This window comes from Ranitomeya imitator, chromosome 1 (assembly GCF_032444005.1).
Source record: "Ranitomeya imitator isolate aRanImi1 chromosome 1, aRanImi1.pri, whole genome shotgun sequence".
Classification (NCBI taxonomy): Eukaryota; Metazoa; Chordata; class Amphibia; order Anura; family Dendrobatidae; genus Ranitomeya; species Ranitomeya imitator.
In genome coordinates, this window is record NC_091282.1 from 884329272 (window position 1) to 885482704 (window position 1153433).

General features: G+C 43.4%; 1 protein-coding gene across 5 annotated transcripts; it reads left to right on the forward strand.

Annotated features, from left to right (window-relative positions):
* The first annotated feature begins 79083 nt into the window (after window positions 1-79083).
* On the forward strand, window positions 79084-794517 carry EPHA5 (EPH receptor A5). Of its 5 annotated transcripts, none has more exons than XM_069743127.1 (17): window positions 79170-80147; window positions 155326-155390; window positions 280747-281410; window positions 516970-517125; window positions 535635-535970; window positions 698045-698169; window positions 699837-699996; window positions 714114-714219; window positions 741203-741270; window positions 743763-743906; window positions 749282-749467; window positions 756567-756628; window positions 758221-758430; window positions 767089-767238; window positions 788535-788728; window positions 791254-791409; window positions 793702-794517. In XM_069743127.1, the coding sequence occupies exons 1-17, from the start codon at window positions 79991-79993 to the stop codon at window positions 793805-793807; spliced, it is 3045 nt and encodes a 1014-aa protein (XP_069599228.1). In that variant the 5' UTR covers window positions 79170-79990; the 3' UTR covers window positions 793808-794517. The 5 variants fall into 5 exon arrangements, with proteins under 5 accessions (XP_069599230.1, XP_069599228.1, XP_069599226.1 ...); XM_069743125.1 differs by having other exon boundaries at window positions 79194-80147; window positions 792183-794517; XM_069743126.1 differs by having other exon boundaries at window positions 79194-80147; window positions 743781-743906; window positions 792183-794517.
* Window positions 794518-1153433: the final 358916 nt, after the last annotated feature.

The following is a 1153433-nucleotide window of genomic DNA, read 5'->3' on the forward strand; positions in this document are numbered from 1 at the left end:
CTCCCATACCAGTTCCTGTATGCCCTCCTGATCCTCTTCATCCTCCATCTCCAACATGGACCGAGCGCACATCAGCCAGAAGCTCTGCAGCATTGCCTCAGTGAAGTGTCAACAGGCTCAGCTGAAGCTTGTCTATTAGACAAACGGCACACCACGGCAGAGTTACTTGAAGGAAAACAGACCAGTCAGATCTGTGGCTTTTGCCGCTGAACTTCCAACCAGGCATGGTCGTTTGTGACAATGGGCGTTATCTGGTTTTGTCTGTGAAGCTTGGCAAGCTGACACATGTACCATGCTTGACACACGTGCTCAACTTGGAAGTTCAGAGGTTTGTGAAAATGTACCCAGATTTCCCAGAGCTTCTGGTCAAGGTACGCCTTGTTAGTACCCATTTCTGCAAGTATGCTACAGCTGCCTCTGCTCTTGCAGTGCTGCAGCAGGACATGCAATTGAAAGCTCAACGACTGATGTGCAATGAGACCATGTGCTGGAACTCCATGCTGAACATACTGGCAAGGCTTTGTGAGCAGCAGAGGCAAGTTGTGGAATATCAGCTCCAACTCGCCCCCGTCAGCATTCTGGTCAGCTTCTGCACATAACTTAGAAAAAGGAAGCAAAAATGCCATAAAATCGTAAAGTTTATTGATAGAAAATAACTAAATGTAGTAAAAAGTAATATAGGGACACAAATGCAAAGAAAGCCGCTTTTTACAGGAATACACCACTTTTAGTAAATAATATTAAGAATTCACCTAAGGTGCAAAATGCATTCAGGCTCTATTAGATTATTGTATAAAAGCACAAAAATATATGTGTATATATATATATATATATATATATATATGTATATATATATATATATACATATATATATATATATATATATATATATATATATATATATATATATATAACTTACACCAATGAAAAGCCTACAGACTGGGTTCCACCCACAGGAAAAAATAAGAAAAAGAGATGTACAATCTGCACTTTTAAGTAAATAAATAGCATATGCTGAGTCACCCTACACACAGGTGACAGGTTATATCATGAAAAGAGGCACGCTCAAAATACAATTCAATGAAATCCCATATTTCCATATGTGTGTCAATGGGGTGAGTCCCCTTTAAATAACAAAATCAAATGGGCAAATGAAAGAAGCAATATTTAGAGTGTATGCATCACAAATAATCAAGCAGGTACCTCTAGAGTAGCATGTGCAAGTTGCAACAGTAATTTCAAGAAACCAAAGAAGTAGACGTTAAAAAGATGCAGACGTGGCAAATAAGCCTGGTGTGTTAGCTGGAAGCAGCTGACTGACCCCGACGCGCTTTTCGCATGTAGCTTTGTCCAAGGGAGAAAGTGTGACACTCCATATATACCCATATATTTTTGTGCTTATATACAATAATCTAATAGAGCATGAAGGGATTTAACACCTTAGGTGAATTCTTAATAGTATTTACTAAAAGTTGTGTATTCCTGTACAAAGTGGCTTTCTTTGCATTTGTGTCCCTATATTACTTTTTACTACTTTTAATTATTTTGTATCAATAAACTTTACAATTTTATGGCATTTTTTGCTTATTTTTTCTAATTATTGGTCTAATAATTTTTACGGAAGTGCCAAAGATCTAGGCTGTATTTAAAAAATGTTGGATTAATCTCTGCACATAACTGAAGAGTGGGCATGGATGTCTGACATTTTTGTAGTTCTCCAAGATTTTAAGTTCTCCACAAAGATGGTGAGTAGCAAAGATGCCATCATCAGCACAACGATCCTGCTTCAGTGCCTACTTAAAAATGTGTATGAGGCCCTCCTTTATGTCTAATACAGGATGTATCAGAGTCCCTCTACCATCACATGTTTGGCTGTTATTGTTTTCTCCATAAATTACACTGACGTTTCCAATTATTTAATCAAAATTTCAATTTTGGATCACCTAAAATATTAGGTGTTTAAATCCTTTTAAATTTTGCCTTATACATATACAGTCATGGCCAAAAGTATTGACACCCCTGCAATTCTGTCAGATAATACTCATTTTATTCCTGAAAATGATTGCAAACACAAATTATTTGGTATTATTATCTTCATTTAATTTGTCTTAAATGAAAAAAACACAAAAGAGAATAAAGCAAAAAGCAAAACATTGATCATTTCATACAAAACTCCAAAAATGGGCCAGACAAAAGTATTGGCACCCTCAGCCTAATACTTGGTTGCCCAACCTTTAGCCAAAATAACTGCGACCAACCACTTCCGGTAACCATCAATGGGTTTCTTACAATGCTCTGCTGGAATTTTAGACCATTCTTCTTTGGCAAACTGCTCCAGGTCCCTGATATTTGAAGGGTGCCTTCTCCAAACTGCCATTTTTAGATCTCTCCACAGGTGTTCTATGGGATTCAGGTCTGGACTCATTGCTGGCCACCTTAGAAGTCTCCAGTGCTTTCTCTCAAACCATTTTCTAGTGCCTTTTGAAGTGTGTTTTGGGTCATTGTCCTGCTGGAAGACCCATGACCTCTGAGGGAGATCCAGCTTTCTTACATTGGGCCCTACATTATGCTGCAAAATTTGTTGGTAGTCTTCAGACTTCATAATGCCATGCACACAGTCAAGCAGTCCAGTGCCAGAGGCAGCAAAGCAACCCCAAAACATCAGGGAACCTCCACCATGTTTGACTGTAGGGACCGTGTTCTTTTCTTTGAATGCCTCTTTTTTCTCCTGTAAACTCTATGTTGATGCCTTTGCCCAAAAAGCTCTACTTTTGTCTCATCTGACCAGAGAACATTCTTCCAAAACGTTTTAGGCTTTTTCAGGTAAGCTTTGGCAAACTCCAGCCTGGCTTTTTTATGTCTCGGGGTAAGAAGTGGAGTCTTCCTGGGTCTCCTACCATACAGTCCCTTTTCATTCAGATGCCGATGGATAGTACGGGTTGACACTGTTGTACCCTCGGACTGCAGGGCAGCTTGAACTTGTTTGGATGTTAGTCGAGGTTCTTTATCCAACATCCGCACAATCTTGCGTTAAAATCTCTTGTCAATTTTTCTTTTCCATCCACATCTAGGGAGGTTAGCCACAGTGCCATGGACTTTAAACTTCTTGATCACACTGTGCACGGTAGACACAGGAACATTCAGGTCTATGGAGATGGACTTGTAGCCTTGAGATTGCTCATGCTTCCTTACAATTTGGTTTCTCAAGTCCTCAGACAGTTCTTTGGTCTTTTTTCTTTTCTCCATGCTCAATGTAGTACACACAAGGACACAGGACAGAGGTTGAGTCAACTTTATTCCATGTCAACTGGCTGCAAGTGTGATTTAGTTATTGCCAATACCTGTTAGGTGCCACAGGTGAGTTACAGGTGCTGTTAATTACACAAATTAGGGAAGCATCACATGATTTTTCGAACAGTGCCAATACTTTTGTCCACCCTTTTTATGTTTGGTGTGGAATTATATCCAATTTGGCTTTAGGACAATTCTTTTTGTGTTTTTTCATTTAAGACAAATTAAATGAAGATAATAATACCAAATAATTTGTGTGTGCAATCATTTTCAGGAAGAAACAGTATTATCTGACAGAACTGCATGGGTGTCAATACTTTTGGCCATGACTGTAAGTCATTATACAGTAAAGAATGTTCCTTAACATTTTTTTCTTGCAAACTCTAATTTTTCATTGATTTTGAATGTCAGGTCAGTCCTTAACCCCTTCATGACCGCGGGATTTTTCGTTTTTCCGTGTTTGTTTTTCACTCCCCTCCTTCCCAGAGCCATAACTTTTTTATTTTTCCGTCAAGTTGGCCATGTGAGGGCTTATTTTTTGCGGGACGAGTTGTACTTTTGAACGACATCATTGGTTTATCATGTCGTGTACTAGAAAACAGGAAAAAAATTCCAAGTGCGGTGAAATTGCAAAAAAAGTGCAATCCCACACTTGTTTTTTGCTTGGATTTTTTGCAAGGTTCACTAAATGCTGAAACTGACCTTCCATTATGATTCTCCAGGTCATTACGAGTTCATAGACACCTAATATGACTAGGTTATTTTTTACCTAAGTGGTGAAAAAAAATTCCAAACTTTGCTACAAAAAAAAAAATTGCGTCATTTTCCGATACTCGTGGCGTCTCCATTTTTCATGATCTGGGGTCGGTAGAGGGCTTATTTTTTGCGTGCCGAGCTGGCGTTTTTATTGATTCCAATTCGGTGCAGATACGTGCTTTTGATCGCCCGTTATTGCATTTTAATGCAATGTCACAGCGACAAAAAAAACGTAATTCTGGCGTTTCGATTTTTTTTCTCATTACGCCGTTTAGCGATCAGGTTAATGCTTTTTTTCATTGATAGATCGGGCAATTCTGAACGTGGCAATACCAAATATGTGTAGATTTGATTTTTTTTTATTGATTTATTTTGATTGGGGCAAAAGGGGGGTGATTTAAACTTTTATATTTTTTTTTTATTTTTTCACATTTTTTTTAACTTTTTTTTAAACTTTTGCCATGCTTCAATAGCCTCCATGGGAGGCTAGAAGCAGGCACAGCACGATCGCCTCTGCTACATAGCAGCGATTTGCTGTTCGCTGCTATGTAGTAGAAAATCAGGTGTGCTGTGAGCGCCGACCACAGGGTGGCGCTCACAGCTACCGGCGATCAGTAACCATAGAGGTCTCAAGGACCTCTATGGTTACAATGGAGAAGCATCGCCGACCCCCGATCATGTGACGGGGGTCGGCGATGACGTCATTTCCGGCCGCCCAGCCGGATGCGGTAGTTAAATGCCGCTGTCTGCGTTTGACAGCGGCATTTAACTAGTTAATAGCGGCGGGTGAATCGCGATTTCACCCTCCGCTATTGCGGGCACATGTCAGCTGTTCAAAACAGCTGACATGTCCCGGCTTTGATGCGGGCTCACCGTGGAGCCCTGCATCAAAGCAGGGGAGCTGACATCGGACGTACTATACCGTCCGATGTCAGTAAGGGGTTAAAGTGGATTAAAAGTTTTACACCACTATTGTTAGCAGCGTTCTGGGAGTCAGAGATGCTTCCAGGGGTCTTCCCCATGATGTTCTCCTTCCATTGAGCATTTTTTCCATCTATTTCAACATTTTCACTGCCCCCAGATCTCGTTGTAGGGTCCAATGCTTGGATTTCCCATTGACTTCCATTTTACTCATTACTCAAAATGAGCATCCAAGCATTTTAGTGGTCACTCATCTCTAATATTTAGTTAAAAAATTGGTGACATATTCAATACTTTTTATACACTATGTATTACACAATAATGTTAAAAACTGACAAACTGACCAAACTCTGATCCAAACCCTGGTGGAAATCTAGGTGTCTTAAAATATGTCCCTTTCGATGTGCTTCACTTTCAGAAATTTACATAGCTGCTACAGTTAGGGCCAGAAATATTTGGACAGTGACACAATTTTCGCGAGTTGGGCTCTGCATGCCACCACATTGGATTTGAAATGAAACCTCTACAACAGAATTCAAGTGCAGATTGTAACGTTTAATTTGAAGGGTTGAACAAAAATATCTGATAGAAAATGTAGGAATTGTACACATTTCTTTACAAACACTCCACATTTTAGGAGGTCAAAAGTAATTGGACAAATAAACATAACCCAAACAAAATATTTTTATTTTCAATATTTTGTTGCAAATCCTTTGGAGGCAATCACTGCCTTAAGTCTGGAACCCATGGACATCACCAAACGCTGGGTTTCGTCCTTCTTAATGCTTTGCCAGGCCTTTACAGCCGCAGCCTTCATGTCTTGCTTGTTTGTGGGTCTTTCCGTCTTAAGTCTGGATTTGAGCAAGTGAAATGCATGCTCAATTGGGTTTAGATCTGGAGATTGACTTGGCCATTGCAGAATGTTCCACTTTTTGGCACTCATGAACTCCTGGGTAGCTTTGGCTGTATGCTTGGGGTCATTGTCCATCTGTACTATGAAGCGCCGTCCAATCAACTTTGCAGCATTTGACTGAATCTGGGCTGAAAGTATATCCCGGTACACGTCAGAATTCATCCGGCTACTCTTGCCTGCTCTTATGTCATCAATAAACACAAGTGACCCAGTGCCATTGAAAGCCATGCATGCCCATGCCATCACGTTGCCTCCACCATGTTTTACAGAGGATGTGGTGTGCCTTGGATCATGTGCCGTTCCCTTTCTTCTCCAAACTTTTTTCTTCCCATCATTCTGGTACAGGTTGATCTTTGTCTCATCTGTCCATAGAATACTTTTCCAGAACTGAGCTGGCTTCTTGAGGTGTTTTTCTGCAAATTTAACTCTGGCCTGTCTATTTTTGGTATTGATGAATGGTTTGCATCTAGATGTGAACCCTTTGTATTTACTGTCATGGAGTCTTCTCTTTACTATTGACTTAGAGACAGATACACCTACTTCACTGAGAGTGTTCTGGACTTCAGTTGATGTTGTGAACGGGTTCTTCTTCACCAAATTAAGTATGCGGCGATCATCCACCACTGTTGTCATCCGTGGACGCCCAGGCCTTTTTGAGTTCCCAAGCTCACCAGTCAATTCCTTTTTTCTCAGAATGTACCCAACTGTTGATTCTGCTACTCCAAGCATGTCTGCTATCTCTCTGATGGATTTTTTATTTTTTTTCATCCTCAGGATGTTCTGCTTCACCTCAATTGAGAGTTCCTTTGACCGCATGTTGTCTGCTCACAGCAAAAGCTTCCAAATGCAAAACCACACACCTGGAATCCACCCCTGACCTTTTAACTACTTCATTGATTACAGGTTAACGAGGGAGACGCCTTCAGAGTTAATTGCAGCCCTTAGAGTCCATTGTCCAATTACTTTTGGTCCCTTGAAAAAGAGGACGCTATGCATTACAGAGCTATGATTCCTAAACCCTTTCTCCGATTTGGATGTGGAAACTATCATATTGCAGCTGGGAGTGTGCACTTTCAGCCCATATTATATATATATAATTGTATTTCTGAACATGTTTTTGTAAACAGCTAAAATAACAAAACTTGTGTCACTGTCCAAATATTTCTGGCCCTAACTGTATATACTCACTTGCCTTGTGACTATCCAAGACAGTGCAACTATCAATGTTGGATGTAGATGGTTCCCCATCTAAAGCGCAGGTTACAGAGGGACCATACAGTGTTCCAACCAGATATAAATCATTTAAAATTACAGGAAGTATAGTAATGAGTACCAAGAGGCATAAAGTGTCTCGCTCCATTTAATGTCAAAGAATACTCTCTTTCACAATGCCAGCCAGAGAGTTATCCAAGAACAGTGTCCAGGAGATGGGTATCAATTTTTATTTTTAATATTTCACCTCCCAGCACTTATTAATAAGAAGCTGTGCTGTAGTAAACAGTTTTTCAAAAGAGCATATTTCATTTGAATTTTCTCTTTACTCAGTGCAAAACTATACATTTCATGTTTGTGGCTAATGGTGTAGATTGCACCTTACCCTCTTGTACTCATAAAAAACATCTAGAAAGCACCGTGCAATGCAAAGAAGAAAAAGGAATAGGATCAAACATGTTTTTTCCAGTAGCTAAAAGGACAAGAGATGTTCTTCTTTGGAGCACAAGTTGATCCTTTCTTGAATGCTTTTTACCAAGATATCTGTTACAAATGAAAGACTCTTTCTCCCTGGGGTGTGATAAAGGACATGATTTATTTCATAAATGGCGCTGGCCACTTCTATTAGTTCTGCTAACATTTCATTACTTATGAATACATAACCTACATTATTACTTTTATCATGCTACGGAGAGCATTTTATGAAACGCTCCGTTGTCTATAGCTGGACCATCGCTCTCATGTACACATACTGTATAGCATGAGCCCATGTACACAAAGCAATAGGAACAGGAATCCAATATGTTGTTCTGACTTTGATATGATGACCCTTATGAAGCCCTATGACCCCTGACTCCAAATTACCAGTCAATTATAGTTTCTTAGAGAATCATTAGGCAGAAGAATCTAATCCCTTTGTGATAGTTCTGACTCACGCTCTGGTGGACCTAGCCCATCTATTTATTACAATGACGCTACAGTTGTGGGACTGGGATAGCCAAACACAGTACTCTGATATCTCTAGAATTCCCATAACCAATGAATAAACTGGTGTTGTGTATGCTCAATCACCGCAACTTAAGGTACCTTCACACTAAACGACGCTGCAGCGATCCAGACAACGATCCGGATCGCTGCAGTGTCGCTGTTTGGTCGCTGGAGAGCTGTCACACAGACCGCTCTCCAGCGACCAACGATGCCGGTAACCAGGGTAAACATCGGGTTACTAAGCGCAGGGCCACGCTTAGTAACCCGATGTTTACCCTGGATACCATCCTAAAAGTAAAAAAAACAAACGCTTCATACTTACCTTCCGCTGTCTGTCCCCGGCGCTCTGCTTCTCTGTACTGGCTGTGAGCACAGCGGCCGGAAAGCAGAGCAGTGACGTCACCGCTCTGCTTTCCGGCCGCTGTGCTATAATAATAATAATAATCTTTATTTTTATATAGCGCTAACATATTCTGCAGCGCTTTACAGTTTGCACACATTATCATCACTGTCCCCGATGGGGCTCACATTCTAGAATCCCTATCAGTATGTCTTTGGAATGTGGGAGGAAACCGGAGTGCCCGGAGGAAACCCACGCAAACACGGAGAGAACATACAAACTCTTTGCAGATGTTGTCCTGGGTGGGATTAGAACCCAGGACCCCAGCGCTGCAAGGCTGCTGTGCTAACCACTGCGCCACCATGCTGCGTGCTCACAGTGAGTGCAGGAAAGCACAGCGCCGGGGACAGACAGCGGTAGGTAAGTATGTAGTGTTTGTTTTTTTTACTTTTAGGATGGTATCCAGGGTAAACATCGGGTTACTAAGCGCGGCCCTGCGCTTAGTAACCTGATGTTTACCCTGGTTACCAGCGAAGACATCGCTGAATCGGTGTCACACACGCCGATTCAGCGATGTCAGCGGGAGAGCCAGCGACCAAAGAAAGTTCTGGCCCTCTAGCCCCGACCAACAACATCACAGCAGGATTCTGATCGCTGCTGCGTGTCACACTGAACGATATCGCTAGCGAGGATGCTGCAACGTCACGGATTGCTAGCGATATCGTTTAGTGTGAAGGTACCTTTACAGAACATGGTCTACAGATTCTGTTCTCAAGCTCAAAGGGGGCTCCCCTTGTGATTAGCAATTTATCTATTATCCAGTGAATAGGTGATAACTTTCTATCTCGGCACAAACCTTTAATGCATTTGTATAGGGGTTGGAGCTCAGATAACATACAGCAACATGTTCTGCTCATTCTGCACAACTGTTTGCTAGGGATGTTGGAGCATTTAGCTTAATTGAGGCTCCCCATTAGGAACTTAAGCCTTACAGGGAAATTGTCATGTCTCCAAATGCTATTAACCTGCAGGTAAAGGGTTAGTATGCAGATTAATAGTATTACAAATCTGTCTCACCTGTTTCATGAAAGCCTGGCTACCAGGAGAAAATTAACTTTAAGCCTGCATGGAGCCCCCAACTTTCAGTCAAAGAGGCACAGCCGGGGTGTCTTCATTTGAGCAGCGGTTGTAAGCACGCCCTGACACTTTGATTAACAGTGTGTTCTGCAGCACATGTTTGCAATGGAAGCTGTAAATCAAAGTGCTGGTGGTGACTGCAGCTGCTCCGTGCATGCCTCTATGTCTGAAAGCTGGCGGATCCTGGAAGAAATAAAGTTAATTTCCTACCATTAGCCAAGATTTCAGTAAGGCGGTTGAATAACTTTGCAACCCTTTCAACATGCTGATTTACCATATATTTGCAGGTTAATAGGGTTTGGGAACATGACAGGTTTCCTTTAGGCCGGGATCACACATGCGAGAAATATGTCCGAGTCTCGCATGGTAATACCAGGCATTGCCGCCGTCTCTCTGGAGGGGAGCGTGCTGCTCCATGTATTGCTAAGCAGCCTCACGCTTCACTCCTGAGTGACGGCGGCAATGCCGGGTATTACCATGCGAGACTCGGACGTATTTCTCGCATGTGTGATCCCGGCCTTAATGTGGTAACCTCATCCAAGACAACCCTTTTCAAATATCCACCGCTATGTAAACAGTTAGTCACTATGAGTTTGGCTACAGGCATTGTTTATCACATATATCACTTTAATGAACGCTAGACTACTGAAAAATAAAGATGTCTTCCTTATCAATCAGGTTTCTCATTTTTTACTCTTCAAAAATAGAAGCTGAAATTTAACTGGTTGCTTTATTCTAATCTTGCACTCCTCCTTTAAAAGGAACCTGTCATGTAAAAAGTCACTATTAATTTGCTTTCTGTGGGGTTAATCTGCAGGTTAATAGTGTTCTAAAGCTGCTCCGTGCTTGCACTGAAAGACCCCATGCTAGGAGGAAAAGAGCTGATTTTAGTGGTGAGTGAAGGTGCTCAGACAACGTATTATTCAAGCATGTTCGGATGTTCTCCAAGTATCTTGGGTGTGCTCCAATGAATTTGAGCCCCTGCAGCTGCATGATTTGAAGCTATAGACAATGCAAGGATTGCCTGTTAGTTTGGCAATCCCTGCATGTGTTGTGGCTGTCTACCACCACCAAACATGGAGCCGCAAGGACTCAAATATATTATCTGAGCGCACAAAAGATACTCAGATAACATCCGAGTATGCTTAGATAACACGTTATCCGAGGAAGTTTGCTTATCACTAGAGATAGGAGAACCCAAACAGTAAAGTTCAGCATCCATACCGAGCACCTACTGTTTGGGCACAGACATCGAACATGGACTTCACCAAAAAGCCAGTGTTAGACCGGGGTCATGCTTGCGAGTATCATGCGAGAAACTAGCGCATTAATACCTGGCGCTGCTGCCAGCACTCGGGACCATGCAGCCGCACACTCCGGTCTGAGTGCCGGTGGCAGCGCTGGGTATTGATGCCAGAGACTTGCGCAAGTTTCTCACATCACACTCACAAGTGTGACCCCAATCTTATGTGCATGATAGCACAGAAAACACTGCTTCTGATTGGTAGTAAAATAATTACCGCCGGTAAGACAGTCGCAGCTGCTATGCTGTCATATGACAATGTTAGCCTGCAGCTGTGATAGGAAGTATAAAGTTTACCTCCAGTCACTGGTGTCGGCTGATGGGACTACTGCTGCCATCAGTCTATACCTACTGCCATTAATAACAATGAGAGCAGCACAGCTGATGGGAGTATTCATCAGCCAGCACTTGCGCTCTAAATAAATACTTAAAAAAAAATGGCATGGGTTCCCTTATATTTTTAAGAACCAGCCAGGCAAAACTGACAACTAGGGGCTGCAGCCCTCAACTGTCAGTGTTATCAAGGCTGGTTATCAAAACTAGAGGGGTCCCTATGCTTAATTTAAACAAATAATTTTAAAAAATGACGTTGGGTTCACCCAATTTTTGACAACCAGCCTTGCTAAACAGACAGCTGGGGGCTGATATTCTCAGTCTGGTAAGTGACCATTGATATTGACTTCCTGGCCTAAAAATATCAGCCTGCAGCCACTCAGAAAAGGCGCATCTGTTAGATACACCAATTCTGGCACTTTGCCTGGCTCTTCCCACTTGCCCTGCAGCGGTGGCAAGTGGGGTTCATATTTGTGGGGTTGATGTCAGCTTTGTATTATCAAGTGACATGAAGCCTGCGGCTTAGTAATGGAGAGGAGTCTATAAGACACCGATCCATCACTAAACCTATAGTTATACTGTAAATACATATACAGCCAGAATAAAGTCCTTTAATTGAAAGAATTACAGTCACGTCATCACCCATTCCATTGAAGCCATCTTCTCCTGTAATAAAACAAAAATAAAAAACAACCATATCCCTCACCTGTCAATCATTCTGTCCCACACCATAATACATGTCTGGGGATAAACAGTTTTCAACCTGGACGGTGCTAAGATGTAACCATCTAGGCTGAGAACCACCGATGAATGAGCTGCTGCGAGATCCCTGCTATTAAAGTGAGAAAAAGCCTCCCAGTGCAGTTGTGAGTTCACCGCAGTTCAATGGGAGAAATTTCTCACAGTGAACTGCAGTGAACTCTATGGGCTCACAGCTTCACTGTTAGACTTTCTCAACGAGGTCATCGCAGTTCGGCCAGGTGATTTCTCGCCGTGATCTGAGGTGAAGTCACTGAGCTTGAACTGTGGTGACCCCATCACTGACTTTTCCCTGAGGTCACCGCAGTTCAGCCCGACTAGGAGCGCAGCCTCAGTGACCTACGGTAACCTTAATGATGTCACTGAGGCTGCGCTTGCAGCAGCTCATTCTTACAGTGGTTCTCAGCTTGGGCGGTCGCATCTTGGCTTCATCCAGGTTGAAAACTGTTTATCCCCAGAGATGGATTATGGCATGGGACAGAACGATGGAAAGGTGAGGAATAAGGATGTTATGGATGTTATTTTATTTTTGTTTTAATACAAGATCAAGTCCCACTCTTCCCAGCAGCAAGGCTTTCAGTGCGGGAGTCGGGCAACTTCAGAATGCTATTAACCTGCAAATTAACCCCATATCTTTACATGGTAGGTATATTTGATCAATCTCCCCATCTGTTTCTATTTCTCACCATTTTCTACTTTTTTATTTGCTCCTAGAAGATTAATCATTTTTGTTCACATGCAAAGGCTTAAAACCTGTAATGACTTACTCCTACTTTAATTTAAGAAATCATTCTAGGTAATGGTAAGCTAGGTACATTATATTTCACAGGCAGCACAAATCTTTCACTTATCCTAATTGTTTTCTACAGTGGAAGTAAACTAAAAGTTGTTGTTTGCACTTTGTCATTTTTTAGCCCTTAGTAATGAAAAGATCCTCAAATTGCTTGTTACTTATTAAAGAAAACTACCCACCTTCCTTATGGTACCTGATAACAAACATCTATTCCATTAATTGAATAGGCAGAGAATGCTGACTGCTCCACAAACAGCATGCAATACCACTAGTGATTTCAAGGGATTTTCAACATGTGATATGCCATCACTTCATAAGCCTGATGGATATTTTTTTATATTCAGTGAAGGAAATAATTATTTGATCCCTTGCTGATTTTGAAAGTTTTTCCACTGACAAAGACATGAACAGTCTATAATACACTATTTACACTATGGCCGGTCCGAATAACTAAGGCGATTGTTACCATCCACCTCTTTTGTCTCCCCTTTTCCTCATAGTTTGTAAGCTTGCGAGCAGGGCCCTCATTCCTCTTGGTATCTATTTTGAACTGTGATTTCTGTTATGCTGTAATGTCTATTGTCTGTACAAGTCCCCTCTATAATTTGTAAAGTGCTGCGGAATATGTTGGTGCTGTATAAATAAAATTATTATTATTATTATAATTTTAAGGGTAGGTTAATTTTAACATTGAGAGATAGAAAATAAAAAATAAAATACAGAAAATCACATTGTATAAATTATATTAATTTATTCGCATTTTGCAGTGAGTATATAAATATTTCTGCAAGACTACCTCTTGAAGCTCATCAAGAGAATGCCAAGAGTGTGCAAAGCAGTCATCAAAGCAAAAGGTGGCTACTTTGAAGAACCTAGAATATAAGACATATTTTCAGTTGTTACTCACTGTTTTGTTAAGTATATAATTTCACATGTGTTAACCCCTTAAGCCCCGAGGATGGTTTGCACGTTAATGACCGGGACAATTTTTACAATTCTGACCACTGTCCCTTTATGAGGTTATAACTCTGGAATGCTTCAACGGATCTTGGCGATTCTGACAATGTTTTCTCGTGACATATTGTACTTCATGATAGTGGTAAAATTTCTTCGATATAATGTGCATTTATTTGTGAAAAAAATGGAAATTTGGCGAAAATTTTGAAAATTTTGCAATTTTCCAAATTTGAATTTTTAAGCCCTTAAATCACAGAGATATGTCACACAAAATAATTAATAAGTAACATTTCCCACATATCTACTTTACATCAGCACAATTTTGGAACCAAAATTTTTTTGTTAGGGAGTTATAAGGCTTAAAAGTTGACACGCAATTTCTCATTTTTACAACACCAATATTTTTTAGGAACCACATCACATTTGAAGTCGTTTTGAGGGGTCTATATGACAGAAAATAACCAAGTGCGACACCATTATAAAAACTGCACCCCTCAAGGTTCTCAAAACCACATTCAAGAAGTTTATTAACCCTTCAGGTGTTTACAGGAATTTCTGGAATATATTAATAAAAATAAAAATTCTGCTTCATGTCACCTGGCTTATCCATGGTTTTTTTCCCCTCTTTTTTTCTTCTATACTATGTTGTGCATAAATATGTGATTCTTCAGAATTTGTTTTAGTCTTTGCCTGATGAAGAGTCGTATGCAGTCTTGAAAGCTTGCAATTTGTTACCATCTTTTCAGTTAGCCATTAAAAGGTATCAACCACTGAGGACTCTCAATTCTAAATATTTTTCTAAATAAAAATGAACATTTAACCTTTTTCACCAAAAATTTACTTCAACTCCAATTTGTTTTATTTTACCAAGGGTAACAGGAGAAAATGGACACTAAAAGTTGTTGTAAAATTTGTCCTGAGTACGCTGATACCCCAGATGTGGGAATAAACCACTGTTTGGGCGCATGGCAGAGCTCGGAAGGGAAGGAGCGCCATTTGACTTTTCAATGCAAAATTGACTGGAATTGAGATGGGATGCCATGTTGCGTTTGGAGAGCCCCTGATGTGCCTAAACATTAAAACCACTACAAGTGACACCATTTTTGAAAGTAGACCCCTTAAGGAACTTACCTAGATGTGTTTTGAGAGCTTTGAACCCCCAAGTGTTTCACTACAGTTTAAAACGCAGAGCCGTAAAAATAAAAATTATTTTTTTTTTTCACAAAAATAATTTTTTAGCCCCCAGTTTTGTATTTTCACAAGGGTAACAGGATAAATTGGACCCCAAAAGTTGTTCTCCAATTGGTCCTGAGTACGCTGATACCCCATATGTGGGGGAACCACTGTTTGGGCGCATAGCAGAGCTCAGAAGGGAAGGAGCGCATTTGGAATGCAGACTTAGATGGATTGGTCTGCAGGCAACACGTTGCATTTGCAGAGCCCCTGATGTACCCAAACAGTAAAAAAAAACCACAAGTGACCCCATATTGGAAACTAGACCTCCCAAGGAACTTATCTAGATATGTTGTGAGAACTTTGAACCCCCAAGTGTTTCACTACAATTTATAACGCAGAGCCATGAAAATAAAAATTCTTTTTTTTTTTCACCAAAATGATATTTTAGCCCCCAGTTTTGTATTTTAACAAGGGTAACAGGATAAATAGGACCCCAAAAGTTGTACAATTTGTCATGAGTACACTGATACCCCATATGTGGGAGGAACCACTGTTTGGGCGCATGGCAGAGCTCAGAATGGAAGGAGCGCCATTTGGAATGCAGACTTAGATGGATTGGTCTGCAGGTGTCACGCTGCATTTGCAGAGCCCCTGATGTACCCAAGCAGTAGAAACCCCCCACAAGTGACCCCATATTGGAAACTAGACCTCCCACGGAACTTATCTAGATGTGTTGTGAGAACTTTGAACTCCCAAGTGTTTCACTACAGTTTTCAACGCAGAGCCGTGAAAATAAAAAATCTTTTTTTCCCACAAAAATGATTTTGAGCCCCCGAAATTTTTATTTTCCCAAGGGTAACAAGAGAACTTGGACCCAAATAGTTGTTGAGCAATTTTTCCCGAGTCCGCTGATACCCCATATGTTGGGGTAAACCCCTGTTTGGGCGCACGGGAGAGCTCGGAAGGGAAGGAGCACGGTTTTACTTTTTCAACGCAGAATTGGCTGGAATTGAGATCGGATGCCATGTCGCGTTTGGAGAGCCCCTGATGTGCCTAAACAGTGGAAACCCCCAATTCTAACTGAAACCCTAATCCAAACATACCCCTAACCCTAATCCCAACAGTAACCCTAACCACACCCCTAACTCTAATCCAAACCCTAATCCCAACCGTAAATGTAATCCAAACCCTAACCATAACTTTAGCCCCAACCCTAACCCTAACTTTAGCCCCAACCCTAACCTTAGCCCCAACCCTAACCCTAACTTTAGCTCCAACCCTAACCCTAACTTTAGCCCCAACTCTAACCCTGACTTTAGCCCCAACCCTAACCCTAACTTTAGCCCCAACCCTAACCCTGACTTTAGCTCCAACCCTAGACCCAACCCTAACCCTAGCCCTAACCCTAACCCTAACAGGAAAATGGAAATAAATACATTTTTTTTTAATTTTATTATTTTTCCCTAACTAAAAGGGTATTGAAGGGGGGTTTGATTTACTTTTATAGCGCTTTTTATATCGGATTTTTATGATTGGCAGCTATCACACACTATAAGACGCTTTTTATAGCAAAAAAGTTTTTGCGTCTCCACATTTTGAGACCTATAATTTTTCCATATTTTGGTTCACAGAGTCATGTGAGGTTTTGTTTTTTGCAGGACGAGTTGACGTTTTTATTGGTAACATTTTCTGATGCGTGACAGTTTTTGATCGCTTTTTATTCCAATTTTTGTGAGGCAGAATGACCAAAAACCAGCTATTCATGAATTTCTTTTGGGGGAGGCGTTTATACCGTTCCGCATTTGGTAAAATGGATAAAGCAGTTTTATTCTTCGGGTCAGTACGATTACAGCGATATCTCATTTATATAATTTTTTTTATGTTTTGGAGCTTTTATACGATAAAAACTATTTTATTGAAAAAATAATTATTTTGGCATCGCTTTATTCTCAGGACTATAACTTTTTTATTTTTTGCTGATGATGCTGTATGGCAGTTTGTTTTTTGCGGGACAAGATGACGTTTTAAGCGGTACCATGGTTATCTATATCTGTCTTTTTGATCGTGTGTTATTCCACTTTTTGATCGGCGGTATGATAATAAAGCGTTGTTTTATGCCTCGGTTTTTTTTTTGTTTTTTTCTTACGGTGTTTACTGAAGGGGTTAACTAGTGGGACAGTTTTATTGGTTGGGTCGTTACGGACGCGGCGATACTAAATATGTGTACTTTTATTGTTTTTTTTTTAATTTAGATAAAGAAATGTATTTATGGGAATAATATATATACCGTATTTTTCGCTTTGTAAGATGCTCCGGATTATAAGACGCACCCCAAATTTTGAGGAGAAAAATTAGAAAAAACTTTTTTTAATAAATTGGTGGGGCGTCTTATAATCCATGCGTCTTATTACTTACCAGGGGTTGTGGCTGCGGTGGATCAGGGTCCCAGGGTTGTTGCTGGAGGCAGGAGTGGAGCATTGCTGCAGGCTGGGATGAGGGGGTCTGCAGGGGGGTTTCTGTGCTGCAGGGGGCTCCTGTGCTGCAGGCTGGGATGACGGGGTCTGCAGGGGGCTCCTATGCTGCAGGCTGGGATGAGGGAGTCTGCAGGGGGGCTACGGTGCTGCAGGAGGCTCCTGTGCTGCAGGCTGGGATGAGGGGGTCTGCAGGGGGCTCCTGTGCTGCAGGCTGGGATGAGGGGGTCTGCAGGGGGGCTCCGGTGCTGCAGGGCTGTCTCCGGTGCTGCGGGGGGCTCTGGCGACATTTTGTGAAAGATCAGAGCCCCCCGGCACTTCTTCCATGCGTTCCTGTATGACTGATTCCAGGAAAATGGCCGCCGGAATCTCAGGAGATGAGATCTTCCATGCGTTCCTGTATGACTGACTCCGGGAAAATGGCCGCCAGAATCTGTAGAGATGAGATCTCAGCGCTGAAATCTCATCTCCCGAGATTCCGGCGGCCATTTTCCCGGAGTCAGTCATACAGGAACGCATGGAAGAAGTGCCGGGGGGCTCTGATCTTTCACAAAATGTCACCATGGCCCCCCGCAGCACCGGAGCCTCCAGCATCACCCGGGGCAGCAGCGGTGGCGGGCGAGGTGACAGCGGTGGCGGGGGCGGGACGCAGCAGCGGCGGACACCCCCTCATCCCAGCCTGTAAGTGGTATATCTGCTTTGTAAGATGCACCCCCATTTCCCCCCTAAATTTGGGGGAAATAAAGTGCGTCTTACAAAGCGGAAAATACGGTGTATATTTTCTTTATTTAGGATATATTTTTATTTTTTTTACACATGTGGAAATTTTTTTTTTTTTACTTTTTTACTTTGTCCCGGGGGGGGACATCACAGATCGCTGATCTGACAGTTTGCACAGCACTCTGACAGATCAGCGATCTGACTTACAGCACTGCAGGCTTACCAAGCTCCTGCTCTGAGCAGGCACTTGGTAAGCCACCTCCCTCCCTGCAGGACCCAGATGCCGTGGCCATTTTGGATCCGGGCCTGCTGCAGGGAGGAGAGCTAAGAGACCCTCGCAGCAACACGATCATGTTTAATCGCAGTGTGCCAGGGGTTATTGTGCGGGGGGCCGTCCATGACCGCTCCTGGCACATAGTGCCGGATGTCAGCTGTGACAGTCAGCTGACATCTGGCCGTGATCGGTCGTGCTCCCCCCGTGAGCGCGGCTGATCGCATATGACGTACTATCCCGTCACTGGGAATTAAGTCCCAGGTCACCTTGACGGGATAGTACGTCATATGGGATTAAGGGGTTAATTCATAGTTTTGATGCCTTCAGTGTAAATGTACAATTTTCATAGTCATGAAAATACAGAAAAATCTTTAAATGAGAAGGTGTGTCCAAACTTTTGGTCTGTACTGTACTGTGTCAAAATCACTGGCAAAGTATTGGAGGGGAGATATGTATCACTGCGGTTGTCAGCTTCTGTGATTTGAATCTAGTGAAACACTCCAGCACACTAAGTGCTGAGAGGGATTCATTGCCCAGGTTTATGGCTAGGTTGAGTGAAGAGCTGTATAGTGGGTGGGGGACTGTTCACTAGAGTTGAGCGACCTTGACCTTTTTAGAGTCGAGCCGGGTTTTGCGAAACCCGACTATGTCCAAAGTCGGGTCGAGTGAAATCGGCCGATTATGACGTAAAGTCGGGATCGACCGAAACACGAAACCCAATGCAAGTCAATGGGGCAGCATAGTCGGCAGTGAGTGGGGGCCAGGAAAACACCTAGAGTGCCCATTTTAATGTCAAAACCATCCATTCTTCTTAATGAAGCTTGTCAAGCGTAATTTACCTTATAATAATTGGAAGGCATTTGAAATTGGGGGTCATTTGGCTAAAGTTGTGGGGGGTAGGGCTGGTTCAAGTAATTAGTGGGCCCAGGAAATCTGGACCACGTCACGGCAGTGGAGCAGGGAGAGGTAAGTATTTCAACTTTGCAAGTGCTGTGAACCAGAGCAAGCAGGGGGGGCCCACTCGTTGGCATTGGCACTGGCACAGGGCCCCTCAAAGTACAGCGGTGTGTTTGCACGGCGGGGGCGCCTCCCACCGGCAGCAACACTTTTGCGTACTATGAGAGGCCCTGTGCCAGTGACGTCGCCAACTAGTATTCCTCCCCCCACCTGATGAAGGAACCTGCACTTTCATCTGCACCTTCCTCTTTGTCCCCGTGTAAGGTGGTATGGTATGCGGGAAGAGCAACCTGACTTTCAGCAGGGTCACAATGTTGTTGTGTAGCGTGCACGGGGAATGTTGCGTTATGGGTCAATGTACCAGCAGACTCATCTATCACTGGCTGGGCAATGGGCACGATGAAGTGGAAACACAGATATAGGCCCAAAGAAGAAAGTGGGCTAAATGCAGTTCAAAATTGGTAACACAGGAATAACCAGGGGGCATTGCAGTGGAGGACAACTGGAATGAGAGGCTGACACAGAGAGTAGGGCCAAATCAGTAAGTAGTCGAAATGCAGTTCAAAATTGGCAACCGTAGTAAACAGGCGGCACAGCTTTGTTCAGTGGAGGAGAACAGCAAGGAGTGGCAGACACCGATAGTAGGCCCCAAACCAACTAGTACGCCAAATGCAGTTGTTCCATTTAACCACAATTTAATGAGAGCCTGAAGATAGAAGCTCAGGAAAGGCAACCTGGGGAACACCTTGGAGTGTAACACACCATCTCTCTCCACCCCATACCCATTTTGTATGGCCTAATGCAGTGTACTTTTCTACAACTACTAAACGAGAGTCGGAAGACCGAAGCAATGGCAAGGAAACCTGGGGAACACCTTAGAGTGTAACACACCCTCTCTCTACACCCCATACCCAATTTGAAGGTCTAATGCAGTGTAGTTTCCAAGAACTACTAAACGAGAGCCGGAAGATCGAAGCTCAGGAAAGGCAACCTGGGGAACACCTTGGAGTGTAACACAACGTCTCTCTACACGACGGAAGGGCTGATTCTTAGGAAGGAAGGCTGTTGGAAATAAGCATTGCGCGTCCGAGGGTGATTAGATTCTTATTAGGTATATACTCACCCTCGGACGCGCCCTGCTTCTTTATTTGGAATGAATGTTTATTTGCAATGTGGTGTTGACTTTCTCTATTATTTTGGTAATTAATGATTTTATTATTTTCATTATTTTGCATCTTCTCGGCAATAATATAAAGAAGACGCGACAGGACAACACTCGGTGGATGCCATATGTGTGTTTTCAATTTAAAAAAACTTTCAGTTAACTACTTGCAGGAGAAAGTAATTGTAGCTGGTGGCCATTTTTAGTACTGTACCAGATTTTAGCTGTTTGTTTGTTTTTAATGTCAAAATGTCTGCATTTGATATCTCACCAGTATTTTCTTTTTTATAAGCAAAATCCTTTTTTTTTTATTTTATGATGTTGGTTCAAGGGGTACACGGGCAGCAGTAGACAGGTCAGTGGAGGCCTAGTGGAAGGAGGGACCGCAGACAGGCTTCGAAGCCCTAACATAATAAATTGGGCTGCCTGTAGGCAATTTAAAATTGGTTCCAGGGGAACACGGGCAGCAGTAGACAGGTCAGTGGAGGCCTAGAGGAAGGAGGGACCGCAGATGCGCCAATGTTTCCCCCATACCAAATTTGTAGGCCTAATGCAGTGTAGTTTCCAACAACTACTAAACGAGAGCCGGAATTTCGAAGCTCAGGAAAGGCAACCTGGGGAACACCTTGGAGTGTAACACACCCTCTCTCTACACCCCATACCCAATTTGAAGGTCTAATGCAGTGTAGTTTCCAAGAACTACTAAACGAGAGCCGGAAGATCGAAGCTCAGGAAAGGCAACCTGGGGAACACCTTGGAGTGTAACACACCCTCTCGCTACACCCCATACCCAATTTGAAGGCCTAATGCAGCGTAGTTTCCAACAACTACTAAACGAGAGCCGGAAGATCGAAGCTCAGGAAAGGCAACCTGGGGAACACCTTGGAGTGTAACAAACCCTCTCTCTACACCCCATACCCAATTTGTAGGCCTAATGCAGCGTAGTTTCCGACAACTACTAAACGAGAGCCGGAATATCGAAGCTCAGGAAAGGCAACCTGGGGAACACCTTGGAGTGTAACACACCCTCTCTCTACACCCCATACCCAATTTGTAGGCCTAATGCAGCGTAGTTTCCGATAACTACTAAACGAGAGCCGGAATATCGAAGCTCAGGAAAGGCAACCTGGGGAACACCTTGGAGTGTAACACACCCTCTCTCTACACCCCATACCCAATTTGAAGGCCTAATGCAGTGTAGTTTCCAACAACTACTAAACGAGAGCCGGAATTTCGAAGCTCAGGAAAGGCAACCTGGGGAACACCTTGGAGTGTAACACACCCTCTCTCTACACCCCATACCCAATTTGAAGGTCTAATGCAGTGTAGTTTCCAAGAACTACTAAACGAGAGCCGGAAGATCGAAGCTCAGGAAAGGCAACCTGGGGAACACCTTGGAGTGTAACACACCCTCTCGCTACACCCCATACCCAATTTGAAGGCCTAATGCAGCGTAGTTTCCAACAACTACTAAACGAGAGCCGGAAGATCGAAGCTCAGGAAAGGCAACCTGGGGAACACCTTGGAGTGTAACAAACCCTCTCTCTACACCCCATACCCAATTTGTAGGCCTAATGCAGCGTAGTTTCCGACAACTACTAAACGAGAGCCGGAATATCGAAGCTCAGGAAAGGCAACCTGGGGAACACCTTGGAGTGTAACACACCCTCTCTCTACACCCCATACCCAATTTGTATGCCTAATGCAGCGTAGTTTCCGATAACTACTAAACGAGAGCCGGAATATCGAAGCTCAGGAAAGGCAACCTGGGGAACACCTTGGAGTGTAACACACCCTCTCTCTACACCCCATACCCAATTTGAAGGCCTAATGCAGTGTAGTTTCCAACAACTACTAAACGAGAGCCGGAAGATCGAAGCTCAGGAAAGGCAACCTGGGGAACACCTTGGAGTGGAACACACCATCTCTCTACACCCCATACCCAATTTGAAGGCCTAATGCAGCGTAGTATCCAACAACTACTAAACGAGAGCCGGTAGATCGAAGCTCAGGAAAGGCAACCTGGGGAACACCTTGGAGTGTAACACAACGTCTCTCTACACCACGGAAGGGATGATTCTTAGGAAGGAAGGCTGTTGGAAATAAGCATTGCGCGTCCGAGGGTGATTAGATTCTTATTAGGTATATACTCACCCTCGGACGCGCCCTGCTTCTTTATTTGGAATGAATGTTTATTTGCAATGTGGTGTTGACTTTCTCTATTATTTTGGTAATTAATGATTTTATTATTTTCATTATTTTGCATCTTCTCGGCAATAATATAAAGAAGACGCGACAGGACAACACTCGGTGGATGCCATATGTGTGTTTTCAATTTAAAAAACCTTTCAGTTAACTACTTGCAGGAGAAAGTAATTGTAGCTGGTGGCCATTTTTAGTACTGTACCAGATTTTAGCTGTTTGTTTGTTTTTAATGTCAAAATGTCTGCATTTGATATCTCACCAGTATTTTCTTTTTTATAAGCAAAATCCTTTTTTTTTTATTTTATGATGTTGGTTCAAGGGGTACACGGGCAGCAGTAGACAGGTCAGTGGAGGCCTAGTGGAAGGAGGGACCGCAGACAGGCTTCGAAGCCCTAACATAATAAATTGGGCTGCCTGTAGGCAATTTAAAATTGGTTCCAGGGGAACACGGGCAGCAGTAGACAGGTCAGTGGAGGCCTAGAGGAAGGAGGGACCGCAGATGCGCCAATGTTTCCCCCATACCAAATTTGTAGGCCTAATGCAGTGTAGTTTCCAACAACTACTAAACGAGAGCCGGAATTTCGAAGCTCAGGAAAGGCAACCTGGGGAACACCTTGGAGTGTAACACACCCTCTCTCTACACCCCATACCCAATTTGAAGGTCTAATGCAGTGTAGTTTCCAAGAACTACTAAACGAGAGCCGGAAGATCGAAGCTCAGGAAAGGCAACCTGGGGAACACCTTGGAGTGTAACACACCCTCTCGCTACACCCCATACCCAATTTGAAGGCCTAATGCAGCGTAGTTTCCAACAACTACTAAACGAGAGCCGGAAGATCGAAGCTCAGGAAAGGCAACCTGGGGAACACCTTGGAGTGTAACAAACCCTCTCTCTACACCCCATACCCAATTTGTAGGCCTAATGCAGCGTAGTTTCCGACAACTACTAAACGAGAGCCGGAATATCGAAGCTCAGGAAAGGCAACCTGGGGAACACCTTGGAGTGTAACACACCCTCTCTCTACACCCCATACCCAATTTGAAGGCCTAATGCAGTGTAGTTTCCAAGAACTACTAAACGAGAGCCGGAAGATCGAAGCTCAGGAAAGGCAACCTGGGGAACACCTTGGAGTGTAACACAACGTCTCTCTACACGACGGAAGGGCTGATTCTTAGGAAGGAAGGCTGTTGGAAATAAGCATTGCGCGTCCGAGGGTGATTAGATTCTTATTAGGTATATACTCACCCTCGGACGCGCCCTGCTTCTTTATTTGGAATGAATGTTTATTTGCAATGTGGTGTTGACTTTCTCTATTATTTTGGTAATTAATGATTTTATTATTTTCATTATTTTGCATCTTCTCGGCAATAATATAAAGAAGACGCGACAGGACAACACTCGGTGGATGCCATATGTGTGTTTTCAATTTAAAAAAACTTTCAGTTAACTACTTGCAGGAGAAAGTAATTGTAGCTGGTGGCCATTTTTAGTACTGTACCAGATTTTAGTTGTGTGTTTGTTTTTAATGTTAAAATGTCTGCATTTGATATCTCACCAGTATTTTCTTTTTTATAAGCAAAATACTTATTTTTATATTTTCTGATGTTGGTTCCAGGGGTACACGGCCAGCAGTGCCCTGGTCAGTGTAGTAGTAGTTGAAAGAATGGACCGCAGACAGGCATCGAAGGCCTAAAATAAAAACACATGGCTGTAGGCAATTTTAAATTGGTTCCAGGGGTACACGGACAGCAGTGGTGTGGTCAGTGGAGGCCTAGTGGAAGGAGTGACCGCAGACAGGCATCGAAGGCCTAAAATAATAACACATGGCTGTAGGCAATTTTAAATTGGTTCCAGGGGTACACGGGCAGCAGTGACCTGGTCAGTGTAGTAGTAGTTGAAAGAATGGACCGCAGACAGGCATCGAAGGCCTAAAATAAAAAAATTGGGCTGGCTGTAGGCACTTTTAAATTGGTTCCAGGGGTACACGGGCAGCAGTGGTCTGGTCAGTGGAAGTCTAGTGGAAGGAGTGACCGCAGACAGGCTTCCAAGGCCTAACATAACAAACTTGGGCTGGCTGTAGGCACTTTTAAATTGGTTCCAGGGGTACACGGGCAGCAGTGACCTGGTCAGTGTAGTAGTAGTTGAAAGAATGGACCGCAGACAGGCTTCGAAGGCCTAACATAACAAACTTGGGCTGGCTGTAGGCACTTTTAAATTGGTTCCAGGGGTACACGGGCAGCAGTGGTCTGGTCAGTGGAAGTCTAGTGGAAGGAGTGACCGCAGACAGGCTTCCAAGGCCTAACATAACAAACTTGGGCTGGCTGTAGGCACTTTTAAATTGGTTCCAGGGGTACACGGGCAGCAGTGGTCTGGTCAGTGGAAGTCTAGTGGAAGGAGTGACCGCAGACAGGCTTCGAAGGCCTAACATAACAAAATTGGGCTGGCTGTAGGCACTTTAAATTGGTTCCAGGGGTACATGGGCAGCAGTGTATGGTCAGTGGAAGTCTAGTGGAAGGAGTGACGGCAGACAGTCTTCGAAGGCCTAACATAACAAAATTGGGCTGACTGTAGGCACTTTTAAATTGGTTCCAGGGTAACACGGCCAGCAGTGCCCTGGTCAGTGTAGTAGTAGTTGAAAGAATGGACCGCAGACAGGCATCGAAGGCCTAAAATAATAACACATGGCTGTAGGCAATTTTAAATTGGTTCCAGGGGTACACGGACAGCAGTGGTGTGGTCAGTGGAGGCCTAGTGGAAGGAGTGACCGCAGACAGGCTTCCAAGGCCTAACATAACAAAATTGGGCTGACTGTAGGCACTTTTAAATTGGTTCCAGGGTAACACGGCCAGCAGTGCCCTGGTCAGTGTAGTAGTAGTTGAAAGAATGGACCGCAGACAGGCATCGAAGGCCTAAAATAATAACACATGGCTGTAGGCAATTTTAAATTGGTTCCAGGGGTACACGGACAGCAGTGGTGTGGTCAGTGGAGGCCTAGTGGAAGGAGTGACCGCAGACAGGCATCGAAGGCCTAAAATAATAACACATGGCTGTAGGCAATTTTAAATTGGTTCCAGGGGTACACGGGCAGCAGTGACCTGGTCAGTGTAGTAGTAGTTGAAAGAATGGACCGCAGACAGGCATCGAAGGCCTAAAATGAAAAAATTGGGCTGGCTGTAGGCAATTTTAAATTGGTTCCAGGGGTACACGGGCAGCAGTGGTGTGGTCAGTGGAGGCCTAGTGGAAGGAGTGACCGCAGACAGGCATCGAAGGCCTAAAATAATAACACATGGCTGTAGGCAATTTTAAATTGGTTCCAGGGGTACACGGGCAGCAGTGACCTGGTCAGTGTAGTAGTAGTTGAAAGAATGGACCGCAGACAGGCATCGAAGGCCTAAAATAAAAAAATTGGGCTGGCTGTAGGCAATTTTAAATTGGTTCCAGGGGTACACGGGCAGCAGTGACCTGGTCAGTGTAGTAGTAGTTGAAAGAATGGACCGCAGACAGGCATCGAAGGCCTAAAATAAAAAAATTGGGCTGGCTGTAGGCAATTTTAAATTGGTTCCAGGGGTACACGGACAGCAGTGGTGTGGTCAGTGGAGGCCTAGTGGAAGGAGTGACCGCAGACAGGCATCGAAGGCCTAAAATAATAACACATGGCTGTAGGCAATTTTAAATTGGTTCCAGGGGTACACGGGCAGCAGTGACCTGGTCAGTGTAGTAGTAGTTGAAAGAATGGACCGCAGACAGGCATCGAAGGCCTAAAATAAAAAAATTGGGCTGGCTGTAGGCAATTTTAAATTGGTTCCAGGGGTACACGGACAGCAGTGGTGTGGTCAGTGGAGGCCTAGTGGAAGGAGTGACCGCAGACAGGCATCGAAGGCCTAAAATAATAACACATGGCTGTAGGCAATTTTAAATTGGTTCCAGGGGTACACGGACAGCAGTGGTGTGGTCAGTGGAGGCCTAGTGGAAGGAGTGACCGCAGACAGGCTTCCAAGGCCTAACATAACAAACTTGGGCTGGCTGTAGGCACTTTTAAATTGGTTCCAGGGGTACACGGGCAGCAGTGGTCTGGTCAGTGGAAGTCTAGTGGAAGGAGTGACCGCAGACAGGCTTCCAAGGCCTAACATAACAAAATTGGGCTGGCTGTAGGCACTTTAAATTGGTTCCAGGGGTACATGGGCAGCAGTGTATGGTCAGTGGAAGTCTAGTGGAAGGAGTGACGGCAGACAGTCTTCTAAGGCCTAACATAACAAAATTGGGCTGACTGTAGGCACTTTTAAATTGGTTCCAGGGTAACACGGCCAGCAGTGGCCTGGTCAGTGTAGTAGTTGTAGAAAGAAGGGACCGCAGACAGGCTTCGAAGGCCTAACATAACAAAAATGTCAAAACAATGGTATTGTCAGTGCCAGGCATTGAAGGATGTCAGCGCCTAGACTACACATTGGTGAAGCTGTGAGAGATAATTTTGCTAGTGGTAGAGCACTGTTTGAGCTGGGGGGGGAACTGTCTTGTGGCCGGCGTTACAGGCACAGGGCCCCTCATATTACAACGGTGTGTCTGACGTTGGGTGCGCACCACCACCGCCAGAGACACTTTATTGTACTATGAGGGACCCAGTGGCAGTGCCGTCGACCAAAAGCGGCCACACCCACCTCTTCAGACAAACAGCACTCTCAAGGGTCCAAGCGCAAAGTGGCGATAGCACGGCCCCGTGTGGGGAGTTTGGCCATTTCGTGAGGTGGAAACATGTCGTATGCTGGACAATCAGGTGAAGAAAATTACGAGATTGGAAAAGTCATTCAGAATAGTCCACAGGCAAGACCTTTTCATAGGAAAGCTAGGTGTCAGCCGGGCAGGGTGGGGCAAAAGATTTTGAAATCCAGTTGTGGTTCATTTTAATGAAGGTTAGATCATCTACATTTTGGGTAGCCAGACGAGTCCTTTTTTCTGTTAGTATTGAACCTGCAGCACTGAATACTCTTTCTGATAGGACACTAGCTGCCGGGCAAGCAAGCTCCTGCAATGCATATTCTGCCAATTCTGGCCAGGTGTCTAATTTGGATGCCCAGTAATCAAATGGGAATGACGGTTGAGGGAGAACGTCGATAAGGGATGAAAAATAGTTTGTAACCATACTGGACAAATGTTGTCTCCTGTCACTTTGAATTGATGCTGCAGTACCTGTCCTGTCTGCGGTCATAGCAAAATCACTCCACAACCTGGTCAGAAAACCCCTCTGGCCAACGCCACTTCTGATTTCTGCCCCTCTAACACCTCTGGTCTGCTGGCCCCTGGAGCTCGTGTGAGAACGATCACGGGCGCTGTGTGCAGGGAATGCCAGAAGCAAACGGTCAACAAGAGTTGATTGTTTTGTTGCTAATATTAGTTCCAAGTTCTCATGTGGCATAATATTTTGCAATTTGCCTTTATAGCGAGGATCAAGGAGGCAGGCCAACCAGTAATCGTCATCGTTCATCATTTTTGTAATGCGTGTGTCCCTTTTGAGGATACGCAAGGCATAATCCGCCATGTGGGCCAAAGTTCCCGTTGTCAAATCTGCGGTTGTGCTTGGTTGAGGGGCAGTTGCAGGCAAATCTACGTCACTTGTGTCCCTCAAAAAACCAGAACCCGGCCTTGCCACGCCACCAATTTCCCGTGCCCCCGGGAAAGCTTCCTCATTAAAAATATACTCATCCCCATCATCCTCCTCATCCTCCACCTCCTCTTCGCCCGGTACCTCGTCATGTACACTGCCCTGACCAGACAATCGCTGACTGTCATCAAGGCTTTCCTCTTCCTCTGGTGCAGACGCCTGATCCTTTATGTGCGTCAAACTTTGCATCAGCAGACGCATTAGGGGGATGCTCATGCTTATTATGGCGTTGTCTGCACTAACCAGCCGTGTGCATTCCTCAAAACACTGAAGGACTTGACACATGTCTTGAATCTTCGACCACTGCACACCTGACAACTCCATGTCTGCCATCCTACTGCCTGCCCGTGTATGTGTATCCTCCCACAAAAACATAACAGCCCGCCTCTGTTCGCACAGTCTCTGAAGCATGTGCAGTGTTGAGTTCCACCTTGTTGCAACGTCTATGATTAGGCGATGCTGGGGAAGGTTCAAAGAACGCTGATAGGTCTGCATACGGCTGGAGTGTACAGGCGAACGGCGGATATGTGCGCAAAGTCCACGCACTTTGAGGAGCAGGTCGGATAACCCCGGATAACTTTTCAGGAAGCACTGCACCACCAGGTTTAAGGTGTGAGCCAGGCAAGGAATGTGTTTCAGTTGGGAAAGGGAGATGGCAGCCATGAAATTCCTTCCGTTATCACTCACTACCTTGCCTGCCTCAAGATCTACAGTGCCCAGCCACGACTGCGTTTCTTGCTGCAAGAACTCGGACAGAACTTCCGCGGTGTGTCTATTGTCGCCCAAACACTTCATAGCCAATACAGCCTGCTGACGTATGCCAGTAGCTGCCCCATAATGGGAGACCTGGTGTGCAACAGTGGCAGGTGCGGATGGAGTGTTTGTGCGACTGCGGTCTGTGGACGAGCTCTTGCTTCTGCAGGAGGACGAGGAGGAGGAGGAGGAGGGGGTGCGAACGGCTACAGACAACTGTTTACTAGACCGTGGGCTAGGCAGAACTGTCCCAAACTTGCTGTCCCCTGTGGACCCTGAATCCACCACATTTACCCAGTGTGCCGTGATGGACACGTAACGTCCCTGGCCATGCCTACTGGTCCATGCATCTGTTGTCAGGTGCACCTTTGTGCTCACAGATTGCCTGAGTGCATGGACGATGCGCTCTTTAACATGCTGGTGGAGGGCTGGGATGGCTTTTCTGGAAAAAAAGTGTCGACTGGGTAGCTCGTAGCGTGGTACAGCGTAGTCCATCAGGTCTTTGAAAGCTTCGCTTTCAACTAACCGGTAGGGCATCATCTCTAACGAGATTAGTCTAGCTATGTGGGCGTTCAAACCCTGTGTACGCGGATGCGAGGCTAAGTATTTCCTTTTTCTAACCATAGTCTCATGTAGGGTGAGCTGGACTGGAGAGCTGGAGATCGTGGAACTAGCGGGGGTGCCGGTGGACATGGCAGACTGAGAGACGGTGGGAGATGGTATTGTTGCCGCCGGTGCCCTAGATGCAGTGTTTCCTACTACGAAACTGGTGATTCCCTGACCCTGACTGCTTTGGCCTGGCAAAGATACCTGCACAGATACAGCAGGTGGTGCGCTAAATGGTGGTCCTACACTGCCGGAAGGGATGTTGCGTTGATGACTAGCTTCATTGGCCGAGGGTGCAACAACCTTAAGGGACGTTTGGTAGTTAGTCCAAGCTTTCAAATGCATGGTGGTTAAATGTCTATGCATGCAACTAGTATTGAGACTTTTCAGATTCTGACCTCTGCTTAAGGAAGTAGAACATTTTTGACAGATGACTTTGCGCTGATCAATTGGATGTTGTTTAAAAAAATGCCAGACTGCACTCTTTCTAGCATCGGATACCTTTTCAGGCATTGCAGACTGAGCTTTAACCGGATGGCCACGCTGTCCTCCACCAGGTTTTGGCTTTGCCACGCGTTTTGGGCAAGATACGGGCCCGGCAGATGGAACCTGTGGCGATGTTGATGCCTGCTGCGGCCCCTCCTCCTCCTCTGCTTCAGAACTGCTGCCGCCTACACCCTGTTCCCCCAATGGCTGCCAATCGGGGTCAAGAACTGGGTCATCTAATAACTCTTCTTGTACCTCCTGCGCAACTTCGTCTGTGTCACCGTGTCGTTCGGTGGTATAGCGTTCGTGATGGGGCAACATAGTCTCATCAGGGTCTGATTCTTGATCAGCACCCTGCGAGGGCAATGTTGTGGTCTGAGTCAAAGGACCAGCATAGTAGTCTGGCTGTGGCTGTGCGTCAGTGCACTCCATGTCAGATTCAATTTGTAATGGGCATGGACTGTTAACTGCTTCACTTTCTAAGCCAGGGACGGTATGTGTAAAGAGCTCCATGGAGTAACCCGTTGTGTCGCCTGCTGCATTCTTCTCTGTTGTTGTTTTTGCTGAAGAGGACAAGGAAGTGACTTGTCCCTGACCGTGAACATCCACTAACGACGCGCTGCTTTTACTTTTACCAGTTTCACGAGATGAGGCAAAAGAGCTAGAGGCTGAGTCAGCAAGATAAGCCAAAACTTGCTCTTGCTGCTCCGGCTTTAAAAGCGGTTTTCCTAATCCCAGAAAAGGGAGCGTTCGAGGCCTTGTGTAGCCGGACGACGAACCTGGCTCCACAGCTCCAGACTTAGGTGCAATATTTTTTCCCCCACGACCACCTGATGCTCCACCACTACCACTACCCTCATTACCAGCTGACAATGAACGCCCCCGGCCACGACCTCTTCCACTAGACTTCCTCATTGTTTTAAAAACGTAACCAAACTAACGTTATTTGTTGCAGTCACACAACTTACACGGTGAGCTATAACTTCAGTATGATTTAGCTACCCCTTTACAGGTTGGTGAGACCACAGCGAAAATCAGGCCCAATGTTACACACTCTTTTTTTGGTGGCTGCAAATTAGAGAGATGCCCCACACGCAGGACTGTCACTGAAGCACAAATGTTAATATTAATGTCACACTATTATTTTTTTTTTATTTTTATTTTTTTCAGGAACACTTTAGAAACCCCCCCAAAAAAAAAAAAAAGATTTTTGCAGGGAGAATTTAGAAAACAAATGTAACAAACTATATGCTTTCTATGGGCCACTGAGTGAGAGATGACGCACACAGGAATCAGGAGTGGCACACAAGCCCAGAGGCCAATATTTTTCTACCAATGATTGATGGAGTTATTTTCTCTGGTAGATTTTGGAACCCAAATCAAGGAAAAAAAATGTAGGCTTTCTATGGACCACAATTGGAGAGAGAGAGAGAGAGAGAGAGAGAGAGAGAGAGAGAGATGGCACACCCAGGAGTCAAGACTGGCACACAAGCAGAAAGGCCAATATTAATCTCCCACTGTTTTTTTTGGTTGTTTTTTTTTTTTTTTTTTCAGGGAGACTTTAGAAAAAAAAATAATAAAAAAAATATGATTTTATCAGGAAGAATTTAGAAACCAAATAAAATAAAATGATTTTTTCAGGGAGAATTTAGAAAACAAATAAAACCAAAAATAGGCGTTCTATAGCCCACTGACTGAGAGATGACGCACCCAGGAGTCAAGACTGGCACACAAGCAGAAAGGCCAATATTAATCTCCCACTGTTTTTTTTTTTTTTTTTCAGGGAGACTTTAGAAAAAAAAATAATAAAAAAAATGTGATTTTATCAGGAAGAATTTAGAAACCAAATAAAATAAAATGATTTTTTCTGGGAGAATTTATAAAACAAATAAAACCAAAAATAGGCGTTCTATGGCCCACTGACTGAGAGATGACGCACCCAGGAGTCAAGACTGGCACACAAGCAGAAAGGCCAATATTAATCTCCCACTGTTTTTGTTTTTTTTTTTCAGGGAGACTTTAGAAAAAAAAATAATAAAAAAAATGTGATTTTATCAGGAAGAATTTAGAAACCAAATAAAATAAAATGATTTTTTCAGGGAGAATTTAGAAAACAAATAAAACCAAAAATAGGCGTTCTATGGCCCACTGACTGAGAGAGAGAGAGAGAGAGATGGAACGCTTAGTACTGGCACACAAGCCCAAAGGGCAATATTAATCTCCCTTTTTTTTTCCAGGGAGAATTTCTAAAACCCAAAAAAAAAAAAAAATAGGCTTTCTATGGCCCACTATTTGTGAGAGAGATGGGACGCTCAGGACTGGCACAGATGGCACGCTCAGGACTGGCACAGAAGCCCAGAGGCCAATATTAATCTCCCTTTTTTTCTGGGAGAATTTATAAAACCAAAAAAAAATTTAAATAGGCTTTCTATGGCCCACTATTTGTGAGAGAGATGGCACGCTCAGGACTGGCACAGATGGCACGCTCACAACTGGCACACAAGCCCAGAGGCCAATATTAATCTCCCTTTTTTCAGGGAAAATTTATAAAACAAAAAAAAAAAATAAATAGGCTTTCTATGGCCCACTATTTGTGAGAGAGATGGCACGCTCAGGGCTGGCACAGATGGCACGCTCAGGACTGGCACACAAGCCCAGAGGCCAATATTAATCTCCCTTTTTTTCAGGGAGAATTTATAAAACCCCCAAAAAAAATAAAATAGGCTTTCTATGGCCCACTATTTGTGAGAGAGATGGGACGCTCAGGACTGGCACAGATGGCACGCTCAGGACTGGCACAGAAGCCCAGAGGCCAATATTAATCTCCCTTTTTTTCTGGGAGAATTTATAAAACCAAAAAAAAATTTAAATAGGCTTTCTATGGCCCACTATTTGTGAGAGAGATGGCACGCTCAGGACTGGCACAGATGGCACGCTCACAACTGGCACACAAGCCCAGAGGCCAATATTAATCTCCCTTTTTTCAGGGAAAATTTATAAAACAAAAAAAAAAAATAAATAGGCTTTCTATGGCCCACTATTTGTGAGAGAGATGGCACGCTCAGGGCTGGCACAGATGGCACGCTCAGGACTGGCACACAAGCCCAGAGGCCAATATTAATCTCCCTTTTTTTCAGGGAGAATTTATAAAACCCCAAAAAAAATAAAATAGGCTTTCTATGGCCCACTATTTGTGAGAGAGATGGCACACTCAGGACTGGCACACAAGCCCAAAGGCCAATATTAATCTCCCACTGTATTTTTATCAGGGAGAATTTATACACCCCATAAAAAAAAATACAGAAAAATGAAAAGGCTTTCTATGGCCCACTATGTGAGAGAGATGGCACACACAGGGATGGCACTCTAGCAGAAATGCCAAATTGCCAATCTTAATCTCCCACCAAAAAAAAAACAAAAAAAAAAACAGGGAATGTCCTACAATTACTATCTCCCTGCCTGCAGTAATCTCAGCCAGGTATGGCAGGCAGCTACTATCTCCCTGCCTGCAGTAATCTCAGCCAGGTATGGCAGGCAGCAATAAGGAGTGGACTGATGCACAAATGAAATAAAAAGTGTGGACAAACAAAAAAGATAGCTGTGCAGAAAGGAAGGAACAAGAGGATTTGTGCTTTGAAAAAAGCAGTTGGTTTGCACAGCGGCGTACACACAGCAATGCAGCTATCAGGGAGCCTTCTAGGGCAGCCCAATGAGCTACAGCGCTGAGGGGAAAAAAAAAAAAAAAAAAAACTTCCACTGTCCCTGCACACCGAGGGTGGTGTTGGACAGTGCAAATCGCTGCAGCACAAGCGGTTTTGTGGTTAATGGACCCTGCCTAACGCTATCCCTGCTTCTGACAAAGCGGCAGCAACCTCTCCCTAAGCTCAGATCAGCAGCAGTAAGATGGCGGTCGGCGGGAACGCCTCTTTATAGCCCCTGTGACGTCGCAGACAGCAAGCCAATCACTGCAATGCCCTTCTCTAAGATGGTGGGGACCAGGACCTATGTCATCACGCTGCCCACACTCTGCGTTTACCTTCATTGGCTGAGAAATGGCGCTTTTCGCGTCATTGAAACGCGACTTTGGCGCGAAAGTCGCGTACCGCATGGCCGACCCCGCACAGGGGTCGGATCGGGTTTCATGAAACCCCGACTTAGCCAAAAGTCGGCGACTTTTGAAAATGTTCGACCCGTTTCGCTCAACCCTACTGTTCACCATATCTTCACACCAGTGTGGAGTCTGCAGGATAAATACACAGCCTTCTGGCTCATTGTAATGGTGTGTCTGGAGGTGTAAGCTACAGAGCTGTATTTTCATGATAAGGAAAGCTGAACTTTTGTTGTTTGTACCTGAGAGGGCGTATCCTAGCAGCAGTGAGGACTGTGCCATATGTTATGTTTCTGTTTTAGGGTATGTAACGCCCACAGGTTGGGACAAGGTATAGTGGACTCACTAGACCACTGATGGTGCAGTGGCGGCTGTATGCCCGATACTCAAAAGACCGGAGAGTGGATCTCATAAACCAAAAGGATCATAACGCTGTACCACGTAGTGGAGCACCGGGCTAGGTGTACCCTTATACAGGGATTCCCTCATCACAACACCAGGTGGCCTGAATGCCACAAAACCAGGACCAAAGGACGACCTGTACTGACAAACTAGCAACACAGTAGAATACTTGGGCCTGCTGGTGGAGAGAATCCCAGAAGCTCCATGAAGTCCAGAAAGGTTGATCCCACTGGTAGCTGGGTCAAGAGGGTTCCGTGAGAAGAGGCAAGACAACTTGGAGTGGGAACCAGAGAGACCAGAGGAGTCCAGGATGGTTATCGCCAGAAGAGAACTGTGTGAAAACAGAGGTATCATTAAGGTGCAGAGCACAGCAGAGTGTGGCCTGACGCTGGGGCAACTATCCAGAGAATGAACACATTGCCCAGGCACCTCCCATAAGGGGAGGTTGCTTTTTATGCACAGAGCATCATGACACAGACAGCCCTAATAACGAACAGGTGTCCTGCTGTTTTAAGTATGTGCAGGAAGCAGGGCGCGTCTCCTAAGAGCATTTCCAGGATACCTGCCAAGAGGCTGCATGTTCTTAGCAGAGAAAGGAGCTGCTGAACGTCTGGAGCCATGGACAGGGTGAGCAAAACTGTGTAATAGGCGTCGGTCTCCCTGCGCAGCGAAGACCGGACCTGCGGCTGAGGGCATGACAGGGTATGTTCAGGAATGTGTACAGGATTTTCCTGAGAAAAACCTGACACCACTCCAAGGAAATCCGCATGCGTTTTTTGTGCATATTTGTGTGGGTTTTTTGCATTTTTTATGAGGTTTTTTTAGCGTTTTTAACAACACATAAAGTTGGTTTAAAAAAAAAAAGGCTCCAATGAGGTCATTTCCTGGTGCAACCCCTCGTCTCCATTTTGCTTTCTTGTTGGATTCAACATGTCGCACCTTCGTCTTACCCCACAACTGCTTTTGCGGCACCACCACAGCGAGCAGGTAAGATAATGTCATTAGATGTGCACACTTTGCGTATTAGGCTGCGGATATGCAGCGTTTCTGACGCTGCAGATTTGCAGCAGTTTTCCAGGCGTTGTACAGTACGATGTAATAATAAAGACTATATTCTCCCATAGGAGCAATCTCGGAGGAGAAGGAATAGAAGACGACTGAAAAGGACGTGGGTTCATCCCATTATTCAGGAGCGGGAGGAAAAGGGACTCTTGCATGTCCTTTACCAGGATTTAAGGAGGTAAGATATAGGGAGAAAAGGTATATTGTCATCTGTGTTCCTTTTATTTTTTTTATTGCTGTTATACAACGTAGTGTTAGATTATTGTGTTTAAAATAATGTATTTATTTCTTTTTTTCTTCAGTTATCCTGATAAATTTACTCAGTTTTGCTGGCTTACCATTGAGGCATTTGATCGCCTTCTGATTATTCTTGGTCCACACTTCAGTTATGAACATACGGTCATGCAAAGAGCAATCTCTGCAGAGGAAAGGCTGCTCATCACCTTGCGGTAAGGCCAATTCTTTTTTTACACATACTCCCAGCACATTGCCCCCATAATTAATGCTGCCAGTGCCCCCATAATGCTGCCACACTGCATAATGCTGCCAGTGCCCCCATAATGCTGCCAGACTGCACCATAATGCTGCCACACTGTGCCGTAATGCTGCCATTGCCCCCATAATGCTGCCACACTGTGCCACAATGCTGCCAGTGCCCCCATAATGCTGCCACACTGTGTAATGCTGCCAGTACCCCCATAATGCTGCCACACTGTGCCATAATGCTGCCAGTGCCCACATAATGCTGCTACACTGCACCATAATGCTGCCAGTGCCCCCATAATGATGCCACACTGCACCATAATGCTGCCAGTGCCCCCATAATGTTGCCACACTGCACCATAATGCTGCCAGTGCCCCCATAATGCTGCCACACTGCGCCATAATGCTGCCAGTGCCCCATAATGCTGCCACACTGCGCCATAATGCTGCCAGTGCCCCCATAATGCTGATACACTGCACCATAATGCTGCCAGTGCCCCCATAATTTTGCCACACTGCACCAGAATGCTGCCAGTGCCCCCATAATGCTGCCATACTGCACCAAAATGCTGCCAGTGCCCCCATAATGTTGCCACACTGCGGCATAATGCTGCCACTGCCCCCATAATGCTGCCACACTGCACCATAATGCTGCCAGTGCCCCCATAATGCTGCCACACTGCACCATAATGCTGCCAGTGCCCCCATAATGCTGCCACACTGCACCATAATGCTGCCAGTGCCCCCATAATGCTGCCACACTGCACAATAATGCTGACAGATATAGTGCCCATGATTTGTACTTTTTATCTTGCCATACATAATTTTAATTTTCTTAGGTATTCTAATTTTTCTTCAGGTTTTTAGCCACAGGTTTTTGGCCAACTTAGGGTTGGCAAATTCACCATCTCTCAAATTGTGAGGTGCACATGTACCGTCATCAGGCAGAAGTTGCAGCCCATCGTGATGCCTTGCCCAACCGAGGAGACTTGGCTGCAGGTTTCAGCAGTCTTTCAAACTGTGGCCAATTTTCCCAACTGCGTAGGTGCTGTCGATGGCAAACATGTGAGAGTGCTGAAGCCACCACGATCAGGATCATGCTTAATTATAAGAAGTATTTTTCTGTGGTCCTGATGGCGGTGGCTAACGCACATTACAAGTTTGTTGCCATCGATGTCGGTGCTTATGGCAGTTCTGGGGACTCTCAGGTGCTGCAATCATCACAGATTGGACTTCAAATTCTTCGAGATGGCGGAACGCTCCCAGCCCCAAGACCTTTGCCGGGTTCCACACATCCAGTGCCCTTTTTGATGGTATCGGATGAGGCATTTCTCTTAAAGCCCAACCTGCTGCGCCCATACCCACGAAGAGCACTGGATGACCAACGGAGGATTTTTAATTATAGGCTGAGCCGTGCATGAAGATATGTGGAATGTACCTTCGGGATCATGTGTAGTGTGTGGAGGATCTTTCACACTGCCATCCAGTTAGATCCGGAGACTGTTGACACTGTAATAAACGCATGCTGTGTGCTCCACAACTATGCTCAAGAATACAGCACATAGGTCATTGAGGAGCCAAAGGTGTCTGAATTAATTGCACTGGACAACTTGGCTCAAGGAAGGCAATGTAGTTCGGCTGTGCGTGCGAGAAAAACCTTCGCTAACTACTTGATAAGTCCTGAAGGTGCACTGGCAGTACTCCTGTGCCGGTGTTGAGCAGCCTGAACTGCAGAGAAGATCAGATGCCTAAACACAATCAAGGCCCCAGTCTGTAAGTCAGAGATAACAGCAGAGAACATATGACGCCTAAACCCAATCTACCAAGGCCCCAGCCTGTACGGCAGAGATGATAACACCAGAGAACATATGATGCCTAAACGCAATCTACCAAAGGCCCCAGCCTGTACAGCAGAGATGATCACACCAGAGAACATATGACGCCTAAACGCAATCTACCAAGGCCCCAGCCTGTACGGCAGAGATGATCACACCAGAGAACATATGACGCCTAATCCCTATCTACAAAGACCCATTTTTATTCATCTATATCAAACCAAATAATTATTACCGTATATACTCGAGTATAAGCCGACCCGAGTATAAGCCGACCCCCCTAATTTTGTCACAAAAAACTGGGAAAACTTATTGACTCGAGTATAAGCCTAAGGTAGGAAATGCAGCAGCTACCGGTGAATTTCAAAAATAAAAATAGATGCTCCATACCGTTCATTATTGCCCCATAAGATGCTCCATACAAAGCTGTGCCACATATAATGCTCCATACTGTTCATTATTGCCCCATAGATGTGCCATAGAAAGCTCTGCCATATAGTGCTCTGCACCGTTCATTACTGCCCCATAGATGTGCAATATAAAACTGCCATATAGTGCTCTGCACCGTTCATTATTGCCCCATAGATGTGCCATAAAAAGCTGTGACATATAGTGCCCTGCACCGTTCATTATTGCCCCATAGATGTGCCATATAAAGCTGTGCTATATAGTGCTCTGCACCATTCATTATTGCCCCATAGATGTGCCATATAAAGCTGTGCCATATAGTGCTCTGCACCGTTCATTATTGCCCCATAGATGTGCAATATAGTGCTCTGCACCGTTCATTACTGCCCCATAGCTGTGCCATATAGTGCTCTGCGCCGTTCATTATTGCCCCATAGATGTGCCATATAGTGCTCTGCACCATTCATTATTGCCCCATAGATGTGCCATATAGTCCTCTGCGACGTTCATTATTGCCCCATAGCTGTGCCATATAGTGCTCTGCGCCGTTCATTATTGCCCCATAGCTGTGCCATATAGTGCTCTGCACCGTTCATTATTGCCCCATAGCTGCCATATAGTGCTCTGCGCCATTCATTATTGCCCCATAGCTGCCATATAGTGCTCTGCGCCGTTCAGTATTGCTCCATAGATGTGCCATATAGTGCTCTGCGCCGTTCATTATTGCCCCATAGCTGCCATATGGTGCTCTGCGCCGTTCAGTATTGCCCCATAGATGTGCCATATAGTGCTCTGCGCCGTTCATTATTGTCCCATAGCTGTGCCATATAGTGCTCTGTGCCGTTCATTATTGCCCCATAGTTGCCATATAGTGCTCTGCACCGTTCATTATTGCCCCATAGCTGCCATATAGTGCTCTGCACCGTTCATTATTGCCCCATAGTTGCCATATAGTGCTCTGCACCGTTCATTATTGCCCCATAGCTGCCATATAGTGCTCTGCACCGTTCATTATTGCCCCATAGCTGTGCCATATAGTGCTCTGCACCGTTCATTATTGCCCCATAGCTGCCATATAGTGCTCTGCGCCGTTCATTATTGCCCCATAGCTGCCATATGGTGCTCTGCGCCGTTCAGTATTGCCCCATAGATGTGCCATATAGTGCTCTGCGCCGTTCATTATTGCCCCATAGCTGCCATATAGTGCTCTGCGCCGTTCATTATTGCCCCATAGCTGTGCCATATAGTGCTCTGCACCGTTCATTATTGTCCCATAGCTGTGCCATATAGTGCTCTGCACCGTTCATTATTGCCCCATAGCTGCCATATAGTGCTCTGCGCCGTTCATTATTGCCCCATAGCTGCCATATAGTGCTCTGCGCCGTTCATTATTGCCCCATAGCTGCCATATAGTGCTCTGCGCCGTTCATTATTGTCCCATAGCTGTGCCATATAGTGCTCTGCACCGTTCATTATTGCCCCATAGCTGCCATATAGTGCTCTGCGCCGTTCATTATTGCCCCATAGCTGCCATATAGTGCTCTGCGCCGTTCATTATTGCCCCATAGCTGTGCCATATAGTGCTCTGCACCGTTCATTATTGTCCCATAGCTGTGCCATATAGTGCTCTGCACCGTTCATTATTGCCCCATAGCTGCCATATAGTGCTCTGCGCCGTTCATTATTGCCCCATAGCTGCCATATAGTGCTCTGCGCCGTTCAGTATTGCCCCATAGCTGTGCCATTGCTGCTGCTGCTGCTGCAATAAAAAAAAAATGCCATACTCACCTCGCTGCTTGCAGCTCCTCAGCGTCTCGTCCCGGCGTCTCTCCGCACTGACTGATCAGGCAGAGGGCGCCGCGCACACTATATGGTTCATTCCACCCTCTGACCTGAATAGTCAGAGCAAGAGGACGCGAAGACAGAGCGGCGCCCGGCGGGTGGAATGGGGACAGGTGAATATTACATACTTACCTGCTCCCGGCGTCCCACTCCCTCTGCCTGTCACACGGTCTTCGGTGCTGCAGCCTCTTCCTCTATCAGCGGTCACCGGCATCGCTGATTAGAGAAATGAATATGCGGCTCCACCCCTATGGGAGATGGAGCCGCGTATTCATTTCTCTAATGAGTGGTCCCACGTGACCGCTGAAGAGGGGAAGAACTGCAGCACCGAAGACAGTGTGACAGGCAGGGGCAGCGTCAGGAGCGCCGGGATTAGGTGAGTATGCCTCAGCGCCCTCTCCCCCTCACCCGCCGCCCCTGCCGCCCACTGTGACTCGAGTATCAGCCGAGAGGGGCACTTTCAGCCCAAAATTTTGGGCTGAAAATCTCGGCTTATACTCGAGTATATACGGTAATTACCGTATATACTCCAGTATAAGCCGACCCGAGTATAAGCCGACCCCCCTAATTTTGCCACAAAAAAACTGGGAAAACTTAATGACTCGAGTATAAGCCTAGGGTGGAAAATGCAGCAGCTGCCGGTAAATTTCAAAAGTAAAAATAGATACCAATAAAACTAAAATTAATTGAGACGTCAGTAGGTTAAGTGTTTTTGAATATCCATATTGAATCAGGAGCCCCATATAATGCACCATAAAGTTTGATGGGCCCCATTAGATGCTCCATATTAAAATATGCCCCATATAATCCTGCATAAAGGGTATTAAGGGCCTCATAAGATGCTCCATAGAGATATTTGCCCTATATAGTGCTGCACAAGCGTTATGGCCCCATAAGATGCTCCGTACAGTCACTTGCCCCATATAGTGCTGCACAAGTGTTCTGGCCCCATACAGATGCTCCGCACAGCCATTTGCCCCATATAGTGCTGCACAAGTGTTATGGCCCCATAAGATGCTCCGCACAGTCACTTGCCCCTTATAATGCTGCACAAGTATGGCCCCATAAGATGCTCCGCACAGCCACTTGCCCCTTATAATGCTGCACAAGTATGGTCCCATAAGATGCTCTGCACAGTCACTTGCCCCTTATAATGCTGCACAAGTATGGCCCCATAAGATGCTCCGCACAGCCACTTGCCCCTTATAATGCTGCACAAGCATGGCCCCATAAGATGCTCTGCACAGTCACTTGCCCCTTAAAATGCTGCACAAGTATGGCCCCATAAGATGCTCCGCACAGCCACTTGCCCCATATGCTTTTGCTGCCATAAAAAAAAAAAATCACATACTCGCATCTCTTCGCTCAGGACCCCGGCACTTTTACCTGCTCCTCGTGCGGCTCCATTTTCGGCACTGACGTTCAGCAGAGGGCGCGCACTGACTATGTCACTGCGCCCTCTCACCTGAGCATCACTGCTGAAGACAGAGCGACACCCGGACCGAGGAGCAGGTGACTATCGCGCAGCGCAGCGCTCCCCCTCCCCGTATACTTACCTGGTCCTGGTGCTGCGTCCCTGCTTCTTCTCCGGCGCTGCATCTTCTTCCTGTATTGAGCGGGCAGCGTTACTGCTCATATACAGTAATGAATATGCGGCTCCACCTCTATGGGAGGTGGAGCCGCATATTCATTGCTGTAATGAGCGGTGCCATGTGACCGCTCAGTACAGGAAGAATCTGCAGCACCGGGGAAGAAGCAGGGACTGCAGGGACCGCGCCGGGAGCAGGTAAGTATAATTACACAGCCCCCGCTCCCCCCTCCCATGCCGACCCCGGGTATGACTCGAGTATAAGCCGAGAGGGGGACTTTCAGCCCCAAAAAATGGGCTGAAAATCTCAGCTTATACTCGAGTATATACGGTAATACAAATTTTGATTCTTGAAAATTTCATCTCCATGAATTTTATTTTCACTGTCACTTAATCAGATTCCATTACCCACTCTTCACATACTGTAATTATGCAAATACTACATGTTTTTAATAATAAAAAATCACAGAATTGTTCCAAAAAAAGTTTTTAATAAACTGAATAATAAATAATAATAATAATGATAATAATATTAATAATAATAATAATAATAATAAATATAACAAACTGAATTGAAGATCAGTCCAGGAGGATGCCAAAAATTACAAAGCCGATACTTTGCATGTTATTATGAAATTAAAATGAACATGGAAGTGCACTTAAATTTTCAGGGTTCGCCAGATTGTTGAGTTTCCCACAACCCACTTATACAGAAGGACGGGAGTAAGGCCACGTTCACAAGTTCAGTATTTGGTCAGCATTTTACCTCAGTAGGGCAAAACCAGGAGTTGGTTATAAATACAGAAGTGAGTACGTGTTTCTATACTTTCCCTCTGATTGTTCACTGATATGAATTACTGACCAAATACTGAACATCAAAAATCTGCACAAAATTACATCCGACTTTACCTAGCGCGAGGCTGAGCTTTGTTTGATCTCATCCGCTTTACTTTTCAGGAGGAACTCACACCAAATTTTTTTTTTTTTTTTAAATGATGTTTTATTTTCTTATAAAACATTTTTTTTCATAAACTGACATCTATTTTTACTAAATATAACTTTTTCAAATTTGTTTTTTAAAACAGTTGAACATTGTCCAAATGTCCATCTCAACTCAAAAAAGAGGAAACTCAAAATTGATGATATTCAGGGTCATATCCATAACCCGGAAATAAGTCTTATTGGGAGGAGACACTTGAATTTGGCGCACTTGTACGATGGCCGGTTGTAGGTACTGGTGGATGGCCATAACTGTAGGCGTCAGCGGTGTCGGGCCTGTATGGTGCCGCCTGCCCGAAACGCTGCGATGCAGCTGCTGGTGGTGGTGGTGGAGGGACAATGGGGTTATTAAATATATAAAAAATACCCATCATTATATATTGTACTGGGGGTAAGGTGGATGTGCCATCAATAGCCATTAACAGACAATTGGCTGCTGTCATGTATATTTGCTGCTTGTCCCATGGCAGTGTCCTTTGGCGGTCTGCCAAAAGTGTCCCAAATTTGTCATGCTCATCTTGCTTGCCCAAATTGTCAAGCAGATTGAGTGTTCAGCTAGTTAGATTTTCTATAATTTGAGAATTTTTTGCCTTCGTGGGTGCCGCCCTTCTCAATGCCATGGGAGGGGCAGAAGCAGCCCCCATCCCCATGTGCCGCGACATACCACCCCCAGAGCTAGACGCAGCACCCCAGCCAGGAGCAGCATTGTTGGACTCCGACACTTCATCCATATTTGCCGGAATGACCATTACACCAAAGGAATCTGTCAAATCTTCTGACGTTCCAGCCGAAGACATGTTCCCTGGAGAACCTTGGGTGACCATCCTGCAATCTTCATCCTCCTCTCCTATATTGTGCTCCGGGGTGTCACCTTCATGGTCCGGTGGTGTTTGGCCGTAGATGTTGCTTTCAGTTCTGTAGACTGAATAAAAAACCATGTTAAGAAAATACTATTTGACATGATGAAGTAAACAATACAAAATTTGATATATAATCAACCTCCTCAATAGGAGTGCTGCCACTGGGAGTCTTTTGGGATTTCATGAATCGGTCTGTCACAGACTGACATCTCTTCCTAATATCGTCCACTGAAATGAAATATAAAACAAAAATTCATTACAAATCCTTTTTTCTTACATTTTCCCAATAATGAAAAAAATCAATACTTACAAATCATTTTTTTCCCCTGCTTCGGTAGATTTGGCCACTCAGGATATAGAGCAGTAACAATTTCTGGCCAGGCATCACGCTTTGACCCCTTGTATTTTTCACTTGCGTGGTCCCAGACCTCAGGGTATTTTTCAATCTAAAATATATCAGATTACAAGGGACAATACTTTTTAAAATTAATTGTGGACTATTAGAAATATATCGATATCTAGACTAGCACAAAGACACACACACAAAATCACATACACAGCACGTTCAACATAATCTAACGTACAAATTGTAAAGAAAATGTCCAAACATAACAGGTATTGAAAGATAGGAGACAAAAAAGCGCAAATAGGGTCTTATCCCCAGGATTGTTTCTGATCAATTGTGAGAGAAACTTTGTGTGGAAACTTCCTGAAGAAGAAGCCATGAGCTTCGAAACACGTTGAATAAACCACCCGAACATCTTACAAGTATATCTGGATCTATTATTTGTCGCAGCAGCGCGGATGTAATCCACATTTCATCTATTATAACAAACATAACAGGTGAAATAGAGAAACACAAAAGCATCACATAATGGACAGAAGCAGTGAAAAACTACCCATTCGAACTCATACACTAACCCCAACACTCCCCTAACCCAACACACAACCATAGACACAACCGTAATCCTACATACAACCCTAACCCTAGACATAACCCTAACCCTAGACATAAGCCTAACCCTAGACATAAGCCTAACCCTAGACATAAGACTAACCCTAGACATAAGCCTAACCCTAGACATAACCCTAACCCTAGACATAACCCTAACCCTACACATAACCCTAACCATAACTCTAAACCTAGACATAACCCTAACCCTACACATAACCCTAACCCGAGACATAACCCTAACACAAGACATAACCCTAACTCGAGACATAACCCTAACCCTAGACATAACCCTAACCCTAAACATAACCCTAACCCTATACATAACCCTAAACCTAGACATAACCCTAACCCTAGACATAACCCTAACCCTAGACATAACGCTAACCCTAGACATAACCCTAACCTTCCTTCTCAAACCCGACATGATATGAGACATGGTTTACATACAGTAAACCATTTCATATTCCTTTTTTGACATATTCATCACTACTAATGTTAGTAGATTCTGTGTGCAAAATTTTTGGGCTCTGTTGAAATAAAAGGTTAAATCACGGAAAAAAGGGCGTGGGCTCACGCGCAATTTCCTCCGCCAGAGTGGGAAAGCCAGTGAGTGAGGGCAGATATTCATAGCCTAGAGAGGGACCATGGTTATTGGCCCACCCTGGCTAAAAACACCTGCCCCCAGCCACCCCAGAAAAGGCGCAACTCACAGATGCACCTTTTCCAGCACTTAGCCTCTCTCTTACCACTCCCGAGTAGCGGTGGGATATGGGGTAATGAAGGATTAATGTCACCTTGCTATTGTAAGGTGACATTAAGCCAGGTTAATAATAAAGTCATTAATAAAGGGTTAATAAAGAAACACACATGATTAAAATATTTTAATTAAATAATGACACCTAGTTTTTGACCACATTTATTGCACTGGTAATCCAAGGGTTAAAAAAACAAAAACCACGGTACCCCCCCCCAAAAAAATAATAATTAAAAAAATGTATCCATTAGTTTACAATGGGACCGGTGCTAATGCACCAGCCTTGCAGTAAACATCACTGCAGAATGATATAAATCATTCGGGAGAACTCGTGATACAATAAATGGTGTCGCTTTATGATCCCGTTCATTGTATTGGCGGCCGCGGTTTATGTTATGTGGCTGCTCTAAACTCAAGATCATTGTGGGACACTCATTAAATTGGATGCTGCGGAGGGTAGGTATACATTGTGGTTTGTTTTTTTACTTTTTTTCTGATGAGGGATTCATAGAATTGGGTGTGTAGTTGAGTATGGGTTTGTTTGTTTTTTATTTAATTTAGGTGGCGATCGGCGGGGACAGGTATGTATAATTTATTTCCACAGGTAACCACTGGCCACCAATGAAAATGAATTTTGTGGACTAATTTTATTAAAAATAGGGACATGACATGGGGAAAAATTATTTTATTTATTTATTTATTTATTTTTACCACTTGTCACCAATGTAAATTATTTTTTAAGAATACACACTGGCCAACAATGTAAATTATTTTTTAAGAATACACACTGGCCACCAATGATAATTTTTTTGGAGTGAATAATTAAATATTTTAATCATTTATTATGGGGCAATTTAACATGGGCCCGTAACCACTGGTCTGGTCACCAATGAAAATTATTTTAGGGGACATTTTTTTGGGAAATTTTGGCAAATTTATTTATGAAATTAGGGGGAGGGGGCCCCCACTAAATTCCGGTACGTACATAACAGCAAGGACAGTTTGATGGGAAATACTGCTCACGTCAAGCTGAACCTGCTGCCACGACTTGGAGGTAACAGGCATAGGCCAATGGGAGTAGTAGTCTCATCGGCCTATGTCCAAGCACACACATACACTTACCACACTTATCATCTGCAGCACATCCAGGCTCATCCGATCATACCACTCCATGTCGGCAGACATAATACAGGAAGACAGGAATGATCTGGGAGTCTAATCTTCCTGGATTATGGGATGTGCATGCATGGCATGATGGGATGGCCATTATGGGATGGACTTGTCACTTCCTGTTTGCTGCGTTTTTTACCACAAAAAAAGCTTGAAATCCGCAATTTTTTTTGTTTGCAGATTTCAAGCGTTCTAATACAAGTCTATGTGAGCGGAAAATAAGCGATTCCGCAAAATTATTGAACATGCTGCTTTTTCCCTGCGATGCATTTTTTTGCATGGAAAAAAACGCAACATTTGCACAAGCTATGCGGAATACATAGAAACTATTGGGAGGCATATGCAAGTGTTTTTTTTTTCTGTTTTTAATCACATTTTTATAGCAAAAAAAAGTGAAAAAAAGCGAAAAATCCTGAACGTGTGCACATAGCATTACTGTTAGAAAAAAAACAAGGTCTTTCTGATCTAAGGCTGCACTGGTTTATGCAGTATCTTTAGTAAAACAGTGGAAGATTTAACCTCTTAAAGACCAGAGGTATTTTTGGTTTTGCATTTTCATTTTTTGCTCACCTTCTCCCCAGAGCCATATCTTTTTTTATTTTTTTTGGGCCAAAATTGCCATTTGAGGGCTTGTTTTTTTCACAAGATGAGTTGTTCTTTGAACAACACCATTGGTTTTAACATATCGTGTAATGGAAAACGAGAGAAAAATTCCAAGTGCGGTGAAATTGCAAAAAAAGTGAAATTCCACAATAGTTTTTTGTTTTGCTTTTTTGCTATGTTTACTAACAGCTAAAACTAACCATTATGATTCTCCAGTTCATTACGAGTTCATAGACACCAAACATGTCTAGGTTCTTTTTTATCTAAGTGGTGAAAAAAATTCCAAAGTTTGTTAAACAAAAATAAAAAATTGCAACATATTCTGATACTCATAGCGTCTCCATTTTTCTTGATCCGCTATTGGGTGAGGGCTTATTTTTTGCGCGCAGAGCTGACAGTTTTAATTGTTTTAATTTGAATGAGGCAAAAGTGGAGTGATTTGAGCTTTCATATTTTTTTCATTTTTTTAAATATTTTTAAAAACTTTCTTTTTTACTTTTCACATGCTTCAATAGTCTCCATGGGAGACTAGATGCTGCCATCCCAACCGGCTCTGCTACACACAGGCGATGATCAGATCGCCTGTATGTAGCAGAAGTACTCACTTGCTATAAGCGCCAACCACTGGGCAGCGCTCATAGCAATCCAGCAGTGACATCAATAGAGGTCTGCTGGAGACCTCTGGCTGTAATGCCAACCCATCGGCGGCCCGCGCTCACGTGACAGGTGCGCCGATGGGCGGGATTTCCAGCACGCTTGCCTGAAACCCGTGTTAAATGCCGCTGTCAGAGTTTGACAGTGGCATTTAACTAGTTAATAGCCATGGGTGGATCGCGATTCCAACCACAGCAATTAGACGCACATGTCAGCTGTTCAAAACGGCTAACATGTGCCAGTAAAGATGGGGACTCCACGCCAGAGCCCACATCAAACAGAGGGAGTCTGACATGGGAGTACTATTACGCCAGATGTCGGAAAGGTGTTAAAGAGACAGTTTTCCTGTGTCTACCTCTATTTTCAGCCAAGTGAGCTGATCTACCACAGTTAGTGTTAGATGTGCAGGTAAGATGCCCAGAAAGCAAGTGCAATGGCTGAGGACATACTGCATGTCCTGGCTGAAGGTGTCTATAAGAATGGAACAGCGGTCAGACAAAATGGAGGAGCTGATCAAGCACCTGGTACAAAGCCTGCAGCAACAGCAGCAGCTCCAGCCGCAGCCCCAGCAGCAACAGCAAGCCCAGCAGGAGATAAACTCCAGATGCATTAGATTTAACAGCAGCAATGACAGATATAACCCCTGGTGGGGGTTATCCCCAGGAGGGAAACCGCCCCTCCCCCAAATCAAAGTGATGCCTCATACATCCAGAAGGTGATAAGATGAGCCATGCAAAATTTGACCCTAGGTGATGACGTTAAGGCTTTCTTGACTATGTTTGAAAGGGTAGCAGAGCGGGAGAAGTTGCCGCTGGAATAGTGGGCAGAGGTGTGGCCCCCATCTAACCGGCGAGACCCAAAAGGCTTATTATGATCTGGCCTTACAAGATGCTATGGAGTATCTACTATATAATTGTCTAAGGGTCACTTCCGTCTGTCTGTCTGTCCTTCTGTCACGGTTATTCATTCGCTGATTGGTCTCGGCAGCTGCCTGTCATGGCTCCCGGGACCAATCAGCAATGGGCACAGTCCGATTTGTCCCTCCCCTACTCCCCTGCACTCACTGCCCGGCGCCCACTCCATAATCCCCTCCACTCACCGCTCATACAGGGTTAATGGCAGCGGTAACGGCCCGCGGTGTAACGCACTCCGTTACCGCTGCTATTAACCCTGTGTGTCCCCAACTATTTACTATTGATGATACAAAAACCAGGCAGCATACTAAAACCACAGAGAGGATAGAGCACTAGATAGTGCCACACTGCCCCTCACCCGAAAGGGAACACAACTCCATACAAACCATGGAAAATAGGAGTACACCAGGAGCATATAGGTAATTAGAAAAATGTAATATTTTATTAAATCACATAATATCATATAATTCACATTTAAGTTTGCAAAAACAAGTAATATACAAAAGAATTTAATAGAGTACAAAACTAAAGGATGGTAAAAACGTCGTGAGTGAGCATCCCCCGGTGTACACCGTCATCAGAGCCAACATGCATACCAAAAGGTAGAAGAAATGTGCTACTGCCAACTGCCTCTCACACTGTCCATGTGGAATGCCAAAAAACGGCGTGAGATGACAGGTAAATAAGAGCGGCTCTTACCAAATGAAGGTCAATGCGAGGCACCAAGACGGGGCACACCGGATGGGATCCACAGACCGACTCCCGACGCGCGTTTCGCCCACGAATGAAGTTGCTTTATCAAGGGGAGATGCCCAAGAGTGTATGTGGCTCCCTTAAATGCCGCCGGCCGGAAACCATGTGACCGCTCACATGGTAAATATCGGCCAATGAGTGCAGGATAGAACGGCGCATGCGTGCGCTGCCAGCCGAGTACAACGTCACGGAAGGCGTCACACCTCGCACGGGCGCCTGGGAAACAGACCCAGGACGCACGCGCGAGGCCGGGACAGACGCCGCCGTGGCGGAGGACAAGTGAAGGAGCACAGCGCATGCGCACACCCGCAAGACACGGGCCACAGACCATAATGGCCGAAAACCATACAACAGGAGTCCTGCTACCGACCAAAAAGACCGGATCGGCCACACACAATACATATTAATGCTGGCAGTATATTAGCATGATATATATAAATAAAATACAGCTGATGCATAACAGTTGGCACAAATATCCGTCAGAATGATAACATCAACAATAATATCATAAGTTGTAATGGATGGAATCCTTGAAGATGGCATCTATGTTGTTAGTAGGAGATAGCAGTAAAACGAGATGGAAATTTTGCTGGTGCCGGCTGCGATATAACAATGGGAAAATGCCAATCATACGGACATCAAGGGATAACTGCTAAAAAAATATACAAAAAGAACACATTAGAAAAAAATAAGATTAATATAACAGTTAAAACCACAGATCCCAAATGGGGACCCACTCAGCGGGGAAGCTGGTACGGAGGGCAGGGGATAAACACAAACAAGAGGACCATATCGTATCGTAAACAGTAAAAAAATAAGAAATGACACTCAGGATCAAAAAAAGGAAGGAAGGGAGGGGCTCAAAAAAAACACCAGTAAACGATTAGCACCAGGGAATAGAAACAGGGAACCAAAAACCACTAATGCGGTAAATCAAAGGAAAGAGGAGAAACTTAAGGACTCATTGAGTCCTTTAGGTGTCATAGTGTCCACCCGAACGATCCAACCAGCTTCACGCTGGGCAAGGACCTTTTTATAGTTACCACCTCTAACTCCAAGATGGATGCTCTCGATGCCCCGGACCTGAAGAGTCCCAGCATCACAGTCATGAAAGCGCTTAAAATGGCGAGGGATTGTCTTCAGGTCAGAGGCATCGTCCATGGTCTTAGCAGCACGGATGTCTCTCACGTGTTCGCGGACACGTACCCGCAGCTCCCTAGATGTTAAACCAATATATATTAGGGAGCACCCGCACGTGGCGTAGTACACAACGTTGGACGTGATACATGTAATACGCTGCCTGATGGAAAATTCCTTGCTGCCATCCGAGGATTTAAAAGTTGTGGCACGCACCATATTTTTACATGCCACACAGTGACCACATTGAAAGGAACCCACCGTGGGACCCGTGGCACTGAAAGGGTTAGTTATAGGTGCGACATAATGGCTGCGTACCAACAAACTACTCAGATTTGGGGATCTTTTGGCAGTCATAAGTGGAAACTCACCCAGGACCTGTGCCAGGGAAGGTTCGGTTTTTAGGACCGACCAATGCCTTTTCAATATGTCTCTCATGTTGGACCATTCATGGTTATAAGTTGTGATGAAACGGACTTTCTCTCCATCCGTCCTTCTCCTCCGTCTGTTGTCATCATTATATAAAAGGTCCCGACGAGGAGTCCTCCTAGCCCTATCCCAACCACATTAAATACTTCTATGACTATATCCACGATCTCTGAAGCGACCCTCAAGGTCAGCCGCCTGTGCAAAGAATCTATCGTCAGTTGAGCAGATCCGCCTCATTCTAAGGAACTGTCCGACCGGGACGGCCCCAATGGTGGCAGAGTTATGTGCAGAATCAGCATGCAACAGAGCGTTAACCACTGTCGACTTACTAAAGACGTCAGTCTGGATCCGGTGAAAATTGTCGACCTCCAGCTTGACGTCCAGAAAGTCGATTTGCTGCGAATCAAAATTATATGTCAGTTTGATGTTGAAAGAGTTCTCATTAAGTTGGCCCATGAAATCCCCGAGCTGCTGCGCCGTGCCCTCCCACAAAAAGAGAACGTCATCAATATATCTCAGCCAGCACAGCACATGGTCCGCGGCCCGGACCCCCCCATCGCCAAAAATATATCTCTCCCATGAGCCCAGGAAGAGATTGGCGTATGAGGGGGCACAGGCCGCGCCCATGGCTGTGCCGCGTATCTGTAGATAAAATGCGTCCTTGAAAGTAAAAAAATTGTGGGTCAGGGCAAAGCGCAGCAGCTCGAGGATTAAACCACACATGGGGCCACCCAAGTCGGAGGCCCCCAAGAAGAGGCGGACTGCAGCTAGACCTAGCTCATGATCAATGCACGTATAGAGAGTCTGCACATCGGCGGTGACCAAGAGGACGCCAGAGTCCACAAGGACGCCGTCAACCCGTGTAAGGACGTCCGTCGTATCCTTAACATAAGACGGTAAAGTCTCGACTAAAGGTTTAAGGTAAAAGTCGATAAATTTGCAGACAGGGTCACATAGACCCTCAATGCCTGACACGATCGGACGTCCCGACGGGTTGACGGGATCCTTGTGGACCTTGGGAAGCAAATAGAAAGTTGGTATCTTTGGGGACCTCACTGTTAAACCTTCCAAAATTTTCTTATCTATGATCCCTTCATCAAAGGCCCTGCCCAGGATGGCCTGTAGCTGAGATGTGAAGGAGGACAAAGGGCTATGGGTCAATTTTGTATAGGTAGAGGTGTCTTTCAACTGACGGAACGCCTCTTTTTCGTATTTGTCGCACGGCCAGATCACTATGTTCCCCCCCTTGTCAGCTGGTTTAATCACAATATCCTTGAAGGATTGCAGCTCTTTAATAGCTTTTCTTTGTTTAGATGTAAGGTTATCAAATTTGCGCCTTGAGGATAGACGTCTAAAATCCTCAGTGACCAGGCGAGTAAATATATCTACCGCAGGGCATAGCGACAAGGGGGGGAACCTAGTTGATCTGGGCATGCACGCTGGTGGAAACCTACCTTGTGGGTCATTAGATTGTTCTTCCAGTAAATCCTCCAAAGCCTGCAGCGCCTCCCTCTCCGTCTCAGATAGAGGCGACTGGGCAGGGTTACTCCTATGATGTAATGTTTTCAAGACGAGTTTTCTAGAAAAGAGATGGAGGTCCTTCATAGGTAAAAAATAATTGAAAGAATTAGTAGGTGAAAAACTTAACCCTTTACTCAGGACCTCTATCTGAATGTCCGACAGGGACCGCGTTGACAGATTAAGTACCTGGAGGCCCCCATTGCTGCTTGTCCCCTGTTGTTTACCCGCCGCATTCACAGCCTTAGAAGTTTGTCGTGTAACGATCTTTTTGGCACGTTGATTGGGTCCAGGTTGTTCCACCCTTACTTCCATATGTGGGGGATTTGTGTCATCAGAAGGGGCATTAGATCTAGTTGATCTAGAGCGTGATCTGGAACTTGAGAAATTCCTTAAACGGGAGCGTGACCGATCAGCCACGCCATCTATAGACATTAGAGGTCTGCTTATCTTGTACATCACGTTTAAATTTCTTAGCTTTCTGGCTCTGAATCTCATTTACCCATTTCTGCAGTTCATTGTCCATATCGTCATTTAATTTTTTTAAGGCATCCCCCGACATATCTTTTTTGAGTTTCATTTGAACAGCCTCAATCTCAGTCTCTATCTCGTCAAGTTTAGACGAATCCAGGCCTTTAAGTAGTGTCATGAACCCAACGGAGCAGGTGTTTGCGAGCTCCTCGCACCTGCTTTTAAAGTCCTCGTCCATGATGGGAAATGACGGAAAGACCTGGACTCTAAGTCCAGGTCTTTCCGTCATTTCCCATCATGGACGAGGACTTTAAAAGCAGGTGGGAGGAGCTCGCAAACAGTTCATGACACTACTTAAAGGCCTGGATTCGTCTAAACTTGACGAGATAGAGACTGAGATTGAGGCTGTTCAAATGAAACTCAAAAAAGATATGTCGGGGGATGCCTTAAAAAAATTAAATGACGATATGGACAATGAACTGCAGAAATGGGTAAATGAGATTCAGAGCCAGAAAGCTAAGAAATTTAAACGTGATGTACAAGATAAGCAGACCTCTAATGTCTATAGATGGCGTGGCGTGGGTGATCGGTCACGCTCCCGTTTTAGGAATTTCTCAAGTTCCAGATCACGCTCTAGATCAACTAGATCTAATGCCCCCTCTGATGACACAAATCCCCCACATATGGAAGTAAGGGTGGAACAACCTGGACCCAATCAACGTGCCAAAAAGATCGTTACACGACAAACTTCTAAGGCTGTGAATGCGGCGGGTAAACAACAGGGGACAAGCAGCAATGGGGGCCTCCAGGTACTTAATCTGTCAACGCGGTCCCTGTCGGACATTCAGATAGAGGTCCTGAGTAAAGGGTTAAGTTTTTCACCTACTAATTCTTTCAATTATTTTTTACCTATGAAGGACCTCCATCTCTTTTCTAGAAAACTCGTCTTGAAAAAATTACATCATAGGAGTAACCCTGCCCAGTCGCCTCTATCTGAGACGGAGAGGGAGGCGCTGCAGGCTTTGGAGGATTTACTGGAAGAACAATCTAATGACCCACAAGGTAGGTTTCCACCAGCGTGCATGCCCAGATCAACTAGGTTCCCGCCCTTGTCGCTATGCCCTGCGGTAGATATATTTACTCGCCTGGTCACTGAGGATTTTAGACGTCTATCCTCAAGGCGCAAATTTGATAACTTTACATCTAAACAAAGAAAAGCTATTAAAGAGCTGCAATCCTTCAAGGATATTGTGATTAAACCAGCTGACAAGGGGGGGAACAAAGTGATCTGGCCGTGCGACAAATACGAAAAAGAGGCGTTCCGTCAGTTGAAAGACACCTCTACCTATACAAAATTGACCCATAGCCCTTTGTCCTCCTTCACGTCTCAGCTACAGGCCATCCTGGGCAGGGCCTTTGATGAAGGGATCATAGATAAGAAAATTTTGGAAGGTTTAACAGTGAGGTCCCCAAAGATACCAACTTTCTATTTGCTTCCCAAGGTCCACAAGGATCCCGTCAACCCGTCGGGACATCCGATCGTGTCAGGCATTGAGGGTCTATGTGACCCTGTCTGCAAATTTATCGACTTTTACCTTAAACCTTTAGTCGAGACTTTACCGTCTTATGTTAAGGATACGATGGACGTCCTTACACGGGTTGACGGCGTCCTTGTGGACCCTGGCATCCTCTTGGTCACCGCCGAGGTGCAGACTCTCTATACGTGCATTGATCATGAGCTAGGTATAGCTGCAGTCCGCCTCTTCTTGGGGGCCTCCGACTTGGGCGGCCCCATGTGTGGTTTAATCCTCGAGCTGCTGCGCTTTGCCCTGACCCACAATTTTTTTACTTTCAAGGACGCATTTTATCTACAGATACACGGCACAGCCATGGGTGCGGCCTGTGCCCCCTCATACGCCAATCTCTTCCTGGGCTCATGGGAGAGATATATTTTTGGCGATGGGGGGGTCCGGGCCGCGGACCATGTGCTGTGCTGGCTGAGATATATTGATGACGTTCTCTTTTTGTGGGAGGGCACGGCGCAGCAGCTCGGGGATTTCATGGGCCAACTTAATGAGAACTCTTTCAACATCAAACTGACATATAATTTTGATTCGCAGCAAATCGACTTCTTGGACGTCAAGCTGGAGGTCGACAATTTTCGCCGGATCCAGACTGACGTCTTTAGGAAGTCGACAGCAGTTAACGCTCTGTTGCATGCTGATTCTGCACATAACTCTGCCTCCATTGGGGCCGTCTCGGTCGGACAGTTCCTTAGAATGAGGCGGATCTGCTCAACTGACGATAGATTCTTTGCACAGGCGGCTGACCTTGAGGGTCGCTTCAGAGATCGTGGATATAGTCATAGAAGTATTAAACGTGGTTGGGATAGGGCTAGGAGGACTCCTCGTCGGGACCTTTTATATAATGATGACAACAGACAGAGGAGAAGGACGGATGGAGAGAAAGTCCGTTTCATCACAACTTATAACCATGAATGGTCCAACATGAGAGACATATTGAAAAGGCATTGGTCGGTCATAAAAACTGAACCTTCCCTGGCACAGTCCACTTATGACTGCCAAAAGATCCCCAAATCTGAGTAGTTTGTTGGTACGCAGCCATTATGTCGCACCTATAACTAACCCTTTTAGTGCCACGGGTCCCACGGTGGGTTCCTTTCAATGTGGTCACTGTATGGCATGTAAAAATATGGTGCGTGCTGTTGTGAGTTCTGTTTTTGGGCTCCCTCTGTTGGTTACTGATGGTACTGGGTGATTTGTGTTCTGCTGTCTCTGGTGTCCACCTGTTCTATTAGCATTTGGGAGTTTCCTATTTAACCGGGCTTTCTTGTCATTTCCCCGCCGGCTATCAAGGTTATCAGAGTGTTTTGTTACCTCAGCTTCTGGCTTCAGTAATCTTCAGGACAAGCTAAGTTTTTGATTTTCTTGTTCCACGTTTTGCTTTATTTTTTGTCTTGTCCAGCTTGCATATAATTGTTTCTTTGCTGCTGGTTGCTCTAGTGGGCTGTAATTGCTCCTCATATTCCATGAGTTGGAACATGAGTTCAAGTAATTACAGGATGGTTTTTTGAAGGTTTTTTTGCTGACCGCGCAGTTTACTTTTGTATCCTCTGCTATCTAGTTTTAGCGGGCCTCATTTTGCTGAATCTGTTTTCATACTGTGTATGTGCCTTCCTCTCATTTCACCGTCATTATATGTGGGGGGCTGCTATTTCTGTGGGGAATTTCTCTGGAGGCAAGAGAGGTCTGTGTTTCTTCTAATAGGGGAAGTTAGATCTTAGGCTGGTGCGAGACGTCTAGGATCAACGTAGGCACGTTCCCCGGCTATTGTTATTTGTGTGTTCAGGTTTAGGGTCGCGGTCAGCTCAGGTTCCATCACCCTAGAGCTCGTTGGTGCTTGTCCTTTTGTGATTACCTGCCATTGGAATCATGACAGTATAGCCGGCCCAAATGTTTGGGCTGAAGTAGGAGGAAAAGTAGTCTGAGGAAGTTTTTTTTTTTTTTTCTCTCCTCTGAGGTTGCTGCCTAGCCTTAATTGCAGCCTGGCTGATTTTTTTTTTCCTCCTCTTAATCCTTGAATGGCTCTGACCTTAGCTGTTTATCATGGACGTCCAGAGTTTAGCTTCCAGCTTGAATAATCTTGCTGCTAAGGTTCAAAATATACAAGATTTTGTTGTACATGCTCCTATGTCTGAACCTAGAATTCCTATTCCAGAGTTCTTTGCTGGAGATAGATCTAGTTTTCTGAATTTTAGGAACAATTGCAAGCTGCTCCTTTCTTTGAAATCTCGCTCTTCTGGAGACCCTGCTCAGCAGGTTAAGATTATTATATCTTTCCTGCGGGGTGACCCTCAAAATTGGGCATTTGCATTGGCACCAGGGGATCCTGCGTTGCTTAATGTGGATGCGTTTTTTCTGGCATTGGGTTTGCTCTATGAGGAACCTAACCAGGAGATTCAGGCTGAAAAAGCTTTATTAGCTCTCTCTCAGGGGCAAGATGAAGCAGAAATATATTGTCAAAAATTTCAGAAATGGTCAGTGCTTACTCAGTGGAATGAGTGCGCCCTGGCTGCAAAGTTCAGAGATGGCCTTTCTGAGGCCATTAAAGATGTTATGGTGGGGTTCCCTGCGCCTACGGGTCTGAATGAGTCTATGACTATGGCTATTCAGATTGATCGGCGTTTACGGGAGCGCAAACCTGTGCACCATTTGGCGGTGTCTTCTGAACAGGCACTTGAGACAATGCAATGTGATAGAGTTCAGTCTAGAAGTGAACGGCAAAACTATAGGCGGAAAAATGGGTTGTGCTTTTATTGTGGTGATTCAGCTCATGTTATATCAGCATGCTCTAAACGCACAAAAAAGGTTGATAAGTCTGTTGCCATTAGTACGTTACAGTCTAAGTTCATTCTGTCTGTGACTCTGATTTGCTCATTATCATCCATTTCCGTCGATGCCTATGTAGATTCAGGCGCTGCCCTGAGTCTTATGGATTGGTCATTTGCCAAGCGTTGTGGGTTTAGTCTTGAGCCTCTGGAAGTCCCTATTCCTTTGAAGGGAATTGACTCTACACCTTTGGCTATGAATAAACCTCAGTACTGGACACAAGTGACCATGCGTATGACTCCCGTTCATCAGGAGGTGATTCGCTTCCTGGTATTGTATAATTTACATGATGTTCTAGTACTTGGTCTGCCATGGTTACAAACTCATAATCCAGTCCTTGACTGGAAAACAATGTCTGCGTTAAGCTGGGGATGTCAGGGGGTTCATGATGATGCACCTCCGATTTCTATCGCTTCATCTACTCCTTCTGAGGTTCCTGTATTTTTGTCGGATTATCGGGATGTTTTGGAGGAGCCTAAGCTCAGTTCGCTTCCTCCTCACAGGAATTGCGATTGTGCTATAGATTTGATTCCTGGCAGTAAATTTCCTAAAGGTCGTTTGTTCAATCTGTCAGTGCCAGAGCATACTGCTATGCGGGATTATGTTAAGGAGTCCTTGGAAAAGGGAAATATCCGTCCATCTTCGTCCCCTTTGGGAGCAGGTTTTTTTTTCGTGGCCAAAAAAGATGGGTCCTTGAGGCCTTGTATAGATTATCGTCTTTTGAATAAGATTACCGTAAAATATCAGTATCCTTTGCCTTTGTTGACTGATTTGTTTGCTCGCATTAAGGGGGCTAAATGGTTCACTAAGATTGATCTTCGGGGTGCGTATTATCTTATACGAATAAAGCAAGGTGATGAGTGGAAAACCGCATTTAATACGCCTGAGGGCCATTTTGAGTATTTGGTAATGCCTTTCGGACTTTCTAATGCTCCTTCAGTCTTCCAGTCCTTTATGCACGATATTTTCCGTGAATATCTGGATAAATTTATGATTGTGTATTTGGATGATATTTTGGTTTTTTCTGATGACTGGGAGTCTCATGTTCAGCAGGTCAGGAAGGTGTTTCAGGTCCTGCGGGCTAATTCCTTGTTTGTAAAGGGCTCAAAGTGTCTCTTTGGAGTCCAGAAGATTTCTTTCTTGGGGTATATTTTTTCCCCTTCTACTATTGAGATGGATCCCGTCAAGGTTCGGGCTATTTGTGACTGGATGCAGCCTGCATCTCTTAAGAGTCTGCAGAAGTTCTTGGGCTTTGCTAATTTCTATCGTCGTTTTATAACTAATTTTTCTAGTGTTGTTAAGCCTTTGACGGATTTGACTAAGAAGGGTGCTGATGTTGCTGATTGGTCTCCTGCGGCTGTGGAGGCCTTTCAGGAACTTAAACGCCGGTTTTCTTCTGCTCCTGTGTTGCGTCAGCCTGATGTTTCGCTTCCTTTCCAGGTTGAGGTTGATGCTTCCGAGATTGGAGCGGGGGCGGTTTTGTCGCAGAGAGGCTCCGATTGCTCGGTGATGAAGCCATGTGCGTTCTTTTCTAGGAAGTTTTCGCCCGCTGAGCGGAATTATGATGTGGGTAATCGGGAACTTTTGGCCATGAAGTGGGCATTTGAGGAGTGGCGTCATTGGCTGGAGGGTGCTAGACATCGTGTGGTGGTCTTGACTGATCACAAAAATCTGATTTACCTTGAGTCTGCCAGGCGTCTGAATCCTAGACAGGCTCGTTGGTCACTGTTTTTCTCTCGTTTCAATTTTGTGGTTTCATATCTGCCAGGTTCAAAGAATGTGAAGGCGGATGCTCTTTCTAGGAGTTTTGTGCCTGACTCCCCTGGAAATTCTGAGCCCACTGGTATCCTTAGGGATGGGGTGATTTTGTCGGCCGTCTTCCCAGACTTGCGACGTGCTTTGCAGGAGTTTCAGGCGGGTAAACCTGATCGTTGTCCGCCTGAGAGACTGTTTGTTCCGGATAGTTGGACCAGTAGAGTCATCTCCGAGGTCCATTCTTCTGCGTTGGCAGGTCATCCTGGAATATTTGGTACTAGAGACTTGGTGGCCAGGTCTTTTTGGTGGCCTTCCTTGTCGAGGGATGTGCGTTCTTTTGTGCAGTCTTGTGAGGTTTGTGCTCGGGCTAAGCCTTGCTGTTCTCGAGCCAGTGGATTGTTGTCACCTTTGCCTATCCCGAAGAGGCCTTGGACGCACATTTCCATGGAGTTTATTTCGGATCTCCCTGTCTCTCAAAAAATGTCCGTCATCTGTGTTGTGTGTGACCGCTTTTCTGAAATGGTTCATCTTGTACCCTTGCCTAAGTTGCCTTCCTCCTCTGAGTTGGTCCCTCTGTTTTTCCAGAACGTGGTTCGTTTGCATGGGATTCCGGAGAACATCGTTTCTGACAGGGGATCCCAGTTTGTGTCTAGATTTTGGCGGACGTTCTGTGCTAAGATGGGCATTGATTTGTCCTTTTCGTCTGCATTCCACCCTCAGACGAATGGCCAGACGGAGCGAACTAATCAGACCTTGGAAACTTATTTGAGGTGTTTTGTTTCTGCTGATCAGGATGACTGGGTTACCTTTTTGCCGCTGGCCGAGTTTGCCCTTAATAATCGGGCTAGTTCTGCTACCTTGGTTTCTCCTTTCTTTTGTAATTCAGGGTTTCATCCTCGTTTTTCCTCTGGTCAGGTGGAGCCTTCTGATTGTCCTGGAGTGGACATGGTGGTGGATGGGTTGCATCGGATTTGGAGTCATGTGGTGGACAATTTGAAGTTGTCCCAGGAGAAGGCTCAGCAGTTTGCTAATCGCCGTCACCGCGTGGGTCCTCGACTTCGTGTTGGGGACTTGGTGTGGTTGTCTTCTCGTTTTGTTCCTATGAAGGTCTCTTCTCCTAAGTTCAAGCCTCGGTTCATCGGTCCTTATAGGATCTTGGAAATTCTTAACCCTGTGTCGTTTCGTTTGGATCTCCCGGTATCGTTTGCTATTCATAATGTGTTCCATCGGTCGTTGTTGCGGAGGTATGAGGTACCTGTTGTTCCTTAGCTTGAGCCTCCTGCTCCGGTGCTGGTGGAGGGAGAATTGGAGTATGTTGTGGAGAAGATCTTGGATTCTCGTGTTTCCAGACGGAAACTCCAATATTTGGTCAAGTGGAAGGGTTATGGTCAGGAGGATAATTCTTGGGTGGTTGCCTCTGATGTTCATGCTGATGATTTGGTCCGCGCTTTTCATAGGGCTCATCCTGGTCGCCCTGGTGGTTCTCGTGAGGGTTCGGTGACCCCTCCTCACTGTTGTGAGTTCTGTTTTTGGGCTCCCTCTGGTGGTTACTGATGGTACTGGGTGATTTGTGTTCTGCTGTCTCTGGTGTCCACCTGTTCTATTAGCATTTGGGAGTTTCCTATTTAACCGGGCTTTCTTGTCATTTCCCCGCCGGCTATCAAGGTTATCAGAGTGTTTTGTTACCTCAGCTTCTGGCTTCAGTAATCTTCAGGACAAGCTAAGTTTTTGATTTTCTTGTTCCACGTTTTGCTTTATTTTTTGTCTTGTCCAGCTTGCATATAATTGTTTCTTTGCTGCTGGTTGCTCTAGTGGGCTGTAATTGCTCCTCATGTTCCATGAGTTGGAACATGAGTTCAAGTAATTACAGGATGGTTTTTTGAAGGGTTTTTTGCTGACCGCGCAGTTTACTTTTGTATCCTCTGCTATCTAGTTTTAGCGGGCCTCATTTTGCTGAATCTGTTTTCATACTGTGTATGTGCCTTCCTCTCATTTCACCGTCATTATATGTGGGGGGCTGCTATTTCTGTGGGGAATTTCTCTGGAGGCAAGAGAGGTCTGTGTTTCTTCTAATAGGGGAAGTTAGATCTTAGGCTGGTGCGAGACGTCTAGGATCAACGTAGGCACGTTCCCCGGCTATTGTTATTTGTGTGTTCAGGTTTAGGGTCGCGGTCAGCTCAGGTTCCATGACCCTAGAGCTCGTTGGTGCTTGTCCTTTTGTGATTCCCTGCCATTGGAATCATGACAGCGTGCCACAACTTTTAAATCCCCGGATGGCAGCAAGGAATTTTCCATCAGGCAGCGTATTACATGTAGCACATCCAACGTTGTGTACTACGCCACGTGCTGGTGCTCCCTAATATATATTGGTTTAACATCTAGGGAGCTGCGGGTACGTGTCCGCGAACACGTGAGAGACATCCGTGCTGCTAAGACCATGGACGATGCCTCTGACCTGAAGACAATCCCTCGCCATTTTAAGCGCTTTCATGACTGTGATGCTGGGACTCTTCAGGTCCGGGGCATCGAGAGCATCCATCTTGGAGTTAGAGGTGGTAACTTGTCATGTAGGCAATCCAGTGACACAGTGTGCCAGCAATCAGAGCACATACAGTGATCTGACAATAACCCAAAAACAATAGAACGAGCTCTGAGATGTGGAATCTCTGTAGACCGCAATACCTGAACCTAACCTAAACACAACTAAAGGCAGCTGTGGATTGCGCCTGACACTACCTATGCAACTCGGCATAGCCTGAGGAGCTGACTAGCCTGAAGATAGAAAAACAAGCCTGACTTGCCTCAGAGAAATACCCCAAAGGAAAAGGCAGCCCCCCACATATAATGACTGTTAGCAAGATGAAAAGACAAACGTAGGGATGAAATAGATTCAGCAAAGTGAGGCCCGATATTCTAGATAGAGCGAGGATAGCAAAGAGAACTTTGCAGTCTACAAAAAACCCTAAAGCAAAAAACCACGCAAAGGGGGCAAAAAGACCCACCGTGCCGAACTAACGGCACGGCGGTACACCCTTTGCGTCTCAGAGCTTCCAGCAAAACGAAAAGACAAGCTGGACAGAAAAAGTAGCAACAAAAGCAAAAAGCACTTATCTAAGCAGAGCAGCAGGCCACAGGAAAGATCCAGAAGCTCAGATCCAACACTGGAACATTGACAAGGAGCAAGGAAGACAGAATCAGGTGGAGTTAAATAACAAAGCAGCCAACGAGCTCACCAGAACACCTGAGGGAGGAAACTCAGAAGCTGCAGTACCACTTGTGACCACAGGAGTGAATTCAGCCACAGAATTCACAACAGTACCCCCCCCTTGAGGAGGGGTCACCGAACCCTCACCAGAGCCCCCAGGCCGACCAGGATGAGCCACATGAAAGGCACGAACAAGATCTGGAGCATGGACATCAGAGGCAAAAACCCAGGAATTATCTTCCTGAGCATAACCCTTCCATTTAACCAGATACTGGAGTTTCCGTCTAGAAACACGAGAATCCAAAATTTTCTCCACAATATACTCCAATTCCCCCTCCACCAAAACCGGGGCAGGAGGCTCAACAGATGGAAGCATAGGTGCCACGTATCTCCGCAACAACGACCTATGGAATACATTATGTATGGAAAAGGAGTCTGGGAGGGTCAGACGAAAAGACACAGGATTGAGAATCTCAGAAATCCTATACGGACCAATAAAACGAGGTTTAAATTTAGGAGAGGAAACCTTCATAGGAATATGACGAGAAGATAACCAAACCAGATCCCCAACACGAAGTCGGGGACCCACACGGCGTCTGCGATTAGCGAAAAGTTGAGCCTTCTCCTGGGACAAGGTCAAATTGTCCACTACCTGAGTCCAGATCTGCTGCAACCTGTCCACCACAGAATCCACACCAGGACAGTCCAAAGACTCAACCTGTCCTGAAGAGAAACGAGGATGGAACCCAGAATTGCAGAAAAATGGAGAGACCAAGGTAGCCGAGCTGGCCCGATTATTAAGGGCGAACTCAGCCAACGGCAAAAAGGACACCCAATCATCCTGGTCTGCAGAAACAAAACATCTCAGATATGTTTCCAAGGTCTGATTGGTTCGTTCGGTCTGGCCATTAGTCTGAGGATGGAAAGCCGAGGAAAAAGATAGGTCAATGCCCATCCTACCACAAAAGGCTCGCCAAAACCTTGAAACAAACTGGGAACCTCTGTCAGAAACAATATTCTCAGGAATGCCATGCAAACGAACCACATGCTGGAAGAACAAAGGCACCAAATCAGAGAAGGAAGGCAATTTAGCCAAGGGCACCAGATGGACCATTTTAGAAAAGCGATCACAGACCACCCAAATGACTGACATCTTTTGAGAAACGGGAAGGTCAGAAATGAAATCCATCGAAATATGTGTCCAAGGCCTCTTTGGGACCGGCAAGGGCAAAAGCAACCCACTGGCACGTGAACAGCAGGGCTTAGCCCTAGCACAAATCCCACAGGACTGCACAAAAGTACGTACATCCCGTGACAGAGATGGCCACCAGAAGGATCTAGCCACAAACTCTCTGGTACCAAAGATTCCAGGATGACCAGCCAACACCGAACAATGAAGTTCAGAGATAACTTTACTAGTCCACCTATCAGGGACGAACAGTTTCTCCGCCGGACAACGATCAGGTTTATTCGCCTGAAATTTTTGCAACACTCGCCGCAAATCAGGGGAGATGGCAGACACAATGACTCCTTCCCTGAGGATACTCGCCAGCTCAGATGAACCCGGAGAGTCGGGCACAAAACTCCTAGACAGAGCATCCGCCTTCACATTTTTAGAGCCCGGAAGGTACGAAATCACAAAATCGAAGCGGGCAAAAAATAACGACCAACGGGCCTGTCTAGGATTCAAGCACTTGGCAGACTCGAGATAAGTAAGGTTCTTATGATCAGTCAATACCACCACGCGATGCTTAGCTCCTTCAAGCCAATGACGCCATTCCTCGAATGCCCACTTCATGGCCAGCAACTCTCGGTTGCCCACATCATAATTACGCTCAGCAGCCGAAAACTTCCTGGAAAAGAAAGCACATGTCTTCAACACCGAGCAACCAGAACCTCTCTGTGACAAAACCGCCACTGCTCCAATCTCAGAAGCATCAACCTCGACCTGGAACGGAAGAGAAACATCTGGTTGACACAACACAGGGGCAGAACAAAAACGATGCTTCAACTCCTGAAAAGCTTCCACAGCAGCAGAAGACCAATTAACCAAATCAGCACCCTTCTTGGTCAAATCGGTCAAAGGTTTGGCAATGCTAGAAAAATTACAGATGAAGCGACGATAAAAATTAGCAAAGCCCAGGAATTTTTGCAGACTTTTCAGAGATGTCGGCTGAGTCCAATCCTGGATGGCTTGGACCTTAACCGGATCCATCTCGATAGTAGAAGGGGAAAAGATGAACCCCAAAAATGAAACTTTCTGCACACCGAAGAGACACTTTGATCCCTTCACAAACAAAGAATTAGCACGCAGGACCTGGAAAACCATTCTGACCTGCTTCACATGAGAGTCCCAATCATTAGAGAAGATCAAAATGTCATCCAAGTAAACAATCAGGAATTTATCCAGATACTCACGGAAGATGTCATGCATAAAAGACTGAAACACAGATGGAGTATTGGCAAGTCCGAACGGCATCACTAGATACTCAAAATGACCCTCGGGCGTATTAAATGCAGTTTTCCATTCATCTCCTTGCCTGATTCTCACCAGATTATACGCACCACGAAGATCTATCTTAGTGAACCAACTAGCCCCCTTAATCCGAGCAAACAAGTCAGATAACAATGGCAAGGGATACTGAAATTTCACAGTGATCTTATTAAGAAGGTGGTAATCAATACACGGTCTCAGCGAACCATCCTTCTTGGCTACAAAAAAGAACCCTGCTCCCAGTGGTGATGACGATGGGCGAATATGTCCCTTCTCCAGGGATTCCTTCACATAACTGCGCATAGCGGCGTGTTCAGGCACGGATAAATTAAATAATCGACCTTTAGAGAATTTACTACCAGGAATCAAATTGATAGCACAATCACAATCCCTATGCGGAGGTAGGGCATCGGACTTGGGCTCTTCAAATACATCCTGATAATCAGACAAAAACTCTGGGACCTCAGAAGGATTGGATGACGAAATAGACAAAAATGGAACATCACCATGTACCCCCTGACAACCCCAGCTGGATACCGACATAGAGTTCCAATCCAATACTGGATTATGGGTTTGCAGCCATGGCAACCCCAACACGACCACATCATGCAGATTATGTAGCACCAGAAAGCGAATAACTTCCTGATGTGCAGGAGCCATGCACATGGTCAGCTGGGTCCAGTACTGAGGTTTATTCTTGGCCAAAGGTGTAGCATCAATTCCTCTCAACGGAATAGGACACCGCAAAGGCTCCAAGAAAAACCCACAACGTTTAGCATAATCCAAATCCATCAGATTCAGGGCAGCGCCTGAATCCACAAACGCCATGACAGAATACGATGACAAAGAGCATATCAAGGTAATGGACAGAAGGAATTTGGATTGTACAGTACCAATGACGGCAGACCTATCGAACCGCTTAGTGCGCTTAGGACAATCAGAAATAGCATGAGTGGAATCACCACAGTAGAAACACAGACCATTCAGACGTCTGTGTTCTTGCCGTTCAACTCTGGTCATAGTCCTATCGCACTGCATAGGCTCAGGTTTAATCTTAGACAATACCGCCAAATGGTGGACAGATTTACGCTCGCGCAAGCGTCGACCGATCTGAATGGCCAAAGACATAGACTCATTCAAACCAGCAGGCATAGGAAAACCCACCATGACATCCTTAAGAGCCTCAGAGAGACCCTTTCTGAACAAAGCTGCCAGCGCAGATTCATTCCACAGAGTGAGTACTGACCACTTCCTAAATTTTTGACAATATACTTCTATATCATCCTGACCCTGGCACAAAGCCAGCAAATTTTTCTCAGCCTGATCCACTGAATTAGGCTCATCGTAAAGTAATCCGAGCGCCAGGAAAAACGCATTGACATTACTTAATGCAGGGTCTCCTGGCGCAAGAGAAAATGCCCAGTCCTGAGGTCGCCGCGCAAAAAAGAAATAATAATCAAAACCTGTTGAATAGGATTACCAGAAGAATGAGGTTTCAAGGCCAGAAATAGCTTACAATTATTTTTGAAATTAAGAAACTTAGTTCTATCACCAAAAAACAAATCAGGAATAGGAATTCTTGGTTCTAACATAGATTTCTGATCAATAGTATCTTGAATCCTTTGTACATGTGTAACGAGATTATCCATTGAAGAGCACAGACCCTGAATATCCATGTCCACACCTGTGTCCTGAAACACCCAAATGTCTAGGGGAAAAAAAAGACTGAACACAGAGCTGAGAAAAAAAAATGATGTCAGAACTTCTTTTTTCCCTCTATTGAGAATCATTAGGTTGGCTCCTTGTACTGTTATGTAGGCAATCCAGTGACACAGTGTGCCAGCAATCAGAGCACATACAGTGATCTGACAATAACCCAAAAACAATAGAACGAGCTCTGAGACGTGGAATCTCTGTAGACCGCAATACCTGAACCTAACCTAAACACAACTAAAGGCAGCTGTGGATTGCGCCTGACACTACCTATGCAACTCGGCACAGCCTGAGGAGCTGACTAGCCTGAAGATAGAAAAACAAGCCTGACTTGCCTCAGAGAAATACCCCAAAGGAAAAGGCAGCCCTCCACATATAATGACTGTTAGCAAGATGAAAAGACAAACGTAGGGATGAAATAGATTCAGCAAAGTGAGGCCCGATATTCTAGATAGAGCGAGGATAGCAAAGAGAACTTTGCAGTCTACAAAAAACCCTAAAGCAAAAAACCACGCAAAGGGGGCAAAAAGACCCACCGTGCCGAACTAACGGCACGGCGGTACACCCTTTGCGTCTCAGAGCTTCCAGCAAAACGAAAAGACAAGCTGGACAGAAAAAGTAGCAACAAAAGCAAAAAGCACTTATCTAAGCAGAGCAGCAGGCCACAGGAAAGATCCAGAAGCTCAGATCCAACACTGGAACATTGACAAGGAGCAAGGAAGACAGAATCAGGTGGAGTTAAATAACAAAGCAGCCAACGAGCTCACCAGAACACCTGAGGGAGGAAACTCAGAAGCTGCAGTACCACTTGTGACCACAGGAGTGAATTCAGCCACAGAATTCACAACAGTAACTATAAAAAGGTCCTTGCCCAGCGTGAAGCTGGTTGGATCGTTCGGGTGGACACTATGACACCTAAAGGACTCAATGAGTCCTTAAGTTTGTCCTCTTTCCTTTGATTTACCGCATTAGTGGTTTTTGGTTCCCTGTTTCTATTCCCTGGTGCTAATCATTTACTGGTGTTTTTTTTTGAGCCCCTCCCTTCCTTCCTTTTTTTGATCCTGAGTGTCATTTCTTATTTTTTATTTTTTACTGTTTACGATACGATATGGTCCTCTTGTTTGTGTTTATCCCCTGCCCTCCGTACCAGCTTCCCCGCTGAGTGGGTCCCCATTTGGGATCTGTGGTTTTAACTGTTATATTAATCTTATTTTTTTCTAATGTGTTCTTTTTGTATATTTTTTTAGCAGTTATCCCTTGATGTCCGTATGATTGGCATTTTCCCATTGTTATATCGCAGCCGGCACCAGCAAAATTTCCATCTCGTTTTACTGCTATCTCCTACTAACAACATAGATGCCATCTTCAAGGATTCCATCTATTACAACTTATGATATTATTGTTGATGTTATCATTTTGACGGATATTTGTGCCAACTGTTATGCATCAGCTGTATTTTATTTATATATATCATGCTAATATACTGCCAGCATTAATATGTATTGTGTGTGGCCGATCCGGTCTTTTTGGTCGGTAGCAGGACTCCTGTTGTATGGTTTTCGGCCATTATGGTCTGTGGCCCGTGTCTTGCGGGTGTGCGCATGCGCTGTGCTCCTTCACTTGTCCTCCGCCGCGGCGGCGTCTGTCCCGGCCTCGCGCGTGCGTCCTGGGTCTGTTTCCCAGGCGCCCGTGCGAGGTGTGACGCCTTCCGTGACGTTGTACTCGGCTGGCAGCGCACGCATGCGCCGTTCTATCCTGCACTCATTGGCCGATATTTACCATGTGAGCGGTCACATGGTTTCCGGCCGGCGGCATTTAAGGGAGCCACATACACTCTTGGGCATCTCCCCTTGATAAAGCAACTTCATTCGTGGGCGAAACGCGCGTCGGGGGTCGGTCTGTGGATCCCATCCGGTGTGCCCCATCTTGGTGCCTCGCATTGACCTTCATTTGGTAAGAGCCGCTCTTATTTACCTGTCATCTCACGCCGTTTTTTGGCATTCCACATGGACAGTGTGAGAGGCAGTTGGCAGTAGCACATTTCTTCTACCTTTTGGTATGCATGTTGGCTCTGATGACGGTGTACACCGGGGGATGCTCACTCACGTTTTTACCATCCTTTAGTTTTGTACTCTATTAGATTCTTTTGTATATTACTTGTTTTTGCAAACTTAAATGTAAATTATATGATATTATGTGATTTAATAAAATATTAGACTCGAACAAAGACGACCCAGGAAAACATACTCAGAAGGGAGGTAAGAACATTTCTAAAACAATCCACAGTGAGGAGATTGGAACAAAACAAAATCCTCTAAACTGCATGCTCGCAAACGCCAGAAGCCTGACAAACAAGATGGAAGAACTAGAAGCAGAAATATCTACAGGTAACTTTGACATAGTGGGAATAACCGAGACATGGTTAGATGAAAGCTATGACTGGGCAGTTAACTTACAGGGTTACAGTCTGTTTAGAAAGGATCGTAAAAATCGGAGAGGAGGAGGGGTTTGTCTCTATGTAAAGTCTTGTCTAAAGTCCACTTTAAGGGAGGATATTAGCGAAGGGAATGAGGATGTCGAGTCCATATGGGTTGAAATTCATGGAGGGAAAAATGGTAACAAAATTCTCATTGGGGTCTGTTACAAACCCCCAAATATAACAGAAAGCATGGAAAGTCTACTTCTAAAGCAGATAGATGAAGCTGCAACCCATAATGAGGTCCTGGTTATGGGGGACTTTAACTACCCGGATATTAACTGGGAAACAGAAACCTGTGAAACCCATAAAGGCAACAGGTTTCTGCTAATAACCAAGAAAAATTATCTTTCACAATTGGTGCAGAATCCAACCAGAGGAGCAGCACTTTTAGACCTAATACTATCTAATAGACCTGACAGAATAACAAATCTGCAGGTGGTTGGGCATTTAGGAAATAGCGACCACAATATTGTGCAGTTTCACCTGTCTTTCACTAGGGGGACTTGTCAGGGAGTCACAAAAACATTGAACTTTAGGAAGGCAAAGTTTGACCAGCTTAGAGATGCCCTTAATCTGGTAGACTGGGACAATATCCTCAGAAATGAGAATACAGATAATAAATGGGAAATGTTTAAGAACATCCTAAATAGGCAGTGTAAGCGGTTTATACCTTGTGGGAATAAAAGGACTAGAAATAGGAAAAACCCAATGTGGCTAAACAAAGAAGTAAGACAGGCAATTAACAGTAAAAAGAAAGCATTTGCACTACTAAAGCAGGATGGCACCACTGAAGCTCTAAAAAACTATAGGGAGAAAAATACTTTATCTAAAAAACTAATTAAAGCTGCCAAAAAGGAAACAGAGAAGCACATTGCTAAGGAGAGTAAAACTAATCCCAAACTGTTCTTCAACTATATCAATAGTAAAAGAATAAAAACTGAAAATGTAGGCCCCTTAAAAAATAGTGAGGAAAGAATGGTTGTAGATGACGAGGAAAAAGCTAACATATTAAACACCTTCTTCTCCACGGTATTCACGGTGGAAAATGAAATGCTAGGTGAAATCCCAAGAAACAATGAAAACCCTATATTAAGGGTCACCAATCTAACCCAAGAAGAGGTGCGAAACCGGCTAAATAAGATTAAAATAGATAAATCTCCGGGTCCGGATGGCATACACCCACGAGTACTAAGAGAACTAAGTAATGTAATAGATAAACCATTATTTCTTATTTTTAGTGACTCTATAGCGACAGGGTCTGTTCCGCAGGACTGGCGCATAGCAAATGTGGTGCCAATATTCAAAAAGGGCTCTAAAAGTGACCCTGGAAATTATAGGCCAGTAAGTCTAACCTCTATTGTTGGTAAAATATTTGAAGGGTTTCTGAGGGATGTTATTCTGGATTATCTCAATGAGAATAACTGTTTAACTCCATATCAGCATGGGTTTATGAGAAATCGCTCCTGTCAAACCAATCTAATCAGTTTTTATGAAGAGGTAAGCTATAGACTGGACCACGGTGAGTCATTGGACGTGGTATATCTCGATTTTTCCAAAGCGTTTGATACCGTGCCGCACAAGAGGTTGGTACACAAAATGAGAATGCTTGGTCTGGGGGAAAATGTGTGTAAATGGGTTAGTAACTGGCTTAGTGATAGAAAGCAGAGGGTGGTTATAAATGGTATAGTCTCTAACTGGGTCGCTGTGACCAGTGGGGTACCGCAGGGGTCAGTATTGGGACCTGTTCTCTTCAACATATTCATTAATGATCTGGTAGAAGGTTTACACAGTAAAATATCGATATTTGCAGATGATACAAAACTATGTAAAGCAGTTAATACAAGAGAAGATAGTATTCTGCTACAGATGGATCTGGATAAGTTGGAAACTTGGGCTGAAAGGTGGCAGATGAGGTTTAACAATGATAAATGTAAGGTTATACACATGGGAAGAGGGAATCAATATCACCATTACACACTGAACGGGAAACCACTGGGTAAATCTGACAGGGAGAAGGACTTGGGGATCCTAGTTAATGATAAACTTACCTGGAGCAGCCAGTGCCAGGCAGCAGCTGCCAAGGCAAACAGGATCATGGGGTGCATTAAAAGAGGTCTGGATACACATGATGAGAGCATTATACTGCCTCTGTACAAATCCCTAGTTAGACCGCACATGGAGTACTGTGTCCAGTTTTGGGCACCGGTGCTCAGGAAGGATATAATGGAACTAGAGAGAGTACAAAGGAGGGCAACAAAATTAATAAAGGGGATGGGAGAACTACAATACCCAGATAGATTAGCGAAATTAGGATTATTTAGTCTAGAAAAAAGACGACTGAGGGGCGATCTAATAACCATGTATAAGTATATAAGGGGACAATACAAATATCTCGCTGAGGATCTGTTTATACCAAGGAAGGTGACGGGCACAAGGGGGCATTCTTTGCGTCTGGAGGAGAGAAGGTTTTTCCACCAACATAGAAGAGGATTCTTTACTGTTAGGGCAGTGAGAATCTGGAATTGCTTGCCTGAGGAGGTGGTGATGGCGAACTCAGTCGAGGGGTTCAAGAGAGGCCTGGATGTCTTCCTGGAGCAGAACAATATTGTATCATACAATTATTAGGTTCTGTAGAAGGACGTAGATCTGGGTATTTATTATGATGGAATATAGGCTGAACTGGATGGACAAATGTCTTTTTTCGGCCTTACTAACTATGTTACTATGTTACTATGTTATATTACATTTTTCTAATTACCTATATGCTCCTGGTGTACTCCTATTTTCCATATTTACTATTGATGCTGCCTATGCATCATCAATAGTAAAAATATGTCATGTTAAAAATAATAATAAAAAAAAAAAACCTGCTATACTCACCATCCACCGCTTTTCCCGCTCCTTGGGACGCTCCCGGGATCGCTCTATTGCAAGCGGCAGCTTCCGGTCCCAGGGCTGGTGTGCGACAAGGACCTGCCGTGACGTCATGGTCATGTGACCGCAACGTCATCACAGGTCCTGCTCATACCAGCCCTGGGACCGGAAGCTGATTGTTAGGACTGGCGGAACGCACCAAGAAAGATGTAATAGATGCGTTCGCAGTCCGGGGTCCACCGTGCAGGTAAAAACCTGCTGCTAGTAAATGGCAGCGTAATATGGCGGTGGAAGCGAACCCGGTAAAACCACAGGTCCGCAATACCGCACTAAAGAGTGCAAGCAAGGAGTCAGCGAACACAACCCCAAGACACAGGATTGAAGTCCGATTAGACCACTTGCTGACACAACACCGCAACAGGGTGTGTTAGGCAACTCTTATAATTAGAGCACCGAAATGCGAACTGTGCCGTGCTGGCAGGCACCACTAAGCACCCAGACGTGGGTCAGGAAGCGCACTACTGGCGCGTGGCGCCGCACTGGCGGTCACAGCAATAGACGCTGATACGTGTGTGACACGTTGAGAGATTAGTCGGGCGCTAGATAGCAGCCATACTCCATACGCGAACAGTCATACAATAGGGTAGGGGTATTTAATGAACGACTTGCACTCACAACAAACACACGTATTCAATAGTAAGACAATACTAGCGCATGGCCGTGCGGTCATGCGCAGTTTATATAGCAGCAGCACAGGAAGTGGCTACAGTACCTTTGCCCTTCCAAGACCTGCCAAAAGGACCAATGGAATGTGCTGCAGAGCCTGAGCACATGACCCTCGATCTCCAACGGGAGATCTTACCCTGGACATGCTCAGTAGGTGCAGACAAGGACTTAGTCCCAGAGAAGTCCGCTCGCTGCTGACCAGCACTGACTTTAATGGCAGAGACTGGAGAAGCAGCAGTAACTCTCAGAACAGAGTGAGAATGAGCAAGACGCTGGGACCGACGTCTTTGCTGAGCAGACTCCACTGCGGCTGGACAAGAATGGGAGACCGCAGCGGAGGTGGCTCGAGATTCCCCCTGTGCAGAAGCGGGAACTCGACCCCTAACATTACCCCCCCTCCTTGGGCCTCGCTACGTTCGAAGGCAGCAATGAGCTGCGGAGCCTGAATGTGCTCAGCAGGCTCCCAGGATCTATCCTCAGGACCGTAACCCCTCCAATCCACCAAATAAAATTTTTTACCACGAATCACCTTGTACCCCAAGATAGCGTTCACCTCGTAATCGTCCGTAGACGAACCCGACGTCCCAGTAGATAACTCAGAAAACCGGGACATGTAGACGGGCTTAAGGAGGGACACGTGAAAGGTGTCGATGATACCTAGGCGTGGAGGAAGGGCCAGACGGTAAACCACAGGATTAACCTGTTCGAGGACCTTAAAAGGACCTAAGTAGCGAGGTGCAAACTTGGTAGACTCAACTCGCAGCCTGATGTTACGGGCGGAGAGCCACACTAAGTCGCCAGGAGCAAAGGTTGGAGCGGGGCGCCGATGTGCGTCGGCGGAGGACCTCATTCTCTCCTTGGAAGCCTGAAAGGCATCCTGAGTGCGATCCCAAATGTCCCGTGCCTCCACAGCCCAGTCTGCCACCCTGGAATCGGCGGAAGACACGGGCATGGGCACAGGTACCCGCGGATGCTGACCATAGTTAAGGAGGAATGGAGTCTGTCCAGTGGAATCAGCGATGGCATTGTTAAGAGCAAACTCCGCCCATGGTAGCAAAGATGCCCAGTCATCCTGCTTAGCCGAAACAAAATGTCGCAGATATGTGACCAAGGTCTGGTTGGCTCTCTCTACCAACCCATTCGTCTCGGGATGATAAGCCGAAGAGAGATTCAACTCGATACTGAGAAGACGACAAAGCCCTCTCCAGAACCGAGACGCAAACTGGGGACCTCGGTCACTGACAATTTTGTCTGGCATACCGTGAAGACGAAAGATGTGTTTGACAAACAACGCTGCCAAGGCCCGTGCAGAAGGTAACCGGGGAAGCGGCACCAAATGCACCATTTTAGAAAAATGGTCGGTGATTACCCAAATAATGGTACAGCCACGAGACTTGGGCAGACCCACAACAAAATCCATCCCGACCATCTCCCAGGGCCTGTCTGCCACCGGCAGAGGGTATAACAAACCAGCTGGCCGTTGTCGGGAAGACTTATTCTTGGCACCAGAGACACATGCCTGAACGTAGTCTCCGACGTCACGAACCATATGTGGCCACCAGTACGTCCTCGCCAGTAGCTCAGATGTCCTTTTTGCCCCAAAGTGTCCACCCACTCTGGATGAATGAGCCCAAGCGAGAACCTCCGGACGCAAATTGATGGGAACAAAAGTCTTGCCCGGGGGCACAGACTCCAGTGAAACCGGAGCTACAGTTCTCAGACTCTCCGAAGGGACAATGAGCCGAGGCTCGTCCTCCTCCTCCTCAGCTGACACGAAGGAGCGAGAGAGAGCGTCAGCACGAATGTTCTTCTCCCCGGCGAGATAATGTAGGGTAAAGTGGAACCGGGAGAAAAACAAGGACCATCTGGCCTGACGAGAATTCAGCCGCTGGGCTGTTTGTAAATAGACCAAATTCTTGTGATCCGTGAAAACTTGGAATGGGAACCGAGCACCCTCCAAGAGATGTCTCCACTCCGAAAAGGTCAACTTCATTGCCAGCAACTCTCTATCCCCGATGGAGTAATTTCTCTCCGCTGGTGTGAAGGTCTTTGAGAAAAAGAAGCATGGGTGCTTCCGACCCTGAGCATCCTTTTGATAGAGGACTGCTCCAGCACCAACGGATGAGGCATCCACTTCCAAAAGGAATGGCTTACCCACATCGGGACGATGTAAGATAGGAGCACTGGCAAAATGGGACTTTATAGAAGAGAAGGCCTTGGAGACCCCTTTGGACCACGATTTGGGATTCGCTCCCTTCTTGGTGAGGGATACCAAGGGAGCTACCAAAGTTGAGAAGTGGGGAATGAACTGGCGATAGTAATTTATGAACCCCATAAAGCGCTGCACCGCTTTAAGAGAATGGGGTTCCTGCCAGTCCATCACTGCTTGTAGTTTGGCAGGATCCATAGCCAATCCCTGGGCCGAGATGATATAGCCCAGGAAAGGTAAGGACTCCTGTTCAAACACACACTTCTCCAACTTTGCATATAAGTAATTCGCCCGTAAGAGTTCGAAGACTCTGCCAACATCTCTCCGGTGGGAGTCAATATCTGGAGAGAAGATGAGAATATCATCCAGATAGACTACAACCGAGGTGGAAAGCATATCCCGGAAGATATCGTTGACAAAGTCCTGAAAAACGGCTGGGGCATTACAGAGCCCGAAGGGCATCACCAGGTACTCATAGTGCCCATCCCTGGTATTGAAAGCCGTTTTCCATTCGTCCCCCTCACGGATGCAAATTAAGTTGTAGGCACCCCGCAGATCTAGTTTGGTGAATATCTTTGCTCCCCTTAGCCTGTCAAAGAGCTCCGATATCATGGGCAACGGGTACTTATTTTTAATGGTGATAGCATTGAGACCCCTGTAATCAATGCAAGGACGTAATTCCCCGTTCTTCTTCTGTACGAAGAAGAATCCCGCCCCTGCAGGAGACACTGACTTCCTAATGAATCCTCTTGCCAAATTCTCCTGGATGTATTGAGACATAGCCTCCGTCTCAGGGAGAGAGAGGGGATATACCCTTCCCCGAGGAGGTTCAGCTCCAGGCAAGAGGTCAATAGGACAGTCATAGGGGCGATGAGGTGGTAGAGTCTCTGCTGCCTTTTTAGAGAATACATCCGCATAGCACCAATAGTACCTTGGAAGAGATGAAAGGTCTGCGGGTACCTCGGTAGTAGAGACCTGTACACACTCACTCACACACCTGCCCATACAAGACTTACTCCAACCCAATATTCTCCCAGAGGACCACTCAATATGTGGGGAGTGGTAACGGAGCCAGGGTATTCCCAGTAAAATCTCATCCATTCCCTCGGGTAGGACTAGAAGGGAAATAATCTCCTGGTGGGAAGGGGACATGGACAACGAGAATGGAACAGTCTGGTGTGTGATTTGTTGTGGAAGTGTCGACCCATTCACAACTCTAACAGTTACAGGTTTGGCGAGCATAACAAGTGGTACAGCGTGGCGCAGAGCAAAAGCAGAGGACATGAAATTTCCCTCTGCTCCTGAATCCACACAAAGCTCGACTGGTAGAGTGGATGAGTCAAACAGGATTGTCCCTTTAAAGGACAGTTTGGAGGAAAAAGCCACTGTGTCTAGTGAACCTCCCCCTAAGGTTACTAGACGCGATCGTTTTCCCGACCGCCGTGGACATTTATTAGTGTAATGTCCTCGTTGGTGACAATTTTTACAAACCATGGGTACTCGAGCGGCCTGAGACTTAGGTCCCGCCCGAGAAACCTCCATGGGCTCATGGGAGTCGGACGCCAAAACGGAAGATTCAAGAGGTCTGGCGAAGGTGGGAGCCAGTTTAAACCTCTGCCTACACTGGGCCTGCTCTAACCTTCGTTCGTGAAAACGGAGGTCGATGCGGGTAGATAGAGAAATAAGCTCCTCCAGTGTGGCGGGTATCTCCCTGGTGGCTAAGGCGTCCTTCACGCGGTCTGCCAGTCCCCTCCAGAACACCGGAATTAGAACATTATCCGACCACTCTAACTCCGAGGCTAGAGTCCGGAACTGGATGGCAAACTGACTGACCACGGACGAACCCTGAGTGATTGTCAATAACTGGAGCGCGGTATCGTGTGTAATACGGGGTCCCAAAAAGACCTGCTTCAGAGCGTCCAGAAAGAGTGGAGCACTCTGTACCACACGGTCATCACACTCCCAAAGTGGCGTTGCCCACTCCAACGCCCTGCCCGACAAGAGAGATAAAATAAATCCCACTTTCGCCCGTTCCGTAGGGAAACGCGCCGCCAGGAGCTCAAGGTGTATGGAGCACTGGCTTACGAATCCGCGACATTGTTTACTGTCACCAGCAAACTTGTCAGGAAGCAGGAGACGGGATAAAGTCGGGGCAGAGGTGGCAGCGGACAAACTGGCTGCGGCTACACTTGCAGCCTGAACAGCGACAGCAGTGACATCCACAGCTGAGGTTGAACGCTCTAGAGCCGCCAACCTTCCCTCCAGCTGCTGGATGTACCGCTGTAAACGCTGATCGTCTGCCATTTACTAGCCAGACCCTGGCGCTAGTATTCTGTTAGGACTGGCGGAACGCACCAAGAAAGATGTAATAGATGCGTTCGCAGTCCGGGGTCCACCGTGCAGGTAAAAACCTGCTGCTAGTAAATGGCAGCGTAATATGGCCGTGGAAGCGAACCCGGTAAAACCACAGGTCCGCAATACCGCACTAAAGAGTGCAAGCAAGGAGTCAGCGAACACAACCCCAAGACACAGGATTGAAGTCCGATTAGACCACTTGCTGACACAACACCGCAACAGGGTGTGTTAGGCAACTCTTATAATTAGAGCACCGAAGTGCGAACTGTGCCGTGCTGGCAGGCACCACTAAGCACCCAGACGTGGGTCAGGAAGCGCACTACTGGCGCGTGGCGCCGCACTGGCGGTCACAGCAATAGACGCTGATACGTGTGTGACACGTTGAGAGATTAGTCGGGCGCTAGATAGCAGCCATACTCCATACGCGAACAGTCATACAATAGGGTAGGGGTATTTAATGAACGACTTGCACTCACAACAAACACACGTATTCAATAGTAAGACAATACTAGCGCATGGCCGTGCGGTCATGCGCAGTTTATATAGCAGCAGCACAGGAAGTGGCTACAGTACCTTTGCCCTTCCAAGACCTGCCAAAAGGACCAATGGAATGTGCTGCAGAGCCTGAGCACATGACCCTCGATCTCCAACGGGAGATCTTACCCTGGACATGCTCAGTACGTGCAGACAAGGACTTAGTCCCAGAGAAGTCCGCTCGCTGCTGACCAGCACTGACTTTAATGGCAAAGACTGGAGAAGCAGCAGTAACTCTCAGAACAGAGTGAGAATGAGCAAGACGCTGGGACCGACGTCTTTGCTGAGCAGACTCCACTGCGGCTGGACAAGAATGGGAGACCGCAGCGGAGGTGGCTCGAGATTCCCCCTGTGCAGAAGCGGGAACTTGACCCCTAACACTGATGCTTGCAATGGAGCGGTCTCGGGAGCGGGAAAGGCGGCGGATGGTGAGTATAGCAGGACTTCAACGGGCCTTCAGAAGGTGAGTATATGGGTTTTTTTTTTAAGTCTCTATACTACGTGGCTCTGTGCTGTATACTCCGTCGCTGGGCAATATACTACGTGCCTGGGCAATATACTACGTGACTGGGCAATATACTATGTGGCTGGACAATATACTCCGTCGCTGTGCAATATACTACGTGGCTGGGCAATATACTACGTGGCTGGGCAATATACTACGTGGCTGGGCCATATACTATGTGGGCTGTGCAATATACTACGTGGCTGGGCAATATACTACATGGCTGGGCAATATACTACGTGGCTGGGCAATATACTACGTGGACATGCATATTCTAGAGTACCCGATGCGTTAGAATCGGGCCACCATCTAGTACCAAAATAAAAACTGAAATATTGGCATGCTCAGGAGAGACTATGTCTGTTAGAGCTCCAAGGGTCCTCCACTGGGCGTATTGCGGTGACAAACCCATTCACTCCCAAATGTTCGACTTACTACATCTGGTACAGGAGTGGTTGCAGTCGGAGTAATTTGCAGAAGGTTTAGGCCATGATTATAAATGTGTTATTTTAATTATTTAACCCCTCACTAAGATGCTTAAAAAAGGATCACCGCAATTTAATTTTTCACAGGAGAATCCCGAGACATAGCACTACAAGTCACATTGCATTTTACGAGTGCCCTTGCAGGGAAGATACATTGATGTGTGCTGAGGATCAGGTATCAGCAGCTCAAAAGGAAATCTTATATTTCATTGAGCCTGACAGCGGAGATTCATAAGGCAGACTCGTTCCTCATTTTGTGGGATTGTCAGTGTCAGGGTGTGAATACATAGTATTGGATACAGTGTTTCCTGTAGGCAATAGTAGTGTGTGTCTAGCAGGGAACAGTGTCTGCATCCAGAGCTCAGCAGCAGGAGCTGTGTGTACCCTGCTGGCAGCAGACACTCGGGCATCAGAGGCAGCATGGCATTCCTATCCATCCTGTGAAGCTGCTGCAGACAGACCTTGCTTCTGAACTTCACACTGACTCCATCCCTTCCTCCCCTACAGAGCAGGATGTCTACACAGTGTCCCTGGCAGCAGAACTGAGGACAGAGTGGAGAATCCTGGCACTGAGCTAGCTGGACTGGAAGGTTATTTCTTGTCATCCATTGCTCCATCTCCCTGCACATCCAGCTATTTCACTCTACACCTCCAGCGTTTATCACTCACTCCCTGTCCTATTCCCTATCTGCCAGCATTAATGTGGACATCATTGCTGCTTGCTGTCCCCCCAGCCCTGGAACATCTGCCTCCCCCTCCCATTCATCTCTTTTTTTCATTTTCATCCGACTAAGGTCTGACTTTTGGTGGGGAGAAGAAAAGTGTGTGAGGGCTGCACTTGTCATAGCTCTCATCCCACCACCCCCATCATCTGGCTCCTGTGAGTCTTCATCATCATACACACGCGTCCACATCAAAGTGGAGAAGAGGAGGAGAGAAGAAGGAGGCACATAAGGGTTATTTGTAGGAGAGGAGGAGGAAGGAGAGAAAGCCTTACACCTGATCACATCCCAGAAAGACACCAGACCTAAGAGGAAGGGACAAGTTCTTCGCCAGCTGCTGGATTCAGAAGGGTTGTGTGAGTGGACATCTAGAGAAGAGGTCCTCTGCTCTGGGATTACTGCTGGGAGAAGATGCGGCACACCAGGTCTGCTGCTGCTGGACTGCCCTGCTCCCACACTGGATGTTCCCGGCCACTGGCGTCTGGATTTGCCTCATATTTCACCCATTGGATATGGCTTCTTACCTGCTGCTACATCTCGGGGACCTCCAGCAGCCCAAGTAACGAAGGTAAATACAGCATGTCCTTCATAGTCCTCACAAGGCTACTGTACAAGCTGTAGCTCCTAATAACACCTCTGAGAAGCATGACATGAGTGGCACCCATCAGTCAGCTAGGGGGGGATGCTAGAACATAGGCATGGAAGACCCTAATTCTGTTAGGATACAGTGCAGTGAATCCATGCCTTACAGCACACAATGATCACTACTCATCAGCTTTACTGATGGCTGGTTTATGCTGGAACCATGAGGAAGACATTCAGTGTTCCTGCACAAGAACTCACATAAAAGAACCGACTCTACCATGTGATGATGGGATATTGCCTGATGCTGAGTATTCAGATATATATATATATATATATATATATATATATATATATATATATATATATATTGATTTATTGATATGGATTGTAGCCATACTCCATTCCTGTTCAATGTACAGACTTGGGACAGCTCCTTATCCAGAGAAATGACAGGATATTGTCTATAAGTGTGGGGAATGTATCCATCCAGCTTCCACCAATATTTAGTACATCTTTACATGAATAATATGACACAAAGTCTATCAACTTGTGTATCCTCTTTAACTTTTAATAACCCAGTTAATTTGAGAAACGTAGATTTTCTCTTTTTTTTTTTTTTTTTTGGGGGGGGGAGGAGTATGTCATGTATTCCATGAACTTTATCAAGATCATTATAACTTGAAATAGCCATAGATAGTCCTAAGCATGATGTATCTATCTATAGACATATACATATTTATATACTTATATACTACATTTACATCTATATATACCCAGTACATATATATCTATATGTGTATGCATAGATAGATAATGCGTGTGTATATATATATATATATATATATATATATATATATATATATATATTATAATATTTTGAGGGGAAGGATGCATAATTTAAAGGAAACCCACCTTGTCTAGTCTTACTGGTACAGTGACTGTCAGTAGTGAAGAACACCTAAGCAATATCATGCTGTGCAGTGCTGATAATATTGTAGAGGAGATGAGAATGGAGTTGACTCTTGGGTCACAGTAGTGCTGCAGGGTTTATGCTGATGTCTTGTTAGGAAGTTGCTCCTTGAGCTTTGGAAATGAGTCAACAGCTATAGAAACCCTTGAATTTATTAGATTACTGTTTGTAGGGTTCATGATACCTTCATTTGTCTTTCACCATGCACGTAGCAGCCTGAGTAACGGAAAGATTGTGATGGCAATTGGATTTGGTCATTGGCTGGTGAAGAGTAGCCAATGTAATATATTCTACAACATGTTTGGTATTCGGCATCGGTAGGCCTCAAGCCTAGAAGTCATTCATTACACATGGTTATGAGTCATGAAAGCTAGTTATACTAGAAAACTTCTCCATTTCCAGGTAAAAAATAATAATATGTAGTTTCCTATCACTTAGTCGTCTTGGTCCTGTCACTTAGTCTTCCCATATTAATACAGTATGAGGGAGAATAAATAGCATTTATTGAGGTATCATATGGCTGTTTTTCCAAGGTATAACCATTACGTTAGGGTTATTATGTAGTTTTTTCTACAATAATACTATAATACATAGATATATTTTTTATTGTTCCGTTTGCCCCTTTTTCACTATATTATTAGTTTCCCTTAAAGTTTGTTTCAGAAGGCTGATACTAAATTTCATGTGAGCTTTCCAGTTTCCCTTAACAAAAAATACAAATTAATGTGAAAAAGCTAATGTGGTGAATAAAAAAAATGGTTGTAAAGTAAACTATGTCCTTAATGTAGACTGCAAGTTTGACTTAATCCAAGCCAGTCATTAAAATTCCTAATATATTTGATATTTTCTCAGTACTTTTGTAACAACTGTTCTAAAAATGAATCATTTGAATAGGAAGATTATACTTAATGGGAATCCTCATAATTCCTTGGAATCCATCAGATATTAGATGTAAGATATGTACAACTGCTCATAAGTATTTTTCTCTTTTCACTGTACAATAGCTTTCAGACCTACGCTATTTCTTTGATTATGTTGTGGTAGGAGGAGTAGTTATAGTAGTACTGGCTTAGTAGTGAAAGTGTAATGCTCACATCCAACACATTCGTGGATTGAAAAATCGGATAACTAGTATATGTTGCATTTTCACAATATAATTGTATCTTCAGTTGAATTCCCATTATATCTCTCTCCAATTTGAAAAATTCCCATCCATGCTATTGCGTTTGGAAATAACCATGATTGCTGTAGCGTGACTTGTATAGAGAGACAATTTGTCATTCCAGACAACTGAAATAACCATCTACTGTTCCATCCTGAAACAAGTAATTGTTCCGAGTGAAAAGTTTCCTTGGCTCATGTAGCTACGACTATGACGAACCTAAGTAGCAATGTCTTGAGGTTAGGGTTAGTAAGTAGAGTAAGGAATAGTGCCTAGTAATACCTTATATATCAGTATCAGACATTTTGACTTCTCATCAGTGATATATAAATTATCATTTTCATAGCAGTACGTTGTAAGCACCAGAACAAGTTGAGAGAACCTTCAGCCCTTTGTTGCCTCAGAGATAGAACTGCTTCATCAATAGTTGGGTGTAGGGTCATTTTGGCACGTGTGTCTTTTAAATCAGAGACGATCCTAATGATGGTAGAATTTACTATCTGTATATACTACTTAAGCAATGAGAAATAATTATCATAAAGCCTAATAATTACAACAGTTTCAAATTTTGATGCGTTGTTACTGTAAATCACATTTATCTGGTCTATATCTGTGTAGGCTCAGGCCTACACATCTAAACGACAAACATTAATGCAAAAATGTACTTTTCTATAGAATACAAAGTCAGATTTACACTTCATAGAACCAAGGAGGACATCTCAAATATCTTCCTGTCCATGGATGTAGACTCCTTGAGAACATTTTACCTTGGGAATACCAATTTACAATGTATATGTCTATTGAGACAACTTCTGACACTGGTAGACTGGAGTTTACCTCTGTATCAGACCAAGCAACAATAGGAAGTCTTACCCAAGCCATTATTATCCTTTATCCATGGGGCAAAATGTGAGCGACTTACAAAGTCTCAGCTGGTGGTGGCGACCTGGTAAAACTCTTCAGGAAATGCTTGTTTCATCACTGTAAAATTCCGCTTTGCTGTTTTATGTATTTTTATATGAGCATGATATTGTCCATGCATGTTTGCTATGTAGTTCCCGGACCATTGTCAAGACATGTCCTCTAATGACGATTTCATTTTTATTTTATGGTTCCAAAAGTTTTTCCCAGTGGTCGAGGTTAACATAGAAAAGCATGTGCATACTAATATTTATATGCTAAATTTTATTTTAGGTTTTCTTGTCTTAATTTTTACTGCCTATAGATAAGAAGTAAGGTCACCATTACTCGTAATTGTTTCTGTTGTGAGAAGTATTTATAATAATAACCACACTATCAAAAAAAAAAAAAAAATAATAATGGCATATAAACTATATGTAGAATCAGAAACCTTAACAATTTGCCAATTTTTCTCACAAATACTGCATAAAGCAAAATTATATATCAAAGTGAAGGAATATAGTCATGATTGAACATGGAGGTTTTTGGAGAGGGTGGTGTACTTACGTAATAACCACCATTTCACCACCAATGAATTCAAGGAAGTGTTCTTAACATTATAAATGATATCTAGACAGACAGACAGATAGATATACATATATAGGTTATATAAGAGATATAGATATGTAATAGATAGATCGATAGATAGAAGGCTGGATAAGTAGATAGATAGATAGATAGATAGATAGATAGATAGATAGATGACAGGAGACAGATAGATGGATGAGAGATATAGATATATAGATAGATATGAAGTAGATAATAGATAACAAATTGAATATATAGATAGAGCATATCAAAAGATAGAAAGACAGATCATCAGAAAGATAGATCTATAGATAGATATGAGAGATATACATAAATAGGTTAGAGATATAGAGATAGATAAATATAGATAGATATGGAAATTGATGAATAGATATAGATAGATGATTGATAGAGAGAAAGAAAGATAGATAGGTAGATAGATAGATAGATGATAGATAGATAGATGATAGATAGATAGATAGATAGATAGATAGATAGATAGATAGATAGAAAAATAGATATAGATAGATATGAGATAGATAGGATACATAGATATAGGGTAGATCGATAATAAATTGAATAGATAGACTAACTGATAAATACAAGATATAGTAGAATAGATAGAGTAGATAAAAAGAAAGACAGATCATCAGATAAAGAGATAAAGAGATTTGAGAGTCATTAATTGGATGAGGAAATAGATATATAGATATATTAGATCAAAAAGAGAAAAAGAAAGAGATAGGCAAATAGATCGATAGACATACAGAAAGGTAAATACAGGCAGATAATATATAGCTGATAGTGTATTTATTATTTATTACATATTTAATAATTTCAGTGCTTCTGTTGTGCATCAGAACAGTAATCTTGCAGAGTGATAGGTTGTTATACTCTATAATAAACGTTTATTTGCCTAATTAGCTTTTGATCTCAGCATATTAAGCCTTCTGCCACTGTATTTATTACACAGATATTAAAGTTTTATTTTAGATCTGATGAAACTTGAAAACAGCAACAACGGATCATATGGGGGCTACAGACGTGTAATACTCCGCACATATAACTTGTGATATCTTTTTCATAAACAGATGGCCAAGGTAAATCCTGTAGGCTACATACACTGCAAAGAAAGCAGCGGTGGCTTTCAGAGCGTCACTTTGATGCGCTACCTTAGAAAACTGTTTGACAAGATTCAGATAGACAAACAATGGGATGATAGACTAGAAGTCACAACATATGTGTGAGCTGGAGGAAGAGGAGCAGTGTAGAATTACTGGGTGGAACTGCATTTCAGGTTTCTCCGTCAGTCAAGGTTTCAATAGCTGAGTGCACAGAAATAAACACCCAGAAATGGTCTCCGGTCATCCTGTAATATTAACCAGTATTTACCATGGAGAGAATTGTCACTGTACTGGGGCCCATCTGGAACTAATGAGGTTAAGTAAAATCCCTGTGTTACAAAACTCCCCTCTAAGCCTATTCTTTCTTCCCTAAACCACATAACACAAAGGCTGTCCTTTTTACTGCCAACGTCTCTGCCCTCTCTGACCCTTTCCTGCTAAAATCAGGGGAACATCACAAAGAGAAGAGGGGTAGGCACATGAGGCCAGAAATTTCCGATATTGTTGGAGGTTTTTCAGCAGTTTTCAGGAACGAGTATGTGAAATCTTTGTCATGGTAAATAGTTCATACATACTAATGAGAGAAACGGGCCTGCTATCATTTGACGACTTCCTTTCTGATGGAGTCCGTTGTAATCAAAGCCTTGAATTTCCTTTTTTTATAGAAGCTGCATTGTCAGTGAAATGTAGCATTAAACCTCCAAAATTTCATATGCATGTGGTATTTAGGCAACCTCGTCGTAAAGAAGCTTCCTAGTTTGAAAGTGTATTATTTTTTAAAAAAAATAACCCTTAAGAAACGCAACGCTCTGTATTTTTATTTTTTAGAATTTATTTTTTAACATCTGGAAAGTGGAGCAAATTATAAAAATAAATAGGTAAATAAGCTGATAAACTAATAACTACATGAATAATAAACCAGTTAATCATCATTAGCAGATGCATATACTGGCCCTTGAAGAATTAATGACTGTTATCCATATTTCACCTCCCAATCAGCACTGCAATGAAATGATCCAAAATGGGAGCATATTTACCACGTCTTGCAAATAACGTGCAGAATTTGCACTGCTGTCATTTCCATAACTCATATACAGTTGGCGATGGATTTTCTCAGAGGAGAAATACCTACATTTGAAATTGAATGATAATGGAGGATAGCACCAATCAAACAGCATGGCGTTTCTGGTAGATGAGACATAGAATGTGTTGCTCCTTATATATAAAAAGTTTCGGAGAGCTATAAATGTAGTTATTTATTTTACTTGTATATGATTTTACCACCGTCAAGGTAAATTCTCATTATAATATCAATTGTGATTATTATTACCGCTGCAAAATGAACTACTACTAATGCAGCCCAAATAATAATAATTTATACATTTAAGTATTCTTATTATTACTACTAATACAGCTAGCACTATCACAATAACCGGGTGCATTATTGATAGTACTTCAAAATATACACTATTATTATTAGTAGTAGTACTACCATTACTACTACTATTATTACTACAGCCATAAAGTACTATTACTAGTACTTCAATCCACAGATTTTATCACAACATACACAAGCACTATTCCTAGTAATTTATTGTATATTTTATTAATATTATTACTACTGCTATCACTACTAATGCAGCAGTATCTACTTCAGTTAATTTTATGGTAAAATATATACAACAGTCTGATTATTAGACACTAATAAAAAAAACTCTTCTGTGGTTAGGAGACACACAAGGAATAATTCTACCTATATTTGATTTCTGCCAAACACCCCCATGAACTGACTCCTTACAGGCAGAAGTCCCACTTAGTCCATAGTGCCCTGGGATATAATACAGGCTTAATTCAGGTTCTTTTCTCCCCACAATATGAGTGAGGAGCGGGCACAAACAGAAGAGGGTTCCTGTGTAAGAACAATACATGGGCCCTGTGCAGTCCAATAGCTCATCATAATTCATAAATCCACCTGCTTAGGGGTATGAAAGTGGATCTCTGTGCCGTGGAAAAGGTTGCACCACTGGTATGTCTGCCCCTGCTATGAGTAAACTCTGTACACCCAACGGTGCCAAGAACAAAACTTATATCCACTCTACCAACACTTCCCCTTGGTGTTGTGATACAGCTCACCAGCATCACAACTAGTGCCGCCCTAGTAAAGTCAGGCACCTTCCAGACCTAGGCCATACAAAGCAATATGCTCCAACCAGCTGACAGCTAAGTGGCGAATCGTCCCAACCGCCAGTCAAAGCAGTGAAGCCTTGTGGTGCCACTGACTACTGCGGCCTCTCAGCTCCATGAAAATTCTGCAACAAAATCAATTATTTACACAGGACAATTCAACATGAGCAAAAAAACATAATAAGACAATCATCCGGACAGTCTCTCAGGGAAACAAAGTGTCCATTCATAGAAACATGCAGTCTCTTGCTTCTTCTCCTTCTGAAGAACATTGAGATAAGCATATAGGTGATAAATAATGAGGTCCTCCCAGGTCTTTTTGCTAAAAAAAAAAAATAGCTCTCCATTACCCATTATTCTGTAAAAAAAATTGTGAGTGAAAATTTAATAAAAATTGTTGAATGGTAGTAGGAATATTGAACGTGTCTCATCATGACAACCCCTGACCGTTTGCACTATGGGAGCATGCGAGTTTCATATTTTTGCTTTGCTGAAGATTCTTTCTTGTTCTGGCAGACTCACATCGTCCATGGATTACTTGGTCATTCAATCTTCGAAATATTCCAGCATGCAGTATTACGTTTCTCATGCAGTGACCTTGGGAGGGGCAATATAAGGAATGATATAGCCACTTCTCCACAAAGTCAGGTGTATGGTGGAAGTGCTACGGGTCATGGGTGAGGATATATGTTGATCAGCTGATCGATCAGGCAGCTCCAATGTGATATTTTAATGGTTATATAAGCATTAATTTAATACAGTTACCGGGGACATGCTCATTTAGTTCTCCTAGGGAAGATTAACACACGGCAGACTTATTATTCCAGAACTTTCTACAACTGAAAATGAGTTGGATACATCATAACAGAGTTGTTTTGGAGGCAGTAATCCATCAGCCATATTTAGATTAATGTAACTTTTGCAGGGTTTTTTTGTAAGTAAACCAATGTGGATAACGTAATTTACATCAAGATCTGAAAATTTGATTTCTCTTTACTAATTATTTATTTATTGCCCTAATAAAATAAAGCGAATCACTCAAAAAAAAAGGCAGATTCTGCTCTAGATAACAGCTATTAGGGCATCTTAATATTTCCATCGTTTCCTACATTATTTGTTTTAAATCAAGTCATTTGTCTTTTATATTGTGTAATCTTGTGTTGATTTTAAAATTGAATAATACATTTAATATGAAAACAGCGCTTTGAAAAATGAAGTGTAACCCACTGATATTATTACTATAGTGGGATGGAATTTTAATGAGCGAGTGGATTTTATTTTCTTCAATTTCAGTTTCCTATGTGTATGCAAATTTGACGTATAGGCATTATGTTCTATGTTTGGCAGCATTTGCAATATTATGTGTTATTAAAAAAATATCCTAAAATGATATGGCTTCATGTGAAGCTTCTAATTTACTGAGATACTCTTCATTACTCTAGGGTAGCATTGCTTAGAATATGACAAGCAATGAAATAAGCCACCTTTATATAACATGTACTTCCAAGGTGCCGAATGGTTCATTAAGATGACCATACAAGTAACACTAAAGGCCACATGTCATTTGGCTGAAATATATCATTTCCTTACCTGGTCTACGTCAGTTTTTTTTTTTAACTCTCCACCTGAGATACAACCACTCATTTTTGTACCCCGACTGCAATTCTATTCCTTTAAGCCAAAAAGGCATGGGTCTCAAAAAGACCCCTATATTGAAGATTTGAGGATTACCCCTCCTTGGTAACAAAACTGGATCCTTACAGAGAAAATAAGATCATATTTTAAGTACAGGAACATTTAAAAGCAACATTAAAAAGTCAGATTGAGGAGAACAGCAGCATTTAGAACAGGTAGAAGATTTCATACTCATGGTAAGTAGGGTTGCCTACCGTCCCGAAATTCCAGGACAGTCTGTAAAAATAAGACACTTTTTGCTCTGTCCGTAAAATAAATTAAGGTGTCCATGATTTTTTTGAAGCTAAGGAAACCTACCCAAGTTATTTTGAGTGTAGTTATCAACATTTTAGAGAAATTAACATGATTTTACAATTGACAATGAATGCAGCTGATGTCTTTATATTCGAATTATGGACTGTAGACATGGATCACTTATAATCATAATGATTTGTTATGGTTTTCAAATGTGTCCATAAAAATATTTTCTGCAAGTGATTTTCTGATAATCTCCCCAGAAAAAAATTATAAACTCAAGTTGGCAACCCTGATGGCAAGTGATTGGTTCTCATTAATGTGTAGTATATACCCACTAATTTCAGTGAATTCATCCAGCGACTGGTAGAGTCCTCGCTTTACCCAGACAGCATTAATATTTTAGCTTTTTCATTTCCGCATACGCTATTTCTTCAACCATAACACAACCATTTGCCTGGGTCCTTACAATGCATCTGTACTACCTTTATTTCCGTTTCAAAAATAGTTTAAAGAAAGGCAAATACTTATTTTTCCATTGTTGTGAAAAATAAACGACTTGACGCCATAATTACTCTGGTACCGTTTTGTGGTAGGAAAGTGTTGTGATTTTGCAAGTATTTTCCTAGCTGTATATGTTAAAATGTATTTTTTTATACTTATATTTATCTGCTGTACATAATATATTTTATAAAGTATCTAAAATGTATATTTTTTATAAATAACTATATATTTATCTACATTATATATTTTATAATGTAAATAAAATGTACATTTTTCATATATTTAGCTTTACTTGAAATGTGACTATAATGTAAAAAAAAAAGATCTATCAGACCATAACATTAGATTCCAGTGCTCTAAGGTTCATGTTCATGGATTAGAATGGACACTCTGACACATTTTGCAGACCCATAAGCACCAAACTCCAATGAACTGTGTGTCCGGCACCTTTCCAGCATTTACCTTTACAACAATTTGTGGTATACTGTAGTTGCTTTTCTTTGGCATTGAACTAGATAGTTTAACCTTCTTGCCTCGCACACATCAATGAGCTTTGGAGGCCCATGACCCTGTTGGTTCACTTGTTGGACCACTTTTGGTAATTATATGCTGAGAAAATGCTCTACCCTGTCATGAGACCTTTGCCAAAGTCTCTTCTGCTTATCCATTTTTTTGCTTCTAACTAGTGATGAGCGAGTATACTCGTTACTCGAGTTTTCTGAGCATGCTCGGGTGTTCTCTGAGTATCTTGGGCATGCTCATAGATTATGTTTATGTCCCCGCAGCTGCATGATTTGCGTCTGCTAGACAGGCAGAATACATGTGAGGATTCCCTAACGAACAGGCAGCCCCTGCATGTGTTCAGGTTGTCTAACATCTGTCTGTTCACAGGTACTATTTTAATGGGATTATCAGCTTTATACAAATTACCTATAATGGCTGATTTGTGTAAAACCATTCATGATGTAATAGCAAGTTACTTTATGGCCTTTTATTAATAAAAAAAAGTTTTTTGTAATGTACCATATTATGCGGACTTTAACCCCTTCATGACCCAGCCTATTTTGACCTTAAAGACCTTGCCGTTTTTTGAAATTCTGACCAGTGTCCCTTTATGAGGTAATAACTCAGGAACGCTTCAACGGATCCTAGCGGTTCTGAGATTGTTTTTTCATGACATATTGGGCTTCATGTTAGTGGTAAATTTAGGTCAATAAATTATGTGTTTATTTGTGATAAAAATGGAAATTTGGCAAAAATTTTGAAAATTTCGCAATTTTCACATTTTGAATTTTTATTCTGTTAAACCAGAGAGTTATGTGACACAAAATAGTTAATAAATAACATTTCCCACATGTTTACTTTACATCAGCACAATTTTGGAAACAAAATTTTTTTTTGCTAGGAAGTTATAAGGGTTAAAATTTGACCAGCGATTTCTCATTTTTACAACGAAATTTACAAAACCATTTTTTTAGGGACCACCTCACATTTGAAGTCAGTTTGAGGGGTCTATATGGCTGAAAATACCCAAAAGTGACACCATTCTAAAAACTGCACCCCTCAAGGTACTCAAAACCACATTCCAGAAGTTTATTAACCCTTCAGGTGCTTCACAGCAGCAGAAGCAACATGAAAGGAAAAAATGAACATTTAACTTTTTAGTCACAAAAATTATCTTTTAGCAACAATTTTTTTATTTTCCCAATGGTAAAAGGAGAAACTGAACCACGTACGTTGTTGTCCAATTTGTCCTGAGTACGCTGATACCTCATATATGGGGGTAAACCACTGTTTGGGCGCACGGCAGGGTTTGGAAGGGAAGGAGCGCCATTTGACTTTTTGAATCAAAAATTGGCTCCACTCTTTAGCGGACACCATGTCACGTTTGGAGAGCCCCCGTGTGCCTAAAAATTGGAGCTCCCCCACAAATGACCCCATTTTGGAAACTAGATGCCCCAGGCAACTTATCTAGATGCATAGTGAGCACTTTGAACCCCCAGGTGCTTCACAAATTGATCCGTAAAAATGAAAAAGTCCTTTTTTCACAAAAAAATTCTTTTAGCCTCAATTTTTTCATTTTCACATGGGCAACAGGATAAAATGGATCCTAAAATTTGTTGGGCAATTTCTCCTGAGTACACTGATACCTCATATGTGGGGGTAAACCACTGTTTGGGCACATGGTAAGGCTCGGAAGGGAAGGAGCGCCATTTGACTTTTTGAATGAAAAATTATCTCCATCGTTAGCGGACACCATGTTGCGTTTGGAAAGCTCCTGTGTGCCTAAACATTGGCGCTCCCCCACAAGTGACCCCATTTTGGAAACTAGACCCCCCAAGGAACTTATTTAGATGCCTAGTGAGCACTTTAAACCCTCAGGTGCTTCACAAATTGATCTGTAAAAATGAAAAAGTACTTTTTTTTCACAAAAAAAATTTTTCGCCTCAATTTTTTCATTATCACATGGGCAATAGGATAAAATGGATCATAAAATTTGTTGGGCAATTTCTCCCGAGTACGCCGATACCTCATATGTGGGGGTAAACCACTGTTTGGGCACTCGGCAGGGCTCGGAAGGGAAGGCGCGCCATTTGACTTTTTGAATGGAAAATTAGCTCCAATTGTTAGCGGACACCATGTTGCGCTTGAAGAGCCCCTGTGTGCCTAAACATTGGAGCTCCCCCACAAGTGACCCCATTTTGGAAACTAGACCCCCAAAGGAACTTATCTAGATGCATATTGAGCACTTTAAACCCCCAGGACCCCAAATGTTGTTGTCCAGTTTGTCCTGAGTACGCTGATACCCCATATGTGGTGGTAAACCACTGTTTGGGCGCACGGCAGGGCTCGGAAGGGAAGGCACGCCATTTGGCTTTTTAAATGGAAAATTAGCTCCAATCATTAGCGGACACCATGTCACGTTTGGAGAGCCCCTGTGTGCCTAAACATTGGAGATCCCCCAGAAATGACCCCATTTTGGAAACTAGTCCACCAAAGGAACTATTCTAGATGTGTGGTGAGGACTTTGAACCCCCAAGTGCTTCACAGAAGTTTATAACGCAGAGCCATGAAAAAAAAAAAAAATTATTTTCTCAAAAATGATCTTTTAGCCTGCAATTTTTTATTTTCTTAAGGGTATCAGGAAAAATTTGACCCCAAAATTTGTTGTCCAGTTTCCCCTGAGTACGCTGATACCCCATATGTGGGGGTACACCACTGTTTGGGCACATGCCGGGGCTCGGAAGTGAAGTAGTGACGTTTTGAAATGCAGACTTTGATGGAATGCTCTGTGGGCGTCACGTTGCGTTTGCAGAGCCCCTGATGTGGCTTAACAGTAGAAACCCCCCACAAGTGACCCCATTATGGAAACTAGACCCCGAAAGGAACTTATCTAGATGTGTGGTGAGCACTTTGAACCCCCAAGTGCTTCACAGAAGTTTATAATGCAGAGCCGTGAAAATAATAAATACGTTTTCTTTCCTCAAAAATAATTATTTAGCCCAGAATTTTTTAATTTTCCCAAGGGTAACAGGAGAAATTTGACCCCAATATTTGTTGTCCAGTTTCTCCTGAGTACAGTGATACCCCATATGTGGGGGTAAACTACTGTTTGGGCACATGCCGGGGCTCGGAATTGAAGTAGTGACGTTTTGAAATGCAGACTTTGATGGAATGCTCTGCGGGCGTCACATTGCGTTTGCAGAGCTCCTGATGTGGCTAAACAGTAGAAACCCGCCACAAGTGACCCCATTTTGGAAACTAGACCCCGAAAGGAACTTATCTAGATGTGTGGTGAGCACTTTGAACTCCCAATTGCTTCATAGAAGTATATAATGCAGAGCCGTGAAAATAATAAATACGTTTTCTTTCCTCAAAAATAATTATTTAGCCCAGAATTTTTTATTTTCCCAAGGGTTACTGGAGAAATTGGACCCCAAAAGTTGTTGTTCAGTTTCGCCTGAGTACGCTGATACCCCATGTGTGGAGATAAACCACTGTTTGGGCACACGTCGGGGCTCAGAAGGGAAGTAGTGACTTTTGAAATGCAGACTTTGATGGAATGGTCTGCGGGCGTCACATTGCGTTTGCAGAGCCCCTGGTGTGCCTAAACAGTAGAAACCCCCCACAAGTGACCCCATTTTAGAAACTAGACCCCCCATGGAACTTATCTAGATATGTGGTGAGCACTTTAAACCCCCAAGTGCTTCACAGACGTTTACAACGTAGAGCCGTGAAAATAATAAATCATTTTTCTTTCCTCAAAAATGATGTTTTAGCAAGCATTTTTTTATTTTCACAAGGGTAACAGGAGAAATTGGACCCCAGTAATTGTTGCGCAGTTTATCCTGAGTATGCTGGTACCCCACATGTGGGGGTAAACCACTGTTTGGGCACACGTCAGGGCTCGGAATTGAGGGAGCACCATTTGACTTTTTGAATACGAGATTGGCTGGAATCAATGGTGGCGCCATGTTGCGTTTGGAGACCCCTGATGTGCCTAAACAGTGGTAATCCCTCAATTCTACCTCCAACACTAACCCCAACACACCCCTAACCCTAATCCCAACTGTAGCCATAACCCTAATCACAACCCTAACCCCAACACACCCCTAACCACAACCCTAACCCCAACACACCCCTAACCCTAACCACAACCCTAATTCCAACTCTAACCCTAACCCTAACCACAACCCTAATTCCAACTGTAGCCATAACCCTAATCACAGCCCTAACCCTAACCCCAACACATCCCTAACCCTAATCCCAACTGTAGCCATAACCCTAATCACAACCCTAACCACAACACACCCCTAACCACAACCCTAATTCCAACCCTAACCCTAAGGCTATGTGCCCACGTTGCGGATTTGTGTGAGATTTTTCAGCATCATTTTTTAAAAATCCGAAGGTAAAAGGCACTGTTTTTTACCTGCGGATTTTCCGCAGATTTCCAGTGTTTTTTGTGCGGATTTCACCTGCGGATTCCTATTGAGGAACAGGTGTAAAACGCTGCCGAATCCGCACAAAGAATTGACATGCTGCGGAAAATACAACGCAGCGTTTCCGCGCGGTATTTTCCGCACCATGGGCACAGCGGATTTGGTTTCCATATGTTTACATGGTACTGTGCACCTGATGGAACACTGCTGCGAATCCACAGCGGCCAATCCACTGCGGATCCGCAGCCAAATCCGCACCGTGTGCACATGGCCTAATTCTAAAGGTATGTGCACACGCTGCGGAAAACGCTGCGTTTCCCATGAGTTTACAGTTCAATGTAAACCTATGGGAAACAAAAATCGCTGTACACACGCTGCGGAAAAACTGCACGGAAACGCAGCGGTTTACATTCCGCAGCATGTCACTTCTTTGTGTGGATTCCGCAGCGGTTTTACAACTGCTCAAATAGAAAATCGCAGTTGTAAAACCGCAGTGAAATGCGCAGAAAAAACGCGGTAAATCCACCATAAATCCGCAGCGGTTTAGCACTGCGGATTTATCAAATCCGCAGCGGAAAAATCCGCAGAGGACCAGAATACGTGTGCACATACCGAAACCCTAACCCTACCCCTACCCCTAGCCCTAACCCTACCCCTAACCCTACCCCTACCCCTAACCCTAACCCTACCCCTAACCCTAGCCCTACCCCTAACCCTAACCCTACCCCTAACCCTACCCCTAACCCTACCCCTAACCCTACCCCTACCCCTACCCCTAACCCTAACCCTACCCCTAACCCTACCCCTAACCCTACCCCTAACCCTATTCTAACATTAGTGGAAAAAAAAAAATATTTTTTTATTGTCCCTACCTATGGGGGTGACAAAGGGTCATTTATTATTTTTTTTATTTTGATCACTGAGATATAATCTATCTCAGTGATCAAAATGCACTTTGGAACGAATCTGCCGGCCGGCAGATTCGGCGGGCGCACTGCGCATGCGCCCGCCATTTTGGAAGATGGCGGCGCCCGGGGAGAAGACGGCCGGCCCCCGGCAGGATCGGTAAGTATGATAGGGTGGGGGGGAGCACGGGGGGGGGATCGGAGCATGGGGGGGTGAATCGGAGCGCGGGAGGGGTGGAACGGAGCACGGGGGGTAGAAAGGAGCACGGGGGGGTGGAACGGAGCACGGGGGGGTGGAACGGAGCACGGAGGGGGGTGGATCGGAGTGCAGGGGGGGTGATCGGAGCACGGGGGGGTGATTGAAGCACGGGGGGAGCGGACAAGAGCACGGGGGGAGCGGAGCACAGGACAGAGGGGAGCCGGAGCAGTGTACCGGACAGATCGGGGGGCTGGGGGGGCGATCGGTGGGGTGGGGGCACATTAGTATTTCCAGCCATGGCCGATGATATTGCAGCATCGGCCATGGCTGGATTGTAATATTTCACCCGTTATAATAGGTGAAATATTACAAATCGCTCTGATTGGCAGTTTCACTTTCAACAGCCAATCAGAGCGATCGTAGCCACGAGGGGGTGAAGCCACCCCTCCTGGGCTAAACTACTACTCCCCCTGTCCCTGCAGATCGGGTGAAATGGGAGTTAACCCTTTCACCCGATCTGCAGGGACGCGATCTTTCCATGACGCCACATAGGCGTCATGGGTCGGATTGGGACCGACTTTCATGACGCCAATGTGGCGTCAAAGGTCGGGAAGGGGTTAAGATGCACCGGACCAAAAGACGCACCCCAAATTTTTGGGAGTAAAATAAGAAAACATTTTTTAACTAAAATGGTGGTGTGTCTTGTAGTCTGATTTTATGGCAGTTTACCGGGGTATGGAGGTGGGCCCTATGATGGATCGGAGTCTCACCGAACACCCCCTCCTCCCAGCCTGGGGCCCACAGCATCACCCTCTTCCTGCCACTGCCAGCTTTCCACAGCAGTGATCCTGCCTGCTGGGATCCTGCTCCACCACAACTGCCCCACCCCGGTAAGTTCCATTCGAATTATAAGACGCACCCCCATTATCCCCCCTTAGTTTGGCTTGTAATATGAAAAATACAGTATACATTATCCAAATGAAATGATTGCCTCTGTGTAAATCATCGTCACATCTCGATCCTTTTACCTAAATGCAAACTTATGCTCTGGCTCATAGATGGGGCATAAATGTAGCATTAGCTGATAGTTATGTGCCTCTGACTTTTGGTGCAAAAAACCCACTCATCTTATCTTCAATTAGGTATGACATCCACTATATTGTTTGAGTCCAAAGATTTGAACTATTTTTTTTCTCCAAGGTCAGGTGCAGAAACTCTGAACAGAGTTTGATCAGAGTGTGATCCGATTCTCTTGGATGAGGAGAAGATGGAGATAAAAATTTCTCCATCTTCTCCATTCTGTCAGTCAGTGGAAACCAGAGTGTACTCAGATGTCATCCGCGGGCAGTCCAATGTTTACCATGAACTCACTGACTTGCATGGCATAACAGTGTTATGCAATCATTGGTTCCAAATCAGACATGCAGTTATCTGTTCCTCGGACTGACTTGGTCTAAGATACAAATCTGATGTGCATGACCCCATAGAATAACATTGGTCCGAGTGCGATCCGATGTTTTGTCAGATCCCACTTGGATCAAGAATACGGTCATGTCCACAAGCCCTAAATCAGAAGTGCAGGTGCAAACAGAGTAATGAGTAGTGATTTATGCCCTTGAATTTTTTATTTATGTGCAGTAGTATGTGGATGAACAGCCGCTATGTTTCTGGGTGCCATTAATAATAATAATAATCTTTATATAGCGCCAACATATTCCGCAGCGCTTTACAGTTTAACAGTTTCAAACACAACAGTCATAAGTAACAACGTTAGCAATACAATAAAGCAAAATAAGACGACCCTGCTCATGAGAGCTTACAATCTACAATGAAGTGGGGGAGATACAAAGCACAGGTGTGTATTTACAATGATGTATTTACAATCATGGTCCAGCCATCTTCAGGGAGTGGGGGGTAGATAGAGATAGTGAATGGGCTACACACACAAACATGAAATGACTTTGATTAGTTAAAATGGTAGGCCGCTCTGAACAAATGTGTTTTGAGCAAGCGCCTAAAACTATGCAAGTTGTGGATGGTCCTAATATCTTGAGGTAGAGCATTCCAGAGGATTGGAGCAGCGCGGAAGAAGTCTTGGAGTCGGGAGTGGGAGGTACGGATTAGTGCAGAGGTTAGCCGAAAGTCATTTGCAGATCGCAGCAGTCGGCTAGGCCTATAGACCGAAATGAGGGAGGAGATGTATGGGGGTGCCGCACTGTGGAACTGTTCTTACTGGCCATTGACATCAGCCTTCTGCATGTTACCTGAGAACAATTCTACAGCTCTAAATTTCTAGATAAAGAATAAATAAAGAATAACTAAATGTTTTGATCAATAACTATATACCGTATATACTCGAGTGTAAGCCGACCCGAGTATAAGCCGACCCCCCTAATTTTGCCACAAAAAACTGGGAAAACTTATTGACTCGAGTATAAGCCTAGGGTGGAAATGCAGCATTTACCGGTGAATTTCAAAAATAAAAATAGATCATTATTTCCCCATAGCTGTGCCATATAGTGCTTGCACCGTTCATTATTTCCCCATAGCTGTGCCATATAGTGCTCTGCACCGTTCATTATTTCCCCATAGCTGTGCCATATAGTGCTCTGCACCGTTCATTATTTCCCCATAGCTGTGCCATATAGTGCTCTGCACCATTCATTATTGCCCCATAGCTGTGCCATATAGTGCTCTGCACCGTTCATTATTGCCCCATAGCTGTGCCATATAGTACTCTGCACCGTTCATTATTGCCCCATAGCTGTGCCATATAGTGCTCTGCACCTTTCATTATTGCCCCATAGCTGTGCCATATAGTGTTCTGCACCGTTCATTATTGCCCCATAGCTGTGCCATATACTGCTCTGCACCGTTCATTATTGCCCCATAGCTGTGTCATATAGTGCTCTGCACCGTTCATTATTGCCCCATAGCTGTGCCATATAGTGCTCTGCACAGTTCATTATTGCTCCATAGCTGTGCCATATAGTACTCTGCACCGTTCATTATTGCCCCATAGCTGTGCCATATAGTACTCTGCACCGTTCATTATTGCCCCATAGCTGTGCCATATAGTGTTCTGCACCGTTCATTATTGCTCCATAGCTGTGCCATATAGTGCTCTGCACCGTTCATTATTGCCCCATAGCTGTGTCATATAGTGCTCTGCACCGTTCATTATTGCCCCATAGCTGTGCCATATAGTGCTCTGCACCGTTCATACTGCCCCATAGCTGTACCATATAGTGCTCTGCACCGTTCATACTGCCCCATAGCTGTACCATATAGTGCTCTGCACCGTTCATACTGCCCCATAGCTGTGCCATATATGCTCTGCACCGTTCATATTTCCCCATAGATGCTCCACATATATCTGTGCCATTGCTGCTGCTGCCGCTGCAATAAAAAAAAATGCCATACCCACCTCTCTTGCTTGCAGCTCCCGGCGTCCGGTCCCGCACTGACTGATCAGGCAGAGGGCGCCGCGCACACTATATGCGTCATCGCGCCCTCTGACCTGAACAGTCAGAGCGGAGCAATGCCGGGAAGATGGAGCGGCGCCGGGAAGATGGAGCAGCGCCCGGCGGCTGGAACGGGGACAGGTAAATATGACATACTTACCTGGTCCCGGCGTCCGGCTCCTTCCCCCGGACAGCTGTCTTCGGTGCCGCAGCTTCTTCCTCTATCAGCGGTCACCGGCACCGCTGATTAGAGAAATGAATAGGCGGCTCCACCCCTATGGGAGGTGGAGCCGCCTATTCATTTCTCTAATGAGCGGTCCCACATGACCACTGAAGAGGGGAAGAGCTGCAGCACAGAAGACCGTGGGACGGCAGGGGGAGCGCCAGGATTGCCGGGACTAGGTGAGTATGCCTCAGCGCCCTCGCCCTCACCCCCTCACCCGCCGACCCTGCCGCCCACCTTGACTTGAGTTTAAGCCGAGAGGGGCACTTTCAGCCCAAAAATTTGGGCTGAAAATCTCGGCTTATACTCGAGTATATACGGTAATAATAAACACATACATTAATCAATAAATCTCTAGATCAAGACTCCATTAGTTGGGTGACTCTATAATAACAGGCATACTTCTTTAGTAAATGTGCTCTAGCATGACAGGTAGTCTACAAACCCTTCATGCGATTGTTGGACTCTCATAGGGAATGGGTCATGGATTCTTAACCAGTTAGAGGCTACAATCCTGACTTTTAGATTGTGCATAGTCCCATGAGGACTGTGGTGTGGAGGGTAATGCTTCTAACAGGACTGCAGAAAAATGTCAGTATAAAATTAAGCAATTTATTTTATCTCCAAAGTTCATATCTGGAAATGTCATTGTAGATGGTTAGTGGTCCCTGCTGCCTGCTTTACACAAGCTCCGTATATGCTGTGTTTGCAAGCAGTATACAATCTGTTTGGGAAGCTCCGTAAACTCACTGTTAGATGTGAATTGTTTTTTATATGTTGCAGAAAACTGGTAGCAACTCTCATAATCTTAAGCTATAACCATTACGTGCAAAGCTATAACGGTACTGAGGACTTGAGCATCAATCATCCTATTCACCAACAGACTAGAACCTGATATATGCACGCAAAGTAAGATACGAATTGGGACACTTTGCGAGTTTATGTTATGAAATTGCTCTCTACTTGCTGATATTTTTATTCCAAAATCTGAAACACTTTCCCACATTGATTCCTTTCCTTGATTTATGCAGCAGAATTGTGACACCTTTTGCAGTTGCCGACCCTTTTGCCCCCTAAAAAATGATTGCCTTTGTATGCTTTAGAGGTGAAAAATAAAACCTGTCATCTCCATTTGATGACATCTGCAGATGGTGATCCATTTCTGTTTTTACTAATTCTGCCTATGAATCATTGCTTCTGGGAAATAAAACTTCAGAGCAGCTGAGAGTATATTGAGATACTGAATGTGTAACACCAATACTATTGGGAATGCATTGACATTCATGTGCCGTGAGATCTCATATTGGCTGCAGGTAAAAGATAAGTTTGATACAATGAACGGGGGAGCGGGTTTCCTTGGTTACACACCATTTCTAGGCAATAAGGAATGTTTGTTAAGCATTTCGAAGGGGCCGATCTACTTGACTGTGAAACAATGGAAATGACCTGGAGAAGACGAGTGCAATTTTTTTCCATTTCTATAACAGCCAATAAAAAAAAGTAATAAAACCCTTTAACGCACTCTTACGTAATCGATTTGGAATATTAATAACGATGACGGTAGAATGCATCCATTGGACTTAATGTCCCCAATACGTTGCATTGTCTAATACCTACCATGTACAGTTTATAATATTGTAGTCTTCTTATGGGAGAGATGGTCCCTTAGACCCTTGTAGGCAGCAAAAGATGTTTAACATGGGACTGCTATCTCTGCTACGCTATCCTTAGAAACCTGCAATACTACATATTTTAGAATATATCCACTATATGGAATGGCACTAATGCAAAATGTGTTGTGTTTAGAGATGAGTGAACGCTAACTGTAAAGTCTGGGTTTCATACCGCCCGGGGCTGAACTCTGAACACGGACTTCTTTCAGTTCATGATTGGGTACAGTTCTGGTACCAAAACCAAACTTTGAACTAAAGCTTGATCAAACTCGATGAGCTTGAACATCCACCGGTATCATATATTTACTTTAAAGGGGTTGTACACTTTTAAATAATTCCCTTCTTAATCACAATATTTCCCCCCAAAAAAATTAATAAAGCTTATACTTAGCTCATGAGCTGGTGCCGTCCCCATGGAGTCGACAGTTGCTCTCCTCAGGGCACTCGTGTGGTATTATAACAAGTGACGCTGGTGCTCAATCAGCACTGGCGTCACTTAGAACAAATCAATCCAGTAGAAGCTCCAGGGAAAGCAAGTGCCAACACCACTGAAATGGTGCTACCATGGGAGGTGAGTATATATTTTATTATTTTAGTGCGACCAAGCGTGGGATATGACAAATATTTGTCCACATAGTGGACAACTTCTCTAATCCATCGCCCACATTTTTCAGACTATAAGACGCATCGGACTATAAGACACACCCAGGTTTTAAAGGTGGAAAATAGGGAAAAAATATTTGAAGCAAACAATGTGGTGAAAATTTAATAGCATAAATAACATGCTATCATGTACAATAACACCACATATAATAGCATGCTATTATGTTGGATGCTAAGGGTAGAAGATGTGCTGCGGGACCAGTGTGGTGTCTGTAAAAAACTATATGAAGACGCTGGAGGGTGAGTATAAGAATGGGGGCAGAGGGATTATATTTAATGCACCACTCCAGCACTGAAAAATAACACTGGAGTGCTGCTTTAAGATCCCATGTGAGAACTATAACTCCCAGTATGTCCTGCAGATCCTATGACATGCTGGGAGTTTTGGTTCACCACAGGAGTTGTAGAGTGCATTTTTATGTGTTGTAATTAATAAACTTTTATTTAATACTAACTTGTATATGCAGTGCAGGTCCCACAGCCAGCCACGCTGTGGTGACAGGTAATGAAGGGCTGGAGCATCACAACCAAGGAAACTGCATTCTTTTCAGTAAAGTGTCTGCAGGACCTGATGACATTATGAAGAGGGAGGGCTTTGTGCAGTCACATGATGCTCCAGCTCACCCTCTTCATGACTTCACAAAGGTCCTATGCCAGAACACTTAGCATCCAGCACAGCCCGGGCCGGGGCTGTGCTGTCAGGTATGCAGCATCCCTCCCTCCCCTGGCATTCTGGTCTTGCTCCCTCCTCCACCGGACACACAATCTCCCCAGCCGCTGCAGGAATCCGGCACTGGGGAAACCATGTGGGTCTACTGTTTAAGTGAAGGAATGTTCATTTGCTGCTCACTGCTCAGTGCTGACAGGTGAGCGGGGAAGCGTCTAATGATTATTCCTTCACTTTAAGCATTGGGACCACGTGGTTTCTCCAGCGCCGAATTCCTGCAGCAGGGACCTTTTCCTGTCTCCTGCGAGTGCGATCCCAGTGCGATCCCACTCCACCGCTGCCGCCTCCCCACATGTTACATTTGGACCACAAGATGCAACCCACACTTTCTTCCCAAATTTGGAGGAAAAAAGTGCGTCTTATGGTCTGAAAAATATGGTATGTTTTCATGATGTTCTTTTGTGCCAATAGTCAAATCCGTATTCCACTGATCTAAACTAAACTCAGAGAGCAACACAGTATATATATACATACTGTGCATATATATATACTGTGTGTATATATATATATATATATATATATATATACCATTTATACTCAAGTATAAGCCAACCCGAGTATAAGCCGAGACCCCTAATTTTGCCACAAAAAACTGGGAAAACTTAATGACTCAAGTGTAAGACTAGGGTGGGAAAAGAAATGCAGCAGCTAGTGGTAAATTTAAAAAATAATAATATAATAATAATAATTTTATTTATACAGCACCAACATATTCCGCAGCGCTTTACAAATTATAGCGGGGACTTGTACAGACAATAGACATTACAGCATAACAGAAATCACAGTTCAAAATAGATACCAAGAAGAGTGAGGGTCCAGCTCGCAAGCTTACAAACTATGAGGAAAAAGGGGAGACACGAGAGGTGGATGGTAACAATTGCTTTAGTTATTCAGAACAGCCATAGTGTAAGGCTCGAGTGTTCATGTAAAGCTGCATGAACCAGTTAACTGCCTAAGTATGTAGCAGTACAGACACAGAGGGCTATTAACTGTATAAAGTGTATGAGAACATATAGTATAAAGTCAAGCTGCCGTGCTAGATAGAGACCTTGAGAAAGAGGGTCGGTTCCCTCAAAACGTGTCGGGATTGGCCCCTGCTAGTGTCCGTCTCACTGACAGGTGATGTCACCGCTTAGCCACGCCCCTCAATCGCTACGCAACTGCCCGGCGGCGCCATCGGCCAAGGCTGCCTGCCAATATTGCCAGCGGCAAGCATACAGGGGTCTTTTTCACCTAGGGAGGATGCTCCCTCTTGATCCATGCACTGCAGATGCTGCGATCCTTTCAGCAATACGGAGGACACTAGTGCAGTAGTCAACTTTCTAACCCAGTGGATACGCAAGCTTTGAATCAGTGAGGTAGGTGACTGGAGTTCACTCACTTCACAGTTACAATATCTAGCGTGGCATCTTGACTTTATACTATAGATTCATCATTCTTTGGCTGGGGTTTGCACACAATCTGCCTAGGTGCCTGCAGCTTCATTCAGGTTTGCAGCCCAGCGCCAGTGTGTTTTTTGTATTGTGTGTATTAGAACATGATGCAAGGAACCTGATTATGGTTTAAGTTTTCTTTTTTTGAATGGGCCACACAGGGATAGTTAGGTTAATGCATTGAGGCAGTAGGCCACTCTGAACAAATGAGTTTTCAGGGCACGCTTAAAACTGTGGGGATTGGGGATTAATCGTATTAACCTGGGTAGTGCATTCCAAAGAATCGGCGCAGCACGTGTAAAGTCTTGGAGACGGAAGTGGGAGATTTTTATTACTGAGGATGCTAACCTGAGGTCATTAGCGGAGTGGAGGGCACGGGTAGGGTGGTAAACTGATACCAGAGAGGAGATGTAGGGTGGTGCTGAGCCATGGAGTGCTTTGTGGATGAGGGTAGTAGTTTTGTACTGGATTCTGGAGTGGATGGGTAGCCAGTGTAATGACTGGCACAAGGTAGAGGCATCAGTGTAACGGTTGGTGAGGAATATGATCCTGGCTGCAGCATTCTGGACAGATTGATGCGGGGAGAGTTTGGTAAGATGGAGGCCGATTAGTAGATAGTTACAATAGTCCAGACGAGAATGAATAAGTGAAACAGTAAGAGTTTTTGCAGAGTCGAAAGTAAGAAAAGGGTGAATTCTAGAAATGCTTTTGAGATGCATTTAAGAAAAGCGAGCCAGTGATCGGATGTGGGGGGTGAATGAAAGCTCGGAATCAAGTATGACCCCAAGGCAGCGGGCATGGTGGAACCACACACGGAGATGGCAATGTCAGGCAAAGGTAGGTTAATAGAGGGAGAAAACATGAGGCGTTCGGTTTTTGACAGGTTCAGTTTCAGATAGAGGGAGGACATGATGTTAGAGACAGCGGTAAGACAATCACTGGTGTTTTCTAAAAAGGTCGGCGTGATATCAGGAGAGGAAGTGTATAATTGGGTGTTGTCAGCATAGAGATGGTACTGGAAACCAAATCTACTGATTGTCCAATAGGGGCAGTATACAAAGAGAAGAGGAGGGGCCTAGGACTGATCCTTGAAGAACCCCTACAGTAAGCGGAAGGTGAGAGGAGGAGGAACCAGCAAAAGATACAGTGAAGGATCGGTCAGAGAGATAGGAGAACCAGGAGAGAACAGCGTCCTTGAGGCCGATGGAGCGGAGCATAGTGAAGAGGAGCTGATGATCCACAGTGTCGAATGCTGCGGAGAGATCCAAGAGAATTAGCATGGAGTAGTGACCATTAGATTTAGCTGTTAGTAGGTCATTAGAGACTTTAGTGAGGGCAATTTCAGTAGAGTGTAAAGAGCGGAAACCAGATTGAAGAGGGTCAAGAAGAGAGCTATCTGAGAAATAGCGGGTAAGACGGGAGTGGACCAGGCGTTTGAGGAGTCTAGAGATGAAGAGAAGATTAGAGACAGGTCTATAATTGGCGGCACAGTTTTGATCGAGGGATGGTTTTTTAAGTAATGAATCTATGATGGCATGCTTAAATGAGGATGGAAAAATACCGGAAGTGAGAGAAAGGTTGAATATTTTTGTTAGGTGAGAGGTGACAGCCGGGGGAAAGGGACTGGAGGAGATGTGATGGAATATATATAAAAATAGATACCAATAAAAGTAAAATTAATTGAGACATCATTAGGTTAAGTGTTTTTGAATATCCATATTGAATCAGGAGCCCCATATAATGCTCCATCAAGTTTATGATGGGCCCCATAAGATGCTCCATAGAAACATTTGCCCCATATAATGCAGCACAAAGGTTGATTATGGCCCCATAAGATGGTCCATAGAAACATTTTGCCCCATACAATGCTGCATAAAGGTTGATTATGGCCCCATAAGATGATCCATAGAAACATTTGCCCCATATAATGCTGCACAAATGTTGATTATGGCCACATAAGATGCTCCAAAGAAACATTTGCCCCATACAATGCTGCATAAAGGCTGATTATGGCCCCATAAGATGCTCCATAGAAAATGTGCCCCATATAATGCTGCATAAAGGTTGATTATGGCCCCATAAGATGCTCCATAGAAACATTTGCCCTATATGCTGCTGCTGCGATTAAAAAAATGACATCCTCCTCTCTTGTCCTGAGCAGGTGCGGACACTGGCACTTGCGATATTCACCTGTCCCCGATCCACCACTACACGTCACTCTGTCTTCCGTCTCTCTGCAATGACTGTTCAGGCAGAGCGTGGCATGCACACTAAACACGTCATCGCGCCCTCTGACCTGAACGTCACAGTCAGAGAACACGGAAGACGGAACAGCGTGCGGCGGTGGAATGGGGACAGGTCAATATCGCAATGCTCACCCTCCCCCATTATACTCACCCTCCCGGTGCGGTCCCTGCTTCCCTGATGCGATGGTCTCTGACATCGGCAGCTTGTTCCTGTGTTCAACGGTGACTGGTACCGCTCATTAAAGTAATGAAAATGTGCTCCACCCATATGGGAGTGGAGTTGCGTCCATATTCATTACTTTAATGAGCGGTAATACATGACCGCTGAACACAGGAAGAGCTGTGGGCGCCGGAGAAGGAGGGATATGCAGAGACACTCCAGGAGCAGGTGAGTATGATTTGACAGCTGCCACTCCCCCTCCTCCGTCGACCCCCTGGGACAATGACTCGAGTATAAGCCGAGAGGGGCACTTTCAGGCTAAAAAAATGGGCTGAAAATCTCGGCTTATACTCGAGTATGTATATATATATATATCTAATATATAATTGCCTAGAATACTACTTCCTGCAATTTGTGCCAACTTCCGTGGCTTTGTCCGGAGCTAATGTCCGGAGCTAATGTCCGGAGCTAATGTCCGGAGATTAATTGCCTAGAATACTACTTCCTGCAATTTGTGCCAACTTCCGTGGCTTTGTCCGGAGCTAATGTCCGGAGCTAATGTCCGGAGCTAATGTGCGGAGATAATGTCCGGAGCTAATGTCCGGAGCTAATGTCCGGAGATAAGTGACGTCAACAGTGTCCAGTGTCTGATTGGTTGCCGCCTGCTGCGAGCGACCAATCAGAAACGTGCCGTACTGTGACACACTCCGCCCGCCATTTTGGTGTGATTTTTGAATTTTTACCTCACAGCAAGTTTCTACTGCGTGGAGGCGGGCCCAGTGACGTTGCTCTTCAAGCTCCTGCCGAATTTCAAGTATATATGGATTCTAGACTCGGGCTGCCATCTAGTATATATATATATATATATATATATATATACAGTGGGGCAAAAAAGTATTTAGTCAGTCAGCAATAGTGCAAGTTCCACCACTTAAAAAGATGAGAGGCGTCTGTAATTTACATCATAGGTAGACCTCAACTATGGGAGACAAACTGAGAAAAAAAAATCCAGAAAATCACATTGTCTGTTTTTTTAACATTTTATTTGCATATTATGGTGGAAAATAAGTATTTGGTCAGAAACAAAATTTCATCTCAATACTTTGTAATATATCCTTTGTTGGCAATGACAGAGGTCAAACGTTTTCTGTAAGTCTTCACAAGGTTGCCACACACTGTTGTTGGTATGTTGGCCCATTCCTCCATGCAGATCTCCTCTAGAGCAGTGATGTTTTTGGCTTTTCGCTTGGCAACACGGACTTTCAACTCCCTCCAAAGGTTTTCTATAGGGTTGAGATCTGGAGACTGGCTAGGCCACTCCAGGACCTTGAAATGATTCTTACGAAGCCACTCCTTCGTTGCCCTGGTGGTGTGCTTTGGATCATTATCATGTTGAAAGACCCAGCCACGTTTCATCTTCAATACCCTTGCTGATGGAAGGAGGTTTGCACTCAAAATCTCACGATACATGGCCCCATTCATTCTTTCATGTACCCCGATCAGTCGTCCTGGCCCCTTTGCAGAGAAACAGCCCCAAAGCATGATGTTTCCACCACCATGCTTTACAGTAGGTATGGTGTTTGATGGATGCAACTCGGTATTCTTTTTCCTCCAAACACGACAAGTTGTGTTTCTACCAAACAGTTCCAGTTTGGTTTCATCAGACCATAGGACATTCTCCCAAAACTCCTCTGGATCATCCAAATGCTCTCTAGCAAACTTCAGACGGGCCCGGACATGTACTGGCTTAAGCAGTGGGACACGTCTGGCACTGCAGGATCTGAGTCCATGGTGGCGTAGTGTGTTACTTATGGTAGGCCTTGTTACATTGGTCCCAGCTCTCTGCAGTTCATTCACTAGGTCCCCCCGCATGGTTCTGGGATTTTTGCTCACCGTTCTTGTGATCATTCTGACCCCACGGGGTGGGATTTTGCGTGGAGCCCCAGATCGAGGGAGATTATCAGTGGTCTTGTATGTCTTCCATTTTCTAATTATTGCTCCCACTGTTGATTTCTTCACTCCAAGCTGGTTGACTATTGCAGATTCAGTCTTCCCAGCCTGGTGCAGGGCTACAATTTTGTTTCTGGTGTCCTTTGACAGCTCTTTGGTCTTCACCATAGTGGAGTTTGGAGTCAGACTGTTTGAGGGTGTGCACAGGTGTCTTTTTATACTGATAACAAGTTTAAACAGGTGCCATTACTACAGGTAATGAGTGGAGGAAAGAGGAGACTCTTAAAGAAGAAGTTACAGGTCTGTGAGAGCCAGAAATCTTGATTGTTTGTTTCTGACCAAATACTTATTTTCCACCATAATATGCAAATAAAATGATAAAAAAACAGACAATGTGATTTTCTGGATTTTTTTTTCTCAGTTTGTCTCCCATAGTTTAGGTCTACCTATGATGTAAATTACAGACGCCTCTCATATTTTTAAGTGGTGGAACTTGCACTATTGCTGACTGACTAAATACTTTTTTGCCCCACTGTATATATATACATACTCGAATATAAGCCGAGAATTTCAGCCCATAAGTGCCCCTCTCGGCTTATAAATAGATTTTCAGCCCATTATATATAGAGATATTTAGAGATTTTCAGCCCATTATATATACTAGATTGTGGCCCGATTCTAACGCATCGGGTATTCTAGAATATGTATATCCCCGTGGTATATGGACAATGATGATTCCAGAATTCGCAGCAGACTGTGCCTGTCGCTGATTGGTCTAGGCAACCTTTATGACATCATCGTCGCCATGGCAACCATTATGACATCTACGTCGATACTGTGCCCGTTGCTGATTGGTCGAGGCGAATTTGCGGCAGACTGTGCCCATTGCTGATTGGTCGAGGCAACCTTTATGACCTCATCGTCGTCATGCTGTGCCCGTCGCTGATTGGTCGAGGCCACCAGGCCTCGACCAATCAGAGTCGCGGGATTTCCAGGACAGACAGACAGAAAAACCCTTAGACAATTATATATATAGAAGATATATATACAGTATATATTTTTTAAAATCTTTTTTGGGATGCTCACACAATGTAAATTTTGTCAGGATTTGGGCAGCCAAAAGAAAAGATCAAATTATGCACTTTATTAAGATTCTATGCTTTTTAGACCATTAGGCAATGGCGCCAATTTTTACCATGCCCTTCTTAACCCCTTTACCCCCAAACCTGTTTTCACCTTAATTACCAGGCCAAATATTACAGTTTTAACCAGTGTTATGTTATGAGGTAATAACTCTTGAATGCTTCAACGGATCCCACTGATTCTAAGAATGCTTTATAGTGACATTTTGTATTTCATGATAGTGGTAAATAAATTTTGATATGACTTGTGTTTATTTCTCAAATAGAAATTTGGTGAAAATGTTGAAAATTGCGCAGTTTTCAAACTTTTATTTTTAATGCCCATAAATCACAGTTATGTCACACAAAATAGTTAATGAATAACATTTTCCACATGTCTACTTTAGATATTTTTTGTTGTTGTTAGAGAGTTAGACATATTTTTTACACATTTTTTGCTGTTAGGAAGTTAGAAGGGTTACAACTTGACCAGGGATTTCTCATTTTTACAATAAAATTTACAAAACCAATTTTTTAGGTAGCACATCACATTTGAAGTGACTGTGAGGGATCTATATGGCATAAAATTCCTAAAACTGACACAATTGTAAAAACTGCACCCCTCAAAGTGCTCAAAACCACTTTCATGAAGTTTATTTACCCTTCAGGTCCTTCATGGGAACTGAAGCAATGTAGAAGGAAAAATGAACACTTTTTTTCACAAAATTTTCCTTTAGAACCAATTTTTTTTCACAAAGGTAACAGTAGAAAATGAACCTCAGTATTTGTCGTGCAATCTCTCATGAGTACGCCAATAACCCATAAGTGGGGGAAAACCACTGTTTGGGCGCATGGCAGGGCGCAGAACGCAGTTTTGAATGCAAAATTGGCTGGAATCAAGAGAGGATGCCATGTCACACTTGGAAAGCCCCGTATGTACCTAAACAGTGGAAACCTCCTACAAGTGATGACATTTTCTAAACTAGACTCCTCATGCAACTTTTCAAGATGTGTGGTGAGCACCTTGAAACCCCAGGTGTTTCAAAGAAGTTTATGACTTAGAGTCCTGAAATTAACCCCTTCATGACCTTGGGATTTTTCGTTTTTTCGTGTTCGTTTTTCGCTCCCCTCCTTCCCAGAGCCATAACTTTTTTATTTTTTCGTCAATTTGGCCATGTGAGGGCTTATTTTTTGCGGGACGAGTTGTACTTTTGAACGACATCATTGGTTTTAGCATGTCGTGTACTAGAAATCGGGAAAAAAATTCCAAGTGCGGTGAAATTGCAAAAAAAGTGCAATCCAACACTTGTTTTTTGTTTGGCTTTTTTGCTAGGTTCACTAAATGCTAAAACTGACCTGCCATTATGATTCTCCAGGTCAGTACGAGTTCATAGACACTTAACATGACTAGGTTGTTTTTTATCTAAGTGGTGAAAAAAAATTCCAAACTTTGCTAAAAAAAATAAATAAATAAATTGCGCCATTTTCCGATACTCGTAGCGTCTCCATTTTTCGTGATCTGGGGTCGGTTGAGGGCTTATTTTTTGCGTGCCGAGCTGGCGTTTTTAATGATAGCATTTTGGTGCAGATATGTTCTTTTGATCGCCCGTTATTGCATTTTAATGCAATGTCGCGGCGACCTAAAAAACGTAATTCTGGCGTTTCAAATTTTTTTCTCGTTACGCCGTTTAGCGATCAGGTTAATGCTTTTTTAATTGATAGATTGGGTGATTCTGAGCGCGGCGATACCAAACATGTGTAGATTTGATTTTTTTTTATTGATTTATTTTGATTGGGGCGAAAGGGGGGTGATTTAAACTTTTATATATTTTTATTTTTTTCACATTTTTTTTAACTTTTTTTTTTACTTTTGCCATGCTTCAATAGCCTTCATGGGAGGCTAGAAGCAGGCACAGCACGATCGCCTCTGCTACATAGCAGCGATCTGCTGATCGCTGCTATGTAGCAGAAATGGAGGTGTGCTGTGAGCGCCGACCACAGGGTGGCGCTCACAGCCACCCGTCATCAGTAACCATAGAGGTCTCTAGGACCTCTATGGTTAACATCCAGACGCATCGCCGACCCCCGATCATGTGAGGGGGGTCGGCGATGACGTCATTTCCGGCCGCCTGGCTGGAAGCGGTAGTTAAATGCCGCTGTCTGCGTTTGACAGCTGCATTTAACTAGTTAATAGGTGCGGGCAGATTGCGATTCTGCCCGCGCCTATTACGGGCACATGTCAGCTGTTCAAAAAAGCTGACATGTCCCGGCTTTGATGCGGGCTCACCGCGGAGCCCTGCATCAAAGCAGGGGATCTGACCTCGGACGTACTATCCCGTCCGAGGTCAGATAGGGGTTAAAAAGTCACAATTATTCCACAAAAATTATCTTTCAACCCCAAATTTTTTTTCACAATGGTAACAGGAGAAAATGGACCACAATAATTGTTGTGCAATTTCTCCTGAGTATGCCAATACCCCATATGTTAGTTAAAATCAATTGTTTGGTCTTTGCCTTAGACCATCTTCTGGATAGTCATTATCTGTAACCTTTAAGGTACCTTCACACTGAACAACTTTCCAACGAGAACGACAACGATCCGTGACATTGCAGCGTCCTGGATAGCGATCTCGTTGTGTTTGACACGCAGCAGCAATCAGGATCCTGCTTGGTTGTCAGGTCGGCGTGATTCGTCATGTTTGACAGCAAAAGCAACGATACCTGCAATGATTTTCAATGGAGCGAACAACCAGTGAGAACGATAAGTACGTCACTGGATCGTTCCTGCATCGCTCAGCTGTTGCCGGTGTTTGACATCTCCTAGCGACCTAAACAGCGATGTTGCAGCGATTGGCTCGTTGTCTATATCGCTGCAGCGTCGCTAAATGTGACGGTACCTTTACTTTTGGCTCTGTTATCTATTTAGACCACTGCATTGTGGATTAGTTTACTATCTCTTTAGGGGCTTGCAGGGACTACCAGGATGAGTCAACATTGAGTGGGAGCGCCATTTGCGCATTCACTAGAGTGTAAACATCCGCTGACAGATAGGAATGAGAACATTTGGCACAATAGGGTGGGTGACTGTCCTTTATCTCTTGACCACCTGGCAGATTAATATTTTTTGCGCCTATTTGGTGGGTGTTTACACTAGAATAAATTAGTTGACAACTTTTAATGAAAACCAATAAAGTTATGTTTCAAATGTGTACAGTCTGTGAATTTAGAGGTACCTCCAGCTTTAATGGCAACTCATCTTCAACCGTGCCATGGTGGATTTGTGATTAGAATTGCTCGCCCTCAGGACCATGTGCTGTGAATGCCTCTGTCAGAGAATGACAACATTATTTAAGAGATTGGCAGCTCTACCCAAATGTGGCTCTTAGTGGCAAATACTGGCTAAATGACAAAACAGTTCACCGAAGTGCCATGAGATCACAGAGGGAAGAATTGGGTTGGTCAGGCTTCGGGTCTGCACAGCATTATGCCAGGTTAGTGGAACATAGGTAGAAGATCACTGTGCATGCCTGATGTCACAGCAGTCGCCGGGAGTTTGTGTGATTTAGTTAGCAGGGAGGTGTCGGAGGAACACAACAAAGACTATAATCATGTCTCTGTAGGCATGATATTGGTTAGTCATAATAATTAGAATGTTAGGCAACATGAGAGTAAAATGCTCTTTTTTACGAATGTGCAGGCATTCCTTAACATTGGGGTTGCTAGAAATCAGAATTTAATGACAAGTGCAGTGCTGTAATTAGTTAACACTAGAAGTCCCAGAGAGGGGTCATTTAACATATCTACCTTTGGAACATTTGGAGCTCGAAATTTCTGGGACTTCTAGTGTTAATAGGGGTAAATCCTGCTGTTAGGTTCCCTTTAATCGATACAGTGTTTCTTACAATTTTTGAAGGATATTAAAATGTACTGAGTGGAAGTGTCCTTATTTTAGATTGGAACTTTATTACATGATATATACTGTATTCTATGCTAACTGAGGTGTTATTCACCACTTATATGCATTTGATCTGAATGGAGTCAGCATACCCAGTTATGTTCACAATCATATTACTCTCTTTTTTAGTTAATAAAATGTACTAGATGAAGATGTAGCTATACAATGAGCATTGGCCCAAGGCAGCCTTCTGGGCCAGTAGTCAAGAATAGAAAGAAAGCGTTAGTATATAGTGTATTATGCCCTTTGTACTACCGCTGTAACAAGTCTATTAAAGCCAGTAGTCTGAAAGCTCCCTGCTTAGGGTCGCTGCCTCCTCCTTGTTAAAAGAAGCCCTACAGACCAAATCTCGACAGACACTTGCTTGTAGAATGTGACGTAATGTACAAAATACATGTCATTTCAGGCTAATAGGCCAGTTCATGTAATATTATCTGTCAGGTATATTAATTATCATTTAGATCAGTGTGATCTACCCCTGACTTCTGTCCATCAAGTACAACCAGGGAAAGGAGAGCACAAGTATAAAAAAAGGAGATTACATTTTATAATTTTATGTTTTTGTGTCTCCACTAATAATCCAGAGGATAAAAAAGTCATTAAACCATCACAGTTCCTTCATGGCCCCTCCTCAGATGCGAGCCTAGAATGAAAACAGAAAGTGCGACATTATGTTCATTTGAAAATAAAGTAATGAAGTTGTTGTGTTACAATCTAGTTTGGGCTTTTGTCATTTCTATTAGTCTAAAATATCGAATACATAGTAATTGACTTTTTTTGGATCATTGCATTTATTCATTTGTTTAATAGAAATCTGTTTTTGCCGGGTTAAAAAAAAATAGGGATTTAAGATATTAAAAAGGTTGATTTGCTTCAGAATTATTGTAATGAAAACAATTCTTTACACTTCTGCTTAAATTTTCACACAGAAATAGTACTTTTTTTTTTACCTAGTTAATTGACCATGCGGGAGAAGAGACATTTCTGTAAGGAGCTTCCTGTAATATACAAATATAATAATGGTCAACAAATAATCAAGTGGTGGATCTGTTAAGAGCCATAACTTTCCTAGAATATCTCAGTTGGGGGTCCAACTCTGGGAAGTTTCACTGATTTTGCTAATAAAGTGGGTTCTTCAGTCATTAAAGTATCAGGACCCTTACATCACTGCCTATATTGCAATGACTCAGAGCATTTAACAGTGTCTATTACTTGTATTCTCATGGAAGTAGGTTCTATTTCTGGCATAATTAATAACATGTATCATTACCTTTCTAATAATAATACCGTATTTTCCGGCATATAAGACGACTGGGCGTATAAGATGACCCCCCCAACTTTTCCAGTTAAATTATAAAATCTTCTTAAAAGTCGGGGGTCTTCTTATACGCCGTATGTCGTCTTATAGGGCCAGTGACTAATGTGCCTTTTGGGGGGGAGTGGTCCCGATGATGAAGAGAGGGCGTCTGACAGGAAAGTGTGAGTGGAGTATCCCCAATTACCTCATTGTAGCTGCAGCGTGGGCTCTCTGTGCTGGGGAGCGGCGGCGGTTGCTCCTCTGTGTGCCACGTGGGTGCTGTGGGGAGGCGGCTCCTCTTCATGCAGCGTCGGGGCTCTGTGCTGTGGTGCGGCAGCGGCGTATCTTAGTGCAGAGTCAGTCGGGGCTCCTCCGGCATTTCCTCAAAGCCTGGAGGCCCCAGCAGCTCCTTTGCTGTGATACGGTGGCCTCCGGGAAAATGGCCGCTGGGGGCGGCGCATGCTCAGTTTCGGATCTCATCCCGAGATCTCAGGAGACAAGATCTGACAGGGCCCTGCTGGCAAGCTTACAATCTATGAGGAAGTGGGGGATTACAAAAGGTAAAATGTGCTTGTCATGCATGGTCTAGCCATCAATATAATAACGAGGGACATGATCCAAATATCAGCCAGCATCTGTAGATCTGCAGATACAAAGTGCTAAAGAGTGGATAGAGGGGACCAAATTCTGAAGATATTGAGGAACGTTGAAAGGGAAAGCTTAGCTTAGTGAGGTGAGATGAATGGCTAGTCCAAAGAAATGATATTGTAAACTTCAAACTTTGGATATTGGAAATTAACTGGATTGACTTGGGTAGTGCATTCCAGAAAACTAGCAAAGCACAAGAGAAGTCTTGGAGATGGGAGTGTGAGATTCAGAATATAGAGGATGTTAAGTATAAGGTCATTAGTGGAAGGTATAGCATGGGTAGAGTGGTATACCAACAGGAAAGAGGAGATGTAAGGCGGTGCAGAACTGTGAAACTTAAAATACATGTTAAAGGTTTCCGTAAACTGTAAGCCCTATATTCCTTTAGTTGAGTGCAAATGTGCCGTTCCTTGAAGACCTTAATATTTAAGTTAGTCTGGTTGCTTAGAATGTTTTGTTTATTGAATATGATGTTTGCTGATGAGTAATTTTTTTTTCCAGCAGCCTGACTTTCAGAAATGTGTCAGCTTCTTAGTCCAAGACTGGCTCTGTACACACATCAGGGAAGAGGGGAGCAACTTGGGATCATTTGGGACAACAAGCCATTTTATTTTCTTTGCAGAGTATATGTATTCATAAAATTGCAAATAGTTTTCAACAGTTAAGATTTCCTTTAATAATTGAATAATGAGAACTTGAAAAAACAAAAAATGTAGGTAAATTATAAGTATTATATATAATCCATTGATGTATCTACACTTTGTAATCTCATGACAGGTCCTGCAGGGCAACAGCAGGGAATTATAATGCCTACCAGGCTTTCATGTTATTTCTAGAATGCACCCCTGGTTAAGGGAAGCAAATCCAATAAGAACATTAGGAAATTGATATTCTAAAACAATACACTGTATTACACAATTCCAACCTTTCATCTATTTCATCAAAAGACAGCAAAACGTCTTTATTCTGTTATTCTAAAAACATCCAGAACCATCACTTTGAAAAATAAATGATAATCATATACGCCCTTTCTTACAATATGAAATATAGTACAAGTACAGAAGTTATAAAAAAGTGACAATGAAGGTGAACATCCACCCTCTAATTTTGCTCACTGGTGATGTCTAAACAATATGATTTTATTTTAAACGATGGGCTGCAATGAAGATCAATACACATTGTACATCCATTACGACTTACAAGAAAAATGTACTGCTCTGAAGCACTTAATTACAATAATTGCCACTAAGAGAATTCTGGGTGCGAATGCCAACTCTTGCCAAGAATGTCTACATTACAACTTGTAATCAATGAAATGTGTCAAATTCTTGACGTATGGGGGCACGTATATGCTTTAAATCTTAGTATTGTTTTCCCCACAAAATAATAGGTCGCAACTATTAAATAAAGAAAAGTTACGGTACTTTGCTCTATGAACGGTAATAGAAATGTTTTACCATACAGTTCTCTTTTAACAGCCAATTTGATGTTATTTTTATGGTCCAGGTGGACACCAATATCCATAAATAATTAGTCAACGTTTATGGGAACCTGTAGACAAGTTATAATTAAATCCTTCGCTCTTTCTTATATTTAAAAAATATGTTATTAGTTATTGCAGGAATTAATCTTCAAAAAAGTGGGAATACTATTAGGGATTTGATTAGCTTAACTGATCTTGTTGATTTAATTATAAATATGCTGTTGTCTTCAAAAATAGTTCTTTAAAAATACATGTATTTTTTAATATAACTTATCAATTAAAAATGATATCCTATCTGATTTTAAAATGTCAAGACTTTGTAAGGTATAGTTCTACGCTTTGTCTTTCAGGTTTTCTTTGCTTTCTCTTTTATTTGACCTTGTTTCTATAAATTAGCACCTTCCTGCTCTCCTTTTTTATACCTACTTTTGCTTCGCATTTTCCTTCATTTATTTTGACACTGCATGAAAACTTAAGGGCACTTCTTCATAATTAGTTAGTTGACTGTTGCCTTCATAGAGGTGTATACTTATATCTTTTCAAATCATTTGTGTTCTTTTTAAGTTGATATCTAAGAAGGTAGGAACATTATGTTACTTTCTTTACAACTTATAGTTGCCACAAAATTTTTTTGTCCAACCTTGACTGTCTTCTCTCCTAATTTCATTTAGTGGTTCAATCAGTGTTTTTTTATTTAATTGTTTTTATTATTAGTAATTTGTTTTTAATTTTTCTGACTTTCCATAATCAATTGGGAAAAAAAGGATACTACTAATGTAAGGTCTTACTTATGGAAAGAAGTTACTCTGAATTATATTCAGGTAGTACGAGATACAAGCAGAGAGGGAGGACTGTATATGTTCAGTTTCTTCTTCAGTTTCACTCCATTGTGTTTCTTAAAAGAAACAATCCTGAAAACTATAATAGCGGATTTTCAAGATATGAGAAAATCCACATTGATCAATACTGATATTGTTAATCATGGATGGGCTTGATCAGTCGTGTTTACTAGTTGGAACAATCTTCAGCGATTAATGAGAATTTATTTCTCCACTCCATTGTTGTACATTCCAGTAGACCAGCCTTCCTGCCTGCCCATTGCTTATTGTTGACCATTTCTTGTCGATTTGTCTTTGCTGTTATTAACAATCTCAGCTCCACTTACCACATAGCTGGTTGAAGTGCAGGATCCTCACTGGCAACATGAGTGACAGCTAATCATTGCCGGTTTCACAGAACTGCGTCTTGCCAACTAGAAAACAATTATTGTCTACTATTGTTACTTTTTCATTGTAAGTGATCCACAGCTGCACTTTCTTTCATTTTTAAAAGCTTCTAAAAAGCTTAGAGTGTTTTCTTTTTTTAAAAAAATAAAATGTAAATGTTACCTAACCCCCAGGCACAATTGCAAATATGTTATCTAAATAGGACTGAAATGATTCTTTGATTAATTTCTAAATAATTCTTATGCAGTGGTCACTCAAAAAGCTCTCTAAAGACTTGGATTTTAAAAATTACATTATAACTGCTATCATCAGCCATTAGATGTATTTCAAAGGTTTGCGTATTGTTTTTGAAAGTTAGTTCTATATTAAAGGGGATGTCTGTCCACAACAAACTTGGTATAAGTAATCAGTTTTGGATTGGTGGTCTCCGATACCTGGCATCGACCACCGATCAGATGTTATTTTCTCGGTAGCTACCAAAGGTAAAAATATGGGACAGAGCTGAAAAACCTGGCCACGGACACAAATTATAATGAAGCTCCTATACTTTTGAACATGAGTTTTTCTATACCCAGCAGAAGCTGCTACACGTTAAAAGAAATCATGCTTTGCTGCTCCGTTCCATGTGTTTACATATGACCAAATAAAAGGTGGTTAGTAGGAGTGCTGGGTGACGGTCCCCCACTAATCTGATATTGATGACCCTTCTTGCAAATCATCAATTTATAGTAGTTGGACAATCTTTTTAAAAATTCATCCAGTAGGCTCCTTTTACAGGCAGTCATCATGTTTTTTCATCTACGTGAATGCAGATTTGCAACTTTGGGGAAAAAAAGTGCTCTGACCGTGTAAAAATAAAATGAGTCTAAAATGCTGGACAAAAAATAACATGATAATAACCTGTTTTGTGTTTTAAGGTAGTATGTTATATAATGTTTTAAATCAGCAGTGTATGAGGGAAAATGAAATGGCAAAACAGTCTTGTGGTGTAATCTGTGCTAAATGTATTAACCCCTCCACTTCCTATCCATTTGTGATTAATTCCTTATCTCTTATGTTTCTATGAGCTTGAAATAAAGGCCTGCAATCAGTTAGAGGATTTTCTGTCTGAAATATAAAATCCAGGGTTTAATACCAAAACAAATTATATTTCCACATCTGCTAAAGCTGCAGTATTGGACCATTATAACATCAACAGATATTTTTGCTGTGTCTAACTTTTTTGATTGTAAAATCATTTTATTTTGTTCACTGATTAGCAAATTAGTATAGTTTCAAGTTTAAAGAACAAAATCTTATTAATTGTTGTCCCTGAAACCCTGTTAATTGTGTATGTAATGTAGTGCAAGTGTGGTAAATTACATAAAGATTGCCAGTGGCGCTGCTAGCGCTCCCGCCCTGGATTTCTGGCTTAGAATTCCAATACTTATAATAATAATCTTTATTTTTATATAGCGCTAACATATTCTGCAGCACTTTACAGTTTGCACACATTATCATCACTGTCCCCGATGGGGCTCACAATCTAAATTCCATATCAGAATGTCTTTGAAATGTGGGAGAAAACTGGAGTGCCTGAATGAAACCCACGTGAACACGGGGAGAACATACAAACTCCTTGCAGATGTTGTCCTTGGAGGGATTTGAACCCAGGAATCCAGTGCTGCAATGCTAACCACTGAGCCACTATGCTGCCCTAATACTTTTAATACGTCACATACATAATTTGGAGGGTTCAAGGAAAATACTGAAACACTTTTTTGCAAGAACTTCAAATAATAAAATGTAGGCCCCCATATACATTAGACTATTTAAATTACTTTGGCACTCAGGTGGTGATCCAGCTGTCATGGTTCACATGGGAACCAATTACAGAATATGTCATAGATAGTGAAGGGCGAACTCGTGGATATTTGGTTCCGGCGGGCTCGGCCAAACATCTAAAATAAGTTTGGTTCAGGTTCCACAAAAGTACCCAGACCCAGACCCCATTCAAATGAATGGGGCATCGGAACAAAAATAGAAGAGACCCCATATCATTTGTTTTTATTTATTTATAGCACAGGCGCTGTCTGCTGAATAGTCAGATCAGTGGCAAATGCTCTCGCTGTTATCAACAACAGCAGAGGAAAGCTGAATCTTGTTACCACCGGACACAGCGTGGGCAGTAATGATTTTACCACAGATCCGAGCTATCTATGTTTCTCACACTGTCATGCAGATGACAGCGTGAGAAACACCCGGTGTTCGGGCTGCCGAACCAGAACAGTAACAAGGACTTCCTGGAGAAGTCCATGTTCGATGTTCATGCCCAAACATTAGGTATTTGGTATGGACCCTAAACCTTACTGTTTGGGTTCGCCCATCTCTAGTAATAGGTCCTTTCCAACATTGGGTGTAATAGTACGCATATGCTTGACTCCCCGTTTGGTGCGGGCCCTGGCACTGAACCCACACCCTTCCAGGCACATGACAACTGATCCATACAGCTGTGATGTGCCTGTTAACCAATTAAGTGATGCTGTCAATCTCTGACAGCGGCATTTAACTCGAGCTTACCGGAAGTATGTTGCTAATCCTGCCCATCGGTGACCCCATTACATGATCGCAGGTCACTGATGAGTCGGCATGACAACCAGAGGTCTGCAGCAGACCTCTATGGTTGTCATTGCCAGATTGCTATGAGGGCCATCCCGTGGCACTTGAACATAACGTTTATGTACAAAATGACTGGAGACTCTCAAGAAAATAGGAGACATTGAGGCCTTGGAACAAGGAGAACACATTGATGTACTTGGTGCTGTTGAGACATGGATGGATTCTTCCCATGGCTTTACTGTAAATCTTCCTGGATTTACGCTTTTTCAGAAATACAGGGCAAATAGGAGTGATATGAAAGCGAGTGAAAAATAGGCAATATGGGAGGAAAATTGTGATGAATTTGAAACATTTTGGGTGAGGTCGGGGATGGCGTCACCATCCAGCGCACTTGGCACATGTCGAGGCATTAAGCATGCGGGGGGCCTATGAGTCATCAGGGACAGCAGTACACTATGGGGCCCATGAGTCGGGGGAGCCCAGAGCAAGCACCCCACTTGCTCAAGGCCCCAACACTTGCAATGCAAACCTCTCCCTGGACCTTGACAGCTCCAGTGGTCTTCTGCTTTTTCTGACTCTGTGATGTCAGGACAAAAGACGCAATGACATCATTACTGTTTTCCCTCTGCTGAGCAGTCGCAGTGCAGAGAGCCCGAAGACCTGCAGTCAACGAGGAGAGGTGAATATTTCATTTTTTTATGTATGGAGCAACATGTTGGGCCCAATTTGTATGGAGCAATATATGAGGCCCATACTGTATGGAGCATTTTATGGGGCCCATTCTGTATGGAGAATACGTGTGGCCCAGTCTGTATGGAGCAATATATTGGGCCCATTATTCTGTATGGAGCAATATATGGGGCCTATTCTGTATGGAGAATTATATGGGACCCATTCTGTATGGAGCAATATATGGGTCCCATACTGTATGGAGGATTATACGGGCACATTCTGTATGGAGGATTATACGGGCCCATTCTGTATAGAGCATTATATGGGGTCCATTTTTCTGAATGGAGCAATATATGGGGCTCATCATTATGTATGGAGTAGGGTTGAGCGACTTTTCTTTTTATAGGATCGGGTCGGGTTTCACGAAACCCGACTTTTTCAAAAGTCGGGTCAAGTGAAATCGGCCGATCCTATAGAAAAGTCAGGGTCTGGGTCGGCCGAAACACGAAACCCAATGCAGTGCATTGGGTTTCTAATGGTTCCCAGGGTCTGAAGGAGAGGAAACTCTCCTTCAGGCCCTGGGATCCATATTTAAGTGTCAAATAAAGAATCAAAATAAAAAATATTGATATACTTACCCTCGGACGCGCCCTGGTTCTCACCGGCAGCCTTCCTTCCTAAGAATGAGCGCCTGAAGGACCTTCGATGACGTCGCGGCTTGTGATTGGTCGCATGAGCGGTCACATGGGCATCACGCGACCAATCACAAGCCGCGACGTCATCTAAGGTCCTTCAGGCGCTGATTCTTAGGAAGGAAGGCTGCGGGTTAGAACCAGGGTGCGTCCGAGGGTGAGTATATACCTATTAGGAATATAATCACCCTCGGACGCGCCCTCGGACGCTTCCTTCCTAAGAATTAGTGCCTGAAGGACCTTAGATGACATTGCGGCTTGTGATTGGTCGCGTGACCGCCCATGTGACCGCTCACACGACCAATCACAAGCCGCGACGTCATCGAAGGCCCTTCAGGTGCTCATTCTTAGGAAGGAAGGCTGCTGGTGTGAACCAGGGCGCGTCCGAGGGTGAGTATATCAATGTTTTGTTATTTTTATTCTTTATTTTACACTTAAATATGAATTCCGATACCAATTCCTGATAACTTAAACATATCGGAACTCGGTATCGGAATTCTGATTCCAGATCAGAAGATTGCCGACCTCATGGCCGACCCCACACAGGGGTCGGGTCGGGTTTCATGAAACCCGAGTTTGCCAAAAGTCGGCGACTTCTGAATCTGGCCGACCCGTTTCGCTCAACCCTAGTATGGAGCATTAAATGGAATCCATTTTTCTGTATGGAACAATATATGTGACCCATTATGTATAGAGTATTATATGGGGCCCATTCTGTAAGAAGCATTATGTGGGACCCATTCTGTTTGTAGCATTATATGGGGTCCATTATTCTGTATGTAGCATTATAGCATTATATGGGACCATTGTTCTCTATGGAGCTTTACATAGGGCCCATTCTGTAAGGAGCATTATATGGGGCCCATTATTTTTTATGGAGCATTATATGGGGTACATTATTCAGTATGAAGCATTATACTATATGGGGTCCATTTGGCTCATTCTGTATGGAGCATTATGTGGGACCCATTCTGTTTAGAGCATTATATGGGGCACATTATTCTGTTTAGAGCATTATGTGGGACCCATTCTTTTTCTAGCATTATATGGGGTCTATTATTCTGTATGGAACATTATAGGGGGCCCATTATTCTGTATGAAGCACTATAAGGGGCCTATTCTTTATGGCACATTATATGGGGTAATGTATTCTATATGGAGCATTATATTGAATCCATTATTCTTTATGGAAATTATATGAGGCCCATTATTCTGTATAAACCAATATATGGGGCCCATTATTCTGTATGAAGCAATATATGGGGCTCATTATACTGTATGGAGAACTATGTGATGCCATTAATACTTTATGGCGGACTGTGGTGCCCATAATAATGTATGGAGGACGATGTGGTGCCCATAATTCTGCATGGAGGACTATGTGGTGCCCATAATACTGTATGGAGGACGATGTGGTGCCCATAATTCTGCATGGAGGACTATGTAGTGCCCATAATACTGTATGGAGGACTATGTGGTGCCCATAATACTGTTTGGAGGACTGTGTGGTGACTACAATACTATATGAAGGACTATACTGTCCCGTCTAAAACAAAAACTTTTGAATCCCCCAGGGCACGCACTGTGCGCTGCGAGGATTTGCCCATTTCTGAGCCATTGTAGAATTTGCAATAGATATCACTCATATAATGTAAGAAGTGAAATCTTTGGCATTGTGCTATACCTATATTTCTCTGTTGTATCTGTGAATCATGAACTGTGGTATGTGTTAAAGGGGCCCAGTAAGACTCTTTTGCCATGGACCCACAAAAACCTGTAGCTTGCTTTGGGTGAGGTAAACACTGCAAAAGTAATTTTTGGCGTTGTCATCAATAGGGTTGAGCGACCTTTACTTTTATAGGATCGGGTCAGGTTTCACGAAACCGGACTTTTTCAAAAGTCGGGTCGAGTGAAATCGGCCGATCCTATAAAAAAGTCGGGGTCGGCCGAAACTCGAAACCCAATGCAGTGCATTGGGTTTCCAATGGTTCCCAGCGTCTGAAGGAGCGGAAACTCTCCTTCAGGCCCTGCGATCCATATTTAAGTGTAAAATAAAGAATGAAAATAAAAAATATCGCTATACTTACCCTCTGACGCGCCCTGGTACTAACCGGGAACCTTCCTTCCTTCGAATCAGGGCTTTCAGGACCTTGCGGTGACCTATTAGGTATATACTCACCCTCGGACGCGCCCTGCTTCTTTCCGGCAGCCTTCCTTCCTAAGAATCAGCGCTTCCAGGACCTTCGGTGACGTCGCGGTGACGTCACGGCTTCTGATTGGTCGTGCGGCGGTCACATGGGCGGTCGCGCGACCAATCACAAGCCGCGACGTCACCGCAAGGTCCTGGAAGCGCTGATTCGAAGGAAGGAAGGTTCCTGGTTAGTACCAGGGCGCGTCAGAGGGTAAGTATAGCGATATTTTTTATTTTTATTCTTTATTTTACACTTAAATCTGATTTCCGATACCAATTCCCGATATCTTAAACATATCGGGAATCGGTATCGGAATTCCAATTCCAGATTCAGAAGATCGCCGACTTCATGGCCGACCCCACACAGGGGTCGGGTTTCATGAAACCCGACTTTGCCAAAAGTCGGCGACTTCTGAAAGTGACCGACCCGTTTCGCTCAACCCTAGTCATCAACATCACTGAGGAGTTGGAAGGTCGACTGCATTAGCAAGCTATGCAGGCTGCTACAGCAGAGATTATAGGAGACTTTACCTACCCAACTGTTAAGGGGAGAAAATTCCTCTCTTGAAAATTTTATTGCTCAGTTTGTGGAGGATCCGACAAAAGTTAATGCTCTGTTCAGTCTGTTTTCTAAGAATGTATAGTTTGTTGGAAGTGTAGCTGATCACAAAAACCTTAGTACCAATGACAACAATATAATTTCATTTTGCTTAAACCATGAAAAACATACTTGGGTGCTTTAAATGTACGGTATATTGGTCAGACTGCAAAATGTATTGCTATAAGTAACCAGTATAGGTAGGAAAAATCCAGACATTTTTTAAATATATAAATACAAAAAAAACAAGGTCCTCACAGGCGGATCCCCAAAATAGTAGTTATGGGGAGTTGGTCACTGAGAAAGAAGAGGAAACAGAATTATCAAATGGGTTCTTCATCTCTGCATGTATTTAAGAAGAGAGATATACAGGTGCATCTCACAAAATTAGAATGTCATCAAAAAGTTAATTTATTTCAGTTCTTCAATACATAAAGTGAAACTCATATATTAGATAGAGTCATTACAAACAGAGTGATGTACAGTACAAACCAAAAGTTTGGACACACCTCATTTAAAGATTTTTCTGTATTTTCATGACTATGAAAATTGTAAATTCACACTGAAGGCATCAAAACTATGAAATAACACATGTGGAATTATATACTTCACAAAAAAGTGTGAAACAACTGAAATATGTCTTATATTCTAGGTTCTTCAAAGTAGCCACCTTTTGCTTTGATGATTGCTTTGCACACTCTTGGCATTCTCTTGATAAGCTTCAAGAGGTAGTCACTGGAAATGGTTTTCATGTCACAGGTGTGCCCTGTCAGGTTTAACTCATTATCTACCAATGTCCTTTTTTTGGGACGCCTAATCTTTTGCTTCTAGCAACTAAGATTTTATAATTTTTATAATTAGGTCCAATTTTTTGTGTTGTGTTTGTAAAATGAATGTTTTCAAAATAGGAAACCATGTCAATGTCATTTTTAATTGAATATTGGGATGCCCTTTTCTGAAAAATCCGTAAAATCAAAATTTCTAATTTGGCAAGTAATGGGTTAATAAGTGGGATTTCTTGCCTTATAACTGGGGTAGGGACCATCAGTTGTGTTGAGCAAAAGTCTGGTGGATACACAGCTGATAGTCCTACTGAATAGACTGTTAGAATTTGTATTATGGCAAGAAAAAAGCAGCTAAATGAAGAAAAATAAGTGGCCATTATTACTTTAAGAAATGAAGGTCAGTCAGTCCGAAAAATTGGAAAAACTTTGATAGTTTCCACAAGTGCAGTGGCAAAAACCATCAAGCGCTGCAAAGAAACTGGCTCACATGAGGACTGCCCCAGGAAAGGAAGACCAAGAGTCACCTCTGCTTCTGAGGATAAGTTTATCAGAGTCACCAGCCTCAGAAATCGCAGGTTAACAGCAGCTCAGATTAGAGACCGGGTCAATGTCACACAGAGTTCTAGCAGCAGACACATCTCTACAACAACTGTTAAGAGGAGACTTTGTGCAGCAGGCCTTCATGGTAAAATAACTGCTAGGAAACCAAGGATGCTAAGGACAGGCAACAAGCAGAAGAGACTTGTTTGGGCTAAAGAACACAAGGAATGGACGTTAGACCAATCAAAATCTGTGCTTTGGTCTGATGAGTCCAAATTTGAGATCTTTGGTTCCAACCGCCGTGTCTTTGTGAGACGCATAAAAGGTGAACGGATGGACTCTACATGCCTGGTTCCCACCGGGAAGCATGGAGGAGGACGTGTGATGGTGTGGTGGTGCTTTGCTGGTGACAATGTTGGGGATTTATTCAAAATTTAAGTCATACTGAACCAGCATGGCTACCACAGCATCTTGCAGTGGCATGCTATTCCATCCAGTTTGCGTTTAGTTGGACCATCATTTATTTTTCAACAAGACAATGACCCCAAACACACCTCCAGGCTGTGTAAGGGCTTTTTGACCAAGAAGGAGAGTGATGGGGTGCTATGCCAGATGACGTAGCCTCCACAGTCACCAGACCTGAACCCAATCGAGATGGTTTGGGGTGAGCTGGACCGCAGAGTGAAGGCAAAAGGGCCAACAAGTGATAAGCATCTCTGGGAACTCCTTCAAGAGTTGGAAGACTATTTCCGGTGACTACTAAGCTCATCAAGAGAATGCCAAGAGTGCGCAAAGCAGTCATCAAAGCAAAAGGTGGCTACTCTGAAGAACCTACAATCTAAGACATATTTTCAGTTCTTTAACATTTTTTAAGTATATAATTCCACATGTGTTAATTCATAGTTTTGATGCCTTCAGTGTGAATGTACAATTTTCATAGTCATGAAAATACAAAAAAATCTTTAAATGAGAAGGTGTGTCCAAACTTTGGTCTGTACTGTATTTCAAGTGTTTATTTCTGCTAATGTTGATTATGGCTTACAGCCAATGAAAACCCCAAAGTCATTATCTCAGTAAATTAGAATACTTTATAACACCAGTTTGAAAAAATGATTTTAAAAGCCGAAATGTTGGCCTACTGAAATGTATGTTCAGTAAATGCACTCAATACTTGGTCGGGATTCCTTTTGCATCAGTTGCTGCATCAATGCAGCGGGGCATGGAGGCGATCAGCCTGTGACACTGCTGAAGTGTTATAGAAGCCCAGGTTGCTTTGATAGCAGCCTTCAGCTTGTCTGCATTGTTGGGTCTGGTGTCTTTCATCTTGCTCTTGACAATACCTGATGGATTCTCTATGGGGTTAAGGTCAGATGAATTTGCTGACCAATCAAGCACAGTCAGAGGTGTAGCTAGAGTTTTGGTTCAGGGGGCGAAGCTTCTGAGTGGGCCTCTAACCAGGTAACCTTGAATACAGCTGGGTGACGCCCCTTAATAGTGGAGGAGAACTTCAGCACATGACCACACTAATACTGAAGATAATCTCTATATAAAGACCAACATGGATATTATCGCCATATGGTCAGTGGTAAATACCAGCCCTGCAGAACATATAAGAGATCACAGCAGAGTTACACATAATGACTTACTGCTGACGTCCTTTCTGATGGAATCGTTCATTTTTCCAGTCTTTTCCATCTGGCCCAGACCGACACAACTTCTTCCAGCCAGGACCCGGCTGCAGAGAACACAACAAAGACACATTTCACTTCTCATATTCCAGCCCCATCACCATCTATTCCCAACCTGCACAAACTCCTCATCCTGCTGATACCCCAATACTGAGCCGCTGCTGCCATATGTGACCCTATTACTCCATGTCATACCCCAATACTGAGCCGCTGCTGTCATATGTGTTCCTATTACTGCACCTGACACCTCGATACTGAGCTGCTGCTGCCGTATGTTCCTATTACTGCACCTGATACCACAATGCTGAGCCGCTGCTGCCCTATATGACTCTATTACTCCACCTGATACCCCAATACATAGCCACTGCTGCCGTATGTGTCCCTATTACTTCACCTGATACCCCAATACTGAGCCTCTGCTGCCGTATGTGTTCCTATTACTGCCCCTGATACCCCAATGCTGAGCCGCTGCTGCCGTATGTCCCTATTACTGCACCTGATACCACATTGCTGAGCCACTGCTGCCCTATGTGTCCCTATTACTGCACCTGATACCCCAATACTGAGCCACTGCTGCCATATGAGACCCTATTACTGCCCCTGATACCCCAATACTGAGCAGCTGCTGCCCTATGTGACCCTATTACTCCACCTGATACCCCAATACTGAGCCACTTCTGTCGTATGTGTCCCTATTACTTCCCCTTATACCCCAATACTGAGCCGCTGCTGCTGTATGTGTCCCTATTACTGCACCAGATACCCCAATACTAAGCCACTGCTGCCGTATGTGTCCCTATTACTGCACCTGATACCACAATAATGAGCCACTGCTGTCATATGTGTCCCTATTACTGCACCTGATACCCCAATACTGAGCCACTGCTGCCGTATGTGTCCCTATTACTGCACGATACCCCAGTACTGAGCCTCTGCTGCCGTATGTGTCCCTATTACTGCCCCTGATACCCCAATACTGAGCCACTGCTGTTGCATGTGTCCTTATTACTTCCCCTGATACCCCAATACTGAGCAGCTGCTGCCCTATATGACCCTATTACTCCACCTGATACCCCAATACTGTGTTGCTGCTGTCATATGTGTCGATAATACTTCCCCTTATACCCAATACTGAGCCGCTGCTGCCGTATGTGTCCCTATTACTGCACCTGATACCCCAATACTGAGCAACTGCTGCCCTATGTGACACTATTACTCCACCTGATACCCCAATACTGACCCACTTCTGTCGTATGTGTCCCTATTACTTCCCCTTATACCCCAATACTGAGCCGCTGCTTCTGTATGCGTCCCTATTACTGCACCTGATACCCCAATACTGAGCCGCTGCTGCCGTATGTGTCCCTATTTCTGCCCCTGATACCCAAATACTGAGCTGCTCTGCCATATGTGTCCCTATTAATGCACCTGATACCCCAATACTGAGCCACTGCTGCTGTATGTGTCTCTATTACTGCACCTGATACCCCAATACTAAGCTGCTGCTGCTGTATGTGTCCCTATTACTGCACCTGACACCACAGTGCTGAGCCACTGCTGTCATATGTGACCTTATTACTGCCCCTGATACCCCAATGCTGAGCCACTGCTGCCGTATGTGTCCCTATTACTGCACCTGATACCACAATGCTGAGCCACTGCTGCTGTATGTGTCCCTATTACTGCACCTGATACCCCAATGCTGAGCCGTTGCTGCTGTATGTCCCTATTACTGCACCTGATACCCCAATACTGAGCCGCTGCTGTCGCATCTGTCCTACTACTTCCCCTGATACCCCGATACTGAGCCCCTGCTGCCATATGTGACCCTATTACTCGACCTGATACCGCAATACTGAGCCTCTGCTGCCGTATGAGTCCCTATTACTGCACCTGATACCACAATACTGAACCACTGCTGCCGTATGTGTCCCTATTACTGAACCTGATATCACAATGCTGAGCCGCTGCTGCCCTATGTGACCCTATTGCTCCACCTGATATCACAATGCTGAGCCGCTGCTGCCATATGTGTCCCTATTACTGCCCCCTGATTCCGCAATAATGAGCCACTGCTGCCATATGTGTCCCTATTTCTGCACCTGATACGCCCATACTGAGCCACTGTTCCCGTATGTGTCCCAATTACTGCACTTGATACCCCATTACTGAGCCACTCCTGCCATATGTGTTCTTATAGCTGCACCTGATTCCCCAATACCAAGCCGTTGCTGCCATATGTGTCCCTATTACTGCACCTGATACCCCAATACTGAGCCACTGCTACTGTATGTGTCCCTATTACTGAACCTGATACCACAATACTGAGCCGCTGCTGCCGTATGTGTCCCTATTACTGCACCTGATACCCCAATACTGAGCCGCTGCTGCCGTATGTGTCCCTATTACTTCCTCTGATACCCCAATACTGAGTCACTGCTGCCGTATATGTCCCTACTACTGCCCCTGATACCCCAATACTGAGCTGCTGCTGCCGTATGTGTCCCTACTACTGCACCACTACTGCCGTATGTGTCCCTATTACTGCACCTGATACCCCAATACTGAGTCACTGCTGCCGTATGTGTCCCTACTACTGCACCTCATACCACAATACTGAGCTGCTGCTGCTGTATGTGTCCCTACTACTGCACCACTACTGCCGTATGTGTCCCTATTACTGCACCTGATACCCCAATACTGAGACGCTGCTGTCGTATGTGTCCCTATTACTTCCTCTGATACCCCAATACTGAGCCGCTGCTGCCCTATGTGTTCCTATTACTGCACCTGATGCCCCAATACTGAGCCACTGCTATCGTATGTGTCCCTATTACTGCACCTGATATCCCTGTTCTGAGCCACTGCTTCCGTATGTGTCCCTATTAGTGTCCCTGATACCCCAATACTGAGCCACTGCTACTGTATGTGTCCCTATTACTGAACCTGATATCACAATACTGAACCGCTGCTGCCGTATGTGTCCCTACTACTGCACCACTACTGCCGTATGTGTCCCTATTACTTCCCCTGATACCCCAATACTGAGCCGCTGCTGCCCTATGTGTTCCTATTACTGCACCTGATGCCCCAATACTGAGCCATTGCTGCCGTATGAGTCCCTATTATTGCACCTGATACCCCAATACTGAGCCGCTGCTGCCGTCTGTGTCCCTATTACTTCCCTTTTAAACCCCAATACTGAGCCACTGCTGACGTATGTGTCCCTATTACTACACCTGATACCACAATGCTGAACCACTGCTACCGTATGTGTCCCTATTACTGCACCTGATATCCCTATTCTGAGCCACTGCTTCCGTATGTGTCCCTATTAGTGTCCCTGATACCCCAATACTGAGCCACTGCTGCCGTTTGTGTCCCTATTACTGCCCCTGTTACCCCAATACTGAGCCGCTGCTGCCGTATGTGTCCCTATTACTGCACCTGCTGTGTGATTCTCTGTGCCTTCTAAATCCTAAAGCAACCCTCTATAATATAGTAATGCCTGGTGCAATTGCTCTAGAAAACAGTGCCCATATTTTGCCCCCTAGAAAGTAATAATGCCCTGTGTGCCCCTTTGAAAGTCACAGTAACCTGAGTTCCCCTATAACAATAAGTGCCCACTTTACATTTAAATGTCAAGTGTCCTAAATCTCCCCCTGTACAGTTCCCCTATACAAGTATGATGCTCTCTTATATTCAGTATAATGCCCCTCACCGTATAGTACCACCCACACATTATACTGACCCTTTAGTAGCCTCCAAACTGTTTGATGGCTCCAACACAGTATAGTAATATAAGTCAGCACCCTTATAAGCAGACCCTGTAGTATAAGACAGTACCCTATAAGCAGACCCTGTAGTATAAGGCAGCACCCCTATTTGCAGACCCTGTAGTATAAGACAGTACCCCTATAGGCCGACCCTGTAATATAAGGCAGCACACCTATAGGCAGATCCTGTAGTATAAGGCAGCACCCCTATAGGCAGATCCTGTAGTATAAGACAGCCCCCTATAAGCAGATCCTGTAGTATAAGACAGCACACCTATAGGCAGACCCTGTAATATAAAGCAGCACCTGTAGTATGAGGCAGCACCTGTAAAAAACAAATAAATAAATACTCACCTCTTTTCCTCCGCAGATCTGGGCGCCCGCTCATCTCTTGACAGCGGGTGCCGGCTAGTGACGTCATCGCGTCCCCTGTCAGTGTCTGCGTCGGTGACGTCAAGCGCTGAGAGAGGGATGATGGTAGAAGGAGCGTAGAGCTCGTTCTCCCATCAATGCGATCAGCTGTATTTGCTAAATTCCGGTACAGCTGATCTTCCGATGATGGTGGGGGGCTCACTGCTGGCATCGGGGCCCCCCACCTGCTCAGGGGCCCCATAGCAGCCGGGCAGCAGAGCAGGGAGATTGATACTCAACACCTAACAATCGGCAGAGGGAAGCATGAAGTGCTCTAAAAATTCCTGGTAGATGGCTATGCTGACTTTGGACTTGATAAAACACAGTGGACCTACACCAGCAGATGACATGGCTCCCATAATTAATTGTGGATACTTCACACTAGACTTTGAAAATCAAGATCCCAGAGTCTGGAGGAAGAGTGGAGAAGCACACAATGCAAGCTGCTTGAGGTCCAATGTGAAGTTTCCATAATCAGTGATGGTTTGGGGAGCCATATCATCTGCTGGTGTAGGTACACTGCGCTGCCAGGAAAAGGAGCCTGTCAAGGTTGTGAGTGAGTGTTGTGAAACTGCATGGGCCACATCATCTCACTCTCTGTGCCTTCCTAAGCCCATGTGGACTGAGGGTGTTTGTGTAAAAATGTGATTGACAGTCAGATCTCCCAGTTAGGCAGCGGGAATCCAGCTGTCAGTCAGAATGATACTGGAAGTCCCACCCTGTCAACAGAGCAGAAGGGAAAACAATCCACCTCTCTGTCAATGTGATGAAAGCAGAGGCAGCTGAGTCTGTGGCAGGAGTGAACTATGATAGCTCTGTACCTGCCTGTTAGTGCTTAGGGACATTTTATGTTTTTCAGACAGTCTTTGATATACCGTTTAAAATACGCATAATTGAAGGAAAAGACATAAAACGAGTCAGATGATTATTTGATAAAAGAAAACTATCTGCCAAATTATGATAGCTGTAGACTATCTAAGTTGAGTCGCTGTAAGCTGATAATTAATAAATGCTTACCTAGACCAGTGATTGGTCACCCTAGCATCTAACTCCTATGTAGCACATTTATTATTATTATTATCATTATTATTAATATTGCTTGACGTCATTTGAAAGTAATTTATACACTTCATAATCTTTGTCTTTAGATTACATTTTAAAAGTCACCACTCAAAGTTCCCTCACTGTTCCTTTTAAAGAAATTGTCTCAGCTAGTGATGAGGGAATACATTCGGTACTATTTGTTACTCGCACAAATAAAACAGTATTCGAGCTATTCATTTTTAGGTGAGTATGGTAATTAGGTATTCGCCTCAGTATATTCGAGTGACCAGCATGTTTGGCACTTTATTTGCAGACAAAGAGCATGCTGGGCTGGCTTGCCAATCACAGTAATCCCGGTGCCATCTTTGGTGTGGCATTACTGTGATTGGCTGGCCTTCCAGCATCATAGGGACTATTTAAAGGCTGCCAGCACCATCTTGTGCACATTGCAGACGGAAACAGTATAGGAAGAGTGTAGTATGAGTGTAGGGAAATGGAAAGTAGTGTAGGGAGAGTGGGTTATAGTATGCATTTTGTATTCCAAAAAGCTCTTTTAAGATCTGAAGACTGTCAAGATTACTTGTTTGTTAGGTGGGTTTTAAGTAGTGAGAGATTTAATAGGAGGGAGGGTGAAAGGCAGGCACCTGGGTGTTCTCATCCTTGAGAGTAGGGTTGAGCGAAACGGATCGTTCATTTTCAAAAGTCGCCGACTTTGGGCAAAGTCGGGTTTCATGAAACCCGACCCGATCCCTGTGTGGGGTCGGCCATGCGGTACGCGACTTTCGCGCCAAAGTCGCGTTTCAATGATGCGAAAAGCACCATTTCTCAGCCAATGAAGGTGGACGCAGAGTGTGGGCAGCGTGATGACATAGGTCCTGGTCCCCACCATCTTAGAGAAGGGCATTGCAGTGATTGGCTTGCTGTCTGCGGCGTCACAGGGGCTATAAAGAGGCGTTCCCGCCGACCGCCATGTTACTGCTGCTGATCTGAGCCTAGGGAGAGGTTGCTGCCGCTTCGTCAGAAGCAGGGATAGCGTTAGGCAGGGTCCATTAACCACCAAACCGCTTGTGCTGTAGCGATTTCCACTGTCCAACACCACCTTTTGTTTGCAGGGACAGTGGAAGCTACATTTTTTTTCCCTCAGCACTGTAGCTCATTGGGCTGCCCTAGAAGGCACCCTGATAGCTGCATTGATGTGTGTACGCCGCTGTGCAAACCAACTGCTTTTTTCAAAGCAAAAATCCTGTTGTTCCTTCCTTTCTGCACAGCTATCTTTTTTGTTTGTCCACACTTTTTATTTAATTTGTGCATCAGTCCACTCCTTATTGCTGCCTGCCATACCTGGCTGAGATTACTGCAGGGAGATAGTAATTGTAGGACAGTCCCTGTTTTTTTTTTTGTTTTTTTTTAATTCTCCCTAAAAAAATAAGTTGTGGGAGATTAATATTGGCATTTCTGCTCGATTGCCATCCCTGTGTGTGCCATCTCTCTCACATAGTGGGCCATAGAAAGCCTTTTTATTTTTCTGTTGTTTTTTGGGGGGGTTTATAAATTCTCCCTGAAAGAAAAAAACAGTGGGAGATTAATATTGGCCTTTGGGCTTGTGTGCCAGTCCTGAGTGTGCCATCTCTCTCTCAAATAGTTGGCCATAGAAAGCCTATTAATTTTTTTTTTTATTGGGTTTCTAAATTCTCCCTGAAAAAATCAAAAAAAATCAGTGGGAGATTAATATTGCCCTTTCTGCTTGTGTGCCACTCCTGACTCCTGGGTGTGCCATCTCTCTCTCTCAACTAGTGGGCCATAGAAAGCCTATTTTTTTTTTATTGGGTTTCTAAATTCTCCCTGAAAAAATAAAAAAAAAATCAGTGGGAGATTAATATTGCCCTTTCTGCTTGTGTGCCACTCCTGACTCCTGGGTGTGCCATCTCTCTCTCTCAAATAGTGGGCCATAGAAAGCCTATTTTTTTTTATTTGGTTTCTAAATTCTTCCTGAAAAAAATCATTTTTTTTTTATTTTGTTTCTAAAGTCTCCCTGAAAAAATTAAAAAAAAATCAGTGGGAGATTAATATTGCCCTTTCTGCTTGTGTGCCAGTCTTGACTCCTGGGTGTGCCATCTCTCTCTCTCAAATAGTGGGCCATAGAAAGCCTTTTTTTTGTTTTTTTGATTGGGTTTCTAAATTCTCCCTGAAAAAATAAAAAAAAAATCAGTGGGAGATTAATATTGCCCTTTCTGCTTGTGTGCCTCTCCTGACTCCTGGGTGTGCCATCTCTCTCAACTAGTAGGCCATAGAAAGCCTATTTTTTTATTTGGTTTCTAAATTCTCCCTGAAAAAATCTTTTTTTTTTAATTTGGTTTCTAAAGTCTCCCTGAAAAAATAAAAAAAAAAATCAGTGGGAGATTAATATTGCCCTTTCTGCTTGTGTGCCAGTCTTGACTCCTGGGTGTGCCATCTCTCTCTCTCTCAAATAGTGGGCCATAGAAAGCCTTTTTTTTGTTTTTTTAATTGGGTTTCTAAATTCTCCCTGAAAAAATAAAAAAAAAATCAGTGGGAGATTAATATTGCCCTTTCTGCTTGTGTGCCACTCCTGACTCCTGGGTGTGCCATCTCTCTCAACTAGTGGGCCATAGAAACCTATTTTTTTGTTTTTTTGATTGGGTTTCTAAATTCTCCTTGAAAAAATAAAAAAAAAATCAGTGGGAGATTAATATTGCCCTTTCTGCTTGTGTGCCACTCTTGACTCCTGGGTGTGCCATCTCTCTCTCTCTCACATAGTGGGCCATAGAAAGCCTATTTTTTTTTTATTTGGTTTCTAAATTCTCCCTGAAAAAATCATTTTTTTTATTTGGTTTCTAAATTCTTCCTGAAAAAACCATTTTTTTTAAATTTTGTTTCTAAAGTCTCCCTGAAAAAATAAAAAAAATCAGTGGGAGATTAATATTGCCCTTTCTGCTTGTGTGCCAGTCTTGACTCCTGGGTGTGCCATCTCTCTCTCTCAAATAGTGGGCCATAGAAAGCCTTTTTTTTGTTTTTTTGATTGGGTTTCTAAATTCTCCCTGAAAAAATTTAAAAAAAATCAGTGGGAGATTAATATTGCCCTTTCTGCTTGTGTGCCTCTCCTGACTCCTGGGTGTGCCATCTCTCTCTCTCTCAACTAGTGGGCCATAGAAAGCCTATTTTTTTTTTATTTGGTTTCTAAATTCTCCCTGGAAAAATCATTTTTTTTTATTTGGATTCTAAATTCTTCCTGAAAAAATAAAAAAAATTTTTGTTTGTTTCTAAAGTCTCCCTGAAAAAAAAAAAAAAAAATCAGTGGGAGATTAATATTGCCCTTTCTGCTTGTGTGCCAGTCTTGACTCCTGGGTGTGCCATCTCTCTCTCTCAAATAGTGGGCCATAGAAAGCCTTTTTGTTTGTTTTTTTGATTGGGTTTCTAAATTCTCCCTGAAAAAATAAAAAAAATCAGTGGGATATTAATATTGCCCTTTCTGCTTGTGTGCCACTCCTGACTCCTGGGTGTGCCATCTCTCTCTCTCAAATAGTGGGCCATAGAAAGCCTTTTTTTTTTTATTTGGTTTCTAAATTCTCCTTGAAAAAATCATTTTTTTTTATTTGGTTTCTAAATTCTTCCTGAAAAAATCATTTTTTTAATTTTGTTTCTAAAGTCTCCCTGAAAAAATTAAAAAAAATCAGTGGGAGATTAATATTGCCCTTTCTGCTTGTGTGCCAGTCTTGACTCCTGGGTGTGCCATCTCTCTCTTAAATAGTGGGCCATAGAAAGCCTTTTTTTTGTCTTTTTGATTGGGTTTCTAAATTCTCTCTGAAAAAATAAAAAAAAATCAGTGGGAGATTAATATTTCCCTTTCTGCTTGTGTGCCACTCCTGACTCCTGGGTGTGCCATCTCTCTCTCTCAAATAGTGGGCCATAGAAACCTATTTTTTTTTTATTTGGTTTCTAAATTCTCCCTGAAAAAATCATTTTTTTTTATTTGGTTTCTAAATTCTTCCTGAAAAAATCATTTTTTTTTATTTTGTTTCTAAAGTCTCCCTGAAAAAATTTAAAAAAATCAGTGGGAGATTAATATTTCCCTTTCTGCTTGTGTGCCAGTCTTGACTCCTGGGTGTGCCATCTCTCTCTTAAATAGTGGGCCATAGAAAGCCTTTTTTTTGTCTTTTTGATTGGGTTTCTAAATTCTCCCTGAAAAAATAAAAAAAAATCAGTGGGAGATTAATATTGCCCTTTCTGCTTGTGTGCCACTCCTGACTCCTGGGTGTGCCATCTCTCTCTCTCAAATAGTGGGCCATAGAAAGCCTATTTTTTTTTTATTTGGTTTCTAAATTATTCCTGAAAAAAACTTTTTTTTTTTTTATTCTGCTTCTAAAGTCTCCCTGAAAAAATCAAAAAATAAAGTGGGAGATCAATATTGACATTTGTGCTTGAGTGAAAGTCCTGCGTGTGTGGCATCTCTCTCATTTGGTGCCACCGAAAACAGAGTGTGTAACATTGTGCCTGATTTTCCTTGCGGTCTCACCCACCTGTAAAGGGATATCTAAATCATACTGAAGTTATAGCTCACCGTGTAAGTTGTTTGACAGCAACAAATACCGTTACTTTGGTTACGTTTTTAAAACAATGAGGAAGTCTGTTGGAAGAGGTCGTGGCCGTGGGCGTTCATTGTCAGCTGGTAATGATGGTAGTGGTAGTGGAGCATCAGGTGGTCGTGGGAAAAAAAATATTGCACCTAAGTCTGGAGCTGTGGAGCCAGGTTCGTCGTCTGGCTACAGAAGGCCTCGAACGCTCCCTTTTCTGGGAGTAGGAAAACCGCTTTTAAAGCCGGAGCAGCAACAGCAAGTTTTGGCTTACCTTGCAGACTCAGCCTCTAGCTCTTTTGCCTCCTCTTTTGAAACTGGTAAATGTAAAAGCAGCACGTCGTTAGTGGATGTTCACAGTCAGGGACAAGTCGCTTCCTTGTCCTCTTCAGCAAAAACAACAACAGAGAAGGATGCAGCAGGCGACACAACGGGTTACTCCATGGAGCTCTTTACACATACCGTCCCTGGCTTAGAAAGTGAAGCAGTTAACAGGCCATGCCCATTACAAGTTGAATCTGACATGGAGTGCACTGATGCACAGCCACAGCCAGACTACTATGCTGGTCCTTTGACTCAGACCAGAACATTGCCCTCGCAGGGTACTGATCCAGAATCAGACCCTGATGAGACCATGTTGCCCCGTCACGAACGCTCTACCACCGACTTACACGGTGACACAGACGAAGTTGCGCACGAGCTAGAAGTGGAGGTTATAGATGACCCAGTTGTTGACCCCGATTGGCAGCCATTGGGGGAACAGGGTGCAGGCGGCAGTAGTTCTGAAGCGGAGGAGGAGGGGCCGCAGCAGGCATCAACATCACAACAGGTTCCATCTGCCGGTCCCGTAGATGGGACAAAATGCGTGGCAAAGCCAAAAACTGTTGGAGGACAGCGTGGCCATCCGGTTAAAGCTCAGTCTGCAATGCCTGAAAAGGGATCCGAGGCTCGAAAGTGTGCAGTCTGGCATTTTTTTAAACAACATCAAATTGATCCGCACAAAGTCATCTGTCAAAAATGTTCAACTACCTTAAGCAGAGGTAGGAATCTGAAAAGTCTGAATACAAGTTGCATGCATAGACATTTAACCACCATGCATTTGCAAGCCTGGACTAACTACCAAACGTCCCTTAAGGTTGTAGCACCCTCGGCCAATGAAGCTAGTCACCAACGCTACATCCCTGCCGTCACTGTAAGGCCACCATTTTCCGCACCACCTGCAGTATCTGTGCAGGTTTCTTTGCCAGGCCAAAGCAGTCAGGGTCAGGGAATCACCAGTTTCGTAGTAGGAAACACTGCATCTAGGGCACAGGCAGAAACAATACCGTCTCCAACCATCTCTCAGTCTGCCATGTCCACCGGCACACCCGCTATTTCCCCGATCTCCAGCTCTCCAGTCCAGCTCACCCTACATGAGACTCTGGTTAGAAAAAGGAAGTACTTATCCTCACATCCGCGTACACAGGGTTTGAACGCCCACACAGCTAGACTAATCTCGTTAGAGGTGATGCCCTACCGGTTAGTTGAAAGTGAAGCTTTCAAAGCCCTGATGGACTACGCTGTACCACGCTACGAGCTACCCAGTCGACACTTCTTTTCGAGAAAAGCCATCCCAGCCCTCCACCAGCATGTTAAAGAGCGCATCGTCCATGCACTCAGGCAATCTGTGAGTACAAAGGTGCACCTGACAACAGATGCATGGACCAGTATGCATGGCCAGGGACGTTACGTGTCCATCACGGCACACTGGGTGAATGTGGTGGATGCAGGGTCCACAGGGGACATCAATTTCGGGACAGTTCTGCCTAGCCCACGGTCTAGGAAACAGTTGGCTGTAGGCGTTCGCACCTCCTCCTCCTCCTCGTCCTCCTGCAGAAGCGAGAGCTCGTCCACAGATCGCAGTCGCACAACCACTCCATCCGCAGCTGTCACTGTTGCACACCAGTTGTCCCATTATGGGGCAGCTACTGGCAAGCGTCAGCAGGCTGTATTGGCTATGAAGTGTTTGGGCGACAACAGACACACCGCGGAAGTTCTGTCCGAGTTCTTGTAGAAAGAAACGCAGTCGTGGCTGGGCACAGTAGATCTTGAGGCAGGCAAGGTAGTGAGTGATAACGGAAGGAATTTCATGGCTGCCATCTCCCTTTCCCAACTGAAACACATTCCTTGCCTGGCTCACACCTTAAACCTGGTGGTGCAGTGCTTCCTGAAAAGTTATCCGGGGTTATCCAACCTGCTCCTCAAAGTGCGCGGACTTTGCTCACATATCCGCCGTTCGCCCATACACTCCAGCCGTATGCAGACCTATCAGCGGTCTTTGAACCTTCCCCAGCATCGCCTAATCATAGACGTTGCAACAAGGTGGAACTCAACACTGCACATGCTTCAGAGACTGTGCGAACAGAGGCGGGCTGTTATGTTTTTGTGGGAGGATAGACATACACGGGCAGGCATAAAAAATCAGGCGTCTGCAGCAGAGGAAGAGGAAAGCCTTGATGACAGTCAGCCATTGTCTGGTCAGGGCAGTGTACAGGACGAGGTAGCGGGCGAAGAGGAGGAGGACGAGGAGGATGATGGGGATGAGTATATTTTTAATGAGGAAGCTTTTCCGGGGCCACTGGAAATTGGTGGCGTGGCAAGGCCGGGTTCTGGTTTTTTGAGGGACACAAGTGACGTAGATTTGCCTGAAACTGCCCCTCAACCAAGCACAACCGCAGATTTGACAACTGGAACTTTGGCCCACATGGCGGATTATGCCTTACGTATCCTCAAAAGGGACACACGCATTACGAAAATGATGAACGATGACGATTACTGGTTGGCCTGCCTCCTTGATCCTCGCTATAAAGGCAAATTGCTAAATATTATGCCACATGACAACTTGGAACTAATATTAGCAACCAAACAATCAACTCTTGTTGACCGTTTGCTTCAGGCATACCCAGCACACAGCTCCCGTGATCGTTCTCACACGAGCAGCAGGGGGCAGCAGAACAGAAGTGTTAGAGGTGCAGAAATCCGAAGTGGCGTTGGACAGAGGGGTTTTCTGACCAGGTTGTGGAGTGATTTTGCTATGACCGCAGACAGGACAGGTACTGCTGCATCAATTCAAAGTGACAGGAGACAACATTTGTCCAGTATGGTTACTAACTATTTTTCATCCCTTATCGATGTTCTACCTCAACCGTCATTCCCATTTGATTACTGGGCATCCAAATTAGACACCTGGCCAGAATTGGCAGAATATGCATTGCAGGAGCTTGCTTGCCCGGCAGCTAGTGTCCTATCAGAAAGAGTATTCAGTGCTGCAGGTTCAATATTAACCAAAAAAAGGACTCGTCTGGCCACCCAAAATGTTGATGATCTAACCTTCATTAAAATGAACCACAACTGGATTTCGAATTCTTTTGCCCCACCTTGCCCGGCCGACACCTAGCTTTCCTCTGAAAAGGTATTGCCTGTGGACTACTCTTAATGACTTTACCAATTTCGTAATTTGCAGCAGCTGATTGTCCAGCGTACAACATGTTTACACCTCCCTAAATGGCCAAACTCCCCACACGGGGCCGTGGTATCGCCACTTGGCGCAAGCACCCGTGAGAGTGCTGTTTGTCTGAAGAGGTGGGTGTGCCCGCTTTTGGTCTACGGCACTGCTACTGGGTCCCTCATAGTACAATAAAGTGTCTCTGGCGGTGGTGGTGCGCACCCAACGTCAGACACACTGTTGTAACATGAGGGGCCCTGGGCATGTACCGCCGGCCACAAGAGAGTTCACCCACCCCCAGCTCAAACATTGCTCTACCACTTGCACAATTATCTCTCACAGTTACACCCCTAAGTTTAGTCTATGCGCTGACATCCGTAAATTACTGCCACTGACAATACCATTGTGTTGACATGTATGATGGTACTTAACATAGTCAGGGGCAGTGTCCTATATTTACCCAAGTAAATACTTTGTGCCAAATTACTAGGTCTGAAACTACGCAGAGGAGCCCAACCCTGTACCTAATGATTGCACCCTTTTGGTTTTTCTTTTTGTTGTAATGCGAGACATTAACATGTATTGATTTTTTGGGACTACTAACTGGCAGACACTCATTACAATCGGCCGCCGCTGACAACACAATGGTGCCCACTGCCTGTGTACCCCTGCAAGAGAATTCAAAGTGCCTACAGCCCAATTTTATTATGTTAGGCCTTCGAAGCCTGTCTGCGGTCCCTCCTTCCACTAGGCCTCCACTGACCAGTCTACTGCTGCCCGTGTACCCCTGGAACCAATGTTAAAGTGCCTATAGCCCTAATTTATTATTTTAGGCCTTCGAAGCCTGTCTGCGGTCCCTCCTTCCACTAGGCCTCCACTGACCTGTCTACTGCTGCCCGTGTACCCCTGGAACCAATGTTAAAGTGCCTACAGCCCTAATTTATTATGTTAGGCCTTCGAAGCCTGTCTGCGGTCCCTCCTTCCACTAGGCCTCCACTGACCTGTCTACTGCTGCCCGTGTACCCCTGGAACCAATGTTAAAGTGCCTACAGCCCTAATTTATTATGTTAGGCCTTCGAAGCCTGTCTGCGGTCCCTCCTTCCACTAGGCCTCCACTGACCAGTCTACTGCTGCCCGTGTACCCCTGGAACCAATGTTAAAGTGCCTACAGCCCTAATTTATTATGTTAGGCCTTCGAAGCCTGTCTGCGGTCCCTCCTTCCACTAGGCCTCCACTGACCTGTCTACTGCTGCCCGTGTACCCCTGGAACCAATGTTAAAGTGCCTACAGCCCTAATTTATTATGTTAGGCCTTCGAAGCCTGTCTGCGGTCCCTCCTTCCACTAGGCCTCCACTGACCTGTCTACTGCTGCCCGTGTACCCCTGGAACCAATGTTAAAGTGCCTACAGCCCTAATTTATTATGTTAGGCCTTCGAAGCCTGTCTGCGGTCCCTTCTTCCACTAGGCCTCCACTGACCTGTCTACTGCTGCCCGTGTACCCCTGGAACCAATGTTAAAGTGCCTACAGCCCTAATTTATTATGTTAGGCCTTCGAAGCCTGTCTGCGGTCCCTCCTTCCACTAGGCCTCCACTGACCTGTCTACTGCTGCCCGTGTACCCCTGGAACCAATGTTAAAGTGCCTACAGCCCTAATTTATTATGTTAGGCCTTCGAAGCCTGTCTGCGGTCCCTCCTTCCACTAGGCCTCCACTGACCAGTCTACTGCTGCCCGTGTACCCCTGGAACCAATGTTAAAGTGCCTACAACCCTAATTTATTATGTTAGGCCTTTGAAGCCTGTCTGCGGTCCCTCCTTCCACTAAGCCTCCACTGACCAGTCTACTGCTGCCCGTGTACCCCTGGAACCAATGTTAAAGTGCCTACAGCCCTAATTTATTATGTTAGGCCTTCGAAGCCTGTCTGCGGTCCCTCCTTCCAATAGTTCTCCACTGACCAGACCAATGCTGGCCGTGTACCCCTGGAACCCAGCTGAAAGTGCATGGAGTTTCCTTTTTTTCTTTGTTTTATATTTAGAAAGCCCAGATGAACTACGCTGTACCACGGTTCAAGCTACCCAGTCGACATTTCTTTTGCGAGAAAAGCCATCCCAGTCCTCCACCGGCATGAAAAAGTCTGCATTGTCATAGCACTCAGGCAATCAAACAGTAGAAAGGTGCACCTGACAAGAGACGCATGGACCAGTAGGCATGTCCACAAAAAGTTACGTGTCCATTACGGCGCACTGGGTTAATGTGTTGGATGCATGGTCCACAGGGGACAGCCTACAAAGTCTGTCTGCAGTCCCTAATTCAAATTGTCCTCCGCTGACCACACCACTGCTGCACGTGTACCCCTGGAACCAATTTTAAAGTGCCTACAACCTAATTTTGTTATGTTAGGCCTACTACGCCTGTCTGCGGTCCCTCCTTCCAATACTCGTCCACTGACCACACCACTGCTGCCCGTGTACCCCTGAAACCTATTTTTAATTGCATAGAGCATCCTTTTTTTAATTGTAGGCGTACAAAGTCTGTCTGCAGTACACTATTGAAATTGTCCTCCACTGACCAGAGCAATGCTGCCTGTGTACCCCTGTAACCTTTTTTAAACTGCAGTGAGCCACATTTTTGGTTTAAGGCCTACTACCTGTGTCTGTCTGCGCCACTCAATACAGCTGTCCTCCTTTGAAAAAAGCAGAGCGTCAATAGTCTTGTTTTCAGCCTCCAGGAATTTGAAAACTGCATTGGGGCTACTACTTTGGTAGGGCCTACTGAAGGTGTCTGCCGCTCCAAGGTGTGCCCCAGGTTTCCTCTCCATTGCTTCGATCTTCCGACTCTTGCTTAATAGTTGTTGAAAACGTCACTGCATTAGGCCTACAAATTGGGTATGGGGTGTAGAGACGGTGTGTTCCACTCCAAGGTGTTCCCCAGGTTTCCTCGCCATTGCTTCGATCTTCCGACTCTCGTTTAGTAGTTGTTGGAAACTACACTGCATTAGGCCTACAAATTGGGTATGGGGTGTAGAGACGGTGTGTTCCACTCCAAGGTGTTCCCCAGGTTTCCTCGCCATTGCTTCGATCTTCCGACTCTCGTTTAGTAGTTGTAGAAAACTACACTGCATTAGGCCTACAAATTTGGTATGGGGTGTAGAGACGGTGTGTTCCACTCCAAGGTGTTCCCCAGGCTTCCTCTACATTGCTTCGGTCTTCCGACTCTCGTTTAGTAGTTGTTGAAAACTACACTGCATTAGGCCTACAAATTGGGTATGGGGTGTAGAGACGGTGTGTTCCACTCCAAAGTGTTCCCCAAGTTTCCTCTCCATTGCTTGGGTCTTCCGACTCTCGTTTAGTAGTTGTTGAAAACAACACTGCATTAGGCCTACTAGTTGGGTTGGGGCCTTCTATCTGTGTCTGCCGCTCCTTGCTGTTCTCCTCCAGTGAACAAAGCTGTGCCGCCGGTTTACTACTGTTGCCAATTTTGAACTGCATTTAGAATACTTACTGATTTGGGCCTACTCTCTGTGTCAGCCTCTCATTCCAGTTGTCCTCCACTGAACAAAACAATGCCCCCTGGTGTTAGGGGTCGAGTTCCCGCTTCTGCACAGGGGGAATCTCGAGCCACTTCCGCTGCGGTCTCCCATTCTTGTCCAGCCGCAGTGGAGCCTGCTCAGCAAGGACGTCGGTCCCAGCGTCTTGCTCATTCTCACTCTGTTCTGAGAGTTACTGCTGCTTCTCCAGTCTCTGCCATTAAAGTCAGTGCTGGTCAGCAGCGAGCGGACTTCTCTGGGACTAAGTCCTTGTCTGCATGTACTGAGCATGCCCAGCGTAAGGTCTCCCGTTGGAGATCGAGGGTCATGTGCTCAGGCTCTGCAGCACATTCCATTGGTCCTCTTGGCAGGTCCTAGAAGGGCAAAAGTGCTGTGGCCACTTCCTGTGCTGCTGCTATATAAACTGCGCATGACCGCACGGCCATGCGCTAGTATTGTCAAACAATTGCTAATGTGTGTATGTTGTGAGTGCAAGTCGTCCTTGGATTCCCCTACCCTATAGTATGACTGTTCGCGGAAGGTGTATGGCTGCTACCTAGCGCCCGACTTATCCTACAGCACTAGTCACACATTATAGCGTCCAGTTGCTGTGACCGCCAGTACGGCGCCGTGCACTTCCTCTGTGCTTTCCTTACCCAAGCCTGGGTGGTTAGTGGCGTTCGTCAGTGCGGCACTGCATGCTCTTCTGTTTCTTTTCACACCCAGTTGCGGTGGTGCGCCAGCAAGGGTCTAATCGGACTTCAATCCCAGTTGGGGTTAAGTTCGCTGACTACTTGCTCGCGCTTTAGGTGCGGTACCGCGGTCCTGTGCCTTAACAGGATTGCTTCTTTCACGCTGGGTGAGGTTAACCCACGCGTGTATACTCTAGTGTACCGCCATATAGTCTGCTAATTGCTAGCAGCAGGTTTTCACCTGCACGGTGGACCCCGGACTGCGAACGCATCTATACCATCTGTCTTGGTGCGTTCCGCCAGTCCTAACACCTGGTTAGTCCTGTTACCAATTTTGAACTGCATTTAGCCCACTTTATTCTTTGGGCCCATATCTGTTTCCCCCTCATCCTGCCCATTGCCCAGCCAGTGATAGATGAGTCTGCTGGTACATTGACCCATAATGCAACATTCCCCGTGCACGCTACACTGCAAGATTGTGACCCTGCTGAAAGTCAGGTCCCCCTTCCCGCATACCATACCACCTTACACGGGGACAAAGAGGAAGGTGCAGATGAAGGTGCAGGTTCCTTCATCAGGTGGGGGGAGGAATACTCTTTGGCGACGTCACTGGCACAGGGCCCCTCATAGTACGCAAAAGTGTTGCTGCCGGTGGGAGTCGCCCCCGCCGTGCAAACACACCGCTGTACTTTGAGGGGCCCTGTGCCAGTGCCAATGCCAATGAGTGGGCCCCCCCTGCTTGCTCAGGATCACAGCACTTGCAAAGTTGAAATACTTACCTCTCCCTGCTCCACTGCCGTGACGTGGTCCAGATTTACTGGGCCCACTAATTACTTGAACCAGCCCTACCCCCCACAACTTTAGCCAAATGACCCCCAATTTCCAATGCCTTCCAATTATTATAAGCTAAATTACGATTGACAAGCTTCTGTAACAAGAATGGATGTTTTTGCCATTAAAATGGGCAGTGTAGGTGTTTTTTTCTGGCCTCCACTCACTGCCGACTATGCTCCCCCATTGACTTGCATTGGGTTTCGTGTTTCGGTCGATCCCCGACTTTTCGCGATAATCGGCCGATTCCACTCGACTCGACTTTTGAGATAGTCGGGTTTCGCGAAACTCGGCTCGACTCTAAAAAGGTCAAGGTCGCTCAACTCTACTTGAGAGTACATGCTGCAGATCTCTGCTCTTTTCTCCTGTGTTGTATAGTTAGTAGTTAGTATTAGGAACAGATGGTGGGATTGGATTAGGGTGAAATAGGAAGGGATTCATTACCTACCAAAATATAAAAATCAGCTATTTGTAGACAGAAATAATGTTAGGTACTATCAACATATACAAAACCATTTTTGGGGGAGCTACATAATATTCCTGTATAGCAGCCTATAATTTTTTTTCCTTACCGCAAAATACCATTCATCAGTGGCAGCATATCGTAACATCCATTTTAAAATCTAATTGCTAAATAACATTCATCATCTATTGCTTAAAATACCTAATATTTGTCTAGCAGTTCTGCAGTCCGGGTATAGATAATCTTACGTGACAATTTAGCAGAGGCAATAATTTTCATTACTCCGCATTTAGAGTGTGTCAGCAAGACCATTGAAAAAAAAAATTATAATTTTCTATAGGTTTCAAAAATAACATATCTTTATCTAGTGCGACTGGCTAAATTCAGGTACATATAAGCTTAAGTGACAATTTAGCAGGGGCAATAATCTTCATTACTCCACATTTGGAGTATGTCAGCAAGACGATTGAAAAAAAAATCCTAAATTTCAATTTAAAAATTGTGTTTCTGTATCTAGCAGTTGTGCAACTAGCGCAATCCGGGTAGAGATAATCGTACATGACAATTTAGTAAGGGCATTAATCTTCATTACTCCACATTTGGAGTATGTCAGCAAAACGATTGAAAAAAAATCATAATTTTCTATTGGTTTAAAAAATAGCTTTCTGTATCTAGCAGTTGTGCAACTGGTGCAATCCAGGTAGAGATAATCGTACGTGACAATTTTGCAGGAGCAATAATCTTTATTACTCTGCATTTGAAGTGTGTCAGCAAGGTGATGGAAAAAATCATAAATTTCTATTGTTTTAAAAATACAGTATCTTTATCTAGCAATTGTGCAACTGGCGCAATCCGGGTAGAGATAATCTTATGTGAAAATTTAGCAGAGGCAATAATCTTCTGGCTTCCTGCCGCACCACTCCACTGAAACTGCCCTAACTAAGGTCACCAAAGACCTATTAACTGCCAAGGCCAAGCGACACTACTCTGGTCCTCCTCCTCCTAGACCTGTCCTCTGCCTTTGACACAGTGGACCATTACCTTTTACTACAGACTCTCTCATCTCTTGGCATCACAGACACATACCTAACAGACCTGACATTCTCCCACTCTCACACCACCTCCTCGCCTCACCCCCTATCTGTCGGAGCCCCGCAAGGTTCAGTCATATGGTCCCTACTCTTCTCCATATACAACTTCGGCCTTGGACAGCTCAAAGAATCTCATGGCTTTCAGTATCACCTCTATGCTGATGACACACAGATCTACATCTCTGAACCAGATATCACCTCACTACTAACAAGAAACCCACAATTTCTGTCTGCTATTTCATCCATCTTCTCTGCTAGATTTCTAAAACTTAATATGAACAAAACAGAATTCATCATCTTTCCCCCATCCCACTCGACCCCCCCAGCGGACCTATCCATTAAAGTAAATGGCTGCCCACTCTCCCCAGTCCCATAAGTTCTCTGCCTCGGGGTAATCCTTGACACTGATCTCTCTTTCAAACCACATATCCAAGCCCTTTCCACTTCCTGCTGACTTCAACTAAAAAATATTTCACGGATCCGTACATTCCTCAACCAAGATTCTGCAAAAACCCTAGTCCATGCCCTCATCATCTCCCACCTTGACTACTGCAACCTTCTGCTTTGTGGCCTCCCCTCTAACACTCTCGCACCACTGCAATCTATTCTAAACTCTGCTGCTCGACTAATCCACCTGTCCTCCCACTATTCCCCAGCCTCTCCTCTCTGTCAATCCCTGCACTGGCTCTCCATTGCACAAAAACTCCAGTTCAAAACCCTAACCATGACATACAAAGCCATCCACAACCTGTCTGCTCCATACATCTCTGACCTCGTCTCCCAGTATTCACCTACAGGCAACTTCCAATCCTCGCAAGATCTCCTTCTATACTCCCCTCTTATCTCTTCTTCCCACAAACGCATCCTCCCTACTCTGCAACTCTCTACCACAACATATCAGACTTTCTCTTACCATGGAAACCTTCAAAAAGAACCTGAAGAGCTACCCCTTCTGACAAGCCTACAACCTGCAGTAACCACCGATCGATCAAGCCACTGCACGACCAGCTCTACCTTCACCTACTGTATCCTCACCCAACCCTTGTAGATGGTGAGCCCTCGTGGGCAGGGTCCTCTCTCCTCCTGTAGCAGTCGTGACTTGTATTGTTTAAGATAACTTTACTCGTTTTTTTTTTATTTATGTATACCCCTTTTCACATGTAAAGCACCATGGAACAAATGGCGCTATAATAAATAATAATAATAATAATAATAATAATTACTCCACATTTGGAGTGTCAGCAAGATGATTGAAAAAAAAAATCAAAATTTTCTATTGGTTTAAAAAATAGTGTTTCTTTACCTAGCAGCCAAAGCCTGCAGAGATACACAAATGTGACTATTTACCTGTAATTTACATCAGTCTGCTGTTTCAATGTGTAATTAAGCTGCGATCTCCAAAAAAATAGCCACACATAAAGCCAGTATTTTTTGTTTCATAAGCATAATGCATTCAAGAGTAGAAAGGGTGATAGGGATGTGGTGGTGCCCGTCAAGGCTGTGTAGCAGATCCGAGGGAGACTATATCTCGTTATAACTTCCTGTGAAAAATTGATCAGTGCGCTACACTACTAAGAACCCTGACAAGTGCAAGGATGTTGTAGGTTGAATGGCAGACAAAAGCTGCAGTGTGTTGACAAGCAGCACCACAAAGTCTTCCACATGGTCCAGTCTCAGTAGCAAAGAGGCTCGGCCCCTGAATCCTCAACCTGGTCACTCTGAGGAGCTGTTTACGTTCCCTTGTAATTTGTCAGATTTCTCAACGTGCACCAATAATGAGGGTCATGAGAAGGTGGAGTGCAGTGATGCCCAAACATTTGAGCACCCACGGCCAGGAGAAAGACAACTGTAATTTGCAGCATCTGCCAAACCAAGCTAAGAAGAGGCAAGAACACTGCCAATCTGAGCATTACCAGCATGCAAAAGCACACTGCAGCCAAGCACCCTAGTAAGTGGGCGAAGTACCATATCTGTGTCTGATGGTGAAACCACAGCCCCTACCCCTGTGTTATGGCCTTCCCAATCTGCTGACCATGAAGCAGGCACTGATGCCTCCTGTCCATAACCAGCGTGCACACACAAAACCCTCAGCAACCACATTCACTTTGTTTTCCCACCTCAGCATTCAGTTGTCCCTTCACCAGACATAGTCATGGCCAAAAGTATTGACACCCCTGCAATTCTCAGATAATACTCATTTTCTTCCTGAAAATGATTGCAAACACAAATTATTTTGTATTATCTTCATTTAATTTGTCTTAAAGGGAAGGTGCCACCAGTTTTCTTGTATTTTGTTTTTTTGTGAAATTAAGCTTAAAATAGTAATTAAAATGTATTAATGCAATGTTTGCACTGTTTGCAAACATTTCTATATGAAAAATATATATTTTTCTACAAATATACATATTTACCACTAGGGGGAGCATTTTCCGTTTTAGACCTCAAGCAGCTATAGTAAGATTTAGCAGCTCTGCCCCAGGGATATTAGACCACCCAAAAGGGGAGGGAAATGGTGATGTCAGCAGTTACTGCCCCAATTTTTCTGCTAACAGTAAGAATGAAGAGCAGCATCACAGGGCAGCGCCATTTTGTGTGTGACTGCCCTGTGACCTGCTATCACCAGCAGTTACTGCATCAGAGGCACAGCTTGTTTGCAGAGGAGCAGAACACAGTGGACTCAGCAGCATTTTTTGTGAATGACATTCTTGCCATCTCCCTTCCGCCACCTTAATCCCTGTCCTGTCAGCTGCCCTCTCTCTCCAGGTGTCACCTCCCTCTCTGCAGGCTGTGAGTGCAGCTTACCTGAGATCACAGGGACTGTGTGTGAGGGGGGAGGCGGAGACACAGCAGGAGAAGCACACAGGGCAGCTTGTGAGGAGCAGAGGATGTGCCTGCTTGGAGTACAGAGGAGCAGTGAGGGCTTCTTCTGTCCTGTGATAGAGAGCACAGGGCTATAATAAAATGGCAGCTAGTCACACCTACAGCAGTGAGTTGTGCAGCCCACAGAGGCGTGCCCAGCTCACTGCTACTGCTGTTGCAATGTTACAGATAGGGTCAGGGCCAGTCTATTATCTCCTATGTCCATGGGGTGCCGCAATCTGACACTGATAGTGCCCTGCTACTGCTGCAAAACCAAGATGTCAGCCCCCAGTGCATTCTTTAAACTCATATAACACATGAAATCTGTTTCACATGCATTTCAAACTTGCTTATAGCAGCATGTTATGCTACATTACAGTGATTTATTAATGACCTACAAACGCGGTACCTTCCCTTTAAATGAAAAAACACAAAAAGTATTGTCCTAAAGCCAAATTGGATATAATTCCACGCCAAACATACAAAGGGGGTGAACAAAAGTATTGGCACTGTTCAAAAAATCATGTGATGCTTCTCTAATTTGTGTAATTAACAGCACCTGTAACTTACATGTGGCACCTAACAGGTGTTGGCAATAACTAAATCACACTTTGCCAGATTGCTAGCCCTGGAAATGTTGCCATTTCGACTTGTGGGAACGGAGTCGTTCCGTGACCTCTTGGCGGTGGCAGCCCCACGGTACTCGATTCCCAGCCAACACTATTTTTCAGGGCATGCCATCCCTGCATTACATAAGCATGTGTTACACAATATCAGCCATGATCTGGCTAAAGCAGTCACAGGGAAGGTCCACCTAATCACAGACATGTGGGCAAGTTCTTGTGGACAATGATGATATATTTCCCTGATGGCACACTGGGTTAATCTGGTGGAGTCTGAGACAGAGTCAGAGGCTAGGACATCAAACATCTTACCCATACCAAGAATAGCGGGCCCAACTTCCATCAGGGTTTCAGTGTCCTCGTATTCCACTTCCTCTCTCTCCTCCTCCTCATCCTCAGCGGAACTAGCCTCCCCATCACTCGCCAACTGGGAAATCGCAGAACTGTCTTGGCGAAGCGTCAGCACACTTTGCTGTAGCTTATATAGTATGTTTAGGTGATAAAGCTCACAGTGCAGATGAGCTGTTGAAAGGGATAAAGGAACAGACTGATCAGTGGCTCTCCCTGCTGAACCTCCAACCAGGTCTGCTTGTGTGTGATAATGGGTATAACTTGGTGGCTTTAAAGCTTGGCAAGCTGGTACAAGTTCGATGCCTGGCCACATGCTGAACTTGGTTGTACAGCGGTTTTTAAAAAATATACCCTGACTTTCCTGACCTTCTTCCCAAGGTACGGCGCGTCAGCACACTTTTCTGAAAGTCATCTCAGGCTTTTGCCAGTCTAGCTTCGCTGCAGAAGCGCTTTAATTTTCCTCGTCACTGATTTATGACCTGTTCACAAGCTGGAATTCGACCTTCCATATGTTGGTAAGTCTTAGTGAGCAGCAGAGGGCAGTCTCTGACTTCTAGCTTCTCAATGCCCATCAGAGTAACACTCAGCCCCCACACTTAAGAACTGCCGAGTGGGCATGGATCGCTGACCTATGTGAGAGTCTTCAAAACATTTTTGATGAACACACAACCACGTCCAGTTCATTTTCCCAGCGCACTCTTCAATTATCCCTTGTCAGCATATATTTCTGTTCACAAACTGGGGTCTAAGGGGTATCGTTTCTCCTTATGGAGAGTGACATACCATCTCTGGCTTGTCAAGGTAAGGAGACTTATTCGCCGTGCAATGCTCCTCTGGGAAATATAATATGCAAATTGCCTCTGCTGAGAAAAAGAGGATTTGAACTCTATAGCACCACCTGTTGGAAGTAGCGATCCTACAAATCACAATCAACCCTTCCAACAGGTGGCGCTATAGAGTTTAAGTCCTCTTTTTCTCAGCAGAGGCAATTTGCATATTATGTTCACAAACTGTTAGATAGGGTATACATATTCGTTAGCAATTTACATTGTCTGGTGCTGGACAAAGACCATTGCTGACTTTTCCAGGCTCCTAAATGAGACTCGTGTCTCTTTATTAAACTGTTGCTTCCCTTACATTTTCTTAATTTGGGTCATTACAAAAAAATGGTGGAGGGGTGTATATATTCTATATATTTTAAGCATGTCTAGGAGACTGAGTTAATCTGCTCCGCAGACCTATTCATGCCACAGCTTTACACATATTAGAACATTGTCATTGCCACGCTAAGGCCTTTACCTGAGCTCTGTAGCACTGCCTGTCACCTGAGTAATTCATTCCACAGACTTCAACACTCTCTGGGACACATCCTGTAATTACTCCATTGTTGCTAACAACCATGCAAAAGATACATTCTGCCAGGTTGTGTAGTTTCCAGAAGAAGTGCGTAGGCTTGTGCAGATTGGTCAATGGCACTCCTGTCTCTTTCCCTTGAGGAGGCTCCTTCCAAGTAAAATGAGGCTTGTACATGTTGTTCCTGACATGGGTTTCAGCCCTGACAGACTAAGCACAATACAGGCCCTTGTTTGCATACACTGTATTCTGAATTTAATTGTAATGCTTTTGGTGTCTGGTAGAATCCAATTTACTGACATTGATCATACAGGTCCCCAACTTCTGTATTATATTCACCTTCACCCGCTATGACAGTGGTTCCATTGGGATCCAGTGTCAAAAATGAGCTGTGGACCTTACAAAACGCAGGTTTTACAGCACATGGTGGCCCTCTGAAGATGAAAAGCAAGGGACACATAATGACATGGCGGTAGACATGATGGTGGTGGCGGGCAAATCTTAAAATTCAAATGGGCATGTTTGAAATGGCATTTTAAAGGGATGGGAAATATGTACAATTGTGCTCAAAAGTTTACATACCCCAGCAGAATTTTTGCTTTCTTTGCCTTTTTTTTCAGAGAATATGAATGATGACACCAAAACTTTTTCTACACTCATGGTTATTGGTGGGGTGAAGCCATTTAATGTCAAACTACTGTGTTTTCTCTTTTTAAATCATAATGAAAACTCAAAACATCCAAATTACATTGATCAAAAGTTTATATACCCTGTTGATTTAGGCTTTATAACATGCACAGAAGTTGGCACATATGGGTTTGAATGGCTACGAAAGGTAACGTAATCACCTGTGACCTGTTTGCTTGTAATCAGTGTGTGCATAAAATCAGAGTGAGTTTCTGGGATCCAGACAGACTCTTGCATCTTTCATCCAGCCACTGACGTTTCTGGATTGTGAGTCATGGAGAAAGCAAAAGAACTGTCAACAGATTAACAGGAAAAGGTAGTAGAGCTGTATAAAACAGGAAAAGGATACAAAACGATATCTAAGGAATAGATCTTACCAGTCAGCAGCATTCAAACTGTGATTAACAAATGGAAAATCAGGGGCTCTGTAAATACAAAACAATGGTCAGGTAGAACAACAAAAATGTCATCCACAACTGCCAGGAAAATTAAATAAGAAGTAATGCAAACACTTTGCAATTTTAAGTAAATAGGAAATTGAGACAGCCGATTGAAAGATATGCAAAAGTAAATAAATGAGCATGTCCAACTTTACTCATTTTCTGTATTCGCTTTATTAAAGAGTGACTAATTGGTAGGAAGTTAAGCAGTCAAAGCGTAATCAGAAATGTATGCAGTTTGAATTGTAGGCCATAACTAAAAATCAGGAGAAATCTTTGTTAACAGTACAGAATAAAGATGAACAAAAATTGTAAACATTTGCTATGTCATTATTTTATCAATATATGAAGTGCCTTTTTTTCCATCAAATAAGACAAGGAAGGGTGAAATTCTCGTTCCTGTCTCAGCCTCCATAGTCTTCTATAAAGAAAATACAACTCACTTTTCATTCCTGATAAAAGTAACCATTTAATTTGTCCTGGTGACCAAAACAGTCTTATCTTTCATTTATAATACATACCGTTTGTCAATTGTAACAAACAACAAGCTTTTCCTTATCAATTCATGAGCAATTTATGACTCCCACACACATTCCGATTGTATGTTCAATACAAGTTACGGGATAAGACCATGGAAAACAATTGTAGTGAGTCAATGAGAGAAACCGCTAGAAATTTGACCTGAAAGGCTAAATTATGGTATGACCCTGGTTGAGCATCACATCCATCATTGCGTTTAATTTGACAAGCTTCTGAGAAAATTGCTTGTAAACAAGCGATAAAATGGCTATTCATGATGGAGGCCTGGGTATTAACTCCTCAACAACTCGTAGCCGTTTTAAGATATGTGTTTAGTAAAGATGTGTTGACTTTGTTAGGGCCTAATGGAGAGTCGAAAGGGATTCAGTGAAGTTCTAATGGCATCAGATTTTATTAGCATCTCATTAAAAATGTTAAAGGTGACCATAGACATTGGAGCAGATGGAGGTCTATCAGATCTCAGAGAGGTCTTTGTCCAGAAGATTTAAAGCCAAAGAGATTAGACAAGCTGATGTCTAAAATGGCTGTCTGAATTAAACACCACTAAATAGTAGGTTTGTCAATTGGTGATAACTGCTCACCAGGTTGCCCTCTACTAAACTCTCTCCTAAGGTCATTTCCATGGAAATATCTGATATTGCACAGAAAAATGTAAATGATAACCCCAGGCAAGGAGAAGCCTATACCAATTATACTGAATTACATTAACAGCTATCAGGTTAGGATATCATATTGTATGAAATTGTGCATGAAACAGTTTTGGTGAACATTGTTAGATGTTTCACCCAACTAAACTAGATATATTGGTTTTAACCTTATGAGATTATTATAGATGAATTTGACAATATATTTTTTTATAATTGTTTTCGGACATGCTATAGATAACTGAACGATGACCCCCCCAGAAAATCTTAAATTGAATACTAAATATAAAAATAATGTCTTCTTGTTTTTCTTTTTAGTGAACTTACTGGATTCTCGCTCTGTCATGGGTGACCTTGGATGGATAGCATATCCTAAGAATGGGGTAAGGCATTTTATAATGCATGAATATAACAATGTACATGTAAAATGGTCATTTAAAAATTGTAAAAATATCTACATTTATTGAGTTATTTGTACTGGCGGTAAGCTGGAACTATGCATTTAAATGTTCTATCATGCGATTTCCATAATTTGCTGCAGTTATGTTGTACATGATGTATCTGTCAGAGAGTGTCAAATGCTTTTTCTTTGATATTTTTTTCTCTGTGTTCTGAGACAAATTACTGGTTTGTTTCCTTGGTAGGAAAAATCAGCTTATGCTGCATTTGTTCCATGATGGAATTTACTTCTTGCTGTGAGACAGAAAACAGTATTACAGAGCACGTTACATTTTTGCTCTTTATACCATACTAGAAATGTTGCCAAATTTTTTACCATATAGTAGATGTGGATTAATATTAAATATTAAAGTACTGACGTTTCCATTTTGTGTTGTGTAGACCAGGATGGGTATAATTTAGAGAATGTTTAGAGATGTATACCAAGGGTAGCATTGTATGTAAACTGTGATAATATAATATGGTGTCTTTCATGCCCCAGCATGCTACATGAAGGTGGCGGTCCTGAATTGGTGTGTGGACTATGCCTACGGAGACACTATGCCCTTCCAGTCAAATAAATAAGGCAGCACACTGCGGCGCTAAAACATGCAAACATGAAACATGAAAATTGAACTGCACTAAAAATATGAAAAAATGAGAGCGTTTAGCGCATAAATTGGCCAGTTTAACCGACAGTCAGTTTTTTTAAATTTGCTGTGCCCTTGCAGGCTGAATGATGCATTTGATTTTAGCTGGCAGAACCGGATGTTGAACAGTTCATTGAAGGAGACCACCGGTGAAAAATAAACAGTCTTTTACTGAACATCAAATTGGTTGGGATTATATACAATAGATAGTCGATGTATAATTTCACAAATGTTTCCTTCACAATAGGAAGCATCTTCATCTCGCTACCTCTTCAGGTTTACTTGCTTCTGCCTCACATTTCTCTGTCTTCACCACCACCCAGCACACTGCAACAGCATAGTTAATGAGAGTCCTATTCTCAGTCCAGAGATCCGCATTCTCTTCCCTGTTAAGGGAACTAGCTTGCCAATATGGCCAATACTTATCTTTTCAGCTTGCTGATGCCTCGGAACTTGCAACCAGGGCAATCTCTTCATCTCACGTTCACTGTTCCATCCTGGCCCATTATCTATTTGAGTTATAAACTCGGGGCCATACTGATAGGCATCCTATTTCAGTACCCACCATCAATCCAATGCTTTGTCCTTTGGTTACTTTTTCTTTCTTTACTCCGGATCTCGCTATCCACTGCCTTGGTCTCCACCCACATCAGAGACTCTCACATTATGCTGCTTTGCTGACTAGTCTGACCTTAGGTCTGCTTCTATCACATGCTGGGTCCTATATAACTTCCTGGCAGGAAACTGTCTTTGTCCCTTCAACTTAGCCCCTCCTATTCTGGACTAGTCCAAATAATTAACTCTAACTCTTCCTACTGTCAGGCAGAAGACAACACCAACACTAATGACACATCTCAATTCACATTATGCACCATAACAGTGCTCGTATATTCAAGGGGGAACGTAAACAGTATGTCCTTCTCCTTACAATACGTAAATATACAGTAAATAAATGCATTGATATGTATAGCAAGGGACCCATGAGTCTATATGCCATGTGATTACATACTTTAGTGTTGTCTGTTTGTGTTTTGTCGTGATCGTCAAAACAGGCCTTTATATGCTTGACCCCATAAACAAATACAGACTACAAATATCAAAGTTAAGACCTCAAAACAGCCCCTGAGCAAGCACAGACCTCACACTCAAAAACAAAACCTCCCAGATCAGACCCGTTTAAGATATTGAGATCCCTTCCCCATTTAAACTTACTACAGACCAGAGTTCATTTCATATGCAACTCATACCAAACGCTCCATATTTATAGACCCCATGCCAGACTCACTATACAGACTCAAGACCAAAACCGAAACCTTTGATTATACAGATCACAAGCCAGATCCCTATAATGGAGACCTCAGATCAACCCTGCACTTTTCTTTACTTGTACAAAGCTAGAGACAACACCCTAACCTCAAGATGAGCGTCGGGATATTGTCTGCAGTTGGCTACAGGAGTTAAGAGGACTGCAGAAATGGGAATGGCTAAGTAAAATTTTAAGAGTAGAGAGTGCCAAGTAGATTTGCCTTCTCTTTTGAGAGTCAAGAAAGCATCTTCTTTAAAAAAAAATCTCCTGGAAATTTTGGGAAAGTTGTCAACATTCACATGTCATCTAATATAAACCAGGAGTAAATATACCAAAAAAACTTGTGTCCCAGATAGCCAGAGCCAAGGGTGCTCACAGACACTTTCTACTTATGCTTGAACATGATCTCTCTAACTACAGGAAGTGGTCTCTTTCCTTAATACTAAGCCACTCCTACTTTGGGCTAGTCCCGAACATTAACACTATCCTTACCCTAATGTCACCCTCTAACTATAGTCACTATCTATGCTACTTATCTTATGTCCTTAAATCCTAAACTATGTCTTACCCTATGCTATCCTACGTTATCACGTTCTACATATTATACAGTACTATACATTACAAAGCAATTCACATGACACAATATATAACAAGACACAATACATAATACACATTACACAATTGGTGTCTTCAGTGGTAGGAATGTTACAGTCCAGTCCACATTTCTTGCACACTAAACACATTGCTCCCAGGGGTTGCATTGGTAAGGAGGTCACAAAGAAAAGTGCTCACCCTCCCCTGTCCCTGGAGGCTGTATAGGGAAATAATTGAAAGTAATGGGTTACAGCCGCTGCTCTCTATACACAGAGTGGTGACTAAACTTGCGCCAGTGCCTCCCCAATGACTGGACACTAAACACTGCCAGGAGGAATAAACTTAATTTACTTCCGGCAGTGAAGCTCAAAGTGTGAGTGCCATGCAGGACAAGACCAGAATGCTATTTATCTGCAAATTAACCCCATATCTGCAGGTTAAAAGTGTTTTTTATGTGACAGGTTCACTTTAACCCAGATTCTGGCTCAATAGGAATGACAGGCAATAGGAATGACTCACATATTTTTGTTTCTCCCTCCTGTCCAAGATGGCAGGGGATCCTGCCCCTCCCAGTACCTTCCTATCTTTAGGTGCTGCTTGAAACCTCCCTACTTAATTTTGCTGCTGTCCTTGCAGAGAGCAAATATGACCTCCATGGCCTTTCAGGCTCATTGCGCCTAAAGGGTCTTAGTACTTTCTGGGGGGGGTTTCATGACAATTGTTTATCTTGCTCATTTTATGAAGGAATATTGCAAAGTTTGTGGATTTTGTTTAGAAACAAGTAGGGTTCTTTTACAAACAAGAGGATTTTCTTAGAAATGGCCTCTCAGGCACATTGCGCCTGTACACATTATAATCACTGATATGATATGAAAATATGATCTGCCAACCTTGCTTTTTTTCTGCCAATGTGAAACTTCTGATGAACTTTTGATGTCTGAATCGGAGTTAATTATGGCTCCAGTAGCTTCTAAGAATCATAGAATGTTAGAGTTGAAAGTAACTTTCATTGTCATCAATATCCCAACACCCAAAACCCTGCTCAATGCAGAATTCACTAAACCATCTCAGATAGAACTCAGCCCTTCTCGTGGCAGACTGTTCCACTCATTGATCACCCTCTCTGTCAAAAAGTTTTTTCTAATATCTAATCTGTGTCTCCTCCCTTTCAGTTTCATTATGTTGCTTTTCGTGTTTCCATGTGCAAATAAGGATAAGGATGATGCCTCTACACTGTGACATGCCTTCAGATATTTGTAGACAGCTGTTAAGTCTCCTCTTTGCCTTCTTTGTTGCAAGCTAAACATTCCAACATCATTTAACCATTCCGCATAGGACATACTTTGCAGTCCGATCACCATCCTGGTAGCTCTTCTTTGAACATGCTCCAGTTTTTCAATGTCTTATTTAAAATGTGGTGCCCAGAACTGGACACAGAAATCCAGATAAGACCTGACCAAGGAGAAGTAGAGGGGGATTATTACTTTACATGATTTAGACTCTATGCTTCTCTTAATACATCCTAGAACTGTGCTTGCCTTTTTTGCTGCTGCATCACTCTGTTGACTCATGTGCAGTCTGTGACCTATTAGTATACCCTAGTCGTTTTCACATGTGCTATTGCTTAGTTAAATTCCTCCCATTATGTAGAATGGGATCTAAGTGCCTTACAATTAGGATTTTGTTGCTAATTTTAATGTTTATTTAGTTTTTAAACTGTTTTTAATAGTCATGTTCTGAAAACTGGAGGCTATTTGGTGGTAGTTGTGAAATTTGGGTACTTTTTGTTTTATTACATTTATGGTTATTAAATTAGCTTTCTTTTGCATCTGGCTTTGTGTTCTCGCTTTCATTACATCCCTATGAAGGTCACTGATTACTTTTAGAGCCCAGAAATTGAGATAATTAGATATTATGTGGTGGTTTTCTAACTTGTGCCTGACAGGCACAATTCGCCTGAACTTTGAAGTGACAGAGGTGCGCCTGACCAAGGCTTAAAGCCTAATTCCACCACAAAATGTCCTTTTATCAAATCAACAGCCTCCTACCTTCTTGTACCTTAGAGTTCAGTTCATTATCAGTTTTTATTACTTTTCTGAATCCGTGGATTAAGTCCACGTTCTACAATTTTATCCTGGGACTATATGTTATCTTGCATAACTGCCTCTAGCTTCTTGGATGAAAACTCCCTGTTCGGTATTCTCTCATGCTCCAGTTTGAGTTACTATCTGTGCTATAACAGGTCTCTTAGTAGATTAGATACTGTAGTAACTGACACCATTCTGATTTGATTGATTTGATCGACAGATGTCCGTAATTCATCATTTAGATTAGAACTGGGCATTACACAGGAAAGTTATAGAAATCACCTGACAAGTTGTAAATGTATAGGTCACATGGTTTTGTCACCAAATGTAGCATTTAAAAAAGACTTGTCACTTGACAAAAAAATGTAGCAAAATACTTTTTAAAATTTCCAGAACTCTCCTGATTTTAATGATCTTTTCCATTTTCTGCCTCGTCACTACATTACACTTTTGTTCACCTTTTTCTTCTGCTGAAGTTCACTTTGTAAAATATCTGCTTGCAGTCTAACTACATGATTCTTTACAGTGTTCTTTGAGGGCATACATTTTCATATCTCCCTCAAAGACACTGCCAATTACAGCTCTGCAGCATCTGAGACTGCTAGACTACTATATTAGCTTTGAGCTGTGATTGGTAGCATATGGATAGTAGGGGTGAAAGAGCATGCCCCCCAGGGAAGACTTTAAAGTAACACCCAGTTGGACTTCAGGTAGAGATTTCACATTGTGAACATCAGAAGAAACAAACGTGAATAACTCTGTGATGGAATGATGCAAGACAAAATGGAAAAAAGTCTGAATAAGGGGAGCTCAGAGATTTTTTTACAAAGTATTTAACTATTTTTTCAGCAAGTGACAGGCTCTTTTTAAACACAGTATTTTGACGGGCTGGTTGCTATGGATACAATTAAGTACAGCAGACGATGAATTGTTACTTACATTATTAGAAACTTTTCTACCCCAAAATGTCCAGATTTTTACCTCAAGGAGTTAATTGTCCTTTAGCTTTACGACTAAATAAGGATTCTTGAATGTAATGAATCCATAATTTTCTTCTACAATTTAGGTAGTGACTAGTGATGGGTTACCAGCATTGCTCGGTACTCGATCGAGTATTGGGGTTCTTGACCGACTATTCCATCCGGTTTGCGTTTAGTTGGACCATCATTTATTTTTCAACAGGACAATGACCCCAAACACACCTACAGGCTTGTGTAAGGGCTATTTGACCAAGAAGGAGAGTGATGGGGTGCTACGCCAGATAACCTGGCCTCCACAGTCACCAGACCTGAATGAGATGGTCTGGGGTGAGCTGGACCGCAGAGTGAAGGCAAAAGGGCCAACAAGTGCTAAGCATCTCTGGGAACTCCTCCAAGATTGTTGGAAGACCATTCCCGGTGACTACCTCTTGAAGCTCATCAAGAAAATGCCAAGAGTGTGCAAAGCAGTCATCAAAGCAAAAGGTGGCTACTTTGAAGAACCTAGATTATAAGACATATTTTCAGTTGTTTCACACTTTTTGTTAAGTATATAATTCCACATGTGTTAATTCATAGTTTTGATGCCTTCAGTGTGAATGTACAATTTTCATAGTCATGAAAATACAGAAAAATCTTTAAATGAGAAGGTGTGTCCAAACTTTTGGCCTGTACTGTAGATAGATAGATATGGGGTAGATAGATAGATATGGCGTAGACAGATAGATATGGGGTAGACAGATAGATGGAAGATACAGTATGACAGAGATGGAAGGAGAGATAGATAGATAGATAGATAGATAGATAGATAGATAGATAGATAGATAGATAGATAGATAGATTTGATACTTTCCATGAGAGGGTAATATTAAGGATGTATTGAGAGTAAAATAATGACAAATATAAATCGTATATATTTACCATGTACACATATGGCCTTCAGTAGTAATGTAGTCTCTGATGCACACTTTGCTTTATGAGCCTCCAATAACTATTGTGTGGCACAACTTTTAATTAAGTCATCTGCAATAATGGAGCCATCAAGCAGTTTCCTTCTTTCTAAATCTCTGTGACATTACAGAGGATACATAACGTTACACCCATGTGTATACGCTGATTGAATCGTTCTACAGCGAGCTCCCATCCTTATGACCCATTTACTGTGCTTATCACGCTGATTTTATTTTCCACTCTTTACATTTTCTACAGTACAATTGCTTTCTTTAGGAAAATACACATCTGCTTACTGTAGGCAGTCAGATTCCTTTGAAGGAGTCTGGGAGTTTTCTGCACAGTATGGAAGATAGCCCTCTTTAGTCCGCTGAGAATATTGAGTATGTGGTGTGGCTGGCTGCACAACATGTTCCGTTTCTGTCTCTACTCAAACAGCATCATAAGCATTCCTTTCAACAGTGGTGCAATGGGACGTCTAATGCTGTCAGAGCCATATCTAACTGGATAAATTAAGCTACATGATTTAAAAAGATAAAAGATTGTGGAGAACGCTGAATGCTGTGTTATTGGCATAATGTCAACGAGAGGAGATCGCTTTTAAATGAGAAGCTGAACAAATGGCCGAGATATGACCTAAATAATCTTTACTGCATTACGTTATCGGATTGAGTTCTTCTATATCTGTACAGATATAATGGGTACCATAAATGTTATATTTATAATAGACATACATGAAGAAACAAGACTGGAAAATACAATTGCCATAAGGAACGCTTCTGGCAACCATTTGTCTTAACCACTTCAGGACCTGCTGTCTACCACCAAGTGATTATTTTATTTATTTAGACAATATTATTTCTTCATCAATTTACATATTAGTGATTGAACCGATCGAAAAATTTTCACCGACTCTTTGTGAATTCGTTATGTGTCTTTGTGGAATTTTCTGTTCCATTTTCTGGTTGTTTCTCGAGAGGTTAAAAATGTGTACAGTTTAGATTAGTCAGCATGCATCATGAGCACATTAATGTTGGAGAGTTGGCAAAACCAGTCAGCCGATGCATTGTGGGCTTTATAAAACAATAAACCCTAGAGAGACAGAAATAAATGAAAAGAAAAAGAGGATTTTTTTGGAAACCCCAAAGTCATTTCACATTGCAGTCTTTGTAATTGGCATATCCAGGGCACCAGTGGAAAGAATGCGCCATCCAGCTCGTAGCGTTTACATGTGGAATATCAAACCTGATTATTTTCGGTATTGCAGCCGGCATATTTTATGAACCAGTTGTTAGTAAAATTGAAAATTATTTTGAAAATCATGATCTGGTGGGGTTTATCAATCAAAGGGGCTAACAGGAAAAAACCCTGAAACATTTTTTTGCTGTGAAAAGATAAAATAGAACTTTTAATGAATATTCTTAAAAACGACAAACAACAATCACCGTATAAGTAACTGTGCTGTCTATGTTCACTCTGCACCATACACCCTGAGCTTAATGTCTGCCTAACAGTGGAGGTTGAGACCCTAAACAAATAAACGAGTGATGGCGCCCCCCCCTCTTCAACAGCTGCCCCTAAAATTCCTAAATGCCCCTACATTAGTGAATCATGCAAGCATCCAATTGTACAAGTATAGGAGGATAGAGCAAAATGGGGTGCTGTATGATGACTAATAATAGAGACAGACAACAATTGAAGGTGTGTGCTAGAAAAGGTGAACAAAACAACATAAATAAAATGATATGTGCATAATAAGCATATATAGTACCTCACTATGCTGTTCCTTGCGGATACCAAATCTACCTGTCAGCGGAGGTTGGCACACTAATTGTCAGCTGATATGGCGCCTCTGCTCAATGGCATCTGGCCCTACGAATCCCTTGTTGTGCAATTTCTCCTGAGTACGCTGATACTCTATATGTGAATAAATACTACTATTTGGATGAACAGGAGGGCTGGAAAAGGAAGGAGCACCATTTGACTTTTTGAATGCAAAAATGGCTGGAATCGAGAGCAGATGCCAAGTTGTGTTTGGAGAGTGCCTAATGTGCCCGAACAGTAGAAACCCCCAGTGATCCCATTTTGGAAACTAGACCCCTTAAGGAATGTATCAAGATGTGTGGTGAGAAACTTGAACCCCCAGATGCTTTACAGAAGTTTGTAACATGGAGCTGTAAAAACAAAAAAAATCACATTTAACCCACAAAAATTCATTTTTTAGAACCATTTTTTTAATTTCTCAAGGGTAACAGGAGAAAATGGACCCCAAAACGTGTTGTACAATTTCTCCTACATACCCCATATTTGGAGGAAAACTACTGCTTGGATGTACAGCAGAATTTGGAAAGGAAGAAGTGATGTTTTGGAAGACAGACTTTGATGCAATGGTTTTGAACCCACAGTTGCTACACAGAATTTGATAACATTATGTCCTGATATTGAAAAAGTTTATTTTTTTTCATGAAAATGTTGTTTTCGCCCCAAGTTTATAATTTTCACAATGGATGATAGAAGAAAACGGCCCCATAATTGGTTGAGCAGTTTATGCTAAATGCGACTATACTCTTTTATGTGATCAAAAATGTCTGCAGGCCTAGGAAAGGAAAGAGCACTATTTGCTTGGGGTAGATTGTGAATGCCATGTCTCAAATCTACTACAAATGACCGCATTTTGGAAACTAGACCCCTCAAGGAATTCATCTAGGGGTGTAGTGAGTATTTTTAACACATAGGTGCCAAACAGAATTTTATAACATTGAGACGTGGAAAATGGAAATATGACATTTTAGTGGTAAAAATGCAATTTTTGCATTTGCTGCAAATTTGTCAGGTACACAAGGGTTAATCGCTTTTTATTTACTTTTTTTGTGAGTCAGTATGATGAAAAAGTGACTTTTTTAAAAAAAAATTTGAGCAGTTCGCCAAACAGATTAAATAACGTGAAAATTTTATAGAACGGGTTGTTCTGGATGTGGTAATACCAATTACGTGTATTTTTTTTTTGGTTATTTTTGTTTTATCACAACTTTTGCATTTTGAGTGGTGAAAAAGATTTTAGTGATTTATGGGTGGTGTTTTTTACTTTTTTTACCTGTTTTATTTTTACTTTTTTTACTTTTTTACTGTGGGGTATGGATAATTTTCAGTGTGATCACTTGTCTCATACACTGCATGAGACTGTCAGCAACTCACTGACTATGCCTGTTGAGAGTCACTTTATTGCTGTATCTTACAGGCCACCGTACCCTGGGGTAATCACATGATCTCAGGGTACTATAGTAACCATCAGGACCCGCAATTCTCATTGCAGGTGTCTGATGGTTACTAAGGGGGTCTTGTGACCCCCTAGCAATAACGTCAATGCAGATGTCGCGATTGACAGCGGTATTTAAGGAGTTAATCGGACCCGATTGGCCAGTGCTGCGATTGGCACACTACAAGGTGTCAGATGCTCCCTTATACCAGATTGCCATTTTAAAACATCGTAAAACAGTGATGAGGGAATAAATACCCTTAATGACCGTCATTTTAATGTGTAATTAAGGGGTTAAGAAACTATATTTATATTTGTGCGAAATAGTACAGTCGTTTTTACATTAAATGGAACATGTCAGCAGGTTTTCCCACCCCAGACTACTAGCATGTACATGTAGAATTATCTTTCCATTTCCAATCTGTTTATTGCTGAGAAATCAGTGTTTGAATTGGTAACTCATTTCCGCTTTATTCCCCGCCAGCGTCACCTCCTCCTGCCTGAATGAAGGCTCCTTTGCCCTACGTCACAAAGCATAGAGGCAGGAAATAGAGCTCTTCAGCCTCATTTGCATATCAATTCAACCTTTGATTTCTTAGTAAGGAATGAGTGGACTTGACTTGTGAAGGTATTGCTGGACTTTTCTTTGAAAGATCTACATACACATATACATAATTTGGGTGGTGAAATCCTTCTGACAGATTCCCTTTAAATATCAGCATAAAGTAAACATTTCGTTGTGAAAAACAAATTAGGATGATGTTTCATAGTACAAACAAAGCCATATGTCTCATCTTTACCAATGATATATACTAATGGGACATTACATACATATACTATAATGACACGTACATATTCCACATTAATATGTATATCTATTACGGCTGCCTATTTCAATATATTAACATCATGTTAGAGTTCATGACAATTTGAAGAAACATTTCAATGATAAATATGGTTCTTCTCCTATGATCACATATGCATTAGCCATCTTGTACTGCTACATAAATCAGATTTATTACTTTAGACCAGGCTACATCTGTAGCTCTTTATAAAATGCATGGAAAACACAGTACAGTATGAGAAAAAAGGATAAGGGAGTCAAGAAGTGGCTGCTGTCCACTGACTTAAAAGTAATTGTACAATTCTCTGCGGTCTGCACTGTGCCATGATATATTTTGAAGTGAGTGTTCATCTTGCTTATTCCCTTCTGTGAGAAAAATGGCAGTGCTGGATAAGTGTCCTTTGATGAAAGATTTCTCAAGTGTTTTCTGTCAAAACAACTGACGACAAATGAACTCTGTACAAAATGTGAGATTTGTTTTATGTGTTGAGTGTGCATGGGAATCTTTAGAGTATACATGTATATATGTTCTTGAAAGAATAACATCATGTTGTCCCTACAGACATTTCTGTCAATTTACAGGTTTAGGAGATATCTGGTTGTAGGCTAGCTTGTTAATGCCATGCAGTTGTCCCTACTACTAACCACTTAAAGCCACCATTTTTTCCTTACGTTCTATGAATTACATCTAGCAGTACAGATCCAATGCTGGGCAAACTCTAATTTATCCTGCAGCTTTTCCACTCTATCCAAAGTCTTGTTCATCAATAGATAATGATCCACTCAGTATACTGTGGCCATTTACGTTAGATCAATGTATATGTGACTGGTTTACCACCTAATGAGGGTGTCCTGACGGTGTTTATGATGGTAAATGTCTGGGGCAAGTAGAATCAATGTGCTAGATTGTAGCATGAAACAAAAAACTAAATAAATTAACTGGAAATATAAATTGGTGTGCATGTAGGTGCATGTTCACACTGGCCACTAAACAGACAAAACCTAGGATAAAAACAAAATGAGCTCTGCAGTAAATAAATAGGAATAGTGCATGAGAATAATATAGGGCAATTGGTTAAAGTAAAAATAATCACACCACGTCACGGTGACCCTTCTCGGGACGGTCCTAACTAGTGATGAGCGAGTGTACTCATTGCTCGGGTTTTCCCGAGCACGCTCGGGTGACCACCGAGTATTTATGACTGCTCAGAGATTTAGTTTTCATTGCCTCAGCAGCATGATTTACAGCTATTAGCTAGCTTGATTACATGTGGGGATTACCTAGCAACAAGGCAACCCCCACATGTACTCAGCCTGGCTAATAGCTGTAAATCATTCAGCTGCCGTGATGAAAACTAAATCTCCGAACACTAACAAATACTCAGAGGTCACCCGAGCATGCTTGAGAAAACCCGAGCAACGAGTACACTCGCTCATCACTAGTCCTAACCTCTAGTATTAAAACCTTACCATATGTCTGATGATGTAAATGTGAATAAGGGCCCAGGTGGACTGAGCCCCCAACTAATGTTGAGCCATATAAAAGGAAGGCCACACACTTATTTGCACACAAAAAAAACAAAAAAACAAAGGAAATGAACTGGAATATAGGTTTTTGTGCATGCAGCGTGCAAGTAAGTGTTTACACTGGCCACTAAACAGGCAAAACCTAAGATAAAAACTAAATACCCTGCAGAAACTAAATAGCAATAATGCATGAAAATAATAAATAGATTGTAATATGTCTAATTCTATTGGTTCCAGAGACGATAAACCAACATTTGAGTTGTGTATCAGTAGTTTTCTTTCCTCTCCCCATTGAGAGCACATGCCTATGACTATTAAGCTGACAGATATATAAAGTGTATGATAGGTCATAATGATCCAAAGCCTTAGAAATAGCTAATAGCTAATACTTTTAAGGCTGATCACAGATTTTTTTAATTCCTGTATATCTAATAGAGATGAGCAAATCTGCTGAAATTCAAACATGGTGATTCGCTCAATTTTGGCTGGGAAATTTGATTTCAAATTGAATAAATTGGGTGCAAATTGGATCTGCCCTAATGGGAAAAATAATTCTTAGACGGCCATTCTTCAATTGACACCCCCATTGTCACATGGAGCACAAAGCATTCAATTGATATCAATGACATTTGTCACGCTGAACATGACATAAAAATTATATTATGAAAAATTCAGACTCTGTGAAATCTAAATTTTTCCGGAAAATTTCTTTGTTTCTGTCTCATGTTTATTTTTCTCTTCCCTTCATTGGGTAGCCCTTTTAAACACTACTAAACTTTATATTGGTCTGTTTATTTGCTTATGTCAAAAGAATATTTTGCTGATTTATTATGAAGTGTAAATGATAATGCTTTATTGAATCACCTTGAGCAAATCTCATAACTGTTTATGGGTTGACACGCTTGGTTCTTTTTTGCCTATTACATTATTGATTGAGATATTGACCTTTGGATAGTGTATCGTATGCATTATTCTAATACTGATACATCAGTGTTGTGAAAATGCTTAAATGAATAAGCAGTGGATATAAAAAGTTTATACACCCATGTTAAAATGTCATATTTTTGTCAAGTGAAAAAATCATACCATTTCAGAACTTTTTTCCTCTTTTAACGTCCCCCACAATCTGTACATATCCATTGAGGAACAAACAAATCATTTTACATAGTAACATAGTTATTAAGGTTGAAGGAAGACTTTAAGTCCATCTAGTTCAACCCATAGCTTAACCTAACATGCCCTAACATGTTGATCCAGAGGAAGGCAAAAAAAAAACCCCATGGGGCAAAGAGTAAGCTCCACATTGGGGAAAAAAATTCCTTCCCGACTCAACATACGGCAATCAGACTAGTTCCCTGGATCAACTCCCTATCAAGGAATCTAGTATATATACCCTGCAACATTACACTTTTCAAGAAAGGTATCCAGTCCCCTCTTAAAGTTAAGTAATGAATCACTCATTACAACATCATACGTCAGAGAGTTCCATAGTCTCACTGCTCTTACAGTAAAGAATCCGCATCTGTTATTATGCTTAAACCTTCTTTCCTCCAGACGTAGAGGATGCCCGCTTGTCCCCGTCTCAGGTCTATGATTAAAAAGATCATCAGAAAGGTCTTTGTACTGTTCCCTCATATATTTATACATTAACATAAGATCACCCCTTAGCCTTCGTTTTCCAAACTAAATAGCCCCAAGTGTAATAACCTATCTTGGTATTGCAGACCCCCCAGTCCTCTAATAACCTTGGTCGCTCTTCTCTGCACCCGCTCTAGTTCAGCTATGTCTTTCTTATACACCGGAGACCAGAACTGTGCACAGTATTCTAAGTGTGGTCGAACTAGTGACTTGTATAGAGGTAAAATGATGTTCTCCTCATGAGCATCTATGCCTCTTTTAATGCATCTCATTATTTTATAATGCCTGACACTGGCCACTAAATGTGAGTTTGTCATCCACCCATACACCCAGGTCTTTTTCATTGACGGTTTTATCCAGAGTTTTAGACTTAAACACATAGTTATACATCTTATTACTTCTACCCAAGTGCATGACCTTACATTTATCCTCAATAAAACTCATTTGCCATTTGTCAGCCCAAGCTTCTAGTTTACATAAATCATCCTGTAATATAAAATTGTCCTCCTCTGTATTGATTACCCTGCAGTTTAGTGTCATCTGCAAATATTGAAATTCCACTCTGTATGCCCCCTACAAGGTCATTAATAAATATGTTAAAAAGAAGAGGGCCCAATACTGACCCCTGTGGTACTCCACTGCTAACCGCGACCCAGTCCGTGTGTGCTCCATTAATAACCACCCTTTGTTTCCTATCCCTGAACCAGCTCTTTACCCACTTACACATATTTTCCCCTATCCCCATTATTCTCATTTTATTTATCAACCTTTTGTGTGGCACCGTATCAAAAGCTTTTGAAAAGTCCATATACACTACATCTACTGGGTTCCCTTGGTCCAGTCCGGAACTTAGAATACCCTCCAGGATTTTACCTACAGTAGAGGTTAAGCTTACTGGCCTATAATTTCCGAGTTCAGTTTTTGTTCCCTTTTTGAATATTGGCACCACATTTGCTATACGCTAGTCCTGTGGTACAGACCCTGTTATTATGGAATCTGTAAAGATTAAAAATAATGGTCTGTCAATGACTGTACTTAATTCCTGCAGTAATCGGGGGTGTATCCCATCCGGACCCAGAGATTTGTTAATTTTAGTAATTTTTAGATGCTGCCGTACTTCCTGCTGGGTTACACAGGTGACATTTAATGGGGAATTTTTGTTATCACTGATCATATTGTCTGCCATGGGATTTTCTTGTGTAAATACTGATAAAAAAAGTCACTTAGCATATTGGCCTTTTCCTCATCCTCATCCACCATTTCACCCAGACTATTTTTAAGGTGGCCCACACTATCATTTTTTAGTTTCTTACTATTTATGCAGTTAAAGAATATTTTGGGATTATTTTTACTCTGACAATGAGTCTCTCTGTCTCAATTTTTGCTACCTTGATTTGCTTTTTTCAGAATTTATTTAATTTTCTGTATTTATTTAATGCCTCATCACTACCTACTACCTTTAATTCTCTAAATGCTTTCTTTTTGTCACTTATTGCGCCCCTTACAGCTCTATTTAGCCATATTGGTTTTCTCCTATTTCTAGTATGTTTATTCCCATATGGTATATACTGTGCACAGGTCCTATCCAGGATGCTAATAAATATCTCCCATTTTCTATGTGTATTTTTGTGTCTCAGGATATCGTCCCAGTTAATTGCACCAAGATCATCTCTCATCCGTTGGAAATTTGCCCTCCTGAAGTTTAGTGTCCTTGTGACCTCTCTACTACACATCTTATTAAAGGATACATGAAAACTTATTATTTTGTGATCACTATCACCCAAGTGACCCCAACCCTTATATTTGATATGCGGTCTGGCCTGTTGGTTAATATTAGGTCTAGCTGTGCCCCCTTTCTTGTTGGGTCCTGAACCAGTTGTGGAAGGTAATTGTCTCTCATAGTTGTCCTTTCCATATTGTCAATGGATCTCAGTGTTGCCAGCTGCATATTTAGATCCTGTACCTGGGCTTCCAATTGCACAACGTGCTCACATCTCGCACAGCAGTATGCACCCTCGACCGGCTGATCAAGGACTGCATACATGTGGCAAGTTCTGCACTGGATGGCATTAACAATAGTGGAACACATTTTCTAATGAGGATTGCACCAGACAGAAAAGTAAAATAAAAATAAATGCAAAGTATTAATAAAATGGAGCTAGCAATTTAGTAATTCCTCCCTTGGACACTCCCTGAGTCCAAAGTCACTGAATCACAAGTCACACTTACCGCCGTTCACACTTACGCTCTGGTCACACTCAGCTCGTTCACACTCGCTAAGCTGAAGATTTAAAGAGATTTTTTTTCTCCTCAGCAGCAATCCACCTTGCTGTTCAATGCACTTCCATAAGGACTTGAGCCCCAACCAGCTGCCCCTTATAAACCCTTAATTATGAGCCCCCACCCTAAATTAACCCCTTGTGAATATAGCTATTCCCAATTCAGCAACTCCCACCAATTCACACAGGTATTTGTTAAAGGTTTTCCAAATACCTCTTCACTGAATCACAAGTCACACTTACCGCTGTTCACTCTTACGTTCAGGTCACACTCAGCTCGTTCACACTCGCTAAGCTGAAGATTTAAAGAGATTTTTTTTCCCCATCAACAGCAATCCACCTTGCTCTTCAATCCACTTCCTTTTGAGGAGGAAACTCAAGATAACTTAAATAAAACAATGTGGTTGCATAAATGTGAACACTCTTTTATGAGTGGACATGTGTTTGTGTTCAGAATTAAATAATCACATTTGAACTCACGTTAAATAGCAGTTTGTACACAGCTGCCATCATTTATAGTGGTTTTGATTAACCCCATATGAAGAAGTTATATTTCATTAGTTGCATTTTACAGCAAAATCCATGGTCCATAAACAGCAAAGGGAACTCATTGTTGAAAATTATGTCAGGAGAAGGGTAGAAAAAAATATTAAAGGCATAGATGTACCATGGAACACTGTGAAGATGGTCATCAAGAAATGGATAAAATTTGGCACAACAGTGACGTTACCGGCAACTCATAGTCTCTCAAAAATAAATGAAAAGAAAAGAAGAAAATTGGTCTGGGAAGCTGCCAAGAGGCCTACACAAATATCAAACAAGCTGCTGTGGGTATTTCTGACAAGTACTGGTTGAGTACTACATGTGACAACAATCTCCCATGTTCTTCATATGTCTCGTCAGTGTGGTAGATTGGTCAGGCAGAAGCATTTTCTTACCAAGAAAGGTATCCAAGTACAGATATGTTTTACCAAAACCTACAAAAATCTTCTAACAGCAATTGGGAAATTGTGTTAAGGTCTGATTAACTTTTTTGGACCATAATTCCAAAAGTAATGTTTGGCACAAAGTCATCGCTGCACATCACCATCACATATCGCACACCCCACTTTTCAGTTTTTTGAATTTCCACAAAATTTAAAATAATCAATAAATTTCATTGAACTTCACAAGTGTGTTCCACTTGTTGTTGTTTCTTTACCAAAAAATTACATTTGGTATCTTGATGTTTGAAGCCTGATATGTGGGAAAAGCTGGTTGAAAAGTTCCAGGGGGCCGAATACTTTCCAAGGCACGGTACATCTCTAAATCAACAAAAGAATGGCTACACCAGAATAAAATCAAAATTTTGGAATGTTGCAAATTTTAGACGTGCCATGGTGACAGATTCCTACTTAAAAAGACTGAAAAATGTCTTAAATTTGAAATGTAAAACATAGTAACATAGTAACATAGTAAGGCCGAAAAAAGACATTTGTCCATCCAGTTCAGCCTATATTCCATCATAATAAATCCCCAGATCTACGTCCTTCTACAGAACCTAATAATTGTATGATGCAATATTGTTCTGCTCCAGGAAGACATCCAGGCCTCTCTTGAACCCCTCGACTGAGTTCGCCATCACCACCTCCTCAGGCAAGCAATTCCAGATTCTCACTGCCCTAACAGTAAAGAATCCTCTTCTATGTTGGTGGAAAAACCTTCTCTCCTCCAGACGCAAAGAATGCCCCCTTGTGCCCGTCACCTTCCTTGGTATAAACAGATCCTCAGCGAGATATTTGTATTGTCCCCTTATATACTTATACATGGTTATTAGATCGCCCCTCAGTCGTCTTTTTTCTAGACTAAATAATCCTAATTTCGCTAATCTGGGTATTGTAGTTCTCCCATCCCCTTTATTAATTTTGTTGCCCTCCTTTGTACTCTCTCTAGTTCCATTATATCCTTCCTGAGCACCGGTGCCCAAAACTGGACACAGTACTCCATGTGCGGTCTAACTAGGGATTTGTACAGAGGCAGTATAATGCTCTCATCATGTGTATCCAGACCTCTTTTAATGCACCCCATGATCCTGTTTGCCTTGGCAGCTGCTGCCTGGCACTGGCTGCTCCAGGTAAGTTTATCATTAACTAGGATCCCCAAGTCCTTCTCCCTGTCAGATTTACCCAGTGGTTTCCCATTCAGTGTGTAATGGTGATATTGATTCCTTCTTCCCATGTGTATACCTTTCAGCCCAAGTTTCCAACTTATCCAGATCCATCTGTAGCAGAATACTATCTTCTCTTGTATTAACTGCTTTACATAGTTTTGTATCATCTGCAAATATCGATATTTTACTGTGTAAACCTTCTACCAGATCATTAATGAATATGTTGAAGAGAACAGGTCCCAATACTGACCCCTGCGGTACCCCACTGGTCACAGCGACCCAGTTAGAGACTATACCATTTATAACCACCCTCTGCTTTCTATCACTAAGCCAGTTACTAACCCATTTACACACATTTTCCCCCAGACCAAGCATTCTCATTTTGTGTACCAACTTCTTGTGCGGCACGGTATCAAACGCTTTGGAAAAATCGAGATATACCACGTCCAATGACTCACCGTGGTCTAGCCTATAGCTTACCTCTTCATAAAAACTGATTAGATTGGTTTGACAGGAGCGATTTCTCATAAACCCATGCTGATATGGAGTTAAACAGTAATTCTCATTGAGATAATCCAGAATAACATCCCTCAGAAACCCTTCAAATATTTTACCAACAATAGAGGTTAGACTTACTGGCCTATAATTTCCAGGTTCACTTTTAGAGCCCTTTTTGAATATTGGCACCACATTTGCTATGCGCCAGTCCTGCGGAACAGACCCTGTTGCTATAGAGTCCCTAAAAATAAGAAATAATGGTTTATCTATTACATTACTTAGTTCTCTTAGTACTCGTGGGTGTATGCCATCCGGACCCGGAGATTTATCTATTTTAATCTTATTTAGCCGGTTTCGCACCTCTTCTTGGGTTAGATTGGTGACCCTTAATATAGGGTTTTCATTGTTTCTTGGGATTTCACCTAGCATTTCATTTTCCACCGTGAATACCATGGAGAAGAAGGTGTTTAATATGTTAGCTTTTTCCTCGTCATCTACAACCATTCTTTCCTCACTATTTTTAAGGGGCCTACATTTTCAGTTTTTATTCTTTTACTATTGATATAGTTGAAGAACAGTTTGGGATTAGTTTTACTCTCCTTAGCAATGTGCTTCTCTGTTTCCTTTTTGGCAGCTTTAATTAGTTTTTTAGATAAAGTATTTTTCTCCCTATAGTTTTTTAGAGCTTCAATGGTGCCATCCTGCTTTAGTAGTGCAAATGCTTTCTTTTTACTGTTAATTGCCTGTCTTACTTCTTTGTTTAGCCACATTGGGTGGCTAAAAAACAAAGTATTAGTTTAAGGATGTGCATGTTTATGCAACCACATTATTTTAGTTCTTTATTTTCCTATTCCACCCCAAGTTTTCAGCTTGTTTCTCAATTGAATTGTACATGTTATTTGTCTCATTAAAGGTGGAGACATGTTTAAGTGAATCTACTCTGTATGATTTTTTTATATGACAAAAGCATGGCATTTTAACTGGCTGGAGTGTGTAAAGTTATTATATCCACTGTAAACAAAGCTTGCTTCTCTCTCTAAACTAAACTAAATTGTACATCCTCAGAAACAAAGTAAGTTTAATATTACTTAACATATTTCTATCACTCTATAATTCAAGTTATGGTACAGCTTGTGTATAGCATATTGTGAGAACAAAATCCATAAAGATATACTTTTACTCCAAAACGCATCAGAATTATAAAGTCAGTCTGACATTACCAAGATATTATGACAATAAATATCCTCTGCCTACATTATGTGAGTTTACAATAGCTTGGAGAAAGAATAGGTTGACCCGAAAATAATATGAATTGTTAATTAGGAATGCTAAACCAGATCCACAGTATGGGATAGTCCCGATCGAGATATTCAAAGGAGAGGTAACCATGCATTCATAATCACTTAGGCCACTATTTACACCAAGTATTTAAAGCATTTTTAATGAGGTAGAAGTAGTCTGATTCATGTCCCCAGTCAGTCTGGTGGGACTGGTTCTGCTTTCATCATTTCTAGGTGGGTACGACTGAGTAGGACAGCTGACAAATGCATAGCCAACTTCTCTTCCTAGATATCAGTTGCTAGTTAAATGATTTTTGCGAAGAGTAATGAGTCATTTTTATGTACCCTGTAAATATTGTCCACTATTGAACACAAGACTCTGGCATACGTCACACGGATTTTCAAGGCTGTAACAACGGGAAATTGTAAAACAAGAAGAAAGATCAACCCACCTTCTTTCATGAAGAGCACAATAGCTAATATGAGTGCTCAATATCGCAGCTCTAGCTCCAGGGAGAGTATCCCAGTACATTGTCCATAGATTTTCATCGGTAGTGCTTTAACACTTTGCTCTCTCTCTCTCTCTCTCTCTACATATATATATATATATATATATATATATATATATATATATATTGTAGGGGTTCCACTCACTCAGCTGCGACGGCTGACACTCAGGAGGCAGGTTCCTTTAAAGTTCACTGGGTTTATTGCTCCATAAACCATATGACAAAACAACAGAAAGCAAATAGCCTTTGGGTCAGGCAAAGAAAGACAAGGGTCCAGTTCATCCGGCTCAGTCCTGAAGCCGTAACACACTCAGGAGGGTTTCACCTCCACACATATCTCTCATCGATTAGACACCCTTTAGCCACGCTACATACCTCCCCCCTCTGCCTAAAGCCGTGGGGCTTGGCACTTTCTCCCACTAGACAAGGGATTCTTGACAGGGCATCAGCATTACCGTGCAGCTTTCCGGCCCTATGTTCCACATGGAAACAGAAGTCCTGCAGGGCTAAGAACCAACGGGTGACCCTAGCATTTCTACCCTTCGTTTCCCTCATCCACCTAAGTGGGGCATGGTCGGATATCAGTCTAAATTTACGTCCCAGCAAATAGTATCGTAATGTGTCGACTGCCCATTTTATGGCCAAGCACTCCTTTTCAACGACTGAGTAGTTCTTTTCAGACGAGGACAGCTTCCTACTCAGATAGAGAACAGGATGCTCCTCTCCATGTAGTTCTTGGGAAAGGACTGCTCCCACCCCAACATCTGAGGCATCTGTTTGAAGAATAAACTCTTTCTTGAAGTTTGGGGCCATCAGAACTGGTTGCTTACATAAAGCCTCTTTCATTTCTTGGAAGGCTGAATCTGTTTCTTCGGACCACTTAACCATTACTGATTTTGTCCCTTTTAGCAGGTCAGTCAGAGGCGCCGCCATTGTGGCGAAGTTTGGGATGAACCTCCTGTAATATCCCACGATTCCCAGGAAGGCTTTAACTTGCTTCTTGGAAACTGGTTTTGGCCATGTTTGAATTGCCTCCACTTTACTGATTTGGGGTTTTATTTCTCCATGACCCACTATGTATCCAAGGTACTTAGCTTCTTCTTTACCCAATGCACACTTCTTCGGGTTTATTGTAAATCCGGCCTCTCTTATAGCATCAAACACCGCTTGGACTTTCTCCAGATGACTCTCCTAGTCCGGGCTAAAGATGACGATATCATCTAGGTACGCAGCAGCGTATGCCTTGTGGGGTGCAAGGACTCTATCCATAGCCCTTTGGAAGGTGGCCGGAGCTCCCTGTAGGCCAAATGGCATCCGGACATACTGGAAGCACCCATCTGGTGTAGAAAACGCCGTCTTCTCCTTGGCTTCCTGTGCCATGGGGATCTGCCAATACCCCTTCGTCAAATCCAAGGTGGTTATGTACCTGGCGGGCCCAAGCCTTTCGATGAGCTCATCAACGCGGGGCATGGGATATGCGTCGAACTTAGAGACCTCATTCAACTTCCTATAGTCGTTGCAAAATCTCCACTCCCCATCAGGTTTTGGGACCAGAACAATTGGGCTCGACCAACCGCTCTTGGATTCATCAATGACTCCAAGCCTCAACATACGCTCCACTTCCTTGGAGATAACTTCTCGACGAGCCTCAGGAATACGATAAGGTTTCACATTCACCCGCACATGTGGCTCTGTTAGGACCTCGTGCTCTATGACCTTCGTGTATCCTGGCAATTCTGAAAACAGGTCCCTGTTTTTCAGGAGTAACTCCTGGCACTGCTGTTTCTGGGTCTTTGATAGCGTCTCTGCTATAGTAACCGCTCCAACCTCACCTTCTGGGTTGCTTAACAATGACGGAGTTACTGTCGGCTCTCTATCTTGCCATGGCTTGATGAGGTTGACATGGTAAACTTGGAATGGTTTCCGTCTTCCTGGTTGATGAATTTTATAATTTACCTCACCAAGTTTCTCGACAACCTCATATGGCCCTTGCCATTTGGCCAAGAACTTGCTTTCCACCGTTGGAACTAACACAAGAACTCGGTCTCCCGGATTGAACTGCCTCACTCTTGCAGACCAGTTGTAGACCCTGGCTTGAGCTTCTTGTGCTTGGAGAAGGTGTTCTTTCACGATCGGCATCACCTTTGCAATCCTCTGCTGCATCAGGGCCACATGCTCAATGACGCTTCTGTGGGGCGTGACTTCGGCCTCCCAGGTTTCCTTGGCTATATCCAGGAGTCCTCGTGGATGTCGGCCATATAGAAGCTCAAACGGTGAGAACCCTGTGGAGGCCTGTGGAACTTCACGAATGGAAAACATCAGATAGGGTAAGAGACAATCCCAGTCTCTACCGTCTTTCTCTATAGCTTTTCTCAGCATGCTCTTTAGTGTCTTGTTAAACCTCTCAACAAGGCCATCTGACTGGGGATGGTACACCGAGGTCCTCAACTGGGAGATCTTCAGGGCTTTGCACAACTCCCTCATCACCTTGCTCATGAAAGGTGTACCCTGGTCAGTCAGGATCTCCTTTGGCAGACCTGTCCGGGAAAAGACATGGACCAACTCGCGGGCTATGCTTTTTGAGGAAGAATTTCTCAAGGGAATTGCCTCAGGATAGCGTGTGGCATAGTCCAGGATGACCAATATATACTGATGGCCCCGAGCTGATTTAACTAAGGGACCGACCAAGTCCATGGCAATTCTCTCGAACGGTACCTCAATAATGGGCAGTGGCACAAAGGGGTTCCGGAAATGAGGAGTGGGAGCAGTTAGCTGACATGTAGGGCAGGACCTGCAATAGTTCACTATTTCCCGGTGACACCCAGGCCAATAGAACCTCTGCACAACCCGTTCCTTCGTTTTTTCCACCCCCAGGTGTCCACCCAAGATGTGTGAATGGGCCATGTCCAACACTTTCCGTCTATACAGACCCGGCACTATCAACTGCTCTACCAACTCCTCCCTTATTTTCGTGACCCGGTACAACAACTCCCCCCTCAACAGAAAATGGGGAAATCTTGTGTCTGCCCCCGGCTCCTGTACCACCCCGTCAATAACTGTGACATTATTAAAGGCTTCCCTCAGAGTGGGGTCCCTATGTTGGGCAGTCCCAAAATTTTCACCGGTAACTTCTAACTCCAAAATGTCAGATGTAGGGGATACTTCCTCCTCATCCCCAACCAGAACACAAAAAGGAAAGCTGTCTGCCTCTGGGTGTGGCGATACCCTTCCAGGATTCACTGGTTCCCTGCCAGGGAGCTCAGAACCTTTTCCCCACAAATCTCAAAACAAACAGAAATCCCGGCCAATAATTATAGGGTGCAACAAGTCCTGAACTACGCCGACTATGTGGGACTCAGTGCCACATGCCGTTTCAATGTCCACCCTGGCCATAGGGTAGTCCTTTGCATCACCATGTATGCACCGCACTCCGACCTTCTTTCCTGGGAGCAGGTGGAGAGGAAAAGTGGCCCTCACCAGGGTCACTAGGCTCCCCGAGTCTAACAGTGCCGTTACTGCTCGACCGTTCACCTTTACGGGACACGCTTGAGGTCCCTCGTTAGATGGAGAGTTCACACTACAGGCTGGATACGCATAGTATGAACAACGGCGTCCCATGCTGCAGTCCATCTGCTCAGTGGTTTGGGAACAACGGGCAGCTATATGTCCTGGCTTGTGGCACCTCCAACAAATAATATCACCCGTGGGGACCTTGGGCACCACCTCCCCCGCCCTTTGTGACCTTGGACGCACCACCCCTTTTTGGGACTCAGCTGCCTTCTGGGACCCCCAGTACGGCATGGGCTGCCTCCCGAAGGAGCCTTCCAACCCTTGGTATCTCTCAACCAGTCCGATCAGCTCGTCGGCATTCTGGGGATCAACCTGGGCAACCCAAGACTGTATAGGCCTCGGGAGGGAATGGACAAACCGATCCATCATCACCCGTTCTACCATCTGTGCAGGCGCAGAGGATTCTGGCTGCAGCCATTTCTGGACCAGGTGCAACAGATCAAACATTTGGGAACGAGGTGGTTTGTCCCGGTGATAGCCCCAGGAGTGAACTCGCTGTGCCCTGACAGTCAGTGTCACCCCCAAACGTGCGAGAATCTCGGCTTTCAATTTGTGATACTCTTTGGCATCCTGCAAGGTCAAATCATAGTACGCCTTCTGGGGTTCTCCTGTCAGGTATGGCGCAAGTACCTCTGCCCACTGCTCTGGCGGAAGTTTTTCCCTCTCAGCGACCCTCTCAAACACCGTCAGGAAGGCCTCAACATCATCCCCGGGAGTCATTTTCTGCAATGCGCGTCTTACCGTCTTTCGGACGTGGGTGTCATCAGCCAAACCTGGGGTTGGGGCGCTCGCCTTGCCCTGGATGGCGGTTGCCAGAAGCTGCATCTGCTGCTGGCTCTGTTGTACCTGCTGCATCAACAGCCTGTTGGTCTCTTGCTGCCTTTGCTCCTGCTGGACCAAGTGTTTCAGCAAGTCCTCCATTTTCTCCGGCAATGCTTGCTGGCTTGCAACAGCCTTGACCCAGGACATTCAAAAAATAAACTCACTTCTCCGCTGGGAACGCTGCTCGCATGTCTACCACCAATTGTAGGGGTTCCACTCACTCAGCTGCGACGGCTGACACTCAGGAGGCAGGTTCCTTTAAAGTTCACTGGGTTTATTGCTCCATAAACCATATGACAAAACAACAGAAAGCAAATAGCCTTTGGGTCAGGCAAAGAAAAACAAGGGTCCAGTTCATCCGGCTCAGTCCTGAAGCCGTAACACACTCAGGAGGGTTTCACCTCCACACATATCTCTCATCGATTAGACACCCTTTAGCCACGCTACAATATATATATATATATAAATATATATATATATATACATATTTTTTTAACTCCTTTATATTACTGTGGATACTTTAATTCTAAATTGGAGGAAGTAATGAATAGCTGTGTGCAACAGAGTTGTTTTGGTAACAGGAACACATGGGCTACTTGCACAGTGAACAAGTCTGTATGATCATGTTCACACACCACCAAGAAACCTGAAGACACAAAAGAGAATAGTAAAACCAAAAACACTCAGTTTGAAAAAATGTTGCAGTAATCCGCAAGTGCTAGTAAAAGATAATTGTTCTCTTGTGTCTACAAGACTGGGGAGCTCCACCACTCCTCTTGGGCTATCTGCACAAAAGCTGTTCTACCCTGTATGCACACATGGATTTTTCCTCTCTGAACCCTGTTCACACAGGTTATATACAGATGATCAGGTTTTTAAATACATCAGATAGGGATTGCATACATTAGTTAGGACTGCTCTGATAAGGGTATACCGTGAAGATTGGTAGAGCAGCTTAGTATACATTTTTTGCAAAAAACGTATCAACCAAATACCCTGTTTTTTACATCTTTTACTAGCACTTGCGGATTACTGCAACATTTTTTCAAACTGAGTGTTTTTGGTTTTACTATTCTCTTTTGTGTCTTCAGAGTTGTTTTGGTAGTATCACAAACTAACAAAGGTGAAAAAAGTGAACAGGAAGTTGATTATCTCCACGCAACTTGAAGTATACGAGTCTGAAGGGATGATAAAAATGAAATTGTGGTTTTTTTATCATCCCTTCAGACTCGTATACTTCAAGTTGTGTGGAGATAATCCACTATCTGTCTACATTATTTACTTTGGTTGGTCACGAGGAAGACGGGAGGATCTGCAGCAGCCGACATCTCTATGAGCCTATGAGCCTATGTATGGGCTTTATCTGGTAAGTAAGTTCAATCAGAGTTAAACTCTGAATACCCAGATAAGACCCTATTGCGCTATTTTCCTTTCAGCAGTTTATCAAACTAACAAAGGTGAGCATTCTACCTAACTTCTTTCTGTCTTGTCCAAATTTTCAACAGAACTCTCTAGACTACAGAGTGAACGGTCCTATTTTCTTTGTGCAAGATTCCTGGAAGTAGTATTTGGTAATTCTTCATATCATAAAAACTGTCATGAGTGACTTTATTGAATATGAACATATAACACAAACATACTACAGACAGCAACTTTGTTTCCAGCTCACCAATACATTTTGGCCAAATGCATGGAGATTCAGGAACACGTTGTTAGGGCTGGCGGAACGCACTGAGTAAACATAACGATAGTAAAGATGCGTTTGCAGCCCAGGGTCGACCGTGCAGGAGTGTAACCTGCTGCTAGGTAATGGCGGCACTATATGGCGGTACTAAACCAGAATAGACATGGGTTCCATCACCCTGTCTCTACAGAAGCGAACTCAGTTGCTTCACAGAGTCGCAGGGAATCAAGGAAATGCTGTACCCTGTTAGCTATCACAGGGAGCAGCAAATGAATACTAGTGGAATCTCTGCAATTCACCCCCACTATGCTGGTGATTGATCCCGCTCTGACCCTCGGTGGCTTTTGAGCCCACACCTGAGGATGCCCTGAGACAGATGCAGAGATCGAGCAGGATTTCCCACCCTACACTGACCAATTGTCAGGAGTAATTGAAGATAGCCGCACAGAGTGTGTACAGCACCGCACTGGTGGTCACTGCTGGTTAGACGCTCCTTCCCTTCCGAGCCCTGATGTGCACCCAATCAGTACTTTTGCACCACATTTTGAGTATTGGTGTACGTAGGAGACATTGCACAATAAATTGTATGATCCATTTCTTCTGGTACTCTTTTGAAAATGTAAAATTTGAGGCTAAAGCAGTAATCTTGTGGGAAAAAGTAACATTTTCCACATTGCTTTAATTCCTGTGACACTCCTAAAGGGTGAATAAACTTTTTGAATGTGGTTTTGAGCACTTTGAGGGGTGTCATTTTTAAAATGATGTCACTGTTGGGTATTTTCTGTCACACAGGCCCCCCCCAAAGTAATTTCAAGGTCCCATGGAAATTGCTGGTAAACCTTTAACCCTTCTAACTTCCTAACAAAAAAACTATATTTAAAAAATGCTGCTGATGTGAAGCAGACACGTGGGAAATATTATTAACTATTTTGTGTGATATAACTATCTGGTTTAAGCTCATAAAAATTAAAAGTTTGAAAATTTCTGTATTTTCCAATTTTTTGTAAAGTTTTCATAAATTTTGATATTTTCATAATAAAAGCAAATCTTTTCAACCAAAATTTATCACTAACATGAAATACAACATGTGATAAAAAAATAGTCTTAGAATAACTGGGATATGTTAAAGTGTTCCAGAGTAGTGATGAGTGAGTTTACTCGTTACTCCCAAGCATGCTTGGGTGGTTTCCGAGTATTTTGGCGTGCTCGGAGATTTAGCTTTCGTTGCCGCAGCTGCATGATTTGTGACTGCTTGACAGCCTGAATACATTTGGGAATTCCATAACAAACAGGCAATCCGCACATGTATTCAGGCTGTCTAGTAGTTGCAAATCATGCAGCTGCGGCGACAAAAACTAAATCTCTGAGCTCGACAAAATAGCATGCTCGGGGAACGAGTATACTCGCTCTTAACTATTCCAGAGTTATAACCCCGTAAGCTAATACTTGTCAGAATTGAAAAAGTTGGCCTAGTAAGGAGGGTGAAAACACTGGGGGTGGCAGGTGTTAAGCTAGCAGCCATATCTTCTACTAAGTTTACAGTAAAACTGATGTGTGAGGTGTCAGAGGCAAAAGTCATGTGCTACTTGTATTGCTGCAAAAGCAGGATGAGGGAGACATTTACGGTACAAATCACATAACTCATTAAACATTCAGACGTCAGTGGAAGATATGGGGGTTTAGAAATGAGTAACATGTTTATACAACACCATAAATATGCAATGTAATGATCTTATTTCACTACACTGACCATAACACACTGATGAATATTGCACCATATATTAATATGGCTTCCAATTTCTAAGTCTGTACAAAGTCTTGATTTTAGTGTCTTCCCATCATTTAGTCTTCGATTTCTGATTAAAGGGCTTGTCCAATATTGAACAATGCATTCTTAACTGCTTAAAGCACCACTCCTACATTTTTTTTTCAGCTCAGCAAGCCACCTGCCCCGTTCTTATGCTCACCTTCCGGCGGCTTCACCTTTTACTGATGCTGCTCTTGTCCCGCAGCGTTATCTTGTGCCTGTAACTTATGACTGGTCAATGAGAGGCAGAACAAGGTTATCAAAAAGATGCATTGAAAAGTGACTATCAGATCACTACATGAAGCACTGGAGCTGGTCACTCGTTAGCCGGAGACCGACGGAAGCAGCGCTGTGCAAGGCATGTGAGTAGGAGACAGGGGAATTACATTTGAAGTACGACTCTAGCACTGCAATAGAAAAAATGCCTCCAGCCCTTACTGATACTGGCTCTGCATTGGGGCCGGCTGTCACTCTGTAATCTTAGAACGGTGATTGAACCAGTGCCGGTGCAACCCCCTAGACCAGGGATCCCCAACCTGTAGCTCGGGAGCCACATGTGGCTCACGGTCCCATGAATTGTGGCTCGCGGATGTCTGTCAGCTTGGTCATTAGCTCCAGTTCTTGCAAACCGGTATGAAGATCACATCTGAAAATGGTGAATTTTGTGAGCAGCCCTGCACAGAAGAGCAGATCTGGATGCACATATTCTGGTCTTAGGGGTTTTGAGATTATTTAAGTATAGTATGCTGGAGACAAGATGACACCACCTGTTGTTAGGACTGGCGGAACGCACCAAGAAAGGTGATATAGATGCGTTCGCAGTCCGGGGTCCACCGTACAGGTGAAAACCTGCTGCTAGTAAATACAGACTATGTGGCGGTACACTAAAGTATATACACGTGGGTTCAACCTCACCCAGCGTGAAGGGAGCAATCCTGTTGTGTCACAGGATCGCGGTACCGCACCTAAAGCGCGAGCGAGTAGTCAGCGCAACTGGGTGTGAAAGGAAACTAAATATAAATATATAAATGCACAGGAGTGCGAGCAATGTCGCACTGACGGACGCCACCAACCACACTGGCTTGAGTATGGAAAGCGCAAGGCAAGCGCACGGCGCCGTACAGGCGGACACAGCAAGAGGACGCTGTAAAGTGTGTATCGTGCAGATGAGTAGCTAGATAGCTACCAACATCCGCGAGCAGACAACAACTCTAGGGAGGGATATTTAGGAGCTTTCATCCATCGACATACATTCATCTACACACACACATATAACATTATGAGACAATACTAGCGCATGGCCATGCGGTCATGCGCAGTTTATATAGTTGCAGCACAGGAAGTGGCCACAGAACTTTTGCCCTTCCAAGACCTGCCAAGAGGACCAATGGAATGTGCCGCAGAGCCTGAGCACATGACCCTCGATCTCCAACGGGAGATCTTGCCCTGGGCATGCTCAGTGTGTGCAGATAAGGACTTAGTCCCAGAGAAGTCCGCTCGCTGCTGACCAGTATTGGCTTTAAAGGCAGAAGCTGGAGAAGCAGCAGTAACTCTTCTCACAGAGTCAGACTGAGCGAGACGCTGGGATCGACGTCCCTGCTGAGCAGACTCCACTGCAGCTGGAGAAGAATGGGAGACCGCAGCGGAGACGGATCGAGATTCCCCCTGTGCAGCAGAGGAAACTCGACTCCTAACATTACCCTCCCTCCTAGGGCCCCCCCCCCTCCTTGGGCCTCGCTACGTTCGAAGGCAGCAATGAGCTGCGGAGCCCGAATGTGCTCAACAGGCTCGCAGGACCTGTCCTCGGGGCCATAACCTTTCCAGTCCACCAAATAAAATTTTTTACCACGCACCACCTTGCACCCCAAAATAGCGTTCACCTCATAATCGTCCGAAGACGAAACCAATGTCCCAGCAGATGACTCGGAGAACCGGGACATATACACGGGTTTCAAGAGGGACACATGAAAGGTGTCGGTGATACCCAGGCGTGGCGGAAGGGCCAAACGATAGACCACAGGATTAACCTGCTCGAGGACCTTGAAAGGGCCCAAGTAGCGAGGAGCAAATTTAGTGGACTCAACTCGCAGCCTGATGTTACGGGCAGAGAGCCACACCAAGTCGCCAGGAGCAAGGGTCGGAGCGGGGCGCTGATGAGCATCGGCGGAGGACCTAATTCTCTCCTTAGAGGCCCGAATGGCATCCTGAGTGCGGTCCCAAATATCCCGTGCCTCCACAGCCCAGTCTGCCACCCTGGAGTCGGCGGAAGACACGGGCATAGGCACAGGTACCCGTGGATGCTGACCATAGTTGAGGAGGAATGGGGTTTGTCCAGTGGAGTCGGCTATGGCGTTGTTCAGTGCAAACTCTGCCCATGATAGCAAGGATGCCCAGTCATCCTGCCTGGCTGAAACAAAATGTTGCAGGTATGTGACCAAGGTCTGGTTGGCCCTCTCTACCAACCCATTCGTCTCGGGATGATAAGCGGAAGAGAGATTCAACTCAATACTGAGAAGACGACAGAGCTCTCTTCAGAACCGAGACGCAAACTGGGGACCCCGGTCACTGACAATTTTGTCTGGCATACCATGCAGGCGGAAGATATGTCTAATGAACAACGCTGCCAAGGCCCGTGCAGAAGGTAACCGTGGTAGCGGCACCAAATGCACCATTTTTGAGAAATGATCGGTGATGACCCAAATGATGGTACAGCCGCGAGACTTGGGCAAACCCACAACAAAGTCCATCCCGACCATCTCCCAGGGCCTATCTGCCACCGGCAAGGGATAGAGCAAACCAGCTGGCCTTTGACGTGGAGATTTATTTTTGGCGCAGGAGACACACGCCAGAACATAATCCCTGACATCCCGGACCATATGCGGCCACCAGTACGTCCTCGCCAGTAGCTCAGATGTCCTCTTTATCCCAAAGTGTCCACCCACCCTGGACGAATGAGCCCAAGAGAGAACCTCCGGTCGCAAATTAATGGGCACAAAAGTCTTGCCCGGAGGCACAGACTCTAGCGAAACCGGCGCCACGGTTCTCAGGCTCTCGGAAGGGACAATAAGCCGAGGCTCCTCTTCCTCCTCCTCAGTTGACATAAGGGAGCGAGAGAGAGCGTCAGCACGGATATTCTTCTCCCCGGCGAGATAATGAAGAGAAAAGTGGAACCGGGAGAAGAACAGGGACCATCTGGCCTGGCGAGAATTTAGCCGCTGGGCTGTCTGCAAATAGACCAAATTTTTGTGGTCCGTGTAAACTTGGAAGGGAAACCGCGCACCCTCCAGAAGGTGTCTCCACTCCGAAAAGGCCAACTTCATTGCAATCAACTCCCTGTCCCCGATGGAGTAGTTCCTCTCCGCTGGCGTGAAGGTCTTAAAGAAGAAGAAGCATGGATGCTTCCGACCTTGAGCATCCTTTTGGTAGAGGACTGCTCCAGCACCAACGGACGAGGCATCCACCTCCATTAGGAATGGCTTATCCACATCGGGACGATGTAAGATGGGAGCGCTAGCAAAGTGGGACTTAATAGAAGTGAAGGCCTTGGAGACCTCTTCTGACCACAATTTGGGATTCGCTCCCTTCTTGGTGAGGGCTACCAAGGGAGCTACCAGAGTTGAGAAGTGGGGAATGAACTGGCGGTAATAGTTTATGAACCCCATAAAGCGCTGCACCGCTTTAAGAGAATGGGGCTCTTGCCAATCCATCACAGCCTGTAGTTTGGCAGGATCCATAGCCAATCCCTGGGCGGAGATGATATAGCCCAGGAAATGTAAGGACTCCTGCTCAAACACACACTTCTCCAACTTTGCATAAAGAGAGTTTGCCCATAGGAGATCGAAGGAGATATTTAGGAGCTTTCATCCATCGACATACATTCATCTACACACACACATATAACATTATGAGACAATACTAGCGCATGGCCGTGCGGTCATGCGCAGTTTATATAGTTGCAGCACAGGAAGTGGCCACAGAACTTTTGCCCTTCCAAGACCTGCCAAGAGGACCAATGGAATGTGCCGCAGAGCCTGAGCACATGACCCTCGATCTCCAACGGGAGATCTTGCCCTGGGCATGCTCAGTGTGTGCAGATAAGGACTTAGTCCCAGAGAAGTCCGCTCGCTGCTGACCAGTATTGGCTTTAAAGGCAGAAGCTGGAGAAGCAGCAGTAACTCTTCTCACAGAGTCAGACTGAGCGAGACGCTGGGATCGACGTCCCTGCTGAGCAGACTCCACTGCGGCTGGAGGAGAATGGGAGACCGCAGCGGAGACGGATCGAGATTCCCCCTGTGCAGCAGAGGAAACTCGACTCCTAACACCTGTCAGAGGAAGTGTCTGAAGCTGACTGAGTCAGTGTCTTGGGAGTGCTTTATAGGAGAATACTGAGTGGAGGGTATTGTAGGAACTCCTGGATCTTTGCATACTGCTTTGGGGTGATTGATTTTTGAGGAAAATCTTTGGTTCTCATTATGCCTGTAATGGGGGCTTTGGTTGCCACTATTGTGAGTGGGTGGGAGCTGAATGTGGCTCGTGACCCTCTCTCAAGGCTTGATGTGGCTTGCGACCCACTCTCAGAGCTGAATGTGGCTCTCAAGGTCAGAAACGTTGGGGACCTCTGCCCTAGACTGAAACCTGAACTCTGCCGGGTGGTAATAAAGTTCATTTTCTCCCTGTAGCATTCAGCTAAGTTCGGGCACTGGGCAGGTTAGTAATGTTGTTAACCTGCAGATTTTTTTTCCGGTGACAAGTTCCCTTTAAGTAGTTAAAAAAGTGTTATCCAGATGTGGACAGCCTCTTTAAAGTTTTTAAAGGTAAGAGAACTTGGTCAAATAAATGCAATAAAATATTGTCTTCATGGGAAATGATGCCACTGACATTGTCCCTGGAATCCATGCAGACGCTATCTTTTTTACGACTCTTACCATTGGGTTACCAGTAGACAACCTTAAAAAAAGTACACAGACAATGGAAGTTGCATACATATGCAATTGTAACAGAATGTATAAAAGCGTAAAACAAAATAATACTCCAAAACAATCTATAACTGAAATGGTAATTTTAAAAAAAAGCAATTGAGGAGCGCTACGTTCTTCAGATCTCATCATCTATGAGATATAAGGTATTAACAAAAAGTGTCAGGGCAATTAAAATAATGATGAGGATCCATTGATGATTGTTCCTTAGATGAAGTATAGTATACCCGCACTTGAGCACAGGTGGCTCAATCAACAGAACATTCATCTTCTATGACATACATGCTCAATCAGGGATATCCTGAATACCTGGCCTATTAGGGCATATGACTGGCACTGATGTAGCAGAGAACAGACGATTGGCATGAATAGTAATCTATACCATTATATTGAAGAGCATAACAATATATTCTTAGAATCGAGCCTCCCAATGAGCGCTATAGTTATATACTATATTATTCTATTTAACAAGCAAATATCCAGTAGGCCGGAAAGTGTCCTGTTTGATTGGAAATGAATGATCACTGTAAGGGGATATAAACATTTTGTGTCACTAATCCTCATGGATGACACAATTAAAGTCATAAGCACACAAATAATCCTCTAAGTTGGATTCAGCTCATTGTACGGTGCGCTCTCAGCTATACGCGGATGCCAAGCAGAACAACTGGCGCTCCTTGTGTGATTAACTTCATCGGGGTTGTGTCTGCTCTGTGCCTCCTGGCTGATTTGAGAGTACATTTTACTCTCTCAAAACATAACATTTGGGATGAAGCTTCCCAAACAGAAGCCAATCAAATCACCATTAAAGTCATGTAGTCAGATTGGGGATTCTCTCTGCCAAGTTACATTTTCTATCCAAATTATGGTATATTAGCTCTGTCAGTTAGATGAATTTACCTGAATGGCATGTAATCAAAACACACAATTCAGAGACGAAAGTTAAATCTGGGGAATTACACTGCATAATTCCCATACAAGAGCATTTAATGTGTCATTAGCACTATGGAGAGCGAAAGGAAATATAATGAATAGCTAATAAGTAAGGGAGATGTCTATGACGATCTCAGACTTATGTTACTTATCAATAAGCACAAATAAAGCACGACAATTCTGTTTGTATGAAATAAATATGTATGACCAATGTTTTAGGTCTTCCAGTTTGATTTTAAAGAATTGTTTACTTCTTGTGGAAAATCTAAGAAGTCATTAATATTTGTACGACCTAAGGTTGATAACCTTTGGATCATCATTGGCTCCCAATACCTTTGTTTGTTAAACATATACTCTACATATAAATAAGCAAAGTACAAAAAACTGTTAAAAATGTTTTTTTTTTTGCATAACTTGGCCATTCCAGATCTGTGCTCCTACAAATCATGATCACATACATGTAAACTTAATTATGAGAAATCACATATTAACACTTTTTATTCCTCGTTACGTATTTTGTAAAACAATTATTACAATTATTCTTAAAGGGAACCTGTCAGGTCCCCCATGCCCTCCAATCCAGCAGCATTCACCTATTTATTTATGAGCAAATTCCCTTGCCTAACCATCCCTGTGTAACGTTAACGTTTCAGTGAACGTAAGTTAGAAAGAAAGCATTTATATTGTCCCCGTTTCCTATGCTAATGAGGGCTTTGACTAGTTGATGGGGCGTTAGTTGCCAGAGACTAGTCAGCCCCCTCTGGGCTTGATAACATAACTTGCATTAGTAGCATCACTAAACTGAAAGTTCAGAACATAGCTGCCGGTCATGCGCAGTACACCTCTGAAGGCAGGAAGTGTACATCTAGCTTCAGAGAACCAGCGAAGCTGCCGGAAACAGCAACACGCATGCGCTAGATTTGCAAGAGCAGCTATGATGCTGCACATGCAAATTATGTTATCACGCCCAAAAGGGTGTGATAACATGGAAAGAGGGCTGACTAGCCTGGGAAAACTAATGGCCCATAGACTAGTCAAAATTCAAAGCAACCAAAGCAAATGGGGACATTATAAATGCTTTTTTACACCTTGTTCTCACTCAATAATGTTATACATGGCTGGTTAGGCAGGGAATTTGCTCATACATAAGTGAATGCTGCTGGGTTGGAGGGCATGGGGGACCTGACAGGTTCCCTTTAACAATTTTTTTGCTCACTCCAAGAAAAACCTTCTGAGTGTGAATAATATGTTTAGGAATTTGGATTTGTGATGTTAAGGAGATGTAACTCAGCTTTATATGACAATGTATTTTTTAGCAAGTTCAAGGGGTTATGACTGCAGACCTTTGAATCCCCCCCAGCGCATGCACTGCACGCTATGGGGATTCACCAGTTTCTGACCTGGGACCAGAGGGTATGTATGAGTTATACAAACTCCCAGCCAGTAAGTGTGGCCTCACTTCCCTACACTTAGGCCCTCTTCTTGGCTACACCCACTGGAAGGCTGTGTCATTAGTCAGGGCACGACATTACTCAAAACAAGTGTATGGAGAGAGTCCATGCCTACTAGACAAGTCTTGGCCGAGAGTATGTACAAAACATACACAACTCTGCTCCCTAGTCAGAAACTGGCAAATACTCACAGCACACAGTGCGTACACTATTCGTATTCATGAATCTTCAGTCTTCACCCTGGCCATGAAACGTCATAATTCACTGATATTTCCAATTATGTAGAGATAACTTTTTTTTCATCGCACAGACAGAATTACAATGAAAGTTAAGTTTCTTTCTACATAGCTGGGGTAGATAGCACAGCATCCACCATTCATAGCTCACCTCTACCCACTCCCTGCACAGTACAACGACACCATATAAATCCCTCTCCAATTTTCCAATAGAAGTCAGTAGTGCGTAATCTCTAGAATACAAGTTTCTATTGTCCCTATGTCTGTTTTAAAACAAATGTCTGAACTGCTAAAAGAGCAAAGCAGTAGATCAGGGTGGGTTTCCTACCAGTTCTCCGGTTTCTTCCCACAGCTCAAAGACTGATAGGGAATCTAGATTGTGAGCCTCAATGGGGAGAGATAATGTCTGTAAAGCGCTGTGGAATTATATAAATATAATAAATAAGATGAAAGATTAAAAAAATCTGCAGCATCTCCATTGTTATTGCAGAATTTCATCTTTTTGGTGCAGAATTTACCCATTCATTTAATTTGCCAGCCTACTTCATCTTAAATGTGTTGTCTGTCATAGTTTTGTTGTGTTTTTATGATGCTTCTGCAATCTAAGCTGCACATAAATCAACATGAAAAATTGCAAAAAATATCCATGGATTTTAGATGCAGAAATACCGGGTAAACCTAGACTTAAAGTGATTTTTGTATGCTGACAGCAGCTTAGACCTGTTACAGGATTTCCTACCAGCTAAGGCCTCATTCAGACATCCATGATTTTTCTCAGTCATTTAAAAAAAAATTGGCTGATGTTTGTCATAAATGTAATAACAAAATAGGGCCATTCTCTAGACCGCCTTTTTATTGGGGATGTGCCACCCTCATATTGTGCATCGAAGCAAAGCTTAATTATAAATTCTATGGAAAAAAAGAGCTGACACTCATTGTAAAAGGAAAAAAAAAGATTTTCTCTCCTGAAAGAATAATAAATGACAAAGCTTCTCCTAGAAATTGCAGTATTAATCATTGACAACACATAGATTTAATACCGAGGACGTACATTCTGAGGACGCAGATTCAGTTGAAATGCATTGCATCACAGAAACCCTCAGGGTCCCTGCACATCAATACACTCCATCAACCAACCAGAGGCTGGGAACTGACATCGGCAGTAACGTTAAATTCCTCTTGTTACATGAAGTCAGCTGCAGGATATAGAAGAGAGCTCCGCATTCATGGGAGCTGGGGAAGTTGTGCATAATTATTTTTTTATGCATTATAAACCAGCATCAGAACCAGGACCTTATATACCAGGATGAGGGACATATTGTTAGGTGTCGAGCTCTGCACAGGGGGAATCTTGAACCATCTCCGCTGCAGTCTCCCATTCTTCTCCAGCCGCAGTGGAGCCTGCTCAGCGGAGATGTCGGTCCCAGCGTCTGACTCAGGCTGATACTGGGCGACTGGTTACTACTGTTCTTCCTGTTCTTCCAGGCTCTGCCTTTGTGGCCAGCACTGATCAGCAGCGAGAAGATCTTTCTGGGACTAAGTCCTGCTTTTCCCATACTGGGCATGCCCATGAGACTACCTCCCATTGGAGGTCGGGGGTCACATGCGCAGGTCCTGAAGCGTGTCCTGTTGGACCACTAGGAAGGTCCTTGAGTGCTAAAACTATAAAAGGTTCGCAAGGCCACACGGCCATACGGTAGTATCAGACCAATATTAAAGAGCTCAGCGCCAGTGTGGTCATGCTTGTATGTGGTCAGGGTTTGGCTGAAATAAGCCCCTAGAATACCGGCACCTCCGGTAAGGAATTTGTATCTTTGGATTCAGGGCCTTGGCTGAAATAAGCCCCTAGAATACCTGCACCTCCAGTGAGGAGTTGTTTGTCTGCTATTCTAACTGCATGACTACAGTTTTGCTCTGTTTAGTAGCTGTGTTCCTCTGTGAGGTTAACAGGGCACAGCATCTTGTTATTCTAGCGAATCTGTGAAGTAACAGAGTTCGCTAACACCGCCATATAGTACCGCCTATTACTAGCAGCAGATTTCTCTCCTACACGGTGGACCCCGGGTTGCGAACGCACCAACTGTCTCATATATATATATTCGGTGTGTTCTGCCAACCCTAACACATATTTGCCAGGTTGACATCATTTGTACCAAGATGGGGGACATATACACCAGGATGGCCCTGGATTGGGGACATATGTTCCAGGATGGGGTCACATATAAACCAGGATGGATCCAGATTGGAGTACATATATTACCAGGATTGGCTCAGAATTGTAGAAATATATACCAGGGTGGGGGACATATATACAGTACCATGGTGTGCTCAGTATGCGGTACATACTGTATGTATCAGGATGGGGGATATACAGTTAGGGCCAGAAATATTTGGACAGTGACACAATTTTCGCGAGTTGGGCTCTGCATGCCACCACATTGGATTTGAAATGAAACCTCTACAACAGAATTCAAGTGCAGATTGTAACGTTTAATTTGAAGGGTTGAACAAAAATATCTGATAGAAAATGTAGGAATTGTACACATTTCTTTACAAACACTCCACATTTTAGGAGGTCAAAAGTAATTGGACAAATAAACAAAACCCAAACAAAATATTTTTATTTTCAATATTTTGTTGCAAATCCTTTGGAGGCAATCACTGCCTTAAGTCTGGAACCCATGGACATCACCAAACGCTGGGTTTCCTCCTTCTTAATGCTTTGCCAGGCCTTTACAGCTGCAGCCTTCAGGTCTTGCTTGTTTGTGGGTCTTTCCGTCTTAAGTCTGGATTTGAGCAAGTGAAATGCATGCTCAATTGGGTTTAGATCTGGAGATTGACTTGGCCATTGCAGAATGTTCCACTTTTTGGCACTCATGAACTCCTGGGTAGCTTTGGATGTATGCTTGGGGTCATTGTCCATCTGTACTATGAAGCGCCGTCCAATCAACTTTGCAGCATTTGGCTGAATCTGGGCTGAAAGTATATCGCAGTACACTTCAGAATTCATCCGGCTACTCTTATCTGCTCTTATGTCCTCAATAAACACAAGTGACCCAGTGCCATTGAAAGCCATGCATGCCCATGCCATCACGTTGCCTCCACCATGTTTTACAGAGGATGTGGTGTGCCTTGGATCATGTGGCGTTCCCTTTCTTCTCCAAACTTTTTTCTTCCCATCATTCTGGTACAGGTTGATCTTTGTCTCATCTGTCCATAGAATACTTTTCCAGAACTGAGCTGGCTTCTTGAGGTGTTTTTCTGCAAATTTAACTCTGGCCTGTCTATTTTTGTTATTGATGAATGGTTTGCATCTAGATGTGAACCCTTTGTATTTACTGTCATGGAGTTTTCTCTTTACTGTTGACTTAGAGACAGATACACCTACTTCACTGAGAGTGTTCTGGACTTCAGTTGATGTTGTGAACGGGTTCTTCTTCACCAAATTAAGTATGCGGCGATCATCCACCACTGTTGTCATCCGTGGACGCCCAGGCCTTTTTGAGTTCCCAAGCTCACCAGTCAATTCTTTTTTTCTCAGAATGTACCCAACTGTTGATTTTGCTACTCCAAGCATGTCTGCTATCTCTCTGATGGATTTTTTCTTTTTTTTCAGCCTCAGGATGTTCTGCTTCACCTCAATTGAGAGTTCCTTTGACCGCATGTTGTCTGCTCACAGCAACAGCTTCCAAATGCAAAACCACACACCTGGAATCCACCCCTGACCTTTTAACTACTTCATTGATTACAGGTTAACGAGGAAGACGCCTTCAGAGTTAATTGCAGCCCTTAGAGTCCATTGTCCAATTACTTTTGGTCCCTTGAAAAAGAGGACGCTATGCATTACAGAGCTATGATTCCTAAACCCTTTCTCCGATTTGGATGTGGAAACTATCATATTGCAGCTGGGAGTGTGCACTTTCAGCCCATATTATATATATAATTGTATTTCTGAACATGTTTTTGTAAACAGCTAAAATAACAAAACTTGTGTCACTGTCCAAATATTTCTGGCCCTAACTGTATATACTAAGATGGGCCCAGAATGAGGGACATATTTACCAGGATGGGATACATATACAAGAAAGGAGCCCAGAATGGGAGATATATACTATCATGAGAACATATATACCAGAAAGGGTATCCAGGATGTGGGACATATATACCAGAATGGAGGAAATTTTACCATGAAGGGGCCCAGGATAGGGGACATGTACACCAAGATGGCACTGGATGGGGACATATATACCAGAATAGCATCACATATAAACCGGGATGGACCCAGATTGGAGGACATATATACCAGGATGGGCTCAGAATTGTAGAAATATATACCAGGGTGGGGGACATATATACCAGGATGTGCTCAGTATGCAGTACATATGTATCAGGATGGGGACATATGTACTAAGATGCGCCCAGAATGAGGGAGATATTTACCAGGGTGGGATAAATATACCAGAAAGGTGCCCAGAATGGGAGATATACACCATCATGAGAACATATATACCAGAAAGGGTACCCAGGATGGGGGACATATATACCAAGATGGAGGAAATTTTTATCATGAAGGAGCCCAGGATTGGGGACATGTATACCTGGAAAGGGTCCAGGATGGCGACATTAATGTATAATGGGGGCAACATGTATGTCTTTATAGGATTTAGAACTCTACAAGGGCCCATACACCTGACCAACAGAACCAGGGGGCCAGATCCAAATTTTACATGGGCCCATTGGACAACTTTACACAACTTTTTCATAGTGGTGGCATCTGTGTGCTGTCCATAATTTTCACGGACCCATAGACCTATAAGGGAAATTTTGATCCATGATAAAAAATTGACACATCTTTGTGATTTTTTTGAAGCCACTAAGTGAACAGCCCCATAGACTATAAATGGCTGGCTGTAAAAACACAGATAGAACATATTCGTCAATCACAGACTTCAGACTGAGGCCTAAAGCTATTACAAATATGGGTGTAGTTGCACAGTGTTTTATTATTGTGACAGATAATGCCATTTTCAGGAAAAGTACAGTAAAAAGAAAAAAACCTGGTCTGAAGATAGCACTGTTATTATAGGACCTCAGTGTTTCTATTCCTCTTCAGTTATATTATGAAAGCAGGCCATCGCCATCATATAACATGAGAAGAGATTTAAAAATATGAATAAATCCCCGTCACTAAATGGTTTATAGAGGTGCCAGTCTCTGGCTGAAAACTAAATCCATCGGTGACCTGAAATGTAGGAATACAGTGACGTAGCGTACTGTCGGGCGGTGGATTGTTAACTGACTTTAGTCATACTTAACCCTTTCATTTCCTATCCCTGTTAGACTGCATATACTGATCCCAGGAAAGAATGTAGTATATGTCCAATGCCAATATTTTACGCCTGTACATCACTACTATATCATACTACCCCTTCTGCATTTACCAAACCAAAGCATCCCAGGCTATAATCATGCCTATCAAGGCATAGCTTGCCAGATGCGATAACAGAATTTTCCACTTTGCTGCTTTCTCGGCGGCAGCACATTGTTATAGTTAGTGTGGCATTTCTTCCGCAGCTTAGCACTTTTAGTTCTTTTTTGTGCTTAATAATTTAAGGATGAATGCACACATTATTAGAGAGCGTAACGCATTGTACGCCATGCTGGCAATTTTTCATTCTTTGAGTGACATTTCTCCGTGAATCCAATCCTTCATCTTTTTAGAATGCAAATTAATTAAAATGAATTATTATGAATAGAAAGTGGTTTACACTAATGATGTATTGTTCACTCGGATAATTATTATATATTGTTTGGAAATTGCTTTAAATATATAGTATTTTTTAATTACGTATTAATGCATTCCAAATAAAATACCCAATATTTGAAGGTTATTTTCCGGCATATATTATAGGTTTCTATTTCTGCTAATGTGAATAATGCAACACTAATCATTGTATAATTATTCTGTGTGGTTGATTGTATCGTAAAGTGACGTGAAGGTTTATTGTGGCAGATTTTTTAATACTGTATGGATGGATGGGTTTTTTCAAAAACATGGAAATCAGGGAGTGCTGCAGATTTTGGAATCCAGGACATCCCAATTCCAGAGCAAAAATGCAATGGTTTGCAAAGCTGACGTCAGCATTTGTGGTCCTGCTCTAGCTGAAATCATCGATTTGTTGGAGGGGAACGCTAAAGTCTCGCTTAAACTGTGGTATTTTCTCTCAGTCGGTCTGATTAAGCTAATGACACTCGTGAGTGTGAGTGTGATCCAACTCTCTCGCATGAGAGAATCACATCTGAGGAGAAGACAGACAACTTAATGTCTACATCTTCTCCATTGTCTCTGTGAGAGCACATTGGACTGATCCGAGTGCAGTTCGATGTTACACACACACTCATAGAATGGCATGGGTGCTCATAATCCAAATATCAGAGCCACTCAAAGCATGCCAAAATAGTTTTCGAATGCCAAATTGGCATACCCCATAGTATAACATTGGGCCGAGTGCTATCCTATAAAACATTGAATAGCAGTAGGCAGTGCTATATGTGCCAGGGTAAGCACGCCCTTAGGCTATGTTCACATGTAGCATTTTTGTAGCTTTTTACGCTGTGATTTTTTTTCTGCAGAAAAGAAACTGCTTTTTACAGTACCAGCAAAAGCTATAAGATTTCAGAAATCTCATGCGCACAAAGCTCCTTTTTTCCAGATTCCATTTGAGCACTGCAGCGGTTTTTGAAAATTTGCACCATGTCATTTCTTTCAACATTTTGCAGCATTTTTTCACGCATAGAAAGCAAACAGAAATTGCAAAAAATGCTGAAAATAATGAAATATAATATTTGTGCTGCATTTTTTTTTGATAAATAAAACTGATATTATTAACATGTAACGCAGGCAAATCATACATCTAATCCACCTGAACAATGGAGCAAAAAATGCAACAGAAATGCGGCAAAAATGCAGATATTAGTTGTATTTTAACGGCAGTGTTATTACTGAAAATAGTGAAGGTTTTGGCTATGAAAACAAAAAGCTACAAAAACACCACATGTGAATATGGCCTTAATCCAGAAAATGTTGTTTTGCATTACAAATAAAACTTATAAATATATAAATAAATATTCTTGGTGTTTTTCAGGTTAGACTGGAGTCAGACTAAATGTATGGAAAATAGTCCTAGTCTCCCTGCCGAGAGTCCCACGAGTGTTCTCCGTATGGTCATCCGTGTGTAATGCGTTTGCAATGCGATGATGCGATTTTCTCGCACCTATGTATCTGTATGACATGAGAAAGACTTTACATTTCTCACTGATTTATCCCATTGAATTAAATTGCTCAATGGGCTGAAATCAGGAAAATGGGTGCGTATTTGGGGCAAGTTAGACGAATGGTCCATGTAGTGTTCGAGTTTTTCTCGCACCCATAGGCTTGCGTTGACGAGACTCGGTCGACATACACATAAAATCACAGCATGCTGCGATTTCACTCTCTCGTAGAATACGCCCGAGAAAAAAAACGGTGCCCCATAAATTAACACTGGGCCGAGTGCTATGCAATGTTTTCTCACATAGCACTCGCCTGTATTCTACGGTAGGGTGACCCTGGCTTTAGCCATGTCCTCATTAACCCCTTCTCTTCCTCTCTATCCTGTGTTTGGCTGCTGGACAACTGGCTACAGCTGAATCTTCCCTGCTTCCCTCTTCACACTGTCTGCAGTCTGACAAAAGATTTCTAAGCTCTACCTCTTATCTAAGCGGCAGGGCTTCCGTCATCCTCCTGGACAGATTTCTGTATATGACTCAGTACCTGGTTCTGCACTAAACTTTGGGGAAATTACTCTATCACACCTTTTAGTGAGAATTGGTAAGAAGTGGATCAGGTTAGAAATAAATACAATTTTGACCATTCTTGTTTAAATATATTTTGATGCCAATTATTACTAATGCCGAATAAGAACACCATGGTTTATAATCATTCTTCCTCAATATTTTTTCTCTTAGTCTTTGTTATTGGAAAATTAGAATCTGAAGTGGAATTAAATCTAACAATCCATTAATGCTGAGCGTTTAATCCTTTCCAGAATTTTAAAAAGACATTGAAAAGGTTGAAGTTAGTTAATCCATATTCCTGGGATATTCCCTGCCCCATATAACAATAAAGAATTATTACTGTGATAACAAATAGACGCATATCCCGAGTCATATAAAAAGGATGATCATTGAAGGACTGCTATATTCTGGTGGTGAGGTACAGAAGGACACAAGTGGGATGTGTGTTTCAACAATGCAGAAATATTTTCCAGTTTACATTTAACATACGCATTAAATGCACATCTGCACTTAAAAACAGTCAGCCGAATTTATGATGATATTGCCACCAAGCTGGCGATATGGATAAAGCTTCAATATCTGGCATTTCTCAAGCAACCATTGAAGAGAGAAGATGACATCTGTTACGTAATGAGAGCAGGGCTGAATTGTAAGTATGTGACTGTGTGATTCTGTACCAGCTGCAGACAGCATGACATTATCTCTGGACACCTTGGCTGCAGAACATCGTTTGGAATTTGTGCACAGTATGTGCCATACTAATGAACGCACAAATGCATTTTCTAGCAATAGATCAAAGATCAATATTGCAATGTTGATTTGTTTACCACCTTAAAAAGTTACATGCTATGTTAACAAAAACTCAAGTCTGTCTAAATGAATAAAGTAGAATGAGATACATTTGCATATTCTTAGCAGAACTATAGCAGGGCTTTGAAATATACTGTGCTATCATAGCGTCTGGAGATGAGCCGTGAATGAGGTGCAATGATGTAGTTCAATAGAGCGAAAGGTTGTTATACTTCAGAACACAACAAATAATCTTGCCGCATCTTCACTCTTGAAGCGTGATCAGTTTCTAGCCAGGTTCTAGCGTTCAAATCAAGCCCTCTAATTTGTTATCATTATTTTGAATTTATGCTTAATAATAGTATCTTTAAAAGTTTAGATTTCTTGCAGATGATATGTTACCCTGTAACAGCAGCATCAAGAATTTCATTGAATCCATTCTTCCCTCTACCTGTGAAATTTACCCCTTGCCATGGACTGCAACACAACCCCAAAACATGATTGACCCCCCATGCTTAATGGTTGGCAAGAGGTTCTTTTACTGAAATTCTATGCCTCATCGATCATTATTGTTTCCAAAATGCATCAGTCTTGTTTAGATGTTATTTTGCATATTTCTGAAGATGAATTTTATGGTGAGGATGCAGAAGCGGTTTTCTTCTGATGACTTTTCCATGAAGGCCATATTTGTGCAGATGTCCCTGAACTGTAGAACAATGTACCACAACGCCAGAGTCTGCTAAATCTTTCTGAAGGTCTTTTGCAGTCAAATGGGGGTTTTGATTTTCCTCTCTAGCAATCCTATGAGTAGCTGTCACTGAAATTTTGCTTGGACTTCCAGACCATATCTTGACCTCCACTGCTCCTATTAACTCGCATATCTCAATTACATTTTGAATTGAGCAATGGGCAACTTGAAAATGATTTGCTATGTTATTAAAACCTTCTCCTGAATTTTGGGCCTCCATCATTTTCATTTTCCAGAGTGCTAGGCAGTGGTTTAGTATGGCTAATATTTTTTGGTTAAAGGAGGCTGGGTTTTTATAAAGCTGAGAAATTTGCATCATCTGGTCTTTCCTAATAATGCTAGCAAACAAGACATAACCCAAACAGGCTAATTAACCTGAAATTCTGGTCAAAGATATCAGAGCACACAAATCTCCAAGGGTGCCCATCTACATATTGCTTAACTATTCAAAATAATAATAAATTGTTCCAGGGGTTCCCAAACTTTTACATGCCACTGTAATATTCCAAACATATTTTAAGCCAAGCCAATGGATTAACCACTGCAATGATTAGTTTCAGTGTCAAACAAGCAAATCATGGGATTCATGGAGTGCATGAGTAAAGATGTTCACAACTTGTCAAGCTAGGATAGTCATAAAAAAAGTCTGATGCTCATTGCCATGGCTGGTCGCCCAGACATATCAGTCAGCAGAGCACACAGACTTAGAGCTAGACTTTAGATCTTTAGAAATTTTAATTTGAAGGATTCTCCCCAAAAACTCAATTTGTGGTGAATACATTTGTGCAAATGTCAATACTGGAAAGCTTGTAATTGTTTGGAAAATACACATGGGTGAGGAAAGAGAGAGAACCAAGCTAACTTAAGAGCTTACACTTTACAGTCCAGAGTGAAAAGACCCTGCTGACCATAACAGCCTAAACTCTAAAGAAGAGTGAGAACTCTGCTGACCATAATAGCTAACACTTTACAGGAGAGAGAGATGACCCTGCTAACCATAAAAGCTTACACTGTACAGAAGAGTTGCCCGGTGACTTTGGATATAGAAAATGACTCTTCTGTACAAACTGCTCCGTAGGGACTTGCAGATCTATGATGACCCAGGTACTGACCACCACTGCACAGAAGATGTCATAGCTGTAGGGCATTATGTAGCAATGCAAAATGATTTTGAGATGTGAGTCGGAGCTTGAAATGTTTGAATACTCTTGAAAATGTAAATTTTAGAAAATTTGAATTGATAGATCAACCCACTCATCTCTAGTGACTCTCTTTACAATGTGTCAAAGTGCTCCACTGCTGTCAATCACATCAAAAGAAAGTATGAGACACAGTGCACCAAATACATAGACTTAGTAAGTATATATTAATTAATTTATAGGGTAGCTGCCTATTAGTTGGTGTATCTGGGAGGGTGGTGTAGACAGGATATCTCCTAGGATGGAGGATGGTTTACCATCATATACATGGCTTACTTGGAGATGTAGCATGGCCATGTGTAGACTTCCTAATAATAATTAATCAAATAGTGGCTTTTCTGACAACACAGACTTATAAGAAATATTTTATTTGTGATGCTACTGGTTGCCATCAGTTAAATTACTTTGGCACATGACATATAGTGAACAAAGTTGAATGTTATAGAGACTAATGAGATCATACATACATTTGTATTTGGGCACATGAAATTCATAGATGGCTCCTCTGCAAATAGTGATTCTTAATTTGGTGAGCCTGGCCCTTTCTTGTATTGCATGGACAGCCGTTCATCTGACTTGCTGGAATGAAATATTGAGTGGCTTTTTCCAGGGATGTGTATTACAAAAACATCTGATCACTAGAGCATATAAGAGTCATACTCATGGGTATTAGCGGATTGCTGTGTAAAGTTCAGCATTGTATTATATACTAAACTCAAAACCTCTTTTTAATGAATAGGCAGAGAACAATGCTCCTTACGGTCTGTGTCATAGAAGATCTGAACACAAAATCCTTGTCTAGATTTTAAGGTTACTGCAGGATCATTAGCCTAAACTTGCTTATTTTGCTCACTATATTATAAATATTCATTCTGAACTTTGGGTAATTGTGAACTAACCTTTTCACACCTCTTAGTTTAAGACTGAGGATTTAAGTTCTGTGGAGGCATTACTGCCTGCAAGTTTAAAATGTCTGATATCATCAGGGGCATCCACCAGGCTGCCTGATCAGTAAAGCAAAGCTTCCTGAAGGTCACTGTGAGTGAAGTTGTGCCGTGCTCTTCATGTATTGTATTTATGCTTTGCGCTTCATGAGCTTGCAATTCCTTATTTGTGCTAATTAACACCTATCACAATGAAGCATCAGGATAGGCAATGACCTTAAAGGGCCAGCAGTTATGTCACATCGTGACAAAGATATCTCATTACTAGGGTTGAGCGAAACGGGTCGAAATTGTTCAAAAGTCGCCGACTTTTGGCAAGGTCGGGTTTCATGAAACCCGACCCGACCCCAGTGGGGGGTCGGCCATGAAGTCGGCGATCTTTTGAATCTGGAATCGGAATTCCGATCCCGATTCCCGATATGTTTAAGATATCGGGAATTGGTATCGGAATTCAGATTAAAGTGTAAAATATAGAATTAAAATAAAAAATATTGCAATACTTACCCTCTGACGCGCCCTGGTACTAACCGGCAGCCTTCCTCCTTCGAATCCGCGCTTCTAGGACCTTGCCGTGACGTCGCGGTGATGTCACGGCTTGTGATTGGCCGCGCGGCCGCCCATGTGACCGCTCGCGCGGCCAATCACAAGCCGCGACGTCACCCGCGACGTCACCGAAGGTCCTGGAAGGGCTGATTCTTAGGAAGGAAGGCTGTCGGAAGGAAGTAGGGCGCTTCCGAGGGTGAGTATATACCTAATAGGAATATACTCACCCTCGGAAGCGCCCTGCTTCCTTCCGACAGCCTGAAGGAGAGTTTCCGCTCCTTCAGACCCTGGGAACCATGGAAACCCAATGCACTGCATTGGGTTTCGAGTTTCGGCCGACCCCGACCCCGACTTTTTTATAGGATCGGCCGATTTCACTCGACCCGACTTTTCCAAAAGTCGGGTTTCGTGAAACCCGACCCGATCCTATAAAAGTGAAGGTCGCTCAACCCTACTCATTACAAAATGAACACTATTTTAATTCATATTGCTCAACCGGTGACCGAGAACAGATGTATTTAAGTGTATTCTGATTAAAAATTTATTAATGCTGGCATTTTATATACAGCAACAGTTTAATAAAGAAATATAAGCTAAATTTATAAAGTAACGTTTGTGTCAGAAAATGAAATTTGACCCGGCTATGTGTTGGCATAGTTTTGGGTTAATAATAATATTAATAATAATACGTTTTATTTATATAGCGCCAACATATTCCGCAGCGCTTTACAAATTATAGAGGGGACTTGTACAGACAATAGACATTACAGCATAACAGAAATACAGTGCTAATACAGTACAGTTATATGCTAATGTTAATTACTGGCAAAAATTATAGGAAATCTATTTGTTGATGAGAGATCCCACGTTTCATACTAAATCCAGATCAGTTTTACAGCCACTTTTTTTGTTTAAATTACTTTTATTAGGTGAATTTTTACATAAACAAGGGAAGGTAAGGGTGGGGAAGACAGCAAAAAATAAGTAATTATGAAATACAATATAAGAACTGAAAATAACATCAATAATACAATATATCATGTCTACCCCAAAACCTAAAAGATAAAGGAGGCAAAGATGAGGGCAAGGAAAGTTGGGTAGAGAAAGAAGAGGGAATGTAGGAAAAGAGGAAAAGGAATAGGAAGAGTACAGACACTTTTGAAAATTGTCATGTGAAGGTCAACTCCGCAAAAAAGTCCCATATTACGCAAATGTGGGATGCACCATATTTTGCAACTTTTATGGTGAAAAGTAGAGATAATCGAATAGTTTGAAATACAGATTTGCCAGATTTTCCATAAGTCTTAGTACAACAAAGCCTCTAATGGCCCAGAAAAGACACACTCTGAGGTTTCCTCCTTCTGTATTGAACCCCTGTTGAGCTCTATAACATAAAGACAGTGTAATTAGTGTCCAAGTGACCTCAACTTATCTGGCTATAGCAAAACTGATGGTAACTGCTAGTAACTAAGAGCAAACATAACAGCACACTGTACTAACAGACTTTTTTGTTTTCTAAAAGTATAAAATCAGTCCAAAAATTATCCCTTTCTGGGGACAGATGCTATCTTGCAAAGTTTTTACCCAGGCAATGGTCATGGAAGAAGTAATGTTTTTTTTTTCTCAAGGGTTAATATAAACATTATTCCTGTTTGATGAGTATGAAGAGCTTGATCTGAAGCAATTCAAAAATTATCTCTTTATTTAGTTAGTAGCATAGTAGTTCTGTTTTGAAATTGAAAAACTAATGGCTTCTCATTTAGGAGGGACAAATATTTCCTTTATTTGGTATCTGCATCAAGTTTGTTAATCTCATAAAGAAAAGCTTTAGTTAGTCCTGATGAGATTTGGATCTTCAAAACATGTTGACTAATATACTGCAATCTTGGATTTGTTTCCAGTCTTTTATATTTCCAACTAGATAGTGGCTCGATTCTAACGCATTGGGTATTCTAGAATATGTATGTAGTTTACAGCCACATAGTATATAGCACAGTCACGTAGTATATTGCCCAGTCACATAGTATATTGCACAGCATCATATATAGCACAGCCATGTAATATATTGCCCAGCCATGTAGTATATTGCACAGCCACGTAGTATATTGCACAGCCATGTATATAGCACAGCCATGTAGTATATAGCACAGAGACGAAGTATATATCACGGCCCATGCAGTATATAACACAGGCCAAGTAGTATAGAGCACAGCAATATAGTATATTGCCCAGCCACGTAATATATACCACAGCCACGTAGTATATTTCCCAGCCACGTAGTATAGTGCCCAGCCACATAGTATATTGCCCAGCCACGTAGTATATTGCACAGCCATGTACATAGCACAGCCACGTAGTATATTGCCCAGCCACATAGTATATTGCCCAGCCATGTAGTATATTGCCCAGCCACATAGTATATTGCACAGCCACGTATATAGCAAAGCCACATAGTATGTAGTACAGAGACGTAGTATAAAACCCAGGCCACGTAGTATAGAGCACAGCGATGTAGTATATTGCCCAGCCACGTAATATATTCCACAGCCATGTAATATATACCTCAGCCACGTAGTATATAGCATAGCCCATATATTATATAGCACACAGATGTAGTATATAACACAGCCCACGCAGTATGTAACACAGGCCACGTAGTATATAGCAATGTGGGCACCATATCCCTGTTAAAAAAAAGAATTAAAATAAAAAATAGTTATATACTCACCTTCCGGAGCCCCCAGATCCAGCCGAGTCGTTTACCGATGCTCCTCGCGACGCTCCGGTCCTAAGAGTGCATTGCGGTCTCGCGAGATGATGACTGCTACATCATCATGTCGCGAGACCTCAATGTATAGACCGGTCACCGGAACGTCGCGAGGAGCGGGAAAGCCTCGGCTGGATCTGGGGGCACACGGAAGGTGAGTATATAATGATTTTTTATTTTTTTATTATTTTTAACATTAGATCTTTTTACTATTGATGCCGCATAGGCAGCATCAATAGTAAAAAGTTGGTCACATAGGGTTAATAGCAGCGTTAACGGAGTGCGTTACCCTTGGCATAACGCGGTCCGTTAATTCTGCTATTAACCCTGTGTGAGCGCTGACTGGGGGGAGTATGGACTGTGAGAACTGACTGCGGGGAGTAAGGAGTGTGCCCGTCACTGATTGGTCATGGCCATTTTGCCGCAACCAATCAGCGACTTGGGATTTCCATGACAGAAAGGAAGACAGACAGAAGATCAGACAGAAAGACGGAAGTGGACCTTAGACAATTATATAGTAGATATTATGGGTCTGCAACAGCCTAAGCTTTTTCAATGGTTGTGAACACACAACCTGACCACGTGAGCATGATTGCTCCTATTTTCCCCACTTATCCTGATAAGACCCTATTGTACTTTTTGTCCTTCCACTTTTCCATTTTGCTCTTGCAATGATCTTTGTTGGTTGACCACTCCTGGGAGGGTAATTGTGATCTTGAATTTTGAGTTTTTATTTAGCCTAGACAACTCCTTTAAATAGTCATTGTTCTCAAACATAAAAGTATGTACTCATCCAATTAATACTCAGTCTTCTTTACTTAACCTAGTGATGCTCCTCTTGTAGTTCTGAAATTTCAGATATTTTTTGATAAAAATGTGTTAATCTTGGGTAAAAACTATAGTTTTTTATGATTTAAAGCTAGTTCTCATTTTTATCTTATTTACAGTGTTTCTTCAGTTTATGAAATCTATTTTCATATACTAAGCAAATAGGTGTGTATGTTGGAGGGTGGGATTGTCTGATCAGGATCTTCATCTCGGTAAAATAACGTACTCTTACTCTGTTGTACTTGTCCTGTCCTGTCATATGTACACAAAATACACCATACATGCACCCTATAGCCTTCTGTATCTGCACATATACAGATTCTGGCTGGTGACCGGTTCATGCAGCGTTATGTGAATACCCTATTTACTATACAGATGGCTGGATCATGCAAGACAAGTACTTTTTACCATTCACCTTTCGTGTCTAACCTAATTTCTCACAGATTGTAAACTTGCAAGCAGTGCACTCAATCCTTTAGGTATCTGTGTTATGCTATTCTGTGATGTCTTTATTGTCAGTAAAAGTTCCTTCTGTAATGTAAAGTGCTGCAGAATATGTTGTCACTATTGAAATCAAAATTCTAACTATTATCAAAAGAGACCTAGTTTGAAAAACATTTGCCATTCTCAAAGTCGTCACGAATGTTGCACATTCGGATTCGTGTTCGGCTTCCCAAGCATTTCCCTCAATGTAGGCAAAATTTTGCCCATGTTCGGTAAATGATTGAGTTTTCACTAAGGCTGTGTGCATGCAGCAGCTCTGATCGGTGGTAACATTGCCGTCGATAAGATCATTACCGTCGGTCAGTTCGCTCTGGGGTCACACTGTCAGATGTCAGCGTGACAGCGCAACTGTGACTGGGACATGCCATAAAAAGTTTACCATAGGTCACAGGCATCGGCTGATGAGAGACTACTACTCCCATCACCCTATGCCTGCTGTAGCTGATAACAATGGGAGCAGATAAGCGTAGTCATCAGCTGGCGCCTGTGCTCACAGTAGAGAAAAATAATAGCTGAAATAGATAATTAAATAGAAATTAAAAATACAGTATATATTCACCATACACCTAATCCCTGAAGCCCTTGTCTTCTGTAAAAAGCAAAAAATTATTAAAACACCATATGCTCACCTTAATCCCAATACCCATGTCACCGGAAAAGTGAAAAAATAATAAACAACCAATATCCCTCATCTATCCGCCATAATCCATACTGTTGCACGATGATTCGGATCACTTGTAGAGCAGTCACATCAGCCGACGACACACTAACAGGAGCGTGAAATCACTCTTGCAGTGTGTAGTGTTGAGCTGCTGTAAGGTCACCGGAGTTCATCAGCTGAACTCTCAGGGAACTTTCTCACCGCATCTCAGCACTACACACTGCAAGAGTGATTACATGCTCCTGTCAGTGTGTATCCGGATGCCTGGTAGAGCGGTCTGCTCTCAATGTCATCAGGATAATCGTGGGACATTATGGATTATCTCTTCACTTCAGTCAGGTGAGAAATACAGTATGTTTTTTTTATTATTTTACTTCTTTTGCGGGCGACATTGGCTGCAGTGGACTGGGCAATTAAATGAGTATGGTCTAATTTAAAGTCAATAAAAGAGACCGTGTCATGATTTCAAATAATGGTCTTTATTCTGTGTGATTTTTTTATACAATATCACTATGAGGTTAGTAATGGGGGTGTCTTATAAATGCATCTCCATTACTAATCTCTGGACATGATGTCATCAGACAATACAAAAGTCGCATCAGACCCACAAATATGAACCACGCTTGCCACCGGCACAGGGCAAGTGGGAAGAGCGGCACATCTAATAGATGTGCCCTTACTGGGGCAACTGCAGGCTGATATTTTTAGGCTGAGGGGGGCAATATTCATCTCCCCCTACCAGCCTGAGAATACCAGCCTCACGCTGTCAGCTTTATCTTGTCTGGTTGTTAAAATTGGGGAAATCCCATGACTTTTTTAAAATTTAAAATTTATTTAAATAATTGAAAAAATGGCATTGGGACTCATCTATTCTTGGTAATCAGCCTTGCTAAAGCTGACAGCTGAGGGTTGCAGCCCGCAGCTGTCAATTCTGCCTAGCTGGTTATCAAAAATACAAGGAAACCCATGCAATTTTTTTTTAAATTATTTATTGCACAAATGATAGGTCAATTGATGCCACTTTTTCTGGTTTCTGCCCCTAATTTGAGCTGTTATGGCAGCTTTTGGGCCATCCTGAAGGTGTCTATGTGTTTGGTTTTGCCTCCCATTGAATTCAGTGGTGTTCAGTTATGTTCGGAGAACTGTTTAGTGAACATTGGGAAGTTTCGGCGAACATAACCAAACCTTAAGAGGTTCGCTCATCTCTAATTATAAATATTATTATTAAAACACATTGATATGAATGGGTAATGTGCAATTATTACTTTATCTACTGGCATTGCTACAGGTTAAGCCCCTTTCACATTTAAGATTTTCTCATACTACTAATTATAATTAATGGAGCTATTACAATATACTGTATATACTCGAGTATAAGCCGACCCGAGTATAAGCTGAGGCACCTAATTTTGCCACGGAAAACTGGGTAAGCTTATTAACTTGAGTATAAGCCGGGAGTGCATTGTCCCCTCATCCCTGTCCTGGAATGCGTGACTCTGCCCATCCCTGTCGTGGTATGCATGGCTCCCTCCGTTGCTGTCCTGGTTTGCGTGGCTCCCCTAGACCTGTCCTGGTATGCATGACTCCCCTCATCCTGTCCTGGTATACGTAGCTCCCCAATCCATGTCCTGGTATGCGTGGATCCCTCCATCGCTGTCCTGGTATGCGTGGCACCCCCCATCGCTGTCCTGGTATGCGTGGCTCCCCCATCGTGTCCTGGTATGCGTGGCTTCCCCCATGCCTGTCCTGGTATGCGTGGCTCCCCCGTTGCTCTTCTGGTATTTGTGGCTCCCCCTTCCCATCCTTGTATGCATGCTTCCTATTACTAAAAAAAAAATCCTACTCACCCTCCAGCATGCCCTCGCAGCACCTCGTTCTGGTTTCCAGCAGCTCTTGCTGTGCTGAGCAATCACGTGGCACCGCTCGTTAAGGTAATGAATATTCCCTTCATGCCTATGGGAGTGGAGACCTGTGCATATTCATTACCTTAATGAGTGGGGTCACATGATTGCCCAGCACAGGAAGAGCTGCTGGAAGCCGGCACCAACGAGATGCTGTGAGGGCACACTGGAGGGTGAATAGCATGTCTTTGGAAGCTGGCGGCTGCGGCTGCAGCTGTCACCGTGCGCGCTATGAGAGAAATTAATATTCATTTTTCCACCAACTCCTGCCACTGTCACCCCCTGCTCCGCCGCTCCCCCTCCACCGCCACTGGGACAATTGACTCGTGTATAAGCTGATGGGGCATTTTCAGCACAAAAAAGTGCGGAAAAACTCTGCTTATACACGAGTATATACGGTTGATTTTTTAAGAATCGTAAAAAAATGACTATTTTTCATTCTAGCCTCAGATGAAACTCATTTATGCTAGTCTACATGTCTATTCGTCATAGACTACTTTGTAGAAGAATTTAGAGAAACCTCCATCAGTTTATTTTGCATGCAAGAAAATCACTGGTGAAACACTAATGATAAAAATGAACCCGAAAATCAAACACTGATGAAAATCTGTTTGTTTTTTTAACATATGAGAAAAAATATGGAAAACATGGATAAGTTTCTGGAAAACCGAGTGACATAAAATGTACATGTGCTAATTTTATATCTTTCTTTTTTGGATTAGTTTAAGACCTCTACCATATTATACAGCTATACAAGTTTCCAAAATGTCAGTCCTGGAACCAAAAGTGAGACATTTAAGGGATTTCAATGCATACATTTTTCCATAGAGCATTTCACATTATTGATTTGTAAACCTTGAAAGGCTTCGCTGCTTTGCCAACCATCGCTGCTCTCAAGCAGGGTGAATTTCCAGCAAGAGTTACAAAGTAATTGGAGACAGTCACAAGAATGATAATTGAGACAAAACTTTAAAGGGTTTCTCTTTACAAAATCCTTTGACCCTTCTGCTTTGTGACTGGCAAACACCAGTGATGGCTGAAGCCGGCATTGAATAAGCTGAACAGTTCTCCTATTCAGCGTCCCTGCCACCAACTGCAAACAATGCTGACTCGGCTCAACCACTATTCCCGAATCACATTAATGCAGCTCACGACGTCCAGACTGAAAAGGCTTCAGTGTTTATTAGGGGAATATAATCGTTTAAGCCTGAATAAGCTTCAGAAGCCTAATGTGGCAGTTTGGTCAACAGAAATGAGATGTAAATTTGAGGTGAATAGCCCCTGATTACAGAAAAATGATTAATGCAAGATTCTAAATTGATTTATGGGTGCAGCTGTCAAGGCATAATTCAGGATGGTAATGCTATCTTCAGGAAGTGCTTTGGACAGATTACAGCCTAGGGAACAAGAATGATGGCAGACTACAATACCGCATCCATTTACAGTACAAGGACCATCTTGACCAAGCAATAGATTGATTAGTTTAATGTAGCATTTTGCAGAATTATATCTACATGATTATACTTTTAGAAAAAAAATGTGGATAGTTTACCACTAGATACTCCAGGTCTAAATAATGTGCCTGTAAATAGTGATCCATAAAAAAAACATATTACACAGCGCCAAAAAAATTCAATGCTGCACAAAAAATGCCTTAAGCAATGCTAGCCTACAACTGGAATATCCAATGTACAGCATTGTCTGTAGGGTTAATTCTCTGATATTTCTTTACCACCAGTTCGAAAAAGGTAAGATACAGTAATTCATTCATGTTCATCATTGCGAGTGATGTCATGATGGGCAAGTAATTCTATGAAACCGAAGAGAGACAAAACACGATTTTCTGAGAACTTTATGCAAAATTTGGACAGGACCCTCTGACAGCTGCCACGTCCAGTTAATGTCTCAGTGGTGGTCAATTACTAGTATTACTGACCTCCGAAGTGCCACAGTATTTGCTTTTCCACAGGACAATGTTGTGTCTGCAAACTCTGCACACTTCTGAAGCCACTCCACAAGGGTTTGTTCAAGGTAACAAAAATATCTCTGCTTTCTTACAAAATGTGTGTACCATTGCAGCTTATTTAACCCCTTCACAGCTGAACCTGTTTTCACCTTCCTGACCAGACCAAATTTTACGATTTTGACCACTGTTACGTTATGTGGTAATAACTCTGGAACGCTTCAAAGTATCCCAGTGATTGTGAGATTGCCAATATTTTTGGACACGTTGTACTTCATGTTAGTGGTCAATTTAGGCTGATATATTTTGCGTTTATTTGAGAAATTATAAGAATTTTGATGAAAATTTCTGCATTTATAAACGTTTAAGTTTTATGCTTTCATGTTAGTGGTCAATTTAGGCTGATATATTTTGCGTTTATTTGAGAAATTATAAGAATTTTGATGAAAATTTCTGCATTTATAAACGTTTAAGTTTTATGCTCTTAAATCAGAGGGTTATATCACTTAAAACAGTTAAAACATAACATTTACCACATGTCTGCTTTCAATAATCATAATTTTTAAAATGCAATTTTATTCCTGTTAGGAAGTTAGTAGGGTTAAAAGTTGACCGTCAATTTTTCAACAACGAAAAAAATTTACAAAAAGAATTTTTTTTCGGGACCACATCACATTTGAAGTGACTTTGAGGGGCTTGTGTAAAATACCCAAAAGTGTCAACATTTTAAAAACTGTACTTCTCAAAGCGCTCAAAACCACTTTCAATAAGTTTATTATTCATGTGCTTCACAGGAATTAAAGCAATGGGGAAGGAAAAAATGGAAATATAAAATTTTCTCATCAAAATTATATATGATAAAATGTTGATAAATGTTGGAATAGATCAGGGACACTATGTCGCATTTGCAGAGCACCTGATGTGCCTAAACAGTGGAAAATAAAAAAAGACCCTATTTTAGAAACTACACCTCAAGAAACTTATCTAGAAGTGTGGTGAACACTTTGCACCCCAGGTACTTCATAGAATTTTATAATTTTGAACTGTAAAAATGAAAAACTACATTTCTTTTCACATACAGTAAATTTTGTTTTATACCATATTTTATATTTTCACAAGAGTAACAGAAGAAATTTCACCATATAGTTGTGCCGATACCCCATATGTGGTGGAAAACTACAGATTGGGGCCACGGCAGTGATCGGAAGGGAAGGAGCACCATTTGACTTTTACAGCTCTGGCAAAAATTAAGAGACCACCACATCAAAACCCTGTCATTGGCAGTCCAATCTTAAGACTTGAACCCCATTGAAAACGTCTGGAGTGTAATCAGGAGGATGATGGATAGTCACAAGCCATCAAACAAAGAAGAACTGCTTAAATTTTTGTGCCAAAAGCAGTGTGAAAGACTGGTGGAAAGCATGCCAAGATGCATGAAAGCTGGGATTAAAAATCATGGTTATTCCACAAAATATTGATTTCTGAACTCTTCCTGAGTAAAAAAATATTAGTATTGTTGTTTCTAAATTATTATGAACTTGTTTCCTTTGCATTATTTGAGGTCCAAAAGCACGTGTTTTTATTTCTTTTTTTAATTTCTCCTTTTCAGAAAAAAAAAGATTTCTTGGAAATTCAGAGACATGTTGTCTGAAGTTTATAGACTAAAAGTACAATTTACATTTTGCTCAAAAATATACCTGAAAAAATCAGACAAACTGAACATTTTGCAGTGGTCTCTTAATTTTTGCCAGAGCTGTATAACCCAAAATGGGCTGGAATCGATAGAGGACTTCATGTCGTATGTGCAAAGCCCCTGATGTGCGTAAACAGTGGAAAATCTCCACAAGTGGCCTCATTTTGAAAACTGCACCCCTCAAGGTGTGGTGAGCACCTCAAACCCACAGGAGCTTCATAAAATGTTATAACGTTGACCCATGAATATAAAAAAAATACATTTTTCCTGCAAACATTTTTGCAAGAAATTGCCCCAAATTTTTTACTTTCACAAGGGTAAAAAGAGAAAAACTACCTTTGAGAACAGCAGAACCCTTATAATATTGACCCCATTTTACAAACTACACCTTTCAATGAATTCATCTAGAGGAGCAGTGAGCATGTTGACACCACATATTTTGCACAGAATTTTATACCATTGGGTGGTGAAAAGAATAATTACATTTTAATGCTAATATTTTGCTTTATCCTCAATGTTACATGTTAACACAGGGATATGGGTAAAAATTGTACCAAAATTGGCACATCATTTTTGCTGAACATGAAAATGCCTCATATGCGTCTGTACTGCACTTCTTAGCCACACGGTGAGACTCGGGAGGGAAGGAGCACTATTTGACTTTTGGAGATCAAAATATTGTAGAATAGTTTTCAGCCTCCATAGGCAAAGACCTTAAAGGGAACCTGTCACCTGAATTTGGCGGGACCAGTTTTGGGTCATATGGGCGGAGTTTTCAGGTGTTTGATTCACCCTTTCCTTACCCGCCGGCTGCATGCTGGCCGAAATATTGGATTGAAGTTCATTCTCTGTCCTCCGTAGTACACGCCTGCGCAAAGCAAGATTATTAGTACAGGCGTGTACTACGGAGGACAGAGAATAAACTTCAATCCAATATTTCGGCCAGCATGCAGCCGGCGGGTAAGGAAAGGGTGAATCAAACACCTGAATACTCCGCCCATATGACCCAAAACTGGTCCCGCCAAATTCAGGTGACAGGTTCCCTTTAAGTCCCAGTAGAGTAGAATTACCATTGTAATGACATCCTTTTGGAGATTGCATCCCTGTAGGAATTAATCTACAGGTTTAGTGATGTTTTTGATTCCATGGGTGTCTCCCAGAAACAAGCAGCTTTGTATGTTGCCGACAATGGAAAATGGCAGTGGTGCACACAGAAGCAGAGTCATTGAGCTGAGATCTAAATCTGAGCATGCACTGCTACAGGCGGCCATTTTCCTGAAGCTCACCACCGGCAGACCGGTGTGCAGAGCAGTGAAAGAAAGTGATTACAGACTTGTGAATCCTCACAGTGTGCATAGTGCATGCTGTGAGGACTCTCCGATGCTGGGAGCGGACAGTCAGGTGACCACAAGTATGCTTTTTAGATACTTCCAGCCTTATTACGGCTAGACGTGTCCGTCCTTGCTTATTTCACTTTTATTGAGCGATGCTGCACACATCTAGTCTGCACATGACTGCATGTATGCAAACCAATATACTTGTATTCACATGTCCACCAGATCCTGATACCCCAGAATTCTGTCAGTGCACAGTGTGTGTGCTGTGAGGATTCACGGCTATGCAGTGACAGAGAGCGATTGCAAACTTGAACCCTAAGTGACAACTCTTTTAATTTAATTTTTACCTTTGGTTAGTTTCACAATTTTGTATACATATTCATGATTCATAGCAAATAATAATCTTGTACAGTGCAGACCAAAAGTTTGGACACACCTTCTCATATAAAGATTTTTCTGTATTTTCATGACTATGAAAATTGTACATTCACACTGAAGGCATCAAAACTATGAATTAACACATGTGGAATTACAGTATATACTTAACAAAAAAGTGTGAAACAACTGAAAATATGTCTTATATTCTAGGTTCTTCAAAGTAGCCACCTTTTGCTTTGATGACTGCTTTGCATACTCTTGGCATTCTCTTGATGAGCTTCAAGAGTTAGTCACCGGGAATGGTCTTCCAACAATCTTGAAGGAGTTCCCAGAGATGCTTAGCACTTGTTGGCCCTTTTGCCTTCACTCTGCGGTCCAGCGAGGTATGGACTGGGGCTGAAATTCAGCCCTGGCATTTGAAATCACACAGGCCCATGTTGTCCCCGTCCCCATGAACCAGATGGGATATATTACTAATATTACCCTGGATGGAGGAAAGCAAGATTTTCTGCAAGGCAAAAACTATTTCTAATGATACCCGTGGCCTGCTGGGTTAAGTGACGGAGTCAGCAACTTTGTGCTCCACCACAAATCTTAACAGTATGGGTGTCTTGAGAATACCGATTCTGTTAACAATGTAGCAGACAAGGCAGCCCATGACCAGTTAGGCCCTTCTGGCATTTGCCAGAATTGCTAGATGGCCAGTCAGGCCCTGGGTCCAGCTCACCCCAAACCATCGATTGGGTTCAGGTCTGGTGACTGTGGAGGCCAGGTTATCAGGGTAGCACCCCATCACTCTCCTTCTTGGTCAAATAGCCCTTGCACAGCCTGGAGGTGTGTTTGTGGTTATTGTCCTGTTGAAAAATAAATGATAGTCCAACTATACGCAAACCTAATGGAATGGCATGCCGCTGCAAGATGCTGTGGAAGCCATGCTGGTTCAGTATGCCTTCAATTTTGAATAAATCCCCAACAGTGGCACCAGCAAAGCACACCCACACTATAACACCTCCTCCTCCATGCTTCACGGTGGGAACCAGGCATGTAGAGTCCATCCGTACACCTTTTCTGCGTCACACAAAGACACGGTGGTTGGAACCAAAGATCGCAAATTTGGACTCATCAGACCAAAGCACAGATTTCCACTGGTCTAATGTCCATTCCTTGTGTTCTTTAGCCCAAACAAGTCTCTTCGTGTTGCCTGTCCTTAGCAGGGGTTTCCTAGCAGCTATTTTACCATGAAGGTCTGCTGCACAACGTCTCCTCTTAACAGTTGTTGTAGAGATGTGTCTGCTGCTAGAACTCTGTGTGGCATTGACCTGGTCTCTAATCTGAGCTGCTATTAACCTGTGATTTCTGAGGCTGGTGACTCGGATAAACTTATCCTCAGAAGCAGAGGTGACTCTTGGTCTTCCTTTCCTGCGGTGGTCCTCATGTGAGCCAGTTTCTTTGTAGCGCTTGATGGTTTTTACAACTGAACTTGGGGACACTTTCAAAGTTTTCCCAATTTTTCAGACTGACTGACCTTCTTTTCTTAAAGTAATGAAGGCCACTCATTTTTTTTACCTTAGCTGCTTTTTCTTGCCATAATGCAAATTCTTACAGTCTATTCAGTAGGACTATCAGCTGTGTATCCACCAGACTTCTGCACAACACAACTGATGGTCCCAACGCCATTAATAAGGCAAGAAATCCCACTTATTAAACCTGACAGGGCACACCTGTCACCTGTGAAGTGAAAACCAATCCCGGTGACTACCTCTTGAAGCTCATCAAGAGAATGCCAAAAGTGTGCAAAGCAGTAATCAAAGCAAAAGGTGGCTACTTTGAAGAACCTAGAATATAAGACATATTTTCAGTTGTTTCACACTTTTTTGTTAAGTATATAATTCCACATGTGTTAATTCATAGTTTTGATGGCTTCAGTGTGAATGTACAATTTTCATAGTCATGAAAATACAGAAAAATCTTTAAATGAGATGGTGTGTCCAATCTTTTGGTCTGTACTGTATGTTAGGTAATCTCTATTGGAGACGTATGGGGCACCTGGAGTTTTTTTATGTTTATATAATTTCTAACTGCTTGCTATCGTTTTGAATGAGCATAATTACAGGTCGATTATCAAAAACTCTTTAATCTCTGAATAATAGAACAAAAAATGTCTTTCTCTTAATCACTAACATTAAGTAACATGTTACTCACTATCTCTTAATTATGTTCTGAGTGTCAAAAACTTAGAATTATGATAAAGCCGAGACCCTCAAGATCTGAACTCCTTACAGCCTCCAGATGCTCTGGATTATTGTCTGAATCAATGAATGGTATAATCCACTTAGGAATGGTGATCACTCACGATCTAATCTTAAATTGTAGCAAATCAGCAGCACAAATCTAGTAACTATGCAACCTATTAGCCATAGGCAATCATTGCACTGAGTAATAACGTGATCAGGATGACACATTTCATAACAAGTCACTGACAGCAATTCATAAAAGATACCATATAGAGTTGTCTAAAAGCATTACTAAGCATATATAACCACATTTTTTGTCATGTTGCTTTTACATTTAATATTTTATTCATAGTGGTTATAGCTTTGTATAACTTTGTACGATCAGCACTTTTGGACCTATTTACTGTACATAAGAAAACAAAATATTGTTAATTCTTATAACCGTCCAAAGAGAAAAATAGTATGCTCACTTTATTAATCCCGTGTCAGTCCTCTTCCAATGCTGCCCAGGTCCCCTGCCGGTCTCTATACTTCGCGTTTTGGTTGAATGTACATGTGATTGCTGCAGCTAATTACTAATGACTAGTGTTGAGCATTCCGATACTGCAAGTATCGGGTATCGTCCGATACTTGCTGTATCAGAATTCCGATACCGAGTTCCGATATTTTTGTGATATCGGAAATCGGTATCGGAGTGCGCGGTGCATATGGTTCCAAGGGTCTGGAGGAGAGGAAACTCTCCTTCAGGCCCTGGGATCTACAGTATATTAATGTAAAAAATAAAGAATAAAAATAAAAAATATGGCTATACTCACCCATCTGAAGAATCCTGGCTGTCACCGCTGCAAGCGTCCACCTCCGTTCCTGAGAATGTAGTGAGTGAAGGACCTTCAATGACGTCGCGGTCAGGTGAGCGGTCATGTGAGCGGTCAGGTGACCGCGATGTCATCGAAGGTCCTTCACTCTCTGCAATTCTCAGGAATGGAGGCGGACGCTTGCAGAGGTGACAGCCAGGGTCCTTCGGAGGGGTGAGTATAGCCATATTTTTTATTTTTATTCTTTATTTTTTACATTAATATAGATCCCAGGGCCTGAAGGAGAGTTTCCTCTCCTTCAGACCCTGGGAATAGGGTTGAGCGAAACAGGTCGAAAATTTTCAGAAGTCGCCGACTTTTTGAAACCCGACCCGACCCCTGTGTGGGGTCGGCCATGAAGTCGGCGATCTTCTGAATCTGGAATCGGAATTCCGATACCGATTCCCGATATGTTTAAGATATCGGGAATTGATATCGGAATTCAGATTTAAGTGTAAAATAAAGAATTAAAATAAAAAATATCGCCATACTTACCCTCTGACGCGCCTTGGTACTAACCGGGAACCTTCCTTCCTTAGAATTAGCCTTCCAGAACCTTGCGGTGACATCGCGGCTTGTGATTGGTCGCGCGGCCGCCCATGTGACCGCTCGCGTGACCAATCACAGGCCGCGACGTCACCGCGACGTCACCGAAGGTCCTGGACGGGCTGATTCTTAGGAAGGAAGGCTGCCGGAAAGAAGCAGGGCGCGTCTGAGGGTAAGTATATACCTAATAGGAATATAGTCACCATCGGACGCGCCCTGCTTATTTCCGGCAGCCTTCCTTCCTAAGAATCAGCCCTTGAATGACCTTCGGTGATGTCGCGGCTTGTGATTGGTCGCGAGAGCGGTCACATGGGCGGCCGCGCGACCAATCACAAGCCGCGACGTCACCGCGACGTCACCGCAAGGTCCTGGAAGGCTGATTCTAAGGAAGGAAGGTTCCCGATTAGTACCAGGGCGCGTCAGAGGGTAAGTATGGCGATATTTTTTATTTTAATTCTTTATTTTACACTTAATTATGGATCCCAAGGCCTGAAGGAGAGTTTCCGCTCCTTCAGACCCTGGGAACCATTGGAAACCCAATGCACTGCATTGGGTTTCGAGTTTCGGCCGACCCCGACCCCGACTTTTTTATAGGATCGGCCGATTTCACTCGACCCGACTTTTGAAAAAGTCGGGTTTCGTGAAACCCGACCCGATCCTATAAAAGTAAAGGTCGCTCAACCCTACCTGGGAACCATCGAGGATACATTTCTATATTTGTGTCCCATTGACTTGTATTGGTATCGGTTATTGGTATTGGCGAGATCCGATATTTTGCCGATATCGGCCGATACCATCCGATACCGATACCGATACTTTCAAATATCAGAAGGTATTGCTCAACACTACTAATGACTTCTTTAGTCAGCACTGCAGACTTCACATGTCTGTCTAGCTGGAACAGAATGTAAAGAGACTACTGGGATCCCAAACAATGTTGTTAAAGGAGTGGTGGGCAATGGGTAAGGTGAGTTTGATTTATTTTTTACTAGCTGAAGAACCTGGGGTTGCCCGGGCATAGTAACTTAACTGTGGTTAGTTATAACAAATTCTAATGATTATATCTATATATATATATAGAGAGAGAGAGAGAGAGCTGAGTGTATAGCCACACCCACGCCGCATAGCCACACTCACTCTAATATCCCATATCATCCCATCAGTCAGAGCCACCAGACTACTACCCCTAATATGCCACATCATTCCATCTGCCAGAGCCACCAGACTACTACCCCTAATATCCCACATCTTCCCATCAGCCAGAGCTACCGGACTACTACCACTAATATCCCACATCATCCCTTCAGACAGAGCCACGGGACTACTACCCCTAATATCCCACATCACCCCATCATCAGAGCCACCGGAATTCTACCCCTAATATGCCACATCATCCTGTCAGCCAGAGCCACCGGACTACTACCCCCAATATCCCACATCATCCCATCAGCCAGAGCTACCGGACTACTACCACTAATATCCCACATCATCCCTTCAGACAGAGCCACGGGACTACTACCCCTAATATGCCAAATCATCCCATCAGCCAGAGCCACTGGACTACTACCCCTAATATCCCACATCATCCCGTCAGCCAGAGCCACCGGACTACTACCCCTAGTATCCCACATCATCGCGTCAGCCAGAGCCACCAGATTGCTACCCCTAATATCCCACATCATCCCATCAGAGCCACCTGACTACTTCCTCTAATATCCCACATCATCCTGTCAGAGCCATCGGACTACTTCCCCTAATATCCAACATCATCCGGTCAGAGCCATCGTACTACTACCGTGTGTGCGATACATGAGCACATACATACATTCAGCCTTATATATTAGATTACAGCTTTTTAATTGATTTCTAAAAGAAATTTTAAAGGGAACCTGTGAGCTGATTCAGAATCACCAAACAACATGCAGCATTTGTCAGAGTCTGGCTGTACAGTTGTGCCAGAGCATTTATGAAAAAATGTAGTTTGAAGTCTGGAACTCATAGGCAGAGAGAAGACTAATCAGGTTGCATTCCCTAGTCGGCTCCTCCTTGCACCATTCCAGTTGATTGACAGGTCTCATCCATATGTATAAAGAGGGAGAGATCTGTCAGTTACCTGGAGCGACACTGGGAAAAGTCTGCCAAGGGACCACAGGTAGAGACGAGACTGGTCCACTGGGGGCTGCGTCATGCTAATCCTATCTCTGTTTATGATCCACAGCTGTATCTTCAAGTTGTTTTCTCCCTGAAACACTGCAGTGCTTTAGGAAACAATATACCTGTCTTCAATAAAGTAGACAGGCCCCGATTCATGCTGCACATGGTTTGGATAACTTGAATGATCTGACAGATATTATTGATACGTGGTTACTGTATGAATAGTATGGTGGCTTTTTAGAATTAACCCCTTCACGACCTGTGACACAGCGTCTGCTTCATAAAAGTCGGTGCCAATCCGACCTGTGACGCATATGCTGTCTAACAGAATGATTGTGCCCCTGCAGGTCGGGTGAAAGTGTTAACTCCAATTTCGCCCCCCATGCCTACGATCGCTCTGATTGGCTGTTGAAAGTGAAACTGCCAATCAGAGCAATTTGTAATATTTCACCTATGAAAAGTGGTGAAATATTATAATCCAGCCATGGCCGATGCTGCAATATCATCGGCCATGGCAGGAAACCCTGATCTTCCCCCACCACCAATCTCCTCCCCAGTCCTCCATACTGTGCTCCACTCCCCTCCGTCCTCCTGTCTGCTCCCCCATCCTCCTGTCTGCTCCCCCCATGCTCAGATCCATTCCCCCCGTGCTCCGATCTCATCCCCTTATAGAAAATATATATTTTTTCCACTAGGGTTAGGGTTAGGGTTAGGCTTAGGGCTTGGATAAGGGTTAGAATTAGGCTATGTGTGTTATGGCTGGCAATCAGGCAACACAGCGTGCAGTAATCAGCGCACATACAGAGATCTGGCAATAACCAAAAACAATAGGACGAGCTCTGAGACGTGGAATCTCTGTAGACTGCAGTACCTGATCTATCCTCACACAACTATAAGCAGCAGTGGATTGCGCCTAACAACTACCTATGCAACTGGCACTGCCTGAGGAGCTGACTAGCCTGAAGATAGAAATACAAGCCTGACTTACCTCAGAGAAATACCCCAAAGGAATAGGCAGCCCCCCACATATAATGACTGTTAGCAAGATGAAAAGACAAACGTAGGAATGAAATAGATTCAGCAAAGTGAGGCCCGATATTCTAGACAGAGCGAGGATAGCAAAGAGAACTATGCAGTCTACAAAAAACCCTAAAACGAAAACCACGCAAAGGGGCAAAAAGACCCACCGTGCTGAACTAACAGCACGGCGGTGCACCCCTCTGCTTCTCAGAGCTTCCAGCAAAAGACAATAGCAAGCTGGACAGAAAAAAACAGAAAACAAACTAGAAGCACTTATCCAGCAGAGCAGCAGGCCCAAGGAAAGATGCAGTAGCTCAGATCCAACACTGGAACATTGACAAGGAGCAAGGAAGACAGACTCAGGTGGAGCTAAATAGCAAGGCAGCCAACGAGCTCACCAAAACACCTGAGGGAGGAAGCCCAGAGACTGCAATACCACTTGTGACCACAGAAGTGAACTCAGCCACAGAATTCACAACAGTACCCCCCCCTTGAGGAGGGGTCACCGAACCCTCACCAGAACCCCCAGGCCGACCAGGATGAGCCACATGAAAGGCACGAACAAGATCTGGGGCATGGACATCAGAGGCAAAAACCCAGGAATTATCTTCCTGAGCATAACCCTTCCATTTGACCAGATACTGGAGTTTCCGTCTAGAGACACGAGAATCCAAATCTTCTCCACAATATACTCCAATTCCCCCTCCACCAAAACAGGGGCAGGAGGCTCCACAGATGGAACCATAGGTGCCACGTATCTCCTCAACAACGACCTATGGAATACATTATGTATGGAAAAGGAGTCTGGGAGGGTCAGACGAAAAGACACCGGATTGAGAATCTCAGAAATCCTATACGGACCAATAAAACGAGGTTTAAATTTAGGAGAGGAAACCTTCATAGGAATATGACGAGAAGATAACCAAACCAAATCCCCAACACGAAGTCGGGATCCCACACGGCGTCTGCGATTAGCGAAAAGCTGAGCCTTCTCCTGGGACAAGGTCAAATTGTCCACTACCTGAGTCCAGATCTGCTGCAACCTGTCCACCACAGAATCCACACCAGGACAGTCCGAAGACTCAACCTGTCCTGAAGAGAAACGAGGATGGAACCCAGAATTGCAGAAAAATGGAGAGACCAAGGTAGCCGAGCTGGCCCGATTATTAAGGGCGAACTCAGCCAACGGCAAAAATGACACCCAATCATCCTGGTCAGCGGAAACAAAACATCTCAGATATGTTTCCAAGGTCTGATTGGTTCGTTCGGTCTGGCCATTAGTCTGAGGATGGAAGGCCGAGGAGAAAGATAGGTCAATGCCCATCCTACCACAAAAGGCTCGCCAGAACCTCGAGACAAACTGGGAACCTCTGTCAGAAACAATATTCTCAGGAATGCCATGTAAACGAACCACATGCTGGAAGAACAAAGGCACCAAATCAGAGGAGGAAGGCAATTTAACCAAGGGCACCAGATGGACCATTTTAGAAAAGCGATCACAGACCACCCAAATGACCGACATTTTTTGAGAAACGGGAAGGTCAGAAATGAAATCCATCGAAATATGTGTCCAAGGCCTCTTCGGGACCGGCAAGGGCAAAAGCAACCCACTGGCACGTGAACAGCAGGGCTTAGCCCTAGCACAAATTCCACAGGACTGCACAAAAGCACGCACATCCCGTGACAGAGATGGCCACCAGAAGGATCTAGCAACCAACTCCCTGGTACCAAAGATTCCTGGATGACCGGCCAGCACCGAACAATGAAGTTCAGAGATAACTTTACTAGTCCACCTATCAGGGACGAACAGTTTCTCGGCCGGACAACGATCAGGTTTATTAGCCTGAAATTTCTGCAACACTCTCCGCAAATCAGGGGAGATGGCAGACACAATGACTCCTTCCTTGAGGATACTCGCCGGCTCAGATAACCCCGGAGAGTCGGGCACAAAACTCCTAGACAGAGCATCCGCCTTCACATTTTTAGAGCCCGGAAGGTATGAAATCACAAAATCAAAACGAGCAAAAAATAACGACCAACGGGCCTGTCTAGGATTCAAGCGCTTGGCAGACTCGAGATAAGTCAAGTTCTTATGATCAGTCAATATCACCACGCGATGCTTAGCACCCTCAAGCCAATGACGCCACTCCTCGAATGCCCACTTCATGGCCAGCAACTCTCGGTTGCCCACATCATAATTACGCTCAGCAGCAGAAAATTTCCTGGAAAAGAAAGCACATGGTTTGAACACTGAGCAACCAGAACCTCTCTGTGACAAAACCGCCCCTGCACCAATCTCAGAAGCATCAACCTCGACCTGGAACGGAAGAGAAACATCAGGTTGACACAACACAGGGGCACAGCAAAAACGACGCTTCAACTCCTGAAAAGCTTCCACGGCAGCAGAAGACCAATTAACCAAATCAGCACCCTTCTTGGTCAAATCGGTCAATGGTCTGGCAATGCTAGAAAAATTACAGATGAAGCGACGATAAAAATTAGCAAAGCCCAGGAATTTCTGCAGACTTTTTAGAGATGTCGGCTGAGTCCAATCCTGGATGGCCTGAACCTTAACCGGATCCATCTCGATAGTAGAAGGGGAAAAGATGAACCCCAAAAATGAAACTTTCTGCACACCGAAGAGACACTTTGATCCCTTCACGAACAAGGAATTAGCACGCAGTACCTGGAAAACCATTCTGACTTGCTTCACATGAGACTCCCAATCATCTGAGAAGATCAAAATGTCATCCAAGTAAACAATCAAGAATTTATCCAGATACTCACGGAAAATGTCATGCATAAAAGACTGAAAAACAGATGGAGCATTGGCAAGTCCGAACGGCATCACCAGATACTCAAAATGACCCTCGGGCGTATTAAATGCCGTTTTCCATTCATCTCCCTGCCTGATTCTCACCAGATTATACGCACCACGAAGATCAATCTTAGTAAACCAACTAGCCCCCTTAATCCGAGCAAACAAGTCAGAAATCAATGGCAAGGGATACTGAAACTTAACAGTGATCTTATTAAGAAGGCGGTAATCAATACACGGTCTTAGCGAACCATCCTTCTTGGCTACAAAAAAGAACCCTGCTCCCAATGGTGACGACGATGGGCGAATATGTCCCTTCTCCAGGGACTCCTTCACATAACTGCACATAGCGGTGTGTTCAGGTACGGACAAATTAAATAAACGACCCTTAGGGAATTTACTACCAGGAATCAAATCGATAGCACAATCACAATTCCTATGCGGAGGTAGGGCATCAGACTTGGACTCTTCAAATACATCCTGAAAGTCCGACAAGAACTCTGGGATGTCAGAAGGAATGGATGACGAAATAGACAAAAATGGAACATCACCATGTACTCCCTGACAACCCCAGCTGGTTACCGACATAGAGTTCCAATCCAATACTGGATTATGGGTTTGTAGCCATGGCAACCCCAACACGACCACATCATGCAAATTATGCAGTACCAGAAAGCGAATAACTTCCTGATGTGCAGGAGCCATGCACATGGTCAGCTGGGCCCAGTACTGAGGCTTATTCTTGGCCAAAGGTGTAGCATCAATTCCTCTCAACGGAATAGGACACCGCAAAGGCTCCAAGAAAAATCCACAACGTTTAGCATAATCCAAATCCATCAGATTCAGGGCAGCGCCTGAATCCACAAACGCCATGACAGAATACGATGACAAAGAGCACATTAAGGTAATGGACAAAAGGAATTTGGACTGTACAGTACCAATAACGGCAGAGCTATCGAACCGCCTAGTGCGTTTAGGACAATTAGAAATAGCATGAGTAGAATCACCACAATAGAAACACAGTCTGTTCAGACGTCTGTGTTCTTGCCGTTCTACTTTAGTCATAGTCCTGTCGCACTGCATAGGCTCAGGTTTACTCTCAGGCAGTACCGCCAGATGGTGCACAGATTTACGCTCGCGCAAGCGACGACCGATCTGAATGGCCAAGGACATAGACTCATTCAAACCAGCAGGCATAGGAAATCCCACCATTACATCCTTAAGAGCTTCAGAGAGACCCTTTCTGAACAAAGCCGCTAGTGCAGATTCATTCCACAGAGTGAGTACTGACCATTTCCTAAATTTCTGACAATATACTTCTACATCATCCTGACCCTGGCATAAAGCCAGCAGATTTTTCTCAGCCTGATCCACTGAATTAGGCTCATCGTAAAGCAATCCGAGCGCCAGGAAAAATGCATCAACATTACTCAATGCAGAATCTCCTGGTGCAAGAGAAAACGCCCAGTCCTGTGGGTCGCCGCGCAAAAAAGAAATAATAATCAAAACCTGTTGAATAGGATTACCAGAAGAATGAGGTTTCAAGGCCAAAAATAGCTTACAATTATTTCTGAAGCTCAGGAACTTAGTTCTGTCACCAAAAAACAAATCAGGAATCGGAATTCTTGGTTCTAGCATCGATTTCTGATCAATAGTATCTTGAATCTTTTGTACATTTACAACGAGATTATCCATTGAGGAGCACAGAGCCTGAATATCCATGTCCACAGCTGTGTCCTGAAGCACTCTAATGTCTAGGGGAAAAAAAAGACTGAAGACAGAGCTAAGAAAAAAAAATGATGTCAGGATTTCTTTTTTCCCTCTATTGGGAATCATTGGTGGGGCTCCTTGTACTGTTATGGCTGGCAATCAGGCAACACAGCGTGCAGTAATCAGCGCACATACAGAGATCTGGCAATAACCAAAAACAATAGGACGAGCTCTGAGACGTGGAATCTCTGTAGACTGCAGTACCTGATCTATCCTCACACAACTATAAGCAGCAGTGGATTGCGCCTAACAACTACCTATGCAACTCGGCACTGCCTGAGGAGCTGACTAGCCTGAAGATAGAAATACAAGCCTGACTTACCTCAGAGAAATACCCCAAAGGAATAGGCAGCCCCCCACATATAATGACTGTTAGCAAGATGAAAAGACAAACGTAGGAATGAAATAGATTCAGCAAAGTGAGGCCCGATATTCTAGACAGAGCGAGGATAGCAAAGAGAACTATGCAGTCTACCAAAAACCTTAAAACGAAAACCACGCAAAGGGGCAAAAAGACCCACCGTGCTGAACTAACAGCACGGCGGTGCACCCCTCTGCTTCTCAGAGCTTCCAGCAAAAGACAATAGCAAGCTGGACAGAAAAAAACAGAAAACAAACTAGAAGCACTTATCCAGCAGAGCAGCAGGCCCAAGGAAAGATGCAGTAGCTCAGATCCAACACTGGAACATTGACAAGGAGCAAGGAAGACAGACTCAGGTGGAGCTAAATAGCAAGGCAGCCAACGAGCTCACCAAAACACCTGAGGGAGGAAGCCCAGAGACTGCAATACCACTTGTGACCACAGAAGTGAACTCAGCCACAGAATTCACAACATATGTGCACACGGTGCAGATTTAGCTGCGGATCCGCAGCGGATTCGTATCAGTTTTCCATCAGGTTTACAGTACCATGTAAACCTATGGAAAACCAAATCCGCTGTGTCCATGGTGCGGAAAATACCGCACAGAAACGCTGCGTTGTATTTTCCGCAGCATGTCAATTCTTTGTGCAGATTCCGCAGCAGTTTACACCTGTTCCTCAATAGGAATCCGCAGGTGAAATCCGCTAAAAAATACTGGAAATCTGCAGTAAATCCACAGGTAAAATGCAGTGCCTTTTACCTGCGGATTTTTCAAAAATGGTGTGGAAAAATCTCACACGAATCCACAACGTGGGCACATAGCCTTAGGGTTAGGGTTGGAATTAGAGTTAGGGTTGGAATTAGGGCTAGGGTTGGAAATAGGGTTAGGATTAGGCTTGTGATTAGGGTTATGGTTAGGGGTGTGCTGGGGTTAGGGTTGTGGTTAGGGTTGGGATTAGGGTTAGGATTAGGGTTAGGGTTGGGATTAGGGTTTCCACTGTTTAGGCACATCAGGGGTCTCCAAACACAACATGGCGCCACCATTGATTTCAGCCAATCTTGTCAAATGGTGCTCCCTCCATTCCGAGCCCCGACGTGCGCCCAAACAGTGGTTTACCCCCACATATGGGGTATCAACATACTCAGGACAAACTGGGCAACAAATATTGAGGTCCAATTTTTCCTGTTACCCTTGTGAAAAAAAATTGCTTGCTAAAACTTAATTTTTGAGGAAAGAAAAATGATTTTTTATTTCCACGGCTCTGCATTGTAAACTCCTGTGAAGCACTTTGGGGGTTCAAAGTGCTCACCAGATATCTAGATAAGTTCCATGGGAGGTCTAGTTTCAAAAATGGGGTCACATGTTGGGGAGCTCCAATGTATAGGCACACATGGGCACTCCAAACGTGACATGGTGTCCGCTAACGATTGGAGCTAATTTTTCATTCAAAAAGTCAAATGGCGCTCCTTCCCTTCCGAGCCCTGCCGTGAGCCCAAACAGTGGTTCCACTCCACATATGGGGTATTGGCTTACTTAGGACAAATTGTACAATAACATTTGGGGTCCAGTTTCTCCTTTTACCCTTGGGATAATAAAAAAAATGCTAAAAGATTATTCTTGTGACTAAAAAGTTAAATGTTCATTTTTTCCTTCCATGTTGCTTCTGCTGCTGTGAAGCACCTGAAGGGTTAATAAACTTCTTGAATGTGGTTTTGAGCACCTGGAGGGGTGCAGTTTTTAGAACTGACTTCAAATGTGAGGTGGTTTTGTAAATTTCGTGGTAAAAATGAGAAATCGCTGGTCAAATTTTAACCCTTATAACTTCCTAGCAAAAAAACATTTTGTTTCCAAAATTGTGTTGATGTAAAGTAGACATGTGGGAAATGTTATTTATTTACTATTTTGTGTCACATAACTCTCTCGTTTAACAGAATAAAAATCCAAATTTTGAAAATTGCTAAATTTTCAAAATTTTCATCAAATTTCCATTTTTTCCACAAATAAACACAAAATTTTCGATCTAAATTTACCACTGTCATGAAGCCCAATATGTCACGAAAAAATAATCTCAGAAACGCTAGGATCCGTTGAAGCGTTCCTGAGTTATTACCTCATAAAGGGACACTGGTCTGAATTGCAAAAAAATGGCAGGTCATTAAGGTCAAAATAGGCTGGGTCATGAAGGCGTTAAAGAAATAAACATAGCTTTTTGTCTTGGTGCATAAAAAAAATCCACATTTTTTGCTATTTAATTTTTGAATGGAGGCAGATATTTGCTTGTTATTTATATGAATTGTTTAGTTTTTAGAAAAATGACTGTACAGCATGAGTATGAAAAGTGAACAACTGGAAATACAATGTGTTAGTAATTTCCAGAGGTCAGATAGAGCATCTTTTAATTACAGTCCAGTAAGCACAGCTCATAGCTTACAGCTGCCATTGACTTTGGCCCTATATACTCTCCTGGCTCAGTGCGAATGCAATATTTTTATTCCAATCACCTCTCTGCTAAATACCTTACATTCACCAGCCCCCAGAGTCTCACTAGATAATATTGACTTAAGTTTATATTTGCTGCAAATGAAATACAAAGTTAGCAAACAATAATGGGATTAAGGTTTTGGATTCAAGCATCCCTCGAGATATGACTCAACCAAAGTGATTCATACTTTATTGAAAAAATTAAGAGAAAGTCTTTTCTCATTAGGTTTTCATTGTTCATTTGTTAAAAACCAAAATAATGTGTCAAGCCTAAAATAGAAAAAAATATATATAATGAATGTAGGGATATACAGTGGGGCAAAAAAGTATTTAGTCAGTCAGCAATAGTGCAAGTTCCACCACTTAAAAAGATGAGAGGCGTCTGTAATTTACATCATAGGTAGACCTCAACTATGGGAGACAAACTGAGAAAAAAAATCCAGAAAATCACATTGTCTGTTTTTTTTAACATTGTATTTGCATATTATGGTGGAAAATAAGTATTTGGTCAGAAACAAACAATCAAGATTTCTGGCTCTCACATACCTGTAACTTCTTCTTTAAGAGTCTCCTCTTTCCTCCACTCATTACCTGTAGTAATGGCACCTGTTTAAACTTGTTATCAGTGTAAAAAGACACCTGTGCACACCCTCAAACAGTCTGATTCCAAACTCCACTATGGTGAAGACCAAAGAGCTGTCAAAGGACACCAGAAACAAAATTGTAGCCCTGCACCAGGCTGGGAAGACTGAATCTGCAATAGCCAACCAGCTTGGAGTGAAGAAATCAACAGTGGGAGCAATAATTAGAAAATGGAAGACATACAAGACCACTGATAATCTCCCTCGATCTGGGGCTCCACGCAAAATCCCACCCCGTGGGGTCAGAATGATCACAAGAATGGTGAGCAAAAATCCCAGAACCACGCGGGGGGACCTAGTGAATGAACTGCAGAGAGCTGGGACCAATGTAACAAGGCCTACCATAAGTAACACACTACGCCACCATGGACTCAGATCCTGCAGTGCCAGACGTGTCCCACTGCTTAAGCCAGTACATGTCCGGTCCCGTCTGAAGTTTGCTAGAGAGCATTTGGATGATCCAGAGGAGTTTTGGGAGAATGTCCTATGGTCTGATGAAACCAAACTGGAACTGTTTGGTAGAAACACAACTTGTCATGTTTGGAGGAAAAAGAATACTGAGTTGCATCCATCAAACACCATACCTACTGTAAAGCATGGTGGTGGAAACATCATGCTTTGGGGCTGTTTCTCTGCAAAGGGGCCAGGACGACTGATCCGGGTACATGAAAGAATGAATGGGGCCATGTATCGTGAGATTTTGAGTGCAAACCTCCTTCCATCAGCAAGGGCATTGAAGATGAAACGTGGCTGGGTCTTTCAACATGACAATGATCCAAAGCACACCGCCAGGGCAACGAAGGAGTGGCTTCGTAAGAAGCATTTCAAGGTCCTGGAGTGGCCTAGCCAGTCTCCAGATCTCAACCCTATAGAAAACCTTTGGAGGGAGTTGAAAGTCCGTGTTGCCAAGCGAAAAGCCAAAAACATCACTGCTCTAGAGGAGATCTGCATGGAGGAATGGGCCAACATACCAACAACAGTGTGTGGCAACCTTGTGAAGACTTACAGAAAACGTTTGACCTCTGTCATTGCCAACAAAGGATATATTACAAAGTATTTAGATGAAATTTTGTTTCTGACCAAATACTTATTTTCCACCATAATATGCAAATAAAATGTTAAAAAAACAGACAATGTGATTTTCTGGATTTTTTTTTCTCAGTTTGTCTCCCATAGTTGAGGTCTACCTATGATGTAAATTACAGACGCCTCTCATCTTTTTAAGTGGTGGAACTTGCACTATTGCTGACTGACTAAATACTTTTTTGCCCCACTGTATTTCCAGAGTAATGTTTTAATGTTTGTGGGAAATGCTTTTTAAGCAGCTTGGGAACCATGTATGTACAGAATCATAGTTGTTCCATGAACTTCTGTGTGGTGCTACTGTATGTCAATGAAATTACGTCAATTTGAAACCTCTAAAAATTAGGTGGTCTCTAGTAATAATGATTGAAATGATTAAAAGGATTCAATGTAAATGAAATGTGAGTCAAGTTTTGTTAAATTTGCTGGTCCTAATTATTTTAAAAATGTTATTATTAAATTTGCGTGAATCGCCCCCCCAAAAAAATGTGTTCCACCTTTTTGTATATGGCAGAAGCTTACATCAAAGAAGGCCGATATGACTTCAGGCATGACCATGGTTGCTTTACCATAGGACATTGAAACTGTCATATCACGTGATATAGCACAGTCATCCGTCAGGGACTATTATAGCAAGAGCATAGGCAGAATATAGAGCATCTATTTTTGGGTGACTTTAGGATAGCAAAAGTATATCAGAGCAAACAGCTCTAGAAAGAGAAAGCCCTAAAACATTCAGCAAATGCTCCAGACAGTAAAATTGTATATAACTGTAGCAATGAAGAAGATGAGAGTAATTGTCTAAAAATAATATTAGGATTCAATTGATAATAATGGGAGAAAGAGATAAGGCTGGTTTCACACTAGCGTTTTTGAACGCATGCGTTTTTTTTTAAAAACGCATGGTACAAAAACGCATGTAAACGCGTGTAAACGCTGCGTTTTTTTGACGCACGCGTTAAACGCGTGCGTCAAAAAAACACAGCGTTTACACGCGTTTACATGCGTTTTTGCATGCGTTTGCGTTTTTTGTGCATTTTTGGGAAAAAAAAAAAAAAAAAAAAGGTTACAATAACCAACCAATGAGAATAGAGTGGGCTAGAGAGGGCGTACATGATTGGGACTCAATATATAGACCCTAGGGGTACATAAAGTTTCAGAGCTTGCTACTGTTTCCGGTGTCACGATGGATCTTTCAATAGCGAACTTTAATTTCCAACTGGAGTTCAGCTTCAAGATTTTCCTTGCCTGTGTTTTTGCTTGGGAGCAAGACCGAAACCGCCAAAGATGGAGAAGGAGACAGCGTCGGCGTTTTTGGAGGCACCCCATCATTGAAGTGCGTGAGACCCGCGGAGCATATCACACCCTGTATGCGGAGCTGAATGCCAACCCGGAGAAATTCCAGGATTACACCAGAATGTCGCAAGATTCTTTCCGTGAATTACTGTCTCGTGTCGAAGGTTCCATACGGCGACAGGACACACGGCTCCGTAGAGCAATTCCACCCGAGGAACGTCTGTTGGTGACATTACGGTACGTTCCAAAAATAAACCAATGATAGTCAAATTTTGGGGTTATGACATGTATTTTGGGTTGTTTTTTTTTAAATTTTTCTTATTGAAAAACAACATAAAATAAGAGCCGTTTTATAATGTTTTTTTTGGTTTCTTTTCCTTCTAGATTTCTGGCCACAGGAGAGAGTTTATCTTCCCTGCACTTCCAATACCGCCTTGGAATCTCAACCCTGTCCGGAATTGTTGTGGACACCTGTCGTGCGTTATGGAATGTACTCCGTGAGGAGTTTATACCCGTACCCACCGTGGACATGTGGCGGGAAATATCCAAAACATTTTTGAACGTGTGTGATTTTCCAAACTGTTTAGGGGCGGTGGATGGGAAGCACATCCGCATTGTTAAACCTGCAAGAACCGGATCTGAGTTTTTTAATTATAAAAAATATTTTTCGATAGTGCTCATGGCAATAGCGGATGCGGAGTGTCGCTTCATCGCCGTGGACGTTGGAGCTTTTGGCCGTGGCAATGATTCCCAGACCTTCAAGAGCTCTGATATGGGCCGCCGTGTGTATGGCAACAATTTTAATTTCCCACCTCCACAGCCTCTCCCCAACACTCAAGGGTCACCGCTGCCATTTGTTATGGTTGGGGATGAGGCCTTCCAGATGTGTGAAAATCTCCTGAAGCCATATTCTAGTAGGGACTTGGACCATACTCGCAGAATATTCAACTACAGACTGACAAGGGCAAGAAGAACCGTAGAGTGCAGCTTTGGCATTCTGGTTGCAAAATGGCGCATTCTCGCAACAGCCATCAATCTAAAAGTGGAAACAGTGGACGAGGTGGTCAAAGCCTGTGTGGTTCTACACAATTATATAATGGCTAAGGAGCGACCCCACATTGAACTTGATGAACCAATTTCACACCCATTGCCCGATTTTCATCATCACCCGATGAGGTCAACTGCAGCCGTTGGTCTTATGCGTGACCAATTTGCGGCCTATTTTGTGTCCGATATTGGACGGGTTTCATGGCAGGACAATGTTGTTTAAATGTCCTGTTGTATGTTAATGTTTACCAAATATTAAATACTGATACCAATTTTTCAAATTAATAAACTTTTTTGTGTTCACCAGGTCTCCTGTCTTTTTCCTCTCTAAAGGTTGAACAAAGATGGGCAGTAGTAGTATATCATAATTTGTAATCCAAAACAAGGAGTGGGTGATAGTTGATGAGGTAATAATTTGATTTTTTTAATCATAATTGACCTCTGTTGCACTCCCTATTTTGGTTTACAAACAATGATATAAACACGCATACTTATAATGTAACCAGATTTAAATTTCTTTATTGGTAATCTTCTTGACGTCATTGCGTCACGACTGGCACGCTCTCTATTCCCGTCAAGTCAAGTGTAAGAAATAATGAATTCATGATGAACATAAACATGATCATGAATTCAAAATTTCTTACACCTGCCAAGGTGAGGATAGATAGTTAGCGTGTGCCAACCATTGTCCCATCAGTTTGACAAACATTGTCACATAATGTGCTATATAGAATATGGTGAATATACAAGTCAGTAATCAACTAAACAGGTCAGGTGTCTATTTTGACATCTGACCGGTTCAGTTGAGTTCTGAACTTGATTTACACCATTTTCTCTTTGTACAGTGACACTACACCAGTTAAAAATTAAAAATAAGAGTATGGAAATAACTACTATTTTTTTGGCCAACTCATATCTGTATACTAAAGAAACACATATAGATGTTGTCTGGTATTTTATACTACTGGAGATATGTGTAGGCCAAAAGAATAAAAGTGTGTAAACGCAGTTTATTGGTGTGTATTTAGAGCGGTGAAAGACACAATAAACCAAACATAATTGTTGAAAATAAACTTTTTTTTATTGGGGAAAAACACAAATTTATTTTTTTTTACCGCGCCGGGTTGAACCACGCCGGCTTGGGGTTGAGTGCCGTAACTGGGGGGTATTTAGAACTGAAGCCTGGCTCACCGTGGAGGAGGCAGAGGTTGCAGGAGAATGGGCAACAAAACTTGAAGGGTCTGGAAGTTCGGGGATGGGGCTTAAAACATGAGGGGCTTGAGACAAACTGCACGGTTGAGACACATCGGAAGGTGATGGGGGAGGAATAAACAAAGTTTTCTGTTTCTTATGGGTTTTGCCAGTTTTCTGTGTTTTCCGGGTTGGGGGAAGTCTTTTGGGGCTAGGGTGTAAACTTTGGGTGGGAGACACGTCAGGACCCGGCTCCACAATTTCACAGTCAGTCTCCATTGTGGAGCACTCGGCAATCTCTGAGTCCAATGGGGGGAAAGATAAAGTCCCGCCTGGGTCCTGGTGCCTCGTTGGGGGGGGGAAACAAAAACCCTCCCAGGATCCTGGTGCCTCGTTGGGGGGGGGGGGAAATTAACACCCTCCCAGGGTCCTGGGGCATCGTTGGGGTGGGGGAAACAAATCCCATACCAGCGTCCTGCTGCATTGCTGGTGGGGGGGAACATAAAGCCATGGATGGTTCTTGGTGCATCGGGGTGGGTCCTGCCCGGAAACGTATGGCTTGGTCATGCATCATGGGGTGCCCGGTGCGATACGCCATGGATGTGTCCTGCTGCATCGGGGGGTTTCCTGCCCGGAAAGCAATGCCTCGGTCCTGCTGCATCGGGGTTGGTCCGGTCCGATATGCCAGGCCTCGGTCCTCCTGCATCGAGGTGGGTCCGGTCAGATATGCCAGGCCTCTGTCCTGCTGCATCGGGGGTGGGCCGGTCCGATATTGCATGGATGGGTCCTGCTGCATCGGGGGTGGGCCGGTCCGATATTGCATGGATTGGTCCTGCTGCATCGGGAGGTTGCCGGGCCGATAAGCCACGCCAGGGTCCTGCGTCATAGAGGTGTCAGCGGAGGAGGTCCAAGCCGGAGCAGCGGTCGTCACGGTGGTGGCGGTGGGATGTCCAACAGCACTCGTCATCGTGTTGGCGCTGTACTGGAGAACACCTGTTGAGGGAATAGAGGTGGCCGTGCAGTGGTATGCAGCAGAGGTAGGAATGGTGTTTACTTCAGACAGTGACGGCACAGTTGGATATGCCGCCACATTACGACTCTGACTCTGCTGCATAGCCTGCCCCAAAGCAACATTGCAGGCCTGCATCACACTCAGCTGGAGATCAGGGCTAAGGTGTTCCGACATGCTCTTGTGGATTTTATTAAAAAAATGATGAGCTGGCTTCTGGAGGTCGGCTTTAACTTGATCAAGGCTTTTAGCGACATCCTGGATGCGGCACTGTAACAGGTTATGGGACACATCCATTTTGTCACTTAAAGCCTTGATGGCTTCGTGTAAAACCGAGCTCAAGTGCAAAAACTCGGGCATGAGGGACCTATCCGAAGCCCTCTGTCGCTGCCGGGATGAGCCCGCAAAAATGGGTGCAGCGAAAGAGGACTGCGAAAGGGGAAGACCTGATGGGCCAGCTCCCTGGTCTCCAGTGACTGTGGAAGACCCACCTGGTGCTGCGCTGCTGGATGGCTGGGACGGGTCCGTGGCTGTCGGCTGAAGGACCGCTCCAGAACCTGTGGCGACAGTCGTGCAGTGTGTGCTGTGAAAAAATAAAACAGAAAATTAATACCAAACGATAACAAGACGGTACATCCTATGGAATTAAAAATGACAGATTATGTCAATGCAATACAACCGGAGGCATGTGACAAATACTTACGTTCTCAAGAGAAGGACCGGTCTCAGGAAGGCCAGCACACGGTGGTACTTGTACAGCCGGTGCCTTGCTCCGGAACCACTAGCTGCACTCTTCTCTGCACGCAGGTCCTTGTTGAAGCGGTCCTTCATGGAACGCCAACGTGTTCTTACTTTGTCCACTGTGAAATAACAATAAAATATAATGGTCAGAATCAGGACTTTTGGCCATGCTCTCGTGACTGTGTGTGATGACAGAAACTACGAAAAGTTTCTGTCATCACACACAGTCAAGAGAGCATGGCCAAGGTCTGTTTCTTCACACTATCGTGCAATACTTACCAAATGCATTACGGACCCGTGGCGTTGAATTCTCCCAGCCATCCCACAACGCTTGGGCCACCTCACTCCACAAACGACGGATAACACTATTGACGGAGTGCTGTTGATCCCGGCTGTCCCACAACGGGACTCGCTCCTGTACCAGAGTGATTAGCAGGTCATTATCGATGTGGTCATCGTCCCGTTGTGAAACCTAAAATTTAATTTAAAAAATTAAGTTTGCTCAACCACATTTAAAAAAAAAAAAAAAAAATGAGAAAGGGCAGAAATATGAAAGACAACTTAAATAAGGACAGTCTGCCTGGTATACATACCCGCTGCCGTCTTCCACCTGGACCTTGACTCCGCTGCTCCGTACCTCTCTGTCCCTCAGTTGAAGTGCTCTATAGAATAAAAAAAATATAATTGCCTCATGTGTCGATGTGACAGTCAATACTTACCAAGCTGACGGAACAAAAAATGACCTCGCTCACGTGATCCACTTCTGATTGCCGTGGCTGGAATTCATCATCAGACGAAGAAACCGGAGAAGACATTCTGATGCGTGTTGAAAGAAAAACATTGAAAAAATTAGGACATGTAGATCCAAAAAATTGAAGAATAATGCATTGGCAAGGATATACTCACATTGCTCTGTGTCTTGTCCAACAATGCGTCCGGGCAGGGTGCTGTCTTCCTTGGAGTCTGATGAGAAGTGACCAGAAACTACCCCCAGCCTTCCTTTTATAACCCTTCAGCTATGGGGGAGCCTTATCAGTGTCTAGACAACCTTATCTTAACTATGGTGCCAAAAAAAAACGCATGCGTCAAAAAAACGCATGCGTCAAAAAAAACGCATGCAAACGCATGTCCAAAAAAACGCATGCGTCTCCATTGACTCCAATGCAATTTTTTTCCAAAAAAAAAACGCATGTGAACGCATGCGTTTTTTTGGAAAAAAAAAACGCTTTGCAAAATACTACATGTTGCATTTTAGAAAGTGAACGCATGCAGTTAAAAAACGCATGCGTTCAAAAACGCGGACAAACGCGGACATCAAAAAACGCACGCGTTTTTAATGTTAAATATAGGGAAAAAAACGCATGCGTTTTTTTTCAGAAAAACGCATGCGTTCAAAAACGCTAGTGTGAAACCAGCCTAAGAGAGTTGTCAGCAACAGCTGCAAACTCAGTGTGATTGATCAGTGATATGATGTGGCTGACATCTGTCCCGCTGAATTTGTAATTCAATTACACAGTTCTTTATGCACTAGAAAGCTAAAGCAAGACACAACACTAGTTTTTATAGAGAAAATAATCTGAAATCAGTGTCAGAATATGTGGTTGCTAGTCACAAGCGACTGTACTGAGTTTTTGCATTTCTTATGCAATTGTTTTTGCAAAGGAGAGGGGGAATAATCTTTTTTTTAAAATATGAAATAAAGTTCTCATTTAGACAATTAACTACAACTGCCTATTTCACAAAGTGTGTATGTCACAATGAATTTCTCTTATTGCACATCTATTTTAATAGTCAAATCAGTACATTCTAATCAATATAGCGCCCTTATGCAGGTGCTGGCTCTTTAAACGTGCACCTACCTAACATTTCTTAGCACTTTTGGATAGCACATTGAGAATCACTTAAAAAATAGAATTTTATAAAATTTCAAAATTTAACTGTGCATGTCTGTTTTTATACACCTGTTTTATTAGTCCAACTGTGTTGACAACTGCACACAGAACAGCTATTGTGGTCTGTTTCTCTTATAGAGCTGGATAATAAAGTAATTTATTTAAAATTTTAAAAAAGTGTTAAATTTTGTTATAATCTTTTATATGATTAAAATCTGAGCTTTTTCCTTTTTATTAATCTGTTCACTCTATAAAATAATTTTCATATACCGAGCTTGTAGGTGTGTATGCAGGTTTGTGTTCAGATCGGGATCTTTATTTCTTTATAACAAAGTAATCCACTGTACTCTGGTGATCCTGTCCTGTACTGCTTTACACAGTTACTGTATTGATAGTAAAGGGCTCTGTAAAATGCTTAAAGTGAATCTTTCACCACGTTTGATTGATATGAGATATGGCCACCACTTTTAAAGCTTTATATGCAGCGTACTATAATTCTGATTAGGACAGAGTAAAGTACTGTAGTGCGCAAGTGCCGAGGGCCTTTGACCTGTCCCGCCGCCTGCACACTACAGTACTTTTCTCTGCCTTCAACAAGGCAGAGAAGTATGCCTGCGTAGAAGCGTGATGCCAGGGAGAATATGTGGATGACATAGTGACGCGTCATCCACACAAAGCAAGAAGAAGGACGACATTGCAAGAAGAAGGGAGGCGTCGGACAAAGAAGAGCGACACCCCTCATACTAGACCGCCCCACAGGCAAGTATAATACAAGCTCTTTTTCTTATCTTTCAGGTCGGGTTGAGGACAGATACGGCATTATAGAATGCTGTATATCAGGCCTGAAAGGTGGAGGCCGTATCTCAAATCAGTCAAACCTGGTGACAGGTTCGCTTTAATTACCGTTCTGGTGGTGCTACAGGTAAGTTGAACTCTCAAAAATTACAATTGGAGTTCCAAGACTTAGCACTTTGATGTATAGTTGAAGAAGATCCTAAAGGAGAAAGAAGCTTAACTCTATCTAAATATATTAAGTGTGGATAACATGGAAGGGTGAATTTTAAAAGGAAACTTACTCAGCTTATGAAGTTGGGCAGTCAAAGGCACACCTCCCGAAATGATATGAACTGATTTGCAATGGACTGCAGCTAAACTGGTGAGAGGAGGGAAACCACTTCCAAGGAATACCCAAAGATAGTTGTACAGAAAAGGGAAATCAGAAACTGTCACTGTCACTGCCACTTTAAGTGTAACATCAAAAATGATTCCTCCAATATGTTCCTCATAGGAATTTATTGGACCAGTAAAATGATGTATAAAAACCGTAATAATACACAACGCGTTTTGGCTGAATCCTGCCTTCTTCAGGTATATACTGGATTAAGACAAAACAAGTTGTGTATTATTACAGAGGAATCATTTTTGATATTCCACAGTGGCAGTAACAGCACCAGTTTCTGATTTCTCTTTTCGAAGCTTTGCAATTGTCACACGTAACTACACAAGTAAATAAAAACTGTCGAAGGTGGAGAATACCCATACATACAAAGTAGCATGTAAGAAAAAAAGTTGTAACCCAGGTCTTGATGCCATGAAAATTAACATGTATAAACTTGTGAGTGAACTGAGTAAAATTCTTTGTTGAATCAGATGGGCTCACACAAGTTTATTATTATTATTATTATTTATTTATATAGCACCATTGATTCCATGGTGCTGTACATGAGAAGGGGTTACATACAAATTACAGGTATCACTTACAGTAATCAAACTAGCAATCACAGACTGATACAGAGGAGAGAGGACCCTGACCTTGCGGGTTTACCGTGTGTGCTGACAACCTCACGTATATTATATATCACGTCACCTATAAAGAGAGACTAGTTGCTGATAAGCTGGCAACAATAAAACAGACATATCTGGAAGGACTTAATGAAGCATATGTCTCATATCCTTGGTGCCAGGGGAGGGGAGCCAGTAAGTTGTGGTCAAGATGTTTGGATGCAGGACTAGGGGAACATACCAAATCGTTGCACCAAGATGATGGAAAGTCCACCTATGATTCTGCAGTAATGCATACTTTCATGATATTGCCTTAACCCTGCTGTTGTCTTCGGTCAAAAATGACCGACCTTGAACTTCAATATTCTTAAAAAAATATTCAAGATGCGGCTCTGAAACCCGTGGCCGACCGACCCATCCTCATTTAAGTCAATCAACCACAAGTTTCAGAACCGCATCTTGAACACCCCAAAAAATACTAAAGTTCAAAATTGGTCTCCCCAGACCGAAGACAACAGCAGGGTTAATAAGCTAGGGTTAGAAATTGCCATTTGAATAAGCCTGTTTAATAAGATTACAAAGATTGTTACTGTAACATATCTATGTATGGCCTAGTGAGACTAAATACAAAAGCTTATTCTTCTCACAGAACATATTGCCACACAAGGCTAATAATACTATTATTAATCTCTTCTTTCTACTCTTACATAGCTTTACACTCCTGCTTTAGTGGAAATGCACTGGCTTAAAAATAATGCTTTCATAAATGATTGAGTACCACAAAGTCGAATCACATTTGTGTTTTGCTTGGTGTGGCTAACAGAAGCTCAAAGGAATTTTTAGCTCACACAGTAAATGCAGAACAGCAAATTCCAGTGTAGCGTTAGATTTGAAATATAGCACAAATTTCCATCTGAGGCCCTGCAGAATGGAGCAATATATAGCTCTGAAGGATCGTTTTCAGCAGATACTGTATTACTCTAATTGTTTCAGATTTGTCATCCCAGTAAAATGTTATTTTTCTTGTAGAGGTATGCTTTATCTATTATTACTTGCTTATTAACTCGGAAAACTCTGTTGTGTGCCCTGGTGTATACTCTGCTACCTGCACATAGGAGTCCAAATAAAATGAAAAAATGAAACGTTCGAAAGAAAGAGAGAATAAGAAAGAGATGAAGAAAGACAGGGAAGAAGGAAGAGGGGAAGCATCGGGGAAGTAAAGGAAGGAAGGGGAGAAAAAGGAAAGGTAATAGGAGGAGGAATGGAGAGAGGGTAGGATGGATGCAATAAGAAAGAGAGGGAATAAGAAAGGAAGAAAGAAAGAAAAATAGGAAAATGTCTAATATTCATATGATGACCCAGACTGATGCTAAAATAAACCAATCTTTATAATCAGTTTAAATCAATTTCAGAGCTAAAAAAAACGCGTAGGACTTACAGGTAAATGAATACATAGGTCCTAGTTTATGAAAACTGTCCAAAAGGAAAACTGTCATTTGTTGCTCATAGCAATAAATCAGAGCCCAGCTATAGTTTTTAACTGTTTTTGGAATGCCCCATTGTAAATGTGTGGGTGGTCTGCATTAAATGTTAATCTGCAGTGAAGTCTAAAATGTCATTGCATACTAAGCAACTACAGATCATGCAGCATGCCTTTCTGATCGCTGTATACAAAGCAGTGAAGCAATGCAATGTATACAGATTAAGAAGCACTTTCAGTGCTACCTCTTCTGGACCAAGCTATCAAAAACTGTTGGAAGGCACCAGAAGCTACTGGGTCCTAACAGACCCACATCAACTTTACTGCACAGCCAGGAGGCAGAATTTTCTTTCTAACTGTTGCTTAAATGCCTGTCCCAAATCTAAAGGGACATCAGATAAGTATAAAAAAAAATAATAATACATAAAGTGTAAACTAAATGAATAAAATATAAAGCCGGAAAAAAAGCAAAATAAAAAAAGAAAGCTGCTGTCAGTCCAAATAGCTTTTCCCTGGGTTCAAATCCTACCAACGACAACATCGTTATGCTCTCTCCTTGTTTGCGTGGGTTTCCTCCAACTAATCTGGTTTCCTCCCATACTCTAAAAACATACTGATAGGAAATTTAGACTGTGAGCCCCAATGGGGTAGCATTTACAATATTTGTAAACCACTGTGGAATTAATGATGCTACATAAGAAATCTAAATAAATAATAAATAATTTATGATCTTACTAAATCATGTGTCCAAAGTATAAATTAATTAGAACAAAAAGAGAAACACAATTTAATATACATTTACAATGTTTTTTTTAGTAGTTATTTGTGGTCAAACAAAAATGTACAAAATAATAAAAAATAATCACAAAAATGTAAAAGACAGACATTTTCTTTTTTTTGGCTAATAAAAAAGGAATATAAATATTTATGTAATTGTTAGGGCTACCGGAATGCACCAAATAATTAAATAGATACTATAAGGTGCGTTCGCAGCCCGGGGTCCACCGTGCAGAGATGGAACCTGCTGCTGAGTAATGACGGACTATATGGCAGTACAATGAGGATACATACATGGGTTAACATCACCCTGTATGAAGAAAGCGATCCCTGTTAAGTCACAGGGTCGCGGTACCGCACAGATAGCGCAAGCAATGAACCACAGAACTCTATCGCAGGACACAGGATTAGAGTTAGTGTAGACCTCTTGCGATCGACACCACAATTGGGGTATCAGAGTAACTAATATGCACAGAAGTGCATGCTGTGCCACACTAGCGGACGCCACAAACCACCCAGACTTGGGTAAAGTAAGCGCTCTAATAGCGCACGGCGCTGCACTGGCGGTCACAGCAGTTAGACGCTGTTTTGTGCGTTAAGGCTGTGAGTTCAGCCGGGCGCTAGATTGCAGCCATACACCTTACGCGAACAGTCATACACAATGGATGGGTTTTTTAAGGAACGACTTGCACTCATCAACACACACACGATAACAATTGTATACTAGCGCATGGCCGTGCGGTCATGCGAAGCTTATATAGCTGCAGCACGTTCAGGACCTTCCAGTAAAGGACCAATGGGAGTCTGCCACAGAAGTTTAGCACCTTCAGGACCTTCCAATAAAGGACCAATGGGATCTGCTGCAGTATCTGAGCATGTGACCCCCGACCTCCAATGGGAGGTCATCCCGTGGGCATGCTCAGAAAGGGAAAATCTGGACTTAGTCCCAGAAAGACCTGCTCACTGCTGAACATTCCTCGCTACAAGAACAGAGCCTGGAAGGGCAGTAGTAACCAGTCGTCCAGTATTAGCCTGAGCTAGACGCTGGGACTGACGTCTCCGCTGAGCAGACTCCACTGGGAATGGGAAAATGGAAATAAATACATTTTTTTAATTTTTTCCTAACTAAGGGGGTGATGAAGGGGGGTTTGATTTACTTTTATAGCGGGTTTTTTAGTGGACTTTTATGATTGGCAGCCGTCACACACTGAAAGACGCTTTTTATTGCAAAAAATATTTTTGCGTTACCACATTTTGAGAGCTATAATTTTTCCATATTTAAGTCCACAGAGTCATGTGAGGTCTCGTTTTTTGCGGGATGAGTTGATGTTTTTATTGGTAACATTTTCGGGCACGTGACATTTTTTGATCGCTTTTTATTCTAATTTTTGTGAGGCAGAATGACCAAAAACCAGCTATTCATGAATTTCTTTTGGGGGAGGCGTTTATACCTTTCCGCGTTGGTAAAATTGTTAAAGCAGTTTTATTCTTCGGGTCATATAGTTTACAGCGATACCTCATTTATATAATTTTTTTATGTTTTGGCTCTTTTATACGATAAAAACTATTTTATAGAAAAAATAATTATTTTTGCATCGCTTTATTCTGAGGACTATAACTTTTTTATTTTTTTGCTGATGATGCTGTAAGGCGGCTCATTTTTTGCAGGACAAGATGACGCTTTCAGGGGTACCATGTTTATTTATATCTGTCTTTTTGATCGCTTGTTATTCCACTTTTTGTTCGGCGGTATGATAATAAAGCGTTGTTTTTTGCCTCGTTTTTTTTTCTTACGGTGTTCACTGAAGGGGTTAAATAGTGGGAATGTTTTATAGGTTGGGTCGTTACGGACGCGGCAATACTAAATATGTATACTTTTATTGTTTGTTTTTTTTATTTAGATAAAGAAATCTATTTATGGGAATAATATTTTTTTTCTTTATTTAGGAATATTTTTTTTTTTTTTTTTTTTACACATGTGGAAATTTTTTTTTAACTTTGTCCCATGGGGGAAATCACAGATCGCTGATATGACTGTTTGCACAGCAATCTGTCAGATCAACGATCTGTCTGAGAGCACTGCAGGCTTACCAAGCGCCTGCTCTGAGCAGGCACTTGGTAAGCCAACTCCCTCCCTGCAGGACCCGGATGCCGTGGCCATCTTGGATCCGGGCCTGCTACAGGGAGGAAGGTAAGGAGACCCTCGCAGCAACGCGATCACATCGCGTTGCTGCGGGGGTCTCAGGGAAGCACGCAGGGAGCCCCCTCCCTGCGCGATGCTTCCCTGCACCGCCGGCACACCGCGATCATGTTTGATCGCGGTGTGCCAGGGTTAATGTGCCGGGGGTGGTCCTTGACCGCTCCTGGCACATATTGCCGGATGTCAGCTGCGATAGGTAGCTGACATCCGGCCGCGATCGGCCGCGCTCCCCCCGTGAGCGCGGCCGATCACCCTGGATGTACTATTTCGTCCTTGGGAATTAGGGCCCACCCCACATGGACGGAATAGTGCATCCAATGACAGAAAGGGGTTAAATACACATACAAAAGAGAAAAGTATAATTTTGCTTTCAAACAGCACAATAATTGCTGCTTGATGTTTTATGTATTTTTTGGCATTTATCACAAATAAAGCTAATTAATACCCAATGACTAAATTGGGCTCCAATTTAAGACAGTCATTATGACAACTAAGAATCATTTAAGCTTTGGCATACGAACAAAATTAATTTTATTTTCTGGAAGCCAGCAAAAAAATAAACTATTTAGGCTACAATAATACATCCATTTGAGGGTTACCATCCTAGATATATGGACAATTTTTTCTCATGTGTCATCTTCGTTGCACCCTAATTGCTTCTTAATTGAATACTGGTTGCTTCAGTTTTTCTCATCCACGTTTTTCACTGTAACAGGTAGTCTGAACTTTTTTAATCCATAGACTCATAACTTTACATCAATTTAATTAATGGATTAAGCGAAGATAGAACTCCAAAGTACCAAGTATGTCTTCCTAGTTTCATCAGCGTCTTGCTGATCCTCTTTTACATCATTTACATCAGGCATCATTAGGCCTGATCTACAAAATCTGATCACAAAAAAACATGTTCTGAGTCTCACAAGGAGAGAAATGGACCTATACTAATTGGTATATGGTCCAATAGCACTCAATGGGTCAGTGTTCTGTCCGAGAGAAAAACACACAGCACTAGGATGTGATGTGTAAATGTAGGCCAACACACATAGAGAACCTTATTTCATTTTTAATCTTATTTTTATGAACTTCTGCATATTACTGGTGAGCAATACATTTTGCTGTATGACCTGTTTATATGTGTGTCACGGTTCTATTATTCGTCAGATGAACAAATGAGTCTTGGCCTTAAGTCTACAGGACCCTTGAGAATTAAAATAACCTCCAAGGCCTTCTAAGTCAGTTTGTGCTAATCACAAAATAAATAAGACGCTGTTATACAATTTCTGATACAGATCACAGAGATAAGATTAGGAGGCAGGACAGTGGTTTGTATAGAAAGCATTAAGCATGTGCCAAGATATGATTGTCCCGTCCGTCCCAAGTGAATTTCTCAAGATAAGCAGCCTTAGCAAATTACTATTTAGCACATTTTTTTTCTCCAGCTCTTTCAGCGCCTGCATTAATTTTAATGAAAGTCTATTTGATGATTTGTATTGGATTAGCTGGCTACTTTTCTACTTCTTTTGTTTGCTTCTTCCATTGTGAAGAACGGTTGAAGCGTGATGGCATAATTCCATCACAAATAAGTATTGATACACAGAGTCTATTACATCAGGAATAGAAGTGAAGCATGTACAAGAACAGATAATGGCCAGGTCACATTCTGTGGGATATACAATGTAGTACAATATTTTTATATCCTTGTTCTTAAATACTTATATAGGTTGAAAAAAGACCTAGGTCCACCAAGGTCAACCTTTCTCCATCAATTATACATATTTGGTCACTATATAATCTGTATCCAACAAGGTCATCTGTACTGAGAAAATAATCCAGACCTTTTTCAAAAAATGTTATAGTGCCTGCCGTTACTACCTTTTGATGTAGGGGCATTCCACAGTCTGACTGCTCTAACCGAAAAGAATATTTTCCTATTTGGATGCCGGAATCACCTTTCTTCCACATGTAATGAGTGCCCCCTGTTCCGTATCATGGTCTTTGGAAAAATGAAAAAGTTATAGCTCTCAGAATAAAGCGATGCAAAAATAACATTTTTTTCTTTACAATAGTTTTTATTGTGCAAAAGTGCCAAAACATGAAAAAGATATAAGTATGGTATCGCTGTAATCATACTGACCCAATGAATAAAACTGCATTATCCATTTTACCACACATGGAGCGACACAAAGAAAAAACAATCCTGAATTGCTGTTTTTTGTTCATTATGCCTCACAAAAATTGGAATAGAAAGCATTCAAAAAATGTCATGTGTCTGATAACGGTACCAATAAAAACTTCAACTTATCCTGCAAAAAAATAAACCCTCATATGTCGGCTGAAATATGGAAAAATTATAGCTCTCAAAATCGTTTTTTAGTGTGTGACATCAGTCAAATCTTGTATTGATGTAATCACACGACCCGAAGAATAAAGTCACATAATCATTTATAATGCCCCTCCCTTCTGTGTCCCAGTGTGCCTAATCCGCAGACAAGGAAAATGGTGTGCACTCAGGTCAGGGACAAGGAGGTGCTGGTAAACTGACCGTGGGGTCAAGTCAATCATTCAAAAAAGATTACCGCACACTCAAGACTGGTAAGATGTAAAAGGTGTATGCCAATTTTATTGATGAAAACAAAACAAAAGAAGTGGCTGCCACATTCATATTCATTTGAAATAGACAAAAACCCGACGTTTCGACCCTCCCGGGTCTTACTCATGGGGTTACTGAAAGGCAAAGAAACTGTATAAGAAAATGTTTTACATAGGGCAACATTACATTAACAAATTACAAGAGGAGAACAAAACAAGAAAACAAAACAGTATATGCAATAATAAAACACCAATAAGAGAACGAGAAGAACTATTATGTACAAAGCAACCTAGAAGGCGAGGTAGTATGGTCAGGAACAACAAAAGGTTCTAGTAACAGGGTATAATAATAAACAAGGTATAATAATAGAGAAGCATGGTAATGAACTGTACAGTGTATTACCTCAAGTCCTTTGACATAGATGCATAATAGTGGCAGTGGTAGGGGGTGTACGACCGATCCCTTGTTAAGGCACAACCTGTCATAGTGGCAAGATGACATAATAATTAAATAGGAATGAAGAGTAGGGAATGTCGATAGAGCCTAACGGAGGAGGGTGGGATCCAGACACGTGTATCCAGTGTGGCATATATTAGAGGGTAGTGTCAGGTTATAGAGATAGGAGAGGAATAATAATGCTACGGGGGCCCAAAAGGGCAGATAGGAGATAATGGAGTTAGTCCAGCCATAGAACTAATAGGTGTAGGGTACTGGGATAAAGTACCATAAAGGGGAACCACAAGAGCATTTGAAACTAGCAACACACGGGACAGAGTAAACTTATGCTGTACCTTATAATAAAGCCAGTCCGGGCAGAAGTGTCCCGGGAGCACAGAATCTGGGTGGTGAGGGCCGTTAGACACCTAGTGGGTCTGTAAAAATAGGTACAGGTACGAGGGGTCAGAGGATGATATCAGGAAAAAAGTGGCCGTAAATGGCCGCATACAGCGCGCACATGTTTGGCATTTTCGATGCGATCAGAGCCCACCTAACTTAAAGGTACATGTCTCTAGAAGCATAAGCTGGTCATAATGTACTGGTCACTACAGCGTACTGGTCAGTATAACAGCAGTTTGCAATTTTCATTCAGCAACATTCACTGCGGATTATTTGTGGAAAACACCCATGGAGTCAAACTTGCCACTACGCTGGTAAATACTGTATATACTCATGTATAAGCTGAGTTTTTCAGCCCAATTTTTTTGCAGAAAATACCCCTCTAGGCTTATACACGAGTCACAGTCCCAGTGCAGAGGAGCATCTTATGGGGCCATCATCAACCTTTATGCAGCATTATATGGGGCATATTTTTCTATGGAGCATCTTATGGGATCATCATTAACCTTTTTGCAGCATTATATGGGGCATATATTTTAAGGAGCATCTTATGGGGTTATCATCAACCTTTATGCAACATTATATGGGGCATATTTTTCGAAGGAGCATCTTATGAGGCCATCATCAACTTTTTGGAGCATTGTATGGGCCCATTATAAACTTTATGGAGCATTATATGGGCCCATCATGAACTTTATGTAGCATTATGTGGGCACATCATGAACTTTATGGAGCATTATATGGGCCGGTCATGAACTTTATGAAGCATTATATGGGGCTCCTGATTCAATATGGAGCCCCCTTGCTTTGCCCAAGCATTGCTGCGTACACTTACCGTTATATCTCTGGTCTTGGACATACAGTATGTACCATATTTTGGGAATTTAATTACTATGGTATGGATTTCTTTTTAAAAGTCCTTTTTATCCCATTAGAAATGGATCCCAATACTTCTAATCCTGGACCAAAACAAAAACGCAGGTCATACGAAGCTGGTTTCAAACTTAAGGTTGTGTTAAGAGCAGAAGAAAGCAATAACAGTATTGCAAGTAGGAAATGTTGTGTTAACGAAAAACAAGGGAGTGGCGGAAAAAGAAAGTGGACTTGGAAAAGATTCCAAAGGTATAAAAAGCTCAACGTGGTTTAAAGATGTCATACGAGGCTCTAGAGACTGAATTGCATAAATGGGCTATCGAGTGTTGTCAAAATTGTTACTATATAACACGCATGGGAATTCGCTTACATGCCTTTCAAATGGCTAAAGAAGACAAATTAAAGGCACCAGTCATTGAAGATTTTGTTGCATCAGTAGGATGGTGTACATGCTTCATGAATAGACTTGGCCTATGTTTGCGGCAAAGAGCAAAGATTTCACAGAAGTTGCCAAAAGACCATGATGAAAAAATGATGTCATTCCATTCATTCATCATAAATCAAAGAAGGATCCGGCCTGTTATTATTATTAAAAAAAAAAAAAGACCTTGCCTAAAAAGGTCAAATTCCCACCACGAATTACAGTGCGCGCACATATTAAAGGCTGGATGGATGAAGAGTGAACATCAAAATGGCTGGAAGAAATTTGGAATGCATGACCAGGAGCAACTTTAAAGAAAAATCCATCATTGCTAGTTTGGGATATGTTCAGAGCCCACACATCTGATGACATAAAAAATTGGCAAAGTCTTCTCACGTTACTTCGGCGGTTATTCCAGGTGGACTTTCATCTGTACTGCAGCCCCTAGATGTGTGTTTCAATAAACTTTTCAAAGACTGTGTGCAAAGGATGTGGCATGAATGGATGTCATCTGGTCAAACTCGACTGACAAAACTTGGAAATCTGATGAAGCCGGATATAGAATTAATAGCTAAGTGAGTTTGTGATGCATGGGAAGAGATTCCAGAGGACATGATGCAACGGGCCTTCAAGAAGTGTGGCATTAGTAATGCTATGGATGGCAGTGAAGACAGTGCTTTGTATGAGAATGACAGCAGTGACGGTAATGACAAACTTTAGTGATGAGCAAGTGTACTCGTTGCTCGGGTTTTCCCGAGCATGCTCGGGTGACCTCCGAGTATTTGTTAGTGTTCGGTGATTAAGTTTTCATCACCTCAGCTGAATGATTTACAGCTATTACTCAGCCTGAATACATGTGGGGGTTGCCTGGTTGCTAGGGAATCCTCACATGTAATTAAGCTGTCTAGTAGCTGTAAATCATTCAGCTGCCGTGATGAAAACTTAATCTTCGAAAACTAACAAATACTCAGAGGTCACCCGAGCAACGAATACACTCGCTCATCCATAATAACCTTACCAGCTGTAATTGAAGTTCTGTTTGGACATACAGATGAGGAGTCCAGTGAATTTGAAGGATTTTAACTCTTGTGTTTTAGCTTGGTGGCTGATTGAGCTAAGGTTTTTGTACTTGTAAAGTTATTGTTGTTACCATATTGTTTTTGTTGACCTTTTTTTCCATTTACAATGCTTGCTTAATGTTTTTCTTTTAAATAAATATTCAAAAACATTCAACCTACTGATGTCTCAATTAATTTTACTTTTATTGGTATCTATTTTTATTTTTGAAATTTACCAGTAGCAGCTGCATTTCCCACCCTAGGCTTATACTTGAGTCAATAAGTTTTCCCAGTTTTTTGTGGCAAAATTAGGTACATCAGCTTATACTTGGGTCGTCTTATTATTGCACACATATGGTATATCCCCAAAAGGGTATAATTTCCAAAATGGGGTCACTTGAGGTGGGATTCTGCTCTTCTATTAGTGGCTCTGTATATGGAGTCTGCAAACTATTCTAGGAAAATCTGCACACCAGGAGGCAAACAGCGCTCCGTTCCTCCCGAGTCTCTCTGTATGGCTAAGCAGTACTGTACAGCCACATATGGGAATAATAGAAATAGAAATTGAGGGACATAGTTATTTTTTCTTCACTGCCGAAAGGTATAGAATTCTGTGTGGTGTCAATATGATCACTGCATGCCTACATGAATACATTGGGGAGTGTCGTTTGTAAAATGAGTTCACTTATGGGAGGAGTCTGTTCTTCTGGCACCTCAGGGGCTCTGCCAATGTGACATGGCACCCTCAAAACATTTCAGCAAAATCTGAACTCCAATAAGGCACCTCTTAAGTGGGGTATCGGCGCACTCAGGATAAACTGTACAATACATTGTATGGTGTAATTTTTCCTGTTACTCTTGAGAAAATAAAAAATTGGGGATGAAATAACATTTTTGTGGGGAAAATATATATTTTTTGTTTTCAAGGCTCAACAATAAAAACTTCTGTGAAGCAGGTGTCCAAAGCGCCCACTTGTGAGGGACGTTTCCATTTTTAGGAACATCAAATTTCCATTTTTTTCACAAATAAACGCAAGTTATATCGAATACAATTTTCCACTATCGTGAATTACAATATGTCATGAAAAAACATTTTCAGAATCAATGGGTTCCCAAAGTTATTACCTCATAAAGTGACACTGGTCAGAATTATAAAAATTGGCCAGTTCATTAACATGCAAACCACCTAAAGGGCTAAAGGAGTTAATGTCTTTGTGATTTATGTTTCAGTATCTAACTTTGCTAGCTTGATTTTTCTTTTTACTTTTCTTATTGAGCTTTTTTTACTCCTGAAATTCTTTTTCTGTATTCTCGGCCTTCAAGATTTTGAATGCCCTTTGTTTATGATGTATTAAACTTTGTATGGTCTTATTTATCCATAATGGTTTATTTTTATTCCTGGACATTTTATTACCATAGGGATCCTAGTTTTCTTCAGGATTCTAGTGGTATATCTTTAAACATGCTCCATTTATGTTCAGTATTCCCAGTTACCATGACATGGTACCAGTCTTTACAATTAAACTCTTTCCTTAATTTGTTGAAATCCGCTTTAATAATGTTACAGGTTTTTGCATTTCCCCTTTGAAATGTTTTGTTGAATATTACATTAAAACTTGCCATATTATGATCACTGCATCCCAAATGCTCCCTGACCTGTAGAACTGAAATTGTGTCTGGTCTCTTTGACAGGACCAGATCCAAATCCAAATTATCTCCACTGGTTAGTTCATCTACCAGCTGTGAGAGATAATTGTCCTGATTTGTGGATAAGAACTTACTGCTTTTAGCACAACCAGAAGAAGCTATGTCCCATTGAATGTGTTAGGGTTGGTGCATTGTGCTAAATAAAATAAATAATAAATCACAATTACAACCCCGGGTTCACCATGCAGAGATGGAAAACCGCTGCTTTTAAACAATGACGGAACTCACGGCAAGAAATTGCCTGTACACACTGGGTTAACGTCGCTCAGTGTGAACAGATTGCTCAGTTCCAACCTCTGTTACCCCACAGAGAGAAACAGTAGAGAAAAAAAGCTGCTCTGCAACTGAGCTGTGTCACTCACACACAGAAACAAAAGAGAAGCTCTGCAACAGAGCTGTGTCACTCACACAGAAATGAAAGAGAAGCTCAGCAACTGATCTGTGTCACTCGCGCACAGCAACAGAATAGATGCACTGCAACTGAGCTGTCACTCGCACACAGAAACGAAAGAGAAGCTTTGCAACTGAGCTGTGTCACTCGCATACAGAAACAGAACTGATGCCCTGAGCTTAATATCCTGACTAGGGTTGTGCTTGCTCTGGAACTCTGCTGTGCTAACCGAACATATTTAGGAACCAGATGCTAAGCCAACGGCTAATTGCCCCCCAGTGCCTACATGTCCTGTCCCAAAGCTTAGACAGACTCATGACACTTGCAGAAAGAGTGGTAAAGAATCTCTCACATAGCCATACATAAAATGATACTAGCACAGCGGCGTGCACCTCCGAGAGCCTTTTAAACCTTAGGCTGCACCCCAAACACTCACTCCCAGCTGGCTGTGACATCATCCACAGGCCAGTCTGGAGCTACCACATCACGGACATGCTCAGGTGATTTATGAATTTGGGCTCCAGAGTGCCGAACTGCACCTGAATATTAATGGTCACTAAGGGCCTGGCTGGAGAGGCAGCATTAACCAAATGAACAGCATGAGCCTGAGCAAGAAGCCTTTATGTATTTCCTGTCCTTTCTGAATATACTGTAGCCCTCCTTGTTTGTCACTCAGTCATGACTTTTGTCTAGCCAGGTTTCAATAATGCCCAAGACATTGTATTCTGTGGCTGACATAAAGGTACCTTCACACATAACGATATCGTTAACGATATCGTTGCTTTTTGTGACGTAGCAACGATATCGTTAAGGAAATCGTTATGTGTGACAGCGACCAACGATCAGGCCCCTGCTGGGAGATCGTTGGTTGCTGAACAAAGTCCAGAACTTTATTTCGTCGCTGGACTCCCGTGGACATCGCTGGATCGGTGTGTGTGACACCGATCCAGCGATGTCTTCACTGGTAACCAGGGTAAACATCGGGTAACTAAGCGCAGGGCCGCGCTTAGTAACCCGATGTTTACCCTGGTTACCAGCGTAAAAGTAAAAAAAAACAAACAGTACATACTTACCTACCGCTGTCTGTCCCCGGCGCTGTGCTCTGCACTCCTCCTGTACTGGCTGTGAGCGTCGGTCAGCCGGAAAGCAGAGCGGTGACGTCACCGCTCTGTTTTCCGGCCGCTGTGCTCACAGCCAGTACAGAAGGAGTGCAGAGAAGCTGAGCGCCGGGGACAGACAGCGGTAGGTAAGTATGTACTGTTTTTTTTTTTTTACTTTTACGCTGGTAACCAGGGTAAACATCGGGTTACTAAGCGCGGCCCTGCGCTTAGTTACCCGATGTTTACCCTGGTTACCGGGGACCTCGGGATCGTTGGTCGCTGGAGAGCTGTCTGTGTGACAGCTCTCCAGCGACCAAACAGCGATGCTGCAGCGATCCGGATCATTGTCGGTATCGCTGCAGCGTCGCTTAATGTGAAGGGGCCTTAAGAGTCTCCAATTCATTCATTTTGTTTACAAGACTTTTTGCATTTGCCAGCAGACACTTAATCCTATTAACACATTTATTATTCCTACTCACCTCCCCTCATTCCTTGCATGCCCCAGCCCCCCAATCCTCATTGACCCTACTGTCACACTTTGTCATTGGTACTATGACTGTGGGATTTTCCATAGCTAGCAATCTTTCTATCTGATCCACAATAAGGCCTCTTGAACACATCCATTTTTTAGAATCAGTAACAATCTGTCGTTTTTAGAAAAAAACGGATCCAGCAAATGTTGTTGCTGGATCCATTTTTTTCCCATAGACTTATATTAGCGATGGATTGTGATGGATGGCCTTCCGTTTCATCCATCAAATGGATCCGTCCTTGTAACGTCGGACGGAGACAATGTGCATACTAACGTTTCTTGTGTATGTCAAAAAGATGCCCAGTAACGGATCCTGCGGCGTCTGTTGCTGGCTAAAATGGAAGTCTATGGGCGAAGAATCTGTCGCTGTCCATAAGAAGACAAATTCCAGTGGCGGATTCCGTATTTGCAACCGTGCATGCCCGGAACTCATTTTTCCTTTCAGGAAAATACCTCCCTCTCTCAATCTCTCTCTCGAATTCTGTTTCATTAAATTCTGGCTGCAACTACTTCAAAGGATCAGTCAAAATGGATCCAGTGCATCAGATTTTACAATCGGTACAGGATCCGTCTTTTCAAGACTTTGACGGATTGTGACTGATTCTAAAAAACGGATGTGTGAAAGAGGCGTAAGCCGAACACGAGCTCCCAGCAAATAACATGCTGTTTTGCATTCATGGTAGTATCAAAAGATGACCCTAGTTATAGAGTCCCTACCATTGTCTGGTCATTTGCTGCACTCCTGTTGCCCTTTTTCATACAGCAGTTATTTTCCTGGTTTCTAGGAGCAAAATCCTATTCATCGCTATGCTATACTTCTGTTATTTACCATGGAAATGCAAAAATAAATTAACTTAGTCTAAGTTCACATTATGTTCTGCCAGGTTTTTGGCTCTGCTGTGGTTTCCGTTCCCGAAAAAAAAAGATTTGGATGGAACTCTCAACAAAGTCATACAAAAGACAGAGTCACTTTGCACACCATCTAGAATCCATTATGGCAGTGTCTGTCTTCAAAGGCAGGCATAGTCTACTATGCATTTGTTCACACCTAAAAAGTCAGAAACTGCATCAGAGGAAAACAGATGAGAAAGATATATTTACGGTGGGTGAAGGAGTTGCCTAGGTAGCAGAGGCGTAGCTAGGGTTTCAACTTAGGGGGGGGCGAAACACCTGAGTGGGCCCCTAACCAGCTAACCCTGATTACAACTACGGTTGCGCACTCTAATTGTGAATATAGTGGAACCTCAGAATATGACCGCACTGTTATTGAAAATAAATCTATATACAAAAGCAAACATTGATTTTACTGCCATATTGTGACCATATAGTGGTAGATACCAGTTCTGCAGACCATATAAGAGATTACACTACAGTCATAGATGGAGACTTACAGCTGACGTTTTCTCTGATGGAGTCATTCACTTTCCCATCTTTTCCATCTAGCCCACACTGACATGAAAACAACACATCTGACTCCTCACATTTCCTGCACTGTCCCCATCTTTCCCCAATCTGTACAATCTCCTCATCCTGCTGATACCCCAATACTGAGCCACTGCTGCTGTAGGTGTCCCTATTACTGCACCTACTGTGTGGTACAATAACGGCTCCTCTTACCGCCCCACATAATAATGCCACCACTGTGCTCCTTACATAGTAATAATGACTCCTTTGTGCTCTCTAGAAAGTAAAATTGCCTCCTAGAAAATATTAATGACCTTTGCTAGTGCCCTCCACATTTTTTACCTAGAAAGTAATAATACCCTATATGCAGCTTTGATGGTCACAATACTCTGAGTGCCCCTATAACAATAATGCTTAAGTGCGCACTTAACATTTAATAATGTCCCCTAAGTTCCCACATGTAGTGCTCCATTATATACAGTATGGTGAGCTCAAAGCTTCCCTATACACAGTATGAGGCGCCCACAGCTCCCCTATACAAATTATGATTCTACAACTCCCCGATACACCGTATGATGTTCCCACTGCTGCCGTATAGAGAGTATAAGCCCAATGCTCCCCTTTACACAGTAAAGTGCCCTGTCTCCCCTCCCCCACAATACCCCCATTTCCTCACATTCACCCTCCAGTGCCCTGTCTCCCCTCCCCCACAATACCCCCATTGCCTCACATTCACCCACCAGTGCCCTGTCTCCCCTCCCCCACAATAACCCCATGGCCTCACATTCACCCCCCAGTGCCCTGTCTCCCCTCCCCCACAATACCCCCATGGCCTCACATTCACCCCTCAGTGCCCTGTCTCCCCCCCACAATACCCCCATTCCCTCACATTCACCCTCCAGTGCCCTGTCTCCCCTCCCCCACAATACCCCCATTGCCTCACATTCACCCCCCAGTGCCCTGTCTCCCCTCCCCCACAATACCCCCATTGCCTCACATTCACCCCCCAGTACCCTGTCTCCCCTCCCCCACAATACCCCCATTGCCTCACATTCACCCCCCAGTACCCTGTCTCCCCTCCCTCACATTACCCCCATTGCCTCACATTCACCCCCCAGTGCCCTGTCTCCCCTCCCCCACAATACCCCCATGGCCTCACATTCACCCCCCAGTGCCCTGTCTCCCCTCCCCCACAATACCCCCATGGCCTCACATTCACCCCCAGTGCCCTGTCCCCCTCCCCCACAATACCCCCATTGCCTCACATTCACCCCCCAGTGCCCTGTCTCCCCTCCCCCACAATACCCCTATGGTCTAACATTCACCCCCTAGTACCCTGTCCTCCCTCACCTACTTTCAGCACCCAGAATACCCCAATGGTTTCACATTCACCTCACAGAGACATACCTGAATTTAGTAAAGCTAATAAGTTCCATCCCCACTTACTGATGAAGTTTGCAGGCAGGACCAGGAAGTGTCTCTGTGTCAGTGAAATGGCACTAGCACCCAGCGTGCACACTGCACAGAGTCAAGATTCAGAGCTGCAGCCCTGGAAAAGACAAGCAATACCATTCACTGCAGGAGGGAGACTGCAGCCGCCACTGTGCTAGCAGCGTGCAGAGTCTCTGTCAGACGGGAGCAGACACACTGCTCTGCTCCTATGCTGTGTTCTGCCTCGTCACAGAAGTGGGCTCGCCCTGGCTCCCAGTGGGCCCCTTCATGTGACAGGGCCCGGGGCGATGGCCCCCTCTGCCCCCCCAGTAGCTACGCTACAGCTAGGTAGCTAAGATGGACATAAAAGGTACATTTAGCTCACTTGAAAAAACTCTGGGCTGGCTTTTGGTTTTTGTGGGCCTTGGGTGAAAAGTCTCATTGGGCCCCTTCAACACATACCATGTCATGATGCACAGATAAAAAATATAGGTATAATACAATGCCAAAAGATTTCACTTACTTCTTACATTGCATGAGTGATATCTATTGTAAATTTTTCAAAAGCTCAGAAACTGGCGAATCCTCACAGCGCACAGAGTGACAGCAGACATCATTTTAGACAAGAAAGTATAGTCCTCCATACAATATTATGGGTACCACATTTTCCTCCATACAATATTATGGGCACCATATATTCTTCCATACAGTATTATTGGCACCACATAGTCCTCCATGCAGTATTATAGGCGCCACAAAGTCCTCCAAGCAGAATTATGCCCCACATATAATGCTACACACAGTATAATGGGCCTCATTTATTGCTCTATACAGTATAGTGTGCCCATATAATGTTCCATGCAGTATAATTTCCCAATATAATGCTACATACAGTGAATAATGGTCCCCATATTGTTAGGAGTCAAGTTCCCACCGCTGCACAGGGGGAATCTCGAGCCATGTCTGCTGCGGTCTCCCATTCTGCATCAGCTGCGGTGGTGCCTGCTCAGTGGAGACGTCGGTCCCAGCGTCTCGCTCAGTCTGATATTGTACAAAGGGTTACTGCTGCCTTTCCAGGCTCTGCTATTGTACCCTTTACTGGTTTGCAGCAAGCAGGCTTTTCTGGGACTAAGTCCTGCTTTGCACACACTGAGCATGCCCACGGGAGGACCTCTCATTGGAGGTCTGGGGTCACACACTCAGGCCCTGTAGCAGCTCCTATTGGACCACTTGGAAGGTCCTTGTCTGCTACAGCTATAAAAGGCTTGCATGGCCGCACAGCCATGTGCTAGTATCAAACCAAAGTCTATGAGCTCTGGATGTGGCTAGGGTTTGGCTGAAATAAGCCCCTAGGATACTGGCACCTCTGGTGAGGAGTTTGTATGCGTGTTTTCAGGGCCTTGGCTGAAATATGCCCCTAGAATACCGACACCTCCGGTGAGGAATTTGTATGTGTGTATTCAGGGCTTTGGTTGAAATAAGCCGCTAGAATACCGACACCTCCGGTGAGGAGTTGTTTGCCTGTTTCTATGACTGGCTTCTTGTTTTCCCACAGAGCGGGCAAAGGTGGGATTCATAATCTCTCTCATGTCGGACAGAGCTTTGGAGTGGGCTACGCTGCTGTGGGAGCGCAATGAACATGTGGTGCAGAGTAGGGTTGAGCGACTTTTACTTTTTTAAGATCGAGTCGGGTTTCGCGAAACCCGACTTTCTCAAAAGTTGAGTCGAGTGAAATCGGCCGATTATCGCGTAAAGTCGGGGTTCGACCGAAACACGAAACCCAATGCAAGTCAATGGTAAAAATTCTCTCTCTCTCTCTCTCTGTCCCTGAACAGAAAAGCTGGTGTTACACATTGCAAATCGCTACAGCGCACAAGCGAGAAGAGGGCGATAGGCGTGCACGCCCCTAAGACCTATGTCATCACTCTGCCCACGCTCCTTCATTGGCTGAAAAAATGGCGCCAAACACGTCATACGAAACGCGACTTTGGTGCGAAGATCGCCGACCGCATGGCCGATCCCACACTAGGATCGGGTTGGGTTTCATGAAACCCGACTTTGCCAAAAGTCGGCGACTTTTGAATTTGTCCGATCCGTTTCGCTCAAGCCTAGTGCAGAGTGTTCCTCGGTTTCTGGGCACTCTGAAACAGGTCTTTTTGGGACCCCAAGTCACCCATGATACGGCGCTCCAACTACTGGCATTGACTCAGGGTTCGACCATGGTCAGCAATTTTGCCTTCCACTTCCGGACATTAGCGTCTGAGCTGGAATGGTTGGATAAGGCCCTTATCCCGGTATTTTGGAGAGGGCTGACTGACCATGTGAAGGACGCTTTGGCCACTAGGGAGATTCCCGCCACACTGGAGAAGCTCATAGCTATATCAACCCGCATCGACCTTCGTTTTCACGAGCGAAGGTTGGAGCGAGCCCAGTGTAGTCAGAGGTTTCGGCTGGCTCCCACATTCACCAAACCTCAGGAATCTCTGGTCCAGGCATCCGAGTCACATGAGGCCATAGAGGCGTTGCGTGCGGGATCAAAGTCATGGTCCACTCGTGCACCAATGATCTGTCATGTTTGCCGGCAGTTAGGACATCTTGCCTCCAAGTGTTCTCAGCAGTCGGGGGAACGTCGACGTCTAGTGGTATTTGGAGGAGGTACACTAGACATGGAGACGTTTTCCTCTAAATTGTCAAATTGTCCTTCAAGGGGACAATAACCATAGGCCTATCCACTCTTATGGTAGAGCTTTGCCTGGATTCCGGGGTAGAAGGCAATTTCATGTCATCTGCTTTCACCAAGCGTCACGCCATACCCCTGGTGATGCTCGCCAAACCTGTGACCGTACGAGTGGTAAATGGGTCGACACTACCCTCACAGATAACACATCAGACCATTCCATTCACTCTTTCTATGTCTCCAACACATCAGGAGATTATCTCCCTATTAGTCATTCCTGAGGGAATTGATGAGGTCCTGTTGGGGATACCATGTCTTCGCTATCATTCTCCTCATATAGAGTGGTCCTCAGGGAAAATTTTGGGATGGAGTAAATCATGTGAGGGTAGATGTCAGAGAGAGTGCATTTAGGTTACTTCTATCTACAGAGGTACCTGCAGATCTTTCCTCTCTCCCCAAGCACTATTGGTGCTATGCGGACGTGTTCTCCAAAAAGGCTGTGGAGACCCTTCCTCCTCACCGCCCCTATGACTGTCCTATTGACCTCTTGCCTGGTGCAGAGCCTCCCCGGGGTCGAGTCTATCCGTTATCTCTCCCGGAGATGGAGACAATGTCCCAGTACATTCAAGAGAATCTGGCAAGATGATTCATTAGGAAGTCAGTGTCACCTGCAGGGGCTGGCTTCTTCTTCCTGCAGAAGAAGAATGGAGAACTAAGTCCATGCATAGACTACAGGGGTCTTAACGCCATCACCATTAAGAATAAATACCCACTACCCCTGATATCTGAGCTTTTTGATAGGCTATGGGGAGCAAGGGTATTTACTAAGTTAGATCTGCGGGGTGCTTACAACCTGATTCGCATCCATGAGGGGGAAGAATGGAAGAAGGCTTTTAACACCAGGGATGGGCACTATGAATATCTGGTGATGCGCTTCGGGCTCTGTAATGCCCCAACCATTTTCCAAGACTTTGTGAACGACATCTTCCGGGAGATGCTCACCACCTCGGTCATAGTCTATCTGGATGATATTCTCTTCTACTCTCCAGATATTGACTCCCATCAGAGAGATGTTTGCAAAGTTTTTGACCTCTTACGGGCAAACTCCCTCTACGCCAAGTTGGATAAGTGTGTGTTTGAGCAGGAGTCCTTGCCTTTCCTTTGCTATATCAGCTCTGCCCAGGGATTGGCTATGGATTCTGCCAAGCTACAGGCTGTGATGGACTGGCAAGAACCCCATTCTCTTAAAGTGGTGCAGCGCTTTATGGGGGTTCATTAATTACTATCGCACACTTCTCAACTTTGGTAGCTCCCTTGGTCACCAAGAAGGGAGCAAATCCAAAGTTGTGGTCGGAAGAGGTCTCCAAGGCCTTTCTCTTGATTAAGTCACACTTCGCTAGCGCTCTCATCCTACATCACCCCAATGTAGATAAGCCATTTATTATGGAGGTGGATGCCTCATCCGTTGGTACTGGAGCAGTCCTCTTCCAAAAGGATGCTCAACGTCGGAAGTATCCTTGCTTCTTCTTCTCCAAGACCTTTTCACCAGCGGAGAGGAATTATTCCATCGGGGACAGGGAGTTGCTAGCCATGAAGTTGGCTTTCTCAGAGTGGAGACACCTCTTGGAGGGAGCTCGCTTTCCCTTCCAAGTGTTCACAGACCACAAGAACTTGGTGTACTTACAGATGGCCCAGCGGCTGTATTCTCGCCAGGCTAGATGGTCCCTGTTCTTCTCCCGGTTCCATTTTACTCTCCATTTTCTCTTCGGGTAGAAGAACATTCATGCCGATGCTCTCTCTCGCTCGGTAGTGTCATCTGAGGAGGAGGAGCCTCGGCCTATTGTCCCTTCTGAGAGCCTGAGAACTGTAGCTCCAGTTTTGCTAGAGTCTATGCCCCCAGGCAAGACTTTTGTTCCATCTAATTTGCGACCGGAGGTTCTCTCTTGGTCTCACTCGTCCAGGACATCTGAGCTTTTGGCGAGGATATACTGGTGGCCGCATATGGCCCATGACGTCGGGGACTATATTTGGGCGTTTGTCTCCTGCGCCAAGAATCGGTCTCCTCGGCAACGGCCTGCTGGGCAACTTTACCCCCTGCCGGTGGCAGACAGGCCCTGGGAGATGGTTGGGATGGACTTCGTGGTGGACTTACCCAAGTCTCGTAACTACACTGTTATCTGTGTTGTCACCGATCATTCTCTAAGATGGTGCACTTGGTGCTGCTTCCACAGTTACATTCTGCACGGGCCTTGGCGGCGTTGTTCATTAAACATATTTTTCGTTTACATGGCATGCCTGATAATATTGTCAGTGACCGGGGTCCCCAGTTTGCATCTCGGTTTTGGAGAGAGCTGTCGTTTACTCAGCATAGAACTAAATCTATCCTCTGCATATCATCCCGAGATGAATGGGTTGGTAGAGAGAGCCAACCAGACTCTGGTGACATATTTGCGACATTTTGTCTCTGCTAGGCAGGATGTCTGGGCATCTTTGCTACCTTGGGCAGAATTTGCTCTGAACAATGCCGTATCCGATTCCTTTGGGCAGACTCCTTTTCTCCTTAATTATGGCCAGCATCCGCGTGTCCCTGTGCCCATGCCTATGTCATCCACTGATTCCTGGCTGACAGAGTGGGCAGTGGAGGCACGTGACATTTGGGACCGCACACAGTATACCATTCGGGCTTCCAAGGAGAGAATGAGGGTTTCTGATGATGCTCACCTGTGCCCCGATCCGACCTTCGCTCCTTGCGACTTAGTGTAGCTCTCCGCCCATAACATCAGGCTGCGAGTTGAGTTTACTAAGTTTGCACCCCGCTACATTGGTCCTTTCAAGGTTCTGGAACAGGTTAACCCTGTGGTCTGCCACTTGGCTATTCCTTTGCGCTTTGGTATCACTGACACCTTCCACGTTTCCCTCTTAAACCCGTCTATATGTCCCGGTTTCTGAGTCATCTGCCGGGACATCGGGTTCATCCACAGATAAGTACAAGGTGAATGCTATTGTGGGGTGCAAGGTACTATGTGGCAAAAAATACTATCTGGTTGACTGGAAGGGCCACGGCCCTGAGGATAGAACCTGGGAACCTGTAGAGCACATTCAGGCTCCGCTGCTCATTGCAGCCTTTGAGCGTAGTGAGGCCCAAGGAGGGGCGTAATGTTAGGAGTCGAGTTCCCGCCGCTGCACAGGGGGAATCTCGAACCATGTCTGCTGCGGTCTCTCATTCTGCATCAGCCGGAGTGGAGCCTACTCAGCGGAGACGTCGGTCCCAGTGTCTTGCTCAGTCTAACTCTGTGCAAAGCCTTACTGCTGCTTTTCCTGCTTCTGCCATTGAAGCCAGTGCTGGGCAGCAGTGAGCAGATGCTTTTGTTACTAGGTCCTGCTTTTCCCCTTCTGAGCATGCCCAGTGCAATATCTCCCGTTGGAGATCGAGGGTCACATGCTCAGATACTGCAGCAGATCCCATTGGTCCTCCAGGAAGGCCCTGAAGATGCTCAACTTCTGTGGCAGACTCCTATTGGTCCTTCTGGGAAGGTCCTGTACATGCTGCAGCTATAAAAGGTTTGCATGGCCGCACGGCCATGCGCTAGTATACACTTGTTTTGTGTGTGTGTTGTGAGTGAAAGTCGCTCTTTAAATCATCCCCTCCCTTGTGTTTGAATGCTCGCGTAAGGAGGATACTTGTAATCTAGCGCCCGACTTGTAACCAACACCGGTACACAAACAGCATCTATTGCTGTGACCGCCAGTGCGGTGCCGTGCGCTATCACCGCGCTTTCCAAACCCAAGTCTGGGTGGTTAGTGGTGTCCGCCAGTGCGGCACCGCATTCACTCTCGTGCTATTTAATTACTAGTTTTGTTACGTGCGGTACTGCAGCCCTGTAACGCAACAGGGTTCGCTTCTTTCACACAGGGTGAATCTAACCCGTGTGTATCCTCATTGTACCACCATATAGTCCATCATTGATTAGCAGCAGGTACCATCTCTGCACGGTGGACCCCGAGCTGCGAATGCACCTTATTCCTTTTCTCTAATTATTTGGTGCGTTCCGCTAGCCCTAACAATAGGCTGCATATAATGCTCCATACAGTATAATGGATCCCTTATAATGCTTCATACAATATAATAGGCCCCATATAATGCTCCATACACTATATAATGGGCTGCATATAAGGCTCCATACAGTATAATGGATCCCTTATAATGCTTCATACAGATTAATGGGCCACATATAATGCTCCATGCGGTATAATGGATCCCTTACAATGCTTCATACTATGGTTAAGCGACTTTTACTTTTTTAAGGTCGAGTCAGGTTTCGCGAAACCCAACTTTCTCAAAAGTTGAGTCGAGTGAAATCGGCCGATTATCGTGAAAAGTCGGGGTCGAGGATCGACTGAAACATGAAACCCAATGCAAGTCAATGGGAAATCTCTCTCTCTCTCCATATATTTATATTTACTTCAGCGCGATATAGCAGAAAAGCCGGTAATTCAATTGCCAGTTTTTCATTTCTCCTTCCTAAACCCAACATGATATGAGACATGGTTTACATACAGTAAGCCATGTCATATTCCCATTTTTTTTGCATATTACACACTACTAATGTTAGTAGTGTGTATGTGCAAAATTTGGGTGCTGTAGCTATTAAATTTAAGGGTTAAATCGCGGAAAAAATTGGCGTTGGCTCCCGCGCAATTTTCTCCGCCAGAGTGGTAAAGCCAGAGACTGAGGGCAGATATTAATAGCCTGGAGAGGGTCCACGGTTATTGGCCCCCCTGGCTAAAGACATCTGCCCCCAGCCACCCCAGAAATTTTACAACAACCTGTGTCTTCATTTCATTAAAAGACTTTGTAATAATGTGTGTGTGTGTGTTTTTTAACCATTTCATACTATTGGATTAATAATGGATAGGTGTCATAATTGACGCCTCTCTATTATTAATCTGGCTTAATGTCACCTTACAATAGCAAGGTGACATTAACCCTTCATTACCCCATATCCCACCACTACACGGGAATGGGAAGAGAGTGGCCAAGTGCCAGAAAAGGCGCATCTTCCAGATGTGCCTTTTCTGGGGTGGCTGGGGGCAGATGTCTTTAGCCAGGGAGGGGGGGGGGGCAATAACCGTGGAAGACCAATACTATTAAAAAACCACAATAGTTGGGGACATAGAGATTTTGCAATAGGGCTCATGAATTTCAAGTTACGCCACTGCTTGTCCATCTGCCTCATTACAGTGATTTGGGGCTCCAATAGAGGATCCGTCTAAATCCTGTTTTTCAGACACTCAGATGGAAGTCCCAACAGAGCTACAATTATGTAACAGAATAATGTGAACTTGGCTTTTAGGTTAGAAATGCTCTTTCCATAGTTTGATATGTTTCTACATAGAATGAAATTGTAATCACTGATTGGTCATTGTTAGCATGTTTTTTGGATACACCCAAGTGAAATTGGGCATAAATACACCCATGGGTGAATTTTTTCATACATTTAAAGGGGCATTAACAGAATGTTTATACAATGTAGAGTTTTAACAAAATATGCAAAAGTATTACTTTATAGGTTAAAAAATAGTTACAAAAACATGCATGTTAAACCTTAGTGATGGAGCTAATGACCAGGCCAATTTTTTTTTTAAATCTGACCAGTGTCACTTTATGAGGTAATAACTCTGGAACGCTTTAAATAATGCCACTGATTCTGAGATTTTTGTTTTATGACATATTGTGCTTCATGTAAGTGGTAAATTTTGGTCCATATGATTTGCATATATTTATGAAAATATCAAACGTTTGATAACAATTTGAAAATTTTGCAATATTTAAACTCTAAATTTTTATGCTTTTAACTCAAATAGCTATACCACACAAAATAGTTCACAAATAACATTTAATAGGTGTATTTTAACTCAGCACAATTTTTAAAACATAATTTAATTTTGTTAGGAAGTTAGAAGGGTTAAAATTTGACCAGAGATTTCTCAATTTTCCAACAGAACTTACAGAACCATTTTTTTAGGAACCACATCACATGTGAAGTGACATTGAGCGGTCTATATGACAGAAAATACCCAAAAGTGACACAATTCTAAAAACTACACCCCTCAAAGTCTTTAAAACCAATTTCAAGAAGATTGTTAACCCTTCAATTTCTTCACAAAACTTAATGGAATTTGGAAGTAAAAAAAAATGAACATTTTCCTATTTTTTCACAAAAATCTAGCTTTAGCCCCAATTGGAGCCCAAAATGTGTTGTGAAATTTCTCCTGAGTATGCTTATATTGTAGGGAAATACTACTATTTGGGTACATGGCAGGACTTTTTTTCCCAGGAAGTGTTGGCGAAGGGCCAGGGATGGAGCTGGAGCAAATGGGGATGATGGAGGTACCATAGACACCTGGGGACTTCATTTATCTCTCCTCTGACATGTATATCATGTCAAAAGAGAGAGAAATATTTTTAATAGAGGGCACACATTTTTTTACGTGATCGCCATTATTAATTGAATAACGGCAATCACGTGCTTGAAGACCGGAAAAAATGGCCCTGCTCATGCTCTCCATGGTCTCATCTACTTCGGTAGCTTAAACCCTGGAGAATTTTTGATTTTAGGGTGTGCTATAACCTTATTACCGTTTGCGTTTTTAAAATGTAAATGAGAGAATAAGGCCCCTAAACTGCCGCTATTTTAATGCGTATCTGCGGTCATTAAGGAGTTAAATAAACCAAGAAAAAGTTTCAGAAATTCTGCCAATTATACTGTAAAAGCACCTGGAGGCAGTTTTTCTGCTAAAATGACAACCATCTAAATAAAAAACTAATGAACCCCATTACGGTTAATGTGGTTAATAAGGTCCATTTGGATCTTTTGTGTTTGATATAAAATGGCCCCCTTTCTTCCTATAACAGAACAGAAAAAAAAAACTGAATTGTAGCGTGAATATAGCTCAACATGGTTGCTTTAGTCTACTTTAACCCTCCGTCACATACAACTGATCTGACAGGCGCTTCTCTTTTACTTTCATTTCTCCTTCCTCACCAGATTGTGAGGAAACCCCCTCCCTCCAGGTAGTCTCCTGTCTCTTGAAGGTCTGTGAAACCTGATATCACAGTTGGATTTCAGAGCTTCAGGGGAGAGGATATAGCTGCACAGATCTCTCAGGCTCATTGTATGTGAATACGTCACATTCAGTAAGGTTGGTATTTTATGTTTTTATTCATCACAATAGTTTATTTAGCTTGTTTTATGAATGTATAGCACAAAATGTGAGGATATTTCATAGAAATAAGGGAGATTTTATAAAAGAAAGTGTGCTGCTCAGGCATGTACAGTAGTTCCCTAACATATTCCTTCTCTTGCTTCAGATTATCTGCTGAAATGGAGAGGAAAATGTACAATTTATCCAAACAACTTGATGTTGAGGAAGTAACAAACATGCTGTTAGATGATAGAGACCTCACACTGAATGAGGATTTAGGAGAGGAAAGTGAGATTGATTCTCATGATGAGGTGGAAGAATGTGTCCTGGATTCTGAAACAGAGCAAGATGGTGACAGTGGTGAGGATGAAGAAGTTGGATCATATTATATTGGAAAAGATAAAAATACTAAATGGACACATGCAAAAATGGTGTGTAATTCTTGCTATTTGCTCTGCAAGTGTGACTTTTCTGGGGAAACCTCAGCATCTACTTCTGATTAAATATGTTTTTAATAGTACTTAAGGTACCTTTAACCATTTCATACCGATGCCGGCTCCCCTGCTTTGATGCAGGGCTCCGCGGTGAGCCCGCACCAAAGCCGGGACATGTCAGCTGTTTTGAACAGCTGACATGTGCCCGTAATAGGCGCGGGCAGAATCGCGATCTGCCCGCACCTATTAACTAGTTAAATGCCGCTGTCAAACGCAGACAGCGGCATTTAACTACCGCTTCCGGCCGGGCGGCCGGAAATGACGTTATCGCCGACCCCCGTCACATGTCCGGGGGTCGGCGATGCGTCTCCATTGTAGCCATAGAGGTCCTTGAGACCTCTATGGTTACTGATTGCCCGTCGCTGTGAGCGCCACCCTGTGGTCGGCGCTCACAGCACACGTGCAATTCTGCTACATAGCAGCGATCAGCAGATCGCTGCTATGTAGCAGAGCCGATCGTGCTGTGCCTGCTTCTAGCCTCCCATGGAGGCTATTGAAGCATGGCAAAAGTTAAAAAAAAAAGTTTAAAAAAATGTGAAAAAAATAAAAAAAACATAAAAGTTTAAATCACCCCCCTTTCGCCCCAATCAAAATAAATCAATAAAAAAAATATCAAATCTACGCATATTTGGTATAGCCGCGCTCAGAATTGCCCGATCTATCAAATAAAAAAAAGTATTAACCTGATCGCTAAACAGCGTAGCGGGAAAAAAACTCGAAACGCCAGAATTACGTTTTTTTGGTCGTCGCGACATTGCATTAAAATGCAATAACGGGCGATCAAAAGAACGTATCTGCACCGAAATGCTATCATTAAAAACGTCATCTCGGCACGCAAAAAATAAGCCCTCAACGGACCCCAGATCACGAAAAATGGAGACGCTACGAGTATCGGAAAATGGCGCAATTTTTTTTTTTTTTTTTTAGCAAAGTTTGGAATTTTTTTTCACCACTTAGATAAAAAATAACCTAGTCATGTTTGGTGTCTATGAACTCGTAATGACCTGGAGAATCATAATGGCAGGTCATTTTTAGCATTTAGTGAACCTAGCAAAAAAGCCAAACAAAAAACCAATGTGGGATTGCACTTTTTTTGCAATCTCACCGCACTTGGAATTTTTTTCCCGTTTTCTAGTACACGACATGCTAAAACCAATGATGTTGTTCAAAAGTACAACTCGTCCCGCAAAAAATAAGCCCTCACATGGCCAAATTGACGGAAAAATAAAAAAGTTATGGCTCTGGGAAGGAGGGGAGCGAAAAACGAACACGGAAAAACGAAAAATCCCCTGGTCATGAAGGGGTTAAAATTAAGTTTGTGTTCAAAAATTTTCTTTGTACATTTTTTTGAGAGAGTCGAACTGGGGACTATTTGGCGGGAGTTTTGAAAAGTTTGTATTTCATAGTTATTAGTTTTATGTTAAGTAAATGTTTTTTTTTTGCAACTGATTATGTGTAGTCTCTTTTATTACATCCCTATGAAGGTCACTGATCACTTTTAGAGCACTGAAATTGCAAACATTAGATATTATAGGTATTTTTCCAGCAGGCGCCTGACAGGCACATTGTATGTGAACTCGTTAATCCGAATATTGTATGTGACGGAGGGTTAAAAATAAATGTTTAAGATTAAAGAACTATTTCCGTAATGCATACCATTAAAATTCTCTCTTCCACTCCAGCTCTACCTCTTACCATTGATCCCCATTGACCTTGTATATAGACTAGTCCTCAATAGAGATCCTGACTGGCCATCTGCCAATTATGGCAAATGCCAGAAGGGCCTGTCTGGTCATGGGACGCCTTGTCTGCTATGCTGTTAGCAGAATCGATGTTCTCAAGACATCTATATTATTAAGAGTTATGATGAAGCACAAAGTCACTTACTCTGTTACTTATCCCAGCAGGCCACATGAATCATTACAAATATTGGTCTTGTAGCAAATCTTGGTTTCCTCCATCCAGGGTAATATTAGTAATATATCTCCATCTGGTGCTTGGGGATGGGGACACCATGGGCCTGTGTGATTTCAAATGCCACGGCTGAATTTCAGTCCCAGTCCGTACCTGCCTCAATGAAATTTTGACAGTAACAGATTTCTTACATATTAATGAAACTTGTATTTTCTGCTACCTATAGCCACTAGGCAGGAATCATTTTTGTCTTATTCTCTAATAAGATCTAGGGGGACTTGTCAGGGAGTCAAAAAAACACTGAACTTTAGGAAGGCAAAGTTTGACCAGCTTCAAGATGCCCTTAATCTGGTTGACTGGGATAATGTCCTCAGAAATAAGAATACAGATAATAAATGGAAAATGTTTAAGAACATCCTAAATAGGCACTGTAAGCGGTTTATACCTTTTGGGAATAAAAGGACAAGAGATAGGAAAAACCCAAATGTGGCTAAACAAAGAAGTAAGAGGGGCAATTAAGAGTAAAAAGAAAGCATTTGCACTACTAAAGCAGGATGGCACCATTGAAGCTCTAAAAAACTATAGGGAGAAAAATACTTTATCTAAAAACTAATTTAAGCTGCCAAAAAAGGAAACAGAGAAGCACATTGCTAAGGAGAGTAAAACTAATTCCAAACTGTTCTTCAACTATATCAATAGTAAAAGAATCAAAAGTGAATATGTAGGCCCCTTAAAAAATAGTGAGGAAAGAATGGTTGTAGATGACGAGGAAAAAGCGAATATAATAAACACCTTCTTCTCCACAGTATTCACGGTGGAAAATAGAATGCTAGGTGAAATGCCGCCCGTGAGACAAAGAAAACCCTATAAATAGATAAATCTCTGGGTTCGGATAGCATACACCCACGAGTACTAAGAGAACTAAGTAATGTAATAGACAAACCATTATTTCTTATATTTAGGGACTCTATAGGGATGGGTCTGTTCCACAGGACTGGCGCATAGCAAATGTGCTATCAATATTCAAAAAGGGCTCTAAAAGTGAACCTGGAAATTATAGGCCGGTAAATGTGGCATATCTTGATTTTTCCAAAGCGTTTAATACCATGCCACACAAGAGGTTGGTGCGCAAAAAGAGAATGCTGGGCCTGGGGGAAAATGTGTGTAAATGGGTAAGTAACTGGCTTAGTGATAGAAAGAAGAGGGTGGTTGTAAATGGTATATTCTCTAACTGAGTCACTGTGACCAGTGGGGTAACACAGGGGTCAGTGTTGGGACCTGTTCTCTTCAACATATTTATTAATAATCTGGTAGAAGGTTTACACAGTAAAAAAAAACATATTTGCAGATGATAAAAAACTATGTAAAGTAATCAATACAAGAGAAGATAGTATTCTGCTACAGATGGATATGGAAAACTTGGGCATAAAAGTGAAAGATGCGGTTTAACAATGATAAATGTAAGGTTATACACATGGGAAGAAGGAATCAATATCACCATCTACACACTGAATGGGACACCAATGGGTAAATGTGACATGGAGAAAGACTTGGGGATCCTAGTTAATGATAAACTTACCTGGAGCAGCCATTGCCAGGCAGCTTCTGCCAAGGCAAACAGGAGTATGGGGTGCATTAAAAGAGGTCTGGATACACATGATGAGAGCATTATACTGCCTCTGTACAAATCTCTGGTCAGACCGCACATGAAGTACTGTGTACAGATTTGGGTACCGGTGCTCAGGAAAGATATAATGGAACTAGAGCGAGTACAAAGTAGGGCAACAAAATTAATAAAGGGGATGGGAGAACTACAATACCCAGATAGATTAGTGAAATTAGGACTATTTAGTCTAGAAAAAAGATGACTTAAGGGCGATCTATTAACCATGTATAAGTATATAAGGGAACAATACAAATATCTCTCCGAGGATCTGTTTATACCAAGGAAGGTGACGGGCACAAGGGGGCATTCTCTGTGTCTGGAGGAGAGAAGGTTTTTCCACCAACATAGAAAAGGATTATTTACTGTTAGGTCAGTGAGAATCTGGAATTCGTTGCCTGACTAGGTGGTGAACTCAGTCGAGGGGTTCAAGAGAGGCCTGGATGTCTTCCTGGAGCGTAACAATATTGTATCTTACAGTTATTAGGTTCTTTAGAAGGATTTCGGCCTTGCTTACTATGTTACTATGTCACCTACAAATCAGTTGCTACCTTGAATTTATCAACAAGTAGGCTTATTATTTTAAATTGGACATGTTTTTGATGTGTGTCAATTATCGATGGAAAAATATAGTGCACTAAAACAAATATTATTGATCAATTGTATCCTTTGTTTCACTTATATGAAACAACACTAAATTATTTGGAATTTTATGCGGGTTGTAGATTCAACATTCATTGAGTTACTGTGTAAATTGTGATTTTTTTTAATCTTGTCATGATTAATGGTTGTCCCTTAATGGAACCCCATGTGCCCATTCTTTTGGATATAATAGTAAGATGGCTATTTTTTGTACCTATCCCTAGTGAGGATTTCATAAAGTAAAATGTATGCCTCTGATTGAAAACTAGAGACACGTATTTGAAAAGAAAAGAAATATGGTATTTGAATATTCTCTTCTAGAAGAAAATATTGTAACAGAAAATGTTTCTGTACATATGGAGCCCCATTCATTAGTTGTGATTTTTTTTAAGTCACTTTTCTTTTTTTTTCTTTTGTGGACATTGTTGACTTTTTAATCAAAATGGCTCACATGGTTCACGAATTTTGTACAAAATGTTCTTTATTTTTGTCTTTTTCACATTTTAGCAATAAAATATCACAAAATTTGTTTTAAAATAGCTGGGGTATATAAAATGACTTTAGGTAGAACAAGAGTATATTTACCACAAAATTTTAGACTTTTTGCAAAAGTCTAAAATGATGAATTAGGCGAAAACGTCTGGACGCTCTAAACAGCGGTAAGCTAAAAAAAACAATCAGACTATCAGAAACAAAGTGATTTAAAAAATGAGCAACTGGAAAAAGGAAAAAAAAAGGTGCAAGATGCCATAAACAGGCACAATTGCAATACAGAGTCAGGCCCATGGAGTTTGAAAAATCATGTACACTGGGACTGCAATATAAGCCTGTATGGCACTGGGGCTGCAATATGCATGAGATCTTAATCCACCAATCAATAGTAATCCCACGTAGAACATAGAAAAAAAATATTTTTAATACCAAATGCTACAATAGTAGGATTCTCTGTGAATTATTTAGATGTTTTGATTTCTCAAAGACTTTCCTACTGTTTTAATGTCCCCCAGTACAGCACTTTTCTCACCAACTGAAAGTATAATTTAATGAGTGCGAATAAAAGAACACTCTAATTACCCTAACCCATAAAAGGTACATTGTTGGTTTAGAAATTATAATTGGCTTATTGTAGTGGGACAAATGGGAATTGATAAGTCATATTAGAAGTGAGTGATAGCATCTGGTCTACTAACCATCATTTTCCATTTTGCTACATTTCCATTCTAAAGTGAAGTGAGCTTGTTCCTGTTTTCTGTGGCAGCTTTTCAAGAATTTTTGTGTCCCACTGTGAAGATTAATTGCTCTCTAAACAGACTTTCTATAGAGTCCACCTGTCCAGTACTTTTATGGAGCTTTGCAATCTGACATATGAGTTTGCTTTTCTCAAAAAAATGGAGGGAGGACCTTGCATGCCTCATTGGAACCACAAAATTACTATTTAATATTTATTTAACTTACAAGGTTTCTTTCAAGATTTCTGAGAAGGTTTTTCATTCATTTTTTTCAAGAAAACTGACCCATCATTTTATATATAAAACTAAATTTATAATGTGTTAGAACTGGCATTGCCTCTCAAATTTCTTTTGGCTGTGGTAATCACAGGTCATCATTGATGGTCAGCTACTTTACCGATCTAGAATAATTGGGTAAGATCTAATATTCAAAGGTCTGCAAGGAATGATATCTTTCAATCGTCAAATGGAGGCTATATGAATGAAATCTGACATAAAAGAAAAGAGTTACGTGCACATATGTAGACAAAATATAATAGAAAATCCTTAAGATCCAAAACCTTGCCATATGCACACAGATAGTACTATGTTTCCTCATAGATTGCAAGCTTGCGAGCAGGGCCCTCTTTCCTCTTGGTATCTGTTGTTTTATGTGATTAGAGTTATTTTGTCTTTATTATCTGTTCAAGTCCTCTCTAAAATGTAAAGTGCTGCGGAATATGTTGGCACTATAGAAATAAAAGAAATAAAATTATTATTATTTATTACTTAATGACCATACAACACTTTACAAATATCTTTCCTATATCTTTTCTTCACCATGTGGTAGATTATCAGAAAGGATGGTGTTGATACCATCTTGCATTTATTAAAAAAAAATATATATATATATATATATATATATATATATATATATATACTAGCTGAAGAGCCCGGCGTTGCCTGGGCATAGTAAATATCTGTGATTAGTTATAGCACGTCACATCTCTTATTTTCCCATTACGCCTCTCATTTTCCCAATCACATCTTTAATTTTCCCCCTCACATCTCTCATTTTCTCCCTCACACCTCTCATTTTCTCCCTCACTCCTCTCATTCCCGCCTAACACTTGTCATTTCGACCTCACATCTGTCATTTTCCGATCACTACACTATTTTCCCTCACTCCTCTCATTTTCCACTCACACCTTTTCATTTTCACCTCACACCTCTCATTTTCACCTCAGTATATACATGTTTGTCATCTCCCTTATATATAGTATACACCTGTATGTCATCTCCTGTATATAGTATATACCTGTATGTCATCTCCCCTGTATATAGTATATACCTGCTGTGTGTCATCTCCCCTGTATATAGTATATACCTGTATGTCATCTCCTCCTATATATAGTATATACCTGTATGTCATCTCCTCCTATATATAGTATATACCTGTATGTCATCTCCTCCTATATATAGTATATACCTGTATGTCATCTCCTTCTATATATAGTATATACCTGTATGTCATCTCCTCCTGTATATAGTATATACCTGTGTGTCATCTCCCCTGTATATAGTATATGTCTGTGTGTCATCTCCTCCTGTATATAGTATATACCTGTATGTCATCTTCTATATATAGCATATACCTGTATGTCATCTCCTCCTGTATATAGTATATACCTGTAGGTAATCTGCTCCTGTATATAGTATATACCTGTGTGTCATCTCCTCCTGTATATAGTATATACCTGTATGTCATCTCCTCCTGTATACAGTATGTACCTGTATGTCATCTCCTCCTTTATATAGTATATACCTGTGTGTCATCTCTCCTGTATATAGTATATATCTGTGTGTCATCTCCCCTGTATATAGTATATACCTGTGTGATCTCCTGTATTAGACCTCGTTAACACGTTATTTGCTCAGTATTTTTACCTCAGTATTTGTAAGATAAATTGGCAGCCTGATAAATCCCTAGCCAACAGGAAGCCCTCCCCCTGGCAGTATATATTAGCTGACACATACACATAATAGACAGGTCATGTGACTGACAGCTGCCGTATTTCCTATATGGTACATTTGTTGCTCTTGTAGTTTGTCTGCTTATTAATCAGAATTTTATTTTTGAAGGCTAATACCAGACTTGTGTCTGTTTTAGGGCGAGTTTCGTTTGTCAAGTTGTGTGTGTTGAGTTGTGTGTGGCGACATGCATGTAGCGACTTTTGTGAGATGAGTTTTGTGTGGCAACATGCGTGTAGCAACTTTTTGTGTGTCGAGTTGCATGTGACAGGTTAGTGTAGCAAGTTGTGTGCAGCAAGTTGTGTGCAGCAAGTTTTGCGCATGGCGAGTTTTGCGCGTGGTGAGTTTTATGTCTGGTGCCTTTTGAGTACGTGCAAGTTTTGTGTGAGGCAACTTTTGCATGTGTTGCAAATTTTGTGCATATGGCAATTTTTCTGCATGTGCAAGTTTTGCGTGTGGCGAGTTTTCCATGAGGTGAGTTTTGCACTTGTGGCGAGTTTTGCGTGAGCCTATTTTTTTGCATGTGGCGAGTTTTGCGCGTGGTGAGTTTTGAGTGGCGACTTTTGTGTTTCGACTTTTATGTGGCGAGGTTGGCGTATGTGTGGTGAAATGTGTGCTGAGGGTGGTATATGTGTTCAAGCACGTGGTAGTGTGTGGCGCATTTTGTGTGTGTGTTCATATCCCCGTGTGGTGAGTATCCCATGTCGGGGTCCCACCTTAGCAACTGTACGGTATATACTCTTTGGCACCATCGCTCTCACTCTTTAAGTCCCACTTGTTCACATCTGGCAGCTGTCAATTTGCCTCCAACACTTTTCCTTTCACTTTTCCCCATTATGTAGATAGGGGAAAAATAGTTTGGTGAATTGGAAAGCACGGAGTTAAAATTTCACCTCACAACATAGCCTATGACGCTCTCAGGGTCCAGACGTGTGACTGTGCAAAATTTTGTTTCTGTAGCTGTGACGCCTCCAACACTTTTCCTTTCACTTTTTTCCCCATTATGTAGATAGGGGCAAAATTGTTTGGTGAATTGGAAAGCGCGTGGTTAAAATTTCACCTCACAACGTAGCCTATGACGCTCTCAGGGTCCAGACGTGTGGCTGTGCAAAATTTTGTTTCTGTAGCTGCGACGCCTCCAACACTTTTCCTTTCACTTTTTTCCCCATTATGTAGATAGGAGCAAAATTGTTTGGTGAATTGGAAAGCGCGGGGTTAAAATTTCACCTCACAACGTAGCCTATGACGCTCTCGGGGTCCAGACGTGTGACTGTGCAAAATTTTGTTGCTGTAGCTGCGACGCTTCCAACACTTTTACTTTCACTTTTTTCCCCATTATGTAGATAGGGGCAAAATTGTTTGGTGAATTGGAACGCGCGGGGTTAAAATTTCGCCTCACAATATAGCCTATGACGCTCTCGGGGTCCAGACGTGTGACTGTGCAAAATTTTGTGGCTGTAGCTGCGACGGTGCAGATGCCAATCCCGGACATACACACATATACACACACACACACACACATTCAGCTTTATATATTATATATATATATATATATATATATATATATATATATATATATATACTGTAATTATGTTGATAACTGTGCATGGTTTTCTTGAGCATATCTAATCTTGGATAACTATATATATATATATATATATATATATATATATACAGTTAGGTCCATATATATTTGGACAGAGACAACATTTCTCTAATTTTGGTTATAGACATTACCACAATGAATTTTAAACAAAACAATTCAGATGCAGTTGAAGTTCAGACTTTCAGCTTTCATTTAAGGGTATCCACATTAAAATTGGATGAAGGGTTTAGGAGTTTCAGCTCCTTAACATGTGCCACCCTGTTTTTAAAGGGAACAAAAGTAATTGGACAGATTCAATAATTTTAAATAAAATGTTCATTTTTAGTACTTGGTTGAAAACCCTTTAATGGCAATGACTGCCTGAAGTCTTGAACTCATGGACATCACCAGATGCTGTGTTTCCTCCTTTTTGATGCTCTGTCAGGCCTTCACTGCGGTGGTTTTCAGTTGCTGTTTGTTTGTGGGCCTTTCTGTCTGAAGTTTAGTCTTTAACAAGTGAAATGCATGCTCAATTGGGTTGAGATCAGGTGACTGACTTGGCCATTCAAGAATATCCCACTTCTTTGCTTTAATAAACTCCTGGGTTGCTTTGGCTTTATGTTTTGGGTCATAGTCCATCTGTAGTATGAAAAGACGACCAATCAGTTTGGCTGCATTTGGCTGGATCTGAGCACACAGTATGGCTCTGAATACCTCAGAATTCATTAAGCTGCTTCTGTCCTGTGTCACATCATCAACAAACACTAGTGACCCAGTGCCACTGGCAGCCATGCATGCCCAAGCCATCACACTGCCTCTGCCGTGTTTTACAGATGATGTGGTATGCTTTGGATCATGAGCTGTACCACGCCTTCGCCATACTTTTCTTATTCCATCATTCTGGTAGAGGTTGATCTTTGTTTCATTTGTCCAAAGAATGTTCTTTCAGAACTGTGCTGGCTTTTTTAGATTTTTTTCGCAAAGTCCAGTCTAGCCTTTTTATTCTTGATGCTTATGAGTGGCTTGCACCGTGCAGTGAACCCTCTGTATTTACTTTCATGCAGTCTTCTCTTTATGGTAGATTTGGATATTGATACGCCTACCTCCTGGAGAGTGTTGTTCACTTGGTTGGCTGTTGTGAAGGGGTTTCTCTTCACCATGGAGATTATTCTGCGATCATCCACCACTGTTGTCTTCCGTGGGGGCCCAGGTCTTTTTGCATTGATGAGTTCACCAGTGCTTTCTTTTTTCTCAGGATGTACCAAAGTGTAGATTTTGCCACTCCTAATATTGTAGCAATTTCTCAGATGGGTTTTTTTCTGTTTTCGCAGCTTAAGGATGGCTTGTTTCACCTGCATGGAGAGATCCTGTGACCGCATGTTTACTTCACAGCAAAACCTTCCAAATGCAAGCACCACACCTCAAATCAACTCCAGGCCTTTTATCTGCTTAATTGAGAATGACATAACAAAGGGATTGCCCACACCTGTCCATGAAATAGCCTTGGAGTCAATTGTCCAATTACTTTTGGTCCCTTTAAAAACAGGGTGGCACATGTTAAGGAGCTGAAGCTCCTAAACCCTTCATCCAATTTTAATGTGGATACCCTCAAATGAAAGCTGAAAGTCTGAACTTCAACTGCATCTGAATTGTTTTGTTTTAAATTCATTGTGGTAATGTCTGTAACCAAAATTAGAAAAATGTTGTCTCTGTCCAAATATATATGGACCTAACTGTATATATATATATGTATATATATATATACTCATTCATTGTACTAATTGCCAGCTCTTCTTCCCCTCCTCTTACACTTACTGTTGGGGCTACACAGCATTCAGTCTCAGTTCCCTTACTCTTTGTACCATCTCTATACTGATGACACCCAATTATACACTTCCGGCATCACCTCTGCATTGCAACAAAACACCAGTGATTGTCGTTCTGCTGTTGCTAACTTCATGTCATCCCACTAAGGCTAGAGTCACATTGTGTTAGGGCAGTCCATTTAGCGCATAGCGCTACGGACTGTGCTAACGCAATGTCCCAAAAGGGATCGCGTTAGCCGATCCCGCTAGCGCAGATCCCCAATCTGCGCTAACGAGGAACGGACCGCGAACAATGCAAGCAGCTTTCGTGGACCGTCACTCAAATGACGGCACATCACTAGCGCACGCCCAATGTGGGCGTGCGCTAGTGATGTGTTCGCCATTACAGTCAATGGCGGCGTTAACGTACTACGTTGCACCGCGTTATGCCGCGGTGTAACGTAGTCCGTTAAACGCGGTCACATAACGCAATGTGACCCTAGCCTAACACTGAATCTGTCAAAAATTTAACTCCTGGTGTCCCCCCTCTATTAACCTATCTAAGCCTGAAATTACCATTTAAATCTGTGGTTGTGCCATAACTTCCAAGCAGCATACTCTCTGCCTTGAGGTTATATTTGATTTGGATCTTTCATTCATTCCTTGTATCCAATCACTCACTTGCTCATGCCACTTGCACCACAAAAAAAATCTCTAAACCTTTTCTTACTTTTGACTTTGCAAAAACTCTTAATGTTGCCCTGATTCATTCTTGCCTGAACTACTGCAACTTACTGCCAATTGGCCTTCCCCTTACTAAACTCTCCCCTCTCCAATCTATCCTGACTGCAACAGTTAGGGTCATATTTCTGTCCAACCTCTACACTGATGCCACCACCCTTTGCAAATCAATGCACTGGTTTCCCATTCTCTACAGGGTCCAGTATAAAGTTTGCACTCTTACCAACACAGGTGTCCACAGTTCTGTACCGCCCTCATCTCTGTCTACCACCCTACCGATCATCTCGATTCCACAAAATACCTAAGACTAAAATCCTCTATATTCCGAAACTACCACTCCTGACTCCAAGACTTTTGTCATGCTGCACCAGTTTTCTGGAATGCACTACCTCGTGCAATCCGGTTACTTGCCAGTATCCATTGCTTTATGCATGCCCTAAAAACACATTTCTTTAGACTGGCCTATCACTTCAGTAATCTAACTATTCCCTGATCTCCCTTCCATGTATTCAATAGCACTTTTTATCTGTACTTGCATACATACTTGCTGATGACTGGTTATTGCAGCATTATTTGAATGACATTTATTATACCGATGGCTGGACCTTACATCGCAAGCACTTTTTATTTTTAACTCTTGTGTTGCCCCTATTTCCTCATCGATTGTAAACTTGCAATATGGGCCCTTGTTGTTCTTGGTATGTGTTGAACTATGTGTTACTCTGTAATGTCTCATCTTTTTTATAAAAGTTCCCTCTGAATCATACAGTGATGTGAAATATGTTGGCACTATAGAAATACAAATTATATACATATAATATATATATGACAAAAAACGGAAGCAGCACACTATTAATTTAGTGCAAGCTTGAAGAAGGCCCACACACAGTGCCAAAACATCATACAGATGGACATTAAAACAGCTTTTTTGCACTAAATTAATGCTGCGCTGCCTCCTCATTTTGTCTACTATAAGTACTGGTATGTACCTATGAAGCCCTGCACCAGTATATATATTTATTTATATATATATATATATATATATATATATATATATATATATATATATTCTTTTTAGAAATTTTGGATGTCTGGCCAATGACCATGCAATAATTTTATGTCTTTTATATCACTGGGGCTTCCCATTTCCTTTAAAAACAAATGCTAGAGAAAAGAGTGCTCAAGCATCTTGGAAGTCGGTATGTCCAATGTTTTGCTGCTTTTGAGGATAATCTGCAACTAGAAGGGTATGGCAGTTGCTTATTAGCCTCTAGTGATTGAAATGCATATGCAGGCTTGACACAGCATGCATAATTATGGTGGCGTTGAAAAGCAATAGCTGTCTTGTGTATGGCAAGAATAAAGCCCATTTGACTGATGGTAATTGTAATGCATCTTCAAATATCAGACCTACACATTTTACTATAATAAATAAAATGTAAATGCATTTATACTTATTTGTGAAGTAATGTCTAATTTGGATTTTTTTTTCCTGCAGTGGGAAGAAATTGGTGAGGTTGATGAGAACTATGCTCCAATACATACATATCAAGTATGCAAAGTCATGGAACAGAATCAGAACAACTGGCTCCTGACAAGTTGGATCTCAAATGAAGGAGCTTCAAGAATCTTCATTGAGCTCAAATTTACACTCCGGGATTGCAACAGTCTTCCAGGAGGACTTGGTACTTGTAAAGAAACATTCAATGTATATTATTTTGAATCAAATGACGAAGACAGCAGGAATATAAGGGAAAATCAGTATATTAAAATTGATACTATTGCAGCTGATGAGAGCTTCACAGAATTGGACTTGGGTGATAGAGTCATGAAGCTAAACACCGAGGTAAGAGATGTTGGACCATTGACCAGGAAAGGTTTCTATCTTGCCTTCCAAGATGTCGGAGCATGTATTGCCCTAGTCTCTGTCCGTGTGTACTACAAGAAATGTCCCTCAGTAGTACGTAACCTAGCACTTTTCCAAGATACTATAACTGGAGCGGATTCATCCCAACTTTTGGAAGTATCAGGAGTATGTGTCAACAATTCAGTGACAGAAGAAGCTCCAAAAATGCACTGCAGTGCTGAAGGAGAATGGCTGGTTCCAATTGGAAAATGTATGTGTAAAGAGGGTTTTGAAGAAAAGAACAATACTTGTCAAGGTAAGAATTTATTCCAAATTGAAATAATAATAAGCTCAAAATACCAAGAACACTCAAAAATTGCGTCAAAAAATTCAGGTAAGGGAAACCGCTAAAAGAAGATGGTAGATATGCACAGACAACTGAAATATGCTACACAAATTTTGGTGTAAATAAGGGACGGGTTTCTGAAAGAGGTTGTTATATCATGAGGTTACACTGTATGGAATAACCTCTATTGGACAAATTGCAGGAGAATGTAATTTCACATTTACAAGCTAAACCAGTAGTTACCAAATGTAGAATATGTTGCATTAAAGAGATTTGTCATATTTTAAAAAATACCATTCCCTGGGCACAGTTTGTTATAAAAAGATGTTCTCAACTCACCATCCCCAGATTTCCCGTTTAGTTTCTGCCACTACTGCTGGTGTCTTTTAATGGCTGCAGCACTGACGTCACGCAACAGCATGGCAAATAGCTATTATTGAGGTCAGCGACTTTGAGCAAGACTTGCCACCTACACAAACAGATCCGTTGAGCTTACTGATTGGCTGCTGTGCTCTTGACGTGAAATCAGCTTTGCAGCCAAAATCAGATATCGAGAGCCGGGGCAGATACTCAGCCCTGGACCAAGGGATGGGGAGTAAAAAAAAGGTTTTTTTTTATAACAAACTGCAGCCCAGGGTGAGTTTTCTGAATAAGGAAAATAATATACAAAATACCATCTGCGTGAATCTCAATCTAATTGTGCATTTGCTCTAATGTCACATTTTGATGGAACTAAGAAGCTTATTACATTTGCTTCCAGATCAATGATTCTCGCCTTCACTCTTTGTAAACAGGTCAGATATTAATTATATATGCTCCAGCAGAAGTCTGTTAATCAGGGTGACAGATTCAGCTATCCACTTGTTGATTTTGAATTTATTTTGATTCAGTAATGCTAATAAAATACGTCCAGCTTGATAATGCAGTGTAACGGACCTGAGAGCAGTGATCTGACATATTTAACCTCTTCCTTGTGGACTTTATAATTCTTTTGATGAAACTAGTAATGAATATTCATCTTCTGATTTTATCAGTACTAAAAGGAACTCAAAAAGAGCCTAAAATAATTACCTGTCTATAATTCAACTTGTCTTTTGAGACTCTGTGGTTTACTGCTATTGTATACATGATATGCTCACCTTCCTGCGCACCTAAAAAATAATTGTTATAGTCCTGTGGATGTTGACTTGCAATACATTGCCAACTTATAAGATGTAAGAGGTTCATCCAGTTTCTCAAACAGGAGAACTTGGGTATTCTGGTTACAAGTAAGCTGAGAAGCAGTACTCAATATCAAGCAGCAGCAGCAAGACTTTAGGGTGTAGAACAAAGAGATAAAATCCTGTGATGCAAATATATTATTAACCCCTCCTAATAAATCACTTAATAGACCACATCTAAAATATGAGATGAAAGAAGCACTCCCATCAAAAATTGTTTACTCTTAATATGTTTCAATCATCATATTAGTTATGTGTACTTACAATTGCTCATTTTGTATTTCTACCCAGCATATTCTTCTCTTTGTAGAAACAGGAAGTATCTTGTTCCTGCATGTATCATTCCCTTCTTCAACTCCTGACCCAGCTACTCCTCCCCCCAGGGACTTTTGCCGTGACTGATGAGTCATGCAGAGAAAATTGACCTCCTGTTTCTAAATAGAGCTTAGAAGGATATAGCTAATGAGTTATAAATCATGTGATATCATAGACCTAAGGAAACACAGAAGAATCAGTTGAGTAGAAAGGCATAATGAGCAATTGTAAGTACACAGTGCTATATAAAATGATGAGTGCAATATATTAAAATGATAAACATTTTGATATGAGTGCTTCTTTAATGCTGTTTTTGTACATATGTAGAACCGGATAAATCCTTTTTCAGCAAAATTGACCTTTTCTGTTCTTCTCATTCCGATCAGCAATGTCAAGAAAATCTTAAATATCAGTAAGAATTAAGGAAAAAATCTGTATGACAAATACCTACATAACAGATGAATATCAGATGAAAATTACTTCCAATATATTGGCAAGGTTCAATTCATCTTTGACATTGTCTTGGATTTCCTGTGTAAATCTGTAACTGTGCCAAGGCCAAGCCTTTGTTTTAATGTCTGCCTATACATATACAGAACAAAATCCTACCTACATTGTAGAAATATGGATGATCTATATACAATTGAGCCAAAAGGTTCTTTCCAAATGTTCGATTTTAATAAGATTTAACTTTTTGGCTACCCTCTCTTTGTATGTTGTATTTGAGTATATAGTGGTAATAAAGGAATTTAACTGACAGCATGATAGTTTACCAGAGTAAGAAGTGGCTTACAAAGTTGCCTACACATCTTAGATACAGTTCGGTTGGCAGCTATGTTCCCGAACTCACCCATATATATAAATGCTCAGCTTGGTTCAGCACTTATGTGTATACTAAGGGGAGAGCAGAGTAAGCCAAAGCAAGACTCAACTGACCACACCATCTGCCTGAAGAACAAAAAGGTCAAACAATTAAATTAAAATCACCCATCCTTATTACCACCAACATTATCTGCCTGTGGAGAACTGGGAAGGCCCTCGTACACATTAAATGGTTGGCTTATCACGCCAAAACTGTCTGGTTTGTTAACTTTCATCTAATTGCCTTAGAAGTGTCTAATGCACTGGATGATCCAGAGAATTGGCATAGTGCACAATCCTCCTAGTTTGTATCAGATTTCCTTGACACTTCTTTTGCGTTTTTTTTTAAACTGACTGGGAACTACTGACGCTAATAGGAAACTGACTCATGCTGCTGTATGTGTGTCTGCAATTTACTGACCATGTGACTTCAAAATTTAGACCGTTTCATCAAAGAAATTACAGTTCTTGGGTAAATTGCTTTGATAAGTGATAAAAATTATGTACAAAAATGTTGACATTTTTGGTGTTTTCACACTGGTTGTTCCAGACCCATCAAAATGACCAGTGCTTGAGTTAGACGGGGTTGGAAACGAGTGTGAAGCCAAAGGTCGTCTAATTTGTGATGAGGCTCACAGAGGTACATGTCTCTCATCCCACTCTCTTGATTTATTAAGAGGAGTGTGCATTTTTTTTAAAAATCAGGAACTTCTGACTTCAACGTGTCCCTTCATCAAGGATGATGTTGGTCACATCAAACTTATTGAATTCAGGCCTTAGTGTTCCAGACCATGATATAGCAAAAGTGTGAAATTCCAACTATATATTTTTTTTTTTCTGAATAGTTACATAGTTAAAACTATTCCAGACTAGAAGTATAATCCATTTGTTTCGATCTATTATAGTCAATACCATGGAATTATTAGGTACTTTCTATATATATATATAATGCATCCAAAAATTTCATACAATTTATGTCAAAATATCATTACTTTTAAGCTGTTATCAATATTTAGTATTAAGAAATATCAATGTGTATAGTAAATATACCACTAGTTCGAAAATATATTCATTTTATTCATGTGTCTTTAATAGTTTATCCTTATCAATTGCGTGAACATAAATTCCACATTTTTCACATTGTTAAATTCAACTAGAAGCTCTAAATTTACTGTGTAGCTCTGACTGTCATATGGAAAGACAAGGGTTATGGTAAGAGATAGCAGTAAAGGTTTTTTCCACTTTCTGAGTATATTCTAAAAGAAAAAAAGAAAAAAAAACTTGATGAAATAAGACCCTCTTGAATTTTGAGGATGAGTACCCTTTTCTTTTATTCATTTACAGTATGGTAATAACCCTTATTTTAAAAAAAAGATCTGTGATAATATAATAATAGTAATAATAATAATTTTATTTATATAGCGCCAACATATTCCTCAGCGCTTTACAAATTATAGAGGGGACTTGTACAGACAATAGACATTACAGCATAACAGAAATCACAGTTCAAAATAGATACCAAGAGGAATGAGGGCCCTGCTCGCAAGCTTACAAACTATGAGGAAAAGGGGAGACACGAGAGGTGGATGGTAACAATTGCTTTTGTTGTTCGGACCAGCCATAGTGTAAGGCTCGGGTGTTCATGTAAAGCTGCATGAACCAGTTAACTGCCTAAGTATGCAGCAGTACAGACACAGAGGGCTATTAACTGCATAAAGTGTATGAGAACATGATGCAAGGAACCTGATTATGGGTTTTTTTTTTTTTTTTTCCGAATGGGCCACACAGGGATGGTTAGGTTAATGCGTTGAGGTGGTAGGCCAATCTGAACAAATGAGTTTTTAGGGCACGCTTAAAACTGTGGGGATTGGGGATAAATCGTATTAACCTAGGTAGTGCATTCCAAAGAATTGGCGCAGCACGTGTAAAGTCTTGGAGACGGGAGTGGGAGGTTCTGATTATTGAGGATGCTAACCTGAGGTCAATAGCGGAGCGGAGGGCACGGGCAGGGTGGTAGACTGAGACCAGGGAGAAGATGTAGGGTGGTGCTGAGCCATGGAGTGCTTTGTGGATGAGGGTAGTAGTTTTGTACTGGATTCTTGAGTGGATGGGTAACCAGTGTAATGACTGGCACAAGGTAGAGGCATCGGTGTAACGGTTGGTGAGGAATATGATCCTGGCTGCAGCATATAATAATAGAGAGAAAATTTAGAGTAAGAAATGATTCGATTATGATCATAAAAGGTTCTGATAATGAATCCACACATATACTGTACAAAGGTATGCAAACATATACTCTTAAAATTGAATAATTATGCTATTGACTTCTATTGCAAAAAATGAGTAAATCTTAATGAATGTGTTTTTTATTAGACAATAGCATATAATCCTACAGTTGTTTGACATTAAAAAATGTTATCTTTTAAGCATGCATTAAATTAAAATAATGAACTGAAAGTGGTTTCACAGATCCACTGCAAGCCGCTGTCGATCCCAGAAACTTTGCCCTATTGGAAGTCACAGCACCGCTGCAGTTTGTAATTGGCTGCAGTGGTCAAGTGACTAGAAGAGGGCATAATCGGATGTCTCTCTATTGCTGCTTGACGGACCCGAATTAGGCAGACACTCTTTCCACAGCTGCCACAGATGTCTGATGTAGACTAGGTCTACAGAGGTATTCAAAGTTCAGCATGGCTCATTTATGGCTTATTTTAATCAATCCATGTCTTAAAAATACATGGATAAAAAGAAAAAAGATAAAACATAAAAAGGTATGCCTGACACTTCAGATAAAAACATATACCAAAAGTCACACTATGACATATATTACACCCAAAAGAAAACATACTTTGCGTATAGTGTAATTTGAATTTGTTGTTTTTGTGTTCAGTTTTTTTGTTTACTTTTTTGACAAAAGCAATACTCAAAAATAGAGACTAAACAAATGATCAAAATAAAAGAAAACCTGTTTCATCCTATAATCTTTTCTAATGACTTATTTTCTCTACGGTTAGGATTGATGTCGCAATCTTCGGAGTATCATGAAATAAACCTCCAGTATAGAGCAAAGGGGTCAACGTGGCTGTTGCAAGGGGCACTAGATAAAAGTCCAATATAAAATACCTTATCTTGTATCGTTGTGAAGTGTGCAATATTAATCAGTTGAGAAATATGAGGTATAAAATGCCAAGCATTTAAAAAATTATATTTTAGAGTTTTATCACCTTTACTAATACATGTTCTCTAAAGTGATTTTAACAATGTCATAATCATTGAACGTCTGCTTTGAAAATATTTTCAGCAGCAAAACAGTCATCAGAGAAACTGTTTTTGTATCACAGTATTGTCTGAGGCAGAATTATTTTCATCAGCTTGGGTTTCCCAGTTCACTTACTAGCTCATAAAGTTGAATTGCTCCATTACAGTGAAATTTACCAGTGAAGTCTATTACATAAGACACTGCGAGCCTGAGCAGCTGTGTCATGGTAATGTTCAATTCTGGAAGAGCTTACATTGAATTATCCCATTACTTGTCAATAAGGGCCTAATTCAAAATCTTAGCTGCACCATATTTTATGTGTGTACTGCTTTACCTGAATTTCACCCTTGCAGAATGTATACAGATATGTTTGGTATAATTTTTAATATAAAGCAGTTATCAAAAAAAGGAATAAAACTTCACAAAAAGGAAAATAGAAAATAGAACTTTTATAATTAGAAAAAACACATACTCATTTGAAAAAAGGGTGCTGTAAATATTACATTATAGAGACTAGAGATGAGTGTATATGACAAGGGTCTAATTCGCCAAATCACGTGGATTATACTGGAAAATTCAATTTGCAATGAAGTTATTTTCTGTGAATTGAATGCTCCCTATTATGATCTGGGGCCTTTTAAAAATAAATATTAAATCTAACAAATAATTCTAGGAGTCCAGATTTCCTAATCAAAATTATTTGGCTAATGGTGTGTTGCAGTCAGAAGGTCACATTTCCTAATCAAAATTATTTGAGCTTATATTCCCTGAATATCCTATCAGGGTGAAGGCACCGGGGCCCATTTACTAATCAAAATTGTTTGGGCTAATATTGAGGTGCAGGCACAAGGCCTCATTTCCTAACCAAAAATGTTTGGGCTAATAATGTGTTGCAGTCAGGAGGATTTCACATTTCCTTATCAAAATTGTTTGGTTTAATATTGTTGTGTAGGAACCAGGCCTCGTATCCTAATCAAATTTGTTTGGGGTAATATTGGGGAGCAGGCACCAGGATCTGGAGCCAGGGATGGCTATGTACCATTACTGGTGAAAACCTGCTGGCGGCCCTTTGCCGGGGCTACCTCACACACGTGTCTTGCATGGCTCATTTCCTCAATCTGGTGGTACAGCAATTTCTTCACCACTATCTTGGCCTGGAGGTGCTGCTGCAGCAAGCCTGGTCACTGTGTGCTCACTTCTGCCATTTGTATACTGCAGGTCATCGACTTACATCGCAACAGAGGTCTTTCTGCCTACTGGTTAACTATTTGATATGTGATGTGCCGACATGGTGGAATTCCATTTTTAACATGTTGCAATGACTGTGGCAACAGCTATGAGCCCTGGTGCAGTATGTCCTTTTGCATAGCCGGGGCCAGCATTGTACTGACGTGGTGCAAATCAGGCTTGCGGAGTGGGCACAGATGAATGACCTCTGCACCCTTCTGCAGAGTTTCTAAATGTCTATTAACATTGTTAACACTGAAGATGCCCTCATCAGCATCATTATTTTGGTCATCTACATGCTGGAGCACACGTTGAATAGTCTGCATTAGGAAATGTTGGTCCCAGAGGATGAGGTGGAAGCTGAGAAGGATGCAAAATGGATAACAATATCTCCAAGTTCTGGACTGTCTTCACACAGGCAGGTTTCATGGAAGGGTGGATTACAACTATCTAGTGGGGTTTATGGTATCAGACCAACTGATAGTGAAAGTGCAGGAGCCGAGGAACAAATGTAGGAGGATGAGGAGGAAGTGGTAATGGGCATGCAACAGTCAAGAGATGAAGAGGATTAGAAATAGTGCACACTGTGTGCAGCACTACTGTCTTGGGTAAAACCACTTTTAAGATTATCTACAAGCGTGTTTCGATACTACAGCATGTGCGTGTCCCCAAGAATATGGTAAAATTTACTCTTATACTGTGTGGATGTAACTGAGTGGTAACCCAGTAGACTGCACTATTTCTAATCCTTACAAAATGGGCATCATGTTGCAGATAGTGCATAAAGAAAGGACTCTTTCTTGGGCGCTTCCATGAGGTCCAAGTCCATAGTGAGTTGGTGGCGAGGTACCACTCAAGCTTGCTAGCTCCGTCCCATCCTGCCAACCATGGAATTATTATCCTCTTCATCTCTTGATGACAAGATGATTTGCGGCTACTAGACAGCTTGATTATATGTGGGAATTCCCTAGCAACCAGGCAACCCCCACATGTACTCAGGCTGGCTAACAGCCATAAATCAGCCAGCTGACTCAAGGAAAACTAAATCTCCGAGCAGTCATAAATACTCGGAGATCACCCAAGCGTGCTCGGGAAAACCTGAGCAACGAGTATATTCGCTCATCACTAGTCTCCTCCTAACTTGACCTGTTTTATCAGCTCCCCTTCCCCGAAGGTGTTGTTATGTATTTCATTTTGCCTCCCATTTAATTCAATGGGGTTCAGTAGTTTTTGATGAGTCGTTCAGCGAACATTGGGGTGTCTGCCGAACTGAAACAAACCTTGAAAGTTCGTTCCTCTCTACACTTGAATAGTGTACTACTATTTCAACTATTCCAAAAATTATATTAATTCTAAGTTACTTGATCCATTAAAGTAAATTAACAAAAAAAAATAAAAATAAATGTATGCATAAAAACATAAATGAAAATCTATAAAAGTATACAATTCCTAAACCAAAGCTGTATGTGCTCACATTGCTTTTAACATTAGGTTACTAGCTTTGAGTTTAGGTCACTTTGTCTTGTCCATACCTTTCCTTGCAGATGTAGATTTTGACAAGTTTCTCAAATACCATCAAGTAATAATAACGCTTTCTTTCCCTGAGCTAGAGTCTATTTAGAGAAATGAGTATAACTTATAAGGTCATTTACTGTTCTAGAAGTCACTTGATTGAGCCCGCACAGACCTCAATCTAGTATTTAAAGAGCCTGCGTATTTCATTTTTCACTTTATATTCTGTTTACTGATTTGTTTTACCCTTTCAACCTGCTATGTTCACAGTCAAAATATCCTACCCATATGCTTTTCATAAGAGATCAGAGATCACAGAAATTAACTTGATGAGTCCTACAAAGCAGGGTTATTCTAATAGATTGTGGGAACACTTTTCATGGTAGTAAGATGAAAATGTGCAATTAGTGCAGTATAATTATGGTTTCACTTCTGACAAATGATTTCATTTTTGGCTAGGTCACAAAACGTCAGATAGCTTTTAAAGAGGACCTGTCGCCTGGTCAAAAATGGTCAGTTTTTGCTGTTATCCTGACACTCCCCTAAATATTATAAAGGCACAGATGATTGGCCTCGGGGAGACCAAAACATCCAACACTGCGGAGACACCATCACGTGTTTCTCAACGCAGTGATTCCAGAACATTGCCCCCATCCCTTATGGGAAATATGCAGATGCATGTAAAGAAGCTGCGGAGACACCATCACGTGTTTCTCGACGCAAGCAGTGAATAGCCAGGCCTTTCCCCGGGAAGGAACAACCACGGGAAGGGCAGCATCCTATGAAGGAAAGCCACCTATGCCAAGCATGGTATCCATCCACAGACAGCTGTTTCGGGGTTTTTGCCCCTCATCAGTGTGGAGTAGGAATCTGGCTATTAGGAGCAGTGCCTAGTAAAAAGGCTATAAAGGCACAGATGATTGGCCTCGGGGAGACCAAAACATCCAACACTACGGAGACACCATCACGTGTTTCTCAACGCAGTGATTCCAGAACACTGCCCCCATCCCTTATGGGAAATATGCAGATGCATGTAAAGAAGCTGCGGAGACACCATCACGTGTTTCTCGACGCAAGCAGTGAATAGCCAGGCCTTTCCCCGGGAAGGAACAACCACGGGAAGGGCAGCATCCTATGAAGGAAAGCCACCTATGCCAAGCATGGTATCCATCCACAGACAGCTGTTTCGGGGGTTTTTGCCCCTCATCAGTGTGGAGTAGGAATCTGGCTATTAGGAGCAGTGCCTAGTAAAAAGGCTATAAAGGCACAGATGATTGGCCTCGGGGAGACCAAAACATCCAACACTGCGGAGACACCATCACGAGTTTCTCAACGCAGTGATTCCAGAACACTGCCCCCATCCCTTATAGGAAATATGCAGATGCATGTAAAGAAGCTGCGGAGACACCATCACGTGTTTCTCGACGCAAGCAGTGAATAGCCAGGCCTTTCCCCGGGAAGGAACAACCACGGGAAGGGCAGCATCCTATGAAGGAAAGCCACCTATGCCAAGCATGGTATCCATCCACAGACAGCTGTTTCGGGGTTTTTGCCCCTCATCAGTGTGGAGTAGGAATCTGGCTATTAGGAGCAGTGCCTAGTAAAAAGGCTATAAAGGCACAGATGATTGGCCTCGGGGAGACCAAAACATCCAACACTGCGGAGACACCATCACGTGTTTCTCAACGCAGTGATTCCAGAACACTGCCCCCATCCCTTATGGGAAATATGCAGATGCATGTAAAGAAGCTGCGGAGACACCATCACGTGTTTCTCGACGCAAGCAGTGAATAGCCAGGCCTTTCCCCGGGAAGGAACAACCACGGGAAGGGCAGCATCCTATAAAGGAAAGCCACCTATGCCAAGCATGGTATCCATCCACAGACAGCTGTTTCGGGGTTTTTGCCCCTCATCAGTGTGGAGTAGGAATCTGGCTATTAGGAGCAGTGCCTAGTAAAAAGGCTATAAAGGCACAGATGATTGGCCTCGGGGAGACCAAAACATCCAACACTGCGGAGACACCATCACGTGTTTCTCAACGCAGTGATTCCAGAACACTGCCCCCATCCCTTATGGGAAATATGCAGATGCATGTAAAGAAGCTGCGGAGACACCATCACGTGTTTTTCGACGCAAGCAGTGAATAGCCAGGCCTTTCCCCGGGAAGGAACAACCACGGGAAGGGCAGCATCCTATGAAGGAAAGCCACCTATGCCAAGCATGGTATCCATCCACAGACAGCTGTTTCGGGGTTTTTGCCCCTCATCAGTGTGGAGTAGGAATCTGGCTATTAGGAGCAGTGCCTAGTAAAAAGGCTATAAAGGCACAGATGATTGGCCTCGGGGAGACCAAAACATCCAACACTGCGGAGACACCATCACGTGTTTCTCAACGCAGTGATTCCAGAACACTGCCCCCATCCCTTATGGGAAATATGCAGATGCATGTAAAGAAGCTGCGGAGACACCATCACGTGTTTCTCGACGCAAGCAGTGAATAGCCAGGCCTTTCCCCGGGAAGGAACAACCACGGGAAGGGCAGCATCCTATGAAGGAAAGCCACCTATGCCAAGCATGGTATCCATCCACAGACAGCTGTTTCGGGGTTTTTGCCCCTCATCAGTGTGGAGTAGGAATCTGGCTATTAGGAGCAGTGCCTAGTAAAAAGGCTATAAAGGCACAGATGATTGGCCTCGGGGAGACCAAAACATCCAACACTGCGGAGACACCATCACGTGTTTCTCAACGCAGTGATTCCAGAACACTGCCCCCATCCCTTATGGGAAATATGCAGATGCATGTAAAGAAGCTGCGGAGACACCATCACGTGTTTCTCGACGCAAGCAGTGAATAGCCAGGCCTTTCCCCGGGAAGGAACAACCACGGGAAGGGCAGCATCCTATGAAGGAAAGCCACCTATGCCAAGCATGGTATCCATCCACAGACAGCTGTTTCGGGGTTTTTGCCCCTCATCAGTGTGGAGTAGGAATCTGGCTATTAGGAGCAGTGCCTAGTAAAAAGGCTATAAAGGCACAGATGATTGGCCTCGGGGAGACCAAAACATCCAACACTGCGGAGACACCATCACGTGTTTCTCAACGCAGTGATTCCAGAACACTGCCCCATCCCTTATGGGAAATATGCAGATGCATGTAAAGAAGCTGCGGAGACACCATCACGTGTTTCTCGACGCAAGCAGTGAATAGCCAGGCCTTTCCCCGGGAAGGAACAACCACGGGAAGGGCAGCATCCTATGAAGTAAAGCCACCTATGCCAAGCATGGTATCCATCCACAGACAGCTGTTTCGGGGTTTTTGCCCCTCATCAGTGTGGAGTAGGAATCTGGCTATTAGGAGCAGTGCCTAGTAAAAAGGCTATAAAGGCACAGATGATTGGCCTCGGGGAGACCAAAACATCCAACACTGCGGAGACACCATCACGTGTTTCTCAACGCAGTGATTCCAGAACACTGCCCCCATCCCTTATGGGAAATATGCAGATGCATGTAAAGAAGCTGCGGAGACACCATCACGTGTTTCTCGACGCAAGCAGTGAATAGCCAGGCCTTTCCCCGGGAAGGAACAACCACGGGAAGGGCAGCTGTTGTGAATTCTGTGGCTGAGTTCACTTCTGTGGTCACAAGTGGTATTGCAGTCTCTGGGCTTCCTCCCTCAGGTGTTTTGGTGAGCTCGTTGGCTGCCTTCCTATTTAGCTCCACCTGAGTCTGTCTTCCTTGCTCCTTGTCAATGTTCCAGTGTTGGATCTGAGCTACTGCATCTTTCCTTGGGCCTGCTGCTCTGCTAGATAAGTGCTTCTAGTTTGTTTTCTGTTTTTTCAGTCCAGCTTGCTATTAACTTTTGCTGGAAGCTCTGAGAAGCAAAGGGGTGCACAGCCGTGCTGTTAGTTCGGCACGGTGGGTCTTTTTGCCCCTTTTCGTGGTTTTCGTTTTAGGGTTTTTTGTAGACTGCATAGTTCTCTTTGCTATCCTCGCTCTGTCTAGAATATCGGGCCTCACTTTGCTGAATCTATTTCATTCCTACGTTTGTCTTTTCATCTTGCTAACAGTCATTATATGTGGGGGGCTGCCTATTCCTTTGGGGTATTTCTCTGAGGTAAGTCAGGCTTGTATTTCTATCTTCAGGCTAGTCAGCTCCTCAGGCAGTGCCGAGTTGCATAGGTAGTGATAGGCGCAATCCACTGCTGCTTATAGTTGTGTGAGGATAGATCAGGTACTGCAGTCTACAGAGATTCCACGTCTCAGAGCTCGTCCTATTGTTTTTGGTTATTGCCAGATCTCTGTATGTGCGCTGATTACTGCACGCTGTGTTGCCTGATTGCCAGCCATAACAGGCAGCATCCTATGAAGGAAAGCCACCTATGCCAAGCATGGTATCCATCCACAGACAGCTGTTTCGGGGTTTTTGCCCCTCATCAGTGTGGAGTAGGAATCTGGCTATTAGGAGCAGTGCCTAGTAAAAAGGCTATAAAGGCACAGATGATTGGCCTCGGGGAGACCAAAACATCCAACACTGCGGAGACACCATCACGTGTTTCTCAACGCAGTGATTCCAGAACACTGCCCCCATCCCTTATGGGAAATATGCAGATGCATGTAAAGAAGCTGCGGAGACACCATCACGTGTTTCTCGACGCAAGCAGTGAATAGCCAGGCCTTTCCCCGGGAAGGAACAACCACGGGAAGGGCAGCATCCTATGAAGGAAAGCCACCTATGCCAAGCATGGTATCCATCCACAGACAGCTGTTTCGGGGTTTTTGCCCCTCATCAGTGTGGAGTAGGAATCTGGCTACCCCGAAACAGCTGTCTGTGGATGGATACCATGCTTGGCATAGGTGGCTTTCCTTCATAGGATGCTGCCCTTCCCGTGGTTGTTCCTTCCCGGGGAAAGGCCTGGCTATTCACTGCTTGCGTCGAGAAACACGTGATGGTGTCTCCGCAGCTTCTTTACATGCATCTGCATATTTCCCATAAGGGATGGGGGCAGTGTTCTGGAATCACTGCGTTGAGAAACACGTGATGGTGTCTCCGCAGTGTTGGATGTTTTGGTCTCCCCGAGGCCAATCATCTGTGCCTTTATAGCCTTTTTACTAGGCACTGCTCCTAATAGCCAGATTCCTACTCCACACTGATGAGGGGCAAAAACCCCGAAACAGCTGTCTGTGGATGGATACCATGCTTGGCATAGGTGGCTTTCCTTCATAGGATGCTGCCCTTCCCGTGGTTGTTCCTTCCCGGGGAAAGGCCTGGCTATTCACTGCTTGCGTCGAGAAACACGTGATGGTGTCTCCGCAGCTTCTTTACATGCATCTGCATATTTCCCATAAGGGATGGGGGCAGTGTTCTGGAATCACTGCGTTGAGAAACACGTGATGGTGTCTCCGCAGTGTTGGATGTTTTGGTCTCCCCGAGGCCAATCATCTGTGCCTTTATAGCCTTTTTACTAGGTACTGCTCCTAATAGCCAGATTCCTACTCCACACTGATGAGGGGCAAAAACCCCGAAACAGCTGTCTGTGGATGGATACCATGCTTGGCATAGGTGGCTTTCCTTCATAGGATGCTGCCCTTCCCATGGTTGTTCCTTCCCGGGGAAAGGCCTGGCTATTCACTGCTTGCGTCGAGAAACACGGGATGGTGTCTCCGCAGCTTCTTTACATGCATCTGCATATTTCCCATAAGGGATGGGGGCAGTGTTCTGGAATCACTGCGTTGAGAAACACGTGATGGTGTCTCCGCAGTGTTGGATGTTTTGGTCTCCCCGAGGCCAATCATCTGTGCCTTTATAGCCTTTTTACTAGGCACTGCTCCTAATAGCCAGATTCCTACTCCACACTGATGAGGGGCAAAAACCCTGAAACAGCTGTCTGTGGATGGATACCATGCTTGGCATAGGTGGCTTTCCTTCATAGGATGCTGCCCTTCCCGTGGTTGTTCCTTCCCGGGGAAAGGCCTGGCTATTCACTGCTTGCGTCGAGAAACACGTGATGGTGTCTCCGCAGCTTCTTTACATGCATCTGCATATTTCCCATAAGGGATGGGGGCAGTGTTCTGGAATCACTGCCTTGAGAAACACGTGATGGTGTCTCCGCAGTGTTGGATGTTTTGGTCTCCCCGAGGCCAATCATCTGTGCCTTTATAGCCTTTTTACTAGGCACTGCTCCTAATAGCCAGATTCCTACTCCACACTGATGAGGGGCAAAAACCCCGAAACAGCTGTCTGTGGATGGATACCATGCTTGGCATAGGTGGCTTTCCTTCATAGGATGCTGCCCTTCCCGTGGTTGTTCCTTCCCGGGGAAAGGCCTGGCTATTCACTGCTTGCGGCGAGAAACACGTGATGGTGTCTCCGCAGCTTCTTTACATGCATCTGCATATTTCCCATAAGGGATGGGAGCAGTGTTCTGGAATCACTGCGTTGAGAAACACGTGATGGTGTCTCCGCAGTGTTGGATGTTTTGGTCTCCCCGAGGCCAATCATCTGTGCCTTTATAGCCTTTTTACTAGGCACTGCTCCTAATAGCCAGATTCCTACTCCACACTGATGAGGGGCAAAAACCCCGAAACAGCTGTCTGTGGATGGATACCATGCTTGGCATAGGTGGCTTTCCTTCATAGGATGCTGCCCTTCCCGTGGTTGTTCCTTCCCGGGGAAAGGCCTGGCTATTCACTGCTTGCGTCGAGAAACACGTGATGGTGTCTCCGCAGCTTCTTTACATGACTCCCCTAAATATGATTTTTTATTAACATCCACCATATGGTTCCAAAGATGTGTGTCTTTTTATTTTGAGCTATTCTTTATGGTCTTTCCAAAGGGTCACTGCTCACATGATTCTCTGGGGGTGTATATTTTGGTTGCTCTGCATTATTGCCATATGAGCACAATACCCTTGGTAAAGACCATAGAATATACTGTAACACTGAATGCAAAGGCCTATATTTCTGGAAGATTTAAAATAAAGCCAAGTATCATATTTAGGGGAGTTGCCGTAATAAAATAAGAACAAAAGCTGGCCACTTTTGACCTCGTGACAAGTCCTATATAATAACAAACACAATGTCATATATATTGCAGGGATTCACGGTCTCAGGTAGGCATTAGGTAGCGATCACACAGGGATTCAAACCAAAAAACATCATCCTCTTCTGGGCACAAATGTATCACAGCAAATAAACAGTAAATTTAGCAGGGCACATACAGTTGTGTGAAAAAATATTTGCCCCCTTCCAGATCTCCTATTCTCTTCCTTAAATGTTGCAGATCACCAAACAAATTTAAATTTAGACAAATATGACATAAGTAAACACAAAATGCAGTTTTTAACCCCTTACTGATGCATTAAAATGGCGATCGTTAATGGTACTTATTCCCATATTGCTGTTTTAAAATGGCGATGGGGGAAACGGGGAATAAGGGAGTAGTGGCGCCGAGCAGTGATTCCCGCAGTTGTCAGCTGACACCCTGCAGTATCAGACATGGATGGTTTTGCGACCAATCGGGAATGACTAACCTACGGAAATGCTGCTGTGAATAGCCACAATGGTATTTAAGTTGTTGCAAGACCCCTTTGACCATGGTACCCTGAGGTCATGGCCTGTGAGATCCAGCAATAAACTGCGTCTCACAAGCACTTTCAAAATTATACATATCCCACAGTGGGACTAAGAAAAAAGTGAAAAAAAATGAAAATAAAACTTAAAACTGAAAAAAAAACACATAAAAAAGAGCAAACAAATCACTAAAATCCAAATCACCGCACAAAATGCAGCTTTTCTGCTAAAATAAAAATAAGCAAAAAAGTACACATAATTGGTATCGCCATATCCGGAACAACCAACTCTATCAAACTGGCATGTTTTTTATTCCATTTGGCGAACGCTGTAAAAATAAATAATAAAAGACATGTCAAAAATGTTGCTTTTTCATCATACTGACACAAAAAAGTGAATAAAAAGTAATCAAAAAGTCATATGTTAAAAAAGGTAAATATGAAAACACCAAACACTCATATGTCTCATCCGGCAAAAAAGTAAAAAAGTTACAGCTGTCAGAATATGATGATGCAAAAGCAAATTCATTTTTGTAAAATATTGGTTTTAGTCTGTAAAAAAAGCACAGCATGAAAAAAATATAAATCTGGTATCTCTGTAATTGTACCGACCCGAAGAACAAATCGGTCTTATCACTTTTACCGGATAGTAAACGGTGTAAAAATAAAAAAATAAAAACAATAACTGAATGGCTGTTTTTATTCATTCTCTGTCTAAGCAAATTAATAAAAAGCAATCAAAAAATATTGTATACCCAAAAAATAAGCCCTCATGCAGCTCTGCTCACAAGAAAAAAATGAAAAAGTTACATTTGGCGACAAAAACCTACTTTTTATAAAATAGCATTTTTACTGCATGATAGAAAATCCTAAAAATAATTATATTAATCTGGTATCACAGTACTGCTGTCTATTTGTTCATTTGACATCCCAAAAAATCAGAATAAGGTTTGGCTCACATTGGGATACATTGAGAGTGTACTGGCCAGTGCGCCTAATCGAAAAGTAGGGGTGTGACTAATAGGCTGTGAACCAGACACTATGCCGTACCATTGTGTGAACAACGCCCTATGTGGGCCTTTATTGTGCAATTGTATACGGGGCAGTCACCCCCTCCAGGAGTGGGTATGTGGAGAGTGGCTGTTGACTAAAATAAGCCTTTATGTTCTTATTGCTCAGCTGTAGTTTTCGTCTTGGAACTCTGCCATGCAGGTCATTTTTGCCCAGTCTCTTTTTTATGGTGGATGCATAAACACTGATCTTAACTGAGACAAGTGAGGCCTGCAGTTTTTTGGATGTTGCTGTGGGGTCTTTTCTGATTTCTTGGATCAGTCATCTTAAAGTAATGCACTAAGCGCTCTGTTCCATATTTTTGCAATTTGTGGATAATGGCTGTCATTGTAGTTTGTTGGAGTCCCATTTAAACATGGCTTTAAAACCTTTTCCAGAATGATAGACTTAAATAACTTTGTTTCTCATTTGTTTCAGAATTACTTTGAATCGCGGCATGATGTCTAGCTTTTGAGAAATGTTTTGGTCTTTTTCAGGCAGGTCCTATTTAAGTGATATCTGGATTGAGAACAGGTGTATTAGTAATCAGTCCTGGGTGTGGTTAGGGATTTTGAACTCGGCTTCCTAAAGATATGATAAACCACAGATAGTTTATGTTTTAACCTTCGTCAGGCTGCATAATTTTACAACGTTAACAGGCTGCAGAGGTACAATTGTACCTTCATATATATATTATTGAAATTTGGCCAATATATTCTGGACCAAAACTGCAGAGATGTCACGAACTTTCAGCCCTCTACGGCTTTTCGAAAAAAAAAAAGTTATTGCAATTTTAAAATGGAATAGTTACAATTGTACCTACTCAGCCGGACGAAGGTTAAGGGGGCAATCACTTTTTTGCACACATCCTGGGGCCAATCTGGAGCCGCCACATCACCAGAGCAGCTAACGTCCGACCACCAATGAGAGGACGCCACATTACAGACATGCTCAGTAAGGTGATCTGTGGACTTAGACTCCGGAGAGTAGGGCTGCACCAAAACATCACTGGTTCCCATAGACTTGGCTGGAGAGCCAGCAGTAACCACGTGTATACCATGAGCCTAAGCAAGACGCTGGGATTGATGTCTTTGCTGAGCAGCACCCACCTTGGCCAGAGCTAAATGGGAGATCACTGCACCAGGCAATGCTTGGGATCTATCCTGCGCAGTGGGAGAATCCTGATGCCTAACAGTATGCCTCAATGCAGGCTCACCCGAGCAAATTATTTTTTTCTCCCAAGCCAAAGTTCAAACACAAGAGGCACAATCCCACCAGTCTTGTTATCATGTTAAGCTCAAGCTCCAGCAACTTCCAGTGCCAAATACAAGTTTTCAACTCCAGCTACAGTTCACACTGAGTAGGCTGCAGCTTCCACATGGTTCTCTGCAGCTCCAATATACAGACTGCGCAGCTTTTCCAGATGACCCATAGAGTCTCCATTCAGAGAGAGACCCTGGTTTGTCTCTCTCCCAACTACTTGGCTGATCACTCACTAGCAGCACACTTGACTATGCTCAACATTCAGCAGACTGACACACCTAGTGAATACATGCCTTAGTTGTAGTAAAAAGCTAGGCAGGTGCATCTAATAAAATCATTCAGATCCAGGACTTAACCCTGTCCTAACTGGATCTGCTACATATCCCCCTTTGCCCAAAACAATGGTGTGAGCACCAGCTAATAACACATGGCTCAGCTACCTACAGATTGCACACAATGTTCTGCCCCCTGCACATTAAGAACAGACTCTACAACCTGCACGTCATGCACAACAAGCTCTGTTGTCTGCACATCACACACACAGGCTTTACTACGTATGCATATTACAAAGATACTGCCTACAACATGCAGTTAATCTAGTACTACAAGCAACCATACAAGACAACTCTTGTACAAGTACCATACTGCTTTGCAGACACACAGCCTCACACACATGCACTCACACTGGTCTGTGTTCAGTGCACTAAATTCTTCTCTTAGACATTACTGTGAAAGGAAATTCACCATTTACATCATGCGGCCTTGTTAAAATAGCCTACTCCTGGGGGCATGCTGAATTATTGGGTGCTACACCTTTAGCACTTAAGTCCCAGAATAACAAATCTTGACCAATAACAATAGCATACAACACGTCATTGACCAGTTCCACTTTGTGAGGCACAAAACCACAGTCTGTATGTATGTTGACCTGGGCCATGGGATAGATCTTTGCATCTTAATGAACAAACATTATCCTCATCCCCTTCCCAGGGACTAGCAAATGCAGAAGTCTCGCCTTTATCAGAGTCACCAAACTTCCTGCATTCCAAAGTCCCATCACTTGGACACCATCTGCGATAACCTGATATTCCTAAGTCCTTTATCCAGGATAAGGAACAACACTGCAGGCAGGGTAGGCAAATTAGGAGTTGCGATGGCCAATGCTGCAGTCCATTGATTCTAGGACTTGGTCAGTTTCATCATCTCTCTGTGCTGAGGTGCTATATGAACCTCGTTGCACACCCTGGTTCTTCTCTGCACAACTCCACTTAAAGTGGCAGCTTCCAGCTCTTATGAGCCACTCCACTGACACCATTATACCACAGCAATGTCACCTTTTGACAGGACAACTTCTCCATGCTTTCAGACCACGTTTGCGATTCTGTAGCTGCCTTTACCCAGGAGCCTCAATCTTTACACTTCAATCACCTATACTCGTTAAGAACTCAGGCCCACATCTAAAAGACCAAATGTAGAGATTCATGGTCTAAGATATTAGCTAGCGATCACACAGGCAATGCGGTTTGGTCCAAGCAAATGCAGTTTTATTGCTTTTATAAACCTCTACAGGAATAAAAAACAAAAAACAGCCTCTTCTGGGCACAAAGGTATCATCACAGCAGATAAACAGTTTATTTACAAGGGCACATGTATGTCAGTACGGGTCACCCAAACAGATTACAGTCCTTTCTCTCTTTCTTTTCTACCACACTTCATACACAGAAAAGGCACAATCCTACCAGTATCGGTATCCCCATCAGCCCAAGCTTTAGCAGCTTCTAGCGCCAAACAGAAGTTTTCAACTATAGGCACTGTTCTGATCAGACTGCAGCTTCCACACAGTTTTCTGCATCTGCAATATACAGATTGCTCAGCTTTTCTAGCTGACCCATGCAGTCTCCATTCACAGATACCATGGCTTGTCTCTCATCTAGCTATAGCTCACATTTTGGCTGGCTACTCACCAACAGCACAATCGACTCTGCTCAACATCCAGCAGTCTGACAAACCTAGTTAACACATGACCTGGTTCTCGTAAAAAGCTAGGCAGTTGCATCTAATCAAATCTTGCAGAGCTAGATCTTAACCATAGCCTACCTGGCTCTGCTAATTTGTGTATATACTGTATATACATATATATATATATGTACTAGATGGTGGCCTGACTCTAACGCAGCGGTATTCTAGAATATGCATGTCCACGTAGTATATTGTCCAGTCACGTAGTATATTTCCCAGCCACGTAGAATATTGCCCAGCCACGTACTATATGGCCCAGCCACGTACTATATTGCCCAGCTACGTACTATATTGCCCAGCCACGTACTATATTGCCCAGTCACATAGTATATTGCCCAGCCATGTAGTATATTGCCCAGTCACATAGTATATTGCCCAGCGACGTAGTATATTGCCCAGCGATGTAGTATATTGCCCAGCGACGTAGTATATTGCCCAGTCACATAGTATATTGCCCAGCCATGTAGTATATTGCCCAGCCACGTAGTATATTGCCCAGTCACGTAGTATATTGCCCAGCCATGTAATATTTTGCACAGCGACGTAGTATACAGCACAGAGCCACGTAGTATATTACCCAGTCATGTAGTATATTGCACAGTGATATAGTATACAGCACAGAGCCACGTAGTATATTGCCCAGTCACGTAGTATATTGCACAGCAATGTAGTATACAGCACAGAGCCATGTAGTATATTGCCCAGTCACGTAGTATATTGCACAACGATGTAGTATACAGCACAGAGCCACGTAGTATATTGCACAGTGACGTAGTATATTGCCCAGCCACGTAGTATAATGCCCAGCCATGTAGTATATTGTACAGCAACATAGTATACAGCACAGAGCCACGTAGTAAACAGCACAGACACGTAGTATACAGCACAGACACGTAGTATACAGCACAGACACGTAGTATATTGCCCAGCTACGTAGTATATTGCCCAGCCACGTAAGTAACAGGTTAAAAAATAAACGTATACTCACCATCCGAAGAGCCCATTGTAGTTCCGGCGCTTCTGTGTTGTGCATTCGGCAGCTTCCAGTCCTAGGATTGGTATGAGAGCAGGACCTGTGATGATGTCGCGGTCACATGACCGTGACATCATGGAAGGTCCTTCCCCCATAGCATCTTTGGAAATTGTAAGCGGAACCTGCCGCTTGCAGTGCCGAGGAGAGGACGCGACGGCGGAGGGTGAGAATAAAGTTTTTTTTTATTATTATTATTTTTAACATTAGATCGTTTTACTATTGATGCTGCATACGCAGCATCAATAGTAAAAAGTTGGTCAAACAGGGTTAAAAGCTGCGTAACTGGAGAGCGCCTGTGTGAGGGCTGACTGGAGGGGAGAAAGGAGCGGGCACTGACTGATTGCAGGGAGGAAAGAGCGGCCATATTGCCGCCAGACTGCGGCCGTCGCTAATTGGTTGTGGCAATGGTCGTGGGCGTTATGCCATGACCAATCAGCGACTTGGATTCCATGACAGACAGAGGCCGCGACCAATGAATATCTGTGACAGAAAGACAGACAGAAAGAAAGACGGAAGTGACCCTTAGACAATTATATAGTAGATATATATAACTCTGGCAAAAATTAGGAGACCATTGCAAAATGTTCAGTTTGTCTCATTTTTCTCTTTTTAGGTATATTTTTGAGTAACATGTAAATTGTTATTTTAGTCTGCAAACTTCTGACAACATGTCTCCAAATTTCCAAGCAATTAATTTTTTTTTTCTGAAAAGGGGAAATGGTCAAAATTGAAAAAAAAGCAAACACTGCTTTCAGACCTCAAATAATGCAAAGAAAACAAGTTCATAATCATTTAGAAACAACAGAGGTTTTCAATAGGGTTCAGAGATTGGGCTGCCCATGACAGGGTTTTGATGTGGTGGTCTCTTAATTTGTGCCAGAGCTGTGTGTATATATATATATATATATATATATATATATATATATATATATATATATGTTAGGACTGGCGGAACGCACCAAAACAGATGGTATAGATGCGTTCGCAGTCCGGGGTCCACCGTGCAGGTGAAAACCTGCTGCTAGCAATTAGCAGACTATATGGCGGTACACTAAAGTATACACGCGTGGGTTAACCTCACCCAGCGTGAAAGAAGCAATCCTGTTAAGGCACAGGACCGCGGTACCGCACCTAAAGTGCGAGCAAGTAGTCAGCGAACTCAACCCCAACTAGGATTGAAGTCCGATTAGACCCTTGCTGGCACAACACCGCAACTGGGTATGTAAGGAAACTGAAGAGCAATATTAAGGCACAAGAGTGCATGCAGTGCCGCACTGACGAACGCCACCAACCACCCAGGCTTGGGCAAGGAAAGCACAGAGGAAGTGCACGGCGCCGTACTGGCGGTCACAGCAACTGGACGCTATAATGTGTGACTAGTGCTGTAGGATGCGTGGCCGCGACCAATCACAAGCCGGTACGTCTTTGAAAGTCATTAACGCGCTCATTTTTAAAAATGAGTGCGTTAATAGCTTGCGGTGACATCGCGGCTTGTGATTGGTCGCGTGGCGGTCACATGGGCGGTCCGCGACCAATCAGAAGCCGGGACGTGATTCTCAGGTCCTAAAAGCGCTGATTTTGAACAAAGAAGCCTGCCGGTTACCCGCGCTGAGTTCAGGGGCCGCCGGAGTGGTAAATATATCAATATTTTTTATTTTAATTCTTTATTTTACACATCTCTATGTATCCGATACCGATACCCGATACCACAAAAGTATCGGATCTCGGTATCGGAATTCCGATACCGCAAGTATCGGCCGATACCCGATACTTGCGGTATCGGAATGCTCAACACTAGTAGTGAGTAATAAGTATTTGATCCGCTACCAACCATTAAGACTTCTGGCTCCTACAGATTAGTTAGAGGCTCCTAATCAACTCGTTATCTGCATTAAAGACAGCTGTCTTACATAGTCACCTTTATAAAAGACTCCTGTCCACAGATTATTATGTAAAAACACATAAGCTCCTAGTAAATCCCATAAAGCAGATAGTATGTGTTAAAGCATAAATTCAACACTTTAGCACAATAGTTTAATATATGAATTAAACATATTTAATAGTAAGCACACTAAGACACAGTAAATAAAATAGATATAAATAGTATAAATATAAGCATCAAGAAAAATGAGCAATAATCTAATATATCCCAAAAGAAAAATAGCAATAATAGAAAATAATAGGAAATAAATAGAAAATTCAGAATAATAACAGTAAATTCAGTTATACTAAAGCTTAAGATATAAAATAAAGACAATAACATATAGAAATAGTATACTATATAGTAATCATTCATGAATTATATACAAAACTAAACTAAACTTTATTGTGTGGAAAAACCTATAAAAACAACAAGAAAAGGTAATGTAACAGTTTTAGGATAGTGTACATTAAATGAAACTTACAATTTTATAATGTAATCAAAATCTGAATATTATATTGAATTATGAATATTTTATGTGTAAGTACAACCTACTAGTGCATTATACAGTATGTTACTAAAACAAAGCTTTCACCATGCGCCATGAGCAGGTTTCTATAGAGCACATTATTTATTTATTTTCCTGGTCTTTCAGACTTGTTTCTACATTATTTTTGCTCTCAGAGTTCAAGCATGATTTAATATGTCACAACTCGTTTACGTAACTGGGTTTGATTGTCTGACATACTTCCACTAAAACAGGGCAGCCGTCCTTTCAAGCATGCTGCTGCCCAGACAAATGAAGTGTCACAACAGTTAGAACTTGTTCTTGTATTGTGACAGCAGTAGCTTCCTCTGACAAAGCCAGCAGCAGGGATTTTAGACATTAGCAATGCCAACAGACACATCACAGGTCATCGTGGACTAAGGCCACACACATGGCAAAACTTGAAAGGACTCATTGATCATTCATGTGAAAATTATCGGAGGTCCCGGAAAGGGTATTTGTGAAATGGGAAAAACTCCCCTCCGTGAGCTGTGCAACATTACTTGCAAAATAGTAGACACCTGATAATTCTATATCTAAAAATGCATAGGGTACCATAGGGAATGGAATTATATCACAGAAAAGTTCAACATGCTAGGTGCATGTCAATAAATATTTAGAATTGAGAGTCCTCAGTGGTTGATACCTTTTAATGGCTAACTGAAAAGATAGTAACAAATTGCAAGCTTTCGAGACTACACAGGTCTCTTCATCGGGCATAGACTCTGCCTGATGAAGAGACCTGTGTAGTCCCGAAAGCTTGCAATTTGTTACCATCTTTCCTGTGTCAATAAATGAGCTTCCAGTTATTCACCACTATAAATCAGAAGATAATGGCTAGAGCTGTCTCTATCCTTTAGAACATCGTCAACCTAAAGATATGTTGGCTTCAATATATTATCCAATCCTCTAGCAATGTTCATGTTAGCCTTGACTCAGTCTTTCAATTGTATAGGATGTATGTATAATAATATCCCTGTACCTGGTAGTATAGTGTCATAACCCCTATACAGCTGCCATTTCCTAACTGGTAGGAATGGGGAGTGTATTATGCTGACAACATAAAAAAATTCTTTATTCTTTCACCCTTCAGCCTAGATATTCTTACGTGACTCTTATTTCCTGCACAGATCTGCAAGATCATCTTGACTATTACAAGACAAAAAGTAGATTATGCTAAGATAACCTAATTTGAGCCGCATTGGACTAAAACTATGTTTTAATTACATATCTTTAAACGCCCTAGTGATTTTCTGCAGTTACAAGCAGGTCGCAGAATATCAAGTCTCCTTTATGTTGGATCAGGCACGTATTAATAAGGCCGTCACACTATGGAACATCGGTCCGAGTCTCCCTGCCGAGTGTCACACAAGTGTTCTCCATTTGGTAATCTGTGTGTAATGTGTTTGCAATGTGATGCGATTTTCTCCCACCCATGTATCCGTATGGAATCTGTATAACATGTGCATGGCTTGACATTTCTCACTGACTTTCTCCATGGTATTTTAAAAAAAGACGGGAAATCAGAAACATCAACTATATTGTTAAAAACATAAAGCACACATTAAAATAATAGGATACTATCCCAGGGCAACATGAAACTTGAAAACAACAACTTTAGCCATTAAAATACACTCTTTTTTGCAAATTCTGGTGTGAAGGTGGAGGTGATGGCAGGAGGCCAGTGTGAGTGTATTGTGGATTTTGAGGTCCTACCCGATTGGGCCCCGGAGAGGTGGATGAGGCTGGATTCTGGACCAAGGGAGGGCCCTGTTACATGGTCCTGGCTACTTGGATAATTATATCCATAATCATGTGGATTTGTGTTTGCCAGTTGGGTGAACCCCCCAGAATGGCCATGTCGAACATACTCATGTTGTGACCACTCTCCTACAGTGGGTATGTTCAAGTGGCCATATTGGGCAGGTGTAGCTGAATTTGAGAAGTGTGCATGTTGTTGGCGGTGTTGGCATGGGGTTTGCTGTGGCTGAGGTGATGGGATTTGTGGTGGAGGAGGTTCTGGGAGTGCTATTGGCTGCTCATCCTGGTTTCCAGGCATGTGTAGGTGGCTATCAGTGGACATCTGCCATCTTTCAAGGAAGTTGAAAACGTTACTTGGATTGCTAGGTTCGGTGCATGAATCTATCACAATTTGTATGATACCTCTGGCATGCAGCCTCACCTCAAGGGGAATTGTGTGCATATACCGTGCAAGACTCCGACCATATGCCTCCTCACCATCGTCAACAATGTGCCATAGATAGTCCAAAACAACAATGTCTACTTGGTGTTTGTTACCGGTGGTGGGAAGCTCCCTCCTGCGGCAGCCCATGCCTACGATGGCCGCAGCCTATGGTGAGGTATCCAGGGGTAGCATAGGACTACTGCTATGCCCACGTTCATCTTGTTCTTGATTGGACTCCTGTACTGCTGAAGGTTGTGGTGGTGGTTGGTTTGTTGCTGATGGTGCAGAAGAAGGTCCAGCCACATCTTCAACTTCCCCAACAGGGTCCAATTTGACCTTGAAATTAGATGCTGTTTCTCATTCAGTAATGTTGGAGTCAGTTCTGTTATTTGTCAACATTCAAATTAAAAATAAAAATTAATTGATGTACCTTTTATATACAGTGGGGCAAAAAAGTATTTAGTCAGTCAGCAATAGTGCAAGTTCCACCACTTAAAAAGATGAGAGGCGTCTGTAATTTACATCATAGGTAGACCTCAACTATGTGAGACAAACTGAGAAAAAAAAATCCAGAAAATCACATTGTCTGTTTTTTTAACATTTTATTTGCATATTATGGTGGAAAATAAGTATTTGGTCAGAAACAAAATTTCATCTCAATACTTTGTAATATATCCTTTGTTGGCAATGACAGAGGTCAAACGTTTTCCGTAAGTCTTCACAAGGTTGCCACACACTGTTGTTGGTATGTTGGCCCATTCCTCCCTGCAGATCTCCTCTAGAGCAGTGATGTTTTTGGCTTTTCGCTTGGCAACACGGACTTTCAACTCCCTCCAAAGGTTTTCTATAGGGTTGAGATCTGGAGACTGGCTAGGCCACTCCAGGACCTTGAAATGCTTCTTACGAAGCCACTCCTTCGTTGCCCTGGCGGTGTGCTTTGGATCATTGTCATGTTGAAAGACCCAGCCACGTTTCATCTTCAATGCCCTTGCTGATGGAAGGAGGTTTGCACTCAAAATCTCACGATACATGGCCCCATTCATTCTTTCATGTACCCGGATCAGTCGTCCTGGCCCCTTTGCAGAGAAACAGCCCCAAAGCATGATGTTTCCACCACCATGCTTTACAGTAGGTATGGTGTTTGATGGATGCAACTCAGTATTCTTTTTCCTCCAAACACGACAAGTTGTGTTTCTACCAAACAGTTCCAGTTTGGTTTCATCAGGCCATAGGACATTCTCCCCAAACTCCTCTGGATCATCCAAATGCTCTCTAGCAAACTTCAGACGGGACTGGACATGTACTGGCTTAAGCAGTGGGACACGTCTGGCACTGCAGGATCTGAGTCCATGGTGGCGTAGTGTGTTACTCATGGTAGGCCTTGTTACATTGGTCCCAGCTCTCTGCAGTTCATTCACTAGGTCCCCCTGCGTGGTTCTGGGATTTTTGCTCACCGTTCTTGTGATCATTCTGACCCCACGGGGTGGGATTTTGCGTGGAGCCCCAGATCGAGGGAGATTATCAGTGGTCTTGTATGTCTTCCATTTTCTAATTATTGCTCCCACTGTTGATTTCTTCACTCCAAGCTGGTTGGCTATTGCAGATTCAGTCTTCCCAGCCTGGTGCAGGGCTACAATTTTGTTTCTAGTGTCCTTTGACAGCTCTTTGGTCTTCACCATAGTGGAATTTGGAGTCAGACTGTTTGAGGGTGTGCACAGGTGTCTTTTTATACTGATAACAAGTTTAAACAGGTGCCATTACTACAGGTAATGAGTGGAGGAAAGAGGAGACTCTTGAAGAAGTTACAGGTCTGTGAGAGCCAGAAATCTTGATTGTTTGTTTCTGACCAAATACTTATTTTCCACCATAAAATGCAAAAAAAATGATAAAAAAACAGACAATGTGATTTTCTGGATTTTTTTTTCTCAGTTTGTCTCCCATAGTTGAGGTCTACCTATGATGTAAATTACAGACGCCTCTCATCTTTTTAAGTGGTGGAACGTGCACTATTGCTGACTGACTAAATACTTTTTTGCCCCACTGTATACCTTTTATATATACAGTGGGGCAAAAAAGTATTTAGTCAGTCAGCAATAGTGCAAGTTCCACCACTAGAGGAGATCTGCATGGAGGAATGGGCCAACATACCAACAACAGTGGGTGGCAACCTTGTGACGACTTACAGAAAACGTTTGACCTCTGTCATTGCCAACAAAGGATATATTACAAAGTATTGAGATGAAATTTTGTTTCTGACCAAATACTTATTTTCCACCATAATATGCAAAAAAAATGATAAAAAAACAGACAATGTGATTTTCTGGATTTTTTTTTCTCAGTTTGTCTCCCATAGTTGAGGTCTACCTATGATGTAAATTACAGACGCCTGCACTATTGCTGACTGACTAAATACTTTTTTGCCCCACTGTATATATATATATATATTTTTTTTTTCCTCTATTTGTATGGATGTGGCAACATCCAGACTTATCTTGCACTCCCCCCATTGACCTTGCAGGTGGCGGTAATCAACTCTACCTGCCCATAAATTGTAGGTTTAGCCCAGAGTGACATGTTTGTCCGAAGTTGTAGGCTGGTGGCCCAAGAGTGGCATGTACAGTAGAGTAGGACCCATCAGGGGGAGATCACCTTGCCGTGGTTGATGGGCATACATGAATTGGCCAATTTATGCGCTAAGAATCTCCATTTCAACTGTCAGTTTTATGGGAAAAAAAATTTTGAAAATTTTTTTATGAAAAAATATTTTTGTGAAATGTATATTTGCCTGTGTTTTCACATGGCCGATTCATGTACATGTGCTGCTGTGGTCTTTTTTATCTGTGTGTTGCAGTTTGCAGCTTGCACGTGTTCACATTGGGGGTGCTGATTTGTTTTTTTTCCTCTCTCTCTCTCTCTATATATATATACAGCTTATACAGCTTATACAGCTCTGGCACAAATTAAGAGACCACTGCAAAATGTTCAGTTTGTCTGATTTTTCTCTTTATAGGTACAGTGCCCACAAGTAATATTCAACCCCCTGCAGATTTAGCAGGTTTACACATTTGGAATTAACTTGGCATTGTGACATTTGGACTGTAGATCAGCCTGGAAGTGTGAAATGCACTGCAGCAAAAAAGAATGTTATTTCTTTGTTTATTTTTTTTTTAAATTGTGAAAAGTCTTTTCAGAGGGTCATTTATTATTCAACCCCTCAACCCACCAGAATTCTGTTTGGTTCCCCTAAAGTATTAAGAAGTAGTTCAGGCACAAAGAACAATGAGCTTCACATGTTTGGATTAATTATCTCTTTTTCCAGCCTTTTCTGACTATTTAAGACCCTCCCCAAACTTGTGGACAGCACTCATACATGGTCAACATGGGAAAGACAAAGGAGCATTCCAAGGCCATCAGAGACAAGATCGTGGAGGGTCACAAGGCTGGCAAGGGGTACAAAACCCTTTCCAAGGAGTTGGGCCTACCTGTCTCCACTGTTGGGAGCATCATCCGGAAGTGGAAGGCTTATGGAACTACTGTTAGCCTTCCACGGCCTGGACAGCCTTTGAAAGTTTCCTCCCGTGCCGAGGCCAGGCTTGTCCGAAGAGTCAAGGCTAACCCAAGGACAACAAGGAAGGAGCTCCGGGAAGATCTCATGGCAGTGGGGACATTGGTTTCAGTCAATACCATAAGTAACGTACTCCACCGCAATGGTCTCTGTTCCAGACGAGCCCGTAAGGTACCTTTACTTTCAAAGCGTCATGTCAAGGCTCGTCTACAGTTTGCTCATGATCACTTGGAGGACTCTGAGACTGACTGGTTCAAGGTTCTCTGGTCTGATGAGACCAAGATCGAGATCTTTGGTACCAACCACACACGTGACGTTTGGAGACTGGATGGCACTGCATACGACCCCAAGTATACCATCCCTACAGTCAAGCATGGTGGTGGCAGCATCATGCTGTGGGGCTGTTTCTCAGCCAAAGGGCCTGGCCATCTGGTCCGCATCCATGGGAAGATGGATAGCACTGCCTACCTGGAGATTTTGGCCAAGAACCTCCGCTCCTCCATCAAGGATCTTAAGATGGGTCGTCATTTCATCTTCCAACAAGACAACGACCCAAAGCACACAGCCAAGAAAACCAAGGCCTGGTTCTAGAGGCAAAAAAACAAGGTGTTGCAGTGGCCTTGTCAGTCTCCTGACCTTAACCCAATTGAAAACTTGTGGAAGGAGCTCAAGATTAAAGTCCACATGAGACACCCAAAGAACCTAGATAACTTGGAGAAGATCTGCATGGAGGAGTGGGCCAAGATAACTCCAGAGACCTGTGCCGGCCTGATCAGGTCTTATAAAAGACGATTATTAGCTGTAATTGCAAACAAAGGTTATTCCACAAAATATTAAACCTAGGGGTTGAATAATAATTGACCCACATTTTTATGTTTAAAATTTATAAAAATTTAACTGAGCAACAAAACTTTTTGGTTTGTAAGATTTATGCATCTGTTAATAAATCCTGCTCTTGTTTGAAGTTTGAAGGCTCTAACTTATTTGCATCTTATTAAACCTGCTAAATCTGCAGGGGGCTGAATACTACTTGTAGGCACTGTATATTTTTGAGTAAAATGTAAATTGTTCTTTTAGTCTATAAACTTCTGACCACATGTCTCTGAATTTCCAAGCAATATTTTTTGTATTTTTTGTCTGACAAAGAAAAATGGTCAAAATTAAAAAAAAAACACTGCTTTCAGACCTCAAATAATGCAAAAATACAAGTTCATAATCATTTACAAACAACAATACTAATGTTTTAACTCATGAGGAGTTCAGAAATCAATATTTTGCGGAATAACCATGATTTTTTAATTACAGCTTTCATGCATCTTGGCATGCTTTCCGCCAGTCTCTCACACTGCTCCTGGTGCAAAAATGTAAGCAGTTTGTTTGATGGCTTGTGACTATCCATCATCCTCTTGATTACATTCCAGAGGTTTTGAATGGAATTCAGGTCTGGAGATTGGGCTGCCCATGACAGGGATTTGATGTGGTGGTCTCTTAATTTTTGCTAGAGCTGTATTTGTGCTTTTTAGTGGTTGCTGCATCACTCCTTGCCCGCTGCTGGCGCTCACGGCGATATTGATCACGGCAGCTACACCAGCATCTTGTGACATCAGACTTTGTAAAGTGACACAATAAATTAATATAAGTATGACCACCTTTTCTGTATTTAGAAAGATAGGATACAGCATAAAGTTGCATTCAACTTGCCAAGTGTAAAGGGAAAAACAAGCCGGATATTCCAAAGAACATCACGTAGCATAATGTTATCTTATTTTTGGGGGCCTTTTTACTTAATTACTATTGTGAAGTTTTTACTTACTAATTTCTTGCTGGACCTCACGTGTACTTTCCTCATAATTGGCGAACATTTGGCAGCATAAGGGTCTCCAAGCTGCATCCTTTCAGTTGGGGTCCACATAATTGGCATTGTGTTGGTCCCATATTTAAGGCCCCTCCTGCACCAGGACAATCAGCATTTCCACATTAATATGTCTGGCCATGTTGCTAATATCTGTAGAGACGTGTTCCTGGCTGTTTTATAATTAGACAGGAAAATTTGCATGCTAAGCTTCCTGTTCTTGGCTAATGCAATTTCCTTTCAGCTGGAAAATGTGTATTTGTCGCAGGCAACATGGATGGTCCATCTGGCATCCGAGTTTTTCTCGCACCCATAGCCTTGCATTGGCGAGTCTCAGACGATATATGCGTACAATTGCAGCATGCTGCGATTGTACATGCACGACGAATATGCCTGGGAAAAAAATGGTGATGTGAGCTTCCCCATAGATTAACACTGGTCCGAATGTTATGCAATGTTTTCACGCATAGCACTCACCTGTATTCTACGGTAGTGTGACGCCGGCCTTAGGTGTGCAATAGTAGCTGTACCGCCCTGCTTTGAATTGTTAGGATGCAAAAAGTTACCCCTTTTACATATGATGAAGCCAGTTTTATAAATGGCACCTGGTAGCCACCTCGTAGCCAAGAAGCTTATTACCTATTTTCATTTTTTTGTCATACTTTACAAGTATTACAAATGGAATCTAATAGCTGACTAATTTATTATATATTTGCAATATTTTTGTTATATAAATACAGAAGCAGTCATTGAGCCTGTATTATAAGGGAACCAAGAGTTACCCCTTTCACATAAGAAGACACCAGTATTACACAATTAATCTGGTAGCTTACAAGTAAATTACAGATTTTCAATTTTTTGTCATACTGATACAGAAGTAGTCATCGATCTTGTATTATTTTATTAACTAACTGCTTATTGCAATACATTTTTCTAAATTTTTCATGTTTTCAGTAGACAGTTGTCAAGACCATGAAGACATTCACTTAGCATCTTAATAGAAAACTGTCAGTTTTGTGTCAAACTTCTTTTATTCCTCAACAGATACAATATTAGATGAGTGAGTGGCAGACCTGGCGGGGCTTCCTTCATTTGACTCGTTTTGAAATGTTTTTCAAAGATTGTAAAAAGTCTTCACAACTCGAAATTTGACTGAGCAAGTTAGACAGAAATACCACCATTTATTCATAATCTGTATATTTTTACTTTGTGTGTTATGATGTGGCATTTTCAAAGAGAAAGGCATGTGAAATACCAGCAAACCTACTGAAAAACCCATAGTCATAAAGATCTTGAACAAGAACTAGTAAGAAAATCAGAGGCATTGGATTTAGAGTGGCAACTAGTGTTGAGCATTCCGATACCGCAAGTATCGGGTATCGGCCGATATTTGCGGTATCGGAATTCCGATACCGAGTTCCGATATTTTTGTGATATTGGGAATCGGTATCGGGATTCAGATTAATGTGTAAAATAAAGAATAATAATAAAAAATATTGATATACTTACCCTCTGACGCACCCTGGTCGTCACCGCTGCAACCGCCTTGCTTTCGTTCCGAAGAATGAGAGCGTAAAGGACCTTCGATGATGTCGCGGCATGTGATTGGTCGCGTGAGCGGTCACATGACCACTCAGCGACCAATCACAAGCCGCAATGTCATCGAAGGTCCTTAACGCGCTCATTCTTCGGAACGAAAGCAAGGCGGTTGCAGCGGTGACGACCAGGGCGCGTCAGAGGGTAAGTATATCAATATTTTTTATTTTTATTCTTTATTTTACACATGAATATGGATCCCAGGGCCTGAAGGAGAGTTTCCTCTCCTTCAGACCCTGGGATCCATTACAGGATACCTTCCCATATTTGTGTCCCATTGACTTGTATTGGTATCGGATATCAGTATCGGCGATATCCGATATTTTTTGAATATCGTCCGATACCATCCGATACCGATACTTTCAAATATCGGACGGTATCGCTCAATACTAGTGGCAACCAACCTTATGCCATTTTTTAGCTAGTAGCCAACACTATAAAATGTCAGTGCTTATTTATAACAGCAATGTTGTGCAACTGCTCCAATATTTAACTAATATATTTCATCCACAATAGTGGGAAAGCCTTGTTGCTTTGTCACTATGAAAAAAGCTGTTTAATTTATGGGCAACTGTCATGAACTCTTATTATGTGTCCTGTTGACGGCGTCTCTTCATACTGAGCCACAACAGATACACCATTTCTTTTAGTGTTTTAGTTCTGTTATCTTTGTTACTGTTGATTTTGAATAAAAGTTTTTTTACTCTGTTTTGTCCTATCACCTCTCGGGTGCAGCTTTAAATTCCTTTGCCTACTGGTGTTTCCTGCTGGTGATAGACTTTCTTGGATTCATTTTTCTGTTCTGTAGTTTGTGTTTACTGCAGTTATTTGCTTTGTGAGTCTTTTTCTCTTTATGGAACTACTTTTTTAGAGATCCTAGGAGCTGCTAAGGACATTCTGGGTAAGCAGCCATCAAGTGGGAGCATCATTATGTTATCTTAGGGTGCCAATTTCTACAGTCAGGCAGGGACAGACCAGGGTCAGGGAAGGGCACTTATTAATCTGAACAGGAAGCTGTCAGATTCAAGTGTTTGTCACCCTGGTTCGTATGTTACCCGTATGAATGTGCTTTGGCAGTCATATCAGCATCATGTTATAGATTAATAGGAGCTGAGTTCTGCTCATTCTAAGCTCAGAATATCAGAAAGTGTCTATCAATGACTGACAGCTTACAGAACATACAGCTGTTAGTCACTAATTAGTAACACCCACTAGAATTCCTAAGTAAAAATTTAATATTGAAATTCACATGAATAAAACAGGGCATATTGAATCTTTCCAATACTGAAAAATAGAGTGGACTAAAACTGCATTTCTTAATTTGAATTTACATAAAAAATATTCTTTTGTTGCCATTTTTGTGATGGGTGAATGTACACGGACGGATAAGGTTTTATCCGAGCACGCTCGTTTGCTGAGTATCTTCGGCTTGCTCAAATACTATGTTCGAGTCACCATGGCTGCATGTCTTGAAACTGTTCGACAGCCGCAACACATTCATGGATTGCCTAACAAGCAGGATATCCATGCATTTGTTGCGGCTATCAAACAGCCGTGAGACATGCAGCCTCGGTGACTCGAACATACAGGTCCTTCTCAAAAAATTAGCATATAGTGTTAAATTTCATTATTTACCATAATATAATGATTACAATTAAACTTTCATATGTTATAGATTCATTATCCACCAACTGAAATTTGTCAGGTCTTTTATTGTTTTAATACTGATGATTTTGGCATACAACTCCTGATAACCCAAAAAACCTGTCTCAATAAATTAGCATATCAAGAAAAGGTTCTCTAAACGACCTATTACCCTAATCTTCTGAATCAACTAATTAACTCTAAACACATGCAAAAGATACCTGAGGCTTTTATAAACTCCCTGCCTGGTTCATTACTCAAAACCCCCATCATGGGTAAGACTAGCGACCTGACAGATGTCAAGAAGGCCATCATTGACACCCTCAAGCAAGAGGGTAAGACCCAGAAAGAAATTTCTCAACAAATAGGCTGTTCCCAGAGTGCTGTATCAAGGCACCTCAATGGTAAGTCTGTTGGAAGGAAACAATGTGGCAGAAAACGCTGTACAACGAGAAGAGGAGACCGGACCCTGAGGAAGATTGTGGAGAAGGACCGATTCCAGACCTTGGGGAACCTGAGGAAGCAGTGGACTGAGTCTGGTGTGGAAACATCCAGAGCCACCGTGCACAGGCGTGTGCAGGAAATGGGCTACAGGTGCCGCATTCCCCAGATAAAGCCACTTTTGAACCATAAACAGCGGCAGAGGCGCCTGACCTGGGCTACAGAGAAGCAGCACTGGACTGTTGCTAAGTGGTCCCAAGTACTTTTTTCTGATGAAAGCAAATTTTGCATGTCATTCGGAAATCAAGGTGCCAGAGTCTGGAGGAAGACTGGGGAGAAGGAAATGCCAAAATGCCTGAAGTCCAGTGTCAAGTACCCACAGTCAGCTGCTGGTGTTGGTCCACTGTGTTTCATCAATGGCAGGGTCAATGCAGCTAGCTATCAGGAGATTTTGGAGCACTTCATGCTTCCATCGGCTGAAATGCTTTATGGAGATGAAGATTTCATTTTTCAGCACGACCTGGCACCTGCTCACAGTGCCAAAACCACTGGTAAATGGTTTACTGACCATTGTATTACTGTGCTCAATTGGCCTGCCAACTCTCCTGACTTGAACCCCATAGAGAATCTGTGGGATATTTTGAAGAGAAAGTTGAGAGACGCAAGACCCAACACTCTGGATGAGCTTAAGGCCGCTATTGAAGCATCCTGGGCCTCCATAACATCTCAGCAGTGTCACAGGCTGATTGCCTCCATGCCACGCCGCATTGAAGCAGTCATTTCTGCCAAAGGATTCCCGACCAAGTATTGAGTGCATAACTGAACATTATTATTTGATGTTTTTTTTGTTTGTTATTAAAAAACACTTTTATTTGATTGGATGGGTGAAATATGCTAATTTATTGAGACAGGTTTTTTGGGTTATCAGGAGTTGTATGCCAAAATCATCAGTATTAAAACAATAAAAGACCTGACAAATTTCAGTTGGTGGATAATGAATCTATAATATATGAAAGTTTAATTGTAATCATTACATTATGGTAAATAATGAAATTTAACACTATATGCTAATTTTTTGAGAAGGACCTGTAGTATTCGAGCACTCTGAAGATACTCTATTAGCACACTCTGTGCTCGTATAACACCACATCCAAGTACATTCACTCATCACTCTTGCCTTTACTACTTCTCAGTAAAGATCAACAAGTTAGATATAGACCATTTCAACTTTTTAAACTGATGCAGAACCTAGCACCTGCACGTCTAAATAAATTCTGACCAAATTTTGTTCCCAATGTTCCAATACACACTTTTATTGAAAGCAAATTTGTTATAGGACCTGTTGTTCTAAATAGAAGTGACCTTCAGTGTAAACAGAGCCTAGGTTGACCAATAATGTCTAATCTACTTGTGACATGTCCCTTTAAGATACCAGTAGAACACAACAGCCTAAATTCTACCTTCAACACCGCGGATGAGCTGTAAGAATCCTGGATTCAATTTGATTTCTCTGCAACTGCCCTGCTGTATATTTGGACTTAGTAATCTTTTGCAATAAAAGAGCTAAAATATTGTATAACTGCAGAATCAAAGAGATCACCTAATGTATGTGTAGAGTCAATAAATGCAAATAATGATTTTAACCCCTTAATGGCAGCCAATGTGTCTTTTTACTGACCTGCATTATAAGAGAATAGCATCCCCGTAGGTGACAATCCAGCAGCTGTTGGCTGTACACTATAGCTGACAACTTGCTGCACAATCAGTGTTGGCACCGTCCATATGTGTTAAACCCTTTAGATGCTGCTGTCAATAGTGACAAATCACAATGCTGCAAAGCCTCCAATTGCCCTGAAAATATATGCAAAACAATTTGATGACATCTGGGTTGCATCCAATCCCTTTTAAGCTCTGCAACACAATCACAGCCGTAGTAGTAGTGGATGGTAACCAGATAGTTATGAATAGATATTAATAGCACTGCATAGAAACAAAATTTGCAAGTGTTTTAAAATAAAAGGTTCAAAAATTATCCCACTTACCAATTTATGATCAGTCAGACTATAAATTACAGAACATTGACTCAAAGTGACAATGTTTCTGTCAGATATAGCATAATCCATCTGTGACTGCCATGAGTGATGTACTATATATTCCATAAAACCCTCCTATTCTTCATCACTAATATTGTGACCTGTATTGTATGGTAGTTGAGCTTCTGCTGCTGCTTCTAGCTCCCACATTTTTAGCGTTAATAAAGTTTTTTTTTCTTTGATATCACCTTGTCCATTGCCATTGCCACTTTTTCTTTTCCCATACATTTTTTCAACACTATATTTAACTTTTGACTATTGGTTCAACCCAATTTTTCAACCCCTGTTAGAAAGTTCGTAGGTAGGTACATATATAAAAAGCAAAATGTGGCAGGAGGCCACTGTATAAGGGTGCTGTGTATGGTTGTCAAATTGGACTAATAATTCAGGTGAACAAAAACAGATATGCACAGTTAAATGCTTAAACTTTGTTTCTATTTTTTAAACTAAATTCAAACATTTTTCCAAAAAGGAGAAGCGAAGAAATGCTAGGTAGGCACGCATAAAAAAGCCAGAGCCTACAACAAGATGTTGTATTGGTATGGCGTGTATAGATGTATAAGTTGACTAGCAATGCAGGTGTGCAAAAACATTTTTTTTTGCAAGACACACTTTGTGAGGTAGGCAGTCGCAAGTCGATGTCTGGATTTAGGAGAATGTTATTAACTCTTCACAGAAAAGGTTGCAGAAGAAATGAAAAGTAGCGTCACAGTTGTTTGCAACATTGACTTCAGATTTTTATTCCTATGACTTATATTGTGCGGTCTTGCTTCTGATTTCTAGTTAATTTATAAAGAATAACAAATGTATAATTAGAATTTATATGCAGCTTGACAAATGCCATTTACGCCATTAAACTGTTGAATCTGGGTCTAGCTCTCCTGCTGGCACCTTCCTTATCTCTCTCTCGCCTTATCAATGTAATCAATGCATTATTCACATCTATTGTCTTCATCTTCTTCAGTGTTCTAGTTGTGTAATACATTGCTGTCTGGAATATTACACCATAATTTAATTGGTTTTCCCTTCTTATCCTTATTGCTGAGCTGTGAGCTCTGTTTTCCTTTAACTATCCAAAATCATCCCCAAATGGCTGTTGCATTCCCAGCCTGGGCTTTTATACAAAATAAGAAACAAGGATCAGTACTAGAGATGAGCAAATTTGCTCGGGTTCCCTCTTGTTCGGCAAGCTATAGCGATTGCCGAATAAGCTGCAGAGAAAACCCGGCTTCCTGGATCGCGCCGGCTGATCAGCTGATTGGCGCCACAGCTGCATGTGTCGCGGCTGTGTCACAGTCACAACACATGCAAGGAGAGCCTGTTTGTTGGACTCATCTCTAGTCAACACATCTGACAGATTAAGTGCACATATTTGCTGTCCAAATAACAAACAAATATAACCTATAATAAAACCATAATGTATAGGTTCACTGAACTAAGTAAATAAATAAGAACACAAACAAAAACATAAGCTACTTAGTTGACATTTTTTGTTCAAAAAGCTTAAAAACCATCCTAAACTCCCTCTATTGCTAGGCTGTGACTTGTAAGGTAATCTCACTATTCTAAAATCACATAAAATAGCTGCTGCATTCCCTGTTTAGGCTTTTATGCAGGCTATGATATGCCCTCTTGATTGGATAAGCTATATCATGTGACGTGAATTATGAAGAAGTTGTCATTGTCAAGTCTGAGGTCATGTGATCCTTTTGTGGATGAAGCAATGATCTGCAATGTGAAAAATGAGTGGGTATTTGACCTGCGATTTTCTTGAAATTTGACACGCATTAGATTTGCTTAACTCTAATTCCTGACTAAAAATGCATAACTTTTTTACCAAAATTGCCATGTGAAACTAGTTCTGAATCTTGTCAGCAGTAAAGTGTTTGTATACCTTGATTTTTATGTAGTTTCATAAATGATGCTTCCTTTAAACTTACCGTTACTTGTCAAGAGGTGATATTAATTTCCTAGGATTCTGGCAGCAACTGTCCTTGAATATAATAGCAATTTAACATTGGGAATTAGCTGATGATCCACATCGAAGCTTGATGAATAGATCTGTTAGTTTTGTTCTGGATGGTTAAGGAAGACTTGGCTATACTATATTATTTGTATACTGATGGCTTCATGGTTCACTTAGGTCATTAGCGGGATATTTCTCAAGCTGAATCCTGACAGACCTTGATTTATTTCTATGCTCTTCTTCATGGGGCCTGTAATCTTATCTTCCTTGCATATGTTGCCAATTAGTCTGCGCGTAGTTCAGCAATATGTAGTATATTGCACAGCTAAAATGTAAAGTATTATATGACACTAGCTGCACCTGTTACATAATGAATCTTGGATGTATTTTATTGGATTAATATTGTGAAACAAGATTCCGGAAAATATATAGGTGCATCCAAGTTTGTGCTGTTTTGAGTAAAATCTACTTTTATAAGATTCCAAACCTTCGTGAGATTTTGGTGCCATGCACAGATGCTTATCAGGCTGCTGAACATGCTGGCAAAAGATTATACCAGTATTGTTTTAATCTTCATTCGCAGGCACTTGGAGCCACAGGAGATGGATTCTAGAAGCTGAGAACTTGAGCAAACAGATGATCCTGACATTTGTTGATAAATTTAACTCTCAGTTAATATGGAGATAATGTATTCAACAACTGATGCTTCATCCTGAGTGCTCATTTAATAATTTTCCTCCTTGGGACATGTTTTCATTATAAGTGGCCTCCACCCCATATGGTAGCATGTGATTCCCACTGTTATTCTAAATTGACACCTTCCTTACGAATTCAACACTTTGCTCTTTCAATGTTCTACTTCTATGAAAGTAAGATCTTAATTTGCATAGTAGATATTGTTGGACCCGTTCCTTCTTTATCATATACATTGAGGGTACATGATTTAGTACTTGACAAGATCCTTTTCCCACCTTTTGATGTACACTTGCTCCCACAATCACCCTATCTTATGCCAATTCATTTTACATGCACCGGAACTAATGTACTATGATGATACAAATATATTTAAAGGGTGTGTCTGAGAGTTTAATATTGATGGCCTATCCTTATGATAGGCCATCAATGTCTGATCAGCGGCAATGAGTCACCCACCACCCCATCGATTAGCTGTTGGTGGTGGACATAACTGCTTAGTTACGGAGCTGCATAGCTCCATCAGCAGAATAGTGGCTGCAGCCAGGTATAGCATATCTGCCCCCTATTGATTTAAACATCCGACCGCTACCACTATTCAGTCGATTGAGCTGTGCTCTGTTACTGAGCAGTTTCAGCCGCCGAGGACATTGGGAACAGATTGGCAGGGGTGTCAGGTGTGGATCAGACATTGATGACCTATCCTAATTATAGACCACAAATATTAAAGTCCCAGACAATCCTTTTGAAATTATAATTCACCTCAGGGTACTAACAAAAAAGTTACAAAAAAGAAATAAAATAAAATATTACCACAATCCAAAAGCATACAATATGTTGCTCTTAAAACATATATTTAGGGTATGTTCACACGTTCCTGATTTCCATCCTTTTTTTCAGGACTAAAAACCGCAGCTCTTTGCAGAAAACGCAGGTCCTTTTTTTGGTGCTTTTTTGGTGCTTTTTTGGTGCGTTTTTTTATGCGTTTTTTGATGCGTTTTTTTATGCAGTTTTCTATGCAGAGTCTGTGTGTTTTCTAAGAAGTTTTTTAGGGTTAAAATGGCTGAAAATACCCTAACCCTACCCCTAACCCTAACCCTAACCCTACCCCTAACCCTACCCCTAACCCTACCCCTAACCCTAACCCTATTCTAACCTTAGTGGAAAAAAAAAAATTCTTAATTTTTTTATTGTCCCTACCTATGGGGGTGACAAAGGGGGGGTGTCATTTACTATTTTTTTTATTTTGATCACTGAGATAGGTTATATCTCAGTGATCAAAATGCACTTTGGAACGAATCTGCCGGCCGGCAGATTCGGCGGGCGCACTGCGCTTGCGCCCGCCATTTTGCAAGATGGCGGCGCCCAGGGAGAAGACGGCCGGACGGACACCGGGAGTCCCGGTAAGTATAAGGGGGGGAGATTAGGGCACGGGGGGGCATCGGAGCACGGGGGGGGGGCATCGGAGCATGAGGGGGGGCATCGGAGCACGGGGGGGCATCGGAGCATGGGGGGGTGGGATCGGGGCAGCCACACTCCGCCCACGCACTTCCACCCGCTTTCCCGCACTTCCTGCTGCAGCGGTTCGGCACCACAAACCGCAATAAAACCCGCAGATATATTTTTGATCTGCGGGTTTTACTGCGGGTTTGACCTCACAATGGAGGTCTATGGGTGCAGAACCGCTGCGGCTCCGAAAAAAGAAGTGACATGGTACTTCTTTTTTCCCGCAGCTATTCAGCGCGGCTTTTTTTCTGAATTGCAGGATCGTGTGCACAGTGGTTCCTGTTTTCCATAGGGTACATTGTACTGTACCCTGCATGGAAAACAGCTGCGGAACCGCAGCGGCAAAAACGCTGCGGTTCCGCAGAAAAAAACGCACTGTGTGAACATGGCCTTATTGCTTAGAGAATAAATATACCAGACTTATTCTAGTTGCCTCTTGTCTTGACCTGTACAATAAAGTGATTCCTTATATTCATTTATTAATAAATAGCATAAAAAATCAATGGCAGAATTGCTTTTTTTTATCATTCTCTATTTTAATTAATAATAATAATAATAATAATAATAATATCATATTAAATAAATCTAAATAAATGTATAATAATCTATTAGTAATAGATTACAATCTAGTATATTAATATAAATTGCATGCTGCCATATATAGTACTATATTAAATTATTACATATTAAATGCTACTCAATATTTACTCAAAATTAATGCCTAAAACATACAATTGGTTCTATAAAAATAAAGGCTATAATTGCTGTATAACCATAAAAGAAAAAATATGTTAAGGTTAAAATATGAAGTCTGAAAATTATGCTTGGGCAACATGGATATTAGAAAAACAGATGCCACACCAAAGCTCCTTGTGATCCTGTTAAATATAGACGAGCACTCAATACTTTTATGCATTTAATATTTATAATGCAAAAATAGGTTTTTTAAAAAAAGGAAAATATAAGTGTTTAGCTTATTCTTTGACGTCAGTCTTGTGATTCATAGCTGCCTACAACTTGTTGTGTGGTATGTGATAAAGCCAAATTTGTCACTGTCTTCAGACACCTTAACCTCCATAATATCATTCCCGCTCATACTGTGTGCCCATACTGTCTGATAGCGCTGCATAATGTGCTTAACAGGATGAGTAATCTGTGTTGTTCATGCTGGGAGAGAGTCAGCACTTTTTAATGCACTCCTTGAGCCTGTCTACAAACACACTCGACAATAATTAAATGTTAAAAGACTGATGACAGATCTGAAGGAGCAATCACAGATGGATGTGTATACAGTATGAATGGCACTGTGAATATCATGCTAAACAATAACTTTAAATGATCTAGTGGAATGGTAGCCATTGCATAATGGCCCTAAATGACCATAACATTTTCAATCAGGACTTTTTTTTAACCAACATTCAATTTTTAAATAGATTTTTAATTTTTTTTACATTATAGATTTTATGTTTAGTAAAATATACGTCAAATTTTATATTAAGCATAATATTATTAAGTCACTCTAAATACAGTACAGATCAAAAGTTTGGACACACCTTCTCATTTAAAGATTTTTCTGTATTTTCATGACTATGAAAATTGTACATTCACAATGAAGGCATCAAAACTATGAATCAACACATGTGGAATTATATACTTAACAAAAAAGTGTGAAACAACTGAAATTATGTCTTATATTCTAGGTTCTTCAAAGTAGCCACCTTTTACTTTAATGACTGCTTTGCACACTTTTGGCTTTCTCTTGATGAGCTCCAAGAGGTAGTCACCGAGAATGGTTTTCACTTCACAGGTGTGCCCGGTCTGGTTTAATAATTGGGATTTCTTGCCTTATAAATGGGGTTGGGACCATCAGTTGTGTTGTGCAGAAGTCTGGTGGATACACAGCTGATAGTCCTACTGAATAGACTGTTAGCTGCTTTTTTCTTGCCATAAAACAAATTCTAAGTAAAGAAAAACGAGTGGCCATCATTACTTTAAGAAATGAAGGTCAGTCAGTCCAAAAAATTGGGAAAACTTTGAAAGTGTCCCTAAGTGCAGTGGCAAAAACCATCAAGTGCTACAAATAAACTGGCTCACATGAGGACCGCCCCAGGAAAGGAAGGCCAAGAGTCAACTCTGCTTCTGAGGATAAGTTTGTCTGAGTCACCAGCCTCAGAAATCGCAAGTTAACAGCAGCTCAGATTAGAGACCAGGTCAATGCCACACAAAGTTCTAGCAGCAGACACATCTCTACAACAACTGTCAAGAGGAGACTTTGTGCAGCAGGCCTTCATGGTAAAATAGCTGCTAGGAAACAACTGCTAAGGACAGGCAAATAGCAGAAGAGACTTGTTTGGGCTAAAGAACACAAGGAATGGACATTAGACCAGTGGAAATCTGTGCTTTGGTCTGATGAGTGCAAATTTGAGATCTTTGGTTCCAACCACCGAGTCTTTGTGCGAGACATAAAAGGTGAACGGATGGACTCTACATGCATAGTTCCCACCGAGAAGCATAGAGTAGAAGGTTTCATGGTGTGGTGGTGCTTTGATGGTGACACTGTTGGGGATTTATTCAAAATTGAAGGCATACTGAACCAGCATGGCTACCACCTAATCTTGCAGCGGCATGCTAATCCATCCGGTTCACGTTTAGTTTGACCATCATTTATTTTTCAACAGGACAGTGACCCCTAACACACCTCCAGGCTGTGAAAGGGCTATTTGACCAAGAAGGAGAGTGAAGGGGTGCTACACCAGATGACCTGGCCTCCACAGTCACCAGACCTGAACCCAATCGAGATGGTTTGGGGTGAGCTGGACCGCAGAGTGAAGGCAAAAGGGCCAACAAGTGATAAGCATCTCTGGGAACTCCTTCAAGATTGTTGGAAGACCATTCCCGGTGACTGCCTCTTAAAGCTCATCAAGAGAATGCCAAGAGTGTGCAAAGCAGTCATCAAAGCAAAAGGTGGCTACTTTGAAGAACCTAGAATATAAGACATAATTTCAAATCTTTCACACTTTTTTTGTTAAGTATATAATTCCACATGTGTTAATTCATAGTTTTGATGCCTTCAGTGTGAATGTACAATTTTCATAGTCATGAAAATATAGAAAAATCTTTAAATGAGAAGGTGTGTCCAAACTTTTGGTCTGTACTGTATTTATTTTTATTTTTAGACACATAATTAGGGTTTGGTGTTTTTATTGAACCTTTGAATTATTACATTTTTAACACGTCTTTTTGGGGCTCAATGATTACCGTATTTTTTACATATTATGAATCCCTCTTTTCACATTACACAGAGGTAGCATTGAAACGTTATTGTTGTTTAAGGTATCTTTTCATAAAATGTCATGAGAGTGACCATAAGGAATGACAACATAACTAGCCATTTTATGACTTGTATTTTATTCTATATTTATCACCAGTTTTGCCCTTTTTAGGCTCTATCTCTATCTTTTATTTCCATCTAAGCTCCAGCATGGAGACTACCTGCTATTATATCTGCTATACATACTACACACAGAGATGAAATTATTGCTCTTTATGTAGCACACAGCCAAAGACTTTGTAAAGCAGTACTCAGCTGTGTGACTGTGAATCCAACACTAGGGTGAAGTAAACAGTTACTTGAAACTGTGTTAGGGTTGACGGATTGTGCTAAATAAAATAAATGATAAAGTGCAATCACACTCTGGGATCGACTGTGCATAGGTGGAAAACTGCTGCTAGTGTATAATGATGTAACACACGGTGAGTGATTACCCATGCACACTGGGTTGAATGCAACTCTGGGTGAACAGAACATGAACTGAACTCACACACAGAAATGAAACAGATGCTCTGCAACTGAGCTTTGTCACTTGCACACAGAAACAGAAGAGATGCTCTGCAACTGTGCTGTATCACTCGCACACAAATGAAAGAGATGCTCTGCAACTGGGCTGTGTCACTCGCACACAGAAATGAAAGAGACGCTCTGCAACTGAGCTGTGTTACTCTCATGCAGAAATGAAAGAGATACTCTGCAACTGAGTTGTCACTTGCACACAGAAATGGAAGAGATGCTCTACAACTGAGCTGTATCACTCGCGCACAGAAGCGAAAGAGATGCTCTGCAACTGAGCTGTGTCACTCACACACAGAAACTAAAGATGATCTGCAATTGAGCTGTGTTACACGCACACAGAAACAAGAGATGCTGTGCAACTGATCTGTGTCACTCGGACACAGAAATGAAAGAGATGCTCTGCAACTGAGCTGTGTCACTCGCACAAAGAAACAAAACAGATGCTCTGCAACTGAGCTGTGTCACTCACACGCAGAAATGGAAAAAATATGCAGCATAATACCCTGACTAGTTGTGCTTGCTCTGGAACTCTACTGTGCTAACCTCACACATGTAGGAATGTAGGATAGTTTCATACTTTCATAAAATATGTTACAAAGTTTCTTTTCTGATCCCAACGGTTAAATTATTAATTAATAAAACAGAACCAATATATAAAATGAAATTATTGGGAAGCCTAAGAAAACGTTATTATGACTTTGCTTTTATCGCTCTCCTATAACATCAGAATTCAGATGTCAAGATATGGAAGAGACATTCAAGTATTTTGACTATGTTTAAAGAAATTACATGGGAACAATCTGTTTCTCTAGGTGTTGACGTCCTCTCCCGGCTGAAGCCGTCAGTGAAGTGTTTGTCAATTTAGAATGTCTGGGTTTCAGTTTTCTAGTTGAAAAGGAATACAAATATGTGTGTAGTAGCTCCTCATGCCTAATAATTAGCGCTCTGTCACAGTGGCTGCCTCCTGTTGAATGCATCTTTCATGTGCAGTACTGAGAGTCCAATATTCACACAACTGACAGGACTTGGCATTACTAACTGGCAGATGTTTCCAGCCACTGAAGTGCTGCAGGGTTACGGACACCCAGCTTTACCGCTGTGAATTAAATTGGTGTAGTGCTGAGCCGTCTCAAGAGATTTCACTCAAAGACAATTTTTAACACTCACTGAATACTTCAGCAATTGCAAACTCATTGTCATGCTATGTCTTTGGAAGGTCTTTTTAATTGTTGCTGAAGTGGCGCCCAAGACACATTTCTGTTAATTCAAAAATTCACCAGTGGAATTATGTTAGTTTTATATGTTTAAAATACATAAGATCTCAATCTCTTTCCCCCGGTTATTAAAGTAAATCAATAGCAAGTAACACATGTAGGACCCCATTTATTTTTTGCCTAATTTTTTTGTCTAGTTTTTAGTGTTTTGCATCATTTTTATTCTTTTCAACAAATTCACCTTCCATTTTCACATTTTCTTAGTTTATTTTACATGTATTCCTCTGCTTTTTTATTAATTTAACACTGTAAGATGAGTTTAGATTTTCCAGATGTTACCAATCTATGGTTTGATTTATTTGCCTTGTTACTGACATCTGAGGAGAATTTCATGTCAATAGCATCTTTAGAAATACAGTATTTTGTGGTTTATAAGACGCACTGGATTATAAGACGCACTCCAAATTTTGAGGAGAAAAATAGGAAAAAAACTTTTTTTAATAAAATGGTGGTGCTTATAATCCATGCATCTTATTGCTTACCGGGGGTGGTGACTGCTGTGAAGCAGGGTCCCAGGGTCACTACTGGAGGAGGCAAGAGTGGAGTGTTGCTGCTGGCCACAGGCTGGGATGAGGGGGTGTTTGGATGTGCACCGATGCAGGTGTTCAGTGGTGTGGGGCTCCTCCAACATTTTGTGAAAGCCCAGAGTCCCCGCACTTACATGGCTTACTATGCGGTGGACTCGGGGAAAATGGCTGCCGGGGAGACGCATGAGCAGATGTAGATCTTGGTGCTGAGATCTTTTCTCCCGAGATCTTGGCGCTGAGATCTCCATCTGCACATGTGTTGACCCTTTTTATTATAGCCTACATAATAAAGATACATTTATCATAAAAAAAAATTACATATTATATTCATAGTTCTTTGCAGTAAAAATTGCTTGTGGTTTATTGCAATAAAGTTTGCAATAAATGTAGATATTTTATACATATTGGGGCGGTTTATCAGGTAGTTTATCCATGTTTTTTTCCATAATATCCACAGGAAACCTCTTCATTCACAGTTTTGATAAATGCAGCCCATTATTCTCTCCAGTATATCATTTTATCAGAGGCGTATGTTATGAACAGGTAATTCAGGACCACAATGGACCTTGAAGTTCAGAGCACACAAAGTGACCTGACAATAACCAAAAAACATAGGACGAGCTCTGAGACGTGGGAACTCTGCTGACCGCAATCCCTAATCCTATCCAACCACACTAGAGGTAGCCGTGGAGCGCTCCTGACCAGTCCTATGCGCCTCGAGCACAGCCTGAGAAACTAGCTAGCCCTGAAGATAGAAAAATAAGCCTACCTTGCCTCAGAGAAATACCCCAAAGGAAAAGGCAGCCCCCCACATATAATGACTGTGAGTAGAGATAAAAATACAAACGCAGAGATGAAATAGATTTAGCAAAGTGAGGCCCGACTTACTGAACAGACCGAGGATAGGAAAGATTGCTTTGCGGTCAACACAAAACCCTACAAACAACCATGCAGAGGGGGCAAAAAGACCCTCCGCACCGACTAACGATACGGAGGTGCTCCCTCTGCGTCCCAGAGCTTCCAGCAAGCAAGAAAAACCAATATAGCAAGCTGGACAGAAACAATAGCAAACAAAAATAACACAAGCAAAACTTAGCTAATGCAGAGCAGACAGGCCACAGGAACGATCCAGGAGGAAGCAAGACCAATACTAGAACATTGACTGGAGGCCAGGAGCAAAGCACTAGGTGGAGTTAAATAGAGCAGCACCTAACGACTTCACCACATCACCTGAGGAAGGAAACTTAGAAGCCGCAGTACCACTCACATCCACCAACGGAAACTCACAGACAGAATCAGCCGAAGTACCACTTGTGACCACAGAATTCACAACAGTACCCCCCCCCCTTGAGGAGGGGTCACCGAACCCTCACCAGAGCCCCCAGGCCTACCAGGATGAGCCATATGAAAGGCACGAACAAGATCGGCAGCATGGACATCAGAGGCAAAGACCCAGGAATTATCTTCCTGACCATAACCCTTCCACTTAACCAGATACTGGAGTTTCCGTCTCGAAACACGAGAATCCAAAATCTTCTCCACTATATACTCCAACTCCCCCTCCACCAAAACCGGGGCAGGAGGATCAACAGATGGAACCATAGGTGCCACGTATCTCCGCAACAATGACCTATGGAATACGTTATGGATGGAAAAAGAATCAGGAAGGGTCAAACGAAAAGACACAGGATTAAGAACCTCAGAAATCCTATACGGACCAATGAAACGAGGCTTAAACTTAGGAGAGGAAACCTTCATAGGAATATGATGAGATGACAACCAAACCAAATCCCCAACACGAAGTCGGGGACCCACACAGCATCTGCGATTAGCGAAACGTTGAGCCTTCTCCTGGGACAAGGTCAAATTGTCCACTACATGAGTCCAAATCTGCTGCAACCTGTCCACCACAGTATCCACACCAGGACAGTCCGAAGACTCAACCTGCCCTGAAGAGAAACGAGGATGGAAAGCCGAGGAAAAAGACAAATCAATGCCCATCCTAGCACAAAAAGCTCGCCAAAACCTCGAAACAAACTGGGAACCTCTGTCAGAAACGATGTTCTCTGGAATGCCATGTAAACGAACCACATACTCGAAGAACAATGGCACCAAATCAGAGGAGGAAGGTAATTTAGACAAGGGTACCAAATGGATCATCTTAGAGAAGCGATCACAAACCACCCAAATGACCGACATTTTTTGAGAGACGGGGAGATCCGAAATAAAATCCATAGAGATATGTGTCCAAGGCCTCTTCGGGACCGGCAAGGGCAAAAGCAACCCACTGGCACGAGAACAGCAGGGCTTAGCCCGAGTACAAATCCCACAGGACTGCACAAAAGAACGCACATCCCGTGACAGAGACGGCCACCAAAAGGATCTAGCCACTAAATCTCTGGTACAAAAGATTCCAGGATGACCAGCCAACACCGAACAATGAACCTCAGAGATAACTTTATTCGTCCACCTATCAGGGACAAACAGTTTCTCCGCTGGGCATCGATCAGGTTTATTAGCCTGAAATTTTTGCAGCACCCGCCGCAAATCAGGGGAGATGGCAGACAAAATTACTCCTTCTTTGAGAATACCCGCCGGCTCAGACAAACCCGGAGAGTCGGGCACAAAACTCCTAGACAGGGCATCCGCCTTCACATTTTTAGAGCCCGGAAGGTACGAAACCACAAAGTCAAAACGGGAGAAAAACAGCGACCAACGAGCCTGTCTAGGATTCAACCGTTTGGCAGACTCGAGATAAGTCAAGTTCTTGTGATCAGTCAAGACCACCACGCGATGCTTAGCTCGTTCAAGCCAATGACGCCACTCCTCGAATGCCCACTTCATGGCCAGCAACTCTCGATTGCCAACATCATAATTTTGCTCAGCAGGCGAAAACTTCCTGGAAAAGAAGGCGCATGGCTTCATCACCGAGCAATCAGAACCTCTTTGCGACAAAACAGCCCCCGCTCCAATTTCAGAAGCATCAACCTCGACCTGGAACGGAAGTGAAACATCTGGTTGACACAACACAGGGGCAGAAGAAAAATGACGCTTTAACTCTTGAAAAGCTTCCACAGCAGCAGAAGACCAATTGACCACATCAGCACCCTTCTTGGTCAAATTGGTCAATGGCTTAAGCAATACTAGAAAAATTACAGATGAAGCGACGATAAAAATTAGCAAAGCCCAGGAACTTTTGCAGACTCTTCAGAGATGTCGGCTGAGTCCAATCATAGATGGCCTGGACCTTAACAGGGTCCATCTCGATAGAAGAAGGGGAAAAAATGAACCCCAAAAATGAAACCCTCTGAACACCAAAGAGACACTTTGATCCCTTCACAAACAAAGAATTAGCACGCAGGACCTGGAACACCCTTCTGACCTGCTTCCCATGAGACTCCCAATCATCCGAGAAGACCAAAATATCATCCAAGTACACAATCAGGAATTTATCCAGGTACTCTCCGAAGATGTCATGCATAAAGGACTGAAACACTGATGGAGCATTGGCAAGTCCGAATGGCATAACTAGGTACTCAAAATGGCCCTCGGGCGTATTAAATGCTGTTTTCCATTCATCGCCCCGCTTAATACGCACAAGAGTATACGCACCACGAAGATCTATCTTAGTGAACCAACTAGCCCCCTTGATCCGAGCAAACAAATCAGATAGCAGCGGCAAGGGGTACTGAAATTTGACCGTGATTTTATTTAGAAGGCGGTAATCAATACAAGGTCTCAGCGAACCATCCTTCTTGGCCACAAAAAAGAACCCTGCTCCCAATGGCGACGATGACGGCGAATATGACCCTTCTACAAGGACTCTTTTACATAACTCCGCATAGCGGCGTGCTCAGGCACAGATAAATTAAACAGTCGACCTTTAGGAAACTTACTACCAGGAATCAAATCGATAGCACAATCACAATCCCTATGCGGAGGTAGGGCATTGGACTTGGGCTCATCAAATACATCCCGGTAATCTGACAAGAACTCTGGGACCTCAGAAGGGGTGGATGACGAAATAGACAGAAATGGGACAACGCCATGTACCTCCTGACAACCCCAGCTGGACACAGACATTGATTTCCAATCTAATACTGGGTTATGGACTTGTAGCCATGGCAACCCCAACACGACCACATTATGCAGATTATGCAACACCAGAAAGCGAATATCCTCCTGATGTACAGGAGCCATGCACATGGTCAGCTGGGTCCAGTACTGAGGCTTATTCTTGGCCAAAGGCGTAGCATCAATTCCTCTCAATGGAATAGGACACTGCAAGGGCTCCAAGAAAAACCCACAACGCCTAGCATACTCCAAGTCCATCAAATTCAGGGCAGCGCCTGAATCCACAAATGCCATGACAGAATAAGATGACAAAGAGCAGATCAAAGTAACGGACAAAAGAAATTTTGACTGTACCATACCAATGGTGGCAGACCTAGCGAACCGCTTAGTGCGCTTAGGACAATCGGAGATAGCATGAGTGGAATCACCACAGTAGAAACACAGCCCATTCTGACGTCTGTGTTCTTGCCGTTCAACTCTGGTCAAAGTCCTATCGCACTGCATAGGCTCAGGTTTATGCTCGGATAATACCGCCAAATGGTGCACAGATTTACACTCACGCAAGCGTCGACCGATCTGAATGGCCAAAGACATAGACTCATTCAAACCAGCAGGCATAGGAAATCCCACCATGACATCTTTAAGCGCTTCAGAGAGACCCTTTCTGAAAATCGCTGCCAGCGCGCATTCATTCCATTGAGTGAGCACGGACCACTTCCTAAACCTCTGACAATATACCTCTACCTCATCCTGACCCTGACACAGAGCCAGCAAATTTTTCTCTGCCTGATCCACTGAATTAGGTTCTTCATACAGCAATCCGGGCGCCAGAAAAAACGCATCAATATTACATAATGCAGGATCTCCTGGCGCAAGGGAAAATGCCCAGTCTTGAGGGTCGCCACGTAATAAAGAAATAATGATCCTAACTTGTTGAACTGGGTCACCAGAGGAGCGAGGTTTCAAAGCCAGAAACAGTTTACAATTATTTTTGAAACTCAGAAATTTAGCTCTATCTCCAGAAAACAAATCAGGAATAGGAATTCTTGGTTCTAACATAGAATTCTGAGCCACAAAGTCTTGAATACTTTGTACTCTTGCAGCGAGATGATCCACACATGAAGACAGACCTTTAATGTCCATCACTACACCTGTGTCCTGAACCACCCAAATGTCTAGGGAAAAAAAAAGGCAAAACACAGTGCAAAGAAAAAAAATGGCCTCAGAACTTCTTTTTTCCCTCTATTGAGAAGCATTAGTACTTTGGGCCTCCAGTACTGTTATGAACAGGTAATTCAGAACCACAATGGACCTTGAAGTTCAGAGCACACAAAGTGACCTGACAATAACCAAAAAACATAGGACGAGCTCTGAGACGTGGGAACTCTGCTGACCGCAATCCCTAATCCTATCCAACCACACTAGAGGTAGCCGTGGAGCGCTCCTGACCAGTCCTATGCTCCTCGAGCACAGCCTGAGAAACTAGCTAGCCCTGAAGATAGAAAAATAAGCCTACCTTGCCTCAGAGAAATACCCCAAAGGAAAAGGCAGCCCCCCACATATAATGACTGTGAGTAGAGATGAAAATACAAAAGCAGAGATGAAATAGATTTAGCAAAGTGAGGCCCGACTTACTGAACAGACCGAGGATAGGAAAGATTGCTTTGCGGTCAACACAAAACCCTACAAACAACCACGCAGAGGGGGCAAAAAGACCCTCCGCACCGACTAACGGTACGGAGGTGCTCCCTCTGCGTCCCAGAGCTTCCAGCAAGCAAGAAAAACCAATATAGCAAGCTGGACAGAAAAAATAGCAAACAAAAATAACACAAGCAAAACTTAGCTTATGCAGAGCAGACAGGCCACAGGAACGATCCAGGAGGAAGCAAGACCAATACTAGAACATTGACTGTAGGCCAGGAGCAAAGCACTAGGTGGAGTTAAATAGAGCAGCACCTAACGACTTCACCACATCACCTGAGGAAGGAAACTTAGAAGCCGTAGTACCACTCACATCCACCAACGGAAACTCACAGACAGAATCAGCCGAAGTACCACTTGTGACCACAGAATTCACAACAGGCGTAGCTAAGTGTTCAGGCTAGGGGGGGCGAAACACCTCTGAGTGGGCCCCCCAACCTGAGTAACAGTGTGCAGTTGCGGCTCATCAAGTCATTGGTTGGCTGCAGAGCTCCCATGACATCCAATTTAAAAAACATCACAGAAAAAAGCAGCCATATTTTGAAACACCAGGTCAGATTACCAATGTATTAGCAGGATGCCCATTTGCAAAATGTTGCTGAAACAACCACTCACACGCCAATCTTTCATTGAGAGGGTGTTTGCTTAGTATTATAAATACACACAAATAAGGCTTGAATAGAGTGCCAGTCATACACAGGTAGTGCACAGTATCTGGCTCCATCTGTTAATGACCCCACATTATTAGAGCAGGTGGGCTGCCCAGCACAACATACTGTAAGTGCAACCTACAAGGACAAAAGCCCCAAGTTCTCCAGGCCAACACTAAAGGTGCCAGCTGTATCCGTAACAATAATGAAAACATGTACAAAAATGTAATAATGTTTTTTTGAAGTAGTAATGTTTTACTACTTCAAAAAAAGAATACAAAAACATGGAGCTGATAAATCAAGTATCAGCAGATGACTGGGCTGTAACTGATATTAAAAATTTCTATACAAACACCCACAGTGATATTACTGCCATATGGTGAATATATAGTGGCAGATATCAGTCCTAAGACCGGCATCACACTTGCGAGTGTGATGCGAGAAACTTGCAAAAGTCTCTGGCATCAATACCCGGCACTGCCGCCGGCACTCAGGAGCAAAGCATGTGGTTGCATAGAAATACATGCAGCTGAACGCTCCGGTCCCGAGTGCTGGCGGCAGTGTCGGGTGTTGATGCCAGAGACTCTTGCGAGTTTCTCATATCACACTCGCAAGTGTGATGCCGGCCTAAAGAACATATCTACGATTACAGTGCAGTTATAGAAACTTACAAGTGATGCTCTTTCAAATGGAGTCATTCACTTTTCCAGTCTATGAAACCAGGCACAGATCGCCACGATGCGGCTGCAGAGATCACAACAAAGACACATTTGACTTATCACATTTCCAGCCCCGTCACCATCTATTCCCAACCTGCACAACTTCCACATCTTGCTGATACCCCAATACTGAGCCGCTTCTGCCGTATGTGTCCCTATTACTGCCCCTGATACCCCTACATTGAGCCGCTGCTGCCGTATGTGTCCCTATTACTGCACCTTATATCCCAATACTGAGCCGCTGCTGCCATATGTCTCCCTATTACTGCCCCTGAGACCCCAACACTGAGCCGCTGCTGCCGTATGTCACTATTTCTGCCCCTGAGACCCCTACATTGAGCCGCTGCTGCCGTATGTGTCCCTATTACTGCACCCGATACCCCAATACTGAGCCGCTGCTGCCGTATGTGTCCCTATTACTGCCCCTGATACCCCTACATTGAGCCGCTGCTGCCGTATGTGTCCCTATTACTGCACCCGATCCCCAATACTGAGCCGCTGCTGCCATATGTGTCCCTATTACTGCCCCTGATACCCCTACATTGAGCCGCTGCTGCCATATGTGTCCCTATTACTGCACCCGATCCCCAATACTGAGCCGCTGCTGCCGTATGTCACTATTACTGCCCCTGATACCCTAATACTGAGCCGCTGCTGCCGTATGTGTCCCTATTACTGCACCTTATATCCCAATACTGAGCTGCTGCTGCTGTATGTCAATATTACTGCCCCTGATACCCCAATACTGAGCCGCTGCTGCCATATGTGTCCCTATTACTACACCTGATACCCCAATACTGAGCCGCTGCTTCCGTATGTGTCCCTACTACTGCACCTGATACCCAAATACTGAGCCGCTGCTGCCGTATGTGTCCCTATTACTGCACCTGATACCCCAATACTGAGCCGCTGCTTCCGTATGTGTCCCTACTACTGCACCTGATACCCAAATACTGAGCCGCTGATGCCGTATGTGTCCCTATTACTGCCCCTGATACCCCAATATTGAGCCGCTGCTGCCCTATGTGACCCTATTACTCCACCTGATACCCCAATACTGAGCCGCTGCTGTCGTATGTGTCCCTATTGCTTCCCCTAATACCCCAATACTAAGCCGCTGCTGCCGTATGTGTCCCTATTACTGCACCTGATACCCCAATACTGAGCCGCTGCTGCCGTATGTGTCCCTATTACTGCCCCTGATACCCCGATACTGAGCCGCTGCTGCCGTATGTGTCCCTATTACTGCCCCTGATACCCCAATACTGAGCCGCTGCTGACGTATGTGTCCCTATTACTGCCCCTGATACCCCGATACTGAGCCTCTGCTGCCATGTGTCCCTATTACTGCCCCTGATACCCCAATACAGAGCCGCTGCTGCCGTATGTGTCCCTATTACTGCCCCTGATACACCAATACTGAGCCTCTGCTGCCATGTGTCCCTATTAGTGCCCCTGATACCCCAATACAGAGCCACTGCTGCTGTATGTGTTTCTATTACTGATTCTCTTAGTACTCCAAATAATAATGCCACACTGTTCCCTACATAGTAATGCCCACCACTGTGCCCCTTACAACGTAAAATCCTCCCTTTGTGTCATCTGGATGGTAAAACTACTCCTTTAAAATATTACTGCCCTGTGCAAGTGCTCTAGAAAACAGTGCTCCATTTTGGCCCTAAAAATTAATGATGCCCCCATGTTCACCTTTGATGTTCACAATACTTTGAGTGCCCAAAAACAATAATGCTTCTTAAGTTCCCACTTCATATTTAATAATGTCTCCTGAGTCCCCCTATGTACAGTAATAATGGCTCATGAGTACCTAGCATCACTTTTGTGATGGGACGAACATGTGACCGCATGTATGCTATATGTATGTGCTGACTAGACTCTTTTGGCTTTTCTCTATTCTTTTCTATTGAGAGAAGCCAAATGTATCTAGGTGACGCATGCACCTAGCAAACATGTGGTCACATAACTACACTGGTGATATTGGGGACTCATGACAGCACGTGCACCGCACCCTATCATGATTTGCCAGTCTGCAGTCATATATAGTGGCTGTAGATTTTTATTCCAAACCCGCACCACCCCTTTAATAACTTTATACAAATAATAAGCTATTATGAAATTATTAACGGGATTGTCTAGTTCTATGCTACAAGTCTGCAGTGACTCTGTGATTGCAGACTTGTGAATCCTCACATTGCGTGCACAGCACATTGTCAGGAGTCTCCGGTGTGGTAATGGGGTTGCCATGTATCCTCAAGTATGCTATTTGCATACAACTGGCCACGCTCTGACTAGACTGTTTCTGGACTTGCTCAATGCACTTTTATTCAGTGACGCCGCACAGTCAGAACATGGCCAGGAGTATGCAAACCGCATACTTGTTGATATGAGCAATGGCGAATCCTCAGTGTGCGCGATGTGAAGATTCACAATTTTGCAGCCACATAGGAGTAACTGCAGGCTTGTAGAATGACATCAGACAAGCCCCTTAAATAAAGTGCAGCTTGTGCCATGGTTATTGTATGTGGGCTTGTTATACTAACTGGCTGGGGTTTATTGTAAGACCCAAGCTGTAAATATAATAAGCCCCGTACCTCCACCCTCCCCAGCAACAACTATTAGATAATATTGCATTGCATACAATCCAAGAAATGGAAGACAAGGCCCCTACAGCACCACCCACCCCCACTACCCTAATTCAGCTCCTCAGATTCACCCCACTCCCATAGTAACATACTAACATCTTGTGCTGTAACTTCATTAAAAGAACAAACATTTTGTTCCACAGCAGCAGCCCTTATATTATAAGTGTCCATCCGTGATTAGTTCCAGTTTGTCCAGGCCAGGCACTGTCTTGTGCTCCTGGCACAAACTAAGCTGCAGCTGCTCATTAGTTCCCTGAGTCCAGCGTGGACCAATCGGAGCAGACCTGGGGTGGAGCTAACTGCAGCGCTGCAGAGACTCTGAGGTTAGCAGTGCTCCAGCCTGCACCGTGCGCTGCAGTGAGACTCTGCTATTGGCTGCTGTACAGCGTGCAGAGTCTCCGCTCAGATGGAGACCAGACAGCGGCGCCGCAGCATGCCGCCATGTATCTGATACATCAGAGGGCCGCGGTCGCTTATTGCTTAATAACTGAAGCGGCCGCGCTCCGAGTGGGCCCCTCCATGTGATGGGGCCCGGGGCGATTGCCCCCTCTGCCCCCCCGGTAGCTATGCTACTGCATTTTATAGATTGTTTAGTTTATATTGTTTACGATCATATGGCTTGGGTTTTGAATGGAAATATTAAGCAGTATAAGCTACATCCTATTTTCCCTTTCTAAACATTTTGAAGTTCCATCGATTTAGGAAGGTGGCATTAAAAAAGTATACAGTATATACTTATTTATATTGCTTCCTTGTAAAGCACTAAACTATACAATCTAGATTTTGTTGGAAGAAATCTCAAACAACATGGTGATAGCACACAAAGTCCATGCGGATGTTGTCCTTGGTTGGAACTACAGATGTGTGGAATTGAAAGCTACTCAAATTTTACAAAGGTCTGCATTTGCTAAATGCAGACTTTTTGTAATTTACTTTGCGTGGATCTAGCAAAAAGGCAGCCACTTTTTTTCTGAACCATAATGGGCCATTAAAAGGATAAGAAACATTGTTTTATACATACCTTCTGATCATCTCTTCAGTCTTTCCGCTATTCACTTCCACTCATCATTGATGTAATCTCCAACCTCATACGATTGAACCTTTCGATCTCTTGCAGGGTGCTGGACTTCTGGGATTCATGGTTCCCAGTAGGGTCGCAACGTTATGATGCCATTGACATCCAGCATGCCTGGGCAGAAACGTCCTTAACGCCATCAATAAAATCCATAAATTCACCACCCAGTCTTGTGTGTACTTGGATTTGCCCTTCATTGACTAGCAGCTCAGATTCTCCACAACATTTTCCTTTCCGAGTGCCACGACACATGACATCCAGAAGTCCAGCATAATGCAAGAGGACCATCATGCTGCCTATACATCTACTACAGATTATGAAAATGTTGAAAGTGACTTTTTGGCTAAAGTCACAGACTTTTGAAAGAATCACTAATTTGGTCAATGTTACATTGAAATTATATTGAATTTAATTGCCCAGATAACTTTATAACATTATTACAAAGCAAACAATAGATTAGCACCCCTTAGTCCAACAGGAGACAATTATTTTAAGACCAGCTTTAACAGGAGGTCCTGTAAAGACATTATACACCATCATTATCTAACAGGAAAACCTTTTATAAGCCAAGTTTATTGACGAATTGAGTCTGTTGCCTGATCCATTAATTATGTTGGCTGACATAAAGCAATATAAAAAATGGTGTATTGTAATTAGTTTCCACCAATGGTTGCTGTTGGCACTTGTACAGATATACATTATTTTACTTGGTGATTTGTAAGTATAATTGAAATAATGGAAAAAATGTTATGCTCGTTGGAAAGCATACCTCAATGTATTACCTCCTCTTGTAGAAATTAAGTAACAAATTGCTATGTAATTTTGGCAGCTGACTACACGTTCTTGAAAGCTGTTTGTGCAAATTATACAATGCATCGTCCATTGTGTTTTACAATGGCACATTCTAGGTAGGTAATTGATATAATGGAATAGCAATTTAATTGTATCATAGGATGCGAAAACCAAGACAATATATATTGACCTGAATGCAATTATCGCTTTTAGCATAATTACAAAACAATTATACAATTGCAGAGTAATTATGTATCTGTCCTTTGAATAAAGTTTTATGTGTTTTCGAAGGTGACTGAAATCATTGTGACATGTTTTATAGCAATGTTAACATAATATCTGGTTATTATTTATTGGAAAAGTGCGCCCAAGTACAAAAATTGGTTAATGTTAGTTAAAAACTCCACTCATTGCTTGACATCTTTCTTAGGCTCTAGGCTAGCAACGTTTTTACACAAGTAACTTACATTTTACATATACACAGCGGCATGTAAAAGTGTGGGCACCCCAGGTCAAAATGACTGTTATTGTGAACATTTAAGCAAGATGAAATTATCTCAAAATGGGCATAAAAATATTGTCATGTTTTACATTTTAAAAATTACAAAACGGAAAATGGCTCTGTGATTGGAATACAGTGTTATTCATTACAGTTTTGTTCCACTATATTAAAGAAAAAAGTTTCCTGAATCGAAAACTTGCATTAGTCCAGAATTTGTCATAAAAGTAAATTGTGGCGTTGAAGTTTGTGCTCCCATTCATATTTCTAATATCTGCCTAAGGCGCCCAGTCTCAAGGTTAGATATGTTCTAGCTGTGATTCAACTTCCAGGGTCTCAGACTGAGAAGAAAAATTGTCGGCAGTTAGAAAATTGGTTCATAATTAGTATTTTGTAGCTGCAAGGTATGAATAAATTGAGTCTAGACTCTAGAGACGACTGAATCCTGGACATTTTTACACTTTTTGTATATGCTGAGGTGTATCAATTCTCTTTCTTGTACACACAAAGATATATATATATATATATATATACATACACACAGTATATATATATATATATATATATATATATATATATATTCATTGCCAAAAGTGTTTGCACCCTTGAAGTTGCTCCAGAAAATGAAGCATTTCTCTAAGAATATTATTGCAATTACGCATGTTTTGTTATACACATGTTTATTTCCTTTGTGTGTGTGGAACAACATAACATAGAAACAGAAAAAAAGGCATTTTCGACATGATTGCACACTAAACCACGAAAAATTGCTTAGCAAAATTGTTGGCACCCTTGATATAATATTTGATTGCACACCCTTTGAAATAAATTACTGCAATCAGTCGCTTCCAATAAACACAAAAATGCTTCTTACACCACTCAACTGGAATTTTGGACAAATTTTCTTTTGCAAACTGCTCTAGGTCTCTCATATTAGAAGGGTGTCATCTCCCATCAGCAATTTTAAGATCTCTCCACAGGTGTTCAATGGGATTTAGATCCGGACTCGATGCTGGCCACTTCAGAACTCCCCAGCGCTATGTGTCCATCCATTTCTGGGTGCTTATTGTCCTGCTGGAAGACCCATGGCTTAAAACACAAACCCAGCTTTCTGACACTGGGCACTACATTGTGACCCCAAATCCTTCAGTAATCTTCAGATTTCATGATGCCTTTCACATAGTCAAGGCACCAAGTGTTAGAGGCAACAAAACTATCCCAAAACATATTTAAACCTCCACTTGACTGTGTTCTTTTCTTTGTAGGCCTCATTCTGTTTTCGGTAAACAGTGAAATGATGTGCTTTACGAAAAAGCTCTATCTTGGTCTCATCTGTCCACAAGATGCTTTCACACAATTATTTTGGCTTACATACCTTGTAGTTTTTTTTACATCACTGTGTCAACAATACGGACCTCCTGGGTCTCCTGCCATAGCGTTTAATTTCATTCAAATGTCAACGGATAGTTCACACTGACACTGATGCATCCTGAGCCTGCAGAACAGCTTGAATTTCTTTGGAACTTGATTGGGGCTGGTTATCCACCATCCAGACTATCCTGCATTGCAACATGTCATCAATTTTTCTGTGTCGTCCAATTTTAGCTACAGTGCCATGGGTTGTAAACGTCTTGATTAAGTTGTGCACCATGGACAAAGGAATATCAAGATCTCTGGAGATGGACTGATAACCTTGGGACTGTTGATATTTTTCAACAATTTGGGTTCTCAAGTGCTCAGACAGTTCTCTTTTCCTTTTTTCTTCTCCATGCTTAGAGTGACACCCAGGCATACAGTGCAAGGTTGAGTTTTATCTAGTTTCAGCTGTGATCTTTATATTGCCCACACCTGTTACTTGCTACTGGTGAGTTTGATGAACATCACAAGCTTGAAACAAAGGTTTTTTTACCTACAATTTTGTAAAAGTGCCAACAATTTTGTCTGGACCTTTTTTTGTGAAATTATGTGCAATTTGCCTTTTTTTCTCTGTTTTTTTTTGTATTGTTCCAATACACATAAAGGAAATAAACATGTATATAACAAGATATGTGTAATTGCAATAATTGCCTGAGAGAAATACTTCAATTTCTGGAACAATTTCAAGGGTTCCAACATTATATAATACACACTCACATTTATATGAAGAAAATGAATAAATTCATGAATATAGAGGTAGATAAGGGATAGCTTTATTATCAATTATTAATAATGTGAATCACTTTGCTATAGATTATTCTGACTGTGCTTGCTGTGAAACCTCTCAGGTATATTACACCATTAACAATTATTTATTAGGTGATTTGTCTAACTTAAGTGTTATTGCACCAAGGGATATAGCAGATGCTATAATGAATGTATTTAATAACTTTTCTTTATTCTACAAATGCGTAGTTTCTTATGTGTAGATATGTCAGTCAAAAGTTGACATCACACTCCTAAGTCCTTAGAGAACTTTCCAAAAATAATTTATTTTTATTATTAAAGCAAATCTGTCAGCAGGATTGTGCTCAGTAAACTACAGTTACTTTCAGGTCGGCACCATTATACTGATTAAAATGCTACCTGAGTTAATGAAATCCGTCTTGTGGTTGTTGTTTAATCTATATTTGCAGTGTTTAGTTCATGATATGCTTGTGCTTTTGGGTGGGCCTGTGGGGGGGTCTTTAGGTGGTGCTCTGCTTACATCTGTATGGGCTCATGACAGGTGACTGATCCCTCAGTGACCTGCCCTATTTTACATACTGCATATACTATGGTGTATAATTATTCCCATAGTCCTATGTTTAGCAACGGCTAGAGTCACTTCGATATACAATATAAACACATTTCCACATGGTGGGTACCCAGGGAAAAAAAGAAGTGAAGATAAGAGTACTATTAAAACCAATAAGTTTATTTAGAACTTCTTCTAAAAAAAGTGTACAACACATGCATTAAAAACAGACATAAAGGAGGAAACGGAAAACCTCCAAATACCTGGGAGGCACACCACAACACTGAAATATAGGCTGGGAATCCTAAAGTGGCTAAATCAATCACTCACGAGTGTGTCGGATATAAAAATAAACCTGAAGAAATCCCAGAAAAAGGATAAAGGTATGGACCAGCGCACAGAGATGTTGTGTATAATATAGGTATATAAGCCTGGAGAAAAGGGTGTATGATAATCCAGGAAAGAAAGGCAAAGGAAGATGTCAGGTAGTCTTCGTGAGGTCTCACCTGTTGTGGTCTCACCCTCACTAAGGGAGGTGTTGTTCTCCGAGCTTGAAATTGCTGAGCTCGCAGAGGGACTTCTCTCTCGGGTAGTTGTTGTCTTCTTCCGGTCAGTTCTTTTACCCCTGCCGAGGGGATTCTGTCTCTTGATTTGCCACCGGTAAATTTTGTCAGTGTCGTAATCATTGGTGTCTCTCTGAAATTTCTTGATTTTGCTCTGGCAAATCTCGTTTTCCCATCTATCCACATCTTTGTTGATTTTTGTCATAATTTTGTCTAGATTGTCGACTGGGACGTCTTTCACAAGTTGTTTCTCATAGTCCTCAATTTCAGAGTCAATAATGCCCAGTCTCCATTCACCTTGGCCGCATAGTATCTCATCATATAATCCACCCGGCTTTCCCTCTGCTCGGCCCCTTTCCACCCGGGCCACATAACCACGCCCAGCTTTCCCATAGCAACCAGCCTACCTATACGCTCGCTCTATATCGTTACATCACCAGGTCCGTGTGTCTTCTGCGCACGCGCGGATTCCGCTGGTCTCCTCTGACTTCCGGAGGCGCCGACATGCATGACCGCAGTGCGTTCCACTGCGTGTCATGGCGCGCCGGTCCGGAAGTCCCTTTGGCAATAGGAGGAGCGGCTCTGCTGACGCGCGCCATCTGTTAGATCCACGGACCTCCCCCTCCTTTACCCACAGGACATAAAAACACCCCCACTATCCACCTAGGCATCCACGCCCCATTTTTGAAGAAGCTACACAGCGAAACGGCGCTCGTCGGGCGCGGGCGGCACCCACACCTCCTTACTTCATTTTCATCCGGACGCACAGACCTTGGACACTGAGCTTACAGGTAACCATCTGGCCCTTGAGCTTTAATTAGGTGTAATATGATAGTGCATGGATAGTGCATAGACAGTGAAATCCTCACTCCCCAGTATCATTGCTTTAGCGGATTCGCAGGCTCACACTTTAGGGGCTTCCTTTGCCTTTCTTTCCTGGATTATCATACACCCTTTTCTCCAGGCTTATATACCTATATTATACACAACATCTCTGTGCGCTGGTCCATACCTTTATCCTTTTTCTGGGATTTCTTCAGGTTTATTTTTATATCCAACACACTTGTGAGTGATTGGTTTAGCCACTTTAGGATTCCCAGCCTATATTTCAGTGTTGTGGTGTGCCTCCCAGGTATTTGGAGGTTTTCCCTTTCCCCCTTTATGTCTGTCTTTAATGCATGTGTTGTACACTTTTTTTAGAAGAAGTTCTAAATAAACTTATTGGTTTTAATAGTACTCTTATCTTCACTTCTTTTTTTCCCCGGGTACCCACCATGTGGAAATGTGTTTATATACTATGGTGTGTTTATAAAAAATAAATTTGCATTGAGCAAAATGGCAGTGGCGGTGCCTGAGCACTAGCATTTTGCCTACAATATTGCCAGGTAAAAAAAAAAAAATAACCTTCAACAAAATTGCAACAGCAGGGGAGCAGGGGAGCAGGTGCAGTGGCATCTATTGCGTTCTGATAGATGCTACACCTTAGTCGGCACAATATTTCTAGTGAAAAAAAAAGATTTGGCTGCAGTAAAATGGCATCTGCGCAGTGCCATCTATCGCGTTTTCATAGATGCCACTGCACAGATGCCGCTGGCGTCATTTTGCTAGAGAAAAAAAATTGGCTGCAGTAAAATGTCGTCAGTGGCGTCTCTTGCTCAATAGCATCTATCGGAATGCGATAGGTGCTACTGCACATGTGTCCCCACCCAACAATATTGTGTTACCCAAACATATAATAGGCATAATGGATTACATGCTGCTGCCATTTTGCTCAATGTAAATTTATGTTTTCTAAACACACCATACTATATGCAGTATGTAAAATGGGGGGAAGGTCATTGAGGGATCAGTGACCTGTCACCACCCCATACAGATACATATGTAAGCACAGCACCACATAAAGACCCCCCACATTCCCACCCAGAAGCAGGAGCATATCATTAACTGAAAACTGCAAATACAGATAAAACAACAACCACAAGACTGATTTCATCAACTCAGGTAGCATTTTAATCAGTATAACGGCGGCAACCTGACACTGTCTGTAGGTTACTTAGCAAAATCCTGCTGACAGGTTCCCTTTAAAGTGGATCTTTCACCAGATTTTAAAAAAATTCAAACTGCATACATTTGTAATTAGATTTCTTAGGCCACAAAAACATGGTTTATTTACAGTGAAAATCCATGTCAGAATGATGTATAATCCTCAAATTAAAATGAGCACTTTATGAGTTTTCCTAGGGATGGACTCATAAAAGCTCGTTTTAATATTAGTAAGTGAAACGTAGGGTAGGGAAAGGATTTTTAGATAATTATAGGGACAGTATCCCCCTACGTGTGCATAAAACATTGTATGAATGACTTTGAAGTATGATACTACATTTTTGATTTATTGCTGCCTTAACTGTCCCGTATATTGTCTCCTGTGCCATCTGATTGTACGGAATGGTCTGTTAAAAGCAGTAGTGAAAGGAATTTTGGTGACATAGAGGGATACTACCACCCTCTTTTTTGCCTATATGTGCAAACTGTGGAACGAAGGTTGTTCCACTTTCCCATTTTGTCTTTGAAAAGATCAGTGTATAGCTAAGAATTATCTTTGTTTCCCATATACAGTGGGGCAAAAAAGTATTTAGTCAGTCAGCAATAGTGCAAGTTCCACCACTTAAAAAGATGAGAGGCGTCTGTAATTTACATCATAGGTAGACCTCAACTATGGGAGACAAACTGAGAAAAAAAAATCCAGAAAATCACATTGTATGTTTTTTTTAACATTTTATTTGCATATTATGGTGGAAAATAAGTATTTGGTCAGAAACAAACAATCAAGATTTCTGGCTCTCACAGACCTGTAACTTCTTCTTTAAGAGTCTCCTCTTTCCTCCACTCATTACCTGTAGTAATGGCACCTGTTTAAACTTGTTATCAGTATAAAAAGACACCTGTGCACACCCTCAAACAGATTTTTGCTCACCGTTCTTGCGATCATTCTGACCCCACTGGGTGGGATTTTGCGTGGAGCCCCAGATCGAGGGAGATTATCAGTGGTCTTGTATGTCTTCCATTTTCTAATTATTGCTCCCACTGTTGATTTCTTCACTCCAAGCTGGTTGGCTATTGCATATTCAGTCTTCCCAGCCTGGTGCAGGGCTACAATTTTGTTTCTGGTGTCCTTTGACAGCTCTTTGGTCTTCACCATAGTGGAGTTTGGAGTCAGACTGTTTGAGGGTGTGCACAGGTGTCTTTTTATACTGATAACAAGTTTAAACAGGTGCCATTACTACAGGTAATGAGTGGAGGAAAGAGGAGACTCTTAAAGAAGAAGTTACAGGTCTGTGAGAGCCAGGAATCTTGATTGTTTGTTTCTGACCAAATACTTATTTTCACCATAATATGCAAATAAAATATTAAAAAAACAGACAATGTGATTTTCAGGATTTTTTTTCTCAGTTTGTCTCCCATAGTTGAGGTCTACCTATGATGTAAATTACAGACGCCTCTCATCTTTTTAAGTGGTGGAACTTGCACTATTGCTGACTGACTAAATACTTTTTTGCCCCACTGTATAGGGTAAATCAGGGATATTGAGTGTGAGCCGCCGTCGAGCGGGGGCTCCAACTTGAGACCCTTAGGGTGCCAACCTCCGCTGGTAGGCAGGAACACATCTTCAGTCCAGCATAGGGAAAGTATCACTTGATACATATGTAATTATCCATTTATGATAAACCTACTTACACAAAATTCAATAGACAAAGAATTCCTATTATTACACTGTAAGACTGTCATAAAATGCTTCTATAATTTTATTCATATGATAGGCTCAAAATTTAGTGCTGATTAATTTCTTATTATCATCAAGAATACTAATACTAATTTGAACTCCATGTTTGTAAAACAGTGCTCCCAAGGCTGCCTAATACTTTGTGACAGACTACCACCATTACGGGAAACTTTAGGGCTTACAAATAAATGTTTAGCTTTGCAGGAAGCTGAATAAAGCTTTTCTCATAAAACCTTTTCCAGTGAAAGCTTCAGGCAGCAAAAATTGTATAATTCAAAGTTTCCCATTCCTTTCACACAACGGCTATATAAAAGCATTGTGTTTGTGCTCTCATCCCACAAAAACAGATAAAACTGCTTTTGGCGCACTTTCTGTCCTAATAAGTATAGGAATTGTCTCAGTTTTCATGCTCTGTAACTTGTCATCGATTATTTCTCAGAAGATAATTCTTCATCAGCATTTTGCCAGCACAATAGATGCTGGAACGTTCTTTCCTTCGCTTCCCAGCATGCAATGAGCATCCAATTATCTAATCGCTTGCCTCCCTCAAAATGAAAATACACCTCTCTTTTAGGCCGTCTTTATGCATCCTGGTGATTTTTGGTATTGGAAAAACCAGTACTGGTGAGATCTGTGGTCCGTGTCTGTGTGCTATCCGTATGTTTGTATGTGACGTCCGTGTGCTGTCAGTGTGATATGTATGAAATGAAATGCAGAATAGAAGTTAAAGAGTGTTAGCTATTAAAGATGTTCAAAGATAGAGATAGCGGTGAATACCATGATAGATAGATGGGTGAATGGATGGATGGATAGATAGATAGATAGATAGATAGATAGATAGATAGATAGATAGATAGATAGATAGATTAGCAAAGGCTAAACAGAAAGTTGTGGACTGATATTAATAGCCATAGATATTGGCCCCCTCCCAGGCTAATAACATCAGCGCTCAGCGGCCCAGAAATGGCATATCAATAATAATAGCTCTTCCCACTTGCCCTGTGCAGTGACAAGTGGGGTAAAAGGGTTGGGGTTGACCTCAGCTTTGTATTGTAAGGTGACATTTTTTTTTATTGAATTCTTAATTTAACACAAGTTGTACACAGCGAGTGCTGAATACAACTCCCATTATTGTCGCCTGGTTGCGCTGATCTCAAGGAGACCAGGTAACAATGATCAGAGCTGTCATTAGCACCTATCGCCTGGGAACAGCACAACATGTATGGCTTTTTCCCCAGTGCCAGTACATGTCATGCTGGTGGCACATAGATGTCATCTGTGTGCACGTGTACGAGACGCATTTTGTTCTTGGTTCATGTAAAAAAACTGACATGTCTGTGGGTTTTTCATATCGACACACGGTCTTATGTGAAAAACCTGACATGTGCGCATCACCATTGAATGTAATGAGTGTGAGTGTGTCCATAATTGCAGTCGTTAAAAAACAGACCGCATATGGACACAAAAAATGAATGTTTGGAGGGGACTTTATACCAATATTTGGTTTTACACCTCCTTTAGAGAAACAAAGACCTGCACTTTGTGTAATCCATCTTCATGTCTCTTCTCCTAGAGACGGATTACACTAGACGGTAAGCAGTCAACATTAAGTTCAGTAGCAGGGAGAGACCCATGGGATGAAACTTTTAAATTATTTTTGGGAGGTAAGACAACATAACTTTTAATGCAATTATTTGCAGATTGCCTATTTAGGACATTGAGGCTGGATTCACATTTGCGGACAAGGGCTCTGCGGAGGGCTGATTAGTTCCTCTGTTAAGCCCTGCCCACTGCCACACCTCTTCCTTCAGCTCCGCCTACATCAGCATGCGACCTGCGTACCCTATCTTTAACATTGGGTACTCAGGCCATGCGGATGTATGCGGATGCCTCCGCATGCATCGTTTTGACGCTGCGCCGACCTGCGTCGAATGCAACATGTTGTACAGTAGTTTATTACGGTCGGCGCAGCGTCAAAACGACGCATATGGAGGCATGCGCATATATCCGCATACCCAATGTTAAAGATAGGGTACGCATGACGCATGCAGACATAGGCGGAGCTAAAGGAAGATGGGTGGCAGTGGGCGGGGCTTAACAGAGGAAGACGGCTGCTATCTGCAGTCCTGCTGAACGCTAGTGTGAAACTAGCCTAAGTGATGTCAGTCACCAGGTTTTTATCTGAGTCAGAGGCGTAGCTAGGGGTTCAGCTCAGGGGGGGTGAGATATCTGAGTGGGCCCCTAACCCCTGACTACAACTATGGTGTGGCACTGTAATTGCGTGTATAAGAACCTCAGCCGATGATCCCCCTGTAACTAAAAAAAACTCCACAAATACCATCACTACCAGTCCTACGGAACATAGATCACTGCATAGTTACAGATTGTGACTTACCACTGATGTTCTTTCTGATGGAGTCGTCACTTTTCCCGTCTTTTCCAACTGACCCAGACCGACATGACAACTTCTTCCAGCAACGACTCGGCTGCAGAGAATACAACAAAGACACATTTCACTTCTCATATTCCAGCCCCATCACCATCTACTGAGCCGCTGCTGCCGTATGTGTCCCTATTACTGCACCTGATACCCCAATACTGAGCCACTGCTGCCGTATGTGTCCCTATTACTGCACCTGATACCCCAATACTGAGCCACTGCTGCCGTATGTGTCCCTATTACTGCACCTGATACCCCAATACTGAGCCGCTGCTGCCGTGTGTGTCCCTATTACTACACCTGACACCCCAATACTGAGCCGCTGCTGCCGTATGTGTCCCTATTACTGCCCCTGATACCCCAATACTGAGCCGCTGCTGCCGTATGTGTCCCTATTACTGCACCTGATACCCCAATACTGAGCCGCTGCTGCCGTGTGTGTCCCTATTACTACACCTGACACCCCAATACTGAGCCGCTGCTGCCGTATGTGTCCCTATTACTGCACCTGATACCCCAATACTGAGCCACTGCTGCCGTATGAGTCCTTATGACTGCACCTGATACCCCAATACTGAGCCGCTGCTGCCGTATGTGTCCCTATTACTGCACCTGATACCCCAATACTGAGCCTCTGCCGTATGTGTCCCTATTACTGCACCTGATACCCCAATACTGAGCCTCTGCCGTATGTGTCCCTATTACTGCACCTGATACCCCAATACTGAGCGGCTGCTCCATATAGGTCCCTATTACTGCACCTGCTGTGTGGTACAAAAGCATTGTTCCTCATACTGCTTCACATAGTAATGCCACCATTGTGCTCTTACATACTAAAATGTCTATGTGCCTTTACAGTAGCCCCAAACCCTTTACAGCCCCCACAGTGGTCCCAACACTGTATATACGCCCCTACACTGTATGATGGCCCGACAGCAGCTTCCAAACTGTATAACGGCCCTTGCATTATCTCTCACACTGTATAATGACCCCCGCAGTAGCTCCCATGCTGTATAATGGAACTTGCAATAGCTCCCACTCTTTAGAATCTGGTCACTGTCTGTCCCTGTCTGTGGGCTGCTACTTTTACAGGCCTGATATACTTAACAAAGAGCTAAATAGAAGAAAATAGAAACAGCCAGTGGGTGCGTATAGAGGCCAGTGTATTGGTATAGCTTCCAGAATTTATCCAGGTAAGGCTACTTTCACACTTGCATCGGTACGGGGCCATCGCCATGCGTCAGCCCGATGTACCGCTGGACAGTGTGTTAAATGTAGCACAACGTGGGCAGCGGATGCAGTTTTACAACGCATCCGCTGCCCATTGCGATTAGCGGGAAGGAGGGGGCAGAGTTTCGGCCATGCATGCGCGGTCGAAAATGGCGGTCACAACGCACAAAAAAAGTTACATTGAACTTTTTTTGTGCGTCGCGTCCGCCAAAAACACTATGCATCTGTTGCACGACGGATGCGATGTGTGGCCATACGTCGCAATGCGTTGCTAATGCAAGTCAATAGAGAAAAAACGCATCCTGCGGGCAACTTTGCAGGATGTGTTTTTTCTCCAAAACGACGCATTGCGATGTACGCCTAATAACGCAAGTGTGAAAGTAGCCTAACCCTAAAAAAATACTGTTGTCTGGACAAGATCCCAAAGAGGGAAAAGGAAAGGAGCCAACCAGAAGAAAGAGGGGGAGGTAGAATATTACTTCTAAAGAAGAAAGTACACCCCCTGGCTCGTCTACTCCCCTCTTTTTCCCTTCTCCCCCTTTGGGGTCTTGTTGTCTAGACTGAGTATATGTTCAGGGGCCCGCACCCATATGTGATTTTCTATACACACTTACTTGTGATGCTTTTTTCTTCTGTCTGGCTATTTATCACACTGTATAAACTCACTGAAACTTTTATTTTAATAAAAGGTTTTATAATGGGGGTTTTGTGTTTACAACCTTGGATTTACTGACATGAGATCATACAGACACTGGACTGATAGATCCTGACCCCGGCTATAGGACTGCATTATATATATATATATATATACATATATATATATATATATATGTATATATATATATATATATCCATATATATATATACATATATATCTCCTATAGCCGGGGTCAGGATCTATCAGTCCAGTGTCTGTATGATCTCATGTCAGTAAATCCAAGGTATATATACTGACAAGACTGGTCAGTGATGTGCACTGATAGACGTGACCCCGACTGCAGGACCCCACAGATGAGGATATGTTTCTTTCCTATATATAAAAAGGAGACGTGTATCCTCGTGTGGGGTCCTGCAGCCGGGGTCACGTCTATCAGTGCACATTACTGACCAGTCTTGTCTGAGGAACCATTAGATTCAGCTGCTCTACAGTGTCTCAGAGAGTGCAGATACAGTATGTGGCTGGGTCTTCTGGAGAGAAGCAGCGTCCTGTCACCTCCTCCCTGCACAGTGCAGATACCTCAGGCCACTACGGACAGAAGTGTGAGCTGTTAAGGTACCTTCACACTCAGCGACGCTGCAGCGATACCGACAACGATGTCGATCGCTGCAGCGTCGCTGTTTGGTCGCTGGAGAGCTGTCACACAGACAGCTCTTCAGCGACCAACGATACCGAGGTCCCCGGGTAACCAGGATAAACATCGGGTTACTAAGCGCAGGGCCGCGCTTAGTAACTCGATGTTTACCCTGGTTACCAGCGTAAAAGTAAAAAAAACAAACAGTACATACTTACCTACCGCTGTCTGTCCCCGGCGCTCTGCTTCTCTGCACTCCTCCTGCACTGGCTGTGAGCACAGCGGCCGGAAAGCAGAGTGGTGACGTCACCGCTCTGCTTTCCGGCTGACCGACGCTCACAGTCAGTACAGGAGGAGTGCAGAGAAGCAGAGCGCCGGGGACAGACAGCGGTAGATAAGTATGTACTGTTTTTTTTTTTACTTTTACGCTGGTAACCAGGGTAAACATCGGGTTACTAAGCGCGGCCCTGCGCTTAGTAATCCGATGTTTACCCTGGTTACCAGTGAAGACATCGCTGAATCGGTGTCACACACGCCAATCCAGCGATGTCCACGGGAGTCCAGCGACGAAATAAAGTTCTGGACTTTGTTCAGCAACCAACGATCTCCCAGCAGGGGCCTGATCGTTGGTCGCTGTCACACATAACGATTTCCTTAATGATATCGTTGCTACGTCACAAAAAGCAACGATATCGTTAACGATATCGTTATGTCCTGCTCCTCTCTGGAGGGAAGCCCCAGCGCCATGGTCCTGACTTCTCTGCCACAGACACGTTCACTTCACTGAGCGTGCAATGTGGGCGTGTCTGCTGGACACAGGTACAGTGTCAGCACTGGGGGGAGGGGGCAAAGCTTCACTGCCTGTCTCCAGCCCCTGCCCGAGGTAGAGCAGGGAGATCGTATCTCCCTGCTCTATCACCAAGCTAATTAATAAGTGTAGCTCCAGGTGGGCCCCTGTGAGCTGTGGGCCCAGGGCAGCCGCACCCACTGCCCCCCTGGTAGCTACGCTACTGATCTGAGTGCATCATAATGTAGAGACCGAGACTGCCATTAGAATTAACTAATTAGATTTAATAATATAATTACTAATATGATACAATAATAATCATATAATAATATAATTACTAATATAAGTACTATATATCTTGTATATTTTAATTACTAATATACTATTATATATATTTAGAATATTTACTAATATAATAGCCAATTCCAGTGATGAGTCACTTACTGAGCCTCTTGCTGCACTTTTGATCAAATCATTGTTTTATTAACAAGAGACTATCACTAGCGGAATAGTTAATCTGCAGCTATGTACCCTTTCATATTCATGAGCTCTGTTTAACCCTAACACCCACCGCTGATAGGTAGCTTTCTGCCTATGCATGGTGTACACAAAAAAACTTAACAGTGTGGGATAGTTAAGCAAAGCTCAGCAGTTAGAGAACTGGTAGATCTGCATCAGTTAAAGCTTTGAATTAGTCCAATAAATGACATACTGCAGGAATCAGGGGCTCTGCTTCCACATTATAATGATAAAAAAAACTATTGACAGAGTCCCTTTAACTGTAAAATGAGATCAAATTGTCTGGAAGTACAGTGATCCCTTACCAGTACTGTATATCTCTAAAAGTTAAATGAAGCTCAAATTAAAAAAATTAAAAAAACTTGACGTCAATTAACCCCTTCATGACCCAGCCTATTTTGACCTTAAAGACCTTGCAGTTTTTTGCAATTCTGACCAGTCCCTTTATGAGGTAATAACTCAGGAACGCTTCAACGGATCCTAGCGGTTCTGAGATTGTTTTTTCGTGACATATTGGGCTTCATGATAGTGGTAAATTTAGGTCAATAAATTCTGCGTTTATTTGTGATAAAAACGGAAATTTGGCGAAAATTTTCAAAATTTCGCAATTTTCACATTTTGAATTTTTATTCTGTTAAACCAGAGAGTTATGTGACACAAAATAGTTAATAAATAACATTTCCCACACGTCTACTTTACATCAGCACAATTTTGGAAACAACATTTTTTTTTGCTAGGAAGTTATAAGGGTTAAAATTTGACCAGCGATTTCTCATTTTTACAACGAAATTTACAAAACCATTTTTTTTAGGGACCACCTCACATTTGAAGTCAGTTTGAGGGGTCTATATGGCTGAAAATACCCAAAAGTGACACCATTCTAAAAAATGCACCCCTCAAGGTACTCAAAACCACATTCAAGAAGTTTATTAACCCTTCAGGTACTTCACAGCAGCAGAAGCAACATGGATGGAAAAAATGAACATTTAACTTTTTAGTCACAAAAATTATTTTTAGCAACAATTTTTTTATTTTCCCAATGGTAAAAGGAGAAACTGAACCACGAAAGTTGTTGTCCAATTTGTCCTGAGTACACTGATACCTCATATATTGGGGTAAACCACTGTTTGGGCGCACGGCAGGGCTTGGAAGGGAAGGAGCGCCATTTGACTTTTTGAATGAAAAATTGGCTTCACTCTTTAGCGGACACCATGTCACGTTTGGAGAGCCCCCGTGTGCCTAAAAATTGGAGCTCCCCCACAAGTGACCCCATTTTGGAAACTAAATGCCCCAAAGAACTTATCTAGATGCATAGTGAGCACTTTGAACCCCCAGGTGCTACACAAATAGATCCGTAAAAATGAAAAAGTACTTTTTTTTCACAAAAAAATTCTTTTAGCCTCAATTTTTTCATTTTCACATGGGCAACAGGATAAAATGGATCCTAACATTTGTTGGGCAATTTCTCCTGAGTACACCGATACCTCACATGTGGGGGTAAATTACTGTTTGGGCACATGGTAAGGCTTGGAAGGGAAGGAGCGCCATTTGACTTTTTGAATGAAAAATTATCTCCATCGTTAGCGGACACCATGTCGCGTTTGTAGAGCCCCTGTGTGCCTAAACATTGGAGCTCCCCCACAAGTGACCCCATTTTGGAAACTAGACCCCCCAAGGAACTTATCTAGATGCCTAGTGAGCACTTTAAACCCTCAGGTGCTTCACAAATTGATCTGTAAAAATGAAAAAGTACTTTTTTTTCACAAAAAAATTCTTTTCGCCTCAATTTTTTCATTTTCACATGGGCAATAGGATAAAATGGATCATAAAATTTGTTGGGCAATTTCTCCCGAGTACGCCGATACCTCATATGTGGGGGTAAACCACTGTTTGGGCACACGGCAGGGCTCGGAAGGGAAGGCGCGCCATTTGACTTTTTGAATGGAAAATTAGCTCCAATTGTTAACGGACACATTTCGCGTTTGGAGAGCCCCTGTGTGCCTAAACATTGGAGCTCCCCCACAAGTGACCCCATTTTGGAAACTAGACCCCCCAAAGGAACTTATCTAGATGCATATTGAGCACTTTAAACCCCCAGGTGCTTCACAGAAGTTTATAACGCAGAGCCATGAAATTAAAAAATAATTTTTCTTTCCTCAAAAATGATTTTTTAGCCTGGAATTTCCTATTTTGCCAAGGGTAATAGGAGAAATTGGACCCCAAATGTTCTTGTCCACTTTGTCCTGAGTACGCTGATACCCAATGTGTGGGGGTAAACCACTGTTTGGGCGCACGGCAGGGCTCGGAAGGGAAGGCATGCCATTTGGCTTTTTAAATGGAAAATTAGCTCCAATCATTAGCGGACACCATGTCACGTTTGGAGAGCCCCTGTATGCCTAAACATTGGAGCTCCCCCACAAGTGACCCCATTTTGGAAACTAGACCCCCAAAGGAACTTATCTAGATGCATATTGAGCACTTTAAACCCCCAGGTGTTTCACAGAAGTTTATAACGCAGAGCCATGAAAAAAAAATATATATTTTCTCAAAAATGATCTTTTAGCCTGCAATTTTTTATTTTCCCATGGGTAACAGGAGAAATTTGACACCAAAAGTTGTTGTCCAGTTTCTCCTGAGTACGCTGATACCCCATATGTGGGGGTAAGCCACTGTTTGGGCACATGCCGGGGCTCGGAAGTGAAGTAGTGATGTTTTGAAATGCAGACTTTGATGGAATGCTCTGTGGGCGTCACATTGCGTTTGCAGAGCCCCTGATGTGGCTAAACAGTAGAAACCCCCCACAAGTGACCCCATTTTGGAAACAAGACCCCGAAAGGAACTTATCTAGATGTGTGGTGAGGACTTTGAACCCCCAAGTGCTTCACAGAAGTTTATAACGCAGAGCCATGAAAATAAAAAATAAAAATTATTTTCTCAAAAATGATCTTTTAGCCTGCAATTTTTTATTTTCCCAAGGGTAACAGGAGAAATTTCACCCCAAAAGTTGCTGTCCAGTTTCTCCTGAGTACGCTGATACCCCATATGTGGGGGTAAACCACTGTTTGGGCACACGCCGGGGCTCGGAAGTGAAGTAGTGACGTTTTGAAATGCAGACTTTGATGGAATGCTCTGCGGGCGTCACGTTGCGTTTGCAGAGCCCCTGATGTGGCTAAACAGTAGAAACCCCCCTCAAGTGACCCTCAGAAGGGAAGTAGTGACTTTTGAAGTGCAGACTTTGATGGAATGGTCTGCGGGCGTCACGTTGCGTTTGCAGAGCCCCTGGTGTGCCTAAACAGTAGAAACCCCCTAAAGTGACCCCATTTTAGAAACTAGACCCCCCAAGGAACTTATCTAGATATGTGGTGAGCACTTTGAACCCCCAAGTGCTTCACAGACGTTTACAACGCAGAGCCGTGAAAATAAAAAATAATTTTTCTTTCCTCAAAAATTATGTTTTAGCAAGCATTTTTTTATTTTCCCAAGGGTAACAGGAGAAATTGGACCCCAGTAATTGTTGCGCAGTTTATCCTGAGTATGCTGGTACCCCATATGTGGGGGTAAACCGCTGTTTGGGCACACGTCGGGGCTCGGAAGTGAGGGAGCACCATTTGACTTTTTGAATACAAGATTGGCTGGAATCAATGGTGGCGCCATGTTGCGTTTGGAGACCCCTGATGTGCCTAAACAGTGGAAACCCCTCAATTCTACCTCCAACACTAACCCCAACACACCCCTAACTCTAATCCCAACTGTAGCCATAACCCTAATCACACCTCTAACCACAACCGTAATTCCAACCCTAACCCTAAGGCTATGTGCCCACGTTGCGGATTCGTGTGAGATTTTTCAGCATCATTTTTGAAAAATCCGCGGGTAAAAGGCACTGCGTTTTACCTGCGGATTTTCCGCGGATTTCCAGTGTTTTTTGTGCGGATTTCACCTGCGGATTCCTATTGAGGAACAGGTGTAAAACGCTGCGGAATCCGCACAAAGAATTGACATGCTGCGGAAAATACAACGCAGCGTTTCCGCGCGGTATTTTCCGCACCATGGGCACAGCGGATTTGGTTTTCCATAGGTTTACATGGTACTGTAAACCTGATGGAACACTGCTGCGGATCCGCAGCCAAATCCGCACCGTGTGCACATGGCCTAATTCTAAAGGTATGTGCACACGCTGCGGAAAACGCTGCGGATCCGCAACAGTTTCCCATGAGTTTACAGTTCAATGTAAACCTATGGAAAACAAAAATCGCTGTACACATGCTGCAGAAAAACTGCACGGAAACGCAGCGGTTTACATTCCGCAGCATGTCACTTCTTTCTGCGGATTCCGCAGCGGTTTTACAACTGCTCCAATAGAAAATCGCAGTTGTAAAACCGCAGTGAAAGGCGCAGAAAAAACGCGGTAAATCCGCGATAAATCCGCAGCGGTTTAGCACTGCGCATTTATCAAATCCGCAGCGGAAAAATCAGCAGAGGACCAGAATACGTGTTCACATACCGAACCCTAACCCTAGCCCTAACCCTAGCCCTAACCCTACCCCTAACCCTAACCCTAACCCTACCCCTAACCCTAACCCTACCCCTAACCCTACCCCTACCCCTGACCCTACCCCTAACCCTACCCCTAACCCTACCCATACCCCTAACCCTACCCCTAACCCTACCCCTAACCCTATTCTAACATTAGTGGAAAAAAAAAAATTCTTTATTTTTTTATTGTCCCTACCTATGGGGGTGACAAAGGGGGGGGGTCATTTATTATTTTTTTATTTTGATCACTGAGATATAATCTATCTCAGTGATCAAAATGCACTTTGAACGAATCTGCCGGCCGGCAGATTCGGCGGGCGCACTGCGCATGCGCCCGCCATTTTGGAAGATGGCGGCGCCCAGGGAGAAGACGGACGGACCCCGGCAGGACCGGTAAGTATGATGGGGTGGGGGGGGAGCATGGGGGGGATCGGAGCACGGGGGTGGTGGATCGGAACGCGGGAGGTGTGGAACGGAGCACTGGGGGGTGGAACGGAGCACGGGGGGGTGGAACGGAGCACGGGGGGGTGGATCGGAGTGCAGGGGGGGTGATTGGAGCACGGGGGGGTGATTGGAGCACGGGGGGAGCGGACAAGAGCACGGGGGGAGCGGAGCACAGGACGGAGGGGAGCGGGGCAGTGTACCCGGCAGATCGGAGGGCTGGGGGGGCGATCGGTGGGGTGGGGTGGGGGCACATTAGTATTTCCAGCCATGGCCGATGATATTGCAGCATCGGCCATGGCTGGATTGTAATATTTCACCCGTTATAATGGGTGAAATATTAGAAATCGCTCTGATTGGCAGTTTCACTTTCAACAGCCAATCAGAGCGATCGTAGCCACGGGGGGGTGAAGCCACCCCCCCTGGGCTAAACTACCACTCCCCCTGTCCCTGCAGATCGGGTGAAATGGGAGTTAACCCTTTCACCCGATCTGCAGGGACGCGATCTTTCCATGACGCCACATAGGCGTCATGGGTCGGATTGGCACCGACTTTCATGACGCCTACGTGGCGTCATGGGTCGGGAAGGGGTTAAAATATATTAGGAAATTATATTGGGCCTGAGTATATATGTGTGTACAAATGGTAGGGTAATTTATGATAAAATTGTAACCTTTGATAAAACCATTTTCAAGTTTCACACGACATTGTAGAGTGTTGCCAATAATATTTTGTAGAGATAAATGGGTCAGGAAGTCACTACTGAATTTTGATAGAGAGAAGAGAACTACATTATTAATAAATTAAACAATTATAGACGAATATGGATTTTTACAATTATAGCTGTATACAACTATAATGTGATTTAATGAATGCTCCACTGTCCAGGATACTGAGAATGAGTAGAAGCCATGTCACTGGAGGCAGATGATCTCAACCACCAGTTTCTCATCTTACTGACACATCACACAATAGGAGCAGATTACTGAGGATTTAATTGCATATTAATCACATTTCAAGCAATTATCCCCTATTCAGAGATGAGCTAAATCCGCTCATTATGTGAACTGCAGCTTAGGAGACATGTACAATATATTAAACATCTTATCTGCCATATAAGAGTACCTAGCTTTCCTTGTCCCTCAAGGAATCTGTGACTCCCACATTACCAGATTCATTTATTGGAGCAACCAGAAGCTAAAACATTGAACAAAAGCATGATCTGTAGATGAGATTTAATGACGTACAGTACAGACCAAAAGTTTGGACACACCTTCTCATTTAAAGATATTTCTGTATTTTCATGACTATGAAAATTGTACATTCACACTGAAGGCATCAAAACTATGAATTAACACATGTGGAATTATATACTTAACAAAAAAGTGGGAAACAACTGAAAATATGTCTTGTATTCTAGGTTCTTCAAAGTAGCCACCTTTTGCTTTGATAACTGCTTTGCACACTCTTGACATTCTCGTGATGAGCTTCAAGAGGTAGTCACCGGAAATGGTCTTCCAACAATCTTGAAGGAATTCCCATAGATGCTTAGCACTTGTTGGCCCTTTTGCCTTCACTCTGCGGCCCAGCTCACCCCAAACCATCTCGATTGGGTTCAGGTCTGATGACTGTGGAGGCCAGGTTATCTGGCGTAGCACCCCATCACTTTTCTTGGTCAAATAGCCCTTACACAGCCTGGAGGTGTGTTTGGGGTCATTGTCCTGTTGAAAAATAAATGATGGTCAAACTAAATGCAAACCGGATGGAATAGCATGCCGCTGCAAGATGATGTGGTAGCCATGCTGATTCAGTATGCCTTCAATTTTGAATAAATCCCCAACAGTGTCACCAGGAAAGCACCTCCACACCATCACACCTCCTCCTCCATGCTTCACGGTGGGAACCAGGCATGTAGAGTCCATCCGTTCACCTTTTCTGCATCACACAAAGACACGGTGGTTGGAACCAAAGATCTCAAATTTGGACCCATCAAACCAAAGCACAGATTTCCACTGGTCTAATGTCTATTCCTTGTATTCTTTAGCCCAAACAAGTCTCTTCTGCTTGTTGCCTGTCCTTAGCAGTTGTTTCCTAGCAGCTATTTTACCATGAAGGCCTGCTGCACAAAGTCTCCTCTTAAGGGCTCCTTTCCACTTGTGAGATAAACGTCCATGTCTCGCATGTGAAAACTAAGCTATGGCGCCGGCACTCCAGAGCGGAGAGTGCGGCTACATTGCAATACATGGAGCCGCATGCTCTGCTCCCAAGTGCTGGCACCAGAGCTTGGTTTTCACATGCGAGACACGGATGTTTATCTCGCAAGTGGAAAGGAGCCCTAACAGTTGTTGTAGAGATGTGTCTGCTGTTAGAACTCTGTGTGTCATTGACCTGGTCTCTAATCTGAGCTGCTGTTAAACTGCGATTTCTGAGCCTGGTGACTCGGATAAACTTATCCTCAGAAGCAGAGGTGACTCTTGGTCTTCCTTTCCTGGGGTGGTCCTCATGTGAGCCAGTTTCTTTGTAGCACTTGATGGTTTTTGCCACTGCACTTGGGGACGCTTTCAAAGTTTTCCCAATTTTTCGCACTGACTGACCTTCATTTCTTAAAGTAATGATGGCCACTCGTTTTTCTTTACTTAGCTGCTTTTTTCTTGCCATAATACAAATTCTAACAGTCTATTCAGTAGGACCATCAGATGTGTATCCACCAGACTTCTGCTCAACACAGCTGATGGTCCCAACCCCATTTATAAGGTAAGAAATCCCACTTATTAAACCTGACAGGGCACACCTGTGAAGTGAAAACCATTTTCGGTGACTACATCTTGAAGCTCATCAAGAGAATGCCAAGAGTGTGCAAAGCAGTAATCAAAGCAAAAGATAGCTACTTTGAATAACCTAGAATACAAGACATAATTTCAGTTGTTTCACACTTTTTTGTTAAGTATATAATTCCACATGTTAATTCATAGTTTTGATGCCTTCAGTGTGAATTTAAAATTTTCATAGTCATGAAAATATAGAAAAATCTTTAAACGAGAAGGTGTGTCCAAACTTTTGGTCTGTACTGTATATCCTAGGTAATGACACGTATAGTGAAGACTAACTGGAGCTCAGTGCTAAGGCTAGGGTCACAATGCGTTAGTGCAATCCGTTTAGCGCTAGCGGATTGCGCTAACGCAATGTTTTCTATGGGGCTGCGGTCGGGGTCGCGGTAACGTCCCCGCTCTCGCAGATCCCCGATCTGCGAGAGCGGGGAACGGACCACGGGCGCGCCTCGGACGCTGCAAGCAGCGTCCGTGGCGCGCCAGGAATCACCGGCGCGTCGCTAGCGCGTGCCGAACATGGCACGCGCTAGTGAAGCGCGTTCCCATTAGCGTGAATGGGCGCGTTAACAGCCGCGTTGCACGGCGTTAATTTCGCCGTGCAACGCTGTCCGTTTAACGCGGTCCCATAACGCAATGGGAACCCAGCCTAAGATGCCATCAAGAGCATTACATGGAAAATGGTAGAAAGCAGACGTGTAGGCAGTAACAAATATGTTAGTGATATATGTGGGAAAATGACTACTCACCCTGTGCTTGCAGTGTATATTTGGACTATGTGGTGGGAACACTCACTCACAGCGCATACAGTCTATGGGACCCTAATGACATAATAAGTATGTCCTTTTGGCATAAAAAATATATAATGCAAGATTCCTTTTTTTATGTGAACCTACAATTGATGTATTCTGTGTTCCAATGTATAAGACTGGGTGCATTGCACATTGTGTGAGTGTAAGACAATGGGGTGGTCACTCTGTGTCCGAGCCTCATATCAACTAAGACCATACCAACAACTATATTGTGTCATTACAGTTTTTCTCCACTGCAGAAATCTGCATTCGCAGAAAAAGAATTACACTCACTTGTCTCTTGCCCGCAACAAGATGTCCGGTCCTTGTTTCCTTTTCTCTACTTTTCCCATCCTACAAATTCTTTGTCATTTTTCGCTCCAGGCCTGGTCTCTAGGCTGGACAAAACATTATGATCAGTGTCACCAGGTGATATCAGCTGTGGGATGAGCTGGTACACAGTGCCTGGAGTGAAGAAGGCTGAAGAGAATGCACCTGACTGGGGGAGGAGGGAAGAAGAGGCGCGGAGGACTAGACAACAGGCAATTAATTAATTAATTTGTTTTCATTAACATCCTATGTTTGTTATGCTCTGATGGAGATGCAACAGCATAATAAATAATATTCAGTTCACAGAGACAAAGTTCACTGTAAATCAAAGTTCCCTCTGAAAATGCGTAATTTGTCAAGTTAGAATCTCATTTAAATGCATTTGACACCACACTGGATGGATATGTATAGCGATAGACACATAAAAGGGAAAGAATGCGTATTTAAGGACACCGAAAGCAGCAGACAACTGAAAATTAAAAATGCTATAGAAAAGTGAGAAACAATAATACAATTGTTAGCTGACCTTCAGTGTCCCTTCAGCACATTGAACCAGGTGAAATTACAATAAATCCATAAACAGAAGCCCACACATAGGCTATGCAATCAGTAGAAAAGGAGAGTTACAAACCAAAGCAGGTTGTAAATTGAATAACAAAGGATAAGTAACGTATAGCAGTAATACCAAGCATACACTAAGGCATTTAGAGTTAAATGTCTGTACCTATTGCAGGTATTAGGTTAAATCAAAGTACATGCATCAAGTAATAGTATGTGAATACCGTACATTATTAAATGTGCAACTGTAAATTGCTGTTCACAATGTTGTTGTTGTGCTGGCAACTGAAATGCAGTTGCCCATTAAAAGGACACAATGTCTCTGAGCACTCACTGCGGTTGTAGAGATCCTGTAGGAGGAACGGTGCAGGAGTCCGTAAACATTCACTGTGGCATCTGCTGGATCACGTGTGGAAGCAAGTAGCCTGTGACCTTTCCCTTTTATGTGTCTAATGCCATATATATCTAGCGCTGTGTCATATATCTTTTGTTGCCTTGGTTTTATTACTTCCCTACAGTGTGAGGGGTGTTTTTTGCCACTTTGCTGCTTTTAGTATTACTTTTTGAAGTGTGGACAATTATGGTTGTTTCTTATCCTTTTTTCCCAAATATACAGTTGAAACCAGAAGTTTACATACTCTTTATAAAAAGACACATATGCATGTTTTTTCTCAATATCTGATATGAAATCAGAAAAAACCTTTCCCGCTTTAGGTCAATTAGGATTACCATAATTATTAATATTTGCCATTTTTATTACTTATTGCAAAGTCAGCAGTTTCCATACATTTCATTAGTATTTTGTACCATTGCCCTTAAACTGAATGAATTGGGTCAAACGTTTGGGACATTCTTCCACAAGCCTCTCACAAAAGTTGGTCGGAATTTGGGCCCATTCCTCCTGACAAAACTGGTGTAACTGATCCAGGCTTGTAGGTAGCCATGCTCGCACCTGCCTTTTCAACTTTGCCCATACATTTTCAATAGGATTGAACTCAGGGCTTTGTGATGGCCACCCCAACACATTGACTTTGCTATCCTTAAGCCACTTTGTTACCATTTTGGCAGTGTGTTATTGTCCATTTAGAAGACCCATTTCCGCCCAAGCTTTAACTTCTTGGCTGATGTCTTGAGATGTTGTTTCAGTATTGCCACATAATGTTCTTTTCTTGAGATGCCATCTATTTTATGAAGTGCACCAGTCCATCCTGCAGCAAAACAACCCCAAAATATGATGCCACCCCCAGGTTTCACAGTTGGGATGGTGTTCTTAGGCTTCCAAAGTTCTCCCTTTTTCCTCCTAACGTAATGATGTCAGACCAAAGCACGTTCATCTCTTGACACAGAACCCATCTCCTTCCTGAGCAATATAATAGCTGGACATTCCCATCTTGTTTGTACTTGCATATAATTGTTTGTACAGATGAACAATGCATCTTCAGGTATATTGAAATTGTACCCAAGGATGAGCCAGACATGTACAAGTCCACAATTCTCTTCCTTATATCTTGGCTGATTTCTTGATCTTGAGACTTTACTAAGATGCTACACAAAGAAGCAGTGTGTTTCAAATGTGTATTAAAACACATACACAGGTGTGTCTCTGTCAGAAGCTTCCAAACACATGTCATCATCATATGGACAGTCCATAATTGTTTAAAGGCATAGTAATTTTAGTGTATGTAAACTTTTGACTTTGCAGTAAGTGATAAAATGCCTTAAAACATTATCTCTTTCTCATTATTCTGGCATTTGGCAAGTATTAATAATTATGGTAATCCTAATTGACCTAAAATGGAAAAGGTTTATTCTGATTTCATGTCAGATACTGAGAAAAACATGCATATGTGTCTTTTTATATAGTGAATGTAATTTTCCGGTTTCAGATATATATATATATATATATACTGTATAAGGCTGAGGTAGAGGTCCTGCAACAGGGTTGTTGCCCTCCTGTGGCCCCCTCCACATCTCCTGGTGTACTGGCCTGTCTCCTGGTAGCGCCTCCAGCCTCTGGACACTATGCTGACAGACACAGCAAACATTCTTGCCACAGTTTACATTGATGTGCCATCCTGGATGAGCTGCACTACCTTCCTGAGCCACTTGTGTGGGTTGTAGAGTCTGTCTCATGCTACCATGAGTGTGAAAGCACAACCAACATTCAAAAGTGACTAAAACATCAGCCAGAAAGCATTGGTGCTGAGATGTAGTCTGTGGTCCCCACCTCCAGAACCACTCCTTTATTGAGTGTGTTTTGATAATTGCCAATAATTTCCATTTGTTGTCTATTCCATTTGCATACCAGCATGTGAAATTGATTGTCAAACAGTGTTGCTTCTTAAGTGGACAGTTTGTTTTCAAACAAGTTTGATTTACTTGGAGTTATATTCTGTTGTTTAAGTGTTCCCTTTATTTTTTTGAGCAGTGTATTTATATTAGGTGGAGGCCGAATGCTATCGCATAGGGAGGGCGGTAATGTCAAAATGGGGGCAGGCTTTGCAGTGTTGAGAATCTCTCCACCCATCTGCTCACATGCCTAACCACTCTCTTTCCCCATGTGCTGACTTCTCCTGTCTGTGCTCTCTTCTTTGACCTATCTACCCCATGTGCTATCCCCCTTACCTTCTGTCTCTCTCCTTTCTGTGCTGTGTTCTCCCCTCATGTGCTGTCCCATTTGATCTGTCTCCCCCTGTGCTCTGTCTCTCTAACTCCTGTGTGCTTCCTCTCTCCCCATCTGCTGTCTTCTCCTGTCATGTCATCTCTTCTTTGACCTGTGTACCCAATGTGCTCTTCCCCTTGTCTGCTCTCTCTCCACCACTGTGCTGTCTTCTTCCCTCATGTGTTCTCTCGTGTGAGCTGTCTCCCTCCTGTGTGTCCTCTTTCCTATGTTAAAAATTGTATGTGTCTGACGGTGTACAGAACATACAACAGCTCTTGGGCAGGGGAGGAAGCAAAAGACAATACTGACATTACAGCAGGAGATTGCAGAGGATACCTTTTGGGAGGTAAAATATTGTTTCAAAACAGTCAGTGAAATATTTTACCTGACAAAAGAAATCCTCTGTTATCCCCTGCTGTAATGTCAGAATTGTCTTTTGCTTCCTCCCCTGCCCAGGAGATGTGGTATGCTCCATGCATGGCCAGACACAGACAATTTTTAAAATGAACTTTTGTTCATGGGAAAACCCAGCTGTATGATTCACTGAGGTTGGCCGGAATTCGCACAGGCGCAGTAAATCAGAGCGCCACCATCTTTGTGCAGATAGATAGCGGTGGTCAAATTAAAACTGTGCATGCGCTTTTCCTGTACAAAGATGGTGGGGATCAGTGAATCATTTGGCTGATCCTGGCAGTGGCGTGTTCGCGATGGTGTTCCGCTTGTGGTACCGCGTAACAGTTTGTGTGTGGTGCGTACGGCATATACAGTGTGTGTGTGTGTGGTGCGGCAGTGGTGGTACCACACAAGAGGCTGCTACCACCAGCAGCTTCCATATTGGGTGTCCCAATATGGAGGTCGGTGAACTTCCGCCGCTTGGAAATTCTGGGATATGGACACATCTGGACAGAACAGAATGTGAAAATATTACAAGGAAAGCATATAATTATATATATATAAATATATATATATATGTATATATATATATATATATATATATATACATGTATATATGCCTATATATATTCCCTTTTCTTTTTTTTACTATATATTTTAAGCATTGTCATATTTTATAGTTACCGGTAGTTGACCTCTGGCAAGAATGAAATTATGGAGGCAAAATAAATGATTACGAAACCCCAAATTCCCATGCTAACAATTATTATATTTTATGCAGTGTAGCACTGTAAATATTGGCCGTATCATGTACCTTACTAGGTAATATCAGTTATCACAGAAAGCTGATTTATTTTACAGAATAAAAATTGAATTGGATTTAAGGTGCTCTGCCAGATCCCGTTTCATTCACATTCACCCTTTGATGAATAAAATGCTAAAATCCAGGTCATAGGGTGAAAAGGTAACTAAGAATGACTGTTTCATTTTTTATAATAATACTGTTATTGATTTCTATGTAATGCATATGCTACTCTAATACTTTATTAATATCCTGAGGATTTGCATTGAAATTTGTAAGAAGATTTTCAACAAGCACCTGCAGCCTAGATTTAGGAGAAAGCAGAGCATTGGCAAATATTTCATGGAAAAGGGAGAACTTTAGCTCATCTTAATGCTAAAGTACAAGTTTTCATTAATTACATAGCTATGGGCTATCTTATGCTATTCAATTGGTCTTATGTCCACAACTGTATCTATTGTCTCCAAAGATATATCTAAGGCACAGTTTGATCTTTTTATTATACAACTATAATACTAGACATGTTTATTGTACCTCACAATGTTATTTTGTCCTGCCATATGAAACACTAGTCTGGTATTACTTAAGACTTTCCATTAAAGGTGCTGTCTCAAATTCAATTTACACATTAGTTAAAATCCTCTCCAAACTTAAGAATATATTATCAAGCTAAATGCCTAGGCAGGATTTCCAATTGTCTAGAAATTCCATGACAATATCTAAAACGTAGTCACTTTTTTGTCCTGTCCGCAAAAAACAAATTAATGCGTCCATGATTTTTTTGAAGCTGAACAAACTTTTACAGCTTATTTTTACAGTAATTATCATCATTTTACAGTTTACACCGATTGCAGCTGACGATTTCATATTATAATTATGGGCTATAGACATGGATCATGTATATTCATAATGATTTATTATGGTTTTCCAATTTGTCCATAAAAAATATTATGTCTGTGATTTTTTGATAAGCTGTCCAGAAAACATAAAAAATTCAAGCTAGCAAAACTATGTGTAGGTTACAGGCCAACATGGGTTCTTCGAGTGGCCAGTTATCTAGGTAAGGAGCGCATGCTGTTAGCAGGTTCAATGCTTTAGAGCTTGCTTATGCCTTTCTGAAGTTGGCCAGATTGCTAGATCCAGCAAGCCTCAGTGTCCTTGCGCTTTTCTAATGATGCAGAGTTGCAGCTGCCTCTTCTTGCAGCCTTGGAGAGTGGTCAGTTAGGGCCAGTGGTGGTACCATGATGCCAGCATGAACTGTCAGTCTTCAGGAGCGAACTGCCCACTGTAAAGCAGGAAGGCAGGGGCCTAGTAGCAGTGCACTCCGGAGCATACATATTTAAAACAACCTTTTAACTATTGGTTTTATTCTTCAATGATGTTTCCTAATATAAGTCTTAATTCATCAAAGCACAGAGTTCTCCATATGTCCCATAAATCAAAGGCTTATAGGTTCAGTTAATCTTTTCCCATAGCATGAAAGTTGAGGAGTTGAGAAGTCCAGGTGAAATATCACTCTTTCTTTGAGTTCAGTAAAAGCGCAATAGGGTCTTATCTGTGTATAAGGAGATAAATTCTATTCAAATTTACTCACCAGATCGAGCCCTTACATCGGCTCATAGAAATGTAAGCTGCTGCAGATCCACCGGTCACCTTGTGACCAACCAAAGTAAAAAAAAATGGGATGAAAGGGTAGATTCTTGTTTGTGCCGCGTAACAGATATAAAATCCAAAAATAGGTAATTCAATGAAAGAGTGGATTTATTCAACGTGTTTCGGAGCAGCAAGGCTCCTTCATCAGGATCCACACGGAATGTGTGTTATTTACTATTGTATGCCCCATGCCTTGAGCTACCTTGTGTTATTATACTGTATTAATATTTTAAGTATTTTCACTAAAAATTGCAAATTTTTTTTAACACATAAGGAGATTATTCTTGTCTCACTCTCACAACCAGGGTATGATGACTCAGGGTTTTGGATGATATATGGTTGCAGATTGGTCCCCGTCACTTCTAATGTGGATCTAGTAAAATAGGTGTTTTAGTTTGGTGTTGAATCATCTCTAGTTGTGTCTATACCATCAGAACAGAAGCATCTATTTTCCATAGTTCTCTTGATTTATAAGCGAATCCAAATTGAATGGCACTATATATGAAAATCAAATTCCCTATAAAAGCTTAAAAATTGTTAAATATTTAGAATCACAATACTTACATGATACAATATAATTTTACCAGGGCCGAACAACCATTTCATGTGTATGGGTACCTCCTGGTGGTACTATAATGGCAGATGTCGCGGGAGAAAAGGAATATTCAGCTGGATTTCAACATACTCATTCCTTTTGTTCTTCGAGAAATAAGAAGTATGTGGCAGCTGCTCACTCCCTTCTTCTAACTGGGAACACATGCAGTTTCAACAGAGTTGACTATGCAAGTGTATAGGGAGTCAATATTTTGTTTGACTAGTTTAAGTCCTATTTCTACACACATAAATATTTCTAGAGATTTGGAAAAATTGAAAGATTCTCATGCTGCTATTCTATCTAGACATTTCATTAGTAGTCCATGAATTCTGTATATTTTAAAGTCTCAATTGCCTCAGAAAAAATAATCAAAGTAATTCAATTATATTTAAGTGACCCCGCCTAGAACTACTGAAAGGAGTCATTTTGACTTCTTGCTTGTTTTCGTTTATTTTTAGAGTTTCATTTGTGGTTATTTATTAATAATTATATTTTTTGTGATGTATTATTGTGAGATCCAACAGTAATGCTTTTGATTGTTTTTTTCTGCTTTTCTTATTTTTCTACAGAAAATAACAATAATTATAATAGACGTTTTTCAAACATTTTTTTTATTCAAGTGCACACATATAAACAACTGAAGAACAAAAAGCAGAGAAAATGTAGGTGGAGGAGCATAAAAATGAAAATATGGCGCAGAATTCACCTTCTAAACATTTGGTGTTTCGCATTTTAGGCATTGCCTTTGATTTATGGCAGTACATTGCCCACACAAAGACTTACCACAAGTCTTACAATTGCCGACAGATCTATTTTTCTTGCACTTTTCTTTGATCTGGCAAAATTTTGTTTGAACCATCACTTCTGAACATGTAGAAACTTGGGACGTGGAACCCTTTTCCCTATCTGTGACATAAGGACCACTCAACTCTCTCACAAGCGTTTGCAAAAATGCCTTGCGTGACATTTTTTGGTGGGTAATCTCCTTGAATATTATCCATGCATTTATACCCGCAAAGTCTAAGGCATTTTCAAATGCATGAACAGGCCATCTCCTTGTGGATGTTCGTGTGGTATATTTTCGTGCCATCTGATCCACTACATCTACTCCATATTTTGTTTCATTGTAAAAGTTTACCGTTTCTGGAGTTTTTTTAGCGGAATCAGATGCAACAGCAACATCTGGATGGACGGAACTCAAAATGACAACATTTTTGTTGGGCTTTCCTTGATATACTGTAAGTGTAAAATTGTCTTCATTTCTAAACACTTTAGTGTTGTACAATTCCTCTTTCATGGATTTTATTTCTTTAGGCACTTCTCGCCTTATCTTATTCAGTGTTCCCACGATGGTTGTTCCTTTGCTTTTTAGCTGTTTAGCTAATTTTACTGAAGTAAAATAATTATCGGTTGTAACATTGCGACCTTTTTTCAAAAACGGGTCCAATAACTTCATTACCACATGGTCAGCTACACGGTCCTCAGCACGGCGTGTGTCATCTTTGCCTAGATAAGGGAAGCCATTTGCCAGATATTTGCTCTCCTTATCAACAGCTAGCCAATATTTGTGGCCATATTTATCTGGTTTGGAAGGCATGTACTGCGTGAATGGACACCTAGTTTTGCTTGGGAAAAGTTGCTCATCCACTGTTATGTATGGGCCAGGTTTGTAACACGCAATACAATTTTCAATAAACCTGTCCCACACAGTAGAAAATAGAGCAAACTTGTCCGTTTGCAGTCTCTCCGATCGAGTAGATTTCTCATCAAATCTGAGAAACCTCATAATTTCAACAAAGCGGTCCCTAGACGTTGTCGCTTTGCAAAACGGTATTCCCCAGTCATTACACCAAATACTGCTAATCGAGTGACGGTTCGTGCCAGATATTCCACGAGCATAGAATATCGCAATGAATGCATCTAGCTCCTCATCAGATAGAGTAAACTGTAAATTATTGTTCCTGCATGCTTCTGCAAGCGTACAGTTCTTTATATGTGTCAATATATATGAATCAAAAAATAAACGCCATGCGCTCAAAGGACTATCGATAATGATATTTCTTCTGGCGTATCCTGTAGGGCCAGGTTCTTCTCGAAGAATATTTTGGCTGTCACGCCTACCAGGCAAGTGTTGTCCAATTTCAACAGGTTTCCATTGAATACCATCCGCTGAAACTAGTATTCCTTCAGATTCGCCTTCTCTGGTGTTTGTTGTTGCATTACCTTCGCCACCATCGTTATCTATTGTTCTTTCATTTCTGGGACGTTTTGCTGATTTTTTCTGTCCACGACCAGAAGGATGAGCCCGATCCCCAGTTGATGTGCTTGGAATATCTGGAAAAAAGTTGATGAATATTTAGAATTTTTGTAAGGGTCCGTGCACACTGGCTGGATTAGCAGCGGAATATCCGACCGGATATTCTCACCACAATCCGGCCCGTACCTGCCCGCTCAGGTACAGAGCGGAGTTTCATACCTGAAGCTCCGCTCCGAACCCCGGGCTGGAGCCGCTGTCTGGGACGGAGCCGTGCTCGCGCGTAAGCAAGCGCTGCTCTGTCCCTGACAGCGGCTCCAGCCCGGGGTTCGGAGCGGAGCATCAGGCATGAGCGGGCAGGTACGGCCTGTATTGCGGCAAGAATATCCAGATGGCTATTCAGCCAGAATTCTGCTAGTGTGCACAGGCCCTAACTCAGTGTGTGGAAGAACAAATAAATACACATAACTACTTACCTTCTGGATTTGTTCCTTCTGAGTCTTCAGATTCACTTGATATGTTCTGAGGAATGAAATCTTCATCACTGTCAGAATCAAATACATGTTCCTGCAATTCGGATTCCGATTCATCCTCCGGTATGGATTGCAAAGTAGCCAGAATATCCTGAGGCTTTATCAAACGTCTTCTCTCCATATTCCTCACAAATTCCATAATTCTATATAGTTCCCTGCTGAAAAATAGAAATGAAATGAAAACTAAAAGAAATAATAACTGTTCTGCCACCTTCAAAAGTAGGTGGGCTGAATCAGTTGACAGACAGCTAAACTATTTCATAACAATTCATACCTGTATGAGTCTTCAGAGCTCGTATGTCTGCGTCTGTTCTCTTTGTCTCTTCAGCTGAACTGAAAGTAAAGTTACTATCCAGAATACTGTCTCCTGCTAGGACCTTAGAAAAACACCACCCTTCATTAGCATAAGATAAGAGCGTAGAGTAAACAAGCTATTTTGTTCAGTATTACACAGTAATACAAGCAGGTAAAACACAAGGAAAATGTGAAAAGTTGACATGTAAATTGAACTACATCTATATGTACATCAGGGTAAATAAGACAGAGTGAAAAAATTATGCACAAAACTTTATAGCAACATTTAGTGACAAAAGGACCTCAAAATATAGTAGGGAGTCAAAATGACTCCCTTCAGTAGTTCTTGGTAAATTTTGAAAAAAACGCACAAATTTTTCACCAAAATTATTTATTCTCACAAAATCTTTTTTCACATCATATTTGAGGAAAAGTCACCGAGTTTCAAGCCGGAATTCTGAAAAATGTAGTCACAGAAGAGAAATAAAAAACGAAAGGAGTCAAAATGACTCCATCAGTAGTTCTAGTGTTAAGTAAATAATATATCAAATAGACTGACCAACAGATCTTTTTTATGTATTTAGTTCTAAATGATTGTATTCTTTTCTCTTTTATGAAGCCAGTCATTCTTTTTTTTCTGTTATGACACAAATCGTAAAATTTGAAAAACCCTACCCAACCATTGCCCTTCTGATCTGATGAGTAATCTAAGAATAACTGGCCTTTGGTGAAGAATTCCAGAGTGGACTATATGTCATTGTTATCCAGGTCTTGTTTGACATTAACATAATGAGCATGTGGATCAGATAAAGCTGTGTGTGCAAGTGCAGATTCCTTTTACTCAAGCATAAAATTAGATCTGGCAATTGGCTTCTGGGTAACTGCATGATGCAGTGCACTGGATTAGATGGACATTTCTGAGAGTGGTTTATTCATATCTGTTGACCTTTCTCAATGACCTGTTAAGGTGAACCTTCAAGTCCCTAACTAAGCAGATGTTAGAACAAAGAAATTTAATAGACAATGATATTAGAAATGCATTTTTTTTCTATTTTTATGCATGCTAACATAATTTAAGCAGAATTTAGAATTGGCTGAGCTGCATTTTCTCAATAGAGTAGAAGTTATCATAATAATGTATGACTGTGGGTCACCAGTATTTTCCCAGCTAAAGAGAGATATATACAAAGTTTTAATCTGTAGAATTACATTTCAATGATCAACCTTCGTATTACACAGGAAATCACTAGATGCTTGTGAAAGGAGTGCAGGAGCCATTGCTTCCAATCACCACTCCTACCAGTCTATTACATTATTTGGTGATCATGTATTTTTGCTGGTTTCTTAATTTAAACACATGTTATATTGTTTTAAATGGGTTGTAATCTTAGAACCAGGATATATACAGTTGTAGGTAGGTATAATGCCCTTTGTCATGATGCTAGGGAGAAGCCTTCCTACCCCTGAACTGTCAAGGGCCATGCGTCACTCCTATGGACAGGGAAACTAGATAAAAAGTATCTTTCCTGCATTTAGTCAATATTAGTGTCATTTTGGGCAAATTCTGTTGAATAGAGTCCTTAAAGTTGATACTCATATCCAGGCAGAGGCCCGTGTTTGAGTTGGAAGGGAAGCTTTATTATATAGGAGTAGAGTTGGGTATATCAACTTGCGGAACTCCAGTCTATTGGCCAGGTCAGAGTTTTATGTCCTCTGGATGGGAGCTCTGATAATCTCTTACTGTACATTCTTGGATTTCCAAGGAGGATTTTGACTAACAGGGCTAATCAAAAAAGATTCACAAGTCTCCCAGTCGTCACAGACTACTGATAAGGCTGATGGACCAAAGTCATGTGAATCAATTGGCTCAACTCTATCTGGGAGCATGTTTGTTATGCTCTGCACTGAGAGCATGTTGTCCATGCCCATTTTTACAACAATAAAAATCACCCTAGCCGAGTTGCTACTACCTGTTGCCAGAGTATCATTGTAAACTGCTTTTTGATGAGAAGCCGTAATTTCAAGTAGAGGTGTTGCCTGTAAAAGCTGGTGTCCTTTTTGTCTACAGCCTAGAACCACAGCAACAGTAAAAGAAATGCTGTGAGCACTCCTTTACCCTTTATAACAGAAGGGAGGACTCACATTCAACATTTATTCCCTTAATTGAAAGCAAAGTATCACATATACAGTTGTATGGGAAGAGGGATAAAGTAATAAAGTAAACAGAATAAATCCCTGGCTAGTACAATGTGAAATCAGGTGATTTGTATGGCATTTTATTGCAACAAAGCAAATCTTTATGAAATTACCTCTATAAATTTCTTCATACACCCATAAGTATTGAAAGTAAGCACTGAAAGAATGCTTTACCTATGAATACATGAATACAAGATTTTCCAAGGTAAACTCAATGACATACTGATAGATGAACTGATTCATCTGCAGGGGATGAAGATTGAGTCAAATTTCTGGAGGTTTGTGGTATTATGCAAATTTAAACACTTTGCGAGTTTTGAGAATCTCAAAGTGAGATTGAGAAACTTGCCATTTCTCATGCTACCGGTGCATCAAAGAGCGGGATAACTGCACTTTTCATTGCTGCACGGACCTTCCCATAATGCCCTGTAGCTACGATATCTTAGTTATTAACTTGTATCCACGGAACTAGTCTGATTGCCGTATGTGGAGTCAAGAAGGACATTTTCCCCTAATATGGAGTTATTAGTGTCTTCCCCATGAGGTTTTTGTAATAGGTTGAACTCGATGGACCTACCTTTAAAAACAATGAAACGATAATATATTTACTGCAAAAAACAAGCATACCTGTTAAATTGATACCATATAGCCTATGCTTGAAAGATTCCACTTTATGACATCCATCCCAGTCTATGGTATCCATCAACCATTTGCTATAGTGGCATATTTTTAGCAGATACGTGATAGAAAAGCTGACAAGGTGTCTTTTTAATAGATTCCTTACTAGTCTATAGTTGATGCATGCTATTAGGCATCTGCCACAAACTCTGTTAAGTGTAATATTTTGGAAGCCACAAAATGCAATATGGACAAAATCTTATACATTCCAATAATATCGCGAACAAATAAAGTGAAGATCTATGTTTGAGTAATATTGGTTATATACTGTACATAATACTGTAGATATGTAATGTAAAACCACTTGAATAAAGCTGAGCTGCCATAAAAGACAATGATATTTATTTACAACGGTGGTGCTGTTTTGGTTGAATGTGTACTATGTACTAAGTGTACTCTGAAAATTGTACATTCACACTGAAGGCATCAAAACTATGAATTAACACATGTGGAATTATATACTTAACAAAAAAGTGTGAAACAACTGAAATTATGTCTTATATTCTAGGTTCTTCAAAGTAGCCACCTTTTGCTTTGATGACTGATTTGCACATTCTTGGCATTCTCCTGATGAGCTTCAAGAGGTAGTCACTGGGAATGGTATTCCAACAATCTTGAAGGAGTTCCCAGAGATGCTTAGCACTTGTTGGCCCTTTTGCCTACTCTCTGCGGTTCATCTCACCCCAAACCATCTCGATTGGGTTTAGGTCTGGTAACTGTGGAGGCCAGGTCATCTGGCGTAGCACAGCATCACTCTCCTTCTTGGTCAAATAGCCCTTACACAGCCTGGAGGTGTGTTAGGGGTCATTGTCCTGTTGAAAAATAAACAATGGTCCAACTAAACGCAAACCGGATGGAATAGCATGCCACTGCAAGATACTGTGATAGCCATGTTGGTTCAGTATGCCTTCAGTTTTGAATAAATCCCTAACAGTGTAACCAGCAAAGCACCCCCACACCATCACACCTCCTCCTCCATGCTTCACGGTGGGAACCAGGCATGTAGAGTCCATCCGTTCACCTTTTCTGCGTTGCACAAAGACACGCTGGTTGGAACCAAAGATCTCAAATTTTACTCATCAGACCAAAGCACAGATTTCCACTGGTCTAATGTCCATTCATTGTGTTCTTTAGCCCAAACAAGTCTCTTCTGCTTGTTGCCTGTTCTTAGCAGTGGTTTCCTAGCAGCCATTTTATCATGAAGGCCTGCTGCACAAAGTTCCCTCTTAACCATTGTTGTAGAGATGTGTCTGCTGCTAGAACTCTTTGTGACATTGACCTGGTCTCTAATCTGAGCTGCTGTTAACCTGTGATTTCTGAGGCTGGTGACTCGGATAAACTTATCCTCAGAAGCAGGGGAGACTCTTGGTCTTCCTTTCCTGGGGCGGTGTCATGATCCCAATGGCAGGGGATCACTAAAGGACAAGCACAGATACAAACAAGCTCTAGGGCGATGGAACCTGAGCTGACCGCGACCCTGAACCTAACACACAAATAAAAGTAGCCGGGGAACGTGCCTACGATGATCCTAGACGTCTCGCTCCAGCCGAAGATCTAACTTCCCCTATTAGAAGAAACACAGACCTCTCTTGCCTCCAGAGAAATACCCCACAGAAATAGCAGCCCCCCACATATAATGACGGTGAAATGAGAGGAAAGCACATACGCAGTATGAAAACAGTTTCAGCAAAATGAGGCCCGCTAAAGCTAGATAGCAGAGGATACAAAAGTGAACTGCGCGGTCAGCGAAAAACCCTTCAAAAAACCATCCTGAAATTACTTGAACTCATGTGCCAACTCATGGTACATGAGGAGCAATTTCAGCCCACTAGAGCAACCAGCAGCAAAGAATCACATATCTGCAGGCTGGACTAAAAAACCAAATAAAACAAAACACCAAAACAGGAAAATCCAAACTTAGCTTGACCAGAAGGTTCTAGGAGCAGGGAGCAGAGGTAACAAGACACACTGGATACATTGATAACCGGCGAGGAAATGCCAGCAAAGCCAGGTTAAATAGGAAACTCCCATATCCTGATGTAACAGGTGGAACCCAGAGACCCAGGAAAGACAAGTCACCCAGTACCATCAGTAACCACCAGAGGGAGCCCAAAAACAGAACTCACAACAGTACCCCCCCCTTGAGGAGGGGTCACCGAACCCTCACGAGAACCACCAGGGCAACCAGGATGAGCCCTATGAAACGCGCGAACCAAATCATCAGCATGAACATCCGAGGCAACCACCCAAGAATTATCCTCCTGACCATAACCCTTCCACTTGACCAAATACTGGAGTTTCCGTCTGGAAACACGAGAATCCAAGATCTTCTCCACAACATACTCCAATTCTCCCTCCACCAGCACTGGAGCAGGAGGCTCAAGCCAAGGAACAACAGGTACCTCATACTTCCGCAACAACGACCGATGGAACACATTATGAATAGCAAACGATGCCGGGAGATCCAAACGAAACGACACAGGGTTAAGAATTTCCAAGATCCTATAGGGACCGATGAACCGAGGCTTGAACTTAGGAGAAGAGACCTTCATAGGAACAAAACGAGAAGACAACCACACCAAGTCCCCAACAAGAAGTCGAGGACCCACGCGGCGACGGCGATTAGCAAACTGCTGAGCCTTCTCCTGGGACGACTTCAAATTGTCCACCACATGACTCCAAATCCGATGCAACCTATCCACCACCATGTCCACTCCAGGACAATCAGAAGGTTCCACCTGACCAGAGGAAAAACGAGGATGAAACCCCGAATTACAAAAGAAAGGAGAAACCAAGGTAGCAGAACTAGCCCGATTATTAAGGGCAAACTCGGCCAGCGGCAAAAAGGTAACCCAGTCATCCTGATCAGAAGAAACAAAACACCTTAAATAAGTTTCCAAGGTCTGATTAGTTCATTCAGTCTGGCCATTCGTCTGAGGATGGAATGCAGACGAAAAGGACAAATCAATGCCCATCTTAGCACAGAACGTCCGCCAAAATCTAGACACAAACTGGGATCCCCTGTCAGAAACGATGTTCTCAGGAATCCCATGCAAGCGAACCACATTCTGAAAAAACAGAGGGACCAACTCAGAGGAGGAAGGTAACTTAGGCAAGGGTACCAGATTAACCATTTTAGAAAAGCGATCACACACAACCCAGATGACGGACATTTTTTGAGAGACAGGGAGATCCGAAATAAAGTCCATGGAAATGTGCGTCCAAGGCCTCTTCGGGATAGGCAAAGGTGACAACAATCCACTTGTCCGAGAACAGCAAGGCTTAGCCCGAGCACAAACCTCACAAGACTGCACAAAAGAACGCACATCCCTCGACAAGGAAGGCCACCAAAAAGACCTGGCCACCAAGTCTCTAGTACCAAATATTCCAGGATGACCTGCCAACGCAGAAGAATGGACCTCGGAGATGACTCTACTGGTCCAATTATCCGGAACAAACAGTCTCTCAGGCGGACAACGATCAGGTTTTACCCGCCTGAAACTCCTGCAAAGCACGTCGCAAGTCTGGGGAGACAGCAGACAAAATCACCCCATCCCTAAGGATACCAGAGGGCTCAGAATTTCCAAGGGAGTCAGGCACAAAACTCCTAGAAAGAGCATCCGCCTTCACATTCTTTGAACCTGGCAGGTATGAAACCACAAAATTGAAACGAGAGAAAAACAGTGACCAACGAGCCTGTCTAGGATTCAGACGCCTGGCAGACTCAAGGTAAATCAAATTTTTGTGATCAGTCAAGACCACCACACGATGTATAGCACCCTCTAGCCAATGACGCCACTCCTCAAATGCCCACTTCATGGCCAAAAGTTCCCGATTACCAACATCATAATTCCGCTCAGCCGGCGAAAACTTTCTAGAAAAAAACGCGCATGGCTTCATCACTGAGCCATCGGAGCTTCTCTGTAACAAAACCGCCCCCGCTCCAATCTCGGAAGCATCAACCTCAACCTGAAAAGGGAGCGAAACATCTGGCTGACGCAACACAGGAGCAGAAGAAAACCGGCGCTTAAGTTCCTGAAAGGCCTCCACAGCCGCAGGAGACCAATTAGCAACATCAGCACCCTTCTTAGTCAAATCCGTCAAAGGCTTAACAACACTAGAAAAATTAGTTATAAAACGACGATAGAAATTAGCAAAGCCCAAGAACTTCTGCAGACTCTTAAGAGATGTAGGCTGCGTCCAGTCACAAATAGCCTGAACCTTGACGGGATCCATCTCAATAGTAGAAGGGGAAAAAATATACCCCAAGAAAGAAATCTTCTGGACTCCAAAGAGACACTTTGAGCCTTTTACAAACAAGGAATTGGCCCGCAGGACCTGAAACACCTTCCTGACCTGCTGAACATGAGACTCCCAGTCATCAGAAAAAACCAAAATATCATCCAAATACACAATCATAAATTTATCCAGATATTCACGGAAAATATCGTGCATAAAGGACTGGAAGACTGAAGGAGCATTAGAAAGTCCGAAAGGCATTACCAAATACTCAAAATGGCCCTCAGGCGTATTAAATGCAGTTTTCCACTCATCACCTTGCTTTATTCGTATAAGATTATACGCACCCCGAAGATCAATCTTAGTGAACCATTTAGCCCCCTTAATGCGAGCAAACAAATCAGTCAACAATGGCAAAGGATACTGATAGTTTACGGTAATCTTATTCAAAAGACAATAATCTATACAAGGCCTCAAGGAACCATCTTTTTTGGCCACGAAAAAAAAACCTGCTCCCAAAGGGGACAAAGATGGACGGATATGTCCCTTTTCCAAGGACTCCTTAACATAATCCCGCATAGCAGTATGCTCTGGCACTGACAGATTGAACAAACGACCTTTAGGAAATTTACTGCCTGGAATTAAATTTATAGCACAATCGCAATCCCTGTGAGGAGGAAGCGAACTGAGCTTAGGCTCCTCAAAAACATCCCGATAGTCAGACAAAAACACAGGAATCTCAGAAGGAGTAGATGAAGCGATAGAAATCGGAGGTGCATCATCATGACCCCCCTGACAACCCCAGCTTAACACAGACATCGATTTCCAGTCAAGGACTGGATTATGAGTTTGTAACCATGGCAGACCAAGCACTAGGACATCATGCAAATTATACAGTACCAGGAAGCGAATCACCTCCTGATGAACAGGAGTCATACGCATGGTCACTTGTGTCCAGTACTGAGGTTTATTCATAGCCAAAGGTGTAGAGTCAATTCCCTTCAAAGGAATAGGGACTTCCAGAGGCTCCAGACTAAACCCACAGCGATTGGCAAATAACCAATCCATAAGACTCAGGGCAGCGCCTGAATCCACATAGGCATCGATGGAAATGGATGATAATGAACAAATCAGAGTCACAGACAGAATGAACTTAGACTGTAAAGTACTAATGGCAACAGACTTATCAACCTTTTTTGTGCGTTTAGAGCATGCTGATATAACATGAGCTGAATCACCACAATAAAAGCACAACCTTTTTTTCCCCCTATAATTTTGCCGTTCACTTCTGGACTGAATTCTATCACATTGCATTATCTCAGGTGACGGTTCAGACGACACCGCCAAATGATGCACAGGTTTGCACTCCCGTAAACGCCGATCAATCTGAATAGCCATAGTCATAGACTCATTCAGACCAGTAGGCGCAGGGAACCCCACCATAACATCTTTAATGGCCTCAGAAAGGCCATCTCTGAACTTTGCAGCCAGGGCGCACTCATTCCACTGAGTAAGCACCGACCACTTCCGAAATTTTTGACAATAAATTTCTGCTTCATCTTGCCCCTGAGAGAGGGCCAACAAAGCTTTTTCAGCCTGAATCTCTTGGTTAGGTTCCTCATAGAGCAAACCCAATGCCAGAAAAAACGCATCCGCATTAAGCAACACAGGGTCCCCTGGTGCCAATGCAAATGCCCAATCCTGAGGGTCACCCCGCAGGAAAGATATAATAATCTTGACTTGCTGAGCAGGGTCTCCAGAGGAGCGAGATTTCAAAGAAAGAAACAACTTGCAATTGTTCCTAAAATTCAGAAAACGAGATCTATCTCCAGAAAAAAACTCTGGGACAGGAATTCTAGGTTCAGACATAGGAGCATGTACAACAAAATCCTGTATATTTTGAACCTTAGCGGCAAGATTATTCAGGCTGGAAGCCAAACTCTGGACGTCCATGATAAACAGCTGGGATCAGAGCCATTCAAAGATTAAGAGGAGGAGGAAGTAGCCAGGCTGCAATAAGGCTAGGCAGCAAACTCTGAGGGAAAGAGAAAAAAAAAAAAAAACTTCCTCAGACTACTTATCCTCCTACTTCAGCCAATACAATTAACACTTTGTGGGCCGGTTATACTGTCATGATCCCAATGGCAGGGGATCACTAAAGGACAAGCACAGATACAAACAAGCTCTAGGGCGATGGAACCTGAGCTGACCGCGACCCTGAACCTAACACACAAATAAAAGTAGCCGGGGAACGTGCCTACGATGATCCTAGACGTCTCGCTTCAGCCGAAGATCTAACTTCCCCTATTAGAAGAAACACAGACCTCTCTTGCCTCCAGAGAAATACCCCACAGAAATAGCAGCCCCCCACATATAATGACGGTGAAATGAGAGGAAAGCACATACGCAGTATGAAAACAGTTTCAGCAAAATGAGGCCCGCTAAAGCTAGATAGCAGAGGATACAAAAGTGAACTGCGCGGTCAGCGAAAAACCCTTCAAAAAACCATCCTGAAATTATTTGAACTCATGTGCCAACTCATGGTACATGAGGAGCAATTTCAGCCCACTAGAGCAACCAGCAGCAAAGAATCACATATCTGCAGGCTGGACTAAAAAGCCAAATAAAGCAAAACACCAAAACAGGAAAATCCAAACTTAGCTTGACCAGAAGGTTCTAGGAGCAGGGAGCAGAGGTAACAAGACACACTGGATACATTGATAACCGGCGAGGAAATGCCAGCAAAGCCAGGTTAAATAGGAAACTCCCATATCCTGATGGAACAGGTGGAACCCAGAGACCCAGGAAAGACAAGTCACCCAGTACCATCAGTAACCACCAGAGGGAGCCCAAAAACAGAACTCACAACAGGGCGGTCCTCATGTGAGCCAGTTTCTTTGTAGTGCTTGATGGTTTTTGCCACTGCACTTGGGGACACTTTCAAAGTTTTCCCAATTTTTCGGACTGACTGACCTTTATTTCTTAAAGTAATGATGGCCACTCATTTTTCTTTACTAAGCTGCTTTTTTCTTGCCATAATACAAGTTCTAACAGTCTATTCAGTATGACTATCAGTTGTGTATCCACCAGAATTCTGCACAACACAACTGATGGTCCCAACCCCATTTATAAGGCAAGAAATCCCACTTATTAAACCTGACAGGGCACACCTTTGTTGTGAAAACCATTCCCGGTGACTACCTCTTGAAGCTCATCAAGAGAATGCCAAATATGTGCAAAGCGGTCATCAAAGCAAAAGGTGGCTACTTTGAAGAACCTAGAATATAAGACATAATTTCAGTTGTTTCAAACTTTTTTGTTAAGTATATAATTCCACATGTGTTAATAGTTTTGATGCCTTCAGTGTGAATGTACAATTTTCATAGTCATGAAAATACAGAAAAATCTTTAAATGAGAAGGTGTGTCCAAACTTTTGGTCTGTACTGTATATATATATATATATATATATATATATATATATATATATTGTATTGAATGTAGATCATTTAGTAAAGATTCATTATTATTTATTATTCCTTGATCACTATGGTTTTGTGTTTAGACCCTAAAACAAAGACCTTCAAGGAAAGACTGAATATTATTGAGATGCATTGTGTCTTTTGCATCACCTTTTACAAGTAATGTCTGTACTCTCCTAGTAAATTATCAGACTTAAGTTTCCTTTTATTGCATCCTAAGTAAGTATGGATACACAAGCTGTGAACTCTGCAATGGTTGCTATCAGTAAATAATAAAATTGAGATGTGGTAAAATCTAGTACGTAAGTCAACATTTATATACAAGGCATTAAACTTTGAATAGTTTCAAATGGCCCACAGCTTGACTTTTAGAAATGTATTTCATCCGAAAATAAAAGACTAGTGGAAGAAAGGTTCTTTAGCTCGGCGCCTACTTGAGCTGGATGCATTGTTGGATTTCCTATTGTCTCTTCTAGTTGCGGGATGTCAGCATGATAGTTACACTATCTGTTATGGCTTGGAGAAAAAGGAAGATGGTTGAATGAAGCAAGGAACAATCCTCGAGTTGCCCAGCATGGGGAATTCTCTTCTGTAGTCTTTCTCTTTCTCTATGATATACAGAGATTAAGAGCTCAGCCCTATGAGCCATTCATTTGAAATCTTTCAACCATTATTTTTTTTAAGCAGTAGGAATTGTAAAATGATAGTAACAACTTTTTTTTCTTTCATGACAAGACCATCTTGGTAATTTGAGATTCTGGCTGAGCGGCAAGGAAAATTTAATGATGAAAAGATCTTGTGATGGTTGGAGGATTATATATATTAATATCCTGTATTGTAGAAAACTCTGCTTGAATAACTTTCTGTTTTTCATTTCCTTGCATCTATAATCTCTGAGATTTGTTTATATTAGTTGTGATACTCTCTAGTTTTATTGTTCTGTTATACAAATGATCCATAAAGCAATAATAGGAAAAGATTCTTGTGTTATCGCCTGTAAACAAGTAATGGTAATAGTGCCAGAAATAAATGAAGAAAGATAATATGTAAAGCAAGAATTATAATAACATGTGATGATTACCTGACATTATGATAGCTGATAGCTGTGGTATTTAAAGAAGAATCAATTCATTTAAACATCTTTAAAACTATTGACATGGATTCGCTTTATATATAGTCAGAAATTTAGTCAATAAATTGTTCCAGAAAATGAATTTCTCTGAGAAAATTATTTATTGCAGTTACACATGTTTTGTTACACATGTTTACTTCTTTTGTGTTTATTGGAATAACTCAAAATAACTGAGAAAAAAAAGCAAATTGGACATAATTTTACACAAAACTCAAAACATGGGCTGGGCAAAATTAATGGCACCCTCAACTTAATAGTTGGTTGCACACCCTTTGGGATAAATAACTACAATCAATCACTTTATATAACCATCAATAAGATTCTTATACCTCTCAGCTGAAACTTTGGACATCTCTTCTTTTGCAAACTGCTCCAGGTCTCTCATATTTGAAGGGTGCCTTCTCCCAATAACAATTTTAAGTTCTCTTCAAAGGTGTTCAATGGGATTTATATCCAGACTCATTGCTGGTCACTTCAGGACTCTCCAGCGCTATTCTGGGTGCATCTTGAAGTTTGTTTGGGGTTATTGTCCTACTCGAAGACCCATGACCAAGGACGCACACCCATCTTCCTGACACTGAGCATTACATTATGACACAAAATACTTTGGCAATATTCATAGGTCATGATGCCTTGCACACAATAACGGAATCCAGTGTCAGAGGCAGCAAAACAACTCCAAAACATTTTTGAATCTCCACAATATATGACAGTAGGTACTGTGTTCTTTGTAGGCCTCATTTTGTTTTCATTAAACAATAGAATGATGTGCTTTTCCAAAAATCTCTACCTCATTCTCTTCTGTCCACAAGATGCTTTCCCAGAAGGACTTTGGCTTACTAGCATAAATTTTAGCAAACTACAGACTAAATTTTGTTTGTCTCTGTGTCTGAAGTGGGGTCCTCCTGGGTCTCCTGCCATAGTGTTTCATTTAGTTCAAATGGATAGTTCGCACTGACACTGATGCACCTTGAGCCTGCCGGACAGCTTGAATTTCTTTGGAACTTGTTCGGAGCTGCTTATCCACCATCTGGACTATCCTGCTTTGCAAACTTTCATCATTTTTTCTCTGCTGTCCACATCCAGGGAGAAAAGCTAGAGTGCCATGGGTTGTAAACTTCTTGATTATGTTGCAGAGGAACATACAGATCTCTGGAGATGGATTTTTAACCTTGAGATTGTTGATATTGCTCAACAGTTTTGGTTCTCGGACAGTTCTCTTCTTATCTTTCTGTTCTCTATGCTTAGTGTGGCACACACAGACACACAATGCATGGATTGAGTCAACTTCTCCCCTTTTTACCTGGTTTTAGGTGTGATTTTCATATTGCCCACACCTGTTACTTGTCACAGGTTAGTTTGAACAAGTATCAAATGCTTCAAGCAAAGTTATTTACCCACAATTTTGAAAAGGCGCCAACAATTTTGACTGGCCTACTTTTGGGACTTTGTGTAAAATTATGTCCAGTTTGCATTTTTTTTCTGTTTTTGTGTGAAATAAACTTATGTATAACAAAACTTGTGTAATTGTAATTTTTTTGGGGAGAGAAATACTTCATTTTCTGGAACAATTTCAAGTCTGCCAACACTGTCAGCCATAACTTTGTATATTTGAAGCCATGGTACTGTGAGATATCCTTCAGATTATAAAGAAAGTACAGAAATGTCCACCTTCAATTTTTTCCTCCTTTTTTCTAACTTTTCTTGATACAAGTTCAAAACATTTGTTGCAACAAACGAGTAATTAGTTGACAAGCTGTTATTCACATCACCACTGGGTGATCACGTATGCATATATATATTATAGATATTTTCTGGAAGAGTGTCATAATATATCATGGGTCTTTTTTTTTAAGTTGCTTATTACAAGCCAGACATCTCTGAATATTTTTAACCAAGAGAAAAGACAAATCTGTACATGGCATTACTTGGCTGGACATATCTGTACATGGCATTACTTGTTAATTGCTTGGGAAAGTCTCTTATAGTTAGATGACTGGATGTTCTACCATGTATTTGTATTGGTGTCATAAAGATTTATGGAACCTTAAACTCAAAATGATTAATGTCCTTTTTAGGAATTAAATGCTTTTGAATTATATAGGATCCAACATACACAACCCTCTTGACCTAATAAAACAAGTCCACCAGACATCTACAAAGGTTTCCATCATTTTTCATCATATATTATGCATGTAAAATTAATTTATTGAAATTGATAGAATGTAAAAAATGCTACATGTATCAAAATGTTATGGCTTCAGGGTAACTACATCTATTTTTTTTTTTTTTTTAAAGTGAGGTAGGGGGCATTGCCACTTTCTGTAGTATCTTTGCACAGGACAAGAAGAAAAACATGGTGCGGATTCTCATGAACACATACTGATGTGACATTCTTCCATTGTACTTTTTAGCGCTGGGAATATACCTCTCTACTCTTCAGCTCTGGCAAAAACTAAGAGACCACTGCAAAATATTCAGTTTCCCTGAATTTTCTATTTATATTTTTGAGTAAAATGTAAATTGTTCTTTTAGTCTATAAACTTCTAACAACATGTCTCAGAATTTCCAAGAAATATTTTTTTTTATTTTTTTTTCTGACAAAGAAAAATTGTCAAAATAAACCAGGGCTTTCAGGCCTCAAATAATGCAAAGAAAACAAGTTCATAATCATTTAGAAACAACAATACTAATGTTTTAACTCACGAAGAGTTCAGAAATCAATATTTTGTGGAATAACCATAATTTTTAATCACAGCTTTCATGCATCTTGGCATGCTTTCCTCCAGTCTTTCACACTGCTTCTGGTGCAAAAATGTAAGCAGTTTTTCTTTGTTTGATGGCTTGTGACTATCCATCATCCTCTTCATTATATTCCAGAGGTTTTCAATGGGGTTCAGGTTTGGAGATTGGGCTGCCCATGACAGGATTTTGATGTGGTGGTCTCTTAACTTTTACGTATATATATATATATATATATATATATATATATATATATATATAATTACCTCATTGATTATCTTTATTGCATCAGTCTCAGGTTAATCATGGATAGGAGGTCTTGCTGGGGGATATATGGACATATTATTTAATGTTGTTCCTGAAAAACTAGTTAATGTTATAATTATCTCCATGTTAGTACAAATACACCATGCAATGCTAATACTGTATAAAAAAAGAGGAGCAATAAACCAAATAATGGCCTACTTTAACAAATTGCTATAAACAAAAAATGTCCACAATGATATGTCAAATACCTGAATAAAGTAAGTGGATAATAGTACTTTAAAAAAGCTATCAAGGAGGATGATATAATAATTAATAAGCTATGCTCACGTAAGGCATCCAAAATAAAATGCAGGCATTTGTCTTAATGGCAGTATCTAATAAGCTAGGTAACGTAAGTGAGTCCTATGCAGGTGCTTTTTCAAAGACTTGGGCATCTAGTTTGAGATTTGGTGCACAACCTTCGGGCGAGCAGCCCATTAGGGTCAGGTGCTCTCCACTTAGTAGTGATAAGTTGGTTGCCCTGTATGACTTCATAGGTCACACATCGCTAATATCGGGCCTATTCCCTCTTCTCTCCTTAAGTCACACACCCCTTACATGACCCTGTCCCCAAACTATCACTAATAAATGGATACCAGAGTCAGTGGAACTTTCATTAGTAGATAGGTTTATCATCTTTTATGACCGCATAGGTCTCTCACCCCTAATATTGGCCCTTTCTTCTTTTCTTTGTGCACCACATCTGTTATAAAGCCTAACCTTACTTCCAAATGCATTTATGGTCAGCGCCAACTCAATCAAATGCAAGCAAGCACTTATTTACAGATTTGTGGGCATATTGTTGTTCTGTTCTAAAAATGTAATGCATGGGTTTTCCAATCACGCATAGAGAGCAATGCAGCAAATGTCTTTAGATTGCTTTGGATTCCTTACATCACTTGATTAGAAATTTTGTCATGTGGCCTATACGTTGCTAAGGTAACAGCACGTTAGCTGAATAGATCAACAGTGAAAAATGTGAAACTGACAATGTCTTCTTATTTAAGGCTCTAGGAAATACTCAAAATACATTGTTCAACAGCAAAGCCTAAGGTATAGGAGATTCAAACATACGTGCTGTGAAATTGGCAAAACTCTTTCAAAACTATCTTCTAAATACAAAATTAATTCTACATAAAGCTTTAATTTATGACTCTATCTATCTATCTATCTATCTATCTATCTATCTGTAACTTTCTCCATCGATTCTTACTAGTTGAAATTTTTGTTAGTTACAATTTTAACCCCTTTGCAACATGCACCGTACTAGTATGGCACATTTCGCTTCTCTCCTTTTGATGTGGGCTCTGACGGTGAGCCCATATCTTTCCTGGCACATGCCAGCTGTTCAAAACAGCTGGCATGTGCCCGGAACAGTCAGGGGTGGAATCATGATCCACCAGTGGCTATTAACCAGTTAAATGCTGCTGTCAAACTCTGACAGTGGCATTTAGCGCGCTTCTGACCATTGGACTGGAAATCCTCCCATCGGTGACCACCATCACGTGATTACGGGTCAATAATGGGTTGGCATGACAAACAGAGGTCTCCTGGAGACGTCTATGGTTTTCACTGCTGGCTTGCTATGAGCCCGTTCAGTGGTCAGTGCTCAAAGCAAGTGAGGTATTCTGCTACATGGAGGTGGCATGATCATCATATCTATGTAGCAGAGCCATTAGGGTTATGGCTTCCCATAGAGACTATTGAAGAATCCCAATAGTAAAGAAAAGTTTTACAAATCTTCAAAAAATAAAAAAAGTATAAAAGTTTAAATCACCCTCTTTCACCCCTTTCCAAATAAAACAATAAAAAAACAAACATACACATATTTGGTATCACCACATTCAGAATCACTCAATCTATCAATTAAAAAAGGATTAACCTGATCGCTAAACGGCGTAGACAGAAAAAAAGTTAAAACCCCAGAATAAATTTTTGGGTTACCACAACATTGCAATAAAATGCAATAATGGGCGACCAAAGGATTCTATCTGCACCAAAATGGTAGCATTAAAAAAGGCAGCTTTGCATGCAAAAAGTAAGCCCTCACCCAACCCGAAATCACGAAAAATGGAGATGATAATGGGTCTTGGAAAATAGTGCAATTTTTTTTAACAAACTTTGGATTTTTTTCACCACTTAAATTAAAAAGAACCTAGACATGTTTGGTGTCTGTGAACTCGTAATGACCTGGAGAATCATAATTACAGGTTAGTTTTAGCATTTGGAGAACAAATTAAAAAAAATCCAAAAAAATTGTGGAATTGCACTTTTTTTTGCAATCTCACCACACTTGGAATTTATTTCCCATTTTTGAGTACATGATATGGTAAAACTAATGGTGTCATTCAAAATTACAATGTGTTCCACAAAAAAAAGCCCTCACATGGCCATGTTGATGGAAAAATAAAAAGTTTTGGCTCTGGGAAAAAGGGAAACAAAAAACAGAAACACAAAAATGAAAATGAGCTGTGGTGCGAAGGGGTTAAAATGGACAAGATTTCCACCTTGGATAGTAATAATGAAAAACTAGTTATTGATTTGTTGCTAGGATAATACTCCATCCTGCCACAGCCATCTTCTGTTTTTTTTCCACCCGCTAACACGCATACCGTTGCCATTTCATTGGCGACATAGTTGTTGCTGTTTCCAAGACGAGTTCTAGTTTTGAATATCACCAAAGGAGACAAATTCTTACTTGGGGTCACATGATAAAACAAAGAACGTTCTGCTGTTGTTACATTATATAGCATTTCACTGAACTGTAAAAATAACACCTTTTGCAATTATAGGATACCAAATGTATGCAGGGGTTTTTTTTGTACTACATTTAAAAATAAAAATTTCCCAAATATTTTGGTTGGTAATCATTTTATTGGTAGTTTTTATTGGAACCTAAGTTTCTACATTTTTTAAACTTTTTTTAAGGAGTCAAAATTAACTAGAAACTGTTACAATACAATTATGGCTTTTTATTAATTTCAATTTTATGGCGCTCACATCTGAAATAAATGTATAAAAAAAGTTTACTTTTGCAAATTGAAATATTTATATTAGGATGCAGCATGATTTACTTTTGGCTGTATGTGACTTATTTGCTGTTTTTCAAATCTTCAGAGCAGACATTAAAGCTTACCTATAATTTTATTTTTTTGTGTAAAATTTATGAGCCTATACACAAAGAAGAGTACAGGCTTATAAACTTTCTGTTGAATCCATACACCGTTTTCTGTGTATCCATGCAGGAGCTCAGCACTTCAGCCTGCTGGACAGTGCACTGCAGTGAGGTGTTTAGAGCAATTTGTGGGGGTCAAAAAACATTTTAAGAAGAGAGAAGAAAGTATATGAAAAGATATAATGATGGATACACTTTAACCCCTTCAATAAATTTGACGTACAATGACGTCATATGTCATGTCCTTGACTTTGATGAGCACTTTCAGTCTGAGCTCACGTCTTTTCTGGCATATTGATGCCATAAATGTGAACTTTTCGAAAACCCCTTTGTAACATGACCTTTCAAGTCTGCAGTTTATTTCAAACACTTATATTTTACATTAAATACAATTTCTGGTTTTTTTTTCCATAGAAATTTACATTGTGCTATTTCTCTGGAATTAATGCTGGAAATGTATGAATAAAGTGCCTACAGTGTGTTCCCCTTGTCAATGGAATGTACACAGTCAGATACAGTCAGCACTGAGTGGACATTGCCAGACTGCACAGTTCAGAGACTTGTCCCCAAAATGTAATACCCATTCTTAATTTATTGTATTATTTCCAGTAGAGTTATTTATGCAAATTGTGACGTAGAGACAATTTCCATAATTAGCATATTTCCTGGAGGAGCATGCGGATTTAAGTCTCCTCATCTCGGCATGCTTATACATGTCAATATATGCAAGGAGAAATGATACTTCTTGGATATCGGTCGGATGCCTCTCACACAGCCAAACCAGATCTCCACTTTGCACTGATGAGGGGCAGCACCCCGAAACACAGTGTCTGCAAATTGAAATTCGGGTTTGGCTATTATCATAAGTTATGTGACAAGGCTCGTTAAAGGGTCGACATTGACTTGTAGGATTGCTACTTCAAATCAGTGCACTAGAGTTCTAGTTCTCTTCCTCTCTGAAGAGAATATTTGCATAATTAGCATATTTCCTAGAGGAGCATTGCGGCTTTAAGTCTCCTCATCTCGGCATGCTTAGCATGTCAATCTCCGCAAGGAGAAACAATACTTCTTGGATTCCAGTAGAGTTAAAAGAGATACTAAACAAACAAAATGTGCATTTTTTATTGTAGAATCATAGGACCTTTATATTATTATTATTATTATTATTATTATTATACAGTTTCCATCTTTGATTGGTAGGTATCTAGAAGTTTTTCTTTTTTACAAAACCTGCCTCTATTCTGACTCAAAACATTTTTGTGATTTTGTGATCCAAGGAAGTGTGTGTTCATGTTAACCTTATGTGCTCTGCTTGTAAGTTTTCAATGAATTGAGTGTGTGGCTGCTTTTTAATCTTAAAATTATTAAAACCACTTGAATAGAAAACAAAAACAGCTTTGCCATGTAGTTCTGCAGCAGAATAAATATTACATTTCTTTTTAACCTAATATTGACATTTTTGTGACAGGCTACTCGCTAAAATATGTACAAACAAGACTTTTCTTTATTCAGCCGAATTTATCTTAATCACCAAACCAGCCTCTGCTTTGTGCACCAGATCTTCATTCTAGTCAATGACTGTCTTAATGGTAAAGCTATGTAAATCATGTAATGATGTAACTCAGACCACAAATGTGATATCCACAAAAAAATAAACTTAATTTTAACTTGTTCTAAATTAATGTCGGAATTAGTGATTTTGATTAGCTCTGGTTTTCAAAACTTAAAAAATGTAAAAGCATGGTATATAATAAAGGAGGCTCAAGACCTACTGTATGATATGCACAAGGTGCAATAACTAAACTGACCATGCATTTTAAAAAGTTACCATTGGCCAATAGCTATCATCCACAGCTCCCTCATAGGCATGCAAGAGGTTGAGGATTGAATGTATACGACAATGTTTCTCAATTCTAAGTTAAACCCCTCATTTCCAGGTTTTTTTTAGTATTGTAGTACACTAGGGAATTGCCCCACTTGTTTCCTCTATGGATTATTAATAACATTAACAAGCATAGTCTTGAGTAACCCTAATCTGCAGTGACATAAAAAAATGCTTCAGCACTGAGCAGTAGACAGAAAACCTCACAATTGTGTATTTTGTGGATAGAAAATGTACCCAGTGGGGTATATGGAGCTGTATATATGTCAATGTGTTGACAAAAAAAAGAGACATCCATTTTTTATCTGACTCACAGATCAACCTAGCACAATCAAATCAAGCAGCAAATAGAAACTGCCTAATGAATTGGACTTTGTACGGTAAGTATTTTTTTTTGCATACTAGAAAAAGAGATGGCACATTGATGGTAAAATCTGATTAAAAATGGATGAAAAATCTAGAACTATTGTGAATTGAGTCCTTTTTCTAGCATGCATAAAAAGACAGAATTATAAATTATGCCTCAGGAAAAGTTAGAAGCAGCTTATAATTATTTGTCTTTTCTTTTTATGCCTTAATTAGGCTATTTAATGAATAGTAGCATTGGCAAGGCTGATGCTTCTTTAATTGTTACCCTAGACTTTAAACGTCCAGGTAGACCTCTCTTAGGCCAGTTTCACATGTCCTGATATTTCCGGTACCAGTTAACATGGTACCGGAGATATCCATGTCCATGTGTCCATGTGATACGTCCATGTGACACACATGTGGCAACCGTGTGCTGCCGGCGTGCCGCATCAGGACCACATGTACAGCCGCCGGGAAGCGGCACTACAGTACTCTGTTCCCCTGCGTGTGATGCTGAAGCTGGCTGTCATCTGTTCTGAATGAATGAAGGAAAGAGAAAAAGCTAAGTGGGGTCCCCCCTATACTTTACAACAAAACTGGCAAAATTCACAGGTGCGGGCTGCTATTCTCAGGCTGGTAAGGGGTCAAGAATATGAGCCCCCCAGCCTAAAAAAAGCAGCCCACAACTGCCCAGAAAAGGTGCATCTATTAGATGGGCCAATTCTGGAGCTTTGCCCGCTTCTTCTCACTTGCCCTGTAGCGGTGGCAAGTGGGGTAATGAGGGGTTAATTTCACCTTCCTATTGTAAGGTGACAATAAGTCACCTATCCATTACTAATCCTTGATTAGTTAAAGGGTTAATCAAACACCACACAGTAAGAAGAAAGTCTTTCGATGAAATAAAACAATATACACAATTTTTCCATCTTTATTAGTCTGCCATTCATGTAATGGTTCATGCAGAGAAATATTACCGTTCATGAGCTTCTTCCACTACCAGATAAACGGAACAGGGACTCGCCAGAGGAACTAAACTAGTACACAAAAGAGAGAAATGATTTTATCATTGGATCTAATTTTGGGAATCCATTAAAGTACCATATTTCTAAATTCTTAAGGATGTCCATTCACTATAATATGATTGAGAGCATGTCATTATTTGGCTAAACTATTCTAAGATACCAGCTTCCTGTCCGTTTACCAAGTATTTTATGTTTCTATTACTTTCCATCCCCTAACTCCCGTAACTTACAAGTCATATGTATTTTGTAGGAAGTGTCTATTAATTGTGATGGGACAAAAAGCTATTTTACTATTACTGTTCCTTGAACAGGTCAATATATTGTATCACTTCTCGTGGCATCTGTTCTTAATAACCTCTTGTTTTCTTGCAGTAGACAGTTCATCAAAATGTCAAGTACTGTTAGATGCTGTACAGACCCTGTTTTTGAGTTTTCTGAAATCTCTGTCAGTTTTATATTTGTGCAACTGGATAACAAAATGTAATTGTCTTTGAGCACAATGGGTGAAAATTATTACTTAGATATTTAAAAAAAAAGTGACACTTGCTGTAAATGGAGAATTAATATTTATTCTGAATTTCCAGCATTATACAAATTATTTTATTCTTTTTACTGGTTCCTATTGAGATTATATTATTGATAATAATATAATAGTATTCATATTCAGTTAATTATGGCTCATTCAGACGGCTGTATAGCACAAACGATGATCATATTGCAGTGCTTGGACTGGCCGGCGGCTTTGCTATCCACAAGCATGACATTTGCACAGAAGTAAATGCTGTCACGCTCGGGTAAGGAGAGCCCTCGGCCAGTCCGAGAATTGCGATACAATTGTGACCCATGTTATACGGCCATCTGACTATGCCGGTAGAGCTCCAATCAAAATTATTCAATCCCCATTGCAATTTAGATTTAATAGTAACATTTACAAACTTTCTGCTGTTTCAAAACAAAATCAAGCATAGTTTTAGTTAGCTCAATGCAACTAAAATAATGAGTGGTTTCTCAAAATTCGATACACATGCCGTTTTTACTGACTACTGCAGTTGGAGAATTTTTCCACCCTCTTATGACAAGCATCTTTATTACTTGTTAGATCAACTTAGCAAATAGTTTCCTTTGTAATATACAAACAATGCTAAAATAATTCTTCTATTTTGCTAAAACAGACGTCATGGCAAAACATGTTAAAAGGTCAGTGCACTGTCTCCTAGTATAAAACCAAATGTGGTTTGTATCGCAAGCATTGAAAAATCTAATCTTATTAACTAACACAAGGGGAAAACACAGCAGAAAATGATCAGATTTTCCAATTTCATGGCCAGAGATACCTTGGGAAGTTACAAAAGAAACATTTAGGCTCTGTAACTAAGGTGGTGTGCCAAACAAAATACTAATAACAGTGCAGTTGCATATAAAGATGTCGTTTTAACAATTTTACAGCTGCAGAGTGTGAAAATTGCAGTTTAGACTGATTCCTGAGAACATACATTGATAAGAACAAGGATTATACCATTTATTTTTATTAGATGCGAGCAAATTGTTTTGTCTACTGTTATTTTCTTATTATCTTGCAATGTCAGAGTAATTTGTGTCATTTTATACACAATTTTTTCCTCAGATAGATTTTTCAAACAAACAGCCCTCTCTAAAAAGATGTAAAAGCCGATCGTAGACACCTTATCTTATGCACACACATTGTTTTTTTTATGATCAGTATTTTGTGCTTTGCTGCATTTTTTGGACATAGAGCATGTCACTTCTTTCAGAATTTTTCCAGTATTTTCTCAGCATTTTCCACCCATTGACTTGAATGCATGATGAAAAAATGCTGCAAATACGCAGGTTGACTTTTCTTGCAGCGTATTTGCTGCAGAAAAGTCAAGGACAGCCAGATGTGACCTCACACTCGGCTCTGCTAACTCTAGATATCAGGCTGCATGATGCGTCCATACAGCCTGTGATCCAGTGGACCCGAACCCCATTCACTTGAATGGGGTGCCCGACATTACAGTGTTTGACATGCTGTCATATGCATGACAGTGTGGCAAACACTGCTTCTGATCGGCCGATCAGAGAGCTATGGTTCCCACGCTGTCAGAAGACAGTGAGAGCGCTCAGCTGTGATCGGAGGTATAAATCCTCCAGTTAAGGTACCGTCACACTTAGCGACGCTGCAGCGATACCGACAACGATTCGGATCGCTGCAGCGTCGCTGTTTGGTCGCTGGAGAGCTGTCACACAGACCACTCTCCAGCGACCAACGATGCCGGTAACCAGGGTAAACATCGGGTAACTAAGCGCAGGGCCGCGCTTAGTAACCCGATGTTTACCCTGGTTACCATCCTAAAAGTAAAAAAAACAAACAGTACATACTTACCTAACGCTGTCTGTCCTCCAGCGCTGTGCTCTGCACTCCTCCTGTACTGTCTGTGTGAGCACAGCGGCCGGAAAGCAGAGCGGTGACGTCACCGCTCTGCTTTCCGGCTGACCGACGCTTACAGCCAGTACAGGAGGAGTGCAGAGCACAGCGCTGGAGGACAGACAGCGTTAGGTAAGTATGTACTGTTTGTTTTTTTTACTTTTAGGATGGTAACCAGGGTAAACATCGGGTTACTAAGCGCGGCCCTGCGCTTAGTTACCCGATGTTTACCCTGGTTACCAGTGAAGACATCGCTGAATCGGTGTCACACACGCCGATTCAGCGATGTCTGCGGGGAGTCCAGCAACGAAATAAAGTTCTGGACTTTCTTCCCCGACCAGCGACAGCACAGCAGGGGCCTGATCGCTGCTGCCTGTCACACTGGACGATATCGCTAGCGAGGACGCTGCAACGTCACGGATCGCTAGCGATATCGTCTAGTGTGACGGTACCTTTACTGGAGTCAGCTGATGGGACTACTGATCTCATCATCTGACACCTGCTAACGCTAATTACAGTGACAGCAGGAATGGTGGATGGGAGATTTCATCTGCCGCTCCTGCACTATAAATAAATAAATAAAATAAAATGGCGTGAGTTCTCTCCTATTTTTGATAAATAGCCAGCTAGTTATCAAGAATAGAGGGGTCCTCATGATTTGTTTTTAATTATTTAAATAAATAATTTAAAAAAACAGCATGAGGTCCCCCATTTTTGACAACCAGCCATGCTAAAGCTCAAAGCTGGGGGCTGGTATTCTCAGGCTGGTAAGGGGCCATTGATATAGCCCCGCAGCCTAAAAATAGCAACCCATTTGTTAAATGCGCCAATTCGGGCACTTTTCCTGGTTCTTCCCACTTGCCCTGTAGCCATGGCAAGGGGGGTGACATTAAACCGGCTTAGTAATGGAGAGATGTCAGTAAGACATCTCTCCATTAAAGGGTTAAAGGGTTAAAGAAGCACACATAGAGTAAGAAAAAAGTCTTTTAATGAAATAAAACACCACACAGTTTTGCCATCTTTACTAGTCTGCCATTACAAGCAAAACCCTTGATCTTCTGAAATAAAAATAAAAATAATAAACCAACAAAAATCCTCCCTGTTCCGATGCAGTCTATTATAACGAGTGTCCCATACAGTGATCCTTATATGGGGGAGATAAAGTTTACAACTGGGAGCGCTTGCTAATGCGACTGCTCCCATCTGTAAACTACTGGGGAATGAGGAGATGCTTCCAGTGCTTGCTTCAGTGACTGGGGATGACATCACTGAGCATGCGCTCCCTCACAGTTTCACCTGAGGTAACCTCTGGACCATGGGAAAATGCCAGTAAATTGGTTACCGCAGGTGATCTATCTATCCAATCTATTCTATCAATCTATCTATTCATTCTATCTATTCTATATATTCATTCCATTGATAGGAAGTTTTTTTACTCTTTATGTGCTCAACTTTATTGGCATGCACAAAGAGAAAAAATGCAAAAAAAAACCCCACCAAAAATGCACCCAAAGCTGCGTTCTTTCCTGCCTAGAAGGTCAGGTTTTGCTGCAGAAAAAAAAGCAGCAAAAATGCCCTGTGCCCTAACTATCTATTTTTTTGCAATTGTTAGCAATTTCCCTTTTAGAATTTTCTTCAGGTCTAACATTCCTTGAGTATGAAACCCAGTTATCAATTACATTTTGACAATAGGACCATTGAAAGAAGATAAAGATTAGAAAAGCCTGAAAGACCAGATATTACTAGTAACTATTGATCTGTTCAACCAGTCAGATTACTGGATTACATTTCTGCATGTTTTAAGAGTAGTAATATTATTTATAGCTGTTTTATATATTTACAGTGCTTCAGTTATTTGTAAGGATTCACATAGAGTGCTTAATGGGGCAAGTTCCCCAATTGGCTGTCAAGCCCATCCTGCCATGGTTCCACTGGCAAGCCCTAGCAAATGGTTTAACCAGGCCTTTATTAATACTTGTCTTTGCATACATATTCATGTCTTGGTAACTCTCATGCCTCTCAAGGCCGGATAATCCTCATTCTCCAAGGAGCATGTGTTGGAATTCACAACCGATACATGCTCAGTAGAGTAGGAACTAGCACCCATGAAACAAAATTCACTAATTACGCTTCATCTTAGGGTGGAGAAAGCAGCTGCGATAGTGACTGCTGCCAGCTCCCTGAAGATGTCCTGTTTCAGTATCCCAGAATGCACTGGGGATTCTAAAATGAAATTTCATCAGAAAAAAGCAGGAAGATAGAGTAGAAAGGGTAACAATAGGGACTTTTCAATTAAAGTATATTATATAACTGATTAGATTATTACATTAAATAGATTGATTTTAGGAATTAAATTAATCTTTGGTTTTAGATCACCCCTTTAACCTATTCCTGACCTTTTTTTGGAATTTTTCCAAAATTAGCTCAATGGTCTATCCCATAGACCACTTATAAAGTATTTTGGGCATGGCCACTGATACCATGTGAATAAACATGAAGTTAACAGGATGTGTAGAAGCTTAACCCCTTACTGCCATCTAACGTACTATTCTGTCGAGGTGACCTATTATTACAGCTGACATCCAGCACTATGTGCCAGGAGCAGTCGCGGACTGCTCCACTTTAACCCCCGGAACACTGTGATGTGATTGCGTTGTTCCGAGCGTCTCCTCTGTCCTCCTCCCTGCAGACCCCGGATCCAAGATGGCCATGTGGGTCCTTCCAGGTCCTGAAGGGAGGTGGTTTGCAAACGCCTCCTGAGAGAAGGTAGCGGCAAGCCTCCTGCACTGCCTGTCAGATCGCTGATCTGACAAAGTGCTTTGCAAAGTGTCAGATCAGCGATCTGACACTATACAATGATGTCCCACCCTGGGACAGAGTAACAAAAGTAAAAAAAAAATTAACATGTGTAGAAAGTTAGGGTTAGGGTTGGGGCTAAAGTTAGGGTTAGGGAGTTAGGGTAAGGGTTTGGATTACATTTATGGTTGGGATTAGGGTTGGGATTAGGGTTAGGGGTGTATCAGGGTTAGGGGTGTAGTTAGGGTTATGGTTAGGGTTGGAATTAGGGTTAGGGGTGTGTTGGGGTTAGGGTTGGAGTTAAATTTGGGGTTTCCACTGTTTATGCACATCAGGGGCTATCCTATTGCAACATGGCGTCCTATCTCAATTCCAGCCAATTCTGCATTGAAAAAGTAAAACATTGCTCCTTCCCTTCCGAGCCCTGCCGTGTGACCAAACAGGGGTTTACCCCAACATATGGGGTATCAGCGTACTCAGGACAAATTGGACAACAACTTTTGGGGTCCAATTTCTCTTGTTACCTTTGGGAAACTAAAAATGTGGGGGCTTAAAAATATTTTTTGCGGAAAAAAAAGATTTTATTTTCACGGCTCTGCATTATAAACTGTAGTGAAACGCTTGGGGGCTCAAAGTTCTCACAACACATTTAGATAAGTTCCTTGGGGGGGTATAGTTTCCAATATGGGGTCACTTGTGGGGGTTTCTACTGTTTAGGTACATCAAGGGCTCTGCAAACACAACGTGACACCCGCAGACCATTCCATCTAAGTCTGCATTCCAAACGTCACTCCTTCCCTTTTGAGCTCTGCCATGTGCCCAAACGGTGGTTCCCCCCACATATGGGGTATCAGCATACTCAGGAAAAATAGGACAACAACTTTTGGGGTCCAATTTCTCCTGTTACCCTTGGGAAAATACAAAACTGGGGGCTAAAAAATCATTTTGTGGAAAAAAAAAGATTTTTTATTTTCATGGCTCTGCGTTATAAACTGCACTGAAACACTTGGTGGTTCAAAGTTCTCACAACACATCTATATAACTTCCTTGGGGATCTACTTTCCAAAATGATGTCACTTGTGGGGGGCTTCCACTGTTTAGGCACATCAGGGGCTCTCCAAATGTGACATGGCATCCCATCTCAATTCCAGTCAATTTTGCAATTAAAAATCAAACCGCACTCCTTCCCTTCCGAGCTCTGCCATGTGCCCAAACAGTGGTTTACCCCCACCTATACTCAGGACAAATTGCACAACAACTTTTCGTGTCCAATTTTTCCTATTACCCTTGGGAAAATAAAAATTGGCAAAAATATTATTTTTGTGAAAAAATATGATTTTTTTATTTTTATGGCTCTATATTATAAACTTCTGTGAAGCACTTGGGGGTTCAAAGTGCTCACCACACATCTATATAAGTTCCTTAGGGAGTCTACTTTCTAAAATGGTGTCACATGTGGGGGGTTTCACTGTTTAGACACATCAGGGGCTCTCCAAACGTGACATGGCTTCCTATCTCAATTCCAGTCAATTTTGCTTTAAGTCCAATGGCCTTCTTCACTTCCGAGCTCTGCCATGCGCCCAAACAGTGGTTTACCCCCACATATGGGGTATCAGCGTACTCAGGACAAATTGCACAACAACGTTTGGGATCCAATTTCTTCTGTTACCCTCGGGAAAATAAAAAAATTTGGATGAAAATATAATTTTTGTGATAAAATATGATTTATTATTTTTACGGCTCTTCATTGTAAACTTCTGTGAAGCACTTGGTAGGTCAAAGTGCTCACCACATATCTAGATAATTTCCTTAGGTGGTCTTCTTTCCAAAATGGTGTCACTTGTGGGGGATTTCCACTGTTTATGCACATTAGGGGCTCTCCAGTTGTGACATGGTGTCCTATCTCAATTCCAGCCAATTTTGCATTGGAAAGTCAAACAGCGCTCCTTCCCTTTCAAGCTCTGCCATGCACCCAAACAGTGGTCGCCCTACATATTGGGTATCGGTGTACTTGTACAACAATTTTTGGGGTCCAATTTCTCCTGCTACCCTTGGTAAAATAAAACAAATTGGATCTGAATTAAATTTTTTGTGAAAAAAAGTTAAATGTTCATTGTTTTTAAACATTCCAAAAATTCCTGTGAAACAACTGAAGGGTTAATAAACATCTAGAATGTGATGTTGAGCACCTTTAGGGTTGCAGTTTTTAGAATGGTGTCACACTTGGTTATTTTCTATTATATAGACCCCTCAAAATGACTTCAAATGTGATGTGGTCCCTAAAAAAAATGTTGTTGTAAAAATGAGAGATTGCTGGTCAACATTTAACCCTAATAACTCCCTAACAAAAAACAAATTTGTTTCCAAAATTGTGCTGATGTAAAGTAAACATGTGGGAAATGTTACTTATTAAGTATTTTGTGGGACATATCTCTGTGATTTAAGGGCATAAAAATTCAAAATTGGAAAATTTTGACAATTTCAAAATTTTCACCAAATTTCCATTTTTTTCACAAATAAACGCAAGTAATATCAAGTAAATTTTATAACTACCATGAAGTACAATATGTCATGAGAAAACTTTGTCAGAATCACCAGGATTCATGCAAGTGTTCCAGAGTTATAACCTCATAAAGGGACAGTGGTCAGAATTGTAAAAATTGGCCCAATCATTAACATGCAAACCACCCTTGGGGGTTAAGGGGTTAAAATACTCATTCTACAGTTTATTATAATTTATTTTAATTTTAATTTTTATCATACATATTCATCTGTCATTTTTAAGGATAGTACCGGTAATGGTAACTGATACCAATGCAACTGACAATTGAACTATAAAACACATTCGGTGTAGTTGGCAAAATGATTGTTGCTAATGCTTAGACAACCATCCTCCAAAAAATAAATCTTGCAGGCTATTTGCAGGAATAGGGCTTGGTTTTCAGGTTAATAGGAAGTCTACATCTGTTCTGTAAATATAATGTATAAAATTTGCAAAACAGAAGAGTTTAAAAGAATGATACATATTTAATGCAGGTCCTACCAAGTGATAGCTATTTTTTCGTATAGTCATTAATTTTTTAAATAAAATGATTAGACCCTTTTTTATTTCAGAAATACCCATGAAATTTATAGTTTCGCAAAGCATTACTCATAACTTCAATTTGCCAAGCGCCTCTATTCATGTGACCTACATTAATCCTTGTTTCTCCAGCATTACCAATGCGGATCTGGCTCTAATAGTAAATATATTGCAGTAACTAGAATCAAATTAGTAGCAAGAAATAAGCTTTACATCATCATCCGGAACATGTGAAATCATATTCTGAAAAGTGAAAAATCTTAATAATTTATTAAATTCAAATATGTAAATAAATTACAGAAATGCACAAGTAGCAAACTCTCCGATAAAAACTACTGAATCAGCCAATTATGCTGATTTGGAAAGCAGCAGAAGTTGCTTACATTTTTATTTTTACATAAATGTTTCATAAACTATAACAATGGGAGAAACCAAACTAGAAGAATTTTAATGGTATAAAACTTAAAAAGAAGATAACTGGAATAAATAAGAAATGTCCATAGAAATAGAGCACAGTGGCTTACAGACAATTATTATATATGTATTATTATAGAAGTTGCTTATAAGTGCACGTAAAACACACAGGGTTGTAGTAATACAAATATAAGAATGTGATCTTTAAATTTGTCAACAGTTGGTGTGTCAGCGCTCGTTCAGACGAGTGTATTATATAGCAGTGTGCAGGCTGTGTAAAAATCAGACAACTCACTGTCCAAAGTAATTCAGTAGGACTGTTCAGATGACAGGTCTTTTTCAACATGGATCGAGTATCCATGAAAAAAATGTTTCCGCATTTACTATTTTCCTCTGTATGTCAGATGAAACTCACCCCTTCAAGATAGGTGAGCAAAAAAATCATATCCCCTAAAAATCATCCGTATTGCCTCCAATTTTTACAGATACATTGGAATTGTTAATGTAAACTGTATTTTATATACATTTTACAGTGTTGGTGTATAGATATTTGATGGCACACAGACGTCCTACAAATGGGATAACACGGCACACTGTTTGCATATGCATGACAGTTCCGATGAATATCGTCCACATTTTCTGGATCAAAATTGAATTATTTTTCTTTCACCGAACCTAGCCTTATAGAGATTGTTTTAGAAAGACTGAATATATAAGTTAATAGCAAAATTTTCCTTTGCAAGTTCTCCAATGATTAGTTGATATCCGTTAGGAAAAAGGAGTAACTGTTCGATTTATCTGTAACACATAGTGCCATTTGAAACCAATAAACTGCCTGTCCAGTAAGAAACACATTTTGTGATAGTCAAAAAAAAATAAGGATCCTGAGTTGGGAAATAGAGAAAATAGGTCTTCTAAATTGGATAGCTTCTTTAAGACATATCAGTAAATTAAATACATTTTTTAAATCTTTAATTAACTGCGAGTGAAGGTATTTATGCACTTTAAACAGCTGTCAGCTGAACGCTATTTCTTCTAACTTGTCATACACATGCATGCTGAGTTTGGCTAGGCACACACATTGCCATTTGACTATGTTAAATATGAACATGCCAATTCTTTCTACAACAAAATCGATAAGGTAAAATTGGCACATTCTGTCAAAATTAGTAGGTTCAGACAACTTAGCCCTTTTGTTTATGTGTATAAGTACCTTTAGGCCACATTCACACGCTCCTTTTTGTCCCGCAGGTTTTCCCGCAGCAGATTTGATAAATCTGCAGGGCAAACCCGCTGCGGTTATCCCTGCAGATTTATCGCGATTTGTCCTGCGGGTTCCGCTGCGGGATTTACCCCTACTATTGATGCTGCATATGCAGCAATATGCAGCATCAATAGTAGTGTTAAAATAATAAAATCATGGTATACTCAGCCTCTGACGTCCCGATCTCCTGGGCGCTGCAGGCGGCGGTCCGGTTCCAAAGATGCTGTGCGACCAGGACCTTCGGTGACGTCACGGTCATGAGACCGCGACGTCACCGAAGGTCCTGGTCGCATAGCAAACCTGAGACCGGACGGCCGCGTGCAGCACTGAGACTTCCGAGGTGAGTATACATGATTTTTTATTTTAATTCTCTTTTTTAATACAAATATGGTTCCCGGGGCCTGGAGGAGAATCTCCTCTCCTCCACCCCGGGTATAACCCGCACATTATCCGCTTACTTCCCGCATGGTGGGCACAGCCCCATGCGGGAAGTAAGCGGATCAATGCATTTCCATGGGTGCAAAATCGCTGTGATTCTGCACAAAGAAGTGACATGGTCCTTCTTTTTTTCCGCAGCAATTCTGCGCGTTTTTTTTGGGGTTTTTCCGCATCATGTGCACTGCGGTTTCTGTTTTCCATAGGGTAACATTGTACTGTACCCTGCATGGAAAACAGCTGCGGACCCGCAGCGGCAAAATCGCCGCGGTTCCGCAGTAAAAACCGCATCGTGTGAACATGGCCTTAGTCTCTTCTAATGAAGTCCACCAACCATCAATCTTCTGACATGTCAGCTAGTTTAAAATGGAAAATACCTTTCAACAAAATCAAACCTAGAACAGTACTTTAGGTTATTCCGATTTATAATGTATATCACCTTTCCACCTGAGAAGCGCTAAGTTGCTGATCTTTAACGTTTTCATCTTTGGGATACGCACATGTCATGCAGTAGAGCAATCTCGCTAAATGAAAAGCTGCATTGATTAAATATGACAAATAATATTGACAGGGGAAAGCTGAAATAAGAATATCAAAGAGAACCCTAGATTACTGTATATGATTTATGTATGGTGCACCTTTACTTTTATCGTCTTGCCCTGGCAAACTAAGAAAGTCATGTTAACACTGTAGCAGTACGTTCACACAACTTATATATCCAGAAGAGAACGCTCTTCAATAATAATATGCATAATTTCATGTATATCAATATCTCAATTCAGTTCAAACCCATATACTGAATACATTTTGAGAGCAACTATCTTTTTTCTTTCTTTAATCTTGGTGCTGTTCAATATGGAATGTATCTAATACAGCGTTCGTGGTGCTTCACCTTTCATGACCCGCGTAGTACTTTGAAATTCCTTTTACATTTATCCTTGATATCTTACTATGATGGTCTCATATACACACTTCTAGCTTTTTATTTCTTTTCGCTTTTATCTAGTCCTTTATCGAAACGTTTGATGCTTTCATCACTGTCTACTTTTTTTTTTCAGAATCAACTTTGCACTGTCTTTTATCATCTTTTCTATTGTATGTCATCTTTATATCTATATCAGGGTAATGTTCAGATGTAGCAGAGTTCAGTTTTTTTTATTTTATTGATTGCTAGAGCTAATCTATAGATGTCTTGACCCAACATAGGCAATATCTGAGCTGTAAAAAAGGAGCTGAAATTTTGGCTTTCATTCTTGCCAATCTTACTGAAGCAGTGAAAGAGTGTTCACCAATGAAAAATAACTTTTAATGTTTTAATTACAACTTTTAATCTAGAGATGAGTAAATAAGTGGAATTGAATGCAATTCAAATTTTACAAAATTATAAGCTCACCATTATTCGGATTTTTTGCAACTTGCTTCCACATGGATTCAGGAAGACGTACCATGAATGTCCATCAAACGGTTAGAAAGATTAAAAGATTTTTATACTCACCTTAATATTTACCTTACTGGCCCATGCACTTTTCACCGTCACCCATCCAGTCCTCAGCACATCTTCTGATCCCCAGCAGAAGCCTCTCAGGCCTCATCTGTTGTGAATTCCGTTCTTGGGCTCCCTCCGGTGGTTGTAAATGGCACTTTTTTGAATTCTGCCCTTGGGTTCCCTCTGGTGGTTTTGAGTGGAACTGCCGCTCCTTGGGTTTAGCTTTAGCAGCTGCTTTCACTAATCGTCTCTCCTGGCTCTGCTATTTAACCTGGCTCTAGTCTTCAGCCTATGCCACTTGTCAATGTTCTCTGGCTGGATTCACATCTCTGCTTGGATTCTCCTGGTTTCCTGACCAGTTCTGCAAAGATAAGTTCTGGTTTTGCTCATTTCAGTCCACATGTTGTGGACTTATTGTTCTGTGCATTCTATTTTTGTCCAGCTTGTCATTATGGATTTTTTTCTGTTAGCTGGAAGCTCTGGGGAGCAGATTTACCCTCCACACCTTTAGTCAGGTGTGGAGATTTTGTAAACTCTATGTGGATTGTTTTGTAGTTTTTATACTGACCGCACAGTATCCTTTCCTGTCCTATCTATCAAGCTAGATTGGCCTCCTATGCTAAAATCTGATTTCATCTCTGCGTATGTTATTTTCCCCTCCTCTCACCGTCAATATTTGTGAGGGGCTATCTTTCCTTTGGGGATTTTCTCTGAGGCAAGATAGGTTTCCTGTTTCCATCTTTAGGGGAAGTTAGATCTTAGGCTGTGCCGAGGGGTTTAGGGAGCGTCAGGTACCCCCCACGGCTATTTTTAGTTGCGCTGCTAGGTTCAGGGTCTGCGGTCAGTACAGATACCACCTCCTTCAGAGCTTGTCTCATGTTGTTCCTAAACCACGAGATCATAACATCATCAGAGCTTGAGGCTCCAGTTCAGTGTAAGAACATCAGAAAAAGCTGCAGGGGATCAGATGATCCTTTGAAGACTGGACATGTGCGGTGAGAAGGAGAGGGACTATAGAGCTAATTGAGAAGGAGAGAATAAAGATTTTTTCTATTTTTTACAAATTATGTTTATTATGCTCTGAAGAGACCTCAGAGTATAATAAAGGACATTAAATTTGCAGAGAACAACTTCTCCGCAAATTGAATTTACAGAAAAAATCTGCAGGAACAGGCAAATTCTAAATTTGCTTGGTCCACTCTTCTCTAATAGTAATCGATTTCCTAAAACAAAAGAATAAAAATAATGAAATTTTGTTGGCACATCATAGGCACACTTGAAATGATAACTTCCAATGCTGGTGTAATGTCTTTGGTCCCTATAATAAGCTGCCAGAGCTCAGCGTGTTATTTTGGGGTAGAACAGTTCCTCAGAGCTGATATGAACTCACCAAGTTAGTGTGGGATTTGTAATGCGCAGGTTCAGAATGCAAATTTTATACTCCAAGTACCTCACACATTGGCGTCTGTTCAGCTGCAGTATGAATGATAATTTTATCCTCTTAAAAAATCAGAGCTAATTATTGTAAAAAATATATTTTTGCAGATATCTTGCTGTCAATATGACTTGACAGGTATATATTAAAAATGTATTAAAAATAATTTTGTGCGTTGTAATTAATAATTTATGCAGTTATATATTTTCAGATGTTAATCATTTGACACATTTCTCAGAATTTTCATGTCACACACAATCAAGAGCTGCTGTTTCTCATTCCTTTAAGGGAAAGTATCACCTAAATATTTTTTTTTTGCTAATTAAATTGAGATACAAGTACATTTTCTTCTTTTTATAGTTTGGTTTTACTTGGTGGTGATAGATTTTTTTTTATTCAATTCTCTGCAAATGATTATGGGGGTGGTCATAAAATAAGTCAACTATTAGGTGTTGTAAACTTAGACCAGACAGTCTTAACCCTTTCAGGACAGATCAATTTTGGAACTTTAGGATGAAGCATTTTTTTCACATTCAAAAAGATGTAACATTTTTACTTTTTGTTCAATCCAACTGCATGAAGACTTTTTTTGCTGGATGAATTGTATTTATCAGAAGCTCCATTTTGGGGTACATAAAATTTATTAATTTGTTTTTATTAACTTTTTCTTTGAAAGGCATCGACAGATACAGCAATTTTATATTTTTTTTAACAAAATTCGATGTGAATGAAAAAATAAAAATTTAACCAAATCAATAATTGGTGATAACCTTTTACCTTCAAAACACATCAAAACATCAATTCTTCTAGATACACTTGCACACAGTTTTTGAAGAGGCAAAGACGTTTTTCCAATCATCTTGTAGAACTAACCACAGATCATCAATGGATGTAGATTTCTGCAAATCCTTTTGACTATGTAATCCTACACGGTCTCAATGATGTTGAGACGACTTGTCTGCAGAAGCCATACCATCACTTTTAGGACTCCTTGTTCTTCATTATACTGAAAATAGTTCTTCATGATATTGACCATATATTTAGGGTTGTTGTCCTGCTGCAGAATAAACTTGGAGCCAATCAGATGCCTATGATGGCTTTACATGACAGATTTTGTATTGCTTATATATATTTTTTTTCAATTATGGTTTTATTTTTTATTTTGCATTATTCATTAGTCAAACAAGGGAATTTCAACGTGTGGTCCATTCATCACATTGCTAAAAGCTCTGTACAACTTGCGTTGTAGAGTATATTGCATACACTTTCACTGTTTGACAAGTAGCCTATCAGACCCCCTGGATTTTATAGACTGAGGGATATGGCAGAACTAAAAGTCATTGTTAGGCCTCTGGCTTCCGTAGCTACATGTCAGCACCCCGCAATCATACTATGAGGGTGCCGATGGGTTGACAGAGAGAGCACTTTCCTTCTGTTAAACTCCTTACATTCATGGATAGTACATGGTGGGCCATTTATATGGATACACCTAAATAAAATGGGAATGGTTGGTGATATCAGCTTCCTGTTTGTGGCACAATAGTATATGGGAGGGGAAAAACTTTTCAAGATGGGTGTGTGGTGACCATGGCAGCCATGTTGAAGTCGGCCCTTTGGATCCAACTTTTTTTTTCCAATGGGAAGAGGGTCATGTGACACATCAAACTTATTGAGAATTTCACAAGAAAAACAATGGTGTGCTTGGTTTTAACGTAACTTTATTCTTTAATGAGTTATTTAAAAGTTTATGACACTTACAAAATGTGTTCAAAGTGCTGCCCATTGTGTTGGATTGTCAATGCAACCCTGTTCTCCAACTCTTGACACACTGATAGCAACACCGCAGAAGAAATGCTAGCACAGGCTTTCAGTATCTGTTATTTAAGATGCTGCACATCTCCTATCTTCACAGCATAGACAATTGTCTTTAGATGACCCCAAAGATATAACAGCCTAAAGGGGTCAGATCGGGAGACCTTGATGCTCATTCAATTGGCCCATGACAACCAATCCACTTCCAAAAAACTGTTCATGTAGGAATGCTCGGACCTGACAACCACGAGAACTAAAGCAGTGTGGAAAAAAAATTAACATTTTGCTTTTTTCACAATAAAATTTTTTAGACCCAAACTTTTTTATTTTTACAAGGGTAACAAGAGAAATTGGACCACACAATTTGTTGTGCAATATCTCCGGAGTATACCGATACCCAGTATGTGAGTGAAAGCAATTGGTTGGGCGCATGGCAAGGCTCAGAAGGAAGGGAGCACCTTTTGACATTTTAAAATTTTGCACTCAACTTAATGCTCTTGTGATATTTTAATGTAGTACCCAAAACGTTTCGGTCCAACAAACAGGACCTTCATCAGTTACGTACTGTAAGTGAAAATGCGGTATAAGAGACACTCGTGTCTGAGACGAGAGGGGGATACCGCGTCTGATGCCGGCACACACCGCTTCTCCCCTACCTACCAGTGGATCTGCTCCCTTGTCCAGCGTAAATCTCAGATGCTGTCCATTGTGTGCCCTGAGACACGAGTGTCTCTTATACCGCATTTTCACATACAGTACGTAACTGATGAAGGTCCTGTTTGTTGGACCGAAATGTTTTGGGTACTACATTAAAATCTCACAAGAGCATTAAGTTGAGTGCAAGGTTTTTTCTTTCTGTTCTATATGGTGTGGGAACCTACTTTTACACCACCATCAGTTGTGCACACGTTCTTATCATTGACATTTTAAAATTGTCTGGAATCAATGGCAGGCACCATGTCATGTTTGGAGAGCCCCAAATGTACCTAAACAGTGGAAACCCCACAAATCTAACTCCAACCCCAACACAGCCCTACCCCTTAAACTAATCCCAACCCTAACCCCAACTCTAACACCACCCTAACCCCAACACCCCAGCCATAGCCACAACACAATTGTAACCACTGTTATGTTTGCTAATGACAGGTGTTATGAAGGCAATCCAGAAACACAGTGTGCTTAGCGATCAGAGCGCACACAGTGATCTGACAAATACCCAAAAATACAAGAACGAGCTCTGAGACGTGGAAACTCTGTAGACTGCACACCTGATCCTATCCTAAACACAACTAAAAGCGGCTGTGGATTGCGCCTAACAACTACCTAGGCAACTCGGCACAGCCTAAGAAACTAGCTAGCCTGAAGATAGAAAAATAGGCCTGACTTGCCCCAGAGAAATTCCCCAAAGGAAAAGGCAGCCCCCCACATATAATGACTGTGAGTAAGATGAAAAGACAAAACGTAGGGATGAAATAGATTCAGCAAAGTGGGGCCCGATATTCTAGGACAGAGCGAGGACAGTAAAGCGAACTTTGCAGTCTACAAAAAACCCTAAAGCAAAACCACGCAAAGGGGGCAAAAAAAACCCACCGTGCCGAACTACCGGCACGGCGGTACACCCTTTGCGTCTCAGCAAAACAAAAGACAAGCTGGACAGAAAAAAAAGCAACAAAAAAGCAAAAAGCACTTAGCTATACAGAGCAGCAGGTCACAGGAACAATCAGGAGAAGCTCAGATCCAACACTGAAACATTGACAAGGAGCAAGGATAGCAGCATCAGGCGGAGTTAAGTAATGAAGCAGTTAACGAGCTCACCAGAACACCTGAGGGAGGAAGCTCAGAAGCTGCAGTACCACTTGTGACCACAGGAGTGAATTCAGCCACAGAATTCACAACAAACCACAATCGTAACCTCAACACAACCCTAACCCTAGCCCTAACCCTAACCCTAGCCCTAAACCTAACCCTAGTCCCAACCCTAACCCTAGTCCCAACCCTAACCCTAGCTCTATCCCCAACTCTAATCCTAGCCCAACCCTAATCCTAGCCCAACCCTAACCCTTGCTCTAACCCCAACCCTAATCCTTACCTTAGCCCTATGCTAACCCTAGCTCTAACCTTAACCATAATGCTAACCCAACCCTAACCCTAGCCTCAACTTTTGCCCCAGCCCTAACACTAGATCTAACCCAAACCCTAACCCTAATGGAAAAATGGAAATACATACTTTTTTTATTTTAGTTTTACCTAACTAAGGGAGTGATAAAGAGGTGTTTGATTTACTATTTTTTTCTTTATTTTGATCACAGTGATAGGGTCTATCACAGTGATCAAAATGAACCAATAGGAGTAATCTCCTATTGTTGCCGGGTGCAGGCCGGCAGATCTCGGCGGGCTCACTTCGCATGCGCCCATCATTTTCTTCCCAGAAGAAGATGCTGAGGGCCGGGGACAAAGCCTGAATGGCCGGGGGACACCGCAGGTACCGGAGTGGCTAGTGGGATTCCATTTCTCTCTTCTCTGATTTGCTAGATCATATCAGAGGAGAGAGAAATAAATGGGAAATCTGTTTTTTTTTGGTTGCCGTTATTCCGTGAATAACAGTGATCACAACACCCCCCTACCCCTGGTAGCCGAGACCCCAGAGATTTTCCAATGCTGGGGGGCCCTATAACTTTATTTCTTAGTGCCGTTAAAAAGTGGCGCTGAGGCGGTGGTCTTTAAGGGATTAAACCAATTCAATGGTTTTTCCACACAGTATAAAGAGCAAAGCTGAAAAGTAAGCCATTCAGAAACTATAACTCATTCATACATATACATTTAGATGAGGAATACGGTTCTTTAGTTTGAGTGCACATCATTAAGCAGAAGATATCTGGCAGTTCAGTTGACACTTTTCACACCATTGTGAAGAACTTTTTCCAGCATTAGATCATTCCAAGGTTTATGTCTATTAAATATCTCTGGAACAAAGTAAAATGATAAATACATTACAGACCTGCAGAACAATGATCTCTAAACTGAGTGGTCTAAATTACTTCTTCTCATTCCAATCCATGTTACATTGTAACATTTCCTTGGTAGTTAAAAGAGAGTCTATATATTTCTTCATAAAACTGTTACTTTACCAGAACCTGTTTCAAATTACTTTTTGTCATCTTATTTTATAATTACTAGTGAAATATTTGACAAATGTTCCAAAGGTACAAAGAACTACCAGAAAAAGTATGTTATAACAGTAAGGACATGTTGCTTCAGTGATTATCTTTAATATACTTGGTTCTTTGCTATATTCAGCTACTGACTTTCTTCCTTTTCATATTACATAGCTTACTGAAAGATTTCAGTAATACAGGAGCATGTTAAAGTTTGCCCCCCACTTTCAAAATTATTGTTATTGTGAACAGTTGAAGATTAAATAATCTCTAAAAGGCCTGAAGTTAAAGATAACAAATTTTCTTTTTTATTTTAGGCAAAAAAATATATACATATTTTTTCATATTTTGCATTTTCAAAATTACAAAAAGGGAAATGGGTTGATGGAAAAGTTTGGGCATCCTTGGAAATTTGTGTCCTCAGATAACTTTGATCAATGTTTCAATCTTAGCCTGTTATAGCTATGGCTTGTTCACTGTCATCTTTAGAAAAGGCCAGGTAAAACAAATTTCCCAGCTTTATAAAAATTCAGCCTCTAACCTTGTGCTAAAAAATAGCAGCCATGGGTTCTTCTAAGCAGCTAGCTAGCACTCTGAAAATGAAAATACTGGATGCCCACAAATCAGGAGAAGGCTATAAGAAGATAGAAAAGTGTTTTTCAAGTTGCCCTTTCTTCAGTTCAAAATGTAATTAAGAAATCATAGTTAACAGGAACAGTGGAGGTCAAGATAAGGTCTGGAAGACCAAGCAAACTTTCAGTGAGAGTTTCTCATAGGGTTACTAGAGCGGCAATTCAGTACACTCTCTTGACTGCAAAAGACCTTCAGAAAGATTTAGCAGACTTTTGGGGTAGCATATTGTTCTACTGTTCATAGACCTCTCCTGCATCCTCACAATGAAATTCAGCATCAGAAGTATGCAAAAGAACATCTAAACAAGCCTGATGCATTTTTGAAACAAGTCCCGTGGACTGTTAAAATAGAACTCTTTACCACAATGATTAAAGGTATGTGTGGAGCAAAAAGGGCACAGAATTTCAGGAAAAGAACATCTCACCATCATTTAAGCATGGAGGTGCATTAATCATGCTTTGGAGTTGTGTTGCAGCCAATGCCTTAGGGAACATTTCACGGGTAGAGGGAAGAGTGGATTCAATGAAATTTCAACAAATTCTGGATACAAATATGGCACCATCTATAAGAAAAAACTGGAGTTGAAAAGAGAATGGTTACTACTAGGGTTGAGCGACCTTTGCTTTTATAGGATCGGGTCGGGTTTCACGAAACCCGACAAAAAGTCGGGTCGAGTGAAATCGGCCGATCCTATAAAAAAGTCGGGGTCGGGGTCGGCCGAAACTCGAAACCCAATGCAGTGCATTGGGTTTCCAATGGTTCCCAGGGTCTGAAGGAGCGGAAACTCTCCTTCAGGCCCTGAGATCCATATTTAAGTGTAAAATAAAGAATTAAAATAAAAAATATCGCCATACTTACCCTCTGACGCGCCCTGGTACTAACCGGGAACCTTCCTTCCTTCGAATCAGCCTTCCAGGAACTTGCGGTGACGTCGCGGCTTGTGATTGGTCGTGCGGCCACCCATGTGACCGCTCGCGCGACCATTCACAAGCCGCGACGTCACCGCGACGTCACCGAAGGTCCTGGAAGGGCTGATTCTTAGGAAGGAAGGCTGCCGGAAAGAAGCAGGGCGCATCCGAGGGTGAGTATATTCCTATTAGGTATATACTCACCCTCGGACGCGCCCTGCGCATCCGAGGGTGAGTATATTCTTATTAGGTATATACTCACCCTCGGACGCGCCCTGCTTATTTCCGGCAGCCTTCCTTCCTAAGAATCAGCCCTTCCAGGACCTTCGGTGACGTCGCGGTGACGTCGCGGCTTGTGATTGGTCGCGTGAGCGGTCACATGGGCGGCCGCGCGACCAATCACAAGCCGCGACGTCACCGCGACGTCACCGCAAGGTCCTGGAAGGCTGATTCGAAGGAAGGAAGGTTCCCGGTTAGTACCAGGGCGCGTCAGAGGGTAAGTATGGCGATATTTTTTATTTTAATTCTTTATTTTACACTTAAATCTGAATTCCGATACCAATTCCCGATATCTTAAACATATCGGGAATCGGTATCGGAATGCCGATTCCAGATTCAGAAGATCGCTGACTTCATGGCCGACCCCACACAGGGGTCGGGTCGGATTTCATGAAACCCGACTTTGCCAAAAGTCGGCGACTTCTGAAAATTGCCGACCCGTTTCGCTCAAGCCTAGTTACTACAAATGGATGATTATAAACACACATCAAAATGCACAATAGACTACCTCAAAAGGCGCAAGCTGAAGGATTTACAATGACTCTCACAGCTCCCTGATCTGAACATCATTGAAAATCTGTGGCTACATCTCAAAGAAGCAGTGAATGAAAAACAACCCAGGAATCTCACAGAACTGGAAGAATTTTCCAAGGAAGAATGGATGAAAATCCCTCCAACAAGAATTGAATCACCCTTGATTGTCTGCAAAAAGCGTTTACCTTCTGTGATACTTTCAAAAGGGGGTGCTACTAGATACTCACCTTGAAGGGTGCCCAACCTTTTGCATCAGCCTATTTTCCTCTTTTTAATTTTTAAAATGCAAAAGATAAAATATATGTATATAAATTTTTGCCTAAAATACAAAGGAAATATGTTATTTTTAACTTTAGACTTTTAGGGATAATTTCATAATGTAGCAATGTACATTTTTTATAAACCAATATCTTGTTTTTATCAAATGGTTACCCATCTATTCCATATGTATAAGTCTCAGTTATATTTAGAAAGTGGCCAGTCCTATTGTCAAGTAATAAAATTATTTCTATAATAAGAAAACTCTTACTATTGCATGACCCTTTGCGCTAAAAGACCAATGCTAAATTACCAACAGTAGGGTCTGGACACCACTGGTTGACTTGGAGAACAAAAGTATCAGACATTTAAAATCAACAAGTGCAGTCCCTTTCTAAACAAATTATTTTCAATGTTTTATATATAATTAGATAAATAGATAGAGGAAAAGAGATGAGAGAGCTTTATAAGTAGGGAGAAGAGCAGGATTGAGTTTGAGTCGAGCTCCCTGATATTTGCCATTATTTGCAAATTTGAAATTCTAAAATTTGATTTTCAATGTGTGAAAAATTAAAAAAACTAGTGCTATTTCTTACTCTGACACACTGAAGAGTAGGAAAACATTTTATATAGTCACACACACTTTCCCATAATGCCATGCAGGTGTGACATTTTACAGTTTATCATCACACCTTGTGCAGGGGTGGTCATCTGGGCCATCACAGATCAGTGGTTCCCAGCGGAGCACAGTTTGTACAGAAGCCATTTTCATCCATTTAATCTGTACTTTCTTATGATCAGTGAGGTCCCCTCTCACTTGCCTGTAGAGTGTAAACTCTTATTGTCATGGGGTCCTCTCTCTCCTACAGAGTATAAGCTCATGATCATCAAGGTCCTCACTTGTAGAATGTAAGGTCTTTTGGTAAGAGGAACCACCTTTCAATCATTCCCATGGAGTGTAAGCCCTTATGAACAACGCGATCCTCTCCTTTAGAGTGTATGCTCTTATGGTCAGCAGAGTCCTCTGTCTCTATCCTGTAAAGTGTAAGCTGTTATGGATAGTGAGGTCTTCTCTCTTTCTCTCTAAGGCAAGAAATTCCACTTATTAAACCTGACAGGGCACACCTGTGAAGTGAAAACCATTTCCGGTGACTACCTCTTGAAGCTCAACGAGAGAATACCAAGAGTGTGTAAAGCAGTCATCAAAGCAAAAGGTGGCTACTTTGAAGAACCTAGAATATAAGACATATTTTCAGTTGTTTCATACTTTTTTGTTAAGTATATAATTCCACATGTGTTATTTCATAGTTTTGATGCCTTCAGTGTGAATTTACAATTTTCATAGTCATGAAAATACAGAGCTATCTTTAAATGAGAAAGTGTGTTAGGGGTCGAGTTCCTGCCTCTGCACAGGGGGAATCAAGGGCCATCTCCGCTGCGGTCTCCCATTCTTCTCCTGCCGCAGTGGAGCCTGCTCAGCGGAGACGTTGATCCCAGCGTCTCGCTCAGTCTGACTCTGTGCTAAGAGTTACTGCTGCATTTCCTGCTTCTGCCATTGAAGTCAGTGCTGGGCAGCGGCAAGCGGACGATTCTGGGGCTAAGTCCTGCTTTTCACATTCTGAGCATGCCCAGAGTAAGATCTCTCAGTGAAAATCGAGGGTCACATGATCAGATACTGCAGCTAAGGTCCTTGTAGGTGCTAGGACTAAATCCTGCTTTGCACTCTGAGCATGCCCAGGGCAAGATCTCTTAGTGGAGATCTGGGGTCACATGCTCAGGTACTGCAGCTCTACATTGGTCCTTTTTTGAAAGGTCCTAAACGTGCTGCAACTATTTAAGGTTCGCATGGCCGCACGGCCATGCGCTAGTATCAATTCATATATGTGCTTTGCGGCAGTGTGGTTATGTATGACTGTGTTCAGGGACCCGGCTGAAATAAGCCCCTAGAATACCGGCACCTCCAGTGAGGAGATTGTATGAGTGTGTTCAGGGACCCGGCTGAAAAAAGCCCCTAGAATACCGGCTTCTCCGGTGAGGAGATTGCATGTTGCATAACCACTGACTGCTATCAGCTTGGCAGTAAGCTTGTGCTCCTGTGAGGCTAACAGGGCGCAGTGCTTCCCTTTCACGGCTGCTCTGTGGAGTAACAGAGCTAGCCTGTACCGCCTAACAGTGCCGCCATTCGCTAGCAGCAGGTTCCTCCTGCATGGTGGACCCTGGGCTGCGAACGCACCATTTATAATAAACACCTCTATTTTCTTGGTGCGTTCCGCTAGCCCTAACAGTATACTAACGCCAGGGTCTGGCTAGTAAATGGCGGACGATCAGCGTTTACAGTGGTACATCCAGCAGCTGGAGGGTAGGTTGGCGGCTCTCGAGCGCACAACCTCAGCTGTGGATGTTACCGCAGTCGCTGTTCAGGCTGCAAGTGTAGCTGCAGCCAGTTTGTCCTCTGCCACCCCTGCTCTGACTTTATCCCGTCTCCCACTTCCAGACAAGTTTGCTGGTGACAGTAAGCAATGTCGGGGATTCGTGAGTCAGTGCTCCGTACATCTTGAGCTTCTGGCTGCACGTTTTCCTACGGAACGGGCAAAAGTGGGATTTATTTTATCCCTTTTGTCAGGCAGGGTGTTGGAGTGGGCAACGCCGCTATGGGAGCGCAATGATTGTGTGGTGCAGAGTGCTCCTCTCTTCCTGGATGCTCTTTAACAGGTCTTTTTGGGACCTCTTGTCACCCACGATACCGCGCTCCAATTGTTGGCAACAACCCAGGGTTCATCCATGGTCAGCCAGTTCACCGTCCAATTCCGGACTCTGGTCTCGGAGCTGGAGTGGCCGGATAAAGTCCTTATTCCGGTGTTCTGGAGAGGACTGGCAGACCATGTGAAGGATGCCTTGGCCACCAGGGAGATTCCCGCCACACTGAAGGAGCTTATTTCTATATCTACCCGCATCGACCTCCGTTTTAACAAGCGGAGGTTGGAGCGGGCCCAGTGTAGGCAGAGGTTTCGGCTGGCTGCCACCTTTGCCAGACCTCTAGAATCTTCCGTTCAGGCGTCTGACTCCCATGAGGCCATGGAGGTTTCTCGAGTGGGACCAAAGTCTCGGACCGCTCGAGTACCCGTGGTTTGCAGAAATTGCCAACAAGAGGGACATTATGCCAATAAATGTCCACGGCGGTTGGGTAAACGATCACGTCTAGTAACCGTTGGAGGAGATTCTCTAGACACAGCGGCATTTTCCTCCAAGCTGTCCTTCAAGGGGACAATCATATTAGGCTCTTACTCTCTAACAGTCGAGTTTTGTGTGGACTCCGGAGCAGAGGGGAATTTCATGTCCTTGGCTTTTGCTCTGCGCCATGCAATACCTCTGGTGATGCTCGCCAAACCGGTGACTGTTAGAGTAGTAAACGGGTCAACATTTCCATCTCAGATCACACACCAGACTGTCCCTTTCACGTTAGCTATGTCCCCATCCCACCAGGAGATAATTTCTCTTCTTGTCCTTCCCGAGGGAATGGATGAGATTCTGCTGGGAATACCCTGGCTCCGTTTCCACTCCCCACATATTGATTGGTCCTCTGGGAGGATATTGGGTTGGAGTGAATCATGTAAGGGCAGATGTATGAAAGAGTGCGTTCAGGTTTCCACCACTGAGATACCCGCAGATCTCTCTTCTCTTCCCAAATACTGTTGGTCCTATACAGATGTCTTCTCCAAAAAGGCTGCGGAGACCCTTCCGCCTCACCGCCCCTATGACTGTCCTATAAATCTCTTGCCTGGAGCAGAACCTCCTCGGGGACGTGTCTATCCCCTCTCTCTTCCGGAAACGGAGACGATGTCCCAATACATCCAGGAGAATTTGGCAAGAGGGTTCATTAGGAAGTGAGTGTCACCAGCAGGGGCAGGGTTCTTCTTCGTGCAGAAGAAGAACGGAGCATTACGTCCTTGCATAGATTACAGGTGTCTTAACGCCATCACCGTTAAGAATAAGTACCCGCTGCCCCTGATTTCTGAGCTTTTGATAGGCTAAGGGGAGCTAAGGTATTTACCAAATTAGATCTGCGGGGTGCTTATAACCTGATTCGCATCAGTGAGGGGGACGAATGGAAGACGGCGTTTAACACCAGAGATGGGCACTATGAGTATCTGGTGATGCCCTTCGGGCTCTGTAATGCCCCAGCCGTTTCCAAGACTTTGTCAACGACATCTTCTGGGATATGCTTTCCACCTCGGTCGTAGTCTATCTGGATGATATTCTCATCTTTTCTCCAGATATTGACTCCCACCGGAGAGATGTTGGCAGAGTCTTTGACCTCTTACGGGCAAGTTCTCTCTATGCAAAGTTGGAGAAGTGTATGTTTGAGCAGGAGTCTTACCTTTCCTAGGCTATATCATCTCCGCCCAGGGATTGGCTATGGATCCTGCCAAACTACAGGCTGTGATGGACTGGCAAGAACCCCATTCTCTTAAAGCAGTGCAGCGCTTTATGGGGTTCATTAATTATTACCGCCAGTTCATTCCCCACTTCTCAACTTTTGTAACTCACTTGGTAGCCCTAACCAAGAAGGGAGCTGTTAGGACTGGCGGAACGCACCAAGAAAGATGATATAGATGCGTTCGCAGTCCGGGGTCCACCGTGCAGGCGAAACCCGCTGCTAGTAAATGACAGACTATATGGCGGTACTAAAATTATAAACACGCGGGTTAAACCTCACCCAACGTGAAGAAAGCGATCCTGTTAAGTCACAGGACCGCGGTACCGCACATAGAGCGCGAGCAAGTAGTCAGCGAACTTAACCCCAAAAGGGATTGAAGTCCGATTAGACCCTAGCTGGCACAACACCGCAACTGGGTGTGAAAAGAACCTTAACAGTATTATAAGAGCACAAGAGTGCGTGCGATGCCGCACTGACGGACCCCACTAACCACCCAGGCTTGGGTATGGAAGGCGCAAGGCAAGCGCACGGCGCCGTACTGGCAGGCACAGCTAAAGGACGCTGTGATGTGTGTAACATACAGATGGATAGTCGGGCGCTAGAGAGCTACCATCATCCGCGAGCAATCAACAACTCTAGGGAGGGATATTTAGGAGCTTTCATCCATCGACATACATCCATCTACACACACACATAATAATTGTACACTAGCGCATGGCCATGCGGTCATGCGCAGTTTATATAGTTGCAGGACAGGAAGTGGCCACAGAAACTTTGCCCTTCCAAGACCTGCCAAGAGGACCAATGGAATGCGCTGCAGATCCTGAGCACATGACCCTCGATCTCCAACAGGAGATCTTGCCCTGGGCATGCTCAGTGTGCGCAAATAAGGACTTAGTCCCAGAGAAGTCCGCTCGCTGCTGACCAGCACTGACTTTAATGGCAGGAGCTGAAGAAGCAGCAGTAACTCTCTGTACAGAGCGAGACCGAGCAAGACGCTGGGACCGACGTCCCTGCTGAGCAGACTCCACTGCGGCTGGATAGGAATGGGAGACCGCAGCGGAGACGGCCCGAGATTCCCCCTGTGCAGAAGTGGGAACTCGAGACCTAACATTACCCCCTCCTAGGGCCCCCCCCTCCTTGGGCCTCGCTACGCTCGAAGGCAGCAATGAGCTGTGGGGCCCGAATGTTTTCAGCAGGTTCCCATGACCTGTCCTCTGGGCCATAACCCTTTCAATCCACCAAATAGAAATTTTTGCCGCGTACCACCTTGCACCCCAAAATAGCGTTCACCTCATAATCGTCCGTAGACGAATCCGATGTCCAGGCAGATGACTCGGAAAACCGGGACATGTATACGGGTTTCAAGAGGGACACTTGAAAGGTGTCGGTGATACCCAAGCGTGGAGGAAGAGCCAGACGGTAGACCACGGGATTAACCTGTTCGAGAACCTTGAAGGGACCCAAGTAGCGAGGAGCAAACTTAGTGGACTCAACTCGCAGCCTGATGTTACGGGCGGAGAGTCACACCAAGTCGCCAGGGGCAAAGGTCGGAGCGGGGCGCCGATGAACATCGGCGGAGGACCTCATTCTCTCCTTGGAGGCCTGAATGGCATCCTGAGTGCGGTCCCAAATGTCCCGTGCCTCCACAGCCCAGCCTATAAAGGCACAGATGATTGGCCTCGGGGAGACCAAAACATCCAACACCGCGGAGACACCATCACGTGTTTCTCAACGCAGTGATTCCAGAACACTGCCCCCATCCCTTATGGGAAATATGCAGATGCATGTAAAGAAGCTGCGGAGACACCATCACGTGTTTCTCGACGCAAGCAGTGAATAGCCAGGCCTTTCCCCGGGAAGGAACAACCACGGGAAGGGCAGCATCCTATAAAGGAAAGCCACCTATGCCAAGCATGGGAATCCATCCACAGACAACTGTTTCAGGGTTTTTGCCCCTCATCAGTGTGGAGTAGGAATCTGGCTATTAGGAGCAGTGCCTAGTAAAAAGGCTATAAAGGCACAGATGATTGGCCTCGGGGAGACCAAAACATCCAACAATGTGGATGGATACCATGCTTGGCATAGGTGGCTTTCCTTTATAGGATGCTGCCCTTCCCGTGGTTGTTCCTTCCCGGGGAAAGGCCTGGCTATTCACTGCTTGCGTCGAGAAACACGTGATGGTGTCTCCGCAGCTTCTTTACATGCATCTGCATATTTCCCATAAGGGATGGGGGCAGTGTTCTGGAATCACTGCGTTGAGAAACACGTGATGGTGTCTCCGCGGTGTTGGATGTTTTGGTCTCCCCGAGGCCAATCATCTGTGCCTTTATAGCCTTTTTACTAGGCACTGCTCCTAATAGCCAGATTCCTACTCCACACTGATGAGGGGAAAAAACCCCGAAACAGCTGTCTGTGGATGGGTACCATGCTCGGCATAGGTGGCTTTCCTTTATAGGATGCTGCCCTTCCCGTGGTTGTTCCTTCCCGGGGAAAGGCCTGGCTATTCACTGCTTGCATCGAGAAACACGTGATGGTGTCTCCGCAGCTTCTTTACATGCATCCACAGCCCAGTCTGCCACCCTGGAGTCAGCGGAAGACACAGGCATGGGCACAGGAACACGCGGATGCTGGCCGTAATTTAAGAGGAATGGAGTCTGACCGGTGGAGTCGGCTATGGCATTGTTAAGTGCAAACTCTGCCCACGGTAGCAAGGATGCCCAGTCATCCTGCCTGGCAGAAACAAAATGTCGCAGATATGTGACCAAGGTCTGGTTGGCCCTTTCAACCAACCCATTCGTCTCTGGATGATATGCCGAAGAGAGATTTAACTCAATACTGAGTAGACGACAAAGCTCTCTCCAGAATCGAGACGCAAACTGGGGACCCCGGTCACTAACAATTTTGTCTGGCATTCCGTGTAGGCGAAAGATATGCTTGATAAACAAGACAGCCAACGCCCGTGCAGATGGTAGCCGTGGAAGAGGCACCAAATGTACCATTTTGGAAAAATGGTCGGTGATCACCCAGATAATAGTGCAGTTACGAGACTTGGGCAAGCCCACCACAAAGTCCATCCCGACCATCTCCCAGGGCCTGTCCGCCACGGGCAGAGGATAAAGCAAACCAGCTGGCCATTGCCAAGGAGTCTTGTTCCTGGCGCAAGAGACACACGCCCGAACATACTCCGCGACATCACGGGCCATATGCGACCACCAGTATGTCCTCGCCAGTAACTCAGATGTCCTTTTAGTACCAAAATGTCCACCCACCCTGGACGAGTGCGCCCAAGAAAGGACCTCTGGTCGCAAACTGGATGGAACAAAAGTCTTGCCCGGGGGCACAGACTCCAGCGAAACCGGAGCCACAGTTCTCAAGCTCTCGATGGGGACAATAAGCCGAGGCTCCTCCTCCTCCTCCGCAGATGACACAACGGAGCGAGAGAGAGCGTCGGCACGAATGTTCTTCTCCCCAGAAAGGAAATGGAGGGTGAAATGAAACCGGGAGAAGAACAAGGACCATCTGGCCTGGCGAGAATTCAACCGCTGAGCTGTCTGCAGATACACCAAATTTTTATGGTCTGTGAAGACTTGGAAGGGAAAACGTGCTCCCTCCAAGAGATGTCTCCACTCCGAGAAAGCCAACTTCATGGCTAGCAACTCCCTGTCCCCGATGGAATAATTCCTCTCTGCTGGTGCGAAGGTCTTGGAGAAAAAGAAGCAAGGATGCTTCCGACCTTGAGCATCCTTTTGGAAGAGGACTGCTCCAGCACCAACAGAAGAGGCATCCACCTCCATGATAAATGGCTTATCAACATCGGGGCGATGTAGAATGGGAGCGCTAGCGAAGTGTGACTTTATAGAGATAAAGGCCTTGGAGACCTCCTCAGACCACAATTTGGGATTCGCCCCCTTCTTTGTGAGGGCAACCAAGGGAGCTACCAAAGTTGAGAAGTGCGGGATGAACTGGCGATAATAATTGATGAATCCCATAAAGCGCTGCACAGCTTTAAGAGAATGGGGTTCCTGCCAGTCCATCACAGCCTGTAGTTTGGCAGGATCCATAGCCAATCCCTGGGCTGAGATGATGTAGCCTAGGAAAGGTAAGGACTCCTGCTCAAACATACACTTCTCCAACTTGGCATAGAGGGAGTTTGCCCGTAGGAGGTCGAAGACTTTGCTAACATCTCTCCGGTGGGAGTCAATATCTGGAGAGTAGATGAGAATATCATCCAGATAAACTACGACCGAGGTGGTGAGCATATCCCGGAAGATGTCGTTCACAAAGTCTTGGAAAACGGCTGGGGCATTACAGAGCCCGAAGGGCATCACCAGATATTCATAGTGCCCATCCCTGGTGTTAAACGCCGTCTTCCATTCGTCCCCCTCACGGATGCGAATCAGGTTGTAAGCACCCCGCAGATCTAATTTAGTAAATACCCTTGCTCCCCGAAGCCTATCGAATAGCTCGGATATCAAAGGCAAAGGGTATTTATTCTTAATGGTGATGGCGTTAAGACCCCTGTAGTCTATGCATGGACGCAATTCCCCATTCTTCTTCTGCACGAAGAAGAATCCTGCCCCAGCAGGTGACACTGACTTCCTGATGAACCCTCTTGCCAGATTTTCCTGGATGTACTGTGACATTGCCTCCGTCTCCGGGAGAGATAGCGGATAGACTCTACCCCGGGGAGGCTCAGCACCAGGCAAGAGGTCAATAGGACAATCATAGGGGCGATGGGGTGGAAGGGTCTCCGCCGCCTTTTTGGAGAACACGTCTGCATAAGACCAATACTGCTTGGGGAGAGAGGATAGATCTGCGGGTAACTCTGTTGTAGCAACCTGAACGCACTCCCTCTGACACCTACCCCCACAAGATTCACCCCATCCCAGAATTCTGCCTGAGGACCACTCGATATGAGGAGAGTGGTACCGTAGCCAAGGTATTCCCAACAGGACCTCATCAATTCCTTCTGGAATGACGAGCAGAGAAATAATCTCCTGATGAGATGGCGACATGGACAGAGTAAAAGGGATGGTCTGGTGTGTTATCTGTGAGGGCAGTGTCGACCCATTCACCACTCGTACCATTACAGGTTGAGCTAGCATAACCAGGGGTATTGCGTGACGTTGGGCGAAGGCAGAAGACATAAAATTGCCCTCCGCCCCAGAATCCACGCAGAGCTCTACCGAGTGGGAGAATGAGCCTATAGTAATTGTCCCCTTAAAGGACAATTTAGAGGCAAACGTCGCCGTGTCTAGTGTACCTCCACCTACGACCACTAGACGCTGACGTTTCCTCGACCGCTGAGGACATCTGGTGGCTAGATGTCCTGACTGCTGGCAAACATGACAGACCCTGAGTGTACAAGCGGTCCGGGACTTAGATCCCGCTTGTGACACTTCTCTGGCCTCATGTGACTCAGGAACCAGGACAGGAGATTCCAGAGGTTTGGCGAAAGTAGGAGCCAGCCGAAACCTCTGCCTACACTGGGCTCGCTCTAACCTCCGCTCGTTAAAACGGAGATCAATTCGAGTAGAGACTGTAATTAACTCCTCCAGTGTGGCAGGAATCTCCCTAGTGGCCAGAGCGTCCTTTACGTGATCAGCCAAGCCCCTCCAAAATATGGGGATAAGAGCTTTATCCGACCATTCCAGCTCAGATGCTAAAGTGCGGAATTGGACGGCAAAATGACTGACCAAGGACTCACCCTGAGTTAATGCCAGCAGTTGAAGCGCAGTATCATGGGTGACTTGAGGTCCTAAAAAGACCTGTTTCAGAGTGCTTAAAAACAGCGGAGCACTCTGCACCACATGATCGCCACGCTCCCACAGCGGCGTAGCCCATTCCAACGCCCTGTCCGACAATAGAGATACAATAAATCCCTCCTTAGCCCGCTCTGTGGGGAAGCGTGCAGCCAGGAGCTCAAGATGAATAGAGCACTGACTCACAAATCCCCTACAAAATTTGCTATCACCAGAAAATTTTTCTGGCAGCGGGAGGCGAGAAAATGTCGGAACAGGGGTGACAATGGACAAAGTTGCTGCAGCCACGCTGGCAGCCTGTACAGCAACTGCGGTAACATCCACAGCTGAGGTTGCGCTCTCGAGAGCCGCCAACCTACCCTCCAGCTGCTGGATATACCGGAGGGATTGCTGTTTGTCTGTCATCACTAGCCAGACCCTGGCGCTAGTGTAATGTTAGGACTGGCGGAACGCACCAAGAAAGATGATATAGATGCGTTCGCAGTCCGGGGTCCATCGTGCAGGCGAAACCCGCTGCTAGTAAATGACAGACTATATGGCGGTACTAAAAGTATAAACACGCGGGTTAAACCTCACCCAACGTGAAGAAAGCGATCCTGTTAAGTCACAGGACCGCGGTACCGCACATAGAGCGCGAGCAAGTAGTCAGCGAACTTAACCCCAAAAGGGATTGAAGTCTGATTAGACCCTTGCTGGCACAACACCGCAACTGGGTGTGAAAAGAACCTTAACAGTATTATAAGAGCACAAGAGTGCGTGCGATGCCGCACTGACGGACGCCACTAACCACCCAGGCTTTGGTATGGAAAGCGCAAGGCAAGTGCACGGCGCCGTACTGGCAGGCACAGCTAAAGGACGCTGTGATGTGTGTAACATACAGATGGATAGTCGGGCGCTAGAGAGCTACCATCATCCGCGAGCAATCAACAACTCTAGGGAGGGATATTTAGGAGCTTTCATCCATCGACATACATCCATCTACACACACACACATAATAATTGTACACTAGCGCATGGCCGTGCGGTCATGCGCAGTTTATATAGTTGCAGGACAGGAAGTGGCCACAGAAACTTTGCCCTTCCAAGACCTGCCAAGAGGACCAATGGAATGCGCTGCAGATCCTGAGCACATGACCCTCGATCTCCAACGGGAGATCTTGCCCTGGGCATGCTCAGTGTGCGCAAATAAGGACTTAGTCCCAGAGAAGTCCGCTCGCTGCTGACCAGCACTGACTTTAATGGCAGGAGCTGAAGAAGCAGCAGTAACTCTCTGTACAGAGCGAGACTGAGCAAGACGCTGGGACCGACGTCCCTGCTGAGCAGACTCCACTGCGGCTGGATAGGAATGGGAGACCGCAGCGGAGACGGCCCGAGATTCCCCCTGTGCAGAAGTGGGAACTCGAGACCTAACAGGAGCAAATCCCAAATTGTGGTCTGAAGAGGTCTCCAGGGCCTTTTCTTCTATTAAGTCCCGTTTTGCTAGCGCTCCCCTCCTACATTGTCCCGATGTTGATAAGCCGTTCATAATGGAGGTGGATGCCTCTTCCGTTGGTGCAGGAGCAGTCCTCTTCCAAAAGGATGCTCAAGGTCGGAAGCATCCTTGCTTCTTCTTCTCCAAGACCTTCACACCTGCGGAGAGGAATTATTCCATTGGGGACAGGGAGATGCTAGCGATGAATCTGGCTTTCTCGGAATGGAAACATCTCTTGGAGGGGGCTCGTTTTCCCTTTCAAGTCTTCACGGACCACAAAAATTTGTTATATCTGCAAACAGCCCAGCGGCTAAATTCTCGCCAGGCCAGATGGTCCTTGTTCTTCTCCCGGTTCCACTTCACCCTTCATTATCTCACTGGGGAGAAGAACATTCGTGCTGACGCTCTCTCTCGCTCTGTTGTGTCATCTGAGGAGGAGGAGGCGGAGCCTCGGCTTATTGTCCCTTCAGAGAGCCTGAGAACCGTAGCGCCGGTTTCGCTAGAGTCTGTGCCTCCGGGCAAGACTTTTGTGCCCATTAATTTGCGACCGGGTGCGTGGACACTTTGGGACAAAAAGGACATCTGAGCTGCTGGCGAGGACGTACTGGTGGCCACATATGGTCTGGGATGTCAGAGATTACATTCAGGCGTGTGTCTCCTGCACCAAAAATAAATCTCGTCAAAGGCCAGCTGGGTTACTCTATCCCTTGCCGGTGGCAGACAGGCCCTGGGAGATGGTCGGGATGGACTTTGTAGTGGGTTTACCCAAGTCTCGCGGCTGTACCATTATTTGGGTCATCACCGATCATTTCTCAAAAATGGTGCATTTGGCGCCGCTACCACGGTTACCTTCTGCAAGGGCCTTGGCAGCGTTGTTCATAAAACACATCTTCCGCCTACATGGTATGCCAGACAAAATTGTCAGTGACCGGGGTCCCCAGTTTGCGTCTCGGTTCTGGAGAGAGCTTTGTCGTCTTCTCAGCATTGAGTTAAATCTCTCTTCCGCATATCATCCCGAGACGAATGGGTTGGTAGAGAGGGCCAACCAGACCTTGGTCACATACCTGCGACATTTTGTTTCAGCCAGGCAGGATGACTGGGCATCCTTACTATCGTGGGCAGAGTTTGCACTGAACAACGCCGTAGCCGACTCCACTGGACAAACCCCATTCCTCCTCAACTATGGTCAGCATCCGCGGGTACCTGTGCCTATGCCCGTGTTTTTCGCCGACTTCAGGGTGGCAGACTGGGCTGTGGAGGCATGGGATATTTGGGACCGCACTCAGGATGCCATTCGGGCCTCCAAGGAGAGAATGAGGTCCTCCGCCGATGCACATCAGTGCCTCGCTCCGACCTTTGCTCCTGGCTACTTGGTGTGGCTCTCCGCCGGTAACATCAGGCTGCAAGTTGAGTCCACTAAGTTTGCTCCCCGCAACTTGGGCCCCTTCAAGGTCCTCAAACAGGTTAATCCTGTGGTCTATCGTTTGGCCCTTCCGCCACGCCTGGGTATCACCGACACCTTTCATGTGTCCCTCTTGAAACCCGTATATATGGCCCGGTTTTCCGAGTCATCTGCTGGGACATCGGGTTCGTCTACGGACGATTACGAGGTAAACGCTATTTTGGGGTACAAGGTGGTACGTGACAAAAAATTTTATTTGGTGGACTGGAAGGGTTATGGTCCTGAGGACAGGTCCTGGGAGCCTGCTGAGCACATTCAGGCTCCGCAGCTCATTGCTGCCTTCGAACGTAGCAAGGCCCAAGGAGGGGGTTGGCCCTAGGAGGGGGGGTATTGTTAGGGGTCGAGTTCCTGCCTCTGCACAGGGGGAATCTCGGGCCATCTCCGCTGCAGTCTCCCGTTCTTCTCCTGCTACAGTGGAGCCTGCTCAGCGGAGACGTCGATCCCAGCGTCTCGCTCAGTCTGACTCTGTGCTAAGAGTTACTGCTGCATTTCCTGCTTCTGCCATTGATATCAGTGCTGGGCAGCGGCGAGCGGACGATTCTGGGGCTAAGTCCTGCTTTTCACATTCTGAGCATGCCCAGAGTAACATATCTCAGTGGAGTCACATGATCAGATACTGCAGCTAAGGTCCTTGTAGGTGCTAGGACTAAATCCTGCTTTGCACTCTGAGCATGCCCAGGGCAAGATCTCTTAGTGGAGATCTGGGGTCACATGCTCAGGTACTGCAGCTCTACATTGGTCCTTCTTTGAAAGGTCCTAAACGTGCTGCAACTATTTAAGGCTCGCATGGCCGCATGGCCATGCGCTAGTATCAATTCATATATGTGCTTTGCGCCAGTGTGGTTATGTATGACTGTGTTCAGGGACCCGGCTGAAATAAGCCCCTAGAATACCTGCACCTCCAGTGAGGAGATTGTATGAGTGTGTTCAGGGACCCGGCTGAAAAAAGCCCATAGAATACCGGCTTCTCCGGTGAGGAGATTGCATGTTGCATAACCACTGACTGCTATCAGCTTGGCAGTAAGCTTGTGCTCCTGTGAGACTAACAGGGCGCAGTGCTTCCCTTTCATGGCTGCTCTGTGGAGTAACAGAGCTAGCCTGTACCGCCTAACAGTGCCGCCATTCGCTAGCAGCAGGTTCATCCTGCACAGTGGACCCCGGGCTGCGAACGCACCATTTATAATAAACACCTCTATTTTCTTGGTGCGTTCCGCTAGCCCTAACAAGGTGTGTCCAAACTTTTGGTCTTTACTGTATATATATATATATATATATATATATACAGTATATGACATATATATATTTATTTATATATACACTTACACAACTATGCGTATACTGTTATAAATGTATTTATTTTGTATTCTATTTTGTAGTGTGGTAGAATAACTACTGCCGCATTTTATAAATATACTGTATCTGTGGTGTTATGTGAATTTGCAATATGTTAATTACTTCTCAAACTACTTTGGCATTATAAAAGAAAAGAGAATAGTGCGTAATGGAGATATCCACATTCTTTTCAGTGATACACTTAGTAGTTTTCCCAACTACTTAAAGTACTTATAGAATCTAGAGGTCATATTTTATACACTGCAAATAATGACAGATAATTAATAGCCTGCTATTAGTTAGCAAGTGTAGGATTCACAGCTTGATTGGGTATTTTTTTCCCCTGTCCTTTTTTTGAGCTGTAAGACCTTGGCTGAGCGATGTTATAGCCACAAAATAGTCTCACAATCAAACCTCCATGAATCAATTGTTGACAGCCTTAAATGTGAGTAGCACAGAGGGTGGTCAGAACAGCTGCTGCTAAACCTGCTCTAGGCCGGTACTGTGAGACATGTACAAGTCAAGTTTTTGTGAAAATAATGTCAGGATGCAGACAGTAGTCAGCTTACCGGGGCCAACGGTGAAAGACAGAACTTTGTTTCATATCGTTCTTTAAAGTTGAAACATCTGCACCTGTTAAATATAAAGAGTAGGACTCTATCATCAAAATGAGACTCCTGATACGGGAACATAAAACTACTTGGATAGTACTAGCATGGTCTGCTGAACTCCATGTACAACAGTAATGAACATTTGAGACCTCTTTCATCAAACCTTTGCCCATAGGCTCAGTAACGTGTAAAAAGGCAAACTGAACCTTATGTGCCCTTTCAAAGTCCAGTGCTATGTCTCTGCTGCTGTCCCAGCCTCTGTTGATCTGCTGCAGCTGTGTCATAATGTTAACATTGCATCAGCCGATCAATGAGCTCAGCATCTCGTGCCATCTACATTAGCAAGGCTGCTGAGCTCAGCGATTGGCTGCAGTGCTGTCAAAGTTATGTCACAGCTGCAGCCAAACAACAGAGACTGGGATAGTGGCAGAAAGGCAGAGTTTAACCCGTGGAGGGTAAGTGAAACTAAGTTTGTTTTTCTACACATAACTGAACCTACCAACAAAAGATTGGAAATACTGTAGACGCAAGACCTTCGACAACGGATTTCTCTATGTTAACGGGAACCTGTGATGAGATCCAAACCATGTTTCATTATTGCAGATGTGTATGTTATCCTTTGAGATGATGTTGTGTTTCAGAGAACAGATATTTTGAAAAGCTGGCAAGGACTCATATACGTCTCACATGACTATTTCAAACCTTATGCATGGCGGCTTTTCCGCACTCTGTTTTCCTAGACTGATAGTTCTCATCCTAATGTTTGTGCATAAGCAGAGACCTGTCAGTCAACGAATGGGGTGGGCAGGAATCACCATGGACCTGCCTGGGACTTGTCATTTGAGATACATATTCCCCGGTCAGCTCTTCAAAGTATGTTTTCTTTGAAATAAAGAAAACTGCAATGATGCAGCCAGTGTCACATTCATGGCGCACATGAATCTCATGACATGTTCCATTTAACTTTAAACTCTATCATAATTTTTTTTTCAAACTGAAATTCATTTTTAAAGGGCCGTAATCCCCCCCATTCAAACCTCATATTTGTACGCTGTTGAGAAGTGTTAATAAAATTCAATTTAATATTTTACAGTTTTTTATGTTTTTTTATTTTTTTTATTTCAGAAATCAATAGTACACATGAAAATAGACAACTTTGTAATATTTTTTTTTATCAGAGAAATCTGCTGTTTTCTTTTCCAGAGTTGATCAATCATTCTCAAAATTCTCAATTCCAGGGTAATATCTGTATTCCTTGAAGACAGATTTTAATATTACTGAGAAACAAGATGGCAGTTGCTACTGATAAGATAGAAGGTAGGTAGTAGGGGGTTAGGAAAGGGGAGGAGCTAAAGACAGAGCTCCTCCCTCTGTCTCTCCCCTCTCTTCTACATATAATCTTATAAAAAAAAACAACTGCCATCTTCTATTTCTGGAATATAAAAATCTTTCTTCACTGCATCCAGATTTTACCAATAAATTGAAAATTTATAGATAGAGATAGAATAGGATTTAAGATATATTACAAATAGGGTTGAGCGAAACGGGTCGGCCAGATTCAGAAGTCGCTGACTTTTGGCAAAGTCGGGTTTCATGAAACCCGACCCCTGTGTGGGGTCGGCCATGAGGTCGGCGATCTTCTGAATCTGGTATCGGAATTCCGATACTGATTCCCGATATGTTTAAGATATCGGGAATCGGTATCGGAATTCAGATTTAAGTGTAAAATAAAGAATAAAAATAAAAAATATTGCTATACTCACCCTCGATGCACCCTGGTTGTAACCGGGAGCCTTCCTTCCTAAGAATCAGCACTTGAAGGACCTTTCGATGACGTCGCGGCTTGTGATTGGTCGCGTGACGCCCATGTGACCGCTCACGCGACCAATCACAAGCCGCGACGTCATCGAAAGGTCCTTCAGGCGCTCATTCTTAGGAAGGAAGGCTCCCGGTTACAACTAGGGCGCGTCCGAGGGTGAGTATAGCAATATTTTTTATTTTTATTCTTTATTTTACACATTAATATGGATCGCAGGGCCTGAAGGAGAGTTTCGTCTCCTTCAGACCCTGGGAACCATTAGAAACCCAATGCACTGCATTGGGTTTCGGGTTTCGGCCGACCCTGACCCCGACTTTTCTATAGGATCAGCCGATTTCACTCGACCCGACTTTTGAAAAAGTCGGGTTTCGTGAAATCCCACCCGATCCTATAAAAACAAAAGTCGCTCAACCCTAATTACAAAGTCTTTTATTTTCAAGTGTACTATTCATTTATGAAATAAAATTAAAATGGCAGTCACGTTCTAATATCGATATTATTAAATGGAGAAATGATGATGAGATAATGGATAAAGTATGCCCAATGTTTTCATGACTTATATGTAGTCCAACTGCCAATAGATTGAGCAATGTTGGCATTACTTCTACATTTATGTATTTAAGACGGGATCATCACAAGAATTCTGAGCAGCATCTGATATTCATTATATTTCCCCTTGTATGTTTGGGCCAGATCTCAGCTGGAGGTAACCTAGTTTGCAATTACATTAAGCCAGAAATTTAGAGTTGTAAGCATTGCAAATTTGTTTAATGTGGAACTTACCTCTATATTTAGCAAATATAACACAGATGTAGTGAATTCTTCTATTAGTCAATCAGGATCCACAGAAGTTCTGTTCTTAGTCCGATAAACTCAGCAGTTTATAGTCCCATATAGCTACTGTATTTGGCAGGTGTCGGAAGAGATCCTTATTTTATATAGTGGTGCTGCAACCTACTCATTTATCACTAGAGATGAGATAATTGATTCTCACGTAGGAGTTTGATAGTGGATTTAAGTCGTCACATGCTGGATTTTCAACCATTCAGTGCACTTTGGCCTCATGCATCCAAGGAAAAATTAGTTTTAATGGGGATTCTGTACAGATGCACAAAGTGCACTAGTTGGGCATGGTACTGTCTTTTTAAACATATGGTTCTGTATCATTTTCTGCATAGTTACAATCTGTATTCCAAGCTCTATATGAAATTCAGTCAAAGTGCTATAAATAGTCTTCTATTTTTAAAGACAACCTTGGAATTTATGGTTGCCAACCATACCACACAGAATATTATTTTTCAGTGTCTAATAAATTATGTGGGGAAAAACTTGCATTATTTTTTGAGAGAGAGAACTTTTTTCACCTCCGAAGTTCAGGTTTTAATGGCATTCAGGTTCTGGTTCAAGTTCGGGTATAGTTCTGGTGCCCGGACCGAACATTGCAATGAAATTTAGGTCAAGTACCAGGATCTAAACTTCCAGGGGTCTACTCATCCCTAGTAAACAAAATATACAAAAAACATCAACATGTGTTGGTACAGGGAGTAAGGAAATGTCTATAATGTAATAGTCACTAGAGATAACTGAACCAGGGGTCACATCTGTAGCATGTGGTCACTGGACGAGAGCCATGCAAACTATCTCCTACCTAACGGCATCCCTGTAGGCATCAAACCACAACAATGACATAGTGCCAGGCAAACAAATCAGATGAGGCACCAGGATTCCTACAGGTAGGATGAAGTTCACAGAGCTATGTAGCCACAGGCTACTGACATGGCCACTGTATAGATCAAAAGCGCCATTTGACATCACTATGGTCACATATTGGAACCAAAACGTCGCCACTATGGGCTTGTAAATAAATAATCAACTTTTGTATACTCATTGGTGTGATGTCTCCAGTTTTCGTATTTTGTCTGAATGGGTGATGAAAAAAACACTGAAAAAACGGAATAAAAACGCAAGGATCATGTTGTGCGCATTATTTGTATCAAAACATGATTCTATGGAATAGGAGTTTTTCAACAATAAACTTTATCAGCAGGCACACGAGACAAATCTAGAATGCCAAAAGCAAGATAAAAAAAACGCAAGAAAAAACAAGGAAAGCATGCTTTTTTTCTGCAGCTTCTTTCCTTCCAAGAGATCAGATTTTACTGCAGGAAAAAAATGCTGAAGAAAAGCTTAGTGTGAACTTACCCTTAAATGTTTGCACAATCTCGTATATTAAATAGAGTCATTGCTAGGGTTGAGCGAAACGGGTCGTTCATTTTCAAAAGTCGCCGACTTTTGGCAAAGTCGGGTTTCATGAAACCCGATCCGACCCCTGTGCGGGGTCGGCCATGCGGTACGCGACTTTCGCGCCAAAGTCGCGTTTCAATGACGCGAAAAGCGCCATTTCTCAGCCAATGAAGGTAAACGCAGAGTGTGGGCAGCGTGATGACATAGGTCCTGGTCCCCACCATCTTAGAGAAGGGCATTGCAGTGATTGGCTTGCTGTCTGCGGCGTCACAGGGGCTATAAAGGGGCGTTCCCGCCGACCGCCATGTTACTGCTGCTGATCTGAGCTTAGGGAGAGGTTGCTGCCGCTTCGTCAGAAGCAGGGATAGCGTTAGGCAGGGTCCATTAACCACCAAACCGCTTGTGCTGTAGCGATTTCCACTGCCCAACACCACCTTCGGTGTGCAGGGACAGTGGAAGCTACATTTTTTTTTTCCCCTCAGCGCTGTAGCTCATTGGGCTGCCCTAGAAGGCTCCCTGATAGCTGCATTGCTGTGTGTACGCCGCTGTGCAAACCAACTGCTTTTTTCAAAGCACAAATCCTCTTGTTCCTTCCTTTCTGCACAGCTATCTTTTTGGTTTGTACACACTTTTATTTAATTTGTGCATCAGTCCACTCCTTATTGCTGCCTGCCATACCTGGCTGAGATTACTGCAGGGAGATAGTAATTGAAGGACACTCCCTGTTTTTTTTTTTTTTTTTGTGGGAGATTAAGATTGACATTTCTGCTAGAGTGCCATCCCTGTCTGTGTCATCTCTCACTCAGTGGGCCATAGAAAGCCTATTTATTTTTTTGCTTGATTTGAGTTATAAAATCTACCTGAAAAAATCACTACATCAATCAGTGGGAGAAAAATATTGGCCTCAGGGCTTGTGTGCCACTCTTGACTCCTGTGTGCATCATCACTCACTCAGTGGGCCATAGAAAGCCTATTTATTTTTTGCTTGATTTTGGTTCTAAAATCTACCTGAAAAAATCACTACATCAATCAGTGGGAGAAAAATATTGGCCTCAGGGCTTGTGTGCCACTCCTGACTCCTGTGTGCATCATCACTCACTCAGTGGGCCATAGAAAGCCCTTTTTTTTTTTTTTTGCTTTATTTGGGTTCTAAATTCTACCTGAAAAAATCAATAAATCAATCAGTGGGAGATTAATATTGGCCTTTGGGCTTGTGTGCCAGTCCTTAGCGTGACACCTCTCTCTCTCAGATAGTGGGCCATAGAAAGCCTATTTATTTATTTTTTTTTTTATTGGGTTTATAAATTTTCCCTGGAAAAAAAAAAAAAAGTGGGAGATTAATATTGGCCTCTGGGCTTGTGTGCCAGTCCTGAGCGTGCCATCTCTCTCACAAATAGTGGGCCATAGAAAGCCTATTTATTTATTTTTTTTTGGTTTTATAAATTCTCCCTTAAAAAAAAAAGGGAGATTAATATTGGCCTTTGGGCTTGTGTGCCAGTCCTAAGCGTGCCATCTCTCTCTGTCTCTCAGATAGTGGGCCATAGAAAGCCTATTTATTATTTTTTTTATTGGGTTTATAAATTTTCCCTGGAAAAAAAAAAAAAAAGTGGGAGATAAATATTGGCCTCTGGGCTTGTGTGCCACTCCTGACTCCTGTGTGCGTCATCTCTCACTCAGTGGGCCATAGAAAGCCTTTTTTTGTTTTATTTGTTTTCTAAATTCTCCCTGAAAAGATCATTTTATTTTCTTTGGTTTCTAAATTCTTCCTGAAAAAATCATTTTATTCTATTTTTTTTTTCCTAAAGTCTCCCTGAAAAAAAAAACAAAAACAACAAATCAGTGGGAGATTAATATTGCCCTTTCTGCTTGTGTGCCAGTCTTGACTCCTGGGTGTGCCATCTCTCTCTCTCTCTCCAATTGTGGGCCATAGAAAGCCTATTATTTTTTTTAGCTTGATTTGGGTTCCAAAATCTACCTGAAAAAATCACTACATCAATCAGTGGGAGATAAATATTGGCCTCTGGGCTTGTGTGCCACTCCTGACTCCTGTGTGCGTCATCTCTCACTCAGTGGGCCATAGGAAGCCTTTTTTTGTTTTATTTGTTTTCTAAATTCTCCCTGAAAAAATCATTTTATTTTATTTGGTTTCTAAATTCTTCCTGAAAAAATCATTTTATTCTATTTTTTTTTTCCTAAAGTCTCCCTGAAAAAAAAAAACAAAAAAACAAATCAGTGGGAGATTAATATTGCCCTTTCTGCTTGTGTGCCAGTCTTGACTCCTGGGTGTGCCATCTCTCTCTCTCTCTCCAATTGTGGGCCATAGAAAGCCTATTATTTTTTTTAGCTTGATTTGGGTTCCAAAATCTACCTGAAAAAATCACTACATCAATCAGTGGGAGATAAATATTGGCCTCTGGGCTTGTGTGCCACTCCTGACTCCTGTGTGCGTCATCTCTCACTCAGTGGGCCATAGAAAGCCTTTTTTTGTTTTATTTGTTTTCTAAATTCTCCCTGAAAAGATCATTTTATTTTCTTTGGTTTCTAAATTCTTCCTGAAAAAATCATTTTATTCTATTTTTTTTTTCCTAAAGTCTCCCTGAAAAAAAAAACAAAAAAAAAACAAATCAGTGGGAGATTAATATTGCCCTTTCTGCTTGTGTGCCAGTCTTGACTCCTGGGTGTGCCATCTCTCTCTCTCTCTCCAATTGTGGGCCATAGAAAGCCTATTATTTTTTTAGCTTGATTTGGGTTCCAAAATCTACCTGAAAAAATCACTACATCAATCAGTGGGAGATAAATATTGGCCTCTGGGCTTGTGTGCCACTCCTGACTCCTGTGTGCGTCATCTCTCACTCAGTGGGCCATAGAAAGCCTTTTTTTGTTTTATTTGTTTTCTAAATTCTCCCTGAAAAAATCATTTTATTTTATTTGGTTTCTAAATTCTTCCTGAAAAAATCATTTTATTCTATTTTTTTTTTTCCTAAAGTCTCCCTGAAAAAAAACAAAAAAAAACAAATCAGTGGGAGATTAATATTGCCCTTTCTGCTTGTGTGCCAGTCTTGACTCCTGGGTGTGCCATCTCTCTCTCTCTCCAATTGTGGGCCATAGAAAGCCTATTTTTTTTTTTAGCTTGATTTGGGTTCCAAAATCTACCTGAAAAAATCACTACATCAATCAGTGGGAGATAAATATTGGCCTCTGGGCTTGTGTGCCACTCCTGACTCCTGTGTGCGTCATCTCTCACTCAGTGGGCCATAGAAAGCCTTTTTTTGTTTTATTTGTTTTCTAAATTCTCCCTGAAAAAATCATTTTATTTTATTTGGTTTCTAAATTCTTCCTGAAAAAATCATTTTATTCTATTTTTTTTTTTCCTAAAGTCTCCCTGAAAAAAAAAAAAAAATCAAATCAGTGGGAGATTAATATTTACATTTGTGCTTCAGTGACAGTCCTGCGTGTGTGGCATCTCTCTCATTTGTTGCCACCAACAACAGAGTGTGTAACATTGTGCCTGATTTTCGTTGTGGTCTCACTCACCTGTAAAGGGGTAGCTAAATCATACTGAAGTTATAGCTCACCGTGTAATTTGTGTGACAGCAACAAATACCGTTAGTTTGTTTACGTTTTTAAAACAATGAGGAAGTATGGTGGAAGAGGTCGTGGCCGGGGGCGTTCATTGTCAGCTGGTAATGAGGGTAGTGGTAGTGGTGGAGCATCAGCTGGTCGTGGGAAAAAAAATATTGCACCTAAGTCTGGAGCTGTGGAGCCAGGTTCGTCGTCTGGCTACACAAGGCCTCGAACGCTCCCTTTTCTGGGAGTAGGAAAACCGCTTTTAAAGCCGGAGCAGCAAGAGCAAGTTTTGGCTTATCTTGCTGACTCAGCCTCTAGCTCTTTTGCCTCCTCTCGTGAAACTGGTAAATGTCAAAGCAGCGCGTCGTTAGTGGATGTTCACGGTCAGGGACAAGTCGCTTCCTTGTCCTCTTCAGCAAAAACAACAACAGAGAAGAATGCAGCAGGCGACACAATGGGTTACTCCATGGAGCTCTTTACACATACCGTCCCTGGCTTAGAAAGTGAAGCAGTTAACAGTCCATGCCCATTACAAGTTGAATCTGACATGGAGTGCACTGATGAACAGCCACAGCCAGACTACTATGCTGGTCCTTTGACTCAGACCACAACATTGCCCTCGCAGGGTGCTGATCAAGAATCAGACCCTGATGAGACTATGTTGCCCCATCACGAACGCTATACCACCGACCGACACGGTGACACAGACGAAGTTGCACACGAGCTACAAGAAGAGGTAATAGATGACCCAGTTCTAGACCCCGATTGGCAGCCATTGGGGGAACAGGGTGCAGGCGGCAGCAGTTCTGAAGCGGAGGAGGAGGGGCCGCAGCAGGCATCAACATCGCAACAGGTTCCATCTGCCGGGCCCGTATCTTGCCCAAAACGCGTGGCAAAGCCAAAACCTGTTGGAGGACAGCGTGGCCATCCGGTTAAAGCTCAGTCTGCAATGCCTGAAAAGGTATCCGATGCTAGAAAGAGTGCAGTCTGGCATTTTTTTAAACAACATCCAATTGATCAGCGCAAAGTCATCTGTCAAAAATGTTCAACTACCTTAAGCAGAGGACAGAATCTGAAAAGTCTCAATACAAGTTGCATGCATAGACATTTAACCACCATGCATTTGCAAGCCTGGACTAACTACCAAACGTCCCTTAAGGTTGTAGCACCCTCGGCCAATGAAGCTAGTCAGCAACGCAACATCCCTTCCGGCAGTGTAGGGCCACCATTTTCCGCACCACCTGCAGTATCTGTGCAGGTTTCTTTGCCAGGCCAAAGCAGTCAGGGTCAGGGAATCACCAGTTTCGTAGTAGGAAACACTGCATCTAGGGCACCGGTGGCAACAATACCATCTCCCACCGTCTCTCAGTCTGCCATGTCCACCGGCACCCCCGCTAGTTCCACGATCTCCAGCTCTCCGGTCCAGCTCACCCTACATGAGACTATGGTTAGAAAAAGGAAGTACTTAGCCTCGCATCCGCGTACACAGGGTTTGAACGCACACATAGCTAGACTATTCTCATTAGAGATGATGCCCTACCGGTTAGTTGAAAGCGAAGCTTTCAAAGCCCTGATGGACTACGCTGTACCACGCTACGAGCTACCCAGTCGACACTTTTTTTCCAGAAAAGCCATCCCAGCCCTCCACCAGCATGTTAAAGAGCGCATCGTCCATGCACTCAGGCAATCTGTGAGCACAAAGGTGCACCTGACAACAGATGCATGGACCAGTAGGCATGGCCAGGGACGTTACGTGTCCATCACGGCACACTGGGTAAATGTGGTGGATGCAGGATCCACAGGGGACAGCAAGTTTGGGACAGTTCTGCCTAGCCCACGGTCTAGGAAACAATTGGCTGTAGCCGTTCGCACCCCCTCCTCCTCCTCTTCGTCCTCCTGCAGAAGCGAGAGCTCGTCCACAGACCGCAGTCGCACAACCACTCCATCCGCAGCTGCCACTGTTGCACACCAGGTCTCCCATTATGGGGCAGCTACTGGCAAACGTCAGCAGGCTGTATTGGCTATGAAGTGTTTGGGCGACAACAGACACACCGCGGAAGTTCTGTCCGAGTTCTTGCAGAAAGAAACGCAGTCGTGGCTGGGCACTGTAGATCTTGAGGCAAGCAAGGTAGTGAGTGATAACGGAAGGAATTTCATGGCTGCCATCTCCCTTTCCCAACTGAAACACATTCCTTGCCTGGCTCACACCTTAAACCTGGTGGTGCAGTGCTTCCTGAAAAGTTATCCGGGGTTATCCGACCTGCTCCTCAAACTGCGTGGACTTTGCTCACATATCCGCCGTTCGCCCGTACACTCCAGCCGTATGCAGACCTATCAGCGTTCTTTGAACCTTCCCCAGCATCGCCTAATCATAGACGTTGCAACAAGGTGGAACTCAACACTGCACATGCTTCAGAGACTGTGTGAACAGAGGCGGGCTGTTATGTTTTTGTGGGAGGATACACATACACAGGCAGGCAGTAGGATGGCAGACATGGAGTTGTCAGGTGTGCAGTGGTCGAAGATTCAAGACAAGTGTCAAGTCCTTCAGTGTTTTGAGGAATGCACACGGCTGGTTAGTGCAGACAACGCCATAATAAGCATGAGCATCCCCCTAATGCGTCTGCTGATGCAAAGTTTGACGCACATAAAGGATCAGGCGTCTGCAGCTGAGGAAGAGGAAAGCCTTGATGACAGTCAGCCATTGTCTGGCCAGGGCAGTGTACAGGACGAGGTAGCGGGCGAAGAGGAGGAGGAGGACGAGGAGGATGATGGGGATGATTATATTTTTAATGAGGAAGCTTTTCCGGGGCCACTGGAAATTGGTGGCGCGGCAAGGCCGGGTTCTGGTTTTTTGAGGGACACAAGTGACGTGGATTTGCCTGAAACTGCCCCTCAACCAAGCACAACCGCAGATTTGAGAACTGGAACTTTGGCCCACATGGCGGATTATGCCTTACGTATCCTCAAAAGGGACACACGCATAACTAAAATGATGAATGATGACGATTACTGGTTGGCCTGCCTCCTTGATCCTCGCTATAAAGGCAAATTGCAAAATATAATGCCACATGAGAACTTGGAACTAATATTAGCAACCAAACAATCAACTCTTGTTGACCGTTTGCTTCTGGCATTCCCTGCACACAGCGCCCGTGATCGTTCTCACACGAGCTGCAGGGGCCAGCAGACCAGAGGAGTTAGAGGGGCAGAAATCAGAAGTGGCGTTGGCCAAAGGGGTTTTCTGACCAGGTTGTGGAGTGATTTTGCTATGACCGCAGACAGGACAGGTACTGCAGCATCAATTCAAAGTGACAGGAGACAACATTTGTCCAGTATGGTTACAAACTATTTTTCATCCCTTATCGATGTTCTCCCTCAACCGTCATTCCCATTTGATTACTGGGCATCAAAATTAGACACCTGGCCAGAATTGGCAGAATATGCATTGCAGGAGCTTGCTTGCCTGGCAGCTAGTGTCCTATCAGAAAGAGTATTCAGTGCTGCAGGTTCAATACTAACAGAAAAAAGGACTCGTCTGGCTACCCAAAATGTAGATGATCTAACCTTCATTAAAATGAACCACAACTGGATTTCGAAATCTTTTGCCCCACCTTGCCCGGCTGACACCTAGCTTTCCTATGAAAATGTCTTGCCTGTGGACTATTCTGAATGCCTTTTCCAATCTCGTAATTTTCTGCACCTGATTGTCCAGCATACGACATGTTTACACCTCACTAAATGGCCAAACTCCCCACACGGGGCCGTGGTATCGACACTTGGCGACAGCACCCGTGAGAGTGCAGTTTGTCTGAAGAGGTGGGTGAGCCCGCTTTTGGTCGACGGCACTGCCACTGGGTCCCTCCTAGTACAATAAAGTGTCTCTGGCGGTGGTGGTGCGCACCCAAAGTCAGACACACCATTGTAATATGAGGGGCCCTGGGCCTGTACCGCCGGCCACAAGACAGTTTCCCCCCACCCTAGCTCAAACAGTGCTCTACCACTTGCAAAATTATCTCACAGCTCCACCAATGTTTAGTCTATGCGCTGACATCCTTCAATGCCTGCCACTGACAATACCATTGTATTGACATTTTTGTTATGTTAGGCCTTCGATGCCTGTCTGTGGTCACTCCTTCCACTAGGCCTCCACTGACCACACCACTGCTGCCCGTGTACCCCTGTAACCAATTTAAAATTGCCTACAGCCATGTGTTATTATTTTAGGCCTTCGATGCCTGTCTGCGGTCACTCCTTCCACTAGGCCTCCACTGACCACACCACTGCTGCCCGTGTACCCCTGTAACCAATTTAAAATTGCCTACAGCCATGTGTTATTATTTTAGGCCTTCGATGCCTGTCTGCGGTGACTCCTTCCACTAGGCCTCCACTGACCACACCACTGCTGCCCGTGTACCCCTGGAACCAATTTAAAATTGCCTACAGCCATGTGTTATTATTTTAGGCCTTCGATGCCTGTCTGCGGTCACTCCTTCCACTAGGCCTCCACTGACCACACCACTGCTGCCCGTGTACCCCTGTAACCAATTTAAAATTGCCTACAGCCATGTGTTATTATTTTAGGCCTTCGATGCCTGTCTGCGGTCACTCCTTCCACTAGGCCTCCACTGACCACACCACTGCTGCCCGTGTACCCCTGTAACCAATTTAAAATTGCCTACAGCCATGTGTTATTATTTTAGGCCTTCGATGCCTGTCTGCAGTCACTCCTTCCACTAGGCCTCCACTGACCACACCACTGCTGCCCGTGTACCCCTGGAACCAATTTAAAATTGCCTACAGCCATGTGTTATTATTTTAGGCCTTCGATGCCTGTCTGCGGTCACTCCTTCCACTAGGCCTCCACTGACCACACCACTGCTGCCCGTGTACCCCTGTAACCAATTTAAAATTGCCTACAGCCATGTGTTATTATTTTAGGCCTTCGATGCCTGTCTGCGGTCACTCCTTCCACTAGGCCTCCACTGACCACACCACTGCTGCCCGTGTACCCCTGTAACCAATTTAAAATTGCCTACAGCCATGTGTTATTATTTTAGGCCTTCGATGCCTGTCTGCGGTGACTCCTTCCACTAGGCCTCCACTGACCACACCACTGCTGCCCGTGTACCCCTGGAACCAATTTAAAATTGCCTACAGCCATGTGTTATTATTTTAGGCCTTCGATGCCTGTCTGCGGTCACTCCTTCCACTAGGCCTCCACTGACCACACCACTGCTGCCCGTGTACCCCTGTAACCAATTTAAAATTGCCTACAGCCATGTGTTATTATTTTAGGCCTTCGATGCCTGTCTGCGGTCACTCCTTCCACTAGGCCTCCACTGACCACACCACTGCTGCCCGTGTACCCCTGGAACCAACATCAGAAAATATAAAAATAAGTATTTTGCTTATAAAAAAGAAAATACTGGAGAGTAGAGTTGAGCGACCTTGACCTTTTTAGAGTCGAGCCGGGTTTTGCGAAACCCGACTATGTCCAAAGTCGGGTCGAGTGAAATCGGCCGATTATGACGTAAAGTCGGGATCGACCGAAACACGAAACCCAATGCAAGTCAATGGGGCAGCATAGTCGGCAGTGAGTGGGGGCCAGGAAAACACCTAGAGTGGCCATTTTAATGTCAAAACCATCCATTCTTCTTAATGAAGCTTGTCAAGCGTAATTTACCTTATAATAATTGGAAGGCATTTGAAATTGGGGGTCATTTGGCTAAAGTTGTGGGGGGTAGGGCTGGTTCAAGTAATTAGTGGGCCCAGGAAATCTGGACCACGTCACGGCAGTGGAGCAGGGAGAGGTAAGTATTTCAACTTTGCAAGTGCTGTGAACCTGAGCAAGCAGGGGGGGCCCACTCGTTGGCATTGGCACTGGCACAGGGCCCCTCAAAGTACAGCGGTGTGTTTGCACGGCGGGGGCGCCTCCCACCGGCAGCAACACTTTTGCGTACTATGAGAGGCCCTGTGCCAGTGACGTCGCCAACTAGTATTCCTCCCCCCACCTGATGAAGGAACCTGCACTTTCATCTGCACCTTCCTCTTTGTCCCCGTGTAAGGTGGTATGGTATGCGGGAAGAGCAACCTGACTTTCAGCAGGGTCACAATGTTGTTGTGTAGCGTGCACGGGGAATGTTGCGTTATGGGTCAATGTACCAGCAGACTCATCTATCACTGGCTGGGCAATGGGCACGATGAAGTGGAAACACAGATATAGGCCCAAAGAAGAAAGTGGGCTAAATGCAGTTCAAAATTGGTAACACAGGAATAACCAGGGGGCATTGCAGTGGAGGACAACTGGAATGAGAGGCTGACACAGAGAGTAGGGCCAAATCAGTAAGTAGTCGAAATGCAGTTCAAAATTGGCAACCGTAGTAAACAGGCGGCACAGCTTTGTTCAGTGGAGGAGAACAGCAAGGAGTGGCAGACACCGATAGTAGGCCCCAAACCAACTAGTACGCCAAATGCAGTTGTTCCATTTAACCACAATTTAATGAGAGCCTGAAGATAGAAGCTCAGGAAAGGCAACCTGGGGAACACCTTGGAGTGTAACACACCATCTCTCTCCACCCCATACCCATTTTGTATGGCCTAATGCAGTGTACTTTTCTACAACTACTAAACGAGAGTCGGAAGACCGAAGCAATGGCAAGGAAACCTGGGGAACACCTTAGAGTGTAACACACCCTCTCTCTACACCCCATACCCAATTTGAAGGCCTAATGCAGTGTAGTTTCCAAGAACTACTAAACGAGAGCCGGAAGATCGAAGCTCAGGAAAGGCAACCTGGGGAACACCTTGGAGTGTAACACACCCTCTCGCTACACCCCATACCCAATTTGAAGGCCTAATGCAGCGTAGTTTCCAACAACTACTAAACGAGAGCCGGAAGATCGAAGCTCAGGAAAGGCAACCTGGGGAACACCTTGGAGTGGAACACACCATCTCTCTACACCCCATACCCAATTTGAAGGCCTAATGCAGAGTAGTTTCCAAGAACTACTAAACGAGAGCCGGAAGATCGAAGCTCAGGAAAGGCAACCTGGGGAACACCTTGGAGTGTAACACAACGTCTCTCTACACGACGGAAGGGCTGATTCTTAGGAAGGAAGGCTGTTGGAAATAAGCATTGCGCGTCCGAGGGTGATTATATTCTTATTAGGTATATACTCACCCTCGGACGCGCCCTGCTTCTTTATTTGGAATGAATGTTTATTTGCAATGTGGTGTTGACTTTCTCTATTATTTTGGTAATTAATGATTTTATTATTTTCATTATTTTGCATCTTCTCGGCAATAATATAAAGAAGACGCGACAGGACAACACTCGGTGGATGCCATATGTGTGTTTTCAATTTAAAAAAACTTTCAGTTAACTACTTGCAGGAGAAAGTAATTGTAGCTGGTGGCCATTTTTAGTACTGTACCAGATTAGAGTTGTGTGTTTGTTTTTAATGTTAAAATGTCTGCATTTGATATCTCACCAGTATTTTCTTTTTTATAAGCAAAATACTTATTTTTATATTTTCTGATGTTGGTTCCAGGGGTACACGGCCAGCAGTGCCCTGGTCAGTGTAGTAGTAGTTGAAAGAATGGACCGCAGACAGGCATCGAAGGCCTAAAATAATAACACATGGCTGTAGGCAATTTTAAATTGGTTCCAGGGGTACACGGACAGCAGTGGTGTGGTCAGTGGAGGCCTAGTGGAAGGAGTGACCGCAGACAGGCATCGAAGGCCTAAAATAATAACACATGGCTGTAGGCAATTTTAAATTGGTTCCAGGGGTACACGGACAGCAGTGGTGTGGTCAGTGGAGGCCTAGTGGAAGGAGTGACCGCAGACAGGCATCGAAGGCCTAAAATAATAACACATGGCTGTAGGCAATTTTAAATTGGTTCCAGGGGTACACGGGCAGCAGTGACCTGGTCAGTGTAGTAGTAGTTGAAAGAATGGACCGCAGACAGGCATCGAAGGCCTAAAATAAAAAAATTGGGCTGGCTGTAGGCAATTTTAAATTGGTTCCAGGGGTACACGGGCAGCAGTGACCTGGTCAGTGTAGTAGTAGTTGAAAGAATGGACCGCAGACAGGCATCGAAGGCCTAAAATAAAAAAATTGGGCTGGCTGTAGGCAATTTTAAATTGGTTCCAGGGGTACACGGGCAGCAGTGGTGTGGTCAGTGGAGGCCTAGTGGAAGGAGTGACCGCAGACAGGCATCGAAGGCCTAAAATAATAACACATGGCTGTAGGCAATTTTAAATTGGTTCCAGGGGTACACGGGCAGCAGTGACCTGGTCAGTGTAGTAGTAGTTGAAAGAATGGACCGCAGACAGGCATCGAAGGCCTAAAATAAAAAAATTGGGCTGGCTGTAGGCAATTTTAAATTGGTTCCAGGGGTACACGGGCAGCAGTGGTGTGGTCAGTGGAGGCCTAGTGGAAGGAGTGACCGCAGACAGGCATCGAAGGCCTAAAATAATAACACATGGCTGTAGGCAATTTTAAATTGGTTCCAGGGGTACACGGGCAGCAGTGACCTGGTCAGTGTAGTAGTAGTTGAAAGAATGGACCGCAGACAGGCATCGAAGGCCTAAAATAAAAAAATTGGGCTGGCTGTAGGCAATTTTAAATTGGTTCCAGGGGTACACGGGCAGCAGTGACCTGGTCAGTGTAGTAGTAGTTGAAAGAATGGACCGCAGACAGGCATCGAAGGCCTAAAATAAAAAAATTGGGCTGGCTGTAGGCAATTTTAAATTGGTTCCAGGGGTACACGGGCAGCAGTGACCTGGTCAGTGTAGTAGTAGTTGAAAGAATGGACCGCAGACAGGCATCGAAGGCCTAAAATAAAAAAATTGGGCTGGCTGTAGGCAATTTTAAATTGGTTCCAGGGGTACACGGGCAGCAGTGACCTGGTCAGTGTAGTAGTAGTTGAAAGAATGGACCGCAGACAGGCATCGAAGGCCTAAAATAAAAAAATTGGGCTGGCTGTAGGCAATTTTAAATTGGTTCCAGGGGTACACGGGCAGCAGTGACCTGGTCAGTGTAGTAGTAGTTGAAAGAATGGACCGCAGACAGGCATCGAAGGCCTAAAATAAAAAAATTGGGCTGGCTGTAGGCAATTTTAAATTGGTTCCAGGGGTACACGGGCAGCAGTGGTGTGGTCAGTGGAGGCCTAGTGGAAGGAGTGACCGCAGACAGGCATCGAAGGCCTAAAATAATAACACATGGCTGTAGGCACTTTTAAATTGGTTCCAGGGGTACACGGGCAGCAGTGGTCTGGTCAGTGGAAGTCTAGTGGAAGGAGTGACCGCAGACAGGCTTCGAAGGCCTAACATAACAAAATTGGGCTGGCTGTAGGCACTTTAAATTGGTTCCAGGGGTACATGGGCAGCAGTGTATGGTCAGTGGAAGTCTAGTGGAAGGAGTGACGGCAGACAGTCTTCGAAGGCCTAACATAACAAAATTGGGCTGACTGTAGGCACTTTTAAATTGGTTCCAGGGTAACACGGCCAGCAGTGGCCTGGTCAGTGTAGTAGTTGTAGAAAGAAGGGACCGCAGACAGGCTTCGAAGGCCTAACATAACAAAAATGTCAAAACAATGGTATTGTCAGTGCCAGGCATTGAAGGATGTCAGCGGCTAGACTACACATTGGTGAAGCTGTGAGAGATAATTTTGCTAGTGGTAGAGCACTGTTTGAGCTGGGGGGGGGAACTGTCTTGTGGCCGGCGGTACAGGCACAGGGCCCCTCATATTACAACGGTGTGTCTGACGTTGGGTGCGCACCACCACCGCCAGAGACACTTTATTGTACTATGAGGGACCCAGTGGCAGTGCCGTCGACCAAAAGCGGCCACACCCACCTCTTCAGACAAACAGCACTCTCAAGGGTCCAAGCGCAAAGTGGCGATAGCACGGCCCCGTGTGGGGAGTTTGGCCATTTCGTGAGGTGGAAACATGTCGTATGCTGGACAATCAGGTGAAGAAAATTACGAGATTGGAAAAGTCATTCAGAATAGTCCACAGGCAAGACCTTTTCATAGGAAAGCTAGGTGTCAGCCGGGCAGGGTGGGGCAAAAGATTTTGAAATCCAGTTGTGGTTCATTTTAATGAAGGTTAGATCATCTACATTTTGGGTAGCCAGACGAGTCCTTTTTTCTGTTAGTATTGAACCTGCAGCACTGAATACTCTTTCTGATAGGACACTAGCTGCCGGGCAAGCAAGCTCCTGCAATGCATATTCTGCCAATTCTGGCCAGGTGTCTAATTTGGATGCCCAGTAATCAAATGGGAATGACGGTTGAGGGAGAACGTCGATAAGGGATGAAAAATAGTTTGTAACCATACTGGACAAATGTTGTCTCCTGTCACTTTGAATTGATGCTGCAGTACCTGTCCTGTCTGCGGTCATAGAAAAATCACTCCACAACCTGGTCAGAAAACCCCTCTGTCCAACGCCACTTCTGATTTCTGCCCCTCTAACACCTCTGGTCTGCTGGCCCCTGGAGCTCGTGTGAGAACGATCACGGGCGCTGTGTGCAGGGAATGCCAGAAGCAAACGGTCAACAAGAGTTGATTGTTTTGTTGCTAATATTAGTTCCAAGTTCTCATGTGGCATAATATTTTGCAATTTGCCTTTATAGCGAGGATCAAGGAGGCAGGCCAACCAGTAATCGTCATCGTTCATCATTTTTGTAATGCGTGTGTCCCTTTTGAGGATACGCAAGGCATAATCCGCCATGTGGGCCAAAGTTCCCGTTGTCAAATCTGCGGTTGTGCTTGGTTGAGGGGCAGTTGCAGGCAAATCTACGTCACTTGTGTCCCTCAAAAAACCAGAACCCGGCCTTGCCACGCCACCAATTTCCCGTGCCCCCGGGAAAGCTTCCTCATTAAAAATATACTCATCCCCATCATCCTCCTCATCCTCCACCTCCTCTTCGCCCGGTACCTCGTCATGTACACTGCCCTGACCAGACAATCGCTGACTGTCATCAAGGCTTTCCTCTTCCTCTGGTGCAGACGCCTGATCCTTTATGTGCGTCAAACTTTGCATCAGCAGACGCATTAGGGGGATGCTCATGCTTATTATGGCGTTGTCTGCACTAACCAGCCGTGTGCATTCCTCAAAACACTGAAGGACTTGACACATGTCTTGAATCTTCGACCACTGCACACCTGACAACTCCATGTCTGCCATCCTACTGCCTGCCCGTGTATGTGTATCCTCCCACAAAAACATAACAGCCCGCCTCTGTTCGCACAGTCTCTGAAGCATGTGCAGTGTTGAGTTCCACCTTGTTGCAACGTCTATGATTAGGCGATGCTGGGGAAGGTTCAAAGAACGCTGATAGGTCTGCATACGGCTGGAGTGTACAGGCGAACGGCGGATATGTGCGCAAAGTCCACGCACTTTGAGGAGCAGGTCGGATAACCCCGGATAACTTTTCAGGAAGCACTGCACCACCAGGTTTAAGGTGTGAGCCAGGCAAGGAATGTGTTTCAGTTGGGAAAGGGAGATGGCAGCCATGAAATTCCTTCCGTTATCACTCACTACCTTGCCTGCCTCAAGATCTACAGTGCCCAGCCACGACTGCGTTTCTTGCTGCAAGAACTCGGACAGAACTTCCGCGGTGTGTCTATTGTCGCCCAAACACTTCATAGCCAATACAGCCTGCTGACGTATGCCAGTAGCTGCCCCATAATGGGAGACCTGGTGTGCAACAGTGGCAGGTGCGGATGGAGTGTTTGTGCGACTGCGGTCTGTGGACGAGCTCTTGCTTCTGCAGGAGGACGAGGAGGAGGAGGAGGAGGGGGTGCGAACGGCTACAGACAACTGTTTACTAGACCGTGGGCTAGGCAGAACTGTCCCAAACTTGCTGTCCCCTGTGGACCCTGAATCCACCACATTTACCCAGTGTGCCGTGATGGACACGTAACGTCCCTGGCCATGCCTACTGGTCCATGCATCTGTTGTCAGGTGCACCTTTGTGCTCACAGATTGCCTGAGTGCATGGACGATGCGCTCTTTAACATGCTGGTGGAGGGCTGGGATGGCTTTTCTGGAAAAAAAGTGTCGACTGGGTAGCTCGTAGCGTGGTACAGCGTAGTCCATCAGGTCTTTGAAAGCTTCGCTTTCAACTAACCGGTAGGGCATCATCTCTAACGAGATTAGTCTAGCTATGTGGGCGTTCAAACCCTGTGTACGCGGATGCGAGGCTAAGTATTTCCTTTTTCTAACCATAGTCTCATGTAGGGTGAGCTGGACTGGAGAGCTGGAGATCGTGGAACTAGCGGGGGTGCCGGTGGACATGGCAGACTGAGAGACGGTGGGAGATGGTATTGTTGCCGCCGGTGCCCTAGATGCAGTGTTTCCTACTACGAAACTGGTGATTCCCTGACCCTGACTGCTTTGGCCTGGCAAAGATACCTGCACAGATACAGCAGGTGGTGCGCTAAATGGTGGTCCTACACTGCCGGAAGGGATGTTGCGTTGATGACTAGCTTCATTGGCCGAGGGTGCAACAACCTTAAGGGACGTTTGGTAGTTAGTCCAAGCTTTCAAATGCATGGTGGTTAAATGTCTATGCATGCAACTAGTATTGAGACTTTTCAGATTCTGACCTCTGCTTAAGGAAGTAGAACATTTTTGACAGATGACTTTGCGCTGATCAATTGGATGTTGTTTAAAAAAATGCCAGACTGCACTCTTTCTAGCATCGGATACCTTTTCAGGCATTGCAGACTGAGCTTTAACCGGATGGCCACGCTGTCCTCCACCAGGTTTTGGCTTTGCCACGCGTTTTGGGCAAGATACGGGCCCGGCAGATGGAACCTGTGGCGATGTTGATGCCTGCTGCGGCCCCTCCTCCTCCTCTGCTTCAGAACTGCTGCCGCCTGCACCCTGTTCCCCCAATGGCTGCCAATCGGGGTCAAGAACTGGGTCATCTAATAACTCTTCTTGTACCTCCTGCGCAACTTCGTCTGTGTCACCGTGTCGTTCGGTGGTATAGCGTTCGTGATGGGGCAACATAGTCTCATCAGGGTCTGATTCTTGATCAGCACCCTGCGAGGGCAATGTTGTGGTCTGAGTCAAAGGACCAGCATAGTAGTCTGGCTGTGGCTGTGCGTCAGTGCACTCCATGTCAGATTCAATTTGTAATGGGCATGGACTGTTAACTGCTTCACTTTCTAAGCCAGGGACGGTATGTGTAAAGAGCTCCATGGAGTAACCCGTTGTGTCGCCTGCTGCATTCTTCTCTGTTGTTGTTTTTGCTGAAGAGGACAAGGAAGTGACTTGTCCCTGACCGTGAACATCCACTAACGACGCGCTGCTTTTACTTTTACCAGTTTCACGAGATGAGGCAAAAGAGCTAGAGGCTGAGTCAGCAAGATAAGCCAAAACTTGCTCTTGCTGCTCCGGCTTTAAAAGCGGTTTTCCTAATCCCAGAAAAGGGAGCGTTCGAGGCCTTGTGTAGCCGGACGACGAACCTGGCTCCACAGCTCCAGACTTAGGTGCAATATTTTTTCCCCCACGACCACCTGATGCTCCACCACTACCACTACCCTCATTACCAGCTGACAATGAACGCCCCCGGCCACGACCTCTTCCACTAGACTTCCTCATTGTTTTAAAAACGTAACCAAACTAACGTTATTTGTTGCAGTCACACAACTTACACGGTGAGCTATAACTTCTGTATGATTTAGCTACCCCTTTACAGGTTGGTGAGACCACAGCGAAAATCAGGCCCAATGTTACACACTCTTTTTTTGGTGGCTGCAAATTAGAGAGATGCCCCACACGCAGGACTGTCACTGAAGCACAAATGTTAATATTAATGTCACACTATTATTTTTTTTTTATTTTTATTTTTTTCAGGAACACTTTAGAAACCCCCCAAAAAAAAAAAAATAGATTTTTGCAGGGAGAATTTAGAAAACAAATGTAACAAACTATATGCTTTCTATGGGCCACTGAGTGAGAGATGACGCACACAGGAATCAGGAGTGGCACACAAGCCCAGAGGCCAATATTTTTCTACCAATGATTGATGGAGTTATTTTCTCTGGTAGATTTTGGAACCCAAATCAAGGAAAAAAAATGTAGGCTTTCTATGGACCACAATTGGAGAGAGAGAGAGAGAGAGATGGCACACCCAGGAGTCAAGACTGGCACACAAGCAGAAAGGCCAATATTAATCTCCCACTGTTTTTTTTGGTTGTTTTTTTTTTTTTTTTTTTCAGGGAGACTTTAGAAAAAAAAATAATAAAAAAAATATGATTTTATCAGGAAGAATTTAGAAACCAAATAAAATAAAATGATTTTTTCAGGGAGAATTTAGAAAACAAATAAAACCAAAAATAGGCGTTCTATGGCCCACTGACTGAGAGATGACGCACCCAGGAGTCAAGACTGGCACACAAGCAGAAAGGCCAATATTAATCTCCCACTGTTTTTTTTGGTTGTTTTTTTTTTTTTTTTTTTCAGGGAGACTTTAGAAAAAAAAATAATAAAAAAAATATGATTTTATCAGGAAGAATTTAGAAACCAAATAAAATAAAATGATTTTTTCAGGGAGAATTTAGAAAACAAATAAAACCAAAAATAGGCGTTCTATGGCCCACTGACTGAGAGATGACGCACCCAGGAGTCAAGACTGGCACACAAGCAGAAAGGCCAATATTAATCTCCCACTGTTTTTTTTGGTTGTTTTTTTTTTTTTTTTTTCAGGGAGACTTTAGAAAAAAAAATAATAAAAAAAATATGATTTTATCAGGAAGAATTTAGAAACCAAATAAAATAAAATGATTTTTTCAGGGAGAATTTATAAAACAAATAAAACCAAAAATAGGCGTTCTATGGCCCACTGACTGAGAGATGACGCACCCAGGAGTCAAGACTGGCACACAAGCAGAAAGGCCAATATTAATCTCCCACTGTTTTTTTTTTTTTTTTTCAGGGAGACTTTAGAAAAAAAAATAATAAAAAAAATATGATTTTATCAGGAAGAATTTAGAAACCAAATAAAATAAAATAATTTTTTCAGGGAGAATTTAGAAAACAAATAAAACCAAAAATAGGCGTTCTATGGCCCACTGACTGAGAGATGACGCACACAGGAGTCAGGAGTGGCACACAAACCCAGAGGCCAATATTTTTCTACCAATGATTGATGTAGTTATTTTCTCTGGTAGATTTTAGAACCCAAATCAAGGAAAAAAAATATAGGCTTTCTATGGACCACAATTGGAGAGAGAGAGAGAGAGAGAGAGAGAGAGAGAGAGAGAGAGATGGCACACCCAGGAGTCAAGACTGGCACACAAGCAGAAAGGCCAATATTAATCTCCCACTGTTTTTTTGGTTGTTTTTTTTTTTTTTTTTTTTCAGGGAGACTTTAGAAATAAAAATAATAAAAAAAATATGATTTTATCAGGAAGAATTTAGAAACCAAATAAAATAAAATGATTTTTTCAGGGAGAATTTAGAAAACAAATAAAACCAAAAATATGCGTTCTATGGCCCACTGACTGAGAGAGAGAGAGAGATGGAACGCTTAGTACTGGCACACAAGCCCAAAGGGCAATATTAATCTCCCTTTTTTTTTCCAGGGAGAATTTCTGAAACCCAAAAAAAAAATAAAATAGGCTTTCTATGGCCCACTATTTGTGAGAGAGATGGGACGCTCAGGACTGGCACAGATGGCACGCTCAGGACTGGCACAGAAGCCCAGAGGCCAATATTAATCTCCCTTTTTTTCTGGGAGAATTTATAAAACCAAAAAAATATTTAAATAGGCTTTCTATGGCCCACTATTTGTGAGAGAGATGGCACGCTCAGGACTGGCACAGATGGCACGCTCACAACTGGCACAGAAGCCCAGAGGCCAATATTAATCTCCCTTTTTTTCTGGGAGAATTTATAAAACCAAAAAAATATTTAAATAGGCTTTCTATGGCCCACTATTTGTGAGAGAGATGGCACGCTCAGGACTGGCACAGATGGCACGCTCACAACTGGCACACAAGCCCAGAGGCCAATATTAATCTCCCTTTTTTCAGGGAAAATTTATAAAACCAAAAAAAAAATTAAATAGGCTTTCTATGGCCCACTATTTGTGAGAGAGATGGCACGCTCAGGACTGGCACAGATGGCACGCTCACAACTGGCACACAAGCCCAGAGGCCAATATTAATCTCCCTTTTTTCAGGGAAAATTTATAAAACCAAAAAAAAAATTAAATAGGCTTTCTATGGCCCACTATTTGTGAGAGAGATGGGACGCTCAGGACTGGCACAGATGGCACGCTCAGGACTGGCACAGAAGCCCAGAGGCCAATATTAATCTCCCTTTTTTTCAGGGAGAATTTATAAAACCCAAAAAAAAATAAAATAGGCTTTCTATGGCCCACTATTTGTGAGAGAGATGGCACACTCAGGACTGGCACACAAGCCCAAAGGCCAATATTAATCTCCCACTGTATTTTTATCAGGGAGAATTTATACACCCCACAAAAAAAAATACAGAAAAATGAAAAGGCTTTCTATGGCCCACTATGTGAGAGAGATGGCACACACAGGGATGGCACTCTAGCAGAAATGCCAAATTGCCAATCTTAATCTCCCACCAAAAAAAAAAAAAAAAAAAAAACAGGGAATGTCCTACAATTACTATCTCCCTGCCTGCAGTAATCTCAGCCAGGTATGGCAGGCAGCTACTATCTCCCTGCCTGCAGTAATCTCAGCCAGGTATGGCAGGCAGCAATAAGGAGTGGACTGATGCACAAATGAAATAAAAAGTGTGGACAAACAAAAAAGATAGCTGTGCAGAAAGGAAGGAACAAGAGGATTTGTGCTTTGAAAAAAGCAGTTGGTTTGCACAGCGGCGTACACACAGCAATGCAGCTATCAGGGAGCCTTCTAGGGCAGCCCAATGAGCTACAGCGCTGAGGGGAAAAAAAAAAAAAAAAAAAATTCCACTGTCCCTGCACACCGAGGGTGGTGTTGGACAGTGCAAATCGCTGCAGCACAAGCGGTTTTGTGGTTAATGGACCCTGCCTAACGCTATCCCTGCTTCTGACAAAGCGGCAGCAACCTCTCCCTAAGCTCAGATCAGCAGCAGTAAGATGGCGGTCGGCGGGAACGCCTCTTTATAGCCCCTGTGACGTCGCAGACAGCAAGCCAATCACTGCAATGCCCTTCTCTAAGATGGTGGGGACCAGGACCTATGTCATCACGCTGCCCACACTCTGCGTTTACCTTCATTGGCTGAGAAATGGCGCTTTTCGCGTCATTGAAACGCGACTTTGGCGCGAAAGTCGCGTACCGCATGGCCGACCCCGCACAGGGGTCGGATCGGGTTTCATGAAACCCCGACTTAGCCAAAAGTCGGCGACTTTTGAAAATGTTCGACCCGTTTCGCTCAACCCTACTGGAGAGATATCAAATGCAGACATTTTAACATTAAAAACAAACACATACAACAAAAATCTGGTACAGTACTAAAAATGGCCACCAGCTACAATAACTTTCTCCTGCAAGTAGTTAACTGAAAGGTTTTTTCAATTTTAAACACAGATATGGCATCCACCGAGTGTTGTCCTGTCGCGTCTTCTTTATATTATTGCCAAGAAGATGCAATACAATGAAAATAATAAAATCATTATTTACCAAAAAAATAGAGTAAGTCAAAACCACATTGCAAATAAACATTCATTACAAATAAAGAAGCAGGGCGCGTCCGAGGGTGAGTATATACCTAATAAGAATATAATCACCCTCGGACGCGCCCTGCTTCTTTCTGACAGCCTTCCTTCCTAAGAATCAGCCCTTCCGTGGTGTAGAGAGAGGGTTTGTTACACTCCAAGGTGTTCCCCAGGTTGCCTTTCCTGAGCTTCGATCTTCCGGCTCTCGTTTAGTAGTTGTTGGAATCTACGCTGCATTGGGCCTACAAATTGGGTATGGGGTGTAGAGAGATGGTGTGTTCCACTCCAAGGTGTTCCCCAGGTTGCCTTTCCTGAGCTTCGATCTTCCGGCTCTCGTTTAGTAGTTGTTGGAAACTACGCTGCATTAGCCCTACAAATTGGGTATGGGGTGTAGAGAGATGGTGTGTTCCACTGTAGAGAGATGGTGTGTTCCACTCCAAGGTGTTCCCCAGGTTTCCTCTCCATTGCTTCGATCTTCCAGCTCTCGTTTAGTAGTTGTTGGAAACTATGCTGCATTAGGCCTACAAATTGGGTATGGGGTGTAGAGAGATGGTGTGTTACACTCCAAGGTGTTCCCCAGGTTTCCTCTCCATTGCTTCGATCTTCCGGCTCTCGTTTAGTAGTTGTTGGAAACTACGCTGCATTAGGCCTACAAATTGGGTATGGGGTGTAGAGAGATGGTGTGTTACACTCCAAGGTGTTCCCCAGGTTTCCTCTCCATTGCTTCGATCTTCCGGCTCTCGTTTAGTAGTTGTTGGAAACTACGCTGCATTGGGCCTACAAATTGGGTATGGGGTGTAGAGAGATGGTGTGTTCCACTCCAAGGTGTTCTCCAGGTTGCCTTTCCTGAGCTTCGATCTTCCGGCTCTCGTTTAGTAGTTGTTGGAAACTACGCTGCATTAGGCCTACAAATTGGGTATGGGGTGTAGAGAGATGGTGTGTTACACTCCAAGGTGTTCCCCAGGTTTCCTCTCCATTGCTTCGATCTTCCGGCTCTCGTTTAGTAGTTGTTGGAAACTACGCTGCATTGGGCCTACAAATTGGGTATGGGGTGTAGAGAGATGGTGTGTTCCACTCCAAGGTGTTCTCCAGGTTGCCTTTCCTGAGCTTCGATCTTCCGGCTCTCGTTTAGTAGTTGTTGGAAACTATGCTGCATTAGGCCTACAAATTGGGTATGGGGTGTAGAGAGATGGTGTGTTATACTCCAAGGTGTTCCCCAGGTTTCCTCTCCATTGCTTCGATCTTCCGGCTCTCGTTTAGTAGTTGTTGGAAAACTACGCTGCATTAGGCCTACAAATTGGGTATGGGGTGTAGAGAGATGGTGTGTTCCACTGTAGAGAGATGGTGTGTTCCACTCCAAGGTGTTCCCCAGGTTTCCTCGCCAATGCTACGATCATCATGCTCTCGTTTAGTAGTTGTTGGAAACTACGCTGCATTAGGCCTACAAATTGGGTATGGGGTGTAGAGAGATGGTGTGTTCCACTCCAAGGTGTTCTCCAGGTTGCCTTTCCTGAACTTCTATCTTCAGGCTCTCATTAAATTGTGGTTAAACGGAACAACTGCATTTGGCGTACTAGTTGGTTTGGGGCCTACTATCGGTGTCTGCCGCTCCTTGCTGTTCTCCTGGTTTCCTGTCCTGAAATTCCGTTTTCAGGCGCTCGTTAAGTAGTTGTTAATGTTAGACTGCATTTGGCCTACTAGTTGGGTTGGGGCCTACTATCGGTGTCTGCCACTCCTTGCTGTTCTCCTCCACTGAACAAAGCTGTGCCGCCTGTTTACTACTGTTGCCAATTTTGAACTGCATTTCGACTACTTACTGATTTGGGCCTACTCTCTGTGTCAGCCTCTCATTCCAGTTGTCCTCCACTGCAATGCCCCCTGATTAGTCCTGTGTTACCAATTTTGAACTGCATTTAGCCCACTTTATTCTTTGGGCCTATATCTGTGTTTCCTCCTCATCCTGCCCATTGCCCAGCCAGTGATAGATGAGTCTGCTGGTACATTGACCCATAACGCAACATTTCCCGTGCACGCTACACTGCAAGATTGTGACCCTGCTGAAAGTCAGGTCCCCCTTCCCGCATACCATACCACCTTACACGGGGACAAACAGGAAGGTGCAGATGAAAGTGCAGGTTCCTTCATCAGGTGGGGGGAGGAATACTAGTTGGCGACGTCACTGGCAAAGGGCCTCTCATGGTACGCAAAAGTGTTGCTGCCGGTGGGAGGCGCCCCCGCCGTGCAAACACACCGCTGTACTTTGAGGGGCCCTGTGCCAGTGCCAATGCCAACGAGTGGGCCCCCCCTGCTTGCTCAGGTTCACAGCACTTGCAAAGTTGAAATACTTACCTCTCCCTGCTCCACTGCCGTGACGTGGTCCAGATTTCCTGGGCCCACTAATTACTTGAACCAGCCGTACCCACCACAACTTTAGCCAAATGACCCCCAATTTCAAATGCCTTCCAATTATTATAAGGTAAATTACGCTTGACAAGCTTCATTAAGAAGAATGGATGGTTTTGACATTAAAATGGGCACTCTAGGTGTTTTCCTGGCCCCCACTCACTGCCGACTATGCTGCCCCATTGACTTGCATTGGGTTTCGTGTTTCGGTCGATCCCGACTTTACGTCATAATCGGCCGATTTCACTCGACCCGACTTTTGAGATAGTCGGGTTTCGCGAAACCCGGCTCGACTCTAAAAAGGTCAAGGTCGCTCAACTCTAGTCATTGCAAGCAGAGTGATCTATTTAAAGTGTTTGTTTCTGTTAATGTTGATGATTATGGGTTACAACCAATGAAAACCCAAAAGTTATTATCTCAATAAATTAGAATACTTTATAACACCAGCTTGTAAAATGATTTTAAAATCTGAAATGTATGTTCAGTAATTGCACTCAATACTTGGTCGGGGCTCCTTTGGCATCAATTACTGTATCAACGCGGTGTGTCATGGAGGCGATCAGCCTATGGCACTGCTGAGATGTTATGGAAGCCCAGGTTGCTTTGATAGCAGCATTCAGCCTATCTGCATTGTTGGGTCTGGTGTCTCTCATCTTCCTCTTGACAATTCCTCGAAGATTCTCTATGGGGCTAAGGTCAGGCGAGTCTGCTGGCCAATCAAGAACAGTGATAAATTAACTTTTTGATGAGTAATTTTGTGAGAAGCACATATATATATATATGTGTGTGTATATATATATATATATATATATATATATATATATATATATATATGTACAGTACATATACATATATATATATATACTGGATGGTGGCCCAGTGATGTAGTGTATAACACAACCGACGTAGTTTATAACATAGCTACGTAGTACATAGCAGAGTTACGTAGTATATAACACAGCCACATAGTATATAACATAGCCATGTAGTGTATTGTACAGGTATGTAGTATATTGGTCAGCCACGTAGTATATAGCAGAGCCACATAGTATATAACATAGCCACGTAGTATATTGTAGAGCCACGTAGTATATTGCACAGGCACGTAGTATATTGCACAGCCACATAGTATATAACACAGTCACGTAGTGTATTGCACAGCTACATAGTGTATTGCACAGCTATGTAGTATATTGGTCAGCAACGTAGTATATAGCATAGCCACGTAGTATATAACATAGCCACGTAGTATATTGGACAGTCACGTTGTATATTGCACAGTCACATTGTATATTGCCCAGCTACATAGTATATAGCACAGCGATGTAGTATATAACCGAGCCCACACAGTATTTAACACAGCCCATGTAGTATATAGCAATGTGGGCACTATATGCGTGGTTAAAAAGGACTTAAAATAAAAAATAAACATATACTCACCTTCCGAAGGCCCCTTGAAGTTGTGGCGCCTGTGTGCGGTTCACACGGTAGCTTCCGGTCCCAGGGTTGGTATGAGCGCAGGACCTGTGATGACTTCGCGGTCACATGACCGTGACGTCACGGCAGGTCCTTCTCGCATAGCATCCTTGGCACCGGAACCTGCCGCTTGCACTGCCGAGGACAGTGCACGACATCGGAGGGTGAGAATAACCTTTTTTTATTATTATTATTACTAGCTATTGAACCCGTTCTACGCCCGGGTGGCGAGCATTTATATTGGAATATTGTCTCCATCCTGGTATGTGCTGCTCCATCCTGCGTCCCCATCCTGTCATGCGCTGCTCCATCCTGCGTCCCCATCCTGTCATGTGCTGCTCCAATCCTGCGTCCCCATCCTGTCATGTGCTGCTCCCATCCTGCGTCCCCATCCTGTGATGCGCTGCTCCCATCCTGTGATGCGCTGCTCCCATCCTGCGTCCCCATCCTGTCATGTGCTGCTCCATCCTGCGTCCCCATCCTGTCATGCGCTGCTCCATCATGCGTCCCCATCCTGTCATGCGCTGCTCCATCCTGCGTCCCCATCCTTATGTGCTGCTGCATCCTGCGTCCCCATCCTTATGTGCTGCTGCATCCTGCGTCCCCATCCTTATGTGCTGCTGCATCCTGCGTCCCCATCCTTATGTGCTGCTCCATCCTGCGTCCCCATCCTTATGTGCTGCTCCCATCCTGCGTCCCCATCCTTATGTGCTGCTCAATCCTGCGTCCCCATCCTTATGTGCTGCTGCATCCTGCATCCCCATCCTTATGTGCTGCTGCATCCTGCGTCCCCATCCTTATGTGCTGCTGCATCCTGCGTCCCCATCCTTATGTGCTGCTGCATCCTGCGTCCCCATCCTTATGTGCTGCTCCATCCTGCGTCCCCATCCTTATGTACTGCTGCATCCTGCGTCCCCATCCTTATGTGCTGCTGCATCCTGCGTCCCCATCCTTATGTTCATGCTGCATCATGCGTCCCCATCCTTATGTTCATGCTGCATCCTGCGTCCCCATCCTTATGTTCATGCTGCATCCTGCGTCTCCATCCTTATGTGCTGCTCCATCCTGTGTCCCCATCCTTATGTGCTGCTCCATCCTGCGTCCCCATCCTGATGTGCTGCTGCATCCTGCGTCCCCATCCTTATGTGCTGCTCCCATCCTGCGTCCCCATCCTTATGTTCATGCTGCATCCTGCGTCCCCATCCTTATGTGCTGCTGCATCCTGTGTCCCCATCCTTATGTGCTGCTCCCATCCTGCGTCCCCATCCTTATGTTCATGCTGCATCCTGCGTCCCCATCCTTATGTGCTGCTGCATCCTGCGTCCCCATCCTTATGTTCATGCTGCATCCTGCGTCCCCATTCTTATGTTCATGATGCATCCTGCGTCCCCATCCTTATGTGCTGCTCCATCCTGCGTCCCCATCCTTATGTGCTGCTCCATCCTGCGTCCCCATCCTTATGTGCTGCTCCCATCCTGCGTCCCCATCCTTATGTGCTGCTCCATCCTGCGTCCCCATCCTGTTATGTGCTGCTCCATCCTGCGTCCCCATCCTTATGTGCTGCTCCCATCCTGCGTCCCCATCCTTATGTGTTGCTCCATCCTGCGTCCCCATCCTGTTATGTGCTGCTCCATCCTGCGTCCCCATCCTTATGTGCTGCTCCATCCTGCGTCCCCATCCTTATGTGCTGCTCCATCCTGCGTCCCCATCCTTATGTGCTGCTCCATCCTGCGTCCCCATCCTTATGTGCTGCTCCATCCTGCGTCCCCATCCTTATGTGCTGCTCCATCCTGCGTCCCCATCCTTATGTGCTGCTCCATCCTGCGTCCCCATCCTTATGTGCTTATGTGCTGCTCCATCCTGCGTCCCCATACTGTTATGTGCTGCTCCATCCTGCGTCCCCATCCTTATGTGCTGCTCCATCCTGCGTCCCCATCCTTATGTGCTTCTCCCATCCTGCGTCCCCATCCTTATGTGCTGCTCCATCCTGCGTCCCCATCCTTATGTGCTGCTGCATCCTGCGTCCCCATCCTTATGTGCTGCTGCATCCTGCGTCCCCATCCTTATGTGCTGCTGCATCCTGCGTCCCCATCCTTATGTGCTGCTGCATCCTGCGTCCCCATCCTTATGTGCTGCTCCATCCTGCGTCCCCATCCTTATGTACTGCTGCATCCTGCGTCCCCATCCTTATGTGCTGCTGCATCCTGCGTCCCCATCCTTATGTTCATGCTGCATCCTGCGTCCCCATCCTTATGTGCTGCTGCATCCTGCGTCCCCATCCTTATGTGCTGCTGCATCCTGCGTCCCCATCCTTATGTGCTGCTCCATCCTGCGTCCCCATCCTTATGTGCTGCTGCATCCTGCGTCCCCATCCTTATGTACTGCTGCATCCTGCGTCCCCATCCTTATGTGCTGCTGCATCCTGCGTCCCCATCCTTATGTTCATGCTGCATCCTGCGTCCCCATCCTTATGTTCATGCTGCATCCTGCGTCCCCATCCTTATGTTCATGCTGCATCCTGCGTCCCCATCCTTATGTGCTGCTCCATCCTGCGTCCCCATCCTTATGTGCTGCTCCATCCTGCGTCCCCATCCTTATGTGCTGCTCCCATCCTGCGTCCCCATCCTTATGTGTTGCTCCATCCTGCGTCCCCATCCTGTTATGTACTGCTCCATCCTGCGTCCCCATCCTTATGTGCTGCTCCCATCCTGCGTCCCCATCCTTATGTGCTGCTCCATCCTGCGTCCCCATCCTGTCATGTGCTGCTCCATCCTGCGTCCCCATCCTTATGTGCTGCTCCATCCTGCGTCCTCATCCTTATGTGCTGCTCCATCCTGCGTCCCCATCCTTATGTGCTGCTCCATCCTGCGTCCCCATCCTTATGTGCTGCTCCATCCTGCATCCCCATCCTTATGTGCTGCTCCATCCTGCGTCCCATCCTTATGTGCTGCTCCATCCTGCGTCCCATCCTTATGTGTTGCTCCATCCTGCGTCCCCATCCTTATGTGCTGCTCCATCCTGCGTCCCATCCTTATGTGCTGCTCCCATCCTGCGTCCCCATCCTTATGTGCTGCTCCATCCTGCGTCCCCATCCTGTTATGTACTGCTCCATCCTGCATCCCCATCCTTATGTGCTGCTCCATCCTGCGTCCCCATCCTTATGTTCTGCTCCATCCTGCGTCCCCATCCTTATGTGCTGCTCCATCCTGCGTCCCCATCCTTATGTGCTGCTCCATCCTGCGTCCCATCCTTATGTGTTGCTCCATCCTGCGTCCCCATCCTTATGTGCTGCTCCATCCTGCGTCCCATCCTTATGTGCTGCTCCCATCCTGCGTCCCCATCCTTATGTGCTGCTCCATCCTGCGTCCCCATCCTGTTATGTACTGCTCCATCCTGCATCCCCATCCTTATGTGCTGCTCCATCCTGCGTCCCCATCCTTATGTTCTGCTCCATCCTGCGTCCCCATCCTTATGTTCTGCTCCATCCTGCGTCCCCATCCTTATGTGCTGCTCCATCCTGCGTCCCCATCCTTATGTGCTGCTCCATCCTGCGTCCCCATCCTTATGTGCTGCTCCATCCTGCGTCCCATCCTTATGTGCTGCTCCATCCTGCGTCCCCATCCTTATGTGCTGCTCCATCCTGCGTCCCCATACTATTATGTGCTGCTCCATCCTGCGTCCCCATCCTTATGTGCTGCTCCATCCTGCGTCCCCATCCTTATGTGCTGCTCCATCCTGCGTCCCCATACTGCCTCTGACCCGCTCGGCGCCGAGTGCTGGGGGGCCTGAGCAGGCGGGGACACCGGCGCGCTGTGGGGGTCAGGTGCCGGTATCGCCGCCAGCTCAGGCCCCCCAGCACTTACTATATTCACCTGTCCGGCGTTCCATCGCTGAGCGCCGCCATCTTCCCGGTCTCCTGGCTGTGACTGTTCAGTCAGAGGGCGGCGCCGGCGCGCATTAAGCGCGTCATCGCGCCCTCTGAACTGAAGGTCACAGGCCGAAGACCGGGAAGATGGCGCCGCTCAGCGATGGAACGGGGACAGGTGAATATAGGCCGATACCCACCCTCCTGGCGGTCCCTGCTTCTGCGGTGGAGATCGCGGTGTGCGTTCAGTGTGAACGCACACCGCGATCTCCCGGGAGCGTCGCTCTGTGAGGCCCAGACTGCGCCGGCGCTTGCGCTTGCGCAGTCTATAGAGGCTTCGGACAGAGTGACGCTCCCAGCGTTATATTATAGATTTGTAACATTAGATCTTTTTACTATTGATGCTGCATACGCAGCATCAATAGCAAATAGTTGGTCACACAGGGTTAATAGCTGCGTTAACAGAGTGCGTTACCCGCGGCATAACGCGGTCCGTTACCGCTGGCATTAACCCTGTGTGAGCGGTGACTGGAGGGAAGTATGCGGGTGCTGGGCACTGACTATAGGGGAGTAGGGAGGGACTAATTGGACTGTGGCCGTCGCTGATTGGTCGCAGCAGCCATGACAGGCAGTTGGCGAGACCAATCAGCGACATGGGATTTCCGTTACGGAAGTTGCAGACAGACAGACAGACGGAAGTACCCCTTAGACAATTATATATATATATATATATATATATATATATATATATATATATATATATAGTGATTCCATTGTTTTTAAAATGACCTGTTTGTTAACTTACAACATGGTTTGCTTTTTTTCATGTATACTTGATGCTGTCCTTTTCACAGGATACATGTCACTGCATTCTTTAATTATACGGGGATTTAGCAGGGCTCCTCTGATGTTTTCATGAGAAGATTTTCTTTTTCTAGTCACCGTAGATAGAGTTTTCAACATATCGAATATAATCATGTTCTTGCTTTTCCTCTACTAATGGCATATCAGCGTGTTCACAAATGAATTCAATACCCTAAATACGCAATCTGACTAACAGAAACTTATCACTGGTTGCACTTTTTGACATGTTAATGAGTTCCCCTCTGAAATGTAACTGCTTGCAGAAAGCCATACCTACGTTTAAGTACGGTTAATGCCTCTTACACAATCCCATGAGGAGATATTATGTTTGCCATGTCAGCAGAGCACAGATTCATTTTCATATGTCAGTCCAAAAAGACAAGGCATTTATTAGCAAAAAAAAGAAAATGATGTATTTTCACTCTTTTAATTTGCTGTATTTTTTAGATCTCTTTAATCAATATGGAATATAAAACTAGCTACATTAAGAAATGATTTTTTAATCCATTGATGTATCGTGATGCCTTTATAAATAATAGATATGTATAAGATAAGATGCGTAAGATTCATTCAGACATTAGTGATGTTTTTAGTATGCAAAAAGAGTTTGATATTCAATAGTGTTTTGGATTCGATTTTCATCTGTTTGGTCAGTGTGTCAGGTTTTACCATCAGCTTTTCATAAGGGATTTTGTAATACCAAAAAATAAAAATAGCAAATCTTCTGATTGGACCACCAGCAATCATAAATTTGTCACCAATCCTATGGAAAGATGACAATTTTTTTTTATAGAAAGATACTGTTGATTACCCTAATATCATGGATACTAATAATCTAGGTTAATGGCTGATGTTCAATGGAAATAAATTACCCTAGATCAAAGTGCAACAGAGAACATTAGGGACAGCGGTCGGTGAGTGTGGATGACATATTGCATCCAAGCTAGGGTGCCAACCTCCGCAGTCAGGAAGGGGTATACATCAGGGCATCTACAGGGCAAGAGAGTTTACTCCACATGAACTCTATACCCTAATATTTATTATAATTGATATTGTTTTCTTGGTTCTTTGTTTTCTATTTCGACTATTTTAATAATTGATCTAAATATATGTTATATTTCAGCAGGATTTTTTTGATAAGCCCATGTTTGACAATGCCCTTTTGTTACACGGGTTTCCTTGAAAATTGTATGATCCCCAGTTGTCCAAATGTCTGAAGCCCCAGCAATTAAATATAATCTGCCAGGAACTAGTCAGCAAGTGATTAGCTTATCTGCAGTGCTACCCTTGAGGAAATTAAGGGGTTTTGTCCCATGCTCTACTGCTGAGACTTGCATCTATGCTCAGAATGCCCTATTTCCATCCGTCAATGGAAAGGTGACCACACATATGCCATTTGCCACCCTCTGCATTGATTTGTAGGGGAAGTCTAAAAATTATCAAAAATGATGGCCCTTATTGTGTTTGGTGTTATTCTGGAGATAGATGCTGTGGGAGCCTTATGAATATGATGTAATTACGGTAACTCTTTAACCATTGTAGGCTCACCAATAAAATCAGTGTGAGCAATGTCTAGTTGTGCTTGACCAATCAGTGAGATGGAGGCACATTTTCGTAACCACACTCTGCTATGCAAATTGATAGAGAATGAATGAGAGATGTCACATTTTGTTAAAGGGCATCTGTCAGAACAAACAATGGTTGTGTTCTTCTCTAAAAGATGTCATTGATATTTACCAATGCAATTGCTCCCTGACTGATATATAACTGTTTCAATTCTTATGCAAATAAAATGCTCAGTTACTACGGGCGTGTCAAAGCACTTCCCAAAGCTCTGCCTCCTCAGCTACATTCTCCTCCCATCCTATGTAGTGAAGCCAGTGAACTATCTGCTACGAGGGTAAGACGTGGATTTATTGGGAATATGGCCGGAGAGGGCAAGGCTTGGGAAGTGCTCTGACATACTCATAGTACAGCATTTGGAAATGAACAAAGCTAGTGATTTGTTTTCCTGTGAGGGTGCAACAGATTACATCACTAAAGGTGTGGATGATGTTTTCTTTCAGAAAGAAAAAGGATCATATAAACAGTTTGGCGGAGAGTGGACAGATTGCTTTTAAGGCCGTGGTCACACTTGCAAGTGTGATGCAAGAAACTCGCGTGAGTCTCTCAGCTCAATACCCGACATTACCGTCGGCACTCGGGACCGGAGTGTGCGGCTGTATTTCTATGCATCTGAATGCTCCGGTACCGAGTGCTGGTGGCAGCACCAGGTATTGATGCGAAAGACTTGCGCAAGTTCCTTGCATCACATTTGCAAGTGTGACCCTGGCCTAAAGAGAACCAGCTACTTGCGATAAATGTGTTAACCTGATGTAAATGCCTCTGTTCTCCTGAATTGTTTTATTTTTGTCTTTGTATATAAATCTAGCTTATTCAGCCAAGTGGGGATGTTCCATAACTGCTCTCTATTGATATACTTTTGATGATCACACCCAGTTGGCTAACAAGTCTAGATTTATATACAGGGAGGAACCTGTATCCATATCTCAGGAATGAAGAGGCACATAGACAGAAAATTAACTCTTTCAAATTCAAGAGAACATTAATTTTTAGACCAGATTAATAAATTACATAGGTCAAGTAACCGGCCCTCCTTAATGGGACAACCGTTCTTCCTTCAAAAAAATACTAAATAAAAGTATATAACAGTATATGAATATAGTTTCAAACATGTGCAAAGTAAAGGTAAGGAGAGAGCATGAACTGACCAAAAAAGTCCCCTTACCGTGTATAATATATAATGATAAATAACTTTATTAACAGCAACAAGGGTATCATAACAAAGATGAAAAAAAATGATGCTAAAAACACAATTAAAAAACAAGGACGCCCACCCAAGGTGTAACAATATGGGAGGGAAAGCACGAAGTAAACACTATATATACTTGATCAATCTTGACTTAAATAACGCAAAAAATAAATCTCATTATAGAAACAGACAAAGTGCCAGTGCAATCCTCAAAGTGTTGAGCGATTATATGGGAACCCTAATTAATAACACTAGGTGTATGAAACGGTAAACATAACATCATGGACCCATGCGCAATAAGTCACCTCGTGGTATAGATCATATTGGAAGCAATCTAGTAAAGTAGTGGACTTACATGACAATATAGCTCCTTCGTCCGAGTGGCGTCCACCCTGTGGACACCCCATGTGTAAAGTAAGTAGAACAAGTTTAAATAACATTAATATTTTTATATCTCCTTTTTATGTACAATATACACTGGTTTATAAACTTGATAGAGTTGAACAAGAGGGATGCTCCCTTAGATATGCAGCAATTACAGCAAATGTGTACAAATAAAAAAAAACATACAAATGCTACTTGAAGGTTTACTAAACAATTAAGGTTGGTCATATACAGCATTCAATTCCCCAAATGTATCCTATTTCAATATTCTTAAAGGTGTTTTGTTTTGAAAGATGACTCGCAGAAAGCTAAATTAACACCAATAAATATGCAGTCATCTTGCGGCCAAGATTGTGCTGCCCTTCCTGACCGCATTTTCCCATTTAGAGGTAAGATGTCATCAGGAAACATCTGCTGCTCTTGAGCTTTACCCAGCAGAGTAGTAAGTGATGCAGAACAATAAAGAATGCAATTTACACACTAGTAAAACATAAAACCTGTGCATAACGTAATTTCGGGCCATGTATTCCCTTTTAATATGATGCATTACAAAGCGTATTGATCATGTGTTGGGTCAAGACAAGTAATTTTTTTAGTGGTGGCTGCATTTTCCATGACGGTGTTGGTTCCGTCGGCCAATATTCATTACCATACTTAACTCTCAGTGGCCAATATGACAGATAAAGGTGTCCCGTAAACCCTGAAGAAAGTTCATGGATTGTGGAGTTTACATATACTAGGATATCCTCTCTCTCTTCACATCTTTGTGTACGGAAGAGTAATCATGGGCTCTTACCACTGACATTCTTTCTCAAAGTCTTTCGGTAATAAAATGATTTCCCAGTGGAAACAAAAGAACTTTCCTTCTACAAGATGATTACATAGAACATGGAGGGATTTGGTGACTATATTGGTCTATAAAGTGTTTTTATAAGCTGTTAAACCTGCCCTATATTATGAAATAGAAAAAAAGCAAGTGTCCATAGCATCACGTTATTCCACAGTTCCTGACACTAAATCTCCGTTCCTGCAGCCTCACGTAAAAAGTATTTTTGAGCATCTGTTATTTTCGGCTCTTCCTCCGATGACCTGTGAAGAAAACATGGGATGAGACAATTAGCAGCTGTTAAATGCATTAGCCAGCGAAAATCACATGAGAACTTTATTCAGAGGTAAATGAAAACAGAAAACATTTATCATCGACTGCATTGTGTTGAAGAATTATGAAACATAGTAAGTATATGTATCTTTGTATACATTAGACATGAATATCTATTGCTAGGTAAATAAGGAACATAAGGGCCTGACTTGCATATTGTACATCTTCTAATCTATAAAGTCTGTTGGGGGACACACTTCAATCTGTATTTAACAAGAACAGGTGCATATATTAGGAATATTTGTGTTCTTATAGTTAGCGATAGTTTTATATCTCCTGTTTTATGCAAGTTTTGAAAAAAATGCAAAATCTGGTAGCCCTTCCAAATGATCTGTAGTGCTATTGCCCGCACCCCTGCATTGTGACCGCTGGCCCTTGGCATTCTCTACAGAATGCTCTTGCACCCTGTGTGCGTGCCGGCAGCACGCATAGAGTAAATAGCTGAGTAGCTGAGCAGCATTTTGTATAATTTAGTACACTTGAAAAATTGCTTCTGAGTGGGTCCCTAACCAGGTAACCTTCATTACAATTTGGTGACGTGCCCTAATAGTGGAGGAGAACCTCAGCAGATGACCGCACTATTACTGAAGATAATCTCTATATAATGACCAACATGGATATTGCCGCCATATGGTTAGTGGTAGATACCAGCTACATAACATGCAAGAGATCACTGCACAGTTACAGATGATGTCTTACCGCTGATTTTCTCTGATGGAATCATTCACTTTTCCCATCTTTTCCATCTGGCCCAGACCGACACGACAACTTCTTCCAGCCAGGTCTCGGCTGCAGAGAATACAACAAACACACATTTCATTTCTCACATTCCAGCCCCATCACCATCTATTCCCAACCTGCACAAACTCCTCATCCTGCTGATATCCCAATACTGAGCCACTGCTGCTGTATGTGTCCCTATTACTGCATCTGATACCCCAATACTGATCCGCTGCTGCCATATGTGTCCCTATTACTGCATCAGTTGAGTAGTTCTCTGTGCTATCTAAATTCTACAGCACCCTCTAGAAGATAGTAATGCCGGGTGCAAGTGCCCTAGAAAACAGTGCCCGCATTTTGCTCCCTTAGAAAGTAATATTGCCATGTGTGCCCCTTTGATAGTCACAGTAACCTGAGATCCCCTATAGCAAGAGGTGCAAACTTTACATTTAATAATGTCCCGAGTCTGCCCCCCTGTATAGCTCCCCTACACAGTATAATTCCCCCTCACTGTATAGTACCATCCACACAATATACTTACCCCTTAGAAGCCCCTGAACTGTTTGATGGCTTCAACACTGTATGATGGCCCCTTCACTGTAATCTCCACACAGTATGATTGCCCACTAGATGGCCTCCATATAGTATAATGCACCAAACATCATAAATATAGCATAATGCACTCCCCATAGGTCTCGATATAGTATAATGCACTCCCCATAAGCCTCCATATAGTATAATGCACTCCGCATAGGACTGTATATAGTATAATGCACTCCCCATAGGACTCCATACAGTATAATGCACTCCCCATAGGCCTACTCTATAGCACAAGGCAGTACCCATAGGCCTACTCTATAGCACAAGGCAGTACCCATAGGCAGACTCTATAGCACAAGACAGCGACCCAATAGGCAGACCCTGTAGTTTAAGGCAGCACCCTATAGGCAGATCCAGTAGTATAAGTCAGCACCCCATAGGCAGATTCTGAAGTATAAGGCAGCACCCATATAGGCAGACCCTGTAGTATAAGGCAGCACCCCATAGGCAGACTCTAGTAAAAGGCAGCACCCCATAGGCAGACCCTGTAGTATAAGGCAGCACCCCATAGGCAGACCCTGTAGTATAAGAAGCACCCCATAGGCAGAACCTGTAGGAAAAGGCAATATACCCATATGCAGATTCTACAGTATAAGGCAGCTCCCCTATAGGCAGATCCTAAAGTATAAGGCAGTCCACTATAGGCAGATCCAGAAGTATAAGGCAACACCCCTATAGGCAGATCCTGAAGTATAAGGCAGCACCCCATAGACAGATCCTGTAGTATAAGTCAGCACCCCATAGGCAGATTCTGAAGTATAAGGCAGCACCCATATAGGCAGACCCTGTAGTATAAGACAGCACCCCATAGGCAGACCCTGTAGTAAAAGGCAATACCCATATGCAGATTCTAAAGTATAAAGCAACCCCCCTTATAGGCAGATCTTGAAGTCTAAGGCAGCCCCCCTATAGGCAGATCCTGAAGTATAAGGCAGCCCCCCATTAGGCAGATCCTGAAGTGTAAGGCAGCCACCCTATAGGCAGATCTTGAAGTATAAGGTAGACCCCCTATAGACAGACCCTGTAATATAAGGCAGCCCCCTATAGGCAGATCCTGAAGTATAAGGCAGTCCCCTATAGGCAGATCCAGAAGTATAAGGCAACACCCCTATAGGCAGATCCTGAAGTATAAGGCAGCACCCCATAGGCAGATCCTGTAGTATAAGGCAGCACCCATATAGGCAGACCCTGTAGTATAAGACAGCACCCCATAGGCAGACCCTGTAGTAAAAGGTAATACCCATATGCAGATTCTAAAGTATAAGGCAACCCCCCTTATAGGCAGATCCTGAAGTATAAGGCAGCCCCCTATAGGCAGATCCTGAAGTATAAGGCAGCCCCCTATAGGCAGATCCTGAAGTATAAAGCAGCCCCCCTATAGGCAGATCCTGAAGTATAAGGCAGCCACCCTATAGGCAGATCTTGAAGTATAAGGTAGCCCCCTATAGACAGACCCTGTAATATAAGGCAGCCCCCCTATAGGAAGATCCTGAAGTATAAGGCAGCCCCCCTATAGGCAGATCCTGAAGTATAAGGCAGCACCCTTATAGACAGATCCTGAAGTATAAGGCTGCCCCCCTATCGGAAAATACTGAAGTATAAGGCAGCCCCCTATAAGCAGATCCTGAAGTATAAGGCAGCCCCCCTATAGGCAGATCCTGAAATATAAGGCAGCCCCCCTATAGGTAGATCCTGAAGTATAAGGCAGCCCCCCTATAGGCAGATCCTGAAGTATAAGGCAGCCACCCTATAGGCAGATCTTGAAGTATAAGGTAGCCCCCCTATAGACAGACCCTGTAATATAAGGCAGCCCCCCTATAGGCAGATCCTGAAGTATAAGGCAGCCCCCCTATAGGCAGATCCAGATGTATAAGGCAGCACCCTTATAGACAGATCCTGAAGTATAAGGCAGCCTCCCTATCGGAAAATCCTGAAGTATAAGGCAGCCCCCCTATAAGCAGATCCTGAAGTATAAGGCAGCCCCCCTATAGGCAGATCCTGAAGTTTAAGGCAGCACCCTTGAAGGCAGATCCTGAAGTATAAGACAGCACCCCATAGGCAGATCCTGAAGTATAAGGCAGCACCCACAAAGGCAGATCTTGAAGTATAAGGCAGCACCCCCTATAGGCAGATCCTGAAGTATAAGCCAGACCCCCTATAGGCAGATCCTGAAGTTTAAGGCAGACTTCCTATAGGCAGATCCTGAAGTATAATGCAGCACCCCCATAGGCAGATGCTGAAGTATAAGGAAGCACCCATATAGGCAGATCCTGAAATATAAGGCAGCACCCCTATAGGCAGATCCTGAAGTATAATTCAGCCCCCCTATAGGCAGATCCTGAAGTATAATTCAGCACCCATATAGGCAGATCCTGAAGTATAATTCAGCCCCCCTATAGGCAGAACCTGAAGTTTAAGGCAGACCCCCTATAGGCAGACCCTGAAGTATAAGGCAGTACCCACATAGGCAGATGCTGAAGTATAAGGCAGCCCCCCTATAGGCAGATCCTGAAGTTTAAGGCAGACCCCCTATAGGCAGACCCTGAAGTATAAGGGAGTACCCCTATAGGCAGATCCCGAAGTGTAATTCAGCCCCCCTATAGGCAGATCCTGAAGTATAAGGCAGCACCCCTATAGGCAGATCCTGAAGTATAAGGCAGCCCCCCTATAGGCAGATCCTGAAGTATAAGGCAGCCCCCTATAGGCAGATCTTGAAGTATAAGGCAGCCCCCCTATAGGCAGGTCCTGAAGTATAAGGCATTCCCCCTATACGATACAGTTACAGTAGCGTAGCTCCAGGTGGGCCCCCTCTGAGCACCGGGTCCGGGGCGATGGCCCTTCTGCCCCCCTGGTAGGTACGCTACTGCCTACCAGTGTACCATCCGTTTATGGGACCAAACTTTGACCTAAAGTTCTAGCAGAAGATAACATTACTTCAGACTTTATTAAAGAGTGTTATTTGATTTAGTCTTTTCATAAATCAATACTACACATAAAATAAGAAATTTTGTAATATATTACCAGAGAAGCCTGCTTCCTTCTCCTCCTGAAATGATCTTTCATTCTTAGAATTCACAATTTACAAGTAAAATCTCTCTCTTTCTCTCTCCTGTATCTCTGAATTGAATCTCTGTATTATTCACATAGTACTAGATTCATTTTTTCCACTGCTGCAGTTGTACAACATACACTGTCGTATTTGTCCAATATTTTTGGCTTTCCCCCCTATTTTTATTGCTAAACTATGAGTTGTGACATACTCCCATTAAACAGATTCACCCCTAAAATGGATTTTGCATTCCTTGCCTCAGCTTTTATACTGGCATTGATGGTCCCTCCTGACTGTGCTGCACTATGTGTTATGGCAGCTGTAAAGTATTAAGGGGAAATCCACTCTACCATGTCCGGGGTCGTGTGAGCCTTCTCTGGCTGATGCAATCTTCTGATGATTTGCACTAATCACTAATGTCCAGCAAAATTATAATTCAATTGACTTCTAATTGATTGGGTATCTCTAATAGTAATAATAATAATAATTATAGCAATGATAATATAAAGAATTATGTCTGTCTGGCCTTGTAAGTGCTTGTATCCTAAAATCGTACTATACAATTAGGCACAGATTTCTAAAATCAACAAAGACCCTTGTTCAAAAAAGGAATCAGGAACTCAAGAATTCATAGTAAAATCTAAAGTAATTTCATAGGATACTGAACTGTTCAAAGACAGTAGGCAGAAAATACAAGATATGGTTTAACAATCTGCTAGTAACACTACAGTTTCCTATGAAGTAGCTGTTTCGTGTACGCAAGCATTGACCTGCACGTGTTCTCTAAATGATCAGCTCGATACTAGGTGTACTATAGATATTATTCATAGACTGAAATATAGTAAGTATTCTCTTACTGCTGCGGATCAGTCATTTATCTACAACGACAATAGTTTGGCTCAAAAAAATTAAATTGGATTATGTAGACAGAATGCTACTTGTCATATGCTGTTAATATAGGGTGAGCATTTTAAGAGGCAAATGAGTTCATTGACCAGCATAAATATTCACCACAATTCCCTATGGTCATTAGCAGCGTTAACGTAAGAGCCAATATTGCCACCATTGAGAGTTTTTTATGTAGAGTATACTGCATTTAGTTGTGGAAACAGCATCTACCAACTGGTAATTATGATCTATGGGTTTAAATCGTTGAGGCTAAAATGACCATGTGAGTCTAGCCTCCAGTCAAGAGGATTCGTTAATCAAAAGAGTTTTCTACAGAATTGTCACGTAAATCTAATAAACCCAATTTTGGTTATTTGTTGATTTAATGCAAAATATCTTATGTCATATAATAGTTTTTTTCTCATGCCGATTTGGTATGAGAAAAAAAAATCACAGCATTCTGCAAGTGGCTCCGCAAATCGGATCGCGCACACCCATTCAAGTCAATGGGAGCATGTAAAACATCAGATGTCATCCAAGTGCAGCTCGATTTATACAGGCATAGACAATGGAGAAGATGGAAAATATACTTCTCCGCACCTGTAATAGCATTCTCCCATACGAGAGAATCAGATCACAGTAAAATGATGCTTGGCTCCAAGTTGGGCCATATTTCCAGTTCCATCAGGTTGGATGGTGAACATTGGTGGACAGCCATTTTCAGGTCTCTCCAGAGATGATCAATTGGGTTTAGGTCAGGGCTCAGGCTGGGCAAGTCTAGAATGGTCACAGAGTTGATCTGAAGCCACTTGTTAGGGCTGGCGGAATGCACCAAGTATATTTAGATATATTTATTGGTGCATTTGCCGCCAGGGGTCCACCGTACAGGAGACAAACCTGCTGCTAGCAAATGGCTGCACAATATGGCGGTATAAGCAAACTCTGTTACTTCTCAGAGTCGCACAGAAGGGAAAATGCTGTGCCCTGTAAGCGTCACAGGGGAACACAGCTGCCTAACAGAGCAAACGCAATCAGTGGTCAAGGAGTAGCAAGCACACAAACACCTCCTCTCCGGTGGAGCCAAAATTCTAATGGCTTTACGCCAGCCCAGAATTCACCACACATAACTCCTCACCGGAGGTGCCGGTATTCTAGTGGCTTATTTCAGCCGGACCCTGACCACAAGCAGACAAGACCACTGAATAGCAAAAGCTCATGACATAAGCTGATCCTAGCGCATGGCCGTGCGGCCATGCACACCTTTTATAGCTGCAGCAACTTCAGGACCTTCCTAGAGGACCAATGGGAGCTGCCACAGTACCTGAGCAACTTCAGGACCTTCCTAGAGGACCAATTGGAGCTGCTGCAGTACCTGAGCATGTGACCCCTGACCTCCAATGAGAGGTCTTACCTTGGGCATGCTCAGAAGGGAAAAGCAGGACTTAGTCCCAGAGACGTCTGCTCACCGCTGACCAGTACTGGCTACAATGGCTGAGCCTGGAAAGGCAGTAGTAACCTTCCGCACAGTATCAGGCTGAGCCAGATGCTGAGACTGATGTCTCCGCTGAGCAGGCTCCACTGTGGCTGGAGAAGAATGGGAGACCGCAGTGGAGATTGTTCGAGACTCCCCCTGTGCAGAGGCGGGAAATCGACCCCTAACACCACTCCTTTGTTATTTTAGCTGTGTGCTAAGGGTCATTGTCTTTTTGGAAGGTGAACTTTTGGCCATGTCTAAAGTCCAGAGCATTCTGGAAGAGGTTTTCATCCAGGATATATCTGCACTTGGCCGCATTCATGTTTCCTTCAATGACAATCAACCATCCTGTCCCTGCAGCTGAAGATCACCCTCATACCATGATGCTGCCACCACCATATTTCACTGTTGGGATTGTATTGGGCAGGTGATGAGCAGTGCCTGGTTTTCTTCACACATACCGCTAAGAATTATCACCAAAAAAGTATATCTTCATCTCATCAGACCAGAGAATCTTATTTCTCATAGTCTGGGATTCCTTCATGTATTTTTTAGCAAACTCAATATGGGCTTTCATATGTCTTGCACTGAGGAGAGGCTTCCATTGGGCCACTCTGCCATAAAGGCCCGACTGGTGGAGGGCTGCAGTGATAGTTGACTTTGTGTAACTTTCTTCCCATCTTCCTACTGCATCTCTGGAGCTCAGCCACAGTGATCTTGCGGCTCTTCTCCCACAATTTCTCAGTTTGGCTGGATGGCCAAGTCTAGGAAAACTTCTAGTGGTCCCAAACATCTTCCGTTTAAGGATTATGGAGACCACTGTGCTCTTAGGAACATTGAGTACTGCAGAAATTATGTTGTAACCTTAGCCAGATCTGTGCCTTGCCAGAATTCTATGTCTGAGCTCCTTGGCCAGTTCCTTTGACCTCATGATTCTCATTTGGTCTGACATGCACTGTGAGCTCTTACATAGACAGGTGTGTGCCTTTCCAAATCAAGTTCTATCTGTTCAATAAAACACAGCTGGACTCCAATGAAGGAGTAGAACCATCTCAAGGAGGATCACAAGGAAATAAACAGCATGTGACTTAAATATGAGTGTCTGAGCAAAGGGTCTCAATGCTTATGACCATGTGATATTTCAGTTTTTCTTTTTTATTAAATTTGCATAAATTTTTACATTTCTGTTTTTTCAGTCAAGATGGGGTGCAGAGTGTACATTAATGAGAAAAAAGAATGAACTTTTTTGAATTTGCCAAATGGCTGCAATGAAACAAAGAGTGAAAAATGTAAAAGGGTCTGAGTACTTTCCGTACTCTCTGTATATTAAGAAGTCTGTGTGTTTCTATATTGTTAAATGAAGGCTACACCCTATGTACGGTAAAGGAAAACTATTTTGGTATATTCTGGAGAGACCATTGATTTGTACAGTTGTGCATCAGGAGCAAATTAAAAATAAAATGTGGGCGGATAATAATTATTATATATCTAAATGTATATTTCAGTATAACTAATCATCATCATTTTCCCCATTGGTGTTTGCAATCTAAATTCCCTAAAGGTACCGTCACATTTAGCGACGCTGCAGCAATCTAGACAACTATGCCGATCGCTGCAGCGTCGCTGTTTGGTCGCTGGAGAGCTGTCACACAGACAGCTCTCCAGCGACCAACTATGCAAAGTCCCCTGGTAACCAGGGTAAACATCGGGTTACTAAGCGCAGGGCCCTGGTTGCCAGTGCTAATGTAAAAAAAAAAAAACACTACATACTTACATTCTGGTGTCTGTCCCCCGGCGCTGTGCTTTCCTGCACTGACTGTGAGCACCGGCTGGCTGTAAAGCACAGCGGTGACGTCACCGCTGTAATCTGCTTTACGGCTGGCCGGCGCTGACCGTGCAGGGAAGCAGAACGCCGAGGGACGCGACAGACACCGGAATGTAAGTATGTAGTGTTTGTTTTTTTTTACATTTACACTGGTAACCAGGGTAAACATCGGGTTACTAAGCGCGGCCCTGCGCTTAGTACCCCGATGTTTACCCTGGTTACCAATGAAGACATCGCTGAATCGGCGTCACACACGCCGATTCAGAGATGTCTGCGGGAGTCCAGTGATGAAATAAAGTTCTGGACTTTCTGCTCCGACCAACGATGTCACAGCAGGATCCAGGTCGCTGCTGCGTGTCAAACACAACGATATCGCTAGCCAGGACGCTGCAACGTCACGGATCGCTAGCGATATCATTGTGAAGTTGGTCAGTGTGAAGGTACCTTAACAGTATGACTTTGGAGTATGCAAATGTCTTGCAGATGTTATCCTTGCTGGGATTTGAACCTATGTCCCAAGTGCTGCAAACAACAGTGCTAACCACTGAGCCATCCTGATGCCAATCAAAGGGGGTGGTGGTTTATACACTAAAAGTGCTATTCCAGTCACTGGCTGGAGTAGTAATTCTAGTACTTAGCATGGATGTGCACGCCACTGAAAATATGCACTGAATTCTTTAAGTGACATGCCCCTTATAGGGTATTCATCGTCTTCTTATCCAGTAGCGCAAGTGTGCATTATGCCAGTCTGGAAAAATGGCCTCTCTGTGTGAACATACCCTAATAGACAAATTCATTCTATGTATAGTCTTTCTTGGATGAACTGGAGTGTGGATAGGAGCCAGACTTTTGCATGTCACCGGTGTGATCATATTCAGTATGGTTTCTGTGTGAGCATCTGCTTTCCATTCTGCCACAGCTGCCAACATTGTATTATATTATTACATGCAATTTTCGATGCAACAGATGAGATCCAATTTACTGAGGCTGACCTACTTCACATGAAAAGCAGACGTGACAGCGAAACACCTGAGTTTCCCCAAATTACATCCCCACTGCACATAATAAACATAAATAGTATATCCTATCTGTGAGATTGTGTTTCATACACTCATTTATTTCTGCTGTAGAATTGTAATTATGTTAGAAATTGCGAAAGTGTTCAAAGGAAAAGATGACAAAATATTTCAGAATGGCTCCATTGTCCTCCTGTTTACTCAGATTTCATTAAAGGGAACCTGTCACCATGAAGATGCCATCCAATCTGCAGGCCCTATGTTATAGAGCAGGGGAAGCGGAGCAGATTGATATATATTTCTGTGAGAAAAGATTCAACACTAGGTGATGGTGCTTACTTACCCCCCACCTGCTCCAGCGCTTAGTCTCAGGTACCCTTGGCAGTTCCATTCATCTTAGTGATTGGCTGCAGCGTTGTCCATATGATGTCAGCACAAGGGATAAATAATGGAATCCAAGCACATAGTATTGTGAATGGCGTCGTAATAATACAGACACACCACAGTATGAAAGGACGATCTGTCACTCAGTTTTTTTAATCAATTAGACATTTTTCATCTGTAAGTATGACTGGTTCAGACTGCAAAAATTCAATCTGCTACTTCCAACACATAGAACAGCTTCTATTTCAATGTGAATATGTAATACATTCTTCATGGCAGAGCTGTATATATACAATACTAGCTATTGAACTCATTCTATGCCCGCGTGGTGAGCATTTATATTGATATATGGTCCCCATCCTGTCATGTACTGCTTCCATCCTGCGCCGCCATTTTAATCAGTGATGGCAACAGACACTGTGGAAGTATTGAGTCGAAAGTGGCTGCCTTGCTCCACAGACGTGTGTTATATATTCTTTAGAAAGTTACTTGGTAGCTTTGCTGCCATATTGTATAGTGTAGATATTCTTACACATGCTCCTGATATCTGTAACAAAATCATTAATGTGGGCAGAAATGCCACAACATCATGAGAGGGTGGGATTCTGATGCAGTAATCGGCGCCTGCGCAGTCCGCGCAGCAGTGTCTCTTCAGATGTATGTAAGTAACGTCATGAGGGCGGGATCGTGTCCACCGTGTCCCCATGGCCCCTCATTCCAACCCATAAATGTCCCCCTGCTCCCTGAATCGGCGCCTGCGCAGTCCGCGCTTTCCAGCGCCATTTTCTTGAAGACACACTGCAGTATCCAAGAATATGGTGCCAGAAAGCGCAGACTGCGCAGGTGCCGATTCTGGGAGCAGGGGGACATTCATGCCCTGGAATCAGGGGGCCTAAGTGAGTAATTGCTGTGGCATGAACTGCCACAACGTCATGAGGGAGGGATCATGTCCACCGTGTCCCCACACCCCCTGATTCTGGCTCATAAATGCCCCCCTGCTTCCAGAATCGGCGCATGCGCAGTCCACGCTTTCCGGCGCCATTTTCTTGAAGAAACACTGTAGTATGTATTCAAGAAAATGGCGCCGGAAAGCGCGGACTCCGCAGGCGCTGATTCCGGGAGCAGGGGGACATTCATGCGCCGGAATCAAGGGACATAAATAATTGCTGTGGCATGACCTGCTGCGACGTCATGAAAGCGGGATCATGTCCACTGTGTCCCCACGCCCCAAGATTCCGGGAGCAGGGGGACATTTATGGGCCAGAATCAGGGGGCATAGGGACACTGTGGGGGTGGAAACTAAGTGATATGTGCGGGATTCTGACACAGATTTTGGCGCCAGCGCAGTCTGCGCTTTCTGGTGCCATTTTTTTCTTGAATGCGGACATTGTGTCTATAATCTAACGCTAGGAGCGTCGTGCTTGCACAGTCTATAAAGGTTTCGGACAGAGTGACGCTCCTACCGTTATATTATAGATATGAAATCCTGAACTTCAGCCATTCCCAAGTAAAAATATGTGTTTTTCAATTGAACAGTGATTTTATGAAAAGATGATTCGATCCACCTTAAGAATTATTGCAAGAATTCTGGAATATCACTACTATTGTAAAGTGATTATATACAGAAGAAGCAGCAAGTATCACTGCTCTACCTCGATTATCTTCTTCCAATATCTATTTTACTATTTCGACCTATCATTTGTATAGTTAAGTAGCTTAGTCTTCTGGGTACACAACAGTAAAAAGTAACCAGTATTTTAAGTTTTATTCTATAAATCGATAACAAAAATAAGAAACTTTGAAATATATCTTATTAGAGAAATCTTCTTCTTTCTCCTCCAGAACCGATCATTCGTTTCTAAAAATTCTTAATTCTTTTGTAAAATCTGTATTCATTGAAACCAATTGTACTCATTTCTGAGATCGGAAATGACAGCTGGTGCTTATAAAATTATATGGAGAACTGTAAATGTTGTTTCAGGAGATAATGCAGCAGAATGTACAGTGGGGAAAAAAAAATTTAGTCAACTACCAATCGTGCAAGTTTTCCCACTTAATACGATGAGAGAGGCCTGTAATTGACACCACACTATGAGAGTCAAAATGAGAAAACAAATCCAGGAAATCAGATTTGGCCAAGATTTACTTTGCAAATTATGGTAGAAAATAAGTAGTTGGTCATTAACAAAAGTTCATCTCAATATTTTGTTATATATCCTTTGCTGGCAATGACAGAGGTCAAACATTTTCTGAATGTCTTCACAAGGTTGGCACACACTATTGGTGGTATGTTGGCCCATTTCTCCATGCAGATCTCCTCTACAGCAGTGATGTTTTGGGCCTGTCGCTGGGCAACACAGACTTTCAACTCCGTCCTAATGATTTCTATAGGTTTGAGATCTGGAGACTGGCTATGCCACTCCAGGACCTTCATATGCTTCTTACGAAGCCACTCCTTCGTTACCCTGGCAGTGTGCTTCGGATCATTATCATGCTGAAAGACCCATTCACGTTTCATCTTTAATGCCCTTGCTGATGGAATGAGGTTTACACTCAAAATCTCAAGATACATGGCACCATTCATTCTTTCATTCTTCCTTTACAGAGAAACAGCCCCAAAGCATGATTTTGCCACTCCCATGCTTCACAGTAGGTATGGTGTTCTTTGGATGCAGCTCAGCATTCTGTCTCCTCCAAAAACAATGAGCTTTGTTTCTACCAAACAGTTCTAATTTGGTTTCATCAGACTATATGACATTGTCCCAATACTCTTCTGGATAATCTAAATGCTATCAAACTTCAGATGGGCCCAGACATGTACTGGCTTAAGCAGGGGACACGTCTGGAACTGCAAGATCTGAGTCCCTGGTGGCATAGTGTGTTACTGATGGTAACCTTTGTTGCAGTGGTCCCAGCTCTATGCAGGTCATTCACTAGATTCCCGAGTGTGGTTCTGAGATTCTTGCTCACCGCTCTTGTGATCATTTTGATTCCACGGGGTGAGATCTTGCGTGGAGCCCCAGATCGAGGGAGATTATCAGTGGTCTTGTATGTCTTCCATTTTGTTATTATTGCTCCCACAGTTGATTTCATCACACCAAGCTGCATGCCTATTGCAGATTCAGTCTTCCCAGCCTGGTGCAGGGCTACAATTTTGATTCTGGTGGCCTTCAACAGCTCTTTGGTCTTCACCATAGTGGAGTTTGGAGTCAGACTGTTTAAGTTTGTGGACAGGTTTCTTTTATACTGATAACAAGTTCAGACAGGCACCATTACTACAGGTAATGAGTGGAGGACAGACAAGCCTCTTAAAGTTGAAGTTACAGGTCTGTGAGAGCCAGACATCTTGCATGTTTTTAGGTGACCAAATACTTATTTTCCACTATATTTTGCAAAATAAATCTTGACAAATCAGCAAGGTGATTTTCTGGATTTGTTTTCTCATTTTAACTCTCATAGTTGTGGTCTACCTATGATGTCAATTACAGGCCTCTTTCATATTTTTAAGTGAGATAACTTGCACAATTGGTGGCTACCTAAATACTTTTTTCCACTGTGTTTCTGCCTCTAGCTTCTCCCTCCTTCTCCCACTCACCTCTCCATAACATTTTAAAAGCACTAACTGTAATTTTCCTATCTCACTAATGGGGAAAAAAAATCTATCTTCATTGAATATATTAAGATATTATAAAAAATCATCATGATTTTTTAATTTTGCATGTTTGTTTACTGTAACTGAGGTATCCATAAGAGCCTTGGTTACATGGAGAACAACCCTCTTTAGTGACATAATCATTTCTGATCTTGGTCTGAGAGAACCCATCAGTATTGTTGTAGAGGGCAAACACCCAGCAATCATGTCTTCCCCAAGTCCTACTGAGATATTTCTAGCTGGCACTAGAAAGCAACTGCTTCAGCCTCCTCCACAGGATCCTTGGCTATTTCTGGAGAATGTACCATCTCCTGCTAAATTGCATGTGCTTTAGCCCAGGACCAAGCACCAGAAAGTTATGGCAGGAGAAAATAGAGTTAAAATCGCACTCACCATCCTTTGAAAAGTTTCTTATTTATTGGAAAATTAAAGCATAGGGACTGCAGGGTGATGTACTGTATCTTACTTATTATCAGGTTACCATCAGCAAGCCTTGGCTGGGGCTGTTGGGGTTCCATTAACAGTTCATACAATTCCTCCGATTCTCAAATTGTAATCTGTAAAGAAATTCATAGATGACTACAATTTTCTACAATAGAGAGTTAGCAATAATGATGACAGCCAAGAGCTGGGAACCGTTCTGTACCTTGTTTCGTCATTTTAAGATGTTCATCGTCCAATAATTTTTCCTGTCAGCATGTACAGTGGGGCAAAAAAGTATTTAGTCAGTCAGCAATAGTGCAAGTTCCACCACTTAAAAAGATGAGAGGTGTCTGTAATTTACATCATAGGTAGACCTCAACTATGGGAGACAAACTGAGAAAAAAAAATCCAGAAAATCACATTGTCTGTTTTTTTAACATTTTATTTGCATATTATGGTGGAAAATAAGTATTTGGTCAGAAACAAAATTTCATCTCAATACTTTGTAATATATCCTTTGTTGGCAATGACAGAGGTCAAACGTTTTCTGTAAGTCTTCACAAGGTTGCCACACACTGTTGTTGGTATGTTGGCCCATTCCTCCATGCAGATCTCCTCTAGAGCAGTGATGTTTTTGGCTTTTCGCTTGGCAACACGGACTTTCAACTAACTCCAAAGGTTTTCTATAGGGTTGAGATCTGGAGACTGGCTAGGCCACTCCAGGACCTTGAAATGCTTCTTACGAAGCCACTCCTTCATTGCCCTGGCGGTGTGCTTTGGATCATTGTCATGTTGAAAGACCCAGCCACGTTTCATCTTCAATGCCCTTGCTGATGGAAGGAGGTTTGCACTCAAAATCTCACGATACATGGCCCCATTCATTCTTTCATGTACCCGGATCAGTCGTCCTGGCCCCTTTGCAGAGAAACTGCCCCAAAGCATGATGTTTCCACCACCATGCTTTGCAGTAGGTATGGTGTTTGATGGATGCAACTCAGTATTCTTTTTCCTCCAAACACGACAAGTTGTGTTTCTACCAAACAGTTCCAGTTTGGTTTCATCAGACCATAGGACATTCTCCCAAAACTCCTCTGGATCATCCAAATGCTCTCTAGCAAACTTCAGACGGGCCCGGACATGTACTGGCTTAAGCAGTGGGACACGTCTGGCACTGCAGGATCTGAGTCCATGTTGGCATAGTGTGTTACTTATGGTAGTCCTTGTTACATTGGTCCCAGCTCTCTGCAGTTCATTCACTAGGTCCCCCCGCGTGGTTCTGGGATTTTTGCTCACCGTTCTTGTGATCATTCTGACCCCACGGGGTGGGATTTTGCGTGGAGCCCCAGATCGAGGGAGATTATCAGTGGTCTTGTATGTCTTCCATTTTCTAATTATTGCTCCCACTGTTGATTTCTTCACTCCAAGCTGGTTGGCTATTGCAGATTCAGTCTTCCCAGCCTGGTGCAGGGCTACAATTTTGTTTCTGGTGTCCTTTGACAGCTCTTTGGTCTTCACCATAGTGGAGTTTGGAGTCAGACTGTTTGAGGGTGTGCACAGGTGTCTTTTTATACTGATAACAAGTTTAAACAGGTGCCATTACTACAGGTAATGAGTGGAGGAAAGAGGAGACTCTTAAAGAAGAAGTTACAGGTCTGTGAGAGAAAGAAATCTTGATTGTTTGTTTCTGACCAAATACTTATTTTCCACCATAATATGCAAAAAAAATGATAAAAAAACAGACAATGTGATTTTCTGGATTTTTTTTTCTCAGTTTGTCTCCCATAGTTGAGGTCTACCTATGATGTAAATTACAGACGCCTCTCATCTTTTTAAGTGGTGGAACTTGCACTATTGCTGACTGACTAAATACTTTTTTGCCCCACTGTATATAGAAAATCCCACATTTTCCATCTTTGCTGTACAATATTGGCAGTATTCTATGCAGTGAACATATAATATTGAGCATCTAAAGGTGGGATGCGCAAGCTATGGCCTGCGGCCACATGTGGCCTGGGATGTTCACCTCAACCATAGAATGTACAACCGTAGAATGTATGTTTGCAAGGACAGGGTCCTCTCCCCTCTGTACCAGTCTATCATTGTAAATTTGTTTCCTGTAAATGATATCTATAACTCTGTATGTAACCCCTTTCTCATGTACAGCACCATGGAATTAATGGTGCTATATAAATAAATAATAATAATAACAACCATCTGCTGACAGACATGATAGAATCTGGTCACATGTATTTTTCATGACATGGTGAAAATTTTTGGAGCATAGCACCGTAATGACAGGTATTTATGAATGGGGTGATATCTGGTCATTTCTGGGTCAGACATATTTCGGCAGAATGAGTGCGTTCTGCCAACTGTAGCATAGAAAGGTGTAGGTAAGGTGAAGAAGTGTCCATGCATGAGTTCTGCTTTATTAATTGTAGTCTATGTGAGAAGAGAAACACTTGTCTGTTTCAGCATCTGGCATATACTACAATGGAGGGAGTAGAGTGCAAGGTGTCATCCTCATAGGCTGCAAACCCAAAAGAAGGTTACCTCTACCTTCTTGATAGGTGGGAATCCTATAAACAGAACCAGCACCTCGTAGACATACATGGCACATACTTTCAACATGTAATACATGTCATAGAAGGTAATACTGTGGTAATATTGCAGCCCTTAGGGTTGGCTCAATCTTACAATGTGGCCCACTGATTCAAAACGTTTGTGCACCCCTGATCGAACGTGTACTTTTCTACTTTACATGACTTGGGCTGTAAGAGAACTTTCTAACATAGGTTGTTCAAGTCTCATATTTCATAATAAAACCTTTAAACCTACACAGTCCATGTGCAAATAATGTGATGAACCCTTCTCTAATCAGGGGTGCGAGTAATTACAGCATACAGCGGTCACAAATTAGTCCTCTTGTGCACTTAATTAGTCCCATTAAATATACAGATACGGCGTGCATTGGAGAGGCCATCTGGATTAATGTTAAAATCTTAATTGGGAGATGAGCGAGGATCTTATTCAGATCACAGAGAAAGCTTTGTCTGGTCCGGAACAAAAGAAATCACGAGGTAGGGTTCTTAGCTGAAATCTGTCAAAGCTATCATACATATAAATTACAGCTGGAGGAAACGTATTGAATAGAGGGCATGTCTGGTTCACAATGTACATTGAGAGAGCTGTCAGCTATCTCATACTCTCTGCAGGTTTTTCTACAAAAGGCCTATGGGAAATAATAGTCACCAGTATAGCTGGCGGCTTTCGGCAGAAATTCCCATTATTAATATTGTAATTTGATGGAATATGGAGGACTCGTTGGAGAATACAGCATTCCTAATCAGTTCATGTGTAGAAGACATGTATATAATGTTTATTCGGTGGTGTGTAAGGTGCAGAGGTCACTAAAGACGAGGCTGCTTGTTTGCTGAGGTATTGATATTCTTTATCTCGGGCTGAAAATGCACGTTCTGCGCCCCATCAATATTCTTACCATGGTTCCTGCCCTCCAGCACTTTATTAAACTACCAGAATTGTCTCTGCAAGAAGTCTCTTTTGTGCTCTTGTTTCAACTCATAAAGCTTCTGATTGCTTTCTTGCGGTAATCTTTAGCACCACTGCCTTCATAATCCGAAGGTGAACTGTCAGTAAAGCACAGGACTGTTGAACATGTTTTGCATCTACCCCTTGGCTAAAAACACACAAAGCCAAAGAAAAACGGTTCATGGTAGGAGGCAAATCTTATGTTTAAATAAAGGATCGTGGCATTGTCATAGCAAATAAAAACAGCAGAGCTAATGCTGGACGCGATAATCAGAAATTCTACAGAGTGATCTTCTGTATTTAGAGAATCTAGAAAACATACAAAAACTCCAAGTCAGGATGTCTCCAGTTTTATGTGAGTCAATTTGCCTGCAATTTTTCTTTACCACCTTCCAAGAGCTACAATATAATCTTTGCTTTTTCCGGAGAATGCACAATCTACAGTATTTTTACATTCATCATGTGGGATAAATATTATCTTTTTATTTGGTCAGAAAGCTCTTTAATTTTTCTGAAAGATTTTATTACAATCTGGCAAAAGAGCGATGATTTAAGCGTTTAAAAACATATATTTTTACATTTACATTTTTTTAACATATACATTTAAAAAAAAAATATATATATATATATATATATATATATATATATTAACCCCTTCCCGACCCATGACGCCACGTAGGCGTCATGAAAGTCGGTGCCAATCCGACCCATGACGCCTATGCGGCGTCATGGAAAGATCGCGTCCCTGCAGATCGGGTGAAAGGGTTAGCTCCCATTTCACCCGATCTGCAGGGAAAGGGGGAGTGGTAGTTTAGCCCAGGGGGGGTGGCTTCACCCCCTCGTGGCTACGATCGCTCTGATTGGCTGTTGAAAGTAAAACTGCCAATCAGAGCGATTTGTAATATTTCACCTATTATAACAGGTGAAATATTACAATCCAGCCATGGCCGATGCTGAAATATCATCGGCCATGGCTGGAAATACTAATGTGCCCCCACCCCACCGATCGCCCCCCCAGCCCCCCGATCTGGCCGGTACACTGCTCCGGCTCCCCTCCGTCCTGTGCTCCGCTCCCCCCGTGCTCTTGTCCGCTCCCCCCGTGCTCCAATCACCCCCCCTGCACTCTGATCCACCCCCCCGGTGCTCCGTTCCACCCCCCCGTGCTCCGTTCCAGCCCCCCCGTGCTCCGTTCCACGCCCCCCGTGCTCCGTTCCACCCCTCCTGCGCTCCGATTCCCCCCCCCGTGCTCCGATCCCCCCCCGTGGTCCCCACCAACCCCATCATACTTACCGATCCAGCCGGGGTCCCGTCCGTCTTCTCCCTGGGCGCCGCCATCTTCCAAAATGGCGGGCGCATGCGTAGTGCGCCCGCCGAATCTGCCGGCCGGCAGATTCGTTCCAAAGTGCATTTTGATCACTGAGATAGATTATATCTCAGTGATCAAAATAAAAAAAATAATAAATGACCCCCCCCCCTTTGTCACCCCAATAGGTAGGGACAATAAAAAAATAAAGAAATTTTTTTTTTCCACTAATGTTAGAATAGGGCTAGGGTTAGGGTTAGGGGTAGGGTTAGGGTTAGGGCTAGGGGTAGGGTTAGGGGTAGGGTTAGGGGTAGGGTTAGGGGTAGGGGTAGGGTTAGGGGTAGGGTTAGGGGTAGGGTTAGGGTTAGGGGTAGGGGTAGGGTTAGGGGTAGGGGTAGGGTTAGGGGTATGGTTAGTGGTAGGGTTAGGGTTAGGGGTAGGGTTAGGGGTAGGGTTAGGGTTAGGGTTAGGGTTAGGGCTAGGGTTAGGGGTAGGGTTAGGGTTTCGGTATGTGCACACGTATTCTGGTCCTCTGCGGATTTTTCCGCTGCGGATTTGATAAATCCGCAGTGCTACACCGCTGCCGATTTATGGTGGATTTACCGCGTTTTTTTCTGCGCATTTCACTGCGGTTTTACAACTGCGATTTTCTATTGGAGCAGTTGTAAAACCGCTGCGGAATCCGCACAAAGAAGTGACATGCTGCGGAATGTAAACCGCTGCGTTTCCGTGCAGTTTTTCCGCAGCATAGCGATTTTTGTTTCCCGTAGGTTTACATTGAACTGTAAACTCATGGGAAACTGCTGCGGATCCGCAGCGTTTTCCGCAGCGTGTGCACATACCTTTAGAATTAGGCTATGTGCACACGGTGCGGATTTGGCTGCGGATTCGCAGCAGTGTTCCATCAGGTTTACAGTACCATGTAAACATATGAAAAACCAAATCCGCTGTGCCCATGGTGCGGAAAATACCGCGCGGAAACGCTGCGTTGTATTTTCCGCAGCATGTCAATTCTTTGTGCGGATTCTGCAGCGTTTTACACCTGTTCCTCAATAGGAATCCGCAGGTGAAATCCGCACAAAAAACACTGGAAATCCGCGGAAAATCCGCAGGTAAAACGCAGTGCCTTTTACCCGCGGATTTTTCAAAAATGGTGCGGAAATATCTCACACGAATCCGCAACGTGGGCACATAGCCTTAGGGTTGGAATTAGGGTTGTGGTTAGGGTTGTGATTAGGGTTATGGCTACAGTTGGGATTAGGGTTAGGGGTGTGTTGGGGTTAGTGTTGGAGTTAGAATTGAGGGGTTACCACTTTTTAGGCACATCAGGGGTCTCCAAACGCAACATGGCGCCACCATTGATTCCAGCCAATCTCGTATTCAAAAAGTCAAATGGTGCTCCCTCACTTCCGAGCCCTGACGTGTGCCCAAACAGTGGTTTACCCCCACATATGGGGTACCAGCATACTCAGGACAAACTGCGCAACAATTACTGGGGTCCAATTTCTCCTGTTACCCTTGTGAATCTAAAAAAATGCTTGCCAAAACATAATTTTTGAGGAAAGAAAAATGATTTTTTATTTTCACGGCTCTGCGTTGTAAACGTCTGTGAAGCACTTGGGGGTTCAAAGTGCTCACCACATATCTAGATAAGTTCCTTGGGGGGTCTAGTTTCTAAAATGGGGTAACTTGTGGGGGTTTCTACTGTTTAGGCACACCAGGGGCTCTGCAAACGCAACGTGACGCCCGCAGACCATTCCATCAAAGTCTGCATTTCAAAAGTCACTACTTCCCTTCTGAGCCCCGACGTGCGCTCAAACAGTGGTTTACCCCCACTCATGGGGAATCAGCGTACTCAGGAGAAACTGGACAACAACTTTTGGGGTCCAATTTCTCCTGTAACCCTTGGGAAAATAAAAAATTCTGGGCTAAATAATTATTTTTGAGGAAAGAAAACGTATTTATTATTTTCACGGCTCTGCATTATAAACTTCTATGAAGCACTTGGGGGTTCAAAGTGCTCACCACACATCTAGATAAGTTCCTTTCAGGGTCTAGTTTCCAAAATGGGGTCACTTGTGGGGGGTTTCTACTGTTTAGGCACATCAGGGGCTCTGCAAACGCAACGTGACGCCCGCAGAGCATTCCATCAAAGTCTGCATTTCAAAACGTCACTACTTCAATGCCAAGCCCCGGCATGTGCACAAACAGTAGTTTACCCTCACATATGGGGTATCACCGTACTCAGGAGAAACTGGACAACAAATATTGCGGTAAAATTTCTCCTGTTACCCTTGGGAAAATTAAAAAATTCTGGGCTAAATAATTATTTTTGAGGAAAGAAAACGTATTTATTATTTTCACGGCTCTGCATTATAAACTTCTATGAAGCGCTTGGGGGTTCAAAGTGCTCACCACACATCTAGATAAGTTCCTTTCAGGGTCTAGTTTCCAAAATGGGGTCACTTGTGGGGGGTTTCTACTGTTAAGCCACATCAGGGGCTCTGCAAACGCAACGTGACGCCCACAGAGCATTCCATCAAAGTCTGCATTTCAAAATGTCACTACTTCACTTCCGAGCCTCGGCATGTGCCCAAACAGTGGTTTACCCCCACATGTGGGGTATCAGCGTACTCAGGAGAAACTGGACAACAACTTTTGGGGTCCAATTTCTTCTGTAACCCTTGGGAAAATAAAAAATTCTGGGCTAAATAATTATTTTTGAGGAAAGAAAACGTATTTATTATTTTAACGGCTCTGCATTATAAACTTCTATGAAGCACTTGGGGGTTCAAAGTGCTCACCACACATCTAGATAAGTTCCTTTCAGGGTCTAGTTTCCAAAATGGGGTCACTTGTGGGGGGTTTCTACTGTTTAGGCACATCAGGGGCTCTGCAAACGCAACGTGACGCCCGCAGAGCATTCCATCAAAGTCTGCATTTCAAAACGTCACTACTTCAATTCCAAGCCCCGGCATGTGCACAAACAGTAGTTTACCCTCACATATGGGGTATCACCGTACTCAGGAGAAACTGGACAACAAATATTGGGGTAAAATTTCTCCTGTTACCCTTGGGAAAATTAAAAAATTCTGGGCTAAATAATTATTTTTGAGGAAGGAAAACGTATTTATTATTTTCACGGCTCTGCATTATAAACTTCTATGAAGCGCTTGGGGGTTCAAAGTGCTCACCACACATCTAGATAAGTTCCTTTCAGGGTCTAGTTTCCAAAATGGGGTCACTTGTGGGGGGTTTCTACTGTTAAGCCACATCAGGGGCTCTGCAAACGCAACGTGACGCCCACAGAGCATTCCATCAAAGTCTGCATTTCAAAATGTCACTACTTCACTTCCGAGCCTCGGCATGTGCCCAAACAGCGGTTTACCCCCACATGTGGGGTATCAGCGTACTCAGGAGAAACTGGACAACAACTTTTGGGGTCCAATTTCTTCTGTAACCCTTGGGAAAATAAAAAATTCTGGGCTAAATAATTATTTTTGAGGAAAGAAAACGTATTTATTATTTCAACGGCTCTGCATTATAAACTTCTATGAAGCACTTGGGGGTTCAAAGTGCTCACCACACATCTAGATAAGTTCCTTTGGGGGTCTAGTTTCCAAAATGGGGTCACTTGTGGGGGGTTTCTACTGTTAAGCCACATCAGGGGCTCTGCAAACGCAACGTGACGCCCACAGAGCATTCCATCAAAGTCTGCATTTCAAAACGTCACTACTTCACTTCCGAGCCCCGGCATGTGCCCAAACAGTGATTTACCCCCACATATGGGGTATCAGCGTACTCAGGAGAAACTGGACAACAACTTTTGGGGTCAAATTTCTCCTGTTACCCTTGGGAAAATAAAAAATTGCAGGCTAAAAGATCATTTTTGAGAAAATAATTTTTTTTTTTATTTTCATGGCTCTGCGTTATTAACTTCTGTGAAGCACTTGGGGGTTCAAAGTCCTCACCACACATCTAGATTAGTTCCTTTGGGGGTCTAGTTTCCAAAATGGTGTCATTTCTGGGGGATCTCCAATGTTTAGCCACACAGGGGCTCTCCAAACGTGACATGGTGTCCGCTAATGATTGGAGCTAATTTTCCATTTAAAAAGCCAAATGGCGTGCCATCCCTTCCGAGCCCTGCTGTGCGCCCAAAGAGTGGTTTACCCCCACATATGGGGTATCAGCGTACTCAGGACAAACTGGACAACAATATTTGGGGTCCAATTTCTCCTATTATCCTTGGCAAAATAGGAAATTCCAGGCTAAAAAATCATTTTTGAGGAAAGAAAAATTATTTTTTATTTTCACGGCTCTGCGTTATAAACTTCTGTGAAGCACCTGGGGGTTTAAAGTGCTCAATATGCATCTAGTTAAGTTCCTTGGGGGGTCTAGTTTCCAAAATGGGGTCACTTGTGGGGGAGCTCCAATGTTTAGGCACACAGGGGCTCTCCAAACGCGACATGGTGTCCGCTAACAATTGGAGCTAATTTACCATTCAAAAAGTCAAATGGTGCGCCTTCCCTTCCGAGCCCTGCCGAGTGCCCAAACAGTGGTTTACCCCCACATATGAGGTATCGACGTACTCGGGAGAAATTGCCCAACAAATTTTATGATCCATTTTATCCTACTGCCCATGTGAAAATGAAAAAATTGAGGCGAAAAGAATTTTTTTGTGAAAAAAAAGTACTTTTTCATTTTTACAGATCAATTTGTGAAGCACCTGAGGGTTTAAAGTGCTCACTAGGCATCTAAATAAGTTCCTTGGGGGGTCTAGTTTCCAAAATGGGGTCACTTGTGGGGGAGCGCCAATGTTTAGGCACACAGGAGCTATCCAAATGCGACATGGTGTCCGCTAACGATGGAAATAATTTTTCATTCAAAAAGTCAAATGGCGCTCCTTCCCTTCCGAGCCTTACCATGTGCCCAAACAGTGGTTTACCCCCACATATGAGGTATCGGCGTACTCAGGAGAAATTGCCCAACACATTTTAGGATCCATTTTATCCTGTTGCCCATGTGAAAATGAAAAAATTGAGGCTAAAAGAATTTTTTTGTGAAAAAAAAGTACTTTTTCATTTTTACGGATCAATTTGTGAAGCACCTGGGGGTTCAAAGTGCTCACTATGCATCTAGATAAGTTCCTTGGGGCGTCTAGTTTCCAAAATGGGGTCACTTGTGGGGGATCTCCAATTTTTAGGCACACGGGGGCTCTCCAAACGTGACATGGTGTCCGCTAAAGAGTGGAGCCAATTTTTGATTCAAAAAGTCAAATGGCGCTCCTTCACTTCCAAGCCCTGCCGTGCGCCCAAACAGTGGTTTACCCCCACATATGAGGTATCAGCGTACTCAGGACTAATTAAACAACAACTTTCGTGGTTCAGTTTCTCCTTTTACCATTGGGAAAATAAAAAAATTGTTGCTAAAAGATAATTTTTGTGACTAAAAAGTTAAATGTTCATTTTTTCCTTCCATGTTGCTTCTGCTGCTGTGAAGCACCTGAAGGGTTAATAAACTTCTTGAATGTGGTTTTGAGTACCTTGAGGGGTGCAGTTTTTAGAATGGTGTCACTTTTGGGTATTTTCAGCCATATAGACCCCTCAAACTGACTTCAAATGTGAGGTGGTCCCTAAAAAAAATGGTTTTGTAAATTTCGTTGTAAAAATGACAAATCGCTGGTCAAATTTTAACCCTTATAACTTCCTAACAAAAAAAAGTTTCCAAAATTGTGCTGATGTAAAGTAAACATGTGGGAAATGTTATTTATTAACTATTTTGTGTCACATATCTCTCTGGTTTAACAGAATAAAAATTCAAAATGTGAAAATTGCGAAATTTTCAAAATTTTCGCCAAATTTCCGTTTTTATCACAAATAAACGCAGAATTTATTTACCTAAATTTACCACTAACATGAAGCCCAATATGTCACGAAAAAACAATCTCAGAACCGCTAGGATCCGTTGAAGCGTTCCTGAGTTATTACCTCATAAAGGGACACTGGTCAGAATTGCAAAAAACGGCAAGGTCTTTAAGGTCAAAATAGGCTGGGTCATGAAGGGGTTAATTTCTTTTACAAGTTTCCTTAGAGGAGTTGAACCCTTGAGCGCATATGTGGGAGTGGTGAAGATGGTGGTTCACTCTCTCACATCCCAAGTGGTTAAATGTATTTTATAGTAATGTATGTTATCTGTAAGCAAATCCCACTGGGGCTGCAGAATAGCCTAGACAGGGTTAACTGTATTGTCCGGTCCAGATTGGGGAGGAGGAACTAAGTGTTAGTGACAAAGACATGAAGGTTTCTCAAGGAGTGAGCTCAGACAAGGAAAGAAGTCAGGAGACCCTTCTGGTCAAAGTAATCTTCACCTGAGAGTGTGTGTGTTTATGGAACACTAGAACAGAGAAGCAGACAGACAGAGAAGGAAAACAACTAAGGAGAGGAGCTTGAGGGGTGACTGGGGAATACTCCTAGATGGTGAGTTGGGGAAGGGAGCTCTGGTTCAGCAACATGTGTGAGATCCCATGAGATTCCGGGAATGCAAAGTGTCAGCCAAGATTTGAGAGCTGTAGGTCGAAGAAAAGACTAGTCAGCAAGGCTGGGGACACATACAGTAAAGAAGTTAGCCACAGGCACTTCGTTTTCATGGTTCCTGAAAGTGGCTGAAGCTAGAGAAAGTAAGAAGAAGCAGCTGAAGAGGTTTAATTGTCTAGGAAGCTTGAAAGCCCCTACCTCCGCTAGTAAAAAGTTTCATCACTTGTGCCGTTGAAAAATATTTGTTGAAGAGATGACTCTGTACTGCAACCTAAAACTTTGTGGATCAATGAAATGAACAGTAAAGTTAAACTTGTTTTTATACATTTTTGCGGTCTTCTGTTCGTGGGGTCACAGCAACGCACAAACCAGAAACAGGCCCCTGCTTTCTGTCCGGGGTGTCGGACTCATGACACTCACCTATGACTTCCACCATGGGCAGTGTTACGCATACTGTAATATTGCAATCTACTGCATAAGTATCAAACTCCTATGAAGTCCAGTTTGGCTTCATAGGATACAGCCATGGCAGACATAGTAGGTACCGTCAAAAGGCCCCTGCTTGCCATGGCAGACCATCAGCACCCAGGAATAGTGTTACAGGGAGAAAGGGGATCAGAACTTGGTGCAATGCAGTTGAATGATTTTTTCACTAACTGAATCTAAATCACAGCATGTACGAATTTGATCTGAAAATTGGATGAGACTCATCCATTCAAGTATGTGATCGTGAGAAAAGTAATCGAATGCCATACAGAGACACATTATAATATCCAATCTTGAAGTAATCTACTGATATCCAGGTCCCAGCAGCTCCACTTTGGCTTGTGTATAAAAGGGGAATGTCTTACTTTATCACTTCAGCATGTTACTGTTGTATCTAAAGGTACTTTCACACATAACGATATTGTTAACGATATCGTTGCTATTTGTGACGTAGCAACGATATCGTTAATGAAATCGTCCTGTGTGACAGCGACCAACGATCAGGCCCCTGCTGGGAGATCGTTGGTCGCTGAACAAAGTCCAGAACTTTATTTCGTCGCTGGACTCCCTGGAGACATCGCTGGATCGGCGTGTGTGACACCGATCCAGCGATGTCTTCACTGGTAACCAGGGTAAACATCGGGTAACTAAGCGCAGGGCCGCGCTTAGTAACCCGATGTTTACCCTGGTTACCATGCTAAAAGTAGAAAAAAACAAACACTAGATACTTACCTACCGCTGTCTGTCCTCCAGCGCTGCGCTCTGCACTCCTCCTGTACTGGCTGTGAGCGTCGGTCAGCCGGAAAGCAGAGCGGTGACGTCACCGCTCTGCTTTCCGGCTCACAGACAGTACAGGAGGAGTGCAGAGAAGCAGAGCGCAGCGCTGGAGGACAGACAGCGGTAGATAAGTATCTAGTGTTTGTTTTTTTTTACTTTTAGCATGGTATCCAGGGTAAACATCGGGTTACTAAGCGCGGCCCTGCGCTTAGTTACCCGATGTTTACCCTGGTTACCGGCATCGTTGGTCGCTGGAGAGCGGTCTGTGTGACAGCTCTCCAGCGACCAAACAGCGACGCTGCAGCGATCCGAATCGTTGTCGGTATCGCTGCAGCGTCGCTTAATGTGAAGGGGCCTTTAGCATGTCCTCCTCTCCTCCTAATAAGGCTGCCGTCACACTAGCAGTATTTGGTCAGTATTTTACATCAGTATTTCTCAGCCAAAACCAGGAGTGGGTGATAAATACAGGAGTGGTGCATATGTTTCTATTATACTTTTCCTCTAATTGTTCCACTCCTGGTTTTGGCTTACAAATACTGATGTAAAATACTGACCAAATACTGCTAGTGTGACGGCAGCCTAACGGTGACTAAGAAGGGGGATAAATTAGGTACTGAAGTAAAGCCTCTTCACACACAACCCATATAGTCCACAGGCCGTATGCTAGCAGAAGATGATCTCTCACATTTTTAATTCAAAAAATTAACCCAGAAATCAGTCACACAAGCTTTTTCTGTGGAAATAAATTGAATCTTTTCAATACAGCTTTTACCATTTGCAATAAGTGAAATACATAGCAAATTTATGGCAACGTCAACAAAATTTGCAAAGCCATATGACAGTGGGCAGTGGGCTCTTTTTTTTTTTTTAATAAAATGCAGCAATAAGTTCTCTACAGCAGTCATGGAAAATCTGAGAAGGTAAGAAAGGGTTAATGTCAGTCCTTGTTACAACTTCAGTGTTGTGCGGTGATTGTGGCGTGCAGCACAGTGAGCTGATTTATGGAACAATGCACTAATATAATTTAATGTACAGATTTTTGGCAAAAGATCCTCAGCTCTCTGGTTTCAGTCCTGCAGCATTTTATGTTAGTGATGTGTTTCCGATAGCGGATATTTTTAGTTACAGATGCAGCGACAGTTCTGAACATTTTTCATGTTTATATGTAGAAGAATCACTATACTATTCAGCAGTTTGGAAACAATATGTGTATATTCTCTTTAAATGCATTTTAAATCATGTAATGTATCTCAGCTTCCTGGATAATAGTCTTGGGTTGAAATATACGTTGACATATTAATACTGCCAAGTTTGTACAAGAGACTATCCAAATGTCTCAAAAATTGAAAACAAAAGAGATATGGAGTTTGTGTATCCCTTGTGTGGGTTTCAAACCGGTTCTCTGGTTTCCTTCCACACTCCAAAAATGTACTGGTAGATTAAATGCCTTACTTTGAAGTTGGCAGTCATATATGTGTATGTAATAGACTGCCACCAAACCAGCAAAGGCGCAGCCACAGACGCACTTGGCGGAAGATGGCCTAGCTAAGCAAGAATTAAAGGGCCAGGATACTCTTCACCTTGCTCCCAGCAAATGGAAGAGGGACTTTATCAGAACTCTTCCCAGGCTCGCTCTCCCCAGGCAGATGACATCTGTGACTCGGCCAGAGCTTAGTCGAGAACAGGTAAATACCTCTGTGAGAAACCCTGGGAGTGTAGCACAAAGAGAAAGGGAAATGAACTCTAAGACCAACCCTGAAAGAGAGCAACCAAGACAGTAAGCCAGTCACCACTGCAACACATAAGAACTGCAATAAACAGCAAACACCTGAGCTGGGAACAGGGTTAAATAGCCCGCCTGATGCTGGAGGAAATTATCAAGTGTTGAATACCTCCCAATCATCCCCATGTTAATTCTGTCACAGTAGGGTGCAACCCGTCTTAATTGTCTGCTGCCAAATTGGATGTGAAGTTTTACAGCCATAGAAATCAGGACACAAATGCAAGTAAAGGTACCTTCACACTCAGCGACGCTGCAGCAATACCGACAACGATGTCGATCGCTGCAGCATCGCTGTTTGGTCGCTGGAGAGCTGTCACACAGACAGCTCTCCAGCGACCAACGATCCCGAAGTCCCCTGGTAACCAGGGAAAACATTGGGTTACTAAGCGCAGGGCCGCGCATAGTAACCCGATGTTTACCCTGGTTACCAGCATAAATGTAAAAAAACAAACACTACATACTTACCTTCTGCTTATAAATACCACTGATGCATATCACCACTAAACATCAAACAGGGATTAACCCTAAATGGACATCTATAACAGGGAGAACTCCACTAATGGATATGTCCTACAACGAAAAAGGAGTACATACAACCCATTTCTAATATGGTATAAAAAGTAACAAATTTTATTATAAATATATTACACAACATATATACACACACAATAAAGACAAGGTACACGCAGAGCCAATGTACAATGGACCCAGGACACTGAAAAGTAACACCGTAGGCAGGTAGAACAACTATCACTGAACAGGAGACTATCTCCATTCTGGAGGAATTGGAGAATGAAGCGGCGAACCCCCCTACAGGTATGCCTCCCCCATCTATTTTTGCCAGATCAACCACGTTCCCCCCTCTGTCATTATGCCCCCCAGTGGAAATTTTTACCAATCTAGTTGCAGCGGATCTTAAAAATATCAGCAATGGAAAAAAGAGAGATAATCTTACATGGGGTCAGAGGAAAGCATTGCAGGAAATTCGTGCAATGGATGATGTGGTTATTAAACCTTCGGATAAGGGGGGGAACGTGGTTGTATGGCCTATAGAGAAGTACGAGAGGGAGGCATTTAAACAACTACGCAATAAGGAAACATATACTCTACTCCCTCACAATCCCCTGCCAAAATTTGGCGTTGAATTAACTGAGATTTTGGAGGAGTCCCTGTATCAGGGAATTATCAACAAAAAGACATTTGATGGCTTGATGGTGGAATGTCCGGTAGTTCCTACGTTTTATCTTCTCCCCAAGGTCCACAAAGACTCGGTGAACCCCCCAGGACGTCCGATTGTCTCTGGCATAGGAGGGCTCTGTGACCCTGTATGTAAGTACATTGATTATTATTTACGGTCACAGGTGGAGACCTTACCCTCCTATGTCAGGGACACGACGGACGTCCTGAGGCGACTTGATGGTCTGATTTTAGAGCCGGATATGCTGCTTGTTACAGCAGATATTGAAACACTATATACCTCCATTAACCATGAGGATGGTATGGAGGCGGCATCGTTCTTCCTGGGATCTAGCAGTATTGATCCAGATGTAGTGGGCCTGGTGTTGAGGCTTTTGCGGTTCATCCTCACACATAATTGCTTTACTTTTAGGGACCGATACTACCTCCAGAGTCGTGGGACTGCGATGGGGGCGGCGTGTGCGCCTTCGTATGCTAATTTATTTCTTGGATACTGGGAGAGGACTATTTTTCAGGAGGGCGCACACTCCGCCCACCAAGTTCTGGGGTGGTATCGGTACATAGATGATATTCTATTTATATGGCAAGGTTCGGTGGAACAATTACATCTTTTCATGCAGGATTTGAACCGCAACGGCCTCAACATCAGGCTTACATATAATTACAGCTATGAGAGAGTTTCTTTCCTGGATATCATGCTGCAGGTCCAGGAAGATGGCTCTATTAATACTGATGTGTTTAGAAAAGAGACCTCAGTCAATGCACTCCTCCATGCCTCCTCATCTCATAATAGCTCGACTATCAGAGCTATCCCTATTGGGCAATTTTTAAGAATGAGGAGGATTTGCTCTACGGAGGAAGCTTTTGAAAGTCAGTCTGTGGACCTTGGGGAGAAATTCCGGTCACGCGGGTATAGCAATAGAAGTATTAAACGCGGCTATGCCCAGGCAAAAAAACAGAAGAGAAATGACCTACTATCACATCTACCAAAACCAAAGAAAAGAGAAGGAGATAAAATTAGGTACATTTCTACATTCAATCATCAGTGGAGCTCCATGAGGGATATCTTGAGGAGACACTGGCCGATCTTGAAAACTGACTCTACTTTGGCCAAATATCTCTCTGATGAACCGCTAATGACAGCAAAGAGATCTAAAAATCTGAGAGATATTTTGGTCAAGAGTCACTATGTGGCTAAGACTCCATCCATTTTTGGGGCAGGTAAGAGGAGATGGGGATTCTTTCCATGCGGGGATTGTTTGGCCTGTCGGAACCATGTGAGGGCGGTATCCTTTGTCTCTGCTGATGGGACAAGGGAATTCAAGATCACGGACTACATATCGTGTAGTACAACACACGTGATATATAAGGCTAGCTGTAGCTGTGGTCTGTCCTATGTTGGTCTGACCTCACGGGAATTGAGGATCAGGACCCGGGAACATGTCAGAGACATCATGGCGGCGAAAGACGTAAATGACTGTACAACCCTGAGAACGCTGCCCCGTCATTTTAAACAATACCATGCATGTAATCCAAAAGATCTTAAAATTTGCGGTATTGACCACGTTAGGAGTGGTATAAGAGGTGGTGACCTAAGAAAAAAACTTGCGCAGATTGAATGTCGGTGGATAGCAACATTGGGAACAATGATCCCACATGGACTTAATGAACAACTTAGCTTTGCGTCTTTCCTTTGACTTGTTTTTTGTGAGTTTTACCTCAGGTCCGTTTTGTGATTTGTTGAGTTCTGGATTTTAATTCTTTTTGTGTGTGTTTATGTGATTTTAGAATTTATCTTACACGTGTTACCATCTGTATGTGTCTGGGACTTTCTGAGACATCTGGTGTATGTGGCGGCTTTTGTCCTGGATGAAGAAAAATATCGAAAGAAAGCAGAACATCGATCTACCATGGATAGTTATAATATAAGAAGTCTTTCCATCCTTCCATGGGACATATGTTAAAGATTTTCTGATATAGTGGGCAGCAGTATATGGTTCTTTATTTTTTATCTTTATTTTTTGTTTAATATTTTTTTGTTGTTGTATTGTTGTATTTAACTTATGTACTTCTTGTATAAGGTGTATTTTTACATGTATTGTGTTTTTTTGTTGGTTTCCATATAGGATTGTATAGTATCTCTATAATAGGCGATTTGGTTGTATAGCTATCTGTATGGAGCACGGGAGTAATTGGGAGTGTTCATTAGTTTAATTATGGGATACATTGCCCCTTATGATATACGGCACTTAATATTCACATCCTATTCACTTTTTGATGTGATCACTGTATTAGTGATCATATCCTAACTAGTATCAGTACTTTTTTTCATTGAGTTTAGGCTGGGCACGGATTTGTTTCTTGGTCCTTAGTTTTTGTACTATATACGTACTGCCCGTAGTTGTGCCCTGGAGTAAGATGACGTTCCCGGCACGCACGCATGCGCGCCACAGCGGTGACTGGCCGGCCACTCCTTCCGGCATCCGGAAGTGACTTAGCGGGAAGTGACGTCCAGAGGATTTTTCCTCGTCCCGCTCTGTACACTAGGAGAGCCGGCGGAGATGTGCCGGATGTCCCCATACTGGCGGTACGCATGCGCCAATTATACTGCCGGTGAACGTTCACAGCTGCTACTTCCCTTTATAAGAAAGCCGGATAACACACAAAAACATGCCCCCCGAGGAAGCAAACGCGAAACGCGCGTCGGGGCTGCTTGGACGGACACTGGCACCTATTAATGGGTAAGGTGGGGCGGGGGGTCTTGCAATCTTGTATGCCCATTTGGGCAAGCTTCATAATATCACGTAACCTAGAGGAGTATTGAACTTAGCACTAAGCATTTTTTCATGACATATTAATTGTCTTAGGGCTCCTATTTAGAGGTGTTTGGCCCCTATAGGTCTACCTGCCTACGGTGTTACTTTTCAGTGTCCTGGGTCCATTGTACATTGGCTCTGCGTGTACCTTGTCTTTATTGTGTGTGTATATATGTTGTGTAATATATTTATAATAAAATTTGTTACTTTTTATACCATATTAGAAATGGGTTGTATGTACTCCTTTTTCGTTGTAGGACATATACTTACCTTCTGCTGTCTGTCCCCAGTCTGTGCTTTCCTGCACTGACTGTGAGCACAGCGGCCAGAAAGCAGAGCGGTGACGTCACCGCTGTGCTTTCCGCCTGGCCGGCACTCACAGCCAGTGCAGAGAAGCACAGCACCGGGGACAGACAGCGGAAGGTAAGTATGTAGTGTTTGTTTTTTTTACGTTTACGCTGGTAACCAGGGTAAACATCGGGTTACTAAGCGCGGCCCTGCGCTTAGTAACCCGATGTTTACCCTGGTTACCAGTGAAAACATCGCTGAATCAGCGTCACACACGCCGATTCAGCGATTTCTGCAGGGAGTCCAGCGACGAAATAAAGTTCTGGACTTTCTGCAGTGACCAACGACATCACAGCAGGATCCTGATCGCTGCTGCGTGTCAAACTGAACGATATCGCTAGCCAGGACGCTGCAACGTCACGGATCGCTAGCGATATCGTTCAGTGTGAAGGTACCTTAATTCTCTCTAGAAAGATTTCTGATCTTTATTGGTCGGACCGCTCTTTTTATAAGAGAAATCGGGCAGTCTCAGTACATTACATCATAGGTCTTTCCAACTTAATAATTATCACAAGTCACTTTGATCTTACATGTTCTATGTTATTATCTTTATTACTATAGGACCATTATTCTAATGATTATTGCTTTTGGTCTATTTCTGTACCGTTATCGCCCTAATGGCCTTTTAGGTCGGCCTGACATCTGTCTATGCACGTATTTTTCTTATCTTTGGTTTATTGGGAATTGCTCCCCCTACGTACAGGTGCATTTACTCTTGATATGACTGATGGAATTATACAGCCATGCCAAAATCCATCTGGACATTGGCATATCTTGACTTTTCCTGGTACGGAATAATAAACAGAATTAAGTCTTATAACAGTGGATCAGAAAACCTTAAAGTAACATGAATCTAATATTAAGCAAAGCGTCCATATAAGTTTGAATTCAGTATATCTTCATATGCCATACATTCTCCCCTTAACACCCAGACAATCACTCCCTACTAACTTACACAGCAGAATGGACACAATCGCACCACTACTTAGTACCACACACAGCAGCATCCTGCATTGTGTGGCAATCCGGGAACACAACAACACATGTTCCCCAAGCAGTGACATCCATGGGAGATATGGCGTCCCACATTCCCACATTCCCACACATCCTACTACTCCAGGACGCAACGTTCCATAAAATTAGGACGTTTTGACTACACGCATGATAGCTTTAACTTGATGGTGAGGACAATTGCCGTGCTTGCAACTCAAGTAGCGTAGCACTTCCTAAGAGGGAGCACTGAACAACAATTCCTAGCAATAGAGAAATAAGGTTGTCATCTCCACTGGAGACAAGCACTGTAGGACTCCAATAAGCAGGCATAATTGGAAAACACAGCGGCTCAGTGGTTAGCATTAGGGATTTGTGATGAGAGAGCACTAAAATGCTTTGGTACTCGTTACTCAAGTCGAGCAAATCACAATGTTTAGGTGCTCGATCCAAATAATGAGCATAATGGAAGTCAATGGGAAACTCAAGAATTTTTCTGACACCCCCTCCTTCCTCCAGAGGTCTGGAGCAGGTCTAAAACTTGCTGAAAATATTGTAAACAGCACTGAAATGGCATGGGAACACTAGAAGCATCTATGAATTGCAAGGCGCTGCTGGGAACACTGTTGTCAGAGTATTATGCCACTTTTACAGATTGACAATGAAACATACAAAGCCACACTTAAAATGGATTTGAATAGAATTTTTTTTAAGAAACATTCTTTCCAGATAATGAATTGTATATAAGGCAAAATAAATAAGAGAAAAAAAATGCTCCTCCACACCTTGGGCTAAGTTCACATGCAATGTTTTTGCTGTGTTTTTGATCGTTTGCATAGCTTTCAATGGTGAAAAAAACATTCCACAGGAACTTAAATTTTATTATTTTTATACCTTATCTGGCCATGTGGTGTGTGAGACATGATCAGACCCATTGAAAACTCTTCTTTTTTTTTTTTTTTGCATTGCCACCAGCCAGCTATCACTATTTGTAGAGGGCCATCAGCCAACACTTTCTATTGTTAGAGAGCCTGCAGGTGTCTTGTGGATAGATGAGATCAAGATAAAGTTTTTTGGTAAAGCACATAACTTTACTAATTAGTGTAAATAGAATGAGGCTTACAAACAAAAGAAAATAGTAGTTACAGACAAATATGGTGGAGGTTCAAAGATATTTTGGGGTTGTTTTACTGCCTTGAAATGTGAAGATTCCCAAAGGATTTTGGGTCACAATGCAGTGCCCAGGGTAAGAAAGCTGGGTTTGCATCGCAGTAGGTCATGAGTCTTCCAGCAGGACAATGACCCCAAACAAGCTTCAAGAACCACCCAGAAATAGATAGAAGCAAAGCACTGGAAAGTTCAGAAGTGGTAATTCCAGCTCTAGTAGTGTAAAGTATCCCACCACTTAAATACAGAAGTTACAGATAAACTGTGAATGGACACAAATCATTTAATTTTACCTGCTTTGATGAATGTCTGAGTACACACCTCAGTAAATGACAAGAATCATTCAAGGAGTGCATGGAAAAGAATGAACAAAAAAGGCTTACAATTTATAAGGCAATAATCCCTGAGTAGATGCATGTCATATGCTATTCCTACTGCCACACCTCACCATTAATGAAATGCAGATATGAGTGGTATTATTGCAGAAAATACAATGGATTTGATACGGCCATTAATTTTTTATTTCTTGGATGTGACAGCAAGAAACTGTGGAGTAACGCAAGTAACACTGCTAGCTTTGATGAATTTCTGAGTACAGATAACCGTAAAAAACATGAAACAGTGCATGAGTGTGTGGAAAAAAATAGCAGAATGGGTTGCAATTTATAAGGCAAAAATCCCTGACTATATGCCTGTCAAATGCTATATCTACTGCCACACCTCACCCTACATGAATTGAAAATAGGAGCGGTATTATTATGACTAGGGTTGAGCAAAACAGATTGGAACTTTTCAAAAGTCGCCGACTTTTAGCAAAGTCGGGTTTCGAGAAACCCGATCCCACTCTGGGATCGGGTCGGCGGTCGGCGATCTCTACTTAAAAGTGGGGTTTCATTTTTTATATATATATATATATATATATATGTCATTCAGACACATATATAGATATATATATATATTTATATTAACTTCAGCGCGATATAGCAGAAATGCCGGTAATTCAATTACCGGCTTTTCATTTCTCCTGCCAAAACCAGACATGATTTGAGACATGGTTTACATACAGTAAACCATGTCATAACCCCCTTTTTTTGCATATTCCACACTACTAATGTTAGTAGTGTGTATGTGCAAAATTTCAGCGCTCTAGCTCTTAAATTTAAGGTTAAATCGCGGAAAAAATTGGCGTGGGCTCCTGCGCAATTTTCTCTGCCAGAGTAGTAAAGACAGTGACTGAGGGCAGATATTAATAGCCTGGAGAGGGTCCACAGTTATTGGCCCCCCCTGCCTAAAAACACCTGCCCCCAGCCACCCCAGAAAAGGCACATCTGTAAGATGCGCCTATTCTGGCACTTGGCCACTCTCTTCCCATTCCCGTGTAGCGGTGGGATATGGGGTAATGAAGGGTTAATGCCACTTTGCTATTGTAAGGTGACATTAAGCCAGAATAAAAAATAATTATTATTGTACGCTCAATCCACTCCCTGAAGACCCTCGCTCTGTAACAAATAAAAAATAATAAACCAACAATATACATACCTTCCGTAGATCTGTAACGTCCCACGTTGTAAATCCATCTGAAGGGGTTAAAATATTTTACAGCCAGGAGCTCTGCTAATGCAGCGCTGCTCGTGGCTGTAAACCCCAGCGAATGAAGGTAATGTAGGTCAATGACCTATCGTTACCTTCATTCGCGGTGATGCGCCCCCTGCTGGATGTCCCTGGAGCGTGGGAAAAGTTCCCAGGCTCGAGGTCATATGAGGACATCCTGCAGGGGGCGCATCACCGCGAATGAAGGTAACTATAGGTCATTGACCTACATTACCTTCATTCGCTGGGGTTAACAGCCACAAGCACAGCTGCATTAGCAGAGCTTGTGGCTGTAAAATATTTTAACCCCTTGAGATGGATTTACAACGTGGGAAGTTACAGATCTATGGAAGGTATGGATATTGTTGGTTTATTATTTTTTATTTGTTACAGAGCGAGGGTCTTCAGCGAGTGGATTGAGCGTACAATAAAATATTAAAACAACCTGTGGTTTTATTTCATTAAAATACTTTTTAATAATGTGTGTGTGTTTTTTTAACCATTTAATGCAAATGGATTAATAATGGATAGGTGTCATAATTGACGCCTCTCCATTATTAATCTGGCTTAATGTCACCTTACAATAGCAAGGTGACATTAACCCTTCATTACCCCATATCCCACCGCTACACGGGAATGAGAAGAGAGTGGCCAAGTGCCAGAATAGGCGCATCTTCCAGATGTGCCTTTTCTGGGGTGGCTGGGGGCAGGTGTTTTTAGCCAAGGGGGGGGCCAATAACCATGGACCCTCTCCAGGCTATTAATATCTGCCCTCAGTCACTGGCTTTACTACTCTGGTGGAGAAAATTGCGCGGGAGCCCACGCCAATTTTTTCAGCGATTTAACCCTTAAATTTAATAGCTAGAACACCAAAATTTGCATATACACACTACTAACATTAGTAGTGTGGAATATGCAAAAAAAAAGGGGGATATGACATGGTTTACTCTATGTAAACCATGTCTCATATCATGTCGGGTCTTGGCAGGAGAAATGAAAAGCCGGTAATTGAATTACCGGCTTTTCTGCTATATCGCCCTGAAGGAAATGTAAAAAAAAAAAAAAACCCCTAGACTTACATTGGGTTTCGAGTTTCGGCCGATCCCCGACCCCGACTTTTCAATAGGATCGGCCGATTTCACTCGACCCGACTTTCTCAAAAGTCGAGTTTCGTGAAACCCGACTCGACCCTGAAAAACTAAAAGTCGCTCAACCCTAATTATGACAGAATAGTATTTATTTGAATTAGTCCTTAAAAAATCATAAGTTAATGTAGCAGCATCAAGGACTGCTATTTCATTAACCCTGCTTGGTTTACCGACACTGGTAAAGCATGTGAACTAAGTGCAAGGGCTGAAAAACATTTTTATACGAGTACGTATATATAAAAGAATGTTCAAGGTTGACCTCTAAAAATTGTTAATGCAGGCATAATAAACACCCTTAAAAAATTGATAGCGATGGTTCCGTGACCACCATGTTGATATGGTGGTGGAGGAGAAGGAGGGCGAGACAAAAAAGACTAAATAGGAGAAAGAGGAGGAGGCAACATGGACAGAGAAACATTCAAAAAGCATCCACCAGTCCTCGGTGGTGATAGGACTTGCACCAAAACGCTTTTTGCCTCAGGCCCAGCCACCATAGCATTTACCCAGTGAGCAGTTAGACAGATATATTGTCCCTGCCCGAGATAAGTGGTCCATATATATATGGTATATGGACCTTTACACTGATGGTGTTGTGCAGTGCACACCTGATTTTGTCCGCAAAATGTTCCTTTAGAAATCACTTGAAATTCAATATTTGGGGGATGTACAGCTGAATGCTTCAATGAGATGGTATGGAGGAGATGCTCAGTGACACTGCTGGTGGTGCTGTCACATCCTCTCTTTGCATGCAGCCAGGTGGCCATGTTGCTCGGGAGGGGGAGGAAGAGGCCGAGATCACAGCAGAAGAGACAGCCAGAGGAGGCTCAGATATTTCCTGATTTTTCAGGTGTGCACTCAAATGCAGCTTGTGCTTTTCATTCGGACGTCTCGTCATGCAGATGGCGCTCAAGTTAAAAACATTTATGCCTCTCTTCAGTCTCTGACAGTATAACGTTCCAACCATCCATGTATAGTCAGTGAGCTCTTTTGAGCTGGCTTTGATGTGCTCAGTTCATCGAACTCGAACATTCACAGGTCTGTTTAACCCTAATTGTGAGCCCCAATGGGGATGGTGATGATGATGTCAGTAAAGTGTTGTGGAATATGATGTCATTGCATAAATATGCAAGATTATCATTATAATATTTGTTTGTGTACTGGACATGTTATAGGTATATTACATATCATTAATGCTGTGTAGCATATCTCCAAACTATCTGTACATTTTCAAACTATATATAGGGTATATTACATATCATTAACGCTGTGTAGCATATCTCCAAACTATCTGTACATTTTCAAACTATACATAGGGTACTTTTAATAATATTAATAATAATAAGAAGAAGAATTGTATTTATATAGCGACAAGATATTCCTCAGCACTTTACATTTAAACGGTGACATACTGTATATAGACAATATATTATATACCAGATAAGACAGTTAAATCAATTACAAAAGTAGTGAGAGTCCTGCTTGCAATCTTAAGGTACCGTCACACTAGACGATTTTACAACGAGAACGACAACGATCTGTGACGTAACAGCGTCCTCGTTAGCGATATCGTTGTGTTTGACACGCAGCAGCGATCTGGATCCCGCTGTGAAATCGCTAGTCGGCGCTGAAAGTTCAGAACTTTATTTGGTCGTTCGATTGGGGTGTATCGTTGTGTTTGACATCAAAAGCAACGACGCCAGCAACGATCATAGGGGCCGTCGCAGCGTCTTGCTCTAGCCAGGTAGGCGTTGTATATTAAAAAGGAGACGCCTTTACAATACATTGCAGTGACGCCCGTAATAGATTTTAATTTTAAACGTTTTCTTGAAAAAATATCAATTTACCACGATCACATAAACTTCCCATACTATGATAGCCTAGGTCCAATACATATCGCCTGATTAATACAATAAAATATGCAATTACAAAGGATAGGGAACTGCACAGTGATAAAGTATTACATAAAATAAAAAAAAGGATACGCTATTACAAAAGGTGACTCCCTCTGTCCCGACAAGCCTGGGAGGTGGTGTGTACATTCCATAAAGGGGGTCTTTACAATACATAACAATTACAAAAGGAGACGCCTTTACATTACATTATAACATTAAAAAAAGTGACGTCAGAACATGACTTTACAAAAGGAGATGCCATGTGTCGCAATAGTCTGGGATGTGGTGTGTACATTATAACATAAAGGGAGTCTTTACAATACATTACAATGACAAAGGGGAGGACATAATGACATTAAAAAAGGTGACGCCATAACATGACTTTACAAAAGGTGATGCCATCTGTCGCCACAGCCTGCATGGGGATTACAACAGCCAGTACAAAAAAAAGGCTTTTACATTATTTCATTAAAAAAAAGGTGACGCCATAACGTTATACATTACATTACAAATGGAGTGGGTGTGATGTCTCCCTGTGAACTGTGATAGGCCACAGCGGGATCATCTGTAGGTAGGTTCTATAGCAAGGTTCCGATATAAAAAGCTTGAGTCAACTGTTCAATCACTTGTGGGTATTTCAACTACGAGCATCTTGCAATAGGTTGGAAATCCAAAACTCTGCATCGTGTTCATTCTCCATCTCGTAAGCGTACTGGTTGGAAATCAAGATCTTTGCAGCGTCTTCGTTTTATAACCTCTCGTGAGCGTCTTGTTTGGAAATCTAGAATTCTGCTCCGTATTGATTTCACATCTCGTGAGCGTCGTGGTTGTAAAACGAGACCTCTGCATCGTCTTCGTTCTCTAGCTTCTTGTGAGCGACCTGGTTGGAGATCTTGAACTCATCAGCGTTCTTATTAGATCTTTCATGGTAAGTGTATCTGTTTTTTACAACCTAAAAGTAAATAGGGGAAGCACAATAGGTGAAATGTGCTTGTCATGTCAGGTCCAGCCATTACAATAAATAGGGGTTTAATATAAAACTGTATGATCCAGTTATCAGTTAGTATGTTTAAAGGCAGTTTTTAAGTGCATAGAGAGTGTGGAGACAGATAAAAAGAAGGGAGCAGATTCTGAATACTATTTAGAAGGATGAAAAAGGTAAGAGATAGGTTAATGTATTGAGATGATAGGCTTGTTTAAAGAGATTTTTTTAAAGCACACTTAAAAATATTGGGGCTAGGTATTAGCTAGATCATCCGTGTTTTAGTGCATTCCAGAAAACTGGCGCAGCACGAGAGAAGTCTTGGAGACAGAGGTGAAAGTTTCAGATTATGGAGGATGTTATTCTTAGGTCAGTTGCAGAATGGAGAGCACGTATAGAGCTATAGACAGAGATGAGACAGGAGATATAGGTTGATGCAGAACTGTGGAGAGCTTTGTGGGTGAGAGAGATACGTTTAAATTGTATTCTGTAGCAAATGGTCAAGCAGTATAATGACTGACATAAAGTGGAGGAATTGGTGAATCGGCTGGACAAGCAAATTACCATGGTTGCCACATTCAGGATGGATTGGAGAGGACAAACTTAGATTAGACTAGTTTCACATTTGCGTTCAAATCTGCAGCGTTTAATCCGCATTCGCAAGTGCAGGAAAAAATGCATAGAAACACGTACAACGCAGAGTTTTTTAGACGCATGCGGAACACATGCGGTTAATAAAACGCTGCGTTTTCATGCTTTAACATGTGTTTTGTCATGCGTTTGCGTTTTTTGTGCGCATGGTTGAAAATTTAACAGGAGAAAAATCTAGATAACCAGACACCGCCAATGGGACTACAGAGGGCGTGTATTATGGGATATCTATATATAGACCCTAGGACTGCTGAAATCTTAACAGTGTGCTACTGTATCCTGTGTCATGATGGATCTTTGCATGGAGAGCTTTTATTTCAACCTGGATTTAAGCATCAAGCTGTTTCTTGCCTGTGCGTTTGGGAGGAACACAGAAATCGCGAAAGATGGAGAAGGACATGGCGTAGGCGGTTTTGGCAAAACCATATTATCGAACTACGCGAGATCCGTGGAGCCTATCACACGCTTTATGGTGAGCTTAATGCCAACCCGGACAAATTCCCGGAATATACAAGGATGTCGCAAGACTCTTTCCGGGATTTGCTTGGTCGTGTCCAAGGAGCCATCAGGAGGAATAGAGGAATTTCACCAGAGGAAAGTCTTCTGGTTACATTAAGGTACGCAACAATTCTAAACAAATGCCAGTCCTGATTTTGGTTGTTCTGACATGTATTCTTTGTATTTTCTTTTATTTCTTTAGCAGAACAACACCATAAATCGAATTGATTGTAAAAATTTTTTTATTTATTTTATAACAGATTTCTGGCAACCGGAGATAGTTTATCATCCCTCCACTTCCAATACCGGCTTGGAATTTCCACCTTGTCCGGAATAGTTGCGGACACCTGCCGGGCTTTGTGGAATGTACTCCTGGATGAGTTTGTACCCCTACCCACCGAGGACATGTGGATTGAAATTGCTGAAAAATTCTGGAGTGTGTGTGATTTCCCCAATTGTTTGGGAGCGGTGGATGGAAAGCACATCCGCATTATCAAACCAGCCAGAACAGGATTGGAGTACTTCAACTATAAGAAATATTTTTCTGTTGTGCTCATGGCAATAGCAGATGTGGACTGTTGCTTCTTCGCCGTGGACATTGGAGCTTTTGGCCGTGGCAACGATTCCCAGACTTTCAAGAACTCGGATATGGGGCGCCATGTGTATGGCAAAAATTTTAATTTTCCATGGCCACGACCTCTCCCCAACACTCAAGGTCCACCGATGCCATTTGTTATTGTTGGGGATGCGGCCTTTCAGATGTGTGAAAACCTACTGAAGCCATATTCCAGTCGGAACTTGAACCATACTAAAAGGATCTTTAACTACAGACTGACCAGGGCCCGAGGAATAGTAGAGTGTACCTTTGAGATTCTAGTCTCAAAATGGCGCATTCTTGCAACAGCCATTAATCTAAAAATGGAGACAGTCGATGAGGTGGTCAAAGCCTGTGTGGTTCTCCACAATTACATAATGGCTAAGGAGCGACCCAACATTGAACTGGATGAACCATTTGCAAACCCATTGCCAGATTACCAGCATCACCCGCTGCGGTCAACTGCTGAAGTTGGCCACATGCGGAACCAATTTGCTGCCTTTTTTTATTCCGATATTGTACGTGTGGCATGGCAGGACAATATTGTGTAAAATGTCCTGTTGGGTTTGGGTCTGTACCAGTTATGTTACTAATATTTGTTGTTCATAAACTTTATATTTTTGGTATCTTGACCGTGTCTCCAATGTATTTCCTCTACGAACCACTTAGGTTGTTAGTGGTAAGTTTGTTGACGTCATTGCGTCCTGATTCTGTTCTGCAGTATCTATTGGACGCAAACTGAAGAGACGATGGCTGTTTAATACAAAACAGGTCTATACTCATCAAGTCAGGTGTCAGAAATAATGAATTCATGATGCATAAATAACAGCCTTATGAATTCACTATTTCTGACACATGTCCATGTGAGCATGGATATGCCTTGTATGACCGCCATCGTCCCTTCACTTTGTGTGAAATAGATTATGTGCATATAAGAGAAAATGGAGGTTATACAAGGCAGTTCTCTACTCACCAGGTCAGGGGTCCTAACTAATGAGTTTTTGGACACATGACCTGTTGAGTATAGTTCTGCATTGTATTGCCGCCATTTTCTCTTCAGTCTGCAACACTAGTCACATACTAAGCAGAAGGAAGAGATTATGGATAAAGTACAAGTATACATTTTTTGGCCCACCTCATATCTCTATACTAAAGACGCACAAAACTGCAGTGTTGTACTTGCTAACTACTGGAGATATGATGAGGGTAAAAAATAAATTGTGCGGCGCAGTTTTTTATTTGGTGCATGGTGTGTGTTGCCGGCGGCGAAATACACCTAATTAACCAAACATAATTGGGGGCAAAAAACAGTAGTATTTATTTTAGAGCAACCAAAATATTTATTTAACTGTGCCTGGTTGGGGTGCAGTGAGGGAAACTGGGGTTGTGTAGCTGTGAGGCCTGGCTAAGTGTGGACAACGCCGGGGTGGCTGGAGAAGGGGCAATTAAACTAGTGGGGTCTGGTAGTTCGGGGATGGGGCTTGACACATGAGAGGCCTGAGATGCACTGGAAGGGTGAGACAAACCTGTCATTACAGGCACACTGGGAGATAAGGGAGGAGGAATACTGATAGTACAGTTTTAATTTTTTTTCCCTTTCTGGGATCTATGTGGTCTGGGAAGCCTGGGTGGGCTCATTTGTTGCGGCCTGGTCATGGTGAGTGGCCTGTCAGGGTCCGGCTGCACTGTGCTCGTAGAGCATGCAGCCATGCCAGAGTCCATAGTGCTCGTAGAGCGGAAGGCCATGTCAGGGTCCATTGTGCTTATAGAGCGGGCAGCCATACCAGAGTCCATAGTGCTCTTAGAGCGGAAGGCCATGCCAGGGTCCATTGTGCTCGTAGAGCGGGCAGCCATACCAGAGTTCATGGTGCTCATAGAGCGGAAGGCCATGCCAGCGTCCATTGTGCTCGTGGAGTGGGCAGCCATACCAGAGTCCATAGTGCTTGTAGAGCGGAAGACCATGCCAGAGTCCTGCTGCATCATGGTGGTGGTGGAGCGGAAGGCCGTGCCAGGGTCCTGCTGCTGCATCGTGGTGGCAGTGGAGGAAGTCCAAGCAGGAGCAGCAGTTGTCATGGTGGTGGTGGTGGGCTGTCCAACAGCACTCGCCATGGTGGTGGTGCTGTAGTGGTGTCCGGCAGTGCTTGGAATGGAGGTGGCCGTGCAGTGGTATGCAGCAGAGGTTGGCATTGAGGTCAAGCATGACAGTGTAGGCACAGGTGGATATGCTGCCACTGTCTGCTGAAAATACCGACTCTGCTGCATAGCCTGCACGTAAGCAGCATTGCAGGCCTGCATGACACTAAGCTGGAGATCAGGAGTAAGGTGTTCTGACATGCCATGTTCAATTTGATTAAAAAAATGATGTGCTGGCCTCTGGAGGTCGGCTTTTACTTGGTCAAGGCTTTTGGTGACCTCCTGGATACGTGTATTCATATGGCTAATGGCAGTATCCAGTCGGTCTCCCAAAGCCTTGAGTCCATCGTGAAAAACCGAGCTCAAGTGCAAAAACTCAGGCATGAGTGACCTGTCCGATGCCCTCTGCCACTGCGGGGAGGAGCCCCAAAAAAAGGGGCAGAGGAAAGGGGAACACCTGATGGACCAGCTTCCTGGTCTCCAGTTAGTGTGGCAGGCCCACTTGCTGCATCTCTGCTGTATGGCTGGAACAGGTCCGTGGCTGTCTGATGAAGGACCGCTCCAGAACCTGGGTCAACAGTGCTGCTCCATGTGCTGTGAAAAGAAAAAAAAAATAATACTAAAAATGTACAAAACGCCAACTCCTGTTGAATAGAAACATACAGATTATGGCAATACAACACAACCTAATTCACAGAAAAAATACTTACGTTCTCTGGGCAAGGACCGGTCTTAAAAATGCCAGAATGTGGTGGTATTCATACTTTCGGATCCCTGCTCCAGAACCACTGGGAACATGGGTCTCTTGACGCAGGTCCCTGTTGAAGCGGTCCTTCATCGAATGCCAACGTGTTTTGACTTTGAGCACTGTTGAAAAAACAAAAAATAATAGTTAGACAATGGACTGTTGGCCATGCTCAAACAACTGTGTGTGATGAGAGAAACTCCTGAGAGTTTCTCTCTTCACACACAGTTTTAGTGAGCACGGCCAAGGTCTCTGCTGCATCACACTGCATTGCAATACTTACAAAATGCATTTCGGACCCAAGTCGGGGCTTTGTGCCAGCCATCCCACATCGCTTTGGCCACCTCATTCCATAGTCGCCGGATCGTCACGTTGTCCAAGTGCTGGGGAACCCGGGTGTCCCACAACGGGACTCGCTCAAGGACCAGGGAGATGAGGATATCGCTGTCAATGAGGTCCTCGTCCCGTTCTGGAACCTAAAAAATAAATGAAGACATTAATATTGGATACATTAACATAAGGAAAAGAAAGAAAACAGAGGCAGGGAAATGGCTTGAATAATGAAATTTAAGATGAAAAAGGAGTCCAGAAGAAAAATGTAAAGAAGGAGGAAAGTAAAGAAAGGAAGATTCAATAATATTAAAATGAGGATACAGTAAACAGTCAGCCAGGTATACTTACCCGCTGCTGCCTTGGCACCCGACCGTGAACCTGCTGCTCCTGCTCATCCTCTGCCACAGTATAAGTGCTCTAAAAAAAGGAAAAAACAATTGTCACATGTGTAGATGTGACAGTGAATACTTGCCAATCTGAAGAGTTGAGTACTCACGTCACTGACATGTTCAGCTTGTGAAGGTCCAGGAAGTTGCTTCTCATCAGAAGAAGATGACATTCTAATGCATGCAGAAAAAAAAATGGCAGAAATTAGGACATGTAGAGACAGAAAATAGAAAATAAAGGCATTGGCTAGGATATACTCACATTGTTCAGTCTTGTTTCCTCCAAGGTGCTTTTCTCTTTCTGGTCTGGTTCTCTGTCTGCTGCGTAGTGACCTGCAACTGTCCACTCCCTCCCTTTATCACTTTGTATGTGGGGGTGGCTAATCAGTGTCTAGACATGTTTTCCTGTGGTGCAACGCATGCGTTCACAAACGCAAGCAAACGCATGTGGTTGCAGCCGCATGCGTTCACATAGACAGCAATGCGGTTTTTTGCCGCATTCCATCCGCTAACAACCACATACTTTTCTAGGCAGCAAATTGACGCCTCTAAAATTACTACATGTAGCGTTTACCGCGCCAAACCGCAGACGACGAAATGATGCATGCGTCGTCAAACACGGCAAAATGCAACCGATCGCAGACACATGCGTCTCCAATGTTAAATATAGGAATACACAACGCGTACGGATAATTGCGGAAGAAATTCTACGGACAAAACCGCAAATTTGAAACCGGCCTTAGAGGGAGAGTTGCAGTAGTCTAGATGAGAATGAGTCAGAGTGACACTAAGAGTTTTAGCAGTTTTAAAGTGGGGAAAGGTCAGATTCTGGAGATGTTTTTAAGATACAGGTAACATGTGCAAATGAGCGATTGGATATAGGGAATAAAGGAAACTTCTGTGTCAAACATAATCCCAAGACAACAAGCGTGCCGCTTGGGAGTTATGCTTGAACCCTCCAAGGTAATTTAAATATCAGGTAGAGTTAGGTTAGTAGATGGAGGAAACACAAGAAGTTTTGTTTTGGAGAGATTTAGTTTCAGATAGAGGGAGGACATGATGTTAGAGACAGCAGACTGGCACTCCTTGGTATTTTGTATTAAGGTGGGGGTCATTTTTAATCAATGCGTCGGCTAATGCAAGTCTATGGAGAAAAAACGCATCCTGCGGGCACATTTGCAGGATGTGTTTTTTCTCTAAAGAATGCCAAGAGTGTGCAAAGCAGTCATCAAAGCAAAAGTTGGCTACTTTGAAGAACCTAGAATATAAGACATCATTTCAGTTGTTTCACACTTTTTTTGTTAAGTATATAGCTCCGCATGTGTTAATTCATAGTTTTGATGCCTTCAGAGTGAATGTACAATTTTCATAGTCATGAAAATACTGAAAAATCTTTAAATGAGAAGGTGTGTCCAAACTTTTGGTCTGTACTGTACATGGCTTTTTTGTCATGTTATGAAAGAACCTCACAAAGAAAAAATGTGGGAGGTTCTGTTGGATTGCATACAGTAAGTATGGAGATGTTCTCAAAATTTCTTCTGGAAGAGAATATCTCCCTACACACAGAGACTGATGAAGCCTTACACAAAGCCACTTTAGATTTGTACTACTACACAAAAAACTGGGATTATTTTGCTGTGTCAACAGAACGTAGCTAAAAAGCTGCACAAAAATTTTGTCTTGGACAATTAGAAAATTAGTATTTTGAAACACCAGAGGAGATACTTCAATTAAACGTGTTAGATTTTTGACTTAATTTGTGCCAAAAATATCATGTGTGACTTGCAGCCTATTTATTATGAGTTGTCTGAGCACAAATATAAAAGTACTCTTTAAAACAGTAATTTTATAATTATAAAGATTTATAATAAAATATATCCCTCTTGGAGATTTTGCACTAGTGCCCATGATAGGTGTCATTGGACACCTAATATATTTATCAATCATGTATTTGAGCACATTTTAAAAAAGTATGCAAAAAATGGCAGTGCACTTTGAGGTGATTAAGAGAAATTTCAACTTGCTAACATTTTTGTTATTATTACTGTGATGTACAGCAAAAATTATATTGTGGTACTGTGCTAGCCACAAAAATCAAGGTAAATACTTTTCTGCTCAAAAATGACAAATGTATTCTCGGAGTGATACCTTTATTGGCTAACCAGAAGAATTATGTTTGCAAGCTTTCAGAGCACAGAGGCTCCTTCTCTTACTCCTGCCTGAAGAACGAGTCTCGGTAATCTGAAAGCTTGCAAACATAATTCTTTTTAATTAGCCGTCCATTACCTTCCATTTGAAATTGATCCTGTAGGCAAAAAACGGATCCTTTTCAAATGAAAGAAAAATGGTTGACTAATTAACGGATCCATAGTCCATAAGAAAAAAAATGGATGCAGTTGAAATCAGTTGTTTAAAAACAGAGAAAAAAGTGGTGTCTGCACTACTTTTTTGCTAACAAATTTCTTCTGGATCCCTTCTAACTAGTGACAAGCGAGTGTACGCGTTGCTTGGATGACCTCCGAGTATTTGTTAGTGTTCGGAGATTTAGTTTTCATTGCCGCAGCTGAATGATTTACAGCTACTAGACAGCTTGATTACATGTGAGGATTCCCTAGCAACCAGGCAACCTCCACACGTACTCAGGCTGGCTAACAGATGTAAATCATTCAGCTGAGGTGATGAAAACTTAATCTCCGAACATTAACAAATACTCGGAAGTCACCCGAGCATGCTTGGGAAAACCCGAGCAACGAGTACACTCGCTCATCACTACTTCTAACGGATAATTACTGGACATGTGAACGTAGCCTAAGAAGGGATTTGCCAGATTGAACTTCCCTGCCACTACTACGGATCACATCCCATTTATTGGGGCTGTCTAAATGTTACAAATGCAAACGAGATACCGTAAAATCAGATATGTCTTAGTAATATTTAATATTTTGTCTTTTTTTCAGCATGTCGTCCAGGATTTTTCAAGTCTTCCCCTCAGAGTCAGACGTGCAGTAAATGCCCACCTCATAGCTATGCCCATGAGGAAGCATCAACGTCCTGTGTCTGCGAAGAGCGATTTTATAGGAAAGAGTCTGACCCACACACGATGGCATGTACAAGTAAGGATATTCTAAGCACTTCCATTTCTCTATTGTATGTCAATAAGGCAACATACATACATTCATATGAATGCAATTTATCCGCATGGTATATGAGAACCTGATTATGCTATACTGTGCAAGGAATACACAGCAGAAATACTTGTTTGTCCACTAATACAAGGAAAAATTGGCACCAATGTCTGTATGTTTCATTGCAGATCAGTACAGATGTCAACTCTTTATTTTTGCTGGCTTTTTTCCAATCATTATGGACATCAAAGTGGCAATTCTGTAATGATGTATTGATTTTCTTCTACATTTGTCACTTAGCTGAAGCTAAATTTATACCTGATTTGTTTACTTTTAAATTTGAAGACACCCCTTTGTGGATATTTTAAGTTTCCAAATGCTATGTCACCTTTTATAATAATTGTTTACTTAAATCTCAAATTTAAAAATGAAAAATGGAAGCAACCGATGAAATAGTTTTTTTTTAACAAATCAACTATCTTTTTTTGTTTGGCTTTTTTGCAGGCCTTTGTGTAGTTTGATACTTCAGTCTTATGTTAAGCTATTCAATGAATCTTCTGTTCTACAGTCTATAGGTAGACATTTAGGATTAAAATCAATATTAGTTTTGGACCGCCCCTTTAACCTTTCTGTAGACTTCAGATGTAAAATCTCACAGCATTACACCAAGCTTTCCCCGCTGACTGTAATTCTTGTAGGCCTAATCGTTTGTTTGGGTATTATAGTAAATGTGATGTGGTAAAAACAACTGGTAAAAACCTGCGCCATACGAATGCAGCTAAGGTGTTACTTATGACAAGTGACAACCAAAACGCTAAATGTGACTCCCGACTAGACACTAAACAATGTAATGCATGACAATAATACATAAATAATGTCAATAATATTACATGTAAATTAATTTTTCACATAAATACTAAAATATTTTTAAAATGTGGGCTTAGCCATCAGAATAAAAAACAAATCAGTTATAACATATCTTAATTGATTATTTTCATTAAATGTATCACTGTGTTTTCAGACTATACGGCAACGTTCACACATTGCGTGTTTGGTGAGTTTTTAACCTCAGTATGTGTAAGCCAAAACCAGGAGAGGAACAATCAGAGGAAAAGTAGAACAAAAGCATATCACCACTTCTGCATTTATCACCCACTCCTGATTTTGGCTTAGGCTACTTCACCCTAGTCCGTCGGTACGGGCCGTCGCAAACCGTCGGCCCGACGTACCGATGAACAGTGTGTTAATGTAGCACAACGTGGGCAGCGGATGCAGTTTTACAACGCATCCGCTGCTCATTGTGAGTTTCGGGGGGGAGGGGTCGGAATTTCGGCCGCACATGCGCTGTCGGAAATGGCGGACTCGACGCACAAAAAAGTTACATGGAACTTTTTTTGTGCGAGTGTCCACCAAAACACGATGCATCCATCACACGACGGATGCGACGTGTGGACATACGTCGCAATGCATCGGCTAATGCAAGTCTATGGAGAAAAAACGCATCCTGCGGGCACATTTGCAGGATGTGTTTTTTCTCCAAAATTACGCTTTGCGACGTACAGCAAACAACGCTAGTGTGAAAGTAGCCTTACAGATACTGAGGTAAAATAATGATCAAATGCTGAATGTGTGAACGTGGCCTTAGATATACTGGATGACAAGATGCACGTAGGTTTAGACAAAAGAAAACAGGAAAAGAAAATTTCTTACTATTTAAGCTTCCATAATGACCTAATGAATGAGAGTAGCGTCAAGTAACACTAACTTTATAAAACAGTTTTAGACCACGTTCCCATGATGAGCTTTTGATGAGTTTTTGATATTGCAGATTTTTTGCACCATTCCTGAACCCATTAAATAAAATAGGTTACATGCATTTTTATTGAAAAAATACTGCGTAATAAACTCACCAAAAACTCATTGTGGGAACATAGCCTAAAACTGTTTTGTATTTAAAATTGTAATGCACGAATGGAAGTGTAAAGATTTGCGCCCACAGAACACTGCTTAGAAACAGAATGTTCTTGATGCGCTTTGCACATGTGTGTTTTCCCAGGAAACGATGTCATTGTCAGCCACCCAAAGCATGTGTTTGTGACAGGAGAGCGCTGGAGCTGGGTAGTCAAGGGCCACGTGCATATGTAGAGTATTTGGTGAGTTTTTTACCTCAGTATTTATCAGCTAAAATCAGGAGTGGAACAATCAGAGGAACAGTATCATAGAAACACGTCACCACTTCTGCATTTTTCACCCACTCCTGATTTGGGCTTACAAATACTGATGGAAAATACTGACAAAATACTAAATGTGTGCACGTGTCCTCAGGCAGGTAGACTGAACAATCTACTTTCTTCATTGCTCAACACCTAGCAGTGTCCAGAAGAGAAACAGAGCCTAATATCACAGTACACTGATCTTAGTGATGGGGGAGGTGCAAATTTCTAAGCACAGTACTCCCAGATCACTGAGGGAGCAGTGAGGATGGTATGACACTGTTGGGGGTGGCACTAGAGTTCTAGTCCTCTTCCTCTCTGAAGAGACAATTTGCATACTTCCCAGAAGAGCATTGCGGCTTTAAGTCTCCTCATCTCGACATACTTATCATGTCACTCTCCACAAGGAGAAACGATACTTCTTGGATCCTGGTCAGACGCCTCTCAATCAGCCAAACCAGATCTCCACTTTGCACTGATGAGGGGCAGTACCCCAAAACAGTGTCTGCAAATTGAGATTCTGGTTTGGCTATTATCCTAAAACATGTGACAAGGCTCGTTAAAGGGTCGACATTGACTGTTAGGATAGCTACTTCCAATAGGAGGCACTAGAGTTCTAGTCCTCTTCCTCTCTGAAGAGACAATTTGCATACTTCCCAGAGGAGCATTGCGGCTTTAAGTCTCCTCACCTCGACATGCTTATCATGTCACTCTCCACAAGGAGAAACGATACTTCTTGGATCCCGGTCAGACGCCTCTCATTCAGCCAAACCAGATCTCCACTTTGCACTGTTGAGGGGCAACACCCCGAAACACAGTGTCTGCAAATTGAGATTCTGGTTTGGCTATTATCCTAAGTCATGTGACAAGGCTCGTTAAAGGGTCGACATTGACTGTTAGGATTGCTACTTCCAATAGGTGGCACTAGCGTTCTAGTTCTCTTCCTCTCTGAAGAGACAATTTGCAAAAAAGAGACACAAATACAAAAAGACTGCCTATTAGATAAATATTTTAGTCAGTTCCTAATAATCAATAAAGATATTACAGGAACAGAGAAAGCCTAATCCAAGAATAGGAAACCTTGAGACAGTGTGAGACAAAGAGATTTTTAGGTGCATATTGCATCCAAAAAAATCCGAATGTATAGTCACATCCAAAATTAATTTATAATCTATTCAAGTGCAAATTGCCTCCTGATGGTCAAAAATATGTAGTTACATCCAGAAATAAATAACAATCAAATCAAGGTTTATCCTCAATCTGCCTAATATATATTGCTAAGCATATAATTATATATGTAAGTACATATGCAGTATAAAGTGCATAGTGCTTAAATAAGTGTGCCTAAACAGGCTACAGACCGCTGCCCAGTATAATAATGCGTACGTATAAAGCTCCATTGACAAATAGCTAATATAAACATGCAGTTTCCAATATAAGATCAGCTCGGAAGAAAACAAGGAATTATAGGGATTAGTTGCCAAAAAATAGTTAATGCCTCTATGCTACACCTGATGATTAAACCAAGCAGTATCCTATCATGGTACCTCGAATATCTGAGAGCTAATTAGTCCTGAATTGTAGTCTGTGATTCTTCTTTTAATTTAACTATAAAGAACTTTATTGCCCAATACACATTTATTACCCTCATTCATTAGTCTTAATTTCTTCTCAGCAAGGCAATTCTAACACAAATACACTAAAGGATAATAAGTAGCGAAAACCATGGCTTTATGAAAGAGTCTATGATAATTTCAAGCACATTTATAGTTGTACAAACAATGTTCCTACACTCATAAGAATGCCACATTTATATTTTCTTTTTTTTTGTTTGTATACTTTAAACAGAAGTCATATGTAAAAAAAAGAGAATGCTATTAAAATGTATATCCTAGCTTCTATAGACACACACAACGGTGTGAAAGTATTTGCTCCGTATTAATTTGTTATTATTCCTAATTTTGCATATTTGTCACAGATACAGGAGCTTCTCACAAAATTAGAACATCATCAAAAAGTTAATTTATTGCAGTTCTTCAATACTAAAAGTGAAACTCACTTATTATATAGAGTCATTACAATCAGAGTGATCTATTTCAAGTGTTTATTTCTGTTAATGTTGATGATTATGGCTTACATCCAAAGGATACCCAAAAGTCATTATCTCAGTAAATTAGAATAATTAACAAAAAAACACCTGCAAAGGCTTCCTAAACATTTAAAAAGGTCCCTTAGTCTGTTTCAGTAGGCTCCACAATCATGGTGAAGACTGTTGACTTGACAGATGTCCAGAAGGCAGTCATTAGCACACTCCATAAGGAGGGCAAGCCACAAAAGGTCATTGCTAAAGAAGCTGGCTGTTCACAGAGTGCTGTATACAAGCATATTAATGGAAAGCTGAGTGGAATGAAAAAGTGTGGTAGAAAAAGGTGCACAAGCAACCAGGATAACCGCAGCCTTGAAAGGATTGTTAAGAAAAGGTCATTCAAAAATTTGCAGGAGATTCACAAGGAGTGGACTGCTGCTGGAGTCATTGCTTCAAGAGTCACCACACACAGACGTATCCAGGACATGGGCTGCAATGTGTCGCATTCCTTGTGTCAAGCCACTTATGACAAATAGACAAAGCCATTAGCGTCTTAACTGGGCCAAGGAGAAAAAAAACTGGACTGTTGCTCAGTGGTCCAAGGTGTTCTCAGATGAAAGTCTGGAGGAAGAGTGGAGAGGCACACAGTCCAAGATGCTTGAGGTGTAGTGTGTAGTTTCCACAATCAGCGATGACTTGGGGAGCCATATCATCTGCTGGTGTAGGTGCACTGTGTTTTATCAAGACCAAAGTCAGCGCAGCCGTCTACCAAGAAATTTTAGAGCACTTCATGCTTCCCTCTGCTGGCAAGCTTTATGGAGATGGAAATTCCATTCTCCAACAGGACTTGGCACTGGTCCACATTGCCAAAAGTATCAATACCTGGTTTAAAAACAACAGTATCACTGTGCTTGATTGGCCAGCAAACCTGCCTGACCTTAACCCCATAGAGAATCCATGGGGCATTGTCACAAGGAAGATGAGAGACACCAAACCAGCAATGCAGGCAAGCTGAAGGCTGCTATCAAAGCAACCTGGACTTTTATAACACCTCAGCAGTGCCACAGGCAGATCACCTCCATGCCATGCTGCATTGATGCAATAATTGATGCAAAAGGAGCGCCGACCAAGTATTGAGTGCATGTACTGAACACACATTTCAGAAGGCCAACATTTCAGATTTTAAAATCATTTTTCAAGCTGATGTTATAATGTATTCTAATTTACTGAGATAATCACTTGTGGATTTTCATTGACTGTAAGCAATAATTATCAACATTAACAGAAATAAGCCCTTGAAATAGATCCCTCTGTTTGTAATGACTACATAATATATTATGCAAATTGCCTCTTCTGAGAAAAAGAGGACTTAAACTCTATAGCGCCACCTGTTGGAAGTAGCGATCCTACAAGTCAAAATCAACTCTTTAACTAGTCGTGCAATATGACTTAGGATAAAAGCCAAATTAGTATCTCAATTCGCAGACACGGTGTTTCGGGCTGTTGGCCCTCGTCAGTGCGAAGCATGAGAACTAATTTGGCTAGGTGAGAGGCTCTGGAGTGAGGTCTAAGGGGTATCGTTTCTCCTTATGGAGAGTGACATACCATCTCTGGCTTGTCAAGGTAAGGAGGCTTATTCGCCGTGCAATGCTCCTCTGGGAAATATAATATGCAAATTGCCTCTTCTGAGAAAAACGGTGTTTCGGGCTGTTGGCCCTCGTCAGGTGCCTGGGAAGTAGCGTTACTGTCGGTGCTGTCTCCCAGCGCCGGGTGCTGAAGATCACTTGCATCATTCTCCCCTGCTGGTGCTGCTATCAGCACCAGCAGGGGAGAATGTTAAAAATTCTATTCAACTGATAATATCGAGAGTAGGCGGTGGCTGATAGGACTTCTACTCCCATCAGTCTACATCTGCTGCTGCTAAAAACAGTGAGAGCAGGAGGCTGATTGTAGTATTCATCAGCTGCCTGAGCTATAAATGAATGAATAAATAAAAAAAATAACAAAACTGGCATGAGTTCTCCTGCATTTTTGATAACCAGCCAGGCAAAACTGACAGCTGCAGGCTGCAACCCTCAACTGTCACCTTCAGCAAAGCTGGTTATCAAGAACAGAGGGATCCCCATGCCTTTTTTTAATTATTTAAATAAATAAACAATCATCATAGGGCATAGGGTACACCCATTTTAACATATAGCCTTGCTAAACCAGACAGATGGTGGCTGGTATTCTCAGGCTGGTAAGGGGTCAAGGGTATTGACCTCCCCAGCCTAAAAATAGCAGCCTGCAGCCATTTAGAAAAAAGTGGTGAACTCACTGAGCTGAACTGCTGTGAACTCAGTGACATTTTCTTATGGTGCCTAGGTCACCGCATTTCAGCAAAGTTGGAAATGCAGCTTCAGTGACCCGTGGTAACCTTGATGAGTTCACCGCTGTTCATTGATGCTGCGCTCACAGCAGCTCCTTCATCAGTTTTTCTCACCATGGATGGTCGCATCTTGGCACTGCTCAGGTTGAAAACTATTGATCCCCAGACATGGATTACGGCATGGAACAGAACATAGGACAGGTGAGGCATATTGTTTTTTTTTTTTATTATTATTACAGGAGATTTTGGCTTCAATGGAATGGGTGTTAGGGGAGTATAACTGTGTTTGCTATTTTTAAACAGAAATTGAAAGTGTTTTGTTTTTATGTCAAATATAGGACTTTATTCTTGCTGTGGGTTTATTTAGCATACAACTATAGAATTAGTAATGGATAGGCAGTTTATAAAGCTCCTTGTGTTTGATGTCACCAGAAAATAAAAAGGTGACATCAACATCAGAAATAACACTCTACTTGCCACCACCACAGCGCAAAGTGGGAAGAGTAGAGCAAAGCAATGTGCCTTTTCTTGGCTGCTGCAGACTGCTATTTTTAGGCTGGGGAGGTCAATATTCATGTCCCTTTACCAGCCTGAGAATATTAGCCCCCAGCTGTCTGTTTAGCAAGGATGGTTGTCAAAATTGGGGGGGCCATGCTATTTTTTAAAGTTATTTCAATAATTTAAAAAAAACAGCGTGTGTACCCCCCTATTCTTGGTATCGAGCTTTGAAAGGTACACCTTGTCATGGCTGGTGGGTACACATGAATTGGTCAATTTGTGTGCTGGGTACCTTTATTTTATAAGCATATTCTAAGTAGCAATGATGCTGATGCAGTCTTATACAGTAAGTTCAGTGTTTGTATTAATCTTAGCACTTATAGTGTGCTGCTGTGGTTTTTTAATTGTTGTGTTGAATGAAAAAGAAAATACTCCATACATACTCCATACATACTCCATACAGTACATTCATACATTACATACATGACATACAGTACATTAAACATAGAGTTCATACTCACCATTACTTGTCATTTTGATCCCCGAAGCCAGTGTCATCTGTAAAAAAGGTGAAAAAAGCAAACAACCAATATACTCCCTGTCCGCAGAAATCCACGAGTGTCCCACGACGATCTCCCGTGGAGAAAGGCAGCAACAGCTGTTGCAACCGCTCTCCAGGGGCCCCAGAAACACAATGACGGGAGGAAGGGATTCCTTCGCCGCTGTAAAAAAATAGTCCCTAGCCTCACTTATGGCATTGCTGCATGAGAAATTTTCCCATACAGCAATTGCCATAAAGTAAGACTTTGAACTTTAGTAACCTCAGTGATGCACTGCAGGAGCCATTGTCTCCTGTCAGTGTGTCACTGCCGCTGGCTGCATGCTGGCCGCAATATTGGATTGAAGTTCATTCTATGTCCTCCGTAGTACACGCCTGCGCAAGGCAATCTTTACTGTATGTAAACCATGTCTCATATCATGTCGGGTTTGGGAAGGAGATAGCAAAAGCCGGCAATTGAATTACCGGCTTTTAAGCTATCTAGCGCTGTATGAAATATAAATATATATACATATGTGTCTCACTGACATACAGTATATATATATATATATATATGTGTATATATACCCCTATACTATGTGTAGACATTTATTTTAGCTATTCTTTTCTAACCTGTCAGTGTGATTTTACTGTACACCGCACTGAATTACCAGCTTTTCTATAGAACACCGCTACGTATTTCTCGCAAGTCACACTGCTGGTCCGTGTGTAATCCGTATTTTTCTGGCCCCCATAGACTTTCATTGGCGTATTTTTGTGCAATATGGTGACAAACGCAGCATGCTGCGATTTTCTACGGCCATAGAACACCGTATAATACGGATCAGTAAAATACGGTTGATAGGAGCTGGGGCATAGAGAAGCATTGTACCGTATGCAATCCCTATTTTCAGCACCTCTCTTACGTCCGTAAAACACGGTAGTGTGACGCCGGCCTAAGGTTTCTGATACTGGATAGCACAATATGACTTGATAATCTTGAGATATAATTGCACCCTACACAGATTCAAGACAGTCTGTGCCAGATGTAGCAAAACTGTCCCAAAATATAACTGAGCCTCTTTTATGTTTCACAGTAGGTACAATGTTATTTTCTTTCCATCTGTAAACACAGAGCTAATGTGACTTGCCAAAAAGCTCCAGCCTTATCTCATCAGTCCAAAGGGCATTTTCCCAGAAGATTTGTGGCACATCAATATGCATTTGGGCAAATTCCAGTCTTGCTTTTTTATTATTTGGATTCCTTGATTGTCTTCCATTAAGCCCACTTTGGCCACTGATATATATTGACCTTGAAGTTCACCTCTAATTTCTTTGAAAGCTGTTCTGTGCTCCTTGGTAATTATTTGTATTACCTGTCTCTTCAATTTGTCAACAATTTTCATCATGCAGCCATGTTGAAGGAGGTTGACTACAGTCTCATAGACCTTAAACTTCTAATTAACATGGGCAACTTTGGCAACAGGAGCAACAAGCTGTTTTGAGAAGATCTAATAGTCTTTAACTTTAACATGTTTGGAAATAATTTTCTTCCTAATCTCCTAAGACAACTCACTCCTTAGCTTCCTTTGCTCCACGTTCAGTATGGAACACACCTGTATGCCAGATAGCATAGTCACTACTCTTCACTAGGGTTGAGCGAAACAGATCGGCCAATTTCATAAGTCGCCGACTTTCGGCAAAGTCGGGTTTCATGAAACACAACCCGATCCCAATGTGGGATCGGCCATGCGGTACGCGATCTTCGCGCCAAAGTCGCGTTTCATATGACGCATTCAGTGCCATTTCTCAGCCAATGAAGGTGGACGCAGAGTGTGGGCAGTGTGATAAATCTCAGTCCCCACCATCTTAGAGAAGGGCATTACAGTGATTGGCTTGCTTTCTGCAGTGTCACAGGGGCTATAAAGGGGCATGCATGCCGACCGCCATCTTACTTCTGCCAATCTGAGCATAGGGAGAGGTTGCTGTAGCTTCGTCTGAAGCAGGGATATTGTTAGGAAGGGAATATTAACCCCCAAACCGCTTGTGCTGTAGCGATTTCCACTGTCCAACACTACCTTTTATTTGCAGGGACAGTGGAGGCTACATTTCTGTGCATCAGTTCTGTAGCTTATAAGGCTCCCTGATAGCTGCATTGTTGTTTGTACGCCGCTGTGCAAATCAAATGCTTTTTTCAAAGCAAAAATCCTGTTGCTCCTTCTTTTCTGCACAGTTCTCTTGTTTCTTTGTCCACACTCTTGTGTGCAGCATTCTTTTTTATTGCTGCCATACTTGTCCTTTGATCATTGTAGGGATATTGAAATTCTACTACAGCCCTTGTATTTTTTGATATATCTGTCATCCACTTTCTGCCACTCAAACTGTGTAGTGTAATACAGTGGGCCTGATTTTTTCCTGCATTCTCCCACACCTAAAAAAGGGAGATTTATATTGCCACTGAGTGCATCTGCGTCAGTCCTGTTTGTGGCATATCTGTCATCCACTTTCTGCCACTCAAACTGTGTAGTGTAATACAGTGAGCGTGATTTTTTTCCTGCATTCTCCCACACATAAAAAGGAGATTTATATTGCCACTGAGTGCATCTGCGTTAGTCCTGTTTGTGGCATCTGTCATCCACTTTCTGCCACTCAAACTGTGCAGTGTAATACAGTGGGCCTGATTTTTTCCTGCATTCTCCCACACCTAAAAAAGGGAGATTTATATTGCCACTGAGTGCATCTGCGTCAGTCCTGTTTGTGGCCTATCTGGCATCCACTTTCTGCCACTCAAACTGTGTAGTGTAATACAGTGGGCCTGATTTTTTCCTGCATTCTCCCACACCTAACAAAGGGAGATTTATATTGCCACTGAGTGCATCTGCGTCAGTCCTGTTTGTGGCAAATCTGTCATCCACTGTCTGGCACTCAAACTGTGTAGTGTAATACAGTGGGCCTGATTTTTTCCTGCTGTCTCCCACACATCAAAAAGGGAGATTTATATTGCCACTGAGTGCATCTGCGTCAGTCCTGTTTGTGGCATCTGTCATCCACTTTCTGCCACTCAAACTGTGCAGTGTAATACAGTGGGCCTGATTTTTTCCTGTATTCTCCCACACCTAAAAAAGGGAGATTTATATTGCCACTGAGTGCATCTGCGTCTGTCCTGTTTGTGGCAAATCTGTCATCCACTGTCTGGCACTCAAACTGTGTAGTGTAATACAGTGGGCCTGATTTTTTCCTGCATTATCCCACACATAAAAAAGGGAGATTTATATTGCCACTGAGTGCATCTGCGTCAGTCCTGTTTGTGGCATATCTGTCATCCACTTTCTGCCACTCAAACTGTGTAGTGTAATACAGTGAGCCTGATTTTTTTCCTGCATTCTCCCACACATAAAAAAGGGAGATTTATATTGCCACTGAGTGCATCTGCGTTAGTCCTGTTTGTGGCATATCTGTCATCCACTGTCTGGCACTCAAACTGTGTAGTGTAGTACAGTGGGCCTGATTTTTTTCCTGCTGTCTCCCACACATAAAAAAGGGAGATTTATATTGCCACTGAGTGCATCTGCGTCAGTCCTGTTTGTGGGATCTGTCAACCACTTTCTGCCACTCAAACTGTGTAGTGTAATACAGTGGGCCTGATTTTTTCCTGCATTCTCCCACACCTAAAAAAGGGAGATTTATATTGCCATTGAGTGCATCTGCGTCAGTCCTGTTTGTGGCAAATCTGTCATCCACTGTCTGGCACTCAAACTGTGTAGTGTAATACAGTGGGCCTGATTTTTTCCTGCATTCTCCCACACATAAAAAAGGGAGATTTATATTGCCACTGAGTGCATCTGCGTCAGTCCTGTTTGTGGCATCTGTCAACCACTTTCTGCCACTCAAACTGTGTAGTGTAATACAGTGGGCCTGATTTTTTCCTGCATTCTCCCACACCTAAAAAAGGGAGATTTATATTGCCATTGAGTGCATCTGCGTCAGTCCTGTTTGTGGCAAATCTGTCATCCACTTTCTGCCACTCAAACTGTGCAGTGTAATACAGTGGGCCTGATTTTTTCCTGCATTCTCCCACACCTAAAAAAGGGAGATTTATATTGCCATTGAGTGCATCTGCGTCAGTCCTGTTTGTGGCAAATCTGTCATCCACTGTCTGGCACTCAAACTGTGTAGTGTAATACAGTGGGCCTGATTTTTTCCTGCATTCTCCCACACATAAAAAAGGGAGATTTATATTGCCACTGAGTGCATCTGCGTCAGTCCTGTTTGTGGCATATCTGTCATCCACTTTCTGCCACTCAAACTGTGTAGTGTAATACAGTGAGCCTGATTTTTTTCCTGCATTCTCCCACACATAAAAAAGGGAGATTTATATTGCCACTGAGTGCATCTGCGTTAGTCCTGTTTGTGGCATATCTGTTATCCACTTTCTGCCACTCAAACTGTGTAGTGTAATACAGTGGGCCTGATTTTTTCCTGCATTCTCCCACATATAAAAAGGGGAGATTTATATTGCCACTGAGTGCATCTGCGTCAGTCCTGTTTGTGGCATATCTGTTATCCACTTTCTGCCACTCAAACTGTGTAGTGTAATACAGTGGGCCTGATTTTTTCCTGCATTCTCCCACATATAAAAAGGGGAGATTTATATTGCCACTGAGTGCATCTGCGTCAGTCCTGTTTGTGGCATCTGTCATCCACTTTCTGCCACTCAAACTGTGTAGTGTAATACAGTGGGCCAGATTTTCCGAGCAGTCTCACACACCTATAAAGGGAGATTTAAATTCACAACAAGTTTACTTACACCTTCTAACTGGTTTTACAGTACCATATAACGTTTGTTAGTTTGGTTACATTTTTCCAAGAATGAGGAAGTCTGGTGGAAGAGGTTGTGGCCGTGGGCGGTCATTGCCAGCTGGTAATGATGGTAGTGGTGGTGGAGCATCAGGTGGTCGTGGGAAAAGCAATATAGCACCTAAGTCTCGAGTTGTTGAGCCAGCGTCATCGTCTGGCTACACAAGGCCTCAAACGCTCCCTTTTCTGGGAGTAGGAAAACCGCTTTTAAAGCCGGAGCAGCAGGAACAAGTTTTGGCTTTCCTTGCTGACTCTGCTTCTAGCTCTTTAGCCTCCTCTTCGGAAAGTGCAAAATTTAAAAGCAGCGCGTCGTCAGTGGATGCTCCCGGTCAGGAACAAGTTGCTTCCTTGTGTCCTTCACCCAGAACAACAGAGAAGGATGCGTCAGGCGACACAACAGGTTACTCCATGGAGCTCTTTACACATACCGTGCCTGGGTTAGAAAGGGAAATTGTTAACAGGCCATGCCCATTACAAGATAAATCGGACATGGAGTGCGCAGATGCACAGCCACAGCTAGATTATTATGCTGTTCCATTGACTCAGATCACAACATTGTCCTCGCAGTGTACTGAGCCAGAATCTGACCCTGATGAGACTATAGAGCCCCGTCACGAACGCTATAGCACCGGCTTACGGTGACATGGAGGAAGGTGCACAGGACATAGAAGAGGAGGTGATAGATGACCCAGTTGTTGACCCCGATTGGCAGCCATTGGGGGAACAGGGAGCCGCCGGCAGTAGCTCTGAAGCGGAGGAGGAGCCACAGCAGGCACCAACATCGCAACAGCTTTCATCTGGCAGGCCTGTATCTGGCCTAAAACATGTGTCAAAACCAAAAACAGTTGTAGGATAGTGTGGCCATCCAGTTAAAGTAGCTCAGTGTGCAATGCCTGAAAAGGTATTCGATAGTAGGAAGAGTGCAGTCTGACAATTTTTTAACCAAGATCCGAATGATCAGTGCAAAAACATCTGTAAGAAATGCTCAAGGACCTTTAGCAGAGGTCAGAATGTGAAAAATCTAAATACAACTTGCATGCGTAGACATTTAACCACCATGCACTTGCAAGCCTGGACTAACTGCCAAACGTCCCGTAACATTGTTGCACCCGCTCACAATGAAGCTAGTCAGCAAAAATACATTCCTTCCCGCACACCGTTTACCACACCACCTGCAGCAAATGTGCAAATGTGGAGGTATCGTCGCAAGGCTAAAGCAGTCAGGGAATCACCAGGTTCTTGGTAGGAAACACTGTATGTAGGCCAACAGCAAGAATACCATCACAAACCCTCTCTCAGTCTGCCATGTCCACCACCACCCCCGCTAGTTCCACCATATGCAGCTCTCCAGACCAGCTCACCCTACAAGAGACTCTCGTTAGGAAAAGGAAGTACTCATCCTCGCATCCGCGTACACCGAGTTTGAATGCCCACATTGCTAGACTAATCTCGTTAGAGATGATGCCCTACCGGTTAGTTGAAAGCGAAGTACCACACTACGAGCTACCCAGTCGACGCTTCTTTGTGAGAAAAGCCATCCCAGCCCTCCACCAGTATGTAAAAGACTGCATTGTCCATGCACTCCGGCAATCTGTCAGTAGAAAGGTGCACCTTACAACAGATGCATGGACCAGTAGGCATGGCCAGGGACGTTACGTGTCCATCACGGCACACTGGGTTAATGTGGTGGATGCAGGGTCCACAGGGGACAGGCAGATTGGGACAGTTCTGCCTAGCCCACGGTCTAGGAAACAGTTGGCTGTAGGCGTTCGCTACCCCTCCTCTCATCTTCCAGCAGAAGCGATAGCTCGTCCACAGACTGCAGTCGCACGACCACTCCATCCGCAGCTGCCATGTTGCACACGAGGTGTCCCATTATGGAACAGCTAGTGGTAAGCATCAGCAGGCTGTGTTGGAAATGAAGTGTTTGGGCAACAACAGACACAATGCGGAAGTTCTGTTCGAGTTCTTGCAGCAAGAAACTCAGTCATGGCTGGGCACTGTACGTCTTGAGGCAGGCAAGGTAGTCAGTGATAACGGAAGGAATTTTATGGCTGCCATAGCCCTTTCACAACTGAAACACATTCCTTGCCTGGCTCACACCTTGAACCTGGTGGTGCAGTGCTTCCTGAAAAGTTATTCGGGGTTACCCGACCTGCTCCTGAACGTGCGAAGACTTTGCTCGCACATTCGCCGTTCGCCCATACACTCCAGCCGTATGCAGAACCATCAGCGATCGTTGAAGCTTCCCCAGCACCGCCTAATAATCGATGTTGCAACAAGGTGGAACTCCACACTGCACATACTTCAGAGGCTGTGCGAACAGAGGTGTGCTATTATGTATTTGTGGGGGGATACACATACACGGGCAGGCAGTTGGATGGCAGACATGGAGTTGTCAGGTGTGCGGTGGTCGAAGCTACAAGACCTGTGTCAAGTCCTTCAGTGTTTTGAGGAATGCACATGCCTGGTTAGTGCAGTCGACGCCATCATAAGCATGAGCATCTCCCTAATGCATCTGCTGATGCAAAGTTTGACGCACATAAAGGAGCAGACGTCTGCAGCCAAGGACGAGGGAAGCCTTGATGACAGTCAGCCATTGCCTGCTCAGGGAAGTCTCCTGGACAAGGTGGCGGACGAAGAAGAGGAGGACGAGGACGATGATGGGGATGAATATTTTTTGGAGGAGGCAGCTTCTCAGGGGGCAATAGAAACTGGTGGCGTTGCAAGGTCAGGTACAGAAAGTGCTCCTCAACCCAGCACAAGCAATGAATTGACACCTTGAACATTGGCCCACGTGGCGGATCATGCCTTGCGTATCCTAAAAAGGGACCCCCGCATTATCAAAATGATGACCGATGACGATTACTGGTTGGCCTACCTCCTGGATCCACGCTATAAAGGGAAATTGCAAAATATCATGCCACATGAGAACTTTGAGCAAATATTGGCTACCAAACAAGCAACTCTTGTAGACCGTTTGGTTCAGGCATTCCCAGCACACAGCAGCGGTGATGGTTCTCACACAAGCTGCAGGGGGCAACATGGCAGAGTTGTTAGAGGTGCACAAATCAGAAGTGGCGTTGGACAGAGGGGTTTTATGACCAGGTTGTGCAGTGATTCCGCAATGACCGCAGACACGAAAGGTACTGCAGCATCAATTCAAAGTGACAGGAGACAACATTTGTCCAGTATGGTTACTAACTATTTTTCCTCCCTTATCGATGTTCTCCCTCACAAGTCATTCCCATTTGATTACTGGGCATCCAAAATAGACACCTGGCCTGAATTGGCAGAATATGCATTGCAGGAGCTTGCTTGCCCAGCAGCTAGTGTGCTATCAGAAAGAGTATTCAGTGCTGCTGGGTCAATACTGACCGAAAAAAGGAGTCGTCTGGCTACCCAAAATGTTGATGATCTAACCTTCATTAAAATGAACCAATCATGGATTTCTAATTATTTTGCCCCACCTTTCCTGGCTGACACCTAGCTTTCCAGTAAAAAGGTCTTGCTTATGGACTGGTCTTACTGAGTGTTCCAATTTCTCCATTTGCAGCTGCTGTATGTCCAGCATACGCCATTTTTACACCTCCCTAAATGGGCTGACTCCCCCCACAGGGCTGTGGTCACCACTTGGCGCAAGAACCCGTGCGAGTGCCGTTTGGCTGAAGAGGTGGGTGTGCCCACTTTTGGGCGACGGCACTGGCACAGGGTCCCTCATAGTACAATGAAGTGTCTGTGGCGGTGGTGGTGCGCACCCAACGTCAGACACACCGTTGTAACATGAGGGGCCCTGGTCCAGTACCGCCAGCCATGAGAGAGTGTTTCCCCCCCAGCTCAAACAGTGCTCTACCACTTGCAAAATTATCTCTCACTGCTCCACCACTATTTAGTCTATGCGGTTAAATCCTTCAATGGCACTGCTACTAAAAATATTCTGGGGCCCTGTCCTACATTTACACCAGTTAATACTTTGCGCCAAATACCACTGTCTGCAAGTCAGCAGAGGAGCCCACCTCTGTACCTAGGTATGCCACCTGTTTATTTGTTAACTTTTTTTTTTGCCAGACATTAACATCAATTTATTATTTTTGACTACTAAACTGCTTTTGGCCTACTGAACAAAGCAGTGCCGCCTGTTTACTACTGTTACCAATTTTGAACTGCATTTAGCCTACTTACTGATTTGGGCCTACTCACTGTGTCAGCCTCTCATTACAGTTGTCCTCCACTGAACAAAGCAATGCCGCCTGGTTAGTCCTGTTACCAATTTTGAACTGCATTTAGCCCACTTTATTAATTGGGCCTATATCTGTGTTTCCTCTTCATCCTGCCCATTGCCCAGCCAGTGATAGATGAGTCTGCTGGACATTGACCCACACCACTACATTCCCCTTGCATGCTACACAGCCAGAATGTGACCCTGCTGAAAGTCAGGTTCCCCTTCCCGCATACTATACCACCTTACACGGGGACTAAGAGAAAGGTGCAGATGAAAGTGCAGGTTCCTTCATCAGGTGAGGGGGCATACTCATTGGCGACGTCACTGGCACAGGGCCCCTCATAGTACGCAAAAGTGTCGCTGCCGGTGGGAGGCGCCCCCACCGTGCAAACACACTGCTGTACTTTGAGGGGCCCTGTGCCAGTGCCAATGCGATCACAGCACTTGCAAAGTTGAAATACTTACCTCTCCCTGCTCCACTGCCATGACGTAGTCCACGTTTCCTGGGCCCACTAAAAACTTGACCCAGCCATACCCCCCACAACTTTAGCCAAATGACCCCCAATTTCCAATGCCTAACTATTATTATAAGGTAAATTAAGATTGACAAGCTTCAGTAACAAGAATGAATGTTTTTGCCATTAAAATGGGCACTGTAGGTGTTTTCCTGGCCTCCACCCACTGCCGACTATGCTTCCCCATTGACTTGCATTGGGTTTCGTGTTTCGGTCGATCCCCGACTTTTTGCGATAATCGGCCGATTTCACTCGACTCGACTTTTGAGATAGTCGGGTTTCGCAAAACCCGACTCGATCCAAAAAAAGTAAAAGTCGCTCAACCCTACTCTTCACCCTTTAAATAGGCAGACTCACTGATTTCAAATTTGTAGAAGAATGTTATGCTAACGACAGAACACACTTTAGTTTAACATGTTCCTACAGTCAAATTATTTTCAAACTTTTCTAGGGGTACCATTATTTCATTAGTCTGCTTTTTCAATTTTACTGTTGAAATACAATTAAAAAGCAATGCCTGATTTTCATTACTTGATATTCAGTAAAGGTAAAATGAAAACTACTTTTGTCAGCTTCAAGTTATGTCAGTGATCATTGTGGGTTTTTCTTAGTTTTTCTTACTTGACCAGAATGGTACCAACAATTTTATTTATTGTTGTGCTGCAACAGCCAATATAAAATGAATGAGGACAAAGCATACATAAATGTAATCATTGTCCCCCAAACATCATGCATATTGTCGACAGCACATCAACTGGATAGTGTACTGCTGATAGAGATGATATTTATACCAGCGTAAACAATCCAATCGGTTGAATGTTTACACGGCAAAAACGATTAGGATTTAGGAACAATTATTTCTAGTGAAGCAAACTAAAGCCACTTCTAAACCTTCTGCTTCTTGTGCATATCTTTATTAGAATGCTCCTGCATGCTTTTTCTAACTTCCTTAGATATCTACACCAGTGAGCAAGTGTACAGGAGTAGCAGACAAAAGGCCAATTCATAGATATTAGTGCTAATTAGGGTAATTTTTAAAATTTAACTAAGCGAAAACTAGACAAATTTACAGCTTTCTTTTTTTCCTGGAGACGGCATGCTATGGATTTATCTTTACGTTTTTAGTTTTATGTTATTTTATTATTCTATGATTTAATCATTTTTTTTATTAACGGCATATTTTTCTTTTTCTTTTCTAAGGGCCACCATCAGCTCCACGCAATGCAATTTCCAATATCAATGAAACTAGCGTCTTCTTGGAATGGATGTTTCCTTCAGACACTGGAGGAAGAAAAGATGTCTTCTATAATATTGTATGCAAGAAATGTAACTCCATTGCCAGGGTGTGTGAGGAGTGTGGAATTCACGTTCGTTATGTACCTCAGCAAATTGGCATCAGAAACACATCCGTCATGGTAATAGATCTTCAAGCCCACACAAATTACACCTTTGAGATTGAAGCTGAAAATGGTGTGTCTGAGCTGAGCCTGGGATCTAGGCAGTATGTCTCAGTGAATGTCACCACCAACCAGGCTGGTAAGTTGGATTTGAAATGTACACAGAAAATACTGTATGTTATTGATTACACTTATTGAGTTGGGTGGGTAACTGAGTAACTATAGGTAAAGGAGAAATATTGGTTGAAATGATACGTGATTTGTTGAGAGTAAGGGTTCAGAAGCCGTGTCATCAGGTCTCTATAAGACCCGTGATGCCATGCTCGGCACACTGTACCCTGGACACAGGCAGATAAGGGAGAGATGCTGATGAGAGAGGGACTAAATTGTAGCTGCTTATTAACCAGGGATTCAACCACATTTATATTTCTGTGAAGTACAACAACAGCCATTCTTAGGGCTAATAATAATACATATTAATACTGCTGTTATCAGAACGTAGGAAGAAATTGTGCTGAAGGGATTGTGTAACACAGGATAGAGTGAATTGTACGTCCTTTCTGCTGCAGTGTGCAACAGATACCAAAACCCCTTCTCAGGGCTAATATTATTCTTTGTGTTCTTAATCCTGCAAATTGTTCTGAGCAGGGAAATATTATACACCATTTTTACTGCTACAGTTGGGTGTCAAAATCATACAGAAAGACTTGGTTGGATCTGTATAGCATTTCTATAGTGATATTGTAGTCTCAGTCAGTCAACTGGACAAATTTCACTGGCATTGTAACACTACAATGTTTTTGAGCAGCGAAATTTTATACGGCATTTAGTGTGCTACACTTGTGCCTCATTCCCCCCCAAAATAAATTGTTTGTTAAAAATATTGCATTGCTAAATTTATACTGCAGTCTGATACATCCGTCAGAGGTGTGCAAATTTGCCTGACATTGTAATACAGCGTTTTTTGAGCTGGAACATTTTATAAGGCATTTATCATGCTCAAGTGGGCATCAAAAGCCCTCCCTCGTAAGAAAAGACCTTTGTTAAAAAAAATCACATTACGATATTTCTACTGCAGTCTTGTACACCCATCTGAAGTCGACACATTTTGTGGGCTTTGTATTACTGCAATTTTTTTCAGCAGTGACATTTTATACAACATTTATTGAAAAAGAGTTGAGCCTCAACACGCACACAAAATATTTGGTTTCAAATAGCATTGCTATATTGGTACTACAGACTTATACATCCATCTGCAGTTGGCAAATTTTGCTTGCATTGTAATACTGTCTGCAACATTTTCTAAACAGGGATATATCATACATAATTTTAAATTGGCAAGGTAAGAGTCAGGGAAGTAAATGTGATGCTGATGCTGAACATAGAGGCCCAGGAAGTGGGCAAGGTGAAACTGTGCCTGCCGTGTGAGCACAACACATACATCATGTCAATCTAGCTTCCTGTCCCACTTTGTAGAGGGGCGCGAGACGCCACTCTTGAAGCCAGACCAGTTTGAAAAGGTTGTTGGATGCACAGTAGATAATGCTTCCTGTCAGTTTGCCAGTATCGCCCTGTTTACCACACGTTCCAGTCTGAGTAGCTGTGATTCTTGGCCACATAATCCTCACCATGATACACCTTCCTCCCACCATGCCAAGTGCTTGGAGTCAAGTGATCCTACACTTGGATGCTCCAAAGAGCTGTTCACATTTCCATTTTTAGAACCGGCCTCTTGCCCTGCCCTTTCCGACTGGTACATGAGGAGATAGCATGTAGTAATGACCAAATATTTGAGCAGCCACGCTCACAAGAAGGCAACAGTGGGAAAAAGCAATTATTGTCGTACGAGTTGGTTGATGAGGTAGAGACAATTGCCAGCAAGTAGTGTTGTTACATCAGCAAATCAGGAGGAAGACCAGGATGCAGAAGAAGAAGATGAGGTTGTGGACGATGAAGTCACTGAACCAACCTGGGAAGATGACATGCAGAGCGAGGACAGCAGCGCATAGAAGGATGGATCCACAGCACCACAGCAGGAATGAAGAGGCAGTGGGATGGCCAGTGACACAATGTGGGCAACTGATCACCAAAGTACCAATGCAGGGGAAGTTGCTAAGCAAACAGTAGATTTAGGTGCTCATGAGTCTTTTTAAAACACAGTCCAGTTAACTCAAAATAGGCCATTTGTAACATCTGCCATGCCAGCAAGGGCAGCACAACTACCAGCCTGTCCACCACCAGCATTTTGGGGGCACATGCAAAACAACCTGACTACTTGTTCCAAATGCCAGGTTCAGAACAGTGTCTGCAGGTGACATCATTGCCTCTTCCCCTGTTCTACGGGCATGCCAATACCCTGTTCATGACGTAGGCGAAGATGCATCCCACCCTGCACCTGTTGTTGCACACTTGCAACCACCATCAGCAACCATGTCCACATTTGTCCCAGTGCAACGTTTAATTGTCCGTACCGCAGTTCTTGGAATGCAGCATAAATACACAGGCACCCTCAGGCTACAATGCTAAACGTCCACATTTCCAGATTACTTGTCCTGGAAATGTTGCCATTTAGGCCTTTGGAGATGGAACCTTTCCAAAATATCATAGCAATGGCCGTCCCTCGTTAATCGGTCCCCAGCCACCACTTTTTCTCCACGTGTGCTGTCCCAGCCTTACACAACCTTGTGTCCCATAACATCAGCCATGCCCTGACCAACACTTTGACTGGAAAATTCCACTTAACCACGGACACCTGGACAAGTGATTGTGGCCAGGGACTCTACATTTCCCTATCAGCACACTGGATAAACATTGTGGAATCCGGGACCCAGTCAGACCCTGGGATGGAAGATGTGCTACCGACATCAAGTATTGTGGGCCCTTGTTCAATTAGGGTTGCCCCCACCTTCTACATCAATTATTGCACCTCCTCCTCCAGCTCTCAGACGTCAACATCAGTCACAATCTGGAATCACTGTAGCACTGCCTTGGCCAAGTGGCAACAAGCTGAGCTAGAGCTAATCTGGTTAGGTGACCAATCGCACACCACCGGGGAGTTGTCGAAAGGTCTAGCAGACCAGATTGATAACTGACAACCTGGACAGTCGCCCTCTTGGTGTGGACAGAGAAGTCTTGGCTGTTGGCAGTCTGGTATAAATGGATGAATTTATGTTCCATGGCCTTTCCCGCGACCCTCACATTGTATGTATTTTGGCCAACATGAATTACTGGTTGTTCACCCACCCTTCTTGACCCACACTACAAGGAGAACTTTAGATCTCTCCTTCCGTGGTGGAGAGGTCTAATAAATTGTTGCAGTACCTGACTGCCTTAAGGTACCGTCACACTCAGCAACTTTGCAATGAGAATGACAACGATCCGTGACGCTGCAGCGTCCTGGATAGCGATCTCGTTGTGTTTGACACGCAGCAGCGATCTGGGTCCCGCTGTGCCATCGCTGGTCGGAGCTAGAAGTCCAGAACTTTATTTCATCGTCAGGTCGGCATGTATTGTCATGTTTGACATCAAAAGCAACGATGCCAGCAACGTTTTACATGGAGCTAACAACCAGTGAGAACGATAAGTGAGTCGCCGTTACATCACTGGATCGCTCCTGCATCATTCTGGAGTTGCTGTGTTTGACGTCTCTACAGCGACCTAAACAGCGGCGCTCCAGTGATCGGCTCGTTGTCTATATCGCTGCAGCGTCGCTGAATGTGACGGTACCTTAAGTTGAAGAATTACTTAAAAAATGCCCATCTAACAATGCTGTGGCAGAGGTCACAGTTCCTTGGACAACAAACCATTATGATTCTCCAGGTCATTACGAGTTCATAGACACCAAAAATGTCTAGGTTCTTTTTTATCTAAGTAAAAAAAATTCCAATTTTGCTAAAAAAAATATAAATACTTTTTGCCTGCTGAGCTGACGTTTTTAATTACACCATGTTAGTGTAGATACGTTGTTTTGATCGCCCATTATTGCATTTTAATGCAATGTTGCAGATACCCAAAAAATGTAATTTTGGTGTTTTGATTTTTTTTCTCGCTACGTCATTTAGCGATCAGATTAATTCTTTTTTATATCGATAGATCGGCAATTCCAAATATGGGTAGGTTTGATTTTCTTATTGTTTTATTTTGATTGGGGAGATAGGGGGTGATTTGAAGTTTTATTTTTTTTATTTTTTTATATTTTTAAACACATTCTTTTTTTAATTTTGGCATGCTTCAATAGCCTCCATGGGAGGCTAGAAATCATCTACTACTCGATCACCTCTGCTACATAGAGGTGATGCACAGATCACCTCTATGCAGCAGAATTGCAGGCTTGCTATGAGCGCCGACCACTGGGTGGTGCTCATAGCAATCTGCCATCAACAACCATAGAGGTCTCAAGGAGATCTCTGGTTGTGGTGGCAACGCACCAATGACCCCCGATCATGTGATGGGGGTCAGCGGTGAGAGTACTTCGGGCCATGCGGCCGGCAGCACTTGTTAAATGCCGCTGTCAGAATTTGACAGTGACATTTAACTAGTTAATAGGCGCAGGTGGATCGCAATTCCACTTGAGCCCATTGCGGGCACATGTCAGCTGTTCAAAACAGCTGACATGTCGCGGCTTTGAGGTGGGCTCACCGCCGGAGCCCACCTCAAAGCGGGGAATGCTGCCAGCTGAAGTACTATTCTGTCACCTGGCAGAAAGGGGTTAATTGGGCTAAACTTCTATACACATGACAGCAACTGAACATAAACTCAAATCCAGTGTTTTTTTTTCTGTTTTATTCGCATGCACTCCCACCCCCACCCAAACATGGGTATACGTTTCAGGATTTCATCTTTTTTTGTCTCATCCTCCTCCTTTTCCTCCACCACAATATCAGCATGGTGATCACCCTACACTCGCTATCAAGGGTATTTATGATGCCCGCATTAACAATTTTTAGAGGCCTACCTTAAATATTCTTTGATACGAATGTACACCCCCCAGAGGTAAATGTTTTTCAGCCCATGAATTTAGTACACGTGTATTACCAGTCTAGGATACCCATTTCTTAATAATGAGAAAAAATGTTTTCTGAGGCCTTCTACTACATCTCTTCAAAGAGGTATTGAAGTGCCTCCGTCTATTTTTTTGGCATCCCTTGCACTTACGCATGCGCTTTACCACTGTAGGAGACCCACTCCTTAGTAATGGGAAAAAATGCTTTTCGGTGGATCCACATTGTAGATGAGGGAAACAAATTTAAATAAAAAAGACCGATGGGTTCTATTAGTATATGATCCAGTGTGGTGTTGTGGGGCTGTCAGGTGGTCGTCACATAGGGGTTCTCACACTGCATACAGTGTTTCACATCATGGACATGAGAGTTTGTACGGTAAGTGCAGAAGATCCTGGATTCCTCCATATCAGGCTGAGTAAAGGTAAAATGCTCTCTTATATTCCCCCCAGGGTTGATGAAATATCAGTCCTTAATGCTGCTACATTAAACTACTTGTTTTTTTTAGGACTAATTCAGATAGATTCCATTTAGGTATAGCGTATGACAGGCATCTAGTCAGGGATCATTGCCTTAAAAAATTGGAAGCTTTGCTGCTGCTTTTTTCCATGCACCCATTGACCGATTCATATTATTTACTGTCATCTATGCTTAGAAATTCATCAAAGTTGGCAGTGTTACTTGTGTTACTCCGATTCATGCTTTCTATGGTGTTCAGTACGCAGAAATTCATCAAAGAAGGCAAAATTAAATGATTTAATGTGTCCATTCACAGTTTCTCTGTAGAATCTGTATGTAAGAGGTAGTGGTTGAAGACTTTACGCTACTGGAGCTGGAATTACCACTTCTGAACTATCCAGTGCTTTGTTTCTATCTATTTCTTGGTTTACCTTGAAGTATGTTTAAGGTCATTGTCCTGCTGGAAGAGCCATGACCTACTACTATGCAAACCCAGCTTTCAGACCCGGGACACAACATTACGACCCAAAATCCTTTGGGAATCTTCACATTTCAAGTCACCAAAACCTCCCTAAAATATCTTTTAATCTCCATCATATTTGACTGTAACTACTGTGTTCTTTTACTTATAGACCTCATTCCGTTAACACTAAACAGTAGAATTATGTGCTTTCTCAAAAAACGTTATCTTGTTCTCATCTGTCCACAAGACACCTTGCTGGTCCTCTAAAAATACTGTAGAAATTACTTTCATTGTGTCTGGTCATGTCTTACACACCACATGGCCAGATAACGTAGTAAGATGATAAAATGACATTTCCTGTGGAATGTTTTTTTCACCATTGAAAGCAATGTAAACTAGCAAAAATGCAATAACGATAACTGGACAAATCCTTAACAGTTTTAAATATTATTTTGCATCAAAGAATGTTTCTAAGAAACTAATTCTAATAAAAAGGGGATGCTGTTCTAGTTTTAAAATTGTGACTTCTCCACAGGTTTTCCTGTGCTCCCGATCATTAGCTCTACTGGGCACTGCAGCACAGATTCATTTACTTGAAAAGATGCATGTGGCCTGGAAAACTATTGGCAAACAGTGCCACTTTGTGAGGAAATAAAGTATTGTAATCTCAGAATCATAGGGGAACTGGAAGATATTTGCTGGCATATCTATAAACCACTAATTGTTTTAGAAAAACAGGTAATTGATAAATGGCTACATCAAAGGTCAAACAGACACAGTAATGTGCTAGGTATCTTCCAGTTGTCCCCAAAACTGGCACAGTAATAATGGGCTGTGTGTTCTGTGTGTATAATGATAACATCAACATCCATAGAAGATGAGCACATGATCAGGACAGAAGAAAAATTGATTCTTACGATCAGTGATATTCTGGGGTGCCTAGATCCTACATGTGGAATTGATTCAACAGGGCTCGCTCTACTGCTATTGTACATGGAAATTTTACTTGTCCATACTTGAGCCTCATACACATGTATGCAACTCTGTATGTAGTACAGCATGGATTCCTCATTAATTTTGTGCATTTTCAGCTTACACAGCTCAATACAAGTAATGTCCTATCCAGTCAAGGACTGGCATACATACCTGTCGTATTTGCACTACTTTTTTGGCATACATTTTTTTTCAATTTGTTGCCAGAGTCACTTTCACCCCCTTCCTGCAAAATTCCACTCATTTTCTAAAAGGATGATAGAGCTACCCATGGCTGGGTAAAAGGCAAAACAAATGCAACTTTTCAAGCAGTTGTATGTGAGAATTCTGGCACAATTTGTTTGATGAAGCGGCATCAATGTTTTGTATAAGCAGAGTTGTGGTAGACCAGCAGAGTCAGGCAGGGAGCAGTCAACGGTGTAATCTTAAAAAATAGTCACCTCAGTGTCCCATTCCATGTCTAAAGTATGTTTTTGCTAAAAATTTCCTGTGTTTCATAGTAAAACATAGATATTTGAAATGATGTATACGGCCTCTGTGTGAGCAGGTTGCGGGATGCGTAACGGACAGGAGGCAGAGCAAGGTTTAAACGATATTTTACTTGAACACGAGGTTACTCCACGCAGGGAGAGAAGGGGGTAACTAGGATTATAGCAGGTGATACAACCACAAATGGTGTGTAGGGTGGGTTAAATAACAACAATGAATAATGCAGCAGTTCTTTGAGGGTTAACTTATCAGTCCAGCGGCTTCCTGACTTCAGAGTCTTTGGTTCAAACAGTGACACCAATGCAGTTAGCGCGTGATGAGTCCAGTGTCGTCCTGAAGGTGATGATGATCCGGTTTTCGGCGGTGATGGTGTGTCCTTGTCGTCTTGGACGGTGTCCTGGGGCCAAAGTTCATTGTGCGGTCTGAAGTACAATCTCCAACTCTGTCGGAGCTTATCGTAGCTCGACAAATATAAGTGAGTGACATCAGGCACAGTCTCCATTGAGTCATCAGGTCCTTCTTAGGCGGCACACACGCAGAACTTACTGGCTCGGTACTTTTGGCACCTTCAGCTGGAGGAGCCTCCGAGCACATGGCACGTTTCTCGTCACAGTCTCTGTATCGGGTCGCAGTGAGTCTAGCGGGCCTGCGCTATCACAGTGCTCAGAGGACCGAGCACTAACTGTTGCCTATTGTGTTCAGCTTGTTCCCACCAGGACTGACTGCTTCCACTCACGCTCTGGCCTTTTTAGCTTAGTCACGCCCCCTGCTGTCAAGTGCAAAGGTTGGTCAGGGTTTCTAAGTTTTCCCTGGGACAACAGAGGAGACAGACCTGACATTTCCAGACCCGGCACAAGAGAGGCATCTCCGGTCCGGTCCCTCTTCTTACATCTGAATCATAGCATTCATGGATGCGCAATATGAATCACCTGACAAGTTCCCTTTAACTTGTTTCTTTTTTAACTTACTACTTTGTGATATCTGTATTCAGTAACGATAGACATATTTTCCCACTACTGAGACAGGAGATGGCAGTTGGTGCTTTTAAAAATTCTAGGGAGAAATAGAGATGGACACAAAAATTCCACTGCTAGTTCCATAGAACTTTATGAGCACCAACTGTTATTTTCTATCTCAGTAATGAGGAAATATGTACAGTACTCATGAAAGACAGATTTTTCACATGAATTAAGAATTTCAGGAATGAATGATAAGTCCAGAAGAAAAAAAGTGATTTTTTTAACAAGATATATTAAAAAGTTTTTATTTTCACCTGTTATTTTGATTTATGGTAAAAATCCATAAATAAAATGATCGCTGCTCTTTAAAATATATAGATGATATTTAGTTTTTTACTGAGAAAAATCATCTCTTGCTTTTGGTTTTCCTTATGGTTGCTAATACTTTACGAGCAATAAAGAATTACATCACTTGTTGAATTCTGCCACACATATATCATACAATTACATATGTCTATGTAGTCATTCTGGTATTAATCAGTTACTGTCATGGGTGCGTCGGGGTGATTGACAGTCATCCTGGATCCAGCTGTAGAATTTCATTGTGATTAGCTCAACACCTTCTTGATTTTTGTATTTCTTTTGTGGAGCAATATCCCTTTCCTTTTAGGACCCAGTGGTTGCCTCCACCTTCTATTGATAATTAGACACCTTTGCTAAAGGTTTAATTTAATTCAGGGTCTGCAGCATGTTGCTGGTGTTAGCTCTTAATTGCCTCTGTCTTGTTGGAAGTTCAAATAGTTGCTTAGTTCCTTCTCAGAGGACTCTTAGAGGATTGCTGACGTAACATCTCATTGGTCTTCTCAAGCTAAGTCTTCCCCTCGTTCGTGTACCCTATCTGTTTTTAGTTGTAGTGGGGACTTACCAGTGCAAACCCTGTCCCTCACTATCCAGGGCCTATTGCTAGGGTCAGACAGGGATTAAGTTCCTGATGGGTGATAGGTGCAGAACATATATAGGGACATTAAGGGCAGACGGGGTGATTTTGGATCTGCCTAGGGGTCTTTATTCCCCTCTTCCATAGTGTTTGCGCTCCCTCATCCTTCTCCATGTTTGTTGTGCACTTCTCCCTCACCCAGCATGATATTTACCAATTCTTGCACATCAGTATTAATAGTTTCTCTTTCCCTAAGAATAACGAGAAACCTTTTCGTATTGAAGTATAGAGCTGAGCCAAGTTTTAGTTTGTTTATGTGTTGCTACAAGATGTTCTGAATGTGAGTTCTGCTCTGAAGAACATTGCCAGCATAATCCTTTGCCAGCTTTCCTGTTTTGGAAATAAAACTTTTTGGCTTAGGTAGTTGTATTTGGACATAGGTTTTGTTTTGAAGTACATTTTTCTTCTAATAACACAGATGATATTTTTTTCAATTCGGACTTGAATTTCATTTTCTGAGAATGTACTTTCTTTGGCCAATACGCTGTATAGAAATTGAGTATAGGATACACTTGGTTTCTGGCCAGAGGGTCCTTAAAGACTTGTATAACTTTATTTCTGAAATTAATCTAAATCTGGAACAAGAACAACTAAATTTACTTTATTTTATAAAACCTGGATTATACTCCTCTGCAACATTATCCACTCTGTTCATGCCTAGCGATTTAAAAACGAGGACTATATGTATGTATACATATTTGTATGGTTCTTCATTGTTTTGATAAATACTAACAAAAAATAGTTTCCTTGGATGTACGTAGCAGGTCCCAGGGTGATTGGCTGTTGATCCTGGTGGCTGCTCTTTAAAAAAATGGATTGCCTCTGATGAGTCAACCTTTTTAAATGATTACTAGATATTTTAAGGAAATTAGCAATTTCTCACTATTTTATATTAACTCTCTGGACAAACCCAGTTCACTATGTAGACCGGAAGATGTCAGTGGACTCCAAAGAACCTAAAGAACAGCAATAAAATAATCCTTGTGTCACTGCTTCCTCTTAATTTAGTTTTCCTTAGATCCTTTTCTGTGTTCCTATTTAGATCATATAATGATTTCTAATTTTAACTTTTTACAAAATCAGTATCCAAATGTAGATCAAAAACCCAATACCAAAAGTAGAGGGACAACTCTACTTGTAGTTAGGCTGTATAAATGTAGAGGCCTAAACTAATTATGTAATTTCTATTAATGGAATTTTTTTCTGGGTTTGAATCTAAAAGTTTGGACACCCCTGCTCAAAATTAGTGTTATTGTGAATGGTTAAGCAAGTTGAAGATTAAATGATCTTTAAAAGTCCTAAAGTTAAAGATGATACATTTCCTTTTTATTGTAGGCAAAATTTATATATATAAATTTCATTGTTTACTTTTTAAAAATTACAAAAAAGAAAATGGACCAATGCAAAAGTTTGGAGGTTTGTGCAGTCAGATAACTTTGACCAAGGTTTCATACATTAATTAGCCTGTTAGGATAATAGCTTTTTCGCTATCATTGTTAGCAAAGGCCAGGTGATGCAAATTTCTCAGCTTTATAAAAATGTAGCCTCCTCTAACCTTGTGCCAAATAACACTGCCATGGGTTTCTCTAAGTAGCTGCCTAGCACTCTGAAAAAGAAAATGGTGGAGGCCTAGAGAGCAGGAGAAGGCTGTAAGAAGATAGAAAAGTGTTTTCAAGTTGCCCTTTCCACAATTTGAAATGTCATTAAGAAATTGCAGTTAACAGGAACAGTGTGTTAGGGTTGGCGGAACGCACCAAATATATAATTTATTAAATGGAATTGGTGCGTTCGCAACCCGGGATCCACCGTGCAGGAAAGCACCTGCTGCTAAATAATGGCGGCTCTATATGGCGGTATATACCAACTCTGTTAGCTTCACAGAGTAACCACGAGAGGAAAGCTCTGTGCCCTGTTAGACTTTCACAGAGGCACAGGCCAACTACCCAGATGTGAGCAGTGAGTGGTCATGCATGCATACAAAACTCCTCGCCGGAGATGCCAGCATTCTAGGGGCTTATTTCAGCCGGGTCCCTGAACACACTTAAACACAATCTCCTCGCCGGAGGTGCCAGCATTCTAGGGGCTTATTTCAGCCGGGTCCCTGAACACATTCAAACACATGACCACATTGGCGCAAAGCATATAGCATAAGACGATACTAGCGCATGGCCGTGCGGTCATGCGCAGTTTATATAGTTGCAGCACAGGAAGCTGCTACTGAAGTTTTTGCCCTTTCAGGACCTTCCAGAAGGACCAATGGAAAGTGCTGCAGTACCTGAGCATGTTTTGCCCTTTCAGGACCTTCCAGAAGGACCAATGGAATGTACTGCAGCACCTGAGCATGTGACCGAACATGTGGCCCTCGACCTCCAATGGGAGACCCTGCCCTGGGCAGGCTCAATGTGAGTAAACAAGGACTTAGTCCCAGAGAGGCTCGCTCATCACAGATCAGTAGGGTTGAGCGAAACGGGTCGTTCATTTTCAAAAGTCGCCGACTTTTGGCAAAGTCGGGTTTCATGAAACCCGATCCGACCCCTGTGCGGGGTCGGCCATGCGGTACGCGACTTTCGCGCCAAAGTCATAGTAACATAGTAACATAGTTAGTAAGGCCGAAAAAAGACATTTGTCCATCCAGTTCAGCCTATATTCCATCATAATAAATCCCCAGATCTACGTCCTTCTACAGAACCTAATAATTGTATGATACAATATTGTTCTGCTCCAGGAAGACATCCAGGCCTCTCTTGAACCCCTCGACTGAGTTCGCCATCACCACCTCCTCAGGCAAGCAATTCCAGATTCTCACTGCCCTAACAGTAAAGAATCCTCTTCTATGTTGGTGGAAAAACCTTCTCTCCTCCAGACGCAAAGAATGCCCCCTTGTGCCCGTCACCTTCCTTGGTATAAACAGATCCTCAGCGAGATATTTGTATTGTCCCCTTATATACTTATACATGGTTATTAGATCGCCCCTCAGTCGTCTTTTTTCTAGACTAAATAATCCTAATTTCGCTAATCTATCTGGGTATTGTAGTTCTCCCATCCCCTTTATTAATTTTGTTGCCCTCCTTTGTACTCTCTCTAGTTCCATTATATCCTTCCTGAGCACCGGTGCCCAAAACTGGACACAGTACTCCATGTGCGGTCTAACTAGGGATTTGTACAGAGGCAGTATAATGCTCTCATCATGTGTATCCAGACCTCTTTTAATGCACCCCATGATCCTGTTTGCCTTGGCAGCTGCTGCCTGGCACTGGCTGCTCCAGGTAAGTTTATCATTAACTAGGATCCCCCGCGTTTCAATGACGCGAAAAGTGCCATTTCTCAGCCAATGAAGGTAAACGCAGAGTGTGGGCAGCGTGATGACATAGGTCCTGGTCCCCACCATCTTAGAGAAGGGCATTGCAGTGATTGGCTTGCTGTCTGCGGCGTCACAGGGGCTATAAAGGGGAGTTCCCGCCGACCGCCATGTTACTGCTGCTGATCTGAGCTTAGGGAGAGGTTGCTGCCGCTTCGTTAGAAGCAGGGATAGCGTTAGGCAGGGTCCATTAACCACCAAACCGCTTGTGCTGTAGCGATTTCCACTGCCCAACACCACCTTCGGTGTGCAGGGACAGTGGAAGCTACATTTTTTTTTTTCCCCCCCAGCGCTGTAGCTCATTGGGCTGCCCTAGAAGGCTCCCTGATAGCTGCATTGCTGTGTGTACGCCGCTGTGCAAACCAACTGCTTTTTTCAAAGCACAAATCCTCTTGTTCCTTCCTTTCTGCACAGCTATCTTTTTGGTTTGTACACACTTTTTATTTAATTTGTGCATCAGTCCACTCCTTATTGCTGCCTGCCATACCTGGCTGAGATTACTGCAGGGAGATAGTAATTGAAGGACACTCCCTGTTTTTTTTTTTTTTTTTTGTGGGAGATTAAGATTGACATTTCTGCTAGAGTGCCATCCCTGTCTGTGTCATCTCTCACTCAGTGGGCCATAGAAAGCCTATTTATTTTTTTGCTTGATTTGGGTTATAAAATCTACCTGAAAAAATCACTACATCAATCAGTGGGAGAAAAATATTGGCCTCAGGGCTTGTGTGCCACTCTTGACTCCTGTGTGCATCATCACTCACTCAGTGGGCCATAGAAAGCCTATTTATTTTTTTGCTTGATTTTGGTTCTAAAATCTACCTGAAAAAATCACTACATCAATCAGTGGGAGAAAAATATTGGCCTCAGGGCTTGTGTGCCACTCCTGACTCCTGTGTGCATCATCACTCACTCAGTGGGCCATAGAAAGACCATTTTTTTTTTTTTGCTTTATTTGGGTTCTAAATTCTACCTGAAAAAATCAATAAATCAATCAGTGGGAGATTAATATTGGCCTTTGGGCTTGTGTGCCAGTCCTAAGCGTGCCATCTCTCTCTCTGAGATAGTGGGCCATAGAAAGCCTATTTATTTATTTTTTTTTATTGGGTTTATAAATTTTCCCTGGAAAAAAAAAAAAAAGTGGGAGATTAATATTGGCCTCTGGGCTTGTGTGCCAGTCCTGAGCGTGCCATCTCTCTCACAAATAGTGGGCCATAGAAAGCCTATTTATTTATTTTTTTTTGGTTTTATAAATTCTCCCTTAAAAAAAAAAAGGGAGATTAATATTGGCCTTTGGGCTTGTGTGCCAGTCCTAAGCGTGCCATCTCTCTCTGTCTCTCAGATAGTGGGCCATAGAAAGCCTATTTATTATTCTTTTTATTGGGTTTATAAATTTTCCCTGGAACAAAAAAAAAAAAGTGGGAGATAAATATTGGCCTCTGGGCTTGTGTGCCACTCCTGACTCCTGTGTGCGTCATCTCTCACTCAGTGGGCCATAGAAAGCCTTTTTTTGTTTTATTTGTTTTCTAAATTCTCCCTGAAAAAATCATTTTATTTTATTTGGTTTCTAAATTCTTCCTGAAAAAATCATTTTATTCTATTTTTTTTTTCCTAAAGTCTCCCTGAAAAAAAAAAAACAAATCAGTGGGAGATTAATATTGCCCTTTATGCTTGTGTGCCAGTCTTGACTCCTGGGTGTGCCATCTCTCTCTCTCTCCAATTGTGGGCCATAGAAAGCCTATAATTTTTTTTAGCTTGATTTGGGTTCCAAAATCTACCTGAAAAAATCACTACATCAATCAGTGGGAGATAAATATTGGCCTCTGGGCTTGTGTGCCACTCCTGACTCCTGTGTGCGTCATCTCTCACTCAGTGGGCCATAGAAAGCCTTTTTTTGTTTTATTTGTTTTCTAAATTCTCCCTGAAAAAATCATTTTATTTTCTTTGGTTTCTAAATTCTTCCTGAAAAAATCATTTTATTCTATTTTTTTTTCCTAAAGTCTCCCTGAAAAAAAAAAAAAAAAAAAAAAATCAGTGGGAGATTAATATTGCCCTTTCTGCTTGTGTGCCAGTCTTGACTCCTGGGTGTGCCATCTCTCTCTCTCTCTCCAATTGTGGGCCATAGAAAGCCTATAATTTTTTTTAGCTTGATTTGGGTTCCAAAATCTACCTGAAAAAATCACTACATCAATCAGTGGGAGATAAATATTGGCCTCTGGGCTTGTGTGCCACTCCTGACTCCTGTGTGCGTCATCTCTCACTCAGTGGGCCATAGAAAGCCTTTTTTTGTTTTATTTGTTTTCTAAATTCTGCCTGAAAAAATCATTTTATTTTATTTGGTTTCTAAATTCTTCCTGAAAAAATCATTTTATTCTATTTTTTTTTTTCCTAAAGTCTCCCTGAAAAAAAAAACAAAAAAAACAAATCAGTGGGAGATTAATATTGCCCTTTCTGCTTGTGTGCCAGTCTTGACTCCTGGGTGTGCCATCTCTCTCTCTCCAATTGTGGGCCATAGAAAGCCTATTATTTTTTTAGCTTGATTTGGGTTCCAAAATCTACCTGAAAAAATCACTACATCAATCAGTGGGAGATAAATATTGGCCTCTGGGCTTGTGTGCCACTCCTGACTCCTGTGTGCGTCATCTCTCACTCAGTGGGCCATAGAAAGCCTTTTTTTGTTTTATTTGTTTTCTAAATTCTCCCTGAAAAAATCATTTTATTTTCTTTGGTTTCTAAATTCTTCCTGAAAAAATCATTTTATTCTATTTTTTTTTTTTCCTAAAGTCTCCCTGAAAAAAAAAAAAAAAATCAAATCAGTGGGAGATTAATATTTACATTTGTGCTTCAGTGACAGTCCTGCGTGTGTGGCATCTCTCTCATTTGTTGCCACCAACAACAGAGTGTGTAACATTGTGCCTGATTTTCGTTGTGGTCTCACTCACCTGTAAAGGGGTAGCTAAATCATACTGAAGTTATAGCTCACCGTGTAATTTGTGTGACAGCAACAAATACCGTTAGTTTGTTTACGTTTTTAAAACAATGAGGAAGTATGGTGGAAGAGGTCGTGGCCGGGGGCGTTCATTGTCAGCTGGTAATGAGGGTAGTGGTAGTGGTGGAGCATCAGCTGGTCGTGGGAAAAAAAATATTGCACATAAGTCTGGAGCTGTGGAGCCAGGTTCGTCGTCTGGCTACACAAGGCCTCGAACGCTCCCTTTTCTGGGAGTAGGAAAACCGCTTTTAAAGCTGGAGCAGCAAGAGCAAGTTTTGGCTTATCTTGCTGACTCAGCCTCTAGCTCTTTTGCCTCCTCTCGTGAAACTGGTAAATGTCAAAGCAGCGCGTCGTTAGTGGATGTTCACGGTCAGGGACAAGTCGCTTCCTTGTCCTCTTCAGCAAAAACAACAACAGAGAAGAATGCAGCAGGCGACACAACGGGTTACTCCATGGAGCTCTTTACACATACCGTCCCTGGCTTAGAAAGTGAAGCAGTTAACAGTCCATGCCCATTACAAGTTGAATCTGACATGGAGTGCACTGATGCACAGCCACAGCCAGACTACTATGCTGGTCCTTTGACTCAGACCACAACATTGCCCTCGCAGGGTGCTGATCAAGAATCAGACCCTGATGAGACTATGTTGCCCCATCACGAACGCTATACCACCGACCGACACGGTGACACAGACGAAGTTGCACACGAGCTACAAGAAGAGGTAATAGATGACCCAGTTCTTGACCCCGATTGGCAGCCATTGGGGGAACAGGGTGCAGGCGGCAGCAGTTCTGAAGCGGAGGAGGAGGGGCCGCAGCAGGCATCAACATCGCAACAGGTTCCATCTGCCGGGCCTGTATCTTGCCCAAAACGCGTGGCAAAGCTAAAACCTGTTGGAGGACAGCGTGGCCATCCGGTTAAAGCTCAGTCTGCAATGCCTGAAAAGGTATCCGATGCTAGAAAGAGTGCAGTCTGGCATTTTTTTTAAACAACATCCAATTGATCAGCGCAAAGTCATCTGTCAAAAATGTTCAACTACCTTAAGCAGAGGACAGAATCTGAAAAGTCTCAATACAAGTTGCATGCATAGACATTTAACCACCATGCATTTGCAAGCCTGGACTAACTACCAAACGTCCCTTAAGGTTGTAGCACCCTCGGCCAATGAAGCTAGTCAGCAACGCAACATCCCTTCCGGCAGTGTAGGGCCACCATTTTCCGCACCACCTGCAGTATCTGTGCAGGTTTCTTTGCCAGGCCAAAGCCGTCAGGGTCAGGGAATCACCAGTTTCGTAGTAGGAAACACTGCATCTAGGGCACCGGTGGCAACAATACCATCTCCCACCGTCTCTCAGTCTGCCATGTCCACCGGCACCCCCGCTAGTTCCACGATCTCCAGCTCTCCAGTCCAGCTCACCCTACATGAGACTATGGTTAGAAAAAGGAAGTACTTAGCCTCGCATCCGCGTACACAGGGTTTGAACGCACACATAGCTAGACTAATCTCGTTAGAGATGATGCCCTACCGGTTAGTTGAAAGCGAAGCTTTCAAAGCCCTGATGGACTACGCTGTACCACGCTACGAGCTACCCAGTCGACACTTTTTTTCCAGAAAAGCCATCCCAGCCCTCCACCAGCATGTTAAAGAGCGCATCGTCCATGCACTCAGGCAATCTGTGAGCACAAAGGTGCACCTGACAACAGATGCATGGACCAGTAGGCATGGCCAGGGACGTTACGTGTCCATCACGGCACACTGGGTAAATGTGGTGGATGCAGGGTCCACAGGGGACAGCAAGTTTGGGACAGTTCTGCCTAGCCCACGGCCTAGGAAACAATTGGCTGCAGCCGTTCGCACCCCCTCCTCCTCCTCTTCGTCCTCCTGCAGAAGCGAGAGCTCGTCCACAGACCGCAGTCGCACAACCACTCCATCCGCAGCTGCCACTGTTGCACACCAGGTCTCCCATTATGGGGCAGCTACTGGCAAACGTCAGCAGGCTGTATTGGCTATGAAGTGTTTGGGCGACAACAGACACACCGCGGAAGTTCTGTCCGAGTTCTTGCAGAAAGAAACGCAGTCGTGGCTGGGCACTGTAGATCTTGAGGCAGGCAAGGTAGTGAGTGATAACGGAAGGAATTTCATGGCTGCCATCTCCCTTTCCCAACTGAAACACATTCCTTGCCTGGCTCACACCTTAAACCTGGTGGTGCAGTGCTTCCTGAAAAGTTATCCGGGGTTATCCGACCTGCTCCTCAAAGTGCGTGGACTTTGCTCACATATCCGCCGTTCGCCCGTACACTCCAGCCGTATGCAGACCTATCAGCTTTCTTTGAACCTTCCCCAGCATCGCCTAATCATAGACGTTGCAACAAGGTGGAACTCAACACTGCACATGCTTCAGAGACTGTGTGAACAGAGGCGGGCTGTTATGTTTTTGTGGGAGGATACACATACACGGGCAGGCAGTAGGATGGCAGACATGGAGTTGTCAGGTGTGCAGTGGTCGAAGATTCAAGACATGTGTCAAGTCCTTCAGTGTTTTGAGGAATGCACACGGCTGGTTAGTGCAGACAACGCCATAATAAGCATGACCATCCCCCTAATGCGTCTGCTGATGCAAAGTTTGACGCACATAAAGGATCAGGCGTCTGCAGCTGAGGAAGAGGAAAGCCTTGATGACAGTCAGCCATTGTGTGGCCAGGGCAGTGTACAGGATGAGGTAGCGGGCGAAGAGGAGGAGGAGGACGAGGAGGATGATGGGGATGATTATATTTTTAATGAGGAAGCTTTTCCGGGGCCACTGGAAATTGGTGGCGCGGCAAGGCCGGGTTCTGGTTTTTTGAGGGACACAAGTGACGTGGATTTGCCTGAAACTGCCCCTCAACCAAGCACAACCGCAGATTTGAGAACTGGAACTTTGGCCCACATGGCGGATTATGCCTTACGTATCCTCAAAAGGGACACACGCATAACTAAAATGATAAATGATGACGATTACTGGTTGGCCTGCCTCCTTGATCCTCGCTATAAAGGCAAATTGCAAAATATAATGCCACATGAGAACTTGGAACTAATATTAGCAACCAAACAATCAACTCTTGTTGACCGTTTGCTTCTGGCATTCCCTGCACACAGCGCCCGTGATCGTTCTCACACGAGCTGCAGGGGCCAGCAGACCAGAGGAGTTAGAGGGGCAGAAATCAGAAGTGGCGTTGGCCAGAGGGGTTTTCTGACCAGGTTGTGGAGTGATTTTGCTATGACCGCAGACAGGACAGGTACTGCAGCATCAATTCAAAGTGACAGGAGACAACATTTGTCCAGTATGGTTACAAACTATTTTTCATCCCTTATCGATGTTCTCCCTCAACCGTCATTCCCATTTGATTACTGGGCATCAAAATTAGACACCTGGCCAGAATTGGCATAATATGCATTGCAGGAGCTTGCTTGCCCAGCAGCTAGTGTCCTATCAGAAAGAGTATTCAGTGCTGCAGGTTCAATACTAACAGAAAAAAGGACTCATCTGGCTACCCAAAATGTAGATGATCTAACCTTCATTAAAATGAACCACAACTGGATTTCGAAATCTTTTGCCCCACCTTGCCCGGCTGACACCTAGCTTTCCTATGAAAAGGTCTTGCCTGTGGACTATTCTGAATGCCTTTTCCAATCTCGTAATTTTCTGCACCTGATTGTCCAGCATACGACATGTTTACACCTCACTAAATGGCCAAACTCCCCACACGGGGCCGTGGTATCGACACTTGGCGACAGCACCCGTGAGAGTGCAGTTTGTCTGAAGAGGTGGGTGAGCCCGCTTTTGGTCGACGGCACTGCCACTGGGTCCCTCCTAGTACAATAAAGTGTCTGGCGGTGGTGGTGCGCACCCAACGTCAGACACACCGTTGTAATATGAGGGGCCCTGGGCCTGTACCGCCGGCCACAAGACAGTTTCCCCCCCACCCCAGCTCAAACAGTGCTCTACCACTTGCAAAATTATCTCACAGCTCCACCAATGTTTAGTCTATGCGCTGACATCCTTCAATGCCTGCCACTGACAATACCATTGTATTGACATTTTTGTTATGTTAGGCCTTCGATGCCTGTCTGTGGTCACTCCTTCCACTAGGCCTCCACTGACCACACCACTGCTGCCCGTGTACCCCTGTAACCAATTTAAAATTGCCTACAGCCATGTGTTATTATTTTAGGCCTTCGATGCCTGTCTGCGGTGACTCCTTCCACTAGGCCTCCACTGACCACACCACTGCTGCCCGTGTACCCCTGGAACCAATTTAAAATTGCCTACAGCCATGTGTTATTATTTTAGGCCTTCGATGCCTGTCTGCGGTCACTCCTTCCACTAGGCCTCCACTGACCACACCACTGCTGCCCGTGTACCCCTGTAACCAATTTAAAATTGCCTACAGCCATGTGTTATTATTTTAGGCCTTCGATGCCTGTCTGCGGTGACTCCTTCCACTAGGCCTCCACTGACCACACCACTGCTGCCCGTGTACCCCTGGAACCAATTTAAAATTGCCTACAGCCATGTGTTATTATTTTAGGCCTTCGATGCCTGTCTGCGGTCACTCCTTCCACTAGGCCTCCACTGACCACACCACTGCTGCCCGTGTACCCCTGGAACCAATTTAAAATTGCCTACAGCCATGTGTTATTATTTTAGGCCTTCGATGCCTGTCTGCGGTCACTCCTTCCACTAGGCCTCCACTGACCACACCACTGCTGCCCGTGTACCCCTGGAACCAATTTAAAATTGCCTACAGCCATGTGTTATTATTTTAGGCCTTCGATGCCTGTCTGCGGTTACTCCTTCCACTAGGCCTCCACTGACCACACCACTGCTGCCCGTGTACCCCTGTAACCAATTTAAAATTGCCTACAGCCATGTGTTATTATTTTAGGCCTTCGATGCCTGTCTGCGGTGACTCCTTCCACTAGGCCTCCACTGACCACACCACTGCTGCCCGTATACCCCTGGAACCAATTTAAAATTGCCTACAGCCATGTGTTATTATTTTAGGCCTTCGATGCCTGTCTGCGGTCACTCCTTCCACTAGGCCTCCACTGACCACACCACTGCTGCCCGTGTACCCCTGGAACCAATTTAAAATTGCCTACAGCCATGTGTTATTATTTTAGGCCTTCGATGCCTGTCTGCGGTCACTCCTTCCACTAGGCCTCCACTGACCACACCACTGCTGCCCGTGTACCCCTGTAACCAATTTAAAATTGCCTACAGCCATGTGTTATTATTTTAGGCCTTCGATGCCTGTCTGCGGTGACTCCTTCCACTAGGCCTCCACTGACCACACCACTGCTGCCCGTGTACCCCTGGAACCAATTTAAAATTGCCTACAGCCATGTGTTATTATTTTAGGCCTTCGATGCCTGTCTGCGGTCACTCCTTCCACTAGGCCTCCACTGACCACACCACTGCTGCCCGTGTACCCCTGTAACCAATTTAAAATTGCCTACAGCCATGTGTTATTATTTTAGGCCTTCGATGCCTGTCTGCGGTCACTCCTTCCACTAGGCCTCCACTGACCACACCACTGCTGCCCGTGTACCCCTGGAACCAACATCAGAAAATATAAAAATAAGTATTTTGCTTATAAAAAAGAAAATACTGGAGAGATATCAAATGCAGACATTTTAACATTAAAAACAAACACATACAACAAAAATCTGGTACAGTACTAAAAATGGCCACCAGCTACAATAACTTTCTCCTGCAAGTAGTTAACTGAAAGGTTTTTTCAATTTTAAACACAGATATGGCATCCACCGAGTGTTGTCCTGTCGCGTCTTCTTTATATTATTGCCAAGAAGATGCAAAACAATGAAAATAATAAAATCAATATTTACCAAAAAAATAGAGTAAGTCAAAACCACATTGCAAATAAACATTCATTACAAATAAAGAAGCAGGGCGCGTCCGAGGGTTGAGTATATACCTAATAAGAATATAATCACCCTCGGACGCGCCCTGCTTCTTTCCGACAGCCTTCCTTCCTAAGAATCAGCCCTTCCGTGGTGTAGAGAGAGGGTTTGTTACACTCCAAGGTGTTCCCCAGGTTGCCTTTCCTGAGCTTCGATCTTCCGGCTCTCGTTTAGTAGTTGTTGGAAACTACGCTGCATTGGGCCTACAAATTGGGTATGGGGTGTAGAGAGATGGTGTGTTCCACTCCAAGGTGTTCCCCAGGTTGCCTTTCCTGAGCTTCGATCTTCCGGCTCTCGTTTAGTAGTTGTTGGAAACTACGCTGCATTAGGCCTACAAATTGGGTATGGGGTGTAGAGAGATGGTGTGTTCCACTGTAGAGAGATGGTGTGTTCCACTCCAAGGTGTTCCCCAGGTTTCCTCTCCATTGCTTCGATCTTCCGGCTCTCGTTTAGTAGTTGTTGGAAACTACGCTGCATTAGGCCTACAAATTGGGTATGGGGTGTAGAGAGATGGTGTGTTACACTCCAAGGTGTTCCCCAGGTTTCCTCTCCATTGCTTCGATCTTCCGGCTCTCGTTTAGTAGTTGTTGGAAACTACGCTGCATTAGGCCTACAAATTGGGTATGGGGTGTAGAGAGATGGTGTGTTACACTCCAAGGTGTTCCCCAGGTTTCCTCTCCATTGCTTCGATCTTCCGGCTCTCGTTTAGTAGTTGTTGGAAACTACGCTGCATTAGGCCTACAAATTGGGTATGGGGTGTAGAGAGATGGTGTGTTACACTCCAAGGTGTTCCCCAGGTTTCCTCTCCATTGCTTCGATCTTCCGGCTCTCGTTTAGTAGTTGTTGGAAACTACGCTGCATTAGGCCTACAAATTGGGTATGGGGTGTAGAGAGATGGTGTGTTCCACTCCAAGGTGTTCCCCAGGTTTCCTCGCCAATGCTTCGATCATCATGCTCTCGTTTAGTAGTTGTTGGAAACTACGCTGCATTAGACCTACAAATTGGGTATGGGGTGTAGAGAGATGGTGTGTTCCACTCCAAGGTGTTCTCCAGGTTGCCTTTCCTGAACTTCTATCTTCAGGCTCTCATTAAATTGTGGTTAAACGGAACAACTGCATTTGGCGTACTAGTTGGTTTGGGGCCTACTATCGGTGTCTGCCGCTCCTTGCTGTTCTCCTGGTTTCCTGTCCTGAAATTCCGTTTTCAGGCGCTCGTTAAGTAGTTGTTAATGTTAGACTGCATTTGGCCTACTAGTTGGGTTGGGGCCTACTATCGGTGTCTGCCACTCCTTGCTGTTCTCCTCCACTGAACAAAGCTGTGCCGCCTGTTTACTACTGTTGCCAATTTTAAACTGCATTTCGACTACTTACTGATTTGTTCCTACTCTCTGTGTCAGCCTCTCATTCCAGTTGTCCTCCACTGCAATGCCCCCTGATTAGTCCTGTGTTACCAATTTTGAACTGCATTTAGCCCACTTTATTCTTTGGGCCTATATCTGTGTTTCCTCCTCATCCTGCCCATTGCCCAGCCAGTGATAGATGAGTCTGCTGGTACATTGACCCATAACGCAACATTTCCCGTGCACGCTACACTGCAAGATTGTGACCCTGCTGAAAGTCAGGTCCCCCTTCCCGCATACCATACCACCTTACACGGGGACAAACAGGAAGGTGCAGATGAAAGTGCAGGTTCCTTCATCAGGTGGGGGGAGGAATACTAGTTGGCGACGTCACTGGCACAGGGCCTCTCATGGTACGCAAAAGTGTTGCTGCCGGTGGGAGGCGCCCCCGCCGTGCAAACACACCGCTGTACTTTGAGGGGCCCTGTGCCAGTGCCAATGCCAATGAGTGGGCCCCCCCTGCTTGCTCAGGTTCACAGCACTTGCAAAGTTGAAATACTTACCTCTCCCTGCTCCACTGCCGTGACATGGTCCAGATTTCCTGGGCCCACTAATTACTTGAACCAGCCCTACCCACCACAACTTTAGCCAAATGACCCCCAATTTCAAATGCCTTCCAATTATTATAAGGTAAATTACGCTTGACAAGCTTCATTAAGAAGAATGGATGGTTTTGACATTAAAATGGGCACTCTAGGTGTTTTCCTGGCCCCCACTCACTGCCGACTATGCTGCCCCATTGACTTGCATTGGGTTTCGTGTTTCGGTCGATCCCGACTTTACGTCATAATCGGCCGATTTCACTCGACCCGACTTTTGAGATAGTCGGGTTTCGCGAAACCCGGCTCGACTCTAAAAAGGTCAAGGTCGCTCAACTCTACAGATCAGTGCAGGGTACCATAGGAAAGCCAGAAAAGGCAGTAGTGACCCTATGCACCGAATCAGCCCCAGCGAGACGCTGGGAGCGACGTCTCCGCTGAGCAGAGCCCACTGCGGCCGATACCGAATGGGAGACCGCAGCAGACACGGATCGAGATTCCCCCTGTGCAGCAGAGGAAACTCGACTCCTAACATTACCACCCCTCCTAGGGCCCCCCTCCTTGTGCCTCACTACGCTCAAAAGATAAGCAGCGGAGCCCGAATGTGCTCCACAGGCTCCCAGGTTCTATCCTCTGGGCCGTGACCCTTCCAGTCCACCAGATAAAATTTCTTGCCACGTATCACCTTGCACCCCACAATAGCATTCACCTCAAACTCATCCGTGGATGAACCCGATGTCCCAGCAGATGACTTGGAAAACCGGGACAAATGAACGGGCTTTAAGAGGGAAACGTGGAAAGTATCGGTGATACCAAGGCGTGGAGGAATAGCCAAACGGTAGACCACAGGGTTGACCTGTTCCAGAACCTTAAACGGGCCAATGTAGCGAGGAGCAAACTTAGTGGACTCAACTCGCAGCCTGATGTTACGGGCGGAGAGCCACACTAAGTCGCCAGGAGCAAAGACCGGAGCGGGGCGCCGGTGTGTATCAGCCGAAACCCTCATTCTCTCCTTGGAGGCCCGGATGGCATCCTGTGTGCGGTCCCAGATGTCACGTGCCTCCACCGCCCAGTCTGCCACCCTAGAATCGGTGGATGACACGGGCATGGGCACAGGGACACGCGGATGCTGGCCGTAATTAAGGAGAAAAGGAGTTTGACCAGTGGAATCGGCTACGGCGTTGTTCAGGGCAAATTCCGCCCAAGGTAGCAAAGATGCCCAGTCATCCTGCCTAGCAGAGACGAAATGTCGCAAATTTGTCACCAGAGTCTGGTTGGTTCTCTCCACCAACCCATTCGTCTCGGGATGGTATGCAGAGGAGAGGTTTAACTCTATGCTGAGTAAACGGCAGAACTCTCTCCAAAACCGAGATGCGAACTGGGGACCCCGATCGCTGACAATCTTATCAGGCATACCATGCAAACGGAAAACGTGTTTTATGAACAACACCGCCAAGGCCCGTGCTGAGGGTAACCGAGGAAGCGGCACCAAATGCACCATCTTGGAGAAATGGTCGGTGACAACCCAAATAATGGAGCAGCCACGCGACTTGGGTAGACCCACCACAAAGTCCATCCCGACCATCTCCCAGGGCCTGTCTGCCACCGGTAGAGGGTAAAGCAACCCAGCAGGCCGTTGCCGAGGAGACCGATTCTGGGCGCAAGAAACGCACGCCTGAATATAGTCCTTGACATCTCGGGCCATATGCAGCCACCAGTATGTTCTCGCCAGAAGCTCAGATGTCCTCTTGATCCCAAAATGCCCACCCACTCTGGAGGAGTGAGCCCAAGAGAGAACCTCCGGTTGCAAGTTAGCTGGTATGAAAGTCTTGCCCGGGGGCACAGACTCTAGCGAAACCGGAGCTACAGTTCTCAGGCTCCCAGAAGGGACAATAAGCCGAGGCTCCTCCTCCTCCGATGACACCACGGAGCGGGAGAGAGCGTCAGCACGAACTTTCTCCCCGGAGAGGAAATGGAGAGTAAAATGGAACCGGGAGAAGAACAGGGACCATCTAGCCTGGCGAGAATTCAGCCGCTGGGCCGTTTGCAGATACACCAAGTTCTTGTGGTCAGTGAAGACTTGGAAGGGAAAGCGAGCTCCCTCCAAGAGATGTCTCCACTCCGAAAAAGCCAACTTCATGGCCAGCAACTCCCTGTCCCCGATGGAATAATTCCTCTCCGCTGGTGTGAAGGTCTTGGAGAAGAAGAAGCAAGGATGCTTCCGACCTTGAGCATCCTTTTGGAAAAGGACTGCTCCAGCACCAACGGATGAGGCATCCACCTCCAAGATAAATGGCTTATCAACATCAGGGCGATGTAGGATGGGAGCGCTAGCGAAGTGTGACTTGATCGAGAGAAAGGCTTTTGAGACCTCCTCTGACCACAACTTGGGATTTGCTCCCTTCTTGGTGAGGGCAACCAAGGGAGCTACCAAAGTTGAGAAGTGTGGAATGAACTGGCGATAGTAATTAATGAACCCCATAAAGCGCTGCACCGCTTTAAGAGAATGGGGTTCCTGCCAGTCCATTACAGCCTGTAGCTTAGCAGGATCCATAGCCAAACCCTGGGCAGAGATGATATAACCAAGGAAAGGCAAGGACTCCTGCTCAAACACACACTTCTCCAACTTGGCATACAGGGAGTTTGCCCGTAAGAGGTCGAAGACTTTGCGAACATCTCTCCGATGGGAGTCAATATCTGGAGAGAAGATGAGAATATCATCCAGATAGACTACGACCGAGGTGGTGAGCATATCCCGGAAGATGTCATTCACAAAGTCTTGGAAAACGGCTGGGGCATTACAGAGCCCGAAGGGCATCACCAGATATTCATAGTGCCCATCCCTGGTGTTAAAAGCCGTCTTCCATTCATCCCCCTCACGGATGCGAATCAGGTTGTAAGCACCCCGCAGATCTAACTTTGTAAATACCCTCGCTCCCCGTAGCCTATCAAACAGCTCAGATATCAGGAGTAGTGGGTACTTGTTCTTAACGGTGATGGCGTTAAGACCCCTGTAGTCTATGCATGGACGTAAGTCTCCAGTCTTCTTCTGTACGAAGAAGAACCCTGCCCCTGCCGGTGACACTGACTTCCTAATGAATCCTCTTGCCAGATTCTCCTGGATGTACTGGGACATTGCCTCCGTCTCCGGGAGAGATAACGGATAGACTCGACCCCGGGGAGGCTCAGCACCAGGCAAGAGGTCAATAGGACAGTCATAGGGGCGGTGAGGCGGAAGGGTCTCCGCAGCTCTTTTGGAGAACACGTCTGCATAGGGCCAATAGTGCTTGGGGAGAGAGGAAAGATCTGCGGGTACCTGTGTAGTAGCAACCTGAACGCACTCCCTCAGACATCTACCCTCGCAAGATTTACTCCATCCCAAAATTCTCCCAGAGGACCACTCAATATGAGGAGAATGGTAGAGAAGCCATGGTATCCCCAACAGGACCTCATCAATTCCCTCAGGAATGACTAATAGGGAGATTATCTCCTGATGTGATGGAGACACAGATAGCGTGAAAGGAATGGTTTGGTGGGTAATCTGTGAGGGTAGTGTTGACCCATTTACCACTTGAACGGTTACCGGCTTGGCGAGCATCACCAAGGGTATTGCATGACGCTGGGCAAAAGAGGAAGACATAAAATTACCCTCTGCCCCAGAATCCACGCATAGCTCGACCATAAGAGTGGATGGGCCTATGGTAATTGTCCCCTTGAAGGACAACTTTAAGGCAAACGTCGCCGTGTCTAGTGTACCTCCTCCAACTGCCACTAGACGCTGACGTTTCCCCGACCGCTGAGGACCCTTGGAGGCAAGGTGTCCTGACTGCTGGCAAACATGACGGACCTTATGTGCACGGGCAGACTGGGACTTGGATCCCGCTCGTGTCACCTCTAAGGCCTCATGTGACTCGGATGCCTGGACTGGAGATTCCAAAGGTTTGGCGAAGGTGGGAGGCAGCCGAAACCTCTGCCTACACTGGGCTCGCTCCAACCTCCGCTCGTTAAAACGGAGGTCAATACGAGTAGATACGGCTATGAGCTCCTCCAGTGTGGCGGGAATCTCCCTAGTGGCCAAAGCGTCCTTCACATGGTCAGCCAGCCCCCTCCAAAATACGGGAATGAGGGTTTTATCTGGCCATTCCAACTCAGACGCTAATGTCCGGAAGTGAACAGCAAAATGGCTGACCATGGTTGAACCCTGAGTCAAAGCCAGCAGTTGGAGCGCTGTATCATGGGTGACTTGAGGTCCTAAAAAGACCTGTTTCAGAGTGTCCAGAAACCTAGGAACACTCCGCACCACATGATCGTTGCGCTCCCACAGCGGCGTAGCCCACTCCAACGCTCTGTCCGACAGGAGAGAGATTATGAATCCCACCTTTGCACGCTCAGTAGGGAAACGTGCAGCCAGAAGTTCGAGATGTATACCACATTGGCTCACGAAACCCCTACAGGACTTACTGTCCCCAGAGTATCTCTCAGGCAAAGGAAGGTGAGATAGGGTCGGAACAGAGGTGGCAGTGGGTAAAGCTGCTGCAGCCACGCTAGCAGCCTGAACAGCTATTGCGGTAACATCCACCGCCGAGGTTGCACGCTCAAGAGACGCCAACCGGCCCTCCAGCAGCTGGATGTACCCCTGCAATCGCTGTTCATCCACCATTACTTAGCCAGAACCTGGCGCTAGTATACTGTTAGGGTTGGCGGAACGCACCAAATATATAATTTATTAAATGGAATTGGTGCGTTCGCAACCCGGGATCCACCATGCAGGAAAGCACCTGCTGCTAAATAATGGCGGCTCTATATGGCGGTATATACCAACTCTGTTAGCTTCACAGAGTAACCGCGAGAGGAAAGCTCTGTGCCCTGTTAGACTTTCACAGAGGCACAGGCCAACTACCCAGATGTGAGCAGTGAGTGGTCATGCATGCATACAAAACTCCTCGCCGGAGATGCCAGCATTCTAGGGGCTTATTTCAGCCGGGTCCCTGAACACACTTAAACACAATCTCCTCGCCGGAGGTGCCAGCATTCTAGGGGCTTATTTCAGCCGGGTCCCTGAACACATTCAAACACATGACCACATTGGCGCAAAGCATATAGCATAAGACGATACTAGCGCATGGCCATGCGGTCATGCGCAGTTTATATAGTTGCAGCACAGGAAGCTGCTACTGAAGTTTTTGCCCTTTCAGGACCTTCCAGAAGGACCAATGGAAAGTGCTGCAGTACCTGAGCATGTTTTGCCCTTTCAGGACCTTCCAGAAGGACCAATGGAATGTACTGCAGCACCTGAGCATGTGACCGAACATGTGGCCCTCGACCTCCAATGGGAGACCCTGCCCTGGGCATGCTCAGTGTGAGTAAACAAGGACTTAGTCCCAGAGAGGCTCGCTCGCCGCAGATCAGTGCAGGGTACCATAGGAAAGCCAGAAAAGGCAGTAGTGACCCTATGCACCGAATCAGCCCCAGCGAGACGCTGAGAGCAACGTCTCCGCTGAGCAGAGCCCACTGCGGCCGATACCGAATGGGAGACCGCAGCAGACACGGATCGAGATTCCCCCTGTGCAGCAGAGGAAACTCGACTCCTAACACAGTGGAGGTCAAGATAAGGTCTGGAAGATCAAGCCAAATTTCAGTAAGAGCTGCTCATAGGATTGCTAGAGAGGAAAATCAGAACCCCCGCTTTACTGCAAAAGACCTTCAGAAAGATTTACCAGATTCTGCAGTTGTGGTACATTGTTCTACTGTTCAGAGACACCTGCACAAATATGCCTTCATGGAAAAGTCATCAGAAGAAAATCTCCCCTGAGTCTTCATCATAAAATTCAGCATCAGAAGTATACACAAGCCTGATGATTTTGGAAACAAGTTCTGTGCGCCAATGAGATTAAATTAGAATTCTTTGGCCACAATAATCAAAGGCATGTGTGAAGAAAAACGGACACAGAATTTCAGGAAAAGAACATCTCGCCAACCATTAAGTATAGGGTGGATCTGCTCATGCTTTGGGGTTCTGCTACAAATGGATTCAATGAAATTTCAGCAAATATTTAATGCAAAACTAATACCAACTGTAAAAAAGTTGAAGTTAAAAAGAGGATGGCTTCTACAAATGGATAATGATCCTAAGCAAACGTCAAAATCCACAATAGATCACTTCAAATGGTGCCATGGCCGGGATGGGCCGGGTGGCAGGAATGCATATGCCCCCAGGGCCAGTGCCTGAGCAGCTGCACAGGGCCGCTGGAAGACCGGCAGCGATTTTAATACATAGCGCGGCTGCGGCCACGTCATCCAGGCAGCCTGCCCTTTAAATTTTTATGTCCTGTTGCTCGTTCTGTCAAGGCCGTGGCAGCCCGCGTTAGTGCGCGAGCATGGCCGCGGTCCTCGTTTCTGCGTGTGCGCATCTGCTCTGCGTGCCAGCGCAAGCAGGGGACCAGGCGCGCTCACAAAGATATTTGAAAAGGCTGGCGCAAAGGGTGCCTGCACCTGACTGTGTCTGATGTTGGTCAGCCTGTACCAGCATCAGAGAAGACTGCTCTCCTCACCAATGCCTGGGATCCTCTCCTCTTCATTGCCGATGCTGGTCACAGCGTCAAAATGCAGCGGATCCACAGTAAAAACCACAACGTGTGAACATGGCCACACACTGCACAGTACCAACCCTCCTGTCCTGTATATATACACTGCACAGTACCAACTCTCCTGTCCTGTATATACACACTGCACAGTACCAACCCTCCTGTCCTGTATATATACACTGCACAGTACCAACCCTCCTGTCCTGTATATATACACTGCACTGTACCACTCCTCCTGTCGTATATATACACTGCACAGTACAACTCCTCCTGTCCTGTATATTTACACTGCACAGTACCACTTCTCCTGTCCTGTATATATACACTGCACAGTACCACTCCTCCTGTCCTGTATATATACACTGCACAGTACCACTCCTCCTGTCCTGTATATATATACACTGCACAGTACCACTCCTCCTGTCCTGTATATATACACTGCACAGTACCACTCCTCCTGTCCTGTATATATACACTGCACAGTACCACTCCTCCTGTCCTGTATATATACACTGCACAGTACCACTCCTCCTGTCCTGTATATATACACCGCACAGTACCACTCATCCTGTATATATACACTGCACAGTACCACTCCTCCTGTCCTGTATATACACACTGCACAGCACCACTGCTCCTGCCCTGTATACAGGGGTGGATTAAGGGTAGCCAGGGCCCCGGGCTGTTCACACACTGTGGGCCCCCCCGGTCATGTGACGGGGGTCATGTGACGGGGGTCATGTGACGGGGGTCATGTGACGGGGGTCATGATATACCCGAACCAGATTATTCCAGAAAAATGGCCGGGCCCTACTCTACTGTAACCTATTAAATATTTGTTAAAATCTGCAATACAATTTAGGTATATCTTGACCAATAATATCACATACAAGGAACAAATACAACCGCACCGTGACCAGACCACAAATTACAACCACAGTGATCGAATAATATCACACACAAGGAACAAATACAACCGCACCGTGACCAGACCACAAATTACAACCACAGTGATCGAATAATATCACATACAAGGAATAAATACCACCGCACCATGACCAGACCACAAATTACAACCACAGTGATCGAATAATATCACATACAAGGAGCAAATACCACCGCACCATGTCAAGACCACATATTACCACTTGGTGACCAAATAGCAGATACAAGGGACAAATACCACAACACCATTTCCAGACCACATATTACCACCACATAGTGACTGAGTACCACAATACTGATCAGTAATAAAAAAAACAAAAAACACAATACTATCACCATAAGTGCCAGTATTCACAGGAGATCTGTACTTAGTACGCAGTGTCTGTGTAGAGGTAATACAGTGATCACTGGTGACATTGTACACAGGACCTTTGTATATAGTATACAGTGTATAGTGTCAGTGTATAGGTAACACTGACTCACTAGTGATGTCTCTAGGTGAACTCCTTCATCTTTCATCCAGCACAGACTGCCATCATTTCTTCCAGCCAGGACTCGTTTCTGCAGGAAATAACACAGTTATCTCATCATTTCCTCTCTGTTGACATCCCCACTATCATCATGGGTGATTTCAATATCCCCATTGACACTTCCACCTCAGCTGCCTCTAAACTTCTATCACTGACTGTCTCCTTTGGCCTCACTCAATGGTCCTCTGAGGCCACTCACAAAGATGGCCACACGCTGGACCTCATCTTCACCCGCCTCTGCTCCCTTACTAATCTCACTAACACACCCCTCCCCCTGTCTGACCACAACCTACTGACATTCTCGTCCCTCTCCTCTCCTAGTGTGCAACCCCCACTCCACAAACTCACTCACCCTCACAGAAATCTCAAACATCTCAACTTACAATCACTCTCGGGGTCCCTTCTCCCTCTCACAGACATAGCTTCCCTTCATGACACAGATGCTGCTGCCACTTTTTATAACACCACAATAACAGCAACACTCGATTCGGCCGCCCCACTCATGCACAGTAAAACACGTACAATTAACAGGCAGCCCTGGCTGACCAGCCTGACCAAAGAATTGAGACGGGCTTCCAGGATAGCTGAGCGGAGATGGAAGCGATCCCACTCTGCCGACCACTTCACTGCATACAAGCAGTCCCTCGCCAGCTTCAAGTCTGCGCTCACTGCCGCAAAACAAACTTACTTCTCATCCCTCATATCCTCCCTGGCCCACAACCCTAAACAGCTTTTCAACACTTTCAATTCTCTTCTCCGTCCCCCCGCACCTCCTCCCTCCCCCCTCATTCTGCTGATGACTTCGCCTCTTTCTTTAAACAGAAGCTCGATACGATCAGAGAAAGCTTTGGCCCACAGCGCCCACTACCCCTCTTAGCTCCTCAACCCTACTCCTCAAAAACCAGCTTCTCCACCATGACAGAAGATCAGCTCTCCACCCTCCTGTCAAGATCACACCTCACCACCTGCATGCTTGACCCGCTCCCATCCCACCTCATCACTAACCTTTCCACGGTCTTCATCCCAACCCTAACGCACCTCTTCAACCTCTCACTCACAACAGGTGTCTTTCCCTCATCCTTCAAGCATGCCAAGATCACACCCATCCTCAAAAAGCCCTCCCTCGACCCATCCTCTGTGTCTAGCTATCGCCCAATATCTCTTCTCCCTTATGCCTCCAAATTGCTGGAGCAACACGTCCATCTTGAACTGTCCTCCCACTTCTCCTCCTGCTCCCTCTTTGATCGGTTACAATCAGGCTTCCGTTCCCATCACTCAACTGAAACTGCCCTAACTAAAGTCACCAATGACCTACTAACTGCCAGGAGCAAGCGACACTACTCTGTCCTCCTTCTCCTGGACCTGTCTTCTGCCTTTGACACTGTAGACCACTCCCTTTTGCTACAAATCCTCTCATCCCTTGGAATCACAGACTTGGCCCTTTCCTGGATCTCGTCATATCTGACAGACCGAACATTCAGTGTCTCCCTCCCCCACACCACCTCCTCACTTGGCCCCTTGTCAGTCGGTGTTCCTCAAGGCTCTGTTCTAGGACCCCTACTCTTCTCCATCTACACTTTCGGCCTGGGACAGCTCATAGAATCCCACGGTTTGCAGTACCATCTCTACGCTGATGACACGCAGATCTACCTCTCCGGACCTGACCTCTCCTCCTTGCTTACCAAAATCCCGCACTGTCTGTCTGCCATTTCAGCCTTCTTTTCTGCTCGCTTTCTACAACTGAACATGGACAAAACAGAATTCATCATCTTTCCCCCATCTCACTCTACCCCTCCACCAGACCTATCCATCAATGTCAATGGCTGCTCACTATCCCCAGTCCCACACGCCCGGTGCCTCGGGGTGATCCTCGACTCTGCACTCTCTTTCAAGCCACATATCCAAGCCCTTGCCTCCTCCTGTCGTCTCAAACTCAAAAATATTTCCCGGATCCGTGCTTTCCTTGACCGCAACACTGCAAAAACGCTAGTGCATGCCCTTATCTCCCGCCTCGACTACTGCAACCTCCTACTCTCTGGACTCCCCTCTAGCACTCTGGCACCGCTCCAATCCATCCTACACTCTGCTGCCCGACTAATCTACCTGTCCCCCCGCTATTCCCCAGCCTCTCCCCTGTGTCAAGCCCTTCACTGGCTTCCTATCGCCCAGAGACTCCAGTTCAAAACCCTCACACTGACATACAAAGCCATCCACAACCTGTCTCCTCCATACATCTGTGACATGGTCTCCCGGTACCTACCTACACGCAACCTCCGATCCTCCCAAGACCTCCTTCTCTACTCCCCTCTCATCTCTTCTTCCCATAACCGCATCCAAGACTTCTCCCTTGCTTCCCCCATACTCTGGAACTCTCTACCCCAACACATCAGACTTGCGCCTACCATAGAAACCTTCAAAAAGAACCTGAAGACTCATCTCTTCCGACAAGCCTACAGCCTGCAGTGATCCTCAACCTACTGAACAGCCGCACAGCCAGCTCTTCCCTCTCCTAGTGTATCCTCACCCACCCCCTGCAGACTGTGAGCCCTCGCGGGCAGGGTCCTCCCTCCCTATGTACTCGTGTGCCTTGTTATCTGCTCATGTTTAATGTATTTGTCTACATTTGCCCCGTATTCACATGTAAAGTGCCATGGAATAAATGGCGCTATAAAAATGTATAATAATAATAATAATAATAATAATCTCGAGCTCCACTTGCAGAACACATTACTTAATTTTTCACAACTTCTACATTACACCACATGAAGATAAAAAGGCGATATAGTGTCACTCTGCACAATAACAGGACCGCCCCCCCATTTAAAACAGTATACTCAAAAAATAAAATAAATACATCACTGCAGTAATAATATCCCTTAATTAGCCCCTATGGTAATAATATTCCCCACCCTGGCTCCGTTTATCTCATTCCTGGCTCCAGCCATATGTTCTCCCATCCTGCACTCATGAGTATCCATTCTACACCATATGATCTCCCCATCCTGCCCCATCTGTCTCCATCGTATCCATCCTGCCCCATGATCCAATCCTGCCCCATGTCTCCAATCATGCCCCGTGTCTACATTCTGCCCATGCCTCCAGTCCTGCCCCCAGTGTGTCCAGCATATTACCCCCAGTGTGTCCAGCATATTACCCCCAGTGTGTCCAGCAATCTGCCCCAGTATGTCCAGCATATTGCCCCCAGACAGTGTGTCCAGCAATCTGTCCCAGTGTGTCCAGCATATTCCCACCAGTGTGACCAGCAATCTGGCCCAGTGTCTCCAGCATTGCCCCAGTGTGTCCAGCAATGATCTGCCCCAGTGTATCCAGCATTGCCCCAGTGTGTCCAGCAATCATCTGCCTCAGTGTCTCCAGCAATCTGCCCCAGTGTCTCCAGCAATCTGCCCCAGTGTCTCCAGCAATCTGCCCCAGTGTCTCCAGCAATCTGCCCCAGTGTGTCCTCCAGCAATCTGCCCCAGTGTGTCCTCCAGCAATCTGCCCCCAGTGTGTCCTCCAGCAATCTGCCCCCAGTGTGTCCTCCAGCAATCTGCCCCCAGTGTGTCCTCCAGCAATCTGCCCCCAGTGTGTCCTCCAGCAATCTGCCCCGGTGTTTCCAGCATTGCCCCACTGTCTCCAGCAATCTGCCCCACTGTGTCCAGCAATCTGCCCCACTGTCTCCAGCAATCTGCCCCACTGTCTCCAGCAATCTGCCCCACTGTCTCCAGCATTGCCCCCAGTGTGTCCTCCAGCATTGCCCCCCAGTGTGTCTTCCAGCAATCTGCCCCACTGTCTCCAGCATTGCCCCACTGTCTCCAGCATTGCCCCACTGTCTCCAGCATTGCCCCCGGTGTGTCCTCCAATCTGCCCCAGTGTCTCCAGCATTGCCCCCCAGTGTGTCCTCCAGTCTGCCCCACTATCTCCAGCATTGCCCCCAGTGTGTCCTCCAATCTGCCCCAGTGTCTCCAGCATTGCCCCCAGTGTGTCCTCCAATCTGCCTCACTGTCTCCAGCATTCTGCCCCACTGTCTCCAGCAATCTGCCCCACTGTCTCCAGCAATCTGCCCCACTGTCTCCAGCAATCTGCCCCACTGTCTCCAGCAATCTGCCCAACTGTGTCCTCCAGCATTGCCCCCCCAGTGTCCTCCAATCTGCCCCACTGTCTCCAGCATTGCCCCCAGTGTGTCCTCCAATCTGCCTCACTGTCTCCAGCATTGCCCCAGTGTGTCCTCCAATCTGCCCCAGTGTCTCCAGCATTGCCCTTAGTGTGTCCTCCAATCTGCCCCAGTGTCTCCAGCATTGCCCCCCAGTGTGTCGTCCAATCTGCCCTACTGTCTCCAGCATTGCCCCCAGTGTGTCCTCCAATCTGCCCCATTGTCTTCTGCATTGCCCCCCAGTGTGTCCTCCAGCATTGCCCCCCAGTGTGTCCTCCAGCATTTCCCCCCAGTGTGTCCACCGATAACTGATCTAAAAAAAAAAAAACAAGCAGTCTCCTCACCTGTCCGCGCTCCAGGCGGCGAGCTCCCTGCAGCAGCGCACACTCGCTGGCGACTGACAATGACGTCAGACGCCGGCGACGTGTGCGCTGCGCCCGACATCAGCCGCCAGCCTCCAACTGGCTGGCGGCTGTTGTTGTTAACTATTGATGTGCGGGCGCGTGCCCGCACATCAATAGGAAACCGCCGCAGCGCCGGAAGGGGCCCGGTGAGCAGATGAGAAGGGGCCCAATGTGGACCCCCTCTCTCTGCCCACCGGGTCCGGGGGGCACATAATTGCCGCCCGGCGGGCAGTCACAGAGGATTATCAGAGGGTTAATCTGCGGTAGCCCAGGGCCCCCCTAGACCACTGGGCCCTGGGCTACCGCCCATATTGACCCTCTGATAATCCGCCTGCCTGTATATATACACTGCACAGTGCCACTCCTCCTGTCCTGTATATATATATACACTGCACAGTACCACTCCTCATGTCCTGTATATATGCACTGCACAGTACCGCTCATCCTGGACTGTATATACACACTGCACAGTACCACTCCTCCTGTCCTGTATATATACACTGCACAGTACCACTCCTCCTGTCCTGTATATATATACTGCACAGTACCACTTCTCCTGTCCTGTATATATACACTGCACAGTACCACTTCTCCTGTCCTGTATATATACACTGCACATTACCACTCCTCCTGTCCTGTATATATACACTGCACAGTACCACTCCTCCTGTATATATACACTGCACAGTACCACTCCTCCTGTATATACACACTGCACAGCACCACTTCTCCTGTCCTGTATATATACACTGCACAGTTCCACTCCTCCTGTCCTGTATATATACACTGCACAGTGCCATCTTCTCCTGCTCTGTTATCATAGAGGCGACATTGTTCTTAGGGAAGGTCAATACTAGTTTGTTATTTTCATGTTTTTTTATTTGCAGTTTTTTTATGGGGAAATAAAAAGTATATATATTGGAAAACCCATTTAAATGGATTATCCCAAGTAATCTCCTATGCCGAGAACTTGGAATCGCCGGGGTCCAACCGCTGAGACCCCCATGATTCCGAGAACTGGAGCTCTAAAGAGCACCATGTAAATGGACCTGTGGTCGATCATGCGCACTACGGCTCCATTCACATCTGGCTCTTCAAATGACGCCTTTAAGAGGAGTGTTGAAGGGCGCGACAAAGTAAAGCAAAATCCACTGACTGGGGGTGGGGAGTGTTTGAGAATGTGGGCTGGTGGGGTTTGTGTGGCAGGGCTGCTTTTTTGTCCCAGTCCAGCCCTGTGTGTGTGATTTTACAGAGGGGCTCTGTGTGTGTATATGATTAGAATATATCTATTTATATAATATATACTGTGTATATATATATATATATTTGCATGCTTGCAGTCCAAAGACCACCTGTTCCCGGTGCCGGCACCATAGAATCCTCACAGCGCAAAGTGCACACTATACGAGGATTCACACATAGTGACTGTAGTCATGTAGCTTAAGATCTGACAACCCCTTGAAGGACAGGCCACTAATCATGGGCCACTGCTGTGTGCTTGCCCCAGGCTAAAATTTGCCAGCCAGCCCCTGAAAGGCGCAATCTGTGGGTCTTATAATGGCCCTCACAGTCCCCTGATCTGAACATCATTGAAAAATTGTGGCTAGACCTCAAAATAGCAGTGCATGCAAGACAACCCAGGAATCTCACAGAACTGGAAGAATTTTCCAAGGAAGAATGGATGAAAATCCTTCAAACAAGAATTAAAAGACTCTGGTCTGGCTACAAAAAGCATTTACAAGCTTTGATATTTTCAAAAGGAGGTGCTTTTAGGTACTAACCATGCAGAGTGTCCAAACTTTTGCAATGGCCCATTTTCCCTTTTGTAATTTTTAAAATGTAAGAATGAAAACATTTTTTTGCTTATAACACAAAGGAAATGTGTCATCTTTAACTTTCGGCATTTTAGAGATCATGTTATCTTCAATTTGCTTAACTGCTCACAATTAAAGTAATTTTGAACAAGGGTGCCCAAACTTTTACATGCCACTGTATGTGTGCTTTGAAATGGAATCTAGAAAATTAGAAATTTGACGGCTGCAGGTATACTCTGTATTAATCGTCGGCACCAAAAAATGACAGTACAGACTTGATTTTATTGGAAAAACAAATAGCTACTTGTTTCAGCAATGAACATTTGCCTACCACAGGACATGGAGACCTGAGGAAAGTACTGGTTCAGTGCCAAAATGCACGGAGAACACCTGCAGCATCGATGGTGTTTCCTGCTTTCATGATCGATACTGAAAGAAATTAAATACTTAGCAGCACTGACAAAAGTAATATTTGGACTGTATAGATTAATGTTGGATTTTTCTCAATTTAATTATTTGACCAATACATTTTTGGGAAAATGGAAAAATAATCTTAGCATTCTTTAATATACATTCTGCCACAGTGACATCACAACTTATGGCGAATTTCTGTTGCTGAATGAGTTATGAATTAGTTGAATATTTTATAGCTTTATTCATAACTCCCCAGTCGGTAATAGCACTTAGCCGCAGTTTATTGGCCTTTCGGAAAATGGTTAGATTAATGAAAGGATGTAATCTATTGTGAAAACATCCGGAGATTTTTCTCAATGGCTATTCACTCTATTTGCTTTGATCACACAGGTCTGTGCTACATTTCTTTATCTATGGAAGCAAAGGCACAATAAATCAGCAACATAAAAGAGATGTACATTTCGTATGTAAAAAGAGTTCATTGTGCTGCAATGAAAGGTGATACGAATATGTTTCATAATGTAGTAGCAAAATAGCTTGTAAGATGCTCTAAATAATGCACAACTTGAATAGCTTGAGCCTTACCTAGATTTACTGAAAGGTTGTAATGAAACAAAAAGAGAACAAAGTGAATAAAATTATAATACATTCTTTGCTTTTTCGATTTATTTTTACTTGGCTGATAAACAAATATTCCATTGCTTAAATGCTAAATCATTAAGTAACATAAATCAGTGCAGAGAAAACATACACAAGTGACTTAGAAATAAATATAATATATTTTTACTCCGTACAGAAATTTCAGGTATGTTGATCCTGGTTATTTTTATACTTAATAACATCAAAAATAATTGCATTACTTCCAGATAATTCATTAGAAGAAAAACGACTCGATAAAGGGTTGATTGTGACTTGTAGGATCGCTACTTCCAACAGTTGGTGCTATAGAGTTTAAGTCCTCTTTTTCCCTGAAATGGCAATTTGCATAGAAGAAAAATAGAGATTTATGATAATTTTGCCTAATGTCGTGCAGAAAGCTGCAATAATATCTGGACTTAACCTCTTTTTAGAATAAATGCAGTCTTTTAGTTCCTGGGGCTTGGAAAAAAACAGCTAGTACTGTCAGCACTATTGGCTGTTACTGAGCTAACTTCTATGTCACTGAGTCATTGCGAAAAAAAACCTCAAATTTCTGTAGCACTCAATAACCATAAGACCCTTATCCATTAAATACCTTTTGTTACATAGAGAAATCCTTAACTAAATCTATGCACTTGCAAGAATTACCAGGCTTTCTTGTGCCACAAATTGGAGGTGGCTGCCCTACAAGAAAATGAAAATGCCTTTAAAGGAGCTGACTTAGAATATTTTGGCAAGCCAGAGTATTTTCCAAAAGCAGAAGACACACATCCTGAGGCAGACTACACATTAGCTTAGGCTGGTTTCACATTTGCCTTGGGCAGAGCTGCATAGTCCATCTGTTAAGCCCCGCCCACTGACGCACCTCTTCCATTCAGTTCCGCCTATGTCGGCATGCGTCCTGGATACATATCTTTAACATTGGATACACAGGCCATGCAAATGTATGTGGATGCCTCCGCATGCATCGTTTTGAAGGTGCGCCGAACTGCGTCGAATGCAACATGTTGCATTTTGTTGCCATCGGCAAAATGTCAAAACGATGCATGCGGAGGCATCCACATACATTCGCATGGCCTGTATACCCAATGTTAAAGATAGGTACGCAGGACGCATGCCGACATAGGCGGAGCTGAATGGAAGAGGTGCGACATTGGGCGGGGCTTAACGGAGGAACTACGCAGCCCTCTGCAGCTCTGCCCAATGCAAATGTGAAAACAGCCTAAGTGAGTCGTTCTCATGAGTGTATTATGTCCTACTGGGCGAACTAAGGTTAGGAAATCATTATGTATTGTGAACCACAGGTCTCCTATATAGCCGGTGTGTTTTTTTCCCACATTACACCATGTTCCAAATTATTATGCAAATATATTTTTCTTAGATTTTCCTAAATGGTCGGTGCAAATGACAGCCTAATAAAAGTCATCACCCATTAGATTATACATCGAATTTTATTGAAGAAACCTCCCAATGATGACAGTATAATCTTCCAAATTAATAAAAACTCAAAATGCACTGTTCCAAATTATTAGGCACAGTAGAGTTTCTAAACATTTGATATGTTTTAAAGAACTGAAAATGCTCATTTGTTGAATTTGCAGCATTTGCAGGTCACCTTCACTGAGCAAAAAAGCTACTTAACTCCAAAACATCCTAACAGGCCAAGTTACATGTTAACATAGGAACTCAACTTTGATATCACCTTCACTAGGGTTGAGCGAAACGGGTCGGCCATTTTCAGAAGTCGCCGACTTTTGGCAAAGTCGGGTTTCATGAAACCCGACCCGACCCCTGTGTGGGGTCGGCCATGAAGTCGGCGATCTTCTAAATCTGGTATCGGAATTCCGATCCTGAGTTCCGATATGTTTGCAATATCAGAAATCGGTATCGGAATCCATATTTAAGTGTAAAATAAAGAATTAAAATAAAAAATATCGCTATACTTACCCTCTGACGCGCCCTGGTACTAACCGGCAGCCTTTCTTCCTTCGAATCAGCGCTTGCAGGACCTTGCGGTGACGTCGCGGCTTGTGATTGGTCGCGTGACCGCCCATGTGACCGCTCGCGCGACCAATCACAAGCCGTGACATCACCGCAAGGTCCTGCAAGCGCTGATTCTTAGGAAGGAAGGCTGCTGGAAAGAAGCAGGGCGCGTCCGAGGGTGAGTATATACCTAATAGGAATATACTCACCCTCGGACGCGCCCTGCTTCTTTCCGGCAGCCTTCCTTCCTAAAAATCAGCGCTTGCAGGACCTTGCGGTGATGTCGCGGCTTGTGATTGGTCGCGCGAGCGGTCACATGGGCGGTCGCGCGACCAATCACAAGCCGCGACGTCACTGCAAGGTCCTGCAAGTGCTGATTCGAAGGAAGGAAGGTTCCCGGTTAGTACCAGGGCGCGTCCGAGGGTGAGTATAGCGATATTTTTTATTTTAATTCTTTATTTTACACTTAAATATGGATCGCAGGGCCTGAAGGAGAGTTTCCTCTCCTTCAGACCCTGGGAACCATTGGAAACCCAATGCACTGCATTGGGTTTCGAGTTTCGGCCGACCCCGACTTTTTTATAGGATCGACCGATTTCACTCGACCCGACTTTTGAAAAAGTCGGGTTTCGTGAAACCCGACCCGATCCTATAAAAGTAAAAGTCGCTCAACCCTAACCTTCACAATTCTTGCATCCATTGAACTTGTGAGTTTTTCGAGAGTTTCTGCTTGTATTTCTTAACAGAAAGTTAGAATAGCCTCCCAGAGCCGTTGTTTTGATGTGAACTGCCTCCCACCCTCAAAGATCTTTTGCTTGATGACACTCCAAAGGTTCTCTATAGGGTTGAGGTCAGGGGAAGATGGTGGCCAACCCATGAGTTTATCTCCTTTTATGCCAATAGCAGCCAGTGACTCAGAGGTATTCTTTGCAGTATGAGTTGGTGCATTTTCATGCATGAAGATGATTTTGCTCCTGAAGGCACGTTTCTGCTTTTTATACCATGGAAGAAAGTTGTCAGTCAGAAACTCTATATACTTTGCAGAGGTCATTTTCATACCTTCAGGAACCTTAAAGGGCCCTACCAGCTGTTTCCCCATGATTCCGGCAAAAACATGACTCCACCTACTTGCTGACATTGCAGCCTTGTTGGGACATGGTGGCCATCCACCAACCATCCACTACTCCATCCATCTGGACCATCCAGGGTTGCTCGACACTCATCAGTAAACAAGACTGTTTGAAAATTAGTCTTCATTTACTGTATGTCTGGGCCCACTGCATTCGTTTCTGCTTGTGAACACTGTTTACGGGTGGCCGCATATTAGGTTTATGAACCAAAGCAAGCCTTTGAAGGATCCTACTCCTTGAGGTTCGAGGGACTCCAAAGGCACCAGCAGCTTCAAATATCTGTTTGCTGGTTTGTAATGGCTTAGTAGAAGCTGCTCTCTTAATCCGATGAACTTGCCTGGCAGAAACCTTCCTCATTATGCCTTTATCAGAACGAACACATCTGTGATCCGATCCAGCCACAAATCTCTTAACAGTACGATGATCACACTTAAGTTTCCGGAAAATATCTAATGTTTTCATCCCTTGACCAAGGCATTGCACTGTTTGTGTTAGAATCTGTTTTGTTTTTTTGACCATCCGCCATCTTATTGTGGTTATCTGTCTTCTGGTCTTTTTCCCCTGGTGCTGGGTTGTCTTATGTTAGGTGTTTGTATCATCCTTTATTACCCAGCACCTGCCTCCCATTCCATGCTGAACAACAGTTTTAATCCACTAGAGTTCTGGCTAGGTGCTTTGATAGCTTTCTGTGTTTGATATTGTGCAGTTCTGGGATCTCTGGCTCTGCTATCTTTAGTTTCTGTCTTCAGTTGGTTTCTGCAACCATCTCTGTGTTTTCTATTAGGAGGTAACCTGTTTTTAAACCCAGTCCTTAGATCTTTCAGGGACCTCCTACCCCCTATCTATAGGTCTTTGCTGAGATTAACCTAGGATCGTCGGTGTGTCTATTCGCAAGGAATGGGTTGCCAACTCCATCGTAGGGTATCAGCCTAGTCTCAGTGCAGGGTCAGTTTTTACCCCTTCCATCCTAGTTCTGTGTTGCAGTTCCGTAACAATTTTATGCTTTTCGGCAGCAGAGAGTTCCTTTTTCATTCCCATGTTACTGTGGCCTGCTTAATAATGTGGAACATCATTTTTAAGTAGTTTTCCTTTAATTAGAATCACCTGGAAAAGTAATTATCACACGTGTTTAAGATTGACTTCAGTGATCCATTGAGCCCTGAGAAACAATACCATCCATGACTTTATTTGAAAAACAAACAATTAAATCTTTATGACACTTAAACCACTTTGCATAATAATTTGGAACATGGTGTAAATGGATTTTGTTTCCTTTGGTGCTGAAGAGTTTAACAACCCTTTCTCTGCTGGTTAGAATCATGCAGCTCCATCATACAGCTGCTCCTGACCTGCTCATTTCCTCTCTCTGTAAAATCTGTCCTACTTCCTGGTTTACTGGAGTTGCTTTGCTGAAGTTGAATATCGCTGTTACTGCTGGAGATTGTTTTATGCTCTTTTTGGGTGTACGCTTTTCTCATTGCCTTATTCCCATTTGGTTTGTACATTCCTACCCTTCCCTTGATACCTCTCTGCCTTTGGTAAGCTTTTTTTTTTTAAGCAAGTTGCTTTTTGTTTTCCCTGGTTGTATTATATGTTTATGCACTAGCATTCCTGTCCCAGGCTTTTAGGGGTCCCAGTGGAGGGGAAGGGGACACTTTAGGGTATAACAGGAGAAGAGTAAGACTGGTGAGCCAAACTTCTTCACCTTTAGATGTGCCTTTTGGGAGCAGGGAGAGTTAGGGCTCCAGGTCGAGGGACGGTGCAGTGTCCCTTTACCTAATTGCATACAGTCACAGTGTGACAGATGTGTTTCACATAGGTTTAGGGTTTATAAGGAGAAAATAATATACCCTATATGTCTGCCTCTAAGTAACTAGTACTTTACTCTACACTGATGATAGGCAAATGCTGCTTAAGGTAAATATTTTAACTATTTGCCCTAAAAGGTCTCCAAACTCAGGCCTCTCAATCTCTGCAAGGCAGAATGTAAAATCATGCAAAAAAAATCAAAAACAAATGTACAATAATGCACGTACTAAATTATAAAAATCACTAACTGAAAAGACAGCAGATTCTGTCTTGAAAATTTTTTTATTGGATGCCTTAAGTGTGATAGATACCCCTGACAAGAACATAATTTTGCCTCTATACAAGCAGTATTTAAGATCAGTTTGGTGCTTCCTCCTATATAAAGCTTAAGCGATTTTGAGTAGTCATCATGTAACTACTCATTTGCAATTTAAATACATATTCATGTGCCAACTAGCTCTTCTTCTTGATTCTCTGAATGCTCAATGAAAAACTACACTGCGAGAAGCAAGCATAGAAAATCTTAAAATAGTGATGACTCCTCTAATCAACAAGTAGAGATGAATCTTTACACTGACTATATTACAAGATTTGGCATGCTATGGTTCTTAATTTTAAAATTAATTCTATTAACATAAATACAAATTTAGTAATTTTATCTTGCTACATAGCACAGTACTTTAATAGCATAGTCAGGTATAATGTTATGTGGAAAGTTATGGATTGTTATGGGTGTACAGCATCACAACCAATAACAGTACAGTAAAGCAATTCCAGAATCATCATCACTCAAGAGATACCATCATAAGTATGTGAATCCAGAACCAGAGCATCATCAGTACATGAATACATCACCAGAACCATCATCAGTACATGAATACATCACCCGAAATACTACCAGTGCATGCATAAATTGCCAGAACCATCATTAGTACATAAATAGATCACCACACCCACCATCAATACATAAATTCATCACTAGAAATACCATCAGAACATGAAACCATCTCCAGAATCACCATCACTACATGAATACATCCCAGAACCATCATCAGTACTGGAATTCATCACCAGAAGCAATACCAGCAGATTAATACATCACCAGAACCAACATCAGTATATGGATTCAAAACCTTCATTAGTACATAAATACATCCCCGGAATCACCATCAATACTTGAAAACAGCACAAGAGCAAAAATCAATACATAAATATATCACCAGAACCTCCATCAGTAAATGGATGCATCACCAAGCTTAGTACAGCGATAAATTGCAATGTCAGATGCTCATCTCCATATACAATAGTATATTGAACCTATAGCCCCCAGTATGTCATTAACAATGATAAGATGATACTGGGAATTTTTGTTAAGAGCCTTCATCAGGCTTTGGACAATACAGGAACCTCAGGACTTATGAGACATAATTAGTATCACAAATAAACATTTACAATGGGTACAGAAAGTATTCAGGCCCATTTACATTTTTCACTCTTTGTTTCATTGCAGCCATTTGGTAAACTCAAAAAAGTTCATTTTTTCACATTAGTGTACACTCTGCACCCCATCTTGACTGAAAAGAAAAAACCCAGAAATGTAGTAATGTTTGCAAATTTAATAAAAAAGAAAAACTGAAATGTCACATGGTCAAAAGTATTCAGACCCTTTGCTCAGACATTCATATTTAAGTCACATGCTGTCCATTTCCTTGTGATCGTCCTTGAGATTGCTCCACTCTTTCATTGGAGTCCAGCTGTGTTTAATTAAATTGATAGGACTTGACTTGGAAAGGCACATACCTGTCTATATAAGACCTCACAGCTCACAGTGCATGTCAGACCAAATGAGAATCATGAGGTCAAAGGAACTGGCCAAGTAGCTCAGAGACAGAATTGTGGCAAGGCCCAGATCTGGCCAAGGTTACAACAGAATTTCTGCAGTACTCAAGGTTCCAAAGAGCAAAGTGGCCTCCATAATCCTTAAATGGAAGAAGTTGGGGACCACCAGAAGTTTTCCTAGACCTGGCCGTCCAGCCAAAATGAGCACTCATAGGAGAAGAGCCTTAGAGAGAGAGGTAAAAAAGAGCCCCAAGATCACTGTGGCTGAGCTACTGAGATACAGTAGGGAGATGGGAGAAAGTTCCACAAAGTCATCTATCACTGCAGCCCTCCACCAGTCAGGCTATTGTGGCAGAGAGGCCCGACGAAAGCCTCTTCTCAGTGCAAAACATATGAAAACACGCATAGAGTTTGCTTAAAATCACATGAAGGACTCCTAGACTATGAGAAATAAAATTCTCTGGTCTGATGAGATGAAGCTAGACCTTTTTGGTGATAATTCTAAGCGGTATGTGTGGAGAAAGCCAGGCACTGCTCATCACTTGCCCAATACAATCTCAACAGTGAAACATGGTTGTGGAAGCATTATGCTATGGGGATGTTTTTCAGCTGCAGGGACAGGACAACTGGTTGCCATTGAAGGAAACTGAATGCAGCCAAGCATACAGATATCCTGGATGAAAACCTCTTCCAGAGTGCTCTGGACCACAGACTTGGTTGAAGGTTCACCTTCCAACAAGACAATGACCCTAAGCACACTGCTAAAATAACAAAGGAGTTGCTTCAGAACAACTCTGTCACCATTCTGGACTGGCCCAGCAAGAGCTCTGACCAAAACCCAACTGAGTATCTCTGTAGAGACCTGAAAATGGCTGTCCACCAACGATCACCATCCAACCTGATAGAATAACTGGAGAGGATCTGCAAGGAAGAATGGCAGAGGATTCCCAAATCCAGGTGTGAAAAACTTGTTTCATCATTCCCAAGAAGAATCATGGCTGTACTAGCTCAAAAGGGTGCTTCTACTCAATACTGAGCAAAGGGTCTGAATACTTATGACCATGTGATATTTCAGTTTTACTCTTTTAATAAATTTGCAAAACTTACTACATTTCTGTCTTTTTTCAGTCAAGATGTGGTGCAGTGTACATTTAATGAGAAAAAATGAACTTTTTTGAATTTACCAAATGGCTGCAATGAAACAAAGAGTGGAAAATTTAAAGGGATATGAATACTTTCCTTACTAACTGTATATCCAGGTACCTTTTTAGATGACATCTCTATTATTGGAGTTGTTCTTTTCTCTTTTCCATTTTTTCACATCCACAACTCACCTCTGTTGACTTCCATCTTATCCATTCCTCAGTCTCAATGCTATGCCCACTTCTCATATTTTACACATCATACTATCCCTCCCAATCTGCCCCCTCTCCATACTGTGCCCTCATAATGCCCCCTATACTTTACCCTCACAATATTTTTTTCCCTCCAAAAAATGCCCAGTTTTTTCCACGCCATAACTTACCTTTCCACTGTCTTCTTCTCCTCTGCAGTGCAGGATTGATGTCAACAGCGGGATCAAGTTGCCTCATAAACTTACTGATCCCCACCTTTACCCTGCAAGTTTTTATGGTCAGAGTTTTGATTACATTCATGCCTGAAAGATGTAATACCTTTGACAGCAAGGGACCGGTCTTTTACCATTTCTCTGAGCCAGCTGTCAGTTGTACAAATATCTTGGGTTTCACCTGAAATTGCCACATGAGGCATGATGCCAAACCTGCCTCATTGCAGAGGTGGCCCAACAGAATTCCCCTGCTGACTACACATGTATATGAGCGTGATAGTAAAGGTTGACTTAGGATAGGCCATCAATGTCTGATCAGTCGGGGTCTGACACCTGGCATCCTAACCGATCAGTTGTTCTTAGAGTCGGCAGCCACTAGCTGGAGATGCTCATTTGTTGAGCTGTTACATCTTCTGATAGTGGCTGCAGCTAGGTACTGCACATCTGCCTCCTATTGATTTTAATGCAAGGTGAATGTGCAGTACTGAGCCGCATCCACTATCAGAAGATGAAGCAGCTGCTCAATTGAGCATTTCCAGCCATCGGCTGCCAGATAGTTGGGAGGTCCAGGTGTAGGACTACGACCGATCAAGCATTGATTACATATCCCACGGATAGATCATCAGTGATAAAGTAGTGAATATCGTTTTATCGTCCATTTTAAAAAGTTGCATGCCATAGATAAAGTTATGAAAATGCTAGGGACCCATCTATTTTGACATGCACAAAATAAAAATTACAAGATTGGAGCAAAATGCTTTAAAAAATGGAGCAGTTTTATAAATTTGTCAAAAGAGTGACAAAATTTGTCAAAATTTAAAAGTCAGTAGCTTGCCCGAAATAACCTGGAAATTAAATTTGCATTTAACCTCTCCAGACCCTAAAGGACAATAAGCACATATAAATACACAAAAATACTTATCCAGTTCTCAGCTGTCCTGCCCCAAAGCCCTGGTTTAGTTGGATCATCTTATTCAGTCTGGTCATTGGTATGGTCTCTCTGGGTCATCTACATCATCTTCTGGTGCCAGACATCTTTGGTGTCTTATGAAGCCTGGCATCTTTGTTGTTTCTTGCAATGTCAATACATCACACAATATAAGTCAAGGCATCATGTAGAGAGTGAAGTCCTATGTCATGACATGCTGAAGATGCTAGATGCCGGAAGAAACAGATGATGTCATTGGAAAACACCAAAAGTGGCCAAATGAGGAATTAACTGGTGAATGAAGAAGACTATGGCATCGGAGTAGGGCTGTACGGTTTTTTTTAACCCCTTTCTTGCCCTTTATAATCCAACAACATAACAGCTGGCCACGATTTTTCCTGAATTCACCCAAAGTAAAACAAAAAAATACATATTCAGGCAAATCTGAAATGTTTGTTTGATGCTTCACAAACCTATTTGCTCATCTTTAAAGGATAAAAATAAAACAAGATTATATCACAAAACATATGACAAAGTCCTCCCATATTGCTTTACTTTCAGTTCATATAATTTGCACAGAGCAGTATACTATTGCAACAATGTTCACTTCTTATTTATTCTAAATGTATGTTCTGGATTATAGAAACATTTTTTTTTCGAATGACTATACATATGCGCAGTAATAATATTACCAGCTTGAACTCCCACATGATGGCATGTGTTAATTATAATTACTTAGAAGTATATTGCAGTAATTAGCTGCTATGAAAGAGTGAAAGCAGCATGGCAAATTTAAAATATTAACATTCAGACAAATTTCATTGGTATGTTTAACTTTTCTTTTACTCATTTATTGGTAATTATTTTTTCTTAAGCATTGAAATTTCCGCACCAAGAAGGAAAAGTTATGGAATTATGGAATTCACAGGATCGATAGACATAATCATGATATCCAAATCATGAAAAAATGTAATCCAAATTTTCAAAACATCTCACTTTATCTAATATCGAGAATGAACACCACATGCAGAAATGTATGCGCATAGAAACATTAACAACCACATTGATATAAGTGCCTGTATTTCTGCACATGCTCTCATTCACTGTACTGAAAAAATCAAGATGCTTTGAAAATTCTTTATCATTTATATAACATTAGTATATTTATCAATCCTGTAATTTCTAGAATTTCTTTTCCTCCTCTCTATTTGAATTTAAATGTTGAGGAGTGTATTTATTTCATTACCTTAATAACTAATTTACTTTGAACATTTCTTTAGGTCATCTCTATCATTCTAGTCAATCTCTTGTAAGTCTCTTTGCAAAGTGTACCTTGAAACCAGACCAATCAATGATAAGTTCATATGATAAACAGTGAAATTGAATTTAATACGGCACTAAGTACCCTTCGGTCTTACAAATCTAGTAGTCAAAATGCGGTATGTGGCTTGGCAAAAAAACTATTCAGAAATTCATAAAAAAATATTCATCTGTATTGATTCTTGATCTTGATTATTGATATGACTACCATTTTTGGAGGACTTCAAAAAGTACAGTTATTTTTTTTTAAGTAAAAGAGTGGTAGTTTTTTTCACTCTTGATATAGAGTCTTAGAATTGTAGTATTTGATCCATAGTTTGCTTTTCTAGCGGTAATAATTACAAGGGGGCTGCAGTTTCTGTGGACCCCATGAAGAATGGATCACAACTTGCCATGGTGAACCATCCAAAATGCATATGGTCCATTTTTTAAATAGATGGAAAGTAGTAAAACAGATATTCTTACCAGTAAAAGAAAAATAGCTTTGTGCTATTTGTCTATGCCTTAGTGATCAACCGTAGCCATTTTTAAGTACAATCAATTAAGTTTGATGTTGAAAAAATATGATATTAGTAACACAGAAATCGGGTAAGTGACTGACATCTTCTACCTTCTATAGTTCCTTTTCTTTAAAATGAAATATTGAGATGTTTCTGAGATTTCAGACTTTGAATAGCAGCTTATTAGTGATGAGTGAATGCGCCGGGATACGGTGTTATCCTTATCCTTATCTTCGACATGCTAGAATAATATGTTCGAGTCCCTGAGTCTGCATGTCTCGCAGGTGCTCAACAGCCTCAACACATGCAGGGATTGCCTGTTTGTTAGGCAATCCCTACATGTGTTGAGGTAGTTGTAGAGCCGTGACACAACAAGGTGCGGGGACGCAAACATATTATTCGTGTACGACAAAGTCACTCATTTAGCACACCTTATCCGAGCACATTCGCTCATCACTACAGCTTATCTCACTGAAAAATATTTACTATCATTCTAGTGGATAGTAGATTGGACACCTACCAATTGAACATCGATAATCTATTCTAAACTAAGGTGAAATGCCACCTTGGAGTAACCTTAGGGAATAATTATGTATAATGCAATCTTTTTATATAGTGCTATTATTAGAAATGTTCCCCGCAGCTAGGGCATGGATCTAATAATAACATGCAGGGCAACGAGAAATGTAACATTTTCTAAAGCTTCCCTATAGACACGGGCTGTAGACTGAGTGGTTGCCTTTAGGGCAACAATATGAGAATTTGAAATTCATTGCAGCTATTAAGCTTGTTATCTGAACTCTCCCACCACTAATGGGAGCATTTCTGATAATAAGATTTTATGAGCATTTAAAGAAATTCTTTAAACCTGTATTAAATGCCCTGCATTTTAACATGCAGTAAGAAACATATGCTTATGCACTCACGTTAGTGGTCAACCGGAAAAAGCATTACATTTTATTTTCATTTTTAACAATTTCATATACATTTTGCAGAGATAATAAACAAAGATTACAGAGTGGTGTATTGGGAAGAATATACTGCATTTACGGTACTTTATTTTATTAGAATGTGTTAAGGTTTTTAGATCACAATGCAAACCATGTTGAATTGACAGATACATTGTAAAATTAGATACCATCAATGATTGGCAGACCCCAATGGCATATATATGGTGCCATGTTATGCTGTCATGGAGTATATATTTTAGATCTGAAAAATCATGTATCTTTCAAAGTCTTTTAAATGGATTGACCTAAGCAAATAAATTTTCGTTCTGCAGAACTGTAACAAGCAAATCACCCAATTCCCTTTAAAACAAGTTCCAGACACTCTGGTTTTTCATATTGTAAAAAAATGAAATTTGGCATAAATAGAGAAAATAATTTTGCAAATTTCAACCTTCAGTTATCAAGCTCTTAATGTTATATATCGCACAAAATAGGTAATAAATAACATTTCCCACATGTCTACTTTACATCAGCACAGTTTTTGAAGCATGTTTTTTGTTATTAGGAAGTTGTAGGGGTTAAAAGTTGACCAGCAATTTGTAATATTTCCAACAAAATTTATAAAACCATTTTTTAGGGACCACATTACATTTGAAGTGACTTTGAGGGGTCTATAAAACAGAAAATACCTGAAAGTGACAACATCCTAAAAACTGCACCCCTCAAGGTGCTCAAAACTATTTGAAATTATTAACCACTCCGGTGCTTCCAGGATTTTTTAGAATGTCCCTTTGGAGAGCCCATGATGTGCCTAAACAGTGGAAACCACTCACGAGTGACCTCATTTGGGGAATGTGACCTCTAAAAGAATGTATTTAGACATGTGGTGAGCACCTTGAACTCCCATGTGCTTCAAAGTAGTTTATTATGTTGAGAAGTAAAAATAAAAAAAATTATTTTAGCTTCAATATTTTATACTCATAAGGGTAACAGAAGAGATTGCACCATACAATTTGTTGTACAATTTCTCCTGAGTATGATGATACCCCGTATATGGTGGAAAACTACTTTTGAGGAACAGTGCGAAGCACAGAAAAGAAGATGCACCATATTGGAGTTCAGATTTTGCTGGAATGGTTTGAGGGTGTCATGTCATATTGGCAGTGTCCCTGAGGTGCCAGAACAACAGAAACCCCACATATGTGAGCTCTTTTTACAAACTACACCCTCCAATTAGTTCATCTAGGGGTGCTTTGATCATATTGACACCATATGTGACTCACAGAATATAGAGTAGTGAAGACAGAATAAATTAAATTTTTGTTACTAAAACGTTGTTTTATCCTCAAGTTTCTTTTTCTATCAGCTAAAAGGAGAAATTTTTACAACAAACTGAGGTCCATTTTTTCCTGACTGCACCAATACCCTACATGTAATCAGGAAATACTTTTTAGGTACAATGCAAAGTTCAGAAGGGAATGAGCTCCATAGTATAGCTTAAATTTTACTGTTATGGTTTGCAGGTGCCATGATCCACTGGCAGAATGCATGAGGTGCCAAAACAGCAGAAACCCCCATAAGTTACCCAATTTTAGAAATCACACCTCTCAACAAATTAATCTAGGGGTGCAGTGATCATATTGACACCACGGCTGTGTCACAAAATTTTATACCATTGTGCAGTGAAGAAAAAATTATATTTTTACCCCAGATTTTACATTTTCTCACAAGAAGTGGGTAAAAATGGCACCAAATTTGTTGCACAATTTCTACTGACGGTAGAAATACTTGATGTGTGGCTCTACAGTACTGCTCATGGGAGACACAGCAATATTTGCCTCCTGGAGCACAGATTTTACTAGAATAGTTTGCAGACTCCATATACAGAGCCCCCAATTGCTAGAAGAGCAGAATCCCTCCCACAAGTGACCACAGTTTGGAAATTATACCCCCTTGGGAATTTATCTACAGGTGTAGTGATGATTTTGACTCCATGGTGTGATGCGGATGCAGTGCAGTGTAGCGCGACCTCGAGAAGGGGGTGCTAGTGAGGAAAGAGAGGCTGCACACTCACAGAGCAGCAACACTGAGCAGCCGCACAGGTGTAACAGGTAATGAAAGTGTAGTCAAACAAGCTGAGTCGGAGCCTGTCAGGAGCAGAAGTAACCGCAAAGCACGTAGTTAGAGACAAGCCAGAAGTCAGAGCCAAACAGGAGTGCGGTATCCAAAACATGAGATGTAAGACGAAGTCGGGGTACAAGTCAGAGAGTCAAAGCCGGTCGGGGAACGTGGTATCAGAGACAGAAAACAAGAGGCGGGGTTCAGAGATCAGGTCAAGTCATACACTGTAGGGAAACGAGACGAACACTAAATCAGGGATAGGGAATGGGTCTAATACAAATGCGCACACTGAGCATGCCCAGAGCAAGATCTCCCGTTGGAGATCGAGGGTCATGTGCTCTGGCTCTGCAGCGCATTCCATTGGTCCTCTTGGCAGGCCCTGGAAGGGCAAAGTTTCTGTGGCCACTTCCTGTCCTGCAATTATATAAACTGCGCATGACCGCACGGCCATGCGCTAGTGTACAATTGAATACGTGTGTTTGTTGTGAGTGCAAGTCGTTCATTAAATACCCCTACCCTATTGTATGACTGTTCGCGTATGGAGTATGGCTGCTATCTAGCGCCCGACAAATCACTCAACGTGTCACACACGTATCAGCGTCTATTGCTGTGACCGCCAGTGCGGCGCCACGCGCCAGTAGTGCGCTTCCTGACCCACGTCTGGGTGCTTAGTGGTGCCTGCCAGCACGGCACAGTTCGCACTTCGGTGCTCTAATTATAAGAGTTGCCTAACACACCCTGTTGCGGTGTTGTGTCAGCAAGTGGTCTAATCGGACTTCAATCCTAGTTGGGGTTAAGTTCGCTGACTGCTTGCTCGCCTTCTATGTGCGGTACCGCGATCCTGTGACGCAACAGGATCGCTTCCTTCACGTTGGGTGAAGTTTAACCCACGCGAGTATACTTATGAGTACCGCCATATAGTCCGTCATTACTCAGCAGCAGGTTCCATCTCTGCACGGTGGACCCCGGGCTACGAACGCACCGTACACTATCAGTCTTATTATTTGGTGCGTTCCACTAGCCCTAACACAGAGTCCTGTGGGGGCTTGTTTTTGATGGATGAGTTAAAATTTTCAAACACATGACATTTTTTGATGGCTTTCTATTCCAATTTCCAGGAGATGGGATGCACAAAAAACAGCAATTCAGGAATTTTGACCTGAAGTTTTTTAAATATTTAAAATATTCCACTTGATTAATATTCATACCTAGGAAAGTGGATACTTAGAAGTTTTAGATTATCCACTAATGATGGATTTTGGAATAAAAATGTTACTCTATTTTGATCTCCAATATTTTTGGCTGTGACTTACATCTCATTGACTGCATAATAGATCTAAAGTATGTCACTCAAACAGCAAGAAAACATTACCTCACAGGATTTTCAAGTGATCAGCGGAAGTCCTCACATGCTTCAGCACCTTTTATGCTGAGGAAAATATCCGTGTAAAATAGTAATGTGAAATCTATAGCTTGTTCATTATTCTCAAAAAGTTATGTTAATTCTATTAAATTATAGTGAAACTTATCAGATGATTTCAGAAACTCTAAAGATTATATTGAGGATTGCTGCATATAACAAATTATCTGAAAATCCACAGTAGATTTTTCTATCAGTGTGATGAAAAAATGGCTGAATAAAAACTATGTTTTATGTGACTATACTTAGATGTCTAAGCGGAAGCATTTCTTCTTGTGGAGAGTGCCAAGTCAGCGTAAGGAGACCTATAAGCCATGAATCTCCCTCTGGGAATTTCAATTTTCAAATAGTGTTTTTAGAGGCAAGGAGAACTTTAAATCTTGTGTTGCCTATTGGGGTAGCAATCCTAACATTCACTGTGCCTTGCCACATCATTTAGGATAAGAAGTTAAATAAGACACTCCTCTTGCAGACACGTGATTCAGGATGCAAAACATCCCTGGGAAATAATGGCAAGCAAATCTAATTATACCTGCAAAAAACACAGTATGTGGCCACATGAGGGATATGTGAGAAACACTGTGAGATATATAGGTGTAAGCAGTGGGAAGCCTCTAAGGGGAGAGATCCAGGGTCAATGGTGAAGACAGAAGAAAAGAGCAACACATTTTTAGTATGATTTTATAGAATGATAATAGTCAATGTCATATGGATGTGGTAGTAAAAAATAAATGATTCATGATGTTGATTGGAGATGGACGTACCCAAACAGTAAAGTTCTGGTGTCCATACCAAACACCTAGTGTTCGGCCATAGACCCTGAACAACGACATCTCGAGAAAGTTTGTGTAACTGTGTGGGTTCAGAACCCCAAACATTGGATATTTGCAGCGCTGTCATATGCATTGACAGTGTGAAAACCACCGGTGGCTGTGACGGACGGTAAAAAGGCTACCTCCGGTCACACATGTCGGCTGATGAGAAAGTGCTACACTCATCAGCCTACGCCTGCTGTCACTGATAACAGCAAAAGCAGGTGCTACTGATGGGAGTATTCATCAGCCAGCACCTGTGCTAAAAATAAATAATAATAAAAAATGGAGTGAAGTCTCTTCTATTTTTGATAACCAGCTCAGGCAAAACTGACAGCGGCGAGATGCAACCCTCAACTGTCAGCTTTATCATGGCTGGCTATCATGAATTCAGGGGTCCCCATGCCGGGAATAATTTAATAAACAATGTGGGGTCTACCCCATTTTTGACAACTAGCCAAGCTAAAAAAGACAGCTCGGGGCTGGTATTATCGGGCTGATAAAAGGCTATGTATATTGGCCCCCACCTAAAAATAGCAGCCCTCAGATGTCCCACTAAAGGTTCATCTATTAGACAAAGCAAGTAGTGCCATAAGTGAAGTCACCGGTGTTCAACTTTGAACTCCGGTGAACTTTCTCATGAGAGCTCAGCACTTGACACTAGAGGAGTGATTATGCTCCTGTCAGTGTGAGTTGGCTGACATGAAGAGCGGTCAATCATGTGACTGCTCTACAAATCATCTGAATCGTCGTGGGACAGTATGGATTATCTTAATTTCTGAAATATGAGTGATATGGTTGTATATTTATTTATTTTTTTTAAGGGTCATGAGCATCAGTGGATTAGGTATAAGGTAAGTATCATGGTTGCTTATTATTTTCTGGGGGTTTATTTTACAGCTGACAAGGGCTTCAATGGATTAGCCAAAAGGTGAGTATAACTGTGCTTTTTATTTTATTTCAAATAATGGAGTATGTGTCTTTCTTACAAATAAAGGATTTTATTCTGGCTTTGTAATTTTTAGAACCTAGCCATAGGGCTGGTAAAAGATGCATCTTATGAATGCCTCTCCATTACTAACCTGTGGGCTTGATTTCAGTGGCCATAAAACAGTTGACATCCACAATCATTACTCCACTTGCCACTGCACGAGGGCAAGTGGGAAGGGCCAGTCAAAGAGACATAATTGACACATCTAATAGATACACCTTATGGGCTGCTATTTTTAGACTGGGGGGGCAATATCTATGGCCTCTTACCAGCCAAGAATGCCAGCCCCCAGCTGTCTGCTTTAGCTTGGCTGGTTTTCAAAAATGGGGGCGTACCACACGCCATTTTTTAAAATTGTTGATTTAAATAATTTTAAAAGACGGTATGGGGACCCCTCTATTTTTGATAACCAGCCATGACAAAGCTTACAGCTGAGGATTACAGCCCACAGATGTCAGTTTTGTCTGCACTGGTTATCAAAAACAAAATAAACTTTGCATAATTATTTTTTAGTATTTATTTATAGCAGAGGCATCAGCTGATGAATACTCCTATCAGCAGTGCCGGCTCGCGCTGTTATCAGCAACAGCAAGCATAGGCTGATAGGAGTAGTATTCTCTCATCAGCCAACACATGTGACCAGAGGTAACCTTTTTACTGCAAGCAACAGCTGCTGTCTCCATATGTCATCTGACAGCATGGGAATCGCAGCTCTCTGATAATGATCTTACCCCAATCAGAGCCCATGTTTTCTGCTCTGTCATGCAGATAACAGCATGGTAAACAGTGGATGTTCATCCCCCCCTTTCAAACTTTTTTAGATGTTCGGCTGAACCTGCCGTACCCAAACATCCACGGGTTCGCCCATCACTAGTGTTAAACCTACAGGTAAAAATTAGAAATATATTACATGAGAAAAGGAACATATAAAAAAAGTAAAATAAGGATGATAATCTAGGAATGATATATGTATTTCCCTCGTTACCAGAAAAGGAAAAGACAGGTAAGAGCACAGTCAAGCTTCAGCAGCCAAACTATAGTAGAAGTGCTTAACCTACTGTTAAGGACCGGCGGAACGCACCAAGTATAGATAATAAAAAACTAGGTGCGTTCGCAGTCCGAGGTCCACCGTGCAGGTAAAAGACCCTGCTGCTAGTAAGACGGACTATATGGCGGTACTAAGTATACACACATGGGTTAACTTCACCCTGCGTGACGGAAGCGATCCTGTTGCGTCACAGGACCGCAGTACCGCACATAAAGTGCGAGCAAGAAGTCAGCGGACTCAACCCCTACACAGGATTGAAGTCCGATTAGACACTTGCTGGCACAACACCGCAACTGGGTGTGTCAGAGGAACATAAATAATAATATAATGGCACAATAGTGCGTGCGGTGCCGCACTGATGGACGCCACTAACCACCCAGGCTTGGGTCAGGAAAGCACAGAGCAAGCGCACGGCGCCGTACTGGCGGACACAGCAACTGGTAGCTGTAATGTGTGTTTCGTGCTGTTGGATAAGTCGGGCGCTAGATAGCAAACATACACCTTCCGCGAACAGACATTCAAAAGGGAGGGTTATTTAAAGAGCGACTTTCACTCACAACACACACACATATTTACAAGACAATACTAGCGCATGGCCTTGCGGTCATGCGCAGTTTATATAGTTTATATAGTAGCAGCACAGGAAGCAGCTCCAGAAGTTTTGCCCTTTCAGGACCTGCCAAGAGGACCAATGGGATGTGCTGCAATACCTGAGCATGTGACCCTCGATCTCCAACGGGAGATCCTGCCCTGGGCATGCTCAGATAGAGAAAAGCAGGACTTGGATCCAGAAACGTCCACTCGCCGCTGCCCAGCACTGGCTTCAATGGCAGAAGCAGGAAAAGCAGCAGTAACTCTTCGCACAGAGTCAGACTGAGCGAGACGCTGGGATCAACGTCCCTGCTGAGCAGACTCCACCGCGGCTGGAGAAGAATGGGAGACCGCAGCGGAGACGGATCGAGATTCCCCCAGTGCAGCAGAGGAAACTCGACTCATAACACCTACTGTATCAAGAATGTTGTGTAGAGAGACATGCAATGTGATTTCACTAGACACGCCACGTGCTGTTAATTACCCAAGATGGAGCAGGTGTCCTGAAAGAAGTGCATGCTAAGCATAATGATGTTATCACACATGCAAAGTGAGTTGGCTGAGTGACATCATGACAGATGTGATGATGTGATGATGCCACTGTGTATGTGCGCCATAGCCAGGATGAGGCAATGGGTGGGAGGAGCAATGTGATAAGCAAGATATAAGATGAAGATGGGCACAGTTGTTTGATGAGCTAAGTATAAGGGGTAGGTGGGCAGTGCTGTAAGTATGAAGGAGTATGGCAAAATAGGTGAAGAGGAACTGAATTGCTATGGAAATAAAGCAATTGAGAGGGAACGAGGGCAGGACAGTAGATGAGTTATGTAGCAATTGTAGACAAGAATTAAAAAAGGAAAAATTATGGTAAATCAAAATAAAGTAAAAAGAAAATGTGAAGTCAAAGGGGAGAATAAGGAGGACTGACATATCGCTAAAAAGACTGTAAATAATGACCATCATAAGTATTGATCTCTTTCTATGAGTGAATTGTTGTTAAACCTAAAATAACAAATAACTGGGAACAATTTTCAAAACATGAATAGTGGATAGGGGATATGAGCTAACAATAAAGCATAGTCATTACGAGAAAGTTATAGTACAAGACACTAGCTATATGGAATCGTAGTCTCTATGCAGACTCTTTAGGTGTAAGGTACCCATTCGATGAATTTCCTGCTTCCCTTCCTTTTCATGGTCACAGTTCTGCACTGACAGACTTCCTGATGTTTCCTAGTCAACATAAAGCTAGGTGAGATTCAAATGAGTTCTAATAGTTTGACTTTTTTCATTTGCAATGTGTCAGACTTGTCTCTTGTTGTACAAATCTGAGTTTTGTACATATACATAATTATTTATGTTAAGTGGTTAAAATTTAGCAACATGAATATCACATTATCTCTCCATCAAGACTGGAAAGGTGTTCTTAACAGATTTATTGGTTAATTTGGGATGGCATGCAGGTGGTTGCAATATTTATGAGACCTGTAATTACTTTTTGTAAAATGAGTTCCATAGAGAAATCAGCTCACAGTGATGAAATGTGATGCTTCTGCATATCCAAAGTCTCACAGTCACACTGTATGTCATAATGCAATATCCAGAGCTCTTTTTACCCAGCAAATAATTTTATTAGCTGAGAACACAATGTATTTACCATTGAAGCCATTCTTAGCCCTAGGCACTATGAGCGAGTACTCCCTAAATTAGTAATTAAGCCCTCTGTAGGTTTACATCTCATGCAACAGCAACCTCTTCCTCATTATTTTAGAGCTATGAGTAGGTATCCGATAATACCCTAGCAGCAAATAAAAAGTTTTCATATTACTAAAATCCTAGAAATATTGAGGGCTGCAATCTTGTATCTTATCATACTTGAGTCTACTACACCAAGTGTGACTTTTACTAAAGTCTCATAGATATCTAGAGTTTACACTTCCCTTCATTTTTATACTTAATTCAGTCTGTAAGGTCTGTCTATAACATCATTTTAATTAATGAGTACTTTGGCATGCCATTCATTTTTCAGATCCTACCGGGCATTACTTTTAAATAGAGAAATTTTACTGCAGAATATTCTGGGACTTTCTCCTTCATCCAAATGAGGGTTGCAAAAATCCATATGCTTGTCGTGGAAACAACCTCATTGAGATGAATAAGACAGATTTTCATTTACAGAAATTCCAGCAACTAATCTGCTGTGTGTTAATATATCCTATCAGCTGTAAACAAATAGGATATAGTAATATTGAACAAAAATCACCTTTCAAATCTTTTTTTTTGTCATATGAACATTGCATATGATATTACAGCCAAATCGACCATTTGCGAGTCAAACTAGAATATTATCTTACTAAGCATTATCTGTCTATTAGTTTTTTAGAAAATGGGGTCTAGTCATTAATTTCTTACCAAAAATGATGCTTCTCTTCATTCATTGGAAGATACATAACACATGGACTAGCTATTCATATCTTACAAGATGGGGTCCAATTATGGAATGCAATGATTTGGAAATCTGTTACAGCCATATTTTATTCACAACAAAACATAGAACACATTATCAGAAGTTAAAAGTTAGAAATTAACTCACAAGTTGATGACAGAAACTCATCTCAAGAAAGTCGGGACAGGTCAACAAACGCCTGGAAAAGTCAATGTACTAATGAAAAACAGTTGCAGGGTCAATTCTCAACTATGGCACATGACTGTGTATAAAAAGAGCATTTTAGAGAAGCAGTGTCTCTCAGAAGCAAAGATAGTCCAAAATTCCTCAACATAAAGTTCATAAATCAAAATATTCAGAGATTTCGGAGAAATCCATGTGCACAAAGGGCAAGGCCAGTGGTTAATACTGGATGCTTGTGATTTATGGACCCTCAGGTGGTACTGCATTAAACACAGATATAATTCAGTCATGCAAAATACTGTATGGGCTCAGAAATACTTCCAGAAATCACTGTCTGTAAATATAGCGAGATGTGCAATCCACAAATACAACGCAACATTCTACTATCCTACCATGCAACACAGAAGAAGATATTTATTAACACAAACTAGAAATGCTGCCATCTTCTCTTAAATCCAAAGCTCATTTAAAATGGACTGAATCAAAATGGAAAAATGCTCTGTAGTCAGATAAATCAAAATGTAAAATTCTATCTGGAAATCACAGATGCCATGTCCTGCAGACTCAAGAGTAGAGTGACCATCAAGCTTTTAATAATCAAACCGTTCAAAACCTTGCATGGTATGGGGTTGCATTAGTGCCTATAGCATGGGCAGCTTTCCAAACTCGAAAGGCTCTATCAATGCTGACTGCTGAGCAATACATAGAGATTCTGTCATGACTCTGGACAGGATGGTTCTGCCCCCATCCTTGTCAGGTCAGGTTTAATTCAGTCCGCCTCTCTTTGGTTTTGGGGTGGCTATTTAATGTTCGCTTTACCTGCAATTAGTGTCGGTGATACTTCCGTATATTCGGTTAGTGATTGCTGACCCAGGTGACTCGTCCTTAATCGTGTGCCTCTGTGCTTGTGCTCCTTGCTGTGTATGGTTCGGTTTGTCCCCTGACTTCTGCCTCTGTAACCTGTTTTTGTGCTGCTCTGTCTCTCCTGGTTATCTGACCACCTTGGCTTGTCCCCGCTTACTCTTTGTCTTGTCCCTAGGTACTGCGCGTTCGTCTGGTTTGTGACTCTCGGCTCTCCTTGACCAACTTACTGTCTTTGCCCTATTCTCTGCATGCTCAGTGTCCTTCCCTGTACTCACGTGCGGTCGCTCTGCCCTCCCTGGTCATGTGATCGCTCAGTGCCAGGTCCTGTGCTCACTACACTAGTCTAAGGTCCTTGTGCACTGTGTGCCATCTGCCTTGGCAGCATTAGTGAAAAAAAAATCACACTGTGTAAAAATATTTTTTAAAAATTCACAAATAAAGAAAAAAATAAATAATTATTGTTCCAATAAATACATTTCTACATGTAAATAAAAAAACAATACAAGTACACATAGCCCTCAGAATAAAGCGATGCAAAAATATTTTTTTTATATATAAAATAGTTTTTACTGTATAAAAGCGCCAAAACATAAAAAATGATATAAATGAGATATCGCTGTAATTGTACTGACCCGAAGAATAAAACTGATTTATCAATTTTACCAAACGCGGAACGGTGTAAACACCCCTCCAGAAGAAATTCATATAGTACTGGTTTTTGTTCATTCTGCCTAACAAAAATCAGAATAAAAAGCGATCAAAAAATGTCATGTGCCCTGAAAATGGTACAAATAAAAATGTCAACTCGTCCCACAAAAAAATAAGACCTCATATGACTCTGTGGATCAAAATATGGAAAAATTATAGTTCTCAAAATGTGATGACGCAAAAGCTATTTTTTGCAATAAAAGCATCTTTTAGTGTGTGACTGCTGCCAAACATAAAAACCCGCTATAATAATCCACTATAAATAATAAATAAACCCCCCTTTCTCACCCCCTTAGTTAGGGAAAAAATAATAAAATTAAATTGTATTTCTGTTTTCCCATTAGGGCTAGAGTTGGTGCTAAAGTTAGGGTTATGGTTGGGGCTAAAATTAGGGTTGGGGCTAAAGTTACAGTTATGGTTGGGGCTAAAGTTAGGGTTGGGGCTAAAGTTAGTGTTAGGGTTGGAGCTAACAACTTTTGGGGTCCAATTTCTCCTGTTACCCTTGGAAAAATACAAAACTGATGGCTAAAAATTATTTTTGTGGGGAAAAAAATAGTTTTTAATTTTCACGGCTCTGCATTATAAACTTTAGTGAAACACTTGGGGGGGTTCAAAGTTCTCATAACACATTTAGATAAGTTCCTTTGGGGGTCTAGTTTCCCATGTTTTACTTGTGGGGGGTTTCTACTTTTTAGGTACATCAGGGGCTCTGCAAACGCAATGTGACACCCGCAGACCATTCCATCAAAGTCTGCATCTCAAAATGGTGCTCCTTCCCTTCCGAGCTCTGCCATGCACCCAACCGGTGGTTCCTCCTCACATATGGTATATTAGCGTACTCAGGACAAATTGCACAACAACTTTTGCAGTCCAATTTCTCCAGATACCCTTGGAAAATAAAAAATTGTGGGCAAACAGATCATTTTTGTGGAAATTTTTTTTTTTTTTAATTTTCATGGCTCTATATTATAAACTTTAGTGAAACAATTGGGGGTTCAAAGTGCACACCACACAACTAGATAAGTTCCTTAGGTGGTCTAGTTTCCTAAATGGGGTCACTTGTCAGGGGTTTCCACTGTTTAGGCACATCAGAGGCTCTCCAAACGCGACATTGCGCCTGATCTCAATTCCAGCCAATTTTGCGTTGAAAAAGTCAAACGGTGCTCCTTTCCTTCCCAGCTCTGCCATGCTCCCAAACAGTGGTTTACCCCCACATATGGGGTATCGGCATACTCAGGACAAATTTCACAAAAATTTTTTTGTCCACTTTATCTTGTTACCCTTGAGAAAATAAAAAATTGGGGGCAAAAAAATTTTGTGAAAAAAATATGATTTTTTATTTTTACGGCTCTACATTATAAACTTCTGTGAAGTAGTTGGTGGTTCAAAGTGCTCATGACACATCTAGATAAGTTCCTTAGGGGGTCTTCTTTCCAAAATGGTGTCACTTGTGGGGAGTTTCCATTGTTTAGGCACAACAGGGGCTCTCCAAATGCGACATGGCGTCTGATCTCAATTCCAGCCGATTTTGCATTGAAAAATCAAATGGCGCTTCTTCCCTTCCAAACTCTGCCATGCGCCCAAACAATGGTTTACCCCCACATGTTGGGTATTGGCGTACTCAAGACAAATTGTACAACAACTTTTGGGGTCCAATTTTTCTTGTTACCCTTGGTGAAATAAAACAAATTGAATCTTAAGTAATTTTTTGGTGAAAAAAAGTTAAATGTTCATTTTGTTTAAACATTCCAAAAATTCCTTTGAAGCACCTGAAGAGTTAATAAACTTCTTAAACATGGTTTTGAGCACCTTGAGGGGTGCAGGTCTTAGAATGGTGTCACGTTTTGGCATTTTATATCATATAGACCCCTCAAAGTGACTTCAAATGTGATGTGGTCACAAAAAAAATGGTGTTGTAAAAATGAGAAATTGCTGGTCAATTTTTAACCCTTATAAGTAGACATGTGGGAAATGTTACTTATTAAGTATTTTGTGTAACATATCTCTGTGATTTTAGGGCATGAAAATTCAAAGTTGGAAAATTGCGAAATTTTCAAAATTTTCACCAAATGTCCATTTTTCTCACAAATAAATGCAAGTAATATCAAAGAAATTTTACCAGTATCACAAAGCACAATATGTCGTGAGAAAATAATGTCAGAATCACCATGATCTGTTGAAGCGTTCCAGAGTTATAACCTCATAAAGGGACAGTTGTCAGAATTGTAAAAATTGGCCCTGTCATTAACGTGCAAACCACCCTTGGGGTAAAGGGGTTAATGAACAGACTTTGCATAAGTCATTCCACTTAATAGGAACCCTTGGAACCCTGGTCTTCATTCACTAATGGGAACCTGTCATCACTATCCACTCCTCCAAACTATTTATATGGTCTTGTTACTTTCTTAAAAATAAAGCCATCTATCCCATTACTGATACTATCTATTGATCTTCCACTGTAAAACATAACTGTTTTAATTTATATGTAAAGGAGAACATATTGCTTTGAGTGAGTCAAAGCAATTCCCAAGCATCTGCCTCCTTGGCTTTGTTACCCTAGCTTCTCTGCTTGAGGAATAGCTCATTGATAGTATGGTCAAGCCAGAAACCTGTGCAGTGGAAAAATGTGGGGTGGGTTGGGAATAGAGACAGGGAGGCACAGGCAAAGAAGGTGCTTTGACACACCCAGAATACATAAGCCTTTATTGAATATGAATTTTAACTGAGTTTTGCCAGTCAGGTAGCAATAAAGTGCATAAATAAAGACATGGAAACTTTATCTTTCAGAAACAGTAAGTGGTTTGTGTGGCATGGATTATTATGATATTTTTTTTATTGTGATCACTGTGATAGGGTCTATCACAGTGACCAAAAGGAACCAATAGGAAAAAATTTGTATTGTTGCCTGGAACAGGCCGGCAGACCTTGGCGGCGCACTGTGCTTGCGCTTGCCATTTTTTCTAGGAAGATGACACGTGCAGCTAGGGGGCAGATCAGTAGGGCCCAGGAATGGCAGAGGTACCAGGGTGCTCAGAGAACCCGTTTATCTCTTCCCTATTGTGTTAGATCATATCAGAGGACAGAGAAATGAAGTGTAAATTGGACTTTTTTTGTGATCGACGTTATTCTGTGAATAATTGTGATCATGTGACTGGAGACCATAAAAAATTGCACTGATCATGTTCTCCAGAGTCTCAGCTAACCCTGAGACCCCAGAGATTTTACAATGCTGGGGGCACTATACCATTAATTCTCAGCGCCGTTTAAAAGCGGCGCTGGGGAATAAGTACCCTTAACTGCCACCATTAAAAGGCATATTGGCGGTTATTAAGGGATTAAAGGGACTCTGTCAGCACAGAATGGCTGTTCAAAGCAAGTACAGGTGCTAGGTGCACTTTGATGTAACTAAACAGTTGAGTGCACTTTCTCACCTTCTATCCCCTCTATCTCAGCTCCCACCTCTGTTTTCATTGACAGATCTGGTTTTATAGAGCCACAGGAGGGCAAAGATAGATGGAAAACAACCAGGTGGGAAGTGGACCGAATTGTTTGGCCATGGCAGGGGTGCACAACGCCTGCACTTGGTTTGTACAGTGGTTCTGTAGTGACAGACTTCCTTTAATCAAAAGTGCAATGTGAAATAGACTAGATCTGGTGTGTTTAGCTTTTGTGTTTTTTTATTTGGCGTTTAGGGTCAGTGGTGTTTTTTTTCCCAAGGCTATTAGTGTTACATGTTTTGAGTTTTTTTCATGAACTTCTCTCAAAATGAATTCACAAATATATAAAAAATGCCCCTGAAATGCTTATGAAAAATGATATTCAAAAAGTGTCTGTGAAGAAAACTTTAAGACTTTATTGTATGTCTAGAAAACAATAATAAGAAAAATTGTTCAATAGGACAAAAAATAAAAAAATTATATGAACTTTTCAAAATTGTGTTTAATATATTTCACATTTAGGAAGTGCTTATATTAGCAAACTAGAAATACAGTATCAGATGTTTTATACCAGAGCTAACAACTGCTCAGCAGTGTATTTATATTTACGATCCTAAAGTGATCCAATACTTTTCTCTCAATGCAGGGTTTTTCTGTGAGTAAAACATTGGAACAAACTGTAGGGAGCCCATCAGAGCTCTCAGCGGAATATTATAGTACTTGGTACATTGTATTCTTAGCTCAATATGTAACAAGATCACTTCTCCAATACTAAATTTGTAAACCACTCAAGCAATACATAGCATACACCACTTATTCCTATGGGAGCTGCAAGCAATATTTTAATCTACAATTAACCATTGTTTAAGAATGAGATGAATCTTAACTATTGGTTAAGCAATTTGTTAGCAGCTATGGCTTTTATCAAAGCAGTATGTAATGTCATTGACTTCAATGAGATTAGATTTGGCATCATGATTCTACACTAATTTTTTAACATTTTCAATTAGTATCTGTCCACTTTTCTTTATTCTGTAAAGATCTGCCATAAACAATATTTGCAAACATTTTCTGGAAGTTTTTTTCTCTAGAAAGTGTATAGAATTATGGTGATAATTTAACTTATATGTTGAAAAGCCTTGATACAAGTATTCATTTTTAACTAGATTTGTACACTATTTTAGAAGACAATATTACAGATTGGGAACATTAAGTAAATCACCATTTCCGTTTCTTAGATGTTTGAATTTTGAATAGAATAGTTTGCATAAAAATATTTTGGGGTAATTTCATTTTTATACATTTTACATCTTTTTTTTCATTTTCCAAATCACCATTATCACAGTGGTAACTTGCATGCATTCTACTACATTCGTGCTGCTCAAAGTCCACCATTCTGCATATCCTCACATCTAACCACCGCGCTGAGTCCAGGCAGCACTTCCATCTCTGCTGCATATCCCTGATGTCTCCACATGGCTGTAGGGGAGCACGGCCAGATCCTTCAGGTATTTAAGCCTGCTGTGTACTGCAAGGTTTGGATTCACCAGCCAATCACCAACCAGAAGGTGCTATATGAAACAGTGCCACCCTATATAACTTAGTATGCACTTAGTGTTTTGTTGATTATCCATCCCGTTAATGATCTAGCTCGTCTTCTTGCTCTGTCTGTTCTCTCCACTCCTTACCTCGACTATGTATACTGAACCTGTGCTGCCTGTCTCAACTTTGGACCTTCTGAGTATGCTTCTGTCTCACCCCTCTATACCTCACATACATGATCTGACCAGTGTGTCAGCTGCTGCAGGTACAGACCCTGCCTTGGAGTGGCATCTGGTGACTATCCTGTGGCCCAAGCCTATCCTCACCATCAGAGGTGCTTTGAAGACCAGGTAGCCAAAATGTCATGCCTCTCCAGGGTAAGTCCAGCCAGTGGCACAGTGTGTCCACTCGCCAGCAATAAAGTAAGCACAGGCCAAGGACCTGCTGACAAATCGGACCTAGGAACCACAAGTACTGTGCCTTGCGAAAGTATTCGGCTTCCTGGAACTTTTCAACCTTTTCCCACATATCATGCTTCAAACATAAAGATACCAAATGTAAATTTTTGGTGAGGAATCAACAACAAGTGGAACACAATTGTGAAGTTGAATGCAATCCAGCCAAGAGAAAACAAATAAAATATAACTTTTAATTATATATTTTAAAATACTACCTAAAGAAAAAGAGTGACCAAGTGAATATTAAAATCTCACTTATCAACTATGGTGTCCACCCAGACAAACATATCATAGGGATAGTAATATCTCTTCAACAGAAGAGTCCCTACAAGTTATTATTTATAACCAATTCCAGTTCTGATTTGATTAGATGCCCAATCATAAATTAGTAGACTGTGAGTTTTTCACAATAGTCCTGACATCATACACGATGTTCTTAATTCACAGGACTTAAACACAGTCTCTATGCGGACTCATTAGCTTGGCTGCAGGTGTTGTTCACTACACAAATAACAGAAAAAAAATTGGAGAGATCTCACCCATCAGCAATACAGGCACCGATCGTCACCTCTCTGTTTCCAGGCAGCCTGGCTCCATAAAGGAAGTGGATCAACTCTTGACCTATTATGCCCTGTAGAGGCTAGTATGGCCCTAATCCCCCAAACTCCCTGTTAGGACTGGCGGAACGCACCAAGAGAGATGATATAGATGCGTTCGCAGTCCGGGGTCCACCGTGCAGGTGAAACCTGCTGCTAGGAAATGACAGACAATATGGCGGTATTCAAAAGTATACACGCGTGGGTTAAACCTCACCCAGCGTGAAGAAAGCGATCCTGTTGCGTCACAGGACCGCGGTACCGCACATAGAGCGCGAGCAAGTGGTCAGCGAACTAAACCCCAACAGGGATTGTAGTCCGATTAGACCCTTGCTGGCACTACACCGCTACTGGGTGTGAAAGGAATAATATAATTAAGGCACCGAAGTGCGAACTGTGCCGTGCTGGCAGGCACCACTAAGCACCCAGACGTGGGTCAGGAAGCGCACACTGGCGCGTGGCACCGCACTGGCGGTCACAGCAGAAGACGCTGACACGTGTGTGACACGTTGAGTGATAAGACGGGCGCTAGATAGCAGCCATACTCCATACGCGAACAATCATACAATAGGGTAGGGGTATTTAAAGAACGACTTGCATTCACAAAAAACACACGTATTAAATTGTACACTAGCGCATGGCCGTGCGGTCATGCGCAGTTTATATAGTTGCAGGACAGGAAGCGGCCACAGAAACTTTGCCCTTCCAAGACCTGCCAAGAGGACCAATAGAATGCGCTGCAGAGTCTGAGCACATGACCCTCGATCTCCAACGGGAGATCTTGCCCTGGGCATGCTCAGTGTGCGCAGTGTTGTGAATTCTGTGGCTGAGTTCACTTCTGTGGTCACAAGTGGTATTGCAGTCTCTGGGCTTCCTCCCTCAGGTGTTTTGGTGAGCTCGTTGGCTGCCTTGCTATTTAGCTCCACCTGAGTCTGTCTTCCTTGCTCCTTGTCAATGTTCCAGTGTTGGATCTGAGCTACTGCATCTTTCCTTGGGCCTGCTGCTCTGCTAGATAAGTGCTTCTAGTTTGTTTTCTGTTTTTTTTCTGTCCAGCTTGCTATTGTCTTTTGCTGGAAGCTCTGAGAAGCAGAGGGGTGCACCGCCGTGCTGTTAGTTCGGCTCGGTGGGTCTTTTTGCCCCTTTGCGTGGTTTTCGTTTTAGGGTTTTTTGTAGACTGCATAGTTCTCTTTGCTATCCTCGCTCTGTCTAGAATATCGGGCCTCACTTTGCTGAATCTATTTCATTCCTACGTTTGTCTTTTCATCTTGCTAACAGTCATTATATGTGGGGGGCTGCCTATTCCTTTGGGGTATTTCTCTGAGGTAAGTCAGGCTTGTATTTCTATCTTCAGGCTAGTCAGCTCCTCAGGCAGTGCCGAGTTGCATAGGTAGTTGTTAGGCGCAATCCACTGCTGCTTATAGTTGTGTGAGGATAGATCAGGTACTGCAGTCTACAGAGATTCCACGTCTCAGAGCTCGTCCTATTGTTTTTGGTTATTGCCAGATCTCTGTATGTGCGCTGATTACTGCACGCTGTGTTGCCTGATTGCCAGCCATAACAGTACAAGGAGCCACACCAATGATTCCCAATAGAGGGAAAAAAGAAATCCTGACATCATTTTGTTTTTCTTAGCTCTGTCTTCAGTCTTTTTTTTCCCCTAGACATTAGAGTGCTTCAGGACACAGCTGTGGACATGGATATTCAGGCTCTGTGCTCCTCAATGGATAATCTCGTTGTAAATGTACAAAAGATTCAAGATACTATTGATCAGAAATCGATGCTAGAACCAAGAATTCCGATTCCTGATTTGTTTTTTGGTGACAGAACTAAGTTCCTGAGCTTCAGAAATAATTGTAAGCTATTTTTGGCCTTGAAACCTCATTCTTCTGGTAATCCTATTCAACAGGTTTTGATTATTATTTCTTTTTTGCGCGGCGACCCACAGGACTGGGCGTTTTCTCTTGCACCAGGAGATTCTGCATTGAGTAATGTTGATGCATTTTTCCTGGCGCTCGGATTGCTTTACGATGAGCCTAATTCAGTGGATCAGGCTGAGAAAAATCTGCTGGCTTTATGCCAGGGTCAGGATGATGTAGAAGTATATTGTCAGAAATTTAGGAAATGGTCAGTACTCACTCTGTGGAATGAATCTGCACTAGCGGCTTTGTTCAGAAAGGGTCTCTCTGAAGCTCTTAAGGATGTAATGGTGGGATTTCCTATGCCTGCTGGTTTGAATGAGTCTATGTCCTTGGCCATTCAGATCGGTCGTCGCTTGCGCGAGCGTAAATCTGTGCACCATCTGGCGGTACTGCCTGAGAGTAAACCTGAGCCTATGCAGTGCGACAGGACTATGACTAAAGTAGAACGGCAAGAACACAGACGTCTGAACAGACTGTGTTTCTATTGTGGTGATTCTACTCATGCTATTTCTAATTGTCCTAAACGCACTAGGCGGTTCGATAGCTCTGCCGTTATTGGTACTGTACAGTCCAAATTCCTTTTGTCCATTACCTTAATGTGCTCTTTGTCATCGTATTCTATCATGGCGTTTGTGGATTCAGGCGCTGCCCTGAATCTGATGGATTTGGATTATGCTAAACGTTGTGGATTTTTCTTGGAGCCTTTGCGGTGTCCTATTCCGTTGAGAGGAATTGATGCTACACCTTTGGCCAAGAATAAGCCTCAGTACTGGGCCCAGCTGACCATGTGCATGGCTCCTGCACATCAGGAAGTTATTCACTTTCTGGTACTGCATAATTTGCATGATGTGGTCGTGTTGGGGTTGCCATGGCTACAAACCCATAATCCAGTATTGGATTGGAACTCTATGTCGGTAACCAGCTGGGGTTGTCAGGGAGTACATGGTGATGTTCCATTTTTGTCTATTTCGTCATCCATTCCTTCTGACATCCCAGAGTTCTTGTCGGACTTTCAGGATGTATTTGAAGAGTCCAAGTCTGATGCCCTACCTCCGCATAGGAATTGTGATTGTGCTATCGATTTGATTCCTGGTAGTAAATTCCCTAAGGGTCGTTTATTTAATTTGTCCGTACCTGAACACACCGCTATGCGCAGTTATGTGAAGGAGTCCCTGGAGAAGGGACATATTCGCCCATCGTCGTCACCATTGGGAGCAGGGTTCTTTTTTGTAGCCAAGAAGGATGGTTCGCTAAGACCGTGTATTGATTACCGCCTTCTTAATAAGATCACTGTTAAGTTTCAGTATCCCTTGCCATTGATTTCTGACTTGTTTGCTCGGATTAAGGGGGCTAGTTGGTTTACTAAGATTGATCTTCGTGGTGCGTATAATCTGGTGAGAATCAGGCAGGGAGATGAATGGAAAACGGCATTTAATACGCCCGAGGGTCATTTTGAGTATCTGGTGATGCCGTTCGGACTTGCCAATGCTCCATCTGTTTTTCAGTCTTTTATGCATGACATTTTCCGTGAGTATCTGGATAAATTCTTGATTGTTTACTTGGATGACATTTTGATCTTCTCAGATGATTGGGAGTCTCATGTGAAGCAAGTCAGAATGGTTTTCCAGGTACTGCGTGCTAATTCCTTGTTCGTGAAGGGATCAAAGTGTCTCTTCGGTGTGCAGAAAGTTTCATTTTTGGGGTTCATCTTTTCCCCTTCTACTATCGAGATGGATCCGGTTAAGGTTCAGGCCATCCAGGATTGGACTCAGCCGACATCTCTAAAAAGTCTGCAGAAATTCCTGGGCTTTGCTAATTTTTATCGTCGCTTCATCTGTAATTTTTCTAGCATTGCCAGACCATTGACCGATTTGACCAAGAAGGGTGCCGATTTGGTTAATTGGTCTTCTGCTGCCGTGGAAGCTTTTCAGGAGTTGAAGCGTCGTTTTTGCTGTGCCCCTGTGTTGTGTCAACCTGATGTTTCTCTTCCGTTCCAGGTCGAGGTTGATGCTTCTGAGATTGGTGCAGGGGCGGTTTTGTCACAGAGAGGTTCTGGTTGCTCAGTGTTCAAACCATGTGCTTTCTTTTCCAGGAAATTTTCTGCTGCTGAGCGTAATTATGATGTGGGCAACCGAGAGTTGCTGGCCATGAAGTGGGCATTCGAGGAGTGGCGTCATTGGCTTGAGGGTGCTAAGCATCGCGTGGTGGTATTGACTGATCATAAGAACTTGACTTATCTCGAGTCTGCCAAGCGCTTGAATCCTAGACAGGCCCGTTGGTCGTTATTTTTTGCTCGTTTTGATTTTGTGATTTCATACCTTCCGGGCTCTAAAAATGTGAAGGCGGATGCTCTGTCTAGGAGTTTTGTGCCCGACTCTCCGGGGTTATCTGAGCCGGCGAGTATCCTCAAGGAAGGAGTCATTGTGTCTGCCATCTCCCCTGATTTGCGGAGAGTGTTGCAGAAATTTCAGGCTAATAAACCTGATCGTTGTCCGGCCGAGAAACTGTTCGTCCCTGATAGGTGGACTAGTAAAGTTATCTCTGAACTTCATTGTTCGGTGCTGGCCGGTCATCCAGGAATCTTTGGTACCAGGGAGTTGGTTGCTAGATCCTTCTGGTGGCCATCTCTGTCACGGGATGTGCGTGCTTTTGTGCAGTCCTGTGGAATTTGTGCTAGGGCTAAGCCCTGCTGTTCACGTGCCAGTGGGTTGCTTTTGCCCTTGCCGGTCCCGAAGAGGCCTTGGACACATATTTCGATGGATTTCATTTCTGACCTTCCCGTTTCTCAAAAAATGTCGGTCATTTGGGTGGTCTGTGATCGCTTTTCTAAAATGGTCCATCTGGTGCCCTTGGTTAAATTGCCTTCCTCCTCTGATTTGGTGCCTTTGTTCTTCCAGCATGTGGTTCGTTTACATGGCATTCCTGAGAATATTGTTTCTGACAGAGGTTCCCAGTTTGTCTCGAGGTTCTGGCGAGCCTTTTGTGGTAGGATGGGCATTGACCTATCTTTCTCCTCGGCCTTCCATCCTCAGACTAATGGCCAGACCGAACGAACCAATCAGACCTTGGAAACATATCTGAGATGTTTTGGTTCCGCTGACCAGGATGATTGGGTGTCATTTTTGCCGTTGGCTGAGTTCGCCCTTAATAATCGGGCCAGCTCGGCTACCTTGGTCTCTCCATTTTTCTGCAATTCTGGGTTCCATCCTCGTTTCTCTTCAGGACAGGTTGAGTCTTCGGACTGTCCTGGTGTGGATTCTGTGGTGGACAGGTTGCAGCAGATCTGGACTCAGGTAGTGGACAATTTGACCTTGTCCCAGGAGAAGGCTCAGCTTTTCGCTAATCGCAGACGCCGTGTGGGACCCCGACTTCGTGTTGGGGATTTGGTTTGGTTATCTTCTCGTCATATTCCTATGAAGGTTTCCTCTCCTAAATTTAAACCTCGTTTTATTGGTCCGTATAGGATTTCTGAGATTCTCAATCCGGTGTCTTTTCGTCTGACCCTCCCAGACTCCTTTTCCATACATAATGTATTCCATAGGTCGTTGTTGAGGAGATACGTGGCACCTATGGTTCCATCTGTGGAGCCTCCTGCCCCTGTTTTGGTGGAGGGGGAATTGGAGTATATTGTGGAGAAGATTTTGGATTCTCGTGTCTCTAGACGGAAACTCCAGTATCTGGTCAAATGGAAGGGTTATGCTCAGGAAGATAATTCCTGGGTTTTTGCCTCTGATGTCCATGCCCCAGATCTTGTTCGTGCCTTTCATGTGGCTCATCCTGGTCGGCCTGGGGGTTCTGGTGAGGGTTCGGTGACCCCTCCTCAAGGGGGGGGTACTGTTGTGAATTCTGTGGCTGAGTTCACTTCTGTGGTCACAAGTGGTATTGCAGTCTCTGGGCTTCCTCCCTCAGGTGTTTTGGTGAGCTCGTTGGCTGCCTTGCTATTTAGCTCCACCTGAGTCTGTCTTCCTTGCTCCTTGTCAATGTTCCAGTGTTGGATCTGAGCTACTGCATCTTTCCTTGGGCCTGCTGCTCTGCTAGATAAGTGCTTCTAGTTTGTTTTCTGTTTTTTTTCTGTCCAGCTTGCTATTGTCTTTTGCTGGAAGCTCTGAGAAGCAGAGGGGTGCACCGCCGTGCTGTTAGTTCGGCTCGGTGGGTCTTTTTGCCCCTTTGCGTGGTTTTCGTTTTAGGGTTTTTTGTAGACTGCATAGTTCTCTTTGCTATCCTCGCTCTGTCTAGAATATCGGGCCTCACTTTGCTGAATCTATTTCATTCCTACGTTTGTCTTTTCATCTTGCTAACAGTCATTATATGTGGGGGGCTGCCTATTCCTTTGGGGTATTTCTCTGAGGTAAGTCAGGCTTGTATTTCTATCTTCAGGCTAGTCAGCTCCTCAGGCAGTGCCGAGTTGCATAGGTAGTTGTTAGGCGCAATCCACTGCTGCTTATAGTTGTGTGAGGATAGATCAGGTACTGCAGTCTACAGAGATTCCACGTCTCAGAGCTCGTCCTATTGTTTTTGGTTATTGCCAGATCTCTGTATGTGCGCTGATTACTGCACGCTGTGTTGCCTGATTGCCAGCCATAACAGCGCAGACAAGAACTTAGTCCCAGAGAAGTCCACTCGCTGCTGACCAGTATAGGCTTTACAGGCAGAAGCTGGAGAAGCAGCAGTAACTCTTCTCACAGAGTCAAACTGAGCGAGACGCTGGGATCGACGTCCCTGCTGAGCAGGCTCCACTGCGGCTGGAGGAGAATGGGAGACCGCAGCGGAGACGGATCGAGATTCCCCCTGTGCAGCAGAGGAAACTCGACTCCTAACATTACCCCCCCTCCTAGGGCCCCCCCCTCCTTGGGCCTCGCTACGTTCGAAGGCAGCAATGAGCTGTGGGGCCCGAATGTTTTCAGCAGGCTCCCAAGACCTGTCCTCTGGACCATAACCCTTCCAATCCACCAGATAGAACTATTTGCCGCGTACCACCTTACACCCCAAAATAGCGTTCACCTCGTAATCGTCCGTAGACGAACCCGATGTCCCGGCAGATGACTCGGAAAACTGGGACATGTATACGGGTTTCAAGAGGGACACATGAAAGGTGTCGGTGATACCCAAGCGTGGAGGAAGAGCCAGGCGGTAGACCACAGGATTAACCTGTTCGAGAACCTTGAAGGGACCCAAGTAGCGAGGCGCAAACTTAGTGGACTCAACTCGCAGCCTGATGTTACGGGCGGAGAGCCACACCAAGTCGCCAGGAGCAAAGGTCGGAGCGGGGCGCCGATGAACATCGGCGGAGGACCTCATTCTCTCCTTGGAAGCCCGAATGGCATCCTGAGTGCGATCCCAAATGTCCCGTGCCTCCACAGCCCAGTCTGCCACCATGGAATCGGCGGAAGACACGGGCATGGGCACAGGTACCCGCGGATGCTGACCATAGTTAAGGAGGAATGGGGTCTGTCCAGTGGAGTCAGCTACAGCATTGTTAAGAGCAAACTCCGCCTACGGTAGCAAAGATGCCCAGTCATCTTGTTTAGCAGAGACAAAATGTCGCAGATATGTGACCAAGGTGTGGTTGGCTCTCTCCACCAACCCATTCGTCTCGGGATGATATGCCGAAGAGAGATTCAACTCGATACTGAGAAGGCGAAAAAGCTCTCTCCAGAACCGAGACGCAAACTGGGGACCCCGGTCACTGACAATTTTGTCTGGCATACCGTGAAGACGGAAGAAGTGTTTAACAAACAATGCTGCCAAGGCCCGTGCAGAAGGTAGCCGGGGAAGCGGCACCAAATGCACCATTTTAGAAAAATGGTCGGTGATAACCCAAATGACAGTACAGCCACGTGACTTGGGCAAACCCACCACAAAGTCCATCCCGACCATCTCCCAGGGCCTGTCTGCCACCGGCAGAGGGTATAACAACCCAGCTGGCCGTTGACGGAGAGACTTATTTTTGGCACAAGAGACACATGCCCGAACGTAGTCTCCAACGTCACGAACCATATGTGGCCACCAATACATTCTCGCCAACAACTCAGATGTCCTCTTTGCCCCAAAGTGTCCACCCACTCTGGACGAATGAGCCCACGAGAGAACCTCCGGACGCAAATTGATGGGGACAAAAGTCTTGCCCGGAGGCACAGACTCAAGCGAAACCGGAGCTACGGTTCTCAGACTCTCTGAAGGGACAATGAGCCGAGGCTCGTCCTCCTCCTCCACAGTTGACACCAGGGAGCGAGAGAGAGCGTCAGCACGAATGTTCTTCTCCCCGGCGAGATAATGTAGAGTGAAGTGGAACTGGGAGAAAAACAAGGACCATCTGGCCTGACGAGAATTCAGCCGCTGGGCTGTCTGTAAATAGACCAAATTCTTGTGGTCCGTGAAGACTTGGAATGGGAACCGAGCACCCTCCAAGAGATGTCTCCATTCCGAAAAGGCCAACTTCATTGCCAGCAACACCCTATCCCCGATGGAGTAATTTCTCTCCGCTGGTGAGAAGGTTTTTGAGAAGAAGAAGCATGGATGCTTCCGACCTTGAGCATCCTTTTGATGGAGGACTGCTCCTGCACCAACAGAAGAGGCATCCACCTCCATTAGGAATGGCTTATCCACATCGGGACGATGTAAGATGGGAGCGCTAGCAAAGTGGGACTTAATAGAAGTGAAGGCCTTGGAGACCTCTTCGGACCACGATTTAGGATTCGCTCCCTTCTTGGTGAGGGATACCAAGGGAGCTACCAGGGTTGAGAAGTGGGGGATGAACTGACGATAGTAATTTATGAACCCCATAAAGCGCTGCACCGCTTTCAGAGAATGGGGTTCCTGCCAGTCCATCACTGCCTGTAGTTTGGCAGGATCCATAGCCAATCCCTGGGCCGAGATGATGTAGCCCAGGAAAGGTAAAGACTCCTGCTCAAACATACACTTCTCCAATTTGGCATAGAGGGAGTTTGCCCGTAGGAGGTCGAAGACTTTGCAAACATCTCTCCGGTGGGAGTCAATATCTGGAGAGTAGATAAGAATATCATCCAGATAGACTACGACCGAGGTGGAAAGCATATCCCGGAAGATGTCGTTCACAAAGTCTTGGAAAACGGCTGGGGCATTACAGAGCCCGAAGGGCATCACCAGATATTCATAGTGCCCATCCCTGGTGTTAAAGGCCGTCTTCCATTCGTCCCCCTCACGGATGCGAATCAGGTTGTAAGCACCCCGCAAATCTAATTTAGTAACTACCCTTGCTCCCCGAAATCTATCGAATAACTCAGATATCAAGGGCAAAGGATACTTATTCTTAACGGTGATGGCGTTAAGACCCCTGTAGTTTAAGCATGGGGGCAATTCCCCATTCTTCTTCTGCACGAAGAAGAACCCTGCCCCAGCAGGTGACACTGACTTCCTAATGAATCCTCTTGCCAGATTTTCCCGGATGTACTGTGACATTGCCTCCGTCTCCGGGAGAGATAGCGGATAAACTCGACCCCGGGGAGGCTCAGCACCAGGCAAGAGATCAATAGGACAGTCATAGGGGCGATGAGGCGGAAGGACCTCCGCCGCCTTTTTGGAGAACACGTCTGCATAAGACCAATACTGCTTGGGGAGAGAGGATAGATCTGCGGGTACCTCAGTAGTAGCAACCTGAACGCACTCCCTCTGACACCTACCCCCACAAGATTCACCCCAAACCCAGAATTCTGCCTGAGGACCACTCGATATGAGGAGAGTGGTACCGTAGCCAAGGTATTCCCAACAGGACCTCATCAATTCCTTCCGGAATGACGAGCAGAGAAATTATCTCCTGATGAGATGGCGACATGGACAGAGTAAAAGGGATGGTCTGGTGTGTTATCTGTGAGGGCAGAGTCGACCCATTCACCACTCGCACCGTTACTGGTTGAGCAAGCATAACCAGGGGTATTGCGTGACGTTGGGCAAAGGCAGAAGACATAAAATTGCCCTCCGCCCCAGAATCCACGCAGAGCTCTACCGAGTGGGAGAATGAGCCAATAGTAATTGTCCCCTTAAAGGACAACTTAGAGGCAAACGTCGCCGTGTCTAGTGTACCTCCACCTACTACCACTAGACGCTGACGTTTCCTCGACCGCTGAGGACATCTGGTGGCTAGATGTCCTGACTGCTGGCAAACATGACAGACCCTGAGTGCACAAGCGGTCCGGGACTTAGATCCTGCTTGTGACACTTCCCTGGCCTCATGTGACTCAGGAACCAGGACCGGAAATTCCAGAGGTTTGGCGAGAGTAGGAGCCAGCCGAAACCTCTGCCTACACTGGGCTCGCTCTAACCTCCGCTCGTTAAAACGGAGGTCAATTCGAGTGGAGACAGTTATTAACTCCTCCAGTGTGGCAGGAATCTCCCTAGTGGCCAGAGCGTCCTTTACGTGGTCAGCCAAGCCCCTCCAAAATATGGGGATAAGAGCTTTATCCGACCAATCCAGCTCAGATGCTAAGGTGCGGAATTGGACGGCAAAATGACTGACCAAGGACTCACCCTGAGTTAATGCCAGCAATTGGAGCGCAGTATCATGGGTGACTTGAGGTCCTAAAAAGACCTGTTTCAGAGCGCTCAGAAACAGCGGAGCACTCTGCACCACATGATCGCCACGCTCCCACAGCGGCGTAGCCCATTCCAACGCCCTGTCCGACAATAGAGACAGAATAAATCCCACCTTAGCCCGCTCTGTGGGAAAACGTGTAGCCAGGAGCTCGAGGTGAATAGAGCACTGACTCACAAATCCCCTACAAAACTTGCTATCACCAGAAAATTTTTCTGGCAGCGGGAGGCGAGATAATGTCGGAACAGGGGTGGCAATGGACATAGTAGCTGCAGCCACGCTGGCAGCCTGTACAGCTACTGCAGTAACATCCACAGCTGAGGTCGCGCTCTCGAGAGCCGCCAACCTACCCTCCAGCTGCTGGATATGCCGCAGAGATTGCTGTTTGTCTGTCATCACTAGCCAGACCCTGGCGCTAGTGTAATGTTAGGACTGGCGGAACGCACCAAGAGAGATGATATAGATGCGTTCGCAGTCCGGGGTCCACCGTGCAGGTGAAACCTGCTGCTAGGAAATGACAGACAATATGGCGGTATTCAAAAGTATACACGCGTGGGTTAAACCTCACCCAGCGTGAAGAAAGCGATCCTGTTGCGTCACAGGACCGCGGTACCGCACATAGAGCGCGAGCAAGTGGTCAGCGAACTAAACCCCAACAGGGATTGTAGTCCGATTAGACCCTTGCTGGCACTACACCGCTACTGGGTGTGAAAGGAATAATATAATTAAGGCACCGAAGTGCGAACTGTGCCGTGCTGGCAGGCACCACTAAGCACCCAGACGTGGGTCAGGAAGCGCACACTGGCGCGTGGCACCGCACTGGCGGTCACAGCAGAAGACGCTGACACGTGTGTGACACGTTGAGTGATAAGACGGGCGCTAGATAGCAGCCATACTCCATACGCGAACAATCATACAATAGGGTAGGGGTATTTAAAGAACGACTTGCACTCACAACAAACACACGTATTAAATTGTACACTAGCGCATGGCCGTGCGGTCATGCGCAGTTTATATAGTTGCAGGACAGGAAGCGGCCACAGAAACTTTGCCCTTCCAAGACCTGCCAAAAGGACCAATAGAATGCGCTGCAGAGTCTGAGCACATGACCCTCGATCTCCAACGGGAGATCTTGCCCTGGGCATGCTCAGTGTGCGCAGACAAGAACTTAGTCCCAGAGAAGTCCACTCGCTGCTGACCAGTATAGGCTTTACAGGCAGAAGCTAGAGAAGCAGCAGTAACTCTTCTCACAGAGTCAAACTGAGCGAGACGCTGGGATCGACGTCCCTGCTGAGCAGGCTCCACCGCGGCTGGAGGAGAATGGGAGACCGCAGCGGAGACGGATCGAGATTCCCCCTGTGCAGCAGAGGAAACTCGACTCCTAACACTCCCACCCTTACAAGGGCAGTCCACATCTGACCCTTATATACAATAGCCCTATTTGTCCCTGTGCCGCCCGACGCGTTTCGTCTTTACTGCGACTCTTCAGGGGACCTCTACACTTCAATACGGTACATAGCTCATTCATAGAGGACTAGGGTTCTGTCCTGGTAATACTCGGGCTTTCAATGGTCATATCTCACCATGGCTCATATATACAACTGTGAACTTGAATGAAATTTATTGGTTATTTAAAATTTTTGAGGAAATTCAAAGATTGAAAAGTGGGGCGTGCGATATTATTCGGCCCCTTTAAATTAATACTTTGTTGCGCCACCTTTTGTTGCGATTACAGCTGCAAGTCACCTGGGGTATGTCTCCATCAGTTTTGTACATCAGTTTTGTATGTCTCCATCAGTTTTGTATGTCTCTCGATGTACAAAACTGATGGAGACATACCCCAGGTGACTTGCAGCTGTAATCGCAACAAAAGGTGGCGCAACAAAGTATTAATTTAAAGGGGCCGAATAATATTGCACGCCCCACTTTTCAGTTATTGAAATTCCACAAAAATTTAAAATAACCAATGAATTTCGTTCAACTTCACAATTGTGCTTCATTTGTTGCTGATTCTTCACCAAAAATTTACATTTGGTATCTTTATGTTTGAAGCATGATATGTGGGAAAAGGTTGAAACATTCCAGGTAGCCAAATACTTTCGCAAGGCACTGTATAGTGTACAAGTATTGAACTATGAGGTTCATTTGCAATGTGAGTGTGAAGACCAGCTGATGCAGGCGATTAATGTGATGGCAACTCAGCTATAGGATTTGTCCAATTCTATGTCCACCTTGTCCCATGCTTCAACTGCTACAGGTCCTCTTTCCTTAGCATCAACATTGTCTTCATGGGTGTCACCTCGAGTTTACAGTGTCTGTTAAGCTAAGCTTCAGCTTCCTCTTCCTCTTCCGTTCCGCTTTGATGGAGACCACAAGGAAAGCCACAACTTCATAAACAAGTGACAGATCCACTTTTCTCTCCAAGCTCATCTTTTTCCTTTGGACCAGACCAAAATTGCATTTATGGTCTCTATGATCCAATAAGTAGTGAATACCACTTTATCTCAAATTTAAATTCAATCTATTAAACACACCAGCAGACACAAAATAATAAAAAAAAGTCCCTTAAAAACCCGTTAAAAACACTGATGGTTATTTTTATTGACTGGGGGTTATATATATGTAAAATATGTGTATTTATCCATATGTACCATTATATGTTTTGACACATTATTCTAGTCTGTTAGTGCTCCCTATGAAGTATGATACACTAATATGGATATTGGCAGTCTTCATTTCATGAATATGTATTAAGATCTTCTACTCCATTATCTTGGTCGATATATGTAATAACAATGTGTCCTTAACAAATGTGTAACCACACTGCCCTATTTTTGTGTTTGTTAATGAGTTTTTCAGAGGCTTTTTATGTGATTTTGTGTCTGCTTGCATGTTTGAATTAATAAAAATTGAATTTAAATTTGAGATAACATGGTATATACTACTTATTTCTCTACTTGGTGGTAATAGCTTTGATATGATATATTTTTGGTACCCCCAAGACTTACTGGTATCTTGATTTGTATTGAGATGGGTCCATATATCCTATTCTCTGCATTAATTATGGTCTCCCTGCTGTCTGGAAGTGCTCTGGCTTGGGAAAACCCCATTTAGGAGCATGGTGGTTACGAGACTCGCAGCGTATCTTGGAGATGTTCTGGGTACAATTTGAGGAACCTGGCTACACTTGATCTTCTGCCTCATCCCTGCTGACTCTAAAACAGAGCTTGGATACCATGGCTCAGTATGTCTTAAGCTTCTGCATCCCAGTGGCAGAGCAGGCTTGCAATGATGAGGCAATGCTGGCAACTTTATGGCAGGGTATGTCCATTCATATTAAAGATGAGTTAACAGACAGAGATCCACCATCCTATCTATATGCCCTCATACATCTTGCTACTATGATTGATCTCCATTTCCATTAGCAAGCTCTAGGACAGGCTCAAGTGTCTTCACATTTCAGGAGAGAACCTCCTAGGTCTTTTCCAACCTTCCAGTACCCCTTGCTGTGGCAAGCTCCACCTCCTGCTATGGAGCAGGTAGAGACATCCAAACTTTCTGTCAAGGAGCTTCAGCCAAGGTATAGTGTCAACTTGTGCATGTACTGTGATGGCAAAGGCCAGGGCAGACAAATGTGAGTAAATGAAAACACCTGTTACTCTGCTGTGACTCGGTGGACAGAGAAGCTGATCACAAAGCACAGGCTCAAAGGTTCAAACCCATACGCCTGATAATTACAATGTCATGTGAGCCTCGGGAGAGCAAGTGCCAACACCGCCAGAATTGCACCGTAAATATGTATTTTTTTTATTGGAGGGAAACTTACGGAATGAGAAAGAGTTGTCTGAGTAGTAGACAACCCTTGAAAAAAAAAACTGCAGCACTGCCTCGTAGAAATTCAGTGCCTCTCAATTTGTATACTGTAGGTACTGGATGGAAAGAATTTTATCTTTGTGAAGCTACCTTTGAATATTTTTATTAGGTTTTTTGGTATAAAAATAAATAAAAAGAACATGTGTGAAACACTATAAAAAGTAATAGTGTGTGAAGATATTTTATTACGAATCTGGAACACAGTACTGAAATACAAGAAAAAACCAAAGGCAATTTAAAACAAGGAGGCAATACCAAAGCAAATATATATATACATATATATATATATATATATATATATATATATATATATATATATATATATCTTTATTTTTTTTATTAAAAAATAGACATTTTAATGAAGACAGTAATCAACATCAATTTATTATTTAACGCATTTCATTTGTGCCACCCAGGATATATTTTATGAATTTTAGTTTGAGGTTGCATTTGCCCAGGGTTCCCTGGTGGAGATATACAGTAAGTCCTGGACACAAGTACTATAATCTATCTGGGAAAAACAAGCATGCATTGATCAATGGAGCAACCACATAACATTGTATTTGTTGAAATAATCTTACATAACATGCTTGTTACCCCCTGTGAATCTGTGCTGCCTGGTTTAGAATTTTCTTTTGTTCTATGCATTTTTTTCCTCTTATAACTATGGAAAGTAGAGCACATTTTATTGATGTTTCTAATTTCTGGTAATAAGGATTTCAATCTAAAATGAGCTGCATGCGTTATCTTGATAGAATGGCATTGTGTAAAAGAGAACTTTTGGAATGCGGCAGTATTATTCACGATAAATGGAAAAAACATCTCTTCTGAGCAGGATTATATTGATTTTACAGCAACGTTTTAATGAAACAAGTGACATTATAAAAAATAAATAGACCAAAAACAAACACATGATTGCAGATTAACACATGATCACTGAGTTCCATCTATAACCACAATCTGCAAGGTATCCAAATGGGTAATAGAATGATCATAAGGGATTGCATGGCTATATCACACATTATTATGTCATGTTGCATAATGATAAGGTGTTCATTATGAAAAGGTGACAAAACAGTCAGCTTGTTGTTAAAGGTAGAGGTTCAGACTGCATAACTACAGTATACTTTTGTTTTTCATGTTGGTCAACAATTTTGAGAGCTATTACTGTAATCTATCTAACCATCCGTTAAAACCATTTTGGTTGCTCATCCAAACCACAAAGTCAGACTGATGTAATAAAGGGTGGTCCATACTACATAGAAAAACTGGTGCTCTTATTGTAAAAGGTAATTTGGGCGTTTTGATTTTTTTCTCGCTACGCCGTTTAGCGATCAGGTTAATCCTTTTTTTTGATAGATCGGGGAGTTCTGAACATGGCTATACCAAATATGTATAGGTTTGATTTTTTTTTATTGTTTTATTTTGATTGGGGCGAAAGGGGGGTGATTTAAACTTTTATATATTTTTTATTTTTAAACACATTTTTTTATTTTGGCATGCTTCAATAGCCTCCATGGGAGGCTACAAGCATGCACTACTCGATCGCCTCTGCTACATAGAGGTGATGCATAGATCACCTCTATGTAGCAGAAATGCAGGGTTGTTATGAGTGCCGACCACACGGTGGCTCATAGCAATCTGCCATCAACAACCATAGAGGTCTCAAGGAGAACTCTGGTTGTGATGGCAATGCACCGATGACCCCGATCATGTGACGGGGTCAGCGGTGCGAGTACTTCCGGCTGAGTGGCCGGCATCGCTTGGTAAATGTCTCTGTCAGAGTATGACAGTGGCATTTAGCTAGTTAATGGGTGCGGGCAGATCACAATTCCGCTCGCGCCCTTTGCTCACACATGTCAGCTGTTGAAAACAGCTGACATGTCGCAGCTTTGAGGTGGACTCACTGCCGGAGCCCACCTTAAAGCGTGGGATACTGCCAGCTGACATATTCCGTCAGCTGGAAGAAAGGGGTTAAAAATGGATAAGACGCTATTGCGCTCTTGCATTTCTTTAAAAAAGCAAATATAAAACCATTTGCAATCCTTGGCACATGACTTTGTATAATAAACTAGACATGTGTTTCAGGGTGATTACACCTCATCAGTGCAAAGCAGAAGATATGATTTGGCTGAGTGAGAGGCCTATGAAAGAATCGAAGGGCTAAAGTTTGTGAAGAGCGCCAAGATGAAATTGGAAGACATATATGCTATATAGTGTCCAATATGAATTAAAATTTTCAAGTAGCCTTTAAAAGAGAGGAAAAGGAGAGAAACTCCAGTCCCATCTAACCCCTGAAACACATGTCTACAACTGGAGTTTCTGATCTGGCTTCTTATGCTGAAGAAGCTACTGGCATAAACATAAGATCCAATTCATCAAACATTTTACATGGTGTAAAAACTTTCGAAAAGTTGCATATTTTTGTCTCAACTAGGGTTGAGCGAAACGGGTCGAACATTTTCAAAAGTCGCCGACTTTTGGCTAAGTCGGGGTTTCATGAAACCCGATCCGACCCCTGTGCGGGGTCGGCCATGCGGTACGCGACTTTCGCGCCAAAGTCGCGTTTCAATGACGCGAAAAGCGCCATTTCTCAGCCAATGAAGGTAAACGCAGAGTGTGGGCAGCGTGATGACATAGGTCCTGGTCCCCACCATCTTAGAGAAGGGCATTGCAGTGATTGGCTTGCTGTCTGCGACGTCACAGGGGCTATAAAGAGGCGTTCCCGCCGACCGCCATCTTACTGCTGCTGATCTGAGCTTAGGGAGAGGTTGCTGCCGCTTTGTCAGAAGCAGGGATAGCGTTAGGCAGGGTCCATTAACCACAAAACCGCTTGTGCTGCAGCGATTTGCACTGTCCAACACCACCCTCGGTGTGCAGGGACAGTGGAATTTTTTTTTTTTTTTTTTTTCCCCTCAGCGCTGTAGCTCATTGGGCTGCCCTAGAAGGCTCCCTGATAGCTGCATTGCTGTGTGTACGCCGCTGTGCAAACCAACTGCTTTTTTCAAAGCACAAATCCTCTTGTTCCTTCCTTTCTGCACAGCTATCTTTTTTGTTTGTCCACACTTTTTATTTCATTTGTGCATCAGTCCACTCCTTATTGCTGCCTGCCATACCTGGCTGAGATTACTGCAGGCAGGGAGATAGTAGCTGCCTGCCATACCTGGCTGAGATTACTGCAGGCAGGGAGATAGTAATTGTAGGACATTCCCTGTTTTTTTTTTTTTTTTTTTTTTGGTGGGAGATTAAGATTGGCAATTTGGCATTTCTGCTAGAGTGCCATCCCTGTGTGTGCCATCTCTCTCACATAGTGGGCCATAGAAAGCCTTTTCATTTTTCTGTATTTTTTTTTGTGGGGTGTATAAATTCTCCCTGATAAAAATACAGTGGGAGATTAATATTGGCCTTTGGGCTTGTGTGCCAGTCCTGAGTGTGCCATCTCTCTCACAAATAGTGGGCCATAGAAAGCCTATTTTATTTTTTTTTGGGTTTTATAAATTCTCCCTGAAAAAAAGGGAGATTAATATTGGCCTCTGGGCTTCTGTGCCAGTCCTGAGCGTGCCATCTGTGCCAGTCCTGAGCGTCCCATCTCTCTCACAAATAGTGGGCCATAGAAAGCCTATTTAATTTTTTTTTTGGTTTTATAAATTTTCCCTGAAAAAAGGGAGATTAATATTGGCCTCTGGGCTTGTGTGCCAGTTGTGAGCGTGCCATCTGTGCCAGTCCTGAGCGTGCCATCTCTCTCACAAATAGTGGGCCATAGAAAGCCTATTTAATTTTTTTTTTGGTTTTATAAATTTTCCCTGAAAAAAGGGAGATTAATATTGGCCTCTGGGCTTGTGTGCCAGTTGTGAGCGTGCCATCTGTGCCAGTCCTGAGCGTGCCATCTCTCTCACAAATAGTGGGCCATAGAAAGCCTATTTAAATATTTTTTTGGTTTTATAAATTCTCCCAGAAAAAAAGGGAGATTAATATTGGCCTCTGGGCTTCTGTGCCAGTTGTGAGCGTGCCATCTGTGCCAGTCCTGAGCGTGCCATCTCTCTCACAAATAGTGGGCCATAGAAAGCCTATTTAAATATTTTTTTGGTTTTATAAATTCTCCCAGAAAAAAAGGGAGATTAATATTGGCCTCTGGGCTTCTGTGCCAGTCCTGAGCGTGCCATCTGTGCCAGTCCTGAGCGTCCCATCTCTCTCACAAATAGTGGGCCATAGAAAGCCTATTTTATTTTTTTTTTGGGTTTCAGAAATTCTCCCTGGAAAAAAAAAGGGAGATTAATATTGCCCTTTGGGCTTGTGTGCCAGTACTAAGCGTTCCATCTCTCTCTCTCTCTCAGTCAGTGGGCCATAGAACGCATATTTTTGGTTTTATTTGTTTTCTAAATTCTCCCTGAAAAAATCATTTTATTTTATTTGGTTTCTAAATTCTTCCTGATAAAATCATATTTTTTTTATTATTTTTATTTCTAAAGTCTCCCTGAAAAAAAAAAAAAAAAAAAACAACCAAAAAAACAGTGGGAGATTAATATTGGCCTTTCTGCTTGTGTGCCAGTCTTGACTCCTGGGTGTGCCATCTCTCTCTCTCTCTCTCTCTCTCTCTCTCTCTCTCTCTCTCTCTCCAATTGTGGTCCATAGAAAGCCTATATTTTTTTTCCTTGATTTGGGTTCTAAAATCTACCAGAGAAAATAACTACATCAATCATTGGTAGAAAAATATTGGCCTCTGGGTTTGTGTGCCACTCCTGACTCCTGTGTGCGTCATCTCTCAGTCAGTGGGCCATAGAACGCCTATTTTTGGTTTTATTTGTTTTCTAAATTCTCCCTGAAAAAATTATTTTATTTTATTTGGTTTCTAAATTCTTCCTGATAAAATCATATTTTTTTTATTATTTTTTTTTCTAAAGTCTCCCTGAAAAAAAAAAAAAAAAACAGTGGGAGATTAATATTGGCCTTTCTGCTTGTGTGCCAGTCTTGACTCCTGGGTGCGTCATCTCTCAGTCAGTGGGCCATAGAACGCCTATTTTTGGTTTTATTTGTTTTATAAATTCTCCCTGAAAAAATCATTTTATTTTATTTGGTTTCTAAATTCTTCCTGATAAAATCATATTTTTTTTATTATTTTTTTTTCTAAAGTCTCCCTGAAAAAAAAAAAAAAAAAACAACCAAAAAAAACAGTGGGAGATTAATATTGGCCTTTCTGCTTGTGTGCCAGTCTTGACTCCTGGGTGCGTCATCTCTCAGTCAGTGGGCCATAGAACGCCTATTTTTGGTTTTATTTGTTTTCTAAATTCTCCCTGAAAAAATCATTTTATTTTATTTGGTTTCTAAATTCTTCCTGATAAAATCATATTTTTTTTATTATTTTTTTTTCTAAAGTCTCCCTGAAAAAAAAAAAAAAAAAAACAACCAAAAAAAACAGTGGGAGATTAATATTGGCCTTTCTGCTTGTGTGCCAGTCTTGACTCCTGGGTGCGTCATCTCTCAGTCAGTGGGCCATAGAACGCCTATTTTTGGTTTTATTTGTTTTCTAAATTCTCCCTGAAAAAATCATTTTATTTTATTTGGTTTCTAAATTCTTCCTGATAAAATCATATTTTTTTTATTATTTTTTTTTCTAAAGTCTCCCTGAAAAAAAAAAAAAAAAAAACAACCAAAAAAAACAGTGGGAGATTAATATTGGCCTTTCTGCTTGTGTGCCAGTCTTGACTCCTGGGTGTGCCATCTCTCTCTCTCTCTCTCTCCAATTGTGGTCCATAGAAAGCCTACATTTTTTTTCCTTGATTTGGGTTCCAAAATCTACCAGAGAAAATAACTCCATCAATCATTGGTAGAAAAATATTGGCCTCTGGGCTTGTGTGCCACTCCTGATTCCTGTGTGCGTCATCTCTCACTCAGTGGCCCATAGAAAGCATATAGTTTGTTACATTTGTTTTCTAAATTCTCCCTGCAAAAATCTATTTTTTTTTTTTTGGGGGGTTTCTAAAGTGTTCCTGAAAAAAATAAAAATAAAAAAAAAATAATAGTGTGACATTAATATTAACATTTGTGCTTCAGTGACAGTCCTGCGTGTGGGGCATCTCTCTAATTTGCAGCCACCAAAAAAAGAGTGTGTAACATTGGGCCTGATTTTCGCTGTGGTCTCACCAACCTGTAAAGGGGTAGCTAAATCATACAGAAGTTATAGCTCACCGTGTAAGTTGTGTGACTGCAACAAATAACGTTAGTTTGGTTACGTTTTTAAAACAATGAGGAAGTCTAGTGGAAGAGGTCGTGGCCGGGGGCGTTCATTGTCAGCTGGTAATGAGGGTAGTGGTAGTGGTGGAGCATCAGGTGGTCGTGGGGGAAAAAATATTGCACCTAAGTCTGGAGCTGTGGAGCCAGGTTCGTCGTCCGGCTACACAAGGCCTCGAACGCTCCCTTTTCTGGGATTAGGAAAACCGCTTTTAAAGCCGGAGCAGCAAGAGCAAGTTTTGGCTTATCTTGCTGACTCAGCCTCTAGCTCTTTTGCCTCATCTCGTGAAACTGGTAAAAGTAAAAGCAGCGCGTCGTTAGTGGATGTTCACGGTCAGGGACAAGTCACTTCCTTGTCCTCTTCAGCAAAAACAACAACAGAGAAGAATGCAGCAGGCGACACAACGGGTTACTCCATGGAGCTCTTTACACATACCGTCCCTGGCTTAGAAAGTGAAGCAGTTAACAGTCCATGCCCATTACAAATTGAATCTGACATGGAGTGCACTGACGCACAGCCACAGCCAGACTACTATGCTGGTCCTTTGACTCAGACCACAACATTGCCCTCGCAGGGTGCTGATCAAGAATCAGACCCTGATGAGACTATGTTGCCCCATCACGAACGCTATACCACCGAACGACACGGTGACACAGACGAAGTTGCGCAGGAGGTACAAGAAGAGTTATTAGATGACCCAGTTCTTGACCCCGATTGGCAGCCATTGGGGGAACAGGGTGCAGGCGGCAGCAGTTCTGAAGCAGAGGAGGAGGAGGGGCCGCAGCAGGCATCAACATCGCCACAGGTTCCATCTGCCGGGCCCGTATCTTGCCCAAAACGCGTGGCAAAGCCAAAACCTGGTGGAGGACAGCGTGGCCATCCGGTTAAAGCTCAGTCTGCAATGCCTGAAAAGGTATCCGATGCTAGAAAGAGTGCAGTCTGGCATTTTTTTAAACAACATCCAATTGATCAGCGCAAAGTCATCTGTCAAAAATGTTCTACTTCCTTAAGCAGAGGTCAGAATCTGAAAAGTCTCAATACTAGTTGCATGCATAGACATTTAACCACCATGCATTTGAAAGCTTGGACTAACTACCAAACGTCCCTTAAGGTTGTTGCACCCTCGGCCAATGAAGCTAGTCATCAACGCAACATCCCTTCCGGCAGTGTAGGACCACCATTTAGCGCACCACCTGCTGTATCTGTGCAGGTATCTTTGCCAGGCCAAAGCAGTCAGGGTCAGGGAATCACCAGTTTCGTAGTAGGAAACACTGCATCTAGGGCACCGGCGGCAACAATACCATCTCCCACCGTCTCTCAGTCTGCCATGTCCACCGGCACCCCCGCTAGTTCCACGATCTCCAGCTCTCCAGTCCAGCTCACCCTACATGAGACTATGGTTAGAAAAAGGAAATACTTAGCCTCGCATCCGCGTACACAGGGTTTGAACGCCCACATAGCTAGACTAATCTCGTTAGAGATGATGCCCTACCGGTTAGTTGAAAGCGAAGCTTTCAAAGACCTGATGGACTACGCTGTACCACGCTACGAGCTACCCAGTCGACACTTTTTTTCCAGAAAAGCCATCCCAGCCCTCCACCAGCATGTTAAAGAGCGCATCGTCCATGCACTCAGGCAATCTGTGAGCACAAAGGTGCACCTGACAACAGATGCATGGACCAGTAGGCATGGCCAGGGACGTTACGTGTCCATCACGGCACACTGGGTAAATGTGGTGGATTCAGGGTCCACAGGGGACAGCAAGTTTGGGACAGTTCTGCCTAGCCCACGGTCTAGTAAACAGTTGTCTGTAGCCGTTCGCACCCCCTCCTCCTCCTCCTCCTCGTCCTCCTGCAGAAGCAAGAGCTCGTCCACAGACCGCAGTCGCACAAACACTCCATCCGCACCTGCCACTGTTGCACACCAGGTCTCCCATTATGGGGCAGCTACTGGCATACGTCAGCAGGCTGTATTGGCTATGAAGTGTTTGGGCGACAATAGACACACCGCGGAAGTTCTGTCCGAGTTCTTGCAGCAAGAAACGCAGTCGTGGCTGGGCACTGTAGATCTTGAGGCAGGCAAGGTAGTGAGTGATAACGGAAGGAATTTCATGGCTGCCATCTCCCTTTCCCAACTGAAACACATTCCTTGCCTGGCTCACACCTTAAACCTGGTGGTGCAGTGCTTCCTGAAAAGTTATCCGGGGTTATCCGACCTGCTCCTCAAAGTGCGTGGACTTTGCGCACATATCCGCCGTTCGCCTGTACACTCCAGCCGTATGCAGACCTATCAGCGTTCTTTGAACCTTCCCCAGCATCGCCTAATCATAGACGTTGCAACAAGGTGGAACTCAACACTGCACATGCTTCAGAGACTGTGCGAACAGAGGCGGGCTGTTATGTTTTTGTGGGAGGATACACATACACGGGCAGGCAGTAGGATGGCAGACATGGAGTTGTCAGGTGTGCAGTGGTCGAAGATTCAAGACATGTGTCAAGTCCTTCAGTGTTTTGAGGAATGCACACGGCTGGTTAGTGCAGACAACGCCATAATAAGCATGAGCATCCCCCTAATGCGTCTGCTGATGCAAAGTTTGACGCACATAAAGGATCAGGCGTCTGCACCAGAGGAAGAGGAAAGCCTTGATGACAGTCAGCGATTGTCTGGTCAGGGCAGTGTACATGACGAGGTACCGGGCGAAGAGGAGGTGGAGGATGAGGAGGATGATGGGGATGAGTATATTTTTAATGAGGAAGCTTTCCCGGGGGCACGGGAAATTGGTGGCGTGGCAAGGCCGGGTTCTGGTTTTTTGAGGGACACAAGTGACGTAGATTTGCCTGCAACTGCCCCTCAACCAAGCACAACCGCAGATTTGACAACGGGAACTTTGGCCCACATGGCGGATTATGCCTTGCGTATCCTCAAAAGGGACACACGCATTACAAAAATGATGAACGATGACGATTACTGGTTGGCCTGCCTCCTTGATCCTCGCTATAAAGGCAAATTGCAAAATATTATGCCACATGAGAACTTGGAACTAATATTAGCAACAAAACAATCAACTCTTGTTGACCGTTTGCTTCTGGCATTCCCTGCACACAGCGCCCGTGATCGTTCTCACACGAGCTCCAGGGGCCAGCAGACCAGAGGTGTTAGAGGGGCAGAAATCAGAAGTGGCGTTGGACAGAGGGGTTTTCTGACCAGGTTGTGGAGTGATTTTTCTATGACCGCAGACAGGACAGGTACTGCAGCATCAATTCAAAGTGACAGGAGACAACATTTGTCCAGTATGGTTACAAACTATTTTTCATCCCTTATCGACGTTCTCCCTCAACCGTCATTCCCATTTGATTACTGGGCATCCAAATTAGACACCTGGCCAGAATTGGCAGAATATGCATTGCAGGAGCTTGCTTGCCCGGCAGCTAGTGTCCTATCAGAAAGAGTATTCAGTGCTGCAGGTTCAATACTAACAGAAAAAAGGACTCGTCTGGCTACCCAAAATGTAGATGATCTAACCTTCATTAAAATGAACCACAACTGGATTTCAAAATCTTTTGCCCCACCCTGCCCGGCTGACACCTAGCTTTCCTATGAAAAGGTCTTGCCTGTGGACTATTCTGAATGACTTTTCCAATCTCGTAATTTTCTTCACCTGATTGTCCAGCATACGACATGTTTCCACCTCACGAAATGGCCAAACTCCCCACACGGGGCCGTGCTATCGCCACTTTGCGCTTGGACCCTTGAGAGTGCTGTTTGTCTGAAGAGGTGGGTGTGGCCGCTTTTGGTCGACGGCACTGCCACTGGGTCCCTCATAGTACAATAAAGTGTCTCTGGCGGTGGTGGTGCGCACCCAACGTCAGACACACCGTTGTAATATGAGGGGCCCTGTGCCTGTACCGCCGGCCACAAGACAGTTCCCCCCCCCAGCTCAAACAGTGCTCTACCACTAGCAAAATTATCTCTCACAGCTTCACCAATGTGTAGTCTAGCCGCTGACATCCTTCAATGCCTGGCACTGACAATACCATTGTTTTGACATTTTTGTTATGTTAGGCCTTCGAAGCCTGTCTGCGGTCCCTTCTTTCTACAACTACTACACTGACCAGGCCACTGCTGGCCGTGTTACCCTGGAACCAATTTAAAAGTGCCTACAGTCAGCCCAATTTTGTTATGTTAGGCCTTCGAAGACTGTCTGCCGTCACTCCTTCCACTAGACTTCCACTGACCATACACTGCTGCCCATGTACCCCTGGAACCAATTTAAAGTGCCTACAGCCAGCCCAATTTTGTTATGTTAGGCCTTCGAAGCCTGTCTGCGGTCACTCCTTCCACTAGACTTCCACTGACCAGACCACTGCTGCCCGTGTACCCCTGGAACCAATTTAAAAGTGCCTACAGCCATGTGTTATTATTTTAGGCCTTCGATGCCTGTCTGCGGTCACTCCTTCCACTAGGCCTCCACTGACCACACCACTGCTGCCCGTGTACCCCTGGAACCAATTTAAAATTGCCTACAGCCAGCCCAATTTTTTTATTTTAGGCCTTCGATGCCTGTCTGCGGTCCATTCTTTCAACTACTACTACACTGACCAGGTCACTGCTGCCCGTGTACCCCTGGAACCAATTTAAAATTGCCTACAGCCAGCCCAATTTTTTTATTTTAGGCCTTCGATGCCTGTCTGCGGTCCATTCTTTCAACTACTACTACACTGACCAGGTCACTGCTGCCCGTGTACCCCTGGAACCAATTTAAAATTGCCTACAGCCAGCCCAATTTTTTTATTTTAGGCCTTCGATGCCTGTCTGCGGTCCATTCTTTCAACTACTACTACACTGACCAGGTCACTGCTGCCCGTGTACCCCTGGAACCAATTTAAAATTGCCTACAGCCAGCCCAATTTTTTTATTTTAGGCCTTCGATGCCTGTCTGCGGTCCATTCTTTCAACTACTACTACACTGACCAGGTCACTGCTGCCCGTGTACCCCTGGAACCAATTTAAAATTGCCTACAGCCATGTGTTATTATTTTAGGCCTTCGATGCCTGTCTGCGGTCACTCCTTCCACTAGGCCTCCACTGACCACACCACTGCTGTCCGTGTACCCCTGGAACCAATTTAAAATTGCCTACAGCCATGTGTTATTATTTTAGGCCTTCGATGCCTGTCTGCGGTCACTCCTTCCACTAGACTTCCACTGACCAGACCACTGCTGCCCGTGTACCCCTGGAACCAATTTAAAAGTGCCTACAGCCAGCCCAAGTTTGTTATGTTAGGCCTTCGATGCCTGTCTGCGGTCCATTCTTTCAACTACTACTACACTGACCAGGTCACTGCTGCCCGTGTACCCCTGGAACCAATTTAAAATTGCCTACAGCCAGCCCAATTTTTTTATTTTAGGCCTTCGATGCCTGTCTGCGGTCCATTCTTTCAACTACTACTACACTGACCAGGTCACTGCTGCCCGTGTACCCCTGGAACCAATTTAAAATTGCCTACAGCCATGTGTTATTATTTTAGGCCTTCGATGCCTGTCTGCGGTCACTCCTTCCACTAGGCCTCCACTGACCACACCACTGCTGCCCGTGTACCCCTGGAACCAATTTAAAATTGCCTACAGCCAGCCCAATTTTTTTATTTTAGGCCTTCGATGCCTGTCTGCGGTCCATTCTTTCAACTACTACTACACTGACCAGGTCACTGCTGCCCGTGTACCCCTGGAACCAATTTAAAATTGCCTACAGCCAGCCCAATTTTTTTATTTTAGGCCTTCGATGCCTGTCTGCGGTCCATTCTTTCAACTACTACTACACTGACCAGGTCACTGCTGCCCGTGTACCCCTGGAACCAATTTAAAAGTGCCTACAGCCAGCCCAAGTTTGTTATGTTAGGCCTTCGATGCCTGTCTGCGGTCCATTCTTTCAACTACTACTACACTGACCAGGTCACTGCTGCCCGTGTACCCCTGGAACCAATTTAAAATTGCCTACAGCCAGCCCAATTTTTTTATTTTAGGCCTTCGATGCCTGTCTGCGGTCCATTCTTTCAACTACTACTACACTGACCAGGTCACTGCTGCCCGTGTACCCCTGGAACCAATTTAAAATTGCCTACAGCCATGTGTTATTATTTTAGGCCTTCGATGCCTGTCTGCGGTCACTCCTTCCACTAGGCCTCCACTGACCACACCACTGCTGCCCGTGTACCCCTGGAACCAATTTAAAATTGCCTACAGCCAGCCCAATTTTTTTATTTTAGGCCTTCGATGCCTGTCTGCGGTCCATTCTTTCAACTACTACTACACTGACCAGGTCACTGCTGCCCGTGTACCCCTGGAACCAATTTAAAATTGCCTACAGCCATGTGTTATTATTTTAGGCCTTCGATGCCTGTCTGCGGTCACTCCTTCCACTAGGCCTCCACTGACCACACCACTGCTGCCCGTGTACCCCTGGAACCAATTTAAAATTGCCTACAGCCAGCCCAATTTTTTTATTTTAGGCCTTCGATGCCTGTCTGCGGTCCATTCTTTCAACTACTACTACACTGACCAGGTCACTGCTGCCCGTGTACCCCTGGAACCAATTTAAAATTGCCTACAGCCAGCCCAATTTTTTTATTTTAGGCCTTCGATGCCTGTCTGCGGTCCATTCTTTCAACTACTACTACACTGACCAGGTCACTGCTGCCCGTGTACCCCTGGAACCAATTTAAAATTGCCTACAGCCATGTGTTATTATTTTAGGCCTTCGATGCCTGTCTGCGGTCACTCCTTCCACTAGGCCTCCACTGACCACACCACTGCTGTCCGTGTACCCCTGGAACCAATTTAAAATTGCCTACAGCCATGTGTTATTATTTTAGGCCTTCGATGCCTGTCTGCGGTCACTCCTTCCACTAGGCCTCCACTGACCACACCACTGCTGTCCGTGTACCCCTGGAACCAATTTAAAATTGCCTACAGCCATGTGTTATTATTTTAGGCCTTCGATGCCTGTCTGCGGTCACTCCTTCCACTAGACTTCCACTGACCAGACCACTGCTGCCCGTGTACCCCTGGAACCAATTTAAAAGTGCCTACAGCCAGCCCAAGTTTGTTATGTTAGGCCTTCGATGCCTGTCTGCGGTCACTCCTTCCACTAGGCCTCCACTGACCACACCACTGCTGCCCGTGTACCCCTGGAACCAATTTAAAATTGCCTACAGCCAGCCCAATTTTTTTATTTTAGGCCTTCGATGCCTGTCTGCGGTCCATTCTTTCAACTACTACTACACTGACCAGGTCACTGCTGCCCGTGTACCCCTGGAACCAATTTAAAATTGCCTACAGCCAGCCCAATTTTTTTATTTTAGGCCTTCGATGCCTGTCTGCGGTCCATTCTTTCAACTACTACTACACTGACCAGGTCACTGCTGCCCGTGTACCCCTGGAACCAATTTAAAATTGCCTACAGCCATGTGTTATTATTTTAGGCCTTCGATGCCTGTCTGCGGTCACTCCTTCCACTAGACTTCCACTGACCAGACCACTGCTGCCCGTGTACCCCTGGAACCAATTTAAAAGTGCCTACAGCCAGCCCAAGTTTGTTATGTTAGGCCTTCGATGCCTGTCTGCGGTCACTCCTTCCACTAGGCCTCCACTGACCACACCACTGCTGCCCGTGTACCCCTGGAACCAATTTAAAATTGCCTACAGCCAGCCCAATTTTTTTATTTTAGGCCTTCGATGCCTGTCTGCGGTCCATTCTTTCAACTACTACTACACTGACCAGGTCACTGCTGCCCGTGTACCCCTGGAACCAATTTAAAATTGCCTACAGCCAGCCCAATTTTTTTATTTTAGGCCTTCGATGCCTGTCTGCGGTCCATTCTTTCAACTACTACTACACTGACCAGGTCACTGCTGCCCGTGTACCCCTGGAACCAATTTAAAATTGCCTACAGCCATGTGTTATTATTTTAGGCCTTCGATGCCTGTCTGCGGTCACTCCTTCCACTAGGCCTCCACTGACCACACCACTGCTGTCCGTGTACCCCTGGAACCAATTTAAAATTGCCTACAGCCATGTGTTATTATTTTAGGCCTTCGATGCCTGTCTGCGGTCACTCCTTCCACTAGGCCTCCACTGACCACACCACTGCTGTCCGTGTACCCCTGGAACCAATTTAAAATTGCCTACAGCCATGTGTTATTATTTTAGGCCTTCGATGCCTGTCTGCGGTCCATTCTTTCAACTACTACTACACTGACCAGGGCACTGCTGGCCGTGTACCCCTGGAACCAACATCAGAAAATATAAAAATAAGTATTTTGCTTATAAAAAAGAAAATACTGGTGAGATATCAAATGCAGACATTTTAACATTAAAAACAAACACACAACTCTAATCTGGTACAGTACTAAAAATGGCCACCAGCTACAATTACTTTCTCCTGCAAGTAGTTAACTGAAAGTTTTTTTAAATTGAAAACACACATATGGCATCCACCGAGTGTTGTCCTGTCGCGTCTTCTTTATATTATTGCCGAGAAGATGCAAAATAATGAAAATAATAAAATCATTAATTACCAAAATAATAGAGAAAGTCAACACCACATTGCAAATAAACATTCATTCCAAATAAAGAAGCAGGGCGCGTCCGAGGGTGAGTATATACCTAATAAGAATATAATCACCCTCGGACGCGCAATGCTTATTTCCAACAGCCTTCCTTCCTAAGAATCAGCCCTTCCGTCGTGTAGAGAGACGTTGTGTTACACTCCAAGGTGTTCCCCAGGTTGCCTTTCCTGAGCTTCGATCTTCCGGCTCTCGTTTAGTAGTTCTTGGAAACTACTCTGCATTAGGCCTTCAAATTGGGTATGGGGTGTAGAGAGATGGTGTGTTCCACTCCAAGGTGTTCCCCAGGTTGCCTTTCCTGAGCTTCGATCTTCCGGCTCTCGTTTAGTAGTTGTTGGAAACTACGCTGCATTAGGCCTTCAAATTGGGTATGGGGTGTAGCGAGAGGGTGTGTTACACTCCAAGGTGTTCCCCAGGTTGCCTTTCCTGAGCTTCGATCTTCCGGCTCTCGTTTAGTAGTTCTTGGAAACTACACTGCATTAGGCCTTCAAATTGGGTATGGGGTGTAGAGAGAGGGTGTGTTACACTCTAAGGTGTTCCCCAGGTTTCCTTGCCATTGCTTCGGTCTTCCGACTCTCGTTTAGTAGTTGTAGAAAAGTACACTGCATTAGGCCATACAAAATGGGTATGGGGTGGAGAGAGATGGTGTGTTACACTCCAAGGTGTTCCCCAGGTTGCCTTTCCTGAGCTTCTATCTTCAGGCTCTCATTAAATTGTGGTTAAATGGAACAACTGCATTTGGCGTACTAGTTGGTTTGGGGCCTACTATCGGTGTCTGCCACTCCTTGCTGTTCTCCTCCACTGAACAAAGCTGTGCCGCCTGTTTACTACGGTTGCCAATTTTGAACTGCATTTCGACTACTTACTGATTTGGCCCTACTCTCTGTGTCAGCCTCTCATTCCAGTTGTCCTCCACTGCAATGCCCCCTGGTTATTCCTGTGTTACCAATTTTGAACTGCATTTAGCCCACTTTCTTCTTTGGGCCTATATCTGTGTTTCCACTTCATCGTGCCCATTGCCCAGCCAGTGATAGATGAGTCTGCTGGTACATTGACCCATAACGCAACATTCCCCGTGCACGCTACACAACAACATTGTGACCCTGCTGAAAGTCAGGTTGCTCTTCCCGCATACCATACCACCTTACACGGGGACAAAGAGGAAGGTGCAGATGAAAGTGCAGGTTCCTTCATCAGGTGGGGGGAGGAATACTAGTTGGCGACGTCACTGGCACAGGGCCTCTCATAGTACGCAAAAGTGTTGCTGCCGGTGGGAGGCGCCCCCGCCGTGCAAACACACCGCTGTACTTTGAGGGGCCCTGTGCCAGTGCCAATGCCAACGAGTGGGCCCCCCCTGCTTGCTCAGGTTCACAGCACTTGCAAAGTTGAAATACTTACCTCTCCCTGCTCCACTGCCGTGACGTGGTCCAGATTTCCTGGGCCCACTAATTACTTGAACCAGCCCTACCCCCCACAACTTTAGCCAAATGACCCCCAATTTCAAATGCCTTCCAATTATTATAAGGTAAATTACGCTTGACAAGCTTCATTAAGAAGAATGGATGGTTTTGACATTAAAATGGCCACTCTAGGTGTTTTCCTGGCCCCCACTCACTGCCGACTATGCTGCCCCATTGACTTGCATTGGGTTTCGTGTTTCGGTCGATCCCGACTTTACGTCATAATCGGCCGATTTCACTCGACCCGACTTTGGACATAGTCGGGTTTCGCAAAACCCGGCTCGACTCTAAAAAGGTCAAGGTCGCTCAACTCTAGTCTCAACTTGCGGCTGCTTTAAAATCTTGCGGTCTTTGGCATTCTCATGCTATTTTCCTCGAACTTCAATGAAGTGGGCGAAACTGGGTCTTGAAGGAGGAGAGGTGACCGTTGCCCATGTAATTCACACAATACAACACAATACACTTTATTGATCCTGAAGGAAATTACAATATCACATGATGAGCAATGATGTTTGCTACTCCTCAAATCATACTCCAGCAGGGATTGAAGAAGGTTTTATGGCACGCCACTTGTCCAACACTCCCGTTTCACGATGGAGTATCTGACCAGTACATTTTCTCATCAAGACCAGCAAGAACAATGCTGGTCTTGATGAATCGGACACATAATATTTAAAAATGTTGCAATTTCTTGGTTTAAAAATAGAGCAGCATTCTGGGAGTTGATTGTTATAGTTTAATCATCACTGGTTGGATTATCGCAGTGGGCTTAGTCAAAATTTACACTGTCAATCATAGCCTGTTTGGCTAATGTAAAGTGTATGCTGGTTCAAGGAATCACAGGTTATTGTTAGCAGAAAATCGAACAATGCTGTTCTGTCTGCTGCAGACAGAGATTAATCTACCTCACAAAGCTCACAGACTGGCCTGAATGATTAGTTAATCCAAGCAATAGCTCGATCACCTGATAGAAGAGGAATACACAAGCCATAAATGTCTCTCAACTGCCTGGTGATTAATGCTTGAGTCAAGAATGTTAGTATCCACGGATCACAAGCTAGCAATGTGCTTCTGTCCTTATCTTGAGATTGTCTCCAAAGCATGGCACAGTAATTAGAGCTGGCAAGACCTGAAAGAGAGCTATTACAGCACATCTTGCCATTTGCTTTTCCTTATCTTTCATTTTATCAATTCTTTTGTATATAACGGGTGGATTTTATTACTGCTATTAGTAGTAGTAGTATCCAAGTTGTATTAATGATGTGTGATAAACCAGTGTCACACAAAGGCATTTTTTAGAGACGATCATATAATTTCTAATTGAATCAAATCTGTTTTGAGTTTTTAGGAATTTATTGACAATATGTGTTTGGCATTATTATTATTAGGGTTGAGCGAAACGGGTCGGTTTTTTTCATAAGTCGCCGACTTTTGGCAAAGTCTGGTTTCATGAAACCCGACCCGATCCCTGTGTGGGGTCAGCCATGCGGTACGCGACTTTCACGCCAAAGTTGCGTTTCAATGATGCGAAAAGCGCCATTTCTCAGCCAATGAAGGTGGACGCAGAGTGTGGGCAGCGTGATGACATAGGTCTCAGTCCCCACCATCTTAGAGAAGGGCATTGCAGTGATTGGCTTGCTTTCTGCGGCGTCACAGGGGCTATAAAGGGGCGTTCCCGCCGACCGCCATCTTACTGCTGCTGATCTGAGCATAGGGAGAGGTTGCTGCCGCTTCATCAGAAGCAGGGATAGCGTTAGGCAGGGTACATTAACCCCCAAACCGCTTGTGCTGTAGCGATTTCCACTGTCCAACACCACCTTTTGTTTGCAGGGACAGTGGAAGCTACATTTTTTTTCCCTCAGCGCTGTAGCTCATTGGGCTGCCCTAGAAGGCTCCCTGATAGCTGCATTGCTGTGTGTACGCCGCTGTGCAAACCAACTGCTTTTTTCAAAGCACATATCCTGTTGCTCCTTCCTTTCTGCACAGCTATCTTGTTTGTTTGTCCACAATTTTGACTTTTTTGTGCAGCAGTCCACTCCTTGTTATTGCTGCCTGCCATACTTTGCTGAGATTACTGCAGGGAGATAGTAATTGTAGGACAGTCCCTTTTTTTTGTTTCGTTATATCTCTTCAAGCCACTTACTGCCACAGAAAATATACTCTAATACAGTGGCCCAGATTTATTCACTAGTCTCCCTGAAAAAAAAAAAAAAAAGGGTGCAGATTAAAATTGTCAAATCTGTATCAGTGGCAGTCCTGTGTGTGGCATCTGTGTCTCATTTTCTGGCACAGAAAACATACAGTCTAAGGGCCCCTTTCCACTTGTGAGAAAAACGGACGAGTGCAATCCGATAAAAAATCGGATTGCACTCGGACCAATGTTTTTCAATAGGTGACATTCCATTTGCAATTTTTTTCCCAGCCGAAATCGGACTGAGAAAAATCTGTGTCGGCTGAGAAAAAAATCGCAGCATGCTGCGTATTGCTGAGATTCTCTTGCCAATTCTCCCATAAATAAAAAAAAATAGTGGGAGATTAACCCCTTCATGACCGTGGGGTTTTTTGCAGGACGAGTTGTACTTTTGAACGACATCATTGGTTTTACCATGTCATGTACTAGAAAATGGGAAAAAAATTCCAAGTGCGGTGAAATTGCAAAAAAAGTGCAGTCCCACACTTGTTTTTTGTTTGTCTTTTTGCTAGGTTCACTAAATGCTTAAAATGACCTGACATTATGATTCTCCGGTCAGTATGAGTTCATAGACACCAAACATGACTAGGTTATTTTTTACCTAAGTGGTGAAAAAAAATTCCAAACTTTGCTAAAAAAAAAAAAAATTGCGCCATTTTCCGATACCCGTAGCGTCTCCATTTTTAATGATCTGGGGTCGGTTGAGGGCTTATTTTTTGCGTGCCGAGATGACGTTTTTAATGATAGCATATCGGTGCAGATACGCTCTTTTGATCGCCCGTTATTGCATTTAAATGCAATGTCGCGGCGACCAAAAAAAGTAATTCTGGCGTTACGTTGTTTAGCGATCAGGTTAATCCTTTTTTTTTGTTGATAGATCGGGTGATTCTGAGCGCGGCGATACCAAATATGCGTAGATTTTATATTTTTTTTATTGATTTATTTTGATTGGGGCGAAAGGGGGGTGATTTAAACTTTTTTTTTTTTTAACATTTTTTTCAACTTTTTTTTTTACTTTTGCCATGCTTCAATAGCCTCCATGGGAGGCTAGAAGCAGGCACAACCCGATCGCCTCTGCTACATAACAGCGATCTGCTGATCGCTGCTATGTAGCAGAAATGGAGGTGTGCTGTGTGCGCCGACCACAGGGTGGCGCTCACAGCCACCGGCGATCAGTAACGATAGAGGTCTCAAGGACCTCTATGGTTACAATGGAGACTCATCGCCGACCCCCGATCATGTGACGGGGGTCAGCGATGACGTCATTTCCGGCCGCCCGGCCGGAAGCGGTAGTTAAATGCCGCTGTCTGCGTTTGACAGTGGCATTTAACTAGTTAATAGGTGCGGGCAGATCGCGATTCTGCCTGCGCCTATTACGGCACATGTCAGCTGTTCAAAACAGCTGACATGTCCCGGCTTTGGTGCGGGCTCACCGCGGAGCCCTGCATCAAAGCAGGGGAGCCGTCATCGTACAGTATAGTACGTCCGATGTCGGTAAGGGGTTAAGATTGGCAATTTTGCCTCAGTGCCAGTGCTGTGTGTGGCATCTGTCTCAAATTTTGTGCCACATTAAACCTAGTGTGTAATACTGGGCCAGATTTCTTTTCAATTCTCCCTGAAAAAAAAAACAGTGGGAGATTAAGAGTGGCATTTCTGCTTCAGTGCCAGTCCTGTGTGTGCCACCTGTCTCAAATTTTGTGCCACATTAAACCTAGTGTGTAAAACTGGGCCAACTTTTTTTAAATTCTCCCTAAAAAAAATAAAAATAGTGGGAGATTAAGAGTGGCATTTCTGCCTCATTGCCAGTGCTGTGTGTGCCACCTGTCTCAAATTTTGTGCCACATTAAACCTAGTGTGTAATACTGGGCCAGATTTCTTTTAAATTCTCCCTGAAAAAATAAAAATTGTGGGAGATTAAGATTGGCATTTCTGCCTCATTGCCAGTGCTGTGTGTGCCACCTGTCTCAAATTTTGTGCCACATTAAACCTAGTGTGTAATACTGGGCCAGATTTCTTTTACATTCTCCCTGAAAAAAAATAGTGGGTGATTAAGATTGGCATTTCTGCTTCAGTGCCAGTCCTGTGTGTGCCACCTGTCTCAAATCTTGTGCCACATTGAACTTACCTGGAGCAGCCAGTGCCAGGCAGCAGCTGCCAAGGCAAACAGGATCATGGGGTGCATTAAAAGAGGTCTGGATACACATGATGAGAGCATTATACTGCCTCTGTACAAATCCCTAGTTAGACCGCACATGGAGTACTGTGTCCAGTTTTGGGCACCGGTGCTCAGGAAGGATATAATGGAACTAGAGAGAGTACAAAGGAGGGCAACAAAATTAATAAAGGGGATGGGAGAACTACAATACCCAGATAGATTAGCGAAATTAGGATTATTTAGTCTAGAAAAAAGACGACTGAGGGGCGATCTAATAACCATGTATAAGTATATAAGGGGACAATACAAATATCTCGCTGAGGATCTGTTTATACCAAGGAAGGTGACGGGCACAAGGGGGCATTCTTTGCGTCTGGAGGAGAGAAGGTTTTTCCACCAACATAGAAGAGGATTCTTTACTGTTAGGGCAGTGAGAATCTGGAATTGCTTGCCTGAGGAGGTGGTGATGGCGAACTCAGTCGAGGGGTTCAAGAGAGGCCTGGATGTCTTCCTGGAGCAGAACAATATTGTATCATACAATTATTAGGTTCTGTAGAAGGACGTAGATCTGGGGATTTATTATGATGGAATATAAGCTGAACTGGATGGACAAATGTCTTTTTTCGGCCTTACTAACTATGTTACTAGTGTGTAATACTGGGCCAGATTTTTTTTAAATTCTCCCTGAAAAAATAAAAATAGTGGGAGATTAAGAGTGGCATTTCTGCCTCATTGCCAGTGCTGTGTGTGCCACCTGTCTCAAATTTTGTGCCACATTAAACCTAGTGTGTTATACTGGGCCAGATTTCTTTTAAATTCTCCCTGAAAAAATAAAAATAGTGGGAGATTAAGATTGGCATTTCTGCCTCATTGCCAGTGCTGTGTGTGCCACCTGTCTCAAATTTTGTGCCACATTAAACCTAGTGTGTAATACTGGGCCAGATTTCTTTTAAATTCTCCCTGAAAAAATAAAAATTGTGGGAGATTAAGATTGGCATTTCTGCTTCAGTGCCACTCCTGTGTGTGCCACCTGTCTCAAATCTTGTGCCACATTGAACGTAGTGTGTAATACTGGGCCAGATTTCTTTTAAATTCTCCCTGAAAAAACAATAATGGGAGATTAAGATTGACATTTCTGCTTCAGTGCCAGTCCTGTGTGTGCCACCTGTCTCAAATTTTGTGCCACATTAAACCTAGTGTGTAATACTGGGCCAGATTTCTTTTAAATTCTCCCTGAAAAAATAAAAATAGTGGGAGATTAAGATTGGCAATTCTGCTTCATTGCCAGTCCTGTGTGTGCCACCTGTCTCAAATTTTGTGCCACATTAAACCTAGTGTGTAACACTGGGCCAGATTTTTTGACAATTCTCCCTGAAAAAAAAAATTATTGGAGATTAAGATTGGCAATTTTGCCTCATTGCCAGTGCTGTGTGTGGCATCTGTCTCTAATTTTGTGCCACAGAACATATACTGTATAAGAGTGGGCCACATTTCTTCAATATTCTCCCAGAAAAAATAAAAAGGGGGAGATTTTTATTGGTAGTGTCTGCATCAGCGTCAGTCCTGTTAGTGGCATATCTGTCTGCCACTGAAGCTGTGTACTGTTATACATTGGGCCTGATTTTCCCTGCAGTGTCACCCACCTATAAAGGGATATATAAATCCAACAGAAGCTTGAGTTCACCTTGTAACTGGTTTTACAGTAACAAATACCGTTAGTTTGGTTACGTTTTTCAAACAATGAGGAAGTCTGGTGGAAGAGGTCGTGGTCGTGGGCGGTCATTGCCAGCTGGTAATGATGGTAGTGGTGGTGGAGCATCAGGTGGTCGTGGGAAAAGCAATATAGCACCTAAGTCTCGAGTTGTTGAGCCAGGTTCGTCGTCTGGCCACACAAGGCCTCGAACGCTCCCTTTTCTGGGAGTAGGAAAACCGCTTTTAAAGCCGGAGCAGCAAGAACAAGTTTTGGCTTTCCTTGCTAACTCAGCCTCTAGCTCTTTCGCCTCCTCTTCTGAAACTGCTAAATGTAAAAGCAGTGCGTCGTTAGTGGATGTTCACGGTCAGGGACAAGTCGCTTCTTTGTCTTCTTCACCAAGAACAACAGAGAAGGATGTGTCAGGCGACACAACGTGTTACTCCATGGAGCTCTTTACACATACCCTTCCTGGGTTAGAAAGTGAAACAGTTAACAGGCCATGCCCATTACAAGTTGAATCGGACATGGAGTGCACAGATGCACAGCCACAGCCAGATTACTATGCTGTTCCTTTGACTCAGACCAGAACATTGCCCTCGCAGTGTACTGATCCAGAATCAGACCCTGATGAGACTATGGTGCCCCGTCACGAACGCTATACCACCGGCTTACACGGTGACACAGACGAAGTTGCACACAAGATAGAAGAGGAGGTCATAGATGACCCAGTTGTTGACCCCGATTGGCAGCCATTGGGGGAACAGGGTGCAGTCGGCAGTAGCTCTGAAGCGGAGGAGGAGGAGCCGCAGCAGGCATCAACATCGCAACAGGTTCCATCTGCCAGGCCCGTATCTGGCCAAAAACGCGTGGCAAAATCAAAACCAGTTGTAGGACAGCGTGGCCATCCGGTTAAAGAAGCTCAGTCTGCAATGCCTGAAAAGGTATCTGATAGTAGAAAGAGTGCAGTCTGGCATTTTTTTAAACAACATCCAAATGTCAGCGCAAAGTTATCTGTCAAAAATGTTCAACTACCTTAAGCAGAGGTCAGAATCTTAAAAGTCTAAATACAAGTTGCATGCATAGACATTTAACCACCATGCATTTGCAAGCCTGGACTAACTACCAAACGTCCCTTAAGGTTGTAGCACCCTCGGCCAATGAAGCTAGTCAGCAACGCTACATCCCTTCCCTCACTGTAAGCCCACCATTTCCCGCACCACCTGCAGTAAATGTGCAGGTTTCGTCGCCAGGCCAAAGCAGTCAGGGAATCACCAGTTTCGTAGTAGGAAACACTGCATGTAGGGCACCAGCAAGAATACCATCTCCAACCCTCTCTCAGTCTGCCATGTCCACCGGCACCCCCGCTAGTTCCACGATCTGCAGCTCTCCAGTCCAGCTCACCCTACATGAGACTCTCATTAGGAAAAGGAAGTACTCATCCTCGCATCCGCGTACACAGGGTTTGAACGCCCACATTGCTAGACTAATCTCATTAGAGATGATGCCCTACCGGTTAGTTGAAAGCAAAGCTTTCAAAGCTCTGATGGACTACGCTGTACCACGCTACGAGCTACCCAGTCGACACTTCTTTTCGAGAAAAGCCATCCCAGCCCTCCACCAGCATGTAAAAGACCGCATCGTCCATGCACTCAGGCAATCTGTGAGTACAAAGGTGCACCTGACAACAGATGCATGGACCAGTAGGCATGGCGAGGGACGTTACGTGTCCATCATGGCACACTGGGTTAATGTGGTGGATGCAGGGCCCACAGGGGACAGCAATATTGGGACAGTTCTGCCTAGCCCACGATCTAGGAAACAGTTGGTTTTAGGCGTTCGCCGCCCCCCCTCCTCCTCCTCCTCGTCCTCCTGCAGAAGCGAGAGCTCGTCCACAGACCGCAGTCGCACAACCACTCCATCCGTAGCTGCCACTGTGGCACATGAGGTGTCCCATTATGGGACTGCTAGTGGCAAGTGTCAGCAGGCTGTATTGGCAATGAAGTGTTTGGGCTACAACAGACACACCGCGGAAGTTCTGTCCGAGTTCTTGCAGAAAGAAACTCAGTCATGGCTGGGCACTGTACATCTTGAGGCAGGCAAGGTAGTGAGTGATAAAGGATGGAATTTTATGGCTGCCACAGCCCTTTCCCAACTGAAACACATTCCTTGCCTGGCTCACACCTTAAACCTGGTGGTGCAGTGCTTCCTGAAAAGTTATCCTGGGTTACCCAACCTGCTCCTCAAAGTGCGCAGATTTTGCACGCATATCCGCCGTTCGCCCGTACACTCCAGCCGTATGCAGAAACATCAGCGGTCTTTGAACCTTCCCCAGCATCGCCAAATCATCGACGGTGCAACAAGGTAGAACTCCACACTGCACATGCTTAAGAGACTGTGCGAACAGAGGCGTGCTGTTATGTATTTGTAGGAGGATAAACATACACGGGCAGACAGTTGGATGGCAGACATGGAGTTGTCAGGTGTGCAGTGGTCGAAGGTACAAGACCTATGTCAAGTCCTTCAGTGTTTTGAGGAATGCACACGGCTGGTTAGTGCAGACAACGCCATAATAAACATGAGCATCCCCCTAATGTGTCTGCTGATGCAAAGTTTGACGCACATAAAGGAGCAGTCGTCTGCAGCCGAGGAAGAGGATGGCTTGATGACAGTCAGCCATTGTCTGGTCAGGGCAATCTACAGGACGAGGTAGCGGGTGAAGAGGAGGAGGATGAGGAGGATGATGGGGATGAGTATTTTTTGAATGAGGAAGCTTCTCCGGGGCCAATAGAAACTGGTGGCGTTGCAAGGCCGGGTTCAGATTTTTTGAGGGAGACAAGTGACGTAGATTTGCCTGAAACTACCCCTCAACCCAGCACAACCGCAGATTTGACAACTGGAACTTTGGCCCACATGGCGGATTATGCCTTACGTATCCTCAAAAGGGACCCACGCATTATTAAAATGATGACCGATGATGATTACTGGTTGGCCTGCCTCCTTGATCCTCGCTATAAAGGCAAATTGCAAAATATCATGCCACATGAGAACCTCGAACAAATATTAGCAACCAAATAAGCAACTCTGGTAGACCATTTGATTCAGGCATTCCCAGCACACAGCGCCGGTGATGGTTCTCACACGAGCTGCAGGGGGCAACAGGGCAGAGGTGTTAGAGGTGCACAAATCAGAAGTGGCGTTGGACACAGGGCTTTTCTGACCAGGTTGTGGAGTGATTTCGCAATGACCGCAGACAGGACAGGTACTGCAGCATCAATTCAAAGTGACAGGAGACAACATTTGTCCAGTATGGTTACTAACTATTTTTCATCCTTTATCGATGTTCTCCCTCAACCGTCATTCCCATTTGATTACTGGGCATCCAAAATAGACACCTGGCCTGAATTGGCAGAATATGCATTGCAGGAGCTTGCTTGCCCAGCAGCTAGTGTGCTATCAGAAAGAGTATTCAATGCTGCTGGTTCAATATTGACCGAAAAAGAGGACTCCTCTGGCTACCCAAAATGTTGATGATCTAACCTTCATTAAAATGAACCACTCATGGATTTCGAATTATTTTGCCCCACCTTTCCCGGCTGACACCTAGCTTTCCTATAAAAAAAGGTCCTGCTTGTGGACTGGTCTTACTGACTGTTCCAATCTCTTAATTTGCAGCAGTTGTTTGTCCAGCATATGACATGTTTACATCTCCCTAAATGGGCTAACTCCCCACACGGGCCGTGGTTTCGCCACTTGGTGCAAGCACCCTTGAGAGTGCCATTTGTCTGAAGAGGTGGGTGTGCCCGTTTTTGGTCGATGACACTGCCACTGGGTCCCTCATAGTACAATAAAGTGTCTCTGGCGGTGGTGGCATGCAACCAATGTCAGACACACCGTTTTAACATGAGGGGCCCTGGGCCTGTACCGCCGGCCTCAAGAGAGTTTCCCCCCCAGCTCAAACACTGCTCTACCACTTGCAAAATTATCTCTCACAGCTCCAGCAATGTTTAGTCTATGCGCTGACATCCTTCAATGCCTGGCACTGACAATACCAATTTGTTGACATGTATGATGCTAGTTAAAATAGTCAGGGTCAGTGTCCTATATTGACACCAGTAAATACTTAGCGCCAAATTACTATGTCTGAAACTCAGCAGAGGAGCCCACCCCTCTACCTAAGTATGCCACCCTTTTGTTTTTTGGTTTTGTTGTTTTGCGAGACATTAACATCTATTTATTTTTTGGGAGTACTAACTGTGTCAGACACTCCTTCGAATCGTCCTCCGCTGACCACACCAATGCTGCCTGTGTACCCCTGCAAGATAATTCAAACTGCTTTGAGCCTATTTTTTTAAATTTTAGGCCTACTAAGTCTACCTGCGGTCCCTCCTTCCATTTGTCCTCCGCTGAGCACACCAATGCCGACCGTGTACCCATGTAACTTTTTTCATCCTGCAGTGAGCCTACTTTGTGGTGTAAGGCCTACTAGCAGTGTCTGTCTGTGCCACTTAATACAGTTGTTCTCCTCCTTTAAAAAAAAAAAAAAAAGGCTGATTTTCAGCTTGTCAGAATTATAAAACTGCATTGGGGCCACAAGTTTCGTTGTGGTCTACAAACTGAGTCTTCCGCTCCAAGGTGTTCTCTCTGTTGCCTCTCCCTCGCGTCTATCTTGAAGCTCTTGCTAAGTAGTTGTTGAAACAACACTGCATTAGGCCTACAAGATGGGTCTGGGTTGTAGAGACGGTGTCTGCCGCTCCAAGGTGTTCTCCTGGTTGCCTTTCCTGAGCTTCAATCTTCAGGCTCTTGTTAAATAGTTTTTTAATCAAACAACTGCAGTGGGGCTACTAGTTTGGTTGGGGCCTACTAACAGTGTCTGCCGCTCCAAGGTGTTCTCCTGGTTGCCTTTCCTGAGCTTCAATCTTCAGGCTCTTGTTAAATAGATTTTTAATCGAACAACTGCAGTGGGGCTACTAGTTTGGTTGGGGCCTACTAACGGTGTATGCCACTCCGTGCTGTTCTCCAGGTTTCCTGTCCTGAAATTCCATTTTCAGGCTCTCGTTAAGTAGTTGTTGAAACAACACTGCATTAGGCCTATAAGTTGGGTCTGGGTTGTAGGGACGGTGTCTGCCGCTCCAAGGTGTTCTCCAGGTTGCCTCTCCCTAGCTTCTATCTTCAAGCTCTTGTTAAGTAGTTGTTGAAACAACACTGCATTTGGCCTACAAGTTGGGTCTGGGTTGTAGGGACGGTGTCTGCCGCTCCAAGGTGTTCTCCAGGTTGCCTCTCCCTAGCTTCTACCTTTGAAGCTCTCGTTTAGTAGTTGTTGAAACAACACTGCATTAGGCCTACAAGTTGGGTCTGGGTTCTACAAACGGTGTCTTACGCTCCAAGGTGTTCTCCAGGTTGCCTTTCCCTAGCTTATATCTTCAGGCTCTTGTTAAATTGTTTTTAATATAACACTGCATTTGGCCTACTTGTTTTGTTGGCCCTACTAACGGTGTCTGCCGCTCCTTGATGTTCTCCTACACTGAACAAACCAGTGCCGCCTGTTTACTTCTGTTACCAATTTTGAACTGCATTTAGCCTACTTACTGATTTGGGCCTACTCACTGTGTCAGCCTCTCATTACAGTTGTACTCCACTGAACAAAGCAATGCCCCCTGGTTAGTCCTGTTACCAATTTTGACCTGCATTTAGCCCACTTTATTATTTGGGCCTATATCTGTGTTTCCTCCTCATCCTGCCCATTGCCCAGCCAATGATAGATGAGTCTGCTGGTACATTGACCCAGAACGCTACATTCCCCGTGCACGCTTCAAAGCCAGAATGTGACCCTGCTGAAAGTCAGGTTCGCCTTCCCACATACCATACCACCTTACCCAGGGACAAAGAGGAAGGTGGAGATGAAAGTGCAGGTTCCTTCATCAGGTGGGGGGGATACTCGTTGGCGATGACACTGGCACAGGGCCCCTCATAGTACGCAAAAGTGTTGCTGCCAGTGGGAGGCGCCCCGCCGTGCAAACACACCGCTGTACTTTGAGGGGCCCTGTGCCAGTGCCAATGCCAACAAGTGGGCCCCCCCTGCTTGCTCAGGATCACAGCACTTGTAACGTTTAAATACTTACCTCTCCCTGCTCCACTGCCGTGACGTGGTCCAGATTTCCTGGGCCCACTAAATACTTGAACCAGCCCTACCCCCCACAACTTTAGCCAAATGACCCCCAATTTCCAATGCCTTACTATTATTATAAGGTAAACTAAGATTGACAAGCTTCAGTAACAAGAATGGATGTTTTTGCCATTAAAATGGGCACTGTAGGTGTTTTCCTGGCCTCCACTCACTGCCGACTATGCTCCCCCATTGACTTGCATTGGGTTTCATGTTTCGGTCGATCCCCGACTTTTCGCGATAATCGGCCGATTCCACTCGACTCGACTTTTGAGATAGTCGGCGTTCGCTCAACTCTAATTATTATTATTAACTGTGTACAGGCTTTTGGGTGTTGTTGTAGCGACTGTGGCATGGATAATTATTGTTCCTGCCGGAGCGGGAGTAGTTTATCGCGTCGCTGCAGCATGTCCAATAGCCAGTACATAGCAGGCAGCCTGTCTGGCGACTAATTACTCCAGGTGCAGTACCTAATCTGACCTGAGAGTAAGGGGGCGCCAGAGAGCTGCAAGTTTTAAGTGGAACTGTAAGCAGGATATACATAAATCCCTGCAGTTTGTGGTATATTGAAGAGCAGTGGGATACCTAGAATAAGCCCCTGCTGTAAACTAAGAGGTTAATAGCTCTGTGTGTGTTTTTTTTCATCACATTGTGGAGTGGAGGGATAACTAAGATAAGCCCCCCTGCACATGTGATAGCCGTCTGTTGGCCTAAAGTCACCCCGATCCGTGACGTAGGGGTGACGGTCACGGTGTGAATCGTGACAAATTGGTTAATTTGGTTACTATTACGGTTAATAATTATTATTATTATTATTTGGCATTGCACAAGTAGTCTAACATAGCAAAGCACATATAACACATTACAGAAGATTCAATCAGTCAAAGAAAGATCACATGGCCTTGGGTGCAGCTGGGTGGGATTCTTTGTAATGCTGTCAAGCCTTGGTGTTGGGATTTAATCCTGTGATGTCTTGCTGTGTGGTCCATTTGGTGTTTGTCCAACTAATGATGGTTCTTTTGTCTTCTCTTTCTTTTCTTTGCTTCTATTCCAGTGTCTCTCATTTCCCTATTTGATTCTGTCCTATAACATCTTGGGAGGAGCTATTTACACTCACCTAGCACCTGCCTTCTTTGCTGGGAATAGTTCAAGGTTGATGTTGTTTGGAGTTGCAGATCCTTAGCTAGAGATTATTTTGTAATCTGTTGCTTTCCTACAGTCTGTTTGTGTGTCTTCCTCCGTACCACCATTTTCCTTCTCTTCAGTTTTTGGCCAGGGAGGCTTCCACATCTTCGGTTTGTTTTGTAGGTCTTCTTATTTTCTTCCATCTTTCCTGTGTAACTGTGTGAACATGTTTATATGCCTGTGCCTCATACTCTAGTTTATGTGTATTTCTTTTTATAGTTATTATTGTTTTGGTGTTACACATTTTTTATAGTGAAGGTAAGTAAGCCCATTCAGGGTCAGTCGATGTTGAGTGGAGGCACCATTTCATACTCTTAGGGTGCCAACCTCCATGGTCAGGCAGGAACAAGTCAGGGTCAGATAATGGACTTTTATAGTCTGAAAAGGGACCCATGAGTGTAAGTGTTGTGTCTCTCCTGGTTTGTACGTTACCTATCTAAGTATGTAGACTCAGTATTAAAAAATTACTTGCAGCTATCACATCACATATTATAGAACAGCCAATCAGGAGGGAGGAGGAGTGAGAGAACATCACAGCCCACAGTTTAGCCATATAAATTTTAAGAGGAAGCCATAAAACACTGAAAAAATAAGTCAGAGCTGTATTTACAGCTACTGCTGCCCTAGGCACTCGCTCAGTGTGTCCCAGCTGTTGCCAGCTTCCCTGTATGTTATTACTGTGGCTGTATTATTATTAAGTAAAGATTAGTGGATCTGATAGAATTCAAATTAGCCAGATCCCACATCATTCTGAAAGTATTCACTGCAAATTGAATGTCCCTTATGCTCTACAGTCGCTTCAGACCCCAGAATATTAGAATATTAGAATAGAAATGTGATATGTAAATGTAAGAAGAGAAACCAGGCTGGGGTGCCTTTCTTGTGCCGGTCCGGAACTGTCGGGCCTGTCTCCTCTACTGCCTGAGGGAAGGTTTAGGGAACCGGATTGATCTTTGCATGGGCTGACAGGGGGCATGGCTAAGCATTACCAAGGTGAGCGCAGCGCGCGGGTACAGACAGAGTTAGGAAGCCAGTGCGTGCGGCTGAGGACAGGGAGAGCTCCTTCTTCAGGATGGGTTAGGAGCGGAGATGTACACGCCTGGCCGTGAGAGAAACAGACCGCAGAGACTCTGACGAGAAGCCCGTCGTGTGCAGGACGGCACCCAGACATCGAGGTGCCAATCGCTCAGTAACGGTCAGTGCAGCACGTGTGCCGCCTGACAGAGACTGTGACTGTGACCGGGTACTGCTTTTTCCTGTGCATACTCTTCGAGCCTCACTTAACTTTGACAGGACTGTTGTATATACATTGCCGGCTACTGGAGTCTCTATACTGCGGACTCCCCAGACTCAAAAACTTAACATTGCCAGCTTCATCACCTTCTTCAGAACCACACCAGATCCAAATTGTGTCGACAGCTGTTGGCCCATTATCTACTCCGGAACCATTCCTGTCACGAAGACGCCTGATGGATAAGTGACTTCATTAAGAATGGCTTTATTTGTTTTACTTGCGCTGATTTTTCCCCAACCAAATCCCTGTATTTCCTATTCTGCCTGTATTTTTACCTCACGTTTTTCCTATTTCGCTGCGTGGAATAAGTCCTTGTTTATTAAAACCTGTTAACCCTTGACCTGCCTCCTGTCAGTCACTGCATCTGCCAGCCTGCTCATATAAAAAAAACCTTATATTCACCACTCTGGCCCTTGTGCTTCTCACATTCCCCATCCTGTCCTTGTCACATCCCAAATGGTTCTGCACATGAGCACGTAAGATCACAGCACATTTTTGGACATTGTGACCTTATGTGCGCATGCACAGAATGGAATGAGCAGGGCTTTGTTGTTTCACCTCTCTACATGGTATATACCTGCCACTTGTATCTAACCCTGAGACTGCCTCGCAAAGTCTTATTATTATGCAGGCATTTACCTAGTATTATTACACAGGCAGTTCATGCCTATTGGTTAGCATTAGTTTACTAACAGCCATTTATGTTGAGGTCACTTTCATATTACTTATTCTGTATGTATGCTAAAGAGCTTGAAAGGGTTTGGATAAAGTACTAGGAAACCAATGTGGCAAAAATAAATAAAACCACACATTGGAGGAGGACAAAAGATAAGCAGATGCACAATTGCCTAGGGCACCACTGAGGGAGAGTATAAAAAACAAAGGCAATTTTTTTGTTGAAGAGTGTGGCATTTTTTTAATTGTGTATTGTGGCACCCTCAGCTGTTGTGCACCAAGAGATCGATATCTCTTTCGATCTCATTTCAAGGTGACCTTGGTTTAGAGGCCATTTTCACCTTTCACTCTAATATGATAAGTTTTAGGCTAAAATTTCAATAGTAGTCATAGTAAAATATGAGATTACTAAAATCAAAATCCAGTGTTTTCTTGAGAGTAAATAGGCCGTTATGAGTTAAAGAGAACAATTGAAAATCTGTGGCTCCTTTAGATGCAAGCTGTCCATGTGTCAAAATCAGCTGTTTATTGAGGGTCTCCATAATTGGACCATCAGTTGATCACCATAGTAGCTCCCCAATTAAAAGTGTTATCTGTTGTGAGATCCCTTGAAATGCTCTCAGAATAGCTGATGAATTTGAGAGCAGACTGAGATTACATTCACACAGCTATGTGAAATGTCTGTGTGATGCTTGATTTACTATCGGACAGCACACGGGTCCACAATGATTCATTGATTTATTCACACATCCATGGAAATCGCAGATCTGAATGTGAGATCCTGAAGTCTGACAACACGTTAAATGTTATGATTTTAAGGATGAAAATGGAACATTCTCAATGGGTCTGTCTACTGTCTGATAAAATATTTGTTAGCACATCAAAACTTTACATGGGTGTGTGAATGTAACCTTAAAGGACGTACAATTTAATCAAGTCACAACATCATTCTGAAGATTGGAGATTCAACAAAGTTGTATTTTATCTATTTTTTTTATTATGAAGCATTTTGGACCACTTTATTGAACTTTCCCTTCCTCCAATCTTACTGGTGTAAGATGTCATTTTAACAACTGTTGTTCATACATTATATATTTTACATTCCAGCTTTTATATTGGATGGAATAATAAAACCTTAAATTCACACTTTTTCTCTAAATAAATGTCCCCCCATTATTCCAGTGGACTTGGAGAATAGCATCTTTTTCAGAAACTCTATAGGTACCTTCACACTCAGCAACTTTACAACGAGAACGACAATGATCCGTGACGTTGCAGCGTCCTGGATAGCGATCTCGTTGTGTTTGACACGCAGCAGCGATCAGGATCCCGCTGTGACATCACTGGTCGTACCTGAAAGTCCAGAACTTTATTAGGTCATCAGGTCGGCGTGATTCGTTATGTTTGACAGCAAAAGCAACGATGCCTGCAATGTTTTTTCACGGAGCTAACAACCAGCGAGAACAATAAGGGTACCGTTACACTATACGCTTTACCAACGATCACGACCAGCGATACGACCTGGCCGTGATCGTTGGTAAGTCATTGTGTGGTCGCTGGAGAGCTGTCACACAGACAGCTCTCCAGCGACCAACGATGCCGAGGTCCCGGGTAACCAGGGTAAACATCGGGTTACTAAGCGCAGGGCCGCGCTTAGTAACCCGATGTTTACCCTTGTTACCAGCGTAAAAAAACCCAAACACTACATACTTACATTCCGGTGTCTGTCCCTTGCCGTCTGCTTCCCGCACTGACTGACTGCTGGCCGTAAAGTGAAAGCACAGCACAGCGCGCTGTGCTCTGCTTTCACTTTACGGCCGGCAGTCAGTCAGTGCGGGAAGCAGATGGCAAGGGACCTGACGGACACTGGAATGTAAGTATGTACTGTTTGTTTTTTTTACATTTACGATGGTAACCAGGGTAAACATCGGGTTACTAAGCGCGGCCCTGCGCTTAGTAACCCGATGTTTACCCTGGTTACAAGCGAACGCATCGCTGGATCGGTGTCACACACACCGATCCAGCGGTGACAGCGGGAGATCCAGCGACGAAAGAAAGTTCCAAACGATCTGCTACGACGTACGATTCTCAGCAGGGTCCCTGATCGCTGCTGCGTGTCAGACACAGCGATATCGTATGGATATCACTGGAACGTCACGGATCGTACCGTCATAGCGACAAAAGTGCCACTGTGAGACGGTACCCTAAGTACGTCACTAGATCGCTCCTGCATCGTTCTGGAGTTGTTGTGTTTGACATCTCTACTGCGACCTAACAGCGACGCTCCAGCGATCTAGTTTAGGTCGGATCGTTGTCTATATCGCTGGAGCGTCGCTAAATGTGACGGTATCTTATTGTGCATTTTTCTTCTTCATAGCAAGATGTTGGCTCAGATATTATATTCGTTCTAGCATATTAGACTAGCAGATTGATATTGTCTCGCGAGCTGCATGTGTTATGACTGTATGTGCTCAACAGACAGGACCAACATTTTGGAAAAGTCAGTAAATTATAGATATTTTATACCACTATGCAGAAAAAGATGGAATTAGCACATACAGTCTGTACAAAGCTGTTTACTGCTAAAGTACTTATGCAAATATCCAACAAGTGCTTTCTATAAAATGAAAATCATGACTTGTTAGCATAAGAGTTTTTTTGGTATTGCGATATTGACAACTTATACTTAGAATAAATTATCAATCTGTAATTGGTGGTGGTCTTATTGGTGGCAGTATGGCTAGTAGAAGAAATATGGAAATCATAGGATCAATAAAAATGTTATTGATATGCAAATGATAAAAAAAATAGAAAAGAATATTCCAATTCATCAAAACCGACATTTTTTCGCCAGTCTTGATGAGGGAAGGCACATTGCGGAATAAGTCACTCGTGATTTATAAAGAGGTACACATTTCATAAATCAGGATCATCTAAGTGGGGTGCGCCTACGTGCGCTATGCCAATAATCTTACTCCAATCTCTGACTGAAGTAAGATTTCTGGCATAGGGAATGCCACAGGTCATTATGAATCAGACCAGCTCTGATGTCTTGCCCACACCATTTCCCCTTCCCTGACCAAGCTTTGGATCCTGTGATTTCCATAATTTCAAATTTTTTTTTAGTATTGCAGTTTCAGTGTGAGGCCAGGGTCAGACCTAACGTATCAAAATAGGGTTCCTTTTTTACTGCCGAGATACACAGAAAAGTTCCTGATCCGTACACTCCCTGACAGAAGTTATGTCGCTTATCCATGTTATGTAAATAAACGTTTATAACCTGATATTAAATTCATCCATAAATTATTCTTTTGGAAACTGAAACCCTCCAAAATGTGGTTTAGTTTAAGAAAATAAATTGGCATCAGTGCAGAAATATTGATCAGTTAATGGACACAGAATTATCAGATTTTGGCAAGACAAAAGTTTTGTCGCCTGGTCATATAATGCACCCAATCCTAGTTTACATCCTCACCTGTGATCAGTAAATGATCAGTTAATTAATGTGTGTATATAAAAAGAAACCCAGCACACCAGACCTTCATTTGAAGAGACAGGAGATGTGTTTAACAAGCCCAGGTCTGGCAGACCTCGCAAAACAACTGCTCAGGAGGAACGTTTGTTGGTTAGAAAATCCAAAGCAAGCCCCTCTTCCACTGCAGCAGAGCTCCAAAAGGCCTGGTCACCACAAGTCCCTGTGTCAACTAGAACAGTTTGTAGGATTCTGTCTCGAAATGGCCTCTATGGTCGAATCAGTGCCCAGAAGCAAGCACTAAACAAAAGGCAAATAAAAGATGTGTGGCATTTGCAAAGTCCCACAGCCTGCTAAACAGATAGATACTGGAAAAGTGGCAGAAGGTGGATTTCTCTGATGAATCTTCAGTAGAATTACACCACAGCCACCGCAAATACTGCGGGAGACCTACTGGAGCCTGATGGATCCAAAATACACACAGAAAACAGTTAAATTTGGTGGTGGAAAGATCATGGTCTGGGGTTACATTCAGTATGGTGTTGTGAGAAACATTTGCAAGGTGGAAGGCAATATCAATAGCCTAAAATATCAAGAAGTATTAGCTACCTCTTATATTCCAAATCATAAAAGGGGTCAAATTCTGCAGCAGGCTGGTGCTCCATCTCATACATCCATCTCTCCAACAAAGTTCCTCCAGGCAAAAAAGATCAAGGTGTTCAAGGACTGGCCAGCCCAGTCACCAGACATGAACATCATTGAGCATGTTTGGGGTAGGATGAAAGAGGAAGCTTGGAAGACAAAACCAAAGAATCTAGATGAACTCTGGGAGGCATGTGAGACTGCATTCTTTGCTATTCCTGATGACTTAATTAATAATTTGTATGAATCATTGTTGAACTGTATGGATGCAGTCCTTCAAGCTCATGAAAGTCACACAAAATATTAAATATGACTCTAATAGCACCACAACTTCGTTCACCAATGTTATGCAACATATATTTGTATTTTAAGTTAATTATTTTTATTATTATGTTTGAATATCACATTACTTTCTGTGGGCAACAAAACTTTTGTTTTGCCAAAATCTGACCATTCTGTGCCCATTAACTGATCAATATTTCTGCATTGATGCCAATTTATTTTCCTAACCTAAACCACATTTCGAAGGGTTTCAGCTTTCAAAAGAATAGTTTATACAACCAAAGGATGAATTTAACGTTAGGTTATAAGCTTTTATTTACATAACATGGATAAGCGACATAATTTCTGTCAGGGAGTGTATTCAATGCGAAGATGCAATTTTTTTCTCAAAACGTTATCCGTGTGTCATCCGTATGGCATCTGTACGCGACTTGCAAAATGGACATAGAATGGATCCATGGGCTCAAATATTCATGAAAACACACACACACACATATTTATATATATATATATATACAGTGGGGCAAAAAAGTATTTAGTCAGTCAGCAATAGTGCAAGTTCCACCACTTAAAAAGATGAGAGGCGTCTGTAATTTACATCATAGGTAGACCTCAACTATGGGAGACAAACTGAGAAAAAAAAATCCAGAAAATCAAATTGTCTGTTTTTTAACATTTTATTTGCATATTATGGTGGAAAATAAGTATTTGGTCAGAAACAAAATTTCATCTCAATACTTTGTAATATATCCTTTGTTGGCAATGACAGAGGTCAAACGTTTTCTGTAAGTCTTCACAAGGTTGCCACACACTGTTGTTGGTATGTTGGCCCATTCCTCCATGCAGATCTCCTCTAGAGCAGTGATGTTTTTGGTTTTTCGCTTGGCAACACGGACTTTCAACTCCCTCCAAAGGTTTTCTATAGGGTTGAGATCTGGAGACTGGCTAGGCCACTCCAGGACCTTGAAATGCTTCTTACGAAGCCACTCCTTCATTGCCCTGGCAGTGTGCTTTGGATCATTGTCATGTTGAAAGACCCAGCCACGTTTCATCTTCAATGCCCTTGCTGATGGAAGGAGGTTTGCACTCAAAATCTCACGATACATGGCCCCATTCATTCTTTCATGTACCCGGATCAGTCGTCCTGGCCCCTTTGCAGAGAAACAGCCCCAAAGCATGATGTTTCCACCACCATGCTTTACAGTAGGTATGGTGTTTGATGGATGCAACTCAGTATTCTTTTTCCTCCAAACACGACAAGTTGTGTTTCTACCAAACAGTTCCAGTTTGGTTTCATCAGACCATAAGACATTCTCCCAAAACTCCTCTGGATCATTCAAATGCTCTCTAGCAAACTAAAGACGGGCCCGGACATGTACTGGCTCAAGCAGTGGGACACGTCTGGCACTGCAGGATCTGAGTCCATGGTGGCGTAGTGTGTTACTTATGGTAGGCCTTGTTACATTGGTCCCAGCTCTCTGCAGTTCATTCACTAGGTCCCCCCGCGTGGTTCTGGGATTTTTGCTCACCGTTCTTGTGATCATTCTGACCCCACGGGGTGGGATTTTGCAAGGAGCCCCAGATCGAGGGAGATTATCAGTGGTCTTGTATGTCTTCCATTTTCTAATTATTGCTCCCACTGTTGATTTCTTCACTCCAAGCTGGTTGGCTATTGCAGATTCAGTCTTCCCAGCCTGGTGCAGGGCTACAATTTTGTTTCTGGTGTCCTTTGACAGCTCTTTGGTCTTCACCATAGTGGAGTTTGGAGTCAGACTGTTTGAGGGTGTGCCCAGGTGTCTTTTTATACTGATAACAAGTTTAAACAGGTGCCATTACTACAGGTAATGAGTGGAGGAAAGAGGAGACTCTTAAAGAAGAAGTTACAGGTCTGTGAGAGCCAGAAATCTTGATTGTTTGTTTCTGACCAAATACTTATTTTCCACCATAATATGCAAAAAAAATGATAAAAAAAACAGACAATGTGATTTTCTGGATTTTTTTTTCTCAGTTTGTCTCCCATAGTTGAGGTCTACCTATGATGTAAATTACAGACGCCTCTCATCTTTTTAAGTGGCGGAACTTGCACTATTGCTGACTGACTAAATACTTTTTTGCCCCACTGTATATATATATATATATATATATATATATATATATGTACAGTACAGACCAAAAGTTTGGACACACCTTCTCATTTAAAGATTTTTCTGTATTTTCATGACTATGAAAATTGTAAATTCACACTGAAGGCATCAAAACTATGAATTAACACAAGTGGAATTATATACTTAACAAAAAAGTATGAAACAACTGAAAATATGTCTTATATTCTAGGTTCTTCAAAGTAGCCACCTTTTGCTCTGATGACTGCTTTGCACACTCTTGGCATTCTCTTGATGAGCTTCAAGATGTAGTCACCGGAAATGGTCTTCCAACAATCTTGAAGGAGTTCCCAGAGATGTTTAGCACTTGTTGGCCTTTTTGTCTTCACTCTGCATTCCAGCTCACCCCAAACCATCAGGTCATCTGGCATAGCACCCCATCACTCTCCTTCTTGGTCAGATAGCCCTTAAACAGCCTGGAGGTGTGTTTGGGGTCATTATCCTGTTGAAAAATAAATGATGGTTCAGCTAAAAGCAAACCGGATGGAATAGCATGCCGCTGCAAGATGCTGTGGTAGCCATGCTTGTTCAATATCCCTTCAATTTTGAATAAATCCCCAACAGTGTCACCAGCAAAGCACCCCCACACCATCACACCTCCTCCTCCATGCTTCACGGTGGGAACCAGGCATGTAGAGTCCATCCGTTCACCTTTTCTGCGTCGCACAAAGACACGGTGGTTGGAACCAAAGATCTCAAATTTGGACTCCTCAGACCAAAGCAGATTTAAACTGGTCTACTGTCCATTCCTTGTGTTATTTAGCCCAAACAAGTCTCTTCTGCTTGTTGCCTGTCCTTAGCAGTGGTTTCCTAGCAGCTATTTTACCATGAAGGCCTGCTGCACAAAGTCTTCTCTTAACAGTTGTTGTAGAGATGTGTCTGCTGCTACAACTCTGTGTGGCATTGACCTGGTCTCTAATCTGAGCTGCTGTTAACCTGCGATTTCTGAGGCTGGTGATCGGATAAACTTATCCTCAGAAGCAGAGGTGACTCTTGGTCTTCCTTTCCTTGGGCGATCCTCATGTGAGCCAGGTTCTTTGTAGCGCATGATGGTTTTTGCAGCTGAACTTGGGGACACTTTCAAAGTTTTCCCAATTTTTTGGACTGACTGAGCTTCATTTCTTAAAGTAATGATGGCCACTCGTTTTTCTTTACTTAGCTGCTTTTTTCTTGCCATAATACAAATTCTAACAGTCTATTCAGTAGGACTATTAGCTGTGTATCCACCAGACTTCTGCACAACACAACTAATGGTCCCAACCCCATTTATAAGGCAAGAAATCCCACTTATTAAACCTGACAGGGCACACCTGTGAAGTGAAAACCACCCCGGTGACTACCTCTTGAAGCTCATCAAGAGAATGCCAAGAGTGTGCAAAGCAGTCATCAAAGCAAAAGGTGGCTACTTTGAAGAACCTAGAATATACAACATAATTTCAGTTGTTTCACACTTTTTTGTTAAGCATATAATTCCACGTGTTAATTCATAGTTTTGATGCCTTCAGTGTGAATGTACAATTTTCATAGTCATGAAAATACAGGAAAATCTTTAAATGAGAAGGTGTGTCCAAACTTTTGGTCTGTACTGTACATGGCTTTTTTGTCTGGAAGAGAATATCTCCCTACACACAGAGGCTGATGAAGCCTTACACAAAGCCACTTTAGATTTGTACTACTACACAAAAAACTGGGATTATTTCGCTATGTCAACAGAACGTAGCTAAAAAGCTGCACAAAAATATTGTCTTGGACAACTAGAAAATTAGTATTTTGAAACACCAGAGGAGATACTTCAATTAAATGTGTTAGATTTTTGACTTAATTTGTGCCAAACTTTTGGTTTGTACTTTGTGTATATTTGTGTATACTGCATATATATATATACTGTATATATATATAAATATATATATGTCAGTGAGACACATATATATACTTATATTTCATACAGAGCTAGATAGCAGAAAAGCCGGTAATTCAAATGCCGGCTTTTGCTATCTCCTTACCAAACCCGACAGGATATGAGACATGGTTTACATACAGTAAACCATTTCATATCCATTATATCTTTACATATTCCTCACTAATAATGTTAGTAGTGTATGTGTGCAAAATTTGGGAGCTATAGATTTTAAAATAAAGGGTTAAATCATGGAAAAAGCTGGTGTGGGCTCCCGCGCTAAAAACATCTGCTCCCAGCCACCCCAGAAAAGGCACATCTGTAAGATGCGCCTGTTCTGGCACTTATACACTCTCTTACCACACACCTGTAGCGGTGGGATATGGGGTAATAAGGGGTTAATGTCACCTTGCTAATGTAAGGTGACATTAAGCCTGGTTAATAATGGAGACATGTCAATAAGACATCTATCCATTCTTAATCCAATAGTAATAGGGTTAAAAATACACGCACATTATGAATAAAGTATTTTAATGAAATAAATAAACACATAGGGTTTTAATATCTTTATTGTACGCTCAATCCAACTGATGACCCTCATCTTCTGAAAAAAAAAGGAAAATGAAAAAGCAACAATATCCCATACCTGTCCACCGTACAGTCTTGTCCCATGATGTAAATCCACATGAAGGGGTTCAATACATTTACAACCAAGAGCCTGCTAATGCAGCCGCCCCTGGCAGTAAAAACTGGGGAATGAATGTAATGCAGCTTTGTTGACTTGCGGTGCCGTCATAGAAGCTGTTCCCCCTGGTGGCATAAACTCATATGAACTCTAGCTTGGGAAAATATTCAGAAAAATTCCCATGTAAACCATGTCTCATATCCTGTGGGATTTGATAAAGAGAAAGCAAAAGCCGGCAATTGAATTACCGGCTTTTCTGCTATCTAGCTCTGTATAATATATATATATCTTCACATAGAATGTGATTTTACTGTACACCGCACTGAATTACTGGCTTTTCTATAGAACACCATTGTGTATTTCTCGCAGTTCACGTGCATGGTCCTTGTGTAATCCATATTTTTCTCGCAGCCATAGATTTTCATTGGCAGATTTTTTTGTGCAATGCACTGACAGGCGCAGCATGCTGCGATTTTCTCAGCCCGAAAAATACGGCCGAGAAATACAGTCTATGGCTGATGGAAGCTGCCCCATAGAGAAACATTGGTCCGTGTGCAATGCGTTGTTTTTGCGCCTCTCCCTCGTCCGTATTTCTCTCTAGTGTGACCCCGGCCTTAAGGAGTTTATATAATAATACATTTTTCATTTCCAATGCAAAACAAAACTTTGGCTATATGCTGTCTTTACATTCTTATATTGTAACTTCTTTTAAATTGCATAAAAACTTATTACAGCAAGATTTTTCTTTAATCTATCTGTTGTTACATATATGTGAGGCCTTCCCTTATAGGTATAGTGATAAAAAATGACTTATTTGTTGAACTGTCCCACTATTCTGTTATCTGCTTCAACAGGTTTGGACAGCTCCAACAACAGGAAATAATGTTTCTTTCTTTATCTGTCAGACATAGTACGAATGACTTACACACATTCTGTATCAGATAACGGTTTGCCTTTTGTACCCACCTAAACTGTCTGCTCGCAGTATTAAATTCAGTTTGCTTTACAACTAGAAACATATAAAAGTGTTGTTGGAGAAATAAATCATATCAAGCAATTGGGTTTTGAACACAGAACTATGTGTTTTCACTCTTTGCTCATTATTTGCTTCCATAACGTCCCCAGTGTGTATTTGGGAAAATTCTATTACCTATTAATTTTAAACAGCGAGCCAATCTAAAAAGTAATGATTCATACTGCAGAGGTTGGAATTTTAGCTGTCGTATGAAACCACATTGAGTTATGGATTACATTTTTTGCAGCATTTGGCTTATAAAAAGGGGTTTGTTCACAAAGGAGCTTAAAGAGATCCCTACAAGCTTTACAATGGTTCCTTATCCTAGAATTTTGGATGGCGTTATAACTTTGTAGCAATACGAGCAACGTAAACTTTTATTCTAATGCTAACAGAAAAAAAGCATATAAAATGCAATTTTAATTAGAGATCGTCAAATTTTTTAAAATTAAAATTTGTCTCTGCTTGACACATTTTTCAAGAAAATTCAACTTGCAGCAAATCTATTTGCAACAAAGTGTCAGTACTGCTAAGCCATTAATTGCCGAGGGAATATGTGTAACACTCATAGGACTGCATGCAACTATTTTGAGCAATTTAGTGCAACAACAGCTTTAGAAATCTCAAAATAACCTCACCATATGAACAAATGCTTAGCGGTAGTAACCAGCAGCCTATTTAACACCATACAGCACTAACAAACATTTTAGTTTTTTAATTGTAAAAATGGTCCAAGAATTATCACTTTTCGGGGGCAGGGCCTGCATGTTTATATACATTTGTGATGCACGTGGAAGAATCGGCATAATAAACTTTTTGAATGTGGTTTTGAGCACCTTGAGGGGTGCAATTTTTAGAATTGTTTGACATTTGGGTATTATCTGTTATATAGGCCCCTCAAAGTCACTTCAAATGTAATGTGGTCCCTAAAAAAATGGTTGTGTAAATTTTGCGGGAAAAGTTAGAAATCGCTGGTCAACTTCCTAACAAAAAAATAATGTTTAAAAATGGTGATGATGTAAAGTAGACATGTGGTTAATGTTATATATTAACTATTTTGTGTGACATAGCTCTCTGACTTAAGGGCATACAAATTTAATTTTGAAGATTGCAAAATTTTCTCCAAATTTCCATTTTTTTCACAAATAAACACAAGTCACATTGAATAAATTTTACCACTATCATAAAGAAAAGTATGTCACGAAAAGACATTCTCAGAATCAGTGTGATCTGTTAAAGCGTTCCAGATTTATTACCACATAAAATGACACTGGTCAGAATTGTACAACATGGCCCAGTGATAAAGTTGAAAACAGGCAAAGGGGTTGAAAGGATTAAAGGAATTTTCAAGACTAATAAGGGTTTTGCTCTTTGAGCATTCTTCACCTCATCAACATGTCAGTATAAAAAATAATACAAACAACCAGAACTGACCTTCCATAGGTCCAGTAAAAATATTAATCCCTTAACCCACGGAGCTTTTTTTTGGGCGTTTTTATATTTCGCTCCCCTCCTTCCCAGAGCCATAACTTTTTTTACTTTTCCATCAATATAGCCATGTGAGAGCTTGATTTTTTGAGGGATGAGCTGTACTTTTGAACAACACAATTGGTGTTACCATGTTATGTACTAGAAAACAGGAAAAAAATTCCAAGTTCAGTGAAAATTGCAAAAAAATGCAATCCCACACTTGCTTTTTGTTTGGCTTTTTTACTAGGTTCACTAAATACTAAAACTGACCTGCCATTATGATTCTCCAGGTGATTATGAGTTCATAGACATCAAACATGACTAGGTTATTTTATATCTAAGTGGTGAAATAAAATTCCAAACTTTGTTAAAAAAAGAGAGAAAAATTGTGTTATTTTCTGATACCCTTAGCGTCTCCATTTTTTGTGGTCTCAGGTTGGGTGAGGGTCTATTTTTTGCGTGCCTAGCTTACGTTTTTAATATTATTTTGATGCAGATATGATCTTTTGATCGCCCGTTATTGCCTTTTAATGCAATATTGTGGAGACCAAAAAACGTAATTTTGGCATTTTTACTTTTTTTCGCCATGCCGTTGAACCGATCAGGTCTTTTTTTTTATTGATACAACAGGCAATTCTGAATGCGGAGATACCAACTATGTGTATGTTTGAATTTTTTTTTTTACTTTTGGCATGTTTCAATAGTCTCCATGGGAGACTAGAATCTGGCACAACCCGATAGGCTCTGCTACATACAGGCAATGTTCAGAACGCATCTATGTAGCAGATTTGCTCGCTTGCTATGAGCGCCGACCACTGGGTGGTGCTCACAGGAAGCAGGCCGGCACTGACAACCATAAAGGTCTCCATGAGACCCCACCCTTATCCCCATAGCGATCCCACCCGCGGATATTGCGGGCACATGTCAGCTGTTCAAAACAGCTGACATGTTCCCAGAAAGATGTGGGCTCACCTCCAGAACCCACATCAAAGGGAGGGAGTCCGACATCGGCGTACTTATTACACCCGATGTTGGTAAGGAGTTAATTCACAAGAAATGTTCCCATTCAAAACACCCATTAGTACTCTTACTATTATCATTTTTCTTCTTTTCCATAAAGAGGCATTCCAGGATAAAAAATAATTTAAATGCTTTAGACTGTTTAAAATACCGGTAATAAAAGAAAATATACTTACTCCTTGAAAACCCTACATCTCCTATTATGGAAGTCTCCTAGTCCCCACTGGTCTCTGCTTCCTAGTAACTTCCTGCACACACAAGAAAAAACTGGAAATATTTGCTTAGCTATTCACTGGATCCACAAGGGACTCACCTCTCTCAGTTATTGGCTCATGGGTCTTTCCAGGAAGTAGAAACCAGTGAGGACTAGATAAGTGCAGGAACAGGAGCTGAGGTGGGTCATGTTTTTTTATATTAACCCCTTAGTGACCAGGCCAATTTTTGAAATCTAACCAGTGTCACTTTATGTGGTAATAACTCTGGAACGCTTCAATGGATCCCAGTGATTTTGAGACTGGTTTTTTCGTGACTAGTGTTGAGCGATACCGTCCGATACTTGAAAGTATCGGTATCGGATAGTATCAGCCGATACCCGAAAAATATCGGATATCGCCGATACCGATATCCGATACCAATACAAGTCAATGGGACATCAAGTATCGGAAGGTATTCTCATGGTTCCCAGGGTCTGAAGGAGAGGAAACTCTCCTTCAGGCCCTGGGATCCATAGGGATGTGTAAAATAAAGAATTAAAATAAAAAATATTGATATGCTCACCTCTCCGGCGGCCCCTGGACATCAAGCGGCTAACCGGCAGGCTTCTTTGTTTAAAATGCGCGCCTCTAGGACCTGCGAATGACGTCACGGCTTCTGATTGGTCGCGTGCCGGTCACATGGGCGGCACGCGACCAATCAGAAGCCGTGACGTCATTCGCAGGTCCTTAATTCCTAGAATTAGGAGTTTTGTGAATGAGAATGACGTCGCGGCTTCTGATTGGTCGCGTGCCGGTCACATGGGCGGCACGCGACCAATCAGAAGCCGCGACGTCATTCGCAGGTCCTAAGGCGCTCATTTTAAACAAAGAAGCCGGCCGGTTACCAGCGTGATGTCCAGGGGCCGCCGGAGAGGTGAGCATATCAATATTTTTTATTTTAATTCTTTATTTTACACATCCCTATTGATCCGATACCGATACCCGATAACACAAAAGTATCGGATCTCGGTATCGGAATTCCGATACCGCAAGTATCGGCCGATACTCGATACTTGCGGTATCGGAATGCTCAACACTATTCGTGACACATTATACTTTATGATAATGGTAATTTTAGGTTAATATGTACAAAAAATAGCAGAAATTTCAGAAAAATGTTAAAAAAAATTAGACATTTTCAATCTTTGAATGATGATTATCCCTTTAATCCAGATGGTCATACCATAGAAAAATATTAATATGTAACAGTTACCACATGTCGGCTTTACATCAGCACCATTTGTAAAATGTTCTTTTATTTAGTAAGCATTTTAAAAGGTATAAAAATGGAGTAATAATTTTCATTTTTTCAAGGATATTTGCAAAATTTATTTTTTTATGGACCTATGCATGTTTAAAGTGACTTTTTTTTAGGGTCCTATATATTGGTAACCCCCCAAATGTTATGCTATTTTAAAAGCAGCACCCCTCGACATATTGAAAACGGCTGTCAGGTAGTTAACCCCTTAACGGCATCGGACGTACTATACCGTCCGATGCCGGCTCCCCTGCTTTGATGCAGGGCTCCGCGGTGAGCCCGCATCAAAGCCGGGACATGTCAGCTGTTTTGAACAGCTGACATGTGCCCGCAATAGGTGCGGGCAGAATCGCGATCTGCCCGCACCTATTAACTAGTTAAATGCCACTGTCAAACGCAGACAGCGGCATTTAACTACTGCTTCCGGCCGGGCGGCCGGAAATGACGTCATCGCCGACCCCCGTCACATGATCGGGGGTCGGCGATGCTTGTATATTGTAGCCATAGAGGTCCCAGAGACCTCTATGGTTACTGATTGCCCGTCGCTGTGAGCGCCACCCTGTGGTCGGCGCTCACAGCACACGTGCAATTCTGCTACATAGCAGCGATCAGCAGATCGCTGCTATGTAGCAGAGCCGATCGTGCTGTGCCAGCTTCTAGCCTCCCATGGAGGCTATTGAAGCATGGCAAAAGTTAAGAAAAAAAGTTTAAAAAAATGTGAAAAAAATAAAAAAAACATAAAAGTTTAAATCACCCCCCTTTCGCCCCAATCAAAATAAATCAATAAAAAAATATCAAATCTACGCATATTTGGTATTGCCGCGCTCAGAATCGCCCGATCTATCAATTAAAAAAAAGTATTAACCTGATCGCTAAACAGCGTAGCGGGAAAAAAATTCGAAACGCCAGAATTACGTTTTTTTGGTCGCCGCGACATTGCATTAAAATGCAATAACGGGTGATCAAAAGAACGTATCTGCACCGAAATGCTATCATTAAAAACGTCATCATGCTACGAGTATCGGAAAATGGCGCAATTTTTTTTTTTTTTAGCAAAGTTTGATACTCGTAGCGTCTCCATTTTTCATCATCTGGGGTCGGTTGAGGGCTTATTTTTTGCGTGCCGAGATGACGTTTTTAATGATAGCATTTCGGTGCAGATACGTTCTTTTGATCGCCCGTTATTGCATTTTAATGCAATGTCGCGGCGACCAAAAAAACGTAATTCTGGCGTTTCGAATTTTTTTCCCGCTACGCTGTTTAGCGATCAGGTTAATACTTTTTTTAATTGATAGATTGGGCGATTCTGAGCGCGGCGATACCAAATATGCGTAGATTTGATATTTTTTTTATTGATTTATTTTGATTGGGGCGAAAGGGGGGTGATTTAAACTTTTTTTTTTTTTTTATTTTTTTCACATTTTTTTAAACTTTTTTTTTTAACTTTTGCCATGCTTCAATAGCCTCCATGAGAGGCTAGAAGCAGGCATAGCACGATCGGCTCTGCTACATAGCAGCAATCTGCTGATCGCTGCTATGTAGCAGAATTGCACGTGTGCTGTGAGCGCCGACCACAGGGTGGCGCTCACAGCGACGGGCAATCAGTAACCATAGAGGTCTCAAGGACCTCTATGGTTACCATTCACAAGCATCGCCGACCCCCGATCATGTGACGGGGGTCGGCGATGACGTCATTTCCGCCCGCCCGGCCGGAAGCGGTAGTTAAATGCCGCTGTCTGCGTTTGACAGCGGCATTTAACTAGTTAATAGGTGCGGGCAGATCGCGATTCTGCCCGCGCCTATTACGGGCACATGTCAGCTGTTCAAAACAGCTGACATGTCCCGGCTTTGGTGCAGGCTCACCGCGGAGCCCTGCATCAAAGCAGGGGAGCCGGCATCGGACGGTATAGTACGTCCGATGCCGGTAAGGGGTTAAATAGTTTTTAATTCATACTTATAGCCCCCTGTAACTTCCAAGCTGATATGATATACTTTCTTTGCAAAATCCACAGGCATTTTAAATTACCTCTATGATGATCATGCAGACATCAACTTACGGTCATATGGCCATAATATGGGCATATTTTACTATGCAACCAAAGACCTCCTGTGTTTTTTAATTTCTGAAACAAACTTTTACTGATTTTCTGCTGATCTGCGTGAGACGTGCGGATGTTGTGACCATACTGTACGGCTTGTATGCATATCCCAACCATCAGAGAGGCTCACACCTCTGTCTAAAAACTGATCATGTCAGCTAGGTTGGGACACAAAGCTTACCTGCTTTGCTAAATCTTTTCATGTAAGTGTATAAAATTGGATTTGTCTTTCTTAAATTTGTACAGAGTCAAGGAAACAGCCCACGTATTTTCCTTTCTAGTCTCCAATTCAGTATTTTCCTTCAACAGGAACCACGGCATCCTTCCCTGGGCTACTATTAAATTCATAGAAAAATAAGTACACCAATCACCCAGACCTGTTTGGGCTGTGTGGGAAATGTCCTTTGGTGCCAAGCCTGCCAGTCTACATGATACAGCAATCAGTCTTCTTGATGAATGTCCTAATACTGCAGCCAATTTTTAACATAGTAGCTGAATCATGGCCTACAAAATAAATGGTTCTAGCTTACTAGAAGAAAAAAAATATCTTGCAAAATAGATTTCAATATGTACGGTATACTCTAATATTCTTAGAATTTTGATAACTTGGAGTTATTTTAAGAAGACATAGCATATGCTGTGCTAAACAAAATGCAATGTAAATTTGAAAATGGATAAGAACTCAAAATCTATAATGTATGATATATTGATATGCCTTATTTAATATGGGATTATTGTGAGCAGTAGGCTTGAGAGTGATAAATGAATTGAATTTCAGGAGTAATACATATTCATTGCTTTTTTTTCTCTAAACAATGCTTTAAAATGATAATAAGAAAAGAAAAATAAGCAGAAAACTAGTTGAACTAAAAGATAATGGAGTTGTCCATCTTTTTCTTACATAAATGTATGCAATTGGGATTAAACATCACTTTTACAATTGGGTTTCATTTAATATTTTGCATCGTCTATTGCTGGCTTCAGAATGAGTTACTGGGGTTGGCCACATTATCTTTACTTTACCAGACTATTATTATTATTATTATTATTTATTATTATAGCGCCATTTATTCCATGGCGCTTTACATGTGAGGAGGGGTATACATAATAAAAACAAGTACAATAATCTTGAACAATACAAGCCACAACTGGTACAGGAGGAGTGAGGACCCTGCCCGCGAGGGCTCACAATCTACAAATTATATAGGTATGACAGGTTCTCCTCCTGCTTTTGTTAGTGTACCTGTAAGGTGCTCAAGGCGGTAGCCATGGGCAAGCAGCTGCTTCTCTATGCCCTACCATTAAATAAATTAATAAAGGGGATGGGAGAACTACAATACCCAGATAGATTAGCGAAATTAGGATTATTTAGTCTAGAAAAAAGACGACTGAGGGGCGATCTAATAACCATGTATAAGTATATAAGGGGACAATACAAATATCTCGCTGAGGATCTGTTTATACCAAGGAAGGTGACGGGCACAAGGGGGCATTCTTTGCGTCTGGAGGAGAGAAGGTTTTTCCACCAACATAGAAGAGGATTCTTTACTGTTAGGGCAGTGAGAATCTGGAATTGCTTGCCTGAGGAGGTGGTGATGGCGAACTCAGTCGAGGGGTTCAAGAGAGGCCTGGATGTCTTCCTGGAGCAGAACAATATTGTATCATACAATTATTAGTAGAGTTGAGCGACCTTGACCTTTTTAGAGTCGAGCCGGGTTTTGCGAAACCCGACTATGTCCAAAGTCGGGTCGAGTGAAATCGGCCGATTATGACGTAAAGTCGGGATCGACCGAAACACGAAACCCAATGCAAGTCAATGGGGCAGCATAGTCGGCAGTGAGTGGGGGCCAGGAAAACACCTAGAGTGGCCATTTTAATGTCAAAACCATCCATTCTTCTTAATGAAGCTTGTCAAGCGTAATTTACCTTATAATAATTGGAAGGCATTTGAAATTGGGGGTCATTTGGCTAAAGTTGTGGGGGGTAGGGCTGGTTCAAGTAATTAGTGGGCCCAGGAAGTCTGGACCACGTCACGGCAGTGGAGCAGGGAGAGGTAAGTATTTCAACTTTGCAAGTGCTGTGAACCTGAGCAAGCAGGGGGGGCCCACTCGTTGGCATTGGCACTGGCACAGGGCCCCTCAAAGTACAGCGGTGTGTTTGCACGGCGGGGGCGCCTCCCACCGGCAGCAACACTTTTGCGTACTATGAGAGGCCCTGTGCCAGTGACGTCGCCAACTAGTATTCCTCCCCCCACCTGATGAAGGAACCTGCACTTTCATCTGCACCTTCCTCTTTGTCCCCGTGTAAGGTGGTATGGTATGCGGGAAGAGCAACCTGACTTTCAGCAGGGTCACAATGTTGTTGTGTAGCGTGCACGGGGAATGTTGCGTTATGGGTCAATGTACCAGCAGACTCATCTATCACTGGCTGGGCAATGGGCACGATGAAGTGGAAACACAGATATAGGCCCAAAGAAGAAAGTGGGCTAAATGCAGTTCAAAATTGGTAACACAGGAATAACCAGGGGGCATTGCAGTGGAGGACAACTGGAATGAGAGGCTGACACAGAGAGTAGGGCCAAATCAGTAAGTAGTCGAAATGCAGTTCAAAATTGGCAACCGTAGTAAACAGGCGGCACAGCTTTGTTCAGTGGAGGAGAACAGCAAGGAGTGGCAGACACCGATAGTAGGCCCCAAACCAACTAGTACGCCAAATGCAGTTGTTCCATTTAACCACAATTTAATGAGAGCCTGAAGATAGAAGCTCAGGAAAGGCAACCTGGGGAACACCTTGGAGTGTAACACACCATCTCTCTCCACCCCATACCCATTTTGTATGGCCTAATGCAGTGTACTTTTCTACAACTACTAAACGAGAGTCGGAAGACCGAAGCAATGGCAAGGAAACCTGGGGAACACCTTAGAGTGTAACACACCCTCTCTCTACACCCCATACCCAATTTGAAGGCCTAATGCAGTGTAGTTTCCAAGAACTACTAAACGAGAGCCGGAAGATCGAAGCTCAGGAAAGGCAACCTGGGGAACACCTTGGAGTGTAACACACCCTCTCACTACACCCCATACCCAATTTGAAGGCCTAATGCAGCGTAGTTTCCAACAACTACTAAACGAGAGCCGGAAGATCGAAGCTCAGGAAAGGCAACCTGGGGAACACCTTGGAGTGTAACAAACCCTCTCTCTACACCCCATACCCAATTTGTAGGCCTAATGCAGCGTAGTTTCCGACAACTACTAAACGAGAGCATGAAGATCGAAGCTCAGGAAAGGCAACCTGGGGAACACCTTGGAGTGTAACACACCCTCTCTCTACACCCCATACCCAATTTGTAGGCCTAATGCAGCGTAGTTTCCGACAACTACTAAACGAGAGCCGGAATATCGAAGCTCAGGAAAGGCAACCTGGGGAACACCTTGGAGTGTAACACACCCTCTCTCTACGCCCCATACCCAATTTGTAGGCCTAATGCAGCGTAGTTTCCGACAACTACTAAACGAGAGCCGGAATATCGAAGCTCAGGAAAGGCAACCTGGGGAACACCTTGGAGTGTAACACACCCTCTCTCTACACCCCATACCCAATTTGAAGGCCTAATGCAGTGTAGTTTCCAAGAACTACTAAACGAGAGCCGGAAGATCGAAGCTCAGGAAAGGCAACCTGGGGAACACCTTGGAGTGTAACACACCCTCTCGCTACACCCCATACCCAATTTGAAGGCCTAATGCAGCGTAGTTTCCAACAACTACTAAACGAGAGCCGGAAGATCGAAGCTCAGGAAAGGCAACCTGGGGAACACCTTGGAGTGGAACACACCATCTCTCTACACCCCATACCCAATTTGAAGGCCTAATGCAGAGTAGTTTCCAAGAACTACTAAACGAGAGCCGGAAGATCGAAGCTCAGGAAAGGCAACCTGGGGAACACCTTGGAGTGTAACACAACGTCTCTCTACACGACGGAAGGGCTGATTCTTAGGAAGGAAGGCTGTTGGAAATAAGCATTGCGCGTCCGAGGGTGATTATATTCTTATTAGGTATATACTCACCCTCGGACGCGCCCTGCTTCTTTATTTGGAATGAATGTTTATTTGCAATGTGGTGTTGACTTTCTCTATTATTTTGGTAATTAATGATTTTATTATTTTCATTATTTTGCATCTTCTCGGCAATAATATAAAGAAGACGCGACAGGACAACACTCGGTGGATGCCATATGTGTGTTTTCAATTTAAAAAAACTTTCAGTTAACTACTTGCAGGAGAAAGTAATTGTAGCTGGTGGCCATTTTTAGTACTGTACCAGATTAGAGTTGTGTGTTTGTTTTTAATGTTAAAATGTCTGCATTTGATATCTCACCAGTATTTTCTTTTTTATAAGCAAAATACTTATTTTTATATTTTCTGATGTTGGTTCCAGGGGTACACGGCCAGCAGTGCCCTGGTCAGTGTAGTAGTAGTTGAAAGAATGGACCGCAGACAGGCATCGAAGGCCTAAAATAATAACACATGGCTGTAGGCAATTTTAAATTGGTTCCAGGGGTACACGGACAGCAGTGGTGTGGTCAGTGGAGGCCTAGTGGAAGGAGTGACCGCAGACAGGCATCGAAGGCCTAAAATAATAACACATGGCTGTAGGCAATTTTAAATTGGTTCCAGGGGTACACGGGCAGCAGTGACCTGGTCAGTGTAGTAGTAGTTGAAAGAATGGACCGCAGACAGGCATCGAAGGCCTAAAATAAAAAAATTGGGCTGGCTGTAGGCAATTTTAAATTGGTTCCAGGGGTACACGGGCAGCAGTGGTGTGGTCAGTGGAGGCCTAGTGGAAGGAGTGACCGCAGACAGGCATCGAAGGCCTAAAATAATAACACATGGCTGTAGGCAATTTTAAATTGGTTCCAGGGGTACACGGGCAGCAGTGACCTGGTCAGTGTAGTAGTAGTTGAAAAAATGGACCGCAGACAGGCATCGAATGCCTAAAATAATAACACATGGCTGTAGGCAATTTTAAATTGGTTACAGGGGTACACGGACAGCAGTGACCTGGTCAGTGTAGTAGTAGTTGAAAGAATGGACCGCAGACAGGCATCGAAGGCCTAAAATAAAAAAATTGGGCTGGCTGTAGGCAATTTTAAATTGGTTCCAGGGGTACACGGACAGCAGTGGTGTGGTCAGTGGAGGCCTAGTGGAAGGAGTGACCGCAGACAGGCATCGAAGGCCTAAAATAATAACACATGGCTGTAGGCAATTTTAAATTGGTTCCAGGGGTACACGGACAGCAGTGACCTGGTCAGTGTAGTAGTAGTTGAAAGAATGGACCGCAGACAGGCATCGAAGGCCTAAAATAAAAAAATTGGGCTGGCTGTAGGCAATTTTAAATTGGTTCCAGGGGTACACGGGCAGCAGTGACCTGGTCAGTGTAGTAGTAGTTGAAAGAATGGACCGCAGACAGGCTTAGAAGGCCTAACATAACAAACTTGGGCTGGCTGTAGGCACTTTTAAATTGGTTCCAGGGGTACACGGGCAGCAGTGGTCTGGTCAGTGGAAGTCTAGTGGAAGGAGTGACCGCAGACAGGCTTCCAAGGCCTAACATAACAAACTTGGGCTGGCTGTAGGCACTTTTAAATTGGTTCCAGGGGTACACGGGCAGCAGTGGTCTGGTCAGTGGAAGTCTAGTGGAAGGAGTGACCGCAGACAGGCTTCCAAGGCCTAACATAACAAACTTGGGCTGGCTGTAGGCACTTTTAAATTGGTTCCAGGGGTACACGGGCAGCAGTGGTCTGGTCAGTGGAAGTCTAGTGGAAGGAGTGACCGCAGACAGGCTTCCAAGGCCTAACATAACAAACTTGGGCTGGCTGTAGGCACTTTTAAATTGGTTCCAGGGGTACACGGGCAGCAGTGGTCTGGTCAGTGGAAGTCTAGTGGAAGGAGTGACCGCAGACAGGCTTCCAAGGCCTAACATAACAAACTTGGGCTGGCTGTAGGCACTTTTAAATTGGTTCCAGGGGTACACGGGCAGCAGTGGTCTGGTCAGTGGAAGTCTAGTGGAAGGAGTGACCGCAGACAGGCTTCCAAGGCCTAACATAACAAACTTGGGCTGGCTGTAGGCACTTTTAAATTGGTTCCAGGGGTACACGGGCAGCAGTGGTCTGGTCAGTGGAAGTCTAGTGGAAGGAGTGACCGCAGACAGGCTTCGAAGGCCTAACATAACAAAATTGGGCTGGCTGTAGGCACTTTAAATTGGTTCCAGGGGTACATGGGCAGCAGTGTATGGTCAGTGGAAGTCTAGTGGAAGGAGTGACGGCAGACAGTCTTCGAAGGCCTAACATAACAAAATTGGGCTGACTGTAGGCACTTTTAAATTGGTTCCAGGGTAACACGGCCAGCAGTGGCCTGGTCAGTGTAGTAGTTGTAGAAAGAAGGGACCGCAGACAGGCTTCGAAGGCCTAACATAACAAAAATGTCAAAACAATGGTATTGTCAGTGCCAGGCATTGAAGGATGTCAGCGGCTAGACTACACATTGGTGAAGCTGTGAGAGATAATTTTGCTAGTGGTAGAGCACTGTTTGAGCTGGGGGGGGGAACTGTCTTGTGGCCGGCGGTACAGGCACAGGGCCCCTCATATTACAACGGTGTGTCTGACGTTGGGTGCGCACCACCACCGCCAGAGACACTTTATTGTACTATGAGGGACCCAGTGGCAGTGCCGTCGACCAAAAGCGGCCACACCCACCTCTTCAGACAAACAGCACTCTCAAGGGTCCAAGCGCAAAGTGGCGATAGCACGGCCCCGTGTGGGGAGTTTGGCCATTTCGTGAGGTGGAAACATGTCGTATGCTGGACAATCAGGTGAAGAAAATTACGAGATTGGAAAAGTCATTCAGAATAGTCCACAGGCAAGACCTTTTCATAGGAAAGCTAGGTGTCAGCCGGGCAGGGTGGGGCAAAAGATTTTGAAATCCAGTTGTGGTTCATTTTAATGAAGGTTAGATCATCTACATTTTGGGTAGCCAGACGAGTCCTTTTTTCTGTTAGTATTGAACCTGCAGCACTGAATACTCTTTCTGATAGGACACTAGCTGCCGGGCAAGCAAGCTCCTGCAATGCATATTCTGCCAATTCTGGCCAGGTGTCTAATTTGGATGCCCAGTAATCAAATGGGAATGACGGTTGAGGGAGAACGTCGATAAGGGATGAAAAATAGTTTGTAACCATACTGGACAAATGTTGTCTCCTGTCACTTTGAATTGATGCTGCAGTACCTGTCCTGTCTGCGGTCATAGAAAAATCACTCCACAACCTGGTCAGAAAACCCCTCTGTCCAACGCCACTTCTGATTTCTGCCCCTCTAACACCTCTGGTCTGCTGGCCCCTGGAGCTCGTGTGAGAACGATCACGGGCGCTGTGTGCAGGGAATGCCAGAAGCAAACGGTCAACAAGAGTTGATTGTTTTGTTGCTAATATTAGTTCCAAGTTCTCATGTGGCATAATATTTTGCAATTTGCCTTTATAGCGAGGATCAAGGAGGCAGGCCAACCAGTAATCGTCATCGTTCATCATTTTTGTAATGCGTGTGTCCCTTTTGAGGATACGCAAGGCATAATCCGCCATGTGGGCCAAAGTTCCCGTTGTCAAATCTGCGGTTGTGCTTGGTTGAGGGGCAGTTGCAGGCAAATCTACGTCACTTGTGTCCCTCAAAAAACCAGAACCCGGCCTTGCCACGCCACCAATTTCCCGTGCCCCCGGGAAAGCTTCCTCATTAAAAATATACTCATCCCCATCATCCTCCTCATCCTCCACCTCCTCTTCGCCCGGTACCTCGTCATGTACACTGCCCTGACCAGACAATCGCTGACTGTCATCAAGGCTTTCCTCTTCCTCTGGTGCAGACGCCTGATCCTTTATGTGCGTCAAACTTTGCATCAGCAGACGCATTAGGGGGATGCTCATGCTTATTATGGCGTTGTCTGCACTAACCAGCCGTGTGCATTCCTCAAAACACTGAAGGACTTGACACATGTCTTGAATCTTCGACCACTGCACACCTGACAACTCCATGTCTGCCATCCTACTGCCTGCCCGTGTATGTGTATCCTCCCACAAAAACATAACAGCCCGCCTCTGTTCGCACAGTCTCTGAAGCATGTGCAGTGTTGAGTTCCACCTTGTTGCAACGTCTATGATTAGGCGATGCTGGGGAAGGTTCAAAGAACGCTGATAGGTCTGCATACGGCTGGAGTGTACAGGCGAACGGCGGATATGTGCGCAAAGTCCACGCACTTTGAGGAGCAGGTCGGATAACCCCGGATAACTTTTCAGGAAGCACTGCACCACCAGGTTTAAGGTGTGAGCCAGGCAAGGAATGTGTTTCAGTTGGGAAAGGGAGATGGCAGCCATGAAATTCCTTCCGTTATCACTCACTACCTTGCCTGCCTCAAGATCTACAGTGCCCAGCCACGACTGCGTTTCTTGCTGCAAGAACTCGGACAGAACTTCCGCGGTGTGTCTATTGTCGCCCAAACACTTCATAGCCAATACAGCCTGCTGACGTATGCCAGTAGCTGCCCCATAATGGGAGACCTGGTGTGCAACAGTGGCAGGTGCGGATGGAGTGTTTGTGCGACTGCGGTCTGTGGACGAGCTCTTGCTTCTGCAGGAGGACGAGGAGGAGGAGGAGGAGGGGGTGCGAACGGCTACAGACAACTGTTTACTAGACCGTGGGCTAGGCAGAACTGTCCCAAACTTGCTGTCCCCTGTGGACCCTGAATCCACCACATTTACCCAGTGTGCCGTGATGGACACGTAACGTCCCTGGCCATGCCTACTGGTCCATGCATCTGTTGTCAGGTGCACCTTTGTGCTCACAGATTGCCTGAGTGCATGGACGATGCGCTCTTTAACATGCTGGTGGAGGGCTGGGATGGCTTTTCTGGAAAAAAAGTGTCGACTGGGTAGCTCGTAGCGTGGTACAGCGTAGTCCATCAGGTCTTTGAAAGCTTCGCTTTCAACTAACCGGTAGGGCATCATCTCTAACGAGATTAGTCTAGCTATGTGGGCGTTCAAACCCTGTGTACGCGGATGCGAGGCTAAGTATTTCCTTTTTCTAACCATAGTCTCATGTAGGGTGAGCTGGACTGGAGAGCTGGAGATCGTGGAACTAGCGGGGGTGCCGGTGGACATGGCAGACTGAGAGACGGTGGGAGATGGTATTGTTGCCGCCGGTGCCCTAGATGCAGTGTTTCCTACTACGAAACTGGTGATTCCCTGACCCTGACTGCTTTGGCCTGGCAAAGATACCTGCACAGATACAGCAGGTGGTGCGCTAAATGGTGGTCCTACACTGCCGGAAGGGATGTTGCGTTGATGACTAGCTTCATTGGCCGAGGGTGCAACAACCTTAAGGGACGTTTGGTAGTTAGTCCAAGCTTTCAAATGCATGGTGGTTAAATGTCTATGCATGCAACTAGTATTGAGACTTTTCAGATTCTGACCTCTGCTTAAGGAAGTAGAACATTTTTGACAGATGACTTTGCGCTGATCAATTGGATGTTGTTTAAAAAAATGCCAGACTGCACTCTTTCTAGCATCGGATACCTTTTCAGGCATTGCAGACTGAGCTTTAACCGGATGGCCACGCTGTCCTCCACCAGGTTTTGGCTTTGCCACGCGTTTTGGGCAAGATACGGGCCCGGCAGATGGAACCTGTGGCGATGTTGATGCCTGCTGCGGCCCCTCCTCCTCCTCTGCTTCAGAACTGCTGCCGCCTGCACCCTGTTCCCCCAATGGCTGCCAATCGGGGTCAAGAACTGGGTCATCTAATAACTCTTCTTGTACCTCCTGCGCAACTTCGTCTGTGTCACCGTGTCGTTCGGTGGTATAGCGTTCGTGATGGGGCAACATAGTCTCATCAGGGTCTGATTCTTGATCAGCACCCTGCGAGGGCAATGTTGTGGTCTGAGTCAAAGGACCAGCATAGTAGTCTGGCTGTGGCTGTGCGTCAGTGCACTCCATGTCAGATTCAATTTGTAATGGGCATGGACTGTTAACTGCTTCACTTTCTAAGCCAGGGACGGTATGTGTAAAGAGCTCCATGGAGTAACCCGTTGTGTCGCCTGCTGCATTCTTCTCTGTTGTTGTTTTTGCTGAAGAGGACAAGGAAGTGACTTGTCCCTGACCGTGAACATCCACTAACGACGCGCTGCTTTTACTTTTACCAGTTTCACGAGATGAGGCAAAAGAGCTAGAGGCTGAGTCAGCAAGATAAGCCAAAACTTGCTCTTGCTGCTCCGGCTTTAAAAGCGGTTTTCCTAATCCCAGAAAAGGGAGCGTTCGAGGCCTTGTGTAGCCGGACGACGAACCTGGCTCCACAGCTCCAGACTTAGGTGCAATATTTTTTCCCCCACGACCACCTGATGCTCCACCACTACCACTACCCTCATTACCAGCTGACAATGAACGCCCCCGGCCACGACCTCTTCCACTAGACTTCCTCATTGTTTTAAAAACGTAACCAAACTAACGTTATTTGTTGCAGTCACACAACTTACACGGTGAGCTATAACTTCAGTATGATTTAGCTACCCCTTTACAGGTTGGTGAGACCACAGCGAAAATCAGGCCCAATGTTACACACTCTTTTTTTGGTGGCTGCAAATTAGAGAGATGCCCCACACGCAGGACTGTCACTGAAGCACAAATGTTAATATTAATGTCACACTATTATTTTTTTTTTATTTTTATTTTTTTCAGGAACACTTTAGAAACCCCCCAAAAAAAAAAAAATAGATTTTTGCAGGGAGAATTTAGAAAACAAATGTAACAAACTATATGCTTTCTATGGGCCACTGAGTGAGAGATGACGCACACAGGAATCAGGAGTGGCACACAAGCCCAGAGGCCAATATTTTTCTACCAATGATTGATGGAGTTATTTTCTCTGGTAGATTTTGGAACCCAAATCAAGGAAAAAAAATGTAGGCTTTCTATGGACCACAATTGGAGAGAGAGAGAGAGAGAGATGGCACACCCAGGAGTCAAGACTGGCACACAAGCAGAAAGGCCAATATTAATCTCCCACTGTTTTTTTTTTGTTTTTTTTTTTTTGTTTTTTTTTCAGGGAGACTTTAGAAAAAAAAATAATAAAAAATATATGATTTTATCAGGAAGAATTTAGAAACCAAATAAAATAAAATGATTTTTTCAGGGAGAATTTATAAAACAAATAAAAACAAAAATAGGCGTTCTATGGCCCACTGACTGAGAGATGACGCACACAGGAGTCAGGAGTGGCACACAAACCCAGAGGCCAATATTTTTCTACCAATGATTGATGTAGTTATTTTCTCTGGTAGATTTTAGAACCCAAATCAAGGAAAAAAAATATAGGCTTTCTATGGACCACAATTGGAGAGAGAGAGAGAGAGAGAGAGAGAGAGAGAGAGAGAGAGAGATGGCACACCCAGGAGTCAAGACTGGCACACAAGCAGAAAGGCCAATATTAATCTCCCACTGTTTTTTTTGGTTGTTTTTTTTTTTTTTTTTTTCAGGGAGACTTTAGAAAAAAAAATAATAAAAAAAATATGATTTTATCAGGAAGAATTTAGAAACCAAATAAAATAAAATGATTTTTTCAGGGAGAATTTATAAAACAAATAAAACCAAAAATAGGCGTTCTATGGCCCACTGACTGAGAGATGACGCACCCAGGAGTCAAGACTGGCACACAAGCAGAAAGGCCAATATTAATCTCCCACTGTTTTTTTTGGTTGTTTTTTTTTTTTTTTTTTCAGGGAGACTTTAGAAAAAAAAATAATAAAAAAAATATGATTTTATCAGGAAGAATTTAGAAACCAAATAAAATAAAATGATTTTTTCAGGGAGAATTTATAAAACAAATAAAACCAAAAATAGGCGTTCTATGGCCCACTGACTGAGAGATGACGCACCCAGGAGTCAAGACTGGCACACAAGCAGAAAGGCCAATATTAATCTCCCACTGTTTTTTTTGTTTTTTTTCAGGGAGACTTTAGAAAAAAAAATAATAAAAAAAATATGATTTTATCAGGAAGAATTTAGAAACCAAATAAAATAAAATGATTTTTTCAGGGAGAATTTAGAAAACAAATAAAACCAAAAATAGGCGTTCTATGGCCCACTGACTGAGAGATGACGCACACAGGAGTCAGGAGTGGCACACAAACCCAGAGGCCAATATTTTTCTACCAATGATTGATGTAGTTATTTTCTCTGGTAGATTTTAGAACCCAAATCAAGGAAAAAAAATATAGGCTTTCTATGGACCACAATTGGAGAGAGAGAGAGAGAGAGAGAGAGAGAGAGAGAGATGGCACACCCAGGAGTCAAGACTGGCACACAAGCAGAAAGGCCAATATTAATCTCCCACTGTTTTTTTGGTTGTTTTTTTTTTTTTTTTTTCAGGGAGACTTTAGAAATAAAAATAATAAAAAAAATATGATTTTATCAGGAAGAATTTAGAAACCAAATAAAATAAAATGATTTTTTCAGGGAGAATTTAGAAAACAAATAAAACCAAAAATATGCGTTCTATGGCCCACTGACTGAGAGAGAGAGAGAGATGGAACGCTTAGTACTGGCACACAAGCCCAAAGGGCAATATTAATCTCCCTTTTTTTTTCCAGGGAGAATTTCTGAAACCCAAAAAAAAAATAAAATAGGCTTTCTATGGCCCACTATTTGTGAGAGAGATGGGACGCTCAGGACTGGCACAGATGGCACGCTCAGGACTGGCACAGAAGCCCAGAGGCCAATATTAATCTCCCTTTTTTTCTGGGAGAATTTATAAAACCAAAAAAATATTTAAATAGGCTTTCTATGGCCCACTATTTGTGAGAGAGATGGCACGCTCAGGACTGGCACAGATGGCACGCTCACAACTGGCACACAAGCCCAGAGGCCAATATTAATCTCCCTTTTTTCAGGGAGAATTTCTAAAACCCAAAAAAAAAATAAAATAGGCTTTCTATGGCCCACTATTTGTGAGAGAGATGGGACGCTCAGGACTGGCACAGATGGCACGCTCAGGACTGGCACAGAAGCCCAGAGGCCAATATTAATCTCCCTTTTTTTCTGGGAGAATTTATAAAACCAAAAAAATATTTAAATAGGCTTTCTATGGCCCACTATTTGTGAGAGAGATGGCACGCTCAGGACTGGCACAGATGGCACGCTCACAACTGGCACACAAGCCCAGAGGCCAATATTAATCTCCCTTTTTTCAGGGAAAATTGATAAAACAAAAAAAAAAATTAAATAGGCTTTCTATGGCCCACTATTTGTGAGAGAGATGGCACGCTCAGGGCTGGCTGGCACAGATGGCACGCTCAGGACTGGCACACAAGCCCAGAGGCCAATATTAATCTCCCTTTTTTTCTGGGAGAATTTATAAAACCAAAAAAATATTTAAATAGGCTTTCTATGGCCCACTATTTGTGAGAGAGATGGCACGCTCAGGACTGGCACAGATGGCACGCTCACAACTGGCACACAAGCCCAGAGGCCAATATTAATCTCCCTTTTTTCAGGGAAAATTGATAAAACAAAAAAAAAATTAAATAGGCTTTCTATGGCCCACTATTTGTGAGAGAGATGGCACGCTCAGGGCTGGCTGGCACAGATGGCACGCTCAGGACTGGCACACAAGCCCAGAGGCCAATATTAATCTCCCTTTTTTTCTGGGAGAATTTATAAAACCAAAAAAATATTTAAATAGGCTTTCTATGGCCCACTATTTGTGAGAGAGATGGCACGCTCAGGACTGGCACAGATGGCACGCTCACAACTGGCACACAAGCCCAGAGGCCAATATTAATCTCCCTTTTTTCAGGGAAAATTTATAAAACAAAAAAAAAAATTAAATAGGCTTTCTATGGCCCACTATTTGTGAGAGAGATGGCACGCTCAGGGCTGGCACAGATGGCACGCTCAGGACTGGCACACAAGCCCAGAGGCCAATATTAATCTCCCTTTTTTTCAGGGAGAATTTATAAAACCAAAAAAAAAAATAAATAGGCTTTCTATGGCCCACTATTTGTGAGAGAGATGGCACACTCAGGACTGGCACACAAGCCCAAAGGCCAATATTAATCTCCCACTGTATTTTTATCAGGGAGAATTTATACACCCCACAAAAAAAAATACAGAAAAATGAAAAGGCTTTCTATGGCCCACTATGTGAGAGAGATGGCACACACAGGGATGGCACTCTAGCAGAAATGCCAAATTGCCAATCTTAATCTCCCACCAAAAAAAAAAAAAAAAAAAAAACAGGGAATGTCCTACAATTACTATCTCCCTGCCTGCAGTAATCTCAGCCAGGTATGGCAGGCAGCTACTATCTCCCTGCCTGCAGTAATCTCAGCCAGGTATGGCAGGCAGCAATAAGGAGTGGACTGATGCACAAATGAAATAAAAAGTGTGGACAAACAAAAAAGATAGCTGTGCAGAAAGGAAGGAACAAGAGGATTTGTGCTTTGAAAAAAGCAGTTGGTTTGCACAGCGGCGTACACACAGCAATGCAGCTATCAGGGAGCCTTCTAGGGCAGCCCAATGAGCTACAGCGCTGAGGGGAAAAAAAAAAAAAAAAAAACTTCCACTGTCCCTGCACACCGAGGGTGGTGTTGGACAGTGCAAATCGCTGCAGCACAAGCGGTTTTGTGGTTAATGGACCCTGCCTAACGCTATCCCTGCTTCTGACAAAGCGGCAGCAACCTCTCCCTAAGCTCAGATCAGCAGCAGTAAGATGGCGGTCGGCGGGAACGCCTCTTTATAGCCCCTGTGACGTCGCAGACAGCAAGCCAATCACTGCAATGCCCTTCTCTAAGATGGTGGGGACCAGGACCTATGTCATCACGCTGCCCACACTCTGCGTTTACCTTCATTGGCTGAGAAATGGCGCTTTTCGCGTCATTGAAACGCGACTTTGGCGCGAAAGTCGCGTACCGCATGGCCGACCCCGCACAGGGGTCGGATCGGGTTTCATGAAACCCCGACTTAGCCAAAAGTCGGCGACTTTTGAAAATGTTCGACCCGTTTCGCTCAACCCTAATTATTAGGTTCTGTAGAAGGACGTAGATCTGGGTATTTATTATGATGGAATATAGGCTGAACTGGATGGACAAATGTCTTTTTTCGGCCTTACTAACTATGTTACTATGTTACTATGTTACCAAAAATAAACAGTGGCCCAGTCCATATGTAGTGTGCTGCTAAGACTACTTTGCACTTACCTGTAGGCCAGAGGCCTCCACTTCATCCATGCCCTTAGTTCCGGGATCAGTGGCATACAAATCAGGTGATACCCGTTTTGTTATAAAATGTTCAACTTTACTGTACAGTTCAGATGTGTCAGCCTTTCACACGCAGTATTGGGCACAGCACTGTCCAGTTCCAGTTTCATCAGCACAGTACATTTCAAGCCTCTGCGTCCGTTCAGCTTGGACTATCCCTACGCTTGATCCTCCTGTCAGCCCCAGGAATTTCCCATTCGGCCCCACAGCACTCCCAAGATCTGCTAACTTACTTTCACATATTTCCCTGTCCAGCTTCCTCTGTATGGAAGTGTCTAGTTTGGGCCAAAGGCCCCGGACATTGCAGGAAATTCCAAGAGTAATTTGGTACAGGCTCATGCTTTTAGAATGTTATGTACTCCGCGTACATTCAACCCACTGCACATTGAACCTGAATTTCGCACAAACCTCTCACTAACTCAGAATCACTAAGCCAGGAATGCTTACTGCTCTTGCTTGACCATTCCCCACCCTGATGGGCTGGTCCCAAACATTTAACTGTATCTGTCCCTGCAGTCTGTTGCTAGGACTATCTAACATTTTACCTACATTCCATCACAAAGCTTGCATTACTTTCCTACTTTAACACAATACTGACAAGACGTATACTATCCCTACATTTATATACTAACAGGCTCACCACTGCTTATCTTCCCTAATGTTCCTGAGCTGAATGTCTCAGGTTACCTTCGACATTACCGATGGTGTACCCACACAGCATCATCAGTACTTATAACACTCTATGCATTTTATATTGTACAATCAAAACACAACTGCATATTAATATTCAAACTAGAATTGATGTCTCTAAGGGAAGGTGTATGACAGTCCCTGCCACACCCTTACACGGCTGCTCTCACAGACTGCATAGCTCTCCAGTTCGTATAGTGGCTGCTGGTGAAGGAACATGTGACAAGATCTGTCAATCTGTCTTCTCCAATGGAAAGGCAAATTTCTAATGAGAAGTTTTCTATTGGACAAGGCTGATGGACAGGTCTGATCATGTGCTCTTCCACCAGCAGCCATTTTATGGACTGGAGAGATGTGCAAACTCCATTAATGCCATGGCATATAGTGTGGCGTCAGCTTGCGTCTCTTTCACAGTATCATTATCGAACTGACTAACAAAAGTTCCATGTATTGCATGATGACCCCAGATGGAACTGCCCTTAAGGCTGCATTCACACCCTTGTGAAATTTCCAAGTGCTGTCTAGTTTTTTCCTCAGAGGCACTCAGACCCATTCACACGTCCAAGAATGAAATCCGTAAGACTCAAAGCATGTCTTATTCTGGTCCTGTTTTGGGGATCAAAATCAGCCATTAAAGCCTATTGGGATCTGTGAAACACAGATGCAACTCAAAAACCTTCCAATTTACTTCCATTTTGCATCCATGTCTCATGGAACTGTTGGTTAATGAGGGATTTGACTTACAAAAATGTGACCTTCCTCCAGAGGTCGTTTTATTGGCTTGGGAGCAAGGACATCTCTTCAGGAGAAGTAACTAGGATACAATTAGGGTATGTTTCCAAGTGGTGTACTTGCTGCAGATTGGATGCTGCGTACAGCCGCAGCATCCAATCCGCAGCGTCCAGATGTTACAGCATAGTGGAGGGGATTTTATGAAGAAAACCTGTGTATACGCACATGTGGTGCGTCTTTATAGACCGCAGCACATCTATTTATTTTGCGGAGACGCACAGTGTCCGCAAGATAAATAGCTCTGTTCTATGTATAGGATGGGGTGATTCTGCATGGTTCAATGAACAAGAGTCAGCAGTGCTTTGGACGGAGTGGGGATCTGCTGCATTCAAAGCGCTGCTGGTATGCCACATGGAAACATAGCCTGAGGATGACATGAGAAAAAATACTTGGTCCATTTATATCAAATGGAAGCACACAGATGTGTGAACGCAGGCTACCTTGAGGGGAGCAGGAGCGTGCAGTACCTTTTAGGACCACGAGTACAGAGCTGTATCGATTCTGATTCTTCAATCAGCTGATTGTTGCCTAGTCTAGGAATCAACCTCACTGATCTTATATTGATTGCCTATCCTGGGTCACTAATAATTAACCCCTTTACCCCCAAGGGTGGTTTGCACGTTAATGACCGGGCCAATTTTTTCAATTCTGACCACTGTCCCTTTGTGAGGTTATAACTCTGGAACGCTTCAACGGATCCCAGTGATTCTGACATTGTTTTCTCGTGACATATTGTACTTCATGACAATGGTAAAAATTCTTTGATAGTACCTGCGTTTATTTGTGAAAAAAACGGAAATTTGGCGAAAATTATGAAAATTTCGCAATTTTCCAACTTTGAATTTTTATGCAATTAAATCACAGAGATATGTCACACAAAATACTTAATGAGTAACATTTCCCACATGTCTACTTTACATCAGCACAATTTTGGAACCAAAATTTTTTTTTGTTAGGGAGTTATAAGGGTTAAAAGTTGACCAGCAATTTCTCATTTCTACAACACCATTTTTTTTTGGGACCACATCTCATTTGAAATCATTTTGAGGGATCTATATGATAGAAAATACCCAAGTGTGACACCATTCTAAAAACTACACCTCTCAAGGTGCTCAAAACCATATTCAAGAAGTTTATTAACCCTTCTGGTGCTTCACAGGAATTTTTTGAATGTTTAAATAAAAATGAACATTTAACTTTTTTTCACAAAAAATTTAATTCAGCTCCAATTTGTTTAATTTTACCAAGGGTAACAGGAGAAAATAGACCCCAAACATTGTTGTACAATTTGTCCTGAGCATGACAATACCCCACATGTGGGGGTAAACCACTGTTTGGGTGCATGGCAGAGCTCGGACGCGAAGGAGCGCCATTTGACTTTTCAATGCAAAATTGACTGGAATTGAGATGGGATGCCATGTTTCGTTTGGAGAGCCCCTGATGTGCCTAAACATTGAAACCCCCCACAAGTGACACCATTTTGGAAAGTAGACCCCCTAAGGAACTTATCTAGATGTGTGGTGAACACTTTGACACACCAAGTGCTTCACAGAAGTTTATAATGTAGAACCGTAAAAATAAAAAATCATATTTTCTCACAAAAATTAACTTTCCGCCCCCAATTTTTTATTTTCCCAAGGGTAAGAGAAGAAATTGGACCCCAAAAGTTGTTGTACAATTTGTCCTGAGTACGCTGCTACCCCATATGTGGGGGTAAACCACTGTTTGGGCGGATGGGAGAGCTCGGAAGGGAAGGAGCGCCGTTTGACTTTTCAATGCAAAATTGACAGGAATTGAGATGGGACGCCATGTTGCGTTTGGAGAGCCACTGATGTGCCTAAACATTGAAACCCCCCACAAGTGACACCATTTTGGAAAGTAGACCCCCTAAGGAACTTATCTAGAGGTGTGGTGAGCACTTTGACCCACCAAGTGCTTCACAGAAGTTTATAATGCAGAGCCGTAAAAATAAAACAAAAAATTTTTCCCACAAAAATTATTTTTTTAGCCCCCAGTTTTGTATTTTCCCGAGGGTAACAGGAGAAAGTTGACCCCAAAATTTGTTGCCCAATTTGTCCTGAGTGCGATGATACACCATATGTGGGGGGAACCACTGTTTGGACGCATGGGAGGGTTCGGAAGGGAAGGAGTGCCATTTGAATGCAGACTTAGATGGAATGGTCTGCAGGTGTCACATTGCGTTTGCAGAGCCCCTAATGTACCTAAACAGTAGAAACCCCCCACAAGTGACACCATTTTGGAAAGTAGACCCCCTAAGGAACTTATCTACATGTGTGGTGAGCACTTTGACCCACCAAGGGCTTCACAGAAGTTTATAATGGAGAGCCGTAAAAATAAAACAAAAATTATTTCCCACAAAAATTATTTTTTAGCCCCCAGTTTTGTATTTTCCCGAGGGTAACAGGAGAAATTGGACCCCAAAATTTGTTGTCCAATTTGTTCTGAGTGCGCTGATACCCCATATGTGGGGGGGAACCACTGTTTGGGCGCATGGGAGGGCTCGGAAGGGAAGGAGCTCCATTTGGAATGCAGACTTAGATGGAATGGTCTGCAGGTGTCACATTGCATTTGCAGAGCCCCTAATGTACCGAAACAGTAGAAACCCCCCACAAGTGACACCATTTTGGAAACTAGACCCCCTAAGGAACTCATCTAGATGTGTTGTGAGAGCTTTGAACCCCCAAGTGTTTCACTACAGTTTGTAACGCAGAGCCGTGAAAATTGAAAAAAAAAATCTTTCCCCCCAAAATTATTTTTTAGCCCCCAGTTTTGTCTTTTCCCGAGGGTAAGAGGAGAAATTAGACCCCAAAAGTTGTTGTCCAATTTGTCCTGAGTACGCTGATACCCCATATGTTGGGGGGAACCACCGTTTGGGCGCATGGGAGAGCTCGGAAGGGAAGGAGTGCCATTTGGAATGCAGACTTAGATGGAATGGTCTGCAGGCGTCACATTGCGTTTGCAGAACCCCTAATGTACCTAAACAGTAGAAATCCCCCACAAGTGACCCCATATTGGAAACTAGACCCCCCATGGAACTTATCTAGATGTGTTGTGAGAACTTTGAACCCCCAAGTGTTTCACTACAGTTTATAACGCAGAGCCGTGAAAATAAAAAATATTTTTTTTTCCCACAAAAATTATTTTTTAGCCCCCAGTTTTGTATTTTCCCAAGGGTAACAGGAGAAATTGGACCCCAAAAGTTGTTGTCCAATTTGTCCTGAGTACGCTGATACCCCATATGTTGGGGTAAACCCCTGTTTGGGCACACGGGAGAGCTCGGAAGGGAAGGAGCACTGTTTTACTTTTTCAACGCAGAATTGGCTGGAATTGAGATCGGACGCCATGTCGCGTTTGGAGAGCCCCTGATGTGCCTAAACAGTGGAAACCCCCCAATTATAACTGAAACCCTAATCCAAACACACCCCTAACCCTAACCCCAACAGTAACCCTAACCACACCTCTAACCCTGACACACACCTAACCCTAATCCCAACCCTATTCTCAACTGTAAATGTAATCTAAACCCTAACCGTAACTTTAGCCCCAACCCTAACTGTAGCCTTAACCCTAGCCCCAACCCTAACTTTAGCCCCAACCCAAACTGTAGCCCTAACCCTAGCCCTAACCATAGCCCTAACCCTAACTTTAGCCCCAACCCTAACTGTAGCCTTAACCCTAGCCCTAACCATAGCCCTAACCCTAGCCCTAACCCTAGCCCTAACCCTAGCCCTAACCCTAGCCCTAACCCTAACCCTAGCCCTAACCCTAGCCCTCACCCTAGCCCTAACCCTAGCCCTAACCCTAGCCCTAGCCCTAATGGAAAAATGGAAATAAATACATTTTTTTAATTTTTCCCTAACTAAGGGGGTGATGAAGGGGGGTTTGATTTACTTTTATAGCGGGTTTTTTAGCGGATTTTTATGATTTGCAGCCGTCACACACTGAAAGACGCTTTTTATTGCAAAAAATATTTTTTGCGTTACCACATTTTGAGAGCTATAATTTTTCCATATTTTGGTTCACAGAGTCATGTGAGGTCTTGTTTTTTGCGGGACGAGTTGATGTTTTTATTGGTAACATGTTCGGGCACTTTACATTTTTTGATCGCTTTTTATTCCGATTTTTGCGAGGCAGAATGACCATAAACCAGCTATTCATGAATTTCTTTTGGGGGAGGCGTTTATACCGTTCCGCGTTTGGTAAAATTGATAAATCAGTTTTATTCTTCGGGTCAGTACGATTACAGCGACACCTCATTTATATCATTTTTTTATGTTTTGGCGCTTTTATACGATATAAACTATTTTACAGAAAAAATAATTATTTTTGCATCGCTTTATTCTCAGTACTATAACTTTTTTTTTTTTCGCTGATGATGCTGTATGGCAGCTTGTTTTTTGCAGGACAAGATGACGCTTTCAGCGTTATCATGGTTATTTATATCCGTCTTTTTGATCGCGTGTTATTCCACTTTTTGTTCGGCGGTATGATAATAAAGCGTTGTTTTTTGCCTCGTTTTTTTTTTTTTTTTCTTACGGTGTTTACTGAAGGGGTTAACTAGTGGGCCAGTTTTATAGGTCGGGCCGTTACGGACGCGGCGATACTAAATATGTGTACTTTTATTGTTTTTTTTTTATTTAGATAAAGAAATGTATTTAGGGGAATAATATTTTTTTTTTTTTTTCATTATTTAGGAATTTTTTTTTTTTTTTTTTTACACATTTTGAAAAATTTTTTTTAACTTTTTTACATTGTCCCAGGGGGGGACATCACAGATCAGTGATCTGACAGTTTGCACAGCACTCTGTCAGATCACTGATCTGACATGCAGCGCTGCAGCCTTCACAGTGCCTGCTCTGAGCAGGCTCTGTGAAGCCACCTCCCTCCCTGCAGGACCCGGATCCGCGGCCATCTTGGATCCGGGGCTGGAGGAAGCAGGGAGGGAGGTGAGACCCTCGCAGCAACGCAGCACCCCCTGTGAGCGCCGCCGATCGCGCTGGACGTACTATCCCGTCCGTGGTCATGGGGGCCCACCCCACCTCGACGGGATAGTACGTCCCATGTCAGAAAGGGGTTAAGTCACTGAAAACCCATTTCCAATCATATTTACAAGTGTAGAAAAATTTATAGGGAATAAACTATTGACAGATCCTATTGGTTTCTTACATTTCAGCTAGTCAGTTTCAGTCTAATCAAAATAACTTAAGTTATATTTTTTGACTTGGATTTTGAACATAGTTTTTCCACCCCACATTCTAAGAGCTCTAACTTTTTTTTATTTTTGTTTTGTCATAGTTGTATTTTTCCAGGACTAATTGTAGTTTTGAAGGAAACTATTCATTTTACAATATATTATAATGAAAACTGAGAAAGAAGTAATCCATCTTTGTTTTTTGGATTTTACTTTGATGAGTTTACTTTACAGTAAAAGTTACGCTGTAACTTTGCCCTATGTGTCACTATAGTTACAGTGATACCAAATTTATGTAGTTTTTTTTATGTTTTCCTATTTCTTGACTTGGAAAATATATTATGATGTTTTGTTTGAATAATTTACACAATAAAAGGAATTTGATTTGAACGTTTCAATTTATTTTTACAAAAACTATATATACTGTATATATACTGTATATTTTTCTTAAAAAATATTCATCATAGTTTTTTTATTTTCTTCTAATTTTCTTGGGGGACATGAACCTGCAATTGCATGATTGCTAGTACAGTGCAATACTGTAATATAGCAGGCAGTGTATTGCAAAGATTACCGATCTCTACATGTTGGGTTGCATCAGGGTGCTCTTATTCACTGTTTTCAACCTCTTAAAAGGAATCTGTCACCAGGTTCTTGCATCTAATCCAAGAGCAGGTAATTATTACTAGACAACTAGTACTGCCAGGCAGTAAAATATATTCATGAGCCCTGCATTTGCCTGCACCGGACCTTGATTGGCAGGTTTCTGTGTACACTGAACATGTGCAGAAAACTGCCAGTCAGTGATGTGGGCAGGGTTATTCAGAGCTCAGCATTCAGAGAACTGAGAGATCTGCAGAAGATAAAGCACTGATTTTATGAAAATGACATCATGTAGCACAGTAAGTGATTCATTGCTGGAATCAGTGTCTCTGTCTCTATAGCATTCTGCTCTCAGATGGGTTTTGCAAATGCCTGGTGACAAATTCCATTAAGGCTACTTTCACATTTGCGTTAGAATCCGCAGCGTTTAATCCGCATCCGCAAGTGCAGGAAAAAATGCATATAAACACGTACAAACGCAGCGTTTTTTAGACGCATGCGGAAACGCATGCAGTTAAAAAAACGCCACGTTTGCACGATTTTCCATGCTTTTTTCTGTGTTTGCGTTTTTGATGCACATGGTGACCAATTTTACAGAAGAAAAATCTAGATAACCAGACACCGCCAATGTGACTACAGAGGGCGTGTAGTATGGGATATCTTTCTATAGACCCTTGAACAGCTGAAATCTTCAGATTTTGCTCCTGTATCCTGTGTCATGATGGATCTTCGCATGGAGAGCTTTTATTTCAACTTGGATTTAAGCATCAAGCTGTTTCTTGCCTGTCCGTTTGCTTGGGAGCAGGACAGAAATCGCGAAAGATGGAGAAGGAGACATTGTAGGCGTTTTTTGGAGACACCCCATTATTGAACTACGTGAGAGATGTGGAGCCTATCACACGCTGTATGGCGAGCTTAATGCCAACCCGAACAAATTCCTGGAATATACAAGGATGTCGCAAGACTCTTTCCGGGATTTGCTTGCTCGTGTCCAAGGAGCCGTACGGAGACAGGACACCCAGCTCCGTAGAGCGATTCCTCCAGAGGAACGTCTGCTGGTTACATTAAGGTATGTAACAAATCTAAACCAATGGCAGTGCTAATTTTGGGTGTTCTGACATGTATTTTTTTGGTATTTTCCTTTATGTCTTTAGCATAACAACACCATAAATAGAATTGATTGTAATTTTTTTTTTTTCGTCCAGATTTCTGGCAACCGGAGAGAGTTTATCATCCCTCCACTTCCAATACCGCCTTGGAATATCCACCCTGTCAGGAATAGTTGCAGACACCTGCCGGGCTTTGTGGAATGTACTCCGGGATGAGTTTATACCCCTACCCACCTTGGACATGTGGATTGCAATTGCGGAAAAATTCTGGAGTGTGTGTGATTTCCCCAACTGTTTGGGAGTGGTGGATGGAAATCACATCCGCATTATAAAACCAGCCAGAACAGGATCGAAGTACTTCAATTATAAAAAATATTTTTCTGTTGTGCTCATGGCAATAGCTGATGCGGAATGTCGATGCATCGCTGTGGACATTGGAGCTTTTGGCCGGGGCAACGATTCCCAGACTTTTAATAACTCTGATATGGGCCGCCGTGTGTATGGAAAAAATTTAATTTTCCACAGCCACAACCTCTCCCCAACACTAAAGGTCCACCAATGCCATTTGTTATGGTTGGTGATGAGGCCTTTCAGATGTGTGAAAACCTACTGAAGCCATATTCCAGTCGGGACTTGAACCACACTAAAAGGATTTTTAACTACAGACTGACCAGGGCCCGAAGAACAGTTGAGTGTACCTTTGGGATTCTAGTTTCAAAATGGCGCACTCTTGCATTAGCATTAATCTAAAAATGGAGACAGTCGACGAGGTGGTCAAAGCCTGTGTGGTTCTGTACAATTACATAATGGCTAAGGAGCGGCCCAACATTGAACTGGATGAACCAGTTGCACACCCAATGCCCAATTACCAGCATCACCCGCTGTGGTCAACTGCTGAAGTTGGCCACATGCGGGACCAATTTGCTGCCTTTTTTTATTCAGATATTGGACGTGTGTCATGGCAGGACAATGTTGTGTAAATGTCCTGTTGGGATTTTATCTGTACCAGTTATTTTCTTCAATGTTACTAATATTTCTCGTTAATAAACTTTAGTTTTTGGTATCTTGACTGTGTCTCCTATGTATTTCCTCTACAAACCAAGGCTGTCCTCACACTTGCAGTATTAGGTCTGTATTTAATATCAGGATTTGTAATCCAGGAGTGGGTGATAAATGCTGAGGTGCTAGATATGTTAATATTATACTTTTCCTCTAATTGTTCCACTTCTTGTTTTGGCTTACAAATACTGATATAAAATACTGACCACATACTGCTAGTGTGACAGCAGCCATGATGTTTTAGTGGTAAGGTTGTTGACGTCATTGCGTCCTGATTCTGTTCTGCAGTATCCATTGGACACAGACTGAAGAAACAATGGCTGTATTACAAAACAGATCTATACTCATCAAGTCAGGTGTCAGAAATAATGAATTCATGATGCACATATAACAGCCTCATGAATTCCCTATTTCTGACACATGTTCAGGTGAGCACAGATTTGCCTTGTATGACCGTCATCATCCCGTCACTCTGTGTGAAATAGATTACATACACAGAAGATAAAATGGAGGTTATACAAGGCAGTTCTTTACTCACCAGGTCAGGTGTCCTAACTAATGAGTTTTTGGACACCTGACCTGTTGAATATAGTTCTGCATTGTATTGCCGCCATTTTCTCTTCGGTCTGCAACACTAGTCACAAACTAAGCAGAAGTAAGAGATTATGGAGATAATACAAGTTTTTATTTTGTGGCCCACCTCATATCTCTATACTAAAGACACACATAGCTGCAGTCTTTTACTTGCTAACTACTGGAGCTATGATGTGGCCAAAAAATAAATTGTTTGGTGCACGGTGTGTCTTGCCGACGGCGAAATACACAATTAAACCACACATAATTGGGGGCAAAAAACAATATTATTTATTTTGTTATACACAAACTTTTTATTTAACTGCGCCTGCTTGGGGTAGAGTGATGGAAACGGGGATGTGAAGCTGTGAGGCCTGGCTAAGTGTGGACGACGCAGGGGTGGCAGGAGAAGGGGCAATGAAACTAGTGGGGTCTGGTAGTTCGGGGATAGGGCTTGACACATGAGAGGCCTGAGATGCACTGGAAGGGTGAGACAAACCTGACATTACAGACACACTGGGAGGTGAGGGGGGAGGAATACTGATAGTACGCTGTTTTTTATTTTTTCTCCCTTTCTGGGATCGCCAGGTTCTGGGAAGCCTCGGTGGGTCATATGTTGTGGCATGGTCGTGGTTGGTGACCTGTCAGGGTCCGGCTTCACTGTGCTGGTAGAGCATGCAGCCATGCCAGAGTCCATAGTGCTCGCAGAGCGTGCAGCCATGCCAGAGTCCATAGTGCTGGTAGAGCGTGCAGCCATGCCAGAGTCCATAGTGCTCATAGAGCGTGCAGCCATGCCAGAGTCCAAAGTGCTCATAGAGCATGCAGCCATGCCAGAGTCCATAGCGCTCATAGAGCATTCAGCCATGCCAGAGTTCATAGTGCTCGTAGAGCGTGCAGCCATGCCAGAGTCCATAGTGCTCATAGACCGGAAGGCCATACCAGAGTCCATAGTGCTCGTAGAGCGTGCAGCCATGCCAGAGTTCATAGTGCTCATAGAGCGGATGGCCATGCCAGAGTCCATAGCGCTTGTAGAGCGGAAGGCCATGCCTCGGTCCTGCTGCATCGTGGTGGTGGAGCGGAAGGCCATGCCAGGGTCCTGCTGCATCGTGGTGGTGGTGGAGCAGAAGGCCATGCCAGGGTCCTGCTGCATCTTGGTGGCGGTACGGAAGGCCATGCCAGCATCCTGCTGCTGCATCATGGTGTCAGTGGAGGAGGTCCAAGCAGGAACAGCGGTTGTCATGGTGGTGGCAGTGGGCTGTCCTACAGCACTCGGCATGGTGGTGCTGTACTGGTGTCCGGCAGTGCTAGGAATAGAGGTGGCCGTGCAGTGGTATGCAGCAGAGGTCGGCATTGAGGTTAATCATGACAGTGAAGGCACAGGTGGATATGCCACCACTGTCTGCTGAAAATACCGACTCTGCTGCATAGCCTGCACGTAAGCAGCATTGCAGGCCTGCATGACATTAAGCCGGAGATCAGGAGTAAGGTGTTCCGACATGCCCTGTTCAATTTGTTTAAAAAAATGATGTGCTGGCCTGTGGAGGTCGGCTTTTACTTGGTCAAGGCTTTTGGTGACCTCCTGGATACGTGTATTCATGTGGCTAATGGCAATATCCATTCGGTCACCCAAAGCCTTGAGTCCATCGTGAAAAACCGAGCTCAAGTGCAAAAACTCGGGCATGAGGGACCTGTCCGATGCCCTCTGCCACTGCCGGGAGGAGCCCCAAAAAAAGGGGCAGAGGCAGATGACTGGGAAAGGGGAAGACCTGATGGACCAGCTTCCTGGTCTCCAGTTAGTGTGGCAGGCCCACTTGCTGCAGCACTGCAGGATGGCTGGGACGGGTCCGTGTCTATCTGATGAAGGACTGTTCCAGAACCTGTGCCAACAGTGCTGCTCCATGTGCTGTGAAAAAAGGAAAAAAATTAATACCAAAAATTTACCAATCGCCAACTCCTGTTGAATAGAAACATACAGATTATGGCAATACAACACAACCTAATGCACAGGAGAAATACTTACATTCTCTGGGCAAGGATCGGTCTTAAAAATGCCAGAATGCAATGGTATTTGTACTTTTGGATCCTTGCTCCAGAACCACTGAGAACATGGCTCTCTTGATGCAGGTCCTTGATGCAGGTCATCGAACACCAATGTGTTTTGACTTTGAGCACTGTTGAAAAACAAAAAAGAATGGTTAGACAATGGACTTTTGGCCGGAATCACACAACTTTTTGTGATGAGGGAAACTCCTGAGAGTTTCTCTCATCACACACAGTTGTGTGAGCATGGCCAAGGTCTCTGCTGCTTCACACTGCATTGCAATACTTACAAAATGCATTTCGGACCCGAGCAGGAGCGTTGTCCCAGCCATCCCACATCACTTTGGCCACCTCATTCCATAGGCGCCGAATCGTCATGTTTTCCGAGTGCTGTGGAATCCGGGTGTCCCAAAATTGGACTCACTCCTGGACCAGGGAGATGAGGAGGTCATTTTCTATTAGGTCTTCATCCCGTTCTGGAACCTAAAAATTAAATAAAGACATTAATGTTGGATACATTAACATAAGGAAAAGAAAGAAAACAGAGGCTGAGAAATGGCATGAATAAGGAAAGTCAAGATACAAATGGAGTCCTGAAGAAAATTGTAAAGAAAGAGTGAAGTACAGAAAGGAAGATTCAAGAATACTAAAGTGAGGATACAGTAAACAGTCAGCCTTGTATACTTACACGCTGCTGCCTTGACACTTGACCGTGACCCTGCTGCTCCTGCCCAGGCTCTGCTGCAGTAGAAGAAGTGCTCTAAAAAAAAAGGGAAAAAAAATTGTCACATGTGTAGATGTGACAGTGAATACTTACCAATCTGAGGAGGTGAGTACTCACTTCACTGACATGTTCGGCTTCAGAAGGCCCAGGACGTTGCTCCTCATCAGAAGAAGAAGGCATTCTGATGCATGCAGAAAGAAAGAAATGGAAGAAATTAGGACATGTAGAGACAGAAAATAGAAAATAAAGACATTGGCAAGGATATACTCACATTGTTCTGAGTGTAGATTCCTTCCTGTTTCTGCTCTGCTGCGTCTGGAAAGCTTCTCTGTCTGCTGCGTAGTGACCTGCAACTGTCCACTCCCTCCCTTTATCACCTTGTATGTGGGGGGTGGCAAATCAGTGTCCAGACATGTTTTTCTCTGGTGCAACGCATGTGTTCATGAACGCAAGCAAACACATGTGCTTGCGGCCGCATGCCTTCACATAGACAGCAATGCATTTTTTTGGTGCATTTCTACCGCAAACAAATGCATACGTTTCTAGGTGGCAAATTGACGCCTCTAAAATTACTACATGTAGCATTTACCGTGCCAAACCGCAGATGATGAAACGACGCGTGCGTCGTCAAACGCGACAAAACGCAATCAAACGCAGACACTTGCGTTCCTAATGTTAAATATAGGAAAACACAATGCATGCGGATTATTGCGGATGAAATGCTGCGGACACAACCCCAAATGTGAAACCAGTGGCATCTTTGGGGTTGAGCTCCTGCAATCAGAGCTAATTCCAAGCCTAGCAATTAGATTCAAGTGCTTTCTGTATAACACCGCCAGCGTGTTCTTTCTATGGAGCTCCTCTACACCTGCAGTGTACATTTATTGCAGATGACAATATGGGCTGAGTGGGCTTCACATGCACACTGGTCCCGACATTTACTGGGGTTCGCCAGGTGCTGATGCTGGTTCTGTATCTATGTACTATTAATTTATTCCCCCCACAAAACTACATAAAAACAAATGCTTAGATAAAAGTATCATTTGCCAGCAGAAAATGCCTAGTATGATTTCAGTAACACATCTTTCAGACAGAAAGGGACAGTTTATGTTGTTTTGTTTTTTGAAATGTGTTAGAGCCCAGCTGAGTGTTGACGCTGCGCAGCCCTCCGGTATTCTGAGAAAGCTGCCCTTGCAGAATTAGTGACCTCTAAAAACAGGTTCCTGTGCGATTGCACTTTTCCTTTTAAATCATACTGAGCAGTATCTGGTTGCAGACTTTTAGGATGGAATGATTGCAGGCTTTGTGTAAATGCTGAGATTAAATTACGTTTTGTTTGAGAAAGAAAACTCCAGAATACTTCTACTTTTCTGCTCCAGCGCCGTGCATTGTAACGCAGATGTGCTCCGGATACAAAGACACTATCATCTGAATACCTTGGGGATCGATTTGATATACTTAATTGGTCTTTATCGCACAGTTACACTTTAACACTTCTATTAAAGAATGCTCAAAGGGGTAAAATTGCCAGCTTTATCATCTACTCTGCGTATACTGTGTCTTCTTTTTATCTCTTCTTTATTCAGAGCAGGTCTGGAGTAACATTGCGGATAGTTCTGGTGTATATCTAGCCATAGGGTTCTTCTTTATCTAGATTTATTAGAACTGGTTATAGGATGTCCTCATGCATGGAGTTCTTTATGTATTTCGAAGTAAACTACATAGCGGCCCGGTATTAGCTGTAATTGAATTGAAAATTTAAATTCAGCCTTGATTTGCCATTTTTTTCTGCACCCCACCTTTTCCTACATTTCTTTATATGATGTAACAATAAAGGAGATTTGGGTTATTGATCCAAATTAAATTTATGTGGCTTAAAAAGTTGTCCATAGTTGTTTGTATGTGATTGATGTGCATGCAGACCTAAATATTAGCAAGGGTTACGCTTATAGTATTATACCATATCTTAATATTATATGTGAGAAATATACTGCTATACAGTGTATAACATACATTATTTTAGGATTAGAATTGACATCTTAAACATGTTAACATCTCGGCATTGATGTAGCATTGTTCAAATTTAACCTCTTCCAAACATACTGTATTATGGACAGTTAAGTCATATGTCACATACCTGATGGCCATCAATATCTAACAGTGGCATGTACCACGCAACGGCAAGGGGGCACGTCATATCATGTGCTGTGTCCATGACGTGATTGCTGGACACCGATGGGTTGCATGCATTGCTACTCATCCCTATCCTTGTATGCATAGTTCCTCATCCCTATCCTTGTCTGCATGATTCCTCATCCCTATCCTTGTATACATAGTTCCTCATCCCTATCCTTGTCTGCATGATTCCTCATCCCTATCCTTGTATGCATGGCGCAATGAGAGAAGCATAAAAATAACCCAAAACATCCTACTTACGCCTTCGATGCATCTTGTTCCGGTGCCCACAGCTCCAGCTGCCGGGCTATCACGTGTCCCCACTCATTATGGTAATGAATATTCACTCCATTCTATGTCCAAGGGAGTAGAGAGAGGTGAATATTCATAACTCTTAAGTAGCGGGCACCAGTGATCGCCTGGCAGCTGCTGGAAGCCGGCGACTGACACTTTGCGCTCCATAAGAGAAATGAATATTCACATTCTCTGCCAGTGCAGTGAATATTAATTTCTCTTTAGCAGCAGGCACAGGCTTTAGCAGCAGCCGCCGGCTCATGCCTCCTGTGACCTGCTGCTTTGCCGCTGCTGCTCCCCCATTGTCTCCTGGGACAATGACTCAAGTATTAGCCGAGGGAGGCATTTTCACCACAAAAAAAATGTGTTGAAAAACTCGTCTTTCACTCGAATATATACGGAATTTGGCACCGTTGAATTTGTAAAAGTCCGATCTAAAAAATACAGAATAGATTAATCTGATTGGTAAGTGGTGCAATGATAAAAAATAGATAATGAAAAAGGAGCAGCTCTCCAAAATAAGCAAAAAGGACATTTAATATCTCATATCGTGTGGTGACAGTTCGATTACATAGAACCTTGAGAAACCTTCTAACTGAAATGTTGCGACGCCACATGGGCTATTAAAGGTCCTTTTTGCTTATTTTGGAGTGCTGCTTCTTTTTTCATTTTTTATTTATTTTGTGACAAGATATACATTTGAGGGACCCTGCACTCTATGTTTTCTACAAGGTACTGGTGCTGTTCCAATTTTTCTGTCTGGATAGATAGATAGATAGATAGATAGATAGATAGATAGATAGATAGATAGATAGATAGATAGATAGATAGATAATGTTTCTGGAGTACTATGAGATGGGGGGAACTCTTGCTTCTACTACGATCATGCTTGCTATTAAGCTTTCATGGTAACTCATCTTTTACCTATAACAAAAAGCAAGAAAGGGAAACACTCAGCTACTAATGATTTTTTTCTCTGTCTCTGCAGCCCCGTCTCCAGTCACTCATGTGAAGAAAGGAAAAATTTCCAGAAATAGCATTTCCTTGTCTTGGCAAGAACCAGAGCGACCCAACGGTATCATCCTGGAATATGAGGTCAAATACTTTGAAAAGGTCTGACCTTCTGTAAAGTACAATTATATCTTTGTGTTATTTGCTCTCACTAACTCTTCTTGGTTGGGGAGCCATCAACTACATAGGGAAATTGATTACTAATTGATTGTGTCTGCAGTAAATTACCAGGGTGACTTCCAGTGTGTGTTTTTCATTAGTGTGGCACAGCGGCCTGGGAAAACACATTAAAAGTTCAGGTTGGCGATGTTGGAAGACATTGCTCATCTAAATAAAGGTCATCCAATGACTTAATGCAAAATATATAGTGCTGCATATATGTATCATAATTTGTTCTATTTGTTATAACGCATTGTGATACGAGCTCATCCAGGCAGCGCAGGAAATCATTTTGCCTGTGAATAATTGCCTTAAAAATGCCGCCTGTAAGTCATTGATTATTTGGCTAAAGCTGGAAACAAAACCCAGGAAATGAAAGCACGTTTGAAATATTCCACTTGCTAACAGCACGTGCGCCTGTAATTTTTCTTTCCTAGTCCTGTACTGTGCCACAGGCAAAAGCAATTATGTGATGTGATAAGAGAGAGTCTTACTAACAATGAAATGATATAAACTGTTATGTTAGAAGTGGGCAAAGGAAAAAAATAAATAAATGGAAATTAGAATTAGGTTTAATACACCGATAAAGAGAACTTGAAAATATACAAAGCTTTGTGGTGAGTGTCTTAGTACATAGAGTTACATCAATCATACCATCAGCCATGAATAACTCTCATCCAAGAGAATGAAAACATTAAGGCCTTACGTACATAACAAAGTCATATTACATTATGGTCCTCTAGGCATATCATGTTCTTCTACAGTTTGCCACAGTGTTCTACTCTGAAATAAATAATATCGAGCATAAAATGATCCATAAAGCGGTATGTGCACTGGGGGAGTTTAGTAAGATATGATTGCTGTATTAATGATTGGTTTAACCAAAACCAAGAGTGTTTCTAAAACACAGAACAGGTATCAATTTTTTAGTTATAGCTTTTCTCTGTATGTTCCACTCCTGGTTTTGGCATACAAACACTGATGAAAAATCACTCATGCCTGAATGAGCCCTAAAGATAATCTGCGAGTGACAGTGAACTGTCACTTGCTAATTATCAGATATTTAAAGAGATGTAATAAAAAAACAAAACGAAATGGATTTGAAAATAGAACACATTTTGTGCATTTGTTCTACACTTCATCGATGGAACTGGTAGATTTGTTACAAATTTATGACAGGGAAATCCGCAGCAAAGTGAAGTACTGTAGAATACCTATGAGCAGGTCTTTTAAAATTCAGTATACATTTTACAGATTCTAATTAGGCTGTTTGTCATAAATATGTAGAACAATTTGTGAATTAGTGAGTTAGCATGCATTTTGTCTAGAAATCAAATTTTGGTGGCATTATGTGGATATCCTGCAGCTCATCTTAGATCACCCAAGAACCCAGCCGTGGGAGATCTCACAGCAATATGGACTAAAAAATACAGCTGTCTGAAGTAATTATAGTTCCATTAGAAAAACCAAGGCATGCAACATTCTCGATGGGAGTGATTGGCGGGGGCGGGGGGGGGGAAACACTGTTGCCCAATTAACTATTTCTCTGTTCCATTCTGTAATTTTAAGAAAGGCAATATTTTTGCTTTTATCTTTGTATATAAATCAAGGACCAGGAGACTAGCTACACAATTATCAAGTCCAAAGAAACAGAAATCATTTCAGAGGGGCTGAAGTCTGCGTCATCGTACATATTCCAGATTCGTGCACGCACGGCCGCAGGATACGGTGCCTTCAGTCGCAGATTTGAGTTTGAAACCAGCCCAGTGTGTAAGTCATTTTAATTACTGTCAGCTCATGTCCATGTAATAGTTAGCGGAAAGAGTCAGCAGATCAATACCATAGCAGGGAATTTCATTCTTACACTGCTCCATTTTTCCTCTCCCAGGTCTCATGCATTAAGTGAAGAGCCCTCTTTTGTGTCACTCACTTGGATACTGATTTCTCCACTCCATTTACCTAGGGTTATGGGATATAAAATTCAGTTTGCTTTTTAAGTCGAATATTAATAGAAAACTGCATTGTAAATGACATTGTATTTTCCATATGACGCAGTATATTATTTGCCCTTTGAAATGATAAGACTTTATATTTGTGTATTGATTTTTAGGTAAAACTACACACGTGGTCAAAATTGTTGGTACCGTTGGTGGTCGTTTAACGACAGAAAAACCTACAATGGTCACTGAAATAACTTGAATCTGACAAAAGTAATAATAAATAAAAGATCTATGAACATGATCAAATGAAATTCAGACATTGCTTTTCAAGCATGCTTTCACAGAATTGTTAAAAAATTAAAATTCATGAAATAGGCCTGGACAGAAATGACAGTACCCCTGAAAATAATGTAACAAAAGGGACATGTTAAATCATGGTGTGTCCACAAACTAGCATCACAGGTGTCTACAATCTTGGAGTCAGTGAGTTGGCCTGTATTTAGGGCTACAGATACTCACTGTGCTGTTTGGTGACATGGTGAGTATCACACTCAACATGGACCAGAGTAGGAAAAGGAAAGAGTTGTCTCAGGAGATTAGAAAAAAAATTATAGACAAATATTTTAAAGATCAAGGTTTTAAGACCATCTCCAAGCAGCTTCATGTTCCTGTGACTGCAGTTGCACATATTATTAAGAAATTTAAGATCCATGGGACTGTAGCCAACCTCCCTGGACATGGCTGTAGAAAAATTGATGACAAATCAAAGAAACGGATAATATGAATAGTAACAAAAAAGCTCAGAAAAACTAAACAGATTAAAGGTGAACTTCAACTCAAGGAACATCAGTGTCAGACCGCACCATCCTTCTTTGTATGAGCCAAAGTGGACTTCATGGGAGATGACCAAGGAGAACACCATTGTTAAGGAGGACACCATTGTTGAAAAAAAATCATGAAAAGCCTGACTGCAATTTGCCAAACTACATGTTGACAAGCCACAAAGCTTCTGGGAGAATGTCCTATGGACAGATGAGACAAAAATTAAACTTTTTGGCAAGGCACATCAGCTCTATTTCACAGACGGAAAAATGAAGCATATCAAGAAAAGAACACTGTCCCTACTGTGAAACATGTAGGAGGCCCTGTTATGTTCTGGGGCTGCTTTGGTGTCAAGAATCTGAGCAGGGTATTGTCATGCTGCTGCCGCTGCCGCCTCCCGCACCCTGTCATACTTAGCAGTCCTCGGCATGCCTCCTCTCCTGCGGTGTCTTCTCCTCAGCGCTTGCTCCCGGCCTCTGCTGCTTGTCATGTGTGCGTGCACGCCAGACTCAGCACTGCGTGTGCGCACCTCTAATCCTCCTGCTGGCACTCCTTCTCGTCCTCTCTATCATCCTGGAGGACTGTTACCCGGAAGTGCTCGTTGCGCTGCTATGTAAACCTCTTCCTGCCGCCCCTCTGTGCCTGATGATCATTTGTGCCTGCAAGTGCTCTTGGCCGTACGCCTTTCCATGTACTCCTAGCTTTCTGACCTCGGTTCTCTATTTGTGTATAAGAAAATAGAAAAGAAAAGCCAGCTCACCAGGCAACCACCACAGGTGCACGGAACTCCACGCTGATCAACGAGGTAGAATCCAGAGAAAAAAATACTTGTTCCAGCTCCATTGTAAAATTCAGGCTTTGTAACTTTATTGAATCCTGTTTAAAATCAGTGATGATACAACTCTCCAAGAGCACATGGGACAGTGAGCGACACGTTTCGATCCGAAAGGATCTTTATCCAAGCTTGGATTCAATAAAGTTACAAAGCCTGAATTTTACAATGGAGCTGGAAGAAGTTTTTTTTTCTCTATTTGTGTCTCTACAGCTCCTCGCCATTCCTGTGCCTTTCTTGTCCAGTGTCTCTGCAGCCCATTTGCCACTCCTGTGTCTCTGCAGTCCTGTGCCTTTTACAATCCCGAGTCTCCGTAGTCCAGCTTCTCGGTGGTACTCTCGCTTACCCTGTGTCTCTTTCGCTCCTGCCAGTCTTGTACCTCCTTCTCTTCCTCTGGTCTCGTGTTCCCTTTGGTCTTTCCTTTTCATCCTGGTCCTCCAGCCTCAGTGGCGATAGTCCCTCGTGGGCCTGCCCCTAACTCTCCCTGTATAGAGGGCGTACCATCAGGCCAGCTCGTCTGTGAGGGGATCATTGTCACAGTCCAGTGGGTCCACCTTTTCGTTTTTCCTTTTTGAATCATCACAGGTACATTGAAATCTCAAAACTATCATGGGATTCTAGAGAGAAATGCGCTGCCCAATGTCAGAAAGCTTGGTCTCAGTCATGGTTCATGAGTCTTGCAATGAGATAATAACCCAAAACACACCTAAAAATACCCAAGAATGGCTAAGAGGAAACCACTGAACTATTCTGAAGTGGCCTTCTACGAACCCTGACCTAAATCCTATTGAGCATCTTTGGACAGAGCTGAAACATGCCATCTGGAACAGGCAACCTTCAAACATTAGACAACTGGAGCAGTTTGCTCTTGAGGAGTGGGCCAAAATACCCATCGAGAAGTGCAGAAGTCTCATTGAATTGTTTGATTGAAGTAATGGCCTCAAAAGGTTGTGCTACAAAATATTAAATTAAGGGTACCATCATTTCTGTCCAGGCCTATTTCATGAGTTTATTTTTTTTTAAATTCTGTGGAAGCATAGTTGAAAAACAATGTCTGACTTATAGATTTTTTATTTTTTATCACTTTTTTCAGATTCAAGTTATTTTTGTGACATATTGTGAGTTTTTCTGTCATTAAACGAGGGGTACCAACAATTTTGACCATGTGTGAACATAGTGTTTTTCAGTCTTTAACCCCTTAATGACCAGAGGTATTTTTGGTTTTGCATTTTCAATTTTTGCTCCCTTTCTTCCCAGAGCCATACATTTTTCGTTTCTTGGTCAAAATGGCCATGTGAGGGGATGTTTTTTGCAGGAAGAGTTGTACTTTTCAGCAACATTGTTGGTTTTACCATGTCATGTACTAAAAAATGGGAAAAAAATTCCAAGTGTGGTTAAATTGCAAAAAAGTGCAATCCCACACTTGTTTTTTTGTTTTGCTTTTTTACTAGGCTCTCTAAATGCTAAAACTGACCAGCCATTATGATTCTCCTGGTCATTATGAGTTCATTGAAACTAAACATGTCTATGTTCTTTTTTTATCTAAGCGTTGAAAAATAAATTCCAAAATTTGTAAAAAAAAAAAAAATTGTGCCATTTTTGGTTACCCGTAAGGTCTCTATTTTTCATGATCTCGGGTTGAGTGAGGGCTTTTTTTGGCACACTGAGCTGATGTTTGAAAATGAATCATCAGTTCAGAAGATGAAAGATGTAGATTTCTCTATTAGGCCGGAGTCACTCTAAAAGTATTAAAAACCGGTCCAAGTCTCCCTGCCGAGAGTTGCACAAGTGTAATGCAAGTGTCACGTGAGTTCAATCTGATTGCATTGCGATTTTAACATGAGCTTTTACATAGAGCAATTCTCTCATTTACACATCATATTCAAAGTTAATATTTGTGATAGTTGGGAGGGTTTCAGTTTTTCTTGTTCATTAAATTTGAAAAAATTCTACATTTCTGTTTTTTTTCAGTCAAGATGGGGTGCAGAGTGTATATTAATGTGAAAAAAAATTAACTTTTCTGAATTTACCAAATGGCTACAATGACACAAAGAGTGAAAAATGTAAAAGGGTCTGAATACTTTTCTTACTCACTGTATATAAAAGAATGTTCGATGTAGGTGTTAGGAGTCGAGTTTCCTCTGCTGCACAGGGGAAATCTCGATCCGTCTCCGCTGTGGTCTCCCATTCTCCTCCAGCCGCAGTGAAGTCTGCTCAGGAGGGACGTCGATCCCAGCGTCTCGCTCAGTCTGACTCTGTGCGAAGAGTTACTGCTGCTTTTCCTGCTTCTGCCATTGAAGCCAGTGCTGGGCAGCGGCGAGTGGACGTTTCTGGATCTAAGTCCTTATTTGCACACACTGAGCATGCCCAGGGCAAGATCTCCTGTTGGAGATCGAGGGTCACATGCTCAGGTACTGCAGCACATCCCATTGGTCCTTTTGGCAGGTCCTGAAAGGGCAAAACTTCTGTAGCTGTTTCCTGTGCTGCAGCTATATAAACTGCGCATGACCGCACGGCCATGCGCTAGTATTGTCTTGTAAATATGTGTGTGTGTTGTGAGTGAAAGTCGCTCTTTAAATACCCCTTCCCTATTGAATGTCTGTTCGCGGAAGGTGTATGTTTGCTATCTAGCGCCCGACTTATCCAACAGCACGTAACACACATTACAGCTACCAGTTGCTGTGTCCGCCTGTACGGCGCCGTGCGCTTGCTCTGCGCTTTCCTGATCCAAGCCTGGGTGGTTAGTGGCGTCCGTCTGTGCGGCACCGCACGCACTCTTGTGCCTTTATATTATTATTTAGTTTCCTTACACACCCAGTTGCGGTGTTGTGCCAGCAAGTGTCTAATCGGACTTCAATCCTAGTTGGGGTTGAGTTCGCTGACTTATTGCTCACGCTCTATGTGCGGTACCGCGGTCCTGTGACGCAACAGGATCGCTTTCTTCACGCAGGGTGCAGTTAACCCGTGCGTGTATACTTGTAGTACCGCCATATAGTCCGTCTTACTAGCAGCAGGGTTTTTACCTGCACGGTGGACCTCGGACTGCGAACGCACCTAGTTCCATTTCATCTTGTACTTGGTGCGTTCCGCCAGTCTTAACAGTAGGCCTTCAAAAATTAAGAAGTGCATCATAAATAGAGATGAGCAAATTTGTTCAGAAGACATTCGCCAATCTCAAATTCAGCATGAACGAATTTGTTTTCGGTTACACAACAATTTTTTCTCAAAGTACAATCCTCAGAGGTGGCACCCCATTAATCCTAGTTTCCCCCATGTCACAAATTTCCAAATGCCCAACTGACTTTGGGGAACCACAGATGGGCCATTCTGCATAGCTATTCATGCATTCTATTCTATGGTCTTCTGAGGAAAGCATCTGCACCGATGCCCAAAATATTTTCATGTTGTGTCCAGGGCCAGATGAAGTAGGGTCCGAGAAGAATCCAGACCCTCATCACCAGATGTTTTCCACCAGGAGTGGAAGTGATCTTGATGAGACTGGTGTCAGGGCAGGAAGATGAGGAAGATGACTCTCAGGGTGAGGAGTGTGAGAACAGAGAACAGAGAAGATGACAATGAGGTTGTAGATCCCACTTTGTGTGAATTATGTTACAAACAATTTTTTGAAAGGTGGAAACTTCAAGTTGGTTCTCTATCTGATGGGTTGCCTGTAGTAGAAGGTGTGTCAGAGGATTATTATACTGTTTACACTATGTGGAAATTGATTCCACTTTAGTGGTGTGTGATAATAATTTTTGGAAATGTGAAGAATCAAAGTTGGGCCTCCATCTGGTGGGTTGCCTGTAGTAGAAGGTGTGCCAGAGGACTATTATACTGTTTCTACTCTGTGGAAATTGATGCCACTTTAGTGTTATGTGACAATCATTTTTTGAAATGTGGAGAATTCAAGTTGGGCCTCCTTCATATGTGTGTTGCCTGCAGAAGTAGGGCTCCAAGACAGGCAGGATTGCACTTACTTTCAATTAACTACTGTACCTGTTTTACTTTCCTTTTGTTTTTCTACCAATAACATAGTAACATAGTTAGTAAGGCCGAAAAAAGACATTTGTCCATCCAGTTCAGCCTATATTCCATCATAATAAATCCCCAGATCTACGTCCTTCTACAGAACCTAATTGTATGATACAATATTGTTCTGCTCCAGGAAGACATCCAGGCCTCTCTTGAACCCCTCGACTGAGTTCGCCATCACCACCTCCTCAGGCAAGCAATTCCAGATTCTCACTGCCCTAACAGTAAAGAATCCTCTTCTATGTTGGTGGAAAAACCTTCTCTCCTCCAGACGCAAAGAATGCCCCCTTGTGCCCGTCACCTTCCTTGGTATAAACAGATCCTCAGCGAGATATTTGTATTGTCCCCTTATATACTTATACATGGTTATTAGATCGCCCCTCAGTCGTCTTTTTTCTAGACTAAATAATCCGAATTTCGCTAATCTATCTGGGTATTGTAGTTCTCCCATCCCCTTTATTAATTTTGTTGCCCTGTTTTGTACTCTCTCTAGTTCCATTATATCCTTCCTGAGCACCGGTGCCCAAAACTGGACACAGTACTCCATGTGCGGTCTAACTAGGGATTTGTACAGAGGCAGTATAATGCTCTCATCATGTGTATCCAGACCTCTTTTAATGCACCCCATGATCCTGTTTGCTTTGGCAGCTGCTGCCTGGCACTGGCTGCTCCAGGTAAGTTTATCATTAACTAGGATCCCCAAGTCCTTCTCCCTGTCAGATTTACCCAGTGGTTTCCCATTCAGTGTGTAATGGTGACATTGATTCCTTCTTCCCATGTGTATAACCTTACATTTATCATTGTTAAACCTCATCTGCCACCTTTCAGCCCAAGTTTCCAACTTATCCAGATCCATCTGTAGCAGAATACTATCTTCTCTTGTATTAACTGCTTTACATAGTTTTGTATCATCTGCAAATATCGATATTTTACTGTGTAAACCTTCTACCAGATCATTAATGAATATGTTGAAGAGAACAGGTCCCAATACTGACCCCTGCGGTACCCCACTGGTCACAGCGACCCAGTTAGAGACTATACCATTTATAACCACCCTCTGCTTTCTATCACTAAGCCAGTTACTAACCCATTTACACACATTTTCCCCCAGACCAAGCATTCTCATTTTGTGTACCAAACTCTTGTGCGGCACGGTATCAAACGCTTTGGAAAAATCGAGATATACCACGTCCAATGACTCACCGTGGTCCAGCCTATAGCTTACCTCTTCATAAAAACTGATTAGATTGGTTTGACAGGAGCGATTTCTCATAAACCCATGCTGATATGGAGTTAAACAGTTATTCTCATTGAGATAATCCAGAATAACATCCCTCAGAAACCCTTCAAATATTTTACCAACAATAGAGGTTAGACTTACTGGCCTATAATTTCCAGGTTCACTTTTAGAGCCCTTTTTGAATATTGGCACCACATTTGCTATGCGCCAATCCTGCGGAACAGACCCTGTCGCTATAGAGTCCCTAAAAATAAGAAATAATGGTTTATCTATTACATTACTTAGTTCTCTTAGTACTCGTGGGTGTATGCCATCCGGACCCGGAGATTTATGTATTTTAATCTTATTTAGCCGGTTTTGCACCTCTTCTTGGGTTAGATTGGTGACCCTTAATATAGGGTTTTCATTGTTTCTTGGGATTTCACCTAGCATTTCATTTTCCACCGTGAATACCGTGGAGAAGAAGGTGTTTAATATGTTAGCTTTTTCCTTGTCATCTACAACCATTCTTTCCTCACTATTTTTTAAGGGGCCTACATTTTCAGTTTTTATTCTTTTACTATTGATATAGTTGAAGAACAGTTTGGGATTAGTTTTACTCTCCTTAGCAATGTGCTTCTCTGTTTCCTTTTTGGCAGCTTTAATTAGTTTTTTAGATAAAGTATTTTTCTCCCTATAGTTTTTTAGAGCTTCAATGGTGCCATCCTGCTTTAGTAGTGCAAATGCTTTCTTTTTACTGTTAATTGCCTGTCTTACTTCTTTGTTTAGCCACATTGGGTTTTTCCTATTTCTAGTCCTTTTATTCCCACAAGGTATAAACCGCTTACACTGCCTATTTAGGATGTTCTTAAACATTTCCCATTTATTATCTGTATTCTTATTTCTGAGGATATTGTCCCAGTCTACCAGATTGAGGGCATCTCTAAGCTGGTCAAACTTTGCCTTCCTAAAGTTCAGTGTTTTTGTGACTCCCTGACAAGTCCCCCTAGTGAAAGACAGGTGAAACTGTACAATATTGTGGTCGCTATTTCCTAGATGCCCGACCACCTGCAGATTTGTTATTCTGTCAGGTCTATTAGATAGTATTAGGTCTAAAAGTGCTGCTTCTCTGGTTGGATTCTGCACCAATTGTGAAAGATAATTTTTCTTGGTTATTAGCAGAAACCTGTTGCCTTTATGGGTTTCACAGGTTTCTGTTTCCCAGTTAATATCCGGGTAGTTAAAGTCCCCCATAACCAGGACCTCATTATGGGTTGCAGCTTCATCTATCTGCTTTAGAAGTAGACTTTCCATGGTTTCTGTTATATTTGGGGGTTTGTAACAGACCCCAATGAGGATTTTGTTACCATTTTTCCCTCCATGAATTTCGACCCATATGGACTCGACATCCTCATTTCCTTCGCTAATATCCTCCCTTAAAGTGGACTTTAGACAAGACTTTACATAGAGAGTAAAGTGACAATAGTACTGTATGAAACTGATGTTTGTGCTATCTAAGTGTGGCTGAAAAAAAAAATGGAGTTGTTGCATAAGGTTTCAAGGCTACTGGCTAAGAAGGCTTACACTGCTCCCTTAACCACCAGTTCCTCGTTGAAATTTCATTTCCAGGCTGTAAATGCTGGGCCACATCCTGAAACCTCATGCATGGCACATAGCTGACTGCTTCTCCATTATAAAGGGTTCTACTGTTGGTTAACAACCTACTTTTACTTTCCTTACATTTCCTTACATTGTTTTTGTTGTGCTCCCTTGGCAGGCACAGTTTCACCTTACACATGGCCTCAGCCTCTGCACTCACCATTAGCACCACGTTCACTTCCTCATCCCTTACCATGCACCTTGCCCATTTTAAACTATGTATGATATGTCACTGTTTAGAAAACGGTGCAGTGTTCCAAAGGCAGGAAAATTTGCCCACTTCAGATGGACTTCTAAGAGTGCAGTATCAATATAGTGGTGCTGTTTCTAACCAAATATTTTTATGTGCTTTGAGGCACAACTGAGGCACAATAAATGCTGCATAAAATGTCACTGCTGAAAAAAATTGCAGCATTAGAATGGTAGGAAAATGTTCCAACTTCTGATGGACTTCTTAGACTGCAATATCAATATAGTGATGCTATTTCTAACCAGACAATGATTTTTTTGTTTTGAGGTACAACCCGAGCATGATAAATGCCATATAACATTTCACTGCTGAAAAAATGCATTACTATTGCAAAAAATTTGCACCCCTCAGATGAACTGGTTGCACTGAAGAAGCAATAATATAGCTATGCTATTAAAGTCGAATCAAGTCTGGTTGTATGCTTTTGGTGCACAACTGCAGCAGTAATATTGTTGTATAATATTTCCCTGCTCAGAACAATTTGCAGGATTAAAAACACAAAGAATATTATTAGGCCTGAGAAGGGGTTTTGGTATGAGTTGCAGGCTGCAGCATAAAGGACGTGCAATTCACCCTATCCTGTCCTACACGATCCCTTCAGCATAATCTTTCCCTAAGTGCTGCAAGCAGCAGTATTACTATTAATTATAATTAGCCCTAAGAAGGTCTGTTGTTGTACTTGAAAGAAATGTAAAGGTGGTTGAATCCCTGGCTAATATGCAGCAACAATTCTGTCCCTGTTTCACCAGCACCTCTCCCTGCTCTGCCTGTTTCTGGTGTACAGTGTGATGAGCATATCATCTCTGGTCTTATATAAACCTCTTGACGCTGTGCGGCAAGACAATCACAGTAATTCCAGTACCAAGATGGCTACGGCATTACAGTGACTGGCAGGCAATCCCAACATGTTTATTGACTGTCTAAAAAGCGCCAAACATGCGGGGTGGGGGCTCAAGCTCCCCCTCAAGTGTGACCACATAGCATTTAATCTTAATTATCCAGATGTCTATTTTCAGTAAGCCAGGAGGCATAGACTGTTATCTTTATGTTGGCTCTTCTTATAGGTTGAATTGATATTTGTAAATTGATGAATGGTTATTTACCTCTTATATCACCTCATACATCTTATTTTCTGTTATCTTTGCAAGACAGTGATGCAGGGTCACTAAACAATGATGTTTGCTGATATGTTGATTACACATTATACCTGGCCATGCAGTTTGTTGACTTGCAAACAATGAAGGAAAAATTTTGAATAGTCAAAAAATGCGAGTTAACCTCATCAGCCTTTCCTCTTGACCTGTGATTGATGTCTTGAAGAACAGTTGTAAAATATAAAAAGGGAAATGCCTCTGTATCATGGCATCCAATACATCCAAGAGATCCAAACATCCAGAAAACCAGAGAATCTTTTCAAAACCACAGCCAGCAACACTTTACAGGATAGCTGCCAGATTATGGCTCTATCACGATGGACACAGATTTGACATTCTACAGGATGCCAGCTTGGACAACCATGGCCTGAGCTGAAAGAATACAGATCTTCTCCATTGACCTTCAATGAACACATGGATATGTTTGAGGTAGTCAGAATTTTGACCCACCAGTCACCTGATCCCCATAGATACTTTTGGGAAAGCCAGGATTGGGACACACCATTCACCTGACACTATGCAGATGTTCAGAGAATCCAGGTTGTGACCCTCTGGCAACCTGGCCTTGTACCTCAATGGACTGTCACCTTCCTAAGCGTGCTGCTACTTGCTCTCTGTGTGTGCCACAGATGGGGTAGTTGACCCTGGAAGCTCTGAAGTCACAGCTGCTCTTATCCCAGCAAGTAAGCGGAAGGGTGAGACTCTGTAATTTTGCACCATCTTGGGTATTTTCCTGGGGCTATTTTGTGTGCTATTTGCCTGTTTTGTGGTTCAATAAAGTATTTTCTTGTTATTGTAATCTCACCCTGTGTTTAAGTAGTACTATGCCCACAGTAAAAGGAAAGTTGGCTGTTCAGTTGGATGATCTCTGGTTCATGCGGTCTCAAGCCAGTGGACTAGCGCACCCACTGATCACGGTGTTTCCACATAGAGCATTATAAATGTAGTCACGTAGTAACAAACATCTAGAGCACAATACTTATTAAATATTTTTCATGATTAAAACATACGTTTGATAAATTTTTGCTTGAAGGACATGTTTGTTTTGACTTAAAATAAGGAGAAAAGGAAAATTCCATGTATATTTTCATTTGACTTGTATAACAATTAGTGTTGAGCATTCTGATACCGCAAGTATCGGGTATCAGCCGATATTTGCGGTATCGGAATTCCGATACCGAGTTCCGAAATTTTTGTGATATCGTGAATCGGTATCGGGATTTAGATTAATGTGTAAAATAAAGAATAAAAATAAAAAATATTGATATACTTACCCTCGGACGGGCCCTGGTTGTCACCGCTGCAATCGCCATGTTTTCCTTCCTATGAATGAGCTTGTTAAGTACCTTCGATGACGTTGCGTCTTGTGATTGGTCGCTGAGCGGTCATGTGACCGCTCACGCGACCAATCACAAGCCGCGACATCATCGAAGGTTATTAACGCGCTCATTCTTAGGAAGAAAAGCATGGCGATTGCAGCGGTGACAACCAGGGCCCGTCCGAGGGTAAGTATATCAATATTTTTTATTCTTTATTTATTCTTTAAATGGGAAATGTTTAAGAACATCCTAAATAGGCAGTGTAAGCGGTTTATACCTTGTGGGAATAAAAGGACTAGAAATAGGAAAAACCCAATGTGGCTAAACAAAGAAGTAAGACAGGCAATTAACAGTAAAAAGAAAGCATTTGCACTACTAAAGCAGGATGGCACCATTGAAGCTCTAAAAAACTATAGGGAGAAAAATACTTTATCTAAAAAACTAATTAAAGCTGCCAAAAAGGAAACAGAGAAGCACATTGCTAAGGAGAGTAAAACTAATCCCAAACTGTTCTTCAACTATATCAATAGTAAAAGAATAAAAACTGAAAATGTAGGCCCCTTAAAAAATAGTGAGGAAAGAATGGTTGTAGATGACGAGGAAAAAGCTAACATATTAAACACCTTCTTCTCCACTGTATTCACGGTGGAAAATGAAATGCTAGGTGAAATCCCAAGAAACACTGAAAACCCTATATTAAGGGTCACCAATCTAACCCAAGAAGAGGTGCGAAACCGGCTAAATAAGATCAAAATAGATAAATCTCCGGGTCCGGATGGCATACACCCACGAGTACTAAGAGAACTAAGTAATGTAATAGATAAACCATTATTTCTTATTTTTAGGGACTCTATAGTGACGGGGTCTGTTCCGCAGGACTGGCGCATAGCAAATGTGGTGCCAATATTCAAAAAGGGCTCTAAAAGTGAACCTGGAAATTATAGGCCAGTAAGTCTAACCTCTATTGTTGGTAAAATATTTGAAGGGTTTCTGAGGGATGTTATGCTGGATTATCTCAATGAGAATAACTGTTTAACTCCATATCAGCATGGGTTTATGAGAAATCGCTCCTGTCAAACCAATCTAATCAGTTTTTATGAAGAGGTAAGCTTTAGGCTGGACCATGGTGAGTCATTGGACGTGGTATATCTCGATTTTTCCAAAGCGTTTGATACCGTGCCGCACAAGAGGTTGGTACACAAAATGAGAATGCTTGGTCTGGGGGAAAATGTGTGTAAATGGGTTAGTAACTGGCTTAGTGATAGAAAGCAGAGGGTGGTTATAAATGGTATAGTCTCTAACTGGGTCGCTGTGACCAGTGGGGTACCGCAGGGGTCAGTATTGGGACCTGTTCTCTTCAACATATTCATTAATGATCTGGTAGAAGGTTTACACAGTAAAATATCGATATTTGCAGATGATACAAAACTATGTAAAGCAGTTAATACAAGAGAAGATAGTATTCTGCTACAGATGGATCTGGATAAGTTGGAAACTTGGGCTGAAAGGTGGCAGATGAGGTTTAACAATGATAAATGTAAGGTTATACACATGGGAAGAAGGAATCAATATCACCATTACACACTGAATGGGAAACCACTGGGTAAATCTGACAGGGAGAAGGACTTGGGGATCCTAGTTAATGATAAACTTACCTGGAGCAGCCAGTGCCAGGCAGCAGCTGCCAAGGCAAACAGGAACATGGGGTGCATTAAAAGAGGTCTGGATGCACATGATGAGAGCATTATACTGCCTCTGTACAAATCCCTAGTTAGACCGCACATGGAGTACTGTGTCCAGTTTTGGGCACCGGTGCTCAGGAAGGATATAATGGAACTAGAGAGAGTACAAAGGAGGGCAACAAAATTAATAAAGGGGATGGGAGAACTACAATACCCAGATAGATTAGCGAAATTAGGATTATTTAGTCTAGAAAAAAGACGACTGAGGGGCGATGTAATAACCATGTATAAGTATATAAGGGGACAATACAAATATCTCGCTGAGTATCTGTTTATACCAAGGAAAGTGACAGGCACAAGGGGGCATTCTTTGCGTCTGGAGGAGAGAAGGTTTTTCCACCAACATAGAAGAGGATTCTTTACTGTTAGGGCAGTGAGAATCTGGAATTGCTTGCATGAGGAGGTGGTGATGGCGAACTCAGTCGAGGGGTTCAAGAGAGGCCTGGATGTCTTCCTGGAGCAGAACAATATTGTATCATACAATTATTAGGTTCTGTAGAAGGACGTAGATCTGGGGATTTATTATGATGGAATATAGGCTGAACTGGATGGACAAATGTCTTTTTTCGGCCTTACTAACTATGTTACTATGTTACTATGTTATATCAATATTTTTTATTTTTATTCTTTATTTTACACATTAATATGGATCGCAGGGCCTGAAGGAGAGTTTCCTCTCCTTCAGACCCTGGGAACCATCAGGATACCTTCCGATATTTGTGTCCCATTGACTTGTATTGGTATCGGATATCGGTATCAGCGATATCTGATATTTTTCGGATATCGGCCGATACCATCTGATACCGATACTTTCTAATATCGGACGGTATCGCTCAACACTAATAACAATTGCTATTTTGTAACAATTGAGCTTTGTATAACTAAACCATATTCCCTGTTTTCTGTCTATCTTCTCAGCCTATGCCGCAACCGGGGACCAGAGTCAAATTCCTCTTATAGCTGTGTCGGTAACTGTGGGAATTATTCTTCTAGCTGGAATGGTTGGTTTTCTTCTCAGTGGAAGGTGAGTGGGATTATGTTGAAGCTTTGAAAACAACTTGCATTTGCATTTTATGCACACTCAATTCTATTTATACAATTACATTTATTTTATTTTCAGGTTTATATTTTACAGAGTAACAACTTTTAAAACTGTTCTAGAAAAATAGCATGCATGGTTTTATTATAGATAAGAGGAAAAACCCGAGAAGGTTTCATTAGTTAAAATGTAAAAACAAGACCTGTAGTGTAAAGCATTAGTAAGTTTCTCTGGGAGGACTCAGTGCCTTTGCTTTCTATTCATATCCTTTCCCATGTATGTACAAGCCATTGATTTCTTCACTTGAACCACTCTCTTGAGGACCCAAGAAAATTAGTGAACTGTGCCTGTGAGAAATGAGCTAGAGCTCTGGAAGCTGCAAGAAGCTTGTGTCTGGCTATACATCATGTTTGCAGCAGGTCATAACAGCTAAATGCTCTCTACTAAGTGTTAAAGACACTTGTCACAAAGTAGTTCAATAATTCTGAGACTGCAGCTGTCTGTAAAAGTGGAATGTTATGTTGAATTTGGGGAAGCCACCTGCTATATTAGTTGTGTTGAGTTATTTAAATTGCTTAATTGGATTCATAACATGCATTCATAACATTTCTTGGATCATTTTGTGATATGGGTTTCATTCCTGGTTTCTTTCTGTGAGCCCTGGGCTGGGCTGTCACCCATTTATAACCCTGACCTTCTAATTCTCACTGCCAGTTAACACCTTTCTGACATTGGATGTACTATCCCGTCAAGGTGGTCTGGGCCCCTATGACCACCGACGGGATAGTACGTCATCACCGATCAGCCGCGCTCCCCCCGTGGCCAGGTGTCAGCTGATTATCACAGCTGATTATCACAGCTGGCATCCGGCACTATGTGCCAAGAGTTGTCACGGACCGCTCTCGGCACATTAACCCCCAGAAAACTGCGATCAAACATGATTGCAGTGTTCCGGCAGCATACGGAAGCATCGCGCAGGGAATGGGCTCTCTGTGTGCTTCCTAGAGACCTATGGAACAACACGATGTGATCGCGTTGTTCCGAGTGTCTCCTCCGTCCTCCTCCCTGCAGGCCGCGGATCCAAGATGGCTGCAGGGGGCCTTATGGGTCCTGCAGGGAGGTGACTTGCAAGCGCATGCTGAGAGCTGGTGCTGGCAAGCCTCCTGCACTGCCTGTCAGATTGCTGATCTGACACAGTGCTTTGCGATCTGACACTATACCATGATGTCCCACCCTGGAACAAAGTAAAAAAGTTAAAAACAAAAATATTTACATGTGTAAAAAAAAATCCTAAATAAAGAAAAACAAATTGTTTCAATAAATACATTTCTTTATTTATATATATATATAAAAACAATAAAATTACACATATTTAGTATCGCCGCATCCGTAAAGACCTGACCTATAAAACTGTCCCGCTAGTTATCCCCTTCAGTGAACACTGTAAAAAAAAAGAGGCAAAAAACAATGATTTAACATCATACCGCCGAACAAAAAGTGGAATAACATGAGATCAAAAAGACGGATATAAATATACATGGTACCGCTGAAAATGACATCTTGTCCTGCAAAAATGAGCCACCACACAGCGTCATCAGCAAAAAAATTAAAAAGTTATAGCCTTCAGAATAAAGCAATGCAAAAATAATTATTTTTTCTATAAAATAGTTTTTATTGTACAAAAGCACCAAAATATAAAAAAATATATATAAATGAAGTATCACTGTAATCGTACTGACCGGAAGAATAAAACTGCTTTATCAATTTTACCAAACATGGAATGGTATAAACGCCCCCCCAAAAGAAATTCATGAATTGCTGTTTTTTGTTCATTCTGCCTCACAAAAATTGGAATAAAAAGCGATCAAAAAATGTCATGTGCCCGAAATTGGTTGTTAGGGCTAGTGAAATGCACCGAGTAAATATAGGTGTTTATTATTATTGGTGCGTTCACAGCCCGGGGTCCACAGTGCAGGAGGAACCTGCTGCTAGTGAATGGGGGCACTATTTGGCGGTATAGGCTAGCTCTGTTACTTCACAGAGTAGCCATGAAAGGAAAGCACTGCGCCCTGTTAGACTCACAGGAGCACAAGCTAACTGCCAAACTGATAGCAGTCAGTGGTCATGCAAGCACACAATCTCCTCACCGGAGGTGCCAGTATTCTAGGGGCTTATTTCAGCCAGGTCCCTGAATACAATCACACAATCTCCTCACCGGAGGTGCCGGTATACAAGGGGCTTATTTCAGCCGGGTCCCTGAATACAATCACACATAACCACACTGGCACAAAGCACATAACTTGGATTGAAACTAGCACATGGCTGTGCGGTCATGCAAATCTTTTATAGCTGCAGCAAGTACAGGACCTTCCCAGAAGGACCAACGGGAGGCTGCCACAGAAGTTGAGCACCTTCAGGACCTTCCCAGAGGACCAATGGGATTAGCTGCAGTATCTAAGCATGTGACCCTTGATCTCCAACAAGAGATCTTACCCTGGGCATGCTCAGAAGGGTAAAAGCAGGACTTAGTCCCAAAAACATCTGCTCGCCACTGCCCAGTACTGGCTGCATTGGCAGAAGCTGGAAAGGCAGCAGTGACCCCTTTGCGCAGAGTCAGACTGAGTGAGACGCTGGGACCGACATCTCCGGTGAGCAGTCTCCACTGCGGCAGGAGAAGAATAGGAGATTGCAGTGGAGATGGCCCGAGATTCCCCCCGTGCAGAGGCGGGAACTCGACCCCTAACATTGGTACCAATACAAATGTCAACTCGTCCCGCAAAAAACAAGACCTCACATGACTCTGTGGGCCAAAATATGGAAAAATTATAGTTCTCAAAATGTAGTGATGCAAAAAATATTTTTTGCAACAAAAAGCGTGTGTGACAGCTGCCAAACATAAAAACCCACTATAAAAAAACAGCTATAAATAGTAAATAAAACCCCCTTTATCACCGCGTTAGTTAGGGAAAAATAATAAAATTAAAAAAATGTATTTATTTCCATTTCCATATAGGGTTGGGGCTAAAGTTAGGGTTAGGGTTGGAGCTAAAGTTAGGGTTGGGGCTAAAGTTAGGGTTAGGGTTGGGGCGGAAGTTAGGGTTGGGACTAGAGTTAGGGTTAGGGTTGCGCAAAAGTTAGGGTTGAGGCTAAAGTTAGGGTTGGGGCTAGAGTTGGAGTTAGGGTTTGGATTACATTTACGGTTGGATTAGGGGTGTATCAGGGTTAGAGGTGTCGTTAGGGTTATGGTTAGGGTTGTGATTAGGGTTAGCGGTGTGTTGGGGTTAGGGGTGGGTTGGGATTAGGTTTAGGGGTGTGTTCAGGTTAGGGTTGTGGTTAGAGTTGAGATTAAGGCTAGGAGTGTGTTGGTGTTAGGGGTGTGTTGGAGTTAGGGCTGAGGTTAGGGTTGGGATTAGAGTTAGGGGTGTAATGGGGTTAGGGTTGTAGTTAGAATTGGAGTGTTTCCACTGTTTAGGAACACCAGGGGCTCTGCAAACACAACATGAGGACCAATCTCAATTCCATCCAATTCTGCATTGAAAAAGTAAAGCGGTGCTCCTTCCATTTCGAGCTCTTCTGTGCGCCCAAACAGTGGTTTACCCCCACATATGGGATGTCAGCGCACTCAGGACAAATTGGCCAACAACTTTTGTGGTCCAATTTCTCCTGTTACCCTTGTGAAAATAAAAATTTGGGGGCTAAAAATCATTTTGTTGGGGGTTTCTACTGTTTAGGTACATCAGGGGCTCTGCAAACGCAACGTGACGCCCGCAGACCATTCGATCAAAGTCTGCATTCCAAAACGCCACTTCTTTCCTTCCGAGTCTCGACATGTGCCCAAACAGTAATTTTCTCCCACATATGGTGTATCACTGTACTCAGGACAAATTGGACAAGAACTTTTAGGGTCCAATTTCTCCAGTTACCTTTTGGAAAAATACAAAATTGGGGGCTAAAATATCATTTTTGTGGAAAAGAATGATTTTTTTTTAATTTTCACAGCTCTACATTATAAACTTTAGTGAAACAATTAGAAGTTAAAAGTGCACACTTTATATGTAGATAAGTTCCTTAGGTGGTCTACTTTCCACAATGGGGTCACTTTTGGGAGGTTTCCACTGTTTAGGCACATCAGGGGCTTTCCAAACGCGACATGGCATCTGATTTCAATTCCAGCCAATTCTGCTTTGAAAAAGTCAAACGGTTCTCCTTCCCTTCTGAGCTCTGCCATGCGCCCAAACAGTGGTTTACCCCCACATATGGAGTATCATCATACTCAGGACAAATTTCTCAACAACATTTTGGGTTTAATTTCTCCTGTTACCCTTGGTAAAATAAAAAATTGGGGACAAAAAGATCATTTTGGGAAAAAAATATGATTTTTTATTTTTACGGCTCTACATTATAAACTTTAGTGAAACAATTGGGGGTTCAAAGTGCTCACCAAACATCTAGATAAATTCCTTAGAGGCTATCCTTTCCAAAATGGTGTCACTTGTTGGGGGTTTCCACTGTTTAGGCACATCAGGGGCTCTCCAAATGTGACATGGCGTCCTATCTCAATTCCAGCCAATTTTGCATTGAAAAGTCAAATAGTGCTCCTTCCCGTCTGAGCCATGCGCCCAAACAGTGGTTTACTCCCACATATGGGGTATTGGCATACTCAGGATAAATTGTACAACAACTTTTGTGATCGAATTTCTCCTGTTACCCTTGGTAAAATAAAACAAATTGGATCTGAAGTAATTTTTTTGTGAAAAAAAGTTAAATGTTGATTTTTTTTAAACATTACAAAAATTCCTGTGAAGCACCTGAAGGGTTAATAAACTTCTTAAATGTGGTTTTGAGCACCTTGAGGGGTGCTACTTTTTGGTATTTTCTATCATATAGACCCCTCAAAATCACTTCAAATGTTATGTGGTCCCTAAAAAAATGGTGTTGTAAAAATGAGAAATCGCTCTTTTAACCCTTATAATTCCCTAACAAAAAAAAATGTTTGTTCCAAAAATGTGCTGATGTAAAGTAGACATGTGGGAAATGTTAGTTATTAAGTATTTTGCTTAACAAATCTCTGTGATTTAAGGGCATGAAAATGCAAAGTTGGAAAATTGTGAAATTTTGAACATTTTCACCAAATTTCCGTTTTTCTCACAAATAAACGCAAGTAATATCAAATAAATTTTACCACTGTCAAGAAGTACAATATGTCAGAAAACAGTGTCAGAATCATCGGGATCCGTTACAACGTTCCAGAGTTATAACCTCAGAAACGGACAGTGGTCAGAATTGTAAAAATTGGTCTGGTCATTAACGTGCAAACCACCCTTGGGGGGTAAAGGGGTTAAAGTGCCTACTCTCTGTTGTGTTATCTGTTCCTGTATTGCTGTGGAATTCCTATTGTGCTGTTCAGCTAATCATCTGCAAGGGGACATTTGCAGTGACATTTGCCTAATGTTATATGGTTTGCTTCTTTCATCTATTGCATATACTATGCATATATGATATGTTGTTCATGTATTATTACTATGTTTTCCCATAGTAGCGCTCTCTACATTTCCTCCTATCTTGTTTCCTCGCATCTTTTCTGCTTGTCAGTGCCGTCTTGCAGCACATGCACCAGGACTGAAGAGAGGATTCTCCTGTTACCTCTACCCTGCACCCTCCATATTCTACCTCATTTTATCCCTTCATTTTCCCTCACATCCTACCTCATCTCACTAAGGTACTGTGAGTTAAAGTGGTTAAAAATCGGCACCTTATTGTCTGGTCAAGCATAGGAGGGAAGAATTGCGAGTAACATTATCTGCCATAGCTTGTACAGAGATCCCTGCTCACATCCCTCAGACACAACTCATACACGTGCATCTGTGGAAGAATACCTATTGTCTTATCACGGTTTGTTTCCTGACAATTCTTTTTCTGCTGATTGTGTACCTTTAATGTCCCCCTTACTCTGACACCACTACTTTGACTTCATTTGGCTGGTTCACTCCTCTGGTCAGCAACTCTTCCATTGAAACAATTCAGTGGACCCCATTTTAAGACCAGATCTCTTTACAGGTGTTAAAAAGAGAGGCATGGGTCCCTTTAGAATCTACCAGATGGAGGAGTTAGCGCCGATAATGTCCAAGGCCGCCTATTTGAGCTTAATATCTCTATAAGACATTACAGGTTTATTGTAAACAGCTGAAAGTTAGCACATTTTGCTAATAAATCTAATATGCCGTTTGGGTTGAATAATTTTGATTGCAATTGTAACTAAAGTGTTTTATCATAAACATCCTTAGAGTGCTTGAAATATGTAATGTCATACTATAGTGAACAAATAACTATTTGCCTGATTTGTATTTCAGGAACAGTTGTTGTAGATTCACGCGTAAAACATATATTTTTGTGATTTCCATAAGCTTATTAGGACAGAAAATAATTTCACATTCAATTTGGATTATATTGTATATTGGTCTGAATTTTTCATTAAACTGAATTTCATCAACACAAATACCCATAATTATTTTATTTTATTTCTTAATTTATTTGTATTTTACAATCAACTCCATAATAAATTGAGATTTCTTATTAAATTGCTGTCACATAGTTTCTCGACCAAAATAACAAGATTATTTATTAACTTAGTCCTAGCGAAGTTTACCTTTACAAGGGTCAAGCGAGCTGTATTGACAATCCCTCTAGATGGTTAATTTTGTCTTTCCAGAAAGTTTCCAGTAATTATCTGGATAATTGGGGCCAGAACAAGACAAAATAGAAATGTATTTGCATAAATTGCAACTATTAGGTCTTGATTTGCTGGAAATCACTGACTTTAATGATTGAAATCACATTGCAGACTCACAATTAGAAAATTATTTTTTATATATCTCTTCTCCAGTCTCCACCATTGATTGTTCAGTTAATATTTTGTTTAGTGTTAAAGATATCGCTGAAAATTAAATAATATTAGCTACTAATAAGCAGTATAGCAGAAGTGCTATATTTCTAAATAATCTGTCAAACATACATTTAACCTCTTACTTGGTTTACCTATCCAATAAACAAAGGTGTGCCATAGATGTGGCATTTATGTGAACCCTGAAGAATGATGTTCCACTCAACATTTATCCATTAGCTATGTAAAGGATGCTCGCTCTTCTTCAATTTTTTTATTTTACTCATTTAGCGCCATTAATTTCACAGCGTTTTACAGACACCATCATCACTGTTCCCATTGGGACTCATAATCTAAATTACCTCTCAGTATGTTTTTGGAATGTGAGATGAAAAAGGAGCACCATGAGGAAACCTACAAAACACAGGGAGATTGTATGAACTCTTTGCAGGTAATAGGATTTGAACCCAAGACCCCAGCACTGTAAGGCTACCGTGCTATTCCACCATGATGCCCCTTTGGATAAGTGATAGAAATTTATTTATTATGCTTTGTTATATAGTGTCATCATATTCAAAAGCACTTTACAGATTTATCATCGCTGTCCTCATTGGGGCTCACAATCTAAATTCCCTATCACTTTGTCTCCAGAGTATAGAAGGAAACTGGACTATGCAGAGGAAACCCACAAGCTCCTTGAATATGTTGTCTTTGGTGGTATTTGAACCTAGAACCCCCATCCTGCAAAGAAACAGTGCTAACCACTTAGCGACTGTACAGCCCAAAGATTGACAATTTATAGATCAGTGAGGATCTGACTTTTGGAATCTAAAATGATCAACTGGAAGGGTGCTTTTACCTCCATTAGAATAGAGCGGTAGTGCACATGCATGAGGCTGCTCCATTTATTCTCTGTGGAGCTGCTGACCAAAGCTTTGCAGCTCCATAGGAAATTAATGGAGTGATAGTCAAGTTTGTGCACTGAGACCCCACTCTAATGGGGATAAAAGTGCCCTGGCAAAGATAAAAGTGGTCATCTGCTGATTGGTGCAGGTCCCAGCCATTGGACCCCCAATCTATAAGTTATCATCTAGCTTTAGATAACCATTTTAAGAAAATCTTGTGTAAAATGAAGAGGTATTCTATTGAACAGCAGTTAGAACTTCTGACTTCATTGTTTAGCCACATGTAATTAAAAGATGGACCCTAAGAATTAAAGACATGTGGTTTCTAGGCAACACAAAGGTAGAAAAATGCAGAACTCTTTGCCAAACAAAGCTAATTTATGAAAGTAGCCAGAGTAGGTCATGGACAGGCTCTGTGAGCATCATGGTAGACTACTTATAGTGTTTGATATTTGCATTTGCATTTAGGTTGATTTAGTGTAAATCCAAATGAATAATTTAGTTTTCATACAATGGTTGACATACAGAATGTATGTCAATGTGATGAACCCGTACCTCGCCACCCCACCTGACATCACTATTACATGAGTAGGATCACGTAATGCGGTCTCCCCACTTCCACCAACATGACCTTCCGCTCCCCCTGGGGATGCAAATGGTCAGTGTGAAGGATGAAACTGGATAGATCACACAGAATCGCACTGCTGCCACCAAATGTTACAGTTTTACACAGACACCTCCAGTCCACACGGGCCTAGGGAGGCACAGGGAATGTGAGGATGTGGCACACGCAGTAAATGATGTGGCACCACACTCACGCAAAACCCTGGCAGACCCCTTTCACTAGCACCAGTGAAGCAGAGCGCTGCCAGCCCAGTAGACTATGTTGAGAAATTTTCACAGCACATGCAAAAGTATAATGGAAATGTTTTTAATTTTTATTAATAATAATTTTTAATAGTTGCTCAAGATAAGTGCAAGTGGCGGACAAGGTAAAAATATATATGAAATAAAGGACGTAAGGTTTCGACCCACTCCGGGGCTTAGATCACATAGTCGCTCTAGGGGAAGAGGGAACAAAAACAGATTGCCAGTGCACAAACATATAGTAAGTAGAAGGTACATACAATAATTATGCAATATTTACAATATACAAAAAAGACAGAGATTCCCGGAGGGAAAATACTATGACAGTAATGCAGTCCATGTGATGAGACAGCATCCTGTATATCCTTCAGGTACTAGAAATATGTATCGCTTCCTCATTTCAATTGGGTACCTTAATGAAAATGTCCATTGACACTAAATAGTTAGTGAATAATAAGTGCAAATATGCAAGACCATAGACAATAATAGATTTATTGAAGTGAAGCAAGGTTGAAACCCCCCATAGGGAAAGGTGTGACCAAATAGGGGGAAGGTGGCGGGAACAATGGAGGCAAAAGTATTATGTACCTGTGTAGAGTCCAAATGGCAAATAAAGATCCCCAAAGTGATAAGTATATGGCAGATTCCTGGAAAGTGGAAAATAAAGCATGAATAGTCTGTGGGATGGGCAAGTAAGAAGGGGAACAGCATTCATTATGTAATTATCTTAGTAAAGGCTGTCAGTGTGCTCCCATGCCTCCTGTGTGAATCTCTCCTGGGTATGGAGAAGGCCCACTGGACTTTTATATGGTGCAGACTGGAAGTCTGGGGGCATGCGGTCATGGGGGTGGACCTCTGGAGCCAGCCGTGACACATGTTTAATGGAGAAGCGGCGCGGTGAAAACAATAACATAGGTGGGAGATGTCATGGGTAATGATTTGATGCATCACGCACCATGTGACCTGTAGTGCGCATCCCAGCAATAGGTGGTCGGGTGGAGTCATGTGGAAACATGTCACACAACATGTTACCCGTGGTCGTGGAATCCATGCTGTGAAATGCGCATGTCCCGAAGGTTGATGTGTGAGGACAGAGGAATAAGGGGTCACATGTCACGACGTGTACTATGCGACCCATGGTCATGGAGACCAAGAACATGGTGTGGGGCAGCACTGTGCAGTGCGCTCCTTCCAGTGACTTGTATTTGTTAGAGGCAGTAACCTCATGATGCGTAACGCACCATGTGACCCATTATTGGGATGATCAGTGCATTTACAAGACTAGAATTGTCACACGGGCAGGTCAGCCTGTCATGTTGGTGGCGTGCCGTGGAACAGTGTGACAGAATATATAGAGGAGGGAAAGTAAGGAAAGGAATCAGGGAGGGTTATACTGGAGAGGATAGGAGCTGATGGTGGTATACATAAGGTTAAAAGGGAGAAAAAGGAGGAGGGGGTTGTTAGATGAAAATACAGAGTATAACAAAGGGACGATATGGCACAAATGGGAATAGGTATGGGAAAAGGAGGGGAAGTTAGGCATAGAAGACAGGGAACTTATAATGGCTTGGTCACCAATGGAGGGTTGTGGGGAAGGCAAGAGGATGAGGCGTTTCTCCTGTCTACCTGCTTTAATGGTTCTGTAATGGAAAAGAGTAGGTTATTAATTAATAAAATTGATTATGATTATTAGATCAGTAGGACTCATGTTTTGATTGTTCATAAAAAAAGATCAAGCTCTTGATTAGGGCTCAGTGGAGCCAAAGTTTGGAGCCTATGGATCCAGTAGGATTCCCTTCACTTGAGTAGCGTAATGTGTTTACCCCCTCTATGTCACCTAGGGACCTGCTCCAGGACTTGAAACTGAAGTTGTGACATTTGTGTTGAGCTGTGGAGAAATATGCAGGAATGGGTAGCTAATTTTTGCTACATAGAATCATAGATACAGTGGGGCAAAAAAGTATTTAGTCAGTCAGCAATAGTGCAAGTTCCACCACTTAAAAAGATGAGAGGCGTCTGTAATTTACATCATAGGTAGACCTCAACTATGGGAGACAAACTGAGAAAAAAAAATCCAGAAAATCACATTGTCTGTTTTTTTAACATTTTATTTGCATATTATGGTGGAAAATAAGTATTTGGTCAGAAACAAAATTTCATCTCAATACTTTGTAATATATCCTTTGTTGGCAATGACAGAGGTCAAATGTTTTCTGTAAGTCTTCACAAGGTTGCCACACACTGTTGTTGGTATGTTGGCCCATTCCTCCATGCAGATCTCCTCTAGAGCAGTGATGTTTTTGGCTTTTCGCTTGGCAACACGGACTTTCAACTCCCTCCAAAGGTTTTCTATAGGGTTGAGATCTGGAGACTGGCTAGGCCACTCTAGGACCTTGAAATGCTTCTTACGAAGCCTCTCCTTTGTTGCCCTGGCGGTGTGCTTTGGATCATTGTCATGTTGAAAGACCCAGCCACGTTTCATCTTCAATGCCCTTGCTGATGGAAGGAGGTTTGCACTCAAAATCTCACGATACATGGCCCCATTCATTCTTTCATGTACCCGGATCAGTCGTCCTGGCCCCTTTGCAGAGAAACAGCCCCAAAGCATGATGTTTCCACCACCATGCTTTACAGTAGGTATGGTGTTTGATGGATGCAACTCAGTATTCTTTTTCCTCCAAACACGACAAGTTGTGTTTCTACCAAACAGTTCCAGTTTGGTTTCATCAGACCATAGGACATTCTCCCAAAACTCCTCTGGATCATCCAAATGCTCTCTAGCAAACTTCAGACGGGCCCGGACATGTACTGGCTTAAGCAGTGGGACACGTCTGGCACTGCAGGATCTGAGTCCATGGTGGCGTAGTGTGTTACTTATGGTAGGCCTTGTTACATTGGTCCCAGCTCTCTGCAGTTCATTCACTAGGTCCCCCCGCGTGGTTCTGGGATTTTGCTCACCGTTCTTGTGATCATTCTGACCCCACGGGGTGGGATTTTGCGTGGAGCCCCAGATCGAGGGAGATTATCAGTGGTCTTGTATGTCTTCCATTTTCTAATTATTGCTCCCACTGTTGATTTCTTCACTCCAAGCTGGTTGGCTATTGCAGATTCAGTCTTCCCAGCCTGGTGCAGGGCTACAATTTTGTTTCTGGTGTCCTTTGACAGCTCTTTGGTCTTCACCATAGTGGAGTTTGGAGTCACACTGTTTGAGGGTGTGCACAGGTGTCTTTTTATACTGATAACAAGTTTAAACAGGTGCCATTACTACAGGTAATGAGTGGAGGAAAGAGGAGACTCTTAAAGAAGAAGTTACAGGTCTGTGAGAGCCAGAAATCTTGATTGTTTGTTTCTGACCAAATACTTATTTTCCACCATAATATGCAAATAAAATGTTAAAAAAACAGACAATGTGATTTTCTGGATTTTTTTTTCTCAGTTTGTCTCCCGTAGTTGAGGTCTACCTATGATGTAAATTACAGACGCCTCTCATCTTTTTAAGTGGTGAAACTTGCACTATTGCTGACTGACTAAATACTTTTTTGCCCCACTGTATATGACTGGCTATATGATCCCTGACATGTTGTACAGTTTCACCCACATGAAGAAGCCCACTGGGGCACTTGATGACATAGATAAATTGGATTTGCAGTTTTAGTTTCCCTTGATTGGGAATGAGCCCTGTTCTACGGTGATGTACTTTGCTGGATTTTACATCGGGTCGGGCCAGGCCCCTGCTACTCGTTAAGATCAAACACAGCATTGCTATCTGGATCCTACTTTTCAACTGTTCTATTTAGCTCCATATTTCTGGGTGCTAGATTGGGTTGAGAGCCAGGCGGGCATTCACCATATTCTAGGGATCTTGGAAATATACATGACGGCTAAGATATATAATATCTCCATAACTCCATATAGAATTCTAGCTAACTCAGTAAAGCAGTTTAGACAACATGGTATCCACTTAACAAGCAAGCCTTTTGTTCTGAGCTTAACTGGCTTAAGGTGTGAGATATGACAATCAGAGCCTTTTGAGTCTTGACCTCCTGCTGCTGCTTAGCTGCATACTGAAGGGGGTCTAGGTGTTCTGTTACAGCTGCACATTGTCAGGAGGATTGTAAGTTGTCAATAAATGGGGGATTCATCACAGTCAGCTTGGTACAGTTTTACGCTGACACCCTCTGCTCACACAGGCCCAGAGAGGCATGGGGAGTAAGAGAATGTGGCAGCTCTCTTGCTCACAACCCTGACAGGCTGATTGGCCTCTTTCACTAGCACCAGTGAAACAGTGCCTGGACAACCAGGTAGGACTGCCACCAGTTTCTCATTAGATATAAGCCTCGTCCGTTATGGTTTTATATTGGGACAGAAATCATCACTAGTTATATATATATGCAAATACAATAGTGGTAAGACAAAATATATCAGTAGATGGATCATGTCAATTACCCATTTGACATTCGACCATGTGTGGCCTGGGCCACAGGGGCATGGGATGTCAGCTGGTTCTTTGGTTCCTAGGTCCATCACGGTTACTCGACATTGCCTCCACTTTTGAAGTGACCCGCAAGCATAACAGAGAGAGAGGCCACATGGCCTTACACTAGTTTGTCATGCTGATTGACAGCCAGTTTCCCTCAATTAAATAGTGGAAAGCAGGTTGTCAATCATCATGACACTAGTAGTCCTGCCCTGTCAACAGAAAAACAGAAAAACTATGCTGTTCTGTTGACAGGAAGTAGCTGAATCTCTAGCAGTAGTGGTCAATGAAGGCGCTGGGTACAAAAGACAGGTAAATGACACTGTTAGCAACTGAGCACCTTTGTGCTCAAGTCCAAGATTTCTCCTTTAAAATAGAGCTAAATTAACATATACACTGATTACTTTTTCTATATAATTTATTCCATACCTTTGTTGCTTCTGCATATGTGCTAACTGAAGAATGTAGAACATAAATCCCTCTCTGCTGTGTACTGAACTGTGTATGGAATCATAGCAGCTAGCCTCCTTCCACCTCCTCAGAGTCACTTGCAAATTTAGATATAAAATTTGCAGATTGGAAAAATGGTGAAAACACTGAACACATGTCATATCATGGATGCACACAAAAGAATTGTGAATACAAATTAAATACTAACCGAAGAAGGTTAATTTGTTTCACATTTCAAATAAATAATATGTTAGGTATAGCGGAACGCACCAAATAATAAGACTGATAGTGTACGGTGCGTTCGTAGCCCGGGGTCCACCGTGCAGAGATGGAACCTGCTGCTGAGTAATGACGGACTATATGGCGGTACTCATAAGTATACTCGCGTGGGTTAAACTTCACCCAACGTGAAGGAAGCGATCCTGTTGCGTCACAGGATCGCGGTACCGCACATAGAAGGCGAGCAAGCAGTCAGCGAACTTAACCCCAACTAGGATTGAAGTCCGATTAGACCACTTGCTGGCACAACACCGCAACAGGGTGTGTAAGGCAACTCTTATAATTAGAGCACCGAAGTGCGAACTGTGCCGTGCTGGCAGGCACCACTAAGTACCCAGACGTGGGTCAGGAAGCGCACTACTGGCGCGTGGCGCCGCACTGGCGGTCACAGCAATAGACGCTGATACGTGTGTGATACGTTGAGTGATTTGTCGGGCGCTAGATAGCAGCCATACTCCATACGCGAACAGTCATACAATAGGGTAGGGGTATTTAATGAACGACTTGCACTCACAACAAACACACGTATTCAATTGTACACTAGCGCATGGCCGTGCGGTCATGCGCAGTTTATATAGTTGCAGCACAGGAAGTGGCCACAGAAACTTTGCCCTTCCAAGACCTGCCAAGAGGTCCAATGGAATGTGCTGCAGAGCCTGAGCACATGACCCTCGATCTCCAACGGGAGATCTTGCCCTGGGCATGCTCAGTGTGCGCAAACAAGGACTTAGTCCCAGGGAAGTCCGCTCGCCGCTGACTAGCACTGACTTTAATGGCAGGAGCTGAAGAAGCAGCAGTAACTCTCTGTACAGAGTGAGAGCGAGCAAGACACTGGGAGCGACGTCCCCGCTGAGCAGACTCCACTGCGGCCGGAGGAGAATGGGAGACCGCAGCGGAGACGGATCGAGATTCCCCCTGTGCAGCAGAGGAAACTCGACTCCTAACATTACCCCCCCTCCTAGGGCCCCCCCTCCTTGGGCCTCGCTACGCTCGAAGGCAGCAATGAGCTGTGGGGCCCGAATGTTTTCAGCAGGCTCCCAAGACTTGTCCTCTGGACCATAACCCTTCCAATCCACCAAATAAATCTTTTTGCCGCGTACCACCTTGCACCCCAAAATAGCGTTCACCTCGTAATCGTCCGTAGACGAACCCGATGTCCCGGCAGATGACTCGGATAACCGGGACATGTATACGGGTTTCAGGAGGGACACATGAAAGGTGTCGGTGATACCCAAGCGTGGAGGAAGAGACAGGCGGTAGACAACAGGATTAACCTGTTCGAGAACCTTGAAGGGACCCAAGTAGCGAGGAGCAAACTTAGTGGACTCAACTCGCAGCCTGATGTTACGGGCGGAGAGCCACACCAAGTCGCCAGGGGCAAAAGTCGGAGCGGGGCGCCGATGAACATCGGCGGAGGACCTCATTCTCTCCTTGGAGGCCCGAATGGCATCCTGCGTGTGATCCCAAATGTCCCGTGCCTCCACAGCCCAGTCTGCCACCCTGGGATCAGCGGAAGACACAGGCATGGGCACAGGAACACGCGGATGCTGGCCGTAATTTAAGAGGAATGGAGTCTGACCGGTGGAGTCGGCTACGGCATTGTTAAGTGCAAACTCTGCCCAGGGTAGCAAGGATGCCCAGTCATCCTGTCTGGCAGAAACAAAATGTCACAGATATGTGACCAAGGTCTGGTTGGCCCTTTGTACCAACCCATTCGTCTCGGGATGATATGCGGAAGAGAGATTTAACTCAATACTGAGTAGACGACATAGCTCCCTCCAGAATCGAGACGCAAACTGGGGACCCCGGTCACTAACAATTTTGTCTAGCATACCGTGTAATCGAAAGATATGCTTGATAAACAAGACAGCCAACGCCCGTGCAGATGGTAGCCATGGAAGAGGCACCAAATGCACCATTTTGGAAAAATGATCGGTGATCACCCAGATAATGGTGCAATTACGAGACTTGGGTAAGCCAACCACAAAGTCCATCCCGACCATCTCCCAGGGCCTGTCAGCCACGGGCAGAGGATAAAGCAAACTAGCTGGCCGTTGCCGAGGAGTCTTTTTCCTGGCGCAAGAGACACACACCCGAACGTACTCCGTGACATCACGAGCCATATGCGGCCACCAGTATGTCCTCGCCAGTAACTCTGATGTCCTTTTAGTACCAAAATGTCCACCCACCCTGGACGAGTGCGCCCAAGAGAGAACCTCCAGTCGCAAACAAGATGGAACAAAAGTCTTGCCCGGGGGCACAGACTCCAGCGAAACCGGGGCCACGGTTCTCAAACTCTTGGTGGGGACAATAAGCCGAGGCTCCTCCTCCGCAGATGACACAACGGAGCGAGAGAGAGCGTCGGCCCGAATGTTCTTGTCCACAGAAAGGAAATGGAGGGTGAAATGAAACCGGGAGAAGAACAAGGACCATCTGGCCTGGCGAGAATTCAACCGCTGAGCTGTCTGCAGATACACCAAATTTTTGTGATCTGTGAAGACTTGGAAGGGAAAACGTGCTCCCTCCAAGAGATGTCTCCACTCCGAGAAAGCCAACTTCATGGCTAGCAACTCCCTGTCCCCGATGGAATAATTCCTCTCTGCTGGTGCGAAGGTCTTGGAGAAAAAGAAGCAAGAATGCTTCCAACCTTGAGCATCCTTTTGGAAGAGGACTGCTCCAGCACCAACAGAAGAGGCATCCACCTCCATGATAAATGGCTTATCAACATCGGGGCGATGAAGAATGGGAGCGCTAGCGAAGTGTGACTTTATAGAGATAAAGGCCTTGGAGACCTCCTCAGACCACAATTTGGGATTCGCCCCCTTCTTGGTGAGGGCAACCAAGGGAGCTACCAAAGTTGCGAAATGCGGGATGAACTGGCGATAATAATTGATGAACCCCATAAAGCGCTGCACCGCTTTAAGAGAATGGGGTTCCTGCCAGTCCATCACAGCCTGTAGTTTGGCAGGATCCATAGCCAATCCCTGGGCTGAGATGATGTAGCCTAGGAAAGGTAAGGACTCATGCTCAAACATACACTTCTCCAACTTGGCATAGAGGGAGTTTGCCCGTAGGAGGTCGAAGACTTTGCAAACATCTCTCCGGTGGGAGTCAATATCTGGAGAGTAGATGAGAATATCATCCAGATAGACTACGACCGAGGTGGAAAGCATATCCCGGAAGATATCGTTCACAAAGTCTTGGAAAACGGCTGGGGCATTACAAAGCCCAAAGGGCATCACCAGATATTCATAGTGCCCATCCCTGGTGTTAAAAGCCGTCTTCCATTCGTCCCCCTCACAGATGCGAATCAGGTTGTAAGCACCCCGCAGATCTAATTTAGTAAATACCCTTGCTCCCCGAAGCCTATCGAACAGTTCAGATATCAAAGGCAAAGGGTATTTATTCTTAACGGTGATGGCGTTAAGACCCCTGTAGTCTATGCATGGACGCAATTCCCCACTCTTCTTCTGCACGAAGAAGAACCCTGCCCCAGCAGGTGACACTGACTTCCTGATGAACCCTCTTGCCAGATTTTCCTGGATGTACTGTGACATTGCCTCCGTCTCCGGGAGAGATAGCGGATAGACTCGACCCCGGGGAGGCTCAGCACCAGGCAAGAGGTCAATAGGACAGTCATAGGGGCGATGGGGCGGAAGGGTCTCCGCCGCCTTTTTGGAGAATACGTCTGCATACGACCAATACTGCTTGGGGAGAGAGGAAAGATCTGCGGGTACCTCAGTTGTAGCTACCTGAACGCACTCCCTCTGACACCTACCCCCACAAGATTCACCCCATCCCAGAATTCTGCCTGAGGACCACTCAATATGAGGAGAGTGGTACCGTAGCCAAGGTATTCCCAACAGGACCTCATCAATTCCCTCTGGAATGACGAGCAGAGAAATAATCTCCTGATGAGATGGCGACATGGACAGAGTAAAAGGGATGGTCTGGTGAGTTATCTGTGAGGGCAGAGTCGACCCATTCACCACTCGTACCGTTACAGGTTGAGCTAGCATAACCAGAGGTATTGCGTGGCGTTGGGCGAAGGCAGAAGACATAAAATTGCCCTCCGCCCCAGAATCCACGCAGAGCTCTACCGAGTGGGAGAATGAGCCTAAAGTAATTGTCCCCTTAAAGGACAATTTAGAGGCAAACGTCGCCGTGTCTAGTGTACCTCCACCTACGACCACTAGACGCTGACGTTTCCTCGACCGCTGAGGACATCTGGTGGCTAAATGTCCAGACTGCTGGCAAACATGACAGACCCTGAGTGCACAAGCGGTCCGGGACTTAGGTCCCGCTTGTGACACTTCCCTGGCCTCATGTGACTCAGGAACCAGGACCGGAGATTCCAGAGGTTTGGCGAAAGTAGGAGCCAGCCGAAACCTCTGCCTACACTGGGCTCGCTCTAACCTCCGCTCGTTAAAACGGAGGTCAATTCGAGTGGAGACTGTTATTAACTCCTCCAGTGTGGCAGGAATCTCCCTAGTGGCCAGAGCGTCCTTTACATGGTCAGCCAAGCCCCTCCAAAATATGGGGATAAGAGCTTTATCCGACCATTCCAGCTCAGATGCTAAAGTGCGGAATTGGACGGCAAAATGACTGACCAAGGACTCACCCTGAGTTAATGCCAGCAGTTGGAGCGCAGTGTCATGGGTGACTTGAGGTCCTAAAAAGACCTGTTTTAAAGTGCTCAAAAACAGAGGAGCACTCTGCACCACATGATCGCCACGCTCCCACAGCGGCGTAGCCCATTCCAACGCCCTGTCCGACAATAGAGACACAATAAATCCCACCTTAGCCCGCTCTGTGGGGAAACGTGCAGCCAGAAGCTCGAGATGAATAGAGCACTGACTCACGAATCCCCTACAAAATTTGCTATTACCAGAAAATTTTTCTGGCAGCGGGAGGCGAGAAAATGTCGGAACAGGGGTGGCAATGGACAAAGTTGCTGCAGCCACGCTGGCAGCCTGTACAGCAACTGCGGTAACATCCACAGCTGAGGTTGCGCTCTCGAGAGCCGCCAACCTACCCTCCAGCTGCTGTATATACCGCAGGGATTGCTGTTTGTCCGTCATCACTAGCCAGACCCTGGCGCTAGTGTAATGTTAGGGCTAGCGGAACGCACCAAATAATAAGACTGATAGTGTACGGTGCGTTCGTAGCCCGGGGTCCACCGTGCAGAGATGGAACCTGCTGCTGAGTAATGACGGACTATATGGCGGTACTCATAAGTATACTCGCGTGGGTTAAACTTCACCCAACGTGAAGGAAGCGATCCTGTTGCGTCACAGGATCGCGGTACCGCACATAGAAGGCGAGCAAGCAGTCAGCGAACTTAACCCCAACTAGGATTGAAGTCCGATTAGACCACTTGCTGGCACAACACCGCAACAGGGTGTGTAAGGCAACTCTTATAATTAGAGCACCGAAGTGCGAACTGTGCCGTGCTGGCAGGCACCACTAAGTACCCAGACGTGGGTCAGGAAGCGCACTACTGGCGCGTGGCGCCGCACTGGCGGTCACAGCAATAGACGCTGATACGTGTGTGACACGTTGAGTGATATGTCGGGCGCTAGATAGCAGCCATACTCCATACGCGAACAGTCATACAATAGGGTAGGGGTATTTAATGAACGACTTGCACTCACAACAAACACACGTATTCAATTGTACACTAGCGCATGGCCGTGCGGTCATGCACAGTTTATATAGTTGCAGCACAGGAAGTGGCCCCAGAAACTTTGCCCTTCCAAGACCTGCCAAGAGGTCCAATGGAATGTGCTGCAGAGCCTGAGCACATGACCCTCGATCTCCAACGGGAGATCTTGCCCTGGGCATGCTCAGTGTGCGCAAACAAGGACTTAGTCCCAGGGAAGTCCGCTCGCCGCTGACCAGCACTGACTGTAATGGCAGGAGCTGAAGAAGCAGCAGTAACTCTCTGTACAGAGTGAGAGCGAGCAAGACACTGGGAGCGACGTCCCCGCTGAGCAGACTCCACTGCGGCCGGAGGAGAATGGGAGACCGCAGAGGAGACGGATCGAGATTCCACCTGTGCAGCAGAGGAAACTCGACTCCTTACATAATATTGATACATTTAAGATTGGATTATAAAAAATTACTTTCAATAATCAATAGTAATTTTACTAGTTTTTAAGGCAAAGATATTATTTGTCCCATCCCATTAGTAAAGGCTGGATTTTGGGACTGAAGCCACCAACTGTAGCTCAAACCACCACGCATCTGTTTTCCAGCAATCCTGCATTTACATGCCAGACGTTGCAGGGCATAATTTGTTCACTAAGTGACAAATTTATAGCCTGTTTATCTGATCAGTAAATTTAGTACATCTGGAGGCTCTATGGTAGATAATGTTTCATGGACAGGTTTCCTGCCATGCATTATTAGTGAAGCTGAACTATTGCTGTGATGCCAACATAAACCTGCAATAGCCTTATAGTATTACGCAGTGCATCATGCTGAGACATATTTTTATGACACATTGGGGGTTTTCACGACTTCATCTTGTATGTTAATATGACATGCTGCTGTATATATTTATAGACCTCTAGAGAAATTCAGAATGAAAAATAAGCTGCCTTTATCATCTTTTTAATCTCACTTTAGATAATATACTATGAGCCATTTAGCGATAACAAAGCCCTTTTTACAACTTTGGCAATCTCTGACTTGAGTAAGAATTCTCTAGATTTTTGTGTACTACTGTACAGTATTTCAGAATAGTTATGATTATTAGAAAACACAACACTGTGCAAAAGTCTTAGGCAGAAGTTGAAAAATAACAATGCTTTAAAAAAATAGTAATGTTAATAGTTTATTTTGTCAATTAACAAAATGCAAAGTAAATTAACAAAAGAGACAACTAAATCAAATCAATATTTGGAGTTCAGTAAAATTAAAATAATATGAGGAAGGGAAAAAAATGAAAAATAGTCAGGTCACTAGTGAAGGAGGAATGCCAGATAGGGCACAACACACAGGTAATTAAAAGCAGGTTCTTGGGTTGAATATGCTTGAGAAAAGGATGTTCATCCAGGAGCCTCTATGTGAGGTTCAAAAGTATGGTGTTCCACTCCTTTGACAACTTCTAATGATTAATACATGAGACTGTATTTAACAGTACTGTATTTTATTGATATCCTCCTGTGGCTGAAGTTCGGCATCAAAGGGTTAACTGTAGGGCCTCCCCATAGTGGAGAGCCAGATTGAGAATCGCTGGGATAGTTGCACAGAAAGTTGTAATTAGTTAAGAAATAAAAGTGGAAGAGGTAAGGACACCCTCTGTTTAAGGTGATCTTTACCTGGGGTGTTTGTGTGTACGAAGAGAGCAGAAAATCAGAGAGAGAGGAAGCATCTAAGAAGAACTCCATTGGCAGCAGAATACTCATAGCAGGTGATTTGGAGAAGGAGACAGACAATCGCAAACTTTGTTAGAGTCCCTAAGGGTCTCTGGAAAACAGAAAAGTGTCAGCCAAGTCTTGGAAGCTGCGGGTCCGAGAAGAGATGAATCAGCGAGGCTGAGGGCACACTCGATAATGTGGCAGACACAGATGCATCATTATGTGGTTCACAAAAAGTGGGCTGAAGGATAGAGGCCAATTGAAAATCTCAGCTAAAGTGTCTATATGTAGAAAGTTGAAGGTCCCTTACTTGTGCAGCTGAAAATGTTTGTTGAGGACATGCCACTGTATTGTAACCAAGCAACGCGTGGCAGACCAGAAGAGCTGTGAGGTGTCCATTACTGTAACCTGTCCACACACAAATACTGAAAATGGACCCAAATTTCCTGTAGCCAGTCGGGCTGTGGAAAATAAGTCCCTCATCCACGACTCCTGCCCTAAGCCTCGTTACAACTTAATCAAAAAAGAAAAATATAAAACTTTACCTTTATTAGGAAAAAACATTACAAAACTGGGAAAATTTAAAATCATTGCAGTAGGCGCACAGACGTCTGGTCTACACATTTTAAGGATTTTCGAGAATCATGATTAAAAGCGTTTTTTGGCATGGAACGAGCAGACCAGATGTCGCGGGGCCTACTGCCATGATTTTAATGTTTGCCATATTTTAATCTTAATCCTAATAAATGTGAAGTTTTAGATTTTTTTTGTTTTGATACAGTTGATGCTAGATAAACACCCATTTCTGGTGTAAAAAATGCCAACAGTTGATCTGGACTAGTCAAAAATTGAAATATTTGACTGTAACCCCTTTCCGACATTGGGCATAATATTATGCTGATGTCAGACACCCTCCCTTTGATGTGGGCTCTAACAGTGAGCCCACATCTTTTTCGGCACATGTCAGCTGTTTTGAACAGCTGACATGTGTCTCTAACAGCTGCGGGTGGAATCGTGATCCGCTCACGGCTATTAACACACAATGCCGGAAATCTGCCCATTGGTGACCTCATCATGTGATTGCAGGTCACCAATAGGTTGGCATGACAACCAGAGATCCCCTGCAGACCTCTATGGTTGTCACTGCTGGGCTGCATGGGCGCCGCAGCAAGTCAGCAATTCTGCTACATACAGGCGATCTGATTATTGTCTGTATGTAGCAGAGGCAATCAAGTTATGGCAGCTTCTAGTCTCCCATGAAGACTATTGAAACATGCCAAAAATTAAAAAAAGTTTTTAAAAATATAAAAAATATATAAAAGTTCAACTCACTCCTCTTTCGCTCCAATCAAAATAAAGCAATAAAAAAAAAATAATAATAATAATAATAATAATAAAAATTTTATTTATATAGCGCCAACATATTCCGCAGTGCTTTACAAATTATAGAGGGGATTTGTACAGGCAATAGACATTACAGTGTAACAAAAACACAGTTCAAAATAGATACCAAGAGGAGTGAGGGCCCTGCTCGCAAGCTTACAAACTATGAGGAAAAGGGGAGACACGAGAGGTGGATGGTAACAATTGCTTTCGTTGTTCAGACCAGCCATAGTGTAAAAAAAATCAAACATACACATACTTGGTATCGCTGCATGCAGAATCACCTGATCTATCAGTATAAGAAAAGAATTAACCCAATCGCTAAGCGGCATTACGAGAAACAAAGTTAAAATGCCAGAATTACATTTTTTGGTCACCACAACATTGCATTAAAATGCAATAACGGGCAATCAAAAGATCGTATTTGCACCAAAATGGTATCATTAAAAACGTCAGAAGGGTGTGCAGAAAATAAACCCTGACACAACCCGAGATCACGAAAAATGGAGACTCTATGGGTATCGTAAAATCGTGCCATTTTTTTTTTTTTTTTACAAATTTTGGAATTGTTTTCACCACTTAGACAATAAAGAACCTAGACATCGTTGGTGTCTATGAACTCGTAAGGACCTGGAGAATCATAATGGTAGGTCAGTTTTAACAATTAGTGAACAAAGTAGAAAAGCAAAACAAAAAACATTGCACTTTTTTGCAATTTCACTGCACTTGGAATTTTTTTTCCTGTTTTCCCGTACACGATATGTTAAAATCAATGGTGTCATTGAAAAGTACAACTCGTCCTGCAAAAGACAAGCCCTCTTATAGTCATATTGACTAACAAATAAAAAAAATTATGGCTCTGGGAAGAAGGGGAGCAAAAACAAAAATGCAAAGACAAAAGTGCCTCTGGTCATGAAGGGGTTAAACATAAGCCAATTATTATCATTAGATTGATCAGAGTTTTATTAGTGCATCATCAGAGTGGGGTCTGAGTTTTATCCATTTTTCTTGTATGTGGAGAGCAAAAAATTTCCCCATCTTCTCCTTTCAGTCTGTGATAACCGAACTGCACTCGGAAGTAATTGACTTGCATAGATGTCATAGACATGCATTGCCAATTTTGATCCAACCCTCTGATCAAAATTGGACATGTCTTCAATATTTTCCGCTGACCACAAAGTCCAAGGTAAAGATCAAACATGTGTTATCTGAGGAAATCACGGCTACCACTCGTACGAAAAAATTTGATGCATGTGTGAGGGGCAGAAACAGGGCCGTAATCATGGCTGAGGTCAGCTGTGTAGTCATTTCCTGGTCTCCCATCACATGAAAGCAATACTCATTGCTCTGCATACCTGTGGCTTCACTTTTGGCACAAATAGGGTCTCCTCTGGGTTTCTGTGGATTACCTCTAGGCAGCTATGCAGAAATTGAGACATAGTCCATTTCAACTTTCAAATGAACAACTTTACTGGTTTCCTTACATAGCATATCCATATTCATTACAGCATCATCAACAGGTTCCATTATACACACTCCTCTTTCCCTGTACTCCTTCCTTGGTCACACGGCATGTGCATGGGACAGACTGTATCATAGGGTTCCTCAGCGTCCTCCCTGTCCATACTTAGTTCACTCAAGAATTCCCTCTGCCGTTTCGCATGGGATCTGTAGGCATCAGCCGATGCTATTAGTTGCCACATGATGAGTGACCTGCCCATCTGTACTGCCGTGATGTTCCTTTCATCTCCAGCTGTACTGCTGTTGTTTTGTTCTAGTGATACTGGATGGCTTTGCTCCAACTTAGAATGTTACGTGTTCACTGCTTCTATCCTGGGCTCTATAGCCTATACAGATGGTTTGGGCACCCTGGTGTGACTAATCTTAGAGGAAGTCCTCCCTCCCTTAACTGTAGCTGACCCCTCCTATAGAAAACGATGTACAGTGTATGAATTAACTAGAGTCTGTCAGCACTCCATCTTGAGGACTACATGGCTACTGCACTTTCCCTATGTAAGAACTATTATACGTAGCAGACAAGTGTATACATTTACACCAATATAAGCAAAGGGGAATAGTTAACATTAAAGAAGGGAGTGAAGTATTACACAATATTATACCCCTTACATTCCCCTTCCTTTTTACAATGGTCGTCCCTGACCATTCACCCAGAACCTTTAATATGGTAACCAAATACTCCACGCAGGGAAGTTAAATAATTCAACCAAAATAGACAGAAATATGTATATACATTAACTCATCATGAGCCATATCTGTGCAACATAAGAGTCCATGCTCCTGAAAATAAGTGGTATACAGTCCTCCAGGCTATATTCTCCTCAATACCGCAAATTTACAGTCCGGTTCATTCACAACAACATATTTACTGACACGTGACCCCACAGTTGAGTCAACAGTCTTTTTGGGGAAGGCGTCCCCCTCCCTTTGTGTATGGCATGGTCCCATGCGCCACGTGCAGGCTGCCTGGTATTTAAACGCAGTCTGTTGCTGCAGCCGCACCTGATTCATTAGTCCAAGGTCCCATCGCTTCCACAGGGGCCAAATCCTGCTATCCAGGAGAAATGGCGCAACAAGCGCAACCAAAAATAAATAAAATAAAATCAACATAACAGTCTCCTGGCCATTCTGGCCGTGTTACTCCTGACTCTGGGAGTGTTCCAGGGCCCCTCTGCCCACAGGGACGTGCAACAGTCCCATAGTTTCAGTAGTGCAGTGAGCACAGCATAACAAATGTTCAGCAGTGATTATCTCACAGTTCAACGGCATGCATCTCATGCCGCCTTGTCCATCCTGGGACTCCATGCCCGAATACAAGCTGACACTTCTGCAGCCGCAGACATCATTGGTAGCCAGGAGGTGTAAGACTCAAAGTTTTACTTTGTGGTGGCTAAGGGATAGGGGGTCGACAGTTCTCGTCTCGGGCCCACACACAATTCTTGGCTGTTATCCTCAGTACACTGAGTCGCTGCCACCGCAAAATAGCCTCTACGGGTCTCACATACTTCACAGAGGCAGCGTTCACATAAATCTTATCGTTAGTACCTGTCTCTTTTATAAAGCTGTACCCCTGGTCGATGTTGGTGTGGACCAATTGTCCTTGAGAGCGGCGCCTGGTCATAGCACCTTCCCCATATTGGCGCAGCTGGGCCCAGATTTCCTTCTCCCGCTGTTTTTTCCCTTTTATGATCTCTTCAATCCAGGCTGCATGCCTGGGAGTGGGGAAGGGATCCTCCCCGCATGATGGAACCTGGATGCCCTGAGGGAAAATGCATTACTGGATGTGGGCCTGGGTTCTGGGGGCTGGGGCCATGGAATGGAGTCATCTTCTGGGATGAGGGGTTGGAGGTATGCTTCCGGAGTGAGGGGACGTGACCTTGACCATCCCTCCAGGGTCAAGGGCTAGGTTTACTCACCCTATCTTGCTCCAGAACACCGACTGCTCCCATCCCGGGACCGCTGTATACTTCTGTGGCTGTGCACTCCAGTGCTTGCTGGTAAAGATCCGGCTTTGCTCTCATATCCTCAGGTTCCTCTGGGGCAGTCGCCACCTCCGGCTCACCGGCCTCCAATCCAGGATGAAATGGTTCCGGGCCCCGCTGCTGCTGCAGATGGCCCGACTCCTGTTGGTGCTGTGGTTCCTGCTTCGTCCTCTCCGCAGATTCCTCTGGCAGCTGCCGGTCCTGCTCCACCAATGACACTGGAAACCGATCAGTCTAGAATTTGTCCACAACTCCTATTAAGCTGTTCGGCTCAGATCTTTTCCTCCTTTTGCTGCCACCTCCACTCCACGCGGCCTCCACCCCTGCAGTGTTGAGTGCACGAGTGCTCCATCGCTGCCACCTTCATGGCCACCTTCTTTGTCTTCACCAAGTCAGTCACATTTAAAGATTTAGACATGTCCATAATATCAGTCACATCCAGCATTTCTTGTAGTTAATGGCAATACTGCAAAATGTAAACCATTGAGCTACAGTTGTGTGCACACAGCAATCATTCACATAACGTACAAAAAAGCACCATATGACAATATAGAAAGCTGCCATAAATTGCATAAAAAACTATATATAAACCAAACCCAATTTTAGCATTATTGTTGGTACAGTATACACTAGTATTGGGCCATATGAGCAAAAAATGTGTGTGCATTATGACCAAGTACCGTAATTTTTCTCCGCACATTGAAAACCAGTGAAAATGTCTATTTCCCTCTTTTTACTATTGAAAAGAGACAAAACAATAAAAGGGAATTGCTTCTACATACAATATTGAATTGCAAATATAATGTTCAAAATTTGTATGTCTTATATAAGACATAATAATCATAAGGTTTTCTTTATTGTAGGCGATGTGGTTACAGCAAAGCTAAACAAGATCCAGAAGAGGAAAAGATGCATTTTCACAATGGACACAGTAAGTATTATAGGTTTCTTAGTTTATGCATTCAAATGTAGAATAACTAGTGACTGCATTATATGTTAATACATAGATTTATGTAAAAGAGCTTAAAAATAATAATAAACAAAATCTTATCACATTGCATCAATGATACCCATTCTTAGCAGAATACCCACAATTTTTTGGGATGGTATGTCACAGATATGCAATTCTGCTGATGCCCACATATTCACTTAACAGTCACATGAGTATTGTTCTAATAGGACCAGCCACAAAGCCCATTTAGTAGGGCGAGGAGTGAGATTCAGATGTTTAAGGACATGTTCTCGATCTTGTGTGAGGGGGAAAAAGCCTGCAAAATGTATTTCTACTCTATGGCTATGTTCCCATGATGAGCATTTGGTGAAGTTTCTTACACTGCACATTGTAGAAAACATGCAAGTAACCTATATTACTTAATTCTTGCAGAAAATCTGCAGCATCAAAAACTCACTAAATGCTCATCTTGGAAATATAGTGATGGGAGTGTTCATCAATCAGTGCCTGCACTGTAAATAAATAAAATGATGTGGAGTTTTTCTATTTTTGATAACCAGCATGGCAAACTCACAGCTGCGGGCTTCATTCCTCAGCTTTCAGTTTTATCATGGCTGGTTATCAAGAATAGAGGGGTCCCACACTATTTTTAAAAATTATTTAAATAAATATTTTTTAAAAAGGCATTGGGTCCCTCCCATTTTTTACAACCATCCAAGCTAAAGCAGACAGCTGGGGGCTGGTGTTCTCAGGCTGGAAAGGGGCCATGGATCTGGCCTTCCCCAGCCTAAAAATATCAGCCCAACAGCAGCCTCAGAAAAGGAGCATGTATTAGATGTTCCTTTTTTGGCACTTTGCCTGGCTCTTCCCACTTGCCCTGTGGTGTTGGCAAGAGGGGTTCATATTTCTGGGATTAATGTCACCTTTGAATTTTCAGGTGACATCAAGCCAAGCAGTTAGTAATGGAGAGGCGTCTATAAGATGCCTCTCGATTAGTAACCCTATAGTCATATTTTCAATAAAAACAGCCAGAAAAAAGTCTCTTATTTGAAATAAAAATACACACCATTTTACAAATTTATTTAAAAATAACAATCACCTTTATACCCTCCATACACCCATTTCATTGAAGCTCTAGCGCCCTGTAAAAAAAACAGAAAACAATAAACAACAGTACCTAATGCCCATTCCATTGAAGCACTGGTCTCCTGTAAAAAACAAAAACAAAAATGGAAAGCAACAATATCCCTCACCTGTTCGACATACTGTCCCACGCTGTAATCTGTGTCTGTGATAAGTGGTTTTTAATCTAGACGGTGCCAAGATGCGACCGTACAAGCTGAAAACAACTGGAGAATCAGCTGTGTGGGGACCCCTCTATTCTTAATAACCAGCCGCAGCTGTCAGTTTTGCCATGCTGGCTGTCAAAAATAGAAAGACCCCGCATCATTATTTTGAAGAAAATAATTATACCGCAGGCATCAACTGATGAATACTCCCATCAGCCAGGCCTGCTCTTGCTGTTATTAGTAGCAGAAGGCACAGGCTGATGGGAGTAGTACTCACAAAGTACTGAGCTATTTGTGTCCGTGTGTTACATATGTGTGGCATCCATGTGCCGTCCATGTGCCGCTTCAGTGTGACACATACCGGTGCCTGGAAAAAGCTGTACAGTTTATGCTGTTCAACAGCTGTGAACTGTTATTAATATGTTGGGAACCTTTTGGAATATTGGCCCCTTTCCCAGATTATTAACATCAGCCCCCAGTAGTCAGCTTTCCATCTGCTGGTTATGAAAATTGAAAATTACACGAGAGCCCACATCATTTTTTATATTTATTTTAGACAAGATGTGCACAGTGGGTGTAGAATACAACTCCCATCATTGTCACCTGATGGCGCTGATCTTAAGGAGATCAGGCGACAATGATGGGAGCTGACTTCAGCACCCGGCCCCTGGGAACAGCACAAAGTGTACCGCTTTTTCCCAGGTGCCGTTACGTGTCACACTGATGACACGTGGATGTCATCCTTGTGTCATCAGTGTGATCATGTGTGAGTCGTTTTACTGCCCATGCTGCTGTTAGAAAACTGACATGTCAACATGTTTTGCCCATGGACACACAGTCCGTGGAAACACACTGATGTGCGCAGACCCATCCATTTGAATGGGTCTACGAGTATAATTATTCCGGTACATGTGAAAACTGTCATCACATGTACCAGAGACACTGACATGTGAAGGAGGTTGATGTGTTATCCTTATCTATACTAACCCCTTGCAGATGTAGCTACAAACATGAGAAGGGTCATAATCAATGGCATATTCTGGTATTTGAACAGCCCCATTTCACTTGTTCCTCATACAGCACTTATATGGTAAGCTCTAATTCATTATACTATAGTCTTATTTTTATATACAGTGTAGTAATGGTGCCTGTGTATAACTGTGGCAACTAATAAGAAGTTAGTTTTCTGTTCCACTACAGTGAAACTTCCAGGAATAAAGACATATATTGATCCTCATACCTACGAGGACCCAAGCCAAGCAGTACATGAGTTTGCCAAAGAGATCGATGCTTCCTGTATAACTATTGAACGGGTTATTGGAGCAGGTTTGTAATTTCTGTACTTTCAGACTATGAACTGTAAAAACCATCTTTAATTGTACTGACCCTGGATACACAAACATTAGTGTATTTGACTTTTAAATGTTTAACTATAACTTGCACTGCACTGTATGTTGATGGAATAACTAATCTCATTGTAACATGCAGGGAAATACTTAAATTGAAGGCAAATATTGTATGATTCAATTCTATTTTTCTGTGTGTAAATCATTCATTACCTCTTTGTCCTGGAGTCACCTTAAAGGTTTTATTGAAAAGTTCCATAATTTTTTTTAATGTAAAACAAAATACATGATTTGAGAGATTATTATTCTAGACTAGTATCTATTTGCTCCTGTTATCAAATGAGCCTGATGACTTTAACTTTTTATTGCAGAATTGATATTTAAAGTAAAACCCCAGGTACATTACTTAAAGAAAATCTGTCACTAGGTATTTGCTATACCCCATCTGAGAGCAGCATGATGTAGGAACAGAGACCATGAATCCAGCGATGTGTCACTTATTGGGCTTTTTACTGCAGTTTTGATAAAATCACTGTTTGACCTTCTGCAGATTTACCAGTTTTCTGAATGCTAAGCTCTGTATAGCCCCGCTCACACCACTGGTTGCCAGCCTTCTGGGTACATTGTGCATAGGCAGAAAGCTGCCAATCAGTGGTGAAGGCGGGATCATGCAGAGCTCATTAATATGGGGGACTAAGTGGCAGCAGATTTACTGGTCCTCTAGTGATAATCTCCTGCTGATAGAGATATTCTAAAAATTACAGTAAGCAGCCTAGTAAGTGACACATAACTGGAATCAGGGTCTCTATTTCTACATTATGCTGCTCTCAGATTAGTTGGCAACAACTGGTATGAAAGATATTTTTTTAATAATTAAAATAGAACTGCTATGATCTATTAACATACCAAAATTGGTCATTCAAATGCAAATCTCCAAGGTGTTGTATATTCCATAGGAAAATATGTTTGCATGTTACTGTACTACGGACGTTGCTCTTTTTCCTGACATCACAGAGTGCTTCTCTACTACTGGCTGAACTTGCAACTCTTGAACTTTGAGCTTTGCCCACTCCCTAAATGCATTCTCCTATAATGCTGGTAGTAATGGGAGCTCTGAGCTCTTTGTCCTGGATAACCTAGAATTTGGACGACAAATCCAGAAAAAGTGCAAATAATTAGGAATAAGCACATGACTCCTGGCGGTACTGTAAGGTGGCGTGGTGCAGCAACCATCAGCCAAGCACTCGACTGGGGCACCCTGGCACATTATGTGAAAGTGGTGGTCCTGACTGGGTGTGTGGACTTGTACTGTGAGGGCATTATGCCCATGCAGGCTGCATGTAAATGTTGTAGGTTTACCAGGCCCAGATGTGTCACATTTCAATGATGGAGATCACAATTAAAAAATATACTCTTTAGTGAACGGCAGGGATAGTGGGAGCAGAGTCTTATGAACATTTCCTGTACAACTCAAAGCATTTTCTACACAGTCTCCTTCTGTCGTAGTCAATGGTGCCCTCTTTAGCAGATGTTTCGGACTACATCTCCACAACTGACCTTTAACACTTCAATTCTGATTAACAAGTGTAATTTACTTGCTCTTCAGTTCCGTGTCCTCTTTCCAGTAATGCTGAGGCTCTGGAACTTCTGCCCTGGACACTTCACTCATCCCATGTACTCAGTCCTGTTTTAGGCCCATTACCTTCCGGGGTTATAAGCTCAGGGTCTCATGGCTAGGCGTCTTCTCCTAGAACCCTTTTCTGGAAGGTCACTCTGTCTCTTAGTCACTTACGCTCCGGATCTCGCTATCCCTTTTCTTCGGTCTTCTATCACTTAGTCCACCCCAGAATGTGGCACTGTTCACCTTGGACCTTTTAGTCCACTCACTATGAACTACAGGACCCATCTGACTCTCATAGTGGACAAAGTGAACGCATGGAGCAGTCAGAGCAGGAGACAATATCAAAAGAGTGGACAGTTTTTTTTACAACTTCCATAAGCTATTGTCTTATAACACTTGCCTACAAAATTTCAAAAGTTGTCTCATTCAGAAATGAACTATGCCATTTCTTAATGTTTTGATGTACTGAATGCAAATATCACAACGAAAACTGTCAATTGACTCTTGTTTCTTTGATATTGAAGACCTTTCATTTTAGGACTATGTAAATTTGTAGGTAATTAAGCAAACTGTAACCACTACTTTAAAGTAAAGATAATCAAACCTTTTAAACTTCGCATATTCAAGGGATTGTTTTTTTTTTTGTTTTTTTTTATTTGATTTGTGGTGCATAAATTCGCCATGAATCGCTGATACTGAATTTGACGGCGACTCTTGAACTGAGCGTGCCTATATTTTCAGTGCAGCTAAAAGTCACCGCAAGGAGAATGTGATGTTATTTTTAGTGGGTAACTGGGAGCACTGAACTGTTCTACATGAGCTCCTAGTAACGCTTCAGCCAAATGGATTTCTATGCTGCCATTAATCGTTTTGTCCAAGGCAAAATATTACTTTCCTCTAGAAAGGCATTAGGTAGCGGTTTTAAAGTGTAACATCGCAGTTATTGGACTGTAGCCATGCTGCACAGCGTAATATTGTCTTCGCGGGATCTGATTTTTTGTGTTTGTATCTCTTATTTCTGTTCATTTTTCCTTGTAGCATAAGAAAACATTTCATTTGCATAATGCGTTTTATTAAGTTTGTCACCGTAGTTATAGAACCTGTGTTCATGCTGATTTCAGGGTTATTTCTTTATAAGAGCCTAATAATAAAAAATATTATCGCATTAGTTCATTTTCAAAATGGAAGTGGATCCAAACTGGAGAAGACGTAAAATGTTTACTACTTTTCTTCTCCATCCTTTTACATTTTGACTAAGTAAAACATATGTATGACGGCTTTCACACACTCCCAATTTGTCTCAATGTGAAAGATACGGTATAAAGCATTTGGACCTATCAAGATTCTATCAGAAATGGTTCTGAATCCATTTTTTGAAACAAAATATATAGCTCACATTCAGACGCCCATCATGGCCTGAAACTGCATTGTACAGGGTGGAGCGCGGTAATTTGCTTTTTTGCACTGCATGCTGTGGCGGCACTGTCGGTCGAAGAGAGGGGAGAGTGGGTGTGGCTTACAGTGGCTGATGGGAGATTTGTATTCCTCTGCCTTTCAGTTGCCATCATGCAGTGGACACGTGAGGAGAGGTCATTTTGTGTTGAAGCGTATTTTTCAAATGCCCACTCGATCATTGCAGTGCAGCGTGCTTTTCGTTTACAATTCGCTGATCCTCCACGCGGACATGTTCCTGGACGGCAATCAATTGTAAATTGGGTGAATGCATTCAGAACAGCAGGGAATGTGTCATGTGTACGAAGGGGACCTGAGAGAAGGATTACAACACCACAAAACATCGAGAGAGTTAGAGCAGCAGTACTGCAATCTCCGAAACGCTCTGCTCGGAAGCAATCATTTGCTCTTGGCATTTCAAGACGTTCTCTCCACCGGATTCTTCATGATGAACTGAATTTTCACGCGTATAAAATGTGCGTGGTCCAACATTTGTCAGCATGGGACTATTTGACACGGCGGACCTCTTGTGAAGACATGTTAGCAACGATACACCGTGACGCAATTGTTTTTTTCTGATGAGGCACATTTTCCCCTCAGTGGGTGTGTAAACAAACAAAATATGTGTTACTGGAGTGAAACAAACCCCAGAGAAGTTCACGAGAGACCTCTGCATTCGGACCGCGTCACTGTGTGGTGCGCCATATCACGAGTAGGCATCATTGGTCCTTACTTTTTTCAGGATAATGGTCGTGCCATAACTGTGAACTCCGAACGGTACTTGTCTATGATACAGGATTATTTTCAGCCGGCTCTTGAGGCAATGGAACTAGAGGATACATGGTTCCAACAGGATGGTGCCACTGCACACACAGCGAGGGTTACCATGAATTGTTTGAGGCAAATGTTTCCTGGACGGCTTATCTCTTTGAGGGGAGATGTGAACTGGCCAGCACGCTCACCAGATTTAGCCCCATGCGATTTTTTCCTTTGGGGTTACCTGAAGTCTAAGGTGTATATCAACCGTCCCAACACCTTGGAAGACCTAAGGAACAATATTGAAGCTGAAATTGGCAGAATACCAGAGGACATGCTTGTTAGAGTTCATGAAAACTTCAGAAAACGTATGCAGCAGTGTGTGGATAGCGAAGGTCGACATTTGCCAGATACACTATTTAAAACCATGTAATTTAAAAATTCCATTACTGTTCAGTATAATTAAAATATAAAATAAATTTTTCTAATGATCATAATTTTTTTATTTCATTCCCAAATCAGCAAATTACCGCGCTCCACCCTGTACGACCCAGTCTTAAAGTGGCTGCATACAGTTTATAGAGTCAAACACTGTTAGGGGTCGAGTTCCTGCCTCTGCACAGGGGGAATCTCGGCCCATCTCCGCTGCAGTCTCCCATTCTTCTCCTGCCGCAGTGGAGTCTGCTCAGTGGAGACATCGATCCCAGCGTCTCGCTCAGTCTGACTCTGTGCTAAGAGTTACTGCTGCATTTCCTGCTTCTGCCATTGAAGTCAGTGCTGGGCAGCGGCGAGCGGACACTTCTGGGGCTAAGTCCTGCTTTTCACATTTTGAGCATGCCCAGAGTAAGATCTCTCAGTGGAGATCGAGGGTCACATGATCAGATACTGCAGCTAAGGTCCTTGTAGGTGCTAGGACTAAATCCTGTTTTGCACTCTGAGCATGCCCAGGGCAAGATCTCTCAGTGGAGATCTGGGGTCACATGCTCAGGTACTGCAGCTCTCCATTGGTCCTTCTTTGAAAGGTCCTAAATGTGCTGCAACTATTTAAGGCTCGCATGGCTGCACGGCCATGCGCTAGTATCAATTCATATATGTGCTTTGCGCCAGTGTGGTTATGCATAAGTGTGTTCAGGGACCCGGCTGAAATAAGCCCCTAGAATACCGGCACCTCCGGTGAGGAGATTGTATGAGTGTGTTCAGGGACCCGGCTGAAATAAGCCCCTAGAATATCGGCTTCTCCGGTGAGGAGATTGCATGTTGCATAACCACTGACTGCTATCAGCTTGGCAGTAAGCTTGTGCTCCTGTGAGACTAACAGGGCGCAGTGCTTCCCTTTCACGGCTACTCTGTGGAGTAACAGAGCTAGCCTGTATCGCCTAACAGTGCCGCCATTCGCTAGCAGCAGGTTCCTCCTGCACGGTGGACCCCGGGCTGCGAACGCACCATTTATAATAAACATCTCTATTTTCTCGGTGTGTTCCGCTAACCCTAGAAAACACATTAATAAATATATCTTCATTTTATAGGTGAATTTGGAGAAGTTTGTAGTGGCCGCAGTAAACTTCCAGGAAAAAGAGAGTTCCCTGTTGCTATCAAGACTCTCAAAGTTGGATATACCGACAAGCAGAGAAGAGATTTCTTGGGTGAAGCCAGTATAATGGGACAGTTTGACCATCCAAACATCATCCACTTGGAGGGAGTTGTTACAAAAAGTAGGTAGAAAATGTCTTCTGAATCTTACAAAATGCTGTACTATCATAAAGTTTAAGATGCTATGGGTCTCAAATATGGTATATGGATGGCCAGTTTTTATGAAGGCTAAAGTAAAATCAATACATTATTTACTGAAAAGACTTCCCATCATATTCAGAAACCACATATGGTTAGATGTACTTAGGTTCCATTTGAGAAAACTCCTATCAGAGAATTCATGCTGCTCAAACCACAGTCAGCATGAATCAGTTTCTCTAATTAAAAACATTTTTCTTTTTATATGGCATAGTAGAGAAAACTGATGCAGGAATGGGGACACTTATCATTTAGGGATGGGGGGCATTTCCACACTCTGCTTTATTAAAATATTTTTTTCTTACACGAAAGGAGGAAGAGGCTTGCCAATCTACCCTGGGTGGAAGAAGTAGCTGGGTTGAAAGTAACTTGGTGTGAAGAAGCTAGTGGAGCTTTTTTCAAATTACAGTGTGAAAAATAGATGTCTGCAATTAGATTTTATGGAAGCTCCATCCAATAACAACCGAACCCCGTTTGGTTTTGACAGGATTCCATGACAAGACCCTTTTTTATTGCAGCTTTCTTAAAAATAGATTAGCTTATTTACAAGTTTCCCAACATAGAGGGGTAATATTTGACAAAATTTTAAACGTTGACCTTTCAACCAATCACCAACTGGGTTTCTGTCTCCTACCAGATGTAGGGAGCCTATTTAGCTCTCTTCCTCAAAGCTATTATCGCATCTTCTAACCACCAGACTTCAATACAGTAGTATCCTGTTTGCAACTAAAACAGCTCTCTTAATGAGAACTCCAGGATTCTTCATTACGGCTTCCTACCCACTAATCAAACCTTAGCACTACACCTATCCCTATCTCCTTAGGAAACTACTCTCTAGTTCTCTTCCCTAGTACCGTATTTCTCTATTCTCTATCAGAGCATATATTCTCTGATATTCTCTATATATGGATTTTTTTAATCTAATATAATGTAAATAAATGTATTTCTAATTCTCCAGAATCAATTACATATTTTATATTATTTTTAATTTCATGATCTTAAATTAAATTATATTGATTTTACACTGTTATTTTTATGTGATCTTTTAAAAAACAGCGACTTGGCTTCGTAATATGACTTCTAACCTGTTATGTTATTTGAATCTTTAATTTCATGCTTCTTGATCCAGTGCTATGTGTTCAACAATTATTTTCATACTATATAATTGGAATATTTACATGTACATAATTATTTTATCCACATATATATACACTGCTCAAAAAAATAAAGGGAACACTTAAACAACAGAATATAACTCCAAGTAAATCAAACTTCTGTGAAATCAAACGGTCCACTTAGGAAGCAACACTGTTTAACAATCAATTTCACATGCTGTTGTGCAAATGGAATAGACCACAGATGGAAATTATTGGAAATTATCAAGACACACTCAATAAAAGAGTGGTTCTGCAGGTGGGGACCACAGACCACATCTCAGTACCAATGCTTTCTGGCTGATGTTTTGGTCACTTTTGAATGCTGGTTGTGCTTTCACACTCGTGGTAGCATGAGACAGACTCTTCAACCCACACAAATGGTTCAGGTAGTGCAGCTCATCCAGGATGGCACATTAATGTGAGCTGTGGCAAGAAGGTTTGCTGTGTCTGTCAGCGTAGTGTCCAGAGGCTGGAGGCACTACCAAAAGACAGGCCAGTACACCAGGAGATGTGGAGGGGGCCATAGGAGGGCAACAACCCAGCAGCAGGACCGCTACCTCAGCCTTTGTGCAAGGAGGAACAGGAGAAGCACAGCCAGAGTCCTGCAAAATGACCTCTAGCAGGCCACAAATGTGCATGTGTCTGCAGAAACTGTTAGAAACCGACTCCATGAGGATGGTCTGTGTGCCCAACGTCCACAGATGGGGATTGTGCTCACAGCCCAACAAAGTGCAGAATGCTTGGCATTTTCCACATAACACCAGGATTGACAAATTCGCCACTTGCGCCCTATGCTCTTCACAGATGAAAGCAGGTTCACACTGAGCACATGTGACAGCCGTGACAGAGTCTGGAGATGCCGTAGAGAGCAATCTGCTGCCTGCAACATCCTTCAGCATGACAGGTTTGGCAGTGGGTCAGTAATGGTGTGAGGGGGCATTTCTTTGGAGGGCTGCACAGACCTCCATGTGCTCACCAAACAAAGCCTGACTGCCATTAGGTACCGAGATTAGATCCTCAGACCCCTTATGAGACCATATGCTGGTGAGGTTGGCCCTGGGTTTCTCATAATGCAAGACAATGCCAGGCCTTATGTAGCTGGAATGTGTCAGCAGTTCCTGTAAGATGAAAGCATTGGAGCTTTGGACTTGCCCGCCCGTTCCCCAGACCTGAATCCCATTGAACACATCTGGTACATCATATCTCGCACCATCCACCAACGTCACGTTGCACCACAGACTGTCCAGGAGTTGGTGGATACTTTAGTCCAGGTCTGGGAGGAGATCCCTCAGGAGACCATCCGCCACCTTATCAGGAGCATGCTCAGGCATTGTAGGGAGGTCATACAGGCACATGGAGGCAACACACACAACTGAACATAATTTCCTCATCTTGAGGCATTTCCACTGAATCACCCTGTAATTTGATTTTCCACTTTGAGTTTGAGTATTATTCCAAATCCAGACTGCCATGGGATATTCCTTTTGATTTACATTGATCATTTTTATCTTTTATTGTTCTCACACATTCCACTATGTAATGAATAAAGATTTGCAATTGAAATATTTCATTCAGTTATATATAGGATGTGGTATTTTAGTGTTCCCTTTATTTTTTGAGCAGTGTATATATGCATACAGTTGGAGAAATAAGTAAATAAGTATTTGATCCCTTGATTCTGTGAGTGATTGGTGATCAGATGAGACAAAGATTGAGGTATTTGGCATTAACTCAACTCCCCGAGTTTGGAGGGAGAGAAATGCTTCCCATGACCCAATTAACACTGTCCCCGCTGTCAAGCATGTTTTGGGGTGGTTCTCTGCTAAGGGCACAGGACTACTTCACTGCATCAATGGGAGAATGGATGGAGCCATGTATTGTAAAATCCTGAGTGACAGCCTCCTTCCCATCGCCAGGACATTAACCCCTTCCCACCGCGGCCCTTTTTCGTTTTTGTGTCTTTGCTTTTCACTCCCCTCCTTCCCAGAGCCATAACTTTTTTATTTTTCCGTCAATATGGTCTACATGACCAAGGCTTATTTTTTGCGGGACAAGTTGTACTTTTGAACAAAACCATTGGTTTTACCATGTCTTGTACTAGAACATGGGAAAGAAATTCCAAGTGCGGTGAAATTGCAAAAAAAGTGCAGTCCCACAGTTTTTTTGTTTGTTTTTTTTGCTAGCTTCACTAAATGCTAAAAAGGTTATTTTTTATCTAAGTGGTGAAATAAAATTCAAAACTTTACTAAAAAAAAAAATCAAGTGCCATTTTCCGATACCCATAGCGTCTCCATTTTTTGTGATCTGGGGTCGGGTGAAAGCTTATTTTTTGTGTGCCGAGCTGATGCTTTTAATGATACTACCATTGTGCAGATACGTTCTTTTGATCACCCGTTATTGCATTTTAATTCAATGTCGCGACGACCAAAAAAACGTAATTCTGGCGTTTCTAATTTTTTTCTCACTATGCCATTTAGCGATCAAGTTATTGCTTTTTTTATTGATAGGTCAGGCGATTCTAAACTCGGCGATACCAAATATGTGTAGGTTTGATTTTTTTATTGTTTTATTTTGGATGGGGCAAAAGGGGGGTGATTTAAACTTTTATTTTTTTATTTTTTTCATATTTTTAAAAACTTTTTTTAACTTTTGCCATGCTTCAAAAGGCTAGAAGCTGGCACCACTGGATCGGCTCAGCTACATAGCAGCGATCATCAGATCGCTGCTATGCAGCTGAATTGCAGGCTTGCTATGAGCGCCGACTGCAAGGTGGCGCTCACAACAGGCCTGCATCAGTAACCATAGAGGGCTCAAGGACCTCTATGGTTACCATCGTGATGCATCGCCGACCCCCGATCATGTGACAGGAGTCAGCGATGCGCTCATTTCCGGCCACGCGGTCGGAAGCGGTAGTTAAATGCTGCTGTCAGCGTTTGACAGCGGCATTTAACAGGTTAATCGCGATTTCACCCGCCGCTATTGCGCGCACATGTCAGCTGTACAAAACAGCTGACATGTCGCAACTTTGATGTGGGCTCACCGCCGGAGCCTACATCAAAGGGGGAGACACAACATTTGCAGTACTAGTATGGCAGTATGGCATGTCGTGAAGGGGTTAAAAATGGGTCGTGACTGGGTCTTCCAGCAAAACAATGACCCAAAACATATAGCCAAGGCAACAAAGGAGTGGCTCAAAAATAAGCACATTAAGGTCATGGAATAGCTTAGAAAGTCTCCAGACCTTAATCACATAGAAAATTTATGGAGGGAGTTGAAGCTCTGAGTTGCCAAGCAAAAGCCTCAAAATCTTTAGAGATGATCTGCAAAGAGGAGTAAACCAAAATTTCTCCTGATGTACGCAAACCTCATCATCAACTACAAAAAACGTCTGACTGCTGTGATGGCCAACAAGGGTTTTGCCACCAAGTATTAATTCTTGCTTGCCAGAGGGATCAAATACTTATTTCTCATTGATTGCAAAATGCAAACAGATTTATATAATTTATACAATGTGATTTTCTGGATTTCATTTTGGATTTTCTATCCCTCAATGTTAAAATAAACCTACCCTTAAAATTATAAAATGTTCATGCCTTTGTCAGTGGGCAAACTTACAAAATCAGCAAGTAATCAAATACTTATTTACTTATTTCCACCACTGTACATATATATATATATATATATATATATATATATATATATATATATATATATATATATATATATAAATGAATAAATATATAAAGTACCATGCCAATGTTTTAGGCAGGTATGGACGCAAAGTAAGAATGAGTTCAAAAATAGATTTTTTTATATTTTGTTTTTATTAATTAATAAAATGCAAGTGAATGAACAAACAAGACATCTAAATCAAATCATAATTGACATGATCAACCTTTGCCTTCATATAACCATAACTCTTGTGTGTATATAGGCTAGCACAAATCCTTCAATCTATGTCTCTTCATGTTATCCCAAACAAAATTGATATTGATATCTTTCGAAGGGAAGCAAGTATTTTTTGTTTTTCACCTGCTGCACTCAGGTTCCTTTGCTGACTGCTACATCTATAGTTCTCAATGATTTCCATTTCTTGCTGTCTCTAAAGCTGAGAAATAAAGTGAGATATTTATCAATTATGCTATACATTCACAGAGGCATCTGATTTACTGAAAATTTATTCAGCAGGCAGGCAGCAGGATAATGACTTTGAACATAGAGCCAATATCATTGAGGTCTATCTTCAGTGCAAAGAAGAACAAGGAGTCATAGGAATGATGATATGGCTCTTACATGCAGCTTATCTGTATATCACTGAGTCTGTCTAGTCATAAAGATTTCTGCAAGCTTACATTCACAGAAAATCTGCGGTTAGTTGTCCAAAATGTTTGGAACAACATCCCTGTCAAGTTCCTTCAAAAACTGTATGCAAGAGCGCACAAGAAAAATTGATGCTGTTTTGAAGGCAAAGTGGGTGGTAACACCAAATATTGATTTGATTTAGGTTTCTATTTTGTTTATTCATTTTGCATTTTCTTGAAGTGCTATTCTTAAGTTATTAAATTGTTTCAATTAGTAAGCATCAAAATAAGCAAGTTTGCATTTGGCTTGCTTTTTATATATGTGTTATCACTCTCCTGCAATGAGAGCTTTTAGTTTTCATAGTGTGCAGCTTGTTTCTTTTGAGCTGAGAGTTCTGTAGTTAAATTTACGTAGAAAATTGTTAAAATATCTGTCAGCTTTCTCCAGCCCATATATTTCTATACAACAGTTACCTGTTCACCTCCCTCACCCTCTCAGCTCCTGACAAACTGTTCTCATCAGTCCTGTAGAATCACAATTGCCATCCCCCTTGCCACCTATACCTCCCTGCTTACCCCTCTGCTTCTTTCGCTGGCACCCAGCAACACTGCTCTCACTGTCATCAGCTGTGTGTTTGTTCAAATGTACTGTTATGTCTATACACAAATATTGTGATAGCAATGTAGACTCAGAAAAAAAAAACACTGATAGCTGAATGTGTTAAAGTAGAACTTGAAATGAGCGTTATAGTTCTACTAAAAATATAGTTCTGCTACTCACCAGAACTGTCACCCAAGGAGAAGAAATTGTCCTGCCAGATACCACGAAGTAAGGAGACTGTATAGCTCTGAGCTACTCAGGAGACTGCTTGAGAATAACCCTTAAGTTGATAAAAATATCCAAACATTTCCATTTTTGAAAGCATTTTAATTTTGCAACATTTTTTTGCACATCTGCCTAAAACTTTTGCGCAAGCTTTTAATTAGAACATTTAAATTAATTTGACTGAATAGATCAGCCAGTTTAATGTGGGCTAAGCGAGCATTAGGATTCATATTTACATTGCATAAGATCAATGCAATTTCTGAATCAATTCTTTCAAAATGGGTCATTTTAAATTGATTTTGTATACCCCAAATGTTTTCTGGCCCATTCTGCTGCTACATAAGAAACATAAATACAACGAGTGATCTTATTAGGGTCCCCTAATTGAAAAATAACTTTCAGTAATTATTATATTAGAACAGACGACTAGTTTAGGAGTTCATTACATCATGCGTTTTATAGGAGTGGTAGACCCTAACATTGTCATCAGTGTGTGAGAATAAAAGGCATTCATCTGAAAATATTACAAGTGTTCAGCACAATTTTATATGAGCTCTTATAAAAGCCTACATCAAGTAGTATTGATTACCCTAGGTTATTGAACAGTATCATTTTGTACATTATGTACTACACATATTTAAATTGGTTTCTATTACTTATTATACTGTATTACTGTTTCTGTATTATTATTATTATTATTATTATTATTATTATTTTGTTTATTCATTGTGCATTGAAGGCAAACCTGTAATGATTGTAACAGAATACATGGAAAATGGCTCTTTGGACACTTTCCTAAAGGTAAGCCTCTTGGAGACGACTTTTACTTTGCCATGAAAAATGGTCTTGTTAGTCCTTTCAAAGGCCCAATTTATTTAGAGAAGAGGAAATGTAAAAACTTACACAAAAGTTCTCAATCGTGGGTGGTCTTCCAAAAAAAGGACACTTTTACAGAGTATTTTAAGCTGCTTAATTACAATGAGCTAACCTTTTTGCATAGAACCCAACATGTCTATAATATTGCATGTCTTGGAATAAAAAATAGAGCCGATGTGACTAGTCAAATCACTTTTGAAGTCTTTGATTGTTACAGAATTTCCTTTTTATCTATACTTGTATGCAGTGAAAAAAATTCAACTTGTTTTATTTCCAAGGCAATTTTGTAACATTCGATTGCAATGCACAAATCTCATGCAGAGAAACAATGTGTAGGGCTCCATTCCAGTATGTGGCTGGCAAGCATTGCCCGTGCTAAATTTATTGCTCTAGACATTGTCCCAGATTAACCTCTCCTTAAAATCTTGCAAGTCTCGTGAAGGAAAGCATGTTTTATTTAATATTCTTCTTAGCAGTTACTAACTATTTAGTCTTTCACAGTGGGAGATGATGAATTCTCTAGGTAATGAAGTATACGCTTATATTTCAATTAGGGTTTAACGCAACCTTAGTATAGCATAATATGAATTGTATAGCACTTTTGTTCCATCAATGGATTTTTTTTTTACACTTTTTGCTGTAATTGTTACAATGCGGCAAGTATGAAGAGCCTGTGATGTGTCTCCCAGGAAACCTTCATTAATAGCCCATACTATCACATAGCTAAAGTTCACTCTAAATATTGTATTATCGCTTGGAGGCTAATGATTGCCATTATGTGCTATTCTGCTTCTGTCTGAATTGAAGAAAATTATGATCTCCATTATTTAAACAGAATTTTGAATGCGAGATTATTATTTTTATTATTTTCTTTTTCTCTAGGTTTATACATACTTAAGAGTAATGTATGTGCAACATTAAAACCCCACAATTTTTTCAGCATGCAATCATAATCTTACATATTTTACATCATTACATTTCAATAGGGCTGGAAAATATTTATAAATGAGTCACATTAGTAGAAGTAGTAGAAGTGTGACTTTGTGACTCCACACTCTTTTTTTCCTTGTAGAGTGTGGTCTGGCATATTTTTCAAAGTACTTTTTCCATATGGTAAAATTATAAATTTTATGCCACTCTATTGAATAATAATATACAAATGTAAGCCATACAACTTCAAAGGTTTGGCAAAAAATGTATGTATGATAGGCTTTCGTGATAGTATGGTCTGCAGCAAACAGTAAAAAAGAAAAACTTTAAGTCCAGTGCAAAATTAATTAATCTTAATGTTAAATGATATAAAATATATATATATCTTTGATTTATTGCACATGATCCTAAAATGGCATTTATAGACAACTATGAGTTGTGTTTGGAATGCATTCTTATATATTTTTAGGAAATGTTATTTTACAAAACTTCTAGCAAAAACTTGCATAAGTAACCTAACTAAATGTACGCTTGATATGGATGTTGTTTATGAATATATTAAAAAATGTCCTTAATTTTTCCTGCAGAAAAACGATGGCCAGTTCACTGTCATTCAGCTAGTGGGTATGCTGAGGGGCATTGCTTCTGGAATGAAGTATCTTTCAGACATGGGCTATGTACACAGAGACCTTGCGGCAAGGAACATACTCATTAACAGCAATCTGGTCTGCAAAGTTTCAGACTTTGGTCTATCCCGGGTTTTAGAAGATGATCCTGAAGCCGCATATACTACACGAGTAAGCTAGCTAATACTTAATACAATATATGATAAATTTAAAAAAGTCCTACTGCTAGACCAATTTTCTACCTTGTAAGGCGGTACTGTGCAATGTTCAATACAAAGAGTTAAAGCAGTCCGAATTCCAACTTAGAAGTTTCTGGGATTCAGGCAAAGTCAGGTGAGAACAGAGAAATACACAGGCTTTTGATTTCTAGCAATCTCCAGGGTTTGGGCTAGTGTCCTTTTACTTTTTACCCTTCATGAATATAAGTGTTTTTTACATAAATTTTAGGTGGCTAACATAGAAAAACTAAAAAAAACACAACATGAAGAGCAGACTCACCAAAACCTTGTCAAATGACTAATGCACTCGCAGGGTACAGCAGGCCCCCGATAATAAATGCTAAAGCAGCACAGGTGCAAGCTACTGATGGGAGCAACCACCCACTCGCCCAAACATTAGAGGGGTTGGCTGCCTAGTAGCAAAAATGCACACAGGTAATGCTTGCATAAGACACTATTCACACAGATAAATGTGATGCACAGTGTCTGCACAACCTATTGATCACGCCCATAGTATTAGCAGGCGGGCCGTCCAGCACTGTATATATACATGCAACACTCAAGGAACAACATAAAGGGGCCCTGCCACACCCTGCAAAAAGATGATAGAAAGTGCAAAGAAGATGAAAAATTAAATAATGTATATAATACATTAGATGAGGTATTAGTTACAATTTTGGCCAAAATGGATAAGCTTGCAACCCAATGTCAAGGGTCCTCATCAACTTGCAAGTCCTACTCTAATATCAAAAACAGCTAACATAGAAAAACTGAAAAAAACACAACATGAAGCGTAGACTCACTTTGGTCTATCCCGGGTTTTAGAAGATGATCCTGAAGCCGCATATACTACAAGAGTAAGCTTGCTAATACTTAATACAATATATGATAAATTTAAAAAAATCCAACTGTTAGGCCAATTTTCTACCTTGTAAGGTGGTATTGTGCAATGTTCAATACAAAGAGTTAAAGCAGTCCGAATTCCAACTTAGAAGTTTCTGGGATTCAGGCAAAGTCAAGTGAGAAATACACAGGCTTGTGATGGGGATCACTTTGGGGATGTATTATGATGGAATTGGGGATTTATTATGATGGAATAGGGGATTTATTATGATGGAATATAGGCTGAACTGGATGGACAAATGTCTTTTTTCGGCCTTACTAACTATGTTACTATGTTACTATGTGATTTCTAGCAATCTCCAGGGTTTGGGCTAGTGTCCTTTTAATTTTTACCCTTCATGAATATAAGTGTTTTTTTACATAAATTTTAGGTGGCTCATAGATAATAGCAAATAGCAGAATTTATAGCTCCATAATAAGTTAAAGACACTCACTGTGTTCACCCAGTTTTGTCATATACCTTAACATTTCTTTGTTCTAAACAGTTCTCCTGAGCGCTAAAACACCCAGTGAGATTTGGCACATCTGGCCATATTAACCTCTTCCTTTCACTAACAAAAATTTGCAACCATTGCAAAACAATGAACATTCCGATTGTTTGCTTGAATAGACTGTCAGTCAAGGATTCTGGTAGATATCTCGTAAAGCTTTGTGTTCTGTGTGACATACTCTGTAATACAATTTTCCTCACAGAGGATAAAATTAATCCCTGGCGCTACTTTACCACTATTGATTGTATTAAACACTGCATTAAACATTCCCTGCTATGAAAGTAGCCATTTTGATATTACATTGCCTGCCACGTGATTTATAGACTAGAACCTGTAATTTGCATATTCATTACAGAAAGCATGAGAGAAGAGGACTAGATAGCTCTAATATGAGCACATTACAATACAGTATATAGCTATGTCCGATATACCAATAATATTTACTGTAGTAGAATTAATACATTCACTAATATATTTTTAAAAAGCTACTTACCAATCCTTTTTCATTCAACATCACTAAACCAATTTGTCATTTCAACAAATCACCACTCATAAATTAAAGGGAACCTGTCACCCCCACCCATGCGTTTTTAGCTAAAAGAGCCACCTTGTGCAGCACTAATGCCGCATTCTGTCAAGGTGGCTTTTTTAGTTTTGGTCCCTGCCAACGCTACAATAATCGCTTTTATAATTTGTCCCTGATACCTTGAAATAGACCTGGGGGCATGTCTTTTCCCCCAGACAGAAATGCCTCCCAGCCGTCACTCAGGGCTTCTGCGCGCCGTGCGCCGCCTCCTCTTCCTTCATTAGCGTCCCCAGCGCCTGCGCTGTAAGTTTTTTTTCGGGCATGCGCAGTTGCGCTGCCCTTCGAACTTACAGCGCAGGCATCGGGGACCCTAATGAAGGAAGAGGAGGTGGCGCCCGATGCGCAGAGGCCCTGAGTGACATCTGGGAGGCATTTCTCTCGGGGGGAAAAGACATGCCCCCAGGTCTATTTTAAGGTATCAGGGACAAATTATAAAAGCGATTATTGTAGCGTTTGCAGGGACCCAAACTAAAAGAGCCACTTTGACAGAATGCAGCATTAGTGCTACACAAGGTGGCTCTTTTAGTTAAAAACGCCTTTGGGGGTGACAGGTTCCCTTTAAGTGATTTATCTTTTAATAGGAATATTTTCAGTGACTATATACATAAATATAAATATATATATATATATATATATATATATATATATATATATATATATATATATATATATATATTAACAAAACCAGAGAACATCTGGAAAACATGGGAATTTAAACACTAAGTAGTGCCAAAAAAACCAAAGCCACAAGCAAAGGGGCAACCAACTCCATATCTAGATCAGAAGAGGAGGACACAGGAGTGTGTGGGTTAAAAAAGCAATAAATATGTTATTTCACATACTAAATATCAATACATGGTGTATACAAATTCATACAAAAACGATTAAAGGGAATAAGGATAGTTGAAAGAGAGCGGACATTCCCTGGTGTATATAGTCAGTTCAACCAATACACATAATGGCAGTCAGCTGCTATAGTCTATAATTGTAGTCACCAAAAAGAGTAAGGTATACAGGCAGCGCTTACCAATAAATAGGACAATAAAACACCGGGTAGGATCCAAAAGGAAAGACCCCCGATGCGCGTTTAGCTTCTTGTGAATAGCTTTCTCAGGGGGAGGTGAATATCAGCATTACAAGGACTTTCAAATACAATTGGACAGCATACATGTGATTTAATCACATGCTTAGCCACAGCGAGTGAGATCGGCACTCCCGGCGCATGCGCGCGCGGAACAGCAGGTCACACGTGTTGTTTAAGTGTTCCTTTTTCAATGTTGGCTGTGCTTTCATACTCGTGGTAGCATGAGACGGACTCTACAACCCACACAAGTAGCTCAGGTAGTGCAGCTCATCCAGGATGGCACATGAATGCGAGCTGTGGCAAGAAGGTTTGCTGTGTCTGTTAGCATAGTGTCCAGAGGCTGGAAGCGCTACCAGGAGACAGGCCAGTACACCAGGAGACAGGCCAGTACACCAGGAGACATGGAGGGGGCCGTAGGAGGGCAACGACCCTGCAGCTAGACCACTACCTCAGCCTTTATGCAAGGAGGAACAGAAGGAGCACTGCCAGAGCCCTGCAAAATGACCTCCAGCAGGCCACAAATGTACATGTGTTTGCACAAAAGGTTAGAAACCGACTCCATGAGGATGGTCTGAGTGCCCGATGTCCACAGATGGGGGTTGTGCTCACAGCTCAACACCGCGCAGGACGATTAGCATTTGCCACAGAACACAGGATTGGCAAATTCGCCACTAGTGCCCTGTGCTCTTCACAGATGATAGCAGGTTTACACTGAGCACATGTGACAGACGTGACAGAGTCTGGAGACGCTGTGGACAGCGATCTGCTGCCTGCAACATCCTTCAGCATGACCAGTTTGGCAGTGGGTCAGTAATGGTGTGGGGAGGCATTTCTCTAGAGGGCCGCACAGCCCTCCATATGCTCGCCAGAGGTAGCCTGACTGCCCTGGGTTACTCCTAATGCAGGACAATGCCAGACCTCATGTGGTGGGAGTGTGTCAGCAGTTCCTGCAAGATGAAGGCATTGAAGCTATGGACTGACCTGCCCATTCTCTAGACCTGAATCCGATTAAACACATCTGGGACATCATGTCTCACACCATCCACCAATGTCACGTTGCACCACAGACTGTCCAGGAGTTGGCAGAAGCTTTAGTCCATGTCTGGGAGGAGATCCCTCAGGAGACCATCTGCCGCCTCATCGGGAGCATGCTCAGGCATTGTAGGGAGGTCATACAGGCACATGGAGGCAACACACACACACACAACTGAACATCATTTCCTTGTCTTGAGGCATTTCCACTGAATGTGGATAAGTCTGTAATTTGATTTTCTACTTTGATTTTAAGTATCATTTAAAATCCAGACCGCCATGGGATAATAATTTTGATTTACATTGATCATTTTTATGTTTTATTGTTCTCAACACATTCTACTATGTAATGAATAAAGATTTGCAACTGAAATATTTCATTCAGTAATATCTAGGATGTGGTATTTTAGTGTTCCCTTTATTTTTTGAGCATTGTATTTTAGCAGCTACTATATGCAAATTGAGAGATGTGGTTGTTGCATTGGTAAATGATATTGATCAGAATTGTGCAATCTTTTTCTGTTTATGCATACAGTTGAAACCAGAAGTTTACATACACTATATATAAAGACAAATATGCATGTTTTTCTCAATATCTGACATGAAATCAGAATAAACCTTTCCCGTTTTAAGTCAATTAGGATGACCATAATTATTAATATTTGCCAAATGCCAGAATAATGAGAGAATGTTTTAAGGCATTTTTATAACTTACTGTAAAGTCAAACGTTAACATACATTTCATTAGTATTTTTTGCCATTGCCCTTACGCTGAATGACTTGGGTCAAACATTTGGGATAGCCAGAAGATTCTCACAATAGTTGGTCAGAAATTGGGCCTATTACTCCTGACAAAAATGATGTGACTGATCCAAGCATGTAGGTCGCCTTGCTCGCATCTGCCTTTTCAGCTTTGCCCATAGATTTTCAATGGGATTGAGATCAGGGCTTTGTGATGGCCACTCCAAAACATTGACATTGTTATACTTAAGCCACTTTTTACCATTTTGGCGGTATGCTTTGGGTCAGTGTCCATTTGGAAGACCCATTTTCGCCCAAGCTTTAACTTTCTGGCTGATGTCTTGATATGTTGCTTCAGTATTGTCACATAATGTTGTTTTCTCATGATGCCATCTATTTTGAGAAGTGCACCAGTCCCTCCTGCAGCAAAAAAATCCCACAACATGATGCTGCCACCCACGGGTTTCACAGTTGGGATGCTGTTCTTAGGCTTGTAAGCTTATCCCTTTTTCCTTCAAATGTAACCATGGTTATTATGCCCAAAAAGCTAAATTTTAATTTCATCCAACCACAGGACATGTCTCCAAAAATTAAGGTCTTTGTTCTTGTGTGCATTTGCAAACATTAATCTGGCTTTTTTGTTTTTTTTGGAGTAATGGATTCTTCCTGACAGAGTTGCTTTTCAGCCCATGTTGATGCAGTACTCATTTCACTGTGGATATTGACATAATCTTACCAGCTTCCGTCATCACCTTCACAAGGTCTTTTGGTTTTGTCATTGGGTTGATATGCACATGTCAGACCACATTCATCTCTGGGAAACAGGACCTGTCTCCTTCCTGAGTGGTATGATGGCTGGACATTCCCATCTTGTTTTTACTTGCATATAATTGTTTGTACAGATGAAAGAGGTACTTTCAGGTATCTTGAAATTGTTTGCAAAGATGAGCCAGACTTATGCAAGTCCACAATTCTCTTCCTGATATCTTGGATGATTTCTTTAGACTTTCCCATGATGCTACACAAAGAAGCAGTGTGTTTCAGGTGTGCATTAAAATACATCCACAGGTGTGTCACTAAATGACTCAGATGTTGCCAAAAAAGCTTTAACTTCCTGGCTGACCAGAAGCTTCCAAACACATGACATCATCATAGGGGCAGTCCAGAATTGTTTATAGGCATAGTAATCTTAGAGTATGTAAACTTTTGACTTTGCAGTAAGTAATAAAAATGCCTTAAAACATTCTCTCTCTCATTATTCTGGCATTTGGCAAATATTAATAACTATGGTAATCCTAATTGAGCTAAAACAGGAATGGTTTATTCTGATTTCATGTCAGATATTGAGACAAACATACATTTGTGTCTTTCTATATAGTGTATGTAAACTGTAGATAAGATATAGATAAAGGTATTGGTATCTCTATACATAGAGTATATTCATTGCTTACTGATTCAGTCAGATAGCCTTCATAATTAACGGGCCACATACTTAATTTTACTAGTTGATTTTTACATGACCATCAACAGGCACACCTTTAAAGAGGACCTTTCTACATTGAAATCAGAGCCGGGTCTCATTAGAAACACAGGAGTGGCCCAGAACAAACTGCTCCTGTGTGAGATGTAATGACAACCTGATCTCGCTGCATAGCATTTACATGATGCTCGAGCACAACATACACAATCAGGATTATATTACAAACACTTCGAAATCTGCTCTTATTCTAGGTGGTGGGTGTTCTTCTTTCCTTTTGGATGTTGCTGCCTGGTATTGTTGGTCAACATCATACAGTGGAAAGTACATGCTGCCAGTGAAAACTAACTGAAACCACCCACTTGGACTTTAAAAAGTTAACTCATTAGGAGCAAAATGCTATGATTGTTAATATCTCGGCAATAGAGAGGCAAAATAAATGTTTTATTCCACTCTGCAGCCACTATTACATACTCCGTCCAGCTCAACATGAAACATTTGGTGAAAGGTGCACTCGAACAATACTAGGAAAAATAGGAAAGCAAATTTGTACAATATTCTTCACAGTAAAGACTTTAATTCCCAACATGTGCACCACCAGAGCAAACCTCTGTTCAGCTATTATATGGCTTGTCTTGCCAACGTTAATTAAAAAAAGTTATATACAGTACAGACCAAAAGTTTGGACACACCTTCTCATTTAATGATTTTTCTGTATTTTCATGACTATGAAATTGTACATTCACACTGAAGGCATCAAAACTATGAATCAACACATGTGGAATTATATACTTAACAAAAAAGTGTGAAACAACTGAAATTATGTCTTATATTCTAGGTTCTTCAAAGTACCACCTTTTGCTTTGATGACTGCTGACAGCTAACAGTCTATTCAGTAGGACTACCAGCTGTGTATCCACCAGACTTCTGCACAACACAACTGATGGTCCCAACCCCATTTATAAGGCAAGAATTCCCACTTATTAAATCTGACAGGGCACACCTGTGAATTGAAAACCATTCCCGGTGACTACCTCTTGAAGCTCATCAAGAGAATGCCAAGAGTGTGCAAAGCAGTCATCGAAGCAAAAGGTGGCTACTTTGAAGAACCTAGAATATAAGACATAATTTCAGTTGTTTCACACTTTTTTGTTAAGTATAAAATTCCACATGTGTTAATTCATAGTTTTGATGCCTCCAGTGTGAATGTACAATTTTCATAGCCATGAAAATACAGAAAAATCTTTAAATGAGAAGGTGTGTCCAAACTTTTGGTCTGTACTTTACAGTATATATAATGAAAGCATTGATATTTACCTTACAGATCCTCTGTCACACCCTTGATAGCTTCCTAGTCCATCACTGATCTTTATTCTTTTAGTTCCAGTGATGCTGTATTAGAATGATATATGAGTAACCAGGACCCTCTGCTGTGGTCAGTGATTGGCTGTAGTGATCACAAGTGGTGTCAACATGCTGTCACAGGATCCTTTTTATATCATAAAGATGGGTATGCCAGATTAATGTAGATTACTAAACTGCATTTTCCATACTAGAGTAAATTATTTTCTACCACTCTTAATAATACAGTACTCATTTTACTGTCGAATAATAGTATCTACCAGTATTGTGAACCATGTCATGCTCCACTCCATATGGGAAATCCAATAGTTTATAATGTGAAGTTTGTTTTTTTAGCAATTCTCTTATGTGGTTACACTTCTTTCAGTTTCTTTGTCAAGTTTTACTACTTTTATATTGCAACAAAGGACATTTCCCTAACCCTTTACATCTGTACACCAGACCTTGTGTATTTAATTATTTGACTTGGTATTGAGCTAGTACACTTGACACATTGCACATTTGCGGCCAGTATTGGGATTCCAGAGGTCAGATTTGATCTTCCCATCCAGGACATGTATTATGCTTGACATTCAGGACCATACCCTGTTCTTCTGATACTATTGTACTTTTTATTACTTTCATGCAGGACTGTAATAACTGTTCAGGAAGGAAGATTACAACACTGCTCTTGAATTATCTGTAAATGGAGTTCAATTCATTGTTTAGAAATACATCATGTGACTCATGACTTTTATTTTTCTCCAGAGACAAAATCATTACCAGTTGTTGGAAGTGAACATTTTATTTTCTGCATTACGCTGTCTGAGTCTCGATGATATGTGCGTTCATGGTTGTGAGACTTGCTTCACCTTATTTGCTTCATCTCATTTATCACTTCTTGAACAGAAAGGGCATTCACATTAGCACTTAACCATATGATATGATTTTCACAGGGAGGAAAAATACCAATACGATGGACTGCCCCTGAAGCCATTGCTTTCCGTAAGTTCACCTCTGCTAGTGACGTGTGGAGCTATGGAATTGTGATGTGGGAAGTCATGTCTTACGGAGAGAGACCTTACTGGGAAATGACAAATCAAGATGTAAGTAATAAAACAATTAATCCTCAAATTCTTTGTTTTTAGGTTTATACAAAAATAGTAAAATGTTTTATAGATTGTTTAAGAGAAATAACACATTATGTACCATATAAACAATGTTTAGGTCTGTAAAAATCTTTTGACGTATTATGTGGTTCATTAAAATTCAATTTGGGTTTAGTGTTTCTGATAGCAGCAATAGCTTTGTTAACCATGTGGTCAACAATATTAAGACCTCTGAAGAAATAACATCAACAAGTACACAGTATGCTGAAATGTTTTTCTGCTATTTTTCTAAAAGGTCAAATTCTACCCTGTACTTCTATCCGATACAAGTCCAACATTTGCAAATCCCCAAACCCTAAAAGTATTGCTACCAATATGTTTATGCCAAGCCACTTCAGATTCCCTAACAGAACGAAAGACATTTGGATCCTATCAAATGGTCTACAACATACTTGAAAAACAGTAATGGAGAGAGAATACTGAGCCAGTGATATTCGTGTAAATGACTTTAGGATGATGGCCTTAGCATGAGTCAATGAATCACCAAGAAAGACATTTAATATGCAAATTGCCTCTTCAGAGAAAAAGAGGACTTGAACTCTATAGCACCAACTTTTCAAAGTAGCGATCCTACAAGTCACAATCAACCCTGTAACGAATCTTGTAATATGACTTAGGATAAAAGCCAAAACAGTATCTCAATTTACAGACACAGTGTTTTATCCTAAGGCTGGGGTCACATTGCGTTTTGGTCAGAGCGCTAACGGACAGCGTTGCACGGCGAAATTAACGCCATGCAACGCGTCCGTTAGCGCTCCCATTGCCCGCAATGTACCAGCGCATTGCTAGCGCGTGTCATTTTCGGCACGCGCTAGCGACGCGCCGGTCTTTTGTAGCGCGCCTCGGACGCTGCTTGCAGCGTCCGCGGCGCGCCCGAGGGCCGTTCCCCGCTCTCGCAGATCGGGGATCTGCGATAGCGGGGACGTTAACGCGACCCCGAAACGCGACCCTTTAAAAACATTGCGTTAGCGCAATCCGCTAGCGCTAGCGCTAAACGGATTGCACAAACGCAATGTGACCCTAGCCTAAGTCATATTACAAGACTCGTTAAAGGGTTGATTGTGACTTGTAGGATAGCTGCTTCCAACAGGTGGCGGAATGGAGCTCAAGTCCTCTTTTTCTCTGAAGAGAGGCAATTTGCATAGTGAATTTCCCAGAGGAGCATTGCACAACGAATAAGCCTCCTTACCTTGACAAGCCAGAGCTGGTATGTTACTCTCCACAAGGAGAAACCTTACCCCTTAGACCCAAGAAAGACATTGTAATCATGCATTAAAGCACAGTATATAGGGATTAGGTTCACATCACACCAGGTGTTAGGTCTCGAGTTCCCGCTTCTGCACAGGGGGAATCTCGAGCCATCTCCGCTGCAGTCTCCCATTCTTATCCAGCCGCAGTGGAGTCTGCTCAGCAGGGACGTCGGTCCCAGCGTCTTGCTCAGTCTCACTCTGTACAGAGAGTTACTGCTGCTTCTTCAGCTTCTGCCATTAAAGCCAGTGCTGGTCAGCAGAGAGCGGACTTCTCTGGGACTAAGTCCTTGTCTGCACACACTGAGCATGCCCAGGGCAAGATCTCCCGTTGGAGATCGAGGGCCATGTGCTCAGGCTCTGCAGCACATTCCATTGGTCCTCTTGGCAGGTCTTGGAAGGGCAAAGTTTTTGTGGCCACTTCCTGTGCTGCAACTATATAAACTGCGCATGACCGCACGGCCATGCGCTAGTGTACATTTGCTTACGTGTGTTTGTTGTGAGTGCAAGTCGTCCTTGGATACCCCTTCCCTATTAAATGTCTGTTCGCGGAAGGTGTATGGTTGCTATTTAGCGCCCGACTTATCCTACAGCACTAATCACACATTACAGCGTCCAGTTGCTGTGACCGCCAGTACGGCGCCGTGCACTTCCTCTGTGCTTTCCTTACCCAAGCCTGGGTGGTTAGTGGCGTTCGTCAGTGCGGCACCGCATGCACTCTTGTGCCCTAATATTGTTATTTGGCTTCCTTACACACCCAGTTGCGGTGTTGTGCCAGCAAGGGTCTAATCGGACTTCAATCCTAGTTGGGGTTGAGTTCGCTGACTACTTGCTCGCGCTCTATGTGCGGTACCGCGATCCTGTGACGCAACAGGATCGCTTCCTTCACGCTGGGTGAAGTTTAACCCACGTGTGTATACTTATGAGTACCGCCATATAGTCCGTCATTACTTGGCAGCAGGTTCCATCTCTGCACGGTGGACCCCAGGCTGCGAACGCACCATACTCTACCTGTCTTATTATTAGGTGCGTTCCGCTAGCCCTAACACTAGGTTTATGTTTCTAATTGAAACTATGAGGTATTGCTGGATACCACTCACATTAGAAGGACCACATTGAACCCCACTGGCAAACATAGTGCTACATACAGTGTACAGTACATGATGGAATCTAGGATGGAGGCACAAAGTAGAGCCTTTGATACACAATAATCTGCATTATTTTAAACATTATGTTACAGTTGTGGCCAAAAGTATTGACACCCCTGCAATTCTGTCAGATAATACTCAGTTTCTTCCTGAAAATGATTGCAAACACAAATTCTTTGTTATTATTATCTTCATTTAATTTCTCTTAAATGAAAAAAACAAAAAAAAGAATTTTCATAAAGCCAAATTGGATATAATTCCACGCCAAACATAAAAAAGGGGTGGACAAAAGTATTGGCACTGTTCGAAAAATCATGTGATGCTTCTCTAATTTGTGTAATTAACCGCACTTGTAACTTACCTGTGGCACCTAACATGTGTTGGCAATAACTAAATCACACTTGCAGCCAGTTGACATGGATTAAAGTTGACTCAACCTCTGTCCTGTGTCCTTGTGTGTACCACATTGAGCATGGTAAAAAGAAAGAAGACCAAAGAACTGATGGAGGACTTGAGAAACCAAATTGTGGGGAAGCATGAGCAACCTCAAGGCTACAAGTCCATCTCCAAAGACCTGAATGTTCTAGTGTCTACCGTGCGCAGTGTCATCAAGAAGTTTAAAGCTCATGGCACTGTGGCTAACCTCCCTAGATGTGGATGGAAAACAAAAATTTACAAGAGATTTCAACGCAAGATTGTGCGGATGTTGGCTAAAAGAACCTCGACTAACTTCCAAACAAGTTCAAGCTGCCCTGCAGTCCGAGGGTACAACAGTGTCAACCCATACTATCCGTTGGCATCTGAATGAAAAGGGACTGTATGGTAGGAGACCCAGGAAGACCCCACTTCTTACCCCGAGACATAAAAAAGCCAGGCTGGAGTTTGCCAAAACTTACCTAAAAAAGCCTAAAACGTTTTGGAAGAATGTTCTCTGGTCAGATGAGACAAAAGTAGAGCTTTTTGGGCAAAGGCATCAACATAGAGTTTACAGGAGAAAAAAAGAGGCATTCAAAGAAAAGAACACGGTCCCTACAGTCAAACATGGCAGAGGTTCCCTGATGTTTTCGGGATCCTTTGCTGCCTCTGGCACTGGACTGCTTGACCGCGTGCATGGCATTATGAAGTCTGAAGACTACCAACAAATTTTGCAGCATAATGTAGGGCCCAGTGTGAGAAAGCTGGGTCTCCCTCAGAGGTCATGGGTCTTCCAGCAGGACAATGACCCAAAACACACTTCAAAAAGCACTAGAAAATGGTTTGAGAGAAAGCACTGGAGACTTCTATGGTGGCCAGCAATGAGTCCAGACCTGAATTCCATAGAACATCTGTGGAGAGATCTAAAAATGGCAGTTTGGAGAAGGCACCCTTTAAATATTAGGGACCTGGAGCAGTTTGCCAAAGAAGAATGGTCTAAAATTCCAGCAGAGCATTGTAAGAAACTCATTGATGGTTACCGGAAGCGGTTGGTCACAGTTATTTTGGCTAAAGGCTATGCAACCAAGTATTAGGCTGAGGGTGCCAATACTTTTGTCTGGCCCATTTTTGGAGTTTTGTGTGAAATGATCAATGTTTTGCTTTTTCTGTTTATTTTATTTAAGACAAATTAAATGAAGATAATAATACCAAAGAATTTGTGATTGCAATCATTTTCAGGAAGAAACTGAGTATTATCTGACAGAATTGCAGGGGTGTCAATACTTTTGGCCACAACTGTATTCCTAAATTATCCCTAGAGCAATATCAACAAATTTTGATATCTTTTACATAATATTACATTTTTTCATATAGTGTTGAATTTTGGTGAAACATATTGACTTACACACGTGGTTGAAATTGTTGTTACCCCTCGTTTAATGACAGAAAAACCCACAATGGTCCCAGAAATAACTTGAATCTGACAAAATTAATAATAAATAAAAAATCTATGAAAATGAACAAATGAAAGTCAGACATTGCTTTTCAACCTTGCTTCCACAGAATTAAAAAAAAAAAATAGAACTCATGAAATAGGCCTGGACAGAAATGATGGTACCCTTAACTTAATATTTTGTTGCATAACGTTTTAAAGGCAATCACTGCAATCAAATGATTCCTGTAACTGTCAATAAAACTTTTGCACCTCTCAACAGGTATTTGGCCAACTCCTCAAGAGTAAACATTTTCCAGATGGCATGTTTCAGCTCATTCCAAAGATGCTCAATAGGTTGTAGGTCTGTTTTCCTCCTAGCCATTCTCCTGTTGCAAGACCTGCGACTGAGACCAAAAAATTTCTCTCTAGAATCCCTTGATAGATTTGAGATTTCATTGTACTCTGCACAGATTCTAGACACCCTGTGCCAGATGCAGCAAAGCAGCCCCTGAAAATAACAGAGCCTCCTCCATGTTTCACAGTAGGGACTGAGTTCTTTTCTTAATATGCTTCATTTTTCTGTCTGTGAACATAGAGCTGATGTGCCTTGCCAAAAAGTTTAATTTTTGTCTCATCTGTCCATAGGACATTCTCCCAGAAGCTTTGTGGCTTGTCTTCATGTAGTTTGACAAATTCCAGTCTGGCTTTTTTATGATTTTTTTTCAACAATGGTGTCCAACTTGGTCATCTCCCATGAAGTCCACTTTGGTTCATACAATGATGGATAGTGTGATGTTGCAATGATGTTCCTTGAGCTTGTAGTTCACCTTTAATCTGTTTGGAAGTTTTTCTGGGCTCTTTTGTTACCATTCGTGTTATCAGTCACTTTGATTTGTCATCAACTTTCCTCCTGTGGCCACGTCCAGAGACATTGACTACAGTCCCATGGATCTTAAGTTTCTGAATAATATGTGCAACTGTAGCCACAGGAACATCAAGCTGCTTGGAGATGGTCTTATAACTTTTACCTTTAACATGTTTGTCTATAATTTTCTTTCTAACCTCCTGAGACAACTCTTTCCTTCGCTTCCTCTGGTCCATGTTGAGTGTTATACACACCATGTCGCCAAACAGAACAGTGAGTATCTGTAGCCCTATATACAGGCCCACTCACTGATTCCAAGATTGAAGACACCTGTGATGCTAGTTAGTGGACACATCATGATTTAATATGCCCCTTTTGTCACATCATTTTCAGGGGTACCATCATTTCTGTCTGCCTATTTCATCAGTTTTATTTTTTTTTTGTTTAGTGGAAGCATGGTTGAAAAGCAATGTCTGACTTTTATTTGCTCATCTTCATAGATCTTTTATTTAGCCAGGCATGTCCTCTGACAGCCGGAGGAGTGACTGCTACAGTAAGGAGGGAAATAGGAGAGCAGGGCAGGCCAGACAGGTGCTGGTAGTGGGGGACTCAATTACTAGGGGAACAGATAGGGCAATCTGTCACAAAGACAGGGATCGTCGAACGGTGTGCTGCCTACCTGGCGCTCGAGTCCGACACATCGCTGATCGGGTGGACAGATTACTGGGAGGGGCTGGTGAGGACCCAGCGGTCATGGTGCATATTGGCACAAATGACAAAGTTAGAGGTAGGTGGAAGGTCCTTAAAGATGATTTCAGGGAATTAGGCTGCAAGCTGAAAGCAATGACCTCCAACGTGGTATTTTCCGAAATACTGCCTGTACCACGTGTCACGCCAGAGTGGCAACGGAAGATTAGGGAGGTTAATAAGTGGCTCAAGAATTGGTGTAGGAAGGAGGGGTTTGGGTTTCTGCAGAACTAGACCGAATTCTCAGTTGGTTACAGTCACAAAATGTGTGAATTAGAACTAATGTTGTTGGAGCATAATTATGACATGGTGGGGATATATGAAACGTGGCTGGATGAGAGCCATGACTGGGCTGTTACCTTGCAGGGTTATAGTCTGTTCAGAAATGACCGAATGGATAAGCGAGGGGGAGGGGTGTGTCTATATATAAAATCATCCTTAAAACCCATCCTGCATGATAATATAGGTGAATCTAATGAAAATGTAGAGTCCCTGTGGGTGGAGATAAAAGGAGGGGGAAAAAATAATAAATTACTGGTAGGGGTTTGTTATAAATCTCCAAAAATAATGGAAGCAACGGAGAATATCCTCGTAAAGCAAATAGATGAAGCTGCAACATAAGGAGAAGTCATTATTATGGGGGACTTCAATTACCCTGAAATAGATTGGGGAACAGAATCCTGCAGTTCCAGCAAAGGTAATCGGTTTTTGACAACTATGAGAGACAATTACCTTTCACAACTGGTTCAGTACCCAACAAGAAGGGGGGCACTGCTAGACTTAATATTAACCAACAGGCCAGACCGCATATCAAATATAAGGGTTGGGGGTCACTTGGGAAATAGCGATCACAAAATAATAAGTTTTCATGTATCCTTCAATAAGATGTGTAGTAGAGGAGTTACAAGGGCACTAAACTTCAGGAGGGCAAATTTCCAACGCATGAGAGAGGATCTTGGTGCAATTAACTGGGACAATATCCTGAGACATAAAAATACACAAAGAAAATGGGAGACGTTTATTAGCATCCTGGATAGGACCTGTGCACAGTATATACCGTATGGGAATAAACATACTAGAAATAGGAGGAAACCAATATGGCTAAATAGAGCTGTAAGGGGCGCAATAAGTGACAAAAAGAAAGCATTTAGAGAATTAAAGGTAGTAGGTAGTGATGAGGCATTAAATTCATACAGAAAATTAAATAAAGACTGTAAAAAGCAAATCAAGGCAGCAAAGATTGAGACAGAGAGACTCATTGCCAGAGAGAGTAAAAATAATCCCAAAATATTCTTTAACTACATAAATAGTAAGAAACTAAAAAATGATAGTGTTGGCTCCCTTAAAAATAGTCTGGGTGAAATGGTGGATGAGGATGAGGAAAAAGCCAATATGCTAAATGAATTTTTTTCATCAGTTTTTACACAAGAAAATCCCATGGCAGACAAAATGACTAGTGATAAAAATTCCCCATTAAATGTCACCTGCTTAACCCAGCAGGAAGTACGTCGGTGTCTAAAAATCACTAAAATTGACAAATCTCCGTGCCTGGATGGGATACACCCCCGAGTACTGCAGGAATTAAGTACAGTCATTGATAGACCATTATTTTTAATCTTTAAAGACTCCATAATAACAGGGTCTGTACCACAGGACTGGCGTATAGCAAATGTGGTGCCAATATTCAAAAAGGGGACAAAAACTGAACTCGGTAATTATAGGCCAGTAAGCTTTACCTCTACTGTGGGTAAAATCCTGGAGGGTATTCTAAGGGATGCTATACTGGAGTATGTGAAGAGGAATAACCTCAGGACCCAGTATCAGCACGGGTTTCCTAGGGACCGTTCATGTCAGACTAATCTGATCAGCTTCTATGAAGAGGTAAGTTTCGGACTGGACCAAGGGAACCCAGTGGACATAGTGTATATGGATTTTTCAAAAGTTTTTGATACGGTGCCACACAAAAGGTTGATACACATATTTTCCCTATTCCCATTATTCTCATTTTATGTAAGTGGGTTAAGATCTGGCTCAGGGATAGGAAGCAAAGGGTGGTTATTAATGGAGCAGACTCGGACTGGGTCGCGGTTAGCAGTGGGGTACCACAGGGGTCAGTATTGGGCCCTCTTCTTTTTAACATATTTATTAATCACCTTGTAAGGAGCATTCAGAGCAGAATTTCAATATTTGCAGATATGCAAATTGCCTCTTCTGAGAAAAAGAAAACTCTATAGCGCCACCTGTTGGAATTAGCAATCCTACAAGTCACAATCAACCCTTTAACGAGTCGTGCAATATAACTTTAAGGTAAGGAGGCTTATTCGCCATGCAATGCTTCTCTGGGAAATATAATATGCAAATTGTCTCTTCTGAGAAAAAGAGGACTTAAACTCTATAGCGCCATCTGTTGGAAGTAGCGATCCTACAAGTCACAATCAACCCTTTAACGAGTCGTGTAATATGACTTAGGATAAAAGCCAAATCAATATCTCAAATCGCAGACACGGTAGAGCAATTTGCATATTATATTTCCCAGAGGAGCATTGCATGGTGAATTAGCCTCCTTAACTTGACAAGCCAGAGATGGTATGTCACTCTCCATAAGGAGAAACGATACCCCTTAGACCCCAGTCCAGAGCCTCTCACCTAGCCAAATCAGTTCTCATGCTTCGCACTGACGAGGGCCAACAGCCCAAAACACAGTGTCTGCGAATTGAGATATTCATTTGGCTTTTATCCTAAGTCATATTTCACGACTCGTTAAAGGGTTGATTGTGACTTGTAGGATAGCTACTTCCAACAGGTGGCACTATAGAGTTTAAGTTCTTTTTTTCTCAGAAGAGGCAATTTGCATATTATATTTCCCAGAGAAGCATTGCATAAGCCTCCTTACCTTGACAAGCCAGAGATGGTATGTCACTCTCCATAAGGAGAAACGATACCCCTTAGACCCCAATATTTGCAGATGACACTAAACTCTGCAGGGTAATCAATACAGAGGAGGACAATTTTATATTACAGGATGATTTATGTAAACTAGAAGCTTGGGCTGATAAATGGCAAATGAGCTTTAATGGGGATAAATGTAATGTCATGCACTTGGGTAGAAGTAATAAGATGAATAGCTATGTGCTTAATTCCAAAACTCTGGGCAAAACCGTCAATGAAAAAGACCTGGGTGTATGGGTGGATGACAAACCCATATTCAGTGGCCAGTATCAGGCAGCTGCTACAAAGGCAAATAAAATAATGGGATGCATTAAAAGAGGCATAGATGCACATGACGAGAACATAATTTTACCTCTATACAAGTCACTAGTGCGACCACACTTAGAATACTGTGCACAGTTCTGGTCTCCAGTGTATAAGAAAGACATAGCTGAACTAGAGCGGGTGCAGAGAAGAGCGACCAAGGTTATTTGAGGACTTGGGGGTCGGCAATACCAAGATAGGTTATTACACTTGGGGCTATTTAGTTTGGAAAAACGAAGACTAAGGGGTGATCTTATTTTAATGTATAAATATATGAGGGGACAGTACAAAGACCTTTCTGATGATCTTTTTAATCATAGACCTGAGACAGGGACAAGGGGGCATCCTCTACGTCTGGAGGAAAGAAGGTTTAAGCATAATAACAGACGCGGGTCCTTTACTGTAAGAGCAGTGAGACTATGGAACTCTCTGCCGTATGATGTTGTAGTGAGTAATTCATTACTTAAATTTAAGAGGGGACTGGATACCTTTCTGGAAAAGTATAATGTTACAGGGTATATATACTAGATTCCTTGATAGGGCGTTGATCCAGGGAACTAGTCTGATTGCCGTATATGGAGTCGGGAAGGAATTTTTTTCCCCAATGTGGAGCTTACTCTTTGCCACATGGTTTTTTTTGCCTTCCTCTGGATCATCATGTTAGGGCAAGTTAGGTTAGGCTATGGGTTGAACTAGATGGACTTAAAGTCTTCCTTCAACCTTAATAACTATGTTACTATGTATTACTTTTGTCTGATTCAAGTTATTTCTGTGACCATTGTGGGTTTTTCTGTCATAAAACGAGGGGTAACAACAATTTTGACGATGTGTGTATAGTGGCGTCCAGTTACTTTTAGAGTTTATTATATTTGATTTTTAAGATTGTTCTATTCTTCTGTTAAAAACAAAGTCATAGGCCCTAACAAATATGAACTGAGCCTAGAGTTCTATAAGTCAAAATTATATCAATGGTGTTCAACAATAACAAACACATTCCTCGACTATAAAACAAAGGTTAGACCCTCTATATCTTATGTAACACACATACAGTATAGCCTCAATTCCCCAAATTTCTCATAATGACTACATACTGTATTAAACATAGGATTACGGACAATAGCTAGGTTAACAGCTGGTGCAGAACATCTCATAATCATATTTTATTGCAGGCTATAACATGGCACATCAATCAGGACAACACTTTATTACATGCTGTGTGATCTCAGAATGAAAAATCAAACTGCAATTAAAAATGCCGAAATGTGTTCCTAACTATAATTAGCTTATCTGGAAAAGAACATACCTTTATGGCTCAATGATAGTCAAATTGATCACCTAATCAGATGCTAAATCTGATTGCAAGTGCATGTTGGAATCAATTGAGAAAACTGTTTACGCAAAGCAGAAATCCCAGAAACTGCAGTGATAATGCATTGTATTTTCCTCATTCTCTATGGAATGGAATAAAATAGCTATTCATGATGTTTGGCAACTCTGCAGTATTAGATTTAGCAGATGTATTGATTGCTAAAAGTATTGCTACATTCAATAGCCTGTAGCAATAGGATTATTCATGCTCATTTCTCAATGATCACCTGGGCTTTCTGGTTGTTACACAAGTTAATTCCTCTATGCAAGCTATACATGTCAAAATAGCGGCACTCTAGTTAATACATGACCTTGATCTGCATTTATATAGTATACATCTACTTTTGCATCATACATCACGACAGAATCTTGTTGCTGTTATTTCCTTTATATATTATGTATCATCATGAGATCATATTACATTTAGGAATATTAAAGGGATTAGAAAAAAGAGTCAATGTGATCATACTGATAGAGTGGCAATAAATGGTTGCACATCCAATTGGAAGAGTGTTTCAAGTGGGGTACCACAAGGCTCTGTCCTGGCCCCAGTATTGTTCAATATTTTTGTAAATCATCTTGATAAGGGAACTGAAGGTAAACTTATCAAATTTGCATATGATGCAAGATAGGAGGGATACCTAACATTAGAGAAGACAGAGAAAGGATTCAGAAGGATCTAGATAAGCTTGAACAATGGGCAGCAACTAATAGAATGGTATTTAACAGGGAGAAATACAAGGTTCTACATCTGGGCAAAAAAAATGAAAATTGTATCTACAGAATGGTAGGAATAGAACTAAGCAACAGCACGTGTGAAAAAGATTTGGGCATACTAATAGATCACATACTTCAATTAGTCAATAGTGTGTTGCAGCAGCAAAAAAAGGCAAGCACAGTTCTGGGAACTATTAAGAAAAGCATAAAGTCTTCATTATGTGAATTATATATCCCCCTATATTCCTCCTTGGTCAGACCTAATCTGGAATACTATGTCCAGGTCTGGGCACCACATTTTTCGAAAAACTAGAGCAAGTTGAGAGAAGAGACGGAATGTAGAGTACCAAACTCAGCTAACCACCGAGTGGCAGAGAAAATAAAAGTACTAAACTCAGCTAACCACCGAATGGCACAGACAATATTAGTGCCAAACTTAGCTAACCACCGAGTGGCACAGAAAATATAAGAAGAGTGCAATACCCTGTTAAACCCGCAGAGGTAGAAGCAAATGGCGAACTAGGTTTGGAACTCTATCGCTCTTTCAGGAAAGTCTAGGCTAGTGGTTGGGCTTGCTCTGTAACTCAGCTGTGCTAACCGCACACATGACTGGAGACAGATGCTAAGCCAAGCGGGAATCCAAGCGGGTACCCTACACTGCCTGTCTAGACACACAGTCACTGGTAAAGAAAGGCACAAACACATACAAACAGAGTTGTAGCGTATCCACACACAATTGCCAATAATGCTAGCATGCCCATGTGCGGTGCTGGAAGCCCTTTATGCGCTAGGCTCCACCTCAAGCACTCACGCCTGTGGGCCAATCTAGAGCTTCCACATCACCAGAGCAGTCAGCGTCCAAGCACAAAAGAAAAGGTGCCACATGGACATGCTCAGTAAGATGGTTTCTGGACTTAGTCTCCAGAGGGTAGGGCTGCCTCTTTATACCATGGCATACGATAGAGTTTAACTGGAGAGACAGCAGTAACCACATGGACACTGCAAAGCAGTGCAAGAAGCTGTGACCAAAGTCTGTGCTAAGCAACAATCCCAGCAGCTGGGCCTGAATGGGAGACCGCAGAGGCAGATAATGCTTAGGATTCATGCCACACAGCAGAAGAATGCTGGCTCCAAACATGGGCATTTGCCAGCTCAGTAAGCCCCATAGCTTTCTCCTAAAACATATTCACTAATATTCCATTGAAAAGGAACCTGACAACTGATTCAGTGTCTATCTCTGTTATTTTATCCAGGTATGTTTTATTCTTAAAAGCTGTCCAAGGACAATGCGGATCAGGTGATAAGACCTTGAGCCCGTTCCCAGGTGGTGCCACCCTGCTCAACTTGTGTAACAGATTTCTCTTTATGAACACATGTAGTGTGAGACCTGTCACTCAAAGAGAATAGGTGGGAAGGAAGCAACAGGGGACTGATGAACATTGTCCTGTGATGTCACATTAATATCTCCCTCAGTTCAGGGCTATAGAAGCGAATGGGTGGCTATGACTTGCCGTGTGGCTGGGGCTTACTTTGTGGGTGGGTGTGGCTTCATTCAGGAGAGTTCATGCTGTTCCATTGTATGCTGCTGCTGGAGACCTTCATGGCTCCATCTTGAAACTGCATGTTTACTGCGTGTATCTCCATATATCATATTTATATGCATTTCATCCATACTTCCATCCATGGGAGTAGGGGAAAACTTTATTGGTAGAGCTGCTGCTCTGATGCTTTGTGCATTACTTCTGTTCTTTGTAACATTGTCCAGTAGTACAGGTCATGCTGAGTGGGATGTTGGTGGAGCATTAGGAGGGAGGAGTTTAGGAGGCATTACAGGGAGTGTGTGTGTTAGGCGTCAGGATTCTCAATCTGCACAGGACAGAGCCCAAGCATTGCCTGGTGCTGCGGTGTCGCATTCTATCTCGGCCACTGCAAGTCAGTCTTAGCGTCTTGCTCATGCTCATGACATTCGTTTGCTTACTGCTGGCTTTCCAGTCAATCCTATAGTAACCAGTGATATGTCTGATGCTTCAGAGTCTAAGTCCTGAGATCTGCCTACTGAGAATGTATGTGATGTGGCTTCTGCTCATTGGTGGTCAGAGGGTTGTTGCACCGGTGAGGTGACAGCTCTGGATTGGCCCACAGGCGACATCTCGGCCGACTGGGCATGAGTGTTTGGGGTGGAATCTTGGGTATAAAAGACCCCCGGTGGCGCACATGGGCACGCTAGTATCACTAATGTGTGGTGTATGTGAGTAGATACTCCACCACTTTGGTTGCATGTTAGAGTGTATCACTCTATATGCAGAGAGTACTATGTGGGCAGGTAGGGTTAGGACTGGGTAATTACTCCTTGGCTTAGCATCTGTTTCCTACATGTGTGCAGTTAGCACAGTTGAGTTACAGAGCAAGTCCAACCCTCAGGCTAGACTCCTCTGAGAAACCAACAAAATCTTGCACCTAGTGCCACTTGAGTTCATTTCCTTTACACAGCTTCTGCTTCCCATGCATGGTTAGCACAATTTATTTGCACAGCGGCTTCTACCTCTGTGTTACTTCCCCTGTGACATTTAACAGGGTTTAGTACGCTAATTACTTCTTGCAGTTCCACTCCGTGCAGTAACTGAGCTGGGTACTCTGAGTCCTGCTCACACTGTGTGGCATTTAACACAGTGCGTTTTTGGCTATTGTTCAGTTTAGTTCTGCCATTGTTCTCTAGCAGCAGTTATACATCTCTGCATGGAGGACCCCGGGTTGCGATTGCACTTTTCTATTTATTTTTATTCAGTGCAATCCACCAACCCTAACAGTGTGCTCACTGCTGGCTTGCAGCCCAATACAATGAATGATGGAACGTATAGTAAGAAGAGAGCAGAGGATTCTGTAGATGAGATTATGACTAAGACAGCAGAGCTGATAGGGCACAGAAATCAACAAAGAAAAGCAGAAAACAACATGAAACTTGGCATGAAAGGTATATGGTGATCTTTAGGGGCATTATCCGTAAAGGGGTTGTCTGGTCCAAATTGATAAGTCTACAGTCACTCTGTGACTGCAGACTTATGAATCCCTCCAGCGCACACACTGTGTGAGGCCACCCCCTCTAGACAGGCCTTGGAGAGAAGTATGTACAGTATAATGCTTACATACCTGTTGTGAATTCTGTGGCAGAGCTCCCTCCTGTGGTCACAAGTGGTACTTCGGCTGGTTCTCTCTGTGAGCTTCCGTTGGTGGAGGAAAGTGGTACTGCGGCTTCTGAGATTCCTTCCTCAGGTGATGTGGTGAAGTCGTTAGGTGCTGCTCTATTTAACTCCACCTAGTGCTTTGATCCTGGCCTCCAGTCAATGTTCTAGTATTGGACCTGTTTCCTCCTGGATCGTTCCTGTGGCCTGCTGGTCTGCATAGCTAAGTTCCTCTTTGCTATTTGTTTGCTGTTTTTTTCTGTCCAGCTTGTCAATTTGTTTTTTTCTGCTTGCTGGAAGCTCTGGGACGCAGAGGGTGTACCTCCGTGCCGTTAGTTCGGTACAGAGGGTCTTTTTGCCCCCTTTGCGTGGTATTTGTAGGGTTTTGTGTTGACCGCAAAGTTACCTTTCCTATCCTCGCTCTGTTCAGAAAGTTGGGCCTCACTTTGCTAAATCTATTTCATCTCTACGTTTGTCTTTTCATCTTAACTCACAGTCATTATATGTGGGGGCTGCCTTTTCCTTTGGGGTATTTCTCTGAGGCAAGGTAGGCTTATTTTCTATCTTCAGGCTAGCTAGTTTCTCAGGCCAGCTAGTTTCTCAGGCCGTGCCGAGTTGCATAGGGAGCGTTAGGCGCAATCCACGGCTGCCTTTAGTGTGTTGGAGAGGATTAGGGATTGCGGTCAACAGAGTTCCCACGTCTCAGAGCTCGTTCTTGTTTTTTGGATTATTGCCAGGTCACTGTATGTGCGCTGACCTCTATGTCCATTGTGGTACTGAATTACCTTTCACAACAGTACTGGAGGCCGAAAGTACTAATGATTCCAAATAAAGGGAAAAAAGAAGTTCTGAGACCATTTTTTTTTCTTTGCACTGTGTTTTGCCTTTTTTTTTCCCTAGACATTTGGGTGGTTCAGGACACAGGTGTAGCAATGGACATTAAAGGTCTGTCTTCATGTGTGGATCAGCTCACGGCAAGAGTACAAAGTATTCAAGACTTTGTGGTTCAGAATTCTATGTTAGAACCGAGAATTCCTATTCCTGATTTGTTTTTTGGAGATAGAACTAAATTTCTGAGTTTCAAAAATAATTGTAAACTATTTCTGGCTTTGAAACCTCGCTCCTCTGGTGACCCAGTTCAACAAGTTAGAATCGTTATTTCTTTTTTGCGTGGCGACCCTCAGGACTGGGCATTTTCTCTTGCGTCAGGAGATCCTGCATTAAGTAATATCGATGCATTTTTCCTGGCGCTCGGATTGCTGTACGATGAGCCTAATTCTGTGGATCAGGCAGAGAAGAATTTGCTGGCTCTGTGTCAGGGTCAGGATGAAATAGAGGTATATTGTCAGAAATTTAGAAAGTGGTCCGTACTCACTCAGTGGAATGAAGGTGCGCTCGCAGCTATTTTCAGAAAAGGTCTCTCTGAAGCCCTTAAGGATGTCATGGTGGGATTTCCTATGCCTGCTGGTCTGAATGAGTCTATGTCTTTGGCCATTCAGATCGGTCGACGCTTGCGTGAGCGTAAATCTGTGCACCATTTGGCGGTATTACCTGAGCTTAAACCTGAGCCTATGCAGTGCGATAGGACTTTGACCAGAGTTGAACGGCAAGAACACAGACGTCTGAATGGGCTGTGTTTCTACTGTGGTGATTCCACTCATGCTATCTCTGATTGTCCTAAGCGCACTAAGCGGTTCGCTAGGTCTGCCACCATTGGTACGGTACAGTCAAATTTCTTCTGTCTGTTACCTTGATCTGCTCTTTATCATCGTATTCTGTCATGGCATTTGTGGACTCAGGCGCTGCTCTGAATTTGATGGACTTGGAGTATGCTAGGCGTTGTGGGTTTTTCTTGGAGCCCTTGCAGTGTCCTATTCCATTGAGAGGAATTGATGCTACGCCTTTGGCCAAGAATAAGCCTCAGTACTGGACCCAGCTGACCATGTGCATGGCTCCTGCACATCAGGAGGTTATTCGCTTTCTGGTGTTGCATAATCTGCATGATGTGGTCGTGTTGGGGTTGCCATGGCTACAAGTCCATAATCCAGTATTAGATTGGAAATCCATGTCTGTGTCCAGCTGGGGTTGTCAGGGGGTACATGGTGATGTCCCATTTCTGACTATTTCGTCATCCACCTCTTCTGAGGTTCCTGAGTTCTTGTCTGATTACCGGGATTTATTTGATGAGCCTAAGTCCGATACCCTACCTCCGCATAGGGATTGTGATTGTGCTATCGATTTGATTCCTGGTAGTAAATTCCCAAAAGGTCGACTGTTTAATATATCTGTGCCTGAGCACGCCACTATGCGGAGTTATGTGAAGGAGTCTTTGGAGAAGGGGCATATTCGCCCGTCATCGTCGCCATTAGGAGCAGGGTTCTTTTTTGTAGCCAAGAAGGATGGTTCACTGAGACCTTGTATAGATTACCGCCTTCTAAATAAGATCACGGTTAAATTTCAGTACCCCTTGCCATTGTTATCTGATTTATTTGCTCGGATTAAGGGGGCTAGTTGGTTCACCAAGATAGATCTTCGTGGTGCGTATAATCTTGTGCGTATTAAGCGAGGCGATGAGTGGAAAACTGCATTTAATACGCCCGAGGGCCATTTTGAGTATCTAGTAATGCCATTCGGACTTGCCAATGCTCCATCAGTGTTTCAGTCCTTTATGCATGACATCTTCCGAGAGTACCTGGATAAATTCCTGATTGTGTACTTAGATGACATTTTTATCTTCTCGGATGATTGGGAGTCTCATGTGAAGCAGGTCAGAACGGTGTTTCAGGTCCTGCGTGCTAATTCTTTGTTTGTGAAGGGATCAAAGTGTCTCTTTGGTGTTCAGAAGGTTTCATTTTTGGGGTTCATCTTTTCCCCTTCTACTAACGAGATGGACCCTGTTAAGGTCCAAGCCATCCATAATTGGACTCAGCCGACATCTCTGAAAAGTCTGCAAAAGTTCCTGGGCTTTGCTAATTTTTATCGTCGCTTCATCTGCAATTTTTCTAGTATTGCTAAACCATTGACCGATTTGACCAAGAAAGGTGCTGATTTGGTCAATTGGTCTTCTGCTGCGGTGGAAGCTTTTCAAGAGTTGAAGCGTCGTTTTTCTTCTGCCCCTGTGTTGTGTCAACCAGATGTTTCGCTTCCGTTCCAGGTCGAGGTTGATGCTTCTGAGATTGGAGCAGGGGCTGTTTTGTCGCAGAGAAGTTCTGATTACTCGGTGATGAAACCATGTGCCTTCTTTTCCAGGAAGTTTTCGCCTGCTGAGTGAAATTATGATGTGGGCAATCGAGAGTTGCTGGCCATGAAGTGGGCATTCGAGGAGTGGCGTCATTGGCTTGAAGGAGCTAAGCATCGCGTGGTGGTCTTGACGGATCATAAGAACGTGACTTATCTCGAGTCCGCCAAGCGGTTGAATCCTAGACAAGCTCGTTGTTTGTTGTTTTTTGCCCGTTTTGACTTTGTGATTTCATACCTTCCGGGCTCTAAAAATGTGAAGGCGGATGCTCTGTCTAGGAGTTTTGTGCCCGACTCTCCGGGTGTATCTGAGCCGGTGGGTATCCTCAAAGAGGGAGTAATTGTGTCTGCCATCTCCCCTGATTTGCGGCGGGTGCTGCAAAAATTTCAGGCTAATAAACCTGATCGTTGCCCAGCGGAGAAACTGTTTGTCCCTGATAGGTGGACGAATAAAGTTATCTCTGAGGTTCATTGTTCGGTGTTGGCTGGTCATCCTGGAATCTTTGGTACCAGAGAGTTAGTGGCTAGATCCTTTTGGTGGCCATCTCTGTCGCGGGATGTGCGTACTTTTGTGCAGTCCTGTGGGATTTGTGCTCGGGCTAAGCCCTGCTGTTCTCGTGCCGGTGGGTTGCTTTTGCTCTTGCCGGTCCCGAAGAGGCCTTGGAAAAAAAAAATGTCAGTCATTTGGGTGGTCTGTGATCGCTTCTCTAAGATGGTCCATTTGGTACCATTGTCTAAATTGCCTTCCTCCTCTGATTTGGTGCCATTGTTTTTCCAGCATGTGGTTCGTTTACATGGCATTCCAGAGAATATCGTTTCTGACAGAGGTTCCCAGTTTGTTTCGAGGTTTTGGCGAGCCTTTTGTGGTAGGATGGGCATTGACTTGTCTTTTTCCTCGGCTTTCCATCCTCAGACTAATGGTCAGACCGAACGAACCAATCAGACCTTGGAAACATATCTGAGATGCTTTGTTTCTGCTGATCAGGATGACTGGGTGTCCTTTTTGCCTTTGGCTGAGTTCGCCCTTAATAATCGGGCCAGCTCGGCTACCTTGGTTTCACCGTTTTTCTGCAACTCTGGGTTCCATCCTCGTTTCTCTTCAGGGCAGGTTGAGTCTTCGGACTGTCCTGGTGTGGATACTGTGGTGGACAGGTTGCAGCAGATTTGGACTCATGTAGTGGACAATTTGACTTTGTCCCAGGAGAAGGCTCAACGTTTCGCTAATCGCAGACGCTGTGTGGGTCCCCGACTTCGGGTTGGGAACTTGGTTTGGTTATCTTCTCGTCATATTCCTATGAAGGTTTCCTCTCCTAAGTTTAAACCTCATTTTATTGGTCCATATAGGATTTCTGAGGTTCTTAATCCTGTGTCTTTTCGTCTGACCCTTCCAGATTCTTTTTCCATACATAACGTATTCCATAGGTCATTGTTGCGGAGATACGTGGCACCTATGGTTCCATCTCTTGATCCTCCTGCCCCGGTTTTGGTGGAGGGGGAGTTGGAGTATATTGTGGAGAAGATTTTGGATTCTCGTGTTTCAAGGCGGAAACTCCAGTATCTGGTTAAGTGGAAGGGTTATGCTCAGGAAGATAATTCCTGGGTCTTTGCCTCTGATGTACATGCTCCCGATCTTGTTCTTGCCTTTCATATGGCTCATCCTGGTCGTCCTGGGGGGGGTACTGTTGTGAATTCTGTGGCAGAGCTCCCTCCTGTGGTCACAAGTGGTACTTCGGCTGGTTCTCTCTGTGAGCTTCCGTTAGTGGAGGAAAGTGGTACTGCGGCTTCTGAGTTTCCTTCCTCAGGTGATGTGGTGAAGTCGTTAGGTGCTGCTCTATTTAACTCCACCTAGTGCTTTGATCCTGGCCTCCAGTCAATGTTCTAGTATTGGACCTGTTTCCTCCTGGATCGTTCTTGTGGCCTGCTGCTCTGCATAGCTAAGTTCCTCTTTGCTATTTGTTAGCTGTTTTTTTCTGTCCAGCTTGTCAATTTGTTTTTTTCTGCTTGCTGGAAGCTATGGGACGCAGAGGGTGTACCTCTGTGCCGTTAGTTCGGTACAGAGGGTCTTTTTGCCCCCTTTGCGTGGTATTTGTAGGGTTTTGTGTTGACCGCAAAGTTACCTTTCCTATCCTCGCTCTGTTCAGAAAGTTGGGCCTCACTTTGCTAAATCTATTTCATCTCTACGTTTGTCTTTTCATCTTAACTCACAGTCATTATATGTGGGGGCTGCCTTTTCCTTTGGGGTATTTCTCTGAGGCAAGGTAGGCTTATTTTCTATCTTCAGGCTAGCTAGTTTCTCAGGCCGTGCCGAGTTGCATAGGGAGCGTTAGGCGCAATCCACAGCTGCCTTTAGTGTGTTGGAGAGGATTAGGGATTGCGGTCAACAGAGTTCCCACGTCTCAGAGCTCGTTCTTGTTTTTTGGATTATTGCCAGGTCACTGTATGTGCGCTGACCTCTATGTCCATTGTGGTACTGAATTACCTTTCACAACACATACCCTTCGGTCCTGGATCAGAAACTTGTGAATCCCTTTAGCGTGCAGTGCATGCGCTGGAGGCATTCATAAGTCTGCAGTTACATAGAGTGACTGCAGACTAATTAATTTGGACTGGACAACCTCTTTAAGCATTCTTAGCAAAATCATTAACTGAGTCAGGGTAATAGACAGCTTCTTTAACTTCTCAGCAACTGTTGGTAAAACTATCACTTTGTTACTGATTGAAGATTCTGACAGAACAATGGTTTATCATTTCTGAAGAGGGAGAAATCATTGGGTTATTTTGACACTGCTTTTGATTACAGGGTTCATAAAGTTGTCATGTGTCAGCCGTTAATATCAATTCTGCTGAATAAATTGATAGAGCACGAAGAACTAAGAAAAAAAGAGGTTCATGACGGGGGAGTAGATGTAGAAGGAACAGTTTATATATTACTGAGAATTTAATTTTGAAGATTTTTTAAATTTGTTTGTCTACCGAATGCCAGTAGAGTTTTAACAGGGGGTACTCCCTACACATATGAAAATATGTATTTACTTTAGTGCCTAATTCTACCATTTATTACTGTAGGGCATAATGTATTGGTGTACAAGAGTTTTGAAGGTGTTGCATAGCAATTTGAGAGTAAATCATCACCATTTTCTTGTAGCTTTATGTGTCTTCTGCTCTGAATTGGGAATTAGAGGATGTTTTATCTTCACCTTATTTGACAATGCTCTCCTTCTCTCAGGAGCTTTGCAGATGACCAATGTAGCAGCTTATCTAAGTTCTCACCTTTCACAGTAGCAAATATATTCTGCTAAATGCTATATCAGAGGAATTTATAATCCTTAATGTTGCAATGAACTATTGTCCAAATTGTTCCTACTTCCTAGAGTATATTTATTTTAATAAAGTATTTGAGAGTTGCTGATTATATGGCCGCCTCATTTAATGACTAAAGAGGCTCCAAACATGAGCTTCCTCTTAAAAAAACACTGTCAAATAAACATGCAAATATTTTACCAATGCGTTTTTACACCATAATAGTAGCTATAAATAAACAATAGTAATCCCAAACTTGGCTGAAACCGTTCATATGTTATTTGAAATGTGAACAACTACAACAAATCAATTTGTCTTTGTTAGGTAATTAAAGCTGTGGAGGAAGGTTACCGGTTGCCAAGTCCCATGGATTGCCCGGCTGCTCTTTATCAGCTCATGCTGGATTGCTGGCAGAAAGATCGCAACAGCAGGCCCAAGTTTGAAGAGATTGTCAGTATGTTGGACAAGTTGATCCGTAACCCAAGCAGCTTGAAGACACTTGTTAATTCATCTAACAGGTAAACATATATTTTGAGAATAAGCTCAGTGGACAACATTGACAATATGTATTCAAGGGTTGTAATAATAATGACTAAAAACATTAAAGGGATAATCAATAGATATAGTAATACTGTTCTTTATTTCTGTTTCCTGGTATATGAAAAATACTAAAATGCACTATTTGAATGCAGAATTTGCAGCAAGAAACTACATGTATACAACATGGCCGTGAAAGGACTTATAAGATACAAAGACTATGCTTAATGGAATGTACTGAACTCAATGCCTTATGTAGCAGACAAGATTATTACATCACTATGCAACCATAAAACTTTTTTTTTTTCATTTCACTTCCTGTCACATTGAAGTCTACAATTCCAATGATTTCATTTCTATCTACTTTTCTACCTGTTTGCCCAGGTTTAAAAAAAAGTGATTTCATCCCAAAACAGCACTATCAACTACAGGTTATGGGTAGAGAAGAAAGAATCTCATGAAATTCGAATTTGGCAAATCACATAGATTTTACAGTTAAATTTGATTTGTAGCAAAGTTATTCTTTGCAAATTAAATGTTCACCATTTTATTCTAGGTCCTATCCAGACCTCAGAGCATATAAACATAGGATGAAAAAAATGAACACTCACCTCTCATCTGTCTCAGCGACCCAGCGACCTGCTGTACAGCCCACCGCTATCTCTTCTTTTCTGCCATTAGTTGTTTTTGGCCTCTTTACTTCAAGTCAAGACTTCTGGCACAACCAGGCCTCAGACGTCATTGCGCGGCATGCCGTCATGTGGGCAGCTTGCATCATACAATCGTTATGTCACAATGTGTACTACGCAGCGACATCACACGTCTAGTCATGCCAGATGTCCTGACCTTGAGCGAAGAGGCTGAATCTATGCAATGGGGAAAGGGAAAAAATTGATGCTTGGGCCAGATGTCAGAATATAGGGATGGTGGGACAGTATAAAGGTGATGTAAGTATTTTTATTTGGCAGTTTACCTGGCTTCCTCAGTTCAGCAAAATTATGGCAGCAGATGGCCTCAATTTTGCTGAGTTTGTGGTGAGTGAATTACTAAAATTCCATTTACAATGTAATTTTTTTGTGAGATTTGTGGCAATTTTAATTCTACTTTAATAAATCTGCCTATTTCTAATTGGTGGAATTGCAGCCCTGACCTTTTTTCTTAGAATGATCTATGCTTCAATACCAAACACAACCTGTAGACAGTGATGGCACTGTTTTTGGGAGGCAGCAGCCATGTTTGTCTATACCTGGATAACTCATTTTAAGGTGGTTCAGAGACAGCTGACATTTGCGAGGTATTAACTACACACGTATGCTTTAAAGACCTGATTGACAAGGGACCAACTTTTGGAACCCCCACCTGTGTTTTCATGTGTAACCCTTAACTATAACCGAGGGTCTATGTATAATAACACATTATGGGCTCTGTATTCTCAGAAATAGTAGGTTGTCCTGTATAGTGGACCCTAACAATAACACATTTATGGCATATCCTATTCTCTGTAGTTAAAAAAAATCCCTTTAAGCCACCAGATTTCTTTTGATTATAGGAGAATGTTGATGACCAGAAAAATGTCTTGTTAGATGAGGTACTCATACAAATACAAATTTTCAAATAATAATAATAATAACAATAATATTAGATAGTAACATAGTAACATAGTTAGTAAGGCCGAAAAAAGACATTTGTCCATCCAGTTCAGCCTATATTCCATCATAATAAATCCCCAGATCTACGTCCTTCTACAGAACCTAATTGTATGATACAATATTGTTCTGCTCCAGGAAGACATCCAGGCCTCTCTTGAACCCCTCGACTGAGTTCGCCATCACCACCTCCTCAGGCAAGCAATTCCAGATTCTCACTGCCCTAACAGTAAAGAATCCTCTTTAAGTGGTGGTTAAACAGTCAACATAATAATAATCGCATTACAATTTTACCTCCTGAACAGCAGCCTGTAGGCCAGATATGGTCATTCATTACAAAACATGGAGAGATTTTGACCCATCTGCATAACCCAGAAGATGGCATTCGGAAATAAGCCATAAATAAACACATAACTCATAGCTCAGTAATATAACTAGGAAACTTGATGAGAAGGGAACTGTAATAAGATAATAATGATAGCTTTGGCTGACACTCAAGGTCACATCAAGAAATTGAATTACATTAATTAGGAAAAATTGTGCTGCTACCTGTAAATTACCGGGGAGACACAAATATCTGCTGACTGAAACTTCATTTATTACATGCAAATGACAGGAGCAGCTTTTTGCTATACAGAATAAATAGTTATTTTAAGCTGCTCTGCTTAAAAGCAAAATATAGTGAGAAAAGTGATACAAACCTACACTATCTTCTCATGCCTTATAAACGATGACCTATGGAAGACATTTAGCATGAAGTTTGCTTGGATACATACAATTATTCAGCTATATGGTGTTTCAAAGAGGGTTAGTTTAGTTTTACTGTATGTTTTTCTACTTATTATATATATGCATTGCAGGGTATCAAATTTACTGGTTGAACAAAATACAGTTGGAGGTGCTACATACAGATCAGTAAATGAGTGGCTAGAGGCCATAAAGATGGGAAGGTATGCTGATACGTTTGTGGACAATGGATACACTTCAATGGATGCAGTAACTCAAATGACGTTGGAGTAAGTAACAAGGTGTCTAAATGTGGAAAAACATGTATTCTTAGCTGTAGTGTTCCGAATTCCACTTAAAACTTCATGCTGAATATTTTTCCTCTAAATATGAAAGTCAAGGAACTACTAAGGGCAGTGAGATTTGCCTTGTGTTCCTGAGCCTGATTCCATTTTTCATTTGTGGGACCAAACTTTTGAAGTTCTACACCAAAGAAAACTTGACTGAAAATTTGTTCAATCGGGTAGTGCTTAAGAGCCTGGCACCTCAGCGAGTCACCAGATCCAATTTTGCTAAATGGATTTTTATGCTTTGGATTTTTATACTATTGGAAAACAATACACTCTTATTCTGACTCATACTTGTAAAATAACAAGATCATAAGTCAATTTTTATATTTTTCAGCAGTATGATATCTATATTAAACGTGTTGTCCCATAAAAAAAAAACATTTCAGCATAGGTGATAAAAATATTGCTGAGACCCCCATCAATCCTTAGAACAGGGGAGCCCAAAGTGCCTTGTGTGAATGGAGCTAGAGCGAGCATGTTTGCCTATCACTATAGATAGAATGGCAATGATTACACATGCTCACTACTGCTTCATTGATACAGAGGGCTTCGGGACTCCTGTTGTGAATTCTGTGGCTGAATTCACTCCTGTGGTCACAAGTGGTACTGCAGCCTCTGGGCTTCCTCCCTCAGGTGTTCTGGTGAGCTCGTTGGCTGCCTTGTTATTTAACTCCGCCTGATTCTGTCTTCCTTGCTTCCTGTCAATGTTCCAGTGTTGGATCTGAGCTCCTGGATCTTTCCTGTGGCCTGCTGCTCTGCTTAGATAAGTGCTTCTTTGCTTTTGTTGCTGTTTTTTTTGTCCAGCTTGTCTATTCGTTTTTGCTGGAAGCTCTGAGACGCAAAGGGTGTACCGCCGTGCCGTTAGTTCGGCACGGTGGGTCTTTTTGCCCCCTTTGCGTGGTTTTTGCTTTAGGGTTTTTTGTAGACTGCATAGTTCTCTTTGCTATCCTCGCTCTATCTAGAATATCGGGCCTCACTTTGCTGAATCTATTTCATCCCTACGTTTTGTCTTTTCATCTTGCTAACAGTCATTATATGTGGGGGGGCTGCCTTTTCCTTTGGGGTATTTCTCTGAGGCAAGTCAGGCATGTATTTCTATCTTCAGGCTAGTCAGCTCCTCAGGCTGTGCCGAGTTGCATAGGTAGTGACAGGCGCAATCCACAGCTGCCTTTAGTTGTGTTAGGATAGGTTCAGGTATTTACAGAGATTCCACGTCTCAGAGCTCGTTCTATTGTTTTTGGGTTATTGTCAGATCACTGTATGTGCTCTGATTGCTGCACACTGAGTTATTGGATTGCCTACATAACACACTCCCATTCCTGTGATCAGTGGAGGTCCTAGTACTGTAGTTGGATTCTAAGAGATCATTCATGTATCACCTGTATTATGTATAGTTAATATATGTTGTTTTTGGACAAACCCTTTAGCATCATGTTTTCACCAAACTACAGAAAGAAGCTATTGATTGTATTCAATACTTGACATTAAACAGGGAAAGGTAGTCACTGATTGGTTAATATGAATCATAGCAAATATAATCTCAATACAGATGGATAGTGTTCCTTACACATTTCATTTGATAAGATAGTGAAATCAATTTTTTTCATCACCTTAAATTTTGACCATCACTTTTTCCTAAACCACATCATAGACTATACATCACTGCTTTATTTATTGTTTTAATTAATAAATTAATTTTATATATTTGCTTAAACCTAATTAGGCTGCAAATGTAGGGATTTTTGCCCCATGCAACGCAGATATACTGTATATAGTTATAGTACATCGACAATTTAAAATATATCAAAGGAAATATTCAAGACATTATTGCCTAGCTTTACTTGAACACTCTCTTCTGCAAAACTGACAAGCACCTAACAAAAGGAAATAAACATGGTGGTGCAGGATGCTGTGACTACCTTGCTCTTGCATATCCACTAACAGATACAACTGCACCAAAGTGAATGCGCTAAGTTGTATGTGAACTTTGAATACATGAATTTTGAACTGCATAACTGCTAAATACTTATAATATTCAGTGTGTAGACTCATTTGCCAACTTGAAGATGACCTCTGTATTCAGGCTATACTTGTTGACTTGCTCTGCTTTTTGGTGTACCAACCACATCTGAGGACATCTTCACTTTCAACTTGTGTATATTGTATTCCTGGTGAAGAATTATCAGTAATTTTCTAGTTAGTAAATGCCCTTTTGTATGTTTTCCTCTCCAGAGATCTGAGAAGGTTCGGAGTGACTTTGGCTGGTCATCAGAAGAAGATAATGAATAGCATCCAAGAAATGAGAGCCCAGTTATTGAACGGAATGGTGCCATTGTAATTGTGCCACTCCACAACCAAGCAAGTCTGCACTTTTTAACCTGCCCAGAGATTTATAGACACAGAGAAACCTGAAATGAAAAATAAAAAGGGAAGTACACTGCTATAGACAACTGAAAACGACGCAATGAACATACAACAGTATTTGACTCAAACTTCCATTTATTTTTTCTGTTCGTGTCATCGTCCGTCATGAGTAATTGCAACGTGCATGGGACCTTAAGCTGGATGTAGAGGTGTAAAGTAAAGTTAGCCTGTTCTTTGGCTTTTGTAACAAAGGACTTTCCATGATGCTTCGTACAGGAATTGTATATAGCATCCTGATTGTGCTTTTATTGTAGCAGCACGCGAACTACTTCTAAGAACTTACTTGAATGGATCATTTAAAACAACGTTTTTGTAGCCCTGTATGGCCTAGGAAAAGAAAAGCAGTTTACTGATGTTTACTAAGTCTCAATTGTCTACAAAGGTGTATTGAAGAGCAATATGTCTAGATTTTTCTTGATAGTTATCTTTTTTTTTCTTCTGTTTTTGTAAATTGGAAAAAAAATGCTGTTACACAGCATTAACGTATGAAAGAGTGTGTACAAACAAACAAATTGCTTGATCAACTGCAAATACAATATATTTATTTTTTTGTGTTCTAAATTTTAGTTTGCTCTCCGATAAGGTTAATGCATTAGAAAATAAATATGTATATATTGTACAGTTTGCTACACTCCCAGGTACATTTATTGTGCTGCCACTTAACGTCTGTTTGTTGTTGTACTTTTTTCCTATGACGATCGTGATGAGTTTCAAAATTTTAAACTAAATGGATTAAAAAGATATTAAAATATCTTCTCTGCAAACATCAGCTAAATACTGTCATGTCTAAGGCCGTCGTGCTGTATAAAAATAAAAAAAAAACTATGATAACAACAGGGTAATTGTATAAAGAAAAAATTAAACAACACTCAAGTCTTGATTTTGAGGTTTTCTTTTAAAATATCTTTAAAAGTAAAACATTTCTTATTGTATTGATAGACGTCATGTTGCAAAGTCTTCTCTGTCTGAAGCAAATTAAGTTTTCCACAACCAGCAACCAATCAAAGTTCTGGATTTTTTTCAGAAAAAAAGAGGAACTCTGATTGGTTACCGGCAACATGGATATCCTCCCCCCCCCCCCCCCCCAGTTTTGATATGTGAGGCCAATTATGTAACCAATCAAGGCTTTGAAGGATTTAATTCTTATTGCTTATATTGCATATATTACACGTCTAATTAATAAGTAATGCGTCATGTAGTAGTTGGTGATAGAACAATAGCCATCACGTGTCACTCGATTATTAACGAGCAATTGGCCTGACCCTTAAATAGAATGTCTATGACTTGATACTTAAATCATATTTTTATGCTACATAAGTTATGCTTTATTTATTTTTATTTTTTATTCATATCCACAGCTATCTGCGGCTATACTAGACTTATACTTCCTGTTCTTTCACAAAAACCATATGAACATTAACAACAATAGAATGACTCAAACCTTTTATCATTCTATTAAAGCAAGTCTAAAAGTCACTGTGAAGGGGGAGCAGGAGGAGTTTGAAAGGAGTTGTCTGGTCCACTTTGTGTGACTGCAGACTTATGAATTCCCCCAGTCCAGGCACTGTGCGCTGAGGGGATTAGCCTTTTTCTGAGAATTCTGCATACTCCCAGCCAGTGGGCTCAGCCTCACTCTCCATACACTTGTATGGAGCAAGGCTGCGCCCTCTAGTTGGCCACGCTCACTAGATGGCCACGTCACTATGAAAGTGTATTGAGCACAGCCAAGGCAACTGGCAGGGAGTATGCAAAATGCACACATAACCTTCAGTCCTAGCTCAGAAACCGGCAACCCTCCCCCCCCAGCACATGGACTAAGTGACTGCAGACTTATCAGTTTGGATCAGACAACCCCTTTAACATCACTGATTGAGAATGATGAATCCTGTGTTTTCGACTGTGCATAGAGGTGTTACCTATTATTGTCAAATTGCCTATGGTGATGATGATGAGACTTCTGAAAAGTCATCCGTAAAGAACAGGAAATAATAGTATAAAATAGACCCAGTGGATAGAGTAAAAATTGCAAGATTTCTCTTTTTATTTAATACAGATTGTGATATGAAAAAAAATATTACAAAATACTTATTAAATCAAGTATTTTTGCTTTAAATGTATTTTTTAACAATTGGTCATTTTCTGATGATACATTCACTTGAAGTATCTCTGCAGATTTGATGTCAGTCTTCATTCAGCTGTGTGATGTGTGACCGTACCGATTGAAAAGGCTCCTTCTGTTCATTTCTGCTGAGATTTTGATTGTAAATTTGCACTTTCACCAATGAACTTCAGAAATATCATGCATAGTGACTAGAACAAAGTAAGACATGTGGTCCCTTGCCAACCAATAAATGGTTACATGGCCTGACAAAGAAAGCAGGAATTTGATTGGCTTTGGGAAAACCTTAATGAAACAACTTTCTTTGCATCACCCACCCAAGTTTCTCTTAATGGCTATACTATAGTATATAAAAAATGTTATTGTCATGTTGATAGACTTGACTATTTCTAAAACCTCAATAGACTTAATTGATAATGACCACACATTTTCTGGATCATTGGCCAGAAATTTCTAGTTGATATTCCGTACATTACTTTTTGAAAAAAAAATACTCAATGTATTTTTTTGAGAGTCTTCCTCAATAATAGATTTAAAAAAAAACATTGACTGATACTGGCAGTTTATTGATTTTGCTTTATCTAATCATGCCGGTATAGCAAAGCACAAATGAGAATGTACATTATATTATCTTCCATGTTTGTGTCCTACAGATAATAAACATTAAGTAGAAGTTAGAATATAAATACTTGAATGAAAGAAGTACAACATTCTATTTTTCATCTGATGTGTTTTACCTATAAAATATGTGTTTGTATAGTGGCCCAAATGAAACAGAGGACTTCTGTCCTAGGAAGTGCGGTGCCCAAAAAAAAAGTGACTGCCTTCCAGGGTTTAGGTCAGCTTAAGCAAAATTATTAACAATGCTGAAGGCAAAGGCACTATCGGGATGGCTTTTTCTGAGTTTGCTTATGAGAATAAAAATGATTCTGCATATAAATACTGTGGTATTGTATAATACCCTCATACAGATGTAGGTACCCTTCTACTCAGGGGCTACAGAACAATGACATTTAGGGACTTACAGGTGGCCTCTTCCATGACTGTAGACATGTAGGCAAGGCCTGATTCATCAAAGATTTTACAAAAGAATTGTGGTGTACATTTTTTTTTTGAAAAGTTGCAAAATTTAGCATTTTTACATTCCTGACATAGGAGATGAAGGTCGGTACTGATAAGATTCTATGTAGAGAAGAGGAGGTATGGGTAGAGCTCCACCCTACTCCTATCCACTCTCATGTACATTGATCTTAGTAATGCAAAAAATCTGTCTTCACTGAACACGGATGATGCCTAGAATTGAGATTTTTGAGAATGAATCATCAGTTCTGGAAAAAGAAGCAGATTAATCTGATAAGGTATATTACAAAAATTTTTGTTTTCATGTGAACGTAATGATTTATTAAATAAAAAGTAAAACGATGGTTACTCTTTGAAAGTAGAGTTTGATTCTAGATTTCTTTCATTATATGACTAGTATTGTGAATCCACCACTAAACTTGGCTCTCCACGTGCAGTAGATGGCAACTTTGTCTAATAGCTTACAAAATTGAGTTCCAATTGCTGCAGTCAATCATTTAAATGCCGCTGGAGTTTAAATGGCATGCACCAGCTACCATCGGCCCATCTCACAATGCAATCGTGGGTTATTAAGGCCTGCTAAAGACGCCCCATCAATGCCATCTCAGTCACATGCTGAGGTTAATAAGATATCTCAATTGTCTCCGTATACTGCGATAATTTGGTATTGCAATAATAATACAACGCAGTAAAAATTAGAAATAATTAAACAGGGAAATTTAAAAAAAATTGAATCACCCTCCTTCCTCTTTTTTTCTGTGAAAAATTAAAAAATTAAAAACGGAAAAAAAAAACATATTTTGTATTGTTGCGTCCATAAAAGTCTGGTCTCTCAAGATGTAAAATTACCAAAGCCATTCTGTAAAATTGTGACAAGGAAAAAGATCTAAACTGTTTTTTTGATCACCACCCCCGCCTAAAAATAGCAAATGAAAGTAAATGAAAGACTATGAAAATCAATCAGTAATCAGTAAAACCAACAGCTTGTCATGCAAAAGAACAAATGCCGAAAAATAAAAATGTCACGGGTAATCTTTTTTTTTTTTTTACAAACTTCTGAACTTTTTTCACCACTTAAGTGAAAATAACAACTATGCAAGCTTGGTACCACCGTAATCATACAGATCTGCGAATCACACTTTCAGGTTATTTTTAACATAGAATGAATGCAAAAATGAACTGCATTTTTTACCCATTTGGAATTAGTTACTGCTTTCTAGTACATTATTTGTTAAAAATAATGAACTTGTTCTGCAAAAAAAAAAGCGCTGATATGGCTATGTACTGTAGATGGAAAAATAGAAAAATAAATATTGGGGGTGGTAGGGATAAATGGAAAGGCAGAAAAAAATTGAATCTGTCCTTAAAGGGTTGAAATAAGCTCTATCAGGTGTTCATCATTTTAGGGTACATGCCCATGATCCGGAATAGCAGCGTTTTTGACACAGCTCACCTGCACTGCATCCAAAATGCTGTGATCTACATTAGAAGCACATAGAAATCCCATACTCACTGTGCTTCTATTTACCGCTGTGTAAACTCTTCAATGGTGCGGGTTTATGAGCAGCAGCATCTCAATTTCTGTTGCAGAGATGCTAGTCTCCGCAACAGAAATTTCCACAATATCCACAATAGAATGTATTGGTCATTGTAAATCCACATTGTTCAGTGAATAAATACGGATTTACCTATGTAATTAGAAAGCAGCGTTTTGGACGCAGTGAAAATATGTGCCACTTCCTGATCGTGGGTAAGTACCCTTAATATCAGATTTATACATTTATACACCAGCCTCATATGGATGAAAAAAATGTTTTTAATAATGGAAATAATTTGTATTGTGAAATCTGCTAACTGATCAATTTCAACACCTACTTGCCACCTACCATTCTTATACAGTGCATCAGGAGCACAGCCTGCATCGTACACAACTGCTGCTGACTGTAACAGAAGTGATCGTATCTGAGATCAAATTGCTCCTATTATCCCCTTAAATGACACTGTCAATCTGAAACCTGAAGGTGTACTGGTCCACATTCCAATTGTCCCTCCCATTATGTGATCACGGGATGCCATTGGGTTGCGAACTCGCGATGGTAGCTGAAGGCCCCTCTGCCTACCATGATGGTGGTCCTGTGAAGACTAGCCTGTGGCTGGGCTTCATAGGACACCATGTTTTTCTGTTTATACTGTAATGCAAATTCAGGTTCTCTAAGGTAACTAAAACAACATTTTTATTAAATATTATTTTTTTTGTTTTAAATAAGCTAGAAATCCAAGTCAGCCTACTTTTCCAGGAAATAAAAATAAAGATCTGTATATATATATATATATATATATATATATATATATATATATATATATATATATATATATTTCCTTTTTCTTGCTTAATGCATCTCTTTGCAAATATACAATAAAATGTATCTAGAAATCACAAATACCAAAAGTGATATCAATAAAAAGATCTGTTTATCCTACAAACAAAAACATTGATGGAAAAATTAAAAAAAGTTATGTGTCAGAAAATGACAACAAAAAACATTTTTTTTTTTTTATTACAAATTACACAATTTCATTTTGTCACAAAAAAAATGGACTAGTTTGGTATCACTATAAGGCCGGAGTCACACTACAGCGAGATACGGCCGAGTCTCGCAGGTTAAAACCAAGCTCTGGCACACCAGAGCGGAGTGTGCAGCTCCATGTATTGCTATGCGGCCGCACGCTCCACTCCGGAGTGCTGGTGCCAGAGCTTGGTTTTAACCTGCGAGACTCGGCCGTATCTAGCTGTGTTTGATCCCGGCCTTACTTTACTAATCTGGAAAATCATGATGCCAAGTCATTATTACCACACAATGAACTCCATAAAAACAAAACCCCCCAAAATGTCAGAAATGCGTCTTTTTTGTACAATTTCACGGCACTTGGAATTTATTTTACGTTTTCCAGTACATTATAAAGTAAAATGAATGGAATTATTGAAAACTGCAACTCATTTATCAAGAAAAAAGCCCTCGTATTGCTATGTGGATCAAAAATAAAAATTTATGGTTCTTGGAAAAAGGGGAAGTAAAACTGAAAACGCAAAATGAAATTTGTTGGACGGGGTTAAGCTCAGTGGACCCAATGATGGTAAATGTATAAAAGGGACCACTTTGCTACTATTTTGTATTATTTTTTAACATGCTAGAAAGTATAGATCGAAAATGTACTTCTCTAATATTTTCTGCTCGTAATCTACAAATTAGAAACCATCATCTCTGCAAAATATAATTATACATTGACATAAATGATCATTGGGATTTTTTTTATTTAAATTATATAAAAAGTGTATCGTACTTCATACTAATTAGAAAATGTAACAATTTATTATCCCCCAATTAGAGGTGAGCAAATCCGAGCTGAAAAAGTTCAGGATTGAGTCCGATTCTGAACTCCACACATGAACATCTCCTGGAAGTCCATTTTACAGTTCGATAAAGAAAGAGAGAAATTGTTTTTTTTCCAGCTTCAAAGTTTGGGATGTCATTGATTTTTATGGGGTTCATGCTCAAGTTCGGGTTCAAGTTCTTATGCACAGACTTAACTTTGAACTAAAGTTTTGGTAAAAATCAAACTTCCATGGGTCTTCCCTTAAGATATTATATTGATTCATAATTGTCTTTCATATATAGACAATACACAATGGCGTTTCTGAAATATTCCCATACTCCCAACTGCCGATTTATACAGACTTTTTTTGAAGGCATAAACACTTTCATTAGTACTAGCTTTCATGGCCTATGATATCTGTTTTTATTAAAAAACCCTCATTTCATATTTATTTTTTTATAGATTTCTACTCTCAGCCAATCATGCCTTATGTTCATGTTGCAGTAGAATGAACAGTAAAAATAACAAACATGAGGTTAATATGACAGTATTTCAGTTCTGTTGAACTGAACTTAGATAGCCATAGTGGATATCAGCAGCGTAACGTGAGACTCATGGGACCCAATGCAAAATCTTCAACATGGCTGACCAAAATCACAAGTCTTTGTCTTAATATTTGAGCCACAGCAATCTTTTGGGTCCTTCTAGTATGAAGAACTAAGGTGTGACTGCTACCTTTGCAACCACCGTAGTTACTCCATGGGTAGATATTTAAGGCCACTTTCAGAATTTGGTGAGTTTTTTACCTCAGTATTTGTACGCCAAAAACAAAAGTGTAACAATCAGAAGCTTGCAAATACTGAGGTAAAAATCTCACCAAGCGGGTAAGGAAAGGGTGAATCAAACACCCAAAAACCCCGCCTTCATGGCTGAAGATTGTTCCCTCCAAATTCAGGTGACAGTATCCCTTTAACGTGTGCATGTGGCCTAATGGTCTTCAAATTCTGTTTAGTAGAACCAAGGGGATCACGGTGTTGGACACCTACTGTAATACATAGCTACCTTAAAACACAGATATCGGCTATTTTGACATATTCCCATGATAGTGACAATTACTTGATGACTTTGACAGTGACTTAGTCAACAGCCACAAATATCCACAACATTTATCATTTCAATTGGCGCGTAATTTCTGAATGTTATTGTTCTCATCTAACTTCCTTTACGACTATTCTTAGGCTAAGCTCCTACGTTGAATATTGAGTTTTTGATGTGGCAGATTTTCTGTAGCATTTCAACATGTATTAGCTAAACTAGATTTCTTATGGTTTTTTCATCGCGTTTTTATCCTGTATTTTTATGCAGCAGTTTTTGTCTCTTCTTGTTATATTATGTGTTAAGTAAAGTTGCTTTGTTTTTGATGCTTCCTGGTATTTGGGTTTGCCAAAACATTATTCATTCAGTTATTCATTGCGTGTAAAGAGTACACGCAAATGTGTTTTTTTCTGTGGATTTTTCGCAGCTTTTGCATTTTTATGTGGAGTATTCGCAGGACAACTTGACATGTTGATTTGAAAAATGTCCCGCAGCTGAGTTTATGGAGCATAAAACTTGCCCAGTTGGAATTAAATTTATGTATATCACATCCATTTTGCCGGGCTTCTAAGACACTGCATTTTTTTAACAGTGAAAATACGCATGGTCAAAAACCTTCCAAAAATGCACTGTCGGAACTTAACTTTTATAGTACATGAAGAAATAGTGCGCTCCATCTCCTTAATGAGGTAATATCATTTCGAAATGCTTGGCATGTCTAGAATCTCTTTATCCATTTCCACAATTTTACGGATGCGCTATACATCAATGCACTGTAAATGAAATCCTACTGTCATGGTGCTGGAGAATAAACTGGTTGTTATTGATTGCTGTCCAGGTACTGTGCATTGTTTGATCGACATTTAAAAAGATGAAAGGTTTAAATCACAAGCACAGCAGACCATTTTACATTATGACATCTATTTACCTCATTATATATGTTATTATGAGGTCCATTCCTTCATACTACAATGTATAGTGTATGATAAAGTTTACTTAATCTGTTCTACATTGTGTATGGTATAAAAAATGTTCCTTGGCTCCATACTGTAATGTCTATGCTATTTTTTTTTTTTTTTCAGCCTGTACTACAATATACAGTATATGGCATTATGAGATCCCTTTGCTGTACATTACTGTGTACAATACAATGATTTTATTAGTATGAGATGTATTTACTCCACACTACAATATGTATGGTATTTAGTGAAGAGCGAATATACTCGTTACTCGAGATTTCTCGAGCATGCTCGAGGGTCCTCCGAGTATTTCTTAGTGCTTGGAGTTTTATTTTTTAGCGCCGCAGCTGAATGATTTACATCTATTAGCCAGCATAAGTACATGTGGGGATGCTCTAGCAACCAGGCAACTCCCATATGTACTTATGCTGGCAAACAGATGTAAATCATTCAGCTGCGGCGCTAAAAACTAAAACTCTGAGCACTAAAAAATACTCGGAGGACCCCCGAGCATGCTTGAGAAATCTCGAGTAACGAGCATATTCACTCATCACTAATGGTATTATCAAATCACCAAGTTATATGGAAGTTCTCCAAAAATCTCTGCTACTTCTTTAGGTACTTCTTAAAATGAAGTGTCTCCTTCTTCCTGTTGTTCAGCTTCAAATGAATGTATGTTCGCATAGAATTTTAAAGCATTCGTCCTTAATGCTGTCATGCCACACTATCAATTGGTTCTGTACTTAGCGCCCATAAGGTTTGATACTACCCTGATGCATTGATTTACACATAAGCAAGTCTATTTCTATAGAAATTATATTTCAGTTCATGCATAGAGATGAGCTAACCCAAACTTAAAAGTTTGTGGTTCATATCAGTTAGTGTCCGGTGCTAAACGCCGAACACGTACTTCTATCGGAAGTCCGTTGCAATTTTCCGAGTTCTGGGCGAAGGAGAGAGAGGAAGGGAGAGAGAGAGAGAATTTTCCAGCTCCAAAGATCAAGTCCGCAATGTTTTCATAGGGGTTCAGGTTCTGGTTCAAGTTAGGATCGAGTAATAGAATCTAAACTTCCATGGGTCCGCTCATCCTTATTCATGAACTAAAGTAAAATCTTCATATGGTTAGGAGGCAAATTCTGATTAAAACCTTTACTGGTCAGAATAGTAAAACGCATTGATCATCATTGATGGAATGTACAAAGGTATGATTGCCATCCTTGGCCCCATGATAATTTGTATGTTACACATGCATAACCACTGTTAAACTATTTGGGAGTATAGCAGAGCCATTTCCTCATTTGCATTTGTGAACAAGGCTGTGTTGCCTTTAACAGGATGTCCCTGGATAAAGAGTTGACTGTCATCATCCAGCATATGTAGACTAGATTAGCATTGCAGTGATTATTCCTTCCAATTTTTCCTCTGCTGATGCTATATGTTCATTTTGGTTGTGTACATTTTTTTTTGTAGTGTATGATAAGAAATTTTATATTTTTACAAAAAATAAAAACTTTCAATAACAAACTTTGTTGTTTGTGTTATTAATATTAACACGAGAATATATTGTACTTTATACATTATTCTAAGGTGTCTGGGAGGCTTTGGGTGTATAGTAGTTATCACTACAGATGAGAGAGCACTAAAATCCTCTTCTACTCGTTGCTCAAACGGAGCAATTCCTAATATTCAAATGCTTGTTATGATTAATGAGTATAATGTAGGTTCATGGGAAATCCAAGCTTTTTTTTCCAGCAGATCCTACAAAGAGGTCTAGAGGCCAGTGAAAATGTTTCAAATGGATGGGAAAAGTGCTGCATGGAAGGAGGACAGTATTATTAAGAACCCTGGAAGCATCTTTGACTGCCAGAACACTGCTAAGAACCAAGGTGTCACACTTTTACTCCACTTTAACCCCTTCCTGACATATACTGCTTTTCGTGAGTTGCGTTCTTGCAAAAAGCAGTATATGTATGGGACCACAATTGTGCGGCCTTACGCTGAGCACCGGGGCAATCGGCTACAGGTGTCAGCTCTGTGTGAGAGCTGACACCCTGCAGCAAATGCCGTGATCGGTGCTAGCTCAGATTGTGGGTATTTAACCCCTCTGATGCTGCTGTCAGCATGGAAAGCGATATAGAGGAGCATTGCGCAGGGAATGGCCTCTCTGTGTGCTTCCTTCAGGACAAAGCGATGTGATTGCCTTGTCCTGATGGTCTGCATACAGACCCCTTGCCACAAGATGGCCGTGGGGTCCTTCAAAGAAGGTGGCTTCACAATGCCTGCAGAGAGCAGGCTCTGAGATGCCTCGTTCCCTACCAGTCAGACCCTGAAGTGATGCTCTGTGGTGCAGAAGCATTGCAGAGCATACAGTAATATGCTATACAGTAATGTCCCATCATGGGAAAATGTAAAAAAGTTTTAAAAAATATTAAAAAGTGTAAAAATATATTTTTTTAAATCCACATAAAATAAAATAAATAACAAAAAAATAAATATTTTTCCAATAAATACATTTATGTAGATAAAAAAGTAAATAATTAAAGTATACGTTTGTTATCACTGCGTCCGTAATGACTCTCTCTATAAAACTGTTAAACTAATTAACCCCTTCAGTGAACACCATAACAAAAAAAACACAAAAAACAATGCTTTATCATCATACCGCCAAACAAAAAGTATAATAATAGACGATGAAAAAGATGAATGTAATGAACCATGGAATCGCTGAAAACATCCTCTTTTCTTGCAAAAAACAAAACACCATACAGCTCCATCAGCAGAAAAATAAAAAAGGTATAGCTTTCAGAATAAATTATTATTTTTTCTATAAAATTGTTTTTATTGTATAAAAGCGCCAAAATATATAAAAAGATATAAAATAGGTATGACTGTATTTATTCTGATCCAAAGAACAAAAAATTTTAAAAAAAATCCTGAATTGCTGGTTTTTGTTCATTCTGCTTCTCAAAAATCAGAATAGAAAGGGATCAAAAATGTCATGTGCCCAAAAATGGTACCAATAAAAATGTCAACTTGTCCCGCAGAAAACAAGCCCTCACATGACTATGTGGGCCAAAATATGGAAAAATTATAGCTCTCAAAATATAGTGTTACAGAAACTATTTTTTGCAATAAAAAGTGTCTTTTAGTGTGACAGCAGCCAAACATAAAAACCCGATATAAATCTGGTATTGCTGTAATCTCACCGACCCGAAGAATAAAGTCACCTAATCACTTATACCGCACGAGGAACAGCGTAAAAAATAAATAAAACCAATTCTTCCCCTGCTGTTGATTTTTTCATTCTACCTCCCAAGATCGCAGTAAGGCTCAGTGCACATTTATCATGCGCTCTACGCTGATCACTTAAATTGGGGTATCTGTGTAAATCTCTGAAATACATGATTCAGACAGAACCCCTGATGGAAGATTCCCTATAATGAGGCAGATAGAGGCACTGTGGACGCCGTAGGACCTGTGGTGTCCGTCTTTTTAGGATAGTTTGGTGCACTTCTGAAAAGGACAATGCTGAAAAGAAGCCAGACAGAGTCCAAAGTAACTCTGCTGCCTCATTATACTGAATGGGTCCATTGGAGGTTTCATCTGTCATGTCATTCAAAGATTTAGATGGAAACCCCAATGTGAGTGCTCAGTGTAGAGTGCCAGATAAATGTGACCATAAATGTTATGTAAAATGTTCTCAATAAAAGCTTCAACTCAATTCACAAAAAAGCAAGCCCTCACTCATGTCCATCATCTGTTATTGGAAATATAGTGGGCTTCCACGTTACTGGCAGCACAAAGGCTCTGGAAAAGCAAAATGGATCCATGCACCCCAGAAGAAATTCAGCAAATTCTCTGCACCCAAATCCAAATGCGACCCCTCCTTTCTAAGCACCAGTATGCCTAAGCTTCATTTAGCACCCGCATGTTTGGCATTTCTGTAGTCATGAGTGCTTGCCTAATTTACAGGTGCGTGTCTTCAGGAGCATGAGCTTGGCATAATTTACTGGTGACTACAGCATACTGGTCACTACAATGGCAGTTTGCAATTTTCGCTCAGCAACATCCACTGCTGCTTGTTTCTGGAAAACACCCATGGAGGGAAAATCATCACTACATCTGCAGATAAATTCCCAAATGGTTATAACTTCCAAAATAGGGTTACTTGAGAGAGGATTCTGCTTTTCTAGCTGTCACAATTCACACCGTGACCGTCACCCCCACGTCACGGATCGGGGTGACTTTAGACCAACAGACGGCTATCACATGTCTATGGACCTCTTAGTTTACAGCAGGGGCTTATTCTAGTTATCCCACTGCTCTTGAATATACCACAAACTGCAGGGATTTATGTATATCCCGCTTTACAGTTCCACTTGAAACTTACAGCTCTAGCGACCCCCTCACCCTCAGGTCAGACTAGGTACTGCACTTAGGGTAATTAATCACCAGAAAGACTGCCTGCAATGTACTGGCTATTGGGCATGCTGCAGCGAGGCGATTTAACTACTCCCGCTCAGGCAGGAACAATAATTATCAATGCCGCAGTCGCTACAATGACACCCAAGGCCCCGCACACGATATGCTGCCACTAGCTCCGATTAAACGGGTCCGAAGCTAACCCAAAACAGTAGCATAATTCACTTCAGAAGACTTAGGGTATGTTTTAGAGCAGGAAGAACGAATCTGGTATTTTAAATACACCTATAAATTACGGAAGCTGATGCCAAAATTCAAATATTTTCAATAGAAATATCTTTATTCAATATATTTAATAAAATCATATCACACTGGAGATACATACGCATACCAAATAGTACCGCCATATAAAGGTGACCAGTAACAGGAATGTATACACAATTTCCAAATATATATAGTTGTTAATTCAAACTGACACAGAGGCATATATAGAGAATCCTTATAACCAAAAATAAAACAGTGTCACAGTTTATGCGAGATATGTTGTAATACAAGGGGGGCATAGAGAATATTTAGTACCATATTCATGGCTACATACCTAATCTAAGTCCCCTTAAAGTTAACAAAGTTAGAAGGATAACGCCATAGTAGGACCAATATACAAATCTATCTCAAGGGAACATATACACATTTGCCTCACATAAGCCTCAATGCCAGCCCAAGTAAGTAAATAAGGGTTAATACATAACCTGTATATGCGGCACCTTCCCCGACGCGCGTTTCGCGTTCCGCTTCTTCTAAGGGGGTCTGTATCAATGGTATTTTAAATATTTTACTCCATTAAAATTAGGCAATGTTTATAAAAAGGCATATAAAGATGTTACAAAAGAGACAATTGAAATATGAACAAGATAATTATAAAATAAAGGGATTAAATGAGAAAATCAACTCTTACATGTTCTCAGTTCATTTCAGGCAAAACCATGCTGGTGGGCGGAGCTCCCCAAATGTCCCAATGCATCAGGAGGTCTGGATAGAAACAGCTCCTTAAGTAAATCTCTGCTGACTTCCCAGGCTGGGTAACGTGGAGTCACTTAAATAACCACAACCTTGTGACATCACTAACAGGGCTGGTCTCCTCAGACCCTCCTATCTCTTCAGTCTTAGTAAATTTCACACAAGTTTGTCTAATGCCTGTATCTCCGCTACAGAACATGCCAGAATCATAACACACCCAGTATTCATCTTGTCTTAAGATTTGCTCTCTATAGATACTAAATTCGGGCTAGTAGGGACACTCCGTTCCAGAGAAATCTGTATTTTGTTACCTGGTGGAATTAGAGGCTAGTGCTTATAGGGACCGATAGATCCACCGAAGGAGTTAGCAATATATACTTATTATTTTTTCTAGCCCAAATCAGTGGCCCAATATCCTACTATAACCAAACAAAGAACCGCATGGCTTTGAGAAAGCTATCAGACCGGCTCTAGCTGGAGAGAGAATTGTGCCCCACAAGCGCACTAGACCTTTCTGGCTTGGGGGAGGGCAGAGCATTGAGAAGAAAAGCTCCACTCACACATTGAAACAAAGAGAGCCAGAGAGAGAAGGGGTTTTTTAGCCCACAGCATGGGCTAGCAAGAGAAACTAATATTTATATTATACATTTTCCTCACACCTCCCCCTTCTGGTGTGCGCTACGGAGGCAGGACCACTCAGTGTTCCTCCATGTGCACCTCAACAGGTTCACCGTGGCGGGACAGTCTATCTGCATTGCCATGCTCCCTGCCCGTTCTGTGTTCAATGGTGAAGTCAAACTGTTGCAGGGCAAGGCTCCAGCATAGCAACCTGCCGTTGGTTCCACACATGGCGTTTAGCCAGCGCAGAGGGTTGTGGTCAGTCACCACAGTGAAGGTGCGACCATACAAGTAGGGCTGCAAGCGCTGCAGGGCCCAGACTATGGCCAGGCACTCCTTCTTGATGGTGGAGTAGGCCACTTCCCTCGGCAAAAGTTTCCAGCTCAAGTACAACACGGGGTGCTCTTGATCCTCCGAGTCAGCCTGGCTGAGCACAGCACCAAAGCCAAACTCACTGGCATCGGTCTGTACCAAGAACGGTCGACTGCTGTCGATTGCTTTCAACACAGGGACGTTGCACAGTGCTGTTTTCAATGCCTGGAAGGCCCTCTCACAGCCATTAGTCCAGTTGACGATGTGGGGTAGCTTCTTCCTGGTGAGGTCCGTCAAGGGTATAGCTAAGCTACTATAGTACCCTGCAGTGCCCAGGAAGGACATCACCTGTTTCTTGGTCCTGGGAGTGGGCCAGTTCATGATCGCTCCCACTTTCTCAGGCTCTGGCTTTAGAGTGCATCCCCATACCCGGTGCCCCAGAGAGAGAAGGGGGGGGGAGGTTAGCCCACAGCATGGGCTAGCAAGAGAAACTAATATTTATATTAAACATTTTCCTCACACTAGCTCTTAAAGGCTTTTTATATGGAATCCGCAAACTATTCTAGGAAAACCTGCCCTCCAGGAGGCAAATAGCACCCCATCCCTCCCGAGTCTCTCTATATGGCTAACCAGTACTGTATATCCACATATGGTGTATATCTAAATTCAGCAGAAATTGTGGGACAAATTTTGGTGCCATTTTTACCCATTTCCCACTATTAAAATTTAACACTTGGAGCTAAAACACAATCTTGGTAGAAAAAAAAATAAAATTATTAAAGTCTGTGACACACCTGTGGTGTCAATATAATCACTGCACCCATAGATTAATTCATTGAGAGGTTTAGTTTGTAAAATGGGGTTACTTATTGGGGGTTCTACTGTTCTGGCAGCTCAGGCGCTCTGCCAATGCAACATGGCAACCTCAAACAAGTGCAGCAAAATCCACACAGTTATATGGTGTTTCTTCCCTTCTGAACTACCATAGAACACACTACCATAGAATACGGCCGAGTGCTATGTGAGAAAACATAGCATAGCACTCGGCCCAGTGTTAATCTCTGGGACAGCGCGCATCAGTGTTTATTTTCTCAAATGATAACAGGCTTCGGGGTGAAGGACAAACAATAAAAAATTCCAAACCGACAAGAAATTGCAAAAAAATGTTAATAAGGCAAAATGTAAAAAGTATTTAAAAAAAATATACTTTAAGTAAATCAAAATTTATTTTTTATTAAGAACTGCCAAAAATTAGGGACTCAGGTACACCAAGTATTAGACATAAAAGAGGGCCTCATACACATTTTGTTCAAATTGTTACGTATTGGTACTTCTGTCGAGGGAGGATCTAAAGTGATCCTTCACGGTTAACTCAGTGATTTCCAAATTAATCTACAAGGCGTTGCTGGCAACTGAAAATGACCAGACGGAGACGCGTGCCTCTGTGTGGGGGATCGAGCAGATCTCTGGGCCCCCATTTATTGTCTGACTTTTCATAGTCATAGAAATTATACTTCAACCAATCAGCATAAGAACACGTTCACAGCTCTTAACCTATAAGAATGCAGGAACAGTCTGTACGTCAAAGTCTCGTAGAACAATGCACCCTCAGTATCATGTCCTGGCAGATTGCAACAATCAAGGTCTCATCAAGGTCTCATAACATCTGTAAACTTTAGCCTACTAACAAAATTTATATAAAAACAACAAAATGGAGTCGAAAAGCACAAAATGGAGAATCTTTCTTAATATGTTCCTTCACATTCCCCCCTAGATAAATTTTGTTAACTAATGTCCAGCATCAGAGGTACTATCCCAAGCTATAAGCTCGAGGGGTACTGGTCTTCACATGACTGGTGCCATGTTACCAGCCATGGCTGTTGCGGCGTACCCGTCCCCCCTGTATACTAGAATTTATGAATAACAATTATTGATAACAGTGGTGGGGATCTTTTGAAGATAGCCATGCGCTTGGCTTCAACATCTTCATCAGGTAACTTTGTGAAATCGGTGTAGAGAAGAGCAGGCGTGGCAACGCTTTTGGTTTCATCATTAGTTGTCTTAGAGCAGAACTTCCTAATACATACAGAAATACACCAAAAAACAAGTTTTAGTATTACTTACATGACAAGGATAAAGGCAACGATGTGTAACAAACTTTGCAAGATTCCAGCTATCCAGCCCCAAAGTCCCTCAAACCAATTGACTGGATTAAGAAAGAAGAAGGTGTCTGATCACCAACTGTCCTTATTACGGTCATTGTCTTTATCATATTGATCTCTGAGTCTTTGAATGTCCTCTAATTTTAACTTTAGAGTACTATTGGGTTCTATATAATAACAGCATGTGGGTCCAATAACCTGACACATACCACCCTGTGCTCCTGTTAAGTAATCCAGTACTACAGTGTGTTGATTAGTGACTATGATAAGTTGGTTTTGGACAGCAACAGTAGTATTAAGTATATATCCAATATATCCCCAAATTTGATCATCTAGATAATCTGTGGTCCTAAGCAATTTATCCCATATTTGTGTAATCATAGGGTAAATGAAAATAGAACTGACAATTTTATTGGCTATACCCATCTGTACTACTAATCTTTCATGATATTGTACAAACTTATTATTCAAGGATGTTGGGGAATTTAGGCTGTCCCATGCGGTTATCAATATTATTATATGGAAATACGAAAAACCAAAACATTATGTCCCCTTATTTGCTACTAGTCTGTTTGACCAGCTTGCAGTGCGATACGTTGATCCACGTCGGCCTTTCTTCCAGCTTTACTGACATAGGAGTAATGAGGAGGACTTGGTAGGGACCGTCATACAAGGGTTCTAGTCCGTGTTTTCTGACATGCCTTTTTCACGACCACAAAACCACCAGGCTTCAAATTGTGACAAGTGTCGGTTTCTGCTGAATCTGGAAGGGAAGAATAAACTAAAACATGGGTGTTAGCAACATTTTTACTAAGCTGAATAACATATTGAACAGCACGGTCAGTTTCTTCTGACAACTACTGAGACTGGAAATTTGCAACTGAGGACTAGCACCAAACAAAATCTCATATAGGGGCAGGCCATGTTTTGCAATAGGGGTAGTACGAATGTGGTACAGTACAATGGGTAGGAGCTCGGGCCATGGAGCTGTAGTCTCCTGCATCATTTTGGTCAATTGTCCCTTCAGTGTGCCGTTCAGCCTCTCAACTTTCCCACTGGATTGTGGATGGTACGGAGTATGGAGGGCTACAGTGGATCGAAGCATTGTCAGAACCTCCTGATACACATGAGAAGAGAAGGCCGGGCCTTGGTCACTTTCAACAACTTCTGGAACACCATATCTGCATATAACTTCCATCACCAGTTTCTTTCCTGTGGTCTTTGCAGTCATGTTGGTAACAGGGAATGCTTCTGGCCAACTGGAGAACATATCGACAACCACCAGACAATATTCATACCTTCCAGACTTAGGCAACATGATGTGGTCCACCTGGAACTTTTGGAAAGGATAGTCAGGCGTAGCAAGATGCTTCGGGGGTACACGTTGAAGTTGACCAGGATTGCAGGTCTGACAGATATTACATGCACGGTTGAGTGCTGTCAGGACTGTAGAAATACCTGGAGCCCAGTAGAATTTTTGTACCAGGTCAAGGGCCTGGTTTTTTTCCTCGATGTGTGGGCCCATGTGCCCACGTGGCAATAGCAGGGTACATCCGCTTAGGGAAACACACAAGTTGGTCCTTTTTCCAGAGACCATTGTCCATACATGCTCCATCAGCTTTCCACTGCTTCATTTCTTCCTTTGGAGACATTCTCTGCATCATCATTAAGCGGTCTCGCGGGGTCCGGCAGAAAACCTCAGTCTGGCATGGATCATCAGGTTCCTGTAGAGTCAGTGTTTCTTGTAACTGTTTACGCTGAGAGCGTGTGGTCACCATAGCTGGTATGGTCTGTTCAACGGGTAGGAGAGCAGCAGCTTTTGCTTGCATATCTGCAGAGGCGTTACCAACAGTCTGTGGACTGTTCCTAGGACTGTGCTCCTTAACTTTGATAATGGCCACCTGGGTAGGTAATTTGATTGAGTCCATGAGGGTTTTAACAGCTTCAACATTCTTCACTGGAGTCCCGGCGGTTGTAATAAACCTTAGATTGGCCCATAGGGCTCCGAAATCATGAGCAGTACCAAATGCATACTGTGAGTCCGTGTATATATTAGCCCGCCTGTCTTTGGCCAGAACACATGCAGTAGACAGATCCTGAAGTTCTGCTTCTTGTCCTGACAGTGAGGGAGGGAGTGCAGCTGCGTGCACTACAGTGTCTTCCGTAGTAACAGCGTATCCGGTGTGGAATCTGCCAAAATCATCAGCATATCTTGAACCGTCTTTCAGGGCATTGTAGAAAAGTTGCATTATGCGGGATGCGTCCGGTATCCACTGACAACAACAAGTACATAGTCTAAGAAAACGCTGGAGTTCAGTCTCATCTTTTAGGAAAGGAAGGGAGCTGATGGCTATTTTTCTTTCTTTTGTGAGGTGTCTGGCACCCTGAAGGAGACAGTGACCCAAAAATATCACTTGACCAAGGCAGAACCGAAGTCTCGAGGCCGAAACCCGACAGTTCAGATCTGCCAGATACTTGAGGAGGCTAACAGTGGCAACAATGGCTTCCTGCTCTGTCTGTGCACACAACAAAAGCTTACCCACATACTAAAGCAGCGTGACATAAGGATATTCGAACTGCCAGGGTAAAAGACACTCGCCCATATTTTTTGCAAACTGATTGGGACTGTTTTGGGCCCCTTGTGGCATAACTGTCCACATCAATTGTCGTCCCTGATAAGTGAATGCAAACAGAAACTGGCAATCTGGGTGTAAAGGAATGCTGAAGAAGGCATTGGCGAGGTCAATGACTGTGAACCAAGCAGCATCCTGAGGTATCTGGGACAGGAGTATGTGGATTAGGCACCGGAGTTTCCAGAACAGTAGCTGCATTAACTGCCCATAGATCTTGTACCAGCCGGTACACAGGGGGTTGGCCGGGTGGGGTCTTTTTCTTAATGGAAAACAAAGGCGTGTGTGACATGGGGAAACACGGTACCATTATCGAGTAACGTTTGTATTTGACCTTTGAGGCCCTGCTCCTGATCATATTTCAAAGGGTACTGATGGACTTTGGGGAAAGGGGCACCAGGTTTGAGAAACACTTTTACTGGTTCTACAGGCATTATTGGGGGTGGATCTGGGCCTATCAGGGCCATCATCACTGTGGAAAGGGCATGTAAGATATACATCTCATTATGTTCATCTACATAGGGGTTATATAACATAGGTACCATCTGACCATCATCTTGGAATTATATTCTGGAGCGGAACTGTGATAATAAATCTGCCCCCAGTAAATTTACCGGACATGAGGGAGAGATTACGAACTGAGCAGTAACTTCAGGGAAAGGGTCCCACAGGGATGGGTTTTGTGAGAGTATATTTATTGGGTCTGCCATCTACTCTAATTAAAACAAGCTCTTGATCTGAGAATTAACATGGCGAGGGAGATTCCCAGACATAGGGTTAAAATGGATATTGGAGTATGGGACTGGATTTGTGTAAGGTGGGAGGAGAGCAGGAGCTAAAGTCTTTTGCTTGGGCCACTGATAAGGAATGGAGGTGTGTCCTTGAGGCTGCGGTTGGGGCTAGAGAGCGAGTAAAAAAAATCTGCTGATTTAACCTCTAATTTCACTGCTGATACAGAATGGGTTAAGTTCTTCTGGAAACTTTGTACTACTTTTTTTTTTTAATGCATCGTCCAGAATGGAGGTCTCAGTATCGGGTCTCATTGACATTATTGCCTCTTTCAATTCAGATTTAAGGCCGGACATCAAAGCTACTACAAAAAGGTGTGTATGGGCTTTATTTTACAATAAGAATCCCAGATCTTTAAATACTACCATAAGAAGCCCATAGAACTTCTCGGCAGTCTCCCCTTTGTCCTGTGTGACATTTGTGAGGGAGTTAGCGTGGTCCGCTAATCTATCTTGTGCCCAAACTTTTAAAGCATTACAGAAATCAACACCACTCTCATAGGTTCCCCCGTCCAAATTCACATTATAGATTATGCCACCCTCAATAATTGGAAAATATCCCTCTCCAGCCTTCACATGGAGTAAGTGTAACAGATCTAAATCTCTCGATTCGCTGCTATTTGTCTATAGAAGGCCATGGGGGATGTTTCTGAATTGGGTAACTAAAGTAGGAGGGGGTGGATACTCATAACCACTAGCAATACTAAGCATAGCAGGGACTGGTGCTGGCGGTGGCTGATAATAAGTGCCGTCAGCGTTTAGCAAGGGAAAGGTGGGGGCTACAACTCCGGGTCTTCTTGCTTCACAATTGTAACAGACCTGTCTCCACTGAGAATTAGTAACTCTGCATACATCACAAATCCACCCGGCAGGATCATAGGGTGGGGGCGCACTGAGTTTTGGCAACCCAGGATATATTGGAGCTTTGGGGTTAAGGGGCACAGAGTTTACAGTCGGGAGAAGAGGCTTGATTTCCTGGGGAGGGACCATATTATCTAGCAGGGAGACCCCCTGTCCCAAATTTGTAATTGTTTGCTTTCCCAACACATTGATCTCAGTCACTTTCTCAGTTCCTTCTTGTACCACAAACATCCAGTTTTTGTCATAGTAATAGACAACTTTCCTTTTTCAACGTAACAAAACAAATCCAAATTCACGTCCTCTGTTAATCCTTAATTTGCTATATATCAACCACTCAACTTGAAGCAGGTGAATCTTTTACCAATCTTTCAATCACACTGATAACCAAACTATCACTTTCAAGTTTCCTTCTAAAACAAGACACCATATTTTACTTTAAACTTACAATAATTCTTTCTAATTCAATACAATATTGTACTATTGCTTTAAACAAAACACAGATCTCCCAGCACATACTACACAAGGATAGAAAATTCCGAGAGAACGCAGCGACTCGCCCCCTCCATACCAGAGACACGGAACAGATAAGAACATCACAGCATTCCTCAACACAGAAAGAAGAAAAACAATAGCGCAGCTGTTTGACCTACCCCTCCCTTCGGATATTTTGGAAATCTACACAGAAACAGAATACAGCAGTTCTCAGACTTAATTAATTTCTACAAAACCTTCATCACACAATTCACATGCCAGAACACCTTAGAAAAACCAATGATTGAGAATATTTTCCTGCATTCCTGACAGAGTTCTTTCCCCGTCTCTGGGCTAAAAATACCAGATTCATCACACACACTGAAACTGATTCTACTTTAGAGCTAAATATCCTTACTTAGTAGTGCACAATACCAGAGCGGCCGTTTTAGTTTGTTTCACTAGGTTTACCTGTCCCCCTCTGGGACAACTCAAAAACGCAGTACTCAGCGAAAGGAGGAGGGCCGTCTCAAACTAACCCTCCGGATACCTCTAGAAATACACATATAACTGTATATCTATATATTCCTGAGTTACACATCCTACCCATCTTCGATCACCTCACCGCGCCTGATTCTAACAGTGATCAGGAATTCAGGATATTTTGACTATAAAGAGAATTTAATCATTGGTCAATCCAGGGTGTCCGTCCCTTATGAGGTATGGTTCGAGCACTGGACTCCTAATGGAACTACACCTCTATATGATTCCACCCAGGAATCACCCCACCATCGGTGACAAACCTCAGATCCTCTTTGCAGCAACAAACACTGGAAAACCACACCAAACGGTCAGTCTGGACAGTATAACTGCTAACTTACCGTGGTTGTTGTGGGGGATGATCAGTCCCAATTTCCAGTGCCTGTGTCCACTCCAAGGGTCCTTTGCCTTGTTGTCCTCCAGGGGGGCAGAGGCGTTCCTGTTTGGGGCCCCACGTTTTCGGGCGCCAACTTTCAAGGGAGGATCTAAATTGATCCTTTACGGTTAACTCAGTGATTTCCAAATTAATCTACAAGGCGTTGCCGGCAACTGAAAATGACCAGACGGAGACGCGTGCCTCTGTGTGGGGGATCGAGCAGATATCTGGGCCCCCGTTTATTGTTTATTGTCAAAGTCTCGTAGAACAATGCACCCTCAGTCTCATGTCCTAGCAGATTGCAACAATCAAGGTCTCATCAAGGTCTCATAACATCTGTAAACTTTAGCCTACTAACAAAATTTATATCAAAACAACAAAATGGAGTCGAAAAGCACAAAATGTAGAATCTTTCTTAATATGTTCCTTCACACTTCTAGACTCATAAAAGCTATGCAGTAAGTGCAAATCCTTGCAAAGAATATAAGCAGGGTCATCCATACACCCTTGAAGTCACCAACTGCATTGCCTCATTCAAATATTATGAACAAAATGTAGTTGTGGTACTCTTAGACTGATAGGTGCTTTGCACAAAGTGAAAAGCAGGGAAAAATTATAAGTATGGTCATCCATAGACCCTAGAAGGCAAAGACTGGTGGCCTCATTTAAATTTAGAACATTAAAAACACTTTATGTGATACAAAGCCAGGATTTGTTCATTGTTATCAGAGTGAGTCAGTCAGCACTTTCTGTTGATAGTCAAAAGCATATATCTATTATGACCCCACTGTGGCAATAAAAATCCGCTCAGACAAGACGGTAGCGTCTGGGCAGCCCGACACCTCCAAGGCACAGAGAGGGACAGCCCATGCCAGGTGTCTAGCTTCGAAACCCAAAGATGAAGGTTGCAGAGGAATTATTGAGTATACTGGTTTGGGTGGCCAGGGATTGTTTGACCATCTTTTAAAACTTTTCCCTTGTTGCCAAAAATACTCAGTCATGAGGGTATGGATGCCAGGTGGGTGTCCTGAAATTGTCCCATGCCTTCAACAGTGTACCCCTTCCTTTGCTGTGTCTGATGTGTCTGTCCCTCAGCTCTCCTCCTTAGTTGGGCCAGGAAGCATTCCCCCTGCCGCTAGCTTTGTTTCATGGGCATTTCTTCATCATGTTTTCCACAATGGCCTTCTGATGTAGCAGAAATTCACAGCGAAGGAACACCATATATGAATAGAATAAGATACACAATAAAACTTAACATTTAATAATCTTCTTTATAATAAAAAACACATACCACATACAACCTAAAACCAGTATCTACTGTTTGACATATAAGATAAAGATACAGGGTGCTCTCGATCCCTAGGGTCCCGACTATCTGTCCCCTACCTTGCCGCGGAGGTTGGCACCCTATATAACCTGCGCAATGGCGCCCCCGCTCAACGTAGGCTATCCCTAAATCGCCCTAATAGACCCTTGCATGCAAGAAAAATAGAAAAAAATCAAACAGCAGAGCATACACTCATAAGCTACCAATAACTAAAGATAAACATATTGCACTTACCCAGATGCTTAAGTGCATACCCCAACACTCGTTTGGATGTTGCATAAGTGGTAATAAGCAACAAACTAAAGAAGCCTATATCAGCACCCTAGTTCACCCTACCTGCCAGTGGGGGTTGGCACCCTAAGATCCTGCGCAGATGGCGCCCCCACTCCACGTAGTCTACCCCTAGTAAAACCCTAGGCTACTTGTAAGGGGATAACGAAATACTAAACAAGATGTACAGTTAAGGGCAAAAACAATACTTAATAAGAATAGAACATAACTAATCCCAAAATAACACTCCAAACAGTGTAAATAAATAAACAAAAATCCAAAACGTGCAATAACAAGAATAAAATTCTCTTTAAAGTATGAAGATCTCGACGCGTTTCCCTGAAATCAGTTCATCAGGAGACATACTTATAAGCATTTAAGAGAACTTATCTGAGTGACGATTCAGGAAGATAAGGATCACACTCTAACCCATTTACATGCGGTGGGGAACAATGTCCATCCAATACCACAGAACAAAATCAGCCCTATGTTGCAGGCAGTGTGACCAGCTTATATAGAACAAATACCTTCTTGTTAGCGCTAATTTCCCCGCTCTTTCCAGCCTAGACGGTACTTCCGGGATCATAATTTAGCCTCACAATGTCATGTGACACATTACTATAATGGACCTTCGAGCGCCTTCAAATATCCCAGCGCCCTGGTCTCTCAAAGATGTAAGGCGCTATTGCGCTGTAGACGAGACCATACTCATTTAATTTTGAGCTTATTAAAAAGGCACGGAACAGTGAGCCAGTGTTATCACTTCCGGGGTTATGAACTCTTCCATATGCTATTCACTGCGTTCACAGTGCGCAGTAGCATAAGAACACAGCGTACCTGCGTCATCACTCCTGGAGTTACGAATTCCTCCATATGCGATTCACTGCGTTCCACAGTGCGCAGTCGCACAAGAGCACAGCGTACCTGTGTCATCACTTCTGGGGTTATGAACTCATTCATATGCGATTCACAACTGCGTTCCACAGTGCGCAGTCGCATAAGAGCACAGCGTACCTGCGTCATCACTTCTGGAGTTACGAACCCCTCCATATGCGATTCACTGCGTTCCACAGTGCGCAATCGCACAAGAGCAAAGCGTACCTGTGTCATCACTTCCGGGGTAATGAACTCATTCATATGCAATTCACCACTGCGTTCCACAGTGCGTAGCGTACATTTAATAAAGATGAACACTAAGTCAGAGTACACTGACCATGTAATAAATAATGTTTTACAGTTTCTTATAGAGAAAAAAACATCTCCATGCCCTCCCACGGGCGAAATTGCACCATGTACAGAGCGCTACTCCGTGCGAGCGCACCCCCAGAGGAACTTTTTATGCATATAAATTGAGGAGTAACTAACAAGAAAGGTAGAAAAGATTAAATCCTCCTGACTTCCCAGCCTAGGTTATATCAGAAAAAATGTGAATAGATGAAATTTAATTAGAGATAGCGATCAAACCCCATTAAGGGCAATGGATCAAGGGAATTATATCAAATCTGGGATTCAAACAAGGAACAAGGTACCGACACCTTCTATATAAAACATCCAAACTGCAGCTGATCATTCAAACCCATTGGTTTAATGCTCTTCATACGGAAAACCCATTTCGTCTCCTTTTGGAGGATAAGACGATCCCAGTCCCCCCCTCGCTTCTGATGTAGCACCATATTAGAAGACCTCTCTGCCTCAGGAAGAAGAGATGCAGAGTTCTCCATGTAGCATGGGTCTATCAGGGTGAACAACCAGCAATCTTTTTGGGCCAAGATTAATGTGATGTGAGGGTCACAGGCAAGGCAGTGGTACATATAGTCCTCTAAATGTGCCATAGTCTCTACATTCAACACATCCTTTTCTCCACAATGATGACTACTCTCCGTCTTCTCCTACATCTCTTTCTCCTTCTTTTCCCTCTATAGCCCATCCACTCAGGAGACCAGAAGCGAAGCCTGTGTGGGTACTAGCCTCTTTTGCACTCAGCCATCTCCTGTTCCTCTTCCACCTCCTCATTGTTACCAAATCTACTCTGAGCAGATGAGACAAGGTGAGGCTGGGCAGTATCTCTCTGTCTCATGTCTTCCTCCATCTCCACCTGGTCCACATGCAAAGCTACATGTTTTATTGTCAGCAGCAACTGTTTAAGTAGGCACATAAGCAGGATTGTCACATTGATAACATCTTTGCTGCTCACCATTTTGTGTAGTCCTCAAAACCTTGGAGAACAACACAAATGTCGGACACATATGCCCACTCTTCAGTTGTTATGTGCGGAGGCTGACCATAATATATAATGACTTATTGGAGCTGGTATTACACAATTAGCCTCTGCTGGTCACAAAGCCTTGACAGCATCAGCATGTGCAGTCTGTAGTTCTAGTATGTGGCACACAAGTCAGTGAGCGGGCACTTGCATGTGTTGCTGTAGCGGTGCTGGATCAGCGGCAGCTACAGGCAACTTGCAGAAATAGCCATTGACACAGCGAAATGGTCGTTGACACAGCTTAACTTGACCAGATTCTCTGTCAAATCTGGGTAGGTTTTCTGAAATCATTGACTACCAAGTTTAGCAAATGTGCCAAGCATGGTATGTATGTGAGCTTGCCAAGCTTCACAGCCACCACCAAGTTATGCGCATTATCACACACGACCATGCCTGGTTGGAGATTCAGTGACAAAAAACACAGATCTGTCTGCTTTGTTATTCCTTTAAGTAATTCTGCCATGGTGTGAGGTTTGTCTGCTAAACATATTAGCTTCAGCAGAGCTTGTTGCGGCTTCGCTGAGGCACTGCTGCAGTGCTTCCAGTTGATGTGCACAACGTGTTCTGAAATAGCACATCGGAGATGGAAGATGAGGAGGATCAGGAGGGGAAGCAGAAACTGGTGTAGGAGGTGGAAGAAACCCTGATAGAAGTAAGAGAAGCAATCCTTGGCATCGGTAGAACATATGCCATGCCAGGTGAGACTCGGCCCCGACCTCCACAATGTCGACCCTGTGTGCTGTCAGGGAAATGTAGCATCCTTGGCCACAAACAGTTTTTGATGTGTCAGTCATTAAGTGAACAATCCCAGAAACCGCATTAGTAAGGGAATTGGTGATGTACAAGCTTGTACAAGACAGAGATGACACAGTGGTTTGCGATATATAAATAAAGGTTATTATTACAAGTACATTGAAGATGGTGACATTCAATCTGTTAACTTTGCCATGTATAGGAGTAAAGAATTTTTTTGTGAGCACAACTGCACAAACAAGGGCTTGCTGCTGTGCCAACACAGGGTGGAGTAGGGTGAACACGACACGCTGCTGGACTGTGAGAGATGTGCAGGCAAAGATGTTATGGTGGAGTGAGAAAGATGAAGTGTGCTTGGTATGTAAGATCAGTCAAAAACAGCAGGCATGTCCAATTTTGTTTCAGCTGATAGGCTCTTAATCACCTCAACTGTAGGGGGTAAATAAGTGGAGGTTCTTCAGGCTGTGTGACAACTCTTGCCATGGTGAGGGAGGAGAAAGAATCAGATGATGCAGATGATGGGGTGGACGTTGGTTGGCGAGACCTGCTAGTCTGCATTTTAGCACAATAACATTCCCAGATTAACGCATGTTGATTGTGCATGTGTCAGTTCAAGTAAGTAATACAGAAATAATTTCATTTTTTTTAATCTACTAAGTCTTTTTTTTTTTAATTGACAGATAACATGATTTTAAAAAATTTTTACGGTCTGGAAAAAAGAAACAAGATAGCCAACTGCAGAACCTCGAATGCTGCTGTCCACTGCCAGAGTTAGGCCTCAGGAATGGATGCATTGGTTGTCATGGTTGCATAACTCTGTGTCTACGTATCTTCCTTGTCTTCATCCTCCTCCTCTTTGCTGAGCTATTCAGCTGTATGCCTCTGGGTTTACACCAAGTGTGATCTAGTAGCTCATCATCATCCTCTCTGTTCTCACACTCCTCTCCATGAGAGTAACCCTCTTCTTCCTGCCTTGACAGCACAGTACAGTCTGCGGGTGCCTAAAATATCTGAGTCTTGTCACTGATGGATCAACTTCACCAAACGGGGTTAACGTCTGTTGGCAAGGGTTTGGTTTTGCTCAGACAAAACTTCATCTGGACGTGGATCAAAGTAAGAAAAATGTGGTCATTGGTACAGATAATTTCCTCCTCTTGACTCTGACTCTGTGAATCTTTAGACTACACTTCCTATACCCATGGCATGCAAAGTGTGAAGATATCTGCAGACATCTGTGGTTCCCAACAGTCAGTTGGATGCTTGGAACCTTGTGATGTGGGGAAAAAAAGGTTAATTGCGGTGCCACCACTGAAGACTGTAGTGTGTGTGTGATGTTAAGGTGGAGGAAGAGTAGCAGAGGCCACTTGTTGCGGCACTTGCCCTCTACTGGAGCATACAGTATAAAGATAAGAGCCATTCCTGCAACATCATGTTTTGTAATTCTCTTACGTTATTCCTTTTCATTTTATGTAAATGTATACATCGCTCTGTTTTGTTCCCATTTTGTATCATTGTTGTTTATTGTTTAGAAACATTGCCTACCTTTCTGTATTAAATATATATAATTGAATAGTTCTGTTCCTCTTGCTCTGTAAAGAGCACCCCTTAAGTCATATGCCACCTCTAACAGGTGTCAAATTTGCCTTTATAAATGGTTTGTGGTGGCAGCTAGTGGTTCCCTTTTGTTATTATGGAGACTGCAGTAATCGGAATATCGGTATAGATATGTAGTATATAGATATATACTACATCTGGAATCTGCCTTGTATAGCGCAGGCTCAGCTCCTGAACTTGCTCCATACGCGGGAACATGACAAAGGATGTGCTATTATATATTTTGTTTGGAAGAGGTTAATCAATGATGTTTTTGGTTATGTCAATAACATTTATTCTTACTGTCAAGTTGTCAAATATTTCACTGAAAACTTTCTAGAAGTTCTAAGGGGAAAGCTGTGTGTTCACTAAGAAGTGCGCTATTTACATATAAATTTTAGCCTAGAAATCGTAGACATTTCACTATGAAGGATATGAAAATTCAATCTTGTGTTACATAAGAAAACTCTTTTCTTTAGATTGAAAGGATTTCATTTTCTTGTTACAACGACCACCTGCACCATTCCAAGGAATTGATGTATTTTAGGCAACCCGAATGATGCAAAAAAAAAAAAGTATATCCCAGTGAAAAAGTGGTTATTTGTAAATGTTATTTTTATCAGTTTACCGATCATACTGGAAGCCATCTTCATTTAAATGATAAAAGATTTTTTTTCTCTATTTTTTCTCTATGCAGTTCAACATTAATGTCTCTTCTGAAAGAAACCTAGATTTCCCACAAGAAAAATATTGCTTCTCATATCCTATGAGATTCTCAGTTCTAACGATTTGAGCAAGAAATCATATTTCAAATGTGAAATGCAGAAGTCATAGTTATTAGTGGGAGATATGGTTTGAAATCATTACATTTTACAGGAAAGACTAAGTCAAGTGTTTTATCTCTGATTTCTTATTACAATGTGCATTTTAATAGAAAGCAATGCGAAATTGATAACAAAGTTTATGCTCTATTCTTGTAATATGAACCTTTTTGCCTCTAGTTATGATAATCAAATGAATCATGTTGTGCTCCATATGGCATTGTGTTTTTATAATGAGAAAAACATGTGATTTCCTGCGAAATCTGTGTCTAAAGATTGTGTGTAATATTAAAGGGACACTGTCACCTGAATTTGGAGGGAACAATCTTCAGCCATGGAGGCGGGGTTTTTGGGTGTTTGATTCACCCTTTCCTTACCCACCGGCTGCATGCTGGCTGCAATATTGGATTGAAGTTCATTCTCTGTCCTCTGTAGTACATGCCTGCACAAAGCAATCTTGTCTTGCGCAGGTGTGTACTATGGAGGACAGAGAGTGAACTTCAATCCAATATTGCAGCCAGCATGCAGCCAGCGGGTAAGGAAAGGGTGAATCAAACACCCAAAAACCCCACCTCCATGGCTGAAGATTGTTCCCTCCAAATTCAGGTGACAGTGTCCCTTTAAACCTCAGTTACTTTAATGCTGTTCATCCCTCATAGTTGAAGATGACCAAGACTTCAGGGTGTAGAGGTGGATTAGAGGCTGTGGATCCAGAGATGACTGATGAGGCCAATCCAGGCCATCAAGGCTCACCCACATACGTGACATAAGTAAGTAGATGTGGTCAAACCAGCAGATACCACTTGTGCCTTGCACACTTCTTGCTTTCTTTTTACCTTAACCCCTTTACCCCAATGGTGGTTTGCACGTTAATGACCGGGCCAATTTTTACAATTCTGACCACTGTCCCTTTATAAGGTTACAACTCTGGAACGCTTCAACGGATCCCAGTGATTCTGACATTATTTTTTCATGACATATTGTACTTCATGATAGTGGTAAAATTTCTTTGATATTACCTGCGTTTATTTGTGAAAAAAAAAAACAGAAATTTGGCAAAAATTTTGAAAATTTCACAATTTTCTAACTTTGAATTTTTATGCAATTAATTCACAGAGATATGTCACACAAAATACTTAATAAGTAACATTTCCCACATGTCTACTTTACATCAGCACAATTTTGGATTCAAAATTTTTTTTGTTAGGGAGTCATAAGGGTTAAAAGTTGACCAGCAATTTCTTATTTTTACAACACCATTTTTTATCATCTCATTTGAAGTCATTTTGAGGGGTCTATATGATAGAAAATAACCAAGTGTGACACGATTCTAAAAACAGCACCCTCAAGGTGCTCAAAACCACATTCAAGAAGTTTATTAACCCTTCAGGTGTTTCACAGGAATTTTGGAATCTTTAAATAAAAATGAACATTTAACTTTTTTCCACCCAAAATTTATTTCAGCTCCAATTTGTTTTATTTTACTAAGGGTAACAGGAGAAATGGACTGCAAAAGTTGTTGAACAATTTGTCCTGAGTGGGGGTAAACCACTGTTTGGGCGCATGGGTGAGCTTGGAAGGGAAGGTGCGCCATTTGACTTTTCAATGCAAAATTGACAGGAATTGAGATGGGATGCCATGTTGCGTTTGGAGAGCCACTGATGTGACTAAACATTGAAACCCCCCACAAGTGACACCATTTTGGAAACAAGACCGACTGAGGAACTTATCTAGATGTGTGGTAAGCACTTTGACCCACCAGGAGCTTCACAGAAATTTATAACGCAGAGCCGTAAAAATAAAAAATCATATTTTTTCACAAAAATGATTGTTTTTTCCCCCAATTTTTCTTTTTCCCAAAGGTAGGAGAGGAAATTGGACCACAAAAGTTGTTGTAAAATTTGTCCTGAGAATGCTGATACCCCATATGTTGGGGTAAACCACTGTTTTGGCGCATGGGAGAGCTCGGAAGGGAAGGAGCGCCGTTTGACTTTTCAATGCAAAATTGACTGGAATTGAGATGGGACGCCATGTTGTGTTTGGAGAGCCACTGATGTGCCTAAACATTGAAACCCCCCAGAAGTGACACCATTTTCGAAAGTAGACCCCCTAAGGAACTCATCTAGATGTGTTGTGAGAGCTTTGAACCCCCAAGTGTTTTAATACAGTTTATAACGCAGAGCCGCGAAAATAAAAATTCCTTTTTTTCCCACAAAAAATATTTTTTAGCCCCCAGTTTTGTATTTTCCCAAGGGTAACAGGAGAAATTGGACCGCAAAAGTTGTTGTCCAATTTGTTCTGAGTACGTTGATACCCCATATTTGGGGGGGCGGCTGCCGTTTGAGTGCATGTCAGAGCTCGGAAGGGAAGGAGCGCCATTTGGAATGCAGCCTTAGATGGATTGGTCTGCAGGCGTTACGTTGCATTTGCAGAGCCCCTGTTGTAACTAAACAGTAGTAACCCCCACAAGTGACCCCATATTGGAAACTAGACCCCCCAAGGAACTAATCTAGATGTGTTGTGAGAACTTTGAACCCCCAAGTGTTTCACTACAGTTTATAACGCAGAGCCGTGCAAATAAAAAATCTTTTTTTTTCCCAAAAAATTATTTTTTAGCCCCCAGTTTTGTTTTTTCCCATACGTAACAGGAGAAATTGGACCCCAAAAGTTGTTGTCGAATGTGTCCTGAGTACGCTAATACCCCATATGTTGGGGTAAGCCCCTGTTTGGGGGCAAGGGAGAACTCGGAAGGGAAGGAGCACTGTTTTACTTTTTCAGCACAGAATTGGCTGGAATTGAGATCGGACGCCATGTCGTGTTTGGAGAGCCCCTGATGTGCCTAAACAGTGGAAACCTCCCAATTATAACTGAATCCCTAATCCAAACACACCACTAACCCTAATCCCAACGGTAACCCTAACCACACCCCTAAACCTGACACATCACTAACCCTAATCCCAACCCTATTCCCAACCGTAAATGTAATCCAAACCCTAACCCTAACTTTAACCCCAACCCTATCCCTAACTTTAGCCCCAACCCTAACCCTAACTTTAGCCCCAACCCTAACTGTAGCCCTAACCGTAACCCTAACCCTAACCCTAACCCTAGCCCTAACCCTAGCCCTAACCCTAATGGGAAAATGGAAATAAATACATTTTTTTAATTTTTTATCTATCTATCTATCTATCTATCTATCTATCTATCTAAGGTGGTGATGAAGGGGGGCTTGATTTACTATTTATTGTGTTTTTCTAGCGGATTTTTATGATTGGCAGGCATCACACACTAAAAGACGCTTTTTGTTGCAAAAAATATTTTTTGCGTTACCACATTTTGAGAGCTATAATTTTTCCATATTTTGGTCCACAGAGTTCTTGTTTTTTTACAGGACGAGTTGTCATTTTCGGGCACGTGACTTTTTTTATCACTTTTTATTCCGATTTTTGTGAGGCAGAATGACCAAAAAACAGCTATTCATGAATTTCTTTTGGGGGAAGGCATTTATAACATTCTGCGTTTGGTAAAATGGATAGAGCAGTATTATTCTTCGGGAAAGTACGATTACAGCGATACCTCATTTATTTTTTTAATGTTTTGGCACTTTTATATGATAAAAGCTATTTTATATAAAAAATAATTATTTTTGCATCGCTTTATTTTGAGGACTATAACTTTTTTATTTTTTCGCTAATGATGCTGTATGGTGGCTCGTTTTTTGCAGGACAAGATGATGTTTTCAGTGGTACCATGATTATTTATATCCGTCTTTTTGATCGCGTGTTATTCCACTTTTTGTTCGGCAGTATGATAATAAAGCGTTTTTTGCCTCGTTTTTTTTATGGTGTTCAATGACGGGGTTAACTAGTGGGACAGTTTTATAGGTTGGGTCGTTACGGACGCGGCAATACTTACTATGTGAACTTTTATTATTTTCTATTTATTTAGATAAAGAAATGTATTTATGGGAATAATATATATATATATTTTTTTTAGGAATTTTTTTATGTCTTTTACACATGTGAATAATTTTTTTTTACACTATAACATTGCCCCGGGGGGGGGGGGGGGACATCATGTTATAGTGTAAGATCGCTGATCTGACACTTTGCTGTGCACTCCTGGAGGCTTCCAGGTGCCTGTTCTGAGCAGGCGCTGGTAAGCCACCTCCCTGCAGGACCCGGATGCAGCCCCGTGGCCATTTTGGATCCAGGGCCTGCAGAGAGAAGAAGGTAGGAGACCCTCGGAGCAACGTGATCACATCGCGTTGCTCCGAGGGTCTCAGGTAAGCCCGCATCGAGCCCCCTCCCTGAGCGATGCTTCCCTATACCGCCAGAACACTGCGATCATGTTTGATCGCAGTGTGCCAGGGGATAATGTGCCGGGGTGGTCCGTGACCGCTACTAGCACATAGTGCCGGATATAAGCTGCGATAGTCAGCTGACATCTGGCCGCGATCGGCCACGCTCCCCCGTGAGCACGGCTGATCGCGCTGTACGTACTATTCCGTCCTTGGGAAGTAGGGCCCACCCCACATAGACGAAATAGTACGTCCAATGGTAGAAAGGGGTTAAAGATTTTCCTATCTTCAGCTGCACATGCTCCTGAGGTGATCTTGCCTCGCCAAGCTGGATGGGTAAGCTTCTCTCATTCAATAATGTCATCTCCCAGTTTTTCTGAGAAGCCTTGAGGTAGTCCTTGTAACATTTCTTCTGTCCCCCAACTGCTTGCTTTCCCTGACACAATTCTCCATGCAGCAGTTGTTTAGGCAATCTTCATTCAGATCACATGTCCAACCACCTGGCTTCGGCTTTCAGCAGGAAAGTGTAAACACTACAGTGCCCAGCTTGTTCCAGGATTGCCATGTCAGGGACAATGTCTTGCCACCTGATGTGGAGAAGTCTATGAACACAGCTCAGTTCAAACTGATTGAGCTGTTTGGCATGCCCGCCGTAGACAGTCCAGGTTTCGCTCGCAAAGAGAAGTGTGGTAAGGACCAGCACACATTAGACCTGGTAAGGCTGTGACCCGTTCATTCCCAGACATTCTGACACAGTCTCCTCATGGTGGTGCTGGCTTTCACCTCAGTGTCTATGGTCACTATGCCAAGAGAGTGTGTTGCCAAGGAAGGTGAAGTTGTCCACTGCTTTGAGGTTGTATTCCTTCACTATCTTGCATGGTTGCTGGTATGGTTCTACTGTAGCAGGTTGTTACATAACTAGTAATGGGCGAACCCCTAGATGTTCAGGTCCGGCAGGTTTGGACGAACAGTTAAAAAAAGTTTGGCTCAGGTACCAAAACAGTACCCGAACCCCCAGAACCCATTCACATGAATGGAGGGCCTGAACATCTAGTGTTTGCCATGCTGTCATGTGCATGGTGGCGCGGTAAACACTGCCTCTGATTAGAAGTAAGTTCATTACCACCAGCCAGAGAGCTGGCGTGAGCCCACAGCTGTGACCGGAGGCAAAAAGTTTACCTACTGTCAAAAGTGTCCACGGATGGGACTACTATTTCCATCAGCCTACAACTGCTGCTGCTAATAACAGCAAGAAGAGGTGGTTGTTAATGAGAGCATTCATCAGCCAGCACCTGCTCTATAAATAAATAAAATAATAAAACAAATTGGAATGGGTTCCCCTGCATTTTTGATAACCAGCCAGGCAAAACTGATAGCTGCGGACTGCAACCCTCAGCTGCCAGCATTAGCAAGGCTTGTTATCAAGAATAGAGGGGTCCCCACAATGTTTTATTTTAGAATTTAAAGGAAACCTGTCTGCAGGATTGTGAAGAGAAGCCTATGCTGTAGCCTGATCACATGCATAATGTGCAGTTAATTTTTTATTATGCTATGCATTAATTCATAAACAAAATCAGTCTGAAATTGAGAATTAAGAATTTCTCACCGTGATATGCGGTGAAGTCACTTAGCTGAACTGCGGTGACTTCATCACTAACTTTTTTACATGGTGATAAGGTCACCGCAGTTCAGCCCTGCTGGGAACACAGCCTCACTGACCAGTGGTAATCACAATGATGTCATCGCTGGTCAATGATGCTGCACTCGCTGCAGCTCATTCACCTGTGGTTTTCAGCCTGATTGTTCATATTTTGGCAACTTCAAGATTGAAAACTATTTATTCCCCAGACATGGATTACGGCGTGGGACAGAACGATGGAAAGGTAAGGGATATTGTTTTTTCTTTTATTTTTGTTTTATTACATGAAATGTACTCCCTACATCTTGTAATAACTGCTATGTGTATTGTGATATCACAATCACGGGGTCTTTCAGCTGGTCTGAGAGAGACCCCTTGGCTAATTTTTGGAAACCTTTGCAGATTGTGTAATGGGGAAACTTGTTCCTTTTACCTCTTGTAATAACTGCTAAGTGTATTGTGATATCCCCATCACAGCATCTTTCAGCTGGTCTGAGAGAGACCCCTTGGCTAATTTTTGGAAACCATTGCAGTGTGCAATGGTGAAACTTCTACTCTGTATCTCTACCTCTTGTAATAACTGCAAATTGAATTTTGATGCCCCCATGACAGCATCTTTCAGGGTGTATGACATAGACCCCTTGGGTAATTTTTGAAATCTTTGCACCTTGTGCAATTGTGAAACTTGCACTCTCTATCTCTACTTCTAATAACTGCAAAGTGTATTGTGATGTCCCCATGAAAGTGTCTTTCAGTGTGTATGATATAGCCCTCTTGGGATAATTTTTGAAAACCTTTGTACATTGTGCAATGGTCAAATTTCTACTCTCAATCTCTATATATTCTATTATTATATTTTTTTGATTGTGTTGCCCTTCTCATGGTCTCTTTAAGCGTGTATCTGGTAGCCTGATGTTGTTTTTTGGGTCTGCACTTGGACATTTTGGAACACAAATGCATTAATGTGCTGCACACTATTTTTCATGTTTCAGCCTTACACATCTTAATTTATACTTACCTTGTAACTACTTCACATCCTGTTCCATCCAGATGTCTCCGTATCCCTGAATTCCAAGCGACGGAAGTTCACCGACCTCCATATTGGGACACCCAAGTGATGGGTGTCGCAATATGGAAACTGCTGGTGGTACCAGCCTCCTGCACCAACGAAACAGTCGCACCACACACACACACACACACACACACACACACACTGTATTAGCTGTATGCACCGCACAGGCACACACAAACATACTGCATATGCCGTATGCACCACACACAAACACACACAAACACACACTGTACACGCCATCGCTGATCCCGGTGGCAGATGCGCGACTTGTCTGAAGGCAGAGGAAGCCGGTCACATAAAAGGGGTTTTCCCACGAACGAAAGTTCATTCAAAAAATTGTTTGTGTCTGTCCGTGTACGGAGCATACCACATCTCCTGGGCAAGGGAGGAAGCAAAAGACAATACTGACATTACAGCAGAAGATTACAGAGAAATTCTTTTGTCAGGTAAAATATTTCAATGAGTGTTTTAAAACAATATTTCACCTCACAAAATGTATCCTCTGTGATCTCCTGCTATAATGTCAGTATTGTCTTTGAGGGGAGAACACAGCACAGGAAGGAGAGAGAAAGCAGACAAGGGGGATAGCACATGGGGTAGACAGGTCAAAGACAAGAGCACAGACAGGAGAAGTCAGCACATGGGGAAAGAGAGAGTGGATAGGTGGGTGAACACATGGGGGAGAGATTCTTAACGCTGCAAAGCCTGCCCCCATCTTGACATTACCGCCCTCCCAATGCGATACCATTGGGCCTCTATCTAGTAATAATAATATGAGTAATGAAACATGCTCTTTATATATATATATATATATATATATATATATATATGCTGTTAGTTCGAAAATCTTACCCACACATCCCTTTATAAAGGGAAATTTGACATAATACCTCTGTTAGCATATATCATATCATGCTCATATACGAAGCACCCAAGTAGGTGGGCGGAATGCCTGGTACAAAATCTGTGTCTGACAGTGAAATCACTGGCCCGTCCCCTGTGTAATGTCATTCTCACTCTGCTGTCCATGAAGGAGGCGTTGAAGCCTCCAGTCCACAACCAGCAGTTGCACAGACGCAACAGTCATCAACCACGTCCAGTTCGTTTTCTCAGCGCAGCGTTCAGTTGTCCCTTATCAGTAGTGTTGAGCGATACCGTCCGATACTTGAAAGTATCGGTATCGGATAGTATCGGCCGATACCCGAAAAATATCGGGTATCGCCGATACCGATATCCGATACCAATACAAGTCAATGGGACATCAAGTATCGGAAGGTATTCTCATGGTTCCCAGGGTCTGAAGGAGAGGAAACTCTCCTTCAGGCCCTGGGATCCATAGGGATGTGTAAAATAAAGAATTAAAATAAAAAATATTGATATGCTCACCTCTCCGGCGGCCCCTGGACTTCACGCTGCTAACCGGGAGGCTTCTTTGTTTAAAATGCGCGCCTTTAGGACCTGGGAATGACGTCCCGGGTTCTGATTGGTCGCGTGCCGCCCATGTGACCGGCACGCGACCAATCAGAAGCCGTGACGTCATTCGCAGGTCCTCAATTCCTAGAATTAGCAGTTTTGTGAATGAGAATGACATCCCGGCTTTTGATTGGCCGCGTGCCGGTCACATGGGCGGCACGCGGCCAATCAGAAGCCGGGACGTCATTCACCGGTCCGAAAGGCGCGCTTTTTAAACAAAGAAGCCTCCCGGATAGCAGCGTGAAGTCCAGGGGCCGCCGGAGAGGTGAGCATATCAATATTTTTTATTTTAATTCTTTATTTTCCACATCTCTATTGATTCGATACCGATACCCGATATCACAAAAATATCGGATCTCGGTATCGGAATTCCGATACCGCAAATATCGGCCGATACCCGATACTTGCGGTATCGGAATGCTCAACACTACTTATCAGCATATATGTCTGTTCACAAATTTATGTTAGATAGGTCTTACATATTCGTTAGAAATTTACATTGTTCAGAGCTTGACAAAGACCATTGCTGACTTTTCCAGGCTTGTAAATATGGCTTTTGTCTCTTTATTAAACTGTTCTGTTACAGTTTCCCTTAAGCTTCCCTTACATTTTTTACATTTGGGTCCTTACAAAAAAATGATGTTTGGGTATTGGCCAGTTTCTGTACATTTTAAGCACGTCTAAGACACTGGGTTGAACGTCGTTCTCCTACTTACAATATCCTTTGCCATCTAATCTGTTGAATCCCCTGTTTAACCCTTTACCTCTCAACATCCTTTTCCCTTTATACTGTTTAACCCTTTACCTCCCTGTGTGGAGAATTCCCCTGTTATTAAACTTGTTAACCCTTGCTCTGCCTCTTGTCTGTCACTGCATCCCTCAACATGTTTACACTATACATGTAATTACCCTATATACTCGAGCATAAGCTAAGATTTTCAGCCCATTTTTTTAGGCTGAAAGTGACACTCTCGGCTTATACAAGAGTCATTTTCCCAGGGGGTCGACAGTTCTTCCTGTGTTCAGCTGTCACGTGGTATTGCTCATTAAAGTAATTAATAGGGACACGCCTCCACTCCCATAGGCGGAGCGCATATTCATTAATTTAATAAGCGGTACTATGTGATTGCTGAACACAGGAACAAGCTGCCGGAGCGCACCAGAGACCATCAGAGAAGCAGAGCGTGCCAGGAGGGGGTGAATATGACGGGTGAGGGTGAGCCATGCGATATTCACCTGTCCTCTGGCTGTGACATTCAGGTCAGAGGGCACGATGACATGGTTAGTGCGCGCCCTCTGCCTGAACAGTCACTGCAGAGACCCGGAAGACACAGCTGTGCACTGCGGTGGAACGGGGAAAGGTGAATATCGCAAGTGTCAGGGGCCTGAGCCAGCGGCGACTCTGGCACCTGGTACCCAGCGATGAGAAATGAGTATGCCATTTTTTTTAATCACAGCAGCATATGGGGCATATTGTTCTATGGAGCATCTTATGGGGCCATCTGTTAGGTGTCGAATTCTCGCCGCTGCGCAGGTGGAATCTCGAACCATGTCTGCTGTGGTCTTCCATTCTCCTCCAGCCGCAGTGGAGCCTGCTCAGCGGAGACGTCAGTCTCAGCATCTGGCTCAGCCTGATACTGTGCAGATGGTTACTGCTGCCTTTGCAGGATCTGCTTCTGTAGCCAGCACAGGTCAGCGGTGAGCAGGCTTTTCTGGGACTAAGTCCTGCTTTTCACACACTGAGCATGCCCACGGAGGGCCTCTCATTGGAGGTCGGACATGCTCAGGTCCCATAGCAGCTCCTATTGGTCCACCAGAAAGGTCCTGAATAGCTGCAACCATAAAAGGTTTGTATCAAATATGTTTGGCTAATGCCAGTGGATACTCTACCACTCAGTCGTATGCGGTATGAGTCTGTTTAGTTCTGGGGCTGTACACTCAGGCAGGCAGCTAGTGTCAGTGTGGGCAATTAGCCGTTGGCTTTGCATCTGGTCTCAGAGCAAGCGCAACCCTAATTAGGGTAATAGTTTGCGTACAGCGCATCTCTGTGAAGTAACAGAGATTGCTTCCAGTTCACACAGGTTGAAGCTTAACTCACGTGTGAGCTTATAGTCTATCTGCCATTACTTTGCAGCAGGTGTCCCTGCACGGTGGACCCCGGGCTGCAAACCTTGCACCTTGTAGCTACCTATATATACTCGGTGCGTTCGGCTAGCACTAACACCATCAACCTTTATGGGGCATATTATTCTATGGAGCATTTTATGGGGCCATCAACCATTATGGGGCATATTATTCTGTGGAGCATCTTATGGGGCCATTATTAACCTTTGTGCAGCATTATATGGGACATATTTTAATATGGAGCATCTTATGGGCCATCATCAACCTTTTATGCAGCCTTATATGGAGCGTATTTTAATATGGAGCATCTTATGGGGCCATCATTAACCTTCATGCAGCATTATATGGGGCATATTTTTTTTATGGAGCATCTTATTTGGCCCATCATGAACTTAATGGAGCATTATATGGGCTCCTGATTCAATATGGATATTCAAAAACAATTAACCTACTGAAGTCTCAATTAATTTTACTTTTATTGGTATCTATTTTTATTTTTTAAATGAACCAGTAGCTGCTGCATTTCCCACCCTAGGCTTATACTCGAGTCATTAAGTTTTCCCAGTTTTTTGTGGCAAAATTAGAGGTCTCGGCTTATACTCAGGTTGGCTTAGGCTACTTTCACACTAGCGTCGGAACCGGCCCGTCGCAGTGCGTCGGGCCGAGATTCCGACGCTAGCGGTGTATGCGCCTCACAACGGAGGCAGTGGATGCATTTTTCCGGCGCATCCGCTGCCCCTTTGAGAGATGCGGGGAGGTGGGGGCGGAGTTTTTAAAGTTATTTGCTCCTGGCGGTCCGCCACAACACGGCGCAACCGTCGCACGACGGTTGCGACGTGTGGCAATGCATCGCAATGCATCGCTAATGTTAATCTATGGGGCAAAAACGCATCCTGCAAACAACTTTGCAGGATGCATTTTTTGCCATAAACGACGCATTGCGACGTATTGCAAAAAACGCCAGTGTGAAAGTAGCCTAAGGCTACTTTCACACTAGTGTTTTTCTGCAGACGTCGAAATGCGTCATTTTGTGAAAAAAACGCATTCTGCAAAATCTCCCGCAGGATGCGTTTTTTTCCCATAGACTTGTATTGGCGACGCATTGCGACGGATTGTCATACGTCTTGTACGTCGTACGACGGATGCGTCGAAATTTGGCGACACATCGTCTGGAAAAAACGTAGATTGTAACTTTTTTGTCTCCGCCTAAAAAACGTGTCGCGACGCATCCTGCGGCATGCGTCGTTGGCTACAATGGAAGCCTATGGACGCAGGATGCGTCGAGACACGTCCTACGACGCAATGCAGCACTGCAATACGTTTTTTTACACCGAGCATGCTCAGAATCAGGATTTTGTAGCCAATTCAACAGACAACCCCAAATCTATATAAACCTGGCCTGGGCCTTCAACCCCACATATGCCAGCAAGAAGAGAGAGAAGAAGAAGCCTCCAGACAGACTCCAGCCTGCCAGCAAGACCCAGCCTGCCTGCCAGCGAGACTCCGGCCTGACAGCAAGACTCCTGCCTGCCTGCGAGACTCCAGCCTGTCAGCGAGACTCCGGCCTGCCAGCGAGACTCCGGCCTGCCAGCGAGACCACTCCTGCCACACCGAGACTCCAGCCACCATAGAGCCAGTGTGAGTATTGCCCTTTTTGTGTGCGTCTGTGTGCATGTGTCTGCATGTCCATGTGTGCATGTGCATTTGTGTCTGTATGATGTACTGACTACAGCAAGAGCTACAAACCTGAATATAGCCAGAGGCCTGCCATAGTCCTGCAACAGCCAGCGTCCCGCCAGCGTCCATCTCCAGCCGGAGGCCTGCCAGCATCCCAAACAGTGTGATTCGTGCCTTTTTTATGTGTGTATGTGTGCGTGTCTGTATGTGTCTTGTGTTTTGGTCTGCCTGTGTGCTTTTGTGCCTGTGTGTTTGCATAATGTGCGTTTGTGTGTGTGCATGCACCTGTGTGGTGTCAGGCATGTGTGTGTGCGTCTTGTTGATTGCATGTGCATGCGTCCGTGCAGCATGTGGTTTCAATGTGTGAGCGTCTGTGTTGTGTGTGTTTTTTTTCTTTTTAAAATTGTTTTTATTTTTAATCTGATGTATTTTAGTGGTCTGTGCAGCATGTGGTTGAAATGTGTGAGCGTGTGTGTTGTGTGTGTTTTTTTTTCTCTTTAAAATTGCCGTTATTTTTTTACTGTTGAAACCTAAATCTGCCAAATCAATGTGTATAGCAGATTACAAGTGTCTTTTTACTTACAGAGCCAACAGGGACCACAGCCTCTTCTGACAGCTCTCCACCAGAGCAACAGCATGTTTCGGTAAGTTACCAAAAATTTTAAAATGTTTTTGTTTTTACACTTTACATTTATGTTAATCACTACATGCATTATGTTTAAACAGGAAACTGAAGCGGCCGAGGGCCTGTCAGAAGGGCATGAGACGGGTGGAGAGATGCAAATAGTGGAGGAACAGAGTGTAAGTCGTGGTGAAAAAGTTGCTTCACACATCACAGTGCACCCAATACAAAAATGATCTTCATACATCACTGTACACATAAAACATGTGCCTACATTAAAGATTATTTTCCTTTTTTTTTCAGTCTGCTGCTGCATCTGAACACCGTGAAGGTCCTCCGAGCTGCTCCCAGAGTCGGCGTCATCGCCGCCGCGGTCGGCCAGCGGGGAGTTGTATTTTTTTTTCTTCTATTGGAAGTTTTGTGTTTCAGTGTACTAATTATTTTTTTTCTAAATTTTCACAGTCTTCGCAGTGTGCTCCCGAAACAGATGAGGAGGGCATAAATGTGGACAGCCTCATTGAGGAGGTCCGAGGGTGGGAGCTGCTGTTGAACATGGCTGACCGCAGGCATGCTGATACCCATGTCACCCGTCGGCTCTGGGAGGAAGTGTGCCAAAACCTGTTTCCGAGGTGGGAAGACCTTCATCCAAGGCAGCAGAGTAAAGAACGTAAGTATTCACTTTTCTGTGATGTTTTGAGCTGAATGTAATGTATTGTAATTAACAAATATTTTTTTCTTTGATTCTTGTCTTCACAGGTGAAAGGGTTAGGAAGCGGTGGCGGTCACTCAGGGATCGCTTCAAGAGGGAGTTTAACGAAGAGATGCAGGCCCCGAGTGGCTCAGCAGGAAGGAAAAGGACTCGCTATAAATACAGCCCTGCCCTGTCCTTCCTCAGGGAAACCATGCTGAGTCGAGTGTAAGTATTCAACAGCCCATTAAATAACCATGTTAACCTGTCTAGCTTTGTTTGGTTTCAGTCAGGGCTTTTTCCTATCAATATATTAATTGTTTTTGTTTTTTCTTTCACAGCACCTTCAGCAGCCATCGGGTGCCTGCATCGACCTCGGCGCCCTCTGGAGCGATCTCTCAGGAGTCCGCCACTGAGGGCCACGTCGGTATGCCCCACACCTCTGACCCCTCTGTCCCATCCACTTCCACCGCCCCATCCACTTCTACTGCCCCAAGCACTGGAGCATCATTGCAGCCTTCCTTACTTGCATCTCATGCTCAACAGTTAGCGTTCCCTTTACCCCACCCCTCTGATCCTGCCACCTCTAGACCACCATTAGCTTCGTGGCGGCAGTGACAGAGGGGTCAGGAAAGGAGCTATGCTCCTGAATTCTTAAATCTGAATGCATCCTTCCAAGGATCTTTCAAAATTTTGGGAGAGCAAGTGACTGCTGGTTTCAGCATGGTGCAAGCATGCATCAGTGAAACCAACAGTCGCTTGGATAGGCTGCATTCAGATGTAAGTCAATCTCCGGGCAACCTTTTTTTTAAATGGAAAAGCTTTCTATGGAGCAGCGGATGCGGGTAATGAATAGCTGCCATGATGCTCTTCTTAAGGTCCTGTCCGAACCCCAAACTACCCCCACACCTCCCCACACAGCCACTACTACATTGCCACCCCAGGCCCTATTTCCACACCACGCCCCATCCCAGGCCCCATTTCCACCCCAGTTCCCCATTACCAAACCCAATCCCAATATCCACCCCAGTCCCAATTTTCCACCCCAGTCTCAACATCCACCCCAGTCTCAATATCCACCCCAGTCTCAATATCCACCCCAGTCCCAATATCCACCCCAGTCCCAATAGCCATCCCGGCCCACAAACCAAATGCCTTCCCCACTGTTTTCTTCCTTGCCCAGCTTTTCTTCCCCATTAAGTATACCACCTACCCCAACACCACCCCCCTCCGGTCAGCTTCCTGCTTCCCCCCTTCCACTGCACCCCAACCCAGTAGGCTTTCCCCACCTATCGACGTGATCCAACCTTCCAGCCCCTCCGCTACTATCTCCACCCCCACTTTGAAGACCTGTAATGTTGTTTTTTTGTTTGATGCTATGTAAATATGTAAATATCTTTATAATAAAAAAAAGGTTAAATATCTTTATCTGAAAAAAAGTTCAAATATCGTTATCAGAAAAAAAAGATTATTTCTTAAAAAAAGAAAATGTTTTCACTCAAAAAAAAGGAAGATTTAAATAAATTGTTTTTTGATTTAAACTCTATTCTTTGTGTCTGTGCCTTCATTTAAACACCACACGTTAAAAGGTATAACATATTGGGTTTATTGCCAAGAAAACCACACTTTTTGAAACCGATTTTTTTTTTTTTTTGGGGGGGGGAAACACAATTTGTACAGAAACAAATCCATGAAACATTACATAAAGATGTCACACAATTGTGTCTTGCCATGGAACCTGTTGTGAAGTCCGCTCTTGGGCTCCCTCCGGTGGTTGTAAGTGGCACTTTTATGAGTTCTGCTCTTGGGCTCCCTCCGGTGGTTTTAAGTGAAATGGCTGCTCCTTGGATTTAGCTGTCAGCAGCTGCTTCCACTGATTGTCTATTCTGCTCGGCTATTTAGCCTGGCTCTTTCCTTCAGCTTGTGCCACTTGTCTATGGTTCCTGGTTGGATTCACATCTCTTTGGATTTCCCTGTTATCCTGACCAGTTCAGCAAAGCTAAGTCCTTGCTTGCTCTTTTCTGTCCACAGGTTGTGGACTTATCCGTTCTGTGCTTTTTATGTTTGTCCAGCCTGTCAGTATGAATTAATTCAGTGATGCTGAAAGCTCTGAGAAGCAGATTTACCCTCCACACCTTTAGTCAGGTGTGGAGATTTTTGTAAACTCTGTGTGGATTTTTTGTAGTCTTTTATACTGACCGCACAGTATTCCATCCTGTCCTACCTATCTAGCTAGACTGGCCTCCTGTGCTCATCCTGGTTTCATTCTGTGTATGTCTTTTCCCTCTCCACTCACAGTCATTACTTGTGGGGGGCTATCTATCCTTTGGGGATTTTCTCTGAGGCAAGATAGTTTTCCTGTTTCTATCTTTAGGGGTAGTTAGTTCTCAGGCTGTGACGAGGTGCCTAGGGACTCACAAAAGTGCCACTTACAACCACCGGAGGGAGCCCAAGAGCGGAATTCACAACAGGAACCTGACCAACAGGTGACACAAAATACTCCGCAAACTGGTCCCTCATTCTTGTAACAAAACCATCGGAGCGAACGGAGCTGCTGTGGTAATCCCACAAGGTTGTCTCCAGTTCTTCATCATCAACCAAAACAGGCTCCTTTGAAAGTACAAAGTTATGGAGCACCACACAGGCCTTCACCACCTCGTCAATGGTTTGTGTGTGCAGTTTGATGGCAGTGAGCAGAACTCTCCACTTTGCAGTTAATAATCCAAATGCACACTCGACCACTCGTCTGGCTCGAGAAAAGGCGGTAAATAAATACCCTTTTTGTTCTTGTTAAGTCTCGGCTACCATATGGTTTAAGTAGGTGTGGCAATAACTGGAAAGCCTCATCACCAACACATAGGTATGGCATGGGTGGTTCAGTTGTTCCCGGGAGTGGTCTGGCTGGTGGGAAATGATATGCATCTTCATACAAGCAGCGGCCCATCGGAGAGTTTTTGAAAACTTGGGAGTCGTTGGACCGGCCATAGGCTCCTATGTCCACAACCAGGAATCTGCAGTTGGCATCTGCTATAGCCATGAGTACGATAGAAAAGTACTTCTTATAATCGTAGTACTCAGATCCAGATCCTGCCAGTTTAGCAATCCGTATGTGTTTCCCATCGACGGCACCAACACAATTTGGGAAATGGCAAATTTTCGCAAACAGGTCTGCGCTTGTCAGCTAGATGTCCATTGTTGATTGGGGAATCTACTTCTGCTGCAAAGTATCCCAGATCGCCCGACAGGTCTCTTTCACTATTCTGGAAATAGTAGAAATCCCAAGCCGGAATTGATAATGGAGTGACGTCAAGAATTCACCCGTAGCAAGGAAGTTGTGAAAAAAAAATAAACATGTTAAAATTAAATTGCACAGACCAACAACTTTTTTTATGGTAAAGTTTCAATAAATGGCACTGTGGAAAGTTTTGTTCTGACGGAACACACAATAAACACTGCATTGAACAGAAAACAGTGTAATGGGCAGAAACAATAAAAAAAATGACATGCTGCAGAAAATGCAACGCAATGTTTCAGCGCAGTATTTTCTGCAGCATGTTACATGACATATGAGCAATGAAATAAAAAAGAGGCAGTGTAATGGCCAGAAACAATAAAAAAATTACATGCTGCAGAAAATGCAATGCAATGTTTCAGCGCAGTATTTTCTGCAGCATGTTACATGACATTAAGGCCGGCGTCACACTTGCGAGTTTTACGGACGTAAGAGCGCAGAAACTACGTCCGTAAAACTCGCAAAAAATACGGCACAATTATTCTCTATGCCCCTGCCCCGGCTTTCTATGGCCGTAGAAAATCACAGCATGCTGCGTTTGTCACCGTATTGCACAAATAAAATGCCAATGAAAGTCTATGGAAGCCCCAAAAATACGGATTACACACGGACCGGCAGTGTGACTTGCGAGAAATACGCAGCGGTGTTACAGAGAAAAGCCGGTAATTCTAGAAAGCCTGGGAGCTTTCAAAGAAAGCTCCCACGATCTATGAACAGCCAGCAGAGGGCGCCTCACCGCAAATGCAGGTAAATATAGGTAATTGACCTACTTTACCTTCATTCCCTGGGGTTTTGCAGCGAGGAGTAGCGCTGCATTAGCAGAACTCCTGGCTGCAAAATGTTTTAACCCCTTCAGAAGGATTTACATCGTTGGACTTTACAGCTCTGCGGAAGGTATGTATATTGTTGGTTTATTATGTTTTTTTTTGTTACAGAACGAGGGTCTTCAGTGATTGGATTGGGCGTTAAATAAAATATTACAACAACCTTTGTTTTTATTTCATTAAAATAATTTTTAATAATGTGTGTGTTTTTTTTAACCCTTTCATTCAATTGGATTAATAATGGATAGGTGTCATAATTGACGCCTCTCCATTATTAATTAGGCTTAATGTCACCTTACAATAGCAAGGTGGCATTAACCCTTCATTACCCCATATCCCACCGCTACACGGGAATAGGAAGAGAGTGGCCAAGTGCCAGAATAGGCGCATCTTCCAGATGTGCCTTTTCTGGGGTGGCTGGTGGCAGGTGTTTTTAGCCAGGGGGGGGCCAATAACCATGGACCTCCCAAGGCTATTAATATCTGCCCTCAGTCACTGGCTTTACTACTCTGGCGGAGAAAATTGCGCGGGAGCCCACGCCAATTTTTTCCGCCATTTAACCCTTTATTTTAAGAGCTAGAACGGCCAAATTTTGCATAGACACACTACTAACATTAGTAGTGTGGATTATGCAAAAAAATGGGGATATGAGATGGTTTACTGTATGTAAACCAGGTCTCATATCATGTCGGGTTTAGGAAGGAGAAAGCAAAAGCCGGTAATTGAATTACCAGCTTTCTGCTATATCGCGGCTGTATGAAGTAATAATATATATACATATATGTAAACAGGAACACATGGGTAATATACAGGTAATATACAGATGATCAGGTTTTTAAATACATCAGATAGGGATTGCATACATTAGTTAGGACTGCTCTGATATGGGTATACCGTGAAGATTGGTAGAGCAGCTTAGTATACATTTTTTGCAAAAAACGTATCAACCAAATACCCTGTTATTTACATCTTTTACTAGCACTTGCGGATTACTGCAAACATTTTTTCAAACTGAGTGTTTTTGGTTTTACCATTCTCTTTTGTGTCTTCAGGTTTCTTGGTGGTGTGTGAACATGTTCTTACAGACTTGTTCACTGTGCAAGTAGCCCATGTGTTCCTGTTTCCATGATTGTTCTCTTGTGTCTACAAGACTGGGGAGTTCCACCACTCCTCTTGGGCTAGCTGCACAAAAGCTGTTCTGCCCTGTATGCACACATGGATTTTTCCTCTCTGAACCCTGTTCACACAGGTAATATACAGATGATCAGGTTTTTAAATACATCAGATAGGGATTGCATACATTAGTTAGGACTGCTCTGATATGGGTATACCGTGAAGATTGGTAGAGCAGCTTAGTATACATTTTTTGCAAAAAACGTATCAACCAAATACCCTGTTATTTACATCTTTTACTAGCACTTGCGGATTACTGCAAACATTTTTTCAAACTGAGTGTTTTTGGTTTTACCATTCTCTTTTGTGTCTTCAGGTTTCTTGGTGGTGTGTGAACATGTTCTTACAGACTTGTTCACTGTGCAAGTAGCCCATGTGTTCCTGTTTCCATGATTGTTCTCTTGTGTCTACAAGACTGGGGAGTTCCACCACTCCTCTTGGGCTAGCTGCACAAAAGCTGTTCTGCCCTGTATGCACACATGGATTTTTCCTCTCTGAACCCTGTTCACACAGGTAATATACAGATGATCAGGTTTTTAAATACATCAGATAGGGATTGCATACATTAGTTAGGACTGCTCTGATATGGGTATACCGTGAAGATTGGTAGAGCAGCTTAGTATACATTTTTTGCAAAAAACGTATCAACCAAATACCCTTTTATTTACATCTTTTACTAGCACTTGCGGATTACTGCAAACATTTTTTCAAACTGAGTGTTTTTGGTTTTACCATTCTCTTTTGTGTCTTTATATACATATATGTGTCTACTGACATATATATATATATATATATATATATATATATATATATATATATACAGTATATATGTTTTCTTTTTTTTTTTACACATGGATCCCTTGTATAGCCATATGTTGGTTTTGCAAGCCTGCGATAAAAACACGCAGTACGGCTGCCATACGGATTACATACGGAGGATGCCATGCGCAAAAAACGGTGACACACCCTGCCTACGGAGGAGCTACGGACCACTATTTTGGGGACTTTTCAGCGTATTACGGCCATAATATACGGACCGTATTTTCATACGCTGTGTGTGACGCCGGCCTAAATCTGAGCAATGAAATAAAAAAAGAGGCAGTGTAAGGCCGGGATCACACATACGCGAGATACGGCCGAGTCTCGCAGGTGAAATCCCTCCTCTGGCGCCGGCACTCCGGAGCGGAGCGTGCAGCCGCATAGCAACACATAGAGCTGCACACTCCGCTCCCAAGTGCCGGCACCAGAGGAGGGATTTCACCTGCGAGACTCGGTCGTATCACACATATGTGTGATCCCGGCCTAAAGGCCAGAAACAATAAAAAAAAAATACATGCTGCAGAAAATACAATGCAATGTTTCAGCGCAGTATTTTCTGCAGCATGTTACATGACATTAAATATGAGCAATGACATTACAAAAAAGAGGCTTACCGCAGTGTCACCATCAGCCGCTCTGCCGGTGTGATGGCAAGCCTCATCCGTGTGTCCTGCCTTTGGATGACATCCCCAAGTATTTCTAGCAAATAATCAAAATGCTCCTGCCTCATCCGAACATAACTGTAAAATTTGTCTGGGTTCTGCCGCAACTCCAGATAGAGGGTTGACTGAACGCCCCGGGTCATCCGCAGTTCATTAATAGGATGTATCCATAGTCATCTCAGTCGACGTTGCTGCAGAAGAATCCTCCGTCTCGCTTGTTCCTCCTGCTCCTGCACTATAATATCCAGGCGATTTGTCTCGAAAATAACATCAGTTATCACACTCGCAATCCTCCCAAGTACTCCTTCCATCTCTCCAACTTTCTCTAAACCATTTCAAAGATGGGCTGTAAATACAGTCAGTATATAGTTTTCCCTGTTTTCCAGTAGCCAATCACATTTGGGAGACTCCCATTTTAAAAACGGATCCGTCATAAAAACAGATGCAACGGATGGTAAAAACGGATGTAACGCATACAGTATTTCGACGGAAACGTTTAGCGGATTTGCGATGGATCCGTCAAAATGGTGTATGCGTTGCATCCGTTTTTCACTATTTTAGACACATCCGTTTTTTCCACAAAACGACGCATTTTGACGTCTGCAGAAAAACGCTAGTGTGAAAGTAACCTTATACTGGAGTATATACGGTATGAAGGAAATAATGTTTCTTGGCATTTTTTTTTGGTTTGGTAGGTCTTTTTAAAAATCCATAAAACCAGCACAATAGTCTGACATTATTCTCAGATATCAAATGTGAGTCAGAAAGGCATGCAGGCATCTTCTCCATGCTGTCCCATTTAGTTTTAGCTCTTTCTCATCCATTTCAGCTTTTTTCACATGCCCCCAGACCTGTTTATTGGGTCCAGCAGAAGAATATTCACCTTTCCCATTGACTTGCATTGGATTCGTTATTCGGTACGAATACACAGATATTAAAAATTATTTGTGATGATTTTCCCGAATCCAAATATTTCACTTTTTGATCATCACTCCTCAGTAACCTAACACACCGCTCTGAGCTGACACGGCTTGTGAGCAGATCCTGCCTGAATTCCTAATACTAGCAGCCTTTGGTGTTTTTCATGGAGATTTCTTTTTTCACTTGTCACTGATACTGACATATTTCCTTTCTACAGATCTAGACCAGACTTTTGGTTAGGCTGGCGTCGCACTAAACATATGGAAAATCGGTCCGAATATCCCTACCGAGAGTCGCATGAGTGAAATGTGACTGTCATGCGAGTGTCATGCGAGTACCATCTGATTTTTTACAACTACCATCCGATTTACATCAGAATGCAGTGCGAATGCTACGCGATTGCAATGCGATTTTAACATGAGCTGTTACATACAGCAGTTCTCTATATCATTTACACATCATTTTCAAAGAAAATGTTCATCAAAACACACAAACTGTTGTGCTCGAAAGATTACATACCCTGGCAGAATTTTTCCTTGTTTGGCCTTTTTTCAGAGAATATGAATGATAACACCAAAACTTTTTCTCCTCTCATGGTTAGTGGTTGAGTGAAGCCATTTATTGTCAAACAGCTGCGTTTTCTCTTTTTAAATCATAATGACAACTCAAAGCATCCAAATGACCATGATCAAAAGTTCACATACCCTAGTGATTTTGGCCTGATAACATGCACAGAAGTTGACACAAATGAGTTTGAATGGCTAATGAAGGTAACATCCTCACCTGTGATCTGTTTGCTTGTAATAAGTGTGTGTGTGTATAAAAGCTAAGTGAGTTTCTTTGATCCAGACAGACTCTTGCACCTTTCATCCAGCCACTGGGGTTTCTGGATTGTGAGTCATGGGGAAAGAAAAAGAATTGTCATAGGATCTGTGGAAACAGTAGTTGAACTGTAAAAAACAGGAAAGGGATACAAAAAGATATCCAAGGAATTGATAATGCCAGTCAGCAGTGTTCAAACTGTGATTAACGAATGGAAAATCATGGGCTCTGTAAAAACAAAACCACGGTCAAGTAGGCCAACAAAAATGTCATCCACAACTGTCAGAAAATAGAAATACAGGACTCTCTGAAAACTATCGTTGTAGCTGTTTCAAGATGCACAATAAGGAAGCATTTGAAGACAAATGGTTGCATGGTCAAGTTGCAAGAAGAAAGCCATTACTTCGCAAATGCCACAAAGTATCTTGCATACAATATTCAAAACAGCACAGAGACAAGACTCAAAACTTCTGGAACAAGGTAATTTGGAGTGATGAGACCAAAATACAACTATTTGGCAACAACCATAAACGTTACATTTGGAGAGAGGTCGACAAGGCCTATGATGAAAGGAACACCATTCATACTGTAAAGCACGGAGATGGATCACTGATGTTTTGGGGATGTGTGAGCTACAAAAGCACAGGAAACTTGGTCAAACTTAAAGGAAAGATAAATGCAGCACGTTATCGGCAATTACTGGAGGCAAATTTGCACTCATCAGTCTGGAAGCTACGCATAGGATGTACTTGGACATTCCAACACAATAGTGATCCAAAATACAAGGTCAAGTCGACCTGTCATTGCAGAACAAAGTGAAGGTTCTGGAGTGGCCATCTCAGTCTCTTGACCTCAATATCATTGAGCCACTCTTGGGAGATCTCAAGCTCGCACTTCATGCTAGACAGCCCAGTAATTTACAGGAATAGGAGGCTTTTTGCCAAGAAGAGTGGGCAGCTTTACCATTTGAGAAAATAAAAAAAATCATCCACAACTACCACAAAAATCTTCAAGCTGTCATTGATGTTAGATGGGGCAACAAATGGGGTATGTGAACTTTTGATCAGGTTCATTCGGATGTTTTGGGTTGTCATTATGATTTTGATCTAAAAATAGAAAACACAGTAGGTTGACAATAAATGGCTTCACCTAACTACCCCCCCAAAAAAAAAAATATATAGATATATAGATATACACAGTACAGACCAAAAGTTTGGACACACCTTCTCATTTAAAGATTATTCTGTATTTTCATGACTATCAAAATTGTAAATTCACACTGAAGGCATCAAAACTATGAATTAACACATGTGGAAATATATACTTAAAAAAAGTGTGAAACAACTGAAAATATGTCTCATATTCTAGGTTCTTCAAAGTGGCCACCTTTTGCCTTGATGACTGCTTTGCAGCCTCTTGGCATTCTGTTGATGAGCTTCAAGAGGTAGTCACTGGAAATGGTCTTCCAACAATCTTGAAGGAGTTCCCAGAGCTGCTTAGCACTTGTTGGCCCTTTTGCCTTCACTCAGTGGTCCAGCTCACCCCAAACCATCTCGAATGGGTTCAGGTCTGGGAACTGTGGAGGCAAGGTGATCTGGCGTAGCACCCCATCACTCTCCTTCTTGGTCAAATAGCCCTTACACAACCTGGAGGTGTGTTTGGGGTCATTGTCCTGTTGAAAAATAAATAATGGTCCAACTAAACACAAACCAGATGGAATAGCATGCCGCTGCAAGATGCTGTGGCAGACATGCTGTTTCAGTATGCCTTCAATTTTGAATAAATCCCCAACAGTGTCACCAGCAAAGCACCCCCACACCATTAAACCTCCTCCTCTATGCTTCACGGTGGGAACCAGGCATGTAGAGTCCATCCGTTCACCTTTTCTGCATCGCACAAAGACAGTGGTTGGAACCAAAGATTTCAAATTTGGACTCATCAGACCAAAGCACAGATTTCCACTGGTCTAATGTCCATTCCTTGTGTTCTTTAGCCCAAACAAGTCTCTTCTGCTTGTTGCCTGTCCTTAGCAGTGGTTTCCTAGCAGCTATTTGACCATGAAGGCCTGCTGCACAAAGTTTCCTCTTAACAGTTGTTGTAGAGATGTGTCTGCTGCTGGAACTCTGAGTGGCATTGACCTGGCCTCTAATCTGAGCTGCTGTTAACATGTGATTTCTGAGGCTGGTGACTCAGATAAACTTATCCTCAAAAGCAGAGGTGACTCTTGGTCTTCCTTTCCTGGGGCGGTCTGTTGTGAATTCTGTTGTCAGGCTCCCTCCTGTGGTCATGAATGGTACTTCAGATGGTTCTGTCCATGGACTTTCTCTGGTGCCTGTGGGTGTTTCTGAGTTTCCTTCCACAGGTGACGAGGCTAATTCGTTAGTGGGCTGCTCTATTTAACTCCACTTAGATCTTTGCCCCATGCCAGCTGACAATGTTGTACTATGGCTCTAGTTCGCTCCTGGATCGTTGTGAGTTCCTGTTGCTCCAGCAGAAGCTAAGTTCCTCTGTGCTTTTTTGCTTGTTTGCTATTTTTTCTGTCCAGCTTGCTTTTGTCAATATTGCCTTGCTTGCTGGAAGCTCTGGGACGCAGAAGGGCGCCTCCCGCACCGTGAGTCGGTGCGGAAGGTATTTTTCCCTGCACTCTCTGCGTGGTCTTTTGTAGGTTTTTGTGCTGACCGCAAAGTAACCTTTTCTATCCTCGGTCTGTTCAGTAAGTCGGGCCTCACTTTGCTAAATCTATTTCATCACTGTGTTTGTATTTTCATCTTTACTCACAGTCATTATATGTGGGGGGCTGCCTTTTCCTTTGGGGAATTTCTCTGAGGCAAGGTAGGCTTTATTTTTCTATCTTCATGGCTAGCTAGTTTCTTAGGCTGTGCCGAGTTGCATAGGGAGCGTTAGGCGCAATCCACGGCTATTTCTAGTGTGTTTTGATAGGTTTAGGGATTGCGGTCAGCAGAGTTCCCATGTCCCAGAGCTCGTCCTTATTATCAGTAATAATCAGGTCCATTATTTGTCCAAACCACTGGATCATAACAGTACAGCTGGCCAAAAGTATTGATGCATCTCAATAGAGGGATAAGTGAAGCTCTGAGACCATTTTTTTTTCTTTGCAGCGTGTTCTTTCTCACTTTTCCCCTTTCCCTCTGGGTGGTTCAGAACACAGGTGTAGATATGGACATTCAAGGTCTGTCCTCTTGGATGGATAATCTCACTACAAGGGTACAAAACATTCAAGATTTTGTGGTTCAGAATCCGATGTTAGAGCCTAGGATTCCTATTCCTGATTTATTCTTTGGTGATAGATCTAAGTTCTTGAATTTCAAAAATAATTGTAAATTGTTTCTAGCTTTGAAACCTCGCTCCTCAGGTGATCCTGTTCAACAGGTAAGGATCATTATTTCCTTATTACGTGGCGACCCTCAAGACTGGGCATTTTCCCTTGCGCCAGGAGACCCGGCATTGCGTGATGTAGATGCGTTTTTCCTGGCGCTCGGATTGCTTTATGACGAACCTAATTCAGTGGATCAGGCAGAGAAAATCTTGCTGGCTCTATGTCAGGGTCAGGATGAAGCAGAGATATATTGTCAGAAGTTTAGAAAGTGGTCTGTGCTCACTCAGTGGAATGAATGTGCCCTGGAAGCAATCTTCAGAAAGGGTCTCTCTGAAGCCCTTAAAGATGTCATGGTGGGATTTCCCATGCCTGCTGGTCTGAATGAGTCTATGTCCTTGGCCATTCAGATCGATCGGCGCTTGCGTGAGCGTAAAACTGTGCACCATTTGGCGGTACTATCTGAGCATGGGCCTGAGCCTATGCAGTGTGATAGGACTTTGACCAGAGCTGAACGGCAGGAACACAGACGTCAGAATGGGCTGTGTTTTTACTGTGGTGACTCCACTCATGCTATCTCCGATTGTCCTAAGCGCACTAAGCGGTTCGCTAGGTCTGCCACCATTGGTACGGTACAGTCTAAATTTCTTTTGTCCGTTACTCTAATTTGCTCTTTGTCGTCCTATTCTGTTATGGCATTTGTGGATTCAGGCGCTGCCCTGAATTTGATGGACTTGGAGTATGCTAGGCGCTGTGGTTTTTTCTTGGAGCCCTTGCAGCATCCTATTCCATTGAGAGGAATTGATGCTATGCCTTTGGCCAAGAATAAGCCTCAGTACTGGACCCAATTGACCATGTGCATGGCTCCTGCACATCAGGAGGATATCTGTTTTTTGGTGTTACATAATCTGCATGATGTGGTCGTTTTAGGGTTACCATGGCTACAGGTCCATAATCCAGTATTGGACTGGAAATCTATGTCTGTGTCCAGCTGGGGTTGCCAGGGGGTACATGGTGATGTTCCATTTTTGTCAATTTCGTCTTCTACTCCTTCTGAAGTTCCGGAGTTTTTGTCGGATTATCAGGATGTATTTGATGAGCCAAAAGCCAGTGCCCTACCTCCTCATAGGGATTGCGATTGTGCAATTAATTTGATTCCTGGTAGTAAGTTTACTAAGGGCCGATTGTTCATTTTATCTGTGCCAGAACACGCCGCTATGCGGAGTTATATAAAGGAATCCTTGGAGAAAGGCCATATTCGCCCATCATCATCACCGTTGGGAGCAGGGTTCTTTTTTGTGGCCAAGAAGGATGGTTCTTTGAGACCTTGTATTGATTACCGCCTTCTTAATAAAATTACAGTCAAATTTCAGTATCCTTTGCCGTTGCTGTCCGTCTTGTTTGCTCATATTAAAGGGGCTAGTTGGTTTACCAAGATAGACCTTCGAGGGGCGTATAATCTTGTGCGTATTAAACGGGGCGATGAATGGAAAACAGCATTTAATACGCCCGAGGGCCATTTTGAGTACCTGGTGATGCCATTCGGGCTTTCCAATGCTCCATCAGTATTTCAGTCTTTTATGCATGACATCTTCCGAGAGTACCTGGATAAATTCCTGATTGTGTATTTGGATGATATTTTGGTCTTTTCGGATGATTGGGAGTCTCATGTGAAGCAGGTCAGAATGGTGTTCCAGGTCCTTCGTGCTAATTCCTTGTTTGTGAAGGGGTCAAAGTGTCTCTTTGGAGTTCAGAAGGTTTCATTTTTGGGGTTCATTTTTTCCCCTTCTACTGTCGAGATGGACCCTGTTAAAGTCCAGGCCATTCATGATTGGACTCAGCCGACATCTGTGAAGAGCCTGTAAAAGTTCCTGGGCTTTGCTAATTTTTATCGTCGCTTCATCGCTAATTTTTCTAGTGTTGCTAAACCGTTGACTGATTTAACCAAGAAGGGTGCTGATGGGGTCAATTGGTCTTCTGCGGCCATGGATGCTTTTCAGGAATTGAAGCGTCATTTTTCTTCTGCCCCTGTGTTGTGCCAGCCAGATGTTTCGCTCCCGTTTCAGGTTGAGGTTGATGCCTCTGAGATTGGGGCAGGGGCTGTTTTGTCACAAAAAAGTTCTGATGGCTCGGGAATGAAGCCATGTGCTTTCTTTTCTAGAAAGTTTTCGCCTGCTGAGCGCAATTATGATGTTGGTAATTGAGAATTGTTGGCCATGAAGTGGGCATTCGAGGAGTGGCGTCATTGGCTTGAAGGAGCCAAGCATCGCGTGGTGGTCTTGACAGATCACAAAAATTTGACTTATCTTGAGTCTGCCAAACGGTTGAATCCGAGACAGGCTCGATGGGTGTTGTTTTTCTCCCGTTTTGATTTTGTTGTTTCGTACATTCCGGGCTCAAAGAATGTGAAGGCTGATGCCCTGTCAAGGAGTTTTGAGCCTGACTCTCCGGGTGTTTCTGAGCCGGCAGGTATTTTAAAAAAGGGGATATTTTGTCTGCCATCTCCCCTGATTTGCGGCGGGTGCTGCAAAAATTTCAGGCTGATAGACCTGACCGTTGCCCAGCAGAAAAACTGTTTGTCCCTGATAAATGGACTAGTAGAGTTATCTCTGAGCTTCATTGTTCGGTGTTGGCTGGGCATCCTGGAATCTTTGGTACCAGAGATTTGGTGGCTAGATCCTTTTGGTGGCCGTCTTTGTCACGGGATGTGCATTCTTTTGTGCAGTCCTGTGGGACTTGTGCTCGGGCTAAGCCCTGCTGTTCTCGTGCTAGTGGGTTGCTTTTGCCCTTGCCGGTCCCGAAGAGGCCCTGGACGCATATTTCTATGGATTTTATTTCGGATCTCCCCGTCTCTCAAAAGATGTCTGTCATTTGGGTGGTTTGTGATCGCTTTTCTAAGATGGTCCATTTACATGGCATCCCGGAGAACATCGTTTCGGACAGAGGTTCCCAGTTTGTTTCGAGGTTTTGGCGATCCTTTTGTGCTAGGATGGGCATTGATTTGTCTTTTTCCTCGGCTTTCCATCCTCAGACAAATGGCCAAACCGAACGAACTAATCAGACGTTGGAAACATATCTGAGATGCTTTGTTTCTGCTGATCAGGATGATTGGGTGTCCTTTTTGCCGTTGGATGAGTTTGCCCTTAATTATCGGGCCAGCTCGGCTACTTTGGTTTCGCCGTTTTTCTGCAATTCTGGTTTCCATCCTCGTTTCTCTTCAGGGCAGGTTGAGTCTTCGGACTGTCCTGGTGTAGATACTGTGGTGGATAGGTTGCAGCAGATTTGGACTCATGTGGTGGACAATTTGACATTGTCCCAGGAGAAGGCTCAATGTTTCGCTAACCGCCGGCGCTGTGTGGGTCCCCGACTTCGTGTTGGGGATTTAGTTTGGTTGTCGTCTCGTTATGTTCCTATGAAGGTTTCCTCTCCTAAGTTTAAGCCTCGTTTCATTGGTCCGTATAAAATTTCTGAGGTTATCAATCCTGTGTCATTTCGTTTGGCCCTTCCAGATTCTTTTGCCATCCATAATGTGTTCCATAGGTCATTATTGCGGAGATACGTGGCGCCTGTGGTTCCATCCGTTGACCCTCCTGCTCCGGTGTTGGTTGAGGGGGAGTTGGAGTATGTGGTGGAGAAGATTTTGGATTCTCGTATTTTGAGACGGAAACTCCAGTACTTGGTCAAGTGGAAGGGTTATGGTCAGGAGGATAATTCCTGGGTTTTTGCCTCTGATGTTCATGCGGCCGATCTGGTTCGTGCCTTTCATTTGGCTCATCCTGGTCGGCCTGGGGGCTCTCGTGAGGGTTCGGTGACCCCTCCTCAAGGGGGGGGTACTGTTGTGAATTCTGTTGTCAGGCTCCCTCCTGTGGTCATGAATGGTACTTCGGCTGGTTCTGTCCATGGACTTTCTCTGGTGCCTGTGGGTGTTTCTGAGTTTCCTTCCACAGGTGACGAGGCTAATTCGTTAGTGGGCTGCTCTATTTAACTCCACTTAGATCTTTGCCCCATGCCAGCTGACAATGTTGTACTATGGCTCTAGTTCGCTCCTGGATCGTTCTGAGTTCCTGTTGCTCCAGCAGAAGCTAAGTTCCTCTGTGCTATTTTGCTTTTTTCTATTTTTTCTGTCCAGCTTGCTTTTGTCAATATTGCCTTGCTTGCTGGAAGCTCTGGGACGCAGAAGGGCGCCTCCCGCACCGTGAGTCGGTGCGGAAGGTATTTTTCCCTGCACTCTCTGCGTGGTCTTTTGTAGGTTTTTGTGCTGACCGCAAAGTAACCTTTTCTATCCTCGGTCTGTTCAGTAAGTCGGGCCTCACTTTGCTTAATCTATTTCATCACTGTGTTTGTATTTTCATCTTTACTCACAGTCATTATATGTGGGGGGCTGCCTTTTCCTTTGGGGAATTTCTCTGAGGCAAGGTAGGCTTTATTTTTCTATCTTCATGGCTAGCTAGTTTCTTAGGCTGTGCCGAGTTGCATAGGGAGCGTTAGGCGCAATCCACGGCTATTTCTAGTGTGTTTTGATAGGTTTAGGGATTGCGGTCAGCAGAGTTCCCACGTCCCAGAGCTCGTCCTTATTATCAGTAATAATCAGGTCCATTATTTGTCCAAACCACCGGATCATAACAGCGGTCCTCATGTGAGCCAGTTTCTTTGTAGCGCTTGATGGTTTTTGCCACTGCACTTGGGGACACGTTCAAAGTTTTCCCAATTTTTCTGACTGACTGACCTTTATTTCTTAATAAAGGGGGCAGATGTTGATAGCTTGGGAAGGGGGTTAAACTTATGGAGCTTCCCTGGCTATTAATGTCAGCTCACAACTATATAATAAGTCTTTATTGGCTATTAAAATGGGGGACCCCCACAAAATGATGCGGGGTCCCCCTATAATTAATAACCAGCAAAGGCTATGCAGATAGCTGTGGGCTGATATTAATAGCCTAGGAAGAGGCCATGGATACTGCACCCCCAGGCTAAAAACATCAGCTCTCTGCAGACCCAGAATACAGTAGGTGCATTTCTAAGATGTGCCAATTCTGACACTTAGCCTCGCTCTTCCCACTTGCCCTGTAGCGGTGGCAAGTGGGGTAAGGTAATAGATAGGGGGTTGATGTCACCTTTGTATTGTCAGGTGACAACTTGCCCCAAAGTTAGTAATGGAGAGGTGATAATAAGACACCCCCATTACTAACCCACTAGTCCCATTGTAAGAAAACACAAACACCCAGAAAAAGTCCTTTTATTGAATAAATGATACAGACTCCTTTAATTATCTTAATTAAACCATATGTATAACCCTACCCATTCCCCGATGCCCTAGTCATCAGCAAAAGAGGTAAAAAAAAAACAATATTCCTCACCTTTCCGCAGAGATTCTTTTAAAATCCATTTGCCCCACGATGGGTTCAGATCTGCTACATCTAGATGGCAGGCTGCATGATGCAACCATGCAGCCTGGCATCCAGTAGACACTGAGCACCGTGTGGGCATCAGGGGAACATTCTGACAACATTGTTTCCAACAGCAACCTGGCAGTCAGTGATGCTTCCAGGGGTCTTCTCCATGCTGACCCCATTACACTTGAGTGTTGTTTCCATCCATTTCAGCAATTTTTCTGCCCCTCCAGACCTTCTGGGAGGGTCTGCCAAAAAAATCTTGAGTTTCCCTTTGACCTCAGTTATCCTTGTTAATCAAGTCGAGCCCATCCGAGCGTCCGACCTGCTCAATTTGAGTACTGAGCACTCGAGCATTTTAGTGCTCGATCACCACTACTTAAAAATTCAAACTTGTTCTCATCAGACCACAACGCACTTTCCAAATGCTTTTGGAAGACTGGATGTGAATTTTGGCAAAGGCTTTTATCTTGCCATCTTACCCTAAAGGACATATGTGAAGATAGAATACAAGAGATTGTTATAACATGCATCACACACAAAGTATTTTCCAAAAATGCCTATTGGCAGCCTCCTGGACTAATTTACTTCCCGTTTTTTATCAATTTCTGTTGTGTCAAATTTAAGCAACTTTTTAACCCCTTCATGACCCAGCCTATTTTGACCTTAATGACCTGGCCGATTTTTGCAATTCTGACCAGTGTCCTTTTATGAGGAAATAACTCAGGAATGCTTCAACGAATCCTAGTGGTTCTGAGATTGGTTTTTCATGACGTATTGGGCATCATGTCAGTGGTAAATTTAGATCAATAATTTTTGCGTTTATTTGTGAAAAAAATGGAAATTTGGTTAAAATTTAGAAAATTTCGTAATTTTCACATTTTGAATTTTTATTCTGTTAAACGAAGGAGTTATATGACACAAAATAGTTAATAAATAACATTAACCACATGTCTAATTTAGATCAGCGCAATTTTGGAAACAAAATTTTTTTTTGCTAGGAAGTTATAAGGGTTAAAAGTTGACCAGCGATTTCTCATTTTTACCGCAAAATTTACAAAACCATTTTTTTTAGGGACCACCTCACATTTGAAATCAGTTTGAGGGGTCTATATGGCTGAAAATACTCAAAGGTGACACCATTCTAAAAACTGCACCTCTCAAGGTGCTCAAAACCACATTCAAGAAGTGAACATTTAACATTTAGTCACAAAAATGATCTTTTAGCAACAATTTTTTTATTTTCCCAAGGGTAAAAAGAGAAACTGGACCCCAAAAGTTATTGTAAAATTTGTCCTGAGTACCCCGATACCCCATATGTGGAGGGCGAACTACTGTTTGGGCACACAACAGGGCTCAGAAGGGAAGGAGCGCCATTTGACTTTCAATGAAAAATTGGCTCCAATCTTTAGCGGACACCATGTTGCGTTTGGAGAGCCCCTATGTGCCTAAACATTGGAGCTCCCCCACAAGTGACCCCATTTTGAAAACTAGTCCCCCCGAGGAACTTATCTAGATGCATATTGAGCACTTTGAACACCCAGGTGCTTCACAAATTGATCCGTAAAAATGAAAAAGTACTTTTTTTTCACAAAAAAATTCTTTTAACCTCAATTTGTTTATTTCCACATGGGCAACAGGATAAAATGGATCGTAAAATGTGTTGGGCAATTTCTCCTGAGTACACCGATACTTCATATGTGGTCACAAACCACTGTTTGTGTACACGGCAAGGCTCGGAAGGGAAGGGGCGCCATTTGACTTTTGAATGAAAAATTTGCTCCAATCGTTAGCAGACACCATGTCGCGTTTGGAGAGCCCCTGTATGCCTAAACATTGGAGCTCCCCCACATGTGACCCCATTTTGGAAACTAGACCCCCCAAGGAACTTATCTAGATGCATAGTGAGCACATTGAACCCCCAGGTGCTTCACAAATTGATCTGTAAGAATGAAAAAGTACTTTTTTTTCACAAAAAAATTATTTTGGCCTCAATTTGTTCATTTACACATGAGTAACAGGGTAAAATGGATCCTAAAATGTATTGGGCAATTTCTCCTGAGTACAGTGATACCTCACATGTGGGGGTAAACCACTGTTTGGCCACACAGCCGGGCTTGGAAGGGAAGGAGCGCCATTTGACTTTTTGAATGAAAAATAAGCTCCAATCATTAGCGGACACCATGTCGTGTTTGGAGAGCCCCTGTGTGCCTAAACATTTGAACTCCCCCACATGTGACCCCATTTTGGAAACTAGACCTCCCATGGAACTAACCTAGATGTACGGTGAACACTTTAAATCCACAAGTGCTTCACAGAAGTTACAGAAGTTTATAATGCAGAGCAGTGAAAATAAAAAATCATTTTTCTTTCCTCAAAAATTATTTTTTAGCCCACAATTTTTTATTTTCACAAGAGTAACAGAAGAAATTGGACCCCAAAAGTTGTTGTCCAGTTGGTCCTGAGTACGCTGATACCCCATATGTGGGGGGAACCACTGTTTTGGCACACGTCGGGGCTCGGAAGTGAGGGAGTACCATTTGACTTTTTGAACGCAAGATTGGCTGGAATCAATGGTGGCGCCATGTTGCGTTTGGAGACCCCTGATGTGCCTAAAGAGTGGAAACCCCTCAATTCTAACACCAACACTAACCCCAACACACCCCTTACCCTAATCTCAACTCTAGCCATAACCCTAATCACAACCCCAACCCCAACACACCCCTAACCCTAATCCCAACCCTAACCATAATCCTAACCCTAATCCCAACCCTAACCCCAACACAACCCTAACCACAACCCTAACCCCAACACACCCCTAACCCTAACCATAACCCTAACCACAAGCCTAATATTAACCCTATTTCCAACCCTAGCCCTAATTCCAACCCTAACTCTAATTCCAACCCTAACCCTAAGGCTATGTTCCCACGTTGCGGATTCATGTGAGATTTTTCCGCACCATTTTTGAAAAATGCACAGATAAAAGGCACTGCGTTTTACCTGCAGATTTACAGCGGATTTCCAGTGTTTTTTATGTGGATTTCACCTGCGGATTCCTATTGAGGAACAGGTGTAAAACGCTGCGGAATCTGCACAAGGAATTGACATGCTGCGGAAAATACAACACAGTGTTTCCGCATGGTATTTTCCGCACCATGGGCACAGAAGATTTGGTTTTCCATAGGTTTACATGGAACTGTAAAGCTGATGGAAAACTGCTACGAATCCGCAGCGGCCAATCCGCTGCGGATCCGCAGCCAAATCTGCTGTGGATCCGCAGCCAAATCCGCACCGTGTGCACATAGCCTAATTCTAAGGGTATGTGCACATGATGCGGAAAACGCTGCGGATCCACAGCGTTTCCGCAGCTGCGGGTCCGCAGCAGTTTCCCATGAGTTTACAAAAAACATTGCGCACATGCTGCGGAAAAAACTGCGCGGAAACGCAGCGGTTTACATTCCGCACATTTCACTTCTTTCTGCGGATTCCGCAGTGGTTTTACAACTGCTCCAGTAGAAAACCGCAGTGAAATCCGCAGAAAAACCGCGGTAAATCCACGATAAATCCGCAGCAGTTTTGCACTGCGGATTTATCAAAATCCGCAGAGGACCAGAATACGTGTGCACATTCCCTAACCCTAACCCTAGTCCTAATTCTAGTGGGAATCCCTACCTATTGGGGTGATAAAGGGGGGGGGTCATTTACTTTTTTTTATTTTGATCATTGTGATAGGTTTTATCACAGTGATCAAAATGTACATGGAACGAATCTGCCGGCCGGCAGATTCGGTGGCCGCACTGCGCATGCGCCCGCCATTTTGGAAGATGGCGGCGCCCATGGAGAAGATGGATGGACACCCGGAGGCTTGTTAAGTATGAGGGGGGAGATCGGGGCACAGGGGGGCGTTGGAGCACGGGGGGGTGGGATCGGAGCACAGGGGGAGCAGACAGGAGGACGGGGGAGCAGACAGGGCGACGGAGGGGAGCGGAGCACAGGACGGAGGACTGTGTAGGCGATCGGTGGCAGTGGGGGGGGGGGATCAGGGTTTCCAGCCATGGCCAATGATATTGCAGCATTGGCCATGGCTGGATTGTAATATTTCACCACTTTTCATCGGTGAAATATTACAAATCGCTCTCATTGGCAGTTTCACTTTCAACAGCCAATCAGAGCCATCGTAGCCACGGGGGGGGGTGAAGCCACACCCCCTGGGCTAAAGTACCACTCCCCCTGTCCCTGCAGATCAGGTGAATTTGGAGTTAACCCTTTCACCCAATCTTCAGGGACGCGATCTTTCCATGACGCCACATAGGCGTCACAGGTCAGATTGGCACCAACTTTCATGACGCCTATGTGGCGCCAAAGGTCTGGAAGGGGTTAATGACAATAAGTGTTCGATGGTATATCTAATGGCTCATGGCTTGGATATGTTTTGTACCCTTATCCTGACTAATAAATTTTAAAAATGTGAACCCTTGCTGCATTGTAAGCTGTTTACAGACCATGGCTTTTTCTGATAAATTTTTCCTCACACTGAGAAAATAATGACAGCATGCGGCAAGTGGCTGCATCTATCAGCCAAGAATCGCAAATTCAATTCAATGGGTAACAGAAAAAAATCGTAAGGCATTCGGACCATGCATGTACCATCTGATTTTTACGCACTCATCTCATAGGAAATCCGACATTTCATGAGCCAAGTAGAGTAAATTCACAATGTGGTCTTTCAGAAAAGAATAGATAGAATAAAAAAATACACTGAATAGATAGAAAGATGTCAGCAACATATAATTAGTGCAGCACGTGTGTAGTTTAATGTACATGTGTTTAGCTAATAATTAAAGAAATAAAATAAAAAAATGGCGTCAGGTCCCCCTAATTTTTTATTAACCAGCTGGGGAAAGCCGACAGATGGGGGTTAATACTGTTTGTATAGTCTGGGAAGGGGGTAATATACATGGAGCATCCCAGAATATTTATATCCGCTCATAGCTGTCCGCGAGGGTTGAGCGAAATGGATTGGGCAATTTCAAAAGTCGCCGACTTTTGGCAAAGTCGGGTTTCATGAAACCGACCCGATCCTAGTGTGGGATCGGCCATGCGGTCGGCGATCTTCGCACCAAAGTCGGGTTTCGTTTATATATATATATATATATATATATATATATATATATATATATATATATATATATTTATATATGTCATTGAGACACATATATATATATATTTATATTTACTTCAGCGCGATATAGCAGAAAATCCGGTAATTCAATTGCCGGCTTTTCATTTCTCCTTCCTAAACCCAACATGATATGAGACATGGTTTACATACAGTAAACCATGTCATATTCCCATTTTTTTGCATATTCCACACTACTAATGTTAGTAGTGTGTATGTGCAAAATTTGGGCGCTGTAACTATTATATTTAAGGGTTAAATCGTGGAAAAAATTGGCGTGGGCTCTCCGCCAGAATGGTAAAACCACTGACTGAGGGCAGATATTAATAGCCTGGAGAGAGTCCACGGTTATTGCCCCCCCCCCGGCTAAAAACATCTGCCCCCAGCCACCCCAGAAAAGGCACATCTGGAAGATGCGCCTATTCTGGCACTTGGCCACTCTCTTCCCATTCCCGTGTAACAGTGGGATATGGGGTAATGAAGGGTTAATGTCACCTTGCTATTGTAAGGTGACATTAAGCCAGATTAATAATGGAGAGGCGTCAATTATGACACCTATCCATTATTAATCCAATTGTATGAAATGGTTAAAAAGCACACCCACATTATTACAAAGTCTTTTAATGAAATAAAGACACAGGTTGTTGTAATATTTTATTTCCCCAAATTTTTTTCCCCAAAGGTGGAGCTTACTCTTTGCCACATGGTTTTTTTTTGCCTTCCTCTGGATCAACATGTTAGGGAATATTAGGTTAGGCTATGGGTTGAATTAGATGGACTTAAAGTCTCCCTTCAACCATAATAACTATGTAACTATGTAATGTGGTAGGGGGCGGGATTGCGTGTGGTAATGTGGTGGGGGGTGTTGTGAATTCTGCTTTTGGGTTCCCCCCAGTGGTTGTAGGTGGGAATGCAGTTGTCTCTGAGTCGCAGTCCTGGCCAGGTGTATCTGCTGATTGCAGTTCTGACTGGGATATTTAGGTTTGCAGGATTCATTAGTTCTTGCCAGTTGGCAATGTTTCTTGTGAAGTGTTGGATCACTTTCTGGCTTCTCCTGCTTAGCTGCCAATTCAGCAAAGATAAGTGTCTGTTTCTTTTTCTGTGGCACACATGCAGTGTGCTTATATTCTGTGCTATTCATTTGTTTTTCTCTTGTCCAGCTTAGACTGTGTCAGTGTTTTCTCAGTCTTGTTGGATTCTCTGGAGTTGCAGATATACGCTCCACATCTTTAGTTAGATGGTAGAGGTTTTGTATTTTCTGCTGTGGATATTTTTGGAAGGATTTTTAATATTGACCGCTTAGTATCCTGTCCTATCCTTTCCTATTGAGCTAGTGTGGCCTCATTTGCTAAATCCTGTTTCCTGCCTGCGTGTGTCTTTTCCTCTACTACTCACAGTCAATATATGTGGGGGGCTGCCTATCCTTTGGGGTTCTGCTCTGAGGCAAGGTAGAATTCCTATTTCCATCTATAGGGGTATTTAGTCCTCCGGCTGTGTTGAGGTGCCTAGGTTTTGTTAGGCACACCCCACGGCAACTTCTAGTTGGCTCAGGTAGTGCAGCTCATCTAGGATGGCACATCAATGCGGCTGTGGCAAGAATATTTGTTGTGTGTGTCAGCATACTGTCCAGAGGCTGGAGGCACTACCAAGAGACAGGCCAGTACAACAGGATACATGGAGGGGGCAGTAGGAGGGCAACAACCCAGCAGCGGGACTGCTACCTCAGCCTTTGTGCAAGGAGGAACAGGAGGAGCACTGACAGAGCACTGCAAAATGACCTCCAGCAGACCACAAACGTGCATTTCTGTGCACAAATGGTTAGAAACTGACTTCATGAGGATGGTCTGAGTTCCCGACGTCCACAGATGGGGGCTGTGCTCACAGCCCAACACGTGCAGGATGCTTGGCATTTGCCACAGAACTCCAGGATTGGCAAATTCGCCACTGACACCCTGTGCTCTTCAAAGATGAAAGCAGGTTCACACTGAGTACATGTGACAGACGTGACAGAGTCTGGAGACGCTGTGGAGAGTGATCTGCTGCCTGCAACATCCTTCAGCATGACCGGTTTGGCAGTGGATCAGTAGTGGTGTGGGGGACATTTTTCTCCATGTACTCGCCAGAGTTAGCCTCACTACCATTAGGTACCGAAATGATATCCTCAGACCCCTTGTGAGATCATATTCTGGTGCAGTTGGCCCTGGGTTCCTCCTAATGCAGTAAAATGCCAGATCTCATGTGGCTGGAGTGTGTCACCAGTTCCTGCAAGATGAAGGCATTGAAGCTGTGGACTGACCCGCTCATTCCCCATACCTGAATCGGATTGAACACATCTGAGACATCATGTCTCGCACCATCCACCAATATCTCGTTGCCCCACAGACTTTCCAGGAGTTGGCAGATGCTTTAGTCCAGGTCTGGGAGGAGATCACTCAGGAGATCATCTGCCTCCTCATCAGGAGCATGCCCAGGCATTGTAGGCACGTGGAGGCAAAAAACACTACTGAGCATCATTTCCTTGTCTTGAGGCATTTCCATTGAAGTTGGATCAGCCTGTAACTTCATTTTTTACTTTGATTTTGAGCATCATTCCAACTCCAGACCTTCGTGGATATTAGTTGCGATTTACGTTGATAATTTTTAGGTTTTATTGTTCTCAACACATTCCACTGTGTAATGAATAAAGATTTACAACTGGAATATTTAATTCAGTGATATCTAGGAAGTGGGATTTTAGTGTTCCCTTTATTTTTTTGAGCAGTGTACATTCCTGCAATCTTTAGTGCTGAAATGAATAAGGTCAGCGGAGTTCATAGCCAATGAACCCTGGTCACCTTAGTGACGCACTGCACCCATTGAAAGAATTTTCTAGCCTTAAACATGGTAACATGGCCTGCAATGTCTCCAGACTTGACTCCCATTGAGCACATCTTGATTGTCATTTTTCGGCAAAAGCAAGGGCTGCTAGTAGATCTTGAAGATTTGCTTAACTAAGTGCATCTGGGGTGGCATACCTTTCCTCAGACAACCTCATTGATAGCTTGCCAATACATGTACTGTAAATAAAAATATTTTTGTTTGTGGCAACCTTATTCATTAAGGAATAAATGCATGATTTTCCCTTCCTGGATTTTCAATTTCAATGTTAAGAAGAATGTGTAGGTTCAGGTTGCTGTGACTGCTTTACAATAATAAACATAAAAACCAAAGCAACCATTCTCTTAGTGATATATGGTATACAATGGCATGTGAAAGTTTGGGAAGAATTACTGTTATTGTGAACAGTAATGCCAGTTGACAAAAAAAATTTAAATTGTCATTTTTTGACATTTTAAAAATTGCAAAAAGGAATATGGGCCAATGCACATTCAGCTGAAATGCATTGCATTGCAGAGCTCCACCGGATTCCTGAACCACAATACAAGCTATCAGACAATCAGAGGCAGTGACATCACGTGCTGCCCGTTGCTTGCACGTTGAAGTCGATTGCTGGCTTCTGTGCCAGCTACAGAAGGGGATGCCACGTGGAATGGGAGCAGAAGAAAGTACCATAAGTAGAATAATTGTATTTTTTGTATGCATTAAAGAAAAGTAGCTGTCACAATACCCGGTATTAATGCTGCAGTTGAAACTGCACCCAGCAGCAACGGAGCTGGAGCAGACACCGGGTAACTAACCTGATCACCAATGGCACCTTCCACATGAGACAGAGTGATCAGATAAAGCAACAGGACCGTAGATCATGTGACAGAGTGGGAGGTGGTGAGGGGGCGGAGCCAGACACTGGGAAACAGAGAAGGAACAAGCATAAAAGAATAGTGAAAGAAGCAGAGGCCATAGCCAGGAGATTACAAGATACCAACAGGGAGAGTCAGGGAATAGTCAGAAGCTAAGCCAGGGGTAAGTAACATAGTAACATAGTAACATAGTTAGTAAGGCCGAAAAAATACATTTGTCCATCCAGTTCAGCCTATATTCCATCATAATAAATCCCCAGATCTACGTCCTTCTACAGAACCTAATAATTGTATGATACAATATTGTTCTGCTCCAGGAAGACATCCAGGCCTCTCTTGAACCCCTCGACTGAGTTCGCCATCACCACCTCCTCAGGCAAGCAATTCCAGATTCTCACTGCCCTAACAGTAAAGAATCCTCTTCTATGTTGGTGGAAAAACCTTCTCTCCTCCAGACGCAAAGAATGCCCCCTTGTGCCCGTCACCTTCCTTGGTATAAACAGATCCTCAGCGAGATATTTGTATTGTCCCCTTATATACTTATACATGGTTATTAGATCGCCCCTCAGTCGTCTTTTTTCTAGACTAAATAATCCTAATTTCGCTAATCTATCTGGGTATTGTAGTTCTCCCATCCCCTTTATTAATTTTGTTGCCCTCCTTTGTACTCTCTCTAGTTCCATTATATCCTTCCTGAGCACCGGTGCCCAAAATTGGACACAGTACTCCATGTACGGTCTAACTAGGGATTTGTACAGAGGCAGTATAATGCTCTCATCATGTGTATCCAGACCTCTTTTAATGCACCCCATGATCCTGTTTGCCTTGGCAGCTGCTGCCTGGCACTGGCTGCTCCAGGTAAGTTTATCATTAACTAGGATCCCCAAGTCCTTCTCCCTGTCAGATTTACCCAGTGGTAATCCAGGAAAACAAATAAAGCATGAGACAGCAAGACACAAAGCAAGCCAATACACACTTCAGAGGTCAAGTATACAGACAGCAGAAAAACCTATAGCTGACAATGATACCAGGTTAGGAGCGAGTATAAATAGCCCTCCCATCCAGAAAGAGAGGCTAACAACATTAACCCTGAGAGAACAGGACATTAACCTTGTCCTAACCATGACAGTAGCAGAATGGGTAACATGCTATATAAACCAGGCTGGGCAAAGGGTGGGAGACATATATACCAAGATGGGCCCAGGATGGAAGACATATATCAGGAAGGGAAATATATATACCAAGATAGGAGACATATATGCCAAGTTGGGCCCAAGATATGGGACATACAGCTCTGGCAAAAATTAAGAGACCACTGAAAAATTTTCAGTTTGTCTGATTTTTCTCTTTATAGGTATATTTAAGAGTAAAATGTAAATTGTTCTTTTATTCTATAAACTACTGACCTCATGTCTCCGAATTTCCAAGCAATACATTTTGTATTTTTTTTTCTGAAAAGGAGAAATGGTCAAAATTACAAAAAAAAAAAACAGTGCTTCCAGACTTCAAATAATGCAACAAAAACAAGTTCATAATCATTTAGAAACAACAATACTAATGTTTTAACTCGGGAAGAGTTCAGAAATCAATATTTTGTGGAATAACCATGATTTTTAATGCATCTTGGCATGCTTTCCACCAGTCTTTCACACTGCTACTAGCACAAAAATTTAAGCAGTTCTTTGCTTGATGGCTTGTGACTCTCCATCATCCTCTTGATTACATTTCAGAGGTTTTCAATGGGGCTCAGGTCTGGAAATTGGGCTGTCCATGACAGGGTTTTGATGTGATGGTCTCTTAGTTTTTGTCAGAGCTGTATACGATATGAGGATGGGCCCAGAAAGGGGGACATACAGGTGCTTTTTACTAGTTTAGAATGTCTTCAAAAAGTAAATTTATTTCAGTTCTTTAACACAAAAAGTGAAACACATATATTATAAAGAGTCATTACAAACAGAGTGATCTATTTTAAGTGTTTAATTCTGTTTATGTTGATGATTATGGCTTACAGACAATGAAAACCCCAAAGTCATTATCTCAGTAAATTTGAATAAATAACAAAAAACCACCTGCATAGGCTTCCTTAGCATTCAAAAGGTCACTTAGAATGTTTCAGTAGGCTCCATAATCCTGGGGAAAACTGCTGACTTGACAGATGTCCATGCTCTGCACGGAGAGTAAGCCACAAAAGGTCATTGCTAAAGAAGCTGGCTCTTCACAGAGCGCTGTATTTAAGCATATTAATGGAAAGCTGAGTGGAAGGAAAAAGTGTGGTAGAAAAAGGTGCACAAGCAACCAGGATACCTGCAGCCTTGAAAGATTGTTAAGAAAAGGACTTTCAAAAATTTGTGGGAGATTCACAAGGAGTGGACTGCTGCTGGAGTCATTTGTTCAAGAGCCACCACTCACTTACGTATCTAGAACATGGGCTATAAGTGTTGCATTCCTTGTGTTAAGCCACTCATGACCAATAGACAACACCAGATGCGTCCTACCTAAACCAAAGAGAAAAAGAAATGGACTGTTGCTTAGTGGTCCAAGTAAATTTTGCATTTCATTTGGAAGTCAAGGTCCCAGAGTCTGCATGAAGTGTGGAGAGGCAAACAATCCAAGCTGCTTGAGGTCTAGCGCGAAGTTTTCACAATCAGTGATGGTTTGGGGAGCCATGTCATCTGCTGATCTAGGTCCACTGTGTTTTATCAAGACAAAAGTCAGCCCAGCCGTCTACCAGGAAATTTTAGAGCACTTCCTGCTTCCCTCTGCCGACGAGCTTTTTGGAGATGGAAATGGTACCACTATAGGCCCAGGATGGTTGACATATATAGTAACATAGTAACATAGTAAGGCCGAAAAAAGACATTTGTCCATCCAGTTCAGCCTATATTCCATCATAATAAATCCCCAGATCTACGTCCTTCTACAGAACCTAATAATTGTATTTTTTGTATGCATTAAAGAAAAGTAGCTGTCACAATACCCGGTATTAATGCTGCAGTTGAAACTGCACCCAGCAGCAACGGAGCTGGACCAGACACCGGGTAACTAACCTGATCACCAATGGCACCTTCCACATGAGACAGAGTGATCAGATAAAGCAACAGGACTGTAGATCATGTGACAGAGTGGGAGGTGGTGACGGGGCGGAGCCAGACACTGGGAAACAGAGAAGGAACAAGCATAAAAGAATAGTGAAAGAAGCAGAGGCCATAGCCAGGAGATTACAAGATACCAACAGGGAGAGTCAGGGAATAGTCAGAAGCCAAGCCAGGGGTAAGTAACATAGTAACATAGTAACATAGTTAGTAAGGCCGAAAAAATACATTTGTCCATCCAGTTCAGCCTATATTCCATCATAATAAATCCCCAGATCTACGTCCTTCTACAGAACCTAATAATTGTATGATACAATATTGTTCTGCTCCAGGAAGACATCCAGGCCTCTCTTGAACCCCTCGACTGAGTTCGCCATCACCACCTCCTCAGGCAAGCAATTCCAGATTCTCACTGCCCTAACAGTAAAGAATCCTCTTCTATGTTGGTGGAAAAACCTTCTCTCCTCCAGACGCAAAGAATGCCCCCTTGTGCCCGTCACCTTCCTTGGTATAAACAGATCCTCAGCGAGATATTTGTATTGTCCCCTTATATACTTATACATGGTTATTAGATCGCCCCTCAGTCGTCTTTTTTCTAGACTAAATAATCCTAATTTCGCTAATCTATCTGGGTATTGTAGTTCTCCCATCCCCTTTATTAATTTTGTTGCCCTCCTTTGTACTCTCTCTAGTTCCATTATATCCTTCCTGAGCACCGGTGCCCAAAACTGGACACAGTACTCCATGTGCGGTCTAACTAGGGATTTGTACAGAGGCAGTATAATGCTCTCATCATGTGTATCCAGACCTCTTTTAATGCACCCCATGATCCTGTTTGCCTTGGCAGCTGCTGCCTGGCACTGGCTGCTCCAGGTAAGTTTATCATTAACTAGGATCCCCAAGTCCTTCTCCCTGTCAGATTTACCCAGTGGTTTCCCATTCAGTGTGTAATGGTGATATTGATTCCTTCTTCCCATGTGTATAACCTTACATTTATCATTGTTAAACCTCATCTGCCACCTTTCAGCCCAAGTTTCCAACTTATCCAGATCCATCTGTATCAGAATACTATCTTCTCTTGTATTAACTGCTTTACATAGTTTTGTATCATCTGCAAATATCGATATTTTACTGTGTAAACCTTCTACCAGATCATTAATGAATATGTTGAAGAGAACAGGTCCCAAAACTGACCCCTGCGGTACCGCACTGGTCACAGCAACCCAGTTAGAGACTATACCATTTATAACCACCCTTTGCTTTCTATCACTAAGCCAATTACTAACTCATTTACACACATTTTCCCCCAGACCAAGCATTCTCATTTTGTGTACCAACCTCTTGTGCGGCACGGTATCAAACGCTTTGGAAAAATCGATATATACAACGTCCAATGACTCACCGTGGTCCAGCCTATAGCTTACCTCTTCATAAAAACTGATTAGATTGGTTTGACAGGAGCGATTTCTCATAAACCCATGCTGATATGGAGTTAAACAGTTATTCTCATTGAGATAATCCAGAATAACATCCCTCAGAAACCCTTCAAATATTTTACCAACAATAGAGGTTAGACTTACTGGCCTATAATTTCCAGGTTGACTTTTAGAGCCCTTTTTGAATATTGGCACCACATTTGCTATGCGCCAGTCCTTCGGAACAGACCCTGTCGCTATAGAGTCCCTAAAAATAAGAAATAATGGTTTATCTATTACATTACTTAGTTCTCTTAGTACTCGTGGGTGTATGCCATCCGGACCCGGAGATTTATCTATTTTAATCTTATTTAGCCGGTTCCGCACCTCTTCTTGGGTTAGATTGGTGACCCTTAATATAGGGTTTTCATTGTTTCTTGGGATTTCACCTAGCATTTCATTTTCCACCGTGAATACCGTGGAGAAGAAGGTGTTTAATATGTTAGCTTTTTCCTCGTCATCTACAACCATTCTTTCCTCACTATTTTTTAAGGGGCCTACATTTTCAGTTTTTATTCTTTTACTATTGATATAGTTGAAGAACAGTTTGGGATTAGTTTTACTCTCCTTAGCAATGTGCTTCTCTGTTTCCTTTTTGGCAGCTTTAATTAGTTTTTTAGATAAAGTATTTTTCTCCCTATAGTTTTTTAGAGCTTCAATGGTGCCATCCTGCTTTAGTAGTGCAAATGCTTTCTTTTTACTGTTAATTGCCTGTCTTACTTCTTTGTTTAGCCACATTGGGTTTTTCCTATTTCTAGTCCTTTTATTCCCACAAGGTATAAACCGCTTACACTGCCTATTTAGGATGTTCTTAAACATTTCCCATTTATTATCTGTATTCTTATTTCTGAGGATATTGTCCCAGTCTACCAGATTAAGGGCATCTCTAAGCTGGTCAAACTTTGCCTTCCTAAAGTTCAGTGTTTTTGTGACTCCCTGACAAGTCCCCCTAGTGAAAGACAGGTGAAACTGTACAATATTGTGGTCGCTATTTCCTAGATGCCCAACCACCTGCAGATTTGTTATTCTGTCAGGTCTATTAGATAGTATTAGGTCTAAAAGTGCTGCTCCTCTGGTTGGATTCTGCACCAATTGTGAAAGATAATTTTTCTTGGTTATTAGCAGAAACCTGTTGCCTTTATGGGTTTCACAGGTTTCTGTTTCCCAGTTAATATCCGGGTAGTTAAAGTCCCCCATAACCAGGACCTCATTATGGGTTGCAGCTTCATCTATCTGCTTTAGAAGTAGACTTTCCATGGTTTCTGTTATATTTGGGGGTTTGTAACAGACCCCAATGAGAATTTTGTTACCATTATTCCCTCCATGAATTTCGACCCATATGGACTCGATATCCTCATTTCCTTCGCTAATATCCTCCCTTAAAGTGGACTTTAGACAAGACTTTACATAGAGACAAACGCCTCCTCCTCTCCAATTTTTACGATCCTTTCTAAACAGACTGTAACCCTGTAAGTTAACTGCCCAGTAGTGTTGAGCATTCCGATACCGCAAGTATCGGGTATTGGCCGATATTTGCGGTATCGGAATTCCGATACCGAGATCCGATATTTTTGTGATATCGGGTATCGGTATCGAATCAATAGGGATGTGTAAAATAAAGAATTAAAATAAAAAATATTGATATGCTCACCTCTCCTGCGGCCCCTGGACTTCACGCTGCTATCCGGGAGGCTTTTTTGTTTAAAAAGCGCGCCTTTCGGACCGGTGAATGACGTCCCGGCTTCTGATTGGTCGCGTGCCGCCCATGTGACCGGCACGCGACCAATCAGAGGCCGCGACGTCATTCGCAGGTCCTCAATTCCTAGAATTAGCAGTTTTGTGAATGAGAATGACGTCGCGGCTTCTGATTGGCCGCGTGCCGCCCATGTGACCTTCCGATACTTGATGTCCCATTGACTTGTATTGGTATCGGATATCGGTATCGGCGATACCCGATATTTTTCGGGTATCGGCCGATACTATCCGATACCGATACTTTCAAGTATCGGACGGTATCGCTCAACACTACTGCCCAGTCATAGCTTTCATCTAACCATGTCTCGGTTATTCCCACTATGTCAAAGTTACCTGTAGATATTTCTGCTTCTAGTTCTTCCATCTTGTTTGTCAGGCTTCTGGCGTTTGCGAGGGTGGGGGACATACATACCAGGAAAGGCCCAGAATGGGGGATATATATATACCAGAGTACATATGTCCTTATGGGATTTAGAATGCTACAATGGCCCATGCAGCTGACCAACATGCGGGTCCTATCCGACCCTAGTTATGCCACTGTCACTTATGTACTGGTAAAAACACATCAATACAGATAGAGTGGGTACGAAAGTGTTCATACCCCTTTAAATTTTTCACTCTTTGTTTCAATGCAGCCATTTGGTATATTCAAAAAAGTTAATTTTATTTCTCATTAATCTGCACCTTATCTTGACTGAAAAAAACAGAAATTCTGTAATTTTTTAAAATCTATTAAAAAAGAAAAACTGAAATATCACATGGCCATAAGTATTTAAACCCTTTTAGACACTCATATTTAAGTCACATGCTTTCCATTTCCTTTTGATCCTCCTTGATATGGTTCAAATCCTTCATTGTAGTACAGCTGTGCTTAATTAAACTGATAGGACTTGATTTGGAAAGGCACGCACCTGTCTATATAAGACCTCAGAGCTCACAGTGCATGTCAGACCAAATGAGAATCATGAGGTCAAAGGAACTGGTCAAGGAGCTCAGAGACCGAATTGTGGCAAGGCACAGATCTGGCCAAGGTTGCAAATTAATTTCTGCAGTACTTAAGGTTCCTAAGTTCATTGTGGCCTCCATAATCCTTAAATGGAAGAAGTTAGGGACTACCCAGACCTGGTCGTCCAGCCGAACTGAGCAATTGTGGGAGAAGAGCCTTGGTGAAAGAGGTAAAGAAGAACCAAAAGATCACTGAGGCTGAGCTCCAGAGATGCAGTAGGGAGATGGGAGAAAGTTCCACAAAGTCAACTGTCACTGCAGCCCTCCACCAGTCAGGCCTCTCCTCAGTGCAAGACATATGAAATCCCTCATAGAATTTGCTAAAAAACACATGAAGGACTCCAAGACTATGAGAAATAAGATTCTCTGGTCTGATGAGATGAAGAAAGATCTTTTTGGTGATAATTCTAAGTGGTGTGTGTGGAGAAAACCAGGCACTGCTCATCACCTGCCCAATACAATCCCAGTGAAATATGGTGGTGGTAGTATCATGCTATGGGGGTGTTTTTCACCTGCAGGGACAGGATGACTGGTTGTCTTTGAAGGAAACATGAATGCAGCTAAGTACAGAGATATCCTAGATGAAAACCTCTTCCAGAGTGCTCTTGACCTCAGACTTGGCTGAAGTTTCACCTTCCAACAAGACAAAGACCCTAAGCACACAGATAAAATAGCAAATAAGTGGCTTCAGAGCAACTCTGTGACCATTCATTACTGGCCCAGCCAGGGCCCTGACCTAAACCCAATTGAGCATCTCTGGAGAGACCTGAAAATGGCTGTCCACCAACATCCACCATCCAACCTGACGGAACTGGAGAGGATCTGCAAGGAGGAATGGCAGAAGATCCCCAAATCAAGGTGTGAAAAACTTGTTGCTTCATTCCCAAGAAGACTCATGGCTGTACTAGCTCAAAAGCGTGCTTCTACTTAATACTGAGCAAAGGGTCTGAATACTTATGACCATGTGATATTTCAGTTTTTCTTTTTTAATAAAATTGCAAAAATTTCTACATTTCTTTTTTTTCAGTCAACATGAGGTGCAGAGCGTACATTAATCAGAAAACAAATTAACTTTTTTGAATTTACTAAATGACTGCGATGAAACAGAGTGAAAAATTTAAGGGGGTATGAATACTTTCCGTACCCACTGTACATCAACTATTTTCCCTCTCTGCATCTGTTTCTTCTTTCTAAAGGTACCTTCACATTAAGCGACGCTGCAGCGATACCGACAACGATCCGGATCGCTGCAGCGTCGCTGTTTGGTTGCTGGAGAGCTGTCACACAGACCGCTCTCCAGCGACCAACGATGCCGGTAACCAGGGTAAACATCGGGTAACTAAGCGCAGGGCCGCGCTTAGTAACCCGATGTTTACCCTGGTTACCATGCTAAAAGTAAAAAAAAAACAAACAGTACATACTTACCTACAGCCGTCTGTCCTCCAGCGCTGCGCTCTGCTTCTCTGCTCTCCTCCTGTACTGTCTGGGAGCCGGAAAGCAGAGCGGTGACGTCACCGCTCTGCTTTCCGGCTCACAGACAGTACAGGAGGAGAGCAGAGCACAGCGCTGGAGCACAGACAGCGGTAGGTAAGTATGTACTGTTTGTTTTTTTTTTACTTTTAGCATGGTAACCAGGGTAAACATCGGGTTACTAAGCGCGGCCCTGCGCTTAGTTACCCGATGTTTACCCTGGTTACCAGTGAAGACATCGCTGGATCGGTGTCACACACGCCGATCCAGCGATGTCCACGGGAGATCCAGCGACAAAATAAAGTTCTGGACTTTCTTCAGCGACCAACGATCTCCCAGCAGGGGCCTGATCGTTGGTCGCTGTCACACATAACGATTTTATTAACGATATCGTTGCTACGTCACAAATAGCAACGATATCGTTAACAATATCGTTATGTGTGAAGGTACCTTAAGTCATTTTTAGCCATACTCTTGTTTTCTAATGCAATCCTAATACAGTCTGATAGCAGTAAAAAAAAGCAATTTTAAGGAGCAAATTTAACTACCTCCCACAACTGACTGACTGATAATGATCGGACTTCAATATAGAAATTGCAGTACACAATGAACAACTATTTACTTAGTAACTTTCAGATGAAAGCTTTGTATCTAGAAAAACAACATTAAAGTTTGAAATGAATCTACAGTCTACAAATAATTTGTTAACTCTCCAGCAATAATGAACCTTTGAGTATTTTAATGAGGTTACTTTGCATTATGAAACTTTAATCTTGTGCATTTTGATCACATCGAGTAAAGTAGTAGTCTTCCTGCAGCCTTCTTTATTTACTTTATGATTTTCAGATATATTTCTTAATGTCATCTCTAAGTTCACAGGTAATTCATTCATTTGTGAATTTCAGTTTGGAAAAATTTGTAATATTTTTGCCAATCTTAAGTGGTAAATATACATCAATTGGAATTCAATACATTATGTGTTTTTAACTGCCTTAGCGATACAGGGTTATCCATTTGTCAGTATGTCATTTGTCAGCAGCTTCCATCAAAAAATGTTGATCCTAGTTAGCTTCACCAATGAAGCTACTTTAACCCCTTCATCCCCAGGTGATTTTCTATTTTTTTTTTCTCAATTTTATTTTTATTTCAAAAGCCATAACATTTTTTTTCTTTAATACAGACATATGAGTGCTTAATTTTTACAGGACGAATTGCACTTTTGAATGACATCACTCATTTTATCATGTGATTCACTGAAAAGCAAGAAAACAATTCCAAATGCTGTGAAATTGCAAAAAAGTGTACTTTCACAATTGTTTTGGAGTTTTTTATTTACCATGTTCAGTATATAGTAAAACTGACCAGACAATATGATTCTCTATGTCAGTTCAAGTACGCAGATACCAAACATGTATAGTTTTTTGCTTAACTGGTAAAAAAAATTGGAAATTTGTAAGACCATTCCAGAACTCGTAAAGTTATTATTTTCCGGTTTATGGGTTTGTGTGAGGGCTTACTTTTGCACCCTGTGCTGACATTTTTATTGATACTATTGTGAGGTAGATACAATGTTTTTATTGTTTCTTATTGCATTTTATTGCAATGTTGCAGCGGTGAAAAAAAACACAATATTCTGGTGTATTGATTTTTTTTTTATACGCTGTTTACCGATTGCATTAATTTATAGGTTTTGTTAGATAAGACTTTAAAAAATGCATAGATACCAAATATGTGTACTTTTATTTTTGTAAATTGTTTTATTTTTAATGGGACAAGTTGGGGGTGATTTGAACTTTTGTGAGGGTTTTGTTTACATTGTTAAACTTTTTTTCACCTTTTTCGTTTATTTAATAGTCCTCTTATTGGACTTGGATCCAATTGCTTATACTACATATGAATAGAAAAAAATCACGATCTCCGATGAATGCTATTCATGCCTTTCACAAGAGGATCATAATGACAGCCACGGGGGTCATCAGCAGACAGCCGGCTTACATGGCAACCCATCAGTGCCTCACGGTCACATCACCAGCAACAGATATGAGCATGGAATGACGCATCCCCCTGCCAGCTCCACTCCACCTGTGGATATCAAAGGCACATGATGGCTGATTCAATCATCCAGCATCTGTGAAGAAAAATGTGAGCTTGATGTGCAAGACTACATCAAAGTTAGGCCGGTGACACACTCAGCGTATGGAAATATGGTCCGTATTTTACGGCCGCAATATGCAGAAATGTCCCAAAAATAGTGATCCCTATGTCATCCGTAGGCAGGGTGTGTCAGCGTATTTTGCGCATGTCATCCTCCATATGTAATCTGTATGGCATCCGTACTGCGAGATTTTCTCGCAGGCTTGCAAAATGGACATACAATGGATCCATGGACTCAAAAATTTGTTAAAACATATATAATGTATATATATATATATATATATATATATATATGTCAGTGAGACACACACATATATATATATATATTAATATAAATTAATATATATATATTAATATTTCATACAGCGCTAGATAGGAGAAAAGCCGGTAATTCAAATCTCCTTCTCAAACCCGACATGATATGAGACATGGTTTACATACAGTAAACTATCTCATATCCCTTCTTTTATTACATATTCCTCTTTAGTAATGTTAGAACTGTATGTGTGTAAAATTTGGTGTCTCTAGCTATTAAATTAAAGGGTTAAATCGTGGAAAAAATTGGCGTGGGCTCCCGCGCAAATTTCTCCGCCAGAGTGGGAAAGCCAGTGACTGGGGCAGCTATTAATAGCCTGGAGAGGGTCCATGGTTATTGCCCCCCTCTGGCTAAAAACATCTGCCCCCAGCCACCCCAGAAAGGCACATCTGGAAGATAAGTAACTCCTAAACAATTGCTCTTGCACATGTATTATTGGCAAACCAAGATAAGGTGTAATTATTCAAACATATTTACCTCTGCAAGCACATGTGAAACCAGGGAAACCCCTACGCACGTTTCGATATGTTCTTCTTCCGGGGGCGTCACCCCCCCCCCACACACACACACACACACACACACACACACACACACCTTATCTTGGTTTGCCAATAATACATGTGCTAGGGCAATTGTTTAGGAGTTACTTATCCCATGTATGTGCACAAAAAATAGACTATTTATAAACTAGGAAATACTCTTGTTAATAATCATATGTGTATCACTGCAGCCAGTCTTATATATATGTCCATGCACATTGGCACTTTAATTTACGAGCAGGGCCCTCACTCCTCTTGGTATCTGTTTTGAACTGTATTTCTGTTATGCTGTAATGTCTATTGTATGTACAAGTCCCCTCTATAATTTGTAAAGCGCTGCGGAATATGTTGGCGCTATATAAATAAAAATTATTATTATTATTATTATTATTATTAATATATGACTGTGTTATTTACCCAGAAAATCTGTTTAGATTTTGCTCATTTTATTGCCTATAAGTTAATCTGATAGCAAGTATGGAATAAGTTAGGGGACTTACCTTAACACATATAGTTTGTCAGTATTTAGGCTTTTTATAAAAAGCACATGTGACCTGCTTGTTTTGGATTGAAGGTACTTGCATATGTATAAAATGATGGATGTTAAAAATATGAAATATTTTATTCATTTATTATAAATAAAATTTATACGTTTTAAACTAAACATTCTGTGGCCTGTATAATATCTTGGGGGGCCTTTTTTGAATATCAGATTTTGAATGTGTTCTTTGGGAATTTATCTATGGACTAATATGTATAAATCTATTGTCTCAGTGTCACATTGCAGAAAGGTTGTCCATGCGCTATTGCTGCTGCTGAAAGTAAACTCAGTTAAATAGATAGTATCCTGTCCTGTGTGAAATTAATCTTGCGGCATCAAATTAGATGTGCAAAAATTGTGTTGCAGTTTCCGGAGGCCCAATTGGCTACTCCAAATCGATTGCCATAAAACTGTGTTTCAGTGGCATATCAGAAGGCCAGATTTCCACGTAAAAATCATTAGGCCTAATATTGGGTGCAGCCACAAGGCCCAAACAGCTATTCTAAAACGTTTGTGATAAAACTGTGTTTCAGTGGCCAATCAGAAGGCCAAATTTCCACTTAAAAATCGCTAGACAGTAGCTGTACCTGGCGGTAAAAAGTTTAACGCCGGTCGCAGAATCGTTGTCTGATGTGAGTACTACTCCCATCAGCCTACACAGTTGTCACTGATAACAGCGAGAGCAGGCTCAGTTGATGGAGTATTCATCAACCTGTGCCTGAAATATAAATATATATATATATATTTTTAAATTAAGTGTGGTCTGTTCTATTTTTAATTACCAACATGGCAGAACTGAAAGCTGCAGGCAGCAACCCTCAGCTATTAGCTTTGTTATGACTGGTCATCATGAACAGAGTGGCCCCCCATCATTTTTTAAAATTATTTAAATAAATAATTTAAAAAAACAATGTGGGGTTCCCCATTTTTGATACGCAGCCAAGCTAAAGCAGAGAGCTGGGGGATGGTATTCTCAGGCTGGTAAGGGGCCATGAGTATTGGCCCCTCCAGCCTAAACGGCAGTACCCATCACCAGACTGCTCATGTGACCGCGACGTCATTGAAGGTCCTTCACTCACCGCATTCTAAGGAACAGAGGGAGACGCTTGCAGCGCTCTGATCCAGGGCCCGTCCGAGGGTGAGTATATCCATGTTTTTTATTTTTATTCTTTATTTTTTACATGAATATGGATCCCAGGGCCTGAAGGAGAGTCTCCTCTCCTACAGACCCTGGGAACCACACGCCGAAATGCAGGATCGCTCCCTGCCCACACCGTACCCGGCGTATAAGACGACCCCCGACTTTTGGGACAATTTTTAGGGGTCAAAAAGTCGTCTTATATGCCGGGAAATACGGTAAATACCCCTGAAGGAGAAAATGTTAGCGTTAAGTGTAATTTTATGTGTATGGGGTGATGTTGGTGTCTTCCAGGTTTGGAATAGTCAAGGGCAACCATGTTTAATGAGGGGTGGTATATAAGGATGTGAACTGTTGTGCTCCTCCCCTTGAAGACAGTGGTCATGTGATAAGAATAGTGTTCTACGGTTTTACTGCATTTTATTGTGTCATGTGAAGTGTGAACTATGCCATGCATTTTTTGGGGAATGTAATTTAAATAATGCCTAGTGTAATATATACTAATGTTGGTATGTAGGCATTACCATGGTAATGCCTAACATGACCCAGAGGCACTCAGCTCAGGTATAGGGAAATTAATAGTTAAGCATAGGGTAACACATAGGTTAGTGCTTAAGAAATAGAAAGTGACTGTAACTCCATCAGGGACAGATACAATAAGAAACAAATTGAGACTAGCCCAGTTTGGAAGGGGAGGGTAAGGCAAAAAGGAACCACTTCATGGTTTAGTTAGTTCGTGAAAAGTTTGTTGACGAAGTGACAAGTTGAAGTGCAAGAAGCAGTGGGTTTACAGTGTGAGGAGTACACTTGGAGTTAGGCAGTATGAGACATCATCATGTCACCTGATGAATAAGCATTTTGCCTGTTAATCTAGTGAAGCGCAGCCTGTTAAAAGGCCGATTGTTGGGTAATGTGGTCAAAGAAATGCTCATTTATGTTAATTGTCGAGTATAAATGTACTCTGTGTTTTCTTTATGGAGTTAGGGCCCTGAAATAATACATTTCCTCTTTGTTTTAGCAACAAAAACATGATTTATGTGATATAATATTAAACTGTGAAAGTTGTCACATATATAAATGTCACGGCTGCTACTGTATCCTCAGCGCAACCTCACTCACCAGGAATTTTCTCCTTGAGGCAAAGCGTGCCGCTGAACTTAGTTACTCCTGCACTTCCCTGCACGGCTGCTTCAACATGGTGTTTCCATCCAGCCTTAGGGGAGCGTGAACGGTCACTTAGGAATTTAACACTGCTGTGTCCTGCAGAGATCTGGCTCCCCAGCCTATCTCATGCAAGCAGGCTCTAGTTAGGGCAGCTACACCCACCATTCCTCACCCGAACATTAGTTCCTGCCTCATTTGTACCTGTGCATGTTGTCCCGTATTATGATTTTCTTTACTGACCTGGCAAGCTACCTATCATGTCTGACCTCTCAGCTCCTGAACTGGGCTATTCATAATGATCCTGTGCTGCCTGCCCCGACCTTGGACCGTTTGACCATGCTTTGTTTTTGTCCTCCTGTACCAAGCCTCCGACCCTCCGGTCAGTTGCTGCAGACCCAGGGACTGCCCTGGAGTGGTAACTGGCAACTGCAGCCAAGCTTAGCCTTAACACCAGAGACTGTAGTAAACATCAGATAGTTGCTTAGTCATGCCCCGCCAGGGTGAACTCGACCTCTGGTGCAGTGGGTCCACACCCACCCACCAGTGTTACACAGCATTACAAGTAAATAAACACTTCAAATACTTTTTAGGCCTCATTTTCACGTACATGTTGTATCCATGATTTTCATAGATAGAACACGTATCCATTATAGTTGATAGGACAAGTCTGTGTTTTGTTTTTTTTGTGAACCATTTGTCCTCAATAAATTCTCAGAGATGTGTACATTTTTTATCAGAATCAAAAATGAAAATCACCCATGTAATTCTATGGGTCTATGAAAATCACAGACAGCACAAGGATAGCATCCGTGTTGCATTAATGTATGTGAATAGCATTGCAATAGATAGGAGAAGTTTGGGGATCTATTTATTTATCAATAGGTGAAAATCACTGATGAAACACTGGTGGTAAAAATTGATACACTGACCAAACACTGATGAAACGCTGATCCAATACAATTGCTATTTTTGTGCATACTGTATGGGAGAAACATACCGTTTTTTCCGGCGTATAAGATGACTTTTTAGCCCCTGAAAATCGTCTCAAAAGTCGGGGGTCGTCTTATACGTCGGGTACGGCGTGTGCAGGGAGCGATCCTGGATGGTTCCCAGGGTCTGAAAAAGAGGACACTCTCCTTCAGACCCTGGGATCCATATTCATGCAAAGAATAAAAATAAAAAATATGGATATACTCACCCTCTGACGGCCCCTGGCTCTCAGCGTCGCAAGCGGCAGCCTCCGTTCCTAAGAATGCATTGAGCGTAGGACCTGCTATGACGTTGCGGTCACGCGACCGGTCACGTGACCGCGACGTCATCCCAGGTCCTAAGCTCAATGCATTCTTAGGAACAGAGGCTGCCGCTCGCAACGCTGAGAGCCAGGGGCCGTCAGAGGGTGAGGATATCTATATTTTTTATTTTTACTCTTTATTTTTTACATGAATATGGATCCCAGGGCCTGAAAGAGAGTCTCCTCTCCTCCAGACCCTGGGAACAATACGCACCGCACACGCCGTATAAGATGACTGGGCGTATAAGATGACCCCCGTCTTATATGGTGGGTATATCCCAAATTCCATATTTTATATGGAAAAGTTGGGGGTTGTCTTATACGCCCAGTCATCTTATACACCAGAAAATACGGTACTGTATATCTGAATCAGGCGTTAAAAATACAGGCACTAAAGTTGATCAAAGAAGTTTTATAATTTGTTTTAGCTTTATTATTATCTTAATATAATAATTAGTTGAAACCCAATTTAAACTATAAAATAAAAGAGAAGTTAAGAGAGGTTCACGTGGAATCTCCCAGTAGATTACTCAGCAGTTAATTCATATTAACTAGATTTCATCAAATACATTTTTACAAGCCAAAAAGCAGTTTGATTGCTTTCCAGTGGTTTTCAGTGGTGTACTATTTAGGAGCTACAGTTTTAAATCTTCTGTGTCATCTCAAAAGAGATATGTTACCTTATGTTAATCTACTCCTCCCTTAGCAGACATGAGCTATCAGATAGTCTCTTTGTTACATGTGGAGGTGAAATATGGTGGATACAATTAATATTCCAGTGCTGTGCGTACCATAATTAGAAGGCCAAAAGGCTGACAATGATAGCTGCAAAGCCAGGTCCTAGGTCGTAAATGTAATGGAGAAATAAATTAAGGGACCAGAACACATTGAAATCCAGAATTCAGTCACAGCTGGTATTAGCAATAGAGTCCTTTCTTCCGCTATTTTATCATTCACACTTCACTGATCTTTATGGAAATGACCAATACAGCGGGTAAGGCTACAAATAGGCCCACTGAGGTAATGTTAATACCTATTCTTATCAAATAGAATCACCATGGAGCTAATCTTCTGCAAATTATTTCAGGGAATTGATATTTCATGTGCAAATCAGGATGGCGGTAGAGCTGATCTCTGGCAAAGATCGACTTGGCGTTTATTAATCTAAGACAATGTACATTCTATTGGAACAAAATGAACATAAATGTTCTAAAATCAGACTCCTAAGAGCAAGAGAATAGGACTAATTAATACATGGAAAAAGTCGCAAAAAAAAAAAGATTCATTTAATGCTAGATGAAAAGTCACATTAAAGTTAACTATTCAATTTGCTTTCTTCTGTAAATCTGTCTTGAAGGCCAGAAGTTTCCTCCCCAATGCTCCATATCATGTATGCGGTAATTGTAAACTTGTCAGTGTTATGTACTTGTCAATATTATAGCGTGCTGTGACAGCTTAAATATGAGGAGTGTGAAAGAAAAGATGAAAGGGCTACAGAAACAGATATAAATAGATTAGTAATTAAGAAGAATGGCATTTGAGATTTTTTAACCCCTTCACCCCGAAGCCTGTTTTCACATTCATGACAAGGCTAAATTTTACAATTCTGACCAGTGTCACTTTATGCGGTAAGTACTCTCGAACGCTTCAACAGATCCTATGCGGATTTTGAGGCAGTTTTCTTGTGACATATTGTACTTTATGATAGTGGTAAAATTTGTTCAATATGACTTGCATTTATTTATGAAAATATCGGAAATTTGGCGAATATTTGGAAAATGTTCCAATTTTCAAACTTTTAATTTTTATGCCCTTAAACCGGAGAGTTGTGTCACACAAAATAGTTAATAAACAACATTTCCCTCATGTCTAACTTACATAAGCACAATTTTTGAAACATATTTTTTTTTATTAGGAGCTTATTTGGTTTAAAAGATGACCAGTGATTTCTAATTTTTCCAACAAAATTTACAAAACCATTTTTTTAGGAGCCACATCACATTTGAAGCGACTTTGAGGGGCTTATATTACAGAAAATAACCAAAACTGACATCATTTTAAAACCTGCATTGTTCAAGGTGTTCAAAACCATATTCAAGAATAATAATCTTAATAATAATTTTTATTTTTATATAGCGCTAACATATTACGCAGCGCTTTACAGACATTATCATTGCTGTCCCCAATGGGGCTCACAATCTAAATTCCCTATCAGTATGTCTTTGGAAGAAGTTTATTAGCCCTTCAAGTGCTTCACAGGAATTAATGGAAAAGGAAAAAAATGAACATTTAACTTTTTTCACACAAAGGTAAAAGGAAAAATTGGGCCGCAAAACAGTTGTGCACTTTCTCCTGAGTACACAGAAGCCCAATATGTGGGAGAAAACTACTTTTTTGGCACACGGCAGAGATCGGAAGGGAAGGAGCGCCTTTTCACTTGTTGAATGCAAAATTAGCTGGAAATAGTTGAGGCCATGTGACATTTAGAGAGCCAATGATGTGCCTAAACAGTGGGAACAGTTCACAATTGATAACATTTTGAAAACTAGACCCCTCAGGGCACTTATCTAGATGAGCCGTGAAAATAAAAAATCACGTTTTTTACACAGAAATGTTTTTTAGCCTCAAATTTAGCATTTTTGCAAAAGTAACAAGAGAAATGGCACTATACAATTTGTTGTTCATTTTTTTCGTGAGATTCTCCATATGTGGGACAAAAATACTTTTTTGCCGCACTGCAGGGGTGAGAAGGGAAGGCACGCCATTTGACTTTTTGAATGGAAAATTTGCTGGAATAATTAGCTGACACCATGTCACGTTTGGAGAGCCCATGATGTGCCTAGACAGTGGAAACCCCCCATAAGTGACCCCATTTTGGAAACTACACCCTAAATTAATTTTTATAAAAGTGGGGTGTGCACCTTGAATCTCCAGGTGCTTCACAGAAGTTTATAATGTTAAACCATGAAAATAAAGAAAAACAATTTTTTAATTGCTCATATTGACACCACAGATGTGTCATAGAATTTTATACTATTGGGAAGTGAAGAAAAAATAATTACATTTTTACCACAAAAAAAAAATTAGCCCTAGATTTTACATTTTCACACTAGGAGATGGGTAAAAAATGCATCAAAATTTGCCCCACAATTTCTGCTATATGTGGATATACCCCATATGTGGTTGTACAGTACTGCCTAGCCACACGGCGACACTCTGGAGGGATGAAGTCCTATTTTCCTCTTCTAGCACATATTTTGCTAGAATAGTTTGCGGACTCCATATACAGAGCCCCCAAGTGCAATAAGAAAAGAATCCACTCTCAAGTGACCCCATTTTGAAAATTATACCCTTTTAGGAATTTATCTACAGGTGTAGTGACGATTTTGACCCCATTGTTTTTTTCCAGAAGCAAGCAGCAGTGGAGACTGCTGAGTGATGATTGCAAACTGCCATTATATTGCCCAGTTTGTAGATGCTCACATTATGGTGACCATCTCATGCTTCTGGAGACACGTACCTGTAAATTAGGTGGCTTTTAATCGCTGCAGAAGCGTAAAAAATGTGGTTTAGACACATTGGGGCTCAGAAGGGGGATGCATTTGGATTTTAGAGTGCAGAATTTTCTGGAATTCTTTTGGGAGTTGATGAGCAATAGCACTTTTCCAGAGCCAGTTCTGAGTCTGTATTAACAATCACCAGATTTATCCTCAAACATAACTATCGGCGAGGAGCTATATCTGCACTGGAACTGCTAACAAGTATTTTGACAAGTATTTTGAGGCTTTTATAGCAATGAAATGTACCCAAGAAGATGTAATACCCTATGGGTGAGCAATATAATACTGAGAAATTGTGAACAAGTTTATGAGAGTTAGAAGGCCAGAACTCCACATAAATATTGTTAGGTCTAATATTGGGGGGAAACCAAGATGCCCAATTTGCTAATCCAATAAATTTGTGATAAAACTGAGTTTCAATGAGAAATCAAAAGAACAGATTTCCACTTAAAAATAGTTAGGCCTAATACTGGGGTCCAGTCAGGAGACCCAGACCCAATTTGCTAATCCAAATAGTTTGTCATAAAACTGTTTTCAGTGACAAACCAAAAAGCAAGATTTCTACTTAAACATCATTAGGCCTAATATTGGGGTGCAGCCACAAGGCCCAATTAGCTACTCCAAATGGTCTGTGATGAAACTGTGTTTCAATGACAAATTACTGTAGAAGGCCAGATTTCCAGTTAAAAATCATTGGACTTTATACCTTATATTAGCGTGCAGCCATGAGACCTAATCAGCTAATGAAAATCGTTTGTGATAAAACTGTGCTTCAGAAATCAGAAGGCCAGATTTCCACTTAAAATCATCAGGTATAACAGTATTGTTCAGGAACTAGTGATGAGCGAATAGCACTGTTGCTTGGGTCTCAATGTTATGGTGTGGTGGCCTAGGAGCAGCATGAGACAGACTCTGGAGAAGGTGGTCCCTGTACTGACCGCAGACCCTGAACCCAGCAGCACAACTAGAAATAGCCGTGGGGGGTACCTAACACTCCCTAGACCCCTCGGCACAGCCTAAGATCTAACTACCCCTAAAGACAGAAACAGGAAACCTATCTTGCCTCAGAGAAAATCCCCAAAGGATAGATAGCCCCCCACAAATATTGACTGTGAGAGGAGAGGGAAATAACATACACAGATATGAAATCAGATTTTAGCATAGGAGGCCATGCTAGCTAAAAAGAAAGAATAGAACAGAGTACTATGCGGTCAGTATAAAAACACTAGAAAATATCCACCACAGAAGATACGAATCACCACATCTGACTAAAGACATGGGGGGTATATCTGCATCTCCAGAGAAATAGCTAGGCTGCAAAAAAATCCTTCACAGACAAAACTGGACAAGACAAAAACATGAATATGCACAGAACTATAAGGTCCACAGCAGGTGGACAGCAAAAACAAAGCCCGGACTTATCTTTGTTGAAAAGCACAGCAAACTGGAGAGACCAGCAGGGAAGTGAATCCTGCAAAAACAATGACAACTGGCACTGACTAAAGAGTCCTGCAAAGCTATATACCCCAGTCAGTTTTGCAATTAGTAGATACACATGTCCACTCCTGCAGTCCAGGCACAACTGCATTACCCTCTACAACCACCGGAGGGAGCCCAAAAGCAGAATTCACAACAGTACCCCCCCTTGAGGAGGGGTCACCGAACCCTCACCAGAGCCCCCAGGCCGATCAGGATGAGCCCGATGAAAGGCACAAACCAAATCAACGGCATGGACATCAGAGGCAGAAACCCAAGAATTATCCTCCTGGCCATAACCCTTCCACTTGACAAGGTACTGAAGCTTCCGCCTCGAAAAACGAGAATCCAAAATCTTCTCAACAACATATTCCAACTCCCCATCGACCAATACAGGGGCCGGAGGATCAACAGAGGGAACAACGGGCTCCACATATTTCCGCAACAAAGATTTATGGAAGACATTATGAATTGCAAACGAGGCCGGAAGCGCCAGGCGACAGGACACCGGATTAATAATCTCAGAAATCCTATAAGGACCAATAAATCGAGGCTTAAACTTAGGGGAAGAAACCTTCATAGGAACATGACGGGAAGATAACCAAACCAGATCCCCAATCCGAAGCCGGGAATCAACACACCGATGACGATTAGCAAAACGTTGAGCCTCCTCCTGAGACAGCACCAAATTGTCCACCACATAAGCCCAAATCTGCTGCAACCTGTCGACCACAGAATCCACACCAGGAAGGTCAGAAGGCTCAACCTGCCCAGAAGAAAAACGAGGATGAAAACCAAAATTACAAAAAAAAGGCGAAACCAAAGTATCCGAACTAGCCCGATTATTAAGGGCAAACTCGGCCAATGGCAAAAAAGCCACCGAATCATCCTGATCAGCAGACACAAAGCATCTCAAATAGGTCTCCAAGGTCTGATTAGTACACTCAGTCTGGCCATTTGTCTGAGGATGAAATGCAGAAGAAAAAGACAAATCAATGCCCAGCTTGGCACAAAAGGCCCGCCAAAACCTGGAAACAAACTGGGAACCTCTGTCGGACACAATATTCTCCGGAATACCATGCAAACGTACCACATGCTGAAAAAACAACGGAACCAAATCAGAAGAAGACGGCAATTTAGGCAAAGGCACCAAATGAACCATCTTAGAAAATCGGTCACAGACAACCCAGATAACCGACATTCTTTGGGAAACAGGAAGATCGGAAATAAAATCCATAGAAATATGTGTCCAGGGCCTCTCGGGGACCGGTAATGGCAAAAGCAACCCACTAGCGCGGGAACAGCAAGGCTTAGCCCGCGCACAAATCCCACAGGACTGCACAAAAGAACGCACATCCCGCGACAAAGAAGGCCACCAAAAGGACCTACTAACCAAATCTCTGGTACCAAAAATCCCAGGATGGCCAGCCAACACAGAACAATGAACCTCAGAAATCACTTTAGTAGTCCATCTATCAGGAACAAACAGTTTCTCCACAGGACAGCGGTCAGGCTTATCAGCCTGAAATTTCTGAAGAACCTGTCGCAAATCAGGGGAGATGGCAGAAAAAATCACCGCTTCCATCAAAATGCCGACTGGCTCAAGAACCCCAGGGGAATCAGGAAAAAAACTCCTAGAGAGGGCATCCGCCTTAACATTCTTAGTAGCAGGAATGTACGAGACCACAAAATCAAAACGGGAGAAAAACAGGGACCATCGAGCCTGTCTAGGATTCAGCCGTTTGGCAGACTCGAGGTAAATCAGATTCTTATGATCAGTCAGGACCACAATACGGTGCTTGGCCCCCTCAAGCCAATGTCGCCACTCCTCAAATGCCCACTTCATAGCCAACAACTCCCGATTGCCGACATCATAATTGCGTTCCGCAGGCGAAAACTTCCGAGAAAAGAAGGCACACGGTTTCATCAAGGAACCATCAGAATTCCTCTGAGACAAAACAGCCCCTGCCCCAATCTCAGATGCGTCAACCTCAACCTGAAATGGAAGAGAAACATCTGGCTGAAGCAACACAGGGGCAGAAGTAAATCGGCGTTTAAGCTCCTGAAAGGCAGAAACAGCCGTGGAGGACCAATTCGCCACATCAGCGCCTTTCTTGGTCAAATCGGTCAGAGGTTTAACCACACTGGAGAAGTTGGCAATGAAACGACGATAAAAATTAGCAAAGCCCAAGAATTTCTGAAGGCTCTTCACAGATGTGGGCTGAATCCAATCATGAATGACCTGAACCTTAACCGGATCCATTTCTATAGATGAGGGAGAAAAAATGAAACCCAAAAAATAAACCTTCTGCACTCCAAAGAGGCACTTTGACCCCTTCACAAATAAAGCATTATTACGGAGGATCTGAAATACCATCCTGACCTGTTTCACATGAGACTCCCAATCATTGGAAAAAAATCAAAATATCATCCAAATATACAACCATGAATTTTTCAAGATAACTCCGAAAGATATCATGCATGAAGGATTGGAACACAGATGGGGCATTAGAGAGTCCGAATGGCATCACAAGGTATTCAAAATGGCCTTCAGGCGTATTAAATGCAGTTTTCCATTTGTCACCCTGCTTGATACGAATAAGACTATATGCCCCTCGAAGGTCAATCTTAGTAAACCAACTAGCCCCCTTAATCCTAGCAAACAAATCAGTAAGCAAGGGCAAGGGTCATTGAAATTTGACCGTGATCTTATTCAAGAGGTGATAATCAATACAGGGTCTCAAGGATCCATCCTTCTTGGCAACAAAAAAGAACCCCGCTCCCAACGGCGAAGAAGATGGCCGAATATGCCCTTTCTCCAAAGACTCCTTAATATAGCTCCGCATGGCGGTATGTTCAGGCACAGACAGGTTGAAAAGTCGGCCCTTAGGGAACATACAACCTGGAATCAAGTCAATAGCACAATCACAGTCCCTATGCGGTGGAAGGGAACTGTATTTGGGCTCATCGAATACATCCTGGAAGTCTGACAAAAACTCAGGAACTTCAGAAGAGGGGGAAGAGGAAATTGACATCAAAGGAACCAGATCATGAACCCCCTGACAACCCCAACTAGTCACAGACATGGATTTCCAGTCTAACACCGGATTATGTAGCTGTAACCATGGAAAACCCAGCACAATATCATCATGCAAATTATGCAACACCAAAAAACGACAATCTTCCTGATGGGCTGGCGCCATGCACATGGTCAGCTGTGTCCAAAACTGAGGTTTATTTTTAGCCAACGGTGTAGCATCAATGCCCCTCAAAGGAATAGGGTTCTGCAAAGGCTGCAAGGGAAAACCACAACGTCTGGCAAATTCTAAGTCCATTAAGTTCAGAGCGGCACCTGAATCCACAAATGCCATGACAGAAAATGATGATAATGAGCAAATCAAGGTCACAGATAACAGAAATTTAGGTTGTATAGTACTGATGGCAACAGAACTAGCGATTCTCTTTGTACGCTTAGGGCAATCAAAAATAACATGAGCAGAATCGCCGCAGTAAAAACACAACCTATTCTGACGCCTGAATGTTTGACGTTCAACTCTAGACAAAATCCTATCACACTGCATAGGCTCAGGGCTCCGCTCAGAGGACAACGCCACAGTGTGAACAGCTCTGCGCTCGCGCAAGCGCCGATCAATCTGAATGGCCAGAGACATAGAATCACTCAGACCAGCAGGCGTGGGGAACCCCACCATAACGTCTTTAACGGATTCAGAAAGACCCTTTCTGAAAATTGCCGCCAAGGCATCCTCTTTCCATTTAGTCAGTACAGACCATTTTCTAAATTTCTGGCAATACGATTCTGCCGCTTCTTGACCTTGACACAGGGCTAACAAGATTTTCTCAGCCTGATCCACAGAATTAGGCTCATCATACAACATCCCCAATGCCTGAAAGAACGAATCAACATTAAGCAAAGCAGGATTGTCAGTTTCCAGGGAAAATGCCCAATCCTGTGGGTCACCACGCAGCAGAGATATGATGATTTTAACCTGCTGAATAGGATCACCAGAAGACCAGGGTCTTAATGCAAAAAACAGTTTACAGTTATTTTTGAAACTCAAAAATTTGGATCTGTCACCAAAGAATAAATCAGGAGTGGGAATCTTAGGTTCTAAGGCAGGAGTTTGAATATAATCTGAAATACCCTGTACCCTAGCAGCAAGCTGATCCACCCGAGAAACTAACTCCTGAACATTCATGTTAATACTAGATTCCGTAGCCACCCAGAGATAAAGAGGGAGGAAAATCCCAAACAGGCTAAAGAAAAAAAAATGGCTCAAAAGCTTCCCTCCCTTCTTCTGAGATGCAATTAACTCATAGTTGGGGCCAGTTGTACTGTTATGGTCTGGTGGCCTAGGAGCAGCATGAGACGGACTCTGGAGAAGGTGGTCCCTGTACTGACCGCAGACCCTGAACCTAGCAGCACAACTAGAAGTAGCCATGGGGGGTACCTAACACTCCCTAGACCCCTCGGCACAGCCTAAGATCTAACTACCCCTAAAGACAGAAACAGGAAACCTATCTTGCCTCAGAGAAAATCCCCAAAGGATAGATAGCCCCCCACAAAAATTGACTGTGAGAGGAGAGGGAAATAACATACGCAGATATGAAATCAGATTTTAGCATAGGAGGCCATGCTAGCTAAAAAGAAAGAATAGAACAGAGTACTATGCGGTCAGTATAAAAACACTAGAAAATATCCACCACAGAAGATGCGAATCACCACATCTGACTAAAGACATGGGGGGTATATCTGCATCTCCAGAGAAATAGCTAGGCTGCAAAAAAATCCTTCACAGACAAAACTGGACAAGACAAAAACATGAATATGCACAGAACTATAAGGTCCACAGCAGGTGGACAGCAAAAACAAAGCCCGGACTTATCTTTGTTGAAAAGCACAACAAACTGGAGAGACCAGCAGGGAAGTGAATCCTGCAAAAACAATGACAACTGGCACTGACTAAAGAGTCCTGCAAAGCTATATACCCCAGTCAGTTTTGCAATTAGTAGATACACATGTCCACTCCTGCAGTCCAGGCACAACTGCATTACCCTCTACAACCACCGGAGGGAGCCCAAAAGCAGAATTCACAACACTCTCAGAGCATGCTCGTTTGATCTCCGAATATTTGCTAGTGCTCGGAGATTTAGTTTTAGTCGCCTCAGCTGCATGATTTACTGCAGCTGGACAGCCTGAATATATGTGGGAATTCCCTAACAAACAGGCATTCCTCACATGTATTCATCAGCCTGTCTAGCAGCTGTGAATCATGCATCTGTGGCGACGAAAACTAAATCTCCGAGCACTAACAAATACTCGGAAACCACCTGAGTGTGTTCGGGAAATCTCCAGTACTGAGAATACTTGCTTATCACTATCAGGCACACAATCTAAGAAAATAAATGGTGATTGTTCATTTAGTGACATGTGATTAAAAGCTGTAGGACTTAGGTTGTAAAACAAAGAGGAAAAGGCTAATTACTACACGAGTGGGAAAAACTCGGAGGTCATGATGGAAGGGGTAATAGGCTTGGTGACCGATGTGTACCTAGCTTACGTGTTAATAGTCAATTGAACTATCCAAACACAACTGATAACATCTGTTACAGGGCAGGCTACTTGACTTCCTTTCTTTGGCAGCCACACAGTGGTACACCATGTAGATAAGGCTTCGAAAGAGCATGTGTTCCAGTGGATGGCAAGTGCTGCATCAAGTGGCCTCTCCTCCTCTTCCTCTGCGTTAAAATCACACACAGTGCAATCCTCAGAGATAGCATCCCTATCACCCTTCTTTCCCCCGCGTCAAAAATTTTCAAATGCCCAACTGACTGTGGGAAATCACAGATGGTTCATTCTGCAGAGCTGTTTACACATTCTATTCCATGGACATCAGAGGTCTGCTCCGAAGAATCACAGAATCCAGAGGCATAAAGCCTCTGCACCGATGCTCCTCACCATAACATCTCTGCCTGCACCTCACTCACAGTCCAGCAGTTTGTCCTGTTCTCTGTACTCAACCCTCACTAAGTACAGCTGCTAGTCCTCAGTCCCGCAGCTGTTGTCACGTAAAAGAATGTTTCCTCCTACACATGTTAAAGCTAAAAGCTTGAACTGCACTATCTCCAATCTGTTGGCCAAGGAAATCTGCCTTTCCACCTGGTGGATACAGATGATTCCAGAAAGTTATTGGTCGTCCCAGTACTCCAGTACCAATTCTGCCAATTAAAATTCAATACAAAATTTTATTATCATAAATATTACAATGAATGCGAATTCTGGGGGACAACCGTTTTGTCTACGCCAGTTCCGTCACGTCCCACCATTCAGCCATCCCCACCTCTGGACAACGCCAGTACCACCACTGTCAGCTCCACAACATCTGTTAACTCTGCTTGTCCATCTGTCCCACTGGGACAGCTGCCATGTGTCCGTGTTCTAAATGGAGGTAGCACCCGTGTCCCCCAGGCATTCCCTTCCGACCCTGTTCAATGGGACTTACCATGCATGCCTGGGGCTCACGTAGTCACACCCACTTCGGAGCCCCCCAGACCGTGATCCCGGGTTACACAAAAATATCAATAAAAAACTAATATGAACTTCACCACCTGTGCCTCCACTTCCATTCATTAGATTCTGCCATTTCTGCCCTCCAATTAAATTTGTTGCAGTGTATTAGTGAAGTTATTGACACCAGTTTGCTGGTAAAAATAGTTACTTACAGGCCAGCTATTTCAAACTGTGGTTTGTCGTCACATGGATCACATATAAGTTCGCTCCAAATTCAGCCATTTGTAGTGAAAATAGAAAATATTGTCTTCCATTTAAAATGTGCAAGGCGCATGGCAGGGGATGGGGAACTGGACGTGATAGTGATGGCACATGCAGGGGCTGAGACCGTGGGCAACCTGACATTGTGCAACAACAAACATCCACATCTTCTCGTCCCACCTTCCTGTCCCAATTACTATGGGACCACAGCACATCACTATTGAACCAAGAGCAGTGTCAAAAGGTTGTTAGTTGGATAACACATAATGTGTCCAGGCACTTTGCCACCACCACTACCACCCTGTCTTCCACATGATCAAGTTTTAGTAGCTGTGAGTCTGGACCGCATATTCCTCACCCTGATACTTCTTCTTCCCACCATGCTGAGTGCCCGGAGACAACTGATCCCACACTTGGACACTCTGAAGTGCTGTTCACTTTTCCATTTATAGATTCTGGCCTCTTGCCTGGTCCATTTGAAGCGGGGCAAGAGGAGATCGCATGTAGCGATGCCCAAATATTTAAGTAGCCAGGGTCACACAAAGGCAACGGTGAGAAAGTGTCACAAGAGGTGGACAATGTTGAGACACAATTGACAGAAAGTCAGGAGGAGGACTTCATGTCACCTGGCTTATCCATGGCTTTTCCCTTTTTTTTCTTTTTTTTTCTATACTATGTTGTGCATAAATATGTGATTCTTCAGAATTTGTTTTAGTCTTTGCCTGATGAAGAGACCTGTGTAGTCTGGAAAGCTTGCAATTTGTTACCATCTTTTCAGTTAGCCATTAAAAGGTGTCAACCACTGAGGACTCTCAATTCTAAATATCTTTCTATCTACTGGCTAACACGGTACCAAGATATATTTCTTTCCTGTAATAAATACTTTGTATGCCGAAATCACCAACAGCTCAGTTACTCCAGTTTTTTCTGTAGAATAATGTCAGATTCTCCAGAAATAACAGAATAATTATTCTAACAAAACACACATCTGTATATATATATCGTATATACTCGAGTATAAGCCGAGATTTTCAGCCCATTTTTTTGGGCTGAAAGTCCCCCTCTCGGCTAAGGGTACCGTCACACAGTGAAATTTTGATCGCTACGACGGCACGATTCGTGACGTTCGAGCGATATATCTGTGACGTTCAAGCGATATCGCAATGTCTGACACGCTCCTGCGATCAGGGACCCCGCTGAGAATCGTACGTCGTAGCAGATCGTTTGAAACTTTCTTTCGTCGTCTAGTGTCCCGCTGTGGCGGCATGATTGCATGGTGTAACATATATCGTATACGATGTGCGCATAGTAACCAACGGCTTCTACATCGCACATACGTCATGAAATTATCGCTCCAGCGTCGTAGATTGCAAAGTGTGACAGCAGTCTACGACGCTGGAGCGATATTGTTACGACGCTGGAGCGTCACGGATCGTACCGTCGTAGCGATGAAAATTGCACTGTGTGACGGTACCCTTATACTCGAGTCATATACCGGGAGGTCAGCAGGGGAGGGGGAGCGGGGGCTGTGTAATTATACTTACCTGCTCCTGGCGCGGTCCCTGCAGTCCCTGGCTTCCTCGGCGCTGCAGATTCTCCCTGTACTGAGTGGTCACATGGCACCGCTCATTACAGAAATGAATGGGAGGTGGAGCCGCATATTCATTGCTGTAAATGAGCGGTAACTGTGACCGCCCAATACCGCAAGAAGATGCAGCGCCGGAGAAGCCGGGACTGCAGGGACCGCGCTGGGAGCAGGTAAGTATATGGGGAGGGGAGCGCAGCGCTGCGCGATATTTACCTGCTCCTCGCTCCGGTGCGGCTCCGTCTGCAGCGTCTCCTGGCTGTGACGCTCAGGTTAGAGGGCGTCGTGACGTAGTCAGTGCGCGCCCTCTGCTGAGCATCAGTGCTGGAGACGGAGCCGCACGAGGAGCAGGTAAATATTGAAAGCGCCGGGGGTCCTGAGCGAAGAGAGGTGATTATGTGATTTTTTTTTTATTGCAGCAGCAGCAGCATTATATATGGCACAGATTTATAAGGAGCATCTATGGGGCCATAATCAACGGTGCAGAGCAATATATATGGGGCACAGCTTTATAAGGAGCATCTATTGGGCCATAATCAACGGTACAGAGCAATATACTGTATATGGGGCACAGCTTTCTATGGAGCATCCATGGGGCAATAATGAACGGTGCAGAGCATTCTATATGGGGCACAGCTTTCTATGAAGCATCTATGGGGCAATAATGAATGGTGCAGAGCATTCTATATGGGGCACAGCTTTCTATGGAGCAATAATGAACGGTGCAGAGCATTCTATATAGGGCACAGCTTTCTATGGAGCATCTATGGGGCCATAATGAACGGTGCAGAGCATTAAATGTGGCACATCTTTATATGGAGCATCTATGGGGCCATAATGAACGGTGCAGAGCATTATATGTGGCACAGCTTTATATGGAGCATCTATGGGGCAACAATGAACGATATGGAGAATTATATGTGGCACAGCTTTATATGGAGCATCTTATGGGGCAATAATGAACGGTATGGAGCATCTATTTTTTATTTTTGAAATTCACCGATAGCTGCTGCATTTCCTACCCTAGGCTTATACTCGAGTCAATAAGTTTTCCCAGTTTTTTGTGGCAAAATTAGGGGGGTTGGCTTATACTCGGGTCGGCTTATACTCGAGTGTATGCGGTATACACTGCTCAAAGAAATAAAGGGAACACTAAAATCCCACATCCTGGATATCACTGAATGAAATATTGCAGTTATAAATCTTTATTCATTACATAGTTGAATTTGTTGAGAATAATAAAACCTAAAAATGATCAACGTAAATCACAACTAACGAATTATGCTCAAAATCAAAGTGGAAAATTAAGTTACAGGCTGATCTAACTTCAGTGGGAATGCCTCAAGACAAGGAAATGATGCTCAGTAGTGGGTGTGGCCTCCACGTGCCTGTATGACCTCCCTACAATGCCTGGACATGCTCCTGATGAGCCGGCAGATGGTCTCCTGAGGGATCTCCTCCAAGACCAGGACTAAAGCACCCACCAACTCCTGGACAGTCTATAGTGCAACGTGATGCTGGTGGATGGTGCGAGACATGATGTCCCAGATGTGTTCAATCGGATTCAGGTCTGGGGAACAGGCGGGCCAGTCCATACCTTCAATGCCTTCATCTTGCAGGAACTTCTGACACACTCCAGCCACTTGAGGTCTGGCATTGTCCTGCCTTAGGAGGAACCCAGGGCCAACCACACCAGCATATGGTCTCACAAGGGGTCTCAGGATCTCATCTCGGTACCTAATGGCAGTCAGGCTACCTCTGGCGAGCACATGGAGGGCTGTGCGGCCCTCCAAAGAAATGCCACCCCACACCATTTCTGACCCACTGCCAAACTGGTCATGCTGAAGGATGTTGCAGGCTGCAGATAACTCTCCATGGCCTCTTCAGACTCTGTCACATGTGCTCAGTGTGAACCTGCTTTCATCTGTGAAGAGCGCAGGGCGCCAGTGGTGAATTTGCCAATCCTGGTGTTCTGTGGTAAATGCCAAGCATCCTGCACGGTGTTGAGCTGTGAGCACAACCCCCATCTGTGGATGTCAGGAACTCACACCATCCTCATGGAGTCGGTTTCATACCATTTGTGAAGACACATGTACATTTGTGGCCTGCTGGATGTCATTTTGCAGGGCTCTGGCAGTGCACCTCCTTTTCTGCCTTGCACAAAGGCTGAGTTAGTGGTTCTGCTACTGGGTTGTTTTCCTCCTACGGCCCCCACCACGTCTCCTGGTGTACTGGCCTGGCTCCTGGTAGCGCCTCCAGCCTCTGGACTCTACACTAACAGACACAGCAAACCTTCTTGCCACAGTTCATATTGATTTGCCATCCTGGATGAGCTGCACTATCTGAGCCACTTGTGTGGGTTGTAGAGTCCGTCTCATGCTACCACAAGTATGAAAGCACAACAAACATTCACATTTGAAGTCAATTTGAGGGTTCTATATGGCAGAAAATACCCAAAAGTGACACTATTCTAAAAACTGCACCCCTTAAGGTGCTCAAAACCACATTCAAGAAGTTCATTAACCATTCAGGTGTTTCACAGCAGCAGAAGCAACATGGAAGAAAAACATGAACATTTAACTTTTTAGTCACAAAAATGAACTTTTAGCAACAATTTTTTATTTTCCCAAGGGTAAAAGGAGAAAGTGGTCCTCAAAAGTTGTTGTCCAGTTTGTCCTGAGTATGCTGATACCCCATATGTGGGGGGGAACCACTGTTTGGGTGCATGGCAGAGCTCGGAAGAGAAGTAGTGACGTTTTGGAAAGCAGACGTTGATGGAATGGTCAGCGGGCGTTATGTTGCATTTGCAGAGCCCCTGATGTACCTAAACAGTAGAAACCCCCACAAGTGACCCCATTTTGGAAACTTGACCCCCATGAAACTAATCTAGATGTGTGGTAAGAACTTTGAACCCCAAAAAACATGTTTGATAAACCTCCCCCATCATAACCGTATTACACATACTGTCCACCTACTGTTGGACCACCCTGTATATATATATATCTATATATATAATTGCCTAAGGGTTTTTCCGTCTGTCTGTCTGTCTGTCTGTCTGTCTTGGAAATCCCGGCTCTCTGATTGGTCGAGGCCGCCAGGCCTCGACCAATCAGAGACCGGCACAGCATCGACGTAGAAATCCCGCGTCTCTGATTGGTCGAGGCCGCCAGTCTGATTGACACTTCTATATTGATCAGTCCTCCTGACACTTCTGTATTGATCAGTCCTCCTGACACTTCTATATTGATCAGTCCTCCTGACACTTCTATATTGATCAGTCCTCCTGACACTTCTATATTGATCAGTCCTCCTGACACTTCTATATTGATCAGTCCTCCTGACATTCTGTATTGATCAGTCCTCCTGACACTTCTATATTGATCAGTCCTCCTGACACTTCTATATTGATCAGTCCTCCTGACACTTCTATATTGATCAGTCCTCCTGACACTTCTATATTGATCAGTCCTCCTGACATTCTGTATTGATCAGTCCTCCTGACACTTCTATATTGATCAGTCCTCCTGACACTTCTATATTGATCAGTCCTCCTGACACTTCTATATTGATCAGTCCTCCTGACACTTCTATATTGATCAGTCCTCCTGACACTTCTATATTGATCAGTCCTCCTGACACTTTTATATTGATCAGTCCTCCTGACACTTCTATATTGATCAGTCCTCCTGACACTTCAATATTGATCAGAAATCCTGACACCTCTATATTGATCAGTCCTCCTGACACTTCAATATTGATCAGTCCTCCTGACACTTCTATATTGATCAGTCCTCCTGACACTTCTATATTGATCAGTCCTCCTGACACTTCTATATTGATCAGTCCTCCTGACACTTCTGTATTGATCAGTCCTCCTGACACTTCTATATTGATCAGTCCTCCTGACACTTCTATATTGATCAGTCCTCCTGACACTTCTGTATTGATCAGTCCTCCTGACACTTCTATATTGATCAGTCCTCCTGACACTTCTATATTGATCAGTCCTCCTGACACTTCTATATTGATCAGTCCTCCTGACACTTCTATATTGATCAGTCCTCCTGACACTTCTATATTGATCAGTCCTCCTGACACTTCTATATTGATCAGTCCTCCTGACACTTTTATATTGATCAGTCCTCCTGACATTCTATATTGATCAGTCCTCCTGACACTTCTATATTGATCAGTCCTCCTGATACCTCTATATTGATCAGTCCTCCTGACACTTTTATATTGATCAGTCCTCCTGACACTTCTATATTGATCAGTCCTCCTGACACTTCTATATTGATCAGTCCTCCTGACACTTCTATATTGATCAGTCCTCCTGACACTTCTATATTGATCAGTCCTCCTGACACTTCTATATTGATCAGTCCTCCTGACATTCTGTATTGATCAGTCCTCCTGACACTTCAATATTGATCAGAAATCCTGACACCTCTATATTGATCAGTCCTCCTGACACTTCAATATTGATCAGTCCTCCTGACACTTCTATATTGATCAGTCCTCCTGACACTTCTATATTGATCAGTCCTCCTGACACTTCTATATTGATCAGTCCTCCTGACATTCTGTATTGATCAGTCCTCCTGGCACAGCATCGACGTAGAAATCCCGCGTCTCTGATTGGTCGAGGCCGCCAGTCTGATTGACACTTCTATATTGATCAGTCCTCCTGACACTTCTGTATTGATCAGTCCTCCTGACACTTCTATATTGATCAGTCCTCCTGACACTTCTATATTGATCAGTCCTCCTGACACTTCTATATTGATCAGTCCTTCTGACACTTCTATATTGATCAGTCCTCCTGACACTTCTATATTGATCAGTCCTCCTGACACTTCTATATTGATCAGTCCTCCTGACACTTTTATATTGATCAGTCCTCCTGACATTCTATATTGATCAGTCCTCCTGACACTTCTATATTGATCAGTCCTCCTGATACCTCTATATTGATCAGTCCTCCTGACACTTTTATATTGATCAGTCCTCCTGACACTTCTATATTGATCAGTCCTCCTGACACTTCTATATTGATCAGTCCTCCTGACACTTCTATATTGATCAGTCCTCCTGACACTTCTATATTGATCAGTCCTCCTGACACTTCTATATTGATCAGTCCTCCTGACATTCTGTATTGATCAGTCCTCCTGACACTTCTATATTGATCAGTCCTCCTGACACTTCTATATTGATCAGTCCTCCTGACACTTCTATATTGATCAGTCCTCCTGACACTTCTGTATTGATCAGTCCTCCTGACACTTCTGTATTGATCAGTCCTCCTGACACTTCTATATTGATCAGTCCTCCTGACACTTCTATATTGATCAGTCCTCCTGACACTTCTATATTGATCAGTCCTCCTGACACTTCTATATTGATCAGTCCTCCTGACACTTCTATATTGATCAGTCCTCCTGACACTTCTATATTGATCAGTCCTCCTGACACTTCTATATTGATCAGTCCTCCTGACACTTCTATATTGATCAGTCCTCCTGACACTTCTATATTGATCAGTCCTCCTGACACTTCTATATTGATCAGTCCTCCTGACACTTCTATATTGATCAGTCCTCCTGACACTTCTATATTGATCAGTCCTCCTGACATTCTATATTGATCAGTCCTCCTGACACTTCTATATTGATCAGTCCTCCTGATACCTCTATATTGATCAGTCCTCCTGACACTTCTATATTGATCAGTCCTCCTGACACTTTTATATTGATCAGTCCTCCTGATACCTCTATATTGATCAGTCCTCCTGACACTTCTATATTGATCAGTCCTCCTGACACTTTTATATTGATCAGTCCTCCTGACACTTTTATATTGATCAGTCCTCCTGACACTTCTATATTGATCAGTCCTCCTGACACTTCTATATTGATCAGTCCTCCTGACACTTCTATATTGATCAGTCCTCCTGACATTCTGTATTGATCAGTCCTCCTGACACTTTTATATTGATCAGTCCTCCTGACACTTTTATATTGATCAGTCCTCCTGACACTTCAATATTGATCAGTCCTCCTGACACTTCTATATTGATCAGTCCTCCTGACACTTCTATATTGATCAGTCCTCCTGACACTTCTATATTGATCAGTCCTCCTGACACTTCTGTATTGATCAGTCCTCCTGACACTTCTATATTGATCAGTCCTCCTGACACTTCTATATTGATCAGTCCTCCTGACACTTCTGTATTGATCAGTCCTCCTGACACTTCTATATTGATCAGTCCTCCTGACACTTCTATATTGATCAGTCCTCCTGACACTTCTATATTGATCAGTCCTCCTGACACCTCTATATTGATCAGTCCTCCTGACACTTCAATATTGATCAGTCCTCCTGACACTTCTATATTGATCAGTCCTCCTGACACATTTATATTGATCAGTCCTCCTGACACTTCTATATTGATCAGTCCTCCTGACACTTCAATATTGATCAGTCCTCCTGACACTTCTATATTGATCAGTCCTCCTGACACTTTTATATTGATCAGTCCTCCTGACATTCTATATTGATCAGTCCTCCTGACACTTCTATATTGATCAGTCCTCCTGACACTTCTATATTGATCAGTCCTCCTGACACTTCTATATTGATCAGTCCTCCTGACACTTTTATATTGATCAGTCCTCCTGACACTTTTATATTGATCAGTCCTCCTGACACTTCTATATTGATCAGTCCTCCTGACACTTCTATATTGATCAGTCCTCCTGACACCTCTATATTGATCAGTCCTCCTGACACTTCTATATTGATCAGTCCTCCTGACACTTCTATATTGATCAGTCCTCCTGACACTTCTATATTGATCAGTCCTCCTGACACTTCTATATTGATCAGTCCTCCTGACACTTCTATATTGATCAGTCCTCCTGACACTTTTATATTGATCAGTCCTCCTGACATTCTATATTGATCAGTCCTCCTGACACTTCTATATTGATCAGTCCTCCTGATACCTCTATATTGATCAGTCTGTCTGTCTGTCTGTCCTGGAAATCCCGGCTCTCTGATTGGTCGAGGCCGCCAGGCCTCGACCAATCAGAGACCGGCACAGCATCGACGTAGAAATCCCGCGTCTCTGATTGGTCGAGGCCGCCAGTCTGATTGACACTTCTATATTGATCAGTCCTCCTGACACTTCTGTATTGATCAGTCCTCCTGACACTTCTATATTGATCAGTCCTCCTGACACTTCTATATTGATCAGTCCTCCTGACACTTCTATATTGATCAGTCCTCCTGACACTTCTATATTGATCAGTCCTCCTGACATTCTGTATTGATCAGTCCTCCTGACACTTCTATATTGATCAGTCCTCCTGACACTTCTATATTGATCAGTCCTCCTGACACTTCTATATTGATCAGTCCTCCTGACACTTCTGTATTGATCAGTCCTCCTGACACTTCTGTATTGATCAGTCCTCCTGACACTTCTATATTGATCAGTCCTCCTGACACTTCTATATTGATCAGTCCTCCTGACACATCTATATTGATCAGTCCTCCTGACACTTCTATATTGATCAGTCCTCCTGACACTTCTATATTGATCAGTCCTCCTGACACTTCTGTATTGATCAGTCCTCCTGACACTTCTATATTGATCAGTCCTCCTGACACTTCTATATTGATCAGTCCTCCTGACACTTCTATATTGATCAGTCCTCCTGACACTTCTATATTGATCAGTCCTCCTGACACTTCTATATTGATCAGTCCTCCTGACACTTTTATATTGATCAGTCCTCCTGACATTCTATATTGATCAGTCCTCCTGACACTTCTATATTGATCAGTCCTCCTGATACCTCTATATTGATCAGTCCTCCTGACACTTCTATATTGATCAGTCCTCCTGACACTTTTATATTGATCAGTCCTCCTGACACTTCTATATTGATCAGTCCTCCTGACACTTCTGTATTGATGAGTCCTCCTGACACTTCAATATTGATCAGTCCTCCTGACACTTCTATATTGATCAGTCCTCCTGACATTCTGTATTGATCAGTCCTCCTGACACTTCTATATTGATCAGTCCTCCTGACACTTCTATATTGATCAGTCCTCCTGACACTTCTGTATTGATCAGTCCTCCTGACACTTCTATATTGATCAGTCCTCCTGACACTTCTATATTGATCAGTCCTCCTGACACTTCTATATTGATCAGTCCTCCTGACACTTCTGTATTGATCAGTCCTCCTGACACTTCTGTATTGATCAGTCCTCCTGACACTTCTATATTGATCAGTCCTCCTGACACTTCTATATTGATCAGTCCTCCTGACACTTCTATATTGATCAGTCCTCCTGACATTCTGTATTGATCAGTCCTCCTGACACTTCTATATTGATCAGTCCTCCTGACACTTTTATATTGATCAGTCCTCCTGACACTTCTATATTGATCAGTCCTCCTGACACTTCTGTATTGATCAGTCCTCCTGACACTTCTGTATTGATCAGTCCTCCTGACACTTCTATATTGATCAGTCTTCCTGACACTTCTATATTGATCAGTCCTCCTGACACTTCTATATTGATCAGTCCTCCTGACACTTCTATATTGATCAGTCCTCCTGACACTTCTGTATTGATCAGTCCTCCTGACACTTCTATATTGATCAGTCCTCCTGACACTTTTATATTGATCAGTCCTCCTGACACTTTTATATTGATCAGTCCTCCTGACACTTCTATATTGATCAGTCCTCCTGACACTTCTATATTGATCAGTCCTCCTGACACTTCTATATTGATCAGTCCTCCTGACACTTCTATATTGATCAGTCCTCCTGATACCTCTATATTGATCAGTCCTCCTGACATTCTATATTGATCAGTCCTCCTGACACTTCTATATTGATCAGTCCTCCTGACACTTCAATATTTATCAGTCCTCCTGATACCTCTATATTGATCAGTCCTCCTGACACTTCTATATTGATCAGTCCTCCTGACACTTCTATATTGATCAGTCCTCCTGACACCTCTATATTGATCAGTCCTCCTGACATTCTATATTGATCAGTCCTCCTGACACCTCTATATTGATCAGTCCTCCTGACATTCTATATTGATCAGTCCTCCTGACACTTCTATATTGATCAGTCCTCCTGACATTCTATATTGATCAGTCCTCCTGACACTTCTATATTTATCAGTCCTCCTGACACTTCAATATTGATCAGTCCTCCTGACACTTCTATATTGATCAGTCCTCCTGACACTTCTATATTCTGTCTGTCTGTCCTGGAAATCCCGGCTCTCTGATTGGTCGAGGCCGCCAGGCCTCGACCAATCAGAGACCGGCACAGCATCGACGTAGAAATCCCGCGTCTCTGATTGGTCGAGGCCGCCAGTCTGATTGACACTTCTATATTGATCAGTCCTCCTGACACTTCTGTATTGATCAGTCCTCCTGACACTTCTATATTGATCAGTCCTCCTGACACTTCTATATTGATCAGTCCTCCTGACACTTCTATATTGATCAGTCCTCCTGACACTTCTATATTGATCAGTCCTCCTGACATTCTGTATTGATCAGTCCTCCTGACACTTCTATATTGATCAGTCCTCCTGACACTTCTATATTGATCAGTCCTCCTGACACTTCTATATTGATCAGTCCTCCAGACACTTCTATATTGATCAGTCCTCCTGACACTTCTATATTGATCAGTCCTCCTGACACTTCTATATTGATCAGTCTTCCCGACACTTTTATATTGATCAGTCCTCCTGACACTTCTATATTGATCAGTCCTCCTGACATTCTGTATTGATCAGTCCTCCTGACACTTCTATATTGATCAGTCCTCCTGACACTTCTATATTGATCAGTCCTCCTGACACTTCTATATTGATCAGTCCTCCAGACACTTCTATATTGATCAGTCCTCCTGACACTTCTATATTGATCAGTCCTCCTGACACTTCTATATTGATCAGTCTTCCCGACACTTTTATATTGATCAGTCCTCCTGACATTCTATATTGATCAGTCCTCCTGACACTTCTATATTGATCAGTCCTCCTTATACCTCTATATTGATCAGTCCTCCTGACACTTCTGTATTGATCAGTCCTCCTGACACTTCTATATTGATCAGTCCTCCTGACACTTCTATATTGATCAGTCCTCCTGACACTTCTATATTGATCAGTCCTCCTGACACTTCTATATTGATCAGTCCTCCTGACACTTCTATATTGATCAGTCCTCCTGACACTTCTATATTGATCAGTCCTCCTGACACTTCTATATTGATCAGTCCTCCTGACATTCTATATTGATCAGTCCTCCTGACACTTCTATATTGATCAGTCCTCCTGACAGTTCAATATTTATCAGTCCTCCGTCTGTATTGATCAGTCCTCCTGACACTTCTATATTGATCAGTCCTCCTGACACTTCTATATTGATCAGTCCTCCTGATACCTCTATATTGATCAGTCTTCCTGACATTCTATATTGATCAGTCCTCCTGACACTTCTATATTGATCAGTCCTCCTGACACTTCAATATTGATCAGTCCTCCTGACACTTCTATATTGATCAGTCCTCCTGACATTCTGTATTGATCAGTCCTCCTGACACTTCTATATTGATCAGTCCTCCTGACACTTCTATATTGATCAGTCCTCCTGACACTTCTATATTGATCAGTCCTCCTGACACTTCTGTATTGATCAGTCCTCCTGACACTTCTGTATTGATCAGTCCTCCTGACACTCAGGTGATCAGGCCTCGGCCAATCAGCAATGGGCACAGCGACGATGATGTCATAATGGTTGCCATGGCGACGATAATGTCATAAAGGTTGCCTCGACCAATCAGCGACGGGCACAGTCTGCCGCGAATTCTGGAATCATCATTGTCCATATACTACGGGGACATGCATATTCTAGAATACCCGATGCGTTAGAATCGGGCCACAATCTAGTATATATATATATATATATATATCTATATATATAATTGCCTAAGGGTTTTTCCGTCTGTCTGTCTGTCTGTCTGTCTGTCTGTCCTGGAAATCCCGGCTCTCTGATTGGTCGAGGCCGCCAGGCCTCGACCAATCAGCAACGGGCACAGCGACGATGATGTCATAAAGGATGTAGACATCTCACGTTTCTGATTCAGCGACGGGCACAGTATCGACGTAAATGTCATAATGGTTGCCATGGCGACGATGATGTCATAAAGGTTGCCTCGACCAATCAGCGACGGGCACAGTCTGCCGCGAATTCTGGAATCATCATTGTCATCATATATATATATATATATATATACTAGATTGTGGCCCGATTCTAACGCATCGGGTATTCTAGAATATGCATGTCCCCGTAGTATATGGACAATGATGATTCCAGAATTCGCGGCAGACTGTGCCCGTCGCTGATTGGTCGAGGCAACCTTTATGACATTATCGTCGCCATGGCAACCATTATGACATCATCGTCGCTGTGCCCATTGCTGATTGGTCGAGGCCTGATCACCTGAGTGTCAGGAGGACTGATCAATACAGAAGTGTCAGGAGGACTGATCAATACAGAAGTGTCAGGAGGACTGATCAATATAGAAGTGTCAGGAGGACTGATCAATATAGAAGTGTCAGGAGGACTGATCAATATAGAAGTGTCAGGAGGACTGATCAATACAGAATGTCAGGAGGACTGATCAATATAGAAGTGTCAGGAGGACTGATCAATATTGAAGTGTCAGGAGGACTGATCAATATAGAAGTGTCAGGAGGACTGATCAATATAGAATGTCAGGAAGACTGATCAATATAGAGGTATCAGGAGGACTGATCAATATAGAAGTGTCAGGAGGACTGATCAATATAGAAGTGTCAGGAGGACTGATCAATACAGACGGAGGACTGATAAATATTGAAGTGTCAGGAGGACTGATCAATATAGAAGTGTCAGGAGGACTGATCAATATAGAATGTCAGGAGGACTGATCAATATAGAAGTGTCAGGAGGACTGATCAATATAGAAGTGTCAGGAGGACTGATCAATATAGAAGTGTCAGGAGGACTGATCAATATAGAAGTGTCAGGAGGACTGATCAATATAGAAGTGTCAGGAGGACTGATCAATATAGAAGTGTCAGGAGGACTGATCAATATAGAAGTGTCAGGAGGACTGATCAATACAGAAGTGTCAGGAGGACTGATCAATATAGAAGTGTCAGGAGGACTGATCAATATAGAAGTGTCAGGAGGACTGATCAATACAGAATGTCAGGAGGACTGATCAATATAGAAGTGTCAGGAGGACTGATCAATATTGAAGTGTCAGGAGGACTGATCAATACAGAAGTGTCAGGAGGACTGATCAATATAAAAGTGTCAGGAGGACTGATCAATATAAAAGTGTCAGGAGGACTGATCAATATAGAAGTGTCAGGAGGACTGATCAATATAGAGGTATCAGGAGGACTGATCAATATAGAAGTGTCAGGAGGACTGATCAATATAGAATGTCAGGAGGACTGATCAATATAAAAGTGTCAGGAAGACTGATCAATATAGAAGTGTCAGGAGGACTGATCAATATAGAAGTGTCAGGAGGACTGATCAATATAGAAGTGTCAGGAGGACTGATCAATATAGAAGTGTCAGGAGGACTGATCAATATAGAAGTGTCAGGAGGACTGATCAATATAGAAGTGTCAGGAGGACTGATCAATACAGAAGTGTCAGGAGGACTGATCAATACAGAAGTGTCAGGAGGACTGATCAATATAGAAGTGTCAGGAGGACTGATCAATATAGAAGTGTCAGGAGGACTGATCAATATAGAAGTGTCAGGAGGACTGATCAATACAGAAGTGTCAGGAGGACTGATCAATACAGAAGTGTCAGGAGGACTGATCAATATAGAAGTGTCAGGAGGACTGATCAATATAGAAGTGTCAGGAGGACTGATCAATATAGAAGTGTCAGGAGGACTGATCAATACAGAATGTCAGGAGGACTGATCAATATAGAAGCGTCAGGAGGACTGATCAATATAGAAGTGTCAGGAGGACTGATCAATATAGAAGTGTCAGGAGGACTGATAAATATAGAAGTGTCAGGAGGACTGATCAATACAGAAGTGTCAGGAGGACTGATCAATATAGAAGTGTCAATCAGACTGGCGGCCTCGACCAATCAGAGACGCGGGATTTCTACGTCGATGCTGTGCCGGTCTCTGATTGGTCGAGGCCTGGCGGCCTCGACCAATCAGAGAGCCGGGATTTCCAGGACAGACAGACAGAATATAGAAGTGTCAGGAGGACTGATCAATATAGAAGTGTCAGGAGGACTGATCAATATTGAAGTGTCAGGAGGACTGATAAATATAGAAGTGTCAGGAGGACTGATCAATATAGAATGTCAGGAGGACTGATCAATATAGAAGTGTCAGGAGGACTGATCAATATAGAATGTCAGGAGGACTGATCAATATAGAGGTGTCAGGAGGACTGATCAATATAGAATGTCAGGAGGACTGATCAATATAGAGGTGTCAGGAGGACTGATCAATATAGAAGTGTCAGGAGGACTGATCAATATAGAAGTGTCAGGAGGACTGATCAATATAGAGGTATCAGGAGGACTGATAAATATTGAAGTGTCAGGAGGACTGATCAATATAGAAGTGTCAGGAGGACTGATCAATATAGAATGTCAGGAGGACTGATCAATATAGAGGTATCAGGAGGACTGATCAATATAGAAGTGTCAGGAGGACTGATCAATATAGAAGTGTCAGGAGGACTGATCAATATAGAAGTGTCAGGAGGACTGATCAATATAGAAGTGTCAGGAGGACTGATCAATATAGAAGTGTCAGGAGGACTGATCAATATAGAAGTGTCAGGAGGACTGATCAATATAGAAGTGTCAGGAGGACTGATCAATATAGAAGTGTCAGGAGGACTGATCAATATAGAAGTGTCAGGAGGACTGATCAATACAGAAGTGTCAGGAGGACTGATCAATATAGAAGTGTCAGGAGGACTGATCAATATAGAAGTGTCAGGAGGACTGATCAATATAGAAGTGTCAGGAGGACTGATCAATATAGAAGTGTCAGGAGGACTGATCAATACAGAAGTGTCAGGAGGACTGATCAATACAGAAGTGTCAGGAGGACTGATCAATATAGAAGTGTCAGGAGGACTGATCAATATAAAAGTGTCAGGAGGACTGATCAATATAGAAGTGTCAGGAGGACTGATCAATACAGAATGTCAGGAGGACTGATCAATATAGAAGTGTCAGGAGGACTGATCAATATAGAAGTGTCAGGAGGACTGATCAATATAGAAGTGTCAGGAGGACTGATCAATACAGAAGTGTCAGGAGGACTGATCAATACAGAAGTGTCAGGAGGACTGATCAATATAGAAGTGTCAGGAGGACTGATCAATATAGAAGTGTCAGGAGGACTGATCAATATAGAAGTGTCAGGAGGACTGATCAATACAGAAGTGTCAGGAGGACTGATCAATATAGAAGTGTCAGGAGGACTGTTCAATATAGAAGTGTCAGGAGGACTGATCAATACAGAATGTCAGGAGGACTGATCAATATAGAAGTGTCAGGAGGACTGATCAATATTGAAGTGTCAGGAGGACTGATCAATACAGAAGTGTCAGGAGGACTGATCAATATAGAAGTGTCAGGAGGACTGATCAATATAAAAGTGTCAGGAGGACTGATCAATATAGAAGTGTCAGGAGGACTGATCAATATAGAGGTATCAGGAGGACTGATCAATATAGAAGTGTCAGGAGGACTGATCAATATAGAATGTCAGGAGGACTGATCAATATAAAAGTGTCAGGAGGACTGATCAATATAGAAGTGTCAGGAGGACTGATCAATATAGAAGTGTCAGGAGGACTGAGCAATATAGAAGTGTCAGGAGGACTGATCAATATAGAAGTGTCAGGAGGACTGATCAATATAGAAGTGTCAGGAGGACTGATCAATATAGAAGTGTCAGGAGGACTGATCAATATAGAAGTGTCAGGAGGACTGATCAATACAGAAGTGTCAGGAGGACTGATCAATATAGAAGTGTCAGGAGGACTGATCAATATAGAAGTGTCAGGAGGACTGATCAATATAGAAGTGTCAGGAGGACTGATCAATATAGAAGTGTCAGGAGGACTGATCAATATAGAAGTGTCAGGAGGACTGATCAATACAGAAGTGTCAGGAGGACTGATCAATACAGAAGTGTCAGGAGGACTGATCAATATAGAAGTGTCAGGAGGACTGATCAATATAGAAGTGTCAGGAGGACTGATCAATACAGAATGTCAGGAGGACTGATCAATATAGAAGTGTCAGGAGGACTGATCAATATAGAAGTGTCAGGAGGACTGATCAATATAGAAGTGTCAGGAGGACTGATCAATATAGAAGTGTCAGGAGGACTGATCAATACAGAAGTGTCAGGAGGACTGATCAATATAGAAGTGTCAATCAGACTGGCGGCCTCGACCAATCAGAGAGCCGGGATTTCCAGGACAGACAGACAGACAGACTGATCAATATAGAGGTATCATGAGGACTGATCAATATAGAAATGTCAGGAGGACTGATCAATATAGAATGTCAGGAGGACTGATCAATATAAAAGTGTCAGGAGGACTGATCAATATAGAAGTGTCAGGAGGACTGATCAATATAGAAGTGTCAGGAGGACTGATCAATATAGAAGTGTCAGGAGGACTGATCAATATAGAAGTGTCAGGAGGACTGATCAATATAGAAGTGTCAGGAGGACTGATCAATATAGAGGTGTCAGGAGGACTGATCAATATAGAAGTGTCAGGAGGACTGATCAATATAGAAGTGTCAGGAGGACTGATCAATATAAAAGTGTCAGGAGGACTGATCAATATAAAAGTGTCAGGAGGACTGATCAATATAGAAGTGTCAGGAGGACTGATCAATATAGAAGTGTCAGGAGGACTGATCAATATAGAAGTGTCAGGAGGACTGATCAATATAGAATGTCAGGAGGACTGATCAATATAAAAGTGTCAGGAGGACTGATCAATATAGAAGTGTCAGGAGGACTGATCAATATTGAAGTGTCAGGAGGACTGATCAATATAGAAGTGTCAGGAGGACTGATCAATATAAATGTGTCAGGAGGACTGATCAATATAGAAGTGTCAGGAGGACTGATCAATATAGAAGTGTCAGGAGGACTGATCAATATAGAAGTGTCAGGAGGACTGATCAATATAGAAGTGTCAGGAGGACTGATCAATATAGAGGTATCAGGAGGACTGATCAATATTGAAGTGTCAGGAGGACTGATCAATATAGAGATGTCAGGAGGACTGATCAATATAGAAGTGTCAGGAGGACTGATCAATATAGAAGTGTCAGGAGGACTGATCAATATAGAAGTGTCAGGAGGACTGATCAATACAGAAGTGTCAGGAGGACTGATCAATATAGAAGTGTCAGGAGGACTGATCAATATAGAAGTGTCAGGAGGACTGATCAATACAGAAGTGTCAGGAGGACTGATCAATATAGAAGTGTCAGGAGGACTGATCAATATAGAAGTGTCAGGAGGACTGATCAATATAGAAGTGTCAGGAGGACTGATCAATATTGAAGTGTCAGGAGGACTGATCAATATAGAGGTGTCAGGAGGACTGATCAATATTGAAGTGTCAGGAGGACTGATCAATATAGAAGTGTCAGGAGGACTGATCAATATAAAAGTGTCAGGAGGACTGATCAATATAAAAGTGTCAGGAGGACTGATCAATACAGAATGTCAGGAGGACTGATCAATATAGAAGTGTCAGGAGGACTGATCAATATCGAAGTGTCAGGAGGACTGATCAATATAGAAGTGTCAGGAGGACTGATCAATATAAAAGTGTCAGGAGGACTGATCAATATAAAAGTGTCAGGAGGACTGATCAATATAGAAGTGTCAGGAGGACTGATCAATATAGAGGTATCAGGAGGACTGATCAATATAGAAGTGTCAGGAGGACTGATCAATATAGAAGTGTCAGGAGGACTGATCAATATAGAAGTGTCAGGAGGACTGATCAATATAAAAGTGTCAGGAGGACTGATCAATATAGAAGTGTCAGGAGGACTGATCAATACAGAAGTGTCAGGAGGACTGATCAATATAGAAGTGTCAGGAGGACTGATCAATATAGAAGTGTCAGGAGGACTGATCAATATAGAAGTGTCAGGAGGACTGATCAATATAGAGGTATCAGGAGGACTGATCAATATAGAAGTGTCAGGAGGACTGATCAATATAGAAGTGTCAGGAGGACTGATCAATATAGAAGTGTCAGGAGGACTGATCAATACAGAAGTGTCAGGAGGAATGATCAATATAGAAGTGTCAGGAGGACTGATCAATATAGAAGTGTCAGGAGGACTGATCAATACAGAATGTCAGGAGGACTGATCAATATAGAAGTGTCAGGAGGACTGATCAATATAGAAGTGTCAGGAGGACTGATCAATATAGAAGTGTCAGGAGGACTGATCAATATAGAAGTGTCAGGAGGACTGATCAATATAAAAGTGTCAGGAGGACTGATCAATATAGAAGTGTCAGGAGGACTGATCAATATAGAGGTATCAGGAGGACTGATCAATATAGAAGTGTCAGGAGGACTGATCAATATAGAATGTCAGGAGGACTGATCAATATAAAAGTGTCAGGAGGACTGATCAATATAGAAGTGTCAGGAGGACTGATCAATATAGAAGTGTCAGGAGGACTGATCAATATAGAAGTGTCAGGAGGACTGATCAATATAGAAGTGTCAGGAGGACTGATCAATATAGAAGTGTCAGGAGGACTGATCAATATAGAAGTGTCAGGAGGACTGATCAATACAGAATGTCAGGAGGACTGATCAATATAGAAGTGTCAGGAGGACTGATCAATATAGAAGTGTCAGGAGGACTGATCAATATAAAAGTGTCAGGAGGACTGATCAATATAGAAGTGTCAGGAGGACTGATCAATATAGAGGTATCAGGAGGACTGATCAATATAGAAGTGTCAGGAGGACTGATCAATATAGAATGTCAGGAGGACTGATCAATATAAAAGTGTCAGGAGGACTGATCAATATAGAAGTGTCAGGAGGACTGATCAATATAGAAGTGTCAGGAGGACTGATCAATATAGAAGTGTCAGGAGGACTGATCAATATAGAAGTGTCAGGAGGACTGATCAATATAGAAGTGTCAGGAGGACTGATCAATACAGAAGTGTCAGGAGGACTGATCAATATAGAAGTGTCAGGAGGACTGATCAATACAGAAGTGTCAGGAGGACTGATCAATACAGAAGTGTCAGGAGGACTGATCAATATAGAAGTGTCAGGAGGACTGATCAATATAGAAGTGTCAGGAGGACTGATCAATATAGAAGTGTCAGGAGGACTGATCAATATTGAAGTGTCAGGAGGACTGATCAATATAGAGGTGTCAGGAGGACCGATCAATATTGAAGTGTCAGGAGGACCGATCAATATAGAAGTGTCAGGAGGACCGATCAATATAGAAGTGTCAGGAGGACCGATCAATATAGAAGTGTCAGGAGGACTGATCAATATAGAAGTGTCAGGAGGACTGATCAATATAGAAGTGTCAGGAGGACTGATCAATATAGAAGTGTCAGGAGGACTGATCAATACAGAATGTCAGGAGGACTGATCAATATAGAAGTGTCAGGAGGACTGATCAATACAGAAGTGTCAGGAGGACTGATCAATACAGAAGTGTCAGGAGGACTGATCAATATAGAAGTGTCAATCAGACTGGCGGCCTCGACCAATCAGAGACGCGGGATTTCTACGTCGATGCTGTGCCGGTCTCTGATTGGTCGAGGCCTGGCGGCCTCGACCAATCAGAGAGCCGGGATTTCCAGGACAGACAGACAGACAGACAGACAGACAGACAGACAGACGGAAAAACCCTTAGACAATTATATATATAGATATATATATATATATATATATATATATATATATACTAGATTGTGGCCCGATTCTAACGCATCGGGTATTCTAGAATATGCATGTCCCTGTAATATATGGACAATGATGATTCCAGAATTTGCGGCAGACTTGGTCGAGGCAACCTTTATGAGATCATCGTCGCCATGGCAACCATTATGACATCATCGTCGCTGTGCCTGTTGCTGATTGGTCGAGGCCTGGCGGCCTCGACCAATCAGACGCGGGATGTCTACGTCCTTTATGACATCATCGTTGCTGTGCCCGTTGCTGATTGGTCGAGGCCTGGCGGCCTCGACCAATCAGAGACGCGGGATTTCTACGTCGATGCTGTGCCGGTCTCTGATTGGTCGAGGCCTGGTGGCCTCGACCAATCAGAGAGCAGGGATTTCCAGGACAGACAGACAGACAGACAGACAGACGGAAAAACCCTTAGGCAATTATATATATAGATATATATATATACTGTAAAAGACAATCTCAGCACCAACAGAAGGGCAAAGGAAATGCATAATGTTTTATTATTTATATTAAAGGGAAATACGGTAATTTATAAGGTTTTCTACTATGAAATTATTTTAGTTAATGTTCAGAATGTTACTAGAACTTGATGTTAGTAGAACTTGATGTCACCATTGATTTTCTCTGTTTTTGAATATAGTGTTTTGAATATAATGTTTAAATAATTACTATAAAGAGCCTGAAGTTAATAAAATACTAGTTTACGTAACTTAATACCATGTACTTCACATCTGTAGCAATAGAATATTGTAAGAATAATTTCTCTATGGAGAATTTGAGGTTTCAAGATTAGTCATTTTTTCTCACTAGCACCATCTGCTGGTAACTGATAAATATTGCAACATTTGACTAACTCTTCCACTGTTGACAGTTAATTGTTCAATTGTTTAATTCAAGGCCGTGATATAAAAACATTACATTCCACAGATTGTAGGGGTTTTTTATTTCACAATTTTATTTCTACTATATTTAATTTCTTTGATTTTTAGGTTATTTAGAGTCAGAAGAATATAGTTTTGCTCTGAATTTGAACAGCACAGAACCAGTGGGGGTTCTAGGATAATTTAATATCTAAATTCAATCAATAAGTCCTGGAAATGCCTAGTGCAACCTCAAATTTAGAATTTATAGACAACATACCAAAATCTTAGAGGGATAAAGAGGCATAAACATAGAAAATTAAAATTCCAAATATTTTGTTAAGTGACATAATTAAAAAATATTTTTTAGACACAAGTTTTAAACATAAGGGTATGTGCACACGATGCAGATTTGAGCTAACCCGCCACTAATGGGAGTGATTCAGTAATGCTCCAGGTACAGATTTTATTTAATGTGGTCTTGCTTTTAATTCGTTTAGGAGGCCTTTATGGCACAGCGAATATAAAAAGCGTAGAGTAGGACTGCCCCATTATGAGAATGCCGTGACGTGGTGGGGTAGCTCAAAGAATCGATCAATTGTTTGCTAAATGTCTCATTTTGAAAATACAGTTAGAAATCAATATGTGCATTTGCACTTTATGTATTGCGTTTTAACCATAGGCAGCGCTGTCTTCTCCACTCTGTAACTTGAGTTTAAGGTTTTCAATGGACATCCATACCATATTCCCAACTGCCAACTGCTCCCCTTGAGACAGATGTTTATCAGCCACAAATTTGTGCCCAGCGGACACCTTCTGAAGCTGCCAGTGAATCCCTTCCCACCACCTAAGGAAAGGAGGAGACCTGGGATGGAAACCAAGGTTACAAAAGAAAGTGTATGTACCCATTTACTAAGGATCCAAGGCCTCCCATTTAAGCTGGTTATGAGAACAAAGGCACCTTTGGTACATTTCAAATGAATGGTTAGTTCTTTCCAAAAGACCAATAGACAATTGTTGGTATGCAAAGGAATACAACAATTCATTCCCAATCCTATCACAGAAAGACTTCCAGTTACTAGATATAATTTGTGTACCCCAATCCACTGGCTAACACGGTAACAATATATATATCTTTCCTGTACCCCAATCAGACACTATATTAACTGGGACATCATGAAACCTGACCACGTTAGCAATAAACATGTTTACCATCTCGTGAGAGGAAGGCAAATGTGCCATAGGGATGAGGTGGCACTGGTAGGAGAAACAGTCAATGATAACCCAGATAACAGTCATCCCATCAAATACAGGTAGATCCGTTATTTTAATCCATTGAGATGCGCAACCAGTGTCGGTCAGGAATGGGAAGTCGGAGGAGTTTACCAAACCTGAGCGGACTGTGTTACCTTAGTCCTGACGCACACTTCACAGGACTAAATGATTGCCTCCACATCCTGACCCAAGGAGGGCCTCCAATAGCATCATTTCACCTATGCCTCTTTGTATTTTCAAAATAGATTACATTTTTATGGACAGTAAGCACCACAAACAGATGTCTAGCACCCTCTAAGAAGTGCCTCCACTCCTTAAGAGTACATTTATGTGCCAACAACTCCCGGTTACCACATCATAATTTAACTCCATGAGAGAACATTTCTTAGAAAGAAAAGCACAAGGCCAAAGGTGAGTGGGAGAAGCAAATCCCTGGGACAGCACTGCCCCCACGCCAACCTCAGATGCATTCATTTCCACCACAAATGGTCTATCAATGTCTGCTGGACCAGAACCGGGCAGAGGCAAGCATCTCCTTCAGGCTAGAAAATGCCCTATCAGCCTCAATTCCCAAAACCAGCAACATTGGCCTCCTTCCGAGTGAGGTTCATAAGAGGTTTCATAATCTTGGAAAATCCCTTGATGAACCTTCTGTAGTAGTTGGCAAAATCCAAAAACCTTTGAAGAGCTTGAGGTTCTTTGGTGGCACCAAGTCCCCTATGTCCTGTACCTTAGGAGGGTCCATAAAGAATCCAGTGGAGGACAAAATTAGCCCAAAAAATCCAATCTCTTCCACCTCAAAAGAGCATTTGGGCAGATTTATCCTTAAGTCTATTGAGGACAATATGAACATGTGGGACAACACATCTTTAGAGAATATAAGAATATCATCAATATAGTCAATAATGAAACTCCAAATAATATAATGCCTCTCAAGAGTGTTAATAGCGGTTTTCCACTCATCTCCTGACCTTATGCAAACAAGATTATAGTCCCCCATAGCTACCCTCTCAGGTTCAGACAGATTAAAGAATCTACCCTTGGGTAGTGGGGCATCGGCAAAACCGAGTTCCCCTTTTCAGAGAATACCTATGTAAATTCCTCCAAATAATATAGAGTTTGAGTGGTAGAACACTCAACAGGAAGAATCTCATGAAAACATTTGCCCCGACACTCCTTCCCCCTCCCAATGACACCCCCAGCAACCCAGTCAATATAGGGGGTATGTTATCTGAGCCAAGGAAGATCCAGTACTACAGAAGCTGGAAGGGTTAGAAGGACCAAGAGTGTTATTTCTTCCTTGTGGGGGCATCCCAGCACAGGGATACTTTACAATCAGCACAAGTTTCTACACCCTGAGAAAGAAGGGAGTTTTCCAGTGAGGTAAGTTTAATGACTGGTTCCAAAGCCCCAAGGGGATTTTCCAAAGTCTTGGCCATGGAGATATCCCAACTTCTGCCCAATAATCAACAAAAGCACGACATTGAGCCTCTCTCCCTAGGCAAATATAATGGAAAAAAACAGGGGTACCTTTGCACCTAGTTGTGGGGACCCTGTTCCAACTAGGAGTGGTCATTTCTCGGATGCTCCAGATGAGGACAGTCTTGCACCAGATGTTTATTTGACCCACAAAGGAGGAACAATCTCCATTCTCCACCGCAAGGTCTTTTCTCATGTGAGGAGGCCACCTTTCCCAGCTGCATCAGCTCCTCCCCGGGAGATTAAAGTTGCTCCAGAGATGGCACTACTCTCCTACCACAGGCTTTGTCCCATAACCAATCTTGTCTCCTTCTGTCCAGATTTATGTCCAGAGTCATGGCGGTCTTCAGACTTTGAGGTGGTCAGTGGTGCACCAACATGTCTTTTACAAATTCCTCCAGTTCATCCATTTGGAGTCTTCTATTGAAAGAGAATTGAAAGTCTTAAAACAGAGGCCGGACATTCATCTGTCTGAAACGGTTTAGTGAATACTGCATTTTGCAGGGGGTTAGTCATGATGACCCTGGAGGTTCCTTCCAACTCTTAACCGTCTATGATTCTATGATTCCATTCAAAATAGGTTAGAGACCATTTTGGAGGTTTCATAGCCAAATTATCAGGATTACTGGGTGCTTAGTGATTAGCTTTCAGTCAGCAAACAGTATTTTTTAGTTCTGGGAATGAAAACAAAATACTGATTGCTGACTGGAGGCTAATGGCTAATGGAGTGAGATTGTGCTTGCTCAACCTCCTGTCCATTCATTGTCGATATGGCTGTTCCATTAAAAAAAAGGCTAAAAAATAGTCACATTTTTAGGATCGTTGAAGTCCCAGCAGTCTGTCCTCCAGTGACAGGTAAATCATTTTCTCTACCCTATCCAATCTCAATTCTGATAATAGCCCTTTATCCCTCAGTCTTAGAGATAACTGGATTGGTGTTCACAACCCTGGTCTACAGTACAGGTCAATGCTCTCTGGCCTCATACAGTTGCTGAGTGAAGTGTCTGAGCTTCTGGGTTCCCCAACACAGTATTTGATTTACCGGCTTGACATGACATCATCTTTACGGCACACAGATGCCTAGGCGCCACACCAAAAAATCATAAGCAAAGCCTTGCTTCCCAGTGGTTTAGGAAAATAAATATTCACAGATCTTATCCACAGCTAGGCAGAATTTACCTGGACTGTGAACTTGGATTGCACGAAGCAATAATTGTCAGTGTTAACGAAAGGTTAAATTGAATTCCATACATTTAGGTTTTATCCACAGGAGACTAGCCTTCTGATGAAATCTGGTAGCTACTGTGTTTTATCTAAACAGTAACTTGTACCAGAACATAAAGTTTACTTTCTATGGGCTCTATGCGTCAAAGTTATTAAAAAAAAGGTTATCTCTGTCAATATGTTCTGGCAGTTTTCCACTCATATTAAAGAGTTGTTTTAATTCTAGTACTGTCAGTGTGGTAAGGTCATGACAACTCTATTTGCCAAAAATTAGGGCACATTGGAGACTTCATTAAAAACTCATTAGTATAATTTTATAGAACAATTCTCTGGGAAGGAACAGTGGGATGGGAAAGCAAACTCTGTAAAAAAATGTAGATTAACTATTTAATGATTTTGTGTGCTAGTTAAGAGATTAATATTTAGTTTATAGAAAGACAATTCTCCAAAACAAGGAAATGAAGAAAAAACAATTTGCTTAAAGGGGTTCTTTATAAATAACGAAAGGAAATGTCATTATAAATTAATTTCTAAATGCGCGTAATTAGTAAATAATAGTGATGAGTGAATACATTCTACACTTTTCGCTACTCTTATGAATAGTACGGTATTTGGGCTATTTCATACTCGGCGAGTAATTAGGTATTTGCCTTGGTATTTTTGAGGGACCCGCTCAGCGCTATTTGGTGCTATATTTGCAGCCAATGAACATTATGGGCTGGTTTGCCAATTCCAGTAATGCCGGCACCATCTTTGGTGTCGGCATTACTGTGATTGGCTGGCCTTCCAGTGTCACAGGGGATATTTAAAGGCTGCTGGCACCATCTTGTACACATTGTATTTGGAAACAGTGCAGGGAGAGCGTAGTTGGAGTATAGGAAGACTGAAAGGAGCATAGGGAGAGTGATAGGAGCTTACAGTAAGCATTATTCATTCCAAAACACTCTTTTAAGAGCTGGAGATTGTCAAGATTAGTTGTTTGGTAGGTGGGGATTTAGTAAGGAGAGATTTAATAGGAGAGAGAGTCAAAGGCAGGCACCTGGGTGTTCTCATCATTTCAAGTACATGTTGCAGATTTCTGCTGTTTTCCACTTTGTTGTATAGTAGTTAGTATTAGGAACAGACTGTATAATTAGGGTGAAATAGAAGGGTTTCATCCATTACCAAAATATAAAAATCAGCTATTTGAAGAGGGAAATAATATTAGGTAGTAATAGCATCTGTTATTGGCGCAATCCAGGTAGAGATAATCTTACGTGACAATTTAGCAGCAGCAAAAATCTTCATTACTCCACATTTGGAGTGTGTCAGCAAGACGATCTAAAAAAACATAATTTTCTATTGGTTTAAAAAATAGCATATCTTTATCTAGCAGTAGTGCGACTGGTGTAATCCATGTAGAGATATTCTTACGTGACAATTTAGCAGGAGGAATAATCTTCATTACTCCACATTTGGAGTGTGTCAGCAAAGAGATCTAAACAAAAGTCATAATTTTCTATTTATTTTAAAAATAGCATATCTTTATCTAACAGTTGTGCGACTGGCGCAAAGCCTGCAGAGATACATAAATGTGACTATCTGTAATTTACGTCAGTCTGCTGTTGCCATGTATAATCACGTTGTGATTGCCGAAAAAATAGCCACCCATTGCTAGATACAGTGCATTTGTACATAATACCTTTGTAAGGGTACTTTTGAAAAAGGCCGCTCTGAGGAACTGTTTACGTTCCCTTGTAATTTGTCAGGCCTCTCAACATGCATCATTAAAGAAGGTCATGAGGAGCTCGAGTGCAGTGATGTCCAAACAATTGAGCACCCACGGCCAGGAGAAAGCTACATTGGGGAAGGTCAATTCATGTCTGAAGAGGGGGAAGATAATCATGATGCACAGATACCATGAGGTCAATCTCAATTCGCAACTCAGTAGGAGGATCAGGCTCAGGAATTGGAAGATAACATGGTCGATGATGAGGCCACTAATCCAACCTGGCATGGTGGTATTCCCAGTGAACACAGCAGTGCAGAGAGTGATGTATCTGTCCGTAGCACGAAAACAGGCAAGAAAAGGTATTAGTTTGACCAGAGACCCCCACTCAGCTAGATAACAGGCCAAGGGTGCATTGTTCCCCTGTTTGGCAGTTTTTCTGATAGTACTACAGACAAAACAACTGTAATTTGCAGCATCTGCCAAACAAGGCTAAGAAGAGTCAAGAACACTGTCAACCAGAGCACCACAAGCATGCAAAAGCACATGGCAGCCAAGCACCCAAGTAGGTGGGTGGAACGTCTGAGTACAAAATCTCTGTCTGATGGTGAAACCACTGCCCCTTCCATTTGTGTTAAGGCCTTCCCAATCTGCTGACCATGAAGTAGAGCTGAACCTCCTGCCCACAACCAGTGGTTACACACACAACAGTCAGCAACTATGTCCAGTTTGTTGTCCCAGTGCAGCATTCAGTTGTCCCTACCCCAGATGTTTACCAGAAAGCAAAAATATCGAGCCACCCACCCACAGGTCAAAAAACGCCAAACACCCATATTGCTAGGACAGGAAATATTGCGATTTCTATTTGTGGGAACTGAGACTTTCCGCAACCTCTTGACTGTGGCAGCCCCATGGTAGTCGATTCCCAGCCGACACTATTTATCCCAGTTTGCCATCCCCGCGTTACATAAGCACGTGTTACACAATATCAGTCGTGTTCTGGCCAAAGCAGTAACAGGGAAGGTGCACCTAACCAATAACATGTAGACAAGTTTTTGTGGAGAGGAACAATGCATTTCCCTGACAGCACACTGGGTTAACGTGGTGGAGTCTGGGACAGAGTCAGAGGTTGGGACATCACACATCTTACCCACACCAAAAATAGTGGGACCAACTTCTATAAGGGTTTCAATGTTCTCGTATTCCACTTCCTGTCTCTTCTCCTTCTACTCCTCTTCCTCAGTGGAACTAGCCTCTCTATCACTTCCCAGCTGGGAAATCTGCAGCACTGCCTTGGTGAAGCAAAAGCACGCTCTGCTGAAGCTCATCTGTTTAGGTGATAAAGCTCACAAAGCAGTCTAGCTGCTGAAAGAGATAAAGGAATAGACCGATCAGTGGCTCTCTCTGCTGAACCTCCAACCGGGTTTGGTTGTGTGCAGTAATGGACGTAACTTGGTGGCGGCTTTAAAGCTTGACAAGATGATACGCGCTCCATGCATGGCCCACATGTTGAACTTGATTATACAGCGTTTTTTTAGAAGGATAAACTGAGTTACCTGACCTACTTGCCAGGTATACCGTATCAGCGCACATTTTCGAAAGTCATCTCAGACTGTAGCCGGTCTAGCTTTGCTGCAGCTGGGTTTTAATTTGTCTCGTCACCGACTGATTTGTGATCTGCCCAAGCCCTGGAATTTGACCTTTGATATGTTGGCAAGGCTTAGTGAGCAGCAGAGGGCAGTCTCTGAATTCCAGCTTCTCAATGCCCATCAGAGTAAAACATAGCTCCCACACATAACAACTGCTGAGTGGGTGTGGATCGCAAACATATGTGATGTTCTTCAAAACTTTAAATACTGCACCAAGATTATAAGTGCTGATGATGTTGTTATGAGCATAACCATACTGCTGCTCTATCTATGAAAAAGTTTGCTGCAGAATCAGAAAGAGGAAGCCTTGAATGTCAAGCAGGTGGCTATGGAGCAAGATTTTACAGTGTCTGATACCACACAGCCCAGCCTCACACAGTGTTCTCAGGCCACATTGGGTGATGACGAGGAACAGGAGGAGGAGGAGTTACAGGAGTTTTTTCTCTACACTACAGAGGTGACTCCCAATCCCAGCTTCATGCCTGTACAGCATGGATGACCTGAAGAGGAGGAGGATGAGGCTATGCGTCGTGAGGAGGAGAGGATGGTTAGTATACTACCTGGTGAGGTCACTGAACGTTTGACTCTTTGTAGTCTGCCACACATGGCAGAGTTCATGTCCAGATGTCTTTCCCAAGACCCTAGCGTGAAACACATTTTGTCCACCATGAAATACTGGCTGTGCACCATTCTTGACCCATGGTACAAGGAGAAATTTTCTTCTCTAATTTCAGAGGCAGACGTGCCATTTTCAGTGCATGCATGCCAGAAGGCCATAGTGGATGACTTACTCAAAAGATTACCCTCAGACAATGCTGGTGCATAGGTACCATCTCTTTTCACCCACAAGGATCACAGGGGAGGGCCACGCACACTAGGTGCAACTCAGGAGAGGGGGAAAGGTCCACCAAAAGGGCCATTTTCATGAGACTGTCCCATCAGCAAGAACTATCTGTGGGTGTAACTATAATGGGGAGGGTGAAATTGACCAAGATGCTGAAGAACTACTTAAGTGACCATACCAGCGTCCTTCTTGATTCTACAGTGCAATTAAACTATTGGTTGTCCAAGCTGCACGCTTGACCCGACCTCTCCTTGTACGCCTTGGAGGTGCTGCCATGCCCTATAGCAAGTGTATTGTCAGAGCGTGATTTTAGTTTGGCAGGTGCAACCATAGCGCATAGACTTGCTTGCCTGTCCATGGAAAATGTATACAGCATATCAAGCAGTATGGATAACAGCAATTTTATCTAAATGCAGGCCAAATGTTTTTTTTTACCTTCCTCTAGTGTTAGGGTCGTGATCGACCCGTTTTAGGTTTTAAATGCATACAAATTCTACATACATTTGTTTATTGCATCAAGACTTTTTGACTTTTTCAGGAACTTATTGTTAAACAAAATACAATAAAATAAAACTATTTTACTAAATTGTAATATGCTCTTATTAAAATTATAACATTTGTGTTGTTGCGGCCAATTTTGACCCAGGTCTAATATAAGAGTAAAGAAACAATAATAAGTCCCAAAACTGAACTCATAAACACAAACAAAACTCAAACAAAACTCATAAACAAAACTCATAAACAAAAAACAGACAACAGCCCACAGCCAGCTCTACCTCCAACAACTTGAGTTAGGGACATGTCCAGGCATGTATGGCCAAATAAGCTTAGAGTTGGTACTTTGCAGAGTATACATCTCCAGTTTACACATGCAACAATGAGGAGAAGATTTGATGTAAGCCAAATTCTGGATTATGTCTTGGATGATAATGAATCAGAGAACACACAGCAGCAAACTGATACAGATGAACAGGTTTCTGAGGAGGAAGATGATGTGGAGTATCAACCGGAAGACACAGACAGTTCTGATGAGGAGGTCACTGGTGCTGAAACTGCTCCGGCTAAAAGATTCAAATCCATAAGTGGCAAGATCAGTTGAAGCTTAGTACCTCCAGATGTACATGGCAGGGCACATGCTGCAAATGTCATAAAAATGACCCATGAGATCACAAGATTTGCTGTGACAAGAGTAAGTGACATCAAGACATATTTTGATCTGTTTATGCAATTGTCAATAAAAGAAGTCATTATTGCTATGACAAACCTTGAAGGAAAAAAAGTCCATGGCAACATGTGGAATGACCTTCATGATGATGTCCTGGATGCCTACATTGGTGTTCTTCTCCTTGCTGGAGTGTACAAATCCTGCAATAAGGCCACTGATAGTCTCTGGGACGCATTGACAAGCAGGAATATTTTCCGGGCAACAATGTCACTTCAAAAGTTTCAAATGATATCAAGAGTCCTCAGATTTGACAACAGAGACACCAGAACAAAATCTGACAAACTTGCTCCCATCAGGGATGTTTGGGTGCAGCTCCTTCCACTGATGTTCAACCCAGGGCCAGAGGTGACATTAGACGAACATTTTCTCCCTTTCCACAGAAAATACCCCTTCCGGCAATACATGCCAAGTAAGCCAGGCAAATACGGCATAAAAATCTGGGCAGCCTGTGATGCAAAAACTAGCTGTGCATGGAATCTACAGATTTACACAGGCAAGTCTGCAAGCGGCATCCCTGAAAAAAAACAAGGAAAACGTGTAGTCCTCGATATGACTACTGGACTGCAGGGTCACAACATTACTTGTGACAATTTTTTTTACCAGCTATGACCTTGGATAAGAACTTCTCAGGAGGAAAATCACCATGGTGGGCACAGTGAAAAAAAACATACCTGAGCTGCCCGCTGAATTGTTGCAGATGAAGGACAGGGCTCCACTTTCCTCAAAGTTTGTTTTTACAGACACCACCACTGCTGTTTCATACTGCTCCAAAAAACGACAGAATGTGGTACTGATATCCACACTTCACAAAGATGCAGCTGTATCATCAGGAAGTGACAAAAAGCCCAGAATCATCCTGGACTATAACAAAAACAAAGGAGGAGTGGACAACCTGGACAAGCTGACTGCCACCTACACTTGCCAGCGAATTACTAGGAGATGGCCAATGGTTGTATTTTACAACATCCTTGATGTGTCAGCATGCAATTCATTTGTGTTGTGGACCCACATTCACCAAGGATGGAATTCAAAGAAAAAAAACAAGTGGAGGATGTTTCTTGAGGAACTAGGAAGATCCCTTGTCAAGGCGCACATTGACCAAAGGGAACGAGAGCCCCGAGACCCAGCCGCTGCTCCCTTGGTCCGACAACTCCAGAGCTCAACAACTGCTTCGTCCACACCCACAGCAACACAAAGAGTATTATCACCAGCATCCTCCTCAACCAGGCCTGTCTCAACATCAACCACAACAGCCACATCCCCAGTGAGACCACCTGATTCTAAAAGAAAGAGGTGTCAGGTCTGCCCTAGCAATAAGGACAGAAAGACAAACACATCGTGCTTCGCCTGCAAAAAATACCTCTGCAAAGAACACACAAAAAGTGTCACTTTTTGCCACACATGCATCTAAATACTAATGCATCTAAAAACTAGTACTTGATTTCTGTTGTTTTGATTTGCTTGATTGATTGTTGTTTGTTTGACCTAGAAAAGCAACTTTTTATTATTATTGCTATTAATGTTAATATAATTTTCATCTTTTATTTGTATTAAAGTTCTGTAACAAAAAATCTGTTTTTTGCCTTTTTCATAAAGTAGTTAGATATGGGTCAAAATTGACCCGTAACACCATAGATATTACTAGAGTTAATAATATAAAATATATATATGTATATTTTTTTTACATTTAAGAAATGTGTTCTAAAACCCTTCAGTAATAGTCAGGTAATATAACAAACTTTTGTATGTTTATATTATTCTCTTGGGGTTCATTTGACAGTATTTTTATATTGAAAATGAAGGGTATGCTCTCAAATGAAAGGCCCAGGGGGCCACAACAAACATATTAAAATCAATCATTCCATGGATGAGTGTGGGCAGCGTGATGACATAGGTCTCAGTCCCATAAATAAAAAAAAAATAGTGGGAGATTAAGATTGGCAATTCTGCCTCAGTGCCAGTTGTGTGTGTGGCATATGTCTTTAATTTTGTGCCACATAAAACCTAGTGTTTAATACTGGGCCAGATTTTTTTAAAATTCTCCCAGAAAAAAAAAATAGTGGGAGATTAAGATTGGCCATTCTGCCTCTGTGCCAGTTGTGTGTGTGGCATATGTCTTTAATTTTGTGCCACATAAAACCTAGTGTGTAATACTGGGCCAGATTTTTTTTAAATTCTCCCAGAAAAAAAAAATAGTGGGAGATTAAGATTGGCAATTCTGCCTCAGTGCCAGTTGTGTGTGTGGCATATGTCTTTAATTTTGTGCCACATAAAACCTAGTGTGTAATACTGGGCCAGATTTTTTTAAAATTCTCCCAGAAAAAAAAATAGTGGGAGATTAAGATTGGCCATTCTGCCTCTGTGCCAGTCCTGTGTGTGGCATCTGTCTCTCATTTTGTGCCACAGAAAACCTAGTGTGTAACACTGGGCCTGATTTCTTGACAATTCTCCCACAATAAAGTTACAAAAAAGTGGGAGATTAAGATTGGCATTTCTGCCTCAGTGCCAGTCCTATGTGTGGCATCTGTCTCTCATTTTGTGCCATAGAAAACATACAGTCTAACAGTGGGCCTGATTTCTTGCCAATTTTCCCATAAATTAAAAAAAATAGTGGGAGATTAAGATTGGCAATTCTGCCTCAGTGCCAGTTGTGTGTGTGGCATATGTCTTTAATTTTGTGCGACAGAAAACCTAGTGTATAATACTGGGCCAGATTTTTTTAAAATTCTCCCAGAAAAAAAAAATTGTGGGAGATTAAGGTTGACCATTCTGCCTCTGTGCCAGTCCTGTGTGTGGCATCTGTCTCTCTTTTTGTGCCACAGAAAACCTAGTGTGTAATACTGGGCCTGATTTCTTGACAATTCTCCTACAATAAAGTTACAAAAAAAGTGGGAGACTAAGATTGGCATTTCTGCCTCAGTGCCAGTCCTGTGTGGGGCATCTGTCTCTCATTTTGTGCCACAGAAAACATACAGTCTAACAGTGGGCCTGATTTCTTGCCAATTTTCCCATAAATAAAAAAATAGTGGAAGATTAAGATTGGCAATTCTTCCTCAGTGCCAGTCGTGTGTGTGGCATCTGTCTTTATTTTTGTGCCACAGAAAACCTAGTGTGTAATACTGGGCCTGATTTTTTTATAATTCTCCCTGGAAAAAAAAATAGTGGGAGATTAAGATTGGCATTTCTGCCTCAGTGCCAGTCCTGTGTGTCCCATCTGTCTCTCATTTTGTGCCACAGAAAACCTAGTGTGTTATACTGGGCCAGATTTTTTGACAATTCTCCCAGAAAAGAAATAAAAAGTGGGAGATTAAGATTGGCAATTCTGCCTCAGTGCCAGTGCTGTGTGTGACATCTGTCTCTCATTTTGTGCCACAGAAAACCTAGTGTGTTATACTGGGCCAGATTTTTTTAAAATTCTCCCAGGAAAAAAAAAATAGTGGGAGATTAGGATTAGAAATTCTGCCTCAGTGCCAGTCGTGTGTGTGGCATCTGTCTTTTATTTTATGCCACAGAAAACCTAGTGTGTAACACTGGGCCTGATTTCTTGACAATTCTCCCACAATAAAGTTACAAAACAGTGGGAGATTAAGATTGGCCATTCTGCCTCTGTGCCAGTCCTGTGTGTGGCATCTGTCTCTCATTTTGTGCCACAGAAAACATACAGTCTAACAGTGGGCCTGATTTCTTGCCTATTCTCCCATAAATAATAAAAAAAATAGTGGGAGATTTAGATTGGCAATTCTGTCTCAGTGGCAGTGCTGTGTGTGACATCTGTCTCTAATTTTGTGCCACAGAAAACCTAGTGTGTAATACTGGGCCAGATTTTTTTAAAATTCTCCCAGGAAAAAAAAAATAGTTGGAGATTAAGATTGGCAATTCTGCCTCAGTGCCAGTCGTGTGTGTGGCATCTGTCTTTCATTTTATGCCACAGAACATATACTGTATAAGAGTGGGCCACATTTCTTCAATATTCTCCCAGAAAAAATAAAAAGGGGGATATTTTTATTGGTAGTGTCTGCATCTGCGTCAGTCCTGTTAGTGGCATATCTGTCTGACACTGAAGCTGTGTACTGTTATACATTGGGCCTGATTTTCCCTGCAGTCTCACCCACCTATAAAGGGATATATAAATCAAACAGAAGTTTGAGTTCACCTTGTAACTGGTTTTATAGTAACAAATACCGTTAGTTTGGTTACGTTTTTCAAACAATGAGGAAGTCTGGTGGAAGAGGTCATGGCCGTGGGCGGTCATTGCCAGCTGGTAATGATGGTAGTGGTGGTGGAGCATCCAGGTGGTCGTGGGAAAAGCAGTATAACACCTAAGTCTCGAGTTGTTGAGCCAGGTTCGTCATCTGGCTACACAAGGCCTCGAACGCTCCCTTTTCTGGGAGTAGGAAAACCGCTTTTAAAGCCGGAGCAGCAAGAACAAGTTTTGGCTTTCCTTGCTGACTCAGCCTCTAGCTCTTTCGCCTCCTCTTCTGAAACTGCTAAATGTAAAAGCAGTGCGTCGTTAGTGGATGTTTACGGTCAGGGACAAGTCGCTTCCTTGTCTTCTTCACCAAGAACAACAGAGAAGGATGCGTCAGGCGACACAAGGGTTACTCCATGGAGCTCTTTACACATACCGTTCCTGGGTTAGAAAGTGAAATTGTTAACAGGCCATGCCCATTACAAGTTGAATCGGACATGGAGTGCACAGATGCACAGCCACAGCCAGATTACAATGCTGTTCCTTTAATTCAGACCAGAACATTGCCCTCGCAGTGTACTGATCCAGAATCAGACCCTGATGAGACTATGGTGCCCCGTCATGAACGCTATACCACCGGCTTACACGGTGACACAGAAGAAGTTGCACACGAAATAGAAGAGGAGGTCATAGATGATCCAGTTGTTGACCCCGATTGGCAGCTATTGGGGGAACAGGGTGCAGGCGGCAGTAGCTCTGAAGTGGAGGAAGAGGAGACGCAGCAGGCATCAACATCGCAACAGGTTCCATCTGCCAGGCCCGTATCTGGCCAAAAACACGTGGCAAAACCAAAACCAGTTGTAGGACAGCGTGTCCATCCGGTTAAAGAAGCTCAGTCTACAATGCCTGAAAAGGTATCCGATAGTAGAAAGAGTGCAGTCTGGCATTTTTTTAAACAACATCCAAATGATCAGCGCAAAGTCATCTGTCAAAAATGTTAAACTACCTTAAGCAGAAATCAGAATCTTAAAAGTCTAAATACAAGCTGCATGCGTAGACATTTAAACACCATGCATTTGCAAGCCTGAACTAACTACCAAACGTCCCTTAAGTTTGTAGCACCCTCGGCCAATGAAGCTAGTCAGCAACGCTACATCCCTTCCCTCACTGTAAGCCCACCATTTCCCGCACCACCTGCAGTAAATGTACAGGTTTCGTCGCAAGGCCAAAGCAGTCAGGGAATCACCAGGTTCGTGGTAGGAAACACTGCATGTAGGGCACCAGCAAGAATACCATCTCCAACCCTCTCTCAGTCTGCCATGTCCACCGACACCCGCGCTAGTTCCACGATCTGCAGCTCTCCAGTCCAGCTCACCCTACATGAGACTCTCATTAGGAAAAGGAAGTACTCATCCTCGCATCCGCGTACACAGGGTTTGAACGCCCACATTGCTAGACTAATCTCGTTAGAGATGATGCCCTACCGGTTAGTTGAAAGCGAAGCTTTCAAAGCCCTGATGGACTACGCTGTACCACGGTACGAGCTACTGAGTCAACACTTCTTTTCGAGAAAAGCCATCCCAGCTCTCCACCAGCATGTAAGAGACCGTCTCGTCCATGCACTCAGGCAATCTGGGAGTACAAAGGTGCACCTGACAACAGATGCATGGACCAGTAGGCATGGCCAGGGACGTTACGTGTCCATCACGGCACACTGGATTAATGTGGTGGATGCAGGGTCCACAGGGGACAGCAATATTGGGACAGTTCTGCCTAGCCCACGGTCTAGGAAACAGTTGGCTGTAGGCGTTCGACCCCCCTCCTCCTCGTCCTCCAGCAGAAGCGAGAGCTCGTCCACAGACCGCAGTCGCACGAGCACTCCATCCGCAGCTGCTACTGTTGCACATGAGGTGTCCCATTATGGGACAGCTAGTGGCAAGCGTCCGCAGGCTGTATTGGCAATGAAGTGTTTGGGTGACAACAGAGACACCGCGGAAGTTCTGTCCGAGTTCTTGCAGCAAGAAACTCAGTCATGGCTGGGCAGTGTACATCTTGAGGCAGGCAAAGTAGTGAGTGATAACGGAAGGAATTTTATGGCTGCCATAGCCCTTTCACAACTGAAACACATTTCTTGCCTGGCTCACACCTTAAACCTGGTGGTGCAGTGCTTCCTGAAAAGTTATCCGGGGTTACCCAACCTGCTCCTCAAAGTGCGCAGACTTTGCTCGCATATCCGCCGTTCGCCCGTACACTCCAGCCGTATGCAGAACCATCAGCGGTTTTTGAACTTTCCCCAGCATCGCCTAATCATCGACGTTGCAACAAGTTGGAACTCCACACTGCACATGCTTCAGAGACTGTGCGAACAGAGGCGTGCTGTCATTTATTTGTGGGAGGATATACATACACGGGCAGGCAGTTGGATGGCAGACATGGAGTTGACAGGTGTGCAGTGGTCGAAGGTACAAGACCTGTGTCAAGTCCTTCAGTGCTTTGAGGAATGCACACAGCTGGTTAGTGCAGACAACACCATAATAAGCATGAGCATCCCCCTAATGCGTCTGCTGATGCAAAGTTTGACGCACATAAAGGAGCAGGCGTCTGCAGCCGAGGAAGAGGGAAGCCTTGATGACAGTCAGCCATTGTCTGGTCAAGGCAGTCTACAGGATGAGGTAGCGGGCGAAGAGGAGGAGGACGAGAAGGATGATGGGGATGAGTATTTTTTGAATGAGGAAACTTCTCCGGGACCAATAGAAACTGGTGGCGTTGCAAGGCCGGGTTCAGGTTTTTTGAGGGAGACAACTGACGTAGATTTGCCTGAAACTGCCCCTCAACCCAGCACAACTGCAGATTTGACAACTGGAACTTTGGCCCACATGGCAGATTATGCCTTACGTATCCTCAAAAGGGACCCACGCATTATTAAAATGATGACCGATGACGATTACTGGTTGGCCTACCTCCTTGATCCTCGCTATAAAGGCAAATTGCAAAATATCATGCCACATGAGAACCTCGAACAAATATTAGCAAACAAACAAGCAACTCTTGTAGACCGTTTGATTCAGGCATTCCCAGCACACAGCGCCGGTGATGGTTCTCACAAGAGCTGCAGGGGGCAAAAGGGCAGAGGAGTTAGAGGTGCACAAATCAGAAGTGGCGTTGGACAGAGGGGTTTTCTGACCAGGTTGAGGAGTGATTTCACAATGGCCGCAGACAGGACAGGTACTGCAGCATCAATTCAAAGTGACAGGAGACAACATTTGTCCAGTATGGTTACTAACTATTTTTCATCCCTTATCGATGTTCTCCCTCAACCGTCATTCCCATTTGATTACTGGGCATCCAAAATATGCACCTGGCCTGAATTGGCAGAATATGCATTGCAGGAGCTTGCTTGCCCAGCAGCTAGTGTGCTATCAGAAAGAGTATTCAGTGCTGCTGGTTCAATATTGACCAAAAAAAGGACTCGTCTGTCTACCCAAAATGTTGATGATCTAACCTTCATTAAAATGAACCACTCATGGATTTCGAATTATTTTGCCCCACCTTTCCCGGCTGACACCTAGCTTTCCTATAAAAAGGTCTTGCTTGTGGACTGGTCTTACTGACTGTTCCAATCTCCTAATTTGCAGAAGCTGTTTGTCCAGCATACGACATGTTTACACCTCCCTAAATGGGCTAACTCCCCCCACGGGCTGTGGTCTCGCCACTTGGCGCAAGCACCCGTGAGAGTGCCGTTTGTCTGAAGAGGTGGGTGTGCCCGCTTTTGGTCGACGGCACTGCCACTGGGTCCCTCATAGTACAATAAAGTGTCTCTGGCGGTGGTGGCACGCACCCAACGTCAGACACACCATTGTAACATGAGGGGTCCTGTGCCTGTACCGCCGGCCACAAGAGAGTTCCCCCCCCAGCTCAAACAGTGCTCTACCACTTGCAAAATTATCTCTCACAGCTCCACCAATGTTTAGTCTATGCGCTGACATCCTTCAATGCCTGGCACTCACAATACCAATTTGTTGACATGTATGATGCTAGTTAAAATAGTCAGGGTCAGTGTCCTATATTGACACCAGTAAATACTTAGCGCCAATTACTATGTCTGAAACTCAGCAGAGGAGCCCACCCCTGTAACTAAGTATGCCACCCTTTTTTTTTTGGTTTTGTTGTTTTGCGAGACTTTGACCTTTTTTTTTTGTTTTGGGAGTACTAACTGTGTCAGACACTCCTTCCAATTGTCCTCCGCTGACCACACCAATGCTGCCTGTGTACCCCTGCCACATAATCGAAGGTGCTTTGAGCCTATTTTTTCTTTAATTTTAGGCCTACTAAGTGTGTCTGCGGTGCCTCCTTCAAATTGTCCTCCGCTGACCACACCAATGCTGCCTGTGTACCCCTGCAAGATAGTTCAAACTGCTTTGAGCTTATTTTTAAAAATTTTAGGCCTACTAAGTGTGTCTGCGGTCCCTCCTTCAAATTGTCCTCCGCTGACCACACCAATGCTGCCTGTGTACCCCTGCAAGATAATTCAAACTGCTTTGAGCCTATTTTTTAAAATTTTAGGCCTACTAAAAGTGTCTGCGGTCCCTCCTTCAAATTGTCCTCCGCTGACCACACCAATGCTGCCTGTGTACCTGTTGTGAATTCCGCTCTTGGGCTCCCTCCGGTGGTTGTAAGTGGCACTTTTGTGAGTTCTGCTCTTGGGCTCCCTCCGGTGGTTTTAAGTGGTATGGCTGCTCCTTGGATTTAGCAGTCTGCAGCTGCTTCCACTGATTGTCTTTCTGCTCGGCTATTTTTGCCTGGCTCTTCCCTTCAGCCAGTGCCACTTGTCAATGTTTCCTGGTTGGATTCACATCTCTCTTGGATTTCCCTGATATCCTGACCAGTTCAGCAAAGTTAAGTCCTTGCTTGCTCTTTTCTGTCCACAGGTTGTGGACTTATTCATTCTGTGCTTTCTATGTTTTGTCCAGCTTGTCAGTATGGATTAATTCAGTTAAGCTGGAAGCTCTGGGAAGCAGATTTACCCTCCACACCTTTAGTCAGGTGTGGAGATTTTTGTAAACTCTGTGTGGATTTTTGTAGTTTTTAATACTGACCGCACAGTATTCTATCCTGTCCTATCTATCTAGCTAGACTGGCCTCCTGTGCTACATCCTGGTTTTATTCTGTGTATGTCTATTCCCTCTCCACTCACAGTCATTACTTGTGGGGGGCTATCTATCCTTTGGGGATTTTCTCTGAGGCAAGATAGTTTTCCTGTTTCTATCTTTATGGGTAGTTAGTTCTCAGGCTGTGACGAGGTGCCTAGGGAGTGACAGGAGCATCCCACGGCTACTTCTAGTGTTGTGTTGAGCTTAAGGACTGCAGTCAGTACAGGTACCACCTCCTTCAGAGCTCGTCCCATGTTGCTCCTAAACCACCAGTTCATAACAGTACAAGTGGCCAAAAATGAATTAAATGCATCTCAAAAGAAGGAAAAAAAATTCTGAGCCTTTTTTTTTCTGTGCTCTGTTTTGTCTTTTTTTTCCTCTTGAGCTCTTAGTGGTTCAGGATTTATGCTCTGGCATGGATGTTCAGGGTTTGTTTTCTCGTGTGGATCAACTTGCTGCAAGAGTACAGAGTATCCAAGATTATGTTGTCCAGACTCCGGCTTTGGAGCCTAGAATTCCTACTCCTGATTTGTTTTTTTGGGGACAGATCCAAGTTTTTGAACTTTAAAAATAACTGCAAATTGTTTTTTGGTTTGAAACCCTGTTCTTCTGGTGATCCCATTCAGCAAGTTAAAATCATCATATCCTTGCTGCGTGGTGACCCTCAGGACTGGGCATTCTCCCTTGAATCAGGGGATCCGGCATTGCTGAATGTAGACTTTTTTCAAGCGCTCGGATTATTGTATGAGGAACCTAATTCTGTGGATTATGCAGAAAAGACCCTGTTGGCCCTGTGTCAAGGTCAGGAAGCGGCAGAATTATACTGCCAGAAATTTAGGAAATCGTCTGTGCTCACTAAATGGAATGAGGATGCTCTGGCTGCTATTTTCAGAAAAGGTCTTTCTGAAGCCCTTAATGATGTTATGGTGGGCTTCCCTACGCCTACTGGTTTGAGCGAATCTATGTCTCTAGCCATTCAGATTGATCGGCGTCTGCGCGAGCGCAAAGCTGTGCACCATATGGCAGTGTCCTCTGAGCAGAGTCCTGAGCCTATGCAATGTGATAGGATTTTGACTAGAACAGAACGGCAGGAATTCAGACGTCAGAATAGGCTGTGTTTTTACTGTGGTGATTCTGCTCATGTTATTTCTGATTGCCCTAAGCGTACTAGGAGGGTCGCTAGGTCTGTTACCATCAGTACTGTACAGCCTAAATTTCTTTTATCTGTGACCCTGATTTGCTCATTGTCGTCCTTTTCTGTCATGGCATTTGTGGATTCAGGCGTGCCCTGAACTTAATGGACTTAGAATTCGCCAGGCGCTGTGGTTTTTCCCTGCAGCCTTTGCAGAGCCCTATTCCTTTGAGGGGCATTAATGCTACACCATTGGCCAAGGATAAACCTCAGTACTTGACGCAGATGACCATGTACATGGCTCCAGCACATCAGGAAGATTGCCGTTTTCTGGTGTTGCATAACCTGCATGATGTTGTTGTACTGGGTTTTCCATGGTTACAGGAACATAATCCGGTGCTGGATTGGAAAACTATGTCTGTGACTAGTTGGGGTTGTCAAGGGGTACATAGTGACGTTCCTTTGATGTCAATTTCCTCTTCCCCCTCTTCTGAGGTCCCTGAGTTTTTGTCGGATTTCCAGGATGTATTTGATGAGGCCAAGTCCAGTTCCCTTCCTCCACATAGGGACTGTGATTGTGCTATTAACTTGATTCCTGGTTGTAAGTTCCCTAAGGGCCGACTTTTCAATCTGTCTGTGTCAGAGCATGCCGCCATGCGAAGCTATGTTAAGGAATCTTGGGAGAAGGGGCATATTCGGCCATCTTCGTCACCATTGGGAGCGGGTTTCTTTTTTGTTGCTAAGAAGGATGGCTCCTTGAGACCCTGTATAGATTATCGTCTTCTTAATAAGATCACGGTCAAATTCCAATACCCCTTGCCTTTGCTTTCTGATTTGTTTGCTCAGATTAAGGGGGCTAGTTGGTTTACTAAGATTGACCTCCGAGGGGCATATAATCTTGTTCGTATTAAACAGGGTGACGAATGGAAAACTGCATTTAATACGCCTGAAGGCCATTTTGAATACCTTGTGATGCCATTCGGGCTCTCTAATGCTCCATCTGTGTTCCAATCTTTCATGCATGATATTTTCCGCAATTATCTTGATAAATTCATGGTTGTATATTTGGATGATATTTTGATTTTTTCCGATGATTGGGAGTCTCATGTGAAGCAGGTCAGGATGGTATTCCAGATCCTTCGTGATAATGCTTTATTTGTGAAGGGGTCTAAGTGCCTATTCGGAGTTCAGAAGGTCTCTTTTTTGGGTTTTATTTTTTCTCCCTCGTCTATGGAAATGGATCCTGTTAAGGTCCAAGCTATTCATGACTGGATTCAACCCACATCTGTGAAGAGCCTTCAAAAATTTTTGGGCTTTGCTAATTTCTATCGCCGTTTCATTGCCAACTTTTCCAGTGTGGTTAAGCCCCTTACTGATTTGACGAAGAAAGGCGCTGATGTGACGAATTGGTCCTCTGCGGCTGTTGAGGCCTTTCGGGAGCTTAAACACCGATTTACTTCTGCCCCTGTGTTGCGTCAGCCGGATGTTTCTCTTCCTTTTCAGGTTGAGGTTGACCCTTCTGAGATTGGGGCAGGGGCCGTTTTGTCTCAGAGGGATTCTGATGGTTCTTTGATGAAACCGTGTGCTTTTTTTTCCAGAAAGTTTTCGCCTGCGGAACGCAATTATGATGTCGGCAATCGGGAGTTGTTGGCTATGAAGTGGGCGTTTGAGGAGTGGCGACATTGGCTTGAGGGAGCTAAGCACCGCGTTGTGGTCTTGACTGATCATAAGAATCTGATTTACCTCGAGTCGGCCAAGCGGCTGAATCCTAGACAGCTCGATGGTCCCTGTTTTTCTCCCGTTTTGATTTTGTGGTCTCGTATCTTCCGGGATCTAAGAATGTTAAGGCTGATGCCCTCTCTAGGAGTTTTTTGCCTGATTCTCCTGGAGTCCTTGAGCTGGTTGGCATTCTTAAGGAAGGGGTGATTCCTTCTGCCATCTCCCCTGATTTGCGGCGGGTGCTTCGGGAATTTCAGGCTGATAAGCCTGACCGCTGTCCAGTGGGGAAGCTGTTTGTTCCTGATAGATGGACAAGTAAGGTAATTTCTGAGGTTCATTGTTCAGTATTGGCTGGTCATCCTGGGATTTTTGGTACCAGAGATTTGGTTGCTAGGTCATTTTGGTGGCCTTCCTTGTCTCGTGATGTGCGTGCTTTTGTGCAGTCCCGTGGGACTTGCGCCCGGGCCAAGCATTGCTGTTCCCGCGCTAGTGGGTTGCTTTTGCCTTTGCCGGTCCCTGAGAGGCCCTGGACGCATATTTCCATGGATTTTATTTCGGATCTTCCTGTTTCCCAGAAGATGTCTGTTATCTGGGTTGTTTGTGACCGGTTCTCTAAAATGGTCCATCTGGTACCTTTGCCTAAGTTGCCTTCCTCCACAGATTTGGTTCCATTGTTTTTTCAGCATGTGGTTCGTTTGCATGGCATTCCGGAGAATATTGTGTCTGACAGAGGTTCTCAGTTTGTCTCTAGGTTTTGGCGGGCCTTTTGTGCTAGGATGGGCATTGATTTGTCTTTTTCTTCGGCGTTTCATCCTCAGACTAATGGCCAAACTGAGCGAACTAATCAGACCTTGGAAACCTATTTGAGATGCTTTGTGTCTGCTGATCAGGATGATTGGGTGGCTTTCTTGCCGTTGGCCGAGTTTGCCCTTAATAATCGGGCTAGTTCGGCTACTTTGGTTTCACCTTTCTTTTGTAATTTTGGTTTTCATCCTCGTTTTTCTTCGGGGCAGGTTGAGCCTTCTGATTGTCCTGGTGTGGATTCTGTGGTGGACAGGTGCAGCAGATTTGGACTCATGTAGTGGACAATTTGACGTCGTCTCAGGAAAAGGCTCAACGTTTTGCTAACCGCCGTCGGTGTGTTGGTCCCCGGCTTCGTGTGGGGGATTTGGTTTGGTTGTCTTCTCGTCATGTTCCTATGAAGGTTTCTTCCCCTAAGTTTAAGCCTCGGTTTATTGGTCCTTATAAGATTTCTAAAATTATCAATCCGTTGTCTTTTCGTTTGGCTCTTCCAGCCTCTTTTGCCATTCATAATGTTATCCATAGATCTTTGTTGCGGAGATATGTGGTGCCCGTTGTTCCCTCGGTTGATCCTCCTGCCCCGGTGTTGGTTGAGGGAGAGTTGGAATATGAGGTTGAGAAAATTTTGGATTCTCGTTTTTCGAGGCGGAGGCTTCAGTATCTTGTCAAGTGGAAGAAGGGTTATGGCCAGGAAGATAATTCTTGGGTTGTTGCCTCCGATGTCCATGCCGCCGATTTGGTTCATGCTTTTCACTTGGCTCGTCCTGATCGGCCTGGGGGCTCTGGTGAGGGATTGGTGACCCCTCCTCAAGGGGGGGGTACTGTTGTGAATTCCGCTCTTGGGCTCCCTCCGATGGTTGTAAGTGGCACTTTTGTGAGTTCTGCTCTTGGGGTCCCTCCGGTGGTTTTAAGTGGTATGGCTGCTCCTTCGATTTAGCAGTCTGCAGCTGCTTCCACTGATTGTCTTTCTGCTCGGCTATTTTTGCCTGGCTCTTCCCTTCAGCCAGTGCCACTTGTCAATGGTTCCTGGTTGGATTCACATCTCTCTTGGATTTCCCTGATATCCTGACCAGTTCAGCAAAGTTAAGTCCTTGCTTGCTCTTTTCTGTCCACAGGTTGTGGACTTATTCGTTCTGTGCTTTCTATGTTTTGTCCAGCTTGTCAGTATGGATTAATTCAGTTAAGCTGGAAGCTCTGGGAAGCAGATTTACCCTCCACACCTTTAGTCAGGTGTGGAGATTTTTGTAAACTCTGTGTGGATTTTTGTAGTTTTTAATACTGACCGCACAGTATTCTATCCTGTCCTATTTATCTAGCTAGACTGGCCTCCTGTGCTACATCCTGGTTTCATTCTGTGTATGTCTTTTCCCTCTCCACTCACAGTCATTACTTGTGAGGGGCTATCTATCCTTTGGGGATTTTCTCTGAGGCAAGATAGTTTTCCTGTTTCTATCTTTAGGGGTAGTTAGTTCTCAAGCTGTGACGAGGTGCCTAGGGAGTGACAGGAGCATCCCACGGCTACTTCTAGTGTTGTGCTGAGCTTAGGGAGTGCGGTCAGTACAGGTACCACCTCCTTCAGAGCTCGTCCCATGTTGCTCCTAAATCACCAGTTCATAACAGTACCCCTGCAAAATAATTCAAACTGCTTTGAGCTTATTTTTAAAAACTTTAGGCCAACTAAGTGTGTCTGCAGTCCCTCCTTCAAATTGTCCTCCGCTGACCACACCAATGCTGCCTGTGTACCCCTGCAAGATAATTCAAACTGCTTTGAGCCTATTTTTAAAAATTTTAGGCCAACTAAGTGTGTCTGCAGTCCCTCCTTCAAATTGTCCTCCGCTGACCACACCAATGCTGCCTGTGTACCCCTGCAAGATAATTCAAACTGCTTTGAGCCTATTTTTTAAAATTTTAGGCCTACTAAGTGTGTCTGCGGTCCCTCCTTCCAATTGTCCTCCACTGAGCACACCAATGCAGACCGTGTACCCATGTAACCTTTTTTAAACCTGCGTCAAGCCAGCTTTGTGGTGTAAGGCCTACTAACAGTTTCTGGCAGGGCCACTCAATACAGCTGTCCTCTTTAAAAAAATTACCTGCAATTATCAGGTTTTCAGCCTATCGGAATTTTACAACTGCAGTGGGGCTACTAGTTTGGTTAGGGCCTACTAACAGTGTCTGCCGCTCCAAGGTGTTCTCCTGGTTGCCTTTCCTGAGCTTCTATCGTCAGGCTCTTGTAAAATAGTTGTTAAATGGAACAACTGCATTTGGCCTACTAGTTGGGTTGGGGCCTACTAACGGTTTCTGCCGCTCCTTGCTGTTCTCCTGGTTTCCTGTCCTGAACTTCCATTTTCAGGCTCTCGTTAAGTAGTTGTTAATATTACACTGCATTTGGCCTACTAGTTGGGTTGGGGCCTACTAATGGTGTATGCCACTCCGTGCTGTTCTCCTGGTTTCCTGTCCTGAACTTCCATTTTCAGGCTCTCGTTAAGTAGTTGTTAATATTGCACTGAATTTGGCCTACTAGTGTGGTTGGGGCCTACTAACAGTATATGCCGCTCCGTGCTGTTCTCCTGGTTTCCTGTCCTGAAATTCCATTTTCAGGCTCTCGTTAAGTAGTTGTTGAAACAACAGTGCATAAGGCCTACAAGTTTGGCCTTGGTTGTAGAGACGGTGTCTGACGCTCCAAGGTGTTCTCCAGGTTGCCTCTCCCTAGCTTCTATCTTCAAGCTCTCGTTAAGTAGTTGTTGAAACAACACTGCATTAGGCCTACAAGTTGGGTCTGGGATTTAGAGACGGTGTCTGCCACTCCAAGGTGTTCTCCAGGTTTCCTTTCCCTAGCTTCTATCTTCAGGCTCTTGTTAAATTGTTTTTAATATAACACTGCATTTGGCCTACTTGTTTTGTTGGCCCTACTAACAGTGTCTGCCGCTCCTTGATGTTCTCCTACACTGAACAAACCAGTGCTGCCTGTTTATTTCTGTTACCAATTTTGAACTGCATTTAGCCTACTTACTGATTTGGGCCTACTCACTGTGTCAGCCTCTCATTACAGTTGTACTCCACTGAACAAAGCAATGCCCCCTGGTTAGTCCTGTTACCAATTTTGAACTGCATTTAGCCCACTTTATTCTTTGGGCCTATATCTGTGTTTCCTCCTCATCCTGCCCATTGCCCAGCCAGTGATAGATGAGTCTGCTGGTACATTGACCTATAACGCTACATTCACCGTGCACGCTACACAGCAAGAATGTGACCCTGCTGAAAGTCAGGTTCCCCTTCCCGCATACCATACCACCTTACACAGGGACAAAGAGGAAGGTGCAGATGAAAGTGCAGGTTCCTTCATCAGGTGGGGGGGGAATACTCATTGGCGACATCACTGGCACAGTGCCCCTCATAGTATGCAAAAGTGTCGCTGCCGGTGGGAGGCGCCCCCGCCGTGCAAACACACCGCCGTACTTTGAGGGGCACTGTGCCAGTGCCAATGCCGACGAGTGGGCCCCCCTGCTTGCTCAGGATCACAGCACTTGTAAAGTTGAAATACTTACCTCTCCCTGCTCCACTGCCGTGACGTGGTCCAGATTTCCTGGGCCCACTAAATACTTGAACCAGCCCTACCCCCCACAACTTTAGCCAAATGACCCCCAATTTCCAATGCCTTACTATTATTTTAAGGTAAATTAAGATTGACAAGCTTCAGTAACAAGAATGGATGTTTTTGCCATTAAAATGGGCACTGTACGTGTTTTCCTGGCCTCCACTCACTGCCGAATATGCTTCCCCATTGACTTGCATTGGTTTTCGTGTTTCGGTCGATCCCGGACTTTTCGCGATAATCGGCCAATTTCACTCGACTCGACTTTTGAGATAGTCGGGTTTCGCGAAACCCGACTCGACCCTAAAAAACTAAAAGTCGCTCAACCCTATTGAACACCAATCATGTCAATGGGAGGCAAAAACAAACTCATGCACAACACCTTGTAACAACCCTAAATGCTGCCAAAACACATTAAATGAGAGACAGACACCAGGAAAGTTGCCTCAATTTACCAGCAGTACAAATTGTAGCATGGCACTGCAGCAATCAGCCAGGCATGAGGTATCGGGGTCTGGAACAGCATTTACAGCTTTCAATTGAATGTCACAGGAAGGCGAGATGGACGAGGTATCGGTGTAGGCCTCCTTTGCTGGGAGCCCTGATGCCATATGGTGTCATGTATATACAACACCTCTAACTGCTTTTATGCTGATCCACACTCAGGTGGCACAAATATCAGTTTCGTAAACTTCCATTGTCAGAAACTTTTAAGGATAGTAACATGGGTAATTAAGTTCAAGGCAGTGGAGGCTTCATGGTATCGGAGGCCTACTACTACAGACAACACATATAAAGAAGACACAACCAGGAGTCTATACATTTTCAAACATCAGTGGCAGACACCTTCAAAGTGGTATCAATTTAACCACAGTAGATATAGTATATTAGGGATCAACAGGTCTTCCAGGACACCCAATACAGAAGATGGACACCCACCAGGATTGTTCACATTTCCAAACAATTTTGGAAGACAATACCAAAGTGGCATCAATTTTACCACAGTAGAAATAGTATAATAGGGACCGACAGGTCTTCCACTATGCCCAATCCAGCAGATGGACACTCCAACTGAGATCTAACATCTCATAATCATATCATCATCCTCTGTGTTATCACATTCTTTGCCCTTGGAGTCACCCTCCTCCTCATTCTGCCCTGACAGCACAGTATAGTCCACATGAGCCTATCTGAGTCTCATCAGGATCACCTCCCCCCAGGATGCTCTTCAACTCTACTTCATCCTGCCTCGGATTCAAGCTAAAAAAAATTTCCCCCTCTTGACTCTGTGAAGCTTTTGAGTATCCTTCTGATGACCATGGCAAAGCTCTTCAGACTCAACCATCTGTGGTCCGGTACAGTCAGTTGTATGGTTGGAGAGTTGGGAAGCAGGGGTAGGCAAGGGAAATTTTGGTTCCACCTCTGTGAACTGTACTGGGTGTAATGTTGAGGTGGAGGAAGAGTAGGAGAGGACACTTGATGCTGCACTCACCATTCACTTGAGCGCATGCTCTTTCTGGGCCTCATCAACCAGGCGTATCGATGTGCATCTGCCAAAGAAAGGTAGTAGAGTAGCCCATCCAGTAACAGAAGTTTTCAGATGTCTTTGCATAGGATGTGATGTTGTTGGTCCACTAGTGCTTTCACTAACCTTACCACCTACCCCACATTCACATTGAACACCAAACCTATTTCCCCTGCTTTCACTAACCTTACCACCTACCCCACGTACAATTTGAACACCAAGCCTATTTCTTCTTCCATCACGGCCTTGCTTTTTCCCAGGTATGTTGCTCAGATACTGTGGTAAGAGCACAGTATTTGCAACAAAAAATTAGATTTTACACTGTGCACCACCTCTGCAAACAACTGAATTTCAGTGACAGTAAATTCCAAGGTGAAATATGGTACGCTGTATCATGTTAGTCACAGAAGAAAGAATTGTTTGAGCGTGGATGAGGCCTGTATGAGAAAGAACATATTTTGCAAACAATTTGAAAGTCCCCTACTGTATGACGCTAGGAACACAAGAATTTTTTGTTGCCCCTCGATAAGGACTCTATAACACACTAAATGCTGTAAACTATTTTAAAATCAGGTAACCTATTGTATGACATTAGGAACAGAACAATTTTTGGTGGCCTCTGGATCAGGCTTCTATAACACACCAAATGCTACAAACTATTTGAATGTGAGATGTTCACTACTGTATGGCACTAGGAACAGAAGAATTTTTTGTGGCTTCTGCATCAGGCCTCTATAACACACTAGATGCTACAAACTATTTTAATGTCAGGTCCCCTACTGTATGACACTAGGAACAGAATAATTTTTGGTGGCCTCTGGATCAGGCCTCTATGACACACTAAATGCTACAAACTATTTTAAAGTCAGGTCCCCTACTGTATGACGCTAGGAACACAAAAAATTTTTGTTGCCCCTGGTTAAGGACTCTATAACACACTAAATGCTGTAAACTATTTTAAAATCAGGTAACCTACTGTATGACATTAGGAACAGAACAATTTTTGGTGGCCTCTGGATCAGGCTTCTATAACACACCAAATGCTACAAACTATTTGAATGTGAGATGTTCACTACTGTATGGCACTAGGAACAGAAGAATTTTTTGTGGCTTCTGCATCAGGCCTCTATAACACACTAGATGCTACAAACTATTTTAATGTCAGATCCCCTACTGTATGGTACTAGGAACAGAAGAATTTGTATGGCCTCTGGATCAGGTCTCTAGCATAATGCTCGACAAGTGTGTCCAACTTTTTACTATTGATGCTGCCTATATAGATAGAATGTTAATAATAATTAAAATTAAAAAAAATAAAAAATATGGTTATTCTCACCTTCCGACCGCCAACGATCTCCTCGAAGGAGCTCCCGATCTCCTCAGCCGCACTCCCGGTACGTTCCATTTCCAGGGATCCTTTGTGACCTCACGGTCATGTGACCGCAGCATCATCTCAGGTGATTTGCACAATGCATCCCTGGGAACGGAAGCTGCCACGTGCACCGCTGAGAGACGGGAGGACTTCGGGGGCCATCAGAAGGTAAGTATATCCATATTTTTTATTTTAGTTCTTTTTTTACAGGAATATGGTACCCAGGGTCTGGAGGAGAGTCTCCTCTCCTCCAGACCCTGGGTACCATCCGCACATAAAGCGGTCACTTTACGCATGGTGTGCTAAGCCACCTGCATAAAGTGAGCGTTTCAATACAATCCTATGGCACCGCAATTCCATCCACAGAAATAATGAACATGCTGCGGATTTTACCGCTATGCGATTCCGCAGCAGGAAAATCCACAGCATGGGCACAGGAACTGCGGAATCCCATAGGATTGCATGAGAATGTGTTTTTAAGTGTTTTTTAAGTGTTTCCGCTGTGGCAAAAATGTGGCGGAAACGCAGAAAAAAAGCAACGTGGGCACACAGCCTTACAGTGATTGGTTGGCTGCACAGCATCATCAGGTCTTTAAGAGACCTGGAGCTGCCCTACTCATCACAGTCATGTCCGAAATCAAAGAGTGTAGGGAGAGCTGCTGTCGAAATAGCATTAGATTTGTGCTTTTATTATTTAGTGTGGGTATACCATCATTGAATCCACATATCCAGCTAAACTAACAGTCCTTCTAAGTAGGGTTGAGCAAAACGGATAAGACAAATTCAAAAATCGCCATCCTTCGGCAAAGTGTGGGATCGGCCATGAGGTCGCCTATCTGCTCGCAAAAGTCGTGTTTCGTATGATGCTTTCAGCGCCATTTTTCAGCAAATGAAGGAGGACGCAGAGTGTGGGCAGCATGATGACATAGGTCTCGGTCCCCACCATCTTAGAGAAGGGCATGACAGTGATTGGCTTGCTTTCTGCGGCGTTACAGGGGCTATAAAGGGGCGTGCACGCCGACCGCCATCTTACTTCTGCCTATCTTAGCATAGGGAGAGGTTGCTGCCGCTTCATCAGAAGAAGGGATATAGAAGATTAACCCCCGAAACTGCTTGTGCTGTTGCGATTTACACTGTCCAATACCACCATTTGTTTGCAGGGACAGTGGAGGCTATATTTTTGTGCATCAGCCCTGTAGCTTATTAAGCTGCCTTATAAGGCTCCCTGATAGCTGCATTGCTGTTTGCACGCTGCTGTGCAAACCAACTGCTTTTTTAAAAGCAAAAATTCTGTTGCTCCTTTCTGCACAGTTATCTTGTTTATTTGTCCACACTTTATGTGCAGAAGTCCTTTTTATTGCTGCCGTACTTGTCCTGAGATCATTGTAGGGAGATTGAAATTGTACTACAGTCCTTTTATTTTTTCATATATCTTCCAGCCACTTTCTGCCACTTACATTGTGTTGTTTTATACACTGGGCCTGAGTTTTGGTTCAGTCTCCCCCCAAAAAAGGTGAGATTCAAATTCTCACAAAGTGGATATACTGAAGTCCTGTTAGTTTGTCGTATGTCAGCCAACCACTTTCTGCCACTTAGTTTGCGTTGTTATATACACTGGGCCTGAGTTTTGGTTCAGTCTCCCAAAAAAAAGTGAGATTTAAATTCTCAACAAGTTTATATACACCTTCTACCTTGTTTTACAGTACCATATAACGGTTGTTATTTTGGTTAGATTTTCGAAAAAATGAGGAAGTCTCGTTGAAGAGCCCGTGGGCGGTGGTTGCCAGCTGATACTGATGGTGGTGGTGCATCTGGTGGTAGTGGCAAAAGCACAATAGCACCTAAGGTTGTAGGTGTTGAGCCAGAATCATCGTCTGGCTACACAAGGCCTCGAAGGCTCCCTTATCTGGAAGTAGGAAAAGAGCTTTTAAAGCTGGAGCAGCAGGAAAAAGTTTTGGATTTCCTTGCTGACTCAGCCTCTAGCTCTTTCGCCTCCTCTTCAGAAAGTTCCAAATATAAAAGCAGCGAGTCGTCAGTGGATGCTCCCGGTCAGGAACAAGACGTTTCCTTGTGTCCTTCACCCAAACCAAAAGTGAAGGATGCGTCAGGCGACACTACAGGTTACACCATGGAGCTCTTTACACATAGCGTGCCTGGGTTAGAAAGGGAAATTGTTAACTGCCCATTATAAGATGAATCGGACATGGAGTGCCTGAAAAATGTCTAGCTTTTGGCCTCCTCTAACTGACTTCTCAAATTCCTCAATTTGCAGCTGCTGAATGTCCACCATAGGCCATTTTTATACCTCCCTACATGGGCTGACTCTCCCCACAGGGCCGTGGTCACCACCTGGTGCAAGCACCCGTGCGAGTGCCGTTTGCCTGGACAGGTGGGTTGGCCCATTCTTGGGCGACAGCACTGGCACAGGGTCCCTCATAGTACAATGAAGTGTCTCTGACGGTGGTGGTGCACAACCAACGTCAGACACACCGTCATAATATGAGGGGCCCTGTGCCAGTACCGCCACCCACGAGAGAGTGTTCCCCAACAGCTCGAACAGTGCTCTATCACTTGCAATACTTACCTCTCCCTGCTCCACCACTGTGTAGTCTGTGCTGTTAAATCCTTAAATGGCACTGCCAATACAAATTTGTTGAAATGATAGATGATAGTTAAAATATAAAGGAGCCCTAGCCTCCATTTAGACCAGTTAATACTTTGTGCCTACTACCACTGTCTGCTATAGGCACAACCATAGCCAGTATATGGATGAAAGCAAGATATAACACCAGACAGTAAGTATATATAAATAGCCTTTATTAAATGCAATTGGCAAATAAATGTATATTTTAAATACTCATAAACAGGACAAAAATTATATATGCCGAAAAATAAAAACAATTAATATTTAAAAAAATATATAAAGAGGAAAAAATGGAAAAGGCTGACCCCAACAGTATCTTCATATAAAAAAGAGGGTGTGGCTCCCACAAAATGTATATAGCCAAATAAAAATCTATATTTATTCTTCGTAGCTAAAAAGACAAATTATAGAAGAAGTGCAGAGTAGAATAAGCGACACAAAAAAGCAGTGTATGTATATGATAGACCGCGCAGACCAAAGTGCAACGTGCCAATATGTTAAGTACATTGATATAGAAAAATATATATATATAAAAAAATATACATAAAAAATATAAAATGAGTGAAAATGGGGGTAAAAACACCAATATGTAATGTGCAATAATAAGGTGCAAAACAAGTGTGCAAAAAATTGCAAAACGGGTGATAAGATAAGCACAAAAAGGCGGTCTATCTGGTATAGCTTGATGCTACAGTGTAAGCAAAGGAAATAATAAAAGTGCCGAAGTGCAATATTGCCAAATTTGGCAGAGAAGATGCACAGTATGGTATTATATATAATCCACACGGGCATAATGCTGTTAACTCTATATTTTGATGAGGGCAGTAGGAGCCGCTAAAGCCCGCAGATGGCCAAGAGAGCTGCAGCAGCCTGAACAACCCTGACGTGACTAATAATAGAATGGGGAGCGCACTATACCTTCAATTAAATAGACCGGGTCAGCAGGGTCAGCCAAGTCCTCATGCGAACGCGCCCCGACGCGCGTTTCGGATAGTGATCCTTCGTCAGGGAGCAGCAGAGGAGCCCACCCTGTACCTAGCTATGCCACCTGCTTATTTATGAACTATTTTTTGGCAGACATTTAGCCCACTTTATTATTTGGGCCTACTAACTGTGTCTGCCACTCATTACAGTTGTCCTCCACTGAACAAAGCAATGCCGCCTGTTTAGTCCTGTTACCAATTTTGAACTGCATTTAGCCTACTTTATTATTTGGGCCTACTAATTGTGTTTCCTCTTCATCCTGCCCATTGCCTAGCCACTGCTAGATGAGTCTTGCTGGTACATTGACCCAGACCACTACATTCCCCTTGCACTCTACACAGCCAGAATCTGACCCTGCTGAAAGCGCAGCTCGCCCTGTAGTCTGTGTGCATCCACAGCCGGTTGTATTCAGCTCAGGGTGCGTCACTGCCTCATACCATTAAATAACTTTTCCTTTTTTGCAAATAGTGCAGCCTGCTGCAAATTTTTTCTAAAATTTCCTATTAGTGTCTTTCCACCCGTCTCCAGCTAAATTGTGGAAAATCACTACATAGGATAACCTAGAGGAGTATTTTTGGGCCTTGCAGCACCGTTTACGGCTGTCTGCACGGTCCCCGTGTGAGTTAAACTCGCTCTGTAGCCCGATCTGCCGAAAAAAAAAAGTAAAGTTCACCAAACACCACTTAACCCTTGTGTAGGCCACATTTTATCAATAATAAAGTCTAGTCCACATTTTATAAAATTAGTGTTTCTTACACCTGTTAGGAGGAGCATTTCAAGAATAAGCACACTAAGGCCTTAGTACTTTTCTGCTTATCTTTATCTGTCAAATAAGATGAAGAGGGCAGGGAGTAAGGCACGTGGGCGTGGGCGCGGAGCAGGGAGAGGAGCAGGGAGAGGACGTGGTGATTCTGTGCCTGCTGCGGGCACCGGTGACTCATCATCACTCAGTTTCAGCAGGGAACAGTCCTTCATGCGCAGCTTTGTCGGAGAGCGCCGTCCACCGCTGCTGCGTGAAGATCAAATTGAAGCCATTGTCGGATGGATGGCAGATAACACATCGGCATCGACTTCAATTAGTGCCACATCCTCTCAGGCACAGACCACTGGAGACCAGCCATCTGTCTCTTCACCACCTGCCAAATTGGCCAGGCAGTCAGGGAGCCCAGGACAGGAGCCGACTCTACTTCTGTTCTCTGAATCTCTTGGCTTGGAAACAGGGGGCCAGCCAAGCAGCATTGGAGAAATGGAAGAAGAGGCAGTGAGCAGTGATGCCCAACAGCTTTGTCTCTCTGACTCTGAAGAGGCGGGTGGGCCAATGCCTCCGGTGACCACAGCACAGTACGCGTCTGATGATGAAACTCAGGTGCCGCTTTCTAGTGCGTACTGTGCTGCCGAGACTACCCAGGAGGAGCAGTTGGTGGCAGAGGGTAGTGGAGATGATGAGGTCCTTGACCCATCGTGGCGTGAGGAACAGGAAGGTGGTGGGAGCAGCTCTGAGGAAGAGATTCCCCTAACGGGCCAAAGAGGGAGAGGGAGGGGGAAGACTGCGGAGCCTGTAGCCTCCACTTTGGCACCAGTTAGGAGCCTGTCTCTTCCAAAAGCCAAAAAGGGCGCTCCCAAGACTTGCAGTGCCTGGTCCTTTTTTGACACAGTTGCAGATGACATTTGTTTTGTCAAATGCAAGCTGTGTCATCAGAAAGTCAAAAGAGGTAAAAGTGTCAGCAACCTCAATACCACAAATATGTGGAAACATGTGCGGACCAGGCACGCGGTGGAGTTACAAAGACACACTGAAGACCTAGGCCAACCAACAGCGGCAGCTACCACCTCTTCAGCTCGTGTTGCCTCTTCCTCCAGCTCTCACACAGCTGGTTCGGCTTCCTCCCAGGATCGCCATGGAAGAACCTCTGGCACTGTTGTCCAGAGACCTAGTGTAATTCCACCCACAGCACCACGTTCCCAGTCATCCTCACACTCCCAACCTAGTCTACAGCCATCGGTAGTACAGGCATGGGAGAAAAGGCGGGCATTCTCTGCCAACTACCCCCGAGCACAGGCTCTGAATGTAGGCATTGCCAAACTTCTGTCACTGGAAATGCTCTCATTCAGGCTGGTGGAGACTGACAGCTTCCGTGACTTGATGACATTGGCAGTCCCACAGTACAAGGTGCCCAGCCGCTTTTACTTCAGCAGGCAAGCTGTCCCTGGCCTGCACAAGCATGTGGAGGGACACATAAAACACGCGCTACTGAACGCCGTCAGTAGCAAGGTCCACCTCACCACCGATGCGTGGACCAGTCAACATGGACAGGGGCGATACCTTTCCCTCACTGCCCATTGGGTTAATGTTGTTGAGCCAGGTACAGATCATGCGAGTGGCGCAGGACGTGTCCTGCCCACTCCAAGGATTGCAGGAATCCAGTCTGTACGCATTGACTCCTCCTCATACACAAGTTTTTCAGAATCATCGCTGCAGGAGCCGTCACAGTCCACCTCCACATGGACCCGTGAACGCTTACCTGTTACGACCGACATCAGCACAGCCGTAGCCAAACATCAACAGGCCGTCTTGAAACTAGTTTCTTTGGGGAATCGAAGCCACACAGCGCAGGAGCTCTGGAATGCCATCAAGCAGGAGAGCAATGTGTGGTTTGTGCCAGCGAATCTCCAGCCAGGCATGGTAGTGTGTGACAATGGCCAAAATCTGGTGGCAGCTTTGGCCATTGGCAACCTCACTCACATCCCATGTCTGGCACATGTGCTCAATTTGGTTGTGCAGAGTTTTCTGAAGGACTATCCGGATCTTGATGCACTGCTGCACAAGGTCCGCCTAGAGTGTGCTCACTTGCGGCGTTCCAGCTTGGCAAGATCCCGCATTGCTGTTCTGCAGCGCCGATTCCGCCTTCCGGAACACCGCATCATATGTGACCTACCTACCAGGTGGAATTCCACGTTACATATGTTGGAGCGGTTGTGTGAGCAGCAGCAAGCAGTAATGGAGTACCAGCTGCATCAGACGCAAAGAAGTCGCAGTCAGCGCTCATCAGACTTCACAGCCACAGAGTGGGCCACTATGAAGGACGTCTGCCAGGTTTTGCGTCCTTTCGATTATTCCACGCGGATGGCAAGTGCAGATGATGCACTAGTCAGCATGACTGTCCCCCTTATCTGCCTGCTTCAACAAACACTGCAAGCGTTAAGGGATGATGTTGTGGAAGAGGTGGAGGATGAGGAGTCACCTTTTCCATCAGCTTCTGGAGAGTCAGCGCTACGTGGTTCCTCACAAAGGGGTAGGCAGGGGCCACTTTGAGAGGAGGATGAGGAGGAGTCAATGGAGGAGGAAGAGCTCCGTCCAGAGGAGGGAGTTACACAATTGTCCAGTGGTCAGTGTGTACAGCGAGGGTGGGGTGATGACGAGCGGGTAGAGATCATGTCTCAAGCAGGGGACAGCTTTTCTGGGCCAGTTGGCAGTCTGCAGCACATGGTTGATTTCATGCTGCAGTGCCTGAGAAACGACCGCCGCATCGACCACATTCTCAACATGCCTGATTATTGGGTGTTCACCCTCCTCGATCCTCGCTACCGGGACAACGTCCAAAACCTCATCCCAGCGTTGACCCGGGAGCGTAAAATACGGGAGTACCACGACACACTCGTGAATTCCATCATCTTCTCCAGTCCAACTGAGAGGAGTGCTGCTAGTGCTTTACAAAGCAGCTCAGTGCGTCGAGGCAGTGGAGGAGGCTATGCACAAAGAGGGAGCAGAAGCAGTGCCTCTGCCCAAGGCAAGACCAGTATGGCACAACTGTGGCAAACTTTTGTGTGCCCGCCCCAAATGTCTACACCATCACCGGCGGCTCCAGTCAGCAGGAGGCAACGGTTCCGTCAGATGGTGACAGACTACATGTCTTGCCCTCTTACTGTACTCCCAGACGGCTCTTCCCCTTTCAAGTTTTGGGTCTCTAAGCTGGATACATGGCCAGAGCTAATCCAGTATGCATTGGAGGTGCTGGCTTGCCCTGCGGCTAGTTTCTTATCGGAACGTGTCTTTAGTGCCGCAGGTGGTGTACTAACAGACCGTCGCATGCGACTATCCTCTGATAACGTTGACCGGCTTACTTTTCTGAAAATGAACCAGGCCTGGATCTCGCAGGAATTTGCCACTCCTCTGCCTGATTAAGTAATTGGGTGTCATCCAGGTCTCCTGATGTGTTCATCTTTCTACCACCTGAACTGCTATTCCTGGGCTCCAACACCGCCAGTTGCGGCTCAGAAGTGCAGGCTGCACAGTCAAAACATACAACCCAGTGTTATTGGGTTTCAGTAACGTCAGCTGATCCCCAGCTGTGTAGCCGGCAATGTGTCCTGCGACCACCACGCTGGCACAACAACCTAAATGTAAGGGAACCTGTCCCCCCCCCCGGCGTTTGTTACTGAAAGAGCCACCTTGTGCAGCAGTAATGCTGCACAAGGAAAATGTAGCTCTTTTAGTTTAGCTCCTTGCACACGCAGATTTTAACACTTATAAAATGTGTTCACTGATACCGTTATACAGTCCCGGAGCTGGGACTTTCCTTCGTAATGTGACGCAGCACAGCCGTTATTCCTACCCCCTTGGTGCCGTGCGCTGCCTCCTCAGCGTTGTTTTATGCTGTCACGGACCCTGCGCTGTTCTGTTATCCCTTGGCCATGCCCAATTTGCGCTGCCTGTCTTCTGACATAATTTGGTGTCAGGCTGGCTGCGCCTGTGTGGCCGCGCTGCCCGAGATCCCGCCTCGCAGTGTCTTCTGATTGAATCACACTGCGGGCCTGGGATCCATGGGCATGCGCAGTGCATATCTTCCCCTCAGGCTCTCGCTCATCTCCCTCCGCCTTCTTCAGACTGTGCGCCGTCAGCTGATCCCTAATAGCATGCTACGGCCGTGACGCCGCACAGTCTGAAGAAGAGGGAAGGAGGGGAGTGAGAGTCGAGGATATGCACTGTGCATGCCCATGGATCCAAGGCCCGCAGTGGGATTACATTAGACGACACTGCGAGGTGGGATCTCGGGCAGCGTGGACGCACAGGCACTGACAGCCTGACACCTAAATGATGTCAGAAGACGGGCACAGCTAAGTGTGCATGGCCAAGGGATAACATAACAGCGCAGGCTCCATGACAGCTTAAAACAACGCTGATGAGGCAGCGCACGGCACCAAGGGGATAGGAATGACAGCTGTGCTGCGTCCCATTACGAAGGAAATTCCCACCTCCGGGACGGTTTTACGGTATCAGGGGACATATTTTAAGTGTTTACTTCTGTGTTTGCAAGGAGCATAATTAAAAGAGCAACCTTTTCCTTTTGCATCCTTAGTGCTGCACAAGATGGCTCTTTCAGCTACAAACGTCTTGGGGGGGTTAAAGGTTCCCTTTCAACTTGCTCCAATCAGGCTTCGGCCTACACTCTGTTCCTCTTCTACTTGTGCTGTCCCTTGGCTGTAACACCGCCAGTTGGTGCCTGGAAGTGCTGTCCACTGTTGTGAATTCTGTGGCTGAGTTCACTTCTGTGGTCACAAGTGGTATTGCAGTCTCTGGGCTTCCTCCCTCAGGTGTTTTGGTGAGCTCGTTGGCTGCCTTGCTATTTAGCTCCACCTGAGTCTGTCTTCCTTGCTCCTTGTCAATGTTCCAGTGTTGGATCTGAGCTACTGCATCTTTCTTTGGGCCTGCTGCTCTGCTAGATAAGTGCTTCTAGTTTGTTTTCTGTTTTTTCTGTCCAGCTTGCTATTAACTTTTGCTGGAAGCTCTGAGAAGCAAAGGGGTGCACCGCCGTGCTGTTAGTTCGGCACGGTGGGTCTTTTTGCCCCTTTGCGTGGTTTTCGTTTTAGGGTTTTTTGTAGACTGCATAGTTCTCTTTGCTATCCTCGCTCTGTCTAGAATATCGGGCCTCACTTTGCTGAATCTATTTCATTCCTACGTTTGTCTTTTCATCTTGCTAACAGTCATTATATGTGGGGGGCTGCCTATTCCTTTGGGGTATTTCTCTGAGGTAAGTCAGGCTTGTATTTCTATCTTCAGGCTAGTCAGCTCCTCAGGCAGTGCCGAGTTGCATAGGTAGTGATAGGCGCAATCCACTGCTGCTTATAGTTGTGTGAGGATAGATCAGGTACTGCAGTCTACAGAGATTCCACGTCTCAGAGCTCGTCCTATTGTTTTTGGTTATTGCCAGATCTCTGTATGTGCGCTGATTACTGCACGCTGTGTTGCCTGATTGCCAGCCATAACAGTACAAGGAGCCACACCAATGATTCCCAATAGAGGGAAAAAAGAAATCCTGACATCATTTTTTTTTCTTAGCTCTGTCTTCAGTCTTTTTTTTCCCCTAGACATTAGAGTGCTTCAGGACACAGCTGTGGACATGGATATTCAGGCTCTGTGCTCCTCAATGGATAATCTCGTTGTAAATATACAAAAGATTCAAGATACTATTGATCAGAAATCGATGCTAGAACCAAGAATTCCGATTCCTGATTTGTTTTTTGGTGACAGAACTAAGTTCCTGAGCTTCAGAAATAATTGTAAGCTATTTTTGGCCTTGAAACCTCATTCTTCTGGTAATCCTATTCAACAGGTTTTGATTATTATTTCTTTTTTGCGCGGCGACCCACAGGACTGGGCGTTTTCTCTTGCACCAGGAGATTCTGCATTGAGTAATGTTGATGCATTTTTCCAGGCGCTGGGATTGCTTTACGATGAGCCTAATTCAGTGGATCAGGCTGAGAAAAATCTGCTGGCTTTATGCCAGGGTCAGGATGATGTAGAAGTATATTGTCAGAAATTTAGGAAGTGGTCAGTACTCACTCTGTGGAATGAATCTGCACTAGCGGCTTTGTTCAGAAAGGGTCTCTCTGAAGCTCTTAAGGATGTAATGGTGGGATTTCCTATGCCTGCTGGTTTGAATGAGTCTATGTCCTTGGCCATTCAGATCGGTCGTCGCTTGCGCGAGCGTAAATCTGTGCACCATCTGGCGGTATTGTCTGAGAGTAAACCTGAGCCTATGCAGTGCGACAGGACTATGACTAAAGTAGAACGGCAAGAACACAGACGTCTGAACAGACTGTGTTTCTATTGTGGTGATTCTACTCATGCTATTTCTAATTGTCCTAAACGCACTAGGCGGTTCGATAGCTCTGCCGTTATTGGTACTGTACAGTCAAAATTCCTTTTGTCCATTACCTTAATGTGCTCTTTGTCATCGTATTCTGTCATGGCGTTTGTGGATTCAGGCGCTGCCCTGAATCTGATGGATTTGGATTATGCTAAACGTTGTGGATTTTTCTTGGAGCCTTTGCGGTGTCCTATTCCGTTGAGAGGAATTGATGCTACACCTTTGGCCAAGAATAAGCCTCAGTACTGGGCCCAGCTGACCATGTGCATGGCTCCTGCACATCAGGAAGTTATTCGCTTTCTGGTACTGCATAATTTGCATGATGTGGTCGTGTTGGGGTTGCCATGGCTACAAACCCATAATCCAGTATTGGATTGGAACTCTATGTCGGTAACCAGCTGGGGTTGTCAGGGAGTACATGGTGATGTTCCATTTTTGTCTATTTCGTCATCCATTCCTTCTGACATCCCAGAGTTCTTGTCGGACTTTCAGGATGTATTTGAAGAGTCCAAGTCTGATGCCCTACCTCCGCATAGGAATTGTGATTGTGCTATCGATTTGATTCCTGGTAGTAAATTCCCTAAGGGTCGTTTATTTAATTTGTCCGTACCTGAACACACCGCTATGCGCAGTTATGTGAAGGAGTCCCTGGAGAAGGGACATATTCGCCCATCGTCGTCACCATTGGGAGCAGGGTTCTTTTTTGTAGCCAAGAAGGATGGTTCGCTAAGACCGTGTATTGATTACCGCCTTCTTAATAAGATCACTGTTAAGTTTCAGTATCCCTTGCCATTGATTTCTGACTTGTTTGCTCGGATTAAGGGGGCTAGTTGGTTTACTAAGATTGATCTTCGTGGTGCGTATAATCTGGTGAGAATCAGGCAGGGAGATGAATGGAAAACGGCATTTAATACGCCCGAGGGTCATTTTGAGTATCTGGTGATGCCGTTCGGACTTGCCAATGCTCCATCTGTTTTTCAGTCTTTTATGCATGACATTTTCCGTGAGTATCTGGATAAATTCTTGATTGTTTACTTGGATGACATTTTGATCTTCTCAGATGATTGGGAGTCTCATGTGAAGCAAGTCAGAATGGTTTTCCAGGTACTGCGTGCTAATTCCTTGTTCGTGAAGGGATCAAAGTGTCTCTTCGGTGTGCAGAAAGTTTCATTTTTGGGGTTCATCTTTTCCCCTTCTACTATCGAGATGGATCCGGTTAAGGTTCAGGCCATCCAGGATTGGACTCAGCCGACATCTCTAAAAAGTCTGCAGAAATTCCTGGGCTTTGCTAATTTTTATCGTCGCTTCATCTGTAATTTTTCTAGCATTGCCAGACCATTGACCGATTTGACCAAGAAGGGTGCTGATTTGGTTAATTGGTCTTCTGCTGCCGTGGAAGCTTTTCAGGAGTTGAAGCGTCGTTTTTGCTGTGCCCCTGTGTTGTGTCAACCTGATGTTTCTCTTCCGTTCCAGGTCGAGGTTGATGCTTCTGAGATTGGTGCAGGGGCGGTTTTGTCACAGAGAGGTTCTGGTTGCTCAGTGTTCAAACCATGTGCTTTCTTTTCCAGGAAATTTTCTGCTGCTGAGCGTAATTATGATGTGGGCAACCGAGAGTTGCTGGCCATGAAGTGGGCATTCGAGGAGTGGCGTCATTGGCTTGAGGGTGCTAAGCATCGCGTGGTGGTATTGACTGATCATAAGAACCTTACTTATCTTGAGTCTGCCAAGCGCTTGAATCCTAGACAGGCCCGTTGGTCGTTATTTTTTGCTCGTTTTGATTTTGTGATTTCATACCTTCGGGGCTCTAAAAATGTGAAGGCGGATGCTCTGTCTAGGAGTTTTGTGCCCGACTCTCCGGGGTTATCTGAGCCGGCGAGTATCCTCAAGGAAGGAGTCATTGTGTCTGCCATCTCCCCTGATTTGCGGAGAGTGTTGCAGAAATTTCAGGCTAATAAACCTGATCGTTGTCCGGCCGAGAAACTGTTCGTCCCTGATAGGTGGACTAGTAAAGTTATCTCTGAACTTCATTGTTCGGTGCTGGCCGGTCATCCAGGAATCTTTGGTACCAGGGAGTTGGTTGCTAGATCCTTCTGGTGGCCATCTCTGTCATGGGATGTGCGTGCTTTTGTGCAGTCCTGTGGAATTTGTGCTAGGGCTAAGCCCTGCTGTTCACGTGCCAGTGGGTTGCTTTTGCCCTTGCCGGTCCTGAAGAGGCCTTGGACACATATTTCGATGGATTTCATTTGTGACCTTCCCGTTTCTCAAAAAATGTCGGTCATTTGGGTGGTCTGTGATCGCTTTTCTAAAATGGTCCATCTGGTGCCCTTGGTTAAATTGCCTTCCTCCTCTGATTTGGTGCCTTTGTTCTTCCAGCATGTGGTTCGTTTACATGGCATTCCTGAGAATATTGTTTCTGACAGAGGTTCCCAGTTTGTCTCGAGGTTCTGGCGAGCCTTTTGTGGTAGGATGGGCATTGACCTATCTTTCTCCTCGGCCTTCCATCCTCAGACTAATGGCCAGACCGAACGAACCAATCAGACCTTGGAAACATATCTGAGATGTTTTGTTTCCGCTGACCAGGATGATTGGGTGTCATTTTTGCCGTTGGCTGAGTTCGCCCTTAATAATCGGGCCAGCTCGGCTACCTTGGTCTCTCCATTTTTCTGCAATTCTGGGTTCCATCCTCGTTTCTCTTCAGGACAGGTTGAGTCTTCGGACTGTCCTGGTGTGGATTCTGTGGTGGACAGGTTGCAGCAGATCTGGACTCAGGTAGTGGACAATTTGACCTTGTCCCAGGAGAAGGCTCAGCTTTTCGCTAATCGCAGACGCCGTGTGGGACCCCGACTTCGTGTTGGGGATCTGGTTTGGTTATCTTCTCGTCATATTCCTATGAAGGTTTCCTCTCCTAAATTTAAACCTCGTTTTATTGGTCCGTATAGGATTTCTGAGATTCTCAATCCGGTGTCTTTTCGTCTGACCCTCCCAGACTCCTTTTCCATACATAATGTATTCCATAGGTCGTTGTTGAGGAGATACGTGGCACCTATGGTTCCATCTGTGGAGCCTCCTGCCCCTGTTTTGGTGGAGGGGGAATTGGAGTATATTGTGGAGAAGATTTTGGATTCTCGTGTCTCTAGACGGAAACTCCAGTATCTGGTCAAATGGAAGGGTTATGCTCAGGAAGATAATTCCTGGGTTTTTGCCTCTGATGTCCATGCCCGAGATCTTGTTCGTGCCTTTCATGTGGCTCATCCTGGTCGGCCTGGGGGTTCTGGTGAGGGTTCGGTGACCCCTCCTCAAGGGGGGGGTACTGTTGTGAATTCTGTGGCTGAGTTCACTTCTGTGGTCACAAGTGGTATTGCAGTCTCTGGGCTTCCTCCCTCAGGTGTTTTGGTGAGCTCGTTGGCTGCCTTGCTATTTAGCTCCACCTGAGTCTGTCTTCCTTGCTCCTTGTCAATGTTCCAGTGTTGGATCTGAGCTACTGCATCTTTCTTTGGGCCTGCTGCTCTGCTAGATAAGTGCTTCTAGTTTGTTTTCTGTTTTTTCTGTCCAGCTTGCTATTAACTTTTGCTGGAAGCTCTGAGAAGCAAAGGGGTGCACCGCCGTGCTGTTAGTTCGGCACGGTGGGTCTTTTTGCCCCTTTGCGTGGTTTTCGTTTTAGGGTTTTTTGTAGACTGCATAGTTCTCTTTGCTATCCTCGCTCTGTCTAGAATATCGGGCCTCACTTTGCTGAATCTATTTCATTCCTACGTTTGTCTTTTCATCTTGCTAACAGTCATTATATGTGGGGGGCTGCCTATTCCTTTGGGGTATTTCTCTGAGGTAAGTCAGGCTTGTATTTCTATCTTCAGGCTAGTCAGCTCCTCAGGCAGTGCCGAGTTGCATAGGTAGTGATAGGCGCAATCCACTGCTGCTTATAGTTGTGTGAGGATAGATCAGGTACTGCAGTCTACAGAGATTCCACGTCTCAGAGCTCGTCCTATTGTTTTTGGTTATTGCCAGATCTCTGTATGTGCGCTGATTACTGCACGCTGTGTTGCCTGATTGCCAGCCATAACAGTCCACACAGTCAACAGTCGCTCCTCTGTTGTTGGGGTTCAGTAACGTCAGCTGATCCCCAGCTGTGTGTGCGGCAATACCTCCAATCTGCTCCTCCTGCTGTCCCTGGGCTCTAACACCGCCAGTTGGTGCCTGGAAGTGCTGTCTGCACAGTCAACAGTCGCTCCTCTGTTATTGGGGTTCAGTAATGTCAGCTGATCCCCAGCTGTGTGTGCAGCAATATCTCCAATCTGCTCCTCCTGCTGTCCCTGGGCTCTAACACCGCCAGTTGGTGCCTGGAAGTGCTGTCTGCACAGTCAACAGTCGCTCCTCTGTTATTGGGGTTCAGTAACATCAGCTGATCCCCAGCTGTGTATCCGGCAACGTGTCATGCGACCGCCACGCTGGCACAACTAAAATGTAAGGGAACCTGTCCCCCCCACTCCTAGGCGTTTGTTACTGAAAGAGCCACCTTGTGCAGCACTAATACTGCACAAGGAAAAGGTCGCTCTTTAAATTATGCTCCTTGGAAACGCTGAACTACACACTCATGTAATGTGTCCCCTCACACCGTCAAACCGTCCCGGAGGTGGGACTTTCCTTTGTAATGTGATGCAGCACAGCCGTCATTCCTACCCCCTTGGCTCCGTGCGCTGCCTCCTTAGCGTTGTTTGATTCTGTCACGGACCCTGCGCTGTTATGTTATCCCTTGGCCATGCACAGTTTGCGCTGCCCGTCCTCTGACATCATTTGTTGTCGTCCTGGCTGTGCCTGTGCGTCCACGCTGCCCGAAATCCCACCTCGCAGAGTCGTCTAATGTGATCACACAGTGGGCCTGGTATCCATGGCCATGCGCAGTGCATATACTAGCCTCTCACTCCCCTTCTTCATGCTTCTTCAGACTAGGCGGCGTCAGCTGATCCCTAATAGCATGCCATGGCCGTAACGCCGCACAGTCTGAAGAAGCAGGAAGGAGGGGAGTGAGAGGCGATGATATGCACTGCGCATGCCCATGGATCCCAGGCCCGCAGTGGGATTACATTAGATGACACTGCGAGGTTGGATCTCGGGCAGCTTGGACGCATAGGCACTGCCAGCCTGACACCTAAATGATGTCAGAAGACGAGCACCGCTAAGTGTGCATGGCCAAGGGATAACATTACAGCGCGGGCTCCGTGACAGAATCAAACAACGTTGAGAAGGTGGCGCATGGCACCAAGGGGGTTGGAATGACGGCTGTGCTGTGTCACATTACAAAGGAAAGTCCCACCTCCGGGACGGTTTAACGGTGTGAGGGGACACATTATATGAGTGAGTACTTCAGCGTTTGCAAGGAGCATAATTTAAAGAGCCACCATTTTCCATGTGCAGTATTACTCCTGTACAAGATAGCTCTTTCAGCAACAAATGCCTGGGGGGGGTTAAAGGTTCCCTTTCAACTTGCTCCACTGCAGGCTTCGGCTTACACTCTGCTCCTACTGCAGACCCTGGGCTCTAACACGCCCGTTGTTGCCCGGAAGTGCTAGCTGCACAAAGAAAAACACCCGCCAATGTGTCAGTGGGGTTCAGTAACGCCAGCTGTTCCTCTGCTGTGTAGCCAGCAACGTCTCCAGCACAAGCCACCCTGGCACAATAACAGACTTTTTCCTGCCTCCAGTGCAGGCTTCGGCTTACACTTTGCTCGTCTTTGATTCCCTGGGTTTCAACACTGTTACTTGTCACCTGGAAGTGTTGTCTACACAGAAAAAACACTCGCTGATGTGTCAGTGGGGTTCCGCAACGCCAGCTGTTCCCCTGCTGTGTAGCAGGCAACGTGTCCTGCAAACGCCACGCAGACACAACAGACCTAAAGCTGCCACCAGTGCAGGCTTCGGCCTACACTCTGCTCCTCTCCTCCTCCTGCTGACCCTGGGCTCTAACACCGCCAGTTTTTGCCCGGAAGTGCTAGCTGCACAGAGAAAAACACCCGCCAATGTGTCAGTGGGGTTCAGCAACGCCAGCTGTTCCCCTGCTGTGTAGCCGGCAACGTGTCCTGCAAACGCCATGCAGGCACCTGAACTGAAATTAAAGGGAACCTGCCCCCCCCAGGTGTTTCTATGTATAACAGCCACCTTGTACAGCAGTAATGCTGCATTTGTACAAGGTGGCTAACTTTTTCTCCTTGCCCACGTGGAACGCAACACTTACAAAATGTGTCTCATTACAGACCATTACATTGTCCCTGAGGTGTGACTTTCCTTTTTAATGACACGCAGTACCCCCCTTGGTAGCGCTGCCCGTCTTCTGACATCATTGGTTGGCTGGCTGTGCCTGTGCATCCGCCCTGCCCGACACAATGACCCTCGTTGTCTGATATATTTTGACTGCGAGGGTGTGATTGATGGGCATATACAGTGCATATGTTCGCCTGACTTGACTCATCTCCTTCCGCCTTCTTCAGACTGTGCGGCCTCATGGCCGCGGCATGCGATATGGGATCAGCGGAGGCCGCTCAGTCTGAAGCAGCTATAAGAACATGTGCGAGCGGCAAACATATTTACTGCACAAGGCCATGAATCCCAGCCCCGCAGTGTGAGTTTTTTAAAAGACACTGCGGGTCTGGGATTCATGGGCATCGCTAACCGCAACGGTCAACATGAAATGAGGTCAGAAGACGGGCAGCGCTAACAGGGCATTGCCAAGGGATAACACAAGAGCGCAGACTCCTGTACAGCAAATAACAATGCTTATGAGTCTGCGCCAACCACCTAGGTGTAAACTTTGACACCTCTGCTGCGTCTCCTTAAAAAGGCAAGTCAGTCACGCCTCCAATACAGTTTGACTGTATAATGGGCAAAATTGTGTACGTGTTTCATTCAGCTTGTGCAATTAGAAAAATTCATAGAGCAACCTTTGACTTGTGCAGCATTAATGCTGCACAAGGTGTAGCTCTTGTACTTTGCAACACCTGAGGGGGGGTTAAAGGTTACCTTTGAATTTGGTTCTACTAGGCTTAGGCCTACACTCTGCTCCTCCTGCAGACCCTGGGCTCTAACTCCGCCAGTTGGGGCCCGGAAGTGCTGGCTGCACAGAGAAAAACACCCGCCATTGTGTCAGTGGGGTTCAGCAATGACAGCTGTTCCCCTGCTGTGTAGTTGGCAACGTGTCCAGCACAAGCCACGCTGGCACAACAGAACAAAAGCTGCCACCAGTGCCGGCTTCGGCCTACACTCTGCTCCTCTCCTCCTCCTGCTGACCCTGGGCTCTAACACCGCCAGTTTTTGCCCGGAAGTGCTAGCTGCACAGAGAAAAACACCCGCCAATGTGTCAGTGGGGTTCAGCAACACCAGCTGTTCCCCTGCTGTGTAGCCGGCAACGTGTCCTGCAAACGCCATGCAGGCACCTGAACTGAAATTAAAGGGAACCTGCCCTCCCCAGGTGTTTCTATGTATAACATCCACCTTGTACAGCAGTAATGCTGCATTTGTACAGGGTGGCTAACTTTTTCTCCTTGCCCACGTGGAACGCAACACTTACAAAATGTGTCTCATTATAGACCATTACATTGCCCCTGAGGTGTGACTTTCCTTTTTAATGGCACACAGCACCCCCTTGGTAGCGCTGCCCGTCTTCTGACATCATTGGTTGGCTCGCTGTGCCTGTGCGTCCGCCCTGCCTGACACAATGCCCCTCGTTGTCTTGCTTATTTTGACTGCGAGGGTGTGATTGATGAGCACGAGCAGTGCATATCTTCGCCTGTCTTCACTCCCCTCCTTCCGCCTTCTTCAGACTGTGCGGCCTCATGGCCGTGGCATGCGATAAGGGATCAGCTGAGGCTGCCCATTCTGAAGCAGGTGTAAGGACATGAGTGAGCGGCAAACATATTTACTGCGCAAGGCCATGAATCCCAGCTCTGCAGTGTGACTTTATGAAAAGACACTGCGGGTCTGGGATTCATGGCCATCGCTAACCGCACTGGCCGACATGAAAAGAGGTGGGAAGACAGGCAGCGCTCACAGCGCATGGCCAAGGGATAACAAGAGCGCAGACTCCTGTACAGCAAATAACAACGCTCAGGAGGCTGCACCCAGCACCAAGGCATTATTTTGGACACCTGTGCTGCGTCTCCTTAAAAAGACAAGTCACGCCTCCAATATAGTTTTACTGTATAATGGGCAAAATTGTGTACGTCTTTCATTCAGCATGTGCAATGAGCACAATTTAAAGAGCAACCTTTCACTTGTGGAGCATTACTGCTGCACAAGGTGTGGCTCTTCTACATTGTAACACCTGAGGGTGGGTTAAAGGTTACCTTTGAAATTGGTTCAATTAGGCTTCGGCCTACACTCTGCTCCTCTCCTCCTCCTGCTGACCCTGGGCTCTAACACCGCCAGTTTTTGCCCGGATGTGCTAGCTGCACAGAGAAAAACACCAGCCAATGTGTCAGTGGGGTTCAGCAACGCCAGCTGTTCCCCTGCTGTGTAGTCGGCAACGTGTCCAGCACAAGCCACGCTGGCACAACAGAACAAAAGCTGCCACCAGTGCAGGCTTCGGCCTACACTCTGCTCCTCTCCTCCTCCTGCTGACCCTGGGCTCTAACACCGCCAGTTTTTGCCCGGAAGTGCTAGCTGCACAGAGAAAAACACCAGCCAATGTGTCAGTGGGGTTCAGCAACGCCAGCTGTTCCCCTGCTGTGTAGTCGGCAACGTGTCCAGCACAAGCCACGCTGGCACAACAGAACAAAAGCTGCCACCAGTGCAGGCTTCGGCCTACACACTGCTCCTCTCCTCCTCCTGCTGACCCTGGGCTCTAACACCGCCAGTTTTTGCCCGGAAGTGCTAGCTGCACAGAGAAAAACACCAGCCAATTTGTCAGTGGGGTTCAGCAACACCAGCTGTTCCCCTGCTGTGTAGTTGGCAACGTGTCCAGCACAAGCCACGCTGGCACAACAGAACAAAAGCTGCCACCAGTGCAGGCTTCGGCCTACACTCTGCTCCTCTCCTCCTCCTGCTGACCCTGGGCTCTAACACCGCCAGTTTTTGCCCGGAAGTGCTAGCTGCACAGAGAAAAACACCAGCCAATGTGTTAGTGGGGTTCAGCACCGCCAGCTGTTCCCCTGCTGTGTAGTCGACAACGTGTCCAGCACAAGCCACGCTGGCACAACAGAACAAAAGCTGCCACCAGTGCAGGCTTCGGCCTACACTCTGCTTCTCTCCTCCTCCTGCTGACCCTGGGCTCTAACACCGCCAGTTTTTGCCCGGACGTGCTAGCTGCACAGAGAAAAACACCAGACAATGTGTTAGTGGGGTTCAGCACCGCCAGCTGTTCCCCTGCTGTGTAGCCGGCAACGTGTCCTGCAAACGCCACGCATGCACCTGAACTGAAATTGAAGGGACCCTTTCCCCCCCCAGGTGTTTCTATGTATAACAGCCACCTTGTACAGCAGTAATGCTGCATTTGTACAAGGTGGCTGACTTTTCCTCCTTGCCCACGTCAAACTCAACACGTACAAAATGTGTCTCATTAGAGACCATTACACTGTCCCTGAGGTGTGACTTTCCTTTTTAATGACACGCAGCACCCCCATTGGTAACGCTGGTCGTCTTCTGACATCGTTGGTTGGCTGCCTGTGCCTGTGCATCCGCCCTGCCCGACAGAACGCCCCTCGTTGTCGTACATATTTTGACTGCGAGGGTGTGATTGATGGGCACGAGCAGTGCATATCTTCGCCTGTCTTCACTCCCCTCCTTCCGCCTTCTTCAGACTGTGCGGCCTCATGGCCGTGGCATGCGATAAGGGATCAGCTGAGGCCGCCCAGTCTGAAGCAGGTGTAAGGACATGTGTGAGCGGCAAACATATTTACTGCACAAGGCCACGAATCCCAGCCCCGTACTGTGACTTTATGAAAAGACACTGTGGGTCTGGGATTCATGGCCATCGTTAACCGCACCAGCCAACATGAAATGAGGTCATAAGACGGGCAGCGCTAACAGGGCATGGCCAAGGGATAACAAGAGCGCAGACTCCTGTACAGCAAATAACAATGCTCAGGAGCTGCGCCCAGCACCAAGGCGTTATTTTTGGACACCTGTGCTGCGTCTCCTTAAAAAGACAAGTCACGCCTCCAATACAGTTTTACTGTACAATGGACAAAATTGTGTACGTCTTTCATTCAGCGTGTGCAATGAGCAAAATTTAAAGAGCAACCTTTCACTTGTGTAGCATTACTGCTGCACAAGGTGTGGCTCTTCTACATTTTAACACCTGAGGGAGGGTTAAAGGTTACCTTTGAAATTGGTTCTACTAGGCTTCAGCCTACACTCTGCTCCTCCTGCAGACCCTGGGCTCTAACACCGCCAGTTGGTGCCTGGAAGTACAGGCTGCACAGAGAAAAACACCCGCCATTGTGTCAGTGGGGTTCAGCAACGCCAGCTGTTCCCCCGCTGTGTAGCCGGCAACGTGTCCTGCAAACGCAACGCAGACACAAAGCTGCCTCCAGTGCAGGCTTCGGCCTACACTCTGCTCCCCCTGCTTACCCTTTGCTCCAACACCGCTATTTGGGGCTCTAGGAAGACAATCTTGAATAGGCAACGCATACGGGTTCCAGCACCGTCAGCTGGTTCTCGGCAGTGTCTTTGTCACGGGTACTCCCTCGTGCCCAGCCTGGGTCCAGCACCGTCAGCTGGTTCCGGGTAGTGTCAATGTCACTTAGACGCCTATACGTTGCCCCGTTGTGTTGCGGTCGGGTTAGCCAACTCCATGGTGCCTCCAGTTTAGGAGCTTCCTATGTGGGCTGCGGGAATTGGCAATCAAGGCTGGTTCTGTAGTGCCAGTAGGCCAAGCTCCCCCTGTAGGACTGTTGGTGTTCGGTAACTGCGGCAGCCTCGCGGCCTAGCTGTTCTCTCCTCTCCTGTGGACCTTCTGGTCCACATCCTGGTTCCAGCACCGTTAGCTGGTTCTGGGCAGAGCCTTTGGCTTAGGTGCCTCCTTCTGGGTATCCGAGTTCCGCCAACGCCAGGCGGTCCTTGGTAGTGCTTTTAAGCGCGGGTACCTACAGCTTAGTAACCGGGTTCCAGCACCGTCAGCTGGTCCTCGGTCGTGCCATTGGCTCTTGCACAGTTGGCCAACGCATCCGGGTTCCAGTACCGTCAGCTGGTTCTCGGCAGTGTCTTTTGCTCTTGTACCTTCTGCTCCCCATCCTGGTTCCAGTACCGTCAGCTGGTTCCGGGCAGAGCCTTTGGCTTAGGTGCCTCCTTCTGGGTATCCGAGTTCCACCAACGTCAGGTGGTCCTTGGTAGTGCTTTCAGGCACGGGTACCTCCTGCTTAGTAACCGGGTTCCAGTAACGTCAGCTGGTCCTCGGTAGTTCCATTGGCTCTTGGACCTTCGGCTACCCATCCGGGTTCCAGTACCGTCAGCTGCTTCTCGGCAGTGTCTTTTGCTCTTGTACCTTCTGCTCCCCATCCTGGTTCCAGTAACGTCAGCTGGTTCCGGGCAGAGCCTTTGGCTTAGGTGCCTCCTTCTGGGTATCCGAGTTCCGCCAACGTCAGGTGGTCCTTGGTAGTGCTTTTTAGCACAGGTACCTCCTGCTTAGTAACCGGGTTCCAGTAACGTCAGCTGGTCCTCGGTAGTTCCATTGGCTCTTTGACCTTCGGGTAGCCATCCGAGTTCCAGTTCCATCAGCTGGTTCTCGGCATTTTCTCAGCCTTCTTGTACCTTCTGCTACATTTCCAAGTTCAAGACCCTAAAGACGACGACCCGGAAGACCACCCCTAAGATGACGACGACACCAGAGACGACAACCACTGAGATGACGACCCTGAAGACCACCCCAATGATGACGACGACGACGGCGGAGACGACGACGGCGGAGACGACGACACTGGAGACGACGACCCTGGAGACGACGACATGGAAGACCGAGAAGCAGAAGAACAAGAGGCTGCAGAACAAAGAGCAGAAGAACATTAAGCATAACACTTAATATCAGAGCAAAAGATATTACCTAAATTATATGCAGAAGAAGACTAAGCAGTGTATGGGGGTGAGTCCGTTCCTCCTCGTGGTGCCCCTGGATAAAGCCTGATGCTGCAGGCCAAACTGAACGCGGACAAATGTAACTTTTGTGACAGGCAGAACGGAAGGTGTAATCTTCAAACTTTTATAGATAACAACTACGGGAATGCCTGTCACAAATGAGAATATGATGAAGAAGTAGAATAGGAAGAATAATAATAGTTGAAGAAAATGAATATGAATAATGTAATAAAAAAAAATGTAGAAGATGAAGAAGATGAATAAGGTGAAGAAGAAGTTGATGTCAATTATGCTGATGATGATGAAGATGAAAGTGTGGGAAAAGTAAAAAAAAAGAAGGGGAAGGGCGTGGAATAGTGAAACATCAATATCTGACAAAATAAAAAAAAAATTACATAGTCAATATCTTTGTAACTCCGAACGTCTTTAAAAAAAAATATTCCTGCTATTCTATTTGATTGGGCTAAACCTCTATGCCCTTAATGTCTCCGCCACCTCCCCAAATACATCCTGCATTATTCTTAGTTGTTTTCCTTTATGTAGAATGAACCTACAAGGAAATAAAGGGTTTATTTTAATTCTGATATTTTGGTCCCATTGACTTGTATTGGGATCGGGTATCGGTATCGGCGATATCCGATATTTTTTGAATATCGGCCGATCAAATCCGATACCGATACTTTCTGATATCGGAAGATATCGCTTCTCCCTGCTCCACCACCGTGACGTATTCCGGGATTCCTTGGCCCACGAAAATCTTGAGCCAGCCCTACCCCCCCACAACTTTTGCCAAATGACTCCCTGTTTTCAATGCCTAACTATTATTATAAAGTAAATTAAGATTGACAAGCTTAAGTAATAAGAATAGATGTTTTTGGCAATAAAATGGGCACTGTAGGAGTTTTCTTGTCCTCCACTCACTGTCGACTTTGATTCCCCATTGACTTTCATTGGGTTTCATGTTGCAGTCGGCCCCCGACTTTTCGCAATAATCGGCCGATTTCAGCCGACCGGACTTTTGACAAAGTCGGGTTTCGAGAAACCCGACTCGATCCGAAAAAAGTAAAAGTCACTCAACTCTACTTCTAAGGACTAATTACGAGGTATATAGATTGCAGTGTAGGTATGCAGGGGAGTGTATGTGCGTATATATACATCAGTGCAAGGCATGCAGGCACTGTATGTGGCTATACAGATACCATTGCATACATCAAGAGGGTCAACTACTATCTGCTGCTGCCTATTACATATATACCTAGCTACAGGTATCAGTGGCTAGGAATAATTTTTCTTTTGCACCTTAATCCTTATTTTATTGCAAAGCAATCCAGACCCCCTTTTTTTCTCCATTTGATTGTTGACAATGCAGACTACAGCCAGATCATTTTAATACTACAGTGTGAAAATCCAGCAATTTTAAATGGATTTTCCTGTCCCAGGCATCATATCTGAGTGTGCAGAAAATTCTGGCATTTTTGTGGTGCTGTAGTATTTTTTGGAGTGTCTTAGAAAAAAATTTGACACCATTTTCTTGACCAAAAAAATATTTAGCTGCCCCAAAAATATTTAGCTTGCCAAAAATATTTAGCTGCCCAAAAAATATTTAGCTGCTACAAAAATATTTAGGTGACAAAAAAATATTTAGCTACAGTTCATATGTTTAACAATGTGTTTTGTCCGCCACATGCATCGCATATCATTGCGCTAAATATTTTACAATTTTAGTCCTCCAAATAACTTTTTTTGCAGTGTCACAGCCTACTTATTGACACAATTTAGGTGGGTAAAAAAAATCCAGGCCACATATTTAACAATGTGCTTTCTCTGTCAGAAGCCTGATTTATCTGTGGCCTACAAATTGTGGTATTTCAGGCCTGCATTCACATTTTTTTGCTGTGTTTTACCCTAGTTCAATTAGACTACTTTGGGGTAAAAAAATAAAAAGTACAGGTCACATATTGAACAGTCTGGTATCTCCATCAAACGTCACATCTATCTGTGGGCTACAAATTGTGGCATTTCAGGGCTACATTCCACTGTATTTGCTGTCTGTTACCCTATTTCTGTATACTATTTTGGGTTAAAAAAAAATACACGCCACATATTTAGCAGTGTACCATCTCTCTCAGAAAGAAACAAGGAAAACACATTAGGCTCCTAAAACAGTCTAAATCATTAAAATACAAAGAATCTAATTATAGGGCCTTAATATGAGGAAGTGTGGGACACACTGTAAATTAGAACTAGGAAAATCACAAGAAAGAACCAGTCAATAGTCCATAATTTAAACAAATATTGCAAAATTTATTGAAAAATACAAAAGGTTTCTAGCAGCTAGAGGGGTTAAAATCGGTAATCAAATGCACACTATATGGCAGGGGAACCAGGGTGGCACTCCTTCTCGAATTTAATAAAGCACATCATAATGCTTGTAACAACTAGGGTGTTGTATGTGAAACACATCATATAGTACCAAAAAACATTGCTGTAATACAAAAAAGTGCACTATAATATAATATATATTTCACATAATAATATAAAAAATGTGCACTAATCAGCAAGGTACAATAGCATACTTTACAGATGAAACAACATACCTAGTGAGAGTACACAGTGTGCCACGCCGGCTCCCGCCCTCCCTAACGCGCGTTTCGGATATTACCTTCCTCAGGGGACGTGCCAAACCAAGAAGCCTAAGCCATTTACAGCTACATTGCCCGCAAAAGAACCAATCAAGCGCAGATATGCCAGCCAGCACTGATACACACAGGCCCATATGACCATGCAGCAGGCGGTGGATGAAAGCAGAGGGGATCAGGACAAAGTAGCGGTCGGCGCATGGGCAAAAATCACATAGCGGCCATATTGGTATAGGGCAAAGTACCATAAAGAATACAGCTAAATATAAATGTATGCATGGTAAGTCTAAATAACATATGTATCCTGTCATTGACACATACACCACAGGGCCAAGACAAAATGAAAAAAGGCAATAGCAATCATAATTGCAAATAGCGAATGTGCATGCGCAGATCGCTACATATACAAGCCAATACAGGGCACCGCACTAACATGAAGTAAAAACCATAAATCATCAAAAAATAAGAAATACACCTCAAGCTGCATTGTGCCCAAAAAGATGTACAGATAAATACATTTAAATTGCAAAGCAACCATAAACCAACATATCACAAAATCATAATGTGTTACAATAGCGTTATTAATGATCAAACAGATGATCAACAAATACAATAAAAATAACTAAATAAAAAATAAAAATAGAAACACTAGTATAAATAAGCAAAAAACAAAAACAAAACAAAAATAATTAGCTATGCAATTCAACGGCTTGATTGTCACATGATGTTCACCAAATTTCTCATCATATCCTCATGTGGGCTCCACGGACAAGGAATAAAGCACTAAAAACGTGACAGAGAAACAAGAAAGTCACTCATTAATCATCCCCTCCCTTGTGTTTGACTGCTCGTGTAAGGTGGATGTTTGCTATCTAGCGCCCAACAGAGCCATCAGTACACACGATACAGCGTCTATTGCTGTGACCACCAGGGCTGCGCCGTGTGCTATTAGAGAGCTTTCCTGACCCAAGTGTGGGTGGTTAGTGGCATCCGCCACAGCGGCACTGCATGCACTCTTGTGCATAAAAATTATTATTTAAGTTATACTCTGACATCAGTAGCAGTGTCGAGCGCAAGTGGTCTAGACGAACTATCATCCTGAGTCTTGGGATTGAGATCTGTGACTCCTTGCTTGCGCTCTTTGTGTGGTACCACGGCCCTGTGACGCAACAGGGTTCATTTCTTTCATACAGGGTGAAGCTAACCCGTGTGTGTATTCTCATTGTACCGCCATTTAGTCCATCATTACTCAGCAGCAGGTTCCATCTCTGCACGGTGGACCCCGGGCTGCAAACGCATCTTATACCATCTCTCTAAGGCTGCCTTCACACTAGCAGTATTAGGTCAGTATTTTACATCAGTATTTGTAAGCCAAAACCAGGAGTGGAACAATGAGAGGAAAAGTATAATAGAAACATATGCACCACTTCTGTATTTATCACCCACTCCTGGTTTTGGCTTACAAATACTGATGTAAAATACTGACCAAATACTGCTAGTGTGACGGCAGCCTAATTATTTGGTGCGTTCCGCTAGCCCTAACAGTGTCTTACCTTAATTTAATAGACTACTTTGGGGTACAAAAAGTAAAAATACAGGCCACATATTGAACAGTGTGGTATCTCCGTAAAACACCAGACCTCCATTCCACTGTATTTGCTGTCTGTTACCCTAATTCTATTCAGTATTTTGGGGTAAAAAATACAAAAATACAGGCCACATATTGAACATTGTGGTTTCTCTGTCAGACGCCTGATCTGTCTGTGGTCTACAAATTTAGCCATTTCAGGCCTATATTCACTTTTTTTGTGGTGTGTTACCCTAGTTCCATACAGTATTTTTATGTTTAACCCCTTCATGACCCAGCCTATTTTGACCATAAAGACCTTGCCGTTTTTTGCAATTCTGACCAGTGTCCCTTTATGAGGTAATAACTCAGGAACGCTTCAATGGATCCTAGCGGTTCTGAGATGGTTTTTTCGTGACATATGGGGCTTCATGTTATTGGTAAATATAGGTCAATAAATTCTGTGCTTATTTGTGATAAAAACGGAAATTTGGCGAAAATTTTGAAAATTTCGCAATTTTCACATTTTTAATTTTTATTCTGTTAAACCAGAGAGTTATGTGACACAAAATAGTTAATAAATAACATTTCCCACACGTCTACTTTACATCAGCACAATTTTGGAAACAAAATTTGTTTTTGCTAGGAAGTTATAAGGGTTAAAATTTGACCAGCGATTTCTCATTTTTACAACGAAATTTACAAAACCATTTTTTTTAGGGACCACCTCACATTTGAAGTCAGTTTGAGGGGTCTATATGGCTGAAAATACCCAAAAGTGACACCATTCTAAAAACTGCACCCCTCAAGGTGCACAAAACCACATTCAAGAAGTTTATTAACCCTTCAGGTGCTTCACAGCAGCAGAAGCAACATGGAAGGAAAAAATGAACATTTAACGTTTTAGTCACAAAAATGATTTTTCAGCAACAATTTTTTTATTTTCCCAATGGTAAAAGGAGAAACTGGACCACGAAAGTTGTTGTCCAATTTGTCCTGAGTACGCTGATAACTCATATGTGGGGGTAAACCACTGTTTGGGCGCACCGCAGGGCTTGGAAGGGAAGGAGCGCCATTTGACTTTTTGAATGAAAAATTGGCTGCACTCTTTAGAGGACACCATGTCACGTTTGGAGAGCCCCCGTGTGCCTAAAAATTGGAGCTCCCCCACAAGTGACCCCATTTTGGAAACCAGACGCCCCAAGGAACTTATCTAGATGCATAGTGAGCCCTTTAAACCCCCAGGTGCTTCACAAATTGATCCGTAAAAATGAAAAAGTACTTTTTTTTCACAAAAAAATTCTTTTAGCCTCAATTTTTTCATTTTCACATGGACAACAGGACAAAATGGATCCTAAAATTTGTTGGGCAATTTTTCCTGAGTACACTGATACCTCACATGTGGAGGTAAACCACTGTTTGGGCACATGGTAAGGCTCGGAAGGGAAGGAGCGCCATTTGACTTTTTGAATGAAAAATTATCTCCATCGTTAGCGGACACCATGTCGCGTTTGGAGAGACCCTGTGTGCCTAAACATTGGAGCTCCCCCACAAGTGACCCCATTTTGGAAACTGGACCCCCCAAGGAACTTATCTAGATGCCTAGTGAGCACTTTAAACCCTCAGGTGCTTCACAAATTGATCCGTAAAAATGAAAAAGTACTTTTTTTTCACAAAAAATTTCTTTTCGCCTCAATTTTTTCATTTTTACATGGGCAATAGGATAAAATGGATCCTAAAATTTGTTGAGCTATTTCTCCCGAGTACGCCGATACCTCATATGTGGGGGTAAACCACTGTTTGGGCACACGGCAGGGCTCGGAAGGGAAGGCGCGCCTTTTGACTTTTTGAATGGAAAATTAGCTCCAATTGTTAGCGGACACCATGTCGCGTTTGGAGAGCCCCTGTGTGCCTAAGCATTGGAGCTCCCCCACAAGTGACCCCATTTTGGAAACTAGACCCCCCAAGGAACTTATCTAGATGCATACTGAGCACTTTAAACCCCCAGGTGCTTCACAGAAGTTTATAATGCAGAGCCATGAAAATAAAAAATAATTTTTCTTTTCTCACAAATGATTTTTTAGCCTGGAATTTCCCATTTTGCCAATGGTAATAGGAGAAATTGGACCACAAATGTTGTTGTCCAGTTTGTCCTGAATACGCAGATACCCAATATGTGGGGGTAAACCACTGTTTGGGCGCACGGCAGGGCTCAGAAAGGAAGGCACGCCATTTGGCTTTTTAAATGGAAAATTAGCTCCAATCATTAGCGGACACCATGTCGCGTTTGGAGAGCCCCTGTGTGCCTAAACATTGGAGATCCCCCACAAGTGACCCCATTTTGGAAACTAGACCCCCAAAGGAACTAATCTAGATGTGTGGTGAGCACTTTGAACCCTCAAGTGCTTCACAGAAGTTTATAACGCAGAGCCATGAAAATTTAAAAAAAAAATTCTTTTCTCAAAAATTATTTTTTAGCCCGCAATTTTTTATTTTCCCAAGGGTAACAGGAGAAATTTGACCCCAAAAGTTGTTGCCCAGTTTCTCCTGAGTACGCTGATACCCCATATGTGGGGGTAAACCACTGTTTAGGCACATGCTGGGGCTCGGAAGTGAAGTAGTGACGTTTTGAAATGCAGACTTTGATGGAATGCTCTGCGGGCGTCACGTTGCGTTTGCAGAGCCCCTGATGTGGCTAAACAGTAGAAACCCCCCACAAGTGACCCCATTTTGGAAACTAGACCCCGAAAGGAACTTATCTAGATATGTGGTGAGCACTTTGAACCCCCAAGTGCTTCACAGAAGTTCATAACACAGAGCAGTGAAAATAATAAATACGTTTTCTTTCCTCAAAAATAATTATTTAGCCCAGAATTTTTTATTTTCCCAAGGGTTACAGGAGAAATTGGACCACAAAAGTTGTTGTCCAGTTTCTCCTGAGTAAGCTGATAACCCATGTGTGGGGGTAAACCACTGTTTGGGCACACGTCGGGGCTCAGAAGGGAAGTAGTGACTTTTGAAATGCAGACTTTGATGGAATGGTCTGCGGGCGTCACGTTGCGTTTGCAGAGCCCCTAGTGTGCCTAAACAGTAGAAACCCCCCACAAGTGACCCCATTTTGGAAACTAGACCCCCAAAGGAACTTATCTAGATATGTGGTGAGCACTTTCAACCCCCAATTGCTTTACAGAAGTTCATAACACAGAGCCGTGAAAATAATAAATATGTTTTCTTTCCTCAAAAATAATTTTTTAGCCCAGAATTTTTTATTTTCCCAAGGGTTACAGGAGAAATTGGACCCCAAAAGTTGTTGTACAGTTTCTCCTGAGTACGCTGATACCCCATGTGTGGGGGTAAACCACTGTTTGGGCACACGTCGGGGCTCAGAAGGGAAGTAGTGACTTTTGAAATGAAGACTTTGATGGAATGGTCTGCGGACGTCACGTTGCGTTTGCAGAGCCCCTGGTGTGCCTAAACAGTAGAAACCCCCCACAAGTGACCCCATTTTAGAAACTAGACCCCCCAAGGAACTTATCTAGATATGTGGTGAGCACTTTGAACCCCCAAGTGCTTCACAGACATTTACAACGCAGAGCTGTGAAAATAAAAAATAATTTTTCTTTCCTCAAAAATGATGTTTTAGCAAGCATTTTTTTATTTTCACAAGGGTAACGGGAGAAATTGGACCCCAGTAATTGTTGCGCAGTTTGTCCTGAGTATGCTGGTACCCCATATGTGGGGGTAAACCACTGTTTGGGCACACGTCGGCGCTCAGAAGTGAGGGAGCACCATTTGACTTTATGAATTCAAGGTTGGCTGGAATCAATGGTGGCGCCATGTTGCGTTTGGAGACCCCTGATGTGCCTAAACAGTGGAAAACCCTCAATTCTACCTCCAACACTAACCCCCCCCACACCCCTAACCCTAATCCCAACTGTAGCCATAACCCTAATCACACCCATAACCCCAACACACCCCTAACCACAACCCTAATTCCAACCCTAACCCTAAGGCTATGTGCCCACGTTGCGGATTCGTGTGAGATTTTTCAGCATCATTTTTGAAAAATCCGCGGGTAAAAGGCACTGCGTTTTACCTGCGGATTTAACGTGGATTTCCAGTGTTTTTTGTGCGGATTTCACCTGTGGATTCCTATTGAGGAACAGGTGTAAAACGCTGCGGAATCCGCACAAAGAATTGACATGCTGCGGAAAATACAACGCAGCGACGGTATTTTCCGCACCATGGGCACAGCGGATTTGGTTTTCCATATGTTTACATGGAACTGTAAACCTGATGGAACACTGCTGCGAATCCGCAGCGGCCAATCCACTGCGGATCCGCTGCCAAATCCGCACCGTGTGCACATGGCCTAATTCTAAAGGTATGTGCACACGCTGCGGAAAACGCTGCGGATCCGCAGCAGTTTCCCATGAGTTCACAGTTCAATGTAAACCTATGGGAAACAAAAATCGCTGTACACATGCTGCGGAAAAACTGCACGGAAACGCAGCGGTTTACATTCCGCAGCATGTCACTTCTTTCTGCGGATTCCGCAGCGGTTTTACAACTGCTCCAATAGAAAATCGCAGTTGTAAAACCGCAGTGAAATGCGCAGAAAAACCGCGGTAAATCCGCAATAAATCCACAGCGGTTTAGCACTGCGGATTTATCAAATCCGCAGCGGAAAAATCCGCAGAGGAACAGAATACGTGTGCACATACCGAAACCCTAACCCTAACCCTACCCCTACCCCTAACCCTACCCCTAACCCTAACCCTACCCCTAACCCTACCCCTAACCCTAACCCTAACCCTACCCCTAACCCTACCCCTAACCCTACCCCTAACCCTAACCCTAGTTCTTACCCCAACCTTAGTGGTTATTTTTTTTTATTGTCCCTACCTATGGGGGTGACAAAGGGGGGGGGGGCATTTACTATTTTTTTTATTTTGATCACTGAGATAGGTTATATCTCAGTGATCAAAACTCACTTTGGAACGAATCTGCCGGCCGGCAGATTCGGCGGGCGCACTGCACATGCGTCCGCCATTTTGGAAGATGGCGGCGCCCAGGAAAGAAGACGGACGGATCCCGGGAGGCTAGGTAAGTATAAGGGGGGGGGAGATCAGGGCACGGGGGGGCGTCGGAGCACGGGGGGTGGATCGGAGCATGGGGGGTGGATCGGAACACGGGGGGGTGGATTGGAGCACGAGGTGGGGGATCGCTGTGCAGGGGGGTGGATCGGAGCACGGGGGGGGATTGGAGTGCAGGGGGGTGGGATTGGAGCATGGGGGGTGTGATTGGAGCACGGGGGTGCGGACAGGAGGACGGGGGAGCGGAGCACAGGACGGAGGGGAGCGGACCACAGATCGGGGAGCTGGGGGGGCGATCGGTGGGTTGGGGTGGGTGCACATAAGTGTTTCCAGCCATAGCCAATGATATTGCAGCATCGGCCATGGCTGGATTGTAATATTTCACCAGTTTTTTAGGTGAAATATTACAAATCGCTCTGATTGGCAGTTTCACATTCAACAGCCAATCAGAGCGATCGTAGCCACTGGGGGGTGAAGCCACCCCACCTGGGCTAAACTACCACTCCCCCTGTCCCTGCAGAGCGGGTGAAATGGGAGTTAACCCTTTCACCGGATCTGCAGGGACGCGATCTTTCTGTGACACAGCATATGCGTCACAGGTCGGATTGGCACCGACTTTCATGACGCATACGCTGTGTCACAGGTCGGGAAGGGGTTAAATTAAAAATATACAGGCCACATTTTGAAAATTGTAGTATCTTTGTCAAACACCTCCTCTATCTGTGGGCTAAAAATTGTGATATTTAAGGTCACCTTTGAACTGGTATTCCTGTGTCTTAGCCTAGTTATTAAAAACATTTTTTTTTAAATTTACCTACATTCCAGATAACTAAAACTGTGTTTTTTACGCACACTGATCACATATAAGTTTGCTGCAAATTCAGCCATTTGTAGTGAATGTGGAAAATATTTTAGTAGTCCATTTAAAATAGGCAAGGCGCGTGGTAAGGGACAATGAAGTGGATGTGATGTTAATGGTGCATGCAAAAGCCAAGGCCGTGGGCAAGCTAAAAGTGTGCCACAACAAACACCCACATCTTCTCACACGACCTTCCTGTCCCAATTACTAGAGGACTGCAGAAGCACACCAATATTGAAGCCAGAGCTGAGTCAAAAGGTTGTTGGTTGGATAGCGGATAATGCTTACAGTCACTTTGCCACCACCACCACCATGTCTTCCACACGGTCTAGTCTGAGCAGCCGTGAGTCTGGACCGCATATTACTCACCCTGATCCTCCTTCCTCCCACCATGCCGAGTTCCCGGAGACAACTGATCCCACACTTGGACACTGCAAAAAGCTGTTCACTTTTCAATTTATAGATTTGGGCTTTTAACCCGGTCCACTTGAAGCGAAGCAAGTTGAGATCGCATGTAGTGATTCCCAAATATTTGAGCAGCTACGGTCACACAAAGGCGATGATGGGAAAGTGTCACAAGAGGTGGATGTCGTTCAGACCCAATTGACAGAAAGTCAGGAGGAGGACCAGGGTGTGGATGTGGAAGATGAGATAGTGAATGATCTAGAAACTGACCCAACCTGGCAGGAGGACATGCAGAGCGAGGACAGCAGCACATATGGGGAAGGAGGCATAGCACCCCAACAGGCAGGAAGAAGCACTGTGGTGGCTGCAGACAGAAGGCGTGCATCCGTTCCCAGTAACACCAACATGACGGAACTTGCCATTCCAACTGTTAGGTCTTCCCGAGTCTGGATGTTTTTTAAAGACTCTGCCGATAACCCCAAACAGGCTATTTGCACCACCTGCCATGCCTGCATTAGCAGGGGTAGAAAAATTACCAGCCTGCCACCACCAGCATGATCATGCACATGGCAGCAAAACATCCAACTTTGTGGGCCAAATCCCAGGCTCCAGGAACAGTGTTTGTGGATAATCCCACTGCTTTTTCCTCTGTTGTGCAAGCAAGCCAATCCCCTGTCCATGGTGCATGTGAAGATGCCTTGTGCTCTGCACCTGTCATTGCCCACAGTTAACTAGCACCATCATCAAGCATGTCCATGTCCTTGTCCCAGCGCAGCCTTCAGTTGTCCATACCCCAGACATTGGAACGCAAGCAGAAATATGCAGCTAACACCCCACAGTACTAAATTCACACATTTCTCATCTGCTTGCGCTCAAAATGTTGACTTTTAGGCTCGTGGAGATGGAAGCTTTCCTCAACCTGATGGCGGCAGCCATCCTAAGGTACTTGGTCCCCAGTCACCACTATTTCTCCCGGTGTGCCATACCGGTATTAGACAAGCACGTGTCCCACAACATTACCCATGCCCTCAACAATGCTGTTACTTGGAAAGTCCACCTAACCATGGACACGTGGACAAGTGCTTGTGGGTAGGGATAGTACATCTTACTGATGGCACACTGGGTTAACATAGTGGAAGACAGGACCCAGTTGGACCTTGGGATGGAACACGTCCTCCGAACGCTGAGGATTGCAGGTCCTACAGCAATCAGGGTTTCCCCCACAGTCTACAGCTCCTGCACCTCCTCCTCCTCTTCATCTTCAACCACCATCTCTAAAATGAACACATCATTCACAAGCTGGATGCACTGCAGCACTACTTCAGCCAAGCGACAACAGGCTGTGCTGAAGCTAATCTTCTGAGGTGACAAACCACCACTGAAGAGTTGTTGACAGCTCTGAAAAAGCAGTCAGATTTGTGGCTGTTACTACTGATCCTACAGCCAGGCATGGTCATGTGTGACATTGGCAGGAACCTGGTGGAGGCTCTGAGGAGAGTTTAGCTCACACACATACCATGCCTAGCCCATGTGCTCTACCTCGTCACTCACCCGTTTCTCAAAAGCTACCCAGAGCTGCCTAATCTGCTTGTGAAAGTATGCTGCCCAGGTGCCCATTTTAGAAAGTCAGCTACAGCTTCAGCCACCCTTGCTGTGCTTCAGCAGCGTTTGCATCTTCTGGCTCACTGAGTGGTGTGTAATGTCCCCACGCATTGGAGCTCTACACTGCATATGTTGGAAAAGATTTGTGAGCAGAAGAGGGCAGCTGTTAACTACCAGCATCAACAAGGTCATCGTTATTCAGTTCAGACAACACACTTAAGACCACAGGAGTGGACATGGATATCAGACATATGTACCATCCTACAAAACAATGTGGTCTCCACCAAGATGGTGAGTGGTGATGACGCCATAATTAGCATCACCATCCCACTTTTCTGCATTATGGAAAGCTCTCTGCTCACAATAACAGAGGATGCATTGCAGGCGGAGCACGAGGACATGGAGCAAGGAACCATACAGGGTGATTACACATAGTCTCATGTCACCCCAATGTGGATTGGTAGACAATGAGGAAGATGATGAGGAGGAAGAACAGGAGCTAGTTTCATACACTATCGATGGTACTACAAGCACAACTGTCATACCGTCTGTTCAGGGAGGATGGCCTGAGGACAGGGAGGAGGAGGACAACATGGTCAGTTGTCCTGTTGAAGAGGACACAGAAGTCTTGTCTGTTAGTAGTCTGGCATGCATGGCTTACTTTATGTTGTGCTGCGTTTCCCATGACTCTCGCATTATGAACATTTTCAGTGACACTCATTACTGGTTGGTGACACTTCTAGACCCACGCTACAAGGAAAACTTTCAATCTATTCTTCCAGAAGCAGACAGGTCTACTAAAATGGTGCAGTACCAGAGGGCCCTTGTTGTGGAATTACTAAAAAAATTCTGATGTGAGAACGCTGATGGCAGATGTTATAGTTCATTGTAAAACCAAGGAGTACTGGCGCGAGAGAAACAACTCCAATCCAGCAGAGGCAGGGGAACACTGACAAAGTTCTGGGAGAGTTCTCTTAGACCTTCCCATCGCTCTGGCACAGAGGTACTGTCACAAGGTGTGCAACGTTTTGGAAGATGCTGAGGGAGTACCTTGCTGACCGTACCAACTTCCTCCGGGATTCCTCTGTGCCTTTTAATGATTGGATATCCAAGCTGGACATGTGGCATGAACTGGCTCTCTACTCCTTGGAAATCCTGGCCTGCCCTGCTGCTAGCGTTTTGTCAGAGTGGGTTATTAGTGCCGCTGGTTGAATTATAATTGATATGCGCATCCGCCTGTCAACTGAAAATGCTGACAGGCTGACCCTTATTAAAATGAACAAGGGCTGGATTGGGCGAGACTTCTCTACACCAACGAATGATAACAGCCCAAAATAACCTTCAATACAGTGACTTTTTTGTGAGGAGTATTCCCATGCACCTCTTCACACCCACACATGGGTATATGCTTCATGATTTTGTTATCTTCCTCTTTCTCCTCATCCTCATCATCCACCACCACTAGAACACCAGGGTGAACATGTTCCGTGATGCCACAGTCACTCTATTTTTTTGCAAGGGTGTTTGTGATGCCATAAATAATTTTTAAAAAAAAATGTGTACCCCCCCAGGGGGAAATGTTTGTCAGCCCATACACTTAGTGTATGGGCATTCCAAATATAGGAGACCCGCTCCTTTAAATTGAGAATAGATTCTTAGGAGGACCTCTTCCACGTCTCTTCAGACACCATCACTAGAACACCAGGGTGAACGTATTCCGTGATGCAACAGTCACTCTATTTTTTTGGCAAGAGTGTTTATGATGGCCATAATAACTAATTAAATTTTAAAAAAAGTGTACCTCCAGGGGGAAATGTTTGTTAGCCAATACACTTAGTGTATGGGAATTACAAGTATTGGAGACCCGATCATTTACAACAGGAGCATTTTTTAATTAGACCCTCCTCCACATCTTTTTCACGGGGCATTCGAGTGCCTCCTAATTTTTTGCAGGCCTAGCATTCACTGCATAGGCAAACACTATGAGAGACCCACTTCATATTAATGGGAACATTGCTTTCAGGAGACCCTCCTCTACATATCTTCCAAGGTTTATTGGGGTGCGTGTTACTGTGTTGCAGGGCAGACCTTGCATTAAGTGCATACACTAACAGTATGTTAGTACCAAATTCCTAATAATGGGAAATTTGGTTTCATGTGGCCATCCAGGACATCTGTTCAATGGGTTGTTGGGGTGTGTGTAACTTTGGTGCAGGGCAGGCCTTGCATTCAATGCATAAGCAAACAGTATGGTGGTACCAAATTCATAATAATGGCAACTTTGGTTTCATGTGGCCATCCAGGATGTCTGTTCCAAGGGTAATTGGGGTGCATGTAACTTTGGGGCAGGGCAGGCCTTGCATTCACCGCATAGCCAAACAGTCTGGGAGACCCAGTTCCTAATAATGGGAACTGTAGGGATTAGTCAGCTGCAATTCTCCACTTTTTGCTCTTCATCCTCAACAATCCTATTTTACACTTCAATTTCTTCATCCTCAACACTGCAATTCTCCACTGCCAGGTGATCTTTAGATTCAACACTGCAATTCACCAATGCAGGTTCTTCAGCCTCAACACTGCAATTCTCCACTTCAATTTCTTCAGCCTCAAAACAGCAATTCTCCACTCCAGGTTCTTCATCCTCAACACTGCAATTCTTCACTGCCAGGTGTTCTTTAGATTCAGCACTGCAATTCACCAATGCAGGTTCTTCAGCCTCAACACTGCAATTCAACACTTCAATTTCTTCAGCCTCAACACTGCAATTCTCCACTACAGGTTCTTCAGCCTCAACACTGCAATTCTGCACTGCCAGGTATTCTTTAGCCTCAACACTGCAATTATCCACTCCAGGTTCTTTAGGCTCACCACTGCCACTCACCAAGCAATGCTAAAGTTAAAAAACGCAGCAAAAGTGCTACGTGTGAACATATCTCAAGTGGTGGAGGAACATTTTTGCTTTGGGTTAATTATTTTGCCTTATATATAATTCATTACCCTGGAAAAGATTAATTAACATATTTCCCAGGAAAATCCATTTTGATTTATTTTTTGAATGCTTTTGAGTGCACCTGTAAAAATGGCATAAGACTGACAACATTGCTCAAAGCTGTGACCTAGGAGTCAGATATGCTTCCAGGGGCATTCCCCATGATGTTCCCATGTCACTTCCTCTTCAACAGTTTTTGTCTTCCATATGGAACTGCAACTCCTCTAATCTGTTTACACCTCTGCTGGAATGCTTTAAAAAAAGCACTGGCATCAGTAGAAAAGACATTTGGAGGCTTGTTACATTTACTCACCGCACTTGCATAATCTTCACTGGCTTTTCACAGGAAGTACCAGGCTCCTCGTCCTCAGAGGACCTCGATGAAGTGAAGTCCCCTTGACCTCCAAAACTGGCCAACTCCTTCTCAGTAACTATACAAGGTACACTGAGAGACTTACCAAAAGAACTGTCCAATTCCACCTCCAAACAGACATCAGTCTGATGAGAAAGCTCATACTTAACTTCAGCAAGTTCCCAACTCATTACCTCTGGGATGGGAGATTCCGTTTGGGATAGGACCTCCTCATGTGCATTCATGATGTCAGGAGGCTCCTCATTAAGATTTGGGACTGTAACCTGTGGAATGTCAACAGCATCAGCAGTAGGCACAGACGCCTCACCTGAGACTTCAGCATAAGACTTAGGACAGGTCCTGGCCTTACAGTCCTGATACTTATGGCCCTCCTCACCACAAGCATTGCACATAACAGGACTGGTGCAGTCTTTTGCCATATGGCCAGAAGCATTGCAAATATACTGGATATGCCCGAAATTCTTATACCTTCTGCAGTACAACGGGGCATCCAAGAAAAAGAAAATCTTCCCAATTGAAAAATTAAGAGTGGGGTATTGGATGCCTCATCGGCTTTGGGGATCCATTCCAAAAAACCATGTACTTCCTGATCCAAAGCCCTTCTCAATTTAGGACCCTATGGTAGTACAGAACATAAATGCAATGTCTTTAAAAAATTAAAGTAATGTTGTTACAGAACCCCCAACACCAAGAATATGTTATGCAGTATATATTATGTATTATAGGTTCCATGTGAAATGCATCAGTCCACAGGCTGCGCCCCTGGGCAGAGGGGACACGATATTCCCCTTTTGTCCTCCCCCACCTTTGTAATTCCCACAGTAAATATCAGCAGGCTCCGGCCCCCTGCGGCTATTGTAATGTATGTCTGGCCTGCTTTTTGTATTGGCTTGCCCTGTGTATCTGTGTTATATAATCTGTGTGCTGTGAATAAAGTGTGTTCTTTTAGACTGGAAATACGTTGAGTAGCAGTCAGCTTTCATATGCTTTTACGTAACAAAGGAATTCCAGCCAGCGTCCTTCATTCAGAATCCAGCAAAAGCAGAGTGGACCTCCTGAAACACGGGGTGGTACTGAAAGAGGTACCCCAGTTTGGTAGACCCCGTTACAAATGTCATCAAGGGAAACAAAATGGTTATGCATAAAAACTACATGTGGGACATCCCCCTTACAGTAAAGCACAGTAAAGGTAAGATCTTCTAGCAAAAGATTTGCAACTCCATTTTTCAGGGCAGTAAGCAAATTTTGGCAAGCAGCCATGAAAGATAAACCTGCCTTCCCTCTTGAACTCCTGTAGGCATATTACCTCATACTTCCGAGTCTTCAGAATGTAACAAAACACCATGTTGACCAAACATCCTGGAAAAAAAGCTTTTTTTATCTTCAGCTATGTCAAACCTGAATCCACATTTTACCAGTCCAAGAGAATTGAAGCTTGACTCCCATCATCCACAGCTTCCAGGATTTCCCTTCCGATTCCTCCTGGCCATCTACCAAAAGCAGTGACTGGCTTAAGCCATCGAAGTGGCAATGCCAAAGGCCAAGAGAGCGCACTGAAGGTGTATAGGAGCCTTTTGCACCTCATCAGTGCAAAATGTAAGATTTGGTTTGGCTGGGTGAAAGGCATCTGACCGGGATCCAAGGGGTAATGTTTCTCCATGACGAGAGTGACCTGTCAGGCATGCCTAGGTGAGGAGACTTTTAAGCTGCAATACTCCTCTGGGAAATATGCAATTTGTCTCTTCAGAAAAGAAGAGGACAAGAATTCTAGTGCCACTTATAGGAAGTAGCTGTTACGGATCTGCGACACAGGACTAAGGTAGAAGGGGGAAATCTGACCCTACACTATGACTAGGCTGAAACCCTACAACGAAGTGGGCGATCCATTCCTTGCGAATAGACCCACTGACGATCTTAGGTTAATCTCAAGCGAAGACCTATAGATAAGGGGAAGGGATACCCTAAAAGAACTAAGGACTGGGTACAAAAACGGGTCATCTCCTAGTAGAAAACACAGAGAAGGCTTCAGAAACCAATAGAAAACAGAAACTAAGGCTAGCAGAACCAGGGGTACCAGTACTGCACAAACTCACAAAACATTAAGCAAAACACCAAGCTAGAGCTCAAGCAGATTAACCCTGTTGTCCAGCAAGGACTGGGAGGCAGGTGCTGGTTAATAAAGAATGAAACAAACACCTGACCTAAGACAAACCCAGCACCAGAGGAAAAGGACCAGCGGCCATAACTCCACAAGAAAATGGCGGATAGTAACAAACTAAACAGATTCTAACAGTAGCAATCCTAAAAGTCAATAACTCTCCCATGAGCCTTGTCACATGACTTAGGATAACTCGTCTCTGAAAAGACAACTTTCATATTTCTCAGAGGAGCATTATGGCTTAAAAGTCTCCTCACCATGGCATGCTTGACATGTCACATTCGGAAATGAGAAACATTTCCTCTTGAAACCTGGTAAGATTCCTCTCACCCAGCTAAACCAAATTTCCCATTTTGCACTGATGAGGGACAGTACCCTGAAACACAGTGTCTGCAAATTAAGGTTTTGGCTTTTATCTTAATGGTATGCATGGTCAGTAAATGCTGCGGGTTGGATGCTGCGTATATCTGCAGCGTCCAACCCACAGTGGCCAGACGGTACAGCATAGTGGTTAGATTTCAAGAAATCCTATGCCCACTATACATGCACCAACGCCTGCGGATCACCCACGGAGACTGACATGCAGCACATCTTTCCAGACTGCATTATGTCAATTTATCTTGCATACACCCTAGTCTCCACAAGGTAAATTTTACCCATACAATGTATTGGACCTGGTGATTCCGCACGGTTCAATGGACACATGCGGAATCACTTGCATTCAAAAGCCATCAGCGCTTTGGATGCAGCGGACATGTGCTGAGTCCAAAGCACTGCCAATTACTGACCGTGGAAACATTGTCTATGTCATGTAACAAGGCCCGGGGGAAGGTAGGCGTTAACTATTAGGATTGCTACTTCCTATCGGTGGCACTAGTGTTTTAGTCCTCTTTCTCTCTGAAGAGACAATTTGCGTGTTTTTTTAAGCAACTTTCGATTTTTTGTCTTGTGGTTTTAGCTGTTGTTTTCAGATCCAAATACATCAAAATGGCATACATAATTCATGAATTTCCCACAAAGTATAAAAGTGTTTTTTTATGTCTTGAACTGATTTTGAGACTTTGGGAAAAAAAAATTCACATTTTGGTAACAAACGCTATGACAAAATGTTGATGTACTCAAATATACATTAGGGGGTTGTGGAGTGATGTTGGGTCAAATTTTGTCACTTTTTAAAAAAGTCACAATTGATTAATCAGTCGAAAATAGTTAAACTCTGCCCGCTAAAGGTACCTTCACACTAAACGACGCTGCAGCGATCCAGACAACAATCCGGATCGCTGCAGCGTCGCTGTTTGGTCGCTGGAAAGCTGTCACACAGACAGCTCTCCAGCGACCAACGATGCCGGTAACCAGGGTAAACATCGGGTTACTAGGCGCAGGGCCGCGCTTAGTAACCCGATGTTTACCCTGGTTACCATCCTAAAAGTAAAAAAACAAACGCTTCATACTTACCTCCCGCTGTCTGTCCCCGGCGCTCTGCTTCTCTGTACTGGCTGTGAGCACAGCGGCCGGAAAGCAGAGCGGTGACGTCACCGCTGTGCTTTCCGGCTGCTGTGCTCACAGTGAGTGCAGGAAAGCACAGCGCCGGGGACAGACAGCCGAAAGTAAGTATGAAGCGTTTGGTTTTTTTTTACTTTTAGGATGGTATCCAGGGTAAACATCGGGTTACTAAGCGCGGCCCTGCACTTAGTAACCCGATGTTTACCCTGGTTACCAGTGAAGACATCACTGAATCGGTGTCACACACGCCGATTCAGCGATGTCAGCGGGAGAGCCAGCGACCAAAGAAAGTGCTGGCCCTCTAGCCCCGACCAACGACATCACAGCAGGATTCTGATCGCTGCTGCGTGTCAAACTGAACGATATCGCTAGCGAGGACGCTGCAACGTCACGGATCGCTAGCGATATCGTTTAGTGTGAAGGTACCTTTAGTGAACACAAAAAGAAAAGAGCGCACACAAATAACATAATGAATGGGGCACAAAAAAACCAAACAAACAAAACTAGACAAAAAATAATAACAAAGGCAATGATGAATTGCGGCCATTCGTGCACATACCCTTAGTGTAATTGTTGCTGAGAATTGCAGAACTACAGTTGCAGACATTTCCTTTCACATTTTGCAAAATCCAATATGAATTTGTAAATTTCTATCCAGATAGGCTAATCAGACCAAGAACAAAAGTCTTTTGTCTGCTGCCCTGATTGCAATCACATCCTACAGTGTAAGGGTATCGTCACACAGTGGCATTTTGTTCGCTACGACGGCACGATCCGTGACGCTCCAGCATCGTAACAATATCGCTCCAGCGTCGTAGACTGCTGTCACACTTTGCAATGTACGACGCTGGAGCGATAATGTCATGACGTATGTGCGATGTAGAAGCCGTTGGTTACTATGCGCACATCGTATACAATATCGTGCACACCTTTGTTACACCATGCGATCATGCCGCCACAGCGGGACACTAGACGACGAAAGAAAGTTTCAAACGATCTGCTACGACGTACGATTCTCAGCAGGATCCCTGATCGCAGGAGCGTGTCAGACACTGCGAGATCGTAACTATATCGCTGGAACGTCACGAATCGTGCCGTTGTAGCGATCAAAATGGCACTGTGTGACGGTACCCTAAGCCATATGCAAAATCTAAAATTCCACAGTTCATCAGTTTGATTATATGTATGTATATATATATATATATGGTGCATATATATATATATATATATATGTATAAATATATATATATATATATATATTATATGTATAAATATATATATATATATATATATATATATATGTATATATGTATATATATATATTTAACCTTCCTCTAGTGTTAGCTTTCTGTTACTCTTTCTTATGTTAACGGGTTGGTTTTGACCCGTGTCTTAAATCACCCCTAGGATACCCTAAAAACAGTTATTTATGATCCAATTTGTTTCTTACCTCTTAGTTACCTTGTTAGGGTTTCTCATCCATGGAAGGATTGACTTTAATATTTTTGTTGTGGCCCCCTGGGCATTTCATTTGAGAGGATACCCTTCATTTTCAATATAAAAATATTGTCAAATGAACCTCAAGAGAATAATATAAACTTAAAAAAGTTTGTTATATTACCTGACTATTACTGAAAGGTTTTAGAACACATTTCTTCAATTTTGACCCATATCTAACTACCGTATATACTCGAGTATAAGCCGAGATTTTCAGCCCAAATTTTTGGGCTGAAAGTGCCCCTCTCGGCTTATACTCGAGTCACGGTAGCGGTGGGGTCGGCGGGTGAGGGGGTGAGGGCGCTGAGGCATACTTACCTAGTCCCAGCGATCCTGGCGCTCCCCGCCTGTCACAGCTGTCTTCGGTGCCGCAGCTTCTTTCTCTATCAGCGGTCACGTGGGACCGCTCATTAGAGAAATGAATAGGCGGCTCCACCTCCCATAGGGGTGGAGCCGCCTATTCATTTCTCTAATCAGCGGTAACGGTGACCGCTGATAGAGAAAGAAGCTGCGGCACCGAAGACAGCTGTGACAGGCGGGGAGCGCCAGGATCGCTGGGACTAGGTAAGTATGTCATATTCACCTGTCCGCGTTCCAGCCGCCGGGCGCCGCTCCATCTTCCCGGCGCCTCCATCTTCCCGGCGTCTCCGCTCTGACTGTTCAGGTCAGAAGGCGCGATGATGCATATAGTGTGCGCGGCGCCCTCTGCCTGATCAGTCAGTGCAGATACGCCGGGACGAGACGCCGGGACCGGACGCTGGGAGCTGCAAGCAAGAGAGGTGAGTATGGCTTTTTTTTTTTTTTTATTGCAGCAGCAGCGGCCATGGCACAGATTTATGTGGAGCATCTATGGGGTGGGATATATGAACGCTGCAGAGCACTATATGGGGCACAGCTATGGGGAGATATGAACGCTGCAGAGCACTGTATGGGGCACAGCTATGGGGAGATATGAACGCTGCAGAGCACTGTATGGGGCACAGCTATGGGGAGATATGAACGCTGCAGATCACTGTATGGGGCACAGCTATGGGGAGATATGAACGCTGCAGAGCACTGTATGGGGCACAGCTATGGGGAGATGTGAACGCTGCAGAGCACTGTATGGGGCACAGCTATGGGGAGATATGAACGGTGCAGAGCACTATATGGCACAGCTATGGGGAAATAATGATCTATTTTTATTTTTGAAATTCACCGGTAGCTGCTGCATTTCCACCCTAGGCTTATACTCAAGTCAATAGGTTTTCCCAGTTTTTTGTGGCAAAATTAGGGGGGTCGGCTTATACTCGGGTCGGCTTATACTCGAGTATATACGGTACTTTATGAAAAAGGCAAAAAACAGATTTTTTTTTTATAGAACTTTAATACAAATAAAAGATGAAAATTATATTAACATTAATAGCAATAATAATAAAAAGTAGCTTTTCTAGGTCAAACAAACAACAATCAAGCAAATCAAATCAACAGAAATCAAGTACTAGTTTTTAGATGCATTAGTATTTAGATGCATGTGTGGCAAAAAGTGACACTTTTTGTGTGTTCTTTGCAGAGATATTTTTTGCAGGCAAAACACGATGTGTTTGTCTTTCTGTCCTTATTGCTAGGGCTGACCTGACACCTCTTTCTTTTAGAATCAGGTGGTCTCACTGGGGTTGTGGCTGTTGTGGTTGATGTTGAGACAGGCCTGGTTGAGGAGGATGCTGGTGATAATACTCTTTGTGTTGCTGTGGGTGTGGACGAAGCACTTGTTGAGCTCTGGAGTTGTCGGACCAAGGCTGCAGCAGCTGGGTCTCGGGGCACTCGTTCCCTTTGGTCAATGTGCGCCTTGACAAGGGATCTTCCTAGTTCCTCAAGAAACATCCTCCGCTTGTTTTTTTTCTTTGAACTCCATCCTTGGTGAATGTGGGTCCACAACACAAATGAATTGCATGCTGACACATAAAGGATGTTGTACAATACAACCATTGGCCATCTCCTAGTCATTCGCTGGCAAGTGTAGGTGGCAGTCAGCTTGCCCAGGTTGTCCACTCCTCCTTTGTTTTTTATATAGTCCAGGATGATTCTGGGCTTTTTGTCACTTCCTGATGACACAGCTGCATCTTTGTGAAGTGTGGACATCAGTACCACATTCCGTCGTTTTCTGGGGCAGTATGAAACAGCAGTGGTGGTATCCGTAAAAACAAACTTTGAGGAAAGTGGAGCCCTGTCCTTCATCTGCAACAATTCAGCGGGCAGCTCAGGTTTGGTTTTTTTCACTGTGCCCACCATGGTGATTTTCCTCCTGAGAAGTTCTTGTCCAAGGTCATAGCTGGTAAAAAAAATTGTCACAAGTAATGTTGTGACCCTGCAGTCCAGTAATCATATTGAGGACTATACGTTTTCCTTATACGTTTTTTTTCAGGAATGCCGCTTACAGACTTGCCTGTGTAAATATATAGATTCCATGCATAGCTAGTTTTTGCATCACAGGCTGCCCAGATTTTTATGCCGTATTTGCCTGGCTTACTTGGCATGTATTGCCGGAAGGGGCATTTTCCGCGGAAAGGGAGAAAATGTTCGTCTACTGTCACCTCTGGCCCTGGATTGAACATCAGTGGAAGGAGTTGCACCCATTTCTCCCAAACATCCCTGATGGGAGCAAGTTTATCAGATTTTGTTCTGGTGTCTCTGTTGTCAAATCTGAGGACTCTTGATATCATTTGAAACTTTTGAAGTGACATTGTTGCCCGGAAAATATTTCTGCCTGTCGATGTATCCCAGAGACTATCAGTGGCCTTATTGCAGGATTTGTACACTCCAGCAAGGAGAAGAACACCAATGTAGGCATCCAGGACATCATCATGAAGGTCATTCCACATGTTGCCGTGGACTTTTTATCCTTCAAGGTTTGTCATAGCAATAATGACTTCTTTTATTGACAATGGCATAAACAGATCAAAACATGTCTTGATGTCACTTACTCTTGTCACAGCAAACCTTGTAATCCCAGGGGTCATTTTTATGACATTTGCAGCCTCTGCCCTGCCATGTACATCTGGAGGTACTGAGCTGCAACTGATCTTGCCACTTTTGGATTTGAATCTTTCAGCGGGAACAGCTTCAGCACCAGTGACCTCCTCATCAGACAGATCAGAACTGTCTGTTTCTTCCAGTTGATACTCCACATCATCTTCCTCCTAAGAAACCTGTTCATCTGTATCAGTTTGCTGCTGTGTGTCCTCTGATTCATTATCATCTAAGATATGATCCAGAATTTGGCTTACATCAGATCTTCTCCTAATTGTTGCATGTGTAAACTGGAGATGTATACTCTGCAAAGTACCAAATCTAAGCTGATTTGGCCATACATGCCTGGACATGTCCCTAACTCAAGTTGTTGGAGGTAGAGCTGGCTGTGGGCTGTTTTCTGCTTTTTGTTCATGAGTTTTGTTTATGAGTTTTGTTTATGAGTTTTGTTTGTGTTTATGAGTTCAGTTTTGAAACTTATTATTGTTTTTTTACTCTTATATTAGACCTGGGTCGAAATTGACGCGAACAACACAAATGTTATAATTTTAAATAGAGCATTTTACAATTTAGTAAAATCGTTTTATTTTATTGTATTTTGTTTAACAATAAGTTCCTGAAAAAGTAAAAAAGTCTTGATGCAATAAACAAATGTATGTAGAATTTGTATGCATTTAAAACCTAAACGGGTCGGTCACGACCCTAACACTAGAGGAAGGATATATATATATATATATATATATATATATATATATATATGTACAGTACAGACCAAAAGTTTGGACACACCTTCTCATTTAAAGATTTTTCTATATTTTCATGACTATGAGAATTGTAAATTCACACTGAAGGCATCAAAACTATGAATTAACACTTGTGGAATTATATACTTAACAAAAAAGTTTGAAACAACTGAAATTATGTCTTATATTCTAGGTTCTTCAAAGTAGCCACCTTTTGCTCTGATGACTGCTTTGTACACTCTTGGCATTCTCTTGATGAGCTTCAAGAGGTAGTCACTGGGAATGGTCTTCCAACAATCTTGGAAGTGCTTAGCACTTGTTGGCCCTTTTGCCTTCACTCTGCGGTCCAGCTCACCCCAAACCATCTCGATTGGGTTCAGATCTGGTGACTCTGGAGGCCAGGTCACCTGGCATAGCACCCCATCACTCTCCTTCTTGGTCAAATAGCCCTTACACAGCCTGGAGGTGTGTTTAGGGTCATTGTCTTGTTGAAAAATAAATGATGGTCCAAATAAACGCAAACCGGATGGAATAGCATGCCGCTGCAAGATGCTGTGGTAACCATGCTGGTTAAGTATGCCTTCAATTTTGCCTTCAATTTTGCTGGTGTCACCAGCAAAGCACCCCCACACATCATACCTCCTCCATGCTTCACAGTGGGAACCAGGCATGTAGAGTCCATCCGTTCACCTTTTCTGCGTCACACAAAGACACAGTGATTGGAACCAAATATCTCAAATTTTAACTCATCAGACCAAAGCACAGATTAACATTGGTCTAATGTCCATTCCTTGTGTTCTTTAGCCCAAACAAGTCTCTTCTGCTTGTTGCCTGTCCTTGCAGTGGATTCCTAGCAGCTATTTTACTATGAAGGCCTGCTGCACAAAGTCTCCTCTTAACAGTTGTTGTAGAGATGTGTCTGCTGCTAGAACTCTGTGTGACATTTACCTGGTCTCTAATCTGAGCTGCTGTTAACCTGCGATTTCTGAAGCTGGTGACTCGGATAAACATCCTCAGAAGCAGAGGTGACTCTTGGTCTTCCTTTCCTCATGAGAGCCAGTTTCTTTGTAGCGCTTGATGGTTTTTTCAACTGCACTTGGGGACACTTTCAAAGTTTTCCCAATTTTTCGGACTGACTGACCTTTATTTCTTAAAATAATGATGGCCACTTGTTTTTCTTTACTTAGCTGCTTTTTTCTTGCCATAATACAAATTCTAGCAGTCTATTCAGTAGGACTATCAGCTGTGTATTCACCTAACTTCTGCACAATACAACTGATGGTCCCAACCCCGTTTATAAGGCAAGAGATCCCACTTATTAAACCTGACAGGGCACACCTGTGAAGTGAAAACCATTTCCGGTGACTACCTCTTGAAGCTCATCAAGAGAATGCCAAGAGTGTGCAAAGCAGTCATCAAAGCAAAAGGTGGCTACTTTGAAGAACCTAGAATATAAGACATAATTTCAGTTGTTTCACACTTTTTTGTTAAGTATACAATTCCACATGTGTTAATTCATAGTTTTGATGCCTTCAGTGTGAATTTACAATTTTCATAGTCATGAAAATATAGAAGAATCTTTAAATGAGAAGGTGTGTTCAAATTTTTGGTCTGTACTGTACTGTATATATATATATATATATATATATATATATATATATATACAATATGTATATCTCAAACTCGATTATTTAATTGTTTAGCAATATGTCAATATGTTAACAATACTGAAAGGAGAATACACCGAAAGAGACATTAGCTAAATTATTGAATACATGTAAATATTACAAAATTGCTACATAGTTTTTAGAAAAAAATAATTATTAGCTATAGGACCAATATCACCATTTCTGTTTTAGGATTAGATATTGCTATATATTCTTAGAAAATTTTGAGTGTTTAATCAATGGTGTAAGGAGTGTCTTACTGGCTCTGTGTCATTTTGGACCCCAAAAATTACCATCGACAACAGAGAATATGGAAATTTATGAGTAATAAGGCACTCAGGTAAAGAAATGTAAAAAACAATATATAGATACAGTATATACTGTATATATAAAAATATATTAATCACAAATATTAAAATGAATGAAAGTATTATGTGTGATCCTGCATCAACATCATTATACAATCATGATTATATGTAGGCAAGTCAAAGAATAGCTGGGGCCCATAGATATTAATAAAAATGACAATTCAAGTTAAAAAAATACATCACAATAAGGTTTTATAAATATGGTAATTATTTGCAAAACACATGAGTAATTATAGCATCATCCAGGCACACCCATGATTATAACCCCTCATAGTCAAAGCTCACTGTGGAGGTCCAATAAATCCAAAATAATGGAAGATGTCAATCAACATTTGTAATCATGCAAATAATGTCCAGTAGTGCTTTAGTAAAAAAAAAAGATGTTAGGGAGCATAAAAAGTCATCTCAGTGCAAATCACAAATCATCCTTCAATGCTGCCATAACTGAAGTATATAAAACACATGTTTTGTTTGCTGTTTTTTTTTTGATCTGCTGATCATAATCTTCATCTGATATTACACCAGTTCATCTAGTCATTGACAGTGATACCATACTATATATTCTGTTTGTAGACTTATAAACAGATGAAAGTATACTCAGCCATTTCAGTTTGGATACTGTGGGCACTACTTCCAAGATCCTTCTAGCACATATTGAAGAATGTTGAATTTTATTGACCAAAGACACAGCTGATAACAGGGGCGGACAGAGGCTACAGAGGGCCCCTGTGCAAGAAATCTTTCCAGGCCCCCATACTATTGTACTATTTATTACTAGTTTAGAACACAACTATGAAATCTAAGCAATAAATGTAAGTTCAATATTTAACAAATGAATATAACACAAAGCAGTCATGCCATTGATAAGTCTTATTTGGATGTTCTTATTGTGGTTCATCGCTTATCAATTGCTCAAAACAACTCTGAAGCATGCTACTCTTGTAAGCAACACATGCATAAGAACAGTGTTTGGAGTGAATAGTAATTCTATGGGTCCACACACACTGTATACCTGCTTACAACAGAAGCGTAGTTCAGAATGCTGTTTTGAGCGATTGGTAGGATATCAAGACCTAGACCCTAACTGATCACAAGATATTTGCAATGCACATTAAGTGGTGAAAAAGTGTGTTATTGTTTTTTTAATGGTTTGTGTCATGTAACATCCTAAGCTTTACATCGATGAAGTGGTGTGAGAGCTGTTTTTTGTATGTTGAGCTAAAATTTTTATTGACACTATTTAAAATTGCATATGATATTTTGTTGGCTTTTTACTTAGAGTTGAATTTGAGTTTATAATCTGCTGCTGTCATTCTGGTGGCATAGATAAATCTGGCCCAAAACATCCATTGTTCATTTTGATAAGAGTCAGCCTGTCAGCATTTTCAGTTGACAGGCGGATGCACCTATCGGTTTTAATACCCCTGGGTGGCACTAAAATCCCACTCCGAAAAAGCGCTAGCAGCACGGCAGGTCACTACCTCTTAGGCGTAGAGGGAAAGTTCATACCATGTGTCTAGCTTGGATGCCCGATAGTTGTAAGGCACAGAGGATGCTGGTATATTCGGCAAGGTATTCCTTCAGGATCTTACAAAACATTTCACTCCTTGTAAGAGTACCCCATTTATCAGGGCCTGTGTGCTGGGAGGGTCTGAGAAAATTGTCCAAGACCTTGGAGCGTGTTCACTTGCTTCTGATGCATCTGGTGTCTGTCTTCCTAATCTCCACTACCTGGTTGTCCAAATTCCCAAATTACCATCTGACGCCAGCATTGTCAGATGGAAATTTTTAAAATAATTCCTTAACTAGGACCTTCTGATACTGCAACACTTTATTAGACCACTCCGCCATGGGAAGTAAAGATGTAAGGTTCTTCTTGTAACACAGGTCTAGAAAGGTGAACAACCAGTAATTAGTGTTGGACAAAATGCATAAAAACCAAGGGTCACAGGAAAGGCAGCGGAATATAAACTCAGCCATGTATGCCAGACTGCCAACAGCCAAGACTTCCCTGTCCCCCACCAAAAGGATGACTGCCCACGTTGTTCTCCTCCTTATCTTCCCTCTACTCCTCGTCTTTAGGCCATCCATGCTGAACAGGCAGAATGAAGGTGGTGTGGTTAAGACCGTGTGTAGCATAGGCAACAGCTCCTGTTCTTTTTCCTCCTCATTATCACCTAATCCACAATGCGATGATGAGGCTGGGTTGTGTAGCATCACCCAGTATAGTTTCTTGCTCCATCTCAACTTTCCTTGCCTGCAAAGCCTCCTCTTCAATTGTGAGCAGCGAACGTTTCAGTAGACAGAGAAGCAGGATGATAACGCTGATTTTGGCTCACTATTTTGGTTGAGTCCTCAAAGTTTTGGATAACCGCACAAATGTCAGACATACATGCCCACAAATCAGCTCTTACTGTATGTGCGGAGTCAGACCGGAATACCAATGGACATTGTGCAGCTGGCATTCTTATTATCTAAAGCAGTAATGCTATTCGTACTTCATATATTTCATATTTACAAGCTTTAACACTACAGAGTATTTTATTTGTTTGTTATATTTAGTGATGGCTACTCCTAGTTGTCATCTGTACACAACAGTTTTCTGATTTAGATGTGCCAGGTTTTTGTTATTTGTACATTAGCTCTCTGACCGAGCACTCCGCCCTTCAGCCTGTGGCAGTTTTAATTTCAGTAGAGTCATACCTACCCATAAATTCAGGCTTTAGCTTAAGACAGGTATTCACACTAGACGTATAGGTTCATAGAAAACCGGAGATTGCCTTTTTGTTGACTGCTAGGCATGCGGGAATTGACCAAATTTTGTGCTATGTATCTATTTTTTCTTATTATCTAGAGCAGTAATGCTATTTATATTTCATATATTTCATATTTACATGCTTTAACACTACAGAGTGCAACTTTATTTGTTTGTTATATATAAAGATGGCTACTCCTAGTTCGCACTTGTACACACCAGTTTTCTGATTTGGATTTGACAGTCAGTATTTTGTTATTGGTACTCAGTTACTGCCTCTGCTGTTCACAAAGCTTTGCCAGCATATATAGTGTTGAGTTCTAATGCATGGTGACATTGCACACGAGATGGTGAGCTGGAAGATGCAAACGCTGCTGTAGTACTATCAGGGCGGCTGCAGCTGTATCTAACTTGCGGAAATGAGCAGACACACGGCAAACTTTTACAAGTAGATCAGGCAGATCTGGGTAGGAAACCATTAAACTATTAGGTTGTGCACGTGGGCTAGGCATAGTACGTATGCGAGGCTGCCAAGTTTCAGAGCCACCACCAGGTTACAACCATTGTCAGATATGACCATGCCTGGCTGTAGGTTCAGGGGTGAGAGCCACAGATAAGACTAGTCTGTTAGACCTTTCAACAACTCCACAGCAGTGTGGGGTATGTCACCTAAGCAGCTTAGCTTCAGCAGAGCTTTTTAACCAAGGCAATGCTGTAGTGCTTCCAGCTTGCGACTGATGTTGACATTTCAGAGATGGTGGTTAAGGAGATGGAGGAGGAGGAGCAGGAGCTAATCTGAGAGGTGGGGAAAACCCAGATTGAACCAGGATCTGCAATCTTTGAATTCAGCAGCACATGTTCCGTCCCAGGGTCTGACAGGGTCCCAGCTTCCCCGAAGTTCATCCAGTGCGCAGTCAGGGAAATGTAGCATCCCTGGCCACAAGCAATTGTCCAGGTGTCTGTGGTTAAGTATACCTTCCCAATAACAGCATTGGTCAGGGCACAGCTGAAGTTATGGGACACATGTCTGTGTAAGGTAGGATGGCAAACCAGGAAATATAATGGTGGCTGAGGATTGAGGACTGAAGGATGGCCACCGCCATGATGTTGCGGAAAGATTCAATCTCCACAAGACTAAATGGCAACATTTTCAGGGAAAGCAGCCAGGAAATGTGGCCTTTTAGTATTGTGGCCAATAGGTGGGTGGCTGCATATTTACATTTCAAGTACAGTACGCTGTGCTGGGTCATGGATGTGGTTGCTGATGTTGGTTGCACGTGTGCAACGACAGGTGCAGGGAGGGAGGCATCTTTGCCTATATCATGGACAGGGGATTGGCATACACATAGAAAAGGGGAAGTGGCAGTGGTGTCTCGCCCAGACACTTTTTCTGGACCCTTCAGTTCAGCCCAAGTAGTTGCGTGCTTTGCTTGCATGTGCCTTTGAATGCTGGTGGTGGTCAGGCTGGTATTTGTGCTGCCCCTACTGATATTGGCATGGCAGATGTTGCAAATTGCCTTTTTTGGCTTAACGGAACTGCCTTAAAAAAAGCACCAAACTCAGGAACACCTAATAATTGGCTTGGCAACTTCTCACATGTTGGTGCTCTGAGGAGCAGTTACCCGCCTTGTATCTCTGGCCACCCCACTGTCTCTTCCTGCCTGTTGTGGTGCTGTAGATCTCTCCCCCTGTGTGCTGCTGTGCTTGCTTCTCAGGTTGAATGAGTGATGTCACCTTCTCAGGTTGGGTCAGTGACTTCATCGTTCACCACCTCTTCTTCCACTTCAGCACCCTGGTCTTCCTCCTCACTTGCTGATGTAACAACATCACTTAATGGCAATTGTGTCTCATCAACATCCACCTCTTGGGACAGTAATTGCATTTTCCCTCAGTCGTATTCTTCTGAGTGTGGCTGCTCAAATATTTTCGCAACACTTCATGCAATTGCCTCATATCCTGCTTGAAATGGGCAGTGTGAAAGGCCAGAATCAATAAATGGAAATTTGAACATCTCTTCAGAGTGTCTAAGTGTGGGATCACTTGTGTTTGGGCACTCGGCATGGTGGGAGGAAGGAGTATCATGGTGAGGATTATGTGGTCCAGAAGCATGCCTACTAAGACTGAACAATGTGGAAGACATGGTGGTGCTGGCAAAGTGACTGGAAACATTATCTGCTATCCATCCAACAACCTTTTCACACTGGTCTGGCTTCAAAAAGTGATGTTATGAGCCCCTTTACAAAGTGGGACAGGAAGCTAGATCGACATGATGTGTGTATTTGTTGTTCTCCCGCAGCAGCCAAAGTTTCACCTTGTCTACGGCCTTGTACTCAGCGCTCACCATCAGCATCCCGTTCACTTCTTTATTCCTTACCATGCACCTTGCCCATTTTAAGTTACAAATGATATATCCCTGTTGAGAAAACTTTGCAGTATTACTATAGCACAAACTTTGCAAAATTGATGTGGTTCATATAACATTTCCAGAATGGGCACAGATTAAGGAACTCTACACCCTTCTACACAGTTTTGAAATGGCTACTAAGATGGTTAGCGCTGACGATGCCATCATCAGCATCACTATTCCAGTCATCCATATGCTGGAGTAGACTTTGAATAGCCTGTGGGAGGAGATGGTGGTCCCAGGAGAAGAGGGGGAAGCAGAGGAGTATGCGGAAGGGATAATATTGTCTCTAAGTTCAAGATTGTCATCACACAGGCGAGTGCCAAAGGAGGGTGGATTACTGTGATCGAGGGTGGCTGGTAATAACAGACAAACTGTTATCGAAGGTGCAAGATCTGAGGAACAAATGGAGGAGGAAGAAGTGATGAGTGAGCAACGGTGAAATGAAGAGGATAATCCTCCCCTCTCTGTTATTCATGGTTGGTGGGAGGGGATAGAGGAAACGAGCCTCATTGTTACCAAGCCACCAACACAGTATGGGCTTGGACCTCATGGGAGAACCCGACTTATGAGTGCTTTCTTGCTACACTATCTGCAACATGATCCCCTTATAGTTATGATTAAGAGTAATGTTGACTACTGGGTTGCCACTTTATGAGATCCACATTTTAAAAGCAAATTTTGCCAGATGATCCCCGCCCTAGACCCGCGAATGCTGGAATATTGAAACACGCTTTTACACAACCTAAAGAGAGCTTTTCCCCAAGACAGCAGTGAAGCACAAAGTTTGCAGCGCAGCTGTAGACTTCCAACTTCCAGCACATCAATTTGTCAATACCTAAACTGCCTAAACATTAGCAGCAGCAGTGGTGGAAGTTGAAGAAGCAATTTCTGTGAGTCTTTTGACACTTTTTTTAGACCAACTCATGCACTAGTACAACAGAGTCCAAGTCTTACACGTGGTGAACGAATGGAGAGGATGGTGCAGTAGTATCTAGAACTAAATATCAATACAATCAGGGAGGGTTTGGACCCTTTCACATTGTGGTCTTCTAAAATTGATGATTTGCCTGAGCTTGCTCTCACGTCTTGGAGATTTTATCGTGCCCGGCAGCGAGCGTCCTCAGAACGTTTCTTCACCGCTGCTGGTGGTGTCCAGCCAGCTGTCTCCTGATCTCCAATGAATTTTGCTTAGCACCCCAATCGCATACTGTACAGACTAGGTGATATTGCATTTTTTTAGTGTGCATTAATGTCACGTAACATACATAGTAACATAGTAACATAGTTAGTAAGGCCGAAAAAAGACATTTGTCCATCCAGTTCAGCCTATATTCCATCATAATAAATCCCCAGATCTACGTCCTTCTACAGAACCTAATAATTGTATGATACAATATTGTTCTGCTCCAGGAAGACATCCAGGCCTCTCTTGAACCCCTCGACTGAGTTCGCCATCACCACCTCCTCAGGCAAGCAATTCCAGATTCTCACTGCCCTAACAGTAAAGAATCCTCTTCTATGTTGGTGGAAAAACCTTCTCTCCTCCAGACGCAAAGAATGCCCCCTTGTGCCCGTCACCTTCCTTGGTATAAACAGATCCTCAGCGAGATATTTGTATTGTCCCCTTATATACTTATACATGGTTATTAGATCGCCCCTCAGTCGTCTTTTTTCTAGACTAAATAATCCTAATTTCGCTAATCTATCTGGGTATTGTAGTTCTCCCATCCCCTTTATTAATTTTGTTGCCCTCCTTTGTACTCTCTCTAGTTCCATTATATCCTTCCTGAGCACCGGTGCCCAAAACTGGACACAGTACTCCATGTGCGGTCTAACTAGGGATTTGTACAGAGGCAGTATAATGCTCTCATCATGTGTATCCAGACCTCTTTTAATGCACCCCATGATCCTGTTTGCCTTGGCAGCTGCTGCCTGGCACTGGCTGCTCCAGGTAAGTTTATCATTAACTAGGATCCCCAAGTCCTTCTCCCTGTCAGATTTACCAGTGGTTTCCCGTTCAGTGTGTAATGGTGATATTGATTCCCTCTTCCCATGTGTATAACCTTACATTTATCATTGTTAAACCTCATCTGCCACCTTTCAGCCCAAGTTTCCAACTTATCCAGATCCATCTGTAGCAGAATACTATCTTCTCTTGTATTAACTGCTTTACATAGTTTTGTATCATCTGCAAATATCGATATTTTACTGTGTAAACCTTCTACAAGATCATTAATGAATATGTTGAAGAGAACAGGTCCCAATACTGACCCCTGCGGTACCCCACTGGTCACAGCGACCCAGTTAGAGACTATACCATTTATAACCACCCTCTGCTTTCTATCACTAAGCCAGTTACTAACCCATTTACACACATTTTCCCCCAGACCAAGCATTCTCATTTTGTGTACCAACCTCTTGTGCGGCACGGTATCAAACGCTTTGGAAAAATCGAGATATACCACGTCCAATGACTCACCGTGGTCCAGTCTATAGCTTACCTCTTCATAAAAACTGATTAGATTGGTTTGACAGGAGCGATTTCTCATAAACCCATGCTGATATGGAGTTAAACAGTTATTCTCATTGAGATAATCCAGAATAACATCCCTCAGAAACCCTTCAAATATTTTACCAACAATAGAGGTTAGACTTACTGGCCTATAATTTCCAGGTTCACTTTTAGAGCCCTTTTTGAATATTGGCACCACATTTGCTATGCGCCAGTCCTGCGGAACAGACCCTGTCGCTATAGAGTCACTAAAAATAAGAAATAATGGTTTATCTATTACATTACTTAGTTCTCTTAGTACTCGTGGGTGTATGCCATCTGGACCCGGAGATTTATCTATTTTAATCTTATTTAGCCGGTTTCGCACCTCTTCTTGGGTTAGATTGGTGACCCTTAATATAGGGTTTTCATTGTTTCTTGGGATTTCACCTAGCATTTCATTTTCCACCGTGAATACCGTGGAGAAGAAGGTGTTTAATATGTTAGCTTTTTCCTCGTCATCTACAACCATTCTTTCCTCACTATTTTTTAAGGGGCCTACATTTTCAGTTTTTATTCTTTTACTATTGATATAGTTGAAGAACAGTTTGGGATTAGTTTTACTCTCCTTAGCAATGTGCTTCTCTGTTTCCTTTTTGGCAGCTTTAATTAGTTTTTTAGATAAAGTATTTTTCTCCCTATAGTTTTTTAGAGCTTCAATGGTGCCATCCTGCTTTAGTAGTGCAAATGCTTTCTTTTTACTGTTAATTGCCTGTCTTACTTCTTTGTTTAGCCACATTGGGTTTTTCCTATTTCTAGTCCTTTTATTCCCACAAGGTATAAACCGCTTACACTGCCTATTTAGGATGTTCTTAAACATTTCCCATTTATTATCTGTATTCTCATTTCTGAGGACATTGTCCCAGTCTACCAGATTAAGGGCATCTCTAAGCTGTTCAAACTTTGCCTTCCTAAAGTTCAATGTTTTTGTGACTCCCTGACAAGTCCCCCTAGTGAAAGACAGGTGAAATTGCACAATATTGTGGTCGCTATTTCCTAAATGCCCAACCACCTGCAGATTTGTTATTCTGTCAGGTCTATTAGATAGTATTAGGTCTAAAAGTGCTGCTCCTCTGGTTGGATTCTGCACCAATTGTGAAAGATAATTTTATAACTGATATATATATATATTCAGATAACTGAACTCTGTGATATATTTAGTGTGGCTTCTGGGCCTGCTGTAACTCCTGCTGCTGTTGCTGATGTCAACACGAATTTGTGGAAATGTGAACAGTCATGGTTTGTCTACATTTGCTGGGTTAGCTGTACTGGAAGACGTCTCGGTCCCAATTATACTATTTCTATTCTTGTTACAGTTATTCCACTTCAGTGAACTCTCCTGGTTGGGTGTCCATCTGCTGGATTAGGTGTAGTGAAAGACCTGTTGGTCCCTATTATACTATTTCTACAGTACTGTGGTGAAATTGATGCCAATTCTGTGGTGTAAGGCCCTCATTTCTTTAGCTGTGAGCACTCCTTGTTGGGTGTCTATCTGCTGAATTGGGTGTAGTGGAAGAGCTGTTGGTCATTATTATACTATTTCTACTTTGATGAAATTGATGCCACTTTGTTGTTGTCTGCCAATAATTTTTGGAAATGTGAACATTCCTAGTTGGGAGTCCATCTGCTGGATTGGGTGTAGTGAACGACCTGTCGATTCCTATTATATTATTTCTACTGTGGTGAAATTGATGCCAATTATGTTGTGTAAGGCCCTAATTTCTTTCATTATGAACACTTCTTGTTGGGTGTACATCTGCTGCATTGGGTGTGGTGGAAGACCTGTCAGTCCCTATTATACTATTTCTACTGTGGTGAAATTGATGCCACTTTGGTAGTGTCTCCCAATAATTTTTTGGAAATGTGAACTCTTCTTGTTGGGTGTTCATCTGCTTCATTAGGTGTAGTGAAAGACCTGTCAGTCCCCTTTTTACGATTTCTACTGTGGTGAAATTGATGCCACTTCTGTGGTGTAAGGCCCTAATTTCTTTAAATGTGAACACTCATAGTTGGATGACCATCTGCTGCATTGAGTGTAGTGGAAGAGCTGTCGATCCCTATTATACTATTTCTACTGTGGTGAAATTAATGCCACTTTGGTGGTGTCTCCCAATATTTTTTGGAAATGTGAACATTCCTGGTTGGGTGTCCATCTGCTGCATTAGGTGTAGTGAAAGACCTGTCAGTCCTTATTATACTATTTCTACTGTGGTGAAAGTGGTGTCAATTCTGTGGTGTAAGGCCCTCATTTCTTTAAATGTGAACACTCCTTGTTGGTTGTCCATCTGCTGCATTGGGTGTAGTGGGAGACCTGTCGGTCCCTATTATACTTCTTCTACTGTGGTGAAATTGATGTGTGGTGTCTGCCAATAATTTTTGGAAATGTGAACACTCTTTGTTAGGTGTCCATCTGCTGCAATGGGTGTAGTGAAAGACCTGTCTGTCCCTTTTTACAATTTCTGCTGTGGTGAGATTGATGCCACATTTGTGATGTCTGCCAATAATTTTTGGAAATGTGAACACACCTAGTTGGGCCTCCTTCATGCGTGTTGCCTGTAGCACCTGTAGACCTCTGAGACCGTCAGGAATCCACTTCCTTGGACTCAACTACCCGTGTCACTATCCTTAAATTTTTATGACAATGGTAGTGTGCAAAACTGAAATTTGTGCCACCTTAGTTTGGCTCAGCATGAAAGCAGGTAGAGGTGTTGATTGTGGTATCAGGGCTCCCAGCAAGGGGACCTACACAGATCCCTCACCCACCTTGTCATACTGTGACGTGATGTTTAATTGAAAGCTGGAAATGCTGTCCCAGACCTTGATAGCTCATGCCTGACTGATTGCTGCAGTGCCATGCTACAATTTATACTCTGGGTGATTTGAAGGCACTTTCCTGGTGTCTGTCCCTCATTTGATGTTTTTAGCAGCATTTGGGGCCGTTATAAGGTGTTGTGCATGCGTATGTGTTGGGCGCTTCCATGAGGTCCAATTATATGCTGTGTTGGTGGCAGGGTAACACTCAAGGTTGCTTCTTCCATCCCCTCACACCAACCACAGACAACAGAGAGAATATCATTATCCTCTTCATCGCCTGACTGTTGCACATCCATCACCGAGTCCTACCTAATTTGTTCCATGGCTCATTTATCTTCACTAACAGTTTGTCTGGTACCATGAGCCCCCTTGATTACTTAAGCCACCCTCCCATGGCACCTGCCTGTGCGAAGACAGTCTGGAAATTTGAGATATTGTTGTACGTCCTCATCTGCTTCCAACTCTTTCTTTCAGATCATCACCTCCTCATGCAGATTATTCAAAGCATGCTACAGCATGTAGATGTCTGGAATAGTGATGCTGATAGCATCATCATCAGTGCTAACCATCTTAGTAGCCATTTCAAAATTGTTCAGAAGAGTGCAGAGGTCCTTCATCGCAAGCATGATTTGCACCACGTCTGCACTTCATTGGCCCAGGCTATGCAAAGGATATACTGCACCAGGGTTCGTCGCTACTGCCACAGCTGCTGCAACATGTGCAGAGTAGAATTCCATCATGTCAGAACATAGCTAATCAAATGGTTAACAGGTAGGCTGAAAGACCTCTGTTGAGATATAAGTCGATGACATGCGGGGTGAGATCATTGGAAGTGAGCTTTCTGCAGCAGCACATCGAGGCCCAGAAAGTGGCAGAGAAATTGCTGTACCACCAGGTTGAGGACGTGAGCCATGCAAGGCACGTGTGTGAGGTTGCCATGGTGTACTGTCACCAGGTTTGTACTATTATCGCACATGGCCTTCCCTGGCTCCAGGTTTAGTGGAGACAGCCATAGCTCTAACTTGGCCTAGATACCTGTCCACAACTCTTGAGCTGTGTTACTTTGATCAGCAAGGCTTATTCATTTAAACACTGTCTGAGTACGGTGAGCCATGGCTGTGCAGTACATAGGTGTGGGAGATTCTATCTGCACTGTTGGAACGTGTGCCTGATTAAGGGAAAGGTTGAGGGCACAGGTGGAGACCTTAGAGGAGATGGAGAAGGTAGAAGCAGTGGAGGAACTTTTAGATACAGTGGTTTGTCCCACAAACCTTGGGGATTCAATGACTTATGGAGCAGCCCCTTGACTGCCTGCCCCCACAGCCACCAGAATCACCCAGTGTTCAGTCAGCAAGATGCAACACCCTTGCCCATGATAGCTTGTCCAGGATTCAGTGGTGAAAGGCACACTGGCAGACATAGATATTTTCAGGAAAGGGGTGATGTTGTCAGTGACATGCTGGTGTAGTGAAGGCACAGTTTCCTTAGAGAAGTAATGGCAACTGGGCAACTGGTGCTGGGGGACGGTGATGGCTATCTGCTTTCAGAAACCATTTGCATCAAACAGGTGGAAAGGCAGCATTTCCGTTGTCAACAGATTGGAGATGGTGAAATTCAAGCTGTTAGCTTTGCCATGTCTTGGAGGAAACAATCTTTTAAGTGATCTTAACTGCGGGACCGAGATCTGGCTGCTGTACTGTGAGAGAGCGGAGTATGGAGACCAGGACAATCTGCTGGACTGTGAGTGAGGTGTAGGCGGAGATATTATGGTGGATTGAGAAAGATGTTTTGTGTTAGGTGACACAAAAGCAGCAGTCATGTCTACTTCTGTAACAGCTGTCTGGCTCTTACTCACCCCAACTGTGGTGGATAAACAATTGTAGTTTTTGCTGCCGGAAACTTGTGTGAGAAGAGTTGGAAGGGTCACGGGGGAGGAAGAAGCAGTAGATAGAGTTGATGGGATGGCCAATGGTTGGAGAGGCCCGTTAGTCCACATTTTAGAGTCCATCACTCCTTTGTGGGTCATTTGCATTCAGCTGTTCCATCCTGCATGTCCACATGGAAATTCCTTCTCTGAACCCTGCTTATACAGGTACTATACAGATGATCAGGTTTTAAATATATCAGATAGGGATATATACATTAGATAGGACTGTTCTATAAGGGTATACCTTGATGATTGGTGGAGCAGCTTAGTATAAATTTTTTTGCAAAAAAACGTATCAACTAAATACCCTGTTTTTTTCTCCATCTTTTGACTGGCACTTGCTTATTACTGTGATTTTTTTACAACAGAGTATTTTTTACCTCACTGTGCTCTTTTGTGTCTTCAAGTTTCTTGGTGGTGTGAACAGGTTTCTACAGACTTGTTCAATGTGCAAGTAGCCCATGTGTTTCTGGTTCTATAATTGTTCTTTTGTTTCTACAATACTGGGGAGTCCATCACTCCTTTGTGGGTCATTTGCATTCAGCTGTTTCATCCTGCATGTCCACATGGATATTCCTTCTCTGAACCCTGCTCATACAGGTACTATACAGATGATCAGGTTTTAAATACATCAGATAGGGATTATATACATTAGATAGGACTGCTCTATAAGGGTATATCTTGACGATTGGTGGAGCAGCTTAGTATACATTTTTTGGTAAAAAAAAAGTATCAACTAAATACCCTGTTTTTTTTTCCATCTTTTGACTGGCACTTGCTTATTACAGTGATTTTTTTTTTACAAGAGTATTTTTGACCTCACTATGCTCTTTTGTGTCTTCAAGTTTCTTGGTGGTGTAAACAGGTTTCTACAGACTTGTTCAATGTGTAAGTAGCCCGTGTGTTTCTGGTTCTATAATTGTTCTCTTGTTTCTACAAGACTGGGGGTCCATCACTCCTTTGTGGGTCATTTGCATTCAGCTGTTCCATCCTGCATGCCCACATGGATATTCCTTCTCTGAACCCTGCTTATACAGGTACTATACAGATGATCAGGTTTTAAATACATCAGATAGGGATTATATACATTAGATAGGACTGCTCTATAAGGGTATATCTTGACGATTGGTGGAGCAGCTTAGTATACATTTTTTTGCCAAAAAACTTATCAACTAAATACCCTGTTTTTTCCATCTTTTGACTGGCACTTGCTTATTACTGTGATTTTTTTTACAACAGAGTATTTTTGACCTCACTGTGCTCTTTTGTGTCTTCAAGTTTCTTGGTGGTGTGAACAGGTTTCTACAGACTTGTTCAATGTGCAAGTAGCCCATGTGTTTCTGGTTCTACAATTGTTCTCTTGTTTCTACAAGACTGGGGAGTCTTTTGTGAATTCTGTGGCAGAGCTCCCTCCTGTGGTCACAAGTGGTACTTCGGCTGATTTTCTCTGTGAGCTTCTGTTGGTGGAGGGAAGTGGTACTGCGGCTTCTGAGTTTCCTCCCTCAGGTGATCTGGTGAGGTCGTTAGGTGCTTCTCTACTTAACTCCACCTAATGCTTTGATCCTGGCTTCCTGTCAATGTTCCAGTGTTGGACTTGCTTTTCCCTGGATCATTCCTGTGGCCTGCTGTTCTGCATAGCTAAGTTCTTCTTTGCTATTTGTTTGCTATTTTTTCTGTCCAGCTTGTCTAATTTGTTGCTGGAAGCTCTGGGACGCAAAGGGTGTACCTCCGTGCCGTTAGTTCGGTAGGGAGGGTCTTTTTGCCCCCTTTGCGTGGTTTTCTTTAGGGTTTTGTGTAGACCGCAAAGTTACCTTTTCTATCCTCGATCTGTTAAGAAAGTCGGGCCTCACTTTGCTGAATCTATTTCATCTCTACGTTTGTCTTTTCATCTTAACTCACAGTCATTATATGTGGGGGGCTGCCTTTTCCTTTGGGGTATTTCTCTGAGGCAAGGTAGGCTTATTTTCTATCTTCAGGCTAGTTAGTTTCTCGGGCTGTGCCGAGTTGCATAGGCAGAGTTAGGCGCAATCCACGGCTGCCTCTAGTGTTGTTTGGAGAGGATTAGGGATTGCGGTCTGCAGAGTTCCCACGTCTCAGAGCTCGTTCTATGATTTTGGGTTATTGTCAGATCACTGTATGTGCTCTGACCGCTATGTCCATTGTAGTACTGAATTGCCTTTCATAACAGGAGTCCATCACTCCTTTGTGGATCATTTGCATTCAGCTATTCCATCCTGCATGTCCACATGAATATTCCTTCTCTGAACCCTGCTTATACAGGTATTATACAGATGATCAGGTTTTAAATACATCAGATATGGATTATATACATTAGATAGGACTGCTCTATAAGGGTATACCTTGACGATTGGTGGAGCAGCTTAGTATACTTTTTTTGCAAAAAAACTTATCAACTAAATACCCTGTTTTTTCCATCTTTTGACTGGCACTTGCATATTACTGTTATTTTTTTTACAACAGAGTATATTTGACCTCACTGTGCTCTTTTGTGTCTTCAAGTTTCTTTGTGGTGTGAACAGGTTTCTACAGACTTGTTCAATGTGCAAGTAGCCCATGTGTTTCTGGTTCCACATTTTAGAGTATTGAGATTCACACAGTAAGGGATGTTGATCGCTCATGTGCTGTTTTATGCATGTCATTGTCAAGTTATTGCAATTTTTGCCACTGCTGACTTTCTTTTTGCAAATTTGAGAGATAGCGTGTGTTGGGTTATCCTTTGTAATCTCAAAAAACGCCCAGGCTAGGCAACCCTTGCTACCCCTGCGAACTGCACACTCACGACTGCTGCTTGTCACATCAGTGCTTGTCATGGTTTCATTGCTTCATGTCTATGTGGGAGTCCACAACGTCACCCCGTTATCCTCCTTCTCTTCCACCTCCTCTGCTGAGCTACTCAGGTGCATACCTCTGTGTTCACACCAAGTGGGATCTACAATCTCATCGTTGTCCTCTCTTTTCTCACACTCCTCACCCTGAGAGTCACCCTCCTCCTCTTAATTCCCTGATACTACAGTACAGTCTGCAAGCGCCTCTAGTATCTGAATCTTATCAGGATCACCTCTATCCTTGGTGGTTAATGTCTGGTGACAAGGGTCTGGATTCATCTAGGACTCTATATTATCCTGCCCTAGACCCAACATGAAAACATTTTGGGCATTGGTGCAGATGCGTTCCTCCTCTGGGTTGTGTGATTTTTGGAGCAGACCTCTGATGGCCATGGAATAGAATGTGTGAACAGCTCTTCAGAATGGCCAATCTGTGGTTCCCCACAGTCATTTGGGTGGTTGGAAATTTTTGACCCCGAAGGAAACAAGGGTGATTGAGGTGCTAACTCTCAGGATTGGACTTTGTGTGATGTTAAGATAGAGGAAGAGGAGGAGAGGCCACTTGATGCAGCGCTTGCTTTTACTGAGCCTCATCTGCAAGACGTACCACTGTGCGGCTGCCATAGAAAGGGGGTCGAGTATGCCAGCCAGTAGCAGATGTTGTCAGTGGTCTTTGGGTAGGACAAGATGGTGTTTGTTCAGTTGAGCTTTAATTCACATTAACCTAACACACCTAACCCACGTACACGTCAAACAACAAGTCTATTCCCCCTTCCACTACAACCTTGCTTTTCCCACTGTTGTAATAGCCTTCCCGTTTTGTACCCTGCTGTTTTACAAACTTGGGCCCACAGCTTTCATACACCTGTCACTAAATCAGCAATCACTATTTATTTTCTTTGATAGCGTGCCTGAACAACACTGTTATGCTTAACGATTTTTAAGTGGAAATATTGTCTTCTGATTTGCCAATGAAACACAGTTTTAGCACAAACAATTTGGAGTAGCAAATTGGTACTCCAGGCTGCAACACTATATTAGGCCTAACAATTATAAAGTGGAAATCTGGTCTTCTGATTTGCCACTGAAACACAGAGTTAGCACAAACAATTTGGAGTATCTAATGGGGCTTTCGGAGACTGTCACACAGTTTTTGCACACTTTAATGCTGGAAGATCAATTTCACACAGGAGAGGATCCTATTTCACTGCCAATTCTACTTTCAGCACTAGCGCAAAAGCGACCTTTCTGCACTGTGACACTGAGCTAATGGCGTCAGCAAAAGAAGATGTCCACTTTTTAAATGACCTGAGACTTCAGCAACCAATCACAGAAGACCTTGTGTCATGACATTGTGGATGGTTTCTGCACCCTAATTGGTTGCCGGAATCAACACACAGGAAAGGAAAAAAAGAAAAGCGCGCATCACACTAATATCTTTTCAGACACTCCTTTAACCTCCCCACGTCCCACTCATCAAACATACAGCACCATAAATTTGCCCACCTCATTTGGACAAATTTGCCAAATTTGCACATTAACCCCGGAACACTGCAATCAAACATGATCGCAGCATTCGGGTGGCATAGGGAAGAATCACGCAGGGAGGGGGCTCCCTGCTTGCTTCCCTGAGACCCTCAGAACAATGCAATGTGATTGCGTTGTTCTGAGCATATCCTCTGTTCTCCTTCCTGCAGGCCCCGGATCCAAGATAGCTGCGGGGGTCCTTCCGGGTCCTGCAGGGAGGTGGCTTGTCAGTGCCTGCTGAGAGCCGGTGCTGGCAAGCCACCTGCACTGCCTGTCACATCGCTGATCTGACACAGTGCTCTGCACTGTGTAAAAATATTTTTAAAAAATCCTAATTAAAGAAAAAAATATATATACTGTACCAATAAATACATTTCTTTATGTACATAATAAAAAAAATAAGTACACATATTTATTATTGCCATGTCTATAACAACCCGACCTATAAAACTGGCCAACTAGTTAACCTCTTTAGTGAACACAGTAAAAAAATAAATAAAAAACGAGGCAAAAAACAAAGCTTTATCATCTTACCGCCAAACAAAAAGTGGAATATTACGTGATCAAAAAGACGGATATAAATAAACATGGTACCGCTGAAAAGTCATCTTGTCCTGCAAAAAACGAGCCACCATACAGCATCATCAGCAGAAAAAAAAAGTTATAGCCCTCAGAATAAAGCGATGCAAAAATAAGTATTTTTTATATAAAATAGTTTTTATTGTATAAAAGCACCAAAACATAAAAAACTATAAATGAGGTATTGCTGTAATCGTACTGACCTGAAGAATAAAACTGCTTTATCAATTTTTACCAAACGCGGAACGGTATAAACGCCCCCCAAAAGATATTCATGAATTTCTGGTTTTTGTTCATTCTGCCTAACAAAAATTGGAATAAAAAGTGATCAAAAAATGTCATGTGCCCGAAAATGCTAGCAATAAAAACGTCAACTCGTCCTCACATGACTCTGTGGACCAAAATATGGAAAAATTATAGCTCTCAAAATGTGGTGACGCAAAAACTATTTTTTGCAATAAAAAGCGTCTTTTAGTGTGTGACAGCTGCCAAACATATAAACCCCTATAAAAACCCGCTACAAATAGTAAACCAACCCGCCCTTTATCACCGCTTTAGTTAGGGAAAAATAATAAAATAAAAAATAAGTATTTCCATTTTCCTATTTGGGTTAGGGTTGGGGCTAAAGTTAGGGTTAGGATTGGGGCTAAAGTTAGGGTTAGGGTTGGGGCTAGAGTCGGGGTTAGGGTTTGGATTACGTTTACAGTTGGGTTAGGGGTGTGTCAGGGTTTAGGGGTGTGGTTAGGGTTATGGTTAGGGTTGTGATAAGGGTTAGGAGTGAGTCAGGGTTAGGGGTGTATTGGGGTTGATATTAGGGTTAGGAGTGTGTCTAGGCACGACAGGGGCTCTCCAAATATGACATGGTGTCTGATCTCAATTCCAGCCAATTCAGCTTTGAAAAAGTCAAATGGTGCTCCTTCCCTTCCTTGTGCTCACCACAAATCTACATAAGTTCCTTAGGTGGTCTAGTTTCCAAAATGGGGTCACATGTGCGGGGTTTCCACTGTTTAGGCATATCAGAGGCTCTCCAAACGCGACATGGTGCCTGATCTCAATTCCTGCCAATTCTGCGTTGAAAAAGTCAAACGTGCTCTTTCCCTTCTGAGCTCTTCAATGCACCCAAACAGTGGTTTAACCCTACATATAGGATATCAGTGTACTCAGGACAAATTGCACAACGAAATTTGGGGTCCAAACCTTGTACCTTTGGGAAAATAAAAAATTGAGGGCAAAAAGATCATTTTTGTGAAAAAAAGATTTTTTTTTATTTTTACTGCTCTACATTATAAACTTCTGTGAAGCACTTGGGGGTTCAAAGCGCTCACCACACATCTAGATAAGTTCTTTAGGGGGTCTACTTTTCAAAATGGTGTCATTTGTGTGGAGTTTCAACTGTTTAGGCACATCAGAGGCTCTCCAAATGCGACATGGCGTCCTATCTTAATTCCAGCCAATTTTGCATTGAAAAATCAAATGGCGCTCCTTCCCTTCCAAGCGCTGCCATGCGCCCAAGCAATGGTTTACCCCCACCTGTGGGGTATTGACGTACCTAGGACAAATTGTGCAACATCTTTTGGGGTCCACTTTCTCCTGTTACCCTTGGCAAAATAAAACAGATTGGATCTGAAGTAAATTTTTTGTGAAAAAAGTTAAATGTTCACTTTTTTTTAAACATTCCAAAAATTCCTGTGAAGCACCTGAAGAGTTAATAAACTTCTTTAATGTGGTTTTGAGCACCTTGAGGGGTGAAGTTTTTAGAATGGTGTCACTTTTTGGCATTTTCTGTCATATAGACCCCCTCAAAGTGACTTCAAATGTGATGTGGTCCCTAAAAAAACTTGTAAAAATGAGAAATCGCTGGTCAACTTTTAACCCTTATAACTCCCTTACAAAAAAATTTTGGTTCCACAATTGTGCTGATGTAAAGTAGACATGAGGGAAATATTACATATTAAGTATTTTGTGTAACATATCTCTGTGATTTAAGGGCATGAAAATTCAAAGTTGGAAAATGCAAAATTTTCAAAATTTTCACCAAATTTCTGTTTTTTACTCAAATAAACGCAGGTAGTATCAAAGAAATGTTACCACTATCATGAATTACAATATGTCATGAGAAAACAGTGTCAGAATCACCAGGATCCGTTCAAGTGCTCCAGAGTTATAACCTAATAAAGGGACAGTGGTCAGAATTGTAAAAATTGGCCTGGTCATTAACATGACTAGCACAAAAAGAGAATTCAGAGATCCTCCAAAAATTCAGAAAAATAGCAAAAAGGCAGAGATGCTTACCTTCCTAGGCCTCCAAGCAAATGCAAATCAGGATGCAGTGGACCCTTGTGGTTAAGATGGTGGCAACACAGGTGCAGAAATACCGATGAGGCAGCCTCTCACATCCTACCAAAATTATGGAGGGAGTGGCTGCTTGGCATATGACTGCACATAAGAGACTTGTATGTGGCGCTGTCCACACAATGGGAATGCACAGCATCCAGGTTCACAGCCTAGTAGTGACACCCTTCTATTAGCTCAGGCGGGCTGCCCAGCGCTATTAAAATGCATCCCACGTGAACAGACACCACAGTTTACAAGACAGCCCGCCTGAGCTAATAGAAGGGTGTCACTAATAGGCTGTTAACCTGGATGCTGTGCATTCCCATTGTGTGAACAGCGCCACATACAAGTCTCTTATGTGCAGTCATATGCCAAACAGCCACTCTCTCCATTAGTTTGGTAGGCTGTGAGTGGTTGCCTTATCGGAATTTATACACCTGTGTTATCACCATCTTAACCACATGGGTCCACTGCATCCTGATAGTGCATTTGTTTGGAGGCCTAGGCAGGTAAACATCTCTGCCTTTTTGCAATTTTTCTGAATTATTGGAGGATCTCTGAATCCTCTTTTTGTGCTAGTATTGTTTAGAGTAGGACTCGTAAGCGTGGGGACCCGTGACGTGGGTTACGAGCTTGCGTATTTTGGTGAAAATATAAATTAATAACTCACATATTTTTTATATGTGTTTTTTGCATTTTTTTCAGGGTGTAGATGGGCCCGTTCTGTCTTGTAAACTGTGGTGTCGGTTCATATGGGGTGCATTTGGACAGCGCTGGGCAGCCCGCCTGAGCTTATAGAAGGGTGTCACTACTAGGCTGTTAACCTGGATTCTGTGCATTGCCATTGTGTGAACAGTGCCACATACAAGTCTCTTATTTTTTTTTTTTTTTTCAAATTTTCAAAATACATGAAGAACAAAGTGGCACACATGAATCTGAGACATAATGTTACAAACTTCTGTACCATACAAATGCATATTATTCATCGCAGGTGACCATTTCTATGGTTATTTGTATAAAATGTTGTCGGCGAGTTTGGGTCACAATATTCGGGTTATGCAACCCGAGATGCTACAGGAAAGTGGAAAACACTTAATCATGTGAACCTAGAGCAATACAAACTGTAAAAAGAACCGTAAAAACTGTAAAGGAAGGGGGGGGAGGGGGAGAGGTACCGGAGGGAGAAAGTAGTTGAAGTAGAAATTTCTAAATACAAATCCTTCGTCTGAGGATGACAGGTACAATTAGACTGAAAACAGCAGAGATTAGATAGATACATTCGACCAACTGTAAACGAGTGCAATGGAAAATATTGGGTTGTACTAATATAGCTAGGTGAGTGAGTAGTGTCCGGGTCCATCACAGTGCATTATCAATAAACTCAATGAGTTCTACAGGGGAACAAAATTGTTTTAGTTAAGAAGAATGGCTAGTGGAAGGCAGTGAGGGAGGGCCATTTAACATTTGCCATGGCAACCATGTCCGAAAGAATTTGTCGTGTGAGTGAGAATCCCAGCTGGACAATTCCTCCATCCTACAGATGTCTTGGACTTTTTTGGTCCATTCATCAATATTAGGGTTTTTTTTTGTCTCAAGTGCAAGGAGATTAGGTGTTTGGCTGCGGCTACTAGGAGAGGAAGAAGGTCATGTTTTTTCGGCTTGTATGACTTCGTGGGAAGTGACAAAAGAGCTTCTTGGGGTGTTAGGTTATGAGTTATTAATCCCAACTGGCGGAGTCGGTCGAAGACGTCTTTCCAGAAATTTGTGATAGCTGGGCATGACCAGAATATGTGTGATAACGAGCCTTTTGCCTTCATACACCTCCAACAAAGAGGAGAGTCAGAGAGGCCCAGGTGATAGAGCGACTCGGGGGTTCTATACCATCTGGAAGTGAGTTTGAATGCATTCTCCTGTAACAGGACACATCTTGAGAACCCTGTGAGTGTCCTAATACTTGATCTGATTCCCTATTGGAGAGAGATATGTTTAGCTCAGACTCCCAAGAGGATAGGTATAAGGGCTTAAAATTAATGTTTGGGGAAATTAAGTTATGGTATAGTTTGGATATTAACTTAGGGGGTGTTGGATTGAGTTTTAGTATAAGCTCAAGCCAGAGCCAATCTGGTTTATTTTGGATGTTTGACCTCAGTTTGGATATGATATGTTGAACATGGTGTACTTGCATGAAGTCTCGGGGACGCTTCTTGGCCTCACATGGCCAATTGTTTATACAGCTTATTTGATTTGAAAGCAATTGGGAGATTGGGAGGTTCGGCAAAGAGTCCCAGAGATCAAATGCGTCTATATATTTTGGTTCGATAAGCCAAGGTACTACCCCCAGAGGCATGTTATCCAAAAAGAGACAATATGGCCAGTTGTTTGGGATCAGTTTCCTCCTAATGGACAGAGTGTTGCTAGTTATGTCTTCAAGGGAGTTTTGCGGGGGAACGGCTGAGGTCCAGAGGTATTTTTCAGCCCCTCCTCCTAGTAGCAAAATTTCAAGGTTAGATGTTTTTTGGGATAATCCAGATTTGGCCAGAGATATCCACCTGGCCAAATGGATCGCCCGGTAGTAAGTCTCAAAATGTGGAAGTCCCAGACCCCCCTTCTTTCTCGGGAGTGAGATGATTTTGAATGGGAGTCTAGGTCTTTTGCCCCTCCAAACATACCCTTTGACAATGTTATTGATTGCTGTGAAGAAAGTTTTGGGAAGGGGTATAGGAATCATGTTCATATGATAGAATATCCTTGGAAGGATGTACGATTTAATTATGTTTATTCTCCCAATCTATGAAATGTATGGTAAGTCATAGGTTTTTATGAGTGTTTGGAGATTGACCAGGAGGGGTTCAAAATTGTGTTTGTAAAGTGTAGAAGGGTTTGCAGTAAGAAAGACACCTAGATATTTCAATTTATCTGAAAGCCATTTGAATGGGGTAGACTTTTTGAGATATAAGGCAACCTCGTCTGGTAGTGAGATGTTCATGACTTCTGACTTGTGCATATTTACTTTGAAGTTTGAGACGACCCCGAACTCCTCGAGAAGTTTCAAAATAGAGGGGAATGCAGATTTAGGATTTGAGATCAAGATCATAAGGTCGTCTGCGAAAGCAGCCGTTTTAAATTCTGTGTGATCCACGGTTAGACCCCTTATTGACTCTTCCTGTCTTATTTTCTGTATTAGTGTCTCCATTACTAACACAAAGAGCGTAGGGGAGAGAGGGCAGCCCTGTCTGGTCCTATTTCCTATCTCGAATGGGTCCGAAAGCAGCCCGTTGACTCTAACTCTAACTGTAGGAGTTGAATACAGAGTCATGATGGCATCAATAAGAGGTTGTGGGAAGTTAAACTTCTTTAGAGTGCATACCATGTAGTGCCAACCGACTCTGTCAAAAGCCTTTTCGGCGTCAGTCGATAATAGAGCCAACGGGGTTCCGGAGCGCCTGGCGTGTGAGATGGCTAAAAGGATTTTTAATGTGTTGTCCTTCCCTTCGCGACCTCTGACAAAACCCACTTGGTCAGGGTGTATCAGGGATTCAAGGACACTATTGATCCTGGATGCAAGAATTTTAGCCCAGAGTTTTAGATCAGAGTTCAATAGAGATATTGGGCGATAGTTGCTGCACTGACCGCCATCTCTCCCCTCTTTGGGGATAACAGATATGTGTGCTTCTAAAGTCTGTCTTGTTGGGGGTATTCCTGCAAGAAAGGAGTTAAACAAGTAAGTCAATTGTGGAAGGAGTAGATCCGAAAATTTTTTGTAGTATGACAGTGGGAAGCCATCTGGGCCCGGAGTTTTATTGGTTGCCATATTTTGTAAAGTGTCGCTAATTTCTTGACTGGTAACTGGAGACAGGACGGCTGCATGGTCTTTGGGTTGAACCTTTGGGAGAGAGAGAGGAGCCAAAAAATCTTTAATTTTATCTGCCGCAGCTGTGCAGTCTTTCATAGAATCTGGAGGCTCTAAATTATATAGGGATTGGTAGTAATATCTAAAAGCTTCAGCAATATCTTCGGATCTGTCGACCTTCGCGTTAAGATTATTGTAAACGTGCTTTATAAATTTGCTCTCCCTCTGTTTTTTGAGAAGGTGGGAGGTCAGCTTGCTATTTTTGTTCCCGTGCATATAGAATCGATGTCTACAATGCATGAAGATCTTAGCAGATTTGACATTAAGCAAGTCTTTTAACCTGGTGCGGAGGTCGACTAGATCCTGTAGAAGTCCCTGTGTGTTAGTTTTTTTATGAAGGCGCTATGTGACTGCGATTTGGTGTAAAAGAGACATCATCTCTTTGTCCCTTTGTTTTTTTGCGTGGGCTCCGATTGAGATGAGTTCTCCTCGGAGTACCGCTTTGTGGGCCTCCCATATGTTGGGTGTTATTGATCCCTCCGTGACATTTTCTATAAAGTATCGCGAAAGTGTGTACTTTATTTTCTCTAAATTTTGTGGGTTATCTAATAGGGATTCATTTAGTCTCCAAGATGTTGCTGGACGGGGCAAGGTGTCAATGACAATGTCTATGAAGATCGGTGCGTGATCTGAGATTGTGATTGAGCCAATGCTGGCGGACTTAATTAATTTTAAGAATCTCGATTGTGTCAAAAGGAGGTCAATACGATGGTATGATGAGTGAGGGGGGGAGAAAAAAGTGAAGTCCTTAGTGGTTGGGTGAATGATACGCCATGGATCATTGAGATGCAGGTTGGATAGTTTGTTCAGAAGACTAAACCTTAATTTTTTAGAAACAAAAGACAGGCCGCTTGAGGAGTCAATCTCTGGATTTAAGGTGATGTTAAAATCTCCCCCTACAATTAGTAACCCCTCGGTGAAAAGTTGCAATACCTCTAGTGTTTTCGATATCAACTGAACCTGGTGTTTATTGGTGCATAGAGGTTGGCAAATGTGACCAGAGTGTTGGCTAAGTGCCCCTTAACAAAGATATATCTCCCCTCATGATCACTCAATGTATCTTTGGGCAAGAATGGTAATCCTTTTTTTAGGGCTATACTAACGCCCTTGGACGCAGAAGAGTTACAGCTATTGAACCACGTTGGATATGGGGAGAAGGAAGTGTTAGGTGTCCTACCGTTCTTAAAGTGTGTTTCCTGGAGGAAGGCTACTTGGGTTTTTTGTTTTTTTAGGAGATTAAGAATTTGGTTTCTTTTTGAGGGTGTATTAAGGCCTTTGACATTAAAGGAGGCAACTGTGACGGACCCTGGGCTCACCTTACTATTCGCACTCATCATGTCCTGAAGAGAAGATTATCCCATCACAGTACCTGGGAGAAGAGGGGAAAAACATGAACAACAAAATATATACATTTAAATTCTCACCCATCGCAGGGGGGGGGGAAGAATACCCAAACATAGGCGAGGGTTAGTCCAAGTTGTGATCTGGTCTATAGCTATGTAAAAATATCATCTAGTGAATTAAAGATAGAAACTCAAAAAAAAAAAAAAAAACAGAGGTAGTTTTCTGAAAAAACAAAAAATCTAAACAATTCAAACAGCTACACTGCTGTACCAAATAAGGGCCAAAGGAGGAATAAGGCTTTCATGGTGGGTGTTTCTTAGGGTCTTGTTTCTTCACTTTAGGCGAAGTGTATTTCTTCCTTTGCGACCATTCTAAGGGTTTTTTCATTGGAGGTAGGTTCCAGTCTGAGTCAATTGGCATACAGGAGGGTATGCTTATTGGTGAAATGTCTAGAGTTTCCCAGGCCTTTTGAAGGTCCTCTGGGGTACGGATCGTAATTTGACGACTGGCGATATTCACTGCGAGGCCAAATGGGAATAGCCATTTGTATGACAAGTTCTTGGCCTTCAGGGCTGCAAGGAGGGGTTTGAGAATTCGTCTTTTTGCTAAAGTCGACGGGGCTAAGTCCTGGAAGAGCTGTATATGTGAGTTTTCGTATAGTATTTTGTCTTGTTCTCTAGCGCTTGCTAGAATCGCGGCTGTATCTACAAAGCTGAGCAGTCCACATATAATATCTCTAGGAGGTTCTTCAGGTTTTGGTTTAGGTCTTAGCGCACGATGGATCCTTTCAATTGTAACTTTGGAGGCTCTCTCTGGTCCCAGAAGGTTACCGAAGATCTCTTTAGCTACCTTTTCTAGTGCCTCTCGGGCGAAGGATTCTGGGACCCCTCTAATCCTGATATTCTTCCTCCTGCTTCTGTTTTCTTGGTCTTCCACGGCTAGTAGTGCTGTGTTCAGATGTTGCTGCTTAAGAGTTTATTCATTTAGGCAGGTAACAGCCTCTACCACATCGACATTTGCGGATTCAAGGGACTCAACTCTGTGGCCAAGATGTTGTAGGTCTGAGCGCATACCTGAGACTTCCTCCATGAGTAGCTTCATGTTTTGGGCCATCAATTTTCTCATGAAGGCTCTAGAGATAGGGGCAATGTCTCCTGTAGTTGAGTCGCTGTCAGAGTCTGCCTCACTGGGGTCTGATTCATCAATGTTTTCGGATGAGATTGCTTTTTTGAGAGATCGCTTAGCAGGGGTTTGGGAGACCTCATTTTTCTTTTTCAGATATGAGTCAAGAGCACCATGAGCACCTTTTTTCTGGTCGTCTGCCATGGTTTTATTTGCTGACTTTTCACGTTCTTTCTGTGATTTAACCATTTTAAGGCTGCGTGTTAACGTGAAGTGCGACGATCACAACTTGGACGTGAAGGGAAACAACTATTTACATAATGTAATGGAATTAAAGCATATTCTCAGAGCGGCCACTAGGTGTCGCTCTAAGATCAGAAAAGAAAGCGAAAAAATGCCTTGTTGAATGCAGTTATTAATGCAGAACGTTGTAGAGAACGGGGTAAGGGCATAGGCAGCCTGCAGTATATGGCATGAGCTGCAGACTGTGCCCCTTTTATGTTGCTCAAGCTGTTTATTTGTGGATCATACACTGTTCACATGAGGTTAAGCACCCCTTGAAGTGGTTAAAAGAGTCTGTTAATTAGCTCTTAGTGGGGGCTGGAGAGGTAATCAGCGGTGATTAGCTGACTACCGGCTTTGTCGGTGTGAGAGCCGCCGCTTTGGTAGTCTGCTGCTGCTTAGCAGTGGCTCAAAGAATCTCCCGGGGGAGCCCTTATGTCCTCGTAGGAGAGGAGGGGGGAGGGCCACCCGGTCGGCGCCCACAGCGGAACGTGCGGGGGACCGCCTCACAGACAGCCCTGCTCCTCAGTCCCTTCATCTCGCCCAGCTGCAGCGTGGGTTGAAAGGCTCTCTGTTTGCGGCTTGCTCTCCCGGTCACCGGGTGGAGGAGGGGGGAGGGCGCTCCTGCGTCTCCCACCCGCGAGAGCCGGCGGCCGCAGGGATCAGCCGCGGCGAGGGCTTCGGCCGTCTCACTCAGCCCGCGGTTCCGGCGGGTCCGAGGCTTGGAGCCGCAGCAGTGGTGAGGGGAGCGCGCTTCAGCGCTTACCCTCTCCAGGCGCCTCGCTACCGCCTCCCGACGGGACAGTGATTCAGTGGGCAGGAGGCTCCGCGTTTTCCCGCCTCTCCTCCGGCCAGAGCAGCGCTGTTTCCGGGGGTGCACTGTCACACCACTCTCTCCTTCACTGGAGCACGGCAGCACCGCGGCGTTCCCGGCTGCCAGGGGGTACCTCGGGGCCGCGGGGCACACGGCTCCCTTAGCACAGCCCTCCAGGCACCGCAGAACGCTCTAGGCGGTCACTCAGGAATCCGGGTGTAGATGTTGGTGGGGGATTCCCACTGCAGGGTAGTCCGATGCGGTCTCCACACTGGGCTCAGCACTCAGCCCACAACTGGCGGGAAGGGGGATCCTCCAGCAGGCCTCAGGCCCACGTGTAGGCCTCGGGATTAAAATGTGGTTAGACGCCAGTTTATGGGTCAGATGAGGCGAAAAAAGACCTCTGGGCCAGCGGGGAGATGAATAACGTCCTCCAGTCTGGTGGATGGGTTAATAAGGCTGCAGATTAAGTTAGATTGTTGCAGCCAGCAGAGGAGCTCCATGAAGACACGTCCTGCTCCTTCAGCTGCTGGCCACTCCCCCATACAAGTCTCTTATGTGCAGTCATATGCCAAGCAGCCACCCCCTCCATTAGTTTGGTAGGCAGTGAGTGGCTGCCTCATCGGTATTTCTGCACCTGTGTTGCCGCCGTCTTAACCACATTGGTCCACTGCATCTTGATAGTGCATTTGTTTGGAAGCCTAGGCAGGTAAGCATTTCTGCCTTTTTGCTATTTTTCTGGTCATTAACGTGCAAATCATCCTTGGGGGTAAATGGATTAAGAAACAAATTCTTCCTAATTAGTCAAACAAGTGTTGAGCACCTTTGTGCACCTCACCACAAATCTTGTTAAACTTCAGGACTAGAGTAAAATCTGTGGAGTCAGCTATGTCACAACTCATCAATAATCTTAAAATTGGAATCACCACATCTTGTCAAATCCCATATCCCACCACAGCTCCTCTGACTTTGTTGAAGCTTTGTGGAAACGGCATGTAAGCACTAGTGATGAGCAGTGTTGAGCATTCCGATACCGCAAGTATCGGGTATCGGCCGATACTTGCGGTATCGGAATTCCGATACCGAGATCCGATATTTTTGTGATATCGGGTATCGGTATCGGAAGTGTAAAATAAAGAATTAAAATAAAAAATATTGTTATATTCACCTCTCCGGCGGCCCCTGGACATCTGCGCGAGGAACCGGCTTCCGGCACGGCTTCTTTCTTCAAAATGCGCGCCTTTAAGACCTGTGGTATGACGTCCCGGCTTCTGATTGGTCGCGTGCCGCCCATGTGACCGCCACGCGACCAATCAGAAGCCGCGACGTCATTCCTCAGCTAAAGTCCTAGAATGAGCGCCTTTTAGGACCTGAGGAATGATGTCGCGGCTTCTGATTGGTCGCGTGGCGGTCACATGGGCGGCACGCGACCAATCAGAAGCCGGGACGTCATTCCACAGGCCCTAAAGGCGCGCATTTTGAAGAAAGAAGCCGTGCCGGACGCCGGATCCTCCCGCTGATGTCCAGGGGCCGCCGGAGAGGTGAATATAACAATATTTTTTATTTTAATTCTTTATTTTACACTTTAATATGGATCCCAGGGCCTGAAGGAGAGTTTCCTCTCCTTCAGACCCTGGGATCCATGAGGATACATTCCGATACTTGATGTCCCATTGACTTGTATTGGTATCGGATATCGGTATCGGCGATATCCGATATTTTTCGGGTATCGGCCGATACTATCCGATACCGATACTTTCAAATATCGGACGGTATCGCTCAACACTAGTGATGAGCGAATATACTCATTACTCGAGATTTCTCGATCATGCTGGGGGGTCCTCCGAATATTTTTAAGTGCTCAGAGATTGTTTTTCTTGCCGCAGCTGAATGATTTACATCTGGTAGCCAGCATGAGTACATGTGGGGATTCCCTAGCAACCAGGCAACCCCCAAATGTACTTTTGCTGGCTAACAGATTTAAATCATTCAGCTGCGGCAAGAAAAACGAAATCTCCGAGCATTAAAAAATACTCAGAGGACCCCCGAGCATGCTCGAGAAATCTCGAGTAACGAGTATATTCGCTCATCACTAGTAAACACCAAAAAAAAGCAACATTTTTGTTGAACCTCATATGGCGCAAAAAATTTTCCAACTTTTCTCATATAAAAGCTTTGATTTGGGATTGATCAATAGAACCATATTCAATAGAACAGAACAAGCTATTTAGGTACTTTTTGAGCCCTTACACTTTTAGTAGATATATTAGACTGAACAAAATGCAAGATATACATGATTCTTCTGGTTTTGTGCTTATTATATGCCATGAATTATTTAAAACTAAGAAACTAGAAGATTTCCCCACAGGTTAGATTATTTAATTTACTGGTGACTTTACTATTTCTATTACTACAGTAGCACATTATTTCAAAAATTGTGACACTAAGTGTGGCCATGGGTAAAATAAAAAATAAAAAAAAATCTTAAACAGTTAATAATCAAGGTATGTTTTATATAGATTCTTAAACGAATTATCTCAAAATGATAATCACTTCTTAAAAGGATGGGCTGCCAGTTGAATCCAGCAATTCTGTTTTGCTTTGTGTAGTGCAGCTGGATTCACAAAAGATGAAGGGTAAAAAATAGAGCATTTCTCAAGTTAATACAGGGGAACCCTGAGCAGGTAACCCACAGCATAAAGTCTATATGCCCTAATCAATTGGACAATAATTATATTTCATTCATGGCTTTAAAACACTGTGGCCCAAATCATCAAAACTATTCATCAAAATTCTGGCATAAATCAAATGTAGTAGTAATATTTTTTAATTGGGTGGAGCTGGGGAATAATGGGAAGGAGTGATGCCACTGCTTGTCTTATTCATTATTAGAGATGAGCGAACTTGTTCCGAAAATGTTCGCCAATCTCAAATTTGTCACGAATGTTGAACGTTTGGATTCGACTTCGGAACCCCACGCTTTTTTCCTAAAAATCGGCAAAAGTTGGCCAAAGATCAGTACATGACCGAGTTCACTAAGGGCTCTTTCAGATGTCACCCAGGCACTGCGTTCCCAGTTGGGACCCTGATCTGTGGTGATTAGCGCTGCACCGCAAAACTTTTTCTCACTGTGCTAGTGACCGCAGTTCAGAGGATCGATCGGGAAATCAGCTTCAGTACCTGCAGTAATCTCAATGACGCCACCGCTAGTCACTGAGGCTGCGCTCACAGCAACCCATTCCTCAGTTGTTCTCAGCCTGGGCGATCACAACTTGGCACCGTCCAGGTTGAAATCAGTTCATTCCCAGACATGGAATACGGCATGTGACAAAACAATGAACAGGTGAGGGATGTGGTTGTTTTTTTATTTTTGTTTTATTACAGGAGACCATAGCTTCAGTGGCATGGGTGATGACATGAGTAAGGTTTAATTTAAGTTCACTAAAGAAGTCTGTCTCAGTCTTTCAATTAAAGGACTGTATTCTGGCTGTGTGTTTATCTACAATACAACTATATGATTAGTAATGGAGAGGCATCTTGTAGATGCCTCTCTATTACTAACCTGTGGGCTTGATGCCATTGGACAATACAAAGGTGACTTTAACCCCACAAATATGAACCCCACTTGACACTGCCACAGGACAGATGAGGCAGCTGCAGGCTGCTATTTTTAGGCTGGGGGGCTATATCCATGACCCCTTATCAGCCTGAGAATACCTACGATCGCTCTGATTGGCAGTTTCACTTTCAACAGCCAATCAGAGAAATTTGTAATATTTCACCTATAAAAACTGGTGAAATAACACAATCCAGCCATGGCCCATGCTGCAATATCATCGGCCATGGCTGGAAACCCTGATTTGCCCCCCCCCCACCGCCACCGATCTCCTCCACAGTCCTCCGTACTGTGCTCCGCTCCCCTCCGTCGTCCTGTCTGCTCCCCTGCCCTCCTGCTCGCTCCTCCCATGCTCCGATCCCACCCCCCCATGCTCCGATCCCTCACCCATGCCCTGATCTCCCCCCTCATACTTACCGAGTCTCCCGGTGTCCATCCATCTTCTCCATGGGCGCCGCCATCTTCCAAAATGGCGGGCCCATGCACAGTGCGCCCGCCGAATCTGCCGGCCGGCAGATTCGCTCCAGGTATATTTTGATCACTGTGATAAAACCTATCACAGTGATCAAAATAAAAAAAATAGTAAATGACCCCCCCTTTATCACCCCCATAGGTAGGGACAATAATAAAATAAAGAAAATATATATTTTTTTCCACTAGGGTTAGGGTTAGAACTAGGGTTAGGGTTATGGCTAGGGTTAGGGTTAGGTTTAGGGTATGTGCACACGGTGCGGATTTGGCTGCGGATCCACAACGGATTGGCCGCGGCGAATTTGTAGCAGTTTTCCATCAGGTTTACAGTACCATGTAAACCTATGGAAAACCAAATCCGCGGTGTCCATGGTGCGGAAAACACCATGCGGAAACGCTGCGTTGTATTTTCCGCAGTATGTCAATTCTGTGTGGATTCCGCAGCGTTTTACACCTGTTCCTCAATAGGAATCTGCAGGTGAAATCCGCACAAAAAAACACTGGAAATCCACTGTAAATCCGCAGGTAAAACGTAGTGCCTTTTACCTGCGGATTTTTCAAAAATCGTGCAGAAAAATCTCACACAAATCCGCAACGTGGGCACATAGCCTTAGGGTTAGGGTTCGAATTAGAGTTAGGGTTGGATTTAGGGCTAGGGTTGGAAATAGGGTTAAGATTAGGCTTGTGGTTAAGGTTATGGATAGAGTTAGGGGTGTGTTGGGGTTAAAGTTGTGGTTAGGGTTGGGATTAGGGTTAGGGTTGGGATTAGGGTTAGGATTAGGGTTAGGATTGGGATTAGGGTTACGGGTGTGTTGGGGTTAGGGTTGTGGTTAGGGGTGTGTTGGGGTTAGGGTTGTGATTACGGTTATGACTACAGTTGGGATAAGGGTTAGGGGTGTGTTGGGGATAGTGTTGAAGTTAGAATTGAGGGGTTTCCACTGTTTAGGCACATCAGGGGTCTCCAAATGCAACATGGCGCCACCATTGATTCCGGCCGATCTTGTGTTCAAAAAGTCAAATGGTGCTCCCTCCCTTCCGAGCCCCGACGTGCGCCCAAACAGTGGTTTACCCCAATATATGGGGTACCAACATACTCAGGACAAACTGGACAACAAATATTGCGGTCCAATTTCTACTATTACCATTGTGAAAATAAAAAATTGCTTGCTAAAACAACATTTTTGAGGAAAGAAAAATGATTTTTATTTTCACGGCTCTGCGTTGTAAACTTTTGTGAAGCACTTGGGGGTTCAAAGTGCTCACCACATATCTAGATAAGTTCCTTGGGGGTCTAGTTCCCAGAATGTGGTCACTTGTGGGGGGTTTCTACTGTTTAGGCACATCAGGGGCTCTGCAAACACAACGTGATGCCCGCAGACCATTCCATCAAAGTCTGCATTTCAAAACGTCACTACTTCCCTTCCGAGCCCCGATGTGTGTCCAATCAGTGGTTTACCCCCACATATGGGGTATCAGCATACTCATGACAAACTGGGCAACACACTCTGGGGTCCAATTTCTCCTGTTACCTTTGTGAAAATAAAAAATTGCTTGCTAAAACATCATTTTTGAGATAAGAAAAATATTTTTTTATTTTCACGGCTCTGCTTTGTAAACTTCTGTGAAGCACTTGGGGGTTCAAAGTGCTCACCACATATCTAGATAAGTTCCTTGGGGGGTCTAGTTTCCAAAATGGGGTCACTTGTGGGGGGTTTCTACTGTTTAGGCACATCAGGGGCTCTGCAAACACAATGTGATGAACGCAGACCATTCCATCAAAGTCTGCATTTCAAAAGTCACTACTTCCCTTCCGAGCCGCGACGTGTGCCCAAACAATGGTTTACCCCCACATATGGGGTATCTGTGTACTCGGGACAAACTGGGCAACAACTATTGGTGTCTAATTTCTTTTGTTACTCTTGTGAAAATAAAAAAATTGCTTGCTAAAATATCATTTTTGTGGAAAGAAAAATGATTTTTTATTTTCACGGCTCTGCATTGTAAACTTCTGAAGCACTTGGGGGATCAAAGTGCTCACCACATACCTAGGTAAGTTTCTTGGGGGGTCTAGTTTCCAAAATGGGGTCACTTGTGGGGGTTTTCTACTGTTTAGGCACATCAGGGGCTCTGCAAACGCAACGTGACGCCCGCAGACCATTCCATCAAAATCGACATTTCAAAAGTCACTACTTCCCTTCTGAGCCCCGACGTGTGCCCAAACAGTTGTTCAGTGGTTCCCCCCACATATGGGGCATCACCGTACTCAGGACAAACTGGACAACAACTTTTGGGGTCCAATTTCTCCTGTTACTCTTGTGAAAATAAAAAATTGCAGGCTAAAAAATAATTTTTAAGGAAAGAAAAATAATTTTTTATTTTCACGGCACTGCATTATAAACTTCTGTAAAGCACTTGGGGGTTTAAAGTGGTCACTGCACATCTAGATTAGTTCGATGGGAGGTCTAGTTTCCAAAATGGGGTCAAATGTGGGGGAGCTCCAATGTTTAGGCACACAGGGGCTCTCCAAACACGACATGGTGTCCGCTAATGATTGGAGCTAATATTTCATTCAAAAAGTCAAATGGCGCTACTTCCCTTCCGAGCTCTGCCGCATGCCCAAACTGTAGTTTACCCCCATATGTGAGGTATCAGTGTACTCAGGAGAAATTGCTCAATACATTTTAGGATTCATTTTATCCTGTTGCCCATGGGGAAATGAACAAATTGAGGATATATGAAATTTTTTGTGAAAAAAAAGTACTTTTTCATTTTTTTGGATCAATTTGTGAAGCATCTGGGGGTTCAAAGTGCTCACTTTGCATCTAGATAAGTTCCTTGGGGGGTCTAGTTTCGAAAATGGGGTCACATGTGGGGGAGCTCCAATGTTTAGGCACACAGGGGCTCTCCAAACGCGACATGGTGTCCGCTAACGATTGGAGCTAATTTTTCATTCAAAAGTCAAATGGCGCTGCATCCCTTCCGAGCCTTGCCATATGCACACACAGTGGTTTGTGACCACATATGAAGTATCGGTGTATTCAGGAGAAATTGCCCAACACATTTTAGGATCCATTCTATCCTGTTGCCCATGTCAAAATGAAAAAATTGAGGCTAAAAGAAATTTTTGTGAAAAAAGTGCTTATTCATTATTATGGATCAATTTGTGAAGCACCTGGGGGTTCAAAGTGCTCACTATGCATCTAGATAAGCTCCTTGGGGGGTCTAGTTTCCAAAATTGGGTTACTTTTGGGGGAACTTTAATGTTTAGGCACACAGGGGCTCTCCAAACGCAACATGGTGTCAGCTAAAGATTGGAGCTAATTTTTCATTGAAAAAGTCAAATGGCGCTCCTTCCCTTCAGAGCCCTGTCGTGCGCCCAGACAGTGGTTCCCCCCACATATGAGGTATCGGCGTACTCAGGACAAATTGTGCAATAAAGTTTGGGATCCAGTTTCTCTTTTTACCCTTGGGAAAATAAAAAAATTGTTGCTAAAACATCATTTTTGTGACTAAAAAGTTAAATGTTCATTTTTTCTTTCCATGTTGCTTCTGCTGCTGTGAAGTACCTGAAGGGTTAATAAACTTCTTGAATGTGGTTTTGAGTACCTTGAGGGGTGCAATTTTTAGAATGGTGTCACTTTTGGGTATTTTCAGCCATACAGACCCTTGAAACTGACTTCAAATGTGAGGTGGTCCCTAAAAAAAATGGCTTTGTAAATTTCGTTGTAAAAATGAGAAATCGCTGGTCAAATTTTAACCCTTATAACTTCCTAGCAAAAAAAAAAAATTGTTTCCAAAATTGTGCTGATTTAAAGTAGACATGTGGGAAATGTTATTTAATAACTATTTTGTGTCACATAACTCTCTGGTTTAACAGAATAAAAATTCAAAATTTGAAAATTGCAACATTTTCAAAATTTTAGCCAAATTTCCATTTTTTTCACCAATAAACACAAAAATTATTGACCTAAATTTACCACTATCATGAAGCCCAATATGTCATGAAAAAACAGTCTCAGAACCGTTAGGATCCGTTAAAGCGTTCCCGAGTTATTACCTCATAAAGGGACACTGGTCAGAATTGCAAAAAACGGCCATGTCATTAATGTCAAATAAGGCTGGGTCATGAAGGGGTTAAGAGGACTCTTATGAATCTTAAGAGGACTCTTATGAATCAGGAGCTTCTGATTCCAATATTCCTCCCATTGTTCACACTGGCCTCAATGAATCGAGGCCTGAATGTTTGAATCCAGTTTAATTTCCAGTTTTTGAGGAACATTTCCTTGCATTTTATATCTAACTATATGAATTTTCCAAAGCGTTTGATACCGTGCCGCACGAGAGGTTGGTACACAAAACCAGGGATTCAAGCTTCAGGAGGCTAATTTGCATATTCCAGGTGCCTTCTGGGAGAAGCGAAGTCTCCCTAAGCTAGAAGATCGTTGGGTACAGCCGGGACCAGCTGCTTCGAAAGCATCACCAAACCAGGGATTCAAGCTTCAGGAGGCTAATTTGCATATTCCAGGTGCCTTCTGGGAGAAGCGAAGTCTCCCTAAGCTAGAAGATCGTTGGGTACAGCCGGGACCAGCTGCTTCGAAAGCATCACCAAACCAGGGATTCAAGCTTCAGGAGGCTAATTTGCATATTCCAGGTGCCTTCTGGGAGAAGCGAAGAGTCTCCCTAAGCTAGAAGATCGTTGGGTACAGCCGGGACCAGCTGCTTCGAAAGCATCACCAAACCAGGGATTCAAGCTTCAGGAGGCTAATTTGCATATTCCAGGTGCCTTCTGGGAGAAGCGAAGTCTCCCTAAGCTAGAAGATCGTTGGGTACAGCCGGGATCAGCTGCTTCGAAAGCATCACCAAACCAGGGATTCAAGCTTCAGGAGGCTAATTTGCATATTCCAGGTGCCTTCTGGGAGAAGCGAAGTCTCCCTAAGCTAGAAGATCGTTGGGTACAGCCGGGACCAGCTGCTTCGAAAGCATCACTAAACCAGGGATTCAAGCTTCAGGAGGCTAATTTGCATATTCCAGGTGCCTTCTGGGAGAAGCGAAGTCTCCCTAAGCTAGAAGATCGTTGGGTACAGCCGGGAACAACTGCTTCGAAAGCATCACCAAACCAGGGATTCAAGCTTCAGGAGGCTAATTTGCATATTCCAGGTGCCTTCTGGGAGAAGCGAAGTCTCCCTAAGCTAGAAGATCGTTGGGTACAGCCGGGACCAGCTGCTTCGAAAGCATCACCAAATTTTTGCCTGTAGGACATTATTGCAAGAGAGCTTGGCTGAGTAGATTACACAAGAAGGAAAACACACAGCAAGTCAGCAGGATCTAGGAGCAACATGGCAGATGTGACAACCTACATGGTGAGCTGCAGCATGTGCTACATGTTCACAGATCGACCAGAAGAAGAATCCAATTTCACCTGTCAGAAGTGTAGACTAGTGGCCCTTTTAGAAGAAAAGGTGCGGGGTCTGGAAGAAAGAATAGCAACTTTGAAACTCATCAAAGAGAATGAAGACTTTCTAGACAGAACAGAAGCATCTCTACTGGTCACAGAAGGTGCAAAAAGTGTCAGAGAACCTCCAAAAGCAGATGAGTGGAAGCATGTGACCAAAAGAAGCAAGAAGACCATGGAGAAATCACCAACCACACAACTGAAGAACCGATATCAAATCTTTGTAGAGGATGAAGATGGCACACCTAAGAATGAAGCAATACCAGCAAGCAAAAAAGAAAAGGGCACACAGCAACAAGTGACAGCAAAAAGTACAGCCAAGAAGCAACGAAGAGTGGTGGTGGTGGGAGACTCACTACTGAGAGGCACCGAAGCAGCCATCTGCAGACCGGACATAACTGCAAGAGAAGTATGCTGCCTTCCAGGTGCGATGATCAAGGATGTGACCGATAGGATACCAAAGCTCTTCAGCTCCAAAGACGTCCACCCATTTCTTCTGATACATGTTGGCACCAATGACACGGCAAGGAAGGACCTACCGACAATCTGCAAGGACTTTGAAGAGTTGGGGAAGAAAGTAAAGGAACTGGATGCACAGGTAGTTTTTTCTTCTATCCTTCCAGTAGACGGGCATGGCACCAGGAGATGGAACAGGATCCTTGATGCAAACAACTGGCTAAGACGATGGTGCAGACAACAAGGATTTGGATTCCTGGACCACGGTGTGAATTACTGGTATGATGGACTCCTCGCCAGAGACGGACTACACCTCAACAAACCTGGGAAACACACATTCGCCAGAAGACTCGCTACACTCATCAGGAGGGCGTTAAACTAGAAGAAGAGGGGACGGGAAGAAAAACATTAGACTCGAACAAAGACGACCCAGGAAAACATACTCAGAAGGGAGGTAAGAACATTTCTAAAACAATCCACAGCGAGGAGATTGGAACAAAACAAAATCCTCTAAACTGCATGATCGCAAACGCCAGAAGCCTGACAAACAAGATGGAAGAACTAGAAGCAGAAATATCTACAGGTAACTTTGACATAGTGGGAATAACCGAGACATGGTTAGATGAAAGCTATGACTGGGCAGTTAACTTACAGGGTTACAGTCTGTTTAGAAAGGATCGTAAAAATCGGAGAGGAGGAGGGGTTTGTCTCTATGTAAAGTCTTGTCTAAAGTCCACTTTAAGGGAGGATATTAGCGAAGGGAATGAGGATGTCGAGTCCATATGGGTTGAAATTCATGGAGGGAAAAATGGTAACAAAATTCTCATTGGGGTCTGTTACAAACCCCCAAATATAACAGAAAGCATGGAAAGTCTACTTCTAAAGCAGATAGATGAAGCTGCAACCCATAATGAGGTCCTGGTTATGGGGGACTTTAACTACCCGGATATTAACTGGGAAACAGAAACCTGTGAAACCCATAAAGGCAACAGGTTTCTGCTAATAACCAAGAAAAATTATCTTTCACAATTGGTGCAGAATCCAACCAGAGGAGCAGCACTTTTAGACCTAATACTATCTAATAGACCTGACAGAATAACAAATCTGCAGGTGGTCGGGCATCTAGGAAATAGCGACCACAATATTGTGCAGTTTCACCTGTCTTTCACTAGGGGGACTTGTCAGGGAGTCACAAAAACATTGAACTTTAGGAAGGCAAAGTTTGAACAGCTTAGAGATGCCCTTAATCTGGTAGACTGGGACAATATCCTCAGAAATGAGAATACAGATAATAAATGGGAAATGTTTAAGAACATCCTAAATAGGCAGTGTAAGCGGTTTATACCTTGTGGGAATAAAAGGACTAGAAATAGGAAAAACCCAATGTGGCTAAACAAAGAAGTAAGACAGGCAATTAACAGTAAAAAGAAAGCATTTGCACTACTAAAGCAGGATGGCACCATTGAAGCTCTAAAAAACTATAGGGAGAAAAATACTTTATCTAAAAAACTAATTAAAGCTGCCAAAAAGGAAACAGAGAAGCACATTGCTAAGGAGAGTAAAACTAATCCCAAACTGTTCTTCAACTATATCAATAGTAAAAGAATAAAAACTGAAAATGTAGGCCCCTTAAAAAATAGTGAGGAAAGAATGGTTGTAGATGACGAGGAAAAAGCTAACATATTAAACACCTTCTTCTCCACGGTATTCACGGTGGAAAATGAAATGCTAGGTGAAATCCCAAGAAACAATGAAAACCCTATATTAAGGGTCACCAATCTAACCCAAGAAGAGGTGCGAAACCGGCTAAATAAGATTAAAATAGATAAATCTCCGGGTCCGGATGGCATACACCCACGAGTACTAAGAGAACTAAGTAATGTAATAGATAAACCATTATTTCTTATTTTTAGTGACTCTATAGCGACAGGGTCTGTTCCGCAGGACTGGCGCATAGCAAATGTGGTGCCAATATTCAAAAAGGGCTCTAAAAGTGAACCTGGAAATTATAGGCCAGTAAGTCTAACCTCTATTGTTGGTAAAATATTTGAAGGGTTTCTGAGGGATGTTATTCTGGATTATCTCAATGAGAATAACTGTTTAACTCCATATCAGCATGGGTTTATGAGAAATCGCTCCTGTCAAACCAATCTAATCAGTTTTTATGAAGAGGTAAGCTATAGACTGGACCACGGTGAGTCATTGGACGTGGTATATCTCGATTTTTCCAAAGCGTTTGATACCGTGCCGCACAAGAGGTTGGTACACAAAATGAGAATGCTTGGTCTGGGGGAAAATGTGTGTAAATGGGTTAGTAACTGGCTTAGTGATAGAAAGCAGAGGGTGGTTATAAATGGTATAGTCTCTAACTGGGTCGCTGTGACCAGTGGGGTACCGCAGGGGTCAGTATTGGGACCTGTTCTCTTCAACATATTCATTAATGATCTGGTAGAAGGTTTACACAGTAAAATATCGATATTTGCAGATGATACAAAACTATGTAAAGCAGTTAATACAAGAGAAGATAGTATTCTGCTACAGATGGATCTGGATAAGTTGGAAACTTGGGCTGAAAGGTGGCAGATGAGGTTTAACAATGATAAATGTAAGGTTATACACATGGGAAGAGGGAATCAATATCACCATTACACACTGAACGGGAAACCACTGGGTAAATCTGACAGGGAGAAGGACTTGGGGATCCTAGTTAATGATAAACTTACCTGGAGCAGCCAGTGCCAGGCAGCAGCTGCCAAGGCAAACAGGATCATGGGGTGCATTAAAAGAGGTCTGGATACACATGATGAGAGCATTATACTGCCTCTGTACAAATCCCTAGTTAGACCGCACATGGAGTACTGTGTCCAGTTTTGGGCACCGGTGCTCAGGAAGGATATAATGGAACTAGAGAGAGTACAAAGGAGGGCAACAAAATTAATAAAGGGGATGGGAGAACTACAATACCCAGATAGATTAGCGAAATTAGGATTATTTAGTCTAGAAAAAAGACGACTGAGGGGCGATCTAATAACCATGTATAAGTATATAAGGGGACAATACAAATATCTCGCTGAGGATCTGTTTATACCAAGGAAGGTGACGGGCACAAGGGGGCATTCTTTGCGTCTGGAGGAGAGAAGGTTTTTCCACCAACATAGAAGAGGATTCTTTACTGTTAGGGCAGTGAGAATCTGGAATTGCTTGCCTGAGGAGGTGGTGATGGCGAACTCAGTCGAGGGGTTCAAGAGAGGCCTGGATGTCTTCCTGCAGCAGAACAATATTGTATCATACAATTATTAGGTTCTGTAGAAGGATGTAGATCTGGGTATTTATTATGATGGAATATAGGCTGAACTGGATGGACAAATGTCTTTTTTCGGCCTTACTAACTATGTTGTATTGTATTGTATCATGAGAATGCTTGGTCTGGGGGAAAATGTGTGTAAATGGGTTAGTAACTGGCTTAGTAATAGAAAGCAGAGGGTGGTTATAAATGGTATAGTCTCTAACTGGGTCGCTGTGACCAGTGGGGTACCACAGGGGTCGGTATTGGGACCTGTTCTCTTCAACATATTCATTAATGATCTGATAGAAGGTTTACACAGTAAAATATCGATATTTGCAGATGATACAAAACTATGTAAAGCAGTTAATACAAGAGAAGATAGTATTCTGCTACAGATGGATCTGGATAAGTTGGAAACTTGGGCTGAAAGGTGGCAGATGAGGTTTAACAATGATAAATGTAAGGTTATACACATGGGAAGAAGGAATCAATATCACCATTACACACTGAACGGGAAACTACTGGGTAAATCTGACAGGGAGAAGGACTTGGGATCCTAGTTAATGATAAACTTACCTGGAGCAGCCAGTGCCAGGCAGCAGCTGCCAAGGGGCAAACAGGATCATGGGGTGCATTAAAAGAGGTCTGGATACACATGATGAGAGCATTATACTGCCTCTGTACAAATCCCTAGTTAGACCGCACATGGAGTACTGTGTCCAGTTTTGGGCACCGGTGCTCAGAAAGGATATAATGGAACTAGAGAGAGTACAAAGGAGGGCAACAAAATTAATAAAGGGGATGGGAGAACTACAATACCCAGATAGATTAGCGAAATTAGGATTATTTAGTCTAGAAAAAAGACGACTGAGGGGCGATCTAATAACCATGTATAAGTATATAAGGGGACAATACAAATATCTCGCTGAGGATCTGTTTATACCAAGGAAGGTGACGGGCACAAGGGGGCATTCTTTGCGTCTGGAGGAGAGAAGGTTTTTCCACCAACATAGAAGAGGATTCTTTACTGTTAGGGCAGTGAGAATCTGGATTTGCTTGCCTAAGGAGGTGGTGATGGTGAACTCAGTCGAGGCATTCAAGAGAGGCCTGGATGTCTTCCTGGAGCAGAACAATATTGTATCATACAATTATTAGGTTCTGTAGAAGGACGTAGATCTGGGGATTTATTATGATGGAATATAGGCTGAACTGGATGGACAAATGTCTTTTTTCGGCCTTGCTAACTATGTTACTATGAATTATACTCACAATACCGCTCATATTTTATGAAACTTCTTTGATGGAACTGTGCTTACAACAACTATATTGAAAGAAAAAAAAGAAAACAAACACCCTCACAATTATATTGTATGGTATGTAGGGGTCGGAGAGGTGAGACACTGCTCACCTAATGGAGTTGTGATTGCTGCTAGTGAGGAGCGAATATACTCGTTACTCGAGATTTCCAGTAAATCATTCAGCTGCGGCGCTGAAAACTAAATCTCTGAGCACTAAAAAATACTCGGAGGTCACCCGAGCATGCTCGGGAAATCTCGAGTAACGAGTATATTCGCTCATCACTAATTGTTACAAATCCAATAAAAGCCTATGTTAGTGTCAGCCTCTGCAGTCCGCAAGCAGATAGAAAATTCCCTTCTTCTGCACACAATAGATTATGAAATAGAGGATGGGCATTTGAAGCTCACCGGGCTGCTGCAGAAGATGAAAGGCTCCACATTCCAACACTGATACAAGTAGTTTTACCTCTCATCTTCTACAGTAGTGTGGTGATCCTCAAACGCAAATCCTTCATTCCATAATTTACAATAACTACCGTATTTTTCAAACTATAAGATGCACTTTTTCCCTCCAAAAATTTGGAGAAAATGGGGGTGCGTCTTATAGTCTGGATGTACTTACTGTGGCTGTGGATGGGGAAGTGAGGGAGCGGCGGACAAGCGGGTTACAGGAGGCAGGAGGCAGCTGCTGCAGCCAACACCTGTGCCAACTATTAAAGAGAAATGAATATTCATTGCTCTCCATGCCCATAATCCCTCCGACCCCTATCCAATGGAGCCAGAACTGAGAGGAGTGAGGGACTATAGGCATGGGGAGCAGTGAATATTCATTCACTTTAATAGCGGGCACACTGTTAGCCACTGCCACCGGCTTCCTGCAGCAGCTTTGCAGTCATGTGTGCCCGCTATTAAAGAGAATGAATCATCACTGCTCACCATGTCCATGTGAGTGGAGAACAGTGACTATCAATTCTCATTCGCAGTAGGCACATGTGATCGCCCAGTTGCTGCAGTCCTGGGCATGGGCAGCAGTGAGTGTTCCGGCAGTTGTCCGCGGCTTGTAAGCAGCACAAGACATCACAGTCATACACTGCTTACAAGCATAAATCAGCGGTTGCGCATGGAAGATAAGTAAAATGGTTTATTTTTTTAAAGTTTTTCTGATGGGTGTCATCAGAATAGGGATGGTGGTCATGCATATCATGATAGGGATGAGGGGGGCATGCATACTAGGATGGGCATGAGGGGGCCATGTACACCAGGATAGGGATGAGGGGACTAGGTATATCAGAATAGGGATGAGGGGACCATGTATACAAGGATGTGGATTAGGAGACCATGTATACCAAAATGAGAATGAGGGGACAATGTATACCAGGATGGTGGCCAGTATATCAGAAAAGGGAAGAGGGAACCATGTATGTCAGGAAAGGGATGAGGGGGTCATGCATACCAAGATGGGTATTATTATTATTATTTATTATTATAGCGCCATTTATTCCAAGGCGCTTTACATGTGAGGAGGGGTATACATAATAAAAACAAATACAGTAATCTTAAACAATACAAGTCATGGCTGGTACAGGAGGAGAGAGGACAATGCCCATGAGGGCTCACAATCTACAATGGATAGGTAAGGATACAATAGGCGAGGGCAGAGCTGGTCTTGCAGTGGTTTTGGTGGATCAGTGGTTACTGCAGATTGTAGGCTTGTCGGAAGATGTAGGTCTTCAGATTCATTATGGAGGTTTCCACGGTAGGCGAGAGTTTGATGTGTTGTGGTAGAGAGTTCCAGAGTAGGGGGGATGCGCGGGAGAATTCTTGTATGCAATTGTGGGAAGAGGAGATAACAGTCGAGTAGAGAAGGAGATCTTGTGAGGATCAGAGGTTGCGTGCAGGTAAGTGCTGGGAGACAAGGTCACAGATGTATGGAGGATACATGTGGTGGATGGCTTTGCATGCCATTGTCAAGGTTTTGAACTGAAGTCTTTGAGTAAAGGGGAGCCAGTGCAGGGATTGTTAGAGGGGAGAGGCCAGGGAATAGTGGGGGAACAGGTGGATTAGTCAGGCAGCAGAGTTTTGAATAGATTGGAGGGGTGCGAGAGTGTTAGAGGGGAGGCCACAGAGCGGGAGTTTGCAGTAGTTATGGCTGGAGATGATGAGGGCATGGATTAGGGTTTTGGCAGATTTTTGGTTGAATAATGTACGGATCCGGGAAATATTTTTGAGTTGAAGTTGGCAGGAAGTGAAAAGGGCTTGGATATGTGGTTTGAAGGAGAGATCATTGTCAAGAATTACCTCAAGTCAGTGAGTTTGTGGGATTGGGGAGAGTGAGCAGCCATTTACTTTAATGGATAGGTCCATTGGGGGGGTCAAGTGAGATGGGGAAAGATGAATTCTGTTTTGTTGAGTATGAGGGGACCATGCATACCAGGATAGGGATGAGGGGATCATGTACACCATGATAGAGATGAGAGGGCAGCGTATATTGAGGGCACCATGTGTATCAGAATAGAGATGAGGGTACTATGCATACAATAATGGGGATGAGGGAACCATGTATACCAGGATGAGGATGAGGGGACCAAGTATACCAAAATAGGGATTTATACCAGGATGGGGGCCTTGTATTCCAGGATAGGGATGAAGGGACCATTTATGCCAGGAAAGGTATGAGAGGGGTCATGCATACCAAGATGGGTATGAGGGGACCATGCATACCAGGATGGGGATGAGGGAGCCATGTATTCCAGGATAAGGATGAGAGGACCATGCATACCAGGAAATGGATGTGGGGCCATGCATACCAGGATAGGAATGAGGGAACCATGCATACCAGGATAGGGATGAGGGGGCGACGCATACCTGGATAGGGATGAGGGGACAATGTATACTAGGATGGGGGCCATGCAAACTAGGATAGAGATGATGGTGCCATGCATACCAGGGTAGGGATGAGGGGACCGTGTATACCAGGATAGGGATGAAGGGACAATGTTTACCAGGATGGGGGCCATGTATGCCAGAATAGGGATGAGGGGACCATGTATACCAGGATGTGGATGAGGGGGCCATATATACCAGAATGGGGATGAGGGGCCATGCATACCTGGATTGAGGATATATATATTCCTGGATGGGGGATATTAGTAAAGAATTGGTGGACATGACACTGTAGCCGTGTCAGCAGCAGATCCCCAAATAACAGTGTATCATGAACACATTTTTTTCTTCAATTTTTTTTCTACTTTCCTCCACTAATCCTAAATGCAACTTATGGAAGGATGTGTCTCATAGTCCAAAAATTATGGTATATAACTAAACACATCCAACAAGATCTGACCAACATCCTAAATACTCTCAGCCATAAAGTTCTCTGGAGCTTGAATTGTGTAAAATAAACATGATCAACAGTGACACAAAGTAGTCCAGTATTATTATTTGGAAATGAGTTGTATCGAATGATAGCTTAAACACCACCATAATATGATTAATGATCTTCAAAAAATGAGTTCTCAGGAACATTCTGTGGTTTTCCGAAAAGCTTCAGTCAACTTTATCTGTCACTGATACAGATATCTACTGAGTGTTAATCAGCAAATGAAAATGATAGCAGAAATATAAATTTGTGTGCTGGATGTCATATTTTCCCCATGAATCTAAATGCTACTTGAATATCAAGACATATACCTTTAAATATGTCACCTCATGGACACTTCATTTCCAATTAAGGCAACTTGTTCCAAATTCCATATAATAAATCTTAATAGTGTCCTCACTTGGAAGATGCATTAGTCGAACATGTCATGACCCTGACTACGTTTGGATGATATATTAGTATAATCCATCAAGAGAAGCAGTTCCTGATCTAGTGCTCACAGGGTGGTACTGCCCTGAGAGAAATCAATGATGAACTACATTTAGATCAATCATCCAAAAAATGTTGAGAAATACTTGAGCATTTTAAAGCTCTAAATGTTTTTCATTCTTTAGCACCTTTATTTCTAAGGCTAGCAGAAATGGAAGGCCAAGTATATTTATAACGTTTCCATATGTTAACTATTGCTTCTTGCTCATAAAACCTGTCATATCAAATTAAGTATAGCGATCTCTTACATGCTTAACCGCAGCCAGCATGGTACAGTAAAAATATTGTAAGGGGGGGCGTGGCCTAGCAGGCGATGTGAACAGACGTGCAACAGAGCTCTCCCGCTTCATTATCTCTGTATTAACCCCTTAGAGGCGCCGCCGAGCGCAAATCATACTCTCAGGAGTGCACATAGTCTCGGGGAGCGAGGTGTGACCCGAAGGAACGGAATCTTATCTGAGGATGACACGCAGGAGACAGAAGGAGCTGACAGCTGCGGGAAGCTCACAGGCCCAAGATGGCGCTGAGACTGCAGAGGAGGCGGCGAGGGCAAGCGCTGCTTATCAGAGGAAGATGGATGTGATTGCTAAGTTGGAGCGATTTGCCAGGTCAGAGGAGGCTGTAAATCTACAGTCAGAGGCTGGAAGTGTGGAGTCTGGAGCAGCTGGTGCCCCCGGAGATCAGCAGGAAGGAGGGGCTCAGCTACAGTGCAGTGGGTCAGACCAGGGATCTCCTACAAGGGCCGCAGGAGCTGTTCTGCCTGCACAGTCTGACATGCCAGAAATGGAGGAGCCGACTCTGAAGGACATATTTTCAGTGGTGATGTACTGTAAGTCTGCCCTGGGGGCTCTAAACCTACGAGCGGATGAATTAAAGGGAGAGATGGTCGCTTTAAACTCTGCTATGCGTAAAGTTGAAAAGAGAGTGGAAGAGGTGGAAGAAAGGGTTGGGAGTGCAGAAGATCGGATTGGTGAATTGTTAAACAGGGAAAAAAAGTATATTCAACGTATTGCTGATCTGGAGTTTAAGACTGATGACCTTGAAAACCGATCCCGCAGGAACAACCTAAGGATTGTGGGGGTCCCAGAAAAGGCGGAAGGGAGCAACCCCACGGCTTATATTGAGGCATGGCTAAAAAACGCTGTGGGTGGAGATGGCCTTACTAAGATGTTTGCCGTTGAAAGAGCGCACCGTGTGCCCACCAGACCCCTCCCCCCCGGCTCGGCCCCAAGAGTTATCTTGGCTAAAATTCTGAACTATCAGGACCGAGACATTTTGTTGAGGAAAGCCAGGAATTGTGATGAGCTGACCATTGATGGTAATCGGGTCTCCCTTTATCCGGATTACTCTGCGGCGGTCCAAAAGCTTCGGATGAAGTTTGGAGAGGTCAAGAGGAGGTTGCGAGACTTAGATGTCCGTTATTCAATGATTTACCCAGCAAAATTAAGGGTGGTGGCTCTGGATCGGGTGCATTTTTTCCAAAATCCAGAGGAGGCGTCACAATGGCTGGATCTCAATACTAAGCATGTCAAAACGGGGCAGACCCGCTGAAACTGATTTAAGTGCTACTGAGGCAATTGTTAACCCTTCACTGTTATGTTTGGTTTGATAGTTAACTGGTACTTATACTGTGACTTTATGGTATATTGATATCATCAGGTTGTGTTCGGCGGCGCAACGAAATTTGCATTTTGGCTATGGTGGGCGGGGGAGCTGAAGGAACGCAGAGTTTTTATCGTTAGGCTGTGAAACAGCGTTCCCAGATCTCAAATTGAGAGGGAGAGTTTATTTTGATATTCTAAGAGTAGAGAGGAGTTGGGTGGGCTTAAAGAGAGGGGAGAGATAGAGAGTTATTTCAGTTGGGAATTGGGGATGGGGGGGGGGAGGAGGGAGGGGGTGGGAGTTGGGGTTGAGACCTTAGGGAGCTTGAACTCATTCATTGTTTCTATAAGCTATAATGGGTGGGGAGGTTAAAATCCTAAGTTGGAATGTTAGGGGCCTTGCAAATGCTACTAAAAGAACAGCTATTTTCCAATATGTACTGAAACAGAGGCCTTCAGTGATATGTCTGCAGGAAACTCACCTAGTGAAGGAAAAGGTTGCTATTCTACAGAAGAGATGGGTGAGAAAGGCGTATCACTCAACGTTCTCAAATTATGCCAGAGGTGTGTCAATTTTGATACACGTTAGTGTTCCGTTTGAAGAGATTGAGGTAACCACCGATAAAGACGGCCAATTTGTGTTTTTAGTATGCAAGATATTTAACAGGTTAATTTGTATTGTGTCAATTTATATTCCACCACCATATTCCAAGAAAAAGATACAGGAGATTCTGGAAATTACGGGTAGGTGGGATGGGGTGCCCCTCCTTATAGTGGGGGATGTGAACAATATATCTAATGATCACTGGGACAAGGGTAGACATGCAGAGTTGAGAAGTGAAGGGAACTCTACTCCTTTTGGAAATTATCTAAGAGAAATAGGATGGATAGATTTGTGGCGGGTGCGTAATCCTAGGACATATGCCTACTCATGTTATTCAGCAACATACGGATCTTTATCTCGCATTGATGTGGCTTTGGGAAATGGGGGGGTGAATAATCTAATACATGAGGTGGAGTATAGGCCTAGAGTAATATCGGACCATAGCCCAGTACTGGTCTCTGTACAAATGACTGGGAAGAGTGGCCTGACGGGGTTGGGATGGAAATTTCACCCCTCCTGGCTACAGTATTTGGATATGGAACAGGTGGGAACTGAACTCGGGGAGTTTTTCAGGATAAATGAAGGGAGTGCGGGGAATCTTGTAGTGTGGGACACCATGAAGGCATACCTGAGAGGAATTTTATTCCGGGACATCTCGAGACATAAAACTAAGTCTAAAATTCAAGACAATGCAGTGATGGAGGAACTGAGGGTGGCGGAAGAGACACTGGCCTCTCAGAATTCAAGAGAAGCACAACTTCGTATGAGGGCGGCTCAGGTAGCGGTCGATGAACTCCATATGCGTAGGGCAGATAGGTTGAGAGCCTTTCAAAAGGAAACATTTTATTCTGAGGGAGAGAAGGTAGGACATTTGCTCTCGGTGGTGGTTTCTGCGCAGCGGGATTCTTCACATGTATACTCCATAAGAACAGAGGAAGGTAAAACGGTTACTCAGGGGGGGGAAATTTTAGACGTTTTTCGGAGATTTTATAGTAAATTATATTCCTCTAGGGTGGATAAAAGTCCTGAGGAAATGAATAGATATCTGAAAGAGGTTGACTTACCCAGACTAGGTAGAGAGGAAAGGGAGTGGATGGATAGACCGCTTGGGGAGGAAGAATTGAAGGCGGCTTTGGCGAATATGGCGGGGGGCAAGGCTCCGGGGACGGACGGTATCCCAGTAGAGGTTTATAAAATTCTTAATGCAGAGTTAATGCCCAAATTGGAGCGAGTGTTCTCTGAGTCGTTGGAGAGGGGAGTGCTGCCCCCATCAATGAGAGAGGCCATCGTGGTGGTTATTCCTAAAGCTGATAAAGATCCTCAACAGCCGGAGTCGTATAGACCAATTTCACTTCTAACGGCTGACATAAAGATTTTGGCGAAGGCCCTGGCGAACAGGCTGACCCAAGTGATCGATAAATTGATTCACCCAGACCAGTCTGGCTTTATGCCCAATAAATCCACGGCAATTAACTTGAGAAGGCTATTTTTAAATATGCAAATTCCTGCAGACAATGCCGGAAAAAGAGTTGTGGTGTCTTTAGATGCCCACAAGGCCTTTGATTGTGTGGAGTGGAGTTACTTGTGGTCGGTACTGGATCGCCTGGGGTTTGGTCCAAAATTCATCTCCTGGGTTAAGTTGCTGTACTCGTTCCCAATGGCAAAAATTAGAGTTAATAATAATTTGTCAGAGAGTTTCCCGCTGTTTAGGGGTACCAGACAGGGGTGTCCGCTGTCCCCGTTGCTCTTCGCTCTGGCCGTGGAGCCGTTAGCGGCTAAAATAAGAGGTGCTCAGGAGGTTAGAGGTTACATCTATGGTAGGAGGGAAGACAAAATTGCATTATATGCTGACGATATTTTGTTGTTCCTGGAGGATTCTGAAAGGTCCCTGTGCAATGCGGTTGCTTTGATTGAGGAGTTTGGTCGGTTTTCGGGTCTCACAATAAACTGGGATAAGTCTTGTATGTTGTTGATTGAGGGGGACAGTATGGGCAGTGGAGAGAGGGCGATAACCACAAAATTAAAGATTGTTCAAAAATTCAAATATTTGGGTATTCAGATTGCTCTTCCTCTAACTACCTTTGAGGAACTGAATTTAAGTCCATTAATGCAGAAAATTCGTACCAAGATTGCGGCATGGAACAAATTACATTTATCGGTGGTTGGTAGGGTGAACCTCTTAAAGATGATTGTAATGCCACAGTTGTTGTACGTGCTACATAACTCTCCCATTTGGATTACACAATGCAGATTCCGTAAGATTAGGTCTTTGTTTGGGGAATTAATATGGGGAGGAAAGAGTCCTAGGTTTAAACAGGAGATACTTCAGAGGGCCAAAACAGAGGGGGGTCTTGCACTTCCTAATCCATGGCTATACTTCTTAGCAGCACAGTGTCAACATCTCAAAGGATGGGGGGAGGAGGCAGGGAGTGTGCAAATACCTAATAGCTTGAGGTTCTTACTACAGGCAGACGTTTTGAGTGACAGTTTGGAGGGAGGACAATTCAAAAAAATGGGTTCACATGGGTGCACTATCAAATTAATTCACAGAGTATGGGAAAAAGTCAAACTCATTAGGGAAGTGAGTGGGTTCACCAGATTCTCGCCTATTTGGGACAACATTTATCTACCGGAATTTAGGCAGAGGGAGGGTTTTCACTTTTGGTCTGCAGCAGGTATTAAATGGCTGGGGCAGCTGATAAGTCAGGGCAGACTTAAAACATTTGAGGAGTTGCAGGAAGAATTTCAGTTGCCACGGTCTGAATTGTTCCAGTATAATCGTATCTCTCATGCTTATCAGGCACAGAATAAAAGGGGAGCCATAGTGGTACAGATTGATCTCATGATCGACTATATCCTTAAGAATAGCTGCACGAAGGGGGCGATTTCAGAAATATATGGGTTTCTACTTTTTTCTTTCCTGGAAAAATATCCCATCCGAGCCAAAGGGAAATGGGAAGCTGAATTGGGAATAATTGACAATGATAGATGGGAGTCGGTCCTAGAATATGTGCCTAAGATATCAATGAGTGAACCAGGCAGGCTATCACAGTTATTCGTAATCCATAGGGCCTATAGAACCCCTGACAGGTTGTTCAAGGCTGGGCTTAGGCAGAACTCGGACTGCCCTCGGTGCTCACAATCCCAGGCGGGGATATTGCATATGATGTGGCAGTGCCCTAGACTGTCCTCCTTCTGGATAGTTGTTTTAAATCGTATTGAACTGGTGTATGGATGTTCTGTCCCTAGGGTTCCACTGACTTGCATATTGGGATATGTGGAGGAAATTGTTACGGACAACATGTTTAAAATAGCTATTGCACGATTGTTATTCATTGCTAGGAAATTGATCGCCAAATTTTGGATTAGAGAGGAACCTCCAACAAGAAGAGACTTTCTTAAGCAAGCGGAGCATATACTTACTTTGGAGAAAAGTATCTACACCAAAAGGAATAAGCTGGACATCTTCCACAAGCTGTGGCAACCGTGGATGGACTTGAATTAGGATGATAAATGAGAATATAGGGAACCTAGTATTCAATGGAAATATAACGGATGTTTATTCAAATGGTTGTATGATGATGGGAAGTGGGGTGGCTCTGGCTGAGGTCTCGGGTTGGGCAGGGTGGGGGGGCTCTGGGTCGGGGGGGAAAAAGTTATCTGTAAATGTTTAATGAAACATTGCCATGAGAAATATTCTGATTGTTTATTCTTTGCGGATAATAAAAATCTATCTGATAAAAAAAAAATATTGTAAGGAAAGACCCCATATAAATAAAAAGTTGTTGATTTGAGGGCAACTTTCCTGCAAAATTACTGTAAAATTCTGGTCTTCACTATTATAATAGATTATAAGAGCTTGATTTCTGTCAACTACAGAGATGGTAACTAATAAATTAGGCACTAATATAAAATATAATGAGAAAAAATAAATGTTCAATATATATACAATTATCCTGAAAATTTCTGTACCAAGAGTACTTCAAAATTAGTCCACAAATACATTTTCTACCTATTGAGAGATTTTCTGCTGCATTTTTGCTTTCATATTGGAGTTGTTTTACTAAATAAGCTTATTAACAATTGGTTATTTTCTTTTCTCACCAAGATCTTTTAACCCTTTAAAGGGAATTTATTTGTATGATCAACCCTCTAAAGCCGACTATATGGACATGCAGGTCCTAGAGAGTTTAATAAAATGATACCTGGATATCTACGATCTGATTTCTTCTAACCGGGAAATTCATGCTTTTCCTGATACTTAAATGAGCTGTTAGAACTATGGGCAGGAAATAGATCTCCCAGAGAATCTGCTTCCAGGGCTTATTTTGTTCAAATCATGTTTATTAAAGCAAATAAGCAATACAGCAATGAGATAAAGTGAGAACACAATCAATCAAATAAGTGGGATACAATCTACTTTTCTGTCATAAGGTTAGTGTCCCAACAATTTTGAAGTTTTATTGGCCAAAGCCAATATTGTCTCTTTTCCAATTAAATAACGTTAACTATTACTGTTATAATAGGCAATCATTGGAAAGGAGAAGAAAAAAAAAAAAAAAGTAACTCCAAATGCTAAGTTACATATATTGATAGTAGATATCACATGTAAGATGAGGAAAGTTTGAGAGAAGGAAAAGTAGTGAAAGAGGGAAGGAAGAGAAGAAGAAGAGAATAAAGATAATGATAAAGACAAGAAGATATATTATAGGTAATTGGGTACAGGAGGGCCGGACTCCCTCCCTCGGGTGAGCCCCAACCCCCATCCAACGGTGGACAAGACGGCCACCCGTTGAATGTGGTTTCAGGTCATGGAAGCAGGTTAAATTAGATAAGTAGTGTTCAGGATGAAAGAACAATGGAAACTATTCCCAAATATAGATCAGGGTATAGATAGCCATATATCTAAATACAGAGTTTCTCTGAATGCAATCCATGGAGCCCAAGTATTGTAGAATTTGGTAAGATCCCCAGTAGTCTGAATTATCAATTGCTCCATTCTATAAATATCGTTAAGTTCCATAACAAATTCAGAGCATGAGGAGAATTTTTCTTGTTTCCAATACCGGGGGATCAAGTTCCTAGCAGCCGCGAGGAAATGTCTGAGAAGATTCTTCTTAAACCCAGATATTGACAAGTCACATAAAGACATCAGAGTTAATTCTGCTGCGGGCCGAACCTTACGAATAGATAGTTTATTATAGAGATCAAAGATTGACATCCACAATTTCTGTATGGGCGGACAATCCCACCAGATATGGACATATGTTCCCTTTTCTTCTGCACATCTCCAGCATATATCTGGAATCACCTGGAACATGGCATGTACCAAGGTATGGCATCTATACCACCTCGACAGGATCTTATAGCTCCTCTCCTGTGACACAGAGGACAATCCGGTCCTAAAAGTAAATAATAGGATCTTGTCCCTCTCCTCTTGAGATAAAGATATCCCTAAATCATTCTCCCATTTTGAAAAAAATATTGGAAAATTGTGCATTGGGGTTTGACCCCTTTGGAAAAGATCATATAACAATGGGACCGTGTGGACCTGGGGTTCCTCAGCAATACAAAGTTTCTGAAAAGATGTCAATGCTCTTACAATGTTGTTTTGTTTAGATGTTGTGTATATGAAACTTTTCAATTGTTCATAGAAAACCAAGTACCCGTAGGAGGCTCCTCCCCTTGCATATTTCATGTTGAAGCTTGACACCAGTTTGATTTAAGTAGCCATATATTTTAGGTCTTGAGGCTCTACATTTGTTCAGGTAGGTCTCCCTATGAAGTCCCGCAGGAAAGTTAGGGTTATCGTATATTGGGGTGAGTGGTCCAGGGGATGTTGAGGTTTGTAGGCGCCCGCTGCTCTGCCGGATGAATAGGATCATATTTCTAGTCATAAGGGGCAGGCAAAGCCCCCCTCCTTCCTCCCATCGCATTCCATAATATTATTTGAGGGTCACCTCCAATAAGGTCACCTTCCAAATTAACCACTTCTTGCAATTCCTGCTGTGATATAAATTTAAGATGCAGGTTCCTATTGATGCACGACCATAAACCATAAAATCCGGTAGTCCAATTCCCCCCATTTGCTTAGATCTACTTAATACAAAGTATGATGTTCGTGATCTAGTATGTGACCAAACAAATCGGGTTATTGCCTTCTTAAGAAGCGAGTAAAAAGAGGCAGGTAAATATGATGGGATTGTTTGAAAGTAATATAGGAGGTGTGGCAATAGGTCCATCTTAATTACACTAACTCTACCAATCCAGGAAAACTGAAGTCTGTGCCATCTTTCTAAATCTAATTCCACTTTATGGAATGCAGGTTTAAAGTTTGCGTCATACAGTGCAGGGATTTTCGCTGTTATTTTTACTCCTAAGTATGTAAGCGAGTCGAAGCTCCACCTAAAGGGAAAGGCGGCCCGCAGCTAGTTCACCTCAGATAATTGTAGTGAAATGTTGAGGATCTCAGATTTATGACAATTCATTTTGAAATTGCTTAAGAAACCAAACTTCTGCAACTCTAAGAGAATGTTTAGTAAGCTGGTTAACAGGGATGTAATGTATAAAAGAACGTCGTCGGCAAAAAGTGCCAACTTATGCTCTTCCGATTGTAGCTCAACTCCCCTAATGGAGGGGGTATTGCGTATTGCGGTAGCCAAATATTCCATCATTAAGATGTACAAGAGTGGGGAAAGTGGGCACCCCTGCCTCGTGCCATTCCTGTTTGCAAACACATCAGAAAGGGCACCATTTACCTTTATCTGAGCACTAGGGGAGGCATATAAGGCCATAATTCTATGGCGCATATTCTCTCCTAAGCTGATCCCTTTCAGGGCCTGGAAAAAAAATTCCCAGTGCACCCTGTCGAAAACTTTCTCAGCATCAATCGACAGGATGCACATGGGATCCCCCTCCCCGCTCAGTCTATCTATGAGGTGGTCCGGATGGCGTTATCTCACGCCTCCCTACCCGGAATAAAACCCACCTGGTCTTGGTTTATTAGGCTCGGGAGAGGGGGGCTTAATCTGTTTGCAATCATCTTTGCGTAAATTTTAACGTCAAGGTTTATCAGGGATATTGGACGATTATTATTACACAGGAAAGATCCTTATCAGGCTTTGGTAGCACTGTAATGTGAGCGGATAAAGCCTGAGGAGGAAAAGAGCCACCTGAAGAGATAGAGTTGCAAACTATAGGGAAGATTGGGCTTAATGATGTGGAGAATAGCTTGTAAAAACCGGCAGAATACCCATCTGGGCCAGGGCTTTTCCCCTGCTTCAGGTCTTTAATAGTTTCCGACACCTCCTCCAACGTAAATTCCCTTTCCAGGTCTGACACCATGTCCTCTGATAGGAGGGGTATATTGTTCTGTTGTAGATATGCATTGATTTTGTCATAAAGTAAAGATGTACCCTCCTTCCTCCCTTATCCTTAAACTTTGGCTCCTATGAAGATAATAATTTTGTTGCTAATGGAAGGCATGATAATTCTTGTTTGGACCTAATAAACACCACACAAATATCAAAGCAATGCTTGAGTATTGTGCCTTGCTCCAGACTCATGCACTTTTAGGAACTTTGAAAATGTATTTTCTTATTTTGCTGCTTTTTTATCTTATCATTCTTATTTTTTTTTTGTAAAAACTTTTAAGGTACCGTCACACTGAAACGACGCTGCAGCGATACGACAACGATGTCGATCGCTGCAGCGTCGCTGTTTGGTCACTGGAGAGCTGTCACACAGACAGCTCTCCAGCGACCAACGATCCCGAAGTCCCCGGGTAACCAGGGTAAACATCGGGTTACTAAGCGCAGGGCCGCGCTTAGTAACCCGATGTTTACCCTGGTTACCAGCGTAAACGTAAAAAAACAAACACTACATACTTACATTCCGTGCCTGTCCTCCGGCGCTGTGCTTTCTTCTGCACTGTCAGCGCCGGTCAGCCGTAAAGCAGAGCGGTGACGTCACCGCTGTGCTTTCCGGCTGGCCGGCGCTCACAGCTAGTGCAGAGAAGCACAGCGCCGGAGGACAGACACGGACGGTAAGTATGTAGTGTTTGTTTTTTTACGTTTACGCTGGTAACCAGGGTAAACATCGGGTTACTAAGCGCGGCCCTGCGCTTAGTAACCCGATGTTTACCCTGGTTACCAGTGAAGACATCGCTGAATCGGCGTCACACACGCCGATTCAGCGATGTCAGCGGGAGATCCAGCGACGAAATAAAGTTTCAAACGATCTGCTACGATGTACGATTCTCAGCGGGATCCCTGATCGCAGTAGCGTGTCAGACACAGCGAGATCGTAACGATATCACTGGAACGTCACGGATTGTGCCGTCCTAGCGATCAAAGTGCCACTGTGTGACTCAGTACTTCATGACATACGGTAGATAGCCAATTGCTGACTCAGCTACCTTTGCAAGTACAGTTACCCATTTTTTCTTTTCATATCAATATATCAATCATCAGATAATTGCCACAACACTGGTTATTCGAAAGTTGTCAAAACAGTCATAAAATTCAGTAATTGACACTCCAAAAATTAATCGATATTGTCAATTCAAAAAGGAACAAAGGGTAAATAGACTTCAGTGTCAAGTGGGCTGAGAAAGGTAGTTAAGTCAGTGATCAGTTACCTCGATCAATTCTATAGACATGAATGGGGCAGCTATAGTCATCAGGGACATAACCATAAAAGGGTGTAGGGGTTACAGTTGTATTGGGGCTCTGGAGCCTATGTATGCCCAGAAAGTCCTTTTGGGTCATATGAGAAATCAATACTTTTGAAAATCTGTGATTGTTGTGGTCCTTGTTGGAAATTTTCCATTGGAGTCCATTTGTTTCAGGATAGACCACTGACAGTCATTAATGACCCTAGCTGTTAGGCACAGCTATTCTTCCTCTGCACAGGATGGATTCCAAGCCTTGTCTTCTCCTGTGGTCTCCCATTTAGTCTCAACCACAGTGAATGCTGCTGAGCAAAGAAGTTAGTCTCAGCGCCTTGCTCAGACTCGGGCTGTGTGCTCAGTTACTGCTGCCTCTCCAGGTTCAGCTATAGTAACTGGCAATACTCAAGGATGAGCAGTCACTCCTGAGACTAAGTCCAGGTTTCGCTCTACTGGGCATGCTTCTGGGTCGACTGGGCATTGGTGATCGCCCGTCACATGCTCAGGTCCTGGTCCGGCTCCGGATTGGCCAGAGAGCAAGGTCCTGTCAGATTGACAGAAACTATATAAGGATCTTTGGCTTGCCTGTCGGTGCGGTTTGTATGCAAACTGTACCCTGCCATCTAACATCATCGCACTCTAATCAACATGTCCATTTCTCTATTCTTTCTACAGGCACATTATTGACCTTTTCCACATTGACTTTCCCATACCTCAGCCTCTTGCAAACAATTTGGTACATTACCAAGCTTTTCCACATTGACTTTTCTTACTTCTGCTGCTACCATTCTCTTTCAACTAACCCCTACTTTACCCCAGTGTTATTTATGACCATGTTTACTTTGGCTTAGTCATATGCATCTGGTCCACTCTTAATTATGTGACCAAGATGAGCACAGACCACTCTACTCTGCTTCACACCTGAATGCACTTTTTTGCACATATATGGTATTGCATAAGTGTCACGAAAGGAACGGGGCGGGACATGGCTTACAAGCTTAGCTTATGCTCCCACGCCGCCAGGCCACGATGGCGTGGGGCGAGCGTCCCAGGTGGTAAAGGAATGTGGACCCACTGGACCACAGAGAGTGACCTGGGCCTACCAGGACAAGGGAAGGGCAGTGACCAGGGTCTGTGGCAGCTGAGCATGTGGACAAGGGGGTGAGATGCAGGTCCAGGGACAAAGACATCAGCTTTCCTAGAACTGATAGCAGGCAAAATAGGAGCTGGAAAACAGGCAGACCAAGAGCAACCAAGAGGACCAAACACACATGGCTAGGTTAAAAAACCTAATGAGAAGCTCTGGCAATGCCCAACAGAGAAAAGGAACTTTTAATAGGAGCTGCCCCTCAGAAATAGGCTGTGGACAGCAATACAAGCACCCACACTGCCCGTAATAAAAGTGGAACCGACAGAAACCAGTCCAACATAGCAAGCACAGGAACTGCGGATAAAGGCACCTGGCAGCGGCTGCAAGCATGGACACACGTGGAAAGTCATGCAGCAGCTGCAGATGACCTCACAAACCACAGGTAGCTTCCACAGCGGCAGCCAGGGACCACACACACGGATGGTCGTGCAGCGGAGCAAAGACCTTACAACACATGTACGACTACGCAGCACAGCAGGGAACTGAGCAGCATCCATACAGGTAACAGTATCCCAGCTGGTTAGAGGGAAAGAAACAAAGGGTAGGAGCACAGACATGAAGAGTAACGCCGGGAAACAAGGCACAGAAACAAGGATTCAGACCAGGATACAAAACCCCACTGGGTGGCTGAAACAAGGACTCAGGCCAGGGTACAAAGCCCCACTGGGTGACAGAAACAAGGCACAACGACACCGGCATTACAATGAGTCCACCAAGACGTCAGTCAGCCAAGTGCATCACATAAGTGTATCATAGAAGGGTATTGCTCAGAATTAATTCCAGAATTGAACCAGAAGGGAACTGAAGGGAACTGGACACAGTCACCATAAACAATGTTTCTGTTTGTCTTCACTCTGACCCCTACAATCCTTCACTTTCCCCTACCCCCCTAAGCCTTACACCTACTAAGGAACTGTTTATCTCTCCCTACCCATCTCACCTCCTCCTCAGAACTTTTCCACAACATACAATCCTGTGTCTCCAAACACAGACAGCCCCCTCATGCACTCTCCTGCTCCCACCTGATAACACTTTCTCTGCTCCTCCTCAGTGCCGACGATTAGTGTTGAGCGATACCTTCCGATATCGGGAAATATCAGATCGGATTGGATCAGACTGATACCAAAAATATCGGATATCGACGATTCCGATACCAGAAACCAATGCAAGTCAATGGGACACAAATATCGGAATGAAAATAAACCCTTTCTTTCCTTGCAGGTTAAAAAGATCTGCGATTTTGCTGTGAGAAATGCTGCAGATCGGGAGGGGGGAAGAGTGGGTGGGCGGAGTGTGGGCGGTGCGTGAATGGAGACTGTGTGTGTGCGGGGAAGATGTGCATGTCTGTGTGCGGCGATCGCGAGGGTCTGCAGGGATCGCAGGGCTGCTGGGGGTCTGTGCCAAGCTTTGGGGGGTCTGTGCCGGGCTGTCGGGGGTCTGCGGTGGGCTGTCGGGGGTCTGCGGCGGGCTGTGGGGGGTCTGTGCCGGGCTGTGGGGGGTCTGTGTCAGGCTGTCGGGGGTCTGTGGCGGGCTGTGGGGGGTTTGTGCCGGGCTGTCGCGGGTCTGCCGCGGGCTGTGGGGGGGTCCTTGGGGGTGTGTGCGCACGCAGACATCGTCCGATGGAACTACAAGTCCCATCGAGCTATCCCTGCTACAGTGACAGTGATTGACACATTAGCCAATGATGTGACAATAGTAGTACCATCATCCGGGTAATGTGTTGAATGTACAAAAAAACAAAACACAAACATGCATACTACATACAACAAACTACATACAGGTAGGCACATGAGGTGTGCCTAGTCTGTATGACTCCTCTCCCCTGGGTTCCATCATGTCTACAGGTATATATGACTCTTAGTTGTTACTTATTACGTACATAGTGATTCACTATTTGAGCCCACGCCTACTAGTTGTGGGTCTCTCTAGACTATATACACTGTGGGTCAGCTGGATTACCAGCATAATCTAGGAGCCATTTACACATGGTATATTTATATATGGTAATCATTAGTGTTGAGCGATACCGTCCGATACTTGAAAGTATCGGTATCGGATAGTATCGGCCGATACCCGAAAAATATCGGATATCGCCGATACCGATATCCGATACCAATACAAGTCAATGGGACATCAAGTATCGGAAGGTATTCTCATGGTTCCCAGGGTCTGAAGGAGAGGAAACTCTCCTTCAGGCCCTGGGATCCATAGGGAGGTGTAAAATAAAGAATAAAAATAAAAAATATTGATATATTTACCTCTCCGGCGGCCCCTGAACTCAGCGCGGGTAACCGGCAGGCTTCGTTGTTCAAAATCAGCGCTTTTAGGACCTGAGAATCACGTCCCGGCTTCTGATTGGTCGCGGGCCGCCCATGTGACCGCCACGCGACCAATCACAAGCCGCGACGTCACCGCAAGCTATTGACGCGCTCATTTTTAAAAATGAGCGCGTCAATAGCTTGCGGTGACGTCGCGGCTTGTGATTGGTCGCGGCCACGCGACCAATCACAAGCCGCTATGTCTTTCAAAGCCATTAACGCGCTCATTTTTAAAAATGAGCGCGTCAATAGCTTGCGGTGACGTCGCGGCTTGTGATTGGTCGCGGCCACGCGACCAATCACAAGCCGCTATGTCTTTCAAAGCCATTAACGCGCTCATTTTAAAAATGAGCGCGTCAATAGCTTGCGGTGACGTCGCGGCTTGTGATTGGTCGCGGCCACGCGACCAATCACAAGCCGCTATGTCTTTCAAAGCCATTAACGCGCTCATTTTTAAAAATGAGCGCGTCAATAGCTTGCGGTGACGTCGCGGCTTGTGATTGGTCGCGGCCACGCGACCAATCACAAGCCGCTATGTCTTTCAAAGCCATTAACGCGCTCATTTTTAAAAATGAGCGCGTCAATAGCTTGCGGTGACGTCGCGGCTTGTGATTGGTCGCGGCCACGCGACCAATCACAAGCCGCTATGTCTTTCAAAGCCATTAACGCGCACATTTTTAAAAATGAGCGCGTCAATAGCTTGCGGTGACGTCGCGGCTTGTGATTGGTCGCGTGGCGGTCACATGGGCGGCCCGCGACCAATCAGAAGCCGGGACGTGATTCTCAGGTCCTAAAAGCGCTGATTTTGAACAACGAAGCCTGCTGGTTACCCGCGCTGAGTCCAGGGGCCGCCGGAGAGGTAAATATATCAATATTTTTTATTTTAATTCTATATTTTACAGATCCCTATGTATCCGATACCGATACCCGATACCACAAAAGTATCGGATCTCGGTATCGGAATTCCGATACCGCAAGTATCGGCCGATACCCGATACTTGCGGTATCGGAATGCTCAACACTAGTAATCATCCTATATATGGTATGGGCAGGGGACTCTTATTGGTCTAGAGCTTCTGCTATGACCTTGTACTTGTTCTCTGTTACGCCTCACCAGTTTGTCATATGGTCTATATGTATTTTTTATCTTTTGTAATAAAGTTTATGCCTTTTATATTTACATTTCTGATCCAGTGTCTTCATAAGTTCTCGATTGGTGTATTTATATTTGTTCATGAAGGGATCTTATTATTAGATATGAGGGTGTGCTGTTTTGCAACATACTATATACTGTACATAGTACATACAACATGCGACATACATACTACATACATTATACACACATACTACATACAACATTCTACATACTACATGCAACATACTGCATACAAACTACATACATACTACGTACAAAATGCTACATACATACAACATACTACATACATACTACATACAACATACCACATACATACTACATACATCCAATATACTACATACATACTACATACAACATACTACAAACATACATACAACATACTACATACAATACATTCATACATTACATACAATACATACATATAGACATACAGTACATATAACATTGAGTACATACTCACCATCACTTGTCACTTTGATCCCCGAAGCCAGTGTCACCTGTAAAAAATATTAAAATAACAAACAAACAATATACTCCCTGATCCGCAGAAGTCCACGAGTGTCCCACAACGATCTCCCGTGGAGAGCAACAGCATCAGCTGATGCGACCGCTCTCTAGGGGCCCCAGGAATACAATGACGGGAGGAAGGTATCCTTCCGCACTGTATTCCTCCGCCACTGTAAAAAATAGTCCCTAGTCTCACTTTTGACACTGCTGAGTGAGAAAGTTCCCACGCAGCAATTGCCATAAAGTGAGACCAGTGAACTACAGTAACCTCTCAGTGATGCACTTGTTGTGAATTCTGTGGCAGAGCTCCCTACTGTGGTCACAAGTGGTACTTCGGCTGATTCTCTCTATGAGCTTCCGTTGGTGGAGGAGAGTTGTACTGCGGCTTCTGAGTTTCCTTCCTCAGGTGATGTGGTGAAGTCGTTAGGTGCTGCTCTATTTAACTCCACCTAGTGCTTTGATCCTGGCCTCCAGTCAATGTTCTAGTATTGGACTTGTTTCCTCCTGGATCGTTCCTGTGGCCTGCTGCTCTGCATAGCTAAGTTCCGCTTTTGTTATTTTGTTTGCTGTTTTTTTCTGTCCAGCTTGCTGATTTGTTTTTTCTTGCTTGCTGGAAGCTCTGGGACGCAGAGGGTGTACCTCCGTGCCGTTAGTCGGTATGGAGGGTCTTTTTGCCCCCTTTGCGTGGTTGTTTGTAGGGTTTTGTGTTGACCGCAAAGTTACCTTTCCTATCCTCGCTCTGTTCAGAAAGTCGGGCCTCACTTTGCTAAATCTATTTCATCTCTACGTTTGTCTTTTCATCTTAACTCACAGTCATTATATGTGGGGGCTGCCTTTTCCTTTGGGGTATTTCTCTGAGGCAAGGTAGGCTTATTTTCTATCTTCAGGTTAGCTAGTTTCTCAGGCTGTGCCGAGTTGCATAGGGAGCGTTAGGCGCAATCCACGGCTGCCTCTAGTGTGGTTGGAGAGGATTAGGGATTGCGGTCAGCAGAGTTCCCACGTCTCAGAGCTCGTTCTATATTTTTGGGTTATTGTCAGGTCACTGTATGGGCTCTGACTTCTATGTCCATTGTGGTACTGAATTACCTCATCATAACAGTACTGGAGGCTAGAGTTGAGCGACCTTGACCTTTTTAGAGTCGAGCCGGGTTTTGCGAAACCCGACTATGTCCAAAGTCGGGTCGAGTGAAATCGGCCGATTATGACGTAAAGTCGGGATCGACCGAAACACGAAACCCAATGCAAGTCAATGGGGCAGCATAGTCGGCAGTGAGTGGGGGCCAGGAAAACACCTAGAGTGCCCATTTTAATGTCAAAACCATCCATTCTTCTTAATGAAGCTTGTCAAGCGTAATTTACCTTATAATAATTGGAAGGCATTTGAAATTGGGGGTCATTTGGCTAAAGTTGTGGGGGGTAGGGCTGGTTCAAGTAATTAGTGGGCCCAGGAAATCTGGACCACGTCACGGCAGTGGAGCAGGGAGAGGTAAGTATTTCAACTTTGCAAGTGCTGTGAACCTGAGCAAGCAGGGGGGGCCCACTCGTTGGCATTGGCACTTGCACAGGGCCCCTCAAAGTACAGCGGTGTGTTTGCACGGCGGGGGCGCCTCCCACCGGCAGCAACACTTTTGCGTACTATGAGAGGCCCTGTGCCAGTGACGTCGCCAACTAGTATTCCTCCCCCCACCTGATGAAGGAACCTGCACTTTCATCTGCACCTTCCTCTTTGTCCCCGTGTAAGGTGGTATGGTATGCGGGAAAAGCAACCTGACTTTCAGCAGGGTCACAATGTTGTTGTGTAGCGTGCACGGGGAATGTTGCGTTATGGGTCAATGTACCAGCAGACTCATCTATCACTGGCTGGGCAATGGGCAGGATGAGGAGGAAACACAGATATAGACCCAAAGAATAAAGTTGGCTAAATGCAGTTCAAAATTGGTAACACAGGAATAACCAGGGGGCATTGCAGTGGAGGACAACTGGAATGAGAGGCTGACACAGAGAGTAGGGCCAAATCAGTAAGTAGTCGAAATGCAGTTCAAAATTGGCAACCGTAGTAAACAGGCGGCACAGCTTTGTTCAGTGGAGGAGAACAGCAAGGAGTGGCAGACACCGATAGTAGGCCCCAACCCAACTAGTAGGCCAAATGCAGTCTAACATTAACAACTACTTAACGAGAGGCTGAAAATGGTATTTCAGGACAGGAAACCAGGAGAACAGCAAGGAGTGGCAGACACCGATAGTAGGCCCCAAACCAACTAGTACGCCAAATGCAGTTGTTCCATTTAACCACAATTTAATGAGAGCCTGAAGATAGAAGCTCAGGAAAGGCAACCTGGGGAACACCTTGGAGTGTAACACACCATCTCTCTCCACCCCATACCCATTTTGTAGGCCTAATGCTGTGTACTTTTCTACAACTACTAAACGAGAGTCGGAAGACCGAAGCAATAGCAAGGAAACCTGGGGAACACCTTGGAGTGTAACACACCATCTCTCTCCACCCCATACCCAATTTGTAGGCCTAATGCAGCCTACTTTCCGACACCTACTAAACGAGAGCATGAAGATCGAAGCTCAGGAAAGGCAACCTGGGGAACACCTTGGAGTGTAACACACCATCTCTCTCCACCCCATACCCATTTTTTAGGCCTAATGCAGTGTACTTTTCTACAACTACTAAACGAGAGTCGGAAGACCGAAGCAATGGCAAGGAAACCTGGGGAACACCTTGGAGTGTAACACACCATCTCTCTCCACCCCATTCCCCATTTTTTAGGCCTAATGCAGCCTACTTTCCGACACCTACTAAACGAGAGCATGAAGATCGAAGCTCAGGAAAGGCAACCTGGGGAACACCTTGGAGTGTAACACACCATCTCTCTCCACCCCATACCCATTTTGTAGGCCTAATGCTGTGTACTTTTCTACAACTACTAAACGAGAGTCGGAAGACCGAAGCAATGGCAAGGAAACCTGGGGAACACCTTGGAGTGTAACACACCATCTCTCTCCACCCCATACCCAATTTGTAGGCCTAATGCAGCCTACTTTCCGACACCTACTAAACGAGAGCATGAAGATCGAAGCTCAGGAAAGGCAACCTGGTGAAAACCTTGGAGTGTAACACAACCTGTCTCTACACCCCATACACAATTAGTAGGCCTAATGCAGCGTAGTTTCCAACAGCTACTAAACGAGAGCCGGAAGATCGAAGCTCAGGAAAGGCAACCTGGGGAACACCTTGGAGTGTAACACAACCTCTCTCTACACCACGGAAGGGCTGATTCTTAGGAAGGAAGGCTGTTGTAAATAAGCATTGCGCGTCCGAGGGTGATTATATTCTTATTCGGTATCTACTCACCCTCGGACGCGCCATGCTTCTTGATTTGTAATTAATGTTTATTTGCAATGTGCTTTTGACTTACTCAATTATTTTTTTAATTATTGATTTTATTAAATTAATAGTTTAACATCTTATTGGAAATAATTTAAAGGAGACGCGACAGGACAACACTCGGTGGATGCCATATCTGTGTTAACAACTCCAAAAAACTTTCAGTTAACTTCTTGCAGGAGAAAGAAATTGTAGCTGTTGGACCTTTGTAGTACAGTTCCAGATATTTGTTGTGTGTTTGTTTTGATTGTTAAAATGTCTGCATTTGAGATCTCAACACGATCTTATTTTTTATAATCAAATTAATTTTTTAAATATTTTATTAGGTTGGTTCAAGGGGTACACGGGCCGCAGTAGACAGGTCAGTGGAGGCCTAGTGGAAGGAGTGACCACAGACAGGCATCGAAGGCCTAAAATAATAACACATGGCTGTAGGCAATTTTAAATTGGTTCCAGGGGTACACGGGCAGCAGTGCCCTGGTCAGTGTAGTAGTAGTTGAAAGAATGGACCGCAGACAGGCATCGAAGGCCTAAAATAAAAAAATTGGGCTGGCTGTAGGCAATTTTAAATTGGTTCCAGGGGTACACGGGCAGCAGTGGTGTGGTCAGTGGAGGCCTAGTGGAAGGAGTGACCGCAGACAGGCATCGAAGGCCTAAAATAATAACACATGGCTGTAGGCAATTTTAAATTGGTTCCAGGGGTACACGGGCAGCAGTGCCCTGGTCAGTGTAGTAGTAGTTGAAAGAATGGACCGCAGACAGGCATCGAAGGCCTAAAATAATAACACATGGCTGTAGGCAATTCTAAATTGGTTACAGGGGTACACGGGCAGCAGTGGTGTGGTCAGTGGAGGCCTAGTGGAAGGAGTGACCGCAGACAGGCATCGAAGGCCTAAAATAATAACACATGTCTGTAGGCAATTTTAAATTGGTTCCAGGGGTACACGGGCAGCAGTGCCCTGGTCAGTGTAGTAGTAGTTGAAAGAATGGACCGCAGACAGGCATCGAAGGCCTAAAATAAAAAAATTGGGCTGGCTGTATGCAATTTTAAATTGGTTCCAGGGGTACACGGGCAGCAGTGGTGTGGTCAGTGGAGGCCTAGTGGAAGGAGTGACCGCAGACAGGCATCGAAGGCCTAAAATAATAACACATGGCTGTAGGCAATTTTAAATTGGTTCCAGGGGTACACGGGCAGCAGTGGTGTGGTCAGTGGAGGCCTAGTGGAAGGAGTGACCACAGACAGGCATCGAAGGCCTAAAATAATAACACATGGCTGTAGGCAATTTTAAATTGGTTCCAGGGGTACACGGGCAGCAGTGCCCTGGTCAGTGTAATAGTAGTTGAAAGAATGGACCGCAGACAGGCATCGAAGGCCTAAAATAAAAAAATTGGGCTGGCTGTAGGCAATTTTAAATTGGTTCCAGGGGTACACGGGCAGCAGTGGTGTGGTCAGTGGAGGCCTAGTGGAAGGAGTGACCGCAGACAGGCATCGAAGGCCTAAAATAATAACACATGGCTGTAGGCAATTTTAAATTGGTTCCAGGGTTACACGGGCAGCAGTGGTGTGGTCAGTGGAGGCCTAGTGGAAGGAGTGACCGCAGACAGGCATCGAAGGCCTAAAATAATCACACATGGCTGTAGGCAATTTTAAATTGGTTCCAGGGGTACACGGGCAGCAGTGGTGTGGTCAGTGGAGGCCTAGTGGAAGGAGTGACCGCAGACAGGCATCGAAGGCCTAAAATAATAACACTTGGCTGTAGGCAATTTTAAATTGGTTCCAGGGGTACACGGGCAGCAGTGCCCTGGTCAGTGTAGTAGTAGTTGAAAGAATGGACCGCAGACAGGCATCGAAGGCCTAAAATAAAAAAATTGGGCTGGCTGTAGGCAATTTTAAATTGGTTCCAGGGGTACACGGGCAGCAGTGGTCTGGTCAGTGGAAGTCTAGTGGAAGGAGTGACCGCAGACAGGCTTCCAAGGCCTAACATAACAAACTTGGGCTGGCTGTAGGCACTTTTAAATTGGTTCCAGGGGTACACGGGCAGCAGTGGTCTGGTCTGTGGAAGTCTAGTGGAAGGAGTGACCGCAGACAGGCTTCGAAGGCCTAACATAATAACATAGGGCTGGCTGTAGGCACTTTTAAATTGGTTCCAGGGGTACACGGGCAGCAGTGGTCTGGTCAGTGGAAGTCTAGTGGAAGGAGTGACCGCAGACAGGCTTCGAAGGCCTAACATAACAAACTTGGGCTGGCTGTAGGCACTTTTAAATTGGTTCCAGGGGTACATGGGCAGCAGTGTATGGTCAGTGGAAGTCTAGTGGAAGGAGTGACCGCAGACAGGCTTCCAAGGCCTAACATAACAAACTTGGGCTGGCTGTAGGCACTTTTAAATTGGTTCCAGGGGTACACGGGCAGCAGTGGTCTGGTCAGTGGAAGTCTAGTGGAAGGAGTGACCGCAGACAGGCTTCGAAGGCCTAACATAACAAACTTGGGCTGGCTGTAGGCACTTTTAAATTGGTTCCAGGGGTACACGGGCAGCAGTGGTCTGGTCAGTGGAAGTCTAGTGGAAGGAGTGACCGCAGACAGGCTTCCAAGGCCTAACATAACAAACTTGGGCTGGCTGTAGGCACTTTAAATTGGTTCCAGGGGTACATGGGCAGCAGTGTATGGTCAGTGGAAGTCTAGTGGAAGCAGTGACGGCAGACAGTCTTCGAAGGCCTAACATAACAAAATTGGGCTGACTGTAGGCACTTTTAAATTGGTTCCAGGGTAACACGGCCAGCAGTGGCCTGGTCAGTGTAGTAGTTGTAGAAAGAAGGGACCGCAGACAGGCTTCGAAGGCCTAACATAACAAAAATGTCAAAACAATGGTATTGTCAGTGCCAGGCATTGAAGGATGTCAGCGCCTAGACTACACATTGGTGAAGCTGTGAGAGATAATTTTGCTAGTGGTAGAGCACTGTTTGAGCTGGGGGGGGAACTGTCTTGTGGCCGGCGGTACAGGCACAGGGCCCCTCATATTACAACGGTGTGTCTGACGTTGGGTGCGCACCACCACCGCCAGAGACACTTTATTGTACTATGAGGGACCCAGTGGCAGTGCCGTCGACCAAAAGCGGCCACACCCACCTCTTCAGACAAACAGCACTCTCAAGGGTCCAAGCGCAAAGTGGCGATAGCACGGCCCCGTGTGGGGAGTTTGGCCATTTCGTGAGGTGGAAACATGTCGTATGCTGGACAATCAGGTGAAGAAAATTACGAGATTGGAAAAGTCATTCAGAATAGTCCACAGGCAAGACCTTTTCATAGGAAAGCTAGGTGTCAGCCGGGCAGGGTGGGGCAAAAGATTTTGAAATCCAGTTGTGGTTCATTTTAATGAAGGTTAGATCATCTACATTTTGGGTAGCCAGACGAGTCCTTTTTTCTGTTAGTATTGAACCTGCAGCACTGAATACTCTTTCTGATAGGACACTAGCTGCCGGGCAAGCAAGCTCCTGCAATGCATATTCTGCCAATTCTGGCCAGGTGTCTAATTTGGATGCCCAGTAATCAAATGGGAATGACGGTTGAGGGAGAACGTCGATAAGGGATGAAAAATAGTTTGTAACCATACTGGACAAATGTTGTCTCCTGTCACTTTGAATTGATGCTGCAGTACCTGTCCTGTCTGCGGTCATAGAAAAATCACTCCACAACCTGGTCAGAAAACCCCTCTGGCCAACGCCACTTCTGATTTCTGCCCCTCTAACACCTCTGGTCTGCTGGCCCCTGGAGCTCGTGTGAGAACGATCACGGGCGCTGTGTGCAGGGAATGCCAGAAGCAAACGGTCAACAAGAGTTGATTGTTTTGTTGCTAATATTAGTTCCAAGTTCTCATGTGGCATAATATTTTGCAATTTGCCTTTATAGCGAGGATCAAGGAGGCAGGCCAACCAGTAATCGTCATCGTTCATCATTTTTGTAATGCGTGTGTCCCTTTTGAGGATACGCAAGGCATAATCCGCCATGTGGGCCAAAGTTCCCGTTGTCAAATCTGCAGTTGTGCTTGGTTGAGGGGCAGTTGCAGGCAAATCTACGTCACTTGTGTCCCTCAAAAAACCAGAACCCGGCCTTGCCACGCCACCAATTTCCCGTGCCCCCGGGAAAGCTTCCTCATTAAAAATATACTCATCCCCATCATCCTCCTCATCCTCCACCTCCTCTTCGCCCGGTACCTCGTCATGTACACTGCCCTGACCAGACAATCGCTGACTGTCATCAAGGCTTTCCTCTTCCTCTGGTGCAGACGCCTGATCCTTTATGTGCGTCAAACTTTGCATCAGCAGACGCATTAGGGGGATGCTCATGCTTATTATGGCGTTGTCTGCACTAACCAGCCGTGTGCATTCCTCAAAACACTGAAGGACTTGACACATGTCTTGAATCTTCGACCACTGCACACCTGACAACTCCATGTCTGCCATCCTACTGCCTGCCCGTGTATGTGTATCCTCCCACAAAAACATAACAGCCCGCCTCTGTTCGCACAGTCTCTGAAGCATGTGCAGTGTTGAGTTCCACCTTGTTGCAACGTCTATGATTAGGCGATGCTGGGGAAGGTTCAAAGAACGCTGATAGGTCTGCATACGGCTGGAGTGTACAGGCGAACGGCGGATATGTGCGCAAAGTCCACGCACTTTGAGGAGCAGGTCGGATAACCCCGGATAACTTTTCAGGAAGCACTGCACCACCAGGTTTAAGGTGTGAGCCAGGCAAGGAATGTGTTTCAGTTGGGAAAGGGAGATGGCAGCCATGAAATTCCTTCCGTTATCACTCACTACCTTGCCTGCCTCAAGATCTACAGTGCCCAGCCACGACTGCGTTTCTTGCTGCAAGAACTCGGACAGAACTTCCGCGGTGTGTCTATTGTCGCCCAAACACTTCATAGCCAATACAGCCTGCTGACGTATGCCAGTAGCTGCCCCATAATGGGAGACCTGGTGTGCAACAGTGGCAGGTGCGGATGGAGTGTTTGTGCGACTGCGGTCTGTGGACGAGCTCTTGCTTCTGCAGGAGGACGAGGAGGAGGAGGAGGAGGAGGGGGTGCGAACGGCTACAGACAACTGTTTACTAGACCGTGGGCTAGGCAGAACTGTCCCAAACTTGCTGTCCCCTGTGGACCCTGAATCCACCACATTTACCCAGTGTGCCGTGATGGACACGTAACGTCCCTGGCCATGCCTACTGGTCCATGCATCTGTTGTCAGGTGCACCTTTGTGCTCACAGATTGCCTGAGTGCATGGACGATGCGCTCTTTAACATGCTGGTGGAGGGCTGGGATGGCTTTTCTGGAAAAAAAGTGTCGACTGGGTAGCTCGTAGCGTGGTACAGCGTAGTCCATCAGGTCTTTGAAAGCTTCGCTTTCAACTAACCGGTAGGGCATCATCTCTAACGAGATTAGTCTAGCTATGTGGGCGTTCAAACCCTGTGTACGCGGATGCGAGGCTAAGTATTTCCTTTTTCTAACCATAGTCTCATGTAGGGTGAGCTGGACTGGAGAGATGGAGATCGTGGAACTAGCGGGGGTGCCGGTGGACATGGCAGACTGAGAGACGGTGGGAGATGGTATTGTTGCCGCCGGTGCCCTAGATGCAGTGTTTCCTACTACGAAACTGGTGATTCCCTGACCCTGACTGCTTTGGCCTGGCAAAGATACCTGCACAGATACAGCAGGTGGTGCGCTAAATGGTGGTCCTACACTGCCGGAAGGGATGTTGCGTTGATGACTAGCTTCATTGGCCGAGGGTGCAACAACCTTAAGGGACGTTTGGTAGTTAGTCCAAGCTTTCAAATGCATGGTGGTTAAATGTCTATGCATGCAACTAGTATTGAGACTTTTCAGATTCTGACCTCTGCTTAAGGAAGTAGAACATTTTTGACAGATGACTTTGCGCTGATCAATTGGATGTTGTTTAAAAAAATGCCAGACTGCACTCTTTCTAGCATCGGATACCTTTTCAGGCATTGCAGACTGAGCTTTAACCGGATGGCCACGCTGTCCTCCACCAGGTTTTGGCTTTGCCACGCGTTTTGGGCAAGATACGGGCCCGGCAGATGGAACCTGTGGCGATGTTGATGCCTGCTGCGGCCCCTCCTCCTCCTCTGCTTCAGAACTGCTGCCGCCTGCACCCTGTTCCCCCAATGGCTGCCAATCGGGGTCAAGAACTGGGTCATCTAATAACTCTTCTTGTACCTCCTGCGCAACTTCGTCTGTGTCACCGTGTCGTTCGGTGGTATAGCGTTCGTGATGGGGCAACATAGTCTCATCAGGGTCTGATTCTTGATCAGCACCCTGCGAGGGCAATGTTGTGGTCTGAGTCAAAGGACCAGCATAGTAGTCTGGCTGTGGCTGTGCGTCAGTGCACTCCATGTCAGATTCAATTTGTAATGGGCATGGACTGTTAACTGCTTCACTTTCTAAGCCAGGGACGGTATGTGTAAAGAGCTCCATGGAGTAACCCGTTGTGTCGCCTGCTGCATTCTTCTCTGTTGTTGTTTTTGCTGAAGAGGACAAGGAAGTGACTTGTCCCTGACCGTGAACATCCACTAACGACGCGCTGCTTTTACTTTTACCAGTTTCACGAGAGGAGGCAAAAGAGCTAGAGGCTGAGTCAGCAAGATAAGCCAAAACTTGCTCTTGCTGCTCCGGCTTTAAAAGCGGTTTTCCTAATCCCAGAAAAGGGAGCGTTCGAGGCCTTGTGTAGCCGGACGACGAACCTGGCTCCACAGCTCCAGACTTAGGTGCAATATTTTTTTCCCCACGACCACCTGATGCTCCACCACTACCACTACCCTCATTACCAGCTGACAATGAACGCCCCCGGCCACGACCTCTTCCACTAGACTTCCTCATTGTTTTAAAAACGTAACCAAACTAACGTTATTTGTTGCAGTCACACAACTTACACGGTGAGCTATAACTTCAGTATGATTTAGCTACCCCTTTACAGGTTGGTGAGACCACAGCGAAAATCAGGCCCAATGTTACACACTCTTTTTTTGGTGGCTGCAAATTAGAGAGATGCCCCACACGCAGGACTGTCACTGAAGCACAAATGTTAATATTAATGTCACACTATTATTTTTTTTTTATTTTTATTTTTTTCAGGAACACTTTAGAAACCCCCCCCCCCAAAAAAAAATTGATTTTTGCAGGGAGAATTTAGAAAACAAATGTAACAAACTATATGCTTTCTATGGGCCACTGAGTGAGAGATGACGCACACAGGAATCAGGAGTGGCACACAAGCCCAGAGGCCAATATTTTTCTACCAATGATTGATGGAGTTATTTTCTCTGGTAGATTTTGGAACCCAAATCAAGGAAAAAAAATATAGGCTTTCTATGGACCACAATTGGAGAGAGAGAGAGAGAGAGAGAGAGAGATGGCACACCCAGGAGTCAAGACTGGCACACAAGCAGAAAGGCCAATATTAATCTCCCACTGTTTTTTTTGGTTGTTTTTTTTTTTTTTTTTTCAGGGAGACTTTAGAAAAAAAAATAATAAAAAAAATATGATTTTATCAGGAAGAATTTAGAAACCAAATAAAATAAAATGATTTTTTCAGGGAGAATTTATAAAACAAATAAAAACAAAAATAGGCGTTCTATGGCCCACTGACTGAGAGATGACGCACACAGGAATCAGGAGTGGCACACAAGCCCAGAGGCCAATATTTTTCTACCAATGATTGATGGAGTTATTTTCTCTGGTAGATTTTGGAACCCAAATCAAGGAAAAAAAATATAGGCTTTCTATGGACCACAATTGGAGAGAGAGAGAGAGAGAGAGAGAGAGATAGCACACCCAGGAGTCAAGACTGGCACACAAGCAGAAAGGCCAATATTAATCTCCCACTGTTTTTTTTTTTTTTTTTTTTTTTTTCAGGGAGACTTTAGAAAAAAAAATAATAAAAAAAATATGATTTTATCAGGAAGAATTTAGAAACCAAATAAAATAAAATGATTTTTTCAGGGAGAATTTATAAAACAAATAAAAACAAAAATAGGCGTTCTATGGCCCACTGACTGAGAGATGACGCACACAGGAATCAGGAGTGGCACACAAGCCCAGAGGCCAATATTTTTCTACCAATGATTGATGGAGTTATTTTCTCTGGTAGATTTTGGAACCCAAATCAAGGAAAAAAAATATAGGCTTTCTATGGACCACAATTGGAGAGAGAGAGAGAGAGAGAGAGAGAGATGGCACACCCAGGAGTCAAGACTGGCACACAAGCAGAAAGGCCAATATTAATCTCCCACTGTTTTTTTTTTTTTTTTTTTTTTTTCAGGGAGACTTTAGAAAAAAAAATAATAAAAAAAATATGATTTTATCAGGAAGAATTTAGAAACCAAATAAAATAAAATGATTTTTTCAGGGAGAATTTATAAAACAAATAAAACCAAAAATAGGCGTTCTATGGCCCACTGACTGAGAGATGACGCACCCAGGAGTCAAGACTGGCACACAAGCAGAAAGGCCAATATTAATCTCCCACTGTTTTTTTTTTTTTTTTTTTTTTTTTCAGGGAGACTTTAGAAAAAAAAATAATAAAAAAATATGATTTTATCAGGAAGAATTTAGAAACCAAATAAAATAAAATGATTTTTTCAGGGAGAATTTATAAAACAAATAAAACCAAAAATAGGCGTTCTATGGCCCACTGACTGAGAGATGACGCACCCAGGAGTCAAGACTGGCACACAAGCAGAAAGGCCAATATTAATCTCCCACTGTTTTTTTTTTTTTTTTTTTTTTTTTCAGGGAGACTTTAGAAAAAAAAATAATAAAAAAAATATGATTTTATCAGGAAGAATTTAGAAACCAAATAAAATAAAATGATTTTTTCAGGGAGAATTTAGAAAACAAATAAAACCAAAAATAGGCGTTCTATGGCCCACTGACTGAGAGAGAGAGAGAGATGGAACGCTTAGTACTGGCACACAAGCCCAAAGGGCAATATTAATCTCCCTTTTTTTTTCCAGGGAGAATTTCTAAAACCCCCCCCAAAAAAAAAAAATAGGCTTTCTATGGCCCACTATTTGTGAGAGAGATGGGACGCTCAGGACTGGCACAGATGGCACGCTCAGGACTGGCACAGAAGCCCAGAGGCCAATATTAATCTCCCTTTTTTTCTGGGAGAATTTATAAAACCAAAAAAATATTTAAATAGGCTTTCTATGGCCCACTATTTGTGAGAGAGATGGCACGCTCAGGACTGGCACAGATGGCACGCTCACAACTGGCACACAAGCCCAGAGGCCAATATTAATCTCCCTTTTTTCAGGGAAAATTTATAAAACCAAAAAAAAAATTAAATAGGCTTTCTATGGCCCACTATTTGTGAGAGAGATGGCACGCTCAGGACTGGCACAGATGGCACGCTCACAACTGGCACACAAGCCCAGAGGCCAATATTAATCTCCCTTTTTTCAGGGAAAATTTATAAAACCAAAAAAAAAATTAAATAGGCTTTCTATGGCCCACTATTTGTGAGAGAGATGGCACGCTCAGGACTGGCACAGATGGCACGCTCACAACTGGCACACAAGCCCAGAGGCCAATATTAATCTCCCTTTTTTTCAGGGAGAATTTATAAAACCAAAAAAAAAATTAAATAGGCTTTCTATGGCCCACTATTTGTGAGAGAGATGGCACGCTCAGGGCTGGCACAGATGGCACGCTCAGGACTGGCACACAAGCCCAGAGGCCAATATTAATCTCCCTTTTTTTCAGGGAGAATTTATAAAACCCAAAAAAAAATAAAATAGGCTTTCTATGGCCCACTATTTGTGAGAGAGATGGCACACTCAGGACTGGCACACAAGCCCAAAGGCCAATATTAATCTCCCACTGTATTTTTATCAGGGAGAATTTATACACCCCACAAAAAAAAATACAGAAAAATGAAAAGGCTTTCTATGGCCCACTATGTGAGAGAGATGGCACACACAGGGATGGCACTCTAGCAGAAATGCCAAATTGCCAATCTTAATCTCCCACCAAAAAAAAAAAAAAAAAAAAAACAGGGAATGTCCTACAATTACTATCTCCCTGCCTGCAGTAATCTCAGCCAGGTATGGCAGGCAGCTACTATCTCCCTGCCTGCAGTAATCTCAGCCAGGTATGGCAGGCAGCAATAAGGAGTGGACTGATGCACAAATGAAATAAAAAGTGTGGACAAACAAAAAAGATAGCTGTGCAGAAAGGAAGGAACAAGAGGATTTGTGCTTTGAAAAAAGCAGTTGGTTTGCACAGCGGCGTACACACAGCAATGCAGCTATCAGGGAGCCTTCTAGGGCAGCCCAATGAGCTACAGCGCTGAGGGGAAAAAAAAAAAAAAAAAAACTTCCACTGTCCCTGCACACCGAGGGTGGTGTTGGACAGTGCAAATCGCTGCAGCACAAGCGGTTTTGTGGTTAATGGACCCTGCCTAACGCTATCCCTGCTTCTGACAAAGCGGCAGCAACCTCTCCCTAAGCTCAGATCAGCAGCAGTAAGATGGCGGTCGGCGGGAACGCCTCTTTATAGCCCCTGTGACGTCGCAGACAGCAAGCCAATCACTGCAATGCCCTTCTCTAAGATGGTGGGGACCAGGACCTATGTCATCACGCTGCCCACACTCTGCGTTTACCTTCATTGGCTGAGAAATGACGCTTTTCGCGTCATTGAAACGCGACTTTGGCGCGAAAGTCGCGTACCGCATGGCCGACCCCGCACAGGGGTCGGATCGGGTTTCATGAAACCCCGACTTAGCCAAAAGTCGGCGACTTTTGAAAATGTTCGACCCGTTTCGCTCAACCCTACTGGAGGCACAAAGTACTAATGATTCTCAATAGAGGGAAAAAAGAAGTTCTGAGACCATTTTTTTTTCTCTGCACTGTGTTTTGCCTTTTTTTTCCCCTAGACATTTGTGTGGTTCAGGACACAGGTGTAGCGATGGACATTAAAGGTCTGTCTTCATGTGTGGATCAGCTCACGGCAAGAGTACAAAATATTCAAGACTTTGTGGTTCAGAATTCTATGTTAGAACCAAGAATTCCTATTCCTGATTTGTTTTTTGGAGATAGAACTAAATTTCTGAGTTTCAAAAATAATTGTAAACTATTTCTGGCTTTGAAACCTCGCTCCTCTAGTGACCCAGTTCAACAAGTCAGGATCATTATTTCTTTTTTACGTGGCGACCCTCAGGACTGGGCATTTTCTCTTGCGCCAGGAGATCCTGCATTAAGTAATATCGATGCGTTTTTCCTGGCGCTCGGATTGCTGTACGATGAACCTAATTCAGTGGATCAGGCAGAGAAAAATTTGCTGGCTCTGTGTCAGGGTCAGGATGAGATAGAGGTATATTGTCAGAAATTTAGAAAGTGGCCCGTACTCACTCAATGGAATGAAGGTGCGCTCGCAGCTATTTTCAGAAAGGGTCTCTCTGAAGCCCTTAAGGATGTCATGGTGGGATTTCCTATGCCTGCTGGTCTGAATGAGTCTATGTCTTTGGCCATTCAGATCGGTCGACGCTTGCATGAGCGTAAATCTGTGCACCATTTGGCGGTATTATCTGAGCATAAACCTGAGCCTATGCAGTGCAATAGAACTTTGACCAGAGTTGAACGGCAAGAACACAGACGTCTGAATGGGCTGTGTTTCTACTGTGGTGATTCCACTCATGCTATCTCTGATTGTCCTAAGCGCACTAAGCAGTTCGCTAGGTCTGCCACCATTGGTACGGTACAGTCAAAATTTCTTTTGTCCGTTACCTTGATCTGCTCTTTGTCATCGTATACTGTCATGGCATTTGTGGACTCAGGCGCTGCTCTGAATTTGATGGACTTGGAGTATGCTAGGCGTTGTGGGTTTTTCTTGGAGCCCTTGCAGTGTCCTATTCCATTGAGAGGTATTGATGCTACGCCTTTGGCCAAGAATAAGCCTCAGTACTGGACCCAGCTGACCATGTGCATGGCTCCTGCACATCAGGAGGTTATTCGCTTTCTGGTGTTGCATAATCTGCATGATGTGGTCGTGTTGGGGTTGCCATGGCTACAAGTCCATAATCCAGTATTAGATTGGAAATCCATGTCTGTGTCCAGCTGGGGTTGTCAGGGGGTACATGGTGATGTCCCATTTCTGTCTATTTCGTCATCCACCCCTTCTGAGGTTCCAGAGTTCTTGTCTGATTACCGGGATGTATTTGATGAGACCAAGTCCGATACCCTACCTCCGCATAGGGATTGTGATTGTGCTATCGATTTGATTCCTCGTAGTAAATTCCCAAAAGGTCGACTGTTTAATTTATCTGTGCCTGAGCACGCCGCTATGCGGAGTTACATTAAGGAGTCCTTGGAGAAGGGGCATATTCGCCCGTCATCGTCGCCATTAGGAGCAGGGGTTTTTTTTGTGGCCAAGAAGGATGGTTCGCTGAGACCTTATATAGATTACCGCCTTCTAAATAAGATCACGGTTAAATTTCAGTACCCCTTGCCGTTGTTATCTGATTTGTTTGCTCGGATTAAGGGGGCTAGTTGGTTCACCAAGATAGATCTTCGTGGTGCGTATAATCTTGTGCGTATTAAGCGAGGCGATGAATGGAAAACTGCATTTAATACGCCCGAGGGCCATTTTGAGTATCTTGTAATGCCATTCGGACTTGCCAATGCTCCATCAGTGTTTCAGTCCTTTATGCATGACATCTTCCGAGAGTACCTGGATAAATTCCTGATTGTATACTTGGATGATATTTTGATCTTCTCGGATGATTGGGAGTCTCATGTGAAGCAGGTCAGAACGGTGTTTCAGGTCCTGCGTGCTAATTCTTTGTTTGTGAAGGGATCAAAGTGTCTCTTTGGTGTTCAGAAGGTTTCATTTTTGGGGTTCATTTTTTCCCCTTCTACTATCGAGATGGACCCTGTTAAGGTCCAAGCCATCCATGATTGGACTCAGCCGACATCTCTGAAAAGTCTGCAGAAGTTCCTAGGCTTTGCTAATTTTTATCGTCGCTTCATCTGCAATATTTCTAGTATTGCTAAACCATTGACCGATTTGACCAAGAAGGGTGCTGATGTGGTCAATTGGTCTTCTGCTGCTGTGGAAGCTTTTCAAGAGTTTAAGCGTCGTTTTTCTTCTGCCCCTGTGTTGTGTCAACCAGATGTTTCGCTTCCATTCCAGGTCGAGGTTGATGCTTCTGAGATTGGAGCAGGGGCTGTTTTGTCGCAGAGAAGTTCTGATTGCTCGGTGATGAAACCATGCGCCTTCTTTTCCAGGAAGTTTTCGCCTGCTGAGCGAAATTATGATGTTGGCAATCGAGAGTTGCTGGCCATGAAGTGGGCATTCGAGGAGTGGCGTCATTGGCTTGAAGGAGCTAAGCATCGTGTGGTGGTCTTGACTGATCATAAGAACTTGACTTATCTCGAGTCTGCCAAGCGGTTGAATCCTAGACAGGCTCGTTGTTCGCTGTTTTTTGCCCGTTTTGACTTTGTGGTTTCGTACCTTCCGGGCTCTAAAAATGTGAAGGCGGATGCCCTGTCTAGGAGTTTTGTGCCCGACTCTCCGGGTTTATCTGAGTCGGCGGGTATTCTTAAAGAGGGAGTAATTGTGTCTGCCATCTCCCCTGATTTGCGGCGGGTGCTGCAAAAATTTCAGGCTAATAAACCTGATCGTTGCCCAGCGGAGAAACTGCTTGTCCCTGATAGGTGGACGAATAAAGTTATCTCTGAGGTTCATTGTTCGGTGTTGGCTGGCCATCCTGGAATCTTTGGTACCAGAGAGTTAGTGGCTAGATCCTTTTGGTGGCCATCTCTGTCGCGGGATGTGCGTTCTTTTGTGCAGTCCTGTGGGACTTGTGCTCGGGCTAAGCCCTGCTGTTCTCGTGCCAGTGGGTTGCTTTTGCCCTTGCCGGTCCCGAAGAGGCCTTGGACACATATCTCTATGGATTTTATTTCAGATCTTCCCGTCTCTCAAAAAATGTCAGTCATTTGGGTGGTTTGTGATCGCTTCTCTAAGATGGTCCATTTGGTACCCTTGTCTAAATTACCTTCCTCCTCTGATTTGGTGCCATTGTTCTTCCAGCATGTGGTTCGCTTACATGGCATTCCAGAGAATATCGTTTCTGACAGAGGTTCCCAGTTTGTTTCGAGGTTTTGGCGAGCTTTTTGTGCAAGGATGGGCATCGACTTGTCTTTTTCCTCGGCTTTCCATCCTCAGACTAATGGCCAGACCGAACGAACCAATCAGACCTTGGAAACATATCTGAGATGCTTTGTTTCTGCTGATCAGGATGACTGGGTGTCCTTTTTGTCTTTGGCTGAGTTCGCCCTTAATAATCGGGCCAGCTCGGCTACCTTGGTTTCGCTGTTTTTCTGCAACTCTGGGTTCCATCCTCGTTTCTCTTCAGGGCAGGTTGAGTCTTCGGACTGTCCTGGTGTGGATACTGTGGTGGACAGGTTGCAGCAGATTTGGACTCATGTAGTGGACAATTTGACCTTGTCCCAGGAGAAGGCTCAACGTTTCGCTAATCGCAGACGCTGTGTGGGTCCCCGACTTCGTGTTGGGGATTTGGTTTGGTTGTCTTCTCGTCATATTCCTATGAAGGTTTCCTCTCCTAAGTTTAAACCTCGTTTCATTGGTCCATATAGGATTTCTGAGGTTCTTAATCCTGTGTCTTTTTGTCTGACCCTTCCAGATTCTTTTTCCATTCATAACGTATTCCATAGGTCGTTGTTGCGGAGATACGTGGCACCTATGGTTCCATCTGTTGATCCTCCTGCCCCGGTTTTGGTGGAGGGGGAGTTGGAGTATATTGTGGAGAAGATTTTGGATTCTCGTGTTTCTAGACGGAAACTCCAGTATCTGGTTAAGTGGAAGGGTTATGCTCAGGAAGATAATTCCTGGGTCTTTGCCTCTGATGTCCATGCTCCCGATCTTGTTCGTGCCTTTCATATGGCTCATCCTGGTCGTCCTGGGGGCTCTGGTGAGGGTTCGGTGACCCCTCCTCAAGGGGGGGGTACTGTTGTGAATTCTGTGGCAGAGCTCCCTCCTGTGGTCACAATTGGTACTTCGGCTGATTCTCTCTATGAGCTTCCGTTGGTGGAGGAGAGTGGTACTGCGGCTTCTGAGTTTCCTTCCTCAGGTGATGTGGTGAAGTCGTTAGGTGCTGCTCTATTTAACTCCACCTAGTGCTTTGATCCTGGCCTCCAGTCAATGTTCTAGTATTGGACTTGTTTCCTCCTGGATCGTTCCTGTGGCCTGCTGCTCTGCATAGCTAAGTTCCGCTTTTGTTATTTTGTTTGCTGTTTTTTTCTGTCCAGCTTGCTGATTTGTTTTTTCTTGCTTGCTGGAAGCTCTGGGACGCAGAGGGTGTACCTCCGTGCCGTTAGTCGGTACGGAGGGTCTTTTTGCCCCCTTTGCGTGGTTGTTTGTAGGGTTTTGTGTTGACCGCAAAGTTACCTTTCCTATCCTCGCTCTGTTCAGAAAGTCGGGCCTCACTTTGCTAAATCTATTTCATCTCTACGTTTGTCTTTTCATCTTAACTCACAGTCATTATATGTGGGGGCTGCCTTTTCCTTTGGGGTATTTCTCTGAGGCAAGGTAGGCTTATTTTCTATCTTCAGGTTAGCTAGTTTCTCAGGCTGTGCCGAGTTGCATAGGGAGCGTTAGGCGCAATCCACGGCTGCCTCTAGTGTGGTTGGAGAGGATTAGGGATTGCGGTCAGCAGAGTTCCCACGTCTCAGAGCTCGTTCTATGTTTTTGGGTTATTGTCAGGTCACTGTATGTGCTCTGACTTCTATGTCCATTGTGGTACTGAATTACCTCATCATAACAGCACTGCAGAAGCCGTTGTCTCCTGTCAGTGTGTCACTGGAGGTCATATAGAACAGTGACATCACCCCATGTCACTGTTCTATAGGGGAGATCGTCGTGGGACACTCCTTATTAATTGGACTGTGTCGGACAGGGAGTATACGGTTTATTATTTTACGTTTTTTGCAGTCACTGAAGTATGGTAAGTACGATGAAATTAAGAATAATAAAATATTTTTTTCTGGCTGTGTCTTTATTTTGTATTTAACTCTTTCAGTACTCTAGGATTAATAATGGATAGGCATCTTATTGACGCCTCTCCATTAATATCCCGGCTTAATGTCACCTTACAATAGCAAGGTGACATTAAACCCTTATTACCCCATATCCCACCACTACTCGGGAGTGGGAAGAGAGGGGCTAAGTGCCGGAATTGGCGCATCTTACAGATGCGCCATTTCTGGGACGGCTGCAGACTGGTATTTGTAGCTGGTGGAGCCAATACCCATGGCCCATCTCTAGACTATGAATATCACCCCACAGCTGTCTGCGTAGCCTTTTTGGCTATAAAATATAGGGGGACCCAATGTCATTTTTTTTGGGGGGTCCCCCTATTTTAATAGCCAGTAGGCTACGCAGACAGCTGCGAGCTGATATTCATAGCCTGGGAGGGGACATGGGTATTACCCCCTTCCAAGGCTACAGATATTGGCTCCTGGCCATCGGCTTTTCCCCTCTGGCACAAAAAATTGCATGGGAGCAATTTTTTTCCCGTTTTTTTCTTTGTGTTCATTAATCAACATCGGCCTATCTATGGATATATCTATCTATAGATATATCTATAGATACATTGATGTTTCTATCCATATACCTATCTGGCTAATTTAACACATCAGGTTTTTGCTGTCAGGCACAATCAGGCGAGTTTTTAAAAAAAAGATCCGTTTTTTTTTTTTTTGCTGGATCTGTTTTTTTCTCAGAGTTGTATTAGCGCCGGATTGTGCCTGAAGGCCACACGTTTCATCCATTTTTTGCCGGATCTGTCAAAAAAGCTGTTTCTGCCGGACGGAAAACACTTACAGAGGAACGGTTTTTCTGTCCGGCGAAAAAAATCACAGCGACGGATCCGGCAAAAAACGTATGAAACTGAGATGTGAAATGATGAATCCGGCCACTGAATCCTTTTTTTCATGCATGTTTCCATTCAAATCTTGCACGTTTTCTGTTTATTTATTTATTTACTTATTTCCAAAAATGGCGTAAAAACCGCGCAAAAAACCACACCAAAAACTGCATCAAATCTACAACAAAACGCATCAAAACTGTACCAAGATGCATCAAAAACCGCACCAAAAACTACATTGAAACCGCACAATAAACTGCATCAAAACTGCACCAAAACTGCATCAAAAACTGCATCACAACTGCACCAAAAACGGCATCAAAACTGCACCAAAACTGCATCAAAAACTGTACCAAAACCGCACCAAAAAGCACACAAAAAACTGCACCAAAACTGCATCATAACTGCACCAAAAACTGCATCAAAACTGCACCAAAACTGCATAAAAAACCGCAGCAAAAACTGCACCAAAACCGCACAGACCCCAGCAGGTACGCCCAGACCCCCGGCAGGCCCGCACAGACCCCCGACGGTCCCGCACAGACCCCGACCGCACACACAGACACGCAGTCTGCGCCCACGCACCGCCAACACTCCATTATAGTGCATCATGACATCATTTCAGCAGCCAATCACAGCCATGTAATAAGTTAACATGCCTAACATGCATAACAGGATGTGCCCACACTTCTTAGAATTCCACATTGGCTGAATAAAATCAAACTGGCTCATTGCATTGTGGGAACTTCTGATTCCGGTATTCGATATTCTAAAAGAATCGGAACTCAGTATCAGAACTACGATACCGCGAATATCGGCCGATACCCGATATTGCAGTATCGGAATGCTCCTGGCCCTCCTCACCTCATCCCCACAGTCACTTATACCTCCCATCCACGCTCTATCACAAATTTCAATAACCTCTCTAACCTTATACCCATTCGCCCAGCCCGCACTTCCCCAGTCCCACTAACAGGAGCTCTATGGAGCGCTTGCTCTGTCTGCAACAAACTTTCCTACATCCATGAACTTTTCATTAATCACAAACTTTCCTTCCTCGCTTTCACCGACACCTGGCTCACCCCTCTGATATAGCCTCTCCAGCTGCACTTTCCACCATATGGTGGAGTCCACCTTTCTCACACACCCTGCCCCAGTAGCAAGCATGACAGAGGAGTTGGTTTTCTCCTGTCAGATAACTGCTCCTTCACCCACATCCCACTGCCACCCTGTTACCCTCCCATCCTTTGAGGTGCACTCTGTTCGCATCACTCCCCCACCAACCTCCAACTGGCTGTCATTTACTGCCCCCCAGGGCCAGCCACCACCTTCTTTGACCACTCCACTACGTGGCTACATAATTCCCTTTCCGCTCACATCCCCACTATCATCATGAGTGACTTCAACATACCCATTGACAATTCCTTCTCAGCTGCCACTAAACTTCAATCTCTCACTTCCTCCTTCGGCTTTGCTCAATGGTCTTCCACTCACAAAGATGGCCACACACTGGACCTCATCTTCACTCATCTCTGTTCCCTTTCTAACCTCTAAAACTCAAATTTATCTCTTCCTGACCACAACTTGCTTACATTTTAATTCCTCTCCTCTCAAGGGCCACAATCCCCACCCCACAAACTTGCACACCCTCGCAGAAATCTCAAACACCTCGATCTACACTCACTCTCTGAATCTCTCCTATCTCTTACAGACATATGTTCCTTACACAATGCAGATGCAGCTGACGCTTTGTTTAAACACCACAATAGCTGCAGATCTTGAATCGGTCGTCCCTCTTGCACATACCAGAGCTCCCAAAATCAACAGACAACCGTGGCACACTAGCCTGACCAAAGAACTGAGGCGGGCCTCCAAGGTTGCTGAGCGGAGATGGAAAAGATCACACTCCAAAGAGGACTTTACTGCATTCAACAGTCCCTCACTAATTTCAAGACCACATTTGCTGCAGCAAAACAAACCTACTTCTCATCTCCCATATCCTCCCTGTTTCACAACCCTAAGCAGCTACTAAACAACTTTAATTATCTCCTCTATCCCCCAGAACCTCCTCCCTCTCCACTCGTCTCAGCTTACATAGTTACATAGTTATTAAGGTTGAAGGAAGACTATAAGTCCATCTAGTTCAACCCATAGCCTAACCTAACATGCCCTAACATGTTGATCCAGAGGAAGGCAAAAAAAAACCATGTGGAAAAGAGTAAGCTCCACATTGGGGAAAAAAAATCCTTCCCGACTCCACATACGGCAATCAGACTAGTTCCCTGGATCAACGGAATCTAGTGTATATACCCTGTAACATTATACTTTTCCAGAAAGGTATCCAGTCCCCTCTTAAATTTAAGTAATGAATCACTCATTACAACATCATACGGCAGAGACTTCCATAGTCTCACTGCTCTTACAGTAAAGAATCCGCGTCTGTTATTATGCTTAAACCTTTTTTCCTCCAAACGCAGAGGATGCCCCCTTGTCCCGGTTTCAGGTTTATGATTAAAAAGATCATCAGAAAGGTCTTTGTACTGTCCCCTCATATATTTATACATTAACATAAGATCACCCCTTAGTCTTCGTTTTTCCAAACTAAATAGCCCTAAAGTGTAATAACCTATCTTGGTATTGCAGACCCCCAGTCCTCTAATAAACTTGGTCGCTCTTCTCTGCACCCGCTCTAGTTCAGCTATGTCTTTCTTATACACCAGAGACCAGAACTGTGCACAGTATTCTAAGTGTGGTCGAACTAGTGACTTGTATAGAGGTAAAATTATGCTCTCCTCATGAGCATCTATGCCTCTTTTAATACATCCCATTATTTTATTTGCCTTTGTAGCAGCTGCCTGACACTGGCCACTGAATATGAGTTTGTCATCCACCCATACACCCAGGTCTTTTTCATTGACGGTTTTGCCCAGAGTTTTAGAATTAAGCACATAATTATACATCTTATTACTTCTACCCAAGTGAATGACCTTACATTTATCCCCATTAAAGCTCATTTGCCATTTATCAGCCCAAGCTTCTAGTTTACATAAATCATCCTGTAATATAAAATTGTCCTCTTCTGTATTGATTACCCTGCAAAGTTTAGTGTCATCTGCAAATATTGAAATTCTACTCTGAATGCCCCCTACAAGGTCATTAATAAATATGTTAAAAAGAAGAGGGCCCAATACTGACCCCTGTGGTACCCCACTGCTAACTGCTACCCAGTCCGAGTGTGCTCCATTAATAAACACCCTTTGTTTCCTATCCCTGAGCCAGCTCTCAACTCACAGCTGAAGACTTTGCTTCATTCTACAAACTGAAGATTGATAACATCAGAGAAAGCTTTGGCCTGCAACCCCCTCAACCCCTATTCCTAACTACTCAGCCCTCCTCCTCCAAAACCAGCTTCTCCACCATTACAGAACACCAACTTTCCACCCTACTCTAAAGATCACAACTCACCACCTGTGCACTTGACCTGATCCCATCCCACTTCATCCCAAGCGTCACCACAGTCTTCATCTCAACTCTAACCCATTTCTTCAACCTGTCAATAACAACTGGTGTTTTCCCCTCATGCTTCAAATATGCAATCATTGGCGTAACTACCGCGGGCGCAGCGGTCGCAACTGCGACGGGGCCTGGCAGGTCAGGGGCCCGCCGCCCGGCAGGTCAGAGGCACCGGCCGACACCATGTTGCAGTGCAGGAGATCCCTCCCGCACGGCAACAGTCCAAGGCGTATCTAGGGGGGCAGGGCGCAGCCGGCGGGGGGGGCGCAGTCGGGCTGCCTAATGTGGCGGTCCGCATCGTCTCCCCCGGCAGCTACATTCTGCTGCCCCCCGCACTGGGAGTCAGCTGTTCTCTGCGCCGACTGTCAAGCTGACAGCCGGCACAGAGAAGCTGCAGAGCGACGACTCCCAATGTGAGCAGAGGTGGAGGGGAGCCCCTGCAGAGTGGCTGCGGCAGGCAGGGAGAAATCCCTGCAGCGCCGCTGCCCAGCGATCTGTCTTCCTGCTTCCTCTCACACTGATGCGCTGCTGGATGACGTCATCAGCCAGCGGCCGGCTGTGTCAGAGGAAGGCGATGAGATGCTGCGGCAGAGCGTGAGGAGAGGTGAGGTGTGTGTTGCACTCTGCAGGGGAATATGCAGAGAAGTAAATGGTGTGTGTGTGTGTGTAGAGGGAGGAGAGGGCAAGGAAGGGGATGGTGGTGGAGGAGGAAATGATGGAAGTGGTGGAATGGGCAAGGATGGGGATGGTGGAATGGGCAAGGATGGGGATTTTGGTGGAGGAGGAAATGATGGAAGTGGTGGAATGGGCAAGGATGGGGATGGTGGTGGAATGGGCAAGGATGGGGATGGTGGTGGAGGAGGAAATGATGGAAGTGGTGGAATTGGCAAGGATGGGGTTGGTGGTGGAGGAGGAAATGATGGAAGTGGTGGAATGGGCAAGGATGGGGATGGTGGGGGAGGAGGAAATGATGGAAGTGGTGGAATGGGCAAGGATGGGGATGGTGGTGGAGGAGGAAATGATGGAAGTGGTGGAATGGGCAAGGATGGGGATGGTGGTGAAATGGGCAAGGATGGGGATGGTGGTGGAGGAGGAAATGATGGAAGTGGTGGAATGGGCAAGGATGGGGATGGTGGTGGAGGAGGAAATGATGGAAGTAGTGGAATGGGCAAGGATGGGGATGGTGGTGGAGGAGGAAATGATGGAAGTGGTGGAATGGGCAAGGATGGGCATGGTGGTGGAGGAGGAAATGATGGAAGTGGTGGAATGGGCAAGGATGGGGATGGTGGTGGAATGGGCAAGGATGGGAATGGTGGTGGAAAAGGAAATAATGGAAGTGGTGGAATGGGCAAGGATGGGGATGGTGGTGGAGGAAATGATGGAAGTGGTGGAATGGGCAAGGATGGGGATGGTGGTGGAATGGGCAAGGATGGGGATGGTGGTGGAGGAGGAAATGATGGAAGTGGTGGAATGGACAAGGATGGGGATGGTGGGGAGGAGGAGGAAATGATGGAAGTGGTGGAATAGGCAAGGAGGCGTATTTAGGGCAGTAGCGTATCTAGGGGGGGCAGCCGGGGCATGTAGCAAATTAATTAATAAGGAATTAATTAATAGGGAAAATGTGAATTTGGGTGAAAAATATTTTGGCATGGTGGGGGGGCCCCATTTGAAAGTTCGCACCAGGACCCATAACTTTGTAGTTACGCCACTGACCTCAATCACACCAATCCTCAAAAAGTCATCTCTTGACCCATCTTCTGTATCTAGCTATAGCCCAATATCACTTCTCCCCTTTACCTCAAAACTACAACATGTCCATCGTGAACTGTCCTCCCACTTCTCTTCCTGCTCCTTCTTCGACCGCTTACAATCTGGCTTTCGGCTGCATCTCTCTACTGATATACTGCCCTAACTAAAGTCACCAATGACCTGCTGACTGCCAAAGCCAAGCAACACTACTCTGTCCTCCTTCTCCTGGACCTGTCCTCTGCCTTTGACACAGTGGACCACTCCCTATTACTACAGACCCTCTCGTCTCTTGGCATCACAGACTTGGTCCTATCCTGGATCGCATCATACCTAAAAGACTGGACATTCAGTGTCTCCCACTCACACACCACCTCCTCACCTCGCCCCCTATCTTGCGGAGTCCCGCAAGGTTCAATTGTAGGGACCTTGCTCTTCTCCGTTTACACCTTCAGACTGGGACAGTTCATAGAATCTGATGGCTTCCATTATCACCTCTATGCTGATGACACGCAAATCTACCTCTCTGGACCAGATATCACCTCCCTTCTAACCAAAATCCCACAATGTCTGTCGGCTATTTCATCCTTCTTCTCTGCTAGATTTGTAAAACTTAACATGGAAAAAACAGAATTCATCATCTTTCCCCCATGTCACTGGACTCTCCCTTAAAACTTATCCTTTTAAGTAGATGGCTGCTCACTTTCTCCAGTCCCACAAGCTCGCTCCCTCTGTGTAATCCTTGACTCTGATTTCTCCTTCAAATCACATATCCAGGCCCTTTCCACCTCCTGCCGACTTCAACTTAAAATCATCTCCCGGATCCGTACATTCCTCAACTTAGAATCTGCAAAAACTCTAGTGCATGCCCTCATCATCTCCCGTCTTGACTACTGCAACCTACTGCTGTGTGGCTTCCCCTCTAACACTCTCGCGCCCCTCCAATCTATCTTAAACTCCGCTGCCCAACTAATCCACCTATCCCCCCGCTAGTCCCTGGCCTCTCTTCTCTGTCAATCTGTTCACTGGCTCCCCAAAACCAAGAGACTCCAGTTCAAAGCCCTAACCATGTAATACAAAGCCATCCACAACCTATCTCCTCCATACATCTGTGACCTCGTCTCCCGGTACTTAAAGCACACAAACTCCGATCCCCACAAGATCTTTCTCGACTCCCCTCTTATCTCTTCTCACAATTGCATACAAGATTTCTCCCGTCAAAAAGAAAAAGGGGAGAATACAATGCTGCTTATGGTCAGAACGCAGTACATAAAGTGCACATGCAGATATTGATTTCTAACTATTTCAAAATGAGACATTTAGCAAACAATTGATCAATTCTTTGAGCCACCCCACCAAGCCAAGGCACTCTCATAATGGGGCAGTCCTACTGTACGTTTTTTATATTCACTGTGCCATTACGGCCTCCTAAATGTATTAAAAGCATGACCACATTAAATGCAAACTGTACCTGAAGCGTTTCTGAATCACTCCCATGGAGCCAGAAAGGGCAAGCGCAGATGAAGGTTGACCAGGTCCAGACATAGACATTTAAGGTCCAACCTCCACACTGCAAAACCAGCACCACAGATGAAGGGTGAGACTGGCTTAGACACAGGTGCACAATCAGCTCAGGTGCATCCCCCTTCCTCTGGAACTCCCTATCACAACATATCAGATTCTCACCTACTGTGTTAACCTTCAAAAGGAACCTGAAGACCTACCTCTTCCGACAAGCCTACAACCTGCAGTAACCACCGATCCACCAAACTGCTACATGACCAGCTCTGCCTCACCTATTGTATCCTCACCCATCTCTTGAAGATTGTGAGCCCTCGGGGGTTCACAATATGAAGGGTATACCCCTTCTCACGTGCAAAGCGCCATGGAATAAATTGCGCTATAATAATAAATAATAATAATTTGGGTTGTGTGTGGAGCTCTATGGTTTTGTGGATTAGTTTGCGAGTGCTCAGGGCAGGCTTATCACCTTTTAGAATTCCGGTTTCTCTGGAGAGGAGTTCAATCCTTAGAATTCTGGCACCTACGGAGAGGAGTTTGTGTGTATGCACTCGCTGTGTCTGCGTTCACCACCTGTTCCCTTGCCCCTGTGGGGCTTGCGTACGCCTGTGACGCTAACAGGGTATGCGATTAGCACCATATTCAGTCTGCGACTGTGTGACAATAAACACAGTCTTGTAGCAGAGTTTCTTTCTGTCGCTGTGTGCAATTGGCACAGCCATATGCTTCTCCACTGAGTGACGCTAACTCAGTGCGAGTCACTTATGTTCACTGCAAGTATCACCATTGTCCTTTAGCTGCACTTTGCCATCTCTGCATGGTGGACCCCGGGTGGCGAACGCACTTTACTATTATATTTTATTTAGTGCATTCCTCCAACCCTATCAGTATCTTAGCAGCAGGGTCTGGCTAGCAATGATGGACGAGCAGTGCTTACAGCTGTATATTCAGCAGCTGGAGGGCAGGTTGTCAGCTCTTGAACGCGCAACCTCAGCTGTGGATGTCACCGCGGTAGCAGCTCAGGCAGCCTCTGAAGTTGCGACTCGTGTGTCACCTCTGTTATTTCTCTTTCTTGTCTTCCTCTGCCGGCTAGGTTCACTGGAGACAGTAAAACCTGTAGAGGATTCGTGAACCAGTGTGCCATACATATGGAGCTGCTGTCATCACTTTTTCCATCTAAACGGGCTAAGATGGGATTCATCACTTGTTTGTTGACAGACAGAGCGCTGGAGTGGGCTAGGCCGCTGTGGGAGCGCAATGATGCGGTGGTGCAGAGCGTCTCATGTTTTTTGAGCGCTTTGAAGCAGGTCTTTTTGGGACCTCGTGTCACCCACGATACTGCACTCCAACTTCTGGCTATTACCCAGGGCTCCTCAATGGTCAGCCATTTTGCCATCCGTTTCTGGACTCTAGCTTCAGAGCTCGAGTGGCCAGATAAAGTCCTCATCCCAGTCTTTTTGGAGGGGACTCGCTGATCATGTAAAAGGATGCTCAGGCCACTAGAGAGATTCCAGCCACACTGGAGGAACTAATATCGCTGTCCACTCGCATCGACCTTCAGCATTCTGAGCATAGGTTGGAGTGAGTCCAGTGTCGGCAGAGGTTTTGGCTGACTCCAAACTTTGCCAAGCCTTTGGAATCTCCGGTCCTGGTTTCTGAATCCCAAAAGGCCATGGAAGTTTCTCGAGCGGGACCTGAGTCTCAGTCTGCTCGAATACCCCCGATCTGCTATATTTGTAGGCAACCTGGTCACTATGCAAAGAAGTGTGCCCACCGGCAGGGAAATGACTGCGTGTAGTGGCTGTAGGAGGAGGCTCACTAGACTCGGCGGTGTTTTCCTCCAAGTTTTAGTGCGACACTTTCTTTTGACTTGACCACCTTCTCGGCGGAGGTTTGTGTGGATTCCGGGGCTGAGGGCAATTTTATGTTTTCTGCCTTCGCCCAATGGCACTCAATACAACTAGTAATGCTTTCCAAGCCATTTACTGTTCAGGTGGTAAAGGGATCCGCATTGTCCTCACAAATTATCCATCAGACTATTCCACTTTCTCTGATCATGTCTCCAGAACATCAGGAGACAATTTTGTTGCTGGTCAAGCCTGAGGGTATTGATGAGGTATTATTGGGAATACCCTGGTTGCGCTATCACTCCCCTCATATTGACTGGACTGCAGAGAGCATATTTGATTGGAGTGGGTTATGTAAGGGAAGATGTTTGAGGGTTCAGGTTGCCAAATCAGAGGTCACCGCAGACCTATCCTCTCTCTGTAAACATTATTGGCAGTACGCAGAAATGTTCTCCAAAAAGGCAGCGGAGACTCTTCCTCTTCAATGCCCCTATGACTGTCCTACAGATCTCATAGCAGGTTCTGATCCTCCCCGGGGATGTAATTATTCTTTATCACTCCCGGAGACTAAGGGTACCGTCACACAGTGGCACTTTGGTTGCTAGGACGGCACAATCCGTGACATTCCAGCGATATCCTTACGATCTCGCTGTGTCTGACACGCTACTGCGATCAGGGACCCCGCTGAGAATCGTACGTCGTAGCAGATCGTTTAAAACTTTATTTCGTCGCTGGATTTCCCGCTGACATCGCTGAATCGGCGTGTGTGACGCCGATTCAGCGATGCCTTCACTGGTAACCAGGGTAAACATCGGGTTACTAAACGCAGGGCCTTGCTTAGTAACCCGATATTTACCCTGGTTACCAGTGTAAATGTAAAAAAAAACAAACACTACATAGTTACATTCCCGGTGTCTGGTCATGTCCCTCGCCTTCAGCTTCCCGCACTGACTGGTGAGCGCCGGCCAGCCGTAAAGTATAGCGGTGATGTCACCGCTGTGCTTTCCGGCTGTCCGGCGCTCACTGTCAGTGCAGAGAAGCACAGCACCGAGGGACGCGACAGGAATGTAAGTATGTAGTGTTTGTTTTTTTTTACGTTTACGCTGGTAACAAAGGGTAAACATCGGGTTACTAAGCGCGGCCCTGCGCTTAGTAACCCGATGTTTACCCTGGTTACCGGGGACTTTGGGATCGTTGGTCGCTGGAGAGCTGTCTGTGTGACAGCTCTCCAGCGACCAAACAGCGACGCTGCAGCGATCGACATCGTTGTCGTATGGCTGCAGCGTCGTTTTAGTGTGACGGTACCCTAAGGCTATGTCTCAATATATCAAGGAGAATCTGGCAAGAGGGTTTATTAGGAAATCAGTGTCTCCTGCAGGGGCTGGGTTCTTCTTTGTTCAGAAGAGAAATGGAAAACTGCGTCCATGTATTGATTGCAGGGGATTAAATGCAAGTGCCGTAAATAACAAATACCCTCTACCTCTCATCTTAGAGCTCTTTGACATCCTGCAAGGAGCTAGGGTATTTAATAAATTGGATCTGCAGGGTGCATACAATCTGATACATATTCGTTAGGGGGATGACTAGAAGATGGCATTTAACACATGGGATGGGCACTATGAATATCTAGTGATGCCCTTTGGTCTGTGTAACGCCCTGGCTGTCTTCCAAGATTTTGTCAAGGACATCTTCCGGGAGTTGTTGTCAATCTCTGTGGTCATCTATCTGGATGATATTCTTCTATCTTCTCTCTAGATATTGAGACTCACCGGAGGGATGTCTGCAAAGTATTTGAACTCCTGCAAGCCAATTCCCTGCATGCAAAGCGAAAAAAGTGTGTGTTTGAGCAGGAGTACTTGCCTTTTCTAGACTATATTATCTTGACCAAAGGTTTGGCCATGGATCCTGCTAAACTAAAGTCTGTGGTGAACTGGCAGGAACCACATTCCTTTAAAGCGGTGCAGTGCTTTATGGGGTTCATTAACTATTATTGTCAGTTCATCCCTCACTTCTCTACCTTAGTAGCTCCTTTGGTAGCCCTCACCCAAAGGGAGCTAATCCCAAGCTGTGGTCGGAGGAAGTCTCCAAGGTTTTTACTTCTGTGAAGTCCAGTTTTTGCCAGGGCTCCCGTGCTACATCGCCCTGAAGAAGGTAAGCCCTTCATACAGTAGGTGGATGCCTCTTCCATTGGTGCTGGAGCTGTACTGTACCAAAAGAACGCTCATGGTCGTAAACACCCGTGCTTCTTCTATTCCAAGACTTTCACACCGGCAGAGAGGAATTATTCCATTGGGACAGGGGATTACTGGCCATAAAGTTAGCCTTCTCAGAGTGGAGACATCTCTTAGAGGGCCTGATACCCCCTCCAAGTGTTCACTGACCACAAAAATCTGCTGTATCTGCAAACAGCTCAGCGCTTGAGCTCTCGCCAGGCCAGATGGTCCTTGTCCTTCTCCCAGTTTAATTTCACCCTCCATTTTCTCTCTGGGGAGAAGAATTTAAGGGCCGATGCTCTTTCTCATTCTGTTGTCTCTTCTGTGGAGGGAGACGAGCCTAGGCTTATTGTTCTGTCTGAGAGTCTGCATACAGTAACTTCGGTTTCTCTTGAGTCGATGCCTCCGGACAAGATAGTTGGAATGGACTTCATTGTGGGTTTGCCCAAGTCCCGTAATAACACTGTCACATGGGTAGTCAATTCTCAAAGTTGGTACATCTAGTTCTTCTGCGTGTACTGTGGGCAAGGGATTTGGCTGCACTTTTTGTGAGGCACGTTTCCTGTCTTCATGGGATGCCTCACAAGATAGTCAGTGACCGGGGTTCCCAGTTCACTTCTCAGTTCTGGAGAGAGCTCTGTCGCCTTCTCAGTATTGAGCTTAATCTCTCTTCAGCATATCATCCAGAGACGAACGGATTTGTTGAGAGGGCCAATAAGACTCTGGCCACGTACCTATGGCATTTTGTCTCTGCCAGGCATCTCTACTGCCATGGGCAGAGTTTGCACTGAACAATGCCGTTGCTGACTACACGTCAGATTCCTTAATTATGGTCAGCATCCGCGTGTTCCAGTGCCTATGCCCGTCTCATCCTCCGATTCCAGAGTGGAGGTTTGGGCTGTGCAGGCTAACGACACCTGGAATTGCACACAGGATGCCATCAAGGCCTCTAAGGAGAGAATGAGGGTCTCTGCCAATGCGCATGGCCGCCCCGCCCCCGTCTTTGCTCCCGGCGACTTGGTGTGGCTCTCAGCTCGTAATGTCAAGCTACGCGTAGAGTCCACTAAGTTTCCTCCCCATTATCTAGGTCCTTTTAAAGTCCTGGAGCAGGTTAATCCAGTGTATCGCCTTTCCCGTCCGCCGCTCCTGAATATCACCGACACCTTTCACGTGTCCCTCTTGAAACCCGTTCACATGTCACGGTTTCAGAGTCATCTGCAGAGATGTCGTGTACGACCTTGGACGACTTTGAGGTGAACGCGATTGTCAGTTCCAAAGTGGTAGGCAGCAAAAAAATTTATTTAGTGGACTGGAAGGATCATGGGCCAGAGGATAGGACCTGGGAGCCGGTTGAGCCCTCCAGCTTATTGCGGTCTTTGAGCATGGTGAGGCTCGCTAGGAGGTGTGGTCGTGTCAGGCGTATGGATTCTTCCTCTGCACAGGATGGATTCCAAGCCTTTTATTCTGCTGCAGTCTCCCATTCAGTCTTGACCTCAGTGAATGCTGCTGAGCAAAGACATCAGTCTCAACGTCTTGCTCAGACTCGGGATGTGCACTTGGTTACTGCTGCCTCTCCAGACTCAGCTATAGTAACTGGCAATACTCAGCAGCAAGCAGTCACTCCTGAGACTAAGTCCAGGATTCACACTACTGAGCATGCTCCTGGGTTGACTGCTCATTGGTGGTCGCCCTTCACATGCTCAGGTCCTGGTCCAGCTCCGGATTGGCCAGTGAGCAAGGTCCTGTCAGATTGACAGATACTATAAAAGATCTTTGGCGCGCCCGTCGGTGCACTAAGATCATTTGTGTTATGTGTGTGGAATTCTCCATTGGTGTGGAATAGTTTGCGTGTGCTCATGGCAGGGTTAACGCCTATTAGAATTCCAGCTTCTCCGGAGAGGAGTTTGTGTGTGTACAGTGTGGGCGTTCAGCCCTTAGAATACTTGCACCTCCGGAGAGGAGTTTGTGTGTATGCACTCGCTGCATCTGAGTACACCACCTGTTACCTTGCCCCTTTGGGGCTTGCTTACACCTGTGATGCTAACAGGGTACACGATTAGCACCATATTCACTCTGCAACTGTGTGCCGATAAACACAGTCCTGTTGCACAGTTCCTTTCCATTGCTGTGTGCGATTGGCACAGCCACATGCTTCTCCACTGAGTGACGCTAACTCAGTACGAGTCACTTACGTTCGCTGCAAGTATCGCCATTGTCCTTTAGCTGCAGTTTGCCATCTCTGCACGGTGGACCCCCGATGGCGAACACACTTTACTATTATATTTTATTTAGTGCATTCTGCCAAACCTATGACTAGCAGTCGATCGAATCACATGCATGGTAAGGATGAATAAGTAATCAGGACTTGTCCATATAATTAATGTGACCTACAATGAACAGGCATTTATCATGTGTCCTCTTTGACAACATGCATACAAACAAAATCTGTATAGACTTCATGTTTAAGTATGAAAAGTAACTTGAACAAACATTTCAGAAATCAACTTAAAACTAAGAAGATTAAAAAGGGGCTTTAATAAACATAGACCAAAAAAATGAAATTACATTGCACAAGGTAAATTGTATTCCGTTCCAACCATGTGTGCAGAATGCAGGAAATATTTGCTGCAAATAAAATCTTTCCTGTACAAGAAAATGTTTTTTTCTTTTATTCTTTTCCAAGCGAAACAAATGAAAGACATTGCGCCTGCCATACCAGGATGAATGTTTACTTAATGACAATCATGAAGCAGAGGTCTGTTAAGAGACTGCGGGATTTGGGAGCTGGCGTGTGCTTTATGTGTTGGCCTCACAGCTGGTGCAGGTGAATTCCTAGCTATAATAAGTACTAACATTCCCCTTGGAAACATTCAGCTGTGGAAAAACAGACAGAAATCTATTATAAATGTGAGTGCAATGTCAATGTTTGCGGAGAGAGAGGTCAAATAACAAAATTTCATTTGGTAAATGTCAGTTCTCAGCTGCTAAAATTTACATCCTACGCTCAATGAGGCCTACTTTTTTAATAAATATTAAATGCATAACACCAGTTTTATTTCTTTATTCTTTCTTCCCATCTTCTTTTTCAAGACATTGACTGCTGTGTACTATCATCGTTTTTCCCATTCGGTCTGACTTTTGTGGTTAGGCAGACAGCATCATGGTGGTACTTAATCATTAGTTTGCGTATTCACATTATATTTTAGAACTCCTGAAAAGATCATTATTATTAATTAGCACAGACCACAAGATCGCTAGGGTATCAGCTCCTGAGGGAAGCTATTAATGCGGCAAGATGATGAATGTAAGAATGTCTAAAAATAAAGAAATATCCTTAATCTATTTAGGAATTTTAATAGATTTGCACACATATGGCAATGGGTGGACTACAAGTTGTTAGTTCTCCTCTGGGCTTAGGATGACTTTGAATTGTTGCTAGCAAGGGCATTTCACTTTCAATGTAATTTTCCTTTACAGAAGGATAAATATCTTTGGTGGCCTTACATTTGGAAATAAAAATGTTTCATAAGCCATAAAGATAGCCATAAGACTGCAAAGTGGTCCTGAAACCTGAATAAGCAATTGTACATTGGAGATTTTAGTGACCTAAAGGTTTTGGTTAAAGTTTGGTTATATGATGTTGCATAACTAAGGCGGTTATCTACATGAAAGTTACATACCGTATATACTCGAGTATAAGCCGACCAGAGTATAAGCCAAGACCCCTAATTTTGCCACAAAAAGCTGGGAAAACTTAATGACTCGAGTATAAGCCTAGGGTGGGAAATGCAGCAGCTACCGGTACATGTCAAAAATAAAAATAGATACCAATAAAAGTAAAATTAATTGAGACATCAGTAGGTTAAGTGTTTTTGAATATCCATATTGAATCTGGAGCCCCATGTAATGCATACAGTTCATGATGGGCCCCATAAGATGCTCCACACAAAATACGCCACATATAATGCTCCATAAAGTTTACCATGGGCCCCATAAGATGCTCCATATTCAAATATGCCCCATATAATGCTGCACAAATGTTGATTATGACCCCATAAGATGCTCCATAAGATGCTCCATAGAGACATTTGCCCTATACAATGCTGCACAAATGCTGATTATGGCCCCATAACATGCTCCATAGACACATTTGCCCCATATAATGCTGCACAAATGCTGATTAAGGCACCATAAGATGCTCCATAGAGATATTTGCCCAATACAATGCTGCACAAATGCTAATGCTAATTATGGTCCCATAAGATGCTCCATACAGACATTTTCCCCATACAGTGCTGCACAAATGCTGATTATGTCCCTATAAGATGCTCCATAGACACATTTACCCCATATAACGCAGCACAAATTCTGCACATGGCCCCATAAGATGCTCAATAGAAATTTTTGCCCCATATAGTGCTGCACATGGCCCCATAAGATGCTCCATAGAAATATTTGCCCCCATAAAATGCTGCACATCACCCCATAAGATGCTCCATAGAAATATTTGCCCCATATAATGCTCCACATGGCCCCATAAGATGCTCCATAAAAATATTTGCCCCATATAACGCTGCACATGACTCCATAAGATGCTCCATAGAGATATTTGCCCCATATGCTGTTGCTGCGATAAAAAAAATCACATACTCACCTCTCGTTGCTCAGGCCCCCGTCACTTGCTATACTCACCTTTGCCGTTCCACTGCTGAGCACCGCTGTGTCTTCCACGTCCTCTGCACTGTTTGTTCAGGCAGAGGGCAGCGTGCACACTAATCGCATCATCGCGCTCTCTGACCTCAGCATCACTGCAGAGGACACAGAAGATGGAGCGGCACCGATGTTGGAATGTGGGACAGGTGAATATACCCCCGTTATACTCACCTGCTCCTGGTGTAGTCCCTGCAGGTCCCTGGTTCTCCGGGTGCTGACAGCTTCTTCCAGCGTTGAGCTGTCACATGGTACCACTCATTACAGTAATGAATATGTGGCTCCACCCCTATGGGAGTCAGGTCCATATTCATTACTGTAATGAGCGTTACCATGTGACCGCTCAATATAGGAAGAAGCTGTCAGCGACCGGAGAACCAGGGACCTGCAGGGACCGCGCCAGGAGCAGGTGAGTATTATTAGACAGCTACCGCTCCCCCTCTCCTGCTCACCCCTGGGAATGACTTGAGCATAAGCCGAGAGTGGCAATTTCAGCCTAAAAATGGGCTGAAATTCTTGGCTTATACTCGAGTATATACGGTATTTAATTGCTTGTTGCTTTAGCAATATTTTCTCGTAAAGGAAAAATATGTGGTTGTACAATTTTTTGGTCCCCTTCACACTATATTTTTTTGTGGAATGTGTATCACTTTTTGTGTGCAAAAAAACTGTTGTATGAACAACACTGATGTCTGAGTGACACCTAAGGTACAGTACAAAAATGCCAGAGATCTATCCATTACAAGCTAACGCAAAAAATAAATGCAGCCACAACATTTCTGTAATGTACAAATCTCAAACTGAATGCGCAAAACGCCTGTCTGTTCACAAATGCCAGACATGTATCAGGCAGAATTGGACAACTTGGAGCCTTTGGTACAGGAGGAACAAATTAATGTAGGAGGTGTTGCTGAAACGTATCTAGACAAAGACGTAGCTTATAATGTGATAGGGTTGGCTAGGGAAATAAATAAGAAAATAAATTCCATTGGAAAAAGCTGAGACTCGGATGCTGTTGTTCGCCAGAGTAAAGATGAAATTCAAAGTGGATCCTGTGGGATAAATATCTTATTATTAAATGTTAGTCAAAAGTTTAAAAAAACAGGCATAAAATTAATGGAATGGATGCTTCGAAATAGTGCACTGTTGAATCTGAAAAGTGGTGATTAACAGCCAGACATCTATTCTAACAGCCTGGAATAGAGAATTTATTAATCCTGCCCATTCATATTCCTTCATATCTAAAGCAGCACTCACACAAGCGAAAAATTGGATTGCATTCGGACCAGTTTTATTCAGCGACTCAGTGCGCATCTGCAATTTTTTTCTCAGCTCGGATAGGATTGAGATCAGACTGAGAAAAAATTGTAGAATTCTGCGAGTGGATGCGAAAATCAGTTCATAATCACCAATGCAAGTCAATGGATGCAATTTTTAAATCAGTCGGCACATAGACAGGTTGAATGTCATGCGATTTTCTTGCAAATTTTTCCAATGGTGCAGGAATCCAAGAAGTATCGTTTCTTCTTGTGGAGAGTGACATGATAAGCAAGTCGAGGTGAGGAGACTTAAAGCCGCAATGCTCCTCTGGAAAATATGCAAATTGTCTCTTCAGAGAGGAAGAGAACTAGAACTCTGGTGTCACCTATTGGAAGTAGCAATCCTAAAAGTCAGTGTCGACCCTTTACCGAGTCTTGTCACATGACTTAGGATAATAACCAAACCAGAATATCAATTTGCAGACACTGTGTTTCGGGGCACTGCCCCTCGTCAGTGCAAAGTGGAGATCTGGTTTGGTTGATTGAGGGGCGTCTGACCGGGATCCAAAAAGTATCATTTCTCCTCGTGGAGAGTGACATGATAAGCATGTTGAGGTGAGGAGACTTAAAGCAGCAATGCTCCTCTGGGAAATATGCAAATTGTCTCTTCAGAGAGGAAGAGAACAAGAACTCTAATGCCACCTATTGGAAGTAGCAATCCTAATAGTCAATGTCGACCATTTACCGAGCCTTGTTACATGACTTAGGATAATAACCAAACCAGAATCTCAATTTGCAGACACTCTGTTTACCCCGAAACACAGTGTCTGCAAATTGAGATTCTGGTTTGGTTATTATCCTAAGTCATGTGACAATGCTCGGGAAATGGGTCGACATTGACGGTTAGGATTGCTACTTCCAATAGGTGGCACTAGAGTTCTAGTTCTCTTCCTCTCTGAAGAGACAATTTCCAATGGTGCAGGAAATTGCATAAGCACATTGCAGGAAATTGCAAGCCCAAAGCATCCAGGAAAAACTAAAAAAACTCATAAACACACCTCCATGGAGTTCAGGATCATGCTATTACACATTATTGTGGAGATGCAGAGGCCATAACTGTGGGATAAACGTGTCCCAAGCTACCAGGACCATAGCTGTCGAGATGCATTCTGATACAGGAAAGATATATATCTTGGTACCGTGTTAGCCAGTAGATAGAAAAATATTTAGAATTGAGAGTCCTCAGTGGTTGATACCTTTTAATGGCTAACTGAAAGATGGTAACAAATTGCAAGTTTTCGAGACTACACAGGTCTCTTCATCAGGCAAAGACTAAAAGAAATTCTGAATTTTTTTTTTCTGTGCTATGTTGTGCATAAATATGTGATTCTTCAGAATTTCTTTTAGTCTTGCCTGATGAAGAGACCTGTGTAGTCTCGAAAGCTTGCAATTTGTTACCATCTTTTCAGTTAGCCATTTAAAGGTATCAACCACTGAGGACTCTCAATTCGAGATGCATTCTGGACATTCATCTGTTGCCAGATGTATCAGATTTATGAGGCTAGCTCAAGAGAGGAGCAACCAACAATGAGTAAGTACCCCATAAATAAATGAAGTTGTTTTTCTAGATGTCCTAAAAAAAACATGTCAGTACCCTCATACTGACATTCATGCATGCGTGAAAAATTGTGCAGGGTCACAAATGCCTTCATCACACCATTCACATTCTGTTCACTATGCTCTATGACTTGGGGGGGGGGGCAGAAATGAGTCAGAGAGGTTCCTGTACCACATCATCCTTGTATGGATTTTTAAAGATATGTATTTGGAATAAAGCTTGAAGATTTTTTTTTATTATTGGATGTGCCTGTCCACCTTTTTTTTTGCTTTGAAAATTTGTGGTCGGTCAGCAGCATTGGAATGACACTCCGAAAAATAAAGACAGGTGATTCCTAAAATGTGAGTAAGATGGAATTTTTCTCTTCTGATTTTATTTTGTTTACTTAGTTGGAAGCTGACAGGAGCACCCACCATTAGCGCACAGAATGCCAAAAGCACACTCAATCATTCTGCGAGCACGAGACAGCCATAACTGAAAACTCGACTCTGGTGTTTGAGTCCTCAGCGTTGATAGGGCCGCAAGACATGGCGAGTTAATTGGAAGGCCTCATCAGCAACTAATAAAAGAAAGAAGAATTGTAAGCATTTAAAGAGACCAGGGTGGACGAACACAGAACTTAATCATTTCTTAAAATGGAAAAAAGAATACTGTATCAAATGGAAAGAGTAGAACTTATCTAAAGAACAATATGATGCTGTTTGTGAGGAATGCAGGGCAGGCATTAGAAGAGCTAAAGCCAGTAATGACAAAGCTTGCAATGGAGACCAAAAGCAGTAAAAAAGGATTTTGGGGATATGTCAAAAGCAAAAGTAAAGTAAAAGTTGCTATAGAATTTATACAGGATGAAAATGGTGAAGTCATCAAAAATTATGTTGAGAAGGCCGAACTTTTAAATTCCTATTTTGTATCTGTGTCCTCTAAGAAAGTTATTGTAACAGCAACCACTAGCCAGAATCTTGGATCCTGGAAAACAGGAGAAGTCCAAGAGGATTGGAAAAGGGCAAATGTTGTCCCTGTATTCAAAAAAGAAAGAAGACAGAGCCAGGAAATTACAGGCTTGTGAGCCTTACGTCTATATCAGGAAATATATGAAATCAAATTATTAAACAACATGTATGTACCGTGTATACTTGTGTATAAGCTGACCCGCGTCAAAGCTGAGGCACCTAATTTTACCACGAAAACTGGGAAAACTTATGTTAGGAGTCGAGTTTCCTCTGCTGCACAGGGGGAATCTCGATCCGTGTCTGCTGCAGTCTCCCATTCTGCATCAGCTGCAGTGCAGCTTGCTCAGCGGAGACATCGCTCCCAGCGTCTCACTGGGACGGATACTGTGCAGAGGGTTACTACTGCCTCTCCAGGTTCTACTATTTTACCCTGCACTGATCTGCGGCGAGCAGGCTTTTCTGGGACTAAGTCCTGCTCTGCACACACTGAGCATGCTCAGGTACTGCAGCAACTTCCATTGGTCCTTCTTGGAAGGTCCTTGTAGGTGCTAGGACTAAGTGTTGCTTAGCACTCTGAGCATGCCCAGGGCAAGATCTCTCAGTGGAGATTTAGGGTCACATGCTCAGGTACTGCAGCAACTCCATTGGTCCTTCTTTGAAGGGCCTGTACGTGCTGCAACTATTTAAGGCTCGCATGGCCGCACGGCCATGCGCTAGTATCAAATGTATTTTGGCTTATGCCAGTGGATACTATACCACTCAGTTCTTATGTGGTGTGAAGCTGTTAGCATTGGGACTGTACACTCAGGCAGGCAGCTAGCGTCAGTGGGGGCAATTAGCCTAGTTAGGGTATTAGTTAATGTGTACAACGCGACTCTGTGAGGCAACAGAGTTCGCTACCAGTTCACACGGGGTGAAGCCTAGCCCACGTGTGAGCTGAGAGTCCATCCACCATTACTTAGCAGCAGATATCTCTGCACGGTGGACCCCGGGCTGCAAACGCATCTTGTAGCTATCTACCTATTACTCGGTGCGTTCGGCTAGCCCTAACAGTATACTAGCGCCAGGGTCTGGCTAAGTAATCGTGGCTGAACAGCGATTGCAGGGCTACATCCAGCTGCTGGAGGGCCGGTTGGCGTCTCTTGAGCGTGCAACCTCGGCGGTGGATGTTACCGCAATAGCTGTTCAGGCTGCTAGCATGGTTGCAGCAGCTTTACCCACTGCCACCTCTGTTCCAACCCTGTCTCACCTCCCTTTGCCTGAGAGATACTCAGGGGACAGTAAGTCCTGTAGGGGTTTCGTGAGCCAGTATGGTATACACCTCGAGCTCCTGGCTGCACGTTTTCCCACTGAGCGGGCAAAGGTGGGATTCATAATCTCTTTCTTGTCGGACAGAGCGTTGGAGTGGGCTACGCCGTTGTGGGAGCGCAATGATCATGTGGTGCGGAGTGTTCCTCAGTTTCTGGACACTCTGAAACAGGTCTTTTTAGGACCTCAAGTCACCCATGATACAGCGCTCCAACTGCTGGCTTTGACTCAGGGTTCAACCATGGTCAGCCATTTTGCTGTTCAATTCCAGACTTTAGCATCTGAGTTGGAATGGCTAGATAAAACCCTCATTCCCATATTTTGGAGGGGGCTGGCTGACCATGTGAAGGACGCTTTGGCTACTAGGGAGATTCCCGCCACACTGGAGGAGCTCATAGCTGTATCAACTCGCATAGACCTTTGTTTTCATGAGTGAAGGTTGGAGCGAGCCCAGTGTAGGCAGAGATTTCGACTGCCTCCCACCTTCGCCAGACCTTTGGAATCTCCAGTCCAGGCGTTCGAGTCACATGAGGCCACAGAAGTGACACAAGCGGGATCCAAGTTCTAGTCCGCTCATGCAAATAAGGTCTGTCATGTTTGCCGGCAGTCAGGACATCTTGCCTCCAAGTGTCCTCAGCGGTCGGGGAAACGTCAGCGTCTAGTGGCAGTTGGAGGAGGTACACTAGACACGGCGACGTTTGCCTCAAAGTTGTCCTTCAAGGGGACAATTACCATTGGCCCATCCGCTCTTATGGTAGAGCTATGCATATACCCTGGGGCAGAGGGTAATTTTATGTAATCCGCTTTCGCCCAGCATCACGCAATACCTCTAGTGATGCTCGCCAAGCCAGTAACCGTTCGAGTGGTAAATGGGTCGACACTACCCTCACAGATTACCCACCAAACCATTCCTATCACGCTTTCTGTGTCTCCATCACATCAGGAGATTATCTCCCTATTAGTCATTCCTGAGGGAATTGATGAGGTCCTGTTGGGGATACCATGGCTACGCTATCATTCTCCTCATATAGAGTGGTCGTCTGGGAGAATTTGGGGATGGAGTAAATCCTGCGAGGGTAGATGTCAGAGGGAGTGCGTTCAGGTTGCTACAACACAGGTACCCGCAGATCTTTCCTCTCTCCCCAAGCACTATTGGCCCTATGCAGACATGTTCTCCAAAAGGGCTGTGGATACCCTTCCGCCTCACCGCCCCTATGACTGTCCTATTGATCTCTTGCCTGGTGCTGAGCCTCCCCGGGGTTGAGTCTATCCGTTACCTCTCCCGGAGACGGAGGCAATGTCCCAGTACATCCAAGAGAATCTCACAAGAGGATTCATTAGGAAGTCAGTGTCACCTGCACGGGCTGGGTTCTTCTTTGTACAGAAGAAGACTGGAGACTTACGTCCATGCATAGACTACAGGGGTCTTAACACCATCACCGTTAAGAACAAGTACCCATTACCCCTGATATCTGAGCTTTTTGATAGGCTACGGGGAGCAAGGGTATTTACAAAATTAGATCTGCGGGGTGCTTACAACCTGATTCACATCCATGAGGGGGACGAATGGAAGACGGCTTTTAACACAAGGGATGGGCACTATGAATATCTGGTGATGCCCTTCGGGCTTTGTAATGCTCTAGCCGTTTTCCAAGACTTTGTGATCGACATTTTCCGGGATATGCTCACCACCTCGGTCGTTGTCTATCTGGATGATATTCTCATCTATTCTCCAGATATTGGCTCCCATCGGAGAGATGTTCGCAAAGTCTTCGACCTGTTACGGGCAAACTCCCTCTACGCCAAGTTGGAGAAGTGTGTGTTTGAGCAGGAGTCCTTGCCTTTCCTTGTATATACTGTATCATCTCTGTCCAAGGTTTGGCTATGGATCCTGCCAAGCTACAGGCTGTGATGGACTGGCAGGAACCCCATTCACTTAAAGCGGTGCAGCGCTTTATGTGGTTAATTAACTACTATCGTCAGTTCATCCCACACTTCTCAACTTTGGTAGCTCCCTTGGTTACCCACACCATGAAGGGAGCAAATCCCAAGTTGTGGTCCGAGGAGGTTTCCAAGGCCTTTCTCTCGATTAAGTCACACTTCGCTAGCGCTCCCATCCTACATCGCCCCGATGTAGATAAGTCATTTGTCATGGAGGTGGATGCCTCATCCGTTGGTGCTGGAGCAGTCCTATTCCAAAAGGATGCTCAAGGTCGGAAGCATCCTTGCTTCTTCTTCTCCAAGACCTTCACACCAGCGGAGAGGAATTATTCCATCCGGGACAGGGAGTTGCTAGCCATGAAGTTGGCTTTTTCAGAGTGGAGACACCTCTCGGAGGGAGCTCGCTTTCCCTTCCAAGTGTTCACTGACCACAAGAACTTGGTATATTTACAGACGGCCCAGCGGCTGAATTCTCGCCAGGCTAGATGGTCCCTGTTCTTCTCCTGGTTCCATTTTACTCTCCATTTTCTCTCTGGGGAGAAGAACATTCGTGACGACGCTCTCTCCCGCTCCATAGTGTCATCTGAGGAGGAGGAGGAGCCTCGGCTCATTGTCCCTTCCGAGAGCCTGAGAACTGTGGCTCCGGTTTCGCTAGAGTCCGTGCCCCCGGGCAAGACTTTTGTACCAGCGAATTTGCGACCGGAGGTTCTCTCTTGGGCTCACTCGTCCAGAGTGGGTGGACATTTTGGGACCAAGAGGACATCTGAGCTTTAGGCGAGGACGTACTGGTGGTCGCATATGGCCAGTGACGTCCAGAACTATATTCGGACGTGTGTCTCCTGCGCCCAGAATCGGTCTCCGCGACAACGGCCTGCTGGGTTACTTTACCCCATGCCGATGGCAGACAGGCCCTGGGAGATGGTCGGGATGGACTTCGTGGTGGGCTTACCCAAGTCTCGTAGCTGCACCATTATCTGGGTAGTCACCGATCATTTTTCCAAGATGGTGCATTTGGTGTCGCTTCCACGGTTACCTTCTGCACGGGTCTTGGCGGCGTTGTTCATAAAACATATTTTCCGCTTACACGGAATGCCTGATAAAATTGTCAGCGACCGGGGTCCCCAGTTTGCGTCTCGGTTTTGGAGAGAGCTCTGCCATTTACTCAGCATAGAGTTGAATCTCTCCTCTGCATATCATCCCGAGATGAATGGGTTGGTAGAAAGAACCAACCAGACTCTGGTGACATACTTGCGACATTTTGTCTCTGCTAGGCAGGATGACTGGGCATCTTTGATACCTTGGGTGGAATTTGCATTGAACAACGCCATAGCCGATTCCACTGGTCAGACTCCTTTTCTCCATCATTATGGCCAACGTCCGTGTGTCCCTGTGCCCATGCCCGTGTCATCCACCGATTCTAGGGTGGCAGACTGGGCGGTGGAGGCATGTAACATCTGGGACCGCACTCAGGATGCCATCCGGGCCTCCAAAGAGAGAATGAGGGTTTTGGCTGATACACACCTGCGCCCCGCTTCGACCTTTGCTCCTGGCGACTTAATGTGGCTCTCCGCCCGTAACATCAGGCTGCGAGTTGAGTCCACTAAGTTTGTGCCTAACTACAGTGGCCCGTTCAAGGTTCTGGAACAGGTCAACCCTGTCGTCTACCGTTTGGCTATTCCTCCATGCCTTGGTATCACAGATACTTTTCACGTTTCCCTCTTAAAGCCCATTCATTTGTCCCGGTTTTCTGAGTCATCTGCCGGGACATCGGGATCATCCACGGATAAGTTTGAGGTGAATGCTATCATGGGGTGCAAGGTGGTATGTGGCAAGAAATTTTATCTGGTGGACTGAAAGGGTCACGGCCCAGAGAATAGAACCTGAGAGCCTGTGGAGCACATTCGGTCTCCGCTGCTCATTGCAGCTTTTGAGCGTAGCGAGGCTCAAGGAGGGGGGGTAATGTTAGGAGTCCAGTTTCCTCTGCTGCACAGGGGGAATCTCGATCCGTGTCTGCTGCAGTCTCCCATTCTGCATCAGCCACAGTGCAGCCTGCTCAGCGGAGACGTCGCTCCCAGCGTCTCACTGGGACTGATACTGAGCAGAGGGTTGCTACTGCCTCTCCAGGCTCTGCTATTGTACCCTGCACTGATCTGCGGCGAGCAGGCTTTTCTGGGACTAAGTCCTGCTGTGCACAAACTGAGCATGCCCAGGGCAAGATCTCTCAGTGGAGATTTAGGGTCACATGCTCAGGTTCTGCAGCAACTCCATTGGTCCTTCTTTGAAGGCCCTGTACGTGCTGCAACTATTTAAGGCTCGCATGGCCGCACGGCCATGCGCTAGTATCAAATGTATTTTGGCTTATGCCAGTGGATACTATACCACTCCGTTCTTATGTGGTGTGAAGGTGTTAGCATTGGGACTGTACACTCAGGCAGGCAGCTGGAGTCAGTGGGGGCAATTAGCCTAGTTAGGGTATTAGTTATTGTGTACAGCGCGACTCTGTGAGGCAACAGAGTTCGCTACCAGTTCACACGGGGTGAAGCCTAACCCACGTGTGAGCTCAGAGTCCATCCGCCATTACTTAGCAGCAGATATCTCTGCACGGTGGACCCCGGGCTGCGAACGCATCTTATAGCTACCTACCTATTACTTGGTGCGTTCCGCTAGCCCTAACAACTTATTAACTCAAGTATAAGCTGGGTATGCATTTTCCCCCCATCCCTATCCTGGTATGCATGGCTCCTTATCCCCATCCTTGTATGCATGGCTCCTTATCCCCATCCTTGTCTGCATGGCACCTTATCCCCCATCCTTGTCTGCATGGCTCTTCATTTCTCTCATTGTATGCGTGGCCCCCTCATGTATATCCTTGTTTCATTGAGAAAAGCCTAAAACAACCAAAAACATCCTTCTTACCGTCCTTGAGGACCATCGCAGCATCTTGTTCCGGGGCCAGCAGCTCCTGCGGGTGAGTGATCACGTGTCCCGGCTTATTAAGGTAGTAAATATTCACTCCACTCCATGCCTATGGGAGTTTAGAGAGGTGAATATTCTTAAAGCTTAAGTAGTGTGCACCCGTGATAACCCGGCAGCTGCTGGAAGCCGGCGGCTGCGGCTGATACTGTGCGTGCTATAAGAAAAATTAATATTCACTGCCAGTACAGTAAATACTCATTTCTCTATAGCAGCAGCCACAGGAGTTAGCTGCTGCTCCGCCGCTCCCCCTCCCTCACCATCTTCTGGGACAATGACTCGAGTATAAGTCGAGAGGGGGCACTTTCAGCACAAAAAAAAATCTGAAATCTTGGTTTAAACTTGAGTATATATGGTAAGTACTTGGATAAGAATACAGTAATTAGCTTCTAATTTAATTTATTTTCCTTCTATGATGGAATCACTGAGTGAGTGGACAAGGAAATGCAGTAGATATAGTATATCTCGACTTAAGCAAATCATTTGATAAAGTATCCCATACTCACCTTGCAAAATACACCTTGAGTGTCAGAACGCGTGAGTCCTCCTTCCTCTACCTGGCTGCATCGCTGCTCATAGGGCCAGGGGGTGACGACAGTGGACTGGTTAGGGTGAAGTATTATAATTACCTGGTGTTGGATATCCACCTGTTTACCCTTGTTTAGACATTCATACTTGAAGTCTAGGAAGTTAGTCTGGGAACCTAATACTATAGTGAAGGATCCAGGTCTACCATATTTGCTATGTACATTATTATAAAAACTTTTTTAATCATTGTTGTTACCATATAGGCCCTATGTATTATATGTATTTGAGATCACATGACACTAGCAGCTTATAAGCTTGATGCAAATTTTTGTATAGCCAGGAGATGAATATACATATATGTATATCTTTATTGAATACTGCATTTAAATATTGGATCTATTATGCATGTTCCATTTGGAATGTTTTTAGATTATTTTAATTGTGTGTAGTGTTTTTGGTGTGGAAATAAAATATTTTGTATTTTGTCTAAATTTTGGTGGTGATCCTATTCTTTATGCATGTACCTTTTCTCTTTAATGTCTATGGTATCCCATATTTACCTTATCAAAAAAATGACCAAGTATGGGATTGACAACGCTAAGGCTAGGTGGATTCATAACTCGCTTAGTGATCGTACTAAAAGAATGGTGATAAATGGTTGCACATAGAATTGGAAGAGTGTTTCAAGTGGGGTGTCACAAGTCCCTGTCCTGGCCCCAGTGGTGTTCAACATTTTTATTAATGATCTAGGTAAGGTAGCTGAAGGTAAACAAATCAAATTTGCAGATGATGCAAAGGTTGGATGGATAGATAACACTGGAGAAGACAGACAAAGCATTCAGAAGGATCTAGATAAGCTTGAAAAATGGACAGTGACTAACAGGATGGCAGTTAGCAAGAGAAATGCAAAATTCTACATCTGGGTAAGAAAAATGAAAATTACAATTACAGAATGGGAGAACTAATAGAACTAAGCAACAACACGTGTGAACAAGACTTTGGTATACTAGTAGATCACAGACTGCACATGAGTCAACAGTGTGATGCAGCAGCAAAAGCAGTAAACGCAGTTCTAGGATGTATTAAAAGAAGCATAGAGTCTGGATCACGTGAAGTAATTTTCCCCTCTACTCCTCCTTGGTCCAGAATCATCTGGAATACTGTGTCCAGTTCTGGGCACCACATTTTAAAAAAGACATTGAAAAACTGGAGCAAGTTCAGAGAAGAGCTACCTGGATGTTGAGCGGACTATAAAGTATGTCCTACAAGAAACGGTTAAAGGGAACCTGTCACCCCGTTTTTTCAGATTGAGATATTAATACTGTTAAATAGGGCCTGCGCTGTGCATTACAATAGTGTATGTAGTGTACCCTGATTCCCCACCTATGCTGAGAAATACATTACCAAAGTCGCCATTTTCGCCTGTCAATCAGGCTGGTCTGGTCAGGTGGGCGTGGTGACATCGCTCTTTTCTTCCCCAGCTTTCCGTTGGTGGCGTAGTGGTGTGCGCATGTCGCAGTGACGAATCCACTGCGCGCACGTGAAGAAGCAGCGCGCGATCTGCGCTATTACCCCCTGTCATAAGTGGGGGCGGCCATCTTATGCGAAGATGGCCGCCCCCACCGATGACAGGGGGTAATAGCGCAGATCGCGCGCTGCTTCTTAACGTGCGCACAGTGGATTCGTCACTGCGACATGCGCACACCACTACCCCACCAACGGAAAGCTGGGGAAGAAAAGAGCGATGTCACCACGCCCACCTGACCAGACCAGCCTGATTGACAGGCGAAAACGGCGACTTTGGTAATGTATTTCTCAGCATAGGTGGGGAATCAGGGTACACTACATACACTATTGTAACGCAGAGCGCAGGCCCTATTTAACAGTATTTATATCTCAATCTGAAAAAACGGGGTGACAGGTTCCCTTTAAAGGATCTGGCAAACTCTAACATTCTATGATTCTATAAAATATGTATGATGATGGTTCAGCCTTCAAAACCGGGAGGACACATGAAGGTGGGAGAGCAAGATCATTATTTTGAAGTAGCTGGCCAATTGTGGAAGTTTTGAAGATTCAGGAATCTCCTGTCTCTCATAGGCCTCAATATCTACAATTATAAACATGTAGTTACAGTCAACTAATACCAATAGTACTGCAGAAATATACTGTTCATAATTGACCCTGATGTCATTCCCATCCAAAGCCCAGATGCAGTTGGGAAACTGACTCTTCAGGCAAGAACCACATGCTTGCAAGAACCATGATGCTTCGGCATCACAACAGAGTGGATTCTGTATCATATCTTGGCACGTGTTCCTGAAAATTCCAGATATTGTTGACTTGCCCATTTGGAATTCCAAATGAAGGGCCGAAAATGATAGACCGGTAGATAGGAAACTATTTGAAAAAGGTAACAATGCATAATTAACCCCTTAGTGACAGAGCCAATTTGGTACTTAATGACCGAGCCAATTTTTGCAATTCAGACCACTGTCACTTTATGAGGTTATAACTCTGGAACGCTTCAACGGATCCCGCTGACTCTGAGACTGTTTTTTCATGACATATTGTACTTCATGTTAGTGGTAACATTTCTTCAATATTACTTGCGATTATTTATGAAAAAAACGGAAATATGGCGAAAATTTTTAAAATTTTGCAATTTTCAAACTTTGTATTTTTATGCCCTTAAATCAGAGAGATATGTCACAAAAAATAGATAATAAATAACATTTCCCACATGTCTACTTTACATCAGCACAATTTTGGAAACAAAATTTTTTTTTGTTAGGGAGTTATAAGGGTTAAAAGTTGACCAGCAATTTCTCATTTTTACAACACCATTTTTTTTTAGGGACCACATCACATTTGAAGTCATTTTGAGGGGTCAATATGATAGAAAATGATGAAGTGTGACACCATTCTAAAAACTACACCCCTCAAGGTTCTCAAAACCACATTCAAGAAGTTTATTAACCCTTTATGTGCTTCACAGGAACTGAAACAATGTGGAAGGAAAAAATGAACATTTAACTTTTTTTTGCAAACATCTTAATTCAGAACCATTTTTTTTATTTTCACATGTGTAAAAACAGAAATGTAACCATAAGTTTTATTATGCAATGTCTCCTGAATACGCCAATACCCCATATGTGGGGGTAAACCACTTTTTGGACGCACTGCAGAACTTAGAAGTGAAGGAGCGCCGTTTGACTTTTTCAATGCAGAATTGGCTGGAATTGAGATGGGACGCCATGTCACGTTTAGAGAGCCCCTGATGTGCCTAAACAGTGGAAACTCCCCACAAGTGACACCATTTTGGAAACTAGACCCCTTAAGAAACTTATCTAGATGTGTGGTGAGCACTTTGAACCCCCAAGTGCTTCACAGAAGTTTATAACGTAGAGCCGTGAAAATAAAAAATCACTTTTGTTTACACAAAAATGATCTTTTCGCCCACAAATTCTTATTTTCACAAGGGTAACAGGAGAAATTAGACCACAAAAGTTGTTGTGCGATTTCTCCTGAATACGTCGATACCCCATATGTGAGGGTAAACCACTGTTTGGGTGCACCGCAGAGCTTGGAAGTGAAGGAGCGCCGTTTTACTTTTTCAATGTAGAATTGGCTGGAATTGAGATTGGACGCCATGTCGTGTTTGGAGAGCCCCTGATGTGCCTAAACAGTAGAAACCCCCCACAAGTGACACCATTTTGGAAACTAGACCCATTAAGGAACTTATCTAGATGTGTGGTGAGCACTTTGAACCCCCATGTGCTTCACAGAAGTTTATAACGTAGAGCCCTGAAAAAAAAAATTGCATTTTTTCTACAAAAATGATATTTTTGCCCACAAATTTTAATTTTCACAAGGGTAACAGGAGAAATTAGACCACAAAAGTTGTTGTGCAATTTCTCGTGAGTACGTCGATACCCAATATGTGGGGATAAACCACTGTTTGGGCGCACCGCAGAGCTTGGAAGAGAAGGAGTGCCGTTTTACTTTTTCAATGTAGAATTGGCTGGAATTGAGATTGGACGCCATGTCGTGTTTGGAGAGCCCCTGATGTGCCTAAACAGTGGAAACCCCCCACAAGTGACACCATTTTGGAAACTAGACCCATTAAGGAACTTATCTAGATGTGTGGTGAGCACTTTGAACCCCCATGTGCTTCACAGAAGTTTATAACGCAGAGCCGTGAAAAAAAAATCGCATTTTTTCTACAAATATGATCTTTTTGCCCACAAATTTTTATTTTCACAAGGGTAACAGGAGAAATTAGACAACTAAAGTTGTTGTGCAATTTCTCCTGAGAACGTCGATACCCAATATATGGGGGTAAACCACTGTTTGGGCGCACCGCAGAGCTTGGAAGAGAAAGAGTGCCGTTTTACTTTTTCAATGTAGAATTGGCTGGAATTAAGATTGGATGCCATGTCGCGTTTGGAGAGCCCCTGATGTGCCTAAACAGTAGAAATCCCCCACAAGTGAACCCATTTTGGAAACTAGACCCCCCCATGGAACTTATCTAGATGTGTGGTGAGAACTTTGAATGCCCAAGTGCTTTACAGAAGTTTATAATGCAGAGTCGTGAAAATAAAAAATATTTTTTTTTTCCACAAAAAAGATTTTTTAGCCCCAAGTTTTTATTTTCACAAGGGTAACAAGAAAAATTGGACCCCAAATGTTGTTGTCCAATTTGTCCTGAGTATGCTTGTACCCCATATGTGGGGGTAAACCACTGTTTAGGCGCACGGCAGAGCTCGGAAGAAAGGAACGCCGTTTTGGAATGCAGACTTTGATAGAATGGTCTGCGAGCATTATGTTGCGTTTGCAGAGCCCCTGATGTACCTAACCAGTAGAAACCCTCCACAAGTGACCCCATTTTGGAAACTAGACCCCCCAAGGAACTTATCTAGATGTGTGGTGAGAACTTTGAATGCCCAAGTGCTTCACAGAAATTTAGAATGCAGAGTCGTGAAAATAAAAAATATTTTTTTTTCCACAAAAAAGATATTGTAGCCCCCAAGTTTTTATTTTCACAAGGGTAACAGGAGAAATTGGACTGCAATAGTTGTTGTCCAATTTATCCCGAGTACGCTGATGCGCCATATGTGGGGGTAAACCACTGTTTGGGTGCACGGCAGAGCTCGGAAGGGAAGGAGCGCCGTTTTGGAATGCAGACTTTGATAGAATGGTCTGTGGGCATTATGTTGCGATTGCAGAGCCCCTGATGTACCTAAACAGTAGTAACCCTCCACAAGTGACCCCATTTTGGAAACTAGACCCCCCAAGGAACTTATCTAGATGTGTGGTGAGAACTTTGAATGCCCAAGTGCTTCACAGAAGTTTAGAATGCAGAGTCGTGAAAATAAAAAATATTTTTTTTTCACAAAAAAGATATTGTAGCCCCCAAGTTTTTATTTTCACAAGGGTAACAGGAGAAATTGGACTGCAATAGTTGTTGTCCAATTGATCCCGAGTACGCTGATGTGCCATATGTGGGGGTAAACCACTGTTTGGGCGCACGGCAGAGCTCGGAAGGGAAGGAGCGCCGTTTTGGAATGCAGACTTTGATAGAATGGTCTGTGGGCGTTATGTTGCGTTTGCAGAGCCCGTGATGTACCTAAACAGTAGTAACCCCCCACAAGTGACCCCGTTTTGGAATCTAGACCCCCCAAGGAACTTATATAGATGTGTGGTGAGAACTTTGAATGCCCAAGTGCTTCACAGAAGTTTATAATGCAGAGTCATAAAAAAAATATATATATATTTTTCCACAAAAAAGATTTTGTAGCCCCCAAGTTTTTATTTTCACAAGGGTAACAAGAGAAATTGGACCCCAGAAGTTGTTGTCCAATTTATCACGAGTACGCTGATGCCCCATATGTGGGAGTAACCCACTGTTTGGGCGCACGGCAGAGCTCAGAAGGGAGGGAGCACCATTTGACTTTTTGAGCGCAAAATTGGCTGTCGTGTTTGGAGACCCCCTGATGTACCTAAACAGTGGAAACCCCCCAATTCTAGCTCCAACCCAACTCCAACACACCCCTAACCCTAATCCCAACCTGATCCATAATCCTAATCACTAACCCTAACGATAATCACAACCCTTACCCCAAAACAACCCTAATGTCAACCCTAACCATAACCCTAATCAAAACCTTAAATCCAACACACCCCTAATCCTAATCTCAACCCTAACCTCAAACCTAACCCTAATCCCAATACACCCCTAATCACAACCCTAACCTTAACCCTAATCCCAAACCTAACCCTAATCCCAAGCGTAACCCTAATGCCAACCCTAACCCTAATACCAACCCTAATCCAAACCCTAACCCTAATCCCAACTCTAACCCTAACTTTAGCCCCAACCCTAGCCCTAAGTTTAGCCCCAACCCTAACCCTAGCCCTAAGGCTACTTTCACACTTGCGTCGTTTGGCATCCGTCGCAATCCGTAGTTTTGGACAAGAAACGGATCCTGCAAATGTGCCCGCAGGATGAGTTTTTTGCCCATAGACTTGTATTGCCGACGGATCGTGACGGATGGCCACACATCGCGTCCGTCGTGCACTGGATCAGTTGTGTTTTGGCGGACCGTCGGCACAAAAAAAGTCCAATGAAACGTTTTTTTGTACGTCGCATCCGCCATTTCTGACCGCGCATGCGTTGCCGTAACTCCTCCCCAGGACATAGATTGGGCAGCGGCTGCGTTGAAAAACTACATCCGCTGCCCACGTTGTGCACAATTTTCACAACGTGCGTCGGTATGTCGGGCCGACGCATTGCGACGGCCCCGTACCGACTTAAGTGTGAAAGAAGCCTAACCCTAAATTTAGCCCCAACCCTAACCCTAAATTTAGCCCCAACCCTAACCCTAAATTTAGCCCTAGCCATAACCCTAGCCCTAGCCCTAGCCCTAACCCTACCCCTAACCCTAGCCCTACCCCTAACCCTAGCCCTAGCCCTAACCCTACCCCTAGCCCTAACCCTACCCCTAACCCTACCCCTAACCCTAGCCCTAACCCTACCCCTACCCCTAACCCTACCCCTACCCCTAACCCTACCCCTAACCCTACCCCTACCCCTAACCCTACCCCTAACCCTACCCCTAACCCTAATTTTAGCCCCAACTGCTGTTCTCCTGCCGGCCAGCAGATGGAGACAGATGGCGGGCGCACTGCGCATGCGCCCGCCATTTTCGTTTCCCCGGCAGCCAGGAGGAGCAGCAGGAGGACCCAGGGACACAGGTGAGTATGCTAGGGTCCCCGAATCCCCCTATTTCTCTGTCCTCTGATGTGCGATCACATCAGAGGACAGAGAATTACACTTTACTTTTTTTTTTTTTTTTGCGGTCGCCGGTAAACAGTTAATTACCGGCGATCGCAAAACAGGGGTCGGTAAAACTGACCCCGATCATGTTCTTTGGGGTCTCGGCTACCCCTGACAGCCGGGACCCCAAAGATTCTCCCGGTGCCGGCCGGCGGGCGCACTGCGCATGCGCCCGCCATTTTGAAGATGGCGGCGCCCACCGGGAGACACGAAGAGCATCGGGGGAGATAGGTGAGTATTGGGGGGCTACCTGGGACCCCTTTTCTCTGTCCTCCGATGTGATCACAGAGAAATTAAAAAGAGATCGCGTTTTTTTTTTTTGCGATCGCTGGTAAACGGTTAATTACCGGCGATCGCAAATGCGGGGTCGGTTAAAAACCCCCCGAATCATGTTCTCTGGGGTCTCGGCTACCCCTGGCAGCCGAGACCCCGGAGAAAATCCGACTCTGGGGGGCGCTATTCACTTTTTCCACAGCGCCGTTAATTAACGGCGCTGTGGTTTAAGTACCCTTAGCGGCCGCCGTTAAAAGGCGTATCGGCGGTCGCTAAGGGGTTAAATTTTGTCTGAGTATCGTTTATCATAAAATAGACATATAATAATTTTTTTTTCAAAATTCAAAAAAGCAAAGGCAAAAAATAATTTAACCACTGTTTTAGGATTGCTATATTATACATTCTCAGAAGCTGACCTTAACAGACACAACATTGTAATAAGCTATAAATACTCATAGTACACCATGAAACAATTGTAGCTACAGTTGCCAACAACCACAGCCACAGACATTTATATCTACTATTGAAAATCAAGGCCTCATTGATGTCCCTAGCTATAAAGCATATTAATTGTTAAAAAAGGCAAAATCTTGCTACATAAGTTACAGAGTAACCCGTGACCATGTGATAGTCCTCACGTAACAATTTTTAAAAATATTACATAAAAAAAGCACACCTTAATTTTAGAAGAAGTCACTCCTCAGGAGAAATACTTTGCCGAATGTTGGTATTCAGGTATGTTATTCACGGCCTCAGCACTTCCAGCAAATGATCAAGTGTAGCCAGGTTTATTCGGCAGTAGGTATAAAACTTTTCTGGATGCCTCCGTAGTTCTTGCTAAATTTTATTGAAGTGACCTTTTGTGGCCGCTAATTTCAGTAGTGGTTGGATCCAGTGTCAGCGCGGCCTCCTCGGATCAGCTACTGAGGTAACACCCAGTGGAAAACTAATCGCACTGTAGTGTTGAAGGTCAGACTGAATGTTATGTAGCCCAGAAACTAAAAAACTAAAACCACCCTTCAGGAGTATTATTGACGGAATATCACACCAAAATATGTGTCGACGAACATTAATGAATGCCATTCATGTCAATGAGATGCAAAAAAAAAAAAATACGCATGCACAGCACCTTATGATGGCATCAAATGCTGCCAGGCATGAGGGACTGGGGTCTGCGACAGAATTTACAGCTTTCAATTGAACGTCACAGTAAGACGAGATGGGTGAGGGATCAGTGTAGGGCCTCTTTGCAGGGATCCCTGATAACAACATGCAACACCTCTACCTGCTTTCATGCTGAGCCACACTCAGTCTACAAAAAGTGATATTTGTGTCACCTGTCATTGTCAGAAAAATGTAAGGATAGTAACACGAGTAGTTGAGTCCAAGGAAGTGGAAGCCCAACAATCTCGGAGGCCTACTGCTACTGGCAACACCGGCCATGAGTGTTCACTAGTGTTGAGCATTTTGATACTGCAAGTATTGGATATCAGTCGATATTTGCGGTATCGGAATTTTGATACCGAGTTCCGATACTTTTGCAATATTGGATACCGGAATCGGAAGTTCCCATAATGCAAAGAGCCAGATTTATTTAATTCAGCCAATGAGGAATGATTAGAAGTGTGGGCACATCCTGTTCTGCATGGTAGGCATGTAACTACTGGCATGGCTGTGATTGGCTGCTGAAATGATGTCATTATGCACTATAAAAGTCGCCGCCGCCATTTTGGGTTCACTCTGCTGTGAATTCAGTTAGGGAAAGGACGCTGTGTTCTGACTGAGGGCCAGTTTTGAGATAGCGATTTGCTTCATTGTGCTGTACCCTGGCTAATTTAGCAACCGCTGTGTGAGAACCTTGTTTTTGCCTTGCAGCGCAGTTCACAGCTGTCTGCAAGGTCTCTGTGTGTGTGAGTGCAGCTCACTCTGTCCGCAGCCACAGCCGGTTGTAGTCAGCTCAGGGTGCGTCACTGCCTCATACTGTTCAATCCATTGTCCTTTTTTGCAATTAGTGCAGCCTGCTGCACATTTTTTCAAATTTATCCTATTAGTGGGTTTCCATCTGTATCCTGCTAGATTGTGGAAAAACAATATATGGGATTACATAGAGGAGCTATTTTTGGCCTTGCAGTGCCATTCACGGCTGTCTGCACGGTCTCCGTGTGAGTGCAGCTCACTCTGTAGTCTGTCCGCAGCCACAGCCAGTTGTAGTCAGCTCAGGGTGCGTCACTGTCTCATACTGTTCAATCCATTGTCCTTTTTTTGCAATTAGTGCAGCCTGCTGCACATTTTTTCAAATGTATCGTATTAGTGGGTTTCCATCCGTATCCTGCTAGATTGTGGAAAAACACTATATAGGATTACATAGAGGAGCTTGTTTTGGCCTTGCAGTGCCGTTAAAGGCTGTCTGCACGGTCTCTGTGTGAGTGCAGCTCACTGTGTAGTCTGTTCTGCGAAAAAAAACAAAAAAGTTGATAAAATTCAAAAAAACACTCCACTTTACAGTTGTGTAAGCCACATTAGCTCATATTAAAGTCTAGTCCACACTTTATAAAATTTAGTGTTTCTTATACCTGTTAGCAGCTGTTCAGGAATAAGCACACTAAGCCCTTAGTACTTTTCTGCCTATCTTTATCAGTCTACCAAGATGAAGAAGGCAGGGAGTAAGGCACGTGGGCGTGGAGGTGGATCAGGGAGAGGACGTGGGGATTCTGTGCCTGCTGCGGGCACTGGTGACTCATCATCCCCCAGTTTTAGCAGGGAACAGGCCTTCATGCGCAGCTTTGGAGGAGCTCGCCGTACCCCGCTGCTGTGGGACGAACAAATTGAAGCCATTGTCAGATGAAGGGAAGCTAATGCATTGACTTCAATTAGTGCCGCATCCTCCCGGGCACAGAGTACTGAAGAGCACCCATCTGTCTCTTCACCACCTGCCAAATTGCCCAGGCAGTCAGAGAGCCCAGGACAGGAGCCTTCACTACTTCTGTTCTCTGAATCTCTTGGGTTGGAAAGAGGGGGTCAGCCAAGCAGCATTTGAGAAATGGAAGAAGAGGCAGTATGCAGTGATGCCCAACAGCTTTGTCTCTCTGAATCTGAAGAGGCGGGTGGACCAGTGCCTCCGGTCAGCACACCTCAGGACGCATCTTATGATGAGACTCAGATGCCACTTTCTGGTACGTACTGTGCTGCCGAGACTACCCAGGAGAAGCAGTTGTTGGAAGAGGGTAGTGTAGATGATGAGGTCCTTAACCCCTTTACCCCCAAGGGTGGTTTGCACGTTAATGATCGGGCCAATTTTTACAATTCTGACTACTGTCCCTTTATGAGGTTATAACTCTGGAACGCTTCAATGGATCCCAGTGATTCTAATGTTGTTTTCTCGGGACATATTGTACTTCATGATAGTGGTAAAATTTATTTGATATTACCTGCATTTATTTGTGAAAAAAATGGAAATTTGGCTAAAATTTTGAAAATTTCGCAATTTTCCAACTTTGAATATTTATGCAATTAAATCAGAGAGATATGTCACAAAAAATACTTAATACGTAACATTTCCCACATGTCTACTTTACATCAGCAGAATTTTGGAAGCAAACTTTTTTTTTGTTAGGGAGTTATAAGGGTTAAAATTTGACCAGCAATTTCTCATTTTTACAACACCATTTCTCATTTGAAGTCATTTTTAGGGGTCTATATGATAGAAAATAACCAAGTGTGACACCATTCTAAACATAGCACTCCTCAAGGTGCTCAAAACCACATTCAAGAAGTTTATTAACCCTTCATGTGTTTCACAGGAAGTTTTGGAATGTTTACATAAAAATGAACATTTAACTTTTGTTCACAAAAAATTAATTCAGCTCCAATTTGTTTTATTTTACCAAGCGTAACAGGAGAAAATGGACCCCAAAAGATGTTGTACAATTTGTCCTGAGTACGCCCATACCCCATATGTGGGGTTAAACCACTGTTTGGGTGCAAGGGAGAGCTCGGAAGGGAAGGAGCACCGTTTGACTTTTCAATGCAAAATTGACAGGAATTGAGATGTGATGCCATGTTGCGTTTGCAGAGCGACTGATGTGCCTAAACATTGAAACCCCCCACAAGTGACACCATTTTGGAAAGTAGACCCCCTAACGAACTCATCTAGATGTGTTGTGAGAGCTTTAAACACCCAAGTGTTTCACTACAGTTTATAACAATGCCGTGAAAAAAAAAAAATTCCAACAAAAATTATTTTTAGCCCCCAGTTTTCTATTTTCCCAAGGGTAACAGGAGAAATTGGACCCCAAAAGTTGTTGTCCAGTTTGTCCTGAGTACGCTGATACCCCATATGTGGGGGGAAGCACCGTTTGGGTGCATGGGAGAGCTTGGAATGGAAGGAGCGGCATTTGGAATGCAGACTTAGATGGAATGGTCTGCAGGCGTCACATTGCGATTGCAGAGCCCCTAATGTACCTAAACAGTAGAAACCCCCACAAGTGACCCCATATTGGAAACTAGACCCCCCCAAGGAACTTATCTAGATGTGTTGTGAGAACTTTGAACCCCCAAGTAGGGTTGAGCGACTTTTAGTTTTTTAGGGTCGAGTCGGGTTTCGCGAAACCCGACTATCTCAAAAGTCGAGTCGAGTGGAATCGGCCAATTATCGCGAAAAGTCGGGGATCGACCGAAACACAAAACCCAATGCAAGTCAATGGCGGAGCATAGTCGACAGTGAGTGGAGGCCAGGAAAACACCTACAGTGCCCATTTTAATGGCAAAAACATCCATTCTTGTTACTGAAGCTTGTCAATCTTAATTTACCTTATAAAAATAGTAAGGCATTGGAAATTGGGGATAATTTGGCTAAAGTTGTGGGGGGTAGGGCTGGTTCAAGTATTTAGTGGGCCCAGGAAATCTGGACCACGTCACGGCAGTGGAGCAGGGAGAGGTAAGTATTTAAACTTTGCAAGTACTGTGATCCTGAGCAAGCAGGGGGGGCCCACTCGTTGGCATTGGCACTGGCACAGGGCCCCTCAAAGAAGGGCGGTGTGTTTGCACGGCGGGGGCGCCTCCCACCGGCAGCAACAATTTTGCGTACTATGAGGGGCCCTGTGCCAGTGACATCGCCAACGAGTATTCCCCCCCACCTGATGAAGGAACCTGCACTTTCATCTGCACCTTCCTCTTTTTCCCCGTGTAAGGTGGTATGGTATGCGAGAAGGGGAACCTGACTTTCAGCAGGGTCACATTCTGGCTGTGTAGCGTGCACGGGGAATGTAGCGTTCTGGGTCAATGTACCAGCAGACTCATCTATCACTGGCTGGGCAATTGGCAGGATGAGGAGGAAACACAGATATAGGCACAAAAAATAAAGTGGGCTAAATGCAGTTCAAAATTGGTAACAGGACTAACCAGGGGGCATTGCTTTGTTCAGTGGAGTACAACTGTAATGAGAGGCTGACACAGTGAGTAGGCCCAAATCAGTAAGTAGGCTAAATGCAGTTTAAAATTGGTAACAGAAGTAAACAGGCGGCACTGGTTTGTTCAGTGTAGGAGAACATCAAGGAGCGGCAGTTATATTAAAAACAATTTAACGAGAGCCTGAAGATAGAAGCTAGGGAAAGGCAACCTGGAGAACACATTGGAGCGGCAGACACCGTCCCTACAACCCAGACCCAACTTTTAGACCAAATGCAGTGTTGTTTCAACAACTACTTAACAAGAGCTTGAAGATAGAAGCTAGGGAGAGGCAACCTGGAGAACACCTTGGAGCGGCAGACACCGTCCCTACAACCCATACCCAACTTGTAGGCCAAATGCAGTGTTGTTTCAACAACTACTTAGCAAGAGCTTGAAGATAGAAGCTAGGGAGAGGCAACCTGGAGAACACCTTGGAGCGGCAGACACCGTCTCTACAACCCAGACCCAACTTGTAGGCCTAATGCAGTGTTGTTTCAACAACTACTTAACGAGAGCCTGAAAATGGAATTTCCGGACAGGAAACCTGGAGAATAGCACGGAGCGGCATACACCGTTAGTAGGCCCCAACCAAACTAGTAGCCCCACTGCAGTTGTTCGATTAAAAAACTATTTAACAAGTGCCTGAAGATTGAAGCTCAGGAAAGGCAACCAGGAGAACCCCTTGGAGCGGCAGACACTGTTAGTAGGCCCCAACCAAACTAGTAGCCCCACTGCAGTTGTTTGATTAAAAAACTATTTAACAAGAGCCTGAAGATTGAAGCTCAGGAAATGCAACCAGGAGAACACCTTGGAGAGGCAGACGCCGTCTCTACAACCCAGAGCCAACTTGTAGGCCTAATGCAGTGTTGTTTCAACAACTACTTAACGAGAGCCTGAAAATGGAATTTCAGGACAGGAAACCTGGAGAACAGCACGGAGCGGCATACACCGTTAGTAGGCCCCAACCAAACTAGTAGCCCCACTGCAGTTGTTCAATTAAAAAACTATTTAACAAGAGCCTGAAGATTGAAGCTCAGGAAAGGCAACCAGGAGAACACCTTGGAGCGGCAGACACTGTTAGTAGGCCCCAACCAAACTAGTAGCCCCACTGCAGTTGTTTGATTAAAAAACTATTTATTAAGAGCCTGAAGATTGAAGCTCAGGAAAGGCAACCAGGAGAACACCTTGGAGCGGCAGACACCATCTCTACAACCCAGACCCAACTTGTAGGGCTAATGCAGTGTTGTTTCAACAACTACTTAACAAGAGCTTCAAGATAGAAGCGAGGGAGAGGCAACAGAGAGAACACCTTGGAGCGGAAGACTCAGTTTGTAGACCACAACGAAACTTGTGGCCCCAATGCAGTTTTATAATTCTGACAAGCTGAAATTCAGCCTTTTTGAGGTATAGTCCTCACAACTGCTGTTCTCGTTTGTTCGTTCTCTACAGCTCTCTCTTTCTCTTTTGTTCCAGATGTTACTAGTTTCTCATCCCCCAGTATGTTTTGGCTAGGGCACACCCGTATGACGGGAAGGCTTGGAGGTCTTCCGGGACCCTAGAGACGCCCCTCTCCCAATGTTGCCCCCTATGTCTTCTTAGGAAATTTAAGGTAGACAGCCAACCTAAAATTAACTGTCCTGCGGAGTTCGAAGTAAGGCCTGAAGTCAGTTACTCCCGCGGTGTTCCGGCCACCGGCTACACACCTCAGTAAGATGTTGCCTCGGTCTCATGGCACGACTCTTACTGGTACTCCTTTTTGCTTGATCTCGTTTACACTGTTCCACAATATCCTTCCCTTCTTATCTCTTTCTTAGGATGCTGCCGCAAGAGGTGCAGGCGCGGCTCCGTAACGTTCTGTTCTGTTCGCTAGGCTCCTGCCATGTTCCCACGCCTGACAGGGACCCCCCTGTGTCTTCTCCCTGCAACACCCCCTGCCACGGGATATTGCCTGAATCCAACCCAGTCAGCTTCTGACTAACTTCCTCCCCAGCCCCTAGTTTTATCAGTGTGAGGAGTGGCCCAATAAATAAAACCTTTTTCTCCCCCTAGTGGCCTGAGTGTGAAGTGTAATGTGTTCTGGTGATACCTGGTCAGGAGAATTCCTTCAGTGCCATCAGACGTACCATCACTCCCCTTAGTGGCAGAGTGTCATACTGCAACGACCAGATCTCTGGGGCGCTGCACCAATCTTAATCTCCCACAATTTTTTTTTTTCAGGGAGAATTGAAAAGAAATCTGGCCCAGTATTACACACTAGGTTTAATGTGGCACAAAATTTGAGACAGGTGGCACACACAGGACTGGCACTGAAGCAGAAATGCCAATCTTAATCTCCCATTATTTTTTTTCAGGGAGAATTTAAAAGAAATCTGGCCCAGTATTACACATTAGGTTTAATGTGGCACAAAATTTGAGACAGGTGGCACACACAGGAGTGGCACTGAAGCAGAAATGCCAATCTTAATCAATCTCCCACTATTTTTTTTTTCAGGGAGAATTTAAAAGAAATCTGGCCCAGTATTACACACTAGGTTTAATGTGGCACAAAATTTGAGACAGGTGGCACACACAGGAGTGGCACTGAAGCAGAAATGCCAATCTTAATCTCCCACTATTTTTTTTTTCAGGGAGAATTTAAAAGAAATCTGGCCCAGTATTACACACTAGGTTTAATGTGGCACAAAATTTGAGACAGGTGGCACACACAGGAGTGGCACTGAAGCAGAAATGCCAATCTTAATCTCCCACTATTTTATTTTCAGGGAGAATTTAAAAGAAATCTGGCCCAGTATTACACACTAGGTTTAATGTGGCACAAAATTTGAGACAGGTGGCACACACAGCACTGGCAACGAGGCAGAAATGCCAATCTTAATCTCCCACTATTTTTTTTTTCAGGGAGAATTTAAAAAAAAGCTGGTCTAGTTTTACACACTAGGTTTAATGTGGCACAAAATTTGAGACAGGTTGCACACACAGGACTGGCACTGAAGCAGAAATGCCAATCTTAATCTCCCACTATTTTTTTTTTCAGGGAGAATTTAAAAGAAATCTGGCCCAGTATTACACACTAGGTTTAATGTGGCACAAAATTTGAGACAAGTGGCACACACAGCACTGGCAATGAGGCAGAAATGCCAATCTTAATCTCCCACTATATTTTTTTAAGGGAGAATTTAAAAAAAAGCTGGCCCAGTTTTACACACTAGGTTTAATGTGGCACAAAATTTGAGACAGGTGGCACACACAGGAGTGGCACTGAAGCAGAAATGCCAATCTTAATCTCTCACTATTTTTTTTTCAGGGAGAATTTAAAAGAAATCTGGCCCAGTATTACACACTAGGTTTAATGTGGCACAAAATTTGAGACAGGTGGCACACAAAGGACTGGCACTGATGCAGAAATGCCAATCTTAATCTCCCACTATTTTTTTTTCAGGGAGAATTTAAAAGAAATCTGGCCCAGTATTACACACTAGGTTTAATGTGGCACAAAATTTGAGACAGGTGGCACACACAGCACTGGCAATGAGGCAGAAATGCCAATCTTAATCTCCCACAATTTTTTTTTTCAGGGAGAATTTTAAAAAAAGCTGGCCAAGTTTTACACACTAGGTTTAATGTGGCACAAAATTTGAGACAGGTGGCACACACAGGAGTGGCACTGAAGCAGAAATGCCAATCTTAATCTCCCACTGTTTTTTTTTTCAGGGAGAATTTAAAAGAAATCTGGCCCAGTATTACACACTAGGTTTAATGTGGCATAACATTTGAGACAGGTGGCACACACAGGAGTGGCACTGAAGCATAAATGCCAATCTTAATCTCCCACTGTTTTTTTTTTCTCAGGCAGAATTTAAAAGAAATCCGGCCCAGTATTACACACTAGGTTTAATGTGGCACAAAATTAGAGACAGATGCCACACACAGCACTGGCACTGAGGCAAAATTACTAATCTTAATCTCCCACTTTTTTTTATTTATGGGAGAATTGGCAAGAAATCAGGCCCACTGTTAGACTGTATGTTTTCTGTGCCAGAAAATGAGACACATATGCCACACGCAGGACTGCCACTGATACAGATGTGCCAATTTTAATCTGCACCCTTTTTTTTTTCTTCAGGGAGACTAGTGAATAAATCTGGGCCACTGTATTAGAGTATATTTTCTGTGGTAGAAAGTGGCTTGAAGAGATATAATGAAACAAGAAAAAAAAGGGACTGTCCTACAATTACTATCTCCCTGCAGTAATCTCAGCAAATTATGGCAGGCAGCAATAACAAGGAGTGGACTGCTGCACAAAAAAGTCAAGTGTGGAAAAACAAACAAGATAGCTGTGCAGAAAGGAAGGCGCAACAGGATTTGTGCTTTGAAAAAAGCAGTTGGTTTGCACAGCGATGTACAAACAGCAATGCAGCTATCAGGGAGCCTTCTAGGGCAGCCCAATGAGCTACAGCGCTGAGGGAAAAAAAATGTAGCCTCCACTGTCCCTGCAAACAAAAGGTGGTGTTGGACAGTGGAAATTGCTACAGCACAAGCGGTTTGGGGGTTAATGTACCCTGCCTAATGCTATCCCTGTTTCTGACGAAGTGGCAGCAACCTCTCCCTATGCTCAGATCAGCAGCAGTAAGATGGCGGTTGGCGGGAACGCCCCTTTATAGCCCCTGTGACGCCGCAGAAAGCAAGCCAATCACTGCAATGCCCTTCTATAAGATGGTGGGGACTGAGACCTATGTCATCATACTGCCCACACTCTGCGTCCACCTTCATTGGCTGAGAAATGGCGCTTTTCGTGTAATTGAAATGCGACTTTGCCTCGAAAGTCGCGTACCGCATGGCCGACCCCACACAGGGATCGGGTCAGATTTCATGAAACCCGACTTTGCCAAAAGTCGGCGACTTATGAAAATGACCGACCCGTTTCGCTCAACCCTACCCCCAAGTGTTTCACTACGCAGAGCCGTGAAAATAAAAAATCTTTTTTTTCCACAAAAATTATTTTTTAGCCCCCAGTTTTGTATTTTTGCAGTGGTAACAGTTGAAATTGAACCCCAAAAGTTGTCCGATTTGTCCTGAGTATACTGACACCCAATATGTGGGGGGGAACCACCGTTTGGGTGCATGGCAGAGCTCGGAAGGGAAGGAGCGCCATTTGGAATGCAGACTTAGATGGATTGGTCTGCAGGCATCATGTTACATTTGCAGGGCCCCTGATGTAACTAAACAGTAAAAACCCCACACAAGTGACCCCATATTGGAAACTAGACCCCCCAAGGAACTTATCTAGATGTGTTGTGAGAACTTTGAGCCCCTAAGATTTTCACTACATTTTATAACGCTGAGCCGTAAAAATAAAAAATCTTTTTTTTTTCCACAAAAATTATTTTTAACCCCCAGTTTTGTATTTTTCCAAAGGTAACAGGAGAAATTGGACCCCAAAAGTTGTTGTCCAATGTGTCCTGAGTACATTGATACCCCATATGTTGGGGCAAACCCCTGTTTGGGCGCACGGGAGAGCTCGGAAGGGAAGGAGCACTGTTTCCCAACCGTAAATTTAATCCAAACCCTAACCCTAACTTTAGTCCCAACCCTAACTTTAGCCCCAACCCTAAATGTAGCCCTAACCCTAACCCTATCCCTAGCCCTAACCCTAATGGGAAAATGGAAATAAATACATTTTTAAAATTTTTTTATTTTTCCCTAACTAAGGGGGTGATGAAGGAGGGTTTGATTTACTATTTATAGCAGGTTTTTTTAGCGGATTTTTATGATTGGCAGCCGTCACACACTAAAAGACGATTTTTATTGCAAAAAATATTTTTTGCGTTACCACATTTTAAGAGCTATAATTCTTCCATATTTTGGTCCACAGAGTCATGTGAGGTCTTGTTTTTTGTGGGACGAGATGACGTTTTTAATGGTAACATGTTCAGGCACGTGACTTTTTTATCGCTTTTTATTCCGATTTTTGTGAGGCAGAATGACCAAAAACCAGCTATTCATGAATTTCTTTTGGGGGGGGGGCGTTTATAACGTTCCGCGTTTGGTAAATGGATAAGGCAGTTTTATTCTTCGGGTCAGTATGATTACAGCAATACCTCAATCATGTCATTTTTTTATGTTTTGGCGCTTTTATACAATAAAAACTATTTTATAGAAAAAAATTATTTTTGCATCACTTTATTCTGAAGACTATAACTTTTTTATTTTTTTGCTGATGATGCTGTATGGTGGTTCGTTTTTTGCGGGATAAGATGATGTTTTTAGTGATACCATGGTTATTTATATCCATCATTTTGATCGCGTGTTATTCCACTTTTTGTTCGGCGGTATGATAATAAAGCTTTGTTTTTTGCGTAGTTTTTTTTTTTACTGTGTTCAATGAAGGGGTTAACTAGTTTTCATAGGTCGGGTCATTACGGACGCGGCGATACTAAATATGTGTACTTTTATTTATTTTATTTTTTTAAATTTAGATTAGGAATGATTTTGTTCTAACAATATATATATATATATATTTTTATTAATTAGAAATTTTTTTTTTTTACTTTTTTACTTTTTTACTTTGCCCCAGGGGGGCATCACATTATTTTGGCAGATTGCTGATCTGACACTTTGCTGTGCCCTGTGTCAGATCAGCGATCACACAGGCACAGCAGGGAGGCTTACCAGCGTTTGCTTTGAGCAGGCGTTGGTAAGCCACCTCCCTGCAGAACCCGGATGCAGCCCCGCGGACATTTTGTATTCGGGCCTGCAGGGAAGAGGAGGTAAGAGACCCTTGCAGCAACGCGATCACATCGCGTTGCTCTGAGGGTCTCAGGGAAGCACGCAGGGAGCCCCCTCCCTGCGTGATGCTTCCCTATAACGCTGGAACACTGCGATTATGTTTAATTGCAGTGTGTCGGGGGTTAAAGTGCCGGGGGTGGTCCATGACCACTCCTGGCACATAGTGCCGGATGTCAGCTGCAATAGTCAGCTGACACCCGGCAGCGATCGGCCGCGCTCCCCCCGTGAGCGCAGCTGATCGCTCTGAACGTACTATTTCGTCCTTGGGAAGTAGGGCCCACCCCACATGGACAGAATAGTACGTCCAATGGCAGAAAGGGGGTAACCCATCATGGCGTGATGTACAGGAAGGTGGTGGGAGAAGCTCTAAGGAAGAGATTTCCCAAACGGCCCAAAGAGGGAGAGGGAGGGGGAAGACTGCATTGCCTGTAGCCCCCACTTCTGCACCCATTAGGAGCATGCCTCTTCCAAAAGCCAAAACGGGCGCTCCCAAGACTTGCAGTGCCTGGTCCTTTTTTGACACAGTTGCAGGTGACATTTGCTTTGTCAAATGCAAGCTGTGTCACCAGAAAGTCAAAAGAGGGAAAAGTGTCAGCAACCTCAATACCACAAATATGTGGAAACATGTGCTGACCAAGCAAGCGGTGGAGTTACAAAAACACACTGAAGACCTAAACCAACCTACAGCGGCACCTATCTTCAGCTCGTGTTGGAGCCTCTTCCTCCAGCTCACACAGAGCTAGTTCGGCTTCCTTACAGGATCGCCATGGAAGAACCTCTGGCACTGTTGTCCAGAGACCCAGTGTAATTCCACCCACAGCACCACATTCCCAGTCATCCTCACACTCCCAACTCACTCTACAGCCATCGGTTGCACAGGCATGGGAGAAAAGGTGGCCATTCTCAGCAAACCACCCACGAGCACAGGCTCTGAAAGAATGCATTGCAAAACTACTGTCCGTTGAAATGCTGTCATTCAGGCTGGTGGAGACTGACACCTTCCGTAACTTGATGGCATTCGCAGTCCCACAATACAACATGCCTAGTCACTTTTATTTTAGCAGGCAAGTCATCCCTGCCCTGCAAAAGCATGTGGAGGGAAACATTAAAAATGCGCTACTAAATGCCGTCAGTAGCAAGGTCCACCTCACCACCGATGCGTGGACCAGTCACCATGGACAGGGACGATACCTTTCCCTCACTGCCCTTTGGGTAAATGTTGTGGAGCCGGGTACAGATCTTGTGATTGGTGCTGTACGTGTTCTGCCAACTCGAAAGATTGCAGGAATCCAGTCTGTACACATTCACTCCTCCTCATACTCCAGTTCCTCTGATTCAGTGCTGCAGGAGCTGTCAGAGTCCACCTCCACATGGACCCGTGAACGCTTACCTGTTCTGACCGATATGAGCACAGCCGTGGCCAAACGTCAACAGGCCGTCTTGAAATTAATTTCTTTGGGGAGTCGAAGCCACACAGCGCAGGAGCTCTGGAATGCCATCAAGCAGGAGAGCGATGTGGGGTTTGTGCCAGCGAATCTCCAGCCAGGCATGTTAATGTGTGACAATGTCCGAAATCTGGTGGCAGCTCTGGGCCTAGGCAACCTTACTCACATCCCATGTCTGGCACATGTGTTCAACTTGGTCGTGCAGAGTTTTCTGAGGGACTATCCGGATCTTGATGCACTCACTTGTGGCGCTCACTTGTGCGCTCACTTGTGGCGTTCCAGCATGGCAAGATTGCACATTGCAGCTCTGCAGCGCCGATTCTGCCTTCCAGAACATCGCATCATATGTGACCTACCCAACAGGTGGAATTCAACGTAACATATGTTGGAGCGGTTGTGTGAGCAGCAGCTAGCAGTAATGGAGTACCAGCTGCATCAGGTGCAAAGAAGTCACACTGCGCACCATTCAGACTTCACAACCACTGAGTGGGCCACTATGAAGGACATCTGCCAGGTTTTGCGTGCCTTCGATGAATCCACCCGGATGGCGAGTGCAGATGATGCACTAGTCAGCATGACTGTCCCCCTTATCTGCCTGCTTGAGAAAACACTGCAAGCGCTAATTGATGAAGTGGTGGAAGAGGTTGAGGATGAGGAGTCAGAAATGCCATCTGCTTCTGGACAGTCTGCGCGACGTGGTTCCTCACAAAGGCCTAGGCAGGGAACATTTTGTGAGGAGGATGAGGAGGAGTCAATGGAGGAGGAAGACATCTTTCCAGAGGAGGGAGTTACACAAATCTCCAGTAGTCAGTATGTAGAGCGATGGTTGGGTGATGCAGAGCAGTCAGACATCACGCCTCAAGCAGGGGGCAGCGTTTCTTGGCCAGTTGGCAGTCTGCAGCACATGGTTGATTTCATGCTGCAGTGCCTGAGAAACGACCGCCGCAACGCCCCCATTCTCCACACGGCTGATTATTGGGTGTACACCCTCCTAGATCCATGCTACCGGGACTACTTACAAAGCCTCATAACACCGTTGAACCGGGAGCGTAAAATGCGGGAGTACCAAGATAAACTGGTGCAGTCCATCATCTTCTCCAGTCTAATCGAGAGCAGTGCTGCTAGTGCTTTACAAAGGAGCTCAGTGCGTCGAGGCAGTGGAGAAAGCTTTGCACAAAGAGGGAGCAGAAGCAGTGCCTCAGCACAAGGCAAGACCAGTATGGCCCAACTATGGCAAAGTTTTGTGTGCCTGCCACAAATGTCTACACCATCACAGACGGGTCCAGTCAGCAGGAGGCCATGTTTCCATCAGATGGTGACAGACTACATGTCTTGCCCTTTCAGTGTACTCCAAGATGGCTCTTACCCCATCAAGTTTTGGGTCTCTAAGCTGGATATATGGCCAGATCTTGTGCACTAATGCTGCACAAGGAAAAGGTGGCTCTTTTAGTTATGCTCCTTGTACACGCTGAACTAAACACTTATAAAATATGTCCCCTCATACCGTGAAGCGGTCTCGAAGGCGGGACTTTCCTTCTTAACCCCTTCATGACCCAGCCTATTTTGACCTTAAAGACCTTGCCGTTTTTTGCAATTCTGACCAGTGTCCCTTTATGAGGTAATAACTCAGGAACGCTTCAACGGATCCTAGCAGTTCTGAGATTGTTTTTTCGTGACATATTGGGCTTCATGTTAGTGGTAAATTTAGGTCAATAAATTCTGCATTTATTTGTGATAAAAACGGAAATTTGGCAAAAATTTTTAAAATTTCACAATTTTCACATTTTGAATTTTTATTCTGTTAAACCAGAGAGTTATGTGACACAAAATAGTTAATAAATAACATTTCCCACATATCTACTTTACATCAGCACAATTTTGGAAACAAAATTTTTTTTTGCTAGGAAGTTATAAGGGTTAAAATTTGACCAGCGATTTCTCATTTTTACAACGAAATGTACAAAACCATTTTTTTAGGGACCACCTCACATTTGAAGTCAGTTTGAGGGGTCTATATGGCTGAAAATACCCAAAAGTGACACCATTCTAAAAACTGCACCGCTCAAGGTGCACAAAACCACATTCAAGAAGTTTATTAACCCTTCAGGTGCTTCACAGCAGCAGAAGCAACATTTAAGGAAAAAATGAACATTTAACTTTTTAGTCACAAAAATGATCTTTTAGCAACAATTTTTTTATTTTCCCAATGGTAAAAGGAGAAACTGAACCACGAAAGTTGTCCAATTTGCCCTGAGTACGCTGATACCTCATATGTGGGGGTAAACCACTGTTTGGGCGCACGGCAGGGCTTGGAAGGCAAGGAGCGCCATTTGACTTTTTGAATGAAAAATTTGCTGCACTCTTTAGCGGACACCATGTCGTGTTTGGAGAGCCCCCATGTGCCTAAAAATTGGAGCTCCCCCACAAGTGACCCCATTTTGGAAACTAGATGCCCCAAGGATCTTATCTAGATGCATAGTGAGCACTTTAAACCCTCAGGTGCTTCACAAATTGATCCGTAAATATAAAAAAGTACTTTTTTTTCACAAAAAATTTATTTTAGCCTCAATTTTTTCATTTTCACATGGGCAACAGGATAAAATGGATCCTAAAGTTTGTTGGGCAATTTCTCCTGAGTACACCGATACCTCACATGTGGGGGTAAACCACTGTTTGGGCACACGGCAAGGCTCGGAACGGAAGGAGCGCCATTTGAATTTTTGAATGGAAAATTAGCTCCAATTGTTTGCGGACACCATGTCGCATTTGGAGAGCCCCTGTGTGCCTAAACATTGGAGCTCCCCCACAAGTGACCCCATTTTGGAAACTAGACCCCCCAAGGAACTTATCTAAATGCATATTGAGCACTTTAAACCCCCAGGTGCTTCACAGAAGTTTATAACGCAGAGCCATGAAAATTAAAAATATTTTTTCTTTCCTCAAAAATTATTTTTAAGCCTGGAATTTCCTATTTTGCCAAGGGTAATAGGAGAAATTGGACCCCAAATGTTGTTGTCCAGTTTGTCCTGAGTACGCTGATACCCCATATGTGGGGGTAAACCACTGTTTTGGCACATGGCAGGGCTCGTAAGGGAAGGCACGCCATTTGGCTTCTTAAATGGAAAATTAGCTCCAATCATTAGCGGACACCATGTCGCGTTTGGAGAGCCCCTGTGTGCCTAAACATTGCATATCCCCCACAAATTACCCCATTTTTGGAAACTAGACCCCCAAAGGAACAAATCTAGATGTGTGGTGAGCACTTTGAACCCCCAAGTGCTTCACAAAAGTTTATAACGCAGAGCAGTGACAATAATAAATACGTTTTCTTTCCTCAAAAATAATTTTTTAACCCAGAATGTTTTATTTTCCCAAGGGTAACAGGAGAAATTTGACCCCAATAGTTGTTGTCCAGTTTCTTCTGAGTACAGTGATACCCCATATGTGGGGGTAAACCACTGTTTGGGCACATGCCGAGGCTCGGAAGTGAAGTAGTGACGTTTTGAAATGCAGACTTTGATGGAATGCTCTGCGGGCGTCACGTTGCGTTTGCAGAGCCCCTGATGTGGCTAAACAGTAGAAACCCCCCACAAGTAACCCCATTTTAGAAACTAGACCCCGAATGGAACTTATCTAGATGTGTGGTGAGCACTTTGAACCCCCAAGTGCTTCACAGAAGTTTATAACGCAGAGCCGTGAAAATAAAAAATCATTTTCCTTTCCTCAAAAATAATGTTTTAGCAAGCAATTTTTTATTTTCACAAGGGTAACAGGAGAAATTGGACCCCAATAATTGTTGCGCAGTTTATCCTGAGTATGCTGGTACCCCATATGTGGGGGTAAACCACTGTTTGGGCACACGTCGGGGCTCGGAAGTGAGGGAGCACCATTTGACTTTTTGAATACAAGATTGGCTGGAATCAATGGTGGCGCCATGTTGCGTTTGGAGACCCCTGATGTGCCTAAACAGTGGAAACCCCTCAATTCTACCTCCAACACTAACCCCAACACACCCCTAACCCTAATCCCAACTGTAGCCATAACCCTAATCACAACCCTAACCACAACCCTAATTCCAACCCTAACCCTAAGGCTATGTGCCCACGTTGCGGATTCGTGTGAGATTTTTCCGCACCATTTTTGAAAAATCCGTGGGTAAGGCACTGCGTTTTACCTGCGGATTTACTGTGGATTTCCAGTGTTTTTTGTGCGGATTTCACCTGCGGATTCCTATTGAGGAACAGGTGTAAAACGCTGTGGAATCCGCACAAAGAATTGACATGCTGCGGAAAATACAACGCAGCGTTTCCGCGCTGTATTTTCCGCACCATGGGCACAGCGGATTTGGTTTTCCATAGGTTTATTTGGTACTGTAAACCTGATGGAACTCTGCAGCAAATCCGCAGCGGCCAATCCGCACCGTGTGCACATAGACTAATTCTAAAGGTATGTGCACACGCTGCGGAAAATGCTGCGGATCCGCAGCAGTTTCCCATGAGTTTACAGTTCAATCTAAACCTGTGGGAAACAAAAATCGCTGTATACATGCTGCAGAAAAACTGCACGGAAACGCAGGGGTTTACATTCCGCAGCATGTCACTTCTTTCTGCGGATTCTGCAGCGGTTTTTACAACTGCTCCAATAGTAAACCGCAGTTGTAAAACCGCAGTGAAATGCGCAGAAAAACCGCGGTAAATCCGCGATAAATCTGCAGCGGTTTAGCACTGCGGATTTATCAAATCCGCTGCGGAAAAATCCGCAGAGGACCAGAATATGTGTGCACATACCGAAACCCTAACCCTAATCCTAGCCCTAACCCTAACCCTAGCCCTAACCCTAACCCTAGCCCTAACCCTAACCCTAATCCCAACCTTAGTGGAAGAAAAAAAAATATTTGTTTATTTTATTATTGTCCCTACCTATTGGGGTGACAAAGGGGGGGGGGTCATTGTGAGGTTTTATCACAGTGATCAAAATGCACTTGAATCGAATCTGCCGGCCGGCAGATTCGGCGGGCGCACTGCGCATGCGCCCGCCATTTTGGAAGATGGCGGCGCCCAGGAAAGAAGACGGACGGACCCCGGGAGGTTCGGTAAGTATGATGCGGTGGGGGGAGCACGGGGGGGTGGATCGGAGCACGGGGGGTGGATCAAAGAGCGGGGGGTGGATCGCAGTGCGGGGGGGTGGATCCAACTGCAGGGGGGTGGATCCGACTGCAGGGGGTGGATCGGAGTGCAGCGGGGTGGGTCAGACTGCAGGGGGGTGGGATTGGAGCACGGGGGGGTTGGATTGGAGCACGGGGGGGCGGAGCACAGGATGGAGGGGAGCGGGCCACAGATCGGAGGGCTGGGGGGGCGATCGGTGGGGTGGGGTGGGGGCACATTAGTGTTTCCAGCCATGGCCGATGATATTGCAGCATCGGCCATGGCAGGATTGTAATATTTCACCAGGTTTTTAGGTGAAATATTACAAATCGCTCTGATTGGCTGTTTCACTTTCAACAGCCAATCAGAGCGATCATAGCCACGGGGGGGTGAAGCCACCCCCCCTGGGCTAAAGTACAACTCCTCCTGTCCCTGCAGGCCGGGTGAAATTGGAGTTAACCCTTTCACCCGGCCTGCAGGAGCCCAATCCGGCCATGACGCATATGCTGCGTCACAGGTCGGATTGGCACGGGTTTTCATGACGCATACGGTGCGTCAAAGGTCGGGATGGGGTTAATGAGGCGCAGCACAGCCGTCATTCATACCCCCTTGGTGCCAGGCGCCACCTCCTCAGCTTTGTTTAAATCTGTCCCGGAGCCTGCGCTGTTATGTTATCCTTTGGCCATGCGCAGTTAGCATTGCCCGTCTTCTGACATCAACTGTTGTCAGGCTGACTGTACCTGTGCGTTCGCACTGCCCGAGATCACGCCCCACAGTGGCTTTTGATTTATTCACACTGTGGGGCTGGAATTCATGGTCATGCGCAGTACATATCTTCGCCTCTCACTCATCTCCTTCCACCTTCTTCAGACTGTGCCGCGTCACGGCCGTGGCATGCGATTATGGATCAGCTGACGCGGCACATTCTGAAGAAGGCAGAGGGAAATGAGTGAGAGGCGAAGATATGCACTGCGCATGCCCATGAATCCCAGCCCCGCAGTGTGAATAAATCAGAAGACACTGCGGGGCTGGGATTCATGGGCATGCGCAGTGCATACAGTTGTGGCCAAAAATATTGACACCCCTGCAATTCTGTCAGATAATACCCAGTTTCTTCCTGAAAATGATTGCAATCACAAATTCTTTGGTATTATTATCTTCATTTAATTTGTCTTCAATGAAAAAACACAAAAATAATTGTCCTAAAGCCAAATTGGATATAATTCCACACAAAACATAAAAAAGGGTGGACAAAAGTATTGGCACTGTTAGAAAAATCATGTGATGCCTCTCTAATCTGTGTAATAAACAGCACCTGTAACTTACCTGTGGCACCTAACAGGTGTTGGCAATAAATAAATCACACTTGCAGCCAGTTGACATGGATTAAAGTTTACTCAACCTCTGTCCTGTGTCCTTGTGTGTACCACATTGAGCATGGAGAAAAGAAATAAGACCAAAGAACTGTCTTAGGGCTTGAGAAATCAAATTGTGAGGAAGCATGAGCAATCTCAAGTCCAAAGACCTGAATGTTCCTGTGTCTAACGTGTGCAGTGTCATCAAGAAGTTTAACGCCCATGCCACTGTGGCTAACCTCCCTTGATGTGGACGGAAAAGAAAAATTGACAAGAGATTTAAACGCAAGTTTGTGCAGATGGTGGATAAAGAACCTCGACTAACATCCAAAAAAGTTCAAGCTGCCCTGCAGTCCGAGGGTACAACAGTGTCCACCCATACTATCCGTCAGCATCTGAATGAAAAGAGATTGTATGGTAGGAGACCCAGGAAGACCCCACTTCTGACCCTGATACATAAAAAAGCCAGGCTGGAGTTTGCCAAACTTACCTGAGAAAGCCTAAAACGTTTTGGAAGAATGTTCTCTGGTCAGATGAGACAAAAGTAGAGCTTTTTGGGCAAAGGCATCAACATAGAGTTTACAGGAGAAAAAACGAGGAATTCAAAGAAAAGAACACGGTCCCAACAGCCAAACATGGTGGAGGTTTCCTGATGTTTTAGGGTTGCTTTGCTGCCTCTGGCACTGGACTGCTTGACCGTGTGCATGGCATTATGAAGTCTGAAGACTACCAACAAATTTTGCAGCATAATGTAGGGCCCAGTGTGAGAAAGCTGGGTCTCCCTCTGAGGTTATAGGTCTTCCAGCAGGACAATGACCCAAAACACACTTCAAAAAGCACTAGAAAATGGTTTGAGAGAAAGCACTGGAGACTACTACGGTTGCCAGCAATGAGTCCAGACCTGAATCCTATAGAACACCTGTGGAGAGATGTAAAAATGGCAGTTTGGAGAAGGCACCCTTCAAATATCAGGGACCTGGGGCAGGTTGCCAAAGAAGAATGGTCTAAAATTCCAGCAGAGCATTGTAAGAAACTCATTGATGGTTACCGGAAGCGGTTGATCACAGTTATTTTGGCTAAAGGTTGTGCAACCAAGTTTTAGGCTGAGGGTGCCAATACTTTTGTGTGGCCCATTTTTGTAGTTTTGTGTCAAATGATCAATGTTTTGCTTTTTGCTTCATTCTCTTTTATTATTTTTCATTTAAGACAAATTAAATGAAGATAATGATACCAAAGAATTTGTGGTTGCAATCATTTTCAGGAAGAAACTGAGTATTATCTGACAGAATTGCAGGGATGTCAATACTTTTGCCCACAACTGTTTCTTCACCTCTCACTCATCTCCTTCCGCCTTCTTCAGACTGTGCCACATCATACGTCTCTAACTGGGTCGCTGTGACCAGTGGGGTACCGCAGGGGTCAGTATTGGGACCTGTTCTCTTCAACATATTCATTAATGATCTGGTAGAAGGTTTACACAGTAAAATATCGATATTTGCAGATGATACAAAACTATGTAAAGCAGTTAATACAAGAGAAGATAGTATTCTGCTACAGATGGATCTGGATAAGTTGGAAACTTGGGCTGAAAGGTGGCAGATGAGGTTTAACAATGATAAATGTAAGGTTATACACATGGGAAGAGGGAATCAATATCACCATTACACACTGAACGGGAAACCACTGGGTAAATCTGACAGGGAGAAGGACTTGGGGATCCTAGTTAATGATAAACTTACCTGGAGCAGCCAGTGCCAGGCAGCAGCTGCCAAGGCAAACAGGATCATGGGGTGCATTAAAAGAGGTCTGGATACACATGATGAGAGCATTATACTGCCTCTGTACAAATCCCTAGTTAGACCGCACATGGAGTACTGTGTCCAGTTTTGGGCACCGGTGCTCAGGAAGGATATAATGGAACTAGAGAGAGTACAAAGGAGGGCAACAAAATTAATAAAGGGGATGGGAGAACTACAATACCCAGATAGATTAGCGAAATTAGGATTATTTAGTCTAGAAAAAAGACGACTGAGGGGCGATCTAATAACCATGTATAAGTATATAAGGGGACAATACAAATATCTCGCTGAGGATCTGTTTATACCAAGGAAGGTGACGGGCACAAGGGGGCATTCTTTGCGTCTGGAGGAGAGAAGGTTTTTCCACCAACATAGAAGAGGATTCTTTACTGTTAGGGCAGTGAGAATCTGGAATTGCTTGCCTGAGGAGGTGGTGATGGCGAACTCAGTCGAGGGGTTCAAGAGAGGCCTGGATGTCTTCCTGGAGCAGAACAATATTGTATCATACAATTATTAGGTTCTGTAAAAGGACGTAGATCTGGGGATTTATTATGTCGGAATATAGGCTGAACTGGATGGACAAATGTCTTTTTTCGGCCTTACTAACTATGTTACTATGTTACTATGTTACGACCGTGGCATGCGAATAGGGATCAGCTGACGCCGCACAGTCTGAAGAAGGCATATGCACTGCGCATACCCATGAAACCCAGCCACACAGTGTGAGTAAATCAGAAGACACTGTGGGGTGGGATCTGGGGCAGGGCGGATGCACAGGCGCAGCCAGCCTAACAACAAATGATGTCAGAAGACGGGCAGCGGTAACTGCGCATGGCCAAGGGATAACATAACAGCGCTGGCTCCAGGACAGATTCAAACAACGCTGAGAAGGCGGCGCCCGGCGCCAAAGGGGTATGAATGACGGCTGTGCTGCGTTTCATTAAGAAGGAAAGTCCCACCTCCGGGACGGTTTCTCGGTATGAGAGGCCACATTTTATAAGTGTTAAATTCAGCATGTGCAAGGAGCATAATTAAAAGAGCCACCTTTTCCTTGTGCAGAGCATTAGTGCTGCACAAGGTGGCTCTTTTAGTTGCAAACACCTGGGGGGGTTAAAGGTTCCCTTTCAAGTTGCTCCAATTAGGTCTCAGCCTACACTCTCCTTCTCCTGTAATTCCTGGGCTCCAACACCGCCAGTTCTTGCTCAGAAGTGTCTTTGGCATTTTTTTTTTCATGTGGACCTTCTGCTGCCTATCTGAATTTCAGCACCATTAGCTGGTTCTTAGGAAGACAAGCTTGAATAGGTCCCCCTGGTTTCAGTACCGTCAGCTGGTCCCAGGCAGAGCCTTTGGCTTAGGTGTCTCCTTCTGGGTATCCGAGTTCCACCAACGTCTGCTGGTCCTTGGTTGTGCTTTCTGGCACGGATAACTCCTGCTTAGTAACCGGGTTCCAGTAGCATCAGCTGGTCCTCGGTAATTCCATTGGCTCTTGTACCTTCTGCTACCCATCCGGGTTCCAACACCGTCAGCTGGTTCTTGGCAGTGTCTTTGGCATGGGTACCTCCTGCTTAGTAACCGGGTTCCAGTAACGTCAGCTGGTCCTCGGTAGTTCCATTGGCTCTTGTACCTTCGGCTACCCATCTGGGTTCCAGTACCGTCAGCTAGTTCTCGGCAGTGTCTTTTGCTCTTGTACCTTCTGCTCCCCATCCTGGTTCCAATACCGTCAGCTGGTTCCAGGGAGAACCTTTGGCTTAGTTGCCTCCTTCTGGGTATCTGAGTTCCACCAACGTCTGGTGGTCCTTGGTAGCGCTTTCTGGCACGGGTACCTCCTGCTTAGTAACCGTGTTCCAGTACCGTCAGCTGGTCCATGGTAGTTCCATTGGCTCTTGTACCTTCGAGTAGCCATCCAGGTGCCAGTACCGTCAGCTGGTTCTCGGCAATTCCTCAGCCCTCTTGTACTTTCTGCTACATTTCCAAGTTCAAGACCCTAAAGACGACGACCCTGAAGACCACCCTGAAGATGACCCCAGAGAAAATGAAGAAGTAGAATATGAATAATAGTTGAATAAAACTAATATGAAGAATGTAAAAAATAAGAATAATAGGAAGAAGGTGAAGAAGAAGAAGAAGAGGAATAAGGTGAAGAAGAAGTTCATGAAAAAGATGCTGCTGCTGAGGATGATGAAGAAGAAAGTGTGGGAGAAGTAAAAAAGAAGGTGAAGAGCATGGAAGTAGTGAAACATAAATATCTGACAAAATATAAAAAATCTTAACATAGTCAATATCTTTGTAACTCCGAACGTCTTAAAAAAAAAATTCCTGCTATTCCATTTGATTGGCCTAAACCTCTATGCCTTTAATGTCTCCTCCACCTCCCCCAATACATCCTACATTATTCTTAGTTGCTTTACTTCATGTAGAATTAACCAGCAAGGAAAGAAAGGGTTTATTTTAATTCCGATATTTTTGTCCCATTGACTTGCATTGGTATCGGGTATCGGTATCGGCGATATCCGAGATTTTTAGAATATCAGCCGATCCAATCAGATACTTCTGGATATCGGAAGGTATCGCTCAACACTAGTGTTCACATTTCCAAAAATTACTGGCAGACACCACAAAAGTAGCATCAATTTCACCACTGTAGAGATAGTATAGTAGGGACCAACAGGTCTTTCACTACACCCGATACAGCATATAAATACAGTATATGGGATATTGCATGGCGTTGGGCGAAGGCAGAGGACATAAAATTCCCCTCCGCTCCAGAATCCACACAAAGCTCGACTGTAAGAGTGGTTGGCCTAAAGTGATTGTCCCTTTGAATGACAGTTTGGAGGAAAACGTCGCCGTGTCCAGTTTACCACCTCATACATTCACTAGTCGCTGACGTTCTCTCGACCAGTGGGAACATCTGGAGGCAAGATGTACTGACCGTCGGCAGACATGACAGACCTTGAGTGCACGAGCGGTCCGGGACTTAGATCCCGCTCGTGACACCTCCATGGCCTCATGTGGCTTGGACACCAGGACAGGAGATTCCAGAGGTATGGCGAAGGCAGGAGCCAGCCAAAACCTCTGCCTACACTGTGCTCGCTCCAACCTTCGCTCGTTAAAACGAAGATCGATGCAAGTTGAAACAGCTATTAGCTCCTCCAGTGTGGCGGGAATCTCCCTAGTGGCCAAAGCGTCCTTTACATGGTCAGCCAGCCCCCTCCAAAATACAGGGACGAGGGCGTTATCCGGCCACTCCAGCTCGGATGCTAAAGTCTGGTAGTGGACAGAAAAATGACTGACCAAGGATGAGCCCTGTGTCAGTGTCAGCAGTTGGAGTGCCGTATCATGAGTGACTTGAGGTACCAAAAAGACCTGTTTCAGAGTGCTCAAGAACCGGAGAGCACTCTGCATCACATGATCGTCGCGCTCTCACAGCGGCGTAGCCCACTCCAACGCCCTGTCCGACAAGAGGGATATAATGAATCCCTCTTTAGCCCGCTCTGAGGGGAAACGTGTAGCCAGGAGCTCAAGGTGTATCACACACTGGTTCACGAATCCCCTGCATGACCTGCTATCGCCAGATTACCTATCTGGCAGCGGGAGGCGGGTTAAGGTCGGAACAGAGGTGGCAGAGGACAAACTAGCTGCAGCCACACTAGCAGCCTGAACAGCTACTGCGGTAACTGTTGTGAATTCTGTGGTCAAGCTCCCTCCTGTGGTCATGAGTGGTACTTCGGCTGGTTCTGTCCATGAGCTTCCTTTGGTGGATGTGAGTGGGGCTGCGGCTTCTGAGTTTCCTTCCTCAGGTGACGAGGTTAAGTCGTTAGGTACTGCTCTATTTAACTCCACCTAGTTCTTTGTTCCTGGCCTCCAGTCAATGTTCCAGTATTGGTCTTGCTCTCTCCTGGATCGTTCTTGTGGCCTGTCTGCCCTGCATAAGCTAAGTTCTGCTTGTGTTACTTTTGTTTGCTATTTTTTCTGTCAAGCTTGCAATATTGGTTTGTCTTGCTTGCTGGAAGCTCTGGGACGCAGAGGAAGCACCTCCGTACCGTTAGTCGGTGCGGAGGGTCTTTTTGCGCCCTCTGCGTGGTTGTTTGTAGGTTTTTGTGCTGACCGCAAAGCTATCTTTCCTATCCTCGGTCTATTTAGTAAGTCGGGCCTCACTTTGCTAAAATCTATTTCATCTCTGTGTTTGTGTTTTCATCTTTGCTCACAGTCATTATATGTGGGGGGCTGCCTTTTCCTTTGGGGAATTTCTCTGAGGCAAGGTAGGCTTATTTTTCTATCTTCAGGGCTAGCTAGTTTCTCAGGCTGTGCCCGAGGCGCCTAGGTCTGGTCAGGAGCGCTCCACGGCTACCTCTAGTGTGGTGTGATAGGATTAGGGATTGCGGTCAGCAGAGTTCCCACGTCTCAGAGCTCGTCCTATGTGTTTAGCAACTATCAGGTCATTTTCTGTGCTCGTAACCACCAGGTCCATTGTGGTTCTGAATCACCAGTTCATAACAGTACTGGAGGCCTAAAGTACTAATGCTTCTCAATAGAGGGAAAAGAGAAGTTCTGAGACCATTTTTTTTTCTTTGCACTGTGTTTTGTCTTTCTTTTCTCCTTTACATCAGGGTGGTTCAGAACACAGGTGTAGACATGGACATTCAAGGTCTGTCCTCTTTGAAGGATAATCTCGCTATAAGTGTACAGAACATTCAAGATTTAGTGGTTCGGAATCCTATGTTAGAACCTAAAATTCCTATTCCTGAGTTATTTTCTGGAGATAGAGCTAAGTTTCTGAATTTCAAAAATAATTGTAAACTATTTCTGGCTTTGAAACCCCGTTCCTCTGGTGACCCAGTTCAACAAGTAAAGATCATTATTTATTTATTACGTGGCGACCCTCAAGACTGGGCATTTTCCCTTGCGCCAGGAGATCCTGCATTATGTGATATTGATGCGTTTTTTCTGGCACTAGGGTTGCTTTATGATGAACCTAATTCAGTGGATCAGGCAGAGAAAATCTTGCTGGCTCTGTGTCAGGGTCAGGATGAGGTAGAGATATATTGTCAGAAGTTTAGGAAGTGGTCTATGCTCACTCAATGGAATGAATGTGCTCTGGCAGCAATTTTCAGAAAGGGTCTCTCTGAAGCCCTTAAGGATGTCATGGTGGGATTTCCTATGCCTGCTGGTCTGAATGAGTCTATGTCGTTGGCCATTCAGATCGATCGACGCTTACGTGAGCATAAAACTGTGCACCATTTGGCGGTATTATCTGAGCATAAACCTGAGCCTATGCAATGTAATAGGACTTTGACCAGAGCTGAACGGCAAGAACACAGACGTCGGAATGGGCTGTGTTTTTACTGTGGTGATTCCACTCATGCTATCTCCGATTGTCCTAAGCGCACTAAGCGGTTCGCTAGGTCTGCCACCATTGGTACGGTACAGTCGAAATTTCTTTTGTCCGTTACTTTGATCTGCTCTTTGTCATCCTATTCTGTCATGGCATTTGTGGATTCAGGCGCTGCCCTGAATTTGATGGACTTGGAGTTTGCTAGGCGCTGTGGGTTTTTCTTGGAGCCCTTGCAGCATCCTATTCCATTGAGAGGAATTGATGCTACGCCTTTGGCCAAGAATAAGCCTCAGTATTGGACCCAACTGACCATGTGCATGGCTCCTGCGCATCAGGAGGATATTCGCTTTTTGGTGTTACAGAATCTGCATGATGTGGTCGTGTTGGGGTTGCCATGGCTACAAGTCCATAACCCAGTATTGGATTGGAAATCAATGTCTGTGTCCAGCTGGGGTTGTCATGGGGTACATGGTGATGTTCCATTTCTGTCTATTTCATCATCCACCCCTTCTGAGGTCCCAGAGTTCTTGTCAGATTACCGGGATGTATTTGATGAGCCCAAGTCCAGTGCCCTACCTCCGCATAGGGATTGCGATTGTGCTATCGATTTGATTCCTGGTAGTAAGTTTCCTAAAGGTCGACTGTTTAATTTGTCTGTACCTGAGCACGCCGCTATGCGGAGTTACGTAAAGGAATCCTTGGAGAAGGGTCATATTCGCCCGTCGTCGTCGCCATTGGGGGCAGGGTTCTTTTTTGTGGCCAAGAAGGATGGTTCGTTGAGACCTTGTATTGATTACCGCCTTCTAAATAAAATCACAGTCAAATTTCAGTACCCCTTGCCGCTGCTGTCTGATTTGTTTGCTCGGATTAAGGGGGCTAGTTGGTTCACCAAGATAGATCTTCGTGGTGCGTATAATCTTGTGCGTATTAAACAGGGCGATGAATGGAAAACAGCTTTTAATACGCCCGAGGGCCATTTTGAGTACCTGGTTATGCCATTCGGGCTTTCCAATGCTCCATCTGTATTTCAGTCCTTTATGCATGACATCTTCCGAGAGTACCTGGATAAATTCCTGATTGTATACTTGGATGATATTTTGGTCTTCTCGGATGATTGGGAGTCGCACGTGAAGCAGGTTAGAATGGTGTTCCAGGTCCTGCGTGCAAATTCTTTGTTTGTGAAGGGGTCAAAGTGTCTCTTTGGTGTTCAGAAGGTTTCATTTTTGGGTTTCATTTTTTCCCCTTCTACTATCGAGATGGACCCTGTTAAAGTTCAGGTCATTTATGATTGGACTCAGCCGACATCTCTGAAGAGTCTGCAAAAGTTCATGGGCTTTGCTAATTTTTATCGTCGCTTCATCAATAATTTTTCTAGTATTGCTAAACCGTTGACTGATTTAACCAAGAAGGGTGCTGATGTGGTCAATTGGTCTTCTGCTGCTGTGGAAGCTTTTCAGGAGTTGAAGCGTCGTTTTTCTTCTGCCCCTGTGTTGTGCCAGCCAGATGTTTCGCTCCCGTTCCAGGTCGAGGTTGATGCTTCTGAGATTGGAGCAGGGGCTGTTTTGTCGCAAAGAAGTTCTGATGGCTTGGTGATGAAACCATGTGCCTTCTTCTCCAGGAAGTTTTCGCCTGCTGAGCGTAATTATGATGTTGGCAATCGAGAGTTGCTGGCCATGAAGTGGGCATTCGAGGAGTGGCATCATTGGCTTGAAGGAGCTAAGCATCGCGTGGTGGTCTTGACTGATCACAAGAACTTAACTCGAGTCTGCCAAACGGTTGAATCCTAGACAGGCTCGTTGGTCGCTGTTTTTCTCCCGTTTTGACTTTGTGGTTTCGTACCTTCCGGGCTCTAAAAATGTGAAGGCGGATGCCTTGTCTAGGAGTTTTGTGCCCGACTCTCCGGGTTTGCCTGAGCCGGCGGGTATTCTCAAAGAGGGGGTAATTTTGTCTGCCATCTCCCCTGACTTGCGGCGGGTGCTGCAAAAATTTCAGGCTAATAGACCTGACCATTGCCCGACGAAGAAACTGTTTGTCCCTGATAGATGGACGGGTAGAGTTATCTCTGAGGTTCATTGTTCGGTGTTGGCTGGTCATCCTGGAATCTTTGGTACCAGAGATTTGGTGGCTAGATCCTTTTGGTGGCCATCTCTGTCGCAGGATGTGCATTCTTTTGTGCAGTCCTGTGGGATTTGTGCTCGGGCTAAGCCCTGCTGTTCTCGTACCAGTGGGTTGCTTTTGCCCTTGCCGGTCCCGAAGAGGCCCTGGACACATATCTCTATGGATTTTATTTCGGATCTCCCCATCTCTCAAAAGATGTCGGTCATTTGGGTGGTTTGTGATCGCTTCTCTAAGATGGTCCATTTGGTACCCTTGTCTAAATTGCCATCCTCCTCTGATTTGGTGCCATTGTTTTTCCAGCATGTGGTTCGTTTACATGGCATTCCGGAGAACATCATTTCTGACAGAGGTTCCAGTTTGTTTCGAGGTTTTGGCGAGCCTTTTGTGCTAGGATGGGCATTGATTTGTCTTTTTCCTCGGCTTTCCATCCTCAGACAAATGGCCAAACTGAACGAACCAATCAGACCTTGGAAACATATCTGAGATGTTTTGTTTCTGCTAATCAGGATGATTGGGTGTCCTTTTTGCCTTTGGCTGAGTTCACCCTTAATAATCGGGCCAGCTCGGCTACTTTGGTTTCGCCGTTTTTCTGCAATTCTGGTTTCCATCCTCGTTTCTCTTCAGGGCAGGTTGAGTCTTCGGACTGTCCTGGTGTGGATACTGTGGTGGATAGGTTGCAGCAGATTTGGACTCATGTAGTGGACAATTTGACATTGTCCCAGGAGAAGGCTCAACGTTTCGCTAACCGCAAGCGCTGTGTGGGTCCCCGACTTCGTGTTGGGGATTTGGTTTGGTTGTCGTCTCGTTATATTCCTATGAAAGTTTCCTCTCCTAAGTTTAAGCCTCGTTTCATTGGTCCGTATAGGATTTCTGAGGTTCTTAATCCTGTGTCTTTTCGTTTGACCCTTCCAGCTTCTTTTTCCATCCATAATGTATTCCATAGGTCATTGTTGCGGAGATACGTGGCACCTGTGGTTCCTTCCGTTGATCCTCCTGCCCCGGTCTTGGTTGAGGGGGAGTTGGAGTATATAGTGGAGAAGATTTTGGATTCTCGTATTTCGAGACGGAAACTCCAGTACCTGGTTAAGTGGAAGGGTTATGGTCAGGAAGATAATTCCTGGGTCTTTGCCTCTGATGTTCATGCTGCCAATCTGGTTCGTGCCTTTCATTTGGCTCATCCTGGTCGGCCTGGGGGCTCTGGTGAGGGTTCGGTGACCCCTCCTCAAGGGGGGGTACTGTTGTGAATTCTGTGGTCAAGCTCCCGCCTGTGGTCATGAGTGGTACTTCGGCTGGTTCTGTCCATGAGCTTCCTTTGGTGGATGTGAGTGGGGCTGCGGCTTCTGAGTTTCCTTCCTCAGGTGACGAGGTTAAGTCGTTAGGTGCTGCTCTATTTAACTCCACCTAGTTCTTTGTTCCTGGCCTCCAGTCAATGTTCCAGTATTGGTCTTGCTCTCTCCTGGATCGTTCTTGTGGCCTGTCTGCCCTGCATAAGCTAAGTTCTGCTTGTGTTACTTTTGTTTGCAATTTTTTCTGTCAAGCTTGCAATATTGGTTTGTCTTGCTTGCTGGAAGCTCTGGGACGCAGAGGAAGCACCTCCGTACCGTTAGTCGGTGCGGAGGGTCTTTTTGCGCCCTCTGCGTTGTTGTTTGTAGGTTTTTGTGCTGACCGCAAAGCTATCTTTCCTATCCTCGGTCTATTTAGTAAGTCGGGCCTCACTTTGCTAAAATCTATTTCATCTCTGTGTTTGTGTTTTCATCTTTGCTCACAGTCATTATATGTGGGGGGCTGCCTTTTCCTTTGGGGAATTTCTCTGAGGCAAGGTAGGCTTATTTTTCTATCTTCAGGGCTAGCTAGTTTCTCAGGCTGTGCCCGAGGCGCCTAGGTCTGGTCAGGAGCGCTCCACGGCTACCTCTAGTGTGGTGTGATAGGATTAGGGATTGCGGTCAGCAGAGTTCCCACGTCTCAGAGCTCGTCCTATGTGTTTAGCAACTATCAGGTCATTTTCTGTGCTCGTAACCACCAGGTCCATTGTGGTTCTGAATCACCAGTTCATAACAGTACTGGAGGCCTAAAGTACTAATGCTTCTCAATAGAGGGAAAAGAGAAGTTCTGAGACCATTTTTTTTTCTTTGCACTGTGTTTTGTCTTTCTTTTCCCCTTTACATCAGGGTGGTTCAGAACACAGGTGTAGACATGGACATTCAAGGTCTGTCCTCTTTGAAGGATAATCTCGCTATAAGTGTACAGAACATTCAAGATTTAGTGGTTCGGAATCCTATGTTAGAACCTAAAATTCCTATTCCTGAGTTATTTTCTGGAGATAGAGCTAAGTTTCTGAATTTCAAAAATAATTGTAAACTATTTCTGGCTTTGAAACCCCGTTCCTCTGGTGACCCAGTTCAACAAGTAAAGATCATTATTTATTTATTACGTGGCGACCCTCAAGACTGGGCATTTTCCCTTGCGCCAGGAGATCCTGCATTATGTGATATTGATGCGTTTTTTCTGGCACTAGGGTTGCTTTATGATGAACCTAATTCAGTGGATCAGGCAGAGAAAATCTTGCTGGCTCTGTGTCAGGGTCAGGATGAGGTAGAGATATATTGTCAGAAGTTTAGGAAGTGGTCTATGCTCACTCAATGGAATGAATGTGCTCTGGCAGCAATTTTCAGAAAGGGTCTCTCTGAAGCCCTTAAGGATGTCATGGTGGGATTTCCTATGCCTGCTGGTCTGAATGAGTCTATGTCGTTGGCCATTCAGATCGATCGACGCTTACGTGAGCATAAAACTGTGCACCATTTGGCGGTATTATCTGAGCATAAACCTGAGCCTATGCAATGTAATAGGACTTTGACCAGAGCTGAACGGCAAGAACACAGACGTCGGAATGGGCTGTGTTTTTACTGTGGTGATTCCACTCATGCTATCTCCGATTGTCCTAAGCGCACTAAGCGGTTCGCTAGGTCTGCCACCATTGGTACGGTACAGTCGAAATTTCTTTTGTCCGTTACTTTGATCTGCTCTTTGTCATCCTATTCTGTCATGGCATTTGTGGATTCAGGCGCTGCCCTGAATTTGATGGACTTGGAGTTTGCTAGGCGCTGTGGGTTTTTCTTGGAGCCCTTGCAGCATCCTATTCCATTGAGAGGAATTGATGCTACGCCTTTGGCCAAGAATAAGCCTCAGTATTGGACCCAACTGACCATGTGCATGGCTCCTGCGCATCAGGAGGATATTCGCTTTTTGGTGTTACAGAATCTGCATGATGTGGTCGTGTTGGGGTTGCCATGGCTACAAGTCCATAACCCAGTATTGGATTGGAAATCAATGTCTGTGTCCAGCTGGGGTTGTCATGGGGTACATGGTGATGTTCCATTTCTGTCTATTTCATCATCCACCCCTTCTGAGGTCCCAGAGTTCTTGTCAGATTACCGGGATGTATTTGATGAGCCCAAGTCCAGTGCCCTACCTCCGCATAGGGATTGCGATTGTGCTATCGATTTGATTCCTGGTAGTAAGTTTCCTAAAGGTCGACTGTTTAATTTGTCTGTACCTGAGCACGCCGCTATGCGGAGTTACGTAAAGGAATCCTTGGAGAAGGGTCATATTCGCCCGTCGTCGTCGCCATTGGGGGCAGGGTTCTTTTTTGTGGCCAAGAAGGATGGTTCGTTGAGACCTTGTATTGATTACCGCCTTCTAAATAAAATCACAGTCAAATTTCAGTACCCCTTGCCGCTGCTGTCTGATTTGTTTGCTCGGATTAAGGGGGCTAGTTGGTTCACCAAGATAGATCTTCGTGGTGCATATAATCTTGTGCGTATTAAACAGGGCGATGAATGGAAAACAGCTTTTAATACGCCCGAGGGCCATTTTGAGTACCTGGTTATGCCATTCGGGCTTTCCAATGCTCCATCTGTATTTCAGTCCTTTATGCATGACATCTTCCGAGAGTACCTGGATAAATTCCTGATTGTATACTTGGATGATATTTTGGTCTTCTCGGATGATTGGGAGTCGCACGTGAAGCAGGTTAGAATGGTGTTCCAGGTCCTGCGTGCAAATTCTTTGTTTGTGAAGGGGTCAAAGTGTCTCTTTGGTGTTCAGAAGGTTTCATTTTTGGGTTTCATTTTTTCCCCTTCTACTATCGAGATGGACCCTGTTAAAGTTCAGGTCATTTATGATTGGACTCAGCCGACATCTCTGAAGAGTCTGCAAAAGTTCATGGGCTTTGCTAATTTTTATCGTCGCTTCATCAATAATTTTTCTAGTATTGCTAAACCGTTGACTGATTTAACCAAGAAGGGTGCTGATGTGGTCAATTGGTCTTCTGCTGCTGTGGAAGCTTTTCAGGAGTTGAAGCGTCGTTTTTCTTCTGCCCCTGTGTTGTGCCAGCCAGATGTTTCGCTCCCGTTCCAGGTCGAGGTTGATGCTTCTGAGATTGGAGCAGGGGCTGTTTTGTCGCAAAGAAGTTCTGATGGCTTGGTGATGAAACCATGTGCCTTCTTCTCCAGGAAGTTTTCGCCTGCTGAGCGTAATTATGATGTTGGCAATCGAGAGTTGCTGGCCATGAAGTGGGCATTCGAGGAGTGGCATCATTGGCTTGAAGGAGCTAAGCATCGCGTGGTGGTCTTGACTGATCACAAGAACTTAACTCGAGTCTGCCAAACGGTTGAATCCTAGACAGGCTCGTTGGTCGCTGTTTTTCTCCCGTTTTGACTTTGTGGTTTCGTACCTTCCGGGCTCTAAAAATGTGAAGGCGGATGCCTTGTCTAGGAGTTTTGTGCCCGACTCTCCGGGTTTGCCTGAGCCGGCGGGTATTCTCAAAGAGGGGGTAATTTTGTCTGCCATCTCCCCTGACTTGCGGCGGGTGCTGCAAAAATTTCAGGCTAATAGACCTGACCATTGCCCGACGAAGAAACTGTTTGTCCCTGATAGATGGACGGGTAGAGTTATCTCTGAGGTTCATTGTTCGGTGTTGGCTGGTCATCCTGGAATCTTTGGTACCAGAGATTTGGTGGCTAGATCCTTTTGGTGGCCGTCTCTGTCGCAGGATGTGCATTCTTTTGTGCAGTCCTGTGGGATTTGTGCTCGGGCTAAGCCCTGCTGTTCTCGTACCAGTGGGTTGCTTTTGCCCTTGCCGGTCCCGAAGAGGCCCTGGACACATATCTCTATGGATTTTATTTCGGATCTCCCCATCTCTCAAAAGATGTCGGTCATTTGGGTGGTTTGTGATCGCTTCTCTAAGATGGTCCATTTGGTACCCTTGTCTAAATTGCCATCCTCCTCTGATTTGGTGCCATTGTTTTTCCAGCATGTGGTTCGTTTACATGGCATTCCGGAGAACATCATTTCTGACAGAGGTTCCAGTTTGTTTCGAGGTTTTGGCGAGCCTTTTGTGCTAGGATGGGCATTGATTTGTCTTTTTCCTCGGCTTTCCATCCTCAGACAAATGGCCAAACTGAACGAACCAATCAGACCTTGGAAACATATCTGAGATGTTTTGTTTCTGCTAATCAGGATGATTGGGTGTCCTTTTTGCCTTTGGCTGAGTTCGCCCTTAATAATCGGGCCAGCTCGGCTACTTTGGTTTCGCCGTTTTTCTGCAATTCTGGTTTCCATCCTCGTTTCTCTTCAGGGCAGGTTGAGTCTTCGGACTGTCCTGGTGTGGATACTGTGGTGGATAGGTTGCAGCAGATTTGGACTCATGTAGTGGACAATTTGACATTGTCCCAGGAGAAGGCTCAACGTTTCGCTAACCGCAAGCGCTGTGTGGGTCCCCGACTTCGTGTTGGGGATTTGGTTTGGTTGTCGTCTCGTTATATTCCTATAAAAGTTTCCTCTCCTAAGTTTAAGCCTCGTTTCATTGGTCCGTATAGGATTTCTGAGGTTCTTAATCCTGTGTCTTTTCGTTTGACCCTTCCAGCTTCTTTTTCCATCCATAATGTATTCCATAGGTCATTGTTGCGGAGATACGTGGCACCTGTGGTTCCTTCCGTTGATCCTCCTGCCCCGGTCTTGGTTGAGGGGGAGTTGGAGTATATAGTGGAGAAGATTTTGGATTCTCGTATTTCGAGACGGAAACTCCAGTACCTGGTTAAGTGGAAGGGTTATGGTCAGGAAGATAATTCCTGGGTCTTTGCCTCTGATGTTCATGCTGCCAATCTGGTTCGTGCCTTTCATTTGGCTCATCCTGGTCGGCCTGGGGGCTCTGGTGAGGGTTCGGTGACCCCTCCTCAAGGGGGGGGTACTGTTGTGAATTCTGTGGTCAAGCTCCCGCCTGTGGTCATGAGTGGTACTTCGGCTGGTTCTGTCCATGAGCTTCCTTTGGTGGATGTGAGTGGGGCTGCGGCTTCTGAGTTTCCTTCCTCAGGTGATGAGGTTAAGTCGTTAGGTGCTGCTCTATTTAACTCCACCTAGTTCTTTGTTCCTGGCCTCCAGTCAATGTTCCAGTATTGGTCTTGCTCTCTCCTGGATCGTTCTTGTGGCCTGTCTGCCCTGCATAAGCTAAGTTCTGCTTGTGTTACTTTTGTTTGCAATTTTTTCTGTCAAGCTTGCAATATTGGTTTGTCTTGCTTGCTGGAAGCTCTGGGACGCAGAGGAAGCACCTCCGTACCGTTAGTCGGTGCGGAGGGTCTTTTTGCGCCCTCTGCGTGGTTGTTTTTGTGCTGACCGCAAAGCTATCTTTCCTATCCTCGGTCTATTTAGTAAGTCGGCCTCACTTTGCTAAAATCTATTTCATCTCTGTGTTTGTGTTTTCATCTTTGCTCACAGTCATTATATGTGGGGGGCTGCCTTTTCCTTTGGGGAATTTCTCTGAGGCAAGGTAGGCTTATTTTTCTATCGTCAGGGCTAGCTAGTTTCTCAGGCTGCGCCCGAGGCGCCTAGGTCTGGTCAGGAGCGCTCCACGGCTACCTCTAGTTTGGTGTGATAGGATTAGGGATTGCGGTCAGCAGAGTTCCCACGTCTCAGAGCTCGTCCTATGTGTTTAGCAATTATCAGGTCATTTTCTGTGCTCGTAACCACCAGGTCCATTGTGGTTCTGAATCACCAGTTCATAACAGGTAACATCCACAGCTGAGGTTGTGCACTCGAGAGCTGCCAACCTGCCCTCCAGCTGGTGGATGTACTGCTGTTCGTCCGCCATTACTAGCCACACCCTGGCGCTAGTATAATGTTAGGGTTAGCGGAATGCACCAAATAATAAGAAGGTAGATATGAGGTGCGTTCGCAGCCTGGGGTCCACCGTGCATAGATGGTACCTGCTGCTGAGTAATAGCGATGGACACTTACTCACATTTGGGTTAGACTTCACCCAGTGTGTATGGAAGCAAACTCTGTTGCTTCATAGAGTCGCCAAAATATGCTGCGCCCTGTTAGCAGTCACAGGGTGCAGCTGCAAGACACTAGTGGGATCCCTATGAATCACCTCCACTAAACTGGTGATTGGACTCGCTCTGACCCTCCGTGGCTTTTGATCCCACGCCTGAGGATGCCCCGAGTCAGATGCAGAGTCCAAGCGGGAATTCCCACCCTATACTGACAGGCTATCAGGACAGCACACTGATTGAGCATGGTGCCATATAGACGGGCACTGCAAAAATGCACTGTAACGTGTGCTACGTGTGCAGGTAGCACTGTCGAGCGCTATATAGCTTCCACCATTCGCGAGCAGTCACCAACACAAGGAATGGGAATGATTAAGGAGCTTTTATTCATCGACAGTCATTCATCTACACACACACACACACACACACACGTTATCAAGTTTATGCTAGCGCTTGGCCGTGCAGCCATGCAAATCTTTTACAGCAGAAGTTCTCCGATACCTTCCTAGTGATCCAATAGTAGCTGCTACAGGACCTGAGCATGTGACCCCCGACCTCCAATGAGAGGTCATCCCTTGGGCATGCTCAGTAGAGGAAAAGCAAGACTTAGTCCCAGGAACGTCTGCTCGTCGCTGATCAGTGCTGGTTTCAATGGCTGGACCTGGAAGGGCAGCAGTAATCAAGAGCACAGTGTCTGCCTGAGCCAGACGCTGGGACCGATGTCTCTGCTGAGCAGGCTCCACTGCGGCTTGAGAAGAATGGGAGACTGCAGCGGACATGGTTCAAGATTCCCCCTGTCCATCGGCGGGAACTGGACACTTAACAGATGGTTCATGGATGTCCACTATATCCCAAAATGCCTATGATGTCAACAAGAAGGTGTCAGTGTCTAGTTTTACACCTGAATTGTGGGAAGATAACTGTTAGTTCCCTTTAAGGTCAGAGAAGGTGTGAAAATTATCTTGGAAAAGTATTCAGAGTTTCTGACAGACCACTCTCTTCCATGATATAAAAAAAAAGAATTATTCCATTTATAGCAAAATAATCTTCATGCATGACAATGGATTATCTCATGCTGCAAAGAATACCTCTGAGTCATTGGCTGCTATGAGCATAAAAGGAGAACAACTCGTGAATAGAGTTGAGCGACCTTGACCTTTTTAGAGTCAAGCCGGGTTTCGCGAAACCCGACTATCTCAAAGGTCGAGTCGAGTGGAATCGACCGATTATCGCGAAAAGTCGGGGATCGACCGAAACACGAAACCCAATGCAAGTCAATGGGGGAGCATAGTCGGCAGTGAGTAGAGGCCAGGAAAACATGTACAGAGCCCATTGTATTGGCAAAAACATCCATTCTTGCTACTGAAGCTTGTCAATCATAATTTAGCTTATAATAATTGTAAGGCATTTGAAATTGGGGGTCATTTGGCTAAAGTTGTGGGGGGTAGGGCTGGTTCAAGCAATTAGTGGGCCAAGGACATCTGGACCACGTCACGGCAGTGGAGCAGGGAGAGGTAAGTATTTCAACTTTGCAAGGGCTGTGATCCTGAGCAAGCAGGGGGGGCCCACTCGTTGGCATTGGCACTGGCACAGGGCCCCTCAAAGTACAGCGGTGTGTTTGCACGGCGGGGGCGCCTCCCACCGGCAGCAACACTTTTGCGTACTATGAGAGGCCCTGTGCCAGTGACGTCGCCAACGAGTATTCCTCCCCCCACCTGATGAAGGAACCTGCACCTTCATCTGCACCTTCCTCTTTGTCCCCATGTAATGTGGTATGGTATGCGGGAAGGGGGACCTGACTTTCAGCAGGGTCACAATCTTGCAGTGTAGCGTGCACGGGGAATGTTGCGTTATAAGTCAATGTACCAGCAGACTCATCTATCACTGGCTGGGCAATGGGCAGGATGAGGGGGAAACAGATATGGGCCCAAAGAATAAAGTGGGCTAAATGCAGTTCAAAATTGGTAACAGGACTAACCAGGGGGCATTGCTTTGTTCAGTGGAGGACAACTGGAATGAGAGGCTGATACAGAGAGTAGGCCCAAATCAGTAAGTATTCTAAATGCAGTTCAAAATTGGCAACAGTAGTAAACCGGCGGCACAGCTTTGTTCACTGTAGGAGAAAAGCAAGGAGCGGCAGACACAGAAAGAAGGCCCCAACCCAACTAGTAGGCCTAATGCAGTGTTGTTTTCAACAACTACTTAAGAAGAGCCAGAAGATCGAAGCAATGGAGACGAAACCTGGGGAACACCTTGGAGTGGAACACACCGTCTCTACACCCCGTACCCAATTAGTAGGCCTAATGCAGTGTTGTTTTCAACAACTACTAAAGTAGAGCCAGAAGATCAAAGAAATGGAGACTGGAGAGCAAACCTGGGGAACACCTTGAAGTGGAACACACCGTCTCTACACCCCATACCCAATTTGTAGGCCTAATGCAGTGTAGTTTTCAACAACTACTAAACGAGAGTCAGAATATCGAAGCAATGGAGAGGAAACCTGGGGAACACCTTGGAGTTGAACACACCGTCTCTACACCCCATACCCAATTTGTAGGCCTAATGCAGTGTAGTTTTCAACAACTACTAAACGAGAGTCAGAAGATCGAAGCAATGTAGACGAAACCTGGGGAACACCTTGGAGTGGAACACACCGTCTCTACACCCCATACCCAATTGGTAGGCCTAATGCAGTGTAGTTTTCAACAACTACTAAACGAGAGTCAGAAGATCGAAGCAATGGAGAGTAAACCTGGGGAACACCTTGGAGTGGAACACACCGTCTCTACACCCCATACCCAATTTGTAGGCCTAATGCAGTGTAGTTTTCAACAACTACTAAACGAGAGTCAGAAGATTGAAGCAATGGCGAGGAAACCTGGGGAACACCTTGGAGCGGCAGACACCGTTAGTAGGCCCTACCGAAGTAGTAGCCCCAATGCAGTTTTCAAATTCCTAGAGGCTGAAAACCAGACTATTGACGCTCAGCTTTTTTCAAAGGAGGACAGCTGTATTGAGTGGCGCAGACAGACACAGGTAGTAGGCCTTAAACCAAAAATGTGGCTCAATGCAGTTTAAAAAAGGTTACAGGGGTACACAGGCAGCATTGGTCTGGTCAGTGGAGGACAATTTCAATTATGGACCGCAGACAGACTTTGTACGCCTACTATTAAAAAAAGGATGCTCTATGCAATTAAAAATAGGTTCCAGGGGTCCACAGGCAGCAGTGGTGTGGTCAGTGGAGGAGTATTGGAAGGAGGGACCGCAGACAGGCGTAGTAGGCCTAACATAACAAAATTAGGCTGTAGGCACTTTAAAATTGGTTCCAGGGGTACACGGGCAGCAGTGGTGTGGTCAGCGGAGGACAATTTGAATTAGGGACTGCAGACAGACTTTGTAGGCTGTCCCCTGTGGACCATGCATCCAACACATTAACCCAGTGCGCCGTAATAGACACGTAACTTTTTGTGGACATGCCTACTGGTCCATGCGTCTCTTGTCAGGTGCACCTTTCTACTGTTTGATTGCCTGAGTGCTATGACAATGCAGACTTTTTCATGCCGGTGGAGGGCTGGGATGGCTTTTCTCGCAAAAGAAGTGTCGACTGGGTAGCTTGAACCATGGTACAGCGTAGTTCATCTGGGCTTTATGAATAGAAAACAAAGAAAAAAAGTAGGCTCCATGCACTTTCAGATGGGTTCCAGGGGTACACGGCCAGCATTGGTCTGGTCAGTGGAGAACTATTGGAAGGAGGGACCGCAGACAGGCTTAGAAGGCCTAACATAATAAAATTGGGCTGTAGGCACTTTATAATTGGTTCCAGGGGTACACGGGCAGCAGTGGTCTGGTCAGTGGAGGCCTAGTGGAAGGAGGGACCGCAGACAGGCCTAGTAGGCCTAACATAGTAAAATATGGCTGTAGGCACTTTAAAATTGGTTCCAGGGGTACACGGGCAGCAGTGGTCTGGTCAGTGGAGGCCTAGTGGAAGGAGGGCCCGCAGACAGGCTTCGAAGGCCTAACATAATAAAATTGGGCTGTAGGCACTTTAAAATTGGTTCCAGGGGTACACGGGCAGCAGTGGTCTGGTCAGTGGAGGACAAGTGTAAGGAGGGACCGCAGACAGGCGTAGTAGGCCTAACATAATAAAATATGGCTGTAGGCACTTTAAAATTGGTTCCAGGGGTACACGGCCAGCAGTGGTCTGGTCAGTGGAGGCCTAGTGGAAGGAGGGACCGCAGACATGCGTAGTAGGCCTAACATAATAAAATATGGCTGTAGGCACTTTAAAATTGGTTCCAGGGGTACACGGGCAGCAGTGGTCTGGTCAGTAGAGGACAAGTGTAAGGAGGGACCGCAGACAGGCGTAGTAGGCCTAACATAATAAAATATGGCTGTAGGCACTTTAAAATTGGTTCCAGGGGTACACGGGCAGCAGTGGTCTGGCCAGTGGAGGCCTAGTGGAAGGAGGGCCCGCAGACAGGCTTCAAAGGCCTAACATCATAAAATTGGGCTGTAGGCACTTTAAAATTGGTTCCAGGGGTACACGGGCAGCAGTGGTCTGGTCAGTGGAGGACAAGTGTAAGGAGGGACCGCAGACAGGCGTAGTAGGCCTAACATAATAAAATATGGCTGTAGGCACTTTAAAATTGGTTCCAGGGGTACATGGGCAGCAGTGGTCTGGTCAGTGGAGGCCTAGTGGAAGGAGGGACCGCAGACATGCGTAGTAGGCCTAACATAATAAAATATGGCTGTAGGCACTTTAAAATTGGTTCCAGGGGTACACGGGCAGCAGTGGTCTGGTCAGTGGAGGCCTAGTGGAAGGAGGGACCGCAGACAGGCTTCGAAGGCCTAACATAATAAAATATGGCTGTAGGCACTTTAAAATTGGTTTCAGGGGTACACGGGCAGCAGTAGACAGGTCACTGGAGGACTAGTGGAAGGAGGGACCGCAGACAGGCGTAGTAGGCCTAACATAATAAAATATGGCTGTAGGCACTTTAAAATTGGTTCCAGGGGTACACGGGCAGCAGTAGACAGGTCACTGGAGGACTAGTGGAAGGAGGGACCGCAGACAGGCTTCGAAGGCCTAACATAATAAAATTGGGCTGTAGGCACTTTATAATTGGTTCCAGGGGTACACGGGCAGCAGTGGTCTGGTCAGTGGAGGCCTAGTGGAAGGAGGGACCGCAGACAGGCCTAGTAGGCCTAACATAGTAAAATATGGCTGTAGGCACTTTAAAATTGGTTCCAGGGGTACACGGGCAGCAGTGGTCTGGTCAGTGGAGGCCTAGTGGAAGGAGGGCCCGCAGACAGGCTTCGAAGGCTTAACATAATAAAATTGGGCTGTAAGCACTTTAAAATTGGTTTCAGGGGTACACGGGCAGCAGTGGTCTGGTCAGTGGAGGCCTAGTGGAAGGAGGGACCGCAGACAGGCGTAGTAGGCCTAGCATAATATAATATGGCTGTAGGCACTTTAAAATTGGTTCCAGGGGTACACGGGCAGCAGTAGACAGGTCACTGGAGGACTAGTGGAAGGAGGGACCGCAGACAGACTTAGAAGGCCTAACATAATAAAATTGGGCTGTAGGCACTTTATAATTGGTTCCAGGGGTACACGGGCAGCAGTGGTCTGGTCAGTGGAGGCTGTTGTGAATTCTGCTGTCGAACTCCCTCCTGTGGTCATGAAGGGTACTTCGGCGAGTTCTGTCTATGGGCTCCCTCTGGTGGCTATGAGTGAAGCTGCTGCTTCTGAGGTTCCTTACACAGGTGGCGTGGTTTATCCTTTGGTTGGCTGCTCTATTTAACTCCTCTCAGATCGTTACTCCATGCCAGCTGTCAATGTTTTTGCATTGGTTCAGTTCGCTCCTGGATCTCTCTGGTGACCTGCCTTCTCCTGCTGAAGCTAAGTTCCTGATAGTCATTATTTGTTCATTGTTTTCTTGTCCAGCTGGTTTTCATGATTTTGTCTTGCTAGCTGGAAGCTCTGGGATGCAGAGTGGCCCCTCCGCACTGTGAGTCGGTGCGGAGGTCTTTTTTGCACACTCTGCGTGGTCTTTTGTAGGTTTTTGTGCTGATCGCAAAGTTACCTTTCCTATCCTCTGTCTATTTAGTAAGTCTGGCCTCCCTTTGCTGAAACCTGTTTCATCTCTGCGTTTGTGACTTCCATCTTTACTCACAGTCAATATATGTGGGGGGCTTCCTTTACCTTTGGGGAATTTCTCTGAGGCAAGGTAGGCTTTATTTTCTATCTCTAGGGCTAGATAGTTCTTAGGCTGTGACGAGGCGCCTAGGTTTGGTCAGCAGCGCTCCACGGCTATTTTTAGTGTGTGTGATAGGATTAGGGCTTGCGGTCAGCAGAGCTCCCACATCCCAGAGCTCGTCCTGTATGAGGTTTAACTATCAGGTCATTCCGGGTGCTCCTAACCACCAGGTCATAACAGTACAGCTGGCCAAAAGTATTGATGCATCTCAATAGAGGGATAACAGAACTTCTGAGACCATTTTTTTTTTCTTTGCACTGTGTTTTGTCTTTCTTTTCCCCCCCTAGACCTTTGGGTGGTTCAGGACACAGGTGTAGATATGGACATTCAAGGTCTGTCCTCTTGTATGGATCATCTCACTGCAAGGGTGCAAAACATTCAAGATTTTGTGGTTCGGAATCCTATGTTAGAGCCTAGAATTCCTATTCCTGACTTATTTTCTGGGGATAGATCTAGGTTCTTGAATTTCAAAAATAATTGTAAACTGTTTCTAGCTTTGAAACCCTGCTCCTCTGGTGACCCCGTTCAACAGGTAAAAATCATTATTTCTTTGTTGCGTGGTGACCCTCAAGACTGGGCATTTTCCCTTGAGCCAGGAGATCCTGCATTGCGTGATGTTGATGCGTTTTTTCTGGCGCTTGGATTGCTTTATGATGAACCAAATTCAGTGGATCAGGCAGAGAAAATCTTGCTGGCTTTGTGTCAGGGTCAGGATGAAGCGGAGGTGTACTGTCAGAAGTTTAGAAAGTGGTCTGTGCTTACTCAGTGGAATGAATGTGCCCTGGCGGCAATTTTCAGAAAGGGTCAGAAACAATAAATACATGTTAATGTCTCGCATTACAACAAAACGAAAACACAAAAGGGTGCAATCATTAGGTACAGGGGTGGGCTCCTCTGCGTAGTTTCAGACCTAGTAATTTGGCGCAAAGTATTTACTTGGGTAAATATAGGGCACTGCCCCTGACTATGTTAAGTACCATTATACATGTCAACACAATGGTATTGTCAGTGGCAGGAATTTAAGGATGTCAGCACATAGACTAAACATTGGTGGAACTGTGAGAGATAATTGTGCAAGTGGTAGAGCAATGTTTGAGCTGGGGGTGGGGGAACTCTCTTGCGGCCGGCGGTACAGGCCCAGGGCCCCTCATGTTACAACAGTGTGTCTGACGTTGGGTGCGCACCACCACCGCCAGAGACACTTTATTGTACTATGAGGGACCCAGTGGCAGTGCCGTCGACCAAAAGCGGGCACACCCACCTCTTCAGACAAACAGCACTCTCACGGGTGCTTGCGCCAAGTGGTGATACCACGGCCCCGTGTGGGGAGTTTGGCCATTTAGGGAGGTGTAAGCATGTCTTATGCTGGACAATCAGCTGCTGCAAATTACGAGATTGGTAAAGTCATTCAGAGTAGTCCACAGGCAAGACCTTTTCATAGGAAAGCTAGGTGTTGGCCGGGCAAGGTGGGGCAAAAGAATTCGAAATCCAGTTGTGGTTCATTTTAATGAAGGTTAGATCATCAACATTTTGGGTAGCCAGACGAGTCCTTTTTTCGGTTAATATTGAACCTGCAGCACTGAATACTCTTTCTGATAGGACACTAGCTGCCGGGCAAGCAAGCTCCTGCAATGCATATTCTGCCAATTCTGGCCAGGTGTCTAATTTGGATGCCAAGTAATCAAATGGGAATGACGGTTGAGGGAGAACATCGATAAGGGATGAAAAATAGTTAGTAACCATACTGGACAAATGTTGTCTCCTGTCACTTTGAATTGATGCAGCAGTACCTGTCCTGTCTGCGGTCATAGCAAAATCACTCCACAACCTGGTCAGAAAACCCCTCTGTCCAACGCCACTTCTGATTTCTGCACCTCTAACACTTCTGGTCTGCTGCCCCCTGCAGCTCGTGGGAGAACGATCACGGGCGCTGTGTGCTGGGAATGCCTGAAGCAAACGGTCAACAAGAGTTGATTGTTTGGTTGCTAATATTAGTTCCAAGTTCTCATGTGGCATAATATTTTGCAATTTGCCTTTATAGCGAGGGTCAAGGAGGCAGGCCAACCAGTAATCGTCATCGTTCATCATTTTAGTAATGCGTGTGTCCCTTTTGAGGATACGTAAGGCATAATCCGCCATGTGGGCCAAAGTTCCAGTTGTCAAATCTGCGGTTGTGCTTGGTTGAGGGGCAGTTTCAGGCAAATCTACGTCTCTTGTGTCCCTCAAAAAACCAGAACCTGGCCTTGCCACGCCACCAATTTCCAGTGGCCCCGGGAAAGCTTCCTCATTAAAATTATACTCATCCCCATCATCCTCCTCGTCCTCCACCTCCTCTTCGCCCGCTACCTCGTCCTGTACACTGCCCTGACCAGGCAATGGCTGACTGTCATCAAGGCTTTCCTCTTCCTCTGCCACAGACGCCTGATTCTTTATGTGCGTCAAACTTTGCATCAGCAGACGCATTAGGGGGATGCTCATGCTTATTATGGCGTTGTCTGCACTAACCAGCCGTGTGCATTCCTCAAAACACTGAAGGACTTGACACATGTCTTGTATCTTCAACCACTGCACACCTGACAACTCCATGTCTGCCATCCTACTGCCTGCCCGTGTATGTGTATCCTCCCACTAAAACATAAGAGCCCGCCTCTGTTCGCACAGTCTCTGAAGCATGTGCAGTGTTGAGTTCCACCTTGTTGCAACGTCTATGATTAGGCGATGCTGGGGAAGGTTCAAAGGCAGCTGATAGGTCTGCATACGGCTGGAGTGTACGGGCGAATGGCGGATATGTGAGCAAAGTCCGCGCACTTTGAGGAGCAGGTCGGATAACCCCGGATAACTTTTCAGGAAGCACTGCACCACCAGGTTTAAGGTGTGAGCCAGGCAAGGAATGTGTTTCAGTTGGGAAAGGGAGATGGCAGCCATGAAATTCCTTCCGTTATCACTCACTACCTTGCCTGCCTCAAGATCTACTGTGCCCAGCCACGACTGCGTTTCTTTCTGCAAGAACTCGGACAGAACTTCCGCGGTGTGTCTGTTGTCGCCCAAACACTTCATAGCCAATACAGCCTGCTGACGCTTGCCAGTAGCTGCCCCATAATGGGACAACTGGTGTGCAACAGTGGCAGCTGTGGATGGAGTGGTTGGGCGACTGCGGTCTGTGGACGAGCTCTCGCTTCTGCAGGAGGACGAGGAGGAGGAGGAGGAGGAGGGGGTGCGAACGCCTACAGCCAACTGTTTCCTAGACCGTGGGCTAGGCAGAACTGTCCCGAAATTGATGTCCCCTGTGGACCCTGCATCCACCACATTCACCCAGTGTACCGTGATGGACAAGTAACGTCCCTGGCCATGCCTACTAGTCCGTGCATCTGTTGTCAGTTGCACCTTTCTACTCACAGATTGCCTGAGTGCATGGACGATGCGCTCTTTAACATGCTGGTGGAGGGCTGGGATGGCTTTTCTCGAAAAGAAGTGTCGACTGGGTAGCTCGTAGCGTGGTTCAGCATAGTCCATCAGGGCTTTGAAAGCTTCGCTTTCAACTAACCGGTAGGGCATCATCTCTAACGAGATTAGTCTAGCTATGTGGGCGTTCAAACCCTGTGTACGCGGATGCGAGGATAAGTACTTCCTTTTTCTAACGAGAGT

Excerpts from the sequence above, each read along its gene's own strand:
- EPHA5 (XM_069743125.1), top strand. The coding sequence starts at position 79,991 with ATGCGGCACACCAGGTCTGCTGCTGCTGGACTGCCCTGCTCCCACACT. Across the intron at positions 743,907-749,281 it reads TGAACGGGTTATTGGAGCAG|GTGAATTTGGAGAAGTTTGT; the intron begins GTTTGTAATTTC and ends TTCATTTTATAG. Across the intron at positions 767,239-788,534 it reads GGGAAATGACAAATCAAGAT|GTAATTAAAGCTGTGGAGGA; the intron begins GTAAGTAATAAA and ends TGTCTTTGTTAG.